General features: G+C 26.2%; 68 protein-coding genes, 4 long non-coding RNA genes and 2 pseudogenes across 129 annotated transcripts; 39 read left to right on the plus strand and 35 right to left on the minus strand.

Moving 5' to 3' along the window:
- Window positions 1-859: 859 nt before the first annotated feature.
- LOC114122959 (uncharacterized) lies at window positions 860-20,984 on the plus strand. The gene is made up of 3 exons (XM_027985774.2): window positions 860-1,293; window positions 18,867-19,097; window positions 20,749-20,984. The coding sequence occupies exons 1-3, from the start codon at window positions 1,074-1,076 to the stop codon at window positions 20,982-20,984; spliced, it is 687 nt and encodes a 228-aa protein (XP_027841575.2). The 5' UTR covers window positions 860-1,073.
- Window positions 20,985-27,243: 6,259 nt separating this feature from the next.
- On the minus strand, window positions 27,244-149,791 carry LOC114122983 (Kv channel-interacting protein 1-like). Of its 2 annotated transcripts, none has more exons than XM_050199112.1 (6): window positions 149,776-149,791; window positions 98,399-99,055; window positions 95,078-95,269; window positions 94,930-95,003; window positions 56,431-56,646; window positions 27,244-27,576 (listed from the first exon to the last, which is right to left on the minus strand). In XM_050199112.1, exons 2-6 carry the CDS (start codon window positions 98,760-98,762, stop codon window positions 27,478-27,480), a joined length of 945 nt encoding a protein of 314 aa, XP_050055069.1. In that variant the 5' UTR covers window positions 98,763-99,055; window positions 149,776-149,791; the 3' UTR covers window positions 27,244-27,477. The 2 variants fall into 2 exon arrangements, with proteins under 2 accessions (XP_050055069.1, XP_050055068.1); XM_050199111.1 differs by lacking the exon at window positions 149,776-149,791 and adding an exon at window positions 133,442-133,705.
- On the plus strand, window positions 48,664-50,835 carry LOC114122944 (adhesive plaque matrix protein-like). Its single transcript, XM_050199110.1, has 2 exons — window positions 48,664-48,793; window positions 49,606-50,835. Exons 1-2 carry the CDS (start codon window positions 48,782-48,784, stop codon window positions 50,536-50,538), a joined length of 945 nt encoding a protein of 314 aa, XP_050055067.1. The 5' UTR covers window positions 48,664-48,781; the 3' UTR covers window positions 50,539-50,835.
- Window positions 149,792-205,528: 55,737 nt separating the features above from the next.
- LOC114122972 (uncharacterized) lies at window positions 205,529-226,387 on the plus strand. Its single transcript, XM_027985791.2, has 4 exons — window positions 205,529-206,621; window positions 210,803-211,137; window positions 222,675-222,953; window positions 225,447-226,387. The coding sequence occupies exons 1-4, from the start codon at window positions 206,324-206,326 to the stop codon at window positions 225,642-225,644; spliced, it is 1,110 nt and encodes a 369-aa protein (XP_027841592.1). The 5' UTR covers window positions 205,529-206,323; the 3' UTR covers window positions 225,645-226,387.
- A 27,056-nt stretch (window positions 226,388-253,443) lies between these two features.
- LOC114122971 (uncharacterized) lies at window positions 253,444-284,773 on the plus strand. 3 transcript variants are annotated; one of them, XM_050201133.1, is made up of 8 exons: window positions 253,450-253,591; window positions 263,333-263,504; window positions 263,585-264,387; window positions 264,474-264,625; window positions 264,716-264,901; window positions 265,752-265,853; window positions 268,925-269,074; window positions 284,250-284,773. In XM_050201133.1, the coding sequence occupies exons 3-8, from the start codon at window positions 264,327-264,329 to the stop codon at window positions 284,661-284,663; spliced, it is 1,065 nt and encodes a 354-aa protein (XP_050057090.1). In that variant the 5' UTR covers window positions 253,450-253,591; window positions 263,333-263,504; window positions 263,585-264,326; the 3' UTR covers window positions 284,664-284,773. The 3 variants fall into 3 exon arrangements, with proteins under 3 accessions (XP_027841590.1, XP_050057090.1, XP_027841591.1); XM_027985789.2 differs by lacking the exons at window positions 263,333-263,504; window positions 263,585-264,387 and having other exon boundaries at window positions 253,444-253,591; XM_027985790.2 differs by lacking the exons at window positions 253,450-253,591; window positions 263,333-263,504; window positions 263,585-264,387 and having other exon boundaries at window positions 264,479-264,625; window positions 264,720-264,901.
- An 11,660-nt stretch (window positions 284,774-296,433) lies between these two features.
- On the minus strand, window positions 296,434-298,530 carry LOC126550432 (uncharacterized). Its single transcript, XR_007604516.1, has 4 exons — window positions 298,442-298,530; window positions 297,286-297,365; window positions 296,670-296,757; window positions 296,434-296,603 (listed from the first exon to the last, which is right to left on the minus strand). It is a non-coding gene; the product is annotated as an uncharacterized LOC126550432 (long non-coding RNA).
- Window positions 298,531-302,242: 3,712 nt separating this feature from the next.
- On the plus strand, window positions 302,243-303,686 carry LOC114122931 (deoxyuridine 5'-triphosphate nucleotidohydrolase). The gene is made up of 4 exons (XM_027985738.2): window positions 302,243-302,548; window positions 303,019-303,155; window positions 303,220-303,365; window positions 303,432-303,686. Exons 1-4 carry the CDS (start codon window positions 302,421-302,423, stop codon window positions 303,486-303,488), a joined length of 468 nt encoding a protein of 155 aa, XP_027841539.1. The 5' UTR covers window positions 302,243-302,420; the 3' UTR covers window positions 303,489-303,686.
- Window positions 303,687-303,774: 88 nt separating this feature from the next.
- Window positions 303,775-308,163, minus strand: LOC114122978 (leucine-rich repeat and WD repeat-containing protein 1-like). The gene is made up of 6 exons (XM_027985802.2): window positions 307,787-308,163; window positions 307,538-307,659; window positions 306,366-306,562; window positions 306,096-306,282; window positions 304,162-304,427; window positions 303,775-304,082 (listed from the first exon to the last, which is right to left on the minus strand). Exons 1-6 carry the CDS (start codon window positions 307,868-307,870, stop codon window positions 303,793-303,795), a joined length of 1,146 nt encoding a protein of 381 aa, XP_027841603.1. The 5' UTR covers window positions 307,871-308,163; the 3' UTR covers window positions 303,775-303,792.
- Window positions 308,164-308,271: 108 nt separating this feature from the next.
- LOC114122982 (rRNA N6-adenosine-methyltransferase ZCCHC4) lies at window positions 308,272-313,204 on the plus strand. Its single transcript, XM_027985805.2, has 9 exons — window positions 308,272-308,558; window positions 309,035-309,224; window positions 309,788-309,941; window positions 310,036-310,233; window positions 310,302-310,524; window positions 310,589-310,702; window positions 310,785-310,942; window positions 311,560-311,682; window positions 313,040-313,204. Exons 1-9 carry the CDS (start codon window positions 308,486-308,488, stop codon window positions 313,127-313,129), a joined length of 1,323 nt encoding a protein of 440 aa, XP_027841606.2. The 5' UTR covers window positions 308,272-308,485; the 3' UTR covers window positions 313,130-313,204.
- A 2,411-nt stretch (window positions 313,205-315,615) lies between these two features.
- Window positions 315,616-328,919, plus strand: LOC114122923 (uncharacterized). Of its 9 annotated transcripts, none has more exons than XM_050201271.1 (6): window positions 315,616-315,872; window positions 326,250-326,436; window positions 326,592-326,729; window positions 326,804-326,908; window positions 327,505-327,578; window positions 328,337-328,919. In XM_050201271.1, the coding sequence occupies exons 2-6, from the start codon at window positions 326,432-326,434 to the stop codon at window positions 328,786-328,788; spliced, it is 774 nt and encodes a 257-aa protein (XP_050057228.1). In that variant the 5' UTR covers window positions 315,616-315,872; window positions 326,250-326,431; the 3' UTR covers window positions 328,789-328,919. The 9 variants fall into 9 exon arrangements, with proteins under 9 accessions (XP_050057228.1, XP_050057232.1, XP_050057226.1 ...); XM_050201275.1 differs by lacking the exon at window positions 315,616-315,872 and adding an exon at window positions 316,507-316,598; XM_050201269.1 differs by lacking the exon at window positions 315,616-315,872 and adding an exon at window positions 316,754-317,500.
- On the plus strand, window positions 317,595-320,646 carry LOC114122925 (uncharacterized). Its single transcript, XM_050201268.1, has 5 exons — window positions 317,595-317,782; window positions 317,939-318,079; window positions 318,149-318,253; window positions 318,860-318,933; window positions 320,059-320,646. Exons 1-5 carry the CDS (start codon window positions 317,778-317,780, stop codon window positions 320,514-320,516), a joined length of 783 nt encoding a protein of 260 aa, XP_050057225.1. The 5' UTR covers window positions 317,595-317,777; the 3' UTR covers window positions 320,517-320,646.
- Window positions 328,920-332,195: 3,276 nt separating the features above from the next.
- Window positions 332,196-337,621, plus strand: LOC114122921 (transcription termination factor 2-like). 2 transcript variants are annotated; one of them, XM_027985727.2, is made up of 9 exons: window positions 332,196-332,449; window positions 332,535-332,707; window positions 333,241-333,295; window positions 335,450-335,893; window positions 336,067-336,272; window positions 336,331-336,592; window positions 336,665-336,734; window positions 337,120-337,341; window positions 337,402-337,621. In XM_027985727.2, the coding sequence occupies exons 3-9, from the start codon at window positions 333,276-333,278 to the stop codon at window positions 337,486-337,488; spliced, it is 1,311 nt and encodes a 436-aa protein (XP_027841528.2). In that variant the 5' UTR covers window positions 332,196-332,449; window positions 332,535-332,707; window positions 333,241-333,275; the 3' UTR covers window positions 337,489-337,621. The 2 variants fall into 2 exon arrangements, with proteins under 2 accessions (XP_027841528.2, XP_027841527.2); XM_027985726.2 differs by having other exon boundaries at window positions 332,197-332,449; window positions 337,120-337,329.
- Window positions 337,622-342,270: 4,649 nt separating this feature from the next.
- On the minus strand, window positions 342,271-347,973 carry LOC114122920 (UDP-glucosyltransferase 2-like). The gene is made up of 4 exons (XM_027985725.2): window positions 346,465-347,973; window positions 343,035-343,254; window positions 342,729-342,948; window positions 342,271-342,612 (listed from the first exon to the last, which is right to left on the minus strand). The coding sequence occupies exons 1-4, from the start codon at window positions 347,302-347,304 to the stop codon at window positions 342,327-342,329; spliced, it is 1,566 nt and encodes a 521-aa protein (XP_027841526.2). The 5' UTR covers window positions 347,305-347,973; the 3' UTR covers window positions 342,271-342,326.
- An 11,697-nt stretch (window positions 347,974-359,670) lies between these two features.
- On the minus strand, window positions 359,671-535,462 carry LOC114122942 (metabotropic glutamate receptor 2). 2 transcript variants are annotated; one of them, XR_007603874.1, is made up of 15 exons: window positions 535,188-535,462; window positions 522,419-522,935; window positions 494,750-494,895; window positions 465,887-466,202; window positions 452,641-452,892; window positions 444,453-444,737; window positions 428,278-428,427; window positions 419,007-419,140; window positions 416,791-417,116; window positions 409,062-409,224; window positions 406,339-406,552; window positions 398,504-398,655; window positions 396,970-397,120; window positions 372,903-378,660; window positions 359,671-365,661 (listed from the first exon to the last, which is right to left on the minus strand). XR_007603874.1 is itself a non-coding variant. In XM_050200126.1 (15 exons), exons 2-14 carry the CDS (start codon window positions 522,837-522,839, stop codon window positions 378,539-378,541), a joined length of 2,832 nt encoding a protein of 943 aa, XP_050056083.1. In that variant the 5' UTR covers window positions 522,840-522,935; window positions 535,188-535,462; the 3' UTR covers window positions 359,671-360,103; window positions 378,499-378,538. The 2 variants fall into 2 exon arrangements, 1 of the variants encoding a protein (XP_050056083.1); XM_050200126.1 differs by having other exon boundaries at window positions 359,671-360,103; window positions 378,499-378,660.
- Window positions 367,514-368,038, minus strand: LOC126549835 (uncharacterized). The gene has a single exon (XM_050200223.1). The coding sequence runs from the start codon at window positions 368,036-368,038 to the stop codon at window positions 367,514-367,516; it is 525 nt and encodes a 174-aa protein (XP_050056180.1).
- A 910-nt stretch (window positions 535,463-536,372) lies between the features above and the next one.
- LOC114122981 (uncharacterized) lies at window positions 536,373-540,485 on the plus strand (annotated as a pseudogene).
- Window positions 540,486-550,190: 9,705 nt separating this feature from the next.
- LOC114122935 (nucleosomal histone kinase 1-like) lies at window positions 550,191-554,564 on the minus strand. Its single transcript, XM_027985743.2, has 8 exons — window positions 554,326-554,564; window positions 552,627-552,763; window positions 552,515-552,561; window positions 552,199-552,265; window positions 551,802-552,001; window positions 551,519-551,732; window positions 551,252-551,434; window positions 550,191-550,550 (listed from the first exon to the last, which is right to left on the minus strand). The coding sequence occupies exons 2-8, from the start codon at window positions 552,754-552,756 to the stop codon at window positions 550,432-550,434; spliced, it is 960 nt and encodes a 319-aa protein (XP_027841544.1). The 5' UTR covers window positions 552,757-552,763; window positions 554,326-554,564; the 3' UTR covers window positions 550,191-550,431.
- Window positions 554,565-556,471: 1,907 nt separating this feature from the next.
- Window positions 556,472-573,718, minus strand: LOC114122909 (uncharacterized). Of its 4 annotated transcripts, XM_027985703.2 has the most exons (10): window positions 573,248-573,718; window positions 572,929-573,034; window positions 565,304-565,473; window positions 562,516-562,581; window positions 559,307-559,570; window positions 558,999-559,241; window positions 558,479-558,601; window positions 558,162-558,381; window positions 557,775-558,103; window positions 556,472-557,472 (listed from the first exon to the last, which is right to left on the minus strand). In XM_027985703.2, the coding sequence occupies exons 3-10, from the start codon at window positions 565,445-565,447 to the stop codon at window positions 557,224-557,226; spliced, it is 1,638 nt and encodes a 545-aa protein (XP_027841504.2). In that variant the 5' UTR covers window positions 565,448-565,473; window positions 572,929-573,034; window positions 573,248-573,718; the 3' UTR covers window positions 556,472-557,223. The 4 variants fall into 4 exon arrangements, with proteins under 4 accessions (XP_027841504.2, XP_027841505.2, XP_050055694.1 ...); XM_027985704.2 differs by lacking the exons at window positions 572,929-573,034; window positions 573,248-573,718 and adding an exon at window positions 565,542-565,559; XM_050199737.1 differs by lacking the exons at window positions 572,929-573,034; window positions 573,248-573,718 and adding an exon at window positions 561,349-561,416 and having other exon boundaries at window positions 565,304-565,387.
- A 5,162-nt stretch (window positions 573,719-578,880) lies between these two features.
- Window positions 578,881-583,547, minus strand: LOC126550414 (uncharacterized). Its single transcript, XR_007604498.1, has 4 exons — window positions 582,736-583,547; window positions 582,607-582,642; window positions 579,478-579,533; window positions 578,881-579,379 (listed from the first exon to the last, which is right to left on the minus strand). It is a non-coding gene; the product is annotated as an uncharacterized LOC126550414 (long non-coding RNA).
- A 2,002-nt stretch (window positions 583,548-585,549) lies between these two features.
- Window positions 585,550-592,114, minus strand: LOC114122933 (uncharacterized). The gene is made up of 6 exons (XM_027985740.2): window positions 591,620-592,114; window positions 591,077-591,549; window positions 589,570-589,786; window positions 588,968-589,417; window positions 588,086-588,334; window positions 585,550-587,110 (listed from the first exon to the last, which is right to left on the minus strand). The coding sequence occupies exons 2-6, from the start codon at window positions 591,517-591,519 to the stop codon at window positions 586,085-586,087; spliced, it is 2,385 nt and encodes a 794-aa protein (XP_027841541.2). The 5' UTR covers window positions 591,520-591,549; window positions 591,620-592,114; the 3' UTR covers window positions 585,550-586,084.
- Window positions 592,115-604,587: 12,473 nt separating this feature from the next.
- Window positions 604,588-610,430, minus strand: LOC114122926 (rab proteins geranylgeranyltransferase component A 1). The gene is made up of 9 exons (XM_027985731.2): window positions 610,095-610,430; window positions 608,119-608,185; window positions 607,842-608,039; window positions 607,597-607,777; window positions 607,043-607,503; window positions 606,639-606,964; window positions 606,432-606,577; window positions 606,181-606,369; window positions 604,588-606,110 (listed from the first exon to the last, which is right to left on the minus strand). The coding sequence occupies exons 1-9, from the start codon at window positions 610,141-610,143 to the stop codon at window positions 605,973-605,975; spliced, it is 1,755 nt and encodes a 584-aa protein (XP_027841532.1). The 5' UTR covers window positions 610,144-610,430; the 3' UTR covers window positions 604,588-605,972.
- A 167-nt stretch (window positions 610,431-610,597) lies between these two features.
- On the plus strand, window positions 610,598-611,860 carry LOC114122927 (COP9 signalosome complex subunit 7b-like). Its single transcript, XM_027985732.2, has 2 exons — window positions 610,598-610,755; window positions 610,820-611,860. The coding sequence occupies exon 2, from the start codon at window positions 610,840-610,842 to the stop codon at window positions 611,599-611,601; it is 762 nt and encodes a 253-aa protein (XP_027841533.1). The 5' UTR covers window positions 610,598-610,755; window positions 610,820-610,839; the 3' UTR covers window positions 611,602-611,860.
- Window positions 611,861-612,125: 265 nt separating this feature from the next.
- LOC114122980 (elongation of very long chain fatty acids protein 4-like) lies at window positions 612,126-616,855 on the minus strand. Its single transcript, XM_027985804.2, has 7 exons — window positions 616,504-616,855; window positions 615,431-615,519; window positions 615,161-615,348; window positions 615,016-615,096; window positions 614,284-614,577; window positions 613,489-613,638; window positions 612,126-612,946 (listed from the first exon to the last, which is right to left on the minus strand). The coding sequence occupies exons 1-7, from the start codon at window positions 616,521-616,523 to the stop codon at window positions 612,899-612,901; spliced, it is 870 nt and encodes a 289-aa protein (XP_027841605.2). The 5' UTR covers window positions 616,524-616,855; the 3' UTR covers window positions 612,126-612,898.
- Window positions 616,856-617,742: 887 nt separating this feature from the next.
- On the minus strand, window positions 617,743-625,560 carry LOC114122945 (elongation of very long chain fatty acids protein 4-like). 2 transcript variants are annotated; one of them, XM_027985754.2, is made up of 8 exons: window positions 624,781-625,560; window positions 622,171-622,308; window positions 622,023-622,108; window positions 621,675-621,862; window positions 621,506-621,586; window positions 620,588-620,887; window positions 619,435-619,584; window positions 617,743-618,826 (listed from the first exon to the last, which is right to left on the minus strand). In XM_027985754.2, the coding sequence occupies exons 3-8, from the start codon at window positions 622,087-622,089 to the stop codon at window positions 618,746-618,748; spliced, it is 867 nt and encodes a 288-aa protein (XP_027841555.1). In that variant the 5' UTR covers window positions 622,090-622,108; window positions 622,171-622,308; window positions 624,781-625,560; the 3' UTR covers window positions 617,743-618,745. The 2 variants fall into 2 exon arrangements, with proteins under 2 accessions (XP_027841555.1, XP_027841554.1); XM_027985753.2 differs by having other exon boundaries at window positions 622,183-622,308; window positions 624,781-625,281.
- Window positions 625,561-626,090: 530 nt separating this feature from the next.
- On the plus strand, window positions 626,091-627,232 carry LOC114122937 (mitochondrial import inner membrane translocase subunit Tim22). Its single transcript, XM_027985746.2, has 4 exons — window positions 626,091-626,491; window positions 626,640-626,824; window positions 626,905-626,977; window positions 627,045-627,232. The coding sequence occupies exons 1-4, from the start codon at window positions 626,284-626,286 to the stop codon at window positions 627,128-627,130; spliced, it is 552 nt and encodes a 183-aa protein (XP_027841547.2). The 5' UTR covers window positions 626,091-626,283; the 3' UTR covers window positions 627,131-627,232.
- A 1,274-nt stretch (window positions 627,233-628,506) lies between these two features.
- LOC114122960 (centrosomal protein of 135 kDa-like) lies at window positions 628,507-634,594 on the minus strand. Of its 2 annotated transcripts, none has more exons than XM_050199152.1 (18): window positions 634,367-634,594; window positions 633,862-634,177; window positions 633,299-633,466; window positions 633,036-633,214; window positions 632,866-632,971; window positions 632,324-632,439; window positions 632,096-632,255; window positions 631,921-632,016; window positions 631,654-631,847; window positions 631,355-631,513; window positions 631,068-631,276; window positions 630,800-631,010; window positions 630,470-630,585; window positions 630,271-630,396; window positions 629,754-630,105; window positions 629,288-629,667; window positions 628,775-628,903; window positions 628,507-628,652 (listed from the first exon to the last, which is right to left on the minus strand). In XM_050199152.1, exons 2-18 carry the CDS (start codon window positions 634,154-634,156, stop codon window positions 628,628-628,630), a joined length of 3,021 nt encoding a protein of 1,006 aa, XP_050055109.1. In that variant the 5' UTR covers window positions 634,157-634,177; window positions 634,367-634,594; the 3' UTR covers window positions 628,507-628,627. The 2 variants fall into 2 exon arrangements, with proteins under 2 accessions (XP_050055109.1, XP_027841576.2); XM_027985775.2 differs by having other exon boundaries at window positions 631,579-631,847.
- A 2,153-nt stretch (window positions 634,595-636,747) lies between these two features.
- LOC114122934 (macrophage migration inhibitory factor homolog) lies at window positions 636,748-637,519 on the plus strand. The gene is made up of 3 exons (XM_027985742.2): window positions 636,748-636,985; window positions 637,046-637,221; window positions 637,283-637,519. The coding sequence occupies exons 1-3, from the start codon at window positions 636,878-636,880 to the stop codon at window positions 637,359-637,361; spliced, it is 363 nt and encodes a 120-aa protein (XP_027841543.1). The 5' UTR covers window positions 636,748-636,877; the 3' UTR covers window positions 637,362-637,519.
- Window positions 637,520-639,156: 1,637 nt separating this feature from the next.
- Window positions 639,157-644,071, minus strand: LOC114122965 (calnexin-like). Its single transcript, XM_027985782.2, has 10 exons — window positions 643,848-644,071; window positions 643,673-643,759; window positions 643,446-643,608; window positions 641,788-642,251; window positions 641,469-641,734; window positions 641,105-641,336; window positions 640,473-640,613; window positions 639,965-640,087; window positions 639,734-639,880; window positions 639,157-639,625 (listed from the first exon to the last, which is right to left on the minus strand). The coding sequence occupies exons 2-10, from the start codon at window positions 643,751-643,753 to the stop codon at window positions 639,548-639,550; spliced, it is 1,695 nt and encodes a 564-aa protein (XP_027841583.2). The 5' UTR covers window positions 643,754-643,759; window positions 643,848-644,071; the 3' UTR covers window positions 639,157-639,547.
- Window positions 644,072-644,234: 163 nt separating this feature from the next.
- On the plus strand, window positions 644,235-646,729 carry LOC114122964 (probable splicing factor, arginine/serine-rich 7). Its single transcript, XM_027985781.2, has one exon. It carries the CDS (start codon window positions 644,565-644,567, stop codon window positions 646,566-646,568), a length of 2,004 nt encoding a protein of 667 aa, XP_027841582.1. The 5' UTR covers window positions 644,235-644,564; the 3' UTR covers window positions 646,569-646,729.
- Window positions 646,730-647,027: 298 nt separating this feature from the next.
- On the minus strand, window positions 647,028-652,684 carry LOC114122966 (DNA-directed RNA polymerases I and III subunit RPAC1). Its single transcript, XM_027985783.2, has 9 exons — window positions 652,018-652,684; window positions 651,895-651,942; window positions 651,693-651,800; window positions 651,146-651,278; window positions 650,972-651,079; window positions 650,711-650,893; window positions 650,389-650,508; window positions 650,208-650,324; window positions 647,028-647,241 (listed from the first exon to the last, which is right to left on the minus strand). The coding sequence occupies exons 1-9, from the start codon at window positions 652,057-652,059 to the stop codon at window positions 647,123-647,125; spliced, it is 978 nt and encodes a 325-aa protein (XP_027841584.1). The 5' UTR covers window positions 652,060-652,684; the 3' UTR covers window positions 647,028-647,122.
- Window positions 652,685-654,656: 1,972 nt separating this feature from the next.
- LOC114122939 (uncharacterized) lies at window positions 654,657-660,688 on the plus strand. Its single transcript, XM_027985748.2, has 8 exons — window positions 654,657-655,137; window positions 655,210-655,408; window positions 655,513-655,763; window positions 656,062-656,238; window positions 656,297-656,528; window positions 657,101-657,231; window positions 658,838-659,042; window positions 659,133-660,688. Exons 1-8 carry the CDS (start codon window positions 655,049-655,051, stop codon window positions 660,195-660,197), a joined length of 2,349 nt encoding a protein of 782 aa, XP_027841549.2. The 5' UTR covers window positions 654,657-655,048; the 3' UTR covers window positions 660,198-660,688.
- LOC114122941 (uncharacterized) lies at window positions 660,183-661,491 on the minus strand. 2 transcript variants are annotated; one of them, XM_027985749.2, is made up of 4 exons: window positions 661,364-661,491; window positions 660,995-661,309; window positions 660,399-660,620; window positions 660,183-660,339 (listed from the first exon to the last, which is right to left on the minus strand). In XM_027985749.2, the coding sequence occupies exons 2-4, from the start codon at window positions 661,175-661,177 to the stop codon at window positions 660,208-660,210; spliced, it is 537 nt and encodes a 178-aa protein (XP_027841550.1). In that variant the 5' UTR covers window positions 661,178-661,309; window positions 661,364-661,491; the 3' UTR covers window positions 660,183-660,207. The 2 variants fall into 2 exon arrangements, with proteins under 2 accessions (XP_027841550.1, XP_050057661.1); XM_050201704.1 differs by having other exon boundaries at window positions 660,995-661,428.
- Window positions 661,492-664,360: 2,869 nt separating this feature from the next.
- LOC114122949 (dynein light chain roadblock-type 2-like) lies at window positions 664,361-667,077 on the plus strand. 2 transcript variants are annotated; one of them, XM_050201706.1, is made up of 4 exons: window positions 664,361-664,599; window positions 664,664-664,898; window positions 664,979-665,146; window positions 666,946-667,077. In XM_050201706.1, exons 2-4 carry the CDS (start codon window positions 664,817-664,819, stop codon window positions 667,002-667,004), a joined length of 309 nt encoding a protein of 102 aa, XP_050057663.1. In that variant the 5' UTR covers window positions 664,361-664,599; window positions 664,664-664,816; the 3' UTR covers window positions 667,005-667,077. The 2 variants fall into 2 exon arrangements, with proteins under 2 accessions (XP_050057663.1, XP_027841559.1); XM_027985758.2 differs by having other exon boundaries at window positions 664,361-664,898.
- Window positions 666,763-671,202, minus strand: LOC114122948 (XK-related protein 6). The gene is made up of 5 exons (XM_027985757.2): window positions 670,632-671,202; window positions 670,470-670,571; window positions 670,120-670,334; window positions 667,846-668,001; window positions 666,763-667,667 (listed from the first exon to the last, which is right to left on the minus strand). Exons 1-5 carry the CDS (start codon window positions 670,958-670,960, stop codon window positions 667,162-667,164), a joined length of 1,308 nt encoding a protein of 435 aa, XP_027841558.2. The 5' UTR covers window positions 670,961-671,202; the 3' UTR covers window positions 666,763-667,161.
- Window positions 671,203-675,093: 3,891 nt separating this feature from the next.
- Window positions 675,094-677,147, minus strand: LOC114122936 (trafficking protein particle complex subunit 2-like protein). Its single transcript, XM_027985745.2, has 5 exons — window positions 676,770-677,147; window positions 676,434-676,597; window positions 676,088-676,175; window positions 675,889-675,968; window positions 675,094-675,404 (listed from the first exon to the last, which is right to left on the minus strand). Exons 1-5 carry the CDS (start codon window positions 676,800-676,802, stop codon window positions 675,359-675,361), a joined length of 411 nt encoding a protein of 136 aa, XP_027841546.1. The 5' UTR covers window positions 676,803-677,147; the 3' UTR covers window positions 675,094-675,358.
- A 363-nt stretch (window positions 677,148-677,510) lies between these two features.
- Window positions 677,511-690,293, plus strand: LOC114122929 (ankyrin repeat and IBR domain-containing protein 1-like). Of its 2 annotated transcripts, none has more exons than XM_027985737.2 (22): window positions 677,511-677,889; window positions 681,651-681,821; window positions 681,889-682,007; window positions 682,075-682,282; window positions 682,350-682,532; window positions 682,963-683,140; window positions 683,216-683,394; window positions 683,987-684,220; window positions 684,286-684,431; window positions 684,528-684,747; window positions 684,968-685,102; window positions 685,459-685,618; window positions 685,687-685,823; window positions 686,260-686,496; window positions 686,622-686,756; window positions 686,829-686,985; window positions 687,094-687,202; window positions 687,274-687,314; window positions 687,403-687,589; window positions 687,652-687,828; window positions 687,892-688,096; window positions 688,155-690,293. In XM_027985737.2, the coding sequence occupies exons 2-22, from the start codon at window positions 681,756-681,758 to the stop codon at window positions 688,812-688,814; spliced, it is 3,873 nt and encodes a 1,290-aa protein (XP_027841538.2). In that variant the 5' UTR covers window positions 677,511-677,889; window positions 681,651-681,755; the 3' UTR covers window positions 688,815-690,293. The 2 variants fall into 2 exon arrangements, with proteins under 2 accessions (XP_027841538.2, XP_027841537.2); XM_027985736.2 differs by having other exon boundaries at window positions 677,512-677,889; window positions 687,400-687,589.
- A 477-nt stretch (window positions 690,294-690,770) lies between these two features.
- LOC114122913 (putative zinc finger protein 735) lies at window positions 690,771-705,194 on the minus strand. The gene is made up of 9 exons (XM_027985714.2): window positions 704,438-705,194; window positions 704,042-704,141; window positions 703,859-703,966; window positions 699,501-699,636; window positions 694,067-694,279; window positions 693,308-693,419; window positions 692,138-692,510; window positions 691,174-691,319; window positions 690,771-691,044 (listed from the first exon to the last, which is right to left on the minus strand). Exons 1-9 carry the CDS (start codon window positions 704,933-704,935, stop codon window positions 690,922-690,924), a joined length of 1,809 nt encoding a protein of 602 aa, XP_027841515.2. The 5' UTR covers window positions 704,936-705,194; the 3' UTR covers window positions 690,771-690,921.
- Window positions 701,397-703,905, plus strand: LOC114122914 (sulfide:quinone oxidoreductase, mitochondrial). The gene has a single exon (XM_027985715.2). It carries the CDS (start codon window positions 702,276-702,278, stop codon window positions 703,539-703,541), a length of 1,266 nt encoding a protein of 421 aa, XP_027841516.2. The 5' UTR covers window positions 701,397-702,275; the 3' UTR covers window positions 703,542-703,905.
- A 193-nt stretch (window positions 705,195-705,387) lies between the features above and the next one.
- LOC114122912 (iron-sulfur cluster assembly 2 homolog, mitochondrial) lies at window positions 705,388-706,192 on the plus strand. The gene has a single exon (XM_027985713.2). It carries the CDS (start codon window positions 705,649-705,651, stop codon window positions 706,072-706,074), a length of 426 nt encoding a protein of 141 aa, XP_027841514.1. The 5' UTR covers window positions 705,388-705,648; the 3' UTR covers window positions 706,075-706,192.
- A 236-nt stretch (window positions 706,193-706,428) lies between these two features.
- LOC114122977 (NFX1-type zinc finger-containing protein 1-like) lies at window positions 706,429-716,160 on the plus strand. 4 transcript variants are annotated; one of them, XM_050202177.1, is made up of 9 exons: window positions 706,941-708,169; window positions 708,987-710,792; window positions 711,668-711,751; window positions 712,137-712,405; window positions 712,557-712,700; window positions 713,701-713,965; window positions 714,038-714,206; window positions 714,292-714,365; window positions 715,420-716,160. In XM_050202177.1, exons 2-8 carry the CDS (start codon window positions 709,127-709,129, stop codon window positions 714,362-714,364), a joined length of 2,670 nt encoding a protein of 889 aa, XP_050058134.1. In that variant the 5' UTR covers window positions 706,941-708,169; window positions 708,987-709,126; the 3' UTR covers window position 714,365; window positions 715,420-716,160. The 4 variants fall into 4 exon arrangements, with proteins under 4 accessions (XP_050058135.1, XP_050058134.1, XP_027841600.2 ...); XM_027985799.2 differs by lacking the exon at window positions 715,420-716,160 and adding an exon at window positions 714,571-715,338 and having other exon boundaries at window positions 706,948-708,169; window positions 714,038-714,233; XM_027985798.2 differs by having other exon boundaries at window positions 706,950-708,169; window positions 714,038-714,233.
- A 1,941-nt stretch (window positions 716,161-718,101) lies between these two features.
- LOC114122969 (uncharacterized) lies at window positions 718,102-728,016 on the plus strand. The gene is made up of 23 exons (XM_027985787.2): window positions 718,102-718,293; window positions 718,364-718,453; window positions 718,540-718,676; window positions 718,737-718,871; window positions 718,931-719,112; window positions 719,769-719,948; window positions 720,024-720,129; window positions 722,039-722,224; window positions 722,756-722,950; window positions 723,010-723,229; window positions 724,078-724,235; window positions 724,359-724,532; window positions 724,587-724,710; window positions 724,767-724,924; window positions 724,988-725,187; window positions 725,302-725,479; window positions 725,548-726,166; window positions 726,255-726,430; window positions 726,497-726,670; window positions 726,733-726,870; window positions 726,933-727,215; window positions 727,375-727,478; window positions 727,592-728,016. The coding sequence occupies exons 1-23, from the start codon at window positions 718,239-718,241 to the stop codon at window positions 727,865-727,867; spliced, it is 4,248 nt and encodes a 1,415-aa protein (XP_027841588.2). The 5' UTR covers window positions 718,102-718,238; the 3' UTR covers window positions 727,868-728,016.
- Window positions 728,017-728,983: 967 nt separating this feature from the next.
- On the minus strand, window positions 728,984-733,070 carry LOC114122968 (A-kinase anchor protein 10, mitochondrial). Of its 2 annotated transcripts, none has more exons than XM_027985784.2 (8): window positions 732,910-733,070; window positions 732,465-732,698; window positions 732,073-732,391; window positions 731,846-731,969; window positions 730,360-730,499; window positions 729,913-730,287; window positions 729,277-729,353; window positions 728,984-729,215 (listed from the first exon to the last, which is right to left on the minus strand). In XM_027985784.2, the coding sequence occupies exons 2-8, from the start codon at window positions 732,592-732,594 to the stop codon at window positions 729,064-729,066; spliced, it is 1,317 nt and encodes a 438-aa protein (XP_027841585.2). In that variant the 5' UTR covers window positions 732,595-732,698; window positions 732,910-733,070; the 3' UTR covers window positions 728,984-729,063. The 2 variants fall into 2 exon arrangements, with proteins under 2 accessions (XP_027841585.2, XP_027841586.2); XM_027985785.2 differs by having other exon boundaries at window positions 732,824-733,034.
- Window positions 733,071-737,035: 3,965 nt separating this feature from the next.
- LOC114122950 (NFX1-type zinc finger-containing protein 1-like) lies at window positions 737,036-742,772 on the minus strand. 4 transcript variants are annotated; one of them, XM_050199589.1, is made up of 9 exons: window positions 742,466-742,772; window positions 742,284-742,322; window positions 740,490-742,194; window positions 740,063-740,146; window positions 738,916-739,181; window positions 738,717-738,851; window positions 738,385-738,649; window positions 738,128-738,323; window positions 737,036-737,305 (listed from the first exon to the last, which is right to left on the minus strand). In XM_050199589.1, exons 3-9 carry the CDS (start codon window positions 742,186-742,188, stop codon window positions 737,203-737,205), a joined length of 2,748 nt encoding a protein of 915 aa, XP_050055546.1. In that variant the 5' UTR covers window positions 742,189-742,194; window positions 742,284-742,322; window positions 742,466-742,772; the 3' UTR covers window positions 737,036-737,202. The 4 variants fall into 4 exon arrangements, with proteins under 4 accessions (XP_050055546.1, XP_027841562.2, XP_027841563.2 ...); XM_027985761.2 differs by having other exon boundaries at window positions 742,276-742,322; XM_027985762.2 differs by having other exon boundaries at window positions 742,455-742,772.
- A 144-nt stretch (window positions 742,773-742,916) lies between these two features.
- On the plus strand, window positions 742,917-743,536 carry LOC114122975 (cytochrome c oxidase assembly protein COX16 homolog, mitochondrial). The gene has a single exon (XM_027985796.2). It carries the CDS (start codon window positions 743,160-743,162, stop codon window positions 743,457-743,459), a length of 300 nt encoding a protein of 99 aa, XP_027841597.1. The 5' UTR covers window positions 742,917-743,159; the 3' UTR covers window positions 743,460-743,536.
- Window positions 743,480-748,283, minus strand: LOC114122974 (uncharacterized). The gene is made up of 10 exons (XM_027985794.2): window positions 748,179-748,283; window positions 746,630-746,739; window positions 746,531-746,558; window positions 746,304-746,448; window positions 745,695-745,966; window positions 745,459-745,640; window positions 745,226-745,400; window positions 744,707-744,911; window positions 743,671-744,641; window positions 743,480-743,613 (listed from the first exon to the last, which is right to left on the minus strand). The coding sequence occupies exons 1-10, from the start codon at window positions 748,266-748,268 to the stop codon at window positions 743,548-743,550; spliced, it is 2,244 nt and encodes a 747-aa protein (XP_027841595.2). The 5' UTR covers window positions 748,269-748,283; the 3' UTR covers window positions 743,480-743,547.
- LOC114122973 (kinase D-interacting substrate of 220 kDa B) lies at window positions 747,014-766,607 on the plus strand. 6 transcript variants are annotated; one of them, XM_050199583.1, is made up of 31 exons: window positions 747,014-747,228; window positions 750,849-751,137; window positions 754,580-754,711; window positions 754,799-754,897; window positions 755,031-755,129; window positions 755,208-755,405; window positions 755,467-755,565; window positions 755,667-755,858; window positions 755,931-756,035; window positions 757,087-757,185; window positions 757,250-757,691; window positions 757,806-758,013; window positions 758,093-758,224; window positions 758,299-758,447; window positions 758,517-758,652; window positions 758,723-758,948; window positions 759,029-759,208; window positions 759,287-759,481; window positions 759,538-759,802; window positions 759,876-760,041; window positions 760,105-760,384; window positions 760,449-760,619; window positions 760,687-760,860; window positions 760,921-761,077; window positions 761,203-761,288; window positions 761,394-761,544; window positions 764,857-764,927; window positions 765,019-765,141; window positions 765,202-765,336; window positions 765,418-765,680; window positions 765,739-766,607. In XM_050199583.1, the coding sequence occupies exons 2-31, from the start codon at window positions 750,865-750,867 to the stop codon at window positions 765,995-765,997; spliced, it is 5,265 nt and encodes a 1,754-aa protein (XP_050055540.1). In that variant the 5' UTR covers window positions 747,014-747,228; window positions 750,849-750,864; the 3' UTR covers window positions 765,998-766,607. The 6 variants fall into 6 exon arrangements, with proteins under 6 accessions (XP_050055540.1, XP_050055544.1, XP_050055541.1 ...); XM_050199587.1 differs by lacking the exon at window positions 750,849-751,137; XM_050199584.1 differs by lacking the exons at window positions 747,014-747,228; window positions 750,849-751,137 and adding an exon at window positions 749,476-749,770.
- Window positions 766,608-770,663: 4,056 nt separating this feature from the next.
- Window positions 770,664-774,568, plus strand: LOC114122956 (zinc finger HIT domain-containing protein 3). Its single transcript, XM_027985771.2, has 3 exons — window positions 770,664-770,931; window positions 772,859-772,998; window positions 774,190-774,568. Exons 1-3 carry the CDS (start codon window positions 770,864-770,866, stop codon window positions 774,357-774,359), a joined length of 378 nt encoding a protein of 125 aa, XP_027841572.2. The 5' UTR covers window positions 770,664-770,863; the 3' UTR covers window positions 774,360-774,568.
- Window positions 774,569-774,745: 177 nt separating this feature from the next.
- LOC114122957 (uncharacterized) lies at window positions 774,746-795,149 on the minus strand. Its single transcript, XM_050199594.1, has 6 exons — window positions 794,935-795,149; window positions 794,374-794,771; window positions 790,109-790,297; window positions 788,249-788,419; window positions 775,093-775,299; window positions 774,746-775,030 (listed from the first exon to the last, which is right to left on the minus strand). The coding sequence occupies exons 1-6, from the start codon at window positions 795,059-795,061 to the stop codon at window positions 774,947-774,949; spliced, it is 1,176 nt and encodes a 391-aa protein (XP_050055551.1). The 5' UTR covers window positions 795,062-795,149; the 3' UTR covers window positions 774,746-774,946.
- LOC114122955 (transcription factor SPT20 homolog) lies at window positions 782,350-786,627 on the plus strand. The gene is made up of 2 exons (XM_027985770.2): window positions 782,350-782,735; window positions 782,827-786,627. Exon 2 carries the CDS (start codon window positions 782,899-782,901, stop codon window positions 786,067-786,069), a length of 3,171 nt encoding a protein of 1,056 aa, XP_027841571.2. The 5' UTR covers window positions 782,350-782,735; window positions 782,827-782,898; the 3' UTR covers window positions 786,070-786,627.
- Window positions 795,150-800,443: 5,294 nt separating the features above from the next.
- On the plus strand, window positions 800,444-805,593 carry LOC114122954 (CD63 antigen-like). Its single transcript, XM_027985769.2, has 5 exons — window positions 800,444-800,615; window positions 803,101-803,289; window positions 803,403-803,573; window positions 805,044-805,268; window positions 805,336-805,593. Exons 1-5 carry the CDS (start codon window positions 800,553-800,555, stop codon window positions 805,399-805,401), a joined length of 714 nt encoding a protein of 237 aa, XP_027841570.1. The 5' UTR covers window positions 800,444-800,552; the 3' UTR covers window positions 805,402-805,593.
- A 587-nt stretch (window positions 805,594-806,180) lies between these two features.
- On the minus strand, window positions 806,181-811,341 carry LOC114122928 (DNA helicase MCM8). 6 transcript variants are annotated; one of them, XM_027985735.2, is made up of 5 exons: window positions 811,077-811,310; window positions 810,903-810,939; window positions 807,105-807,206; window positions 806,828-807,046; window positions 806,181-806,768 (listed from the first exon to the last, which is right to left on the minus strand). In XM_027985735.2, the coding sequence occupies exons 3-5, from the start codon at window positions 807,204-807,206 to the stop codon at window positions 806,202-806,204; spliced, it is 888 nt and encodes a 295-aa protein (XP_027841536.1). In that variant the 5' UTR covers window positions 810,903-810,939; window positions 811,077-811,310; the 3' UTR covers window positions 806,181-806,201. The 6 variants fall into 6 exon arrangements, with proteins under 6 accessions (XP_027841536.1, XP_027841535.1, XP_050055550.1 ...); XM_027985734.2 differs by having other exon boundaries at window positions 810,903-811,310; XM_050199593.1 differs by lacking the exons at window positions 810,903-810,939; window positions 811,077-811,310 and adding an exon at window positions 808,268-808,403.
- Window positions 811,342-811,434: 93 nt separating this feature from the next.
- On the plus strand, window positions 811,435-815,346 carry LOC114122917 (U4/U6 small nuclear ribonucleoprotein Prp31-like). Its single transcript, XM_027985718.2, has 10 exons — window positions 811,435-811,679; window positions 811,874-812,037; window positions 812,100-812,297; window positions 812,366-812,570; window positions 813,185-813,354; window positions 813,425-813,582; window positions 813,645-813,785; window positions 813,869-814,018; window positions 814,100-814,324; window positions 815,105-815,346. The coding sequence occupies exons 2-10, from the start codon at window positions 811,914-811,916 to the stop codon at window positions 815,213-815,215; spliced, it is 1,482 nt and encodes a 493-aa protein (XP_027841519.1). The 5' UTR covers window positions 811,435-811,679; window positions 811,874-811,913; the 3' UTR covers window positions 815,216-815,346.
- Window positions 815,347-815,390: 44 nt separating this feature from the next.
- LOC114122915 (putative aldehyde dehydrogenase family 7 member A1 homolog) lies at window positions 815,391-819,061 on the plus strand. 2 transcript variants are annotated; one of them, XM_027985717.2, is made up of 8 exons: window positions 815,391-815,704; window positions 815,761-815,977; window positions 816,047-816,264; window positions 816,329-816,544; window positions 816,615-816,977; window positions 817,045-817,251; window positions 818,224-818,447; window positions 818,644-819,061. In XM_027985717.2, exons 1-7 carry the CDS (start codon window positions 815,525-815,527, stop codon window positions 818,434-818,436), a joined length of 1,614 nt encoding a protein of 537 aa, XP_027841518.2. In that variant the 5' UTR covers window positions 815,391-815,524; the 3' UTR covers window positions 818,437-818,447; window positions 818,644-819,061. The 2 variants fall into 2 exon arrangements, with proteins under 2 accessions (XP_027841518.2, XP_027841517.2); XM_027985716.2 differs by lacking the exon at window positions 818,644-819,061 and having other exon boundaries at window positions 818,224-818,577.
- A 2,261-nt stretch (window positions 819,062-821,322) lies between these two features.
- Window positions 821,323-846,999, plus strand: LOC114122918 (phosphatase and actin regulator 4-A). 2 transcript variants are annotated; one of them, XM_027985719.2, is made up of 14 exons: window positions 821,323-822,249; window positions 825,059-825,235; window positions 825,306-825,413; window positions 827,556-827,681; window positions 842,934-843,218; window positions 843,297-843,554; window positions 843,614-843,914; window positions 844,091-844,126; window positions 844,188-844,330; window positions 844,460-844,616; window positions 844,714-844,769; window positions 844,834-844,937; window positions 845,008-845,180; window positions 846,907-846,999. In XM_027985719.2, exons 1-14 carry the CDS (start codon window positions 821,979-821,981, stop codon window positions 846,920-846,922), a joined length of 2,211 nt encoding a protein of 736 aa, XP_027841520.2. In that variant the 5' UTR covers window positions 821,323-821,978; the 3' UTR covers window positions 846,923-846,999. The 2 variants fall into 2 exon arrangements, with proteins under 2 accessions (XP_027841520.2, XP_027841521.2); XM_027985720.2 differs by lacking the exon at window positions 844,091-844,126 and having other exon boundaries at window positions 821,324-822,249.
- An 839-nt stretch (window positions 847,000-847,838) lies between these two features.
- LOC114122907 (inositol polyphosphate 5-phosphatase K-like) lies at window positions 847,839-852,547 on the minus strand. Its single transcript, XM_027985700.2, has 9 exons — window positions 851,863-852,547; window positions 851,677-851,790; window positions 850,044-850,121; window positions 849,828-849,975; window positions 849,595-849,767; window positions 849,064-849,318; window positions 848,849-848,996; window positions 848,643-848,789; window positions 847,839-848,579 (listed from the first exon to the last, which is right to left on the minus strand). Exons 1-9 carry the CDS (start codon window positions 851,874-851,876, stop codon window positions 848,259-848,261), a joined length of 1,398 nt encoding a protein of 465 aa, XP_027841501.1. The 5' UTR covers window positions 851,877-852,547; the 3' UTR covers window positions 847,839-848,258.
- A 2,437-nt stretch (window positions 852,548-854,984) lies between these two features.
- Window positions 854,985-862,836, minus strand: LOC114122919 (protein LSM14 homolog B-B). Of its 3 annotated transcripts, none has more exons than XM_027985724.2 (9): window positions 862,451-862,836; window positions 861,001-861,152; window positions 860,774-860,918; window positions 857,838-858,042; window positions 857,674-857,776; window positions 857,323-857,602; window positions 856,239-856,491; window positions 855,852-856,180; window positions 854,985-855,755 (listed from the first exon to the last, which is right to left on the minus strand). In XM_027985724.2, the coding sequence occupies exons 1-9, from the start codon at window positions 862,563-862,565 to the stop codon at window positions 855,748-855,750; spliced, it is 1,590 nt and encodes a 529-aa protein (XP_027841525.1). In that variant the 5' UTR covers window positions 862,566-862,836; the 3' UTR covers window positions 854,985-855,747. The 3 variants fall into 3 exon arrangements, with proteins under 3 accessions (XP_027841525.1, XP_027841524.1, XP_027841523.1); XM_027985723.2 differs by having other exon boundaries at window positions 854,985-855,752; window positions 860,705-860,918; XM_027985722.2 differs by having other exon boundaries at window positions 860,705-860,918.
- Window positions 862,837-867,697: 4,861 nt separating this feature from the next.
- On the minus strand, window positions 867,698-881,919 carry LOC114122911 (puromycin-sensitive aminopeptidase). 4 transcript variants are annotated; one of them, XM_050199287.1, is made up of 13 exons: window positions 881,592-881,919; window positions 881,148-881,267; window positions 880,845-881,019; window positions 871,203-871,441; window positions 870,965-871,130; window positions 870,409-870,700; window positions 869,922-870,340; window positions 869,611-869,851; window positions 868,838-869,541; window positions 868,653-868,760; window positions 868,471-868,593; window positions 868,125-868,389; window positions 867,698-867,853 (listed from the first exon to the last, which is right to left on the minus strand). In XM_050199287.1, exons 2-12 carry the CDS (start codon window positions 881,186-881,188, stop codon window positions 868,171-868,173), a joined length of 2,727 nt encoding a protein of 908 aa, XP_050055244.1. In that variant the 5' UTR covers window positions 881,189-881,267; window positions 881,592-881,919; the 3' UTR covers window positions 867,698-867,853; window positions 868,125-868,170. The 4 variants fall into 4 exon arrangements, with proteins under 4 accessions (XP_050055244.1, XP_050055245.1, XP_027841512.2 ...); XM_050199288.1 differs by lacking the exon at window positions 870,965-871,130 and adding an exon at window positions 870,772-870,922 and having other exon boundaries at window positions 881,592-881,917; XM_027985711.2 differs by lacking the exon at window positions 881,148-881,267 and having other exon boundaries at window positions 881,592-881,918.
- Window positions 881,920-883,747: 1,828 nt separating this feature from the next.
- LOC114122947 (TM2 domain-containing protein almondex-like) lies at window positions 883,748-885,877 on the minus strand. Its single transcript, XM_027985756.2, has 6 exons — window positions 885,336-885,877; window positions 885,135-885,223; window positions 884,708-884,857; window positions 884,527-884,645; window positions 884,176-884,319; window positions 883,748-884,111 (listed from the first exon to the last, which is right to left on the minus strand). The coding sequence occupies exons 1-6, from the start codon at window positions 885,409-885,411 to the stop codon at window positions 883,976-883,978; spliced, it is 714 nt and encodes a 237-aa protein (XP_027841557.1). The 5' UTR covers window positions 885,412-885,877; the 3' UTR covers window positions 883,748-883,975.
- Window positions 885,878-886,035: 158 nt separating this feature from the next.
- LOC114122946 (nuclear receptor coactivator 5) lies at window positions 886,036-889,931 on the plus strand. Its single transcript, XM_027985755.2, has 9 exons — window positions 886,036-886,279; window positions 886,400-886,507; window positions 886,624-886,711; window positions 887,187-887,216; window positions 887,728-887,823; window positions 887,929-888,128; window positions 888,742-888,959; window positions 889,388-889,463; window positions 889,627-889,931. Exons 1-9 carry the CDS (start codon window positions 886,147-886,149, stop codon window positions 889,860-889,862), a joined length of 1,185 nt encoding a protein of 394 aa, XP_027841556.1. The 5' UTR covers window positions 886,036-886,146; the 3' UTR covers window positions 889,863-889,931.
- Window positions 889,932-894,206: 4,275 nt separating this feature from the next.
- LOC114122976 (F-box only protein 25) lies at window positions 894,207-905,227 on the plus strand. The gene is made up of 8 exons (XM_027985797.2): window positions 894,207-894,499; window positions 894,896-894,949; window positions 900,392-900,483; window positions 901,714-901,766; window positions 901,927-902,113; window positions 902,191-902,363; window positions 902,430-902,686; window positions 902,759-905,227. The coding sequence occupies exons 1-8, from the start codon at window positions 894,369-894,371 to the stop codon at window positions 902,955-902,957; spliced, it is 1,146 nt and encodes a 381-aa protein (XP_027841598.1). The 5' UTR covers window positions 894,207-894,368; the 3' UTR covers window positions 902,958-905,227.
- Window positions 905,228-906,735: 1,508 nt separating this feature from the next.
- Window positions 906,736-913,542, plus strand: LOC114122963 (zinc finger CCCH domain-containing protein 13-like). 3 transcript variants are annotated; one of them, XM_027985780.2, is made up of 5 exons: window positions 906,736-907,277; window positions 908,594-908,779; window positions 908,825-909,083; window positions 909,146-909,317; window positions 911,599-913,542. In XM_027985780.2, exons 3-5 carry the CDS (start codon window positions 908,857-908,859, stop codon window positions 911,716-911,718), a joined length of 519 nt encoding a protein of 172 aa, XP_027841581.1. In that variant the 5' UTR covers window positions 906,736-907,277; window positions 908,594-908,779; window positions 908,825-908,856; the 3' UTR covers window positions 911,719-913,542. The 3 variants fall into 3 exon arrangements, with proteins under 3 accessions (XP_027841581.1, XP_027841578.1, XP_027841579.1); XM_027985777.2 differs by having other exon boundaries at window positions 906,737-907,277; window positions 908,849-909,083; XM_027985778.2 differs by lacking the exon at window positions 906,736-907,277 and adding an exon at window positions 908,033-908,183 and having other exon boundaries at window positions 908,849-909,083.
- A 57,629-nt stretch (window positions 913,543-971,171) lies between these two features.
- LOC126549755 (uncharacterized) lies at window positions 971,172-973,461 on the plus strand. The gene is made up of 2 exons (XR_007603861.1): window positions 971,172-971,500; window positions 973,193-973,461. It is a non-coding gene; the product is annotated as an uncharacterized LOC126549755 (long non-coding RNA).
- A 28,899-nt stretch (window positions 973,462-1,002,360) lies between these two features.
- On the plus strand, window positions 1,002,361-1,004,259 carry LOC114120305 (uncharacterized). Its single transcript, XM_027982174.2, has 3 exons — window positions 1,002,361-1,002,917; window positions 1,003,078-1,003,205; window positions 1,003,289-1,004,259. The coding sequence occupies exons 1-3, from the start codon at window positions 1,002,711-1,002,713 to the stop codon at window positions 1,003,410-1,003,412; spliced, it is 459 nt and encodes a 152-aa protein (XP_027837975.2). The 5' UTR covers window positions 1,002,361-1,002,710; the 3' UTR covers window positions 1,003,413-1,004,259.
- Window positions 1,004,260-1,015,256: 10,997 nt separating this feature from the next.
- LOC114120289 (ATP-binding cassette sub-family F member 3) lies at window positions 1,015,257-1,020,917 on the minus strand. The gene is made up of 13 exons (XM_027982154.2): window positions 1,020,639-1,020,917; window positions 1,020,410-1,020,515; window positions 1,020,149-1,020,326; window positions 1,019,800-1,020,032; window positions 1,019,567-1,019,671; window positions 1,018,327-1,018,485; window positions 1,018,044-1,018,247; window positions 1,017,644-1,017,809; window positions 1,017,397-1,017,587; window positions 1,017,149-1,017,323; window positions 1,016,642-1,016,822; window positions 1,016,355-1,016,575; window positions 1,015,257-1,015,646 (listed from the first exon to the last, which is right to left on the minus strand). The coding sequence occupies exons 1-13, from the start codon at window positions 1,020,709-1,020,711 to the stop codon at window positions 1,015,491-1,015,493; spliced, it is 2,148 nt and encodes a 715-aa protein (XP_027837955.1). The 5' UTR covers window positions 1,020,712-1,020,917; the 3' UTR covers window positions 1,015,257-1,015,490.
- Window positions 1,020,918-1,021,080: 163 nt separating this feature from the next.
- Window positions 1,021,081-1,029,868, plus strand: LOC114120290 (uncharacterized). The gene is made up of 3 exons (XM_027982155.2): window positions 1,021,081-1,021,248; window positions 1,025,800-1,026,739; window positions 1,029,613-1,029,868. The coding sequence occupies exons 1-3, from the start codon at window positions 1,021,227-1,021,229 to the stop codon at window positions 1,029,761-1,029,763; spliced, it is 1,113 nt and encodes a 370-aa protein (XP_027837956.1). The 5' UTR covers window positions 1,021,081-1,021,226; the 3' UTR covers window positions 1,029,764-1,029,868.
- Window positions 1,029,869-1,033,095: 3,227 nt separating this feature from the next.
- Window positions 1,033,096-1,039,943, plus strand: LOC114120294 (ankyrin repeat domain-containing protein 13C). Its single transcript, XM_027982160.2, has 10 exons — window positions 1,033,096-1,033,389; window positions 1,033,476-1,033,517; window positions 1,033,669-1,033,773; window positions 1,037,380-1,037,511; window positions 1,037,608-1,037,825; window positions 1,037,902-1,038,033; window positions 1,038,287-1,038,454; window positions 1,038,525-1,038,674; window positions 1,038,811-1,038,940; window positions 1,039,052-1,039,943. Exons 1-10 carry the CDS (start codon window positions 1,033,257-1,033,259, stop codon window positions 1,039,183-1,039,185), a joined length of 1,344 nt encoding a protein of 447 aa, XP_027837961.1. The 5' UTR covers window positions 1,033,096-1,033,256; the 3' UTR covers window positions 1,039,186-1,039,943.
- Window positions 1,034,821-1,036,031, minus strand: LOC114120295 (distal membrane-arm assembly complex protein 2). The gene has a single exon (XM_027982161.2). The coding sequence runs from the start codon at window positions 1,035,767-1,035,769 to the stop codon at window positions 1,034,924-1,034,926; it is 846 nt and encodes a 281-aa protein (XP_027837962.1). The 5' UTR covers window positions 1,035,770-1,036,031; the 3' UTR covers window positions 1,034,821-1,034,923.
- Window positions 1,039,944-1,044,861: 4,918 nt separating the features above from the next.
- LOC114120301 (apolipophorins-like) lies at window positions 1,044,862-1,067,697 on the plus strand. The gene is given in 47 exon segments (XM_050201488.1): window positions 1,044,862-1,045,002; window positions 1,045,638-1,045,794; window positions 1,048,098-1,048,169; window positions 1,048,284-1,048,486; window positions 1,048,572-1,048,760; window positions 1,048,850-1,049,002; window positions 1,049,124-1,049,310; window positions 1,049,462-1,049,723; window positions 1,049,819-1,049,984; window positions 1,050,078-1,050,410; window positions 1,050,680-1,050,830; window positions 1,051,277-1,051,493; window positions 1,051,564-1,051,601; window positions 1,051,604-1,051,635; window positions 1,051,704-1,051,883; window positions 1,052,226-1,052,411; window positions 1,052,484-1,052,671; window positions 1,053,108-1,053,368; window positions 1,053,441-1,053,637; window positions 1,053,720-1,054,595; window positions 1,054,663-1,054,868; window positions 1,054,957-1,055,151; window positions 1,055,263-1,055,483; window positions 1,055,545-1,055,689; window positions 1,055,771-1,055,924; window positions 1,055,991-1,056,200; window positions 1,056,271-1,056,497; window positions 1,056,645-1,056,824; window positions 1,056,901-1,057,053; window positions 1,057,129-1,057,291; window positions 1,057,359-1,057,555; window positions 1,058,585-1,058,808; window positions 1,058,874-1,059,178; window positions 1,059,417-1,059,544; window positions 1,059,613-1,059,741; window positions 1,059,811-1,060,111; window positions 1,060,190-1,060,398; window positions 1,060,781-1,061,014; window positions 1,061,093-1,061,223; window positions 1,061,312-1,061,484; window positions 1,062,440-1,062,623; window positions 1,063,861-1,064,066; window positions 1,064,562-1,064,683; window positions 1,064,743-1,064,854; window positions 1,065,100-1,065,206; window positions 1,067,146-1,067,359; window positions 1,067,468-1,067,697. Coding segments are annotated over 45 exon segments (8,766 nt in total). The 5' UTR covers window positions 1,044,862-1,045,002; window positions 1,045,638-1,045,727; the 3' UTR covers window positions 1,067,338-1,067,359; window positions 1,067,468-1,067,697.
- Window positions 1,067,698-1,069,367: 1,670 nt separating this feature from the next.
- LOC114120298 (serine/threonine-protein kinase Sgk2-like) lies at window positions 1,069,368-1,073,591 on the minus strand. Its single transcript, XM_050201490.1, has 6 exons — window positions 1,073,044-1,073,591; window positions 1,071,839-1,072,112; window positions 1,071,507-1,071,773; window positions 1,071,269-1,071,442; window positions 1,071,045-1,071,185; window positions 1,069,368-1,070,897 (listed from the first exon to the last, which is right to left on the minus strand). The coding sequence occupies exons 1-6, from the start codon at window positions 1,073,199-1,073,201 to the stop codon at window positions 1,070,736-1,070,738; spliced, it is 1,176 nt and encodes a 391-aa protein (XP_050057447.1). The 5' UTR covers window positions 1,073,202-1,073,591; the 3' UTR covers window positions 1,069,368-1,070,735.
- Window positions 1,073,592-1,074,694: 1,103 nt separating this feature from the next.
- LOC114120304 (programmed cell death protein 6-like) lies at window positions 1,074,695-1,087,659 on the plus strand. 3 transcript variants are annotated; one of them, XM_050201492.1, is made up of 4 exons: window positions 1,074,695-1,074,965; window positions 1,075,039-1,075,145; window positions 1,086,460-1,086,728; window positions 1,087,411-1,087,659. In XM_050201492.1, the coding sequence occupies exons 1-4, from the start codon at window positions 1,074,907-1,074,909 to the stop codon at window positions 1,087,507-1,087,509; spliced, it is 534 nt and encodes a 177-aa protein (XP_050057449.1). In that variant the 5' UTR covers window positions 1,074,695-1,074,906; the 3' UTR covers window positions 1,087,510-1,087,659. The 3 variants fall into 3 exon arrangements, with proteins under 3 accessions (XP_050057449.1, XP_050057448.1, XP_027837974.1); XM_050201491.1 differs by lacking the exon at window positions 1,075,039-1,075,145 and adding an exon at window positions 1,085,697-1,085,803 and having other exon boundaries at window positions 1,074,697-1,074,965; XM_027982173.2 differs by lacking the exons at window positions 1,074,695-1,074,965; window positions 1,075,039-1,075,145 and adding exons at window positions 1,085,359-1,085,623; window positions 1,085,697-1,085,803.
- Window positions 1,075,747-1,083,254, plus strand: LOC126550284 (uncharacterized). Of its 9 annotated transcripts, none has more exons than XR_007604339.1 (6): window positions 1,075,758-1,075,900; window positions 1,077,795-1,077,879; window positions 1,077,960-1,078,213; window positions 1,082,367-1,082,628; window positions 1,082,918-1,083,040; window positions 1,083,110-1,083,254. It is a non-coding gene; the product is annotated as an uncharacterized LOC126550284 (long non-coding RNA). The 9 variants fall into 9 exon arrangements; XR_007604337.1 differs by lacking the exon at window positions 1,077,960-1,078,213 and adding an exon at window positions 1,081,975-1,082,228; XR_007604340.1 differs by lacking the exons at window positions 1,077,795-1,077,879; window positions 1,077,960-1,078,213 and adding exons at window positions 1,081,810-1,081,894; window positions 1,081,975-1,082,228 and having other exon boundaries at window positions 1,075,759-1,075,900.
- On the minus strand, window positions 1,076,640-1,079,211 carry LOC126550282 (uncharacterized). The gene is made up of 10 exons (XM_050201489.1): window positions 1,079,070-1,079,211; window positions 1,078,826-1,078,996; window positions 1,078,512-1,078,608; window positions 1,078,350-1,078,451; window positions 1,078,042-1,078,242; window positions 1,077,888-1,077,974; window positions 1,077,534-1,077,819; window positions 1,077,149-1,077,213; window positions 1,076,914-1,077,082; window positions 1,076,640-1,076,855 (listed from the first exon to the last, which is right to left on the minus strand). Exons 1-10 carry the CDS (start codon window positions 1,079,162-1,079,164, stop codon window positions 1,076,797-1,076,799), a joined length of 1,332 nt encoding a protein of 443 aa, XP_050057446.1. The 5' UTR covers window positions 1,079,165-1,079,211; the 3' UTR covers window positions 1,076,640-1,076,796.
- On the minus strand, window positions 1,080,770-1,083,226 carry LOC126550283 (uncharacterized; annotated as a pseudogene).
- Window positions 1,087,628-1,090,604, minus strand: LOC114120296 (replication protein A 70 kDa DNA-binding subunit-like). Its single transcript, XM_027982163.2, is given in 3 exon segments — window positions 1,087,628-1,088,698; window positions 1,088,701-1,089,707; window positions 1,090,442-1,090,604. Coding segments are annotated over 2 exon segments (1,827 nt in total). The 5' UTR covers window positions 1,089,689-1,089,707; window positions 1,090,442-1,090,604; the 3' UTR covers window positions 1,087,628-1,087,859.
- Window positions 1,090,605-1,092,516: the final 1,912 nt, after the last annotated feature.

Consider the following 1,092,516-nt stretch of genomic DNA (forward strand, 5'->3'; position numbering starts at 1 on the left):
TATTTAATAATATATGATGTGCTTTATATGCTCCAATAAAAAAGCTAATAAGTTATATTATACAGTTATATATAATATATATATATATATATGCGTAAAATAATACATAAATATATATAATTTATTATCTACTATGAATAGTCGTACATATTTTCATGGATTCACTGCTGCAATGTTTTAAACATAAATAATAAGGAACATATTTATTTTAAAGTAATTCATGTAAATCTACTAACTATAACAGACAGCCTCTTATTTAAATAAGATAATGAAGTTTACACACAAGCACACACACACACACACACACACACACACACACACACACACCACACACACACACACACACACACACACACATATATATATAAATAAATCCAAACTTAGCTAGTAACTTGAACTCAAATATAATTGTTTAAAGTAAGTATAAAATATAATAACTAAGACCCGGAGTTATATGCATTGAAATGTTTTTTTCAAACAGTAAAAATTAAACATAAAAAATTAAAAATATTGAAATAGTTTATAAATACAATTAATAGGTACAATATGAATACATATATAAGTAGTATGTAGTACTACATAGTGATAAATTAAAACAGCTTCATATTAAGTAGGAGGATATAATAAAACACTAAATTTATAAAACGAAATACAATATTTCCTACTTTTTTTTATCATATTTTAAACAGTCTACAACACTTGAGTTGTATAATATTCTTGATCATAATATTTTAGTCTTTAACTGTACATTATTTATTTTCTATTAAATAGCTATATAATACAGTTTCGTTGACAGTATAGTTGTAGTCTGTTGTATTTTGCTCGTGTTGTCACGTGACTACAATTGTTTCCAACCATCGATCAAACGGGTAAGTACAGTCTTCATCGTATATAAATATATTTTTATGTATTTAAGATTTGTTTTTATGAACGTACATACTCGTATATCTTAGCATAATTCAGTCCGATATCGTACTTGCGACCCGTACTAACACAACTCTTGAAGTCCTCAGAAATTCTAGAATTAGCGATTCTAGCTTATTTCACGGTTATTTTCAAGCCAGTTCCAGAGAATGGAAGCGTTCAGAAACGCTGTGCGTATGGTCATAAACAGGTCGTCCGATGACCAACAATTGGACTGCGTACTCATGGCATCAGTCCAGAAGCAACTGACCGAGGTTGCGGATGCCGTGACCTCGGTATGGCCACTTGCTGCGTTGTCGGACCTAGAGAGACGGGAATGTGCCAAAACTTCGGCTGTAAGACGGTTTCCGACAAGAAGCATCGTCTATGGTATGTATATAGTCTGTCATCATCCGGATAATCTACGTACACTTTGCATAAAAAAAATTTCTTCCCTGAAAAAATTTAGGTAGACGTATGTAAATTATTTCCTAATTTTTAAAGTTTATAGAAAAAATGTCTCACGTACGCATTCAACATAATAGAATAATATGTAAAATGAATTTATGGAGCTCATACTGTAGTTTGCAATTTAAAAAGGTGGCCAAGTGGATACCACTCTGCTGTATGGTGGTAAGTATTGATTAGGTAATAGGTTACTGTAATGGATGTGTTAAATTTGAATTCAATGGTATATAATGTATGCGAAAAAACAATTCTGAAAGGAAACTGATGCTTTTTGAAATTGCTATTTGGTGAAGTAATTTATTTTACTATTATAATAATATAATAGGTTGAAATAATTTTTGCTAAAAACATAACACTTAAAAATAGTACCGTGTGTATAAAATATAATAGTATAAGTAAAAGTTGTATTTCTCTATGAATAATGATTTTAAATTTAAAACCAAATGATATTTTATAGTGAAAAACCTATTTTATGTTCGGACGTTAATTATTATTGGCCAAAAAACAAATTTATTAAATGTGTACCATCAACCAATGTGCAAGTTATAATATAATAGTATAATATAATATATATTATCATATAATAGTCAAATAATATAAAAATAACAAATAGTACAGTATTAGAAAATACAAATATAAATAAAATGTAAGAGCCACAACGTAATATACAGGTTGATTCATTAAGTATGATAACTCTAGTATTTTTTTTATATTACATTTATTAAAATTCTTATTTTTCAAAATAGTAAGTATACGTCTTAATGATCAAATATTGATTTTTTTTTTGTAACACTTAATAAGAGTTTGAACTTTTGTGGCAATATTAACTTATTTTGTTCAAGTTATAATCACACTTTTTTTTCAAGTATGTTATTTTGCAAGTGTTTAATGCATATCAAAAGTCAAACGAGTAGTTTTTAATTATTTAATTTTGCATACTAGGTATATAGCTTCACGATAACCCATTTAAAATATTTGAGGGCATGACAGATTTAAAATAATAGCAATTAATAATAATCAATTACTTATTTATAATGTGTTTAAATTATCTGAATTTAATTATTTATCAGATCTAGAATCGATAGATACCAGGCACCTTTATTTAATTTTTAGTGAAACCATTTAACTCTCAAAATTAAAAATCGAAAAATTGTATCAACTAATTATCGGGTAAACATAAAAAAAACCACACATCATTGCAATATCTATACATTCGTATATATACATTATACATATATGTAAATATAATGATTTAAGAGTGTGTTACTCGTTGATAATAAATCGCGAGATTATAATTTCTTTATATTCTTATATATCATACATACTATTTGATAAAATAGTGTATTGATTATAATATTTCAATGATCGATGTGTTTTTAATTGTTATATGGGTGCGAAAAATGTGTCTTTCGAATAAAACTACTTGACCTATTTTTTCTATAGTTCTGTTAATATAAGTTTCTCCGAAGACTCTTCTATTAATTTTATATAATGGAAATATTGAGAAATACAAGTTGATATAATAAAGTCCTCTCAAATTAATATTTTATTTCCTAGTCCTGATGGTTTTCAAATTTAAAAATTGCATTTATAATGGATTTACTATTGTCTACAATTTTTCCGAACAAAAAATTGTATGATGTGGTGGGGTGACGATAACTTCACGTACGTTTTATATGAAAAATGATGAAACTAGTATTTTATAATATTAATAATTTATAAAAATAACAAATTAAAATATTATTGTTAAAATTGTATTTTTAATACTGTATGCCGTAAAAAATTATGTTTAAAAAATAAAACAGTAAAAATATAGAGATTTGAAGTAAGTCTAAATTAAGTATTTGATTGATGCAATATATATATATATATAAGACCTCTAACACTTCTATAGGTATTTACTTAAATTTTAAAGTTAAATAAAATGAAAATTTATCTATGAACATATGAAAAAAAAAAATATATATTTGATACCTATATATTTTGATTTTAACTACAAAAGTGAATAATTATAATAATTCATATAAAACAGTATAAAACTTATCAATTATTTTGTTTTTCTTGGTAGTGTCGAGGAGGTATCTCTTTAAGAATAACGACTTATTTTAAGTATTCAAACGTGGTTCGATGAAATAAACTGCAAAGGTTAGCTAAACAATCATGATGAAAATATATGATTGCAAAATAATACAATTTTTGCGTGATAAAACTGTTAAAAAAACTCAATTAGACAGGATTAATAATTAATTGTTCCGATAAATCATTAATTCAGCTTTCTGATTATAGTTACTATAACAACTTTGTGTTTGCATAACGTATACAGCATAATACTAAACTTTTTATATTAGTATCAATTACTTTTTTTAATCCAAATTTAGATTGTCGATGGGAAATTTATATCCCAAACTTCAAATCAGGAATTAACTCAAATTACAGTGATGTAATCTGAAAATAAAATATTCTAGAATATCAGTTAAAAGTTGATAACCTTGGGGAATTGATTTTTCATTTTCAAATTGTTAATAGCTGTAGTACAGATGTTAAATCTAAAAATCTGTAGTAAAAGCGTTTAAAATAAAGCTTTAAAGCTCTAAATACCTTTTGAAAAGCTTATAAAAATGTACTGACAAATCAGTTTTACCTCTATAATAATTATTTATCTAAATCTTTAGAATTACATTGGTCGACTAACACTATTTTTTATATCCTTTTATTTTATTTTCAAGTTAAATTTTTTATAAAAAGTAGATTTTATTTATTTATATTATAAAAACTAGGTTATGAACAAAATCATTGCGTATCATAACTTCAGGAGTTTTTATTTAAATATTTCTCCAGCGCTTTGTATAATATACTGAACTATTTTAAAGTTAATTACTTAAGTGAAAAAAAAAAGGTTTAAAATATAAAAAAAAAATATATAATTTGAGTTTTTCTCAACCTTTTTAAATAATGTTACGAAGATAGAAAAAAATCAAATGTCTTAAATATTATAATTATTATGTACCTACTATATATGAAAAAAAAAATATATTATTAAGTTATTATGTTAACATACAATACAAAGCAAAATAGTACGTACAACTTTCATTAAATTTACTGTGATCAAATTTTCATGGTTTTAAAAAAGTATAGATATATATTGTATATTGATTCTAAATACGAAGTATTAAAATATATTTATATTGAGATTGAGTTTTGAAAATATCTACAAGTTATTAAAAAATACATTAAGTATTTTAATTGTTCCAAGCACTTAACAGTTATTACATATCAAAATAAAATATTTAATAATAAAAATGATCGAGGTTTGGATGTTGAGAATAGTAATTATTAACGAAAGGAGTTACATCAAACATTCGACTATTTCAAAGTAGTGTTTTTCATTGCAGAAGTTTTTCTTATCATATTTTTTAGTTTCTATATCACTAACTACGTGCACAATAAAAAACTTTATATAAAAAAATGCTTCAATCATAGTTTTTGAGTGTGTTCTGAGGTAGAAAAATTAATTTACCAAAAGGTCCTTAATCAAGAAAGTTTGTGGTTAAATTGTTCAAAATTAAAACATAATACAATAATTTAAAATCAGAAATTAAATATCAAATAATAGTTTACAAAATGAAAACGTTGCATCATTGAATTTACTAGTAAGATATTATTAAAGATTTTAAATTATATATCTGTAGATATTAGATTCTGAGCAGAGCAAAGAATGTATTGATTTTACAATGATGTGTTTTTTTGCTTCTGAACACACTTTTCATAGTAAAAAAAATGCTCATATCATCAACTTTAAGGGGAATTTCTTATTAATAGTTGGTTTTTCGAGAGCTAAATGAAAAATTCTAAATATTGTTTAGAAATAATTAGAAGTAAAAAAAAATACGAATACATTTAATTTGTTAAAATATTGTAATATTATAAAAATTACTTATTTGTTAATTTCTGCTGTCAAAAAGTTAGACCATCTCATTTTTAATCGTAAATCATTGAATTTAAAACACTTTTTAAAGTGTTTTTTTATAATGAGTGGATGGCGTATACATCACCTATTATAATTTCTTACGATTATTAATTTGTATTTTTTTTTTACTTTGTTGGTTTAATTTAAATCATGAATACGTGGGGTGCGGTAATATTATTTATTATTATACAATTGTTTTCTTTGATAGCGTTAATAATTATTGATTCAAATTTTATAGAAATATCTGTTTTTACTTTTATCAATGCGATGAAATAGGCAATTGTGATCTGAGACAATTTTTAGTTAAAAAAAAAAAAAAAAAAAAAATCAACAGAATGTAATTTCTTTGCAGGCGTTTAAGTTGAAAAATAAATAAACGAAATTAACTGAAATAATCCTAACCCGTGTTGCAGCAAAATTTTAATAACTATATATTATATTATAAAATGTACGATCATAATATGATACAAATTATACTGTAATAAATGTCTTCATTTAGAGTGTTTCAATGTTTTAATTTTGACCTATTGCCTTTAGAAAAATTATAACTATTTGAATCGTCATTAAGATTAGATTCATAATGCCATTTAGAACAAAATGTATTACCTGTAATTTGGCAAATACACAGCGAGAGTTATCAGAATTATTCATTTAGGGTACATCAAACGATATTATTTACAATAAGTTTAGAATGTTAATGTAACCATTTAAAAGTTTATATATTATTAAGTTATAGCGATACAACTACGTCCAGATACTGTCCTGATATTCAACTTTAGAAATCAAATTACTTGCCAATTAATCGTATACGTTACCCTTAGAACGTCGTTCTACTTTTTAAATTTTATATCTTCTCTAAACCTATAGTCATTTAGAAACCAATTAGCTAATCTTAGTTCATTCCTAAATCAGACCAGATCGTTACGATGCATAAAACAAAATCGTTGAACAATTATTCTAGTTATTATATCCCTTGCGATTCCTTGTGTTTTTATACTAATTCTAATTTCTCATTTTTCATTACATATTTGAAATGAATAACGATCGAGATAAAAATAAATATGTTAAATATCAATTAACGTGTATCCACTATTTATATAGTACGCAGAAACATAATATATTAAGAATGATTTAAATAAATTATATGAAAGCGACGGCGGTGGGACTGCTCTGTTTTTTTTTTTACTCTTAATCGACTGCATTGGTTTATATTAAACTATCGTAGGTGACCAAATACTCAAAGGAATTTCTTAAGAGTTGACGTCGAATAATTTATTAGAATTGGTAAGTATTTATCACACGGGCCGCAGCAGTACCATTTTGTATTTAACCTTAATGTATACGATACTTTAAAAATGTTTAAGTCAATCTCCTGAGAATAAATATTGTTGGTCGAACTTAACATAAAATAAATAAATAAATAAAGGTCAGGCCAACTTTAATTCTTTTTTAGCCGATGTAGGTATATATAAGTATTTATATTTTCGTTATTAACATTGTAAGTGGAGAGGAGAATATTAAAAAAACTTGATACATTTTGCGAACATGATTTATCACATATAGAATTAATATTGTGTACACCGATCACTCGAACACGTAAAAATAAAATGTACATTTTAGTTATTATATCAGGCATACAGACGATATTAATAATAAAAAAAACAAATATATTATGATAATGATAGTGGCGTAGCGGGGTGAAAATAGTGAGCAAAACATAATAATGATGTCCACAGCTATACAGTATCATAAGACGAATTAAATAATTATATAGTTGTTAATTGTATATTTACTATTTAGCTTATTATTAATCATTAAATACTGCGAGCATTCTTGCAGATTCTGAATAGAGTGATAAATGTATTGTAGCTTAAATTTTTACAAAATCAAAAATTCACGCGTAAAATAACAATTTGCTAGTAAATGATTTTAAATTTTTACTATAGTTAAAAATTACTGTAGTCGTAGAAACTTAAAACACACACCATTTTTTTCACCACCTAGTGGAAAATTTATATCTTAGGATAGCAAATCATTTCCGTTCAAAATCATTTTTCGTATGCAATGATACCTATAGTATTTAAATTTAACACACTCGTTATAATGACCTACTCTATATCTGAGGTCCATGCACTCAATACCTACTATACAGCAGAGTGTTACCTACTTGACCACCTTTTTTTTTTTATAACTAAATTATTTAAAATATTTTATTTGAAAAAAACAATATCTCTACCCCATTATCGATGTCACTTGGAGCTACCCCTAAGGTATAATCTGTAATCTTTTCACTATCGCGGTTGCAGCCTATACCGCTTGTATTATAGGTTTGAACTTCCCTGAAGATTTTTGTGGGTCGACCATGGATGATTGTGGTGGTGTGAAAGGGAGGGGGGGGAGAGACAAGACTTAACCGTTATTTATTGAATTTGACATTTTTACACGTGACCCCGACCGTTTGTATTGGACCACACCTACGTTTTCGTGTTTGCCTTTTTTTTTTTTTTTTGTTAACGTTTAATGTTCAAAAATTATATTGTTTTAGTCCATACGTCTAAGGAAACCATACTGTTATTTCTACATATTAGGTATCTTGATACCTAGATATTCATCACCAGCGCTAAGTTTTGTATTGTTTTGTTTTGTTTTCGACTCAAACATTATATTTTAGATAACTAAACGCCGTTAGTATATTTGAAATCTTAAAATCAATTAGTTATTGGTTTGGGGTGAAATCAGCAAATAATCGATAAAAAAACTAATACCACAGGCGGAGTATGTGAAACATCTAACTCGAAACCTTGTTTATAGTCGTTACATACGATGTAATATATTTTCTGTGCATTGCCGATACGACTAAGGTGATACGATTGCCTAAACATATATATATATATACATATACATTGCGTTAACATACAATGCCACTGTCAGTTTAATATAATACTATAAATTTGTTTATGTTGATTTTTTTAGTAACACTAAAAATATATATATATATTTAAAATGAACAGTAAAAACCATAAGGTATGCGTGGTTTAAAATAATGATTAGGTACATGCTTTTATAACTTGAGTCACTGCGCGGAGGGAAACAAAAGCAGAGAAATCGTCGAAAAATGATTCTGATAATCCGAGCAATGGTAGCTCTTATTCGACGACTTGCCAAATTATCTCTAAAAAAATAGCTTTATTAAAAAATGAATTTGATACAAAATATTTCCAGTAAAAAAGTATCTTTGAAGAAAATATCTTTAATAGAAACATCGCTTAGACAAAATGTCTCAATACCGTACAGTACCATTATTATTAATATTTTTATATTTTTTGTTAATTTAAGAACACTATAATAATCAATGAGATATAAACAATGTTATATTTATAGGTAATAAGACCAATCTCTGAAGTGATTTTCACATACATACTATAATATTTGTGACAAAAATAATCACAATCTTAAAATGACAAATTATGTATTGTATGAAATAGTATTCCTTATTAACAGTGCTCTACGAGTAGGCTAAATAATAAACATTTTAGAGATGATGTTTAAGGAGATATTCTTTTAGAAGATATTTCTATTATATGTATAAATAACAGGAGAAAATATAATTATTAGATGTTTTTGCAGAGGTATTTTAACTTGGAATCTCGTGTTCGACTAAATTCATTTAGCTCCAATTCATGATTTAGTAGGTTAACAAATTATTGTTTTTAAATTTCTTCAAAATGTTTAACATAAGTTTTATAATGCACCTATAATTAGAAAACATTGGTTTCAAAAATGAAAATAATTAATTTCTCCACTACAGTGTAAGATTAACTATTATCGGATATTGTAAAAAATCTATAAAATTGATGAAATCATAAGTCACGGAAGACGTATAGTAGACTGTATAGAGTATATGCATGATATTATACTATTATCATACTCCCAAGATAGATCATTGCGGCGTTTGTAGGATGGTAATTTCTAGCTGGGTAAATAACAATAAATCTGTACGACGTACAACAAAAAAAAAAATGAAGCACTATATTCGAAACGATTTCACGGGAACAAAATAATTATACAGCTATTTACTATATGTGCGAGTACATGTATAATACATATAAAAAAAAAACAATATATATATATGTATAAATGGTGTACGTATTTTGGGATCATTTATATTTTAATTGTATATATGTAATAAATGCATTCATAATGTGGGCTGACGACGAGTTAAAAAAAATAGCGTTTACGCTTTAAGTGTGGTAAAGAACGCGCCTGGGATTTTAAATTGCAAACGTTATTTACTGCGCAAAAAAAAACAATACGTGAGTTAGTCATAAATCTGACGAATTACAAAGCCAATGCATTTATATCTCAGACAATGTACCTAATAAAACTACAAATACTCGTGTTAATAAATTTCTTGTTATAAAATTAGGTTATTTAATCAGAGTTATATATACTTCATTATCGCACAACTTAAATACCTAAATGTGGTATCAGATTATTGTATGACAATCATTTTATCATAATATACGTCCAACACGGAATTATATACGTGTTGTAAAAAGTGTAAGTTGTACATAAACATATTTATTATATTATATTTTTCGATATGGGGCCAAAATTATTTTACAGATTTGATGGGTACGCGTTCTTGCATAGTAAGTTTAAGCTGGGTATGATGATTTTACAGTAGGAGAGAATAAACGCTTTTTCGTTATATTATTATGGTTGGTAGGATAGAGGTAAATATGCAGAACTTAAATATTATAGATTATTATTACACAGCTTTTAACCATATCGACACTTATGAAAAAATAAAATAATATTGTAATACTTTTTAAATGGACCATTTTTATTTTCATAAAAATAAAATTAAAAATTAAAATCAATAGTATTGTTATGTTATTTATTACATGATTATGTCATTATGACGAATTGTATTAATGAAAAAAACGCATATACCTACAATATTTATTATAAAATGATGCTATTTGAAAAAAAAAGAATGGTTTAAGAAATTAATTATTATCATTGATTATTGTGTAACATAATAACGATGATTAATTATTATTTCGTCATTAAAATACACAAACACAGACATTTGGACCATAGACAATTTTAAGTTAAATAATGATATTATAAATACAGTTTTATGAAATTAGTTATTAACATTTATATTTTACTTTATATGTAAAGTTCATCGTTAGAAATTCGTATGTAACAAATCTCATAAACTTTTAAAATATTTAACGTGCAAAACTTTATTCATTTTGGTCAACTCAAATAGCAGAAGGATTTCTGGAAATGGCTAGTTGTAATGAATTATTTAAATCAGATGTAAAATCACCGGATGTAATAATAAATACATGTATTGATGTCATACTAAATAAATAATTTAGACGTATACACGAAAAGTAGTATGAAAATCGGTCGATTAGTATATTTAAATTAAAATCATACAACCCTCTGGGAACCAAAGTATATTTATCTGGTTTGAAATGACTTCCGGTGTTGTGAATAGACTAAAGTTATTTTCAAAAGCAATGATAGGTATTGGTGTAAAACGTATCGTAGTACAGCAATTAAAGTGAAAGTTATCCAAAAACCCTAAAATCGCACCCTAAAAATGCATTTTTCTTCTAGCTTAAATCACGAATATCCGGCAAATGAAGACTGATAATAGCGTGTTTGTATGGATTGAACTGATTTTACAAGACTATTTAGCGGCTAGAGTCTGATTAAAATCAGTAATTCAGTAATTTGAATAAGCAATATATAAATATATATATTTATGTTTGTTTGTTATTTATTATATGAAGTGTGCTCAGAGTCGGATTTAGTGTTTCGTTGCCCTAGGTAAAGCGACAACGCTGCTCATGTTACCCCCTCCACTTTAAACAAATGAATCACCGGTAATAATTTGGATACAAAAGTTTACAAGAACTTACAAACACTCAACATTTGATGCGTATATGTCAAAACTTCAGATTTTTCGTCATAAAATAATTGCCTAATTTACTAACTAGAAATAATACAAGCGAATTCATTAATATTTTTTTAATGACTAATTTTCTAGAAGATACACCACTTGGTTTTATTCTTTTTTAAACAATTTATTGCTTTTATAATATTAAACAATAATTGAATAATCAGATCGTAATATCGTACCAACCAAAGTCTATAATAATGAATAAATTAATAATTTACAGCAATAAACCATAATATAACTGATGGTACAATGGTTGTAAACATGTAGTTCGTGTATAGTAATACACTAATACTAATGATTCTAAATCGTTAAAAAAAAGTTGCAAATCTGGTACGATGATCCCCGTTTATCACCCTTATTACGATACTGTATTTGCCATAATAAATTCCTATAAAAAAATGTAACTGTTGGACGTTTCAATGAATATTTATGCACCTATTTGTCTAACGTTTTGCAGTGTAGTAAACCATAGCGTACAAGGTTAAAAATAGGACTGGAACTATAACCGTCCGACCAATGTAAGTAGAGAATATATTATTAAAATATTATTTTAATATATATTATAAAAGATATATTTATTTTTATATCGATAAAAATAAATATATTAAATAGATATTTATTATAATGTTACTCGTGCTCAAAATTTATTCATCCTAAATTATTTTTCATGGATAAATTCTTAGTAGATACTAGATATATATATATAAAGCGATATGTTAAAAAAGATACTAAATTAAACGTTTAAGACGATATAAACAGGAATGGATTATAATTAATATTAAAAATAATACATGATGAAATTACCAAGTTTTCTTATGTCACCGTGGTCACGTTCAGCTAAAATCAGAAATACTGATACAATTAGTGAATATCATCTATCAGAGACAATATTTAGGTATTGTGACTACTTTGAATTTATTGATATTTAAAAATAGTTATCTACTACTTATTAATAAATTACGTATGACTAAATTAATCATGAAAGTTTCTCATTAATAGTGTTGAAATTAATCTTAATATATAAAATAGATTTATTAGTTAAACGTATATAAAAAAATAAACATAAATATACTTAAAAAAAATTATAATTATTTGCGTTTGATTTGTTTTTCGTTTTAAATATCAGATTTTGTGATATGGACAAATATTTATAATTTTTTTAGTTACTCATATGATGATTGTAAATTTAACGGCAAGACATATTGAAATGGTTCATTTTGTTCAGTATAAAATAAATTGTTTCCCATTGTGTTATGTTTATAGTGTTTATATACAATCATCGGAATCATGCCGAGCACATGAACTTGGTTAAAATTCAAAACTCAAAAATACGCATTAATGAGCGCTATATGAAGATTTATGCGAAGATACGAAAGATACGCACATCTTTGTTTTAATGAATAGTTTTAAAATCAATATTAGTTGACGATATTATGTTGTTTGTTGGTTGGTATTAGGAAAAATTGGCATCAAAATATAAAAAAAAGACCACATAAAATTGTTATCGCCAATCGTGAATTTTTCATACTACGATAGTGCTGCATATATAGTTATAAATACATTATTACTATACAAAGTTTTAAACCTCGTGATTAAACGATGCAATTTAGTTTGTATCGTAGTGAGAATGACCAAATAAAAACACGGCCACAATAGTGAGTTGGTCATAACATTATTACATAGACAGAAAATAAGTCGATAAAAATACGGTTGGTGCCCGGGATTTGAACCCACAACCCCATACAACTAATACTGACGCGTACCTAACCACTAGCTGTATCGTTGTATGGTTGGAGAGATAATGCAACCACATGATATAGACTTTATACTTGAACCTTATTTAAGCGCACGATAGCATATACCACCTATATGTTTTTGCTGTTTGAGTGAGTTTTATATATTTTCTTTGAACAAAAATGACCACAAGGCGTTCGTTATTTGACGTTAAAAATAACTTTAACTCTCTCCAGAGTATTGTTTTTTTTCTAACAAAAACTTTCTTCATATTGTTTGTTTTATTTCACCCACAAACACACACACACACACAAACACATAAAGGTATATAAATATATGTATTACACTCTTCTTAGAAGAATGTGCCAAAAGTAAACGGTTCACAACTATACTAACCACGTGTCCATCAACGTCGATATAAATGTATATATCGAAAGCATACACGATAGACGATAGAAATGAATTTTCTACTGTGGCTGACATCAACCACAAATAATTTAGTTTATCTACGTGTAATGTGATTATACACGTTTTGCAATCATTATACATAAAATATTAATAAGTGTATACTGTATAGACTAACTGTACCAGTTATCGGGTACCAAAGTAAAATTTTTCATTATTATTTTATTAGTTATTAATCAACATATTTATGCGTGAGAATTCGATTCTGCTGATGAAAAATAAAGGAAAAGGTGTAGTTGTTTTTCATAATATTAGTGGATATTTTGTAATTTTTTGAAGTGGTATTGTGTAGTCTTATTGACATGGAATGTCTGTACATCAAGAATACAAATTGTATTAGTTTTGTAGCATACAATATTATTATGTACTTATATAAAATTCCAAATCTATGTTTTAATTGAATTAATTTATTAATTATGAATTAAGTGAGTCCAAACATAAATTCATTTTTTTTTTTTATAGATCTTTGGTTTTTCATACTGAATATTTTATCTTAAATAAAATAATAATAATAAAACAAATATGCAAAATTTAAATTCAAATTCTATAATAACAATTTATATGATATATTATATATTTTGTTACAACTATAATATAGTTGTAAGATAATATTATAATACTCAGTTCATCCAACATTAATTACTGAAATACGATTTATGCAGTTCAGTGTATGTATTCTATTGTATTGCGTTGTATTTGTTTTATTTAACGAATTAAATTTTGATTGTTACCTGTAAACCACGTTTAGAATACTAATACATTAACGTCTAAAATGTAGATACTCAGTTTATTTAAATATAAACAGTTATAAAAATAATTTTAAAAATTCAATTAATTAGTTTTCTAAACGAATAATACACTCCCCAAAAATAATGATCGAGCGCCTAATTTAAATCTGAATAATTTACAGAATTACTAAAATAATATTACTTAGTAAACCACGATTTAAGAGTTTATCGTTTGGGGTTATGCCCAAGTGTCATGTCCTACTCTCTCCTTCTTATAAAACAACATAATTCCTCTTATGCTAACTGCCTATGACATTCGTCATTACGAATTTGGCTATGTATTAAAATCGATACATGAGAGTCAAGGCGTGATATTATCAAACGAGGTTGTTTTTGTTTTCAAAACTGAGTAGAAAATATAAATCATCGTCACTGTAATTAAATGACTACGGACGCGTGCTAAACTACCAAGTTTAATACTTGTATACTAATATATTATTATGCGCAAGTAAAATAAATTAATATCATAATATAGGCTGTGTTATTTAGATAGGTTGTCACCCATCTGGCTTATAAAATGCTGCTTGATCATTTTTTTACGACGAACAAAATACCAATATTTATTATACAAACACTGTTTATATATAATATTGTTATACTTATATTATGTCCATTGTGCACCAGCTACTATAGCTAGTTTGTTAGGTAATTTAGTATATTCTTATAATGTACATATTATTATATATGAAGAAGAAAGTCCAGAATGAACTGTCTTTATTCTATATTCTTTTATGACATAACGTAATAGAAAAAAATGTATTTATTACGCAAAACATAATAGACACGGAATAAGTTTGAGTTTTCAGCGAAATTTCAAACGAGATATCTTGCTGGAATTAATTTATAGTGAAATAGCAATCTAGCACTATATATTTTCTATAAAATGGTACTACCCCGAACGTACTACAAATTTCTCACTATATTAGATTCGTATAACAATACATAATTAAAGGCGTCAGTGCAATAACAAAACAGCTTTCTATCTTCTATAATGCTCACTAGTACTATACACAGACATTCGTGGAATACAATAGGTAATACAAATGCTTCTCGCAATAATATAAGCTGCAGACGAATAAAAATCATCGAATGGTTCAAATGTGCGATTTAAAAATGATTTTCATATTACTTTGGCTGACAATCTTTTTGCTTCTTGTACTAACGATAAGTCGAAACTTTTTTTTTATAAAATATATTATTGGTATTTGGTATTACATATATTATATGTGTTGGATTTAGCAATGTATTGTTATTTATAACATTAATAAAAAATTTGATGATAATAATTGTATTTAAAATTATAAGTACAGGGAAAAAGCTGCTTTAACTAATATCTATGAATTGGTAATGAAAAAAATGTTTTTTCCTTGTACTTTAATTGTAATAAGGTCGAGGAAAAATGTCCAAGAGTGAGATAAAGGAAGTGAGAGAAAAGAGAAAGAGAGAGAGAGAGAGAGAGGAGGAGGGGGAGCTTTGAAATAAAGCACACTCTTCCGGCGTGACTTAAATCGTGTGCTGTGTAAAACCTACGAGTACTACTACACTATTTGCATAAAACGCAGTTAATTGTCTCGTATTGTTTTATTATAATGTGTGTACACGTTTTTAACAATAGAAATAGTTATTCGGTTTATTTTAATAATATATTATTGCACAAATGTTTTTTTTTTTTTTAGTATTCATTTTACCAATAATGTCAACAATTTAAGATACAACTGCAGTCGATTAAACGTAATTCAATTATCATATTAATTAAATTAATTATATTTTATATTTATATCATGGTTATGACTAATATAGTGCGGTGATATTTTTATTGGGTAAGCGCTAAAACAAAATTTCAATTTAAAACTTTTAAAAGGTATTTTATTGATAAAAAATACAGTCTAAAAATTGTAATATAATTAAAATGTATTGATGATGAAAATAATCTGATATGCAACAGCAAAATATTGAAATTACGTTTTTAAATATATCGATAAGTGCTTGGCACAGCTCTATCAACCGCCACATATAAACACAGATATCCCCTTCTACCGCAACTGGTCATTCCTATATTTTAACGACAATATGGGCCGAGCAATTTAAAACACGAGAGCTTCTGTATAGAAATTGTCTATATGTAGAACAATTAATTTTATTTCTTTTTTTTTAAAAAAAAACAGATAAATTGAATAATCAAATAAGAATTTATAAATAGTTATAAGTTTAATACATATAAGACGCACTGTCATTTTAACATAATACATGTTAAACTTGTTACTTCTTTTTTTTAGCCAGGCACCTCTAACCTCTTACCTAGCTTACCCTGACCGCACGTCACTGGTTCTAACATTATTATTATTAATATTATTATCAATTTTTACTTACTTTTATTTCCTTAAAAAGTATATTACATACAAATTGGGTATTAATAAATTGATATTTTAATATTATTTGACAAAATATATAAAATATATATTATATTTATAAAAGTAATATTTTAGTGTTACATATGTTTCTTAAAATTTTCTTATTTATTTATAAATTATAATTTCCAATACTACGTCCAAAAATAACTGAAAATCTACCAACGTAAAGAAATCATTTTGCTACTCCGTATAGATACGTTGTAGTAAATTCTGGTATAATAACACTCATAGATTTTTTAAATTAAAATTTGTATTTAATTCTTGTGATACAATTTTGATAATATGATATTGTTTTTTTTTAAAAATAAAGTATTTTTAAAGAAAAAAGTATGTATGCCAATTAGGTATTATTTATTTATCTTTATATAAGAGGCACCTACTTTATACAGAAATGTAATATATATTACAATTTTAATAGTTGATACATACAACAAATAAGTATATTATATAATAATAATTGCTAATAAGAGAAAAAATAAAGTATATTATTTTATTTTTTATTTTTTATTATATTTCGTTAATTCATTGAATATTTATATTATATGATATTCCCTTTGTTTGATCGAAATCTAAAACGATTTAATTCAACAATATCATTAAAGATAAAAATATTGTAGGTCTAATATTTTATAAAATTATTTTAGTACAAACAATTACAGTTATAATATTTCTTTGAGTTGTTTATCCAAAGATTTGTAACTTACATTTATTTACTTAATTATAATATGAATTTAAATTGAATATGGCATAAACGTTCATCATCTATTGGTGTACAAACTTTTTCTGTTGTACACTGTGTACAATTATTAGTATTGTAATATTATCGTTGTAAGAATTTATGATATTTGAACTGAATTTAAATATCATAATTCTAACTTACAGCTGTTTTGTATACAACAACTCAATGTCGTAACTGGGAGTAGGGTCCAGGGGTCTGGAACCCCTCCTCGACCGAAATTTTTAAAAGTAGAAATATTTTTTTATTATTTAATAATTAACTATTATGTAAATTTAATATTTATAATAACGATTTATGTTTTCAATAACGATAATAATCAAATTTTATATTTTTAACGTAAAAATGAAAAGTGTTCAGTATCTATATATTTAAAAAAATGTTGGACACCCCGAGTATTTTTTCAGTTACGGCCTTGTAACACCTAAATAAGTTGTATAATAATTGAAAAATAATAAGTAAAATATGAAAAAGTTATTTAAATTAGTTTCCATATACTTGGTAAAGTTATTTAAAATATTAGTTTTAAAATTTTTAAATGTACTTAAAGCCCTTATTTAAAAATTCTTGGACATTTTTTTACTATTAAAAAGTGTCTTGTAAAAATATTACACATACAAAATTATATTTTTCCAAAGAGAAACCCCCGTTTCAGTTATGAATTATTTAGTGAATAATATTGTTCCAAACATTTTGATGGATTAAACTTAAAATTCAAACAAATAGTATCTGAGTTATTTAATTTTGTGTTATAAGAACAAAATTAGTTCATAACAATTTATTGATTTGAAAGATATGGTATTTTGAATATTTAAGTATTAATATATCAAAATTTATACTTTTCAAACATTTTACATGTTTAATAAACATTAGATCCAATACAACATCATATATTTTAAACCCTTCTAAAACTATTTATGACTATTATTCTTAGTACAGAAATTTTAAAAATATTAAAAATCAGAATTTGAATTAAATAAATCATTAAATAAAAAATTTAAGTGAGCATACTCGATAAATCGTACTGTATAGTAAATGTTTGAGGTATAAATTAGAATTCTTTAGTATAGTTTGTTTTTTGATTCGTTTAAAATTTTGAGTTTATAAAAAAATCAATCTTCTAAAAACATTTCACATTATCGATAACTTTGCTGTAATTGTCATAGATGTTTAAAGTTTGAAATTTTGATCACCACGGTAGTAGGCTATATTATTAGTGATCGATATCATAACTAATCAGTTTATATTTGTTTTATTACTTATTGTTTAAAATATTATTGAAATACCCGTTGAAACTATATCATTGTTATTATTACTGATTTATTGCTTACAATTTTTCCGATCAAAATAAACCTACCTAATACTGAAATAATAGTTAATAAAGTCTTGTTTTATTTTTTATAATTTACAGATGATGATCGTAACTCCAACGAGGCAAATGCTTACTTCGTACTCGAAGGTCGGTGTACTTGCATGCAAAGACTCCGTGTCCGTAAAATGACAACAAATGGCCGCAACCGTTTCGCATTGATCCGGGATCATGATGGCCATGGTCAATCACATAATTTGGACACACAAAAAAATGTACAAACGGTCTACGTGAAGATGTCTGATCTACGACCGGGTTCGGTTTTCGGTCTGGGTGAGACGCATGACTCATCATTTTAGAATTTTGTTGGTTATTAAACGCATTACTGGGTGTATAGAATGTACCTTGATATAATTTATTCATTAGCTGTGGCACATCCTATTAGGTCGAAAATAAACTATAGCATTTCTTTCTTAAAAACGTTAAAAATAAAATTCACTTTTTAGATGTCTATGGACACATAAGACAATTGAGAAGTGGATATTGATGAATTATCGAAAGATATCTGTGAGTAGTTAAAACAGGAGTGTGCTTATCTGTTAATATAGTTTATCAAATAATGAGAAGAAATGTAGAAAATGATATTAAAATAATAATATGTTCATACGTTTTTCTGTTTCTATTGTAAATTCTATTAAATAATGATTTTTTTACATGTTTCTCATTTTTTATTATTATTAAAATACTTATTAAAAAACGTTGAGAAAATAACGAAAAAGAATGTTACTTAAAATAAAGGGATAAACAATACGAATTTATACTTCAAAATGTGACTGAGTTCAAACTAATCGACCAATGCGAAATTATTATTCATCGGCTTCTGTATTTATTTATTTTTATTTTTATTCATTTATAAAACATTATACTCGACTATAAAATGTCTTTGCTCGTCAGTAATCGACCTTTATTGATTAAACGATTCTTCGTCAATAGGCCGCTTTCTGGCTGCTATTGTCTGTATCTATATAGGCCCCAAAAATAAAGAAGTAAATGACGATGAGAGAGAAATAAGTACGTCACAAATCACAATCTTTGCTGAAAATGGCCAAACAACAATGATTGATGAGTTTTAATTTCGTTACAAACGTATTATCATTTTATAAACGCCTCTTATTTGGTGGATTTTATACTCTGAAAACCAGATCGGGCACTATTAATTTTATTTTGGTACAGAAAAACAATATTTTTCGATGTTTAATGTGAGTTAAAATAAAAATAAAAATTCAACTGTTCGTTGGAAATTGAGTATTAGTGAAGTTTAACATATTTCGAATAATGCAAGTTTTCGTGGATATCATTGGATATCATCATAAATAACTATAACTTATAAGGAACTTGGTTATTTTTCATTGAATGAGGTATTCATTATATATATTATTTGACAAATTTCACAAGCAATTTTACAATTATATAGCTAAATAATATATATTTATGCAATCAAATAAGTAAATAAATATATAATACGTCAAGAGGCAAGAGTTTAGTTAGCTTACTTAACGATAACAGACAACAGTTATTAATTAAAAATTAAAAAAATTAGATGAAATAAAGACGTATTTTAGAAATTCAATAAAAATGTAACAACAACGAAATAGTCAAGGGGAAATTAATATTTAGCTATATTGTTATCACCTATACAGTTATAAATTATATCATAACTATTTGGTTTATATTATTATAGTCATTAAGTCACATAGTCACATTTATATTTTTCACTTAAATCTATACACTAAAACGGAAACTAAATAAATTTCAAAAACGTTTTCTAGCACCCGAACACGCCTGCCGGAAAACTATTATTTTCCAAAACCATGCTGATATACCGGCCAACGCCTAACCAATAGTATTCGAAACCATTATAAATCATTCCGAAAATCATTGTGCTTATATTGATAATGGAAATGCGTATTTTGTGGGTCCACAGGCGAAAGGCGTTCGGGTCGGGTGGTGATAGCCACTGCCGATGTCAAGTGTTTGCTCGTCCCGTTGTCGTTCCTCTCAAAGCACAACGGGTCCAACATCTGGGGAAGAACTGTGTGCTCTCTGGACGGTACCAACCCGACGATCGAACAGTCTTTCCGGAAGTTTGTCGTGGAAAACAGATGGGAAGAATACAAGAAGTCGTTAGCGAACGACTTGTTCCGGAAACGCCGACCATAGTATACTGTTATTATTATTATGACCACTGTGCATAATATTATATTTTATGTTATTTTTACGAACGACGTATAGTATAATCGCATCGTGTTTTTTCTTTTTATTATCGCTAAAGAGGTTAAGTACCTACCTTTGGTTTAAGTAACCTATATAACGAGGTTTTGTCTTTTTATCGTGTTTGTCGTTAAATTTACAATAAATTACATAAAATACATGCGCGCTCATGGTATCCGAAACTGCTGCAAGACAGAAAAAAAAAAAACAAAAGTTTTTATTATTTATGTATTGTATACGCACACGTACCATACACGCATAACGTATATGTTTCGTTTTGATGTACTGTGCAAACAATACGCCCAGCGCGCCGCTTTTAACGGTAAGCTTTTCGTCGAACGGCAATTCGGTCGGACGATAATAAAACGACTTTCCTCGCACGCGTCTCCACAAAGGCTTGCACCAATATTATCTGTCGAACACCGTGCGACATAATATTATATGACTTTTTACGCCAGCTCCGGCGAACATTATTGTGTTTACAATAACCCATTCTAACCTTACCTACCGTAACGGTGTGAAATCGTGATAATAAAACAAATAAGTAATACGTAGTAATGTGTTATGGTATTTATATTTTACTATTATCATATATATATATAATATATATAGTATAGCCTCGATGGTTAAAAATACGTGTTATTTTACATTCATTCTGCGAATGCAGAATTCCACCATATATGTACACTATATGTAATACTATAATATTTTGATCACTAAACACGACGTAAAATAATATTAAAACGATATAATAAGTAAAGACGTAAAATGTGTTAACATTGTGTTCTGCATAAATAATTATGTCTTGTCTAATATTATTTACACTTTAATCCTATCATATATATATAATATATATATATATATATATATTGGTATTAAATCTGTCACTACTTGGTATTTACCGTATAAGAGATAGACAACGTTTATTTGTTACCTACAGCGTAACGCTAACTATCCCAATAACAAAATGAAGCAAAAAAAACATTTTTATTCTACGCATTTTATATGCGCACACCAAAATAGTATGAGATACTATTGAGATAGCAGGGTGTTTATTTTTTATCAGATCTGTTTATCTGTAGTTTATATTGTATTCGTGACGTATCAGGAATTGTTTCAGATATTTTACGGTTCAATTACGTTCATCTAAAGAGAAAAAAAAAGTATTCACTGTTGTCAAACCAATATATTAATTAAAACTCTCTCGAATTACGATTCGATTTCAAAATCAGAAATCAAAGATATCCTATTCGTAAGATGACAAGAAATTAACGACATTTGATAGGCGTCAGATCGTAAATTGTTTTAATTTTTTAGAATAAATAAAGTTATACCTGATCAAAAGGTACAATCAGTTAACACACATATTATAATACTATATAGTTATAATAACAGGAGTTGTGTGAACAGCACACAATCGAATGGTTTGACACGTGACGTATAATGATATTTACATATTTTACGCATATTATATATAATGATAATAATAATAAAATGTCGTATAAATACGAGTGTAAAAATATTAAAACACGCAAAATGAAAATGTTATATAATATATTTCATTATTTTCATTAGAAATAACACGACACATTTTTTAAATGTTTTTTTTTTTTTTACAATTATTAACTTAAAATACGTACTTACGATATTACATAAATAATGTATACATATATTATTTAGTATAGTATTCAAACAAATACGAGTAACAGATTATCTTCTTATATACATGGAATATTGATATTAAAATATCGTTATGTTAGACAGATTTATTTTATAATATTGTAGAAACAAATGATTAAAAATGATCGGATAACAAAAACTTCTTTATTCGATCATCACAGATCATCCGAAATGGATGGTGTGTGCATAACATTTATAATGATATAATATATTATATAAATATATTATATTACATGTTAAGGTACCTAACTCCTATATTGTATTACAATTATTACTGTTCTATTGTTTCTTTTTTTTTTTTAAAAAAAGCTGTTTTTGTCATAAACGATAAAGTACGGTGGGTCTTGCATCTCTCTCATATTATACGCGTTTAATGTTGTGGTAGGAATCTTTAATGGACTACAGTTGTTTGGAGTTGGTTTTCCGCGGGTCGCAAGCCGGTCGTATCTACCTAATTATACTTTGGTTTTAGAAAATCATGTTGCCGATTCTAATTTTTTTTTAGCTTGGTATATCTCGTAAAACAATAATAACTTACAGTTAATAGCAATAATAATAATAATAATATTAATATATTATAGTATTTGCTGCCAAAATACCGTTGAATACACTCATTGGAATACTGTATAGTCTTACACATTTGGATTAAATATCGATATTTGTCTATAGTTAACATACAAATTTCTATAAAATTCTGATTTATGTCAAGTTTGATTAATACAGTACTCATTTCTCACTCTAATTATTCTACTCTGAAGAAATGGTGTATACATTATGACTCAACTCATCCTGGGTAAAAATGAGTGATGTTACAAACTGTTTGATTGTTGAATCGAACTCGGTGTTTGTTTCTAAAAACAAATTGACAAGTGCAAATATTAGAACCAAATAATCAAATGTACTAGATCTCATTTTAAAAATGTAATTAACTGAAAATTGGTAGGTACTAAATTTGATGAAGGAAAAAATAAAATAAAATTTTTGTTAGAGTGAGTATAATATTATTTTTTTTGCGATATTTTATTAACTAAATATTTTTTTAATGTTTAATTTGAGTTCAATCAAATAGTTCGTTTTTGGGTTTAGTTCGTTCTCAAAAATGAGGTACGATAACAACACTATAGTAATAACTACTATTATTATTTTATAATTTCTGACCCCTCTGCCGTTTAGAATAACCCACCACTACTCTCAAAAACCCGTAAGATATTTAAATACCCTGCACCGTACAGTGTCTCATTATTTATTTATTTCATTAATACAAGTACAACCCCAAAACATGACCGAAACAATTAATAGCAAACAACTTAAATAAATTACGAACACCAAAAATGTATACAATAAAAAATATTTTTATTTGGAAAATATAATTTAGAATGCTAATGAAACTAGGTCATGTCGTATATGATATTAAGTTAGGCAGTGAAGTTAACCATCGTTATAACTATGGTTAGACAATTTCCTAAATAGAAATGTATATAAATTATCTAAACATTAACAGTAATCAATAATTATTTTATTATGCGATTATATAGTGGAAAAGTGTTTTAGTCACTGTCGCTATCATAAAAATAAGAAAAATCCGCAGTAGTGTAAAAGACCAAACTCAGTTAAACACAATAGGTAATAGTTAAATTGTAATATTATAATATTGAACAATTCAAGCTTATTCGATTTACTGACTAATATTTATTGCAGTAATAGATACTGCAATGCTTTGTTATAATAAATCATATTTTTAAAAATAATTTAATTTAAAACTATAAAATATGTATAAATGAAAAAAAACTGTCTATTTTCCATGATCTGGAATTACTTGGAAAATTTTTGTTCTCGTGCATTTTTGGAAGTGAAAACTTTATTTATAACGACAGATTTCCGTTGGGCCGTCGCGTTGTCGTCAAAATATTTTAACCTGCATTTATGTAAAAAAGTATATAGGTAAACCGTACGCTGAATCAGGTAGCTTTATGAAAATCGATTTTGAACAGAATAAACTTTGGCGTCGATTCAGAGATGTGGTGCGTGTGAAGTATATTATATTATAATATAGTTTTAACAAAAAAACTGTATAGTTGGCATGGCTGAGAGGGTTATGGGGTACCTCTTAGCTAAAATAAAAAAAATATATTATATCCAACGCAAATTGTATAATGTTTATTATAGTTACATCCTCGTCGCAACAACACCAACAAAATCACGATTATTCGTTACAATTTTGTGGTAATTTTTTTTTTCAATTGAAATAATTTTTTAATAACTACGAGTATAAGTTTAAAATACCGTTATAATATTATCATGTCATTATAAGTATTATTATATTTTACTTACTCCTCTTGATCGGATAACGAATTTAGATATTAACAATATATTATATTTATAAAACATTTATATGCATGATATTATAAGTATATAATAAACTTAAAAATTATTTTTAATACTTAGTGGTTAGATTTTTTTATTTTAGGTGTATAATATGTTTAATGATACTGTATATTTTAATATAACAGTATCCTTTTTGGCCAAATGTTGCTAGTATTCTCGTCTCTGCCCATTTTTCGTCATGTATGAGTACAAAATTGTTAAAACAACAACAGCAACAATAACAACAACAATAACAATAACAACAAAATTATCGAAAAACGCATACACATAATATATATATTATTATATTGTTATAATATTATCTAACTTAGAAAAAAATGAACAATTTAAAATAATTTTCACAAACATTCGACGCACATATAATAATATATAGTAAGCATACATTGACACAACGCCAATATTTAAATAAAAACACATTAATTGATATAAGTATTATATTATATTTTTAACTGCTTAATTATATATATATAATTTTTTTATTAATAATAATACTCGTTTGATATATTTTAAGGGAGCACTATATAATATAATGTATTATTCATCGTATTTACAATGCACGAATAACCCTGGTAATATTTTAGGATAACACTCATCATTAATATAGACAATTTAATATTAATAATAATAATAATAATATAGGAATGATAGGTAATATCGTTTATTAGGTTTGTGGTGAAAATAAATGAACAAATGTTTTGTTTTTTTCATTAAAATTTACAGCGCGTCTATCGTTTCATATAACGTACATACATCATAATATAAGCAGGTATGTTACTCAATCGTATCATATGATTGAGTGAACGATGCATTTTCAAATATCTAAAAAAACTTTGTATACTTAGAACGACATTTTGTCTGTGGTCGTTTCTAAGCAAAAAAATTAAAAAAGCGCAAATACCTTATAAATACTAAATAGTATAATTGTTACAAATTTAATAAATTTCGTCGAAAATCATATACAGAATTATTAACCAAGCATTCTCACTTCAAACATTTCCCTGTAATAGTGAATTTATTCAAAATTTGGTAGTTGGAATTTTTAAATATACTTAATTAAAGTGAATATTTTAAAATTCTAGAGTGTTCTGTTGCATAATTAATTGAACATTTTGATATGCCTAATTCGAAATTTAAACAAGTAATTTCTCTGTTATTAAATTGTTTATACCAATAATAATAATTTTTAAAAATGGTTTTACAAAAATATAAAATGGGTGAAATATTTAATCTAGTAAGTATTTATTATAATTTAAATATTGTTGTAAAGTTTATTTCTGTGTTGACAGGTTGATATTAGTTACTATAATTTTCAAATTACTATTGTCTCCATCAATTAAATCTTCAAATGAATTATCTTAGACTTATTATTCTTATTATACAATATTAAATAACTCAAAAACAAAAAAAAAAATGTATCTCCAAAAGATACTTTATATACTCCCTTAGTTAATTGGAAAAAAATATAAATGATTTCAAAACGTGTTCTTAAAGTATATTTAAACATTGAAGAATCACATTTTAAGTAATTGCACTATTGAAGAAACAAGAGGTGTGTATGCTTGGTGAACCATTCTGTATATTACTCGATAAACCCACCATATTATCTATCTACTATAATACCTAAGCTATAGTTTTTCTGCATCGTGTATGGTATTATCGCGTACATTCTTATTATTACCCTGTTCCACCGGAATCGAGATATTTGTCTATGAACGGTGTATATAAGTAACGTATAAATATTGTATCGTTAAAAAAGTACATTAAATAGTAATCAATAGTGTTATAATAATATAACTTACTATAGTATATCATATTATTTTGACGAAGTATATTAAAACGAAAAAAAAATTGAGAAAAGAAAAAACTGAATACGATGGCTTTTCACGTAGAATCACATTGAGTGGCATTTTGACACCTAACCTGTATGCACGGAATTTGTTTCAAAAAAGTTTTATACACCGACTATTATTTATTTTTATATTACATTATATGGCTGCTGTCTCAATATGGAACTCAACATAAAATAATAATATTATAATACTCTATTACTCTATGTTATATTTTTCTGTTTGTTTGAAAATTATAAACCTTTTTGTTAAGATGGCGTAGAGGAAAATAAAATAATATATAAAAAAAAAAAAAATTTAAAAAAATGAATTTAATCGTACATTTAGACGTACAACATGTCAAAAAAAAATTGTTTAGCAAAAAAACAAAAATTATACTCCATATTATAATTACTACTATTTATCGTTCGGATGTCTGTCGATTTTACATTGCCCAACCGTAGTTGCCCATCGGTTTTTCGGGTATAATTTTATTTTCAAACGACATCCACGGTATCATACGGATCACCTATATTTACGATGTCTCTTGTCTACATTGAGATCATTGCACGGGTTATGTTCTCGTCATTTTTACAAGTTTCCATAAACTCGTCGAATGACACCACCCCGTCTCGGTTAAGGTCCATTTTCTGCAAACATAAAAAGTCGATTAGTATACATAATATTATCTATACAATATAATATTATACTGTCATTAAGTAAAAAAAAATACGATCTCTCATCAGAAAAACGTTTTTCTAAATTGATATTAATTTTTCTATCAATGATTCTTATAAATAAACAGTTTTTCGACAATATTCAATGGTATATTTTAAATTATCATTTTCAGACTAACCTAACCTTGCTCGTTTACGATAATTCAGATCATAATTGTGAAGTTCGACTGATTCACGCTGTCTGCGATATTGTTTTTCATTTAACACTACACGTCATAGTCAACAAATAGTTTTTAGCAATATAATATTTTAAAAACTTAGGTAGACACATTTTCAATTTATGTTTTATTTTATTTTATAGACATATATAGTATTATTAAATAAAGCAATAGTATATAATTCAAATGGTTTATAAAGAACTAACTTTTGTTTGTGGGTAAAATTGTCAATATTGTATTATTTATATTTGCAACATGTTAAACCTTTTGCCAAATATGTTATTTGTTTAGACAAAAAATAAAAACGTGCATTCATACAATACAGTTTTTATTGTTTACTGTTTGTAATGGAAAAAAAAAAATATTTTATCTAAACCAATAAACTACAGAAATTTACAGATAATTGATGAAATACAGAAATGAATTATTCATTGAAGCTGAGGGTACTAATTTGGAATTTGGTGTTACTATTAACCTTGAGCACTTCCCTATGTGTGTCTATGAGTCAGGATTCCTGTAAAAGAGTCAAAGGTAGAATACAATGTTATAAGTGCGCTCAATATTGATACATATTCAATAAATATTGAGACACACCAGTGCGCATTAAACGATTATGAAAAGGTTTTATAAAATATCATAAAAAAGAAACGCACGATAAGAGTACATTTTTCTAAAGAAAAACTAGACTAGATTTGAAAAATATCAAATCTATTTCATATTGTTATGTAGAAAAAAAATATAAAAATTTAAATTTAACGTTATTATCTATATTATGTTTTTGTATTATATATTGTTATTCACCAAAATATTCTAAATGAGACATAATATAACCGACAAAAGTAAACGTATAAAAATATATTATTTTGTTGACTTATCTTATAATGTTATTTAATATAAACAGGTGGCGACGTTAAGCATATGACTATAAAAGACAGTGTTAGTGTTCTTAATCTAACATATAATGTGGTTTCTTTATTAAATACTTGGGCATCCATAGATAAAAAAATAATGGATATAACATGGGATTGTGGCACTTTTTGGAGAGAAGAGAGATGGACAGTTTTGGTATTTTGCTTATAAGAGAAATAAATGCGAGCGTTTTGAAAGTTTAAAAACTCATATTCCTATTTCCTATAATCTTATTAATAAATTCTTGTGCTATAAGAATTGATTTATTTTTCATTTTTTTATTAACTATGATCTAAAATCAATCCATTTATTACTATTATATTATCTATTTTTATTGATATTGATAAAATTCATTTAAATATCAGCATTTGTTTAGTGACATTACAAACTAATTAAATTAATTAATACCTATCACCCAGGTTGATAAAAAAAAAAAAAAAATTTAATTTAAATTTAAATTTTTTACTAACAAAGTAGTAAGTACTATTATTAGTAATTATAATATATATTTTTCCAACATGAACAGATTATCCGAATAATAATAAAAATCAACTTTCGTCAGCATTTATTATTATTATTATTATATGCACACCACCTCTTTCTCCGTTATGGTGGCGTAATTTCAATGGCACGTCGCCGTAAGCGGTGCCGCATATAATTATAATAATTATCGCGTGGGTAACATAATTAACAAAGTGATTTTAACGAACTATTGTGTGGGTGACATTCGAGACACCCGATTTAACAAGTTAACTTCACTCCATAATATCTCCTGTACTCTGTTCTTTATAAGAGTTTCTAGCTGATAATTCAAAATTCTAAACGGCTTTATGTCGTGATAAGTGCCGACTGTGAAGAGCGTAATATTACACCACTCAAAATTTATTGTATTATATTGTCTTCTAGATTTTTAAAACGATCTGCAGACTTTTTCCTATGTATCCGTTAGGATTTTTCAAAAGCTTTTTTTGGAAGTCGAGTGTATGATTGAAATTCATGCATATCAAAGTTGAGCTTATTAATCATTCGTTTTTCAAAAGTCATACTTTCTTATAATTAATTTAAATACTTTGAAATAATTGATATCACGTAAAATTTAATCATACCTATCGAAATCTCTGTATCGAGTAGGTAGTTGTAAGTCTATGGGGTTTTCTAGCTCAATGGTAATTTTATCCGTGGTTACGGAATATCAGAATTTTTTTATGAAACAAATCTTTAATAGTAAATTTAATATATGAACATTTGAGTCTTAAATTTGATACCATATTAATATACGATATAATAATCTGGCTTTTAAGTTGTAGAAATGACATATGATTTTCATAATTTATTGAGAGTATGAAATATTTGCATGAGAGAATTGAATTTGTTTATTCGATGATCTTCATTGAACTATGTATAGAGCTTATGATTCTTTGATCATTGTACATATTTTGTACTAAAGGAATTCATTTTCAGTTTTTGAATAATTTTTCATTAAATATTTTCTGTTTTTCTGTAACCACTAGATTGAAGTAATATTTTGTCTAGCATAAAAATAGAATCCGTTGATCGGGTTTCAAATAAAAGCTGCAATCTTTGTGTTTTGGTCCTTATGTGAGGATTTTTGTTTCAAACTTTTATTTTGAAATCAGTTTTTTTTAATATATACAAATACGAGTGTTATATTATTTGATAAATACATATTTAAAAACAAAACAAAATAATAAATAATGCATTGGTATGCGTTGTTTATCATACTGATTTTAACGCATCTCACTTCAATATAATACATTAAAATGATGTAAAAAATTTTGTTTGGTTGGTTATAAATAAGAAAAACCTAATTTCATTCCAATAAATTAGTGTTATTTAATATGATGGGACTGTATACATTGGGGTATTGGTTTCGAAAAACGCTTAAATTCATTTGATTTTGGAGTACATTATTTTTTTAATGAAACATTGATTTTGGAACCGTTTTAATTTTTAAATCTAAAACTTTTTATGTAATAAAATACATTTTAAAGCTATTAAAAATGTAATTTTAGAAGGAAAAAATACTCAGTCAATAGTCGACTAATATCTACTAACAGATTTTCAAATAGTATTTCATTATTCTTTAGACTTTCAAAATAAAAGGTACATACAACTATACAAGTCGTAATGTCTTATTATATGATATATTATTTAAAGTCTCATTGTTATTCACGCGACTTGGGACGGAAGTGTTAAAACATTATTTTATCTTAAATCACTTATCCGGACGTTTATTGATCGTTACGCTCAACTTATATGAACCACGTTTGTCTTGCTCATTAGGGTGACTCTTATTTTTAAATTTCAATAAAATTACGTCAAAGACACTGAATTAATTTTGGTACGTTGTAAAAATAACTTTTATTACGATACTTCATGTCAACCATTTCAGGTGCATCAAGGTCTCGACTTTTTACAAATAGTGGTTGCTTTTTGGTTTTCTACATTTATTTGTTGACATTTTTAATATAAAAAATAATTGACCAGAATCTTTATTTTTGTGACAAAGATATATTATTATAAAATGTCTGTGAAACTTAATGCATTATTTAAAAGTTTGATTAAAAGTTTGTAGTTTTTAAGTTTTGATCAAATTTTAATTATCACTGTATTTGATAATATTCATAATTTTTTTTGATAGTGATATTTATGTTAAACATTATTACATTAATCATTATGTAAAAGTATTAATTACAAGTGTAAAATTTAATTTAAATATATTTTTTCAGAAAACTTATAATTATAAAGGTAATATTATGCTTATAAAATGTTTTAATACTAATATCGTTTGACGTACTTAATTTTATTTTTTCACTAAATAATAAATTTAATAGGTATCTTTTATTTCAATATACAATTTATATGGCGGAAAAGCATTAATAATTTTATTTGATTTGTTAATTAATTTTGAATCACAACATTTTTACAACAATACATTTTATTTACCTGTATAATATAGGCACTAGCTCTGGCCATATAAATTGATACGATAACATTCAATTATGACTATAATAATATAACAATATAACAAAATATATATTGGATACTATAATTAAATTTATTTGGGTTATTGTTCTATGAGTATTTTGGTGTTTTCTTATTAATTACGTTTTGATTTATGAAAAATGTATAGGTACCTACTTTAAAAATGATATACCAAGTCATATATATTTAATTGGAGACTAGAACAACCAAACAATTGGATCTAAACGATAGTAATTGAAATACACTATGATGTCCAATGAAAAATGATTTTCGTATTATTAGGTATATTTTAATGATGTGTGTCCGACTTAAATACGTTTACAAGTCTTTCGTTCACCACATTTCGTTTGGACGTGAAAAATCCTAAATAAATCGCTAAAGTTTTGCGACGGAAAAGTCTTACACTTCAAGACCAAAAATATCAGATCGTATTAATTACGAAAATTGGAATGTATTGCTAGATATGTATACCTATACTAATAGTTACAGCAATGAACGATCACCGATACTGAGAAAAGTTTCTTATTTTATATTTTTCTTATATTCGGTTTATTTCAGTACGGATATAAGGAGCTCTATATTATATACCTATATTTTGGTATATTCCCCAATGGATACTCGATGGAATTGATGACCGCCGACGAAATTATAAATAATATCTCTCGTCGAACCAAAAAAAGGCGTGAAGCGAGACTCGTAATCGATTCTCTTACGATGATAAAAACATTTTATACATAGGTATATAATACCCGTGACAATAATACACCATTCAAAACATTTAAAATTCTCAAACCACCTCCTCCGCACTTAGTCAATGGACAATGAATATACCAATAAAATAATATTATTATTCACAATGTGAGATGACTGCCTGCGAAAAAACAATTCTACTCTTTTCTCAAAGTTGTTTATAATTTTAAAGAGAAAAGAAAAAATATACAAACAAATAAATAGAATTACACAGACAAGAAAATTGCGGTAGTTACCACTAACGTGTTTCAAAAGAATTCACTACATTCATAGGTAGGTAAAATAGTTAGTATACTTATTTGTATAATTTTAATACTCCATTCAACTTCAACTCATCGTAATCATATCGATTAGTTACACGACAAAACTATTTGTATTGATGAATAAATCAGTCATATTTTTAGTTATAATAATATAATCGTCAACTTAGTCACTAGATTTGCGCATTTGTAGAAAAATGGATTAATTTTAGCATATGTATTGCCAGCTAGTTACCCCAACACTAAGTTTGAATTTAATTTTTAAATTTGTATTTTGCATTTTAGTCAAGATTTTTTAATGGGGAGATATGTATTTTAATTAAATGTGTATGTACAACTTAGAGAGGGGCTATTCACACATCTATCTTGTAATTATACGGTAACATTAATTTAATTAATTATAAAATACATTGAACGTTTACGACGCTAATGTCTTTTAAACAAACAAAAAGGATTGAATTTAAAAGAAAAAATTTATATTCTTGAATTTCGAGCGTTCAAAACAAATATGGTCGTTCGTGCTTTCGGAAACAACTTTGGAATAAGTAAAACCCATTTAACCTCTAAATACCGGACACCTAAAAATAGTAGTTAACATTTCGGCAACTGATAGTATCCGGTACTTAGAGATTTCATTGTATATGAAAAATATAGACTATCCTAACATAGTATGAAAGACATTTTAGCATATATGTAGTATAGTTTTGGATTATATATTTTTATCTCAGAGACTCGAGTAGTGTGTTATAACACACATACACCATTGCCACCACCATTTGCTATGTGCCCAAATATAAGCACTACTACAGTTAACTTTACTACAGGAAGCTACTGTTTGAATTAAGTAATTACCCACTGCAGAATAAGTTTGATGTAAGTTTTAATTATTGTAGAGTCAATACGCCTCGCTCGTCTTTGGACTTTTTTAAATCATGTGCCATCGTGGAATGAAATGTAAATAATCTACAGTGATCGCCATTTCACTGATTACGAGATACAGTGGATTCACGGGTTAGAACACCGCAGGTGTCGAAAACTTTCACAGGTATCGCAACCGTTGATACTCGTATTGAGAACTAATAGATTATATATTATTCCGTTGTGGCACAAAGAGAGATGTGCAACGTGTGATAAAACTTTCCAAAAATGCGTAGGTACACTGTAGTACGTACGATATACATAATAATATTCACTCGCGGACGACGCGCGCTGCTTATTAGACAGTGACGTTTCGATTATAAAAGAGGGTCGAAAAAAAATGATCTCGAGTTTCAGAGTTTGTGTTCGATTCGACGTAATAATATATTATTATAAAGTCGAACTAGGTGATTTATATATGTATATACATAATACACACCTCTATCTTTTTTTAATCCCTACACCGGAACGTTGAATGACGAGCGTGGGCGTAGAATAGTTTTCACGCTCGCTCGGGACAGACATCGATTTTTTTGTCTCCACCAAGACAAGTATATTCATACACACGACGACGTCAATACGACATCGGAATATTACCACAACGATCTAACTAAAAACTTTAACCGTAGATTTTGAAACATTATCATATTATCTATATTATAATAATATAGAGTATGACGCTGATTCATCAATCTGCACCATATTATAAATTGTTCAATGCCAAAATTCCGATTTAAGGAATATACGTAATAATTTAATATAATACCAATTAATAGTAAATAATGTTTTATAATGCATGAACTTAGAATCAAGAGATGCTAAATCTATTTTTACTAAATTCATTTTTTTATGCATGGAGGTTTAGTTATTAGTGCTTTACATTCCAAACTCACTGTTGCTAAAAATAAAAACATTTTACAAATTTGTTATTTAATAACGATCTAAAAAGCGAAATTTGGTTCTTAACTACAGTGGTAAAAATAAAATATTCTATCTACGTGAAAAAATAAATTAGGTAGCAAATTTTGTAATACATTTCGTATTTTTGCTGTATGAACCTTATACAATAATAATATGAGTTTAATATTACGATAATAATAATACATTTCATAAAAAATAACCTATTTTATGAATACTTATAATATTGAAATATTATTTTGGTTTTAAAGTTTTATGAAAAGTTAGGTGGAATATTATGTCACATTTCGTTTTCGACATTTACTTACATTCAAATAATCGAATGTTGTTGGAGGGGAGAGGCGTTAGTAATTGTGTTTCTTATATACAGGTAAAAATGACTTATAAATTATTAAATAAGAGATTATTAAAAAAAAATAATGTCATGTCTTATTATTGATTTGTTTTCGATAACACGTTTTAATACAGAACAGAAAATTCTTAACAAATTGATAAAGTATATTTAACAAACAAAATATTTTATACGTAGAACTTTTTGGTTTTTAACTGACATATTTTATAATGAATATATTTTTTTAAACTTTAGTTTTGCTTAGAACAAAAATACAATTCAAAATTCAACGCAGAACTTTGTTAATTTTAATTCGCATTCACCGACAAAAAAGGTATTACGGTTTGAAGTTTAAAATTACTCATTTTAAAAATGCGATATTTTGAGATAGTACCACTTTTTGGTTTTAAGTAGGAATGTTACAATATTACAGGAATAAAATACCTACTAGTTTTTTTGAATTATATAACGTTTTTAGTATGTAACAGTGATGGTCAACTTACGTTATACGTCATAATCAGATTTAGTTCATGTCTTATTTATAAAATAAAAATTTGCTTATTATTATACATATTATTTTATTTTTGTAAACATTTATTAAAATGTCAGCTCTTGATATTATTGTATTCATCCAAGTGGTTCATGAAAATATTTGTGTTAGTTACTCCTGGTATATAATTATAAAATAATATTTTATTTTACACACTGATTCACGTCGACTTTTCATGGAATTTGTTACGTTTATTCTTTTATTTAAGTGTAGACAAATTGTACATATTTTTAAATAGATTTAAGGTAGTTCGATGAATATTTATGTATATTATTGTTTCCCGTCAATTGCTTTGTATGTTTTTTGTTAAATTAATTTTATATTTATAATGGATTAAATGCACTTATACGGTGTAAATTACAAGTAGGTACCTAAATAATTTATTTGCACACATAAAATAAAATATGAGAGTATTTTTTTTTTTATACTCTACAATTTCAGTTTTCAATTTTTTTGTTTATGAAAAGTAAAGTGAATTTCACAATGTTAACAAAAAACATGATGTACATTCAATTTTGAAGTGTTTCTCAAGTGTTAAATTATTGATTTAAAGTTTTTAAAGAAAGTTTCGATTGATTTACTAAAACTGGTAACAGTGGCAAAACTATGTTTCAGAATGTTCATATAAAATAATAGTTTATTATTTGAGTATAATCAACAAGTGTTTATATATATATTAAAACTATTTATTAGACGTATTTATGCATTTCATGTTAATTCATGCATCCATGTTAATTGAGTTGCCTAATGCGAAAATTGGGCATAACAAGTATCGATATAGTATGATATTTTTGGTTTTCTGATTTGAAAATTTGACATAAGACAACACTTCAATTTTAGATATCTGTTCTATTATAGGATATTGTTTATACAAATTTTTATGATAATTTAAAAACAGCGATTTTTAAAAAAAAATTTCTTGCTCAAGTGGTTATTGTGAGACTACCTAAATATTTTTTTAAGTTTCTATCGATTTTCTAATATTCCTTTGTATGCTGTATTATTTATATTATTTTATGGTAAAACATTCCATGGATGAGAAGTGGGGTCCATAAAACTATGCTTTAAACCTGCTCTATTGTGTGCGCTTTCATTTTAAAACAGACCTACACGTGGCGATTGGATGTGAGGTTCTTAAGATCGTTACCATCTAAGATTCATACATGTGTTATTTAAGACATATCAATGTCAAAATCTTCCAGACCCGATTGAAGTACTACTTACCAGGTTCAATTGTAAATTTTAACCATCCTGAGACTAACTCTGATACACACAAGAATTCAGCAAAATAGATCCTGTCATTTAAAAGGAGTGACAGACACGAACAGACGAGGTATATATTTATATTTATATGTATAAAATGTATTCAGAGCAACCAATCAGATGCTGTTCAAACAACTCTTTAAACTTTCCAGGTACCTCTATAAACAATTAAAATTAAAAGTTTTGTGAATATCAGTATAATAATTAATGAGTCTTTAAACCACATAATACACGCATTGACTAAATATTTATGCATTTTGTTAACTGGAATAAGTTTCCAAGTAGAACCAACGTCGATTGTATCTTCTAATATATCCAATAAAAATAATAAAAATTAAAAAAAAACATTGTTTTAAATAGTTATAAAAGTAATAATATACGTTTACAAAATAAAAAAAATACAAATAGCAAATATTTTTTTAAATGTTATAATAGCCTACTAAAAAATAAATTACAGCAGATAAAAAGATGATTGTAGAAAAAATTGATCTATGAAAAACCATAAAATTGTACTCATATAATGTTTTTAAAAATATGTAGATTACAATAAATATATAAATGATGCGATGAGTTGATAGTGGTAAAAATAATATGAATTTAGTATAAATATTTGAAACCAACGTATTAAATTTTGGATCTAAAACAATTATAAATATGCAACAACATTACGCAATCATGTATTACAACTATTACAATATTGTAATACCTATCTAAATGGAACAAAAATATTAGAAAAGATCAATATTTTTAGATTTTACTTCTTTGTACTACGTAATATAATTTTATCTCGCTCTGATATATATCAGAAATTATTATGAATATATTATCTAAACCCTAGACACAATTTTATCAAGATTATGTTTGTTAGGTAATAAGTAATAACACGCGTTAACTTATGTATAGCAGAAATGATTATTATTATTATTTATTAATAAATAATATTGATTATATATATTGATTTTAATTTTAGGTCAGATTTAGTTTAATAAAATAAAAATTCAAATGGGGTTTTTACATGCATACCATTAATATCGTATTGTATATTATTATATTAAATAAACCGTTTTTATCGAATTTAATAATGACAATAATAATAATAGTAATAAAAATCCTTCAAGTCGGCGAGAGGTTGGCGTTATTTTACTCGGCGGAAAATGCTATTATTATTTTTCCTCCATACCACCTGAGCAACTATACGATGGTCGTGATGAGTGAGAATCTTGCTGCGCGCGGCGGGGCCGAGATCCCAGAGAATTAATCGCGTTTTCTCTGAACCCGCGCACACTTGGAGTGCGTTACCGGAAATAGCGGCGGAAATACCATAAAACACCGACTGGATTGATTGCCCGGCCCGGACCGGCACGCGCGGACTGCCGAAAACTAATTTATATTCGCCCACGCAGTCTCTCGCCACTAACCGTACCGGGACCTATCTAAACACCCAAATGTGTAGATTTGAGTTTTCGGTTTTCCGCAATAATTACACTGCGGGAGGGCGACTGTATAATAATTGTATAATATATATAGATATGGAATATATTGCGCAGTACACGTCTTCCTTAAAGATTTATCTCATTCCGCTAAAATATCGTGAAGCTATTATCGATTGATGATTTATAACTACCTAAGCATTTGTGCACGTGCGTGTTCAATACACCATCATGTACTCACTATCATTTTTTAAGTTTCTAGATTTAGGTTTTCACTCGTTTCCGTGTTTCACTAGTTATTACGATGCATAGGTACAATAAAACATAAAATTGTGTTATCATAGTATTATATTGCTATTTGTTCGAGATTATAATATTGTATAAGTATAGAAGAATATTAAAATATCGATTAGGTACGTCATAAATATAATTTTAATAATATTTTATGAAAACAAATTTATGTCCAGCCATATCTGGGCAAAGCGTTTAAAAAACATTTTTTACACAGAATAATCTTACACAGACCTACTGTAATATTCAAACTTGAGTACAATCAGTACTAAGCATAATAACAATAAAACTATTAATAATACGTAAATAACACATGTATAATTAAAATATTGACTTATACTGAATTCAGAAATACACGAAATACGCGGTGTGTGGCTCAAAAATTTCAACACAATTCACGAACACGAGAAATTTTTCAAATTGAAAAGTGTCATGTGGTTAGTTATCTCTAATCAGTCATATACTATAAAGAAATGGGACAATTTGATTCGCAGACGTTTTACTCCGTTTTAGTGACATTTCTATCCTTGGGGAACAACATAATCTTATTGCAGCACATTTTAAATCATTTTAGGGATATTGTAGTACTATTTTTTTATCAAACAAAACGTTCACAAAGATCAAATAGTCATTAGATTACAAACTGTCTAATAAAAAAATATTTTCCAAAAAAAAAAAAATTAATCATCAAAAAGAAAATATGTGGTAGCTTAGTCGACTACTTGATTTCATAATATAAAATTAGTAATAAATACGTGATGGTGTGTGATGAATCTAATAATATTAGTATTCGTTTGATTTATAAGTTCATGGGCCACACAATATTAGTATTATATTTAATATATTAAACAAACATTTAAGATATTTTTTAAAAATAACATACAAATAATAAGTTTCCTTAAAAAAAAAAAAACATAATAAATAATAAATGACGTGTATTATTGTTTGTTATGAAATTCAACTATAAAAATCTAAAAAATAAATCAATTAAATACTACGTTATTTTTTGAACTTTTCAAGTACTGCAGTTTGATAATCCACGGGGCAACGTTCGGTTCCAATTAGCATGGATGATTGACGGTCTGCCACTATACTCTAGAGGATTCAAAATATTCCGAATTAAAATTGCTCGACACGTTTTCCTTACCCTAACTCCTTGAACCCCTTCAACACACCACACCTTTACAACAATAAGATACCGGAGTTAGGAGTGAATGGAGATACGTTTATGAAGCTTAAAAATAATTGTCACTCCACCACAGTTTCAGATGATGACGCGCAGTTTACACTTGGAGCGCAATCAACCCGGGGTGGAAACTAAATCAAAATATCAAAGTATAATAATACGAAAATTTTAACTAAACTAATTGAAAAAAAAATCCGTAAAAATCCTTATCTGCAGGCCTGCAACGATAATTTAAAAAACGTTTAGGTTTTAAGTTCTACGTCGATTGCGTTGAAGACAATTTATTAATCTATGTGTGTATAGAGCTTATAGAATTGAAATATTAAATTTGCATCCATACTCTTATAGAGACTCGAGAAAGACTCTTTATTTCGTTGTTAAATCCTATAAATTGCTATAATAGAGGTTCGCATATGAATTTCGTTTTGACTCACAAAAAACAAATATGTTTTTATTAATATTATAGATGATTAATATTGGTAATCAGAGAGTAGTTTAACTACAAAAAAAAAAAAAAAAATAATAACGCCTTGCTATAGATGGACTGCTTATTTTGGTTGAATCAGTTTACCTGTGAACTGAGATACATCAAAACTTAAACGCATCAGAATGACGCAGTATTTTAAGTTTATTTAATTTTTGCACGTGTAAAATCGGATTATTTAACTAATATTTTAATATACAAGTCTATTAGACGGTCATTAGACGGTTCAATAAACACATAACTGTTGTCTAGCAAACCTCAAAAATTGCCAATCGCAGTGACTCCAATCGTTTATTTAATCGTTTAATCAGTATTAAGCACGTGATGATTTCAATGCGTCTTTATATATATATATATAATATCATAATGGACCGACTTCTAAATTGCTTTTGACAAAGAGATAAAGCTATATTATTATTATTATTATTAGTATGCATCTATTCTTTCGCACGTCTGGCAGAACCGATCGCACCAGTGTTTAAGTCCACATCAAATCACAGTTAATCTCGTACAGTTGTTGTTGTTCTGGAAACTACGTATTTGGTACAACGAAAATTTAGTCTGCAGAAGGATAATAGTAAGTACCTATATAATATCCCACGCACGAATGGCTTTAATATAATGACAGTCGTTCAAACCATTATTGTTATTGGTTCAATCGAACATCAACTGCACGTAAGTACTGTTACCAAGAGTTTTTATACAGGGTTTTTTTTTCATTTTGGGGTTTAATAATAACAAATGTCAAACGATATATAATTGAGTGGATGCAATGGATGGTTCGTTTTTAAATGTGGAACCATTGATGCTTCAACGTTCAAAAAACGATCTACACGAGCGATCTCGTGACTTACCATCTGATGCGTATTGTGGTGTTTACACTGAACGTTTTAAACATTTGTATAAAAATATTTTTAAAATGGTTTATAAGCCATTTTCAAATATTTATGAAATAACGTACCATTGCCTATATTGCCTATTTCAATTTAAATTTTCAAAAATTTCTGAGAATTTGTCGGTCTCAACGTTGGTTGAAGGTAAATATAATGAACAGCTGTTATTGAGTAGATGCATGATTGTTTATTAGTTTATTACGTTAATATATTATTACATTATGACATTTGTGGACAGAATGAAATAACGATGCTCGGAAATTAGTTAAATAGAATACTGGGATCTATGCTTAGGTAACAAGCGGCAATGTTAAAGAGCGGCACAATGAATAGACTAAAATCCGGTAAGCTAAAATGTTAGACCAACTCTAATATTGCACAGTGTATGGATAGTGGATACCTGTTATACACCGAGTTTAAATATACGGATACGCGATAGGGACTTTAGGTGGCGGATCAAAGAAGCCGAAAATGAGTTGTTATAAGATATATAATATATATCCTTCGGTTTCTATATTATTTATAGCTCATATTAATATAAAGGATATTATGAAATGTGATTTGGCTTGCTTCTGAATTTTGATCACATACTTATTCAAATACCTAGTTCCACTTATTATTACAAATAAAAAGAATAAAATTATTGCTTTGCTATACGATATTCAATAAAATATTCGTTTAAACAAAATTTGTACGCGGTTGTTGTTTTTTTTTTCATATTATTATTTAGTTAGGTCCGCCAATAAAACTAAATAAATAATATATTATATTGTTGAATTTTGTCTCGTATAACTACTAATAGTTATAGATACGTTATCTCAGAGCTGAGGATTTGCATAACTCTTCGAACGTTTAAATGCACTGCTATAACCTATTTATTTCAAATAATCCCAATAATATATATTTTACTGTCACAGATATAGTAAATGGTGAATATAGAAAGCATTTTAGTAGTAGAAGTTATTGTAGTAGCACTGTAGTAGTGCATTTTAATAATATACGTATAGTACAGTACAGTTTACGATTTCGATTCCTAAACGATCGTCAAAAGTGGAAAACTTTAAAAGTTTTAGCGCAACAGCACATTCGTTCCGTCCGCGTGATTTGTCCAATGGACTTATAATAATATATATGGTATATTAAACTTGAGTATTATTGACGCCCTAAAGCGGAAAGCGGAATTCCGAATAGGCTTTATTATTATTATTTTTTTTCTTAACGCAAATACGTTCGGTGCTTCCGGACTATAAAACTCGCCGAGGACGCACGTAACAAGGTTGCAAATGGTCCTAAATACGGAAACGTCTTAAAATATCAATTCCTACAAATATCAATCAATTCGGTTAGTTTTTGTTGCGAAAGCGACAAAACTTTTATATACAAAATATAAGATAAAACTTGATTGATTGATGTATCGCATGACGATAAGCTGTCGATTTTTAAGAACTGTTTGGATTTAAAACATTAATTCGACGTAAAGAAAAATATATGATTAACTGTATTGATGTGTTATCATAAAATACTGACTTAAAACGTATACACTATTCAAAAATAATATGCGTTTACCATAAGATACTACATAAGTAAAAATATATTTGATTTTTGTTAATTCGTTCGAATTGTACAACTATCAAACAATATGATGTAATTTAAAACATTTTTTTTTTCACAAAAGTATACAAAATGTACAAAAACAAAAATCAAATCAAATACTTTAAAGAAGTTCGATGGAACGAGATTTTGAACAACTGATTAAATCGATAAGATAATTATTAATATTATATTATCAACTCGCGTACTACCTATACACTTTTTTGATCAAAATTATAAATTATCATTGTTTTTTTTGTTATTCGTTGTTTTTAAATACTAGGACTGTGAATGAGTAATAGAATATTTTCTATTACTTATTTTTACTTATGTATATATTTTTTTTTATTTTAATATATCGTTCGCATTCCTGTGAATTTTGGAAATGCTAAGACGTGGATAATTGAGAATACCAAAATGTCCGAAATACTTTCACATGTAGATTGCATTACTATAGTGATCGGTTTAAAGTGTTTAAACGCTACACACGTTGTTCACTTATGGCTGTCAGTTATCTAGTATGGAACTCATTGAAAAACCGGAATACGAATAACTACACGATCGGAAAGGAGCGGTTTGTACGTAGTGACTTTAAATTGTCAGATCGGTTTTATCCAGAACATTGATTATATTATTAATTAATAGACGAGCCCTATAAAATCTCAAACGTCATACAAATCTACTGGTGATTACTGAAAAAAAAAACGTTATTTATTAAATCATATTATATTTGTAAATTATTTATGCTCTTTTTTATTACCCAAATATACACAGCATTTGTTTAGATTTAGGATAGGAACAAAAAAATAATGACCTATTTATAACAGTTTTTGTACTTGCATAAAAAATCAGTAAATTCTGCAAATAAACTGATAAAATTAAATATTTGAAATTGTTCATTACAAATAAGGTGTTTTAATTACATTATTATTCATATTATTTACACTTCTTGTAAGTACATACACTAATTATATCATGGCACCATGTGGGTCACTGTTGATTTCGCATTTGATAACCTCCCGTTTGTAAAATCCGATGACGATTTTATAGTTAATTATATTGACGTACTGGTTTTTGTCTAAATGTTTTCTCTGATATTATTTGGAAAACTTTTTCAACCAAAAATGTCTAATCTGTTTAAATTTAATAAAGCTGTCTTATTGTCAGAAAAACTACTAACATTTATCGAAACTCAAAAACCAAAGTCGGAGATAATTCATTACCAATTAAATTGTTTATCGATTTTGAATATTAGTATTATTTGTCTGGAATGGAGTTTAAGTTGATTAAATCTATACTATAATATTATGAAATGGCATTTGATTTTAAACCAATCATAATACTAAAATCAACAAATTCGAAATGATTGATTCTGCTTACGTAATTATACCATAGACTTAAGTTCAAACACATTTAATCCAGTTGAATGTAGGAGATCAATATAATAAATTTACTTTACTTATATATTGATATCTCCAGTAATATACTATAATACAGTGACTCACAGTTACTATATCGTATAATCAAAATATATTAATATAAAATAATTATGCCGTTAGCTCATATTTGTGTTATTTTGTGATCGAAAATTGTATTGTTATCATGATCTACGAGAGGATTCATTATTATGATTTTAATATAGATATAATAATGAGTATAATATATTATTATATTACATACGTCATCGTCACCGAGAAATGCGAAATTCTCACAGGCAGTCTTATACCTTCTACTGCTTTTACTCGGCAAATTTCGAATTCCTGAAATGTCCCCTCAAAATGCATGATCGCAAAATGCGGGACGGCATCTGAGGGTTTCATAAGGTTTAACAAAATTAATTTGCACGTGTTACTTTCGAAAGGAAAGCTGAGTTCTCGAAATATGATGGTTTTTCACGGACTTTAAAATATAATCAAATAATAGATAGGTACGTCAAATGTATAGAAATAAATTATTAATTAAGGTAAGGACTATGGGGTAATTTTCTGGTGTATAAAAATGTATATATTTGTATGTATATAAATCTGTGTTAAAAATAAAATATATTTTTTGTATTAGCCACCTATGACCTAACTAAAATTATATTAATAAACCCTTGATATAAAAAATAAGAAATGTGGACGCAGTAGTGAATATAAAACGAATAATATATTTTAATGACATACTGTAAAATTCCTTTATGAATTAGCTAACAGCTAATAGCTAAAAAATTGTTTGGAAATTAATTAATTTAAGAAATAAATACACCTGTAATGAAGTTTAATAATTAATAACAAAATATACCAATATTTCTAAAGTAAAAATGTTTTTTTTTGTTTTAATGTTTTATTAAATTGTATAATTAAAAGCGTTAACTACATTGTATAACGTTTTAATTTTAAATAATTTCGTACTATTATTTCATACATTTTTTTTCTTTATAAATTATGTATTTGGTTCAAAAAGATCTTAAAATTATATCTAATTTTCTAAATAATGATTTTCAATGATTTAAAACCTTTACATTTTGTGTATTATATCTATATAATAACTTAACCTACAAACTAAATTTTTACTTATTATACGAATTTTGAAGATCGTTATAATATGAATGTATAAAACAGTAGACTTTGATAAAAGTCGGATTAAAAACTATTTTTTTCTAAGCTAGCGATTTGTGTTAAGCCTAGGTATTAACAAGCAGTACAATAAATATGTGATTATTATTTTTAAGTCATCAAAATACAATATTAAAAACCATTTTTTCTTTGTTTAACTTGTCAGTATATAAAAATGTCAGTCTTAATTATAAATATAGGTCTATATGACCGAACAACGGATTAAAACGAAGACAAGAGAGCGTCGAGAAAACCGTCGCCTAGGCGATTTTTCCACTCGCCCGGTTCAACCGTATACTGCCAGAGTGGCTATTCCATCATAGACGCGGAGTGTTCATTCCAAGGGTCAAGCACTACGATTCGAGTGTTTTATAATTAAAAGAAGTTTTAGCCGAGTAAACGAATATTGGTAGGACGATTGGAAGTGGTGTAAGGGTGATGGTGCGTCGAGGGCAGTAAAAGGCTAATTGAAAGGCTCACGGATCCCCGCGGGTCATAGTCGGTTGCGCTTACACTAAATGGTCGTCAAGATAGCTCTCAAAAACTGTTTTTCAGCCAGTCGATCATCCGAAAAAACTGTCAGTTTTTCTATGATTTCTCGGAGTTAAGTTACGTGATGATTTAAAATAATTGTTATGAACTTCTGCGTACAAGGCCAAGGATTAGGTCAGGTTTTGAATATTGAGCTTTGAATCGGAGCGTACCTTTGATTAATGTACCGCAGCACTGAAGACACTTATCCGGAGTTCTTTAATATTATTATTATTATTATGATTATGATATTTTACGATTAAAAACGCGTGTTGTAAATACGAATAAGACGTGACATGGGATAAAATTATATATTTCGTGATCTGAGTACATCGCATTAATATTATAGGAACTGTATCGTGCGACACACATAACATGCGAAATGTATATAATATTATTATATTATACTATATGTATCTCTATTGTGCGATAAACGTTACACTATAGCGCGTCTCACCGTCTGAACAATATGTAAATGACACAAAGTTCGGAACACACATACCTACACAATTTATATATATATATGTAGATATTTATCCAATTACACAACCAAATTAGATTCATTTGACTGAAATGCAAGCCGCCACGATATAATATACTGTCTCAATAAGTGAACACGCTCGCACAGACTGGACTAGGAACTGGTGCGACGAGATTTATTGTTAAATATTTACATAATTAGGCATAACGAATTTCTCCTAGAATATTAATACATAACCATATAAAATGTATTTATTTCAATAATCCAAAGCGTATAGAAACTACTATAAGTTATTATTAGTAGCGAGATTTGCATTAATTAATTGTTAAATAAATACTTATGCATCGACTCACTTTATTTAGTCTAACTGTGTAATATATATTTATTCAATATATTTAATAACATACTCGCGTACCGAGTATGATCACCACTCTCTTATGGACGCAATTAGGAGAACTAATTCTGATTTTTAGAGCACGTTTAAGTATACTGTAGACTACATTTTGAAATACTCTTTTTCGCTGTAATTTTTTTAATGAATTATTTTTGAAAATGCAGGTTTTTTCTAAATCAAAAGATTAGTTTTGAGTTATTTAAATTTGTGTATTAATAATCATAATATTATGTACAAAAAAGGTTTTCTAGATGTTATGGGGTTAATGATGAAGTGAAAATTATACAATATAGGTTAACATATTTCTTTGTTTATACTTCTACAATACTTAAATAAATAATTCATTGGTATATTTTATACTCTATATTATACATTAATTAATAAATACCTATGAATTATTAAATTATCGATACAATAGTTAACCTAACTGATTAACATCCGATAAACTCCAGATTAAGCCAACAAATTTTATTTTTACTAGCTTAACGGTATTAATAAAATCACAATAAACATAATATTAGACGACGTTAATAGCTAATATTACTTTGTAATAGCTCATAGCTATAAGTAAAAGTTTATTTTTTTCCAAATAAATTATAATTTTATATAAATTATTTGTTATATAGGTATAATACAATGCACAATAGTATATGTGATACTAGTCTAATAACAAGTTACCAATTCTAGATTAAATTTAATTGAAACACAATTGTTGAACATTGTAATAATAGTTAACTATACATGATGTTTATAGTTTTATATGCGACACAGACTAAACATATACCATGAATTGACCATCTTATAACTTATTAACCTAACTTTTTAAAAAAATGTACATTAATAATATTAACTGCCCCACCAGTAAAATTAATATTTTGATTTGAATAAACAGTACTAACAGTATATAACTTAAATACATTTCTTGTAATAGGTTTTTATGTACCTCCATTTCTTTTCAGCGAGATCGTACTTTATATTATTTATTGTTTTTAGAATGTCCGTAATTTTTAAAACAAATTTGGACTTTAAAACGTTTTAAAACTTAAAATTATAAGGTACACCACAATATCAATTATTATTCAACAATACCTAAACGGCGTCATATTATTTAAAATAATTTCGATCGCTAATATGGATAGGGATTTTTTATCTACACTTTTAATAAGTTAAAAATATGAAAATAAATAAGATAAAAGGTGAATGGTAAATTATTTTAAGAATAAAATATTAATACTTACAATTTGATATTACATTATTATATTTTCATAAAAGTGTATTGATATATTATCACGTTTGATTTGATATTCTCAACTTATTACTTAATACTGATGTCTTCCAATTAAAAAATAGACTATAATGATATATTGTCCATATTATATATCATTACAAATCTATATGAGTAAAATCAAAACAATAATTAAAACACTACGCATTTAAAATTTATCAAGTAGTTATTGAAACGATTATAGCTAGCACAATTTACATTTGACCTTTTTTGAGTTTTAATAATATCATATTTAACTTTTATCTTATACCAGCTATTAATTCAGAGCAATTTAAAATACTGCGTAGGTACCGTTATTGCATTTTTTTTTACCGATCGATTCTGTGGCCCTTTGCATTCGTACTGCAATCTTTCAGAGCGAAATCCGTTTCTCTACCACCGTTTTAACAACATAACATTATTATGTATAGCCGTTTTAGAAAAGTGAAAACCTACCCGACGCCCAGTCAACGCTCACTCGTATTATATAGATTATAATTCGTGCCGCCTTACTATCACATTTGGTACGGTCTGCCGTTTGTCGTCTGGATACCCGCGAGGCGACGTCAAGACCGGTGACCGGTAGTGGTGAGTTTGTACACTTACGGTGTTACGTACAGGAAATGTAGTTAAACAACACACCTAACTATATAACGTAGGGCCCGAGGGGACAAAAAGCAGATCCGGTAACCCCCTCGCCACAGACGTGCAAGTCATCTCGGCCAAGTCCACCACTTCACCTCGTCGCACACGATCCCCTTCGTATCGAGTTCGGTCGATTTCCGAGTATATATACCGGCCCGGATCGTTGGACGGATCACAGTCAACCGCGACCGACCACGGCAGCTGTTAACAACAACACAGTCACTCACTGTACTCTACACAATCCGCTCAAGAATTTTCAAGCACACGACATGTCTGGAACAGTGAGTACATTTTTATCGTTATTTTAACCAACGGTCTGAGACGCGCATTTATAAAAATCCAAATACAACGATTACCTACACGTCTCGTACAACCCGTCTTGACATCATTCTAAAACCATTAAAAATAAAAATAAAAATAAAAATCTATTGCATTACATATAAAAAAATAAATCGTGATACCAATATTGAACTATAATTTTTCTATCTTATTATATTATTATAACTGCGTGTACGATCGATTAGCAAGACGCATTGTCGTCCAAAAAAAGTAGTCGGCTAGTCAGAGTCAGATGGCGGCGACACGCGGATCTCGTTACGGTTACTATGACGCGAGACGTAAAAGCGAGCACTGCCGCCGGCAGTCAAATATATTATTCTAACATAGTATCGTTACGACTGTCGGAACACTCGGGCACCTCGACCGGTTTCCGTTTTAATTTATGTATATTATTTACTTTTACTCTCGTCGCGGCGGGCTCTCTCTCTCTCTCTCTCTTATCTTTGGTCGCGATATTATTGAAAATCAAATACTTTGTCCCTACCTCATTTGTAAGAACGGTTAACGCCGCGAATAGTGATTATTAGGTTTTTACCGTTACGTTTATATATTATATTAAGTAGTCTGAAAACTATAATTTTTTTTATCAATATCATTAGAGTTTTTGCACAAATGTTTTTTTAACCGTATGGGTCTTATACCAGTACGACCACGGACATTTTTTATTATTAGTATATTAATATCGTGTTACAAATTTACAATGTCAATACGATCGTGTGAATAATATTATATTTTAATATTACGCTTTTTTCAGCTGATCGTTTTCGCGGCTTTCGCCGTGGCCACCGCCTTGGCTGTCTACAAGGAGCCCGGATACCCTACCGCTGCACCCGCCTACTCCTCGCATCCAGCACCCTCATACTCATCACACTCAGCATCCACGTACTCATCACACTCATCACCCGCATACCCATCTCACGCAGCTTCCGCCTACTCTGCTGCTCCGGCTTATCGCGCCGCTGCCGCTTACCCGTCGTACTCAGCACCCGCTTACAACGCCGCCCCGGCATACCCAGCTTACCCGGCCGCACCAGCATACCCAGCTGCTCCAGCATACCCAGCTGCTCCAGCATACCCAGCTGCTCCAGCATACCCAGCTGCTCCAGCTTACCCGGCTGCTCCAGCATACCCAGCATACCCAGCCGCACCAGCCTACCCGGCCGCACCAGCCTACCCAGCCGCACCAGCCTACCCGGCCGCACCAGCCTACCCAGCCGCTCCAGCCTACCCGGTCGCTCCAGCTTACTCGACTTATCAAGCAGCACCCGCTTACTCGGCATACCAGGCTGCCCCTGCATACCAGACCACATACCAATCGGCACCGGCTTACTACTCCGCGTCCGCCTACAGCAGCAAGCCCGCATCGTACCAATCCGCTCCGACTTACAACAAACCGGCTCAGTACTCGGCAGCCAAGCCTTACGCCCCCGCTACCGCCTCACCGTCCCCGTCGCCGTACAATTTCCAATATAGCGTGAACGACGCGCACACCGGCGACGTGAAGAGCCAGAGCGAGTACGCCGACTCCAACGGATACGTGAAGGGCACCTACAGCTTGGTGGATTCTGACGGAAGCAAACGCACCGTCGACTACACGGCTGACGACCACAGCGGTTTCAACGCTGACGTCAAGAAGGAAGGCGCAGGATACGCTTCGTCGCCGGCCACATACAAGCCAGCTTACTAATGGCCGCTGGACACAGTCGCCAAACACCGCTCACACCGCATCCGATTAACCGTATCGTAATAGCGTCGTCGTATCGTCGCAAACGTTGTTAACAATAATATTATACCACGTTCCGGGTGCGGTTACCTATCGTCGCCGGCCGTCACCGCGTGTAGTCCCGATACATACCGCGGCGTGAGCACGGTCATTATAATATATATAATATTATATTATGCTGTCATCATCTTACTATTGATTTTGTATCGTTGTGATTAAACGTGTTTTTGTAAATAAAATTTTATACGTTACTGATAAAAATGTGTTGTCGGCTTTTGTTCGTTGTAAAATTATTTTTATATCTCAACCCACTGCAGACCTTTCCACAGCGGGTTGCACCCCGTCTAATATGATTGTTCGTCGAATAACCGTGACGATTAGTTAGATACGTCATACGTACACACAGACGCACATAATATTGCATTACATAGTATGTGTATGTGCATAAATTTAACGTAATTAAAAACTGCAATATTATATTGCGAGTTCGATATTACAGTTTTTGTGTACCACGATAGAGTTGTTTTAGTTTTATATATTTAAGTGAATGATATTTTTTATTTAGTCTGACACTTGGACCGTTGTGGATCAACGATAATTTTCAGAGTATACCACTACATCATAAAAATAAATCCGACTGCATAGCAAACATATAACATATTATATATTCACCGAGATACTTTGTCATCAAAACAAATCGTGGTAAAAAATACCACAAATGTAAACTGGAAAACGATAATGGGTTTTTTTTCGATTTTAAATAAAACGTGCATCATAACATGAAACCTATTTAAAACCTTATTCTAACCGTTAGAATCTAACGTTTATAAAGTATGATATTATTGTGTATCCTAGACTGGTGATAACTTTAAGCATAACGTTGGTAATTGTGACTGGATGATAACTTTATTAATACGAAACAAGTTTAATACGTCATTTTACTTATTAATTGGTATTGCGATTGTGTACTTACAACACAATATTTGTACCTCAAAATTTAATTAGTCAATTTTTTTTTTTTAATATTTGTATAACTATATAACTGCTGTTTTAAAATATAATTTTTTTTGTTTGTTTATCTGTATTAAAATTATAACTCATTTCACATTATGTATATAATAAAATTAAAATTAACGAAACTTTATATGATTTTATTTTTATAAATGTGGTATTGTTGTTTTCATATAGAAAACTCTTAGTTCGTAATTTTACAAATGAGTTTTAGCAATTTGTTAAAAACTTCTATTAATTTAAATAATATTAATTAAAATGCACACCTATAGCTAGTGAATTTTAAATAAAAATCGTTCAAACCGGATAAAGTGTCATAAATCACAATATATTTTATTTCGACAAGAAAAAAGACCGATGTGCTTTGCTTTTACTTTGCCGTGAAAATCATTCCTATATCAAATATAGGGTATTTATGTTGATCAGATTCTAATAATTCTAAAGCATAATATATCATTGATTAGAAAAAGGGCGTCGTTACTCTTAGAATAAAGTGTGATAGCACGGAAGAAACTAACCGAAAAACGAAGACGACAAAAAAAAAAAACAATGAAAAAATAATAAATGTAGGTACATATATATCTTTTTTGTAAGTCAAATAGGATTTACGGTCGTCACCCACCGTCGTACGTATTGTAAATATATTATAACACTACTGCGTGCGTATATAATATATTATTCTTTATCGCGGCAGATAAACGCGAGTCGTTCGTGTCTCGCGGCAGTGACACAACACTAATAATATTATAATATCAAAATAATACGTTTTGCGTAAGAGCTATAGTTACTCCATTGATTCATCGGATTTGAAGCTTGAGTGTATAATAGTATAAAGTGTCATCGTAATATTCACGATTATTCCGATCGGAAGTTAAACATTTGACAGTGTCGACAAAAAGCTTTTGTTATATTTGTATGATGCCCATTTGAATTATTTTTTTGAACATTCCAATAGCGACCAGTAGTAATAACAAAATATATATAAATATAATCATTTAGTAGTTCACTGTGAGAGGAAGCTATATTAATTTTTTTATACTTTGAATTTCATCAACCGTTATTATTCGAGGTTTATTGAATTTTGTATATATTATGTACAAGTGAACTCGGAGAGTGGACGAAGAATAATTGGATTCCGTTAATTTTTGCGCGTCCTCGACATTAATATATATTTTATACGCATATCTACATGAAAGTATTAAAAACTTTAGAATTATTAGTAAATCCAAAAATAATACCTATGACCGATTTTAAAACATTATAGAGTCTATTATTGAGAAATTAGGCATTTTAACAGCTTTATCTATCATGGATCACATTTAAGAGACTCATATAAAAACGAAACACACAATAAATAGATATGAACTACTTATTGTATTATATCTCAAATACTGAGATTTCAACCGGCCGTTCGAATGAGAGTTGCACTTAATTGTGTGCCAGAAGAAAGTCGTGAGAATTATGTAATATTATATTGCTCTTTGCAACGATTTTTTAGTCTCAATTAATTCCACAAGAGGTGAAATCAATATTGAAATTTTTAACACCGATGAATAACTCTTATTTAAATTCATGGCTAAAATTATGTTAGTTTCTCTCCAGTAAAGGACATTATTTCTTTATCTAATATAATTTTTATAATATTTTTTTTATGCGGATTGAAGAATTTTTATCGAAAATTACGTATTAATATTACTTCGTAATAAAGAAAATATTATTACTGTATACATAGAAGATAGGAATTAGATATAGTAAAATAGGTCATATACACTATACAGGACGATCCACTAATTAAGCTCATCTCTAATAACTTTGATAATACATTTATTATTTATCTAAATACTGATTATTTTTGGAATTTTTAAGCTAGCTAAAAATACCATGATTTTATCTAATTAGATTTATATGTTATTTAAGGATGCTCTGTAGATATATAAACTTTGTTTTTAAAATGAGTAATACTCTATTTTACTGTAAATTAATAAGCAGATGAGTTATTTGAGAAATTTGATTTATCTAAATTGAAATTTAAATGAGTATTTATTGAAAAGTAAAATGATATAAGGCACACAATTTAGTTCATGAAAATGTATACAAGAAAATTAATGAAAATGATATCAACATTATTACTTTATAAATATTACTAAATACTTATTTATTTAACACCTTATTTATTGTTCGAGGGTAGTAAGACAAGTTCTTAAGTACTTAATAGAATAAATAACTGCATAAATTTTAAATTTTTATAAGAACATTTTGAAGGATTTTTAATAACTTATAAATAAAATTGTTTATTTTTTTAAAATATAATTTGGTACACAAACATTTTCTAAAACACTATTGATATTAAAAATGAAAATTTTCATTTAAAAAATAGAAATTTATATCTAAATGAAACACGCCTTATATGGTACGAAAAATCTAAGCATTTTAAAATATGGCCTTTAAATGTACTTGCAAATTTAAAAATCAGAATTTGAATAAATGCATTATTGACGAAAAAGGAGGTGTGATCATGTTTGGTGAATCATCTTGTATATTGTTATTATAATAATATATTATAACAGTATGTGTCTGATTTGTATTTTTTATTCGAAAGCGTTCGATCGAGAGATTTTAGATTCACTAAACGTATCGAAAACGTACTTTATTATTGCACGGTGTGTACTGTATACAATATGAGAAGTGTTTTTTTTTAAAGGTTTACGGTTTCGGGTAGACTACACAAAGATAATACGTTGGCATGTTTCCAGTGTATGTTTTGGACGCGTTTTTCAGTAAACCAGCAAATACATTTATCCGCATGTTATTAAAAGATTTCGTAAAAACTAATAATGATTTGTTGGAATCATAATAGATTGCAAGGGATGAAAGTACTTACGTGAAAATGTAAAAAAAAACCCTCCTGAAATCGAACTTTTCTCTGTTGTATAATATACTGATAGTAACTCTTATACGATGACGATTTTTACGTGAAATTTTGACAAAATATAATATTATTATGATAAATCATTACGTATATTTATATTGTCATAAAATATAATATAACAATATTTCTGATGGATATTATCCTTTGGATTTATACTTAAGTTTATACTTTGCGGAGGCAAATAATCTATAACTGATGGGTACTCAACGGAAACGATATTACGAGAATCTCATCATGCGATATATCTGCCAAAGGTGCAATCTTGGTGTATTCATCTTCTTAAAGAGAACCATCATATTATTCTAATGTTTTTAATGACGATTTCGACATCCGTAAAATATTATTGTAATTATATTATTTTCCTTCGTATTCCTTCGTTGTGTTTTTTGTGAGCGTGATAAACTGCTCTAAGTCCGACACAGATTACGATCTACGAAGTTGAATGCTAAGGTTAAACGTACTCGAATATTATATAATTTTAAATTATATTATAACAATAACATAATATGCATTTTAAACGGATTTTTATAGATTAAATTTTACATCGCTTAATGCATATTCCAATGATAAGCACACTAATAAATAAAATATATTTTACACATTTTTAGTACTTACAATATCATTAATTTATTTTGATGGTATCTACTATGAGTAATGTAACACAAAGAATAACACTGAGAGATCAGTAATTATTTGAGCGATACTTTTTTGAGTTTGTCTGTTGAAGTATTTGATTTCGTTACATTATCATAATTACCTATTTGTATTTCGTGTAGTAATAATAAATTCACATTGTACCACAAAAACTTTTAGACGTTAAAGTCCCATCGCGTGCGGCTTAATATCGTAGAAAAGTAAACTGATTAGTTGGGTAGTTAAGATTTTGAATATAAAGCACCCATTACACGATGACGATATTATGTATTCAGATGTACAAAACAATTGATGAAAATATCTGAATTGTTTCCTAAGAACTATTTTATGTTAGTGTACACACTAATTGTATGTATACTCGTATAGTTACGAATCGTATCTGCAAACGGTGTTGACCTATTTTACTAATCAGACAAGACGGGCCGCGCTTACTAATTTTCGTCCCGTTTTCCGGTGAGTATACAAATAATCGTATGGTCCGAGAGAAAGCCACCGATGAAGGAGAAAGGGGTGTACCGGAAGAAAACAATTAACGTCTTATTTATTGTCCAAATGAATAACAATGCCAAACGCAAAACACCGATTTAATTCAATAAATATGGCTGGGACATTATTGTTATATTTTATAATACAAATTGAATTGTGTTGGTTATTTTGTACAACATTGTCAACTTTTAAAGTCTTTGTCTTGCTAATATGAAATTGCTTTCGGTCATAATCAAGGTAATTTATGTAATAATTTCACTACGATCATGCTTTTTTTTTTAACATTTATTTTCATGTTCGTTATAATTGTAGGTATTTAAACAACCCGTAATAACATATAATATTATTATAGGATAACGGAAAAAGGAGCCCACGGCCGCGGCAGAGGTGTAGCTAAATTGCCTATCAGAAACGCCGTGTCACCATACTATTGTATTATTTACTGCGTTGGAAAATATCTCATTTATTACGAGGTACTTAAAAAACAGAACCAATTTTAAGATAATGAGAAAGACAAATTAAAAGCACGAACAAGACTATATTGATTGGTTGACATCAAATACCTACATAACAATCTATCGACATAACACGAAAGTAAGTATTATACACTCTACGATCAAGTGACTTGCGTGAAAACTTAGACTTAAATGAAAACTGTCAGTAAAATTCTATCATCGTACAACATAACGTGCAATTATTACGTCATATCATTAAGGTTAAATTATTAATTTTTAAAAAAGTTTTAAACAAAATAAGTTTTTTTTTCTTAAACGCACCTGGAACACGAAATCTACGTGCGCGGCCACCGTCGTGCCATCCTTGAGCCACGGTTCGGCGAATTTGCCCATCAGTTCGTAGATAGCTGTCACGACGCGCGTCATCTCGTCCCGACAAATTTGCCCGTCACCGTCCAGGTCGTATAGAGTGAATGCCCACCGGAGCTTGTCGTCCACCGATCCCCGGGACAGCGTCCACAGGCCCTGCACCATGTCCTGCGAAAATAAACATTCAAAGTTAAAACATAATAGTATTTAATATAAATAATAAATATAAGTATTCAATGATAATATATTTTGTGTTATAAAGTATGATCAAGTGGATAACACTCTGCTGTGCAGTAGGTGTTGAGTGGACCTCGGCATAGAGTAGGTCACTACATTATAATGGGTGTGTTAAATTTGAATGCAACGATAGGTATCATTGTATACGAAAAATGAATCTGAACGGAAATGATTTTGTCAGCCTAGGGGCTAGGATAAAACGGTGGTTTATGTTTTAATAACCTGAATACCCCAAAATTAAATCATGTACAGAAAATAAAAATTAAAACAACTGGTGTGTGTATGTTTCAAATTTCTATGACTAGTAATTTAAAACTATTATATAGTAAATCGTTATTTTATGAGTAGATTTTTGATTTCCTAAAAATTTAAAGTTTAGATAAAACTTTTATAGTTGGTCAACGTTCAACTTCTTTTATAACATAATTGTAAGGCAAACTTATGGGAAATATTGTGTTAATTTTTCAATTTTTAGCTACACAAAAACTATACTTGTGTATATAAAATTCGATTGATATAACATAAACTGAATGAAATATTATTATACGTCTCAAGAAAAATATGATTTAACTTGAGATTTCAAAAACCATCAAACTAACTGACTTAAAGGCGATAGCGTTAGCTGTAATACATATTTCGTTTGAATATGACCTATTTCAGTGTCTTCGTATTTCTATGGTACATTTACGTACGATGATTACATTCTTGACTGTAGTCAATCGAATGATGTACGTGGTACGTTCCACATCTAAATCCTCTAATATTACGTGAAGTTGCGTTATCTAGTTCAAATTACTGCGAAGTTCCTTACGTCTATAGATATAAATTGCATTGTCCTTATACAAAATGCATCTTATGATAATATAAAAAAGTATGTCATAATCTGTATTGTTGTCGGTCGACCATTGCGATTCGATGTATGTTAATAATAAGTACTGAGCGTACGAGATCCACCTTTTCGATCATACTATATAGTACTATATAGTATTATCTGTGTATTAATATGTGTAAGGCTATTTCATCGTTTCGGTTAGAGTATAGTATATAGACTTAGGTTATTATATATAGAATATTAGAACACGCACCGAGTGCTGGTATTTACTTGGATAGTATTGCCTGGTTTACAAAAAAAAACAAACACCCCGTATATTATTTATGTTACAGTTACGTATATAATGTTCAGTCATTATGGTCGATCGATGTATTTGGATTTTCTCATAGCAGTTTTGTACGTACACGATGTCGTATGATAAACGTAGATTTAAAGTGACGGTTGTGCAAAGATATGCTAGTCTTTGTAAACATAAGATAAAGGCCGGCTTTGTAGTGTATTGCACGTTTACCTCCCATCGACGCATATACATAATGTCATATATGCTTATAAACGTACTGTATGGGTACATAAACAGTAGTATATACTCGTAATATTGCTTGCGAGATACGCTCGACATAATATATGATTGGCGTGTTATGGTTACGTTTATTTCGTGTTGTAATTATTTAAATCTCAATAATATAATATAATATATATATATATATAGTAAGACGCATTTAATATAGGAATTAATATTAAATTTAATTTAATATCGTTGTATGTATTCGTTTGCCGTATACGATAAAACGAGTAATCCTAATTCCTAACTCAACTTAACCGACGGTAATTAATTAAAATACGTAACGATATTTCGTATAACCATTTATAAACGCAATTGATTGAAATGATTCGAAATACGTGCAAGCGTATATAGAACGAAAGTAATCAGTTCTTTAGAACTCTATGTGTATTATATACACGTTAAACTATCGTTATAGCATTAAGTTGCTTTAATTCCGTATCGGTAAATAAAAAAAAATAGTCAAAACCTATTTTTTTAGCATTGATAAAATAAATGAATCTAATAATACGACGGTGGTATTATTATGGTGACATGTGAATTGTCACCGCCGTCGCATAGTCTAGAGACCGTAGTGCAGATTTTAAAACTTATTTTCTTAGATTAAAAAAACAATAATAATAATATAAATAATACGAATAGACACAAGTTTCAAATAACGCAATAACTGCGGTATCAGTTTTCAAGAAGAAATCTCAAAAAATTGAATCGACATCACTGTCGTCTCAATTAATTGTATAATTTTAATTAAGTTAAGAGTAGTATCATACCATTAACATAAAGCAAATTGAAAAAAAATGATATCCGGTTGAAAACGGGTTACATAATTTGAACATAAAACGAAAAAAAAAATACTTTCGTGATTGGAAGAGTGAATAAGCTTGTGATGTGAAAAAATGTACCTACGTCCTACATGTTTTGTCACGTTCATTACCAAAAGCGTTTTGTGGCGCAAAGCGCCGGAAAAGCTTATAATTTTAACGTCTAAAACAATGACACCAGATGTCATAGGAAATATTGACCATCTGTATAAGTTATTTCAATGATCACTCTCCTTTAAAGTTTAAAATCGCTATACACATGGTTGAGTCTGCATGAAATAATTTGGTATTTTTAACCACACAAATGTTTTAATCTAACACATTAAATGCAATAATTTAAGATTAACTTGTCATATCTACTTATCTGCTCTATGTATAAAATCAATTCTGAATTGGAACAATCATTTGAAATCTACAAAATTTTTTTTCTTCTATGAATATCTGATAACTACGAAAATTTCAGTTTTAAATGTCAAAACTATAGATGAACTTAATGACTGATAGGAATTTAAACAAGTTCAATTTTACTATCAATGCTCTGGAAAAAAATTTCAAACAGTGTATTTTTACCAATTGTCGTTGAAAAATATTAACCCATTATAGGTCAGCGGTATATATATTTACCACCAAAACAAATAAAATCTTGAAGGTTCTGTTTCAGTAATTCACCAATAGAGCGCGCCAAAGAAAATGTCAATATATCACTAAACTCAGAATTTTGTATACTATATATTCCTTTATTTTTAAATTTTTTTCTCTATTTAGCTTTTTTTCTACGATTTAAAATATTATTATTTTTTTTTTTTTCATATTTTTCTTATGCCCTATAAAGGGTTAATTTGAGAACAATACAATATACTCAATCCAACTTAATTTTGAAACCTCAATTTACTGATTGAATGATAATAATAAGAAATCTTTATAAATTATTATTTTGACATATTATTATAAAGTTATGGTAAATGGTTTTATATCGTAATACAATGGAGGAGCACTTTTTTAATACTTAAATCAGAGCAGAGAATGATAATTTGGTAGTCAATGCCACCAAATACTCTTGACTACTGATGTATTGTTAACGAAATAATAAGCTTTAAATATTTCAGTCATTATAATATAGACTTGTGTGTAAGCAAGGATCTCAACAAAAAAAAACATATATTATAATGATACTATAATAAGAATTGAATAGGACGACAAGATAATTTTTATCTACAATAGCTGGTAAAATTGGAAATTTCAGCAGATTTCTTTATATGTGTTTTATAATCTAGTGTGCTACCTTTCAATTAGTTTTGTTAGAATAATATAAATATAATAGAGACTAGAAATTATACAATTATAAATTTATTTTCCTTTATGTTTGAATTTAATTTTTATTGTTAGAAATTCCTGCTTACATACAATATTATTGATTGAAAGAATATTTGATGATTGAATATCATAAAGATAATATAGAATTTACAAAACTGGTTTGTTTCATCGATACAATATATAATAATACACATCATTAATAATTAATATTTGATGAACAAACATTGTTGAGTCGCTAGCATATTTTTATCAAGATCCAAAAGAACCATTATTATATGACGAGTTGACGAATTTGACTGAGAATAAAAATAAAAAAATCACTGACTTTCAAACCAACATTGTAATGGACTATTGAGTTTTTTCAGCCCTGAATTGTTTTCTTTCCCTCTAACGATACGCAAAGTGCAAATTTTTATCATAAGACGACTTAAATGAGTCATTCGACCGTGAAAAATGGTGGTCTGGAGTTGCGGTGTAAGCGCGACTAACCCACTGTACAATAATTAATATGGTGAATGGTCTGCTGTAACCCTTTTGGACCACACGATTTATAGTGTATATAATATGTTATATGGGTACTTGCTTCTAATAAGATATACTCGAATGTAATCTGCACTTGGTCGTCAATATTAGTGCAGCTAAAATATAATATATTATAATATTACGTAACGATATTCCGTACACATCGTAAAACACGGTCTACCCGGATGTAATTATTATATAATATACCTAGTAAATAGAGTGATCCACTGCCAGTTTTAGTTTTAATAAGTAATTTATTCAAATTTGGATTCCGGTAATTGTTATATTATTAATTAAGAAGTATCCTATAGCGATACCAACATATATTGTTCTATTAAGAATCGCTATTTTTTTCTCTATAAAAATACATATTGTTTATCAATTTACAGTAAAAAAATAAAGTTTGAGGCATTACTATAGCTTTCTTAAATGGTATTAAACAAAATATAGTTCCTAAGTATAAATAACATTTCAAAATTCAAAATTAGAATAATGTAAAAAAAAAAAAAAGATTGGGAGGGGTCATTGAGCATGGTTATATCATTCTGTATTATACGATTACCACTTTTGGTGCATTTAATTTTTGACACTTCCATTAATAGATATTTACGTAGTATAGGTACCTATTACAAAAGTTTTTAAAACGGCCATTTGTTGGTACACAATAAGCAATACTTAATTTCTTATTCAATTAAAAGTCATTTTTTTATTTATTGATTTTGCTTTAAGATATAAAGTAAGTGGTATTCACAGTAGTCACAAGCTATTATAATAACGTAATAACTATAATCATTTTTATTCCACAAGCATTTTGCTATTTTATTTTATTATTTCTTATTCGATTTCCCAAATACAAAAAATAATAATATGTACTTCACATATTATGTCAAAAATATATAAATATAAATATATATTTATTTGAATGTTGTCAGACAATTTTGACGTATTTTCAAATACTTAACAACTAAATAAATGTTTGACTAATGTTACACCTTGGAATGGCCAATAACGCTAATACCTTATTAGTTTCCGAGCTTTTACCACACATAGAAAATTGGATTCAATTTCTGTCCAGCTCTATTACTAAACTAATATTTAAAAGTAGTTACAATTTTTAATGTTTTGGAGTTTGAAGTCGTATTAATGAGTAATTCATATAAAATATAAATGTTTACTTTATATTTTAATTGTGTCAAATTTTGTAATTGAAATATAAAGAAACTTACTAGCAAACAAGAATTTGGCTACAACAGTCAACTGATGACAACTCGTTATTAATCCAAACATTAGATACAAAAATTGATAATTAATATCACCGACAGTATATAGTATAATATTAATACAATATTACATCAATTATCTTTTAACCGTATTACTCATGTTTATGCAAGCGTATGATTAAGATTTGTATATATTATATGATTACGAGTTCAAAACGCAATTCTGTGGTTATCACTTGCGAAATTGTTATCATTTTAGACAGGTACTTGTATAATATTATTATATGTCGAGGTAATATAATCAACTGATAAATGTAATTTTAAGTATCTAAAAATGTTCGTTCTTATTCGTATTATGTAATATAATATATATATATATTTAATATTTATTATAACAACAGCTATATAATAATAGTTATATATAGTTGTATATAAAAAAAAAAAAAACAATAATTGATTATGATTAAGTTATTTTCTAGATATTTAATTTGTTCTTAAGATTTTTCTACTGGAGTTGTCTTTAAATGGAAATATTCATACTGTGACCATTCCTAAGTCAAAGCATGATAATCAAATGAAATCCACTGCCATACTTAGGATTTTAAAACTACTTTTAGACTGTAATATTTTGGATAATATTCCATAATAACCCTTTAAAGACATTGTGAGCTCCCAAGAATGACGAAACGTACACTTTGAGAACCACAGGAATGCTTTCTATACAATTACATCTTTATATCGTCTATGTTACATCCTTTATAAGACCATAAGAAACACATCTATGCCATAAATCCATAATTTTCTATACCAATTAGACATTCATTTTTCAGTTGTCTGTACCTCTAATACTAAGTAGTTTATAACTATAGACATAATTTTAGTTTAGAAATTACATTTCCCTTATTAGTTATTAGTTATTACATATGTGTTTAGTTTAATAATATATTTTTTCAACTTTAAAGTGAAATGCAAAACCACACAAATTTATATTATAGTTTAGTCTCAATTTAGTTATGAAGTTTAATATACCTACCCGAATAAGATCTAATTTGATCAAAATATAGTAATGGGATAGATGAATGCATAATATTAAAATATCAACAATTTCACTTGAACTGCTCACCTGTTTGCATTATAAAACATAAATTAAATTAAATATGCATGTTGGTATATTTAGTATTTTTACATAAATATTTGTTATTGAAAAAAAATTAAATATTATACACGTATATATTTTTTACCTTTATAATTTTTCAAGTTTCTTAATGTTTTTATGTTAATTTTTTTTTTTTTAGTACTAATTGGCGCATAAAAAATAATTTCAATACTCTAACGAGTAGTTAATTAGTTAAAATGTATAAGTTGTACACAGTTATTTAAAGTTTAGATAAACAGAGTTGACCAATACATATTTTGTGGGGTACGCGTTGCTCTATAGTATCACTCTACTATGCACATCTATACTTTAAAATTGAAATACTAATTACTTATATAGTTATCACTAATTAATATCTAATACAAAATTTGATATTCATACTGTCATTCAAAAAATTAAAAACACAAAAAAATGATGACAAATTCTAAAAACAATATAATTTGTTTTATATGCTATTTTGCAACATCAAATATTGTATAAATAAAAATAAACTTTAAATTAATCACGTTGTGTACAGTATACATACATATTATGTGATCAATTAGAATACTCGAATACTCGATATAATATGTAATTTTTTTATAGAAACTGTATAATTTGTGGTACAATATTTGAATGAGATGGTGTAGGTACCTTACCAGTCCTAACCACACGGATGAATTATATTTTCATAAAAACCAACGAAATTGCCATAAGTACAGTTTTTTTACATCGAGTTTGCAACTGCCCATTTTATTAAAAATAGTATTTTTTATGAGAAATCAATAATTATTAATTTAATTACAATTTTAATAACCAACACGTCATTATTAAAATATGCAGTATATATCTACACAAGTAGGTCACACGGAGTAACGTTATAATGATGCACGCGCATTATAAATGTCAAGTCACAAAATTCATACAATCAATACGTTGCCTGAAATTGATTTAAATTGTTGGTAATTATTCATATTTTTAATTATAATTATCATTTTTAGTAGAACTTTGAAAGATTAACTTTGATAGCAAACAAATACCTGATGCAAGGAGAAGAACTTTTTGCTCTTCCATATTTGCATAGTAGTTAATTTATCTTGGAATTTCGCTAGTTAAATATATAGTCTTAGCTTTTTTAATATAATTAATATTTTATTGTTTCTCTATATATTTTTTTTATTTTTAAAAATATTTTGTCAATTATGTTCATAATCTGTAAACATTTAAAAAATATATAAGTTAAAATAATACATAAATGTAATATTAATATTTGTAGTACGCGATGGCATAAATAAATGTGAATCACCCATAATATTATGAAAAAGTTATTGTCATAATAATATTACAGTTTTTACAATGATAAAATGTATTAATTAATATTATGTAAGTATCTGTATAAAATATATTAAACTATCAATTAACTAAACGTTAAAATTTCCTTAAATTAATAGAAAAACAAAATAAAATAAATATTCAATAAAAATATAATATAAATTATTATAAATCATTTGTACAATAGTAAGTAATAATTAATAATTTTAACAAATATTGTAAGTACATATTAGTATACTACAGGGACAGAAAAAAATTGTTAGAAAGAGTTTTATTTCTTATATTTTTGAAAAATTATATTAAAACATTTTCAGTGATCGATTACCAAATACTATTTTAATATTACAATCTACCGTTTTATGTTAGAATGATTATTACAACATAGAAATATGTACTGAGAATACAATTTATAGCGATATAATATATTATTATTTTTCCGAAACTATCTTTCTTTCAAAAATTGTTTGGTTGTCATACACTGTTCTCAAGTATAAAAATATTTGTATATTTTATGTTGCTCTATACAGTATGTTTATACTGTATATATACATAATACATATATATATATATGTTTTAACCTAACCTTATACAGTATGTTTATCTACGGCAAATATACTACACGCACCTCTCTAAACACATGCATGCATATGTGCGAGTGATGTAACAGATAATATTAGGTTTTCGAGCTTTGCCAATGATGTTGCGTTTATCCAAAGAGGTTTTTCAGTATGTTAGAAAAAATTATTCAGTCATATTTGTTTACTTCACTCGGCGACTTTGAGATTATATTCATTTTGATTTGTAGGGGAATGAATAGATGTGTTTTAATGACGACATTTATTTCTCACATTAATACTGTAAACTTAAGTGGGTTTTTTTGTTTCGCTCATATTTAATAATCTGAATAATATTTAATGTTAATTTATTTAATATATTGTGCAATATTACATTCATAAAGTCATTGATCTTTGATTGATTCAATATGCTGTAACTGCAGGTGAAATGTACAGATTATTTGTTTTAAACATATTTTGCAGGTTTCCAATTTCCAATTAATGTAGTTTAAAGAATAGTCTTTTTTTCGAATTCAAGAATATTATTGATGTTTTTGTGATTTTATAATAAATTAAAATATAAAAATAAATCACAAAAAAAAAAAATAATAATAACAATTGTAAGATACTACAAAATATTGTAATAATATTATGTACGAATACGTTTATAACTCAAAGTATATATTTTAAAAATGTTTACTTTTATTATTTTTTTTTTGTTATTATTATTATTAAAGGCTGTGTTAAAAAAAAATATAAATTCATATTTAAACATTTAAAAATTTCAAAGTGCATAAAACAATGAATAGATATACATATACTACTTAGGGTGGAGAGTGAGTCGCTTTAATTGACTGATTAATTGATTTCACTTAAAAATGTAATTACATTCAAGCGCATACTATTTTATTGTCACTAGGTACTTCTTTGTTTCTTGTCAATATTACAGTATCATTAGTGGTTATAGTTGGTTAGGTAATTCATTATAAACTGTTTTGCCATTCTCAGTGTTCAGATTTTTTAAACCTCTTCATACTAAAGCACGGGAATAACCTACATATTAGTTATAATATTATTAGATTAAATGGATAGAAAAATGTAATTTTACAACGTTTCACCTTGGATCGAAAATTAAACTATCGGTGCGCAGGCGTGACATGTAATATATTTGTTTTTGTTTCCAAACACTCTAAAATTACTGGCAGCGAGTGTCTGTATAAAATAATAATTGCATAAAATATGAATTCTTTGAATTCTTTGATCGAAAAACACGTGCCCGTAGCCGCGGGTTAGTCGTCTGATGAAACGAAGAACGGCGTAAACCTTTGACGCGCCATATAATATACAGAGTGCGCAAATAAATGATATTATATTGTAATACGTTTTTTCGCAAGGTCCGTACATTTTTCAGGTATGACTAGAAAGAGTAAAAAACAAAAAAAAACGGTCGTCACCCAAACGTGCAGCAATACCTATATGCGTGATGCCTGTTGAGTGATGTACCAATGCGAGAGAGACTTGGCAGTCGCTAAAATCCCTCGGGGTACAATCTGGAAAAGATCAAAAGATATGGTGTGGAAAAACTCACACTCGCGTTCTCGAGCACACACACACACAAATTTCCATCGTTGCCTTGGATACATCACGATACCAGATTAATTTTGTTTTTCGCGGATTTTGTTTTTAATTTTGACCCACAGATAGTATCCCGGATTTAGGCGAAATGCAGATATTACGAGGGAGTAGGATCTAAGGGTGGTGGAGGGAGGAGTTATGCAGAGATGTTTAAATAATATTATGGCTAAATACGTATATATAAAACTCCGTGGTTTTGCTGGAGTGTTGGAATAGGTTGAAATGATAAAAAATTACATCGTACAATTAGGTTAGGTATGGTTGGTAATTAATTAAAATTACTGTTTTACCAAAATATCAGCTTTACGCGTATAATACATTGTGCTTGATATACGCATGCGGTTAGCGAATAATTTACTCACAAATATTTAAAATATTATTATTATATCGTTTTAATATTACAGTGTGTATATTATTAAATTATTATATCACCAAAATTTAAGTAATTCAAAAACGTAACGCCATGAGCTGTGTTATGATTTTTTTTTTTTTTGTTCGTTTGTCAATTGATATTATATTTTTTTTAATAAAATAAAGGTAAATATATATATATAATTCTTGAGAGATTATATTGATTTTTATGCTGTTTATCAAATTAGCTATTATTTTTCATTATTTTTACGTCATTACGGAATTAATTCATTATTCCAGTTGATTCATTAAGTAAAAAAACCATCCCAACGATGTAGGTAATGAAATTGAGATAAGATTTTTTTCCAATTTTTTTTCGCTAAAATATATAATATTAGCACTCTGTCACATAATATGATAATATTCTAGTTACACAATGAACATTTTAAAAAGTCATGAATAATTATTAAGCCACGTAATGTGTAAAACCCAAAAGTATTAAATGACCGATTTTAGATTCGACTGCCAAATGAACGAAGTAAATACGTATATATGTATACAATGCATACATTACATATATACACGATTAATTATGGTATTGTCTGTATTGATAAATTTTATAAAATATAATAATGACATTATTCAAAATGAAAATACATAATGATATTTTGCAACGTATACGGGGGAACGAGGGTGTGGTTTTCGTTTTTTAAGGCGTGCGTTTCTCGCAATAAATCCAATATTATACATTTCATTCATTCGACGGAGTATCACATCGTTTTTTGATTAAAATTAAAATAACGGCGATAAATAATCGTCGGTTTCGGTCGGAGAGATTTGATTATGCGCGAGCGCGGCGCACACAAACGTCGCCGGGGAATGAGATATTGTGTTCGATTCGGTGATCGAAAACCGGAGATATTCCGACCGATGAGTGAATCTGCAAATTATCGTTTTCACGCGAATATATTATACATTATTATAATAATATGTGCATATTAATTTCGCTAAATTCGAACGGTTCTTTATTGCTTTAAATTATTGCGCACGAGCGATCACGAAAAATAATGCGTGGTCGATATTACAGTAATACGCCGTCTATTATCGTTCTGCACATTTCAAAATTGTTCACGAAACTTAATAAATACCTTCACCGAAAAACTATACGTTCAAACGCTGTAAACAATATACCCTGAACAAATAGAACTAATAATGTATATATTATGAATAATATATTGTCTCGTTTCGGCCAATGTCGTCTGTAAATCAAATAACTCTTATGTTATAACGGGACACCAATGAAAGAGTTTTCACAAACACAATTTTCGAATCATAATTCTCAGATTTTCAGTATTAATTTTGTATCAAATATCAATTCATAAACACGTTTCATATGTTTTCGAAACATCCATAATTATTATTAAAACCCGATTCACACACCTTGATGAATACGCAAAATGTGTATAACGTGGCACGTTCCAAAATTATAAATTGTATTTCCAGCATAATATAATTTATAGTGGCGGTTAGAGAGAGTGTTTTCAGTCTTTTGTACATAGTTTCGGAAAAGAAATGATACGCAATATTATTTTTGTATGCTCCGTTCTTATAACAAGAAAATATGAAATATATAACACTACACAATATTAATACAAAACCTTATTTCAGAAGAGCACCAAATCTCAAACTTTCATATAGATTTCTAGTATTTTGAATCAACAGGTATTTTTTAAAATATATCATGCGAATTGGCCACCAAATGTATAGATCTCTAAAGACGAAAAATAAATCAATATGGACTCAAAAATTAGAAAAAAAAACACTCGTGAAAATCACAGTTTAATAAAATATACATACTATACAATATACATGGAGTATCAAGGCTATTTAATAAATGTAGTAACATTTGTAATGGAAGTTTGTTAAATAGTCTTGTTATACCTTATATAATATGTTAAATCATTTTTAATTGTTACGAATAAATTAAACTGATGAATAATAATTTAATCACTTTAACAAACTATACTAGTCTTTACGGTATTTTAATATAATATTGGAACACAATGTGTTTTCATAATTCTAAACGAAACAATTAAAATCAATAGTTCATTAAAATACAACACAAAGCATATTATCAAGCGTTTAACTATGAAATTGTTTATTTAATGTTTAATTAAACGTTATAAAAAACAAAATCTATGCAAAAATTTAACTTTGCAGTATATTCATATAATTTTATTAAAATTATATATTTTAATAACTCAGCGGTATTGAAAAAAATCTTCTATTCATAACACTAAAAAACGAGCTATAAGCAATAAATAATATTAGCACACTAAAAGTATACAAATTTATATGAAACATTGTATAAATCATAATAGTTATGACTCGTTTTTATAATAAAGTACATTACCGAAATATGTATGCAGATTAATTTATTAAAATCTATTCAATGTTTTCCTTGATTTAAAGCTTTGTTTCAAAAATATAAAGTTGAAATCGTCATATCGATAATAATATATGAGATGTTTCTAAGTCGTATTGTAAAATTTGATGTATTTATGTCAGATATGATAGATGGCATATAGTGAAATAATAATAAAAGTCAAATAGAATTTCTAAAATATTAATAGGCATGTCCAATTGTCCGTTTATTTATGTTAGTTATGAATATAAACGATAAACGCGATGGGCCACATATGTATTATTTAATATGATTATATGAGTACAACCGCACAAGCAGCAACTGAAAAATGTATTCAAAACCATCTCTGCTGATGTATCGTCGTGTGTTTATTATATTTAGGAAGGTATGTATATATGGGACGAACAAAGAATATTATTTGGAAGCAAAATAAAAACTTAAATGGTTTTATGAACACAAATCGAACCACCGTAAGCGTATAACTACGGAAATGTGGTCGTATATACCACAACGTAATATTATAGTACTTAACTGCAGCTATAATCATAGTAGTATAGAATCTAAACTATGGATAATGCTACTTTTTTGAAAACCAGCTGAAATAAATCTCATAAAGTCTGTGAGTTAGATCACCAAAAATAAACTACACGCCATACGATGTCAGTCCAGCAATAAAACGAAAATGACGTGTGACTTGTTTGATAATTATTAATCAGTAAAATATTAAATATCGATAATATTACCATTAAAACCAATTTACCATTGGTGTTAACTGTTTAAGCAATTCACTTTTCCGGTTTTGTATTTCGCACATTAACAATAAGATAAAAACAATGTATACAATTAAGGTGAAGTTTTGTATAGTTTTTCCATTTACTAATCAGTAATCACGTTATTCAAGAACGGTATTTATAAATGAAAAAAAAAATATGAGAAAAAATTTATTATCATAGCTATTTTGTAAATTATAAGTTATTACTGATTGTCAATAGAGCATAGTGTTTGTAAAAAAATATATGATTTTTAGTCTTATTAACGCAAAGTTTGTATCAGTTGCTAATGGATTTAGTTTTGAAACATCTATTTTGCGTTTTTGATTTTGTATTTCTATTTTTGATATTTTTAACAATTTTTGTCAATTATAACTTTTTATGAATTATTGTTTAATTCTATCGTCTGATAAATGTGTTACATTTTCTATATATCAACGCCTCACTTAATTAATAATATCTTAAAAGAAAATTATTTTAAGCTTAATTAATCATTAAATTATTTTGTTCATAGTAGGTATATACTTGCAATTTATATAGAGCAATTTATACTGGCTTACTTCTTGCTTTTATTTAGTAGATTATTTAACATATTTTAATGCGTTGAATTCGTATCCTTAATAATAAATAACAATATAAATATAATCGTATGAATTAAACGTTTGTGTCGAAAAATAATATAGTGATCACATTTTCCATGAAAAAAAAAAACACAACTTTGTTTGATGGCAAATGATAATAATATAATTTGGCACAAAAAGTTCCTTTCAACATAACACAGAAGACAATTTTTCAAGCGATTAGGTACACATTTTTAAAAAGACGAAAAAATATACAAGTTTTAGATTGTATATTTAAATGCACTAGCTGGCTTTTGTTATTTTTCAAAACGACTTCTGAGAATATTATTAAATGAACATGAAATCTATCTTTCAAATTTTTGAAGTGTTTATATGCACGTTTCATATTTCACAAACCTCAAAATTTACCAACTTTTTTGAGTTAGGATATTAAACTAAACGCCCGCATACATGTCGCGGAAACGTACAAATTTGTTAAAAACTTAAAACAATGAATGCGATTTATTCTTCTGGACTGTATAAAATATAAGTTGCCCATAAGTTGGCGACGGCCGACGATCCACGTCGAGTCAGCATATTTCTGTTCAGCACCTGTGCGTGTAATATTATGCACCTATTTGTTATTTAGTGTTTTTTTGAGTAGTTTTTTTTATTTTTCATTCTTCTTACGTCTATATAATACTAATTTAAGTCAACGCTTGAAACGCAAATGATTATATTTTATAAATATTGTAACAAGACATTTCAATTAGAAATGTGATCAACTTTCATTATTTTCCATGCGCAATTGAGTATTATTTAAGCATTATTATCTATTATTGATATGATAATATGTCATGTACAAGAGTATAAAAATTATCATACAAATAACATACGCAATATATAATATGTTAGAAAATACACAATTTTCAAATAAATTACCTAATTAAATATAAACAGTAAATTTACGCGATTGCGTACAGTGTAAAATGTATTCAATAATGAGTTTTGTTAAAACTTGTGATTATTTTACTCAATTACTGTAAAAAATTTCACAGTAGGTACTAAGATCATTGAATTTACTGTTGTTATTGGAGTTGTTCAGTTCACTTCTTAAATTTGCGTCGGTGTTTTTATAGTAATTTTATTTTAAAGAAATATTTCATATAATAACACTTTTTAAATTAGAATTATTGTCGTAACAACGACGATGGTATATACAATAAAAAAACACATAACAAGCACAATCTGTAAGTTGCTCATTTATGTAAATTAATTTTAATATGAATATTTGATGAAAAAAAAAAACAATAACATTAATTCTTAAAAACTTCACGTTTTTTTTTTTTATTATTCTATTTTGTTTGTTGTAAACACGTGTTTGTTCTATGTATAAAGGGTAAGCGCGATGGTGGTAAAAGCTTTATAAATATTCATAATAAAAAAAAATACTATTAGCTGGCATGTAAGAACTACTATATATTATTATAGATACTGTAAATATGTATTACTATTGTTAACTTTTTTAACGGTTAATTAAGATGTCGTAAACGTACAGTATTAATTATTATAATTTTTATTTTCACAATAAATCCAATAACTATATGCACACACACAATTATATTAAAACTATTCGTGAAGTGTATATTTTGGTCTATGTATTCACAAGTTTATTATAATGAAAACACTTATATAATTTAAATTTCCAATTAACTTAAAAGTAAAATTCATCAATATACATGTATACATTAAACGTACACATACAAACACACACATAAATATATATATATTATATACTTTAAATATTGAAAAATATGTTTTTAAAATATATAATAAAAAAACATTATTTAACCTTTTTAAAAGTAAAAATTTCAACAAATAAAAACAAAATAAATTTAACGAAGTAGGCGAGTAATTAATTGGATTTCTTTATACATAACACCTATCAACCACATTAAATTTTAATTTTTAATTGGTTCGATTAACATTAATAGGATAATAATTGCGTTAAAATAAACCAGTATGTATCGGTTTTTTTTTGGTTTTTTAAAAATTGTACCCGAATATTACATACTATTTTTTTTTTTTTTGAGTACATGTAAGATTGTTTCTTACCGTACTCTTAATATATAATATGTATGGTGAAAAACAATAAATTCAAATAGTTAATGTAAAACCATATATTTAACATCGAAATGTTTGATTATTTTGGTTGTTGAGAGCTGGAGGATATTTTTTCTACACGTTTTCAATTTTATAGGTTTGGTTTATTATTGTTATATTTTTTAATATATAATATTCGTATAATCCACATACACTTAATCACATTCCACAACTGTAATTAAAATTAAAAAAACAACGACGGTGGTTTCAAACATGGAGGTATTTACTGAGGGGATGAAGTGTCATATCTCCCCCATGATTTTTTTTTATTTTATCAGTATTAGTGCTTCGGTAGTTTCAGTTAATTTGGAAAAAAAATAATGTGTAGTTAGTTTTGATTGTTTAGTCTTAAATATTATCATACATATAAAATATGTATATAATTATGTTTATAGCACGATTTTTAGATAGAATCGGTAGAACACGGTTGTAGTTAAATCTACAACCATGAATGCAACCAAAAGTTATTTTTAAACTATAGATTTAATATGTTTTTTAAACGTGACCATAAGCATTTACTATTCATCATTAACATGAAATCCACAAAATGTATTATTATTATTATTATTATTATTGATATGAAAAACGTTTTTTAACCTTATCTAATAATCGAATTGCATTTAGTTTTATCTGTGCTATTGTGTCCTGTAGTTTAAATCATTCAATTTGTTTTGCAAATTACCTTGCACAAGTTTAAAATAGGTACCATACGTAAAAAAATATTCTTAGTGTTGATGTTGAAGAATTACTATATTTATGATTATTTATTAGGTATTTGTGATTAATTTTCTAAAAATATAAATAAAAATAATAGTCAACATAGTTTAACTAGTACTTTAGGTATATGATTTTAACATGTCTGAATTTACATTAAATTAAATATCAGTTTTTAATACGTTTACCTAAATAAATAGTTATGTATAAACTATAACATTGTGATTTGTACCTAATTACCTATTCTCAATTTATAAAATCAATGCATCAATGGTATTTATCAATAAGTATATTTTGTAAATTCATGTCTACGATTATTATATAAACAGAACAAAATACAGTTCATCTCCTCCCCGAAAGAAGGAGCTGAGCCACTGGTTTCCAATGTGCCAAATTATGAGGAAGAAGTATGTCCGTTCATTATGTACATATTCGCTCAGTCATCTACATATACGATAACAAAATATCAGTTCTTCACGCACGTCGTAGAAGTTGAAAGATACTACAAAAATACGGCTGGAGATAAAAGGTCGACCGATATTGCGATACTAATATATATACATAGTACATATATATTATACATAAATATATATATAACGTGAAACGGACAAGTGCAAAGTCTAGCTGGTCGTGTCAGATCTGTGGATTAATATACATATATAATCTCTGCTGTGCGTGGTAGCCAGCTGAATATGGTCGTGTCGACCGATTTGTAAAACGTCCGAAAACGGTTTGGAAAGGATTAGAATTACAAATCGACGGACCCTTATTTGAAACGCACGGCTATAGAGTATATACCTACCTTAGAACTAGTCGTTTGTGTCCGAGGTTGAATCGTCGAAAACCCCACAAAAAGTCGAACCGGAATCAGACGACGATTCATTTAGATTTGAGATTTGTTACACACACATACATATATATATATGATATAATAATATATACACCAAGATCGTAAGCGTTCACATATTTCTAACTTAAACGTAGACTAGCTGAATATATAGGCATCTATATTATTTATAATATATTTTATAATATTAGATTACTTAGATACAACAAATACAAATGACGGCTGACTATATTATTATTGTTATTCCAAACAGAGAAATAGTGGACGAAACGAAAACTCGCAAGCCGAAACCCCGGTCGTTGAAATGATAATTGTGATAATATTATCCTACGGTAGTGTAGGTAGAAAATTCCTAAGCGTTGGTCTATAATATCACATCGTTTTAAATTACGGACTTCTAAATTTTTGGTATTCTTGATTTATGTTTGATGTTTCATCGACAGTTATCATGTGGTTTTTGATAGGCTGTAAATATTACAAGTGTACTTAAAAATTAAATATACATATTTTTAATCTGAGGGAAATTCGTACAAGTACGAATGATCAGAGGAAAACGTTTGTACTCTGTATAGAATGTAGGCCACGTTGAGTCAAGAGCTTTATGGAACGAATAAAAAAAATTCAATGCGACAGATTTACCAATTTACGGATAAATACTTATGTAACGATCTGGAAGATTCGTAATCTTCAAAAAGTTTTTCATGGACTTGAAACTTTAACTCGCCTCTTCGAAACAAAACTATAGTATTCGTACTACGACAGAGTTCCTATTATATATTTCTATACATAAAACACTAGATCACGTACGAGAAAAATGCCGATGAGCAAGAGGTCTTCGTTCCAAGTCGGGTTTTTTTACAAGTTTTTATTTTTTGTGTGTCGTTATATCGTTATAATATGTGTAAATTGAATATTAAAAGATATTAATCTTGTATAAATAAAAATAAAACATTTTTATGGCTTTCTAAAACTGTATAAAGTGCCCTTATTAATATTCTTTCATAGTAGGTATAATGTTAAAATACGTACAAAAATGTGAAAAAAGTTAAGTTTAGACAACATTGTTAAAAAGTATTAATACACTTATTAAAAAAAAAAAAATAATTGAAAAAAAATAACTGTGTTGTTATTATGCTTGACTTTTTGATGTTTACAGAAAAAAAATTGAAACCTAAATTCATTATTTTTCTTTAAAGTTGAATACAACAATAATTTATGCAAAAATATGGAAATTAATTCTTCAAAAATATTACTTAGTATAAATAATTAAAAATCTATCGATTTCAAAATATCACCATTGCATTTACATTACATTACATTTAGAATATTTACAAAGAATTTAAGTATTTAAAATATTAACGTTCCCAACAACCCTGTGAAACACATTCAACGATATTAAATGAACAATACAAAAATATTTAACGCGTGAATGTTGCGTTAAAAAATGTTGAAAAAAAAACTAAATGCAAGTGCAAACTATTTAAACGATAGGTGTTGAAAATCAAATATCAATAATTAAAATATCACTGAGAGTGCCATAAACCGTAAAACGAATTATATAATATCGAGGCATATATCTATACCGCAGGGGCGTGAATATGTCTACAGTTTTTTATCGTAATTTTAAAAATAATATTATATCAAAACATTTAACGGTGTCGACAATTAATCATTATTATGCGGGGTGAAAGATAAAATACCTACTTTTTTGTTTTACGCATTAATGCTGCTGCAGCTCTTGTAAGTACACGTCGGGAACACGTTTTTAAGATGACGCTACAAAATAATATCACATTGCAACTCGAGTCTTAACACGATTTATAGAGGTACGCACATAATATTATAATATATAGATAGATACGTGTATAAGCAGTGAGGCACTCGTGTAAAACAGACGTTCAAATCTAAAATCTTTCTACGACGTTTAACACAACACACATATACACGTACAGACAAGCGCGTTAATATGTTTTACAAAGAAGTTAGATTACGGTTCAGATGTTAAGGTATAAGAAAAACGATCGATATGGCGTATATAATGCGCTTATTTTACGGGCTTATGAAATATTATTATTAGGTCTTGATACGAGAATAGTGTTATTATTGAGATCCCCCAGTACACTATTGATGCATGAAATAATATTTATAATGGACAAACTCGAGTTCCAATAAAAAAGTAATGAAAGACGTAATAATGTTATAACATTATTATAGAGATACAGGATTCGACAACGCTCAATTGCAATGACATAAATGTAATACTGCGTATACGTGTCATGCGGAGCGATCCTTTTTTTTTTTTTTTTAATCTATTTTTTCATTGGTTATAATATACTGTCGGCTGTATATTGTTTTATCAAACATCCATTTTGTTATTGGTATACTTATTGTGATAGTTTTCTCTTTTATTCTCCAACGTCATAATTATATCGCATATTAAGTAGTATTGATTTAGCGTGATTTGTAATTTGTAATGTTTTGTATTAATGTGAGCAATTTAAAGCTCCTAGTACGTTTTAAGTAAAAAATTATATATTTTAATAAATAATTATTTCAAACTTTAGGTATAACTTATAAGCTCGTCGTACCGAATATTTGTATGCATTAAAATACTACACAAATTTCATTGCTTTGAAAATAAGAATTAAAATGCATGTTATTGTTAATAATTTATTAATAATAAACTAAAAAAATTGTTTTGAAAAATGTTAGTAGAAGTTTTTTTTTTTTTTAAGAGTGCCACACGTTAAATCTATTATTCGGTATATTTTTCAAACAAAGCTAATATCCAAATGCATATCCAAATTCACTTGAATTTATTTTTAAGTCCCTATTTTGATATCGAGAAGAGAATAATATAACGAAAGATTTATTATACGTTCCGATCGACAACACGTATGGCCTACGCAATAAAATATTATTATTTTCAATAAAATTTTCTAAAATATTCTTAAACGTTACCTTAACACAATATTATCATCAGTTCAAAATAATATAGAGAATATCGATATAATATATACTAAATTACTAGAATTGGTTATTATCTATGAGTATAAAATAAGAAGCCTTATTATAAATACTATAGCATCAGAATGAAATTCCAACAGAGTATTGATAATATAATTGCAAGTGAATATTGATAAGTGTTTATAAAATATGCGTTTCACGTTTGATAACAAACTTTACAAAATGGTGATTTTCAACATAAATATAAATATTTAAAAAAAAATGAATTCAAAAACTTTTTTTTAAACTTTTTGAGTGTTTGAATAAATATTCTGAATAATATATATTATTTGTAAAAATATTTCAGATACGTATTCTCCGAATATCATTTTAGAATTCTATGCGAATATTTGAAATAAACGAAAAACTGTCGTTTACAGCAGCAGTATTTTAAAGCCCTGATATGTAGTATGTAATATATTTTTTTAAATTTTTACTTAACATAACCTTAGGCAACAGTAGCTATTTGGATATATTTACATATTACATAGATTGATTCATATAGCATGATTTTCCCCATTTATTCATTTACTATGAATTTATTCAAATGCTGATTTATAGAATTTTTAAATACACTTAAAAACCATTTAATTATTCTGTAACAATCATTTGTTGTAATGATGGTTAAAAATAAAGCCGATGTACTTTTATTATAGTGTACCTATTGCGTACACTTTTTGTGATTAGAAGTTTTAAATGCTAATCGTAGAGTTCAGATTTTTTGAGATTATTATTATTATTATAAATTACTATATTTTATATAACACAAAGCAATACAAAGTAATAAAGTAATAATAGAATAATATAAAAGACATTTTATTTTTTAATTGTCGCTGTAATGATATTGTTTTAAGTTTTGTTTGAATAATTTTAATTTATTGCGCGATGATCTCTAAAAGTCGTGGAGACCTATTTGGTTTGTTTGTTAGTTAATGTTCAATATACTATTTTTTAATATATTTTTTATATATTATATACATAGTATTTTAGTCATATAAAAATACAAAATGAAAGATCTAATTATTATTTCATTTAAAGAGTAATATACCTTCTATCTGTTTTATTATAAAATAATAGTGTGCTCTCAAAACGTTTAGCGTGTCTGACCTATTCATTTCGTTTCCGGTCGGGTAGAACGGCGTTTAAACAATATTATTAATCGTATATATTATATACTACTTTATAATGTATGAACGTAGAAATGCAAACTATTGTTTTATAACAGGATGAGCTGCGGTATTCAAATATATATATATATATATACATATATATATATATATATATATATTACACTGTAAAGCTTATACTCGGTGGCGGCATACGTCTTGATAATATGCAAATACGGCTTGCGCGAGTTTGTGTATTGTTTTAATTCGCTTTTGGTGTAAGTATTAATAAGTGTGAGTGTGTATATTTATATATTTATATATAAGCCGTACGGGAAAACAGTTTTTTCCGCGTCGTCCACCGCGTAAACTGTATATTATATTGGCACGTTCTCTCGCCCTAACTACGCAGCTGTTGTCGAGCGGTTCATCGCACAGTGTGTCATTTTTTTCACTAGGCCCGTTCTCTTCCATTTTCGTTTACAGAGACATATTATTATACCGGCTTATAGATGGTCCGTTGTTTTATATACATATCATAAATAACCCTAGTCAGGAGTATTCTACTTAGAGCGATAGACGGTAACACGTCGGTCATTACGACGTGAGTCGATTTTGACGTTTTAAGAAAAAAATAGGTATATTTTGTCTCTATTACATTTTTCGTATATTTAACTCAATTCCCATAATCATGAAAACTGTATAACAATATGGAATTGTGGAAGACCGATTACATGTAAATCGTCACGGCTTAAAAGAGTTACAGGAGTAATGAGATTTATAAGTGTATACAAAAACGTAAATACCTATACATTTTTTTTTTTTAAGAAATTATTTGACGTTTTTCGAAATCAATTTTATTTGATTATTTGGAATTTTCAAATAAAATTTGACTCAATGATTTAATATATATATATTAGTTATACTCCTTGTCATTTCGCTAGAAAATCTCCTAAACAAAATCGATTGTGATCCGTAAAACATTTCATCCTAGACTTCAGAGATCCAAAACGTCTGTCCGTCCATTATCTATATTATTATCTATGACATTTACCAACGACACATTTAGAACAAATACTACGTTGATGTAACTTAATGTATGTAGGACGTAGGTATATATATTTATGTACTATAATGGTGATTTACATAATACGGTAATATCTGGTAATGGAACAGTATGTATGACCTACATTATAATTCGCGGTTGACCTATATTTTAGAGGTTTTGTAGTTTTCCGTTAAAATTTCTGTACTAATTTATATTTACGATAACTTAGTGAACGTGATAGAATATTATGAAGACAGTACATGAGGAAAAACGGAAATTAGAATTAAAATGGTAATGTAATAAGTAATAACATATTTTGAGTATTCTAAAACGTACTAAAGTATAATATTATAAAGAAACTTTTTCTATATTTCAAAAAAGATATAAACGATATTTTACGTGCTTTCTCAAGTACGTACTAAGTACATATATTTTTGAGTATAACTTTAAATTTTCTCATTGATTGATGTGGTCTACCATCAATAAGTGCAATATGAATAAGAACCAAAATTATGATATAATAATATAAAATATTTAAAATATTCATTAGATTAGTTTTGAAAATAATATTGTATAATGTCGCCTGGATATTTAACACCTTGAATAAAATGCACTTTATTTTTTATTCAATTATAAACAAAACATTTTTGAATGTTTAAATTATTTAAACATTCGTAGTAAATACGGAATGGGATACGTATGGACGATAATAGACAATAATACGGTTGACTATAAGTTCTAATCAACAACTATAAAACAACGTAACTGCAACTGTAAATTCCAAAAACAAACTTGTGAATATAAAAAAAAAATACTAGGTATTTTAACCATTTAGGTAGAGTCGAGCCTGATCGTGGAGACGAAAGCTCGGAAAACAACTAACCGACGTAGAAAATCGTGGTTAACCGCTCGTTGTGAGTACCGTAAACAATATTATAGTAAGCCTACAGCTTCAAATGTTCTTGAAACGGGGAATTTAGTACCCTGCCCGATTTCACCGATAAATGTTTTGGCAGAAAATTCCCGAAAGCGTCCGTCCGTAAATTCATCAGTGAGATTTTGGTACGCCGGCAACCCATTGTATATGGCAAACGTGGTAAGCTCGGACCATTTCTTATAATTGCGTATCACGATATTCTCTGTTAGTTATCGTCTATTGTATCTACGTCCAAATTGTATTGATATGAAACTCAAAATCTTCCAAAATGTAAGACATTTAAACCATTAAATAACGATGTACTTTCTCCATGCAACGAACCGTTCACTTTGATAGAAGTATAAAATATAGAACTGAACGAAATGTTATGCGTGTGACTTTTTTTTTATATTAGTTGTGAAAAATAAAACCAGCAGTCGTGTTTTGACGGATTTAAATTCTAAACGCTGTGTAATAATGTATAAGTTATACATATAGGTTAGATCAGGTTAAGTAAATGGTCTCAAGACTATAATATAATCAATTATATAAGAATAACATACATATTTTCGTGGAGTTTAGTCGATTGAAATTTGCATGCTTACAAAACCTAATCCAACCCATTCGAGTACTCGCTTGAAACGTAATTTATTGTATTATTTTAAGAGTAGGTACAGTCGAATGAAGCCAAATTTCACCAGACGGAGTTTATTTTAAACATTTAAACGACCGGTGTTTATATACGACGGTAAGATTATAAAACGTTGAATAGACTTTAAAGAACATAATATTATCACTATTATTACTACCGTTATTACTTATTATTAATCTGCAGCAATGCGATATCGTTTTTAATTAGATAGATTCGTTTGCAGGTATTCCATCATTGCGAGTAATTAAATTAATGCTATTACTCTCGACGTAACGATATAATAATAATGTATATAGTATATAAACATAATATGCCTAATGTACCGAGGCAACATTTTGACTTCGGCTCAGTCATAATGATAATAAACCGTGTCAACGGATGGGAAAGAAAATACTTTACATAGTTGGTAGTATCGAGCTGTGCAAAGGCCTGGGTCAGCAATGGAGAGGGTCTTTAAAAAGAGAGAAAAAAATTATCATAATAAAATAACTAAACATAGTACATAAAATATATAATATATGCTCTGCACAAAACTCGAGAGGTAATTTTAAGTGGAAAATCCGGAGACATACTTAGGTTGCCACCGATTCTATACGTGTGTATCTATATACATATAATAGTGGCAGTAGCGCTGTGGGACAGCTTTAATTTAATACTAAACCCCGTGGGCTGTAAACGAACTCCACTACCATGCGCGGATGTGCTTCAAATGAAACCTCTGGTGGCGGCGAGAATATAATAATAATAATATGTAAGCGTGTCATCCAATTATATACAGGGAGATTCCTCAGTCATGATCACACCCATTTATTTACTATCAATGAAAAATTTTATCAAATTATGATTTAATAATTTTTAAGAATATTTTCAGTTCAATGTTTTTATTTTAAAAATGCTTAGAATTATAGGTGATTTAAGGAGTGTCTTATGATTTATATGGCAGTACAACCATTTTATTATAACAAAAACGACACTTTTATTATATATTTCTCAGGATTATAATTTTTGAAAATGTCTATATAATTATAACATAATATAATAATAAACAATCATTAATGTCCTTTATACTTGCAGATACCGTTAAATAACTCAGAAACTGATTGTTGATATTTCAAGTATTAAAAATCTTAAGTCTTGAATTAATAAACTCGAGGATCACAAAAAAACAGCATTTGAATAAATTCATTATTAAATAATAAAATGGGGTGAGCATACTAAGGAAATTGCCCTTTATATATATATAATATGTATTATACTTGATTATTTTCGGGTAGCGTTTATTCGTGATAAATTGCCGACGATAAATTTAATTTCCTATCCGTTGACCGTCTTCGCGCTCTTATAACAAACACCTGGTGTACATGTATATATATACCAGCTTCGCTATTCTAGCTTCAGGTTATTAGGTTATTACAATATATATATATTATTATTACGATATGCTTCATTCGCTTATAAACGCTTATATAACTCGAGTACTAATTTTATATATAATGATATTGTATCAAATATTATATTGTTGTAACGCACCGATCGGATTTTCGATGATATAGGTAGGCAAAGAATATATTACCGGAATCTTTCCAAGAAAATCACATGTTTTACTATAACTATATAATATATTTATAATCAAAATACAATTAGAGCACTATCTCAATGTTCTAAAATTGCAGTAGTACAATATGCATTAAATTATGCGATCAAAAATAAAGAAAATAAAAAATGTATATTATGAATACTCATTATACGTAAAATGAAACTTATAAAAACTTATAAATGTATAATTTTATTATTAATTCATTTAATAATATAATTACATGCGTCAGACCAAGTAAATAAATAAAGGAGATATTAAATACTCACATGTAATAATTACAATAAATTATCATTTTTTATGTATATAATATGTTTGAGTGTATAATATAAAGTACAAAAGAATTAATTAAATCATTATTTAACAATTTATCGAGAAACATAGCATACAAATATTGTTCCCTGTCTTTAAATAATAGTAAATTTAATATTTGGTGATGTATTCATAACCCGTCACTATGAAGTACGTGCAAACGACTGAATACAAAAGCACCGCGTTGACGAGTTGATGTAAAACCTAAATTAACCCTACATTTCCAGAATAAATAAATTAGAGTATATATATATTTCACAACGATACCTAATTTAAATAAATGCTTTGATAAATCATAAAATATGTTATGCCCCCAATAATCCTACATTATCGCGTAACCAATATATTATTGTTATACAAAAAAAAAAAAAAAAACATGACCCATACTAATATGTTTACGATTATTTTAATAATAAACACTCATCATTTCAAAAAATAAAAATTTTTTAATTTTAACTCATCATTATTATATTTTTAGATTTTGGTTGTAAAATTAAAATCTTAATTAGGTACATAATAACTATAACTAAAAATACTATATTACAAAAAAACACTAACTTTATAATATTTAAAAAAGTTCCTACCTAATATAGCAGTACATAATATTATAGTATAATTTATTATTATTATTTTTTATTTTTTTATTTGCATATTATAGATTATAGATTTATAATACACAGTACGTATAATATACTTCGTCTGCTTTAACACGGTGGGCAAACACATTCAGCGAATATATTGCGATAAATCACACGCGATCCAAAAGAGTGATTTACTCAGTATACACTGCACACACTATATTTTATACATCCCTCATCGCGTGTACAAAAATTGCACGATAACAACAGTTATCGAACAATGAAAAAAAAATTGGCATAATAGCAAAATACTGTGTGAACAATCGCCGTTGGTTCTCCTGATTTAATAAAGTTTCGACCAAGTGATAAAAACACGATGCTGTATCTACGTGTTCGTCATAGTGCATATAGTACACATCGTGCTGTAGACGAGAGCAAGCGAAAAAAATAGAAATTTATTTAAGGTAAGCGTTCAATTTACAACTGTGACAAAAACAGAGATCAGTGAAACAAAAATACGTATAATGTATCATGTGTACGTTCACGTTTCAGTAATATGTGTCAAAATAATAGTAATAGCTGGACGTTTAAAATTATATTATGTTTGTTAATGACACTCGTATTTAACGCAAATGAAAATAATCCCACGGTGTGAAAACATATTTAAAACATAAAAATAGTTAACTTATTGTGTAGATCTGTTAATATATATATTTAGATGATAATAATGCCTTGCAGAAAATAAATATTATGAAAATGCCAACACTATTTTGCTTATTAATTAACAAATACATAATAATTTAATAGAAAGTAGGTATTTCAAATTAGGTATATATTATTTTACACAATTATTCTTATACTATGATAATATTGTTATTAATTTGACATACTTAATTAATACGAACAGGACAGAGGATAGGTAATATAAGTTTCTTTCCAGTAGTTATAAATATAAAATGTGTATTTAACAGACGTATAAATAAATCGAATCATATTTTATGAAACATAAATACGCAAGAAACCACAGCTCCGACTACGAGAGAAAAAAATGTTTGGCTGCTCAGTAAAGGAAACAGCGTGTGTTTTACCAGAAGATATCACGTACGAAAAAAAAATATGTATTATAATAAATCGTTATTTTTAGACTACATTGTATATGTTTACGAAAATAATCTGATATCTGAAGGCAGAATAAAGAATAAATATACTCTAAACTCACAGGTAACAATTATTTTCAGCTACTGCGTTTTCGTATTGTTATCTATTTCATTTTATTTTATTTTTATTTTTTTTACGAAGAAAATAGAGATACATATTTTATTGTATTCGAATGTTATCAAACCACTGATTTTGCAAAATGTCTAGAGTAACTTTGACTATCGACATAAGGCTGTTTTGTTGCAAAAATGCACCACATAAATTCTAACAAAGAAATAGCATTATCTACCTGCATATTATGTATTGTGCAGCTGGCATCTATATCTATGAATAGAATAAATACGATTTATATCACAGTATTACTATGTACAGTGATGTGATGATAACACCGCATTTTTTACTTAAAAAGTGTAATAAAAAAATACACAAATTAATGTGAAACTAACAAGTGATTTTATATTAGTTATCATATGTTGTGTTTAATTTGAAAACAAAATATAACTAAAAAATAAATTATATAATAGAATAAAAAACTATTTGTTCAAAAAACTTTGCGATATTTTTAAAGTGTATAACAAAACACAGAAACTATAGTAAATCAAACAAAATTTATCAAATATAATTTGGATATGACTTAAAATATAAAATATATTTTGTTTAAAAATTGCGAGCTTAAATATGTTTACCTTAAGTTCAAATAACTATAGCATAAGACAATTAATAAAAAATGTTGTTCTAAGTGCATATAATGTTACAAGTACCTATTTTATTATGGTATGCGTTATAAAAATAATAAATATTAATATTAAATAATACCGTATTAATATATCTGCCGCCAAACGGAATACAATCAATAGTATTATAAGTGTCAATGAGAAATTCTAAATAAAAGGAATTTCATCATTTTACGGTACGACGGCTGAACATGGATTTGTACTCTTGTGCAGCTTTTTGACGAAATGATGTGAGCATATTATAATGTACGATATATTGATGTGACTATAGGAAAATTAACGTGTACAAAATACGAAAATGTCGAAAATTTACTCATGCAAATGAAAAGTGTATAAATATATCAATATTGTGAAAAAATATATCGATTGGTTAACTTTTAAAAGTTTTGTGCAGGAGTATTGGGTCAACTAGTCTATTATGTTATACATATTTGCGTTAGCATATATTATAATGTAACGGTATTAAATTACAACTGGTAAAACATATTTACATAAATATTGTGCTCATTTAAAAAAAAAAAACAATTGTTCTTACCATGTTTAAATTTATACATAATAATAATATTTTTATACGACGATACGTACACAACTTTTGATCCACCACTATTATTTATACGTTGTTAAAACTCGGTACCGGATCAATAGGGACGAAGGGTACAAACCGGTGCAATACTGGGACATGGTAATTTCGATCCGACTCAATAGAAACACTTAACAAGCTTATATATAACGGTTCCCGGCACCTGATAATTATGGTTTATACGCCAGCTTATTATAACGCACAACGTAGAGGTAATTTTAACTCGGTAACACGACCTGGTTTCTGAACGATTATTCATCGAGTATCTGTTCAACTCCTCACGCGAATTTCACAAGTTATTATTACAACTAACTATTTGAAATATAATCACATTTAAGCTTCGATATATATAACTATAGCGTTAAAAATAATAATACGATCTGGCATGCATTATATTAACAAATATTAGCCAATATAATAAACACATAAATATCAACAAAATATCAATTAATTTCCTTCGCAATCAACTTATGCATTTAATGTCGATAACCGCGGTACTGGAAAATTGAGATACACGTTTTGAGTTGATCACGGATAGAGGTTTTTAAAATTTTAAATCAGTGACAAATTATTGAACACAAAAAACCTAATGTGAACGCAGCTCGGTTTGATCAAAATAATATTATGTAAGGTTTTGTTAAAATTACCAGTCGCTTATTATAAACACTTCCTTATTTTTCTCTTTAATCACATTCGAGGTTTTTATATTTGATTTTTTCGTTAAAAATACTGAAGAACATATTATAAATAATTACCCACTGCTTTTGAAAACTTATGAAAATTCAAAATTATTGACGCACTGTATTTCATTTTTACATTTTTTAATATTTTAACAATTATTTTCCGAATATTCCATTATGTGTTTTAAATTGTATAGTTTAGGTGCGGTTTATATTAGCTGCGGTTTCGTTTCAAGTATAGTTAGAATTTTATTCTAGAGTAATACATACTCTATATTTTATTCATGTACTTTATGTTAATAGTTTTCAATATTTAGATGTATAATAAACTTTATTTAATTATTTTATAGTTTGAAATGTTGTAGATATAAATATTGTATTCTAATATACCATCATAACATTATCTTTTACATACAACCAAAGTCTGTAAATAATTTTTACAATATTTATGAGTGCTTTTTTAACTCCAAAACGAAAAATATGATTTTATTAAAATAACATTAATATTTAAAAGTTATCGACGTTTTCTTATTAAAATAAACAAAAAAGCTTTCATTGATACACATATTATAATACTGCATTACACTGTATATAATATATATATATATATATATATATATATATATACTAAAATATTGTCTGTGATTATATAGTGTTAAGATTCTATAGAAAAATAAATATAATATTGAATAATGTATTTTTAAATAAACACATGACATAATGTAATGTTTTAAAAAAAATAATAATAACAGAGAGCAGTATATATAAATTGGTGATGCGTGATAAAAATCAGCTAACCGACAACAGCTTCGAAGTACAAAATATGTGGAAGCCGGAAGATTGAAAAATAATACAAAACAATTTAAAATAATCACATCAGTGATTGAAACATGGAGTCGATTCAAAAATTAAAAAGCTATGTTTATTATAATATCTTAAATTTTATAAAAATTAATATATACCCATATATTTATTAAATAGTGTAAATAAAGCAAAGTTCTAATAAACTAATTTTATACAATATATATTGGGTTCACATTATTATACTTTACTTCTAAAAATATGAAACATATTATAATGAAGCGAAAAATCACTGTAATTATACATCATTTTATTATTGAATATTATATCGACAGGTGTAAGTAGATTTTTATAATAATTAAACGAATTTGTGTCGTCTATTTGGTTTTTCAATCAGAAATGAATTTAATATACATATGTGACAACGTAGATACATTTTTCAAATTAAGAATAAATCTACTCATAATAACTTATAGATCATAGCTGATAAATTCGACTGTTACACTGAGTAATGCGCTATTACAATATACGAACCGTAATAATACTTAAATAGGTATACATAATAATTATATTATGCACTTAGTAAAAAATTCCAATTTCCTAATGTGGTTATCATTGATCGACCGGTAACCTCAAAGTTCCTATAGTTTGTCCTTATGTCGTGGTGATGTGAATTCACATTCAACATTTTAATAATAAACTTTCCTTGGGGTCTTATTCGTGTTGCCATTTTATGCAATACATATATCATACTTTTGTTGATATTTTCTAGAGCAATGTTATAATTTATCATAGTCTCATTCAGCGAAATTACAGTCTTTGCACGAATATGTGACACTTGTGGTTTATATGATAGTATATCAAACGATTTTTATTGTTTGTTTCAGTATTTAATACTGCATTCAATTATACTGAACTACTTTGGTTTGATCTTTAATACCTAATACTTTGAAATACAATATTCGCTCTTAATCCGGACAAATCGAGCAGAGAGGTTACAGTAGTCCGTGTTAAAAGAAATCTAGATTAAGTGGCAACCAGACAAAGATAAAATAAAATTACCTATATAATTTAAATAACTATAATATTATAATATGTATTGAATCGTTTCGTTGTATTAATCCATTATTAAAGGGAAACCCAGGGTTAGCATACTCGGTGAATCACCCAGTATATAATATACATTATAACGCACTATATATAATAAGGACTCGATTGAAAAGTTAACTCGATACGTGGCTTAGTACTCGCAGTAGACAGTATTATACACATATACATATTGTGTGTATGTATATAATATGTATACAACATATATAATAATATATATATATATATTCTGCGTATATGAGCGGTTTTCGGCTAATGGGTTTCGTGTCCGTTCCATCCGCCGGTGTTAAGGATGACTGAACTCCGATGAGCGTCTATTTACGCCGAGATCGCGGGGACTAATGGTCGAGTCGGATTTTCGAAAATAAGAATCGTACCTGTATAATAATAACTACGCGATACGGCCAGTGTAATGCGGTAACACTCGCCATGGCGTTTTACCCGAAAACCCCACGAACGAATAGGGTGAAAAATGCGTATATGTATAGGTACACGGATACTGGTGTACTATTCTATTATTTATATGATAATAATATGCTCGAAATATTATTATATTATTATACCGCACGGAAGGTCGAGACGCGACTTGTTGCACGTCGGGCGACACGACAGCATTGCGGATTTGGTAATCCCTATAATATTATATTATCCGGACTTTTCGCGTGCACGTTATTACGGTCTTGTGCACAGATATCAAAAATTGAAGGCTCCGACGCGATAATCCAGTGACTTTATTATTCAACAAATAAAAAAAAAAAAAAAAAAACTATGTACAAATTCGATAAATGGACAAACAATTAAAATTAATTATCACTTTTTTTTTTTTATAAATAAAATACATAAAATAAATAAAACAATTTTTTTCGCTATACCTACTTACTAGACTTATGATCATAGTGTTCGGTCTTCGATTATTTCGTTTTTGCCAGTCGTCCTTAAAACTAAATCATATTATTTATGCACATTTATACATATATTGTCAACATTTGAAGTGGAAATATGTGTACGATCTTAATATGGTTATCTTCACACTCAGTGCCGGCGCTCGGTTTTTCACTGCCCAGTGCCAATTACCTATAATATGCCGCATTGCCGCCCTTAAATAATTTTTATACTTTTTATTTATAAACAATGCCACCCCTAAAATTCCAAAAAAATAGCAGCCCTGTGCGGTCCCACAGGTCACATATGCCTTCCGCCGGCACTGTTCACACTACCGTATTACAAATAACAATATTTTTAGTATAATATAAACACCATAAAATTGTTTATATATACCATGCTACTCAATTATTCTAATTGAAACGATTGTTGTTTTCGTGAAATAACAATATAAAGTTAGCAATATTGAATACTGGAAGGTGCCAAGAAACTATTTTGGAGCGAGTAGTGGATTCGAGTTAATAATATAGTTCAAGACGAAAAAGTCGACGATAAACGTAGGAATATACAAACGTGTTTGGCCCGCTTTTTAAGTCGTATCTGTGACGATAACACGATTATTAAATTTAAATTCAAATAATTTCTAATAGATATACCATTAATGTTTTTTTTATGATTATCCTTCAAATATTAATTAATTAGAGAATATCTTAATATACATGTTATATATTATTTGGTATTATTAGTGTAATATAATAAGTAAATCTTCGTATTAAAAATCAATTTAAATAAATTATTCTTTATCTTGCTTTGCCATTATGTTAAAATACCGTCTATTTAAATAATATAAAGAATATTGATTTTCAAAATCCTATCATCTGAAGAATTATTTCTCATGGATTTACGGGTGTCGGTACCTATATTATACAAATTGATTCATTGAGGATGATCATCTCTTTATTTTTTATTCAACAGCGCAGTTATTTAAAATTATATTTTTAAATTTTTTAAATATACCTATATAAAAATTATATTTTAAATCAAAAATTACTTAAAAGATGTTTTGTGAAAATACAAAACTTCTGTATTTTAAATGTAAACCCTGCTTAACTGCTGTAAAATATTAAAAGGGTAAATTTTCTGGAAAATTGTCCATATCAAAATCATTTCAACAAGCAGTAACCTTTTGAGTTATTAAACATTTTAAGTACAAATTATCATAGATGCATTGAAATTAGAAGATTTCGTGACTACATAATATGGTTATTTTAAAAGTTCATATGAATCTATTAAATTTAGTTATTTATAAAAATGGTCCAAGTATAATAAATACTACCATCAACATTGCATATATTTATGTATTTATATTAAACCATTTTTAAGGAATTTTATCCTTAATATAAATATTTTAATAACCAAGATAGTACTAGTTAATTTTTTAATTAAGTACATAAAAATGTTAAAAGTCATTATAGACTAAATAATTTACAATAAAAATGTCGATTCTCATTTTAAAAACAGAAGTTTGTACAAAAAATCAGAATATTAATAAATTGATAGCTGATGGAAATACGACCTGTTTGTGTGACCAAGAGTAAAGAATGTCCCGCTTACTTGTATGCCCAGACTGTACAAACACATGTTCCAGAAAGGCCTTATATAGGCAAATCAAAAAGCCATTGGCATAGCCCAATACTGGCAAAATGTATTTAGGTAACATTCACATCATCACCCAAGACATTACCAGAACAAACTGCGATTATAATATTATTTATACAACATTATATTAATACATGTTACTATGTATATTATTGTTATCATCATAATGTTATTTTAGTGGTTTATTATTATTTATACTTATGTCTGATACAAATGAATATATATTATATTAAATGAAAATAATTCTGAGCATGTTTTGTGAAATGGAAATTATATATATTATATTATATATACTTAGCTATATAATCATTTGAGTGTTAAAAAACGTTTATTTATATACTGCTCTTAATAACTCTCTTTATACCTAACTCAAATTAATAATAATTAGATACATCAGCTAGAGTCTTATTTAATTTGAACATATAAATAAATTTTAAATGTCTTTATTTGACTAATTTATGTTGGTGCCATATCCATAATACATCAATATGATGATAAAATATTTTCAAACGAGTTGTTTTCAAGATTAATAAAACATTAAAATGTATTGTTTAGATTGAAATAAACATTATTTCGCAGTGTCGCTTCGAAAAAAAGAGAATCTAGATTTTTTTATGCTCTTATAAAAAAATAAACCTTTTGTAGTCAACAACATAATGGAAAAGGTAAATATTTAATCTTTTGACGTTGTACTTTTATTTGGTTAATGGAACATTAATATTTTTCATAAATTCGTTCAAAAGTTTTGGTTCATGTAGTTTACTGTGTATGTGCCTTGAAATGCATTTCATTATTTGTGTAGGTACAATATACGTAAATTACTAATATATATGAGTTAAATATCAAAACCAAATTTAACCCTACACTGCATGACATTTTTTTTTTGTAAAAAAATATTTGTGGTATATATAATTCTATTCAATAACTCAATAATCATGTTTCAAATAATTGTTATCTAGTATTCTGTATTTACTATTTATTTTGTTTATATTTTTAAATAAAACCATTTATTTAAAACTTTAATATCGTAAATATTAATAAAATTAGTAACTGGGAAAAGAAATCATTCATGTTTTTTTTTCTCTAATTGATGAAGGTATACCTTTTAGTTAACATAGTTTTGAAGGAAACCTTAATATTTATAAATAACAATTTGAAAGATTTTTATTTTTATTTGTTACTATGTTTGAATTAAATTGTTAACATACCTAAATTTGAATTAATTATAATTTATCAATCATACTAAAAATTTAAAGCACAATGGCCAAATGCACTTAACTGCCGAATTAGTTTAATGTATCGAATATTAACAATAGCACATAAATAACATTACATGTGGTATATATCTTATAAACCCAAAATCCGAGCTGAATGTTTTTGGTGAAAACTTTCATAAATTGTAAATTTTCTGAATTTGAAATGAAATTAATCAGAGATGAAAAAACCTGGAATTTATAGTTTTTAATTGTATTAGAGGAAAATGGAAATAAATTAATTAATATAATTGAAAATTAAAACTGTTATGTTATAAGATATTAATTCAATGTAAAATGAAAGTATTTTTTTTGATAATAATTTGATTACGAAAAAATATTATTATACATTTAATTCTATAGGCAACACGTTATTTTAAACATTTTAAAAATTAATTGAGATAAATAATTATTAATTGAAATAAAATATAATTATATTATTATTAATATAATTGAATATTATTGATCAATAATTATGTTTGTATTACTATTATATAGGTACATAAAACACATAGAACGTACTTATATTTTTATTAATAAGATGTCGTTTAACATAAACATTGAATTCTTACAGTTTAAACGTTCTCATTGTATGCAAATAATATATAATATAATTTCAGGGCTAAAGTAAATCCAAAAAGTTATAAAAAGAACGGTTTCACATATCAATTAAAAATGTAATTTAATTTTTGTTTGAATATTTTTTAGGGATGTTATTCCATAATGCTCATTTTACGCGTAATAAATAACTCCAGTAATTTATTATTATCTATATCGAGATGGAAAATATTAAAAGAACACCGGGGAGAGAGAAAATCCACAATAGTTTTTATCATCCAATCAAAACTCGTCAAAAAAATCGTCTTTGCCGCCGCATAATCTTTTACCTTCTTATACCTTGATCTTATATTTTAGTACGCGTTTCTTTCGCTGTCGGTAAAATCAGTACTAAAAAAAAGGCCCAACTTATAAGTCGTTTTAAATCTTATTACATTTTCCTATTTAATTTTGTATATTAACTTTAAATATTATCTTATAAACCAAAAATTGTGATAAAAACTTGGAAACCTATTTATTTAATAAATATTCTTAAAAACTTAATAGAAATTTACAAAATAGGTTAATAATACAACACCAAATAAAAATACTGTACACATTTGTAGGCACTAGTTAAGGTTAGAAAATATATATAAGTATTAAGTACAATTTCAATTTTACAATATATGTGAATTTTTCTCATCGATAATCGCACTATTCAGTTCTTCAAATTACTTTATTACTTAACTAATTTTACATCAATTACAGTTTAATTAAATAATTAATTTAAAATTTGACGATAAATTAAGTGGAAATCCAAAAGAAAATGCAATGAAACATTATAAGAGATTGGACATATATAACAGTAATAATAATCACGTCATAATAAATTAATATTACGAAAATTAATTTTTATTGTTGTATTTTTATTTGTTATGTAAGTGTACTAAATAATATTACTAATTTGAAATTTTCAGTAGAAAGAAAACATAATTGATTTCATAAGATTTTATTTATCAATAAATAAACAAAATTGATGAACAACGATTGTATAAGTGTTTTAGACGCTTTTTATGTTACAAACCCGATGTAGTGTAAATTCTATGTAGATTGTATTTGGATATGAAAATTGTAAAAAAAATAATCATTTATTCTTTTCCCAAGAAATAAGAAAAAAAACAATAAAAAGAAAATAAAGATTGAAAATAAACAGATGATTCTATATAGTCATTACGCATATAAATTATAATGGCCTTTTTTCTCAGAATCGTTTTTGAAGTTCGATGAATAATTGCTTTTAAATTTAATAAGCAGCTCATAATAATAATATATATCATGTCACAAAATGCATCTACTCAAAATGTAATTAAGCTGTAACTAAATTTCGATCGTATATAGAGTAGACTATAGATGTTTTAAGAGTAGTATAGGTAGTATTGAAAATTATTTTCCATATTTACTTACCATAATAAAATTAATAATAAAAATGAAAATTAGTAGTTTTAAAAATATAACAATATATATAGTTAGAAAACGCTTTCATGCCACGTATTGCTTTTTTTTATATTGAACTGCATACACTATCTAATAAGTGATTTTTTTCAAAATCGACTTATTCAATTGAAAACTGTATACAATCTATAATTATGTAAAGGTGACGTTATAAAGTTTGATTAACTTCAAAATATGTGAGGTAATTTTCAATTATATGTAGGAATGTACTTTTATTTCATTGTAATTAGTAATAAAATACCTAACATAATAAGAGAACATCGTACCAATATCTGTAGCTAACAAATATGTCACATAAAAATTAAATAATAGAAAAAAAATAATTTTATTTTTAGTACTCACCTCAAAGTTTAGAATGCCGTTTCTTTCGTGATCCAATGATTGGAAGACATAATGAGCGTATTGACTTACGTTGGCTGCGAAAAAATAAAAACACAATATAAATACAAATACAATATAAGCATATTTGGGTTTTTCTGTAGAACGTTACCTCCTTGAGGAAAAAATTGTGAGTAAATGCCACGGAACGCGTCTTCTTTGATAAGTCCGGTCGGGCATTCTGTCTTGAAATTGCGGTAAATTTTTTTGATTTCCGATTCCGTGAAACCCGTGGTTCGACAAAAATATTGTACGCTTTCGGGTCTGTATCTGGGCGGTGTTTCCAAATCATCAAATTCGGAATCTAAATCGGAAAACGTCGTCATAATAAGATTAATAAAACATATTTATATTATTGGTGGACCGATTTTACATTTGCGGAACAATATCGTGTGATATATTATACAGTGAGTATAATTTATGCCGTGCAAGCTAAAATGGTAATAATTTCGACGTGAACTAAAAGCGGTGTAAAACATGCTGAAACAGTGTATTTTATTATAAATTGACACTTGACCTTACCGTCGCTCTGAGACGCCGGTACACAAATTACGACTATACTTAACAGTCTATAATATTGAAAAAAGCGGGAGGCGTACCCGACTCGACCCGACCCGACGCTGATCAACGACCCCGGCCCTAAAGCGACTTGTGTTTAAGTTGTTTTTTTTAGTTTTTTGCATCGCTGCGATATTCGGTTCGGCGAAAAAAAGGAGGAACAAAAAAAGAAATCTTACGATATCGAAAAATGAACTTTTTGTGATTTCGCTGCGTCTGCGTCCTTTCAATTATTATAGTAACCAAACAATCTTCGTAATAGGCCAGTACTGTTCGATGGTTTTTAAGTGTGCCAAGACGTAACAACTTAATCTGCACTAGTAAGCCACTGCTTAGCTGTTGTAATAAGTGGTTATAGAAATGTAGAATTTCTTTTTTTTTCGTTTGTTTTTCTCATAGTATAAACCACGTCGAATATTATATGGACTTCGAGGATTCAAATCAATCAATATAATAATATATTAATATTTATTTACGTAGTAAATGGTGTAGTTTTATATTTTCGCGATTTAAATGTGTACCTTTTTTTATTATTTTATGAGTTTAAACGTTATTGGTCAGAGTTATTACGGTCGTAACATTATACAAACGCTAAACAAATATTATAGCCTAAACGAGTGGTCATAAAAATCATAAACGATTATTTTTTTTTTATTTATTATTATTATTATTATTATTATTCGGTATAAAATAGTAAATATTGGAACTTATAATATGTAGTTAGTTTGTTTATCAACTTAATTTAATTTTGACTTGTTGGGGATAAACAACAACAAATATTTAACAAAATACTTGTACTGTTCTAATTATGGATGTAATTTTAATTGGATTAACATAATAAATACACCAAAATATAAAATATACGAACGCTAAAAACATTAATGAACGTATTTAACACAACAAAATATTAAAACCTTCTCATATAATGTAGGAAACTATTATGGTATTGTACAATAATATTATTTACGGGTATGAAAGGGTGTTGGATATAATTAATTTATTAACTGAATTGTATACCACTTCTGTGATATCAGAACTACCACATCGGTTAACGTACATCAATGATAATAATAACAATCATAATAAAGATAAAACTATGACCACTTTTGACGAAAAACCATCGGATTTTGTTGTCTTATTAGAGCAAGAGTTTTTAAATTACATATTTTTTGTCAATATTACATGCACTTACATATTATTATAATTATTATTGAATGGTATCTACTGTACAATACCGACTCAAATTAAAATTAGGACATAATCACACAAAGGACATCATTTCATGTCAAAGTCGATATTAAATTTAGTGCAAAATCAATTATAATTATTATACACCGCATATAGACACATACACCACGTGTAATGGGCATCAACATAATGTATCGTCCATATGCAAGTTAATGTGGTTTAAATGTGATAATATATTCTTCGGATATCCTATTAGGATTACCGATTACGTCGGGAAATCTAGTTAAAATATATTCATTAGAAACGCTCCGTCTAATAATACATGGAAGACTCAGCAGGATGCATTATAGAATATAAATCGATATGCAGAATATAAATGAGTATAGTTTACAATGATCTATTGAAAAAAAAATATGAAATCTGTGATGTTAACAAAAAACAATTTGCAAAAATTTATTCAGTAAATGAAAACAATTTACGCTCAAGAACTTACGTGTGGAATAGTTCAGTGAAGGAGTAAAAATTTACTTCGTATAGTCGATTAGAAAATATTTGGATTTACGAATGAGCATAAATTCAAGTGTAGAATCAATAAATTTTATGTTGGTAGTTTGATTAGCTTATTTAGTTTATTATTTTGTTGGTTTGAAAATAATTTGTACAAAAATGCATATTGCAGACTTAAAATGTTTTTACGTAAGAAAATCAAACTATGTAATAGTACTGTAATTAGTTGATATTATAAAAACTTTAAAATTAAGTAGGGAGTATTTTTCTTAAGTTTCGCGTTTATACATAATAGTTTCATAATTTAATTTAAAGGTTAATTTAAGCGAACTCAACTTATATAGTAATATTGTATCACATGCTAATACAATCTGAAACTTATTACATAAGTTTAAAAATTATTTTTTTTTTTTAAACCTTTATGAATATTAAGAACAGATTATTTTTAGCTAACATTAAGTCTTGAATAATTTATAACAAGTAGATGAAACATTTTAGAGAACCAAGTTTTCAGTACCCACCATACTTATAAACGATTAAACACTCTGAATTTAAAAACAACAATATGTATCATAAATTATTTACGGCAATAACAAAAAAGAAAATTATTATTAAAATAATTACATTTTAATCACTCTGTAACATGTTAAAATAAGACGAAAGTTGAACTTTTTCATACTATTTTCTATGTCGTACCCACGAGAAACAGGTCTGCCGCGGTAGAGATTCTATATTAGGTTACAAAAGCACTCGATCTAAAGTAAAGATTACAGTAGGAGCTTTGCAAGGGCGGTCAACGTCTAAATTACAAAGTGGACCGTGCAGATGACACGCGATGACACTACGGCATGCAAGGGCAACGGATATTAGAATTCGTGCAGAGAAGGTTAGCGATCAAGGATCGGTCAAAGGAAATCTCGCGATCGTCGACCGACGGCGTAAGTCACTGCCCTGTGGTCGATACGACGAGATGACCGTAAGGCGAGAAAGCGGGCTCCGAAGTCGGGCGAGCGTTGTCGTCCGTCGCGCGAGATCTCTCAAAGTCGAACTTCACTCCTGAAGTTTTCGACCGGATCGCCCGACACGGCAGACGACGTAGCCGCGTCGAGCGTGCCGCACATGCGGGAGGGATTTGTGCGCGGGTGGGCGCGGTCGGAGTGCGTGGGCTGACGAGACTGACCTAAAGAGAACTTGACGCCGGTCCACGCCTGCCGGATGAAGTTGTACACCCGCCGGTAGAGCGGCCGGGCGGACGAGGACGGCGACGGCGGCGGCGGCGACGACGGCGACTGGCCCCGGTGGTGGTGATGGTTGTGGTGATAGTAGGACGTCTTGTCCGCGATGTGGTGGTGAATGTTGTGCCGGCGCTGCGGGTGCGCGCGGCCGCGGTAGAAGACGCTGTTGTGGTGGTAGTGGTGCAGGTAGTGGTGATGGTGCAGCAGGTTGGCGGCTGTCGACTGCGGCTGCAGGTGATGGTGGTGATGGTGATGATGGTAGTGCCCGGTGCCAGCGATAGCGGTACGGCCGGCACTGCTGTTCACCATGACAGCGGCCGCCCGCAGCGTGTGCGGCCGCGCCGAGCGCGCGTCCACGTCGTCGTCATCGTAGTACCGGTCGTCGAACGCGTCCGGCCACTCCAAGTCCTCGAAGCCGATCGTCTTTCACGCCGGGCTGCACGATCGCCGCGCGGCCGCCCGCCGTCGCGTCACCGACGGACCCGACCCCCGCCGTCGCTGTGTTCCCGTTCGGTGACCGTGCGCCGTACTATACCTGGTTACCGGTATGTAAACGACGTCACACGCCGCCCCGCGCCAGTCGTTCCGTGTCCGCGTCGACGCTAATCGCACAAGACGACAATAAACACACATAATATTATTATAATAATGATCGTAAAGGTCGTGTGTGTGTGTGTGTGTGTGTGTGTGTGTGTGTGTGTGTGTGTGTGTGTGTGTGTGTGTGTGTGTGTGTGTGTGTGTGTGTGTGTGTGTGGGGAGAGTTTATATTTATCATCATTATAACCTTTCGACTCGACCGGTCGATTACGATTGATTTAACCACAGTCGCGAAATGACTTTTTGGTCGATTTAAAAACGGTCCGTATCGAATTCACATTAAAAATATTTACGAATATTACGTGGTTTTACGTATAAAATAATATTGTTTTACTGTACGCGTTTTTGAATGCGAGTAACCCAATATTATAATAATTGGCAATAGGTACCATAATTATTTATGCTATGTGATAGAACAGTAGTAATACCTTTATTATATAGATAGACGCGAAGTCGAATATATTATTCGTTAGCTATTACTTAATGAGTTTGTGTTCACTTGACATAACTCGAGTTTCGTATCTTCATTAACCACCTTTGATTAATTGTCGTACAACAGTGTCATTTTGATTATAAAGGGGTATTGAACTATATTTTTTGAGCCTATTAGAGATTAAAAATGTCGGCCCGTGTAAGAACGTTATTAGATCTGATGACATATAATATATTTTTTTAATTTCTAACGGTGAATTGAATGTGGTTTTTATTTGTTCAAATTAAGTTTTTTGATTTTGGCTTTACTTTGCTTTCACTTTTGTGTAAACATTTACCTTATATTTTGATGGCCAGCGAAATCAAATTTAACTATAAGCTCAATAGAAGTAACTGACTAGTAATTATTATATAAGTAATATATTTATATTAAACATACAATTTATAATTGTTTCCCCAAGTATGCAATAAAAATAGTGAGAATAATGAATCAGAAGTATAAAAGAACTTCCAAAGTATGTAAGTATAGTAAAACGTCGTTTACAAAATTGTAACACTTAATTAAAATGTGTATCTCATCAATACATTGAAAATCATTAATTTCATAGCTCTGATTATAAAATATAAATTTTAATAATATTAAGTATGCGGTTTGCGTGTTTATAGTGTTGTTAACAACGTGTAAAACCAAATATTGAATGATGTGCAGTCATCTATTATAACATAATGGTTTTTATCGGCTGTTCTAATTACGTACTTTCATTATTTAAAAATATTTTTAACATTGCAATTATTATAATATAGTAGATTATTTTAATAATATGATATTTTTGTATATTTTTATCTATTCCTACTAACTTAGTAATAATTATTATTAAATTAAAAATTAAAAATACTATACTAAATAATAAAACAGTATTATATTTTTTATAAGTACCTACCAATTATATAATGATTGATTAGCTATTTTTTATTTAAATTTGACAAGAACTACAAAAGTAATCACCAAAATGGGTGGCGAACCGAAAAAAAGGTCGAAGACCTACAAGCACTGGTAACTGTAACTTTGGCGGGGAAACAAAAATGCTTTTTTTTTTGCGAAAACAATGCATGCATTCTTTTATTACTTATACATTTCATGTGACACTCACATTAAATTGGAAAACTGCATTGTTCAATATTATAAACCCGGAACTACTCTTCAATTCCAATAAAAAAATCAATAAATTTTAAGTGAAGTTGGTTACGATATCCGAACAAAAATAAGAAACGATGCAGTAAGTTAATATATTTTTCGTAGATAAAAAAAAAAAAACAATTTTCCCATCTAATCCATCATATTTTAATTGAATTTCCTCGAATAATTTCCCGAGTTTAATTATCAATATTAATTTACATTTTATACATTTAAAGTAACTGAAATCGGACAATAATATAATAATAATAACATTTATAATAATTGGTCCCTTTAAATTTCGTTTGTAGTTTTTTAATTAAATTTTGAAGACAAAAAAATTACGTTTTTGTGAAACTAAACATTAAATTCAAAAATATAAATGAAAAACACTTGCCTCTCGCCTCTACTACATTGCATTCCATAACAAAAAGCACAGGCACAATCGCTGTTAGTTGTTATAAAGTCATGTTAAAGTAATATTAAATGTATCGATAGACACTGAAATCTACAAAAAACATGTATTATTAATGAAACATGATTTCCCCGAAATAATGGCCCATGTTGAATGAATTCTTATAATGATCGATCTTAAGTGCAGTCCTAAACAGTAAAAAACTCCAAAAGCTAATCAAAACTGTATGAGTGAGATCGAAATGTTCTTAATACTTTATGCATTTATGTAAATATGTGGTATGTATTTGTCTATCTGAACGTATTAAGTGTTTTCGATCATCGGAATACCGTTGATAATGAATTGATACACTTTTTCGTTGTGATAACGTTTAAAATTCAAGCAAAACAATAAAAACGTATTAATTTATCATAGCGAAACCTCATACCGTACAAAAATCATTTAAACATTACCCATGTATGTAGTAAATACCTATAGGTAAATGTAAACTACATAGATACAGCCAAATATATTTAAAAATGAATGTATATTTGAATATAATAATGCGTCACTATTGTCCCGTTATAGTGTTTTTTGAAGAGGTAAATATGAGAAATATATATTAAATATTTTCAAAGTTTCATCCGTTTGAAGAAAACTAGAATTTTTATGTTTTTGATTTTATAACGCGGTACACGTACAAGTGATTTTTCAGCGTAAGTTTCGCCGTGAATTTTTACTCATTTTTTTTTTACATGAAAACAACATTCATTAATCATTGTGGTGTCCAAACAGTTGAACAATTATAATTATAGCCACATAACTCTTGAAGATAAGTTTGTGTAAAAGAAAAAAGACACATTAAGACTAATCTGTTAATTTTTTTTTTTATCATAACGCAAGACTTCTCGTTATCAAAGTTACTCTCTTTTACAAATGACACCTTCTTTCCACTTCTAGTATATACGTATACAATTAATAATATAGAAATAGTATTCGTATAAAAATTATAAAACACAATTAATTGTAATGTGAAAATATTAAAACTATTAAAAAACAATTAATTATGTACAATTCTCCAGTATAATTATATTTACCTTATTGATTGGTATTTCATATTATTGAATGACTTTATTTTTCATCAAAACTTTAAGTGATAAATTATTTTAGACATTTCAAACGTTTATATTAAAAGTTATTTGTGTGTGCACACTCTTTACGATTTCTTCTCTAAACATAATTTACTCACCAAACAATAAAGCGATTAAATGTAATGGTTTTACTGTTATAACTTTGTACAATCCATTTTACGCATTGCATTTGAAAACGCCATAAAAATATGAAAGTAATTAAAATACAATATTAATTATGTTTTGTTACTACCACGAAAACATATTTTACAAAAATCAAAACTGATAGTTTTTCACATATGATAGATAGTAACTATTTGAACTTATTGCATAGTATATTGTAGTACATATAAGTTGATTATAATTTTGGTTAAGCAATACAATTATTTTCATAGAATAACTTTCAAAATATCAAGTTTTTAAAGACATTAATAAACATTTTGATTTGAAGAATTTTTTATTAAAATATTGTTATTTTAGTTTCTGAACGAAAAGATAAATGTATTGTTTTATGGTGAAATATTTATTTTTTTAGTTATTTCATTTATAGACATCTTTTTAGTAAATTAACAATTGATAGTTTTTATAATGCAAAATTGAATTTAGTTGACCTTTTGGGATGGTGGGACACAAACCTGTTTGTTTATAAAAACGATTTATTTATAACATGATTCTTTAAATTTTTTACAGTTATTAAAAAAAAAAACCAATATAATTTTCACAATTTGTTTTTAAGCATTTTAATAACAAATATTGACGGAACTTAATTTAAATACGTAAACTATTTTGTTGATAAAAAAGTCTTTATTAACCTTAGATTTTAAAACTTAATACAAGGTAACTTGTATGATTTCTTTAAAATAATTTTAAAATAAGTTTTCGTAAAATAACATAAATCATTTTATTACTTTAAAATCAAATTTGAACGAAATTCAAACAAATCAAGAATTATTTTGTAGTCAGACTACATCCTCTCAGAATCGTTTCATCACATACTTAGAATTACCATTGAATTAAAATATAACATATCCATTGCAGTAACTTATTCAGCACTCGAATCTTACTAAATACAAAAAAACAATTTCTATGGTTTATTAAATTACTATTTAAACAAATTTTATGTATCAAACATATAATTCAGTCATAAATATAATAATATTATAAAGTATAGGTATAGGCATTCAAGGTACTCCTCCTTAAAGTAAAATAACTTTTTGCTTTTATTTATTTTATATTTAGTCTCAACGAAAGTATTTGCATATTATGTCTAATTTATACAAATGCTGAAGATAAAAAGCTGTAAAACCTTTGTAACTAAACGTCTATGGCTGTAAAAACTAAACAGTTTGTATAAAATTATAGATAAAACATATATTTTAGAGTACTCGTATCGTTTGTTTAATGCGTATATGTGTCATTAATAATTCTATTTTTATAGTAGGCGATAAAGTTATACAACGATAAAAATTATAACTGATATTATCTCAATATACATTCTGGTGGTCTTTTTTACTTTTTTTTTATTGAGTCATTATTATTATTAGATTCACATTTTTGCGAAATATTTTTTAATTATTAAAAATAATGTTAAAAGAGTTTCATTTTGACTATGTGCTATGTAGCGTAATCGTGCCGTTTCATAGAAAGTAAATAAAGTGTATTTTTAAAATAACAATTTTTGGTTTTTTTTTTTTTTTTGTAAGTTTCTTTATAAGTGTGAAGAAAGTATACCAGAAAAGTACATGAAACGTTGAAGAATTGTAAACTATTATAGTTCTAACCGAGATCAGCTCATAAACGTATTTAGAAAGTGATGATTTATCATTTCTTTCATCTTTACTATCTTAATAAACCTTTATCCTGGAATCTAGACCATATAGCCATTTTATTTCAAAGATGAGATAACATTTTCTTCAAGTGACCATTTATTCAAAAAAAAAAAAATTAACTTTTACCTAAAATAACACTTACTTTCAGTAGAAACATACTATTTATTAAACAACAAACGAAGTATACACTTATTAGTTATTTAGTCAAATATTTTAGATAATTATTAACGTTTACATTTCTATATATTTCATTAAAAATAATATATTACTATGTCCTATTTTCTATTTATTATCTGAACCATATTTTTTTTTTTTATTATTATTATAAACAATTAACTGTCATCTTAGTGAGCCACTTAGGCTTATAATATTATTTTTATGATTTTAACGTACAAATCCCCTTGACCTAATTTATTAGAACTTTCGATTTAGACTAGAATATTGTTGCTTGAAGACCATGTATTTTTAATTAAAATATTTTCCTAAGATGAATTTAATTTAAAACGTTTTGTCTCGCATTTTGTATATAATTATCTTTTGTTTTTAAACCTAAACTATATTTTACAAATTTACTTAAGCCAATGGTTTGAAAAATAATAAAACCATTATTATTTTAAACAAATTTAAAAAAAATAATCTTTATTTCTACCGCATTCAAGTTTTCGTGGCATTAAATTTACGAGTTGAATTTGTCACGTAAACAATCTTAGTGCAAATATTTTGTTAGACTGACAGAAGAGGCTAAAACAATCGTAAGGATAACGCACGTGCAAGCTAACCTTACCTGAACCATTTAGCAGTATAGTTAATACCAAAGGGCTCTATTTGATCCGTGACTTAAGTTTTTATATTTTAGGGTGCTCCAAATCCTAAACGGTTTAGAACGAGACAGAATCTGTGCACATTTTTTCTATACATAAGTAAAATGAAAGTGTTGACAAATTTACAATGAGATTGTTTAGTTATTTAATTATTCATTACACACACACACTTCTGTTTTGTTTGCACGCAAACAAAGAGAATAGATTTCTTTTGTCATTTGGAGTCGTCAAAAATAAGTTAAGTCTAAAAAGTAAAAAAGGTAAAAATGATAAGATATTATTGTGAGTAACTCAGTCATGACGAAGATTATTACAAACCACCAGAAAAAATTAGAAAAATACTTTTTTTTTATCTGTAATCAACATGTCCATGTTTTGTCAGACGTAAAACGATGTATATAACCATTAAAAATATTTTAAATGTATGATAAAATTAAAATTGTTAAGCTTATTAAATAGTACAATATAATTATTTAGATTTGCGCAAAATGCAACAAATAATGCAATTTCATAATTTATACTGCAAATAATGAATGTACAACATTTAAACGAGCATTGCAATATTGTGTTTAATTATCTTTTATTTTTTTTTTAATTATTTTATGAAAATAGTTTATTACTTTTATTTGGTTTTTAATATTTAATATTCATAATCTAAAAACATTCTTCAAAACAGCATTTGCAAGTGTGACATAAATATATTATAACATGACATCATAGTATCTACTTGGTACATTGATTTTTTTTTTTTTTTTTTTTTAAAGACGAGCATTATTTGAGTTTATTTAACGAATTCAAAATCAGGAACTGTAGACTTTCAATGTTACCAACTGATTTTTATATCAGATATCTACTGAAAAACAAATAATACTTGTTAGAGACGTTAAACAGCCGATTTCTCGTGTAATTCGCTGTGTGGAACACTGGAGTTCAGGATATTTTACTTTAAGTGAAAGGGGAAGAAAAAATATAGTTTTGCATCTAGAATATATTTCTCTCTGGCATCCCACTATAAATATATACTATATAATATACTCACAACTTTTACTTATTAGATTATCTGTTGAACAGTTGTCGTTGGTATCATTTTACTTATACGAACTGTAATACATATTTAATAGATTCTCTTAGAACTACTAAAATATTGTGTATTTATTGTATGGTTTATTATAGTCAGAAGCATTTAACATTGATATACATCATGAGTTTAAAATATGCAACTAAGTAAATGGTACTTATACACGTGGACGTTAACCTATAGATAAATATTCTTTCCAGGAAATCAAAAACAATAAAGTGTAATCATACAATTTATTTTTCGTAAACTTAACATCAAAAGTGACATTGTTAGTGGTCTAATATATGGCTTACAAAATATGTAAAACATATCTTAAACAATACCCACAAGCAGTCTAAGAAAGACAGAAAAAATCAATATATTTTATTTCTCTATTCTATGTATAATAAAGATAATGGTATTTACAATAACAAATTTTATGACAATAATAATATAGATATTTTAGAAACAAATTGTACATCAGTACTATAACGTGTATATGGACTATAGAGATTCATTCATCGTGAAGGAGAGCCACCAGCGCGGATCCCGGACTCAAAAGTCGTACTTAGCCTTGTTCATATTTATGGTAGTGAAAGCAGTACACTTATAAATTGTGATTGATCTATCAACGGAATTATTTCTCTCGGCCATGGACCGCTTCACTGCGCTCCGTAAAATGCATTTATACGAACTGCGACACAAATATTATGTTGGTGCCTAGACTATAGACTATAGAGTTTAGATTCTATATAGACTCAAAAAGTAATGAATCGTGTAATTAGTTATTATACAGTATCTAATAGTAATGATTCATATTAATATTCATATGTATGTATATATCTATGTTTTATAAAACTAAATGTAATCATAAAAATAAAAAATGATAAATAATTCATTTAAGTATAAAAATAGCATATGCATTATTGTACCATGATAGTTTATCAGTATAAGTTTATCTAATTTTCTTATTTCGTTTGTGATGAAATACAATATTTGGTTTACTTGTTATTTATATCTATTAGAAATATTCTGTATTAAAATATAAAATGATGATGTCACTGTTTTGATCAGTTCTAAAACAACATCTTGAGAATAAAAACGTATAGATGACACAATCAGCTTGGTGTTGCGCTCTTATGCAATAATAATATTATGCTTATTAATTTTATGTTTTGGATGACATTTTAGATAGAACTATGTGGCATATTGTAAGACAGCGGGGTTTATCGTGGAGTTTTAAACGGCAAAATAATTTACGAAAACAAAAGAAAGATTATACATAAATGGTTTTGTTCTGTTGATAAGAGAAGTAGTTGGTATTTATATCATATATATATATATTATATATGTATATAAAAATATGATATGCGGTATAATGTGACCGAAAAAGTTATTTTTTTGTTGTTGTCATCTAAAATGAATTCGGTCGAATGATGTACTTAAACCAGCAAAATCGCTATATCATTCCACCACTAAATATCCTGTTTATATAGATGTAAGTCTAGAATATTTTGTTTTGAGATAAAAAAAAAATAATAAAAACAAAAGACAACACGATTTATTCTGAAATAAAAACAAAAACATAGTCGAATCCAACGAAATCCGTACTGTCTATACATCAACCGTCTTATAAATTAGTGAGCTGCACATAAAAGAAAACTCATCTCATCGATTTGAATATATTCATAACCTTTATGAAAAAGATTTTTTTGTGATATTCGTATTGTGGACTTATTTTTTTACAAAAAATTGAAAATGAAAAATGTATACAAGTATTGCACACAATGGAAATTCATTTACGTCGTTCCGCAACAAAGGGTGGCCGATGTGTTTGAACGCGGATAAGTCTAATTATAATAGTAAGAATTATTTTAGTGATATTTTTATACAAATTTTTTTACAGGGTCTTTTCAACTAAATAATAAAATAACAGCAAATTGTACATAACAGTTATGCATGAATAAAAAACAGCCTTTTTAACATTTACCGCTTCGCAAGTTGAAAGTACAGAAACCGTATAAACCATCCAATTAAATATGTATGAATGCAAACTATAGCTCAGTTCATATAAGTGCGAATTACCCAAAAATATTAGGTAGGTTAGGTTAGGTTAGGTAGGTAGAGTTTTAAGCATAAAAAGCGTTTTAAAAAAAACAGATTCGTGAGACTTTTCAATTACAAACTATCTTCTTTATATTTTATATCTCTATTTAAAGAATAAAATCAAGTATATGATAAAATCAGATATAACATTGTATATTGTAAAACAAATTATTTTTGTTTATTAATAACTAATAAATAATACTTATACTAGTAATTAAATTACATTGTACAAGTGTAAGTTTTCTACGCTTTTTATGTAAATAACTGAAAGACTAAAATTAGCTATTTGAATATTGGTCTATACTGATCAGTATTATACAGGCACGTTAAGTCCAAAGTAATATTTTAATTATTTAATCAAGGGATTCTGGATGCTAGTATTAACGTTAAGATTACTGTTGTAATTAGCACTAATGCTTCAATTATTTGTATAGTATCATATAATCTATAATATTATATAATTTGAAAAATACTGAAAATACAAATATAGTTACAAATTAAGTCGGAAAATAATATTTTGGTTTATTCATCATTATATTAAACGAGTTATTTACGTTATAAAACATTTTAATTATATTTTCTGTAGTATACAATTTTTTTTATCAGTTTAAACTAAAGCCAAAACACTCAAAACTAATGGTTTCAAAAATATATAGGTCGTAGAATATATCATAAAAAATTAATCTCTCTGTGAATCACTTTGCAATAGAGTAGGCTTTTTGGGAATAATTCGGTTTTTATCCAATATGTTATCAGATTATTTTCAGACGTATCGTATAGAGGTCAATAACAGTTAAATCAGTTATTAAATTAGTTATAAAATAATTATAAAAATTCTAAAGAATATAATACATTATTTTTTCATACATTTAATTTTTAACATGTCGATTGGCGTAAACAATCGCTAAACATTTAATAAATCAATAGTGAGCTAATGGTCCATTAAATTTAAGTGAACCATTAAATTAATCAATTTATTATGCGACCCGACACTAATACATTATTTTTATTTATTATTATTATTATAAGTACAGGATATTTTTATTATCTGTATTTTATTATAGTTTATTTTATAAAATGAATATATTTATGTTTTATATTATATTCCTTAAAATAAACCGGATAGCTGGTAAAAATTAATTATTCTAAACAAGCCTGTTCTATTACTATTTTTTTTTCTTAAAGAGACAAAGTCTAGTCCACGATGCAGGTATATATGTATATATTTATGACACGAAGAAAAATGATTTGATCAATTGATAAATTATTCTCTAAATCAGAAAAATTTACAGAAACCATCATTTCTATAGGATTAAATATCACATCGTTTAACTGAAATCTCAGCTAATACAGAATGTTTTCTACGGCAAAAAGAACAAAACTTATAGATTACAGGCCCATCGGAAATAACTGGCACATTCATAACGAAATCCATTTACTCCAAAGACTACGAAATCAATTTTTGAGGCTACAGAATGATGAATGATTCATTGGAACAGACGTTTTTAAGCACACGTTCAACAGATTTCTAGTCGGTTGCCCGATCAACACTGCAGAATTCACTGGCTTATCGTAGAAACCATTATTATTTATTAGAATTACTGCCGTTGTTGCACATTATTTAGGTGAAATGCTTTTTCAAAATTCGTTTATTCAATGTAAAAGTATAGAAACGCACGAAACTTCGCTGTCAACTTGTAATGTAAAACACGTTTCCCGATTAATTTGTGAAATTTTAATCGCAAAAAAAAACATTTAGTGACGAATTGTCAACATTCAATAAAATAATATTGATACAGTATTGATATAGTTAATATCATGTCAGTTACAATACTGCAAAATATGAAACAGTAAATAAATTATTTTGGAGCTTACACAATATCTTTGTGTTTTTAAGATTATAAATACTTTCCCAACTTTCATATTGAGGTTTCAAAGGTAATAATACTTAAGAATCATCCTGTAATTAATAACTACATAAAATTCAAACGAAATAAATCGCTGCATTACTGTTTTTTATTACTATTAAAGTCTTAAGATACAATAACAACTCTAGTAAAAAAACGGTTGCATAATTATATATCCAGTAGTCATACACTCATACGAGATATTTGAAAACGATTTGTGCTAAATGGTGGGCACTTTTACTGGAGTTAAGTTATAATAGGATGTTTATAATTCTATATTAAAATTTATCCATAAGCACGCCGTTGTCGTATTATTATAATTAAAAATACACTATTGAAGTGGGAGGTTTTCTGTACCATTCCATAACCATATGCTTACCCACACAAAGACAAGATTCAGACTTCTCAATAAATTGTGATCCGAGACAGATTTTTCTTCACCTTTTAAATATAAATGCAACTTTATGTCCAATATACAAACATTTATTAAGTGCTGGTATACTTACAAACATCGAATGGTCTTAATTTTATTTCAGTGTTAAGACACATTATGGAAATTCATTTGTATACGGCTAGGTATATCAATTATTTGAATGGTTATTTATTTATCTAAACCTATAATTATAAATTAAACTTAATTTTTTTTTTATTAATAAACAATAACCAGGATTTCCCCAAACGAAAATATTTGCTTAGTGATTTGTTATACCTTAATAATTGATATTAGTAATAATATTATTCAATCAATTTTTCGTAATTATTTTTACTTTTATGTTTTATATATTATATTAATTTTGAAAATGCATTACTTAATTTTAAACTTAAATGTATTTAGTATACACTGTATTTTTCTCAAAAGTTTATATACTGCACGTCATATATTAAATATTATTATTAATTAGGTTTAGTTAGTTATCATATAATATTGAGTTGTACATATTATAATATAATCCATGGTAGTTTGAAAAAAAAAATTGATTTAATATGTGTTGTATTGTTTGCTAATTTTATTATTTTATGAAGTTAATATTAATGGATATGAAACATGTATAGTCAAAATATAGTATTTAATTTAGGTGTAAGTAGGTTCTATATACGAAATGGTACTAATTATCAATTATTTCTCTAATCATATTATGTTTTAATAAAATATAATTTATGTTTATATAGCTTGTATTTTATTTAAAGAAAATATGAATTTTTATTAAAAACACATGAACAATCTATAAAAATCAGCACAACACATTAATATGATAAAAGTAATAAATAACATGAAAGGTATGATTTGTAGCCGCAAATTAGTGACTTTTAACTAGATGCAATTTAAATTAAATTTATAACGTATTGTGTATATATTTTGGATTAAATTGAATTATATAATCTATATCATTATAAAGATAACTTGTTTGTTATTTTTATTAATAGTGAAAATAATCGAAATAGTTATATTTAATTATAAAAGAAGATAGTATATTATTTTTTATTTGTAAACTAATATTTATAATAATATGACCGCTTATTGATAGATGTACCTTCTTAGAATACTACTGCCAATAAAATATATTATTCCAGTAAATAAAAAATATATTTTTGTTTATTTTTGTGATTTATAATAGTAAAAAAAAATAATATAGGAACAATTCTCCGTATTTTAAAAATACTCATGCCCCAAGTCAAATTCCCTGTTTAATTCGGACCTATAGGCACTCTGGACAGGGTCGGGTGGCCTAAATTTAACGACCAATAAATACTACACACGATACGGTTGACTTCCTTTTTTGCCGTTCCAATGAATAACGTTCAGAATTTAAATATTTAAATACAATAATATACTATTGGTGTTTGGCGCATTGCTATATTATATAGACTTATTATTCTTCCGGACGATACATAAAAACTGTGTTATTAAATAATATTATATTATATCGGGCGTATAATAATAAGCATTAAAAAAAAACCTAAAACCAAAATAACGAAACAAAACATCAACAAAATTGAACACCCTAGTAGTCTGATGGTTTTTCACAATTAGTCACGCTCTGGTTTTTAGTTCAAAACGTTATGATAATATCAACGCGTTAGATTTATCACGTAATCGGTCATAATTCATTTTAACTGCAATCGCGAAACAAAAAATTTTTCTACTACTTTATTCCCAGTAAAATAATTTTTTTAACGTGTAATTTACTATTCCAAACACGATTTGTTTGTTTTTTTTTTTTGTTTTTGAAATCACCCCCAAAAACACATAAACTAAAAGAATTTCATCTTTTCTAAACATACCTTGGTTGGATTTATGAGAAAAAAATTATAAACGTAAAATCACTCTGCACTTACACAGCATATGGTATCGGTCAAAAATCACAGCCGGCTTTAGTGAATCGATTTAAAATATTATCTCAAATAGCCAAATGTATAGAAAAAAAATAAAATACTTGCAAGTTCAAGGTTTGATATTTAGTATTAATAATAATTTTTATAATTGTATTTTTAATATTATTAAAAACTTATTACTGTGATATTTTACCAAAGTGTAAACTTAATTTGTTTAACTACTTTAAAACAAATTAATAATTTTTGTGGATTGTTTGGTGAACAATTTTATTGAGAATTTTATTCCGTTAAAATATTTTTGTGTATATTTAAAAAGTTATTATTTAATGTGTGACATATCTAAAACCAAAAAAAAAAAAAAAAAACAATTTAATTTAAGAAAAACAGCTAAAAATAAAAAAGTTGATTAATGATGAACAAAAGAATTATTAAGTTATGAATTTCAACGACTGAGCATTTTAAGCTTACAAATCTTAAAAACTGAACGTTTTAAATAAATACATTTTTTCATAAATATTTTTAATTTTAATTTTCGAATAACTGAATTAATTTATGATTGTTTTTATATATATATATAAATACGTAGACTATATTATTATGATTTATTGATTATATTATGAATATAGATTGAGTTGCAACACAAACGTGTCAATCATATGTAGGTAGTATTCTTCTATCTATCACTCCTCCAAGTCTGTGCAAAATGAGAAAAAGTAAATTGCTTTTGGTTGTATAATGTATATATAATATAATTGATCAACTAAAGTTGAAATAGGTAGTTATTTTAAATACCATTGTAAAATTAAAATGAATGATCATCAAAACCAGAACTAATTTGTATGTTAGTAATTATCTACTCGGGAATCAATTCGGTAATATTGAGAACCAAATTGTTAGCGCTTTCATTTAATTAAGATAAGACGTATTGCACCATAACTGAAGCAAAAAACAATCTAATTTTTGATAAGTTAAAATGCCATTTTTACCAAACTACTTTTACCAAAACTGTTATATTATTTTACATGATAAGCTCATTAAACATAAATTACAACCGATATTAATAACACAAAATTAAAATATTGCTCTCTTATTATATCATATATTTTGCTAAGAAATGTTTGCAGGATTGTAAAATGTTATTTTCTCTGAACTATTTATTTTGACAAAAAAAGTTCTCAAAAAGTTTTTAGAAATAGCATTAAAAAGGGACTTGAGTTTGGATGAAAAATCGAAAAGGTAATTAATTTATATATCACGTTATATTCTCTAAACGTAAGAAAATCAATTTATTTTTGAACCTTATTTCAGAGAAAAACTTTTTTAAGAACGTCTTTGAGTGATAAAGTGTATTCACAAAAAAGATAACAATGAAAAACCAACATTGTAATTTGTAATACATTATTGGCTTTACTCGGAATTCGAAATACCTTATTGAGGACAAAATCTGAAATTCTCAGTAAGCAATTGTATTGCACATAAATATCATAATAAATTGTTCAAATCGATGAATAAAACGGAAACGGAATCGGCTTAATACTAAGACAGTTCATTATAAGTACCTACATTCAAGTCACGCAACAACGATTAAAGTAACATTATTACATTAAGGACTATATAATTGATTGAGTATGATTAGATGATATATTATACAAAAATATTAAACATACATATGATATATTATCATGTAATTTTGTCAGAAAAATACAAAGAGAAAAATTTATTTCAAATTTCAAATTAATCAATTGATATTATTTTGAGGCAAAAGCCACAGGTGATTCGTTAGATACTCGTATAGAACAAATTACATAGTTCAATATCTGGTGGTACCTTCTAAACTAATTTTAGAGTATAAATATAACTAGGTATATGAAATTTTCCATACATCTGAACGATTGTGTATTTCTTATAAAAAAACATATTAAACTGAAATAATAAAAACCGAGCAATTTCTATCTTATATGTCTGATAAACTACAACAAAAATATACCAACAAAAACAAGCACGAGATTTGCATTAAAGTATTGAATTGGAATGTCACATTGTATAATCTTAAACACGTGAATATATTATATTATATGGTTAATAATCATGCCACGTGTGATCTGCTTTTTAGTATTATAAATTAGATCCACACTCGCACGACAATAAAAATATTACATTATTATGTTTCGTGGACCGAATTTTAATACGCACCATGCACGCAATAAAAAAAAAAAATATTATTAAATACGCGGTGATTCCCCAAACGTCATGTTCACCTCCATTATATCCTTTAATTATGTACATTCTCGTGTTTTCTTTTAAAGTCGTTGTTTTGAAATTTCTAAGCCTACACAACACCACGTTTTCAATTACTTTGAAAAAAAAAAATCAAATTAGAGCACCTCTTTTATTTTTACACGATGGTCGGCATTACATCAGCACACTTACAGTTTTAACGACTTCAAATTACGTAGTATTATCGTACGACCAAAAATCTAAAACTTCAACGTGCACAGTTGAAAATCATGTCGGCTGCAAGACGGTAACGATTTCTACACAACTCGAATCGTCGTATTACGAATAATTATAATAATTATTATCGTTGTCGTCATTGTCGGTTGATAGACTGATACGATTCGATCGTATTTCATTATAACACTGTATACATTAATGAATAATCTATTAGGAAAACATGACACGAATCAGCCTGATTATTGCGCTGAGTGGAAAACCGTATATTAATACTGTGTATAATTTATATTTGCGTTCGTATTTATAACACAATAATACGTATAGCACGTAAACTCGATATAATTATTATGACATTCGGTGCTGGTTTCGTTAAATTGACATTTTCCGTTGTCTGTGCATTCGTGTACCTGTTTTGACTATACAACGCGCCGTGTTACGAAAATATAATAATTTACTATAGTATAATATTATACTATACTATTATTATTATTGTTGTCTTTTAACATTCGGTACTACATCACACCATATTATTATTTTCTTTTTAAAGATAATAATTTATAATACTGTACGTCTGAAAATAAAATATAATATTTTATACATTTGTAGACACACCATACATACATAATACAATGGCATATTGTAGAGAACCCTTTCACAGAAATAATAATATATTTTTATTACTACATTATATTATTCGGTTAAACTGCACGTTTTTGTTGCTTTTTACTATCTGTCGTTATGGCTAAAACGACATATTACATTATCACAAATCTTCGTATAATCCAAAGATACCGGTGGCGGGCACGAAATTAAAAACAAAATAATATTTCATCCCCGTCGCGTCACTCGTGTAACCTAGGAAACGAGTACGGCCACAGTACACCAAAGCACCAGACGTATTCTTTGTTTTAAATTCCGGACAGGATAGCGATCACCGGGGTTTTGGACTTTTGAGTCTTAATACCACACGTGCAGTATCCTTTTGAATCTACTTTTATTATCTGTACACACTCGCGACATGAGAAAGCATTCAGGGTTTTTCTTACAGAAACGTTGAAAAACATCCCTTTTTTCCGATTAAAATATTTAGAGAAAAATGTGTTATTACGATATGAATATCACATTGAATTGTAGTAAAAATACTACATTATTATACGAGAATTATAATTATTAATATTATTATCGTTCCTCAAAATTCCTATTTTAATACGTCACGTAGTTTTTGACATTTTTTGACACAAACATTTTCATTTCCATTTATACCGAGAAGATGAGATTATTCTCAACGTGTTTACGGAAAACACGGAAAAACTCTTTATATACGCAACACGTGGGTTCGTTTAATTCAATACGCGATTATCGAGGTGAAAATAATATTACATGGTCTCCCGCGACGAAAACGACGGACACTAACGTTATAGGTACGTATTTGTGTACGAGGACCGTCTGAAAAATTAATATCGATTTATGCACGGTTATAACGTGCTGACGGATATGACATTTAACTCTCGTCGAATACAATAGAACACCCGATTTCGAGCAACGGAACCGGGCCAACCCTTTATCGTGGAGAAGGTATAATGAACTACAGCAGAAACGATTAACACAGGTACAGCATGTATTATTATACTTAGTATCGTGTGGGGCTAATTTGACGAAATAAACTCTGAGAAAATCTGCTGAAAATATAATATAACGTAGTTGGCGTCGATGGATATGTTTGACATTCGCCGTTTGATCTCGCGGGTGTATCGTATCGACATCTTTCCTTTGAGGTCTGTCGCCAAGAAAATAAACATTGGATCACAAGCCGTTGTAACTTTATGTTGGTGTAACGAAACGACAAAATTCAATATTATAGGTACATTTTAATTTCATAATACTGTATTTCGTGGAAGCCCTCCACCCTATATAATGATATGGTGTAAAATATTTACTGGAATTTTCTTTTGTCCGACTGAGTGAACGAGTTACAGTTACTTTTGTTACGACTGATATTTATCGATGAAACTTAAACAGATATTCACATCACACGGTATTGTACAAAAGTTACGTGCAACCGTGATTTCATAACGTTTACTATAGACATATAATATATATATATATATTATATATATGTAGAGTAGATCATACCATGACATATTTTTCCTCAGCGAGTATATACTGTTAACAAAGTATAATATTTTGACAAGAAACTGAGTTAGATAATACAAACTATATATTATGAAAGTTGAACATTTTTTCTCTAATAATGCATTTATTCAAATATTAATTATTATTTTTTTAAACATAGTTAAAAACTATATTTTTAAATTCTTGAGATTTTTTTGTACTTTTTAATGAGTTTCCAGTGTTATTACAGACTTCTGTTTTTAAAATGATGACTGCTATTTTTACTAAAATGATTTAATTAATAAGATTTTTGAAAATCTTAATGTACCTAAATTAAAATTTGAACGAGTAGTAACCCAGTTATCAAATTGTTTATACTAAGGGTAATTATAGTCCTTAATAATGGGTCAACAAAATTATAAAATATATTATGTAATATTGATACTAATATTTATTAAACTCAGTCTGTTTTTAAAGATTTTAAATTTTAATGTTGTTAGTACTATTATTACTAAACATGTTAAATCATTACCGAAAACATACATTATGGATAAAGTTAAATAATTCAAAAACCACTTATTCAAATTTTAAATTTAATCCTTTAATATTTTCAAAAATATTATCCACTATAAGAAGGGGAGGTAGGTTTTCCTTTTTTAAAATAAATAAGTAAATATCCACAAAAGAAACTCCATATAAGTATTACAAACAATCTGGAAAACTTCAAAATATAACCCTTACCTACGTATATTTAAGAATTCCAAAAATCATATTTTCAATCACTGCATTATTGAACAAAGGAATTGCAAAGGATGCTTTATAAATCATCCATTATAATATACATACATATCGGGAAATCGTTACACACTGGACTCACAAATACACATATTTGTGCATGTGTACACTGGACGTGTGTACTATATAAATCCTAGTAGTATTATGTTCTGAGTTATTACAAGCGGTCGTGTAAATAATGGCCACGGCGTTTTAATATATTTGGTGTTGGCGATTAGATTAAAATTCAATTACACGTAGACGTTTTTGCATAAGTATGGTATGTAATCAAATAGCGAACGCCTAAAATCCCAGTTTTCAATTAATTTAATTGTATGTAATATAATAACATACTTAACAAACATCGCAATAACATTTAAACAAAAAATAAACTATTTAGCTGAATTAAATTTCGTCGCGCAACGTGTTGAGTGTATATTCATTATAATGTGATATCCATCAAGCACAGACAATTTGTTTACGTCAAATTCGTTTGTATCAATTTTCGAATATGTAATAACTAACGCCCACGACCAACAGTGTAATCTAAAACCGCTTTGTATCGGTAATTCGCTGGCCCTGAACGACTTAACATATTAAGTTTAGACTCGATTTACGGATAAGCATACCATAATATTATGCTACAATTTTATTTTTATTCATCACGCACATATTGTTATTATTTGTTATTTATAATTTACTCTGCGTCGTTCTAAAAACATAATACAACCAAATAGCGTACACACCGATAATCTTTGTGTTTGGTTGTTTACACTCGTTAGGCGTATAACACGATCAATCCACAGTGTTAAATTTTAAAGTAAACAAAACTGACTGCCAGCTTTTATTTGACTTTTAAACAAATAAATGCCATTAGACTGTGTTTTTTTTAATGATTTTTTTCAAGCTCCACAATCAGCTCAATTTAATATTTATCGACCAAAGTGTATTTATGTACCGTAATTTTATATTCTTTTTACTTCAAATAATAATATGGTTATGCAATATGCATATTAATCATTTCTAAAAATAAAAAAAAAATTCCTATGGTGTATATACATTCTATAATATTATTAAACAAATATCACTAAATCGTGTTATAATTAATAATTATAAACACCACTAAAATTTCTACCTTCAATTTTCATTTTAAATTATATTTAGGTATCATTTTATGTTAAATTATGTAGTATTTATTATAAAATATATTAATAAATTGTCTGTCATTGTGAACGTAGAACGAAAAACGAGACTTACGTAACTCAATATATCGGATAATGTCAATGTGTAGCGAAAAACATATTATACTCTATGTACAACAGCTCTTCAAATATGATAGATTGGGCGTCTGTATTATTATAATAAATCGATGATGAATACAATAATATCAATAAAAATGTGACTAAAATATTATACCAAGCAAGTCGTAAAATAAAAATTGACTTTTATTTTAAACTATTGGTCTTTGTATAACTGTATAACACAGCGTTAGTAAACATATCTAATTGTCATTTGTTATTACTTATTAACTATTATGTAAAAAACAATGAATTTAAATATTACAAAAACGTTACTTCTAATCTTTAATTAACCTATATGTATTATGTTGCGGATCAAAATTAATTTTTATTAATATGGGGATGAATCGTCAATTTTGTAATAGCGCCTATACATAATCCATGAATTTAGTCAAATAAAATATATTGATGACTTTCGACAATTATTTGCAATTCGTATTAAATATAAAAAAAAACTAAAAAGCATTTTCATGACACCTAAGTGCTCCTTTAAAATACTAGTATCGACTTCGGTTCTCTTTTTAATCAATCTACGAGTGTCCTTTTACCGGTAAAATCAACAACATTCCGGATATCGCCATTACCTCTCTTCTGTTAACCACTTAAATATAAGCCTCCGATTTCAGGATTATATTTTATTCCGAATATCTGTTTTATTTTTTTGCTTTGTTGGACTAAAAAATCAAATTTTCCTAAGAATATATAATTAGATTATTTTTTAAATTGTATAAACACTTTGTTTGTCATATTTTTTTTATTATTTTTTTATGTGTTTTTTAGGTGTATTTTTCATACTTATGCTAATAATATAAAGTTAACTGTTATGTGCGTTAGATCATATTTATACATTTAATATGATATACATAACATATTTTAATATAAAAATTATAATTTACTGCAATGAGTATAAATAAAAAAAGCATTTATTTTTTCATGATAATTACTGAGAAATTGACGCGTTTACATTTAATTAAAAAATTTTTATTCCTCATTTTCAACAAAATATTCCTAGGTACCTATAATTATTTACATTTTATATAAATATATTATATGGATATAATAAAAAGCGAAGAGTGCACAATTTTCTAAGAACTTTGTAAAGCGTCTGTTCGGTAGAGCAAAACGAGTGAGTGGTGGTTGACGCAAGTATATAGTATGCCGTAGAATCCTATAAAGCTATACAGGTACATTATACAACGTACTTTTATTACATAATGTAAAAATAGAAATGGAAATCAATAAACTGTATTAACTGATCGTATGGTTAGTAAATGGTACTTTCAGAGAAAAATGGATGTACCTAAGTATAACAATATACCTACATAATATATTATATTTTAAAAACTAAAAAAAACTTAAAAACATCATCTTACACATAAGCAGCTGTAGGTATAATTTATTTTTATTTAAACATCACGTTTGATTTATTTTATTTTAATTTATCTATAATATTGCGTGATTCATATATTTTATTGTTAATATTATGTTTAACTTTTTTTTAATTATCTAAATTTCTTAAAAACATTTACTGTATAATAATTACATTTCCAATAAGTCAAGTATCATGAATTACACCGAAATAATCATACACAATTCGATATTAAAAACGTAAAAATAAAATAACGAGTACAATGTACATACCACGTTTATATGCGTTTGTTAATGTGCGCATTAGGGCTAATTCGATTTCATTAATCGTATTAAATAATTAATGCGCATTATCAAAAGTGTTTATATGCACCTAAATGACCCGAATTTATTAATCTAATGGGCATTAACGATTATCTACATACATAATTGTGATAACACCCATACAATTATATAATCAAACTAAATCTTAGGACTAAAATAATAATAATATATTTTAATATAATAAATTCTTTTAACCGAAGTAACAGTTTTACTTTGTATAATATATTGTTGGAATGTAGGTATGGCGTTCATTAAGTTTTCCAATTTCCTCCGCACGTGCGTTTTGTCTCACTCAAGTATTTTAAACTCTAACAATGTGAGTTTCGAATCGTTCAAAATGATACAACTTCAAATAATATCGAATACCGTATTATAATATGGCTGTATAATGTATAGCTTACATGTCGAAAACCCTTTTCATAATTAAATTCTTGGTTAGAAAAGTACGCACCTAATAATAATTATTATCACATATAAAAATTATTATATTTGAATAAGACTATAATTGTGATAAATGTTTAAATATTTTAATTTACTAAACAAATATTTCATATACTATTAAAAACTATTTAATTTAAATGCAATGCGTAATAAATTAGTAAAGTATGCGAAAAATATTTTAATTAAAAAAAAAAAAAAAAATACTTTAACTTTAGGTATAAGGTATACAATTACTATTTAGTATTTTCAGTTGTGCAATTTCACTAAAACAAATATATAATACAATTATAAAATTAATAATTCATTACAAAAAACCACAAATTTTATTTTGAAATATAATTATTATTTCTAAACACAAAATTTGTGTTTTAAAATATTATTGAATCTAAACGTTTTTTTTTTCTTTTTTTTTAAACAAGCCATCCAAAACAATATTATGTAGATACCTATTTTATATGCAACAAATCTTAATTAATGTATAATATATATTCGCTTTATTAACAATGTGAATCATATATTATATTTTATAAACAAAATGTCAATAGTACAATACCCATGATAATAATATTAAAAACGAATTTGAATAAAAGAAATTTCAATCAAAAGACAACATTTCAATTTCCTCAAAAATATGAATTTCTTTCACATGCCCGTCCTTTTTGATATGAGAAAGTGAGGTTGAAAATACAAACGTAAACGAATTCTTTACAATTTCTGTTTATAGCCCTCACTATATTACATAAAACTATATTTACTATCATATATAATATGATAACGCGTGTTGACATGAAAATAATATGCTTTGAAAACGCCGTCGCGGTTAACATACGCGAAGTTATTGCGGTTGCGAAGTATTTGTCTCCGAATGTGATTCAACAAAAACAAATTGGGTCATTGGCGTTATGAAGACGACATAGCGTGGTGCCCGAATTCTTAAAGTAATAATATTATATGATATATAACCCGCGGAACCAGAGCATACACTTCTATATAATGTATACAGTTACGAATTATTATGCGAGTAATACGAGATATAAAGTTTAGACGTGCGTGCAAACGAGCACGTGCGTCGATCTCAGAAGACTAATATCATAATCTGATCACTTATTTTTCGTAGGCTATCTATAATATCTATCGATTATTTTATTTAGGCAATTTTTTTGATTTTTTTTGGTTTTCTTTAGTCGTTTTGTGTTTTTCTGAAGAATTTCATAGGTGTGAAAGTCATCGTCGATCATATATTATAATACAGCCATACAGGTAATATTTATTTATTTATATTCATACGTATATTATATTTTTGAAAATTTCTTGAAATGTAATATTTTAATACGGTGGATTTCTACAAAGTTTGGAGGTAATAAGTCGCAGTCGTTATCGCGATGACCGCGATGTCTCTCTCCCTGCGTCTTCGAGAACGCGACTGGCGACAGGCAAGGACCGGCGATGGACCAGATGTAGCTTTTTGCCAACGGTCGACTCATGTAATACAGAAACCGTTTGTACTATTATAATTATGATTAATAAAGAGTTCTTGTGAACGTAGATTAATTTGTTATTCCAAACACCCGACGCCTACATTTGGTGCAGTCGGTAGAATAAATTAATTAGAGTATTTAAGCTAGGTACTTCTAAGTGCAAACGACTTATTATAATTTGTTATAATAATATTATCATTTTCTTATACTTATAGTATTATTAAAACCATATTTTTATGTGTATGTAAGTAGATTTTTTCTTTAAGACTAATAGTATCAATTTTTTTGTTACACCCATCAGAATTATTCATTTTAAAATCCTTATAAATTAATTTTGTACTGTTACACAGTCAAGTTATTATAAAATTAATTAAATAATAGTTGTATTTTATTAATTTGAATCAATCTTACAATATTAATAAAGGTAATCGTAATGTACATCGTTGTCCAAATGCATACGTAGTTTTGAACACTTATATGGATATATAGTATAATATTATATACACCGTAGTACTGCGATAATGCGCATTTTTTTACCCCCCGTAACAATAATATACCGATGACCCTGTGGTGTCAAATAATAGTAATATATTATATTAAAATATTATGTGACGTTTTGATATACAAAAAATGATATGACTTATGAAAAACAAAAATTCTTCTATATCGATTAACTTATTATAACATTTTAACAAATATTCAAAAAAGTATATTTACAAATTGTATTGCGCACTGTTTCGTTATTTTCTTATTCCAGCCGATATCGCTTCATATACATTTATATATTTTTAAACACTATCTTTATCTATTTATTTGTGTTTGATGAACATTTTGGAATTTTGACACGAAGAAAAATTATTGATGGTCAATGATTGCATTTGGTCCGATGTAATATATTCAAATCACAATGTTAGTGACTTACTGCGCAAATGACTTGACTGGTATAGTTTGATCTGTCAATATTGCAGTGAATACATTTTATTGTTATTAGTTTTAGTAATAATAATAACAATGTACTTATGAGTATCTATATTATATATCTGTATTATAACCTATGTTTAAACACCAAGTTTGTTATTCGGAGATAACACAAAGCGTTATGCGGTTCCCGAAAATATAGAAAATGTCATCGAATGGAAGTTTGCACGGAACTTTTGCCAAGTTATAAATTATTTACTATGCACACGCAGGTGATTTTACATACGATACACGGTTAGCATGTAGAGCACCTCGTCAAAAACAGTTCTATAGTCTTCGAAAACGACGCATATCATAATATTTATGAACGTCTGCTGGTTGTTTGCAGAAGTGATAATAATACAATATTATGATTACGATCGCCGTGAGATGATTTTTGTTAGTTTATCTTGCATATTGTTATGTATGACACTAATTTACGATAATTTGTTGAACAACAAGAATGATAATAATCATTTGTGGCGACAACGACGGCCAGAGAATTCAAAGGACAATGTGCGAGCGAGAATTATTACAAAAATATTACATTATTTATGACTGAACTAGGTATAAGCATTATAATACACAAAAATTTACAAAACGTCATGTGCACTCCTATTTTTTAATAATAATAAATGTATTCATATTGTTATTTCTTTAAAATAGTTTCTGAAATATTTTTTATAATCGTAGGTATCTAAATCAAAATATTCGGATAAATTGTTTTTTTATTATTTAATTTTATGTACTAAGCAGGTATTATTAGTTCTATAATTATGAGTTTTGGAGTCCTAATTAACATTTTCAAAAATATTATCTACTTAATATCATTTTCAGTAATAAAGATATTGATACTCGTTTGAAAAAAAAATCATAAAGTATGGTCCTTATTAAGGACTCCTTAGCTATACTCAAAAATTCAAAAGATCAGAATTCAAATTACCTCATTATCGAGGGAAAAATAGAAGTGAGCATGCTTGGTTAATCGCTGTATATGATATAATCGTAAACACAGAAAGACGACAATATTCCAATAATGATTTCGAGGTCACAAAAAAAATAATACATTTCTGGTATTTTGGTGACATACCTTAACATAGCGTGTACACTATATTTTAATATAAGGCGCAAGTTCAGAAAGCGCTTGGAATTCGATTAAAAATTACGCCTACGTGGACGGTGGTTCGGATGCTGACGATGGCAGAGCACTCGAAAAATAAAAAGATACGTTATAGAAAAGAGTGGTAGATAAAGAGAAATAGAGAGAGCGTGTGAGAGAGAGAGAAAGAGTGAAAGAGAACATTTTTACAGGAAAAAAACACGAACCGCATGTATTGAAAGACACTCGGTTGCTTTTGTATACCCGCTTTCCCGTATCTATCATACGTATAATATAATATTATAAGTATACTCTTTTAACGATTATTGTTTTTATATGAAACTGTTATAATAGTAATAATAATATTTAACCATGACAAAAAAGTATAATAACAGTATGTACAACACCAGGCGCGGATCCAGGAGGGGGAGGGCGAAGGGGCCACAAAAAAAAATCCTTAAAAACAGGTTTATGTTATGTATATAACATTTTAGGTTTTCAATTATTTTCTTAGTCCATTACAACTACTAACCAGACAAAAGTATTATAAAATTACGAAAAATAAAACAATATCATTAAATATATTGTGTAGTGACTAATGTGTAAGTGTGTTACAGTGTTCCAATTTTAGATTCTGAACAGAGTGATGAATGTATTGAATGATGTGTGTTTGTGTGTGTGTGTGTGTGTGTGTCTGTGTACAGTGTGTACACCATAACTTGTCAAAATAGTGGTTCATATTAAAAACTTCAGGGGTGGTTTCCGATGGCAAAGTGGAACCTTGGTGCATTATAGAGATCAAAAGTAAAACGTTTCCAGTAGTTTTCAAAAAAATCGGGAAAAACAATATAAAAATGACGAAAAACGTGAATTTGTACGTAAAATCTGTTTTTGACAAAATCTTTTTTTTATATATATACATAGTCGAGGTCCACTCGATACCTACTTTACAACAGAACGGTACCCACTTGATCATCTTTTTTTCGTTTATATAGTCCTGAAGGCTAAAGGCCAGCATACTTTTTGTTGCTTTTACGTATAATACTACAATTCAGCCAGCGTAATTATAAGTATAAGGACAATTTTGAAACCCTTCCATAAAACATTTCTGGATCCACCCCTGTACAACACAAGTGTAATGACAGTTAACACGATTTCGTCATTTCAGCAAATCTCGTGTTTTTAATATGTTATAACAGCCTGTCAGCTTGGTATATATTTTATATGTTTACGTGCGTACGTTTATTTTTAAATAATAATATTGGATCTTTTACAGTAAATCCCATTATTAAGCATTTTATTGAAATTTATTGTTGAAACAATTAATTATTTATGCATTTAAACTGTTTTCGTATCAATTTTGGAACCATTACATAATGACTACTCACTAAGATCCCTTATTTTTTCAATCAATTCACAAATCTCATAAAATATTATGAAAAAATATGAGAATGTTAATTTCCTCATATTTGGTTTAACTTAGGGAGTAATCCTCTTTAAATTTTAAAATCGTTTATTTGATGAAAACGGTCATTACAGACCAGTTTGCGACATCACCGACTCTCTTCTTGCCAAACATATTTCTTCCCCAGGTTACTTCTCATGATATATTTTTAAAACCTATAATAGCTATATGTTTATTTTTAAAGCATAGCCTATCATCAATTTAATATTGTTTAATAGCTGTCATCGTTCAATGTTCATAATCTAGTACCGAGAAGCTTAAAAAAAATAACGCGTCTAATGGTTAGGTTTTTGTCAGTACATTAATTGTTACTATATAAAAAGGTAGGTATATTGAAACAATCGTTTAGCTATAATAAAACTATTTAAGAAACAAAGCTATGTGGTATTTTTTTTATCAAAGATTTAAAGAATATTACAAACTATAATTATTGAAATTGGAAATGGATTTTTTTCAAGCACAACGATTTAAGAAATATAATCTACAAAAAACAATTTATTATGCCTGTAAGAAAAAAAAAATAAATTAAGTAATTGATTTTAATAATTTTAATATCAATATTAGTACATTAACAAATTAAATAAACATTTTACTTTAAATATATTTTCACACGATTTTAAAAACGGGATGAATATAAAACTTGCTTTTACTAAACTATAATTTTATTTGATTAAGGTTTTATACAATATACATGTTATATTAATGTAAACCATTTCAGTTCTTTACTACAATATTGCTATAAGCAGTTAATTCCCATTTCTCCGATTACTCCATTTGATTACTAACTGCGTTGTTCAATAAAACATTTGATAATTAATAAAAATATCCTAAAACTTCCTTGAATCGTTTTAATATTATAAATATTTTAAAATTTCGTTGGCTACCATCCTCAAATGTTTTATCTAAACTTCGGTAGATCGTTTTATGCCTTGCAATCTATCTTATACAAGTATACATTTTTAACTGCTAGTGACTTAATGCTGTTCCAAAGGTCAGCCCCTAGGGACAATTTAAATTTAACTCTCATAAAAATGATGGTAGGTTTGGTTTATTATGTATTTAAACATTTTAGATGTATAGCAATTTTCATCCGAATAATATTGCATCCGTATTTCGTACTAGTACCATTCGAGTAAATTATTATGACGCATATTTTGCTAACATTAAACTTATGACGATTCGGTATAAATTTCACGATGATACGCTTTACCCTACATTACGCATTGAAAATTAATAGGTGATCATGAAATACTATTTTTATAGATAACAAAAAAAAAAAATAAATAAATATGAAATGAATAAAATATGTAATAAGCGTAAGGTAGATACATACTTGTTACTTAAGATTTCAGTTAGTATGTGTTTCTCATTTGTGAGAAAATTATTGAAGTCAATAAAGTCAATCCAAAATGTTCTTTCTGCAGTTGATTACATCTTATGCATAATTCGATAAATAGTGAAATAAGTTATAACAACTAAGCTGATAAATTGTTGATTTCATGATATCGAATTTGTGAAAACGTTAATTTGGATAACAACTTCGTGGAATCTCGAAAATATATTTATAAATAAAATGTGTTAGATCGGTATTATTTTTAAGTGCCACAATTTAATTTTTTAATAATGATTTTACGTGGAATTTACAATAATCCATCTTATTCAAACGAAAAATTGTTTTAAAAATATTTACAACATAATAATATTATTACTTATTTATCATAAACAAAATTAAATACCATTTACGTAATACAATTTATGTATATTCCTAATCATCAAGATTGTATAGAATTGAATCAACAAACCATGGCCTTAAGATACAGGAACATGACAGGTAAGTAGATGACTGAAGTATATTTATAGATTATTTTTCTTTCATTTCCTGGCATATTTTTGCAATCGCCGGTTAGATTTAATTATAAAAGGACTATAATGTTTGATAAAAAAAAAAATATAATTTAATAAACAAATTTTATATTTCTTTATTCTTAAAATAATTTTCCATATTTATGTTTTTAAACAGTATTCAATTTTAATTATTAGTATGAATTGAATTTCATCCATCTCATGATTGATTACAAATGGTATATAAATTATTACCAAAATATATTTAGATTCAAAAAAGATGTTATTGATTTCAATTCACACACATTACATTTTTATCAATATACAATATATTTTGTCTAAATATTTAATGTCAATTGAAACAAGAGAGAACCATCTTCATAAAAATAAATAATACAAAACAAATTATAAAGAGAATAGGTCACGCATAATTTCTATTCATAGGTTAGTACCTGTAACTAATAGTACTAGTCTCTTAAGAAAAATTAAAAAATGTTATTTATTTAATTATCTAACTAAATTCACTTTAGAAAAGTTTAACACACAAAAAATAGAACTTTGTTTTGGAAATATACCTATGCTAATATAATTATTATTTATGTTATTATTCATAAGTGTTTTTTCTTTTTATTAAGTTTAATAATATTTTTTTTTTTTCATATTTAATTTAATTTGTACAATCTGTATAAAATATATTTACAATAAACATAAAAGATAGAAGGATATAATATAATATGTCATGGTTGGCTTGATTGAAGAAGCTATTCAGTAATAGCACTTCATATAATGATAGATTTAAAGTATTTATTTATTTGTTTTTTTTTTTATGTGAATGCATGTATCTAATATTTATTTATAATATAAATAAATAATTTTATCACGAAATTGTATTCTTTCTAAATTAAGTGAATATTTTGAATATGTGTAAATAATAAGATTTAAAAAAATAAATAAATAATAATTCAAATAATATCTGAACTCATATTAATAAATATTCAGCAGATTATATTAAAATGTCATTTAATTACCTTTTTCGTATATTTTAATACAGTTAAACTATGGTAATTTACATATTATATACATACACCGCAGAATATAAAATAATGAACATAAAATATATTAAACATCCGTTTAATTTTACCAGAAACAATATACGTATATCCAAAGGAGAATTTTAATTAAAAACTTTGTGACAAGTTAGTTATATAAAAAAAAAAAATGATGTCATCAGCGTGGTATTCTCATTTAGCGGTCAATCGCGAGCAAGCGACGTTCGATTAAATTGTTACCAAATTGTACATAGGTATATATTTATGTGCATTTTTTTTTGTGTTTGTGGTGGTGTCATGAGGTATTTATATGTGTATGTGTGGTGTGTGTGTGTGTGTGTGTGTATGTGTGCGTGTGTGAAAAATAACAATTTCCAAAAACAAAATTATTTTTCGATAGTAGTTTTTCACTCGAGTTTTAATTGAACTTTTTAATTACTTCATTTGTCCATGTTAAGCTTTAACGAAATGAGTGGTTGACGGGAACGAGAAGTGTATAGCATGATGAGTGGACTATACGTCATCGTCGACCGTCATTGTAGGACCGATAGTGCCAAAGACGATTGCAGCAAATATAGCTTATTTCGATTCAACATAGTCATAAAAATAAGTAGGTAATAATGAATTAATGATTAAAAAAAAATTATCATTATTATACTTGAATTTATAAAAAAAAAAAAAATATGCGTTACTATCTAAGACTACTCATAAAAAAATACATAGATACTATAAATGTTCATTTCTCTTGAATTTACGACTCTCAAGTTTTTTGTCACTTAAATGAAAAATAAGAAAATGTTAAGTACGACTCCCAATTCCAAAGGGAGTCCACATATGTGCAACTAGCTGCAGGCACTCGTACATAATGCCGATAAGATGAGCAAAAATAAATTTTTCTTCATTTTAATATTTAACATGTTCGACTACACCACTTATTTCAGTATTACCGTGACAACGCTGGGTCAAAAATGATGTGAAAATGAATGAAATAAATCGTTCAAACCGGTATAAAACTAGTTATGTAGGTACTCATATACATGATATAATATGTTATGAATATTTCTAAATCTATACACTTTGAAGTATTAAAGAAAATGTGACATATTTATATTGTTCTAAGAAGACAAAAAATTATAATCCGATATCTCGTTGTATAAACATAAAAAAAATTAATTCCAGCTATTAAGTTTAATTTAGAGTTGTCTATGGCAGTAGTTACCAAACTTTTATGGCTATGGCACCCCTAAAAAATAGTTTGTGTTTAGCGGAACCCCAATGTCTTTAATTCCAAATCATCTCCAAATTTCTAAAAAAAAGTGTTAAAATCAAAGATTAGAAAAACCAATACTCTACAAAATGTTTGAATTATGTATACTGTTAAAGATTATTTTTTATTAAAATTAGTATAAAAAAAACAATTTTCAATCAAAATTTTAATAATATTTTTTTCAAATATGATATAAAATAATTTTTTCAATAATCACATACATCTGGCGGAACTCTTGACATTGGCCCATTGCAATTACATCCATTTAAAGTTTTAAACAAGATTGAAACGTATATGAACGTTGTTTGTAAAAAACACAAGGAAAAAAGGAGTCCCCATAACTTAATACTATTGAAAACTATTGCCTAATCCATAGATAATTATTATGTATTATTTTTTACTTTTAAGCTTGGTTTAATGCGTTAAAAAAAATATTGATACAGTAAAACCAAACATTTTTTCCATCATAAAGAGTTTTACGTTAAAGGGAGGTAAAATTATATTATATTATTTGAATCGGGACTATTGACATTTTCCGTCATAAGGAAGATTCTGTCTAATAAAGTGTGCATTACAGAGATGTTTTACTGTAATAAATTCCAAAATGACGATAACTATGTCATTCCAGTACCAGAATTCCAGTGACTCAGTTATAAGTTATAATATCATATTTATAAAATAGGTTACTATTGTGTCCCAAATAAACATTTTATTAGATTATTTCGGTGGCGGCTATTATATTCCATTGAAAGTCTGTCAAAAAAAAATATTAATAATACACTATATATTATATAATACGTTCTTATAAATACTTCAAAATACTGAAATAAAATTATATAAGTAATTACTAAAAATTACCAAAAGGAAAATATTTTATGTATTCAAAATTAACAGTTGCAATATACTTGTCAGTATATTATTAATAGTTTTAAATTGATTTTTATTATTTGTAAATATTTTACTTCTTAATATTAAATTATCAACGCTGTCCAAATAATTGTTATTTATAGTGAAAATTATTATATATCATAATATAATAATAGGTTACGAGCAATTGTAATTATTATTAATCTTTTGACGTTATATAAACAATTTTAAATTGGTTTCATTCCATTTTACTTAAAAGTTTTTATTAAGATTTATGATAATTTAAAAAAAATATAAAAACTACGAGTGCTCGAAATAAATAACGCAGCCAGCCTTAACCTTATAATATTGCTGTGATTTTTAGTATTGAAAATAACAACAAAAAATAATAAAATATTGTCCATCGCAATTGGTAGGTTGGTAAAATACAAGACGTATAATAATATTTAATATTAATGTCAAGTTGCGTTTGGTGATATTATTGGGATACAAGTAGTCAGTGCTCAACTGTTGAAAGGATGATGTGCCCAATATATTATGCCCAAACCTTTTTTACTAGGGATGTTAATTTGCTTATAATATTTATAATTTTAGTATAACAATCAATGAAGACATGAACTTTAGAACTTTAGATAAAATATTTTCTAATATAAGGAATATCATTGATAAACAATTTTAAATCTTGGTTTTTATTTTTGAGATTATACAGTGGACACTGATATGTTTATAATATGATAAATATGATACTGATGTATATTCAATAAAAATATAGTTAAAATAGTTATTGCGTATGAATCATTAGATATGTATATATATATACATTAAAGATGTATAATTTAAAAAATAAATGTTTGGTTTTTTTTTTAAGTGACAAAATATATGAAATGTACATAGTACCACTCTCCATAAAATAGTCCTATAGTTACGACACTACAAGAAGTATCGTGTGTATTATAATTAGCAGTGTTCGAAACTAACTTAACTTGAGTTGCTGTGATGAAATAATTTTTTTAATAATTTTAAAGTAATTGAATTACATTATATTGAAAGCCATTAAAAGTAATTTAATTTACTTTTTATTTGTATTAAAATTACTAAATTACTCACTACCTTATTTTTTAAAAATATTATATTTAACTTAACCTAACTCAATTGATAATATAATATACAAATATACCATATAAGTATAATTATTTGACAGCTACATTTTCGTAAATATATAAAATTTATAAGTAGCAATTTTAAATTAAAAATTTGTAAAATATATAGTTATTAAAAATAAAGAATAATGTACTATGTAATCATTGTATTTTTGGTTTCTAAATAAACATGAAAATAATTGTATATTGTTGATTGTTATTAATTACCAAGCTAATGTATTGACAGCATATTATTAATACCCCATGATTTTTTTTAAAATAAAAAGAAACTTTCACTGGTTAATGAAATTGTTTTTTTTTTTTTTAACTCTACAGTAATACTTAGTTGACCATACAAAAAAAATTAACTTAAAAATAATTTGATTACAACTTTTAAAAGCAATTCGTAATGCAATTAAATTACCAAAAAAAACCAACTTCTCCAACACTGATCATTAGACCAAGTATAGGTACTTATGTCCATCCGTGAAAGGTAGAAGCACCTAGACCATTTTGACTCTGACACTTTGACATTAGTTTGTGTATAGAAACATTTTAATCATTTCCAGATAAACTTATAATTTTGAAAAAAATTTAAATAAGACAGATAGTAATTGAAATATTATACTTATTATAGATTAAGATTAATCGACGATATCTATAGTTTATAAAAACTTCTTCTTTGTGCAATATTAGTATTATAATTTTATTTTATCCTTATAGTTAAATTTAATAATAAGCAATAAATTAATGAATGAAATCGTTACTTTTTTATATTTTCAGTGAAAAAAAAAACGAAAAAATATCCAAAATCCTTTGTAGTAACATTTGCTTGTTCAAGTATAGACGTGGTATAAAAGAGCAAGGTTATAACTATTAATGCATACTATATATTTATTAGTTTATTTATTTACACAATGAATGTTAAATTTTTATGTTATTACTTATTCATTGTTTAGTGTGATACAGCTAATATTATATTGTTGCTAGTGTTATTGTTTCTGAAGACTAAAAGTTATAAATACTGATATCGTGAACACCTTGGTTGGTTGCACGTCGTGCATGTCTCAAAGGCTATTTTTAATTTTTTTTTTTTTTTATATCATTTAGTGTAATGGCGATTAAAAGACCCCTACGTTTAATTCCTCCCGATTCCCCCTCCCCCCCCAAAAAAAAAAAAAAACAAAAACAATAATAATGATGATAAACTTTGGGATGGCTGGTGTAGGTGTAGTATATAATAGTTAATATACAATATTATAATCGTACTTACGCGAGTGAGAATTTTTTTATGTAATCTTCTCTGCTATAGTTATAGAAGGGAAGGGCGGCGGGGGAGTCACGATTTCTCGGTAACGGACTAAAAAGGCTTTGGTGACTTTGCGAGCTTCGGATAAAACGTCGTGCGGCAAGTCCCGAATGGCGACCACCTGACACCACGACGGTGGGCGTTCAGTTCCGGCGCGCGGCACGAGACCCACTACGCGGCGGTGACGACTGCGGCGACAACCGTGACGACGACGGCGACGGCAATGACGGTAAAACGCAACGGCGGCAAGCCCGTCGAACATTACCGCCGCGGCGGCCCGTGTGGCGGTCGCCCGGGCAACTGCGCGGCGGAAGCGCCCGCGCTTTTTTTAAATAAAAATTTCAATAGCCGTTCGCATCCGCCGGCCGCCGACAATATTATATGCACACGAAATTTACTCATCGCCGCCGCTTATCGTGCGTCAATCGTGCACCGCATATATCCGACTAAGCACGATATTTTTTTTCAATTTAATTATGGAGAATAAAAGATATACCTATATTTTATAACCTACGATCTATATTCAAAATTAAAAAAATTAAAAAAAAAAAAAATGGGATAACCAATATAAAATATTATTGAGGAGGTGATACGATATAACAAATCAAACATTAACTTGAACGGTGTAAGTCGAACCCCGTGGTATTGACACCCGACTAGAGGTTTTTAATTTTTATATATTATCATCGTTTTAGATAACGGAGCTATTGCTTCTAGAAACATAATTATCACAACAAAAAAAAAATGATATAATTTTGAAGGTAATAATTTTTCGATTGAAAAATCGGTGTGGGCTTTTATAACGTTTGAATACAGTTTGATATATAATGCAATTTGGCGGGTTTGTTGATTGTAGGTAGTTTTATGTCTTGGTGGAGATTTTCATTTGTTATACACCGAGGGGCAGATGTTATTTGCATAGACATTTACATTGGAAGGATTTGCATTGTTTTTGTATTGGACGATTTTATAAATCCCCAAAGGTGGATTTCAATATTTCATATGACTGAGTAGAGCTGATAATTGACTTACATAGGTACGTTAGGTTAGTTAGAAACGGTTTAGATCTTAAATGAGGACTTAGGAGATGCATTTTTATTAACTTATTTTTAGTTTTCTTTATATATAACTACTCTATGTGAGTCGCTAATCAAATGTTAACCCGAGATATTTAACTTCATTGATTGATGGTAGAATTGTTAAATAAACAGTCGGATATTGAGATTTATCATGAGAAAGGAGTGTACGATATTTTATTATTATTATACTTTTTATCGTATAATATATATTTTGATTCACTTAAGTTTATTTTACTACGATTCACTCAAGAACCAATAATTTATTATTTTTTTTTTTAAATATTGTTTGATGTATAGTTAACTCTACTTCAATATTGTTCAAAGCTATATAATTTATACTTTATATACAATGAAAAACTTCCGAGAAGAGCTGATCTTCCGGTCGAAGAAAATCACATCTAAAGACTAGGTGAGTAATGTTATTTTGATTTAAAGAAATAATTTTGCAGTGGTATCTTTTAGGTTTTTCCGGTATGTCAAAAGTGTATACATTAAATTTGCTTATAGTATAACTTTTAGAACAGTACCAATTTCATTAGTACAACTGTCCACTCTATAATTTGTTCTAATCAGTGTGCGCCAACTAACATTAGCACAGTAAGTAGATGGACATTTTATTTGTGGATTACTATAAATAAAACGTATTTTTCTTTTTTAAGTTTATTAATCAGATTTGAAACTTTATTGTGTTTTAGGGAGTATACACCAAAATACACATTTTGAAAACATTTCAAAATATGATTAACACTTTTGGTCCGAGTAGTTAATTTCCATTTACAAAAAAAATCGGAAAACTTAAAAACTTCAAAATTAACTAATTATATAATATTATTATATCTGATTTTAATTTCTGGTTTTCGTAATTTACAATAATTTTATTTTAATTGAGAGATTGGGGATAAAGAATATTTTTAAGGTAATGAAAATTACGTAAACTAGCTCAATACAAAATTGTTTATTTAGATATTATATTTTTATAAACAAACACTTCATGTTTATTAATTATTTACGTCTTTTTCTAACAAACGATATTATGAACCTATATTATGTTGTAGAATTAAATTTATATTATGATTATTATTTTTTTTTTTCACTTCAAATCAATTTAGTGATCAATTTATATATATAAATTGTTGATTTAAATTGTCTTCGATTTCAAACACTATAATCGTTATCGATCTCTTCTATTTTTTGAAAACATTAATATTTTCATTATATTATATTACATTTTATATTAAATAAATTGTTGTATTCTTTCGTGCAATACCGCGGTCTCTTGTTCTTTCGTGAGACTATATTATATAATATAAAACTCTGTTTCGTTTACACACATCACTACTTTTCGTTTACATTGGTGAGTAAAACAAAAGAGCAGTAAGCCTTATATAAACTATAAAATGCCGTCATCGAGTCAGCATGTCGCATGTGAAGGCTCGTGGAAGGGTGTGGGGGTCATCAAAGAAAGGTCTCAACCGTTCGTGAAAGTTCGGGTCGAGGAAAAAATACGATTTTTAACATCAAAAGAAGATAACGGAGTAATATCACGTGATTGAGAACATGGTGCACCCACCGACCGCACCGTGTCCGCTTCTTCGCCGTCTCGTCCGTCCTTAGCGCGTCCTTGTAGTGTACCTATATAATATAACCTTCAAAGAGTTTTGAAATCAATCTCTCCGGTGAAATAGATACTCAGTCCTTGCGTGTATACATAATAAATATCTAATGTATCCACTGTGTGTAGTGTGTACCCTTTAGTAGTATAATTTAATACAATTCCAAATTGAATATACTCTCGTATTATAAAATCGCTTAGTATTACCTATTTTTAAAAGTTTTTTTTTCGTCACACGACGTACATTAATAAGCTGAACCATATTGTTGGCTCATTCAAGTTTAGTGTTAAAATTGCTAGGGCAACGAATAGCCTATTCACCTATGTATAGGTACTTAAGTATACGTCGGAAAAATAAGAATCCCGACAACGGTGCGCTTTCACGCTGCAATATATTTCTATCACGATAGTCGATACCACAAAATCGAATTACGACGGCGAATGTTGTATGGGTTTTTCTACTCTAAACTACCGCCGACAGCGAGTGATTTAATGAAAAATAAAATAATTGCATTCCCCTCATATGTGCATTTCACCGTCGCACACAGCGAAATATTACTGATTAGATTACGTTTTCTAACTATTACGAATTTCACCAATAATTTTATACAATACGATGTTTTTAAACATATATAATCGATCTCCTGGTATATTACACCCGCATATAGACCTCTAAAAAAAAACCACGTCAAGAGCGTATTCTGGGGAGATAAGTATAAGGATGTCATAATATCCCACTTTACTTTTTTTATGGCTATATTTATTTCACATATGTCGTTAAAATAAAAATGCATGTTTTAATTTTTTTGCTGCGTAATTTTGTATTTTATTTAAAAATAATCAAAACGTCATATCCCACGCCTTAAAAAAATCTGTCCACGCCGTTGGACCAAATTAATAGTCCATATGAAAATTAAATATTACATCGTCAAGCCGTGATCGTCTTTTGCACTAACGTTATCGTGTCACAGCCACAATTTAATATTTTTTGTCTATGCATCTGGCGTCATAGTTTACGTGATCAGACTTATAACGATTTTTTTCGTCCAACACTTAAGATTTATACGTGAACATAAATATGTTTGTATGAGTTTGTGTATATAGCTAACACACACGCACATATATATATATATATTATATATGTATAACGTATATCATACATTTATAAAGCTACAAAAACTCTGGGGACACATCATATACTGCAGCCTGCAGGATTATTTATAGAACGCTATCATTTTAACTATATTTTCCTATTGATGCCCTGAAAGATGGGCTTAAAACACAATTACGTGGTTTACTATCAGAAAGAAAATATTATTTTCTCAAACGCGCGACGACGTTCAAGTTTTACGACCAATAGATGTCGTCAAGTAAAATTTACTTATTTTTAAAAAACTTTATCGTATTAAAAATTTAAAATATTGTCAATGTGTTTTTTTTTTCATCGCAATACAACGAACTAGATTAAATTTAATTGACATACTTATATATTGTATTATACATTAAACTGTATACCTATAACAATACATACCGATTATTAATATTATTATTATTATGATTATTATTAATATATTAATATTATAATTGAATTGAATTGTCTTGAACATAGAATTGCAATCGAAATAATATATTATATTTTAAATTTATATTATATTATATATTAAGTTAAGGGCGCAATGTTTATAGTATCGTTTGATAAATCATTAATCATTATAGTCAAAAATATTATAATATTTATAGGTAAGTATTAAAGTAGTATTTAGAAAAATTGAAAACTTTTAAGTATACACCTACTAAAAAGGAAGCGTTATAACTTTTATTACAATTCAAATATTTTAAATCTAAAGTAATTGCAATCAAGAACAATGCTGTTATTACTTTTTTGTATTAGAGATAAGTATCTATACAGAAAATCAAAATGAAAACAGTAAACTGTTCTTATTGTTAAATTGTTTATATTTTTTCTTTTGTTTCTGTTGACCTGTCAACCCTTATTTTATTCTGTGTTCAATCGAATGGTTTAAAGATAACGTCAGTAACCATTGACCAATCATAATAGGCGTGCATTTAATAACTATAATAGGTTTAGTGACGTAAATAAGCCAACTAATCTGTTCATGTTCGTTATTATCACCTATTGTTAATAGTTAATACCTATAATGAGTCAATACACAGTCAATTTATTCGTGCAATTATCGATATTCATATCGTTGAATTTTTATTATTTTTATAACCTTTATAAATCAATGTAATATGAATGATAATAATATTATAAATATTGTAATTAATAACCAAAGTTTTTAGTATTATTTTTTTTTTCATATTTAAAAGGCTATTTCTTATTGTTGCTTCAACAAATAATAAATAAATGATACAAGTTAAAATGTTCGAAATGGTACCTACAGGCTACAAGTTCAAAAACACTATTATTGAATTCATAAAAAACGATTTCTCCCCTTTTAAAAATAATGAATACTATTTACAAAAACGATTGATTGTATAATATTTATAATATATCTGTACTTCTTATACCCTTAAATATTTATTATTAGTATTATAGCTGTTCTTTTTTCATTTAATTAAAATCCATCTTTTATAACAGTGTAATATATTTTACTACTGTAAATTTTAAATTACATTTTTTATTCACGATTAACCAAACAAAAATAATTTAAACTTAAGGTTAATTTATATTCTCAAGGTATCATATTTCACTTCGTATAAGTTTTGTGCTTAGAATAGACAATGAAGGATAAAAAACCGCTTACTTTATAAAACAAATGAAAAAGCTTAGAACAAACATACTAAACATATCTATTATTTGGTATTCTTTAATAATATGATAAGTAATATTTTTTCTTTCAGTTTTTCCCAATATTATATTATTTGGTAAAAAAAAAAAAACAAAATTTAATTTGGCTTATACCTACATTTAAAATAAAATAATTTTATTAACTATGTAATAAAAATTACTTATGTATAATATATTATTTTTGTTTGTATTTGTCTTTTTATTCAAAAAAAATGCAAAACCTTTTGTACATTTAACTATATGCAATTATTTTTCATTGATTTGTGTAGGTCATCGTTTCTCAACCTTTTTAGTGTCGTGACCCCAACATAGGTGTATAATTTGTCAGTCACTTAGCGACCTACTTACCTATCTATATTAATTAAAAATTTGAAAAATACAATTATCGTATTATTAACCAAGGTTAGGTTAGGTACATTAAGCATATCCTTATTTTATTATTATTTTAAATATTTATTTTTTGTTCAAAAACAATTTCAAATAAAAATGTTCATTTTGTAAAATATCAGTGTTTTATTATTCTTTACCTACGCGACGCCTAGTCCAGTTGATCGCAACCACATGCAGGTTAGTTGTAAGTTCGTTAATCAAGTTAATTTACATAGATGAAATTTAAATTTATATTGATACGAATAATAGTAAAAAAGTAAATGTATACAAATGTAATATACGAGTATTTATAATTTAATTTATAAATAGTAAATTGATACAATTTAATAGATATAAGACAAAGTCGTTTATTATTATTTATTTATGGCGATATCATAAACGATTGAATAATAAATACGGAAACAATTTAACAGACGTTTATCATATGCGATATATATATATATAGTATATACCGTATATAATATATAATTTATATACATACATATACTTCGAAGTATAATAATTACAAATTTATTGATGAATTACGAAGTACATAATATTATAGTGGTTAAAACTAAACCCGAAACGTTATTAATTTGTTAAATAGTCTATGATTGAAATGTGTACGGCTGCTTAAATTACAAATTGATACGGTTAAAATGTGTACAACTCGTTGTTGACCTTTAACGTAAATCTATTAGGTTCTCAGTGTGTGATACATATATATTGCTATCGATTAATGTGCGACAGCTGTTAACGTAGTTTATCATATTTCAGTCATATTTATCAGTTATTTCCAGTAAGGTAACTGCAATGTATATTATAATTTTATTAAACGTATTGTCAGTTATATAACCATAGGATCATTTTGTATATAATATGTAATTTTTCCTGAAGAGTGAATAAAAAATAATTTATATATATACATCATAGGAATAACTAAATAACTAATATTTAGTTTTGTTAATCTTGTTTCACAGCAATGTGTTTCAATATATATAGAACATTTCAGAAATGTTAGTTTGTCGTTGATAGAAATCAAAATTAAAATCGCAAAATGTAAGTAATATTTTATATCAAAATCAAAAATGCAAGAATTTAACAGAAAATTATATAATTTTAAATTTAAATTAGAAAAAAACTAATATAAATATGCAAATTCGAAATTAAAATTTAAAAAAGTTAAGATAAACAAGTTGTTTTTATGTTGTGTGTGTGTCGAAATAAGATAAAATTGGCTACAAAGTAAAAATAACAATATATATATACACATATTATTTATGTTTCTTAAAATAAAAAGCACTATATTATAATAATTGTATTGGTTAAATTCAAATAGGTTTTGTAGTACTGTATGAAAATGTGTATTAAAAAAACGTTTAAATTTACTGTTGTAAAATTTAATATCCGTTGAAAGTAAAATAATCAGGTTCTACATACATTTATATATATATACAGGGATCTTGTTAATTTATATAGGTACATAAACTAAAGTATAATAAATAATAATATAGTATTATAACTATTATATGAAATTTTCACTACTTAAATTAATGAACAATATATTATTATACATGTAAATATGTAATAGAAAAAGTCGTTGAAGGGGGTAACTAATTATACATATTCTTCTCGTAAACTAAAGATGGGGATTTACTTGTATGTACATAATTTTAAAATTTCCGTAATAGAGTTGAATTTTTTGAATTATGAGATATTTTTAAGCTCAACAATACTATTTTCCTCGCATTTATACGTATACAACTATACAAATCAAGCTAGTATGCACAACTCATATTTATTTATTAAATAATTAAATTATTTAAAGTCTTATTTTTTGATTTTTTTAAATATACTTCATAACTTAACCAGTTTACCACTTTTTTAAACTGCTGAGACATTTTTTGCAATACTAAAGAAGAACCCTGTAAATATATACATTTTCACATTTCTGTTTTTAAAATGAAGCACTTAGCCACTTTCTACTGTGAATTATTTAGCAGATAGTTTTTAAAAAAATGTTGACACATCAAAATAAAAATTTAAATGGAAATTTTTAAGTTATTTAAATTTGTATACTGAATAAGATGAATTAGATCAAAATAATAGATTTTAAATCAGTAATATTTATAGTAATAATTGTTAAAAATGGTCCAAATAAAATAAATACAAAATCTAAATTAAATCATTTTTAAGAACTATTATCGTTAGTATAAATATTTCAAAAATTAAAAACCTAATTTTGAATTGGGTGTATTGATTTTGTAAAAAAAAAAACAAATTATCCACTAAATAACTTACTCTAATAGGCGAGTTGTGATTTTAAAAATAGAATTCATACCGGCGATGACACCCCTTAATCATAATTTGAATAAATTCGTTATTATACGGAATCAAGTGGTCAGCATTTTTGGCGAATCACTCTGTATAATATACTTCTACGAGTTCGTAGGTATAAATGTATAATACAATAATATCATATGCGACTATGTATATTTTATAAAATGTATACACTATACGTATGGTTGTCCGATACACGTGGTGGGACCACTCTCACTAGAAGTTGTTGAAAATCGCACGTTCGTTTGGCTAACCGTTTAGACAAAGATTGATAAATATATTCGAACGAGACAACGTGATGATTGATGTATAATACTCACATAATAATATAATATTTAACGTGGCCCCTCCGACACAACTCGTATATGCGACACTCGTTCATCTAGTCTGGCAATTGTGATGGCTGATTGATATATAAATATTAAATATACATATATTTTTTTTTATTTTGTATTGGCAAAATTCCCTTACCCGTTAACTAAAGTATGTTTTAGACTGTCAACAGCCGAAAATTTAACACATCGTGCCATTCACGATTTCGTGTCAATATAACAATTAGCATGTGAACAATATATCACGCGGTTTATGGTTATGCTCACATTGAACGTCGATATGCATAATACGAGTACAATAAGATTTACAATATAGGTATTTTGTGATTATATAATAATTTAAACGTGAATAAAATTCGAAATAAGCCATTTCTTTCGTATGCCCTCGAGATAATTTACTTATCAGATACTCAATTTTTTTTTATGTTATAAACATCAGATGTGTACCAATAAAAATTTAAAACAACTATTGCTACTTTTTTTAAAATTTTTATACCATTTCAAGTAAGTACATTAGATAGTGGTTTTATGTTTAAAAAATGTTTTTTTGTTAGCAAGAAATCTGAAAACAAATTTATTCATGAAGCAACTTTATAGTTTATAAACACTGTAAGTTGTTACCTAATGGTTCCTACCTTCTTATTCTAATCCATAATGTTTTCTGATAAAATAACGAAAAAAAAGTTAATTACCTACCTAAACACTGATTTTTAATACATTTCTAATGACAATTTAATTTCATTATGAAATAATTGGTTAAAAATAATAATATAATATTACGTTCTGCACTATTCATAAATTGCAAATTCAGTTTCACCTAAATGTACCTATAATCCATATTCTGTAATATTAAGTATATTCTCATAATACACATAATAACGTCCAAACAATATGAACAATCTGGGTCGGCGAAAGGCAGAGGTGGCAATTTTTGTCTAAATACCTATGGGTGGCATTTTAGTATTTATTTAGTTTTAATTGAGCAGTATTTATAATTTAGCCCAAGGCGGCAAAATAGCTTGCGCAGACTTTGTGAACAACTATTTGAGATATTGCTTTATGTCAGATTTTTTTACTTGTAAATTGCAACAATTATTTTTATTTGCGTAATGTATTGTATATCTGTATCAATTTAGAAGTAAAAATATTTATTTTATTAATTTTATTTTATAAATAAAACTTTAACATAGATACAATAATAAAACTAATTTTATTTAGTATTTAATTATTATATTTTTTATATTAACCAGTTATTATTTTTTTTTATTATTTCATTTCAAACCGCCTTGCTTTTATCAATAATTTTATTTTATTAGAAACTTTATAATTTATTCGCTAAAAATTTGGTGCACGCATAACTCGGTAAATAATAATATGATTTTACTTAATGAACTATACAGTATACTTTATGTTTATTATAAACCCCAAAATCAAAGGTTTATGGACGAGTTATTTTTTTCAATATACCACTAATTTAATTTGTATATTACACAAGTTTATAGAGATAATATCATACCATTCATACCTACTACATATTAAATATATACATTATACATCTAATAAATTCTCAAAGGCCTCGGCTATAAAGTTTAGGTACTCTTTGAGCAGGGTTCATTAATATTGAAATATTCTTTCAAGCATGTTCTAATCAGTTAAATTTGTATATATTAACAAATCATAGTTTCTAATATACGTACGTACTTTAAGTAGAAAGTAGAAATAAACACAAATCAAGTTAAATGTTAATATTTCAAAAAAAAAAAAAATAACTACAACTTTGAGTTTATAATATGTAAACTATAAGATATGGTAGGTACGTTATTATACGTTAGTTATGCGTGCTCTAAAATTTAACGGTGAATACAAGTCATGTAATAGATGTTTATGATTTAAAATTTATTTTTTTCAATTTAAAATTGAGTTAAATAAATATGATAAGTTATATAAATTTAATCTTATATTTATAAAAAAAATAAATAAATACCTAATGATACATTTGAATTGTAAACCATAATTTAACGATTCATAAATAAATAAAAAAATACAACTTAAACTTTTGTACTAAAACTACTAAACTCTACAAAAATTAAATTCTTGAAAAAAAAAATAGTAGGTACATAATAGCTATTATAGCTATTTGGTTTCTAAATAGTTTCTAGTAGTTTGTTGACCGTGATCTTCACTTTTGGGACTATCAAATATTCTAAATCAAAATATTTGTATACCATACACAAAATAAATAAAATTAAATTTATTAGTAGAAATTAATATTTACATGCATAGTTTTAATTGTCCCTTTTATTTTGAAAGTTTATATACATGTACCTATGTAATTTGTGGTTGTTAAAAATAAATATATCCCCACTCAACTAAACTTTTATAAGTATATTTAAGCAAGATTACTATTAAATTGCACGCATTAATCTCATTTAACACTAGTTAATAAACTCTAGTATAAGTACAAATTAACTAGCTGTATTATAATTAATTGCTTTTAGTTAAATGCACTATTAGTCCAAAGAACAAAGTACATAACAACTAATGAACTAACCATGCAACTTTTTTTGTTTTTACGTGGTCGTTGGACGCAATCTAGAGAGTAGCTATTGCCAATTGCTCGATTGGATCAGATAGATGCCGCTCTAGTATTATTATTTGTTAAACTCTACTTTAATATTAATATATTAAAATAATTAATTAGGTTCAAATAAAGTACATACTGTAAATTGGAATACATTGTTTTTATTATTTATTGTATAGCTCGTTTATTCATAATACAGTACTTTAACTGCATTTTTTATTTTAAAAACACATTAATAAATATATTAATTATTTAAATTCTAAAACACAATTTTGTATAAGAATACTTATGATTTATAAATTATAAGTTATTTAATTTTAACATTTTTATTATATATGAAATTTATTTAAATATAATTTTATTTTTTCCTATCATATATTTTTATGTAAATACACCACTGGGCAACAGTACATCTTCGCTTTTAAACTTTCCGTTTAAAATTGTAGCTTCGATAATGTTTTTCATCAATTTTTCACTGAAAACGCTTATATTTAACACTTTATATTTATATATTTATTTAGTTATCATATTTAATAAATACGCTTTGTTTTTAATCAAAGTATAAAATTTAATATTGAACATTATACTTTTATTTGGTTCAAATAAATTGTAATTTGTAAGATTAAAAAAAATAGAACTTAAGACGAGTTTGGGACTTAAATTTTGTTTATCTACATACTTGGTTAATTAAATCTGCATCTACAAAATTACTGACCAATTTAGTAAATAAATGTAATTATATAGATTCACAGAAATAATATACGATATTGTAAAAAAAATTGATCCACTTGAATTGGCATGTAGTCACTAATATTATAATAAACACAAAACCTATACCATTGTAACTGTATTGGTATTTATAAATATATTTCCGTTTAACTGTATTAAGTCCTTAAGTCCAAAGATTTAGAGCAGTCGTTATTATTTTTTTCGCCCTCATTAAAAAACTGAATCTAAAGCAAAAAAATACCCAGAACTAAACTTATATTTCTATAATTTTTTTTTCTAAATGAAAGCATGAACACACTTCTCATTTTACGCAGGACTTAGGACAGAATGTAAACAAAATCAACGAAAAATTTTGTTTAACCTGTTAAAAAAAATGAAATGCGTAAATGATGACGCACATTATGTGTTTTGTACGTTTGTATGTATATATGTATTATACTATAACAATATTATATACAACCGTAAAATTTACAGCAAATGTTTGAAATTTGTCTTTTGCCCGAGTTATTATCATCAATAAAAGTCGACTGATTTATGCATATTATATTTTCGTATCCAATGTTTTCTTATCAGTTCTGTGGTACCAAATGGAGAGAAAAATCTGTCCATTGTTGTACACGATCTTACAGATTTATTATTTTTTTTTTTTGGCACTGACAATATAATGTTTTACTTTGCAGTAATAGTATATACATTAAATTATGTGTATTTTTATTTTTTTGTGGACACCGTTATTATATATTTTATAAATCGTGTTTTTAATATTTTAAAAATCAAATAACGATAATTTTAACGAGTATAGGAATAAATAGATATAGTTTGAGAATTTGAGTTTTACACGTCTGTTCTGTAACATATTTCCTGAAGAATTTTATCACTCAAAAAAATGAACTCCATAAACGGTTTTAATTTATATCATGTTGCACTGTTTCAATAAAGTATTGAGTCCCTAAATTAATAATGACATGATTACATGAGCATCAGAGTATATATTATTATACAATATAATTAATTATTAGCTTTGTGTTGAATGTGCAATAAATATAGTATTCTGTTAATCTTGATGGTTAATCCGAATTTGGATACGATTACACGTTAATTTATTTACCGTTTAGAAATCTTTCGATAGCGATAATTCACATCAAATGGACATTGAAATCAAATGGAAAAATAGACTACGACAATGATAAGAAAGAATAATTTGTTTTAGTCAACAAAGATTAACGAAAGTAAAATAAAAGAATTCACCAAAATAACATACAAGTGAACACAAAAACGACTAGAGAGTAGAAACCGACATGGCGCGGTGTGGCGACAAAACAGGTAAGCGGTAGAATGTAACTCTGTCTTCCCTCTAAACTAAATTTTAAACTTTACTGTGCGAAAGTTCAGTATTCAATTCCTGTAAGTTACTTAGAAGCTTGTTGTAATTCTCGTTTCTGCCGTTTACCGGGAAAGTATAATCGAGTGAAATATGTATGTAGGATATAAAGAAAAATAAATTAGAAAACGTTACTTTCCTGGAAATTTACATCCTGAATTTTGTTTTGTATTTAACAAGTTAATTTTAACTCGAATAGTGTTCGAAGTATTTCGTTAAGTATTTTCACCATTTTATTTTCAAATTTATAATTCACTATGATTAAAAATATTATTCTTTTAAATGTGTACAAAGAGAATAAATATGATTTAAGTTGATCATTTAGGTTCAAAATGAAATACATAATATTATATACAAAAATAAAAGAAAGAAGAGATAAAAAAAAAAAATTGTTTCTGGATTACCATAGTATACCCATTATTATAATTATTATTGTTATATCTATATTCTATTCAAATCTATATCACTTCATGAATAAAACTTTTATCAAAAATTATGTCTATAAAATAATAAGCAAATATAATTAAATATATCAGTATTAATTTATTATACTGTCTATATTAATTATATGTCAGTAAGTTCTTTAAAAATCAACAATATCTATTTATAAAGTAAAACTATATTATGTCTATGCTGCCTATACTTCTATATTTTAAATAAATGTATAATTAAATATTATTTTATGTTTATAATAATTAAGTTACGGTATGTTATACTATCACGAGAATATTAATTAAACATAATTTACAAAGTTATCCAAATGTTTTAAATTTATATGTTCACAGTCATTTAAACTTAAATTTAGTTTTTGCCAGAAAATGAGTTAGTTATGCTATAGAAATAATTAATAATTATATAATGGAAATATTTTTGTATCGACAGCGACCTTAAAACACATAAAGGCTATTTTAAATTGATATGTCTTAGTAAAAAAATTACTAGTTTTATCTATAAAAAACACAATATATTTGAACACAATTTTATTTGTTTAAAAAATAGTTCATGAATTTATTAAATGGATTAATAAGGAAATTTCGTTTAATACCGATTATTGCTTAACAGAATTATTTAGATAATAGGATCAAATCATCTACACAAATAACTTTAGTAAAAATATACTAAATCAAAGCCAAATAAACTATTTAAATGATTTTAATAGAATTGTTTTATTACTATTACTATTTTTAAAGAATTAATAAAACACACAAAAATAATAATAATACATAATAAAAGATATTTTTACATGACGCATATAAAAAAGGAAGCTATCTAAAAATAGGAGCAAATACTGTCTTTTGTTTTTTTATTATATATTTACTTATTTCTTAACATTATTCGTTAAGAACATCTCTACATTAGTTTTTTTCAATCATCAACAGAAATTCCAGAGATTCTGTGGGGGGCTAAATTTTATATAAAAGGAAGATTGAAAGGGAAGTAAGCCTATTATATAAAATCGTTTATAGAATGTTATTGTTTCTGCATGAACTGTTTTAATATTTAAGCTTTCGTGTAAAATAAAATTAGACATATATGGTGGGCATAAGTGATTGTGCGTAGGATTTTATTTTGAAAAGTTTGAATTTTATTGAGATTGGATTTTTGGCATTTCCCCAGAGTTAGAGCCATAAGTCCACATTGGCTTAACTAAGGAGTATACATGAGTGATTTTATTTAATTTAGTGTTTTTGTTGGATTAATGTTTTGATCAAATGGAGATGCACATTTGAAGCACGTTGTTTTTTAAAGTTTAGAGTGCCCAGGTGAGACAGTGGTCAGTGATTAAACTTAAGTACTCAAATAATTTGGAATATGGAATTAGCCATTACGTTGTTACGATATTTGAAGACTTAACGACAGAGATTAGAAAAATAATAATATGCTTATAATATTTCTTTAAATTTATTAATATATCTCACTTCGTGCATGTGTTTTTATTTCATCTCAAAACAAATAACTAAAAAATAATAAACCATATATTAAAATAATATTTAATATTATTATAATTAATGCTATCTGAAAATGTATATACTAAATTTTATTATTTATTTATAATCATATTTTTACATACATTAATAATATTTTTAATTAAAGATTGCAATTTTTATGTTATAGTTTATTGTTGAATTGAATAGTCTTTGTAAAAAATAAAAAAAATACAGCTTATAGAAAAAAAAAACAAAAAAGTCGCTATACTGCTCGTATTCATGGAGAAAGTCATAGTACATTTTGTATAAAATTTGAATTTAATGATAAATCATTGTAATCTAAAAGTGGTTCTGAGTGAAGACAGTCTGTCAGCTTGCAAAGCTATTTTATTATAAATGTAGGTACCTATATTGCAATAAAAAATTGACTAAGGAAATAACTTTTCAGGTTTTGTATTTTATAATCGATCTTTAATAGTACTCGTGTATTTTTTTTTTATTAAATAAGTATATAAATATAACACATTACTGCAAAACCAATATTTTATTATTCAACATCTAATAATAACAAATATGAAATCTGAACACGATGAAGTTGATAATTTTAAATGACCATAACAAATGTTATATTAATTAATATATAATATATTACTAAAGACCGGTGTGAAATAACTACAATGATTAAATATTTTAATGTATTCATATTCATGTCATACATAATATCACAATATTAAATATTTAACCATATTTTTATTTTTTATATAGTTGTAGTTTTATGAGTTATACGTCATTTAATAATACATTAATGGATATTATGTTCAATTTAATGGAATAATAAAATCACTTTTACGATTTAAATTCTTTTTTGACTTCAACAAATGTTTTGTTCTTATTCCTAATGGATTTTGGCACGCTTCAGTCAAAGTTCTCTGCGTTTTAGAACTCCCCGACCAACAGTTAGGGTCATAAAGCAAAGTTAGGGAAAGCCAATTAGGAATGGTTGAAAACTGACCATAACAAACTTTATTAGTTGTTCGTAGACAGTGGGGTACATGTTTAGTATTATACGATGTTATCCCAACAATGTAATATTATCTCCGTCGGTCGTCTAACATTGCATTTTCGTTATACTTACGAAACGGATCATCGCCAAAATCATCGTCTTCGGTCACACCGTTGCTGCTCATCTTGTCCCAACCTATAAAATTCGAAAGATGATTAGATTTATCGAACGAACGGGTGAAAAAAAAAACAAGTAAAGACGATCATTTGACTGTAGTTTCAAGTAAGTAGTATTATAGTGTAGTACGTATAGTACTCTAGTGAAGCTGACATCAAGACGGCCCGAAAACAACGCAGTTTTACTTACGCAGTGCTACGATGTTACACAAAGACATCAAAACAGAAGGCGATGCCTATCGGCCGGTTTAGCAGAAATTACAACAACGCGATTTACACCACCGCGTCAATTATTTTTCGTGTACTGGCGATACGAATGGGAATGGTCCAAAATGATGAGCAAACGGCAGATTGGTGTTTTGGACGACGATCAAGATATTCAGAGTTTAAAATAATATACGAACCTCGATTATCGGGGTGGGGGGTCGGGACACTGCTCTACATATGTGTGTGCGTGAACGCGTTCGGACCAACGTGAGCGGTGAGAACATTTCAATAAATATTTTATGTTTACATTGCTATTTTACACAGATCCCAATGAGAACATAATTATTTCGAGACGACCCTAACATTAAACAGCACTACAAAAACGGTTGTCTGAAACACCAAAAATTTTACTTGTACAACGGCGAGTTGTCATTGTATATAGCAATACCACTTGATAACACCATGTCGAAATTTACAACCAGATCGTGTATATAAAATGTTATGTAAAACATCAAACTTATCTGCAACTGTATGCGTATATGAATTTTGTGTACTGTTTCGTTGATTTTTTTTTTTTTTTTTTTGAGGGCTGCTTTATTTAGGTTATACGCTAAATAATATAAATTATAATTTTTAACTCAACATTATAATGCGGTATGTCACAGCCGTCTATATTTCGATTATCAAACGTAATAGCTAGTGTGAATGAAAAATCGTTAGAAAAATTATTGGATATTTGTTGGAATATTATGAGGTATGCGATGCCAAAGAAATTGTTAATATAATACTACGTTTTTGTTGAAATACATATAAAAAAGTCAGTTGGCAATTTTATGGCTACTCATTAATGAAATTGTCCTTAAAATCACCGCCAATCTTATTAATTTCATGAACATTTCAGCGAAATTACATTTTTCATGGCATAGTTTAACAGTAAAAATAATTAACTCAAAACATTCTGAAAAAATACCTTGTTCAAAATTAAAATAATCTTTAATCCATCTTAAAGCTTATGAACAACTATTAAAATTAACAATATGCCTTTAAATATACAGATATATTAATATTTGAATAAATATAAAAAGTTAATACTTAAAAATAAAATATTTTATACTTTATAATTTTTATGTTTGTTTATAAGTACCTATATTAAAACTACTAAATGATATTTATTACTACTAACTATTATTAAAACTTTAAAGCTTTTGTACTACGAGTAATGAAAATAGTTTTTTCTGGATTTTTTTATAATACTTTTTATTTTTGAAACCAATTTAGGAAAAGTGGGGGGGGGGGTAATTTAAAAAATAATTATTTTGAATAATAATATGGACTATCTTATTATACACTATACAGTGTGTAAATAGGTTAATAACATTATTATAATTAATGAATTATTAGTTATTTATTAATAAATTGTTTTATTTAGGGATTGACAGATATCTATTATTTTACCAGAATGTTCAGCTCATACAAAAAATCGTCCCATTATTTCAACAACACTAATCAAGACAGCTAAATATACTCGTTTAAAAAAATGTAACGTTTATATCGCGTGTTTTTTTTTTAAGATTAAAACACTTGACATTATTATTACTACCAATTTACTGGTAACCATCTAATAAACGATAAAAAGATACATTCATATTTTTAAGAATCTGAGAAAAACATTTATGAAGGTAATTTTTTAATCATTAAATAATTACTGAATTCTCAAAAGATACTCACCTGTTTCGTTTCAAATGCAAATTTTAAAACAATATTAGTATAACTTATTAAAAATCATCGATCTATACGTTAGCTCCGAGGTAGGTACTTTCATAATTTAAGAGTTTTGAATTTAACGTAGGCTGGTTATTTTGCATTTTTATTTTAAGTCCTGTTTTTGGAAATACTAAATCTGGGCATTCGGTAATCAGTGCTTAAAATAGAGAAAGATGCAAAAATATAAAATAAATTTGCGTACTCAATCTCTCATTGATTAGGATATTATGATTTTCAGGGTAACGCTAAAATATTTTTTTTTTTTAAGAGAGATATTTCGTATCAAGCACTCTAATATTTAAATTTATACTTTGTCGGTGTTGATACGCGATCATCGTAAATAATATGTGTAATATGAAGATAAAGAGCTACAGTCCAAAAATATTACTGAAAATAGAGCAAAATATAATGTGTTCCGGTAACCATTTTTAGGTATTTAAATTGGATACGGTCACATACAAATAAAAATCGATGACAATACAATATTTTTAACTTAAGAAAATGTCAAAAATATTATACTACTCTTGAACTACAATCTAGCTCAAGGGTGTCCAACCTTTTATGAAGACTGGGCCGCATCATACAAGTAGAAGTTGTTGTGAGCCACATCCTTTTTTTTAATACCTAATAATACATTCAAATTTAATGATTAAATTATACTCTTTAATACAACAATACATTTTTTTATAATCTTACAATAGCGAATAATAAGCAGAAATATTTTTACAAGTATTAATATTTAATAATTTAAGTATAAGTACACAGAAAAATTTATTTATTTATATATTATATACAATTAATTCATGGTTTTTAAATTAAAGTGAGAGCCGCATTAAAATCTACCACGGATTTGACACCCCAGATCTAGCCAATAAATAATATAATGTAAAGTTATTATTTTTAATCAATCTCTTTTAGAGTTTTTATTTATAAGTATACAATTCATTTAAATGCGTCTGTATTTTTACAATATTATATTATTTTACATTATAATATTGTTGTCACGTTATTTGTGTTCAATAGCGATAATCAGTAAATAATGGACATTTGCACTAGATATATTGAGGTTTTAATTCTCCACACCCGGCAAACTTCATAATCGTGTTTAGCATAATTTACAAATAACTATTATGATTGTATTATCTTTGTTATAATATTAAGTATGGTAGAACGACGCTAATTTCTATAGACTTAATCCGAAATTATCATTATGGGTTATTATAGCGATAGTCTTCCAATACAGTATTCAACATCTCGCTACACTTTATGTTATACTATAAAATTATTAGTGGTTATAGAGTGCGTAATCTCAGCTGTTATAATCTATTTTTATTAATATTGTTATTATCATTATTCTTATAGGTATATAGGTATAAAATATTATAGTATCGAAACGATAAAATAAATATAAATGACAAAAACCAAATATCATCAATAATATCGTATTCAGATTAAATAAATATTCAAAATATTGTATCCTTGATATCAATAGTATCTATAGCATAAGTACCTATTATTTTATCTTTGAATTGTTTCTAATAATGAGTCTTCACTGATTTTTTTTTTTATAAATATACAACTATGGAATGTTAAAAGTTTTCGAAAAACTTAGAAGCTTTTTGATAATCGTCATTTAAGCTAAATCACTGAATAAAATTGTACACATAATTTTAGATAGTTATATACTAACATTTAAGGTACATACTCATACAGATTAAAGTTTAATCGTATATATTTATGTAGTTTAATCATTAAACTCATAAACATAAATATATATAAAAAAAAAATGTTATACAAATTCACAAATATAATTTAGACTTAATAATTTAAAGTACCTAATTATTTAATTTATATATATATATTATATCCAATACTTTTTAAAATACTCTTATTCATTTATTATTATCAAATATTGAATTTAATTTTAAATATTTACTTAGTTTATTTTCATAATTATAGGTTTATTAACTCAATTTTTTTTTTCAAATAATTGATTATATTTTATATTGTTGGTAATAGTTTTTTGAATAATATAGAATTTCAAATTTGAATGTAATAAAAATAGTCATATTACCTACTTATGATGTTGAAATAGCCAAATAATATTCCTTATAAATAATATTAGGTATATAATAGATATTGAAAATGGATGAAAATTTCGTTTAAAATATGTTAGCAAAAAGTATCAATAACTTGTTTAAAAAATAAAATAATAAAGGTAATAATATATTAAATATTATTTATATAATATTATGCTCTAAAAAATATTTAAGTAGGGATCCTTTGGCTATGTGATGGATATTTTAAATATTTTTCAAAATATCTTTTGCGACATATTGGGTTTAGTTTTCTTTGATTTGATCTTAGATAAAATTTAACAAATTTAACATAATTATATTTCAAATAAGAAAAAAAAGAAAAAATATGATAAAAAGTCGAAAATATTATATTGTATAATATTTTAACGCAGAAAAATAATATTTATATAAGTAAAAAAAAAAGTCTTTTAGCCGGAAAATGATCATAAAAAAATTGTTTTGCTAAGAATCTAAAATGCTTCAAAGACAAGTTGATTTGAAAACTAGGTAGGTTGTTATGTCAACTTTGAATTTTGTAAATACATTTTTTCTGAGTATTACTTTAACAAAAAATAACGCTTACAAAAAAAAAAAAAAAAAATTCCTTAAAATGCAATAGGCTACTGAGTATAATTTACTAACTATATTATAACATGGTATTAATGTTATTAGAAAATATTATTTGAGTAGTATGATTAATATTTATTATTGTTATACGATCGTAATTATAAATAACAAATTAAAATTATTACCTTACCTGTCAAAAAATGAAGACAAATACAATTAAATAAGAAAAATTGAATCTTTCAGAGTTTAAAAGTTATATTATTTTGATAGTTAATTTTCTATGTTAGGATAAACTAAAATTATTATAAAATATATTATATAAGTAATATCTCAAAAATACTGTTAAAATATTATTATTTCTTTTTTTTTTTTTTGAAATATAATATTAGTCTAAATAGCTTATACATATATTCATATAAATGGTTGGATGATTAAATCATATAAAATTATGATGACATTATCAGTAATGATTTATTACTCTAATACTGGACGGTACAATAAAATAAGAAATATCTACGTTGAATATAATTTATTTAGTGATATATCTATGACGCCGTGTTTTTCATATTATATGCAATTCAAACGATACTAAAACAATACTGTACATATATTATAGTGTATAACTCAAACACAAGATTTCGTATTATAACACAAAGATTTCTGAAGCCTGGAAACCTGAGTTTAAAATTTGTTGAATCTGTAATTTGTCTTTTTTAGGAATGCAAGGACGCAAAGCTAACGTAAGCTCAATACGGCAGCATCTTGGTATTAAGTAGATATCTTTCATCGTGTAGTGTTCATAAGTAATGTTGTAATTGCAAAAGATTCAGTTCACGATCAAAGATACATACCGTAACCATAGACTTTCTTAAGTTTTCTATTATGAAATATAAATCCATATCGACATCTAATTCTTAAATTTTATTATTATATCGATCTCCGTATAGGTTGTTTATTTGCTTTCCTTCGAACATAGAATGAATGCTGTAATACCATAAACATTGTTAATCAAAAGTTCGAATAAGAACTGATCATGCATTTATCCCATTGGTTTTTACCGGCGATTGGTTTTATGCCTTTATACCTATGATAGGTGTACTGAACTAGAAAATAATAATAACAACAATAAATAACATTATGTAATAATACGAGTACATTAATAATTAGATTATTACTTATAAACAAATTTATTATTAATGAGTTTTCACACAGCAAAAATACCTAAAATTGTTATCAACTATCAAAATTGTTATATTTTCCTCTTTACGGAGAAGTAATAATAAATAATAACAAAACGAAAACTATAAATATTATTTTTAATTATTTCTAATAAAAGAAAACGTACTTGAGTAATTTTAAACAATTTAACACGTCTTAATCTATTAATCGATTTAAAAAATGTAATATGTGATTATTTGTTGTACCTACCATTTATAACTAAGTAAATTGAATTAAATTTTAATTATCATCTATTATATAACTAAGGGCTAGTTACGCAACCTACGTAGTATTTATTCTGTAACTTAATTTTAGATTCTGAACGAAGTGAAGAATAAAATGAACTTACAATTAAGTATGTTTTTTTTAATCGATCATCATATTTTAAAAAAGTTTTAGATTTTCATCTCCAATATAATATCTACTACAAAAGTTAATTCAGTTGATACTTCGCAGAATTCGAAATAAAAAATGTCTAATATCTATTTCTGTCACTAATTTTAGGAAAAAAACAAAAACAAAATGAAAGAAAACCAGCATTTTTACACGAAACCAGTTTATGATTATCATATTTTATTTTAATCCCCAAACTAATAACTGTAGATACTTTATAATTTCACCAAATGTATATATTACCATCGCCCTATATACATACTATAGTGTTAAAAATATTATGGAACTTTTTGAGCTTTTTATAAGTATGAAAATTTTTTGATTTTTTCACTCGGTCAAAAAACTTACTAATTTAACACACATTTCATAAAAATAAACTATTCTGAGATAAAAGAAAATCTAAAAAATACTAGATTCAAACACATTTTTTATAGTCATTTTAAGATCAAATATGGAAGAAATTAAATATTGAAGAACAACAATATTTTAATTGTGTTTTATTGTATATTAATATATTATTCCATTCACACAATGACAATTTCAAAAAATTTAGAATAAAATATTTTAATCTTATACACCTATGTTTTATACTACGAATTTGTTCATACCATTCTTTGGAAAAGCTACTTTGATTCAAAAGTTAATAGTAATTATAAATTAGGTATACAGATATTATATACTACTATAATAATTAAATGTGTACAGTAAAATAAATGCAAAGTTGCCGGCAAAAATTAAATCAACTTATCATAATAATGATGGTAAAAAAATGAATAAGTATAAAATTATATATATTTAATTATACTATATAATATAATATGTGCCGATCTGGCAGATCACCTCCACTCAGGTTATCAGAATTATTTCTTCATAAGCAATTAGTTAATATTAAAATTAAATTTAACACATACTTTACAGTGACTTACTTTACTTACCAACTAAATGACGACGTACATTCAAACTAACGATAATATAAATACATTTTAACAATATACACTTTCCCCATATTAATATTTAATATTATTTAATTAATTGAAAATTATATTACAGATTCAATTTTAATTAAAGGAGATGAAAATTAATTTTATAACTTATAATGGTTACGTGTAGATACACGGTTGAATATTACATTTATAAAATTTTATATTACAATATTACATGTCTTTAGCATGAGATGATTTTAATTCTCTGCTATTTTTTCCCTTTTACCATAATATATGTATTTTATGCTGATTTACATACAAAATTGATTAATTTAATGGTTCATTAAAATTGAATGAACCAATCGTGGACCATTAAATCATGTTGAAGGTACTATTAAACTGTTTGGTCACTATTGATTTGTTAAATTTGTAATGAATGTTACACGGTACTTATTAGCATGTTTAATTCCGAGCCCAAGTAATTAATATTTATCAACATCTATATCGTTTACTTTTTTTCTTTCCATAGTAAGTTGGCATTTTTAAAGTGATAATATACTTCACAAACGCCAAACAACAAATGTATATTGTAATATATTCAAAGCTCTTGGTGGTATTTTTGTGTACATTACTTAGTGTATGAACGTTTATAGATTTGGTTACAGAATTTGTCTGCACGCAGTTCGATGCTAATTTAAAATAAAATATAAATCGGCCTTACAAAAATTCATAAGATTATATTCTAGAATTTCTGACCACCACAACGTAGTAACAAATAAGTAATAATATTACGAATAAATAAATAATGTAGCGATATCTCGCGGTGCTCGTATTATAATGATAAAAATGATTATAATGTAATATATAGATTATAGATATATTATATTATTGATTTAGTAATAATAGTGTAGGTATTGGCCACTATTTAAGATAGTCAATATGTATTAAATCGTGGTGTTTGCTAAATCAAAACGTTATCACACTAAAAAAAAAATAGCAAAAACAAATGTAGAACGACATCTATTGGTGTATTTTTGTTAAAGTTAGTGTCCGATAGAGCGCGTTGAATAATAGCCAAATGTAATAAAATGTACCTAATATTATATCATACAGCAAATTAAGACGTGCTTACCTACATATTTTGTTTTTGGTTTTGTGAGTTTAGGCGTTTAGCATATAAGAGTTGATAAATGTTATCATTAATAACCAAACTACCTATGGGTAGTTATAATTTTTGAAACAGTACCTTTACACACAAACAATATTATTAATATTTATACTTAGGTACGTTTATACTTATTAGGTACCTACTTCAATTGTATGTTTTAAAATGTAAAAACAACAACACATTGAGTATACTAATAACCATAAATATTGACTTGGCCCAACTTAAAACGATATTATAAATCATACTTTTTAATTATGTATTATGTATCTATCATTCATCAACTGGTTAGACATGCTCTACATAAAAAGTAACTTATTCATAACAAACACTGCAGTTTCGGCTTGATGCAGAATCATGGTACGATAGATGTATTTGTGCGTTTACAGGTACTTTGTGTTCCAAACTATAAATTAAAAAATACATAAGTTTTAAATACGACTACATTATATAATAATTATTAACAATAACAATATGTTAAGTGTAACTTCAAATAATAATAATATATTTTTAATATTTGTACACATTATATGCTGTATAACTACACCAAGAGCGTAATAAGCGAAATTAACGCAGTGCAGAACAGTGTTTCTTTTATACATTCATACGTTGTACAAAAATATTATTCCTATGTACATGACAACTTATGTGATTGAAAGAAATTCGATTACGTTTGTATTGTCTCGGGCCTGGAGAAGTGCATAATATTGTGTATTTGTATGTTACGAGAAAAACAAACAAGGAAAACCAACTTCCGAAATGATCGAGCAAGACTTAAACTGCTTACGGAATTTGGTCAAAACGTAATTTATTTGAGATTTTTTCAGGACAACCTACTCGTAAACGACAAAATTTGGGAAAAACAGTATAGCAGTAGTAACAATAATGAAAATAATAGAATTGTATTACGATAATTTATTATTATTTATCGTATTTTCAAATTAATTTAGTAACTTCCTATTTAATCTAATATTTTTACCGTGCAGTCCATTTTAGTTCTTGCTTTGTACTTATAAGTAACCATACAGTACCATCAAATTATATTAGCAATATTAGCATACATATCATAAAACGTTTATAATACTGTAGGTGAGAAGATAATTAATAATAATTAGTAGTTATCCATATTAACAATACTAAATAAATGTGAATGGCACTTAAATTTTAAAAGTAAACTATACCTGAATTAAATTACAAAACTATGAATATATAGTGTTATTGTGAGTGATAGATACACTGAACTCATATAACACGGGTAGAAGTTAGTTTTAAAAAAAAAAAAAACTCAATTGAATATAGTTGATTTAATAGATTTGACGAATTCGCAATAAGCGGGTTTATAAAGTTAATTTAATTATAATTAATTTTACCTAATAAAACGTTTGATGACATTATAATTGTTTTTAAATGCAACGTGTTATTATTTAAATTAATGTTATCGTTATATTTACATTTTATACATAAATAAATAAAATATTTGTACGTAGGCAATTTGGAATGAGAAATACTACAATTTTTAGACGCTATTGATTATTACATGACTTTTTTCAAATGATGTCGGTCAAAACTAAGTTTGTCCAGCCAAAAGCTAAACACTGAAGTGGACAGTTCATGTTTCACTCCAAAATTTTTGAAATTTATCTGATTTTGACTTTTACACATTTTTATAATAATATATAATGTAAAGTGTAGACGGCAGTGGTTCAGAATCAAAAATAACGACTTACCTACACTGTTCTAATATTATGCGATTGTAGGTCGATTATCGCTGTCGATAGGCGTAGGTATGCACTACAACTATCGTTTGGTCCATTTTCAACATAATCATATTATTATATTGCTCACGCGGTGTATCTCTATACAGAGACTTTCGTATTACATACGTTTTGTTCAGCCCGTGGGCGTTTTGACGAAACTCGTCGTAGTTTTTTCCGTCTTATTGCCATAAAAAAAAAATAAAAACTACTCGAAAACTCGCGCATACGCCCGTATACATAGTATCATAATTAAAATTCACATAATATTATACCTACACACACATTGACGACAATCCTACGATCTTAAAATGTATTTCTGTACGCCGTCGTACTCGGCATGTTAGTCGTACAAGAAATACGTATACGAATAAACCGCCGCCGCCGTCGTCGTTGTCTCAAATAATATAGTTTGCAAGCGGTTTCGTAGCCGGCGTTCCAACGATATCACGGTAAGAAATATGCTTATAATATTACATTATACTGTGTTACAATATAATTTTCGATGGTGTGTAAGGTGGATAAATATGGTAAATATTTAAAACAACACATTACGCACCTCTATGTATAGTACATAACGTATGTAGGTTAGGTTAGGTTACGATTTGTCTTAGAAATTGATTCAAGACATTCTGTTTGTACGCCGACCTCATGACACATCACAGGACACAAACAATAGGTATACAGGATATCAGCTATACATACCTATAACAGGATATTATATAGCATGCTCACCTCCTTTTTTCTTTAATAATGCAGTTATAAAAAATCTGATTTTTGGTATTTGTATAAATACCTACTTGAATACCATATTTTAAAATCCTTTTGATTTTTGTACTACTTGAAAAAGAGTTTAGTGGAGACCCAAACTCTGTTTTTAAAACGTGGATCACTGAATTTTCCTAACAATTTTGAAGGATCAAATCAAAAATTAAACGAGTATTATTTTTTTGTTTTTTAAACTTTGTGTACTAAGAATAATATTTCCATAGATATGATATTAATTTTGGAAGATAAAATGGAGAGTAGGTAACATACAGTGATTCGAAAATTTTAGAAAATATTAACAATGTTGTAATTTTGTAAAAATAGTCCAAATATGGTAAATAATTGTCATACCTAAATAAATTCATGATTTGAATAAAAAAAAGAGAAAAAAAAGTGTTGAACATAGATTAATTACTTTGTAGAATAACTTTATTATAATATAATGCTTTACTGCTGGTTTTTGATCTATTACATGGAATCTTATTCATAGAAAATTAGTATTCATCTTTAAAATGAAATAACTGGTAGTAAAACAATGACCTTGGGTCGGTTTTGTAGGTCCAGCCAGGCTAATTTCAAAAAACCAGGATGTTTGCCATCCTCAACCATTCACCAATGTGTCACAAAGACTATAATATTCGATGTGTGCACAATACATTTAAGTGCATACATGTATGTGTGTATGTATGTACATCATAGAGATACGTCATAAATGTTTGTCGATAATTCGATTATGACGGAACATTTTTATGTTTAGATTTTTTTTCATTTTACAGTTCGTTTTTCATAGGTTAAAACTTATACCACAAGAATATCATAAACTTCAATTAAATTTGCTAAATGTGCTCTAAATAACATGTTTCTTTTGGTTGGGACCGATTTCGGACGTGTGTTAACCGCAATGCAATGACAATGGCCGTATATAATGTTTTACAGCAATATCTGCATTGGGGTGTTGGTTATTAAAAAAATAAACATTTGAAAATTGGTTTTATAAGCTCGACGCTACTTATCATACGTTTATCTATAATCGTATACGGTATATTATTATAAATTATAATCAAAAAAGACAAGTTCGAGTCTATTTTTAAAATGATATTCATCATTATCAAAAAAATTCAAATGACCAACTCACATCAATCAAATTTATTTATAGTCACTACCATGAGTTCCTTGAACCGGATATATATTTTTATAATCCAATACATTATTACTAGTTCTTACTATCTTATAGCTACTATGTTATAATCAATATTCAGTCATTAATAAGTTACGTAATTAAACAAGATTAAAAAAGATTATAAACAAATTAACAACAGAACATTGTGTCACGCTTTACATACAATAATGGATTTGGATTTAAAACAATATTTCAATACTGTTATATTTTTTTACTTATATTAACTCGTAACTTAATACATTTTTTTGGTATCTAAATAACTAGGTTATAATTTACAATATTATATCCATTAAAAGTAATTTTAAACTGTCGTTTGTCATAATTATTAGCGTTTCTAGAATGAAAAGTAAAAATAAAATGATTTATGCATAAATTAACTATAATCTCTATTTCTATGATTTAAACATAAAATACATCACATATAATATGTATTATATTGTTGTACAAATATTCTTAAACACAATTATTAATTTCGAATTCGTTGTTTAATGATAAGGTACATATATAATAATATAAGAGACTGTCTACCAATAATAATAATGTATACTTATGTAGTACCTTCACAGTAATAATTAAGAACAAAACGTGAAGGATCAAATAACATAGGTACCTACTACCTATACGTATTACATATTATATTATGTAATAATATGATTTAAGATAGGCAATAGAATAATAAACTTTACCTTTTTGTATTCAATATTTTGATAGTTAAAATGGTTAGAAATTGTACATATTACATATTATGCAGAGTAAAGGGTGTGCACTGTGTGCGGGGTATAGCATAGCACCTCTTAAATAAAAAAAAATCTTTACATTTGACATTTTTAGATTTCTGAGTGGATCTCAGATATATAATTTGTATCATTTTTGTAATGTATGATACAGATACCTAACAATTTGTAGTTTCTTTAATAACTTTATTCTATACTTATACTACGAAATACAATACATACCTAGTGTAGTATAGTATTTATTTTAATAATATTTTTAATCAGTGAGAAGGTAAAGATTTTTTGAAATACTTATACCCCCTAGACATGAAGGCTGGCTTCGATTATGAAATATTACATGATATATGATATAATTTTGAGATATTATTATAATTTAAAATTATATGATTAATTTTCAGTAATATAAAAATAATGTATTACAGAATAGATAATTAATTTTAACTTATTGTAATAGATAAAAACTATTTTAACTTGTTTATTCTTTAAATCACTAAAAATTATAATCATCAAAAAATATATTCTTAAATGTTGAAAGCCTAAATATTATGCATTCGTTTGTTTATTGGATGAACATTAAAGCCTAACAACAGAAAATTAAAGTAAAATTCAAATTATTCATTGCTGGCTATTGTTACGAAATCAACGTGTTTACATATACATATTCGTATTGACTTATACTCGAGCTGAGTACGCGAGGAAAAAATGATAGAATTAAAATTAAACTGCTAACAAATCAGATAATGATTATTATTAAAATAATATCCATTCAGGCATTACGGTTGGATCGACATCGTGTGTGGGCTCATATAAGAACGTCGCGAACATTTTTTTTTTTTTTTTATGGTCATATTTGCTCCAAAAAATATTATTGCGCATCAAACTTCACAATTTAATTACCACAAAATTGTTATTATACTCGACAAAATAGTGTATTAAGAACAATAATATACTAATTGAGTCCTAGTATAAAAGAATAAAAATACCAAGTGTCTGCGATTGGGAAACAAAAATATACTAATCTAGTAAATACTTGGAAAAATAAAATGTACCAATTTACACCGTGGATTTTTTCTTTTTGATTTTTATATGTAATATACCATGTATTTTTATAGTTCTGGTTTAAATATAGATATTAATACTGTTAAACACACATTATCACATTCACTGATTTTAACCAAAATAAATAATATAATAATTTAAGAAAAAATGCGATTATTGTACAGAAAAAATAAGTATTAAGATTTGAATACATAAAAAGTTTATCGATGTAAAACATTAGAATTATTTATTTATTATTTTAAACAAATTAATGACACAATTTACTATACTCGTTAACTAAACACAATTAATATTTCTAAATTATTATGAAAAAAAATGTCCTTGCAAACAGTTTTCAACTAGTAAAAATAGGAAAGAAAAATGTTTTATTTCAATGATTGACTCTATCTACATATTATCATTACCTGCAATCAATTCGATTATATTTTAAACTTAACAAGACTCAACAAATACATTCATAAAAAACCATGGATTCATTTCATTCTTAAAGTCTTTATTGGGACTCGAGTCGTGTGCAGCCACTGTAATATACGCAATACGCAACAGTTTTGTATACAAAATATGACTGCAAACAGTGATGAAAATAAATCGTTAAACGACTACGTTTACGAGTTCCTTATCTTAAAGACCTAATTGTTCAATATATAATTATTATTATTTATCGACATATAAGCACCTATACACACATGCACGTAAACGCACTTATTGATAAAAATTAGCGGGCGCAACCATTCATTTTTATATTAGGTAAGATGTTGTGCAACGAGCTGCATGTAACAATTATTACATATTAAACAATTCAAACTTTATATTTTTATCGTATTCTATAACAATATAATACATTAATATAATGCAGTTCAAACGGTAATAACTTTGTGTATAAATTTACGAATATTATAATATATTTTGCTGGCACTATATCGATCGGTAAAATGTCAAGTCAGTAAGACAACTAACTCATACGGTACGTAGTAGAATATAACATAATCATTTTATACACACCTTTTGTATAACCCTTTATTACAGTAATTTTCTACTAAATATTACATAAATATACTGACGGAAATCAAGAGGCACCCCTAAAAATTAGTAAAAATAAAATTATAATATCCTCATAAATTAATGTCGTCAATATAGGTTGTTGCAATGTTACCCCCGAGATACCTTTTATGTTTATTATTTTAAATTTAGTACAATTTTAATTGAAACAAATGCCTAATTTTCACGAGCTGCTCGCGCAAACGTAAACTTCCTGTAATTCATGTAAAAAAACCAATTTATAAAAAAGTATACTATTTTTATCAAAGTATTTTTTGAGTGAAGCAAGAACATTTTTTCATAGTATTTATATATTTATTTCCACTTATATACCAATAGATTTTTTTCAATATATAGAAAATATAATCCTCCCCTCTCTCACACACACACACACAATATATATACTGACAACTCATTACCACCTATTTCATACAACTGTTTATTTTATTATTATCATCATAAATATTATATTTTATAGCTGATAAAAATCTTCTGTTTAAAGTTCTAGAATTGTTAGTAGAAAAAAACGGTTTATTCAATTTTTAATTTGACATTAAACCCCGTAGGTAATAGCAATTATTTTATCTCATATCAAAGGAATTTCATCAAGTCGGTTATAATCGGCATTTCTCATAGTCCTGAAAACGTTAATCATTTCATTTTCATGAATGTTACACGATTTTGAAATATGTACCTATCATGTATTACGAACATACCTTGACGTTTAATAGTTACAAACGTTTAAAATATTTAGTGGTATAGAAAAAAAAGAAATTAAAACTAACATTTAATTCTACGTAATATGTGTTGAATATATATTCACACGATAAACGTATGTGCTTATTTGTAACATTTATAAAACCATACGTTACTATTCAATGGCATTTAAAAACAACCCTACGCACATCGAGTATAGAAAACTATAAATCTGTACTATTTAGATTTTTTAGATATACCTACACCAAATAAATATTAAAATTTTATATTTTGATATTAACAAAATATTGTGATACTTTTATTTAAGGACATAATATTATTACGAATACTTATTAGAGTTTTTTTACTCCGCCATCGTCATGTATAAGACGCATATAACGTTTGTGCATCGTTATCGTTATAATAACAATTAAAAAATAATAAAAGTAAAATGTTATTATCTGAATTTGATTAGATATTTAAATACCATTTGAATTTTAAAATATATATAATAATGGGTGATACTATGAATATTAAATATACTTATAATTATATATTATATATTATATATATTTATTTCTAAAACTCGCAAAGAACGTTTTGTTAATGTAAAATCTATTTTGTTTTTTCTTTGTTTATTTATTTATTTTTAAATTTAATGTTATATTATGATCATACAGTCGTTAGATTTTTTTATATATATTTTTTTAAACTGTTAATATTATCTCATTATTTTATTAGGTACTTGTTTAATATTTTTTAACTATAACTTTAACTTTTACTCCCTCTCTCAAACATAAGCTGCTAACCTTAAAGAAAATAGGTTAATCGAAATTGTGATAAAATTTCTGTTATGTTGGATTAAAAAAAAAAATCAGTAATATTGGTGTCACAAAAAAAAAATACAATTTATTAAACCTTTTTGAACCTGACATCTGAGATATACTCGTGTAATGATGTGCGCCTAAGCCATCATATCTTTTTTAAATTTAAAATATATAATAAGATAATATTATAACAATTATTAGCCATTAACTATAACATACTATAACATATCACACACACACACACACTCACACAACACCATATTATAAAAGGATCCCAGTCTGCTGATCAACGGCCAGACGCGTTATCGTTGTACGGACGGTCAAAAGGCGAGTGTAAAAGACTACGCAGATTATTCATACAAAAAACGACATAATAATAAGTTAGTTATAGAAAAACGTTGAAAATAAATTGAAATACGTACATTAAAAAGTGTAAAATAAAGTTAAATAAAATTACAATAGTTTATCAATAAAAAGTCTAATTATTTAATATATAAATCGATCACCTCATATAGCATTTTAAACGCGAACTACGATTTCAACAAGCAAGTCGGCACAGGAATCAGAGAGGTAATATCACCAAATTATAATTTATTAAGTAATGGATTAGAAACATATAATCGTCCAAAATTAATTTCACATAATATCGTTTTTTTCATAACACTCGAATGTTATTATAGGTGTATTATTCGATAGTGGATTATATTACCGTACTAGAGCTAATACTCACTATAAGTACAAAAATGTTGTTATACTGTTAGACTTACGTACATTTCAACTTCAACAAACTCCAGATTTAAGATGGTTAAATCTTAAAAATTAAAAAAAGTTCTGATTATTATATTGACTACAATTTCTAAACTTCACATCGCATGGTAATTATGTCAATTATGATACAAATAAAAATATTGAAATACACATAGTAGTATAATATATTATTATACAGTAAGTAATATTAATGGGGTCAAGCTAAATATTTAAAAAAATAGTAATAATAAAAGTAATAAATAAAAATGTTAATTGAAAAATGATTTGATTGTTATTTAGTTATTTTTTAGGATCTATAAATATTTACTTTTATAAATAATCTAAAACTATCAAATTAGTGGTTAATAAAATTAAACGTATTTAAAAAAATACATTTTTTAATTTAAAATTACACATAAATAAATTTAAATTAATGCTGCCATCTATAAGATTATTTATAAATTAACTATCTACATCATTCATAATTTTTACATTTCCTACCTTTATAAAAGAAAACATGTTACAAACCATATTTTATCATTAATGAGGTAATAAAAATAAAAATTTAAAAATGAAAATATTTTGCTCACCACTCCCCCATCAAAAATTCCTGTAGACGCCCTTAGGTAAAATATTGCTTTTTAATAATGCATGTAACTCAAATTGTAATGGTCAGTATTATACAATTAATCAATGTGGTTCGACTGTTTAATAGTAAATACTTAGCTATATAAATTTTATTCTTTATATCATTGCAGACATTGCATTTTACTTTATGTTGCATAGTTCACTTAACTGCATCGTATATAAATCATTATTATAATCTTGAGATGTATGCGTATTGCTTATGATATACGCGAAGGTATATAATTATATTACCCTATACGTCAATTACATGACGTATCGAAACAATTATTTTTGATATTCAAAATTTGACTTAACAATTTCACTCAAATGGAATCGTTAACAAGTTATGACTAATGAATAACGATATACTAAACAGATATTAATAAATGGGTATTCAAATACGACGCATCTATTTAAAAATGAGTTGTAACTTATGAACATGTACCTGCATACTTCAAAAAACGATTAAATTTGTTGAACTGTCGATCACCATAATCAATTTGTAAAAACCACACGAGCGTTGTTTATAAATATTGTGTTTTTATATACCTACTATAATAGTATTTATAATCAATGATATATGGATATGAATCACTTGATCAAAAAGACGTTTGTTTAAACGCAATTAATATTTAAAAATTCCAAACAAATGTTACAATACAGTAATAACTTTGAGGAGTATTGGTTTTACAATGTTTTACATTTTATTTTTACCTTTTTTTTTTGTGTGTACTTCACGTTTTATAGAATAAATAATCACACTTGACTTTTGTACTAAATATTCATGACAATTGACAGCATTTCCTATAGACATGATATAATGTTCGAATTATTTTGGATCTTTTATGCTATTTATAGATACGCATGATAACACCCAAGTATACCTGCTTACCGCATGCTGTGGTCTGTGGATAGATATCCTTGGTATCGATGATATATTATGTACACGGATAATATAGAGATTATGTGCGTACACCTGGCTCCTATGACGTAGATAGTAATATGGTACCTCTATTTATACTCTCGCGTTATTATAATATGCGTACAGATTATAATAGATGAACCACCGACCTATTATAGTATCGAATGCGTTTATCGATCCGTCTTTATAACGATCAGTCGACGATTGTATTTATCCTACTGCAGTGCCGCAGACACGCATTAGTAAGGAAAAAATTATTCGACAATATAATATATGCAATGACAACGAACAGTATACTTAATAGTAACAATAATTTATAAATATAATAATAACTTGTGCATACCATATATTCGCGCCGTGGTCTAGTGTACAGTGTACATTATTATTATAATATTATCCTGTTTGTATTGGTGGACGGTTTTTTGATGTATGTCCTGCCCGTGATTTCTTATTATCGCATCAATAATTTGAGACGTTTCAAATTCGTATTTATACCTATTTTTTACATTTGAATACGTCATTGTATCGGTCCCTATGTAGGTACACCCGTATTTCGATACATACGTCATACGAATAGATAATATTATGCATATTCTTTCGAACGGATTGTGCCGATTTATTATACCTACCTACGATGGCATTCGTATAGCCTACGTCACAACGCTGGACATAGAATTTATATATCGTCCATCATTACGATATAATAATGTGTACACGATAAATTATAGAATGGTTTTACTCGAATATCTTAGTACGTAAGTTTCCACTAAGTCACAAGACGTGTATGGGTTTTTTACTTATGATATAGCAATGTAATGTGTACGAATTGTATACAACTAATACGTTAATATAGTGAATCATAAGATAATATAAGAAATCAACATGCACGATGATCTATAAACACTATTATGTTGAATAATATTTCATGGTTTCGTTTTTGAACAAAAAAATCTAAAACCCACCTAGGAATGTGTATCAAAAAGAGTGATGAATTTAAGATCTAATGCCAGTTAAATTTCATTCAGTAGAAATTCTACTTAAGTGCGTTTTTTCGATCTTAAATTTCAATTGTCTAATATTGGCTCATATATATATATTATTTTTACTACAATTTATAATAATATATAGTATACATATATATAAGCTATAACATGGATTATTATTTTACCTACTTAAAATTTACTAATTGTTAGAATATTCTGATTTATATATGCATTAATAAGTATTCATGATTTTGACAAATTTTGTCAATATTTGAACCTTAAAGCTAAAAAAAAAATATGACCATGTATTCTTATAATTTTTTGAATCACTATAAGACTAATTCATGAGAAACTTTGTATTAAATTTTCAAGTATTTTGACTGAGTCAAAAAAATTTTATCGTAATTTATATATAAAAAAAAAAACTAAATAAAAACTAATACTACAAATGCCTATAAACAGCCTAAAAAAAAGCAATATATTTTGAAAATGTATTATGTAAAGAAAATGCTAATCTAAATAACATACTGGTGAAACTTTCGAGTATCTACGACTTATACTTTTTGAATAGGTAGTAACAAATATTGAAATAATAGTTTGAAGATAAAACGTTATCGTTACGTGATTTAGTAAAAATTTAAAATTCAGACACTCATAACATTTTTTTCTATTATGACGCTTCGAGTTTTCTTTATAGCTATTTAAAGGAAAACTTGTAGAAAACTTTGTATTTAATTGTTTAACGTTAGATATAAATACAAACATTTTTATGAATTTTCGATTAGAAATTTATTTTCTAAATTTCGTGATTTTGACATATTTTGCATAAATTTGAACTTTAAACGCTTGTAAAATAAAAATTGTGACTGACGATTTTTGATTTTTTTTTTTTAACTACAATTATAACAATTTATAAGAAAAATTGTATTAAATTTTCAAGTTTTTTCAAAATTTTTTCATCAAAATTTCAATTAAAATACTTAAATAAATGAAAATTTTGGAAAAATTGTTTGCATAAAAATTCCAGTCACTTTTTTATGGTTTTTCCGGATTTTTTTTTTAAAACTGCTGGAATCTTCTTACTTTTGACCTCTATAATGCACTAAAGTTATTCAATTTGCCATCGAAAACCCCCCTGAAGTTTTAAATTGAAACATTATCGACAAGTTATGGTGTATACACGAAAAAAGACACGTCACTGTAAAATAAATACATTCCTCACTCCGTTCACAATCTAATGGGGTTGGGCATACTTATAATATTATGATCGGTGTATCAACCGTACTCTGCACTTCTTCAATTTATAATATGTGTAAGTATTCATGTATGTCTTATAAGTTATAAGAATTGATAGTTATCCATACACATACGACAGTTCGACGGCTGTTATTAGTGTTGTGGTATAATTTTTTTATTTTTTTTTATTTATTTTTTTTTATTATTATTTTTTAATTTCGTTTTTTAGGCCACGTTTTGATGTAGATTATTTTTTTCAAATTTTATACAGCCTTATGCCCTTATAGTTTGAAATCTATTTCACATACTTGATGAATCCACCAGCCCTGAACGCACAGTGTTCAGAAGTATAATCTTCAGTTAAAATAAAATTATAAAATTCATGTTTATGTACTTCTTCTATAATTTAAACTATAACAACAACGAAAATAAAAGAATAAACGTTAACAATTTTAAATTTTGAATTTATATGCTCAAAGTTTTTTTCAATATAATATTGTGTTAGTGTTAGAAAAATGAAATGATTCATAAAAAAAAATTTAGTTAAGTGACTGGAAGTTATAAATACTTTATACATACATTTGTTCATTTAGTTTTTTTTTAGACTCAGTAATTTTTTTTCTATTAAAATGATCTAGAAAATGACTTTTTATCTGTTTATGATTTTACTAACTTTATCTATTGAGAATAATAACTGCATGAAAAAGATTTATGTCAAATATAGTAACATATTTATTTAAGGAGTAAGCATAGTTGTGAAATTATCACAATGTTGTTTTCAAAATTTCAAACACATTAAATAATTACTATTGACTTCAAATTAAAATATAAGTACACGCTACCTAAGTAATGGGAAACTCAACTTCTTATAGAAAAAAAAAAAAACATAAATATTTAATATGTGTAATGCGTAATGGGTACGTTGTTAAATAAAAATAAAATGATAATTAATTACGGAAATGAAAAAATAGCATTAAAATTGTTGTATATAAAGTTAAATTAGTTGCGGTTGATCGGCGGATAATAATCACAAAGTTAACTTATTGCAATACTATATTTATGAACTCAAATATGAAATGACTAAAATAATAATAATAGAGTACCCTTTTTAAAATCATATAAACTATAGGTAATATAATATGCAATAGGTATACACTATACGTATTATATGCATGCAATACATATGCATTTCATATAATAATACTTAATGATATCTTATATTAGTTATTAGGTTCTCAAAACTATTGATAAGTTCCATGCACGCCATATATAAACATTCATACTTTGAATTCGTATATTTTACTATTTCGTTACATTAAACATGGTTTACCTATAATAAATTATAATTATAATACTGCTTCTTTTTAAAAAAATATAGTAGGGAAATAAGTATGATAAAATTAGTACCTAAAGTGGACATCAAAGTTTACCAAAAAATTAAAAGAAAAATGAAAATAGATTTATGTTTGTTTTGTATATTATCTATAAAGCTATGACAAAAGAAAGTCAGACTCTCCGAGTAGAAATACCTATAATATGTATATGGAATAGAATGTAAATTACTTAAGAATTAAGATATGGATTAAAAAAACATACAACTCTAAAATAACTGTCTTAAAATGAATAAAAACGAGTACCTACTTAATATATACAATTATTGTTTAATACGATTCAAGTTTTCGATTAAAAGTATGTCAACAATTTCAATAATATTTCAAGTGCACCATTATGGGTATTATCGTACACTATTATAATAAACCATAACACGTTGAACGATCTAACATATGAATGATTTCGATAATGCGTTAAGTAGTTTGTAAACCTATTATTTTAAATTTTGAGTATTATATCCGATGCAATGATACACAGTGGTATATCACACATTCACTTATTAAAAAAAAAAAACTTATACGTAAAATATATTATACAAACAAATAAGTATAATGGTGTTAGAAATGTATTTATATATCTGATGTCCTACACATTTCATTATTTTCCATATGAACAATCATATTTTAACACACATTAAGACAAGATTGAAAACGTAACGTGTACCTGGCATCGAATAAAAATTATACAATTATTATTATTGCACATTTTTACAGTTGAATTTACCAATAAGTAAGAACGACTTCCAAACTCAGATAATATAACGTCATTGATAACTTCAATCTATACCTAAATCTACTTTTGCAATGAAATTTTATATTAAGAATGTAAATGCTGACGAGCTATCACAGCTAATCCTTGGTACTTTCACCGGAAATTCCTCTGTTTCCTACACACACATACACGCGTGCGCGCGCAATCAGGTAACCCGTTCAATAACATTGCCCTTACACGCCCTCTCAATATCTATGTCACCATATGTCCAAACTTGTGATCTATTACGTTATGTTATAATCCATTACTAAATCTAGAAAATTCAACTGAAATTTTTCCATCAGAATTTGTATTAAAACTATAATACGTTTAAATTATATTACATATTAAACTACATAAGTGTCGGTACATAATCTTTGCTGCATATACCTATATTCATAGAGCTGAAATTAAAACGAGAACCTTTTAAATCATATTTTAATAAATTATTAATAAAGCTTCGCTTTCTTCAAAAATACAAATAAAATTAATATTAAAGCAAATTTTTATCACCTATGGAATCGCTTGTAAGCAATGGACAAGCATCCTTGCTTATAAGTTATAATGAATACTGATACTATATATCTTAAAATATAAAACCTTTAGTTTGATTACAAAAAGAATAAATTATAAACAAACTTATACATATTCTGACATAATACTTAAATAGGTGCATTACATTAATCAAATATATTATTTTGTTTTTAATTTCAAAAAAGTATACAATTTGTAATTAAACAAATCAATAAGTAGGTACATAAAATATTAATCTTATTCTCAAAAGTGATTTTTTATGAGTAAATACATAGTATAAGGATATTTTTATAGGAATTGTTTAGTGTTTTCGTGTACGACTTATTATTATATTGTATTATTTACATATTATGATATCAGGTCAATGTCTTCATAATATAGCTTGCTCATTGGTCATATTGAAGCGTTTCATTAATACTAAGCAAATTATTTAAATTAAAATTTTAATCAACTACTCGTTATATTATTAGATTTATCTTGAGTAATACATACCCATTTGTTTTGTACAATAAACCTGACAAGTAGGCATAAACATATTCGACTATTCGAGTACGCCAGCGTTAACAAAATAATAATCATTATAAGTGATTATACTGATGAACAAAATTATTCGCATATTATGTACAGTTAAATATTGGCTGATGTAAAATACAATAAAAAAATATATATAAATATTAAAATTCCTTTAAGTTATATATATATATTGTTATATATGATTAAGTGTAATGAATAAAACGATAAAACCGGTAAAATTGTTTTGAATAATCAAGATATTTATGCATAAATAAACTATACGTTACACTATATAATATATATATATATTTATATCAATTACCATGTATTATACATATTATTTATATATTTGTATTTATAATCAATATGAATATTTACATCTGATAAAAATACATAATATTATTAAATTATAGTTTCAAGTTAAACACTAATGAAACATACTCATTTTTACAAACCCAATTCTGTACATTACATAAATACATTTATGTATATCATAAGTAGTTTTTAGTAAAATTGTGCCATTATAATAATTGTGTGATGTATGGACATTTATATACTAACGTCACGCCACCCCCTTACCTTTAAAAAAAATGAAAATTGTATTATATTTTATATCTATATAAAAACCGAAAGCTTAACTATTAATTGGTTAGATTGTGAGCATACGATATTCTACTATTTTATTTTTAATGTATCTTTTTTTTTCCATGAAGTTAACTGTATTTTACATGTACAGTATACACATTACACTATTGTTGTATAAAAATAAAAAGTATTTTGTTTATGTATTTCATTACTATTGTTTAATTATCGAAAATATAACATATATTATTTATACTATATATATACATAAAAGAATATTAATTAGCTCAATGACTTTTAAACTGTTTCCTGTTTTCTTAATGTTAATCATATTAAAAACCCGACTTCCTGAAAACAAAATTAGGTAATAAAATAACGTCAACCAATATTTTGTTGCTTGTATATTTTTCATTTTTTATTTTATATATACACACACATATATATATTACATACATTATACATACTATTATAAAACCATTCTCCGCACTTTTTATTTAGAATAGCTATAAGTTTTAAAATCAGAATATATCTAATACTGTACTGTCTGTACTCGTATTGCGTATTGTATCAACATATAAATATTATATTATGAGGATAATCTGTACAAACTAGTAACCTTTAAGTATAATTTAAATAGATTACTTTTTGAATCCAATAATTTGTCTATAGTCTTACAATATAATTGCTTTTCACTTCTACTAGTTATAAAATATTATTTTTATTAACATAACATAATATTAACTTCTCAACTATTAAAAACTTTAGCTTCTCTAACTTGTTCGATTTTTACTTACTTTTAATCCTTGAAAAATTTTAATAAAAAAGTGCTATTTCAATAATGCTAAATATTAAAAATTGCACAAATTTTCATATAATTTTCCGATAAGTTAGTATTGAGAAACATGCTTTTAAATACATGAATTTTCTGCAAATTTATACATAGGGTGATATTCAGGACATTTGAGACAAACTATATAATGTGTTAAGACATGTTAAAACATCTTATTGTATTTAATGTTTTATGATTTTTTATGTAGTAAGATGTGTTGAAGCGTGATATTTCCGTATACCTATATGTATTATATTATATTATTATTGCTATATAATTATAGTATGCAAAATGTCGCCAACTAGTCTGTTTAACAACGGCAGACGATCAGACCCATGCTAAGCTAGAACACAGCGATTACTAAAAAAAAAAAAAAAATACTATACACGATAGCGTAAAGTAAACGATCCGATTAACACTGCACTATAACGCTTATTATACGCGCGCGTGTTTATATGTATACACTATATACAGTAGACACGCATGTTATACATAATACATGAACGTGTTGCGTCGTGAAAATATCGTGCAAAACCGAGAGAAAAAAATTATAAATCTACATCTATATACATACACACACCTCTACAGACTTCAATTACGTAACGATTACAATAAGATTAAAAGGATTATCACAAAAAACAAAGAATTAAAAAAAAATTATAATATGACAGACGTTGCAATTTATCGTTTTTCGCCGACCGGCGTATTACGCGGACGGCATATACACACGCACACACACCTAAATATACAAATGAAAAGTCTGAGGAGATATATAAAAAAATTAGTTTATTGAACAATAAAACTCGACACGTCAAATGATTTTTCTCGTTTCCAAAATCTATGCAAAAATGGATTAAACGATAAATGAATATTTCATATATTTATATATATACTAAAAATATCATATGTGGTGTACTATATTACAGAGGCGGCCAAATGATTGATTACAAACGATTTCAAAGTCGATATTGTTAGAATTAATTTTTGACGATTAATTGGTCAACGAAATGCAATGTCTCATTTCGACAATGCCCAGATCAACAAAATAATAATAATAAGATTTTAATAATTAATTTATACAACTTTAGGTATGTTAAGATACACTTTATGTAAGTACGCTTCATAATAATTATAGATACTTAATAATAATGACAATAAATGTTTATGGAAGGCGAACTTCGAAGGTGAAGTATATTTTTGTTAGATTTCGGCCAAATAAAGGTTGACACTTGCTAATTATAATATGTATAGTGCGTCTATTTATATAAAGTGATTCACCAAGGATGATCACCCCTGTTATTTATAGTTGGTGCTACTTTTATTTATTTAATTTTTTTTCATTTTGGTTTTGACATTGAACTTGTTTAGGAAAACATTTTTTTTTTTTTTGGTACATTCCAACACCAACTGCAACTTTGTCCCATGACTCTATACAACGGAACTGTACATTTCGTTCTTTCGTTCACGTAATCCGAGATAAATTGACGTCAGCGTCAATGTTTCAGTATTATATTTCTGTGCTATGTAGATTATGGTACGATATATGAGCACAAGGTCGAAGAGTTCTGACGTGGTATTGTGACCGCGACCGGCTAATGATTCACCCGCACGTCTACACATCTACACTTTCACACTGGCTCCAGTCAAGTTCTCGTTCGCTGCCATTTCGCCGCCACGCCATGACCTTCTACGTTGATTATAATATTATTGCCACGAAAAGTGCAATTTCTACCTGAACTATTACCGCGAAGCAGTAAAAAACATTATGATACGCGTGATCTCCACGATAATAGTTATTGGTTTATTTTCACCCAATGACGACAATATGCTATATTTTAATGACGTCATAATATATAAATTGTAAAATACTAAGTTTTATTCCAAGTACTATGCTGTTGTACAACCGTTACACTTCCCATTTATAACGGGATTTAATTATTGTTCTCGCGGAGTCACAAGAACCAGGACTGCGCATTTTACGTTTTATCTAGTATAGGCAATAATAATAATATTATTATACTAAACTAAATTCAATTATTATTTGTTAATTTTATTATTTTAAAAATCATTTCTGTATCTGAAAACGCCAAAGAGATATGGAAAGTTTTTTGAATATTTTTTTCATCATTGTGATCATAACGTGATAAACTGATTTTTAAAATATCACTACTAGAACACTAAGTTTTAAGGGACATTATATAGGCAACTTCTCATATACGAAACTATCAGACTTTGGTCGTAAATGATGATTTAGATTTTAAGAATTGCTGACGTATATAATTTTGCAATCTCAGATATTTTCCCACAAGTACAAATAAATACGATTTTTTTTTTTATACATATACGAATGTGTTTCACACTATGTTTTTATATTTACATTTCTATATACTCAGTAGTTAAAACAATAATATTAAAAGTAGACGCGTATATTATTTAACACCTATTAGGAAATGATTATTTTATTTTGTCACGCATCAACAATAAATATACAATTCGTCCCATTATATTAAACATTTGTATATTAATATTTATTGTTATATCGTATGTATATTATGTTATGTACATTGTACGTAAATAATAGCTGTAAATACAAGTATACGATAAAATTGTATGCATATAACATAGTTTTAATGATTTTTTATGTGATAACACTTGTCAATTTTATTGAATTTCATTGGAATTTTTAGTCCGGTTGGTGTTCTACACATATTCAACATAAATTATTGCCACATAAAGTGTACAAACGTAATTGAAAATACAATATATATTTAAAATACATAGGCACTATTTAGTATATTTCCACATTATATACGGATAATGTACCATTTTAATTTTTCTACGGTGTTTAAATGTTGTACTTTTATAATACCTACATGCTTAAGGTGTATTATCATAGGTATCTTATAATTTAGTAACTGTTTGACTCAATCAATATCGTAACTGATCTCATTGAGATCATTATTACAGTTTGGAATCTAGTAATGAAATTGTTCTTTAATTTTTTTTATTTTTTTATTAATTAATTAAAACCCAAAAATAAATCATACATTTGCATCTTATTTTTCAGAATATTATAATGATAGTTCACACAACCCATAAATAAAATATACATATATATACTGATAGATATCAAAATTCTTATACCGGGCGATCCATTTAAAATTCAAAAAATATTTATTTTTTTTACATAACTAAAGTTGTTTAAAACCACTTTCTTCTAAAACATTGTGTTTTTAATATTTATTTTAAAGCAGAGTAGTACATGAATATCTACCTCTTGAAAAATGTTAGTCCATTTCTCCGAAAATCCAAATCTTAAATACTTATATCATATATGCTATTACGCACGTTCAAAATTAGATTTTTGTACATCAAAGTACACAAAAAAAAATATTCTGCTTTAAAATAAGGAATTAAAAATACATTCACATCCGAGCAACAAATTGTCTATGTATGACTTATTATGAAGCAAAAATTATTATTAAAATACCAAAGGAGAACAAGTCACCACAAAACAATAATATATAGTATTAGTATATACCAACTATGAAACACGAACCACAATTTTTTCAAATTAACGGTCGAAATATTTAATGACCACCCTTAGTCAATCGCCAACATCATTAAATTCATCATTGAATCAAACCTACAATTAAAAATTTTCCCCAATTATAACTTATAAGTAAACCTGTGTGCATCCAATAACCTATGTTTCCAAAGGTCTTTTATCAATAAAATAATTAAAATAACATAAAAAAAATAATAATAATGCTTAACACTGTTTAAATCTTAATTTTAATAATTTAATTTTTAGAATACTGGGGATAACGTCACCTAATATCTAGAACTCATAGCATGATTTTCCGAGTCACCCACTTTAATGTTACAAAACTTATTTTTGTAGTTACAAATCATCACGTAATAAATAATATAATACCAAACAATTTTCTATTCAAAAATTAACTATGAGTGTTAGGATAACACACCTGTATAAAAATTATACTCATTATAGGAAGAAAAATTTTTGATGTGTATTATAAAAGACACGAAACCGGAAATTCACAATAATTAAATAATAATTAAATATTAAATAATTAATTTCAATAATTTATGTGTAAAAGTGTATGTATATGAACTGCGAATTCTACTGGTCAGCTGCAGCGCAGCAAATATAGACCAGTGATAAATATTTTTTGCACAATTAAGTGATAAAACTGAAGTGCAGATTACGCCGGAAACAAATAAAAAGTTACTAATCCACAATATTATAAATTATAATAATAAAGCCTAGATCACGGGGGGGGGGGGGGCACTGTGGCAGGAGAGGTCCACGAAGCTAGGTTTATGCATATTATCATAATTCATATCACGTGTATTATAATAATAATAACAACAATAATATTAAATATATTGTGGCTTGCAATTTGAGCAATATTATTTTCGCGAATAAAAATACACACACTATTATGCTTTTAATTAAAAAACAATAAAATATATAAACACACACACACACACACACACACATAGTCACACAAATATATATACATATATAATATTTGATGCACATTAAGTGCATTCTAATAGACTCATTTATTTAACATTTAATCGCTAAAAAAACAACAAACACATCAAGTCCTCAACTTCTAAATATAGGTATGAGTAATATTTTTATAGACGATTATTTTTTAATAATTAACGTTAAAAATTGAAAATGTATTATAATTATTGCTTAACGAATAGTATTAAATTCTAAGTAGAGCGATGAATACCGCAATTGTATAAAGATAAGTTTTTTTTTTTTTGTAAGTAGGTATATCAATTATAAACTTTTGTAGCAGAGAAAAATGAAAATGCTTTAATTTTAAACTATAGAGGTAGATTTTGGTAGCAAATTAATGAGTCAAAAAAGTCAAAAAAAAAATGCTTAGTAAGTTTCTAAAGAAGATACAAAGTATAAATAGATAATAGTATCTAAAAAGAAATCAAAAATATCCATGTGCTTAATAAAATGTATAATGTATATAGTAATATAATATACCTACGTATTACTTTTAACTTTTTAAGATTCCACGAATAATGTTTTTAAATTATAATTTATAACACAATATTATTATTATCGTTATTTATCTTTAAATAAAACATTTTATGTAAAATTTGAAAAGAAAATGATAATATAAATACTTGATGAAGCTACCAAGTATCTCCAATTATTCGTTTTTGAGTTACATCAAAGATATAAAATCGATTTTGGTAAAAACTGGATTTGAGTAAAAACATTTTTTTCATTAATTTTTCATTCCTTTTCTCCGATTATAAAAATAAGTTCTGAGAGAAAAAATTTAAGTTGGACCTTTTGAAAATAAAACTAAACCCAATTGGGTATTTAAAACAATTAAACCACTCTATTTTTGAAAATCAAAGTATTTTATCCACAAATTTCAATCAGTTGTTGACAATTTATATTAATTTCTTTTTTTATTTTAAAACCGCATAACTGTAGAAATTTTCTCCAAGTATATTGTATATTGTTTTTTATTCACAATAAAATGTTAAGTTATTTATAGTCAATTTCAATTTTTAATTTTAAGTTTGTCATAAACTGTTATTACTAATAAATAATAATTTATTTTAATTATTGAAATAAAATGATTATAGTGTAAATCAAAAAAAAATTTTTGAATTTTAACGAATTTCATCAAAGTTATGAAAATGAAAAATTATTTTGTAGTTCTATAGTTTTCACAATCATATTATGATAAAATTATAATCTTCTGTACATGGTACAATTTTAAAAAAAAATTGACTCTATTTGATTTATATATCGGCAAGATTAATTTTCATTTATTTTTAGTTTTTTTTTTTTCTATAAATTTAGATAAAAATTATTTACTAGCTCAAACTTCTTGAAAATGTAACCCAAAATTATAGATAATTTTATCTTATATGTGTATAAAAATACACAAGCAAAATTATAATTTTTATATTATGTATTTGAAGTTTGAATTCAATAATATTACATATTTCAACTATAAACTCAGCAAAATTATTAGATAGTAAATTAAACTTTTAATAATATAGTATTTTATTTTACACACAAAATGATATTTTTAAATATATTTTCAAAAAAAAATTAATTTTAACTAATGTACCTATGACTAATTTTAAAATAAATTACCTTTACAATAATAGCAGTATTAATAATATAATATGATTAATATGAAATAAGTCTTCTTAATGACTTAGGCTGATGGACAGTCTCAGCTCAGAATCGTTTTTAGTATACAATGATTTATTAATAAATTTAAATTTAATATGATGTCTACCACATCTACTCACTCGATACTTACCATCCAGCAGAGTGTATCCGCTTTCTCGTCTCTTTTTATTGACTTTTTAAAATATATAATAAACATTTATAAATTCTCTATAAGAGGAAGTTTCTACTCAGATAAATTTGTCCCTGTTAATTATTATGTTATCACTTATCATAAATATTTACAAATTGTTGTTTTATTATTTTTTAAATACATACGTAATACTAAAATGCATCATTATTAGTTACAAACTTTAAACCAGAGTCATATATACAGTATAGTTGTTTAGATATATTTTTCAGTAATTTTAAAACTTAAGATTTTATGACATTTTAGCTTTTTTGTCCGTTCATGTTTCTTGGTATGCATATTAAATGCACATACCTATACTTTTAATTTGTATCGTATCTATTGAAGTTATACATTTTTTTTTCTGTTAAGACTGAATATAATTGCAATATTCTGTATAAATTATTTATATAATTATATTTATTAATTATTAATTTATATTATTATTTTTTTAATTATATTTATATACAGGACGTCGTAATCGTATACGTATTTTTTACATTATAAACGTATAGTGTTTATAATTGTACGTACAAAAATATCTGTTTAACTCTGTTATTTTTAATAATCTAAAATATTACTTCATCTATGTATTTTATATTTAATATTAGTTAGTTAAATATGACCATATTGTAAAATGTGCAACGATCGTCTAATACTTAAAAATTACCAATAGTGTTAAATATTTTAAATATTATATTTTTTTTTTTATCCCAAAAATTAACGTTTAAATAATAACAATACATAATAATTATATTATTATTTTTAATACATAGGTAATTAATTTTTGTGTACGTTGCAAACACCAATTATTAAATACAATATAATATTGATAAAATTTGATATAGGTAATTGAGTTTAAACTACCATCACCGTTTGCATAATACTCATATCATTATATATACATATATAATATATATGCACTGCATTTATCACTTTGGGTGGTTAAAATTTACATACACCACACACGATGAAAGTGTTGATTATAAAGTTAACTATTTAATAAATGTGAACTACCGGAAATCCGTTAACAATGACTGGATCATAGTATAACATGCATAATGAAACATTTTTGGTTGATTACTAGTGATTAATGCAAGATGTATTTGTTTGATATATTGAGCCTATTGAGGGAATTGAAGACAAACATTTTGTAATCAAAGCAATGGTTGTGAAACCAAAAGACACTTTTTTTAAACTATATACTTATGGTTTTTATAGGAAATGTCATCGGTTATACTAAGAATTTATTTTCAGATAATGGCTCCTTTACTTGGCTTCAACAGTGAAAAAAATATTTTATAATATTATATAATTGTATTCTTGTATTATAAATCTGAAATGTCAATGGAAAATGTTCCCATTATATTTGTAGGTACGTACTCGTTAAAGAAATGAACAAATATGAACCATTTCTAACAGTTCTGGGAAATTGTAGGTATCAAACTATAATGACGAGAATGTATTATATTATATATATCTGTATCGATCTAAAAACAAAAAAAAATGATGGACTAAAATAATTAAATGTTTTAAAATAATATCTACCCGCCAAAGTGTAAACAGTGTAATATTACTGCATGGTTATATAGTATTTACCTGTATTTTAACTAAAAAACTTTTATAACGGGATGTATAAATATTTAATTGACAAGTCTTTAAAATGATTTATTATTTAAACGTTAGAAAAATATCTAGAGTTAAAAAATACCTACATATTATAAATAACGAGAGGTTACTTTAACCACAAATTGACAATTACAATTAACTATAATTGTGTTTATATTGTGCTTATACATCGATCATTGAACCTTGGTGATAAATTATCATATTTCCCTATTTTATATATAAATACCACTTTATGTTTATAAATTATGAAGGTACTAATGGTATTATATTATCATCGTAAAATAACTAAAATATAATTATAAATACTTAAATACAAATAATACAATAATACTATCATTTTTTTTTTTAGCATAGCACAAAACTGAGAGTAATCAAAATCAAAACCATAACTCACCAATAAACAATATTCTGCTTTTGATATACTATATTTAGTAAAGAAGTGCATTATATTTTTTTCGAATTATTTAAAGACCATTACCATTTTACAAAAATAAAAACCTATAATACACGTATATTGTAAATATAAAAAAAGCTTAAATAATCCCTCAAACGGTAAACTTATTTCATACCGATGCACCATAATAAATTTCACATTCATCGTGGCCATTTTATAATGTCACCTTAACTCCGCATACAAGGTTTTTTTTTTAAAACGCCAACTCCTCACATACGTTTTTAACACTGTAACTCGCACATGATTTTTTAAATTTTTTATTGTTTAAATACAATACATGTTATTCAAGTCAAATAATAATAATATTAGATAGGTAATATCAGAAACAGTATAATCTAAAAGATGTATCATTAATTTTTTTATCAATTATTTTGAATCTTAGTAGTAATAACTAAAAACTGATTATCTAATAATAATATATTATACATATATGTATACAACAAACCTATTCGTTATCAATATACAATTAAATGAAGTTAAACTTTTACAAAATTATATCTATAAATTTGGTTTTTTCTATATAATTATATTTTTTTATTTATAAATTGTATATTAGTTTTTTGTTAAGTTCTAATTATCTTACTATTTCTACCTTCATGATAAGATATGAGCTTTGCAAATATAATAGTTTGATTTCAACATGGTTTTACATCGATACAATGATATTTTAATTAATTTAATGGCATGTGGATTTTTGGTGTTAAAAATATTTTTAGAATTCTGGGCTGCGTCTTTCCTTACTTAAGTGTGCCAATTTTCTAGAATATATATATATATTATTTTGTTTTAATCGTTTGAAAATATATAATATTGCTTCATGAATTTACTCAAAATGTTTTTAAAATATTTCATTAAAATTAATAATTTGGTTTTATATAATTTTAGTTATTATGCTTATGTAATTAAACATTTCTTTAAATTACTATAGACTTAGTATTACTTTGATTACCGCCTACTACTTTCAAAGAAATCTTAACAACATGACAAACATTCTATTAACAGTGAGTTGATCTGTTTCCGTTGATAAATAAATCTAATTAAAAGCGTAAAAATAAATTAGTGTTGTCCTAAATTATAACCTGTACAATAACAGACGTTCAAACAACGATGAAACTGATTAATTGAATTGTATATTGAATGTTTCATGAAACAAATTCATTTACCTACTTAAATTTGTTAAAAGTCTCATGTATTATCTAACTCAAAAGAGTGATATTATGTTTATACAAATACAATATATATATATATATATAATTTTTTTTTACAATGGTTTTTTTTTCATTAACATTTAGTTACCATTGGTGTTGGTCGTTGTTCTATAATTTTAAATTTTAAAATATTGAAAATTATATTTGTCGTTTTTATAATTCTCACGTGTATATTAAACTATGACAAATAAGTTCCGCAGCCTATTGCCAACGTAGTTATAAATCTAAATTCAACACCCTTAAATACTAAATATTTAATTCTGATTTTCAAATTTTAATTTAAAATGTCACATTGTGTTTTTAACAAAAATTTTAAATATGGTATACACGTACCTTATTATAATAATGTTGATACTTTGCACAAAGCTAGAAAATATGCTATAAACGTAATACCTATATATATATAATTCATATTAGAATATCTACTTTATAAGTATGTCTAAAATAATCATAAATTTAAAATATAAATATTATTGTTAATAATGTTATTAAATCTTATTAGGTCAGTAAAAATTAAAAAATCTTAGTTATTTCAAATATTATTAAAGTATATTATATACGAATAAATTTAAAAATAAGTATAATTATATTTATAATACCAGAATTCAATACGTTTAATTTTTTTAATTACATTAATATAACATATTATGTATTAGCATTTCATGATTTAATTGTATTATAAGTACCACATATAATATAGTTGAAAATTAGAGAAAAATTAAAGACTATATTTTCAAAATAATGAATGTATTTTAAATTTCTAAACCAATGTCTACTGCCCTTATGTAAATAATTATTAATAACGATATTATGATAGGTTACAGTCAAAAGTATTAATTATTATATTAATATAAATATTATTTATTTTTAATAAATTAGTTAACTCATTGTAAACCGTAAGTCGATGTCGTATTTTCACATTTTATATTGAATATTTATAAATAACTATGATGATAGCGATGTGGTAGAAGTGTTTTCGATTATTTTTGTTTTCATATATCACAGTACTTTTTTAAATAACTTAAATTTGGAATGTTGTTCAAAATCAATAATAATCTCCTCAAAATGCGATGCCCTGGTAAACTAGGTACTCACCACTCAGGGAAAACGCACAATTTGTGCGATTTGTCGTCTCGCGCACGGTAAACCAAATTGTTTACGTTTAGCGTAACGTCGTTAAGTTAAATTTATTACCACGACCTCGTAGAAGCTCTTTGATGATATTTTTAAGTACTTAAACGTATTTCGTGGAACACGATTGATTACAGAATAATTTAGTAATTATTACACGTACGAAACGAATAGGTTTCCAAATACTCAGATCGTAAACGAACATCCGTCGTCTCCATAACGATATTATCTATACATTATACAGATGCAAAGCTTGCTAAAATAATCAATTTGAAAACAAGAGTTAGACACTTACACACCACGGCCGTACAATAATAATAATATTTATTGACATAATATGTCACAAAATAATATATACCTAAAATAAAAATTGTATTGATATATTATAGGTACGAGTTTAAAAGATTATTTTTGATTTTTATAAATTTATACAGTATACCTAATACTTATATTACGATATAATATGATTTATTACGATTATATTATTATGCAAGGAATCGACAAATAATATTTAATATTATACAAGTGATATTTATGTATATCTTACTTTTGCGTCGCGTTTGCATTACTTAGAATTTCATTAATAATACAACTCATCTCGCCGCAATTTTTTTGCACTGCTAACTACTATTAGTACTTAAATATTAAATTCAATTTTTTTTCATCAATAAAATTTAACGCACTTTTGTCTTGAAACTGATAACATCACGGTTATCCGATCGTGATTATCATAAATAATATGGTTAGTGGTTACGATAGGGTTTTTATACCGCGGTTTTTCGTCCATATTGTGTACGATAGAGTTCAGGTTAGATTAGGTAAATGGTTATTTTTTGCGTTTTTCAACAATTTTTAAAATGCCAAATTCAAACAGAAACCGTGTTCGTGCAAAATCGAGACTGTTCACTAGTGAATGGTAAAGCTAAATAATTAAAATATTACAAATTCATATATAATTATTATAATATTGTAAATAGTTTATAATGTGAAGTGCTACAAATGCCGGTGAAACAAGTCTCGAATAATAATCAACAATGAAATACTGTCAGCTTCTCAAATACTGTAACTTATAAAGTTATAATCAACGGTCGAGGTAAGACACACTTCACTACATCTAGTCATATACTCACGTCATGTAAATACATATATGATAGGTTAGGTTAGGAGTTTATCGTATTCGCAAACAGTGTCGATATGATTATAGGTATAGTTTACCACATTTAAGTGTTCTGTTAATTATTTTAAAAAGCACATTTAAAAATAATGATTTTCTGCAGAGTTCATTGCTGTATACGTGGACTTTTGAGACATACTAATACACTATATCAGTGGCTCTTAAATTGTGATACGCGGCCCTCAAGGGGTCTGTGATATTCTTGTCGGGAATTCGCAAGTACTCTACTAGTTATGGTCTGTACACACAGCGTAAGATATTTTGTAAAAAAAATAAAAAGTTATTTGAAAGAAAGTTGTTTAGGAGGGTTCCACAATTTTCCAAAAGTAATTTATAAATGCTCCTTGTTCTACAAAGTTTAAGAACCACTATACCATATTATAATATACCTGTTGTTCATTTAGACTATAGTGACATAGTTTTGTTAAGGCTGATGCTGAATTCTTGAAGAACAATAATTTCCCAATTCTCTATACGATTCTCACCTGCAATCGTCTATGATAATACAATAGATTTTTTTGAGTCACATTATTAAAAATTATTTAACACTAAATTCATTACGACTTACTATAGTAGGTTCGTCTATTAAAAATTACTTGAGCTGCTAAGTTTTTTTAATCGCTATTGGACAATCTGTCTTCAGTAAACTACAGCAACATATATACCCAAAATACCATTATTTTTGTTTTTAATAGATTGCACACGAACTTTTATGTTCTACATTTCTGTATGTATATTGTATATATATATACTTAATGTTATATAAATACGTATTAAAGACACACATATATTATCTGGTTGGTAATTGGTATTTTATGAATGTTTTATTTTAACACTCTTGGTCCGTATATTTTTATTTATACACATATTATAATGTACCTAATAATTAAACAATAACAATTATATTATATGAAGAATTGAATTCATCACTATTTTTTCAAATAAGAAGTCCTCTTCTAATTTAACCACCAATTATTATCATTAATTTTAATGTGTCATTTATTGATTAACTATAGTTTATAGCGAGGTGAGTTAATAGAATTGTAAAAGCTTATAATAACCCGGTTAGTAGTATACTAATTTGGTAATTTTTTTTGATTAGAAGGTTCATATTAAAATTATTTATATTGAATAACACTTCCACTTATGTAATAAGTATAAATTAAAATTACAATACGTTCATAATTTAAAAAAAAATATGTATAAGTATTTTTATATTCTATTAAGTTTTCAAATTTTTCAATTTATAAAACTACATTTTAAACACGGGTAGTTTGATATGCGAATATATGGACAGGAAGTATAGTCATGTTAAATAAATACTGATACGCATGGTATGTGTGTTTTCGTCATTGTGTATAATATGATTCACAATATTATTTTAAAGTTTTTATAATTGGTTAAGTCACTGTAAAACAATATGGTATTATTAAAACTAATAAAACTAAAAATTAACTGATAAACGTAAATTTGCCATATTTTACGTATTCGTAAGACGGATAAAAGAATATATATAATAAAGCTAAATGTTTGTGTATTGGTATTTTTGTAAATTAATAAAATATATTTGGATGTGATTAATCAATCTACTCTTTTACGTGAAATGTTTAGGTACTTTTAGCAATGTTTAAGTACTTAACTATTTAAGCAAACAAACAGATATTGTTATTATCCTTGTTATTGGAAAACTACCGTCTACCAAAACTAAAATGACTAAGCTTTTTGCGATCGTCAAAAAACTAAGTCACGTAAAAAATACGGCAATGATTGTACTCTAATCAAAATATTTCTGATTATAAATTCTTTGGAATACAAGTAATACGTGGATAATTTTTTCATCTGTTTTATTTTGTATACAATTTATACATCTTTATTTGCTTATTATATTCAGCCAGCGGCTAGGTGTCAAGTGCGTTCAATGTTGCCGTTACATTGGAAACATCCCCGAGGTCAATGACGCGACAATCTGCGTAATCGGCGGACCAATAAAAATGTCTATACTAATAAATCATATTGTATTATTAATATTTATTATAACTTAAAAATATACATAGTACCTAAACAATAGGTATATTAATATGTTTTATTAAATATCAGAGATCATATTAGTATAATAGTATACTACACTGTGCCATGTATGTTACGTATATTTAATACAGTATAGCCAGGGACGTATTTAAGGGTGGCACACGGGGTCCGCGTGTCTCCCCTCTATTCACAGTAGGTATTTTATACTTTTTTAATTTTTATCACTGAGAACATTACCAATCTTACTCTTCATACACAGTTAGGATAATTTGAATTTATTGTTTGTGCCTTCCCCCTTCAAAATAAAAACATTTCTAAATACGCCCCTGAATATAACCCATATGAAACATCTAATATCGGTAAATCGTTTTATCTACAAGTTGAATATTCGACTTTATAAGACACGATTTAGTGAGAACTCGTCTCTTAACCGACACTCCGGTAACGCGGTAACGAGAGCGTTTGACCGCTGTCGTCCTTTTTACGAGTGAATCACAGAAAAACGATTGTACGAACTCTAATAATAATGTTTATTAATATGATTCAGACGTCGCCGTCGCGCAACGGTCGATCAAATAAACAAACTTGGACGACCTTGTGACGTCACCTCTGTGGCTGCCGACGACCGCGACGTGTTCTCTCGCGCGCACACACACCTGTGACAACATAATAATATTCGACTGCAGCCTGTTGCGCCTGGCCCAACTATGTAATCGTGTGCACATTGCACACATATTCACGAATATCTGTTAGCTGTAGCTTTGTGGTCATAATAATTACTTACTAACAGACACGTTGATAATATTTTATTATTTTTATTTTTTTGCGGGGGAAGGGAGTCAAAAAATATTTGAATACAATTTTGATTTTGATTTTTTACAATACTGATATTATACAAAACCTTTTATTTTTAATTTTTAAATATTTTAGAAGGAGGGGCTACAGGCTCAGGTTAGGTTAGGTTAGGTAAATGTGACTTGCCATGTGTTTTTACTATAAAAAATTATTTATAGAAATAAAATCCATATTTCGAATAGAATTCTTATTAATTGTCTTCCCTCAAGTTTGAAAATCATTCAGCACGTTACAGTCAAATGTATATTTCTTCTATAGCTAATTATCCGTTTTTCTCGTGATAGTTTGACCAGGTATAAGAGAGGTTAAAGTGTAAAATATAATATTAACAAATATGGTAAAACAATAATTACAGATGAGAACATTCATTTTACCATCTTTTATGACGAGTAATGTTTTTCACAATGATAACAAATAACTTTTTGCGCATGTCAATTCAGCCTTGTTTCCCATATTATGTCAAATGGTAGTTTACAACTTAAGTCAAAATGTATTAAAAAAAAACGTATTACAACGGCACACCATGTTGAAGAGCAATTGTGTACAAAATATATAGATTTAAATTATTATTAAATAATAATTAATAATTATAATAATTGAATATGCCGAATCGATTTGTTGTGGACGGTGTGATTATGATTTTTGGTGATGTAAATTCTAAAAACTGTTTAAAATGTAATTGATTTTAGTAATTATTGTATAATTTACAAATTAATATGGACTGGTTGGCGGGGAATAGTTTGAATTTGTTTCGCTCTTATTTGGTGATCGTCAATGACATAACATAATACGAAAGGACGCTGCAGCTGCACACCATTTTATGCTACACTAATACACGTGTGTACACATAATATTTTATACGTGGGAAATCATTGACTTTTTTAATTTTTCCGTAATCGTTTTTCTAGTTAATTAATAATACTGTGATATAATATTATCTGATGTGATTTAACCAATGAGGTCCTTGTGCTTTAAAATCAAAGTAACTGAGGTTCAACAACGAGACAAGGGAAAATATGAGTATGTTCTTCCCTGTAAATCATACAAAACACAAAAAAGAAAATTTCTTATGTCAAATAAAAGAATAAAAAAAAATGACGTGTGACATTAATGGCATTCGCCTAATAACCCTATTTACTCCTGTTTAAATAATTAGATACCAAAACCTTTAATATTATGATCTCTACAGGTAGGGTTATTTTCATATTTTTGTTTCGCGATGACACATAAATTAGGTAAGTATCTCAAAAATGTCAATGATCCCACTTGAAATACAGCTGACAGATAAGCGCTTCAAACGGTGTTTAATTTAAATTTAAATCTGTTGAAATATATAAACTTTTATTTTATATTTTAATATACAATATATACGTACATCGTACATATATAAGTATTGTTTTTAATTTATTATACACTTTTTAGTGTCAGTAAATACCTATTTACTAATAATTAGATCTAAAAAACCTTTTATGTACCTATAAATTAATAGCATGAAGATTTTTTTCTATTCTTATCATGTACTTAAATTGAATTTCAAAAATAATATCTAGATTAAACGTATAGCCAAAGTAAATTCCAAATTGTACTGTTGCAATTACTTCTAACAGTTATTCCCGTGTTAACTTGCGTACCTAAGTAAGCTGAAATGTACATTTATTGCGATCTTAATAAACATAACGCATATTTGTAACGGGTATACACTATTTCTTTCTCGAAGAAAGTAAAAACTGGTTATTCTCAAAACATCAATTCGGTCAACCGGTTGTTATTGCATAAAACGTCCTAATAACCCGATGACTCATAGAATACAGAAGGTAGGAACTAAAGTTAATGTTGTTTACCTACGTCATTTTTGTATTATATTCCTCTATTAAATATTTTATTATTAGTGTATTATAATAATATATGTAAATAATAGATGTGTGGTTTTTTTATTCCATCATTAAAGTGATTTATTATTATTATTATTATTATTATTATTATTGGCGGACTAAAATTTTATTTTCTTCCAAACCTTATAATTTTAATTTAAAATTATACCTCACGTTGTAAATGTATAGTATACATATCACTATTCATCAATGGCTTATAATTTTATTACTATTAATAATAATTATTGTATCAACATACGGCATTCCCCCAAGTTCTTAAAAAGTTTTAATTATTTAATTATTATTATATATTTTTAAAGATTCAAAAGCTTGGTTATTGGCCTACTTTTGGTTTAGATTTTTTAAATACAAGTTATAAGCAAAGCCAAAACAAAATAAACTTAAATCAGTTATTTATAATTTTCAAATTAAGTTTGTATTAGATACAAAAAAACAAATATATCAGTTCTATGTTTTCTTTTAAATGAATGTTAGAGTAAGGCTGAGTTAATAAAGATTTTTCATGATTTGATACATTTTGGACATTTTTAATCATAATGTAGTTGTTTTCGTTACCCGTGCTCTTTAATCAGCTTACAATTATTTTTTTCAATCATGGCTATCTATAAGTATACTATATCAATACAATGCCCATTTTTAGAAAAATATAAAATCTAAATGATTGATTTTTTTTTTATTCATAATATAAAATTACAATTCGATTATTATCATTATTATTGTAACTGAATTAAAATCTTTTTTGTAAACAAAGATAAATAATAAATACAGTAGATATCTTATATATACTCGACACTCGTATTGTATACATATTATAGTTCCCAATACTTACCTTTCAATATAATAATATAGCAAAAAAAAAAATGAATAAATAAATAATAATAAGCACTAATATTATTTCATCAATTTCTATAACTCTATGCTAACAAAATTACAAATAATGAATAAGCTATTTGGTCAAATTAAAATAATATATATTATTCGGTTGTTAATGGATGATGGATATGGTAAGTAGTACCTAAGTAATAAGTACTAAAGTACGGGTATACGTTGGTGATAGACTAAACAACGTATAAAACATATTAAATATCATACATATTGTATTATTCAATTCAAATATATCTTATTAAATGATTTCTTCCATCAAAATCGACTATGTGAACGAAAGATACAGATGTTCGATCCCTTTTTAATCCGGTTAAAAAATTCTTTAAGTATTAAATTACAAAGAAAAAAATATTCTGTTATACATAAAAAAAAACCCTATTGTGGAATATTTAGATATTGACAAACTGTATTAAGCTGAGTACCTACCAGAAAACATATGATATTTCAATAAATTGAAGAAGGACATTATTTTATTCGTTTATAATGTTTTTAAGATTTAGTATAAGATTTATAAATCCGATCTAACGAATAGTACCCGCGGCATGTAACTAAAATAAAAATATTTTATACTATATTAATTTGTGTTTATTCATAATTTTTGATTAAATGATATTAGTGAATATAAATTGATAAATGTATAACTTCAATCTTTCAATTTTTTTTTTAAATTTTAAATGCCATTTTGCAAACGATTCTCGATTAAATAGACAATTAATATTAGTTTAAAACTAATACATACATATTACATACGTTATACTAATCAATTCACTAAAATAAACTGTACAAATACCATTAACTAAGTATTAATGAATATGCATAATACTTGCGCATGGATATCCGCTAGTGAAAAAGAAAACCACACCATTCATTGTTAGGTTTTAGATGGTTTATTTAGGCATGACATAAGTATTTGACATTCGAAACGTTGTTCAGTCACAGACATAAAGATTTTTTAGTTTAAAATGAATGGGCTTTAATTTGAGATAATTTATGCGATGTTTAATAAAGCCTGTTGACGAATTTTGTGTTGTATCTACTTAATATTATGATATTTTAAGGCTCGTTCTATAGAAATAAACAAATTGAAACATGTTCGGAAGTTAGAAAGATATGACGTATTTACACTCACGTGCTCATTAAACATTTGGAATTCCGCTCTATCCAAACTTATATATTGGAATCAGCCCTGAACAAAATTTTCTCCTTGATTACTTTCCAAAATTGTATGAGATTGTTCCGATGACATTTGTAAAAAAAATAAAAATAAAATAACAAGTACCATTTGTTATCTTGTTTACATAATAATGGTCTTTCATAATTAGATATACGTATAAATAAATACTATACATTAATACGTATATATTTTAAAGGTTTAAACGTAATATTAATTTATTATAATAGGAAGCCAGATAGCAGTATATCTAGTAATATACTAATATTATAGTACTTAATGTCTCAAAATATTTAATACCTATTAGATAAACCTACTTAAATATAACTGTCGGTAGAAGATATTAATCGTTTCTATTTGAACTATTGTTGGAGTTATTTTAATTTTTTTGTCTGACTAAAATTGAAACTTACAGTTTCATTATCGTTCAAGAAGATTGCGGTCCAGGATTATGCAAGTTGGTACATTGTTTCTCCCTCCATTTCCCGGTCATCATTTATCGCTTTCTTTCACCATCGTGGTCGATTCTGTACATAATGTATAGCAGTTCCGGTCACTTTCTTTGCATACCTGACGCACATTACCCCGTATTGCTTCTATGAGGACATAATTTGTGTATTTCACGAAATCAGACTTACCAAGAATGTACGTAATATAATTTTTATCGTGTGACTCACATCGAAACACGTGTCTGAAGTGCGACGTCGTGCCACAGTGCTATACACCGATAAATACCCCTTAAATCGACAAGGAATTCGAACAGCAAGTTACTTCGATCTTGATTTTTTACCACGTGGGTCATATACAAACGTGATCGAACACACATAAACCGGAAATGCTTCATGGTATAATTTAAACACAACAAGAAATTATAATGATATAACGGGTTTTTCATTCTGTCATACATATACAACTATATATACTTTCGATTGGCAAAATTTAAATATGAGTTAATAGGTAGGTACTTAATTTGTTGTGGTTATGTGAAATTGTGCAATATGTTAACCAAATCAATTCATTACAAGATAACCGAAAGTATTTTTATTTCTTTTTGATTTGTCTATAATAATAGAACCATTTTTGAAATTTATACCTAACTCATATTATTATATTGAGGCCAGTACGAAGAAGATTTTTTTCATTATGCTATAGGTACTAAAATATTTTCAAAATAAATAAATATAGTATGTCTATAATTTTGCAATTTAATCATTTTTTAATAGTTTTAATTAGTCAAACGATTTGTTTTTATAGTGTTGGTATAAGTTGCGTGGGTTTTATTTTTAGTGAGAAACTGGCGACAACTCACAAAGATTATATTTTAATGATGACATATACATATACTAAAATGTTATTGTTAAAACAATATTAAATTATAACAATATGATATTATGATCTCAGTCAATTAATAATTTATTATATAAAACCGAATACATCAAACTATAATGTTGATTTTATGTAACAATAATAATACGTTTGCCATGTTATAACTAGTTTAATGCAACACGTTTAGTTTTTCTCACGGTTTATACAAATATGTAATATTCAAACTAATAATAATATTTATGTATTATTGTCAAGATATACTTCTACTTAAATAAATTTCACTTTAACGTAGGTATATTACAATTATTATACATTTTTAAAATAATCGCATTTTTAGAAAATATATTTGTAATGCGTAATCAATTTTATCAAGAATGAATCATTTAGTGCATTCATCAATCTGTATTCTTGTCTACGAAATTATATTGTAGTAAATATTATGAATCTTTAATTATTTTTTCCAGTTTTTTTCCTAAGGTCATTTAGTGTTTCTAGGTATTATTTGTGTTTAATCTTGTTTCATTAATTTATTGTTTTTTATAGAAAAAATGAGTCAGTAGTTTTAAGTTTATGCCCTTATTTCACACTCAACGTCGCTCCTTATATAACAATAATTTCCGTCAAAAAATGTAGTTATCACACAATATTTTGAAATTGCAGCTTTTGTGTCACATATATATACTTCGTATACAATCTTTCAAAACTAAAATATTACAATGCCAGTATAATTTGTAATAAGTAATATTACTAAAATGAAACTACGTAAGTTGATTATTAATGTTTAATCTTAAAACCATATGACAATAAACTAATCTATTAATTTCAATAAAACTGTATTTTATTTTTATGATAATAACAACGTGAATATTAAAATTAAATGATTAAACGTGACAAAACTAGGTTTGATTCATATGATTTATTTTGTTAATACTCTGTGCACGGATTTCCTTTGTTATTAAATCATTTTTAATTTACTCTTGTTATCATGTATTTAAAAAAATATAAATTATAATGTATATGTATGTATGTAGTTTTGTTATTACAAAACTTAAATTACAATCATATTTTATTTTTTGAGATTATCTTTGATTATTTGAAGGTTAAGTTAAATTATACTAAAATGTTGTATTTATACTATACAATAAAATATATAGTCATTTAAGATTTTCACTCAAAATTGCTGTAAGCTCTGTACTTTATTTTTATTATACGTATTTAAGTACTTATTTGTAGTATTTAGTTCATGATTCAATACAAATAATGACTCTTTACTCTTTAGATTTCTCTTCAAACCAACAAGCTGTGATACATAAAATTTAATAATATTAATACATTTGTTAAACATAAGTTTTTTCGTTTACAATTTACAATTATTAAGTTATAAAATAATTTTATCAATATAATATTATAGTCATACAGGTACTAATTTATCAACAATAAGAAATATTAAATTTATTTGTAACTATTGAATATCTGCATGTCTGTATACGTGTAAATATTCATCTATAATATTGATACTTATCAACTTGTAGCAACTTAGCTGCATTTAACGACATGAAACAGGTGATATGATTGATTTTTTTAATAATCATGTACAAGTCAATGTATTTAATTTATGTAAATAAATACTATGTTTACCATGTTTTCTATCAAATGTTGTGTGCCTAATTATTTTTAAAATCGTATTATTCAATATTTACGAAAATGCTTAAAAAGATTGAAGATTCACTCGCATAATAAAATTACCTAATAATTACATTCTATGTTCTTCATAATTTCAAGGAATCAGTTAATTTAATAATTAATAAAACAAAAAAAAAAATTATTTATTTTAGCAACTATCATATAAATGAAAATTAAATTCATGCATTGTATTAAATTACTAAAATTGTCTTATATTTGTACTCGAGTACATGACTGGATTAAGCGTATATTATATATTATTTGTAAATAGGTATATATTATGCGTATCATTGATAATTTGATATTGAATGTATAATATATATACACAATAAGTATATTATTATAAGTACCTATGTACAATACTAATTAGTATTATTTCATAAGAATGATATACCTACTAGAGTATTGTTTTTTTTTTATAGCTTAAATAATAGTCATAATAAATTTGTGTACTTGAGTTCAGTACTCGACACACTTTTATAAATACTAAAAGTCTGTACAGCTCATTTTTTTTCTATGTCTGTAAACAATCAATATTATAGTAAATTAATAACAAGCTTAAAATGAACAAGTATATAATATTAGATATTATACTAGTATTCTTCTTCATTCAGGAATGTACTTAATAGTTAAAATTAAAAGAACAATTTTAAGTAGGTAATTAAACTTAAATTGAATTACCGTTGACGTAATTTCATTATTTTAAAATGATACAAAACTGAATAGTGATCTAATGTTTACAATTATTGTAGTTTATATTTTTAATAAATAGTTTATACAGTTATATCAACAATTCGAAAAAAAAAATAAAAAGAATACGTTTAATGTAGTATAAGTTTATACTAAGTATTAAGACAATTATTAAATTCATAATTGATAATAATTTATATTTATAATTGATGAGTGTATATTACATGCCTAAATTATCAATTTTGTGCTACCGTTTCATAGTCAGTACTCTTGTAAGAAAGAGGTCCTTTAAAAATAAAATATATTTCAACTTAATTGTATTTTGTTTTAGATTTACTTAAATTACATCGTACCTAGTCATTATGTTTCCTAAAGTGCGTCCCTAGTTTCTCCTACTAATTTAGTTCCATTCTCTATTTTCTTTCTATTCAATCACTTTACTTAGAATGTTGATTTACATACATACTTGTGATATTATTTTTTTCATTTATATTTTTTAAACCTTTTACTTTGTTAAAGCAGTTTAGCACTTATTTAATTAATGTTAAATAATTATTAATTCATAGTACAATATAATATTGTACCAATAACAAATATACACCTAACTCACTTATATTATACTGCACATTTAGAATGTTTCAGAATTATTGAAGTAAATGTGTGTCTATTTTATTTAAAAATGTATAGAACACAATTTATAATAATTAACGCGTCGCTCAATATAGCACCAGCGAGTACCGACTAGCAATTCAGTAACGTAATGCACTATGGACTAACCGATCTGAATATATTATGGTAATATAAAATGTAATGATAATTATTATTGTAACCACAAGCACATTAGTGCAGACAAAACGCATAGGTAATAGATACATAGGTACTATCTATATTTTCCAATTGATCTTATGACACTATTTATTCATAATATTCGAAAATAATAATTAATATTATTATTTATTATAAGTAATAAACTTACTTAATTATAGACCATTTCAATCTATAATAACAATAACAGTAGTTTTTACAATATTAAGCTTTTTTATTTGTTGGAATTTTTATATTTTGTTTTAAACTTTTAATGGATTAATTATTAATAAGTAAATGACGAATTTAATCCGAAAAAGAGATTTATCAAAATAAAAATATGTACACTTTGACAAATATGTATGTATAATATTACGTTGTGTTATATTTATTTATGAGTTATAATATATTTTATTTTGAATATGTACATAAATTAATCAACCAAAATATAATATTATTTATGAATTAAACGTGTTAACTTACGACTTTAACTGATAATTTAGACTAACCTTGAGTTAAGAAATTAATACTTGTTTGAAAGACACGTCATATAGGTATCATCGTATTATTATTATTTTTTTATATATTATACTCACATGTCTAAAATTATTGGGGAATCCCTGTAATTTTAATGATAAAAGTAGAGTACTCAAATACTTCAGTAAATTTTGTAAGTTTAATTAAATTCAACAGATAGATATAGGTACTGGTGGTTGTAAAATAACATATTACAGAGTAGGTATATTATTATGTATCATTACACACTTAAAAAAAATTCTACTTATAAAGTTAGATCAATCAACATTAATCTCTGTTTATTATTTATAACTCATGTAGACCATTTTAACACCGCAGAAACATAAAAATTAGTTGCTGTCTAACACAATCAATATTCTAGCGAGATTTTTTTTTATGAATTATTCTTTGATCATTCTTCACAATTCCATAGTATTATTTTTCAGTATTTTTAATATTAACATTCATTCAAACGTTTTTAACATTAATTTATTCTGATTTGAAGAGAAAATATTTGAAAGCTAATTTACCCATAAACTAAGAATTACCGCAAATTAAATAAATAACTGTCATCTTGACAGTCATAGAAAACATAGTTAATATATTTTTTTAAATTTTTATAACAAAAATGTTATCTATTTAGACAATATAAATTGAATGTATTTGTGTTATGATTTAATGTTAAAATAAATATTTCTATCAATAAATTAGTATAACATAATATTTAATTGATATAAAACAAACAAAAGATACTAGAAACATCAATGCATGACCATATTATGATGTGAATATTAATATTTGTACTATCCACACGTTAAAGTAATTTTCAAAATGTACGGTTTGGTGTTTATTTAAAACTCAGTATTTATTATTTACCTATATTATATAAATAATAAATTACAATACAGTTAAAACTGTGTGTCAAAAAATCAAAATTGACTACAATTATCTAGGTTTTTATTAAATTTACTTTTATTTTAATTACATTGCTTATAATTTTATATTACATTTTAATATAACAATATTTACTGTGGTATTTTTAAAATACAGCGATTACAATTTACAATTGTCAAACTATGACATCAATATTCATATTATTATTGATTTATTGGTTTATTATTGCATTTCTTATACTTATCTATTTATCTTAAAGATAGATACCAGCACCAATGACAAACATTTTTTTCTTAAGTAATATTTGTTCGTAACAAAAATACTCCAGATTTTACGAAATCACATTTTGAATAAAAAAAATACTTAATATATTAATTTATAATTTGTTATATAATAAAATGCTTTCCAAGTGCCCTAAAAAGTATTAAACTGAAGTATTCTAATAAAAAAAACTAATAATGTATAGAATATATAATACTATTCAATCCGATACTTTTAAAAATTAAACATTATGTAATGCATATCCATATCAATTAAATTTATTTATATATATTAATATGTATATATATATATATATAATATATATATTACTTTAACTCCAACTTAACCGTTTATTTTATCAATCATCATAATATCGTACAAACAAACTGTTACTGTAATCAGTAAAAAAAAGCTAATGTAATTTAAATGGAGAATTTTATTTTTCAATTTTGACATTAAGTATAACGTTAATGTTATAATAATTGTTCAATATATACAATTCTTCAAATTAATTTTCGCTTAAAATGCCAAAAATCTAACGTCATTATATTTTACACATAATAATTGAAATAATCCAAACCTTTGACCATTGTAGCCTTGTAGGGCTTCATATTATATATATAAATAATATATTACACTAACCATGTGCAGATTGGTCATGTTTACATAATGTTATATTGTGTCAAGACTTTATAACGATTTAAGTCTTTTACAAATATATCAATAATATAATATAGTATAAATAAAAATCCGATTTCTCTTTTATTCATTAGTATAATAACATATTTTTAACAATTGTTGATGACAGTTATGAACTGAAATTATTACTTCAATATCATAAAAAGAAATTACTCTCATAATATACCGTTTTTATTTTATTTTATTCTAATATTTTTCAACAAATACCTACAAATTCATAGATATAATAAACATGCACGTATATTATTGCAATAAAAAAAAAACCATACTGCATTAAACCATACCAATGTAAAGTGCCAAGCAGACAAACGAAACACGCCGAAATAATTTTCCAAATTTGTTACACCGCAAACGCATATTCGTTTTATTTTAATATCCAACTTAAAAACAGACTAGACCAAATGAAATATACTTCAGTTTTTCTATGCTATACTAAAAATTGTTTTATTGTTATAAATTGTTATGAGTTTCTTGTTTTTACTTGTAGGTTTCGAATTTTTACGACTTTCGGATGTGGTTAACCCTGGAAATAAAATACAATCGGCGGTGTAAATTTAAATGGGACAAAATATATTGAACGATTCTATAGCTAATTTTTTAGCTAAATCTATATGACCGTTTCAATCATACATCGATAATACGTACGCCTTCTTTCTTTTAGCTCTAATACCGCCGCTGTGTATTTATTATTTCATTTCAAATTTGAAAATAAAACTAAATCGATGATAGATAAATTGATGTATGATGATGCATTTGTTTACCTTCTGAATTCAGTATAGCGGATAATTCTACACGATTATCTTACTAGTTAAATCTGAATAATAAATCTATATAATCAAATTAAATATAATTATTATTATGTGGACACTTACTAAGTTACGTATAAAAAATCTTATTAAATGACCATATTTATAGCATAATACAGTAATATTATATTGATTTTATAGATGATACGTCTTATTATAAATCTTACAATTACAAAAAAATACAATATTTTAAAATAATAATAATCTGATAATGACATTACATATTTATTTTTAGTTTGCCAATTAAGACTAACGTTGCATTCTCCGAGTGTTTGGAAATTATTGTGGTGTCTGCATTCACACTACTACACACAATTGGAAACATAACTGTGAAAGTAAATTCAAAAATCAAGTATCGAAGAGCTCAAAAAAAAGTAAGTAAATATATAAAAATCGTTAGTAAATCTTTGAATGGATATTATTATTATTATTATTATTTAATTATTATTATTATTCGCTAACACACTCACACAAATACTTTTTTTTATAAAAATGACATCGGTATATTAATGTGAGACAATCTAAAGAAGAAATGAGCACACCATTATGACGTCAATCGTCGTCTATTTTCTATTTTTACACTAACTAACCGGAAATGTCTAACCGGCAGCATATAGGTGTAGAGCATATTATAGTTTTTCGCGAGGGTGTTCTGCCGATGACCAGTCATGAAGGATAGATATTATTGTTATCATACCCATCCTTGCGTTAATACGTATTGAGAATGTTTTTCTTGTTATTAGTAAATCTTGTGACACGGCATAAACGTAATACGTATTTAATTTAATTATTTAATAATATCAAATAAATAATAGAACAGATAATTGAAAACAATAATTTTATTTCTGTAATTACTTTCATAAATAGTTAAATTTGTATTCATTATATAATCAATTCGAACTTGGTAACCAAACACTTGCCTTTAGTTTAAACTTTTAAGTAACTGTAACAAATCGTGAATTTAAAAGTTATCATTTTTTTTAGCATGCATTTTTTTATTATTTAACAAGCTATTCAGTATATTATAATGAACAATACGGGAGTGTGATACATTGATTCCTTAATATTTATTTTTAATCGATGAACTAAGACATTAGGTATGTAAGTAATAATAAATGTATCAAACAACTTTTAGAACACTCATTACATTTTTTTCTACTCGAAAATAAACTATTTAATATGAGAACCCATAAATCCTTCCGGTTTACCGTGCTTATCGTGAAAATATTTGTGTCAATAATCAATACGAACGTCATAATATGGAATAGCGGAAGCCAATTATTTTTATTTTAGATTTTAAGAAACGTAACAAGAATGTATTAGTTTTAAAATAATTATTAAATTATTTAAATTAAATTAATTATTAAATTGTTATTGGTTTGTTTTTTTATATATCGTCATCATGTTTAGGAACAAAATATTAATTGTTCAAATCTTCAATAGAGATATAAAACTTTTCAATGGATCACATCGACAGTGTGTTTTTAATTTTAGTACACAATAGAATTTTTAAAATGTTTAGAGTATTCTATTTTTCTGTATTAACTAATAAACTTATACAATAATTGTTCGACCTACCAAATTAAGAAAATAAAATAGTGATAATATAATAATAAAAATATAAGCTATTCATAGAAATTGATGAAGATATATCCGTCTTGTTGTATCATTACTTCAGATACATTTATTTCTAAATAATATAATGATTTATAATAGTATATCGTTAAATTCAAATTTAGCAAATCTAATATAGTGACCTACTCAACGATGAAGTACACTCGAAACAAAATATTAAATAGAAGCAAGTTCTCTAATTTTTTTTATGCTTTTCGAATAATTGTTAAATAGTATATACCTTTCACATCTATTATTATATTGTTTATTATGAAACATTTAAATATATTTTTATATATACTTACTCATATTCTATGCAAAAGCATAGATTCTTGAAAATAACCTGCACACAATTTTTCGTTTAAACATACTCTTATGTTTACCATCTTACATAATATATCCTATTGTTTTTTCTACATAATAATTCATTACTTATAGTCAATATTATACATTTTTGCCATTAAAATCACAAGTAGTTCCAGTTAGTTCCACCAGTATAGTTTCACTTTATTGACAAATTAAGTCATGTCGACAGCCCTAATAAAAATGAAATATTAATCAATAAACCTGGAATATTGACCAGATGAATGTGAATCTTAAATTTACTTTTATTCTGTATTGCAGTGTCATAATACTTGTATATGGCAAGAAGAAGCCCTCCCCCTAACATTTTACAAAGGTATTACCCCCCCCCTCTTTCATAATTGTAAAAATTCCAAAATTTTCTAAAATAAAGTAAGAATAATTTATTTAATATGCATTTATAAGATAAAAATATTTATTTTCCTCAAATTATTGCATATAAATACATTTATTTTACATTTTTGGTATAATAATATGTTGACTTATTATCAACGTTACTGCATTATCTGGGTTACAAAAATAATAATGTTTGATGAATAATTATGATTACAGGATAATCATGACATTATTTTTTTTCAAACAAGTATTATAACATCTTTTGTATATTATGTTCTCTTATTTATTTACTACTTAATATAAATTTTAGTATAAAAAGATTAAAATAATAATAAAATTTGAAAAAGATAAAAAATATAGGTATTATTAGTAATAAAAAAAAAAAAGGTTTTAATAATTATTAATTGGCAAATAATATGTAATGGCTGATTTCGGTAGAGAGCATTTCATGATAGATTGAAAAATTAATTTTTAAATTACAGAAAAATGTATTCCTTTAATTTAAGATTCAAATACTGTTATTTATTGAATAATTTTTAGTTCTCAAAAAATAATAACTATTAAACACCCGTATTACTTATTTAGTATTGGAAACTTTTCATGGTTATTACTAAGTTTTTTGATATTCGTGGTCCAGAGTGTTACAGTTATAAGTAGTGCATAAATTTTAATCCATACACTTTATAGATATACAATTTTTTTTTTTTTTTTGATGCGTATATTATATTATATATATTATGAAATAGATGCCTACTATATTTGTGTGGTATAATAGTGTCATTTTTTAATTAGGGTAGTTACATCGTGTGTGCAGGTAGAAGCCACCAATACTCCGGAATACTAACTGACGTATTTTATATGGGCCATAAATGATAGCGATGGTTGAAGTTTACGATCAATTTTTCATTTTATTAGAATCTCAAACTTAGCACTTCTCGCGAACTACCCTATTTGACACATCGTGCGTAGTGACCCTGCTAGGTATATAAATGTACAGGTAGGTTAGGCCGGTTTTCCCTCGAAAATCGTTATATTCCTATACTTTATTTATAAAACCTATGATGTACGCACATAGTATAGGTATGTAAGCGACCACTAAGACCTCACACAGCCCACACAAAATATGACGTTATCCGCCGAGTAATATTGTGCAAGGGTATATACACCTACACGCGTTGCACAGTGCAACGTATCGCGATATCACATAATATAATAGTGATAAAAATATTTGCGTGGCTATCATCCCCGACGGCGGCGGCGGTGGCGGTCGTACGAAAACGTGACCACCACTGCTGCCTCCACCCGATCGCGGGACGACGGTAGTAGTGGTAGTGGCGGCGGCGGCTGTTGTTGTTGTAGTGGCGACGGGAAATACCCCCACGGTGTGTTGAGTTACCGTACGGCGGCGGTGGTGACAGGACAACTAAAGCGAACGCGGGCGCCGGGCAGCGACAGAGAGCAGTATGTCATCGTTCGTTGACGTCACCGCGTGTCCGTCCGCGCTCTCCGCGGCGGCGGCGGCGGCGTCGTCCGCGGGCGGAGGGGAGCGCGCAAAACGCGCCGCGCGCGAGTCTGTGTGCGTACGACGTTGGCGTGTGTGTGCGTGCGCGCGTCCTGAATGAATGAACCCCCGGTCGCCTTGGGCCGGTCCTCCGGTCCGTTCAACAGGTCACCATTGGTCAACCGGTGGCCGGGTGGAAAACCCACGGTCGCGCGGGTGGGGGGACCGGCGGGCCGCCCTTACGTTCGCCGCCGCCGCTTCTGCTGCCGTTGCCGCCGCTCGGTCCACCATCGAGACTTAAATGTCCACCGGAGTCAGGTGGCTATCTCAGTTGATCGTTTTCGGTCGACGGTGGTCATCCGCGTACAAATGATATAATATATATAATATTATATATTATCGTCGTCGTCGTTATCCCGTTCAACGCCGCTGCACGCGAGTTTTCACACTATTTATTTAATATTATTATTATTTTGTTTTTTTTTTTTTTTTTTAATTCGAATCGGTCGTATCGACAACAGACTTTTCAGTTCGTGTCCGATATATAACTCACGCACACGTTAACTTATATTATTATTGCTTTCCGATCGTTATTTTTTTTTTTTCGATATTTTTGTTCGTTCGTAAATCGACATTGCTTACACGCCGGCACGATAATAACGACGTCTCTCTCGGTACGCGTGTGATTTATAATATATTCGTATATCGTTATTATATGAACCGCGATCAGTTCGATTTGGCGGACTGCTCGATATTCTCGACGGAATACGTTTTTCGACCGTTTTTCATTTTCGTTTTCCGCTTCAACTCGCCCTCCGACGACCTTATGGAGTCTTACGGAGGTGCCGGATGCGTCGACTGTTGTCGAGAACACTGCAGGCAGCGAACGCCTTCGGTGCCGGTCTCGGCGACCGCGCCAGACCGTCGGACGCCGCCACTGCTGCAGACGAACCGCGGACAAACCGCCCCTAGGAGATTCGATTTCGCCCGCCGTTCTTGTCGGCTTTTTATCGGTGAGTCCCCGACAACGAGTTGTCACTTTGATATTATTATGCGCCTATGTACAATATTATTTTAAACGTATGTCCCGAACACTCCATCGAATACGTCTCGAATACGATTTTCAATGAGTATAGGCAGTACGAGTATTTTTTGCGTAAAAGTCGTAACAGCACCTTGCTGTGTGACTGCTACACGCTTTTCCTCAACATAAGAGAACAATAGTTTAGTGAATTAATAATACGATAATATTATATCATGACGAATAATAAAAATGTAATATTGTTATATACACATAATATAATAATTTATCACACCTAACAGTAATAATAATGAAAAAAATCCGACTGATCGCTCGAACCACGTTAGCGTTTTTTGTTATCATTTCTTTCGCGTGCAGTGTTGTTTTGTCTGCAACAGCCGTGCGATCGGCAAACGACACCGGTTGCATTTCGTCCGGAGCCGATCGAAAATTTACCTCACACCGCATATTGATGACGATGACGGCGACCACAATCGTATTTTAACTGCACGCTCTTTACATAAAGTTTTTTTTTTTCATTAATCTCTCGATTCCATTATTGCCTCTCCGATCTTCACTGTAGCGTATGTGTTTTACTACTTGCTTTCCTTCTACTTTTCTTCGTTATTATTTGAAACCTATTGAACTAATAACGCTGATAATAATAAGTCCGATTCGTCTCAAAAAAACAATAAATAACCGCGGACTTTCATCGATCTCCAAATTATGATCCTATTAACACGTGTGGTATATTAATCTGTATTATCATTATAAACCACTTAAAGTACACGTATGCGACATAGTATTAATCATCGATAGCTATACCACGCGCGCAACGCTCGACACTTGTTACGGTTTTCGATTATTTGTCACAAGTTATTGCGCGATCGTAATCGATCCATATGCATTTATATTACACATACACACACATATATATATATATATATACTCAGCTGACATACTTTTACAACTCGATAAGCTTTGAGTACCATGCCGAGTGATTTTCATTCGCGTTTCGGTTATTACATGAATAGGTGTTCAAATATATTACATAGAAATAAAATGACGTGTGCGTACTAATTATCTTAATGGAAAACAAATGAAAATAAAACAAATCACGGCCGGCCGATAACATGTATAGTCGTTGATTTATCGTGAATGTTTCCATAATTAACTATTAATAATTATGTACGAAAAATAATATATCGTAGGTACGCTATGTGTACCTCACAGTACATTTTAGTCGTCGCTCGACGGCGCGTCGACGTCGTTGTGTCTTTCGTGATAGCGGTATATTGTGTAGTGCTGTCTTCTGTGACTATGACATGCCATGGTTACTAGTATTTATACCGTAACTGGATTAAAGATTTGACAAATTATTCAAGAAATATGATCGTTCGAATTGCTAATGGCCCAACGAATCCGACAGAATTCATTTATAGGTACGACTAAAATGTTATTATTTGAAAACGATATTTTAAAATTTTAACTCATAATATACATAAAAAAAAAAAAAAATTATTTTTATATTATAATAACGAAAACAAAATTTGTTTTGTATTTAAAAGATAAATTAATTTTTTTTAAGTATGATTTTTTGTTTGTTTCCATTATATTACTTACACGTCCATTACCGAAGATAAAAATAAAAAACTATTCCATCTATATAATATGTAGGTACATAAAAAATGTTTTTTTTTTGTTTATACTGAAAGTAAGTTAAAATTATGGAGTAAATAAAACAACTATTTTATTATTAATTAATACAATCATGTATGAGAACATGTTTTAATATTATAGGAATAATTATTATTTGAAATAGGTAGGTTACTATCTAATACATTTTTATCTCAATTCAATTTCAATAGATAACGTACAATGTTTTTTTTTGAAAACCTATGAGTATATTTATATTTATAATTTATAATAATATTAGAAAAATTACTCACTACGATATTGCCATACATTCATATAAAATAAGCAGAATTCGCACTTTCAATTCAAACACAATAACATTATATAACGCAAGATAATAAAAAAATAATCTTGGCCACTTAAAACAAAATTCTAAACTATGTAGGTTTTTTTTGCCTTGGACTTTCATGGTGGTCAATAAATTTATGTTTTATAGACACCATCGGTGGTGTAATACGATCGGTTAATCAAATGTCATCTAATAAGGTTTGTCATTTTCGACAACAATAACAAAACAGTTGCCGTGTGCTTGTGTTTAAAATAAGAATGTAGTATGTATAATATACGTTGTATATATTAGTTGTAAATACTCGATAATACAATAAACGATGACGGAGTAGGTATATATATATTATATCGGAAAAATATTTACGGCGAGCACTATTTTCTATACAACGCGATAATATATCTACTTACTTTAAAACGGTGTTTCTCTAAGAGGATAATAATTATATAATTTTTTTTTCCTCTGATTCGCGTACAAGCACACATACAATTAAAATACATATTATATATATATATAATAAGTACGACTGATGTCGTCGTAATAATGTACGAGATGAGATGAACGCGGCTTCGACAAATAGGTACATACGTATGTACGTATAGCACGTTTATATACCTATATAATATGTATACTTATCGAAGACCTATAATAATTCCCATCGCATCACCTGCAGTGGCAGTGATCGGGCAAACGGGTTAGCAAAATCGCACGGGGTTTAAGATAAAAAAAAAAAAAAACGTTGTAAAATCGCCGGTTTGCCGTGAATTTTTCGCTAATTGCTCGGCGAGCTTTTCGAAAAAAAACCGCCGTCGCGTCTATGTTATACTAAACGAAATGAAAAAAAAAATAATAATAATAAATAATCGATGCGAAAAAAAAACCTACCTGCAACTATAATATACCTATATCACTACTACTACTCCTCCACCTCGTCCTCGTCTTCCTCGTTCCTCTTCCTTGTCCTTCTCACGTAGTCCTCTACTCGTCTTCGTCTCCGTCGTCCCTCTTGTACTATACCGGACCGTCGCGGCCAAAGACGTCGTAGTCGTCGCGAGCTCGCGCGCGCCGCTCGCGCTCTCAAACCATCGCGCGTGTGTGGTCCCCGCGCGACAACAATACCACACGCAAACGACCGACCGGCTGGACGATAATAATTAGCCAGTAATGTGCACTGCGTGTGTGAGAGATCTGTTGCCGCTGCTCGGATGCTGCGACGATCACGTATGGACCAGGACGACGGTCGGATCGGAGACAGCCCGGCGGGCACGGTGCAGACGCGACGGTGGTTTCTTTCCCGCCGCCACCACCCTGGTCCGTAGTATAATAATCGGCGTGCGCAGAATATACCCGTACATGATTAATTGGGGGTGCCAGAACAATAGGTAGATACAATAATTAATGTACGCGTATTTGTGTGCACGCATATATGAGACTAATATGTACAACATATCGGTACATATAGATTTATTCGCCAATTTTGATCACCCTTTTTTTTTCTTCTTCAATATAACGTTTCGGTTACTATGAGAATCTGATTTTTAGAATATTTAAATACATATATAATATACCCACTTAAAAACCCCACGTTTTCAAAGTCTCGGGCTTTTTTTTTTCTACTACTTAACTCCGTAAATAACAATACATCTCTGTATATCATGTATAAACTCGTAACATGGACATTTATAATTATTACAATTAATATCTAAGTAAAAATGTATAATACATACTAAATCCGATATTTATTTTATTTTATATTTTTGTAATACTATTTTTAAGGACTAATATCCTCAGTATATAAATATTTTAATAACTGAAAAACTATATTCGTTAGGATTTACACTTGAAAAGAGGAAGGTGCACATTTGAAAAACAAACAATTAAATCATTGTGTAATTTGAATAAATTTTAAAAAAAATGGATATAGGTATTATCATATAGGGTAAATGTATAATATTGAGTTATATATCAATAAATACATTTAATATGGGATGACTGCTGTTATTTCGATTGATTTTTTTCAAGCCACAGTTTTTGTCTTTAAAAATTCTTTCTTTTGTACCTACATCACAAACCAGTAATTAACTGCAGTGTATAATATAATTATATAATTGATGCGGATATATTATTTTATACATCCACAGTATATAAATTCACGTTTGATTAAAATGTAATTCGTTATTTTTTTTTCACAGCTGGTTCGTTTGTCATCGGACTGATATTAGTACCTTGCGCCATGTCCGCACCAACCAAATCGTCAAAGTCTCCATCGCCGACGCCTCCACGCCCGAACGTCGCGACCGGCACGCCGTTTTGGCACAACCCGTGCGGCACGCTTTTGACGTACGACGGTAGCGGTGGCGGCGCCACCGGCGCCATGATAAGCAGCGCCGTTGGTCACGACATTATGATGATGGAATCGGAATCGGAATCGGATTCGGCGATGCGGCGCGAAGAGGACATCATCCACGGCATCGTCGTAGCTGCCGGTCAGGCCCTGACGCACGCCGAACAGTTCACCGGCGCTTTCGTAAGTACTCCATAATATTATGACACTATTAAACAATACTATTATATTGTTATGTCAAAACGATAACGTTGACGGTCGGTAGGAAAAAACAAAGTCTCCGAAACAACAGCAATTATAACTGCGAGAGTTATGTACGGTTTAATTCCAGTCTGAAATTATAATATATTTATACCTACGACTGAATTCCATTAATTTGTGTCCACGATGGGAGTCACCTCGTAATACGTCCTATAATCGTATCTACGTAATACCACGTAAAGTTTAGTTGACGTTTAACCGCGGAGCTTTAACCTGCAGGATAAATTACTGTACTGGCATTATTAAATTTGTTGAGAGCAACGCCGAAGGATCGGGCTGGTAGCTACTAAATAGATGTATTATTAACACGTGGCATCACTATAAATTATAATAATGATAGTATTACGATGTTATTGTACACAGTATAATATGTACGCTAATACATTATAATAATAACATATTAATGTAATTCACCGGCGGCACGCGGCGGCGATGACAACGTGCTCGTGTGGCGCCGCCGCACGTGCGTTTTGTGCGCGCGCGCGCGTGTGTCCGACCGCGCCGCTGCAGAGGGGGTCGCGCGTCGGCGACGGTTGAGATGAATGAAATACGCGCGGCGGCGGCGGCGGCGGCAACGAGAGAGAATCATCGGCGGCCGATTAGAAACGGTCGTCAACGCCGCCGCCACTCGGGTGTTTGGGAGGTCGTATATTTTCAGGGGCGGTACCGTAAAATACGTCCGTTAAAAACTAGTTACATTGTTGTCGCATGTGCGAACAAACCGCACGCAGACGGAAATGCCGACCGGACGGAATAAAAACATAAAATATTAAATATTATAATACACATAAATGTGTAGGTACACGAGCGTAATGTGTATTACGAATTCGATGACCTGTACAAGTGTATATGTTAGCGTTAATGTATGAAATTCCGTAATTCTATAAAATAACTAGTTATTCAATAGAATTACGAGTAATTTCAGTTAATGTATTGAATGAATCCATAAATACATACTTCAACTAGTTATTCTACATACTAACCAGATATTTTATAAACTAACAATAAGGGTTTAGTTAATGTATTTAAAACTATTATTGAATAAAAGTTTTAATCAAATTTAATCAAATCTTAAACAAATTACAAATTACAAAAAAAAAATCAAATGTTGTAGTATTAAGTCAAACGCCTTACATTATTATATAAAATATTAATATTAATTTTTTTTTACAAATTAAAACAAAAAATCTATTATTATAGTTATAATTATTAAATTGTTTTTTTTTTACAATTTACAATTTATTTATTAGTACAGGAACTTTTTGGGTGGCATTTAGAATTACAAAGTAAATTATTTTTTAAACATATGCACCGTTTTGTGGTGCACTTTTGTTGGCATGTACATTTAAAAAACCCTTGTCCATTACCAATTGATTGGGATTCGGATGCTTTTCGAAGACAAATATCTACAGCTGGAACGTCACTAAGCGTAATAAACTTTTCCGTGCATAAATTAAATTGTGACCTCGCGTAAAGTTGTTTAAGTATACCATATTTAGTTCCTAAAACAAAATTATTTGGATTATTAGTAAATAAATAAAAAAAAATTATTAATAAAAAAAAATTACCTAAGCGATAAAATCCGTCGGTTGTTTTTTCTAATACAATTGCAATTATAGATTGTGGATCACATTTTGACCTGTCAACATCTGGAATTTTGACTCGTACATTACATCCTTGAAGAGCAGGTGGATGAGACATATCTGATTGTAGTTTCATTCTTTTAGCCTGACGTTCTAAGCATTCTTTTGCTTCTTCTCTTTTATTGGAAATATTTTCTTTATTTATGCAAAGTTGACACAATTCTTCCTCGGTATTCCCTTCATTTTCCATAAATATATGATTGCATATTTTACAGTTATTTTTCTCTAAATCTTTGTTAATTTTATTATTTACACTTTTATCTGTATTCAAAACTTTCAAAATATTGTCTGGAGTATTTGAAGAAATACCTACTTTTGGGGAACATCCGAACATAGCTTCATAAGGACTTCGTCCTATCCCCCTATGAAAAGCTTTATTTTTCATAAATTGAATAAACCTTAGCCCTTCACTCCATTTTGTTGTGTTATTGTCTTTCATCCAGGTAATTATCATATTCTCTATATCTTGATTTGCCCTCTCCACTGATCCTTGGGATTGACTGTGGCGAGGTTTGCCATGAATAATAGATAATTCAGGCCACATTTCTTTTAATGAATCTATTGTTTGGTTTCTGAATTCACGACCGTTGTCACTTTGTAGTACACTTGGAGCACCGAACACCGTAAAAATATCTATGAGGCAATACGCTACTTCTTCAGCTCTTTTCGATTTTAATGGTTTTAAAATACAAAATTTAGTCAAATGATCTTGATACACCAACACAAATTTATATTCACCATCAGCTTGACTTTGATAATCAATAAGATCTAATTGACATCTACTATTTAACTCAGAAAAAATCATAGGATTTGTCACGATACCTTTTTTTTCACTTTTTTGTTTTTTTACACATGATTCACATAAGTTTAAAAAAATTTTGACGTTTGATTGAGTAATATTTTTATATTTTTTTTTCAATTCATACATCATTCTGTCTCTACCACCATGTCCAATAGATAGGTGAATGTTAAGTAAAATATCATATAATTCTTCGTCGTGGACGTAAAATATAATATCAGAATTTTCTTTCATTGGACGTATAAGTTTTTCGTTACCTTGCACTTCTATTATATCATACCGTTGTATTAACCAATAATCACGTGGCGATTCTTTTTTTCCTGTTTTAATACGTTTCACTTCACTTATTAAGAAATTATATTTTTCTTTCAGCAAAAACGTGCTGTTATTACGTTCTGTTGTTGTATTTTTTATAATTGTATCAAATTTGGTTTTCATTTTAAAGCACACTTATTAGTTATTACACTATACAAGACTAAAAATGATCAAACTAACTAGTAGGTAAACTCACGGTACACTGTCACGAATAAGTCTAGTCTATGCCGAATGGTGTGGTTCAATATTATCTTATCTTATTATTTTTATTAATAAAACGACAACGGTAATAAATCTTGTATGTTATCTAATCCAGTCCCGGTCATCTACTTAATGATATAAATTTCATATATTAACGAAAACTCAATCGGTATTTTATATATTAACTAGTGAAACTGTGTTATTTATATATTAACGAGCATATTTAGGAATTTTATAGAATAACTAGTTATTTAATAAAATAACGTATTACATACATTACCGCTAACATATACAGTTAATATAATGGGATGGTGTGTGTGTGTGTGCGTGCCGCGAGTTGCCGACGATATTTTTGTGGTGGTACGTTTAAGTCACCGCAAACACTGCGCGCGGTTAACCTTCTCTGCTCATAACTACGAGCGGTACCGTCACGTGATTTTAATAACATACCTATGTATCATAAGTATAGGATCGTGATGCAGTGAGTCATGTGTCATCGGTAAAACCTGCAAAGAAAACTTTCGTTGTATCGGATTTTCCTATAAAATAATGCTTCTTTAAAATGAACTTTTCCGTGATATGCAATAAAGTGTACAACATTATAGCATTATAATATGCAAACGGATAGTACCTACCGCTTTACTATATATAAAAATATATATCATCTAACAAAGAATATAATAAATAATGTACAGTCGTATAGTAAGTCATTGTATTTAAAATAGCCCCCAAAAAAGTAAACCTTGTTACTTTTTTATTATGCGTTTAAGATGGTAAACTATAATCTCGAAAATATTCTACTATCCGAATTCGATTATGAGATTCTACTATTTACTGTTAGATAGCCGGAAATGAATTTCACCCAACACGCTGATGATCTATACGATAAAAGTTACAGTTTCACTTAGATAAAAAGATATTTAAAACACTTAAATTGTAGTTTATTATTTTAAATGCTATTTTGTTATTTCAAACTTTCGAACGACACGTAGAGCTGTACTACGACGTCAAGTTCCCACGGTCTGCACGCTGTAATATGCGCCGCCGTATATACGACAATGTGTGTAAACACGAGTCGTCGGCGGCTTCGAAAAATACATTAGTTCGCACCTAAATTATTGTTTCCGTCGTGCACGTTTGTGTGTGTATATGTCTATGAGCCGCGGTATATACATTGTAAATAGTATTTTGTATGTACCATATTATATATTATTATATTATATCGTACGAGAAAATATCGGGAAAACGCGAGCGAAACAAAATAAGCGTCGGCGGCACAGCTGTGCGGCAGCAGAATATTATTGACGTACGTATACGGCGGCGGTTGCGGAAACGTATCGGTTTTCCGTTTCAAAAACTACCGATTACCGAGTTTATAACACAAGTAATTTATATATAAAAAAAAAATAAATTAATCGTCGTCATACGTGTTATAATATTATGATGATGTACCTCTACATCATACCCATACAAAACGATTTATTTATTCCGTCAATCGTAGTATAAAGCGTTTGTCGTTATTTTTCCTCGAAGTAGGACGTGAAATTACGACATCACCGCTGCCGGAACGTGCGTGGTTCTTATGCCGCCTACGCGACCGCTGCTGCTGAGTGTGCGTATTATACAACTGGAGAAGCGATCTAACAAAACAATATCATAATAACAATATAATTACAACCCTTTCGCGTTTGATTTTATTTATTATTATTATTATTATTATTACACGCAAAGACGGAGAGTGACAAAAATCTCAAACGCACGCGCGTGTACAAAACGTGTAAACAATAACTGTGTTTACGATAAAATTATATTATAATACGTTCGGTTAACCTACATAAATACGAACCCGTCAACAATAACAAATAATAAATAGTACATTAATATGATTCTCAACTGCCCAAATGATAAACTAAAGTTATAACACCTACTCCACAATAATTACATAATGTAGACTCCGATTGAAATTGAACGGTAAACTATCTTTATCATATCTATATATTTGTCCTATTCAGATAAAAATAGCAATAACAATAATATTTTTCATTTCGTTAGCTCTGATGCACTTAATGCTTATACAATTTTGAAACATTCATTACGTGACGTTATTTACGTCCTAAAAATGATTCGACTTAAAAAAGTGGTCATTTTTTATTAAGATGAAATTTCGAATGAAAGAATATAATCCGTGTACATTAATTTTGTACATTGTTGAATTTTTTTGTTTTTTACAAGTGTATAAACTACTAATATTTTTTCACCCTAAAGTTCTCCGTATTTTTATTTTAGTGATCCTTTTTTTTATGAAAGAACACAGTAGTGGCCCAGATAGAAAATCATCACTTTCTATATAGCTAATTGTTAAAACGCGTTTGAATCAGACTAACCTAATCAAAATCTCGTTACGATGTTTTTGCAATTCTAAATCTGTAATTATTATAATCATAATTATTATTATATTTCATATACGTAGGCGCGTATCGTACAAAAACTCAATACTTTTATTTTCTAGATGACTCATTTCGTTTTCTAAATGTAACATTAAACGCGCAATAACAATACAACACGATCGGAAGAAAAAAATAAACGATAATTGTCAATCTCGTCTAGATGTGTCATGTGTTTGTGTTGTATAATAAACGATATTCGAAAAGCATTCGATAGTAATATTTTTTTTCCGAACACATGCGCCTCAGTGTTCGCGCGTGGGAGAACGAAAAATGGTTAACAGACACACGCTGGATTTTTAAAGAAAAAAAATGCCGTTTACGTAATTTTTATCCTTGCGCGTCATGTTCTCATTACACTGGCAGTCGTCGGAGGGACAACGACAAAAACAATAATAATAATGATTATAAAAATAAAAACCGGGGTGAAATATAGTCTAATATTATAATACACACACACGGGCCGATAACAGACACCGAAGGCACGGATTACACTTACAGTATACGATTTTTTTTTTATTTTAATTAATCATTACTCAATAGTGTGGTGATAGCATATTATAACTATATTAAACCTTACCAAAAATGTATATCCTATATAATCTTATTGACGGGTTATTGATAGAATACAATATTGTACCTATCTATATTTAAAAGCTTTTATAAATTCTACGAGGTGATTCTAAGCATAAGTGCAACCTTACACGGAGAGTACTGAGAGCAGAGTTCGAATGACATTAACTATAGCAATATGAGAAAATATCTTCAAGAGAGTACTGTGATCTGTAATTAATTAGGACTGAGCCGGTGGTTGGTAAAAATAATACACAATGTCGATCATGGGACGATACAGTGTATAGGAATAATACCTAGGTATATAATATTTATTTGTGCTTAATCGTTAATTATGCGCTTGCAATTATTATTGTACATCGGACCCCACAAATCTTATCTGAAATTTTCACACTCGTACTGAATAATATATAAATATTAAACATGTATGAGAAAAAAATTAAATACAAATCGTACACTAGAGTATAAAATATTATTATTTATACACGAGGTCTTGTAATATGTGAACGATTTTTCAATTTGTTGCAACATTATTTTATGTAAACTCATATGACGTACATGTACCGTATGGAATTATTCGAGTGTGTGCGAAAATATTATTACCGTTTTTTTAGGGAAGGCTGGTCAATCTCTTCATATCAAATCCTGAACCTCGTGTACTTATATAAAAACCATCTATCGGTTAGTATCTGATCAATGATATAATAGTAAAAGTATTAATAACTATATTATTAAAGAACTGGAAGGGGCCACACCAGTGGTTTTTAGGAATATAATATTTGGGCTTATTAACTATAATACTAGCGTTACCTACGTAGATTTTCAAAACCCAATATTATAATATGATAATTACGTATAAGTGATAACATAATATTCGGACGGGAATATACTCATAAAGATATAACGAATAATTAGTATTTATAAATGAGACAGAACAGATAACAGATAACAGGTAATATGGGTCGTCGAGTTATAATATTAAAATAACATAAAAATGAGAAAATAATAAAATATATAATTTCGATATAATACATATTATAATGTTAATACTTAATAATATTCTTATGTGTGTATGTGTGTACCTGCAGTATAATACAACGATCCGTTTTGTTACAAGAATAAAAATAAAATATATACGAACATAACAAAATATGGTATAAAATAGAAATAATTATGATCCGCCAGCGGGAACCGTTAAGGCGTGCACGCGATCTCCCTCCTGTCCGCATTCATCATCCCTTCGTCGACCGTCGCACCCTCGGCCCGCGATCGTTGCGCGCAGAGTGGCGCCGGTCGGCGGTCGCAGGCCGCAGACCGTCCGTCGCCGTCGGATGCATTTTCAGCGAAATCCTCGTGGCCCGCGTTTCTCATTCATCGTGCACGGTCAGGACGACCCGTAAGGATTATTATTATTATTATTACTATTGCTACAATATTGTCGTGTCACCCGTACGCCGCCGGGTCGGGTGACGGGCGTCGGCGGAAAAACAAACGAGTTTTCCGAGAAAACCGTCGTCGGTCGCGCGCACCGCACTGCGTATTGTATCGCTATCGCTCGCCGCAGTCGGTAATCGCGCGCTCAGCTCTTCGTACGACCGACCGGACATGCAGTGGTCGCACAACACTATTATTATTATTACGACGCGACAACTATAACAATAATAATATATACCGTGCGATAATGATTAGGGCTGGTAGGTACCATGTTTCAAACGACGCCGCCGACTCGGTTTGACGATTTTTTTTTTTTTTTTTGCTTTAAATGTTTTTCGTTCTTCGTTTCTCTATGTTAGATAGACCGAGCGCGACGGACTCGCCGATAAAACACATTATAGTATTATATTATTCGTCCGCGACATTATTTGTTTTTATTCTTATTATTACCCGAAATATTATACGGTTGTTGTACACGCCTAACTGCGTGTCGGATCAGCGACGGCTTAACTTTTTTCGGTATGGTAACGAGGATATGAATTTAAAAATAATCGTGCTTTTACTTTCACCTGAAGTTTCTAGTAAATCATAACGAGATATAGCGTCGAATCGCGTTTAAGGCAAATTTATATGCACATAATTAATTATTATTAGTAAATGACTCCGTGCTAATGACGGTAAATAATATGTATTTATTACTTTATCACATGGTTTATTGTTATTGATCGAATTAACTTCCCTAAATGAAATATTAAACTATCGCACAGAAAAATTATTAAAAATACGTATTTTTCATTTCAACAATAAAATATTATGAAAAATCAAAAGATGCAAAAAGCCAAAGGGAGGACATATTATCCGTCCCTCATCTCGTGAGCACGCCCCTGTGACGGATCACAGTATTATACTAATACACAATCATAATACATCGACGGACGCCAAAAGTAGATCGAAAGTAATTTGTTCGATATTATATGTTTTAGATTAATTTTTCTCAAACGACAATATTCGCTACACACAGTCACATAAATACACATGTATATTTATATACATGATATTATGCACATGCGTACGTGAATATTAAGATAAATATTGACGTTATTATATTACACTCGATTATAAAACGATAATATGACATAACGAGTTCTCGTCGATTTGTTATTAAATTACTTTTTTTCAATATACTTACGTTAAACACACACACACATACATACGTCATGTATATTATATAGTATTATTTACACACCCAGCGAATGACGGTTAAGTTTCTTTTATCGTTTCGAGTTTGTTTTCAAAACTAAAATCACAATTATACTATATGGTGGATTAAGAAAAAATGCACGTCTTGTACATTTAATGTATTAGGTATATGCATATTCTTATATGATAATTGTTGCGATTAAAACATTAATATGCATTGACTCATGGTGGGTATATAGTATACGCATAATTGTGTAATAATTATTGTTTTTTTCGTCTCACAATTACTGCAATATTCAGACGTATCACGTATATTTTTTTACACCGCCGTTTATTGTCCATATTATATTAATGATTTTGTTTCGGTGTTGTTTATTAACAAATAACTCAAGTCCACTGAAGAAATCTTTCGACGTAAAATAATACGCAATTTCAATAATATAACATAATAAATTATATTATTATATTATAATATGGCACCTATAATTATTTTTCTCATTTTTTTTTTCGGATTAGTGTTTGATTTTATACTATTATAGTCTGTAGATGTTATTGATTTCCTTCACTCGCAACAAATAGTCACAATGCATACTTTGTACTCTGTATATTAAAAATCGTTGACAAGACGATATTTTCGAATTAACGCTCTGAACATTGTATTTTAATACATTGTCGGCCTACCAAATATTATCGTTATTATTGTTTTGGGGGTCGGGTCACGTTTATAAAGAAGTTATCGGACGCGTCAAAAAAAAAAAACTTACATGATATAATTTATTTATTGTACAATTTGACATGTCATAAATTTCACGTAGTATACAGCTTATGTAGCGTAAGAAGGCAGTGCGTACAATGTAGTGATAAAAAAAAAATAAATAAAAATCCTGCCAACGCTCAATAACATTTATCGATATCGATATTGATCAATCGATCGTCATGGTCACTGCCCGGCGCCTGTTCCAAAAAAAACTTTTAGCCAAATGGAAAATAATATTTGTATTAGGTATGTCTACGAGTACATTATATAACTTCTAACGGACCTTATATACGGTACACATCGTACAAAATAAAATATTCACGCATAAAATATGCATATACCATTATTATTCAAATAAAAATCATATAATACATTAAGTCGTATAATATAAGTTATAACCAACTGGTATCGCAGTGTTATACAGGGTATAAAGGTGGGAGAGACGGTATACCACTGAGTATTATTGTTTACGAATTTAAGTATTTAAAAAATGAATTTATAATAACAAAAAAAATCGGTTTTTTTTTATTAAAAACCAAAACTGACGACGGACACAACGACGGCGACAACAACAATACAACTGTTACAAACCGTCAACTCATCACACTTCACGATCAAGGGGCGGGTTGTTGGATTTTTTCTGACGCGATTACAACTGGCACGTATTGTGCGACCGAGATATTATACTAATATACGACGCTGCCGTCAGTGACATATAAACGATATTACTACCATACTATGTTGTGTTACAGTTTATATCAATACCGGGTGATTCTTTTAGCGAAGGACACTCATTATTTAAATAAACACATTTGAAGTTTAACATAATGTACATAAGTTAAACAAAATATTGTTTTTACAATAATCTTAAATCGTTATAAAACAAGATTTATTAAAAATATTTTTACTATTTTTCAAGTTTTTTACTTAACTCGTATTAAATGACATTATAATTTTTTGATTTCTTATTCTAAATCAAAATATTTTTCGGTATACTCTGACGTACTCATAAATCGAATTTTGGTGCTTTTTAAGTTTTGATTTTTAGGTCTCGAGATACTTCGAATTAAAAATGTATGTTGTCATTTAAATAAGAAAAAGATTACAACGATGAAAAAATATCACATTTTTTAGATTATGTCAAATAGTTTTTACAAAAATATCTATACTTTCAGAAATTTTGAGTGTTTTTTACTGATCTATTAAGGTACACAGGAAGTACCAAAAAATAAAACGATACACAAACGGCAATACTTACGTCCTTTATTTAAATATGTGTTAAATACGTGTATAGTATGTGTTGCCCACAATAATAATAGGTAATAATAATATAAGAATAATATATTATTATTGGCTGTGGACGTTTATGGGACTTTTCCTCGGTCACTTTGCAGGCCGGACGCTATACCACGATGTGCATACAACGCGGTAATCGCGGTATACGAGCATGAAAAAGTCAATTGGCCACTCGTCGTATTGTTGTATTACTTGTATTATATTATATAGGTATTGTTATTATACGTAGGTACAGGAGATATGGTCATCCGGGTCGTCGTGCGGTCTCGTCGCCCGCCGCTCGTGTTCTTTAATCTTGGACGACCGACCGTGCCGACCAACGGTCATCGTCGTCGATGTCGTTGTATTATTAATTATATTCTTTACACACACACACACAATCGCTATAATATGTGCGCACAAACCGCAAATAAATGTAAAACAAAAAAAATATATGAAATAAAATGTACCTCTACAACGACCGATAATATATATATATTTATATTATACGTATATATAAGCACAGCGGTCGTATAGAGCGAAACAATTCGACAGAGTTTTGCGCACGCCACACCGGTACATAATTTATACATATATATTTATATATTGTCATATAAACCCGTCCGTTTACGAAAGAAAAAAAAAGTTTAGTACTGGACACTCTCCTCTTCTTACGTGTGTCGTTATCGTCGTCTATACTTATATAATAACATAATACATCACGTGTGTAATAAAACGTAGTAAATATATTTATATTGTTATTATTATATATTATATACGCTGACCGAGGTGTTTTTTTTTTATTCTGTTCCGCGCAGGTGGTCGAAACGTTTCACGTCGACGTCAAGAAAAACCATGACCACTGGAAAGGCATCACGCTTGAATGGCTAGAAATGGCTAAATACATGCCGAAAGCGCTGGACGTGCCGCTCAGCAAGTCCTATCTGGCTACTCTAACGTTCAGAGACGTACTGCACGCTGTGTACGTTGGCATGCAAAACCTGGCCGTGGGCCTGGAACAAGTGGCATTGGACCAGGATCGGGAGATGCTCCCATACGCCAAGTACTTCAACGAGACCACTTTGAAACTGAGAACTGTAAGTATTTATTTTCTGAAGATCGTACTTACGTTATATTCTTAGAGTCTACACTATATCTAAAATATGTTCAAAACAGTAAGCCGACGTGATCGTTAAATGCCATTTCATTAAAAAGTAAACGATTCTAAGTTTGAATACTCTAAAATTGATTCTTTTACGACTGACTTGGAAAGCATGTCGCCGAGCGCATTGCTATATATCAGAGAGCAACGAATTCTCCAGACATTGCACGTTTTGTCGTTTACTTTCATCCAATGCCGCGTTTAACCGTAGTGAAAAAAAATAATATTTAAAAAATGATTCAACAAATATGAAAAACCCCGTTTTTCTTCAATAATGAAATTGTTTTAAGTCTAATTTTTTGGATTTCCAATTATAATTTTCAAATTCTTGAAATATTTTCATCCTATTTAGGGATTACGAAAGTCACGCTGTACTTAGTTGTACTTCGTTATCCTTCTTAAATCCTCGCTTACCCCTAAAATACTCGTATATAGTATATATTATAACTATAACGTTGGAAACAGTTTCCTCAAAGAAAACGCATTCAATAGATTCATTAAAAAATAAAACATTTTTCTTGACAATGATGTATAGATACATGAAAATAATATAATAATATTAATATGATATACACGTGTGATCGATCGCACGTATACACGCTTCCTATATACAGTACGTGATTTTTTTTTTTTGCTAAGTCGAAAAAAAATATAATAATATTACATTATCTGATCTTGTATGCGTGCTCCTATAACAATATTATTATAATAACGTGATTTTCAAGACGGACCATAATGATAATATTATATATGATCAATCGATATTAATACGATATTATGTGGAAATAATTTACACATAAAATAGTACTAAAATAGTAAAATAGTATTTATAATGATTACCTTTTAGTCATAAGAATTTTCCTATCGCGCTTCTGGAAGCACCGTATAAAAACACCGCTATAAATTTATAATATAATATACCTATTATTAATAAAATTCAATGATTACACTGACGATATAATATTAATATTCGATGCGCGAAACTAAAAAAAATATATATTAGTGGTCCTCCACATTTCATTCTACCTATATTCCTATACATATAAACGTAACACATTACATTATTATTATATTAATATAATACGTTTAGCCGTTTAAATAACACACGTGTGCGTATTATAATTATAAATAAATCGTTTAATTTGCGTAATAATATAATAATGTAGATTCGAAACCATTAGAGGTTGTATATCGTTTCGAATTATTGTCAGTTTTTAGTTTTTGCTATACATTTACATACATAGGTTTATAAACGCCATCCGCGAAAAAATGTAATTACCTACTATACATAGATACGTTTTAATCGATTTAAGTATAATTGGTGGGTGTACGTGTAGAATATTATTATATCGTACAGGATGAGGGGTGTGGACCGTAAGACGCGCGGGCAGAGGATAGACGAATACGCCGTTATCCACCCTCGTAAATTACCTATGATTGAATATTTTACCGAATCACGCATTACTGATAACATATAATTTCGAAATATTTACAGCGTGTATATTACCTAGATCCATATTATGTTGGACTATCTATTACGAACCGTTGAAACACACGTCTATTATATTATTTATATTGCCCCGGGCCACAATGATTACCAAGGTTCACCAAATATCATAATATCTTTGCCGTTTTAAGTAAGCTGTTCTCGGCGCAGGATTAGGTTATAATTAATTATGGTAATGCTCACGCATATACCAGGCCAAGCCGGGAAACAAAAAAAATTATATCATCGTTTAATTTTACACAACTCTCTAAAAAGAGTTGAACCCGGCACCGAAATATTGCAATAGTTTAAGTTTATAATCTAGTATCTGGCTTACCATGTGTTCTGTTCACCCACCGGTGATTGCGCTCATTACAGTCCGTTGTTTTCGTATTTACTGTTTAAATTGCGTCATGCTTCACACCGGTTCTACATCTTTAACTCGTATGTTTAAATAACATAATAATAATATAATTATTGGATTTAAAATTGTATTTGTAACTTCACCCGATAATCAATACGGGCATAGTCTTACAACTACGAGCACGAAATTCCATGGTCAGTGATGATGATAAAAATAATAATAAATAATAATAGTCGAAATAATAATGTACGCTCATAAAATATATAAAATATAATATACTTACCTATAATATTACGATACGTGTAGAGAATCATTTCATTATACCTTCGTGCACTGACCGTCGTTGTATTATTATAATACACTTAAAATTGTATTATGCAAAAAATATATATATTCAGGGAGGGGGGAAAGCACGTTTCGGACAAAAAAGTAAAACAAAGATTACTTAATTACAATAATTATTAATGATATTATATAGTATATGCGTTAACTAAATGACGTGTATAACAATAATTTTTTTCTTCGTCATCTACCTGTTTATACTAAAACGGTTTCGTTTGGAATTGTTTTTCTTGCAGATCTTGTGCGAAGTGTCGATGGCAATTTACGACATCAACGAAACGCCGGAACCGCACGTGTCCAGGGACATCATGCCGATAGAGTCGAGGAATTCACGTGACAACCAGTCGCTGAGGGACTGGCTGATACTGCGCGAGTACATGACTAGCCTTCAGTACGTGATCGAGGCTTTCGGATACCTGAAGTCGAAGAGATAATAGACGCGTACCGATCGCTGCCGCAGCCACAGTCTCTGTTCGCATACTCCATCATCATCACCGCTGATACATATTATTATTAACTATTATTGTGATAAATATTCGTCGTCGCCACTTGTTTTATTTCCCGCACACGTCACTTATTATTATAACATTTATTAAATATTATTGATATTATTATTATTACTACTATAATTCGACATTATATGGATGCGGACGCCGAGCGTTTACGTTTAGTTAATTACGTATATACTTATAATATTTATATTGTGCTTAAATGTTTAATACTATCGAACGTAAAATCATTCATCCCTCTCTCTACCTCCAGACCCCTCGACTCATCCACCGCTAATGGTCCCACCTCCACGCCATCACCTCGTCCAAGTTGTTATAATAAGTATAATAATTTTAAGTCATTATTTGTTTAATGATTTTGATATTTTATTCGATTTATTTTCAAACGACTCGCGCACTAGCGTACAAACGTATTATTATATTACCTACCGCGTACATATATTTTATCAATATTATTATATTATGTATACTATCTATAGTTAGATATATTTTTTTTTAGTGTTAACAATTTTTTATTTACTGAATTATTTATTTATTTATTTGGTACCTCCGCGTATCCAGACTGTTATTTACACGTTGTATAAATGTTTATCGAATTGTTTTTACGACGACCTATAATTGTATCAAACATGTGTCTAGTTTGTTAAATTCATTGTAGTTATTATTATTATTTTTTTTATCATTATCATTATCATCATTTTCATTATTATCGTAGTATTGAGTGCACTACGCGAGATCCGAGTTTTACCTCTTCAGCTGTTGTCCCTCATGGATTTAAGATGTACGGAAATGTCCTCGTAAAAATTAGTATATTATGCCTACTGTTTGTTTGAATTTTTTTTTTTTTTTGTAGGTATGTTACTTGATGTATTTGTTTAAGTATTGTCTGTGATATTTTATTGCCTATTTAGATTATTATTATTATTATTATTATTATTATTATTATTGAAAAGCATGAAAGCTTAAAAGGAAAATCAGTGTTGTTATGACAAATAAATCATTATTAATAAATATATATGTACTATATGTACTAAAAGAAAAACCTAAAACCGTTTATCATTTTTTGTTATATTTTTTTACCCACAGATAGTAAAAAAAATCAGGTAGTTCATCTTTGCATTGTAAAAAAAAAAACACAAAACAACATTTTACGGATTTCTTCGGCGGGATTAACGCTGCGAGACAACCGTTACCAGGTACGGCGATAACGACTGAATGCGATCAAAACGTTTTTGCAACAGACACGTGAGGGTGCGGAAACTGTGGATTTTCGAACAAATAAATAGCAGGAAATGACCCCCTACACGCACTATTTACACTATACAGTTTAAAATCGTCAAAATAATAATGATATAAAATACAAATGATATGACGTTGTCCTCGTGCACTATTGTGTAGAAAACCACACGATTGGTAAATATACTCATATACCTAACAGTATATTATATACCTACGACGATTTATCAAGGTAACGATTTATTTTTTCTTCGATAACACTGTTATTCAGTCTGATTTTTTGAATCTTCAAAATATACACTCAAAGACTATATTTTCAAATCCTTGTAATTTTTTTATACTAGGTACTTAAGGACGTGTTTTGTGGAGACATACACTTCTATTTCTTCATACGAAACACCCTATTTTTCTATTGTATATATTATTTACCGGATAATATTCCTATAAAAATGTTAACACAACAAAATCCAGATTCAAACGAGTAGTTTTTGAACTACTTAACTTTACGCACCAAGCATAATTATTATAGATCCACGATAGTGAGTTCGGAAGGTAGTAAGGCGGGATAATATTCTCATTCACATTTAACAGAAATTTTTATCAGCACATACCTAATACTCTTAAATCGGTAAAAAAAATACGTGTAAAAGTTCCAAAAATCAAAAACTGAATAAATATGAGTGAGAATGATCAGAGAATCGCCCTGTAGGTTTATAAACCGTGCACAGACAACAAGCCTGTAAACCGGCTCGGTGACGAATATTATATTTTTTTCCGGCAGTATAATATTGTCTTACCGGACTGCTTGCAAATTACCACTTAAGGATGACTCCGAGGGTGTACGAAGGTGAAATATCACTATCATTGTTATTGTAGGTACGTGCAGTGTGCAGTTTACATGTGCACGGCAATAACAACGATATTATATATGTGTAACGAGATGTGGAGAGTATCGCGTGGCCGTAGGTACCTGTGCTATATGCGTGCAAAATATAATTTTGTTGAGACGGTCTTTGAAACAGCAGTAAAAAAAAAAAAAAAATAGAAATAAAAATATATAGGTATATCAAAAAGAAGCCGCGGCCGGCGATAATATACGTGACCGTGAAAACGGGATAAAACTCTCGTCCCGTTTCCATCTGGTCGAACTGCGGGCGACCGGAACGACCCGATGACGCGTGTGTGGTACACATTGTTGGACATTATTATTACGATTTCAATAGGTACCTATACTCACAAAACGACAGTAATAATAATAATGACGTGAACTGCGACGCGTGTTAGTGTCCGGCAGTGTATATAATATAGAGGCAACACTTATAATAATATGTAGTTATACGTAATATTTATTTATTTATTATTTGCAAACTTGTTACGATAAAAACGAAACGATTTAATGCAAAACATTTTTTCGACCTCTTTTAAACATAAAACTTTTTGTGGATATGCAGGTCTCGCAATTAAAGATACAACTATAATATGTATTGACCTTTGGTAGTAATCGAAATTACACATTAAATGTTATTAACTTATACGTACAAAAAAATAATAGCTAACGTCAAAAGAAATGATTTTTAAAGTTATTGATTTTTAATTTTAGCTTTTGACAAAGAGAAGTTACATTATTTACACAGTGCATTTGGGTAAAATCAAATTGATAATTATTTTTTTTTAAATCCAGTTTCATATAAGTTATTATTTTAAATAATTTAATTGTTATTTCTAAATAAAAAGAGTTAGTACTAACAAGAAGTTACACATGATTTAAAAGAACTTAACCTAAAAGCATTAAAGATATTCTCGGAACAATCTCTGAGTAAAGTTGACTCTGGGAAAACAGGGACTGAAAACGAACCGAAAAAAATCAAATAATCTTAAGAGAAACCATATGAAACCGAAACATCATCGATATCTGCTTTATCGAAGCAGCGAAACTGTTACGGATACAACTGAAATTACTAGGTAAACGGTCTTTTCGAACTCTTTAATATATTTAAGTACTGTGAAAACAGTATTATTGTCAGTTCTAAACGGGAAACGAAAAATGTTTCATTTGGTTTTAATAAAAAATTATATTTCGGAATTTTTTTACTTCAGGTTTTCCTCGTGGAAAAATATAAAAATAAATACAACTAATTTACAAGATTTTAATTTAAACAATTAATAATAAAGTACAATTGCATTTAGAGATATATAATATAGCACTTATAATATAAGCGTTTAGATATATTAGTATGTATATTGTATATAACATTTTACTATTATTTAAGAAAAGGACATAATATATTTAAGTATGAACATTTAAAAAAAAAGTCAAGCCGGGGATATTGGTATTAACCAAAATTATAATTTTGTATTCTGATTGTATAATTTATTTATATTACTATTAAGTATTAATAATTTAGTTTTTAAATATGGACGTATTTGCTAAAAAAAAAAAAAATTATGTCCAAGTCCTTTTTTATATTTTTATAACGCTGTAAATACAACCATTTATTATATTTCCACATAGGTATTTGATAAATTTAGATCTATACATTTGTCAAGCAGTAATAGATGGGTATCGAAAGCAATCTACTTAGGCCATAATCGATATCCGATGTATAATAATTAAGTGTTATTTTTTTTTTCGTTCATTAAATGACAAAATTTATAACTGGAAAACAAATCATGTTTACGATATTACCGGATATTATATATTATATATTTATTGTTTTGATAATCAAATTTTATGTAACTATATTTCATATCAATTAAACATTACAAGCGACAATCATAAAATAAATATCAAACAAATCATCATTATAATATATACTATTTTTAATGACGTAATGTTGTCTATTGATATGTATAAAAATGAACGTATGTTTGGATGAGCCTTGTAATATAGTAGACTTGCAGACGACTGAAGCGATTGGCTCCGACTTTTACAAATATGTTTCTTTAGTTTTGTAGTGTTAATAACTTTGTTTTTCGATCCATATACGTTGCTAAAGGGTGACTAACATATGAATTTCATTTTTACTCATAATAATCGAATATTTTTTTGTTTATAACAGTTTGAACTGCGTTCAAAATTACAACGAATATTATATCCAATCTGACCCAACTACCCAAGCATCTACCGAATCAGTTCACAAAGCAAGGTATGTCAGCGCCGATTTGCCCGTCAACTGAAAAACGCTAAAACCGAGAAACACCGATATAGGATCCTAATTATTCATATTGGTCATTTTTTTCAGACAAAATCGAGTCGTACAACTACGTAGTAACTTAATAAAAACTCGCCACTATGGTTGTGTACATTAAAGAGGATTTTCGTTTTGGTCAACCGCTTACCACTTGTATTTTATTTTAACTTCAACGGTTTATTGAATTTTTGTTTTTTGTAGTGGTGCGATTGCAATATTATACAGTTGAAATTATGCAGTATACCAACGATTCTTGAACTGTGGTCCACGGCCCCCCGGGGGTCTACGACACTCGTGTAGGAGGTCCGCAGGGGCTCTATCAGTGGCTCCGACATGGATACGTAATGTAAAATATGTTGTAAAAAAAATATATTCGAAAGAAAATTAGTAAGGAGGAGGGGGGTCCGCGATTTCTAAAAGTGTTTCAACAGGGGTCCATGTTCAACAAAAATTTAAGAACCGCTACAACAGTATACTGTTACTGTAATATCTTAAGTACCTACTTACAGTACATTGCGGTGATCCATCTCACATTCTTACTCGACATAATATAAGTCAGAAATTTTGTCATTTTGAAATAAAATCGTTTTATAGAACTGTATACGTCTTTGTATGTAATACAAATGTATGTAACTAATTATTTGATTTGTTTAAATATTAAATATTGAACTTGTGTAGTTTCAATAATATTTTATTCAAAAACTTAGTGAGAAGAAATTAAGCGGACCGATAACAAAGAGATCAATATACCATACGGTTGCTTCTCGAGCCTCGTGTAAATGATTAATCGTTTTTATACAACGGTTTTATTGCCTTCCATAAAACCATAATAAATTATATTATTATTATGAACACTACCGGTGACCCTAAATCACGTGACTACATCGTGATGAAAAAAAATACAGGTATAATGTTTACTTGATTTCCGATTGATATAATATAACAAATCCACTATGCGAATAAACCAAAAATCAGAAGACTAACGATTTCCTTTCGATATAAATGTATAAGTCTAAGTATACAAATGACTAATATATATATACATTATACACACACTCATACACTCTTACTATAGTATTAAATATGATCGAGTATTAATATACAATCCACAAAATACGCATTTCTCTTATAATCTATGAACATTTTAGGGCTTACAATTTTTGGTTAAGTAAATTTCGATCGTAAGTTTAATTTAAATTTTACGTGTTAATTTGTCATTTAATGAATTATTATTTTTGTTATGTTTTTTTTTTAGATTAGTAATTCATTAACACTTTCAATAACATTTGGAAGAAAATTTATCTTTATTTTCGTTTTAAATAATCTTTTTAGTTTTTACGTTTTAAATTTTATTTCCATAAATAACACGTTTCAATGTATTTTCGGAATTATTATGTTTTAACAAAACATTTATAGGTATACTAGGTAAAAAAACATAAAAAAAACATTTAAATTTATATCTTATTTTTGTAATATCTAGATTTAGGTATATAAATAAGATAAATTAATGTACTCACATATTATAATATTTAACAAAGAAATTATAAGTTATATCACAATATTAAATGGAAATAACATCTTTTGTTAAAACAGAATAATATTGAATCCTATACCTTGTATAAGAAAATAATACGTTACCGTATAAAATTGAAATCACTACATCATAAAAATTAAAGTATAAGAGAATACGTTATGACTTAAACTATATTTTTTTAAATAGCACTTTTCAATATTATACAGGGTGATTTAGTAAGCATTCACACGTCCTTTTTCTTCAATAATGCATTTATTTAAAATCTTGAGATTTTTTGTGCTGCTTGAGGAGTATTAAGCAAAGAGTAGAAACGCAAATTTTTATTAGATACACTAACTGTAAAAAATAAACATCCACTAAGTACTTAACAGTAAAAACATGATTCAGAAACAAAAACAGAAACAGAAGTTAAGGAGTACAAAATAAATCAAAAAAAATTTTTAAATTATAAATTGAAAAAAATGCTTTACTAAAATAATATGGGAGAGAGAAATCATGCGCGGAGAATAACCCTGTATAGTTATATGGTGGTATATGAAGTTAAGCACCAAAAAAAATCCCCTATATTTAGAATTAGAATTAATGTACATCTAAATGTTAATAATAATAAAAAAAATAGTAATACAACGTTATTATTACTTGTTGCCTTTATTAACGTAGGTACTACAAAAAAAAAAACCAGATGCATATACAATATACATGCGTATAAGAATTAATAACTTTTATAAAAGTCTGTTAACAAGAATAGTCAAATGTTCGCTTTTCGATATTTTATTATGATTTTATCTAAAATTATTGTCTACATTTCGTTTAAATATTAACCATAATTTTATTATAATATATTAAAGATTTGTTCTCAAAACAATGCAAATCAGTTAGGGCGTACTATGTACTAATCCGTACGCAACATAACTGACACCATTGTTTTATCTACGGTCGGCTGCCATCACTCAACGGGGCGTCCACAATTTACAAAATATTAAGTGTTTCACTTTTCCGTCAAAATCAACTGTTTTCCGTTTTCCCCCATGTCCATTTATCACCATAAAAATTGTATATATTTTCATTGTCCCTTACAACAAATTTCAGTTTTAAATTTAGGCCACCCCTTACTAAAAAAATAAGTTAAATTAATAGTTATTAAAATTACTAACCACTTTAAAAGTAACGTTAAATTTAACCAAAACAAATTAAAGGTATCTAATCGATTATTGATTAAAAATGTTTAAAATAACACATTCATTTAATACTTATTTTATGATATTATACAAGTTATTACAAAAAAAAAAAAATAGATTTAGATATAAATATACGAAATGAATAGTTCTATTCACATAGAATTATAGAAAATTATTACAACATTTTATCTCGATTGTAATGTACATATTACTAACGTAATCGATCTCTCACTTTTATTACTGGAGAAAAAGAATCAATTGTGAACATATTTTAAATAATATATAATATTTCAAAATGAGTTATAGGTACAAGACGTGTACGATGTTACAGAATATTTGCAAATTATACACACTTTGAAATTTAAAAATCGGAAAAACACATCTGACATAACACAGATAATATTGCAAGATAAAACATAATGAGTCGATTCACTCTGAAAATTCAGAAAACTAAAAGTGGAAGTGAACGACATAAATTTGCCATGTTACACCCTCGTATACGATGGAAACAATAAGTGAGGATGTAACGTCTTATTAATTGATATCTTTATTATAGTATCTACATGAAGTTTGTTACCTCAGAAACTATTTATTTGAATTTCTATTTAGATGCCGTCAATATTTTATATTTTCTATAAATGTGTTTGTATAACATTTTAAAGTAAAACAAAATAATATTATGATATCATACGCGTTTGTTTTAAAGATGAAACGCGCCGGAACCTGAGTTACGTCAACCCATACGCAACCCAACTGACACCATTGTTTTACCGACAGTCGGAAACTATCACTCGACGGGGCGTCCGCAATAAACGAAATAATAATATTATATTCTACGATTAAACCGAACGCACCCGACTAAGACTGAGTTTTTTTCCGTAGTTTGTCGAGATTTTTCCAATATGGTTATTACTTTTTGTCAACATGATAATAATCGTTAAAATTATATTTCATTTTTAAGTATCGAGAAATTTCAATCTGTTAAATAAATAATTAATTGCATCATAACCAATATAAATAGATCATAATTTATAGCACAGACCACAGACAATACATTTTATTTTTTTAGGTAGAGTATAATCATTTTGAAAATGTCTTGACAAGTTTATGGTTTTTTTTTTTTAAATTATCAAATTGCTTCTTTTAATGTGTGATATACTTTAGAACGTATTTTATCTGAGAACTAATCGTACATTTTAATCTTACTTAAGAATTTTTACATATTTTAACTCAGGACTTTTATACCACGAAAACCTAGGTACGTATTATAATAATAAGTTTACCTAATACGTAAATAGTATATTAGTATTATATAATTTATAATTATTAATAAGTGTACGAGTGGACTTCGTTTAAATGTATGTTTTACTTTTCGTGGATATTTTAAAATCATTTTTATTTTTACACACGGCACAGATGAACAATATCCGTACAGTGCAGTTCGGGTTTGGGCGGAAACGCCAAAACATCTCTCACGAGATCATTTATGTGTGCGCATTTTGTGAATAGACGGGGGCGAAAACCTAAATACCTACGAACGTTTAGCACGAGCGTACAAAGTGGCTTGCCGTCTTTCTTTTCTTTCGATTGAAAAGACGTTACCATGGCCCAACTACCTACGCCGTGCACAACATATCCGTGTGGTGAAGTCTCGTGAACTCTATTTAAAAGAAAAAAAACACAACCTTTGTGTTTCGTTTATACCCATAATATATACTTAATTCACTGCAAACATTAAACGAAAATAATAATGATCTATTATTTACAGACGAGGCACAGACACACTATACGCGTTAATATTACTTGTGCGTTCAATTGATGCATTTACAAATACTCGTAGTCTGAACCACACATTTCGCCTTTGCGACGGCTAAGGGATGGCATTCGAAAACTGTAATCGACATTACTTTTCGATCGCTTCTCGTGGTGGTCATATATTTTCCAAAACTGAGAGCAAGACTGTACTGGGGTAGTTCGTGTAAAGTTATAGTGTTTTATTATTTTTTTTTTTTTTTTGTCCAATACTTGTCTCTGTACAAATCGTAGCCACTCTCGACGTAATGGAAAACAACAGCCTAAGAAAAAAAAATTAATAATTAATAAACATAGAAACATAATAGTTAATGAGTCACTGTAAATATAAAATTATAATAAAATAATACAGTAAATAGCTTATAGTGGTATGAGAAATATTCATATTTTTAATGTGTACCTATTAAAAATAAAATTAATAGCATTTAAAATCCAGTCAATACCTGATAACAATTAAAAAAATTTGATGATATACTTTTTTCTCATATTATTATGTCATATGAATGTTAATAAATTGGATAGATGGGCCACCTATGACTTATATTGTCTGCAGCTTTTATTAAATATTTAGTATGTGTTTCCAATGTTTTCTTACAGTACGAATTTGTGTTAGCTTTTCTACTGCTACATCTTTTTCACCAATCTAAAATCAATTTTTCTTCGTCCGCATAGATTTATATTTTAATTTTCCAAATTAATTATCAACTCAGTTAAAAATATATTATTTTGTGGACTTTTTTTTACGAATAGGTTTTTTTCAGAAAATTATATCATTATATTAATTACTGATAGTTGATACGTAATTTTAATAAAGTATAAATTACCCGTCTATTGTAATCAGTTTTATATTAATATTCTTCCACAACACCACACATTAAATGCTTCAAATAGATAAAAATTTACGAAAAAAGCTTAATTCTTATGCCACCAGTTTTTGAAAGCATAACACGCTGATAACAGTATACACAGTTTTATTATTTTCCTAAGTAATAATATCACGCCAAACAGACATTTATTGGGAGCTTCAAACCTTTTTTTTTATTGATCGTGTGCAAGAAAAATAACTTTGTATGTTATTACTTATTGATTATTGATAGGCTCTTAATGTAAATAATCCCAGTAGAAATACTTTTATTGCTTTATCATGTATTCTATTGTTATACTACAAAAATAATGTGGTCTTTTAGTTTATTTAAAAATTTAAAAAATCAAATGTTGAATAGCTTGTTTATTGAATAAGAAATTGGGTGTAAGCATATTAATTGATGCAGAGCTCTGGTATATTACAATATCATGATTATTAACAAAAATAAAAATGTATATTGTATATAATGTTTATGGTACTTAAAATAATATTACTGTGACAATAAATAAAGGTGTATGATAAATAAAAACATCCAATAAACCTAAATTCAATGAATTTCCTCTATTATTATAAAAAAATAAAATACAATAAATATCATGTCAAATGTGATAATATGTTTAGATAAATTTAAAAATTGTGAGTAAAAAGACTATGTATACGGGGAATTGTCACGATATTAATATAGCTGTTAAGAAACTCGTACAGAAACGTGCACAACAACATGACCCACTGCAAATGTTTAACCCACATCATAGGTTTTTTTCTGTTCCACAATTCAAAGTATCAATACGATATACAATATATATAATTCGTTCTCGGAAATTTATTTTTTTTCGCAGCGCGCCATTCATTAGACGCGAAGATATCGTTAACGAGGGTGTTCCGATTGAGATACGTTCAATACGAAGCCCGTGAAGTTGTCTTTGCCTACGACAACAAAAGGTATAATACGACTTGTCCACTGAATATTCAATTGTTTGAGTTTGGCACACGTATGCGTGCAATACGACCCTGCAGCAGTTAACTATCTTCATAAGTAATCATAACTATAGTATGATTTATAATTTACAGGTAACAGGTATTTACAGGTGTTTAACGATCTTGTGTACACACCATGTACATTCCTGATCGGTTTTCTTCGAAAAATTTTGATTGTTTGGGAAACGAAAATACTGTTATAAAATATGTCATATCGCGTCGGTAGTTATGTATAAAGACGTGTCCATCAGGCGAAGGAGAAAACCTTGTTGAGCAGATTCATTGTGCAGTGTTGACCATGATATCGCTTATTGGCGTCTAGACGGTTTTTAATTTGATATAAAGTATATAAAAATGTTTTTTCATATTAATGCTGTTATTGGAGCATTAGCAATTTATTTCAAACGAGATGTCTATAGCTATATATTAATGGACTAAAGTATGAAAGAGCTAAAATCAATTAAATTCTAAAACTATTCTTATTCTCCTTAAACTTTGCCCCAAAATAATCTGCTTATTTACTAGTGGATTGCACAATTACCAAAAGCGAAATTTTTTTGATTTTTCAGATCAGTGATCTAATTTAAATTTAGTTAAAACATTTGTATTCATTAATATTTTTATTAGAAAAATTAGTAGTTCGATACATGAAAATCAAAATTCAGACGACGTAATTAATAAATTATAAAGTTTTTAAAGTTTATGTGTGCGAAGTGGAGAAACATCGGGATGCCCAGTAAAATGTTGGTCCACTGCAACCCCGCTTTCTTAACTTTAAATACTTATATTATAACGCATAAACAAATAGTCTGAATTTTAATTCGTATGTACCAAAATAATCACAAAAAACTGTTTCATAGTATCAAATGTATATTGTCGTTCATAAAAGTAAAAAACTTAAAAGTTATAATGATAAAAATACAATTTTTTTTTTAAGTTTTATTTCAACTGGAAATGATATTTTAAAAAAAATGTTCAATACATTTATTTAAGTAGAAATTGGACATCGGGAAGTATAAACTAACCTCCCAGTTTCCATTTATTAGTCTAAAACCACAAAAAAATATAGTGTTACAGCATTAACTATATAATTTCCGTAACTAATTATATCAACAAAACAACAATAATAATAAAGATTAAAATTAAAATTAAAATTAAATTTTAATTATTATGAAAATTGAACAATTATTTATAAATGTAAAGTTAATTCGACTCAAACGACTACTTAGTACTTATATTATAACTATATAAACGTCAATAAAAAGTCGTAACATTGAAAATAAATTAATAAAAAGGTTAAAAATAATAAAAAAAAAAGTGAAATTTTTCTCAGGTATTAAACATTTACTGCGATTCCCATAAACTCCCTAAAGGGAGTATAAGATTCGACATTTATACCACCCCCCCCCCCCCCATACCATCATGGTTATTTTAAATCATGCACGAAATGTAGCAATATTTGTCATAATATTATGATATAATATTGGAAATATAAACTTAAAATGTTATCTAATTTATGATGTCAGTAATAGATTTTGATTTTGTACTGTGTTATAATAGCCCTCTGGTGAAATTTTATTTTTTTTCCGTACGGTCGTCTAATCGTTAACTAAAACGTTACGCAATATTATAAAAACACGATTTCTACGAATTTATGAAATAAGTGTTTGATTAATTGTAGTAAGTTGCAGCCAGGCGCTGTTGTCTCAGTTGTCTGTTTGAATTTTAAAGAATATAATATTTTATACCAGTAAGTTAGTGGAAACATTCTAGATTATACCTATATTAAAACATTTTATAACACCGACGTCACTCAAATAACTCAAAACACAAATTAATAAAACATAAATAATTTGTATTAATGAACAAGATTTAGGTACCAGAAATACAATATTATTAGTTAAAAGTTATCATTTTATCATTGTTCATTACTAGAGCGCGTTGTTCCACACAACTTGTTGACATGTATTATTATTAATTAGATACTTGTTAACCATAATTAGCATTATTTGAAACAATGATCTGGATCGTATGTATTTTATTTTATTAACCGATTAAGTTATAATATTACATAATAAGTAACTAATTGACCTGTTAGGTTTTTTTTTTATTTATTAAATAATTGTCGTGTTTCGTGTTCTATGATTAATTTGAAAGTAAATTATTAATCAATTTCTATATGCTAAAATTTAAAACGATAGATACATAAAATAATCATACAAAATATTATCTATTTATTTAAAAGTACATAAGAAATACATTGTTTGGGTTGGTTTAACTATTGTCGAGACATACTCTGTATATATAGTGTATAATAAAGCGAATTAATGTAATGCTAATTATTTGAATTGATGTGTTTAAAATATGATCAAACGATACTTATTATGAAATCGTTTATAATTAAAATTGATGTAATAATTGAATTTTGACTCATATAGTGGTTTATTATTTATTATACCTATATATAATGTAACCTTGTAGTTTTATAATTGTAGATGGGATGACTTCTAGATTTTATGATTTTTAGTTTGTACAATAAGCAATAAATGTACAATTATTTATAAATCTAATGTATCTATATATCTAATATATATAACGTACATAAAATATTCACAGGGTATTTCAAGTCTAATAGTTTTTTAATGGAATACATATAATTTAAATTTTTAAAATATATGGGCACTGCGTCTTACTTATGACACGTGTTGACTTGTATATTATACCAAAACTTTTTAGTTTGTAGACACTGAATATTTTCTCTAAACTACTAAAACTGTAGCTATTAACATATATATTCCGTGACAACTATAATTTTCACACTATACTTGAATAACAAAGAAATAATAATAATGTTTAAGTTAGTAAAGCTAATTTAATTTTTACATCTATAATTTATTATTTTGCAACTAATTTATTTTCATTACCGTAATTTAATTATACTCTACACTCTTGTGATGGAATAAATTATTAGGTATATTATAATTGTGGGTGTGTTTTAAAATGGCATTACGACCAGTTGCGACAAAACAGTACCTAGTCAGACAACGGACAGGGATTTTCGAATGTTTATGCGGTAATAAAAAATTCAGTAACAAGAAATATAGTATATAATTTTAAATTTTATATTTAATCTAAGATACCACTAGAATGAGGAAATCCTCATTAACTTCACAACATTCCAAATGGCACAGGTAAAATAATATTCAATGGGTACGTTTCCAATATATATATTTTTTTTAATTTAAAACAATTGCACTGAAATACTAATAAAAAAAAAATAATAATAACCTATTAAAAATTTTTTCAGGCGATAATAACTATAATAATTATGATTTTAAATTTTATTATAATAATATTGTGTGTTATTATATTATCAATTAAATATAAATTTATCAATTTGAAATAGTTTAAAATATGAGGTGCTTGTTTCATTCAAAGGTTCCTATGTTTTACTAGTATTTGTTAATAAATAATTCAGTTAGTATAAATGCAATAAATTTTTATAAAATGACATGTTACTTATATATATACATAATACATATATATACATATACATATTTTTTTTAGTTAATTTTTAAAGAACATTTGAACTTAATAAACAATGAATAAATGTAAAAATTAAAACCTATAGTAAACCTATAGTACCTAAATTTATTTTTTATTAATGTTAGATACAGTGTAAATAATAATAATAGCAATACAAAAACCAATTATCTGTAGAAATACGTAATCTTATTTTATGATATAAATAAATAAATATGTTGTTCATATCGTATATATTTATGTAATCACTTTTCACTCAGCTTGACTATCAATTGAAATTAAACAACGCAGATTCATTTTCACACTAAACATAATAATAATATGCACCCTTTATTCCTTTCTATTAGTCTGATAAATTATAATGTGGTCCTATTAAAATTAACTTGATAATATGATGTAAAACCGTACTGATATTAATAAATAATATTTCGTTATATGCGTTATGCGTATAGTATGTTATATTTTATAAAGCGTGCATGTACAATGAACATGATATTGTACAATTGTACGTTCCGAATCGTTTTAAATTGTAGTTAAACCGCCTTTAACATTTCTAAACAATTTAGATATGTCTTATACGTAATCACACATTAAGATATGTTTATTGCATACACATTACAAACATACCTACCCATAAAAATAATAGCCAAAACCAATATAACGTTAAAGAAATAGGTATACATCTTGAAAACCTGTAGATTTAGTATACCATTTATTTTAAATTAGGTACCATGCTAATTTTTCACTTAAATATACCTATGACTAACCTATTACAAGCTGAAATATATTTCTAATGAATTTCGAATCATTAAAATATTCCAGTTTTTATTTTGCCCTTAGGCTACTATAAATATATAGGTATTATATATATAAATTACAATGTATTATTATGGTCTGAAGTTACACCAATTAATGTAATCTTCGTTTATTTTGTCTACCTAGGTAGGTACAATTTAACGTTATTTTAATAACACTTCACTTCACGTACATATTATATACTGTTAATACTTATTAATATTTAACTAACGAGTAGGTATAGTCTTCCTTAGTCAAAAAACGGACACGAATATTGGGGAGAGTGTACTACTATTCCATTGTGTAAATTTGGATATTTACACGATTGTTTACCAAAGTATAAAATATGGTATCTGATTATCAATAAGTACGAATTTAATTGCAACACGCATAATTCTTTAACCTTTATTTTATAAATTGTGATGAATATTGAGTTTTTGCACATACCGAATATACCTTTTGATAATATCATAAATATACTTTCTCCTAGTATATTTACTCATATATATATTATATACCTATGTACCTATATGAATAGTAAATACTCATATTTTATGCGGTGGCGGTTATTTGACATCATAATATTATTTTTTTGGTCGGTTAGGCATAATAAATTAAAATGTATATTACAACAAGTATTATAACGCTGATTTATTTACAGCCATTTAAATTTTTATGTAGGCTTATAATAATATTTTAATTAAATATAATGTATAGACGATTATTAATACGCGTCACGTACTTACAATAATATTTATGCTAATAAAAAATAAACGTCGAATGATTAACATTTAACAATAAAGCGTATAATGTACGAAAAACAAACGAAATATTTAATGATGTACAAAGAGTGTGCTACAATATTATACATATTCATTATTCACTTCTCGATCACTTTTTTACCATTTACCATTCCTGTTTAAATATGCACACAACAATGCGTTTAATACCTATAGGTACGTATAAACGCGTATTATAGTATTCTTTTTTAATACCTACCTATATTTTTGTTACGTGGCATGGACGTTATTCTACATAATATTAAGTTTGTTAAATTCCAACAATATTACACTTGACCAATATATATATATATATATGTATGTATACGTACAATTAAATAGTTGTAAATCTAAAGTACCGTAGTTAACAAAATGCCATAAATTTAAGTTTCAGATTTTTACAACGCCTACCATATTATTATTATTATGCGTATGTTGTACGCACTGACCAACACCAGAGAATATTGGCTTGATCGCAACGATATTATCTCAGATGATGTCTCCTTACCTTTGAACCCGTTCGTTGGAGAATTCTTCTGTACCGACTATAATAATTTGTCGTTATGTCAGACTGTATCGAACAACAGAAAATAACTTACTCAAACGTGTATATATTTTTACAGCCGGATATAATAATATTATCGTTTTGTTATATTGTACTTATTTACGACAGGCGACGATTTACTTTTTTTTCTCTTGATTGTGGATCAAAATAAAAACGAACCAACCGCTGTATAATTTATTTCAATCGCATTTTATTTCGTTCCAACAATTTTAATAGAAATGTATCTTTTTTTGTTTTTTCCATTTAAACCGATGATAACCGGTTAGTTTTCCATTACTTACCTACATCGCTAACTTTTACTAATACAATATTACAATACAACTACAAATGTCAAATACTATACATTTGATATAATGACATAAGTTGTACATTATACAATTTACGTATACAATTATCTTAAATCCTGATTTGACTCAGTACGCATTTCCGGATTTTTATTTTTTTTCAACTCATATTTTCAATAGCGAAATGAACTTCTCGACTGGCTGTATAAAAATATGTCCATTTGATTTGATTTATTTTACTCACTTTTTTTTAAGCTTCAAAATAATTTTTAAATACATTTTTGAACTAAAATGAATCTATTATTTTTTACTAAAATCCAAAATTTTAGTCACAAACGTGATTTAGGATTTTCGAGACACGATTTATGAACAAAATTACCCACCTAATACTTTTTTTTTCTGTAATTTTTTAATAGAAGAACTAGTAAAATAACTGATTGTCATTAGTTTTCATAGAAATTGTGGAGAAATATACTACCAAATATTATAACGTATATATATGGTTTAAACATTACGTACAGCAAAATTTACTTTCCTGCATTAAAAAACAATATGAACATGTATTAAAAGTCAGTCAGTGTACCGTAAGAAAATAATATACTAAATGAAGGTATACGATGTACCCGAAATATTTAAATACCTAATATATTAATATTCTATTATATTATGGGTACTGTATTATGTTACAGGCGTGAAATCAGAATTAATTTAATTTTATAATAAATCGTGTTTATTATTCAACAACGACCTATGGTACTGGCCAAAAAAGTTATTTTATGGTATTTTAATTGATTACTTTCTTATGATTTTAATAACAGTCATTCCTTTGAGTCCTGAGTTTATAACAAAAAATCTGCATGAGATCACACATTATATCAATTTTTACAAACTAAACACATTCGCAATCGTTTCTATGTGACATAAAAAAATTGTATAATCATATAATTAGTACCTATATACACTATATACACTGTACAGTACTACAGTATAGACTAATTGATAGCCCTATCAATAATAGATGCACGTGCAACGTTTCCTTCGTAGATATATTATGTCATAAAAAAGGGTATATTTATATACTATATAAGCAGCGTATGTATTTTATATTATTATATAATAATGAGTTTTCGAAAATCACGAACATATTTTAATAATGATGTCTACAAAACATCCATAAGTAATCAAAATTATTTATGAGATTTATAATATTATTTAAATTACTATTTAAAACCATCACTTTACATAATATACTTCGTTTTTTTAACGGTTAAACTATTAGAATAATACACAGAGATATTTAAATATTTTGTCAACAGATTTTGCAGATACTTATAAGTTTTTTAATAATTTTTTTCAAAAGTTAATAATAGAGTTAATCATTGTAAAGTAATAGTTTTATGACTTTAATTGTGTATCTTGATTGAATGTTTAAGTGTATAAGTAAAACACAGCTTAATTAAGTAGAATCTGTTGTAGTTATAAATAATAATACACTAAATAATTATGATACCCAAAGTTAATAATTATAGAAAAATTCCAACATGGCTAAATGTATCATTTACTTATCAGTTATCAACAATAAATTATTTTTTTTCATAGAAATAATTGTAAATTTGTAACACAATAAAAATAAAAAGAATATTGTAATACCCCGTTGATAAAAAAATTATAGTAGGAACTTTCAGAACATATGATTAGCATTCAATATTTAATATAAATTAAATGAATTATAATAAATAATATAATATGAATTTTAATTATAGCAGAATAATTTATAAAATAAATATAAAATAACACATTAAATTATTTTTATTAAATATAAATAATTAACTATTAGACATGATACTTATATAATATATGTTATATCTAATTAGTAATTACAATGAATTGTTATACACTTATATTATAATTTTTTAAATGGTTAATAGTATTACAAGTTAAATACATGCAATTATAAATTTACCTATAAATTATGATGTATAAATAACAAACTTGTAATACCTATTTGACTTTTCATAAGTGTAACTCAGTGTTTCCCAAACTTTTTGTTCCTTTTGATGTTCAAAAATCTTATACCACCCTCTGATTAATTTATTAAAATGACTTTTTTTTGGTCTGCATGACAACATTATTTTAGTTGCAGTGGCTCCCAAATATTTATCCAAAAAAATTATATATAGTGACAAATTAACTTATTGTATATGAGTAATATAATTAGTATATAAATTTTAAATAAAATTTATGATATACTAATGAGATGAATGCGCCTGATGTCTCTCCGAGATGCACATATGATACGATGTGTGTTGATAGTAATCTGTGGTAATAATTTTTTAAATATATAATTTAACTAAGTACAATATACAATAAATCATGCAACATTATGGTAATGCGACTGCTGAATGAAATTTCAGGTTAAGAATATTCGCACAAAACTAACCAACATCCAGTTTTTTATAATAACATTATAATATGCTCCTTAAAATTATAACTTCTATTATCTCCTATTATTAAGTTCTATTGTCTACTTTGGGAAATACCGATAAATTCCAGAGTATATAAACTTTAAACACTAGTGCTATAATACTCACATTTTACTAAATTTAATTACCTAAGAATATGGTAAAATTATGCAATTTCATTTGTGTGTACGTGTACGTGTTTGTATTCGTCAATCATGTTGAGTTTTTACTAAAAAGTCTTAAGATTATATTTAAATTTTATTACTTCATTATATGACTATTTGTAAATCTGTGAATAAATTAAATTAAATTTTTATCGCTGAAAACATGAACAATATTACCAAATATATATTTACAATATTAACCCTAACCATAAAAATAAATTAAAAAATACATTTTTTAAGCATCAAAATATTTATAGACATTAGACATACCTTTAATTCATAATATATTATTTATTTTTATATGGGTAACGATGAACAAATGTCAAATACATTATAAATCATAAAATGGATGCATGGTTTAATAATACCTAGATAATAATAAAATAAAATGCAATTTACGCAATATTTTATGTTTTATTGTGTGTTATTAATGTTATTCTATACGTACAATTATGTTTACATTTTATATTGCGGATATTGTGTAGTTGACCGTAGTTTTACTGATCAGAAACGTGACTGCAGCGCACTGCTGTATAGTGCCTAGTTTAAAAGTCAGCTGCAGACTTGTAAACTTTTAAGAGTGCAAACAACGCATTATATAATTTGTTGCGATCCTCGTTCGTTTGACGCAATCGCCTATATGATGTAAAAATAATAACAAATTATGATTCGCTGCGAATAAGGGTGGCTTTTTAGTTTTATAACGACAACTAGTGTTGTACGCAACAGGCAACAAACCTGATGATTATATTTGCATTAACCGGGCCACCGTCGAGTGGTGTTATCACAATCATTCACTATACAAAAGGTGTCCGATTATTGCGATGTCTAGTGAAAATGGTATAGTTTACTATACACGAGTACAAAATATCTTAACGTATATACATGGGTAAGTTGCAACGCGTAAACGAGACAAGGCCGTCTTTTACTTTGGCTGAGAAAAATTATGTTTCGCGATCGAGAACCGATATCGGACGGTCGCCCCGGAGAATAGTTATAAGTACCTACGTATTATAATAATATATTATATGCGATGCGAAGATCGCGGCGGTCTTCCTCTGCAGTTACGATGACGATGATGATAATAATAATATTAGTATACCGCAGCTAGTCGTCGCCTCGGGTTTTTGTAACGAACCACCGACGATTTATTCGTTTCAATTGAAAACCGTTTCTGATGCCCTACAGCAAAGACAACGGTATATATCGATCAATATTGAACACTTCAGCTCATATTGTTAGTATGATAAATAATAATATTATAAATGTGGCGCTATTCTACCTTTCTCACACGTAATGCCACGAGTATACTACTAGTGTGAGAGTGGTAAAATGATTTTAAATGATTATAATATGAACCAAACATTTTTTTTTATATATGTATATATTTATTTATTTATTTACTAATATATTAGCAGGTTTAATTACATACACGGATATATTTAAATACATAAAATATACTTAACAAAAGTAAAAATAATTGATTTACAAACAAAAATTAATAAATTGGCAGAAACATACGATTTTTAAATTGATGAACAGAAATTGAACAGAACGGATCAACAGTTTGAATCAATATTCAAAATGTTCATAATTGTTAACAATGGTGTGTTAGTAGTATATTTGGTAGTTATTTTAAATAAAATAGATTTGTCAAATGAATGTGCGTTTTGAGGAAGCTTTAAATGTTGGACCGCTTAAAAATAAATACAAAAAATTAAGCCATTTAATAACACATAAATCAAACTCGATATTGCAGGCGTTGCTCTAGAAATTCAAGATTATATTCAAGTATAGTATATACTTGAAAAATATAAAAAACGTAACAACTTGTTCTGAACTTTCTCTAGCGTAGATGTAAAACCAATATTTTATGTTGAACAGATATTATTATATTAAAGCCGTAATATAAAATTAGACTAAAATCGAATCATTTTAAAATAGATTGAAATAAGATTATTTTTTTATTATTATAATCGTCACAGCTTTGGTATATAAATTTAGTAGCAGTTACAGTTTTGTTTATTTTTTTATATCTATATAGTGAATATAATCATTAAATATTAGTTTAGGTTCACAATGTCAGAATTTCAATAACGTTAGTCATTATTAATTATAGGCGGAGTTTTGCCATTAATATTACAGTCAAAAAATATTAAAACGAAATCGGGAGAAAGTCATATCTTATCAATTTTGAATGTTAAGTGTAGTATAAGTATTTCTGAATCATTTCTAAAGTAAGTTTAAACCACATTAGATTTATTCTATCAATTAAATTTATTATATCGTAGAATTATTTTATTTTTTATCCCACGTTAAGTTAAGTTTTATATTAGTTTTGTCGATTCTATTCATACAGATGATATTCATTGTTCAATGATAAAATATATCCCGCAAATAATATAGGTTTGCGATTTTTTTTTTTACATCACAAATTACAGACGCCGCATCCAAACTAAAATCAACTCCGCCGAAATTACATCGCCTAATATGATATTTTTATAATAAATGTGTAATAAGCGTACAAACTTACAATAAAGGTCGATGAAAATTTTATACATCTGTAAGCTTATGAATGGAATGGTCAAATTCCCTGAATTATTAGAAAAAAAGTAAAATAAGTCCCTTCTTTAATACCATATTTTCAATTATTTGTAAACACTCGTAAATCGTAATTATACTAGTATGTTAAATAGTCCAATTACCCGTTTGTTTATTTATTGTAACAAAATTAAATACTTCGATTTTTGTAATAATATTTTATGATCATTATTAAAAATTACATACCTATAATTATTGAGTATTAGTTTTAAAAAATTATAATAACTTGATAAATTGCATATTTGTGTTAAACCTTTAATGTATAATTTATAATTTAAATTATTTAATTACGCTATCAATTATATAATTTTATCCCGATGGGTGTTTATTATTAATTAATAATAATAATATTATAACATTATAATTCACATTTTTTCGAGGAAATTACAAATAATATTTATTTTAAATACAAATTTGAAGTTTTTTTTTTATATAATTTTATTAATATCGTTCAAATACCTAAATAGTTCATCACTTTGACGCTCCCATAAATATATATATGTATATTAAACCCCCGAGTAAACTTAGTCTTTAGATGCGATTCGCTACTACAGTGTAAAGAAAATTTGCGGAATACGATAAATGTGATATGGATAAGTGCCAAAATGAATGTTCCAAACATTATAATACGTTCCTCGTAATATACTGCACATGGCTAAACGTTAATGACCGTGTTGGAAATATAGTATAATAATGTATAAGTAAATTAATTAGTGGTGAATATTATATAAGTACCCTTTTTAAAACGAAAAAATGCAATGTATTTAATGTTGAAAACAAGCGTCAATAAATTTCAAGCGGTGTAGAAGAAACACGATAGCGGTAAGAAATATATATATTTCTACTAAAAATCATTTAACAGTTAACACTGTCATAAATTATAAACGAGTAAAAAATATGTACTCATAATCGAACTGTTATCTAAAAATAAATACACCTGCCTACGTATTTTGCACGAATGAGTAATAATTATTAAAATCTTAAATGTTGCATTTCGCATCGCAGCGCGGAAGCCGGTAACAACTAGGTACAAAAAGTCGATCATCGGCTGCTGCAGTATTAATAAGTATTTATGTATCTTTGGATCTAACCGACGGTAGGTGAAGTTATTTTAGCGAAGTGGATGTACTTACAATAGTTCTACATATAATATAATGTACAATATCGTATGATAACGTATTATTATCGTACTTGTCGTGGTAAGGACGGCGAACGGAATTCGATTAAAGAATCCAAATACCAAATACCGATATAATATGGCATATTCATTATTCACACAACATCTAAACGTTTATACTGGATATAGAATGAATGGCGGCAGGGGTAGAAGATCCGTAACTCGTGATATTCGGTCGGTGTCGACTTTACATTGTCCACGGACGTTTTTTCGGTTTTCCGACCGGCCGGTCTCGCGCATTGTGTGCGATGAAACCACTCGTTCGTTATTTATTATATAACACTTATATTATTATTACTATTACTATACTTTATTGTGTGTGTGTGTATGTGTATATAAATCGCGGCGACGTCCCAAACTCGTCGTTTGACGATATCATTATTATTATGGCGTGGGTGGCAAATTCCAGCAGACGGAGAAAAAAGGCTTCCGACGAGGCCGCCGCAGCCCGCATGCGATACACGCGTCTTTGTATAGTATACATTACCTATATATATACCTCTAATATATATATATACATTTCGGGTGTATGCGACGTCATTATAACTACCGTTTAAAGCCCATGCAGCTACCCGGGTAGGCGCTCAGCGGGCGCCCGTCCGAACACCGCACGCATCGCGCGCAGATGATAATATAGGTATTATCGGTGTACGACGTGTGGTGGTGAATCGGCGGCGCAGTGAGACGGACAGACGGACAGACGGGCAGGCCGGGGCGAGAGACGTATGCAAACAACTATTTTATTGTGTATATAAATTTATATTATGTCGGTACATACGTACCTTTATATAATATAATATATAAGTACACCGGGTGTCTCAGTTCGTAAGGTAAGTCGTAGGGTCTCCCCCCCATCCATCGCCCACGGAAATAAAATAAAGTCAAATACACCGTCGAGGGACGAGACATCGTCATGCATCGTATATTATATACATAAATTATAAAGTATAATATAATTATATGTATTATGTCATATGACACATATTATTACGTCGCATCGCGTGTCATTAAGTAGCGTATTATTATTTAAGATACCAATAATATTAACTATAGCTATAAAGTTAGTATATTTTTTTAGTTAATTTCGAATTAACTAGGTATTATAATGGTTATATACTATTCGTTGTAATAATTTAAGTTTTTTGATTTAATTTGAAAAAATAATACATTAAATGCCTTAACAATTTAGTTTGTACTCTGATAAGAATTTTGTTCTCTAGTTCGGTTTCAAATAACACCTTATAATCAATAATTTAAAAATGTTCAATATACATTTTTATACTTGCTGATAACATTAAAACTCCTATACCTAGTGAATCATAAGTGTATTGCGGTATTTATCGCTTTAAACTCACTTCAACTTAGATGACAAGCTGTTAATATTATTTTATAGGTATTAAATGATTTGTTAATGATGGTATCATCGATTATTCATGATTACTGATCATAATATGTATGAGTTCCTTTTTTCATTCTAGAAATAAAGATATATAATATTATGTCGTTTTCATATTGAAAAAAAATTGATAAAGATTAATTTTTCTTCGTGATCTCTATAATTAACTAATCAAGTTTCCATTTACCATATTTTACAATGAATGTTTTATATTCTTCTAAAATAATTTTAAGGACTACTATACTTTATAGGAATAATTTAATAACCGAAAAAAACTCTTTTGAATTTCGAGTAAGTAGTACGAAAAATCTCAAGATTATATATTATGGTCTTTAAGTATATTTAAAAATTTCAAAAATTAGAATTTGAACGAACCCTTTATCAAACGAAAAAATGGGGGATGAGCAATGGCCATTCTCGGTGAATCCTTTTGTATGTATACCTACTCACAGTTATTACATTGTAAATTATTACTATAATAATTCAAGGGGGCCGGCCTATCTACGTACCCGCGGGAACAACATTGACAACACAGACATTGGGCTCGGTCGGCGCGCGCGTTTGTTGTGTACGAGGCATTATGAATGTTTCGGGGCGGACAGTGGCGCTCACCGCGGTGGCGGGTACGCGCCCACCGGGAGGGCGCCTAGACGTTATTATTATTACACATAAAAATCGCAGTACCGACCCGTGACCAACCACCACCCGATTATTATGGAATCCGCGATATTATGTGCCACTTGTCTCATTGTGTCCGATCCGATGCGCGTATTATTATTATTGTACATATACGTATTATTGCCGTATATAATAATAATCGATTATATTATATATTGGATACGTTGATAGTGATAACAAATATTGTATAATTGTACAACAGTCAACAGTATAGTCTCAAGAGTTAACACGAGGCTGCAAGAGTCGAAAAACAAAAATATAGATAGGAAAATAATAATATGCATTGTAGTAAAAAAAAAAATTTAATTTGGTTATGTAATTATAAATATTCAGTACTAGGTACCTATGCCTACATACATATTTATTTTATATTCATATATGTTGTCTTCATAATAAAAATTAAAAAAAATGTGATAGTTGATAACATGCATAAAAATAAAATTTATTTTTTCAAAAAAAGAATTTTGAAATTACCTCAAATTATTTAAAAAATGTTAATAATTTTCGTTTTACACTAGCTTTTTGATAAGCCAAGGAAACAGAATTAATCGTCAGAATATTTGAAATAAAATCTGTAAAATGGATTAAACAATGTGGAAATATCCTTAAAAATACAAATTTATATCATTAACCAATGTTGCAGAAGTCCAATAAACGAATTGTTGTTATGTGTTAATATAGATGGTAAATCGAACTTGCAGCCTACAGTTTGTGTCCAATAGGTACAATGAATCACTTTATAAGTGTCGATTACTGTATTATATATTACTTTTACTGTGTAGGTATATAAACGGTAATATTACAACGTGTATAATGCTATAAAGGCGCTTATTTAAATGTCGTGTTGTGGGTACGCGCATGAATGCATGCGATCCACGCCCACTAGACTTGTTTCACCGCCCCGTATCGATCGCGACAAAAAGGGTTAACGTAGTTATTATCACAGCATTTTTGCAAGTACCAATTGCGCCTAAAATTAAAGTTATATTTTAGTACAATAAAGTACCCTAAAAATAATCGTGCTCGTTATTTTTTACGATAAATTTATAATATATATATACCGATTGTGCTCACCTTTTACAGTTTTACTTTCAGGTATGAAAAATATGTTTTTGTCCAATACAATTCAATCAACATTTAATGACTATTATTACATCATACGTTATTAAAATAATTGAAAATCCAAAACTTCTATATTGATAAATTCGTTACTAATAAGGAGCTGATTAATAAACTTCTTTCACGTGATGCCACTCGCTAATTCACCTTATTTTTTCGCATCCGATCTGTGCATATTGTTATTACAATATATTACGTACTGACATATTGTACCTATATTACATAATAACAATCGATTACAACTTCGTTAACATCGGATACTATTAGCAATATTATTATGTATCATAAATAAAAATATTTTTATGTGCAAAATGACTCGACCATCCGCTATTATTCCAACAAATTGTTTGATCAATTCTATTCCTGTACTGTACCTGTTGCAAATGATTTTGTCCATAATCTATCATTTATTTTACTGAACCCCGCATTATGTCCAAAATTATTTATTGTGAAGATAATATGCTGTATCAAAGTTCTTAGTTTTATCTAACGAACATATTCAAGCTATACGTTCTTCATTAAAAACTCATTTTTTTCGTAATAGTTCCTCTCTAATCGAGTACGGCCCTATAGTTTGGAATCCATCCGGCATCCACTACTAGTGACTCTCTAATGCTGTGAAAACAGCTGTTCAACGTAAATTCCTACGTTTCACATCATATAATATCCTCAAAATTAACCGTTTTCCTCATAACCGATGTCTTGGACAAGACGGTTTAAATCAAGCCTCTATATTTCAAATCATCAAAGTCGTCCAAATTTTTCCGACTCACCCAACGAGAACCTGCAATCTTATTCTTTCTAAACGCGTTCTATTTCGCTCTAAAAACTATATTGATCGCGCTCTCGCTTTGCGACTCGCAAACGGATATCGCGTCTGTTTTTCTTTCTTACATAGTTACGATTTGTATTTAGACTTTAAACCATATACCTATTAGCTAAATCAAGTCGTCGCGCTTTTGATTTCTCGCGTTATAACCCTCTCGGTCGCACCGCCACGGCTCGCCCGAACGCGCGTCATCATATATACCTATCTCGAGTGCGTAACATTACGTCGCCATCGAATCCGGCGGGAACATATCTCTGGTACCGCGTAGTCTACGGACGTCGCCGATTTTGTGGTCGTCACACGTTGTTATTGTTTTTTTTTTTTTATCAAGTCCTAACGATATCATTATCGCGCACGCGTGTTTGTGTCGGTCGTAGTTGTACTGTATAGTCGTACAATGATAATCGTCATAGGTATATCATTATAATATTATGTACATCAAAATGTGCGGTAGTGGTGCACCGCAACGCTGTGGGTGCGTCGGGGGCCGCGGGGGTACGCAGCGCGGTGTCGTAGGGGGGAAAGCGGCGGCGGCGGCGGCGACACGCCGTGTGTGCGCGCTGCCGACGACGGTGCGCAGTGTGTTCTTTTTATTTACTAGTGCCGGACACGATGGGCTGTAGACAGCGCGGTCGATGCACCGACTCGCCGCACACGATCCGACGACGACGACATGGTGTTCAAAGGTGAGACGATCGCATAATATAACTTTTACTAAAAACCGTTTAGATATTATAACGACACGCGTGTATAAAATATGTATTATTATTATCGTACGAGTGGCATAATAGGTATTATATGGTAAACCCAGTGGCGTGCCGAAGACGCGGTTTTTCTTTTCGGGCAAACGCCTCGAGCCTAATATAGACAGATGTGTGATAAAGTGTTTAAAAAAATGCAAAAACATACTAAATATCCATCGTGATAAAATAAAATATTTATTTATTTTTTTCATTTGCTATAGCAAAAAAATATTCATACTAAATCCTACCCGTAAAAATCCTTATTCTCGAGTGGGCGGGTGTTCGATTTTTTTGGTATTGCCTATAGAGTTTCAAAATCGTTCAGCACGCTACTGGTGGTAGTTTACAGTATTCCTATTCTTGTGCTCACAAATGTGAATAAACGATTCACCGCATATAATAGGTATAACGATATTATATAATATCATTATAATGTATACGCGTGCCGCGTTCATATGTGCGTCTTTTTGACTTATGTTGATTTGAGTTATGGAATCTCTTTATGTATGATTATCTAACGTTTTTTTCTGTATAACATTATAATCATAGTGTAAATAAAATTACATACAAACGTAAATATATACAAATATTACTATTTTTAAGTTCGAAAATGATTACCTCAATTTCGTGTAGTATAGTTTAAAGCAGGTACTTAACATATACAGCACAAAGAAAATTGCGCCAAATCAAATACGTACAGAAATGTCTATTCACCTATCCTAATATTTACGTTATATACTATTAATTTTAATCAACTGTTCATCACATTCTCGTAGTGACATATAGGTATTATGAATTATGATGATGTAAAATACGCGTACAATTAAGCCCCGTGAGGTTCGTCAGTGTTTTTGATTCAAACGTTCATCCAAGCAGCTGAATAATTTTCCCACTAAAGACTTACACCACAAAAAAGCTATCATATTTTGATAGTTGATGATTGTGATATTTCTACTAACAATAATGTACCTATTAATATATTTCAGGGGTGACCAACGTAAACATATTATATATGATTCGTATCAATAATAATATTGTAAAATTTGAAAAATATCAATTTTTCATCATTTTGGATTTTTAAATCGATGATAAATTTTTAATTTTTTAATTTTTTTATAAAAGACAAATTTATTTGATTTATAGATACTTTTTATAATAGCAACATCTTCCAAAACAAACAATTACAATATTTTCCATCCGTTATTAGAATGCATCGCACTGTCTTATCGGTACAACTTCGTAAAACTGTCTTTTTATTGGTCATATCGGCTATGTATTGCAGTTATGTCGATCCACGGTTGGCCGGCTAAGCGACGAGTAGATAACTAATATCAATATATCGTTTTCGCTCGAGAATCTTCTCAAAGCCCCCCTGAGAGATGTAATCATATCTGCTTTTGATAAAGATCACCCCTATTGATCCCATTGTAATTTATCGTTTTTTATCAATCATTAACTTTTCTAACGCCCTCTAATAGTTGTGGGACAACGTAGATAATAAATGTATTAATCACTAACAGTATGTTCAGGTTAGGTTGAGCATTCAAAAAAATCTCGAAAAGGGTCTCTAAAGTATAAACCAGTTAAGTATAATTAATGTAGACTTACAACACTTCTATTGAAGATTTAAGAAGTATAGTAAATAATATATATATATATTTTTTTTAATGTACCATTTGTTAATTTTTTATTTCACAATAATATGAATTTTGATAAACAGGAACAACCTTGCAAACCAGAGCTATATAGAAATAAAAATATCACTTAATATTATTATTGTGTCATCCTCCTGATGATCATACCAACTATACTTATATTCAATTCTTATAATTATTAATTCTTAGAGATTCTACTAGTTTATCAAAACTGGGATTTCATCCTTAGTGATAGACAATGCTGTGCAGTATCAGTATACTTAACCCATTCTTGTGAACCTTAATTTTATTCTACTAATTAAATAAATTGTTATTATTATTGTTCTTATATAATTTTAATTAATTTAATTAGAAGTATAATATTATAATATACTGTCAATCGACGTCGCGTCGCGCCTCGCTACGGTGATATAATATGCGTAGGTACCCACGTAAAATAAAAAATTTTCAAACCGTTTTTTTTTTATTATTATTATTATTAAAACGAGTTATATACATCGAGGTCAGGTCGAAAACACCCCGGAGCTATGTATTTGGGTGTTTTTCTCTTCTTTTTTATTTTATTTATTTTACACTACCTATATCATTATTATTATTTCAAGATCGCCCGTCTACGTCCGTTCGGCTTCTTCTGCCGATTTATGTCTTGTGTTTGAAGTCTAAACACAATCAGCTATCAGATCGGCGTTAGAGGTTTGAACGTTGTTTTATGTATATTATATACATATGTGTGCGTGTGTATACAAACAAATCGACACACACACACACACGTAGTACATATCATTACGGTTTTTATAATAATCGTCGAGATTGGACACTTCGTTGTCGACTGCTGCTCGATACGATGAACCCTCGACTAGTTAGGGTTAATCGGACGCGCATAACCGTGAATATTATCATGACGAAACAAAAAAAACACGCCGTTGCAGAACGGAACTATATATTATACTATGGTATAATCTTGCGATTTTCTTTATTACGATTGCTGGTACATTTAGGTACTTCGTAGAATCAAAACCACGAAATCCATAATATCGCCACAACTAAAGCGTATATCTAATAATCATTGATATAAGACGTAAACGTATGGTATATTATGTTTCTATATGTATACATCAGTCACCATCGTTCAAAAAGTTGTCAAGTAAACATTTTTTTATTTTAAATTTGTATAACTTCACAAACTCCAAATCGACAGAAGCTATAAATAAACAACGTTTAGTATCGCGAAAAATTTAATTACGAAATAATTTGGAAATATGACCTAAAAAATTCGTGTACGCGGTCACGTGGACGTAATATAGGTAGGTAGGTATAATATTTTATCGTCAACGGCGGACAACAGAAATGCAACATATACTCGTAGTATATAGGAAAGCAGTACTACAATAATTATGTATTTATTATTTTCATAGTAACTTTTTTCGGACATTCTGGCTCTTGATCATGCACACGCAATGTTGCAATGTGGTAAGACGATTTATACCTATGCCCGCAAAAATCGTCTGCGATCGATAAATAATATAATAAAGTGATTATTTGTAGTTTCTTTCGACCAGCGCATAATATCATCAGGCATAACATTATATCTATGTTTGTACTGCAAATATTCCATGTTCTTATAAGATATAAACCAATGCGCGGGTCGTGTAGCTAAGTATAATTTTAAATACTATTATAGTAATGTGTTGCAAAATCATTTCGATCCGAATAAAGTGCACATAAATTTGTGTACGTAGTTTCACTATGACAAGTTCGATGTATTATTGTGCATATAATTGTAAAATGTATATCAAATATTATTATCGATGTATGCGATCAGCGCATTGGTAGCATATAATATCATGTATAAAATATATTATTATTATTAATGAACGCCATTAATGCCACGGCCACCGGTTGTGTTCGTTGCCCGCCGACGTTATTCATCATCGTGCGAGACGAGTGAATCGCTTTACTCGTCTTGTTTAAATTAATTGTCAATTTGATGTTTGAAATCATTTAAATGAACTTTTATAATATTTTACATGCAATAACCGCTAGTGCACTATATTTAGATTGTTTATATTTTTGCCAAATGTTAGTGTAGTTCAACGTTTCTATCGCAACAGACAACGATTACATCATAAATCATTCACACTTTGCGTTTAAGATTTCCGTCGGTATTTAAAACATAGTATATTATGTTATACATACAATATGTTGTATATTATTGATATATTTTATTACATAATCCACTTAAATGTGTTTAAATTTAAACGTTAAACAACAAAAATTCTATGTGTATTCTTACATTTATCATAATTATTTTTCATCTACCTACATTATATTTTAGCTTCAAAAACTTACAATATTTTATTGGCGCGTTATCAATTAATTTTTATCAAAAGATTGCAAAATGTTTTTAACATATTATTATGTTATACAAACTAAAATTCTATTTGTTTTTATAAAAATCTATATGATTAAGAAATCGTAATCAATAAGTATAATATTTGAGAATATAATTATTTAAAAATATTTTATTAGAATAATAGTATCATTGTCTACAACTTATTTATTATTTGTCTACTTGTAGATTTTTTAGTTTTTTACAGCAATTATCAATCGCCGAATTTTATGCTATATGCCTATATACGAATGATTAATCATCGTACTGCTTAGAATATATTAAGCGTGTTGTGTTTATTATATTTTCACAACATCTACCTTGTTTATTCTTTATAAAATGAAGGAAAATAATTTAATATAAGACTAAAAATAATTACGATAAATATCAAAACATTATTCTTCAATACAACTAAACCTACCTATACATTAATACATTGCACACACACACACACACACACATGCATGTATATATATATATATATATATAATTTATTTATATACATTAACTTATAAAGTTATAATAAATAATAAACGTCTTATATACTAACATTTTTATTGTTTTATAAAATTTAAATTTATAATTTTTAGTAGTAGATGGTAACTGGTGAGCTATTCATTAAAAATGTCGTAATAAAAATATATTATACAAATACATTATCTACAAAAACTTTTTTAAATTTAAAAAAATAGAAAAGATACATTTTACTTAAATTATTTTTCTTTTTAATTTAACTGTTAGATAAAATAGTTATTCATAACTGTTCATCGATATTTATAAATTTTTAAATTTGATTGATTTTAAAACTGCATTTGAGCAAGAGAATCTTTGTTTTTAGAGAGAGTTTAGAGGTGAATAAAAACATCTCAACATTAAAAATGCATTTTAAATATTTCCGATTATTTTTATTTAATTATACCACTAATGTTATATGTTTTAAATGTTTTTTATGGGGGGTGGGAGGGGTAGCATCGCTGCAATGACATTGTAGGCAAGTAGGCAACAACGCGTTTAAGTGAATATGCAGGATATTAGGGTGATCTTTATATTTCGATCACTCATTTATTAAGATTACACCTTCCAAAGTCGTTTAAATAGTGATAACATTGGACATCTATAATTATTATAATTATTAATTCAAACAATTATTTATAATATTTACAAATGCTTGAATGATCGATATAAACTATAAAACAGTTTTAGATAGGTAAGTACTCGAGGCAATTAAATATTCAGGTTTTAGACTAAGCCAGACGTCAGTCTAGCTATACCACGTATTCGGTTTTAGAGAACCTAAGTACTTATGTTTGTGTATTAAGTTAATATATTAATAGGTATTGCTCGAAATAATGCGTATAAAGAATTTTTTTAAATCATTGGAGTATAGGTATTATACTATGATATTTTTTTAAATATTTATTAATGTGGTATTTGAGTAAGGAAATTTAATAAATGCTGTATTTTATAAAAATAATTTTTATTCTTTTAATTCGTTTGAATAACATTTTAATTTATTTAACTACAATACTATATTATGTATTTGTCTAAAATATATAAATAAATAATAATAATAGTGTAATATGAAAATAATTTTAAATCCTATGACAGATTCTACGTCAGTAATTAAAAGGAGAATGTTGTTTATCGTGTTAAAAAATATCTTAATAAATCAACCACATTATATGAGTAATATCCCTTTTGAATAAATTAGAAAAATATATTGGTACCTACTTGGTACTTACTGATAAACTTAAAAATTAAAATATTTATAATATTTGTACAGTGGAAATCGATAGATCTAATATCGTTCCTTATATTTTACAAGCGTTTATTAAGTTATCAGCTTGATTTTCTTTTTTTTCTATAAAAAAACAATACTTATTTAGCGGTTAAACGTGTAATTGCGTTTTCAAATTTAGATATAAAAAATTATGCTTAAATACTATAAAAATTAATTCACCATTTTCTACATAATAATGAATGTGTGATCCGTATGTTTTTATGTGTCTAACGTCAGAACGTGTGTATAAAACAACGTCACGTGTAATAAAAATCCATTTCAAATATTTTCCTCGTGTGCTCGCACAGTCACGCGTACACATATATAGGTTGGTTATAAACGAATAAACTATTGAGTATTGAGGTAAAAAAATAGGTAGGTATCTCTTCTCAATGTGATATATCGTATTAGTGGGGTGCTTCTTTGACATAATTACAGTTTGATTTTATTTTCTTTAGAGTAAACAGTTATATCTCAAAAAAACATTAACGTTTTTAATAATATAATTAAATTTTTTTCTCAATTTGTAATCATTACGATAAATACAATATTTTTAAAAAACAGTTCCATTTTTACATTTTTTTACCAGTTTTATTATTAGAATTGTTAAACTAAGACAGAATATTTTTCTATTTTTTTTTTTTTTTTTGTTAAATACAAATTTAATTTTGAAAAAGTAATAATTAATTAGTTATTACGTTATTAGGTACTTGAAAGTTTTAATAATTGGAGTATTGATTTTTAATTCTTTTAAGACACTTATACGAATCTTTACTAGCTCTAAATTAGTTATCCTATATATTATTAAATATCCGAATTTGTTGTCCAAGACTTGGTCCTAGAATCTGGATGGTCACAACCAAACCAAACGACATTAGTAAAAATAACTTACAAATACGCTTTGTACAGACTAAATTCAATGTATAATATTACTTATTATTGTGTTTTTTATGCACCCACTATAATCAATATTTATAATGATTCACGTATCCATATCATTAGCTGAAAAAATCCGTCGAAAAGATTATCAATATAATAATATATTGGTGTTATTACCATAGGTTATGGGACACAGAAAGCGAGCTTTATGAGTTAAAACCACTTCAAAGATATTTCAGAAAGATTGAGAATATTATTTATTTATAAAAATGAAATAAGTTACAACAATAGTTATTATGAAACAATTAGCGAAAAACAGTTTATAAGTATATCATATTATATATTATTATGCTATGAATATTGTCTAAAATATGAGTCTAATAATATTAATATGTTTGCCATACTATTAATATAAATAGAACTATAATAAAGATCCCACAATGTATTTTTTTATTTTGTTAAATAATACTGTAGTAAACTTTATTTTAAAGGAAGGAGTTAATATTTTTTTAAATGCACTTCACATGAGACTTAACCTAACCGACTGCCTCCGAACTTTAAATTTAAATGTACTTACGGGTATCGCGTAGTGAACATAATATGAAACTGTAATTATTAATTATTAATTATTATGTATATTATTATAATATATTTAATTATATAATATTATATAATATAATAGTCATTCAATTATTATTACCCACTATGATGGTTTGTGTATTATTGTAAATTGTAATATATCATAACTTGACAGGTACGCAATGAACCTTGATCTTGTAACAGTTATGTAATACTTATTTAATATACATTATACATAAATATTAAATAGTAAAATATAAGATACCTATTCTCCAAAACGTCTTCGGTTTTGGTCTGACCCGTGGAGACTGCCTAAAAGACAAAACAATATAGACACATATAATAATATAATTACTACTATCATATATTATTATTATTATTGTCAAAATAGGTCGTGACTCGAGGGTCGCGGCGGGTGTCCCTATACCAATTTATGTGTAAGTAGTATTATTGTACCAACACAGTCGATGGCAGGCCGAAATAATTAATTGGATGTATAGTACCGGAAAATATAGCGTCGTCTGATGGTCTCGCGCTGCGGCAGGAAGGCGATTTGGTCATTATTCATCGGTCGAGGGCCCGCACGTCACACGTCACGCGTTATTCTATAAATTATTACAATTATACGAGTTCACAGTGTTTTCTACAAATTTATATAGATCCGTATACGGGAGTATAGATCGTATTCGCGCTTTTTATGGATTCCTGCAGATGTCGTGAGCAGTGGGACGTTTTTCATACCGGTAAAAAACAAACGAAAAACGTATTGGCGTACATTCCCCGGAACTGTCTAAACTTTTACCCACAGTAATATAGCTATGACCAATGTATAGAGTGATTTATTTAGCATAGTCAGTCACATTTTTTCCTTAATCTAACCTTAAACAATTCTCAAAAATCATATTTCCAAATGTTTGAATTGTTTTGTTATTAAACTGCATTATTGAAGAAAAAAGAGTTGAGCATGCTTGTAGGTACAAAAAAATAACACTTTCTTTCTTTGTCCTCTATAATTGACTCAAAAACAACTGGATCATTTTCAATGAAAGTTGTATCAATTGATTTATTGAGACTCGAAAAGAAATTGAAACTGAATTTCTATTCACTAAACGTATATATTTTATTTTTTTTTTCGATTCGAAAAGATCGTATTTTTTTGTTTTGTTTGTATATAGGGTTTCTGACCGTTACAGATAATAAAATAGTTATGATTGAATATAATTCTCTGTATTGAATTAAATTTTTTTCTAAATAAATATTTAGTAGATTTATTCCATATAAATTTAAAATTTCGAATAACAGCTATCATATATTGAGGTGTGTATACTAAAACAATACTCGATTGATTTTGACAAAAATAACTTAGAATATTCTAAACCGATACCGTAAAATCATTTTTATAAATTATAATTATTATCATGTGGGTCCGGTCGATGTATATTTTGCATAAGCCGTCATGTGCCTCCTCCACATTACACGTGCTCATACGTCTGGCTTATCTAGTCAATTCGATCGACGACACGGTCGTTTACAAGATTCGGGTGTGTGTGTTTGACACATTTCCGCGTCTCGCGTGATAAATCGCGGCATGTAGCGATTTTATTTTTTCCGTGCGGAAATTCCGCTGTATTGTGTCCAGTAGTATTTAAATACATGAATTTCAATATTGCGAAAATTCCGCCGTGGAAAATCCTCAAGTATGACACCGGCCTTACGATTTAAAATCAGTAGCCTTCTAAACTATCGGAAATATTACTAGTAGAAAATAAAAAAAATAAAAACCTATAATTATTATTATAAAGTATATAAATTTAAAAATTTTATACAATCAATAGTATATGAGTGTAAGGCGTATATCCTTTATATTTAGAGTATAGTATATGGTATATTATATGTTGAGTTTTGAACGGCTTTGCGTTTGTACTGAGTGATTCTTTTACTAAGATGTTAAGACGAACTCTACCTACTCCATCCAAAAAAAATACTTTTTATACTTAAATAAATAAATATTACATGTACTCGTTAACTACAAGTTCGGAATTATATTATTAAATAACTTTGGAATATAATATTAAACATGTATATAACAATTAAAATGAAAAAATTATAACGAAAATATACATTATAAATACAATCATTGATGTAAAATAAATACATTTTGTGATAAAAAAAAACCACTATATACGTAATATATATAGGTAGGTACTTCGTACGGAGCCAAATTTATTACATCGTTGACTACATAATAATAACAATATATAGTTTTAATATTATTGTAACAATAATAATATGATTCGACCGGTCCATTCCGACCGCTTGTTCGCGTACGTCTATTTTTCCGTGTATTCTGTAGTACTTATAATACGCGCATGCTTGCTAATCGTGTCACAATTTTATCATAGGTAACACGGGTATACAAATCAAGGTGTATTATAATATACGATATTTTACAATATAACACGACATCCGAAGGCAAACAGTATATTAACTACAAATTTCACTTCAACGCAATCATATCGAGGGTGTAAGTCGGACGGCCTCACATTCGGAATTGTCGACGAAGAGTCCTGCAACGTATTTTTGGCTTTTAAAATATTCAATCCTACAACGCCGTCATTTTTTGATTTTATTGTTATTTTTTTTTTTTTTTACAGAATATCATACATTACATTGTTATTGCTTTTTACGGTTTCGTTTTAGATCGTAAACCTGGCTATCGTCTCCAGTTTAATGTCCCTGCAATATGTATATATTTATCACTATTTATATTATATTATGCTATATGCATGATGGTATTACTCGTATACAGTAGTGGTTGTATATTATATAATATTATGCTTAACAGTTACGTTCGAGTGTAGACAACTCAACACCTAAATAAACGCGAAGGCATTTACTGACATAAGCACAAATAAAATATATATATATATATTAATCGTAATTACGTTATTTTCCAAAGCTATAGTCAAGAATGCAGATTTAAAAAATAAAAAATAAAAATTATGTTTTATCGAACAATTTTTTTTCTTCAATTATTTAAACACAAGTGATATAAACCCATTATTCCAGGCAAAATTTAATTAAAACACGTTTTTGTTAATACACTCCATATACAATTTAACATTTTTAAAGTTAAATAATCTTGAAAGTCAGATTTCAAACTCGGTATGACCATGTACTTACCTGCATTAATAAATTACATTTAACATACAAAATGATATTAAGTCTAAAAAAAATATATTAAAATAGATATGTAATTTAAACTACATTGTTTATATACGTGAGATATTTAAATTTATAATGTAATCTATTAATTATCTTGAAAAATTGTTGTATAATTAAAAATACCTTGATTACTATTCATTGATAATATTCAAGTTCAACTATAATGATTCAATGACTCGTTTCATTAAACGCTTTGCATCGACTATTTTTGATACGTGGGACCATATGAATGGTATAAAACTTTCTAATTTTTAAATCGTTAACAGTCATACATCAAATTCGTCATAAAAGTAATTAAAAATTTTATTTATATTCCAGCCAGTCGTAAAATAGGTCGAAAACTTAAAACTAGAGTATCACTATTGCTATTGGTCTGTTTAGCAATGCCAGCAGCTACAAAAGATAACGATTTAGACCTGACAACCGTTCCCATTACCTCGTTAACCATAAGACACTGTGGTAATATTCTAGTGAGTACCGATTTTCAATATTATTATTATTATTTTAGAATTATTTCTCACCATTCCGTGTACAATGTCTAACACTTGCATCTTGTTTAGATAGCCGCGAACACAAAAATCAACGAGATATACATGTCTACAAAATTCCGCAATCCTACGGAAGAACCGATAAACTTGAACAGAAACAATGACATCAAAATACTGAAACGAGTGCGAACGCAGCTAAAAGTAGCTAGAAACCATTTTCGAAATAATCGAGAAGTAATTGCTCGACTTTATTCGGATGTAAGTATATTACAGCTATTGACTGACAAACAGAAATATGTATTACATAAATGATATTATATCGTTATTACATTGTTGTAAAATATTTGAAAATCTGTACGTTTTTATTGGTAATTAAATTTCTGATAAAATGAAACATTATGATTAATCTAACGTTTATTGCTTTGACCTATAGACTTCCAATTATTTGTTTATCGTAACAATAAATATGTTTAATAACATCACATAAAACAAAAAATCAAGTCTGGTGTAAATAATTGCGTCCTAGGTCAATAATTTTATGATATGTATTAAACAATAGTAAATATTCAACAATATTGTACGTCAATGCATTAGATCAATCAATGCATTCAGAGTTACAGAGCCCAACATATTTGACCATCATATCAATACGCGATTTTAAGTGCACTTGCTATTATCTCTCATCAAGTTAAGCACGTAGACACAATACAATCGAAACGAAACGTTTAAACTATCAGCGCCGAGTAGAAAAAAAACCGAAATGAATGATATTCATATTACTATCTGTCTACTACTCTACAGGTGTTTAATTCCAGTATTGGGATATCTCCGACCCGAGTAATAACTAAAAATGCATAATACACATTTCTAAAATTCGTATGTGAAAATTAACGTAACATATTATAATAATATAATGCGTTGTGTCAACATTTTTATCATGGATATTTAAATAGAAAATATTTAACCGTGTAACGTACTGCAAAATATAATAAATCAATGTTAAAAGACGTGTTAAAACATGGTTGTTTTATTTTTTGTGTCCGAAAATCCGTTGACGATGTATTCGAAGATAATACAATGTGAATTAATAACGTTTGCTCTTTTACAGGTAAAGACCGTGATGCAAACAAATTATCATTACGAGTGGTTGCCCTCTCAGTCGCTGGTTTGGTACAAGAAACACGTCAAAAAGCTTGACAAGGACACCAAGGTGAGCATAATCGATTGAAATCGTTGTTCGTTACATATTATGCGCAGTTAAATCATATTATATATTATTATAAGCAGGTAAATACTCGGATCGAAAAAAAAAAACATTACATTTTTTCTTTTTTCATGAATCTATTATTATACGTATTCGACTTTGAATTGAAAATATACACCAATTATATATCACAAATATTGTGAGTGATACGTTAGCGTGTATTCTATTTTAGCATAAAACCATTTTATTGGTTGATCTATTAATATTATTAGTTCATAGGTAAGCGACGTAACATAATGGCAATTTAATATTATATTTAAAAACATCTATATAGCGCAGCAATGATGTGAACATTACAAAGCTCATTTTGAAAGACTCGATTCATAGTCCAAAAAAATATTTGAAGCATATTCCATGCTTACAAAAAGTTTACTAAAACAATTACTATCGACAGCCAACTGATAACAGTATAATAACGACCAACGAAAATCTAACACATGCTATCCGATACATATTATATTACATAAGACATAAACATCCGTATACATGGTTAATACCGCTACGGTACTTTACGATGCAATAAGTATTATAATTTATATTTTAGACATTAAAAGAATGTTTATATCGAAGTTAAGAGGCATTGTTAGAAAGATATTTTGTATATCCGAAATCCCATCGACTGGTAAACATCCGTACATCCTGTACAACAAATATAATAAATTATTTTTCTATCCTGCAAGCTGAAGTACGTATACGACCGCGTTACGATGTGGAAATTAATTTCGAAATTATTTACCTGATTTGGTTGTATAACATATTATAATTTATGAGATATAACGGTACCTGTACCTTTATAGTTATAAGCAAATAATATATTATAATATCACACTCTCGTGATTTAGGAATAATGTTTTTCGAAACTTTATCTACGTAAAAATACCTTTCGTTTTTGATTTTACGTGAATACGTTTCGAGTCATAAAATCGCGACCGCCCTAATGAAGTTAGGAAGAGGCCGGAGAGTGGGGATGATAAAAAAATACTTGTGAACCGGAAGTAGGAAGCAGTAAAATCCAAATGACATCATTATCGATGATGCGGTATTACTAAATTATAAGTAATAAAAAACAATACATTAATACATAATAATATCGTCTATAAATTAAGTTTAGTGGTATGTGGATGGTCATAATGTGTGGCAACGCTGCGACTATGTAGGGTGGGAATTTCAGTGAGCTATTTAGAGGCAACGATTATTAACAAGTCATGGGATAAATAAATTACTGTTCCACTTAATTCATGAAAGTAATATATATTCGATACGACGACGAGTGCCAGAGTAGCTAAAAACTACAATAAACATATTTTTTTAACCCACACGTGTGCACGGAAAAAAATGAATTATTACCTCATTAAATTGAATAGGTTAGTCACTAAACGAGTCGTTTTATATGTCATATATTTTATATTTTTATAACATTTTTCTCGTACTAAATCATAAGTTTGACGATAGTTAGATACCAATTTACAACTCAAAAATTATACTCCGTTCCTAAATGCGAAATTTCCAAAAAACGATTTCGGATAAAATTATGAATTTATCAATAAAAGTTAGGTTAACCTCAATCAAGGCCTGAAAACAGAAAAAAAACCGATTACATTCTTCAGAGAGTTAGCTTTCAGATATAATCGAAATGCATGACTAATTTTATAGAAATCATGATATACGTTTTTGGAGATAAAACTACAAAAGAGATCAAATATCTCTTTCAAACAATTAACTAAAAAGAATTGATGATAGGTTATGTTAATGTTACATTATTTCCTCATTTGACATTTTAGACCTTATTTGCTCATAAAATTGATGGAAACTGACTAATTGATGAAGCTATTTTAGCCCATAATCGTTTATTGGCCTCGCCGCAGAGCCAAACTGCCGCACCGCCTCTGCTTTAATAAGCACTTTCAAAACCAAGAATATATCAAAGTTTTGGCTGGAAGTGAATAAGAATACTCAAAATTGTTTACATAAAGTCCAATTTTTAATGCCTTTTGAAATTTTTAATGATCATTTTAATAAAAATTAAAATTAAAAACTAACATAATAATATAACTTTTGGTGTGTTAAATGCTTATAATTTAGTTATCATGCAGTTTCAATAATAAAATGTTTCATGTACATATAAAATAACGTATTTGTTTTTTGGGGGTTATTGGATAAAAATGTGTAAGTAGTACGCAGATATAAAAAAATTGGTAACCGCTAGAATGATCCACATATTAATAATGAATGTAAACAAAACACGTTGATAAAGTATAATATATAATATATTATGCTGTCGTAACGCGTGTTGCGCATCGTTTACAAAATGTCATTTTTGTTCTACTTAATAATTGTCGATTGATGCAACGACGAAACGTCATCAAATTTCAAAAAATGTTAAGTGATTAGGTATTGTTTTTTTTTAAATATTTCGAATGTATTTATAAATATTCTAAATGGTTTATTTATTTATTTCTTTGAGAAATGTATATAGTAATATTACATACCTTATATACATTAATCATTAGGTAATTAAATAAATTAAATACAAAGAAGATACTTGATCGTAAAATTAAAAAATTACTCATCAAATTCTATTAAAATATAAATTTATCAGTTTTATTCACATACTTATACAAATTATCGTTTATACGGCTTATATTTTGAAAAATTTATCTTAATCATCAACTCGAATTCATTACATAATATCATATTATAATAACAACATTATATTATTATAATTATAAGGATCCTGAGATTTTGTTATTTAATGTACATTATTGTTAAATTAAAATATTCAACCACGAAGTTCCATCAATGGATGATTTCTTGGCGCAAACAATATCACTCATTTAATACAACTTTCGCTTGTTTTAAAAATTTACAGATTGTGAAATAAATTTATATTGAACAAAGTTTGTTATTTAATAACAGTAATAATAAATAATAAGTAATATTATGAAATATACAATTTTACATTAACTAAACATTTTTTTTTTTTTTTAATTTTAATCTATAGTGTTATATTGTTCTAGGTGTTTATACTTTTGCCCGTGCTACGGGATTCATTGCACAATTTTTCAGTAACGCTCGAACAAATGCGACAGTTCAGCGAAACACATTTTGTATCCAATTACACAATAAGAAAACTAATGTTAGACGATCTATCCAAACATCTTATCGCAGTAAGTTATTAACATTTAAACATCGATCACGCGTTAATAAAAGCACGTCATAATAATATTAAGCATATATTGATGGGTAAATCGTATCATATATATATATATATATATATACGCACACACGGGGAGATTTTAATTTTATCAGAATTCGGGGGCAATAATACGGTGCTATTCGTCATTCGATCGTTCGTCTCAAAGGAAAAATCCTTTCGTTGCTGCGCAGATACATTAAACAATATTATTATACCATATTATAATACCTATATATACGGTACATTATTATATAGACCTACCTATTACGATGCGTAATAAACTCGTAAGCCACCGTGTCCGGTACGCGACAATAAAATCGACACAAATAATACACATATTACAATATATTATATACGTTTTGTAAGTACACGGCGGCGCGTGGTGGCGCTGCAGACAATAGTGCGCTGATCAAGGACCTCCTACGTAGCACCTGGCATACACGCGCGTATAATATACATATTATTATAACTATATGTGCCGTCACATATATAACCTATATACATGCGATTGACGAACGCGCCCCGTCAACGCCACACGCCTTTCGCGGCGACCTTACACGAGGGTGTAAACGAATAGAAGGTATTTTATAATATATATATAATTTGAGTAAGTCCGACAGTGACTGTATACGGACGGCTGTTGCACCGCGGTGCACCAGACTTGAACTGCAGTAACGACGGCGGACATCGTTTACCGCGGCGAAGAGTACCTATATATTATTATATACTTGTGTACTGCGCAGACTACTGTTGTCAACTACCCGTACGACATATAGCTGCATTTACTATATAAGCAAGTCGGCGATTTCGGTACGATATATACGTACATAGTATACGAATATAATAATATTATAATAATGTATGAAAAACGTATCGTACCTTTACGCCGCATCACCACCCGCCGTGCTCGTGACGACTGGCGGCGGAACACGTGTTCTTTATAATGCTCTCAAAAAACACACACACACACAAGTATAACAGATTATACGTGTTATATACGTGTATATAATATAAGTATCGAAGTGCAGCGGGCTCTTCTGCCGGCGGTGTCGGACAATGAGATTGTTTGGGGGCTGCTGCAGCGGTGCGGGGCTTCCGTTTATCCGACCTGTCACTGCACCACGGTGTGTACGCCGTGTTTGTAATTTAGTCCAAGCATACAGGGATACAGGGCGATTCACCGAGCACAGAAGACTCAATTTTTTTCGATTAATATTGAATTTATTCAGAAATTTGAATTTATCATTATTTTTGGAATTTTTAAATACGAGTATGTACTTAAAGGAAATATTTTCGAATTTTCGAAATTTCGTTTATTATTCTCAAAGAATGTCATATTGTGGCAGTACAAGTTCCTATTTTTCAAATGAGAACCTCTCTTTTTTACTGTAAATTATTTAGAGCATAATATTTTTAAGAATATTGATATAAATATTAAGTTCAAAATCAAAAATGAGTATTCTTCTGTTATTAAAATGTTTATACCTGTAAAGGATAAAAATCTTGATAAATATGAAAAATATATGTAACATTTAAATCAGTATTTATTATACCTACTTTCTGACCGTTTTTATAAATTTTAATAGGATTATTAAAGACTAAATTGTTCAAACCACTATAGTTTTCATTTTTCAAATCTATCGTTAATAGGTAAGTACACAAAGTATAGCTCAAAAATAATCGTATAAATTTTGATTTTGATTGGTTAAAACAGTTAGAAAAACGACTTTTAACTCTTTTAAAATAGAAGTGGTCATATTTTGAAAAACGGGAGTTTGTATCTACGCGACAAGACACTCCTTCAGTAGAACGAAAAAATCTCAAAAATGTGTAGGTAGGTAGGTACACGGTTTTTAGATATATTTGAAAAATCAGATTTCGAACAACTGCACTGTTAATAACAACAAAAAAAGAGGGGGAGACCGTGTTCGTGGTGAATCGGCCTGTATACCTAATATTATTTACTGTATATTTTATAATAACACGTGGGCTCTTGCGATACATTATTACCATTTATACACGAGCGATCGGATCGTGAAGAAAACGAAACTTGACGCGGGGACGGTGTGGCGTTTTTGTGTGCTGGCGGGTGTGCGTTTGTGTCCGCGGGACGTGTTTAAACGGCGTGAAGTGCGTGTGAGAGTCTGCGCGGGTGCTGTCGGCACGACCATCGCGGTTATAAGTCCGGTGCGTTGCAAAGAGATCCCGAACGTCCGATAATACATAACATAATGTCCGCCAACCCCTCGGTCGCCCGAGGTCTCCTGCGAACGGCTCTCGTCTTCGTGACGCATAAAATATTATATTTTAACGCGTCGAACACGCAGTACACAATATATTGTATTGTATCGTATATATGTATATACGTGTCAAGTGAAAAAGGCCGATTAGTTCTCGATTTATGACTATATATGCTCGTCTGTAGGTACCTTGTCAGTTTTAACGTTCCAATCAAAGGAATCGATCGACACGACGTAGCTGGCGTATACCGGTGACACTACACGACCCGTGTACACCGCTCATCCGTATTACCCACTCGTCCACTTCAGATCACGACAGTATTCCGTTCTTATCCTTTATCAAATAATAATACATACCTGTGTAATGTGTGTGTGTGTGTGTGTGTGTCGTTTGCTGTTATTTATTTTCCTTTCCAACCCTTCGCGATACAATATTGTAATATCCGTATTGTGTACTTAATATACTTAATATATAGGTAACGTGTATTATACTAAGGTAGGTACCATATTATTTACACGAGTAAACACACGCTCACGCCCACGCGTTACGGATAATAATAATTGTCTGTTGAGTACATACGTCCGACTTCAGTAAATTGTAGTATATTCATATAGAAACCATAGAGATAGGTATACTTCGTACGTATATGCTTAACAATTTTACTTTTTAAGTAGCGATGTGACGTTTCTCGATTAGCTAGTATTAATGTTTATCCCACATAAGTGGTATGTCTACTATACTACTATAGAATAATACGTTTATCCTATAGCGGTTTCTTACGAAAACTGTAAGAAAATATATTTTATCCGACATTGTCCGGATAAAAATAAATTTACATTCCTATTGTTCTCGGTTATATTGCAGTAATTAATTTTATGATTTTTGAATTCTTAATAATTCTAAACGTATCTAAAGATATTAATACAAAAAACTGTAGCCAATAATTCGACTAATACTTAAAATCGACTTAAATCCAATGTTGTTAAGATTGGCATTCGTTTTTGGTAATGTGTGTGTAACGTATCTCTCTCTACACTGATATCTATCTGTTTTATAATAATATTATGTCCATAGAGTTAATAGAGTACATCATAAGAACCATTTTACACTTCTATAGTTGAGCTTATGCGGCTATATAATATGGCATTTATGGTAAAACGTTTCCAATTTTCCATGACGTGTTACGACAAGCGATCGTAATGATAATAATTGCAAGGACTACAACGTGACCTCTACTCAATAATTTGCGTGCAAATCGTCAGAATATAAAAGTTATTCGTATCTGTTAATTTTTAAACTTTTTTTATCCGCCGCGTTCATCTGTATCGTGTAGTACGACTTCACCTAAAATCAGTGAAATATATTATGGTCGTCTCACAAACCATGATCGCATGTAATACCTTCTGATTTTTATCTTTGGAAATTACGTTGACGCGCTGCAGTAAATCCTTAATTCGATAAATTTTCTAGTTATAGATGACGCGTTTCATCGCAACTTTTTTTATGTATTTTCATAAGTAATAGGTAAATATTATCCATTCTAAATCCCAATCAATGCCGTCGCTGTTGAAATCTTTCCAATGACTTATGGGTTTTTTTTTTTTTTTTTTTGTTATTTATATTACTCAAGACGATAAAATTCATTAGTACATAATTGAAGAATAAACATCATATTGTACAGAAATAATAACTGTTGAATATCAAATCGACTGCATAATTAAACATGTGTTTTAAACAATAATTATTACTGCTATAGGATAGCAGCTGATTTATTAACACTATTCTAAATATCTGTCTGTTCAGTTATTTCGTTTTTGTCTATAGTTAATCGCTTAAATATTTATTCAAGGTTAAAAAATATATAAATCGGTTTTATAATTATATATTTCTACTCAATTGTACAGTAGTATGTAATAATAATAGTTGTATTAATAATAATATAACAATAATGACGCCTCAATTCAGTGTCGTAATTTATAAAACCGACAATTCAAACTCAAAATATTTATTAAACATTAATAGCTAGTATTACATTTGTTTGGTTTAATTAGTTATGAGATAAAAATGTCGTGAGATTCAATTTCATGAGTCATGATGCATCACGACTCACGTGTTTTAGTGTTTATATAAGTCTGACTACTTTTAAACTCAAAACTAACTTTTAGAAACCTATTTTTGTAAGAGAAACTTAAATTAAAATACTCTGCCAGATTTGTGTACAATGTACAATGTACATAGACGAAATTAGTCAACAAGCGTTTGCCTATTTTTTACTTTGATAATGAATTTTTGTTTTTGAAATGTTTAAGTAGGTATAGTATAGATAAGTTAGACAGACATATAGATGGATATATAGATCATATTTTTAGTTTTTAGATTATATTCTACAACTTAAGGTTTGGTACAGACTTCTTTTTTTCAAATAAATTCAACAATTTTTAATGTATGTATTTAAGCGTATGATTTTTTTGAATAAGCTGATATACCTACCTATCTAAATCAAAATTTAAAATAATAGTTTTAAAATTATTAAAATGCATAGGTATGCATAAACATAAGGATCATAATCCTTAAAAATGATTTTTTGAGAAACATAAAATATACGTGATGTATGGCGTTAAATCTACTATTTATTATTCTCGGACAATTCGTACAAATTATAAAATGTTCATAGATTAATATTAACTACTGCGATATTCAAATCATTACAGCTCACATATCCTTCAAACTTATTATCATTGACCAATTATATTTAAGCCTCACTCGCCTTAGTGTAAAAAGTAAAAACACAATTTAGATTTAGATACATTAATTTATTTAAAAATGATCAAAAATAATATTCTTAGCAATTTACATGAACAAAATGTGTAGGTAGGTAATTCTTATTTAAAAAAAAAGAAGTTGATATTGTCACGGGTCACTCATGAAATAGTATAAAAAAAAATCTAAAAAATATAGAGAATATATAATAATAGTAATGAGTATAATATTATCATTAAGTTTACCTACCTACTCAAAAGTTCCAAAAATCATAATTTGAATAAAGAAAAAATAGAGGCGAGCACGCTCGGAGAGTCACTCAATCGGTGTTGTACTTCGTTATATTTATCAGATACACATACTTTAATATTTAAGATCCTTGTATATCAATCGCATGAAAACTGTAAACATAACGACATTTTACCCGTTAACGGATTATATTTCCAGTAATCTCAGATCGACCGCACACATGAATGCATGCCAATAGAAATAGCTACATAGGTATCTATTCAAACCGAGAAGGTGTACAAACGTGAACGCGTCGACATTTCATTGCGGTTTCATTATAAGCACATTTTTAGCTAAACGTCTTTGTGTTTTATATAAACACCGTATAATATGTACGATAAATATTTGCCCTACAGTTGGCTACAGATCCATTCATCCGGACTAGATCTTTTGACACGCATGGCGAATTATGTTCATTCGGTTTTATAATAAGAAAATAATAATAATATTGTTCGAACGGTCTTCAAACCATCAATAAAACTATATTATAATATGCGCTATTATTGTGGTTTGGTCATTGAACAATCACTTAATTCGAATTTATAGCGTGTAATGTGCATTATCCTCGAACAGGTAAAATTTCCGAACAAATTTGAGCAAAGCCATTTATCACGGACATCGTTATATTATTATTATACAGTGTGCAGTGGGTGGGCGGGCAGAGCGTGACTAAATCGAGCGCCTTCCCGCCTTGTATACGCACATATTATTAAATATCATTACAATAACATAAAAATATAGGCGGATCTGATGTATTTTTTTTCAAAAACAAACCGACAGTGACGTAAAGCCGATAAAAAAAAAAATCATGGGCGTTCCACACTAAAAGGCACTAAATCGCTTTTTCCGAGTTTTACTGCAGGGAAGCATACAATAACGAAATCATATTTTACATTATTCTTATGAACGCGTTTTACTTGTATTACTTACTATTTATTTATTATTATTATTTTTTTTTTTGTATAATTATAATACCTATATAACTTCTTATCTATACGGAATCTACGTAAAGTTACTGAAATTATGCTGCCTGAAAGACGATATTTTTGGAAATATTTTGCGAAAAAACATAATTTTTTTTTTTTTAATTATCGTCTAGTATATATTTTAATGGAACATTCGATAGAACATCTTCAAAATACTAATTAAGTAGTAAAAACACAATATGTAGCGTGATATAATTTTAAATACACCTGAAAATGCAATATCTATGCGAATTATTTTATAAAAGTGTTAGATTAACCGTAAAAATCATACGATAATTAATCTTTAAAAATAATATTGGGTAGTGCAGTTAATTGATGGGACCACACGAATGTGACGTGTGTATAATATACCAACTGGGAGGCGTACAACGCACAACGTGCAGTCATTCTCTGTACACCGTACTAGACTCCTTGAATTTATAACAATATTATAGGTTAACGTCAAATTATGCGTTTATGGTCAACGTAACAGTCGACACAATTCACACTATTTTATAATAATAATATAGTAATATAATGTATTATATTTTAAGTATTACGGTAACGATAATGGCAAGGATTCAAATTTTAATTATTTTAAAAATACAAAAAGATCTGCATTATTTATTAGTTGTTAAAATTAAAATTAATGTTTTCAATATTTTTTTTCGAAAGTTGAAACTGATTCGGCCGTATCACAAACCCCAATTATTAAAAAAATATACAATAAAAGTAGGTACATACATATTACACGCATTACAAACGTCCCATCCATATACTCGTATTAAACATATTTATACTGAACGCTATGCTTATACCCGACAGAAAAAATAAAATTCTAAACTTCTGGAATCACTGACTGTATGGATCGATCAGGACTTCAGCATAATCGTATACATAGGTACGACACCAATCTACTCGCAACCTTCACGTTTAATATTTGTTAACCACGGTTTATTTACTGTCGCAAGCTTTGTTGTTAACCATTTATCTATTTATATGTAATCCACGAATATATTTATATACAAGTAAATATAATATATAACTTACCCAATTACTAAATTGCCACTGTAGCCGAGGATTATGTTAAATAAAATAAAATATAATTTCAAATATTTTATAATTTAGTATTGTTTTCTTTTTGTCTATAAACTATGTGCGTTTAATTGAGTGCAATATTGTGTTCGCGAAAACTGAACCACATGAAAACATTATAGTCTATAAGAGTCACAAAGAAGATTTATATTTTTAAAAGGGCACCTGTAATATAAACGTAGTTTAGTGTTTATTTGTTTATAGTTTTAATACGACTCCCCCCCAGTCCCCGGGTGTGGTGGTGAAAAAATTCAGAGTGCTTAGCAACACTCAAGTTTTACTACTCAGTATAATCACTATATAAATTCTACAATGTATTGTGGTCTTTCCGCGCCTTCCGGCAATATTGTGCATTATGATAAACCGCGTACCTACATGATAGGTATACGCGTCGAACGCCGCGGCGACAAACCGAAAGAGAAAGAGAACAATATTATATATACCTATCGTGTAATGTACAGTGTTCACGAGTGAAAGAGCTACATGTTATAGTTCCTACATATACTATATATGCACGCGATAACACGTATATAATATAGTACATTGTACATAGGTATGTATACAAAAAAAAAAATAATATATATATATATATAAGTTCATACGGGTGCGCGTCGACGAGTTGACCTACACCGGTATAATATCGTACTTATTTATATATTATGTATATCGTCTGTATACAGACAAAAAAATATATATATGTATAAAGACCAATATTATTATACGCGATATAGGCAGATGTTTCGCACAGACGTCCCCCGCGAATAAATCACCGCAATAATAAAGGCGTGAATGTTTCCGTGCGGTCTCTATTGACGTTGGTTATACCTCAGCGGGGCGCTAAGGGCAATCAATGTACATAACTCGGCAGTTTTTATCTATTCAACACTCGGAATTATTATTATTATACTGTTAAAGTCAAGATGCGCCGCGCGGTATGCGTGTGTGTATAACACTGTTTTTTTCCCGCCCTATCTCACACACCCTCTCGCGCGCATACGCTCTCACCCTCGCCTCACCCCCTATCACGTTTTGTGACACGCTCTGCGGGCCGACAGAGACAATCGTAAATTTATTACCCCACCGAAAACCGCCGCCCCACGATACGCGTTGGGTATAGGTACGACAAATTTTACGGGCCGTTTCTAAACGACGACGCGCGCGCCACTGCACGCCACTGCTGTCTCTTACGCGCGATTGTATAATATGGCGTTAGTATAATATTATCGTCATTACGCCCGAAGACGGGTTTCGATCAAGTGACTTCGACTCCGGCGTTTTTCGGGTATTATTATTATTACGTATTCCTATCTACACAAATATAATATTATTTACGAGGAATATGGTATTTTGCGCCAATTTTATTACTTGTAATTTGCGCCACGTCCAAAAATTAACTTTGGTGACTTACACCACTACATAGATAGCGAAATGGAATATATTATAATCTGCGACACACTTTCAACTTCAATTGTTGGAATTTACTAACTGATAAATTTACTATTATATCGCTTCAGCTATATGATAATACCGACACATGTCTAATATAGATTAGAACTTAATCTAATATATATATATGAAGGTTAAAGACAAAAGAAACTTGATAGAAAAAGCTAAGTTTCATCTTATCATAATATAACTGATTTTTATACATATATTTTTTTTTTTAATCCCTTTTTTGGTACTCTTTGAAATAATTTTTAGTAATTTTCCAGAAATGTAACTATCAAATGAACTTGATTGATAAATGATTAAAAATACAATATGTTAATCTGTAAAAAAAAAAATGTTTAGTTATTTTAAAGTGACTCAAATTATAATTTGAATAAGGTGAGTAATGGCACTTAAAAATGTGACGCAAACTACAACCTTAAAAACTGGAGAAAATTATTAAAAATAATCTTAGATGTGGCGCAAATTACATACGCCCACTTATTATCGTATACGGTACACTCATTCAGTCTATGGCTGACTTTTGGTTATTGGAGTCGGAAGTTATTATAAAAATGATTTGACTTAATTTTCGTATTAAAATTCAACAATTTGAATTTAAATTAAATTAAGTTGATTATAATTAAATTTGTGTATATACCTATATAGTATATAATTAATATTTATACACCTACTCAAATATTTCTGACAATTCTATAAATTATTTATTATTCTGTTTATTATTTAGTCTATTCCGTTTTTTGTATTAATTAATCATTTTTTATACTACATATTTACATCCTACAAGTTTTTACATACCTAAGTAGTAAGTTGCTACTGTTAATTTGAATGTATACGTTGTTTTGAAATCAAAATTTTTAAAAATGTATTAATGTGTGGATGTGATTTATAAGTTTGTCCATTAAAATGTGTGTGAAAAGATTCTCAATTATTTGTTGTTCTTAATATACTTTAGTGTGACCATACGTTCTGAGTTAAATAGTTTCGTCTCGTTTTTCGTATTATTTATAATATATATATAAGTATTATAGGTAATATATTGTTTCATGTTTTGAAAATCAATACATTTTTTTAACTCATTGCAAAAATGTATTTTTTTTTTTTTATTTGGTCATCCTAATATACATACTTGCACTGAAATTGGACGTTGTTGAGGGAAAACATATTATTTTTGATAATATAAATTGTCATTTAAATAATTATCATATTTACGATTTTACTACGCGTAAAATTAATTGTCTCTTATTTATCTTCAATATTTAATCGTTTGCCCTGAATCTCAACATACATTGATGACCGATAACACTGCAGAATAGAGGTTCTTAAACTCCATCTCATTTGTTTTGATAAAAATACATTTGGCGGAAATAAAATCACATTTTTGGTAGTAACGATGACCGTCATGACATGTCGATAGATGTCGTTTGACAGCATCTATATTTTGATTTATTGGGTTGTCTGTACCTGCAACCTTTTTATCTGCTTATATAGATTTCCTATATGAACGTACATCTTAAAATATAAAAAATCAATTTATTTACATTACGACCGTATTGTACTCGAATGTTTTACCCAAATTAATGGGAATGTACATAGAAACAATAAAGTAACTGTAATTTTCTCAAATCACATTCCTGGATCTCGATTGAGTGCCGATATTGTAAGAATGTAACACTACTCATTGTAATAATTAATAAAACTAAACAACGATATTGTACAAAAAAAAAAAAAAAGAAAAGAAATTTACACATTCTTAATCCTGATCGTTGAAAAATATTTATTAAAAGAAAATTAGAAAGCTCCTGATGAACTCAGATCCAAAAAACTATACATTGAAGAATAAATCCTATTCGATGTATATAAGGAGTATATATGAAGTATATAATATTATTCTATACATATTATGCGTATTAATATGTCTATTTTTTTTTTTTTTGTAGTAATACGCGAGAAAAAAAAACTACCTCCTACTCGACAAAACGTAACAATATATCTGTAGGGGAGTGGGGACTGCAATAATCGGCCACGCTTGTCCAATCTAAAATTGATAAATTTCGTGATTAAACTTCTATCAGCCGTGTATAATATTGTGTACTGATTCTTGATCGATTCGAAATGTATTTATCAATAATATAATATTATTATAATTGCTGTTAGTAAAATAACATCATGCGCTACTACAGTGCAAGCGCGTATAGGATGGTGACATTTCAGAGATTTTGTCGATCGACAATAATGACATGACGTATATTGTAAATGTATAAACTATATTAAATAAATAAAATATTACGTAGTCATCCTGATATATATAGTCCGTTCGTCAGGCGAGTTTTGGGCGCCGTGAGGTAGCGTTTTATCGGCAAACGGAGTACCTATATGAATATTAATTATTTTTTTTTTATACTTAACTGGACGCCATGACATATTGTTATGACATGACATTAAAAAATAACGCTTTACTGCTAAACTATCGTAGGATGTGCGCGAACCCAAAAATCGTGATACGATAAAGATAATAACCTATGCTATATTATTATGAACTAAACATATTATAATATAATGTTCGACGTCCTATTTGTGTAATACAAAAAACTGCCTATTATGCCTATTAATGGCAGGTAGCCATTCATTTTTGCGTGGGATACGAATAACGAATTACAAACAATTTATTATTCGTTTCGCTTATATAGATTGAAAATCGAATCGCGATAAATAGGCATATAACCTACGTTTTTATATAATATATACCTAACGAAATGATTTTACGATTTTTTTGCCTAGGTTTTCTACTCGTATTCGTGTGTTTGTTTCTGAAAAAATAATAAAAGTAATTATTCGAATATAAATGAATATTTGTTTTTTGTTATAATGTATTTCTTCTTGTATTTTGGTAATTCTGTTTTATATATATAACAGAGAAGTTTTAAATTACCTATTTATTATAAAACATATCAAATGTATTGCGTTACATCACTTATATCACAATATTGATAGTTTGATATTATATCTACAACGCACTAATATTGCAAGCTTTACTTGTGAATATTTTTTCAATTCAATCCTTATTAAATGATTAAAATCTGCTTTGTGCAGTTGTAATCGGTGTCACCGCTAACAAAACAAAATATAATAAATAATAATTAAAATTCGTTATCTTAGGTGTCTTCGTTTTTTTTATTGTTAAAAATTTTAAATTAATATTTCATGGTAAAGGTTTGAAAGTTTGAGATATTTAAATATTATTTATTTTTCTGTAACATTGTGTACGACAATAAAACTGTATAACAATTATCTAATCATCAATCATTAAATGATAATTGAGAGTATTTCGTAGATGTTTTTCTTATTAAACCTTAGTTGACATATTTAATCGTCTGTTCTAAGTATATACACATTATGATTATGTATTTTTTTATAATATCATACTGATAACTTTATAAAACTTAAAACTTATAATTACGATAAAACCAATCCCATGTCGTCGTGAGCATTAATAATTGTCAATTTATATTTTATATTCCTAGTAACGGCTAAAATATAAAATCGAAGGCAAACATGTGAAGGATCACATTATTATCATTATTATTGTACACCGTGCACAAGCCGTCGAAAACAACAATTTAATACAGATATACCTACAATTCTGTTAGTATATAGTTCACAATCACGCGGTTAATACCACAATTATACACTATAACTTATCCGACGTCGAGTAGGTATATAAATATTATCGTAATAAAAAATTAAAAGCGATTTATTCGCTATAAAACGTAATAATATAATATATAGAGGCACACGTAATAACCGTTTCGGAGATTATAAACTTCGATTACACGCACGTCGGACGGGCCACCGGTCTGTTATTACGTCTATGTCGTAATTTTATGCGTTATGGTAGTCGCCGAGATCCCACGAAGGGTTGTTTTGGGTATAAAGTAAATAAAAAATAATAAACGGGTAAATATGAATAAACCGCTCGCCGAACACAACCTTGACGACGATTACGAGTCCCAGACAACGATTGGAATGTTTTGCGTAGGTGCGATGAGATAACGATTGTGAGTCAAGAGGTTGTTATAACGTTATTAATTATAAGGTAGCTATACGATGTGTTTATTACCGATTCGTGAATATATAATTACATCCCGTTAATTAAGTTCCATTGTAAATGCCGTATCGCGATGTCCACGGTCAACACGCGCAGTAGGCCAAATAAAATCGAAAAAGACGAAATAATGATGCATACAATTATTATCTCATTCAATTGTTTTATTCATTCAACACATCTCATGAATGGCCGTGGGTTAGGTTAGTTAACGAAAAAAATATTGTCATTATTTCCCGTGAAAACTATCATTTATCATAGAATATTTTACACGTCGATACGTTGCAGGATGACTAATAGTATAATAATATTAAAATTATTTTTCAAATTGTGGTTCGAAATTGTTTAGGGTACATACGAATTTAGACTTATGATTTTTTTTTTAAATACAAACCAATTAAAATTATAAAATATAAAAATAAGTATTATATACTATAAAACTTAATTTTCTTACCATTCTCACACACTCCACGTGTAACGTTATTTCAGGTTAAAAATTTGTTTGTAATTTTTATTATAAATCTTTTAATATTTTTGTAAGTATCAACCAGCACCCTCACCTCGATCAAATTCATCGTTTCCACCGATCTATTCAACAGGATATAACTCTTCTTACCGTATCATCTAGTCAAAAAGCGTAATTATTCGGGGAAGGAAATTTGGGTGTCGAGTCAATATGACTTTAAAAAAAAAATGTTGCATATCACATTTTTAAACTTATTATTTAACACTACACTATAATCGTTTCGTAGAAATAATACAAAAAAAAATCCTCTATACTAGTGTAATAAATACTTTTAACAAATATATTTTTCACGAAGATCAGTGCCATCATATCGTTTAATTCAGCGGTTCCTTCCTTCAAATCTGGGAGCTGTCCAACATTTTACCTTTCAAAGTTCAGAACTCTTTACGGCTACTTTACATGTACAGTTTGTTGTGCTAAAACACGCAATGTTAATTTGTTTTATTCATCTTGTGCCAAATTTTGTGATGCCATTTTACCTTTTAAAGTCTGCTATACTATTCTAATTTTGTATCATTAAGCCTTAGTAGCGATGTATATTTAATAGGTAAAATTATTATTACACTTAAAATTTTATTTAATGTATAATATACATTGTATATACTATGATAAATGGTTTGTACTGTTTCTATAGTCAATGATATAATTGTTATATTTGTATTTTACTGTACTTTATGACATTGGGTGGTTTATTACATAAGTATTTTTATATTATGTTATATTGTGGTACGAAATTCGTACCAGTTAAACTATATTATACGCAGTAATGTTATACAATGACCAATAAAGTGTGCGATTTTTGCCATCGATCTTTTTCGAGTCGAAATAAAAAGTGTACGGTTTTCGTGTGCAACTACTTATAAGTAAAATTAAAAGTTTACTTACATAAATAATAAAAATAAATTATAAATAATAATATCTTATTGAAAAAAAGTCACATAAGGTATAAAGTTCTACTCAGTAAAATTCGATTGTTCTGTCATAAAATATAATATTATTATCAACCTAGTACACGCGATGTTATAATTAACGTTTCGCAAAAATTTGACATTAAGTCCTTATGTGCTCTTTAGATTTGGATTACAGTAAAATAAATACACGCGTGTGTGTGTACTAAAAAATTAATAAGTAAAATTAAGTATTCTAAACATAAAATACGTACTATGTTAGGCATTGAGAAGGCGGAGTGTAGCTTGGAAATCCTCTAATAACCTAACCTAAGGGCTCCAACAGTCTTCTGAAAATCGAGCGTTAAAATCACTAACAGAATGAGAACAAACACTACAAAATGATTTTCGCATAATATAATAGTTCTAATTTTAATTGTTTGAAGAAGATTTACTCGTGCAATCCGACTTTAAAAGCCCATCACGTACACGCTTTCCGCCCACGTTCTATTTTATTAGTTGTCTTGAAACTCTCGTGCTTCTATAGGTCAAATAACATTTTGGAAGAGTCATGCATATTGTGTCTTGATTATCACTATCGCTTTTATTTCCACATTATCTCCGTGTAATGTAGTTTTCCATTAATTTTCAATTTGTATGCAAAATATCTTCACAAACTATAATAATATATAATATACCTACGCGTTAAAACCATAACTCATATAATTATATAATGTATAATAGTGTTCGTCACTACAATTTTTACTTAAAAAAATATTTAAAAAATGTATCGTTTTTATATTACAGTGATGATTTATTTTTTTGCGCAGGTGCTGTGCGAGGTGGAGGCGGCGATGGTAAGTCTGAGCACGTGGCACAACAGGAAGATGCCCGACGGGCCACGGACAGTGATCGTCGGCGGCCCAGGTTGGGACCCAAATCCCGACCACACGACTATGATGATCCAGGACTGGGGCGTGCTGACCATTTACTATAGGTTCCTAAAGGACTGGCTGCACATCAGTCGGAAAATGGTCCAAGACCAGACGGACCTGCACCAGCGATGGTCATCCGTCTCTGCGGCTGTCGTTCCCGACGACGAAGACGGCGACGAAAATGACGACTCTTCTGCCGCCACCGTCGACAGACAGACACCTTCAACGCCGTTGCCGTGCATCAGACACCGCAGATGCGGTTCATCCAAGCACAACAAGTTGCCCAAGACATCCGGCTCGGTCACGTAGTTGCCGGTCCCCGAAGAATTCGAACATGAATTATTAATTTATTTAAACTTTTTAAGTCTGTACATATATATCATAATATTATAATATACCTATTATTTTATTTATAATTATTTGTGTGTGTGTGTGTCTTTTGCGATACGATTTATGTACCTACTGCACTGTTTAACGATCGCACGCGACGCGTAAAAGGACTTTTGGCGTAATGGTATTATTATTAATTTTTATACCTACTTTTGTTTGTATTTTCGATTATTACAAGAGCGTTCTGCGGTCATGACGTATTATACATGATATATTAATTATTATTATTTTTACTATTATAATATTACGAATCATATATTAATACATAATACATTATATATTTTTTATATACTATACATTATGATATATCACGAACAGACTGTTTTTTTTTTAAACATTTTAATTAATATTAGTTGTTTATTTACTCAGGTCATATAATATTTCGGTGTGTGTTCTTTTTTGTGTTATCTATAAAATTCAATAAACTCACGCCGAAATTTTAGAACTCCAATAATCTAATAAATGTAAATATAGGCCAAGTATTCCCACCAATAAGTGCCTTTGGTAACTAAAACATACTAATAACACGACATTTTCATAAGCTATAGTTTTATTTTTGATCCTCTCTAGTTTCGAGTTAGTATTATAATTAGTAGCAGAAACGTGTGCTTTATCGGAAACTTTATACTATTATTGAACAATAAACAAACTATTAAAATTATTAAATATAAAGTTATAATATCGATACTATTTTAATGGAAGACGATCTTTATTACATCACAACAACGACATTATTTTATTCATATTCGTGATAAATTATATTATAATTACAATAATTATTTTTGTGTATACAATAATTTTATATTAAATAAGATTGTTAATTATTATTTACAATTAATTGTCCAAATAAAACCAAACTTGTCTAAACAATATGACCATCACGTCATTATAATATAATAATAATTGTACTATGCCATAATGACGACTTGATTCGACCTATATAAATCATAATTTATAGTATGACAAACTCTAAGGCCTCTGATATAGGTTACTATTATGATAATAGTACCCAATGGAAATGTGCAATACTGGTTTTAAACTAATATTTATTTTATTAACATTTTAAATACTTAATATCAAACAATAATTATAGTTAGTTAGCCTTAGCATATTATAGCAGATACTGTAAGTACTTGTTTGTAGTCCAGATAATAGTAATTTCTATTTTAACACAAATTATTATAGTAAATACGCATTAATAATAGTATATAGTTTCAAATATTTTTTTTATAAAAATACATTACAACTTACAAATGACAAAGTCCCATAAGAGGACGATTATGCTACAAAATCAACTATAATGTTAGGTATAATATAATAATTATAATTTATAACTAGATATTGTTTTTTTTTAACTATATACGTTGGTATAATTTATTTCAGAGTGGTTAGAACTTTAGAAGCCCTCTTTTATGTATTTCTTTCTCTGTTAATTTTATTGTTTTATATAATTGATAAAAAAATGTATAGAATTGGATTGCAGTATTGTGGCACACAATTCTCACTCATCTCTATGATTTGAACAGAAAAAAATATATAGTTTACGAAATTTTTATTGCGTTTTCATAGTTTATTTGTTTGCTTATTTTAGTTTTTAACGGTGTAAGAGTTAATAACTGAAGAGTTTGGTAAAACAACGAGATAAGTCCATATTTTAAAATATTTCAGTATGAATAAAAAATCTTTTTTTTCTTAAATTTAGAAAAAAAATGTATTATCATAATTACTATGATTGTAGTACTAATGTACTGTCGTGGTACCTGCTTTATACCATGATCTTGTTTACCATGTAAATCAAGATTTTGTACATTTTTATTGACAACGATATTTTTCAAGTGCCAATGTAAAATAAATAGTGCATTTTGTTACCAGTTGCTACTACACAGGTCTTGTTAGTTAACACTTTACAGTAAATAATCAAACTCATAAAATAAAAATGTAATACAAATTATTAGATTCATAAGAAATATTAAACTGATTTTTAATAGAAGCCTATTTTTCCCCCATTATGATTAATTAGGTTCCTTTAATATTTAGAACAACTAATTGTATTAAAACTATTTATGTTAGTCTAAATTATAAAAGAAATGAAAATTTAAACTAATATTTAAAATAATTCGGAGGTAAATAAAAGAACACATTTTTTTCTCACTTTAGATTTAGTCAATTTTATTTAAAATCAAATAATTTTCAAACAATGAATTTTATTAAGAGTGTCCATTATAGAAATAACATACTATATTATTAAGGAGTAATATCTAGGCATATTATATGGCTTCTATACATATATTTTGGCTCTATCAATGAGAAGCTAATAATTAACTTAATAACGTATGAGACATATCGGCTATCCTGAAGAAAATATTGAACTGTCAGAACTAATGACACATCACGTGAATAATAACTACAAATTTGGATAAGAACAATAAAAATTTTATCTACATTATTACCGAATATTTGGTATAAAATTTAAAGCATAATAATGGTATTTATAAGCACTCTAAAATCAGCATGCGATATATTATTCAGTAAACCACACCGGTCGCCGGATTGGATAACCTTTCACCTCGGTTTCACTCCCCTGTAACGCCCCTTTCGACACTCACAAACGCACCCTCCCACGGCAATGCATTATAAGTTATAACCCATTTATTTATGTATTTATGGACCGACCATTATATTATCTGGACAGTAAAATACGAATAAATAAATAAAAATTTATCATAACACGCATAATACGCTAAAAAACATATAGATGTATTGTAAATAAATCGAACAAATAGTTTGAAAAAATAAAAAGTGAAATAAATATTTTTAAATTTATCATATTTTAATATTCTTCCAACTAAAATTAATCAAAAACCTGCAATTGAATTTCATTAAATACATCAATTTTATTTTTACATATTTGTAGTTATTAAACCTTATAAAACTACAACTAAGTAGGCAATTTAAGTTTACTAGAAGTCTATATTTGTTAATACATAAATATATATAAAAACAAAATAAAATAAAATAAATAAATATAATATTATTTGACACAGGCATAGTGACAATTAAATACTTTGTAATTTAAATATTAAAGTACTTTATTTTATTTTATTTGAAATTTCTATACTCTATATACCTACAGCTAATTAATAAATACAAAAACTGAAATAAGCTTAAGAATTAAGTACTTTTCGCATTTAAAAAGATAAAAATTATTCTTAATACTTAAAAAAAACTTTGATAAACTTTAAATAACTTAATTTAACTAAATTTAAATTTTGTTTAAGTAGACCTAGTGTATTTTATGCAGTTATACTAAAATATTACAATAAAACAAAACATTCAAAAATAATTTTGCTGTATGAATGTATGACATTGTATAATACTGATTTACTATTTGAATCAACTCAAGTGTGTATGCATAAATAAAATGTTTAAAGTGGAAATGAAAAAATCAATGCAATTGAGTTATTTAAACAAAAAATACATTACCAACCTAGAAAGTATATAAAATGTAGAGTGTAAGTATGCGAGTGTAATAATATAGAAAATTTCTTATAAAATATTTAACAAAGAAACCTTAACGTTACCTAAAAAAGTAACTACCTTATACGTTATTACGTTATTATTTGAATTAATAACAAATATTATAAAGAAGTCAAATTTATTTATAAATTTAGAATTATTAATTAACATTATAATTTTAAAGTGTATAATATTTTATATCAGAACAAAATGACCGATAAATAATAACGGAACGTACAATAATAATAATATGATGCCACAGGAAGTATATGGGATCGTCGGCGCGAATAGTAAGACTACGTCATAATTTTCTCGAATATGATTTCATTCATACACCAAATATAAAACAAACATCGTAAAATATTACATAATACTAACGCACATACGGTACTCGAGAACGTCACACTCGACTATGACCAATAGTCAAACCGTCGCTAATGACGACAGTCTAAATTTTCAATTTGTTCGTAGCCGGATGTAAAAAACAAATAAAAACAATACTGGATATATCTATAATCAAATGAATGTTTCCAAAACTATAAATAGTTTTTAAAATATTTCTTACATAATTTTAAATCATTAAAAGTCGACATTTAAATTAAAAAATTATATTTTTACTATTTATTTAATCTTTATCTTTTTTAATAACGACATTTATTTTTTATTTCAAAACGAATTATTTTTTTAATAACTTTGATGTACAAAAATTGAATTTTATACAAGTAGCTCATAAGTTATAAGTCGAAATAAAAGTTATATAAGCCAAAATGGACAAAATATGCAGGAAAAAATTGTGAAATATACGCACTTAAAAAATAAAATATAGTAAACATGCAAAAAATATATTAAAATATATGAATAATATGCTGCTCAGGGATATAAAATTAAAAATGTATGTTGTCGTTCAAACGATTAAGAAACTTAAAAATAATTACAATATAAAACAGTAAAAAACCCAAATCCATCTATCATAACGTTTTTTAACTTATTTAAATAATAAATACATTTTAACATATTTATACTACGAACTTATTTCCTCTGCTCTACGATACTTCAGTATTGACTAATAATGACAATTAATACAGCTAATATTATTATAATTATTATAAGGTATCATAATAAATAATAATATTATATATAATTTGTTTTTGACAAAAATTAGTACAATGTCTACCAACTACTGTATTATAATTAGAAAAATACATTTAATAGTAATGTAGATATATAATAAAATATCTTTAGAAATATATCAGACTAGTCATTTTTAATTAGAATCATACTTCGTATAATGATTTTTTATTCAGTTTAGTGACCTTAATGGGCACCTGTTATACAATTTAGCAACTTTCCCAGTTTTTAATTTAATTATCGTGTAATTTATTAGGGATGCAATATTTTGCCAGATTATTACAAGCCATACATGACATATGACAGTATTTTAAGAACAAGACAATAAATCTCACAAAACATCACTATCACACTAGTATCATTCTATCTAAATCGTCTTACAACAGATCACACACTATTCATAAATATAATTGTTTGAAATGTATTAAGCTCATTTCTTAAATCTGCGGTTCGGTCAACCTTTATTCAATGATAATTAAACCAATAGCGTCCCTCAGCTATTATTGACCTTAAAAGTCTGCCGCGTCTGTATCTACTGGTTATATTATCTTTAATTATATTTATATATCTTTAGTCGTTGTGCCTACGTGTAGTAAAAATCCGATTTATCCCTGACTGTATTATGTGTGTCGTGTATATATTATTTAGACCTCAGTACACTAACAATTATTGTATTAGACACCTGCAGCATCTTCATTCAATCTCAAACCGTTTCATTATTATTTTTAATACACTTATTTTCGTAGCTTAATGGGTAATAATATATAGTGTTCAATCGTTGAATGCAACTCATTACCTATTCATTTAATTAATAGCATGCATTATACCTGCACTACCTGTAGCAGTATTCTAATGAGTTATAATAGCTAATTAGTTTTATGTATTTGTACAAAATATTGAATGTATGAGAATGAGTTCGTGTAATAACGTTTGACAAAAAGTCTTTTTATATGGGTTACCGATAAAATACGTACCAATTGAAACTCATCTTAATGGGTTTTTACCGATTTTAGTTAATATTATCATGTATTTATTTAAAATGGTATTTTATTTCGCATTACAAGTATATGTTTTATTTCTCATTAAAAAAAAGTCAAGTGGCACTCGGGGACTGCCGCGATAAAGCTATTGCAGTATTACATATTAACACGAAATAAGAAGTTAATAAAATTTAATAAAAAAAATAATAATAATAATATAATATAATATTATTATATTATTATATTATTTTTATTATTATACTGTATATCGTCGCTGAAACTGCAACACCGCATATCTCAAGATTTGACAAAATGCATTTGTTTTGTTGGTAGATAACAGTGAATAATATTAAACTAAAATAATAAATAAATGATAACGATTATTATTATTATTATTTTATTTTCGGTAACCATGGTAACAATTAACGGGTAACGGTCACGCTTTTTCGTTACGAAAAATATATTTTCAGTCACCACGCCTGCGATAAAAGCTATGCAATAGCTTAAAACTTTTCGATTGTACTGTTCCTGTACTAAACTAAGTGCAGATATAGCGCGAGAGTGCGTGAAAATCGAAATATCCAATTATCGTTGAAATTATAAAAATCGTACCTAAGTAGTTCTGAAAACTCAGTTTTCAAACGAAAACAATCTGTTAATAAATGAATGTATTAACTGATCTCTGCATTCACTGAACGAACAAAATTCACTCTACGTTTCTTTGTTGGATTGGAGATCCTGCCCATAAAGTGTACCTAACCTAATCTGGACAATCTGCAGGTCTTCCGACTGGTTGCATTTGTAATTATTATATTTTAGTTAGGTAAGTAGGTAGGTAGGTACTATTAATATAATATTTTGTATAGTATTTATATACAATGTGTATATACCAATGTACGTATATATGCATTATTGACGTATTCTTTCGGTGTCAGTTCATTCAAAAATCCACCGGCCTACTATACGGAATTTCGTTGAAGACACGTATATTGGATATCTACGTCTTATATTATACCTTGTATTTGTCGGATCAACGCCTTTTTCACACACTTTCGCACACACATACATCCACCCACCCACCCACACACACACACACACAATATGTTTACATCTCCGAAATTATTGTAACAAAAACCGTCAGCCGCCGCCGCGTCGTGTATAACATTTTTGCGTCCCTTCGTTTGAGTGGCGCCGTCGCGTCGCCAAACGGTATACAAACGGATTTCGATACAACAATAATAATATTCTCTCGCGCCCGCTGAGATATCTACACAATGCGACGCGATGAGATGCACCGCCGCCAGAGCACCACCTCCAACGATGCATTTTTTGAATATTTTTATTCATTCGCGTTCGTCTCTTTCTCCGTCTTTCTACAAACGTGCGGACACCGCATCGAGCTTCCGGTGTACTCCTCGGTGGTTGTAGCCATATTTTATTATTATATTTTATGTACCTATACGCGTTGTGTTAATGGCCGTTTGCCCCTCTCCATATTCCCTGCTAAAAAGGACGTTTATGATTGTTCGTCTTTATAGTTTATTTACGACCACGACCCGTGACGATGACACGGCGGTACATATTTGTATATATTGTATAAGCTTGGGCAGTATTCCAACTGTCCTCATAAATCTAATTTTTTGTATTATTAATTCAATACGTACATAAAATATATACATATTATATAATGTATATATTATATTGGACTCTGGATTCAGAATGGTTTTAAATCAATGAATTTTTGAAATCCAAAAATATGTTTGGCGGCTACTCAAACGATGGGGTGTAAACTGATTTTACACGGTGGGCGGCGGCAGAAGATCTTTATTTATTGATATAAATAATAATTTCGTTGGTGTAAAAATATTGTGTGTGAAAAAGGCGTTTGATCCGATAAATAGCGTATAACTACAAGGCGCGTATTTATTATAGGTATTAAAAGTACCCTTACACCTTGGACCACATTCCATTTGGTTGTCATAAGGAAAACTCAAAACACGCGTCACCTATAAAACGTATTATGTTGTAATAATATAATATAAAATGCAGTAAACGGCAAAAAGAGCTTAGAGACGTGTATTTTATACAGGATAACCCGAATTTTTAATTTTTTAACTCACAAATATGCTATTTTTATTCCTTTGACCGACAACCGTTTAAGCCGATTTAACATGACGCAAACATTCATTCAAAATTCATTGTGTTTAATTTTTAGCGTACATTCGCATTAGTTAGGGCACTTTATTTACATCTCGAACTTTACGAATGATTCGAGTTATGTGAAAACAGGTTTAATACTGAGATATTTAAAATTTATTTTGTTAAATAAGCGATAAAGTAGATTACTTGGGGGTTAAAGCGACTCTCGTAAAAGTTATACAGACCAACCGAAGAACTGCACATGGTTCATGGACCTTATTACTTATGAGTTATCACATTTTAAACTTTGACATTGACACAGATAACACGATTAAGACTTAATTATTCTATTTCCTCAATTTTATTTGAATATTTTCTAAACGAGTATACCTAGTACACTAAAATATGTTATGGTATAATATACTTAAAAACATTTGTTAGATATTTCAAATTTTAAATATGTTTCTCAATAAAGTAACAGTAACATTTTCAAAAATAGTATTTTGAATTTAATAATATAGTATTCAAATACTTAATTTACATGTAAAGATGATATAGAATATAGAATACAAATAAATAAGAATTTACTCCTAAATCTTTAATCAAACCAAAGCTACAACACGTAAGTTCAGAACATGAAAATTTTACTTTTGCTTTACTAAAAAGTAATAAAACTATCGCTTTGTACCTTTTATCATTACTCAGATATAATCATATACCTGTTGAGCATACTTCTGTTGGTGATCTTATTGGTTTTATCAATTCCCCATTTAACATATTAAACCTGCGACTATTGATATCATGTACATATTGTGACTAAAAAAGCAGAAAACAAATTAAATGTAGTTAAATATTTTTTTCAATAGTAAATACAATGTAAAATTTGTTATAATACAATATAATATTACGTTTATTGTTTATATAAGCGAAATAATATATGTAATTCAAATAGTTCCGAGTAACCTAACCTTCCGAGTACATATTTTGTAAATAATATGTATTTTTTAATATTAACATTTCAATAAGACTTAATTATTTATTTATTTTTTTAATTTCGTTGGATTCAAACTATAAAGCATTTAAGACCTAAAAATCTCTCACAGTTATTAAGTACTGATCATTACCTATTATAGAAAATACCTACATTGTACATTAGAAAAAATGTATTGGTTAATCAAAAACATTTAAATACGGTTTAGTATTGAAAAGTAATTGAAATTTTTAAGAGTAAGACTTGAGGTAATCAAACGCTTTTATAATTTATAACTTATATGATCTTTCCTTTTCATGGATTCATATTATTTATAAATAAAGATAATTAGCCGTTACTATTATAATATGAGTAAACAAATACGCATTAATTTCTACAAGTATAATATGTTAAATCAAACTATTTAAGTCCGACAAACGACGTGCATTAATGGAAAAAAAAAACACGATTTTAGATAGATGCAGGTGTTCATCTTATTGTTCCATTTTTCTTCTTATTGATAAAATTGACTCTGTAAGTGGTTTGTTGTCTTGCCCACACAATATACCATTCGAAATGTTTTTGATTTTTACCTTCAAGACCTTTTAACGACGTTATCAAGCCGACCCACAAGCCATGATCCATATAGTAAACAATTTGAAGCTGCAGACTTGTATAGATAATTGGACTTTTTATCCTAAAGTGTTCGTTATTATTTCTAAATGTTTCGTGTTTATTTTATATAGTTCTTGTTTTGTCAATGCCTATAATAATCACGGGTGCTGGGTAAACCATCGATCTTTTTCTGTTTTTAAAGGAAATCGTTTTTATTCTATATATAAATACAAACAGTAGCTCACCATAGAGTTGATCAGGGTTTACTATTCTTTGCTTCCATCACTTGTGCGATATAAAATAGGTCTATGTATGTAGGTGGATGCGTGCGTATAGCCGTGTAGGTACATTCAGGCTAAATGCTAAAAATGATCCTACACGGGGGTAGGTGTTATAAATAATGTATGACATTGATGTTTGTTACCAAAAACTGTTTGATAAGTGATAATATTAGTTTATAAATAATTCACACGTATATTTTAACAACTGAAATACGGTCTAAACAAGGGCTCGAGTCACGGGTAAATAAAAACATTAAATTTTTCGATATCAAATAGTGGTTTTTTTAAACATCAGTGGGTGTAGTAACTACTCGCGAAACCACTAAAATAATAAATTATATTATTATAATCTTCTAAAAAAATTGTCCTCAAGTACCTGCTTCCATAAAACAATACTCTTGACAAGTCTACCATTATGGTATAATACATAGTTATATAATTGTATACATAACATGAACTGTATAAATATACAATACTCGTACTTACTCGTGAATACTCATACTTCTTACGGGTGTTTCATATATGAGAAGGCATACATAATATTTTTATGGATATTGCCCCTAACCTCATATCCCAACCAGATGAGTACACTTATTGATGGTATTAATAATAATAACAACAACAACAACACATCACGGTAACAGCAATAGCAATAGGTAGCAACATCAGCAACGACAACAATATAATAGTAATAATAACAATAATATTATTTCTGACAAGTAGGATTAAACCGTGTACCCATACATAATATATTATGTGTGCGCATAGGCGAGACGGCGTTTATGTTTACAAAGGGTGTTCGTGAAACGCCGCGGCGAGAGTTCGAAAACGATGATAATCCTCGGTCGCAGATCAAGACGGACGATAATCGTCTTAGTATTATTTTCTTCTCGCCTGCAATTGTGCGCGTGTGTGTGAAACTGTGTAAGGGTAGTTTTTGGGGGCACAAAAGTGTAAAATAAGAATAACCCACACTCGAATTTAATATCTGTGTTCTGAATTTCTGATTATATATTTATATACAGTATGATTCACTGAGTATACTCTTCCCCTTACTTCTTCAACAATTCGGTTATTAAACATTTTATTTTTAAAATTTTTTAGTATTATAACAAAATAATATATTATTTATTAAGTACCTACATAGATTTAAATTTTAAGTAGTATCTTGTAACGATACAAACTTTTCTTTTTGAACGAGAACTACCTATTATTTTACTTTTATTCAGCAGATGATTTTTTTTCAATATGTTGATGCATCCAAATTTAAATTTGTTCCTACTGATATTTTCCGAGTTATCAAAGAGTTAAGAAAGATGTAGTAAGGATAATTAATAAACTATACAATATAAAATAATACACAATATGTTTAATCTGTTTGTTGATTGGGGGATTTTAGTGATGTGATAGTAGGTAATTGTAGTAATTTATACTATTATATTAATATTTTATAATTTATAAAAATTATCCTGTAAAATAGTTTATTAAATAGTAGGCATTAGATTAAATATACTATCAATTTTATATTTTTGTAAAATAATTTTTTAAGATTATCCTTAATTTAAACATTTTTACAACGCAAAAACTACTTGTTGATATTTTGATTTAGATTATACATTAATATTTTCAAAAAATATCTACTTAATAATTTACTGTTTAAAAAGATTGTTTTAATATGATGAACAAAGGTTTATACCTTTAAAGATTACTCCTATTACGGTAAAAAAATATGGCCTTCAAGAATACTTCAAAATTTAAAAACATTAAATTTGAATAAATACGCATTACTAAAGAAAAAGGGGGTGGGCAATTCGGGGCATACTTAGTGAATCACTCTGTATATAATATTAAATAGATACACGATGAATGGATTTCTTTCATACGCATATTATGTATATTTGTATATAATATATAGTATGTGAATGTGGTGTACCAATGTATACATATATATACCTTCTTTATAAATATTTTTCACGTCGGCAAACATACAAGAAAAACACACACACACATGCTCGCGCGCGCGACAAAATATAATAGTATAACATAATATACGTGTTTATTATTATTATAATATTATATATTTATAAAATAAATTTAGCCCCTCTCTCCATCTCCGACGACAATGTACGCGGTCTCGAAGGCGCCAATATCATTTTATACACACGTCCTAAGTATAATACTATATAAATACTATACATAACACTATGTCACTATATAGTACGCGATTACCCTGCAACTCGGAATATAATAATAATAATACTTCTTTTTATTCGCCGTTTCGATATTGTATACTTACACGTACAATCATCTCGTCGTTTTGTGAATGAGCCGCATATTCTACTGCTGCGCCGCTAGTCGCTACTGCAACACGTTACATCTATTATCTATAAATAATATAATATATTATTATCTACTACCTAATTACTAAATTATAAGACTCGTTTAATTTACATGTATATCAATGTATATTAAATTATTATATACATTATACACGTATTTATATGAATACGTTTATCGTAGTGACGTTCAAACTTTCTTATTTTTTTTTTTTTAGTGCAGGCTGAAAAACGAAATTAGGTATATACTAGAATATTATATTATGTATCTATAGACTATAGTTACACAACTATATAATTGACTTGTGGATACAAAATTTTATTATTTTCAAAATTTGCCCTTTCTGAGACTTCCTTCAAATATTTAATCAGCCCTCTTCATTATTGCACGCAACAATGCATGCCCAAAAATCACTTATAGAAAAACAAATATATAATCAATTATTTAGTACTTTATATCTCTATTTGATGATATAGTGTGATTAAAAGCGTTTAAATATTTTAATTGAATACTTTTAAAATGTTTTTTTTAAGTTTTTAAATACTTATTATTAGTTGTATTGAATAAGTACTTACATTTACATTTTTCGATAGTTCGTTTTATTTATTTGACGATATTTTGTGAATGATGATTATTGATTACCAATATAAAACAACTAAAAAGTATAAAATGTTAAGTATGTATTACAGTAGTATAACGTTGTTTTGACAATCTACCAAATTGTATTTTCGAACCATTTCTATTTCACAAATGTTTAACAATATGTCAATATCAAATATTATATTAAAATACGGAATACCGTATTATTAAAAATCCACAGTAAGTAAAAACAAAAAATAAAAAATTATTAATTATTAGGTACTAAGTTAATTATGATTTTATATGAAAATCATAAAACACAATGACTGTTTTGAAGGAAGCTTTAAATCAAAATACACAATTTACATTTATATCATAATTATCTTTAATTAAAACTTTACATACTCACATTTTATTTCAATTATTTAGTAGGGATATTGTAGTATCATAGATATTTATTTCTCATAAAGATAATTTTTTGGGTTATTTTGCACTTAATAAGTTTTTGTTAAAAGTATCTGTACATTTTATCAGGATTTTATCTCTATTCTTTATACAAAACGATCATTTAAAAGTGTTAATTATAATTTTAAAATAATATGAATTTAATAAAAATGGAATTATTAGTTGTATTGAAAATACAATAATTATTTAAAAAAAAAATAATAGTATTAAATATTATATTGTATTTAGATTTTAAACGTACAACGATGAAAATATATTGATTTTATGATGAGTGATGACGTATGCAATTTTTATTTTTGTGCTACTATATTAATTGACAATTAAGTTCTTATATCTGTTCAATGATATTTTTTTCCTACTAGTTATAGGTAAAGTAATTAGTAATTAAATAAGTAATTAGTATTATAAGAAAAAAATGCTTCGCATGTAATATATATTATAATATAATCTATAAAATAATTGCAACCTATCAAATTACCAAAAAGTAAAACTATCCTCACTCAGAAACATATTTCAATGTATACCACGATTTATCTTTAAATTTATATTCCCATTATTACAGTGACTTATACTCAATAACAAATTACACTCGACACCTTATATACCTATTAAGCAAAGTAGTTACTTATAACTTACCTATACTTGACCGTTTTTTTTATGTTGAAAAATATATAAGTAGATACTTACCTACATGATGTATAAAAAAATAATTTTAAAGTTATATTAGACACATTTTTAAAGTATTATTTACAATATTGAATGAAGTTGATGGCAGTCTAAAAGGCTAACAACTAAATTTTTTTTTTATATTACTATATGGTAGTAAATTTAATTACAAAATTAAACTGTTTATTTTAAAAATGTATTACTGAACTGATAGGATAATTTTATCTCAATTTATTATTCAATTATCTCAATATTAATAATATTAATTTAATTAATAACAAATAATTATGCTGCTTTTGTTGAGATGATAAAATACCATAATGGCAATGAATATTTATCGAAACATAGAACAAATTATTATTAAAATTAATTAATAATAAAAATTATTTATTATTATTATTATACTTGCATATGACTTTTATAATGTATTTATTTATTCAATATTAATAACATTTTATGATATTTTAGATGTGAATATTTCATTGCGTTTTATTGAAACGGTATTTGCATAGGCAAACCGTAGTCACGTAAGTGAATTGAGTATACTGATACAAGGTGGTTCCATGTAATATTGTATATTATATTTAATATTGTAATATACACATTTATTGCTAAAAATCATTAGTTATCGTTAAATAGCAGTCAGGTAGGTACTTTGAAGTAATTAAATAAATAACCAAGTATCTTTCTAGGTCACTTACTTCGACTAGTTTTTCTTGACCAATTACCAATTAATTTATTAAAATATTCTAACTAACATGTACATATCAATAGGTAATACTATATTGGTAGATATTTTCCAGTTAACACATATATAGTTGCATAGAGGCGGATCCATAAATGTTTAACGGAGAAGTCCCAAAATTGCTCGTATATAACGTTGGAGAAAGAATCCGCAAAGTTTGCGGAATCGTGTTAATTTTTATAGCTATATTGATATACATACACGACTCCGCAAATTTTATAAATATATAAAAAACGATTCCGCATAATTTTAAACGCAGCGTTGCCATACAAATATACAATTAATAAATTACTCTTGTTATTATAAATTGTAATTTTTAAAAAATTTAATTTTTTCTTTTTTTATTCATTTAGCAAAAAAAAAATGATAAACTATTAATTATACAATTTAAAACATATTTTGTTATTATAAAACACATAAAAATATTAAAGTTGTTAAAATTATATGAGGTAAATAATAAATTAGATTTGCTATTCGCGTCATACACACAAATATTAAAGCTATCAATATAGTCAAAAAAAGTTGTTCATACATTTATTTATTAATTTATTTTCTACAAATAAAAATAGTCATGACTTTAAAATTGAATACGTCTTTTACTTTATCAATAATTATTAGTTTTCATTTTGCGCTATTAGTATTTAGGTTATTTTTAAAAAAATTCCCTATAAATTGTTTGGTCTTTAATTTTATAATACACATTTGTTCATTAAGTAATATATCACGTGTTTTTATAAGAAAACGTAAAGATACACACATGAATACCAGAGTACATGACACATAATACATCGTTTTAAATGATATTTCGATACAAATATGAAATAACTCATATTTCAAACATTAACAATTAAGAAATAATTATAATTTAATAACATGCATAATTGTTCAACTTAAATCACAGTTCAACCACGTATATTAAACGATTGACGAATACAAACACAAACTGAAAGACTAACTACCTAACCTTGAAAAATGATTAGATAGGTAAGTCTTAATTACAAAATTACAAAATATATACAAGTATAATAATATATTTTGAAAAAAGCTTTATCTTAATCTAAAACCAATACAGAATATACAGGTATAAATGTATAATCAAATTTGGTAGATATCTATACTGTCGATACTTTTAGTAGTTTTAAATCACCAATCGTACGGGATAACCTAATACTATATTAGCTTGTAGATAGCATATATAACGAGTGTTTTAACCTTAGATCATATACTAGTAGTATATGATCTAAGGTTTTAACTATCATACTATATTATTATATTATTTATAATATTCAATATAGAAACACTACAAAGTAAAATTATATTAACCTTAATCTTATCTTAATGTGCTGCAGATCTTACAATGTTTTTGTATAAATATTGGGTTTTGTTTTCTCTCTAGGACAGTTGGACGCTTAAAATTGTATTATTCTAAATAAAATAATATTAGTACCTAACTATGCCAGGTTTATAATGAAAGTAATTAGTATATTTTTAGTCACACAGGCGGATTTACGTGGGTGGTCCAGGGGATCTGGATTCCCTAAAAACTGATATATACATATATATATTATATTATATACTTGTTTTTTATAAAAACAAAAAAAAAATATTTGAAAATCCGATACTGTTTAGTCGGTAATGGTAAAGTTAGATTTTAGACAGTTATATAATTAATGTCATGAAATAAAAACAAACTTACTTCACTATATTTGATTATAAATGAATTGTAATTGTAGAACAAAGTTAAAAAAAAAACAAATTATCGCACACAAATTGCAAGCTCTGAGAAATTTCTTTAAACACTCTAAAAACAGAATATTCTTAAAAATTACGAACATAATATTTGCATTGGTAATATTGACCAATAGGTAGGTATTCTAATATTATAATATACATAATATATACTAATAATTCATATAAATTTATAAATTTATTATATCTATATTTTTATTGTATTTGTATAATGTAATGTATAATGCAATTACGCATTAACCGTATAATGCGTTAATATTAATGCCCTTACGAAAAACCTTGTACGAAGCAAAGTGGATTTATAAATTCACCTTGTTACTTGAAAACTACATGAATAATATCGTTAGGTATTCTAAATTATAATTAAAATCTACAAACTAAAATGGCATTATGTTTGATAAATAATAACTTTTAACTTCATACACCATAAAAACGTTTTTTTTTTTTTTTAACATACATTTTTATTAGGCAATCTGTTGCAATAATGGAACAATAAGCCTGATTTATATAATTTTTAATACACATCACAGGAAACATAGTTTTCTCCCAGTCGAGGTAAACATTTGAAGTTTAAAAGTAAGTTATTAGGTATAGGTATAAAAAAAAACTATAATGTTTAAAAATAGCTTTGAAAGTCCTCTGGTTCAAGCGTATCAACTGATAAGTACTCCATAAAGATATCTACCCGGAAGACCGTGAATGGCGCGATCGGATCAATAAACAACTCAATAGAAAGCATCAAATTATTAAATGGAAAAAAAATCATACGAAACCACATTTGGCACATTTACGGTTTATCACCAAGATACTGTAGAACAACAGTAATCAGTATATTATACATTTATACGTAACAGTATATTATGTAAGTTTTATAAATTTAAAACAATTTTTTAATTTAAATTGAATTGTATAATCGATTGATATATGTTGTTGAAATAATTAAATAAATAAAAATTAATTTACCTTCAGTCTACAAGTCGACTATACAACTTACAGAGTGAGGGTTAACATTGAGTAAGAAAACCGTTCAAGGTCTTCTAAATCGTTTGATTTTTTTCATTTTCTTTCTGTCGTCCCGGGATGACGCTCTTCAATAATTATTTTATAATACATTAATATACGAAAAAAAAATATAACTTTATTTGTATGTTTACAAGTTTAAATTTTATAAAACTGATTTCGCGGGCACAGGTCCGGTGTAATGTAAAATATGACTGTTGGCGCGTCTTTGGTTTGGCTAGTGGTCGAGGTCACACTGATAGATTGTGAACGCTGCTTTTTCCCGCGTTTTCTAAATTGGCGGCAAATCGCCCATTCTTTACGATAAAGACGAACCCCACTCGCCGCTCTTCGCGTTTGTGTTTGTCATTTTGCACTTGTCATTCGCCATTAGCTGATCGCTCGTCGATTTCTTTCCGCGTCAATTGACACTACCCACGCTCAAATTTCTTTAAATTCCCATTTATTTTACTTAACATTTGTTCAAGTTTATCCACCGTCGCCATCATGCCAAGCCCAGTGAAGAAAGTACGCAAAACCACCGACGAAAACGTTTTGGGTTTCGCCAAACTCACCGAACACGGTTTTGAGCCGACCAAGGGTAGCGAACACGCGGCTGGTTACGATTTAAGAAGGTAAGCTAACAGAGAAAAATAGCCATTATTTAAATAAATGAATAGTATTGATTATCCTCCTACAGTCCCAATCGAATTTCAACAATTTGTTTTTTTAGTTATTACTAGTTACAATAATCTTTTTTTCACAGTTCGTTTTAAATATTATAATACTAGGTATTTAGAGACAACGCCTCTCTAAAAAATTAACTTGTTAACCCATGTATAGATTTATGCTATTTTATTAATGACCTACCTTTCCTTAAATACCTAATTGGCTATATATATTGATTTATATTATCTTTCTTCTTCTATGTCGCGACTTAATTTTTAATTGTAAACCAAAACGTAGACGTACAATAGTATGGTTGGGGAGTTAATATGTATAGGGTGTATACCTATTATGATTTCTAAAGATTTTAGTGCTAATGAAATAATTTTGTTTATTATTGTATCTACAACTAACTATTAACTTGTTTGTTTATTCATAGCGCTTATCCATACGTTGTGAAAGCTCATGGCAAAGAACTTATAAAAACTGACATTCAAATTAAAGTGCCGCAAGGTACCTATGGCCGTGTCGCTCCACGTTCTGGTCTTGCTTGGAAGAATTTTATCGATGTTGGTGGTATGTATTAAAATTTAAAATTTAAGAATTTAGTTGATATTTTACATTGTTGTTGTCGTTGTAGCGGGTGTGATTGACAGCGACTATAGAGGAAATGTTGGTGTTATATTATACAACCATTCAGATAACGACTTCACAGTAAATAAAGGTGATAGAGTTGCACAACTTATTTGTGAAAAGATAGTCTATCCAGAAGTAGTAGAATTTGAGGTAAATTATTCAAATTTTAATTAAGCTAAGATTTGTTAAATAATTTTTGTTATCTTATTATTTCAGACATTGGATGAGACTGATCGAGGTGAAGGTGGTTTTGGATCCACTGGCACTAATTAAAATGTTCATGTGAATAATGTATCCTGTCATGCTTTTGTTTTTTTTAATTTTTATTAAAATATTGTGATACTTAATTATAATTCATCCTTTTTTTTTTTAAGAAGCTTTGTAACACAAGATGTTTTTGTAATTAAATTAGACATAAACCAGATGTAAGTCTGTAAATTAATGAATAAAGGTGTAAGTTTTTTTTTGTAATTATTTTTATTCTATTTACAATATTTATTTATAATTTTTCATTTATTGATTTTTCCTAATACATTGTGAAATAATATATCATTAAACATAGGTACAAAATCACATTTTATTTTTTAACTGTTGACTTTTTATACAAGCAAACAAAATTGTTATTAGTTACAGCTACAAGATAATTGCCACTATAGTGAACAGCACATTTAGCTATTACTATGTCATAAACATCTACTTCCAACTTCTTTTTCTTTTTCAAATAACTGTCATGAAGTTTGGGCCATTTTAAGACTGAATTGACATTAATAATTTTAGAATCACGTGTTGAACATTTGAACGATATATCCTCCAAGTTGTAAATCCATACACTACCTTTATCATCTCCACAGGCTAAGAGTTTTCCATCTATAATATATAAATAATATATTCATTAGATAGGGTTTATGGGTTTAGAATTTAATTTAATAGTATTTAAGATACATACCAAGACCAACACTACAGCTCATGAAATAGTTGTCTGTATCACTCCATTTTAGAATATAAGGTGGTATTACTAAACACTTGTTATTCTTTTTTTTTAACAGCGTAGCATCTAGATTGAAAATGTATATAACTCCGTGCAGAGCCACTTTAACGGCAATCCAACTGTCCTTAACTATCTCAATTGAATCAATCACATTTTCATTTTGATCTCTATACAGTTCATTAGGATTTTTGGGTAGTTCAAAATCTAGAAGTTCTTGATCTTGGCTATACATAAATTTTAGTAATTAAAAAAGTGTGAATGGTTAGTGTTTTATGAATTAATACTTATAAACGTGCTTTCATCCAAATAGAAATTATTAGCCAAGTTGATATAATGATCAATGGGTTAAATGTACATTGTACAACTATAGATTATTAAAAAAATATTTGATAATGAAAAATATAGTTAAGCCCAACTTTTTAAAAATTATAACTCGAGTTTGTAATATAACTAAAACACCGACAATAAACTAAAATATATTAATATCTATAACAAAGGTGTCATGAATTTTAAAAGGTTTATATAGTGGTAAAAATTAATGTAATCTTTGTAAATGAAGCATTGGGTTTTATTATGTTAAGTTTTATATGTAGAATGTATAGGGAACACAGTCAATTGCAAGATATGTATTAAATATTATAATAGATATTATTAAGGATACCTTAAAGTTAAAATAATAACTTAAATATAATTACTTTGAAAATTTAATTCTGGTAGGATCATTTTCGTTATTTATACAATAAGTTTATGATCAGATTATAATATAACGTGGGCTATATAAAGTACTAATAACATAAAAACGAATGTGCTTCTAAAAATTCATTACTGTTTCTTTTAGCAGTCGTTTTAGAAATAATATTAAATTATTCCAGTATTACAACCATTATGTAGGCACAATAGCTACATATTATAGTATAAAACAAGTTAATTTTCATATAAATATTAAAATACCATTGGCATTCAGTTAAATTTAATAAATAAAAACATTTATTTTTACATTTATTGACTTATTAACTTCAGTGTAATCTCTGTAATCTAACATGGGTGAGACCAGAACAATGCAAGATTAATGAAAAATCCATACTGACCATATTAATGGAAATAATAAGTAATTTTATCTTTTTTAATTTACTTAATATATATTACTATTGATCAAACACTGCAGATTCTGTTTTTCGTACCAATAATTATAATACTTACAGTTTACATGACTTGAATTCAATACTTAAAAGATAAAAGGAAAATGTCAATCAATCAAAAGAATACCTTTCTAATTGTAGGATCATATTATTAGTATGAATAAAATGTCCAAACATAAAATTATATAAATGATAAGTACATGATTATTATTGAAAAGACCGCCTATAGACTGATGTTGTGGAGGTATGTTATGTATGGTGAGACAATCTCCCACCATAATATATATATAAACTATTTAATACTACGTAACACTCATTATTTTTGATTCTGGCTTAAAAATGTATAATATGATAAATCTCAACATTTTCCATATTAAAGATGTCCTGACAGTTCACCGATTATTATTAATGGGAAATTGGAATATTTAGGAGTAACAAAAAAAAACTCACCACTTTCAATTGTTAATTCGACTTAAATACCAAGCACTGTTTTTTTTTTTTTTTTAATTCCATTTTGTCACATGATTTATAAAATGTAAAAATGATGAACTATGTATGGAGTAAAAATATTTGTTTTACACTTTTACTTAAAAATTTTTCCTAACCACTGGTCTATGTATACAGTTAAAATGCATCACCAAAGCATGTACCTAATAAATGCTATTAAGTCCCAGTCCTACAAGTAATCAGTGATTAGTTAGGTATATCATTCATGACTAATATATATTTTAATAGATTATGAATATACAATACCTCTGAGAGTTATCCCATCCTTTTAAACCAACATTAGTGGCAATAAGTAAATATTCATTTATTTCACAAAATGTTAATCCAAATATTTCACATTGGAGATCAATGGAACATCGTTGTTCCAAATTTATAATACGATTTCTGTCAGTTTCAAATTCAAGTATGTATAAATATCCATTGTTTAGTGCACCTGAAAACAGACAAACACATTACTGAATCTGAACGAATGAAAACAATACAATAGAAATTAGCAATCGAAGAGGAAATACTCACAAAACAATACATTTTGAGAAGGGTGAAATAAAATGGAGCTAATAAATATTTTTTTGTTCGCTTGAGGCAAAGAGTAGTGAAGATATGCTTTATGGGTTTTCAAGTCTATAAGCACAATTGTACAATTTGTCCCACCAGTGGCCAATATATTGTTGCTGGGGCATGCTGTACTCCATGATAATGTATACAACAATCCTCTATAAAAATATAAGATATGAAACGATATCCCACTAAAATGTGTTCTAATATAAAACTCATTCTTAATCATAATTTAAAACATATAGACAATAATAGGTAAAAAGCCACAGTAAAAAAAGCCAGTATTTTTAATCACGTACATATCATAACACAACTAACAATTTTAGTTGTATCAATGTTTTTTTCTGATATTAATATATTATACTGTGTAATGTGTATAATTATTAATTACTATAGTTGAGTCTTTAACTTATTCAATGTTGTAGATTCTAGACAGATGAAAAAAATATTTTATAATATTTTCTTTAGGGTAAATACTAAATAGCTGAGAATAAAATCTTTATAACCCATAAAACAGTAATCGGTAAAAAATGACAGGTTAAAAACGACACAGCAATAAATGACAAGGTAAAAAACATCATAAATAAAATTATTTATAAATATAGGTTTATAGAAATTCGAAAGCATGATTTTTGAAATTAACTTTACATTTATACTAATATTGTAATGATTTATTTTTATTATTATATACTTATTTGATTTTAACAATTTGTTTATAATATTAATATATTCATACTTTAATTAATATTTTGAATTTTAAAGTAAACTGCATTTGATGTTTTTACATTGTCGTTCTTTTCCTAGATTCCCATAAAACAGTGTTCAAAAATTAATCAAAAATAATACAAAATGTTTGATCTATGCTACAATATTGTAACAAAGTCCACAAAAGATATGATCAGTAATTTCAGGAGACACGTCATAGCCCAACAAAAATCAGTTCTTCTGTGTATATCTACGTAATATCCTACTAAAGTGAAATATATTCTTTCCATCTTGATGGTAAGGTAAAGCATGGGGATGAATCAGGCCCAAGTATAATCACCTGGCATATTATGTACTTAAAATATTTAATATTTAACTAATATTGATATTAGAGAAAATGAAAACTATAAAAGAATTAAACTATTTACTTAGAATAAGTATATCTGAACTCGACCACTCCAGTCTTCACGTCGATAACACAGACCTTGTTGCCACCACAAGTGGCCACCAAGTGGGACTTTCTAGATGGCTCGAACGCTGCATACCACACCTAAAACCAACAATGAACCACCTATACATTGTATGCAATAAAATTATTGTATCCTATGTGTTGTTGGACAATGCTATAAAACAACAGTCCGAATAATTATTACTTTTTAGTTATTATTCGTTGTTACCTGTGTAGAAACGTCTGCTGAATCATTGTTGGTCTTTGAATGGCACCTGAGGAAATGGTGCACCACAAATTCACATTTACTCATAATCGACAGGTGGCAAACAAGCAGATAGGCAAATGGTTAGATCACTGTATCTTTTACTGGGAATAATTCAGGACGGTTAGTAGGACGCTAATCAAATATCTTTGATTAGTATATTATTAAAAAAGTAGTATATTAAGTAGTCCGTTAAAACGTTTCAAATATTTGTAAGATATATAATAGTTATTAAAATAATATTAACCAACAGTAATTGCAGTAATGATCGATATGAGTATAAACTATTTAACGATCTTTAAGATTTTTGATTTCATTATTTGGTGAATTCAGAATTTCCCTCCATTTTCACGTCTTGTACTCTTTTTATCGTTATCACTAAATAACAAAATAAGCCTCATGATAAAAAATTAGAGCTGATAACCGTAATCAATATTAAAATTAATGCAATAATCGTTCATACACGTGTTGTCGACTTGTACCGCAGACGCTCCTCCACAGACTTTAATAAATTATTATTTTAGTTTCATATTATAATATTATAAAACTATATTTTGATGTCAACGACGCACTTCTAATACTTTCGAAATAATACCGTTTGATTGACTTCAAAGTGTATTAATACAACCGTAATTTTCTCTATCAGCTTTTGTCGACGCAAAGATGACGGAGGAGTACATAAAAACAGTGGCTGTTCACATGGATAATTTGAACACCCATCCTCATTGCTCTCACGGTAATTATTGTTATTCATTTTTATTTATTAATATTGTGGTATGAAAGAATCATAGATTTCGTGTATTCCAGCAGTCTGTCAAATATTTTATAACTATTTATATCTGTTCTGCACAAAAATTGATATTGTTGTATGGTATGGCTCACATGCAAAGGTAGGAAAAATGTAATCATTGAAAGCATTTTAAACTGTGTTGAATCTAGAATTTAAAATGTTTATAGGTACCTACTTAAATATCTACTAATAATAGATATCAAATATTTATGATCATTGACTCATAATCTATTAACTCTTAATACCTACCAAATTTTCTTTTGATTAAATACTTACAAACGTATAAACAGAATTTAAAACTGTTTGTATACCTACTAGATATTTTTTTTAATTTAAGGCGGCAATTTGTTTTGTTATATAATTAGTAATTAGTTTATCTTTGATTCACTATACCTATTAACTTCCTTAATTTTTATTTTAAGGACCAACACTGTTGTTTTCTCGAGGATCTGACAATAAAAAGTTTTACTCTTGCTCGGCACACAGAGATAGAAAAAAATGTTCTTTTTTTGTGTGGGAAAATCAAATTGAATCAATTGGACAAAAATTCATGGAGCAATATGAAAGAGATCTCTTTGTTACGAAAATGATGAGATATAAATTACAATCCAGGTGATAATTATTTACCAATTTAATTATTTTTAACATTTTATTCATAAAATTATGCTTTTAAATGTCAAAGTTGTTAGTAGTAATTAATGTTTCTTATCTATGTATTCAGTAATAGATTTTTGAACTCATAAACTATATTTTATTTATAAGTGTTTATCAAACCAAAAAAAATACATCCTAGAATTATTGTCTAAAGTAAGCAACATAAAACATAATTAATCCGGATAACTTCAGACCCAGTGTTGTTTAGATTATTGGAAGTTTCCAGGGTTAGGTTGTTTAACCAAGACATTTTTTTTTTACTAACTTTATTTATCAGTTTAATGAAAAATATATAATATTATGTATTTATGTCTAAAAAAGGTATGTTTATTTAATTTAAATATTTATCAGTAAGAAACAAACATTTTTTAAGAAGATAGTGAGGATCCTACATTTTAAAAATTATATATAGGTAGAAAATAAAATTTTATGTAGTATACATACTTTTTAAATAAGTAGTCTAATATAATTTATCTTAAATGTATATAATTTTAAAACAAACTGTTTTAAATTTATTTCAGATATGATCATATAAAAAACTTAACCCCAGAAGAAAGATGTTTTTGTCAGAAATGTGGTGAATTATTTTCTAAAACTCAGCAGGATTTGCATTCAGACCATTGTGAAATGCTAGTAGAAAATATAAATGATTTAAAACTATCTCACCCTTCACAGGTTCTAATGTTATTATAATTTTAAACTTATTTTAGTCATATTATAAAATTTATCAATGATTATTGTAATTTTTAATACGTTAACATTATTTCAGTTGTTTAGACCACTTCAAGAATCAAAAAGTGAATCTCAGTATTTTTTTACTGAAAACACTATTGAAATGTTAATCAAAATGTTTCGTTCTGTTGGTACAACTAATATTATTTGTATCGGTGCTCCCACTATACATGAAAGAATATTATGTGATGTACCTGAGATGAATAGCGTTTTACTTGACATTGATCATAGATATGTATGTGAAATTATGTTTTTATTGTTATATGACTTGACGGTAAAAATTGATATTTATATTTCTTTCAGTTGCAATTTTATGACACTAACCATTTCAGATGGTTTAACATGTATAATTGCCATGTACTAGAAGAATGTGATACGGAATTTGTGTTGGAAGATATTTTGACCCAAGGTGATTCTACAGCTGTATTCATTGACCCTCCATTTGGCGGCAGACTTGAACCATTAGCATATACATTAGAAAAATTTGATCAAATTAGGAAAAAAAACAACAAGAGCATATTATCTAGTAAGTTTATTTCATCTTTCCCATTAACTTAAAATTGATATTAAATAGGTAAATTAATTTTCAGAGTTTCTGGTTTTACCTTATTTTATGGAACGTTTTGTAGTCAACTGTTTACCTGGGATGTCAATGATAGATTATAAAATTGACTACATAAATCATAAAAAGTTTAATAGTTCTGGTTTGTAATTTTCAGTGTTACATTGTTTTTTTTCTCTAAATACTAAAATGTCTAAAATACATTTATTTTATTTTATATTTAGGGAGAAGTAATGGATCTCCAATTAGAATATTTACTAATGTAGATCAAAGCAAGATATCTTTACCTGTTGAGGAAAATTATAGATTTTGTGATGAATGTAATCGTTGGGTTTGCTCAGAAAATGTACACTGTTACAAATGCAATAGCTGTACATCAAAGGTAAATTTATTTTTATGAATATTAAAAAAGTTTAATTTATAATTTATATTAGTACTCATTTATCATTATATATTTAAATTATTGAATACTGTTATAGTACATAATTAAAAAAATAATTAATAATAGAATAATAGAATGTTTTTTACTGTGGATATTTTTTTAAGTAAAAAAAATTTCAAGTAACCCTATGTTCATAATTTATTAAGTTTCCATTACCTTAATAATACATTTCAAAAGTGTTTAAGTTAAGAAATCATATGCATAGAAAGTATTTTTACAATATATAAAAGAAAAATTTCTGTCAGGATTTTTAGTTTCTAGATATCAATGTGACTAATATTAATTAAAAAACCAATATAAATAAATTTTTACAAATGAATAATTTGGATTATCTACTAGTTATAGAAAGAACGCTAGTCATAGAAAAAATTCTTATTTGCTTCCATTGGTTTTCTATTGTGAAAAAATAATAAAACAGTGTGAATACTGTTTCTAGGAAAGATTAAATTGATTAACTTAGATATTATCATTTTTTTTTTTTTATTAATTTAATGTATACTATCTATATCTATATATTTTTTAAACCTAGTACTTTTATTAAATATTTAATTTTTTAGAATGGTCGTAAATACATACACTGTAATTTATGTAAGCGATGTGTAAAAAGAACATGGAAACATTGTAAAGAATGTAACAAATGCTGCCTAATAGAACACGCTTGTAAGAGATTTCCAATTAAGGTTAGTATAATTGTTTTAATTATTTAAAAGTGTGTTTGTGTTTACAAATGGACAATGGTAAATTTACTTTGTTATGTAGTTTATACAAATGTCCCAAAAGTTCTGTATCACCCTTAGTATCTCTTTGGAAAATCAATATACTTAAATTGTGGATCGTTTTTACTGTAATCAGTAAGAAATATCTGATTAAATGGCATAAGGTTCAATTTTTTTTTTTAAATTTTTATGTAATTTATTTTTTCAAATTTTCAAAATAACCATTTTAATGTTCATATTTTTTAAAACAATTCAAAAAAGAAAAATAATATATATATAAATATTAATTACTAAACTTGAGCAAATTATGTTTTTGAAATAAGAATAATGTTTGTATTGCTTAGCAAAACGCGAATTGCTTGATTTAATCAATCTTGATTGAAATGCTAATTTTTATAGCAATCTGTAAGTATCTGTACATCATTGGTGCAAAGAGGCTGGAGTAAACAAATTATCCAAAAAAAATAAAATAAGAGCATACTAAACAAAATTTGTTCAATAGTTTCATGCAGGTGACGAAAAAAGACGTTGACAATTTTGTGAATGGGCAATGCATAGAATTAGCCATTATAGGATCCAATATATGTAAATAAATAAATTTTTACCGATGACTACTTTTACAAGAAATAGACATACTACTAGATACTGGATTTATCATTAATTTTACAAAAACTCATAAGACCATAGAATTTCATAAAAATGTAGAAAAATGAAATAATTGGGGTGGATTTTAGAACAAGAGGATTATTGGATCCTTTTTATTGAAAATAATGAAAAAAAAATATAGAGATTTATAAGAAGAACATGTGTGACTAATAATTTCTCAATTAATTAATACAAAAAGAATAGAGCCTATTTTTATGCAAGACAGTTCTTCGGCACATAATTCTAATGTTGCAAGAGGTTAGCTGGAAGAATATTTCCTGGGAAGATAGATGGGAACAAAAGATCCATTACTTTGGCCACCAAAGTTTCACTCCTTAACACAAATTAATTTTTTTTTAATATTTATTTGAATTGTAATTTTTATCTTTCCTAGAAGTTCCATTAATGATTAGATATTTACAGATTGACAAAAAAATCAGCGTTTCAATCAAAATTGATTAAATCATGATTGTGTTTTGCTAGGCAGCATAAATATTATTAGAAAATTCTAAAATATATTTTGCTTTTACTTGATTGTTTTTTAATAAATTTTAATTTTTTTTCTTTTGAACAAATTATAAATATACATACTATTTATGATAATTTAATCCCTAATGAGTTATAGAATATAGAATATTTTTAATTATAATTATCACTGTGTATTTGTTTGTTATAGGGTAAAATGAAAGACAGATCACACAAAAAACATATTGTCAAAGGAAAAAATAATGATCAGTATTTAAATAAATATGATGTTATGGATTAAATTATTTATAAATATGTCATATACTATTTATATTCAATTTATTTATTTATATTAAATATAATTCTATATATTTTATTAAGAATACTAATTATTATATGTTCAATTAATAAAAATATATATATTGAAATTAAAATACCTAGTAAATACTAAAAAATCTTTTATATAATAATATAGTTAATTTAATAAGTTGGGTTTAGTCAGTTGTCAATTATAGTCATTTTCCTAATAAATTAATAATTATTATAAGTGAAGAAAGTGGAGTAGCTTTTAAGATTGAAGCTAAAACATCAGCTTGAATTGATTTTTTATTACCTCATCGGTTGATATTTATTGCACTATGTTTTAAGAAAATATTTAATTTAATCGATCCACTTACTCATATACTTCAGAGTTCAGACCATTGAAATTGATTTGCTGAATACCATAAATAATATACAGAATTTTTAAACAAACAAATAAGATTTACAAATATATTTGAAGAAATAATCAAAGAATCCTTGTTTAATAAGTTAATAGTTTTACAAGTATGCCAATGACTTTGAATTCACTCAATTGGCTGAAACTAACCTAACCTTAGTAGAACTAAAAGAAAACATTTTAATGAAAATTCTAGTGATGACTAGTCTACTACTAAATCTTAAGCTCAAATTTAAAATTGATACTTATTTTGGCACACTTGATGCAGCAATAATAGCTATAGAAAACTGATTTAACTCAACTGCACAAAATCGTTTAAGAGATAGTATATCATTTTTCTCAACAAATTGTTTGAATCCAGTTAAAAATGGAAAACTACTGACAAATGTATAAACATTTTATAGCTTGTAAAAACAGTTTATAAAAGAAACAAATAGATGGATCAATAATTGTGTAATGATTGTATTCAGCTTTTAAATTTGTGTTCTAGCTTTGAAAAAATAACTAAGATACCTTAATTATGGGTGAATTGAAACAGTTTTACACATTTAAGCTGTTATATCACTGGATTTAAAATATGTTTTAAGTGCAATGTTTTTATTCCTACAGAGGTATAGGGAAAAGAAATAGTGATTTAGTTTTCATAGAATTCATATAATTAGATCAAAATAAAACAACATTTGGAGTATAAAAAAAACAGTTCATATTACATAATTATAGCCATTATTTAATTTTATTTATTTAAAAACAACATTTTAAACAATTATTTTGAGAGTAAATTTATGGAGGTACAATTATTATTTTTATTCTTATCAATTTTCTTCTTATCAAGAACAGTATCTGCCTAAAAGGGTGTAATTGGAGGTACAAGTTATCAATGAATTCGATATTTTGAATATTTCGATTAATCACAACATAACAAATTTATTACATTAACAACTTATAAATATTAAAATTTAATTACACCTCGATTGAAGTAATTGTCGATGAAACTTATTTTTTAATATTGTGTCTATTCACCCATTTTTACGGTACCAAAAAATATTTATTATTTATATTGTACTTCTAACATTGAAAGTAATGAGATTTATTCATAAGATAAATAATTATACAATGATTCAACACAAAAAAATATTAAAAATACAGGAAATGTATTAATAATATTTCAAATAATATGCTATTTAGCTGGACTCCTTCATAGTGTATTTCCTACATTATTTATGGCCATTTGTATTGCTTATAAATCACCAATCTGTTATGTAACGTGTATAACTACTAAAAAAACTTTTTAAAAATTATCAAAAATCGGTTAAGAAGCACCATATGAACCAGATCGTCTTGCTTCATTTTTAATAATATTATATAAGGCCGATGTGAACATTATGCCGATTATGATGAAGAAGTTGATATATTTGCAAATTTATTTTAGAATTAAACAAAAAACTTATTGGTTAAAAGACTGGAAACATAAAATGTAATAATTCATTGTATATTTATATACACATATATCATAGATTAATGTATCGATGTAGGTAAAAAAAATAAAACAATATTTCATTAGTTTTATTTAAAATGTTGACCTTAGACCTAAACGCAAATAATATTTTTAAGGGTGTCTTAGTCTAGTAGGATGGTGAGTGGTTAAAATTTGTGTATGCACCTCCTACTAAAAAGTAGTTCAGCGCCACTTCAGTTATCGACTTAATTTATCGTTTATTCATTAGTATAGTTGTGCTCAAATCCAAAAACCCGAAATAGAATTTCACCAGCCCCTAGTTTTATTAAAACGGCTGTGTTGTACCTGCAATTTATTTTTCTATATTTTACGTTTATTTTTCTTGCATAATATTACTTACATCGTCAGATGTTTTTCTTCGAATTTTTTTAAATATTTTTTTCATTCATATTTTGTCATATTTACCATTTAACTTTTATGACTCGAGCCCGCGAAAGAAACTTAATCGTTTCATCCAGATAGCGATAGTGCGGCAGAAACTACCACCCGAAACTCCGCCTTTCAGCCTTTAAACATACCGTCATATACTCATACTATTCAATATTCATACTACTCAGTTCTCATTTCTCATACTATTCGGGAATCAATGTTGAGTTCATAATAGTTTGACTATCGGCTGTTCCCGATGCTTCGAGTCCAGTACTCAAGTGTGATCTAAGTACTATAGTCTCGAATCTTCTATATTACAGTTAATACAGTTCATGTTCTACACATTATACGCGGGAACGAAGAGCGATAGAAATCAAATTTAAAAATAATAATATAATTATTCGAATTGACGACATCGTCGATCAAGAAAACAATAATACGGTAGGTAGCCTCCATTATTGTTCGCTCGATATTAATATGTCGTGCCGTTATATAAATATTAAATATATAATAGACAAGCGTCTAGGCCCTAGGGACAGAGAATCCGAACGGCTGCAAGAGGCCGACTTTGTTATCATTATAAGCTATCACTATTATTAGAAAAATGTATAATAATGACAATATAGGCATTTTTAATTTTCTATGTGATCCCTTTAATTCACAAATTAGTATAATATTTAATTATTAATATATTATGAATGAATATTAATTATATACATATTACATTATAAATAAAAAGTATGCAGTGTGTACTATAGTATTAAATGAAATGTAAATATATTTTTAATATTAATATTTAAACAATTTTTGGTTTCTTATTTCAAAAATATTAAACAAATAGGTAGGATTTATAAAAGAAATTGGAAATATATCAATTCATTTTAACAGATTATTTATAAATTGTATAACAATTTTTTAAAGAACTGAAATCTAACAAAGATAACTAATCTTTATTTTAACTGACCATGAAGTTAAATGCAATATTAAGATAAAATAATATCTACTGGATTAAATTTATTAGTTCTTGGTTCAATGCCTTGCTTTTTTGATACCAGTTACTATAAGACATAGGTACTATAGAACAAACAGTTCATTTAATCAGTTCTTGGTTCAATATCTTGCAGTTTTTGACACAAGTTTTCATATGTTTTAAAGGTATTTTATTATGTAAGTAAATTATTTTTTATTTTTTCATGTTGTGAATTCTGTATTTCTGTTAAAAAGAAAAAGATAATATATTCTTTTTTATTTTCACTAATAAGATTTATTTTCAAACATGTCTGAAACTAATGAATTAAAATTTTTCGATGAAATTCGGGATAATAATATATCGGAAAATAAATTATAAAGAAACCCATTTGTTAACTAAAAAGATTTGTACAACATTGAAGCATCTTACAACCTTAACAATATGAAGCTGTACGCCATTCTAATGATGCTACAAGTGTTGAGGCTTGGGTCCATTACTTAAAAACTGATGACAAATTCAGTTTAGTGTATTATAAATCACAAGGTAAAATTGATGAGAATTTAGCGGAACTAAAAGAAGAAGATTTTCTTTTACTAATTATGAATGGCTATCAAAAATCAATGCTTGAAAAATTCGGTAATGATGTAATTTGTATAGATGAGACCCATGGAAAGCCTCCATTATTATACGCGCGGTATTATTATGTAGTGTCGTTATATTAATAAAGTTGTGCTAGTGTGCATCTACCGCATGCCGTCCAGTCATACGATGAGCTAAGCGCGGGATAACCGGCGCCCGGCGGACTAGCGATAACGTTATGAATGTTGATAGGCATTGCGATTTGCGGTGCTCCCGCTCGAAGTTAGATATCAGCATATTATCGCGTAAAATACGTAAGATTTTCGTCCGACACTCGCCGGAGCTTTACAGGGACTCAAAATCCAAATATTGTAACAATTTTCTGAAAATCATTATGAATGTCGCTGAAAATTCGACCGCCACCCGGTCCCTAACCAGGGGAGGGATGGAGGTTGTACGCGCTCCAGCCATAACAGTTCCACTTGCAGATCATAAATATACTGTTCATTATTACTTTATTGTAAATACTCATGAGCTGTCATTTTTTTTTTATTAAGGAGTATTATATTAGTAAATTATTTATAATAATACGCTGTGTTTATTTTTGTGTAATATAGTTTGCGGTGACGATTCGATTATTTAATAGACGAAGAAACATAATAACATATTGCAACACACTTCCGAGAGTACATTTAATGCATTTTGTGTGTTAGAGACTAATAAGAGTGATTATAAATACATAATCTAATCATAGTATACGAGTATTTACAAGGAACGTTCATCGTTGTGGATAAGTCATGGGGTAATATACTAATGTATTATTTTTTTTGTCTATTAAGACAAACTAAAATATTTAAAGTTTTACATTTTTGAAACACATTTAATTATGTCATTAATTGAAGCCTAAAATTCATTACTATCTTTTTTTAATAAATTAATATCATGTTAAATATTTCAGGTTTCTTGTATGCAGCAAAGATCGTTCAGAATCTTTGAAAATATTACAGGATAGTGAAGCACTCATTATCCAACCACATATTCAGAAAATACCAGAGGAAAAAGGGATGTTAGAAAACATGTATTATGAAGAGGCAAGCAGGTAAGTCACACTCTATATAGATAATGATATTTATAACAATTTGCTAATATTATTGTCAACTTGATACAGGAAAATTAATACAGCCACATTGTACTCGTGTTCTACTGCTGAGCCAGTCAAGCGCTATAACAGACAAAATTCCATGGTTGCACAAGTTGAGGATGGACAACTTAAGTAAAGATTTATTTTATTACTTAAACATAATAATAATATACAATTAGAATTTAAATTGCCCTATCCAATTGTTGATGCTAAAAATAAAATAAGTAAGTAAATAAAAAATATAAATGTATTTTTATAAAAACATTAATTAAATGTGAAAAATAGTAAATTTGTAAACAAAAATAATACAAATATTCAATTTAATTTCTTAAAAGTATATTATAACATCAATAAAAATATAAATACACAATAAATATAAATATTAATTTTTACAAATACATTATATTTTCTATACTTTTAACTAAAGAAATAAACTTGTTTTATTGTAATAACTAACTTGGAATATTTCCAAATTATTAAAGTAATTAAAATAATACTTTTTTTTTACAATTATAAAACAATTTAATTATAGCAACCTTATAAATAAAAAATGAAAAAATAACAAAAAATCATAATGCACACATTTTAAAATTATTATCTTTATTAATAAAATTGCATGAATTAGTACACAAATATATGCAATATCTCATAATAATACATGTTTCAATAATAATTATCCAAAATATTGCAACATAGTTAACTTTGTAAAATACATAGACAACATTGTTTATTTTAAAGATACTGGTTGAAAAATAATGGAAAGATTGAACCTACAGTTTCACACCAAAGATTATGGACAGATTATGGACTAGGTATACAAATCATTTTAATTATAAAATATACACATATATTATTTTTTTTTTATGAACACAATCATGCAATAAAATGTAGTGCTTTTTGTGTTTATTTTAAAATTACTGATAATTAAAAATAGCTCAGTGTGTGAAAATACTTTTAAAACTATACCATAATAATACATAGGAAATGATAATACAAATATTTGGTGAAAATATTAAGTATCTAGGATTATTCGTTTTTGAATTATCCTTGAAAAACAAGATTTGTTTGGGAATAAATAATTATAATTATATGGTCGAATATCTAATATTGTTAAAATTTAAACTTTTATATCAGTGGACATTTTTTTTTACTAAAGGTTATTTTAACATTTATAAAACTTAATAAGTAGTTTTAAAATCTTTGGTATAAACAGGATTTCTTTATAGATTTCTAACTATAAATATTTATTAAAAAATATGGAAACTATATATTTTTGATATTTTTAATCAGGATTATTAGGAACCTTATATTTTCAAATATTTTTACTCACTCATTAATTTTTTTATATCATCTCTAAAACAATAAAAGATCATTTCAAATTTTAATTGTCTATAAATAGCACAAAAATAATCAAAATTTCATGAAAATTTTATCTTATATAGACAATTATTATTATATGAATGTTTAGTTAAAATTTCAAGCTTTAATAGTTATTTGTTTTGAATTATAACTAATTAAGGAAATTAAAGTTTTCAAAAACTAGGTTAACGTAAAAATACTCAATTTTAGTATTTTTTTGTTTTTTTTTTTCGATTAAAAAGAAATTTCTTAAATTGTTTACTTTTGACCATCCAAAGCAATAATTATATCTAATTTTCTTCCAGAAAACACACTCTCAAAGTTTTAGGACTTTAACTAGTCTACTATGAGACTAGTATGGAAGAACTATTTACTATATGTATAAGTTTTAACTAGTCTAAAAGGTGATGATAAACACTCATCATTGTTAAATCAATACATAAAGTAAAAATATATGGTAGCACTAAAATGTTTAGTTGTTAGTTTGGCTTAGATAATATGAAAATTAATCAACTTAAGTATTTATTAATAATTTTATGCGAAAATAAAACACTTACATGAAATTAATTATTTTATAGGTCATTTAACCAACGATCCAATTCTTCAACAACCACATGATAACTTGCATTCCACTGTCACAGAACCTGTTCTTCCAGCAGATCCAGTGCCTGCAGCAGATCCCAATGATGTTTCTATAGATCTAAATCCAATATTATATGTTTTCTCTAATGGTCTAAATCTACAGGATATAATCAATCTTAATAGAAATATGAGACGTGATATAATGGAACAATTTTCATTCGAAGAAGATCTGGACATTAGAACACTGATCCAGATTCCTGAAACTGCTCAAATTGAAGATCAATTGGTATGTATGTCTTGCGTTAATGAAAGCGAAGAAAAATACATTGTGTTACCATGTGGCCATGCATGGTTGTGTATCGAATGTGTCAGACAGTTGCAACAGGAAAATCAAATGTTTTGTCCTATGTGCCATATTAGAAACGTTGTATTTCAAAGAATGTTCTTTCTTTAAAATATGCCTGTATTTTTATTTATTGTAAAAATAAGAAATATTTCAACTAGTTACCTGCTTTTTCCAGTCATATATGTACCTAAAATGAAGTACAATGTAATTATGATAAATAAATGTTTTTCTATTTTGAGTAGGTTTATTAAATATTTATGAAAAAATCTAAATAAATTTAATTTATTATTGCAATAAGAAATCTATAATAGACTATGTAGGTAATGATTGAAGGATATGTACAATGTACATCATGTGATGTGTAAAGAAATAACAAGATATGAAACAAGAAATTAGTTCAAAGTACAAACTCTAGTGTTTATTTTAAATTAAATAAGTGTATTCCAGTGGCATGCAGTCACGGCAATCTAGGTAAGAGTTGCATGCTCGTTCAAAAAGAAAGAAAAATAAATTTATTTAATTCATTATATCAAAAAGCAGTATAAGTTTTTTTATTTGATCTATCTGTACTCATCAATAGTATTTCATTATAATATTCTATTTTATAATAATTGGTAAGAAAATTAATAAATGAAGATTGAAGGTGTTATAAGTATGCAATATATTGACAGAAGTGCTTATTTAATATTTTGATTACCTGGCTCCTATCTACAATCTACTAACTAGTATAGCTGCTGGCTACCTGTTCAGTTGGTCGGGGTGACCACGATTTTATGCAGCAGTTGGAACTTCGGAAGCACTACTTCGACCGCTTTTAAATACTTTTTCTAATACTAAAATTTCGATAAATGGGTTTTTTTTTTTATTAATCTCAATATTGTTTTGTGATATTATTGTATTATTAGAAACAAAACAAAATTTAGATTTTTATGATAAAGTTAGGTAGGTACTAAATAAATAAATAATTAAGAAGGAGTATACGTCATATTAACTAATATGATATTAAGTGAATATTATTCTGAATAATTGTACATTTATTGTGTAAACCTATTTGACTGTGTCTCTTTTATTTGTATAGCGATATAGGAGTGATAGGACATAGGTAGTTGAATAGCAATTGAGGTTCACAAACAGTAGGTATTTACTACTTAACCAGTATAAATTTGATTTAGGTACCTACCTACCTAGAGTTCAATTGTAGTTCCTAGCTCTGATCATTGAGATATGGGATAATGCTTATTTAACATCTGTACTTGAAGTGAGTCTTGTACCATTTGAACAGATAGTTGATATAAAGTACAAAAATATTCGTTTACGGTCTTTGGTACAATTTTTAACTTTATTATTGACATTATTGCTTCAGTGTTCGGTGTATTAACCAGACAGGAATAATAATTATAACATGTATGTAGTATGTCAGTTTTAGAACATAAAATACCTTTTGCCTACTAGTACCACTAGTGTAAATGTATACTATTGTCTATTATTTTATATAAATCATATTAATCATAAATTAAATAGTGTCATTAAACTATGTATCAATGTAGGTCCTGTGACAAAACTTGTACAAAAATGAAAACAAACCTATTCATTATTGTTTATATAATATATTTTTTTTCCATACAATAGAATAAATTAAACCGATTTAAACTAAATTAATCAATAACTATGTTTTCTTGGTCAAATGTATAAGTTCCTTTACCAGGCATAGAAGGCTAGAAAGTAAAAAAAAAAAAATCTATAACACGGTATTAGTTTTCCTACATTGTGGAAAAATTCAAAAACTAAACCTGTGAATTAAAAAAAAATTTTTTTAATGTGTTTAAATAGCCAGTAAACATATAAAATATTTTGCTAACCAAATTTTATTCGTGTTTAAAAGCACGTATATTAGTGAGCAAACTTTTTCACTAATGAAATTTCTAAAAAGTACATAGGTATTAAATATAATATACCTATTAAAGGCTAACCTATTAAGGACGGTGGTAACTCTCTCCCGATTTTTAAAAATAGTAAACTCTCCCGGGTTAATATGTTTACCAGAAGTAAATGTGGAAACTCTCCCGGGTTAATATTATGTTTACCTAAATAGTAAATGTGAAAACTCTCCCGGGTCAACTGTATAGTTACCTGTAGGAAGTATGTAAACTCTCCCGAGTTGTTTTAAATGTCATTGCTACACTACGGGTTGGCTACACTGCAGAGATTGTGATTATCATTTTATCGTATCGTATTTCCAGAAATGTGTAAAACATATTATTACCGTTAACCTATATTTGTAAATTAAATATTTAAATATTATAATCACATTGCTCGTTGACTATTATAACCATTATGGCTCAACCAAAAATTACTTACTGCACAAGTCAACGAAACAAAGAAGTGTTGATTATGTCCTCGTTTATTTTCCATAAGCAATCACCATTATCATGTGGTGAAGTCAAGTGGAAATGTAGTGTGAATAAATGCCCAGCACTTATATATATATATTATCGGTAAGTAATTATTTAATTTATATAATATATCATACTTTGAAACGTAGTAATACCTAAGTGTGTTATTCATTGACTATGTCTATCTTTGGGAGATTTGGTACATATTGTACGGTATAATCAAAAAATATCACTAGATTAATAGCTCAAAGTTGTAGTCTACTGGAATATTGCGTCGTTCCTTGATGTGCAAGTTTCCGGATCGAAACTCGATATCAGATCGTTTTCTTTTGCATTTTGTTCTTTTTTTTTTCGTTGTAATTAGATAGGATTATTATATAGCATGACAGTAAGTTATCGTCGATAATAATCTTATCATAAATATCCAATTAGTACGTTCAAAACTAAACAAATAACAAATACTTTATACTATACTCCGTACCACGAGAGAACGCATACGGCGGCCGACCAAAATTGGTTCTTCTGCGCACCCCCAAACGTTCTCTGCCATAGGGAAACCGGTTTCGATAGTTTACAATTGCAGAGGAGACGCGGGAGGATGCGCGAGTCGTATGTGTTCTCTTGTGGTACGGAGTATAACATTACTATAAAAATATAAAATTTATTTTTCAATTTTTAAGCGTTTTCATAGTGCATTTTTTGAGATTTTTTATTAGAATTCCAACGCGTTATAATATAAAATATTTTCTAATTTTTTTTCGTGTTTTTCAGATAAAGAAATGGAGTCAAGATCCAAGTTAGAACATAATCACATTTCTGATGGGTAAAAAGTACAACGTTTATGTTTAACACAATTGGAAAGCGAAAAGCGACTGAAAACATTTCAGACGCTCTACGAAAAATCCTACTTAAAGTTGTACAGGAATGTAATAACGACGCTATTGATACTAGTGAATTCTTGAGAATAGAAAGAAATGTGTATAATGCAAGACGCAACATTTTTCCAGCATAACCTAAAAATATTTTAGATATTTATTCATAGTATAATGAAAACGTTTGAAGTAAAAACTTCTAAAGATGAAGACTTTTACTGTTAAATGATGAACATAATAAGTAATAACTTAATAATATTTGCATGTACTACAAATTTAAATTGTTTAATGCAATCAGAAACTATTTATTTAGATGGTACTTTTTCTTATAACTCTAAGTTATTTAAACAATTGGTGACTTTACATGGTTATACATTTATATAGTCACTAATATATAGGTACCATTAATATTTTGTTTATTATTACATAAATCTACTATATATTATGAACGTACATTTAAAATGTTATAGTTGATAAATTTGCTAATATGAATTTATTATTTTATCCTAAGAAGGTTACAGTAGATCTTGAAAAGTTTATACATAATGCCGTCTTAAATGTTTGGCCTGAAGGCTGAAACAAAAATAGAATGTTGCAGATTTCATCTCACACAAGCGTGGTATAGAAAAATCCAGGAATTAGGTCTTTCTGTAGAATATAGAGATGACACTAACGAAGTTGGAAACATTTATGTATTTACATTACCTGCGATAATGCTTCCAGAAAATGAAAAATGTGTAACATTTGCTTTATATTTGGTGAGTACGTATATTGATAATGATGCATTATATCCTCCAACAATGTGGGTTTCAGCATCATCAACTTCAAAAATAACAAACGCTTGTGAATCGTTCTATTCGCACTTAAATTCATATTTCTCTAGTACTCATCTATCTTTATTTGTATTTAATAATGCTCTAACGGATTTTCAAATCGAAGTATACATTAAAATTCAAAGTTGCAATAAATTAAACAAATTGAGTAAAAATATTTACACAAAAAATAAAGAAAAAAATATATCCCAAAAAAATATTAGACTATAATGAAAGAAAAATAGATTCCCTAACTTTTTTTAAAATTTGTATGTTCTTATTATCAAAAACAATATATTTTAACGTATATTTTGTATTTGTAACTTATATTATTATTATTATTGACTATTTTTAAACGCAACTTAAATGTATATTAAATTTATTTTATGATTTTTACTAAACCCAGGAGAGTTTATGTGCTTCTGTTAAGTAGTACAGGAATAAACCCGAGAGAGTTTACACGTTTCCGTCAGGTAGTATTGGAGTAGACCCGGAAGAGTTTACCATCGAAAGTTTATAATCGCCCAAAATTTAGTGTTGCAGTTTTGCACCACCTACCTACTAAAAAGTAGTTCAGCACCATTTATGTAAACTTATCGTCGATAAGTTATCGACTTAATTTATCGCTTATTCATTAGTATAATTCTGCTCAAATCCAAAAACAAAAAATAGAATTTCACCAGCCCCTAGTTTTATTAAAACGACTGTGTTGTACCTGCAATTTATTTTTCTATATTCTACGTTTATTTTTCTTGCATAATATTACTTACATCATCAGATGTTTTTCTTCGACATTTTTTAAATAAGTTTTTCATTCGTATTTTGTCATATTTACCACTAGCTCTTATGATTTTCGATCCCGCGAAAGAAACTCAATCGTTTCATCCAGATAGCGATAGTGCGGCAGGAACTACCATCCGAAACTCCTCCTTTGAACGTACCGTCATACTACTCATACTATTCTTACTACATTACTATTCAATTCTCATACTATTCGGGAATCAATGTTGAGTTCATAATAGTTTGACTATCGGCTATTCCCGATGCTTCGAGTCTAGTACTCAAGTGTGATCTAAGTACTATAGTCTCTAATCTTCTATATTACAGTTCATGTTCTACACCTTATACGCGGGAACGAAAAGCGTAATAAATCAAATTTAAAAATAATAATATAATTATTCGAATCGACGACATCGTCGATCAAGAAAACAATAACACGGTAGGTAGCCTTCATTATTATACGCGCGGTATTATTATGTAGTGTCGTTGTATTAATAAAGTTGTGCTAGTGTGCATCTACCGCATGCCGTACAGTACTACAGTCATACGATGAGCTAAGCGCGGGATAACCGGCGGACTAGCGATAACGTTATGAGTGTTGATATGCATTGCGATTCGCGATGCTCCCGCTCGAAGTTAGATATCGGCCTATCGCGAAAAATACGTAAGATTTTCGTCCGTCACTCGCCGGAGCTTTACAGGGACTCAAAATTCAAAAATTGTAACAATTTTCTGAAAATCATTATGGATGTCGCTGAAAATTCGACCGCCACCAGGTCCCTGACCAGGGGAGGGATGGAGGTTGTACGCGCTCCAGCCATAACAGTTCCACTTGCAGATCATAAATATTTTAATGTTACTGTAGTACTGTTCCTTATTATTTTATTGTAAATACTCATGAGCTGTCATTTTTTTTTTTTTATTAAGGAGTATTATATTATTAAATTATTTATAATAATACGCTGTGTTTATTTTTGTGAATAGAGTTTGCGGTGACGATTCGATTATTTAATAGACGAAGAAACATAATAACATACTGCAACACACTTCCGAGAGTACATTTAATGCATTTTGTGTGTTAGAGACTAATAAGAGTGATTATAAATACATAATATAACTACAGAACACGAGTATTTATTAGGAACGTTCATTGTTGCGGATAAGTCATGGGGTAGTATACTAATATATCATTTTTTTTGTCTATTAGGACAAATTAAAATATTTAAAGTTTTACATTTCTGAAACACATTTAATTATGTCATTAATTGAAGCCTTAAATTCATTACTATCTTTTTCAATAAATTAATATCATGTTAAATATTTCAGTTTTCTTGTTTGCAGCAAAGATCGTTCAGAATCTTTGAAAATATTACAAGATAGTGAAGCACTCATTATCCAACCACATCAGAAAAAACCAGAGAAAAAAGAGTTGTTAGAAAACTTGTATTATGAAGAGACAAGCAGGTAAGTCACACTCTATATAGGTAATTATATTTGTAACAATTTGCTAATATTATTGTCAACTTTAACTGATACAGGAAAATTAATACAGCCACATTGTACTCGTGTTCTACTGCTGAGCCAGTCAAGCGCTATAACAGACAAAATTCCATGGTTGCACATGTTGAGGATGGACAACTTAAGTAAAGATTTATTTTATTACTTAAACATAATAATAATATACAATTAGAATTTAAATTGTCCTATCCAATTGTTGATGCTAAAAATAAAATAAGTAAGTAAATATAAAATATACATGTATTTTTATAAAAACATTAATTAAATGTGAAAAATAGTAAATTTAGTATATTTTTAGTATATTATAACATCAATCAAAATATAAATACACAATAACTACAAATATTAATTTTTATAAGTACATTATATTTTCTATACTTTTAACTAAAGAAATAAACTTGTTTTACTGTTATAACTAACTTGGAATATTTCAAGCAAATGCAGTTATTAAAATAATACTTTTTTTACAATTATAAAACAATTTAATAAACTTAAATGATACATTAATTATAGCAACCTTATAAATAAAAAATGAAAAAATAACATAAAATCATAATGCACATATTTTAAAATTATTATCTTTATTAATAAAATTGCATGAATTAGTACACAAATATATATGAAATATCACATAATAATACATGTTTTAATAATAATTATCCAAAATATTGCAACATAGTTAACTTTGTAAAATACATAAACAACATTGTTTATTTTAAAGATACTGGTTGAAAAATAATGGAAAGATTGAACCTACAGTTTCACACCAAAGATTATGGACAGATTATGGACTAGGTATTCAAATCATTTTAATTATAAAATATACACATATATTATTTTTTTTTATATGAACACAATCATACAATAAAATGTAGTATCTAGGATTATTCGTTTTTGAATTATCCTTGAAAAACAAGATTTGTTTGAGAATAAATAATTATTATATGGTCGAATATATTAAAATTTAAACTTGGATATCAGTGGACATTTTTTTTTACTAAAGGTTATTTTAACATTTATAAAACTTAATAAGTAGTTTTAAAATCTTTCTTTTATAGATTTGTAACTATAAATATTTATTAAAAAATATGGAAACTGTATGTTTTTGATATTTTTAATCAGGATTATTAGGAACCTTACATTTTCAAATATTTTTACTCAGTCATTAATTTTTTTATATCATCTCTAAAATAATAATAGATCATTTCAAATTTTAATTGTCTATAAATAGCACAAAAATAATCAAAATTTTATGAAAATTTTATCTTATATAGATAATTATTATAATATAAATGTTAAGTTCAAATTTCAAATTTCAAAAACTATTATATCTAATTTTTTTCTAGAAAACACTCATAAAGTTCTAATTATTCTAAAAGATAATGATAAACACATGTTATTGTTAAATCAATACATAAAGTAAAAATATGTGGTAGCACTAAAATGTTTAGTTGTTAGTTTGGCTTGGATAATATGAAAACTAATCAAGTTTAGTATTTATTAATAATTATATGCGAAAATAAAACATTTACATGAAATTAATTATTTTATAGGTCATTTAACCAACGATCCAATTCTTCAACAACCACATGATAACTTGCATTCCACTGTAACAGAACCTGTTCTTCCAGGAGATCCAGTACCTGCAGCAGATCCCAATGATGTTTCTATAGATCTAAATCCAATATTATATGTTTTCTCTAATGGTCTAAATCTACAGGATATAATCAATCTTAATAGAAATATGAGACGTGATATAATGGAACAATTTCCATTCGGAGAGGATCTGGACATTAGAGCACTGATTCCTGAAAGAGCACAAATTGTAAATCAAATGGTATGTATGGTTTGCGTTAATGAAAGCGACGAAAAATACATAGTGTTACCATGTGGCCATGCATGGTTATGTATCGAATGTGTCAGACAGTTGCAACGGGAAAATCAAATGTTTTGTCCTGCATGTCGGATTAGAAATGTTGTATTTCAAAGAATGCTCTTTTTTTAAAATATGCCTGTATTTTTATTTATTGTAAAAATAAGAAATACATCAACTAGTTACCTGCTTTTTCCAGTCATGTATGTACCTAAAATAAAGTACAATGTTATTATGATAAATAAATGTTTTGCTATTTTTAATAGGTTTATTAAATATTTATGGAAAAATCTAAATAAATTAAATTTATTATTGCTATAAGAAATCTATAATAGACTTGATGTGTAAAGAAATAACAAGATATGAAACAAGAAATTAGTTCAAAGCACAAGCTCTAGTGTTTATTTTAAATTAAATAAGTGTATTCCATTGGCGTGCGGTGAAGGCAAGCTAGGTAAGAGCCTCATGCTCGCTCAAAAAGGAAGAAAAATAAATTATTTAATTCATTATATCAATAAGCAGTATAAGTTTTTTTATTTTAGGTACCTATACTCATCAATAATATTTCATTTTAATATTCTATTTTGTAATAATTGGTAAGAAAATTAATAAATGAAGATTGAAGGTGATTTATGTATGCAATATATTGACAGAAGTGCTTATTTAATATTTTGATTACCAGACTCGTATCTACTATCTAGTATGGTTGCTGGGTACCTACTACCTACTCTGTTGGAATGGGGTGCGAGGTGAACATGATTTTATGCAGCGGTTGGAACTATGAAAACGCTATATCGAGCGCTTTTAAATACTTTTTGTGATACTAAAATTTCGATAATTGGGTTTTTTTTTTTTTTTTTGTTAATCTCAATAGTGTTTTATGATATTATTGTATTAATAAAAACAAAACAAAATTTAGATTTTTATGATAAAGTTAGGAACTAATGAATATATTTAAAAAAAGATTAACAAATGGTTTTTTATTTATAAATACTATCCGTTAAAATTTTTTTATTTACCTTTATAACTAACAATTTTTTTTCTAGAGCTTATCCAGCTTCCAATTCTACCGCACGCTGCTGGTGTATTCAAATATTTTTAGTTAAGTTACCTTGTTTTATTATTTGTTATACTTTATATCGATTCATATTTTTATTACAACTGATGATAATGTATTCAAATAAGTAAATAAATAACTAAGAAGGAGTATACATATCATGATAATTAATATGATATTATGTGAATATTATTCTGAATAATTATAAAAATTTGTAAACCTATGTGACTGTGTCCCATTTATTTGTATAGCGATATAGGACATGGCTGAATAGCAATTGAGGTTCACAAACTGTATTTACCACTTACCAGTATAAATTTGATTTAGGTAGGTATCTAGAGTGTAATTTTAGTTCCTATCCCTGATCATTGAGATAAGGGATTATGCTTATTTAACATCTGTACTTGAACCATTAGAACAGATAGGTAGTTGGTATAAAGTACAAAAATGTTCGTTTACGGTCTTTGGTGCAATTTTTAACTTCATTATTGACATTATTGCTTCAGTTTTCGGTGTATTAACCAGACAAGAATAATAATTATAACATGTATGTAGTATGTCAGTTTTAGAACATAAAATACTTTTTGCCTACTAGTACCACTAGTGTAAATGTATACTATTGTCTATTATTTTATATAAATCATATTAATCATAAATTAAATAGTGTCATTAAACTATGTTTCAAGGTATGTCCTGTGACAAAACTTGTACAAAAATGAAAACCAACCTATTCATTGTTTGATTGTTCACATAATATATTTTATTCCATAATAGAATAGACTAAACCAATTTAAACTAAATAAATCAATAACTGTGTGTTTTCTTGGTCAAATGTATAAATTCCTTTACAAGGCATAGAAGTCTAGAAAGTAAAAGAAAAAAAATCTATAACACGGTATTAGTTTTCTTACATTGTTGAAAAATTCAAAAACTAAACGTTTGAATTAAAAAAAAAAACTTAATATTTTTAAATAGTCAGTAAACATTTAAAAAATTTTGCTAATTAAATTTTATCCGTGTTTAAAAGCATATATATTAGTGAGTAAACTTTTTCACTAATGATTAATGAAATTTCTAAAAGGTACTACCTACAAATAAACATAAACCTATTAGGCAGGTGTCACACTTGCGGAATATCCTCATCGGTCGTTCCGCTGCGGAATAATCGCGACATATAGTGATTTTATTTTTTCCGTGTGGAAATTCCTCTATTATGTGTCCAGTAGTGTTTAAATATATGGATTTTGATAGTGCGAAAATTCCGCTGCGGATATTCCGCAAGTTTGACACCGGCCTTAACGAACATTTTATATATAACCTATTGAAATGTGGACAAAATGATGCTATTGCTTAAAAAAAAATTAACAAAATAAATTAATACGATTATATAGCTATAGGTATTAATACGCTAGACCAGCGGTTCCCAATTGGTGGTCCGCGGACCCCCAGGGGTCCGCGTGTTGGTTTTAGGGGGTCCGCGGTTGTGTTGTTCTGTAGTGATATTTTTATTTTATTTGAGTGAAATTATTAACTTTGTAGTAATATGAAATTCCGAGATTTTTGGACTATTGAAACTTGATTATCGCGAAAAAAAATAGATAATCAATTTCATAGAAATAAATATCATTATTATCTTCACTATTACACTATTATTACTATAATTCAGAACGTGAAGCCATACTTATTATTTTCTTTCCATTAACCAATAAAACATATAATTTAAAGGAAACGATCAACATTAGTATTAGTTAGTAGTCTCAGACATTACTGGTCAGCGATTAGTGTTGTTTATATTTATTTCTCATTCTCATAATAAAATTAAATTAAAAAGTAAGTATTTATAAAAAAGGGGTCCGCGGACCAATTTAAGTTATAGCTAGGGGTCCGTGGCTTCACACTAATTGGGAACCGCTGCGCTAGACTATAGAGAAAACTCGAAGCGTCGTTACAAAAAAAAGTGTTGTGAACGTCTGAATTTTAAATTTTCATGAAATTGCATAACGACAATTTATTCTAATTATATTAAGATGTTGTACATGTGGAGGCATTTCATGTATAAATCGTCGATTTACTAGATTAATAATTAATATCAATATAATATAAACTCATTATTTTATATTTAAACAATGTTGAATGTATTTGTTTTGCTAGAATCACAGACTTCTATACAAACTAGATAAAGAACTCGTATATTATTTATATTATTAACATTGAAGCTCGCGTATCAGTTTCCGCCATTTTTTCGGTTGGCAAGACATTACATTTCCTATACAATATTATGTATTAGGAATAACATCGTTTTTAATGGTAAAATATAGAAATAAATGAAAAATGATTTCTATAAAATATTCTTAATTTTTTTTAAACAACAGGTTTGGACATCATAAAAAACAATACAACATAATCAATATTTACCATATAATGCCAACCGAAAAACCTGGCTTCAATTGATAGCAGGAGTTCGCTATCTAGTAAGTTCTTTATAGAAATCTGTGCTAGAATGCTGCATCATGGATATCGTTCTGATAATAATTGTGGCCGAAAATAGCCGTAGTTTAAAGTTTTGTATAACAGCCAACAGGAAAGTACCGAACGAAGAACTATATATAATATTGAATATTTGAATGACAATAATCTAAGAAGTTCTCTTTCAAATTCTAAGACCTAAAAAGTCCAAGATCATTGGTCGCCTTCATTCGTACATCGTTATACGATACCAATAAAGAGTAATAGATCGTAAGATTTTATTTATTTTTTTTATGCTTGTCAAACACCTGCAGTCGACTGTCGTTATCGAAATGTAAAAATATGGGTTTTTCAGGTTTTTCTGTTTTCGTTCATCGATATTTATCGGACATTGATTGCCTAATTTAGATAACCAATTACACAAACGTCGAATGTAATTTCGTATTGTAATATTTAAGACTTGCACACTGCACAGTTGAGTGTTGACAGTTCAAGTAGTTCAACAGTTGAGCGTGATTTGGATTTTGGGTACGTATATAGTGTATAAATATAATATATAATAATATTAGTTGAGGGTTTTAAATGTTTAGACCAGAGTTTCTTAAACTTTTTTATCCGCGGAACCCTTATTTATTTTTACTTTAATTGTGGAACCCGTACGTTTTTTTTTTTAGATTTTTAGCTATTTGTATTAAGCTTTCAACAATAAGTTATTACAGCTCAATAATTAGAACCCCTATTTGGTTTCAATAGTTGTAACTCTTAAAAATATTTTTTTCCCGCTAGTCGCTACTAATTTTTAGTTAGATTTTTTAAGTAATTTTCGAGGTAATTTTATTGAATATTTTGAAAAAAAGCATTTTAGATTTGCGGAACCCTGAAGTGAAACAACAGTTTAAAGTTAAACACAGTTTAAGAAACTCTTAGACTGTTTAGAGTTTAGACCTGTTTATTTATTATGATTTGTTAAATATCACGTTATAAATAATAATATGTCGGCGTATTAATTTATATTTGTAATATAATTTTATTCATTTTGTTTTCGTCAATACTTTTTACAGATCACATTCACATTGATTTGCAATAATTGTATGAAATGCAACTTCCCGAGCGAAAGTAAGTAATAAGTATTTGGTATTAATTTAAAATTTAAGCCAATGGTTTTCAATCTTATTGGACTCACGATCCACTTAATTTATTTATATGTTGAGACCCATAAGTACTTCATTCGGAAAAAAAAAACTCGGTAAATAAAATAAATGGAAATTTAAAGGACGTGTTAAAACAAACCATTATGTAAGTAGGCAGGTAGTATTAGCAAAAGTTAGTTTTATTTTTTTCGTTCTATTGAATTAAATACTTTGATTTTTGTTATAGGTAGGTATATGTACTTATTTTCAGTGGTAGATAAGCTAATATTTGTTTATTGGGAAATAATTTGAATAAAGTCCCCCCAAAACTAAGACATAAGCAAAATTTTATTTTGATATAAAAACAATCAACAATACAATACAAAACCAATTAATAAATAATGTTGGCACTCCTAGTACAAAATGTGTTTATTTTTATTGTTTTATGTTATTTTACATTTTTTGAAGTCAATACATTAATAATGTAAGACTCAATATTTAATGAAACTTTATTAATTACGGTATCTGTGCTAGGTAATAGAAGTTAAAATATCTTTCTACACTCATGACTCATGAGTATAAAACTTTCTAAATGATATTGAGTAGGTACCTAATTGAGTTTCTCTAGTAATTTTTTACATATTTTATTTTAGAACCTTGGAATATATTACCTATATGAAAAAAAATTGCTTCTCTATTTTTATACTCCGTTGAAAGCTTCTCTACTTTTTTTTTTTTTACTCCATTTCAAAACTCCTGACTCATATTTTCGTTTATTCCGTTTTTTTGTCATCGGTATTTATAACTTATTTTTATTAAATAATTAAATAATAAATATTGTATATAATAGGTAGTATATTAAATAATTGAAAAGCAATATTATAATTTTTACTTATAAGTTATAACGCATCTAAATTTTCATAGTATATACGCATACATTTAACACTTCAATGAGAAATATAAATCGAAATTAGACAATTTAGACAATCAAACAATTCAATGATAAATTGACAGTTGGATATAAATAAAAGTTCATAGTTAAACATCGCATTGATTTTGGTACATAATAGTGTTATCACAGATGTATAAAAGCAGGATTCTATAATTCTAATCTCAGTCAATTTTTATCTTTATTTATAACTTCAATGTTCATCACACAAGGTTCAGTACTTGATAAATGGTCCTAGAGCCCTCACACATCAACAAAGGATAGGGCTGATAGGGCATACTGGGAAAACCCCGAATTCCCGGTGGGCCTATCTGCCACTTTTTCTTTTCCACCAATCGAAGACTTCTGATTTAAACCCTGGGTTAATATGAATAAAATGATTTCTGATGCATTATTAAATTCAAGCGTATTGTACTTGACACACTTTTCCCATTTAATTTAATTTTTTTTTAATCTATTTGTAATTTTAGGTTGATTAAAGAGAAAACTAGGTGTGAAAATATAGATTAGAAAACACTGGATAACTTATGTTTAAGAACAAAATATTGTAAATTCCAAAAAGGAAAATCTACTTTTTATTGTATGTGTATGGAGTAAGCTTGATGTATTCTTGTTTTTGTACTATATTGAGTTGCTTTAATAATTTTCACAAATATAAATTTATTCAATAATAAAAATAGCAACCTTATATAAACTATACTTTTTTTTCTTAAAAATTTGGATAGGTACCTAAATAGGTTATTCATGTATTGTTAGATTATCTATTAGATTAAATAAAAACTTGAAATAACTGTGAGATCTAAAAATTTGAAGTTTTTGGTTTCATTTATTTTTCAGTTATGATTTTAATTATTTTTACTTTGAGAAAATGTTCTCACTACATGCTGAAAAAAAAATTAGCACTAAAACTAAATGTTATCGTTTTGAATACGTTTTATAATTTCAATAATTAAAACATTGTAAGCTCAGTAAATTTGACGAACTTAGTAATGTTGGTTTAGGTACACTTATCCTATTTTACACATTTTTACAGCTTTTTATATTTAATAAATGTAATAGTTTGAAAAATTACCTTTTTGACTAAGTTTTGGGTAATTTAAAAATTACTGATTTTGATGTACATAACATTTTGTTATTTTTTTTTAACTGAATGAAAATTAATAAATAAAGGTGTTTATTTTTGCATTTTAGAAAACTTTTTAAAGATCGTCATCATCGAAGGGAAGAAATTGAAGCTGCACTACGTAGAGCACTGATTGAAGATCAATTTAATACTGAAGATTCTAGTTCTGAAGATGAAGACTTCTCTGAAAGCGAATTAGAAGGCCTAGGGATCTATGATGAGTCAAATAGTAGTGGATTAGAAGAAGACTCTGATGAGTCTGAAGAGGAAGATGAATCAGAAGAAGAATCTTATGAGTCTGAAGAGGAAGATGAATCAGAAGAAGAAGCTGATGAGTCTGAAAACGATGATGAACCAGAAGAAGAAGCTGATGAGTCTGAAAAGGAAGATGCATCAGAAGAAGCTAATGAGTCTGAAAAGGATGATAAATCAGAAAAAAAAGAAGATGAATTAGAAGAAGACGATGAAGTAGAAGGAGAAGATGAATTAGTTGATGAAGAAGATTACAATAGGTATGAGTTTAACTGAAAATAGCTTAACTTATGGCAGTGGTAGTTATATTTATTATAATATTTCTTAAAGTACAATTAAAGTTAGTTGATGATAGGTAAAAAATGATTAACACATATTAATTCTTATAGTTTTTATAATGAATTTGTTTTTATTATTATTATTTTTTTTATAGTGAAATATCTGAATCGAATGAGACACTTTGTGATAGTACTCCAATCGCTAAAAATAATAATGTACTAAAGAACAAAAATAAGTCAGATGTTGATGATAATTCACAATCTTTTTACGACTCTAATTTTAATTTGAATGATCGACAAAATCAAGTTATTGAATGGATGGTTACCAGAGAAAGTAAAAAACCATATGGAGGAATTATTGGTAAGTTTAAATTAAAAAATATTTAAGTACCATAATTTAATTTACTTTATTTATATAGCAACTGATATGGGTACTGTCAATTGTAAGATTGCAATATTAATGCACTTGTTATCAAAGTCTAATGCTCCTAATTTAGATAACACGCAATCAGAAGGGGAATCTGATTCGGATGAACCTATTGTCTTAAACGGATGCACATTGATTGTGTGCCCAAGATCAAGTTTAGATGATTGGATTAATTGTATTGGCCAAAGTATACAACCTGGTACATTAAATGTGTGGGTACACTATGGTAAAAATAGAGAGATATCGCTACATGAGTAATTTATTTTATTATTATTAAGTAATTATATATAAAATTTGTATTACATTTTTTGATTATAAAATTCTAGTTTAACTCAAAAAGATATTGTTATCACAACAATTACGTTGGTTCTAACAGGTTTCCGCAACAAAGAAAATGTAAGAATATATAATTAAATCTTAATCAAGGCTATGGTTAATTACCTTATTTGTGATTTAGTGTTAACTTGACACATATGTATTTCTAAAATATTATTTATTCTTAATACTTCAAATTTTTGTACATTGGTTAAATACAAATTATATTTAATCAATGGATTGTGTAATATGTATAATTCATTTCTACAACTAAATTAAACCAAATTATTGTATTTCAAAAAACAATTAATAATAATATTATAATATTATGTATCAAAACTTGTTGACGATACTGTAAACATACCAATAACTCAACATTCTCCAAAAAATTAAAAAAATATTCCTATAAGCTATTATACAGTAAATTAGTATTTATAAAGTTTTAAATCAAATACTTTATTTTTAGAATCCATTATATCAAATAAAATGGCATAGAATAATATTGGATGATATCAAGGTTTATAATTATAAACTACAAACTTCCAACGCTTTATGTCAGTTATCAGGCATTTGTCATTGGGTTTTTTCTGGATCAACAATTTTTAATAACGATGATGATGAAGCTATGTATAGTTTAATTAAATTTATAAATTATAAACCATTAAATATGTTGGAAGTAAGATTAAAAGTAATACACCCTACTGCTACAGGAATAAAATATTTAACTGTATTTGAAATTTAATTTTAGAATTGGAAAAAGTGGATGGAAATAAATCGAACTGTACCAATTTATGAAAAGTTGAGCCATTTTTATTACAATAAGAAAATTGTTTGAATACAAAGTACCTAACTACATGATTTGTTACTTATTTATTATTTATTTTTTAATTATTATTTTATTCAGATTTTAATTTAATTTTAATTTTATTTTATTTTAAATACACATATTTGTTTTGATTCTCTTTCTACTTCATCTTCTCTTTCTACTTCATTGCCTTCTTCTACTTCATCACCTCCTACTTCCTCTTCTTCTGATTCATCATCCTTTTCAGACTCATCAGTAGAGGTCGGATTTATATTCTCTTAAAATCCTTAAAATATGATGTTTTTATGTCACATATAATAGGCAATATATTCTCTTAATATTCTTTTAAAATACCAGATATATGATGTTTTATGTCTTTAAATATGCAAAATATTCTTTTAATATTAAAAAAAAATTCAGTTTAAATTTATTTTTTATTAATTTGGTTTTAAATATATTTAATTTAATTAATTTTACTATAACAATTAATAACTATATATTGTTCCATGTGTTCCGGTGTCATTTTAGTACGCCGGTTTGTAAGAATGTTCTTGTATATGCGAAGGATCGTTCGACATCAACCGATGTCACTGGAGAATATTGTAAGTCGGCTACCATAGTCGGTGAATAATTTTCCAGAAGTTGTACTGTGTTATTTCCACTAAGAACTTGTCCAATATTTTTCAAAAATTTGTATCCTTTGTTTTTTTGTTGAAGTTGCAATATTTTTGTCTTTACTACTTCTCCTTTTTCTCCTGGTATCTGCTCAAGTTGTGTAAAAGTGTTTTCGATAATATTTATCATATCAACTAAGGCAGTATGTGATTTTTCCAAACTTTTTATAGTTGTAACAATTTGAAGAAAATTAGTTTTAATAAAAATTAAATCATTTTTTACTGACTGTAAGTGTAACATGTTTTTGCAGAGTCATCAGCTTCTTTTTCTGATTCATCTTCCTCTTCAGATTCATCAGTGTCTTCTTCTAATCTACCACTATTTGACTCATCATAGATCCCTAGGCCTTCTAATTCGCTTTCAGAGAAGTCTTCATCTTCAGAACTAGAATCTTCAGTATTAAATTGATCTTCAATCAGTGCTCTACGTAGTGCAGCTTCAATTTCTTCCCTTCGATGATGACGATCTTTAAAAAGTTTTCTAAAATGCAAAAATAAACACCTTTATTTATTAATTTTCATTCAGTTAAAAAAAAATAACAAAATGTTATGTACATCAAAATCAGTAATTTTTAAATTACCCAAAACTTAGTCGAAAAGGTAATCTTTAATTGGTATTTGGTATTAATTATAAATATAGCCAATATAGGTATCAATATAGCTATAGGCACTTACATAATTAATACCTACATATTTTAAGGTTAAAAAAATCAACACTAACTTTTCCATAAGTTTTTCTTCAGATAACTATAGCTATAGAGAAAACTCGAAACATCATTATAGGAAAAATGTTATGTGCGTTTGAATTTTAAATTTTTACGAAATTGCGTAACTATAATGATTTATCTTCAAACGATTTTAATATTTGTTATTGTTCAAAGAGTATAAGTCGTAGATACTTAAAAAATTTCACCTGCTATTTAGATTGGCATTTTCTTTACATGATTTAATTTACAAAATATTTCACTTATTTTAATGTTTTTATAGGCATTTAAAATATTCGTTTTAGATTCTGAACGGAGTGATGAATGTATTGATTTTACAATGATGTATGTTTTTTTTTTTTGTGTCTGTGTACAGCATAATTAGTCGAAATAATGCTTCAATTTCAAACTTCGGGGGTGGTTTCCGATGGAAAAGTGAATATCCTTGGTGCATTTTAAAGATAAAAAGTAAAAAATTGTTAGTGTTATCTATATACAGTTAAATTTTCAAAAAAATTTGACTTTTTTTGAGTTATTTAGAGACCATTGAAATTTTCGATTTTTATGCGAATTTTTTTTTGAAGTGTTGGTAAAAAAATTTTGGATGACCAAAAAAAATTGAAAATTTAATATGAGGTTCCTTATGAGTTGTTCTTATTGTAGCTAAAAAAAATTAAAAATCGTTAGTCACAATTTTTTTTTATAAGCGTTTATAGTTAAAATTTTTACGAAATCTGTCGAAAACGCGAAAATTTGCTAGTAATTTTGAAGTTTAGTACTAAGTTTATAACTAAGAATTGAAAATACAACACTAAGTTTTCCTTCAAGTATCTATAGAGAAAACTCGAAGCATCATTATAAAAAAAATTTTAAGTGCATTTGAATTTTATATTTTTACGAAATCGCGTAACGATAACGATTTATCCTCAAACGATTTTAAATATTTGTTATTCAAAAAGTATAAGTCGTAGATACTTGAAAATTTTACCAGTTATTTAGATTGGTATTTTCCTTACATGATTTAATTTTCAAAATATTTTGAGTTTTTTTTAGCTATTTATAGACAACTGAAATTTTCAATTTTTCTGAAAAATTTTTTTTGAAGTGTCGATAAAATTTTTTTGGCCCTATCAAAATATTTTAAAATTTATTACAAAGTTCCTCATTAGTTAGTCTTATAGTGATTAAAAATTATAAGAATACATAGTCACAATTTTTTTTTATTAGCACTCGAAGTTCAAATATTGACAAAAATTCGTCAAAATCATGAATATTTGCAAATTATTTTGTAGATATAAATATAATTTATAAAATTTTGTGTAGCTAAGAGTTGAAAAGGTAATACAAGTACAAGATTATCCGTAAATTTGGCTTACAATAATTATAAAATAACTTAAATTTTGGTGTATTCAGGCCATTAAACATAGGTAAATCACCTTTTTCATCAACCACTGGAAATTATTTCCTTGGCTGACAAATTTTCTTTCAGAATCGTTTTTTGTATATAATTATACATTCTATCATATATATATGATATCTATCATTGGATTCAAATTTAATACATCCATTATATAGAGATCTCAGGTACCAACTAAACAGCAGAGCGTTACTCATTTGAGCACTCTTTTTTTTAAAATATTATTTTCAGATTCCCATATCTGAGCTAATCATTAGTTTATTTAAGAGAACACTTATTTCAATATGAGCTCAGTTTTAACATTTTGTTGTTATTTTTTAACACATAATGGATAAATTTATGAATAGATAGCTATAAGCAACTACTAACTAGTAGTTGTAATATACTATTTTTTATGAAAGTTTCTTGTCCAGTCTGTCCATGCTATATTTTAATGTCTTTATGCATGATAATAATTAAACGATAATATTATATTTAAGCATTGATTTATTGCTTAAGAATATGACTTATTAATTTATTATTATGGCAGCATGCCAGTATGTGCCTCTTACCCTATTAATAAAGGCTCAAAAAGGGCGTTGCTAAATATTAGTCAACGTCAATACCCTTCCACATTGTATTTGCGCCAATGCTGTAGATGAAGTTGGTAAAGTTCTAGGCTTATTTAAGTATGAGAAAAATTACTGCAATAACAAAAACAGTAAATAAATATATTAAGCAATTAACTTTAACATTTTTTTAATAGTAACATATTATTATTATCAACAAAATTTAGGGCTTTATATTAAAAATTCTTTTATTTTGCTAAAATCGTCTATTATAGTAAGTAATTTAATTTTTTTTCTACCGTTCAATGAAAATAAATTATGTAATGTCGAAGCTTTTTTTTATACAATTGCTTGTTTTATAATATATTTAGACAAAACTTTTAAGACATAAAATCCAAGGCATCGATGGACGGTGATCGGTGTATTATAAATGTAAATCTCATCAGGTCCAGTGCATCGCACCGACTGCACTCACGAGTTACGATTAGTTTCAGTTGTGTTGTAAGCTAGTGAAGTTGGTATTCAAATTTCAAATTACAGCGAATTGGATTTTTATAATTCAACGTTTTTAACTAATTTTCATTTTAAGACATTTTTATAGTAAGCAAGAGATAGAATAAATTTTCCTTGTTGGCTTGATAGTTATAGGTCAATTTATTCTATGATACAAGTTTATATCATTCTATTATTACACTTATTTTTACTTAAAATAATGGTTAACCTAACCTAACGTTTAACATATATAATTAAATTAAATTTTTTTGTTAATAATAATTTTAGTACCTATTTATAATTATTTTACTCTATATTAATGAAATACAAACTCAATACTTACTAAAAAAAATTATCTCTATTGAAAGATGCACTTCATTTTTTTTCATTTTACTCGCTATACAATATACACACGTACCTAATCTATAGATCGTGCGTTCAAAAATTAAGTCTCTTAAAAATCATATTTGTTATGAAAATTAATTCTTGTACAAGTCCTATTTTAGATATAATATCGACATAGGTTATATTCTATAGTACTTAAACGTAATTTATTTATTAACATATCAATTAGGTACTTAAATATCGATATTACTGATATTAGGTAGGTATAGGTAATATATAATATGTTATCTTAATCCGTTTTGATAATACTTGTTTCATGTTTGAATTTGAATATTTGAATAAGTGGTATCTAATATTTTTATTTATTACCAACCTACAGGTACGTTCGCAAAAAAAAACTTAACCTTTCGAGGGGGGTTGTGAACCCCCAACCCCCCCTCTGTATACGTGCCTGCCAACTTATATAATAGTAAGTAATATTATACTTACTTTTTTATTACCCATGTTGCCATATGGATAGAGTAAAATTTATTACTAATAGTTAACTTACCTGTATTATCAATATATTATCAATATACCTTAATATGTTTTATATAAACGTGGAGAAAATCTATAAAATAAAAAGAATTACGTTTGTTAAAAATACTTTGTAATATCACAAATCACTTATTAGTTATCAGTTTATTGCCTATTCTGTCTTTGCTTTCACATTCTGATGAAATATTGAAGTGTATTTATAAATATATTTTAACATTTTATAGACAGCAAAAAAAACAACAACAATTAAAAATATTGCAAAAGAAATAACATCCAATAAATAATATTGATACCACGTTAGATTAAGTGAGTGAGATTTTAAATGTGTTGCACCATTGTGACGAAGAACGTACTCAGTCCAGTACACAACTGATTGTGCTGGTGTCATCGGTCGATCTTTGAATATGTTTGAAGTAGTTTTTGCATTTGTCGTATACCTATAGAAAATAATAAATAGTATATAGTGGTGCCTAAAATCAAACTATTTTCTCACATTTTGTTCACTAAAAGGTACCTATTTTACTATAATTAATAATTAATAATTATATTTTACTTTTTATTGTTGACAAGTTCTACAACATGGTTTAATAATGCTTCTTTAGATACAGAAAATAAGTCCATGGAGATTGCCATCCCGGCATTGACTAAATTATCTATATTTCTGTGTTGATCACCAAATAATGGAAACCCAAGAACTGGTACACCAGCATCCACGGCTTCATATAATCCAGATATTCCACCATGACTGATGAATAATTTTACGTTAGGATGCACTAAAGAGTAAAATCAAATATAGTTATCATTTAAAATAAATATCAATAATTAAATTGTTTTTTTTTTTTTTTTTAATTGTATTTACTAAGAATATCTCGTTGGGGAAGCCACTTTTTCATCATCACGTTTTTTGGTTTGTTTTCTAATTCACCTTCATATTTCCATAATATTCTTTGAGGAATTTGTGCCAAAACTTCAATAAACGAATTTTTGATGTTTTCAGGAAGGGAAGACATTTGAACAGTTGAACCAAAAGTGAAATAAATAACTCCATGTGCAGATTGTTCTATAAACTCAAGTATATCCTGAAATCAGAGTATTACACAATTACCTAATTCTGTGGCCCAAATTACACTTATATACTTAATTCAAAATAATTACTCTAACTTTTACAGTGTTAATCATTTTCAAATACCTAGAGACTAGAATAGACTAGAAATGCATAAGATATATGTATTATTATATACCTACCTACTTATATTAAAAAATATTAGTTAACCAAATATTTGTACCATTATTGAAATTTCTAAATATTTCTATGTTCATAAGCGATCTCACATGGGATGCAGCTTTCCTGCAAGGTCCCCCCCAGATTCTATCACAATATTTAGTATTTTTATAACTTACCTAATGTGACCAAAATACCAAAATATAACATCGTACTTTTGTATATAATTTCATATTTTCTAATAGTATAAGACAACTTCAGCAATGGTTAACGGTTTGCTTTTTGACTGTGTCATATATGTTTAGATAGCTAAACGTTAGAAAATGTGTATTATTGTATTTTTTGTTTTTAAAAAAGACACATTGAAAAATTTTATGACATTTTTATGCTTAACTTATAATTGTATAAATCATTATACACTCAATATACTTTAATATAACCAGTAACCACATCCATTTTGTGCAGGAGGATTAATTTCAAAGAACGTTAGGTATTTTCTCTCAAGGTCATAGTTGGAAAAAGCTCAGGAGGGTTATAGGTGAACCTCTGAGGCCTCAAGCAACTGCAGATTACCTCTTTTATGGATCAAAAGTAAAAAATTATCAATACTTTGAAAAATAATAAAAAAATTAAGGAAAAACTGAAATTTTTACCCATAACTGGCTTTCAACAAAAATGAAATTATTTTTTAAGTTTTAATCTAAAATTTTATATGAAAAACTTTATTTTCAACAAATAATTATCAGTTATTTTTTTAAATGTGATATAAATTTAAAAATATTTTTTGTGCTATTTATAGAAGATTTGAAGTTTTCAACATTATTAGTTTTTTTGTATTTATACATAATAATATTTTTGTTTATAAGTAAAAAAAAAAGCTGTGAAAAAAATAATACAAGTTACTATAATATTATATAAGTTATTCTTACATCAATTAAAAAATATAAATTTTCATTTTATTTTTTATTTAAAATTTCAATTTTTTTCTTTTAAATCATCAAGAATCACGAGTACGCGTAATTTATAAATTTTAAATTATTATATATAAATATTAAAAATTCTTTTTATACAAAAAAGTGACTTCCCCCCTGTTTTTTTATAGATAATTGAATTAATACACTTCAAAAATTGAAAACAAATAGTTTAAATTTAGCAAATTAAAGCAATAAAAAAATAATAATTCATACAAAAGTATAATAGGTACGTAATATTAATGTTATTTTAATTATATTTAATTATTTATTAACTATTGTAGGACGTTAAGATTTATTGTATTGCTGTGAATATATTTTCTGAGTGATACTATATAGATTTTAACAATGAAATCTAATTTTAAATTGAGTTGATAATATATTAAGTTTTACTGATTATTATTATTATTATTAAAATATTAAAATATTATGCTGTGTGAAACATTACGAAAACAACTGAATTTTTTTTAAATTGATGTTATTATTTATATATTAGTTGAATTAAACTGAATGAAAATGTGCCTTCTTAAAATAACCATACGAAACTTTTTTTTTATATATATTTTGCTCCAAGTTGAATATTTACTGCGTAAAATGAGTTTTTAATAACAAATAGATGTATGCACCTTGCCCTTTTAAAGCTAAACCGGGACAACCATTTTAAAAATTATATAACCAGATATGTAATTTTGTATGATAGTACTTTAATAATGATTAATATACGTATTTAAAGTAATATTAAACCTTAGCCACTTAAATTAGCTTTCTATGAACACTTGTTATGAAGATATATTAATAGTTATAGTTAAAATTTGGCTTAAGTATTGCACTTCTACGGCACTTGTATTAATTAATACAATTATCTATAAAGTACTAAAGTAAATAGTAAATAATAGTACAATATGAATTAATATAAGTAAATATAATATTGTTATTATATAATGGTTTTTCCGCTTTACACTCTTACGTTAAGGCTAAGTAGCAACATAGTATGAGAATATTACTCGTTCAAACTGTAAATGCACCTACGTGTTTTGTCAATAACTATTGGAAAACTATAGTAATAAATATGCAATTCATTTTATAACCGTAGTTAAATAATAATAAGACTAACCGTATATAGGTATCATATTTTGATGATTTTCAAAAAGTTTTTACAATGCACTTTGGCATAGTAAATAATAAGTAATAAAGTGTAAACTTTAAAATGTATATCATTTTAAAATAGGTATTACAAAGTGTCTCACCATATTTATCCACGTATTTATGTAACTTTAAAACTTACAAAACTATTCAAGTACTTAATGGAAATTAATAATTAAACTTTTAACTGTTTTAAGACGTTAAAACTCGAAATATAGTTCTCTTTATTGGCTGTATTGAGTTTTTATGAAATACAATAACAAACGTTTTGTTTTTAGTTGAGTGCCAATATTATTCTTTACGTAAATCAGCGTAGACGTAATTAAATGATATACAAAGTAAATAAAATACTCAATATATAAATTATTCGGTACCTATTCCAGATGATTCATTTAAGTGTGTATGTTTATTATTTTTAAGATATCGTGTAATTTAATTTAGATAACTTAAAAATATTTTTTTTTTATTTAGTTCTTTGAAAATATGAATTCATTCTTGTGAACGTTGTACCATTAAGTCTAAGGAAATGCACGTGAATATGTTCGTTCCACATAGTGTACAATGGTGCAATCAGCACGCAATCGACATCACAGACATTGAGACATAGCACTATACTCGTCAATATTTGCTCTAGTCCCCGACGAGATGACGTCGACTCAAAACGTTTTGGAACGTATCGTTGCCGATTATAGATACCGTCTCAAAAATCTAAGGGTGCGTTCGGTTTTACTTTTGTTAATCTAATATTAAACACGTCGGTATTTGACGGTAAGTAATTATATTCTCCCCCCGAAACGACGACGTTATGTCTAGCACTCGCCTGCTGCAGCTCGACGCGGGAATACGATTTTGTCGCGTTAAAAAAACGGTCCGGAAATAGTAAGTAACGAAAAAACCGTAATTCCGTCTTTCGAAAAAAAGTCAAAAAAAATCTGTGCACGCCACTGACGTACCTCTGGCAATCCGTTGGGCGGTTTCAGGTGTATGCCGCCGACGTTGACGACGGACGGCGCGACGGGCTTGGCAGGTTCGCTGACGTAATGGCTGTTGACGAACACCAGCGACGGCGTGACCGGCGGCACCGTGTCGTACTCTCTCGGTTCGACGTACCTGAGCGCCGCGTTCGCCAAAACCATTGCCACGGTGCAGTACGCGGTGAGGGCCGCGTTACTCAGCCTTTGCGCGAACGTCCCGGGTATCCCGTGGCCGGACACCAGGCTCGACTCGACCGCGGGATTGGCCGCGTGGCCGGTATGCCAGCGCGCCATCAGCCCGACGGCCGGAAGCGGCGTGACGTAGACGAGCGGCACGCTCAACCGGCCGGCCAGGTACGACGCGCAATCGGACAGGAACGGTTCGACGACGACCGCGTCGAACCGGTGTCGGCCGTCCCGGTGCCGGCGCAGCGCGTCCTCCGCGGCCGGGTGGCCGTAGATCTTGTCGCACGCGTTCCGGCTGAGCCGCACCCAACCGTATACGCGGCCGAACGGATTCTTCCACTTTTGCCGGACGTCCGCCAGCCGGTGGTTGACGGCGGTCAGCATTTCCCGGGACATGTCCACCTCCGTGTAGTTGTCCCGCGGCCGGTGACCGTCCGGCGACGGGAACGGCGTGAACGCGGTGACCGCGTGCCCGTTGTCGACGAGCGCCCGCAGCACGCCGCTCATGAAGTTCCAGTGGCTTATGCCGCCCATCGTCTCCACGGCCAATATGTTCGCGGCGTTCGCGGCGCACGCGGTCGCGACCACCGCCGCGACCGCCGACCACCACGACAGAGCGGGTGACCACCTCATCCCGTCGCTGAAGTGGCGCACGGCGATGTGGTCTATACCGCTGGTGGGGTTGAGTGGGTTCGAGTTTTTCGACGAGGGGTGGCCGGTCGGTCGAGTACAGATGATGGTCGAAAACGGTAAGTATTTTATAGGATTTGCAGTCGTACGCGAAAGGTTATTAAAAAATATATATGACAGTAAACGCGCCTTTTTCGGGTTTTGGACACCGCGGGTGGAATATATTACACTGGTCGCTGAATAATTTCGAGTTCACCGCTAGCGACGACTGCGTCCCGAAATCTCGTCGAATTATATAATATTCTATTCTTAAGACGGTACTCAAGTGTGTGTTTTGTTATCGCCACTGTTTCGCGATACGATTATACACTGAGACGGACGCGCGCGATTTTCGTATCAGACCGCACCCACGACGTGGACGACGACTGCGACTGCCCGACGAGAACGCGTATTACAGGTGGTACAGCGGCCACTAATCGGTTAATCGGTTGAAGTTCGGCGAGCGTTGATGACCGGTTGGCATAGGTAATTACCAATTATACTGTAATGATATATACCTGTATATAGACTTGAGAGCCTGACGCGTCATTACTTTGACGAACTGGTGAATGTGTGTAAGCGTAATGCTGCAAAATGCGAATTGCATCACCGACGTGTGGCTGACGTTAGTCGTTATACGGTAATAGTAACCATTGATCGGCGTGTTATTATCATTTGGAAAAAAAAATACTTAAAAATAGGCGTAAAATATGTTACGTTAATATTACATTGCGTAACATTAATTTTTATGTTTAGCCGTGTAGTTATTGTATTTATATACATATGTTATTATTATAAGCTTTGTGATGATCTTACACGTCTGGTACGGGGCAAAGGTGGGCAAATGCAAACCAAAAATTTAATTTTGTCCCCCTCCACCTAAATTACATATTAAATGTTGAACTTTTAATCCAGTCTGCAAAATTATTTTTAAATCGAGCGTTTTATTCATATTTTGTTAATGGTATATCAGTTATCACTGATGACCTGATTGGAGATTATTATTTATTTATATTCACTCGTCAACTCGTTAATTTTAATCGGGTTCTTGAAGCTACGTTTCTGTTATACTATAATTTGCTATATCATAATATTCACATTTTTATAGTTTTAGAAAGATGATAAAGGTTTTTTCATTATGATTTGTTTTCTTTTTACTGTGAAATTGTACATAATATACGTATGCTGTATAATATTTTATAATGAAATGTAAATAATACACCCTCCATGTCCGTGGTATTCAATAACAATATTTCCTTACTGATTTTTCAAAAATTTTTATAATTGTGAATAATTAAACCAGAAAAATTAACGTCTATTTTTTTCATTCGTGGTGAACATACGTGTTAAATAAACTGCGTCAGAAGATATTATTGAACAATAGATTTAGCTGAATGTATAAATATGCAATGTACCAATGATATTAATTTAAATAATTATTAGAAGTTATCAATTGGATTCAATTTAATAATAACTATAACTATTATAATAAATAGAAATCCAGACTCCAATTTATTAATAATAAGGGCTTACTCGGGAAGTTAAAAATGAGTATCTCATACTTTAATTTATAAAACGTATGCATTTCAATTTTAAAATAATTATTTTGCCCTTATAGGTTCAATCATACCCTTATAGGGTAAATATTATAGATAGTTCCAGTTCAAGTGGCAGGGACAAAAAAAAAAAATCAAACTATGAAAAGAACGAACTTTTTAAGCCTGAAACAAATAAAAACAATATATTTAATATGTCCAACGAAAATTGTTTATATATTACAGTATTAGTTATTGAAAAAACTTCTAAAAATGTAAATTAGTTTAAAAGTTGTTAATAAATTAGATTCCATTCATAATAATTAATAATAAAAGAATAGTACTATCATATATATTTTAATTTAATATAAATAATAAAATCTATTAATACTTAGATACTAGGTTCAATAAAGTTCCTCTTTAAAATACAAAATATTACATTTGTTTTGATTATTTATTTAGAAAATAGAATATTACTTACCCAAAATATTTTTCCCGATTCTTTTCTGAAAATAGGAGGTAGCCAAGTATAAACGCTCTCAAGGCCGTACATGAAGGAGGTTTGGGGGTTTACCCTCCCCTCAAAATTTAAATTATACAACTTACTTAATTATAATAATTTAAATAATAATGAAAATATTATTTGATTTAACCTCCCACCCTCACGAAAATTGGTTCCAACTACGGCCTTGAATGTTCTACCAAGAGAAAATTGTGACCGGTTTTTTCCACCTAGTAAAAATATCTGATGTCATCACTATAACACGTTATTAAACATTACGTAAATATTAATATTATCGTTATTTGTAGTACATACCAATTACATTTTTGTTTCACTCAGTATTACCATATTATTCCTGTTTATCTTAATGTATAGTATGTAATTATGATTTATTTTAGATAACATTAAAGTTAAGTAGTGATTAAATATTTCAGCATTCATCTATTAACTAACCTACGTTTTAGATTCATCGAATTTTTTTTAAGTCGATTTGACTTAGAACCAGGGCCGTATTTATGCCTAGGCCCGGGCCTAAGGCGGCAAATTTTGTAAGAAATGGAAAAAAAAATCATACAAATATTTACTATTATAGGGCGGCACTTGTTCTAAATCCGGCACTGCCTAGAACCCTTTATCTTAAATTCAAAATCGACTAAATGATGAATATTCAGATTTTTTAAAAATGTTTAATTTACCTATATCACCTAACTGTAGATTTTTAGTTGAGACATAAATTTATTGATTTTACAATGTTTTTTTTTGTGTAGGTACCTATGTATACAACTATATGAGTGTACGATATGTATTCAAAAAAATGTTTCGATTATAAACTTGGAAGGTTGTTTTGGATAGAAAATTGAATATAATTTGTATTTTAATCAAGTCAAAATTAAAAATCTGTAATATTAAAAAAAAAAAAAAATCAAGTAAAAGTGGGAATTTTTACGTAACTCCTGTTTTTGAAAAAATCAATTTTGTTTTTTAGATTTAACTAAATTTTGTTGTTGTTAAAAATTCATAACATTTTAAATATTTGGACTTGAAAATTTAATTAATTTAAGTTATAGACTAGCTCATTTTTTTTAGTTCAAATTTGTTTTAAATACTCATACTACAATATTTTCATACACTATTTATATGTGTATGTACTATATAGGTATGATATATCTAATCATATTCTATTGTCACAGACTGCGGGGTTAAAAATGTTGTTTGAGCTATATAATTTAGTATAATTTTCTTAATAAGTCATTATTTACAATTTTATCGATAAAAAAAAAAAAAAAATATTTTTATTACAATTATAAGAATTTTTACAATCAAGTCCATAAACACAATTAAATAATTAATAACCGAAAAATATAGTTCATAATAAATATATAATAAATAATTATGTCATTAAAATAATTTTACGTCCCTACATATTTATTAATTTGTATTGATTGATACGAGATAGAGAATTTTATATAACTTTCTATGTATTATCATTGTGTATCCTAATATTGTTTGAAGTTTTCTCATTTTTTAAAGTTCAATTTGTAAATCCATTTTTTGGTTTAGATTTATAACTTTTTGTATGGAATGACAAAATGAATACAATTTTAGTAGATACACGTCGAAATCACTATAGATAAATTTGACTTCCAACGGACGAGGTAATAGTATACACCTATACATATTATATAGCAGTTAGGATAGAAGCTTATATAATTTATATATTGTACTTTTGTTTGGGGTCTTAAGAGGATGAACCGGTGTTATCGTTTATAACAGAATTGAATGTGGCGTTGGTTTGCGAATTTGTGTACAGTACAGTGAACTCAGCAATCGCTGCCCACGTTTTTGCAAAACGAAGAAATAAAAAATAAAAAGTTATATTGGATCTTGAGCATAGATGGAAAATTGAATTTATATAATATTATGTAAATACATACATAATGTGCACACAATGTGCAAAAACACAAAATACTGTGTTTACTACGAAACGACTGATGTAATAATGATATTATCGTTGTTGCGACGAGAGAATTGCGCGTGCCTAATTCATATTAAACAAGGATTAGATACTATCGGGAGTGATAGCAGCAGCAAAGAAACAGCTTGGAATGAGTCAGTAGGGTGATAATTTTCCTAAAGGTCTAGATTTTTTTTTTATAGATCTAAGTTGTTGAGTATAAATGAAAAATTCCTTTTTCAGTGTGTCATTCGATGTTTGATGCATGACTAAAATCATTGCTGTAGTCATCTGAAATTAAATACCATAGCTGTATCAATTAGTGATTATTCAAAGAATTTACAGAGTAAGGTATAGACAAACGAGATTCTTTAGGAGACTTAAGAATTTGTTTGGTCTATGAAGTTGATTAACATCGATATTTACGTTTACGAATGGATCACCCTGTGTGATAGCGGGACTGTAAAACAAGAATAAAATATAATACGATTAATAAATAAGGAGTACTAACTATTAAACATTTCTTTGGCGATGGAGATCGAGTACAAAACCATGTGGGTATTATGAACGCGACGCAAAGACATCCTTAAATAATAATTATGTGAATTATTTTGTGAGCGTTCGAGAAAAAAAATTATTTAATTTATTTACAACCATGGTTTAGAGCTCGAATTTATTATTATTGATAATTTTATAATTGTATTACTGACACAGGCATAATAATGGTCATTGTTCAATTTATCATGTCTATTTTAAAATAAACGCATTGACGTATTGGTATATTATACAGGATTTACAATAGTATTGGAAAAATAAATCAATGTCTCTTTGTAATTCCAGCTACCACACTTAAAATAATTAAAAAAAAAATATATATATAATTTAAATTACAAAATGTATGAAATAGGTAGTATAAAATTAGCGGTTGAAACTTGAAAGTAATCAGACTTGTGCGCCGCGTTATATTTGTAGGTCGTAAATATGCAATGATCAAACTTTTCAATAACAATTTTACAGAATATAGTTGCTATTACTAATAGCTACAGATAGCTCCTGGATTCATGTAAAATAAATACTTTCATAACCATGTATAGAAATTCCCTATCTATATTAATACTTACGGATAACAAGTCAACTAAAAAAAATCTTATGACTAACCTAACCTAAATCAGTTTTGAAAATTTGAAAACCAGTGAAAGTATCTCCAAACTTAGATTAAAACTACATCTATAGCTTACCTTAAGATATTATCTTCCTAAATGATCATTCAAAACTAACAAAACAACTAATAAAGAATATATTTTTATGTGCATTACGATTACTTCTTTGTAATATTTTTATTGTAGAATAACATTCAATAACATGTTGATAAAATTAATGAAATAATAATAATGATGATAAAGTTATAATATAATATTATGATAGTCAAATATATTTCTGATACTTATTTTTTAGTTTTATGTGTTTTGGTATTCGTAAATAACATCAATATACTTAACGTAGCTTAACTATTTCTAATTATTGTTACTTGGAATTTTCTCTCATTAGTAATATTACAATACTGAAAGCTATACTTACTCAGTACTAAGAATGAATACACAACCAAGAATAATAATTAAAATACAATATTTTACTCTTACAATGTTTCCTTTTATGTACGTAACATTACTACTATTATGCACATTTTATAGTATACGAGTAGGTACTATAATCTAGAAGATATTATAGTATAATTTTCACTACCTAACCCAGTGGTTATCAAATTTTTTTCGGTGGTGCATTTTTTTGAACTAAATTCAGTCACGGTGACCTGCTATGAATACCACTGAAAATATACATAAAAAATTAACATTTATTCTTATTGATAATCAGTTTTTATTATTTTACTAGATATAAATCATACAGCCGATTTAAAATAAATAAATTTTTATACTAAAAAAAATAATGAAAAATATTAAATTTACGAATTTATATTTACGGAATTTACATGGTAATTACAGAGACTGAACCCATGAAATGTTCTTTTTACAAGATAAATTCGAAATTAATAAAAATTACAATAATTTTTAAATAATTTTTTATATAAGTCATATTAAACGTTTTTTATTCGGTGCACAGTTTGGGAACTACTGACCTAACCAATTGCATTAATATTTGACTTAATGTGCTAAAAGCCTAAAATGTATACTAAATAATTATTTTTTTTAAGCAACGTTATTTTATACTATAGTATGAATTATGAAAAAAAAAATTGTATTATACTTACGTGAATCGAATAATATTTTAAACCAATAACTCAGGTTAAATGTTTAGTTAATAAGTAATATTTCAGTTTTTAAAATGATTTTTCCGATTTCAATTGTTTACCTATATATTTTTAGTTTTTTAGATGAAGAATAATGTATGGCATGTTAAATAAAAAAACAATATTATTTATTTATTTTATGGTATCTATAAAAATGTTTAAATGTTCTATTTGATTTCCCATAATCAATCAAACATCATCATATCGGAATTCATATTCATTCCATGCATATCCATTGTAATAATTACAATTATTATTATTATTAGTCAATTATTGACTTTGCCAATTTTTTAGTTTCTGTGTAGTTGATAACAATATTGATATGTACATAGTATCTTTGGTGTATCTTCTAAAAAAGTAGTAGTTAGGTACATAGTATAAAATCATCCGATTTTAATCTAGGGATTTAGTATGATTCATTTAATAACAATATAAAAAGAAAAGTTTTCAAAAATTAGAAATATTTATCATCATAATTTTATGATGAACATTTCTTTTGGTATTGTTTCGTTTATATTTTGAGTTAAAGAAACAAATTATAGTTTAATAGGATTTTGATAAAAATTAAATTGAAATACCTTCTAAAAGTTGATCAAAAATTTATTGTACACGTATTTTTTAACGAATAGGTCAGAAAAAGATAAATTGAAATTATTCAGAATTAATATTAACTTTTACGGAGTTTTTAAATGTACATTTTACTTATTTAAATCAACTTTATTTTAATTAAAGGTGTAACTGAAGTACCTATCTATAGACGGTTAAATTACAATGACTAATAGTAAATGTTGCACGGGGAGTATTTCAGAAATCTGAATTCTGTCTTCTGAGTTACAAACGTAAATGAAAACTAAACAGTAATATAAATTGATTGGTACACCAATACCGCAGGCGGCATAGACCAATACCTACCTATTATAATTACTATTTACTTTGATAAGGATCATTATTTACTAACCAACATATAAATTTTGAGAAGTTATTTTAAACTAATACGCAATGACTTGCCTGCTTACAACTTTACCACTTTAAAACTATTCGGGATTGTGACTGGTTATGCTATTATAAAGCAAACTGAAATAACATTTTAGCTATACACTTGCAGGTAGATATTGTTTTACTTATTTTAATGAATGATGATTGTTTACATTTGTATGTATTCATTTTTTTTTACACTCAATACAAGTTATCAAATATACAATTTGCTTATTCATAGGTATTTATTATAGATAATGGCAATGTTGTATTATTATTATATTATTCATAAAATATAAAAAATACAAATTTTATTTATTGAATAAATTAAATTAAAATAAGTTAAATTAAATTTTGTGAACAGAAGAAGCACTGAAAACAGAGTATGCCAAGACTTCTTGAATTATATATAATCTTATATAATCGATAATCTTGAGTATTGTTTTTAGAACAATTACTAATATTCAATTTTTCTTCAATTTTATATTTCTAATCAAATAGCGATATAAATAATAAGTCAAATATGATTTGTGTGTTATGTAGTCTAAATATAAATTTTAAAAAAAAATCGACCATTTACAGTAGGTACACTTAACTATCTAGTATGACACTGTAATTGGAATTCAATTGTAAATCTATGTACTCCTATGATGCAAGATTTTGAACAAAGACGATTCAACTAATTTTTTTAAAATACATCGTTTTTATTATAATTTAATAATTGTTATAAGATTGTGTATAATATATTTTTTGTCATTAAGTATTGAGTCAGTAATGCGTACCGTAGAATGGCGTGGTTGATATTAGTCTAAATAAAAGAAAATGTCATTGTGTTTAGAAAACAATATAATCTATAAATAGTTTTAATGAGTTTCAAGTTTTTATATGATTGATTTATTTTATTAAGTTACGAAATAATAACTAAAACCTTTATTTAATATTTAAAAATGTTAGTTCCCTCCCTCATGATTCACGTGCTATTGTCGTCGACCAAATGTGGCCATGTACCTATGTTCAGTCGTATGTTGAATTTACGTATATTTAAGTAATTATCAGTGTATAACAAGTAAAAAAGTAATCAATAATCATACATCTATACAGGTACTATATTATGATACATGCAGGTATGTATATTTTAAAATGGAATTGCAGAATTGCGTTACAAAATACTGTGTCTTGTGATCGGAAATCATCAACCTGATTTGTTTATAAGATAAACGCATGTAATTACAGATCCATTTAAATCTGACTCATCTGAGTAGATAATCATGATTGAAGAAGAATGATTTATTACCATCAATTTCCGTTTTGTTTACACAAATTTCCTCGTTCTAGTATCTTGTCTAATATGAGTTCAATTTGATAATATTACCTATGTATTTATAATAATTAATGTGACCAATGTTTATTATATACTATTTCCTCTATCCAAATATTTCGTTAACTTAACACCATCAGTATAATAAATTATCTTATTTTAATATAATTTACTATTCTACGTGTTAATTGTTATTATTTTATATATTTATATAAGCTTATTACATAATTTTTGTACAGGACACGGTTACTATATTTTCGATATAGGTACCAAGTTTAACTGTCAACCGTTAATCAATATTTATGTGTGTGTAAGGGGAACTTGGCCAGAAAAAATGCCATTTAAGCACTTCCTTAGAGCTGCTATCGTTTACTGTCAGTAAAATAAATAGCACGAAGATGAATTGATACTAAACACATAAGTATGCCTAACTCGTCCATCTAAGTCGTTGTGATCAATTATTGGTGTGATAAATTAGGGAATAGGGGTAATGAAAATAATAATTAGATAATTAAACTTTTCCGATGATTAAACCACCGCATTATGAGTTATGACACGCTGTGTATGGATAGTTGACAGATGGTCAAATATTTAATTAATTGAAAATGACGACAATATAAAATGCGAAAAACGTCCATAAATTGTTTAATTGTTAAATACCTGTACTGATGGCGATCTACAATGATAGGTGGATAATATTAAGGTCAGGAATAAAATATATCGTCAATAATGTATATAGTCACATATGTCTGTTATATAATATATTGAAGTAAAATAATTACTATTTAGTGTTATAATAAGTACTGTACCCATAGGTACAATACCCATTTAGAAAAATGTAAAAAAGCTATAAAAAAATCTTCTTGGATTATTTATATAATTTAAGCAACACTGTGAGTCTAATTTTATACATTATGAAACAGATGATTTTTGAAAATTTTGATGAACTTATCAAAATTAAAATTTTAACGAATAGTTTCTGAGTTATTAAAGTATATTTTATAGTATAATCAATACAGTGGCCTAATTGAAGGACCCGAGATCCCGCGTTGCGGAGGGGGGCATAGTAATTTGGGGCCTTTGGTTATATGGTTATATTTGGTATAACAATATATATTAGGGGTACATTTTTAACATTTTTTTATTTTTGCGGGGGGCCAAATTTTTTTTAGTTATGTCACTGAATCAATAGTCATTAAAAATGGTTTTAAAAAAATTATGAATACATGATTATATATTTAATCTGGTATTTATTGCTATACTCAAATAATTATATTTATGTTATATACGTATATGTATAAATATATCAGATAGTATATTATAATATAACTATAATTTCCAAATTATTATCTCACCCATACCTCCCAAGTCTATTATCGAAATGCAGATGAAGTTATTATAGTTAAAAGTTAGAACACAAAAATCAGATGCATATATATTCTCAAAAAAAATCATTTACTTAACAATTTACTAAGTATTTAAGGACGTTAAGTACCTATAATCTATATACTTAAAAATCAAAATTTGAATATCTAAATGTATTATTTAATGAAAATATAGACGTGGTTATGCTTGGCGGGAATCGCCATTAGGTTAGAATTTTGAACTAGAATAAAATTATTGTTTTTGGTGTTAAAACTTAATATAATCTTTGTAGCTATAATAAAAAAACAAATTCGACTATAAAACACAATTGTATTCTATTTCAAAATTAATAACATGGTAATAGTTATTTTAAGCATGTAATATATATTATTATAGAACTGAATAATGTTTACTTTACGAAATTAATAAAATAACTTCGAGATAATATTAACTTATAACTTTTATACTCATAGTTATATATTATATATCTATATATATTGAAATATAAATATGTTATATTACCTGTTTCTTCATTAATCTTTAGAAATTATTTTTGACACGAATCTGGTTACCATATGTGGAGTTGATCTTCTGCAGGTCCAGGAATCTGGATAAAATCCATAGAGTTACGAAGCTTGTATGTTCGTGTGTGTTTTGTAAAAGAAAGAGTAAGAGAAAGGAGAGAGAAAGAGAGAAAGACAGAGTAAAAGAACTGAGAGATTCGTCGCGTGATGCTTGTACAACTGGGCCTTCTGTAAGTACTGCAAAAGTGTATAATAAACCTACACACAACTACACAAACGAGCCACCATCACTAATGGTCGTGTATAATAAATTGCCGATGCGTGAGAAAAAAAAATAAAAAGTAAATAATTTATATTCGTCGTACGCCTATAGATCTACTTTTTTTCAGTACGAAAAGGGTCTAAAAATATGCCGACCGGAACGACTGTGGAAGTTTTTCTGAAAACATGTTTATATATATATATATATATATATATATATAAGTATAGGAGTAGCTACTGTGATTGAAACTTCTTTTGTAGTACATTATTATATATGTATATAGTGCCTAATGCCTATGTAATAATACGTGTATTGGTTTATTTACCCGGAAGACTTAACAATATTATATTATATATAATTTACAAAGAGATAACTGAATGTTTTAAGGTTTATATAGTATAATATTATTGAACAATAAAAAAATGAATTTACTTCTTAAAATTACATTTAAATTATAATAGTGTCATATACTTAGCTATATAGACTATGGTTTACTGAAAAGACACTTCCAAAATTATTAAGATTATTTAGATACTACGCAGTTTACATAGATTTTATCATTTTATCGTTTTTGTGAGTATATTTTTATTATATCATATAATTTATTACAATTGCATTTCTAAAAAGTCAACATCACTTCTATGAATATTGTCACATCTATTTTTTCGTTTATTAAGTTATATTTTTTTTTTACCGTACTTGATCGTTTTTCAAAATGTTTTGATGCAAGTTATTATGTAATTTTATATCCTGAATTTAGCAAGAAATATATTGATTTTATACTTCTTTTTTTTATTATTTCTTTCAATGAAAATATTTTCAGGTAAAAGGAATGCTTGAAAGAGTTCATGTATTCACCTTGGTCTTCTTAGTCTATAGTTAGTTGTTTCAATTGGTCATTTTCGATATTCTCAAAATTGTCTTTAAGCGTAAAAAATATTACAGACAATCGTCAAATATGTTTGAGGAAATCTTTGCAAGCTTTCAGAATCGTATTGATAATGTAGTGGTTCAATAATGAACTTTTAAAGCTTTAAATTTAATATACATATATATACGATATACGTTATATCTGACTTACTTTTTAGTTTTTAGTATTCAATCGCATTTAAATGAAATAAAACACCTAAAGAACATCTAAATTATTAAAATATTAAAAAAAAAAAAAGATTAAGGATATACAATGTTTAAAATACTATAATACCCTTAATTAAATCAGAATTTAACCGCAGAGGTGAAATGTTCTCTATTGTTTCATCCGGCAAGAATAAAATTATTACTAAATACTAATTTCGCATGACAAAAATTGGCTGCTGCTTCTCAAATGAAAATTATAAGTATCACGAAACTTCTCAAATAAATTCGTAAAAATAGTACTTAAATGTCGTTGGTTTATGTGAAGTAAATAGTTACATAATGATATGGGATTACCATAACAATCAATGTGGATAATTAATCAATTAACATGTTCAAGATAATAAAGGTCCTGTTTAATTTAAAATTCAATTAAAAATATGCAAATCTAGGTTAAAACACACTTACTACTAGATATCTTCTTAGAAAAGTAGAAAACCATAAAGAGTATAACCATACAGAAAAGCAAATTTTTTATTTTTATTATCCAATAAGTAATGTATAAATTATAACTATAAATGTCATGGTCCATAGTTGTGTAATATTTTTATAATTGTATAACATTGCACAAATGGTAGCGTATTGACACAATTTATCAAATAAATAATAAATAAAAAAAAAAAAATGATAATAGAAAAACCAAGAAAAATTAGCCATTGTTACAATTTAGGTATGTAGGTACCTCCATGACATGACAATTTTGATTTATCACAATAATTTGAAATAAACTATTTATTATAATTTTATAAAGCTATTTTTGTCGATGTAATAAATAAAAAAAATTATAATTATCAAATAAATACATTTAACGAATCATATAATATGAATTATTATTATTTATTAGAGCAGGTTACAAACTGTTTTTGGCTAACACATAAACATCGATTACCTAGAAACATTAAATTATTATTTTTAAAAATGTATAATTAACAAAACAGGTAGTACATTGAGCAACGCATTCATTTAAATAACATTATAATATAATATTCTTAGACATTTGCGAAAACCAATTAAAAAACTTAACACACAAACAAAAACCGAAATATTGTCTTAATAATAATGAAAACAATAACAAAACAAATGTTATTAAACCAACAATTTATCGAATACATTTACGAAAATGTCACGGGACAAAAACGCAACGTCGTATTATTATTATAATATATCGTATGTAATATTATACAGTATGTTTCAAACGTATCCATTATTATTATTTATACACATTACAGAAATTTTATATTATATACGTAGGTATTGTACAATATTTCGTTCACACCCGTCACATTTGTCAGTAAAATATTATTATTAATATTGTAAATTTTTTTATTACGTCTAAATAATATAATAATATAAATCGTTCGTTCGTTCATACGTTTTTACAATGACAAAATATTATATTTAAACAGAATAATATCAAGTATGTATCCTATACACTTTGGGGGTATAGTCTCCATATTATATACAAGTATAGGAATATTTAATAAAAATGTTACTCACGAATATTATGTGTTTGAGTCGTCCGTGTGCTATTATAATGTTGTACGTATACAAACGAAACGCGTGACACCACTCCTTCGGAAGTAGGTTAATAATTGGATGAACGTTGAACGAAAGTCGTGTAGCGAACGAAATAGACTGTTATTTTTGATATTTTTGTTTTAAGTGTTTTCACTCATACGTATCGATCAGAGATAATATCACTTTGAAACTTAAAACATCAACCAGGAGCTTTTAATCGGTTATTATTATTTTTTTAACGAAAATGTATAGGTATACTATAAAAGTACTTAAGACATATATTTTTCCAGTATACATACATCGAAAAAAGTAGGTACATAGCGAGTTTTTTGCTTATTTACATAGGGTACATTCACAAATCTCATTTCTTAAAAAGGTCCACAGATCGGAGTTCGTTTCGACTAAGAACCTTATATAATACAATAAAATATACATTCACATTCAAATTGTATTTAGCTGTGTACCTATATCTTATTCTCAAGTTCACAACCATTTCCTTCTACAATTTACTGAGTTTTTTTTTCAAAAATACTTTAAATACTGGGTATATTTGTTACTGCGAATCGACATTTTTAAATTTTCGTTTTCAATCGTGAAAATAAAAAAATAATATATTATTCAACCGTAATAATAAAACATAAAATATTTATATTTTATTGTATTTGTTTATGATATAATATATTATAATATTTTATGTATATACAATAATATATTATATACATTATACGTATATAAAAATTCCAAGTAGATTCTATAATGGGAGCATTAGAAGGATTAGGGTTAATTTTGTGCTCTGCCCCTTTTCCCCAATGGCCTGTATCTTATCGAACCCTCGCTGTACACACGTAAAATAAAATACGCTGCTGCGGTGTATTGTTTTCTTTATTTTTATTCATTTTACGGTCGAAAATATATTTTGGTATTCTGGTGACGAGCAAACGCGTCCATAGAAAACGTCAGACAGATCGAAAAACGATTTGAATGTTCGTTTTAACGCACCGGATTCAGGGATAAGCGTGTGCGCGTATAATATAACATTATATATTATATAGGTACAATCGAAAATAATGCAACCAAGAATGATTAATTTTTTTTCTAACCGTTATTGTGATTGCGATTTTAAACAGCAAAATATTTTTTTTTCTTTTAACGTTTAAATTGGCATTCCGTCATGAGCTATCTATAATATGGTTTTATATTAGTCGTGTGATCGAAATTTTGGAGATTGGTCTTTAAGCGTATGTATGACGACGAAAATACATTAATAATTTTAGAATATTATGATGTTACAATATGAAACCCGGTAGGATAAAAGCAACAGAGTAGTGTTGTAGACGGTGAACCGTAGGCTAAGTGCCCGAAGCGAATGTAAGCGTGATTTCAATCGAATCAAACTAGGGTGCGCGTTGTACCAGTATATCATTAAGGACGAAGATTTCTCTACTTTTCTAACAAAAGTATTCGGCGAGCTTATATGCATCGGAAAGATATATATTTCTTATTTACCTATATATGTGCGTGAAAAATAAAGAATCGAACAAATAAATGATGCTTAATATATTCGATGGGGCGATTTGAAAAGTACGTGCGCATAAAACGTTTTCATTATTTGGACTTTAGAGACATTTTATAGTGTGTCGAATTGAACCTTATTTATTCAGATAAACGCACCCAACTAGTATATTATAAAGTAAAGGCATACATGGCATAGACTACCTTATCGCTTTGCTTTTACTCGTACGATCGTTGGTATAAAGTGTATACAAATATACAAATTACGCAGTGACTCGTGAGACTATACGGTAGGTATGTACATAATATATATATATGTATACATATTCATATAAATAGATGACCTTTTGAATATTTATTTTATCCTCACAGATTTCCAATAATAACTAACAAAAAAAGTAGAACATTTGGCGATATTTATTGAAATGATTGCGACACATAGGGGCATAGATTTTACCATCACCTAATATCACATATTTAATATTAAACATCGGTAAAAATGAACGGATGATTACAAATAATATAATATTATTGCGAATTGAAATTGCTATTTGTCGTCCTAATGGTTAATAATTTTGAGATAAAACTTTAAACAAAAGCAAGCTCAAAAGTCACTCCCTATATTTTTCATACATCTAACTATGCGCCTAAATAATAATTATATTATCATATTAATATATCTTTCAAAGTGAACCTGTTAGAAAAGTTTTATTTGTTTTTGTTATGCTGTTTAACAATGGTAAAATTATTGAAAAGTTCAATACAGATTAATTAATTTCAGACGTTTTAGTTAATTATTTTAAATGACAAATTCGTCTTTATACAATATGGTATAATAGATATTATCACTGCTGTTGATTATTATATTAAAACTATGGTGCTCATTAACGTTAAAAATAATATTTTTGTTATTTAGGAAAGAAAAATCTATCATTTTGTAAACGAGTAGAATTAGTGTTGGGAATTTTTTTTAATAAGTTTCTTCCTCGTACTTCATTTATTACATTAAATGTCCAAAATGACATGGTAACCTATACCACTTAAAGATAGTTTTGGATGAAATAGGTTCGGTTTTTGGTTAGTTAGTTGGAAAGTTGTAAAGAAAATATAAAAAATGATTAATTATATGATGTAATGTTATAATATTTTATTTCTGAGCATTATTAATTTTTGTACTAATCAGGTGCTATGTATAAATTATCATTTTCATAATAAATTATACGTTTTTGTTTTATCAAGACCATCGATAATAATACTATTTATAAACAATGCCAAAACCTACTTTGAAAAATTATTATATTTCTTCACATGGATAATCATTGGTAATCATATTTAATGATAGTATACTGATGTGCATTTATAATTTATGCTATTCTAATTAAAAATCAGGTACATTTAGAAATATTAATTTTTACTATTTTACTGAATATGGTTTAGTTAATTGTTTCTTAGCGGCTTTTACTTGAACTAATATAACTGGATATTCCGTAAAATATGTATATAGGTTTATTATAATTACGTATACAATATACATTTGTTATAATAATTTATATAAGTGTTTCATTATTTTAATATGCCAGACAAAGTGTCATATATATATACTTATTAATACTATTTGATGGATTTTAATAATTTAATTTGATACATATTATGGCCTTATATAAAAAATGGATATTATTGGTATACTATATAATAGTGTATAATAATATAATTTAGGAAAGTAGCCTAAATGAGATGCTCTAACCTACAAGGTACCACAATGTTCAAATTTTACATATATATCGTAAGAATTTGTATGAAAATTGGTGTTTTTCTAATTGAAATATTTTTATATGAGTTCTAAAATTGATGATATATATTAATACAGTTAATGATAAAAAATAATTGGGATATTTTGGTAGGTTCCACTGAAAAGTAAATGCCAAAATGCCCAAAATCAACTAATCTTCAAGTTTTAAGTTTTAATAAAGTACAGAGATAGTATATTTTTAAAAATAATACGTTTTAATGATAATATAGTAAGTATATGAGAATTGTTTGTACTTTTTTCGTGACAGTGTGCATGATCTTTACAACTAAGATGAATAAGCTGAGAAATTTCTTAAAGAATTTAGAATTCACAATGACCTTTCTTTTAATGATAGTTACCAAACTGTATTGGAAATGTACATAAGATGATAAATATATGTTAAGTATTTAATTTTATACATGTCTATTATTATTTATATAATTATAATTGTTTATCTAGTATTATCAACAATATAATAATATATAAATGTATATTGTAATAGATATTAGAGGTATCTTTATATATTATAATTTATAAGCAATAAATGTACCTGTTAACTATAATTTGTTTTTACTGGTAGTAATTTAGAATTGCATAGCTCTAAATGGTTATTTTTTTCAAACGATTTTTCTATCACATAAATTTGATGTTATGCTTTTCAAAGTAAGTTTTTGGCATTTTTGAACAGTTTATGAGAGAGAAAAAACATTTTATCAATTTATTTAGACTTTTATGGGTGTAAAACTTCAAATTTCAATTATAAGAATTATTGATTTTAACCCACGCAAGACTATCTACTGTACCTAGTTTGTTGGGACAAGGGTGCAATCGTTAATCACAGTTAATAAGTTTTAAATTTTTGATGTGAAAATAAAACCGTTTTAGAAAACTGGCGCAGCCGCTTTACTATGCATTACAATAGTAAGTACTCTATTATTTATCACCTATGTGTTGTTGCCGAACCTATAGATGTCGTTCTACTATTGTTGATCATTATTCATTATATTTTATTGCTTATTAATAAATAATATTGGAAAACGTAGGCGTTGCCCTAAGCCGTGCAATAATTCAAAGGAATCGTTAAGAGCAAGCGAGATCGCGAAGTAAAGAGTCTACACCGATTCTTACTTGTCATAGATAATATAATAATCAAAAGATATCGTATAAAACATTTTTGGTTTCATTGATATCCACTTTTTAAGTCAACCGTTTAATAATACAGTCAAAATTTGGTAGATATACAGTTCTCGTACGCTGTACGATTAGAATAATAATTTATTAGTCTCATCGGATTTAGTTGAGTTGTTGGGCGCGCCCTAAAATTATCGATAACAAGCTAATTTCTCGGGCTGCAGATATATTATATTCTATTCACAAATTGTACAAGTGTTATTGATAATCAACTGTTCATTTCTTTCACATTTACTTTATTCTTTATTTCCAAACGAGTGACTGACTAGCATTCTAAAAACTTATAAGCAAAGTGTGAAGTACCTGAAATTACTACGCTGTTCGATAGATTCAACAATTTATTTTCGTACCCAACGACGATCGCCATTTACCGGCACTCGAAATGAAATGTTTTAATGACGGTCTCACAGACAACATGGTGTTATTAAGATAAGTGTCTGCTTGTAAGAAAAATTATAACGCTCAAAATTTATTTGGCTATAAAATACTCACACTTTATTTGATATGAAACACGTATTTAAAAAGTATACAATATTTTCTTAAATATATGTTAATTATGCTCTTCGAGCTACAAATCAAAACATTTAACATAAATAACACAGTATATATTATACTGTTCCGTAATATGTCACACAAATCGTATTCAGTACGCTCACGATGTATTTCTCGAGTGTGCAGGCGTTAATATCCACATGTGATATTCCAGACACACTGTGAGAAATAGTGATCGTGTAAATAGGAAAAAACTCACAGTTCCTGGAGATGGTGGCGGTGTCGTAGTGAAAACACTGTACTGTATACAGATGATGGCGGCAACACTTACTGACGGCGATGAGATGAGGGCGGCAATACTTCTTAACGGCGTGCACGGCTCGTGAAGAGTGTTTGACGATGACGGCGATTGACTGGACGGCGGCGAACTAAATCGATGACGGCGATCGAGTGGACGGCGGCGAACTAAATCGATGACGGCGCGGATAGTCGGAAACTATAATCCGAATGCTGCCTGTAGTTACCAGGTCGACAGTTTATGTGCGAGGTCCAATATTGATTTACAATATTCCTGCGCAGGGATAAACTGTACGATCTGGTTTTCGAGTGCAGTAGTCGGACTGGAGATGCCTTTCTGGTCGTCTGGGCGGTCGTATTTATCACCTAGTATGGTGATAGTGATAATGTAGAAGGCTCGATAGCACTTTCATGTTTTTCGATGTTTTTTATGTCTTCATTTGTCTTGGATCATACTTGTGTGGTCTCATATCATTCTATATGTATTAATATAACTTTTGGTATTAATTATTACCATCTTAATTATAATAATTAATACAAATTATACTCGACAAAAACACCTTTCATACGGATGTCGTCAATAGCGCGATCTATTGACGACATTATGTATTTCAAGCGGCCGGAATACCGATTACGACGGCGCGCTCCGCGTGAAAGTGTTACGTCGCGTAAACATCGCGTATCGATATCTCGTTACATAGTCCCCTTTTTAAAATTTTCTTTTTATATTTAAAGACTTTATTTTGATGATGAAAAAGAAAGAAAAATAAAATTTTAAACTTATTGGTTTAATGCGCTCAGGCTTGAAATATGTGCAAGGAGGTGTCCTTCCTCCAAAATTTACAATTTGTTTGATTGGTTATTGATGTTGTTCTCGTTTAATTTTCCGAGCCAAGTTGCGTTTATTCTTCCACATCTCCTTCTTGCGCTTGTTGTTGCTGATGGTTAGATTAGATGTAGTCTGCGAATTCTTGGTCACTCCTTCAATTTCCATCTTCTCAACCGGATCAATATTTACTTCTATCACTTCTTCTGGACAGGAGGCGTCAATTGTTGGTTCGTTGATCACTGTAGTGATGTTCACTGGAGTTTTCTCACAGCATCGTACTGAAGGCGGGATATCGAAATCTGGACAAAAGTTGTACCTAGTTATTTCGGCTTCTTTGTCGCGTTGATACGCTGCCATAGCTTTTTTATATTGGAGGTTGAGCGATATGGTATCCATCTTTATTCGATTGATTCTCTCCTCGGCAGTTGGAATCTTTACTTCTTTCAATAAGGGAATATCTTCGATTAAATTATCTTCCCCGAAAAGTTCTAAATATCTGGCCTCACATAATTCATCGAGACTCAGATCCTTAGATGTCTTGCTCATGTTGTGTGGACTGGTGGTATTCACTTGCTGGTTATTCATGTTGACCTGAAATTTATATAATACAAACATGACTATTGACCTAGGTGTTTTCCACCATCACCAGTACACAACACAAACACATAAAGTTAGTTTTGTTTTGCTTTTTGTTCCTCCTGTTTCCCTGGGTCTGGAGGGACATAAAGTTTTATGTTCTTCATGTTCTGAGTGACAGGTTTGCTCTTCTCATCTTCAATGACCACCGTATTGTTCCTTAACACTTGGACTATCGTATAAGGTCCTCGGTATAATAAGAAAAACTTATGAATTGCTCCGTCGATCGCTGATGATAGACGATGTTCTTTTACCAAGACTTGTTGACCTACCACATATGTTGGAAACCTCCTACCCTGGTCTTTAGTGGTATTGCGGTTTATTGCACTTTTCTTTAGTTTCTTCTGTGCCAACTGTATCATAACTGCTGTTTCGACTTCATCATTCATTTCTGGTAAATTCACAAATTTATTTAATGGTAGTTGTAATGTTTTACCAGTCAATATTTGGTTTGGTGTGAAACCGGTGGAATGATGCGTGGTATTATTCAACCAGTATTCCACAGTTTCTAACCACTTGACCCAGCTAGAATGTTTGTGATGACAATATGCTCGTAGCATTCTTCCAATTTCACGATTAGTTCTTTCGACAGGGTTGCTTTCCGGGTGGTATGTGGTCGTGAATATGGTTTTTACTCCTGCGGATTGTAATTGTTTTGTCCATTTTTCACTGCTGAATGTGTGCCATTATCCGTCAAAATTCTTTGAATAGGTCCGTGTTTCGGTATATAATCGCCCAGAACCTTTTTAAGTATGATATCCGTGGTTGCTCTTCTTATTGCATATAGTCGGACATGTTTCGAAAATATATCAATCAATGCTAATATATATTTCATACCGAGTGGTCCCCTTGGCAACGGTCCCATCAGATCCAATGATATAGTGTGGCGGGGTGCATCTGGTATTGTAGATATCGTTGGTCCCCTTGCTGTTTGTGTATTTATCTTGCTCCTTTGACAAAGGTCACACGATTTGACTATCCTTTTAACACTATTGTACATATTGGTCATTTGATATGTCGGACTTAAAGCCTTGTAAGTCTTATAAGTTCCCACATGTCCTAAATGTAAATGAGTCTCGTGGATTAATAGAGTTGTCATTATATCTGGTATCATTATTCGGTATTTGTTATCCCGATTAATAGATAATAGTAAATCCTGGTAAATTGTAAAATACTTGCTTGGCTTATTCAGTGTACGGTTAATAATTTGATTTAACTTGGTATCCTGACGTTGTAATTCATTCAGACGTGCAAACTGGTTTTTTAATGTTTTACTGTATTCATGTAGCATCAGCTTATTGATGACAATGTTAGTTAAGTTATGCGTATTTTCTTCACCTTTCCTCTGCGGATAGCGTGTTAATGCGTCTGCTCCCACGTTTTCCTTTCCGGGTATGTGCACTATTTCCAAGTTGAATTCTTGTAATGTTATAGCCCACCTTGTCAATCTCGCATTGAGTAGTTGACATTGATTCAGAAAGGTAAGCGCCTTATGATCAGTTAATACTTTTGTTGGATAACCTAAGATATAATTTCGAAATTTCTTACAACCATAGACTATTGCCAACAGTTCCAACTCTGTGGTATAGTAATTTCTCTCTGTTTCTTTTAATGTCCGACTCGTGAATCCTAAAGTGCGGTGTCTTCCATCTTTGTCTAATTGGAATAGCTCTGCCCCAATGGCAGTACTTGATGCGTCTGTAGATAGGTAGAAGCTTTCATTGAAGTCTGGATATTGGATCACCATGTCTTCCAGAAATAGCTGTTTGATTTTTTCAAATGCCTCTTGATGGAGACTGGTCCAGTTCCACTGCATACCCTTTTTTAATAATTCGCTCATAGGTGCCGTGAGTTCTGATAAATCTCGAATATATTTCCGGTAAAAGTTGATGAACCCCAAAAATGCTTGAATTTGCTTCCGATTTTTTGGTGGTTGGAAATTTTGAATGGTCCGAATCTTGTCTGGATCCATCCGGATCCCTTCTCTGGATATGATATGTCCTAGAAAAAGTACTTGTGAACGAAGAAATTGTGATTTTGATATATTAATGGTCACGTTATATTCGCTGAATCTTTTGAATATTTGTTCTAAATGTTGTAGGTGTTCGTCGAAATTTTTAGACATAATATGAATGTCATCGACATAGATAGCTACGAATTCTAATATTTCTGGCCCTAAAACTTTGTCCAGTATTTTTTGAAATTCCGCAACGGAGTTTACCAGCCCAAATGGTAAAACTTTATATTGGTAGTTCCGTCCGTGATATAAGAAAGCAGTAATTTCCCTGCATTCAGGTTGAAGTTTGCACTGCCAATATCCTGCCGTGAGGTCTATTGAACTTAAGTATCGGGCACCTTCAAACTTCATTAATATTTCCTCAATGTTCATGGGGCATTCTCTGTCAGGTATGATACGTTGGTTTATTTTCCGGGCGTCAATGCACACTCGGACTTCTCCATTCTTTTTTTCAATGCCGACGATGGGCGATGACCATGGCGATGTGGATGGTTCAATTATTTCCAAATCGAGCATGCGTTGTATTTCTTTATCCATTTTGACCATTTTTGCCATTGGTATAGGATATGGTTTTTGATGGATAGGTTCGCCTTCTCTGATTTTAATCTGACATTGATACTTCTTAATCTTCCCCGGGTTGGTGGAAAATATTTCTTTGTATCTGTTCATTAGTTGTAAAAACTCTTGACTTTGTCGTTCGTCTACAGGTTGGTCTCCTTCCTCGTTATTGCTGGTTTGTATTTGATGCATTTGTTGATTCTCTGTGACTTCTTTGGTGGTGGCAAATGTTGTGTTATGTTCTATCTGGTCCACTTCCCATATTATTGTACGATCATTGAAATTGATTTGAGCGTTATATTGCTGTAGAATGTCTGCACCAATTATACCTTTTTCATTTAGATTTTCCACTTGCACGAAATTTGCAAATATCCTTGCAGATCCTATTTTGCATTCGCAAAAAATTTGTTTCGCGACCTTACATATCTTTTTTCCAACTGCGTTACTGATCTGTACTCCATTGATTGGTAGTGTCGGGACCTTATGATTGTTGTGTAGAATTCTGTCTACTATTTCCTTTGTCAGAACACTGATTGTTGCACCAGTATCTACTAGTAGCTGTATTGATATTCCTTCCATCTCGCATTGCACATATGGACTGACAGTTTTATGGTTTGTGGGCATATTATTTACTGCATGTATTACTTGACAGTTACTCCCCTCCTCGCTTGTTTCTTCTTTGTCCTCAACCGTTTCGATGCTTACTTGGTTGATTTGCTGTCTGTTTCTTCCGTCATTGATCGGTTGACTTTGGTTATTGGGTGGTGGCTGGTAATTTTCTCTGTTACTGGCCCACTTGTTGCTTTGTGATTGCTGATTATCTCTCCAACTGTTATTTGGTGTCCGCTGATATTGTTGATTGTTGTCTTTTTGCGGTCCCCTTGGATTCCATTTCTGTGTACGTTGATTGTTGAAATTATTTTCTACGGATGGTGTTTCCGTCTTTTCTCTTCTATGCTCTTCTGTACTGAGTATTTTCATCGCCGCCATTACTGACTTATCAGGTAGCGATAATAGTATAGCTCGGATATACCCGGGATAGTGGCTGGCAATATTTATTACAATCTCTTCTTCAGATATCTGTGGTACTTGTAGGTGGCGTAATCTCGCATACCATTGCGAGAAGTGTTCTCTGTAAGTTATATTGTCCGGCACTTGTGATGTGTTTAGGCAGTTGCTCCATGTTTGTATTTGTATTTCACGGGACCAGAATTCGTCTATGAATGCGTCTCGAAATTCTGCATATATTCTTATTTGAAATTTGATGGTAGCAAACCAGTTTCCTGCTGTGCTTTTAAGACAGTCTCGTATGATTATCAATTTTTCTTCATTATTAAATTGTTTTAACTTGAAGTAATCTTCTAAATTTTGAAGAAAATCAATAGGATGTGGGTCTTTGTTGTTACCAAAAAATAATGGTTTTGACACTTCGATGTTCGAGCTTCGTTGGTTCTCTTCAATAATGTGTCTGATTGGCACATCTTTCTGATTTTTGTTGACAATTATCTGTGCTTTTAGTTCATTTAATTGCTCTTTTAATTCGTTAATTTTCTTTTCGCTTGTTTCACGATTTTCTTCAATCATTTGCAGTAATCTGTTAATATGTATTCTGCTTTTTTTTTCGATTTCTTCTTTAAATTTGTTAAGTTCATCTTCGCTGTTGTTTTTCTTTTTTGGTGGCATTTTAAGATGTAGTTTCTTCTTATATTGTTGATGTAGAAAATGTTCTTAATTCCGATGTAGCATTTTCTTCAGGATCGAGGTAGAATTTCTTCTTAATCGAGCCTCGTACGTTGGGCGCCAATTGTAAGAAAAATTATAACGCTCAAAATTTATTTGGCTATAAAATACTCACACTTTATTTGATATGAAACACGTATTTAAAAAGTATACAATATTTTCTTAAATATATGTTAATTATGCTCTTCGAGCTACAAATCAAAACATTTAACATAAATAACACAGTATATATTATACTGTTCCGTAATATGTCACACAAATCGTATTCAGTACGCTCACGATGTATTTCTCGAGTGTGCAGGCGTTAATATCCACATGTGATATTCCAGACACACTGTGAGAAATAGTGATCGTGTAAATAGGAAAAAACTCACAGTTCCTGGAGATGGTGGCGGTGTCGTAGTGAAAACACTGTACTGTATACAGATGATGGCGGCAACACTTACTGACGGCGATGAGATGAGGGCGGCAATACTTCTTAACGGCGTGCACGGCTCGTGAAGAGTGTTTGACGATGACGGCGATTGACTGGACGGCGGCGAACTAAATCGATGACGGCGATCGAGTGGACGGCGGCGAACTAAATCGATGACGGCGCGGATAGTCGGAAACTATAATCCGAATGCTGCCTGTAGTTACCAGGTCGACAGTTTATGTGCGAGGTCCAATATTGATTTACAATATTCCTGCGCAGGGATAAACTGTACGATCTGGTTTTCGAGTGCAGTAGTCGGACTGGAGATGCCTTTCTGGTCGTCTGGGCGGTCGTATTTATCACCTAGTATGGTGATAGTGATAATGTAGAAGGCTCGATAGCACTTTCATGTTTTTCGATGTTTTTTATGTCTTCATTTGTCTTGGATCATACTTGTGTGGTCTCATATCATTCTATATGTATTAATATAACTTTTGGTATTAATTATTACCATCTTAATTATAATAATTAATACAAATTATACTCGACAAAAACACCTTTCATACGGATGTCGTCAATAGCGCGATCTATTGACGACATTATGTATTTCAAGCGGCCGGAATACCGATTACGACGGCGCGCTCCGCGTGAAAGTGTTACGTCGCGTAAACATCGCGTATCGATATCTCGTTACATGCTTTCGAGAATTGTAAACGAATTACACCCACCATCAAGTTTTTTTCCAGAACAAATTGTCTTGATTTGTTTTGTACTTTAATTGCATTGGTTTAATATGTTATATAGGTATGTATAATTAATCGATTTAGTATCAGCATAAAACTTAAAATCGAAAGAACAGCGTCAGACAGGTATTAGGTATATGTATTTTTATTCTCAATTATTCAGTTAATGTTTTACTGTTAATCAAAATAAAATAATTACATAAGACAAGACAAAACGCCAGTACATTTAATGTGGTTTTAATTAAAACATAGATAGAAAATAAACTATGTACTTTCTGGCGCGTCTAAGTTTTTTACTATTCCAAAATATGCTGAAATATACCAAATGTGTTTCCATATTCTCCAAAATTCACTATCATAACAAGTTTTTGTTATAACACATTTTTTACAAACAAATTGCCTATAAGTACATACAATTTTTATACATTTTGCATACAGATTATGTATTTTCGATATTTTTTTTTTTTTACAGTATTTAAATCTATAATTTTTAGTACTGTCTGGTTTATTATTTTTAGTTATATTCATTAAAAAAAATAAATTTTAAAATCGTGGCAAACTAAAATCGACGTGGATAAGTAGAAAATATATTCAAATTCTTGTGTGGTATGCCATTCGACTTGTTTAAAGATCGCTGCAGCTATGAAATAAACGGAAAACTCACATTCGTTCAAACACTATAGGTACGTTTAGATATTTTAAATTCGATTTCGAAGCCGATATAAATGACTTATGCATTATTAGATTCGAAAAATATTTATATGGTTAAATATTTGAAATATCGACCCGTCGGTTTCTAAGGTAGATTTTTGATTTAGTCGAAGTAGAGTAATGCTAATTAGTAATGCAATAGAATTAAAAAATGGAGGCCTATGTGTGTTTTCAAACGATCCAAATAGTTTTACCACTTTAACAGAAGCAACGAATATAGATGTATTTCATTTAAATAATTTATTTTCGTGGACCTAAGTAGATTTTTTTAAGTTGTTTAGAAAAGTTTTTTACGTATTTTTTTTTTCAAACGTAAAATGTTTTCCAGTAGCTTGCGTTCGTTGTTATTTGTATATTCATAGTAATTAAGTTGAAAAAGAATTTTCTAGTTGGAATAATATCAATAAAGTTTTATTGTGTGCGATTTTATTTTAATTTGTATGTTATTCATATTACTTGGAAAATCTTACACTATAACAAATAAACGTTGGGTTTTAAATTCGAAGAACGTTGTTTGTGGCTGCATTTATTTAACAATAATTAAACAATACGTTATATTATTGCCTTTATGCGTCATCATCAAAAATTGCATCGAACTGAACAATGGGCTATAATGAGAGGCATCATTAAAATATATTATACTTGGTTGAATAATAATAAAAGGTTCAATCAATATAGATATAAGAAAAAATGACATTAAGTATTTAAGGTTGTAATATATTTTGAGACAAAATTACAATATTTAAATGGTGTTTGAATTTTCAGGGTATTCGTGTGGACAGTGTTGTATACACAATCGAATCAAACTCATCGAAGTGCATATTATGAATGGTATGTTAACGTTATTGAGCACCTTATTCTAAATTGAGTCGTTTGTCAAATATAATATGTTATGGCGAAGTCTCACCTAGATAAGTTCTCATCTTGAATGTATATTATATATTATTTTATTCATATTTGTATCAAAATTTTTTTTTCTTAATGTATACCTACATAATATGTAATATTTATCTGTCTAAATCAGTGTTTCTTTTTAGCACCACAGGCCACTGCTAATATTTTACAATTAATTTTTTTTTCTCATTAACAAAAATATATAAAATTAAAATATGTGTATTTGTATTTTTTTTATTACTTTACGTGTTACATTTAAAATGTGTAGGATCGCGGACCACTGGCTGGGAAACACTTCAGGTTTATCAAACATTCTTAAAATAATTATATTTTGACTAATATATATAAATGTATTCCTTCATACTTAGATGAATAATCATTTAGATATTATATTTGTCCTCAGTAGAAACTAAAAAATAAAAATTCTTGGTTGAAAAGTATTTATCATTATTATTATAAGGACATATAATTAGAATTTTCATTATTAGTTATAATTTGTAACTTATTAGGCAGTTTTGAAACGACACTACGTGAGTACTATAATATAAGAAATCATGACATTTTATAGATATTATAAATAGATTGCGTTAATTATAAACATGTTTTAACCGCATGCAATTTGATTTTTTATAGATTAAAATTTTTATTTGTCAATTTTTAAAATCGAAATTAATGAGTTTATATTGTTTGGTGTTATACCCAAACGTTTTTTAATATTATAAACGAATTTTAACACTAGTTTCGAATATTTTTATCAAGTGTTCTAGGAGTATTAGTAAATATATTGTCATTTTGGTCTTATCGAGGGTAAGGAGGTAAACGGTCTTGTTTTATCCACCGAATAGGGTCGGTGTACCTCTCTGTGAATATTGGTTGGTGAGGTCAGCCAAACGGTGTAGCAGTGACCCTAAGAATATATAATGTCGGCAGAGATTTTTTTCGGCTATCCGATTTCACGAACCATTTTCTCCAACCTCGAGAAAGCTGCTCGTTGCAGATAAAACGAGACATGAAATATTTCACCGTTTACACTTTTTTTTTTTTTAGTTTCGATTTTTTCGATTTTTACGTGCCAATTCGAGAAAAATTTCACGTGACATTTTTACAGTCATTGTCGAAATTGGTTTTATAGAAATTTAATTACAAGGAAAATATATTAACGCGTTTGGGGGAAATTTTTTACGGTCAAACGTTTTGTCTAAATAACTTTTAACGACACGGTTTTGAACTTTTCGACGGACAAGTTCGACAACCGATACTTTAGCCACTGTCTTTTGTAACATACGTTTTTCGTTTGTGTAATCTTTCAACGTTACGAGTGGCAGCAAGTCAATGGACAGAACACTCCGGAAAAATAACGTTGAAAACTGCGGTGCATATTTACTGTGTTCTTAGAGTTCTACAACAGTTTTAGTGCATTAATTGTATTCTATTTTTTTTAAATACATCATTTAAGTTTAAATCTTAAAAACTTGCTTATTCATGTCAAATTTATATTTATTTTAATGCAATCATATAGGTACTGTAGTATTCAGTAACTATACCGACTCCATTCGGTATAGTTACAACGTGATCGATAAATTACTGCCGAGTTATACTCCAAAAATTGCCAGACAAGATTTTTACCATACCATTGCACGTTTATTGATTGTGTTGGAGATCGATTTGTGTCGATTCGGTTTGATATTTAATTTACATTATTTTTAGATAAGCGGTTAAAAATTTTCGGTGCTAAATGATAGCGAACGTTTAAAATTTTTAATTATACATTTGCTAACGATTATTGGCAAATAAATCATGTTTCATACCTAGGTACCTAAGATTTAAACGATTGCAAACAATTTTTCTTACGATAATATAAATTCGAATTTTTTCATATAATTTTATATTTATATTGTGTTAATGATAATATATATACGATATTGTTTGTAGAATCCGTTAATAAACACCGTTAGAAATAATTATATTGCCTATAGTGTCGTAACTCGGTAGTAAGTGTATCTATCAATAGTAAAATAACTTAGAGTCGAATTAACGAAATGGAAGTATTCAGAATTTCATATATAAATTTTAGTGCCAGTATTTTAATGGTGATCTATAAATGTCTTCAAGCATCAAATGGTAAACACGATCAATGATCATATTGAATAATGAATAAAAAATAAAATTGAAAGGGAAAATTATAAATGAATAGCTGAAGAAAATACATCTGCAAAACATTTAAAAACTATTCGAATTGAATTACTTGATAACAACACACCAAATATTATGCAACACGATATTATTAGCGAAAGACGATGTATGATTAGAGTAGTGTTGTATTATAACAGCAGAGTTAGTCAATCTTTTATACAAATAGTTATTTAAATAATGTTCTACTTTGACTTTTAAAATTGTGTTCTATTCAAGTTGTATGAACCATTGAAAAATTTTTAAAAAAAATTGAAATCTTTATGCTGTTAATATTACAAAATAATATGAGTTTGACCTATTTGACTATCGAATGTCTAATATTTTATACATTTTCTGTTCGATATCTTTTGACACAAATACACCAGAATTAAGAATACCAGAGTCATAATGTATGCACATTCACACTATATAATGTCATATATTTTACGGTGTGTTCTTTATTCAATAGGAAATATCAATAAACCATCCTACGAATGGATTAAGGTTAAAATGTACTATTATTTTGAAAAATCTGAATAGGCACTTGGTAGATTGCTGGATAATTGAAATTCACCCACTTCGTATTTTCGTGTAAGTACAAATGAAATATTAGTAGTTGTATGGTACAAATGATGCTTTTGAATTTCTAACACGATTAGAATAATTCGACTTGGTGAATTATATGGCAAAATGAAAGGGTTCTGCAATTATTTATAATTGAAATGACAAACTGCAGCCACCGCCTTGCACGTTGATGAGGAAACAAATATACATAATAGATATATTATTATAAACTATAAAGGTATCCGTACATCTCTCACCACTTGGCATTCCGTTAGTGACATTAAAGCATCAACAAAAAAACTTAGTAAATGCTGTGTGAAAAACTAGCTGAATAAAAAAATAATTTTACAGCGTCTGTTACTCATGTCATTTACAGGTTAAGTAATGTAATGTCATAATAATTAATTTTAGTAAAAAAACTGTTTTAAATTATATTAAATTAAAGTACCTAGTTTAATTACGAGAAACAATTTAACTTCACTCGGTAGCAATATACGATTCAACTAAACAAAGAAGTTATTTCCTAATTTATGTTAAGTGTCCACATTGTACTCAAAATTAAAGCAGATAACTACAGTCGTCGAGCAAAGTTAAATTATTTCCTTAATAATATTATGCGTATTTAATTAAATATATTTTTAAACGTTTGTTTATTTTTAAGATCAATTGTTTTATGATACGATGTTCCTACATTATAATTATTAGCTCCAACACATGCCTTTCAGAATTTTTTTTTGTTTATTTTGTATATTTTTTCCATATAATATGCGACTTGTTTTTGTTTTGTTTTGTTACTATATATTATTTACAATAGTAGTAAATGTTTTAAGGAGCTTTTTTTTTTTTTTTGAAATACTTCGCATTATTTTTATATACTGCAGTTTTCTACTGCCAATAATTTTAAAGTCGGAATTGACTAATTCAAATGTAAAAAAATATATTTTTACGTGTTTTGAAAATAGCCCAACGAATAACATGTTTTCGATCATCGGTTTCAACTTATGTTTCTTTTAAAAATGCTCACGGGAATCAAATAGTTTTTATAAATGATAAAACTTTTCAAACATTTGTAATTATATTATTATTTTTGATATGGCCCTTTCATATTATTATTGTTATTATTATTAGTGTTATACGACTTCGAGACTTTGGCAAGTTTATAAAACGTCTAGAGAACATAACAATTGTCTCAGTCTTGTCATGTACCTTTGTGGTTTCCATTCGAGGATAGAAGGAAGGAAAGATATTATACGTTTGAATTTTTTGTTGATAACGATTTCGATACGATTCTCGTCTCTTCTGTTTGTACGGCTCGTTCGAGAACTTGTTTTCGATTTTCCAAGCTGATATGCATATCCGTACTGGAATCTGAAAAAAAAATACAATAAATTTAAATGATTTAACAGATATAAAATATAGTAGGTGGGTCGAAGATATCAATTATACTTCGTTGTAAAAATAAATCTATTCAATAATTTGCAAACAACGATTTTCAATAAAACTCAGTACGCGTGGCATTCGCGCTTAACGATTATTTGGCTTCCCGGTAATAATAGGCCATTATGGACGATGGGAAAAAGTAATTGCGCCGACGAATCTCTTCCAATATCGCTGATAATAAAATGATGTTTTTATTATTATTATTTTTATAGTACAACCGCACTTAGAAATCAAACCCTTATTCTATTGTTGTAGAAATTCGAATCAACGTGGCAACTTCACAATTCCATTAAAGTGTACTGGACAGACAGAATGAATGTTTAGTTTGAAATAATATGTATAAATATTTTGCAATACATATCTGTTAAAAATGATTAGTACAAATGTACGGTGATTTGAGTTTTTTTTAACGAAAATATCAATATTATTAACATCATGTGCATCTGCTTTTAAGGTAATGGATAAAACCATAATTATTGTCTTCATACAAGTCTAGGGTATTAGTATCCTTAGAATTTTTTTTTATTAAAAAAAAAGGAACTTTAACCATCAATTTCGAAGAAGGCTCTAATATATTATAATTTGTGTTTACAGAAATTAAAAAATATTAAAAATACATTCATAGATTTTTTTTTTTGTTTATCATTTAAATTTTAAATTATGAAGAAATTCTTCAAAATTATAAGAATTGCAGTTATTTTGTAGTTGAAAAACCATAGATTTTTAATTATAATATCCGAGTTAAAAATGTAGTACAAGGTTCCACATAAATTTGTATTACAAGAATTAAAAAAAGCTAAGAAAAAATCCAAATAAATTTTTTATGACTTTCATTAGATATTTATGTCGTACGAAAAATATCAATGTTTCATTAAAAGGTTTTTCGATTTTACATGTTCAATAATATTTTTACGCCAAATCAAAAAACTTGGAAATTAAATTCAAGATCCATCGTAATTTCATCTTAAAGCGATATAAGAATATAAAATATTCATTTATATGCAAAATTTTTTAGAGAAATTTCAAATTTAAATTAAAAATAATAACTTAAGTTATTACAATGGTGTAATTAAAAAAATAATATTCGTTGGGAATTGAAACTTTTTGTTACTGTATATATTATTATTTTTTATACACAGTATTTTAAGTTATTATACATAAACTTATTTACACTATTCTACAATACGTCTGTATTATAAAAATAATATTATAATAAATTCGATTTGTTTGAAAAAAATTAGTTCATCCTACTGAATTACAAATAGAAACATAAAGTACTAATAAGTTTGCTATACAATGATAAAATATCTGAAATAATACAGATTGTATCCAATCAGAATCATTTTTTCTATGTTATGATTTAAATTGAATTCAATTTTAACATATTTATTACAGCGACTTATACTCAATAAATGTACCTCTATATTTGAGTTTATGCTTAAAAACTACTATACAGCAGAGCAACTTTTTTAGTTTTTTAAAATATAAATATAACCAAAATGATAAGATTTTCTACGAGAGATAATTTTAAATCAAATATAATCAGGCTGAATCATTCGGGCTGTCACGTACACATCGAATCGAGGAAAGGCAAAGTTCTAAATTAGATCTGCTCTTGTAGTTTCTTATAATATTTCGTTTCAAAGCACCGAGAAAAAAAAAGTATAATTAAATTATGGGTTTTAACTTTTAATATATTACTCTCAGTGTGACCCAAATCTACCGTACGAAATCTGAAGTTTTCATTAACTATATAGAGGCACTAAGGGAAAATAATAAGTATCCTTTGAAAAGAGAAATGTGTATTATTATTTACTATAATGTGGCTATAACTCATAACTTATAAGTTATGACTTATAATCCCATGACCAATGATCGATAGAATACTATTACAGATTGTGTATTTAAGATTAATTGTTTTCAGATTTAAATATTTAACCAATTATCTGCGCAGTTTATCTATCACAGCTGCTATACGAGTTATTATTATTTCCCAGGGGGACTATTGTTTGGGTTTATTTTTTCACTATTTCAGGAACTAAAATATATTATAGGTAGCCGATGGGTACCTACTACCTATACCGTGGTCCAACATAAATAAATGTACAAATAGCTTTGCTCTGATGTGTCTGTGTTAGTTCGAACGAGTTTTCACAGAACGTTTAAAGTGCCAGTTGTTGCATTAAAACGATATTGTATGATTTTATCTGTTACTATATGTAATACGACGTTTGGTAAATGACAAACGATATTGTCGAAATGCGCGTTTTTGTGTTGCTGGCGTGATTTTATATAAAATATAAAATAAAAATATATGTGTCTACTTGGTAATGCGAAAAAGAAGAAAATAAATATTTTATTTTTATTTTGATCGCTTTTTTTCTACGTTCTGATAAAACAGAATTGAAAATTACCTTTTTTTTTGTTTCCGAACGACGAGACGATTGGTTTTCAAACAGATGCACTTTTTTCTTTGGAAAAAAAAAACAATTTTCGGATGGTAGTAAACGCGTTTCAAAAGTTTAAAATAGCTTATGTAATCGATAAGAAATTCGATGGAAATTTTAAGTTTTATCTTTCTCACCATGTACCGGTTACCTACTACCTACATGTCCGGTATTGCCGTATTGGTTAAAACTACTAGAAATGTTAAACATTATTGAGATCTTGTTACAAAGGTATTATAATGCATATAAATATATAATAATTTTTAAATAAAAATTGAGGTATAATTATTTTATTACAATATATTGAAATAAAATCATGGTTTTATAAAACCACATTGATTGTGGATGGTTAAATTGAAATTATTTTTTATGAAGAAATGGTGGAATTTACTGATGCGTTTTTATTTTTAAATAATTAAGTAAAATTATTGATGAGATCGCTTTTAAAGGTAAAAAGTTTACTGTCCATAATAACAACAATCACTTTTATGTCAGTTTATAAGTTGTTATTTTTTTTCAATTATATTAATAACATAGATGATACTAGTTATGATTATAACTTGTATAAAATAATTTAAGTTTTCTAAATTTAATTTCGTCACGCATTATCTTTTATTTAATTTCAAAATGTTGATTGGTTTTTTATTTAGTACAGCTTTTAACGCTCTTATATTTTGTTATTATTACCACACTTACCATATTTACCTATATTAAATGCGAGATATAACTTATTATTACATTACGATAATATCTTTAAGTCAATAGATTTATGATATACTCTTATAATAAAGAAATTAGAGAAAACTTATCCGTGTAAATTTATAGTGTATATATATATGATTTAAGACGAGAATAACTTTAAAATCTTTATCAATTATTATAATATATATAGTATTTGTAATAATAATCATTTAACATTTTTTAATTTTAAATTGGTTCTGGACCAGATTTAAAAATTTAATGAGCTCAGTGTGCGTACAATTGTATTATGTTGTAGATTATTGGGTAATTGATTATAAATAAATAAGGTTCTAATGGTTCTATATATTATGTTTCTATTTTTTTTGTATATAAGATAGAAATCTAATTTTTATACATACATTAATTATTGTTTCACGTCATTCTGATTCCAAATACGCCAATTTATTTTGGATTTTTTTTATGAAAATGATTTTTTTTTCAATTTTTCTAACTGTGTATTTTTTATATGTATATTATGTATTAATAATAATAATAAACAAAATTAATAATTAATGTAAAAATCCAGAATGCGGACAAAATGGTTGTATTGGATTATTATTGTTTTCGTTATCGGCTTGATTATTAAATGTATTAAAATTAAACACATAGATTATCGATCTACAAATAGCCTGCGCCCTGCAGTGTGGTCAGTATGCTTATAACATCAATATCAATCATTTCAAAATTTAAGATTTAGTGTTATAATTTGAAAAATCTTGTATGGAGTATGAACCGATTACTTCAGTGGATGTAGAGAGTTCGTATGTATAAAAATATTCTGTCGGACAATAAAGTCAGTTTCACTACAAATCTAGGGAAATACATGGTAGTTAATTCTTTTTTTTATTCATTTTAATAACTAGTTCATGTTAATTTTTAGTCATGCTTATTTTAAAAATAAATATGCTTCCTTTTTACTTTTTAAAACGATCGCGTGCTTCTTTAATTGCTTATTATGTTTTAAAATAATCTGAGCCCTATATATAAATTATACATGCATTAATAAATTATACTATGAATATTGCATATAATAGCTATTATGTAAAGTCACTAATTTTTTCAAATTATATAATAGTACCTATATATTTTATCAATGTAAATTATTATCGACATTATTTTCCTTTTCAACTAACTCAATAAAATGTTTTTAAATATTTGTTTTTACTTTTTTTAAGTTTGTTTTATAAAATAAGGGCAAATCTAGATTAGCTCTATATTATTGAAGAGTCATATTTTTTATTTAAATGGCGTAACTATTTACAATAATTATATTACACTATCAATAACGTTATTTCTTACTTTTTATCAATACTAATTACTTTTGTAGACATATAAAATGTATATAACTCAAAAACATCACATTAGGTTTTAGTCTCTACAACTAGTGTATGGCAGCAGAATGTCATTATATTAATTCTATTGTGTTAAGACATATTGTTTAATTGTACTACAATAATAGTTGGAGTATTAATTGTAAAAACAATGCGCATAGTATTCATGAATTGTTTTACGATTTCATACATATATTCCTAGTTTAATTGTTAGCAAAAATTTACAAGTAGGTATTTGGTAAAATGGAAATGAGAAAATTGTTAACTAAATATTATTTAATTTAAGTCAAGTCAAATATTTATCCGCATCCTTGTTTTATTTTTAACAAGAAATAAATTAGAATATATATAAACACAAATACGAGAATACTTAAATAAAATTCGATTCAATTTATTTTATTGAATTAAAAATCGCATGTAGTTGTTTAGGATGCAAGTTCCGATTTATAAAATTTAATTGAGTATAATATGTACATAAAATAAATTTTGATGATAATAATTAAAAATTGAGTGTCGGAAGAAAATTACAATGACAAATGTCAATTAAATCTTATATTATTTACAAAGTGGATTTAAGTTTTTATTATTTAATGTTTAAATTAAATTTGCTACATAACATATTATATTACTCTACAAGGGCCAATATTGTGTTTAATTTAACTTTGCCTCTAGTTTCAACCACTGTGTCGGCCATCATTCGTTTAAACACTTTTTGATATTATAAAATCATATGTATGTTAATTTAAACACTAGATAGTCTGTTTTTGATACATAGGGAACTTTATTATTTTTAAGATATTTTGTATGGTCTAAAGTTTTCAATATGTTTATCACAGTAAAAAGTACAAGTATTCTAATTATTAAAATTGACAAAAATAGAAAAAATAATCGAGGAATTTGATCTGGTACAAAATAGTAACTAGTTATCAAGGGTTGGTACTTCATAATTGTGTAGGCAACATTAATATAATGCCGATTGAGAACCCTTGGATTAGGTAGTTTTTGCAAATTAATTGATTTTGGTGATTTGTTGTGGCTATGTATAGTTTTCAATAACATTAATAGGATAGTTCAGGAAGTGTTTGTATTTTTAAGTCATGCAATGAATAATGATGTCGTGCGTGATCTACCAAAAATAATATCGAATTATGATATTATTTATTATAAAACGATTACACAAGTATATTCAAATATTTTATGATATGTCCCTTTTATTTTTAAAACCTCTATAATATAATTCTTATACAACACTTTTATAATAATACTAAGTAGTTTACTACTTACTTCGTTACTATTTTTGTTTAAACTGAAAATGTCGTATTCGTGGTAGTTCGTCGAATATAATATCTAAGGATGGATGTATTGATCGTCAACACTCTTCTATTAACTGCCTTTCAAGTAAAGGTGAAGCTCCATTTACTTTTATGTCATATTTTATTTTTACGATATGCCAAAGACCCTCCATAGATTGTGTATGAGCTCCTGTACGTTATCTTCATTTTAAGGTAAAAACTGTTTGCTTTTTGAATAATTCATACATGTTTCTTTATCAAAAATAATATTTTAATAAAAATATCCTAAGTTTAAATTTATTATTATTATTTAAAAAATAAAATCCCGTAAATAAGTAACTCGTAAAATATTAAAATATGTACCTACTACGATGGTACGTTGAAATGATAACTAAATAAAATTCTCCATGGATTCTCAGTTTTTTATACTACACGTAATTCTTATTTCATTTTATCTTATCGCATTAATTGCTTATAAATTGTATACCTATAAGATCAGGCGCATATTCAGAACATATTTTATAGGGGAAGGGGACCTTGAATACAATTTTGCTAAAAATGCTATCAGCAAACAATGCATTTTATCATCAAACGATAATATAGAATACCAGAGTCTACGGTGGGGGGGGGCATGGCCCCTTGTCCCCCTCTACGCCTGTATAGAATAGTCTTAAATGTATTGTACATGTTTATCAATTGGGTAAAAGTATATAGGTAAAATTCTACTTTTTTAAATTTAGAGATTACTGGTAGAACACTTATTTTGGGTAATCGCGCGTACGATATCACAACCTCAAGTCATTGTGTAGAAAGTTATTGCAAACATACCTCGGTGTATCTTTGATAATACGAACATTTATTAATAGAAGGTATTGTTATTAATTTATAAGCAAATATTGACGTACTATATAGTGGAGTAAATAGGTTTGTAGTATAAATAGCTTTAAATTAATTTAAATGTTTTGATAACTTCAAAGTAAATGACAATGTGTGGTCTGGTGAATAGTTTCAAGTCCTAATAAATTATATTTTTTGAATTAAATAAATATAACTTAAATAGTTATTTTTAATTTAATTACCTGACAAATCTCGAAAAAATTTGAGTTAGAAATGTCTATAAAAAAACATGTCGTGTATAATGTATTTGTGAAATTATTGTATTAACGTCAATATTACAGTATTTTAATATTAATTAAGCATATACGCAGTTACTCTGTAATAGAAAAAATTGTTTTTAAATTTTAAATTAAAAATATAATTTATACCTATCTAAAATAATTAGAAAAAAAATGACAAAACAATATTCGTTGGAATATAAATTTACGTCAGCGTAACCCTCTGGGAATTTCTGGAGTATCAACCCTAGGTGTGTTAGTCTCTGCTCTATGGATGTTTTATAGTTTATTTTTATCATTGTAAGTCATTTAATGACTATGAAACTTGGTCAGTAGTTTTGTTTCATGACATATTGACTTTTTAAGAAAGTATTTCCCAAAATTTAACCATTAAAAGTGTTGCGATGTCATGATACAAATGTCGTTAAATTGAAATGAAAATACTACATTTATCTCTATATAATAAATTAATAATTTGGTTAGTAGTTTTGTTTTATGATGTAAACATCCACTAAGGAAGTATTTTCCCAAATGAATGCCCTAAGGGCCCTTAAATGATTAAACGGTATAAAAAAGGTTAAAAATGAAAAATAATTTTTTTAGATGGGTTTTTTTTTTAAACTTTATTTAGTATACATACTCTGTAATAATCATTATAATTGTATATAATTTTAAGACAGAGTTAATCTAATGATATTATTATGTCACGGGCAACGCCACGCGGGATCAGCTAGTTTCATAATATTATTATACATTATATTGATAAAAAGTATACGGAAATAACGTACAAAATAATATAGTTTTGTTTTTGAGGTGTTCACGACTTTTGTAAAAATTTGAACTTTGAACATTTATAAAAAATAATATTCATGTTTATTTATATTTTTTAAATGGCTCTTAGAATAAATGATTATGTACCTATCTATCTTGTATTATATTCTTAATATTTTTTACAGTTTGGGAAATTACTTTGGTACAAACTAAATCCGATTGGGTACTAAAAAGTAGAAACCATACGTTTTAACGTCAAAGATTGAATTTTATGTTTTTATTGTTTAAAAAAGTGGTAAGTTTTTTAAAATGGACGTTACTGTAAAACTAACACATATTTTATAATCGTAGTTTTGCATAAAACCTAAATTGTTAAAAAGTAGGTGCATAAACTATTACAAACTAGTCAAGTTAAAAAATATATTTTACTGTTTGTCCCATAAAACTGTTACGCCTCCTTAACCATTGAAAAATACATTTCCAAAATTACTGAATCCATAGCATCTACTGGGTCGAGATAAAAATCAAATTTCATTCAAATACGCCTTTTATATTATTTAAATTTAAAATAAATAGCATATAGAAATATTGAGAACATTTTCAGTTTCAAACATATAATACTAGGTATTGTCGATAAAACCAAACTATTTTACATTCAATATTAAATTATTTTTTATCGAAGTGAAAATTTGTGTAAATTATTATAATAGGATCATTATATATATTAAGAAACGAGCATTTTAATAAGCTTTGAATATCATTATAGTTTCTCTCTATCGTATTACGTTAGTACACATAACATAGTACTCAGAAATTAGAATTTACTGTCACTCTTCCAGTCAATATGATATCACATCGAGTATAGTTGACAAAGGTCACAAAATTACACAGATTTATAACATCATATACCCAGGCTGTCGAATCGTCGTTGCTACAGTTTCACATCGACTTAAAACTTTTGAACAAGTAACGTCATTATTCAAATTGAATATCTTACACACATCAAAATCAAAGTTGTACGTTGATAGCAGAAATTAACTCACTCCCTCCAACCCTAAAATGCAATTATTTCTGGTTCTTCGGCCAAAGTCAATAGTTTTAATGGAATTCACTTTGGTGCTTGAGCTACGTGGAAAAATATTAGTCTACAATTTAGTAGTGATTCTGGTATTATATTTTTAAGGAGATGATAAATTGGTACCATTCTAATTATAGTGATGCCAAATCCCTCAGTCCTCAATATTCCTTTAGAGCTTAGATTATAGAAATCACTTTTTTTGTTTTAAAATCTGGCATAGCATTGTTTTAAATACGCACGCGCAACTAGTAATGTTTTCGAAGTTTGTGATTGAGGTAATGTGTTATATAAAAATATTAACATCGTGTGAGGTGATTGTTGAACGTCACTTAGCTTGTCGGATATGTTGGGTACACTTTATTTTAACTTCCATAATATATTATGTTTACAATGACTACTAACGTACTTATATTAAACGTAAATATTATAATAAATCTTTTTAGTAATTTCTGTAGTACCTCTATGTAATGTGTATGTTTATACTAACATGTTTTACATAAGTATGTACGTGCTTCAAAAAATAATATTTTTTGATAATTATGGTAAATTGTGCAATTCAAATTTTAATTTTGCAATACTTATTGATGACTTCTAATAATGTAAAAACAAATTTTAATCAAGTGTGTTGGGTGAAATCTATGATAAATACAATGATACATTATAATAGTTATTTAAACATATATTATTCACTAATAGATAAATAAATATTAAAATATAAAATTATTATTTTTTTTACATATTGCAATTTTCGTTAACATTTTTGATAATAAGCACTTTTATATTCTATTAGTGTAACAAATAATTTGGTGAGCGTATTGTTTATCTTAAATACTTTAGATAGGTACTGTAGTTTTTTAGTTTTAATACTTTTCATCAAATATTATAATATAAGCCAATTAAAAAAAGAATACTTCAAATAAATTATTGAATTTTGATCAACTTAGATTTAATTTAAAACATATTATAATTCGAGGGATAGGTACATCATATTATATTTACCTAAATATTTTTTTCAGATGCGATTCATTTTCAAAAATTTGAAGATTACTCTGAAGCTCTACATCGAATATTTAATTTTTTTTCAGCAAGATAAATCGAACATGTTATTCCTATGTGTCATAAAAAGTTATAAAGCATTTTTATTTTGATAGAACCACAAATTGTATTTAATACATTTAATTTTTAGTATACATAGTTATTCTTACTCATACGATGTATACTAATTTTAGTGTGTTTAAATATTTTTGAAAATGTTAACTCATGATTTCATTTTATAAACACTCACGATTTGAAAACGTCATAATAAAAACACAACGGGACAAAGCTCAGATTCGTTATTTAAATCCAACAATTTATCTTAACTTTGGGATTTATTGTAATAACATGCAATTCTCGTATAAATAAAGGTGAGCGTAACATGATATGTCACTTCAAAATGGAATTCTGTCTAAAATAATATTTAAAAATGTTTTATTTATATTCTATATAATGTAGGTAACATTGTGAAGCAGACATATTTTTTTTTTATCAAATAAAAAATGAAATTATCCAAAAATATATTTTTGTAATATAAGATATTTTTTTTATATACATAACATGTTTACTGGACATGTTCATTGTATATCGGTAGACAATACACTACAGTTTTTAGAAATTTACATCATCTTCTTGGAATGATTAATAGTTATATATTATATTATTTGTATTTATGGATTTTAAAGTAAACTTTCCTAGTTAAATATTCATATATTCAAATTGACCATATTGCTATCCCTATATGTATTCTGTATTTTTGGAATATATTAAACACAATCAAATATTTCTCATGAATAACAGTGAACGTTATTATAAATTTATTGATAATATAGGTAGGTAATTATTAAATATCATTTAGAATGCTTAAAAAATATATACATATTTATAATACTTATTAAAAATAATAACCATCCAAGAATTAAGTAATTTAAATTTTAAATAAATTTTAACTTAATTGTTTTAAGATTATTTGATATTTTTAAACACAATATGACAAAAATTTGAAAATGTATTCCTACACGCTAATAATTGTGCCATAAAGATAAAAGATTAACAAGATAAATAATATAGTTAAATTTATTTCAGCTTTTTTTCTCAACAAAAAAAAACTTGACCTATTAACTTTAATGTGTTATAATATATTATACATTTCATTTTTATGTACACTGAACATGTTTTATCTAAAAAGGTAAGTTTTTAAAATATTTTATCTTTTTGCCTTATTAATAATATAAATTACACAATTTGGAACTGAAACATGTGTTTTCTTTTCAAATGATTGTTTACATCATATTATTTATTTTATACAAGTTAAAATATAAACCTAGCTATCGCCTATCACATAGAACTTTTAATATTTAATGTAGTTAAGGGGGTATATATTTAAAAATTTAAAAATTGATTTACTATAAGTGAAACTTTTATTGAGTCCAGACATTGCATAATTATTACACGTATTTGAGTATAAAAAACCACTCACAAGTTCCGTATTTAGCGATTTAAATCGTTTCAATTCCATCAATTCAATGTTTTGTTTTTTTTTCAATAATTTATTACATCTGTGGTTATTTATGAGACAATGAACACATCCGTTGCTTTTTTCCCTTTATTTAACCCATTTTATTACTGTACAACAAGCCGTTTGGGTCGCGCGTTTTCGGTGAGCGCCCCTTACTTGTCCCTTACAATTCATTCCATTCCCGGTTGCCCCGGGAATTAGGTTTAACGTAATTGGGTCGCCTCTGTTGCACCACTCACGCGGGAAAAACTTTTACGCGAAGTGGTTTTCCACTCGGTTGCTGCGTTATCGCTTTCAATGTTGACATGGAAATTATTGCATTGGCGCTATGGACCAAATGGTTCCTTGTCACCTGCGTAGGCTACTAATATGTTTGGCGTTATCAGTACACAAAGTATCTTACGTCCACATCCACCGATATGTATGCTGTAGTCAAGGAGTAATGGAATTTTTTTTTAGCCGAGTGAACAACGTTGATATATCTTTTTAAGAATCAAATCACATAATCGAACAATCAAAGCTTTTTATAGCAGATTTTTTTTTTAGATAATAAATCAATCATGATTAGATATTGATTTCATAATTGTATACGATATATTTTATCATACGTTTTTAATATTTTAACTATTCTTCTAAAACAAGTCCACACACACAATGAAATATTAAAAAGTAAAATGTATTGTTAACCAAATAAATGTAAATTGCATTAGGAAACTATGTCTATTAGTAAAACCAAAAATTATATTTTAATTATAATGATGATAATCATCTTATTTTTAGTTTTTAAAACGATTAAAAAGTAGATACAATGATTGAATATAATTGTGGTATGTGCTTAGTATGGTTTTTAATATTAAAAATAATATTATTTGATATAAAATAATATTCAATACTATTTAAGATATAAGTGTATACAAAAAATTAAATTTAAATTCAATCAATAACGTAACCTCTATACGTCGTAATCGTAATCACATAATTGTATTATTATTAATAAATAAATCTTTTTTATTTCCATAAATGTTCTAGTGGTTTTATAAAAAATACTAAATAAATAATTTATAATCTATATTCTATATAATAAATTAAATATTTAAACTTTATTTTGTATGGCTTATTAAAAAAATTTCTAATATGTATCAATATATAATCTGTGCATATATATTATAGAATCGATTATATAAACAAATATACAATATAAAATAATTGTTATTACTCATTACATTTAATTTGATTTACCGATAAATACAATTTCATACATTGAGTAAAATATGTCATCATGAAAATATGTTTTATTGCTTTCATGGATTGTAAACTGTCATATGTTGTAATAAATCGACAGAGATGGGTATTATCACTCATCAAAAGAAGAGCGGATTGAGATTAAAAATTTGGCTAGTTTTATTTTACATCCAAATCCAATGTAATATCTAAAAATGTAAGAGTCTGAATCGTAGTCTAATAAATAGTCGATATCATTATCATATCTATAATATGCAATTCTTTATATTATCATTATTGAATATGAAAACAATTTAAATTATTTCTAAACTCATATTCAATTTAATTTAATTCTTTGATGATGAATCGTCATTGACATTTACTTATATTTTATAAAAGTTATTGCAAAAGTATAACTGCTAAATTTAAAAATAAAACCAGCTTAGGCCTAATGGGGAGTGGATGACTGCTCTTATTTTTCCTTTATATCTACCCCTTTACATTTAACATAATATATAGTGCACGTATACTTTTATAATAAATTTTAATAATACTTGTATTATAATTATACAAATAATGATCTCTCGGCGTTTTGGGTAGGCAATTTGGCTACACAACAATGTTCTTTTGGTATTTTATAATTTATTAATACATGTAATATTATAGTATAAAATATATCAAGATATAATATTTATTTAAGTGTGTAAGTAGGTATACAATTCTAAGATAAAACAAGTGTATATAATTTATTTTATTACTTTAGTTGAGAATTAAGTGGGTTAATTATGACTTTTGTGATATTTTATAAACATTTTAATTCGATATTAAGTTTATAAATGAATAATTATTTATTTAAACTTGTACAGTATTTATTTCTTTTGATGGAGCTGAAAATTGTATTTATTAAATATAGTTATTAATAAGTTGCAACCTCTTTACACTTGTTTTGGTGGTGGAGTGTAGTGGTCCGATCTAGTAATGGGCAAAATTGATTTCGAGTTTTCTTGATCTAACAGCAAAATGAATATCAACCTTGTTTGAAAATAAAAAGAGACCAATACCTAAATACTCTTGTAATCTTCCTAATTTTTTTTTTTTTATTTATTTTTATAGAAGATCATATTTAGTGTAAAGTTACGATTGCTTTTGATTAGTGTTCTAAAAAAACAAAAGTTAGAGTAGAAAATACTTCAAATTCAAGAAATTATTATTTTATTTTTTGCCAATAATTACAATTACCTATTATCTAACATTTTAATACATTTAAAAATTGCAAAGTTGAGTTACCTACTATATTTATATGACATGGGCTATGGACAATACATTATAATTGGTATATCATAATAATCTTATTCTAGATAAATTGTATTACATAATACTTATTAGTTATCGAACATATAAGTTGATACTTTTTACACAACCATACTTTCATAAATTCAAAAAGATACAAATCTTTTGATTATTAAATTAGTAATTATAGTTTCGATAAACTAGCAAAAATATAAGTAAATCATTAATTATAATTTTGAATTAAAATAATTCAGAATTTATTTTAACAAAAATGACTAATTTGTAATTAATTAAGTAATATTGTATTAAGTTATGTAATGCAAAACCTAAATCTAGTAAAGAAAGATATTCTCTCTGTCGAACTTCAGACATATATTCATAAAAAAAGAAAAGAAAAAGAATTTAGTTTATACTTTAAAGTTTATAATTATTAAAATTTTTATAAATAACATATATTTTAAATCTTTTTTACATTATAACATTATACAGTAAGCATTATATTGATATAATATGTGTAACTTGAAGTATTGCAATAATCACCCACAAGGATAAAGATCTTATAGTGGAATAATAAAGTTTTAATACTAGTTGAAGGCAATAAAAGTTTATCATATCGCCGTTACTATTGTACATAATATCATTATAAAATTATAGAGGTATAATATTATAATATTTATATTTGTTATAGTTAATAATAATTTAAAATTATGTACAATATTTACTTAATAATATTTATATTGTAAATTTACTATGTATCGTCAAATTTGACTTAACAGTTCGAGAAGTATTTAAATAACTGACTCACGTAGGATTTGTTAAATTATTGAATTTGTATTTGAGAAATATAATACTGACCGTATGTTGATAAATACAGACACCGGATATGCAGCAAAGTGCATAGCTATATACTTAAACTATATGGTGATGCACACCGGATTGCACAATATCTATAGGTACATGTTTTTCAAATTGACACTGAATACGTATTTGGGCCATTATTTAACCAAGATTCAAGGCTGTTTATGTTGACGTTTAACGCAATTAATAACACTGTTCAAAACGCCAATACCACCAAATTTTAATTAACTCATAAATCGTAATAATATTGCCTAAATGTTATTTGATACCCAAGTGTTGATAGTGATAAAAAAAATAATATATATATAAGATTGTTAATCGGTAAGTGTTTTTTTCAATGTTCTTTTTACGCACGCTTTTATTGTTTTTCCAATAATATCAAGTTGAAAAACCACCGTTCCATTGTGCATTAGTACAAAAAAAAATTGAAAATTACTACCCGAATAATGCTGAGTGGCAAGCACGCAGCACGCTAGACTGATAAAATATATTTAAATGGTTTTAGTGAGTAATTCAAGTGGCGTTTGGCCAAAGTCGGTGATACTATAATTGTTTAACAGTTTCATTCTGTTTACTAATTAATAAATAACCATAAAAAAAACTATAACACGGTTGAACAATGCACCGATACAGTAAGCGTTTCATACATTTTCGTTCACCAGATGAACATATTACCTTGTATGATATAAATAATTTGTTAAGCTTTAATTAAATAAAGGCATATCAAATTTGTCACGCCAACTAAAGTTTACGACAACAAAATACGCATATACGTAAAATATGTACGTGTTATGTACACAATATTTCCATTTAAAAACATTAAGTCATTTGAAACGATTGAGTTATTACCTGTACGTTAGGCTCGGTCTTAATTCCCCTTCCGGCACTACTATTTCACCGTCACTTTAGTAGTAGTCTCATGGTGAGGGGTTATATAGATTGTATCGTTTGTAATATTTATCAAATGCAAGAATATTGCGTCAGAAATTTTTTTGTTGTATTTTTTTTTCGAAGTTTATATACAATATGTGTGTTTGATGTGGAAAAATGCCGTTTTTATAAAATAACAATACATTATGTTAAAATAAAATACACGGGTAGAAAGTGAATACTTTAGTTGGATGAAACTATTTATAGACATAGGTACATTTTAAAATGAAGTTTATAGTTGGAAAAAAATCAATTCTTGAAACAATATAATATTATGCGTTTTCATGCTACGAGTGAAGAATATTATCACAAGCTTTTGCGATGTTTTAATGTTTAGCGAAATTCGTACTTAAATATTTAACTTGTAGATAATTTATGTAATTTAAAATATAAGTCATTACTTTGTTAGTTATTTGATTATGCTATTAAATTCATGATTATATAATATCATTCTAGCTATATAATTATAACAACAAATAAGTAAGTAAAATAGTATTATTATTATCCGAGTGTGAAAAAGAATACGTTTAATGGTTACGTTATAAAACCACATAATATTGTGTTTCATATTAAATTGTATATTTATTTATTTTTTGTCAAGGGATACAAATTTCAAACTGTCTTTATATAAACTAGTTTAAATCATGGAAACTAATTTAAAGTTTACAGACATTAAGGATATTTTATGGTAGCTTAACTGTAATAAGTATACCAGAGTAAACATTTTTTTACAGCGATTACTTTGGTCCTTATTGGACGTACGCTATATATGTCGTATAATCGCATCCGACCACGTTTATATTTCACCGATATAATATTTTAAAACTAATTCGTCTACTTTTTATTTTCAATATTCGTGTATCCCCTCAGCCAACGATATAATATTATATTCGATCGAGTGGTATATACTATTAACGTTCAGTTACGCAAAAACCGACCGATGTGAAACGATATGAATGAATGGATGCTGTTTCAAATGGTCTGAATAGGTAATCTCATCAGGTATAATGCATTTGCTTCCCGTCCTCTAAGCGCGGTTACGGGTTGGCCGCACCGCTGTAACCAATCGTATTTCGTACTGACCAACTCATTTGCAATCGACCACTCACTGTTTGCAGTTACATTATTCAAACTATTTCACATAGTGATGAACAATAAACAATGCGATAAATGTTTAATAAGTACATGGATCGAATTGTACCAACTAAAAATTTCATAACTCATTATTTGTTTTGAATAATATAATATTAGAGGTATTATTATTATAGTTAAATAGTTTATTTAAAATTTTTTTAAAAATTTAAGTACCTAATGTAAAATAAAATGTAGTTTGTTCGTTTATATTTCTATTTATGCACTTGTCTAACGTTTAATGAAATATTATAATACGTGTGTCACAAAAAAAAAATTGAACAATTGGACATAGAAGTGCAGTTTATGATTTATAAATTCTAAAATTTTAAATACAATTATACTATAAATTTATAAATATCAATACAGTGGAGCGTCGATTATCCAACCCATAAATTATCTATACTACGATTTTTTTTTAAAAAAAAATGTATATTTATTTTATATTTTTAAATTTTAAATTTAATTCATTATTATATTACATATTTTTAACAATACAAATAAATTATTTTTATCATATTATACTTTCATGTCATACAATAGGTACATAAGTTTTAGTATGATTACATAAAATATTTAAATTCACGTTTATTATATATTTTTAATTATTGTTTAATTATTCGCACCTCGCGGGGATGGTTCATCTGAGGGGGTATCCAAGAGGTCTGGACCCCGCTCATCAAAATTTCCGAATTTCCAAAAGTTTATAAATATTTAAAATAACTATTTATTTTTCAGTCATAAATGGCTAAAACTCTAATTTATTAAATTTACTATAGATCACAGATATATTGTTATCTATATCTGTGCTATTTACTGTTTTTTATCTTAATATCATACGCAAATATTATAATAGTGTTAATAATATTAATGGATTGTTATTGTTCGAAAACGATCGCTATTGATGCCGATTGACGCCTCGACGGTCAGTAACAATTATTAACAATAACAGCATTATGATTGTGTAAATTCAAAATATTATAATAATATTCTACCGTCCATTATGCTGTGATAAACACGTTTAAATGATTAAATCTAGTTTAGTCTTATTAGTAATCATATATCAAAGCCTAAATTCAGTAAATATTCAATATAGATACTCGTACACTATACAGAATTGGAATCCCCCCTCCTTATTCCGAAAAAAAATTCCGGATATGGACTTGCCCTTCAACACCAATTTGTGCGGATATTTAACGCTGCACTATAAATAATTTGAAATAAAACACGTACTATGAAATAATTAATTATTAATTAAACACATCTAGATAGTGGTGAGAAGAAGCTATAAATAATAATATTAGAATTACTTGGTATCTATATAGAATTTTACTCATTTATTACTTGACACTATCAGATTTAACTGATTTATGACCTTTGTGGATATTTTATATAGGTATTTATAATAAAAATTACATATTTATAACATTTTATAGTTTCAAATTTTAATTTTTATAATTAATATAATATCTTATTACCTTTATAAGTTAATGAGCTGCGCCGTCTTGTTGAATTGTTACAAAATGCATTCGTATTCGATGTTGTAAATGTTTTAGTGCCCGTTAACTTCATATTTGGCATCATACTTTGACGCACGTTTCGTTCCGGGTGACACAAAATTATATACAACTAGAACAATGTGAATAATAGTTCTATGTGTAGTCTAAAATAGTCACCTAGAGTATGAACAAGTTTTTCTGAAAGCTATAATATAGTAGTATTTATCTCAAAAACTGATTAATTAAAAATGATAAGTAGTTTAACTTCTATTCAAAACTTAAATTATTAATTTATTGTTTCATCTTCATTGAACAAAGAAAACTAAGGGGAAGGCATTTGTGATATTATATAATTTATTTTTAAAACTACAATATAAGTTTTTGAAACTAGGTAAATCTTCAAGTTTCTGGAAAATATTTTAATTTTTAAGATTTTACAATATTTTTTAACGTTCAAAAGGTAAAATATTTTCTAAATAAATTATTTATACATCATTAATTATACTGCCATCATACACAATATTGCTATCGGTTTCCAAATCTATTATGAAATTATATGCAAATTAAGAATATCAATCAGACAATGTGCTCATAAAATTATATAATATTATGTTTGTATAATTAATAATTAGAGAGCAGTAGAATTATTTAATTTATTCAAACATAAATAATATATAGGTACATTATAATAATACAGTCGGTTGTATGGGCTACACGTATATTTTATCGTATTGTTTTACTGTCAGATTTCAATGGGAAATGTGAATCATTGATAAATTAATATGGTTAAACTGATTATGTCATTGTTATTATATTATGTAAATCTGTTGCTATGAATTTTATATTATAGGCTCGTATTTTATTACACTTCAAAGAAGTTTTAATTATTTGTAGTATTACAATAACTAAGTTAGTCATATAAATAATTCAGTTATACCTTAACATATAAATCTCAGTTAATAATATTGTACCATAATACAACGTAATTTTAATTATTTTAATTTAATTTATTGAAAATTCGTCGACACTAATAAACTATTGTTATAAGTTGTAATCATATAAATATTAAAAATTAACTCATTATTAGGAATATAAATTATAATAAATATAATTTTAATGTTGTTATTAAATATAGCTATATATTGAGCACTTTTTTCTTGTTTCTATAGGGGTTGTTATTTGAGCATTTGGAATTGAAGTTATGCTTTATTAAATATACATAATATTATGATAATAACATACATTAGTAATTTAATTTATTAATGTATCACATTATTCGGTCTTGTTTGAACTGACCTCGTTACAACAGACCGCATATTGTAATAAAAAAAATAATTTTCACATTATTTTATTTCAAATTTACCAAATTCAAAGGGTAAATTGAACATTTACTAACAATACGCTTTGCCCACAATAAAGTTAATTACACACTAATTCTACTGCAGATCACATTATGATATGATCATGTTTATCTCTATATGCACGTAATTTAATAACACTGTATAGTACGTACCTTTGGAGAGAACAGGCAAACTATAGTTACACTGGCGGATAGGCTAATGGTTACTGACATAGTTGTTATCCTTAGTGGAGTATGGTTGCCAATTCCAAAGTATAGTGGAACAAATGCGAGCCATATGACACATGTTGTATACATCGTGAAACCTGTTAAAGAAATTAAGACAGTTGAAGCAAATTCATTTTAGTTTATATTCAAAAATAGTTGAAATAATTTTAACAAGAATATGGTTCATAATTCATCAGTTAGTAGAATTATCACACCTTAATATTTTTGTTATGTCTGCAATTATTATACATATAAAATATGATATCTGATATAACTTTATGTTGTATAGTTATTGATAATTAAAATTATATATTTATATTTTATTTTCCTTAAGCTAACCTAAGAGTTGTTAGACATGTAGGTATACCCCATAAATATGTATATAGCCTACAGTCCCACCCCTCGAGATTATGACGACACAGTTCTAATGATTTATACTCACCAGATTTAGCACGACAAAGGGGGAGTAGTTTGTTTATACGGAGAATAAACATTATTTTGGAAAATTAATTTATGATGGAAGTCACACTCAACTGAATTCAATAAATAAATTACCTCGAAATTCATACGTTAATATGAAATAAATTTGTAAACAAATTAATAATTGCAAAGTCATTGAGTAAATAATATTATAATATTGATAAATTTAACAAAATATATACATTATATTTATATAACACGCGTATTTATACCAGAATTTGAGTACACGTTCTGAGTTCACAATTATATTTTGTGCGTATGCATAATACAATTAAAAACATTCCGAAATACAGTTTAATTGGAAATGGGTAATACGTGATAATCAATCGAAAAGCGATTTCTAATAAGACTACTAACAAGAAATCAAAGAGCAAAGATATAATACATAAAAAATTAACCAAATACATAGAATGCAATAATTTAGTTATTGAAGAACTAATTAAATTATCATTGAGTAGTTAATTTATCACAATTGGAAAATATAGTTTTATAAAATATTCAAAAAAAAAAAATTTAAAGCACTGGGGTCTTAAAACCAACAGTATTAATGCATAATAGTATAATACATCGGACAAAAACCGGTATTATTTTCTCAATGTATGGTATTTATTCTCATAGATTATCATTGTTCTAATTCAAAACTGTAATATGTTCCTTTTGAACAACACCTACCCAACTATAATGTGTATTATATACAGACATGACGTTTGTAAAAAATACTTTAAGCTGATATTCATTTTTAAAAAACAATAGATTACAATATTTTATATATAAAAAAACAACATATTCTTTTTTTTTAATATAATATATTATAACAAAAAATGGAACAATATTTTAATAACTTAAATTTATGTTAAACATTGAAACTGTCACACATATTATATAATTAAACATTTATTTTTTTATTAATTTTTTTATAATTTATTAATAATTGATGATACATGTTTTCAATAATTTATTATTATTATTATTATTATATTTAGTTATATGATTTTATAAACTACTTTTTTTAAACGATCTTAATAAAACCGTAAACTTTTACAATATAGACTTCTATTACAATTCATTATATTTTTTCTATTTAATATAAATACCTAGTTTGTATTTTGTGTTAGGTAATATTTGATTTATTTTAAAACTTATATTTTATAAATTTAGTAATTAAAAACACTTTTATGTAGTTAAATATACTACTTAATGGCTAATGCTGCTATACTTTTATCAATGTATTTAATAGGTTTTGTCTATTAAATATATTATTTAATATTATTATGTAACATTATACAGATATAATAGCTGAAAGTTATTAAAAACATTATTTTCTACTTAACTAAAAATTATTGTTGTCGATGAAATTATTGAGTGCACGTACTGCGTCAGAAATGTATGACATGTCTAAGAGTGACATCCGACTCAACTATATCAATATAATAATAATCTCATCGATGGACTATTTGTGCATAATGAGATTTCTGTGAACCTCTGATAATAATATACAATCGATTAATGTAAATATTATTGTAATATTATAATGTGATGTTGTCTACGAAAAGTATAGTTACCTATCTCGTGTGGCACATAGATAACAGTTAATTTACATATAAAAATCTTGTAAATGCTTTTATTAATAGAAAAGATACTTTTTTTTATTCAATACACATCTGAATAGCAAACATTGATAGGTACGTCTCAACTTTAAAAAAATATGTTAAGCAAACACTACTCGCAATGAGCAAATTCGTAAGTATTATTACAGTTAATAAGTATATTATTGTTAAACAAATAACCCTTGTTACAAATGTCATTGTTGCTATCCCTACCTTTAAGAAATTACCTGACAATGGGAAAATAAACTTTCTAAACTACTTACTAACTTATATTTTAAATCTTAAAATACAGCGTCAGAAAACTACCGAGACAAAAAAGTTAAATTGTAAAACCAATACTTTGATCACCATGCTTAAAATCTAATTAGTAGTACAAAGATTAGGACTCTTTAATGATATAATTAAAAAAACAAAACAAACCTAAAAAAAAAAAACAGTTTAAATTTAAATGGTGTAATTAAAGTATTTTTAATTCAGCCAGTCGGTTAGAAGTAATTTAATAAAACAACTATTTTTCCATAAATTATTATGGAAAAAGAAATAACAAAAATCATAAACAATCTATTGTTATATTTTATTTGTAGCATTCAAGATTTCCTTAGAAATACATTTACTCCTGACAATGTACTAAGTAATAGTTACCCGAAACTCTGGTTCTCTTAATTACTTTTTGCAAAACAGCAAAAATCATAAAAACATTGGAATACATAAAAATGCATTTCTGTTTTTCCAGAAACTTTTATTTATTATTACTGTACAAATTACAATATTTTCACTTTGTTCAAAGCATGTTAAGAAATATACATAGCTAACGAGTGTAAACGATTAATGACAAAGTTTACATGAAATATTTTATGTTTTTAATAAACACCAATTTGTTGGTCAACTCTGTCAATTTCTTTTATTGACATATTTAATTGTACCTGTTTTGTTATAGCAAGCATTATATTTTATAATTATGCGACTTTATAATAATATCAGTCTATTTTTTTTTTTAATTTATTAATTATTTAATTAAATTTATTAACTTCAATTTTAATTCTTAAAGGTGTATTTTATTTTCATTTCATAGAGCTTAACTAAAAATTCTTTTTTTTTTTTAAATTCACAGTTCGTTAATAAATCATGAACTGAATATAAATGTACGATCTTTTGATATTTTTTAAATTACTTAGTAGCTTATGGTGAAATTCGTAGAAAAAGTATTAGCCAGCATTGATAAAAAAAAAAATTAACATTTTTAGGGACAAATAATAAATAAATTCAGAACAATGCTTAAATATAATAATATTTTTTGTTCAGATCTAGTTTGGGACTATCCATACATCTAATTTTAAGGTCTAAAATCAATCCATAAAACAATATCTAACGCAATTAATTATCATTTATATAAATTGTAAAATTGAAATATTGTTTGAAAAAAAATATTTATGTCCAGGGGCCTTTTTAAAATATACCTATACGTAGGTATCGGATATTTTAACGTATTTGTCATAACTCAAAAGTCATAATGGTTACTTACATAACCATAATATTTAAATATTTTTTAAATTCAACATACTTTTATAGTTATTAAATGATTCATCGACAGTATACAATAAAAATGAAAAAAATTCTATATACAGCTGAAGTTTCCCGAGAAAGTGACAGATCTGCAATGTTAGACTGTTTAAATTATATATAGATTCAGGACAATATATTATACCGAATATAAGTACAATTTTCTGGCTATATTGGTTGATGATATAAAATTATCATTTCCATTATCTTACTTATATAGCCATATAGGTCCAAATACGCTCAAATCAATGGACCCGGGGGTATTAAAATGAAAATGTAAACAGATGAGACCAATTCCGCACAATTGAATTTTCTTGTAAGCGGAAATTAATGTTTGCTTCTCAGATTAAATAAAATACTTTAATCTATCAATTAAAAACATGTCTAGTTAAAAGTGCTAAAACACTTGAAAGAAGCCTAAGCTTAAATAATACAATATTTAAGTATAATAATATTACATTTAGAATTTTCAAAGTACATATAGACTAGATGCTATAGTTAGAAATTTAGTGTTTGTGACAAAAACACCTTGAAAAAAGACAGAAAGATATTGTTGAACAATTAAATCTCTCGTTTTCTCATAAACTAAAAATTTAGTTTATAGTTTTCACATGAATAATAGATAATATATTATTCAAAACTGTTGGATTAAATAATATTTTAATATGCATATTTTACAACTTATGGAATTCGTTTGATATAAAAATGTTTAGCTTTGTCAAACTATAAGTTTTATGATACGTTATAAAAATGTATATTTAAAAAACCCATAACAATACTACTACTAGTTTAAAAAATGAAAAGTACTTTTACATAAAATCGAATATGTAAACAAACACTTAGGTACAAATATATCTCTCAAATAGAAAATATATTAACTGTGACAAAGATCAAATTTTCGAATAAAATATTATGATCATTTTAAATATATCTTAATGAAGGTCTTGAAGGAACCTTGATTAAAATATATTTATAATATACTGTAGGCATATATGTAAATGAAAAAAGACTAGGAGTTGTACCTATGAATTTCTTAATTGTTCCATTGGGTAAGCGCCATTTTGACTAGGATCTCCGCATTATAAGTGTGAGCTCCTAGATCAACAAAATTGTTTACATCATTTTACCTTATCTATCAAAAATTCAAATCATTGTAAATTAATGTAACCAAGTATTTCTTTAGTAACATGACAAAATAACTATATAGTTTTTATTAGTCCTTTGTTGGTTTTATGAATTGTAGGTTACTTATATAGCAAGAATAAAAATCAAGTCAGATACACTAATATCATTATACAAATGTATGATTTTTTCCGTAAATAATATAAATTATATTTGACTATTGACTACGTTATATTTAAAAAAATATTTTCTATGTCCAACCTAAAATTTATTGATGTCCACAGTAATTTAAATTAATCAAATATACATATTCCATGAATAATTTTAAAATGTTACGTTAGTTTTCGTTAAGTTCTATAAATATATGATTTTAATATATTACCACTACACTATATATTATAATTCATATGAATTCATAATATATATATATTACATAGTAGAATTACCTAGCTTCGCTCGGGGGGTATATTTTTTTCATATTTATTATTTTAGAATATACCTAATGGATAACATTGCTGAATGCTAAATAGTTTCACGCTTTTTTTAATCATACATTTTTATCAAATTGTAATTTGTGAAAAAAAAGTGATTAGGTATCAATATTATGATAATCTATTTATAAATATAGCAATTTATCGATATATTGGCGATGAATAATACCTAATTATAAATTAATACACTTAAACACAATATTTTTTTAAAATTATTTCTTATTGTATATTTAGATTATTCAAGAAATCACTTTTCTAATTTTCATGTTAATACATTGTGTAGATTTTGAGAAATAGCAATTAGTGGGTGAGTGGTATTTGGCTTTTATATACATATATATAGATTTAACTACATTTTTTATTTGAACTTTAATTTATCTACGTACCTATAATTTATAGTTGAATGTTGTGCTTGAGTGAATTAGTAATATAAAACTCGTAACAATAAATTGCCAATTGTCGACTACTCTTAAACATTTCTTCTTGTCAAATTATTTTTTGGACGTAAAACCGTGTTGCTTCACAGTTAACAGGCAGCACGTTTTATGATCCTTGTCAGATTGTTCATTTTGAATTAAATTGTTGTATTTTACATACAATTTATTAAATATCAACATTTTTATAATGATAATAGGCAAGAACCAATTAGATTAAAAAAAAAAAATGAGAGCTACGAAATTGTTACCTGACTAGTAAGCATTTTTGGGCTCGAGGTTAGGTTAGGTTTATTAAAATTTACCAAAAAAATAAACATTAATATAATAAAATAAAAAATCAGTCTTGTATCAAGTGTTTAATGTTTAAATGTATACAAACAATAATATATTGTTTTTGTTAAGGCACTTAAAAGTATTTAATAGTGATACGTCTTGGCTAAAAATTTATCAAACTAATGTAAATTTGTCGTATTAACAGTTTTACCAGTTGGCTGTATCGAAGTAAAAGTAAGTGATTCAAGTTATGTAAGAAAAGTTTATAATAATGTCGTCGTCGGTCCATATAATTGTTTTGTTATAATATAAAATTTATTTTCATTAAAATATTCATTATATTTTCTTAAAGCTTTTAACTTGGAGTTTTTATATTTTTATTATTATTTTATAAAAACATAAATGTTGTAAATATTAAGAACTAACAGAATGAACAGGTAATACAATTTTCCAATTTCATTCTATCGTCTGGAGGCCACACTAAAGCTATATACCTACACAACTCACAAGTAGGTAACAGTTATTATAGTTTTCAACAATAAATATGTGTTGATATATTAAATTTCATACATTTGGTTTATTTATTGAATTTAATTTTAAACTAACAAAGTTCAAAAATCGTTAAGAATTTTTTTAAATGTACCAAGTAAGTACTTATTGTAATAATAACGGAAGATATGATTGAAAATAATAAATATTAATAATATATATCGATATACGTTACAAGAAATATTTAACCGTATAAAGAGAAAATTGGTTTATTTCGATACAAATAATAAAGTATACCTTCTGCGGGAAACATAAAATAAAATATAACTAATTCTAATACTTGCAGTAATAATATTGTTTTGTATTCTGAGCGTTAAATTGTACTATACCATGCTTCATAGGCAAAAGTATAAATTAATTAATTTGATAGTTGTTGTGGTTACGACGACATATTTGTTATTTTTAACACATGTCCTAATCCTAAAATGGGCCAACAGATAGCTTTTTCCGAGTATTTCTCACGCACACGTACGTTACCACTACCAACATTGCCCCTACTTTACTACTCCTCTCCCCACCTCCAAAATACATAGGTACAATATCGTAAGGACAGTTTGTTAAGTTCCATTTAGGAAATTGGTGATTTAGCAGTTGGATAGGTTTTTTGTTTTATTAAAGATTTTAATCAACGACAAAGAATATAGTAAATTATATTAGTTTTTTTTTTTGTAGGGGTTGATAGAGGAGAAAAGATTGAAAGTAAACCATTGCGTTAGCTAATTTTTTTATATAAAAACGGAAAAAATATATTTTCAGTTCCTAAGTCTAATTTAAACAATGTCTATGGTAGATACCTATAGCAAACTATGGTACGCAATTAATATTAAGCATATTTCAAAACGATGAGTGTGATTGGTTATATACATTTTTTTCACTTTTCTGTGTGAATATGATCACTTTAATAAGTGCTTCACGATTTTTTTATTTTAGATTAAGAAGATAAGATATCAATACAAAATGTTTATATTTTAATTTAAAAGTAATTTCCCAAGTTTTCAAATTTAATACAAAGTTAACTATGTATAATACATTAATATATACGACGTTTTTTGGACTAATATTATGACTAAAATATAATTCTCAAAACTGTTTAAATTATAACAATATATTATACATTTTATGGCAATTACCGTGAATTATCAAAATATGTACCATAATATATTATACCCGGGTAATTTACGACAATATCTAGAGATTGTAGTCTTGATTATTGTGTTTTATTATAAAATAGATACACAAACACCCCGTAAATAATCACTTACCTATGTGCTTAGACTCGTTGAAAGCTTCAGGAATGTTTCTGGTGAGCACAGCATACACGGTACATACGATAATCAACACTATTGGGTATCCGAACGCTATCACGTACGATGTGTTGATGAACGACGAGCAGACTAGTATATTCGACTCTCTGCTAGGATAATAGTGTATGACCTTTGGCGGGCTGACCAGCATCCACACGCCGTTGATGAGCACCTGAAACGTGGTCGTCCATACAAAACGTGTATGGGTATCGATATTTTTGTAACGCTGCATTTGTGACTTATTATAGAGCTTTTGGTTTATTTATTTTATTTATTTTCAACACGTTATTAGTGTGTTTGGACAGGTACGAGAAACACACAGACACACACACACACATATATATATATATGTTTATTTTTGAAACGTAAACAATTCGTCATAGATTGAACCATAAGGATTCGCATTCCATCTTTTATTTTAAATACAATCACGAATCTTTATATTATGATTATATGTAATTATATATATTTTATAGTAAATACGTTACATGATTGTAATACTTTTTTATCAAAATATTAAACAATATTCACAAACATGCTCATCGTTTTTTTTTCTTAAACGGTGCAGCTACTGAAAATCTGATTTTTAAAATTTTTAATATATTCGAATATTATATTTTCTAATTTTTTAAATTTGTTGTACTTCTTAAAGAGTATCATGTTGGCATATAACCTTCTGTTTTTAAATCAGAAGTCCACTTTATACTATGCATTATTTAGTGAATCATTTTTATGAACAGTTCAAAATCAAATCAAAATTTAAACGAATTGTTTTTTAATCTATTAACTTTGCCCAATAATAATAATAAGTCCATCATAACGAGCTTGAAAGTTACGGAGACTATGATGAGTCAAACATTTTTGTTATTAATACTAATCTATTGACAATTATAATTAGTAAAAATGGTTCAAGTATAATAAATACTATCTCTATTTTATGATATGGTTAACTCATTTTTAAGGACTATTATTCTTAGTATAAGCAGTGGTTCTTAAACTCGTTTTTTAGTGAAGTATTATTTTGAATCACGAAAAATAATCTATGAAACTCTAATAATTAAAATTAATTGAATAACTCGCATTTGATATTATTTTCAACTATGAAACAAAATAGTCTAGTTTATTAATTATATTATGAATAAAGTAAATACGATAAACTAAATATTATTTTATTTATATTTAACCTTAAATTTATAAATGGAGCCCTAGATTACTCATGTGAATTAAAATGTGTGAAATAACTGGTACAATAACTTAAACGACTGAGAAACTATTCATACAAAATTTTAAATTAAGCATATAAAAATATTCAATAAAATGATTCACTAAATAATATATAAAAAAAAGTATCTCATTTAAAAAACAGAAGTTTGTTACAGAGCATTTCTCAAATACAGTCAATTTCGCTTTATTGAGACACATCGGTTTTGTATTATTTTATCCAATAAAGCGATCGTTCCAATAATCCGAAATTTAAAAAAAGTACATATAAATCTATTGAAAAACTTATTTTTATATTTTTATTATTGCAATGGTATTATACCCTAATAATCTATTTATGAAAATACACACATATAAAATATAAAGTACATATACATATAAATATAAAATAACATTTAACACCCATCATATTTGAACACACGATCAGATGAAATGTATGTAACATCAATTTAATCTAATTATCAATTATGCGATTTGGTTGCGATTGTCGGATTATTGATCTATTAATATACTCTATGATAACCCAATTATCCAGATTCGCGGATCGGATAAGTGACGAACATTTACCCTACAAGAAGACATTTGTTTTCGTAGTTGAAGAATTGTCTCGATTAAGCGGAATTGACTACGAAAAATCTCAAAATTTTCAAAACATGGTATTTGAGTAAATTTAATAATTCTAAGAAACAGAATTTAAATTAACTAATGAATTATTTAACAAAAAAATTGAGCTTGATATGCTTGGTTAATTACCCTTGTTCAATGTAAATATATTATGCTATGATATTATAGTACAATTATATAAAATAATATATTATATAAAATATAATTATACATTTAATAACATAAGTACATGTTCCTTATAAGCAAATTTTAATATATACTCGACATAAAGCAAATATCATACACGATTTTATTTTAAAGACGAATTTAATTTAGTACATTTGATAAATCATATTTTTTTTTTTTGGGAAATTAAACAACAGGTCTTACGCATTAACATTTTTATAGGTAGATCATAAATCGAATCAACAGTTAAACGCGTTATTCTAGTTATTACATTTCTACCACTTAATTCTGTTAAGTAGATATTATAAAATAAAATTTAATTTGAAGTAATTTGAAATTAAGTTATGGAGATGTCTAGACTAATATTAAACAGTATCCTTGAAATCAACAAAATATATTTAATTTTAAACAAAAACTAGCAGTATTTTAATATAAATAATTTATTTACAATTTAAAATAATAAAATATTTACTAGATATTTTATATACTTGATTTCGAGTTTCACTGAAATATAATTTTCTTTAAAATTAAATGAGTATAATTTATTGTAATACGACGATCAAAATATTGTATGCCGTAAAAACAGCCAATCGTATTATTATGATTTATGATCATTGGACAAATACAAATTCAAAATATCTATCACAATAATGTATACGAAAATAACATACTTGTATCGATATGAGCCCTGTGCAGATGACCAGTTGTGATTTTGGTGATATAAATTTAGGACGTTTAACAGTTCGTCGTCCAGCGTTAAATATGCGTGATATGCGATTCGTTTTCGTTAATAATGCAGCATACACGACAGTGAAACAGAATCCAACACCAAATCTGGAACATAATTATATAAATAAATAAGTAAATAGTCAGTTGGAGTTTATAGATATTTTATTATATTCTATGAACTGTTATATTGATTCTAACAATTGTTTCAATATTTTATTTTTACAGTTTAAAAAAAAAAAAAAAAACGAAGTCTTCTTTAGAAACTTAATTATTATAACTACAAAATTTAAAACGTGTATATAAGAAACCTTTTAATATAAACTTTAAAGTAAATATAAATCGCATCTAAAATATCTGAAATATTATACGGAACAGACAAATTAATAAATTCAGTATTTTGAACTTTTTACTAAAAAAATACCTTATTGAAAAACTTACAACAAGGTGCAATTTTACAATAAATCGTGTCTTTCTAATAAAACTTAACATCAAAGTTATAATTGTAAGTTATCAAAGAAAGGTTTATATGTAGGAACTATATTAATATTTTGAAAACGTCTTTCGCTATTTAATAAGAAAGTAAGATAAGGTTGTAAAATATTTAAGTAATTTTATTATAACAATGCATTTTTAAAGAAGTAGTTCTGAATTCTTAAAGACTAGTATCTACGATAATTATATAAACGAAACACGACATTTTTTAATGACATTAAAGTATTATGTATATATTATAATTTAAGGTTAGAACAGTATTAATTAACAGATGAAATTAAAACCGACGTAAATACCGTGATGTTTAATTAAAACTGTCAAAATGACGAAATTGTCATTTTCGTTTACCGAAATTATTAATGGAAACTGTTTCATACACAGTTGAATAAAGAAATTGAATGCATAACACGAGTAAAATATAATGTGCGTTAATTCTGAAAATTCAAGCAATTTGGCAACATAAAAATTGTAAATTGTTATTATTATTATTATCATCTCAAGATTTGTAATCAAAAGTTGGCTAATTTCTTTCTAACCAATAAAAGTTGTAGGTACTACTAATGAGTTATTGTTGAAAACAATTGATGTAAGTTTATATTTAGAAGAGTACCTACTTCCTACGTGATAAGTTATTTATTTTTATACTTTAAAACTTTCTTTGTAATTTCTTTATGCTTTTAAATTTATTTATTGGCAAATAATGTTATATACTAACATGGTAATGTGTGTAGTACGTCATTGCATTAGTATAATGATTGATTAGGTAAATTTATTAAATATTGTATTATTAAAAAATAATATTTGTTAATAACTTGTGCTTCATTATAAAAATTAATATTACCTTAAAAATATTGATAAAACTACAAAAAATATAAATTAAAAGTTAGATCTAATAAAAATATGTTATTCATGTAAAATGTATAAGTTTTATAAATTTATTTTTATTTTGTCAAGACCCAAATCTACTCGGATTTCTTATTTGAGAACTTATAGAGGCAATAATTAGCGATATCTATGTGTATAATATACAATAAGGCAAACCTTGAAATCATAATAATAAAATAATTCGTTTGATGTCTACTCATATTTTCATCTAATGGTATGAAATATTTATCCCTGTTTGAAACAAATAAATATTTGTATGTTTGTTCGTATAATATTAGTCATATCATGTACGCACGTGTTCCTACGTGGATTATGTCGTCATTGCACCTATATTTTTATTTACATAACATACATATTTTTTACAAGATGTATAAAATTATATGAGTACAGTGTACACGACCCTCAACACGTACAATTGATGTTAGTTGATGTATTCATGAATCGCATGTGCATAACGTTATTTTATAATTTATGTGGCATTTACTTAGTTATTACTTAGTTTTTTTTTTTAATCTCAGAAAGTTCGTGAAATAATATTATATTTGAAATGTAATATACATTATAAGTCTATAATTCTCAGATATGTTGAAGAATACATTTTTTAACTAAATCGTATATATTAAGTATTATTATCTAGTATGTATTGTATTTCTGTTAATAGTACGATTACTCTTAACCCACAAATACAGCGCAAACAAAACGTGCATTTTTTTGGATATGTAAATTATAATTTTTTCTATTATAGTGTACTAAACACGGGACATTTAATATTATACTTAAATTCATTTGATCGAAATGTTTTTAACGTTTTTATATACATATACTCGAGGATACAGACTGCAGTTAATCTCGTTCTATCAACCATCATAATATTATATAATCATGAAACATGTTTCCTTTATTTAAAACTATGCCTACGAGATTTGCAAGAAAGTAAATTAATTATTAGTATTTATTTATATGATTTTGTTTATTATTGAATAATACAAATCGTTAACGTTCGTAATATAAAAAGAATATAAATGATTTTTTTCTTACTAAATTCATTATAAAATATATTTTATTCTGGGTTCATGAATAATATTTTCAAACATTTAATCAACCTATAGTGATATGTCTTAAACATGATTTAGTGGCCTGTGATTTGTCCATTTATTTTTTATTGAACTATCAAATCAATTTTCATACCATCTCATATTAACTTCTTAACTTTATTAGAAACACATATTTTAATTTTTAAGCATTTTAACAACAAAATCGAAGCATAGGAAATCGCATATGAATAACAAATGGTAAAAACCAAAAGTTTGCATTATGTATTAAAAAATTCTCACTGCGCTTTAAACAAACATTTATTTAAAAATATAAATAAAATTTAAATACTACGAATCCGGTTTATATTATTTTTAGTGAAATTTATGCGCATGAAATCAACAAATAATAGTATTATAATTTTATAAAAATAATACCATATTAGTTAAGTAATTTAGTTTTGAAATCGTCCTAAAATAATACTATTTTTTCTTGAATAATTTTTTATATTCTTTTCAAAGAAATGTGTACTCGATACAGGTTTATAAATAGAATAGGCAATGCAAATGTAATGCAAAAAATACATCAAACCATCATATTAAAAGGTTAAGTACAAATTAAATGATAAAAATTGAATGAGTTTATATTTTTTAAATATGAATGTTTTTGTTAAATGCAGGTTTTTTGAGTTAAGCTTGTTTTTTTTTGTCATAATATTATAATGGCACAAATTTTATTTATTTGTATAAATATAAAGTGGATAAATGGTTTATATCCATGTATGGTTATTTTAGTTAATCGGAAGAGTAATAGATCATCAAATACTAACTGATTTTATTAATAATTGTATATATTTGCATATATTATTATAATTATATATTGTAATATTTTGAAAAGTTACATTTTTAAATAGCCTTTATAATTTTATAAGTTAAAATATAACATTAAAAATCAAATATTACGTTTAGAATATCATCACATTTATTTTCCATAATTTTTTAGGTAGTCCAAGTCGATTAAAAATAAATTGTTTTTAGACCTTCAGCTGTAATAAATTATGAGATTTGGGCTTATCCAATTTTAATTCTGTAAGAACCTTCAATTTTTTGAAATATTTGTCTATTAATGCATTTTTTAATGTATGAATTTCCGATATTGGTATGATTTATCAAAATTTCCATTTTTTAGACATTTTTTTTTTTTTTGTGCATAATGAATATGCATTGAGAGAGAAAATTTCGATTAAGTACTAGAAACAGTAGAAACATCCTCAAGTTATTTACAAAATTAAAATTGGACCCATAAGTATCACGATTGCTTGTGTCACAGTAGAAAAATGTTTCGGTTCGAAAGGGATTGGTATGCTTTTGTGTTTTAATTGCATTGAAAAGTTTTATTTTGTTTGCAAAAATATGATTATTTTTTTTGTAGAACCCTTTTTGAAAATTACAACTAGAATCATCTTAAAACAGTTGGAAACTTGAAATGCCTTTTATTATTTTTTATTATTAATGAAATATTGAATTAAAATCAACAAATTAAACAATACAAACCCTTACTAGATGTATGATTATAATACCATAAATAATGATAATAATAATAATAATAATAATAAATACATATAAAGATAAAATTAATATTACATCATAGTTTATGATGTACATTGTACATATATTGTAAAAAGTTAGTGTTAGATGTATATCTGTATGTTTACAGTCACCGGTGGTTGTTGAAATATACCAGCAATCTTGGTGAATGTTGGTATTTTTTATAAAAATAAAAATACAAGTGTTTTTTAACTTTTTAATTTATTATTATACAAGTGTTTATTTTATTTATTGTGATAAGGTAAACTCTACTGACGTTTGCAACTAATAAGTCTGAATCATCAGTGCTGAGCCAAAATAAAGATAATAATATCTAAATAAACTAAATATAATTTTTATAAACAATATAACGTATCATTTATCCATAGTTGTTTTAATTAGATACTTGTAAACACTGTAAGTTATAAGTTATACGACTACATTTGTTATTACTACATTTTTTTTTTTTTTTTTACAAAGGCTTTGTCTCCCACTTTTACAATGTTTAGTTTATACAACTGATTTATAATGACATGTTTTGTTCTTAATTTGTAAAAGTTTTTTTTCTACTTCAATAACTACTGCCAAAATATTTTGTGGTTATGGGAACTTTCACGGACAAACAAACAATGCATGGAACGTACTAAATACTAACAACGAGTTAAAATTATTTTCATTTTTTTTTTTTGTATCAAACATAAAATATATAAAACATCTCGTGCAATAACGCCAATAACATACGAGTATCTCGTATTATTATTTTTCTTGATTACAAAATCTGAAATAAAAAATATTTTAATTTCTAATCTATATTTTAGGTATATATTACAATAAAGTAGTAACAACGTTATATCAAAAATATCAATCTGGTATCTATAATAGGTCGTATTCATTGTGCTTGATGTGCGGCTTATATTCACGAATATCATTTTAAAATGTCAATAATCTCCAGTGTATGACTGTGTAAAGTCAATGTTGATAACATTCATAAAGAACTTTGCTGAATGTTGTCAAATATACATACTCGTATATTACATGCACATATTATATTATATTCTCATCCAGCATTACTCTGAAAGGCTTGGAGCTATTTAAAATCTTTTTGCTTCTTTTATTTACTCCGTATTCAAGTTGGTTACCGTAATTATTATGTATTTTTGTAAAATTTAACTGACGTTTTTTTTATTGATTGTTAGGAAATGAAATTCATTTGAATTATGCGTAGTATGACATGTAAGTTTGCCACGCATTCAGAGGGGGGGAGGGTTTGTAGCTTTTAGATTAAGATAAAATTAAATGTAAACATAAATTAATTACCTACTTAAGCTAATTTTGTTTTTATTTATTAAACAGTAACATGAAATACCGAACCTTTAATATTATGCATCATTACTCAGGTTAGTATTGAAAAATTGAACAACGTTCAAAAAAGTAACATGTAGATATTTTAGTAGGAACGTTTAATGATATTGCCATATTGGAGAGTGTAACGAAGTCATCAGGAACCGGGTAGTCCCATAATAATAAATGTTATGTTATATTTTGGTACGAATATTTTTACGACTGATAATAATAATTTATCACTAATAAAGTTACAAACAATATTTTTCGTTAAAATGAACTATTTTGTATGTGAATATAAGGCTTTTTATTTTTGGAAAAATGTATTTTTTTAATTTTAACATTTAAGTATATTACATAATTTAGTAGTTAGGTAGTTTAAATATCGTGTATTATATTTAATCAGATATATAAGACTAAACTATAGCCATAATTTAAGTTTATTATGTTTCTTGGCATATACTGCACAATTAGTATACATAAATGTTCAATTCAAATTTTTATTTGTTGTCTGTTTGAAAAATGGATTCTAGAATTTATAGAGAGATTCATAATATAAGTAACCTTAACAAATTATTATTTTTAGGATTCAATAATAAAATTCTTAAATTTCATATGAAGATAAAAAAATCATTACTTTTTGAAAAGTTGTGGTTATTGTCGTTAAGTATCCTAAGCTGTACTAATAATCACCCAATATTTTAAATATGTAGGCATAAAATTGATTTTTTTCTGAATTCTGATGAAATGGCTTAAATTAAGTATATAAACTTTTTAATCAAACTATGTTTGTCGTAAATCATAAACTTTTTTTTATTATTATTTTTGTGATATTGACTTTTTTATGACTTAGATTATTTTAAAAACATTCATTTTTTTTTTGATACTCATGTACGGATAATTTTTTTAAAATGTAAAGTTAAATTTCAATTTAATTTTATTCATGTACCTATATAATTCATACATGTAAAAATTAAATATGAATTTTATTAGTAAAAAACTAACACTTAATATATAGTTATACTACTATTGTAAAAGTAGCTTATATACATTATATATATATAATTTAAAAAATAATTTTTTGTAATGCTTAAATCGTGTAAAGAACTTTTTTCCTTGTAAATATACTTTAAACTAATTTAACAGAAAAAAATGTAATTTTTAAAGATAAGTATATTGGAAAAATTCAAAGCTATAAAATAAATAATATAATGAGTCAGGTATAATTTAATCATTTTCCACAGATTTTTTTGTATGTTTTGATATTATAATATTAAGAGCTTAAATAATAATAAAAAAAAAAACCTATAAATTGATAATTTTGTTTATTTAACCTTTAATTTTTAATTAATAAATACTTTGTTTTAAGTTAGTGGTAAAAATGACTCAACAAAAATTGTGGGCTGTCTATGTACGGGTAATTGTTGATTAGATATCAAATGATCTGCAAATACGTATATGACTTTTGTGCTTGTATTTTTTTTTTAATTTTCACTATGCATCCCGATTGTTTCACAACATGTTAAAAATATTTCAATAAATGCAATAACTTCATCATTATGACGTGTTATAATATATACATATATAAATAATAAAAATATATTAGTGTATTAATTTAACACTGTTATGCACTAATAATTTATATACCAAGTTGATTAACATAACATTGACGTTGTTTAATCGTATCATAAAATGTAAAAACAATAATTATATTACATTACTCATACTTGTAAAGTTGTAAATCACAATATTCAATTCTAGTCATGGGAATTAAAAATATAAATAACAAAAAAATGTATTGTTGATATCCTTATAGCATTTTATAATTAGGTTAGTAATCTAAATTGCAATATCATACAATAATTAATGTCGTGATTTCCTAGTCATCATATGAGTATTTATTATTTTAATAGACAATTGTATTGTAGATTTAATTTGTTTTCTATTTACACTACAATATGTAATATATTTATACGAAAAACGTGGTATTTTTTTAAATTATAAAATTAAAAATAACAGATTTGTTTTTTTAATATCCATTGTAACCTTAATTTTTTGGTTTAAGTTTTAAATAACAATTACTCTGTAAATTTAAAGTCAAACATGAATGGCAGAAATGCTTTTAAAAATAACTCGTATGATAAAACTACTATCTTCTCAAATGCAAATAAATATTTAAATTTCAAAACTCAGAAACAAGACCTCTGAAAAAATATTATGTGCAGCAATAGCACGTTGTTTTCATTGTGGATATTATGCGGTGTGCTAAAAATAATATATGAAAATGCTTTGCTTGTGGTTGATTTAAATGCGCTCTTAATGACTTTAGACTTACCTTTGCACTGCGCATACGATGTCAGTGGGCTTGAGCACGAGCACAAACGTGATGAGATAGCATAGCAGTATGCCGGACAAAAGTACGTACGAAACTTCCCTGCCAGCGGCCTTTACGATTGGTGTATGATTGTGTTTGATAAACACGGAAATCACTAGCAAAGTGATGGCAATACCTGCCACTGACAGTGTCATCGCTCCAATAGCCCAACTGCTTCCGGCCTTTAAAAATGCTTCCGGTATTTCCAAACATCGTTGACGATTACTGTCGGGTAACGTGCCCCCGGGACAAACTTCGCATCTGGTTTCGTCGGTGGGTGAACGAATCTAGAAAGGTGGTCACGTATATTATTATCACACTTTGGGTGAATGTCAATAGCTATATAGGTATAACGATCGAATAGAATTTATAGGCAACTCAATTGCTTGACCGTTACTTATTTAATCAAAACAATCGTTCTAGATTTAGTAGGTATGTTAAAACTTAATGATAAGATAATGGTATATAATATAAAATATAAACGGCTCTCGTAATCGTTAGAAACGGCTCGCAATTTTTTTATAAAATTAAAATTTACTTATTCTTATTAAAAATGTAAAATTTTTTGATATGCATTTATCAAAATGTATCAAATTACATGAAATGTGTTTAAAAACATTTTGGCTTTTAGTATAAGTCGCAACCCACAGTTTGGAAACCTCTGTTATAAGTACTTCCCCTAACATTAAAATAATAAATATTTTTTAGCCAGCTATAATATTCCTGTTATAATTGATTTAGTGTAATGGTTCATATTAATGTTTGAAATATATGTTTACTTTTGTGGAGTCCTGCGTATGTAAATAGCTAGTTAAATTATTGTACTGTACAAAGGATTAACTGAAAATTTTACATCACTCAGTGGATTCTTCGTACTGAAACTTCCAATATGAAATTATAAAATTAATTAACAGCTATTTGCAAAATATTAAATTTATGTTTTTCAACATTTAAATTTATAAGGTAGTCATATCGTAAAAGATTTCAATTGTCGAAACTCTGTTTAAAAGTTTTTATAATAATGAATTTGAGTTTGGATATTTACAGATTTTTGTAAGAATAGCCACTTGGCGATAAACCGATAACACAGTACAATCATATAAAATATTTGTTTCTGATGGTAGCTTACAATTTTGAACGATATAATTTATGACGATGAAATGAAAAAGAAAATAAGCAATAACAAACTATAATCATATAGTATTTTTCAGCATCGTTATATTATGACTGCAGACATTATTGTTGGATATTATACTCAATTAATTTATTATAATAAATTGGATTATATTTTTAGCATTATAGTAAAGTAGATATAAAAGTGTAAGAGATACTTTTATAAATTTGAAAGTATTAGATATAAAAATATATAAATTATATTTTACACCTAGAGGTTGAATATTATAAAGAAGTAACTGTTTAAATTAAACAAAATATATTTCAATGGAGTATAGAAGACGGTAGATTAAAGTATCAGATACCAAAAGAATAATTTTCCGAAAAAAATATAATGTTGTTATCTTAATAAAATGTTGATTTAATGTAAACCTTAAAGATAGTTTATAAGTATAATAATTACGTGGATGGTTAAACATTAAATCAGAATGGAACCTATATTTTTTTCTCATCTTAATTTTATCATATATAAGTTTAAAGTATTTTGATCAGTATAATATTTAAGTCGAAAAGCATCAATATTATTAGGTAGGTAGAAATAATAGAAGGCCAATAGTAGCCCTCTAATAAAACTATGTGTGGTTGAACACTGTTCGACATTTTGTATCAGAGCGATACAATTTATTTTACAAACAATAGGTAAAAAAACATATATGAATTGTGAAAAACCTATGTAGAATATTAAAACAAAAAACCTAAAAAAAACTAAATTAAAATGTTTAATTATTCGCGTAGGTCGAGTTAAAAAATACGATATCCTCACATGACGTTAAAAAAAAAATAAAAATAAAATAAAAAATAAGCGTATCAAATATTGGCATTTACACTGAAACGAGTTTATAAGTTTATAAGAATAAAAAATAACAAGCAGCATTATACTTAATGCTTCATATTTATTTTTATGTCTAATGTAATGTCTAGGGTTTTCGAATACATCAACTAATGAGTTATGGAAATGGTATCGGGTTATTGTTTATTTTTCTTTACTAAAAACATTGTCTTGCCTGGTATTGTGTGCAGTTGAAACAGTGCCAGCAGCATTTTTCGCCCTCAAGATATTGCTTAGCTTGGCCTTTTTGGCACGGCAAACTGCAAACTGATTCCGGTGGATTTGATGTGTCCGTTTTGAACCGCATCTCTTCGGAGACCAATACAAATACATATAAGAACAATTTATCGGATCATTGTTATTAGCTTATAATATTATAAACTATTTAAAGGTAAACAGAGTATAGAATGATGATTGGTCAGTCAGATTTTTAATTTAATTTTAAAACGATTTAGTTCTTCAAAGAAAATTAATAACAATCGGTAAATAATTATTTCCATTTTTATTTTACATTTCTTTTTATCTCAATTGGCAATCTTATATATATTATATATTTTAAATAACTTTCTGATAAGTTTGATTTGATATCGATCTAACTTTTAAAATGTATGGGTGCCTAAGGCAAGTAAGCAAAAATGGGTGGAATGTTATGAGATAATCCTCATTTTTTTTTTTTAATAATAAACTATTTTCTAATGTACCTATATGATAGATATACGTATAAATTCCTCTATATTTTTAAAAACATTCTGCATTAGGATATGATATTATAAATATGAGTTACTTATAAAAATTCCACTTATTAATTTCCGTTATATTATATACTTAGTATAGTATATTAACATATAGTAACAATTTTATTTTTATTGTATAACTATTTTTTATCAAACTATACTTTAAAAAATACAAAAACTGTATTAAAAATTATTAAAACTGCAATTCACAAATAATTAAGTAATGATAGGTTATTACTGAGTGTTTTATAGTCGTATTTTGTTATCAAAATATTGATTTTGAGAAAACCTACATGGACGTTTCATTGTAATTTTTAATCTTGAAAAGAAATGTGTACTTTAAAAAGTCAAATATATAATGATTTTCTTAATTACACAAAGAATTCGTGTGCAATGTACCTTAATAATTTTTCTACAGTGAATTGTTATTTCTATATGAGTAAACAGATAATATATATATATATATATAGATAAGAATATTATAAAACATTTTTTTTTTTTATTTCGCTAAAACGAAATATAGTAAAATATTAAAATTTATATCTAGTTATATTAATAGTATTCAGATATTTATGTTTTTATTTTATTATTTTAGAATAACTATGTTAAAATTCTATTTTAATTATTCTAATTATTTTTTTTCTTAGTATTTGGGTTGTATTTTGTGCTTTGAAAGTTGGCAAGAAACAAGAAACTAATAATTATTTATGCGTTATACCTATCTGGATTAATTTACACTTTCAAATTTGTAACTTTTTAAATCGATTTTCATTGATGGTAAAAAAATAATTACACGATACGATATTTTACAGGCAAAAATATAATAATATTTAAATGTAGTCTCATTTAATATGACGTGTAATGTTTATATTATCAAAGTTTTATATTCGTTGAAATAATATGTTAGAATGGCTAAAGATAAAGTGTCAACATATTTTAAAAACCAACCACCTCCGATAAAGTGTACTAAATGCGTGCACAAGTTGAAGAGAAAGTTCTGGAATGCACACGCAAGAGTTAAGTTAATAAATATGCTTAATATATATATATATATATATATATATTTATACAAAATACACATATTATATAAAATTCAATACTGCTCGACCTAAATAATGAAAATAATAATAGTTTATACAGTTTTTGTATTTTTGGTTAATGTCCTGATAAAAATAAAAAGTCAGGTCGTTATTACAATGTGAATACAAATCTATCGTTTCCGTTATATTTATACATGACTTATAGTATAGATAAAACTATAGCGATATAAAAACATTTACCATTAAACACCACAGTTAAAACGCTACCTAACGCTAACCTAAGTTGGGTACAAGTTTAATGTTTATTATGATTTATTTATGATGCATAATGATTTAATACATTGTGTATTAGTTGTTCTTATTTCTTATTTTTATCAATGCTTGTTTAATTTATAATTAGGTAACCTAAAACATGGTATCATATAAATTTAGTATACGTCTTAAATGATAAATCACGTAGGCTAATTTTTAGGGTGTGGCAGTTTTCAATTATTTTTGATTATTTTTTTCAAATAAATTAGGTAATCAGTTGGGTTACAAATAATAAGTTAATAAAAATTGTATTTGTAATTTTTTATGAATTATTCATATAAAACCTCTTCAATTTTATCCAAAAAGGGTAGCATTTAGTTCATAAAAACAATAGGTACTAAATAATAACGACAAACGACGTAAGTATAATTATTAATAACAATAAACCTAAAGAAAATATCTATTACCTATACATTGGTAAATTAACTTATTAATTTATCGGATTTACGGCTTACTTACGAAATCCAAAAACACTGTTGCTTGTTAGAATGATATAGATATTTTTAAGATATTGTTTACACATACTTAGCAACATCTACCAAAATAACAAAACCAAAACTTTTTATTTTTATACCGACACTGTTTAGAGTACAACTTTGTTCTTAAAAACTCCTAAAATTTGATAGAAAAAATTTTTTCGAAACTTTTAGGATTTGGTTAATAAACGCTGCAGGTTTTGTTTTGTTTTAATTTTGTAGTTTTTGTGTAGACCCAGTATTAGATTGTTATTCGTTGAAATTACTCAAGAGACAAAAAGCATTCTTTAGTTATAGATACTACTTAGTACTTATATCATTTGTCATTAGGAACTCATTATTCATTACATTTTAATAACCTATATAAAACTATAAATTTACAATATAGTTTTAATATGCTTCTTAAATATTTTTTGACGTTAATTAAAACTATTATTGAATATATATTTAGTATTAAGCTATTTAATATAACTTTTATTTTATTATTTTTATTTTTTACATTATAGGTATTAATTATACCTACTTATTTTATTTTTCAAATCTAAAAAAAAAATATAGGTATATTAAATTGTTACACCAATTACGTTTTAAATACAATTCTAATACGTACTTAAATTATAAAACATTAGTTAATGAAATTGATATTCACTAGCTCCAGATTTTATTTATTTTTGTCTGTTTATCTTAAAGGTATTTTAAATTATTAAAGTGGAGTATTCATAAAAAAATGTCAACAAACGCATATGTCCACACTAAATTACATTTATAGTGTTGTAGTTTTTCTGAGTGAATGGTATTTTTTTTTTAGAAATAAATTAAAAATATTTTATCACTCTACATATAATTTGAATGCTTATGATTAGTTAAGACATAATTTAAAAAATAATAATAATAATTAAAAATTAACTAATATTTGTCGCACAACGTTATAACAATGGTAATAAACCTAGATTAAATAATGTCTATGTGTATGTTCATTTATATTTGCTTTAGAATTCCTGCGAATGACAGTGAAGGTTGGGTTAAATAATTATCTGTAAAATTAGCCCTCACACGTTTCAAGTACAGTATGATGTATTAGAGTGTCAATATGGTTCAGTGACCGATTACATTTTTGATATTGACTTTATACCTATCCGAACCAATGGTAAATGATTGTTATTCAGTATTTCGGTGTCAATCTATCCATAAAAATCTCATACATACTGAACTCTGGACATAGCCTTGTGTGTTAAAACATAGCCTTTACATTACGTTACTGTTATTTTATTTTTAATGGCTTTATAATGGTTTAAAACATTTTGTTATAAGATCTAAGAATAAACACTGATGAAAAGACTTTAATCTATTGTCATGTCTTAAAAATAAATATATTAGTTTATATCAAATATTTCAATAGCATATTTTGAAAACTATTAAGTTTCTTTGCTATGAAATTCAATGGTTTTAATAAATTTTCAACTTTTATTTCATATTATTTCCAAATATTATTTATTTTACTGCATCGTTGAATTCAGAATAGAATAATTACTAAGAAAAATATAAATATAAACATGTTAAATCCATTATTAAAATGGACACCATAATATAGAAAACTACTATGTGGAAATATGAAATAACTTACTAGTTATGAGTTATTTACCTATCATTATTTGTGAAAATAACGTAGCTGCTATATGAAAAAGTATTTACAAGTACACTCAATAGAATGAAATCCAAACAATGAATTCCAGACAAAAAATGTAAAAAGAAACTTTAAAAATTTTAAAATAAACTTGATGATATTTAATTAATTATAATTAAAACGTGCGAGTTAGTTATTTGTTATAACATCTGTAACAAATTAAGTTTTAAAACTATGAAAAAGATCGGTTAAGTGAATATTTTCATTAAATATTTGTGTGAAATATATTAATAATACAACATAAGTAACTGACGTACGAATTTTAAAACTCTATGTAAACATCGATAGCCTTTTGATATTAGATGGTAATTAATAATTATTCAAATTTATGTAACTATTAGTTAATACTAAATAATAATACTTATTTATCTAACTGTAGTTTAATATAAAAAAAAACTTTTCAGAATTTAAATAATCATATATAATATTTAAAAAAAAAAAAAAAGGAAAGACCAACTATTTCTGTTTTGTATACATTAGGAACCTTGAACTAATGAGGCACTAATTTCATTATAAAATATAGTTTATTATTTTTTTTTCCTGTCATTTAACATTATTATTACTACACTGACCAAAGACTGAACCACGCTTGCGCGTTTACAAGAAAAAAGTGACCTCAATTTACTTGCCATTCAAGACTATAGATAACATTTTTTTAACAGCCAACTGTTTATCCAGTTATCTCGGTATTCAACATTTAATATAAAAGTGAATAAAAACTCTGACTGAATATTTGTGGTTATCAAAAAAAGAGTTCATACCATTTTAAAGTTTTGTCTTTTTATAAAAATATAAATTCAAACTAAAAGATTCTATTTTAATACTACGAGTGTATAAAAACATAATAAAAATGATCAAACATAGTACTCGAATAATATTATTTTAAATTAATTATTGTGTTACAGTGTTCTCGAATCTGGCAAAAATCGATCGATGAGCACTAAATAAATAAACAAAAATAGATTAATGTGATTTAAGTGAACCGTATTATGTGCCGTATTAGTTTATCTTCGTGGAATATAATATAACTCACGTTCATAAATTCAAAGAAATATTCTTCGTATTTTGTTTATAAGAGAATACACTATCTTGTTAGAGAAATGAAATAGAATAGCATCCTGACCTTTGAGATTCAATATTATTTATTATTATTATTAATATTAATTTTTAATTATGTGTTTTATTTTTGTGATATGAACCGTATTTGTAATACACACAAAATGCAAATTGTGATAGATGTTTCAAGGAAATTGAAACGAAATTTAGTACTTGAAAATGTAATTTTATGCGGAGGATGATCAAAGATGGTAAAACTGTATATATATGTTATTGAATTAATGTTTCAGACAACGAGCGATATTGTCACGTAGTACTCAATAATTGTGAGTATTATAATTTGGTAACCGTATTGTGCCTTATACTTATAATATTATGGACGTTGGGTGTTTCGTTCTCATATGGTTACCAATGATATTATTGATTTTATAAAATATAAAAAACTGACATTTTTCCGAATTTCATTAAGCTTCCACAAAGGTATCATTGTCTTTAATACAGTACGATTTTTATTGATTTTTAATTAAATACATAATTTTGAATATTAAATTTTAGAAATATATACAAGTATGTATATAACAGTACATAATTGTAAATATTATTGTATGCATAAAATTAATATTTCATGTTCGTTATATATTCATAATAATGGTTTTTGTTTTAAAAGTAAACCGATAAAAAACTGGTAATAAATATGTGTATTTAATATACTTCATAGGTATTTATATATACACCAAAATAACTACCCACACGTTAAATTTTTATTGTATGGATTTAACTAAGTGTGTTTAAAAAAAAAAAATCGTGTTCACAAATCATTTCTTTAATATGGATTTCGTTCAAATTCCATTAAATAGTAAACACAACGTTTATTTAAAGTGTTTTATCTATACTGGTATTGTGTTAGCATTATATTCACGTGATTAACCCTTTTTTTTAGAAAACAAAAAGTACCCAATACATTTTTTTTCTGTCGTTTAATACCGACAATACAACTATAATGGACAGAAAGCAAACAGAAAATTATGAGTTCTACGAATAGGTAGTTCAAGTTGAACTAGGCAGTAAAATCAATACAATTTGAAATTACATGATTTATATATTTTATAATTTGTCTTAGTTTGTTCGTCATGGGATCTAAAGACTAGTTAACTACAAAATAATTATAATTTAAACATGAATGAACATTAATCGCTTTACAATTATTATTCTACTGCAGTGACAACAAATTATAAATGACAAGGGCCAATGCCATATTTCAAGAGGAATTGTTTGCTATTTGCATATCGTGTTTAAAATGAATGTATGCAAACCATATCTATATTTATTTGCATTTATAATGTCAGTAAAAGGATATCTTTGGCGACTTAATGTATTATAGTCACTTGTACGATTAATTATATAATCATATAGGTCAGACGTAAATTTGTTATTTCTACACTTGGGCCTCAATACAAAATAAGTTAATCCCATCAAACTATAAGTTGAAGTTATTGCTCTGTACGTATATGTATATGTAAAAACCCATTTAGTCGAATGGGAAATACTGAAATGGGACTATAGAACATTCAATATAAGTCTAATAGCTATTTAACCTATTTTATGTTTAAACGTTTCATTCGGAATTCAATACACGTTTTCAAGTGGATTATTAGTGTTTGGGTTGACCATATTATGTGTATGATAATTTATAAAAATTATTTTCATTATATAATATTATAATAAAAAGTCTAATAATAATAATAATAATAAAATTCTTCTAAAAACGCATATATAGTAAAACAACCATAAATTATAGTATACACAAATCTTGGCAACTTGCTTGTTCCATTAAAATTAAAATACGATTTAAATTGTGAAATTTTATAGCGCTATTGTAATAATTAATCAATTTTTAAGTAGGTACTTATTAAGACTAAAGTCTTTTTTTTTATTGTAGCTAAATAATTTTCAATTTAATATTTTATAAAATTATACGAGTTAAAAATTAAAACTTATAAATAATTCTACACTGCTTAAAGAAGTCTAAAACAAAGTTTAATGAAAAATAAAACCTTCTCATTTTTTTATAAGCGATACCAAACCAACCCTTATTATGTTGCTTATAAGTTATAACAATTAAAATCATAAACTAATATAAAATGAGTTGGGTTATTTTTACTTATTTTTTTATTTAGAATTATGATTGGCTATGGTTTTAGTATTAACCCTTTAATCAATTTTATCTTTAGTAAAAAAGATGAACCTTTTTATATTGGTTGAACATATATATATATATATATATAATATAATAAAAATATAAATATAATCTATACACCTAACAATATAAAATAATAGTAAAACTTTGTCAAAACTTAACACTTTTATTTTATTATCTTATAAACAACAATTTATGTTTAATGATCAACTTATAATTTAGCTTTGTCTTGTTGTAAAATTTACGATCTACAAAACAGTCTGTAATAAGAAATTTATCACAGATAAATGAAGGTAAAATTAAATAGTTTATATTTACTAGAAACAAATAGAATATTTACATTATAGGAGTAAATAATTCACGATGCTCCAAACTCTACATGGTTATTCGCTACTATGCTGAGTCCCGTTTTCTTTTATTATTGATTAATACATAATGTATTAATTTAAATTTTAATGCTTGAATCTTTAAAATATACTCAAGGAAAATATTTTAAATTAAACGAATTTTTTGTTACTACTTAATCACCTTTTTTCATGTAAATCGTTAATCAGATGACATTTTTTTAAAAAGTTGTTGAGTGTAAATCAAAATTTAACTTAATATATTTGTGTTATTTAAATTTGTGTATTAAGGGCAATAGGTCCATAATAATAGATTTAGAATAAATATAAAGTCTATGCTTATTTGAAAACTTTAATAATTAATATTAATTTATCAACATCTTATAATATGTAAAAATGTTTGAATACAATAATTAAATCCAATCAAACAACCAGGATTGTATTTCAGTAGAATTACATGGGTGACGAGTAACTACTTTAGAACAATGTTCATGATTGTGGCCACATGATGCACAAATTGGTACTAACTATTAAGAACATCTGTAGCTCATGAATGCGGTTATTTATCACAAATAATGCCTCATGTCATTATCCAATTCTGTAATGACATATCACTAATCAGTAAAATGGACAATGAACCAAGAAATTTTGCTTTAAACTACAAACCTTTGCCATCTTAATAATTGTATTAATTCTTTTGACGTTAATATTATATCTCATTTTCTACTTATATTGTTTTATTTTTATGTTTTTATGTTTATGTTTTCAAGACATTAAATTCAGAATTAATTAGTATGTTTGTACTACCACAAAACAATTTGTAATGATAGAACAAAATTAAATGATTTGAAATATGGTATTTAAGTACATTTAAAAATTCTTAACAAATTATTATTTATTATATTCAATTAAATAAAATGGTTTTTTTTCAGTTCATTGGTTTTTATTTCATATAAGATAATATATTTGGTTGATAAATTAAATGTATTGAATTTAACAATATGTAGAATATTGGTATTATTGCTATAAATTATGTAGTTTGGCCTTAAACTTACTGGTTAGACAAATTTAATTTTATAAATGATAATCATACTTTATCAAAATTAAGTAAGTATAATAACAATAATATATTTATTTATTTATTCAAAGTTTGTGTCTTTAAATATATAAAAGTAGTATACCAACAATAAAAACTAATATCGAATAAATTCTTGAAATGTAATATTATAATGTATGATATTTTGCACTTATTATTCTTCTGTTGTAAAATGCATTCCAGTTGTGTGTTTTTATGCCAACGTGTATATCGTATAAAACACATGTCACGTGCACATGAGAATACTCGAAATATTATTTTGCATAAGATCTATGTGCAGTAATAATAATAATAATAGTTATAATAATAATAAAATAATAAATGCCTTCATGATCTAAAACTGGTGTAATAATAAAGACTATGTGTATTGTGGGATATTAATCATTATTACCGTTTTTATTATATCGAAATGGTTGCATAACAAAGTTGGTTAAGACATCAAATTCCACGTTCATAGGGCGTTTATGGTTATAAATTATAAGTACTATTATGGTATAAAACACTCACCGGACATGTTGAGATTGAGTTTGCCATCCGAGTACACACCGACTTTGATCCATTTAAAAATGCCCGGCTCTACCTGTTTGAAGTGGATGATATTATAACGGGCAGGTCCGTCCCCGTTGTCATCGAAGTGAAAATTATCACCCGTGAGACCTGAAACATGTGTATAGGAACAAACAGTTATTATATTGTAGAAATATTTGCTTGTAAGATCTGTGAGTGGTTTAACCAACTACACAAATAAATATTATGTGTGAAACGAATCGATCACGGTAAAAAAAGAATATAAATTAATGTACTACTCTAGTTGATTGGTAGGAAGTGTTTCACGAAAAAAAAAATGGAGTCTACCAAGAACACATTACGTACAAAGAAAAAATATTTTATTTGGCAAGGAGAAAAAACCAAATAAAACGACGATATTTGAAAAGTAAACTTTTTTCTCGAAATTAAAACTACTAGAATTATTGTGTATGTTTTTTTGTTATTTAAAAAAAACAACAAATGAATAAATCTAATGAGGTACACACACTGGGTAATTTAATAATTTTATATGTTCTATAATCTATAATATTTTAATCCAAATAAAATCAGGTTTTTTTTAGATTTCCGATTCATTCTTAATCATTTATTCATAAAAAATTGAAACTGTAACGCATAATTTTGTCCAAAATCTAAAATACTACTATCATCAGATGAGTTAATTTTTTTTAAAATTATAAATGTATTAGCTATGCAAGTTACTTAAAACCATCATCAATATTCGGTTATTATGATAAAATTATAAAAATGTGATATTACGTTGTATGTGTTTAATTATGATACTCATAGCGTAAACAAATTAACAAGATTAGATTATATCAATGTCACTGAAATATTATGGTAACTCCATAATGTAATGTTATGACATGACGAAATGTATAAAAATTTATATTAACGTCTATATTATATTATTTTTTTTATTCAAGTAAAATTGTAATATGTGAATTTAGCTATAAAAAGTTCTTAAATATTTTTATGAAAAATATAATTTGAATTTACTTATATTTCCTAAGATATTGAACTATCAAATATACATATCATGATACAATAATCATTCCATATAATATGATGTTGTATAATGTATATATCATAATATTTGAACTATATATCCGTAATATTATTAACATGACACTATAGCGAAAGTTTCAAATTGCTTGTTGAAAATATTGTGGTACCTACGTACGTGATTTGGGTAAAAGATTTTCTGCGAACTTGTCGCTTATTGCAGATATTACATTAATGATGTTTAGGTGCCACAATGTGCTGACAACTTCCTGAAGGTGTTTGAAGACATTTTTGATGTTATTTCCATAATTATGGTAACCGTTAATTATTGCATTTGGGTGAGTAGCAATAACAAGTTTGGAATGTAGGCGTCTATATTAATAATATGTTGGATATGAGAGGGATATTATAATAATATTTATTTATACATTTGACAGGTGCTAAAGCCTTTTGAGTATAATATGGTTTAAATGCATTTACAAAATTACAATGACAAACAAAACGTGACGTACAAATATTAAGAATAACTTTATAAAAAACTAAATACTCAAGTTAAATTTAGATTATTTAAAAAATAATGATAATTAATACATAATAATATACATATAAATATATTTTTGCAATATAATCAAACTACAGTTGATAGCAACCATATATTTCTTGATTTGACCATGTTAATATAAGAAGTTGTGGTTACATTAAAAACAATTTATAATACTTTCTATATCTGATGTTTCTATTAAGCACAGTTTTTTAAAATTAAGGAGGTTTTCTAAACTAATTAAAAACTGAATGTTTTCGTATGAATTTACATAGTGGATATAAGCAATTATTTTTAACCATTTTTTCTAGAATAACTCAAGATATTATATATATATTTATATTTTATATATTGTGACCAAATTATGGATTCACAATCTAGAGTTATTCGTACTACAGAATAATATGTCGTTTTTAGATTTAATGGTGTTATGGTGGGATTTAAATAATAAATCTGATAAAAAAAATATATATAACTTAAATCTTACATTTATTTAAAATACGTTAAAATATCATCCATTAAAAAATGAATAAACAATAGTTAACCGATAATCAAAACAATCAAAAACTTATCATATCCCTACCTACTCGTTTTCTTAATTTAAATTTCACACCACCTCAATGCTTAATAACATGGGTATTGGGTATATATAAATCATAAATTTCGTTGTTTAGTTTGGAAAACTTGAGCTATTATGATAAAGTTTTCAATAAAACAACTTAATTCAATATGAATTATGCCGCCAAAAATTCATACAAATATTCAATAAGACGATTATTATATTTTGAGACTGTTGTCTTAACATAATACAAATTTCTTCATCATATATAGGCATATTATAGCTGATATGAAAAAGACGATTCCTAGAGTATAAGCGATTAAATGCGGTAAAAGGTCAAGATCATAAATTAACAGGAATACCGGTGTTTTTTGCTTTGAACCCCTTTAATAATATTAATAAAATTGCTTTTACATCGTATAATATTCAAAACTTAATTCAACGGTTAATTAAAATATGCAAATTATTATGAAAGGTTCTGAAAAATAGAAATCTCAAGTGAAAAATTGTGCATAATTAAATTATTTTGTTCACTGCTGAAAAAAAAAAAACCTATGTCCGAGGAGAATTAAAATTGTATAATATAATGTATTATTTTGTTTACATTTTTTTAATGAGATGTAAAATTTTACTTTTAGTATGGTTCTTTTGTTTTGCATAAATAATTTATGTAGGTAGTACACACAATGTTTTGCAACTGTGTGACAATTGACAAAACATTATACAAACGTTAATTTGTAAATATAGTTTATAGTTCTATATTTGTATGATTTTATTTCACAAGATTATTAATTTTGTGTTTTAGATAATGATTTCGGTTATAATATATATATTAATTTAAATAAACATAATGTATGTTATTGCATGTTAATAGGTGCAAATAATATTTTTTTCTCTGAAAAAACAATATTGGGTAATATTTATTATCTTCACTCTGTATTTTATTATAAGAAACATATAGTAAAATATTATCAGCATTATCTTTCTCATTGGATATTCTTTATGGGAACCTGAATGAACATACGTTTAAAATCGAAATGATTTATAACACCTACACATTTATCACTTAAATATGTGAAATGAACTGGCAGATAACACACTCGAGTGTTTCGTGTACCATATCATGTTGAAACTGTAACTACCCCTCCCCCGCCATTTATATTCATTGTAGCGTGGAATCTGCACAACACTCACACAGCAAACATAAAAATGAAAATAATAATAATTAGCATACTATATTGGTCATAAAATTTCTGTTCGTCTGTGTAATAACAAAATAAACGAATATTATGACTCGTGCACGTATTCTACTAGTTTCTGTGGTGAACACGAAATATTAACACCATAGACATAATTATAAAGCACTAAGAAGACGTGTGCCAGAGTACCATAAATCTATTAATAACCCCCAATAACTTGTCAAATTTTACCCCAAAATGACTTTTGTTATGCAATTGTTTTTAAAATTTAAATCCTTTAACATTTTACTTTTGCCATTCACTTAATATATTTTATAAATTGTAAAACTATATCAACATAACGTATAATACGGATAAAAATATTGATCATTAGTGTTATGTACTCGGAACCTCATTCAACGCATACATTCATGGGACTAAGAATAAGGAGATCGCAGTAATTACTCACCCCTTCAATACACCAGTTCGTCACTAACATTATTATTCGTATTGTTATGTATATTATTAATTATTGTAACATCGATTTGGGGAAAGGTCTGTAAGAGTGTTAAATGCGATCACAAATCAGTAAACTTAAGTGCATAATTACTTAATAAACGCACTACAACAGGACTTTATAAAGCTTGCTTGTAAGTGCATTGGATAGTACTTCCGTTTATTTCATCTGTTGAATAGAAAATTGTCTTAATTTATACCCATCTCAAAACAATTAGATATGACGTATCGTGTAGGTAATCACTATAACGCTACCTTTTCTCATTCACGAATGCAATTTCAATAAAATCGCTTATCACCACTCGACTCCGATATTTCATTACTAATTTGTTTCCGAGCCAATGGTCGATATTGATACTTTCTACCTATATATCTATACAAGATTCATGTCATATATATATATATATATACATACGACATATATAAATAATATTTATATCTGTCACCTGATGTTACGGAAAAGCGTATTTTTTTATTATATTTCTATATTATATTATACTGTTCGTAATCTGAGTATTTTATTGAGCGCGTGATTTTTTACGATACTATACGCGTCTAGTTAATCGTCTTGAGTGATATCAGCTATTGGCCACTCGCTTTCTTCAATCAGTGAAAAGTAGATGGATTGAAACGTAAAATATTAGGTAACCTCGACGCGGTAATGTATATTCCAATACATTATTCAACGAAACGATTATATTCTTTAAAAAACAGGAGGAAATACAATTTAAATTTATATAATATTACCATCATTCAAATGTCAAGAATAAAGTTGAATAACATAGCTGATCCCTATGACTTGTCGTTTTCTCAAATTCTATGTTTTGGACAAATATTTTTCAAAAGTTTTTAGTAAGTTTTCGTTAACATTATTTCGCATCTTAAAATAAGTTAAAACTACAATTTTTTTTTCAACAACAAACCATGTCAAAACTCACCACTATATAGCTTTAGTGATAATGATTTATACAGTCAGATACAAATTAACCAATGCGGGTTTTTTTAACTAATAAAATACGTTCAGTTGTATTTATACAGTTACACACTTTAGGTGCTAGTTATTCAGTAAAAATAATTATAGTTATAAAGTTTTCAAATATGTTTGAGTACTAACATAAATTCAACTTAAGTTGACAAAATATTTTAGAAAGAAACAACAATCGTAGGTATTATATGTACAAATAAAAAATTACATTAAAACATGTACCCATGTTATTTATGAAAATGTAGATATTAATATTAATATATTTATTATTGAGGATGAATTTTTATTTCTACTGAATTGTATATACAGATTAGTTCAATTTTAAATTGTTAAATTATTGTAGGTGTACAATTAAATAAAATTAATAATTTAAGTATAAAAAAAGAAAACTAAATTTTCATCGTCTTTTGAAAATTAGTTGATATTAATTCGTATTTCTAAGAACATTTGATAAAGAAATTATATCACAAAATCATAAAATGTATTATGACAAAATATCTTTTTTTAATTAAGTTTTAATAAAGTTTAAAGTTACACAATTTTTTTTTAAGCGTATGAACAATGTTCATATTGTAATATATAAAACTATTATATTATACATTATCTAGTTAAGTAGAATATGCCACTTTTATAATATTATTATTAAAACTTATAAATAATATATGATTTTTTTGGTATTTCTTTATTAATTTATTAAAGAAATTTTCCTCTCACATCAGAACACAACTAAAATAAAAAGCAATAAGTAACTTATTTTGAAATATGTAAGAAAAAGGATTATTAATTTGTGAATAGTTTAAATAAAAATATATATTATAAAATGATGCTACTGTCTAATAGCTATGTGACTCCTATTGAAATCAAAATTGATTGTATATTTTTTTAAATAAATATCTTAGAAGAGCAATTGGCAAAGAAAGAATTATATACATAGCAACTATCAATAGTGTATCAAAATTGTATAATGTATAACAGTAAGGTGCAGCAAAAGACTAATAGTATTTTTTCTTTGAATAAACATATAACAAAACTATTATATTCAATATATAAAAACGTGAAATCAATAGTATTGTTTATTTGTTTTTATTATTTATAAAAATATTAATAAAATTAAGAAGTACAAAAAAAACTATAGTTATTGTTTTAATGTAATAAAAAAAAAAATGTATTGTTTTACCAAAATAAAAAAAAAATAAATTCTATTGTATTTTGTTTTTACTTTTATAGATATTTTATAAAACACAATAGTAGAAATATCCATCCTTTTCATTAAGATCCATCCTCTGTGATTTCATTAAAATAATTAGATTTCTGTAGGTAATCTAAATAGATGAATTCACATTGAAATCTTTTTTTTTCAATTTCATTCCTCTTACTATAGGATTTCATATTAAATTTAATAATAATATTATCATAAGTTTTGTTATTTTAAGCATTAATTATTATTGTTTTTATAAACAAAATATATTATATAATTTATGAAAATGTATGTGTTTATTTTGGTGTACCGTAAAAACTCATGGTCGAAATGGCTGAATAATTCAAGTAGTCTGGTTATAAATCCTCATGCGGTATTTAAATTTGATATTTAAAATGTACTTGTTTGTTTATGGTTGTTACATTATGATAATAGTAAATATACAATTTAAAAATGATCATTTTTATTCAGTACAGATAAAAATAAAATAAATAAATAATATATGAATTCAATTTTTTTTTATCAAGTAAGCTTTTATACTATTTAGTTTAGGATTTATTCCTTAAACAAATTATAAACGGAACACACCAGTACACCACAATTTACTGTGAAACAACTCCTCAATAAATTCTACCAAACACCAAATGCTAAAAATCAAAATAATATTACCCAATTGCTCACAATAAATTGCTAGGTCAAGGCTAAATGAATAACAAACAAATACTAAAATTCATAATATGAATAATTTATTGTAATTTTTTAATTGAATTTAAAATAAGATTTATATAAAACTTTAGGTGTACGGTGGTGAATGGTGATCAATACCGGATGGAAAGCATACAAAGACATGTGTGTATGTTCACTATACGATTAAGTGAGTAAGCGACGTGCTTTATAATAACAAACATGTTTAACATTGTTTCGTATATTATACAGAATAATACAATAAGCACGCTCACATGTTTTTTCTTCATTAATCAATATCGACATCAATATCTAATTATTGGCATTTTAAAATATACTATAATTTAACTTAAACTCTAATTTTTGAGATATTTTGTACTACAGTTGGATTAACCTATGGAAATACAAACTTATTTATGTTTTTTAAAATGAGAATTTCTTTCTTTTAACTGTAAATTATTTATTTGATAATTTTTGGAAAATATTGATGTATTATATTTAAAATTCGAAAGACTAATCTTTTGAGTTATTCAACATTGTGTACTAAAGTTAATAGATATATGATATATATTTGGATAAAAATTAATAAAATTATCTTGGAGTATATTTAAAAATCAGAATTTATATATATATATATATATATATTTGTCATTGGCGGAAAAAATAAGTTGAGCTTGGTGAAATTACCGTGTATATTAGTAAAATATTGTCACCCATTGTTCCAGTTACCGAAACGTATCCTAATAATATATATATATATATATATATATATATGTTTAATCCTAGCTTTTATAAACTAAGCGGAACAATGGATGTATTGATTTTACAATCATGTGTTATTTTTTGTGTATGAGCACAAAGATAAGTAGTCAATAAAATGATTTTTTTTTAAATGAGGGTGATTTTGGATAGGAAATTGGATCTTGTTTGTATTTTAAACTAGAGGTAAAAATTAAAGACATCAATAAGTACTTTTTTATTTTTTTTATATAAATGTTGATTAAAATTGAATTATGAGTAGACATTATTAAAAATTTAGTACAAAGCTTTTCATAAATTCTAATTTTTAAATAAAAAATTGTATAGTCAATAGTCATTAATCATAGTATTTTTTTTATAAGCGTTAAAACTTAGAATTTCGAAAAAAATCATAAACATTTTTTGTTGTTGTATTTAAATTTTAAAAATTTAATGTAAGGTTTTTTTAATAAGTTTTTCATGAGTATTTCAAGTTCAAAATTTAAACTTTTTTCTATAATGAGTTTTACCTACTCTTGTTTGATTTTTTTAAAATTATTTTTAATAAACGAACAATACAAATAATAATAACATCCTATGCTAACTTAAAAATATTTATTTAATAAAATTACAAAAAAATAATAACAATTGAATACTTATTTATTTATTTAATTGTTTTATTATTACACTTGCATTATTAATTTTATTAATTTTATTTAATAATTTACTTATATTTGAATACGAGTTTTAGAAATGTTTTTATGTTACTGCTACGTGATATGTGATTTTATCTAACAAAAAAAAAAAAAAATCATAAATCATGTTATTCATCAACTAAGCATACTACAATTACATTTATTTATTTTGCTTTATGTTAAAATATATTAATATTTCTTCTCACTTTTCTTCTCAATTCCCTTCAATTTTACCCTTCTCATAAATACTTTACATTAAATGTGGTACCTAAAACGTATCCTCATATGTTGCTATTTCTTTTTTATTCATTTTAATTATTTTTATTCCATCCTTTTTCTCTTAGTTATGTGCTTTTTATAAAATTATAAAATCCAAATTCCTCTCAACTCATATTTTCATCATATTATTCGCAACCATTAACCCTTCCATAAAAAATATAACAATCGCATTTAAATTATAATTCATTCTTAACTATTTTATCTTTTTTCAATTCTATATTTAATGTTAAATAATTTTTCTACTATTAATTTTTGTTCAATTTACACAATTAAAAATAAATAAATAATATAATAAAATTTAGTAAAAATCGTTTAATGAATTTCAAAAATACGAGTAAATATGAATTACAATGTTGTAATTATATTAGTCTACTATGTATAAAGTAATAAAAATAAATAATAAATATAAATTAAATAAGTAGAGGAAAAGGTAAGTCAAAATTAATTTTTACTTGTTAAAAATATGAATAACAACAGTTGTAAAACATGTATATTTTTAGTTTCAATCAGATCCGTTAATCGGACAACTACAGTTAATATTATTATATCAACATTTATAGTAGTACATACCTATGGAAAATCTCTGTACTATTTTCTTATATTATACAAATATAATATGCGTATGAATATATATGTGTGTGTGTGTGTGTGTGTGTATGTAGATGAAAATACAATACATTTTATACTTTGCAGTTCGCACTTAAATGATTACATATATAATAATTACATATTTAATAAAATAAATTATAAACTTTAATAATTTTTGTAAAATATATCGATCAGAATAAAATTTACCAGATGCTAGTTTTTTATTATTAATTTAATTTCAATAATTTATAACTTTGATATAAAAATAAAATACTTTTATAAAATTAATAAACTTTCAAATGAATAAGTTATCTTTTTAATCAAAAAAGTAACTCATTCATTTGACGTATAAATTGTTGGGTCAACTTTGGCATATACTACAAAATAACCAAAATAACGTAGACAATGAACAGAGAAAATAAATATACCTACCTTAAACCTGGAACTTGGATAACTTTTAATAATATTATGTTTTAGCTATCTACGCATCACGTTAAATCGATCGGAAATAACCTAAACACTTTATTACTTTTCATAAAATAAATAAAATTGTATTGCTTTTAGTTAAATTGATAGAGTACGCATGAAAATAACCGTGCATGTATTATTGTACTATACATTTATACCATACAACTATCGACACAATAAATCCATCAACAATAAACACGTTAAAAATTAAAAATTTAAGTCACAAATCGAAATGTAATTAGTTATGATAAACTATTTTATAAGAAAAAAACAACTTTTGGAAAAAAAAAATCACTTTTAAATCATTAATTATTATGAATTTCCTATTTATAAAAGCAACTTAAAACATAATAATATTATAATTTGCTTATAAACTACAGCTTATAAAATTCTCTAAAAAATATTTGAAAATCACATATTATAATAAATTATTTATAATAATTTTTAAATTAATATTGTGAGTAATGTAATTTAATAAACAATAAAAAATAAATAAATAATATTTATACATTTTTATTTTGTTTCACTCGCCTAACTTAACTTAACCTAATTTAGCACCGAATTTTTGGATTTTCCTGATATTATTATAGTCATCTGTTCTTACAACTTGAAACACAATATATTATTTCGGTCATATAAATATAAACCTATTATGGTTAATGACGTTTACACGACTCAGCTTAAAAAATACATCCACGGAACAGTTTACAATTTAATTTGCACAAACACAGACTATAGAGGAGGATTATGTAAAACAACAGTGTAGCAATTGTATGACCTACATATTGTATAATATGGAATATAATATATTGTAATGTATAATATACACACAAACCTTAAAAAAGGTAAATAATATATAGTTTTATTAAAAGTGTAAAATACAGTTATTTCAAATTTCAGATATCATATAGACTATTTCTTAAAATTTTGATTCTGTTCTGTTATTTACTTGTTATCTGACCAATAAGATTGGGCATTGTTTCACTGAAATCGGGGGTAGCAAAATACATGCACTGTGAGGAGATTATTTTTTGCAATTAGTTCTCTGAAACTGGACTCAAATAATCTTGTGTTTTTGTCATAAATATTTTTATTTGTGCAAATTTAATTCAACATTTTTTATTTTTAGTGCAGTGATAAAATAACTATAGACCTCGAACAGAATAAAATATTCTTGAATTACTAAAAAATGTTGTGTATTAAAGAGAAATATTTCAATCACAATAAGTTAATATTAAGCATTACTATATTAGCATATTATTGAATAATTATTCACTTGAAAATAAAATTATGTTGACAAGCTGGTTTTTTATTTATTGCTTGATTACCAATTAATATTGATTAAATACGTTATTGTAAATTTAATATCTGCAATAAAATAATGATAATAGAATATAGTTACATAGTTACATAATTTTATACTTTAAAATAAAATTTAATAATGGAGATCAATGATATTAGAAAAGTCTATTCTTAACATTATTTACTCATCTTGAAACCGCATAACATAATAGTATGAAATATAATATGTTTAAATTGTTTATACAACATAATTTAACAAAGCGTTGCATATAAGAAATAAATACAGTTAAATAAAATTGGTAAGATACAAAAAATGAAAATTTAGACTATTGACACTAATTCACTCATGAAAGAGAAAAAAATAAAATAAAATAATACATGAATTCGTATATACCTATTATTATTTATTAGTTACCGAATTTGATTTTATTCTCAGTTATATTATTTATATTACATGAAAATATCATAATTGTATATATGCTAAATATTTATTGTAATAAAACGAAGCACATTTTTAAATAGTGCATAAATTATTAAATTAAAATGTTTGATGTTAGTACTTATATTTTATAACCTACACAGTATATAAAATATATTTCTCCCTCCGTTTGTCATCACTTAATGGCATCCTCGAAATGCCTATACATGGCCGCTGAGGCAGTAATCGTCTTCGAAATAAATCTGATGGTCCCTGTAGGCGAATTGTCAACTTGACGTTTACAGCCCCCTTTAAAATTTATAACCCGATGTGCTGTTAAATGTGTAAAAATACATTATATTGTCAAGTCTTTGCAATATTTGTTATAAAATGTCCACTGGGACAATAATCTAGGTTAAAAACTGCAATATTTTCATTTTTAAGAAGGTAGTATAGGTGTTTGTTATTGTGAATAAAGATGGAATCCGGATGCAAACAAAATTCATTACGACTCTTAACCTCGGCGGGGAGTCAAAATGTCAATATAAGTTTTCACTCGCTTGTTATCTGAACTTAAAAAAATGAAACAACAGAAGTTTTTAATCGAGATGAATTTTACTTGATGATTATAGTCGTTATCTCGTTTTATCAATTGTTTAAAACATAATGATACTTTATAGATACCACGAATATTACGATAAAGCTCATTCGTTATTAAATTTAAACCAGGAAATCATATTCAAATTATTTACATATCAGTATAATAAAAATATGCATTATATGGTAGTTATGTATTATTGTTGAATTTAGTATTATAATTTAAATATTTTTATTTGAATATGAGATAATATTATGGTATATATTTTTATAAAATAGTTGAATTATGTAAACAGTTGTATATAGTAGGTAATTGCATTAATTAACGCGTAATGTTAAATTTTATAAAATTTAAATAAGTGATAAAAAAAAGTTATTTTTATGTGTTTGGTTGGCAGTTGACTTATATGAAAATGAAAGTGAAGTCTAACACTCATCAACATTTTCATTTAAAAAGTCTATAGTAAATCTTTAAGATTCCATTAAAAATTATATTAGATATATATGAACTTTATTGCATATTGTCTATAAATTATTCTTTCAATCAATTTCACAATAATGTCCAGTAGCTTTTATTGCCAATGACAATAGTCAGTGCTATAGCAATAAATCAAAATATATTTACAGTGTTATTTCAGGCATTGTTATTCGTTAAGTCTTAAGTAGTATAAGAAAACTAAAAATATTATTGTTCTGTAGAACAATATTCATAAAAGCTATTGAACATTGTTTTATAAACTCTCACATTATAAATATTAAATATATTTTAAATATGTTACATAAAAAAAAAAATATATCATAATGTAATACATTATGTTCTTTAATAGGTAATTAAATAGAAGTATCAATTCATAAATTAGTATGAAAGGCATATTTAAATTTTATTTTTATAAATTATATTTAAATAGTTTAATTTTATATACGAACACATCTTTTTTTTGTGTACCAGATGTAGAGCTTATTTAAACATAGAATTATAAGTATGTAATAATTGAATTACATAATAATACTGTGCTGAATTATAAAATATATACTAAAGGTATTTTAATTTAAAACCTTACCTCATATTTAAAATATTTAAAAACAATGAGCTATTGTTATAAGGCATACTATATTTGTAAGTAAATTCAGACAGGAAGATAAAATATATAATATTTTGTTGAGTTCCTTATAAATATTACATAGAAATGATGGGTAAATTTTAAAAATAAAATTATATTTTGAGTAATGAATTATAAGAAATTAGTTTTATTAATTCTTTAAACAAATTGTATGTTACAAAAATAATAAAATATATAAAAAATTATAGGTACATCACAGAAAACATTTTAATAGGTAGGTACTGCTGAAAAATGAAAATGATAAACTCCTAAAAATAATAAATTTATTTTTTTATATTTTTTTTATTATTATGATGTTTTTATTTACATAAATAATAATCCAAATGTATCAAATTTCTATTGAAAAATAATATAGGTTAAAATTATAATAGAATTTTACTTTGGTGATTATTTTATTTTTATTTAAAATATTTATTAACAAACGTCATGTTATTTATGAGGAAATAACTTTAACGTATCAAATCTCTATTTAAAACTACTATAGGTTTAAATAATACTAATACTTTAGTAATCATTTTATATTTTCTAAAATATAATTAACAAACATTTTATTTATAATTTTAATAAATGTTGAAACTTGAAAGTAAAATTAATGAAAATTTTAAAAAAGATTTATTTAGTATTGCTCAAAAATCTTAAACAAAACATTTAAAATTTTTAATTTTAACAATTACTTATAGGTATCAAATAATTTGAGATTTAAACATATACCTATAAGCTATACCAATTAATCAATATATATTTATTTAGTAACTTTTGTAAAATTGGGGTCCAAAATATTGATATAATTTTATTAATAATTAGTCTTTTTATATCTCAAAAATTACAATAGATTAGTATATTTATATTCTGCAGTTTTTTTTTATACATTGAATAGAGGGAATATAATGATTATTTTTTCAAGCAAGTATTTTAAATTGTATTCTTATTAACACCTAACGTTTATTGATAAATTCTCATACAAACTAATAATTAGTGTTATTCTAGGTGTAATTTAAATTATCGAATGAATACATTTTTCCATATTATTTTTAATAATTATCAATACATAAAATATCATATTGGTTATTTGTTATAGGATAAAATCTGTCTTATGTATAAATTGATATTATTATTTTAATTATAATAAGCTATTAATAATGACTAATCTAGAACAAAATATAAACTAATTTCTTTTACACTGAAATAAGTTTGGCTTTCGGTGAAACTATATACAATATTTAAATACTATTTACTATGTTCATTAAACTCATAAATACTTATTTGAAGTACTTAGCCTTATAAGGTAAATTTTCTTGAAGATTTACTATTTAATTTTTCTAAATTATAAATGCATATTGCATATATTTTCATCTTTTAACTAACATAGTATAATAATAACATTTGGTTCTAAATACTTCACTTTTTTTAAAATACTGAGTAAAAAATTTCATGTTAAATATTTTTTCTTCATTATTATAATCATTTAATCAAAGTGTATATATTCGTAGAACTTTCTGTTTCATGTTTGAGCATGCCAGTAATTGACCCAATACAGGTATCGTTTCAATGAACTCGAGTTATTTTATTTGAAATTTAAATTTCAATGGAATAGTTAACAATCTTAACTTTTGCTAAAACAGTTTTCTGCGAATAGTATCAAATATATTGGGTCAATTCAGATAGACAAATTCACAGTAAATTATTTACATTTTGGAACATTTTGATATCTAAAAAGAATTTAATCAATGATTTTAAATCAAACACAATTATTTAAAAAAAAAATTTCAGTTATTTTATATTATAAACAATTCAATAATATGTCTTAGAGTTTTCGTTTTTTAGTTGTATTAAAATAATATTATTTATTCTAGTTGTTAAAAAGAGAATAAATGTATTATTTAATTAATGATTATTTATAAATAGGTACTAGGTATAAGTTTAAACATAAAACCCACATCTTGGTATAATATGATTTAAATGACGATAGAATTTCATTTTAAACAATTTATATTGAAATTTAGAACCCATAAATTATTACTTATAACGAATAAGTTTTAATCATACTTAATACTTCTTTACCAAATTATATAAATACACATTTTGTTTTTTTTCTTTAAAAGTTAATTCAAGTACTCAATAAGTGTATTATTCTTATTATTTTTATAAGTTAAATACGATGTTGGGTGTATCACATTAATTTTTTTTTTAAACCATCGATACTAATATATATTTGAATCACTTATCCATTAAATATATTTTACTACCTATCAGAAATAATTTCCATTTTATGAACTTTTAACCCGTTAAAAAACAATAAATATTTACAAACTCTACAAATAGTAAAATGAGTATTTGTGAGTTAAATAAAAGGGTGCCAAATTACCTATGGGGTTACATGATTGAAAAATTAACTAGGTATAGTTGTACTTGATTAGACATTACCTTCTTTTAAACCTCCGATGGAAGGTTTCAGAGAGTAGCTAAATAATATGTAAATTATTAATAAAGGGAATGTGGTAGTTTTGAATTTTATAGAAAAACTTCTTATTATATCATACCGCGTTTTGTTCGGCCTCATGCAAAGATCGTTGTAAAAGTTAAAATTGGAGATGTTTGCAGTGGGAGTTTTTAATTTTATTTTGAGCAGAGAAATTTTATTTTTATAATATAATAATATTATTATTATTTATTTGCATAGGAATATACATAGTAAAAAAAAAAAAAAAACTCATAAATAATAATAATCAACACTTTTTATAAGCCTAAATTGTATTTATAGAGTCGAAATGAGTTTATAAAATTATGTAAGCAATTATGGCATATAAATGTATAAAAATAAAAAAATTAATAAACTAATTTAAAGAAATATAAATGTTTGTTCAAAGATTTCTAAAATCAAGATTATAAAAAAATAAATACCTTTAACCATTTTAAGTTGTATAAACTAATTTTCAATTTTTTACTTACATTTGGGCCTACAATAAATGTATAATGTGATTTTTAAATTAAATATCTTAACTAGGCATATTAAATAAAGTTTTGAAAGATTTTAAACTATTGTGTAGAAATATTTTAGTAAAGATTTATCATTTAGCATATCACTTGAATAAAATAAAACTTAATATGTTGTTACTTGTTAGTATAAATTTAAGCCATTAGTCCTTAACATTGCTTGTGGAGAAGATCAAACACATTAAATGTTATGATATTTTGTTGTTACTTTACTAGTGTTATATGTACTTTTAGGAACTTGTATTTAGTTGGTTAATTCAAACGACTTACCGGTGAAATTAACTTTTCTGAGATACATTAAGAGTTCAGGTCCTTTAACAGGTTTCATGGCTTCACATAAACCAACAAAGTCCGGACCACAATGATAAGAATGCATATCGTATAATGCATGTGCAAATGCTAGTACCGAATCACTGACAAATTGTAATTGATTTTCAAATTTTGGAATTTTTTCTCGTAGATGAAACTTAGAGTCACATTCAACTGAATAATTTGAGTTGTATGGTGTTCTCACACTTTTTGGATATCGACACTGGAAGTGTTCTTCCCAGAATTCTGAAAAAAAAAACATAATTTAGTCATTATTTTTTTGTGAAATAATTATAAATGAACTTGTAATGATTAGAATGATATAAAAAATGAGTTACTAACTTAATTTTCATTAACAAAACAATAAAAATTATAAACTAAATTAAGTTATTTATATTATTGTTTAATTACAATTATAGTTTTAGAAACTAATCTCGAGTATCTGTGTAACATTTAAGTAATAATAAAATAACTTTAAGAAGCAAAATATATGTATAATTATATTATTTTAGTTTATATCTTGTTTTATTTATAAAGATGGTTATTATATTTAAATAATATTATTGTAACATGTAAATATTTTAAATAATATTATATTATGGTAAATTATATAATGTACAAAGCAGGAAAAACAATTTCACTACGGTTTGTATTACTGGTAAAACTAAACAAGTTTGTATACAATACGCAATTAGTGAAATTCGAAAGAAAAATATAGATAAACATTAAACTCAGAAAGTCAATAGTTCTCTAGCCCCAATATTATATTAAATTCTCCCACACCTGTTTTTTTTTTTTGTATAAAACTACTTGGTTTAGATACATTTGTACCTACTCAAAATGATAATATTTTCGGATATTAGATACAAAAATTAATTAAATTGTATACATATTTTTATTATTAAAGAAATAAGTAGGTTATACTAATCCAATAATTATTAAAGCGTAGATCAACGATACTATTTTTATTATTGGCGCAAATAGGAAATTTGGTAATCACCTAAAATTTCTGACAAAACTCCCAATTCAAAATTTAGTACTAAGCATTTATTATTTTTAGTAAATATTATAGGAGAAAAGATTTCAGTAATATAAAAATATTTGAGCTATTTCCGTTTATGAGTATACAAATATACTATTATATTATATTGTACATGAGTTATTGATCACAGTCTGCTTTGTCGATCATTATCGGTGGCGCCACGCCGCGGCTGTTTCTTCTCGTCCGTTCACAATAGTTCTCATCACAAGTCACTCACATACAGTTGTGTAATGACAGTATGATATAATTTATTTTAGCAAACCTTTTATTTATACAGTATACCATTGACCAAGTTTAATCGATGTATATTTATTCCAGTTTTCTTACCAAATGTTGCCTTTTGATTTCAACAAATAATATCTAATTCTTTACAAACGTACAACTATGGCATCACATCATAATATATTTAAACAAAATGACCTGTCGACATGAATTACATGCTGCTAAAGTAGCGAGTATGAGTGAAAATCTTCACTATTTTATTATTGCAGCAATAAAACTGAGGAAAAATCGCTGAAATTATATTAATAAATATAACAATATAACTACACTTAGGATGATAATTTATTTGCACACTTTGCATTCGTTTCCTAATAACTTAAATTATTTTTTTCCGAGTAGTATTTAATATTATTATGACAAAGTCAGTTCACACGTGTATAGTAAATTTAAGTTTTTCTTACCGTGTTTTTTTTCAATTTTCTATTTTCTTAATAACTTTAATTTTTAGATTTCAGTGATTAAAGCTTGACGTAGTTACGAAGTAGGCTTATTGAGACTTATGCAATATTCCGAAGATAATAACAATTGATTGTTATTTTAAACTTTTATTCTTAGTATGGTGGTTAAAATATCATCATGATTTTATAAAATATAATTTATTGTGTAAATCAATATTCTATATTATTTATACTGAAATTTTAATATTTTAAAAGAAATCAATAAAAGACAGTTTTATCTGCAGTATCAGCATTCTGCGTGTTAGTGATATTTAAGCTAAATATATTTTTGACAATCCTTCAATTAAATTTTCTTTGCTGTAGAAATATGATGCTTAAAATCAAAAAATCGAGGAATTTTTTATAACAAACGACACTAGTAAAATGTTATGAGTATTTTTTAGTAATTACCCAATAACGTAACTATAAGCTACCTGCAATATTTCCAAATGCTAATAATTTACGAATACTACGTAATTACTGGTATATCAAAAATACCATTTATCTTTGATATTGTAAAATATTTTATCTTTCTTCTTAAAATGAATAAAGATAATAGTTTAAAACTGGTTAAAAATATCAGTTAATGCACAAACCTAAAAATTGAGGATTCAATTTAATTTTTATAGATCAGTTTATGATATATCTTGCGTTGCGGTGTATCTCACATACATATATACCTATTTGGATTACATTCTTCAAAATCATAATTTTGTTTCGTAATTTTGATTTAATTTGAATAATCTTTTACGATAAATCTTTTTAATTTAAGTAATTTCCGTAATAACATGTTTGTACAAGCAAATGCTATACATTTAATAGGTTATCAAAAATCCAAATTTATGCGAAAAAAAATTTTTACTGATTAAATTATTTAAGGATATAAGAATGAACTGTTAAGATTTCAAGTATACAAACGCGTATTTTATAAACATAAAATAATCATAGTTTTTCGATGCAAACATTTTCATGAAAAAACTTGGTGCGTATGGTTGTAAATATATAATGTTATATTATCTATGTTTTACTCAACCATTTTCGTTACTGCAATGATGAAAAATCAACATAATACAATAATTATTGAAGTCTGAAATCATTTAATTTGAGTATAGAAAACGTTATATAATTTTTGGAAAATTTTGACGTTTTTGTTAAAGAGAAAGACCCACCTATCATAAATTTGCATGTCATACACGATGATAGATTATTTGGTTCGGGTGTTGTGCATTATTATAGTATTACTTGAGTCTAAAAAGTTTTATCGTACCCGTTCTGTGATTCACTCTACTCAATTGACCACGCAAATTATTAGTATAATGATATTATGACGCCTCTTCAATCACCCTCTCTGACTGCAGAAAAATGGCATATATTTAATCGAAATGTCATCGACACAAAACGAATTCCAATTTTAGTGGTTTTTGGCGGCGTTATGGTGGCGGTGATGTTGATGGAGGCGTAGTCGGTTTGGGGTTCGTTTGAGAGTTGTTTTTTTTCTTGATGTGGTTTTTGTTGTTTTGCCATTGTCGAACTTTATTTTCCTCTCTTCCGGAATAACTGGGATATTCGATTTATGCTAGTATTCGAGGGTGGCAGAAAATAAATAAATAAATAATACTGTCTATACATATACGAACTGTTATTATACGGCCGTTACGAGAGACCGACGCGCCTGGTCATATCTACTACTACTGCAGCGTGTGTGTGTGTATAACACGTGCAACCCCGAATATTCTTCATCTCCCTCTCTCCAAAGTAGATTCTGGTAGCAATCGCGGTGGATATGAACGTTTTTAATCTATCGAAACGACTAGTATATAAATGGCATCATGGACGATTATTTATAGTGCCACTTCGATATTATCGAATTTTATACGCCTTCCAGGCCTATCTTACCCAAAATCTTGATAAATATTATACACTGTCTATACGTATACCACGGAAGTCATACACTGGAGTATCTTTTGCAAACGAGTTGATAAGAGTTATAATTATGGGCGGAACCCTTTCTAACCAAAATTAACCTTTTTTCCCTTTTAGGCTGGTTTAACGTTTCGGTCATTCTATAATTATACCCTTTTTTGACCACTTTACTATTTTGGTCATCAATGTAATATTGGATTTTTGATGTTTAACTTATTATCAATTTACCATGAAAATATTATCAACTGTTATAGATTCAAGCGTTTATCATCTTTATAAAATAGCATATTCGTATAAAAATGTACAGAATATTTTGTTGCTGATTATTGATATTGTCAATGTGTACAATTGTAGAAGAATTGAATTTGAAGAATTTTGAATTGCGTTCAGTGTATGCACATACTGTAGTATAAGTACTTTTGTGTTAGGTCATTAGTGCTTATTTTAATATAACAGTTTATTGTTCTTACATAACTATATGTACTTTCTTTAACTGTAAGAGCTTAAGGAATCTAAAAAATGTCCTCTCTTTATTAAAAACTAAGTAAAATTTTATTTATGATAAATAATAAAATGTATTTAAATGTATTTATTAAATGGGGAAAGTGCCCAACTCTGAACAACTCTGGGCGGAATCTTTATACCAAACTTTTTATGAAGAAAAAAAGACTTTAAACGTAATGACATTGTATGGTTCTTAAAAGTTATTGATTTATTTTTATTTTTTAAATTATACATATTATTTAATAAAAACAGTTTATTGGCCAAAAGTAGTTATTTCAAAATAACAGAAACATCACATTATTTCAAAAGAAAAATGTTCATTTTGGTCAACAATTTAGCTTATAATTATTATTTTCTTCTAATATATTGAAAGTAACCATAACTTAAGAGGCTAACTTGTATATTATTATTTTTATTAGAAGCTATTTAAGGGTTTTCGTACAAATTATGAGAATAATCTCGTCAATGCATGGAGTCAAAAATATTTTTGAATGACATTTACGATAACTATATAAGTTAGTTTTTAATGTATAACTCTAAATACGACATGAAAATACTCTTAAAGGAATTAATTTTTTACTAAAATAAATATTTAAGAACGTAATAGTAGATTAATATCAGCTACTATAACCTATAGGTACTCCACATTCATTAAACGCAAAATAGGTTTTTGATTGACCCACTTTAAATATGTGATTGTTCTCAAAACATGTACGGAAAACCCAAAAACACTGTACATGACATAGGGTCGTGACGAAAACTATGTTTTACTGTTACTATACTTCTCGGGCTTTATCAACGTGTGTTTTTTTGATAGAATTGCAAAGTTATGCCAATGACGTATTATGGACATTTCGTTTTGAGGTCGTAATAATATAGTATTATTGCAGAGATACGTTCAAAGTAATTTAATCAAAATACTAACGAAAATTATGATTAATCAAAATTACCTAATTTTTTTTCATATAAATAAGTACCTAATTTCATTGACATAATATTATATATTATGTATAAATGACATAAGTAGGCTAAGTAGGCTAAATAGCATTAAAGTTAAATAAGTAAATTGCAGATATATAATGAACTTATTATTTATTCATATGACATACTAAGTATGGGTTAAGCACCGTGACGATTGATTGAAATATAGAAAACGCATTGAATACAAATCATTAATATAATTCATACGATTCATTTCATCCTTAAAAGTAAAAATATCTACGCAAAAATGAAAATGTTTTTAATAAATAATTAAGCATTCATTTAAAATAGCTTATAATACGTATAATATAATATAACCTTTGACTGTTTTCATTTTCAAAAAGATTTATTTAAAGTAGGAAATTAGAAATTGTTTGATGTTTTAATTATTTTTATTTGTTCAACATTACCACATAAATAATTCATTCAAGTTAATAAGCTCATTGAATACTCGTGGACTATTTCAAATATATTTACCATTCTTAGTAGTAAATTATATTATATTTGCATGGTTTATTGTTTATCTGCCTAATAAAAATGTTCAACTGTGTGAATTTAAAATTTAAATAAGTAATATTTTGAATTCGATATAATAGAAAAATATACATTACTTATAGCTATTGATAAATATAAAATAATAATTAATGGAAAAAAAAATTAAATTAACAAAAACATTATAAATATTAAGAGTTGATTTACTGATACTTAAAAAATTATTATTATCATAGCTTATATATTTTATCTACCTAATATTTTATTTTTCTTAACAGTTAACACAATTATAGTTATTTGATGTTTCGATAAATGATTCAGTACCAACTATTAAGTACCTATTAAGTATTGCAAGGGATAGTTTGAAATTAATCTTATCACCACATTTTATGGATATAATACGTTCTTAAAAACCAAATAATAAATAAGTTTTATTGAGAAATACATAAGGTAAATTTCACAAACCATGTCCAACATGATATGACAAAGAGTATAATGAGTAAAAAAAAATAATTATTTTAAAATTAGAGAAGTGATTTTACTTATATATTAAGTTTTGAATATATCCAATCAATGAATAGATCACTAAAATAGATGAAATAAATTTGAAAAACAGATCTTGGCTCAAGTTTATAAAAACATATCATGAATTATTGTGTCAGCCTTAATTTCATAGTATGTAATATAATACATTTTTATTAAAAATCCCGTAAAAGAAATTAATTTTTGACAAAACTATCGTATATAACACAATAACACATACTATTATATTAATTTAATACTAAAATATTACGAAGCATTATTAATAGATTAGGGTTTTAATATTCTAAATATAGTTTAAATTCTATCGTATATAAAAATTTATAATATACATAATGCCTTAAAGCTTCAAATCCCTACGATTATTAATTTTTAATACAATGGATAAATAAAGAAGAATTATTGTTAAATAAAACATTATTATATTTCAATTAATTTTTAAACTATTTATGTAGTTGCTTATCAAAAATATGAGTAAATGGCTATTTAATACCCGATTTCATTAATATTTGAGCTTAAAATTTCTATAAAACAAATTCCGCAAATATATTTCGATATTTTTATTGATATGATAAATTATTTTATGAGATTCGAAGAATGAATTAATATTATATCATAAAAAAATATTTTAAAAATTCATGTTTTTACTGTTATTTAGTTATTTCTAACTTAATTTTAACGAAATACCTTGAGATGATATAATTGAAAATTGATGAGTTCTGTTAGGGATATTAAACAATTTCAATTTTTCAGTGTTATTTTTTTCTTAGTTTTTTCTAAGTTTAAGAAATCAACATGAATTTTCAAAGAATTAATCAGATCACCTTTGTATCAAGTGTCGTCGATGAATATTGTTTCAATTTTCCAGCTTCATAATTTGATGATAGACAAAAAAAAAAAGTTCACACATTGTTATAAAACCAATACATTTATCACTCCACTCAGAATCGAATATAATATATAAAAATAACAATAATCTTATTGAGTAAATCGTTATGAACGAAAGTTCTGGTGGATTGAGTTTGTAGACAATTTTTCTAAGAAAATGTATAAAATATTTAACGAATGATAAGTTCGATGTAATAAAAAATATAAAAAAAATATGATGAATTGTAATTTCATAGAAATATCATATAAAATAGTTTTTATGAAAAAAACGTCTCAAGGACAAAATTCTTTTCGACAGAATTATTTTAAATTATATTCTGAAACGTGAACACCAATTTATATTTTTATTTGGACACCATATATTAATTTTATTAAAAATTTTATATTTTGGGATTATAATCGGAATGTCAGTTTTAAGACTATATTTATGATGATCAATACAACAGAGTGTATACAATTAATTGTATTAATAGTGAGTATCGAATTTTTAACACATAACAATTTATTTGAATCTTGTAAATTATTTAAAAAATAGTGAACAAAAATAAACACACATCGTGCCATTGTGATAAGGGTATTGTTAGTACCTTTACAAATAACTCTAAAGGCGAACTACATATTATTAATAAATAAACAAAAGAAGAAAATAAAATGAACGTCCAACGCATCAGATAATATATTATTTGTACTACTATGTATTATTATTACTATTATTATGTATCAATATTGTACTACAATATAGAAAACGTAGTTTAAAAAAAATTTTTCTTTTATTAATGTTGTTCAATAATTACGTATTATATTTTTTGCGGAGAGAGGTTTAAATAACACACTTATTTTCTAATTCATCAATGTTAGGTAACTTAACTAACTTCGAAACGTCCAGTGTTTATGTTCAAATGTACTAAATCGTATTTCCAATTAAGTAAATTAATGAAAATTTTTTTTATGCAGAAACATATAAAAATAATTATTTCTTCACATCGAAAAATACAGTTACAAAGATAAAAGTTAAAATACTATAAAATAATTATGAACAACATTTAACTGTATTACATACCAGTGAACCACGGGTTTCTTTTGTTGTTTTCTACAGTGAGTCCTAAAAAATATTCTTCGAATCCGATGACAGGATTAGCTTGAGGTTGAACAGATAAGCATCCTTCCACTTCTGCTTCATTTGTAGCTGATACCATATCTCTCGCACTCCATCCATCTGAACCGATCCACGAAAAATTTCCAGTAGCATTATTTCTCCTTACTGCTTTCATTAAACTCACTACTTCTTGGTCTGATCCAAAAACTATAACCCCTAAAGTTAAAAAAAAAAATTAACAAACATTTGACTATTAATAAATATCATTGATAAATTAATAATCTACATTCATATTGTTAAATTTATTTGTAATCGTGTTGCTTTTTTATTTGACTGTAGATTTTTTAATACTTAAAAGTTAAAAGTATTTTTGTACTGAACTTTATAGTTTTATGCATATTCTCTAAACTAACATACATTTTTTTATATTATGATTCAAAAATAGGTTCTATGAGTATTATTAAATTATTTTGATATCTAATATTATTTTTTTCTTTTATTAATTTTTTTTTTTTTTTTTTTGACATAGAGATGACTCTATTATTATTTATGTGGTTATTTTTGATGATGAATTCTAGAAACGTTCAGTGAAATGAGATTTATATAAACCCAGTCCCATGATACTATTTTTTAATGTAACTGTACCCAAAATAAAAATATATACCATGATATTAATAATAATAAAAAAAGGAAATTGAAATTCTGCATGACGATCTTCCAAGGTTATTTGGTATAAGTTTTAAAGTTCTATAAGTTTATAAGTTTTTATTTATTTTTTCTTCATTGACTTCATAAATTGAATTTATGTATTTAGATTCATACATAATTTACAATCTTTTATTTAATAAAAAATAGTTACTTCAATATTATTCATCAAAAATTAATTATGAAATTATAGCTTAATAATTTATGCAGAGATTACATATTATATTCAATTGATATCAACAATGATAAATTATTATTATAAGTAGACATAATATTTTTTATATGTTTATATATGGCTATAATACTTATAAATGTAATTCAAATAAAGACGATTAAAGGTTTTAATTTCATTGTTTCTCGAAACAGTATTTTATTTTGCCGAAATTATAATTATTAAAGATTTTTTTAATATAAGATATTATATACTTATAATTAATAAACTTAGTGTTTTTATAAAATTATTATAATGAATAGTTACATTTATTGTGATCATTATAGTAATAATATATTTTAATATTATGACATATGTACTTAAATTGCCTATACATATCGCCGTTTTATAAAAATGATAAGAATGTTTCGATTATATTTGAATTATATACATAATTTTGTCACCGAATGTAAAATATTATATTTAAAATGCATATATTTGTAACAATCAGAGAAATTCAACCTGCATATAATATAGTACACAATATAGTATGCTTTACATCTGATTACCAAAGTATTCATGTATTGGATAAATAGTAAAAAAATAACAAAAAAGGCGACCTTAAAATTAACAATAAAATTCACTGAATTTAAGTTCCATACAATGTAGACTATAAAGCAGTTTGATAATTTAAATTAGACAAATCTTCGACAAATATACACTCGATATAATTATCCAGTCTATTATTTCAAACTGACGAGTGGAGTAGGAACACGGATGTCATTGTGTAATTTTGACATTATTACATTGTTATAATAACGATGCCAAACAACGACAAACGACAAGGTAATTTAACGTGTAATATTGGTAGACAAATCACCTGAGAGTATGATACTATTGTTCTAAAAAGTCTTAATAATATAAATCAATTGTGTTAGTATGTATTTAAAAAAAAAATCTCAGGAGGAAATCACTGTTGTATATCGTAAATACCAAGCTAAGTTTGTCATTGACCAAGTCACTGTAATACATTTATTGAATTTTATTTCAACGATAAATAATTTTATTTTTAAAAAGTATGTAAGTGAATACGGCGTGTCATCTTTATTTATAATATTGTAATTTATATTAGATTAAATATTTTTTACGTATAATCAAAATGGTAGGTTGAACTAATTATTTACGAAAAGTATTGTATTAGATTCTGAGTGAAGCGAGAATGTATTAGTTTTATAATGATGTTTATTTCTTTTTTTATTCTGGTAACACTTTTTCTCCTCCTAAACTTGCTCAAAAGTATCAAATTATGTTCTTGAACTGATACTTTAGGGAGATCATTTTTCGATTTTCTCAATAGTTATTTTACGCCACAAAAAAACACTGAAAAATTACGAAAAAACGGGATTTCAATTTCTAACGCTTTGTTTATTGCCATAGAAACGAATAATATTTAAATATTTTATGAAATAAAAAATATTCTTTCGTCCGCTCTCAATCGTTTATTATCGAATGCAATAATTGCATTCAAATCAAATACTGCAAAATTACACTATCCTGTCCAAGGACTGAAGGGACGATATGAACAAAATCCCTATTCCGCAATGCTGATCTTCTTTTTTATATATAATATACATAATATATATACACTAGGTAATTAACTAAACATAATCACTCCCTTTTTCTTATTTAATAAGGTAATTATCAAAAATTTAATTTTTTTTGAAATTTTATATAATTAAATACCACATTTTCAATTTCTAGATATTTTTTTTTACCACATAAAAATTTTTAAAAATTTTATTTTTAACAAATACTCTGTTTTTTACGTATATAGCATATAATTTTTCTGATATATATATATTTATAATCACAACTAAAAAACTATTCGTTTGAATTTTGAATTAGGAAGGTATATAATAGCTTAAAAAAAATTTATACACTCCATAATTTATGAGGAAAAGGGAGTGTGATCATCTGGAAAATATAAAATTGAATACAATCATTATTGATGTGGAATATTGAAAAATATATATTTATCTAAAAGATAATTTTTTTTTTTTTTACTATAGAATCATCAATGATGGTGGTAAAAATAATTTGAGCTCAATTAGATATTTGATTAAATATAATATAGTCATTGAAATGTAATGGGGTAAACGGGGAATCTGCCATATTCCTAATGATACGAGAAACGAGTTTCTCAAATATAGATAACACCACCACTGGAGGGGAAATAAACTGAGCGCTCATAAGATAAACATTGGAAGACTAAACATTTTAACTTTACATCACCCTGGGATCGTATTAAGCTAAGATTGGTATCAAAAGTTTTCTTATTATATGTGGACTTTAAATATATACATTACAACTACTGATATAACTCTATATTCTATAGGTATACTATTTGCACTATATCTCTCAAATTATTTATCTTGGTTACTTGTAAAGTCGTATGTGACAATTTGGAATAATACTATTTTCTTCTAAACTAACATTTGACTCTCATATTAAAATTATACGTGCAAAAGCGTTTAGAAAATCAGGTCTTAATGTCCTTTTTGATCTAAAATTAAATACAATTTTATGGACATACTTAATTGATAAAATAGAAAAGAGTCCAAAGATGTTTTCTATATATTAATATATGTGTATTTTCATATATACTAAATTTGTTAGATCAACTAATTATTTTTGTTGGGAAAAGTTGTGGCTTATCGTCATAATCAACTTGACGAGATTATAATAATATTCTATTTCTATTCAAATTACTTAACGATAAATTAGTGAATCCCGAATTATTAAGAAAGATAAACTTTCATACCTCAATGACGAGCTCACGTACAAAATATACATTTCATGATGTCACTAGTAAACAAAATATTATCCTAAAAAGTCCTATAAACCGTATTATAACCTATTGCAATAACCATTTTAATAATTAAAATTGTTTTCTTCAGTAATATTAATTTACTAAAACAAATCATTATTAATCTGTTTACCGAATGGTACGAATTAATAATACGTCAGTTATATTCTGAACTCTCTGTCATTTGGTATTGCCAGCCCATGTAATTTCAAATAAAAATAACAATAATAACAAAACATGTAATGTGTAATAGTATAAGTGTTTCAAAAATCGTTTTTGTTTTTAAATATTATAAATGGTGTGCCTAACCAATGTAATTTATTTATTAATAAAAAAAAAAAAAAAACGTGCACAGCTATGCATATGAACGACCAACTAGCAGCAGTGAGTTTGTTGAGCTGTCAAAGGAACTTTTATTCAGTGTTGTGGTACATTAGGGTGTTGTTAGGGTATGCGTATGTCGGTGTGTCTAGCGTTAATATTTTACATTATAGCGTCTCAACACGCAATTATCGACGGATTTTTGTACACAATAATTTTTCACCAAAAATTATCGCCGGTTTAATGTAAGAGCGAGTATAATATACTAATTACTGAAAACATGTCGAGTCGTTACACAATCGACACACTGCGATTTTGGGTAAGTCGAATAACGAGGCAACAGCGCTCATGCGGACGGCAGATTAGACGCACGCAGGACACAACGCGGTCCGGGCGTATTAGGTCACATATTTCACGGACGGCGTACGGTGGATGCGGAATTCAAAACACCGTCGCCACAGTATTCTTATTTCTATATATGAATTATAATAGGATCGCACAGGCGCATATCCGATCGTCCTGACTACATTCTGCGGAATGACGACGGTATAGAGCCGACGGACGTGTGCGCGTGTACACGGATTTGATGGCGGTCGCGGGCGGTGGCAGGACGGGCGCGGGATATGAGTTCCGTAGAGAGACGTGACGAGAAAAAAGAAAATTAGGGTCGCGTCTCGTATACGCCGCACTACAATATACGCCCGCCTGGTGAATGTCTTATAATATATATTTTCAGCTGCCGTGGTGACGTGGTGGAAGATAAACGAGTCCGCGGCATCGTTTAAAACCTTGTTAAGTTCTGTCGATGTCAATGCGTTTTATCGGACCGGTGCAGGCCCACCACACAACGCCAACCGCCGGTTTATCACACCTTCTCTCCGCCGGCCACAACAGCCACCATTAACCCTTCGCCGCCCACCGATGGCGGCCAAATGACCCGCGAAACGTCGATGTGCAAAATTAATGAATACCCTTTCTCTGTCGCTCGCTCTTCACACTCTCTCCCCCTCTCTCTCTCTCTCGCACTCTGTGTGTGTGTGTGTGTCTTTCACACATGCACTCACACAACACACGCATGCTATACTCTCACTCTTCTAACCGATTTGTTTCTAAATTGTTCCTCCGATGAACCTTTACGAGCACACTTTCCGAACATTGCTTACACTATTATAGATACCCTTTGTATACCTACTCCATATCGGTGGTTGGACGCGAAACTTCAGACGACCGACCCGAAAATATATTATTGAAAATAACTACGTTGACTCATTAGTAGTCGTATTTCATACGATACACAACGTTCCGGTTACCGAAACTCGCGGCACAAACGAGTCAGTTGACGGATCGACTCGTGGAAAAAAAAATACCGAAACGAAAGAGCAAAATACAAAATAACCGTTTTTTTCCTCATCGATTGTAGACGTGTTGGTTGACCAATCTAGTGTCTGACGAGAACGTGACGCGTAAAGCTACAATGTGAACTACCAAAAAACCAATTACACTGTCTCCATCGATCTTTGGTTCTCGAAACGACTTATATTTTTGAACACATTAATATTAGCTGGTGATTGATAGCTATACTGTTATATTTCTGGGTTGCTTCTATTCTAAATCGAATGACAATTTATTTGTTTAAATATAATATTAACTTATATGATATTATACCATATAATATGACATCACAGGATGTGCCACATTTTTTGAGTGATGGTGTTTATATCCTTAAGAGTTTATTGAATCTACTGTACTTGAAATAAAATAGAAAACGACATCTATAAAATATGTCACTTTCACTTGTATACCATTTATAATAACTGTTAAAGGGTTGTTCAATTTAAAAATACATACGACTTTACCTTAATATTTTCATGCTTATTTTTTACTAAGCATATTATATATTCACCAGTTAATTTGTTTAATAAGAAACACCTGCACATGTTACGAGTTTTTGAATTGATATATATGCAGACAGGATAGTTCATATTTTAGATTCCATACTATTATTATGATTTATATTATTCAAAAAGTATTTTGTTAATTTAATATTCATAATTTAAAGCGATTTATATGCTTAGAAATCAAAACTGACAGCTCACATGGAAGAAATATTTCACTATTGTTTAGAAGTGTATTATATACATTATCTTTTATATCTGTATTCAATTCAATGTATTTTTAAATTTAGTAAAGTGTCGTCAGTGGTTGGGTTCTCCACAATCTTATCTTTATGTCTATCAATTCTAACTTATTATACAAAATATTCATAAATAATTTAATTTCAAATAAAAGGCAAAAACAATAATAAATAGTGCCAATACTACAACAAATAAACAAAAAGACAAAAAGTGTTTGTAATAAATGTTATTAAATATATATATATATTCTAGAAAATTGCTTTGTTGATGAAATGTGTTAGCTTTGTATGTCAAAAATTTACATAATATTTGTTTTGAATTACTTCAAGATAAATAAACGTAGTTTTGAACATTACATTTCGTCAATAAATGTATTAATCGCCTGTTGAAAAATACATACGTTTCAATGACATATAAAGTTAGTGCAAAAATAAGATATGAGGAATCGTGTATTAAAATCCCAAATCTTAATTAAAAATTGTGTAGATTAAAAAAATAATTTGTACATTCTTATGATTTTATTAAATTTTGTCACGTACTAACTTAAAACGCTTATAAAAAAACCTTTGTATTTTTGATATTTTATAATTTATAATAATATAACTAGAAAAACCTTAATAATATTTCAAAGATTTTATGAAAAAAATATTTTATCGAAAATATACAAAAATTTTAATTTTTAATCCAAACCTAAATTAGTTTTAATATTTTCAACTTTTATTTGAGTATAAGCAATTATAATCTAGATAAAAGTTAAATGTTTCAAGTTTCTTCAATTAATATTTTTTGGATTACAACACAGAATGCCTAGAATTGTTAATTTTTTTTTAAATTCGTACTAAATGATGTCAAAATTTGAGCTTTCAACGCATTATAAAAGGTAAAATTATAAGGTACACATTACTAAACTGATCAAGTATTTTTACTTACATCTTGTAAAATTGAGTACACAATTATTTACGTTGCTTAACTCATCCAATAATAATCGTTATGCATAGATTTATTATGAAGTTGATTGTTATTATACTTGTATAATAATGCGATATCATAATATTCTTTTATACGCTAATAAAAGCGATCATAATATACCAAGCCCTTTTAGGTTACCTAATAGATTTATACGGCTTACAGTATTTTAGTCTTGCTTTAAAGTGGATTTCAAACCATTTATTCTGTGAAAGAATTTCGCCGAAATTTCAGATCTAACAAATGTATACGACTTTCCTTTTTTTTTCGTTAACGTATGTTCACTTTTATATTACATGAACAGTCGAACGAAATGCTTATTATTTTTCACCCTTTTGAGCGTTCAACATTGGACTCTAAGATAAAATGTATATCACTTTTAGAGTACCCTATGCCACTGTAAGTCTAATTTGGTACTTTACGACAAAATTTAATTTATTACAGTGTATAGTAAGTCAAATAATTGAATTATGTTTGTAGAATGCATAGCATCTGTTAACACTTTTTCGTTCTAAAAATAAATTTATTGCAGAGCTAAAAGTAATAATCAATTCCCAAGTCTTAGAATTATAAAAGAAAAGCAGCAAGTTTAAGCAAATATTATCAAAACATTGACTTATATTTTTTTATAAAGTATAATCCATAAGAACTTTAAGCATTGCATTGTTTAATTAATTTAAATACATGCAGAAAAACGGATATAGTTGTCATGACCCATAGGCATCAATAATAATCAATAAATAAAATATAATGTTTAGGTTGTAATAACATCAAATAATCATTATTCTTTTTGTATATGCGTGATTACCATTGCTATTGTTAAACTGGCAGTTCACTATTTTGTGTACTAATCAAGGACGAGTTTAATTTAATTAAAAATAATATTGTATTAAAAATATTAACATGAAAAAATCAAAAAAAAATATTTATCCATTTTTCTTATAAAAATAAATAAACAACAAGGAAATAAACAATTGTCTACTCACATAAAAGATCATGTCAACGTTAGATTGATATGCGTAATAATCAAAAACCCAGTGAGACAGTTTAAAAGTAAACTATAGGAAACAACGAAAAAAAAAAGATTACAAAAGATAGCGTTGTAACCCAAAATATTTAATGACCCTTTATACTAAAGAATTAAAATTTAAAAAAAAAACAGTATATAATAATTTTAGTTAAAACATGAAAGTTATGATAAATCATTTTTACATTTTAGCTCCAAATTTTTCTAAAAATTAAAAGAAAAAATTAAAAAATGATATTTTTTAGTTTAATTTAATCTTATTTGTTTTATTTTATTTATATATTTGATATATACTTGGTTTGTTTGCTTATTCGAAACTCTCTGTTCTTTATATTGAAAAAATAATTCCATAAAAATAAATACATAAATTTAAAAGCATGAACATCATTGATCTGAGCAAAATCAAAAAATTTAAGTTACTCCTAACAAAATATAAGCATTATGGACAACAAAACATTTTTTTTTTAAAAAAGATGTATGCATTGGATAAAAAGTAAACATCAAGTGTTTCAAAATATACCTATTTCTCAATTTTCTAAATATTTGTTTTGAAAAATCATGAATGCATATTATTTTGATAGGTAGGTAATTTATATTTCCTTTAACATTTAGTAACTTATATTTTTTTGTTAACCAATAAAAACCTTTGAATTTGTTGCATTGAAGCAGGATAAATCTTTACAAATATTAAATTATAAATGTTGAATAATGCTCTATTATCATTAATAAATATTTAAAAATTAGGTGAGAAAAGTAGTATTTCATGAGATAATCTATCACAACTATGATACATAACTACTTGTTTAAACATTAAAAGTATATAGACATTTAAAAGAAAAACTATTCCTTCTATACTGCATAAAAATAATTCAAAATTATATTGTAAATATGAAAACATATATTGGCATTTAAAACATGGAATAAAACAGTTAAACTCCGTTTCACTAAAATTTTTATGGGGAAAACTGTAAGTGAAATAATATTAAAATTACATATATTTATACCTAAAGGTATATTAAATTATCATGAATACAAATTTTTCAAACAGGAGCGGTATAGTAATATTAATTCTACTATTAGCAATATAGTAGATTGAATTACATTTTGCAAAAACCTTACATTTTTCATATTATTAATTATTTTAATAATATATATTATTATATTATTGTTATAAAATAGGTAATGTGGAATTTTGTTTAATGGTGTATGTAGGTACTTTGTTGCCCCGTTTATTTAACGTAACTTGACGGCTTAATAAAATATGTATAAAATATCTCTTCATGAGGCATTATTATTTTGGGCATTTTCTCATTATATTAGTTTTTTTTTATGTCCCATACACTTCTAAATATATACCTAGAATCTTAATGTAAATGATGGTTTATAAAATATTTTATTTATTTATTTATTTATTTTCTTAATATAGTAAATAATTAATGTGTCATTCTTATATTCTTATCATAATATTATGTCAGCATTAAAATATTTTTTCTCCTTAATAATAAGTTTTATCATAAAGTTTAGTTTTTAAGTTAATTTATTTTTAACTTTTATTTTCCATTTCTTTGCTAATATATTATTTATTTTCTATTCATCAAAATACAATTATACCCTAGTATCAAAAGGATGTTATTTTCAAAGCTTTTTACTTCTGGCATTATCTTCGATTTTATAGTACGTTTGTTTTATTATTATTTAAATTTGTTACAAAACTTAATGAATCACAATAGTGTAATCATCGAATCATTTCCGATTATTTTTTTTTATTTTATGGCAGAATATATATTATTGACATTTGCAACAATAATTTTGTAATTTGTGGGTATATTGATGATTTTGTAGATAAACTGCTGCTACAGTATCTTTTGGGGTTTTTGATTCATCACCGGTAAATATGTTAAAAATTAGAAAGTGTTTCGATTATTTCATCAAATAATTCTTTATACTATTACAGTATTATGATACGATGATAACCCTCTTCTTTGTCAATTTATTTTATTTAAGTGGGGAAATTAAAACAATTGATTTTATTATTTTTAGAAGACATGTTAGCATAATTTGTTAAAAAGATTTAAAATTTTGGTTTTCGGTTTGAGTTATTGTTGATGTATATTTAAGAATAACTACTGTTGTATTATAATAAAATATTATAAAAGTAAAGAATAACATTTTTTTAATTTAAATATTCTGCCTTTTCTCTTTTTTTTAAGGATTATTAAATCGTTAAATTGTCTAGTTTTCTTATATTTATTGAGTACTTTATTTTTTTTCCTTTATCGTGGTTTTACGTTTTTCGTTCCTTCCATAGTTAAAGCCATTTTTTTATAGAAATAATTGCATTTTTTTAATTACTTATAGTTCAATTTATTGTACTATATCTGTGAAAATATTATATTCTTCTTCTAATTAATTCCTTTTTATTATTTGATAATTTTACCTTTTTCATCTGTGTACTCATTACCCTATAATGTATTATAACTACGAGTATTAATGTAGGTAACCTACAAAACTAAATGGTTATGATAATTGTTCGAGCATTATATTTATGCTAATTGGCCCGTATAAAACCAAACCATTGTTGGTATGGATTTAGGTTTTTTCTATATTTATTTTCATATATTTCTCTATATTTATTTCTGTATTTTTTTGTTTTAAAATGCATATTGTAATATAAAAATTATTGTCAATTCATGTGATAACAAAATGGTAATTTTTATCTGTGTGCTGTGGTTAACTCTGTTTCCATTATAAATCATACGATAACGAGTATGAAAATTTTATTTTTTACAAATGTCCAATTTTTAACACACTCTATGTCGACCGATAGTCCAATTTCCCCTTTATTGCTAACAAAATGTTTCTTTAAACCCGAATTCGTGCTGGGATATATTTTTATAAGAACTCAATTTTCACTGTGGCAGTTGACGATTATACGTCTCTGCCCTCTGGGCACTAAACACAAGTGTCTTAATAATACAATAGTTACTAGGTAGTTGATACTGTTAAAGATGAGGGTTTTCAAATAACACTATGATAGATCCAAATATTCTGTGACTAAAGGTGAGATATCATATTTACGAAAAAAAAGTCTCATATTAAATCGTTGGAGCATAGATATGATTATAAACTTGTCAATAAAAACATTGAAAACAAATTAGTAACAATAATACTTTTTTATTAAGACTCCTGGAGCATTCTTATATAATTTAAATGATAAAAAATAATCATGAAATAAATAAATTGCTAGACGTAAAATTTTACGAATAAGCTGATCTTAATTAGTTTGTAAAATCTTTGGAGTAATTCAATGACATATCATCAAATATATCATCTTATGTTATTATCTTATTAGCCGTAAGTAAATATTGAAAGTTACGTAAACAAATAATTACTATAGTAAAATGGACAAGTGTGTGTGCACTGAAACATAATAAACCAATACGTTTCGATAGTTGCTAAAATTAAGCTGGAAAATATCTGTCCATAGTATATTATGTAATATTCGATATACTGAAGCGTGGTAAATAGTAATGTACTAGTCGAATCCTGTTGGCACGTTCGACATTTCCAATATTCTATTGGCAGCTGTTACTGTTGCTGGGAAAGCAATTTTCTAAACACCTGTATTTGGAAAATACGGTCAGGCGCCTGAGAAGTGGCAGCAGTACATTATAATATAAGATATATGTTACCTATACAATATATACGCAAATTATTGTCACCATAGACAACGGGACCGCATGAAATGAATATATTACTATGATGGACAATATGTGTGTGCCTATCTTTTCGTAGCATCAGAATCATTCTCGTTCAAATAGAAACGGTGCTAGAGATCATAAATTTCTATTCAAATGATACGTCGAGAGATTTCAAATAAATCACGAGATGATATTTCACATTAAATTCGTCCTGTAGTCATTTTTGTTCCGTGTTTTCATTTTATTTTTCCGCGTTTTTATTATAATATTTTTTTGTCTCTTTTTTTTTTTAGTGAACAAATCAACGCTCGGCACTTTTATAAACAAGAGGGTCCCTTACGAGGTTTTTTTTTCAACGCTATTTCCAAAGCCAAATGTTGTGCAAATATTACCAACCGTTCTATAATATCTTTTGTCCTAAATCTTAACGTAACGAAAATAAATACGTTTCTCTCAAAATCTACAGTTTTCACAGAAAATCTCTCACTCATCTACATTGTCACATTAAGAAATCAACACAGAATTTATATTGTTATTAAATTGAACGTCATTTTTCGTCTGTTGGCATCATATAATTCCGCTCTCACAATGTGACATTCATTTAATCCTTTTTTAGGTCCTTCATGATAGATGTACTACCTCCGGTTAATCTTAATAGCACAGCTTATGGTGAATTTAATAACTATTTAGTTCTAAAGTTTTAATTCAAGAACTCCATCGAACTTCATCATATTATAATCCACGTGAAATACAATTGAAAATCTATTTCTATTGTGTTCATTGATAATTAATACCGTAATTTATTTATTTAAGAGGATAATATTAATTTTATGAAATACGTTACCGTATAAATAAAACAACTTAAATTTCATAGTTTTAGTTGCGTGTAGAAACCTGAAATTTATAAATGTCCGATAAACTGAGTTTAGTATTGAATAGTTATATCACCTTCACGCCCTATCACACAAAAGTTTCTAAAATATTACCTTAAAATATAATTAATACCTAACATCAACTAATTAAAAACAACTACTTCCTAAGTTTATTATTCAGGTAAATATTTGGATTAATAAGTCACCTAAAACTTACACGTTAATAATAAAATACCAGAACTCAAAGTTGTATCTAAAAAATCAAAAAATGTAATCATCAAACCTTGAGCTATAAGCATAATTTTCAAATTATCGAACTGCTTTAAGAATTATTTTAATTCGAAAGTGCATTTAATACATAAAAAATACAGAAATTCATACTATAATATGTATAATTATATATAAATAAAATTATATTATTTTTGGATGAAACTTACACACATAAATTTTAGTTAAAACCACTTACCCTTTGCCTTAGGCTTACTGAGAAGCTTAATAACGATATCATCATAAGCTTTTTCTTCTGCCACGCCCGAATCTTTAACTAGTTTTTCCTTTGCCGCAATACAAATATTGTATCTGGGCATCAATTTCTCTAATTCTTCAAAAGCTTTAATGCCATAACTGGACTCTTCGTAAATAATTGATATGTAACTCCAGCCAAGTCTTCGAACAATTTCTACCATAACCTTTACTTGATAAAGATCTGAAGGTATAGTTCGCGTGAAGTACTCAAAGCGTTGTTTGTTACTTAGTTCAGGACTTGTTGACCAAAACGAGACCTGAAAAAATACAATTAAATTGTATGAGAATATAAAAAAAAATAATTTTAGATGATATTATTAATAGGTAACGTATAGAAAATTAATTAATTTTTAATTTGAAGTGATATTAAAAAATTAAAAATATTAAATACAAATTTAATCGTGAGTTTTTCTAATTGAAATATTAAAAAAGATATCGTAAAAACATAGTGACAATTTTTATTTATAAGCATTTTAAGTGCACAATTTAAAGAAATTTATTATTTCAAATATAAATAATAATATTAGTTATTTTATTGTAATTCAGACTTATTATCTACAGGGACTTGAAACTTTTTGTTATTATATATATTATTATTCACAATACAAAATGTTTTAATATACTCGTATAGGTTCAAATCACGAACTTATTCATATTGCTCTAGCTAGAAAATGTTTTTAAGGTTGAAAGTATAATGACAATATTGTAAACAAAATTTTATTTTAATAAATTAGAATTAATAATGACAACAATGTGCTTGCTACTGTGGAGCCGATTAATTAATAAATATAGTCACGATATAATATAAGGCATTGTTCCTATAGTGACGTTAAGACGACGTGCGCTTTTTAATATCATGACTTGAGCCAATTTCATCATTTTTCAACTTAGGTTTATATATAATACAATTTTAGGGCATTAAGAACACAAACTGTTCTTCGGTTATGTACCTATAATTATAAGTTGACTTATGTTAATATAAACTATTAATATTCCATGAAATAATATAATTATAATTATTATATAATATTTTCTACCTCTGCTCATTTTGCTCATTAACCCTCTGAGAGGTCAAGTCAGGGGGTCGAAAAACCTATAATCTCCTAATAACTTCGTTAACACGACTTCAGAGTCACCTCTTTGTATCTTGAAACTTAAAATATTCTGTTATTTATAATATTTAAAAATAAAGTACGTATGTAGAAGATAAAATATACAAAACCATTTTATATAAATGAAAGTTGCAATTGTTTTTGTTAAAAAATAGGTTAACCTTCTGTTACCAAATTACTAATAGAAAAATAAATCACTAATAATAATATAAAATATATATAATCGGATGTCTTTAGAAATATAGGATGTCAGAACAAATCTGTTCTGAATCGTTTTTCATCGTATGCAATGATTTATCATCGAATTCAAATATAACACATCCATTACTTCGACCTTATCAATTACAATGTACACTCAAAGAAACTATACAGCATAAATATTTTCCCGATTTTTATTTTTAAAAACTTAATAGTTTACTATAAGTCTATAAAGGTATTTTTAAAAAAAAAATAGTTAATTATATTTTCATTTTCAAATCAATTTTAAAAATAATTAATGTGTTATATATTACCTTCTATAATACTTACTAAAATGATGGTTATTATCTAATAATGCTATTTAGAATAAAGTGTTATATCATTATGTAGGTATTAACAATTGTTTTAAACCAATTTTTACTGAATTTCTAAAGTATATAAATAATTTAATCCAATCAAAAAATATATTATAAATATATAAAAAAACAATAATAATTGATTTATCAATAAAAATATAACCAATTGGAAATATTTCAAACTGTTAAGAAAATTAGTAACAAACGTGATAACCCATCAAATGTACCTATACAAATTGTATGTTAAACATTATACAGACATCAATATACGTTTTCGAGTATTTATATAAATAATGAAATCGAATAATATATTTATATTCTATTCCTAACTCTAAGCAATGTTGAATTATTATTTTTTTTATTTATTTAACATACATTTTTATCAATATGTACCGTAAATTGGTATAATTATTTTATGTTCAAGATTATATTACTTTATTCACTTATGAGATAAAATTTAATATTTTAATTTACTATTATAATATGATATGATGGTTTAGGGGATCTATTATTTAAATTATTTTATGATTTCTTAATCCTACATCAGTATTCCAGTACAGTCATAGTTTCGTTTAAAGTGTATGTATTTAATTTAGACACATTTATAATTGCATTTTCAAGAAAATGTATTTATATATAAAAACAAATTGAAAATTAATGAATTATACAATTAGGCATTATACTAATATAAAAGTCATAGAAAAATAAATAATATAATATTTTTAATTTAATGTTACGTATTTATTAGATAACCGTAGCAATTGAGTTGTATGGATAAATAAAAAAATAAAAAAAAGATCATAAATCAAGTGTGCAATTATTGATTTTAGTAAGCTAATAATTGAAAGTAATCAATAATATAAAATAAATTACTATTTATTAGTATGGTTATTAAAAATCATTAATAAAATTACATTCTAAATTAAACATAATTTTATAATTATTCATATCTTATATTAGGTGTAAACAACTTTCGAATAGAGAAAAATAAATCCACCTTCAATATAAATTTTACATTGCATTTTTTACGCTTGAAAATTTTTCCTTGTATCCTAGTATAGCTATTATTATAAAATAAATATAAACCCAATATAAATATTTTTAAACAATGGTTTCTGAATTAATTAAAATATTAAAATATTACAATAATTATTTTAACTATATTTTAATTTGTACACAGATATTATACTGCACGTTTGAACTTTTTGAATAAATTCTAATTCTAATCTTTAATCTTTAAAAATTATAAATAGGTACATAATGTTGTAATTATTTAACATAATGTGTACAAGTAAGACATCCAACAATTAATGACGAAGAAAAAAATAGAGGACGAAGAAAAATAATTTTTAAAAGTCATTGTTATATATACAAAAAAAAAACAATGTTATCTATTGTTTATATTTTTTATAATTTTAAAAAATCTCGGGCTATTATTTAACATTTTTTTTTCCGCGACACAAAGAAAAGTTTAGTTGTTCAGAATAATTGTATAACTTTCAGATATTTAGTAGGATATAGTTGTAGTATAAGTGCTGTTATTACTTTGAATACTCATCATCAACCGATGATCGTTTCTACAATTCCGTTGACTTGTATTTTATTATAAATAAACAATTATTATTGTCATCCCATCAATATGGATGTTCGCACTTGATTAGGCTGTAAGTTCTAGTGTGTCGAGACGATTTGTTTTCTTGTGCACGGATGTTTCGAACGCACTCTGAATAATAACTTTCACGGGATAATATATTATTTATAATACAATTAAATATATGTAAATATATACATATATTTTTATTCGACACACGCGCACACACAGTTATTCCCTTACCACTCATCCTGACAGATACGAAATTCCAGAATAATAAACTATAAGATTTTGTTTTTTCATAACAATAAATAATAATAATAAAAATAATCGTTTACGAAAAAATATTTTGTGTCATGCGGTGAGGTTCGAATAACGCGAAGTGCTCGGTTACATCATATTGTGTGGTTTTGTGTTTTATTATTATACTCCCATTTTTCCTCTCGGTAAGAACCGAAAAGCAAAAAAATAAAACCATCAAACCATCAAACGGACACACATGTATGTGTATTTGTTTATTTTTAAAGATGGAGAGAATGGAGCGGCTTTTATGGTATACGATAAAAAAGAATATCGTTGTGACGGTGATGACATCTTTTAAACACACCGAAGTGCAAATGCGCGAATACGGTTCGTTGTCACTGTCAATACGGTCAGAAGACTAACACGGGGAGCTTAATAATTTAGGCACTGTCGTGTGTGTAAACGCCTTAGACCATTCTGCCGGCAATAAAAGTCGGTGGATTGCATAGGGTCGATCGGACAGCCGTCCGTCTTTTCTTCTCACACACAAGCTTATTATCCCTTTGCAGTATGTTATTTACACGAACACGTGCGTAACTATATATGAACTCACAGCATACACGCGCAGTAGGCTTAAGACGGGTGAAATTAAACTCTGCGCATAGCAATAATTATTTACACTTAAAGCTATACCCAACATCGAAATCTAACCAGATCTGACTGTTGTTTCGTTTTATCGAAGTTTATGAAATCGAAACCTGTATCAATATCTGACTGGCGCCTAGTAGTGTAGATTAATTTTTTTTGTTTTTTTTTTTCAATTTTACTTCATCTTATTATTTTCAATCGGTTCGGCAAGATGTATTTTCAGTTTTAATAATTATTCATCAACAACACCTATTAGTCTATACTAGTACAGTGCTACGTGCTAAAATATAATATGACTTCGATGTGGGCTTTTTATGACTCCAAACATTACAAATATAAGATAGGTAAAGCATAAATATTTCAACTAAATTGCAAAGATTAAAAATAAAAATTTGTAACGCTCTTATAATCCCATATTCAATTTGGATATATTATGCACAATACGTATAATATGACTAGTTCCATGCGCGCGAAAACGTCATCACCGATAACAAACTTTTTCCGTCATGGTGTGAGTTTTCTGCCTGTCCGTAGGGAAATCCCTTCTTACACCTACATTCATAATAAATGTATAAATGTAACAAAAAATACGATTGATGGATCAAATTCGAACTTCTCGCTTTGAACCGTCACACTACGACACTTTCCTTTTACCGCCGTCACATCACGTAAATTTAATTCTCGAATTCGACATATTCCGAACATAACACCTTTGTATTATTATCAATAAGGTTTCATAATTCATTTAATTACCAATCTGCATTAATTAATTGTGTAGATGGTCTCAAAATCACAAACGTTTGGATAGATTTAGTAAGTGCCACACCACAATTAAAAAAAATTAGCAGAATAGGAGTTTCTTATAAAACGAGAGAATCTAAACGGAACTAGTGCTATCTGGTTGAGTTTTTAAATGCATGGCGTTGGATTATAAAAAAAGATTTATTTTACTCGGAAGCAGATCAGATAGAAAAGATAAGTAATTCTCCGGTCTTTTATCCAATGAGCCGAATAAAGAACAAGTTTGGTAATTTGGTTTTCCGGAAGCTACGGCCTTGATGCGAAAAGGGGATGTTAAGGATACGTGACGCAAGAACTTCCTGTATGAACCCCATCAAGCACATACCGGATGGTCTACAAACCAATGTACCATAGTCCTGCAATGAGGACTGAAAAGTACATTATAATTATGTACAAACAACATTTCCAAAGCTCGATGTGAGGGTAAAATGTACTGAGAGTCGTCTATGTCAACCCGTGGTTAGAGCGACATGACGGTAGGGAGATTAAAAATGTATTTATGGTTTTGCAGAGTATACGATTTAGACGAGTCAACCGCGAAGGGCCGTGACCACAACTCGGAAACACACTCGCTCGAGCTAACAGAAGGAAACCCTTTATGTATAGTATATATATAATAATATGCACCTTACATTATGCTGTACACGCAACGAATGACATGCCGACATTATGCCGGTAGAATTAAACTCGATCAAATGAGAATTGTGTCAACCAGCAATAATATAGTAGTAGGACAGCGGAAGAACTGTAAATTTACAGGGCCTGAAATTTAACTTAAATTTTTCCATTTGTTCCAATAAATTAGTTTTTCCAAAATTATAATTTTTTAAATTTCAGGAAAATAAGTGCATATTTTTATTTTTAATATCTAATTGATACAATATATACTCTCTTATGATATTATTGGCAATTATGAAATAATGAGGTCATTATAATGTAGTGTAATCTAATAATAAATAAAATACTAATTAATACTTATTAATTTAATAAATTACAAACTAATAACAAAAAAGTTAGTTGTTTGTATGTTTTTATTTATCATTTTTTTAAATCCAAATTTAACACATCCACAATGTTACTCAATGGTGAGGTATGCCGTATACACACTCGAAATTTACTACTATGCTCACGAAAACCTGATTATTAATCCTTTGGGTATATGAAAATATGAAACTTTATTTTCTATATTGGTAGTAACTATTCAACTATTTTTTGAGCATATACTATTCTTAGTTTAAACGCATAAATGCTCGTAAATATTAATTTAATGCATAAACCTATCGGTTTAAAATCCAAGTCTAAAACATCATAATGCGATATAGGTATAAATGTATAATAGTATGGTATACAGGCCCGTAAGATTGCTCGTGTCTATTACAGACTTCATGAGAAAAAGTCGTTAACCTCTATCGAAATGAAAAAAAAAATACCTCAAACGTGTGATCCGTATTCACCGAGGTCCACGTAATATTAAATAAGCAGGTAAAATACGCGTCTACACAATTCGACGTGTAAAAACTATCATCGTCCGTGAGAAACTCTTACCGTCGCAGCAGTATATTAATAGGTTCACGTGCCTCACTTTTTTTCACGATATTATTATATTACAACCAGTGCCCATAAAAATTGACGACGCACTGCGGTCGGGTAGACAAAATTAGAAATTCCAATACCTACGGCGCGTTGAAGAGTAGCGTGGTTCAACCCTCGGCGTTAAGGCCCCGCACCGCGTGTTAAGACTAAAAGAAAATGTCAGATGATGGACACGCGATTAGTCAAATAACCAATATTCAAATTATTACTAGTAATCTTTGAGAGGTTAAATGTGTATATACAGAGAGATTTACCAATCATGCGTACTCCCTTTTTTCTTCAATAACTCAAAAATTTTGTATTTTCAGTTAAGAGTTGAAAATTGAATATAAGATTTTCCATAAGTAAGTTTGGTTTACAATAATTATAAAAGGAGTTGAGCGTTGGCCAATTAAAACAATTTTATCTAAACCTTAAATTTTCATAAAATCAAATATTCACCTGTAAAATAGCGATTATTTACAATCAAATAATTTTAGATTTTGTTATAGTTAAAAATTACTAGTAGTAGAAACTCGAAACTTACACCAGTTCTTTAAATTGCCATTTTCTGTACATGATTTAATTTTGAGGTATTCGGGTATCGCCTTTTTTCATCACCCAGTGAAAAATATATATCCTAGGTTGACAAATCATCTCCGTTCAGAATCGTTTTTCGTATACAATTATATCTATCATTGGATTCAAATTTAAAACTCCTATATATATAATAGTGATTCACATAGCACCTAATGTACAGCAGAGCAGTATCCACTTGATCAAATTGTGAAAATTTAATATTGTCTTAAGTTTCACTCACACATTAAAGTGTGGAATATATTAGTTTTATAATAATAATATTCCTCTTTTAAGCAATACTTTATCGAATGGTATGGATAAAACTCAAAATGTACTCTGTATGAACTTATAGTATCTACCTTTGTACATCAAATATCAATTAAATATTTGATATGAAAATTATTTTTAAACCGTCAATTTTGATTTATCTAGTAGTTCTGCAACATACCTAAACCAAAACTAAATAACTGCTGTACATTTTCAAAAATTCGAGCAAGTGTGGTTTTAACTGAATTAAGTATGAATGACTTTTCGAATGCGATGATTTATCATTGTTTTCAAACTTTTAACAATAATACACTACTGTTTTAGTCTTTTGGAACGATACAAGTGAAGCTAACCTTCCTTGTTCTTATCCCGTTCTGCTGAACTGTTAAAAGTCGTACACAATATATGTGCTGTGGCTTAAAAGTTACAACATACAAAATTTAAATTAAATAATTATAACAAACTGAGGCTAATTACACAACAACAAAAAAAAAAAAAATGATGACAAAACATTACTATTGTGTTTATATAACTATGTGATTATAATTTTAAAATTGTACGTAAATTTGTAACAAATATTCGAAAAAAAATGAATATACATTTATATATAATTTTGAGAAAAATTATATTCAATACTTCAAAAATTCAAATAAATAATATAATTATCATCAAAATATTATGACGATAAAATTATAGTTGAAAATTAATTTAATTTAGGTATATATTAAAAAAAAAAAAACCGTATGATAAATATTTTTTATTTATATGCCATTATATTTATTATTTAATATTAAATTTAATAAATCTAATATTGTAATAAGTCTCACTTGTTAACATTTAAAACTGCATGTAATAAATAATTATAATTGTTTTTATTCTTCATATTTTAATGACTAATGATTATTAACATATTATAACTTATTGGCAAATACATATATCCTGTCAATTCACTCTATCTATTGTAAAATCGTGTCGATCAGTTCCTAGTTTCATCTTTTTCTCATAAATAAATTTAATTTATCTATGAATAGTTCTATTGTTTTACTTTTAAAACACAACCAACAAAACAAAATTAAAACTTTCTTATACGCGAATACTTCAGAGAACAAAACTAATAAAATTCGATTATCTATAACATTATTACAAAAAAAAATTGATTAATTTCTATCATATATAGTATATACTACCCTATAAAACGCAACATGTGTTATAATAACTATTATTACGGTCATAATTTTAAACAGATAACTTATTTTTATGTATTGTAAAATCGTGCTATTACTGTTTCCAGATGATTAAGTATACACCGTGAAGATAATTTAATAGTTCAGGATATATTATGCGTTGCTGATGCACAAAGCCAAAAAATTATTTTTTGGGTAATAAATAATATATGATAGAATATACTCCAGTGATATAATTCAAAAAATGACAATTTTATATAATACAATGCAAAACTTTTAACAAAACAAAATATTATTACAGTAGGTATGTAAAATAGTGACTCTTTAAACCTTTAGAAATTTATTTAAAATGAAAACAATAATAATTTTACTAAATCAAAATTAATTTTAACAAAACGTTTTAAGTGCATATCGATGTCGTTTCCAATTACAAATAAATTATATTTACGGTGACCCAAACTATCAAAAATGAATTAAAAAGTAATATTATACACTAAAGAAAATCAAATTAAAAATCAGTAATAAATAAACCAATTTGAAGTATGAAATCACAATAATTGTTTGTAATATTTTAAAAGTATTCACATTTTATATAGGTAACTTTACATAATACCTAAAACTATAATACAATTGACATTAGTTATCAGTATTCGATACAAATGTGTTGTTGAAAATACTAATTATATTAAAAACAATATTTAATTATTATAAAATGTAAAATGTTTTGTTCACTGAAATAAAAATCGTCACATAAATAAGCTCATATCATTCAGAAATAAATCTTATAAATAAATCACTAGACCTCTTTTAAATAAATTACCGACAGAAAGGACTTGTGCTTAGTTCTTTCAATATTTTTCGTTATTGTGCTGTTTAATATCTAATGGTACAAAAAAAACTTGAAAATCTTACTGCATTTATCGTTTGTGGGCATGATAATAGACATTTGCGATGACTTTATTATTCTTGTTCTGAGTACTCCACCAACTAAACGTACTTTCAAGCAGAAAAAATAAAGGGGTGATGTTTTTTATATTATTTTTTTAGTTAGAATATAATATTATTTACGCGCAAAGAATACGGTTATGATTTATAAATATATTTATATATATATAAAAAAAAATCAAAATACACCCCAAGGGAGAAAAAAACAGTAGAAATGTAGTGGAAGAAAAATAGAAGATTACATTATATTTATATGTGGGCACTATACATACGCACATGCGTGCACGTTCTTGACGCCTGGATTGCTATTGAATGAGAATTTCAATTTTATGAAATTCTCAAAGAATGATGGCCATGAAAATACTTCTATATTTCGTTTTAAAAAAATTTAAATATAAACTATCTATTCTCGTATTTGATATTCAAGTGAAATCACAGAACTTTTTTTGTTCTAGATCCATAGTACTATTTTTTAGTAAATACTTTTTTGAGCTCAAAAAGTTCAAAAAGTTTCATGTATCGCATCACTGAATTGAAAACTATAAAATATTGTAATGATGGTACTTGTGAAGATAATATTTTTAAGCCTCTTCAAACAAAGGGTTGATAATATCCCAGAAGGTAGTGAAAAATATTAAAAAAAATCGATGAAAAATCCAAGCTTAATACAACTAAGTGTGTTTAATTAACGCATATACATAATTATTGCCATTTTATTTTATATTAGGTGTCGAGTATACCTCATCATTGTAGATTAGGTCAGTGTAATGTATATGTCCAATTTAAATTCAATAATAAACCGTTACATACCATTACAAAACATTTCTTTATGAAAATATACAATATATCATAATAATTACCTATGAATAAGATTTTAAATTACAATAAATTAACTAAAATGTTATTCTGTGTCATTTAAATATCTTTTTTTTCCCAAATTATAAGTAAATAAAATTAGTGATAAAAAAACTGTGTCAACACATTTTTTATTTTTTATTTACCGTATGGACTATAAGAAACTTTCTATTGAATTTTTAATCTTTACTACTTAATCATAAAAATTGAATATTTTATACATCTTTACTAGAACATTGTCTGCAGATGTTCGTGATTTTAACAATTATTTCAAAATGTGAACTTAAAATAATCATTAAAAAAAATCATGTCCATGTACCAAACTTAAATATTTTAACTATAATAAAATAAAATGTATAGGGAATCTTTTATTAAATTTCTAAGGTATTTGACTAAGAAAAGCTTAAATTAAAAATAAAATAAAAACAAAAATACTAAATGTTTTACTTATACTAAAGCTTTATTATTATTATTACTAAAACTATTATCATATAGCTAAATAAAAAGTTTTAAAAATTCATCTTTGATTATTTTTTAGTTACACCTAAACAAAATTAATTTAGTCAATTACTAGTTGTTACTGGTGTTTCGTAAAATTAAATTTTTTTTTTAACTTGTTTTTGTTTTCCGATTATTTTGAAAATTACTAGGAATATTTACACCCAAAGTACAAACTAGATCCAAATTTATAAGAAACTAAGTTTAAAATCGAAGCATTTTTAATACTCAAAAAAAAATAACAAACAAAAAAACACATAATTCTAAAATAAATAAATTTATAAGTTTCTCAAAAAACATATAAATACACATTCATGTAATATAATACCACAACATTGTTAACTCAATACATTCCTTCTTTTACTCGTATTCTATAAATATTAACATACCCTATTGTTTATTATAAATGATGTCAATTTTATAAATACTATTATCGTTAAAAAACCTCAAATTACTATAACGTAAGATAAATCAATTCCTGTTTATACAAACTTGGTAAGTAGGTGGTTCAATATTTTAATTCGTTTTAGTTTATTAATAAGAATAGAAAGGAATTAAAAAAATGATTGAATTGTAATTATTCTTCATTAATAATAATACAAAATATAAATATTTTTTAAAATACTTTGTAAACAGTATAAACATTGTCTTTAAAATCTAAAATTCAAGAAAAATGTATTTATTTACACAAAATTACTATACCTAATAAAAAATGTGTTGCTTTGTTATAAATTGACAGCATAAAATAAAATAAAAAAATTGAAATTCATCAACATTCTATCGTTGATTATAATATTAGAACAAATGTTTATTATTAAAGATATTTTTTGAATAAAATAAAATTCAGAATTACCACATACCAGTAGAACTAAAAAAACCAATTCAACAAATCTTGTATTTTTTTCTTTTTATTAAAATAAGTATGCAATCAGCATTAATTTGCATGATCAATGATTCTACAATTTTTTTGATATCATCTAATTTAATATTATTCATATTCAGAATCTGGAATATATTATATAACGTGAATAACAAATATTTAAACTATCCATTAATTTAACGATTAGCACGCTCAATATAATAATGCATATGTTGTTATATAGTTTACCACTAAAATATGTACATGTCATATGTTATTTGATGTTGCAATATATTCTATAGCACAATATAATGCATTTGGAAGTATATCTTATACGATATCTAATTACATAGAAGCTAGAAATTAATATCGTGTAAGATATTATAATCATTTCATATATAGGTATAATGGTACATAACGACACTCAAAGACCAATGAAACATTTTTCATTTAAAATAACATAATTTGTATTCTAAAAATGAAATTTAATCATATTACATAATAAATTATAGCTACAAAACATAAATTTAAATTCTCTAAAATCTTATACATATTTCAAATTATATTTGAAATAATATGTATTTTATGATAAGAAATAAATCAATTTAGTTAAATATCGAAAAATAAATGTCAAAAATTTTATTTTTTCCACTAGTTATATGATTGCCAAGTATGTTTTTGAATTTATAAAGTTCACTAAAGAATTGGATTTAATCATAGTTTTATAGATTCAACTTCTGATTTAGTTTTTTAATTAATTATTGAGATAACAATACATCCTTGTTAGTATACATTTGGTGTTTACAGTGACGTTTTGAAAAATTGAAAACGGAATCAATAACTTAACTGTGTGTGTTAAAAATGTGTATTGTTTACATTTTTATATCTTTTTAGGCGAGGATAAGCCTAAACCGATTTGCTCATGAAGTGTGCATATTTAAAATGTGACGTGTACCAGCGTGACGTAATCCTATATAAGGAGTTTAAGGACATTGTTAAGATAACTTTACGAAAAGAAACTTTTTAATTACTAATAAAATTTGTATTTATTACTACACAAACTACAATTGATCAGATTACGCTTGAAATGTATTACTAAAACTAAAAACAATAGATGTTCTGTTACAAGAAAAGTCTTATACGGTCGTCCTTACATACGCAACTGACTTGTGTGCCATGATCAAGCGGCTCCGATGCCTAACGACAGGGTGGAAATCGCTGGATCTGCGGATTCCAGCCAGGACGTCCGGTCCTGTAGTCACGTACTCCAATGTACATATCATACTACAAAATATGCTCGCACAACGACTAAAATACACCAAGCGATGTATCAAATCCATCGTAGGCTGATTGCCAATCTTGGTGGGATTTGCCACAAAGCTAGGACAGCTAGGTACACAGTATTATATACACCAACAAGGTATTAAAGGGACACAAAAGGAAATAGTCCAATAGTCGGGCTTTTTCATCGATCATAAAAAAAATGAAAACTTTTTATTGGATTATTAACGAATTAGGTCTAATACACCAGTATTGTCTCGTTGTTATAACAAAAGTGGTGATATAATTTAGAATGACAAATTTACCATACTTATTAACATAATAAACTGTAATACGATGCACGTTTAAAATATGTGAAATGTTTATTCCGTATTCTATTGCACATCTAAGAATTCATGTATTTAAATATCAGTTTAAAATACTATTTATTCCCTTTACCCATCGATTGGTTAAAAGCGCATAGTCACGTTTATTGATATTAATAAAAAATATATTTTAATACTACAATCGAACAAATAAATAAGTGTACAATAGTTCTATTTGACGTAAGTTTATACTAACTAGTATTAAAAAAGTATCAAAATATGAATATTTAATATAAATTTATACTAGCCAATAGTACAAATAAAAACCAAAATATAATGTTTATCAAATGTGTTTTAAATTATGTATAGAGTTGTATATATTTTTTTTTTAATCAATATACGTTAAGACCCCATGAATTCAGTATGCTAGTATAGAGTGAGCTATTTTACATTTTTTTTTTTAAACTTATTTTAACTATAGTTTTATCTATTTAATAGAAACATCAAAATTAAAGCATGATAACTATGTTAATTTTAATTACACTCTTGTGATTTATGAATCTTAATTAAGATTTTCTAAAGAAAATGACTAAATTATAACTATCTATCATATTTTAAAATACTAAAAATATTTTAATTATAAGTAAAAACTATTAAGTTTGTTAATTTTATTACTAAACGTTATCTTACTATCTATGAAGTTAAGTTGCGTATAAATATATTATAGTATTATTTTAGTAAAACTTTACTGTATTATGGTTCAATATACTATATATTATTAAACTTTTAAATTACAATGATAAATTTATACTATATGCTAAAAGTTTTTTCCAGAGTAAGTATTAAAATATTGCTCGATAATTCAATATTTTGGTATTTGAAAACAATAATACATAATATAATAGTTAAAAATTATATTTAAAACGTGTAGTTCACAAAATCATTAAGTGTACTGACATAGTCACATATTTTTTACGATTCAGATTTTTTAATATGAATTGGAAATTCAAAAACGTATTGACAACTATGAACTAATGTATCTACATAATAAATTAAACGTTAAAATTGCTATAAGGTATACTTACAAGCAAGTAATTATTGTAAATAAATAATTATATAAATCAATTTCTAAATGGGTTTTATGATTGTTCAGGTATAATTAATTATGTCTATAGTAAATTAATGTATTTTACTAAAATGTACAATATTAAGTCCATATATCAAAAGGGTTTAGGCTAAAATAGAAGAGTAAAAAGAGCAAATATCAAATAGTCAGGTTTATTTTATTCTAAATCTATAATGAAGCTATACGATTTTTCAAAATAAAAATACCTTGCTGTATGCTATATTTACAAGCTGATATAGTGTTTATAATGATTCAAAAAAAAAGAATTCTCTTCGTGATTATTTTTTGCTAACAATTAACATAAATATTATTTTTACATTTTTATACCTATTATATTTTATAACATACTCGTAGATATTAACCAAAAATATTCAATGTGAATAAGTGTAAATATTTTTATTTGTTATTTTGTTAAAATAATTGATATGGTATAATATTAAAAGCTAATACGTTTTAATATTATGCATAATATATTAAATATGCCTATATTTGTTGATTTAAGAAGTTTTATTAATTTAATAGAAATAAAAATAATACAAATATAAAGAGCTTTTACATCTTTATTTAATGATTTTAAATTAAAAAAAATTTATTTCCACTTTTTCATTCAAATACGGCAAATACAGTATATGAGATAATTAATTAACGATTACCGTTTACATGCTTTGAACTTAAAAACAAATATTAAAGTATCGGGGAAAATGATTGGAATAAACATCATTAATACATTTAATTTTGATAGAATATTAAAGTAAATTCACATTTAAGGTGTATTGTGATAAAAATGTGATCAACTTATTCAACAAATTAATTTATGTTTGGTTGAAAGAAAATTTGAATATTTTACGATTTTCTAACTTTAGAAACAATGAAAGAATATATTAAATTAATTTTAATTTACAACAATAACAAAATATTATTGGTTAGGTGACCAAATAATGAGAATTCTCCATTTTTAAAATGATAAAAGCAAAATATATTGTGTTTTTAGAAAAATTAAAAATTAAGCAAAAGTTTATTAAAATAAATAAGTAGGTATAATTTTTATAAATTTGTCATTATTAAAATGTATGGTAACACTGTTTTTTTCTTTATTATTATTTTTAATATACCAGATTTAGTACCTAAACAATAATATTTATTTAATAAAATAATAAACTTAATGATATTTTTTAATTGTCATTGTTTTTTTTTAATTTCTGACAGTGTTAACTTCTTCCCCATTCGTCTAAACTATGATCTCTAATCATAATCTAAAAATAAGCTGTTATTTTCAATAAAAGAGTTATACCAGTAATATATATATAAATTATTAACAATAGATACTTACTTTTCGTTCTTAAGAAAATTACAAATAGTGTAGGATGCATAAAACATAATGTGTATAATAAATACTTTACATTCCGATTAACAAAAATAAAAAATTATGATTTAATTATTTTTTTACACAGAAGCTATATAATTTCAAAATTAATCCTATGCTTATAAGATATGTATTCTTTTTTAAAAATTGAGTTTAACACGATTTTGAGCAAAATAGTCTAAGTATAGTACATCAATAATTAATATTTAAAGGAAAAACAATAAAAAAATATCATCGTAAAATTCCAAATGTTTATACGATGAAGTACCAAAGATTTAATTATGCATCATAATGATAGAGAACAAAATATCCAAAAAATATATGTATATAATATATTATATATATTAAAGATAGTGATGATGGTATAATATTTTTGTAGCCGTTATGTCTTCTCTCTAATATTAAAATAAAGTACATAAACTGGCTGGAGCGATTTACGATAGAAACAAAATTTAATCAAAAATAATAAAAACATAAACACTTGTAAGCTTTAAATATTAATTTGTTTGACAGTAAATTTTTTTAATTAAATTTTCATTTATACTTACTTTGATTTTTGTTAATGTATAAAAGGAAAATTATAAGTTATAACGACTCAAATTAATACACATTACACAGTTAGTGTAACAATAAATATATGATTCAAATTTTTTTTTTTAATTGCGTTTATGTAATAGAAACGCATACTTTCTTAAGAATGACTTTTAAGGTGAAGTTGTTATTAAGTATTTACAAGCTCGCAGCAGTCTTAATACGTAAATTATATATAAAAAAAAAAAAAAAATTCTAAAAAAAAGTATAATACTGAACATTATAAACCATACGTGATAGGTTTTTAAAATTATAAACCTTTTTTCACTTTATGCCGTTTTTATATTTTTATTGATATAATTTTCTAATTTCCGGTGTTAAGAGTTAAAACTTTGTCCTTAAATAAAATATAACTTATCTTATAAGCAAATATAAGAAAAAAAATAAACATTATTTGCAATTGTTTATGTATCCAAAATGAGACCCACATTTCTATATATCTGGTTCACTTTATTTTCTTCCAATTTCCTATTTATGGTTAGTATTAGTATTTTGTGTATTTAAACTTCTATGAGTTTTAATATTTAGTTAAGTACATTTTAAATTCTTTATAGATTTTTTAATGTTTTAGTTAAGCAGTGATGTTCGTTAAATTTATTATTTTATTTTATATGAAGGTTATTAGCAGTAAAAGTTATTTTATCTCAAGTTTTCGGTGTTGTTTCTGGTAGAAAATTGGTACTAATTGATATCTTAGTTACTTTACAGTTTTTAAAAATATTTGGTTCTTTTTATGTTATGAATAAAAATAAAATATAAATATATTAAATTGTGAATTTTAAATTTAATTTTAGAATTATGTATGATATATATTTTAATAATATGTAGGTATGTATACAGTTCTTAACTTTTAACTGTAATTGAGATATATCAACAATTTATAGAAACGTTTTTTTTATAAGCGTTAAAAGTTTATATTTTATTGGTAGTTAAAAATGCTTATAAAGTTAAAATCTAAGGATTGAAAATGAAAGAAAAGGTCCTTTTAAGTTTTTAAGTTTTCTATATAGAAACTTAAAAATAAACACCATAAAAAATACATTCATATTTTTTATAGATATTTCAAGTTTGGAAAATTGTATTTGAATAATCTGTTAAAACATAATTTTAATATGTCTAGTTGTGTAGTATTTATACATAAAATACACTATACAGTGTATGTTATACACATTAATATTAAAAAACTCATACTTAGATACCTACATATATTATTGTATTATTATACATTAAAATTAACGTTTATTGAATAATATAAAACATATTCATGTATATATATATACATTCACGTTTATATAGTATATAATATTATTATTGTAAAGGTAAATTACTTCTATTTTATATTTAATTAATAAATAAAGTATGAATATAATAAGTATCTACACAACAAACTTTAAAAATTCATTCATATAATCAGCTGTAGATGACACATAATTACTTGTATAATATGTACTTATGTAACTAAAAAAAATATGAAAATATATTTAATAATATATTTTAATGTATTTTTTTAAATTAAAAAAACTATATTAAAAATCAAGGTAATATAAATTAGAATAACTTTGATTTGATTCGTGTTTAATCAGATTATAAACCAAAAAAAAAAATTATTGCGTATTTTTATAACAGATTATAAGGAAAAAAAACTAAAGTAAAATAAAAATAAATGTACATCAAACCATATTTTTAAACTAAATATCCATAAAAGTAAATAAAGCTCATTTTTAAAAGTTATTAACTTATAAAAGGTTTTCGAAAAAAAAATAATGCCACTATTATAATGTTTCGTATAATGTCCTATTTAAAAAAATAATATATAGATTTGTTTAAATATTATAACAAATAAATAATGTAAAAAAAAAAGAATGTTATTGTTAATAGTTTAATTAAAAATAAATGTTTGACGTATTCGTGCAGATAATAAGGAAAGTTACATTTTTAAATGTAAATTCTATAGATGCTCTTTAAAAAAAAAAAAAAAAAAAAAAAAAAAAAAAACAACTAGGAAAGTCGTTTTGCTCTATTGAAGGCTTAAATGTACCTCGTTTTAATCATCTATACTAACGTATTAAATTTTAATTAAATAATAAATCCATTACCTACATAGGTAATAATAGTATACGAAATACAATTTTGAATATAATGGTATACATATCATCTATTTCTTATTAACTTATATTTAATCATTTTAAGTAATTTATTTTTCTATTAATATGATAGTCCAAACTAATTTTTGTTAAAACCATTTTAATATCACATATATTATATTAATATTTATTATTTATATTTATAATATATTAGCTATCTCGAATTTTGAAGTTATAATATTTTTGTGTCATGCATTATTTATATTAGCTGATCAATATCTATCCACCAGTTACCATTTCAAAGGTTTTAGGATTAAAGCCTATACGAATACAAAATTTTGAATTAGAGAAAAATAGCTATAATTGTTAAAAGATAAATCGTTATTTTTCGTTTAATATCCAATTTCAAATACATTTGAAGTTAAGATATCATCAACGCATATTCTTCGAATGTTTATTCTGTCACCTAATTGTTTTTAAACGTTATTTCAACAAATTTGTTTTTTTTTTTTTGTAATGAATCGTGCTTTTACACTTTCCGACCACTTAAGTAAACCTAAGTCGAGTCCTAACACCAATGGCGAAGTAATAAGAGGGTAATAAAGCAGAATCTCACATTACTTATGTGATCGTCCAAAAAATGATGCACTTTTCAAAATATATTAATAGCCACAAAGTTAGGTAGAGAACAGAAAAACCTACGGGTGTTAAGACCATATTGGCTTATCGCCGAGGAAGATTTTGAAACTATCTTAATCCAAACCAACAAAACTACAATATTCCACAGCCGAAATATAATTTTTTGTTATATCATCTTTCCCACACTCGACCGGAGCATTCACTTGATTCGACGGTCACGTACACGCTAAAACAATTATATTTCTAAACTATTGTACAAATAGAGTCTCGCCAAAATGTTGGCAAACGATTTAAAGACCATCGCCAGCCGGATCCGACCCTTCTGACAGTACCTGTTTATAATTTCTTTTGTACAATATGATAAGAACATCACGATAAACCAATGTAAATCACAGAAATATAGAAATCTAATTGATTAAACCTAATTTAACCACAGTATAATATAGATATATTATGTCATTGCATTTTGGTGGATACTTTAATTTTTCTAAAACAAAACTTACTACACACCCGAAATTATAATTTAAATATTTTCTTTGGAATGGACCATTAGATTTGAATGTTAAAAGTGTTTTTTAAGAATTATTATTTCATAATACTACTTCGCGATATGGTAATAATAACAAGAACAATAATATGTCATCACCGATAACGTATTTCAAAATACATTTTTTAAAACTATATTCTATTTGAAAAATAATTTCTCCAGGGAGTAATATTACCAACATTTATCTGTACAACTATTTGTGGATTATAGTGATACCTAGGTAACAGTCCAAAACTATATTTAGAAACCATTGGCCTTATCTTAGCTAAGTATTTTATAATTTTAAAAATACGTGTTCATCTTACTAATATAATAAAGGTGTTACAAATAATAGTGAACTCTTGTCTTTACAGGAAAATATTTTATAGGAAATTCGTTATTTAGCATTTTTTCATTTTTTTTTTACAATAAATATGATATTATAGGTAACGTTATAAAATTGAATAAAGTATATCCTAAGATGGTTGGTTAGTTAATAACTACATTAACACAAACAAATAAAATAGAGCGCAGTTATATTCAATTAGATTATTTTTTACATGCACGTGGCATTTACCAGACACTTTTCCATTATCTATAGTATCATTCCTTTGTGAATTCAAACAAATTAAATATTATTTGGCTTTTTTCCTGTGCAAGTGCTATCAATAAAAAATATGAGCATATGTGTACCTAAACAAAATACATAAAATACATATTATATTATATCATACACTTAAGTGTATACGTATACACAGAACATATACGATCTTAAGAAAGAGAAATTGTTTCATCTCTATAGTTTTTTGGTTGATATGACGGGAATGATAAACGAGAATAATGTCGAAACACAAACTATCTGAAGCCAAACCTACGTTTTCCGTTTTTTTATGTTGTGTCAAATATATATGTTCCTGCACTAACAGTATAAAATAATATTCAGTTATTTGTCATATGATATATGCGTATATATTGACTTTAAGGATGTAAAAAGCATATGTATGAAAGGACAATATAAGAATCATCAACAACACAAACACTAGAAGACCGGTTGAACCAAAAAATAAAAATATAAATATAAAATAAATAATCACCAAAGTGCCTTTAACGTTCAATAGTCTATATGTCTTTGTTTTTTTTGCATTGACTTTTTAATATATAAACCCCTATTATTTTAGTGTTATAAGATGTCTGTTCATTCAAAATTAAAACTATTAAATAACTATATCATAATATATTACTGTAATAAACTTCTATAAAGAATTTCATAAAATACTTTCCTTTTTGCTTATAAACGTATAGCTACAGTTATTAAAATGACAAATATTAAAACTACGAAAACACAATTACAAACACAAACAATTGTTTAACAATTAAGTTATATAATTTAATAGATTAAAATGTTATAAAGGTTTTACTACAGGCACCATATGAATAATATTTGGATTATAAAAATTAAACATAATACAGTTACTCAAGACTTTAATATAATTTAGGTATTTTATGTGTTTTACGCAAATATTATTTACTTATACTGCTTTGAGTTTCTAATAAATCTTTTTCTTTATTAAATTCATTATTAATACATATTAATTTAAAATACAACCAGCGGCAATGGGTAGGATAGTAAAATTTCTATCCCAACTCTCAAGTCAGTATTAACGGAGACAGTTAAATAAATGGCTATGTGTAATTCTCGAGGACAAGTATTGAAGATTTTAGTTTTGACTCCCTTCTGGCTATGTATCCTTGTAAGTCCATGATAAATCTTTGCCGTATTTTAGTCAATCTACTTTACACCTATCTCGCATGGGATGTTTTCACTCAAAATTACATTCAATATAGGTAATTCGTTTCTTGGATAAACTTAATATTCTCATTCTTTATTTTGTTAAAATATTACAAAATATTAAATATAATTGTATGTAAGTACAAAACTAAAATCTTTATTTGAAGAAACATTCGTTTCATAAAAAAATACTGTTTTCTACTTTTTATTTAAAAAAAAATGATTATGACTTTAATTGATGAAAATTGTACAATTTATATTATTTTATCGACTCCAAATAAGTATAGGTACGGTTATTATTGTAATAATCTATATACAATTTTATTACCATTATATTTTAACTTAAAAAACTTTACCAAATATTTTATGACAAAAACTTCAACGATATTGGTATTTATTGGTATTATATATTTAGTTTGTAATAACACAAATTATTAGAGAGTATCAAAGATAATTTTTTTTCGTTGTAAATCGCAGAATTAGAATGTACTGTTTACATATTACTGACCTCCTACTACAAATCTACAAAAACTAAAGTTACTCATAGTTATTTTTTAAAAGCCTTAAATAAACCAAATAAAAGTTTTTATGATTAGTTATTAGTCAATTTTCACAAGTATCACATATCCAATTTATTGAAGATGGTAGACATTTTTTTACCGTGTCTATTGTCCGTTAACCATATAAGTTATTTTCAACAAAGTTTCTCACTTTCAAGTCTTAACGAGTTTCAATTTTTTATTTCTTTATCAGTCCTTCGTGTGACAAAGAGACACATACATTAAAAATGTGATTTATGATAGCAATAATACATCAATTTATGATCTGGATATACAAAGTACAGGAAAACATAATTCTTTGAAAAAAAAAAAAATTCTATAAATTAAGAACGTATAATAATACTTAAATAGCAATGTTAACATTTAAATTGTATTTTAAAAAAAAAAAAAAGAGTATGATTAACTATCAAGTGTATTATCTATAATTATTTTAAACAAAGATCAAATTTTTGTGCTTAATATTACGAAGAAATTGCCAAAGGCTATAGTAAGTAAACATCATGGAACACAATACACCAATAAATAACATATTTGTTAAATTGTACAGTTTTTATTATTTATTTACGTTTTTAATAGCTTTTAACCGAGTTTTATTATAGCTTCCAAAATTTATAGATAGTATAATATAAATAATAATGAATCGAAATAGTAATAAGATAAATAAAATAAGCTATATTGATATACATTTAAATCTGAGACAATTAAAATATACAATCAAATTAATAGCTTATTCTGTATTGAATTATTTATTACTATATAATAAAAACGACAAGAAATAATTGTGAGCATGAATGTGTCGGATTATTGATTATAGATTGTTTTGGGCTATGGGATAACTTGTGTAAAACAGAGATGAGAATATTTTTAATTATGGATTTAAAATAGAATGATTTAGATTAATTTTATATTTGCAGTTTAAGTTTTGAAGCATATCATTTTAACTCATACAATCAGATATATTCAAAAATATGACACAAGTATACAAAACACAATTTATATATTGCAATTTTAAATTCAAACGTAATTACTGATAAATTTCTGTACTACAAAGTGTGTCATTATCGTAAGTTATTTTAACGGCACCGTGCACTATATTATGTACCTGACACGATCTAATATAATATATTTTGCAAAAAAAATGTGTTAAAAACAGGAAACTATCGTTGTTAGGTGTAATATATTTTGGGTCACTAAAGGTTTGAAAATTTTCATATTAATAATCTATGAAGTGTATATTTTTAAATAAGCTATATACCCTAAATTTGTCACTGATATTTGATGGCTTACAAGGAACCCTGCGGGTCTGTGTACGACATGTGCTCTCCTCTCTGCGTCGAACAAAAACAAAAAATAAAATAAAATTTCACACCATATTAAGTAAAAAACAATTTCTTAGTATTTCCATTCGATATTTTAACAAAAAAAAAAAAAAACTATAATACTTTCATAATTTGCAATATTTAAAATATTTTGTGATTATATTTAATACGCGCTAAACTGGCTAGACAAAGCTAAACTATAAATAATCCTAATCTATTAGTTTCTTTCACTATTTTTCAATCATTTGTGAAAAATGTGTTCTCCTGCAGTAATTTCTTCAAAAACAATGTACATCCAACATCTAAATTTGAGATAAACATACCACATTGCAAATAATTCACAAAGTTATTTATACAATTTCTACATTACTTGAAAACAAACTTTATAGCACCAATGCCTCTCTAGCCTTCAATATAGTAGACATGAAGACTTTGAAGACCTTCTATCCAAACTCCGGGAATGTCAACCCCGTGGGGTATAATTAATAAATTAGGTATAATTCCTAATTTTTCATCTCGGTCTAAAAAAATATTCATCAGTCATTCATTCCACACTTTTCGATGAACACTTTTCATTAAGCAATAAGTTGTATTATTTTATTATCTTTTGACATTTTACTGCTATTTGCTTATTTACGAAGAAAATTTGAAAAAAAAAGTTACGAATTATCAAAATAAATTAACTTAATTAACTTAATACTAATATTACAATACATTATTTATTTTACTGATCATTTACTCATTAACACCACTAAAAAGAAAATATCAATCATATACCATATACGACCATCAGACAGGATTTGATTCTCTATGCCTATATTACTAATAATCAATATAATCTCACTGCCGAGACGATTTCTTCTATAAAAAATAATACTCTATCGTAATCGGACAAAGTTTAATCGTCTAATCATCCATATCGGTAATTAATGTGTCCAAGTGCTATCGGATTATAATAACGATAACATACTGGTATTATTCATATACTATTAAATCAATAAAAGGTAATCCCTATATTTTTTATTTGTTGATTAGTTATGAATAGGTACATTGTTCAATTTTTTTTCTCACAATTTATTATACAAATGATTGAAGGTTTTGAAATTGACTTGAGGACTGTATTAAAATCTGCTACAGATCACTCACGCCTAGTCTTTCCCTTTCTCTCTTATTTTTAATTAAATCGTACTTTAAATTAAGTTAATTGAGAAAGAAACTGCAATATTATAAAAACGGGTTTTCACTAGACTAGGAAACCACCAAAATTCACTCGTGAATGGATTAGGTACATACCCTTTCAGTATCCAAAAATCCTCAGTGTAAACTTAAAAGAAAGCGTGTTCGTTTGATTTAATTTGATTTTTACCGTATTAATCCCAAGCTAAGTGTCACTAATGGTTGGATTTTTAATCACGTAACTTTAATTTAGAATTTTCTCTCCCAAAAAAAGACAGTACAGCAATATATATGTCATTATACTGTAATAAAATTACAAAAAAAAAAAAAAAAACAATTTGGTATTACAACAGATCAAGAATGATGCTCGAATTTCGGGAATGTATCTATATTTTAAAATGCATACATGTATATGATTACATTACAATTACTTACAAGTATATTTATACAAAGGAAAATGCATCAGGGAATTATTCTTGCACCCAAATAATAATACTATATAATAATAGTACATATCTATTTGGGCACAAGGCTAATTCCCTGATGCACGTGGTATGCATAACAATGCGTCATATTAGGTATAGTGGACTATGATAATCAAGAATCGCACTGTGCGTGAACACCGATAGGGACAGATAGCTAGAACATCAACGATGATGTTACGACGGAGGCATCGAAGGGTAATAAAATACAATTTTCCGCCTGGTATAATTATATTATATCCATAACTGCCTCACAATAGGTGGTTTTTCCTGAATAGCAACGCCTAAACGCCTAATCTAAAATAAGGTCATCACCGTAACCAATCGTAAAAATGAAAAAATAGTGTCCGCATATTTAGATTATATAATATAGCACTTACTAAACTATACCGTATTTCGATTATAGTATGCATAATGCATTCAAAAATATTATTTCAATATACAACTGTTAATTAATTATATTTGGAATAAAAAATTAACAATAAAAAGAAAATAGAAACATAATATCATTCAAGTTTATACGTAACGTAATAACAATAAGGAATAATAAAATATTTATACAAGTACCTACGTCATAAACCTATCCTGGACTAAAATCGTGAAAGATGTTGTTCAAAATATATTTCAATATAATTTTTTAAACTATTATAACTGTTAGACTTTTAATTAATGCCAATGCATTTTTAAGTGATAATTACAAATTCAAATCAAAACTGTATTGAATACTAATTTAATTGTGAATAGTTTGTATAGGTATAGTTTTCTAATAATTTACTTATATAGATTTAATAAGTGATTATAACTGATAATCAACTATTTTAATTACAATTTTAAAAACAATATCAATATTTTACAACCTAAAATCCTATAACTAATAAAAATAACTTATACACAAAAACGAGTAAATTTACAAACATGAGAAAAATCATTATGTAAGTACATAATTTTACATAAATTTAAAATGTTATACGAAAATAAGTGATAAAGTGCGGTATAAATATTATATGTATTATATTATTATCATTATTAATTGTCTATGTTTTTAAAATAATTAAATTCTATACATTTTCTTTTATAGATATTATTAGGTACCACACATTCTAGAACCGTTATATACACTAATAAAACATGATAAAGAATTACTTTAAAGTATCTACTTAGAAATCAGTAATCACCCTATGGCGAACTATATTATTTTCTGGTTTCTCTATGAAATAATTTAACTTTAAAGAAGCGACTTATTTATACTACGATTGGACACTCAACTGATGCAATCTTATTAACTAATCTATTATCATAAAAAATATAAATATTAAATCAAAACCAAAAATATAGTTATATATTTTTCGTAAATTACATTAATTAAATACCTTGATAAAAAAATGTATGCAACATAACCAAAAAATAAATGAAATCATAAAATCATATTGTAAATAAAATATATTTTAAAAATATTTCAAAGTCGCAGCAAAAAATTATCCTACACTCGAAAGCTTTGTACTGAATCAAGCAATCAAGTGCCATTGACCTATTTTATGGACAGTATTTATCAAATCGAAATTTAATGGACGATAGCTATTGAGAAATCATTAAAAAGTATCAAATAAATTATCCAAACCTTTTCAAACATCAATTCAAGACAACCATGTTACGGTAGCAACATGACTGAGTTTAATATCAAATCATTCAATAGATAGGTACTAAACAATTAACAAGTAAAAATGTTATAATTAATAACTAGGTACTTCGATCATACTTATTTAAAAAATTTCACAGCACTAAAACCTGTTTTAAGCTTGGATAATTGTACTAAGATTTATGGGAAACGTCGTTTTTAGATTAAAAAGTTAATACAAGTCTATTATCAGTATTCGGTTAAGTATTATATATTTATATGTTCGTAGCACTTTTTTACATTTCGATAATACAGTGTTTGATCGTCACTTTTTCGCTCTCGCAAAAATATTTATTATTTATACATTATCACAAGTGTCAACTACACAAGAAATATTTATCTTATGTAAACTAATGGTTTTTTTCCAAATAATTTTTCATAAAACCTGAAATAGTTAGGTATTTAAAGTAAAAAATTATTTAAATCAAAATATTGATACCTGTTGTTTTCCCTATTAAAAAGCTTCTGTGAATAATATACATTACGCATTTTGAGGAATACTATGATAAATATGTATTTGAGTGGAACATGCCCCCTTGATCTTTTGAAATCTCTCATGAAAAGATACTATGAACATATAAATATTTACTGCTATATTATTATCCATTCCTTATAATGTATCAATACATTTTTTGTAGTTTCTAATTTTCGTTTCATTGAATCATTCAATATACTTTGCTTTAATTGTATTATGATTATTTTATATTAAGTTCACTGCAATATTAATTTTGTTTATTTTTATATTCATATTCTTGTTTACACCATTATAAAATTTTTTGTAATTCGATCCTTTAACCCATGATTAAATTGATAAATAATATAGGAACACAATTTTTAGTTTAACGGTTTAAAACAAAATTTAACAGTATATGTATAAAATTAATTATCATAAAAAATACCAGGTATTTTTAAATTAAAACATTTAAAAAAAATACCATACAAATTAAACATACATAACATACATATTAAAGTTTTTTGTTTCTTCCTAGCATGATATTTTTAATTAGTTTTAAGTTTCTATATTATGTATAGTTGTATACTCCTCGTGTTCCGTCATAACTTTAGTTACTATGGTTATAGATACCAATTCTGTTCACAAAAAATGCTTTTTACTAAGGTATTTTCTTAATTTTGTTTATTATGTATATTATTATTTCTATTAGTATTTATGTTTTTAAATCGCTCTATACTTTTCATTACTTTATTTAATTCTTAGAATTATTAATTGGTTGAATATAATAATATAAACAAATAAAAAAAACCATTTACTTCTCTGATTTTGAGTATTCCTCGTCACTAAACAGATATAGAACGTAGGTCATATTAGTAATGGATGTATTGAATTTAAAATAAAAACAAATTAATGTACTCATATGAAAAAATGATTCCATATGAACGATTCAAATGAATCTAAGTCTATTTTTAAGGATAGTTTATTATACATTCGATTTATATAAGTATAATTATTTTTATAATTAGGTTTAGGATTAATTAATTTATGCAAAAATAAAATAAAATAGCTAAACAAATTTGCAAAAATGAAAATACTAATAAATTTCTTAAAAAAAGACAAAATATAATAATAGCTGTATAAATACTACCTAGGAAATACCTAACCTTAACTTTTATAAAAATTTCAAGTTTACGATAATCATCTCTGAATTGTGATAAAAAAAAAACCAAATTGATAATATTACGGTCTTCCCATGGTTTTTTCTTCATGATAATCAAAAAAATATATATTAAACATTTTCTGCTTTTAACCTCCAAAAGTACTAAAATAAATATAATGTATTTCCAGATACTACCTTCAATGTTTATGATTTAACAATTGTCTACTACCAAACTTGATGCACAAAAAGTATTTATAAATATAAATGAACAATAAAAAACACACATTAATAACAAACTTTTTGAAAACGTGTTGTTCATTCCATGTATCAGTTATATGACAAGGAGTCTATAAGAATATTTACGTAATTACTATTTCAGAAAAGAGAAAATATACTGAAAGTAGTTTATTTTTATTTTTTTATTGAATATATTATCTTAGAATAGAATATTTAAATCATTTTATAACTCTACAGGCTTTCTTCAAAAATAATATTAACTACATGTCAGAAAATACTTTCAAATGTTTGTTTTACAAAATAGAATTTTTTTTTTTTTTTTTTTTTTACCTGAGGTATTTTGAAAAGTCTTAATAAATTTGCTACTTGAACAGATGTAACACTTGAAGCCGCACCAACTACTCCAGATATTACTTTTCTTACTTGCGACTTGTTGCAATGAAAATATTGAGTTTCATCTATATTGCTAATAGAACCTAAAAATAATAAATAATAATATTAATTACAATATTTACAAATTAAAAATTATTTTTAAAAAAGGGTGGTCAAAATTTAACCTTTTATATTTTTTTAAACTACAAAAACGTTATTTTCAATTACACGATTGGAATGTATGAAAATTCCAAAAAAAAAAATCAGTGCTGATAAAAATATTAGTTTTAAATATTAAGCACACAAATATTTATTTATGGAATTACAAAACAACGTGGTTTAATATTAACCATTTTGTTATAATCTTGTCATACCTATTTAATTTATGTATCTTGAACTTTTTTTTTAGATAAAATATTATTTTCCAAGAATAACTACTGTAATCTTAAAATCGATTAATTTGATTTGTAATTTAAATATTTTCTTTTATATTATCTCATGTATATTTATAACTTCTAACTAATTGTTAATAATTATAACTCACTATTTTTAACACAATTAAGTAGGTTAATCAAATACGTAATAATAATTATATAAAATGTATATTATATTTACTTAATTTTCTAATAATAAAATAAAACAACAATACAAATATAGTTGTTTTATTTTTATATTCCTAATACAATGTGTGATATTGATAATATATCAATATATATCATGTATATGAATGAGACTATTTACAAAGAGTAAAAATAAAAAATAAAATTATAAAATTATATATACAAGCTATTAAGGAAATGACATCAATAGTATGGAATTTTCATTTATTTGTGGTTTTTTTTTTTGTTATTTTTATTGAAATATATTCAATGTTAATTGAAAATTATACTTATTAACGCGCATTGTTTATTATCTGATCTATTCATAAAATAACTATCATTCATTAGAATTTATTAGAATGCTCTAACACAAAACAAAATATAATATATAATATTTATTTATTATAATATAATGTATTATATAATTATTACAATAGCAGATATGACTTAAAAATAATGTCTTCATTTTTAATTGTCACAATTAAAAAGCAATACATATAAAATGCTACAATATTCTTAGAAACTGTAGGTATCTAAAGAATATTAATTCATTCTTAATTTTTACTGGACAAAAAAAATATAATCATTAAAATATCTTGACAATATATTAATTTATATTTTATAAAATTAATTTATCAATTGAAAGTATTATTACTTCACAATTTTCATTGAGCATAACAACAGAAAGTTGTGTTAAACAATTTTTAAACTATTACAGATAAATTAACAACAACTGAATTATCAGTAAATAATAAATTATTGTTATTTAAGTTTTTATCTTATAAAGTGACAACGTAAAAATAAAATATCTTATATTACGATAAAGAATATTCTTCAGTTGAATCTAAAAATTGAAAATATTATATGAAACATTTCAAAAATTATATAAGACGAATCAGTCAAAAATAGTTCGATGATTCCTAGTTTTAATTGTTATTCTTGTTGATATACAATAAACTATATAAATTAAATAGGTAGATATAAATAATATATAATAATATACATATATACCTATCACAAAAAAAACATTCCTCCATCCTAACACTATGTATTTTGTACGTAAAAGTACGACGTAAGTATAACGTATGTAATTTTACTTAATTAAGGCATTAAGAAGATGTCAGAGCAATACACTATATTCTGTCTCTTTTAATCACATAACATCGCATATATTTGTTCAAAAGTACTAACTTCTTGCTATTAGCTTTAGTGGTGCAGTGAATTGAGCTATTATAAGACTTAAATTTTAGAATATTACATCTATGTTTATACCTTACGCAGGTTTTTTTACAATATTTTGATTTTTACGCAACTTATGAATATATAAAATATTAAAATTTAAAAATGCACATATCATGCTTAATAATTAATTACAATATAATTATTAAAAAATGCGTACAAACACAGTTTATTTTCTGTATTTAAAGTTTTATGGTAGGTTAATTAACTCTAATTCTAAAGCTAACAACACAGGGTTGGTTCCGCTGAACGAAAATTTACCATTTTTAGTACGGGACAGAGAGGGAAAACAAATAGTGTGCTGATTTTCTCTTAACTCGCCGGATGTTACAACACTACAGCAGTAATCTACTAACGTTTTCAACCTATCTGCTTTGTTGTCAATATTACGAAAACCACGTAAAACCGTTTCTGTATTATCAAAAACATTAGCGTGCGAAAGCAACGTCTGGTGTACGCCCAAAGAAAAACGTGACAGATGAGATTTCATATCATTTTGAATTGTTCAAAAAAAAAACTATTCATACCATGAAATTCATGAAAAATGTTGACAAAAGTATAATAGTTGTTCATTAGGTAACCAAGTAATATTGAATTGTGATGAAGATTACTTAAGAATTAAGAATAAATTTATACTGTTTAGCCTCATAATATTACAGACGTAATATACAAATTTAAAAATAACAATAATAAGCATATTATTTAACTTTGAAATAAATAAATTTTTCATTTTTGTTTTGATCAAAACTTCTTTTTATGTATAGTTTAATAAGCTCCTTTTTATATCCATCAAATATACAATATAATCATTAAAAAAAAATCTTTTAGCGCGTTCAAAGGTCTAATGTCTTTTTAGTCACCTGTTTTACTTAAGTATAAAATACCAATATCCACTAATATATAATTTTTTATAAAAGTTTTTCCAAGGATTTTAGATTTATCCTATGAGTATACAAACTACGTGATTACCTACCACAAATTTAATGTTTTAAAAATTCAAATCAACCTAACTATGATTTTATTCAAACACTATTCGCTGTAAGTATAGTGAATACACGTCCAAGAAACGACAAAAAATATAACTTCATTACTATGAATTTTAATCTAATGCTAAATTATTGCTTTTGAAAAACGATTCTAAGCATAACTGTGTTTATTATTGTACATAAAGTACATTTTGAAAAGCTTAAGCGCCAATAAAAATAATTTATGAGTACACTTTTTCAAAATTATTAAATAAAGAAATGATAAAATATCAAATAAGTAACTTTGTATTATATGTTTTTGTATGTCCAAAACACAATTAAAAATTTCATAAAAATTAAAATTAAAAAAAAATGATATTTTAATCTTTGTAAGAAAATCTGTTGACTAGCCATTTTAAAGATTTTTTCGTTAAAATATAGTATACAATAACAACATTTTAAAGCATTCACACGAATGCATTGAAATTTCAAACTATAAAAGCGACAAAACATAGCTAAAAATGTAAATACACACCACTCATAATAATACGTATACCACTTACTAAGTTAAATCTGATAAAAAAAATAAAAACTAATAGATTGAACAAAAAATTTGAAATTAAAATATACTATAGATTATTTGATGCTCTGGTTAAATTAATTAACTTAAAAATAGTTAATCAATCAAGAGACACACTATGGCTTATAATTACATCAGATAAAATCAATATAATCAATATAGAATTACAAATAAATAAAATTACAATTGCAGACCTTAGAAATAACAAATCCTAAATGCACTATGAATAAATTAACTGATATTTGAATATCCAAAAGCTTAAATAACCCATTATTTTAAATACTTGTGTGTAGCTAATGTATACACAGACTTCTCATAATAAACAACAATTTTATTCAATTTTGAATAAGTAAAATTTGAAATATTCAGCTTCTTTTTTTACAATAAATGTGACTAAATCGAAAACTAAACACTATGGTTTAAAAATTGTAAATCGATTTTATTATTAAAGTTATGGTCATTTGTCGTATTTTGGTCATAATATATTTTGACAAATTACTATGTTCACCGTTGAATGCAAAACTTTATTTTTTATAAAACATTTTTGTTCATTAGAATTTACAAAAAAATAGTTACATCAGTGATCATAAAAATATAACAAAAGTTTGATGTATATTTATGGTACACATAATCATAATAGATATTTTATAAGTTATACTTATAAATATTTCTTCATAGACGAAAGTAATGCCAATAAGTAATTCATGTCCTATTTAATTCTGTATTATGAGTCAAAGTATGTTTTTTAAACAAAACAGAAATGTAAAAATCATTTATGAAGGAAAAATTAATTTATTAGGTTTACTGCAACATAACGATCTTTTCATAACACTATTTTTTTTATAAACATGATATCTATTAATTTTAAAAATTATATTTTAAATATCTCAGTGGGAAATCAATATAACATATTATTTTTAAGTGTTTTTATAATATATTTTATAAGTATACATTTTACATTATACATGTATAAAAACTTACATAACACATAAATTATAATATGATATATTGCTGCATCACATGTATTGAAGAAAATTAAAACATATAACTATGAATAAAACATAGTATGTTATTATAGTTATTATTAGTACCTTTTCTATTTTCTGAACAATAAAAGTTACTATTTTCCAAGTAAAATAAAATACAATTATATTATGTTAACGTATTTTAAAATTAGTTTAAAACATTCATGTATTTGATTTCAACGATAAACTAGATTTGTATATTATAAATCATATTAAATTGTATTTTTTTATAACCAAACTAGAAGTTACAACCCTACAAATTTAAACTTAATTATGTGCTGTGCTTTTACAAGTTTGAAAACAATTTAATGTCATACAAAACCACGTAATAGATATTTTAATATTTTAGGTTTTTCTTATGTACCTGCTAAAAAAAAATTTCAAAAACTTTAAATTTAAAATATTATATTACATTTTAACTTAGTTAATATATTAAAATAAAATATAGGTACGTGTTTATTCAGTGTGTCATTTTTAAATTCTGAGTAAAGCTAAATATCTTGTTGTTTTTAATTGTTTTACCTTAAAAAACAGCCTCGTAAATAAATCAAAAATGTAATACCTATTTAAATGATAGAAATAATGTTTTTAAATATATTTAAACATAAATTTTAATTTTTTTTTCTTTAGAGTATTCTTTAGGGATTTTGATGACAGTATAATTTAATCTTTCTAGAATCCTTAGGGTTTCGTTTTGACTCTGAAGATTACGTACGTGACATTTTAGAATTCAATAAATCAAAACAACTCATCTTCTTTAACCTTTTTGCTGGCCTGGAAATCTTAAAGTTTCTCAATTTTCAACCACGTTATTGGAAAACTTCTTTGAACAAACTAATATTGATGGCTAATTTTATATTTAAAATAAGTATTATTAACTACCTAGATAGAATATACAACTATAGTAAATACATAGTACAAAAACGTCCACATTATATAGTCATCATTTGATTAAACGCCGAAACAGGACTTATAGCAAAGAACTTCTAACATTTGCATGTATATTTTTTCTGTATAACTTTAGAAATAAAAATGCAAAATATAAATAAAGTTTATAAAATTAAACTTTAAATCTGAAATTGTATTTTACTATATTATGTTCGTATGCACCTACTCTAGTTTTTACTTATTATTTAGTAGAGTAAATTTTAGCTTTAAATAGATTTGTATAGTTTTTTCAATCATAACATTACAAAAATCATAAGTTTTAAAAATGTAATATAAAATCTGAATTAGTAAATTAATATCTAAAAATATTTTTAATAAAATGGTAAGTATCTAAGAGTTATTGATAATCAGAAATTTACCCTTTTTTATTTTTGATACTATATTTGCAAATACATAATTAGATAATTATTCTAGTATGAAAAAAAATAAATGGTTAAATATTTATTATAATTTAGCATAGCACTTATATTATATTATTATAAATTCTATTTATTTAATTTATAGTTACTATATTACTATAAATATATTTTTTATAACTTTTCAATAAGAAATATTTGAACAAAATATAATATTTTATAGGATAATGAAGTAATCAGGGTATGATGATAAATTATTCATAAATGACCAATTTATAGGTCAGTCATAATATTATTTCACAAAAGCATCGCTCGATAAAATAAACAAATCAAGCATAAAATTATAAAACTGAGTAACGAAAATAAATGCATCGACAAACAGTATTCTTTTTCAATTTAAATACTCGTCTAAAAATAATAATATCTAATAAACATAATATACAAATATTATTAACTTATGCAAGTATTTTAATACTATTATACTATTATATTTTGCTTTAGATAGGCAATATCATCAATAAAGTTTCTTACTTTTTTAACAGACAGTTGAATTCTAGTGATATTATTTCGATATTATTGTTTTTATTACAATAAAATAAAAACTTATGATTTTCTGTTAAACAGATGTTTTTTATTTATTCATTTTTTTTTTATTTATTTAACAAGTTAAGCTCTACGTATGTAATCAAAATGTATGGCCTTTAAATATTCTAATTGATAAAATAAATCTATAACACTAGATAATAAAATCTAAAAGATCACCGAAGTAAGATATCTTGATATTATATCCTTATTTAGATAAAATAATAATATCCTAAAATTTAAAAATGTTTAAATGTAATTGAAAAATCATTCTTAATTTGATATAATAAAACTTTAATAAGAGTCAAAACTTAATGTAAGATATTGGTTGCATACATAAACTTTAAAACAACAATAACTATAAGGAATTATTTTAAATTTTAATGTAATTTAGATCTCATTTTTACCCTGATCGTCAAGTAGAAGTAGGGGATTAAAATATCTCTGATTCACATAGCCCAGTCTCGAATATATCTATAATATACGCTCCAATTCCTCTTTAATGTCCTATTCATTATTTTATATCCCACCTGCGGTTTTTGACTCTATAAACTATTATTCGCTGCTGTTTTAATTCTATACCCAAATCACTGACGGCTGGCACGTGATGTTTGTGACATTAATGATTTTCTATAAGGTATGGGCGTTGGTAGGTAAATATATTTTGATAACTGTCGAATATCACTAGAAACCCCGTTATATGACCTTGGAATGTATAATGAAAAATCATAAAATTTCTTGTGCAGACGATTGTTGTAGTTGTTTAAAATAATGGCCATACAAAACTTTAATAAAGATAATTTAGGCTCATATTTTTTTTAAATTAATTTTCTTAATTTTCTTAGTCAATTATAACCTAGTAAAATAGTATAAAATAGTTCTTAAAATGTTATTTATTTTTTTTTTTTTTTTAATTAAACAATTTAATCAAAATTAATTTAATGAAATTTATATTGATATAAATGTCTCTATTCAGAACTGTATTAATATTTTTAGTTTAAATATATAGGTATAAGCAAAATAATTAAATTTGGTAAGCAATCTTTTGTGTAACTATATAGATTTATAAGACGGTAAAATGTATTTGATTTATTGTATACAACAATTGTTTAGTTATATAAGTATAAATAAATTTTAAAAAGTATATTTAAGATAATATAATTACATTGTATTTCGTATATTGAATATTATTTGTGTTGCCTCTACAACTTGTACTCCAATTTTAAATATTAAGATCTAATATTAAAAATTCTATTGAAACATTTAAAATATTAGCCGTTATTGATAATAAAGCGATTGACCTACGGTGATTACCTCTCAAAGAAATACAATGTATCCTTTTCTCGTAATTTAGCCTCTGTATGGGGTATTGATTACTCCCCTTACAACTGTATCCAATAACTGGACCACACGCAGTCTCCCATTTGTGAAGTTCACACTTATAAGGTGATATATTACATCTCTCTTATATCGTACTATCACACATCGCTATTCTGCACTAACTGCTCGTGACAATAATAGGTAAATCGAATTTATTGTAATATATTTTTATAATATTATGATCAAGTACCAACAATCTATCGCTGTATTCTGTTACGGTTTCTATTGTTTAAAAATATTTTCGTAAATATTATTGCTTATACAAATTATTTAATATTATATAAATACATTTTTTTAGAATTAATATTAAAAAAAAAACGTGTTCAAGACACAAATTCCTATCAACCTTGCAAACAAGGACAAAAATGTATTTTAAAATAATTGTATTGAACAATTACTTTAATAACATATTTTTCTTTTTTAGTTATCTAAAATTAAATCTTTCTAAAAAAATTACATATACCTATTACTTTGCTTTATAATTATGTACATTATGACGTATAATTTATATTCTATATTTACTAAAACTAATTGAATAATATAGAGTTATAAATACAATTTTCTGACTAGGTACTTAAATATATTGTAGAGTTTTCAAATATAATATTACATGCCATGGATTTTAAACGATATAACATGCATAAGTTTACTACTAGAAAGCAGCAAAAAAATAAATAAATAATTAATTAACTTAAAAATTAAAAAATTAAATTATAGTAAATAATTTATATTCAGCATGAGAATACAATAAATGCGCATCCTGAAAAATAGACTTTATGATTGGTTTTCAATTTTATCGGAAACATCACGAACTCATGATGATTTTGTTGGCACAAGTACTTAACAAAACAAAACTCCAAACAATTGATTTGACAAAGTGATGTGCTTCGTGGTCCGTTTAACAGCAACTAAATTTGTTCGAGAAAATATACATTACAACTAAAACCACTCCCGGCTAGGCTCAGGAAAGTCGCAAATTGTTTTTGTCCACTATTGTTTGTATTAATGGCGGTATTTTCTTACCCCTGTTACCACCACTTCTGACACTCATTAATACTCATAAACGTTTATCATCACTTTCCTTTCCACTACTTACACAGTGATCAGATTATTCATGAACGTCAAACACAATTGTTAACATTCTTTACTTTACCAAAGATATTTGATAACACGAAGCCGGTGCTATTGCACTGTGCGAATTGCACAATGCAATTACATTTACACGAATATCACAATGTACACTTCATAACTTTGTTCAACAACTATACCTATGATAGCGTTATACTTAATAGGTTCGTCCTAAAAATTCAGTAAGTTTATCGCATGCGATAGGCATTAATTATAACATCATTAATACAAATTATTAATTAATTAATTAATGCACTTATTTATTTAAATTATTTTTAGAATTATTAAAATGGTTAAATTTTCCCGAATAACTGTTCAATTATTATGAAATAACTATGTCATTTCTTTATTAATAATTATTGATAAGGTTATATATATATATATATATATATAGAAATAAAATTGACTTTGTTGTATTGTTTTTATATTTTTGTAATCTTAAAATATTATAAACAATTTATTAAGTTCTTAGTTTCAAATGAATAGATTGTAATATTGTTGAAACAATTATCAATTTTAATACTGGAAAATTGAGGAGCAAAAAATATTTTCTGATTCGAAAATCATAATTAGATCGAATAAAAAATATAATACATTTAGAAAACAATATATTATTTGAAAAAATTAACATAAAAAATTGAAAACGATTTTTAACAGTTCCATTTATATGGCACCCAAAATAGTTATATTTATTCTGTCATTCACAGTTTTATACTTAACATAATCATTGTTTACATAACATATGATGATTGATAGTTGTTCAATACACATATCTCATGGTATGATATCTAAAATATTTTTTAAAAATATATCATTCCTATATAAGTAGTGTCAAAAACGGGGTCTTACGTAAAAAGTTCTTGTTTTTCTTACTATTTAAAACTAATAATTATGGGGATTTTTTTCATCAACTAAAAATGATTTCCACTAGAAACCTTTCTTTAAAATTGAAGATTAAAGTATTTTTTACTAATCCTAAAGATTACGTCGAAAAAAAATATAATCATCGTTATAATACATCACATCGCTCCACTCAGTATTTAATAAATATATTTAAAATTTGGAATGTACCATACACTAAATTATGATTAGCAAGTGTGCTATCTATATTTTATGATAACATCATCATAATTAAGTCGTATTCGAATATTTTTTATATAAAATACACTATTTTACAGTATTTCCTCATTTGCTATCAACTTATTATGCAGAAAGATTGAACACTTTTATAATGATTCATTACAGTTAATGGAACATTTTTTTTTATGATTGAAATGTATATTTCAACTTACCTCGCGGAAGGTTATGCCGATAAAAAAATAATAAAAATAATAAGGAAATGAATAAAACATTTCAAACTCGGAAATCGGCTTGATGATTTGAAGCGCACCTCAAAGAATGTTTGAAACGTAATAATTAAACCACAGCGTTAAGTTATACTGTCGTAGGTACCTATATATTATACTGTCTCAGTTCTTCTTACACTGGACTTAAAATGAGTCGCCATGACGATAATACAATGGTAATAAAAGCATTTAACAACGTATACTTTTATAGCTGATAGTATATTAATACAATATGACGTTTTTTTTTTTTTTTTTTATGAACAGGTACTTAATATGAGACGTTATATTGTACTAAAATTAATCGAATTATTGATTTAGCGATATAGAGTCAGTAACGAGTAACGACACATGTGTGGTAAAATAATAATATATAATATAATGTACCGGATAATACTATAATGTGGTGCACGTTACGAGTAGGCGTTAACGCTATGATAATATCATAAAATCGAACACACAACGCAAGTGCGCCCTGTGGAAAATCAACGGCTGCTGCACGGGGCGTCGACAACTGCTGAAATACTGACGACACCGCCACTGGCAGACTTCGACCAGAATAGTCATATTATTATTATTGTTATTATTATTATTATACGTGTCGTCGTGAATATGAACCGCATCACATCGCTGACTTGCCGTCGACTTTAACCTCAGGCCAACAGAGTTTGGACAGTGTTGTTAACCCGCGTTCCGTCGTATTATGTAATAATAATAATAATAATAATATAATAATACCATCAGCTAGCTCTACAGCAACGCACGGGATCGCATGTTGTTCGAAAACGTCCCGGCCCCGCTCCTCCGCCTCTTTTGACGCATCGTGATACCGATCATAAATCAATTTACCGGCTGTAATCGAAGTCAAAACGGAAATCACGAATGTTCGAAAGCATTTGACAACGAGAAATAAAACGAATTAATGGAGAAACGCGTTCGATGAAAGGCAACCGACTTATACTATAGTATAACAGCTGCGTGTATACAGAATGATTCGCCAAACGTGCTCACTCCATTGGTTTTCTTAATTAATGCAGTTATTTAAAATCTGATCTTTTGAATTTTCAAGTCTACTTGAAAAAAAAATGTTCTTAAAAAAAATAGTGCACCCTAACTTAAGCTATTTTTTTTTTCTTAATAAATGTATTCAAATTCTAATTTTTAGAAATTTTAAATGTACTTAAATATTTCAAAAGTCAAAACTTGAGTAAATTCATTATAAAAGATAAAACGGAAGTAGACATGCTCGTGAATTACCTCGTTAGTAATTCAATCCCTATATATACCCTGAACAAAGGTGCTCGATTAAAACAAGCAAAAATCAGAAAAATTAATCACGCGGGTAAACATCGTGCAAGCGACTGCAACCTGCCCCGCAGCTTTAGATTATTATTCCCGTCAAATCGAAACCATTTAAACCTTCACTTATATTCAGAGTACTTAAACGCACGCGCATTGTACATAATATCTCATTTTCTAGTAAAATTAAAATCATATTGTTTAATCCATGATATCCCACTTTTTACTTAAGTGTCCGTGTTCAAAAATTAAAAATTGTGACTTTTATTTGTACCACTAACATCCCATCCCAATAATTCCAACAATAACTACTGCACACTATTGCAAAAATATATTCGTTTTAAAGTATTTTAAACATAAAATAAAAATATATATATAACTATATAAGTATGCGTCATTTCGAATTAGATTCATATTTAACTTCACTTTTCTGACCCACTAAGACAAATCTTGGATTATATTAAAAGTTAAAAAAAAAAATAATTATTTTTATTAAAGTATTTTCAGTCCATATTGTGTTTTATATATAAAAAGAATATTTTTGTTTTTTCTTTTATTATATTACGTCGTAAACGGGACCAAACGGTCGTGACATATAATTATACTAACACTCGTCATTATTAAATTTATTGTATATTTACATTTATGAATGTTTTTTAATCACATTAATTGTTAATAATTTATTATGACTGTCTGTCGCGCTCATACACAAGGCCGCACAACTGTTTACCTATTCAACGAGCCACGTGTCAAAAACTCAATAATATTATTATTTCAGCCGTTGCATTGCACACACTTTTTAACACTGTTATGTCGTGACGTCAAAATTCGGAACCACCACACGCGCCACTGTATGCCTATTAACTTCCAGCGCCCATACAACAATTAATGTAAATACGTATATTTTGCAACATGATCTGTTTTCTCTCGTTTTGAAACCATGATAAACAATTCTCAATTAAAAACAAAAAAATATTATTTATACACTAGCACACATAATCTAATATTATACATAAACATTAAACATATTATTGTTCTAAAAAACTTCAATTCGCATACACGAAATAAAGAAAATTTATAAGAAATACAGCAAACTTGGAGAGCTAGAGCTTCCGTAAAAAAATATTTAGGATTTAATATTTTAAAGCAATTGTATGTTTTATTTTATATAATTTTACATGTGTTTAAGTCGTTAGACTTCAATAATAACTATTTTAACTATTTTTTTTTTTTTCTATGACATTCACTTAGATATTGTTATTGTTACTAGAGCTATGAATTAATATTTTTTAGATTTTTAATGCATTAAATACACACGACTATAATAAATTCATACTATAATAATTCGTATAATTAATGTTCTTACAAAATATGTACGCCTTTGTTAGTGATTATCGCTGAGATTCTAAAAATATAAATAATGGCTTATAAGGTATTCCGTATGAAACCGTAACTGGATAGAACAGAAATAAAATAAATATTAGTATTTTAATTACAGACTTGATAACTATTTTATTTATATTAATCGTTTAATAAATTACTTGTTGAAAGTATATTTTTTTAGACGATTTAACCAAAGTAGTGCGTGGTTGTTGCCTTCCTCCCAGGGGTTTAATTAAAATAAATTGCAGCCTCCGCCAACCTCCCCAAATTTTTAAAGTCGATTTGTGCCTATTGATTTGAATACATTACTACGATAATTTAAAACAATTCCCTGAAAAGTTGTATAATTTACGTTATATCTAATCTTCAGGGAAACAAACAATTTTTACACTTGACTTTCGACCTACTTTTTCAAACAAAAATCTTAACCCACATTAATGTTTCTCTTACAATTCTATACGCACAATTGCTTGTTCAAGTTGAATGTTATAGAAGAAAATAACCTATTGTATCACACAATATAACATTCTTGTATTTTCTTCGAATGACGAACGAAACAGATTGAACGTTACAGTTTCCCAACATAATATTGAGTAGTGTGTAATAAAAAATAACACTGTTGCATCAATTACTATAAAAAAAAAATTGAAAACAACAATTCAAAATAAGAAACGATGACTTGACCTTACCTAATCTAACTACATTCCATAATTCTATGTAATAATTATACATAAATGTAGATAAGAATATATCGTTTATATGATAGTTTAAGCAGAGAAAATATTATTATATCGGTTTGCACGATGTGCAAAACTTGGGAAGTCTCATACATTATTGGTTATACTCATAAGAAATCTCAGTAAAGACTATAAATTTAGCAACTGAGATCGTAAGTAGTGATAAAAACTAAAATTGCTTATTCAAACAAAAAGTAGTTACGGAATCATCTCGAGTATTATATTATATATATGCATAAAATTGTTTCTTGAAGTTTTCAGTTTGACCTAAAAAATATTCCCAAATTAATTTTAAATGATATTAAACTAACCTAGGTTATATTACTTGTTTTAATTGGATTAGTTTAAAATTTATCCAATTAAATAGTTTTTAAATATGCAAGTAAGACGAAAAACGCACCCTTCAAATATGCCAACGTCTTAAGTTCTATTAACATAACGACGCTAAGACACCATGTTGATGTCACGTACCTATTAAATACCGGTTTCATTGTGAACAATTATTGTATAAAATAAAAGATAGACAACAAAAGGATACAATATTATTAAATATCGTAAACATCCTAATTGTGATAGAATATTATGCCGAATACTAAAACAACAACGATTAATTTATGGCATGATTTATATGATCTGATATTAATAAATAATAATGCTCAACACATTCTACACGAATCCATAGTATATTTCCTCTTCGAAATAATCGTTATTTCACATACATTACTACTATTTTAGATTTGATAATAATGACAATATACAGTAACCAGGACGAACGTGACAAATAGAACATAAAGTATATATAAGTGTATGGCAAAATAACATTACCTACTATAATGTTATAGAAACTATTGCAATTTGTACGCAATTTAAATAACACAGCTCATAATTTATTTTACATTCACGGTCCTACTCGTGGAGCCGGTTTCCTTATTTCACCTTAGACAGTGGTCCAAAATGTAATCTTAAATTTTAAAACAAAATAAAACTCATTGTTAACAACTAATATTATATTATATACAACACCCAAATGAAGATGGAGAATGGTAAACTTCTAAAAATAAAAAATAACCTTTCCAAAATATTAGATATTTAAACTTCTGCAAAAAAAAAATGTAACCTACCACGAAAAGGTAAGTTATCTCCTATAACATTAAATATAGTAATTTTATTATAATATTATACGTGTTCCAGTTAAAAAGTTTAAAATTATACTTCAGTATAAAAAAAAAGTATAACTTTAATATACGTCATTATTAACATAGAAATATAGGAAGTTATTTCATTAGAAAGTTGTTCGCTGATACTTATTAGTTACAGCTAATATAGCTACTAGTATAAAATTTGATTTTTATATATAGGTACTCTGAAAAAAATTCTACTTCGGGGAATTCACTATCACTTGAATTATTATTTTCTACTCACTATTTATTAAAAATGTATATTATATTTAGACTAATTTTAAACTATTATACTACAATCCTATAATCATACCGTATACCATTTTACACTTGTATTATATTAGTAATAAGAATATATAATTAAATATTAAAATAATTATTTTATAATACATACAAAATATTTAAAAACTATGAGTTATTTAGCCCGATTCAGGAACATAAATACGATGAGTTTAATACTTGCAGTACAATGCATCTGACAATATTTTAAAAATAACCAAATTATTGGAAATCAATAGAATAAATTATCTAATATCAACGACTATAACAACCGATAACGTATCTAATGTTTTAAAATAAAAACACAAGTATTTGTATACTTTATTGGATAGTATTGTTTATTTAGTTTATTATATAAAAAATATGACTATAAATATCACTTAAAACTTTAAATTAACAATATTTAAAAATAAACCGTAAATATGCATAAATAAGCATAATACAATATTATATGAGGTCAACAAATGTGAAATAATACTTTGATGTACTATGAGTTACTACAATATATGCATTTTCTAAAATTTTCAAGCCCTGCTTATTAGCTGACATGCAGTGCCCACTTAAAATCGTTTTTTGTAAACATATATTATTATTAACTTATTTGAAATGTATTTCAATCCTATATTATATACAGTATAGCGACTTACAGTATATATATATATTTTTTTTAATGTTTTCTAAATTAAAATTGTACAACTTTGTTCTGTACTTAGATACTCAGATATTATGATATTATACGATTTGACTGGTAGAAAAATAGCAAAAATTAAAAAAATTAGGTTTGATGTTTTCCTAAAATCATAGATAATATAATATACACATTCCTCATTAAAATTTGACAGAATACAAAGATTGGTTGTAAACTGAATTTAAAATGAAGTGAATGAATTACCTAAAAAAATCAATATCTTTCATCCTATATTAAATCAATCTCAAAGTATTATCCGACGCATATCATTATAATTATTATAATCAACACTAAAATAATAAAGCCGGAAAGTTTGTTTTAATGCGATAATATAATATCTAGAATATCTAGAACTACCAGTTTTATTAGAAAAATTATTTTTGTATTTGATAGCCCATTTATTGAGAAAAGTTATATGTTTTTTTTCAAATCACACTACAGCTCTTAGGAGCCGAGAAAAAATCAAAAAAAAAAAAATCAGAAAGAACACTAAACAAAACGAAGTAATAGTGCTGACAGGAGTTGCAACGCAAAGGGTAGGAGAGCTGACAATGTCCACAATGTCAGTTAATGATTAAATAAATTTTATTAAGTGTCATCTGTGAATGAAGAGTATTAACAAACGAATTTAACTACGTTTAAATCATATAAGAGACGTCATTTTAATGGTCAACGATCTGCATGAAAATATTTAGTTATTTAGTTAAATAATAATATTATCATATGCCTGACCTAAATAACTATATTTACTTATATTTGTTATTCGTTTCTTTTAATTTTTATTATATTCTTATTAATATGTTTAAAAAAAATGGGTAATATAACAGGCAAACAATCAAAAAAAATAAAAATTGCCTGTTATATTATATTAAACTTTACATCTTTCATGCACGAAACAAAAATGTACTAATTATATTAGCTGATTATCGTTAAAACAATGAATTCTATGCACATGGTCACCACAGTATTTCATTGGTTTGTTAATTAAATGTTTAATATTATAAGTTATAATAAATAAATGTTTTCGTTGAGTAATTTAATTGGTTTTTATTTGATACAGGTACAATAATATAAAATTCCAAAACGCTATCGTACTTTTTTTCCTTGTTTACTTATCTAATATCGAATTTTTACTTTGTAATTCATATTACCCATGTGTTATGTTTAATTATATCATTTACTAGAAGGATGATTACTTTTTATTTAGACAATTAATATATAAGCTTATGAAATAAATAAATGAAACATGAAAGTGACTACTTAAATGCTATCTATGTTTTTATTAAATTATAATAATGTTTGCTAGAATAAAATTTGTTTGTTGACATTTTTCATTTTTACATAATATAGTATTTACACATTTCTACATTACATTTTAAATCATCTAATAAAGGCAAAGGGTTTATCTTTCCTTCTTTGATAGCATACAAAACTCTGTCTGTCGTATGCAATTGACAGTTAAATTAAATGATACCCGGTTTCTCATACATCCCATACCTACATCTCAATGACCAATGTTTATATTTGTAAGCAATTATTTTTTTTAAATAGATTGTTCATAATAAATAATTATGATTGCAGTATGACTTTACCATCGTCGTCGTCGCATCAAAAATAATCTCTCGTGGGAAATAAAAAATACTCGGTAGAATAAACTAAATTATAACATTGTGGCTCCTATAAAGCTAATATTAAAATGAAAAAAAATTTTGTGGTTCTATTATGGATATTTTACGTACTCACTACTAGAAAATTTGCAATTATTCGCCTATCTATATAGATGCTAAAAATGATTCTAAAATCGATAACTGAAATATATAAGCATTAAATGAAATATAATTTAGTTATTTTTATTTTTTTTTAAGTTTATGTATGTACTGCACATTGTCTGCATTCTATATTTTATTATGCTGTATATATTTACTATGTCCATATTTACTACAAAAGTCTACTACAGTTATTTGCAATACTAAGAAATAAATATAAACACTGTAGACTTCCTGTAGATTTTATATCTTATTTTCCATACGATATAGTACACATATATAATATTATGGTACGTCGTGTAATTGAAGGAGGGTTATTGATTTTATAGCAGTGGTCATGCAAATAAAATAACAACAAAAAAATACTTATTATATTTTTCTTTTCGATTAAATGACTAATGCTAATATTTTAGAGACGTTAAATCAAAAAATTCTTTCGAACCACTATATACTTATGTCATTATTATTTGCACCTAATAATTTCACGGATCATAGTTTTTTATTTTAATATTACCAAAGCTCATAATAATAATGTTATTTATACATTTATTTATTATTATTATTTTTTTTTTTTTTTGTAAATCGGTTTGAAAAAATGAACATAAAATAAAATATTCATATTAATATAATTTAATATAAAATATATTTCTTACGATAGTGAAGGATAAAAACTCAATACACAGGTATTCATGAACATTATGATTCTCATTACTTCATTACGCTTGAACCAAACACAATTTAATCTAAGTAATGTAAGTGCGTTTTTTTCTACAAGTGCGACACTTTAATTGAAGTATTAACGCTTGGTTTAAATTAAAAATATCAAGGAAGTAACCTCTCTCCCGATCTTTACAATATTTTCATTTCAGACATCTACTAAATTTAAAACACCACCACCCTACCTACGCCAATGATACATCTATCTTATCCTCCAATAGCGATCCGATTAAAGTATTAACTGTCTTCAAACACAAACTCAACCTTACCACCTTCCTTATAGGAATGTGGTTCTAAAAACGGTAAAATCAAAATCAACGTCGAAAAATCAGTTCAATAAATGTTCCTTTCACTCTCAACAAAAAAATTATTCCTACTCTCTTCCTTCAAGTAGTTCCCATCCCCTCCTTGACTCGAGTTAAATATCTAGATATTATTTTAAATAAAAGATAAACCTGGGGCTCTCAACTTAAAAAAGATTATTAAACACTAAATCTCACTTAACATACATCCTGTGCTAATATCTAAACATCCACTTCGTAACAAAATACTTATCAATAATTCAATGATAAGACCAATTTGGTCATATGCTGCCCAAATATGGGATTTTGCTAGACCAATGTAACTAAAAATAATCGACGCCTTTCAATCAATCTCTCTTCGTATAATAGAATTCAACCCACAATAAATTTCTAATCTCACCCTTAATGAAGACTTAAATATCAAATCAGTTATTAGTTTAATTAAAACCTATAAAAAAAACTCCATTCCAAATTATTCCAACGCCCAAACTCTTTAATTGCAAACTAGCACAACACTGTCTCAATTCCTGGCAATCCTTCTCACCATCTTAAATGACCCTTTGATGTCGTGATCTTATAGTTTAAATTCACCGTCTGTTCACCTAGGAAAACTCGACAAAAGGGTCCTATCACTAGATGGCTTCCCTAATCAATGTTTCAAAATTAAGCTTATATAATAAATTATTATCCTATTTGCTTATTGTATTTGTTTTTAATAAAAAAAAAAATTTTAAAAATTAAAAATCGATATAGTTAAATTTATTGTTTTTTATAAATGTTGTGGTGATGAAAAATGAAGGTAAATATCATAAAATAACAATAATATTATAAATTATTTATGCTCTGACCGCTTAATTACTTATAGTGAGTAATTAAGTAATAATATTATGAAAAATATAATGTAATCTTTTTCTGATTACTCTCTTTCCATACTCATATAACCATAAACGTCTTATAACTACTCGTAAAATATATATAACATAACATAATATATTTAATATTTAAAATGTGGGATTGGGTCGCCAAAATGTATATTTAATAATAACTAACGGCACATGTATGATATTTATTTTCAATATTTAATTGTTTATACGAGGTGTATGACAAGACAACAATTAATTTAACTATAAAATATTAATTCATATTATATGCATTCATATATCTTCATAGTTTCAAAAAAACAGACTCTAGTTTCAAATTATATGAACACAACCATAGCAGCAGTAAATTAAATAGTTTATTTTCAAATACTAAATAAACATCTTTACATTATGATTAGTACAATATTGTTTTTGTTATTTTTTTACAGCATAAATAATAAAAAATAAAAGCAGACTCTATTATAACAAAGTCTTCTCTAATGCGGTTTTTCGTTAGTGTCCGGTGTTCCATCATTTACAAATTTAATTATACCATAATACAACCTCTTCCAACACATTTCAATATCCATTAATATGCTAAAATATAATACTATCTACCTTGTATAATATGGTTTACCGGTAAAATCATCCGATGCTCAATCATAGCTTTTCAGATAATTGCTCAAATTTTCTAAAATAATTCAAAAACTATGGACTAGAGTAACAATTAGTTTTAAAAACCGTATGATTCGTAATCATTAAATTAAAAACAATAACTATTATTCAGCTACTATACTTTTTTTTGTTCATCGAATAGTTTAATTAATAATATTAATATTATAATACAATATAATCATTACATCTTCAACAAATTTTACAAATACCAATAAATTGCATAAAGAAAATTGTTTACATATATATCATCATAACGTTAACAAAATCCACAATGTTATTTTTACACACAGCGACAGGAGGTTGATACCTAGTTCCCTTAGGAATTTTGTACCTTGGCTATTATTTACCATAATATATCACAGTTTTGTCATGTCTATGTAAATATAATTTATTACCACCTTATTATTAATCGTAGTAGAAATATACGGCAAACAAGTCAAATATATAATATTTAAGTAAAGAAACATTAAATATACATAATAATAACACATGCACACAACAAGTATCGTACAGACGAAAGAGTAACGAATCTATATGTGTCATCTGATTATCAAGCCATGCATTTCCCAGTAAAATTTAAGAATCATTCTGTAATAAAGACAGCTAAGATTTAAAATGGTTGAAAAATGAAGATATCTTCCACACTTATGTAACAGCTTGATTAAATTAAATGACAAATAATAATAATTCGCTTTGACAGAATAAGCGTAGTTATCCTTTTTCACTAATTCCGTACAAAAATTATAACATTGAAATTTTTCCTAATTATTACACCTATGTTAAACAAAATATTGTAATGCGGAAAATAAAAACGATAAATCAACAAAATACAATGTTAAATTGAAATAATATGCATCGAGCAACGTTTACTGTATAACATATAAGCGATAGTTTTTTTTCCTCTTGATAATACTATTGTCACGTAGTTATTAATACTAGTAGAAATTAAAGACCTACATATTTTAAGATTTCAAAATAACCCAAACACATTCTAAACAACATGACTTAGAAAATTCCTACTGAATGAAATATACAATACTCGATACTTCCTGTTGATAAAATAAAGAAAAAAACCTAATTATACTTGCATTTCTCAAGTATACTACGACAAGTTTTTTTTTTTTATGAATAAATAATAAAAACGAAAATGATCTAAAATAATTTCAACAATACCATTAATAATTAAACCTTGTCAAAATATGCTGTATACATCATATTTATCTAATTTTAATATATTCTATTGTTTATATTTATACAGATTAATATATATTTTCTAAATTTTATTTTATTTCTATTTTCAAATAAAGGAATAATTAAATTTTAATAAAAGCTTTATTCGATTTAACTCAATTTTAATTTTGTTAGAAATGTAAAAATAATTAAACGTTTGCTATAACAGGAGTACTTTGTTTATTATAGTGAAACCAGTTTTCCAGCTAAACAATTTATTTTAAGTACCTCATAATGGTCGATGCTTTACAAACCAATACAACTGCAATACATCATTGCACAGAAACAAACCACCCTCCTTTATCATGATAGAGCAATTATATCAAGACGTTACAATTCTATATAATGTTATATTTCTACATTCTCACCCAAATATAAAACGCGATCAATCAATTACACGTATTTAAAATACATTTTTAGGTCCTTTATATCTAAAAATTGTAATTCGTATCTTATAATATTATATAAATTGAGATAATATCTGAAATTAATATGAAATTCGCGTAAAACACAAAATACGTGAAACGTTTAATATATCATTAAAACTAGAATAAATAATTTGTTCGTTAAAAAAAATTTGATCACATAATTATATTTTATTTATTTTGAAAGCTAAGTTACATCTATATGACAGATAATATTTTATTAGTGGCATTATAATAATAATTTTAATAATTTATTAATAGTCAAATATTCTGCCATAAATATATTATGCCAAAACTACAAGTTAAGTAATCGTTACGTTTATGGATATATACGTATTTATCATCAACATGGCTTATGATGGAAGTTTGAATTGCTAGATAAATCGTAGCTTATTGCTATGGTTGAGTGTTTGTGAACATTTTCCAGACACAAACAATTCAAATACACTAAGTTCGATACACAACGGGGCGGTGGCTGGCATTTTGATAAACGATCGTACAATCTGCAGTGACCGCATATACATTTATACTCAATACCAGCATGTAATATCTGTTGCGTTCATTTAAGGAAAAAAAAATTGTAAATTGCTAATGTGGTACCATAATAAAACAATATTATTGAATTGTAATTCAATAAACCAGATATTATAGAAAATTCTCAATTCTGAATAACAGTAATTAATAGTTTAAGTTCATTAGTAATGAAATAAAAGTATTGTTTAATACTGATTTATGAAATTGCATTATCTAAAAAATTAGTAAGATTTTGGTAAATAATACATGAAAATCTTAAATTTCAACTATCAATATCAATGAATTATTTCATATATACGTAAAACGTCGAATATGATTATTTTAAATTAAATTTTGACTTAATTTATTTCAACACACATATCCAATATGCACCACTTTAATTTCCATTATACTTGTATCTATTCGTATTAAGATTCAATATAACCAATATTTGGTTTATAATCAAGAACTTACAAACGTTAAACAAAATGTATTGATGAAATACATTCTTGTATACTAAACCATTCTTAAAATTTATGTTGCAGACATAACTCGATTTTTCTTCATATTACTATTGAAAATTAAAATTTTTAAAAGAAATTTTAATATTCCGTTAATAATATTTCTTACAAAATTCAATGATTTAATAATCACTCGTTCAAACGTTTATACTTCAATATTCCAAAACGTATAAAATCATACTAAAAACTAATGAAAATATTCAGTCAATTAAATCACAACTCTAAAGTTTAAATCAAATGAAAAAAAAACTATATATTTCAACTAGAATACTATGTTTTAAAATACTTATCAAATGGAATTTCCAACATAAAATTCTATCCATACGAATATTAACCAGCTCAGTATTTATTAAATGATTAGTAAAAGTTACAAATTAAATAAAAAACAGGGAACTTACTATACCGTACTGTTGAGTGAATCTATCAGTTTTAATAATTCAGAATATTTTTATCATATAGTTTACAAATTCGATTGATGTTAGTAATCCATTTTTCTATAAGCTATAAAATAGACTGAACACATTTAAAAAAAATTACATATATTAACCGGCAATTATTATAATATAACTTATATTATATAACTAACTGTTATTAACTTAGAAACCAATACTAGACGTACAATTGAATAATATGAATAAGTTCATAAATATTTTAAATAAGTGTGAAATCTTTTATGTGTTTAATAATGGTTATATTGGTATTGGGTAATCTTCATGATATGCTATGCGATGACTGCTATGCTGTTAAATTGCCTATTCAAGACGCCGTGTTATCATTATTTATTAATACAGTGCATTAATAAATAGGTGGATTCGATCTTATAATACTGAAAGCAGGGCTGTAATGATGTAGTTAGTTGAGTGGGCTAAAGCCTATGCTTACTCATCCTCCCAAACTCAAAATTTCTAGATTATCGATACTACAATTATTTATTTTAAATACTATCTTTAAAGATTCTTTTCCTAAATAGAATTAACTAAAAGTTTGTTATACACCTAGAACATATTTTTTATTTAGTAGTGAATTATACAATTTTATGTCATTTAATATTACAGTTTTAAATTCAACTTATTGGTAGCATTTGACTAAACATTAAGTCAATAAAATATAAAATGTATGATTTAATGCAACAAATAATTTTTTTATTAAATTGGTTTAAAATATTTAACCTTAAAATTATGTTTCATGCTATGTTTTAAATTTTCGACCTCACCGAAAATGACCAACATTTTTTGAAGCATATAGTTTAGATTAGAAATTTGAATGTATAAATTTTATATAGTAAATGTTTTATTATAAATATCTAGTAATAAAAAAAAACAAAATGCATAAGAATAAATATTTTAAAAACCTAAAACCAACAATTTTTTTTGCTCCTTTACCTATTGATTTTTTTTTTTAAATTTATTTCAATATTCTGTTTTTAGTGGTATTATACAAATTTATTGTTTATCCCCTCTACAAACAATGCTCTATATACATCCCTAACAGAAAAAAATGGTACGTAGATAAAAAAAAAAAAAATAAATCGATGGCGCTTGTGACCGATGTATACCACTCGCACTTAATTATTTTTACCATAAATAAATCTGTTAATTTGCAAGGATCTCTGAAAATGGTTGTAATTAAAATAAAGACAAACTGAACATGACAATAACTTTAAAACAGTGTAATAATTTTTGAATAAATACTAAAAACTTGAGTACTTGATAAAATATTCAATAATATTATGGATGTTACATATTTGCAGGTTTTAAAAATACAAACAAAATTACTTAGATAGCTAAATCTAGGATGCTAGGATCCGTAAATGATGTAATTATAATATTAATTAAACTATTTTTACAATAAAAATAATTCATCATAAGGAACTATATTTTGAATTACTTGTTATGCCTTAACTATCGTTCAATTATACCTAAAAAATTGTCTATAGATAATTTTATTTTGAACATAATGACAACAATAAGTGCATAAAACAAATTAAAACTTATAAATATAAGAACATAAAATAAAATTATATTTTATTATTAAACAATTATTTTTTTTATATCATAAATTCCACCTTTCTTATGGCGTAAATAGATACCTAGCTTAAATTTAGGGTTGAACATTGAATTTCAAATCTTTGTTAGATTTAGCTTTAAGTGCCTATCTATATTTATTAAGTACATAAAAAATATTCACCAATAGTTTTTTCTTTTTTTATTAACTCTAATATTGATAAAAAGTAGATGAAGTTATTATTTTATCGAATGTTACTGAAAATTAAATATGAAAAACTGTGGTCAATTTAATGTTTCACAATTTAATCTGGATGATTATATAGTTAAAACTAATTATTTTTATCTTAAGATCACATTAATTTATTTTGACAATTCTAAAAAAATTAAATAATTCCATTCGTACTATAATTATAAAAAAAATTAGTACTAATAAATTTATGTCAACAATTTTATTTAGTATTTAATCAAGTTTAAAATAACGAGCAATGTGTCTATTTTAAATACTCGTATTTTTTTCGTCGTAACTCATTTAAATATAACTTTTTTTATAGGATGGAAAGGAGAAAAGATCTACTTTTTTTAACCACAAAAAAAAATGTTTGACGGCAAAAATAGAATACGAAATATTGTGTTAATATAAGTACTATTATTTATTTAAAATAACATTTATTTATTTTTATTTTAGAATATGAATAGTTATACAGTAATATACATTATATATATCATTTATTACTAAACATGTAAACATTTTTACTTTATTATAACTAATCTATTACATTTTAGCCATTTATACTGTAAATTTATTTACATCATTCGTAAGTCTATTGACTTAAAAGGTATCTTAGTTAATAATATTAATATGTAATGTAAAATAATTAAAATATAATATGAAATATTCTAGGACCACATACCGTCTCTGTTCAGAACCATTTTTCATATAGAACAATATACCTATCATTGAATTTAAATTTAACACATCTATTAAAGTACCACATTCGACCCTTAATGTACAGCAGATTAATACCGACTTACCCAATGTTTTATATTTAATGATAATCAGTTGATTAAATTACGTATAAAATATTATATTTTGTTAATATTAACTTGAATCAAGTGTATTAAGTTTTATTTTACAAATTGTTTGTTCTTTTTTCAAATAGCTACTCAAACTATAATAATCACAGATATTATGAAGGTATAAAAAAATAAAAGAATAATGATTATTAGAACTTTGTTTTATAAGAAAAAGTATAATTAATTAATTTAATATAATAAACATCGCATAAAAGCATAGTAATTATGAATTTGTTTAAAATATTAACTTTTGTAAAAGCATTAAATAGAATAATAAAATACTTCAACTTTCTTACGCTTTTGTAGTTTTGTATCATTTTAAAGAATAATGAATATCGATATTTTATCAACGTTAACGATGGAGACTCTGATATATTAATTTATTTGAACCAAGTTCACCCATAAATTAGATCTATCAACTGTCATTCATAAATGAGATGAAATAAAAGTCAACTAGATAGTAACTAACATTTAGATACAAAATGAATCAACATATTTCTTAATCTTTTGTAAAGCCCACACAAGCCCATTGTTATGCTAAAAAAAATTATTAATTATATTTTTAACATATTATTTTTAATATATTGAAATACCTAGAGAAATTAATTATTGAAAACAGTTTTATTTTACCAATAATAATTTTGAAAATAGTGAGTCTCGATGTATTTTTCAACAATTATTAATACAATAAATATATAATAAATAAAATTATTAAAATTATTATTTTTCATGTAAAATACAACAAAACAATTTTTTGAAAAAGATTCTATAATCTAAATTCTAAGGCATTAATATTAAATATTTATAACTATTACTTAATATTTATCAAATATTATGTAATAACTATGTTTAGTAAACAAAACGTCTCTAAAAATGTACGTTACAAAAATCCATGCATTGTAGCTACTAAATGCCCTTTTCGTTAATTTTCTCTATTTTTATAACAGTTACAACTATATTTTAGGGGCTTTTTACTAATACAAATATCAACTATGCACTTATAATACGCTTTTTAGGAATTTTTAGGAATTAGAAATGGTATTTATTTTTTTTTTACTTTTTTTACTTTTTGTACTACTTCAACAATTTCTTGATAAATGTTTAATATTTTCTTACATCATAAGTTTCCCCGGAAGTCATTATTATCCACAAGACTCGTCAAGTCTTGTATTTATTGGATCAATTTCTCAAATTAAAACCATAATTTTAAAACGTAATTGAGACCAAAAATACAAAGTAGTCAAAGTGGCGTTAGGGATATAGGCACAACTAGAATCTACACGACTACACTCAACCACCTGTAATAAGGGAGCACTTCAACGATATTATAATTTAAAACAAAGCATTCATACATATATAATTACATTAATTATATGCAATATTCTATTATAACATTCAAAGTACATACCTAGATAATAATAAAATAGTTAGGCGTATGTTAATTTAAAATAAAACATAAAATATTAATTTTTCGAAGGGTGTATAATTGTTTATTTTCTCAGTACACCAATTTGCCGCATGCCATGAAGCATTAAATTATAATACTTTAGTGATTTAAGAAGATGCTCGCTTTTTATAAGTATTTACTGTGCCCATGTCAGCAAATAGGCAATAAAGAAAAAAGCTTACTCTATAAAGAGTATTTTCATCAAGTTGAAATGTATGTTACACTTTAAGCTACCAACGGCTAAAAAAAAATAAGTAAACGATACATAATTGTAACACATACAATATTTCTCACTTTAATTCTATGACAAAAATATAGTACTTAACACAGTATACGATCAAATTAAAATGAAATCGACATTAATAAGACGTTCAAAACTAACCTTTTATGAAGTCTATAGCCATTTCCAATCCATATGTATCCTTGTCGCAGTCGTCCAATATGAGTGCTCCAATTTTAAACTTGGTCCACTGTTTATTAATTTGATCCAAAGTATAGAGCATAGTCTCTACGGTCTGTATACCACCCTGAGCCATTATCGGACCACAAGTGAACTGAGTATCCTCACGAGAATGGACCATCATCAGTCCACCAAGGAGCAAATCACCCTCGACTACAGCCTCTTTTTTTAAGGGCCATACAAACGGCTCTGCAGAAAGTCCAGAATGTCGCATATGACGCATACGCACTTCCGGAAACGGTGTCTGAGAGATTCGGCGAAGCCATCCCGTATGGTTAAAACACACCGAAAACGGAGACCACAGCACTATCAAAATTATGGCTGTATAAAATGCGACAGTCATTTTTAATTTTAAATGAAATGAATCCGATCGAGTATCCACAATATATGGTGTCTCATAACTCAGGTACCCGTCGGCAAATCCAATCGTCCAACTTATCTAAACATAACAGTAAACATAACATTATTTTTTTATTTATTTAAATTAATATCATAATATAATATTATATATTATCTGGTTATAAAATCATGAAACGTAATGTATAAGACCTAATAAATAAAAAACTTGTTTATAGCCAAATTTAACGCAAATCCTAAGTAATAAAATGTAGTTTTTAAAAAATAAAAATTTTAAGTGTACCTTTGTGGTATATATTATATTTATGACATATGTTTTTAGTAATAACATCTAAATCGATTAAATCAATCTATTAACAATTATTAGATTACAATGTGTTATAATTTAAATTAATATAATATAATATTATGTACTATTTAATCAGTATAATCTACCTACTGAACTCACGTATAAACAAAATAATTAAAAATATATTATACATGTATTATATATTTAACTTAAACAAATTTGAATTTTCACAATATTTGTGTAATTTTTATTTAGTTAAAAACTAAAATTTGACTAGTAGAATAAAAAAATATTGATTTGATTTGAAGAAAAAAAATTACTTGAAAATGAAAATTAGTTTTAAATAAAAATAGAATTAACAAATTTTGTTTAACTATTGTTGTATTAAGTATAAACTATTAATTAATATTTAATACTATTTATTCATCCTTTATTCAAACCACCCTTCTATCTTTTCTATCGTGTTTATACTAATTAAATTGAAATATATTTAAATCAATAATCCAAAGACCAGTAACAATATATAATATATATTACATTAAGATTTAAAGAATGAACCGATGAATTTAATAAAACATTCATAATATTATGCAAAATGTAAAATCAACCACCAATTGCCAAAATAATATAGCATAAAATAAATATTTAATAATAACCTTGAAACTCATAAATAATTATATCACATTGAATATTTTTAAATAATTAGAGTCCATATTTTTAAAAATATACATGAATATTTAATGAATACAAAATAAATATTTATACATAATAGCATACAAAATAGACCGAAAAATCATTCATGATTAATTGACAAAAACCATATACATATTAGGTTACTATACTTTTTAAAGAAAACACGTAAATACCATTTAAAAAAGAGCATACACATGTAATTTGTATATTTAATTTAATTAAATAGTGGGTTAAAAATTACTGGAAAGAATTAACAAAAATTTCAGGTCCGACCGATTATTTATTTTATTTTTAAAATAAAAATGTCATCAATACTATAAAAGTAAAATTCAATAACTGAAAAAAATTTTATTTTATGGCAATAATCAAAATACCAATACTAACACATAATTGAATTCAAACAATAAATCTGTCTACTTTAACTGTATTTTTATACTTTACTGATATGTTTTATAAAAGCTATTATTAATTTAACTATTCAATTTTAGTAATTTTCAATTGACCTTTGCAGAATATTTAAGAACATTAATTTATGTCATTTTCATTTTTAATCAACATAAATTATGGTTGGTAACTTTAAAATGCTTTAACAACAACAAAAAATGTTAAATTAAAATGTTAAAAGTCTCGTAAAACATAATTTTAATTAACTATAAACATTTAAATTGAATCAAATGTTTATTCAGTACAATATACATTTATATTTCAATTTTTAATTATCAATGTAAAAGGCTATGTTAAAAACTAGATTCCTATGTATATTTATTTGAAAATAAAGACATAATATTTCATAATATCGATAAATACTTAACATTCACTTACATAATATGTCAATACAGTATCTACACATTTTGAAACGATTATTAATGAACAAAATTTCGTACTATGTTTTTCAGGTATTAAAATTGTCAAACTTGAAAATTACAATAAATAATGCACCACTATCACTTTATTTTTAACCGTACGCTATTTCATATTCAATTTGCCTTGTAAATGTCGACTGGATAATTATAACATTGAATGTTCTGTTACCAAAATATAAAACATAAAAATGTATTATATTATGTTTAGTTTTTAATAATTTTTTAGGAAAACTACGGAGACAGTAAAAAATGACTTAGCATTGTTAAAGAGCTCCTCCTACCTAAAATAAAATATAAAACTTGTAACATTTTAAAACGAAAAAAATCTAACCTCAGTCATAGAATTAAAAAGACCTTCATATCACATGAAAACATGAAAAAAGGTTTTCCTAAAACCTTTGAACTACATTTCAATAGTACCTATGCATAAAAAGTTATATTATATATTATAAATAAAAAACCTAACATAACATATTATACTTTTTAGCTTGAAATATTTATAATAAATTACAGTGCATAAACATATTAGAAAGTAACAAACATATTAAATTAATTAGTAATCCGTTATTATTGAGAATTAAATTATAAAATATCAAACTGCAAAGCTAAAAATTAAAAACTTTAAATTTTAAATAAAATATTTTGACACTATAATACAAATATATGTGTTATCATTAATAAGCTGTATACATAAATAACAAATACATTTCCAACAATATAATTTAAAAATGGTTTAAACTTTGCAACAACTGTTACAAAACTAATTTTTTAAACGTCATGAAGTTAAAATTTGCATAAGATACGGCCATATAAAATTCCAAAGGTAGAAAATGACAATAAGTAATCTAACGATTTCACTTATAACTAAACAAACTCCTAAAACATAACCAAATATATTATAATGGTTTTTACAAAAACATGCTTAGTCACAAAACATTTAAATACAATTTGAGTTGATTGTTAATTTTTGGGACATTAAAATGTATTTATTTTAACTAAAAACTTTCTTAGGTACAATAAATCATGATTTATGTAGCTTTTATTTATTTATTTTTTTTAATTTTTTGATATCTATTATAGGTAGGTATACCTACTACCTATTCTTATAAAATTTGATTAACTTATTTAAATTAGGTATTATGAAAGTAATTGGAATAAATTTAAAAATATATTTTTTTTAAACGTGTAACTTTATTTAATTTCAATACGGAGAAACAATTTAAATTGTTTAAACTCTATTTATTTTTTTAACAGTTTTGAATAAATCTTTTAATTTAAAAATGACCAAACATTTTAATTTGAGTAGCATCTACCTACTTAAACGTTAAAATGCTTAAAACATCTTAAATTTATTTTATTTTGAAAACATTCTTTCTCGTATCAAAAAAATATATAATATCTCCAAGGCTACATAATGTTTTTTACAGTAATAATAAATTAATATTACACACTATTAAGAAGTTCCAATACATATTTTGTTTTAAACTGACCAACATGTGGTTTAAAATATTTAAAAAGCTTAAAGCTATTATAATTTTAAAAACTGATTTGATTTATTTATCACATTAAGTATAGATACCCACGAAAAATAATTTTAATTTTTGGTAAACATTTGACAAAAAATCGATTTAACATTAGATCTGTTGGATGATTGAATGCAGTCTACTCGACAAGAAAATTTCTTTTTGAGTTATCATTTTATACATATATATATAATATATACATATATATGTATTTATATGTGTGTGTGTGTGTTTGTATTTTGGGAGTTTTTGCGTCCACGTAAAATATATTTTCAACATAGGTATTTTGTTACTTATGATCCCGTTGGGCTTAACTCATTTTTCGGTTACTCCATTCATCCATATTTGATTTAGAAATATTATCAACACTTAAAGTATTTTTCTTAGTACATTAACTCAGTGACACAAATTTATTATCACTGCATGCGTATTGCGTAGCATATAAACCATTTTTATCTTTTAATAATATTACAACATATGAGAATAAAAACTTTGCTAAATCATATTTAATTCCGTCATTGGTTAATATGTAAAATTTATAAATATGACTAACAAATTTTGTGTTAATATTATTCTAAATATTTAAAAGTAACAAATATGTAAGCAAAATTACTACTATAAGTATTCATTAGTATCAAAATATATTTTAAAATTCGGTTATTAATTATTGTTAAATTCCTTACAAAAAGTTATTAATTATTTATCAAAATCATTAAGACTTTCTAGATTAACCAAACACAAAAAACTATAACTATAAATAAAAAACAATTGTCATAAAATGTGTAAAAATATGTGTATCGTGTAGATATATATGCAATAATAAGACATTAGTACATTGTTACACGCTGTTACTTTAAATATTCATAATACTCAACTTTAATCGACTTATGAAAAATGTATTCATTTTTATGTTATAATTTGGAATTCACTTTTCACAAAATATGGTATGGGATTTACGTACATTTTGAATAATTAATGTTTTATGTTAACTTCACCCTTAATCTACTAATTACGACAAAAGCATTGATGTAATACAACAATGTTCGACTTTGGTAAATTTTAGAATGTTATACACTAATTGACTAATTATATTTGTAGATATAAATAATATTTTAATATTTCCATGCCTAAACATAATATGCTTTTTATTGTTATTATTATTAATACAATCAGTAGGTATCGCTGTTCATAATTTATTATTTACATTGTACAGTTATATTTACATTTTATAAAATACATCTGATAACCTTAAAAAAAATAAATTAACAGATTATTAGTTTCTGAAAAGGGGGCTGGAAGTTTGCATATCAAGTTGAGGGAAAGTAACAAATTGTTTATAATAAATTAATTTTACTATCTAAACATTTAATTTTGCAAAACTTTCTACATTCTAAAAGTATATTATCTCGTTTATACAACCAAAAACATAAAATATATGTAATAAACGAATTTAGTCTTACGACTGTAATCGAGTAGTTAATCAACAGTATTTTCTAATGTCGTTTGTAGAAACTAATAGTCTGTTGTTTGCTTATCTTAATGGCAATGCTTTATTATTTTTGAAATGAAGTAGAATTTTTTTTAATGAAATACCTTTAACTATGAACATTTTAAATTTTAAAAAACTTTGTAATGTATAAACAAAATTGTAAATTCTGTAAAATTTTAAATTTTAATTTCAACAACAACAAAACAGCATTTCTCATTAATTGTGAAAAACAAGTTAATTCTATATGAATATACCTCAACAATTTCTAATGCATTAATATACAAGTACTTTATGCATTAGATTGTTTAAGTGTTTAACCAAACTCTTTAAATGAGAACATCAAATTAATTGTGGTAGATTGCTTAACTAATCTAGAAACTTTTATAATTTTCTCATTTTTTATTTTCATTTAATTTCCAATTTTTCCACTTTTCTTTTAAGCAAAATTATTGCCTCAATATTAATTTTACTTTAACTATAGTTTTAAAGTTTTAAATTATTTTAAAATTCTTTATCGAAATTACATACACTATATGTATTCAAAACACTGTGTACTTCATGTAACAACTGCAGTTAATAGTTCTTGAATCGATTTCTTCGTATGTTACACCAAATATTTTTAAGTACGAAAACATATTAAACTATATATATATATATAAATGTCAAACTGCATATATGTTTATATTTTCCTACCTTACATTGATCCATCTAACTCAATTCTTCGTCTCTGCTCATTTCGTTTTCAAATACGAATGCTACTCGAATGACAAAATTGCTAAAACATTAGAACCCATCGAATGTTTCAGGTAATAAAGTTTCACGCACATACACACGCGCCCAATAACAAAAGTACTATCCATACTAGTGGGTAGGTACGTAGATGTTCCAAAATATAAATAGAAATAAAAAAAACACGTTTTAACAACCATTGCCTTTCGGCATCCATGAAATAACCACGTTCCAACACCATGTTAATAAATTTGGAATAGTGAAAAATCTATTTATTTCTACTTTTATCACTTAGAACGATGTACATTTATTCGGGCATACGTAATCAGGTATAAAAATATAAGCATGTATTATTAATAAAGTCATTCTTCAATAAGTGCAAAAGAGCACGTTTATTAAAGTTTTTCTAGGAAAATATAAAAGGAAGAAAATAATGGGTGGCAGCATTAATAAAGGAATTCCTTGTCGTTTGGCTATCTATCATAAATTATAATAATAGTCTTATAATACCTTAGATGTATAATATGTCTCCGAGCAATGGATGTCATATTAATTTATTGTACATATCTTATTCAATGACGACATACTATCCCATACTTGCTAATAATAATAATAGTATAACATCATCCATAGTCAACCTCTAATACGCACTTGAAGTATGGATTTCCATACATTTTTAACTAAAATTTTATGACGTTGATGACTATGTGGTAATAACTTATATGATATTGAGAATGCATTAAAACTTTCATCAAATAAGGTTAGATTAATTTTAATGTATACTAAAAAAAACTTGTATACGTTATAGTAAACATATTTCAAATAACAGTAAAAACATAACTCCCAAAAAGTTAAACTTACACATTTTTAATAGTTTTTATACCAAGTATTATATTTTTAACTCCTATTACCTATACGTAACTATATATAATTATATAAATAACTTTATCCAGAAATTATATCATCATTGAACTACGTAAATTTGTTTTATTTAGATTTGAAAAATTTTTACGTTTAATAAACAATCAATACTCCATTAAAAATATACATTATAATTTATGAGCATGTTTAAAAGTATACAAATTCGTTCATATTGAATTGCTTACTTAGTACATATTATGCATACTCAAACTGATTTGAATATAAGGGGAGCTCAACCCTGGGGGGGTCATGGAGGGGGGCTCCATGACCAAAATCCCTATTGCTAAATAAATAAGTAATAATAAATATCATTTTTAGTTAAAAAAAAAATTATACATAATGGTGAATTTTAACAAATACTCCTCTGAGTAAAGACAAAACGTAAATATTTTAGTGATACATTTTTATAAAAATTCATTTGGTATGTTCAAAAATTTCAGCCTAGCTATTACAGATAATTGAAAGCCAAACTCCTCCATAAATTATCTATAAATTCGTCACTGATAACATATTTTACAAATAAAAATGTAACATAAAAGAGATTATTATACATTTTTTTTAATCAAAATCTATTTTTTTTAAATCTAAATAACTCACTATTTTCCAACTATAGTCCACTCCTATATTTATTATAATACCATGTAATGCTATAATGTACATTTAAAATTTTTTTTCTTAAGTTTTTTAAAAATTTTCAATGTGTAAAATTAATTATTGATGCTTGTACTGAAGTCTGGGAAATTTTATACAACAAAGCAATATACCAGACTATACTTATGAAAAATATAGTGCAAATTTTAATGGGGATAAAAAATAAAAATAAATGGTCTACGTATTCTCTAGTCTCTCGAATATATTCAAATATACATACAAATGTTTTAAATTCAGCTAACGATATTCTTTAAATATATAGATTATACTTCAGTCTTCAAGCTTTGAATATTTATTAGGTATTACTAATTATTATATTCAATATTTGTCTTACTTCATCATTAAGTTTAATACTCGTTCAAATACATTTTGTAAATTAGTTTAAAGTTAAATTTATTTTAACACCAAAAACTTATAACTTAAATTTATATACCTATGCTATAATATGTACATAAATTTAAAATTATATTTTAATTAAAAAAAAAACAACATACTCGTACGTACAACAAACATCACTAAAAGAAACACTAATCCTTAAAAATAATTTTGTAACATATAATAAAATCCAAATACATAACGTACGTAATATTAAATTACTCGATCACAAGTTTATTTTATTATTTATCTTTGTTTCGTATGCAAGTTTTTATATAATTTAAGTTCTATAATAGAGAAACTATCTCTTTTTGATATAAATGATAAATTGAGAATCGATTAACCCACAACGTTTGTTTACGGAAATAATATTTTTGAAGTAAAAAATAAATAAAAAAAGCAGTTTGAGTAAAATCGATTGCATTGAGTGCTGTCATGAAGGTTCATCTTCACTGATAAACGAGTATAAATAACATTTTTTTTTGTTTCGGTCTCATAAAAAAAGACTATTAGTATAGGATTTTAAAAGTAGTATTCTCAGTATGTGATTTTTCACTTGATATCTGATCTGAAATGTGTTCAGCTTTCGATTGAGCGTTTGAAATACACCTAATATTTATAGGCAAACTACAATTATAGTTAGATGACTTAGTAAAAGGTAAAATATAAATTATTCCTAAAGAATGTCAGATAAAAAAAACAGTCCTATGTGTAATAAATAAATGATAAAAAATATTTAAGACTCTTACATCTTAAACAATATATCTATACTTATTTTACTTATATATGTTTATATTTATGCTATTGTCATGTTATAATATATTTGCATAATAATACAAAATGTTACATAAAATATATTAAAAATAAATGTACAAAATAAAAGGTAAATAAATACATTTGCAATTTATCATTTCAGTCAAGTAAAGGAACGTTATCATCATTATCTAATAAGAAATATATTTTTTTTTAATTTAATATGTGGATTCACAATGATAGGTGAATTGAATTTACATTAGTTTCATTTTAAGAATAAATATTATTTGTTAAGTGCTCTATTTTTTAACGATAGGTGTATTACATTAAATCGGAGAGCAACATTATTTACCGATATTTACGATATTTTCCTGAAAAAAAATGGAAATTTTCATGAATAGCGTTAATTAGTATTATATAAAATTAACAATGTTGATAATAAAAATATAATAATGATAATCTTAATTTACCGGATGTTATCGCTATTCTCCAATATAACAAATTGGCGAATGCGCAATATAATAAACGTAATGTATTTGTCATAATATATCATTACTCATTATCATGTTTGTTATCGAAGTTATCTAGGTACAGTAATTTTATTAAATTGTATTGACGTTCAATGCAACTACATTTATTTTAACTTACTCTACTTATTACTTAATAACTTTCAAATAGTATAATATATAAGCATATAAAATATATTTATTAAAATTAATGTTGATAAGTAAGTAGGTACGTAATGAATTTGTAATCGAGCTTTGATCTTATGCGTTTGTTAATATGATATAAGTTAAGTACAGATTTCGAAGGCATTTGTTTTTTTTTCTATTACTCTAAAACGAAGTTATGCCAGCTATAAATTCTATATAGGTTAATACATAGAATCAAATCCACGAAGTTTTTTTTTGATTTTTTTGATTTTAATGCTTTTTCAGGTTTCTCTTTTTGCTTTTAAGTAACATTTTGGAACATTTTTCACAAAATGTGTTCTAAATAAACGTATATATTTAAAAGATTAATATTTATTTTTATAATGCAAATATGTTCCGAGGATGTGGCGCAATAATCGATTTTATCTAGTTATATTTAATTTATTGAATTAATTAAAGAAAAACAGCAGACTTGAGAATAAAAATCCATTTTATTATAGTTTTTTTTAATAATTTAATAAACTAATAAATATTTTAATACTTGTTTTTGTAATTTATTCTTAATGACTTTTTAAGCTTTTTTGGATAATTGTAGAGCTTAAGTGTTTTTTTTTTAAATTTTTATTGCTCCAAAATCCGTACTCTAAATATAAATTTCTAAGGATATTAACAATTTCATTATAAGACAGATTGCAATGACAAACATACTTGCCAATAGACTAACATAATTTTTTATCAGTAAATTATATGGAAGCATTTTACGTAAAAATAAATTAAAGTGTATTTTTTCAATAATATTTTGTAAAAAACAAAACTTATTTTGGAGTTTTTCCGAGTAAGTAAATTTTTATTTGTTTATAGATTTTTAAATATATTATTTTATTTTAGAAATTGTAATTATTTTTAACATTATCCAACACGTATAATAGTTTGCTATTAACGCTCATTTCCTGTGACTAAAGTGAATGATATAAATAAAGTTTATAATAAAAAATATTATACTCTTAAAATAATTTAATTTCTCGAATATTAATAAGTAAAATATGTTCATCAATATCGACTGTAATTAGTATATATCTAAAATAAATTCTAAAACATATACATAAATTAAAACTATTGTATGTATTGACATTACATTATCCGTTAAGTAAGAAAAAACTTTCAATGTTAAGTAAAACTAAATAATATCAACTATCTCAACAAAGAATGATAAAAGTTTATTTTTAGTATACCTCTTAAATAAAACTATTATTCCACCTCTAAAAACATTACATTTTAAGTATACACAAAAATATACACTGAGCATATTTTGTTTTTAATGGTACCTAGATTATAGACTCTCCGTTATTCCACTACTCTGTCACAAAGAATTGAACAAATTTATTATAAATCGTCTCACCCTTGTACCCTAGTATTTTCCTCGTTTTCTCGTGTTAAAGTTTTCACACACTAACATTTTGTGGTGAAGCTGACAGCCAAATAAAGCCGGTCATATGCATATTATGTCCAACAACAGGCCTTGTTTGCAACTATGTGTTAATATAACTTGTCACTAACGAAACTAAGAATACCATAAAGGGGAAGGGGTAGTCTATTATAGTGATATCTATTAAACATATTCACAAAATCTATCCATTAAATATTATGAATATTTCTTAACAAAAGCTGTTATAACCTAATAAATTTTTTTCAATTACTATTAATACTTAGGTAAATTATAAATAAAGTGATTGATCTAATATCGTAAGAATACCTTTAGGCTAAATGTAAACACGATAAACATATAAGTGTAATAAGTTTTATACAGAAAAAAGTTCATCTTACTGACGTTATAGATATAAATGAAACTATATATTCAATAATCAATATTCTTTTGGTTGAAAATTAAAATGAACCACATTAATTACTAATAACATGCTGTATAGTATCAAAAAATAGACAAACATAAAAAAAAACCTTTAATAAAAAATTGAAATAGTTGCATATTAAAAATATTTTTTTTATAAACCTGTAAAATAATATGTTTCAAAACCTTTAAAAAATTTAAAACTTATAGAATCGTTTATACAATGTTTCGACTTTTATAAGTGACCATGTTATGTAGTGTGTACAATATGTACATAATAAAGGTTTTAATCTGTATAGTATGTGATCTATGTATTTAATAATTTTACTTAATTTTATTATCGGTAATTTAAATATATAATGTTAAAATGTGATTTAAGTATGACAATAGTTTTAAAATTATGAAGCTTTATAAAGATAAAAAAATTAGTAATTAATCTTATCCTGCTATTGTTGATTATGCATTATTTTTAATAAATTATAGTGTACATTTTTTTAGTAGGTACTCCATTATACTGAAAACAGTTATAAAATTATTTTAATCAGTGTTATCATTATTATGTATTACCGTAAGACTCCTGATAAGTTTTTTATTTTTATTTTAAAAATATACTAATAGATGGTTATTATATTATTATATTATGTTATTATAAATTAAGTAGATATTTATTTAATTTATAACCTTAAAAAAAAATAAACGTAAATTAATTGACTACATAAATTTATATGTACTTTAAAAAAAATAATAATAAAAACAAAATAAAAAAATACTAACAATTATAAAGTATCCCGAAATCAAAGAAATTAATAAATAATATATTATTGTATTAAAATAACTGATCAAATATATTTTAAAACCAATAGAGATCAAAAACCTCTTGAGTAAAATTAAACTTCCTACATCATTTCATTAAACGAAATTTATTAGTTATAAATAAATTCAAAATTGGTTTTACAAAACTTACTCACAGTGTTATTCATATCATAATTAATATAAAAATGATAGAATAAAAATTAACTTAATTTGATGACAACACTGATAACCTATAAAGTACATATTCAAGAAATGTTAGATGTCTACACTATAAAAATATATTATAACACATCGCACTTTTTTAAAATTTACAATTAGATCAATGATAAAATATGTACTTAATAATCTGTATTTAAAAAAAACCTAATGTTTGAATACCAAATAGTTGTCAACTAAAAATAAGTTAACATAAATAAAATAGTTTGAAGTTTTGAATGAATTTAATGCAGAAAACAAAATGATGATAGATTATTTAAAATCGTACATGAACGATATAATAAACTATAATAAACCTTCAATATCGCTTGATTGCTCTGTTTTTATTACAAATAATACTAAAAATAATGTAGTAACCGAGTTGGCAGAACTAATAGTATAATTCACAGAACATAATAATAAATTATGGAATTTCCATGGAATTAATTTAATATTAATTTTACTAAAGTATGTAGACTTTATTTAAATTCTAAATATATTTTATTATACTTAAAATTATTAATCTTAACCAATTTCTTACCTAAATATGAAAGTTTATTTTTGAGATCTTTTCGTACACGATATTTTGGTGTCTATTATAAATTTAACAAGTTTTAACACTACTTCAAAACTAATGATATTTGTTTCATTACATATTAATAAAAAAAAAAATTAAAATTCAACAAAAACATTTTATATGTTTTTCGTTTAAATCGTATTCAAAAACTATTTGTCTAACGAACGAGAATTTTGATTTACGGTCGGACCCCCGGAGAGACGTGACTGCATGCAACGACTGAAAAATTCATGGCACCAACACCCAGAGCACTACTAAAGAGAAAGGGGTTGTAGTAGAGGGAAAGGCGCAGTTCTGTTGGCGCATGCCATCTATAAAATCCACAGGTGCCTCAAAATATGTTTCTATTTATTCTATCAATTTCTAGAACAAGTAACTATATAATTATCTAGAACTATCAAAATTATATGTTTCATATTACAGTGTTAAGATTTGATTTCGTTGGGTTTTAGTTTCATTATTAATTCAAATAACGATTTAAAATACCTACATTTTCCTTTTTTATAGAGGTTTCTATTTAGTTTACTTTATATTAAATATAAAAAAAAAAATAATACAAATTATGATTATTATAGTTATAGATTAGGTTATTTTTTTTTTTTAAGTGAACAATAAATAAGTATCAGTAACGTGCTAAACTTACCAAATTAATGTAAATCATTTGTTCATGCTCATATATTAGATGCATACACATTTTAATTTAAAAACAATATCTGCAATACCTAAAAAAATAATTAATAGTACCTAATATTATAGTATTATGTAGGTATCCTTCGATTAAATAAATAATATAATATTTTCTTTTTAACACAAATTTAATTGTATTGCTGAAACAAGACTTCATCAAATAGATAACAGGATTTAATAATATTTTTTATATTTCTAAATCAAAGGTAAAAAATAAACCATAAACACTAAATAATTTAATACTATGAGCAATATAATTTTATTATATTATAATATGTAATATTTTATTTTGTTTAAACTTCTAATTTTTACTTAATTATATAAATAATCATTAACATAATTTAATGAGATTTATAAAGGTACTTATAATACTATATAGTACTACAAAATAATAGTATTAAATTGCTACCATAGCAATGATTCAATATTACTTATTAGAGTTTTTACAATCTACATCTAACTTTCAATAATATGGAATACAGTTAATATTTAATACTGAAAAATTAATATTGAAAGTCACAATAAATCTTTAAAAAATGATACCTATATTTTGATATGGACATTTTTAAGGTTTATCCTACATTAATAGCGTTTACAGTATACCGTACAAATTATTTGACCAAAAATATTTATATTTACAAGTATGTTTCAGTGCTATATACATTAAAAAAGTTCTTATGTATTAGACCAAATAGTAATAATAATATTATGCTTCTTAAATTAATACAATTAACTGCAGTTAATTATAATACACTTTATATTTTAGTAAGAATCTTAAAATAACACTTAAATAAACAATACTTTTCTTATCTTAGAAACTAAAATTTTTAGGACTATGGAAATTATCCTGTAAACTAGTTTGATGAAGTTTTAATGCTTTGTAAATATTTTTTTAATTCGATTTTAAATTCTAGTATAAAAAAATGTAATATTAAAATATAACCATAGATGTAACTTTAACAAATGACGGTGATTATCCCGTTATGGTGTCCATCAAGATGATAAAATTCCGTGAACAACTTTTTACGAGTAATGATATGGATTGCAATGCAATTAATAATTGATTTCTTATAACGCACACCTGTTAAGTAAAAGTTAAATCGTTAAATTAAATTAAATCGAGTTGAAACAAATCATATTAATATTTACAAATACATTTAATTACATAAACCAATTTTCTCACCTTGTTGTATTCGTACATATCCACCAATTTACTAAATAAAATTCCAATGAGCCGATGATCGCAAGAACAGTTGAAAGGAGCCAGCAAAGTTAACTTATATATTCTAATGCTGTAATTAAACCATATAATTTATAATTTTAAATAAATGTAGAAGTATCATTTAATAATAAAATGTATGATAGCAATCCTAAACATTCTTTAATTGTAATCCTAATTTTTCATACTGTTCGTTATAGATTTAAATTTGAATATACTATAAAGATTTTTATTTTTTAATTTAAGAAAACGACCACTTCTAGATAAAATCTTAACATTTATCGTTAAATTAAACTTGACTCTAAGCAAAAAGTTACAAGATTATATTGAATTGGTCACTGATGCCAATATCAACATTAATTCTAATACAATGATACATCATCATATTTGAAAAATAATTTTTAGTGGAGACAACGGTCAAGAAATTGTTAAAACACGTGTACTCTTATTTTTATTCTTATTATTTTATTTTTTTTTTTTTTTTTTTTAAGTTTTTGCTGTTTTTCTATTTTCATTCTAAAATGTATCTTTTTGAAGTACAAAATGTGTTCAGTTGCCCATATAAATGTATAATTGTATAAAAAATGTTATTGTCTCTACAAGATTTTCAGCTCCCCTCCCCCATAAAAAATATTCAAAATGACTATGTAAAACATTTATCCATCATATTTTTCTATACGATACATTTCATCAACAGAATATTAAAAGACAATATTTTATGTTTTGTAATTGATATTTCTTGATAATGTCTATGTATAGTTATTCACATTCTTCAAAAAATATACTTTACAAGCCCGTAGCGCCGAGGGGGGCAAGGGGGCATTTCCCCCCTCTAAAATATTTAAAATATTAGAAATATTAGAAAGATATTGTTTTTATATATGATGCTCCCCTCAAAATGTTGCTTTGCCCACTTGAAAATTCGGTCTGTCTACGTGCCTGATACTTTATACTTATTTTTTGATTTATTTATTAAAAGTAAAGTTCAGTGCTTCTATAGGAGCCTATAATAATATTTAACGGTTGGTTGTTAAAATAAAAAATTAGGTAGTTCTACGAAAAAATATTGATTTTATTCGTATGTCAGATGATAAAAAAAAAACGAGGTCCAAATATAAATAATTTCGTTTTAGTTAATTTCCACTATCATTTAATTAATTTAAAAAAGTATTATGTTATTTTCTTCAGTACCCGTATAATCGCAAATATAAATGTAATGTAGAAATAGCCATGTACAAAAATCAAAGTAAAATATCAAAATACATACAAATTATGCCATTCGATACGTCTAAAAAACTAGACGATATTATTTTATTACAATTAAGTAAGTGTTAGAATATATGCATTTTACATTTTACATTTTAATAACCGAATTACTTAAGTGTTTTTAAATACATTTTTAGTTAAGAGAATTAAGTTTTAGTCTTAAGTGACTGATTATTAATCTTAAATTATCGAAATGTGTCCACAAAAATAAAAAATAAATGTCAAACACACCATTACATTAAAACCAACAAAACCAATACATCTATCGTTCCACTCAGAATCTAAAACTATAAATCTATAACTGTTTACTATTAACTGATTTTTTAAATAAATCGACTATAATCAGTATATTATAATGATTATCTTCTTACTACTTAGTACTTCTGTACCTTGTACATTATTTTGATTACATACCTATTATGTACAAAACAAAATGTAAATATTTATATATTTTTAGGTACACTAACTTTTTTTAAGCAATTATACATTGTGCGAATCCCTAGATGAAGACCACTAGATTTATGCGCACCAGTAAATTGTCACATGAAATATAGAGGTTTCAGGAGTTTGTTTGACACTAATAAACGGCAATGCGTATCTATTCCAATATGCGATGAAAAATAAAACAATGAAAATTCATCAAACTTAGTAATTACATACATAAAATATTATTACTTTCTCGTGGCATCATATAAAATAATTTTAAACAGTATTTGATATTACCGTGAGACTTTTTTCTAAACTAAACTTTTTTACTTATATTAAAAAGATAAAACTATAATTATAATTCCTAATCATAAATGATTATAGCTTTAGGTACGTAGTAGTTCGTGTTTTATAGCGTTCTAAATAAACTTATTTCCATAGACCTTATACTACTAAAGTACTAGACGGTTAAAATAGACAATACAAAAAGCTCATGCTACGGTATTACCGTGCGTACGGGTAATCGGGTAATCAAACAGCGCCCTCTATGTTGTTATGCATTCCACACGCTCATTGCTTATCTAGTAGTATAAGATCTATGCTTATTTCATAGGTACATTACAAGATATATCTTAGTCCGTGGTAAATTAATTATATCAACTGATAAACATCAACATTACAATGTTCTTACAATGTTCGGTTAGTACCTGATAACGCTAACCGGAAGAATTTATCATGAGATAGAATTCTACCGGTTACCCTTAACCGACACTTCACCGGACATTGTAAGAACGGTCCTAAATAGAATGATTCAATTTACGCTATTTTAGTTGAATAATAAAAAGCAATAGTCTATACACAGTACAGTAGGTACACACTTCAATTTTTCATTTACTTTATATTTTCAAAATGTACCTATTGTTATTTTTACTATTGCACAAATTATTACTTGCGGTGTTGTGCTTGTGGCCAGCCCTCCAACTAGATACTGTAGATGCAATAGACAAAGTTAGAGCCATAAAGTCGTGTACGGACTAATCTGTTTGATTTTAAATAATGATATTATTAATATTTTATTTACTGGCATATTTTTAACTAATCCTACTATTAAAATAAATAAAATAGTTTTGACACTGAATATAACATACGTGAAGCTTGTTAACAATATACATATATGATAAATTACAAAATGTTATTTCGTATAATTCTACAGGCTAAGCTTTCGAGGCATTATAAAGACCAATCAAGAGTCCAATCATACATCATGCATTCAAAATATTTATAAAATAAACAATTTATGTGGTTATTTTAATTTTGATTTTATTTAAGGTATATAATCCTTAATTCTTATAATAATAATTGCATAGCTTTAACCTATATAAGACATCAAAGCCTGACATTGATTGTATACTTAATGAAACAGAAGACAAAAAAATTAAAAATAAAAAAATGAAAAACCTGTATCAATCAAATATTCGATGTCACCATGGTAAGATGGACGAGATTAATAGATCATGTATCTGTGACAATGGTTGAACCCGTACTCTGAATTGGAATTTTCCTATCATTTCCACAGTGCCTATTCATATGTGTGCTGTTCAAACTTCAAATTCACAGTAAAAATATCATTGGAAAAATTCTAATTATGATAAAAAAAACCTTAAACCTAAAAATATCGTATCCTTTATACAACCCTTAATATTAATTAATTTATGCTTAAAATAGTAATTTCTATTATTATAGCTAACTATAGTATCAAACAAAATATTTATTTTCAAATAATAAATAATTTATACATTTTTATAAATGTTAATAAGTTATTTAAAGACCTTAAAATATATTTAAGAAAAACTTTCTGACTCACTTTACTCACGTCTATAACTTTAGATATAAATATCTCTGAAACTTAAATAAGTAACGTAACAAACAATTAATATTTATTTTAGAAATTGTAATTACATTTTTTTTTAAATATTCCATAGTACATTTTTCTTAGTTTTTGGCGATATTCTTATTTACAATTTGGTGTTTAATTATTCAAATAATAATTACCTATTTAGTCTTGAAGTTATAACTTACATATTATAATTAATTTTAAAGAATTTTCTGTACAAAACATTAAACAAAGCTGTATAAAGCTATTTATAGCTTAAAATTATAAATTTATATAATATTAATAAACATCAAACTGTAAATTAAAATCTGTTTGTCATCATTGTTATAATTACAGTTACAATAAAAAATGATGTTGCATATATTTAAATATTTGGAATTTTGCGCATTATACTGCCTATTTTTTACTCTAATTCTAATAAGTATATTTAACTTATTAATTATAAAAGTTTTGTAACAATCTGGAGATCTTGATTAGTTGATAACCGTCGGATTCTTTTTCCGATGAATGTCGACTATCGGGCACACTAATAATTTTGCTAATTTCAAAAACTATTCTTATTTTCAAAAACACTCGTAAAAAAACCAATAAAAATATTTTGTACTTTATATCGACCTTTGATTTGTAAAGAATCAGATAAAAAGATATTTTATTAATAAAAATAACAAATTTAATCTGAACAAATATGTATTTTAAATATCGTTTTATTATTAACTTATGTTTTATAATTAGCAATAAGATTTTTAAGAAAAATATGTATTCTGTATTGAATAATGAATATATATTTTATGGTATTTTGTTCGTGTTTGATATTTAATATATTCATACATGTATTTTATACATAGGTAATATGATAAAAATAAAATAATAATATAATAATATTATTATTTATTTTATTTAATAAAAATATAATGGACTAGGTATTTGATTAATGTATAATGTTCGTGTGGACATTTTTCAATGATTTGTAATTTTTAAAATATTATAAAATATCAATTATTGTAACATCACAAATGAAGGGTTTATCAATATAGTCAAATATTATTTAAGAATGAGATCTTTCGAAACATGTCCTTAATGACTTAATTACCTTCGTAAATATTTTTAAAGATAAAATGTTAATGGAGTTATTAGTGTTATAATTGATAAATAATAAAAAGATTTTTTGATTTATATCTCCCATTTTATTCTAAAACTAATATAACATTTTCATTTCTAAAAATCTCAATGTAACACATCTGCGTTCAATTTTCAATCAATATATATGCTTATAAAACTTTTATACGACTTGTATTGCTTCAAAAAGAGATAGGTGAAAGAAAAACAATATCATCAAAAGCTAAAATGTTTACATTTTTTAAAAACTTGTTTCATAAAATAATATTTTTAAGTGTTAACATTTTTAATTTTAGTAATATTAAAATTCCTTATTTAAATGGGCGCCCGGGAATTGGGCCACAATTTACCATTTTTTCCAAAGGTATATACGGTATACGGTAATTGGGCCACTAAAATTTTATATTTATTACAGGTAGGCCCGGTAATTGGGCCACTAAAATTTTATATTTATAAAAGGCAGATCCGGTGATTGGGCCACTGTTACATTTTAAATTGTAATAAAATAATATTTAATATAATATATCTTTTTATATAAATTGATACAATTCCTAATACTGCAGCGCATACGAAACTTTACTCGAAGCGACTGAGTATGCCTTATCAAAAGGTAATAAATTATCCAATATCTTATGATATAGAATTATCAATTGTCATCAAATGAAATGGATAAAAATAGTCATACGCGTAGTGTGCAAAGATTATGAAACCTAACTTAAACTACAAATGCCACCGAGTCTTTTCATTCACATTTCAAAAATAATTTCTATATGTCACATCAAAATATACATAATTTTTTATATGTTTTATTTCAACTTCAATCAGAAATGTATATTAAGATTAGAAATATAGGAACAATAAAAACAAGAAAACGAACTTTAGTTCGACAAAATTTTATTCTTATTGAAATTAAAAAATATGAAGAAGGGGAAAAAACCCAATTTGAATATTTACAATCTGTATCATGTTATTTAAAAAAAATATATATATATTTTTAATATTTTTAAATATTATATTAGAAAAAAATTACTTCATATTATTTATTATTTGACTGACTTTATGGATCTAAATGCTTTGTATTATATTTGTATGTACCTATTAAAAAATACTTTTTTCATATTATTTATTTTTTGGCTAACTTTATGGTCCTTATATTATATTTTTAAAATGAGTATTGGCGTTCTTTATAAAATTTATTTCATATTTGACTAATTGTATGGACCTTGTTATATATTAGATTAATTATAAATCTGTATGAAAGTATTTATAAAAAAATATTAATTATTTGACGAATCGTATTTTTATATGTTAAAAAAATAATAATTAGTTAATAAACATTAGATTATCTTCGTATTAATAGTATATTTGTGTGCTATACTTTTATGGGTACACTTTAAAAATATAGATTTAATTTGTGGCCCAATCTCCGGGTAGAAAAATGTTAACAAATATTTTATACAAAATAGGTAGTTAAAATGTGGCCCAATTCCCGGACGCCCATTTAAATACCTATTAATATTTCATTAACAGTTATGAAATATATTAAATTAAAAATTATAAATAATTATTATATATATATTATATATATATATCCAATTTAATATATTCAACTAATTTTAATAGTTTAATATATCTTAATACCCATAACCAATTATACGTGTAAATAGCCAATAGGTATATGTAATTGAATAGGCATTTAATAGTCATTATACAGGTACCGTTATTTATATCTTTTTAACCATTTCGTTTTTTTTTTATTTTAAAGCAATATATTTCTGCATTAACATTACCAAACCAATTTTTATTTGCATTTAAATAAAGAACGTAATAATACTTAATACTTCAAAGTGTTTTAATTACAACAACAATAACTCAAATATCGAAGTTAAATACATAATATATGCATACAACTTTATTGACTTAATAACGTGCGTGTATACAATATAATATTAAATTATATACCTACCTATGTAACTAATTTAATTACAATTACATCTTAGAATAATATTTTCATACTGTTTTCAGCACATCAGTCTCATACCTACTACAATATGCTACTAACGTTACGAATGCTTTCTTTCGCCTTACTACTAATAAGAGTAATGTTTTAAAATGTATGTTATTTAAACATTACATTTTTCATTTTAAATACAACCTTATAATTTTTTTCATTAGTTGTATAAAAGTTGAAAATATTTTTTTAACCAAAATTAGAAATATATTTCATTAGTTAGGCTTTATTCTTAATCTTTAAAAACTTAGTCTCAGTAGTGTTACTATACTACTGTAGTAAATACTCGATATATATAAATATGTAATAACTAATTATTAAATTTTTAAATAAACTTTATTTTTAGTTAACCATAAATTAAGTATATAAGTAAAAAAAAAAACAATCATTAAAAGATTGCTGTTATGTGGAACGTCCTACACTATCTATCACTAGCTATACTACAATAAGACAAACCAAAATAGGTAATTGTAGCATAATCTAATTCCAAAAACATTTTAAACACGGTATCGTTATTATTTTCGAAAACACGATATTAACCGTGAAAATTCCGACGCATATTAATATTTTAGCTTCCTAATCACGTGAGATCCTCATTCTTGTTGCTCTCATATTATGTATTTTAAACGTGAAAACGTCTCATCGGCAGTTTATCTGGGCAGACAAATCTATCACGGGCCACTGAAGCGCAATGGCACTGCCACAACCATTTGAAGACAATCGGAAAAATGTATTCAAGGTATAGCACATCATCATCGCCGACCGGACAAACGACGATAATTATTATTACTATTATTATTATTATTATTATTATTATTATATAATATGACAAGGACAGGGCCGCAACCACAGTCGGCGGATATGATTGATGCGTTTCCTGGGAGGCGGTCTACGGACGATAATAATTTACGCTGTATACATATTACACATATTATAATACCTACCTATACCCTGTATGGCCATATAAGGGATGACGAGAGGGGTGCGAGATGGTATTCGAAATTCGGTCTAAATAATGACGAGATATTATCCGTAAAAGCTGTGTATGTGTGTGTTTTGGACTAAACAGAATTTTGCTATATAAAGACATAATATAGTCGATACATAGGATTAAAACCTAAAAGTTAGGTATTATGTGTCATATTATTCTTTCACGAAAATCGATTACGCCTGACATTATAGAATATATATATATTGAAATTAAAACCATCTACCAACATTGTTTGTATTCATCAATTAAGTTTTCAAAAGGGTTTTATGATTCCTGTACGTAGATAGGTACCATACAAACCACATATTATATTAGGATTGAATATTTACGAGTGATCACAACCGACTTGCAACAGTGCATATGGTTTTCACACTAACGAAATCGTCAGAATCGATTCTTCCACATGGGCGCAATAATATTGCAAAACTTCGTAATATTACCATAATTTGTTATGAAACTCTGAGACCACGTACTAACATATTATACACACTAACGACAAACGTGGTCCATCACTTTCGAGCTATCGCCACGTATAACTTCACGTCTACGACACTGCCGCCTACGTCGTTTCATTTCTTACCGAGCGCGCGTGTGTATAATGACAAAATCCAATATTATACATGAATTATACGCCTCGCAAAATTTCGTTGACCAGAACTCCGGCGAAAAATACTGGTAGAACATAAACGAAGATACATACAAAATTGTAATATTATTTGATAATTATGAAAATTAACACATGCCACTCGGAACGACGATATTGTATTTACTATTTTTAATGATTTCGCGGTGGAATGGACTAAACACGTATAGTGTCTAATAATCGATATTCTTTTGAATTGTTTTCTTATATAACATGATAGAAGGGGTAGAGAATTGAATGCGTCCAATTAAAATGGCTGTTGAATTAAACGCAAATAAAATACTATCAGTCCCTGGTGTTCAAGTGGTTGCTGTATAGCAACGATGGGTGTCAATCCCTGCAATATAACTATATATTGTTTGGCGTGTGTAAGTATCATTACTTTATGTATAAACGAACGACACATAATACGGTACATATAGTGTATATTATTGGTAAATAAAAATTACTATTGGGTATATGCTATTTTTATGTTAGTATTATTGTGCCATTAACTAGTAAAAACCTTGCAAAATTTCGAAATATTTAAAATATTTATTGTAAGATTTTCTTACCTATACTTATATGTAATTGAAAGCATAGTAAAAATATCAAAGTAGGTACAAACTACAAAATTCCAAATCGATCAATTCCAATCATTTATTCCACCTCCACCGACTAAATTCAATTTGCTAAGAATCTAAAATATACTTTATTTCAAATATAATTGAGTTTTAGTTTTTTAAATTAATACATTTTTTCAACAAATATTAAAATATTTAAGTAGCATGTCTTTAAAATCAATACATATCTCGCTTTATTTAAATTTTATAATATGATAATTATTTTTTGAAAACCCGTACTTAGAAAAGTATACATTTTCACTTTGTATAATTTATTAAGTTGATGGTATGAAAATAATGATCATTAAAATTTATTTTCTTACTTTCCTAACATAACTTTTTTTAAAAAAAAAAAGCAAAATTCCGATTTGAATTTGAAATCGTGTAATATGACAAACATTATATAATATTAAATAAAACAAATTTATTTAAGGTATCTTTTATTGTGTATTAGATACAGCCACACATGAGAAAAATACTATAGAGTAGATACCAATAGATCATTAATTACTGTTTCGAAAACTATAGTATTAATGAAGATAAGCGTATATTATGTACATCGTGTTTGTAATAGATGTTTAATTTTTTGTTCATTTTTTTTTTTATCTATTAAAACGACTTTATCAGTCTTTATCAATCTCATATCACTTAGGAGTGGGAAAGTCACAGACTTCTATACCAACTTTATAGAAATCTGTGGGGAAAGTATGTCTAGCTCGCAACTACCTCCTCTAAGAACATAATTTTCACGTGTTGTGGACGTCACCCCCAGTGGAGTAACTATTAAGCCCGGCGATGGCAAGATGAGCAATCGAAACGATTGGGAGAATACAAAGTAGTAATTTTTATTGCATTGTGCTGGTGTTTAAGCCGATGACTATAAGCGGCATACAAAGTTGTTCGACTATACTTGCACCTCGCTTCCATATTTAATTTAAGGAAAACAATTTTCAATTTCAATTTCTTTTTATATGTTTAAATCATTTCAAATAATTAATAGTTAGAGCCTTACTAAATTTTAGCCAAATCATAATTGTATTTTTAACTGAATAATACTAAATTAGTTGTAATTATAAATATAGGTACCAACCAATAATACTAACAACTTAAAATCAAGTGAAAGAAAGCCGATAGTAATATAAAATAATAGTGATTAATGATTATGCTATATTTACCTATTCCACGATACTCATATATTATCGAGCTCTACAAAAATATAGAAACTCAAACTGATTCATATAATATTAAGTACCTATTGATAAATTATAATTATTATATTATTTTATTTTATTTGAATGTACAAACTATCAAATTATAAACCACTAAAAATATGTTACCCAATTATATTAATTGGTTCTATCTCATATTATAATGTTTGCAGTGTCACAATAATTTCAATGGCTTACTGATATTTAAAGATATTTTGAAAAACTTATCGACATATCGTCTTTAAATGCTAATAAGTAACAAGTATAAAGATATAAAATATTACCTTTTTACTAACTCTGTGTATATTAATGAATTAATGTATATTGAATAATAGCAAATACATTTGAAAATATAACATCTCTATAATACACATGTACACACTACACATAAAGAATATTTAAACGAAAGTAAATAAATTTAATAAAAAAACCCGTTCGTGTTTTTTAATTAAATTGTACAAGGTAGATAAGTTAAAACTTCGTTATAGTTTCTATAAATGCTATACAATTTTAAATCTAGTTATTAGGATTTTGAATACTTACCTATTAAATGCTAAGATATTAAAATAAGCCCAAAGGAATGCAAATTATAGGAAACCGTAATTAAACTTGATATAATTGAATTAAAGGTGGAACTCCTAGGGGACAATATAAGTCGTAACAGAATAAACAATACCCAGCGGAATATGTTTAAATATAATGGGTTACTAAAACAAATTTTAGAGAGATTACTGCAAGTACTTATATCAGACATTACACACATTATATGCTTCAAACTTTCTGAAAATACTTATCAAAAAACATAATATTATCGACTGGAGTATTACATTATTGTATTATACAAAATATATAATACATAGGTATCTCGTATCTATACAACCATACACATAAATATACCATTTTAACACTAACTCTTATAAATTTATGAAGATTTATAATAAAGTTTTTTAATTATTTTTTAATAAATTTTAACGCGTTAATTCCTAAACCCTAAGCATAGATTTAACTTACACACGTTATAATTCAACTACAGGTGTAAACGATTAATAACAATAATAACCTACCTACTTATTTCACTGATAAAATTAACGTAACATCTCAAACTAATAACTATACACTACTACCTATCTATCGTTCAATGATTATAGGTATAGTTATAAAATCAATGTTTTATATTACAATAATAAATAAATAAGTCAACCCAAAACACCTACCTACATTTTGAATTTCATAATATTGTGAAGCAGAATAATACCTCGTACCATTTCTCTCCGTTCACCAAAATTTAAAATACCTACTTATAACAGTTATAACTTGAAAACAACTCGTTCAAATTTTAATTTTTATCGAATAACTTCACAAAATATTCTACTTCACAGTACGAAATTAAAAATGTATAATATAATTCAAAGTTTTAAAATAATTATAACGATAAAAAATTCAATTAAAAAAAAAATGTTTTATTTCGTAGGCAGGATATTATATCAAAAAAAAAAAAAAAATTCTAAGAAAGGTTGGGTAATACATTTTTAAATAATGAGTAGGTATTATTTGATTAAAAAATCACCCTGTATTATACATTTTAATTTATATGTTTAATGCTTTTTTTAAATGCTAGCCCTTTTTTATGTCACCTAAATTTATATTTAATAAATTTCATTTATTTACCAACTAAAAATTAATAAACTATTTAACTGTGACTAGGTATCTCATAATACTTTGATTTTTCAAGCCTATAATTACACACTATAAATTACAATAATATGTACCTATAATAAATATAATAAGCAAATATGATGTTTTTAGACTGAGTCAAAAAATAACATATTTTGCAACCATTTCAAACGAAAAACTTTATGCTTATGCTTTGATAAATAATAATAAAAATTGTTAACCTAACATGGTCAATCAAAAAAATAATTACTTGATCAAAACTAGAAATAGGTATTCTATATCTCTATAAAATTTAAGTTAATTTACTGTAAGTATTTAAATTTTAAAATATTAAATCAAACCACTTTAGACTGCAGTGGCTCTCAACCTTTTTAAAAACAACGCGGCTACTGCTCTTCGCATAATTTTCGCGCATATAACCAACTTTTTCTTCAACGAAGAACCTTTATTTTTTAAGTCATTGTAAAATGTTGTGTATTGATGACAAAAATTTAATACTGAAAAATTCCTATTTTTATATTAATACTAAACCTGTATGACCTTAAATCTTAATATTTTATACCACAATCGCGGCACACTTCTATATGATAAAGCAACAGGTATTCTATATTTCTACTGTTTCTTCTTGCACTGTATTTTGATTATTTTGGATACCTATTGAATATTTTTCTAATTATATTACTTAATAGTTAAATTAAAGCTAACAATCTCGCGTGAACATCAAAACTATTAAAAACTGTTTACACGTGTTTTCCTCATCAGTGTTGTATTAAAATTAGTGTGGTTTAAATCAATCAGAATTGTTAGTTCGTTCTATCAATTGACACAGTTTCTTAAATCGTCTAGACTCTAGACCCCAGCAACCCAACGTCTATTAACTGTTCCCCCATTAACTAGCCCCCAAAGCTTTAAATAGAAGCATTATTTTGACAAATTATAATGTACATGGACACAAAAAAAAACATTCAGAATCTAAAAAAATGAGTGAATACAAATGTAAACAATAACTAATAGAATAATATGGTACACTTTTTCAAAACTATTCATTCAAAAACAATATTGTCTTGAAACATCTCTAATATATACAAGCAGTTAATTTTTTATGTATACTAACAAATTATAAACAAAATTGTAAAAAACATTTTCACATTTTATAATTACATTTTAATTAAGGTAGGTATACTAAATTTTGAAATACAAAATAATATATATTACAATGCATTTAACAATCTTATTTCAGTGCATATAAAAACTTAAAATAATATTATTGAATAATTAATAATTTTAGATAAAAATATTATGGACTGTCCATTAAAAAAAATATTTATTCTTAAAGAAAAATGTATAAAATTTCTTTTATGCTGCAATTAATTGTATAATAAATTATAAATAAATAAATACTGTACATACTATTTACTTTGCTACATTTCATTATTTATTTATTTACAAAAATTACAGTAAATTTTTTTAGTTATTTTTTTGAACTCAACTTTTCTGTTTTATACTGCTTTAACAGTTTCTTCAATAAAGCATAATCTGGCTTTTCTGCAGGTTCTAGATTATAAATCAAATTCATGGTTTCAAAATAACCTGTAAATAATTTAAATAAATTTAAAATAATAAAAAGCATTTTTACAACAATTTCACAAAAATAATTTAAACCAGCTATTAATTTATGTATTATATATTTATGACAATCATAGAACCAATAAAATTTCTTTAAAAATGATAATATATTTTTTAATTATTATTTTTATTTTAAGTAAACATTACATTCAAATTCACTACAAGAATCTCTTTAGTTACTCTTGAATAAAATAATATAATACATTTTAAAGTACAATATCTTAAGATAATTTCAAGTATTAATAATTTATTTACATTAATTTCTTGTTACCTTTATTACCCATGAACATTGAACCAATATTGTTTATTATATTAACTTAAGTTATCTCTAGTATTAAAATATAACCAATTGATATGGATTTATTTTTATTTCATATTAAATTTTGAAAATTATGATCATTAACTGTAGGATATTTTTTTTATAATAGTAGATTTAAGGAATATGTATTTTTGTATGAGGTACATGGCTTTAAAATTATTACCTAATATAAAGACAGTGCTTAACTCCAGCACTATTCTGCAACTATGGCCAAATACTATGCCACACCATTCCCCAGATATAGTTTAATACTTACTAATAAAAATATATCCCAAAAATTTTAATTTTAATAAAGTAAATGTTTTATTTTTATTACTTTTTCATTAAAAAAATTTATAATACTTACAATTTGGTACATTATTAAAATCATAAATTTTTTTATTTGGCCCTGCAGCTAAAATTGCATCCTTCATCTCACTTTTAGATTTAATAGTTTTAGGCAATGTTAAATTTTTCCATGGTAATTTTATTTTTAACCATTCCAAACCATTATACATTAAACTTTCCAGATCACCTCGTCGCGTATGCACTACAAAGTAAATACAATTTGTATAAAACATAAAAAATGTAGTAAGAAATTTGAACAATAAAAAAAAAAAAAAACAAAAATTACTTCCAAGATGGCCATCTAGAGCTATATAATTTAGTGTACCATTATTGGCACATTTTTTATCTGGCTTAACATCTTCAGTCTTGTACTTAGTTACCATACCAAAATCTCCTAAATACACATGATTATTTTTTGGCTTTTTACCAATAAATATATTTTGACATTTGATATCCCAATGAACATATCCACATTCATGTATAAACTCTAAGGCATCAATCTAAAAATAAAAATAAATAAAACAAATTCAAATTGATGTAACATTAATAAAATAAAATGTATTACTTACAATTTGTCGAACTATGTTAATGACAGCTCCTAGTAGTAAACTATCTGAAACAGTTTGAAGAAATGCCTCCAAATCTTTGTCAAACTTTTCAATGACTATAAATCTATATTTATTGTTATTGTGAATAGTGCTTCCAAAACCATAGAATCTTGGTAGAGGTAATTCTTTCAACTTTTTAATTGTTATCCATTTTTTAACATCTAGACATAAAATAATTAATTTACACAATTATTTAATATATCTATACTCTATTCACCGAGAAAATGTGTTTTTTTCTTTAAATGGAGCTGAGAAGTGTAAATTTTGGTAATTACAATTAAAAATTGCGCATTTTGGTTAGAACATAACCACATTTAATTGGTGAACAAATTATACACATAAAATTATATTTAAATACCTTCTTCCTTCACGTTTTTAAGATAAAACATCCGTTCCACAAACAGGGGTCCACTTTCCATATTTTCCTATCATCAAAGCTCAATTAAGAATATATTATTTTATAAATACAATACAATTTTATTATATGAAATCAGAAATACTAATTAAAACCAAAATAAAATAAAAACAAAATTTTTTTCCAATACATGTAATAAGCTAAAATAAACCCAATGATTTTTTATATAATGTACTAAAATAAAATAATCAATTCATTTTTTATAAAATAATTTTGTTTAAATTTTATGTGATAATTGTTATTATTAAAAATATCATACTGTCTTAATTGCATATTCTGTTTTTGTTCTAGCCTTATATTTTGTTCCTAAAAAATACATTATAAATAAGTATTTTTATGGTTTATTATAATTAATTAATAACTCAACTAACCACAATAAACATATCCAAACCCTCCACTGCCAATTATGTTTTGGATTTCCCATTCGATACCGTTGATATCTTTTAGTAATGATCCTGGAGGTAATTCTTCTTTAGGTGTGGTTTTTGCTTTTTTGCTCATATTTCACCTAAAAAAATGTTATCTTACAATTAAAATATACATGTTATAAGTTTGAAATAAATTAATTTGATAATTTAACACACAAATATATGCCTATACCCATACAATATTCTTTTTTAATCAAGTCATATACTTAAAGGTCCTTATACATACACTACAGCAAGGGCGATAAAATAATAGCTTATTGTCTTGGCAGAGCCTTAACAGAAAATTGTATCCAGCTACATTTTACCACTACTGTTGCAATGTAGGTAAGCCTTTATTCAGTTAATTTAATTAAAACTTCAAATATGGTTATCTAGGATACTTTCAAAAGTATTAATTAATAGTTATGTAAATACTTTAATATCAATAGAAATACTATTAATCAGTATTTTTTCAGCACAATGAGATAAATCTTTTAATCTATTTTTAATAGATAATGTAGTATTTAAAAAAAAAATCTAAATTATTTTTAGCAGTTAAAAGTTTTTTACAATAATATTAGTTACAGTATAACAGATAATTCTTGTCTTGAATGTTCAACTTCACACATAATTTTCTTTTAAAATCAAACAAATTCTTTAAAAATATAATATTAGCTGAATCGTATAATGTTATTAGTAATCATTAGTCATATAATCAAAATAATAACTGCAGAAGGAAATTAGGAAATTAATGATGCCATCTCTCAACTCAAAAAATGATACATAATTCTTAAACAAAAAATAATTTTACATGTTATGGGTGCAGCATTTAAATAATATTCAAAATATTTTAAGAAAATGATAAAATCACTGAAATGTATAAAGAAAAGTATTTGATTGTAAAAATATGTGGTTGCTATTCATAAAAATAAGTTGTACTGAGCAAAGGCAAAACTTTAGTACCTACACATAAAAAAAAACACAAGAATATAAATGTGAGTACCTATTCTTATTTCTTTAATAGCATTTTGAACAAAAACTTCATGGTTAAAATTGAACAAATCTAAATCTACTTAATTGTTAAGTTTTCAGTGAGTATGGGGAAACCAAAATATATACCATATATATATTATGTAAAAGGTGGATTGACTTTTAATAAATAAATAATAAAAGAACAACCCTCTTGTGGCCGCAATCATCATTCGAAAGTAGGTAATCATAATAATTTAACAATGATATACTATATTTAACTCAAAACTGGAAAACATTAACAATTGACATAAATGTAGATATTGGATGTCTAATATATCATTTCACAGTTGAAATTTTTAGCACAGAAATGTGTTTGTTGCTTTAAACCAGTGAAAGTAATAATTTTTATATAATTAAACTCTAATAGTCATGCCAATGTTGAAACATCTCCAACAAATAAAAAAAAAAAAACCATTTTAGACTTATCAACATCAGCCATAAATTATAAAGATACTCAGTATTAAAGACAAATAAATCAATAACAAAAAATGTTCATACAAATTGCTTCAATTTTTCAATTTTTTCTATTTTTAATAAACTGTTTATATTATGTCTATTGATAAAATTATGAAGATGCATAATATAATAAAATGCTTTACCGCCGTTTAACGTCAGTACAACACATACTTACGAAATTAAACTCAATACAGCAATTAAAATCACGTTAGTTGGTTGGGTGAAAGGTGGAAGTTCAAATTGTTCAAAATAAGTATGAACAAACAATTTATGGAAAAACAAATGAAAAGTAGAATATACTATTTAAATTATTAATTATAAAAATAAAATATTAAATAACTTAATATTAATACTAAATAACAGTGAACAGTCAATAACAGACCGTTTGAGTATCATTTTAAATTGTCATGTACTCATATCATTGCAATTCGGCAGTTGTTAGAAAAATGATAAGGACACAGATTTCTGTATGGCAACTGATACGCGAGATTCACTGTTAATAATGTAAATATATGCACAATGCACAGGTGAAAAAAGTGGCACGATTTTAGTATTTTAGTTAACATGAATACCGCCAAGCGGCCAATCACCGCCATATTACTCAAGACCGGTTGACGGTTACAATAATTATTATATTATTATTTATTATAATTATTTTAATAATTATTTCGGTGCATTGAAGATAGACTTTATAATATAGTATTATTGTTCAAATTTCATAATTCATATTATGAAAAATAATTATATCATTCTAATAAGTTAAAATAAATAAAAATGTTATATGTAGGCACAAATTCAATTAAATAAATAATATATAGAGTTAGACTTCCACATTCCAGTCATAACAAACAGTATTTAAAATAATAATCACTTCCCAATATTGTTGCAAATATATAAGAATTATTGTAAGAACTATGACTGTTTATTTAAACATTTGATAAGTACTATTGAGTCTGACTCAATTGACTCTTGACTATTTTTTTTCAAAAGTTTAATAGGTAAATTAATTAATTAAAAATTTGTCCCGAGCTGTAAAACAGGATATGCTTTCGAGCTCCAAAAATATAAGACCACAATAGATTAAAAAAAATGTACCTATGATTATTTTTAAATTTAAAGTAGATAATTACTAATTAGTTCCACAATAATATATTGTTATAATATAGTACTAATAATTTATACTATGATAAATTATTTGTACATACAATCATTTTAAATAATTTTCAAGATACTCATATTAATACATTAAATACTATAATGTACAATACAATTTATTAATTATAGTTTCTATTAATAATAAATAACTATTATGTACAATATGTTAATTCAATTTTAAACTTTTGTAAAAATGTGTAATATACAATTTTTCTTTATTACAATATTCCTATAGGCTATAACATACCTATTTAAGTTTAAGTTTCATGTTTTCATCAACTGATTAAGATATAATTATAACTTTACGTGCAATGAAGCAAATTCAACTAGACAAAAAAAACAAATAGCCCCACTAGAACAATAGTATAAACTTATATCCCAATCCCACCCCAGAACCAATTCCAAATTATGCCACTATAAACAAGTATATTAATTTTTAATGGATAGTTGGAAAATGCTTCAAAATGTTTTATATTCAATAACTAAGAATATAAATTAACTGATGGATAGCAGAGATTTAGTACTATTATAAAAATTAATTCCAGCCAGAAAATCCTTCCAATTATTGAATAATCATTTTCAACACAAGGCTAAAAATATATAATGGTTTTAAGAATTTTAAAAAGATTACAATACAATTTCTCTACACCGCCTAACATAGAAGCTCTTAACAAAAATAACACCACCAAAATCATTGAGATCGAAATCCACCTTATAAATCAAATACTTGAATCTTTAAGAATCTCAATGGTCCCATAAATTGAACTTTTCTACTTTAATTTACTAACTTAATTTTAGTTTAGCTCAATTAATTGGTATATACATTTTTTTCACAAAACTTATTTCAGGAATCAAAAATATTTATTGGGTGATATTTAAATGTTAAAAATTTAAAATATATACATACTTACTTTCGAGACCCACAAATAGTATAGCCCTACATAGTTATTAATTCGCATTCTTACTTTTTATATCATCTAATAAAATCAAACTACCGCACACCTACTTATATATATTTAATTTTATCACCATATATTATAAAAATATATTATTACAACTTAAAATAATTGCAGACTTGTATTCAAGGAAAGGAATGAGTTATTTAAAAAGGAGACTGCAAGCAATATCTTTGCCTAGTAAAACACAGACCAAATTCTTTAAACACATGATTTAAATTTTTTTTATTTATTAAACAAGACATTAAATCACTATAAGTTAACATGATAAACTGAAATAAAGTATAACATATTTCTTTTGTAATAGTCCCAATGAAAAATAATATGATTACATTTTAATAATTTGAATAATAATAAATAGATAATATTGTTTATGCTAATAAACATAGAACTCAGTCATACAATACTAATTAAATAAATACATAGTTTTCTAGTAAAAATTACTATAAAAATTAAAATTGTCTCAATGGTTAATTACTGAGTACTAAAAAAAATAGATTTAAAAAAAAAAAATTAATACAATGTGCGAAGGATAAGAAAATTATTAAAATATACTTTTGACAATAATATATTTTAAAAACCAAACACACATTTGTGCTCTTTCCATCGATTAATTATCAAATTATCAGTTCAAATAATTATTTATACAGTAAGACAACATACAGATTACTGTATCAATAATTATTCATAAATTTTACTTAGCACACAGACCCTGCAATAATTTAAAAATTTAAGTTGTATGCCAAAAACAAATTAAAATACAAAACATTTTATAACTATAAAAAATATTTAACGAATGTCTAACAAATTGAGAATATTAAACCGATAAACTATAAGACAATAAAAAATACTCAAGGTAGATTTACGGAAAATGGCACATTTATAAACTGTAAAAGGAACAAAATAATCATCTATGCTTGTCTTGGAGTGCTTAAGCTGAACTTATGAATTATCTATTGTGATTATTTAGCTTGGAAAATTATATGAGACTTTTGATTCATAAATACCAAGTTAAGCTTAGAGCTAAGACCAACATTATCGATATACAACAATTTAGACTCATTTTGCTTTGAGTATTTGACTACAACTGCAGTACCAGAAACACGAACGGAATGAGACTCATTGTCAGATTTATCACTCTTCAACATCACTTGACATGTAACATCCACATGGATGTACTTTGTCACAGTCACTCCAGTTGTACCTTTAACCTAAAATTTAAAAGTTAACTTTACAGCATTAAAATAAAATTAATAATACTATAGATTAAATAACACTGTAGAATTTAGATACACAATATCAATACAATAATTTATCACTTACCTATTATTTTATTTTTGTTTTGATTTACCAGTGTAGCATGAAAACAGGAGAAAAGTAGATACTTATTTCTCTCCTTTTTCTATCATGCATCACTAGTGAATCAAATCCAAATTAAAATAACAAACGATAAATGATTGCATCGGTGTTGTATATAACTATAGTGCTATTTAAGCTATGATAATACTCTTACAATGCATTGTTGATCCTCGATTTGAGGATTATCACTGCGGAAGACTGTGGCTTCACCAATACGTTGAGTGTCATTCATGACATCAAACTTCATACCACAAAATACAGCTTGAGGTTCAAAACCATAACCCTCTGGATATGAATCACTCCAGAAGAAGTTTGTGTTATTGTTAAGGTTATGGCTATCAGGTTTAAAAGTCATACGTTTTCCATATCCCATTCCAATGTTAACTAATTGTAACGCATTACCTTCAAACAAATAATCCTTATGACCTGTTGGACGTACTTTATAATGAAAACCAGGCATGATTCTTGGATCAACATAAGTGCCTAATAAAAAAAAAAAATTATTTGACACTGCAATACAGGATCATATGTTATTATTTACCAATCACTGGCAATTCGTATGGTTCTAAACCTGTCATTGTATACATAGTGGGAGCATCACCAATACTACGCCCATTTAATACCAATTGCCGTTGTTTATCATCTACACCTGGTATTAAAGTATAACCTCGACATGGTATAAAACCAATAGAAGCATCTAATATCTTAATAAGCTTCGCTGATCCACGTGGTAGTTTAGAAGCCACAGCAATACCCGTGACCTAAGTAGAACAATTAAAATTTATTAAAATCATGACAAAGTAAGGCTATTTAAAATTGATTCACAGACCAACAATTTATTAAAAATACAAGTCTTACAGGTGTTATTGCAGATGAATCTTCTTTATAGAACCAATCTACTTTGCACAACATGCTGACTTCTACATGTTTCCTCACCTCGCCATTCTTTACTACTTCGTGATCAACTTCTCTCTGAGCATTCTAAAAATTATCAATTAAAATTAATAAATATATTTATTAGTTTAGAGTTAAGAATACCAGTAATATTCAACCAATAACATGTTTAATTTAATTAAGGTACATAATTTCATTTCAACATTTTTTATGATTAGTCAAAATAAGTGGAATAACTACAGAAAACCAAAGCATGGCTATGCCTCAGGGCCCTGAACTTTTGTTTGATACTGCCCCAGGGAATCAATTTAAAGTTATGTCTCCGGTAAAAATATTCATGGATTTATGGGTACTTATAAATCTAATTTATTCAAAAATAAACAAATATAAAACTAATAAACTATTACACTGCTAGATAGTTTTCTAAAGGATATAAGACATTTTAGTTGAAAATTAATATTTTTCCATAAAATAATTAAATTACCGGGATTTTAGTGACTTCTATTGTAGCCACAGCAACATTGTTTGCATCAAAAACTGTGAAGTTGTCTCCAACAGACACAACATGCACTTGAAATGCATAACCAGAAGGCATGGAATCAGTCCAAAAATAATTTTCGTTATCATTCAACAATCCTGGACTAGCTTCAAATGTTAAACGTCTAGAATAACCACGGCCAATGCTCATTAATTCCAATGCTCTATTATCAAATAAGAATCTTGTACGCTAAAAAATTAAAAATATCATATTAAACATTTTTAATTATAAATATCACTTTTTTGTTTAACTACCTCTTTATTTTCAATTGGACGGACTTTGTATTTAAACCCAGGCACAATATTTGGATGGATCCAAACACCAACAGCAGCAAACTCATATGGCCGTAGTAATGGAACTGAATATTTAGCAGGAAAATCATTGAGATCAGCTCCATCCAGATTAACTACAGAAGTTTCTTCAATACTCCAATCAGAATTTTTCAAATTTGCAGTTGTTAAACTATTGAATGCAGATGGTACACTAATTTTTTCTGGATCAGAGGTATCAGCAAGCTCCTATAAAAACACATTAAAAAATAGAAATCAATTATATTTTTCTATACTGAGAAAAGTGGATTGTCTACTGATATTTTTAAGGAGATATTAGTTATTGCTTATAACTACAGATTAAAAAAAAAACTATTATTAATTTTAAGGTTATAAATCGATTGAATATAAAAGGAAAAATATTTAAGCATTAAGGAGATATCAATTTAAAAATAGTAGTGATATATAATTTCTAAAATTTACTATTGATATTCTTATTTAATTTAGAAGATTTTCAATAACACAATATTGATGGCGGCAGAAAAACAAGTGGTCTTGATAAATTTAAGAGAAAACATTGACAAAGCGGCAGGTGAAATGGATATCAATATTGATTGTGTTGTTTCCTAGTATCCTCCACGGTCCACAGCATAACTCCTTGTTGCACGTCCAGGATTCACTATGTAAGTTTCTAGTCTTAAAGTTTATCAATCACACATGTTTTTCTACCAACATTTGAAGTGCACCAATATTTCCAATTATTTATCAGTTGTTTTTTTTTTAAATATAAAATTACAATATTTCATGTTTATTTTTCATTCCAAACTCAATACATGAAAATAATTTTAATTCAATTCTTGAAGACATTTTTATATTAATAGTAACTTTATTATAAAATTAAGAAAAGTTTTCAACTATAAATCAAATTATAAGTTCAAAAACAAATAATAACATAAGGTACTAGAAACAAATAGGTATAATTAAGTCTATCTAATAATTATACCTATAGTTTATGAATTAGAGTTAAAACTAGACACATTATTAAGAAAGAGTAATTTAATTGTTCTTTTTATTTAATCTCTTATAAATGTTTTTTTTTTTTGTATTTTTTTTTTCATTTTTTTTGTGTTGTTTTAGTAGAACAAATAAATGTAAAATTCATTAATCTATAAGTTTAATTAGAAGAAACTTAATACACAAATATTAAGTTTTTAGATTTTTATGTACATAAACATATATATATATTATGTATATAATATAACTGTGAAAATGTGTAATAAATAATAATTAAATTCAAAATATAAAAATACCAAGATTCACATAAAAGGTTTAGGAAAAATAGAGAAATATTTGATCATGTAGTTCTCACGTGTTTAATATTCAATCATTGTTGGTTTCATAATTATAAAAATGTAATATTTTCAAAACCAGTAGATTAAAATTTCTCAAATACATACAAAGAACATCAAACAAAAAAATTATATAACTAATATGTTTTTTACTTCTTATTATTTTATATGTAAAAAATATTACATCATAATAATAGTCAGATAAAAAACAAATATATGCGCATTATAGTATCATTAATAATTACTCATATGGTATCAAAATATTTAATTGAACAATTTAAATAAATATATATAATATATTTATAATAAAAGTAAAATGAAAATTTTAATATTTGTATCGCTTATTTCAAATTCTTTTGAATTGACTATTTAAATTTTAAACATCTATTTTTATTTAACCAGATATTACAATAAATCTGAGGTTTGTGTTTTATATTATTATTCAAATAAAAAATATATTTATAATTTAGTACAAATCATTCACATACAAATTGTTTTTGCCATATTAGATGACAAATATGATTAATACGAATCTACCTAGTTAATTATAATTTTAGAAATATATAGATTTCTAAATAATTTTATAAGTAGTAAAGCTACTTGGCCAGTATTTCCAGTATTTCATGATAATACTTTCATTTATTTTTTTTTTTTTTTTTAGTCGCAACAAAAACTCACAAGCAACTTCGTTCTGATAATATGGAGTCCGTCATGGATATAAAAACCATGCATGTAACTGATGAGTCCTGTAAACAAAATGTACATTGGCGAACATGTTTTTTTTTTTTTAACAGGCACCGTATCGATGACAGTTGAATCCAAATAAATAACAACAATAATAATAATAATCCAAAACAGCAAATTACATAATAATTCTGTGATGAAATGCACAATTTGAGCTGCTACATAACTAATTGCAATTATATCATTTATATTTCAATTTAATAGATAAAGAAAAAATTAGTCTAATTTAATAATTGTATTAAATAGTGGTATTAATAAAATCTAGGTATACAAAATAATAATAAGAATAAAACACTTTAATCTTTTACAATTATACTTGAAGGTTATAACTTAAGTGTTATAATTAGGATACAACATATTTATTATTTAGTTAAATACTAAAATGTAACAACTCAATGTGTGCATTCATGTTTTTGTATATAGATTGCATCATAATATATGCATAATTACTTACAGGAAAATAAAATATTTTTAACATACTAATAACTTACCAAGAGATAATAACTTACCAACCCTGAACTGACAAGAACAGGGCTCTGGTAAAAGGAGTTCATGAACTTCATATTTATTAAAAAATAAGCCTGAGGCGTAAATAGACTTTAATACATGTACACATTGAATACTATAAGAAACTCGACTGTATACTATCGAATAAAAAGAAAGACTACTAGACAATTGTTTAAATACTAACTACTTAAAATAATATAATGGTACAGAAGCCACATGAAATCATAAGTTTAAATGAATTTGAAAAAAGGATGCTTCATAGAAACCTCACTAGCTCAACATTCAATTAATATTAGTACTTGAACACAATATAACATAAATTGAAATTTTATGGCTTTTTCTGAAGCTTAATTAAAACTAGCAATGAAATATTCAAAATAATTAATTGTTATACATAACATGTTGAAATCAAAATTAAAATCTATGAAAACTGTAATATATAAGTATTTAATATTTAGTGGTAAATAAAAATATTTTTCATTTTTAACCATAAACATAAAATATGGTCTTAATGTTTCTTATAATAATTTATCAATAGATAAATTTACCTACCAACCAATTGTAATAAACTATTAACTTAAAAATAATACTAACTTTTTTCATGTAACGAGCTTCATTCCTAGACTTGACTCCATCCCCAAGTAATTCTCCATCAGTTGGCTAAAAATAAAATTGTAATGACACAACCATGATAAATAAACATATTTAAACATAACTTAATATAAATTATTAATCATACTGTTTAACAATCTAACTTCATAAAATTATAACTTAAATTTCTTTATCTAACATAAAATTTAATTTCAGCACTATACTCTAAATTTGTATTTTACATCAAAATTAACATATTAAGCATGCCTGATTTGTTTTAATATGTTATTTAAAAATACCTCATATTATTTCAAAGATAAAAATGTATATATTTTATATTCATATACAGTAATTACTTATATTTTACTTCCACAATGACATAGGTAGATAGCAAATGGAGGAGAAACAATTTTTTTGTTTCACAAAAGCAGTAGAGATGAATTTGAAATAAAATTATAGAAATGTAATAATATTAACTTACACTTAGTCTCAAGTATATAGTTAGTGCATACAATTTAAAAAGATTTATAATTAATGACCTTAAAAAATTTACATTCACTTCAGTTATGATTAAAAATATGCCCTTAGGATACTTATTAATTAATTTTGTATTAAACAGGAACTATTTTTTTAATCATATTGTTAGTGATATATTTACTTTTTTATTCTTAATTGATAATTCCTATAATTATTTTAATGCAAAGAAAACCTCATTATTGTCAGTAAAACCTTTTAAATTTTTATTATTATTATTATTTCACATGTTAAACGTTTTAAATGTTAAGTATAGGACATTATTAAAGATTAAAATCTCAATTTATAATCACAAATTAAATTATAACTAACTTTGTTGTATTATTTTTAATACATTTAAAGATATTAAATATTTTAAAAATAATTTCTAAACATTTAAATGTTTAAACAGTTCAAAATAGTCTTTATAATTAAAAATAATTTATTTAAAACACTCGATATGGCTTATTTACATTTATAACAATAGAAAACCATATCTTCATGTTTATAACAAAAAGAAATGTGGCAAATTTTTTTTACAGAAATATTTTTTAAATTGTAAAGAAAAACAAGTTTTTAGATTAAAAAAAAAATGATTTCACAATTTATAAGTCTGCAGTAAGCTATATAATTTACATTTTATATCGTCATTTTGGCATAATATTATGAATGACCATCAAGCCATCAAGGTTCGAAACTTCATGCATTTACATATTTTTTAAGAAGCTGCATATTGAAAATATGATTTGACAAAAATGAGTTTATAAATCATAATACATATGACTTAAATCTAAAACTGCATGCTGTATATTTAATCAAATTTAAGTGATTTTGCATACTTAAAGATTTATGTAAAATAATAAGCAAATAAATAAAAATTTTAATTTAATTTAAGAATTAAGAGTCAAGGCCTTCATACACCACATGGTCATTTATATGCTGAATCAAACTATAGATTTAATAATTATTGTTTATTGTATTTACACAATTTAATTTAATTGCATAATTAACTTCAATTTAAAAATAAAATTAAGTATTAATGATAACAAATATAATACTTTTTTTGCATTTAATTACACTTTTTTAATACTAAATATAATTTTTGAAATTTATTCCTATAATATCAAACATATTAAACATCACCCTTTAGATTTTTTATAGATATGTAAACACATATTTTATTATTTTTATTATTACAATAAATTCTGAGGTCAACTAATAACCATCGTTTTAAAGGGCATGGTGACTACTAAACCTATTATTCATTATACAAAACTTTATGAATAAATTTGAAATGCATTGTAAATTGTTAGTTTTTTATTTAATCTAAAATTGAATTTCAATATTTACATTTAAAACATTTAAAATTTTTAATGTCATTAAATCTGCAAGCCTAATTTTATTTCTTGTCAATTATCCATAGATAAAACTAAACATTTAAATGTAAGTACCTAGGTATGGACAAAAAAATAAAAATACATCCACTATAATAGTACTAATTAGCAACTACTGTATGACTCATTTTTGTTTTTTTCTGTAGGTAATCACAATGATTAAAAAATATATAGGTATCACTACTATTATACATTAAGTTTTAACTATTGACAAAAAATTCTACAAGTTATACCTATTATAGATAAGTAGGTAAGTATACAGATACAGTTATAATAAAAATTGAATTGCATTCAAATCGTTCAAAAATGAAATCTATTATTCCATTTGATACTTCAATAATTAAAATTTTAAATTGAAAAAAATGTAAATTGTAATCATTGACTAATGTTTAAATTTATAAAATTATATTAATAAATGAAAATTAAATTTAATAAATGTGCCTATATACCTAAAATTCAACAATCATTCACTAGGTATCACAATAATTCAAATTCCTTAATATACCAACCCATTTATATTATAATAGATATCTATTACAAATATTATATCTAGTAATTAATTGGGTACCTTTATTTTAAATTCAGATCATATCAATAGCATATCAAATTGTTGAGAATCTCAAACTTGTTTATACTTTATATAAATGCTTACATTGTACCTCAGACCTTTAGTGTAATGTACATTCAATGCCACAAAAATTCTATTCCATATTCTTTAATTTAGACTTATATTACATTCATACATATTATCATTATATTAAGTGTAGGTAATATACTAATATTTACTTAAATTATTGTATAGGTACATTGTAGTATTATATAATGTTATAAAAATTATTTATTTAGTCACTTTACGTAATTACATAAATTAACTACCAACTAACCTGGTTATCATATGACGATGCACATTGACCCTGGTCCAATATTTCATCCCGAATTTCATGCATATGACCTAAGATCGTACCCTGACGCTTGGCCCACAGACGTTGCAAACCAGATTGCATGATATCGGCATTTACACCTTCCATTGTAGAAATGTAGCCAAATAAAGAATCTGCCAAAAAAATATGCCAATGACGTCAAAGGTTCCGTTTTTTTTTTATATTTAACATATATATGTACCTAAGTAAATTTGTATATAGGACGTATCTGAGGTATCCAGGAATTAATTAATTATTATTTATTAGCAACTATTATATCAATATTCAAATAAATATTTAATTGTAAATTGTAATAATTTAAAAACTACAAAAATGTGTTGTTTTTAACGCCGTAGGTAGACAATTTTAATTTCGAAACCGAGAGCGCATCTCACACTCACCGTTAAAGCAATACGGCAAGAAGTAAATAGGTAGGTAGTACTAACTTAGCGGTCTGCGAGTTAAAAATACAGAGATAGCCAATTTAATTGGCAAGAGTACCAATGATATTACGGTACATACAACAAGTTGTTTTTAGTTTATTTTATCGAATTTTATTTATATTGGTGGGAAAGATGCTGTGAATAAATTTAAATAACAAATAGATTCCACAATATTGCAATAAAAATAAATAAATAAAATCAAAGACTGCACACTGTGTTTAAATTGGACAGTAAAATCAAAATAATTTTCATCTAAAATATGAAAGACAATTTGACTTTTATAATAAATTTTTTTTATTTTTTTATTTTTCAAATGAAATACAAACAAAAAGCTTTAATTTTTAACTTGCAAAGATAACTGTACCTACCTATCTACTAAAAACTGAACTGGCTGCAGTATATTTAAGTTTACTGTTTACACTGTTGATTAATGATTTGATCTTTTAAAATAGTGAGCACGTCATTTTAAAGCATACTATTACTATTTAATAATCACCTTAAAACAGGATAAAAACACCACTGTCATTTTATTATGTATCGGTTACGTTTAACGTTAGGATTATATTAAAGTATTTTGTATACAGGGGCGATGGTCATGGTCGTTTGGGCGAAGGTAATAATTTTAACCAAGAAATAAATAGTCCGTTTGGACGACTATCATTTGTACCGTTTGGAAGAGTAAATTATTCTTACCTATGCGAGGTAAAAACTTGTTGACTAATACGGATGATATTATTGCATTTTCATAAAAAGCCAATATATTACTTTAAAACGTACTAATTATATTATATTATGCCATTTAGTTTAACATTTTTTGACTGTAGATTACTACCTATAAGTATACCAATATTACTAAGTATCTATACCAATATTATTTTTAAATAGGACTAATTAATAATGATTAATATTTTATATGATTTTGTTTAATTAATTGTTGAGCATTTTCATACCATCCAAACGGTATTCTTAGTTAAATAAACCCTCGCCCAAACGGTGTACCTATTATATTTTATTCGCCCGAAAAAATCACATTTTGGGTTGATTAGCCCAAAACAGCTTACGTCCGTTTAAAGTATATGGGATATACCAGGGATGGCCAAACTTTTTTTTAAATTTACTTCACCTTAAAAGATCGACTTCCATAGAAATTTTTTTTTATAATTGAATAAATATAATTAATAAGAAACATAAAGGGCGCGTTACCCTAAAAATAAATTTTAATATGATCGACTTTAAAATTGTCCGCAATCGATCGGTCGTTCGCGATCGACTGTTTGGCCGCCCCTGTGATATACCTTAGTGCCTATATAGTATATATGTATTTAGAAACTAAAGAATGCCAAAGACTACTACGTCGTACGCGGTACGTATTGCGTATTACATTTAGGTAGTTACCATGCAGCGAGACAATATTGAATGTGTAGTCGGTAGTCGCCTACCCTTTATTCTTAGAATTTTGAACATAGTATAACAATAATTAAAACCATAAATATGACGTATAGGATATATATTATACATTTATACACAATATTATCCTATACCTATATACATTATAGGTAACTAATACCATAGGATATTGGTTATACACATTACATTGTATAATGAAAAATAATGTATCAATGCTATTACCAATATACATCGGCTACATTATCTGCGATTGTATAGATAAATTTAATATTTATACCAAATAATATGAAATACTTATATTGTAATAACTAATAATGCAATTCCATAAATACTACATTTAATTAAAAGTAATAAAAATGCTTTTATAAAAAATTGTATATACCCAGAGGTGTTCCATTCATTTTTTTGAGAGTAGTTATAGGTACTAAATCATAAAATATCAAAATATAAGCATTTAGTACAATAAAAATATTTTTCTTTTAGTTTATACGAGAAAAGCCAGTAAAGAGCGTATCAAAGCGTATCAATAATATGGAAAAAATTTTAAATCTGAATTATACCACTTCAATCTTAACAAATATTAAAAAGTAAAGAGTATAACTCTTTCAGTCATAAATAATTGACGTAAATATTGGAAAATTATTTGATTAAATTAATTTTTTTTCCTTTGTATACGATTTGAGTATATATAGTATACTTGTATACTTATAATTTTGTAAAAATATGTTTAGAGTATAGTGTATACGGTGTATAATATGTAGTATATCCTATGGGAACACCCCTGAATATACCTGATTAGTAAAAATATAATATATACCTATACAATTTAATATTCTGATAACTGATCAGTTAGTAGGTTTTTCCAAGAATAAAAATATTTATGCATAAAATAATTTATTAATAATAAATAATAATATAATACCTATATTATATTATTGTTATTTTTATCACATATCACATATTTCATAAATAAATAATAATTTTATTGTGAACAAATCTATCCAGATATTAAATATAGGTACAACTATTAATATTATTCAACTATTATATAACTGAATGTAGTATGTACAATTTCAAATAAATTATGTACTTATTGGTCTATTGCAGTCGTAAAGATTATTTTTGAATGATGAAAAAAAATATTCGGTAATGTAGGCATTTGCTTTAGCAATTATTAATTTGGGATCAGAGCATAATATGTATCATATCTTCCGGCTAAAATAAACTTATAAGATAATTTTGAGCCCCGATTATTGTCAATATTTTCAGTAATCAGTAGTTTATTTGAGAGTCACAAAAAACTACCAGTAGCCATTACAATAGAAAAATCTTCAATTTAAAATAAGTCCAAATTTGAATAGATTTTCAATCGTGTTATTTTTTCATAGTTGTAAAATGTATCATAAATTATAATAGGTATTTAACAATACTCTGATACTTGAATAACCTTTGTTAAATTAAGTAAAATAAGACATATTGTATCCAACACCTAATATCTGGTTTTAACTTCTGTTTCAAATCAATATTTTCTATTTTTAGATCTTAAATAGTCAATATGCAAACTATTTAACTACATAATATTTTTTAAATTCATAGATATGAATTTTATTAATAACACCAGTACTGCAACAATGTACAATATAAAAAAATTGACACATTAAAAATAGATGAATTTAATTGTAATTATTGTTATAATAATTCAAATAATTGATATAATATTTTAAATTGAATATTATAAATCTGATGACATAACATTAAACCTGTACTATTATATAAGAACATCTAAAAAATAGCATTCTTATTTTTTATAAGTTATAACTTAAACTTAATAAAACAATTCTGACATTAATAAATAATAACTATTTTATAATATCAATATATTATATTTATATTTAAATATGAAATAAACAACTATGACATCTATATCAGAAAATTATGGGTTACACTGTGCGCATAATTTATAACTACACACCTATTGAAAATATTTTATCTGTAGCATACATTATAATTTTATAAGATATTGTTAATGTTCATATCTATTACAATTATACAAGAATGTTCAATAACTATAGATTAATATTATAATAATATCAAATATGCTACATTGCAATTCAATTAAGTAATAAAAATAAAAAATATTATCATAAACTAATAACATATTATAATCCTCATTGTTTTTTGTTTAATATGATAAAAAGATTACTTAGCCAAATGTTTATATTTGCTACAAAACGTATCGCTGGCAAACTTCAATAAATCATATTCAATAACATAAAGTTTTAGTCGATAATTATTTTATGATGCATAAAGTAAATATAGTACCTATAAGACTGTATTTAATTTATGATCATATCAATAAATTCTAAATTGTTATCTATACAGGGAAAAGTACTTCAATAAAATATTGGAAAAAATCAATACATTAATATTACTTATTATTTAAATTGAAAAAAAAAATTGTAATTGTATTTTTCTAACTAAATCAAATTTTTAAACAACTTAAAATGTTTAATTCTATTTAATAGACATAACTACTAACTAGTTATAACACCAGTTTAATTTACAGTACAAAAATTATTCCAATATTTTTACTAGAAAAAATAAAATGATTTTTTTGTTGCAAACATTAAATAATATTCTGTTTATTCTTGGTATTTGAGAAGTTGTGTACTAGATGATCTATCATTTTTTTAGGTATAGTAGGTAATCTACTGCAAATTGTAATATAGGCACTAGGTGTAGTTGGTAATCTATAATTATTTTGTAGTGTTCATCAATACCTACTTTAATCTATAGCTTAATATTTATCTGAAAACAGGAGTATATTCAAATATTCAAATAATAAAATATAATTTGCTCACGTCTTAAAATGAAAATTCATCAAAAAATGCCTGAACTAAGTACATTTAAATTTCTTCATCATCTTATTGGAGCAGGGTGGACATAAATCAACCTCCAAGATACCTTATTGAAGTTTCTAATAGATACTAAAAATGTTTATTGTACTAAAGCATTAGTAGCTAGATAATAACTGAAATATTTTTAATTGTTCGAAATCTAGTGATTAATTAATACATATGAAAATAAGTGAAATATTAAATATACCTATGTGGGTATATGATCAATAAAAATAAAACAAATGTCCATAATATAAAAATTGAATAATATTTGAACTAATACATAGATCACTTGTTTTAAATTTACAAATCAATATTACTAAATAACAGTAAATCAACTCCTACAAAAATATTGTCAGTTTTTGTTTTAGTTATGCTTTACCAAATGTCATTTTAAGTATCTGTGAGTTTTATTTCTGGTACCTAATTTCATTTAAATATTTAAATTAATTAAAATCTATTAAGTGCTTACAATGATTATTGTTCAAAAATGAATTTAAATAATTGAAAAATGATTTAATAATAAAATGTTACTATTAAATAACAGCTAGTGATAATTATTATGAATTAAAATTTATTAATATACCATATTTAGGAAGCTTTATGAATTAATACATGGATATTTTCTAACACTAACAAAGGTATTAACTATACCTTATATTAACCATTAAAAACTTATCATTTATCTAATTACATTTCCTTTAGTAAATATTTAAAAATTTAGAAATCTTATGAAAAATAGTATTTTTTCTTTGTTAAATAAAAATATATAGGTACATATTTTTTAAAGAAAAATTCAAAATAAAAATTATCAATTATCAAAATTACTGCATTAGAAGTTAATTAATTACAAACGTTAACTTTCTAAATTACCTATCAGCCATTTTTTTTTTTTTTGCTAAAATTATATAAAAATAATTTTTTTATTTTATATACATAATCAAATTTATTTTAAAATAAAATAGAGTGATTGAAGGGTTTGTCCAACAATACTACCTTCAAAATTACAGACTCGGGGCTTGGTTAAATAATTTATTTATTGAAAAAAAATGAAATTATGAAAATAGAATGACAAATATACAAAGATATTTTTTGTTTAATATTCTATAAATTTAACAAATTATGTTTATTGATCAATAATATGTCTAAAAAGAACTGTGATTAATACAAACAAAAAACTTGAAGTTTGGCACAAGTGCCAGTTCAATTAGAAATTAGATACTTAAATATAGACTAATCCTTATATAATATAATACCTTCCTATTTTCCTATTGTTTTACAATGAATAGGATAACAGTCATTATAATATTTTATAAGATTATATTGCTAAGAATTCTAAACTATAACTGAGGTTTTATTAAACATTATATATATATAGGTATACATTCTAATAAAATTATTTAGTTGAATGTTTCAACAAAAAAACAAAGCATAACAATTATTATGAATCATATTATTTAAGTTTAAAAAAGAAGTAATAAGTAGATAATTAATTTGTTTGTTCAAATCAATATCATAATTATTAATTATCTACAAATTTATTTATAACTATTATAACTATCTTATACTATGTATAAAAATTAATCTGTATTTTATTATGAATAGTATGATACCTATTTATGAAAAGTTTTATTTATAAATTATGCATTTAGTACCTAGGTATCTATTTTTGTTATAATAATTAACAAAATGTCTGTACAGATTTTAAAAATGTCTCTCAGTACCTAACTTCATATTATTATCATGAAATTTGATGTGTGAATGTTTTCAAACCATTATACTCACTAAACATTTCAGTATTTCACTAAATATAATAAAATATATCACTCTGGGACACAAAAAGAAATATTACTTTTTTTTAGTACCTAATCCAAAAATATCTAAGGCCTTTATTGTACAATAGTCAGTACCTACTAAATGTTGTTCTTTTTTTTTAATGTTATTTTTACTTACAACAATACCTTGCTTTTATTATATTATCTATTTTACATTCAATTAAATTCATAATAATATAAATGCGGAAATCGAGATTTGTATTATAGGAACTAGGAGGTACACACTAGTACACCACACTGCAATGATGATGCGGATAATAGCAATACAGCTTTACTTATTATAACGACACGCGAACGAATACAAAAACTAATAATATACATCTAAAAACAGCTGTCAGCTGCGACGTAAAATCCTGTACAGAATACAGATGCATATTATATGATATATTATAATGTACACTTTCGACTTTTAGTGAAAGTCAGCAGTTCGTTACTAATTGCTGATGGGGGCAAATCTGACATCAGTATTGCCACTATTAATAATGTAGATATCTACTGGTTAGATAAAAGGCACTTGTAAAACAGTCTAATATTTGTGTTGGCGAATTTTACGCAAGTCAATATAGGTATCGGTATGTGTAAAATCGTAGGCGTAATTTGGGGCCCATTCGATAGTATATTTTTAGAAACAAAACGTAAAAAATGCAATTATACTTCACCCCACTTCAAAAAAATATATATACTCCGGACCGCTACGTAAATATATATAAGTAAAACAGTACCTATGACCATTGATATAACTCATGACAAAGGGATTATTAAATATTAATTGTTCAAATTGGTCTTAAGATTACCTGGTTACAGTAATAGTTAAGTTTTCAATGAAAATAGTAAAAAAATATTAAAAATAGTAATTAGGTAGGTACATATATAAGTTGAAATAAAAATGTAACATGTTAATAACTACGCAGGTTAGGTGTTTATGTACTTATTATATAGTATATAAAATCGACAACAGCCGATATTATACATAATCTTTTACTTATTAAAAAAAATTTAAAAATTACCTCAAGACGAAATGAAAAGTTATCGGCGGCGAACGGTGGCGCTCGTGACAGGTATCTATATAAAAACTGTTGGAAACACGTTGACTGCGCTCTGTTGCTCAGTAGTCTGTGGAGTATAAATCAAAAACACAATCAAATTATTATGTTATATTATATACATATTATATATTCATATATATTCACATATTACAACTAGAAAAATACTCTAAGTAGAAAATATAATATTGTACATTGATGTAAATACTACGGAATTACAATAATTAATATACTGTCTGAAACTACGTCATAATTTATTACGAACTACATAATATGTAAGTACCGTATGACGACGGGGTAAAGGAATGTTATCCGTGCAGACTGCTTAGTCGTAGAGGGTCGTCGGAGTGCGCAAAATTCGCCTCAAATATCGCAGGTGGGTACTGAACAGCTCGACCAAAGAATCGATTATCTAAGTCGTTTGGGCGCGTGGGCGAGTGACGTAGGTACGCACAAACGCGGGTCACAGAGCCGCTATTGATTCAAATAACGAGTCAGCGATCTGCCGAGTTTTTGCCCTTCGGAATCGATGTCGTCTGTTGTCGCACAATGTTTATTATACTTAATTCGTCGCTGAAATCGTTCTGCCGAGACCTGGAACACAGCTGACCGCACTGTCCGACGACCGTTTCACAAGTGACTTGGTGACGAGCGAATCGTGAGCGGCGAGCACTACAACAGGCGTCTGCGGACCACGGGTGCGAGGAGAGTGATGACGATGCGGCGATGCGCCGGGTGAACTGCAGCTGTAGTGGCGGCGGCGGCGGCAACGATCGCTACGACGACAACGGCGACGGTTGCCGGCCGTCAGCGAACGCTGCTGGTGGGTGTCGAACGGGGGCGGGGGCGAACAACGGCCGTCGTCTGACGACCCGCCGACCCGGCCCTACCGCGAACCGAGTTCTGTGCCGGCGCCCGGCGTCACGAACACTGTTTTTTTTTTTTTTTGTTCAGCTGTTCCACCGAATACCGATCAGGCAGCTTATAAAACACAGACATTATAATTTTAAGATTATTATGCATTCCGCCCCGAGTTTATACTTTATTATAGCCGTCATTCGTCTCCGACCATGTCGGATACGGTCGCCTTAAATTTAACTATATATATATATATATATATGTCTTATTTCGTTGCATTGTGTGCAGAGTGCCTCGTTATAGTCATTATACTGGTATAGTCATTTTTATACTTATCTTAAAGTCAATTATAAAGCAATCGGTGATTTGAGCTTTACTACGCTCAATTATGGTTTATTCGTGTATTCTTTTTCTTCAAATATATCCTCTATTGCTCATTTGCCCTCTTGTCCATTCCAACTACTTAGAGTAGGTATACCTACTGTTCTCTGTCATCAATAAGTACATCAAAGCCAAATACTGTGTTTATAAGTCTAGAACCTGTTTAAAATATTTTTCGTCAATAAATCCACATTCCACATATAGACCTCTCAATTATAATGTTTTTAATTTCTTAAATCTTTAAATACACTGTGACGTCAATGCTTTTATACTCATAACGACGTCATACATTTTTATTAGGCCCTAGAATGTCGTCTTTAATTTGTTTTAATTTTAATAATACAGATTCCAAACCATCTTTTTCAAATAAAAATTATACAGGTATATAATATTATACTTATATATGATTAGTTCATTATTGTATTTTAAACTTCCCTACTATATAGCTTCCTAATTATTGCTTACGATGTAATTCATGTTTTTTATTTTATTTAATAATTCTCTATTGTCTTTACTTTATATGTAATGTATTTTCTTATTAATTTTTCTCAACTTATTCAATTCAATATTTTAAATAATATTAGATGATTTGTTATAGTAGTACAGTACTTAAGTGTTTCAAATGTTTCAGCGTTAGGTAGGTAGTTATATTTTGCTTATTTGCTTATAAAAATATTATAAAATTCACGTCAGTACCAAAATGGTGGCATGTTTTAAATTTTTTTAACATTTTAAATTCAATTACTCGTAAATTACCGGTTTCAAATGGCCAATGCATTTGTGAATATTTTAATCGATGGCTATGCTTGAGTTATTGAATTACGTATGATAATATATGAATAGTTCTGCAAATTTTAAAGTAAAAGCTCGATACAGATGTACATTATATTGAATTATTGAAATAGTATTTGTAAGTTACTTATACTATAAATTATAATATAATAATATAGACTTTAGTAGTTTAGTAGTCATAACTAAAATATTATATTATATTAAGCGGGTGAGGTATGCAGACGCTGAAAAACACCCTAGGGGCTTAGCTACTATATAGAAGCATTAGGGGATATGGACGTATTACTTAGGTATATACGTGTCACAACTCACAAGCACAGTATAATAATATTATAATATTGTATTTTCTTGTTTTCTTATTCCAGTCGTTATTACGTAATAACGCAACAAACGTTTTGATAGAAACCATCACAATAAAAAAAAAATTACCGTAAAAACATGTTTTAATACTTCCAAATTCCAATAACACTCAGAGCTTGATAGTTTGTCAGTCGTACAAACATGGTTTTGATACTAAATTATAGATATGAGAAATTGATTAACAATTTCAGAACAGTTTTTTTAGATACCTAAATTATTAATCTAATTTTATTTGCATTTTATTTTTTTCTAATCATGTGAAATTGGTAAATTCAAGTATCAAAAACATGTTCTAAGACTTTCAAAAATCATATTTATCCAACCAACGAAATGTGACCTGACTGTCTAAATACTGTTAGAAGTACGAAACTATGAAAGCATATTTTTGGTAAAAAAAATTACGTATATTTGCTGCTATAATCATGCGCTGTTCTCGCGACAACACGTTACAGCGTAGTATACTCGTAGCATTCTAAAAACCTTATCCATTGCGCATAATAAGCAGCAGTAACGCACAATAGATCGAAACCGGTTATCTATCCAGCCACACATGATTTACAAATAAATAAATAATAATATTGGTAATGAATATTATTTTATATTTTGTATTATTTGTAGTTTATATTCGTAAATCTTAATATTCCTATTACCTACTACCGAACGTATTTTACGTTTTACACAAATTAAAATAACATTATGTCGTAGTATTGTTGTAAATTTGCAACTAGAAAACGCACAATTTAAATAAAAAAAAAACAATTTAAACTTGTATAGGAATATTTTCAAATTTAAACAAGTGATTTGAATTTTGAAATTACATTTGTTGTTTTTTAAGAAGACTCGCAGAAGTTCATTGCATGTAATTAGGTACCTATTTTCAAACAAAAAGATTGGTAAAGACTTAGTCAAATATAGTTAATAATAAAGTGCATATTATAAGTTTTCTTTTCCTTTTTTGAGTAAGTTGTGCCTCATTGATATTCACATATTTTATTTCAGAAAAAAAGACAAATATTCAGCTACTTATAATAGTAAGTAAGTATGTATTATATGTTGTATTAATTATTAAACAGTTATTCTTATTTTATTCAAAACAAAAATACATAATGTGTGTCGTGTGTGAACGATAATAAATAAAAAATGTTAAAGAATGTTTCAATTGTCAAAGTCAATGTACATACATATTGTACTACGCCATAATAGCATTAATGACTTACACGTATATTATAAGACGATTTAAAATAAATTAATAATAAATAATTAACATTATGTATTTAGTGCAATTGTTTATTATGTATAACTTTATTATGATTGCATATTTGCATACACATTGAACACGTCGGACTTTATATTATAAAGAAATTATGAAAAATTGTTTGTATAAGTAATACTATATACTATATAGAGTTCTCCTTAAATTACCTATGTAAAACATAATATAGACCTTAACTATGTGTAAATAAATATAAATAATAGGTATGATGTTAAATAGCCAATGGGTAGTATAAAATTGCTAGATAATACTTATTATAACACTTACTGGACCATAACAATATGCTAATGTACATAACTTTTATTTAATTTTTAATTCATATAAGAGTAAATAACTAAAGCCTAAAGGTCTTAGAGTAGATAATTTTACATAGGTCAATGTGGCAATGTGATATTCTATAGTTCTTTTTATAAACTTCTAATAAATAAAGTACTTAAGAAAATTTCACAACTTATATAAAAAAATCCATGAAAAATAAAATGGCTCTATAATATAAATTATAATGACTAATGATTAATGAAACTTCATCTCACATTATTTAATTGTCAACATCATTCATATTATTTTTCAAAATAAATAAATAATATTCTAGTCTGCAGCATTGAATTAAAAAATTTCAGGTTAATCAGCCGTTCCACCACTATCTGAAAGGGTGTGGATGTGGTGACATTCCTTTAGATTAGGTTTGATAAATCATCTACAATGCATTGTGTATATTACATATTATACTACTTACTAAGTATAGTACTTAGGTGTAATCGTGTAATTTAAAATTTGATATAATTTACTGGGATTTAACCGTCTGTGGATAACGGAGGTCTAAGAAGAATGTCATCAGTCATCATCGAGGTAGGTACATTTTTTTGTTTATCGAAATAGTTATATTATGGAAGTAAAAATCTTTTTTATAAATATATATAATAATATGCATGTTTTAAAAAATGTTTACAGTACACTGATAATATATATTTTTATGGTTTTTTTTTTATACATGTTTTAGATTTTGAGCAAAGTGAAACGTTTGTATGTTTCATCTTGGTGAATTTCCAATCACGATTTAGGGTTTTTAGCTTTGAGTGTTGATAGTTGAATAATGCGAATGACGTATGCAATTTTGAATTAATAAAATAATCCATTCTATAACGATTTGTTGATATAGTTGATTGATCTAATAATTAAGTGGTCTCCAAAGATTATAAAATTACATATAATTTTAATTAAAAATTAATTCTACGTATATATGTTGTACGTATAGGTAATTACGATGCCAAATTAATCATAGTCTCATTCTCGACATTGATATATATATAGACGCCAAATCTTTTGAGTAGGTACCTACCTATCTACCATTATATTAAATGTTAATAGACTTAGATACTGATTTAATTACAGAAAATAATCAAAATATTATAAATTAGTAACTATATAAATTATCACAAAGTGGTGCCAGACTTGACGTAACTTTAGACAATAAATATCTTAATCCGTTATCATAATAATACATCGTAAAATAAAACTAAAGATTAAATTAATAAATTGAGATTTAGAATTAAGAATTTAAAGTTTTCAATTAAAATGTTTTTAATCTCTTATAAGTATAGGTACTTCGTCCATCATTTCTAGTTTAGAGAACTCCTATAATAAAATAGCTACACCATACAGATTCATTTACAAACAATTATAAATTCGTTAAGTAAATTTCCTAAGAAAATTGTGATTGTTTTTTATAATGGGGTTAAATAAGAAATTCCTGCAAGCTAGTTACTATCTAATATCTAAGGATATTGTGAACATAATTTTTTTTTCTATAATACTGCTGATTTTATCTTAATAATGAACTACTATAAGGTATATAGATTATTAGATTAAGGTATAATATGCCATTGTAATATTACTAACATAGTAATAATGTATAATGTTATACATTTGTATCACATATTGATTGTTAAATAATTGTATTGTTCAAATTTACACAATTGAATAATATAATATGATATACATAATATATTAATATCTAATTGATAATGTTAAAAATTAAATAAAAATATGCATAGGATATTATTGTCCAGTATTTTATTATTTAAATAATATTAAAAATTGCCTTAAATTTGACAAAATCTATTTTTATTCAAAAAACAATCTTTGATTTTTAAAATATATTATGTATAAATCAAATTTACATTATGAATAATGATATTATTATATATTTATATAATGTTACTTATTAATTATTATACTTCGTTTATTTTACATTATATCTTACAGATTTTTGCATTTTATTTAAATTGTAACTGCTAATTTGAATGCATATTATGTTGTTTTGGACATTTGAAATTAATTTTTTTAAATGTACTAATGTGTGGATATTATTTATAAAATAGTTCATTAAAATATGTGTGAAACGATTCACAATTATTTATTGTTCTATAGATATACTTTCACTGAAATTATTAGACAATATTGTTGGTGGAAACACCGGAAACATACTTTTTTCAGATGTATAATATTTTCAATTGAATAATTAGCATACATACTTCAGTATGCTGGCCCTTCTGGTATTATATCTTATATATCTTTAATATCAAATAGTTTATCCCGAATTTCGATATATTATATTGATGATCGATAGAACTGCAGATAGATCAGGGGTTTTCAAACTCCATCTCAATAATATAAGTAGAAATATATTTAGCGGAAACGAAAATCAAATTTTTGGTGAAAACGATGACCATCTCGAAGGTTAGTGTGAATCTGTAATTTAGAGTGGAATTTTTTATAATGTTTTGTGACTAATTAGTTTATTGGGTAACTTTAAAGTCATTTTAAAGTGTGGAATTAGATATACGTACCATAGTGCAGAGAGATATTGCGGAGATAGTAATGGATTGGATATTTCTATGTTAACCTAATGAAAAAATTAAATAAAAATTATAGAATATAAAATATATTTAAAGAAGATTAATTGTTATTCAACAAATATTTTAAATAGGTACTGCCTCACTTGAGTCTGATAATTATTTTACTCTACCAATATCTTTATCCAGATGTAACAAGCAAAATTCCTCAGTATAACAAACAGTTTCAAATTCTTTGGAAAAGCAATGTATTCAACCTTCTTAATATTTTCTTCTATTTCAATTAAACTCATATTCACACTTTCTTGTACGATGATTGGTTTAACATCAATTTTTTCTCGGTAATTCCACTCAGAAATAAATTTAGAGAACAAAAAATAAAAATGTTTAGTTACACAAAATATAACTGTATCTAGCAATTCATATACTAGATTTAAGGGCTTGCTTCCAAGGTATTTGATATTCACTGATTGGAAGTTCAAACTTTGTCATGTTTAGGAAAATTGACACTGAAGTATTTTTATTTATAAAATATATTGAATAATATAAATTATGTAATAATAATAGTATGAATATGATTGTATAAATGAACAATAAAAATTTAAAAAAATTTAAAAATATAGAAATGCATTTAACACGGAGAAAATAGTGTAGATACGATAGGTAATGTATTATTTTCCTATAATTATCAGGAGTATACTTTTTTAAGATTTGTTGATTTGGTTGATTTTCAGTAGTAACAGAATTATGACTACAGTTTACTGTAGTCATAATTCATAACCATTAACCAATCACATCGGTAGGTATCTACCTAAATGCTTTTGCCGTTTGCTTAATTCAGTAAAGTTGTTACGCCTTTTATGATTATTGATGATGGCAAATCTTACTTATTTTGTGTATGTATGGGCGTGTAGCAGAGTACATCGATTCCCTGACATTGTGTTTTAAATTTAATTTGATCGTCATTGTTCTTAATTTTCATTAAAAGAGTTGGTCTCAGACTCAACTTGATTTTAAAAAATATTTTGATTTATTTACAGTTTCAGAAATACTTATTATAAGGGATAAAGATTGTTTGCTGCTCTCAGATTGTGATTATGGTTTTTATTTTTGTTTTTTTTTTCCAATAACTTTTATGTTAAGTTAACCTTAAAGGCAACATGATTTGGAACATTTTAAAATCATATTTATTATATATTATAATATCTTATCTGAGTTCAAATATTTATCTCGAGGACCAGGGTACGTTTTATTAAAAACTTAACCATAAAAAAGTGGGCAAGTGACTACCGCTCTGCTGTACATTAGGTGCCGTATGGATCATTATTATATATTATAGGAGTGTTAAATTTGAATCCAATGATAGTTATCATTGTATACGAAAAACGATTCTGAACGAAGATGATTTGTCAGCCTAGGATATAATTTCTAGTGGTTGGTGAAAAAGGTGGTTTAAAAAAACCAGCTTATATTAAAAAATATTTTGAAAATTAAATCACGTAAAGAAAACGCAAATCTTAATAACTGGTAAAATTTTCAAGTATCTACGACTTATACTTTTTGAATAATAACAAATATTTAAAATCGTGTTAGGATAAATCGTTATCGTTACGCTATTTCGTTAAAATTTAAAATTCAAACGCACTTAAAATTTTTCCTATAATGATGCTTCGAGTTTTCTCTATAGATACTTGAAGGTAAACTTATGGAAAACTTGGTGTTGTATTTTTAATCCTTAGTTATAAACACAAAAAATTTTATGATTTTTCAACTTCAAATATTTCGCAAATATTCATAATTTTGACGAATTTTCGTCAAAATTTGAACTTCAAATGCTAATAAAAAAAAATTGTGCCTATGTATTCTTATAATTTTTTAATCACTATAAGAATAACATATGAGGAACTTTGTATTAAATTTTCAAGTATTTTGATAGGGCCAAAAAAATTTCAAAAATATTTTTTCAGAAAAATTGAAAATTTCAGTTGTCTATAAATAGCTCAAAAAAAGTCAAAATATTTTGAAATTTAAATCACGTAAAGAAAACGCAAATCTTAATAACTGGTAAAATTTTCAAGTATCTACGACTTATACTTTTTGAATAATAACAAATATCAAAAATCGTTTGAGGCTAAACTGTTATTTAACGCGGTTTTTGTAAAAATTTAAATTTCAAACACTCATAAAAATTTTTTGTCTGAATCCGGTAGAGTTTTTTTTACAGATATTTGAAGAAAAATGTATGGAGAACCTTGTACCAAATATTCAAAACTTAGTTATAAAAGAAAAAAATTTTATGATTTTTCAACTTCAAAATTACTTGCAAATTTTCGCGTTTTCGACAGATTTCGTAAAAATTTGAACTAAAAACGCTTATAAAAAAAAATTGTGACCAACGATTTTTAATTTTTTTTAGCTACATTAAAAACAACTCATAAGGAACCTTGTATTAAATTTTCAAAACTTTTTGGTCATCCAAAAATTTTTTATCGACACTTTAAAAAAAATTTCTCAAAAAAATCGAAAATTTCAGTGGTCTATAAATAACTCAAAAAAAGTCAAAATTTTTTGAAAATTTAACTATATACGGATACCACTGACATTAACATTTGGTCAAAATTTCAAGTATTTTCAGTGATTAGTTTTTGAATTACAACTATAAAAAAAAATCGATTTGGTCGAAAACTGGTTTTGCGTAAAAATTGCCGTTTTTCCGTCATTTTTTTTTTTGTTTTTCTCGATTTTTTTGAAAACTGTTGGAAAATGTTAACTTTTTACCTCTATAATGCACCAAGGATATTCACTTTTACATCGGAAACCACCCCCATTGTTTGAAATTGGAGCATTATTTCGACTAGTTATGCTGTACACAGACACAAAAACAAAAAAAAAAAAACACACCATTGTAAAATCAATACATTCATCACTTCGTTCAGAATCTAAAACATCAGATACTAACATATTTCAATTGCGTTCTTATTCACAGTCCATAATATTTGACAATATACCAACAGCATACTTGAACAGTGAACTTATAAATACAAAGTAATGTGATTGCAGTTCTTTTTCGAAAACAAAAGGACTATCCTTATTCCAAACAGTTAACATGAAATAATAATTTACCTTAACTTTAATAACTTCTCTTAATCCCGATTGGACCTACAAACAAGTAGGTAAATTAATAATAATGAATTATGTTATTACATTATTTAATAATTATGTAATATACCTATATATTTTTTATATACCTACATTCATATTATACCTCTTGCAATGATTGTTCCTTTTTTAAAATTTTAATAAATTTCCACAGGAAACATGATTATTGATTAGCTCCAAGTGCATCGTCAAATGCATGGTACCAACCCTCATGAATTGCATTATTTATTAGCGGTTAATTTTTGAGAAACAAATCGTAACAATTATGACCACATGTCCACATTTAAAAATCAAATTGTGATGAGCGTCACAGATTTCTACGATTTGGTTGGCCAATCCAAGTATCTTCGAAGTAGTTTAAAATTGGAGATGAATGCTCTTTAATAAGGTCATTGTTTTTTAAAAATATTTCGTTGAACAGAAACTTTCGTTAAATGGAAGTTCGTTTTATAGAAGTTTCACTATATTCTTGAATAATACTTTGTAATTTTCGAGATTTTTATATTTGAAACTCAATGAAAGTTATTACCTAACATATCAAGAACCATTTAATGTATCTTCAAGCGTTTTAATAGGTACTTTTATAAATATTTTATCAGCAGCATTTATAAACATTAAAAAAAAAAAATTAATTTACAATAAATAGCTTAGTGAAAATATTAGAAAAATTTATATCATGTGTAGAAAATGATTGTGTGATTATTTGGTCAGTCTTATAGTTATTCGTTTTTAAGTTATACTAAAAAAAACAAATTCAATCTTTAATAAATATCTTTAATCGTGTTCCACTGCAGTTTCTATAGTGTGTTTTTAGCTTAGATAATATTAGAGTGAATTGACCTATTAACAAACTTTTATTTAAGAGCATTATGTGTTATCTCGTTGGTTTTTACAATAATTTAATTTTTAAGTGAATTATAGGCGTTTTTAAATACGTACCTAGTTATTTCCATTATGCTAGCCTATTACTATAGTATGATCACAGAAAAGATAATAGATATATACTAATAATATAATATTATATCTGTGAGTATGATAGACAGTGTTTACCACCTTGGAAGTTAAAAATAACAGTGATAATGTATAATTTTTTTGTAAAAGTCTTAGGATATTGTACATTTAAATATCACTGAACTTAACAATAACTATATAATAGGTAGGTATCTTATTTTTCTTAAAGTGCGTTCGCGCGTTAATGCGTAATTTATACTAGACATTAGTGTTAATTGTTAAAATCATACAAATTTATGTAATAATACCTAATGAATGTTATTTCTTTAATATTTATGGCATTGTACACCAACACCATACATGAATTGACGAGAATAATAATGTTAACACGTGTCCGAGTGCTGTGCTAGATAGAGGTAAGTACCAGCCGATCGAGTTTTAGAACTAATAACTATTACTAGTTTAACACTCGTTAAAATGAGTTAGAACATTAATATTAGTTTAATATTTCGAGTTTTATCTACCAAAACATAATTCAGCCCTCTGAGTTAAAATTGGTAATTGGTTTTTCGTAATAGCTGCTGCAGGCTGCGTGACGACTGCTTAAACTTCCTCTGGAAGAGGATCATCACTTTATCAGTCATTAGGTACCAATTACTAAAAGTATAAAAACAATATTTTTTAATTGTTTTAATTTCTTGTTTGTAATAATTTAATACATTTTAAAACCTACCTATAAAAAATGTTACAAAAACAAAGTTTATAATACATAATATGTAGGCACCGCTTAATACCACGTGTCCAATATTACTTATTAGTACCTATGTTGCATACCTTGTACCTATATATATATATATTATTAAATTTATTTAACAGTATATTCATACATTTACCATAATATTTATTTATGCTATACCTACTTAGTGATGTATAAAATTTGTATTGAAGTGATATAAATTATTTTTTAATTGATGCTAAGTTACTTACTCCAAAACAATTTAATCGCACGATAAGAGAATACCTAACATGAATTATGTCAAGTATTAGTAAGTATTTTAAAGTTAATTAAAATTATAAACATTCTGCGTAGGACTTATTATCCTTAAATCTTTTAGGTTATAATATTAACTTTAAGTATATGCTCTGCGAGTAGGTATACTTGGAATGTCAAGAATTATATTATAGGAAATGTATTAGTAGGTATCTGTGTTCTGTATTAAATATTTATACAACATAAAAATATTTAATCCGTCAAAATTAGTTGATAACTAATTAAAATAGTGGCACTTCTTATGCTAAGTGGTTAGATTAAGTTAAATTTTATTTATTTATATGTGGGCTATCGGTTTTAATAATGATAAATGTACTTAAAGTGCTCACTTAGGGGTTCTATCACTTGGTACCTTTATTTCTATGATCTCTTATTCTGATTATTCTAACATTTCATCTCACGTTTATTTATTGTATAGATATAATAACCATTCTATACATTAATGTAGGTATATAAAGAAAAATGTTTTACGTGTTGTAACTTTTAACTAGAACTCGGATACTGAGGATTGCATAATTCTTTTAGCCCAATCTAACATTATTTCATTACATTAATTGTTAAAATAAGTTACCTAGTTAAAATTACATTTTCGTAAATTTATAGCTGTTGGTTAGATTAGGCTTATTAGTTTTTGGTTAAAATCCTAAATCCAACAAATAGCAACCAATCACCATATTATTTATTAAGTGAAACTCTATGTAACTAGCTAAATTAATTTACTCAACACTCAGATACTAATATGTATATGTGTTCAATAAAAATTAAGACATTTGGTATACATCAATACTTCAGTACCTAATTTTTTCAAATGATGTGTTGATTATTGGAGTTATTAGTATTGATATACCATATACATACAGTTCAACTTTATTATAAAATTAATAAAAGAAAAAAAATAATGCAAGTTTAATGGTATTCAAAAGTTTTGTATAATAAGTATAATTAAATATGCTTAAATTCATATTATTAATTACATCAACAATAAAACAATAAGTAACAAGGGTCATACAGCAGGTCATAAAATAAATACAAATCCTAAACTTTTGGTTCTGAATGTCTAAGTTGACACCATATTTTGTGTAAAAAAATAAGAGTATTTATCTCATTTAATCTTCATCTAAAATAAAAAATAAGATTGCAGTGATGTATTTAGGCTGGATATCTTTATAATTAATTTTATTATTTAATATTGGGGAAAAATAAACTATGATCATTCTTTAACAAATTTTTAGACATAATTTGTAGCCATTTTTTTTTTTCATTATTAATATGCCAAAGCAATCAATCTATATAACTTGAATAATTACTTTTTGTATTTGATTAATTTATGGTCATAGTTGTATGAATAAGTATTTTGTTGGATACTTTTCAAATATTAATCATACTAGTAATTATTCAAATTATAAGTAACTTGCTCTAATTTAATGCTTGGTATATTTTTCATGGTTTTAAGAATTTTGATTTTATATTTGTTGCCATAAAAGAGTTATGCGAATAAGTGATTGCATTAGATGACGTGGCAATTTGTCTTGCAAGTTTATCAGCTATATCATTACCTTCAATATCATTATGACTTGGAATCCAAATTAAATGCATTAAATTTCCTTTTAATTGATGTGCATGTATTAAGCATAATATACTATTTACTACATCAGATGCTGTATTTATGTTTTGAATACACGATATAGTACTTAATGAATCGCTAAGAATTATATAATTATTGAAATTTTCTCCCAATGCATAATCAAGTGCCCTCAATATAGCTACTGCTTCAGCTTCACACGATGTATAGTCTGATGATAGTTTATAGGTATATGTATCCTTATTAGATACAATGGCAATGCCAACATTATTATTAATTTTTGATGCATCTGTATATATTCTAAAACTATTTGGATAATTTTGTAATAAATTATGAAGACAAGCTTTATAAGTTGCTTGTGAAGTTTTCCATCTTGGTAGTTTGGTTAAACTGGTATCTATGTTTGTTAAGTTTGAAGCAATATTGGTTTTTATATTATTTGTATAAAATGTTGATTGAAATATTAAGTTAAATTTAAAATCCATTGGTGATGGTATTGATTTTGTACATCGATATTGTTGAAAAGAGTTAAAATGTTGATTGAAATATATGTTAGTATCCTGGGTTGAATCAATCTGTTGCAGATAACCAGTAAATATATCTCTAGATTTGGAATATTGCTCTATTTCAGAATCATTGTTATACATTGTTTTTGCACAATTGGGTATAGCAGATGAATCACTGATAATCTTGAACCTCATAAATGGGTCTACAGTTTTCAATTTAAGGTTACATGTTTCGTTAATCTTTAAGAATATTGTATAGTAAAATAAATTATCCATGAGAAAAGTGGTACTTTTATTTTCTGAAATCAATTTGATTTCATTCCAAATTAGTTGAGCTAAATTAAATGTTTTTGAACCAATAAATGATGAGTTATGATGCTAAAACAAATAATTCAAACAATATTAAAATAGTACACAAATATTTGCTTAATTATTAAGACTATTAAATTGTTATTGTCTTAATTCTCTAAAATAACATTTTGTTTGAGATGCTATTTATTACTATATAAATATATTTATAATATGATATATTATTAAGTACAATAAATAAATGTGATGTATTGAATGCTGGAACAATTATAAAATCTGAATATTTTTGAGGAGAAACTGTTGGAAATAGGATTTGAATATAGACTGGTTTCAGAGTTGCTTATTTTTATTGTTTGTTATTAAGTATATTATGTTTACACAATCTGTACCAGCAGACACAATAAGATAAAAAAGAGCTAAAAAAGAAAATATGACAAATTTGATTGAAGAAGCCACTTTCATCTTTTATTATTTTTTTAAAATTGATTTATTTATATATACGAGTATATATATATATATTTTTTTTTGTTAAGAATTGTTACCTAGCAGGTCTGCACTATTTGTTTTAGGTGATGAGAAGGGTTTCCTGGTATAGCTAATGTACCTAGTTAAGTTTTTAATAAGTGGATTTGGGTTAGTGTTAAGGCGTAAGTGTAACCGTTTATAGTGAGTCTTAGCCTCTTCATGTATGGTTTTCATGTGGTCTTTATATAAGGTGTAATTAGATACATATGGTGGGGAATCGGTAATTTTTCTCAGAGTAATATTTTGGAGCCTCTGTATTTTATTAAGATTAGAGAGTTTAGCATTTCCCTTAACAGTAGGCTGTAAGTCCAAACTGGCTTTAGGATAAATTTGTAGAAGAGTAATTTAATGTTTTATTTCAAAGAGATGCTACTTGATTTTAATTTATTTACTTATCTTATATTTAAAAATATTTTTATGTCTTTTAAATATGATATATTGTTATATTTAATTATATCTAATATAACTTAACCTATAACAAAATGTAATAATATGAAATTATCAATACATTAAACTTACTATAAGAAGATCACTAGTGAAAACTGTTTGATCTCCAATCAATACAAAAAACTGTTCAACACCAGCTCTAAAATTTTTTGTGAATAATAATGTATACGAACAAATTTGAGCCATAATTTCCCGTTTGCCATTTTTATTATATTTCGGAAATAAATCAATAAGAAAAGGAACTGCATCTTCACCATTTTTATGCTTTTTTACTATGATCTTCATATCTTTTTTTAAATTTGATTCTGTATGAATATCACTCTGATTATTTGGAAATAAAACAAAACAAATAATTAAATATTATAAATGATAAATTGTTTCTTATAAAATATAAATTGTATATTAGTGTGAAACACCTTTTGTTCAAGAATTAATTAAGTTTATACTTTATTGAAAAATTTTAGTTCTATATTTATATACTTAAAATAGTTGTTTTATAATTATACAAATAAATAAAATAAAATTTGTATAATAATATCAAATTTAAAAGAACCCTCATTTGTTGTCTGTCTTACAAGTGGATAATATAGTAAAACTATACTCAACAATTCACTTTAAGCTTAATTATTTTTAATATTAAAATTAATCGACGACTATAAAACTTAATGGTAAGAACTTTATCTATGTTTGTATGTAAGTTTTTTTTTGATAATTCTGTTTTTAAGTAAGTTACGAGCATTTTTAAAACTATACTATACATACAACTCTATTTTTTGAAAGAGTATATTACAGTATCTTTAAGAGCATTTATATCCCAATCCTAGTCATAAATCAAATAAATTGAATCAAATGTTATTTTAAAACATTCAAATTTTGAATACATACATTTTCTAACATTTAACCTTTGTACATAACCTACTCCTTTAAAAAATAAAAAATAAAATAAAATCTTACGATATATTCTGAATCATCCGCTTTAAAAACAGGTAATCCTTTTTGTGTCACTTGAAATTCATTTGCCAACAATTCATTTAAAGAAGTTAATACTAGTAAATTAACAGAATAAGTATTTTTTCCATCAGATGAACTAACAGCTCGCTGAATTGCTAAGTTAATTTCATTGTCTGTAGGACATAACATATTTTTCTGTAACAACAGTCTCTCAGTAGAATATAACTCATGTGTGTACACAAACTGTCTTTGAGCAGTCAACACCAATGAATAAATATGAAACCAATGGGAAGTTTTAGGATCCAATTCACATGCTTCTTTAGCATACTTAGATGCATTTTTAAAACATTCAAGACTTTTACCATATTCAATTAATATAGCAGCTCTTATAGCAAACAAAGCGGCTTTGGATTTATTATTCATATTGTCAAATGGAACAATTTCTTTAAATAACTGAAAATAAATATAAAAATAAATAATAATTATAATTATCACTTTTAATTTTAAAAAATAGTTCTTTCCCACTACCTGCCAGTTGTATTTTCATAACATTTAATTTTGTCACTATTTCTAGATTTCTACTACATACACAAATAAAATATTACCAATTTAAACCCTCCAGTTCCATTTTCAGCAAATAACATATGAACAAAATTTGCCATTTGAATGTGTTTCAAAGCAGCACTAATAGACAAGTAAAATTCATCAGTACCTTTATCCAACTTTTTAAGCCAATTACCAATTTCCAAAATTTTTGTATCACTTTCACTTGATTTGCCATTTTGATATAATTCATAGCTAATGATTAAATTACCAATGAACCTAAAAATAAAAATTGTTAGGTAGTTATCAACAGTTTTAAATTTTGAAACAGTATTTGATCAAAAAATACAAATACACAATACCAATAGCACGGAGGCTAGGTACCTATAATATTGCAATGGATAACACCAATAATATTTACTTAATTAATATATAATTATTTAAACAATTAAGTAGCCAAAATAATATATTGAACAACGAAATTAGGTTATAAATTGCATAACAAATTAATAAAAATTAAATTATAACTGATATTTGAACCTATACCTAATAGATTTAATAATTTAAATATAAATAAAATATGTTAGGTAAGTAAACAAAAAAATATGTAGAAAGTATATTAAAGAATTAGTCAAATATAAATATTTTTTTAAATTATGAATTATTATTGTATTATTTATGTTTACTTTGCGCTTTTGCGCATGAATACATTTAGGAAATTATGCTTTTTGTATTTCTTAAATATTTATTATATTATTTTACAAATAAGAAAATAAAATTAATCTAAATAGGTAATTTTAATTTTCTTCCTTGAATAAATTATATAGGTAGTTTGTTTTTTTATAGTAATAAAATTAAATAATAGGAAAATATGCATCTAGCCAGTCAGCAGGCAGTACTCAGTGGTAAATGGTTAATGGAAACACACTAAATAATTATGATATCAAGAATTAACAATATATTACACCTCTTTTGACCTATAAATATAACTTTATAAAATGTATAACACATAATTATTAAGTATTTATTAATAATATTAGAATTCAATAAATATCATCAGTAAGAAAATATCATAGAATAATGTTAAAATATTTAATATTCATTTGTTTTAGTAGACTTATTGCCTATAATTATTTCCTTATAATGTACAAAAGAACATAATACTTATATTCAAACATTAAATATAATTAAATACCTAATTATTGTTGATTATTTTTATAATTTACATAATTCCTATTTATTATATATAAATATGTTGTTATAATTAATTCTAACAATAACTATCAAACATACTTATCTACATCTACCAAACTCTAAATTGTTCAGTCGCTAAATTCATAAACCATTTTTATGTGACGTTAGATATAGATAATATAGTATAGCCATGTAGAAGCATTACAATTTATTATTTAAAACTATAGTACCTACTTGAACAACTAAATACTCTATACCTTATTAGCACCTACTAAGATAAATATTCTAAGCACTTATAAATGCTAATGATCAACAATTATTGACTTTTATTGTACTGACATAGATTAAAAAAATTAATAACTGAAACATATTTACCTTACAAATGTAAATTCTGTAACAGAAATGTCTAAATTGTAATTACCATATTTATTTTTAATATGTGTAATGATATCTTGCTTCTTTTTCATTTTTAAATTCCATGTAAATAAGCAATGCAAAGATTCGATTTCGTTTAATAATTGTGTTTCCGTAGTTTGTTCAATAGGTACTTGTTTTGTATTTTTAATACTTTTAGAGTCATTTTTATTAATGACCAAATCAGAACCAACAGATAAATCTTTAGTATTTATTTCCAAGGGTACTTCTTTAGAAACAACTATATTTTTAGTAGAATTATCATCTTCGATTTCATTCAATAACTTGAGAACATTATCAATATTTTGCTTTGCATGTTCAATTGAATTTTGTTTTGATTCACTATTATTCTTATTTTGTTTATTAGATACATTTACAAATGATTTGTACATTGAAGAAAACATTTTTTTTTTTTTACTTTTAATTAATCAAATCTGTTGATAGAAAATCGTTAAAGGAGTGGTTAAAATGGTTAAATAATAGTAAAAATAAATTAAAACTTACAAGACTGTGAATAAAAATAATGCAAAAATCTGCTAAATCAAGTCACACAGTTACTAGATCAAATATGAATGTGCTCAGAGTTTTTGTACCTTCCTCAGTCAATCAATAATATTAACAGATCTTCTGCTAATTAACAATGAACTGAGTTTATGGTGGATGACTTGATATTATATCGTAAACACAGAAAGCCGTCGAATTCATTAGAAAAACAAATGCACATCAAAATACTTGACGACCATTAAAATTGAATTAATTCGGTAGAGAAAACAATTTGGTAACACTAAAACTAATTCATATTTAGTTACAATTACTGCGCAGTTACGGCTACATACAGGTCGCGTTTTTCGAGAAATAAATTTAGTAGTCAGGCGATCGTGCACTGGGCACAGAACGACGTCTGCTACTTCACATAGTCTGTACCGTACTACTGAGCACGTAACAGAGCTGTTTACTATATTTATTCGTTGCAACTCTACCATGGCTAAAATATCGTGTTGTTTTGTTATGATTTCTACTCAACAGTCTCTTATCGGTTTTTAGCCGTAGGTAACAACACTAACACTTAACAGACTACCGCATACGTGTTAGAGTGTACAAAGGTTACAATCTGTACGTACTATACTGTTGTGTACTCGTGTTCTACTTATTTAATAATATTAATAGATACCTTACTAACTACCGTCTACCATAATAGTTACACGATTTCAGATATTATATTGGTTAATGGTTACATACCATTGTCCAACATACTAAATATTTATAAAAACCTATAATGAATTATGATTTAAAGTATTATAATAAAGCCTATAAAGTTAATAGGAATACTATTATATTAATCTCTAGAATGTAAGACGTGTTATCAATACTCATGTACTGAGTCTAGACTACAGTGACCGCACAGCCAAAGACAATAATACATAATACGATATATATTTTTTTATAACTTGGTTTAATTTTTAAGCAATATACACATGCCACGGTTGTTACGTAATGTTTAATATGTATAAATGTAATATAACTTAACTCACTTAAGTCATGGTTTATGTGATATCACTGATAATATGTGAATGCGTGCAGTTAGTCAACAAAAATTAGACGTTCAGCATAAGAAACAGTGGCTTATTTAGGAGGAGGCCAAGGAGGACAATTGCCCCGGGCAGCACTTTTTTGGGGGGCAGTAAATTTAACTGGAAGGTTTTATTTTTAAACTGATTTAAACAGTTGTAAAAAAATAAATGTGTAACCACAACCAGGGCAGCAAAATCCTAAATACTCCTCTGATAGAAGAAGTATGAACGAGAGTTAAGAGAAACAATCAAGAATCGGTTCCTTGCAGAAAACTTAAAAACACTAAATAGTTAGCTTCCTGGTTATGATATTAACTTGTGCAGAATATACGTACAAAACAACCTTAAAAAAATAAAATAGATTGCTGACTGCCTATCTACATTACCATAAGAACGTTGAAGTCGTGTGATTTTTATACATGTCGTTATACCGACAGGGCAATGTTTATTTTTTACTAAATACTTCGATAATGAAATACCTAGCCACCTACGTATATAATAGAACATATAATAATAATAATTTATGCTATCATATAATACGATCGGAAACATTACCCTGTGGCCAGAAGGCATATGGTATAAACAATTAAACACATTATGTAGATATGATATACATATATTTAAGAGATATTTTCTACTTAGTGGTATAAAATAATATCTCCAATTAAATAACTTTGCTTATAAATTAATGGATAAAATACCTACTATTACAAAATTTCAATAAGTATGTATTTCATTTATTTTAAATACAATACTAATTTTAATTGTATTGACTATTGTGTTTATTTAAATATTTTTAATTTTAATGGAGTATCCATGTGCAGAACCAATTTTAAGACATTTAACATATCATATTATATTTTAATCAATGTAGAAATCTGTACAAAATAATAATAGTCCTTTGAAGTTTTAAGTTAAATAAAAAATGAAACAAACAACCAAACAGCTAAATAACGAAGGAAACAGTTCATATTTGGGGGAATTCGTATATTGCAACGAATCTTGTTAGAAGTTCTAACGTAAGATGAAAGAGAAATAACTGAGCATAAAATCATTAAAATCAAAACACTGAAAGAAAAACTTAACTATAACTCAAAAAGAGCAAATCAAAATATTTAAAAGCTCTTTAGATTCAATAGATAAAATTACTCCAACCTATGCTAAAATTAAAGATAACATAAATATTAATATGAATAAACTAAATAATGAATTAAACACAAAAAGAAAAAATAGAATCTTAAACATAGTAAATCAATATTATTATTAGGTATATAAAATTCATACTATATTGAATTACAAAATCAATTTGCGAAAAATATGATATTATTATTAAACATAATAATAAATGTAACATTGTACACAAAGGAGTAAAGGAGAGATCAAACCCTCAAATGATTAAATATCAGTGAGCTATTGATATAGTTTACAGATACTAAAACAAACTTACCTACAAGTATAAATTTACCGATAGAAATATTCGAAATAAATGCAAAAAGTTATTTTGATTTCATAAAACGAATCGATTTCAATAGTTTTTATGTCAATATTGTCAACCATCTTATAATATTTCACTATATTTGTGATCAATTTACCACTATTAGAAAACATACACAGTATTCGTATGACTGAAAAATTCCCGAACTAAATTTAGAGAATATAATTAGCGTTATTCCTCATACAACTAATGCATCATAATATATTATAAAGTTCATCGAATATGTGTAAAAGATATCGGCTTGTTTGTTCATTTCCGTCTCGAGTTATATTCGGAAGTGTACGGCGTGTTTGTACTGTTTGTAGTACACTAGTACCTACCTTGCACAAGCTTGCAACATGGAACAAAGAAGTACAATACAATTTTGTGTTCAACTTCAAAAATCGTTTACAGAAACTTATTCTATGATACATCAAGTACCTAATCGATGATGAAGCTACATCTAACACTATTACGTACAGAGACGTATTTAAGAATTTTGCACCCCAGATTATCTGAGTGGCATTACTTTTTTTATCACCCAAATAACCTTGGTACCGTATTATATCAAAATGCTCTCCAAAATTTATCACCCAGAGCTCAAGCCCCCCTAAATACATCACTGATTACGTATACTTTAAAAACGGTCGAGTCTTTAGATGACGACGAACGAAGAGGAAGAGGATCAATAACTGTTCAAGACAAAGATTCACCGTGAATTTGTTCCAAATGGACAGGCGGTAAATGCTAAATTTTATTTAGAAGTGATGATGCTCCTATAATGCATCGTTACGTACCTATTCGTCGAATACCGCCTTCCGGGCAGTTTGACTTTTTTGCTCCAACTCACGCAGCGACACTTTTAACAGGTTTTTACGCTGAAAATAAAATCACCGTCCTCTCTCATCTGCCCTATTCACCAGATTTGGATCCTGCAGCTTATTTTTTACTTCCAAAGCTCAAGTAGAAGATGAAAAGTAACTTTTTTGACTTCTACAATTCAAAGAACCACCCAATAAAAATCGCCCAAGTTACGCCCATATTTATATAGTGATATATATTATTATTATTATAGAATAACGTTGACTTATAAAAATGTATGTACTATCGTGTGTCTCGTAATCATATCATTGAAGTATTATTTTTAAATTATTATATGACAGAATAAATCAATAAAATATTTAAATAAGTGATAGTACAACGTAACGAATAGTGATTAATGACTAGGTACTTAAGATAATGTTTTAACAACAACTAAACATTATATACGTAATTTATAAATTAAATTCTATAATTGATTACTACTATTATCTTTTGGTTAATAGTTAATACTTAAGACAAGCGATTTGTTTTAGACTCTAAATAGAGTTATAATTGTATAAGTATTGATTTAAAGTCTGAATTATTCTTGTGTGAACACCTTTTTTGGATAAGTAGAAATTTTGAATTTCAATCTTGAGGGTGGTTTTTGGTAGCAAGTTAGATCTAATTGATTCTTTTTAAGGGTTCAAAAGAAAATATTGTCAGTATTTTTCAAAATAATTGAATTACCTATTTCAATTGTTAATTTATAATTTAAAATAAAATAACTGTAGAAGGTTTACACTAAATGCATTAAGTACCTAGTATTCTTTTGATATAATTTACATTTTAAAATGTTTTATTTCATTTTGTGCTATTTAAAGAGATTTTAAATTTTCGACTTATTTAGTTTTTCTTGGTTTATAATATGTATAATATATATGATAACATTTTTGTGAGTAAAAAAGGAATGAAATATAAGATTCCCGATATGTTGTTTATAATGATATTAAAACTTATAAAAAGTTCATAGTCTACATTTATTTGTATGAAAATTTTAAAATCAAATCGTTTCAATGTTTGTAGAAAATATAAAAATAATTCTATAATTTAACATAGAATTCAAATTGAACACATGCATTCTAGTTCTTCAATAACGAGTTACATTCGAGTATTCGACGCCTACTTTACAGCAAACTGCAAAGTAATTACCTACTTCCTCATTTTTATAATTTTATTTTTCACTAAATGTTGATTAAAATGTTATGCTCGGCTTGAAATTAAAAATTTACAGAAATTAAAATATTCATTGGCACTATTTATAAAACTTTTTAAATATTTAATAAAATACTGTAAATAATATAGTGACAAGTTTGGACTTAGGTTCTGCTGTCTTTACTCAAAGTTGTTTTTGTCATAATATGGAATCATCCATCTATTAATTTTTGAATGTATTTAGATTTACCACTTCCATTACAACGACTTACTCATTATCAAGATACAATTGAATGGGATGTTTGGAAAAGGGAACGTTTCTAGAAATTCTAATTTTATAGGAGAGACAAAGAACTATTTTTGTGTAATTTATTATTATAAGTGATCAATTATTTATCCCTTCTTCTATACAGAATTTGTATACCGAGTTTTAAAATTAAAAAGTGGGCAAGTGAGTACCGCTCTGCTGTACATTAGGTGCCGTATGGATCATTATTATATATTATAGGAGTGTTAAATTTGAATCCAATGATATTTATCATTGTATACGAAAAACGATTCTGAACGAAGATGATTTGTCAGCCTAGGATATAATTTCTAGTGGTTGGTAAAAAAGGTGGTTTAAAAAAACCAGCTTATATTAAAAAATATTTTGAAAATTAAATCACGTAAAGAAAACGCGAATCTTAATAACTGGTAAAATTTTCAAGTATCTACGACTTATACTTTTTGAATAATAACAAATATTTAAAATCGTTTGAGGATAAATCGTTATCGTTACGCTATTTCGTTAAAATTTAAAATTCAAACGCACTTAAAATTTTTCCTATAATGATGCTTCGAGTTTTCTCTATAGATACTTGAAGGTAAACTTATGGAAAACTTAGTGTTGTATTTTTAATCCTTAGTTATAAACACAAAAAATTTTATGATTTTTCAACTTCAAATATTTCGCAAATATTCATAATTTTGACGAATTTTCGTCAAAATTTGAACTTCAAATGCTAATAAAAAAAAATTGTGCCTATGTATTCTTATAATTTTTTAATCACTATAAGAATAATATATGAGGAACTTTGTATTAAATTTTCAAGTATTTTGATAGGGCCAAAAAAATTTTATCGACACTTCAAAAATATTTTTTCAGAAAAATTGAAAATTTCAGTTGTCTATAAATAGCTCAAAAAAAGTCAAAATATTTTGAAATTTAAATCACGTAAAGAAAACGCGAATCTTAATAACTGGTAAAATTTTCAAGTATCTACGACTTATACTTTTTGAATAATAACAAATATCAAAAATCGTTTGAGGCTAAACTGTTATTTAACGCGGTTTTTGTAAAAATTTAAATTTCAAACACTCATAAAAATTTTTTGTCTGAATCCGGTAGAGTTTTTTTTACAGATATTTGAAGAAAAATGTATGGAGAACCTTGTACCAAATTTTCAAAACTTAGTTATAAAAGAAAAAAATTTTATGATTTTTCAACTTCAAAATTACTTGCAAATTTTCGCGTTTTCGACAGATTTCGTAAAAATTTGAACTAAAAACGCTTATAAAAAAAATTGTGACTAACGATTTTTAATTTTTTTTAGCTACATTAAAAACAACTCATAAGGAACCTTGTATTAAATTTTCAAAACTTTTTGGTCATCCAAAAATTTTTTATCGACACTTTAAAAAAAATTTCTCAAAAAAATCGAAAATTTCAGTGGTCTATAAATAACTCAAAAAAAGTCAAAATTTTTTGAAAATTTAACTATATACGGATACTACTGACATTAACATTTGGTGAAAATTTCAAGTATTTTCAGTGATTAGTTTTTGAATTACAACCATAAAAAAAAAATCGATTTGGTCGAAAACTGGTTTTGCGTAAAAATTGCCGTTTTTCCGTCATTTTTTTTTTGTTTTTCTCGATTTTTTTGAAAACTGTTGGAAAATGTTAACTTTTTACCTCTATAATGCACCAAGGATATTCACTTTTACATCGGAAACCACCCCCATTGTTTGGAATTGGAGCATTATTTCGACTAGTTATGCTGTACACAGACACAAAAACAAAAAAAAAAAAAAAAAAAAAAAAAAAAAAAAAAAAAAAACACACACCATTGTAAAATCAATACATTCATCACTTCGTTCAGAATCTAAAATGTAAGTTAGGTACCTAACTATATGATCAAACGAAAATAAAGTAAATTAATCTAGTATATAATAATATAGATAGGTAATACTCTAGTTTAAGGATATGTAGGTATAGCTTATAAAATAATCTTTACAGGGAGAAGACGTAATGATGAAAAAGTACAATCTCGTATTCCTCATTGAGATATAATTTGTAGAAAATTACAATTTTTAATTATTAATTTAAATTATAAGCATAATTTGTCATGGTCATTTTTGTCATGTTTTGATCATGGTGACATATCTAGTTATCTAGGTTATTCAAAGTTGTGAATGCCGGTGTCCCAGTGCTTGAATTTGCTTTAAATAAATATAAACAATTTAGTCAATCCCGAGACATCGATTTCCATAGATTCATTTTCAATTCTAAAGAAGCTTTATTAAAAAATATTTTCTGAACTTGTCAACAATAAAAAGTAAAGTATAATAATAGTGAAAAAATGAATGAAAATAATATTATATGCCTAGGTAGTGAATACCAACTATAATAATATATTATATTTATTATTTTTTATAGCCTCATTATAGGTAGGTGTACAATAAATTCTAAGACTACTTAGAAAATATTCAAAAATCGTCTGATGACACCATGCAGCAGTTTCAATGTATCATTATTATTTATTCGATATTATTGCTTCTGCTATCATTGTAATTAGGTACTAAAGTTATTTTTTTTGCAATCTGAATAATTTTAAAATGTATTTATAAATGTTCTTCAATATTTTATCATAATGTGAAAACTTAGATCTAACTGGCAATAAACTAATAAGTGATCTGTGATTATTATAAAATTATTTTTGCCAAGTAAGTATTTAATTCTTATTTTTAATTCGGTTTTGTAGTAAATATTTTTTTTACACTTGTATTTAGACAACCTGCATATTGTTATTTATGTTGATAAATCTAATGTCAATAATGTCGTGTATAAAATCTATCAATATACGCACTGATATTTTGATGGTACCTACAACCTACTCATTACTTATTAGTCATTCTACTATTACAAAATACATTTGTTTATAGGAAATCAAAAAGTAAACGCATGATGCATTAAATATAATATTATTTAAATATAGGTAAAATTATTAGGTAGGTACAGTTTATTTCAATAGGTAATTAAACAAGTATTATCTAAATGAAAAAAGATAATATTTTACTACAGTCAATAAGTATAAGTAGTTGATTAGGTAGATACATTATAAACTACGTATAGGTAACCATATGGTAAGAGTATAACCTATGTGAATACAACATTTAAAATTGTGCACTAGTAACTAACTTTAGTGTGGATGTTGAACGTTTGATAATAAGTGCCAGCAACTTATTAAAATCACCATTACGCTCAACTATGAACATTGAAACAGAAAACTTGAGTTTGTATATAAATTATAATATGCCACCATTATACGGTTGGGATCCCAGGGACAAAGTTTACCATTGGATATCTAAAGAAAAACATCGAGTCCTTAAAAGAAAAAAAGGAAAGGAACAAAGTTATTTTGGTTGAGTTTTCTTTGAAGCATCTGGTAAAAACAAAATGATCGATAGTGATGATAATGGCGAAGACACTGAAGATAAAAAAAAAAATGTTTTAATCTGTAATTATTATTATTAATAAATTGTAATGAATAAAGTTATGAATTAAGAATTTACATGTGTAGTCAATTTATAGTAAATAGTAGTTGTTAAGCGAATTTAGCGAGCGATAAATTTATTTAATCTGCATGTACAAAAATATTAAAATGTTGGGCAGTTCTAAAATTTTTTTAGCGCAAGCTCTGTACAATTATTTAATTTTATAATTTTAGACGTTAAATATTTCTTGAGGCTCCACGAGAAACTTCTACTTAAAAAAAAAGGCTCCAAAGGTGTGAAAGTTTAGGAACCGCTGGTATAGCATATCCGAGGTATTCTTATATACAGTACCCATACAAAAGCATATATGCATAAGTATAACACGCGAGTCTGCTAATGGTGTTGCTGAAATTTCTATAACATAACCTGTATAATAATATGAAGATAATTTCTGTTCGATTATGTTATGATATATTATAATCAAGTAGGGCTATTTAATAAAATACTTCGTAAAAATTATAAACTTGAAAATAATTCATACGATTTAAAACAGCAACAGCAATTATGGAAACGAGCGACAACGTGAAACGTATATGTGATGAAATTAGCTAATTTATTTATATAGGTTATTTAGCAAAGGTTTTCTCATTTGAGGACATTTATTGACGAGAAATTAAAATAATATAATACTGAACACTCTATGAGTAAACATATTAAATAGAATATTACTATTTTCATAACCGTAGATATAATAATATGTACCTATGGCCGTAATATATTTTATTCGTTTTGAAATAATATGGGTAAAACGTTTACGATTTATTATAATAATACACGTTGACGTTATTTGCAATTAAATATATATGTTTATAAAATATGACTACACATTTTAATACTGTACATCGATGGTAATATTAAAACACATCACAATAATATGATATTAATGATTTCTAAAAACATAATGAAAACTGGTCATTTAGTGTAAATTAAGGTGTATACGTAAAGTGTAAAGGTCTAATACTATCACACCTTAAATATTTAATATGTATGGTATATACCAGGGGTGGCGAACCTTTTTTGGGTCAAGTGCCAAAATTTAAAATCAAGTTTTTTGGAATATGCTCGCGTGCCAAAAAAAAAAAAAATGAATTTTACTAGGTAAGATGAAAAAAAAAAGCATGCAATAATTACACACATTTTATTAGGTATATAATTTAATAAATAAATAGTATATATGTAAAGTTTTATTACAAACTTATAAATTTGATTCTAAAAATTTCTCATAAGTACTAAACTTTTAAATATAATTTTTTTTTAAGATAAATAATATTTGCGTGCTACTGAAATTTGGTCAACGTGCCACTTCTGGCACGCGTGCCATAGGTTCGCCACCCCTGGTATATACGGTAACAGTTTCAAATTTTACGTATTATTATACACACATCACATGTTTAAAAATATAACATGCACCCACACACGTACACGCACAGATATTATATTCAAAAAAATATAACACTTACTTGAAGTATTTGCGACTGATTGAATTTCTGAATTATTTCTTAGACTGCCGTTGTTGTCCTCTTCTTGCGTTTATCGTTCTCATGACTTCTTAGTGTTAAATTTTAGGTTCTGAACGATGTGATGAATGTATTGATTTTACAATGATGTGTTTTTTTTTTGTTTTTGTATCTGTGTACAGCATAACTTGTCGAAATAATGCTTCAATTTCAAACTTCGGGGTTATTTATTTCTGATGGTAAAGTGAACATCCTTGGTGCATTATAAAGGTCAAAAGTTATCGTTTGCCAACAGCTTAAAAAAATAAATCAAGAAAAACAATAGATTTTGTTTTATGGTTGTAACTCAAAATTAATTATAGTAAATACTTAAAACTTTCACAAAATGTTTATATTAGTGTTATCTATATACAGTTAAATAAAATTTTCAAAATATAGTACATAGTATCCCGAGAAATATAATATCCTGAGAAATATAGTATCCCGAGGTGTATAGCGGTAACCGGTTATTTTGGCAAAAGACATTTCGACGAATGCGTATATTGGCGAACGGATACATCGGCGAAACTGAAAAACCATGAAACCGAAGATTTACCGGCTAAAATTTTTCTTTACAAAATAAGATTTATTAATTTAAATTCAATATTATTATATTATTTTTATTTTTATATTCAATATAAAAATTAGTAAAATATTATACTTTACATATATAGGTACCTATATGTATTTATAATACATAAAAATAATAATAATAATAATATATAAAATAAGTAAAAACACTACATAACAAAATGTTTTTATTTTCACACACCCAACACACCTGGTTATTGCGGCACTGCGTAAATCCACAAAAATAATTTTCAAACTACTTTTTTATGAGCAATTGATTTTCAAATTTTGATTTAAGTTTAAATGACTCACCTTAATTTTCGTTTTATTGTGTTTAATTTCGGAAGTTGAGCTAATACAGCATCATTTAGATTTTTAGTAGCTTCACACCTTCACCAATAATTTGCTGATTAGAATTGACTCCGAGTGTAGCTTTTTCCATCATTTCAGTTGTAGCTTCCAGTGCAATAACTTTTGCTAAATTTGGAGCATGACTGTGTGGTTTTTTTTTAACGAAATATTACTTGCCGAGAATCTATGTTTCTGTGTTCGTGCAGGACAATCATCTTTTCTTTCACATCTTTAGTATGTCTAAGTTTAATTTACGGGGAAAAAAATAACTAAGTATATACAAATTGTATACATTTATATTACATGTATATGTTATTTATTAGTAACATATTATACATAATATAATTTTACTTACTTTTCCGTTATGCGATTTGTCTATAACATAGAAATAATTACTTTCGTCCACCAATTTTGATTTTGACTTAATCGTTATTATAATATTGTATTCATGTTCATAAAATATAAAAAAATCACACAGTGTAACAATTAATATGGAACGAGGAACCGTTTGATTTCGACTGATCACAAAGATATTGTAATTTTAAAAACACATTCGGTTATTACGGTTTATCTGAAAGTTATCGTTGTGACTGTTTGCGCCCTGAGGTAGGGCGCACCTATACTTCCTAACCGCCCGCCTAGCCAGCCTACAATATTGGTCAACAACCTATATTTGTCACCGGCCGACACATACACACATAAACGTTATAATCGAAAATACAATTAAAGATAAAACCATGACCGCACGATCCCCATCGATAAAGTTCAATTACAAACAAACTCTGTGTTATGTTTATTCAAACAAAATTTGTCTTTAATGCATTTTCGCCGATACATCCGTTGGCCGATTTATTCATTCGCTGATGTATCCATTCGCTAATATACATTTTTGCCGAAATTACTTTCATCGAGATGTCCTAAAATCGTGTTTAGAAGTACTTCGAAGTAGGTATAAAGTATGTTAGTATCCCGAGGTTAATACTTAATACCGTAAGTTATTGAGTTAGAGGTGATAAAAATGTATTGTATTTAACTGACTGAACAATATATATTTGGTAAAATTAAAAGTTTTATAGTGTAAGTACTACTAGATTTTGTTCTATCCATTATATTCCATGATATAATTAACCAGTTAGTTATACGTACATGTTTACGTATGTTTCTAAGTTCTAGATTCTGTATTGGAAACTCTTTAAGGACTAAGGAGTAGATACTTATCTTCTATTGCATAATAACAATATACAACATATTTAGTCTACATTCAGCACATCATTCTATACCTAAATACCTTTACATTTTCGGAAACTTGAAAGTATTGATATTTTTATTATGTTTAGATTTTATACTTCTATATGTTATATTTCTCTTATTTATAGATATGAATAAGCAATATTCGGGGTAGGGTACTATATTTCTCGGGATACTATTTAGTATTTACAGTGATTGGTTTTTGAGTTACAAAAATCGATTTGGTCAAAAACTGGTTTTGCATAAAAATTCAAGTTATTCCGTCACTTTTTTTTTGTTTTTCTCAATATTTTTGAAAACTGTTGGAAAATGATTACTTTTGATCTTTATAATGCATTAGATATTCACTTTGCCATCGGAAACCATCCCCGAAGTTTGAAATTGAAGCATTATTTCGACGAGTTATGCTGTACATAAAAAAAAACACACATTGTAAAATCAATACATTCATCACTTCACTTCGTTCAAAATCTAAAAAAATACTAAAAAAAAAAATCGAAAATTTCTGTTGTCTATAAATAGCTCAAAAAAGTCAAAATGTTTTGAAAATTAAATTGTGTATAAAAAAATAACATATGTTTGTAAAATCAATAGAGTAATTACTTCGTCCGGAATCTAAAATTTATGTTCCTATGTTGCAATTAAAATATTTATTGGTAACAAACTAACAACAAATTTGGACTGTTTCTTACAAACTGTACAGAATAAAGTCTATACATACTAGATACCCATAGTTAAATCAGACCTTTTATTTATGTTAATTCTACTGATAATAAACCATATAAAACCAGAAACCAAAAATATTAGAAGTTAATACAAAAAATACAAATAAAAAAAATTTGTAAATATTTGAATACATTTCTCATACAAAGCTAAGGAAGATAGCTATTAAGGAATGTGGAAAATATAAATTTATTAAATGCTATATAAATTTTAATTAACTATATTTATTCTACATATAAAAATTAAAAACCAAATCACCAAGTAAGTTATTGCAAAAAGCAACAGATTCAAAAATGTCGTTTTATTTTTATATCTATTATCAATAAATTATTAGATTAAAAATAAATAATAATATAGCAATATAATGAGATAATATTTAAAGGCCATACAGTAAAATATAGAGTAAAAAAAAAAAAAATCAAACTTAAAATAAGCATCAATAAAAATTTAAAAAAGGAACAAATTTAAAATTATAAAAGATTATTTACCAAACGGTGAAAATCAAATAACATTTGCTGACTAGAAAATTTAGAAATAAAAAGGAACCGAAACAAATTGTTTTTAACACAATAATTATTAAACTAATATAAAACAAATATTTAATATTGACATATTATATGGTTATTTATATTTCTATACGCATTAAGAATTTCAATTATTTAAGCAAGTATCTGTGGTGCAATGTTAAACATGGTCATTTAAAATTTAATAAAAATTATAAACTATCAAATATTCAAATATATCTCAAATGAATAATAGATTAAAAATACCAATATTTGTAGAATGATATTTTATCTGTAAGTAAAAACTTTCTTATGTGTTAATATATTACTCAATACTAAGATAATAATCCTAATTAAAGGATGTAAATTACAGTAACCACATGATTGAATCATTAATTAAATACAGTTAAGATATTTATAACCTTTTAAACTTTTTATCATGTAATTAATTAAAATTATGTGAGATTTTACTACTTTCAGTGAAACTGTATTTTCTAAAAATCTATTAGTAATTTAATGATAAAAGTATAAAAACCCCTAGTTACCAAAAAACATTTAAAAAAAAACTTTGGAATGTAATCAAGAGTTCATATTTTGGATACAATAAATATTTTATGATAGATTGTGCAGTTGTTTAAACATAAACAATAAAACGAAACATATAAAAACATAGTTATTATACATTTATCTGTTCAAATCCTGTTATCAAAATAAATTGTTTTCCAACTGTGTAAATCAATGAAATTATATTATTTATAACAAAATTGAATAATTTAGTTTTGAGATTTAGCAATTCATAATTAAGTATAGACTCTCATAATAAATTATTATTAGCAAGATATCATAAATTTAACAAAAAAAATTTCCATTTAGTAATAACTACTTTTTTAATATGAACTCTTTTTTTAAGATTTATTAAATATAAGTATTGTTTTAATATATTAAAAAAATGCTAAATGATTAAAAATTGCTAACCTAACCAATAATACAAGTATAAAAAGCTAACAATTATCTTAAATTAAATTGGTAAAATAATAGCCTATCAGAATAAAAATTAAGCAATTGCAGGATATTTTATAAGTTAATTCATTCTTCTTTAGGTTCTTCAGAACTTTGGAAAGGAGGACCAGCAGCTTCATCAACTTCAAGAGATAGTTCTTCAGGATCAGGAGCACGAGGCAAAAATTCAGAATCTGGATACATTTTTGAAAAAATAGATTTTGCCTGAAATAATTAAAAAATAATTTTAATTCAAGACCTGTATTTAAAAAAATAACAAAAATGTATAATTTACTTGTTTAACAGCAAACTCATAATCAACAGCTAGATCGGGTCCTGAACACAAATAAACATTGTTCGGAACATTTTGCGATAGATCATATTCAGATGTTTCAGGACAATTAAAATAAAGTGCATATAAAATTTGAGGTTTTAATGATTCATTTAGTATACTTGACTCCCCACTCGATGCAGAAGAATCTCCCTAAAATAATTCATATTAATACTTTGATAAAAAATATACATCAAAATTATTAATTAAAATACCTCTTTTGATGTTTGAGTTGATTGAGTGTCAGTATTTATTCTAATTGTAGTACCATCTGCATATTCAGAATGTAATAATGCATCAACAGCTGGTTTTAAATCATTTACTGCGTTATCTATTTGTTTGGTGGTCATGTGTAGTAAATCTATAATTTTTAGATAAATATTTTATTATTAAATAAAAGTACAATTTTTCTTAATATTTACATAGTCCAGGTGGACAAACGTGAGTAGATGGTCCAGCTTCAATTACTGTTATTGGCTCTTTCCCTTTAATTGGAAATTGAAGTAATGTCAAAGACTCCTTATCAGTAGTAGATATTGATCTATCAATTATAAAAATGCCTCTTGAAAGACCTGCTTTAGGAACAGAGCCTAAGAATTCTGGAGGAGCATCAGCAACACCCATTACAAGATGATCACAATCAAGTCGGGATCCATCAGATAAAATAGCTTTACATTCATTGTTTGCTACTATAACACTATCAGCTGCCCGTTTCAGATGATACACGCCTCCAAACACAGCGCATAGTCTAAAAAATACAATTAATGGATTATTTCATTTTAAATAATAATGGTTTTTTTTATTAAATATTAATGTCTCAACATACCGACAAAAACATTGTGGAAGTTCTCCAGTACCATACATGGGCCACAAAAATGGTGTGTTACCATAACGACCAAGGCTACTTAGGAACCGTTGAGTTCTTTCAACACCCACCATACATGGTGTTGTATCATTTGACATTGCAATAGCATATAATACATAATGCATTAAATTTTCTGTTAAGCTTTTGCTTTCTAAGTATTGTTTTAATGTTTTATCTTCAAACCCTTTAAATTCATCACTCTCTGGCTTATACTCAACACATAAAGTCAATAGTTGCATTAATTGTCGCTTTTCAATAAGTCCAACATTCTTAGTAGCAAACACATCTGCTCGAGAACATGGAACAGTTTCCAATTTATTCGACTGCCATGTAAGAATACGATTTACACATCGAAATTCAGCATAACGAGAGATATTTGATGAAATAAGAAGTTCTACTAATGTGCCACGAGAGAAAAGTAACTGCAACAAATTAATTAAACAATACAATTTTATTTTATTAGAAAAATATTTGCAAAAATAGTTTTTAATTATTTTAAATATAATCAAACTGACTTTAGGTGCTAAATCCAAGTTAAATTTTCGCCCCATGGTTTTAATTTTAGCTTGACACCAAAGTTTATCATTTTGTTTTAATGTAGCCTCAGTTTCAGTCAATCCATCTTTACTTTCTTTTGGACTATCTTCAGTTTGAGTATTTTTTGCACTAAGCAAATTACCAACTGAAGGAAGTTTTCTACAAAAAAATATAGATTTAATAAAAACTAAATAAAAGAATAACAATATAAAAATGACCATACTCAGGAATAAACCATTTTTCTTCAATATTAAATACAGTGGAAAATTGATTGCCTATAGTTATAGACTTTTCAGTGTCTTGCACTAATGGAGAAGATGTTTTCACAAAATCATTTGTTTTTCCATTTCTGCATTCATCTAGCCATTTTTGAAGAGCTTCAAATGTAAATGATGCCCACATACCACCATAATAGTCATTTCTATAATAAACAATAAAAATATTTATCATTTTCAAATACAATATGTATTTTGAATAACTTTTAAAGGGACAAAATATACCTATCTAAGTGTAAAACTCGTTTTCCAATTCGACTAGCAGCAGCAGCAACAATTGACTCAGTCATACCTGAAATCAAATTATATATTATATTATAATATTTTTATATTTTTAGTTTAAAAACCAACAAAACAAATATTACTTCCTTAATTCTCATTCTAATCTAGTGATGGGTCCAAAAATAATAGATAGAGCTCATATTATTTACTATTAAGGTTAACTTTACTATGTTAATAAAAGAAAATAACAGACAACTTTTTTAACAGAGTATGATTTAATCTATAATGTATAATGTAGAAAATAATTGTAAAACAGAAATGATTTTTAACAAAATTTTAATTTTTGACTAAGAGAAGTTCTCAAAATAGTTTTTTTCTTTTTTTTTTTTATGTAATTTTTTATCATTGTAAAATCGTATAAATTGATAGAGATTAACATATAAATAATGCATACAACATTGTTATATTAAAACCAATACACAACATTTTTAATATTTTTATTGAATAAGAGAGTCATGAGATAAATAGTAGTAATATAAAAACTAATAATAAACAATTATCAATATATTTAAATTAGGCACCCAGTGTACTATCATTTATTTGAACATCCAATGATACTGTCATTGTCATACTATAAATAGCACTAAATAAAATTATTCATACATAAAACTAAGTAAAAAATTAAAGATGTATTTTTTAGTAGTTCATTAAAGAGAAAACCTATATTTTTATCTGATGGTTTATTTTTTTTTTACATTATAACATAATAAGTAAAGGAAATTCACTTTCTCATTACCGTGACTAATAGACCATATAATTCTGATTACACAACCATTCAATGAACTCTTAACAAGAAATAAATATAATATTAAATATTTAAAATAAAATAAATATAAAAACACATTTTTTATTAAGTGCTAATACTAATATTTAATTTGGTATAATTTTTAGTTTATATATTTATATTATACTTATTAAATATAATATACTAATTTAAACATGCAAGAATATACTACATATAATTTTTAAATACTAATCACTACATTTTAAATTGTTTTATAAACATTTATAAAGCATTCATAACATTGGAACTATAGATAATTTATAAATTTAGTAGTTAATATCTTCATTTTAAATGAGTAAATATAAGAAAAATAAATTTTGTGGCATATAAATTGCAGTTGCACAACTTAAATTTAAACATTGAATACTTGAAAATAATAAACATTAATTCAATATTTTACAATAATAGTAATAGGATTGATAATATTTGCTGGTTAATGAGTAATAACTGAAAATAGTTTTTAACTAAAATTGTAAAAATATATTAAAATCAAATATTATATTAATACATATAAATACAATAAATTCTAGATTCCATATGGTAAATTACTACTTCTTTTAAAAATAATAATTACATGACGTATACTTTACTATACTATTGTACTTATTTAAGCATTCATGTAAAACATCACTTTGTGAAAATTAAATGTACTATTCCTATTAACTTATGATGATGTAAATTTATATCAAACACAAAATTAAAATAATAGTTAGTTACAAGATGATATCTTATACAAACAATAATATTGATTATAATTATTGATATTTTAATATTATAAAATCATGTTATATTAATATTGGAGGAAATTGCAATTCTTTTTAAATATTTTTCAACTGAATAAAAAAAAAATTGTTCCTAAAATATTATCAATTTACTTTGCATAATACAATAAACCCAAAATAAAAACAAATTAAGATTGTATAGTCAATAATATTAGTGAATGAATATAATTATTTATTTACTTCATCAACCTCCTCAACACCTATATTATTTACTGTCCCTCTGTGACCCATCTACTCACATATAAATACAAAGATATTTAATAAAAAATAAATATTAATATCAACGAATGCTTAAGGTGCGTAAGCTAGACCTAAAATTCTAAAAATAATTATATATATAAGGAATATATTACCAGTGCCAATGACAATCACTTCATACTTGGATGGCAGATCGTCCTCCATATTGAAGAAAACTATTTCGATAGAATTATCTTAAAGCGAAAGTCGATTCTCAAATAATTATTCTAGACGTTGATACAGAATTGAAGGAATCGTATGCTGGAAAGTAAACTGCAAAATGGAAGGCAAATTTAAAGAAATAATATGAATAATTCAGTAATTCAACATCGATGATCACCGATTCAGAATCGGAACTCGGAGGTGTAAATTGTAATCAGTCGTGTATTATCACTTAACACACTACTTTATCGATGTGAAGCCAAAAAAAAAATGGGAAAATTATTATAGCTCTGATTCATACTTATACCACGGTTGCAGACTGACTGATGAAACTACAGTGGCATTCGTCACCATGACAAAATCTTTATAATCTCATTGCTTATTGTTCTTTGCTTATACATGTATTGTTCATGTATGTTTTTTATCAATGATGATAAATATTTTAACACCGGTGTTGTGCCGTGGCGCTACACTGCGCTACTGTAGGGTTCAACCGTAAGACCACAGAATGCAGATAAAGAAACCTTTATCAATTGTGAAATAAATAATAATTCGAATGCCGAAATGCCGAATTGCCGAATACGCCATTAACAATTTTGTCATATTTTTATAAGCGTGAGTAAATTTGAACTTTTAAGTTTATTTTATAAAATCTGTTAATATTATATACATGTACTAGGTTCATAAGTTTTGTTCACAATGTCTCAAGAAAAAGTAATTGAAAAACCTCTGCAACAGTTCGTTGTTCAAGCTCTAAAATTAGAAGGCGACAGTTTAGTAGAAGTAATTAAACAAGCTTTGGATTGTGTTGACACATTTGTGTTTGCAGAACTTTTAGAATGCCCCAACGTTATTGCACTGGAGACTACACCTCACGCACCATACCTTCATGCTTTACGCATGTTTTCACAAGGTACATATTTGGATTATTTGGAAAAAAAAGAATGTTTGCCAGAACTTAGTGATTCCCAGAAGAAAAAACTGCAATACTTAACAATTGTTACATTAGCCAATAAAATGAAAAGAATACCTTATGATGTTCTTTTGAAGGAGTTGAACGTTGATAATGTTAGAGACTTGGAAGACTTAATCATTGAAGCAATCTATTCAAATGTCGTTTCTGGCGAACTTGATCAACAAAGTGATTATCTAGAAGTAGATTGGACAGTTGGTAGAGATGTTGGAGTTAATGATGTTGACAACATGATAGACACATTACAGCAGTGGTGTGATTCCTGTGAAAATGTTCTTTCCACAGTACAAGCTCGTATTGTTGATGCTAATCGAACTAAACAAGAGGTACTAAAACACCGTGCTGCTATTGACAATGAGGTTACTAATGTGAAAAAAGCAATTAGAACTCAAATACAAGATGAAGAAATGTCAGTGGATACTAGTGGTCCTACAAAAAAAACAGTAAAAGGAACAAAACCTAGTGGAGCTAAATTTTGGAACAAGTAAATAACTGCACAATAATAATATTTCACACATTACATAAATTTATAATTGTTATTATTATTATTTTATTTATATAATAGTTATAATGTGTATAAATTAGCAAACTTAAGCCATTAGTGTATAATGTTTTTCCTAATAATCCTTTTAATTTAATGATATGGTATACATTGGTACTGGATATAAAAATTAATTTTTTGATGTATGATATACCTAATTACTTTTCATTATAATATTTTTATTAATAAAGATTTTTTTATAGAAATAGTGCTTATTATTCTTATTTACAAATTATACAAAATATACATCAATAAGTGTCATGACTCATGGGTGATGATATAGGTATCTTATTGAATTATTAATAAATAACCTGAGGATTCACATTATAGTAAATCATTCTAAAGCACCACTCAACTAGGAAATTATTATTTGAGTAAATGTCTAATCTTAATAATTTTAACAACAGTACCTCATTCTATAAGTTTAATTTATCAAAATGAGTATTTTTATTTATGATACATCATTTTTTAATAATTTAACATTTTTATTTATAATTATATTTAACTGTTTTATTTTAGTGAACCGTACCCTTTAGCTGACTTAAGGTCAGGGGCACATATACTGTACACCAGTGTTTCTTAAACTTTTTTAGATCACGGAACACCAAATAATATTTCTTTTATGCGAAACCCCTATACAAATTATTTTCAAAAGCAGTATGAACTACACACAGAACCCTTAAATGATATCTACTGAACACAGTTTAAGAAACACTGCTGTATACAACAATTATATAGTTGATAAAATTTGGTGATAATGACAGATAGGTGTTCCATGGTTACTACTGAGTAAAATCCATATGGTAAATATTTTACAACAATTTTATTGTTATTTGTTAGATATCTAATAACAAAATGAATAAGTAAAAGTAGTTACAACACATAATAAAGTGCAAAATAGTTGTATACTCTAACAACCTAATATCATAGTTTAAAAAATATTTATATTTTATACAATAAAAACTTGTAATGATTTAATAAAATCAAATAATATCATATAATTAGGTATTAAGTGTTAATAAATGAAAGAATATAACAATTCAGTACTATTTAGTGTAATATAAATAGTACTACGTAGATAAAATTTTCCTTTCAACTACAAAAATATTTAAATATCACATGATTGAAAAATAGTTGTTACACCTAGGTAGTAAATTATTGTAATGTCACTTCTAATTCATTGTATACATAATTTCTATAAGATAATTATTTCTTAGCCATAATTTAATGTATTACTTGAATAATCACAATTTATTTAAACATTGTCCAACTTCATTTTCATTTTTGTTTACCTATAACAAAATTATGTTTTTAATTAAAATATTTTACATTGAGAGGATTTTTTATTCACATATTATGTTATCTCTGTCTAACTAACACATTACATGGTAAATTTTACATTAAGAAGAATCAATACAATTTTGTTACTTTTAAAAATAAAGTGAATTATTCTATTATCAAACTTTAAACCAAGAATATTATCTAGGGAATTTAAAAAAGTTTTTTGATAAATATTTTTATTTTGACAAGTTATGAGAAACTGTAATATTTATAAACATTTTACAAATTTAAAATCATTGCATCAACATTAAAATATTATTAAAAACATCTAATTAAGTGCTTTAAATAATATTCTTATTTTTAAGTTTGATTATAGATGAATTTATTTTATAATTAAAAATAACAGAATATTACAGATTTTTTTTAAAATATAATTTCCTGTGTTATTTGTTGCTAAGATAACACACGTAGGAGAAACATCCTCTCAATGCTTAACAATACTCAAATATAAGTTATTTAAATAAGTAGGTAATCATATAATTATTTTACATACTTTTTTAATATAGTTTTTCTTATAAAAATCTCCAAATAAAACTAACATTGTAATAATGTAAAAGACAAATAAATATTTCATCCATAATGGCCAATTACATCCACTGTGAATGGCATTTATGCCTAATGGTAAAGCAAATAAAAACTGAGCCTAAAAAATAAAATGATTTAAGTATAATTTTATGTAAAATGGAATTATAAAGACTAAAAATAAATTGGGGGTGATAATAATCAAGTAATTATTAACACAATACTTATATCATTAAAAATATAATATTATTTTATCTAATATAATATTTTGTATTATGTAATGTAAAAAAAGTAATAATAGTTTGTGTGTTGGTGCTTATTACTTAATTTTAAAATGATATTTAACAAAAACATTGTATATTTTAAAATAAATTTGATATTTTATCATTACTCACATTAGAAATCACTGTACAAAATTTTTTTTACAAAAACAATCTTAAGCAAAGTCAGTTATTTTTAGTTTGTTGATAGTGCTTTTATATTAATTTTTTATTGGAATTTTTATGTTAGCTTGTTATTATATAAATATTTTATATATTACCAAACTATTAATTGAAAATACTCAAAACTTTAAGTAAATAAGAATAATAAATATAAATATTAAATTAACACTTTGATTAACATAATGTTGAATAAGTAATCAAAAGTATTTTAACTTCTACTAAAGTTGTGGAATAATTCATTAATTTAAGTAATACCTTATTATTTAATTAATATCAATAATATTCAACTATATAATCTAACTATAATTAATGATTATTTTTACCAATTGAATAGTTGTAACATATTTTTTGTATTTAATAATTTTTGAGCATTGTATTGCAGCTAATGTATAGTAAAAATACATTATGACATGTACAGCACTGTTTATTAAAATTGGTAAAAATGCTGAACCGCCTGGTACATATTTTGTACCCATCCATGAGAATATGAACATTGTTGAATGATGGTAAACGTGAAGAAATGACAGTTGATTATCTTTTTTCCGAAGCATCAAAAATATGGTGTCCAATAGTTCAAAAAATTTAATTATATAATACAACCATACTGCTGTTGCTATCTGGAATTAATATATTAAATTAAAATGTCTTATCAATTGAAATAATTTAGTATAAACACTATAAACTTGATTTTAAAACATTTTAAATTAAATATTTTATTAGTTATATATACTTAATTGTTAAACCAATATAAATTATCTTAGATTTTCTATTCTTTCATTAAGTCAATTGCAATTATTTTCTAAAATCAACTAGAAAATACAGTTTTAATGCACAATAAAACCATATTAGGCTGGTTTAACATATAATTTTTATACCTATTTATAAATGTACGTCTTTTTTTATTTAATAATTATATCCAATATCAATATAGGTATTATTGTTAAATTAAACTTAATATCCATTTCATAATTTTCATACAGTGTTACAAGAGAAAAATCATTTTTATCAGTTCTAATTTAAATTTAAAATTAATAATTATCAACAATAACATTTACCCTAAGCTCAGCTGCTGCATTGACGTAAATTATCGGCTGACACGTCCAACTATAGTTTAATTTAGTAGTCATCAATATCAACTGAAAATATATTTGTAAAAGATTTTAGACACTTATTATAAAAATAAAGTAATATTTTTATTACTTCTATTATAATAAATAAATTTGTTATTATCATCACAATATTGTAAATTATTAGAACATTTTTTAAACTGTATGCAGTGCGATTTTTCATGAATCGTGGAGTCAGCCATACTATTAAAAAATAACAAAGGGTTATGGTAAATGTAGTAAAAATTGAATTTACCATCCACCATCCTCTTGTTCTAGTATCTATAATAAAAATAAAATATATATGACCACAAATCTAAAATAATAATATTATAAAAAACATTAAATTGTATATCAAACTTACCGCTCATTGATTCACTCCATTGATAAAAATATTCCACTTGTTCAAATAATGTAGATAAATTATAATCTAGATGAAATATTGTAAATTCTCTAAAAAAAATATTAATTAAAAATATAACATTAATAAAAATGATTTAGCATACCTGTAAATTAATTGTATATGTGTAGTTTTTATATTATTGTATAGTTATCAAACTAAGATTTATTCCTTAATTCCCTGCTCCCCCACAATTCACACACAAATAATATTTTAGGAAACTTTTATTTTCTACATTCTCATAATAGAAGAAAAATCTATAATTTAATCCAAACAGTAATTTGTATAGTAATAACGTAAATATACCACTGTTACCTTAAGCCCGGCTTAAGGTTAGTAAGTGTAGGTACTTATTATTATAATTTATTATAAAATTAGTATTAAACGGCGCTCTGTATAGGCATTTTAAGGCCATGCATGTAACATCTAAAAATTAATACAACTTATGAGAGAAAAAATGTTAATGTTTTTTAAAACATTATTATACTTACATGACTACTACGTGTTGTTTCCGTCTAATTTATAATTTAAAAATGCTCATAATTTGCTTAAAAATTAAATTATTCACTATTAAATTAGATAATTTTCTCCAATATTAATTATAACAGAGCAAAACGGATTTTTCTGAACATTACATATTATGCTATGTATTTTTTAACAATATTAAACAACACATGCTAGTGTAGCTTCCTCTTAAGACGTCGAGAGCCAAGAAATCAACTTAATTAACTTGCTCTGAATAATAATAAAGCAAAAGCAAATTTTCATTTTTTCAATCCGCTATCAATAAAAAAACGTGTATTATGATAAATGTACCCTATATGTATAGTATTCTACATTAAATAAATGAAAAATCTTTTACTATACCTATACTTATTTAATAAAATATCGTTTGTATATCTATTTTTAATTCGATTTCTTAATGCTATAAAAAATACTGTTACAAATTATATACCTATAATAAATTGTATAATGTTCTAATATATATTATATATAAATAATAAGTAATAAAATAACTCTAGATGTTAAGAACTCACTCGTTTTTTGAAGTGTACATTGTAGTCTATATTTTATTGTAGGTACCTGTTTTAGTGTTTGTGAAATGTTTAAGATTATGTTATATTACATGAATATTATAACTGTGAGTACCTAGTGAATAAAAAAAAAAAAAATTAACGGTTTGTGAAAAGGCGTACATAGGCTCTTATAACGACAGTAAACGATACGATAATTATTATAATATAAAATCCAGACTAATTCTTTTCTTAATTTTCAAACAGAATGGAAACATTTAAGACGTATTAGTAGGTAAAACGATGTGTATAATATTGTAAAGTGGCGTGCATACTACAACGTACTATTATAAACACTCCGACGCCGACCACTGTACCGGCGAACGAGAGAAGATCAATGTTCAAAAAACTATTGCGCATGCTCAGCTGCTGCAGTACTTACAGTGCATTATAAGTATAATATAACAGTATATACTTTGTTATATAAGCTACAACGGGTTGTAACATGTCACATATTAGACTTAGGACTTTAGGAGGGTATATCACGTGTACATTAAAAGAAAAATGCGTTTATAACTGGGGTTGTGAATTTAAAGTACTAAAAAACCTTAAAAATGCATATCCGATCTCAAAAATACACTGAAAACTTAAAAAAAAATATATTGCAATTTAAAAACGAAAAAAGCATAAAAATAAAAATTTTATTTTTAATTAGTTAACAAAAATCATGAAATATCTGTAAAAAATATAACTTATGAACATTTCTTATAAGTATTGAAAAAACTTGATTCCAAGGAAAAAGCTTTAAGTAGGTCAAAAAGTACCTTAAAAATTAAAAAATATAAAGGAAAACATGCAAGATAAAAGTTTTAAAAAATAAATTGTTAGTATAATATACTAAATTCAAACTGAGTTAAGAATACTATATGTTCTACAATAAGCTAAATGGATCCGATAAACATTTCCACAAATTCACAGCCTTAACTACCTATTATATTTTAATAATATATTTATAAAGTGTTTTCTGGTATTGCATTTTTTATACCAATATACAACTGTGGTCATTACTAGTTCTCGTGTGTTAGTAAATAAATTTGAAAATCTATTTTTAGTTTTATGGATTCTATGCCGTATAGGATTCTTAAATAGCAATGTAATTTAATTGTGATCATGTTGCAATAAAAATAATAATTATAATAATTTTTTTTTTTAGTAAGTGTTGTACAAAAACTGTATACTTATTATAATTTTGTATAATTGTATAAATAAACATTAGAATATGCCCGCCTATTTAAAAAATATATTATGTATATATTAATTAGGTACTTGCTATAGCTATTTTACTAGTTTCAACGTGTTCGTACTTCGTATTCATTTCAAATTAAAATTATCAGTAGGTAATATCAAACATTGAAATTTCGATATTTTCCATTGATTCGAAATGTTGTGATTGGTAGTATTATAATTAACAATGTTCCGATATGATATTGTTATCTACCTATATTACAATGATGCGTTAGACACTGTTCAAACATTTTCAACCGTTATTCTCTTATTAATTAATTTATATTCTTACAATATTTATTGCTTATATTGGTTAAAATATTTATAAACAAGTAAATATACATATCAGTTTAATCCTCTCGTTAAAAGGAATATCAATTTAGTATACATTCTAAAATTGAATATTTCAATTTATTTATTATTACATACATCTATATAATACATTAACTAAGTTTCTGGAGAATAAAATTGAACTTATTAATTAGTTATTAGCTTATTACAAATTAATATTTTACTTAATTGGCTATTTTAGTTTGTAAGAATATGATATATTATAATAGCTAGGTATGTACTAAAATATACACAACCATCAACTATAATGTTATTTGTGTGACTACCTAATTAGTTTGAATTATTTCAAAAAAATATATAGTTCATTTAAATAATCGTGTATACGAATAAAAGAAGTATAAATACTAATGGAGAAAAATGTTTATAATTTTATAGAAACATGTCAAAAATTTACTTAGTCGGTGAATATATACTATGTTTATTTTCTATACATAATATATGTAACTAAATATCTAAGCTAAGTAGCTTATAAATTATATGCTTAAATTTTGTTTGATGTTAATATAGGTAACAGTCAAGGCTGAACAATTCAAAACAAATAATCTTTAAATAATAACAAATTATTGTCAGTTCTTATACACTTTTTGTTTATAATTATAATAATACAAAGAAAAATATTATAAAAAAAAAATCAATTATTTTTTTTCGATTTACATGTCACATTTTTCATGTATTTGTAATTTCTATAGATGTTTGGCTTATTTGTAGTATCCTATAACAAATGTTTAATAATTATTAACAGTAATGAAGTAAATAATGAATAATATAATATATATGTATATATACAGTTTAATTTGGTTATTTACTTATATATATAAATATATAATAAGATTTCCTATAATATTTAATCAAGGAAGTTGCTCGATGCTCAGCCATATAGCAGCTACGTTTTGAATGTATTTTGTCATTGAGTATAGACGTATATAGTATTCACCATAATGAACGTGTTAAGTTTTAATTATCAATGACGAAAAATGAAATTTTGGTTTGGAGAGAAGGGAATGTAAATTAAAAAAAATATATTCTTGACAAATACATAGGATTTGTAAGTAAAATCTTTGGATTGCAAATATGATTTATTTAACTTTTATCTAGATTCTAGATGAGTGCTCAGATCGTGGGATTGTAATTTAATATTATTTAAAAAATCTTATACTTTATTATAGAGGGGGTACCTAGTGAACACGATGACCCTTCCTTCTATTTATGCTATTAAAAATAAAATATTTGTACAACTGTATGTATGTATTATAAAGGATATAAAATATAAATAATATGTTCTTTATAATAATATTATATGTATTGGATATATGATTTTACCTTTTGAACATAAGCGTTTGCGTAAAAGTTTCCAAACAGCACAATAAATGAAATCATGTAAATCACCAATAAATATTGCATCCATATTGGAAATTTACATCCAGATTTAATTCCGTGGACACCCAAAAATAGCGCAGTAGTAAATTGAATCTAAATTTCAAAATACAAATAAGTTCGTTGAATATAACAAACGGTGTGGCTATTTAAAAACGGAATTACTTTTTACTAAGAGCGTGATCAACTCTTTGGTGAATAATTGTGACGTATAGTTATCAATTACACAAACCAACGCATCAAATAATACAATTTTAATCTATTTTAGTAAATATTACTATTTGAATTCACGGGTTGTTCAAAGTGGGCAATCTTACAAAACTGTCGGAATTATGCCTAATTTAGAAATCAAACAGTGTGTTAATGCAATAATGTGAAATTTCTCGATAAATCTTCTACAGAATGTCCATATATGTGTACTGAAGTGTGTAAGAATGGATACCAAGTCAAGTACTTGGTGAATGAAAAAAGGTATAGAAGACTACGAGCATCATCCTGGTCGCCCTTGCACGTCGAAAACAGGTGAGAATATCAAAAAAATTAAAAAGATTTCTTAACGATCGATATCTTTGTACTCGCATATTGCATAGGTATGCTGGTAAATATCGACAAATGAACAAATAAGATCAGATCATGCCATATTTATGGAAGAACAATGCATCTATCTATTATATTCTACATCAAGATAATGAACCTGTGCACAATAATTTTTCTGTTAAGCCGTTCTTAGCTGATAAACGAATTTCAGTACTCGAACATCTTCCATATTCCATATTTAGTATTTTTGAACTTCCATTTATTACCAACAAAAAAATATGTTTAAGAGGACTCATTTTCCATGAAGGTGAAGGCCGAAGTAGTGGACCTATTTAAAAGTTTGACACCTGATGAGCTGTGACATTGCTTAGAACAATACAAATTACACAATACAGGTATAGAATGATGAATAAATAAAGGCGGGAAGTATATAGAAAAGGATCACAATTAATTATCATAATTCATAAGTTTAAAAATAAATCACGTTTATAACAAAAATCCGGTTTTCAAATAGCCACATATAAATTATATTATGTAGATGTAAAGTGTAACATTTACTTACCAATTGAAGTATAGTTAAGTACTTTTTCCACCATAAATACTTTTCAATTTTAGGACCCAACGCACTCAGAGCATAGTACGAATACATAAGTACATGTATAAAGCTGTTTACCATTGCAGGCAAAAACGTAGAACCACTAGGTACCCATTTTACTCCAATCCACCATAAAGAAAACATTGTCGAATGATGATAAACATGTAAAAAAGTAAGCTGTTTATCCTTTTTTCGGAGTATGAAGAAAATTGTATCACAAAACTCTAGGAGTTTTGAAAAGTAATACCACCAAATAGCTTTCAATAACTACAATATAAAACATATAATAAAATGGCAATTAACATATATTGAGTAAAAAATAATAGCATTTCATTTATTATTACTTATCACCTATCTAAGCAAAAATAGGTACTCAAAATATAATAACTAGGTATATTTTAATAAAATAATACCATATTATATTACATACTATAGTATATAAGTAGGTAATTAAAAGATAATTTTATACATATAAAATTATCGAACAATTAAAATTCATCTGGATAAAATTTGTTTTATAGTACCTATCAGATATTATTTAAATAGGTAGGCACATTAAAATTATAGTTGTTGAACTTAAAAAAATATAAAAAACATAAGATTTAATACAAAATACAAATTTAAAAAAAATCCCTAGTAGAATATAATATTATAATATTTAATATTTGAATATATTTAGTAAGAAACCTATAGCTAATTTAAGTTTTTTTATGTACGTATATTGTGTACTTATGAGTTATAACTTAAAAGTTAACAACCAATATCGTTACATAAAATGCTTATAAATTACATCCTATAAAACCGTGAAAAACTTAAATTATCTATTATAAATGGGAAACTAAAACTAAATAATAAAATATATCTATTTTTTTTAGAATAAATTACCCGCAATTCGTCTTTGTTATTGATAAATGTTAGTGGTTGACAAACATAACTGTAACGTAAACGACTAGATGCCACTAGCAGCTGTAAATCAAATGTTTAATTAGTAATATAGGTACCTATCTAAACCATTTATTATTTAATAAATACAGTTCAGTTATTATACACATACTTCAATAGCTATGTATAAATTTAATAATGTCATAAGGATGTTGTATGGTACCAATATGGGAGTGAGCTTGAATGGTTTTCTATTTTTCATACATTTCGGACCCAAACCAACGATTATGAAATAAATTATTGTATAGATTACGGTTGGCGTTGGAGAATCAACCATCAACCAACCTTTCGTTCTATCATCTACAAGTGCATAAAAAAGAAATATTTATATTTAATACATAGATACTACATGAGTACATGATACATATCTAAAAATTATAATATTATTACAATCAATAATGTATACTATTTTATATTATACATTATTTATATCTATATGTATTATGTAACGGTAATTTACCTGAAACTGATAAAGACCATTGATAAAATTCGTTAATTTTTTCAGTTACTGATGTAGAAAAATTCATTTTTGATGATTTCTATTTTCTAGATAAAACATAATTTTAATATTAATATATATGCTTTAAAATAATATAATTTGTAGTTACATTTTGACTTGCCTATATGCTGGTGTTATATTGTGTCTTCTATTGACTATAAATATATATTATGATCGTTAAAAATAACTGAATCAGTAAAACACTGTAGCCATCGCAAGTCCACTCAGAGTACTGATCTAGAGAAAACTGTTAAATGATATGTAGAAGTGGTCAGTTATTAGTATTTTACTATCGATATAATAGTATAGGTATAACTGTATAGGTAACAAAATTATTTTCATGATGCTGTTCGGCCTGTTCGTCCGAATATGATCATCTCTCATTCTCCCACTCAATTTATTTTATGTAAGTAGTATCTATTATTCAATTTAAAATAAAATAGGCACAGCAGAATAACTCATTTGCAGCTTTTTTATGTATAAATCAATCAACTATAGACGGTTTTGAAGTTTTCAAATCTAACCAATTGTAGGTATAGGAATATCCGAATCATATTAACTATCCAAGACAAAAAATATGTTTATATATATAATATAAGAAGTACACCATTAATTTATTTTACTAATTATATATATAATTATTTTAATACAATACATAATATAACGACTATATTCATGCGTGATTCTTCGTTCATATAGTTTTAAATTTTAATATTAGGTAATAGGTATGTATATATAGTTTCTATATTTGTTCCATATATTATATTTATTAAAATTCTAAAACCTATACAATGTTAATACTAATGTTATCAAACATCCAAGTAATATACAAATGCGGCTGTATCCATATAATAGATAAATTTATTGTTTTAATTTATTAATCTTAAATATAACACATTATATTTCTACCTATATCTAAATTGTATATATTTATATTATACACAGGCGCACAGCAGTCAAAATAATCTACGAGCTCATACTGTATGAGTAGAGTACCAATAGTATATTAAAATATTATACAAATCCATTTACTGAGCATCTATAACCACCATATTTTTAAAGAGATATTTTTGTTAAACGGTGCGTCATGGCGACTCATGATCATGACGTTTCGTAAAATATCTATCAATATTTAAAAAAAACTAAGCGTTACCTACCTATATGAAATTCTAATACTTTTACAGTCTTAAGCACATAAAATTACACAACATTTTATGCCATTTAAAGAGCAACAGTTGCAATACAAACTACTTTTTTTTTAATAAAAACCACATATTTTCAACACGTGGGTCATAGATAATTTTAGATTCTGAACAAAGCGATGAAAGTAATGATTTTTCAATGATGTGTGCCTTTTTATTTGTTGTGTCTGACGTCTGTAAACACGATAAGTAAATAGTCGAAAAAATGTTTCAACATTTTCAACTTGAGAATGTTTTCTTATAGCAAATTGAATCTAGTTTCTGTTAAAGAAAGATTAAAGTTGCCGGCAGTGACGTATATAGCGAGGGGGGTTAGAAGTTCTAAAATAGTGTATTAACATCGGACGCAATTAGTGTAGTTGATAAATATTTTCCGGATGAAATTCGTATGAAAAAAGGACCATGGAACGCCATTTGCTTACTGCGATGGTCACAAAATAGGGGTGTTCTATATCTGGGTTAATGGGTAGGGCCGTAGGGCTCTATTCAGTCCGGCACTATGAATAACCTTAAATACTTGACCATTTCACCAAATTTTTGTTCGTGTTTTCTTCCCATGTTGTAATTTTTAAAATATTTTGACCTTTTTTGAGCTACCTATTTATGGTCATTTAAAAATAAATATTTTAAAGTTTTTTTCATAAACGCCAATAAAACATTTATTGCTGAGTTAAATTTTAACACAAGATTCTTCAAACATTTTTCATTTGATAATTAAAAAATGTCAAAAATGTATTATCATGATATTTTTTTATGAACGTTACATAGTTATCATTTCGATAAAATTCATCAAAATCTCGACATTTTACACATTATTTTGTAAAAAGAAATTCAAAAAAAAAATGTATGCATAAAATTCCTCATCTCCTTTGTTCTAAATTGAAGGGCTTGAAAAACAACAAACAGGTAAATCTACTTTTTGAAATTGTTCAGAGCTAATAAAAACCGTTTCATTCCATGATTAATCGATAGGTACTAAAACTATAACAGTTAAATTTTTCTATTAATCACATAATGAAAATAATACTGTGGATTTAGAATTTAGTTAATTTTATTTTTCTTTAGCAAAAGTTGCCCAAAATTATGAAACATATGGATTTATCTGGTTATTGCGCCAAAAATATTGTTAATAATATAAAAAAAATTTGCCAACAAATTTTAATTTTATTACTTTGAAATACATATAATAAAACAGCAACAACAAAAAAACAAAATTTTTGTTTGATAAAATATTTATCGAATTTATCTAGTTGTTGAACCCAAATGTACCTATGTAATTTTATCCTACACAATAATTCACGAAAAAGTACATTTTCGAAAAAAGTAGATTTACCTGGTTGTTGTTCCAAACCCTTAAATTGTTGTTCTTATATCTATTTAAAAATATTAAGAATATATATATACTTTTTTATTACATATGCATTTGAAATTCAATTTTTTTTTTTTATATTGAAAATTGAACAATGATGTTAACATAAAGTTGTTATACAAGTACATTTATAGCTTGTTTAACTTACAAAGAGGAAAACTTGAGTCTTGAATTTATTTAACGGTTCACGGACTCGCACGCCTGTCCTTTAAAATGTCAGTGTAACTTATTCGTGCGTTCAAAATACTGATTCTAGAATAAATCTAGACCACCATTGGCATCACCGTCTATATTAAAACTATAAAAGTCATCAAATTTTGAGTACTGTTATTTTTCATTACCTATACTTTCGCATGCATAGTATTTCTGTTGTTCATTTCATTGTGTGTGGCAAACATATTAGCTACACTTGCAGAGTCTCTGTGACCAATTTACACATTGTGATAGTGAAATAATTTATTGGATATTAGTCAATATAGTCTCTTCTTTTAGTAGGTACCTATATACAAAGCAATCAATCGTGGTTTGAACCGAACGGTTCTGTATAAAAGCATTTATATAGATATACTTAGGTAAGTAGGTACCTATATTATATATAGGTAGCGATATTCACTATAGGTAGGTGTATACTGTTTATAACCCAAACTATTCCATTCAATTGAAACGATTGTCAATACTTAATAGCTCTACATACCTCAATAGCAATATAATATATTGAAAATAATATTATATACCTAGCAGGTAACGGGTTTCTTTTGCTTAGTTTAATGACTTAAAATTTTAATGTTAAACATTTAATGCATCGATGTCTAACTACAAAATAGCTAGGCGTTCGCTTCTTCGCTTGTGATTTGCTGCTCTTCATATTGGTTCTTTAATCTTTTAATACCTACTTAACGAATAATAACTAGATACTACAAGTTATAGCATTGCATTAACGAGTCCAAGTATAATATATGTGTATGTAGGTACATAAAGTATAATATGAATATATATAGTCTATAAATATTATATACACGTTTCACCAATTTTAGTTGTATAGTTGTAATAGTCTTATTAGCCTATTAAAATTAATATTAAGACAAATTCATAAGAATAATTCATTTTAGTAGGTATATCATTTCTGTGATTTGGCATTGGCACAATAGCACACATTATTATTTACAATTACATTTACACTATGCACATAATTCATATTAATTAACCCTTTAACAGGCTATAGTTTAACCAAGTATCATGAACTAAGAAGATTAGTTATTAGTTGTTGATCTTAGTTCATGCTAAGAAGGAATATTATAAGATTTTCACCACAGATTTAAAGTACAAATTATTATACTTTATATCTGTGATTTTCACTTAATTTTTGGTGAGTGACTACTGATTAGCATAAAAAAAATAATAGTGATTAGTGATTACCTCATGATTAAATTCTGTTATCAAAATATTATCACAAACTAGATACTAAAAACAACATTTAACATTTTTATTTTGCACGTTTTTCATTTAAATATTTGAATTATAGTATTAACACTATTAACTATTTAAATCATCTCTATTTAAAATTATTTTCTATGTTTACAGAATATTAAACAATATTTAAGTGTTTTAAAAAAATTATTCCAATTTAACTATTAATTGTGACAGCAGTAAGATGCCTAATAATGAAGAGAAAACCAATATGACACAAGAAGAAGTTTTACATAAGTTCGTTAATCGAATATTTAGCAATGATCAATTTCGAGAAAAAATCATGATGCCAAACGTAATGGGACGACCAGTAGTAAAATCAGTAGAAGAAAAAACTTTAGATGCAATTACCGAAAGTTGTGCGTTTAAGTGCATTCTAAGTGGTGTAATGGGTAATAACAAATTGATTATTCTTGACCATGTTTAAAATATAATTTATCAGTAATAGATTAATGTTAAAAATATATCCTATTTTTAATTATTTCTATTGTTATTTACTCTTTATTACATTACAGATATTTACTAATTTAAATTTTGTAGGTTTTGCTCTTGGTGGAGCAATTGGTCTTTTTACTTCTAGTGTAAATCCACAAATAAAACCTCCTGGTCAACAAGAAACAGTCAAGGAAATTATACGTGAAATGAAAACTTCTTCACTCGGTTATGCAAAAAACTTTGCTTTACTTGGAGCCGTATTCTCAGGCATTGAATGTCTTGTAGAAACAGTGAGTATTTAATTTTAATAAGCATTTTTACCTTTTTAGTATTATATTATACAATGCATTAAATTTTACTACTTTTACAGTATAGAGGCCAATCTGACTGGAAGAACGGTACATATGCAGGTGGAATAACTGGAGGATTGATAGGATTTAGAGGTTAAAATTTAAAAGATCGTTAAGCATATAAATTTATACATAATTAATGAAAATGTTTTTATTTTAGCTGGAGCCAAAGCAGGTTTACTTGGTGCATTGGGTTTTGCTACATTTTCCACTGCGATTGATTATTACATGCGTAATTCTTCATAAATATTGTTAAATAATAATTTTATTTGTAATTAATTTTACTGTTGTAAATAAAATGTAAGTAGACTGTTTAATTGTAGTAAAAATATAATACTATGACTTAAATTTCTGTTTTGATTTTTTTTCTCTGATGTTTATACTTATTATAATGTTATGTTTATCAACTTAGCCGCATAGGTGTCTTAGTTTATACTCTTATAAAATTGACTAATTTAAGAAAATTATAGTATAAATATTAAATTCCATTTATCACTTCAACACATTAAATTAACAAAATAAACATTGAAACACTAATACAGAAACCCTAACTAAGAAAAAAAATAATATAATTATATAATAATCACTAATTTGTTATTTAAGAGAAAGAATAAAATATCAGTGTAAACAAAAAAATAAAAGTATTCTGTATAACAAAATCAGACTATAGATACATGATAAAAAATTACTTATTTATACATAATATATACATATACTTAATAGTTTTTTTGATTCCTGCTTTCATTATTTTTTGTTCTATTATTGTTATTATTAATCATAATTTTTATTTTTATTTACTAGTATATTTTATTATGTTCAAATTATAACTTATGATAAACTTTTTACTTTTATTCGTTGAAAGTTGTGAAAACTAAAAATAAAATTTACAGTTATATATTTTTTATCTAAGTATAGTTTACTAGCTAAACCCGTGCACTTTGTAGCCCGTTAAATAATCTACCTATTATATGTCTCAAACTGTGTGTTAAATTCGTTGGATTTCTGTCCATCTGTTAGTTTGTCTATTATGCATTCCTAAAGGATTGGACCAATTGCGAAAAAATTTGGTACAGAGATATATTAGACCTATAGGCAGAAGATAGACTAAGTTAAAAAGTAATAGCCCGAACCCTGGAAGGTGTTCAAACAGACATATTGGAATTTACGATGGAAATTATTATTTATAGATGGTTAGATATGATTGTTTCCATGGCAACAAGAACAGATTATTATTATTGAAATTAATAGTGTGCTAATAGCAACCGTCTATGAAAAAAATTTCAATCGTAAACCTCAAAATATTTTGATTTTATACTAAATTAAATTTCAAAAAATCCTTTTTTAGTGCACCTATACATAGTATTAAGATTTACTCAAAATTTCCACCCTTCATTTATTTATTTAATACTCATAACTTCAGTAGTTCTAGCTAGGTGATTTTTACTCCTTTTACCCTTTTTAACACCCTAAGGGGTTAAGCGGATGCCTATGTCATAATAGCTATCTGTATTCCAAATTTCAGCCTGATCCATTCAATGGTTTAAGCTGTGCATTGATAGATCAGTTAATCAGCTTACTATTTTATATATACAAAAGATAAGAGTTTACATTGTTTAAAATAATTAGAACTAAAATAAATAATACTATAATACATAATGCTTTTATACATTCTCAACATTCAAAATTAAAATATAAAATGTAAAAATAAATTATGTGTCAAAATAATTAAAGTATTTATTATTATCATAATGTTGTGCTGTGATATTCCCTAAAAAAAAATGTAAATCACATCAATTAATAATAATACTTTTAAAATGGCTGATGGTTAATAAATACAATGAATAAACCATTATTTGAAGATATATAAACATTAAATAATCATGTCCTTACCTTCTAACTTGTTCTAACTTTGCTTTTTCAAATTTTACATCGTTAAGCTGTCTTTTTAATGAACTTATTTCTTTTTCAAAAGTTGATATTGTTAAACGACACATAGCTAATTCATTTTTTGTTCTTTCCCTATAATAATTACAATTTTGTAAGAGATAACTAATAAGTTTAGAACAGTAAGTTAACATATTTAATACAATAGAATATTCTTTATAGGAATTTTCCATTAATTAATATAAGTGAATTAATATTATTTCAATCAGAGATTAAAACCAGTTTGTAACCATACAAAAAGCTAAAATGAATATTGGTTTCAACCAGAATCCAGAGCAATCATTTATTGCAGTATTACATTTTAGCTATTTGGAGTATAGAACTTATTTTTTTATCATTTGTCACTGTTATGGTGTTAAAAAAATAAATAATAAAGTTATATCTGAATGATCATAAATCAATATTTCTAAAAACACTAGTTTTAACCACTGGTTACAAAACATTTTTTTTTATACGTACAGTAATTCCCCTAGATTTTTTGATTTTTGTTCACTGTCTTCCAGCCTTTCTTTTAAATCATTTTTGATAATGGTTAATTGCATACATTCTTGCCTAGAATCACTCAATACTGCTTCTATTGTAGTTATTTTTGAACGTTCTCTTTCTAGCTGTGTATTCACCACAGTTAGTTCATCTGTTAATCTCAAACGTTCTTCTTCTGCTTTATGCTGTAAATTTTCAACATGGCCTAATCGTTCATTCAAATTAAATTTAGCTGAATCTACAGTTGAACATATTTCTCTACAAGCATGTAAATCTTGTTCCAATTTAGAAATACGGTCATTTCCAGAAGACAATTGAGACTCTAATGATACTACTTGATGAGTCAGATTAGATATCTAAAAACAAAAAAAAAAATAGATTTGAACAATAATTTTAATCAAGTGTTGCCTGTTGGCAGTTAAATTTTCTAAGTCAGTTTTACTTGTGACTCATAACTGGATATAATATCTTCTTTGTCCACGAGTTTACGTTCCAAATCAGATACTCTATGTTCTTTTTCTCTAAGAAGTGTCTTAGTAGATTTAGCTTCACTTTCAAGACTGTGGTTATTACTTTCTAACTGAGTAGCCTCACAATTTAATGTTTTAAATTGTTCTAATATTTCATCCCTTTCAGATTCTTTCACTTCAAGTATCTCTTCTACTCGTCTTATTTCTAAAACATACACTTGTAATTGCATTTTCAAATCTTCAGCTTGTTTTTTGGATGCTTCTAATTCAGAACGCAAGACTTTATTATCTTGAACTACCATATCTAAATCATTTTGAAGTCTCCTTAAAAGAAAAATGAAATTAATTAAGATAATCAAAATCAAAAACAAAAATAATTTATACATTATTTAACATTTTCATACGTATTATTATTTACTATAAATGATAGTAGTCAAATATAGTAAAATATATTAGTGAAACATCTTCTATTGTTTTATATATACATACTTTTTTTCTTTTTGGTGGCCACTAGAGTTACTTTCAAATAATTTATACTCTGCTTTAATATTAGAAAGTTCATGTTTTAAATGATCACACATCTTTTCTGTTTCTGATTGAGAACTTAAAGCGTTACTGTTGAAAACAAATTAATAATTAGATAGAGTTACACAATATATATTATTAAAAAATTAAAATCTATTTTTACGCAATTTTTTTTGCAGCATCCGTTAGTTTTGAATGTAATAATTGTATTTGATTTTCTTTATCCGCGACTAATGAATCTAGATGAAGAATGCGCTTGGTTTTTTTCTCCAATTCACTCTTAAATTTAAAATCTTATTATAAAATATTTAAGTTTCATATGAAATATATGTTAAGTTTTAATTAAAATCTTATGAAATAGTTAAAAATAAATAACTTTCTATAAATAGTGTGATAATAACTCATACTTTTTTATTTGATAGTATACAATCCAATTATAATTAAAATATAATATTTTTAAATTTTTTATCAACATTAATGTTATTATACTAACTGTTAATGTATCACGTTGATGATCAATAGCAATTGTATTGTTGTGAGATTTATGTCGTTCTTGTTGTTCATCAATCAATTGATCATTAAGTTTATTATTTAAGAGTTTTAATTCTTCTATTCGAACGTGTGCACGTTCTAGTTGTTCTTCAGTAGCATTTTGAGCAAACTGTGTAGATTGCAGTGTTCGTTCAAGACGATCTTGAGAGCATCTAATTATTAATTGGATTATTATACTTTACTGTACATAAATATATAAAAAATCTTACTTTTGATCATCCATCATAGCAGTAAGTCTTTTTAACTCTGCTTTTAAATGAGAAATTTCTCTAAGATATTTCTCTGATTCTCTTTGTTTATTGGCACTTTCCCATGTCAGTGAACGTTGTTTTTCAATCAACTTATGTTTTTCATCTTCCAATTGTTTAACATACTCTCGTTCATTATATTCATCATTTTTTACAGACTCTCTAATTTTCTAAGAAAAAAAAAAATAGCTAAATGGCTAAAAACTTAAGATCAATAATTTTAATAATTAATATCTTATATTGCTTACCCTAAGTTGAGAATTTAAGAAATCAATTTCTTTTTTTAAACCAATTATTTCTTCAGCAAACTCGTCTTTTTCTCTTCTGAGTTTTAAAATGTTTTGTCTGTCTGTTCTTTGGTACTCTTCTCTTTTCATTTCTTCAATTTTTCTTTTTAAATCTAAGATCTAGAAACAAAAATGTTAATAAATTTAACTTTATTAAAATTGTTGTAAACAATTTCATAGATTACTTCTGTCTTATGTTGTTTCTTTAAACAGTTGATTTCATATAAGTATTCATCTCGTTCTGCTCGAAGTTTACTCACTGTTATTTCTAAATCATTTGATCTCTTCTCAAGTCTTAATGGATCAAGTTGAGTTTTCATTATTTTTTCTAATTTTTTCTCATAATCTTTTCGTTCTGCATCAAGGGCTCGTTTAAGTTCATCAACAGACATGTTGGAACATGTACGACATCTATTTTCTTGCCATGAATTAGTTTTGATATTTTTATCTGATTCTAAAATAAAAAAATATTTTAAGTATATATATAGTATATATATTTTAATATTTATATAAATTGAGTAACATACTTGATTTTTGAATATTTTGTTCAAGTTGTGATATTTTTTGTGATTGTAAATGCTTTTCTTCAGATATTTTTTCTATTTCTGACATTAACTCATTTTCTTTATTTAAAAAAAAAATGGAATCAATAAATGACATTTTACTAATCACTACAAAATTATATTTTTATTTTAAATTTACCTGTGTTTTTTGATAAGTTTATTTTTTCTAATAACTGTTTTTGATCATTAAGAGACTTTTTAAGTTTATTTTCATATTCCAATATTTCAGATTCCAGAGATTGATTCTTTGTTTTTAGTTCTAATAAGAGTGTATTATTTTCTAACATAACACTCATGTCCTTAAAGTAAAATAATATTAGACTTATAAGCATCTCATAACTAAATTCAGCAAAGTAAATTTAATAACCTTATCACAGTTACAATGGTTGTTAATATACTCATTAAGGGACTGTTGAAGAGACTTTTTTTCTTCAGTTACTCTGGTTAAGTGAAACATTGCTTCACTATGATTTGCTAGTGCTTCTAATCATGTTAAAAAACAAAACATAGATTAAATTAACTTCACACAATCTAAAGTTAACATTTCATAATTAGAAAGAAGTTAGAATGGGCAGGACATATCTAACAAGTAGAGGGCACACTTAATAAGAAATTCACAGGGACCAAGAGGCATGACCCAGCAGATAGTTTTAATTCAATGTAAAAGATATAATGAAAATCAATGTAAAGCAAAATATGAGAGATGTGTTGTTTAATGAGAGGTGGAAGACTGAAAGAGTTTACTAGAAGTGATATTGGTCTTAAATTATAACCTATTAATTTATATCAAAAGATTCAACTCATGGAAATATTTTTTTTAGTTTGGAAAACAGTTTAATAAGGCACTAACTGAAATTTATTCATTCAAAGTAACTTGGACACAAATTAAATTTATTTTTAATTTATTACCATCCAATTGTCTTCGAAGTACTTCGTTATCAGCTCTCAGATCAATAAAAGTATCTGTACCATTCTTTTTTGTTTCATTTTGTTGTTTAGGTGAATATTTATTGGACTAATACATACATACATAATACATATTATACATAATTTGTTTTTAATTGTGTTATTAATTTTACCTGAAATTTTGTATGCTTTATATTATTTTTTAAATGTTCAGTTTCTTTATACAATTCTTTTATTTTTTTCTTTAAAATACCATTTTCTTTAAGTAAAGATTGCTTATTTTCTTCTCCATCTTTATAACTATCTGAATTATCAATTTGTATTAAAGGGCGAAGAGACTTGAATTCTTTATCTGGAATAGTAATAAATATTATTAGTCAAATATCATACAATAAAATAGATAACTTATAGCCACAAATGACAATAAAATAAATACTTTTAGTTTCAAGTTGTGGTATCAGAAAAAGATTTCCTAATTCTAAAAGTTTTGCATTTTTTATAACGGCTTCATCTTCCAAATGTTCAACTTTTTTAATAAGTTTTTCATTTTCTTGAATCCATTCTTTTTTTTCATGTTCTAAGATACCAATTTTACTTTCAAGTACTTAAAATAAAAAAAGGAAGGTTAATTGATGCATTATAAAAAGGAATTAAGTTTGAAATTTTGAAAATTTAAGATTGTAAGCATAACATATTTTGTTGTTTGTGTCATTCAATATATACTTAAGTATAACTGCAATTTACGAATTATATTGCATTTTTATAGTTAAAACTAAGGAAATATTATTAATTCTAGCACCTATTAATTAGAAAATCTACTGTTCATTTTTTTTTTTTGTCAATAATTAAAAATTAAAAATTATACACTAATTCGAAGTTTTAATATTTAAAATAATTATTATAGAAATATTATAAATAAAGGTGAATTAAAAAGACTACAAATGTTAATATTACATAGATATAATTTTCTACTAACATTTGAAACAATATAGAACTTACTCTTAACATTTTCAAGTTCTTTCTTTAATTTTGAATGCAATTCATTATGCTCTTGGATAAGTGAACAACTATCTCGTAAGTACGGAGCAGATTTTGCTTCTAAATTTCGAGCAACCTCAATTGTGTTTTGAGCTATATTTTTGTATTGTTTTAAACTGTCAGTTGTATGCAATAAATCTCCAATGAGCTGACCAACAAGATCAATGGAATCAACTGGCATATATTGTCGATATCCAAGTGCATCCAATTGATATCTTATTGATTCAAAACGTTCATTTTGTTCAGTTTGATTCATTTTTAAGATCAATTTTTATACCTAATTAAACAACTGTTAATTAAAATACAAGCAAAATAATCGAGATATTTTAAAGACATTATAAGCAGATAAAATTTTGTAGTATTTTTATAACATCATTATTAAATTTTTTTTCCCTAAACCTAAGTATTGTAAAAATTTAAATATATTTTATGCATAATAATGTAAAAGCGTTTAGTAGATTTTTACTTATATTAAATCTGTTCTATGTTCACTATTGAATTCCTCTTCGGCATGCCATGACATTATTGAATTATTCTGGGATTGAGTTGTCCAGCACTCCTGCCTGTTCGGGTATAAAACTATTAACACAATGATGATTAACACAATAACACTAAACACCCAATTCCTGATCCACAATCCATCTTTTCTATGATGAATTTATGAAAGTTTAAAAATTATTTTTATTGATAATAAAATGACAAGAATAACGACTATTTTAATATTGATAATAAGTTGAGATAAGACATTTTAAAATTTAGTATTTACTATTTACATCATCCGATCACCGTAACAACTTAAAACCATAAAGATATACTTAATACAATAATACATAAAACATAAATATTTATATATCTTAAATCGTGGGTATTATATAAATACTTTAAAATTATGTTTTTCATCACCCTGGATATTATTACTAATAATTGAATATTTACCACGGCTGTAGCCCATCTAAAGCCGTGATATTTACTAACAAGTATACTTATGGATTATCACGAGTCGTGATTCACAACAAAAGCACTTTTCGGTAAAATATGTCGTGTAACAAAAGAGACATTTTTACTTTTTAGTAGAAGTTCCTCATCGGTCTTTTGCTAATCTGATGATTATACAACATTAAAACACAGAGAAAAGAACGACAATTAATGTTCATTTACTTTTCACACATAGGCACAGCCAAAATGTACATGTAATATAAAATGCCTAAGCACTACTCCTTTAGCTCCTTTAAGGTAAAAACCGTGTTACAGTGTGTACTGTGTAGGTACACATTTACATGAGAACACTTTATTTTCCACCAATAAATAATAATGAACAACAAGTTTACGTTTCCTTAAAACAAATTAATCATCATTTATTAGATTGGTTTACATTCGTATGAACATAATGACATAATATCTTAACGTTAACATATAAAAATAATTGTACGTTTGGAGTTAGGACCGTTTGGTCATTTGGATTATACTTACCTACTATCGCTAATCTCCGGAATGCATTGATTTTTAAATTGTTTTTGTGTCTATATGTACGCGATAAGTATTCAAAATAATGCATCGATTTTCATCTTCAGTAAAGTTTCAAAATCACCGGGGGAAAAAAAATAAAAGGAAAACCTGGAATTTTTATTTTAAATTGGTTTTCGACAAAATTAATTTTGGTTTCTGGTGTAGCTCTAAAACCAATGACCGAATGACCGATACATGCAGTTTTCACCATTGTTATTTATAGACATTTTCAATTTCTAATTAAGTTTTTTTTTCATAAGAGTTTAATGTTCATATTTTGACATAGTTTATTAAATTTAAAAACTATTTTGTAGCTAAGAATTTATAAAATGTTCAACTTTAACAACTATTTAAGAATTTGAAAATTTAAAACTTAATATCGTTATTTTTTTCCGGGAGCTATCAACACTGACCGTTACGTACACTCGGAGCATTAATTATACTCTGAGTTCTACAATATGTATATTTTCTTTAGTTTGGAATACTTGGTTACTTTTTGGTTTTGTTTGTTACCAATTTTAACTTTTTAAAATTGCTTAACACTTAGTAATACATATTAGAATATTCTATTCTGTAATATTACATAATAATATCATGCATATTGTATAATTATTTTTAATTATTCTGTATGACTACAATTTATTGTCTAACGAGTATTGGTTAAGATTAAATAAAGTAATAATATATATAATATAAGTGTTATTTACATTTAATATTTAATCTTTGTTACACCGTTAAGGTCGAGCAACGAGTCCCGACAATTTTGATAACGAAAGATCAAATTATTAAAATTAAACTACCTACACCAACCCATTGTCCAGTAAAGTGTAAACTTTAGTAAATATCTCTTATTTTCAATACAACAGTAATCTTTTAATTGCTTCAATTCCCATACTAGGTTCGGTGATCTCGATTTATATTAATCGATTAATATTTACTACTAAAAAAATAATTAAAATATAAATAATAAATATTATAATTTATAATGTATATAATTAATTATATAATAATATAAATAGTCAGACACGAAAAGTGGCGGGTGACCATAATAGATTTTTCGTGATAGTGGTAATTAAATCATTTACCGTGCTTTATCAAATATTTCTTATTTTTGTATTTTAACTAAATATCCATGAGTAGAATGCTAACACGAAAAAAGGGAGACAAAAATTTAATATATAATGTCTGAATGGTATTTGTATTGATGGTACAGTTGTAGCTGGTGGTGGTTGCAGCATAGACCTATTAACTGGGTTGTAATGGGTTGTAACAAGGGATTGCAATAAAATGAGAACCACTGTCTACTAGTTGATGAGGTTCGGGGTACAACGGCGAATGCTTATCAAGTCACCGAAATCATTAATCATTAATCAATAAATAATAAATAGTCAAAGTCAATAGTAATTGGTGTAGTAGCCCGGTCGCTTGTTGGTTTTAAATTTTTTTAAATTTTTTTTTTAAATTTTGCAATATGCCTCATTTTCGTTTGGAAACAAATGTATCGAAATCTAAAATAACACCAGAGTTGTTGAAAAAGATTTCTGCGGCTGTGGCTAAAACTCTTGGAAAACCAGAATCAGTAAATACCTATTTATTTATTTATTTTTTTCATTTGTATAGTTTTTGTTCTTTGTTTTAGTATGTAGTTGTGACTATTGTGCCCGACCAACTTATGACATGGGGTGGAAATGATGATAAGCCCTGTGGTACAGCCACATTAATGAGCATCGGTTGCCTAGGTGTTGAGCAGAATAAGAAACATGCTGCTGTATTGTATCCTCTTTTAAAAAAAGAACTAGGCATTCCAGATGACAGGTACATTGTTCACTTTATTCATCAGTCATGAGGTAATTTAATTATTAATTATTGTTTCTAGATTATATATAACATTTTCGGACCAAAGTTCATCCAATGTTGGTTATACTGGAACCACTTTTCAAACAATTTTTGGATGATTAATACAAAAATTCAAGAAGAATAGAAAACTTATACCAGTACACTACCTCTATTCAGATTATTTTTAAATTTTACTGACTACAATTATTTAAACCTATTATCAAATGCTAAACATTTTTTTTTCAATTAAGTAAAATAAACAGTAAATGTTCGTATATTTTTTTGCTTTCATATATTGACGTATATTGATGTTAATCAAAAACTTGTGAAAAGGAAACAATTAAAGATAAGGGGATAAAATTGAATAACATATGTAAATTAAACAAAGCCAAGTTTATATAATATAATAATAATATAACAAATGCTTAAAGTATTAGAAGGTACCATAAAATATGGCAGTGAAGTAATAATGACTGTATACCTAAAAGCAAATAGAAGGGTTGTACTATCAGTCTTTTGCCACAGTCATACTCATGTAATCCATTCCTCATATCTTGTTTGAGGACATTCTTCTATAATGTGTCTGATTGTCTGAATTTAAATGCAAATGCAATGAGGAGAATGTTTCATTCTCCATTTATAAGTAGGAGATAATTAAATTTACTTTGTTCCGTTCTTATTCTATTTAAAGAGGTCTATATAACTCTTAGACAATCATAAACTGGAACACTGGTAGGATCAATTATGATAGATAGCGAACCTATATCACACGTGTCATGGAGTGACACACACATGATCTTTAAGTGACACACTCAAGGTTTGTTTTTTATCATTCAAATCATGGATGTAGACACTTTTAATTTAAAAAAAGGGTTATCAAATTACTTGATACATTAGAAAAATAAAAACAGAATCAAAATTTTTATTTTACTGCGGGTACAGAAAGATTCACCATCCCTGAATTATGAGGTGTTCATTTTTAGAGTTTCCCTTCCCAGTTTTTTTATAGTATATTATATTGATTTATAGATTATTATTCATTCTTACTAATACCCTCGATTGTTACTAACGCAGTATATAAAATTAAGTTTACTATTAGGTACACTGTCACTGTATTTTGTAATCTTATCCGTATTTATAATTTTCTTATTATTCACCTAACAAATTATATTGTTTAGATGAAACAATTCCACTAATCTTATGTTACCTACTAGTTAACCTCTGCAGAGTAAAATTTACTTTGTTATGATTAATTTATGAATACCTAAGACCTAACAATATTTATATTTTTAATATTAGCATAGTGTATGATTATAAGATCAAATGTTTGTTTAAAAAATAATGAGTATGAATTTGTAGAGCTTTTTTAAATTTAATATTATATTTTAATTGCATTACGGCATAAAGCCGGACATACTTAAAAAACAATTTTTTAACTAAAATTAGTCTCTCACATACCATTAATTTTAATTGAGGACGTTTAGACTAAATTTCTATTATTTTATAAAATGATCAAAACATGTATTATGCATTTATTCAGAAATATAAATTCAACAATAGGGTTACACATTTTCCTAGAATAAGCAATTATAAAAATAAACATTATAATCTGTAAATTATTATGAAACAGAGTAAGTACTTCAGTCAAATATAATAAAACATACATTTACTTATCCTATTGAGCCAAGGTTTAAAAATATGTTTTAACTAAGTATTTGCAAGTATGGATTTTGTTAAAATCTAAGAAATGCATTTTTCAAAAATTCAAAGATGCCATGTGATAAATAAAAACTTGTCATATTTTATGGATTTACTAATAGACAAATATCAAGTTGCACAAATAAAAGAAGATAAGAAACAGGTCAATAAGCTATTATTAAATAACAATGAAATTTGTCTTTCTAATAATAACAATTATTCAATCAAACCAATTTATTTAACACATTTGAGATTATATTTAAATCAGACATATTAATTATCTTTATATAATATAATATATATATAGTATAAAACAAATTATAATCGAACATGAAAGCAATAAATTTAATCAATGCACAAGTCTATCAAAAGTGATTCAAAATATAATTCAATAATTGTATGTTTTTAATAACACTAGTACAAAATTATTACAGAGACCTGTATGATAAATATTTGAATTTAACCTTTTATTTTTTGGTTTTAACATTATCATGACTAATATGTTTTAAAAAAAAAAATAATAATAAATAAATAAACAAAATACACAAATTGTAGGAATACAAACAAAATGACGCTACCAGGGAAAGAAGATAGATGATAAGCAGATTCAGTCTTTTCTTGTTTTGCGCTTTCTTGGAGAAGATGGTACTTGATCTTCATTAGTTTGATCAGCCTCTACATCAACCTTTATAAACATATTTACATAAAACATAATCAGAGTATTTTATCAGTCATTAATATTATATAAACTTAAAATAATTGCATTTATTATTTAATTTTTAGAAGCACATACATTTTCCTCATCATCATCAGCACTTTTACTATCAACTTCTTCATCTTCTTTTGTATCTACTTCTTGTTCTTCATCAGATACCTCAGGCTCTACGTCTGGTACAGGTTCATCAGTTTTTTTACTCGATTCATTTACAGAAGATTTTTCCTATATTAATATGAATGTATAATATTATAATGTGTACTAAAGGGAATTTAAAAAAAAATAATTTTCACAGTGAGAAAAGATTACTTTTGATGAAGTGCAGCAGGTAATAACTATTAATACAACAGTCACGGCAATAACTACTACATATACAGCCCATAACCAAGGGTTTTCATTGGTATATCTAATTACAGCTCCAAATACACTTTCCTAATTAAAAAAATACAAATTTGTTAAAATAGATATAAGAAAAATCATAACAACAATAGGTATTAACGAATATACTAGGTAAATTGATAAATATAAATAAATTAATAAGGTACAACCAACTATTTATTAGTTACTTATTTAGTAACTAACTACCTTTAAATATCTTTGTGTTAAATATGATAAATAAATAATCACAGGTATAGAACAATAAATTATATAACATAACCATAATCCTGGTTTATAATTCATATTCTTGAGAACTCTGCCCCAAAAAGTGCCCTATAATATATGTGTAGATATATTTGTTTGAGAACTATTACTATAATTTCAATATTAAAGATCTTAAATTAAAATTTCTATAGATATAAAAAAGTTAAAACATTACCGATTCATGTGACAAATTCTTCTTTTTCAATAACCATGTTAATTCTGACCATTTTTCAGCATGTGACTCATCATCTGCTATTATGATGTTATCAAAGTAAATTTTGTCTGAAATAGACCACAATTCAAAACCAATAGCGCCCTAAAATAATACATAAAACTTAATTAAGCATAACATACACAATGTCTTTAACATATATATACATAAATAATTTCTAGTTTTATATATTATATTTATTTTTTATCAAATTTGTTAGAATACAGAATGTTTCTTCTAACAGTAAACATAAACCCTCATTAACAAAAAAAACATATATTTTTATTTATTAAAATATAGTAAATTGAAAAATGAATCACTTTTTTATAATAAAAGTAGTCACTGCATGTTCTTTTTTAAAAACCTTTAAATAAAAATTTAAGGATTATTAGTTTTTTGAAATACATAATATGGAATTTACAATTTAGAATTATATAAAATCACAAAAAATTAGTATAGTAAGTTTATAAGATAAAATATTATTCTATACTTAAATCTTTTTTTGTAGAATAGATTTAAATGATATGAATTAAAAAATGCCGTGTTACTTTAATTAAACAAACTGTATATAAAAATATTTATAATACAATACTTACAATAGGTGAAGATTTAAGTGGATTTTTATCATAAAAATAATCAGGATTATGTATGAGTCGAGGAGTCCACTTTCCACGATAATTTGGATTGTCTATTAATGGCTGCTTCCATTTGCCTTTGTACTTAGGATTTTTCATTAACGGTCTCGACCAAGGTCCACAACCAGAGCGATCTTCACATTTTGGATTATTAATTAAAGGTGGTTCCCATTCTCCATCCATATCATTATCCCTTTAAGTAAATTAAATTTATAAATAAGTCAATATGAAGTACAGATTATATTAATTTTTTAGGTTATCTTATTCGATCATGTACTATTTTAAATAAATTAAATCACTAAACAAAATATTAACTGATACTAACCAATCAGTAGGTTTAACTGCTGCAGTATCAGGTATATGAGTGGGTTCTTCTTCCAACCAATCATTTGGCATAGAAGAGGATTCATCAGGAATACTTTCAGGTTCACTTTCATCCCAATCATCTGGCTTAACAGCATTTTCATCAGGAATTTTACTTCTTTCATCCCAATCTTCAGGTTTTACATCATTCTTGTCAACTATTTCTTTTGGTGGGTTAATTGGTGGATTAAAATCATCTTCTGATAATAAATCTCCTTCATATTGCAACTATAAACAATAATTAAGTAAACATAATAATAACATTTTATTAAATAACTTACTTCTTGGTCTAAAAAGAATGAATATGAGTTGTCTGGTTTAACGACCAAGGTAAACAAATGAGGTTGATGGTCAGTAAAAACAGACTCTTCTGTTTTTAATTTTAAACAGTGTTTTTCAGTAATTGTATTATTCCTAGGATTTTTATGTCTAATTATAAAATGCACTTTAGAAGTTGGTCCACATTTATCTGGGCCAAACATAATTGAATATGGAGTTTTATCATTGAACTGAGTTAAATCCTTAACATGAGGACCTTCAGTTAGCAACTTTAGATATGCTCCACCACAAGTATGTGGTTTTTGAAAAGCTACTTCATATTGAATGACTAGAGTTTTTCCACTATCGAATTTGAATGGTTTGTCAAGTTTTGATGAAATAGCAGCATGGCGACTTTCTGATGCTAAAACTAGACCTCTGTCACCTTTTAATGGGAATCTTTCTAGCTCATCAATACTCCATTTACCTAATAATAAAAATAGTTACAATGATTAAAAAGTATATACAATATTAAAAAATAATCTATACTCCGGTTCATGAGAGACCACTCAGGGGCGGTGACCAAAATTCATCTGTTCTCGCGCATTCTCCCACCACTAAACTCTCCAAAACACTTGCCACCGTCACAGACACTATCGCCGCTATGCCTCCACTTGCCTATTTGAATGCGCGAAGGAGTAGTACTCTCTTGTAAGCCGGAGTATATAATTTAATATTTTATTCAATTTTTATACTAGAATATTAATAAATTTTAATACATAGCCATTAATCCCAATCATAACTTTTTTATAGATTTCTTTAAATAGAGTTTAAATAAAACAACTCCCTGATAAAATAGTTTAATCAAAAAGTAGTGTTATTAATTAATAATTCAAGTTTCCAGGTATTGTATTATACAAAATCTTATTTAATGGCTAATACGTTCACTGCCGCTGCAGATCATAGATCAGAATTAGTAGTAGGGTGTTGATGGCCGCCGCCAATCCATGATCATCATTAGTAAATCATTTGTTTATTTAGATATGTCAATAAATAATTCGGCCATAGAAACACTACTTTAATATTTAGCTTAGCCATTCAAAATGTCTTAATAAACCATGATTTGTAGTCGGTTTTTGTTTCCAGTGAATTTTTTTCTAGTAATATGTGCTTTGCACACCTTTGTTTTTTTTCGACTTATTATTCATTTTATAATCAGTATTATATAATTAAATATCTATTTATTTTATATTAGACTTAATTATGGACTTTCCTGCTAGTCCATTAAGATTCAAAAACTTCTTATTAGTCGGAAACTTGATATAAGATTTCAAATTTATGACAATCTGTGATTGACGCCGCAGCCATTGCCAATCACAGATGGCCATGCATATAATATTATCAACAATTAAGCGAGGTGTCATACTGAATTAGGAATAAACATGCAGAGGTGAACGTATTAATTTCATAGGTAAAATCAATTATTCTATTACTTTTTTCTAGTATTTTAGACTACTTGTTATCCAATCCTACTATTGGTAGCTTATAAGCTGTCGTGTGCTATCCTGTTTCAATTAATGTATGTATGTAAATAAATTTAATGTTTATAACAAATTCTAGGTGTGCACAATAATAATAAAATAGGTAAAACATTTATTGACATATATTATAAGTGATTTACCATCATATTGAGCTAATTCCTCATCAACATCTGGCTTCTTAGAATTAGATTTAATCCATTTTTTACCAAATGAAGACAGATCGTCAAAGTGTTCGGCCAGGTACACGCCTTCTCTAGGCAATGATGGGCTGGTATAAGGCACTGATTCTACGCTAACATCACTCTGTTGAAAGGTACACGTATTAGACAACAAATTTAGTTAATTGTAGTTGGGATTTATTGCTTACTGGCGTTTCTTCATTGCCAAATGCCAATGCCAATTGTATAACTAGCACCGCTATGCATGCCAGTAGTTTAATTTTGGCCATTGATATCTATTCCACACGTAAAATATTAAATATATGAAAAACAATAAAAAATATTATTAATTCTAAGAGCTCAATAATCAATGAACAAACTTACAGTAACACTCGTCGAGACAAGACGATTTTCAACGCAAATAGTCAAATGTCAAATACTCAAATTATATATTTGGATGATAATGAAAAAAATCTACGTAACTCCACGAATCCAGTAATCTGCGGCAGGGCTTTCGGGAGCAGAAAATGACAAGACAGAAATATTACTACTGGACCGGCGTATTACCGCAGTGCGTGCAACTGTGTTCAGCGGTAAATGAATATGGCGTTGATGACGATGGTGATGATGATGTTATTGATATTTCCCCCACCTTCCCGCTCATTTTCTAAATTTTTCTAAACCATGACGATAATAATTTTAAAATTTATTACCATATCCCGGAGCCCATGCATTACAGGTTTTCAGAAATTTGTTAGATTTTTGGCTTGTACGTTTTACGTATTGCTAGTTCACAATATTTGAGTATTTTTAATAAAATGTAAATTTTTAATTTTTTCCCGATGCTGTTCGCTGCTGTTGTCCGCACTGTTCTTATGACATCATAGGCGTACCACTAACACACCGCTACTGTTCGGCTGTTTGATTCTCACGTTTAAATACGATTATACGAAAACATACCGTGATCCGTGATCATAATTCACTGAAGTGCCGACTATATGGACAAAAATAGTAGGCCATTTTGTGGTGTTTAGAATATGTAGCCGTTAAATTTCCAGCAATTGACACCACCAGTCGTCGTTGTTTGCTCAAACACTCGCAATGACGGCTAGCACGGACGCAGCTTCAGCTTTACCCACCACAAAGGTGATACAGGTAACGAACATCGCACCACAAGCCACCAAAGATCAAATGCAAACATTGTTTGGCTGCATTGGCAAGATCGAGGATATCAGATTGTACCCTCAGATACGTGATGTGTCTGTACCCGTCCAGTCTCGTATATGTTACGTCAAATATTTCGACTCGCTGTGCGTAGCTGTCGCTCAACATCTTACGAACACTGTGTTTATAGACAGAGCACTCATCGTCACGCCCTATCAATCTTCAGTTGGTGACATACCAGATGAATATAGGGCGCTGGATATTGCCAACCAAGCAAACATAGTGCCTGGATTGTACCCTTCCGATCCTAAATTGCCAGCTCACGTCGTCAATCAAATCGAAGGGATTCCTCCTAATCAAGTAATAGTTACGAACGATCCGGTATTGGCATCCAATGGCTTACCACCATACCCACAGTTGCCAATCACCTATGATTCAAGACGAATTGAAGAAATTAGACGTACCTTAGTTGCTATAAATGTGGATGAAAATGTAACTGATGAAGAGCTCATAGGATTTTTCCAAAAAGCTGGCGATGTCAAGTATGTCAGATGGTGTAGTAGAGAAAACGATATCACTCGTTATGCTCTTGTAGAGTACTCGGAACAAGCTAGTGTTATAGCTGGATTAAAACTCAATGGAGTTCAACTTGGTTCCCGTCCTGTTCAAGTAACACATGCCACTCAGGCTATTGCTAAACCAATGGCCAAAAGTAATGAAGCAGCCCAAAGAGAAATCGAAGAAGCCATGACTCGAGTTAAAGAAGCTCAAAGTTTGATTTCCGCAGCTATTGATCCTGTCATTGGAATTTTATCTAAAGACAAAAAACATGGTCATTCCCATCGTAGATCACGGTCTAGATCTCATGGTAGGAGTCGCCGTAGATCATCATCTAGATCACGTAGAGGACATTCACGTTCTCGTAGAAGACGATCAAGATCACGTTCTAAAAGGCGCTCTAGATCAAGGAAAAGATACAGGAGTCGAGATCGACGTTCTTCGAGAGATAGAAAAAGATCACGGTCCAGGAAAAAATCAAAGTCTAGAGATAGAAAACGCAAATCATCGAGAGATAGAAGAAGATCAAGATCTACATCCAAGTCTAGACGTCGTTCGAGGTCTAGAAGTCATAAAAAAGATAAGAAATATTCTTCTAAACGAAAAGAAGATAAATCAGAAAAACGAAGAGAAAAAGACAAAAAGAAAGAGAATACTCCACCTATTATACCAGAAGTTGAAAAGAAAAATAAATCTGCTACACCTGATAAAGAAAAATCTAGATCAGCAACACCACCCAGAAGTAATTCTAGGAGCCCAAGATCATCAAGTAAATCACCAAGAAGAAGTAGTTCTTCTGGTAGAGGAAAGGTGTCTGAACCAGTTAAAAGTCGTTCGTCTAGTCATATTAGACGTACATTGTCCCCAAAAAGATCTAGGACAAGAACTCCTCTTCGTAAACGAGTTAGTAGGTCTCCTCGTAGAAGTCGGACACCTAAGAAACGCACTAGGAAATCAAATTCATCTCAGAGACGTACTCGAAAACGTAGTGCAAGTCGTCATAAGTCACGTACTCCTACTGAAAAAAGACATAGACGTACACGTTCATCCATACGTAGATCTCCATCTCCTAGATCACCTCCTCCTAGAAGAGTTACTAGAACTCCATCTAAAAGTCCTCAATCTCCTGTTAGGTCTGTATCCAGGTCACCACCAGTTAGAAGTAAGAGAAGTGTGTCTGACAACAGAAAAAGAAGTAAGTCAGCAAGCCGAAAAAGAAGCCTGTCAGTAGATAGAAGCAGAAGAAGTATGTCAATTGATCATAAATCTCGATCAGAAAGTAAAAGTAGAAGCCATACTCCTGGTTCAGTAAGGAGTAGGTCACCCGGATGGAGAAAAAGTGAATCAACATCGCCACCACCAAATAGACGAAGTACTTCATAAACTCAATAATTAAAAAAAAAAATTATGTACTTGTAAGCATGTACCTACACAAATAATTTTAATTATCCGTTTACATTAAAATTATGTAATTTTACTTTAATTTAATATAAATATGTATATGTTTATCGTATCTGGTGTATATTATACACAATTATATTTAAGTGTTATTTTTGTTTTCTCCTGTCCTAGTTTTACAATAGTGAATTTACATTAACACTTCCATAATACGACAATATGTTATAGGTATTTTAAGGAAATACATCCTTAAATACAGTTACAAATAAATCTATAGGTTCGCATTTTATTTATATGGAATCTTATATAGCAATTATCACCAACTAAGTTTTTGGTGTTTTAGAAATTCACTAAGCTTGTTCCAAGGATCTGAACCTGATCATTAGTAATCAAATTACAGCCAAGGTGCATAATACCTAGTTTTATTAAGAAACAATGATCCTATTTTTGTTGAAAAATGATTTATTTAAAATAAATAGTTAGTTATTTTTACATTACATATTAAATAATAATAACATTAAAACACAAATATAATAAAATTAGATTTCAGTTTGATTTAGTGCTGATTCTGAAGCGCTATTAACTTTTTTAATTAAAATATTTAAGGCTTCTAAGAAAATTACACTTGGATCCATTGCTCCAACTGATTCAATTGTAACTGAAAATGAAGATTATTAGTCCAAGATCACAATTTACAAACAGTATTTACATTTACATAGTTTATATACAATATAAACATATTAGACTCAAAGTTAGTAAGAAACAAATAGTAGAAAATAAAATTTTTTGATTCAATTAAAGAAATTAATTGGTGTTAAAAAGTTACTTTTGTTGGTTATTTTTAATTTGAGTTTTTTGTTTTTTAACAATCTTAAATCTGAAAGCGCATATTTTAAGGACGCCAGGATTTTTTTGTATCTGGGTTGGGTGCTTTGTTCCAATGTTTTTCTTCTTTTATAACATCTCCCAATTGTAAATTTTTCATCGCAAAGTAGTTTTTAGCATTCATCGTTATGGAGAGGTTCAGAGTGAAACAAAGCGTAACAATAGTAAAAATGCGCCACAAGTGCAGGCAGTGTTTTTCTGAAACCTTGCAAAAGCTTCGGATGAAAAATGCGCCTTAGTGAGCAACTGTAACTCGTTTGTTAGAAAAATTCGAAAAAAACTGGCTCTGATATGTCCAAAGATTGTCTGAAGCTTTCACAAAGTTTCAGCAACATACTCTCCACACTTGTAGTACATTTTCACTAACAGTACGCATTGTTCCACTGTCAACCTCTCCATAACGACGAATGACAAAAACTGCTTTGCGATGACAAATGGGAGATATTATAAAATAAGAAAAACATTGGAACAAAGCAGCCAACCCAGATACAAAAAAATCCTGGCATCCTTTAAATATGCGTTTCTGCTGGGACATCCTAATGTATGTATATTGTAAATACAACAAATTTTATTGCATTTCACATTTATAGTAGTGTGAAGTATTAATAAATTCCCAATTAAAGCTATGGTAATTTTCAAGTTTTTTTCCCACTTTTTCTTAAGATTCATTTGAATATAAGACCTTTTTTGTACTGATCACAAAGTAAGTCTTATAAGCGGTATCCACCATATTTAAAACATAAATAATTAAAAATATTAAAAATTATGCTACCTACATTTTATAGCATTTTATTATAGGTTTTTTCTTTTTTTAGGGAAATCTTTAAATACAATTATTTGTGTTGACTAATTTATTTTTTTTTGAACTTTTAATAATTTAAATTTCTAGTTAAAAAAAAAGTAACCATAATCAAAAATATTAAAAATAATTAACTACAATTTCAATTTTTATTAATGGCATCAACAATTTTGATAAAATATTTGGCATGGGAATTATTAATTGTTTTGATTTTTAGAAGTGTAACTTTCAAATTAAAAAGTTTCAGGTAGTATCAAGTAAGTATTGGATCTTCATTTATGCTACAATTTTATTTTATATATATACTATATCTTACAATACTAGCATACACTAATACTTGTAAAATAAAGTTAAATTTAACTCTTTGATTCATATATTGTTGTCTACATTTATTTTGATTAATAATTTAAAAGCTTAATCTGGCCATACTTTAATATAAAATATGTCAAGCATTTTATTTTGACTCTTATATAACAATAAACTTAAATTATACATAAAAAAGTGACTTTATTTTCAAATTAATAATCATGAAATTTAAAGTGCAAATAATTTAAATGTCCTGTGTAATATCTTCAATTGTTCAAACCTTATTGCATATAAAAGTTTTAAGATTATACATAACAAATTCAAGGCACATCATATTGACTTGAGCCATAAAATTATTTAAAAATTATTAATTAAATATAGTTTTAAATTCTTTCTAAATATTTTCTGAACTGATATTTTTTTAATTAATGGATTTTCACTCTATGTTTAAAAAGTTTACACCTTAGTGCGGAACCATTTTTGACCAAAATCTTTAATATTTTATTAACAGGGAAATTATTTTTTTTTTTTTTAATTGAAGAATAGTAAAATACAATATAGTACCTAGTAAACAGTAAATACAATTTTGATTTGAAGAGCTTTTACAATTTGAGCTGAACAATGAATAGAATGATTGTCTATTATCATCTTTTGAAACAGAAAAATGCTTTAACATTGAGGGTAATTTTTATTTTATAGTCATGAATGAAATACTTTAACATAAAAATATTATTTTAATAAGGTTTTTTTGTTATATTTTGATTTTATTTATTTTTTCAATTTATGTACTTATGAAATACCAAGTATTTAAATGTTTTTTTTATATATACAGAGTGATTTTTTTATCAAACAACACTCATTATTTCCAAAAGTATTCATGTTTTTGAAAATATTTTTTTACATAGTTTCTAATTGTTAAAAAAACAACGTTTTTATAAAAAAATTATATTTTTAAATATTTTTTATCCTTATATTTTTTTTAAGTTTTTTACTTTTTTGAATGACAACATAAATTTTTAATTTCATATTCCAAAGCAGAATAATTTTCTGAGTAATTCGATACATAAAAATCGAATTTAGGATGAGTAGTTTATGAGTTAAACGTATTTAAAGTTTAGCTTAGGAGCTTAGTGGAGTGATAAGGGGTTACCCCGCAAAATATTTGTCCACTACTCCGCTTGTCTAAACTTTGAATAAGTATAACACATAAACTACTCACCCTAAATTCGATTTTTTATGTATCGAATTACTCAGAAAATTATTCTGCTTTGGAATATGAAATTAAAAATCTATGTTGTCATTCAAAAAAGTAAAAAACTTAAAAAATTATAAGGATAAAAAATATTTAAAAATATATTTTTTTTATAAAAATGTTTTTTTTTTAACAAGTTGAAACTATGTAAAAAAATATTTTCAAAAACATGAATACTTTTGGAAATAATGAGTGTTGTTTGATAAAAAAATCACCCTGTATATAAATTTTGACTGTTTTTTTTTATAATTAGTGTAAATTGCCCATATTTTTTTGTTGGTAGAAAAGGGGTAGAAATGCAAATTTGCCATCAAACCTAAATACATCCCTGAATTCAAATAAGTAAAAATGAACTGACTTTAAATAATATCAAAAAACTTACATATAAAATGATCCTGAATTTTGGAAAGTAAAATTTTATTATCAAATTGTTTGTATCTAAATACATTCCTGGAACTATTATCTTTTCGAGAATCTTCAACAAATGCATTAAGAACACCTAAAAACAACCATTAGAAACTTTAAAATAATATTTATGCTTAGTTTTTATAAATAATATATACCTTTAACACTTTTCAGTCCAATGACACCCTTAGGAAAGCATGATTGTAGTAATAGTGCATCATTTCCTTTGATTTCATCAAGTAATTTAATATCTGGCATCATTCTATACCAAGCTGTACCTAATATATTTTCAATATCATTAATATTATATTAATTTTAAATATAAATCATTCAAGAATAAATTAAATTAAATTAGTTAAAAATGTAATTATTAGAAAAACTTTTTATTGATTCATAGAACAAATAATCAAAATTAACTTGAAATAAAAACACATTTTACAATTTACTTCATACATAATTAATAACATAATAAAAACTTACAAACACTTTGAAATTTAGCATGGTCTTTAGGTAATCCTTTAACTGCAAACATTTTAAGTTCAATTTCTTGTCCAGGTCTTAATTTTGCAATAAGAATATCATCATTAATTATTCCAACATCTTTTTCCGTGAAAATATCTTTTTGGTTGCCCAATGGCAACCATTTTATGTGTTTTGCATACACTAAAATTGTTAGAAAACTAGAATTCAAGTCACAAAAAAGAATATGTAAAATAACAATAAAAACAAAAACATTCTTACCAGGAAAACTAATAAATTGTTTGTGAGCTAATGCATCTAAATCTTTTTTTGTACATTTTATTTTCATTTCATAAACTAAACTGTCATGTTCATTAGGCTCAGAATTTTCTAAAAAAAAAATAGTCTTTAAAAGTTTAATATATAACATAATAAGTTATATTTTAAAAAGAATACCATCTTCTTTCATTTTGAACTGCCTAGGGTCTGCTTTCAATGGAATTAATCCCAATCGATGTGCTAGTATTTCATCGAGTATATATGATGTATTTTGATATATATGCACTTTTTCAATTGCCATACTAGGTACCTAAAAAAAGAATTAGGGGTTAGAATAAGGCTAATAGTTAATTTTATTAAAAATATTATTTAATACCAAATAATTAATTAATAGGTAGTTGTTTAAAATTTATAAACTAAACAATTTTAAGTATAAATATGAAGAAAATTGTATGTACCTAATTTGTATGCAATTACTTAATTTCATAAAAAATTAATTGGGATAAGGAAATTTTTAACAAAATACCTGATTACAAATAGTAATAATTTAATTTTGATTGAATAAATTGCATATTACAATATAATAATTATTAAGGTCCTAACAAGTCTTTCACAACTTGTATAATATACTAGAAAATAAAGTACCAAACCTATTTTAAAAATTACCAAAATAAAAAAAAACCATTTAGATACTAATAATATGTTAATATTAAGACTACATTACCTCAGATAAAATAACTCTTCTTAAACTATTAGCCACAGCTACATCAATGCCGACAAGATCAAATTCCAAGTCACTTTCAGAGCGACTGATTATATTTATTTTGAAATTCTAAAATATAAATAAAATTAACTTTTAATAAATTAAAAAAAAAATTGAACGAATAATTTATTCAAATAAGATTGTAATTAAATGTGTTATTTACCTTGACAAATTCATCGTAGTTATATGGTTTAATTTCATTTCCTAAAGTCTAAAAATCAAATTATGAACGTTGTATAATAATATACTAAATGTATCAACATTATTTAGTATTAACTTTTCTTACCCTTTCAATTGAATATTTATTCATTATTATTGGATTGTCCATTTTACGATCGAATTAGCTATTAGCACGTCTGTAGTGAAACTATTAACAATACACAACACAGAACTAGACTTTACCTATATAATTTATAGAGCAGTAGACAGTTAAAAGTTTTAAATCCGAATTTCATTCAAACTAACATGCGTGATTGCGTGAATCGCACATGCCCGCATCCAACTTATGAGTTATCTAAAATCACGATTACATTATGGTCTAGAGATAATAAAGATAACAAATGTGAATGGGTTGGAGGGACGAGACAACCTTATAAGTTGTAATGCAGTGTTGCCGCTTGCCTGTATCCGAAAATTGACCTTAGAAGGGAAACCGTAATTTTCCAAAAAAAAAAACGAACTGGAACTTACTCGTTGGTAATTCCTAAAGTTAAAAATTGGGAAGGAAATAGGAATAATTACAATTGCAAAAAACAAAACAGTGGTCAAGTGACTATCGCTCTGCTGACTGCTGTAGGTCTCTTATAATTGATATTATATTAAATTTGAATTCAATGATGGGTATCATTGTATACGAAAATCGATTCTGAATGGAAATGATTTGTCTGCCTGGATATAATTTCCAGTGGTTGGGGAAAAGGTAATTTATGTTTTAACTTTTAATGGCCTGAATACACCAAAATTTAAGATCTTTTATAATTATTGTAAGCCAAACTTATGGAAAATATTGTATTAAATTTTCAAATTTTAACTTTTAGCTACTTATACAACATTTTTATAAATTATACCTACAAAATAATTTGCAAATACTCATGATTTTGACGAATTTATTTCAATATTTGAACTTCAAATGCTAATAAAAAAAAATTGAACATTGTATTCTTATAATTTTTAGATCACTATAAAACTACCTAACTTATGAGGAACTTTGAATTAAATTTTCAAGTATTTTGACTGCTAAAAAATAAACAAAAACGAATATTTCAAATCACTGTAGGTAAATATTAAATAGCATTAAAATAAGCGAAATATTTTGAAAATTAAACTATGTATTGTAATCATGTAATTATGAAAAAAAATTTTTTTTAGCTACAATAAGAATAACTTACAAGAAACCTTGTATTAAATTTTCAAGTTTTTTTGGGCACTCAACATTTTTTTATCGACATTTAGAAAATACATAGAAAAATCGAAAATTTCAGTTTTCTTTAAATACCTAACTAAAAAAAATTCAAAATATTTTGAAAATGTAACTGTGTATAGATTACACTAATATAAACATTTAGTACTTTTAGTGTTTAGTTTTTGAGTTACAACTATATAAAAAAATCAACTTGGTCGAAAACTGGTTTTGCGTAAAAATTCCCATTTTTCCGTCACTTTTTTTTTATTTATCTCGATTTTTTTTTTTTAAACTGTTGGATATTGTTCAGTTTTTACCATTATAATGCATCCAGGATATTCACTTTGCTATCGGAAATATCACTCAAAGTTTGAAATTGAAGCATTATTTCGACAAGTTACCATGCTACACAGTATACACACAAAAAAAAATTACCACATCATTGTAAAATCTATACATTCATCAATTATCACTCATCACTATTATAAAAACATTAGAAACTAATAATTATAAGACAATTGTAAACATGATAACTTTTTATTAGGGAAATGTTGGGTACTATCTAATATCTATATAAAATATATGCTGGCTGAATTATCCAGTTTCACCCGTGTGAAGTTTTTACTTTCTCTAAATGAAATTCTTAAATAAATACATATAGTTGTATTTTAAAGAAGAAAAAAATGTATGATCAATATTGACAATATTTATAATAAATCAAGTGCTCAATAGTAGTAGTACCTACCTGAATTACAAATAAATAATAATAACAATAATAATCAAAAATGATTTTAACTAAGTCTATAATTAAAACTTTAATTTGTATGATTTAACTATTTATTTATGAATATTTAAAATGATTAAAATCAAATCTCTAGGTAGGTATATCACATTCAGAGTTTAATTTTGTGATACTTAATTGTCCGGTCTTCCAATTTTAAGAAAATGCTTCATATAATTGTAAATATGAGAAACCGTTATTTTCTAAATCTCCATCACAATAATAAGTTAAATTCTGACCTTGCCTAAATTAAAAGATCACCATAAGGCTCATTTGGTACAAACTTGTGAAAAAAATCTTTAAATTATTTAAACGATACGGTAAAAACCTCTCCCATCCCTCGGATAAAAAAAAAATGAAAAATCGGGCGACGTGCTGAAACTCAGAAGTCAGAATGGTATTTGGAATTTTCAATTTTGAAACAAGTTACAAGTAACAACTGTGAGAAAAAAATTTAAAAAAGTTAAACAATGTCGTCAGAAAATTGGAACTTAAAAAAAGCATGTTCTTTATACATACTTAAAGGATATAATATTCATAGAAAACCATGAATTAAGCATAGAGAGCACGGAATATCTTAATTCTTAATTGGATTAATAAGATTAAAGCCCGTGTACCACCACCGCATAGAGTAATAATACACCTATTATAGTATTTTGAGTATTAGTTTGTTCTTTGGTATGATGGTGTAGGTACCGTGATCATTCTATTCTGTCCTTTTCACAGATTTATATAGTTACTATATAAATCTGTGGTCCTATTCTATTCTGCCCTAGTGATACCAGTCACCAGAGTAATATTATTATTTATTACTCTATGCCACGGATTCATGCTCTATGCGTGAAGACAAATATCAACATTTTCTTATCAGTTTATCAGGTAGCCGCGCTTCGTTACAAAATACAAGTTAAAATAAATACTATGTAGTTTTAAAATACGTTATAAATTAATAATTATATGGAATTCGTATCTTACAATGTAATTATATAGTATAATATGCTACACCACGATTAAAGATATACCTTTAATAGTGTGCTACACTAATGGAGCCGTTAAAATTAAAATTATAAACGTATCTACAAGTTTAATACCACTGTTATTAGTATTATAATTTTCTAACTTTTCTTCCACACTATGAATATTGATAATTGGAAAAACAGTATGTTAACTTCTCACAAGACCGAGTCTGAAAATGCAGACATTCAAAGTAAACTTAACTCGTGGTATGTCATTTTTGTCATTGAATCACTACTAATGTGTTTAATTTTTTTTTTTTTTCTTACATGTCTTCAAAGGTTTGAAGAAAAAGGGATCATTAATAAGCTACGAGCACACATAAGAGAACAGATGATCTCTGCTCTAGAAGATAATTCTATGTGGAATACTAACAAAAGAAATGTTAACTCTCCAAAGATTCAGGCAATTAACCTCTTAGTTGCTGATTTTCTGATAAACCAAGAAAATTTGTTCACATTATCTGTATTCACTACGGAAGTAGGTATCATTTTGTATTTTTGCATGATGTTAAGTACTTAAGTACTTTATATAATAATCTAATTGTGTCACATTTTGTTGTCTAAAAGTATATTTTTTTCTAGGTACCATTACTTGGGAATTTACATGAATTCTCTTCTTATGTAAATCGTTTAGGCGATAACACTCAAAAAATTCCAATCACCAAACCTAGTTTCAAATTAAATGATGTTCAGGATATCCTAGAGGCATTAGGCATCCAACCAAATTCAGATATCACCGAATTGACGTGCCAATACTATTTTAATGAAAAACAGGTCCATTCATTATTGGCTTGCTTATTCAAATCTATAACTATTTTAAGAAATAATCTTAGGTATCTAATTATCCAACTATTATAATAATAGATATTGTTTTAATACATTGTATAATAATTTAAATATTTAGGTAGTTTTCTAATTAACCTTATACTAGTATTTTTTCTGATGATAATTATAATTACAATTTAAAATTAGAATTGAGAATTTATAATAGGATAAGCCTTATTAAAAACTTAAAATGTAAATCCTTAACCTAACCTTTATTTTGACCAGATTGTTAAACTATATTTACATTTAAAATAAATAATAAAACTGCTTGTCTCAGTATATTAATCATTAACTTTTTTACTTTAGTAAATGTAACGAAGTTCATATCAATCAAAATTGTAAAGAAATAAACAAATTGAATAACATAGAGAATAATACTTATGAACATAAATTAAACAATTGGCTTGTAAGTATCGAGGACATTCTGTGCTCATTCAATTTGAACAAAGAACAGAAAAATACTTTGAAAATGTTATTAAAAAAGTAATAATACTTAATAAATTATTGCAAGACATTCTTTTTATCGATCTTAATTTTTTAGGTACCATCAAAATAGTGCTCAAGAAACTGCTGTTTATAAAGAACACTTAAAAAAACTAGAAAGACAAAACAAGGAAATGGTTGAGAAAGTTGCCGATATAGAACAAATACTCGCTGCACATTTTCATTCTCATGACAGTAAATTAATGTTTCAAAAAGAAGAAATAGACTATGCCACACAACAGCTTCGCTTAGAACAACAACAGCTTTATCAATTAATTAATGTATTTGAAGTAAGTGAGCAATGTTAATTTAAGACAAACATAAAATTTTAATCTTTTTTTGTCATGTATAAAAAAATAAAACATCTATTACAAGATAAGTAAATAAAAAAAAGGTAATAAGGTAAGTAAATTATATAGGTATATGTTTTTGTTTACTTTTGATTTTATAGAATGTTTTATTATAATTTTATTAAAACAGATGTATGACTAATTATTTTGATTAATTCAAATTTAAAATATTTTTTCAGTAATAAAGCCTAATGTTTATATTATTAATAAGTAATAGATATTAATAGGTAATTATATTATATTTATAATTATTATGGGGAATTGACTTTTAATAATACTATTCTATTTTATTCTCTGACTATCAAGACCTTTCAACAGACCTTAATGTTCTAAAATTGATAAAAATAAATACAATATTTTTAATTGTTAATTTTGATATCTGTAAATTTCTTTATTAAAATGAATTGAATTCATTTCTAATACCATTACATATATTACTAATTTATTAAACTTAATTTTGATTGTTAATCTTAAAAAAATTAATAAATTAATTACATAACTGCATGTAACAGGAGAAAGAAAAGTCTATGCAAGAAAAATTAGAGAAGTCAGAAGAAGAATATAAGAAAAATCTACAACATATTGAAAATCAAAAATATGAATTAAGATTAAAAGAAATGGACATCTTAAGGCATGAAAAAATGTTAGTATTATTGATACTGATGCACCTTTCATATCTTTGTATATTATTGAAACACAAGGCTATTTTTTGGATAGTACATTTGAAGTTCTACTGTGCCAATATGCATGATTTTGTTTCAAACGTATGTGTTTTATGTGTATACTCCATTTACGTTAAGAAGGAACCTATGTGGCAACCTTTTTTTGTGGACGACGGTTAGATTACACCCTAACATTTCCCCACCAAACTAAGCCACCTGTTGTAATTGTGCTTAAAAGCTTAATGCCACACGAGTGTGTCTAAAGTAGAAACAATGTACTCTAAATTATGTGACCTCGTTTATTGCACATACAAAATTAATTAGCCACTTCCATCAGTGGCATATCATTAAGCACACATCATGTATATTGTGTGCAGAAGTTGGCAGCCGAAGTCCCTTCTTATTATGATTGCCGATGTTAGTATAGAGATCCATTTAATGAGAAAAGTTCAAAAAAATATATTTATTACTGGTAAAAAAGATCAAGGGATACTATATAATTTAATAAGCAAATAACAAAAATTATTATTAGTAGTATTCTTTATGATTGTTATTAATATTTTATAAAAAAAATAGATCTACCTATAACTTTATTAGAGTAGTGTAACTTTGCCTTCAAAATTCACATTCATTTTAAGTAAGAGTAATCAAGGCACATTTCTATCAATGTAGGAGCAAATATATTTTAGGGCCTGTCTGTGTAATTATGTAGCAACTTGCATTGCTTACCACGTTTACACATCTACTGCATCTACTGTTATAGTTATTAACATGGAGTTTATATTAATAACAAAATTAATTGAAATTTTAATATCTTTGTTAAAATTTTTGGAAGAAATATTTGCAGTGTTCCGGTATAATATATAAAAATCAAATCACTTTCCATTTTAAGTTATTTCTAAGCACTAAACATTACTTAATTGAACTATTAATTTTTTTGTAATTTTTATTTTTACTATAACTACACTGCAATGGTTTATTCAGCTAGTAAATAAATAGAATATGTGTATGGTACGGGTAATGTTAACATTTGGATAATGTCGACATTAGCCATCTGTTATCATTACCCCCCATAAATATTATTAAGTAATGGCTATTATTAACATTAACCGGATAATATGATATTAGCCAAGCACTTTTGGATAAGTAATGTCTTAACTCTTAACACCTATAAAAATGTATCATGCATGAAATAAAATAATTTTAAATTATCAACAATGTTCAATATATTTAAGATATAATTAGTAATTACTATAAAATCTATAATATTATGATAAAAGATTATTTTTCATTTTTAATAACCTAATCAACTTATTTCTTGAAATATTATTTTAAGTATAGAATTAAAGTGTTAATGTGCGTTATACTTTATTATTATATGGCATGCTTCCATGACATTTTGAATGCTAACAAAAACTATCGACTATTTAATATATAACTTTTAACATTATCCAGATATTGTTGATATTTCATGTTTATAAACAAAAAATTACACATTATCCAAAACAGATGGCTAATATCAACATTAGCCGTATAAATTAATGTTGACATTACCTATAACATTTATATTATAATGAATGCTTTCAGGTTAAAAGGAGAATCACCAAATTACAAAAATGAAACCAAAATCAGTGAACGCAATCAAGTTCAACTGTTGCAAGAACAAAACATTGATTTGGCAAAACAATTAGTGGAAATAAAATCTCAACTTGACAAGCTTGAGAGATATAAAAATGCTGAACAGACATATTCAAAAAAATATGATAATCTTCAAAAAATTAACTCTTCGTCAGTTAGTTAAAAATTAATTTAAATATTTTATAAAAGTTAAATATTATTATTTTTTTTATTATAACGTTTTTATATTATAAATTGGTTACAGGATCAAGAAATGGTAAAAAACTTACAAAAAGATAATGATGAGTTACGTGAATTTATTAAAGTTCAGCGACAAAGAATTGAAGAATTATCATACAGAGTATCAAATTTAGCTAAACAAATTGAAAAAACTCATAAAGTGCCATTGACTAAAACAGATTATGATAATAGAAATGTAAGAAAAAAACTATGCTTTGTTGACAATTCCAGTAGAAAACATCATTATATCACTCAAAACATTTCTTCGACAACTACAGATTATTCAACAACTGTGTTAGAATCAGATAATCTAACAGAAGATGATATAATACAAGAAGCCGAATCCAAACTGAAAACTTTAGAAATTAATTCTGCAAAAGTAACACAAAATTTGAAAAATTTTCCAATAAATAGTTCACGTCGCAACATAGAATTTAATGTAATTAAAGACACTCAAAAATCATATAAAGAAAATCGTTTAAACTTTTCAGATGACTCAGATTTAGATGCATTGAAATGCAGCAGTAATAAAATTAATTTAAAAGAGCTTGCCAATAAAATTGGCTATCATCGATCAGTCAAGCGATCTATGAATCATTCACAATCTGAAAATGATACTAGCCCTGAAATCTCACGAAATACTAAATTTCAGGGTCATAAGAATTCTACAAATATTTTGCCAATCGAAATACCCTCATCCAATATTAAAGAAAAAGTGTGTAAAGAATTAGCTATAAATAAACCAAGTTCAAGAACTGAGTCTCCAATTAATAAATCTAATTATCGTACTGAAATGTCTCTAGATACATCTAATATATCTATTCAATCACCAAAAGAAAATAAATTGCAAATTGATTCCGATGTAAAAAACACATTTTTTCCAACCACTAACAATGATAATTTTGATTTACAATTGTTTAAACCCAAAGAAGTAATAGATTCACAACATAAACAAACATCTATACTGCAAAATAGTTCAAATGGAGTGGATACTTTGTCAAACAGTAAAAAATTACAAGAAAGTGATCACACAATTTCATTTGGTAGTAGTAATAAAACTGATAAATCTTCAGACTTTTGGGCATCATAGAAATATTTTTTTATTTATTTTTGACAAGCATGTTAACATACGACACAGATATCAAATCTTCATCTTCAACTCCCATATGAGACATCAGGTCTTTGGCAATTGATTGTCCATCCTCAACTGTTTGGCTATCATTCAAAACTACCTAAATGAACAATAATTAATCAATAGATTGATTTCTGAATATCATATTCAATAACTTACTTCTAATTCTACAAAATCCCCAAGACCAACAACACTATCAAAATGTACTCTTGTTTGGCCAACCATTATCAATTTTCTTTCTTTTTCCACGATTCCCCACGTACCCAAAGCATTTGTAAGCACTTTTTCTAAATCTTCGTTTACTTCACATTTATTATAAGAACTTAACTTTGGTCCAGAGCTTTCTTCTCGGTTATAATAAATTAGTTCTTGAAGTTTACCCTGTGAACATGACAAATGCACTAAGTTATGTAATATTTTATACAAATACAATAATTATTTTTATTCAATCACTGTCTTGATTTTTATTATTACTGTTATTTTGTGTTATACATTTTTGATTTTTGGAGGGCAGGGGAAAAAACCATTTTGATATTATTTGTTGTTTATGCAAATATCTTTCATTTTGGAAAATTTAACACTTAATGATCATTATGAAAATCAAACATTATCATCTAGTTTAAAATAAGTAATAACTATATTATTTAACTTTGATTAAATATATTTATACTTCTTAAATACTTTAATAGGAAAACCCCTGAGAGATTTTTGTGTACTCTCAGTCTCACCTCCAACAAAAACTATTAATTTCCTACCATTTTTCTGAGTTTCAATTTGCCACATTTTCCAGTTGGTAAATTAAAAAATGAGTCTTTTTGCTTAATTATCAAGGAATCAGGATGGACGTCGTAGGCAGCATTTGACCTTAATGCCAAAATCCGCTGTCTGACCACTTCCAAGTCTTTAACGCGTGCTTTGATCTCTACGTTTCTTGGCATTATTTAGTTGAGCACTGATGTTGATTGATAATGAATTTTTTAATGTAATGAACTGACACAGCAAATACTTGCTGTGCAATAGCCAGCAAATCGAATTAATCCGTCAACACTTTAATTTGAAGTTATTCCTAACTGAACACCGAAATATTATAGAAACCAAAAAAGCAACGACCAAAGACAACTCACTGTTCACTGTTTAGTTCTCTTGTACCTAATGAATACAACAATACATCCAAGTATCCCTGCTAGTAAGTACTTACCCACTAGTCACTTTTTTTTATACTTTTATCAACACGATGTCAATTTTAGCGGGAATTATCCCGATTAGGAAATATGTGATAATATAAAATATTATTCCACTGAAAATCTATCTCAATTCTCAACTCCCATGGTTACACTTTTACAAGATAAGTAGTTCTAAAAAAACAAAATTTGTTTATTACTTTTATTAGGTACTTATTACTTTATAATTTTACAAAATAAGTATATTTTTAATAATGAAGAGTCTTTCAGTCTTTGATTATTTTTTTCTTCCACATTCTACTTGACCACCACCATTTCCACTGTTAGGTATTTGAAAACAGTGATTTTCCACTTCTGACTACTTATATTAATTATTATCTCAGCTTGGATACCTACTATAAGTAGAATATTCTATTCTATAATCAATGGTATCTACTAACTACCTTTGATGTAGGTACAGCTTAACAATAGGCTGAAGTTTTAAACCCTAAATTTTCTTATAGTATGAAATAAAAATATTGACTTGGGGCAACTACTATTATGGTAAATTGGTAACATGAAAATAGAACACTCATTAGAACTCGGTATGCTCGACAGTGCTATTCGTCTCCGATAGTCCGATGAGTTTATTTTACGGGTCAAAGCCTAAATAGGTAACCTACCAACTCCGCAAGTTGGTAATAGTTAAAAAATAGGTATTAAAAAATTCGAACTCTCATGACTCTCAGATTTAAACATTCAATATATTTATTGTGTGCTATTATTACAAAAAATAGATACCTACTTTGAGAAACTTAGATTTTAAAATTGAAGATAATATTGAAATAATAAATTATAATAATATGCAAAATGTAACTAATATTTTATATAAATTCTATAAATATTAAATATAGGTACACAGATACGCGAATTATACACATTGTATAATTATATTTATTTGTAAATACAAACAAATAACTATAAGCTCCTACCGGCTACCCCTTGTACAATTAAACGTATATGAAAAATGCTATTTACACTAAACTTTCCATTAGGTACTATTTACTACTATTTAGTACCTACAGTGAGTTGGTATTATTTAATAATTATTATAATCCCATCAATGATTTTGAATTTATTAACCGTTAATTCAATAAAATATTTTTATAATACCTTTATTTAAACGTTAACTTAAAATAATGTGAAGGAAAAATAACTATCAATCTCAGATTGGACTTGACTACCTATTTGAATAGTTGAGTGACTTCCACGATTTAAGATATATATTGTTGTATCTTCTAATTTTAATTGCATAATTATAATATGTAATATGTATTAGTCTGAAATTAAAATTTGTATATCCATGTAACTACCTATTTAACTTAATATAGTGGTATTATAAATTGTATTAACCTAGTGACCACAATTTAAGATATACGAGAGTATATAAAAGTATATATCTTAAATCGTGCTGGTGACAAAGCTAGGGAAAGGAGTATCCGTGCAAATGTCCGAGGCACCGTGTTTACTATTTTTTTTTTTCATAATTGTATGGTACACTTAGAAAAAAATCTTTTAATTTTTTACACTCAACTTGAGAACAATTTTAGGTAAAAAAGTAATGCAGGCAAAAAAAAAATTATTTGTTCTACATTTTTATAAATGTAATATAATATTATAGTATTATACTATACCTACCTACCATATATTATTGAAAACATATAGTGAAAAATTAAATTGATATTTGTGTCTGAAATACCAATTATAGGCTTATAAGTTATAAATTATGATACATTATACCTAAAATTTAATATACCTATTACCTATACAAATATACTTACCTAATGCGTTAACAATAGTAATCAATAACGACGCATATTAACTACCTAATAACTATGATGAAATTATAAATAACTGCTACAGTAAAATCTAGAAAAAGTTTATTTTAATTGTCTTGCTATTTTACTAACATAGTAATATATACACATTTTATAATTTATGTATAAATGGTTAAAAACAAAATACCTATTACTTAATTAAATTTGAACACATTGATAAATACACCTATGTATACATTTTATAATATTTTTTTATGTAGGTAACTATACCTATTTTATTTTTATTTCTTATTTCAAAAAGATGAATAATCTTAAATTTTTTTTTGTTCGTTAATGGTTTTTTTGTTATAACTTATAAGCTTCATAAGTCATAACTATTTTATAACTAATTATATTCAATCACCAATTATTTTTAAAATATACTTTTATTGTAGTGAAACATACATTATATTAAAAACTGATTATAATTTTAAATACATTTTAGGAACATTTAACTATATCACTACTGTTAACTGTAGGTCAGTAAATTATCTTAGATCATATACTAATATACTATACCTATATTATGATCTAAGATACTGACAGTCAGAAAACAATAACATTTTATGTTTTATATAATTATATATTATTTGTCGACTGTCGTCTGACGTCTATATAAGTAGTACCTATTTTTTATATATAGCTTACTTGGTTCCGAAATTCGGAGTCTCGTTTTGTCGTGGGAAGGTTTCTTATAATATAAGAAAAAAATATATATAATATAACATATTATGTTTATAAAGTAGGTATTTACTTATACCTAATTAATAAGTTATATTGTAGTTATATTTTCAGTGTCTAATATAGTAGTATAGGTATTAAAAATAAGTTGATAATTAAACATATATATGTATTAGGTACTATTTATCAATATTAAAATTTAAATTGCACACCTTTGTAAATGAGATATAAATTGTATTGTATAGGTATGTCTCATTTAAAACAAGATTGTCTTTTTAAAACAAATTTGAAATTTTAATCGATTCCGTAAACACTGTCACGTGATAGCCAATAGGTATTGTCAAAGTGGATGTATATCCACCTTGGGTATTATTTATAAAAAAGTTTATAAAATCACATAGATCCGTGGCTGGCTGTAGTGCGGTATTGTGGCAATGTGGTGGCTTGTGGGTCATATAATTAAAAATAATAATACGAATACGCTGGTCAAATAAAAATAATTCATTTGTAAATAATAAATAATATAATAGTTATTGTGAAATTCATTTGCCGCGTTGTATGTACGCAGCTGCAGTGGTGTAAATACCTAGTGTATAAAATTACCAAGTATCCGAATTTACTACACATCATTTAGCCGTTCAGGTACAGTTCGTACTTTAAAATATTTTTCGTTTTCAATCAGAGTTATATCTATAATCTCATATAGTTAGTAAATTCAACATCTATATACTTAACGTGTTTTAAAATTGTTAACCAAAATAAGCCCAACACCTGCAAGCTAGTAGCTACATTATATACGTATATAAATGAGATAGAAATTATACATAGCTTAAAATATATGAAATATTTTTAAAATAAAATGGCTACTCAAATAGAAGAAACTCTGAAAAGAATTCAAACCAGTGACGGTGTCATCGGCTTCGTAATAATAAACAGCGTTGGTATGATATCAGTAGCAGTTGTCGACAAATAAACAGAAATACCAAAAACATTGGTAACTACACAATATTACGTTTTACAGGCATCCCAATCAAATCAAATCTGGACGATGCAATGGCCGTTCGGTACGCCGGATTAGTACAGCAGCTAATCGCAACATCAATGGTAGTGATCAAAAAAGGCGATCCGACCGATAAATTAACGTACTTCCGGTTGCGTACCAAACATAATGAGATCATAGTAATACCAGGTAAATTGTTAGTTAAGTTAGTAGTCTGTTACGACTTGCGGGTATGGTCATCAACGGTTGAAGGGTATCAGCGATGCCATTCAAGGCTGGTATCTGCCCTGATTGCAAATTGCAACAATAAACGTTGTGCATGCCGCAGGGCTGAAAAATACAAATACTATATTTATATTTATATTCATTATTTTTCAAAATAAAAAATTTGAGTTTTAAGTGCATATCTGGTCTTAGAACAATTGCAATTTAGCTACCAAGCGATTTTTTAAATTATTTTTATTGAAACATATGTATTTTAACGAGTTAAGAACAGTGGTGCAAAAAACAATTTGCGCAAATCATTATTTTGGAAGTTATATCCCTCCAAAGTTTGCGATTTTACGTTTTTACGTATGCAGCACACAATGCTGTTTTTCCTGTCACGCGCCGCATCCCGCGTTTATGATGATTTTTTTCAATGTTGTGAGTAATAACATTAAGATTGTAATTAAATTAAATTTTGGGGAGTAACTTAACTTAAATTATAAGTAACTACAACGAAATTACTTTATAAATAATTTTATGGTAATTTAATTACATTTTATTGTAAGTAATTTATATATTATTTGAGTTACTTTTTTGTAGTAATTATTACTTAATTACTCGTTACTTTATTTAGTTTAATACATGCAATTAAAATCGATCTAAAATTAGTGACTAATTTTGAAAATTCACTTTTGTTTCAATTTGAAAAAAAAGTTTAACATTTTATGAGTAGCAAAATGAGTTTATAATTTTATATTGTTGTATCAGTTGATTGTCATTATTTAATATTTACTTTATGTATTGTCGTATTGAACACGTGGTTATATTAAGCTCCAATGATATTTTTGAAAAAAAATAACTTAAAATAATTTAGTTACAATTTTAATCAGGAATTAATAATGTAATTTAATTAGGTACCAAAAAACAGTAACTTTCCAACTCTGATAATTACTGTTGGAATTATAAACAAAACACCCTAGGTACATCATGTAGTGTATAAGTAATATGTTCATACTGTAGTTCAGCAGACGCTGACTATACATTTTTATAATATTATAAGCTATAGCAGTATAGCATTTAATATGTATTGTGTAATATTATAATTTATAGTCGGTATACACAGTTAGTCGTTGATTTATATTATAACTTATAACTTTATTGTACATCGTTTAATTATACTTATTATTATATTATAAATGTCCTTTCTGATTATTATTTAACTTCAGCTTCTGTATACCTGTATACTTCAACAATTACATAACATTAAATTAGGTATTGAGTAATCAGGTAGACAAATATAAATGAAACACAGTCTTCTATACTAACTAGATAAGGTATTCCTATAATTAAGATACTTAAAATGTAGTGTTTCGCAAAAACGTAAAATCTTAAACTTTGGAAGGATATAACTCCCAAAATAATTATTTGCGCAAAATTTTTTTTAGCATCTTCGTTCTTAACTCGTTAAAATACATATGTTTCAAAAAAAAAAAAAAATCAAAAAAATCGCTTTAACACCTTAGGTTTAAAATTATTCTCATTTCTCAATATATAATTTATTCATACTTGAGAAATATTTAAAAATTAATATATAATAATTCTTAGATATTGTAATTAATTTATTAAAATAGTTTAGTCATAAAAAACATGTATAAAAATATGTTTAGTCTTTATATCAATTTAGTTTAAGTAAATAATACATAATTATCTTAAATATTACATGAGCATGAGATTACAAATAATATAAAATAATTATGTACACAACCATTTTTTGTTTACAGATAAACATTATCTTATGATCGTAATTCAAAAACCTACTGGCTCTAGATCACCAATGTGAAATTTGCTAAAAATTTGTTATCTTAATTATTATAATATATGTATATAATTAAATAACTTAAAAATATTTAAAATAGTTTTCAATAATTTAATATAACACATTACATTATCATACCATAATTTATTAATTATCAGATAATTTAGTATCAATAATGATTTTATCCCAGAATGTCTGAAATAGACGTATTCACATTATTGGTATTTGTATATGGTTCAGCATTATTATATTTATAAGTAGTATGAGGATGGAAAAATTTGTAATATATTACCATAAACAATATTCCAATAAAAAATGGTGCTATCGATCCAATCATCAGATGATAGTAGTACCATTGGTTTTGATCAGTACCTGTGTTAGCCCAAATAACTACTGCAACTATATTTTCTACTAGGAATACTCCGTAATACCCTAAGTAACGGTTTTTTGAATTCCCCTGTCCTTCACTGGGTGATAAATAAGTAAATATGTACACAAGACCAAGTATTGTTGAAAAAAAAAATCTCATGATTCTACTTTCTTCAAATCGGTTTGATGGAATACAAAATGTTACATTTTGATATTTAAAAATCCAAAATGTCATTAATAGCCAATGGACCATACAAAAAATACCAGTTGACTGTGGCCACACTATAGCGGCTAAACTAATAGACAAAATTCTTGATACTGAAAAAAAAAAATTGTTATGAATGAAAATTATATTTTTAATAAAATAATAAACATAATATTATATTAATAATATTTTAATGTTTTTAATCATTGGGATTAGAATATAAGTTTAAAACTAGTCTTAAAATTATTTTCATTATATACTTTTTAAATCTAAAATTTATAAAATATATACCTGTAATCATTATGTGCCATAAAAACTGTAATACTGTTCCTGTATTGCCTATGTTTTTTCGGTTTTCAAAAGCAATTCTTACATTTTTGTGATATGAAGCCATAGCCCAAGCAATACCTATGGTTGAACTTGCAATAGCTGCAGATTGATGGACAACTAAAATCAATAATATATAGTTGTAAATTATAATAGTCAATACGTTAAAATATTTACTACTTAAAACTGAGTTAAAACCATTTAAAAATATACAGTAATAATTCAAAAAGAAGATAACAAATATACAGGGTGTCCAAAAAGAACGCTTTTTTAAACAAAATAAAAAACCATTTTATTTTTCAAACAAAGAAGTTTCAGTTTAACATTTGCTTTGCATATGAAAAATAATATCATTTAATTTGTACTCTTATAGTTTGTTGACAGGCTGTAATATGTGGTTGAGAAAATTAGTAAAATTGCCTCACAGTTCTCTCTGGTGATATTCACAATGGCATATCAAATTTGTTCTTTCAAATCACTAATTTTTTTTTTTACGTGTCAAGCAACCTTGTATATAAATATGACTAGTATTGAATAAATTAACAATTATGAGCCGGTAACATTAAATAAATAAATAAATAAGTAAGTAAACATGGATAAATAAATGTAGGGAAATAGCGAATAAATAATTAATTATGTGTCATATACTATCTTGCTAGAACTTGGCCACTTCTATTCCTTCTTTTGTTGCTAGCATGATGTTGTCTATTGTGCAGGAAATTGGGCAGCTTGGGCAGCTTATTAGGTGGGACATGGTCTGAAACTGTCCACAATCACAGTATGTATCCTCAACAGGAATGAGACCCCATTTTGCATGGTTTATTTTGGATCGCCCAACCCCTACTATTTATTGCTTTCCATGTTGGCAACTCTAAATTGTTACATGCAGGTTAGTGTTCGGCCGATATCATCCACTTCTCAGTCTCCTTGTCTAAGGGGAATTTCTATCTGATGATCCTTTCTTGGTCCTGATTTTCTTCCAAAATTTGAGTACACTTTAGGAAGTTCTTCCTTGATTTCGGGCGAGTGGGTGGGTGGCTTATTCCAAACATTGGATGTAGCTTATAGTATTTTTGCTTTGTTCTTTCCCAGTTAGCGTTGACTCCCCGGCGAATGTCAGGAGGGGCGATACCTGCAAGGGGAAACATTTTATTGATTGGTGTGCTCTTTAAGCAATCTGTTATGAGGTGACATGATTCATTGAGTGCGACGTCTATTTGTTTTACGTGTGTAGATCTGCTCCAAGCAGGACTGGCGAATTCTCCCACTGAGAAGCATAGAGATAATGTAGAGACTCTTAGAGTGTGAGGATTGGCGCCCTAGGTTGATCCAGATAGTTCCCTAATTAAAGTGTTTCTTGTATTTACCTTGCGTTAATCACTAATGATTCTCAGTTTTGTTATGTAAACTTGAGATTTGACAAATCTTCAAAAGGAAAAAATCACAAGGAGTGTGATCATATAACCTTGCTGTCCAGTTCACATCACCCCGACGTGCAATAAGACGATTCGGCCACATCTAATGCAGCAGTCCAATGGTCTCTATTGCACTATGGAAGGGTACACCATCTTGGTAAAACCACAGTTCTGTGAGGTTCAAACTTTCAAAATTAGGTCACAAAAAATTGGTAATAAATAAAATGGCAACTAATTTAAAAAAAGCGTTCTTTTTGGGACACTCTTTATGATACTACACAACAATTAAATGAGTTATCCTACATTTAAATTAAAGCTAAATTATTGACACTTATAGGCATTTATTTTTAAAGAATTTAATTTGGAAGATATTTTTTTATCGAAAAAAAAATTACAACCATGTAATTGTGATATGTATAATACATAAAGACTAATTATTACATTAACCCAAAAATATAAGAAATTCATTTTTATTTTTATATGAATAAACCAAAATTAGGGACGGATCCAGAAATTTATGGGTGGCGGTAATTCAATATGTAACGCTGAATATAACTATTATTTCTCACAAGTCACAATATAATAAATTTGTATAATATAATAAGCTCAAGGGAGGAGTAATTACCCAGCTATTACCCCCCCCCCCTTGGATTCGCCACTATTCAAAATAGGATATAGAATTGAATTCTAGGCTTCAATGGTCTTTAATAAGATTAAAATTATTTATACCAATTTTAAAATAAAATACAAATGAATTGTTTAAAAATGATTTAGATTAAGGCCTTGTAAAACTTCAAATTAAAATTATAAATAATTATATTACTTTGAAGAGTAGAGCCATGTTTTTTCTCGACCAGAACTATACATATTTGCAATATTTGTTGAGGGACAGCTTCTAAAAAACATTCAAAAATTCGCAACAATGAAACATAGGAGTCCTCTTTAGCCATTAAAACATAGTAGTTCTTCTGATCATCGTAATTTCCTTTACGAGCAGCTCTACGTGACTTCAACGCATACTTCAATACATCATAATACCTAAAAACAAACAACTATATAACAAGGCATAAAAAATACTTAAAAATTAATAGTTATGTTATTCAAATTTTAATTTTTAAATAAACATAAAATCATTTAGTTGTAAAATACTATAATAGCCTTATAATAACATACCTTAAAACAGGAGCCATTTGTAGTATTAAAAGAAATGGTAATAATAATCGATTTGAAAGCAATTTTTGGGTAGTTCTTTGCATATCTTCTTGAATAGAATAACTAAAAATAATATAATGTTTCAATAAAATTGTTTATTTTCATTACCAGTGCAGTTCTAACATTTTTAAACTCATATAAGTGTTTACTATGGAAGGAACTGCTATAAAAATAATTGTCAATACAAAATAAGTAATTTTTTCATATATGTAATACTGATATGCGACATTGAAATCAATACAAACATCAATAACATGGCCAACAATAGCTAAGACCAACACAATTAAATCCCAGTATGAAATACTCAAATCTTTGGGGAGCTCATCTGGTTCATCCAATCCAGATTTAGAACTATTACTATCGACTTTGTGAACCAGATATTTATTAGTATTAATATCATCTTGATTTTTGTCCATTGTATTGTTTCCTTTGATCCAGAAGACTCCAATCATCAAGTTCCAGGCACATCACTATAAGTGATAAATTTTACATTTAAGTGTACATTAATTAAGTAAGTAGTTTGATACTAAATTATATATTAGTTAGTGTTAAACAGTCACTAGATACAGCTTAGCTATTTAGTAATCTGTATTTCATATTATGATTGATGACATATTTGATTTTTTAGGAAAAACTACTATAAAAATCATGACAAAATAGATCTAGGTATTTTGTCTTGATAAAAATAATGAAAAATTAAAATTGTGTAAATAATAAATATTAAATGATAACAACGGAATTTAGTTCTAGTGATAAAAGATTACCAAGTTCAAGGCCAAGTTCACAAACTATAGTATATATTTATATATATCTTAGTTCGTAGCAGCACAGACTTTTTTTTTTTTTATAATATAATAGTCTGTGGTAGCAGGGCCCGTTTTATTATTATTTTACCAAGGTTAAACCTGTAAAATCTGTAACCTAGATTTAAACTAAGGTTGTAAAAACGGACACTTGTCATTTAAGAATTAACTATTAAGATATAAAGCCGTGGTTCGTACTTCGTAGGCCGTAGCCACGTTCCAAGTGAGATTTGATAAAAATTAACAATATAGAACATATTTTTAGGCCTTCAGGAGCCTTTCACGGGGTCCAACTGTGGTACTCTACCCATCCATTTATATGATAGCAATTATAATAAGTACATCACGTCATGAATGTGTAAAACCACAAACTAAGATATAATATCTTAATTCGTGGTGTAATGGTGTAAACCTTAGAGCATAGAGTAAGAATATGGCGTAAAGGACTCACTAGACGAATAAAAAGGACCCTTGGATCTATATAAATAATTAATTAAATGAGATAATAGGCGCAGTAATATAAATATAAGGTGGCTTAGATCCAATCACGAATAAAGATATATCTTAATTCGTGGATCCAATTAATGAGATAAAAACATGTATTTTTTTTATAGCTTCCATTATTTAAATGAATGTTGCTCAACAATTATTAAAAATAAATAAATAATATAGGGACAGATAAATGCATCTAATTACTTATAATAATGATATTTTTAACGTTTTTGTAGATTTTTATTAAATTTTTATAGTTACTTTGATTTTTTGTCAAATGATAGTTTCATAGTAATAATAATTATTGTTCCTACTTCTTATAAATATTTTAATGTTCCTTGGCACATTTTAATACTGTTGTTAAACCAATAATCGACTTTTCATTATAATTAATTGTTTATTTTTAAATTTAAAATCATAAATAGTCATCTTTTGTTTATTTTAAAAATTTTTAGAGTGCTCAGAAGATTTGTATGCCATGGGCTCAAGAACACCTAAAACTCCAAATAGTTACACCACTGAATAGGATATGACATGATAATATAATATAATATATAATATATATTATATATCTTAAATTATGGAATATGTATAAAGCTTTAAATAATGGCTATTTAAAATTTATAATTTATATGCCTTTACAAAGGTTCTCTGTTATTATGAAATGTTATTTTATATATTTTGTGATAATACTGTTTTTTTATACAACCATATTATTGTTAATGTTAAATCTGTGGTTTCATAATAATTGTACCTATGAGTTATTATAATAAGTTGTATGGCTTAAAGAAAATAAATGGTCATTCTGCCATTCTGGTTCACAAATCAAAAAAGTGAGCTAGTAAGTAATCGCTCTGCTGTACTTTAAGATGTATTAATATTTATTTATTATAATAATATTAATTAATATAATTTGTTATTATTGATTTTATTGTTATATATTTTTGAGTTCATAATGACTAACAAAGAATAGTGTTGTGGTATAAATAGGCTATACAATGAATTTAAATGTTTTGAAAATGTCATTTATATTGTGATGTAAAAATAATATAACAATTTATATAAGTTTCAAACTTCCAGCAAACATTATTTTGGAGTTCTGATGAAATAACTAGGACCATGATTCTTTATTTAAATATCTAATTTTATTAAAATATAAATTTAATATTTTGGGTTCAGTAAGAACTACTTATAAGTTATAAAGAGACTGGCAATACATTTTAAGTTCTAGATGTGAATATTAAATATTTTATCAATTTTAACAATTTTAAATGCACAGATCTTTAATTGCTTGCTGATAATTAGAGTTATTTTATTAATAAATAAAAATTCAGTTCTTCATGAATTTAAAATCATTAAGTCATCATGTACACTTAGCAAATATTCTTAATTCCTAACTTCAAATATTTATAAATTAATATAGTGGATTTATGCACATTTTTTTATTTATATCACACTAATGACAAGTTATAAGGGATTTTGTTTTATTTTTCAAGTATGTTGACTGTACAAAACATTTTATCAATAATATAATTGAAAATGTCACATGGGTGAAATTTAAAAAAATATTCAAAGTAAAGAAAATGATAATATACATGTTTAGTGACATTTCTAAGTATTTATAGTAATTCAACAAAATAAAAAAAAAATTTGTTTTTTCTTAGAAAAAAATAAAAAATAAATAAATAATATAGGGACAGATAAATGCATCTAATTACTTATAATAATGATATTTTTAACGTTTTTGTAGATTTTTATTAAATTTTTATAGTTACTTTGATTTTTTGTCAAATGATAGTTTCATAGTAATAATAATTATTGTTCCTACTTCTTATAAATATTTTAATGTTCCTTGGCACATTTTAATACTGTTGTTAAACCAATAATCGACTTTTCATTATAATCAATTGTTTATTTTTAAATTTAAAATCATAAATAGTCATCTTTTGTTTATTTTAAAAATTTTTAGAGTGCTCAGAAGATTTGTATGCCATGGGCTCAAGAACACCTAAAACTCCAAATAGTTACACCACTGAATAGGATATGCCATGATAATATAATATAATATATAATATATATTATATATCTTAAATTATGGAATATGTATAGAGCTTTAAATAATGGCTATTTAAAATTTATAATTTATATGCCTTTACAAAGGTTCTCTGTTATTATGAAATGTTATTTTATATATTTTGTGATAATACTGATTTTTTATACAACCATATTATTGTTAATGTTAAATCTGTGGTTTCATAATAATTGTACCTATGAGTTATTATAATAAGTTGTATGGCTTAAAGAAAATAAATGGTCATTCTGCCATTCTGGTTCACAAATCAAAAAAGTGAGCTAGTAAGTAATCGCTCTACTGTACTTTAAGATGTATTAATATTTATTTATTATAATAATATTAATTAATATAATTTGTTATTATTGATTTTATTGTTATATATTTTTGAGTTCATAATGACTAACAAAGAATAGTGTTGTGGTATAAATAGGCTATACAATGAATTTAAATGTTTTGAAAATGTCATTTATATTGTGATGTAAAAATAATATAACAATTTATATAAGTTTCAAACTTCCAGCAAACATTATTTTGGAGTTCTGATGAAATAACTAGGACCATGATTCTTTATTTAAATATCTAATTTTATTAAAATATAAATTTAATATTTTGGGTTCAGTAAGAACTACTTATAAGTTATAAAGAGACTGGCAATACATTTTAAGTTCTAGATGTGAATATTAAATATTTTATCAATTTTAACAATTTTAAATGCACAGATCTTTAATTGCTTGCTGATAATTAGAGTTATTTTATTAATAAATAAAAATTCAGTTCTTCATGAATTTAAAATCATTAAGTCATCATGTACACTTAGCAAATATTCTTAATTCCTAACTTCAAATATTTATAAATTAATATAGTGGATTTATGCACATTTTTTTATTTATATCACACTAATGACAAGTTATAAGGGATTTTGTTTTATTTTTCAAGTATGTTGACTGTACAAAACATTTTATCAATAATATAATTGAAAATGTCACATGGGTGAAATTTAAAAAAATATTCAAAGTAAAGAAAATGATAATATACATGTTTAGTGACATTTCTAAGTATTTATAGTAATTCAACAAAATAAAAAAAAAATTTGTTTTTTCTTAGAAAAAAATAAAAATAAAATAAATACATTTATGGTATTGATATGTACCCGACTTAATTTTTTTAGTTGGGTTACTAAAATATTACATATTACAAATAAATAAAATTAAAAGAATTAAGAAATTAAGAATTTAATTTTTAAATTATTTTTATTCTAAAATATATACGAATAAAAACAAAACAATTACGTAAAACTATATTAACAACTATAAGATATATATTTATTAAGTAAAAAATAAAAATAAAGTTGCATTATAAAATAAATATTCGTACATTATTTCAATTTAAAAAATGTTTATTATTCATAACTTCATAAGTACCAAACATAATTTATTAATTATTAAGAATAAATTATAAATCAATTAAAATGATTTATTTACTTATGAGTTTCCAGTTAATATACCTCTGGCAACTTTGTTGAAATTCCTGTAAAAAAAAAATATTTATAAATAGATTATTAAATTTTTTTTTACATATTTTAAATACAGGTTTCTAATATTAGTTTTTGATAAAACAAATAAAACTTAGCATTACAGTATATATTACATGATAATTTAATCAATTAAAAATACTCTTAATAAGTATCTAAAAAATACAATATTAACATTTATATTGTTCAATGTAACACAGTACAGAATTTTTTATTTAAGTAATTATATTTTTTATAATTACTATTAAATATTATCATTTTGTTGTAAGTTTTATCGTTTTTGAATGGCATGCATTTTGAATTTCATGTTTTAAATTAGAGTATAATTTGTTGATTTTAAGTTTGGATATTGGAGTGATGTAGTATAAAGCCATAAAAGTAATCAAAAAAATGTTAGTTCATTTTTCAAAATTGTTATAAAAAAATAATATTTTCAAAAAGCTTGAATCATCTAGTGTTAAATATTTTATAAATACTAACTCAGATGTAATATAATCTCCAGGGATGTAAAATGGATTACACATTAAATCGGTATAAGCAGTATGTAATTTTCGAAACATCTGAAAATGACATGATTATAATATTAAAAATATAATAAAATTTAAATGATGCAATAACATTTTGTAGTAATTTAATAAAATAAAGCATGGAATAATCCATAAAACTTTAATTAACTTACAAAACGTATTTCATTATCTCTTAATAACAAGTTGCTAGAATCTATCACAACAAAAAACTTTACTTTAGTATTTGTCACATATCCATAACTGAATATTAATTGTTAAAGAATATTGGCAATTTTAAAATGTATTATTTGTACATATTGAAGGATCAACTATTTCTATTTTTTCAGAAAAGTGACTTAAAATATAATTTTTTTTATCATACAAATTTACATACTGGTTTGTTAAGGCCAGCCATATATATATTTAATTGTCCAGCCCATACAATCAATATATTGTGTATAATAACCATATAGAACTAATTATTTCTTTATAGCTCAAATTTTAAATGGTAAAGGATACACTTTATGATCTTCTGTAGAGTACAATAGTCCTAAATATAAATCTCGCATATCCTTTTTACCAGTTTTCAATTTTTCTTCAACAAAGTCAATTGATGAATGTATTTCATACTGAATTTGTAGTTCATCTTCTGGGTTCAGTGAAGTTACATATTTTGGTGCGTTCTGAAATAAAACATATTATTTATATCAATGTTACATTAAGTATGCTATGATTATAAAGTGACCAATACAACACTGAATTCCTTAACAAACCTAATGTACTTTAGACAAAGAAATCAATTAGGTTATTTTAAAGAACACAACATTTGTAATGCATCATTTGTCATTTACTTACCTCTTTGCTGACTACAGCCACACACAACGCCATAATCAATCATAAACAAAAATAAATGTATAATATCTACAAGTGGATTGTTCAAATTATTCTAGATTTGAATTGTCTAGGATTACGAGTAAAATTATTCGAATAACCCAAATGTAAACGCAAAATCTAAATTTGGGAATTGGAATAATATTTACTTCTTAATGATTATTATTTCTCTGTTGTACACCTCTAATAATTCTACTATTTTACTAATCACACGAATGACAAATTTTTTAACGATGGTTGATGATCTCTATTCTTTAATAATAATACTATGTTCATTATAGACTATTACATTGTATAGAGTAGATTCTATGATTTATGTATTACTGTACAAGATAATATTGTTGTCTAAGGTCCACACTTATCATATTGCTATTATCATTTTTATATCACTCTAGTATAATTTATGTATTATCATGCCACAGATATATTTCATTTATGCAATGACACATAAACATCATATTATATTTATATAACATAATATCATACTTGAGTAATATACTTTGTGAATATCACAGACTATAATATTTCCATAGGAATATTGTATTTTTTTTTTTTATGATATAAATATGTAAATAATTAAAAAAATGTATTATTTATTTATATTTATTATAATGACGTCATATCTATGGATATAGATAATATAAAAAAATTATTGTTATATTATCGACAATAAAGTGTTTATTGTTCCAGGTGAATTTTCGCGCGGGCGCAATCTCTTGTTTTGGTTTTGATAAAAATATGTATTATTATTTATTATTTTTTATTACGGGTCGTAGTAATTTGTTGTCTTCAGAGTTCAGAGTTCGGATTCTGGAAATTGGAAGCTGAATTCAGTAGACAGCAGACACTAGACAGTAGCCCGTGGCTGATACACGGAGTAGTGAGTAGCAATATGTTGCAAAACTAATCATATCGTTGTTCCGGGGGAACGAAAACAAACAGAATGAAGACCAAAACTCGACGACACACGTATTACACTTTCGCATCTATCTCGCGAAAATGCGTAGTCCAGTTCGAAATGTATTAATTACTGGATCAAATATAATATAACATTATGTTATAAACTCCTAGTTACGAGTTTATTGTAAGTATATGTTAGACAAATCTAATATACATAAGTTCATTAACTCAAATAAATACTAATTGATATGTGTATAATTTAACACTATTGTTGGTGTAATGAACATTGTGCTAATGTTTAGTAATTAGATCACATACTTCATACTTTGATAATTGTCATTAATTATGAACATTTAAAAATGCTTTATTGACATTAAAGTTAATATACAAAATAATAAGTCTTAATTAATAATCTTCTGATGGTTGTTTTACCCAAAATCCATGTGCTGCATAAGATTCATCGTTTTCTATTATGTCAGGTCCCCTATAGACTTTTATTTGAACTCTTCCTGGTTCATCTAACAGAATAACAAAAAACAATCATTAATTAATAATCACTAATATTTGTGTGAGTACCTATATCAGTATGTTATGATATGTTATATGAATAGTCTGTGAATTAACATTAATAATAATATAACATTTATTGATATTAATTTGTAAAAAAAAAATAAGCTAATTAAATAAACAAAATATAGAATATTTTTCCCTAGATCTATTATTGACAAAATCCTGTTTATTTAACATGTTGATTTTGTATGTCTTTTGTTATAGTCCTTACTTCATTACATTAATTGATAATTTCTAATAAATATAAATTACTAATATATTTAAAAAAATCTTGAATTGAAATGGTATTTACCTTAGTGCTGGACAACCCTTAGTATACCAATTAACATTAGAATACAATTAACACATTCATATATAAAAATAATTAAAACATTATTACTACTATAGATATATTACATTTTTGTATAGAGCCCATTGAATCATCATCAAAGTATTTATGATTGCTATAAATTGGCTCATCTTCTGTATCTTCAAGGCTTTGAGTTGGTGTATAATCATTTTCCCCAAAACTTTTTGTAATTGATACAATTAAAATAATAAAGAATAAAACCTGTAACAAAGTATAAAAAAGTAATTTATAATTTTATATCCGTTTAATAGTAATTTGTTAGCTTAAAATTATTTTTATTAATGCTAATTTACATAAAAAAGGATTTAAAATTTTTTTTATAATTATGTATGACATAAATATTTTAATTCAGTTTCAATAAATTTAATAAAATTAAATAAATTATAATATGTGATATTTACCTTTTTAGTGTTCATTATAAAATATCCTATCTAAATGCTAAGTACTCAATTACTAAAGTCTATAGTTGCAATGAAATCAATAAGTTTAAAAAAGAAATTGTTCAGTATGCTTTATATTTAATGTTTATTAAACCATGAAAACCACAGATGATACTATATGGTTTATTATATACCTATTAAATCATAGTGGACTAGGTAGCTACTAGGTACTAATAGAAATTGCAATGTCAAGCATGGTTTTTTTTTTTTTTATTTTACTTTCCTTTTATACGCTTCATTAATATAATATATTTTTTTAAACAATTATGTATACAGGGTGTCCCACGGAGATCTGACAAATGAAATAACTTTTGTTCTGATTAATATTTTTAAAAAATTTCTTTTAAGTATAATTCATAGACAATTGCACTACATTTTTAGTATACATTTTTTATTTTTTATTTTTTAATACTGAAAATAAAAAACTTAAAAATTGATAAAAAATTTTTCCAGAATATTCAAAATAGCCAATTTGTAAATCTGATTTTTAGAAAAATTTATATGGTAAAAACATTTATTTAAGTCAAGTGGCTGATTTTTTACAATTTTTTTAAATATCAATATTCTTGTTAAGTAACATACGCGGGCGCCTATGGGTATCATTGTATTGTTATTTAATTTGTCAGATCTCCGTGGGACACCCTATGGTATACTCTATATTTATATTTTTTCTTTGATACACACAACTATTTCATAATATGTGTGATATAGTATGCAATTTAGTAGAATAAACAGTAACATTGAAGGATAACAATAGTTATTTGAATAGATTAATCCTTTTATTTTCTAAAGTTTCAATTTGTTTCTGCAACTATAATATGAGTACTACCATACAGAATTTTTCTAAGAATATATATATTTGTAATGGTTATTTTAAAAAGCAACTAGTTGGTATTTATGTATTTTTTTTTGTTTAATAAAAGAATATATACTTACAATCTGAGTTAATTATTAATCATAGATTAAAATGCATGTATGTTAACATTTAACCTGTGGTTATGAGCTTAAAGGAATGTTAAAAAAGTGAACTGCCAAAAGAGTTTGTAATTTTTTACGGTCAAAACTTATTACTTGGAAAACCTTATTAGAGTTGAAAAAATTATATTTTGAGATTATTCTTTACAACAAAAATATGAATCTTGTTTTCACCTTTTAATCTTTTTTTGTGTATCAATCTGAAAATTATATGGTATTTAGTATATTGTACAATAATATTGTCCATGTATATTATTTATACAGGAATTTATTGAATTCAGTTTTTAATATTTAAATATGTGTTAAAACTAATTTATTAGTTCTTACTACTCACACATAATAAAGAATAACCATTTATTTATAAATATATATAAAAGCTAAATAATAATAATAAATCTTGATAAATGCAAAGCAATTATGTTTAAGTATTTTTTTTAAATAATATAAAAATGTTTAAATAAATAGTTTTATTTTTTTTTTTAAATTCACACTACTCTGAACATAAAATATATTATGATATTGGTTAGCAAGTCATACAATTTGAATTTTGTACACAATTTTTAAATAACATATTTTGTCAACAGTTTTTATTTTCTTATGTAGTTAACAAAAGATAAAATGAAGACAGAGTAATATGTAATCTATACAATAAGTTTTTTTATTTTTATAATTGAATATGATTTTTAACTTTTATTAAAATTAATTTAAAACATTTGATTGTAATATTATTAATTTATAAATTTATCTTAATTTTATTATATTTTTTCATACTATTTATTAATTTTCAAGACTCATGCTTTGCAATTATTAACTTATATGTAATATTAGTTATTGTAATATTCTGTTACTTTTAATAAATATTACTCATTTGATATTTTCCTTACATATTTGATAACATTTTTGTTTATCAAATTTTGTATTTGTATAGTTGTGTTGAGTTTTGTAAGAAAAATTGTACATATATTTAAATTTAAAGGCTAATTATTAATTAGATTATAGGTATTAATGTTAACAAACTAAATACTATAATCATAATTATTATTTGTATAATCACCAATGTGGCTATGTATAAATTATTGAAAGGGGATATCAGGGGATGAAAGGGAGTTATTGTATAATTCACAATTGCATTATTATAAAATACAGTTATATAGTAGGTATATATAACTTTTTATTATTTATATTTTAATTGAATTTATAAAATGGGGTTCCCCGTGGCCGAGTGGATCAGAATTAATATTCTGGCGCACATGATTTTGAGTTCGATTCCAAGGTAGCCACGAGACATTTTTGAGCTTAGTAACTTCAGAACTCTGGAGCAAGCCACCAGAGATTACCAATCCCACCCAAATCCCTTGTATATCTAGACTCAATTGTCTAGTTAACCCTGAATTATTTTCGACACCTTGACATGTGAAATGAGCCAGTCCCTCATAAGTAGCATGTATGTCACTTAGAAGATAAAAAAAGGATGTAAAACTGTTAATTATTATTTTAATTGAATTTATAAAATAAAATATGTACTTAATAAAGTTGGGTATTAGGCATTGTTGATAAATATTGTTCTTAATTATTAATACAATTATTATAATTAATGATTTTTAATTTTAGTAATGCCATTAAAAATGAGAATCATAACAAATATAATATTAAAAAAAAAAATAGAGTGGATATTTGAAAGCAGATAGATATGTTATATTCTATAAAGAAAACAAAATGGGTGGTACATCTACCAAGTTCAAAAAACATCTACAGCGAGGGGATGAATATGCTGCTATGCGGGTAAATTGTATTATGAAACAAAATATTAGTGAGTACTTCTAAAATGTTTAATTTTTATATTTTATAGCTGTATTCAAATTCCCCGGAACTTAAAACTCTAGATCCCAATTGGAGTTATGGAGATAGTCATAACCATAATACTCTTTTACATTATGCAGCAAAACATGGAATGAAACACTTACTTAGGTAAATTATTACTATATTTATTTAATTATTGCTTATGTAATAATAAATATTCATTTATGAATTATAGGGCTTTCTTAAATGAACATAATGGAAATCCAAATAAAAAGAATAACTCTAATGAAACAGCACTTCATGCTGTTTGTTCTCTTTCTCCTCAAAGCCCTTACTCTGCACAAGAACGTCGTGCTGCTTGTGTAACAATATTATTAAACTGGCAAGGGGTAGAATTATCAGATGGAAGGAGAGAGAAAATACGACTGAGTGTTCAAAATAATGTAATTTTACAATAAATAAATATAATTATCACTAAACATATATTAAAATTAGTTATACATTTAATAGGATGGAAACACTGCACTTCATCTTGCAGCAGCTTCAGGTTTACAGTACTGTGTTGATTTAATGCTTTCACATGGAGGGGCTCCAATATTCAAGACTAATAACCAAAAAGAGACTGCTTGTGATTTGGCTGTGAAAAATGGAAATGAGACCTTGGCTCGTAAACTAGAGTCGCGAATGGTTTTTGTAAGTGTTTTTAAAATGTCCATACTCTAAAATTATTAAAATATTTAAGCTTGCATTCAAAAACCCTATAATATAAAATAAAAGTAAAGTGTAGAAAGTTAATAAAATTTGAATAACTTAGATAGTACCAATCTAGATTTTCCTTATTATTTATAAATATTCTAATATTATCATTAGTTAAATTTAATGTTCTTTATAATGGCATTTAAACTTTTATGCGACTTGCACAAGTAAACGCTTATCTTATTTATACCACTATAACCCAAAAATATATTTGTATTATTTCCTACAAAAGTTTCATCTTAATCTTTTATTTTACTATTCAGACTTACATATTCTATTTCTATGGTTATTACTTAAACCTGAATTTAACTTAAAAACAAGTTTATATATAAGACTAATTTATAATAAATATATTTTTTTTAATAAGGGCGAAGATTTAAAAGATATTTTCACTGTTGTGGATGATTATGATTTTGGTGAGGAAGAAACATATGCTGGATTGCGCACACAAGACTTACAAGAAGCTAAAGACCAGTTATTGGTAGAAACTGCTGATATGTTGAATTTGCCATTATTTACAGCGGAAGCATTACTTAGAAATAATGGTAAGTTTATCATTAGCTTTAACTAAATATAATATGTATAATATATTTAAGTCAAATATTTCTTTAATGTTTTAGAATGGTCTAGAGAGATTTTACTTGAACGATGGGTTCGTGATCCAGATAAATGTTGTCAAGTTGCTGGTGTACAAGTACCCATGTCTGTGCAGTCAACCAAAAAATTGTATTTAAATGGGTTATTACAACAGACAAATTTAAATGAAGAAGCTCAACTTAATGTTAATGATCAAACTATTGTAAGTTCTATGAATTTAAAATTTTTAATTTATTTATTAACTATTAAAATTAGTTAGGCGTTATTAATTATTGAATTATTATTGAATAATGATGGAAATGATACAACCAATATTTTTTTAACTTTAAGTTATAATCAACTGTGGAATTAACTTAATATCCCCTCTTCTATTTATTCATGATGTATAATTATAGATAATGTTATTATCTGCCTCCCATAATGGTACTTTAGATACCCCTGAACTATTTACAAGTGTACACTGTACAATGTAAAGATGTAAAGTCATTTTTTGTGAAATGTGTAATCAAGTTTAGTTCAATGTTTTGTTCAATTCTAAAGCATACGGTTGCAACCATCCTCTTTATAGAATGCTTCATAATGCTAATAATATTATGCCTTAACTATAGCTTAGTCTTCGAACTGCATTTTTAAATTATTTACTTCATGCTGTTCATATGCATATTTAATTTGTATATTGTAATAATAATTTACTTATATGTAAACTTTTCAATTACCATTTGCCATTTAATATAATAAAATAATATTTACTATTAATATTTTAATTGTTTACTAATAATTATATATTTTTCCAGTGTGATATTTGCTTGAACGAACTGCCATTATCTGATTGTTCAATTAAATTGTGTTGTGAACATAAGTTTTGTAATTCATGTTGGAAACAATACTTAACATATAAAATTAAAAGAAAAGACTCTAGCAACATTTGTTGCCCAGCTTTACACTGCCATATTTTAGTTCCAACTGAACTTATTGAAAATGTTGTTAGTCCTGAAATGGCTCGGAGATATTTTGATCTCAATATTGAAGTAAATAGAATTGATAGAAATATATAAATTTAAATTTATAACATTTAATTTTAAATGTGTTTTAGTCTTTTGTTGAAAGCAACCGTTCTATTAAATGGTGTCCTGTTCCAAACTGTGGACTTGCTGTTCGCCTGCCGATCACTAGAAAATCAAAGCATAATTCTAAGATTGCACGTTCAGTTGATTGTGGCAGAGGTCATTATTTTTGTTGGTATGTTTTGACGACTGTTATTAATAACCAAACCTACATATTTGGTTTATTTTAAAGAATTAGTTTTTATTGTGTTCTATTCTTATTATTCAATAGGGAATGTATGGGAGATGCTCATACTCCTTGTAGTTGTCAACAATGGGCTCAGTGGATGACTAAAATATCTGAAGTTAAACCAGATAAGATACGTGAGACAACTGCAGAGTATGAAGAAGCAGCTAATAGTTTGTGGTTGGTAACAAATTCAAAACCGTGTCCAAATTGCAACTCTCCTATACAGAAAAATGAAGGCTGTAATCATATGAAATGTTCAAAGGTAAATACTTCTTAAATAATCACTTATAATTTTTACTGAGTACAAAACATATATTCAATGTTTATTAAAGATATGTTATTTTAGATTTAAATCAATTATTATTAAAAAATTACTTATACAAATTTTCAATAAAAATAATATCTTTTTAAGCTTAATTTAGCATGTTACAATTAAATAATTCTACTAAAAGGAAAAGTATTAATATTATATTTGATTTCAGTGTAAGTTTGAGTTTTGTTGGATATGTCAAGAAAGCTGGAAAAAACATGGTTCAGCTACTGGTGGTTTCTTTCGTTGCAACCGTATGAATGCTGTTTGCAAAGCTGATGAAAAACGTGGTCTTCTTGTAAAGGAAGTAAGTACTAATATAAAAGTATTATTTGAAAAATTGTTTTGTATATTTATTTATTTACATAGAAACTGAGTGTTAATGTTTTTAAAACAATAACAAAATACAAGGAAATCCCTTAAATTGTAAAACCATGAATTAATCATAAGTTTTGTAGAATTGATAATTAGGGATCTTGTCGTCTTAATTGGTGACACATATCTAACAACATATGCTGCCAAAAAAACATTAAATCTATAAAACCATTATATGCATGCCAAAAGGTTTTTACGTAAAATAATTTGTTTTTATTTTACACATACGTAAAATATTTAATTTTTTTTATTAATTATCTAATACTTAACTTTTGTTATTTTCCATAGGCTCAACAAAAGAATAAGCAAAGTTTGGAATTAAATAAATTTCTTCATTATTATACTAAATTTAAAAAACATGAAGTAACCCGCACAATGGAAGAATTGTTTGTAGAAATTGTCAAAAATTGGAGAATAGCTCTTTCAGCTGCCTTGAATATATCCGAAGGTATCTGTTCTCAAATTACGAATAACATATTCTATAAAATTATCACTTTAAATTCTGATTAATTATAGATGATGAGCGTACTAAATTTGTAGAAGATGCAGTTGTTGAAGTGCAGAAAGCTAAACGTGTTCTCTGTGCATCATATGTGTATGGATTTTATATGCTATATAGTGCATATAATAGAAATATTTTAGAATTTATGCAGGTAAAATTTAAAAATAGTATATTTCATGAACTAATTGGTTTAAAAGTATAATTATTAATTAACAAATTTGATTATATAAATTTCATATAAAATATTTTTTGACATTTTATGTCTTTGCTTTGGCACACAAAATTGAAAAGCATTATGGAAATGCGTTACAGGGCGGTTATCCTGGTTACTTGTAAACATTGAATCATTATTATTATTATTATCATTATTATTACACCAATTATAATATATGATAACAAGAACAGCAAAGACATAAAATGTGGTACTTCATTGCAGACTCGTATGCAATATGATTCCCACCGTTTGCTCCCCTTGTGTACCCAGCTCATTTAAGTAAAATTATGAAATAGCATTTTTTAGTTAATTTTTAAGATGATTTGTAGTATTAAAAATTCCATTGATGTAATAAATCTAATTTATGTTCTAGAATGAAGTTGAGGAAGTTACTGAAAAGTTATCAGGAATGGTTTTAAGGCAATATTTATGTAATCCAAGAAGTGCCATTATTAATACTACTAGTATATTAAGACGAAAACGTCATGAATTCATTAATGCCATATCAGATGGATCTATATCCCTAAAAAGTATGCCTTCTATTCCACCAAATGTTACCAAACCAAAATCAACTACTATGTCCCAAAAGCATATAAATGCTACTGCTAAAGTGAGTATAAATATCTCAGTAATCAGCGGCGAATCCGAATGAGCATGCTCATACGTTGGAGTCAGCATTTGACTTCCAGAAGTATAGATTCAATAAATAAACATTGGTTTTAAAAAAAATTCTAGGACTTGTTGAAGAAAGCAATTGGAGATTCGATTCAAATTGATCCAGATAATCCGTGGATTGTAGATTCAAAAGGACGACATCGTAACCTCACTGCTATATTAGATTGGCCTGAAAGTTGTTCGGATGAAGAAGCGGTTAGAAAATTAAAATAACCATAAATTTGTTTTTACATTACATTTGATTATTTTTAATTATTATAAAATAAGGAAACTGAATTGGATCGAGCTTTAGCTGTGAGTGTTTTTGGCCAGTGTAAAATGGAGCACTGTAAAAGAGCAAGAGTGAGGAATCCTAGAACATCAAAATTTCATGAATACTGTAGCTTAAGATGTAAAAATACTCACAAAACTTTGTTGGAAGAGCGTAAGTTAAATTAATATACTTACTACTTAATTATACTCATTTTAGTTTAATATAATAATAATAAACATAAATAAATAATATTATTAATAATTGTATTTTGTCTGTTAGGAAAAAAGGAGAAGCGTACCAGTATTGTTGGTACTTTTGCAATGGACCTTATTGTTGCTCTTGAAATGTCAAGACTTCAAATGATAAAAGATGCTCAACTAAAGAAAAGGTGCATTATACATATTATTTCAATAAACATAATAAATAACTATTGTCATTAACACTAATATTTTTTTATAGGTCAGAGATTGAAGAAGCAAGTTGTAGCAAAAATTATTCAGGTAAAAATTTATTTTAACTCATAGTTTTTATAGTAAAATAAAAACAATTTTCAATTAATTTTGTTATTTATACATATTTTTTAAGAAGTGACTGAGGATTCAAATGATGATGACCAACAATTGCAAATGGCTTTACAAATGTCTTTGGATGAAATTGCAATGGTTAAATCCAGAAATGTGTCAAAATCTAAAGACGACAGTGAAACAGTTTTATCTCCAAAAATTATTTCTGAGAATACTATTCTAAAAACAAATATTCCTGCTATCTTACCCAAGTAATTTATTTGTTAGTTAATTAATGTTAAACTGAATTGTTGTTAAAAATTATTTTTTCCAGATGTAGTGGTATAAAACTTGACGATGGTGTATTTAAAGTAGGTGATTTACACAAAAATAGTTATTATTTGGATTTTAGTGAAGACATATATAGTCGTATGGAAAATAAAAATCTTAGGCGTTCATTGTCTTTTGGTGATTTACTTTCTCGTAGAGATTTGTATAAAAATAATCGAAGGTTTGATTATTGTATGCTGTTAGTTTCCAAACAAATGGTTTATAATTTAATTTCTTTATTTAGATACTGTGTTAATGTATATCATATGAATGGTGATGACAAACAAGATAAAATGGATAGAAAACGAGGAAAACTGAATCATGGCTTTCAAGTATTACCTAGGAGAACTGCTTCAATTCTTATGGAGATAAATAATAATGGTGAATGTCGCGCAGTCACATCATTGGATGACAGTAACATTGCCGCTCCTATAAGTTCAGACAAAAAAGTATGAGTAACACAATTTTTTTTGCCACATTTTAAAAATTTTATTTATTTTTCTGTAGCTGTGCAATATCTTAGCTCAACTGTATTGGCAAAACTCATCAAAACACTCAAGCATTACATTGCCCAAACGTTTAAGTAAAATTGGAAAAACTTCTGCGTTGGACACATCAGATGAAACATTAGAGAATGAATCAAAAACTTGTGATGAACGACCTATTAAGCCTGAACTGAACATAAGAATTGAAAAGTTTAGTAGTCACTCTGAAGATAGTGCTGATAATGATATATCTGCTGATATAGAATCAGATACAGGCATCCCAAAATCACCAACTCTCTTCATATCAGGTGTATCTATAAATCGTACACCAGAAACAAAGTCACCAGTATCAGGTCGTCAACTGAGATCAGCGAGCTTAACAGTACCAAAGTTTATGTTAAAGCCACTTTACAAAGGTAAATCGGCTGACAATTTAACTTCATGCAAAGAATGCAATGTTGTCCATACAAATAAAGCGCATTCCTATCAAACTTTGTTTAGTGAAGATAGAATGTGTGCTTCAGCTAATATGGCTGACAAAAGTAAATGCGTTTTTACATTTCCAAAATCAATGACTGACGGTGAGTTATTTTCAACATTACATATCGATAGAAACAAGTTAAGCTCAGACGATTTTCATGAAGCTTTATTCCTTAAGAGACGAAAACATGAACAACATTAAATGCCATATTTATAATTTTATGTAGGTACTTTATAATAATTAATATTATATTTATGTACAAATCTCTCTATAGGTTATATGTTTAATTATTGGTATATAATAAATCTACCAATTATTTGTAAGTATTCCTAACGTAAATTTAGTAAATTTATTCTGTTGTTTTGCATTTTTTTTACTAAGCAAAGATTTTTTGAAATAATCTCCATACAACTCTTAAATTTTTCTGAAGACTTAAATTTTCTAGTCTATGCAATACAAGTATATTAAAATGTAGTTTTTAAGAAGAAAATATACCAAAAAATTTACTCTTTTTTCATACCTAATAGTTATTTACGGTTCCTAATTGGGTTGCAAAACATTCATTCTCTTTTTTAGATTTTATATTATAATTATAACATCCTTTTTGAAAAAATAAATTATGTATAATATTGATCAAATTATCAAACATTAAACAATATCGAAATAACTTTTTTTTTAGTTATTGTATCCAATATTATATATTTTTTATGAATATATACATATTTATATACATTATTAATGTACTTGCAAATTTTAAAGTTATAAAACATTTTAGATTTTTTTTAAATATTCATTAATTCCTGTATAAAAACAACTTATATGTAATCAAATTTAATATGTTTAATTTTTAATTAATTATTTTTCATTTATATGAATTAAACTAAGTTGTTTGCAACCCTTGTCCCTAATCTTAATGCCATTGTAATAAAGTCTGAAAAAATCGTTTATTATAAATATATAATGTTACTTACATTTTTTTGAACAATGATTGTAATTTTTTCCACACAAATGTATTTAATAAATATACTTTAAATATTACTATTTCTCTATTACAATATTTATAATGAATAAATCAATTAAAAAGTGTAATGGTTAAATAATTGTTAAGTTATTATATTTTGATCCCTAATAATTACGGACAACGTAAAATCTACTTATATAGATTCAATTGAATAATTGCCATAAAACTTTTTAATAAACACTAGAAATTTAAGAAATTAATTTTATGCCTATGACATATTCATAGTGATTGTTTTTTTATATTGGATTTATATGTTTAATAATATTTTAGTAACATTGTATTTAGTTTAAATGTTTAAATATTTAATCATATTTAAAGTTTACGAGTATATTTTTAAATACATTATGTTGTATAAAAATTGTTCGATAAAGATGTCTAAGCTTTTTAGTTATAATTACTATTTTTTAAGATGTGATATACTATATAGTTACACCTTTTATGTGTCATCACCAAATTATATAGGATTTTTGTGTGTAGCCTGATTTGGTTTCAACAATAAGACAAATAATATGACTTGTATTTATAGTTAAGTTTTAAAAAAAATTTAATCATTGTTTGTTATTTAGACAACATGGTTGTGCCAAGAATTGCTAAATATTAAGCCATTATGCATAGAATGTTTTTCTTAGGAGGATTTTTGTCAAAATTATCAAAATATTTTTTTTTTTTTAATAGTATGATCATTATACTTTTATTCTAGAGGTTGAATACCTATATTATCATTGAGTAGTTGAAATCAATGTTCTTTGTGTTTATAATTATAACAAATAAATGAAGAACCTCATCTTAATGTTTACATGTCTAAATATGATAATTTTGACAGAAAACACTTTAAAAATATTATACTTCTATTGTATAAACAACAAAAAATTGTACTTAATAATTATTTGTAAATATATTTTATATGAATTATATCCTTTGATTTTGCCATAAAAAACATAATGTGATTATGGAGTTACATATTATTATTATTTTTCATAACACACATTATATTTATTTTATATTTTATTTTATTTTATTTTTTTTTTATTTACCAAAATTGTTTCTGTGTAAGCGTGTACAAAGATATTAATTTAAAAATAAAATCAATTGAATTTTAAAATTAAATTTTTTTTTTCAAAGTAAAATAATTATCATTGTTTGAATAACAGTCAAATTTATAAACAATTTATTGGTTGTATAAACATATCCTCTGTACATATTGTGCGACATTATACCATCCACCGGGCATTGGTGTTGTAACCAGCCGTTGAGCTGTCTACAGAAAGATAACAAGAAACTTAATCTTTAGATAGTGTTTTCCACTGTCTCATTGTTAATCGTGTTTATCGGCTTAACTCTGATAGTGTTAAAGGGGTAATACGGTTGTTCGATGATTTCGGCTTGTATTTTTTCTTTTTCATTGAGCATCTAAAAAAACAATTACAATCATTTATTAATATATCAAACACACTCCCAGCTAATATACGATATTACAACGTCACAACAATCATGTTGTAGGTATCTACATTGTATATATTATTATGTCTAGAGACTTACATCATCTAAGTTGGCGGTAGGTTCACATATGCCGTTGATGTGCACCGATTCCTCCTTGTGTTTGACAATATGTAACATATACTTATCTTTACGAATGGTTTTAAAATTGCACATATTACAGCTGTACATGAAACCATCATCCATCCCTATGCAAGTATATCGTAAAATATTATATTAAATATTAACACTAATCTAATCTAACTACAAGAAGTTTTGGAAAAAAGAGGGTACTTAACTGAGGATCTCAAATCGCAATACGACTTTAGATATTACTTATCATTATTAAGTCGTTAAATAGTTCTCTAATTTTTCAATAAACTGTATATTTATTGAACTAATTTCAACTTTTTGTCGGTTCAATAGGGTCACAAAATAAATATATTATGCCATATTATATACCTAGGAACGTGGACTACCATTGTAGAGTAAACCTAACCTAATCTGTTGTCGTGTAATTTTGTTTTACAAAACGACAAGTATTTAACACCCGATCGACTAAATTTAATAAATACGACACGAAAGGTACCTATATCATATACCTATATAGAGTATAAGCTATAGCAACAAAAACTATTCAAAAGGTCTATTGTAACTCGATCTTAATATTTTTTTTGATAGAATATATTGCTTGAATAAAAAAATAGCCCCGATATTCTCATACCTAATTAGGTAATATACATATTAACTTGTAATAATTTTGAGAACCATTTGTACAGTTAGCACTACTCATGAGATACCACAAGAAAGGGGATGATCATAATTCTCTAAAAACTATTTCATTAAGTTAAAAATAATCGAGACACTCATGGACGCCGCTAGGGGGTGCAAGATTTGAAAATCAATTGCTTCTTAATTCCTTTTTAAGTTTTATCAAATTGTAATAACTAAAATTAGCTGAGTTAAACAGGTAGATTTTAATTCACAGCATTTTTATAGGTTGATTTCGTCACTGTATATAACATACCTGGGTGTTTAGACTTAAGATGATTCTTGTATGAAGAGGCCTGAATGCACTTGTAATCGCACATTGGGCATGTGTATTTCTTTATGCCAGTGTGCCGCAACTTGTGCTTTCGCAACGTGTTGTGATCGGCGGTCCGGAAGTCGCACTCGTCGCACGAAAACGGCTTTTCGCCTGTATGCGACCGCTGGTGGAGCTTCAGCGAGCTGGCGATGGCAGTGGCGTACCCGCAGATTTGGCAAGTATAAGGCCGCACCCCAATGTGCACGGCGGCAATGTGCTGATGCAACAGGTGCTTGGTGCCGAAGTTGCGGCAACAGTGCGGACACGTTAGTTCCAATTTAGGCGGTGGCTTCTCGGTTTTAAAGTGAATCGACTGTGAATTAAAATAATATATTAATATATTGTTATTTGTTATTAACAATTCATTGTCTATAATATTCATTCCGCGGCTGTTGTACCTATTCTTGACGAACCGAATTTTTATTTTCAAGGACTTAGACCCCCATTTTCTTTTAAACATAGTCAAACAGGCACTTTTAATGACATTTTTTAGAAAAATTAAAATATATTTATGTATCAATTCAAAACTATTTACAGCCTTACAGGTGATCCCAATTGTCCCATATTCCCATTGCTTACGTTGATTCCGATTCCATAATTACTAAATCGTATGGAAAATTCATAAAAAAAACATATTAACACAAGTCAGCAGTCACTGATCTTTAACTCATAAATAATGCACAATTTCGAGAAAACAGATTTCACTATATTATCTCCAAAACACTATTTACTTTAAATTGTATACCTAATTTGAGTTTTTCATCAAAAACTATAGTTACCTACTTATTAATAAAAAGAGTCAGTGATGTACCGATGAGGTGGGTACGAGTTCAACCAGCAATAAATAAAACATGTATAATGATTTCTTTAATGGAATATTACATTAATAAAATTATATATATAATATATATATATTGTATATGTATACCACGGAGATAAAAAAATTACAACTTTTATTGATTATAATAATTCCCTATTTTACGGCAAAAATAATATATAGGTACCCATCTATTATAACTATAATCGATAATATATAGAATGAATAGATGGACACTGAAAGTGTGGGAATTGAAAATACATAATTATATATAATTATATATTTGAGTATACCTTATGGTTCCTAAGCTGTTTGATCGATTTGAATCCTTTCTGGCACTCAGGACACAAAAATGGTTTCTCCGTTTTATGAATGTTTTTATGAAATGTGTTCAATTTGTATAAACTGAAAACGCATAGATTTAATAATAATTAAATGTCTGAGGCAACAAAAGAATATTATAATAATTACAATGTAATTAATAAGTAATAACTAAAAATATAATTCACATATTTAGTCCCTGATACATAAAATAACTATTAAACAAAATCTAATTTATAAAGTATATAATATAACAACTAATAATTCAATGACATGATTAAAAAATATAAAATATAGGTATGTACAATATACATGCATTAAATACTATTGATTTTCGATTGTTTTAAAAAAATAATAATATGTATTATGTTTTGTCAATATACATAATTGTGGTATATATCCAAGTTGCGGTGAAGGTGCCCCCCACAAATGAAATAAAAAATAAGATATTATAACATGAATACAAATTATCTATACATCTAGGTATACTACTTTTCATTATATGCGCCCCCTGGAAAATTTCTAGATCCACCCCTGAGCTATCCCAAGTTTAAAAAACCCCTTCACGGTATATTCTATGGTTTAGTTTTATAATACTATAATTATATAGTATTATATGATAAAATTATTTTCAATAAGAAAGGGACAAATTGTTTTTTACTTTTATATAAAAAAACACTTTAAAATAGTTATAAATATTTGTTTATATTATGCATATTAATACATTATACCTATTAGTCTTGAATCCGCATTGGTTGCAACCGAACATTTCAATGTCTATATTATGAGTTTTCCACAAATGTGTCATCATAGATAACCATTTAGAATCGGTAAACTGGCATTCGAATTCTATGCATTTAAATTTGTCATCTAAATGACATTTTAAATGATACATCAAATTTTCTTCTGTGCTAAATCTAACTTTGCACTTTCCATTGGTACACCTAAAATATTTAAAATACTATTTATATAAATATACTTTTTTAGTGTAGATAAATAACGAGAAATTTTAAATTATATAATAATAAAAATTAAAAATACATACATTTTTGAGAATAAATAAACAATACAAGTATAAAATACTTAATATATTTATGGGCTGTAATAAATATATATATATTTATTTATTGTTTATTCAAACAGGCTAACTATTAAGTGAATTTAAGAAACATAAGAGTAGAATAACAAGTAAAAAATAAGAAAAGTATATATTGTTAATAAATATAATAATAATATAAACATACTTCACGTACCTATAATGTCTAATAATGTAATTACAAAAAAAGTCTCAATAAAGTTAAAATTAAGTATACCATTTTTTAATTAAAGGTGTATTCTCAGCATAACTGATTCTGTGTAAAAGTATGCTAAAGTATAAGCAGACCAGACGTAGTAGAATATAATATATTAATGAGAAATATTAAGTATTTAAGGTAATTGGGTTTGAAAAATCTTTACATATTCTAGTTATAAATCCAAGAATAGATGACGATTTTTTTATATATTTAAAAAATGTCTACTAAAATTTAAAGATTGATTTATTCCAAACGTAATACCTGAATCATGATTTTAAGCTACCTGCGATTAAATAAAATATAATCGAAAAAATAGTTGTGGAAAAATGGTAGAGCACGCGATCTAGAAAATGATACAACATTATACACTATTTGATGTTTAAATAAAAATTGTTTTTTTTTTTGCACCAGATTCATAATAAATTTAAGTCATTTTTCAGTTCACTGAATTTGAAGATGAATTTACTAATCAAAATAGTTTCATATCATCGAGACGAACAAAAGTTTCCGTGAGCCTATATAATGCAAATCTTGAAGAATACCTGATGAAATATCAAATGTATCTGACATAATAATTTTTAATTTGACTTATGCTTTCTGTTTGTGACATTACATGTCCACTAAGATAAAAAAAAAAAGATCACGAATACCAATAGCATATAGTTTATTAAAGAGGAATTAGTGGTTAACTGTATAAAACGGCTTAGAAAGATCAGTTTAAATAATATCAACTTAATATTCCGAAGCAAAAGCATCCAAAGAAAAAATTAAATAAATACAATAATGAAATAGCAAAAATAAATATCCATTCTGTAAAGAAACAATTTGATATCAGGACAATGATTAATAATCGTTTAAGAAATAATCAAATCAAACTTATTAAGGATTTAGACTCTACATTTTAGAGTAGGTATCCGAACAATGCTAAGCAAGCACGGTTGTAAAGTAACTCCAGTTAGGTGTGGTTAGGTTTGTGGAAGAAGACGTCATAATATGGTATACTGAAGTTGACATAATTAAACTATTGTCGTAGAGAACACTAGAAAAGTAAACAGTAAAATATCAATAATATTTTCATCCTCAGTTACTAGTCGATTAGACATCGTGTTAAAATGGATGAACATAATTATATAAATACATAATGCCATAATGGTAATTAAATACTGATATACTAGTATTTACTAAACATGTTATTTTTAAAATACCTTGGTTACATTTATTATAGAAATTTATAGGTATTGGACATTTTAAACTTTTTTAGAATATTTTTTTATTTATGTAGCATGAAATGTTTATTTGTGGTAAGTCATTATCAAGAACATTATTATAGATCATACATTATATAAAAAAACAACCATTGTTTTTCATTTTTAGACGAGCAATAGAATAATTAAATATTAGTTTTAAATAAGCTATTTTTCTCGAAAATATTGGAGTTGTATAGGTATCTACTATCTATAGTCTATACTGATATAAAACTCGTTGAATTGTTTAAATAACACTTTTAAATAATGAATATTTATTTAAACATGGTTGTTTTTATCTTTTATAGTCTATTGACTAAATAACTTATATATTTTTAGTGCTAGTCATTATTTACATATACACTCGTAACTATATTTCAATTTAAATGCATACAATTTTTTTCAAAGTTATTTGTTTTATATAGGTTTTTATTACATGATTAATAATTGAATTATTCTATAATACTAATACTTTACTAATAGATAATATAATATAAAACATACAAATAATATAATATAATAATATTATAAATGTTGAAATAATTGTGTCCAGTCAGTTACGTTTTATCTGGTACACCGATTGGGTCGATTTAAATAAAATTTCGTAAAAAAATACCTTGAGTTCTTGAACTTCAAAAAAGGACTTAGGACACTATTTTTTTTCTTTTATAAAAAATAAACCTTATTATAAGGGAATGGAACTAAATAAGAAATAACCTCTCATATGTAATAAAAAATCTACTTCATGAATACAAATTTGAAATTTTAAGTGTGTTGATTTTAGATTGTAGTAATTTATTTAAGGATTTTTTAAAAATGTAATTCTTAAAGGGGGCGGGGTTGAAAGGGGTGACTAAATTCACTATATTCAGAATTTACTTGAATTTTGGATTGTTTAATGATCTTTAACACAATTAATGAAACACATAATATTTTGGCATTCTTCATAGTTCAAACTCTATAGAAATTAAGAAAGATGATAACATTTTTGTTATTAGTAAGCAGTTTTTTTTCAATTTTTTAAAAATTCTTGTTAAAAAAAATTCTGGTTTGGACGTATAGCTATATCATTGTCTGTAAACCATCTGTTCATTTTTTTAAAAATATTAAAATGTACCTATATATTATTATATTATTTATTTTACTATAGGTACGCATCAAAAATATAAGTCTGATTTAACGTGTAACTTTAGTAAAGCTCTAAGATATTCTAATCCAAGAAACCCCAGATCAAGCACATATCTACAATAGACCTCAGATACAGAACATTAACAATGTCAGTAACTTTTATGAACGTCAAACCCATTTCTTGGCCAACGCTATACATGCGAAAAACCTTTATAACTCAACCAACAATATTTATAAAGAATTGCTAGGCATTTTTGGACCTTAATTGAATAAAATTCCAAGTTTACTTAGTTTTAAATTTAAAAGTTCACTAAATGTATATCTATTTAAAATAATCATTTAGTTAGAAACTTTCAAAAGTATATATAATCATATTTTATTTGCCTTAGAAAAAGAACTCAATACATTTTTTTTTAATTTTAAAATTGCATTTTTTACATAACCACATATTTTGTCTATGACAAAAGCTATCATAGCTACCAGTGTAACCTATTTTTATCTAGCCTCCCTCTACGTCAAAATCACCTCAACCTTCTAGAAACCTGATATAAAGAATAGAATGGGGAGTTAAAAGGTTTGTTCCAACACGGAATTCGGGATTAGTTGCCAACCGATCCATGACTGATTTACAGCGCATGCTCTAATATGGACTGATCATGGATTTTGGCCACTGTTGGAACACTTTTCTGACTGTCCACCACAATTGCAAAATAGATAATAGATAAATGTATGATAACAGTGTCTCGGTACATTCGAATATGATTAATCGGTTAGAGTACGTTAGAGTAGAGATAACTCTATTGTTATTATGGAGTTAAAATAATCTACCTATTTTTTTAAGGTTTTCGGGTTAACCCGGAGTCAACAACTATGTGTTACTGAACGGTAGCGCGGAGTTAACTCTTTTACGCCGAACGACGTTGCAGTGTTACTCGAGTTAACTATAGTTGATTTTTCGAACGCACCCCAGTCTGGTCAAAATTCGCGGATCGTTTTGACTGTTAATAACCAATCAAACTGGTCTAATAACGTGTTGGAACAACTATCTGATAGTTTAAGTTTGCATTTCAGGCGAGTTGGAACGGAAGAATTCTACTGCGCATGCTCCTGACAGTTCTATGATAGTTTGACCGCGTGTTGGAAAAAACCTAAAATAAACGAAAAAAATCCATTCACTGTACCTTCACTCTCCGACAGGGAATATACACCAAACACTTTCTTTCAATAATATTAATAATTCTTTACTTATAGCCCAATGTATATATGATATCTTAGCATTCACATCGACCGCCGTCTTACCTGCAGGCTACCACAAATTAAAAACAAAGTTCCATCACTAAATAATCAGTCAAAATACATTCGTATTATTTCAAAAGCTCCATTCTATATCTTAAATAAATCCCTCTTATATTTCAAGCGCTTCAATAATCTATAATATCATCACCCCAATCTACTTATTTCTTAATACCATAACCATACCTGGTATTTCCTAAAAGAGATTAAAAAGAAAATGGTATCGTGAACTATTAATATAAATATTGAATACATCAGCTACTATAAAAAAACAATGTAAATGAAAACGCCTAAAAGTTAATTATAACTATATTTATTAACAAAGTACCTCTATTGGTAGGTCTCATCACTATTATGGTTTCTGTGATGAGTACTAAATACTTTATCAATTAAAATTAATGTTCTATAAATGGAACAAAAAAGGTAGGTACTAGTGTAGCGTGCGATCTACTTATATGTGCACTACTTGTGATCTACCCATTCCTAAATCCTGCAGTTCTTTATCGTTAACGACGTTAACGTTATATTTCATCTCCAATAGTCGTTAATACTTTAGTGTGCTTTCATATTCATACCGATGTTTTAAAAAAAAGAGAGATCAGTATTGTTGGAAAATGTGGACCAGATTTGCTCATTGCTTTTTTAGAAGATACGCGGGCTACACACATAAATAACAACGACTAAATTGGCTAAAACATAACATATAATATGTGGATATGATTTAAATTTTAAATGAAAATTTTTTTAGCTATTTTTTTTATATATGCGGGTAAATAATTTTGAAATACATGCGATTCCACCTCCTCGCGGTGTCTTTTGGGTAATGCTAAGTGGCTCACAAATCACGTTCAACAAAAACGGACTGGTATAGATCACACACTACACTAAATCACCACAAAAATAATTTAAAAAATAGTTTAGTGTTTACACGCATCCATATAAACATGAGTATGATGAGCATATAATATATATATAATATAACACATAATTATGACATTATAATCAATAAAATGAATTATTAATTAGGTACATTTGTTATTGGTCAATTCAACTCATTTATTTTTATGTTAACACGATTATACGAATAATAATCCAATGTAACTTTTAACTTAAATGTTTTAAGTAATGCAATCCAATAATCTTCGATCTAAGTATCTAAGTATGTACGCGATACGTTGATACATACTTAGTTCTGAATTACTAACCTTAAATGTTTTTCTATAATATTTGTATCATCAATGGTGTTTTTTTCTTGAAGTCCATTAAATACTTGTTCTTGATACTCCCAAAAATCATCGCAAGCATCATTCGAATGATAATTTTCAGCTGAACTTTTTTCTCCTGGAAAATTATAAATAATGATTTAAAAATGTAAATAGTTGATTATTTTTAGTAAAAAACTAGAAATATTATTATCATATTCAATTCTATCTAAAATATTATTACCTATTTAGTATATACAACTTGAAAATATATTATTATATAATATAATCAGGGTTTATTGGAGTATGCAAAAAAAATATTCATTTCTCAATGCCAAGATATCCAATCTGAAATTTGAATGTACATATTTTTGTACATTTCGTAGGATTTGATAGAAAGTGCTTTTTTAGGGTTTTTTCGCATTTTACCCCATATTTTAAAAAACTTCAAATTTTAAACAAAAACCACAACTGGTGTATGTTTCATGTTTCTACGACTAGTAATTTTAAACTATAATAAAATTTTTTAATTGTTTGATAGTAAATCGTTATTTAACAAGTAAATTTTAGATTTCGTAAAAATTATAATTACTATAATTTATTTTTAATTGGCCAACGCTTATTTTTTTTATAAATATTGTTAGATAAACTCATGGAAAATCTTGTATTAAATTTTCAACTCTTAATTACAAATTTTTTATAAATTTTTAATTGCAAAGTTATTTGCAAATATTCATGATTTTAACGAATTTTATCAATATTAACTTCAAATGCTAATAAAAAAAAAAATTGTGCCTATTTATTCTTATGATTTTTGAATCACTTAAAAACTAACTTATGAGGAACTTTGTATTATACTTTAAATTAATTATTTGATTTAGCTAAAACAAAATTATCGACATTTATAAAAAAAAAAAAAAAATTAACAAAGACAAACATTTCAAATGCCTATAAATAACTTTAACATATTAATCAAAATATTTTGAAAATTAATCCTACTACTTATGTCTATAAGCATATTAAATGTTATGTAGGTATATAAACAATAAACATACATTTTAGATGATTATTATTTATTAGTATTTTTATTTATTTTTAAAGATAAAAAAGATTAAATATTATATTTTCTATGATATTGGTAGGTAAACAATGAAAGGATAATACTATAAAAATGTATAATATTAGTACAAACTTTATCCATTGTAGTCTGTAATACGTGTGAACTGTAAGTATTTACAGTTAATTTTCCATATTAATTGAAAAGAAATTAGTCTGCAAAAAACTATTTTTAATTTTTAGAAAATCATTTAAAACTTTATCGTCTATCGTGTTGTCATAAAAAAAAATGCCAGCATCCACAATCTTTCCACTATCTGAATCAAAAATTCAAAATAGTTCCTATTTTGAATATTTATAGAACTATGTGTAAATTCATTCAAACTTTTAAAAATTATTTCAAATAACTCTAGGTATACTCTGCAAAAATCTAACTAATACATAACGCAATCAAAAGTGTATTTATAATGGAGTACCTATATACCAGGGGTGGCTAAATTTTTTTTGGTCACGATCTACTAAAAATATACTTCACCTTTGAGAATTTACTTCCATAGAAAGTTTTTTTTTATTATTGAATAACTATAATTATTGAGAAGCATATAGGGCGCGTGGCCCTAAAAATAAATTCTAACATGATTGACTTTGAAATTGTCCGCGATCGACTGTTTGGCCGCCCCTGCTATATACCTACTATCTATGGGCTATGAAAATCTATAATATGCGTCACTTTTGTGGGTGGGGGATATCAACAAGTCCGTCTCAACAAAATCACGAATTCCGAGTAGACACCTGTTGTGGGGGTATAGTCTTACGGCCAATAATGGAGTTCGATCGGTATTCGGTGATCACTAAATCAGTTTATACTATAAAGTGAATAGTTTACGACATTGCAGCGACGAGTAGGACGATTTTTTTCAACTTCCCTATACATCGTATTATTTTAAAGCAGTTCATCGTGAGTGACAATTATTTTGTGATTGTAGTTCATTTTTGGTTACAAACACACGGCGCACGAAGCACAAGTAATCATAGGAAAGTGTTAAACAGGACATTATAATATTACTGCAGTTTTTTAAGCACTAGCTGGACTTGAGTACATTTTGTTGAATCGAATGGCCAACACTGAGAAAGGTGAACAATATTCTATTTTTAAATCAGATCAGCACACCTGTCTCTTTTAAACGAGGTTATCAACAGTGTCGGCACTGTAATTTATAGTAAGCAGATAGGAAGTTAGTGAACAATCACAATAAATCACTTATCAATTAAGTTCAAGCAGTTCAAGTCAACATTCGTCGATGTATAATCCATATTATTTATTTATTTATTTATTTTCGTAATATAATATATAATATATTATATACAATAATAATATTAGATATTAATACTTAATATTAAAATTGAACCTTCATCGCTAATGGTGTAAGAGCGTTCTACTGTAGATCTACAGTCTACACGAATACAAGATGGAGTATCTACTAGCGAGTATGACACTATGACTGTTGAACAAACATAATATTATTTACTATAATATTTTAACCTTGGCTGGCAGTTATATAATTATTAGTCATTAATTGTAAAATATATAGATAACGGACATAATCTCTGATGCATTAACGTATTTAATATTTAATTGACAGTGAAAAATAAATCAAAATATAAACAAATATTTATTAATCCAGAAATTAACAACAACTATAGAAAAAATTGTTTTTCATAATGTTTTCAAATTGTGTAATTACTAGAAATATTCAGCATAGTTGTAAATTATTAATTGTTGGTGGAGGTTCTGGAGGATGTACGATGGCAGCTAAGCTCTCAAAATATGAACGTGATGTGATCATATTGGAGCCAAATGACACTCACTACTATCAACCTATGTTTACATTGATTGGTGGTGGTATGAAAACTATATCTCAGTCTCGTTCTTCCACAAAATCAGTGATTCCAAAAAATGTAAAATGGATTCAAGACAAAGTCAAAAGTTTTAATCCAAAAGTTAATATTGTAACAACATCAAATGGAGACATAATTAATTATGATTATATGGTAGTGTCTATTGGATTGCAGTTTAATTACAATCAAATTATTGGCTTAAGAGAAGCTCTTGATAAAAAAGATAGTGGAGTATGTACAAACTACTCATCTCAATATGTGGAAAAAACTTATCAAATTTTGCAGAATTTCAATGGTGGAAACGCAATATTTACATTTCCTAATACACCAATTAAATGTGCTGGGGCTCCTCAAAAAATTATGTATATTACTGAAGACTATTTAAGAAGAAAAGGTAAAAGAAACAAGGCTAATATTATATACAAGACATCCACTCCTGCAATATTTGGAGTTAAAAAATATGCACAGAAGTTACAACAAATATGTAATGCACGCAATATTTCAGTTGGCACAAGACAAAATTTAATAAAAATAGATTCTACCCAGAACAAAGCCACTTTTGAATTTCTTGACATACCAAATAAAACTGAATCATTGGAATATTCTATGCTTCATGTTACTCCACCAATGGGTCCACCAGATGTTCTAATAAAATCTAGTCTTAGCAACAGTGCTGGGTATTTAGATGTTGACCCTTATACATTACGTCACAATGAATATGGGAATATATTTGGAATTGGGGATTGTACAAGTTGTCCAACATCAAAAACAGGAGCTGCAGTAGCAGCACAAAGCATTGTTGTTCTTAAAAACATGATAAATGTGATGAATGGTAAGAACATCAAAGATAAATATGATGGGTACACGTCTTGTCCTTTAGTTACTGGATACAGCAAATGCATTCTAGCAGAATTTGATTATAACCTTAAACCATTAGAAACATTTCCAATAAACCAAGGGAATGAGCTGCGTAGCATGCTGTTAATGAAGAAACACGTACTGCCATTTATTTACTGGAATATAATGCTTAAAGGTTATTGGAATGGTCCTAAAACGATAAGGAAAATCATGCATTTTGGTCTTGATTAGATCAAAAAATTTATAATGTAGTGTAAAATATTAATACTTCTTATGGGGTAGGAATAATCATTTTTGTTTTAGTACCAATAAATTTAGTTATTTATTAATAAGTACTATACCTAATTTATTTAATTTATAATAGTTATTATTTCACATACTATGAAAAAGATATCTTATTTATATTATTTATTGTATGTGGTACTGATACCTTAAAACATTATTGTATACTAAATATTATATTTAAAAAAGTAATCTTGGATACAAAAAGTACATTGATCATTTTAACAAATTTAAGGTTCAAGTAGTAGAATAAAAATGTTAAGTACCTGTGTTTTGATTGTCAATAAAATCTGATTTACAGCCAAACTCAGAAGTATCTAGTATTGTATCATTAAAATCTGGTAAATTATTGTTTTTGGTTTGAGATGTATCATCTATAAAATGTTAAACATTTTTAATTAATATTTACTTAAAAACTACTACTTTCAAAATACATAATATTTATTTACTATTGTTGTATACAGTGTCTTCTTTATTAGCTTCAATTACCAGCTGTACTAATCCATCAACTTCAACAGATAAAACATCATGATCTTCAATCAAATGGCACTGAAATTTAAAATCAATAAACTAAACATGTATAACTAACTTTCATATTGATTACATTATAATATATATTAAAATGTAAGTAAATTTTATACATCAGTTTCATAGTTTCATGTATCATAGTAAATATTTATAAGTATAAATCAATATCTGAGACTTAGAGACATAGGCAATGGAGTTTATAGATCATTAAAAGTAATTTAAATATGGTTTTAAATAAAATAAACATATTTATTTATAACATTAAAATAATGATTTTTGATGATAAAAAAAGTAAAATATAGATGCAAAGTACTTACTCGAAGAACATTTACTGAATAAAATATATTATCACATCCTATACATTTTGTTCTCAGTAAAGATTTAAGTGATGAATGATGGAAGTGATCACTTTTTTCATTATGCTCCAAAATAATTTTGACACTTAAGCAAAGAAATGGACATGAATCACAATAGTAAAATCCTAATCCGTTTATAGTCTTATAATTAGAAGCGGCTGTTTTTTTTTCTTCTTTGCACAATGTATTTTGATTTTCTGAAAATTCTCGAAAAAATGTTGACATTTGACTATTACCTAAGTCTACTAGATCATCGCTGTTTGAATTTTGAATAATATCAAAATCATTGGTCAAGTCACTAAAATTATTCAATAAATTTTGTTGTGGTCTAGCCGCTTCTGTTGTTTTAGATATAAGCTTTTCGTCAGAGATTACTCTTACACGTTGTGCAATCAATCGATCTCTATCTACAAGCCTCAGTGTTTGATTAGATGGCTGTAGTTCGATTGATGACAACATATTGAATTTAGTTATCAATAAAAAAATTAAAGAATAAAGCTTATGGTTATTAGTTAATATTTTTACTCATTAAAATGAGATCTGTTAGAGATTTTTGTGTCGATAAAACTCGAATTTGTTCGATATTTACAGAATCTAAAGCTAAATGCTTTTAAACAAAATAGATAATTAAAAAAATTATTTTTAATAAGTAATTAATGAAACAAAACTAAATAACTAATAAGTAAGAAACTAACAAATGACTAATGAATAAAATAAATACTAAATGACAATATATTTTTGATAAAGTGAGTAGTAAATATAGAATACGTTCTTATCTCTATCGTTATTGTTATCCATCGAGATAAATAGGAATTTTTATCTATCTCGATGTTCTATTCTGTGGTTCTATGCTGATATCTGTACCACAGAATATAATAATAATAATAATAATAAAGAAAAATTGACAAACCTTATTTGATAATATTTAAGACTAGTCAAAATTATTTTTTTTACATTATTCTTTATTTCTAAAAAGTAAAATTCTAATTTCAAAATTCATAAGTTGATAAATTGATAATAACCATAATATATCATATTATATCATATAATTAACCAAAATTCAACCTTTAGGAAATAATATGTACAATTAATTGTTAATAATTACTTAAAATAATAATTTAATAATTATTTGTATATTATACTAAATAAAACTGATTGCATTGAGTGTAAAAATGACATTTAGTGTGTTAATGGCAAAAAATGTTCAAAAATGTTTCAAATTTATAATGGGTCCACAGACAATCAGATATTTTTCATCAAAACTGGCTGAAGAAGACTTAAAAGTAACTGATGATTGTATAAAACGTCTTGAAGCTATTTGTGACCAAGATGAATTCCTTCGTCTCAGTGTTGAAAGCGGTGGCTGTTCTGGATATCAATACAAGTTTGAACTAGATAAAACTATTGCAGTAGATGATTGCATTTTAGAAAAGCAAGGTATTAAGATAGTTGTGGATACAACTTCCTTAAATTATATCAAAGGATCAACAATTGATTATGAACAACAGTTAATCAGAGCTGCTTTTAGATTAATTAGGAATCCAAAAGCACAGGATGGATGTTCTTGTGGTGCATCATTTTCTATAAAAATTGACTAATTGTATTTTACTTACCTGTGTTTTTAGTGTAAATAATAGTATAATATAAAATATGTTGTTATTAATTTTTTTTACATGGTTATAATATTTAAAAAATATAGTATTTTTGAAATGTTTACATATATGAGTTAAACCTTCAACTAGTTCATCTATTCACTAAAATTAATGATTATGAATTTAACTGTATTTATGATAATATGATTAAATCATTCAACATATCACTTTTGAATTATCTAAAATTTATTGTATAGACACTATGAAATCAGTAATGAGTTCTTAAAACATAATATGTATTTAGTTTTAAAAAAAGTTATACCTTTTTTAACTCTCAGACTGGAAAAGCAATACAATGAGTATTCACAAATGACTATCTTCAAAAATCTAAAATATTTAGTGCTAATATAACTTACATCTGATAATTTTAATAAAGGCTGCAAAATATTTTTAATTTTTGAGTGTTGTAAGAAATATTTTTTTTAGGTATAAATTATTTACCATTGTCATCTATAAAACTTGCGTAAAATAGGCAGGTACATCAGTGTGTAAAACTTGTATTTTCATAAATAGTAATAACTATAATACATTAATATAGTGTATATTATATAATTAATAATTGTTTTGGTGTATCCACAGGGGTGGTTTTGGGGGTTCAAACCACCCCCATGGGCTTTTTTTCAATGGTATTTTTAATAATTTAAATTTATATTTAATTAATAATATTATGTTGTAAATATATTTTTATTCCTGTAACCATCCCCGTAAGTCATTTTGAATACGCCACTGATAATTATAGAATCTACAATGGTTTTAAAATTAAAATGTACTATTTGAGTCATTTTTAATACATAATTTCTAATTAATTAAAAAATAATATATATTTACTTACATTGGTTATCTCTGTTTGTTTACAAAAATGTAAGAGATGCTCAATAGTACCTATCTTACAAATTTAATTATAAATAGTTTAATAGTTAATAGTTATTATTAAATATTTTAACTTATTAGGTATTTCAAAAAATATTAAATTTAAAGAATATTTTTACATAATTAATATCTAATGTGCAGTACTCTATGTACTCGGTAGTAGTACAAGTAGACCATGTTTATACCATGTATAGCACGATTTAAGACATATATCTTAAATTCTTAAATCGTGATGTACAGTATCATAAATCATGATGTAGACATTAACAACCACGAATCCTAACAAACCTAGTCCAGTTAAATTATTGTAATTTATAGGTATCTATCTTAATTTATTATAAGTTGGTAACAGGTAAATAAAATAGTCAATTTAATGGTAAAATAATCTTTTTTGATTTTTCTGAAGTTAATGCATGATTTTGACTGTAAAGTACTAGAGTAGAGAATAAATTAAAGTTATTATAGATCATTATAGGTCATTAAAGATCCCGGGAGGAAGCAATGCGAAAGTGGTCCCCAACTGGTTGTCGGTTTAAAACGAAAAAAAAAGGTCATTAATCATTATAGATAGTAACTATATATAGTCGTAGTTAGGAAGTATAAGCATTAAGCATTGATTTTAAAATATAAGATTATAAAATCAATGGTATTAGTAAATTTATGAAGTATGAACTGTCAACTGTGATGGAATAAAAATTTTAAATGTAATCAATGGTAATAAAGATACTAACAATCCGTAAGATCGGGAATTTTCTAACTTTTAGTAGTTTTATGGTTAACACTGTTAAATAAATACTAATATTCTTTGGGTTTTGGTTGATAAATTTATTTTTGGAAATTAATTATGATTATTATTTATTACTAGTGGAGTACCGAGTAGTAGCCTTTGGCTAGTTTGGCTCTTATCCTGTATGCTGTATTCCTGTTGGCTGTTATCCATCAATTAATAGTTAATAAAGTGTTTTACCTGTAATTTATAAAAGTAACCAAGGTGTATTTATCAAATACACCTTGAAAGTAACAATCATTTAAAATTTAATTTCTACCGAATAGTAATTATTATATTTTCACTGAACTGTTCTTTCTTGATAATAAAAGACTAAAATATTTTAATAGAACAATATTTAACATTAATTTGAACTGTAACAAAATCACTAAGATAAATATTTTGGTAAGTTATAAATTGTTTTTTTTCCATAATTGGACTGAACCATGTTTTATTTATTTTAAAGATTTAGTTTTAATATTTTTGAATATCTTTAATAATCTTAAACAATTTGAATCATTAAGAATTGTAAAAATTTGTTGTACCTATTTAAATTATTAAATAATTCTATAATAATATATGTATTTTATATAAAAATACATTTTTTTTTATTATTATTAATTTAAGTACATTATAGTATGGGGTAATGCTCTAATGTACCCTTACAAAAGTATATAATCTTATGCATAGACTATAGATACATATCAAAATACCTAACCTAGAGTTACTCCTACAGTATCAAAAAAACAAATATCTAATGTATATAATTTGAAATCATAAGTAATTACTCATTAGTCATTAGTAAAATATGTTTGCTTTCTTTTCTTGACTTTTTTATCATTATCAATAAAATAAATACTTGTCCATATGAATTATGGATAATTTAACTTTCAGGTAATTATTTCTGAATATATAGTGCTATTTATTTTTTCTATGAATGCCGTGTATAGCTCATTTTTTATTTCTTATTTTCATAACGTGTTTCAAAATTAAGCTTCAAAAAAAAAAAAAAAATGTATTCAAACATTTATAAACCAATTACAATAATTCTAGTAAAGAGATCTTTACTTTTTTTTTCAAAAGCAATTGTAATTTGTTGCAACTCTACATAATTGCTAAAAATGTTTATTAAAATATCAAAAATTTAAATAATAATTTATTGAAACATTTAGTTAATATAAATTGTGTGTATTAAATTTTATTTTTTATATATATATTTCAGTTACTTAACACAAAACAAAAACAATTTGTAATTGTGGATGAATAATTCATGAAACATAATTAAACAATTAGTTTAAATATTAACAAAAAAAATTATTAAAAAGTAAAATTATACGACCATATTCAAAAGAAACATCGACGATGGATGAATTATGTGATAAAATGACTGTCATAAATGTTACACCTCATATTAATGTAACAAATTATAAACAACTAGAATTATTGTTAGAATCAGAACCTGAACAAGTATTTGAATTTATCATAAATAACAACAATTTCAAACATACATTGAATCAATGTGTAGATATTACAGTACTCATACATTTGATGAATATATTTTCGAAAATAAAATTATTGCAATTATTTCAAACAAAATCTACTGTTTTAGAAATTATATCTAATTCAAAATATTTTGAGAATTTAAATAATTATCTTATTGATATTACTAAACATAACAATTTAATTAGTGATATAAAATTACAAGAATTCCTTGTTAACTGTAAAATTATATTAGAACTTATTGTAAATCCAAAATCTAAAGTTCTACTGAATGAAATAATACAATTTATACAACCCATTTTAATCGAACCAAATTCAATAGATATTCAAGAATTAATGTTGTTAAATGATGATTTGAAAACCAAAAACATGTTGAAAAGTGTTGTGCATTATGATGTTAAGAGGTGGCCACAATGTTATAAAACCCTTTCTATTTATCCTGTAATTAAAGACATTATTGCAAAAAAAGTAATTTTGAGTCCAAATATAATGAAAGGGAGTTATGATAATGTAGAGCATTATATCGATGTTCAATTTCGTTTACTTCGTGAAGATATTTTAGCTCCAATGCGAGTAGGTATTCAGTCCTATAGAATAATGAGTAAAATAAACCAAAAATGTGTTACAAAAATGCCAAATATGCATATTTATTTTGGGGCAAAGATTACAATAAATTATAAGGATAAAGAAACCTTTTTAGTGCATTTTTTTACTAAAGAAGATTACTCAATTAATTCAAAAAGATTTATGTTTGAATCGTTATTAGTATTTAGTAATGATAATTTTGATTCAATGTTTTTTGCTACAGTTATAGCAATGAAGCGACAAAAAGAATTATCAATAAAAACATTAATAATGCAACCTTTGGATAATAAAATATCTATTAAATTGAATTCTTCTTATACTATGGCGGAATCTGATGCATATTTTTTACCTTATATGTATAGTATGGATGTTTTAAAGACCTTTAACCATTATAATTTTCCTATGAAATCTTACATCGTATATGGAAAAAGTAAATCTAAAGTTCCAGCATACTTAAAATATAATTCAAAAATATATAATATTAATGGTTCACAGTTTGATATCTTAAATGATAAGCTTTGGCCAGATAACAAGGTTTTAGGACTTGACTGTGCTCAAAGAAAGGCTTTTAAAGCAGCATTAACTGAAGAATTTACTGTAATTCAAGGACCTCCTGGTACTGGCAAAACATACATCGGTCTTAGAATAGCCAGAAGTATTATAGAAAATATGTATGAAACAAATACACTTAAAAGACCAATTGTAGTTGTATGTTATACAAATCATGCCCTAGATCAATTTCTTGAAGGATTAATTAATATCACTAAAAATATTACAAGGATTGGTGGTGGATGTAAATCTGCTATTTTAAAATCTCATGTATTAGCAAACATTAATAGTTCTGAAGCGAAATTGCATTTGAAGAATTCATATGTAGTCGGTATTACTACTACTGGAGCTGCTATGAGACATTCTTTGTTGTTGGATCTAAAATCCCCTATAGGTTAGTTTAAATTTATATTATATTGCATGTTATACTATAATATTGTATTTAAAGTGTCTCATGAGGATTTACCCATTATAATATATCCTGAAATAATGGAAATATATAATACTTACAGGGATAAGGACTTCAAGTATTTCATATTTTTTAATTGTTTTTAAAAAAACATTGAAAATTTCCGTTATGTAAATTAATTTTTCTGAAAATTTTGAGACTTCAACATTTTATTTTCATTAATTTCATGGTTTTAATATTTTTTCTAGTTTTAGGAAGAATTGTGAATGTAATACCACAATTTTAGTTGTATCAAATATGTGACCTGCAAGCTCATGCGTCCAGCAAATGCTTGAAGTGTGAACCACTATACTATTCTCAAAGCTAAATAAAATTATTAAAAATCACAATGTTAATGAATTTAAAATGTTGAAATATCAAAATGTTCAGAAAAATTAACTACAAAATGGCTGTAAATAAAATACTCTATACTCTATTGTCCTTATATCTGTAAGTCTTAAAAAAAAAAAAAAAGTAGAATTATGAATCTCTATTATTTTAGGAGATACCATAGGTAAATTGAGAGACTGTAGATTGTAATTATTTATTTTAATGAAAAAGATTATAGGTATTTATTAAATTTGAATAATATTTTGTATTGAATATTATTTATTTAATAATTATATTAAATTTACTATAAGATACAAATTTGATTTTTTTTATTAAATAGTTCATGTATATGACATTAATACCAAAAAAATAAATGAAATATATATAGGAAAATTTCAATTCATTAATAGTATACTTTTAAAACTGAATTAAATACAATATTATTTTTTTATTTGTTAAGTAATATTATATTACTGTTTTCAAATTTGCAGTTATTGTAGAAGAAGCTGCTGAAGTCTTAGAATCACACATAGTTGCATCTTTAACTGAATATTGTCAACATTTAATTTTAATTGGTAAATATTATATTTACATATTATTAAAATGAAATCTTAATTTAAAATTTATTTCTAGAAATGTTAAGTGTTATAGATTAAGAAATAAATATAACTGCAACTTTATAAGTTTTTACTGTATACTTTAAAGTTTAAACTATTCAATATAGGTAACTGTTTTTTATATACCCAATGTTTTTTTTTCTAATTTTCAAATATCTTAAAATTTAATCTATACGTTTTGAAGATTGATGTTAATATGATGAATTTATTAAAACTATATATCTAATATGGACATGATATTTAATATTTTTAATAATGTTTTTTTATTCTTAAGAAAATATAAGAACAAATAATGTTAATTTGTGATCAATTATTTATTAAAATATATTTGTATAATTTAAAGGAGATCATCAGCAATTGCGGCCAAGAAATGCATCTTTTACACTTGCCAAACGGTTTAATTTTGATGTTTCATTATTTGAGCGTATGGTAAAAAATGAATTTCCCTGTTATACCTTAGCTACGCAACATCGAATGCGCCCAGAAATATCAGCTTTAATAAAACCTATTTATCCTTTTTTAATGGATCATAAATCAGTTAAACATAGAAGTGATATTGGTGGTGTTACTAAGAATATATATTTTATTCACCACAAAGTACCTGAAGAGAAAGTAAGCTATATTGTTGATAATAGAGTTATAGTAGTAACTAATAATTTTTTAAATAGTATCTATTGTTAACCTAAAGTGTTTTCATTTAAAATTTTTCTAATTATCTAACTAATTAATTGAGTATCATATGTTTATATGTATGTTTTATTAGGAAATTCATTCTAACAGTCACAGAAATATTCATGAAGTAAAATTTTTTATAGAATTTGCCAGATATCTAATAAAACAAGGCTATCAACAAAATAAAATTACTATACTAGTTACCTATCGAGATCAACTATTAGAATTTCAAAAGGTAAATCAAATTACTTAAAACAGCTTTTTTTTAAATTTATTATTATGTAACTTGTTTATTTGAGTAACATAAATAAATAATGTTTAAAAAATAATTTACACTTTTAAGTATAATAAACAATTATAACTAAAAAAAATCATGGAATATATCAATTTAAAAATGTTCAAATTAGAAAAATACTTTAAGACTCAAGTTAACATACTGACTGTAGTATATTGTGTTGAAATGGGTAACCTCCTATAAGTAACATTCTTAAATTTCTACAGATGACAATTGAAAGAAATGACAAATTTACTAAGTATAATATTTTTTAATTGGCTAATGAGTGCTAAGAAATAATTTGAGTAGCTCTGTGTGAAGCCTGTTTTGATTAATTTACAATAATATAATAATTCAAATAATAATAATAAAAGCATTATAAGCTAAATTCATTAATTAACTTCAATTTTTTACAAAAATCTCTACTTTTTTTTTAAAATTTTATATTATGCTATCTTTTACAATTAAATAATAAACTTAAGTAATAAATAAAGTAACATAGTGACAGAAAAGACAGAAAAAAGAGGCTTCCAGCATGGGTACTTCAACTTGAATATAATTTTAAGATAACAATATTAATACTATAAATAGGTAATATAGTAGTAGTTATTAAATAATAATAATAATAATAATAATCATAGCTTAAAGTGAAAGTCTCTTTAGCCTTTTTGAGGATTTACTAAAATAGTTGCAGATAATAGTTTGGCATTATGGGGGTAGGGATGGTAAGTTAGTTCGCTATTTAATCGCTTATGGAGGTATTTTACTAATTTAATGACTGTGGACATTTCAAATGCCTAAAGGTATTATTAGAAATATAGAATTGGAATTTTGAGATAATTCAAAGGACTTAATTGAAAATAGTATCTATATGTTTACACATATTTTTTTGTAATTTTCTTTCTTCAATATTGTATAGTTAATACTGTTTTAATTTATTTTTATATAATTCATGGCTTAGATTCAAGAAACAAGTTTTTTCTTAGAAGATTTTAAAATTGAATGTGTAGATGGCTATCAGGGCGAAGAAAATGATATTGTTCTGTTGTCTTTAGTACGCAGCAACATTGATAATAGTATTGGGTTTTTACACATTCAAAATCGTATTTGTGTTGCCTTATCTAGAGCTAGAAATGGATTGTATATCATGGGAAACATGGATAATCTTATACATTCATCGATATGGAAAAAAATCAGTCAAACACTAGTTGATCAACAAGCTCTTGGTAAGAAATAAAACTAATATTAAATATATTTCTTTTTATATTTTGAATAATACTTCTAAAATTAATTTTTAGGCAATAAATTGACTTTATGTTGTCAAATTCATAATGATTGGATTAACTCAGTCTGTGATAGTCAGGATTTTGCTAATGCTCGGTGTTTAAAAGTATGCAACATTAAAATGGATTGCGGTCATCACTGTCCACATTTTTGTCATTATATTGATCAATCTCATAAAACCATGTATTGTTGTAAAAAGAATTATATAAAGTAATTTGAAATGAATTGGAAAACATTTAAAATTATTCACTATTTAATAATTTTCTAGGACATTACAGTGTGGATTCAAAATCAAAATAGAATGCTGGATGAGATTTTTGACTTTTGAATGTCCTCGATAAGGTACACTAAATTATTTTTTAACTTTAATCAATTGTTAAATAAACACAAATAACAGATTTCCAAAATGAACTATTATGTGTACATTTATTTAATAATATATTACTAAAAAGCACAATTTTCACAATACCCAGTTTTATAAATAAAATATATTATAGATTAATTATATAATATAAATATTAATGTAATTATTTGCTTAAATTTCAAGACTAGATAAACTAGCTATATTTTTGGTTGAAGTTTAAAATTATGTACCATTGGCAAAATTAGTAGCAACGTGTTTTTAAGTAAGAATGTTCATCTCAATGGAAGCACCACTTACACCATTTCAATTATTACATTTTTTTAATGGAAATTATCACGGTCTGCTCTGGTCATATAAACAAATAATTATTTAGGATTATTATTAAACATTTTATAACTATTTAATTTTTCTTAAATTGGTAAATGTTCTTTGCCTGATTCGTCCTAAAAATGTGGAGGTCAGAAATTACTATGTTTATGTTTATATAATTTAAGTATACAATAAATTATTTGACTAATTAAAATGTTTTGTTCTGTATATATTTTAGGGTTATTAAATTACATATATATATAAAATAAATAATTAATGAACATTTTCTTTTTGTGGTGGTCTTCATAATGAAATTAGCTGTAATTCTCAAAATGATGAATTAATAATAATTGAATTTTAAAATAATTTAACAAATAATCACTTTCCTATGTGCCTGCAAGATTCTGATTAATTTTTTATCAAAAGTATTAATGACCAATGTTTATAAATCTACATACTTTTTTTTATGATATAATTTTCTACAGTATGCTTTATATGCTGTTGAAATTTAATTATAGTATTCCTGACAAATTGTGTGAGGGACTTCTGGAGAATATATTATAATTTCAATGGTAAATGTTGATCGAATAAAGTGGGATATTTTAAAATTTCTCTAACATTTTGTTAGTTTAAATAGCACAATATAAATTGATTACCTTTAACATCCATAATAGTATATTAAATTTATTAATTTAATATTAGTTGATATTTCTTTTTTTTCAGGTACCTAGGTATCTACATTAAGAAAATTTATAAAGCCTATACTATATTATACCAATTTTCTTTAAATAGTAGTATACAATTCATCATAAACATATTGAAAATATTATATTAAAAATTGTTCTTCTGTAGTTTGTTGTTAATTTATGAAATTTAAAAAAAAAAGTTTCTAATAGCAATTATATCCAATTATATTTAGATAATTTGATTGTAAAACATATATTATATACATATATATTAGTTATACTATTTGAAATCTTATGGAAATGGAAGTATAGATTATTTTAGTTTGTATTTATGATATGTTATAAATGTTAATGAGTGTATTTTTTGAATATCAAAAAATTATAAATTATTAATATTCAAAGTTGCTCTCTAAAAATAATTATGATAGTAGTATACTCTGTCCCATGAGAGAACATGTTGGATGCATGTTGAATGAAGTCCTTCAACTGACTGGACCGTCATATCTCCTCCATGCACCTAAATTTTGGTGGTGGATGTGCAAGGCCAACTAGTTTTCGTTTTTGTTTATTTTTCTCAAGGGACAGAGTATAGTTGTTATACAATTAAGTTTAGTAAAGTATTTAAGTAAAGGTATTTATCCAAATTATATTGATTATATTTTTTACAGTGATCTCATATTAACTTTGTTATTATACTATTTTTATATTTTATTTGGTTGTTTACTTACATACATATTAATTTTTTTAAATCATTAAAGAACAATATTTTTTAGAAAAACTTGCATTTTTTTTTTATATTGATATCTTAATTTACTATTTTTACTATTATTAATTTCATATTTTTATGTGGTTAATTAGTCTCCTTAAAAGTAGGCAGTGAGTAGTGACATTACAAAATAGATTTTTAAGACAATCGTCTCAAGACTGAATTGGTGGGTATTGAACAATGGATGTTAGGGTTGACCACCCTTTTTTTCGGTTACATAATATTTTTATTCAATCTGTAACTTGGGGAACAATAAGAACAATTGATGAAAAAATCACAGATTAGATCGGGCTTCCTCCTCTCAGTGGAGGTACAATGACATTATAAATGGGTATAAATGAATTATATTAATATAATATTTAATAAATGTATATAATTAAATAATATTTTCTTAGTATAGATGCAGTTTATTAAATTTTAAAATAAAACTTTTACTACTTTTCAAATAGGAATATAAGAGCAAATTATATAGTCGCAGATAAAGAAACGTACCTAGGTAATCAAGCGCGAAGGAAACGACAATAGAAGAAACAGCCTGGAATAGGCTTGAAAAAAATAATAAAACACTGCACATTAATTAGTTGACATTTTTATTAATATTTTTATATGATAAGTACATATTTATCGTTGTTTATTAACCTATTGTTTAAAGATAATCCAACCAACTTGATCATATAATTGTGGGTAATTACTATATTGCATCAATTTGCTAAAAATATTTATAATCAAATTTTATAGTAAAAACCAAGAAAAATTACAGTATTAATATTCAAGCCATTAATTTTATAATTTAGACAACGAATTAATTGTTTTAAATAATTTTCAATTAAAATCATAAAAATATAATAGCGTGGTTTATGGTACCATATGGCCTATATTAATATAAATCATTGCAATAGGTATTGTACAACGGATGATTGATTAATCATATCATTTACATTTTAAATGACTTTATTTTTCCCACTTACAAATTATTAAAATACCTGTATCGGCTGCATTTTTTTCCACTTATTGATTACCTATTTTACGTTCTGTACTTCTGTACCTTTATGAAAGCAAAGATACTAAATTAATAAATGATTTAAATTTAGATTATGATATAAATAAATTGTATTATTCAAAATCAGAACATTTTTAATCAGGAAAAGTTAGAAGTTTGTTCGCAAGTCTCGGACGGCTTAAGAAAAATTAGAAAAGGTACCGAAAAATATTTTGAATAATAAAAAAAGAGATTAATAGGTACCCGGTACCCTGTACGATCTACTATCCGACCCGACGGTAATCAGTAAAAAAGACCAATTTTTAAAAACCTAACCTTCCGTACTTGCAGATATTAATTATTACAGTTGAAAATACGTATATCCAATCCTCCCTCAACAAAAACTAAATCCACACATCAATAATAGTGAGTATTAGTATTTCCTACATTTAAGCCAGTACTTCTCAACTGGGGTGATATATCACCTAAGGGTGACAACTGACAAGGACCTGGCTTAGGGGTGACACGAAAAATCAACGAGAAAAGGAAAAAAAAATTTAAAATAAATACACTTTTTCTAAAAAAAATCATATTATTATATTCATATTAATATCTACGTTTTGAACGTTTTCATCAAAAAAATTATTTCAAACTTCGATTTTCAATAAAATACCTAATATAATAGTATACCTACATTATATTGAACACGCAAGAGATGAAATACTATTTGGAGTAGGTAGGTAGGTGTTTAAAACTTGAGAATCCTAGCATTGTCTAAGACTACTAACTACAAGGTATTTAATGTTATCGCTCTATTCAGTCTGTTCATTAATTAATATTGTTGTTATACCTACTCGTTTATAAATTATAAATAAAATATTGATTAGGTAAATTGGTTATCTAATAATGGGAGATCCCTGAAATAATTGAAGTTTATATTATTACATTATTGATAAAAATATGATTTATGTAGTAACTAGTAAGTCCTACATTCTTAGTTCATAATTTCATCGGTAATGGTGTTTCGTTTAGTTTGTGGCTCGTACATACATATTTTCTCGTTGCGTTACTTCCTTATGTGCATATAAATATATAATATAGTCATAAAACCATGTGCTTTTTACAAAAACCATTTTTTTTAATTTTAATAGTTTTGCTTTTGTCAGGTTATTATTTTTAATTATATTTAACTTTTTTTAATTGCTTGTTTATCAATAAAAAAACCTTTTTTTTTAGATCTTCAAGCTAATTGCTGTAATATAAATGATAAATCATTTATTTGCTTATTTAAAGCAAATGAATCAAAAAACTGTGATTGTGTAGAGGGTAATTACTAATTAGTAATTTGATAATTGGTTATAGGTAATAGGTAATAAATAATAAAAATATTTTTTTCTTGGATTTTAATATAGGATATCAAACTGAGCTTGATTTATTATTTAATGATGTTCCTCATGATCTCCATAAAAAGTTGTTGATTGGGTCCTTAGCTGATTTAACTGCTGAAGAAATCATCAATCTTCCAACAAGTCTTATATATTTTTTACCGGTTAGTAAATTAAAATTAAATTTATTAATTTAAAAATATTCTAAAATAATATAATTTTAGATAAATAAGTTGGCTGTATTATCTGGTAGTCATCTAGCATCTCTTATATTTGCACATGAAGATCATACTCCAATAGCTAAGAAGATCCTTCAATCTATTCAAACAGATCAACAGCGCACGGAGTTCTTAAATTTTGTATGAACAGATTATTTAATTTTTATTTCTCTGCTTTCATGTACCTATATTTTATTTAGTTAATTACAAAAGTGATAACAAATGATAAAATACTAGATTTCATCGGTGAAACAGTTTACAAATGGAATTATGATGTGAAAGATGGTAAATTTCAAAAATTATCAAATGTATGTGGCTATGCTTTAGCTAGACTTTGGGCACCATATGTTCTAACCACAGCTAAAACTATTAGTACTCGACTGTAAGTATTTCATATTACATTGTATATTATCTACCAGCCAAACAATACTCAAATAAAATAAAATATTGTAATAGTACTGTATAATGTATATTACTTACCTATTTATCTTACTAATCATTTTACATGGTTTAATAAAAAAAAGTTATACTTTTATGTTAATATTGATTATGGTTTTGTAAAATGTAAAATTGTTTTGAATAAATAAATAGGGATTGAAAATACTACATTAAGAATATGTTTCTTACAAATTACATAGTTAAAATAAGTAAAAACATTGCAATTTACTATTATAATCTTTCTATGTACATAATTTTTATTTACAATAGGTATTTGAAGTTTATAACAATCAATAATTTTTTAATTTATAAGTATTATTTTGGTGAATGATTTTTTATTATTTATTAGTTAACTAATTAATGTTATCTCTATTTTTAAATCTTGTAACAACCATGTCTGAATATTTATACTGTATCATTAGGCTAATCAATTAACAGACAGTTCACTTTCAATAAAATTGTTAATTTAAGTAAAATTTTATTTAGTGAAAATTATTCCACTAGTAGAAAACTTTTGATATTTGATATTTATTATTTTTTTTATGTATAAAATAAATGTTTTTGAAAATATTTTTATTAAAAATAATACATATTATTTAGGTTGACTCTATTGGCGGAAGTAGAACAAAAGCAAAAACAAAGGACATTATGCAATAAATATACACATGTTCATTGGAAAAATTTACCTAAAAGTGTTAGAAGATTATGGTCATTTTTGGCAGTCAATCAATCCTATCCTAATCCATTAAACAAATGGACAGTTCAACAAACAGCTCTACAGTTCGTTGAAAAAATTAAATTATGATAAATGATAATACATTTTATTTGTACTTAACTAATTTTTGTTTTGTTTAGGTATACATTTTTGTTACCAGATTTTAAAAATGATGAACTACTTCTCATACCATTTGATGAATTGTCTAAAAATGCGCTATATGATATTGACTTTGATATTTCACAAGTATGAAACTGTACCATCTATAAAAAAATATTTAATTATTTAATAGATTAACGAATAAATATGTTTTCACTAAAATAAAAATATAGTAGGTAAAAAAAAAATACAAAATTATAATAGTCATTTAGTATACAATACTTCAATAACATTTAAAAATTATACTATTTAAGTAATTACAAGAAAAAAATCTATGTAGGTATAATAATATTTAAAAATAAAAACATGCGTGATTTGATGTTTATTTTGATATTTTCACTTTTAAAACTGACTAATAAATGTTTATAGAACTTCCTTTATAAACAGTTATGACGATATAAAATATATAGTAATATGATTTAATTTTAGAATACTATAACTATACTATACTATACAGTGTGATTATGATAAGTGGAAACACTCAATAACTTAGTACAGGCTTCATATATTTCAATTCTGTTTTTTTGGCTTACTTATAAACATAGTTATACATATTTTCAGATAATTTTTGTCACAATTAATTTCGCTTTTGTGCAAAAAAAGTTTTACCACAAATTATTTTTTTTTGTATTTTTTTAATGAATATTAGTGGTTGAATTTTTTTTCTAAGTTAAAAATTGACCAAGTTATAGCTACTTGATTTTATGTTATTTGCACGGATATAACAGATTATAAAATACTTAATAACAATAATAAAAATAAAAATGTTAGTAGTAAGATTTCTTACTAAATGAGCTCCCAAATATGTTAGATTATAAAATACTTAATAACAATAATAAAAATAAAAATGTTAGTAGTAAGATTTCTTACTAAATGAGCTCCCAAATATGTTAGATGATCTTCCACTAGACATAAGAGCAAATTTAATATTCCAACAAGACGGAGCTCCAGCCCTCAATGCCAATATTGTTCACAACTACCTCAATGACTATTTTCCAAATCGATGGATAGGACTTATGAAGCAGTACAGTGGCCACCAAAGTCACCAGATTTTACACCACTAGATTACTTCTTATAGGATCACTTGAAAACGGTAGTGTACTATGCCAATCCACTTACGCGTTACCTTGATTTGAAAAACAAAATAATTGCAGCATGTAATTGCAAAAGACCAAATTATTTCTGCTATTCACTGAGAAATTTAAATTCGTATTTAATGTTTTTACAGCACCATGGTGCACAGTTCGAACAATTTGTTAAATAAATAAAGCTTTTAATAATAAAAAATATCAATGTTTTTATTTTTATTATTAAGTATTTTTTAATCTGTTATACCCGTGTAAATAACATAATATCAAGTTGCTATAACTCTGCCAATTTTTAACTTAGAAAAAAATTCAAACACAGAAAAAAATAATTTGTGGTCGAAAATAGGTAATATCAATAAAACAAAAATAGTTTTTGTACACATACGCGAAATTAATTGTGACAAAAATAGTTAAATTATCTGAAAATGTGTATAATTATGTTAATAAGTAAGCAAAAAAAGCAGAATTAAAATATATGAAACCTGCACAAAGCAATTGAGTGTTTCCACTTATCGTGATCACACTGTATTATATTATAATATATTTCAATTATTTATTTGGGTTGAAACTTAAAGAGCTAGCAGTTAATTATTTCATACTAAGACAATGACAATTTTTTAATATTAAGCATACTTAAGATATAATTAATTTAAAATATGTATATATGTATGGTTAAACTTGAACTAATGTTCTTATTTAGTTAATCAGTTGAGGATTTATAATTGGATAAATCTTATTAATAATATGATGCACCTGACATTAATTTTATTTATGCCTATGGTTATGGTAGTAAATAGAATGTAGACTTTTGTGAGCGTTATAGAAACAATGGTTAACTGCAATTTAAATTTAAATGTTTAGATGCCTTATGTAAAAGAAAAATAATTATTTATTATTTATTTTAATAGACTCGATTTTTATTTTCATTGTTAATGGAAAATAGTAGTTTAAAAGATGTAAAGATACTTTATCCGACATTCTTTTTTAAATTATCACCGCTGCAAATCGATAAATTTAAACCAGAAGAATGGGCCAACGAAACTGCAATTTTTTCATTGGAAAAAACACATTTAAGTTATCCAGCTGCTAAACAGGTAAATATTTTTTCTTTCATTGTATATGTTGTAAAAATAAGATAAGTGAACAGACAAATAAATATAAGTTTATTATAAACTTTTAAATTATTACCGTTATATTTTCTAGAAACATAAAGTTCCAATCAAGTGTCTTTTAAAATATTTTTATTACTATACATAATAAATTAAATACAATATGGCTCGTTTGTATTGAAATTTTTGTCAAACAGATAATAACTAACAGTTGGTTATGTAATATATAAATATTATGTATACATTATTTATATATAATATATATATATTTAAATATATTTACTGAGTCACTAAAATTAAAAGTTATCAAAAAACTTTTTGCCAGAAATGCATTTATTTAATTTATACTGTATCTGGTTTTATATTTATATGTATTTAGGTACTTGAATCATGTACACTTTTATGAAAAGACCCTAACTAATGAACTATAATGCAATATAAATAAATGTTCTTAAATGTTCTTGTTTCTTAATGAAATGTATAAAAAACATAATTATTAACTATTTTTTTTTTTAGATATTTAATAAAATTGCTAGTGATCGGTTGTCAAAAAAACGTACAAACGGATATTATAAATGGACATCTGATGACCTGAGACATCTTCCATTGATATACACCCAACCACCTACTTCGTTCTTGAAGTTTTGTACTACTCCGCCAAGTATTCAGTCGTTTATTGCTGTTGATTCATATATGCTTACTAATAGACAAGTAAATAAATAAATTGATTATTTTTTTAAATAATTAGATTGTTTATGTTTAATTTTTAGGCTTTTTATTTAAGTGGTTGTAGTAGTGTTTTGTCATTTCCTTCAAACGACCCAAAACTTTTACTTGATTTGAAATATATGATTAAAGCAGTTCCTGTTTCTAGTCTATTATATATTAATAATGGAAATTTAAATTATCCACTTATGTCTCACTTGGTATCTTTAATTGATGATCATAATTTACCAATGGCTTTTTATCTTTTGAATATAACAAATCCAGGTAAATATATGTATATATATATATATTAATCACTATTGAAATATTTGTAACAGTATATCAGCTTGTCATTTACAATACTAACATTTTATATTATATGATAATTAATGTTCAAACCACATTGTACTAACATACAAAAAAGTATTTGTTTTTAGAACTAGACTTACCTAAGGTTAGAAGTTCCCAATATATTCAAAAGAAGTTTGTGGACTCATGTTGGACAGGAGATAATTCTTTAATGTACATTTCATAGGTCACTGATATATTATATATTTGTGTATTTTAAATAAATTAGAGGATGAGGAGAAAACATCTTTAATTGGTCTTTCCACAGAATAAGACAAGGAGTATTTAAGGGAGATCTAAACTTAAATTTAATTTTTTTTATTATTCATTTTAAGTTTAATTTATTATCAAGGAAAATATTTGTTTTAATTTTTTAATGTTTATCGCAATCATATTTTATTATTCTATGGCATTTGTATTTTTTTTTCACAAATGCAAAACACACTTAAAAAAGTTTATTTTTGTATACTTAGATATTTTTACGGTATATCTGCATGTTCTGTAGTTTTTTAGAGCATTTAAATATTATTAGCATGGTTACTATAATAAATATTATAAGCATATTATCCATTGTTAACTAAAGAGTATAGTCTGTACTTAACTGTAGTGAGCACAAAATTATTAAGATACTTTTTTAAAATAGGTAATTGATTTTATTATAATTAAATAGTTAATTAAATTTTATTTGTATAAATAGGGTAATCTTTTTACTAATTATAATATTACATTGAAATGATTGGGTATGTAAAAAGTATTTTTTTAATTGTTTATTTATACATTTACAGTTAAGCAAACCTGTTTCATTAAAGAAATGCTGAAGAATAAACATAATATACTTTTTGATCAGTTAGCCCCTTCGGATATACCCGGTCCTATATTTGATGTCCTCAAACAATTATATTCAAACAATACTGATCGAATAGACAAATTACCAAAGCATATAGTAAATGTTTATTATTTTAAATAAATAATAAGAAATGTACTAAATCATTTTGCGGTTTTGTACATATAATGTAATTTATTTATGTATTTGTTATTCAGTATTTAAATGTTAATAATGTTTCAGCTGAATGTAATATTAGAAAACAATGATTTACTTGTCAAATGGACTGGAAATGATACAGCATTCACTAAAGGTCTTTATAATGGATATACATGTAATTTCATTAGAAAATTAAATAGTGTAAAATTCATTATCTTAATTTCAAATTATAATGCGTATCTAAAACGTAATGGAAAAGTAAGATAGAAATATATTTTAAAATTATGATTTACTCTAACATTCATTTTATAGGTTTTTCCTAAAAACTTGCAAGTTTGTGTTGCTGAAGCATTTATTAATTATCTCAAGTTTAAATCAAAATTAACATCAAACTTGAATATTGATTTAGAAGCATGGGAAATTGAAGCACTGCAAGGTAATTTTTATGAAGAATTTAGTTTCTTAGTTAAAGTTAATTAATATTTTCGTTAGGATTTGTTTTGACAACTCTTCCCATCGATGTAATTGTAAATTCAAATTTGAGCGATAATATATTGTATTCTATTGGACAATTAAGTTTTCCTGAACTCATGATTGCTTCTCAGCCACAAAAACTGTCATTAATAGTTGAAAAATATATCACAAATATTGTAAGTTTTAAGTTAAAATTAAAACAAAATTAAATTGTTATTGTATAATTTGTTTCAATAAAGCTAGAAAATAGGTCAACCTTAAGTTTTGAGCATTTGCATATACTTGGAAATCTAATTCATTTTATTCCTACAACATATTTGAGCATAGTGGATGATCAAGCATTTAAATTCATGGTAGAAAGTGGTTTAATTGATACCAGAATGTGTGTTGATTCAATAGCAAAAGAAAAATGGGCCGATTTATTAATAAAAGCTTTTGGGTAATATTATAATAAAATTACATTTATGACATGGATTTATTTAAAATTATATTATAATATTCTGAATAAATGATAGCCAGTTATATTTTAATTTTTTTTTTTTTTTGATTGCAGTAATATTGAAAATTGGTCGACTGATACTTTGGTAACATTGTCTGATCTTCTTATTGTATTAAACCAAGATCAATTAAATGCTATTCCAGATATGTCACGTTTAAATTCTTCAGATATTATACTGACTAGATATGCAGATGAAATTGAATTTTTATCTGATAATATTCCTTTTTACAAGGTAGAATTAATAAACATAAATCTAAAAAAATATATATATATATTTTAAATAAATTACTTATTTTTTAGGGTTGCGTGTTAATTTTGGGTGATCAGTATAAGGATTTTACTAATTCTTTATCAACTTTAATCAATTTCTATTTAACTTCAATGCAGATTCAATTACAAATGATCAGTCCAATTAATTATAACCTAAACGACCAAAACAAAAAAGTTATAATGTCGTCAGATGCCAAGGGAAAAATGCACAAACCAAATATCTTGATTTCACTACCAAAGACTGATGATTTAAATAAATTATCACTGAAAAACAATATGTTTAACAAATTTTTTGGGGGCAAAGAAAAACCAAATATTACAATCTCAGCTGAGGAAGAGACCATTAATACACTTTCAGTCAATCAACAAATATCAATTGCTAATAAATCAACATCGATATTAGAAGTTAAAAATTCTACTATTACTAGTCCTACATTATCAACTTTAAATTTCTCAAGATATGATCAAAGCTTAAAAAATATAGAAAGTGATCAGTCTACTGAAAAATCATTTAATAAGATATTTATACCATTACTTAGCACTAAAAATTATCACAGTCAAATATCAAATACTAAAAATAATACTGATTACGAAATACAATCAGCAATAGATGATTCTAAATTGATTATTAACGCCATTAATTTCCAAGGTAAGACTACATTTTAATTTTCTGTCAATACTCCAATATTATAAATATATTATAAATTATGTATAATATTCATTATTATATGTTACAGAAAATAGTAAAAAATTTCATGATGATTTTAAAACAAATGTCTATAATATTACTTCAAATCAATCACATTCGTTAGAAATTGTTGAAATATCAACAATTAGAAATAGCAATTCATACCAAAATCAAAGTCAACAAAAAAAAAGATCTTTAAAACTATTTTTTGATACTGAAGTGCAAGTAAGTTAATATTTTAACCCCCATGTGTAATTTCAGACTTACTAAGTATAATATTTAATACTTCAGATTAGTTGTGAAGCATTAAAAATGTTAGGGCAGGCCTCGGTGACTTCCCTCCAGTTTGACTCAATTATCCACTCTATGAGTGATGAGGAATTAGAGAATTGTGTTGATTTATTGGGTTCATTTGATATCAATCCTGAATTAGCAAGACACATTTGGTCTCGGACGAAAGAAAAAGTATATCTGTTAAAATCAGATCTTTGTTCTTAACCTTAATTACTGTTTATTTAAATGTATAGGCTGCTTTACACACATATGGATCTGTTTTGTCGGGGTTATCGGTAAATGACATAAAGATACTAGACTTGAACATTGATAGACCTTGGTCATTGGAATTGATACATTTACTTTCAGAATATGTAAAGACAGATAAAATTGTACGTATATAAATTGGTCATATTTTTTGTTAATACTTAAAATTTATTATGTTCATTTTTAGGGTGAGGAGATAATAAAACAATTTTTAACAAAATCAAAAGCAAACATGCCTTCACATTTGTGGGGATCATTTGGTTCATTGATATGTAAATTACCACCTCGTATTTTCAAAATAATAATGCCTAATAAAGAATTATTTTGGAAAACAAGCTCAGCTTTCAATACTATAAAATCTTGTGATATGTCCTGTATAAAAAATTTAGCATCAATAGCAGTTTCTGTTATTGGACAATCAAATATTTGGAAAACTGCTGAAGTAGAGCGTATGGGAATTATTCTCTCAGGTAGTAAATACATTATTTAATTTTAGTTAATAAGTAGTAGTAAGTAGTACTATTAGTAGTATTACTATTATATCATTAATAATAAATTATAAATGCAATGATTATATTATAATAATTTAAAAATACCATATACATTGTCATCTCAAATTGATTATTTAGGAATTAACATTACTCAATGGCAACTGTTATTGAACTTGAACCCGAAAGCATTAGAAGGACTTTCTTCAAATACTGTTAAATGTCTCAATAAACAACAAATTAAGGTTAGTATAAAAATTGATCAATATTATAACCAAAAATATTTAAAAAAAAGTTAACTTCACTTTTATTTATTTAATGATTTTAATGAACTGTTAATATTGAACAATATATATAGTTAATGGATGGATCCCATATGAAATATTTAACACCCAAATCTGCAAATGCATTATTGGAAAATCATTCTGAATTATTAGATTTTCAAACAAAAGAAACACTATTACAATTAGTGAACTTTGAAATTAAAGTGGATAACACTATTAATGTTTTTGAAAGCAGAAATGACTATTCAATTGAAATGCAAGCACATTCTAAAGCTCCTGAAATACAAGTATTATCTTTTTTAATCACAAGTGCTATCATCATAGTATTTTTCTCTCATATTGCCGTTTAGTATTAAGTATTTATAAGTATTATTGTGCCTGTAGAAGTATTTTTTTTTTTTTAGTTATGTTTTTATTATTGGTGTAGAGTATTTAATTAATTATGTTTTATGATTTAAAGATTTTTATATTATATATTATATATTTTTTTATAGCCTTATAGATTTTATTTTATTGTTAAAAATATATTTAACATAACATGTCAGAAAACAATAGAATAATAGACAACTCACATGTCTGAGCAGTGTGCCAGATATTTGTGAAAAATAGTGAGAATATTATTAAATATAGCCAAGAAACATGTTTTAGAGGGGGGAGGGAGGTTCAAATAATGTTGAATACTTTTTTTTTTTTTACTCAATTCATATATAAACCTTTTATTTTTAATTTTTAAAAATTTCGGGATGTTCCAGACTTCGTGGACAATTATTAACTATAATTAAGTAACATGCGAGTTATCTGAAAAAGACCAAGCAAAAAACATAAAAATTGTTTTTATGTTTTAAAAGTTAAGAAAGGATACTTATATTATATTTTTTGAACCAGTAGTCCTGCCTAGTATTGAATAAGGATAGTGATATGTGTATTTTTAATGTCTGTAATTATTACTTGATTAATTTTAAGTGCATGGCTTCAAACTTTAATAATTACAATTCTAATTTAACTTTAAAATACTTTTAAAGAAATGTTCTCAATTTCAAATATAAATAATAAGTAATTAATCTAATTATTTAAGCTGATTATGATTAATTGCTAAATATCTCAATATTTTAACTTTCTTAAGTTAAATATCTATGTAATTGAGTGTAATGCGAATATTAATAGTATGGTATAAAGATTTTAAATTTTAAATTGTAAAACTACAAAATTTTAAGAAATAATTTTAATGCTTTAAACCTGAGATTACATTAATAAAATACAAAATTTTAACATAAATACTTAGAATAAAAATTGATACTAATTTATACATATATCATATAAATTAAACATTTAATCATATAACAATTAATAGTTTAACAAATTATAATAAATATTTGTAATAAATATAAAAATATTATCAATATATCTAAATATTTTACAAAATGTGCGTTTCACTCACAATTAATTACCTGTCTTTTCTTTACATATGTTATTAATAAATTAATATTTTTTTGTTAATTTTATAACATATATTATAAATTATAAAGTATAGTTTTTTTACAATACTTTATTCTGCACCAAAATCTTCATCATTGTTTGCCATTGTCACACTTGTAACATCTTTTACAATCATTTCAGCTACTTGCCAAGCCATATCTTCTTGCATTTTTACTCCTTCTTTATTGACAAATTTTTTCATCATTCTCCTAATGCCAGATTCTAAAAAATAATATTAATAATTCATATAGTTATTAAAAAGTAAAATACAAATTTAACAGACCTTTGTTTTTATCTGGATCTGGTTCTATATTCCTTTCAAAACGACCATATTCATCAACTCGACCAAAACTTAAGCCACTAATAAAATTAAAAATACAAGCATTGTATGGTGAGAAAAAATATGATAGTTAACACAAATGTGTGGTTTATTGTATTTTAGTGATTTTAAAATCTAACAATTTTTTTTTTTTTTTTATAAATATAAATTATCTCATTTAGATTATTGAATTTTATTTTAAATACAGAATTTAGGAATGTATTTTAATTTTATATAATGTGCTTAATAACTTGTCAATTAATCTTAGCCATTTATATAGGTATATTATATTATGTGAAAAAATTATATATTTATTTTTTGAATACTAGAATCCATATTAGCTCTAAAGCTATCTATACAAGATTACCTTAGTCAATTGAGTTTCAGATCTTCATTTAAACATCATACTTAATAAAATTAATACAGTGAAGCATACATTATTTAACTAAGTGTCCAATTGTCAAACACCTTTTACACAAGAGTTAAATTCACCAGTTTCAATAAGCTTTTATTATTATTTTCTTTTTTTTTTTAAATATATTGCTATAAAATGTATAATATATTATTAAATTGGTAATTATACTTTAACTCTGGACTCACCTTTGCTGTCTTTTTCTCCATAATGAATCTGTACTGGCTGAATATGGTAAAAGAGAAGACATTGATCGTTTTGAATTAGTACTATACTCAGAAACTGATGAACTAGATGATTCGTTGTCTTGGGAAAGGGATTGATAGGAATTTCCAGCTTTTATTAATTCGGACAAATAACGTACATAATGTTGAGATGATAGGAATGGCATTAAACATCTATGACGTAAGAATGCTAGGACTACTAAAACGGCAGATCTAAAACACTGGCTAATTGTTGTTACAGTTTGGCCTTGTATGTCAGCTGGACAAATAGACTCTTCAACAGTAATTCTTACTTGATCAGTAAAGCCAAGTGAACATGTTGCTTGAAGAGAAAGATATCTGTAAAGAATTTTTGATGTTATCAAAATATTAATAAAACATTAATATTAATTTTTAATAAATTCCTGTTACTTCTCATAAATACAAATAGCATCACTTTGTGCTTGCTCATAGTTAACTGAAGTATTTTTTAATTGTTCAACACAACTTTTAAAATTTGTAGCCGCTAACCAGAATTCAACAATTGATCTACAGCCTTCATTGTCAAGGAACTGTAAAAATACAAGAACACCAATATATTTTATTGTTTTGTATTCTTAATTCAAATGTAATACTAATTATACTTCGGCCCACGAGAGAATATCCCGCCGCCCAACGAAACTCGTCCGATTCCGCGCATTTCCCACTACTTTACTATGCAATGGGACCAACCCGCGACCCGCCGTAAGTCATGTGCATGCGCAAAACGAGGATACTCTCTCGTGGGCCGGAGTATAGTCAATTACTTTTAAAATAATAACTTAATATACTATTTTGTACAATTCTTTTAAAATTTTAGAAGTCATTATTATTTATCAAAGTAAACATCAATCATTATCTAAAACCACAAATTAATTGTATTAGGTAATCTGTATCTATTAAGAAGATGTTTTTTTATGATGATATTACTCATAAATACTATTATTTATAATTGTAATAATAGGCAAGTTAAGAATCTAAAATATTATAATTGTGCATGTTAAGATAACTTTTTTTGTATACATTCTAAGAAAATGATGTTAGATAATAAACAAATATGCATAATAAAATGGGTATGGTTATAAATAAAATATTTAACTGCTTTTGTAATATATTTCTTAATAATAATACTAACTGAGAAAGTGAGAACTAATTTTTTTGATTTTGAATATGACATGTTCATTAATCAAATAATGAAAAATCTAATATTAAATTTATTATTTAGTAGACATAATAAAACTGAGCCTACTTATCCTCATTTTCCTTTAATAATTAATTTGTTTAAAATCTTAGGATTTTTAAAGATTTTCTGTACTTTTTAAGTGCCATGTGACAATATAAATTTCCATTTTTCAAATAAGAACCCTTATTTATTTTTACTAAAATAATTTCAATGTACTTAGTTTAAGAGGTGAATGAGTAGTTTCTTAGTTATTATAATGTTTAAATTAATGATAGTAAATTGTAAACTTTTAATTCTTAGTGTACAAAGTAAAATAATTCAAAAACTATAAGATTAAATTTAAATTTGTAAATGTAGTGTTTAAAAAAATTATATGCTAAATAATTTACAATGGAAAAGGGAAGTTTCAATTTGTAAAACAGAAGTTTGTATCTCCCAATATACTTTTTTTTAATGTGATCTTTAAGTATATTTAAAGGTTTCAGAAATTACAATTTGAATAACAATATTATTGAAGAAAAAGGGGGTGTGCATGCTTAGTGAATTACAGTTTGGTACTGGTAGTTTTAATTCTACAATTATATTATAAGATAAAAATCTAATCAAGAAATCTTCATTTCTAAGGTTTAAATAAATCACTTAAAGTTATACCGATTAAAATATTATTAACATTTGTCATAAACGTCATAATAATACCTCCATGAAGTAAGAAAGAAGTCCATCACAAAGCAGTATATCACCAAGAGTAACTTGTCCACCTGTTAAAACATCTACTTGGTATTTACAAAACATATCAGTCTGAACAAAACTATTCCAATACCTAGGGATAATAAGATTATAAAATTTGTATAATTTATTTATAATCTATCTGTAGTTGTAAGACATTGATATGTAATATGTATCATAAAGATAAAGATACTTACTCTTGTAATATTGCATAAACTTTATCTGTAACTTCTTTTAAATCACCAATATCTATATGTCTACTTTGATTATTTATTTTAGCTATTAATTGATCTGGAAAATGAATCCGATGAACTGAGATATTTTTTAATAAATTTGCACGTAATAACTCATCTTCAATATCTGTGCGACCCAATAATGCCATGTATAAATGGTAGAGTGGTAATGAATTTCTGTGATCTAAAAACTGTCTAAACATGGATAATAGTGCACTATTATCCAACACTAATGCTTCACCAAAATGTAATGATAATCTACATTTTTCCAGAGCATAGAGATCTGTTAAAAATTAAAAATGGAAATAAGAACTTTTATTTTAAAGGTAAAGGAATAAAATAATATAATTACATACCACTCTCATCATATTCAAAATCTTTGAGAGGCAGTCCTCCATCACTGTTAATGTTCAACCCAGCGTTGTTGATATTTGCCGATGACGTTGGATTTTTTTTAGATTGAATTGTTTTCCAGAAATTGAGCATCGTATCATATTAGTTAAGTTTGTTTGGCTTCAATTAATTCAAATGTTTTTAAGACATACAATTATTTATGATCACAAACAAGGACATTAAGCCATTTTCTAAAACTAAAAATACATAATTAGGTACTAAATTAATTAAAGTATGAAGAATGTCAATATTATCACAGAAATAGATAGTTTAATGAAATATATATAGAACTTCGAAAACTAACGACACGATTTCAATTTACCTAGTTAATTTACATCATTTATATATTATGTATAATGTTACTTTAAAGTTAAAATGCAATTATTAATTATTATCTTTATTCATTACTTTTCAAAATTAAGCTTGATTTATCCGTCTCGGTATACGATGTTGTTACTTGTCTTGTTATCATATTTTGTGTTTTCGTAATGTTTATCACAAGCATAACCAAAATGATAAATTTATCAAGTTTACTGTCATCTGACACCTGTTAGGTACCCATACAACTACTATATTGTTCTGTGATATTATGCTAAAGCTACTATACCTATCACAATCACAGTAAGTTTTGTCATAGTAGCAATACAGTAAATTTTTTTTATGGGATGGGTACAGACTTCTATAGTAATATTAATGTGCTAAAATTAAATACTAATAATTGCTAATGTCTATTAATATTCAAGTTATTTAAAATAGTAAACATTGACTGAATACACGTCTCACGCCAATGTTCCATACATGCATAATTGCATAAATGCCTCAGCATTAATTATTTTTATTTTTTAACACTATCTAATTTATTGAAGGTAGGTATCTATTTAAAATTCAGTACCTAAATATTTCAGTTATAGAGCTGTATGTATTGAATTTCAAGGACAATATTATTTTTACCAAAAAATACGTAGGTAATAAACTAATAACCATCAAAAATTATATCTTTAAATTTGTAACATCATAATATTATAATGTAATTTACATATGTATTGTATGTACAATGTATAATGGGTAGGTAGGTAGGTACCTATAATCTATAATTCTATATAATATAGCCATATGTGTAAATAAAATAAGGTAGATAATAGGTGTTTATACGTCGACTATTGACTAGTCATATTAATGATTTAAAATATCGTACTTTTGTATTAGCATATAATTATAATATAAATATATATATAAATGATAGGTACTAACCTACTTGATGCTATTCATAAGTAGCTAGGTATACCTACATAATAAAATATTACCGTGTAAATGGTGTATAATTGAGTTTATAACATGTTTTATAAAATTATTAAAAATTTAGAACTATTCATGCCCATTGACGATTGACCGTTATATTTATAATATTATACATTAATAATTAAGTGAAATTCAGAAGCAAACTTGTGTTCCGCAGGAGGCAGGACGATACCTATACATATTTAATGATTCACGGTGAAAGACTATTTAAAGTTATTAGACCTTGAACCATTGTTAATCTCGTAATTCACCAGCCACATCGAGTTAATCTTTGTAATAATTTCAGTTGCAATTGCTGCATGGTTGTTGACAGTTGTTCTTACTTACCTAAATACCTAATACATTATTAAAATATAGTACCTATTAGGGTATATAAGTGCTCGATTTGGGGGGACACAGGGGAACGGAGTACCCCCAACTTATTTTTCAGAAATTTTAGCATACCTCTACCTATATTTATAAGAAGGACGTACGAGACGCTGACACGCTGCATCATTCTGCAACTTTATGGAATGCACGTGATAACATCATAATTTTGACAATTTATTTATTTATGATAATTTATGGAACCATTTAAATAAGTACCTAATTAATGGGTTGTTTTTTATTGAGTTACTTTTAAGTTGTGTTGTTACATTTAATAGGGTATAACTATAATATACAATATAATATTTACAGTAATTTTTTTGTAATTGATAATTTATAAATATTTTTTATATGTTTTAAGAGGGGGTAATGGGGGCGTAGCCTCTACGGCTCAGTAATGTTTAAAAAGTGATGGGGACGCTCTTTTTTAAAATTGTACAGAGTCTTCCAACTTTAATTTTGCCAAGTCGAGCACTGGTACCTAATATATTGATATATTATTGGATAAAATATCGGTGGTCCTAGTCCTAGACCTTAGTGTCTTACCTATACGTGGGTACGTGACAACATGTTAAAGCATTTAAAAATGTAAAAACTATATCTTTTAAAACATGATAACATACAAATGCGTGTAATCGTGAGAAGATGTTAAAAATGTTCATAGTAATCATAATTATAATATGTATACATTTTATAAGTCATAAATAGGGTAAGTCATAAACATAAACTTATAAGTTATAACTGTAAAAAATACCAGAGACTAGAAGATTTACTTTAATTATTTATGATGCAGTTATTATTAATATAGGTAATTTGATGTTTAATCTTTAATAGATACCTTTTCGAGATTGAACTCTAAACAATATAATATGTATAGCTTAATAGATATTAATATATTATCTAATATTAATTTAGAATTAATTATTAAAAACGCAGCGTATATTTTACTATTTACCTAAGTGTCTAAATGGTTGTATTCACAAAACATTCAATACAATAATAAGGTGTTTGAGTATTTGTATTTCAAATTACAAAAACTAAAATCATTATAATATATTTATGAATTATAGTATAGGTAAATATTCCAAGAACCTAACGTGTTTTAAATACCTACATAATACTAAACTGTGCATGTGCATTGTTCACTTAATAACAACTAACAAGTGTAATGTATGTACGAGATAAATTAAAGAATATCACATAGGTTCCTACTTCGTCAAAGGCTATATGTATAATTTATTTTTAACAGACATATAATTTGATTAATTGATTTAAAATTTATCAAAGTTTAGACAACAATTTTCGCTGTTTATATTATAATACATGTTGTTAATGCATAATATGAATAATATTATATTATAATGTTACTACCTATACATTTTTTTAAAAAAAACTTGGGAATTCGCTCTGATGGAATAGGTAAAGGTCGAGTGTATCTCGTTATTGAGTATAGGTACTAAGTACCTACTAGGCAGCCACTGTGATACTGTATATACTAAATAGGTATATTATTAATATTAATTGCATTATATCCAATATAACATTCTAAAACTAAATATTCAATTAACAGTGAATACTGAAAATCAGAAAACGTATAAACATTAAAAACATATATTTTCAAGGTTATTCAATATATTTTGAAAATTTTACTATAATGATACACTTTGATAATTTTTATTAATTTTTGAACTAGGTACCTACACAAATTTAATATAAAACAGAAAAAATCGATTTTGTCACACTTGGATTTGCATATGATTAATATTTTTAAGTTTTCTACGATTTTTTTGTTTTTTTCTTATTATTTCGAAAGTTCTTGATTTTTTTTTGTACTTTTTATCCCTTTAAGATGGACCAACTAAATCCATTTTTCTACTACCTACATAGAGATTATTGTTAAAATTTATGATTAATTTTAAAAATTGAAACAATCACTTAAAAAAAAAATGTTTATAATATTATTTTTGAACTATTTATGGGCATGAGACATTTTCTATTTTTTTTCTAAAAATGTCGATTAAAAAGTGCCTATTTGCTGGAAAATATAATATAGTTATGATATTCTTATTTTATTCTTGTTATAGCATCAACACTCAACAGCTTATCAACTTAGCTTACAAAAATAATAAATAATTGTTACTTATAATCTGGTACATTGAGTATCTTAAATTAAGTTGTATATAGGTTAATAACTTATTAACTCATTATTAATAATTAGTTTAAGAAATAAAATAGTTTTTTTTGCTATTAATATTAAGTGGTAGGTTATTTTGTCTCTTTTTCCTACTTTTTTTGTAACATCTAAAAAGTCAATTAATTATAATACTTTTTGAAGGTAATAAGTGACACTGTATTAATTTTGAATTTGAAAAAGATTAAGAAATATGATTATGAGATATATGAAAAATATACACATAAAATAATATTTTACCTTTAGACTTTAGAAGGTTTAGTAGTAACTAGTAAATCTACTAAATTTATAATTTTAAATTAATGTAGTAAATTATGATGTTCTGCAAATATTTTATACTAAATTTGTTTGTTTCAAATTATTGACTTTCCACTGGAAATTCATGTTTAAAACTTTAAACAACTTCAAAGTACATTGCTATAGTATCAAAAAAATACAATATAAGGTATAACACATTCAGAGTGAGGTAGAACTGTAGAACCTATCTAAGGTTAGATACACTAAAACACTACAATATTTGTTTCTATTAAAACTATAGTACACTGTAGTATGATTATCTAATCATTATGAAAAAAGATTATTGGAATAGGTTGAATACCTACTCTAACAATCATTTTTTGAAGGTTTTTAACTATATTTAATGATAGCTAGGACTATTAAAAAAAAAAAAAATGTAAATAAAATATGCATAAATTTAGGAACATTTTATTAATACATATAGTATCTAATACATTTATACATAGTATGACTAGCAGGTTATGATTAGGTATCACATGGTAAATAAAAAACTTGATTTTTATTTCAGTTATGTTAAAATGTTTAAATCAATACCACAATTAAATATTTCAAATGGGCTGACTTATTACATTATATATAATATTTTTGCTGTACTCCCAGAATAATAGAAATATGTCTCTTAATGGGTAGCGGATTAAAGATTTAGCTGATCTGAAAAAAAAATAGAATATTAGAATACTAACATTTTGCAGTGCATATCAGTATCTCTTCACTCTGCTCATCTAAACTTTAAAAGGTTATAACTTATAAACTACTCTACTGAAATTATATTTGTAATTTGTATGTATTAAAATAGTCCGAAAAATATTCTGTTTCAAAATATGAATTCAAAAATATATGTTATCATTCAAAATAGCAAAAACAAAAAATTAATACTTAATTACTTAATACTTTTACTATAAGAAAACTAAAGAATATAAAAGTGTTGTTTTATTTCAATAGGAAATTATGTAAAAAAAATATTTTCAAATACATGTGGACATTGCAGCCACATATGTTGTCTTCGTTTTACACACTTATGACATAATACATTTTTGTTCACCTGTTCCTATAATGTGCTTGAAATTAGAGTGAATTGACCTATAATCTAACTTTTAGGTAAGAACAATACTTGTGTTCTCATAATTTTTTACAATATTTTAATTTTTAAGTGAGATGAGTATACAAAATAATAAATATTTAAAAATGCTCATAATTCACTTAAAAATTAAAATATCATTAAAAATTATGAAAACACAAGTATTGTTCTTACCTAAAAGTTAGATAATGAGTCAATTCACTCTAATATCAAAACTAAAAGCACATTATAGGAACTGGTGAAGAAAAATGTACTATGTCGTTAGCATGTATGACAGATATGATATCCTCTTAATAGGTTTTAAAATAATGAGTATTGTTTGACAAAAAATTGCAATGTATACTATAATATACTAATTCCATAAAAAATATTAGTATAGTTCTCTAAAAACACACCTGCAGTTTATATTTCTACATTTAAACATATACATATGTTCACGATCACGTGTATGGCAAATACTTTGACAATAATGATTGCATTTTAATTGCTGCATACAAGGACGAGGACATTTTCGATTCACAAAATCTTCAGATTTGGAAACTTTTGATAATGTTCCTTTATGAATAGAACACTCTAAAGTCAATTCACTTCCTAAAAAAGATATAGTTTTTTACAAATAAATAAAAAAAATAAATAATAATTATAAATATACCAATAGAGGATAAACTTTGAAGAGAACTTTTTACACTATTCCATAGTTCACATTGGCTTATAAGATTGCTTATGTTCCCAATAATGTATAATCCAGATTTTGCTCTTGTTAAAGCCACAGATATCCGATTTTCATGTTTCCAAAATCCTGTGTCTTCTTTATTGCTATGTATAGTGGATATTATTACAATTTCACATTCATTTAATGAGCAATTATCCACACATGATACATTTATATTTTTTATAAGTGAAGATTCATCTTTAAGCTAATCATAATAATTCCAATACAAATTAAAATTTAATTAAAACAATAGAATTTTTCAAATAATTTACCTTTACGAGTTCATACACTTGATCTTTATGTGATGTTAAAATCATTATATCTTCAGGTTTATAATTTTGTAAGCAAAGATAACGAGCAAGTCCAATTGCAAATTTAACTTCATGTAAATTGATGTGACTTTTATCCTAATTATTACATTTTTTTAGTTTAACATAATAATAATGCCAATTAAAAATTAAAAATTAATACCTCTGTAATATTATGATCAATGAAGTAGACATTTTTTGTTATTCCAATAACATTTGGTAAATTATATGTCTGTTCACTACTTTCTAATTGATCAGTAATGGATGGTAAGACTAATGACATTATTTCTGGCCGCATTCTGAATTGTTTAATAAGTCGATTTAAAGGTAAACCATTATTTATTGCTCGTTCCATAAGTGTTTGATTGAAATTATAAGTTTTTGCTAAAGTGTATGATGATGTCTTTGGACGTTCTACTTTATGGTCTCCTAAATAATTCAAATAAAAGTTATTTAATAAAATAAATTAATATTATCTAATTATTCATCCACTGAAGTTTAAACAAAAATAAAGTTAAATTAATTTTTACATAAAAAAAAAAAGTGATTTTGATTAATGAGTTATAAATTAGTAAAAGAAATTTATAATAAACATTCAGTTAAAAGTTGAAGGTCAACACTATTCTTAAATTTTCGAATATAAAAAAATAGTGCTCATAATGTAGTGTAAAATACACGTTGAACCTTTATCTTGGTTGTTGGCTAGGTGTAGAGTCATGAATCACAGTATAATGATGGGGGTAAGTCACTTGTTGTGGCCCAGACTATTGTAATTTTTTAACGTAATATATTAATACAAAGGTTCCTAACCTTTTTTGACTCAGAGTACCCTTAGTCATTTATTATACAGTGCATAAGTATAAACAAAAGTAGTGAAATGTAGATATATAGTATATAACCATATTATATTTTATAAAACAAATTGTTACATTGAAAATTAACTATATATTTTTTTTTTTTTATTATTGCATGAATAATAAAATAAAAAATATATTTCAAAACCCGGAACTTAGGGCAGAACCCTAAATAAAGTTTATGGCACCTGGTTGGGGATCTCTGTACTAATGTTTGAAAAATCAAAGTTAAAATTAATTATATTTATATTTCAACATTAACTATTTTAGTCCCTGATAGTTGTAAAATTAAACAAATAAGTACATTTTTAAATTGAACAAATGTATAAAAAAAATGTTATTATAGAATTGTACATTTTTACCACATCTTCTAGTAAATACTATAATTTATGATCAATGATGGTACCTAGCATAAATTTATTAATAAATAAAACTAAAGATTTTATAAGAATTTACCAATTAGAACTAAATGCTGACAATGCTCAGTCAATGATGCAACTATGAATGGTTCTAATGTCTCTGTTCCTTCTTCCACAATAACTAAACAAAACAATCAAACATTAGTTTATTAATCTATTTTAATTTTATGTTTTGAATAGAGCGAGAAAGCAACAGCATTTAAACTGATGTATAAAAACATTTTAATCAATTAAATATATTTTAAATTATCTATTCATACTTTGATTTTAAATCAGTAATAAATAATAAATAATTAAAGGTAATATAGGGTATAAATAACAAATAATATCATAAATGTAATTAAATTCATTATTATTACTATAGGTTACTACTATTATACTACAATTAAAATAAATGCATGATTAACATTAGTAATAAATTTGAATTTAATTGATTATACTAGAATTCTTATAGAAGTACTTACCAATTGGAGGTTTTAAACGTTCTAACAAATCTTTATTTTTTACTGCTCCAGTAGTAGTAAGTCCAATTACATAAATATCATCTAGTAAATCTATAGTTTGAGTTAATCTATCTTCATCAAGTTTTTTACATAATTCATTATACTCATGCCATATTGGAATTAAAATATTTTTATAATCATTAACAATTTTATGTACCCAGTTATAGTATAACACCCATCTTTGATCAGCAGGAATTAAATGGATATCATCTACAACAATTGGACTTATTTTTGAGTTATCAAAAGATAACATATACTCAAAGTATTCATAGAATTTCTTCAGCATAGTAATTTGTTGTTTGATTTTTAATGAATGATATTCACTGCCTTCAGCAATTTGTTCTGTCAGATCTGACAAACGCTGTTTTACATCATCTAAAATAAGACAATGTTGAGGGCATTCTACATGATCTACTTTATATTTTTTAAACAACTTGTCTACAGGATATGGGTGAAACAACCAGTTTAGAAAATCCCATGAATCTATAAAAGTGTTGAACGCCATTTTTGGTACCACAGATTTCAAAATACTCCAATCCAGAATACCCAAATACAATTTATCACATTTCTCATAACAATCTAAAATGGCTTGTTCTTTAACTCTTAAATTTTTTTCCAAAACATTATTTATTTTTAATTTGTTAAATTTTACTATTTTCTTTAAGCTATACTTCTTTAAAGCTTCACATTTTGATTGACTACCAATTCTGATAAGCTTGTCAGTTATTTTTAAGATACCTTCTAAAAAATGATCTAATGTAAGATTATTATTACAAATAATAGCAATAGGATTTTTTAGTCGCCCTGTTATATATAAATTTTCAATCATTGCTTTTACAACTCGTTGGCCTATAAATGTTTTGCCTGATCCTGGAACACCTTGAATTAAAGCATATTTATGAGTCAGTGCTGCTTTAAATGCTTCATACTGACTACTCTCTTGTTGCAGATATATTTCTGTAGGCCATTCTTCATCATTCAAAATATTAAATTTGTAATCATCAATATCATACTTTTGATAATTAATGTCATTTAAGTATTCAGGTACACAGTGTTTGTTTGTGGCAAATACTATATACTCTTTCAATGGAAATGTATGCGAGTTCATCTGTTGAAGAGCTTTGAGTGTCCAATTATAAGGTACATAAAATTGTTCATACTGTGCCATAGATAAAATTGTGTTTGGCCTTATGTCAATATTATCAAGCATTTCTATTAATAATATGCCTTGTTTTAAGTATTCTATGTCATCTTTCAGCACAAGTCCAGCAAAAAATGTGTTGAAATCATCTTTTGAAAAAAGTAATAAGAACCCATTTATAAATAAATTGATGTTGTATGCATTGGGATCAAATCTAAATATAAAACCCAATTTGTTTCCAAAAAACTCTCTAGAACCATCAAATATTACATTATTGCATATCAGGTTAATGCCGACTGTAGATTTATTTTTACGATAATATTGTATAGCTTTTCTTAATGGATGAATAAAATCTTCGCGTAAGAGATGAAATTGTGTATCTAAATAATGGTCTTCAGACTTGTATGGACCTTTATCAAGGTTAAATGGTAAATGTTTTACGTAGTCAATATCATTTGTAGTTGGATGGATGTATTGTGTTCTGAATGTCTTAGAGAACTCTCCAGGAAGCTCTCCCATTTTAGTCTAAAACAAAATTAGAAATTAATGTTGTGAATATTAGGATAACGTATTAGGCATTAGATAATATAAATTAATAATACTTACATACTTACCAAGAGTTGTAGTATATGATTTTGATTTTTTGAATGTATCTAAAAAATTAAAAAAAATTGAGACATTAACTATTTAAGTAATAGTTATTGGTGAAACTGGTTTAATTTGAAATTAAAATTACTATCAAGACAATCAATATTAAATGTATGTTACTGCATAATATTTAATACCTCGATGATACCTATTATTAATTACAATCCAAAATGCATGGTGTCATTGAATTCAAAATGATGATGGCATTGATACATGATAGCCAAGAAAAGGTAGTTCATTCATAATTTCATAACAATGCATAATAATATACTATTACGATTTACGATTCTCGTATCATTATGAGAACCTTCTTATCACGAACAAGATATTTAATCTCATGAAATTATTTTAGATTTTGATTTTTAGAGATCTTTAAAGATTTGTAATTCGAATAAATCAAAGCACTTGCTTAATGTTTTCATTTTTAATAAAAACGAATACACATTTCGTCAAAATTGATTTTACGTAATTTAATAGATTCAACTATTATCAATAATACTTTTCAACAGCAGCAGCTGTTTACTATATAATAAGTAATAACCACGGATTAATATATTATATATGTATATTAATCCGTGATAATAACCGTATATATTTTTATATCATTGAACTGTGATTGAACGGTCAGATTGTATACTTTAAGTCTTAAGATAATGATATTTTACCGACTAAATGTTGTATAAAAAATAGTATTGAACCTTCCTATGCTGTAGGCTTCGGAATAACTGTTAACTACATTTTTGATGATTTTTTTTATCTAGTAAGCCGTGCTTTAGACAATTTTATAATTTTAATACATTTAAAAAAAGTTAAATTAAAATGTGTTCAATAAACGCGTAATAATGGATCATTTTTCAAAATCATTAGACAGTTTTTTTAAAAACAAATTTTTTCGATACGGATTGCCATTTATTTTGTTAGTTGTTGGAGGATCATTTGGCCTAAGAGAATTTTCACAGATTCGATATGATTATCGAAAGGTCAAATTCATCAGTCCAGAAGAACTTAAGAAACAAGGTATTGAAATGAAACCTCGAGGCAGCGTCACAATAGAAACTGAATATAAAAAGCTTTTGGAACAAGTTAATTTAGAAGATTATGAGAATAAAAGAATACCAAGACCACCTGGATTTGAAGACTGAAATAAAACTATATTAAAAAATTGTTTTAGTATGTTTTTATTTTAACAAATAACAAATAAATATGTTATAATATATTATATTATCTATTCTAATTTTGTTTTACTTCAATCATTTGTTCAAGTAAAGTCATCAAAGTTGTAAACCTTTCTTGTATCTGTAAATTAAAAATGTATTACTATATAATATTTAATATGTTTAAAAATAGCCATACCTCTGATACTGATCTCTGTGGTATTCGCCTATTAATTGTTTCTAATAATACTTCAATATCTTCAACTCTTTTACAAGTTTGTAGTATAATTTTATCTTCATCTATAGTCCATTTGTTTATCATCTGTTTTTCAGATTCATTATTGTCTCGCTTGTTTCTAACATGCACATAACATTCAGATAAATTATCAATAGCTTCACTTTTTATTGTTATATTTTTATCTAGTAATGTTTCATTGATATTAGATCTTGTTGTAGAAGCGAAAAAATTACTTTCTGTTAACTTAATTGGGGTATTATGATCATCACATTGTTTTTTATTACTAATACTACCAATGTCCAAGTCATCACTAAACTCTTGTTTAATTGTAAGGTTATTTGATTTCTCAAGACTTTGCTGTTGTTCATTAATTGATTGATTATTTTCAGAAAAATTACCCTTAATAGTATCGTTGGTAAATTCTACTTTAATTTGGTTTGGTATTTGGTATTTTTCATACTGAATGTCTGCTTCTGTTATATTATCAATAACAACAGATGAAGGTAAGAAATTTAATTCTTTCGATACATCATTAACATCATTTTGATCCGAAAAAACTTCTGTTTTAATTTCTATATTCTTTTCAATTACATCTGAATTAAAATTATCCAAATTAACCGTATCAGATTTAATTTGATTTATAGTTTCATAATCCTTTTGTATTGCATTTTCTTTAATATCAACTTTTAATTTCTTTTTAGGTATAATTTTCACACTAGCTTCTGTTTTAGGAATACAAATAAATACCATTTCACTGCTTTTCAAGTCTTCATTAGTAACATGAACAATAGACTTTCCTGTTTCAATGTTTAGTTCTTGTTCATCTTTACATTTATGATTTTCTTCTTTTTTAAACTTGAGCTTTAAAGACTGCACTACTTTTGATTTTTGACGTTTTTTTGGTTTTACATCAATTAGATCTTCTTCAGATTCTATAATTGTAATTTTAAATAAGTGAAAAAATAATCAAAAGTAAATATGAATTATGACAACTAACCTGTTCCTGTGCTGCCTTTAATATCTTCTGCTGAGCCAGGAGAACTATTTTTAATCAAACTCTTTCTATTCTTTTGCTTTACTGTAATATTTTCTTCTGTTCTATCAATCTTTGACTGTACAATAGATGGATCGGCTCCTTCAAAATTTATTTTTGCTAATTTTAATCCTTCTAATGTATCAAAGTAGATGCGACCCTTAAAAAACTATTAAAAAAAAAAAAAGAGAATTTAGTTTTACAGTACATTCCACATTTATATTTTTTAAATGTTTATTTTATTAAATAAAATTATATAAAATCATTTAATTATAATCATTAATCAATTATTATATTGAATATAATGTCTCTAAAATTTTACTTCTTGATATCATATTTTACTATTAAAAATTATCCAAACATTTTTCATAAAATCATTAATGATATTAGAACCAAAGGTATTAATGGAAAATAACACGCATTAAAAAGATTTTAATAAGGTATAAATTTGTCTTAAATTTTAAAACAAAAAATTAATCATACCTTTAGACCACAGGATCTACAATGTGTATTGTCTCCAGGCTTATGACACATACAATGACATATGTTTAATTGAGTATGATCTTCTGAATCAGATGGAATTATTTCTTCGTAATCTATTCCACAGTTGTTACTTTGATCAATATCTAAGTCTTCCCAATTATCATCAGAAAAAAAGCTAAAATTGTATTCAATCAATTAACAAAGTAAGATTTAATAATATAATAATGACATACCTTTCAGGAGGATGTTCTGTTGGAATTAATTGAAAAAAACAATCAACTAAAATTGGATTACTCTTTAACAGAGGAAGCATAGCTGTATGAACTTCTAATGGAGTAATATTTTCACTTTTTGATAAATGAAACAAATTATTTAATATTTTTCGAACCTGAGTTGGTTGTTTTTTCATGCAAACCTAATAATTATAAAAATTAATAAAACTAATGATAGAAAAATAAATTAGTCATACTTGTAACTTTCTAATAAATTCTTTTATTCTAGTTAATTCTAGATAATCTGTGAACTTTCCAATTGATAAAGCTTGTCCTGGAAGTAAAAATCCTAAAAATTCATAGATTAAATCATCATTTTTATCAGTTAATACTTCTGTTATTTGTTCGTATAAAAGATTAATATTGCTATCATCAGCATCCCCAAAAGATGCTAAAAGTTTTATGGCTAGATCAAATGATTCAGTGTCTAATCTTTCTCTCATTTTTTTCATATATCCTTCAGCATAATCTATAAAATAAAAAAATATATATATACATACATGGTTTGTATTATAGTTTATAACTATTATTAAATATAATAATTAATTTGTTCAAAAAATTAAAAATTATAAAATGCACATAATATATTATGTGTTAGTAATAAAGATATAAATAACTTACATTATAAATACAGCTAGTAAGAGAATATTTAAAAATATTGAATTTTAATTAATTATACACTGACTGAAGATAAAAATCATTGTGAATTACGAACAGGGAGTTATTATTTTTTTTAATAAAGATTTAGTTTATAAGTAATGTGTTTGTGATATTTTTTAGTATAATTAATAAAAAAATAATAATACCTTGAGCATATTGTGAGTATGATTGGTCGTTTTCTGGAAAAATTGCAGCCAAAGCAGTCTCATATTTTTTTTTTTTCTTTAAAATGTTTGAGTTCAAAATATCAATTTTACGTTTAGGAGTACGATGATCTGATTCTGAAGTGTTCTAAAAAGTGTATACAATTTATAAAGTCTTAACAGTAATTAGAATACTTAACACAAGACACAACTAAAGCAATTTTATTTACTTTTTTGATAGTAATATGTCTGATTGATCTAAAAAAACAAACCAAATAGTAAGTATAAGTAAGCAGTTAGGTAAATAGTAAGATTTTGTTGCTACTTACTTCATATTATTAGTAGTAGTCTCAAGATTAACATCATTGGCAATCTTGAGTTCCTCGATACCATCAATCTGGCATTGATCCATTGCCTTATTGTTAAACATAAACAATACCTACCAAATATAATTGAATAAAATAAAAACAATTAGATACCGTAATACAAATTACAATTTAAAAATTTACAATTATTAAAGCTAAGTAATAATTAATATTGTTTTTGTTGGTACTACTTAAGTTTTTAAAAAAAAATTTTAAACTCTTTTAACTCTTATCTGAGTTACAATTGTATGATAACTGAACAGCTGTTTCGTTTTCCTAATAATACTTCTATACTTTACTATATTATTACTATATCACAACTTACTGTTTCCAGGAAAATACTTGACAAAATTATCATTATTTTTCTATTACATTTAATATAGTACGCTATATACATATATTTTTTGTAGTATCCAATTATTATAAAAAAAGTACTCAACGTAATTAGTGTCCTATTAATTAGTAAGATGCATCATTTTTAATCGACAGTTTTACTTATTCAGAATATTTGCTATTTCAAAACACTATGTAAAGGATCATGTTTCTTGAATTAAACAAATAAAGTAAGTACTTACTTAATTTAAACATTACACATATTAGGGTACCTATTTATTTTAATATTAAACATTGTATTTGTAAATATCTTAAATTACATAGTAAACTAGTATTTGTTATTTTTATAATAAACAATTAATTAAAACATGATATTCATGTTTTTTAAATTTTCTTTAATTAATCGTTTTTCAAAGATGTGTTCATAATAATGTACTTTAATTGTATTATGTATACAATTAAATATGTAATCAATGTACCTGCTATGGTTATAATTATAATAAGAATTAATTCAAAATTACTAAAAATATCAGTTTATCTGAACAAAAATACATGTATATAATAACATAAACTAAGAAGAAATCAAAAATAAACCTAGTCCATGATAATAAGTATATACAGGTACAGGTAGGCTAAACATTGTTTTCAATATGATATAGTCATTAATAATTACTTCCATGTTAGTTTGATTAAAAATTTAATTGTCTGAAATTTATTACATTAAGATAAAGAGGTACCTATGTAATTATACTAATTATCAAGATTGAATTTCTTAGCTATTTTACTTTGATGATAGGCAATAACTTTAAATTACTAAACCTTTCTAATTTGTATAAAATACTAAATCAATTTTTATTGCGTATGTTTTAGTTATTCATTTTTATAAAACTTAAAGTGTAATTTATATATTCTATTTTATGAATTGCATAAAAATCAATTTAGTCTACAACTATAAAACTGGATCTTAAGATTACTTAGGCCTCAAGTCACTTATTCCAAGTGTAATTTAAAACATTAAAATTATGTTACTCTTAATACCAAATACAAAGAGCATAATTTGAAGTACCTGTGCTATTAGTTTTTTAAAATTCCAAACCAAAAAAAGTTTTTGAAGTTAGAGATTAGCTGTCCATCATGCTTTTTCAATTTGAATACAATAATAAATCGTTAATATAAATACCTGTGTTTTACTGACTTCTTGCTTTTTTTTGAAAATTATTGAAAAACCAACACTTGGAACTATTTGTGCACCAAAACCAAAAAAATACATTATAAATCTTAAAGTTTTCTGCTCTATTAAAATTCTAACATCTGATGTCACTCAGGGAGTGTATGAATAAAAAAATAAATATTTATTGTGAATTTCAATTTTTTAGCTTAATTATTATAATTTTTACTTAAATCGATAATTTATCTCAATTTTAATTTGATAATTGCGATTTAAAATTAAATGTTTTAAATGTATTTGTAATATTTGTTAGATTTATTTGATGTCTATAAAATTACTTTTTTACCTAAATTATATACTAAAGTGCCATTTACACTTGACCTATATTTTTCATAAAAAAAAACTTTTGATATAATGATATGCATATTATTATATTTTTCAATGTATTCCTACCTATTTTATACTTTTTATGGATTTAATAACATGTAGAATTAAATTATCATAACTGCATTCCATAATGATTTGCCACAATAAATGTTTGCGCATGAATAGCTCTAGTATAAATGTAAGTATGATATAATATATGATATTAATAAAAATAAGAAATTATATTATTTTAGAGAAATTAAGCACAAATTTTGCTAAATGCCTAAATTTGTATTGGTTCTATAATTGTATATAAAAGATAATTTTAATTACCATAGGCATATTATTAGCTATCAATAAAATATGATTGGGTAGATTAAATCATGAATAAACATAAACATACCTACTTTCAAACTATACCTTATGCATAATACTCATTAATATGTTTTATAAAAATTTATCAGTTTGTTATAAATAAAATTTTTAAAATATTATGTGCACATATTAAATGGTATAAATTTTGCCATAATTATCTTTATGAAACATTTGCAGATTATTCAGTTATAAATCATGAAGTGCGTATTTTATAAAATGTTAATTTTAATAGATTAAAAACTTCACTCATTATTTAATTAGATGTATTAAGTACTTTTTGTTTGGTTAATAGATACAATAGCTTATATCTTTTTAATGATGTCATCATATTTTATTTACCTTATTAATACTACCTAGATTAAATAGTCAAACATGTATAATGTATGTATTGTTTGATAAATGTAAGGCACTCCTCTTCAGGGATATTGATAAAGAAATTTTGATTGAAATATATTTTAAAACATAATTCAGTGGGGGCATTCCAATGATCAATCGATTAGTTTTCAGCCAATAAGTGTTTCATACACCTGTATTAATAAACATATAATATAATTTCATAACATTATTTTCTAGTAAAAAGTTCCTAATTTATTTGATTATCTAATCTAAGAACAATATTTTTAATCCCATAATAAATATACAGTTAAAAACAAAAAAAAATATTTTCTTTTTATTTCAATATCTAAAAACTGTATTTTTGTCATGTATTTGAGTTAATTATGCCTAGGCTTCAGTGGAAATTTAAATCAAATCATAGTTCTGTAGAACTATTACCATTATCACTGAGCTATAATGTGAGCAGAAGCTATGGAAGCATTTTAAGTTATTTTCATTTTTTGAAAAGAATCAATGGCGATACTCAGGTAACATAGCATTTCATATGATACTAATATTAAAAACTAATCTGTAATTAATAACAGAATAGAAAAAATAAAATTGCCAGTAAAAGATATAATTAAATATGGAAAATTTTAAAGTACATACATGTATATATATTTGTGTCATTTAAAATAGGTTTTGTTGATTTTTTTATTGCAAATAAAATAGTTAAGTGGATAAACTGATAAAATACATTAATTTGATAAATAATGTAAATTGGTTTTGAGATTATGTAATTTTGCTATTTAAACAATTAACAATAAGTACTTAGATGTACATTATACATATAATAATCTTAAATATATCTAAAACTTAATTAAACATAAATAATTGACTCATGACTGCTTACATTATTGTTGTAATTAGTGAAAATATTATGTTCATAAGTTTTTAATACAAAAAAATTGCATATGGACCATAAGAATTTTTTTTATAATTTATTATATATTTTATAATTAGTAAGTACTTAATTTTTTAAACATTTATAATTATAACTAAAATCCAACTTTAAGTAACATTGCCAATAGCAATAAAATAATTATTATTGAAGCAGAATTTTATCTACTAAAATAAGTATATTAAGGTTTTTCATATGAAATAGATGTGTTTGATATTTTTTACAAGTGTGAATTACTCAAATATAAACAATATTTTAGTATTCAAGGTCTTGAATAAATGTAAGATTTTAAAAAAAATAAAGAAACATGAAGTTATGTTTAAGTTTTGATTTGTATTAGATTTAATCATAGATTAAAAAAAATTGTTTACTTATACAAATAATTCTCTTATCCTATTTATTTATAAACATACACCGTCGTGCATTTGTTTTTTTTTTTACTTAGCCTACCTAACCTAACCACGACCGTGGCACTGGATAAATATTTAATTTTAGTTAATTTTATGATTTTCATGTAACTTCCTAGACTTTTTATTATTTAAGTTTTAAAAATTTAAAAATATTTAGATATATGATGTACGTATCTAATTATCAGGTAATAATATCATATTATTGTGAATTAACATGATAATTTGTATACATAAAGTAACAACATTTTCGCACAGATCAAATTATATAAGTATGACAGACAATGAAGATCATCAAAGTGTACCAGTCAACATTCGTTACACTCGAGGTTTTTCATTTTTACGTTTACAACTTCCAACAACCAATGAGTTTAGCGATTTGAGACGGCCACAAAGATCACGTAGTCAAGGCTTCCTTACTGGGTTGTCAAATCGTTTACCGTCATTTTCTATCACTGGTCCATTATATGATGATAGTCCATTACCACCTACTGATAATTCAAACAAAAGATTCAGCTTTGCAAATTTCAGAAAAATTTCATCGGCGGTCAGTAGAATTGAAATATTGTTCTAACACCAGCCTCACTAAAACACCGATTTTCTGTTGTTTAACACCTAATAATGAGTTTTTAAACTAGCCAAGCTTTACTTTTTAATATACCTATATGTAGTTTATCTAAGCCATTTATTGTTCATTTTTCAACACAGCACTATACAATATACTACATATTTATTTATCTATAATATTCAATTCTTTAAACTTTAATTTATTTTAATATAAATTATTATGGATTTACAAAGATTTTAATCGTTGACAACATATTATAGGACTATTTTATAAATTTAGATTTATTTGATCTATTATCAAGATCAATAAAAATATAATGACTTTACTTAAAAATATAGAAAAATAATCATCTAATTATTTCTTAAAAACAATTACAGATATCCAGTAGCTATAGTGAATTTAAAAGAACTAGTATTTTTTTGTTGTGATATTCAATTGTTTGTTGTTATTTTTATTGGAGTGAATTTTATCATTTATTTTAAGCTGACTAGCTATTCAAGCAATATTATGATCAACGCCAGTTTCTTGCTATAAAAAATATGCCTTGAAAATTACAGAATATATATTAAATTTATTTATTTATTGTACTATTTTTTTTTTTTTAATTTCCATATTGACATTAAGTCATTAACTGAAACAAGTTCTGCATTTTGTAGAGCAAGGCTATTTCAAAGAAATTTAAAAATTATTTTTCTGATGTTATTTATTTGACCAGAGAGATTAGAAAGAGGGTTAAACAATTTTTATTTGACTTCGCTCTAGGGTTTAATCCAGTGTTTTTCAACCTTTGTATTATGGTGACACTATTAAAATATTTCATACTTTGTGAAGCATGATAAAAAAAAATAAGTGTAATGGGTAATATTTGGTATTATTTGGTTATTTAATTGGTAATATAAAATTAAAAGTAACTAAGAAAAATAATGATTAATGTCAATAACAGATAACTTATATTTGATCACTATAGACATTTTATCAAATATCTATTAAACTTTTGTAAATTCTGTCATAAATGTTTGCACATTTTGAGTCATTTAATATACTTCATAACCCATTTGGACTTATCTGGTGACACTGGTTGAGAAACACTGATCTAGCTTATATTTACTCCTATGCATATTAACAGAAAAAATTTGACTCAATATTTTTTTAACTTCTTACAAATTATGAAATATGTATTTTTTTACATTCATACAAATAATTTATTAATATTGGTATTTAAAATAATACATCTAATACAGTTACATGAACTATATATATACATTATAGAATCGCAGACGTTTCGCCCTCACTATTTCGTGGTATAAATATATAATCAATAAGCATACAATATATTTAGTCAACACAACACAAAATGCTATAGAAATGAATACATTAAAATTAAATACTATAATATTAAGATAAATTCTATATCTTTATTGGTTACCTATAACCTATTTACTATAATATTGTACAAGATTTAAGTATAATAACAATAATGGCATTTTATACTATTTAAAAACATAAATAAGTTAACCCAAAAGTAAATATATAATTCATCTTAGTGTTATGGTATTTAATTTTAATTTATTCATTTTTACGACATTTTGTGTTGACTTATTATATTGTATAATTATTGATTATGTATTTGTATACTTTGTAGTATTGTCATTTAAACATTAAAATTTTCATTAAACATTAATGTATTTAAATTATCAAAGTATGCCGAGGACCAAATGTTCTATGGCTAATTATATTCTGGGACGAAATGCCCTATCGTAATAATTTCTAGGGAAGAAACGTCCGTGGATTGGTTTTTTTGATGGGGACAAAACAGCGGGGCAAAAAATCTGTTATCACATTTATACTAGTATGCTTACCTAGTATGCTTACCTAGTATGCTTACTTACTAAGCTTAAATAACAATATCAATTATCAAACTTTTTTTTTCCTATCATTGAAATCAACCATTTCTCTAGCAGGAATTACTCAAGTTTTATACATAGAAAGGTTAACTTCATTCATTATTACCTAAGTAATATAAAAATGGTTATTTAGGTATTGTTTATACCAAGTACCTACTGATCAATCTTTTATAGATTGGATACCAAAGCGGATTGATTCAATTCACTTTTCTTGATACAATAAATTTATGTATTTTCAAGAAACATAAATATTGAACATGTTATATTTTTAAAAATATATTTTGTTGAAATGTGTTAACTTTTTTTTAAGAAAAAGTACTAAATAAATAATAATTATAACAAAAATGTCTGTCAAAAGTTTAACTTTTTTAACCAATAATATTTTATAAAATGTGCATTTATTTTGTTAAATTAAATTTGCCCTTTGCATTATTAATTGTATTAAGTGTTTTTGTGCAATAACTTTCAATCCTAATACCCAATAAAAATAACTTGTTACGGTTACATTTTTATTTTATGTTCTATTAATACATAAGAGTATGCATTGTTATCACTGTTTGATTTACTGATGTATGGAATTATATAAAAATGATTGATTGTTTTTTTTTTTGTATAGGTATTATAGAATTTTCAATTGTTTGAAACTGAAACATATTTATTATCTATTAATTATTTATGATTTTAATTGTATGTTATAACATATTATATAGTATTATATAATTTATTAGAAAAATAATACATTTAAATTTTAATATGTAAAATATTTATATCATTTTTAATTATTTAATACTAAAAAATAATAATATATGGTTATAATGATTTTATTTTTATTTTTGTATTACATGTTGTTTAATAATTTAAATTAGTTAGATATGGCCAATAATTAAAAACCTACTATGTAGATAACCACTATATAATGTTCTTACTATAATGAACATGTTGAATTTCAATTCATTGATAGACCTTTGTTTACAATGAAAAACAATTTTGAACATTAATAATCGAATTGTTTGATAACCTTGTTTGTCATTTTTAAGAACAATGTTACAATTTTAACAAATGTCCATGTATATTTTATTCGTTATTCCTGATTATTTTAATAACTATTAAGAAATTTCTACCTTTTAACAAGTACAAACTAGATCCATTTTGTTTCCAAGAACCCCCTTTAAAGTTGGTGATTGGAGCATTTATTTTTACTAGACAAAGTATCTCTTCACACACACACACACACACACACACACACACACACACACACACACAAATATTGTAAAATCAATACATTCTTTGCTCCAATTAAAGTGTAAAATGATAAATATATATTTTTATTTTTATTATAGAAGTATTTAATTTTTGTTTGTTTTTTTTTTTTTTTTAGCTTATTATTAAAAATACTTAAATTGAGTTTGATTGCTTATTTTTGCTATAATAATGTTTTTAAAATCAATTTTTATTAATATTTTTTTTTCTGAATTCGTTTAATGTCACATTTTAATTTTTTATATTTTAATTTTTAGAATTTGCATACTAGTGATTCAATGGTGTCGTTATGCTACAGAGCTTTACATAATTACATCTCAGAAAATAATTTAGAAGGTCTTCAAGGATTTCTTGAAAACCGTCGTGTTCTTGTTGATGATCGTGACGATGTAAGATTAAATAAATAAATAAATTGTGATGAATAGTTTTCTTTATTTTAATTATTTTCATACATTTTTTATTTATATTTTTTATAGAATGGAGCTACTGCTTTACATTATGCTGCAACTAAAGGGAAATTACAATTTCTTAGGGAGCTTATTAATCATGGATCAGATGTTAACATTGAAGATAATGTAAGTAATTTACAGCATTATACTATCTTGAAATTAATTGAACAATTAATATTTTGTAGCCAAGAAAAACATTAATTTGTATTTTTTTCCCCTTTAAATATGTTTATCTCTATGTGAAAATTGAATTGTATAGGATAATTGGACAGCATTGATTTGTGCTGCCAAAGAAGGTCATACTGATATTTGTGCTGAATTATTAGATCATGGAGCTGATATTGAACACCGAGATATGGTATATATTTTATTACAATGTTAATAATCTTTGAATGATTTATGGATATTTATTTATAATATATCATTTACATATTAGGGAGGATGGACATCACTTATTTGGTCTAGTTACTGTGGATACCCTACCTTGGCTAATTTTCTATTGGACCGAGGGGCTGACATAAATGCTCATGGAAATTTCCACATTACTGCATTAGTTTGGGCTGCAGGTAGAGGACACACAAAGTTGGCCTGTAATTTAATAGCACGTGGTGCTAAAGTTAATGTTGGCGACAAGGTATGCATAAAATTATTAGAAACGTTATGTAAAAATAATTATATATATCTTGATATTGTAGTATGGGACTTCTGCATTAGTATGGGCATGTAGAAAAGGTGATGTAGAACTTGTTGATACATTGTTAAGAGCTGGAGCTAATGTTGACACTGCTGGAATGGTAAGTATAATTTATATATTTAACAAACCAATCATAAATATTGTATTTATTTTATTGTTAAGTATAAACATTTGTTTATTTAATGGTTGACTTGTTTTTAGTATTCATGGACTCCTTTATTAGTATCTTCCATGGGAAATCACACCGAAGTTGTAAATCTACTCCTTGAACGTAAGCCAAATGTCAATGCTTTAGACCAAGATGGATGTACTGCTTTAACAATTGCATGTAAAGAAGGATATTATGATATTGCTAATTCTCTTTTAAATGCTGGAGCTTATATCAATATACAAGTAAATACATATAGATACAATATATTTCAGTTAAATCTTAACTAAAATCATTAAAATTTTAATTTTTTTTAGGATCGTAGTTCAGATACTAACCTTATACATGCTGTTAAAGGAGGACACCGAAATATTGTAGAAGCACTTCTTAAAAAATATGCTGATGTCGATGTTATGGGAAAAGTATAAATAAAATAAAATTACATTAATTGGCTTTTAATATTACAACCATATTTTTAATAATCTAATTTTATTTTATTTAAGTTTTTTATTGAATTTATTTACAATCCATGCAAGTGGTAAAAAACAATGAGACTGAAAAACTACCACCTAAGAAAGTTGCAAAGTTAAATTGATAATTTTGAATTATAGAAAGCTCCTTAAAACCTTTGATTGATAAGTTGTTTCTTCGAGTTTGTAGATTCGATTGAAATCTTGAGTAGGTATCTGCTTTTGTTGAGTGTATTGAAGATCAGGATGGTATGAAGTTTTCCATTGGTAACATACTCCAAAGTATTGAATTTGATGGAATTGGATTCTTTAACTTTGTTCATATTTAAAATTGATAGTTAGTAGTAGTATCTAAATTATATTTAGAGTATTAGGTACTTTATTCCCATCTTTACTCTTAATTAATTTATAAGAGAAGTATATTTTCAAAAAATGTATAAATTTAAAATGTTGCAATTTATTTTACTTTTATATCAAAAATATTTTAAAATACAGTAGAATCTCAATTATCCTGACTTCATTAAGCTAAATTTTGCTTAATCTAGATATCCGTTTAAGGCTTGTTTTCGTGTTAATTTTAGAACATGAAAACTAGAACCACAAGTTTATCGCATGTTATTGCAATTAATACCAATTTGATATTATCATTTGTGTTATCCATTATTCATCTAATACTATGTATGGATCTTGTATATTTTAATACATATTTTAAATTCTATAATAAACGATGTTTGGTTATTATATTTAATCCGAATTTTCATTAAACTTAGGTAAACTAGAGTGCCATTAAGTCCAGATTAATGAGGAGGTTTTAGTATAATTTCTTTAACATTTTATGATGAATATTTTTACAACTTTCAAATTTGCCTCTAATTTACTAACTTTCCTTCCAAAACAAAAATGTACACATTATGCAAAAAAATATCAGATTATTTTTAAACCCTTATGTTTAATTAACTTATTCAAATAAAATACAAATATTGACATGTTGTTTAAACTATAGGAACGGAAAACTGCATTGTATATTGCTGTAGAAAAAGGAAATACAGCAATAATTAAATTATTACTTGGTGCAAATCCTGATTTAGAAATTTCAACAAAAGTAAGCAGTATACAAATGTAAGCAAAACTATTTAATATGTAATAAATTTTGTTTATTTATTAAGGATGGTGATACACCTTTGATGAGAGCTGTTAGAAACCGTAATGCTGAAGCTGTTCAACTTTTAATTGAAAAGCGTGCTCGTGTACCAGCTACAGATAAACGTGGAGATACTGCTTTACATATAGCTATGAGAGCTAGAGCTAGAGGAATTGTTGAAATTTTACTACGAAATCCTAAAAACAGTCAGCTTTTATACAGACCAAATCGAGCAGGTGAAACACCATACAATATGGATGTTAATGCTCAAAAGCCTATTCTTAGTCAAATATTTGGTTCGAGGCGTCTTAATACTAATGAAGATAATGAAAATTTACTGGGATACGATCTTTACAGCAGTGCACTGGCCGATATGCTTAGTGAACCTACTTTATCAATGCCAATTACTGTTGGATTATATGCTAAATGGGGTAGTGGAAAATCATTTCTGCTTAATAAATTGAGAGGTAAGTAGTTTGAATAATCAAATAGTTTCTTTATTATTACATTATTAAAATAGTTCAATTAATTTAATGACTAAGAATAAAACTTTAAAATATAAACGTCTGTTACCTTTTTAGAGGAAATGAAAAATTTTGCTCATCAATGGACTGATCCATTTTTTCAATTCCCATGGCTAATATTGGGTGTGGCACTTCATTTTTGTTTCATTGCTGGTACTATAGTTGTAGTCCTGACATCATCATCACTTGTTGCAATTATCACAACATTTAGTTTATTAGCTGGTATATTTTTCTTCCTGATAATGGTATACTATGGCAGTCATAGGTTAGTATTATTATTATTTTATATATCACTTATTTATTATCTTTATTATTAATTGCTATTTTAATAATTAATTTTATAGACTTGATTGGGCTTATAATTGTATCAGTTATTTAAGCCAAAAAGCCGTTACAACACGAATAATTCTACAAATAATATTTTGTCATCCACCGGGTTCAAGTTGGGGGACATCAGTTACAGCACAACCTATTAGGTATTTATGATTTTAATATACATTTTTTATACATCAAATTTAATTAATTATATTTTTATTACAAATTAATTTAGATTTTATTTTACTGACCAAACTCGAGTAAGTAGTACAACACCTGGAGAAAGTACAATTATTCAAATGATAGGTTCATTATATGATTCAATTGAAAAAGATTTTGGATCAATTTCTACCCGCTTATATAGAGCTTTTCGTCCAAAACCTGGTTAGTTAGTTAATTTATTTTTTTTATTTCTTATAAATAATAATTATTGATAATTCATATACATTTTAGTAAAACTTACTTCACCTTGGAAATGGCGTAAATTATGTTGCATGCCAAATATAATACTATTTGAAATATCATTTCTATGTGTTTTATTAGTAACACTAATTATTGCTATGAACAATGGTACATTAACTTTTATAAAGTAAGTTTTGGTTTTAACATGAAATAACATTATTTTTAATTTTTAATTTTGTATTGTTTTAATTACTTAGTGATTTTTCAATTGACAAAGCTATTGGAAATGTTATACTATTTTGTTGTGGGATGTTCATTTTATTACTATTGATAGGAAATTTATATACATTCAGTCAATTACTACAATCATTAGTGTTCTCACAGCGTAAACAATTAAGGAGAGCTACATCAAGATTAGATACATTAAAGTCTGAAGGATTTATTCAAGCATTACGGACTGAAGTAAATTTAATGACAGAAATGGTATTATATTTAATATTTTTTTAATATTTGTAAGATAGTTATTTAATAAATACTAATTAATTTTACTTATTTGATAAAAGGTGCGTTGTTTAGATGCATTTACTCAACAGCAAACTAGATTGGTAATAATTATTGATGGTCTAGACTCTTGTGAACAGGACAAAATATTATTACTTTTAGATGCTGTACGGATGTTATTTTCTGAACAAAATACTCCTTTTATAGTTGTCTTAGCTATTGACCCACATGCAATTTCTCAGGTCTGTACATAGTTTGTTTTTTTCTTTATATATAAAAGATATTTAATTATTGAAGATGGTACAAATTATTTTTTCCAGGTAATTGAACTCAATAGCCGAAGGTTGTTAAATGACATGAATTTTTCTGGACATGATTATCTTAAAAATATGGTTCATTTGCCATTTTTTCTTCAAAATTCTGGTTTGCGAAAAGTAAAATTAGCTCAAAAATCATCTCAATCTCATCGTAAAAGTGTTACTAATCAAATGGATGAATGTGGATTGGTACATTCGGTAAGAAGATTTTAAAATAAAACAAACAGCTTCATTAATTACATTTTTAACTATAGGCTTCAACACGACGATTATCTAATGAGTCCACAACTTTAAAACCTACTATGGGTTCTTCTGGTGGACTTAGTCGAAGCAAGGGTAACATTAATTCTACCAGGAATAAATTAAAATCCAGTGAAAGTATAGCTAGTAGCATAGCTAGCAACATACATAGATTAGGTGGTCCACAAGATCTTTCTAAAATTTTGTTAACTGATGACTATTTTAGTGATGTGAATCCTAGAAGTATGAGACGTTTAATGAATATTGTTTATATTACAGGTATGAAGAAATAATGAAATAAATAAATAATTTATATTTAATTAGTTAACTTTAAAAATTGATAACATTTTAGGTCGTTTATTGAAAGCATTTCAATTAGAATTTAATTGGTACCATTTAGCTAGTTGGATAAATATTACAGAACAATGGCCTTATAGAATATCTTGGATGATTATTTTTCATGATACTAATGAAGATACTATTGATGATTCAATGTCATTAAAAACTTTATATGAAAAGTAATTTTAATTTTGATATATTTTTAACATAATCATTATTTTGATTAAAATTATAATTAACAGAGTACGTCGTCAAATACAACTTTCTAAAGACATTGATCCATTAATGGAGATGGACAAAGATGAGAAAAAATTTGAAATATTTCTTTCTTTTCATCGAACAACATTACTAGTTAGCGATTTAAGAATTTTCTTACCATTTACTATCAATCTGGATCCATATTTAAGAAAAGTTATTAAAGATGAAATGCAAAATTCTGAAGATTCTACTGTTTTTAGACCAACAATAATACATAATGAACTACAAACACGGAGAGTACAAAATCAACTTATGAGAAGACAGGTTGGTTAAATTCTTTAATTTTTTACTATATTTAGATTATAACTAACCTATAATTTAATTTAAGAAAATGGGAGCTAAATTATCATTACAACACGAAACCTTACCTACGACATTAATGCTAAATGAACCACAATCTGCTGTATTATGGAATCAACAAGTTCAAAATAGATGGCATACACCACCTTATGAAGAATTGCCAAACCAACTTCAAAATTTTTCTATTTCATCTTTATCCGTAATGAAAACTTATAAATATATTTTTAAATCAATTTCATCCTATTTAAATGATTGTAATGTTTTAGGATGAATTTAACAATATTAAATTGTCATCATCAAGTGTAGATGAAATTTGTAAGTTGTTAACAAGGATTAGAGATTTACAAGAGTCAAACATTCCAAAATATACACAAATAATTAAAGATAACAATCTTACTGGTTGTGTACTTTTACATTGCAATTTGAACGAACTGAAAAATGTAATTAAACATATTTTTAATTTAATCAAGTACAAAATATATTATATTTTTGATTTGCAGGTATTAAAAATGAACTTTGGAGATTGGGAACTATTTCGTATAGTTTTATTAGCATTGCGAGATAAAGAATACTTAATAAATAATGAAACCAACAGCAACATTAATTTTAAACACACAAGATCGGGTAGCTCTAAAAATCAATCTCATGAAAGAAGAGGTATATAAGTATTTGGTATAATATAAATATGTAAAATGACAATCTAATTATATATTTTTTATGATAACTTAATTTTATTTATGAAAACTAATATATGTTTATTAATAATAATTTTTAAATATTAGGATCTTCTAATAATAGTAATAATGTCCAAGGAATTTTAAACGATAAAGATCAGAAAGGGTCCAAAATATCAGCAGTTGAAAAACAAGTAAGTAAATAATTTTAATTAATTTAAATTTAAGTTAAAAATTGACTAAAGAAGTATAAAGTTTTCATTTTTATTTATTGTGTACAATTATTTTATAACACAAAGGTAACATTAGAAGAACAAATGATTTGTGGTGCATTACAAACTCTCAACGAAGAAGCATGCGAAGATGTTCTGGAAGAGTCTGAAGAACAAGGTACCATAGCAGCAGCTACCTATTTGCAAGTACCACAGCAGCCTATCGACATAATTACAGGTGAGCAGATGCAACAACAAAGTCAGAATGAACTCGACAATAGTAATTTTAAAACAGGAGAATGCAATCCTTATGTAGTTGTAGATATGAATAAAATGCCCGAGAAAAATTAATATTAATGGAGTGTGTGGTGATGAGTCTTAAGCATGTGCATGACTTTATTTCATCATGATTTTTTAAAAATTTTATTTCATATTATTTAATTTATTTACCACACCTAGACCTAGTTAAGTAATATTTTCCTAATCTCGATTATTTGAATAAAATAATATTATTGTTTATGTATATTTTATTAAAAGATGAAATAAATTATCAATAACATACTTTTTTTCAATAATTATTTGATAAATATTTATATTTTGTACAATTTTGCAGTAACTACAATAACTAATAAATTTGAAAGTGTGATCATAATGTAAGCAAGAGGTGGTTGTTGAGATTTAATTTCCTTATTGCATTATTATTATTATAAAGAATTATACAGAGTTTTAAGAATATCTCATATTTAATAATATTATATTTATGTGGAGTGGGTGAATAAGCACTTTGCTCTAAGATCTTTTCATACTAAAATTATATATTGTATCAGTACATTTGAGCTTGAAAAATATTTTTTTAATAAAACTGAAATATATTTTATAAGAGTTTCTCAATTGAACTATCAGAGTTGAAAAATAAAGTATACCTTAAATTTTTTGTCTTACAACTTACAGATTTGATATCTGTATAGAATATTTTAAAAATATAAATGTATTTTTAGGACACATTTAGTTATTTATTAAAATTATTAATTATTTTTATATTTCGATTTGAGTGAGTTAACTTTTTGTTTGAAACATAAAACAGAATTTTAGTGAACATAGGCCTATAATACCAAATAATGTTTAGATTTAGATTTAATTTTTAGCTTTAATTGATTATCAATTAGTGATTACTGATTAATTACAACAATAAAAAATAATTATTTTAGTTTTTATATTTTAAGTAAACCTATTTCATCATTTATTTTTTTTTTCAATTGTAATTACCTATTTCAAAATATAATCAATTTACAAAAATTGAAATTTCCAATTTTTACTAACTAAACTATGACATTGGTAAGAATCTGCTAAATTTTTTACATAATTTCCTACTGCTATTAAGTTATTAATTATTGTTATTATTTTAGATTCTGAGTGGTGCTATAAAGGTAATAGTTTTACAATGATCTGGGCTTAATAAATTATATGAAAGCAATGAAAATATACCTGTCATACATAAATTTTGTAATATTGTGTAACTATGTAGATCTCTGTTAGGAATTATTTTTTGTAAGCAATGATTTATTATAGATTTCAAATTCATGTGTCATTCACATGACAGTGAATTATCTACTCAATGACAAGGTATACTCGTCACTTGCTGGACAGCAGAGCTGTTAACTACTTTGCCCTTTTTATGTGTTATGTATTTATGTACTCTCAACATTTAATTTAATTATTATTTAGATTTTATTTAAGTATTTATTAAATGTGTCTTATAACAGTTACACCTATAAAAAAAACCATTGTTTAAACATGTTTATGAAACGTGTTCTAATACTATTCTAATCTTAAAACCTTGAACTTCTTTTAACATAAAAATACATTTTTAATTAGATTATTGATCCTTAAAAACAAGAATAGAAATACATATTACAACAATATAGTGATCTATATTTTTTTTACATTCACTAATCACTGTTGTTATTATATGTATATGTATGATATTATCATTGTTTATTTATATATTCAACATATAAATATTTTTTGTGAATGCGATAAAATGCATCAATAATTTATTGAATTCTAATTGATTATATATTAACTGATAACCATTAAGCACAATATACATTAAAATCATAGTTTTTTAAACTATGATCTATAATCAAATGTAAATCATTTACTAACTACAAACATAAAAGATTACAAATTATTATATTTTATTTTATTAATATTTAGCCAAAAAATTACTCTTGACCATAAACTAAAATTGCGCTTATAATAATATTATCTATATTATTATTACTCCATTGTATTTTTTATTTATTACATGTGATTTTGTTAATTACAAATTCAATTTTTATTGTTCTGTGAGAAAATTCAATATTTTGCTTGTGTTATTACTTATGTAAACTAAATATTATGAAGAAAAAAGTGTACCTATAATATTTATGAATTGGTTTTTGAAGGCTGCATAAATAATTTCATCATTAATTGTTTGTTTTATAATTTTAATTTTATTTAATTGCTCAGATATTAATTTTCGTAAGTATATGTAATTATAAAAAAAAGTATTAAATCTAAATAGTTGAAAGCTTAAAGATGACGTATTAATATCTTCACTTGCATAGAAAAATGATGTAAAAATGGCTGCAATATATGTTGTTACAATTTTTATTGCTTGGTACCTATTATGTAGTATATACTGTATATACTAGTATATACTATATATACTTAGTAGACTATCATTATGCTTTTACTTACACACAGTATTTTTTAGTAATTGATCACTAATGTGTACAGACTTTAAATTATAATACTAATATACTTTTTTGTAGTTTTAAATTACTCTATTTATATTCTTATGTAGATGCATTAGTTTTTAATTGAATAATCATGCACATAAGCTATTTAAATTAATATTTAATGTATAATTTGTTTATATATTTATAACATATTTAACTAATCATTTTAAAATGTTGAAGTTTTAGATAATGAGTTGTATTGAGAAAGAGGTTTGTGAAGTGCTGTTTAGGAAAACATTTTATGTAGCTGTGAAAGTGATTTTTGAGTTACCTGCTTTTAGATTCTTTAAAAATGATAAATGGATATAAATTTCTGAAAGGATTTTTTTTATTAATTTTGTTTGTATTTTAAAAAAGTTTTAAAAAATCAAGCATAATTTTTTATACATTTATTTTAAAATTCTTAAGTTTTAGAAAATTTATTGATGACAGATAATACTCCAAAATATCTTTATGGCTTACCATTTAATTCATTGATCAATATATTAGCAATTAAATGTATAGTGTGGTTTATAAAAATAAGCAATCTTACATTTTAAAAATCACCAATTAACTTTTGTTAATGCAAAATTTTACAATTTGAAATTAATACAATAGTAAGCTAAGCTCTGCTTAAAATTATTTACAAATTAAAAACATTTAGTATTGCTTTCATATTTTAAATAACAATATAACACTGTACTGCACCGAGGTCGACAAAGTGAGCCAATATGTGACAAAACGTCTAGTCATTGTTCTCTTTATATTTTATTTATTTTATTTTTTAGGTGATGGATCCGTGTGTAGTACAACTTCAAGTAATGATAATGGGGGAGATGTTGATGCATTTTTACTTCAGGTAATTACATTTTTTTTCAATCATTAATATTTATAATATCTATTATCTAATATTAATAAAATTATAAAAGCCATTATCAATTTTTTTCCAGAATTCACCTCATCATAGCATTGTCCAATATCCAGCATTTCAATACGAGGGAAATAATTCTGTTTCAGCAAATTCATTGAACAATACTCCAATTGCTTCTAGAAAAAATCTTATTGATTACAAAGTTGGTATTATCAATGTTTTAATAATTCATTAAACAAAAAAATATTTTTTAATTTTTTAGACATGTATTGTAACTACAACTACTGAAAAAGCAGGAAAACCTTTCTTGCTTAAATCAATTAAAAGACCAGCATCATTAGTAATGAACAGGCTTGATGATGCAGATACAATACCAGAAACAAAAAATTCTGTACAAGTATGTTTATATTTGTAAAACATAAGAATTTTATGTATTTTTCAAATATTATTAATAATATCATTAAAATTCTATGTTAAGGCTAGTGGGATTGTAAAACAAGGTATTGCAGGCTCAGTTGGTATGCTAAGTTGTTTAGTAGCAAGTACAAGTTGGGTGCAACAACCTCCTGCAGTTACTATATCACCGGTTTGTAGTAATGAAAAATTACCAACAAGTCCACCACAAGATACAAATCATTCTTCAGCAGTGTGTGCGACAGCAAGCAGTGATGATGAAAGCACTCCTCTAGTGTCAGACATGTCTTCACCACAATCTGACCACCTGCAATCAAATACTGACCGGTAAAATGAGGTATCTAGTTAAAAATAATTTAAAGTATTGACATAAAGTTTATTTTAGATCAGACAAAGTATATACATTTAATGGCATGTTCTATAAAGAAAACTCTCAACATTCTTTAACTTCTCAATTATCTTCAAAAAGTACTGAATCTTTACAATTGAGATCTGAAGGTGGAGGTTGTTCATTTGATGAAGACATAGATCTTCTTCGTGGTATTAATAGCATTCAATCCAGATCTAGGAGAGTATCATTTGACAGCGATATTAGTATGTTAAGTCATCCATATGACTGGAATGATCCTGAAACTATGGTGTAAATACTATAATATGATTATACTACAAATTTATTAATCCTATTCGACTTTATATTATGAAACATATTTCATGTTAAGCTCATTTACATTCTAATTTAACTTAGATTTTTTTTTTAAATATATAGTGTTTATGTTTTACCAATACCTTAATTTAAAATTTTTATTTACATACAGCACAAATAATAATCTTATTACACAGCTTTAAAATTTTTATTTCAGTACGGCACAAATAATATTCATATAAACCTATCAAACATATTAAATTTCATTAATTGTATATTTTATTATTTTATTTACATATACTCTGTCTCAAACTAAAATATACCAGGCGGCCGACCAGTTTATCTGCTTAATGTTAGCTGTCGATTTCGCCACCAATTGGGGGAAAAAGTTACTGCGGCTGTCAGATGTAATGCGCAAAACCAGTATAATCTAGCTTGAGACAGAGTATATATACTTTTAAAGTTTAAATGATGTAAAAAAAATTATTATGTAGTCTTAATAAAGACTTATGTAGAGTTATCATAAATGTAAATGTTATTTTTGAGATTGAATTCTAACATATTTATTTGTTGTAATTTTATGTAATATAATCATATTATAATTCTTTTAATTGGTACTTCACATTCATAAATATAATTAATAATATCAGTTTACCAAAATTTATAATTTTATTGTTTAAAATTAGAATTTGAATACTTAAAATATTTTAGTAGGTAATATTGAGTCAATAAAAAGTCTATTTAATTAACTTATCAGCTATAAAGTTCAATACACATTTAAATTTTAACATTACTTCTAACATGAAATAATGAAGTATAAAACCTAAAAACTATGATTTTTTTTTAATTAATTATTCCTTTAAATAAATGATGTGTTCTAGTATAATAATTTAATTTTAGGTTTAGTTTTTATGACTAAATATTAAAGAGTTAAACTTATAATACGTTTAATTGTAATGAACCAATTATAATGATTTTATTTTTTTATATCTACTAAATGTAATATATAAATTTGTGTATGTATATAATTTGACTATAGATATGTTTCTAAAAAACAATTTGCATATTGTTTTTCTAATTGATTAAATTATTTAGATAACTCTAAAAATTAATTAAAGTTATAATTTTTTATATTTATTAGAATATTTTTACATAGCTTTCACATTTATAAAACACTTTATACTTATAGTTACTTACTAATAATTCACATCTGCCATTCTTAAAAAAAAAAAAACGGTTTAAGTAATTTATTCTGCATTATCAAATTCAATCATTTAAAGATTAAAATATAAATGTATATTGTTAATATTATTAGATAATATTACAGGATTCAAATAATTATAAATTATAAAATATATCCATTTTTTTAAACTTGCATTAATAATTGTTTACATTAGTTGTTAGGTACCTATACTAAATGTGATTTCTTTCATATTTCCTAAGATATGTATTAGATCTTTTAATATTTATAGTATAAATCATTGTGATACTAGTTAACTATTTTAATTTATAAATTTCTTTTTAATTTTAAAAAATATAAAATTCATTTTATGAGTATTTTAAAATAGTATTATAGTAACTAATAATAGAAAAATAAATGAATTTCGGACTACCTTATACTTTGGTATAAGTAAACAACTTATTGTGCCTTTTAAATCTATACATTTATTAAATTGTAGTTTTTACAATACAAATTTATTTTTATTCAAATTATTACATCATGAGTCTCTGTTAATTTTTTTTTACTCTTTATTTTATTTTTATTCATTTTTGTTGAAAATTATATTGTTCCTTTATTTTGGTATCATATTACCATTTCAAAATTAATTACCTATCAATATTAATTATAATTTCTTGTATTAGATTAAAAAAATTAAATGTATCTAATTTTAGTTTTACAACTTATTATTGTATTCAATTGTTCTAATAAGTTTATAGTAAACTAGGAACATTTTATAAATATTATGTAATACAAGGTGATTTTTTTTCTAAGACTTGTTAAACTAAATTATTGCATAGTTTAAAGTATAACAACACTACATTTTGAGATTAATAAAAAACTAATTTCAATAATTAGTTAAATAAATAAATAGTTTGTTTTGTTCAGTTCATTTAATTTTAAATGCTCATCATTTATCAAAAAAAAAAACTCAATTCAGTAGTTCAATGCATATATTATGTACATACAAAATATTGTAGGATTCTATATTTATAAAATAAATTCTTTTAATATATATCAAATTTCAAAGTATTGGTTACAATATAATAAAAATTAATGAAAAAAAAAAAAAAATGTTTTTTATACAAAAATATAGGTAGTATTAAAGAATTATATCTTAATTTCAATTTCTCAAATAAACACTAACCAATCAAAATAATGAAAGTAACGATTGTCTTTAGTTAAAATAAATCACCTTGTTTAATATATTTAGCTTATATAATGATATTTTATATGTGATTTTCAAAGCAATAATTAATTTTTTTTTTTGTTGTTATTTATGCTCCTAATAATGTTTTAATGAATTAAATATTTATTTAAGGTGACTTATTTCCATGTACCCTTTTAATGTCAACTAATTTTTTAAATAAGTATTAATAAATAGAAACTATAAATAGTTTTATTTCTTTAAAATGTTTAGACATCATTACTTCATTTTTGGGATTTAATCCTCTATTTGTTTATAGATATTTATTTAACATAGTAGTTATTAGTTACCAACTAATAAACAATGAAGTTTTTCATTGCTCAAAGCTTAATGAATAATCTTCTAAAAAAGTTCAATATCCCTTGTGTTTTTATATAATATGAAGGGAAGACATTTTGAACATTTTTTCACCAACAAGAATCAATATTCAGAAATAATCATTAGTAGCTAATGATTAAATCAGTCAGTAATCAATAGTCAATGGAGTATGGACTATACTATAGTCCGTTCAAAATAAAAAACGTAGACGGCGGTCGACTACTGCACATGGGTGTGGCCTCACTATGCTTATTGAGCTTTCATACCGTCGCAATAGACGCACAGTGGAAGAAACTGGTCGCCGCTGTCTATGTTTCTTATTTTGAATGGACTATATAATTAATTAATAATTATCCGGTTAGCCATGTCTGATAGTGAGCAAAAAATCATTCATATAAACACTTAATGATTAGAGGCATTATTGTCTATGGCTAAAGATTAAATTATAATGAATGATTCTGTTGTTAAGATATACATTTCTTTTTTTTTTAATTAATTAAATTGATTGATTAAATAGAAAATTGTACATTATTTTTAAATTTAATATTATACTTTGTTTTTAAATGTAAAATATGAATTATTTTATTTAGTAATTATTAATTACTAATATGAGATAAAATGCTGTATAAATCTTCAAAATAAACGTGAATTCATACCCTGAAAAAAATCATTAAATATATCCAGAAGTCAAGACAAATTAACATGAGGGTGGTTACATTTTTTCAGTTGACCATTGAATACTGACCGTAGTACATACACTATAATTTTATTTTTAATTCAATGTTGATTTTCTCAGAAGAATGATGATGATACTATTGATACATGAAAATTAAATACTAAATAAATCATAATACTTTCAGATTGATGATGTAATTCAATTAAAAAAATAACTACATTTAATACATTTAAGTTGTTTGTGTCTAAAAAACAAATGATACAATTAGTATTAGTATTAGTCAAAATATATAAATTATGTTCAAAATATGACAATTGTTACAATATTACATTTTATGAAACACAAACTTTTTTTATACCTTCCAAATAATGTATAAATAAATTATTTCGATTCTTTTATGTTAGCAGTACTAACATTCAACTAAATAGTATGATAATAGATTTTCATTAGTCCCATACTCCCATACTCCCATGCATTTTAAATTTTAATATTGACCATAAACATTCTATTGTTTGCGTGTTAGTCCCATTTATACTAAAATATGATTTCCATTTATCAGATATACCATATGCCTATGGTAGTCCCCGGCAAAACTTTATGTATGATCGGAGGATCATGGATACACCCAAGGATCTTCGATCCTACGTCCAAAATTATGGTTAGTTACAGAATGATTTACTTTTTCAGTATCTGAGGTATCAGAACTATAAAAGATAGTTGTTGTACTAGATTCAATATGGAGATCACACTTTACCAATGCCAAAATGTTTAGTCTTAAAAAAAAGGTTATCAATATTGAATTATTAATGCTTTCAGCAACTTTCCTATTAACCCTATTAAGTACTGAAGTAGAACAATAATAATAATAATAATTTTCAATTATTCAGTACCTAATTTTTATTCATGGCTTAAAGCTTAAAATTCAGTGTAAGCTATTTAGTATTTAAGCAAATTGAGTATATTAAAGTCATGCTTTAATTGGAAAATAATTATATTTATTTTATTTAACAAAAGACAAAGAACAATAATTATTTTTTTTATAGTAATTAGTATAATACTGTAATAGAACACTACAATTTACCAAAAATTTAAAATTTAAATATTACGATGTTATCTATCATCAGAGTTATCTATTTTATTTTACCGTAATACCGTTATTTCTTATCATCTGCATTTAGAAACACGATTTAAGATAGAACCACAGAATAGATACTACCTATCTTAAATCGTGTTTAGAAGTGACAGATAACATTATTTTTTTTAATAGCACGTTTTTAAGTTTTTTTTTAATAAAGGATTTTAGAAATGAAGAAAACATAATTTATTTATTATGATTCTATACTACTAATTACTTTAATAGTTTTTCAACTATTTGTGTTTGTTTAATATTTATAATACTAAGTTAAATCTGATTAATTTCATAAATAGTTCTTAGCGCAAAATTGTGATGAAGTGTAATATTTGTGAAGTCAACGAATCCAAGTATAAATGTCCAAAATGCAGAAACATCAAGTAGTGAGTATCACATTTAAATTTTTAAATAATTCTATGAAACTATTCCTTCAATCTATTTTATCCAGTTCTAAGAGTTTGGTAAGACACTTGCTTACCCTAAAAAATATCTGGTACTTGTTAAGAAAATTTTTGCCAAATATTAGTAAAACTATGTTTGGTCAATATAATTTAAATAATTTTACATAATATTAGTTATAATATTATGATGCAGTATAATCAAAGTTTATCATACTCAATTTAGAATGTACACAATATGTTATGTGTGTAATACATTAACTAATCTATAGCTTAGAATATTATATAATTTTATAATTTTATTTATAATAAATAAATATATTTCAAATCTAATTTGATCCAATTTTTATATATATATATGTGTGTGTGTAATATTAGTAGTATTTTGTTTCTTATATTTTTAACGATTTTTAATATTAATAAACAATCAATTTTCAAACTTATTACCTAATACAATGCATATTTTTATTGAACAATTCACATATTTTGATAAATTTTATTAGAAATATTAAATTTATTAGTATATTAACTTAAACAACATTTCACAATCTCTATGTCATGAATTTGAATTACAGTGAAATCTCTATTAATGGACACTTCTCTCTCAATAGTGGACACTTCTGAATTCCCCAGAAAAAATGTATGCACATAATAGGAGTTATAACCTCTTAATAGAGGACACTAAATACTGGTACAAAAATTACAAATTATCTCATAAATGGACATAATACAGTCAATATATGTTCATATTGAAAATGTTTAAGTAATAAAAATACTATATTTATCTGTTATACAATATCAAAATGTCATCAATATATATTTTGTTCATATTTTATCTTATCTTAATCGTTTTCCTATTCAACAAATGACAAATGGTTCGATCATCAGTTGTGTGCTGCACATTTTGTGAACATGTACCTGCGTTAAAATTAACAATAATAAAATAAAAATATTGAACTTAAAAGAAAAAGTAAATATTATTTTAACTAAAGAAACGAAAAATCTAAGTGTACGTGTATTAACAGAACGGTTTTGCATAACTATATTACAAGTAAATTTAAATATTTAATTTTAATGTTTTGTATATTTTTATACCCACTTTTTAATACATACATACCTATTGTATTATATATATATTATATTATCATATTAAATAATAAATTAATATATATTTCAATGTAATTTGTATAACCAATTCTCTTAAGCTCTCTTGTGGACATTTAGTGATTTTTTGCAAATGTCCATTAAGTAGAAGTTTTTTCAATAGTGGACATATTTTTAATTCATTTTCTTGTTCACTATATAGAGGTTTCACTGTATTATTATTTATATAATTTAATACTTTATTAGTGTATAGAGTGTCCTGTGAGAATTTATCCATTTGATATCTTCTTAAGACTAGAATCACATATAGCGGTGGAGCCACAGTGGTTCAACCACGACATGACAAAGTCAATTTTTCAACCACGGCCAATTTTCCGTAGCTGAACTACATAAATGTGAAAGTTTATCAGGCAATTGCATATTGTATTTAATTTATTGAATAGTACAACCGCTGTGTGTGGCCCTAGCCCACGGCTTTAGATTTAAAGCCGTGCCCTAGCCTTAATAATGGAGATATCATAATTCTGTTTATTAAAAGATATTGCAATGGGTAAATTCTCACATGACACCCTGTACTTACTATTTAAATTATAGGTATAAATTTAAAAAAAAAAATTAACTATCAATTTGACCTGACATATTTTAATCTAAAATCAAGTAAAACGTTTAATTTTTTCAAATAATTTAAAATATTCATTGATAGTAAACATTTAAATATGTTAAATAATCCTAGTTATAATTGATATAATTTTTAATTTTTACATAGGAATAATAAGTTTAATCAAGCAAAAAATTTATTTTTTTTAAGTTGTTCAGTTGCATGTTACCAAAATCATCTATCAGGTGATTGTACAATAAACAACCAAGATACATCAGTTGAAATGGTAAAAAATGAACAGTTGTATCCAACTGAAGACACAATTCCATCAGAAAAATTAAATTTACTTTGTATGTATAACTTCTGAACTTGATATTAATCTACTTCTTATGTTTAAGATATTAATTATTATTTTTATTAATATTTAAAATTATGTTATTTAAGGATGAATCAAACTTTAATTAGATGTGCATAATTATAATTATTCAAGATGCTTTCATTCTGACATTTTTTTTAGCACGTTCACAACCACAGTATAATATGGAAAGTCGTTTAAGAACCCCCCCCCCCCCAAAAAAAAAAAAAAATTGCTGCAATAAAATAATACTTATATTATTTCTAAAGAGAATCTCGTGTCAATTATAGTTGACATGTGGTTGTACATGTGATAAGTTATACTTGCAAGTTTTATCTAAAGCAGTTTAATTCTTAACTCACTTAACATTTTTTTTTTTTTTTTATTGAAAACTATATCTATCGAGTCTATAGTTTTTAGATGTCTAATTTGTCGGGAAAAAAATACTATGCACAAAATATTTATATATATTTATACATATATTATATTATTAAATATATAATAAACTAGGGCTCAGGACTTAAAGCATTTGCTTATTTTTATGGATTGACTTAAAATGTAGTAGAGTGCTATACATAGGCGTAGTTAGTGGGGGGGCTTTAAGGGGGCTTAGTCCCCCTATTTGAATCATAGCCTCCCAAAAACTCGTTAACATATGCCCCGGGAAGCCCTAAAGCCCCCCCAACAAATTTGACCACCCTACGCTTATGGTGCTATAGAAGTATACCTATGTCAGTCATGTTATAACACATTCAATTATGAAATTTTAAAGTTTTTTTGCATTTTTCTAAATGATTTTTTTTGACCAGTTTTTCTATTTCTTTAAGGTTTTTTCTTTTAATATGGTTTATAGAATTAAAATTTAAAAAATTCTTAGTTTATCTACATTGTCGCATATTCTTTCGCTGTCCATGGCATCCTACTTATTTTCTTTTAATGTTTTTTGTAATCTACAATCAATGTACTGTTACAAATTATGTCTAGTACCTACTTTATCATGTAAAAAGATTTTTTTTGTTGATTAAATATTTTTGCTCAAATATAAGTTTTTTAAATGCTTATTTGAGTGCTTTTAATGATGTTTTTAAGCACTTATTTTAATGATTTTGAGTGCTATAAGTCCTGAGCCCTGAAATAACTAACTTATTTTACTAATGATTTATTATTTTAAATATTTTAATTTTAGGTTATGATAATCGCCTAAGAGAATTAGTTTCTGATTCTTATTTACAAAAACTATTGGAAAAAATAGATAATAGTACTAGTCCAAATGAAGAATTAGAAAAAGCTATGATTGAGCCTATATTTGAAGAATTTGCTAGAAGATGTTTGGAAATTGTAAAGGATGAAAATTGAAGTTAAATCAATAAATCATTGGCAAATTATAAAAACTTTACAATGTTAATAGGTTTAAAACCATATCATATTGTTTCCTTATTTTATGATTTTTATCACAAGGAAAAAGTTGACTGAAAATTGTAATTATATAAATAATAAAAGATGGTATTCTTAAATGTAATAACTTTATATAATTCAAATTATAAAAGTATTTTTAAAAAATTCAATTACATTCATTTATATATTATTGTTGTTAGTCAAAAAGAAAAAGTTATCTTCCTGGGTGTTTCTTGATATCTTGTAAATGTTTGATAAAGTTTGGTATAAGGGGCTACTTTATAAACTAATTTTTTTCTTCCTCCAACATTCTATTTACTGATTAAAATCATATTCCACTGACTATTGTCTATTACTTTCAAATTAAAGTGACATTCTTCATTAGATTTTATACAATATATAAATTATATTCAATTAAAGATACACAAATTTTTATTTTTATGACATAGTGTTACATTTCAAAGCGTTATCTCATTTATTGATATTTTTAATTGATCATTTATAACTTTTTCTTATCTGATTTTTTTTTTTTATAGCTAGAATATGTTCTAAGTTCTTCTATAGACAATATGGTATCTTCTTGGTTTTGGTTTAGGTCTCAATAAATTCAAAATTAAAATAGCGTTTGACATCTGTATGAATAAGAGTTAATTAAAACTGATTATACGAGTAACTGTTAAATATTTTTTCATACTTGTAGAAACGAACAAAAAAATGTTAGAATAATAACTGGATTCAAAAATTTTTCCTCAAGTTTTTTCACTAATTCAAAGCAACCCATATGATAATTATTAATTTTACCATATTGTTTAAGGGCACACTGTTCTTTAAAACAAGATACTGGTATTGGTAATTGTTTTGCTTTATAACTATTTTCACCATACAATCCGCAACATAAAAACTAAAAAAAAAAAATTTAACTCATAAAGAATACTAAAATACTAAATGTTATTTAATGTCTTAATAAAATAACCAATACTTACACCTCTCTAATATTGCAAAATGGGTTTTATGAAACCTAGCTTCAGTTATAGGAAAAAGTGAAGCCTATTATTCAATAAAATAGCTGCTTAAATTATTTACCTACCTACCATTTAAAAAAAATCTATTCTTCTTTAAATTAATCATCATTACTAATTTTTAATGTAAGAGTACAGGCACATCAACAGTTTAAAACATACTAAATATTATAAAGATAGAAAATAAAATGTAATTTGTAGTGCATTTGAAATACGAGTATTCATTTTTGTTTAGTTTTTTTTTTTTAAATATCAATAATTATTTTTGATTTGGTCAAAATACTTGAAAATTTAATAATAAGTTCCTCATAAGTTAGTCTTATAGTGGTTCAAATATTTTTCAAAATCATCAATATTTGCAAATTATTTTGTCGTTGAAAATGTATAAGAAATTGTATATGAGTAGCTTAAAAAGTTAAAGTTTAGTTGAAAATTTAATACAAGATTTTCCATAAGTTTGATTTATATAATAATTAAATAGAAAGTTGAGCATTGCCCAATTAAAAAAAAATTATCTTAAGTTTAAATTTTTATGAAATCAAATATTTAATTGTGAAATAACAATTACCTAGGTACATAAAATAATTTTAGAATTTTGTCATAGTTAAAAAATTTCTAGTTGTAAAAGCTTGAAACAAACATCAGTTGTTTAAATTGTTATTTTCTGTACCTACATGTTTTAATTTTGACGGATTCAGGTAATTAAAACATAAATCACCTTTTTCACCACCTAGTGACAAATATAAATCCTAAACTGACAAATCATCTTCGTTCAGAATCGTTTTCGTATACAATGATACCTTTTAATGCATTCAAATTTGACATATGCCTTATAGTGACCAACTATACTGTCTACATCTGTCTTGTTCGAGGTACACTCGATACCTATTGTACAGCAGAGTGTTAACTACTTGACTACCCTTATTTATATTTAACGAATTACAATAGTATTCAATGTCATGTTATAAAGTTCTTAGTTAGAACTTGAAATATGAAATAATCATTCATTGTTTTTGTGATTAGAACCAATTTATTTTCTCATAATAAAATGTTCGTCTGACGCAATACGACATACGCAAAATTCGTTTATGGGGGGTTACCATTTATGTTTATGCATAAAATCTTATTAATGTAATATTCCAAAAAAGAATTATACCTACATGTTTCACTTCTGGGGGGGGGTTAAACCCCTAACCCCCGTCGGTACGCCACTGCTTCCTTCTCATTCCTTTCAACCCTAGATTAGTAGGTACCTATATTATAAACTAGAGAGGCTAGATAATATCTAGGCTTTATTATAAACTGTCACTGAACGGGAATCGTTTCTCGATTAACCCTCTGCACACTCCATATAATGACCCAATGGTCTGTGATATTAGCTACTTACTCTTCTATCGATCTGCCCTAGCTTATCTATCAACTAATCGCAAACGTTTAATCCTCGTAAAAATCACCAGTCAATGTTGGTACATTTTGTCTCTGACAATTATTAAAATAGGATGTTTCGTCCCGGAGAGTTATTAGTCATAGCCAGTCATAGTAGTCATACGACGTTTGGTTCTTGGCATAAGTACTTCGATAATCTAGATACAATTTAATGTTTAAATGATAATACTATACAAAATATACAAATACATAAATACATAATCAATAATCATACATTAAGTCAACAAAAAATGTCGTAAAAATCAAATACCTACCATAATACTAAGATAAATTATATAGGTATTTATTTTTAGGTCAACTGACTTAATATGTTTTTTAAACAGTATGAAATATCAATATTGAATATAATCTTTAAATTTAAATCCTGTATAATACGTTTGTTATTTATTTTCTTTAATTTTTTTTTTTTTTTTTGTAAAATATGCAGTTAGACAAGTCAATTTAACTAAAAATTAATATACCTATAATTTATCTTAGTATTATAGTACCTATTTAATTTTAACATTTTGTGTTGACTTAATATATAATAGGTATGATTATTGATTATGTATTTGCATGATATTGATAAATGTATTTTGTAGTATTATCATTGAAACATTAAATTTTTCATTAAAAATTAATGTATGTAAATGTAGATTATCAAAGTTATACCGGAGTGTCCGGAGACCTAACATCCTATCCTAATAATTGCCGAGGACGAAACGTCCGTTTTCCCTTATCCAAATATCGCGACCAGCTATTGTCCCTTTTGAACTGAACTATACCAACATCTCTTTCGATTCAATTAATTTATTCTTATACAGGTAAAAAAATATCATATTGAATATAATAATATGATCTTTCTTTAACCATACGGACTTTTCATTTGCATATTTTTATACCTAATAAAAATAAATGTTTTTTTTTTACTATACATTCAATTTTAGATAGAAAACTAATAAGCATTGCTATTTAAAAATGTTGTGTAGAAAAATCATAAAAAAAAAAATATTTTGCACTGTCTCACTGACACATTAATTTGTTGGTTGTAATTTTTGTGTCAATAGGGCAAAAGCCAACTAATTTTGTACGACAGTATATTGTACATCTCAATAACTACCACAAGTTGTCTACATATATTTAAATAAGGTTAATTGAGTATGAATTGTGGATCATTAAGAATAAGCAGTGTATTAATTTACATTAATTAAAGTCTAAGCGATCACATTCAATTTTACAACATTTTTATAAATTAAAACAATAATCATTAATATTCTATAAATTTAATGATGTATTGTGTATAGGTATAGGTAATGTGAATACAGAATTCGTATTTTTACTACTGCTTAGTATAGAATCTATACTAATATACTATCTATACTTATTTTCTATCTGTTAGCCAAGTAGGTAATATAAGTACCTTGCTACCTAGGTACCTAATTAAATTAAAATCATAATACACTACACCATGTTAAAAACGCAACAAAATTTCTAAGAAAGTACCTAAGAACAAATTTTGTAGTAAAATATTAAATAACAAGCTGTTAGCTGAGTAAAACAACGATACTGTAATAGTGTAATTTATACTAATAAATAATTAGTCAGTACGACCAGTGCGTACATAGACACAGTGCATTGCTCTCCAGCGCCCACGAATTGTTTCTTATATTAATTGAGAGGCCCGAATCGGGTTAAATATTATTATATCAGGAAATGGTTTAAATATACACTGTACACGTAAAACGAACTTCATAATTTTACGGGAAAATAACTTACACTAAACTATATGACATTATGACGCACAATGTAGTGTACTATATAGTATATTATGTACGTTTTTTGAACGGAGAAAAATTAATGATAATCATTTCCAAATATAGTCTTATGGGAACATTCCAGTAATATTACAATTTAGTATTTACAGTTGTGTAATTAATAATTATGTATACCTATTAGTGTTTATTGTTGAAGTGTTATGACTTATGAGTAGTTTTAGTTTTCGTAGCGATAAAAATAAAATTACACAACAAAATAAATACAATTTATTGAAGCCAAATAACTATATAATTGCAATTTTGCATTGTTGACTGTTGTTTATAATATTTTTGATTTGGAGTCTTGAGGACGAACTAAGTATAAAGTAGTCATCAGAAAGTTCTTATTTCTGACCGTGTTCTTAACCGAATGACCATAGGCCCAAATAAGGGCCTATTTTAATTTTAACCTTAGACCAGCGGTTCCCAAACTTTTTTTTCGAGGTTTAGGCGTAGATTCAGCCATAGTGTCCTGCTATGATTTTATGAATAGGTACCACGAAAGATAGAACAAAAAAAAAAAATTCTATACATTTTAAATTATTTTTATGAACCATAGATGGCGATGCCTTTAGAAAGTGCTCGCTGTACACAGTTTAGAAACCACTGGCTGCTGGGTTAGACAGATTGTAAGATAAGGCCTTTGTAAAACGTATGGATTTACATGAGATTGACACTTAAGATTCTGAACGAAGTGAATAAGTGATGAATGTATTGATTTTACAATGATGTGTGTGTGTGTGTGTTTTTTTTTTATGATGTTTGTTTTCACTGTACAGCATAACTTGTCGAAATTCGAAATAATGCTTTAATTTAAAACTTCAGGGGTGGTTTCCGATGGCAAAGAGAATATAATTGGTACTTGGTACATTATAAAAGTCAAAAGTTAGAATTTTCCTGTAGCTTTTAAAAAAATCGTTAAATAAAAAAAAAGTGACGGAAAAAAGAGAATTTTTATGCGAAACCAGTTTTCGATAAAATCGAATCTTTTATTCGGTTGTAACTCATAAACCAATTACTGTAAATACTTGAAATGTTCACCAAATGTTTATATTTGTGTAAAGTGTAAAATATTTTAGCTTTTTTGAGTTATTTATAGACAACTGAAATTTTCGATTATTTTTTTTTTGTGTCGATAAAATATTTTTGGTGTTCAAAAAAATTTGAAAATTTAATACAAGGTTTCTTTTAAGTTGTTCTTATTGTAGTTAAAAAAATTCAATAATCGTTACTCATAATTTTTTTTTTATTCAAACAATTCTAAATATTTGTTATTATATTTAAAAAGTAAGTATAAGTCATAGATATTTCATTTATTTTTAGAAATTAGATTGGCATTTTCTTTACGTAATTTAATTTTCAAAATATTTCGTTTGTTTTAAGGCTATTTATAGATAGGTATTTAAAATATTCTTTTTTTTATAAACTTCGATATATTTTTTTAACTGAGTAAATATACTAAATTTAATTAAATTACAATATACATGTTTTAGACACCTTTTTCCAAGGAAAAATTTTCTAGATACGGCCTTGACGTTTACGTCACCGTTTTTTTAGTAAGTATATATTATTATACCGCAATAATAAATGTTAGTTATTTAAAACTATTCATTTACGGTGGCACTGTGCTATAGGGAATAAAATAATAATATGTGCTATACAGGGGTCACAAAAGTACCTACAAAATTAAAAAAATTTAGGTGATCATCGGCGTTAACATGGCAATTTACGTGTTTTAACAAAACTTAAATTAAATTAAACTTATTATATAATTAATTTTTATAGATGATTTTTATTGATGAATTAGTTTTATTTTCTGGGACCTGGATTACATTAATATTAGTATTACTATCTACAAACTACAATAGCAATATTACTGACATTACAGGTTATGTAAGTGAAACACAATTAATATATTATTTAAAAATTACTTTTATGCATTTTTTTGTTTTTATTAATATCCTTATACAAATATACAATATTCCTATTGTAAAGTACCTACCCAGTATCCTCATGTGATTTAACTGATTTAAGTATAAGGTAATAAACAAAAAATATATGAACTAATATAGATTGTCACTTGGCATTTACCAAGAGCCTGTATTGTTAGAAATTAATAAAAGAACAAACAATATCTGTGTATATGAGACCACAGCGACACAGACTTATGAGTTACAAAATACGACCTTGTTATAAGACAGTTTATAGTGGACGGAACCATTGATTACAATATTTAAAGAATAGATTCTAAAATAGAATCAATAATGGAACCAAATGTACCTATATATGCAGTGTCGTAGACAGAAATTTTCAGGGGGGATATATACCCCAAAAAACTAGTTAATTTTCGTAAAAAAAAAAAAAATCATTTCATTTTTTCTATTACCGGTAGATATAATGTATAAAGTATATATGAGGGGATCCGTCCCTCATCACTTCCATGACTATGCGGCCATGCCAGCCTGCTATATGGGCTATATCATGGCTAAATAAAATGGTATGACAGCAACTCTGACGATATTCAGTTGTTACGCGCATTCATTGTTATCACTTGAAAAATTACGTCAGCCGGTCCCACAATTTGAAATACTATTTAGCGGAAATTCTTATTGTATTATAATAATACATTGTATTGAGTTGAACATTTTCTATAAATATATTATACTATTATTATTACTGCTGCATATTTATAGTGATTATAATTCATAATGTAGAGTAATGGAAAAATGGAAAATACAATATTTGATTTCGCGCCTTTTTACCGAGACCGGATGACGTAGTCATCATGCGCAGTAAGCAGTTGCTGTCATACACTCATACCATGTTATTTAGCCATGGGCTATATTATACAATCTTTTTTTAAAAATATTAGGTATGTTTGTTGAACTATTTTTTCTCTCTCACATACGTTATTTAGAAGACGTAACATCCGTAAGTGTTGTCTATCTTCGTCTTACAAATGCGTAACATAGCAAATTTACGATCAGCAGATCAAGTTTAGCTCATTTAGTTTAAAAATTAGAGTGAATTGACCTATTATGAAACTTGATGGTAACAACATAATTTGAGTTGTTTGAATCGTAGATGGTTCAATTTTTAAGCAGGTTAAGCACCTATAATTTTACGTGAATTCAAAATGCTCATAACTCACTTAAGACTAAATAATCGCAAAAATCAAACACACAAACACAGATCATATTCTTACCATCAAGTTTCATAATAAATATTACTATATTAGGTTGATTCACTTTAATTTTTAAACCAACGGAGCTAAACGTGAGCGTACATTTGCTGTTAGATTCTTGTAATCGGACTATCGGAAACAATACATGCGGGTGTTGACTGTTGAGTTCTCTTTATGGTATACACTGTACAGCATAGATAATCTTAATTCTTAAACTGACTATATCGTGACTCGTGAGTAACGAGCACAGATATATCTGTGGTAACGAGTAATGACTAATGAGTAATGACCGACAACTGAGATAGTGAGATACTGAGATTTCTTGATCTCACAATGCTTGTCCCTGGAGTCCGGACCGGACGCAGACTTTCTGATATCAGTCCATTTCTTTAATGCATTGTATAATATATCCTATGGAGTAAAATGAAAAAAAAAATGATAAAACTGTTTCTTCCATGAAAAACCGTACACGGTATCTGATAAGAGTCATAGCCATATGTTCGCAAGGTCGAGGTTGTTTTTTTTTCGCGCATTCCTTGTCGATGAGGCGTGTTTTCGTGGAAATATGCAGCAGTACGTATGTCTGCGTCTGTGAAACTCAAAAAAGTCTAATTTGACGACTATCTACGAATTACGATCCTGCCGTTTCGTTTCTCGATGCCGTCAGTTTATCTTCCGCTGCTCTCGATCGCAACGTTGACGCTTAGAGTGTCCGCGCCGCAGACCGCAGTTTCCGATTGATGTCGAAACCAATCGGTCGTAGACTACGGTGGTACGCGTACGCTCGTGTCGGTTTCAGTTTGATATTTTTTTTTGAATTATTTTCACACGTCGCTGACTTGTCGTATTCATTTGTTATTCCAAACATACAATGTTGCACATAAACCCAATGAAAGTATGTAATGCACTTATTTTGTCTTATACACTTTAATTTCGTTGTAATTATATATTTATATACCAATACATTGTTAACCATACGTGTTTAGGCGGCCACGTTTCCAGCCTAGGTTATTCCATTGTAGGGATATTGTACAATTATTGAACTGGTACTTACCGCCATGGATGACGGTAGTGCAGATCAAAAAGCCAACGATGTGCAGTCTGACATAAAACAAAACTGTGTAGAAAATACCAATTCCATACAACCACCTTCTAGTGATAATTGTGTAGCCAAAAAGACATCGTTTGAAATCACTAGTATTACAGAACCAAATAACGATGATAATGATGAAGATTCTCCAGACACTGATTCACATGTTCACGATCACAGAACAGTAGATAACAGGCATGAAGCTGAATTGCAAAATTATGCTGACAACCTGGTTGTGTACAATACGTCTAATGATTTAGGCAGTTCTGCACCAGTTATACCTACTAGTTCACAGTATGGTTTGGCTATTGTTGACAATTCAGATAATGGCCATTCTTTGGGTTCAATTAAAAATGAAGATATGCATGGTGTTGATGCTAATTCACAAAAGAATGAGTGTGATTTAAATGGTCTTCAAAATAAGAATAGAAATGAGCGATTCAAAGTGGTGAAAATTGAAAGTACAGAACCATTTAAACGTGGTCGTTGGGTGTGTATGGACTTTTTAGATCATTCAATGAATCAACAACAATCAGGTAATAATAAAATATTAATGGTAAATGGTGATAACAAGGCTTATTCTCAGGCAAATGACTTGGATACAACCGAGCCATTAGACAATGGCCATCATGAAAGTCCTGAATTTAGAGTCTGTACTAATAATGTCAGTACTTATACCAGTAATTGTAATAACTCTGAAAATTACAAAAATCCAACTTCTACTTATAATATTGTATCATCTGGTGTAACTACTCCTATCCATAGTGCTTGTGTGTCTCCTGGTCAAAGTTTACAGACTAATATGCAAATCCCAGTATTAACGAGTCAGCCAATTTCAACTTCTGTACAAGCACCCCAGCCTCAAAGTCTTACTCAAGTTCAATTACCAACTCAGCATAATAATATTAATCAAAATTGTATACCACATTCCAGCTTACAATCTCATCAAATACAACAAGTTATTGCAAATGCCGGAGTAATGCAATCTCAATTACAACAAACTCAGCCAGTTATCAATGTTATGCAAAATCAGAACCCATCAATACAATCACAGTCTATTCAACATATAAATTCTGTAGACCAGAATGTCTCTCAAACTATGCCACAACAATATCAACCTATGTCACAAGCTAATTTACAACAACAAATTATGCAGCATAATATACCAGCACAATTTCAGAAGTCATTTGTACCCCAAAGTCAATCTGTTTTACCTAACTGTGCACCTATACAGCAATCAGTTAATCAAATGATTAATCAACAAGTTCCTCAATATTATAATTCCCCACCAGTCCAGTCTCAAAATGTTTCTTCTGAATCTTCAACTGCGGTCTCTATGTCAAATCAACATATTGGTCAACAGCAATTTCAATCAATACCTATTCAAAATCAACCCTTGCAAAATCATGTACAGTTACAACAGAACCAACAACAGTTGCCACCCCCTGTGCAACAAATGCAACAACAGCCTAGTCCACAACAAAATATGGTACAACAAAATCAAATGCAATCTCAAATGGTACAACAAAATCAGCAATTGTCTCACCAGCCATCTATTTCACAGCCTAGTCAACCTCAACAAACTCAATCCGTTCCTCAACAAAGTCAACAAATGTCTCAACAACACATTCAACAACCTCAACAAACACCACAATCACAACAGACTCATGTCCAGCAAGTATCTTCTTCGCAGCAACAGCAGCAGCAGCAGCAACAACAACAACAACAACAACAACAAGCACCTCAACAAATGCAACAAGTTGGACAACAATTACAAGGACCACAGGGTTCACAAATTCAGCAGCAATTGCCTCAACAAACTCATCATATCAATCAACTTACTCAAATTACCAATCAACCACATCAAATGTCTCAGTCAAATCAAATGCAACAAATAGCTCAGCAAAGTCAGCAAATTTCACATCAGCCTCAACAAATTACATTACAGGGCCAACAGATACCCCTACAGACACAATTACAACATTCTAAACAAATGCAAACGACTCAAATTCAATCTCAGTCTCAGCAGATTCCTCAGCAACAGCAGATTTCTCAACAACAACCAATTAGTCAGAGTCAAATGATTCATCAAAATAACCAACAAATAAATCATACAGGGCAAATGATTCCTCAACAAACTCTTAATCAAGGACAACAGTTAAATCAACAAAACCAACAAGTTCAACAGCAACAACAACCTCAACAGCAAATACAGCAACAATTAGCCCAAACTAGCCAACCTAGTCAACCAATGTCTCAACAAATTCTACAGCCAAATCAAAGTATGCCACAACAAAATCAAGTATTAACTCAACAATTAGGCATAAATCAATCAAATCCCCAAATGACAGTGTCTCAATCTCAAAACCAACAAGTAATTCAACCACAACAGCCCCAACACATACAACAAGCAGGGCAGCAATATCAACAACCTCAACAAATGATGCAATCTCAGCCACAACAATTACCTATGCAAAATAATCAACCCATCATGCATCAGCCAACTTATTCACAGGCTCAAAGTTTGAATGCCATGCAACTTCAACAAGCTGTAATGCAAATTCCAACCAACACTGTTACATCCACTCAAATGCATATTCAACAGCAACAGCCAGTGGGTCAATCCAATATGATGCAACAACCTCAAATTACCGTTATGCCGCAAAATAACATACAACCCACAATTCCCATGTCCCAACAACAAATGACATATTCACTACAACAACATGTACCTATTAACCAAAACTATGTTAATAGTATGCAAAATTGTTACATTCCTTCCCAACAACAAATGGCTCCATACAAACCTTCCATGAAAACTGTAGAAACTGTCAACAAAAAAAAAGAAGACAATAATACTGAAGATGTTGATAATGGAACCACTAATAGTGCAACTACTACTGTTGCTATCGATAACAAAATTGAACAAGCTATGGATTTAGTTAAAAGTCATCTAATGTATGCTGTGCGTGAAGAAGTAGAAGTATTAAAAGAAAAAATTGCAGAACTAATGGATAAAGTTGGACTACTAGAAACAGAAAACTCTAATCTTAGGATGCTTGTACCACCAGACATGTTAGAACAATACAATCGTGAAAAACAAAAATCTACCAATGGTCAGTCAACTCATAATCAATAGGCTTAAGTTTGTACTATTTGGTAATTATGATATTATATAAAAATATTAAGCCAAATAATGTAAAAAACAGTGATGTGTACAGATTGTTATCTTTATTAGTTTGATTTGTACAGTGTAATATTAGTAAAGACTTTGAGTTTAATCATTTTATTTTATTAGCTAACTATGTAGCTAGGTATGTACTTTTATATTTTTTTTGAATGTGATGCTATTTCAAATCAAATAAGCCCAAAGTTAAAAAATATTCAAGTGTTAAGTATTTTAGTATATGAATGGAAGCAAGGACACTGTTATACTTTATTTTGTTCATTTATACTTTTCATAAAATATTGATAATTTGTTTTTCATTGTGTTTATTTTTTAAGACTGTTTATAATTAAAACAAATTCAAAATTTAAGTCAAGATAATGATTAATTTTTATTTTAATTATGGTATACGACTTTACGAGGTACATTATGTCCTTGCTTTGTGATGTGCAATTGTTTGCGAATTTAAATGTAAACTATATTTTAAGATGGGAACTGACTGAATAAAAAAAACTTTTGGTTAAATTTAAATGATAATTTTTTTAGGTGAGCAGAAAAAATAATGATAGTTATTAATTTATGCTCCAACTGATGATTTTATATAATACCCAGTATAATATGAAAGTTTATTCAAAAGACATTTTTTAATTGTAAATTAGTATAAAGTATAAACTATATCTGATGAAATTATTAAACTAACAATCAAATAAACAATACTTAAATATGAATAATTTAAATTAAATCCTACATGATAAACATATCATTATTACATTTCTTAATTTATTATAAAGAATTGTATTCTTTATAAAGTATGTTTCTTCTTTAATGTGTCTATAAAAAGCATGGGCATAGGTAGGAAATATTTTTGAAAGGGGGGGGGTTGGTCTAGATAATATACATTAAGTTTAATTCATAATATGTATTTTAAAATTGTTTTATCTTTAATTTAGGGGGGTGTTTGAACACCCAAAGCCCTCCTTACCTATGCCCATGATAAAAAGTAAGTAAAATACAATATACACTATGACTATACAGTATAATACTTTTTTTTAGAAATGAACATAACAGATAACCATTAACCAGTGTTATTATCTTTGTCACTAGATATTTTTACTTAATTTAATGTGTATACTTATTTCTCCAACAATATGCTGGCATATGATCACAATTGTAGTCAATAACAAAATTGTTGCAGTCAGTATTAATTTATTGATAATTTTTAGTCTTATAAGTTATAATGTATATTTTCTTCATATCTCTATATTGCTCATATTTGTGATTTTCTAAGTCACTAACAGTGATGTATTAAAAAGAAAATACTCAAAAATTTTAAACTGAAGTTTTTGATACAGGTAGTAAAAGAATACTTTCTATAGTTATTAAATTTATAGAATTTTGTATTAAATACTCAAGTATTCTTATAAATCTCTATTAAACACCACTAACACTATTCAAAATATAATAACCTATTATTTATTAATATATTATCAATCGTTATCTAAAATTTGTATTTCGGTTTATGAATATTTTATTTTTTTAATACATTATTGGGTGTAGATAATAGCATTTGAGTTGTATTTTAAACACTTTCAAGAAAAATATTTGAGTATTTATCCAAAATGCTATTCTTTACAATACTGACCACTAGCTATATAAAATAAATTAATAATTATTTTTATTTATTTCACTAATTCCTACAACATATTATTTAATAGATATCAAAAATGTATAACACTTAATCATTAAAATAGGTAATTGTGAAATTTAACTTGTAATTAATATCACTATAGTAATTTATTTTGTATTACCTATCTAGGCTTCAATATAGTTTTAAAATATATTTTTATTAGCTTGCTGTATAATGTGCAAAGATTTTTATGTACCTATATTTTATTTGTTTCAATTATTATGAATTGTGATAGTTTCAATATATACAAAATTGATAAGGCTTGTGAATGTATACCTAATATTTATGTATTGAAGATATTTGTTTTTGCCTTTTCAGTTCAAGAATATATGTTCTTCTTTTTATACTCCTACTAGACAATATATATTATAATAAATAAATAACTAATTTATGATAAAAAAAATGAGTATTATTATTATTTTTAACTATTTAACTTGGATATAGATATAGATTCTATATAATTACTTCAGACTGAAATGAATTCCAACGTTGTGTGACATCTGATTGAATGTTGTAATTTAAAAAGCTTAATTTCATTTCTTTTTTTACCATAGTTTCTTGATCAGTTTTTCTATTAATTATTATTATCCCAAGTCCAAGCTGAAATATTGCACTGATGATCATAACACCACTAATCTATATTTAAATTAAATATACAAGTATAAACTATTGTAGGAAATCATTATAAATGATATTCAGGTACCTACTAAATAGTAATCATTAATGTGAATGAAAAAAAAAATATAATAAATGATGAAACATAATAAGCATATGTATATAAGTATCTCAAGTGGTCTGCGGTTTGCCTACTTCCATGGGTAGGTATGACTAGGTGAGTTTTAACTTAAAAGCCTACAACCAGACTTTTTTCATATTTTTTCTGAGAATTTTTCTGTCAGTGTTTTATTCACTTATCAAATATATACTAACATATGAGTATACCTATTATTGGTACAATGGTACAATGAAAAATAACCATAGAAATTCAGACCTTTCTCCTAATTAACCCCCCCCCCCATAAATATAAGTAATATAACCCTGGAAAAAATAATTCCATATGAAATTTTTCATAATCTTATTTCTAATAGGTATTTAAAAAAAAAAAAAAATGTTTTTGGACTGATATATTTTTACCAGTATACTTAAATAAATTAGCACACAATAGAACATAACACCAGATATACTCAATACTTCTATAATATTATAATAAAATTGTGTGGATAAAGTTATAGATACTTTTCTTATCCGTTATGGCTGTTATTATTATGTATCAGTCTAGATACTACATATTATTATATAATATATATAGTAGAATAGTATATCTTATGTATATAAACTATTTGTACTATTATAGTTACATATAATTTTTATTATGGTGTTATTTTTCCGGTATTATCACTAAAAAAAATATAGGTACTATTTGTTAAATTAGTATTTTTTATATATTGAACTAATATAAAAAAAAAGGTATTTTTCGGATATCGTACCCCAACGGTCGTCGGCGACGGCCGGGAAATACCGATTCCGTCATTGTACCTACTCTATTATATTTATCTCGATATTAATATATTATCACGTTTCATCAAGAACTGTCAGTTCCCAACACGGCGGCTAGCACACTTTTTTTGACTTCGAGGCCTACCCAAGGTGTTTCTTCACAAGTCGAAGGATATTTTCGATTTTTTTGCCCGAGCGCTGCACAGCGTGCGAGTGACAACGTTTGCATCACTTCTCAACAATTTTAATTCCGTTATCGTACTCTACTTATTTAAGTAGGTATTTAATGTATACTATTTAACTATTATAGTATTAATACTGTTATTACGTATTACGGAAAAGATCCCATTTTTTCAGGTAATATCAGAATTTTATACTTTTATTATATTTTTGTATCATATAGCACTTAAGGTACGATAGGTAAGCGAAAAGTACCAAAAAAAATGTTAACACAAATTTATTATTTTACGTGTAGTAGCACATAGGTAATTTTTACCATGGTGTTATTTATTTGGAGGATTTATATTATCTAATATCTATATATACCTACCTATTATTTACCTCAATTATATTATTTATATATACCAACTGTATGATATACATTGCAATTAAAATTGGATGGACTTTAATAGGTGAATGTTAATTATATAAATATGCTTGTTAATAAATATATATTATATATACATATAGCCTATAGGCATCTACATAAATGTATGTATAATAAATTAAATAATTAAATAAATTCAGTAGGTACCTTATCCATTGATTATATGAATAAATAATGAAATAATGTATTAATTAATAATAATAATTTGTACATTTACCTACACAATAGCAAAGTTGTCTACGTATAGTTAAAGCACTATATAATGCACATATACATGATAAAATCATTAAAAAGCCGCTATATAAACATAAAAATATTGCCTTATTTGATTCTAAATTGAGAAATGTTCTTGTGATATCCAAATTTGATATATATTTGTCAGCTGTTTTCATTAATATAATTGAAAATATCTAAATCAAAATAAAATAACAAATAATATTTACATTTGTTTATATTGTCATAATTTATTAATGGTTAACCGTTAACCTACTTCCAATTTCGATAAAAATTAATTAATTAACCTGGTAACATCCATAATTGTATAATATAGTTACTTACAATATTTTTATGGATAATTCAATAATTGTGTAAATAATAATTAAAATTATATCTTATAAAATAATATTTTTAAAAAGCCTTACAATACAAATATATTAATATTTTTATTTCATAAAGATAAATATGTATTTTTTAGAACTATAAATAAACGGGAGTAAATCAGTATTATTCTATAGTACAAACAATACAGTGTTACCTATCGAGTAAGTCACCATATTGTGTTAAATTTTATTTCAATAATGCATCATTGATCATTCAATCATTGGAAATTTGAACACAGAATAAATTTATTCTGTGATTTGTACACGAATGATTTTATAAAACGGAGACAGTTGTATATTATAAGCTTTTCATATTTAGTTTTTTGATATTGTTAATTGTGATTAGATAAAGTGATTTATTTTACGATAAGTAAATAGTAATAGGTAGGTACAGTAAAGAATCGGACATTTTGGCACCGTTTCAGCGCGGGAATATCTTAGCACTGCAGGTATAATGTATCATATTAATATACTATATACATTTCAAAAAATACAAAATAAATAATATTATATTAATATTATATAACATATAATAATAAAAAGTTTTATAAATATGTTTAATATGAAGTACATGATTACATGGTCTAACAACTCTAACATAATATATATGATAATTATTTAAAAATATGAATTAATAGTTTAAATAAAATGTTAATAATATAAAATTTAAATTTAATTGCAATTCGCATTATTTTCGAGTATTTACTCAATGCAATTTCTTGTATTATATTCGCTTACTATTTTATATAATCGATGATTTGGGTCAGTATATTTTTATTATTTTTTAGGGGGACTTCTTCCGGCAGTATAGTTAAGCTATAAAAAAATCGTGGCCTGTTTGAACCCTTCTCAAGCAATTTATAAATGTTCAAATTGTTGGGCCGCACACTCCCATTTCAATATTTAACCTCCTATTTGCTGCCTTAGCATGATTATTCGTCTTATTTACAAAATGTCGACTGGATTATACCGATTACTTTACAGTTAATACACTACACTTCTACACATTCATTGCTTTATCATCTTAACTGCTGTAGGTACCTACCTTTATCTTACCTATAATTTAGTCGGTTCTTATGTTACACGATAACAGCTATATTTGATTGGATCATAGGCGCTCGGATGAGGTGGTAAGCTGGGGAGTTTCCCGCCCTCCCTGGCTTTTCCAAAATGTAATTTAAATTGAATGTTTTAAGATAAATTACGAGTACTATTTACTGTATAACAAATTGAAAGTGGTTAAATAAATAATAGATTACCATTATTACCATTCTAAAAATATTAGATTTGATTCTTTGCAGTCAAAAACCATAATAATACATACAATTATACAAATTATACAGATATTATTTCGAGGTCTGCGTAAATATTGTTATAGGCAAATTTTTTATATTTCCATTTTCGTTATTATTAATTAATTAATGAAAAATTTTGTTTGACATTTTTGATTATTACGTTTTCAAAATTTTATTTTGCTATATTGTTTTGAAATAATGCTTTTGATAATTTCGTTTTCGTTTTTTTTTTTTTTATATTCTTATGAGTTATTATAGTACCAGGTAATTTAGGTAGACACAAAAAATAAAATAGTTAAAATAGATAAACATAAAAATAAAAAAATAAAATAAAGCAAGCTATATTTTTTATTTAATATTAATATTTAATAATAGTATTAAGTCAAAACTTTTAACTAAGAATTACTTTTTTTTATAAATTATATAACTTTATGTTCATAATATATTTTGTAGACACAACAATTTTTATTATTTTTAATTAGAACAGAAATATTATTTTTTTAGTGGTATAATTTATTTTTGTTTTGGTTTACGATTATTATTTTTTTTTTAATTAAGTTTTTTAAAAAACGTTTTTCATTCCTGTTTTAAAATGAATAGTTAATTTTTTTAGGATTTTTAAACATTGATTTTTATGATGTTGGGAAAATAAATCTACGATGACCTAATTAAAAATAACAAATTGTATGATGAAATTGTTGATAATTTTGGAACAAATGCGAGACGATTACAATTTCTTTTGACTTTTTGAGAACTAATAAAGTTAATTTTATCTATACCTATATGGCTATGTACCTATACTTTTAAGTTGTAACATAATAAACTATATATTATATTATTATATACGAGTATAATAAAAAAGGTTGTTATTTTAAAATAGTAAAATTATAATATTTTTCCTCAAATTCTAACATTGCCCCCCTCCTAGAAAAATGTCTATAGACTAGATTGTACTATTGACAATTTTATTAGTTATTTTTTATTATAGTAGTATTCTTTATTTTAAAAAAAAACGCCGCGTCGAAATGACCAGCGCCGATATATCTTTGCGCCGAAACAAATAATTTATGTTCTTTGATAGTAGATAAATTTACTCTAATATTATTCTAAAAATAGAAAATGATAATTACTTAACATATATTTTAGTATGTTATGCGTTTAAAAATTATAAACCAAATCTCATTATTATAAAAAAAAATATACACAGTAATAGGAAAATAATTTTTAATAAAATTAATTTTGTTGTATTTACTTAATTAAAAAACAAATAACGTTAGATACTTTAACTAAACATTTATTTCAGCATAGACCATAGACACATGGTATTATAAAATATATATTGGCTCTCTTTATAATAAGCTATTTATAAACATAAAGCATTTTATAACTATATTTACGAATTTGTTATTGTAATAAATATTGATAAAAAAAAATTGAATGTTAGTTTAAAAGTTGTACATATTATATGTATTAACATATTTAGTTCCTCATAACAGTTATTCTTAGTTCTTACTGGTAGGTATAAAAAACTAAAGTTGAGCATAAATCAATCATGTTGATTTTTTATGGATGTTTGAAGTTTAAATTATGACTCGTAATAAAACGATTTTTCCTTTGACGAATTTTATTATTTTGTTCTATTTAAAAAAATAAACTTGGAATATTATCTACCATACAACATTTGTATGTTCAAATTAATTAGGAAATTATTATTTTCTGTGACATTATAAATAATATATTAGAATACCTAATTTTAAATTATTTATAGGAAAGTGTCTATTGATAACTATTTTTATGGTGGAAAACAAATTTTGATCATTTGAATTTCCAATAATTATTGTAATAATGAATGGATTTCGCAATCACAAAACACGAATCAAATTCAAGGTCATATACATTTTAAATGTTTCGTGTTATTACTTTCGTCGTTAAATACACTGCAGTTTTTTTGTTTCACGCAATCAGTCATCAATTATAACATTGTACATAACACCATAAACACCTTTTTTAACATTGTTAACCCATTAACTCCATAGACTCGCCACCTACCCATCCATTTTAGAAGCGATTGCTTCACATGTCACATGAATCGACGACACTGCCTATTTGTTAAGCATTTCACTAACACTTAACAGACTAACATAATGGTGTCTGTTAAAACCATGCGATTATGCATTTATAATTATATTCTTTGTATATTAAACTTAAATTGTATCAGATTTTTCTATTTTGTGGGATGTTAGGGATAGATAATTAATTTATTATTATTATTAAGTTAAAAAAATTGGAATAAATTGAAATGTATTTTAGTACGAGTCTATAAGACTATGAATAATGATTACCTAATGGATGTCTTTTATCATTCTACACGATATAATTGGCAGAAAATATTTAAATAAATCAAGTTAGGTATGACGACAGTGGTGTGTTGGATAGAGAGGTCGTGCTTAACAAATAACCTCTTCCATCTCTTTAGAAATAAAATCATAACATTAATAACTACCCTCGCACTACTTAAAAAATATTACCTAACGTAAAGGTTATTTCATCTTTACAAAAATTATATCTATTTTACTTACGCTCACAGCTCACCATTAAGAAAACGTTTGAATAAAACATTATTGATGGTTCGGTGTACAAAAACACTATTAAATCTTTCAATTTTTCGTTTGTGCGACGACTATCCAAGTATCTGCTATCATTTGAAGTCACTGAACTATAACCTTCAAACAACGAAGACATCCTTACATCACGCGTATTTTTATCATCAGATGTAGGCCGCTGTGATGATTGTTGACTTTGATTTTCCTCATTAATGTTTTCATCTATAGATAACGATTGTGCGATATGACCAGATGGGGTCCTTTTTCTTGTAACTCTTCTATTGAGTTCTACTTCTTCTAATGGATGTAAACTTGTTCGTCTTTGCAGATTGTTAACTTCAGATGATTGCGGATTTGTGTTTGGCAAGTCATTTGGATTATGTGAAACTAAGAAATAAAAATATATAAATGTTCCGACCCCCGTTGACTTTCCTAATAACTTTTTCAAGTAATTATTAGTTTGAATTTGTATACGAAATTTAAATATTAATTTGATTAAATTATCATTAAGAATTAAGTAGACTTTTAATTAAGCTTTTTTTAATTATACCATTTTGATCAGAATCGTGTGTTTCATTAATTTGTTGACTTGTATCAGTTATATCATTTCCATTATTTTGGTCCAACGTATTTGAATCATTATAAGTATCATCAAAACTAATAAAACTATCACTCATAATTCTTCTTTATAAATAAATAAATAAAACAATTTATTGAGGTTTATAAATGTAAATTTTCTATTAGAAATCTAACCAATATATAATACTAATGTGTTACTTAGAAACATCAAAATATACATAATATATTATAATTATTTTAGGTACCTACTTACTATTAAAGAATGAAGATATATTAAATGTTTAAATAACACATAAAACTTAAATTACTATTATTTGTGTATTCATACAAATTTACATATTATAAGTTACCATAAGTGCAAAATACGACCCAAACGCAACCCAAAAGCACAAAAATAAATAACCTATATTCCATGAGTGCAAAAAAATTACCTTTTTAATAACCCATAAGCACAATGCGCAAATCAATTTTATAAAAAAAAAAATAAAAAATATTGAGTATTATTTTTAATTATTTAAACAAATGCAATAACCGTCACGAATCTGTCGTGGAACGGGTAAGGCCACGCGTACCTACCTATACATGGAAAGCGTAGAGCGTCGCGCGTATTGTATCAAATAAATAGAAATACAATTTCAATTTATTTTTGCGGTTTTGAGTTATCGAAAAAAAAAATTGATTTGCGCTTTCGGGTTTCACCGACGTCCGAGACTATAATAATATAGTTATTCAGTTGATGAAAAATGTGTAAATAATTAAACACGGCAGGTATCTACATTAGCAAGACACTTAGACACATAAGACAATAATCATATATAGACAGCAGGGATGGCTTTTAGGAGATTGTAGGACACTTTGTACGGTCACTCACAAAAAATTAAAACCACGGACAGTTTGTACTATTTCAGAAAGTAATTAAATGTATATGGTGGATAGTTTGTACTATATATAATAAGAATTTGATTTGTTAATTCTCTACTATTAACAGATCGGCTTTTCATATTAGTTAGTGCAAGGTTTTTCAGCTTAAATATATTATCATTCGAATCGTGATTATGATCAGTCCATTTTGTAAATAATTCATACTATGACCGAAACATAAAAAAGTAAAAAAATATATGATAATAATATAATATAGGTACTTTTTATGAAAATAATATGACTTATAACTTATAACTCACTATTCACTTGTTCATAAAGGTTTGTAGTAACTTCCCCGTACACGTCACTTTTGAACACTTCCAACGAAAATTGGATTTGTTTTTCTTAAAATGGTATATATTCAACCTATTTTTAAAAATGTTAGTTTTTAATTTGTAAGTTTAGGTGTTTGGTTTTTGTTCATTTTATATTATTTTAGAGTGAATACTGAATAGGTTATGTAATACTTTTAATACTGTGACACCAAACACATGTCTCATACTGTTCGCGATCATAATTCGCAATTTAAAGTTTTGAGCAATTTAATTTTATCTCATCTTTTAAAATATATTTCCCGGTTTATTTATACCGTACAAAACGTTTGCAATCGAATTTTACCAAGTTATTATCACCGTACAAAGTGTCCGTGATATGCAACTCAAACAATAGATAGTACAAACTGTCTATTTACCCTTTTAGGAAGGCCATGATAGCCCATAAGGCCATAGGGGCCATGCCCACTCACGAATACGAGACTTTTTATTTTTTAATTTATCAAATATTTTCATTGATTTAATTATATATAATTTGTATAATATCATTATTCCTGCAAAAATTGAAAAATGTATGGTCAATGGTCAAGGTTATAAATATTTTTTATTTCATTAATATCATATTATTATATAAATATACTGTTAATTTGTACTCTAATTAATAATTTAATACACTACGTTTGCTATATTATATTAACACTTGCTAACTAATTGTATTATAGTTTAAATTTATACATACCAAAATATATTACCCTCCCCCCAGGCAACTAAGCTGTCCCTGATAGATAGAATTGTAGGTATTAAGGGAAGATTGAGAGCTATATCCGAGGGCCTCCAGATTATCAATAAACAAATACACATAAAAATTATTTTGTAAAATCATAGTGCCTTCAAAAATGAGATAGCTCAGGGCCACTTATGACATTAATTCGGTTTTGCAGGTTCTAGACACTAGATAGAGGGGATTTAAACAGTCTAACAGATAATAAGATGAAGACAATGGAATAAAAAAAGAGAGATGTGTATCTATTATGATGAAGTGAATTTTTAAAATGTATTTCTAAAAGGAAGGTAGGATAATCAATTGAGTTAGGTATAAGTTTAGTAAAAAATTATATATTTTATTCATAATGTGTCAATGAAGACTGAATTATGTTTAAAACTTTAAGACTATGGTCACAATTATGCAGAGAAATAGCGACATAAACATTAAGCATATTAAGCAGAAAATGATAAGAATTTGCATTTTATACTCTTCAGTCTTGGTATAAAACGTACTATACAGCAGGGGTGACCAATATATATAATAGGTAGTATAATAAGTCGACCACCCGCATATATGTTATTTTAAACAAAAGAAATGTATACTTATAAATATATTCATATATTTTTGGTTATAAACAACCTTTTTTTTTTGGTTGATCGTAACGACCTAAAAAACTTAGAGGTCGATAAAAAGTTCATAAAAGTTGGCCATCCCCGCCTTTAGAGTATATAGAGTATAACCTATATAAATTATAGGTTATATTATAACATAATATATGTCTCTCAAATTTTATGTAACAAAAAGGTTGTGTCGTGTTAGTACCAATAATTAAAATTATTAAATTATTAATAATAAATTAAAAATCGACATAATGAAACTATATTATAGGCAATTTGATGTTATATAATATATAATGTTTTAACTTTTAATGCTTACATTATTTACATAAATACATTATTATATTATTATTTATTATTAAATTTGATAGTTATAGTATTTTCTTTTAGGAATACAAGTTTTTCAAAACTATTTTCAGATAAAAATGATCTTGTAGTTTGTAGAGTACCTAATACCTAGATACATTACAAAACTTGCAATTAATGAAAATAATCCTTTAATTAGCAACAGAAAAACATGTATATGAGTATATAAAGTGGATGTCTAACAATATTAATAACTTATCTTATCTTAATGTTTGAGTTGTGTTTGGTGTAAGTATATTTTTTTTAAATTATCGTCTACTATATAGCCATGTATAAATATAAATCCTATAGATATATCTGATGTAGATATACACACGATTTAATACAATGTATAGCCATGTAGGTATAGGTACTCAAAAATTATGTAATTTAAATTTAAAAAATAATAATATTATATTAAAATACCTATTTATCTTGTATCTATTAGTTAAAAGTAAGTGCCAAAAAAGTAACTATATAATATACAGTAACTTTCAGTGAGTTCCAACCCAATATTATAATTTATTATATAAAAATTAAAAAATACAGCCCAAAGAGGGGGTGATTGCCCCATCACCTCCCAGCCCCCCCCTCGTATCCGCCACTGATAATATATACTATATACAAGATACAAGCTACAAATGTAATTCAGTTATTTATCTAATTATCTAGCTATCTGGCTATGTCAAATACTGTATTTCAGATACTCTGTGGTTTTGGCATATCTCATAGATACTCTTATTACAGAGTACAAGAGTATAGGACTTTCATAATATTGAAACAAATTATCTGAAACTTAGCACAGTATATTTTCCGTTATCTTCCTTAATCGGTATAATCTCTTGTGACCTCGTACCTATAGACTATAGAATATCATTCCATTTATAAACGGTTTGTGATATGGTGAGTTTACCGAGTTTATACAATTGATAATTGCAATTGGGAAAATTAGCATACCTATATAATAATGCTCTATATATTTTTAATTTTTATAGTTTTTATAGTTTCAGTAGATATAATAATTATATACCTATAATATTATCAATTAACATAACTCATACCTAAGTTATACATATCCAGTTTTTACTTTATACAATTATAGGTGGTCCCAAATTACTATTGTTCAAATATATTTTACATGCAACTATATATAGGCTGAACATACACTTTGCAATAATTTTTATGCATTTGAAAAAATAATTAACCCAAACACGAATAACTGCCCCAATAATAAAATATCCTAGATAATTAAGTACTACTATACTACTACTATACTATTACTGAGTGCTGTGGTACAATTATATATAATATAGCCCTATATTTAGATAATGCGAATAATTAATTATTGGCCAATCAATCTTACCAACAGCTAGGTTTCGTTGTTGTGAGTGTATTGATCAATTAGTTATTAGGTAATTATTTTTGGTCATTTTAAAACTAACACATAGGTACAAATACATAGGTAAATACTGTATATTAAATATATGGTATGCTTTTTTGTGAAATTTTTAATTAAAAACTCATAAGAAAAACCACCTTCTAATGATTAATTCTTTTTTTGATTTGAAAAACATTTAAGATGTTGTATAATATGTAGGAAAATACGCATACATTACAACTATATGGAAATCAAAAATCGCAGTTTTTTCCGTTCGAGAGTCTAATATCTTATACCATTGTGGTGTATCTATTTGTGTGTATTGTGTATAATATATGTGTGTACCTAATAGGTGGTACACAATATAAACTAACAAATACTGTAAAAACAATAAATGAACGTAGGTATACTTCATTTATATATTTATATTATTTATTATTTAGTTGATAGACAATATATAATATTTACCTATTAAACTATTTAAACTATGGATGGTGAGTAAGAGTAGATGTCAATAAAAAATTGGAAAATATTACAAATCAATATGTGGAATACCTGATTGGAGTCCACAGGATTATTTTTATATTAAAACTATCTAAAGCTATCTTAGGTCCGTATCATTCACTCCGTATCCCCTTGTATTAATAATAATTAATAAATATAGCTAGTAATAAATAATAATATGTATTAAACTTAAAATGACGAATACTTAATACCTATACCTAATAAATACATACATTTTAATGTACTCAATACTATTCAATGGTACATTGGTACTTATCTACGGTTAACATTGAATTTAATTCTACACGAATACACGACGTCACAACTACACGTCTACGCGCCAATATAATATATATGTTATATAATTTATGTTACTGCGTTATAAGTATATTTAGTATATTTAACGTAATAAACAAAAAAAATATATTTTATTATTGGTAGCTGCAAATCATGGCTATAGATACTATAACAGTAAAGCAGTATATAGTATCTATAGCCATGGTCTAAATGCAAGCTAATGATGTATAAAATATTATCATGCAGTTGGCGAATGACACTTGTTTAATTACTAAAAACAGAGGAAACGTGTCATGCGATAACACTTTTTCGTGGCATATTGCTTATCGTTGTTATTGTAATTAACAATACTCTGTTTTATTTTATACTTTAGAAAGTTGCATATCATTTTTGAAACATTATAGTTGTATATTTATATGCATGTATACCTATAGTCAATATATTAATTTAAATTTATGAATTTATCTATATCACCGGATTACTAAAATCATGTTGAATAAAGCGTCATTGGCAATTAAATATTTGTTATTTGTCTTCAATTTGATAATATTTGTGAGTTTATTATACTATTTTATTTAAAATTTTTGCTATAGCTTAGTTTATATATATTATATTATTGTTTTAATGTATATATCTATAGATTTTACTATGTAAGTATGTATTGTATAGATACCTACCAGATATATACGATGTATAGCCGCATAGGTATCAATGTGATATATTCATAATTTTATAATAACATTTTACTAATAGCATAAGTAAATTATAGTTAAAAAATTATCATATAAATATAGGTTTACAATAAATACCTATACACGTACCTACAGATAATATATACACACATTTAAGTCAGATTAGGTACCTTATTATACATGTGATAAATTTCTAATCTGTTTAAGCTATATAGGTTTATATCAAAAAAATATATATCGCGTCAAAATATATATGGAACTAGAAATAGAAGTTGTGGTATAACAATCTAATATACGTAGGTATACCTTACAAAAATTACAAATTTAAAAACATTTTATAGATTAAGATATGTAGGTAGGTTCTTAGTTTTACTACCTACCTATAATTCGGTATATTTTTAAGTGTTTGTTAATTTATTGCTTAATTGCCTAATAAAATGTATAAATATTTTTTATATCTATTATAATAGTTTACGTAGGTGGTACATATATGATATTAGTTAGTACCTATGCATAATTTGTTTTTAATATTTCTTTGAAATATTATTTTTAAATCATAAAAATATGATAAAAATATTATGCCTTTTACATTTTAATCTATCTATGTATACTATTTTTTATTATGAAGTAAATTGCGTTTAAATGATCTATAAATATACATTCGGATCACTGTGCCAATGCGCAATACCGATTAAAAGGTGCCTACGCTGCAAATTGCAATATTTATAATTTTAAACTAAAGTAATTTGTTATAGATAATAGAAATATTACCGGATTGCAAACATATAAAATGCTTAATAGTATTATTAATAACAATAAAAAATTAAATATTTATACGCATTTAAAGCATAGGTACACACGATATCTAGGTATCTACTTATTTAATGTTCAAAGGTTAAAAGTGTCAAAATGAATTAATATTTAACACACGTAGTCTTGCCAAAATTATAAGTACTTTGTTTTTAAAATAATTATCATTATATTTTAGGTATCAAAATAATAGAACAGATCAATAATATATATAATTACAATACTTTGTGAACGTTATAATGTATATTCATGTAGATTAATATTTATAATTATATGTATTATAATTTCTTTGATAATATGTGTATTGTGCAATATTATATATATATATATTAGGTAATTCAACTTTTAAATATTAATTATTATTTACTTATGCATTTATGTTGACTATTTTGTAATATTTTATACTTTTTTTAATTATATATATTTTATTTTGTAGTTGGTACTTTTTAATTTTTATAGTTGTACCTTATAAACATACATACATATACCTATATAAATTATCAACTATATTATTGAATAATTTAATTGAATTATTAGACATCATTTTATTTGTATCACTATAGATTATTGTTATACCAATGTACAGTGTGTTTTACCTAATATATTTTAACACTTTATATTTCAGCAGTATAAGCTTATAGATTAAAAATAAGAATTTTTAGAGAAAACGGAGAATACGAGTACTAAAATGAACATTTAATACTCTAAGCTCATTTTGTTATCCCTCTCAACTTACATCCCTATCAAGTTGTATTATTAAATACAATTTTTTTTTTTTTAACTGCAATATTTATTATTAAAATGTCCTTTTTATTTAAGTCACCGAAGAATGAACTTTTTTTCTATCTCGAAAGTTGACTGACTTATAAATAATTAAAAAATGTATTTAATTAAACTTTTGACCCACTTCTCTTCCATGTTGCATGTACCCTATCAGCATACAGTTGAAAAGGAGGAGTGATTTGTATGTAGATAAATTTGAATTTTGTTCTATATGGATAAATAAAATTATTAGTTTTCATTAAAAAATAATAAAACACTTATTTTATAATCAAAAAATGCTATAAGTCGGTCAATTTTTGAGATAGAAAATAGTTAGTATTTATTGACTGTCTTCAAAAAATGGAAATAATTTTAAAAAAAAACCCTTTTTGCTATTTAAAATATGCGTTTCTGTTAAAAAAAACTATTTTTTTTATCCACACGTGTATACTAAAAGCTTTAAAATTTTGAGTTAGTTCTAGTTAGTTAGTTGGTTCATTATTTATATTTTAGTATCAACTATCAAAATTTGATAGTTTTATAGTTTTAGATATTTAATATCTCTTTCTCAACAATTTCTATATCAATAGGTACCAATAGTTAGTACCGACAGTACCTATATAAGGCGTCTACTATTTAAGTGAAACAAACTATACCTATGCTATTGCTCATTAGATCTTATTGAGTTATTTAATAAAATTGTTAAATGGTGATTGGTAAAAATAATTTTAACTAGCCTTATTGAAAAAAAGAAAATTTATATATTTTTTTAGTTGAGTGGAATTTTACTTTTATTTGTTGGATTATCTATTCGCAACGTTTACATTCAATATGAACAATTTTTAACAGAGCACTATTTTACTGTGCCGTCTATATTGATTATCGTGGGTTTCACAGTTCTAACGGTATCATTTTTTGGATGCTGTGGCACATTAAAGGAAAACAATTGTATGATGATTACCGTAAGTGCTTAGTGCAATAATTATCTTTTTTTTATATAAATAACATGCAATCTATACCATAAATATTTTATATTATTATATTAGTATTAATAATACATTTTTATGTCTTTTAGTTCGGATTTCTTTTAGCATCGTGCTTTATAATGGAAATCGTAGGCGGTTTAGCTGGATTTATATTATTAGAAAAAACTCATTCTGTAGTGACTTCAAAACTACACGAAACTATGATGTTTTATAACAAAACAACTCACATAACACATATATGGGACGGACTTCAAACATCTGTAATGTCAAACATTTACATGATTTTTTACGCATAACAATGAAAAGGCGTATAGGTATATAAACTACCACGTTTATTGTTATGACATTTTTGAGTTAAATTAGGAAGTTAAACATTCCTAAATGTGACTGTATCTATAGGTAAGGTTTAGGTATCTACTTCTATACTGAACTATATTTTAAAATAGGTAGATAGCTACTTGCTAATGCTCATTTCCTACTTTTATTGAAATAACAAATGGGTATTAATTTTCTGATAATTCTAATAATTATACATAGGAGACTAGTATCTGATTTAAAGTATGATTTTTTAGTACACTTATATAGTTATAGTTCTTAGTCTTAATAATAATATGTTTTTAATAAACCTGAAATTTTCAAATCATTATTTTTGACATTTATTATAATACAGTACCTATAAATTTGTTTATTTTATAAGTAAATGATAACATTTAAGATTGAATTGACAAATACCTACTACCTCCACTTTTTGATATATACCTATGTATACCTATCTACTTATTTGAGTTAAGTACTATGGATATTAGTAAAACAGATATTTACGCTAAAAATAAATAGGTCTCCAATAATTTTAATTTTTTTACCTAGGAACTTTTGTTCGAAATTATTGACTGATTGAAAAATATGTTCCTTAAGACTCAAAATAATCAGTAATAAAAATATAACTTTAGGTTTTAAAATACTGTTTAGGTACTTTTTGTCCTATGGATTATCTTTAATAAAGTAAAAAGCTATAAAGAATTTTACATCAAGTTTAAATACACGGTAGCATTTCACGTTTGTAATAAGTACACTTTAAAGATTAGAAATTTATTTATACCTCAGATAATATTCCAGGATATTTATCTATATAGGTACCTCCAAGGCCATGCTTATCATCACAAATAATTATGGCGAGGGGGATCCTCCCAAATACGGCTTTATACCTAGTCACCTAGATATATTTAAAGTTACAACCAAGATATTTTGTAAAATGTTTTTTGAAATTTTCTATCGCTTAACTTGACTAACTTGGTATTTTTATAATATAATAATTTAACAACAGTTTTAGCAACCATGGGCGCCCCTTAGTAAAATTTTAGGGGGGAGGGGTAGTAAAAAAAAAAAAATTCTCAAATGCAATGTAATTAAGACGTGTTCATTGGGCGCCTATGTTAGCATACACTATTCCGATAGTCCCTATTACTTTGGTTTTGTAATATTAAAAATATCTTTAGATAATTTATTATAGACTCATACCCAGAAATAGTATAATATAATTGTAATTAGTCAGTTAATACTCTGCTAAATAAAACACATTTAAAATTGAAATTAAATACGCCTTTTTATAGAAATTAAATTGTATTAGATCATTATCTAAAAAAATAAAATACCTAGTTATTTTAAACATCAAATAATGAAACTAATTTTTTTTAATATTGATTTCTTAATTTTTTTTATTAAAAAAAAAGTTACATTGTTGTGGAGCTGAGAAGTTAGATGACTGGTATCCCATACTTGAAGACAAATTACCTATGTCTTGTTGTGAATCATATGACGGAGAAATAGATCATCAAAATTGTACAGCATCTGAACCAACTGTTTATCGACAACCATGTTATGTGTCATTATCAAAAATTGTAAAAGAAAATGCCAGTACGTTGAGTGGTGTTACAATAGGAATAGCGTTTTTGCAGGTTTGACAAATAATACAATGATTATTAACAAATATGCCATAAGAAAATATTAATACATATATTTTAGTTGGTGGGTATAATGCTGTCATGTTCATTATCAAAGTCTATTCAAAAAAGTTATAAACAAGTTTGAAATCATGTGTACCTTCAAAATTCTCAACTAAAATTGTTATTTTTTTGTATACACTAATGTGAAACAGAAATATGTACATTAGAAAATATTATATTTTATTTGTATTGTATAATATTTATCTACCAAAAATATAAACTTTATTAATTTATGTAAATGTGTTGTATACATAAATAAATTTATTAAAAATAATAAGTGTACCTATTTTATTAAGTGGAGCTTATCACTATTTATAAGCATTGTGGATAAAATATCTAATTTAGGTAGATGATGGCTAGCAGACAACGATACTCCGTAGAATATAGGTAAACAATTTATAGATACAAGTATTGTCTGTATGGATATATTAAGTACATGAAATTTATCCAATATTTTAGTAGAACAAGTGTTTCATTCTTAATTGGTACATACTGTTACAGATTTTATTTTTAAACAATGCCATTTTGAGACTGACATTGGCTTTACTGCATATTGCTATGTCAAATAGCAACTTATGCAAATGCTCAAAATTTAAAAACAAATTAAAATAATAAAATTAATTAAGTTATATTTAATTATATTTATTAACTTTATAATATAAATTGTTTGGTATATAAAATGGATAATTCACTTTTTTTTATAGGTAACCAAATAACAATATTAATTTAACTGCTTTCAATATTATATTATATAAATTGTATTTAACTATTATTTATAGATTGTAAAGAAAGATTTCAAATGGCTATAATATTTAAAATATTTTAAAGGAATTTTTTACTAAAATTATGAAAAACACATACACATTCAAATAAAATATTTTATTTTTACCAAAAACATTTAGCTTTTTCCAATATATCACAGCTCTCAGTATATTTTTCTCCGCCATTTAAATAAGGCAGAGTAAATTCTCTATAAGCAATACATACTCTTCTTTCATGAATATCTTCTCTGAGTATACAATGTTCCCATAGATATCTAGGTTTTCCATACAAAACTAAAAGTGATCTTCTAGGCATTAATATTCGCACAACGTCAATTGGATAATTAACACTATTTACTGGAATAGGCAAATATTTGCCATTAGGTATATAGTCTATATTATACTGATTACTATATTTGATTTTGTGTGGAGTTAAAGTAAGTACAGTATCAGATTGTAAGCTTAATGTTACAATTCTTTCACCCCAAATCCAGCAATCATCTACATGAGGATCAATTGATGCACCTATTTCTGGTCTGTATTCCAATGAACACTGTTCTATTGTAAAATAATCCTTCATAATTGGAATTGTATCAAAACGATCTTGAACAAACTTTGTGGATAATGGAAAACCGTTGAAATTTCCCATTGATAAACGACGTTTTTTAAAGTTACACTTTGGTCCAAAGTTCTAAATATATGCATATATTTTTATTTAAATTAATAATAATAAAAAGAAAATATATTTACTTGTTTTCTACGACCGCTTTGTGATACATCCCAAGGCATAACATCTAAATTTTTCATAAGCATTGTTTCTTCTTCTTCTGAGATAAATTCATGTTCAATGAAAATGCCATCTAAATAATATGATGTACCAGTATGATTTGGATGATTTTTATATTCATCTGCATTCCAACCACTCCATAATAAATTGCAGTACGAACAGTAAGATGCACTTGATAATTTCTAAAAATCAAACAATAAATAAAAATAATATAAAATACAATTGTGTACTATAACTAACTTTTAAATCTTCAGAATTAACAGTAGGAGTTAAATTGAATTCTTTTTCACATGTAAAACAAGTTCTCACTCCTTTACATCCACATAGTTTAGATCTGTCCATCTATAACATTTTAAAATATATAATTAAAAGAATTTTTATTTAATTGTATTTTGTTTTAACTTAAATATATTTGGAAAATAAGTTAATAAAAATTATGTTTTAGTATTTTAGATATTATATAACTACTACATAACTAATAACAAATTTACAATATATTCATCTTATTAAATCAATTGACTTGTGCATTAAGTATTTAGATTTATTTCATTGTATTTTGCATTAAGGCCAATCACCATTAGAAATTAGTAAGTATTATTTAAATTTTCTCAAAAATTATTTAATAATAATTAATAGATAGAAAATATATTTATAACATACCTACCTTTATCTAATGAATAGTTTAAAATTTAGTGTACTTTGAAGAAGATTAAATCATGATGTTATACTTATATTTATAACTCATAATTCTGACACAAAGTTTCTTTAGATATTTTTTCAATGATATAGGACATATTAATTATTATACTATATGCCAGGGGTGGCCACAATGAGGCTTGCAAGCCGCATGCGGCTCTTAAATCAATTTCGTGAGACTTTTGAACCAAACTTAAGACTAAAATTAAAAGTAAATAAATGTCCCTTCATTTGATTTAAAATGTGGCTCACTTCGAGTTAACTTTATAAATTTGTGGCTACCAAAGTTAAGGTTAGTGGCCACCTCTGCTATATACCTAACTAGTAAAATCTGTTGAGCATATTGATTATGGTAAAATAATGTAATAACCACTAGATAGATGAAAAATGTAATCATATTTTATAATTAAATATTATAAAAATTAAAAACCAAACAGATGTTATTTAAAATAAAGTAAATACTGAAAGCAAACAGTATTTAATAATTAATACATTTTTATAACATTAGAAATTCAGACTCAAGACAATGTTACAACCATTTTAAAATTTTAAAATAATTTAATATAATTTATTCATCCTAGATTTTGACTTAATTTTTAAATCCAAGCATAGAAATTAAATCTGGTTAGTTAAATACATAAATAATTAGAAAAGATATATGTGTAACAATTTTTAAAATAAATATTTATTAAACTTTTAATTCATACATATTGTTTCCTTTTTTAATTATAATTCCTTCATTGTTCAATAAATCCACTATGTTGTAGAAATCTAAAGTAGCAATATTTAACTGTTTTGAAAATAACTTCATTTGGTCTATACTAAAAATTCGTTCTTTTTTACCATGTCTTTGTAATTCAGCTAATAGTTTCCTTGATTGAGTGCGAACTCCTGTTTTTTTAATACTTTTTTTGAATCCAAATCCACTAAATTCATCACACTGAGTTTTTACAAGACTAAAATTAATCAGTTCAATTACTTCATACGCATCTTTCGCAGTTACTTCTTCTCGAAGTTCTACTTTAGCACGCGCTTGTGCAAGTCTAATACAGGACTCTAATTGTCTTACAGTTATTGGAATACCATAGCTTAAATTGTTTGTACGTAGTTCAATAAAAAACTGCTGTAACATTTCTTTAGCTTCATTTGACAGAGTTGGAGATGAAACATATTTTCTCGCATATGCTATATATTTACGTAATTCTGCTTGAGAAATATAATCACTACTTTTACTAAATTGTGAAAATCGCTCTTTCAAAGAACTATTTATTTCCTCAGAATTATTAATATTCTGGGTTTGCTTCACCTTATTTGTATGTATATTAAGCACATGTTCAGTTAGATGTTTGTCAGTCAACTCATTAGGTGTATCTATCAGTAAAAAGATTAAATCAAAACGAGATAACATTGCTTGACTCATTTTTAAATTATCTAATACACTTTTACTGCTGTCATAGTGTCCACCAATTGGATTTGCAGCAGCCATTATAGTAGTTCGGCAAGGTAAAGAACAAATAACTCCACCTTTAGCAATACTTATTGTTTGTTGTTCCATAGCTTCCAGTAATGTATTATGATCTTGAGTCATTTTATCGAATTCATCAATACAACACACACCTTGATCAGCTAAAACAACAGCTCCAGCTTCTAAAGAAAAATCAATACCTTTCTCTCGAGTTAGACTAACAGTTAGTCCAGCTGAAGAACATGTACTTCCACAAACAAATACACCCCGTGGTGAAATGTTACACACAGACTGAAGCATTTGTGATTTTCCAAGACCAGGATCACCAATGACTAAAATATGAATATCTCCACGTGTTTGATTTAAAGTACAATTACTCCCACCGAACAAGGAGAGCAACATACCAGCTTTCACCATTTCATGACCATAAATACCTGGACATATTGAGTTTACCATTAATTCAAAAAGATAAGGTTTTGAATGGAGTTTTTGGATACAGTAGTAATCTTTCATTGTAAATTGAAATGCAGTACTTGTAACTTTTCCTTTAGACTGGTTTTTATTGTTTTGTACAGATACTACTTCAATATATTGCATAAAAATATTAGATTCTTTACTTTGAGCATTTTGTTTACCAGAATTACATGATTTTTTTTTCACAATACCAATAACAGTAACAACGTCTCCAGGAATACAAGTATAAACCAAATCATTTGTAAGTTCACATTCAACAGTTCTGGGTACTCGGCCACTTTCTCTCTGATCATCACTTTGTAATTCTTGAACTCTAATAGTTTGACAGTTAATAGTTTGAGTAAGTGGTGAATTTCTACATATAGAAAATGAACGAATTCGGCATGCAGCATTACTACATTGTTTTGGTTTTAAAAATATACCATCAGGTTGTTTAACATTTTGAATTGAGCCACAAGTATTGCACGTAAATCCTAACCACAAACATTGAAATTTCAAACTACTGGCTTTTATAACAGTCCCGTGAACTAAAATTAGTTTTCCATCAGTATCAGCTCTTAAATTTTTCAAATGAAAAATTGGACCAAAATTTATAATTCTGGGATGAATCATTGATAAATTTTTGAATTTAGTACAGTCATCATGAATATTATTATTTAATTCTTCCAATGCATACTGATGAATAGCAAGTCCTAAACATTTCAACGTGTATTTTGGACGATTCGTTAAATCATCCCAAAAATGTAACCAGGTCGAGGAGAAATCTTCATCTTGGTTTAAAGAGTCTACATTCAAAAGGTATGATTTATTTTCTACAAGTTGTTCAATAGAAATATTTTGTTCATGTGTGTTTAAAAATAAAACACAAGCCAAAATATATTTTACTGTTATGCTATTTTCATCATATTTTTCATTTGGGAAATATAGCTGCCATCCGAGAAATGGACAGTCTTGAAAATGTTCAATATTAGTATTCACATTAATCACATTACATTCAACGTTACTAGTATTTTTTGGTTGATTATTTTTATTTATATACTTTTTCCAATGTCTGCCACCTCTCCATTTATTTTGATTAGGATTACTCATAACAATATTCCACAAAATAAACTGAAAGTAATTAAAATTTATTTTAATTACAAGTCTTCATAAATATGATTACCAATTATGAAATATTTATTTTAAATCAAATAAGATTTTTAAACTTTTTTAATGCATGCTATCAATAAGCCATCTTACAACATATAATATTAAATACAATAGGTAATTAAACAAAATAAATTTATATAACACTTAATACATTAAATATCAAATAATATAATTAACAATTTTTTTTAAAAGATCTTTAAAAAAAACCTTATACATCATATTATAATTGTATTTGATTGAATAGGTATACTTACTTTGGAAATTAACGACACAAATACGATTTGGATATTACTGTTTTAAAAAAAAAAAATCACTAAAATATTATTATTATAGTACGTAATTCATACAAATTAGTAAGTAGTAAGTCCTATTGGACCTGTTGAATAACTATATTTCAGCAAAAACGTTAAATGTTCTAAAAAAATTACCCTGAACACTGAGTAGTTAACTTTAATTTATAGTGGCGACTGGTGACCACTGACTGATAACTGTAAACAAATTCAAATACTTAAAACGAAAATCATAATATAGTTGCGCCTAAAGCAAGATTTGAATACTCAATACTGAGTCACATGACACTGTCTATATTGTAATATTATGTATGAAATAATATGTTGTAATCTACAATTACGTCATATTGTAACATTTTTATTCAGTGTTTTCGAAGTTTTGAATAATTTCACCAACAAAATTATGGCGATAAAAAATGTGCAAGTGGTTAAGTGGTTTTTTCCATGATATAAATAGTGATAAAAAAATTCAAACATTGATAAATTATTTATTTACAAATATTCCATGCTTATAGCAATATAGCTTAATATTTAATATCTTATTATTATTACAGTTGCAATGTTTATAGCTTATGAGCATAACGATTAATCCATCATAAAATAGATCTATTTTGTCATGGATTACTCATTAAATAATGGAGTAATGGATAGCACAAACCTTTTCACTGTAGAGTTATACTGCTCTATTATAACTTATAGCGAGTCGACCAAGGTGGATTTCAACAGCAATTAACGCAAGCAGTAAGTACTCATGAGCACTATATAATCTTGATTCATAATTATTGTTCTAGGATATAATGCTAGTATACAAACTATTAGTTAGAAATCAGTCATAATAATATATAATATAATTTAGGTATCTATGTCCAACTTATAAAACCTATTATGTAGGTATAAGAAAAGATAATAATTAATATTGATGTTTTACCTCATAGTTTTTAATGTAAAAAAACAAAAGACTGAAGACAATTTAAGATGTCTCTGGCCGAAGAGTTACTAGCAGATTTAGAAGAGGATGGATTTGATGATGAGCCAATGATCATACCAGAGGAAACTCCTCATGAACTGGAAGAAAATGCTTTGATTCCTAAACAAAATGGTAATTTTTATGAAATATATTGTTTTATCCAAAAAATAATTACTTTTTAAAATCATTTTCAGATTTTAAAAATGCTAAAATCCGTGATCTCGCTAAATTACGAGATTCAGAGCGTTTAATGAATATAATGCAGCAGATATATATATTTCAGAGCAGACAAAGGAAAACAGAAGATGAATTAGGTCCTGTAGAGTCTGATCCTGAATATCTCTTAATCGTGGAGGCAAACAATTTGATTGTAGAAATGGATGATGAAATTTGTAAAAAAATTTTTAAATTCAATGTACTAAAAAACTTGTATAGTTATTAATGGTTATTAATATTTCAGTAATCATACATAAATTTGTTCGCGATAAATATTCAAAACGATTTCCAGAATTAGAGTCCTTAGTTGTTGGGCCATTAGAATATGTGCAAACAGTTAAAGAACTAGGCAATACACTTGAACAATCAAAAAACAATGAAGTACTTCCAACATTTCTTACTCAAGCTACTATTATGGTTGTTTCTGTTACTGCTTCAACCACACAAGGGTAAAATTAAAAACTTATACTCTGCTCAATGAATGAATGACGTTAAAAACTTTTTGATGCGATAAATATCGGTTATCTTTTCATATATGCCAGCTTATATTTTAGTATGAGGTTGGTGATAATTGCCGAGATGCAACAATAACATTTAAGTATATGTAGTAGTAATTGTGATTGTTGTATTATTTTATAAAATCAATGACATTTGTTGTATAATTATGTTTATAAGAAAATATAATAAAACTCAAAAGCTCACTATGTATTAGAATATATTCGATGCAGTAACAACATATTTCTTACTATGTCTAATAAGATTGTTTGCTTATGGACGGAGTATAAAGACATGTATTTAAAGCTATTAAGAACTAACTTAATTTATATAATCACATTTATTATAAAATTATTAACAAATTGTCATTTTTATTTATATAATAAATAATATCTTAAGATTAATTTCTTATTTCATTCTTGTTTTGATCTCTAAGTGTTAATGATTTATGCAATTTTTATATTATTTTAAATCCCTTACCGTGAAATATTGATATAGATTTATTTATTGAGGTTATTCTTTTTTTAATTTAAATTATATAAAATTTTTTATTTTTTATCTTTTCTAGACAACTTTTAAATGAAAATGAACTTTTTGAAGTTCGTGAAGCTTGTGATATGGCTATTGATCTTAATAAATTAAAATTAAAAGTTTATGAGTACGTAGAGAGTAGAATGACATACATAGCTCCTAATCTTTCAGTTATTGTTGGTGCATCAACAGCTGCAAAAATAATGGGTAATTTATATACATATTTTTTTTGTTTATTTCTTTAGTACAGTAACATATTTTTTTATATTTTTTCCAGGTGTAGCCGGAGGGTTGACAAATTTATCAAAAATGCCAGCATGTAATGTTTTATTATTAGGTTCTCAAAAAAAACTTTTATCTGGTTTTTCTCAAGTCAATGCAATGCCCCACACTGGTTTTATTTTTCATTGCTCTTTAGTACAAAATAATCCACCAGTAACTATTAAATAATACATCTAAGTTTAAAAATATACTTAATTTAAATTATTTAATTTTAGGATTTACGAAGAAAAGCAGCTAGGCTTGTTGCAACAAAAAGTACATTAGCTGCAAGAGTGGATGCTGCACACGAGAGTCTTGATGGACATATAGGAATGACATTAAAAGAAGATATTGAAAAAAAATTGGATAAATTAACGGTTGTCAAATATATTTTGAATTTATTTTGTTCATTTTAAATTATAAAAAATAATTAATTATATACAATATTTAAAATCTATAGGAACCACCTCCAGTTAAATTTATTAAGCCCTTACCCAAGCCAATAGATCCAGGCCGAAAGAAGCGAGGTGGTAAAAGAGTACGCAAAATGAAGGAACGTTATGCTGTTACAGAGCTACGTAAACAAGCAAACAGAATGAATTTTGCAGATGTAAATATCAAATAATATATATATTTAATACAATTAAAATTTACTTATATTTGTATTATACTAATTTTTACTTAAATTAAGATTGAAGATGATGCATATCAAGAAGATTTGGGATATACTCGAGGAACCATTGGAAAATCAGGAACTGGAAGAATTCGTCATGCCCAAGTCGATGAAAAAACGAAAGTGCGAATTTCAAAGACTCTTCAAAAAAATTTACAAAAACAGCAAGCATGGGGTGGTGCTACTTCAGTTAAAAAACAAGTATCTGGTACTGCATCTAGTGTGGCCTTCACGCCTCTTCAAGTAAGATATATCTTAAATAGCTATTACATTTTTAGTAGAGATTAATGATAATAAATACAAAGAGATTGATTTAATTTATACTTTTAGTGTTATATTTCAATGTACATTTTTATGTATTATTATAAATTAATTGAAAAAATAATTAAATTAATTAAAATAACAGCATATAGTATAGCTATTCAAGCTACTTAAAAGTTAAATGATCTAGTATAAAAGTATATAAATTATTCATTGGTACTACAATGTTGGTTTAAAATGAAAAATAAATAGTATTTTGTTATATTATTTTTAACTGGTATTACATAATTATCTGTAAAAAAACAATTCATTATTTTATAGAAAAAAATTAATTTAAAAAGATAAGATAAGTATGATAATGTTATTTTATTTACAGGGTTAGCAAACATGTTTTTTCATTTCGCTATGTTTGATTTATAGTTAAATATAGCCTATTTGTATTATAAATAAAAAAAAATATTTTTATCATTTAATTAAGTCTTGAATGACAAATGTACCACATTTTGTTGATCTTTTTCAAATTTTACTTTTATGTAGTTAAGTTATAATTCAATAAATATTTTATGTTTTCTTCTTTCTCTATTTTGAATAGTGGTTTGCAATTTATTTTAAATTAATGTTTGTTAATATTAATAAATGATTTTTATTATAGTTATGTTTAATAAATCATTTTGAATTAATAAAATTAATGTTTAAATATTTTAAAAGTAATGTTTTACAAGTGTTTTGTAAAGTTAATTAAAATATTTTTTCTCTTTTTAGGGATTAGAAATAGTGAATCCACAAGCAGCTGAAACTAAAAATTCTGCTATAAATTCAGCTAGATATTTTTCCAACACTGCAAGTTTTGTAAACGTTCATAATAAACAATAATAAAACTTAAAAGGTGTCAATTTTATTTATGTAATAAATTACTATTATTATTTTTTTTTTTAATTAATTGTTTCATTAATGTGAAAATATCAAATTATTATGATTCTAATAAACTGTGTTCTACATGCAAAGGTTAAGAGGATATTTTACTGATAACCTGTTTTTGATAAGATAAATAAATATCATTGTAACAAGTTTAGCAAATAAGTTATTATTCAACAGTTTTTAATTACCTGTGGACTGTTAATATAATCCAAAAAATATTTATACTAATATTATTATTTTACACCTATAAAAGTTTAAATAACAATGCATTATTTAAATTATAATCCTCTAAAACATTTAAAGCTTCTGAACTATGTGCATTTCTGTCATAGAAAAAACAGTAGTTTTTTAATTAATGATAAGAAATATTCATTTCTCAAAGAACTTGGTTTAAATGAAGAAAATGTAGGTGTGTATGATGGAAAATGGGACGCGAATGGAAATGTTAGTATAACATAAGGGTTTTAGAATTTTTTAAATATTTAAAAATTACTTGACAGATTACTACATCGTATTGTCCAGCAAATGGTTTACCAATAGCATCAGTACGTAATGGTAATAATGAAGATTACGATAGATGTGTGTCAAAAGCTCTTGAAGCATGGAAGATATGGTCGGACATACCTGCTCCAAAACGTGGTGAAATTGTTAGACAAATTGGTAGTGCGTTTAGACAAAAATTAGAACCACTTGGAAAATTGGTATCATTGGAAATGGGTAAAATCATAATAACAATTGTTATATTGTGGCTTGATTTCATAATTTAATATTTATTATTGTCTGTAGGTAAAATTTTGGGGGAAGGTATTGGTGAAGTTCAAGAGTATATTGATATTTGTGATTATGCTGTTGGTATATCAAGAATGTTTAATGGGTCTATATTTCCTTCTGAAAGACCAAATCATATTATGTTGGAGCAATGGAATCCATTGGGGCTAGTAGGAATTATTAGTGCATTTAATTTTCCTGTTGCAGTTTATGGTTGGAATAGTGCTATCTCTATGGTATTCTTTATTTGTATTTTTAAATTAAATATAAATTAAAATATCTATTTATTTTAAATTATAGGTATGTGGTAATGTTGTTATTTGGAAAGGAGCGCCAACTACTTCTCTTATTTCAGTTGCCACTACAAAAATATTAGCATCAGTTTTAGAAAAAAATGATATTCCAGGAGCTGTTTTATCTCTATGTACTGGTGATGTTGATATTGGAGTAAAAATGGTTAATGACAAAAGGGTAAATTTAGTTTCTTTCACTGGAAGTAGTACAGTTGGCCAACAAGTTAGTGCAAATTATAATCTTATTCAAGGTCCTAATTATATTAGTTTTTACCGAAAATATATTAATGCAGGTTGGTGTGGAAGTACAAAAGCGATTTGGTCGTGTATTATTAGAATTAGGAGGTAATAATGCTATTATTGTTACTCCTGATGCTAATCTTGAAATGGTATCACAATCTGTAGTTTTTGCATGTTGTGGTACAGCTGGACAAAGATGTACCACTACTAGAAGATTAATTTTGCATAAATCAATTTACAACACTGTTTTGGTAAATTTAGTCAAAGCATATTCTAATGTTTTAAAAAGATTAGGGGATCCACTTGATGTTACTACTCTTTATGGTCCTATGCATTCATTAACTGCTGTTAGAAACTTTAAACAAACAATATCTGAAGCTATTGAGGCTGGAGGACAAATTGAATTTGGGGGAAAAGTAATTTTTAATTTTATTATTAAGTAATGATGTAATACAGTTTTAATAAGTTAAATTTTAAATTTAGGTTTTAGATAGACCTGGTTATTTTGTAGAACCTACGATTATATCAGGTTTAAAGTATGATTCACCTGTAGTACGCCGTGAAACGTTTGCTCCTATTGTCTATGTATTAAAATATGATACTTTGGAAGAGGCTATTGCATGGAATAATAGTGTAGATCAAGGATTATCATCTAGTATCTTCACTAATGATGTTGGAACAGTATTCAAAGTATGTATGATTTACATACTTTAGATATATTCATGAATTTTTACCTAGATATTATTGATACTTTTTTATGTTCAAAGAAAAACATAATATACAATATAATATGCAAACTGTTCATACTATACTCTATCTGAAAAGAGAACATCTCAAATCTATGTATGTTGAATGATGTCTATCAACTGACCGGACAGAGTCATATCCCCTCTATATGTTCTAATTTTGTTGGTGGGTGTGTAAAGCCAACCATTTTTAGTTTTTTAATTGGACAGAGTATAAGAGGTACCACTAAATATTTCAGCTAGATGGCTATACATTGAAATGAGAGTTAAAATTTAATACTGTATTACTGTAGTATATATTTTGATAAAATTGAGTATGTTTTTACTATTTAGTATGCTCATCTGCAATACTACTTTATTTTTTTTTAAATAACAGTAACAATTTTTTGCTAAAGTAAATAATAATTGAAACTTTTAATTTAAATAAGTTATAAAAGTTAAAAAAATAAAAAAAATAATATATTTAATATTGATATATTTTGATTCTATTATTTAATAAACATAAGTGTTAATTTACCTATGACTTCTGACCTCTCAGTGATAAAATATAAATAATACTTTAATAATATCTAGATATTTCTATGTTTTCAAATTTCAACTTCCACAAACTTTATATTAATTTTACAATTAGAACCTAAAATCTAAAATTGATATTATTTTAAAAAAAAAAATTACTTTTAATGTACATGCATGATGCATGTATAGAGGGGTTAAATTTTGAAATTTTCCTATAATACATTTAAGATATTCTATTCACCTCTCAAAAATCCTATTTAAATAAAAATAATCCAGTTGAAATATTTAGTAGTAGTGCCTCTTAAAGTAAACATACTGAATATTTTAATAGTTAGATTTAAAACTAAAAATTTACTGATTATAGATGTTATTTATTAATTTTAGTAATTTTTTTGATTAGTGGACTGGTCATAAAGGATCAGATTGTGGTATTGTCAATGTTAATATACCAACAAATGGAGCAGAAATCGGTGGTGCATTTGGTGGTGAAAAGCATACTGGTGGTGGACGAGAGTCTGGTTCAGATTCTTGGAAACAGTATATGAGAAGATCAACTATTACAATCAATCATGGATCTGGATTGACATTGGCTCAGGGCATTAAATTTGAATAGTATAATTTAATGTACATATTTTTAATGTTAACTATAAATATTAAGTTATTTATATTTAATTATTATAATTAAATATCAATTATCAAGATGATATTATTTGTATAGATTTCAAAACAAAAATAAAATGTTATTCTAACCATATATTAAATAGATATTACTATTTTAAATAAATTCTAAATTCCTACATATCTTCTTGCTATTTTTCAGACTATTAATTCATAAGAAACAGTAGAAACACTAGAAACTCAATTACCCATCTATGTCGGGGCTGAGACTATGATCGTTAACAGACATTTTATAATAAATGTATGCAGATTTATCATAAAAATATTTATTTTATTATTAAGTTCAATCAATATTCAATAATGAGCTCTAATAATTCCATACTTCTGCTGTTCTTACTGTTTAGTTATACACTTTGTGAAACCAATCAAAAAAATTATTTATCCAAGTACTTTTATGTGTATAATAGTTTACAGTAAATTTGTCATATTATTTGTCACTTTTATTTGAACATATTTTGATGATGATAAGTGATGGTTAATTGAGTTTTTCCTGATAAACATTAAACCATTTAATATTTTTGAAACACACATAAGTAGTCTAATTTTGCTCATAGTAATTTTTCAAATTAGCCTTTACAATGAAGCATAATAATTATTAAAATTTATTTAAAAATTATTCTTATTATTAGTCCAATTAATGAAGTGAATTAATTATTGATCTATATAATTTGCAATTCTCTATATTTTATGATTTGTTGTCAGTATTTAATGTTTATTTATTTTTTTTTTAATAAGATCTTATAGTAATGTTTCATACTTTAATGTTATAAGTCATATGTATATGTTGTACTTTTTGAATTCTAATCAATTTCTATCTATTATCTATCAATTAAAGCCTAAAGGTGTATAATATTATTTTTAAATTTTATATTTTTATAAAATAACAAATAAATAAATATAAATATAAAAAATGATACTGAAGTTATGACTTTAAATACAAAATAGATTATATTAATTTTTATTACATCAAGGATAATACTATAGTTCTGTTTAAGATTTTAATATATAGAAATCTGTGACATAAAATAATTTTTTTTTAAATCTTTGTATTGTTGCAATAATTTGGGTAATTAAAAATAATATTATATTAAAACAATTCAAATAAATGTAGTAAATTAATATAGACTAAAAAATTTCAAGTACTACTATTTTTTTTTGTTTTTATGATTATGACATATATTTACTATTTAAATACAATGGTGTTACTAAATTATTTAACTTCGAAAATTTGAGAATGTTATTACAATCAAGATTCAGAATAAAATTTAATTATACATAAATAAATGTGTACTTTTATTTTATAGGTTTCATATTTTCAACTATTTATTTTGTATAAATTTAATTATTTTGGTATTTTTAATACATATAAATCGAGAATTAATAATAATTTACTTATAAATTTAAAGTATCAGTGAATAATATTTTTGAATAACATTACTATAAAAAAAAATTAGTTTAAATTAACTATTATGGTTTCATTTTTTTTTTTTTTGATCTTTTGAATTCCGAATAAGCTACTTAGAGCCTTTCAGAACTTTCAGAACTTTGTATAATTTTTTCAAACTGAAGTTTTAAATATTTTATCAAAATTTCATGATTTTAACTAATTTTGTGAAAATTTGAATTTAAATAATTTTAATAATAACTTATGAAGAACTTTGTATTAAATTTTTTATTGGCAATTATTGAAAAAAAATCAATATCAAATTTCTATAAATAGGTAACTAAATTTAAAAGATTTAAGATTCAAATTTTAGACTATATTATGTAAATTATTGATAAAAAAATTGAAGTATTTACGGTAATTTATTTTATGAAGAAAAGTATACTATAAAAAAAAAAAATGATTTTATTAAAAAAAGATATTCCGTAAGAATTCCCTAGTCTATTTCTGATCTTCCTAATTTTTAAAAAGAAGTACTAGGAATTTTTACATTTGACCTCCAAGGCCGAATAGATTATATTTCCAACTAGAAAATGTAACGAAATTAATAGAGAAAATATTAGCAATTTTATACTTTATTATTTATTTTAAAAGATGATTACACAAAAAAACATACCTATTATAAAATTAATACATTCATATCAGTTCCATTTCTCATTGTTCAAAATCTAAAACGAGATTAAAAATGGCAAATGCCTATTACTCAAAAGCTAAGAAACTCGGAAAATATATATAATAGGAATCTATGCTCTAAGGTAAATGACTATATTATAATACTTGGTTAAGCTCCAATGATTTTTATTTGATGAGCACAACGTTAGCTATGTAGATATTATTTTTTTTACATGGGTCGTACGAGTCACTATTAAACTGTAAATTATTATAATGTTTATGATGAAACTTTATTTACGAAGACCCTGTTGTTCATTTTTAATATAAGATAATATTGATCTTATAAAGTTCTCAGTTTATGAATAGGTAAAGTGCCTTTGAGCGTTTGCGAAAAAATTATTCTGATAAAAACTATATGGATAAATCTAATTAGTCCTAATTTTTCACATTTAATCAACTAATTAATAAGTCATAATTATTACGATATGGTTAGGCTAAGCTAGGCTTAATGCTTATAAGGGATTATCATTAATTGCGGTCTAGTCTTGTAGTACTATAACGGGATAGGACAGAATAAAAATAGTCCAATTTGGCCTGGGCACGCACCGGAACGAATGCAGAATATTATACCGACGATAAAAAAACGTTTGGAGATTTCGTGCAAACGTCAGCACTGTGTACCCACCTTTTATTTTCACTCCCACCTCTCATCCACAACGGACCTCTCTCGGCAATCGTTTTAATCTCTTTATCTATGGAAAATTCCGAAATTCCAATACACCTCCCCTCCCACCAATCAACCCGTTGATTTTCCGCCGCCGTACAACAACAATAATAATAATAATAATAATAATAATAATAGTAATAATAGTAATAGTAATAAATAAATTAAATTAGTCCGATTAGTGTTTCCGTGTGCCAAACCGCGGTGGTTTTCCGTGACAGCAACACTCGACTGGACGCGCGCGCGCAACGGTCGTTCGAGCGTCCCCGAATTCCGATCGGCGTACGTACATTTATCATATTATTTCATTTTCCGTTAATTGAATGTCGTCGGTCACCTTACGTCTATGATGCCCACGAGAACCCAAAACGGCATCGCCAGACATCAAATACTGGCCGCCGTGCATGTCAGTGTCGGAGAACGCCAATGGAACTTGGTGCCATCCTGATCTATTAGGCGGACTCGTTCGCCAGGTCCACCTTAAACCCTCAATAAAAGTGCTTCCCGAGTGATTTGTTAATTCGTTAAATAGTATTAATTATATGATATATTTCTCTTTCTATTTTTTACCTACCAAAGGTACCTAGTTGTGTTATATGTGTTTGTTTTGTTTCTGTTCTTAGACCGATGTAATTTGTAATACAAATATTAGTGAGGTTGTGAATTTTTAGTTAGTATGTGTCAATAAAGTGATAATATGTCTGTACGTTTGTCCAGCGGGTGTCTACCCGCAAATGGTGAAAAACCACTTCCACCCTCATCAGACAAGATCGATTCTAATGGCCAGCAGAACAATTTGCAAGACCATCAACAACTACAGCAACAACCTAGGAGTAATAGTATGGACTATTTAAACTTTGAGGAGAAAAGACAAATAATTGCGTCTTCCTTGTCATTAACGGATTTCTTGCATACTAGTGGTACAGCTACTACCCCTACGTCACCAACTACTGGAAAGTTTATTATTGGTAAGCACATTTTTAATGGCTGCTTATAAAATTTAGATGTTTTCTTTAAAACACTGTATGTTTATTAGTAAACTAGTAAACTGTATCCTTAATTTAGTAGGCTACTTAATAAATTGCATATTTTATTGATATCTGTAAACTTAAGATTTTATTCAAATATACAAATCTATTTCATATTATATACCCATTCATTAAAAAACAAAAAAAATGAATAACTAATTAACTACATTATTTTGTACCTACTCGGTCAAATTCACAAGTATATATATTCAATAGTTTATAAGAAAACTAAAACTACACATTTTATCAATTTAATTGCCTGTTTAAAAACACATCCTATACTAATAGGTATAAATAAGTATAAAAAATAACTAGGTGTTAATTATATATATTTTTTTTAGATTTCATGTATTTATATACAATTTTATTTGAGTTTTTAAGTTCTTGTAAATTGTTTTTTTCGTCAGGATTGCAATTTAAATTATACCTTATATAATATTTATCTTATCAGGGAATACAATTTTAGACCAATAAATATTTAAATTATAATATTGATGCTTATGTTATAAGCTTCATTGGATGATTAATTCATGGTCAACAAATTGACATCAATTTATTTATTTACAGTGAAGAGTAAATGTTTTCACAATTCTATCCACTTAAAAAAAGAATAACTTCTGAACTCTTAATAAATATATTTTGATTTTGATTCTGTTTGACTGTTTCAATAAAATAGTAAATATGAAAAGTTATCTAACATAACATTTTTATTTTTTAAATACCCACTAAAATGTTAGGTACCTATTATATTATAATATTAATATGTATTGTGTTACATTAACAACATTAAGAATGACTCATACCTACTTTCAAAAATTACAGTTTTGTAAAATATGAGTATTAAACATAATTTTATTAAAACTATACAGTTTTATCTTTTAATTCTTGCATATTTTAAAAGTTAAGCATAGGTTATTAATAGTATTATCTATTACTTATCTTGTAGTTGTAAACTCTATGATCTACAAGATGATCTATATAACTTTTTGTAGCTTCTTTAAATGTTTAAACATAGGTAGTTTATAGTAATTTTGTATATTGTGAGGTATACAATTTAAAATAGACAATAAGCTTAAATGTAAAAATTCTTTAAATGTTGGATATGCCAATTTTATGTTTGAGCCAGCTAAGCCAGGGTTAGGTTGTTAATTGTATTATTTATTATTTAAAAGTTAATTTATAAATCATAATACATAATATTTGCATTTAATTATGATTTATAATGTTAGTGTATTATTGAAAATTATTATTAGTTGAGATTTAAAAAAGAATCATTGTATCTAGCTTATCTTTATTTCTAAGTTGTCTAGAATAGAAAAATATTTAAGTTTAATTTTATTCAATCTAGGTAAAAGTTATTAGTACCTACCTATATTAAGTATGTATAAGATAATTTAATTTTACTAATAGTTTTGTTTGTTGCATTCTTCGCCTTAAATTGCCCTTAGGCCTAAATATTCAAATTTAGTTTATTTTTTTATTAAATAGTTTAGTTTATTATTATTATTTTAATAATAATATAAATATTATGTATATAGTTATAAAATTGTATATTGTTTATTATTGTAAGTATATTGTTCTTATACAGCAGAACTATAAGATTAAAAAATATTTTAAGTGACTGATAGTTTAATGCACCAATATTAATTATATAATATGATTTTAAACAATATTAGTTTCATAGTAATAGGTTAATAATTAATTATTTTTACATAGGTATTTAGTGTTTATTTCTATTAATTTATAATTGGTACTTTATGAAGATTATTTTATTTTAATGTTGATGACCTATACATAACAAACCTATAGTTAGGTTGATATTACCTATATACACATCACCATACACATTCCCCAAATATCTTTAGATATTTTTTTCTTACACTATTGTAACGGTAAATTACTGTGAAAAAAAACAATTTGGTCATTCTATTGTTATGTTATATGATCTTGTAAGGCATTGCATTTTAAAATAAGCTATAGGACGTAGATAGATAGGTATTCTATTATACTAGTTATATGCTTTTTATAATGTTATTGAAGTTTTAGATATTTATAATGATAAAAAATAAGTTAATTTATACATTTACCTACATAATATTATAAATTATTATCTTCTTTTAAATTAGTAATATTCCTACAAATTATTTTATCAAAAAAAAAAAAAAATTTATACAAATCAATATAATTTTAGTATTATTCAGTATGTTGTATATACTACTTTCATTAATATTATTTTGTATTTTAATTTTTAATTTATACCTATTAGGTACTTAAATCATTTTATGAGTACTATAGATTTTTTTTTATTTCTTATATGACAAATAAATCAGTGGTATAAATACAGAAATGAGACTGCATTAGGACCCTGAGTCTAGGGAGCCTTTCTGAATACTGTTTTTTTGTCAATGATAAAAAATATTTGTGTTGAAATTGTGTGATATACGCCACTGATTTTAATCTCTTATTTTTAAACTTACCAAGGTTCTTTATAATTAGATAAAATTAAATGTAAAAATGTCTATAAAGTATTTACAACTAATATTAGTAGGTATTATATTTGTTTATTATTTTCTAAACTATAAATTAATTTATTTCTGAATACACATTTAAACTGTATTTATAATTTTGTACTTTGTAATATTATAATTTAGTTGCACGACAATGAGAATATAATGACTGTAATACAATTTATTTTATTATATGATTTCTTATATTACCTATTTTATTATAAATTTTAATACATTTTTAGCCAAGAAACAAAATGGTACAGCACTTCGAACTAATAGCTTAGGATCAGGAACACGTACCAGTCCTTTACAACTAGATCGAAAACAACCAAGCAAGTTTTCTGCATTAGGTAAACTTTTCAAACCATGGAAATGGAAACGAAAAAAGAAATCAGAAAAATTTGAAACGACATCTAGAAGTATAGCTTTTATTTTTCAGGTCAATAATAATAAATTGGTATAATTTATTTATTAATTTTTTTTTTATAGATTTGGAAAGGAAGATCTCAGTGCGAGCAAATCGAGATGAATTAATTCAGAAAGGAATTCTCTTTTTAGATAGTCCAATGGCTCAAACACATACGATCTCTGAATCAGGTATGATATAGTTTACTTAATTAAATTGAATAATAACAATCATAACTTAATAAGACTGAACTGTTAGAAATATTTTGTATGTATTTATTTATTAGTAATAAGTAGTATTGATACCACCAATTCATGAAAGTTTTATCTAATTTTGGTATCATTTATAATTATATATTATTTTATTATAAATGGAGCTGTTATGTATCATATTCATGTAACCCTTAGCTCATTTTTTTTCGACCCACGGCTATCAATATAAATGGGATTAAAAAAATAAAATTGACAAGAAAATTTTAATATTTAAAATGATTTAAATTTAAAAAACAATTCAATGAGGTGATGTACATGCTTTTTAAAAATATGTGCCAGTACGATATGTAGAAACTGTTAAATTTGAATGTAAAATTATTTCTATGCTTAGTAGTACTTATCAATGTGCGATTGTGAGCTACTATTTTCATTAATGATCAGTCATTAACATGGGCGCCCATAAGTAAAATTTTAGGGGGGGTCAAAATAAAAAATTCTCAAATGTAAAGATAATAATTATATTATGGTAATATTTATTGAGTTACAAGATTTTAATATTTTTTTTCCAGGGAGGGCCCCTTGCCCCTCCCAATGGGCGCCCATGGTCATTAATCACCCGTTAGATCCAGATTTAATTTACACACATCTAAATTCAGTATTAAAAGTGACTATGACGTGTAATAATATTTCTCTTGAAATTGAAAAGTTGGTAAGAGAGAAGAGATGTCAAATATAGTCACTTAAGGGGATTGGAAGCATTGATTTTCTGTCTTTGTCTTACACACGTGGAATATAGGAAAAATAGCTATACGCGCCCCACACAAAAATTAAGGTACTTCTAGTTGTTCGATTTAAAATATGTAAAGATGATTGAATTGGTATACAAGTTTACTTTGCATCGGTCGAAGCACTTTATCGATTGTTTTATTGTTTAAAATAAATACTTTGATGAGAATAAATATTTTAAATTTAATAAATTTGTCAATTTTTATTATTAAATATATATAAATATATATTGAAAATATTAAAAATATACTTCAACTGATGCAAAGTAAACTTGTATGCCAATTCAATCATCTTTACATATTTTAAATCGAACAACTAGAAGTACTTTAATTTTTGTCAGGCACGTATAGCTATTTTTCCTATATTCCACGTATGTAAGACAAAGACAGAAAATCAACGCTTCCAATCCCCTTAACTCTTAAATAAATTGGTTTGTTTAAATATTAGTGTACATTTTTTTGTAAGTTTAAAGAATAAAATAGAAAAATTTTGTGTAAAATATTTTTTTTCATTAAAGTTTTATGTGCGGCCCTCATAGTAAACTATCCAATATATTTGGCCCACTTGATACTTTAAGTTTGACATGGCTGGTCTAAAGCAAGGGTTAGGTTACTATTTTATGATTTCATGCCCCCTCACTATAATGAGGTGAAATTATGTCTTACATATGTATCAGAGGTGGCCAAACCACAGCTAGCGTCACAGACTTGTGGCTCGCATCTTTTCGTAATATTTCACAAAAACATTTTTTTTTATATGGATTTATGTATTATATAATAATATGACTTTTTTTTACATTTTGGCTCTTCCATATTTATTAATATATTTGGTGGCTCGCGAGACTTTTCTCTAGCCACCCTTGATATAAATAAATATAAAATTTTTTTTTTAATATTCACGCCTTTTGAATTTTTGTTTCCCCCCCCTCCCAGATTAAGAACTGGTAGTCTAAAGCGAATATAATTATATTAGAGATGAATATCTTATTTAGATGTTTAATGTGTGTATGCATAAAATAATCCTTCACATATGTATGTTTCTTGATAACTATTAGGATATGATAGATTGTTCAACCAATGCAATGTTGATTTTTAAAATTGCCTTCTCCCCCCCCCCCCCCTATAAAGCTTTCGCGACCCACCGGAGGGTAGTGCCTTACACTTTGAGAACATCTGAATTATATTCTCCTTATATGTGTATATGCATAATAAGTCCATTTTACTAATATACTTAAGCTTTACATTATGCTTCAAGAAACTAAGAACTTTTTGTATAAATATTATTTTTGTTAATTGTTTAACCATCTATTTATTTGATTTTAAATTATTTTATTAGATAATTCATCCCAACTAAATCAAACTTCAAGTGGAACAACTACTTGTGTTACCGTCACTCCTACAATTGGTTCATCAATGCTTTTTCAACAACAACAAAATAGATATTCTAACCAATTTATGAATGGTAAGTACAAATTACAAATCATATGACACATTCAATGAAAAAAATAGCAGTTAAATAATAAAATACATTAAAATTATAATTATCCAAATATTAATATTAAGAAAACTATGTTTAAATTTCTCATTAATAGTACTGAGAATTACAAAAGTGTGTGTTATAATTGTTTTTGATTAATTGTTTTAGAATAAGAGAAAATATACATGAAAATGTTAATATAAATATTGATGAATAATAATAGTCTGTTTGATCTAAATTATTAGTTTTAATATTTTTGTATCAAATTAAAAGTTTAATATGCAAATGTATTAAGAGGATGTCAGCGCACTGTTTGTTTTCTCTTTCTCTGACCCATGTAATATTTCTCTTGAAATTAAAAAGTTGGTGGGAGAGAAGAGATGTCAAATATAGTCACTTAACTCTTAAATAAATAAATTGATTTGTTTAAATGTTAGTGAAAATTTTTTTGTTGATAGTTGTTTTTTAATATTTTTTGTTTTCTTTTTGTACCTGCTGTTTTCGTAAGCGTAAAGAATAAAATAGAAAAATTTTATATAAAATATTTTTTTTCGTTAAATTTTTATGTGCGGCCCTCATAGTAAACTATCCAATATATTTGGCCCACTTGATGCTTTGAGTTTAACATGGCTTTTATACACGTTATTTACACATTGTTAAAACATAATTGTTTAATTCTTAAGGTTTGTGTGTACTATTGCACTGTGAATAGTTAGTTTGATGAAAAATCGCGTAAATTGAAAGTTTAAACTACAATTTCGTTCAAATTTTCTAAAAGTATATGCTTTTCATATAGTACGGAATATTTGATAAGGATTTATAACATTTGTGACGTAACACTAATCGGCCGTATTAATTTAATATGATATGTGTTTTTCTGTGGTTCGTGCATGTATAGTGTATACACGAATACACGATAACTGATAAATAGTCGATTTTCAATAATGGTGGTTTTGGACAATTGCATCTAATTTTTTATCATATAAAAATGTTTAATATATTTTATAAATAATATATTTATTATAATATAAATATATAAATAAATTGGGAAAACCAAACAAAAAGTTATTGAAATTATTTGAAATTTTTACCAAACGTTAATGTCAATGTTTTACACATGACGTATAATTTAAAAAATATTTAAACTGATCTGTTCATAGATATTATAGATTTAAATTTGCTTTGATTATTAAATTCTGAATGAAGTGATTAAATGTATTGATTTTACTATGATGTATTTTCTTGTCCCTGTGTACAGGATAATTTATCGAAATAATGCTTCAATTTTAAACTTCAGGGGTGGTTTCCGATGACAAAGTGAATATCCTTGGTGCAATATAGAGGTCAAAAGTAAAAAAATTCAAGTAGTTTCCAAAAAAATCGATTTTTATATAATTGTAACTCAAAAACGAATCACTGAAAATATTGTTTTTTTTTGAAGTGAAAAGGTTAAGTTTTTTTATGATTCTTAAAATTGTTCTTATTGTAGTTTTCACCACCCACTGGAAAGTATATCCTAAGCTAAAATATCATCTCCGTTCAAAATCGTTTTTCGTATACAATGATATCTATCATATTATACATCAGAGCGTTTCTCACTTGACCATTCCTCTTTTTTTTTAATGCCAAAAATTTATTGAGACGTAAAAATGCTTGAAAATTCATAAAATATACTAATTTAAAATTATCGAAAATGTATACTGGTACCTACCTAATTCTGTTAGCATTTAAATTTAATAAAAAAAAACTTCGGACGAAATTCATCAAAATCACTAAATTTTACAAACTATTTTGTAGTTCGAAATTCATAATAATTTTTATTTTATTATCTTGGATTGGATTTAAAAAATTAATACAAGATTTCTTATTTATTTTCCTACCCTTAGAAAAAATAAAACGTTTACCGGAAAGTCATATTCATATTTTAAGACTGTTCGAGGTTGAAATTTTTATGACATTTGATGTTTATCGTATATTAATAACCGTAAATAGGTACTGGAAATTTTCACCAAACATTTAAATTATCTTTTTAGAATTTAGAATCTTAACGGAGTGATAAAAGTATTGATTTTAGTATTTTACAATGATGTGTGTGTGTGTTTTTTTTTTGTGTCTGTGTACACTGTGTACAGAATTACATATTCGAAATAAGGCTTTAATTTCAAACTTTCGGGGTGGTTTCCAATTGCAAAATGAATATCCTTGGTGCATTATAGAGGTCAAAACTGACCATTTCATAACAGTTTTCAAAAAAATTAAAAAAAAACAAAAAATAAATGACGGAAAAACTTGAATTTGAAAAAAACCAGTTTTCGACCTAATCGATTTTTTTATATAGTTGTAATTCAAATGTTAGTGTTATCTATGTACAGTTAAATTTTCAAAAATTTTGACTTTTTTTGAGTTATTTACAGACCACTGAAATTTTCGATTTTTATGAGAATTTTTTTTGAAGTATTGATAAACAAATATTGGATGACCAAAAAAACTTGAAAATTGAATACAAGGTTCCTTATGAGTTGTTCTAATTGTAGCTAAAACAAATTAAAAATCGTTAGTCACAATTTTTTTTATAAGCGTTTATAGATCAAATTTTTACGAAATCTGTCGAAATCGCGAAAATTTGCAAGTAATTTTGAAGTTGATAGATCATAACATTTTTTGTATTTATAAACTAAGGATTAAAAATACAACGTTGTAAACATAAGTTTTCCTTCAGGTAGCTATAGAGAAAACTTGAAGCATCATGTAAGGAAAATTTTAAGTGCGAGTTTGAATTTTAAATTTTTACGAAATAGCGTAACGATTACGATTTATCCTCAAACGATTTTAAATATTTGTTATTATTCATAAGTCAAAAAGTATAGGTCGTAGATACTTGTAAATTTCACCAGTTATTTAGATTGACATTTAACATGATTTAATTTTCAAAATATTTTGATTTTTTTTTGAGCTATTTATAGACAACTGAAATATTTTCAATTTTTCTGTAAATTTTTTTTTGAATTGTCGATAAAATTTTTTGGCCGAGTCAATTTTACTTAAAATTTAATTCAAAGTTTCTCATAAGTTATTCTTATAGTGATTAAAAAATTATAGAAATACATAGGCACAATTTTTTTTGAAGTTCAAGTATTGACAAAAATTCGTCAAAATCATGAATGTTTGCAAATTATTTTGTAGGTATAATTCATTAAAAATTTGCATTAGTAGCTAAGAGTTGAAAGTTTAATACAAGATTTTTCATAAGTTTACCTTACAATAATTATAAATGAACTTGAATTTTGGTATATTCAGGCCATATAAACAAACACCTTTTGGCTTTTTCACCAACCACTGGAAATTATATCCTAGGCTGACCAATCATCTATGGTCAGAATCGTTTTTCGTATACTATGATACCTATTATTGGATTCAAATTTAACACTTCTATAATATATAATAGTGATCCACACGACACTTAATGTACAGCAGAGCGGTACCCACTTAACCGCTTTTTTAGATATAGACGGGGTTAAGTAACCAAAAAAAAAACACCTTTCTTGTATCGGCATTTTAAGTTTAAGTTTAAAAAAATTCGTTAAAATCACAAAAATTTACAAACTATAAATATTTAGTAGTAAAAGTTGTATAAAATTTTCAATTGTTTTCAAATTTATCAAAAGGTTTGAAAATTTGATACAATGTTCAGATATTTTTTTTAAGTCGTTTCTACTAAACCTAAAAAACTAAAAAATATACAATCATAATTAATTATTTATAGATATTTACAGTTATAATTTTGACAAAATATATATTTTAATCTTAAATGAATTATATTGTTATGATTAAAAAAAATTATTTGATGGAACTTAAACTTTTATGTTTATTATATATTTATCTATATGTAATATTTTCAAAATCTGTAGATTAATTTTAAGATATTATCTATTAATGGTGTGAATCTATCGATACTGTTTGTTTGTGTAACAATGCAGTATTATTTATGGTTTTTATTTATTATATTATTTATCAGTCTATAGTATCATATTATTTTGTCGAATTGAAGCCATTAAAATACATTTCCCCATTTACTTACAATTCATTGTTACAGTAATTGGACACCTATTAAATACATAATTGAATCCCTAATAAATCTCAATATTATTAAATACTTTTTAAAATTATGTAGTTATTTATTAATAATGTAAAATTCCTAATCAGTTCACTTAATATAATAATTAAAATGTATTTAATTTCTCCAATTATTATTATTTTTTACATTGATCCTTCCCCCATTATCAACTAGATCAACTTATGTAACTGAACTACTGAACCCACTACATAAAATTTATTTACAGAAATTACCATTAAAATTGAATCATATGCTTAGTTCCAAATCCTTGCGACAGATACAAAACAAAAAAAAATGTAAATAATAAATACGCTTGTAAGCATTTGATGTTGTTCTTAATTTTTCAGAGTAAGTAATTCTCACAGTTTTGCCATAAGTATTAAATTATGTTTTTCTCTCCAAACGCTTATAGAAATAAAATTTTAATTTACAGTATGTTTTAACCACGATAAACAACTTCATAGAAATCTTGTAAAGGATTTTAAAATTGTGTTTTTTGAAAAACATCATCATATTATATTATTTTTTTCTGGTGAAATAATGCTTAAAAATATAAAAATAATGAAATATTAGTAAATTAATGAATTACTTACAAAAACATAAGTTAATATTTTTATTATTTTGTACTGTTAAAAAACGTAATGACCAAAACAAACAAACAAAAAAAAAACATATTATCATAAAAAAAATAGTGTATGATGTAGAAATTTTACTAAATACTTATTTTTTACTTTATTTTAAATATTTTCTATTACTTTCTATCTAGTTACCGAAAAATCAACTGTATCCGTATGACTGCATATTTAATAGTATAGTGCCCCCGTTACATTTTAGCTCTAGTTGCTTCATTGTTAAAAGCTTAAAAGTCGTCTACTCTATCAAAGTTAACCTACAAATTATATTTACTTTACAGTGTAGTAGGTAATAATCGATTTTGATAAATTCATTATTATTTATTAGTGCGGCAAAAAATAATTATTTAATTATACCACTAAAAAAAATAATTAATTTATGTACTGCGTATTGCTATTTAAGAATAAATAACTACACACCTAATAGTTAAAGCAGTAAAGTTAATAAAATGTTTGTTATAAATGTATAATCGTTCATTTCGAAACTTACTAAAAACGTTGTAATATAGGATTTAAAAGGCTTATAATGCCATTAAATAATTGTCACTGTAATAATACTTATTTTAATTAATTTTTTCCTGTAAATTAATGACATTTTAATTTCAGTTATCTAAACAATTTTATTTTATAAAAGTAAAAAATTTATATTTTAATTTAAATTTTTTATTCGATTTATTTCAAGCAATATACGATAATACCTATTATAATATTATTATTACATTTTAAATTTGAATTTTTATTATTTTATAAAAATAATTTAAAAACCATTTGTTAATTTATCATCTGTAATAAACTAATTATTTACATTTTAAAGTAAATTATCTAGTCATTCCTACTATATTAGGTAAATTATCGAATGTACCTTTCCCGCCTATAGACGTTATTGAGTTGGCTACCCTGATTGGATTTTTAGGTAAGGCGGAAATGAATTATTACACACAGGAAAAAGTAATGTTATGTCGTGTATTCTCCACTATGCCATGGGGCCCCCTCAAATCGCATATCCACGGCAACGGTAGTTAGGTTTTTAAACTTCGTGTGACGTGACCTGCCGTGTAGCTGCTGCCATTTCATTGCTGGTTAATTTGTTTTTTTTTTATGAGCTTTTGACAGTATACCACTAGACGATTTACAAAGGTCAACTTTGAATAAAATACAAACAACTGCCTGTTTTTTTATTTATAAAATATCATAATCCTGCTTTAGATCGAGTTGTAACTAATTTATTCATGTTACCTAACATCCGAACTACCCCCAAAACAACCAATGATGGGATATATAATGAAATGTTCTTGTTTTCACAGAGGTATGTTACATATTTGTAAACGCCAGTCAAATATTGTAGTTTTTCTTTAAAGTAAATTAATATTTTATTGCTATAAAAATTAAAAATAACCATTATTAAAACGAATATAATTTTTCGTATTCCTTAATGGATCAACCTTCTGTGTAAAAACAATTATTTAGTTTATTTTTGAAACTTATTTCTAAAATGTTTTTTAACATAAAATTTTCCGAGTTTCATAGATTAATACAATTACTTTTTGTAATACTAATTTAAATTAAGATTTTTGTCATATTACTTATTTAAATAAATAACATTCAGAATTGGTATCTAAAGATTAATGAAATATATAGGATAAAGAAATATTAGAGTCAACAGATCGTAGTTATTTTTTCTATATTACTATTATCTATAATATGTATTATTCTAATATATTTAATATTATGTAATAATATTTTATTATTTATTATTATATTAGTTCTTTTAGTATGTGGAAATTATATATATATATATTAAAAATCGAATATTTTTTTTATGTTGCGTGACATTCAATATAATATATTACCAATAACTAAAAGAACGCAGGAACTTAATGGCAGTATTTTTTAAAATCAGTTAATAGATTGGTACAAAAAGCCAATAATCACAATTATATTAAAACGTATAGCTAAAAAAAAATATATAATTATTAAACTTGTAATGTTATCCTATATAATAATAAATATTAAAAAAGATTATTAACTGTAATTTGAGAAATTTAATGTATTGCGATTTTGATAGAAATCGAGATTGTATTACTTGTTAGTTATGATCAGATTATAAACTCAAGTCACGGTTGGTGAGAACTAATAATGGAACATTGATATTAACTATGTTCATATAGCGATGTTCATCTTCATAATATGATCGTTTACGTATGGGAAACATAATAGCATTAACAGTTATAGTAACTGTACAGTATGTAAACTATCTTTAATTTGTGTCACATTCATAAAATATAAAAATAAATAAATAAAACTATAAAAAATGATTGGGTAAACTATGTATTGTATTTATATTTCTAAAATAAACATTTACTATCTCCTGTCCTTCCGTTGGTATATATTTTTAATTTAGAATAAAAAACTTGACACAATCATTCATATTTCAATATCAACTAAAAATATTCTTTGTTTAATAGTTATTAATTAATTTAAGTGTTTTATGATTTTTGTTTGAACTTAATTTGTTTAAATCATATCTATTTAATTAATATGTTTATAAGCTGTTATTAACTCATTATTTCATCAAGGAGTTAAATTTGGCTTTTATTAATATCACCTAATATTAATAAATTATAGGTAATGTAAAATGTATTTATTTTAACAATTTGTGAAACAATTAAGTTGCATTTTATTATCTAATTTTGTAGGCATTTACTTTTACTTTCTTTCATAATTTTATATAAAGGTTTGGAATCTATTTTTTTTCGTTGGTTTTCTCAGAAATTTTTTTTTTTATAAATATTAATAAATAAAAACTCGTGTCACCGATTTCATTCATGCATCATGTGCCAAATCACGTATTCACGTAGCAGTGACCTTAGTCAAGACCTAGTCTTTACATTTATTTATTATATTATGCACGTTGCACATTATTTTAGATTCTTAGCTTTACTTTCTTGTATTACATTTTAAATACATAACTAAAAAGTTCCTTAGTATAAGTAGTATACTGTATAGTTAAGATGTATATATTAAATCAAATAAGTAGGATTGATACTTTAATAATTCTCGGAAATATTTTTCATAAAATACAAAATGATTCACCAAGCATGCCACCGTTTTTCCTTGAATTATGAATTTATTCAAGTTCTGATTTTTTAAATTTTAAGTCTATTTAGGACTATAATTTTTTAATTATTTAGGTATTATATACCATACGAAGAGTGTATTTTTTAAATTAAAGTGAGAACTTTGTTAAATTTTATAATGTAAATTATTTAGCAGATATATTTTTTTGAAAATTTGTATAATCAAGATTCTATCACGTAGGTAGTTAAAATAAATTTAATATTATTAATATAAAATAGACATGAGAGTTAAACTGTCATCGGTATATCCACGGTGTTGAGAAGTATAAATTATTATAATAATTTATATAAGGCAGTAAATATAGTGCACTATAAATAAGTACAAAAATAAAATATACATTTAATATAATAACAACCAAGTAAAACCTCAAAATTTTAAGACTTAACTATAACTTATAAATTACCAGGCTATTCAAATTAAACTTGTATTTTTAAGTAACTTTAGGTTTAATATTTTTATATAATGTGTACACTTATACTGTCAACATACATAGTTTGCATTCACAATTAAAAAAATTTTTAAGACTGATTGTAAGGAATAAGATAATAGTTAGTAATCCTAAAAGTCCTTTAGTTCTTCTCGTTAAAAATAATTTTCCACTAAAACACTATAAAATATAATAAAACGAAAATTTTACCTAAATAATAAAAACAAAAAATGTCAAACGTATCAAAATTTACAATTCAATATAACCTTCAAAATAAAAAAAAAATTGAATATTAAGTCTTATAATATATTTTTAGTTAAAAGTGAGACGTGAGCATCTACTTTTAAGAAGAATAAAAAACCAACTTGCTAGTTTATCAAATATCAATGATTTATTCTTCATAAATATTTATAAAATTTTATATTTAGCTAATTAAAATACTGTTTACTCTTTGTAAAATAGGATTTGTTGTTGCTTTTATCATTATAAAAATGCATATAACATTGTATTATTTATATTTATATGTGTAATTAGTATTTCTTTCTGTAGTTATTTTTCATATCATTTTTATTAATATCGATAAAATAACGACTGGAGTTTGGTATAAAATAAATATTCTAAATTTTAACATTAACCCTAGCTGCTTTAATCTGGGGGTGCTAAAATTAAACTAATATCCCCCTCTCGTTCTGCCATTGCTATCTCGTACAGGAACTCTCATATACCTATATATAATAATATATCCTTGCATGTATACAAATATACGTGTGCGATGCACGACGGCGCAAATTCGTGTTTATATACGTTCCATATTATTTAATGGGTGTTTCATAAAGTATGCAATTTTTTAAGTGCATGGAATTTTTTTGGTTAAAGGTTGCCAACCCTGTTTTAATTATTTTTGTCATCTATTATCACTCCGATTATAGAAGGTAATTAGTTTTTATTTAACTTAAAAATAATTAATAATTGTCAAGAAGCGATTCAGTAACCATCAGCGTGATTTATTGCATTTTCGAAAATTGTATGCATTATAAAACACTATTTATAAAAAAAAAATTGTATTTATTCTCTTTAAAGATAATGGATCTTACATAACATATTAGTATGAAGTTTATGAGTTCAAAATTTTAAATACGTATAATTTCATGTTAAACATATATTAAGTTTTCTTAAAAGTTATTTGAAATAGGTGCGATAAAGAAAATAAATTATTATAATTTTATTAGTTAATACAATTGAATAATTAAAATACATTCTCGCATTATTAATATGGATATTGACAAATATAAATTTTTATATATTTCTATATAATGTTGGTAATATTATAAATACAATTGTGCAGTTATGTACAATACAAAGCTATAAAACTAAAATTATCAATAATTACTATATATATAATATCATGATCCAATTAATGTAACAAGTAATAGACTAATATTCTATAAATTTATTATACAATTATATTTTTTACGTCTTGAACTCTTGAAAGAGATGATGTAAAAATTATTACCATGTCCATGTCTAATGGTAATATATACTGTTAATTTTTGGACTGATATTTCTAATATATGTGGATTATGTGAATTTTGTGTGGACGATGGTTGAAACATTAGATATTTACTTGGTATCATATTATAATATCAGTGTTCAGTTTTAAAGTATGAATATTTTTGATAATGAAAGTTCGGAAACCTATGTTTTGCGAATACATCTATATTCGTGTATTGTATAAATTACTAAACACACGACAACTAGTTTTTAACATTTTACGTTTACGTTGGAACCAAGCGTCAACGACGCGTGATATGCAAATAATAAATTGGCACTTGTTGTTTATTTTTAGAAATTCTGCAGCGCCACCACGTGTTGTTGATTAATTAATGTGTGATGCGTCATCAGCAGTGGCGTTAGGATAGGATGAAAATAATAATAAAGTATTTGACAATAACATTGTGTCCAATAGTCCACTTAATATATAATTATTTATGACATGTAGATGTTTTATGACTAATGCATAGAGAACAGTGGTGGTGATGTCGGGGGCGGTTCATGAGTGAAAATCGCGGGGGTGCTATTTATGTATTTAACATACTAGTGTATAGGCGTATAACACTCACCAACCTATATGGGATCTTAGAGTTTTACTTGTATCTTTATGTTGATTTCAATAATTCTTTTTCAATTTTTATGTATATTTTTTTTTTATCTCGTAATTGGTAGTAAATTATTTTATTTTCCAAAAATGCCAATGTACGAACTATAATAACCGTTTTATTTTTATCCATCAATAAACATTTCAAGTTTATTGTTGTCTAATTTAGATGTGCCTATTTATTTGATTTGACTCTTACTAAATATGTTCAAGTAATGAAGTAGCTATTCGTGCCAATGACACCAACACAATAAAAGCTATTTAGCAGCAATATTAATAATAATTAATGTTATATAATACATAACAATAGATTATATTGTAGCAAAATACTATTGTGCGCGCCTGCGTGTTGTTTTTATAAAAATACCAATATACTATATTATTATATCATAGCCGTAGCATATTTGTTGGAAGAACATAATATTATTATAATAGTAATATTAGTGTATAGTTGAATGCCAGAGGTGCAACTTCCCAGTTTCTCTGCGCCGCCTCCGTTGCCGATGTTTTGAACGGGTGGGCGACTAGTGTAGCGTTAAAATTTCCTCGTATAAACGAGCGTGCTAGACAAATTTTAGTCGATATATTTATTAGTCGTCGCGCGTTCGTGTAGCCATCACGGTGATCGATATTTTTCTTTCCCTTCTTTTCATCGCTCAACGAACTATATCCCATTTTCTAATGATCATAATCAGAATTCAGATATTGCACAATAATCGACAATCTGCCGTTCGCGTATATACTATTAAAATATAACATCATCGTTGTCAGGAAATCGATTACCGTGTTGAAATGCCTTCGGTAGTCAACGATAACTTCAGACTTCGGACCCAAACGGGTTTTCCTATGGACAGATATGGGCCTGTCGCCGCGATGCGTACTTTAAGAAAGAAGAGATCATCGCCGCCGTTGCACGCGATCGTCATCCGTTCGACAGCGCTCGTTCGAAAAATTGAAGGTAAAAAACTATATTGTTGTACCTGTGACGGTTGAGTGAACGGTTTGAGGGAAATCCAATTATTTACAAATGATAATAATGTTATCGTCACGCGCGTGTCCAAGTACTCTACGTGTGGTGCGGTTGGGATACGCAGTCAATGTCAAAATTACTGTTCGATGAAACAATTGATGCTGTGTTGTTTGTATTTCACACGTACGAATATCAAAATTATCGCATTTTTCAAATGCTTTTAAGAGAAGGGTTTATGTATAGTATATTACTGCGTAACGGCGTAACTATAATCGCGTGTGTGTTACTATATCGACTATGTATAATAAACAGCATTTATGCAAAATGCAAAATATATAGTATGGATCGATATTTAATTTTTGTCTTTTCTATTTACAAATATTCCTTCTCCAAAGTAAAAAATTGAATTTAAAAAAAAATGCGAGATTGTCTTCATGTTTCAATAAGTCTGAATTTCGCTGAATTCCGTTTATCATATATAAAATAATAATAGGTAGTACGGATTATATTATAATTTTCAAGCTAATACTTTTATATCATTTATTCAAACTTACCAAATTTAACCACTTTTTATTTGTTAAATTTATTTTGAAATTTAATATGAAATATTTACCTTTAATTAACATACTTAATAAATATCCTTACTCTATAATATAATATTATATATAATAACGCCATTCATTGTATCTTTCAGCATTTTTTTCTTTATTATATTATGTTAAATCTAATTATTAATCCATTTTTTCAATTAATATTATTCACACGAAGTACAAATTTACAATTTTGAAATTTCAACAATAAAATAATATCCATGATTTTATTCAAAACGAATTTACAAGTATTCTTGAAACTTACGTCTGTAATAAAATTTTAAAAAACTAATACTTAATAGTATATAATAAAAGAAATATTTTTTTTTAATAATAAAAGTTGATTATGTATTTATTTAAAAAAATTACAAATATGTTTAAATTATAATGTAAATGATTACAAGAACAGTGAGGAACAAATAATATTTTAAGTATAAAACAAACATTAGGCTCGAATTTGTATTTATATTTCTAGATTGATAAAACAAATTACTAATTATGTATAATGTTAAATGTTAATATATCCTTTGTTATAAACTTATAACTTTTTGTAATTTTATTTTATGTGAAATAATAATATTTTATAATCATATAAATATATATTATAGTTAATCGAATAATAAATCAAATTTAAGTGTGTAACTAGCGTTATATTCAGCGGTGCTTTAAAATTACTCGTAATAAACCATAAAACATTTATACAGAAACGAGAAATTTGTCATAAACGTTGAAGTAACAAGTATATGTATATTTTATAAGGCCTAGCTATTATTAGATTTTTTTTAAAACTCTTGTAGTTTTCATCCGTGTCATGGTCATAGATGCCACCCTTCTAAAATTAAAAAATTAAATCTTAACATATCGATGTTTTCAAAAGAACAGTAAAAACGAAAAAACGAAATAATTTATAAAGCTTTCTTGGAATAAATTATTGTACACCTGTGTAGCACTATATAGCACTTTGTATAATCTTTTCAGAAATCATAAATATTTTTATATTCATTAAGTTTAAATTGATAATATTATCTATGATTTATTTTTTTATTGATATTCATTACTCACATACCTACATTACATTATTTCAATTATTAATTAGGTATTAATCATTTAATAAATGTTACTTAGCATTTGCAAACTCTATTAAATACATTCATGAGCACAGACCAAATTTATTCTCAAAAAGTTAAATTTATAACTTGATGAATATTTACGTAAATGTTTCAGATTTGTAAAATTTAAATAAAATACAATATTTTATTAACACTTACAGTTGTATGTATAAAATACAATTTTATTTTTGCAAAGGTAATTTTCAACAATACAGTTATTTGGTTACACGCGGAAGTGTACTAAAAATAAAAATAAATACATCTAGTTATATTTAAAAGCAGCTATTTTTAATGTTGAGTACATTTAATAAACCTCGTTTTTTGCATTTTCACGTAAGTTACTAAAATAATTAATTTTTGTAATAAATATTATTTAAATTTATAAATTTGAATTTGTTTCCTTGCTCATCAAATAGCATTAAATTAAATATTTTGGCATAATATTAAATTAAACTTTTATTTTAGCAACTATTTTAAATATCATCATTGTGCTAGTTCGAGGTATTTAATTTTTTAAATAAAAATATTAATTTTGTGATAACTTTAATTTTTAATAGCTTTTGTATGTAGGTACATAGTTCTTACTTTTTATTATATTTTTTACTGATTAAAATGTAGTATATTTAATTTAAATTACTTAAATCAACTGCCGTCACTATTATTATACATAATACAGTGTTATTATATCAGTTGCTTGTCTTCAGTAAACATAATATTTGCAACAAAACATTAGAGAAACATGTGCATTATCCATTGCCAAATATTATTACGTTTTAATAATAAACATGTACATTTACGTCGACACTATCGAATACTAATTATATATCTATGTACTTTACTTTAATCGATATAATTTTATATGCCAAATCGTTGTTTTAATTTATACGCTCTAAATTATATTATACTATTTATCTATGTACAGAAGATTATTAATCAATACTTGCACTTATTCAGTTATACACATATTGTTTTAAATATTTTTATACTATGTACTTAATATTCTTCACATTTTTGTGTACACTTGTACATAATTTCACTATAAGGAATTTAAATTTAATTGGGTCTTTAAGGAATTTAGAATGCCTTTAATTGTATACTTATTAATATAATTTCTATCGACCATTATCAATATCCATTTTTTAGATCTCTGAAAAAACTCATGTTTTGATCAGATTAAAATTAAAACACGCAACATTAATGATACGTGTAGATATTTTGCAAAGAATAATAAATATTTGGCAACTCACGAGACCATAGATTAGTTAACTATTTCTGGACCATTTAAGTTATGTGACGTGAAATGGAATGTGTTGATCTAATTTTAGAATATTTAGGCCTTGTACTAAGGAATAATAAAGAATGATTAGTTACATCAAAAATTATTATTTTTGAATGTATTCTATTTTCTCTGATTTCGTACGAAAAAAAAAAAATTACATATCTGCCAAATATTGATATTTAGCGGCCATGGCTAGTTTGAATAATATTGTGATGTAGTTGTGAATTGTAGATAATATTATGTAATAGTTGTATGTGAAAATGCCAAGTACAATTTTTTAAACTATTGATTATTTGAAAATTATTATTAAGTAACAAACGTAAAAAGTATAATATATGATTATATTATATTATATTTCTACTAATAAATAATCATCGATTATTTATATTTTACATGCTGTAAGCTAATGCAACATTATTCAAACTTAATAAATAATTGTCGCTTTGATATTATTGCATAATTATTCATAGAATTATATACCTTTATTTAGTTAAAAAGTAATCTTTTTATTAAATTCAAATTAAATCATACGATACTTCTTGATGCATATTTTTTATAATTTTTATACGTTATATGCATAGATGTCGCGTATTATATTTTCACTAATAGTATAGACCTAAAAAAAATAGTTAGAAACTATTTTGCACATCAAAAGGTTAACATATTTATTAAATACTGTACTTTTACTAAAAATTCCAAACGTTTTATTTTATGAATGTATTTAAGTTGGTTTATACACTTCCATAAAAATAATTGTTTATGGTATACAATAAATTATACTAGCATATGATTATAATAAACTTATTATTTTTCATTGTTTTAGACTTGAACAAAGATAACAAGACTGAAACAGTGCAAGGCCATAATGAGCCAGTAGAATTAAGTTTTGAGCAGCAGCAGCAACAACAACAACAACAACAGCAGCAGCAGCAGCAGCAGCATGTAGCTGAACAGCCCAGTAGCTCAAAACCTGAACGACCAAATTCGCTCACGGGTCCTGGTGGCACACTCACCAGACGTCTGTTCTGTTACCATGCACCTAATCAGTCATTATTGGTAGGATCAGGTCAGTCACCTACCAGACCTCCAAATTCACTATTGCCATCAGGTAATTAAACCACTAAATGGTAATCACGCACACCTACATAAAATCATTTACTAATTTAATTATTTTTTCTGATCATAGGTTGTGAATCTCCGAAGTTAAATTGTGATAGGACATCTTCGATGATTATGCCTGGACAAAATATGTCTCAGTTGGCCAGTGGTGTTAGGACAGGCTATTATCATTCCAGCCCTAGAATGATGTATAACAATCATCCTGGGCATTCATCATTAATGCTTTCTGATTTACCTGAACCCCCTATACCGGTGTCTGAAGTTGGCCCAATACCTCCACCACCCATGTTCAGCTCACCAGCTCAACAATCATACTTATATCAACGTAATAATATTATAAATAATAAATAAAGTAAAATGTCTTAAGTGGTTTTGTTTAAACAGATAATAATCGTCAAAATCATCGTACAAATGATAACAATGACGAAGAAATGGAAATGGCACCTAATGAAGATGATTATGACGATGATGACTATGATGAAGAAGAAGATGATGATGATGAAGAAGACGAAGTAGACGATGATGATGATTCTAATGGATTTAGAATAAGAAGTCGTCACAGTTTTCCTAGTCATATAGAGCAGATTCCTGCTAAGGAACCTGTTTTTAATGCACAACCTCTTAAGTCAGCATTGAAAAAACCATCAACACCTAATCAAAATCAAGAATCATCACAATTGCTCAAGTATGTTGTTAAATAATAAATATTGTATTAAAAGAAGTAAATAAAAATAATTTGCAATAGTCGAGGTTATAAGAAAGAAAGTGAATAGTTTGCCTTTTTGCCAATTATTTGGCAATCATTTGGCTCTTCATTTCTTTATTATTTTATTTTTTCTTAATTTGTTTATCGCTGCATAGCAAAAGGGCTCCACTTAAGCCCAGGATACGGTTTTGGTAAATTTAATTTAATTTTTTAATTATTCTACTATTAATGTTTTTGTTAATTAAATTTCAGTGGTACTAATCGTCCAATAGTGTTTGGAATTTCACTACCTTGTTCATTACAAGAAAATAAAGAAAATGCTAGACCTAATGAATCTAGTGATGATGACAGTTCTGGTGATGGACCCATATTGTACAGAGATGATAATGAAGAAAGTGAGTTAATTTAACTATTAATATTTAAATTAACTAAAATTCTTTATGTTTTATTTAAATTAGATAAAATTTAATTATGAATCTGGCTAGTAGTTTGTATAATACTTCTTGAGTGTACTTAATTTTTAGATCGATTGACTGAAAAAATTGCAAGAAAAGATAGTCTTGCTATTAAATTGGCTTTACGTCCCAATCGACAAGAGCTCATTAATCGTAATATTCTTCAAGTTCAAAGTGAAAAAGAGCGACAAGAGACTAAAGAAGTCATTGGTGCTCGTCTTATTAGGTATTTTCATATTATGTATATTTAAACCTTATACAAATATCAAAATTATGTCTTAAATATTCGTTTATTTTTTATCTAAATAAAAATAATTTTGTAGACGTTTGAGTATGCGCCCAACACAGGAAGAACTTGAAGAAAGAAATATCTTAAAAAGTAAAATATTTTGTTACATTTTATTTTGTAAATTAATTTTTTTCATGACTAAATTGAATTTCAGAACAAACAGCTGCTGAAGAAAAAAAATTAAAAGAAGAAAAAAAACGCATGTTGTTAAGAAAATTAAGTTTTAGGCCAACAGTTGACGAATTGAAAGAAAAAAAAGTAAGTGTTTTCAACTTTCAATTTTATTTATGTGTATGTATTAATCATTATTAAAATTCTAAACAATTAGATTATTCGATTCAATGATTACATAGAAGTGACACAAGCACACGACTATGATAGGCGGGCCGATAAACCATGGACTCGGTTGACAACCAAAGATAAAGCAGCTATACGAAAAGAACTAAATGAATTTAAAAGCTCAGAAATGGAAGTGCATCAAGAAAGTAAACATCTCACCAGGTAAGTTTTATGCTTTTGCCATTGCTAGCATTAAATAAAATGCTTTAACATTTAATTCCAATTTTCGTTAACCTTAGTTTCTTATAAAATCTCTGAGTAGTTAGTAACATATTTTACATGATGAATATAATTTTAATAAAGAATTTATTTTTTATCAGTAATTTTTAAAGTAATAAATTAAATATCAACAACAGTGGGTAACATATTATTATAAGATATATTTTTATTAACATTAATAAAATTGGTATTTGTATTTTAACTTATAAGCAAGGCTCAAAACTTTAAACACTCGCATATTTGTTTAGAAAGACGTGTATATTAAAATTATGGTTTGATACAAATTCAATCTATAGCAAACAGATTTCAAATAAAAAAAAATGTGTTGCATTATTTTGCATTTTTGTTATTTTTTGTAGGAATTTGCATAATTTAGGTTTAAGAACTTTTATATGCATAATATTTCATAGATTTATTGAAACAATTTTTTTTTTCACAAATTTATAATTTTAACAAAATAAATTAATTCTTCAATGGTTATTTTAGTATTGTTCCCAATGTACTCAACTTATTTATTATTATCTCTATTATACTGCAAAATCATAATAGTGACCGTTGATCAACCCATGTTTATTTTTATCCAATTTTTTCAAATTTACCAATATATTAATATTGTACCTTTAAATGGCCATTTTATTTGTTCTCTCATGTGCCTAATTTTTGTGAATTGTATTTTATTCAATAAATTGTATACCTAAACATATTTTCCAAATTTAAAACATAAAGTTTTAATCCTTGCTTATAAGAATATTATTATTTAATAAGATATACTGAATAATTCAACTTTCGATTATCCTTGGATTAAGGTGGCACAGCAACTATGGATAAGCAAATTTCTCAGTTAATCCACTAAATTACTAAAGGAAAATTCTGATTGAAACAAAAGTGCTATTAGTGTTATTACTTATTATAATATGCACTATATGTTGCATTAATAAACTTTTCTCAATTAAAAATAACCTAAAACAATGGCCAATTTTTATCGCACCCTTTTAAATTATATCAGTTATCAACTTTAATTGTTAGATTTTGTTTCTGATGATTGGTATAGGCTAAAAAATTGTTTTACAACATTAATCTTAACAAGAACATTAGTTAAGTGGTTGATAAAATAATAAAGTGACGCTCCCAGGAGCATGATGCTCGGTGTGTGCAACGCCCATTGCTATCATCTAAGCTCTAAGCCTTAGATACTAAGGTTTGAGATATTTGTAATACTAATATAATAATAATAGTAATAATAATAATGTATGACAAATTTATTTACACATAATAATCATAATATATCAGAACAATTCTGTAAGCTATATTGATTGGTTGTATGTGATGTAATGTAGGTGTATATACTTATGAAATTATTTAATATGTAATTCAGTGGATAACCAAAGATAATCAATTAATAGTTTACTAATTTACTATTTGTATAATTCTACTCAAGTAGATGGATCACTATAATATTATGATTGATAAACATTAATAATTAGAGTTTGGAATTGAAGGCAATACAATCAATAGAGAATAAGTTTAATGCATGAAATAAAATTCAATAGTTATATTAAATAAATATTATATAGTTATTGAGTTTTTATTTAAAAATCATATTATATAAAATTATATTTATTTATTTATTTATATTATAATTTTAACAATGTATACTTTTTGTTTACAGATTTCACCGACCATGAACTTTATGGATATTCTCACACGACATTCAAGCTAAATTTATATATGTATTCATTAAAAAAAAAAAAAAAGCAAAAAAGAAAGAATACTAAACAGAATTTATTGGCTGTTAATTATTCTTGTTTAGATAAAAATTAGATTTTAATTATACATATATTAGTAAATTAAATATTTAAAAATCAACCAAAATATTAAATAACTTAAAAATGTATTAAACAATTTTTATCTGGTGAGATAGAAAAACAATATAAATTATGATAAATATTAGACTCTCTTATTTTGACAAGAAGCTTTTGTCCGTCCACATAGTGATTATGTGCAATATTAATTATGCAATAACTCCAATATATAAATATATATATATATTTATATATAAAGAATAAAGAACTAATAATTACTACTTCTGCTTCTTTTACATTCCCCCAAATGCCCCCTCCTTTTATTAAATAATTTTTCGTCCCTTCTTTTATTTATTTTTTGTTATTGTTCATAATTTCAATATAAAAATAATATATTGTACAATTACCATGTTGAAAATGAAAGCTCATTGTTTTGTTTGTTTTTTTTTTTTTTGTAATTGTAACTAAGAAAATAATTGAATATCATTTAATTAATTGTATTTATTAAATATCTTGTTTATTTTCAGAATTAGAATTATTTATTATTATTATTATTATTATTATTATTATTACATGTAAATAGTTGTAGATTACTTCTACACAATGATATACAATTTTCTTCCTATACCAATTATTTTTTTGTAGTATAAAATTATTATTGTAATACATTATGTTTTTTTAACAACAAATTAAAAAAAATAAAAATAAAAATAATATCAATTTATCTTATTTTAGTATTTAAAAACAATAGATTTGAAAAATACTTAAGTCAAAAAACCTTCAAATCATTAACAGTGTATAAAATGGTTTATAATATTACCTTTATTGGAATAAAAATACAATACATTCAAATACTAAAACTTAACATTTTATAATCGATATTACCAGCCATCTTAACTTATGCTGGATTGCTGAAATTAAACAGAATGCTTGACATAGCATGTTGGTTTTATTAGCATATAGCTGGACAAGTACTTAAATAATTGTTCTATACCTAAAACCAGTGTTGTGTAAATCATCCTGTATAGCTACAGCCTCAATCACAGATATATTCTAAGTACTAGTATGAGCAAATAATAAACATATGTTGTAACACAAATATACAATATAAATTTAAAACACAATAAGTGAACATATTTAAAAAATATAAAATAATTCCCCCTCTAATTAAATAGATAAAAATTTTATGGTACGACAATAATAGGGAAATATCAAAACTCTACCAACCAAATTCATGAGATGTATTTAACGCACATGTTTGTTTGGTAGCAATAAATGGATTTGATACTGCGAGTACTGAATTATTAACGCTACTAAAATAGATTAGTCTATAACTGCCCGGATTTAGCACCATTGTTTCAGAAAATTTCAAACACACTCTTTTAGAACCATCTGAAAATACTTCAGGAAGGAATTTTACCCTACACATAGATGTCATGTTATCAAATCGTCTATACTCATTGTTTGTTTCTTCGCGTTCAATGGTCTCTAGAGGTAAATACACATACGATAAATAGTCATCAAGACTAGTATATTTCTCCTAAAAAAATATAGATTAAGATTATAAATTATTATACTTTAAATTGTAATAAAATTTACATACGTTGAATACACCAATCCAATCGTTAGCCCAAGGAATGTATTCTTTTATTTGCAAATTGATTTCATTTTCTGTTTCTAATTGCCATGTGTTTATTGGTTGAAAAATTACAGGTTGGTCAACATCGTTGAAATTTTCTTCACTACATATCTATAAAATATTATTAAGTAAGAAAAAACCATTTGATAAAGATGTTTTAATTTAATTACTTGAACACTAGTTTCACTATAAACTGGTCTATGGTCACTTAATTTTATTGACTCAATAAACTTGTACGATAACACCTCTAATATATATTTTTCATTTGATGGATCTATAGTTTTGTATAAAATGCGATCTGTCCATGCTGGTCTTCTCCTAAGAACAAGTTTTGATAATGTAATAAATATATTTATATACATTCACATCTGCAGGTAAAACATACTTGAGATCATAACTGCTGGAACCAAAAATATATCGATAGGTTGGTGGAAACATTGGCAAAGGTTCAAAAAATCCTTGAAAAGCTTTTGATTTTTGCATTACTGAACTCAACTCATCTTGTACCCAGATATTAGTTAATGTTACTGCATTTCTTAGTGATGAATTTACATTATTAACTTGACTAGCAATTTCTTCAGCTGACTTCAATTTACTATGGTCTAAACGAAAGTTTAAATCACCAAACCAAAAAACATAGCTAAAAAAAAGTAAATATATCAATAAAAAAAAAGTAATTTGTTTAGTGTTATTTAAATACTAATACATAACCTTATGGTTTCATAAACATTGTTTTTTTCAAAATTTACTCAAAACAACTTAAGCATAACCAATTTATAAAACATAATTTAAATTTTCTAAGTTAAGTTTAATTATCACTTATAAAAACAAAAATATATTAAATATTTTATACAATATAGATAAAATTAAAACAGTTATGCTGAGATTAGTTATTAAAAAAAAGTAATTTACATACTCATGATTTAAAATGGTTTTTTTTGATGAACCAAATTGTTGACTCTCAATAATTGTGTGAAAATCATTTATTCTATGTTTTAAATACTCTTCATGTGCAGCAAAATGACAGTTAACACAGCATATTGTTGCTCCGTAAATTTTAAAACTAAAACTAACAGCACCTTTATTTCCCTAAAAATGAAAAAAGTTTAAAAAAAATTTTACTAGATAATAATAAAACAAAAATTTTACCCAAAGACCCAAAAGTCCAGTTCGTGTTTCTGAAGATTCCATTTCTTTTAAAAGAGGTACATGTTTTCGTTTACAAAATACATTTAACAGCAATCCAACCATTTTTACAGTACGTATTTTTACATAATTGTAGCCGCTTAAAACATCCCTATAAAAAATAAATTTAACTAAAATTGTTTTCAGTAAAAATGAAAAAGCTAAAAATTGTAATTGAACCTAAGAGCTGCTGTCCATGGATCATCAAATATTGAATCAAGTAATAAGTTTTGAGGTTGAGCCTTGATTTCTTGAAATCTATTTAAAAAATAAACATTAGAAATAATAAATAAAACTAGATACAACTGCTACATTGTTATAAAATAATGCATGCTATTTTAATAGAGTTTATTTAAATAAAGAATAATGGTAAATTTTTGTATGCATAGAAATTTAACTACTAATTAAGTAGCAAACATCCAACATAAAATATTATTTAAAAAATCAATTTTCCTTTTTATATATAAATGTAGGTTAATAAAACATAATACTTATTATTGTTGATATAAAAAAAAAAAAAAATATTAGATATCAAAACAACATTTTAAACTTTGAGTTATTTTTATATTCATTAAATGTTATCTCACACATAATAAACATGTATCCAAGTGGATTGTAAATACATTTTTGATCAGATGACTTAAATAAGAATAATAAATAATAAAAAACAACATATTTGGCAATATCTTATAGATATTCTCTAAATCTATACTCATTCAAGCCATAAAAAGCTTATGCTGAAAATATTATGTGTTTAAGGTTTAAAATACTTGGTTTTATTTTTTTATAGTTTTTTTTAGTAGTTAATATAAAATTATGATCTAAAAGAAACATTTTTTAAATATACATAATAATAAAAAAACTATTGAATATTGTATTTACATTACCCAATATTGCAAACATTAGGTAATGGGATCTTTTGATAAAATAAAAAATACAATTTGAGTGTTTTTACTTCTATTGAATTCTGAAGGTCATATGCCAAATTTAAGTTTTAATTTACAATTGCATTGAGATTATAAATCAGTGTATAATGAATGAGCATAAAAAATGTTTATATTATAATTAAAACAATCATAGAATATATTTGATTATGATCGTTTAACAAAATACAAATTATACAAAATAGTTTATAATTTGTATATTATACTAAAACATAAGACATTCAAGTAAAAAAGTGGGGTATATTGTTTGTTTTTTTTATTTTATAAACAGGTTTTAACAATAATGTTAAAATGTATAAAATATCATAAATATTTGTTGCATATAGGTAAGTTGTAAAATAAATGAAACAATAACAACTATCATTCCATTTATGTCAGATAATAAATAATTAGCAGAGTAATACAATGTATGTGTGTGGTAACATAAGTTTATAAATTATGTAATAAATAATAATGAATTACAATAAATTAAAAAAAATAAATATTGAACAAATAACTAATTATATAAATCATGGATATCGTAAAATTAAGTTTTTTATTAGTTCTTAATATCACAGGTTTAAGGAATTCTGAATTGCTATGGTACTTATTAATTATTTTTATTTGCATACGACCATGTTAAATATTTTCAGGTGCCTACCTGCGACTAATCAGATTATTATGTAAAATGAAAATTTTTTCTTTTTAATACTAGAGTAAAGTATTACTGTAACTCAAAAAAAAAAAAAAAAATAATGAAAATAATTCACTATGTGATTGTAACACCTTATTTAACATGAGGTGAAAATAGACCTATGAAATAGGAAATAGGAAATAGGAAATAGTACCTATGACCGAGGATAATTACACCAAAAACAAAAATAACTCACCCAAATAAACAAAAATCTGGTAGTTGGTATTCGGTGCGACCGTTCCATTGCAATAAATCTTCTAGAGGTTGTTTTGGAGATCTAGTGGCAACGTTGTAAGTTACGGTGTAGAATCTGATTGAACGAAACAAAGAGCATAGCGTTAAGTTCTATTTATTTATCAGAGTTGTACCCCTCAACGCTTACGTTAAATCGCCCATTTTCGATAGTCCATGAGAATGGACTGTCCGACTTAAACCGACGGCCTCGTGCCCTCGCGGACGGACGGTCTTCAAGCGTGACACCGACGCTCTTGGTCTGCGGAGTGCAGCACAGACGCAGTGACAGCGGACGGACAAGTGCAGTACATGGTCTGACGGAAACGAGAAACCGGTCGTGAAGATCAAACGCGATCTGACACCACTCGTCTTCGAATGTTACGCGTCAGCACTTGTCGCGTCGACGACGATGATAAGAACGGAGCGTAGTGTGCCGTAGACTGAACGTCCTCGGACCGCGTACATTTGACTACTATCGCGAGCCAGTGGTCGTCGTGTGAGTGGTATAACTAGTAAGACTACTACGAGTAGTGGTTTCAGTAAACGTAGCAATAGTAGTAGTAGTAGTAGTAGTAGTAGTAGTAGTAGTAATAGTAATAGGACTTGCAGGACGACAACGATTATTGTTACGGCGGTGGCGGTAATTCGCTGCAAATCCAATGTCGTCGTGGTTTATCATTTTTTTTTGTCTCGGTATCCGCCGTCGTAGGTGGGGAAGATTTTAGTGCGTTGTGCGTATTAATACGATCGCGACATTGGAGATTGGATAATATTATTATTAACGCGGAAGGAGTTGTTTACGTTACGGTGCTCGACGCTAGTTCTGGGAGCAGTACTGCAGTAGCTTACTCAGCAGCTCAGCTCACTGTTTTTGTTTTCCCCGCGTCTCCATACTGTTATCAGCGGTGATAACGACAGCGTGACCTTGACCGTCAGCGACCTAGTGGCGAACACACATATGGGTTACTGCTTAATAAATAATTATTACTGTTGTAATGGTCGGGAGTTGTACATACCAGAAAAATGAGTGATGTTCACTCCACCGCGCTGTTACCTATGTCGGACATTTTCGAATAGTAATATTGAACGTGGTATTATACCACAGAATCGTGGTTTTTAAACACGCACAGATTTTAACAACAAATTATATTACACTCATACATCCGTACAGTAATAATACTAATAAATTTAATAGGTACGTATGATACGTAATAATTCGCATAAAACTTAAAATTTCGTAAAAATCTGACGTACAATAATGTCATTTCCACTCAGTTTAATAGATAAAAATATAAATATCTTACAAAGTTATACCTCAGGGGCGTCTTCTCTTTTGAATGGGACAATGGCCCCCTCAACGACCTTTACTAACTTTTTTGGAAAATTAGTTAAAATACCTATATATAATATAATATGTGTTGGTACTAATTTTCAATTGAAAATAATTAATGAGTATATAAATTCTCAACATTTTTCATTTTTAGAAACGGTGGTGATGGTAATTAATTGAATCATCAATTTGTTGATTAAAAACCTGTATTTTAAATCAATTTTTTAATTGATTTAAAAATTAACGATAAATGTACCTAATAATAATAATGTCTGTCAAAAAGTTTCAATTTCTGTCGACGATGGGCTGCTTTTATAATTTATAATCGCATATGCTTTCCAAGTATTTTGATTTTATTATTGTTTTTCATACACGATTTATATGTAATATAAAAAAGTGACTTAGCATTTAAAATAATCGTGTTTTTTTACAATTAAATACCTTCTTTATGACTTGTTAGATACAAAGATTGTCCAATAGTCGCTAAATACCCAGGACTAGCTTTATATTAAAAACTTCCAATTTTGTAACTAACACGAAAAATCTCAGGGAGGCGTCCCTGGTAAAGTATACTACCGTAAAAAACGGTCGTTTTTAAAGGAAGTAGCCAAGAGATTGGAGTCATCTACTGATTGGTTCATTACCTACGTGGCGTTAAATATGTTCATCGTTCTTATTATGTTTAAAAACAATCAACGATAGTGGGAAACTGGGAACTGTGATCAATCCAATATAGATAATGAGATTGGATTCGCTGAAAGAGGAGAATTAACAATGAGGGTATAGAAGGTTTCTATATATATAATATTAAAGTGACGTTGAACTCCGTTGAAGACGTGTAGAACGCTAGAAACCATGGACTAAGAATTGACGAACTTTTTGTGCTCTGTAATAGTTCTTAAGGTTAATGTATAAAGTTCTTCCAATTATTCACTGAATATATGAAGCAGGATCTATTAATCGCTTTGATAACTGAGCGGTTCATAGATATATAATTTAAATATTAGTTCGTGAGTAGTAGTAGCATGCCGTCAGGCTGTCCGGTTTTAGTTAAGTATAAGCGGCGCATGCCCAGCAAAATAGAAAGAAATAACATTTATTATTTTGTCGACAATCATCGACAGTTTTATCAGTTTATCTTGTTTTTAAATTTAAATTTACGTTTACCCAATAAAATATATCAACGCACGTCGCTAGTGGATAGGTAACAGATCTTATATAAAACTACGTTAACCATACGACGGAGGATGTTTAGCAATTATTTTTAATATTATTATTAGATAGCATATAGCAAATCCATCTAACATATGATTATAAAAGAGAATGAGTGAATTCTCTCAACAAATAAATATCAATAATAACCAATAAAGCCAATGACGGCGACAATATTAGTACCATGGACAATACCATTAATCTAACCTTAAGCATACAGTATAAGTTTAGTCATGTTTTCTAATATGTTAAAAATTGGAATAATTCTCCATAAACTATAGTTGTTACCAAATTTGGTATCATTATTAAGATACTCAAGCCTCAAATAACGCCATTAATTAACACAATATGTTAGTACATGGTTTATATCATAATATAGTATAACTTTACTAATATAAGCACCTCTTAGTTCAATCATTATGATCAGTATAAGTACTTTAAAATACTTAATTATATAATATTTAAAATTTAAATATTTTCCAGCTATAGAGGTATAACTTTATTGGACTAAAATATTAAATGACCCGTTCTATGTGGCTTTAATTCTAAATTATTAAGTACTCCTTCAGAATCAATTTGGGTATAAAAAGTTAAAGAAAGTAAAGAACTTACCAAATGTTTATATTTTTGTTACATTAAATCATACTTGATTTTGCCACTTTTCATTGAATTAATAGGTATTTAACCATTACTATATAAAATGTATGTAAAGAACAAAAAACGCATAATTAATGGTAAAAAAAAAAATGTACATTTATTTTTTTTTAAATGATATAATCTAATACATATATATTATATATATATATTTGTGTTATTTGTTTAATTTAAACAAACAAAATCACATTTTTTTTAAATTTTAGTATCTTTGTATTTTTTCTTACATAGGCTAAAGTTTTAACAAATTTTTACATCTAGTTAATATAGTTTCTTACAAATTTGGGTTCTATACCTAGAATCTGGTTTTAGATATTTATTTATTGATGAAACCGATCACCTTTAATGAAAAAAACTTTATGTAGAAACTATGAAATGAATGAAGAACAAACCATAAATTATTATATTTTTAAAAACAGCCGTCAAAAAAGAATTGATTAAAAAAAAATTGTCTAAACAGAACTAAAACTAAAGATAAAGAACAGTCTGGGAAAGTTAATTTTAAATTAATAATAATTATGTTCTTTCAAAAAATTAAAAATTAAATATACTTAGGAATATGATGACTTAAGTCCCAGAGTTTTAAGTGTGCATGCGGCCAAAAACTTCCGCTCAACCAGATATCATTTAACAAAATATACCAAATTACCAATTGAATTCATCACAAATTATGCACGGCAACAATTAAAATCTTGGGTTTATAAAGAGAAGAAATGTAAACTATATACAAAGTATTTTTCCATGGGAAATATTTTTTTTAAACTTTTTTTTGTTTTTTTTTTTTGTTTTTATGTAAGTTAAATTTACAGCAATATTGAAAATTTAGACTGTGAATCTTCAGGCTACTGCAAAAAAAAAAAAAATACATATAAATTAATCTCTCTGATATCAGAAATGTAAGATTCAAACAATCAAATTTTTGATTTAAAATTTATAATAACCTGCTACTCGTTGAGGAGATACTGCATTTGGTTGGCGTTGATCTTGTTTGTTGGTTGATCTTGGACGGTAGTTATAGCCACGGTTACCAGGATTATTACGCATGTATCCATTATTCGATTGTTGACGGTAGTTGTAATTCACTCCTTGACGGTTGTTATTGTAATTGTTACCATTGTTGTAGGAGTTTGGATTAGTACGGTAATTAGTGTTATTGTTGTTATAATATCCTCCACGACCACGGTGGTATTGACCACGCCTTGCCATAGCTACACCAAATGTCTCTGAATTTAATTTACGTTCCGTACGCCAATCAGTCCTTTGAGAATGTCTAGAAAAAAAAAAATTGTACAAAAAGGTTTATGGTTTTAAATAAATATATTATTTACCCTTTGCTTCTTTCAACTGCTTCACAGCTAATTGAATCAAAGAATGATTTGGATTTATCATAAAATGTTTTTTGATCATCATCGCCTTCGTTTTCATTTTCTACAATAGCAATTTCATTTCCACTTTCAATACGAAGATTTTTTTTTATGGGAACTTGTTCTCCGTCATTTAAATGGAGTAAAGAATCACCATTTACAGATGATGCTCCATTTACAATAGTAACTTCTTCGGTTGAATCATCTAAACCATCATCTACAGAGATTAAAATACATAAATTAAATAACTTAAAACTGATTTGGAAGTAAAAATTAATAATTATCCTCCCTCTCTTAACTACTAAAGCATTTAATATTATTTTTGATATACTCAAGGTTCTTTATGTTGTAAATAAAGTATAGGTACAATTAATGAGATAGTAAAAAATACAAAAATAATAATAATAAATAGTACGTTCAAAATAAGAAACGTAGACGGCAGCTGACTACTGCGCATTACCGTGGCCTCGTTTCACAGCGTTATCATACCCCATCGGAATTTCGAGCAGTAAGTGGGGACTAAGCGTCTGACCGCCACCGTCTACGTTTCTCATTTTAAACAGACTATACAAATGTATTTTTGTCATATTTTACCTACACTTGACACTTGGTTAAGAAAATATATATTTTTTTTTCTTATTTAAGTTTAAAATTACATTATATAACATTACTGACTAATGGTTTACTTAGAAATTACCTAATAATAATAATAATAATGTTATATGTAAATAAAATTAATGAAAAATTGGCATGACAAAATTTTATCCTTAAACATATAACAATACATTGGCTCAAGATATTTAAACAAATAATATTTTTACTATAGTTGATTATTTTGTTATTAATCGATATTTTTTTTGTTTTTACTATGTTATTTTATTTTTTAATGCATTAATAATTGTGTTTCTAGATTATAATATTATCCATACGGCCATATACTAATAGTTCTATGTAATAATTGTCCATACTTCAAACACATTTTATCACTTAACAATAATTCAAGAAAAAATAAACTAATTTGAATTTTTAAACATTCATATTTACATACCTATTTTGGTTCTCGATAGTTTTTTTATAATCTCCTGAAATTCACTATTTGCCTTATCAAAATCATAATCTTCATCAAATTTCAATGAATTTGTTCTAGGTCCCTGTGCTTTACTAGGAGCTGGAAGACCAGTAGATCTATTATAAAATGAACGTCCTCCCGTAGTATTATTTGGAACCGGATTCTGTCTTCTAACTTGTTGTTGCTGTTGCTGCTGATTATTTTGGTGATTATTCCAATTTCGGCCGTTCATATTCCTATTCCCGCCTTGACGGTTAGCCTATGAGAATTATTTCAATTTAATATCAGGCTACATAAATAAAATACTTAATTTAAAAAACTACTACTCACGAAATGTTGATTATTATCCTGATGTTGAAAATCGTTCCTTTGATATTGTTGGTCATTCCGTTGTTGGTAATGCTGCTGCTGATCATTCCTTTGATAATTTTGTCTTAAAAATTTACTCCATTAAAAAAAAAATATTCAAATTTAATCTGAAATGTAATATTTACCCTTGTTGTCTAACTTGTTTACGAGTATCAGACGAAGATGTAGATCTATTACGCTGGTTTCTTCCTCCTCTTCCATTTCCAGGACTTTGTTGATTTCCAGTCTGAATACTTTGATCAAAAGTTGGGCTATTACGTTGACCATTAAAAACATTTGGCTGGGCAGGTGTAGATGAACGGGAACCACCAGATATTAAATCCAGGACATCTTTAAAAGTAGACATTCATAAGTATATATAAATTATAGTAAAATAAAAATAAATTTAAAATCTATTACTTTTTATCAATTTAAAATCTAAATAAAGCAATACTACAACTATAAAAAAGCATATTCATCAACAGTGCAAATTTTGGAACTTGACATACAAAAAATCTAAAAAATATTCTACCCATAGGAAGGATATATTCCAAGCTATAATTATATACATGACATTATTTTATTTTTAAGTTAGCATTATATTATTGGTGTTATCTACAAAAAATAAAAAGGATGCCGTACAGTAGTAGTCTTCTGTATTTTTTCATTGGAAAGATCAATAATGTAATGAATGTATTAAATTCGAATTCAGTAAAAAAAAAATAATTAAACGTTATAGTTTTAACACTAAATTTTTAAATGATATTTTGATGTTAACTAAAAATTCTATCAGTAATACAATAGGTTGAACTATTTTTGCAAATAATAAATCCCTACATATTATTATCCATAGGTTATTTTAATATTACCAGTAATTTTCAACTTAGGGACCAATTTTTAATCAGTAAAAGATTAAAAAATCACAATGGTAAAATTTAATGGAGAGCAGGCTAAAAATGATTAACATGGTTTTATAATGGCAGTGTAAGCAGCATAATATGTGATAGTGTGCAAAAGGTACTATTTTAACGATAATAGATATTAAAATATAATAATTAACATTTTTTAATGAAAAAAATCTCATTATCTAAGTATCATAAATCTTAAGTTTAACGTCAATTTGAACATTACAAAAATTTCATTATGTTAAATTTAAAGTAGAATATTTCAAATTTACACGATTGCTATTTTAAGAATAATATTAAATCCATGTAATTAAATAAACAATATTATCAAAATTTGTTTAAACACTCATAAAATATAAATGGTATATTACACTGAATTTAAATGAAAACTCCAGTAAAAAAACTTGTAAAGGAATTGTGCATTAAGTTTCCTAGTTTTAAGTTTTTTTAAATATCTCTCCATCCAATTAAATATCAGAAATCTCATTTCTTGAAGTTGAACAAAATATGTATTTATATATTTATTTTACTATAAGTGTGTATAAAGTAATAAAAAATAAATAATACGTAGGTTGTCCGATAAATAAAGTACAAAGTTATTTTTAGCGTAAACAATGAACCATATCGGCCGGAAATTTCCAGAATTGATAATTTAGGTAAAAAACGACATATTCTATGTGATATAACTATTATGGTTTAGTGTTCCGTCAGCTACGTAATTATAAACATGGAAAACCAGTATCTATGTTGCACAAAGAAGAAGTCCGCGCCGTCATTCGGTTTTTTAATTTTCAAAATATTTCTCCGATTGAAATTCATCGAAAAATAACCGAAGTTTATGGCCCACAAGTAATGTCTCGAAAAAGTATATCGGTTTGGTGTACAAAATTTAATTCAGGTCGAGAAAGTGTTGAAGATGAGGCAAGAAGTGTTTTGGGATGCACAAGGAATTTTACTGATTGAATTTTTATCAAAAAATGAAACAATAAATGCTGACCGATACATTGAAACGTTAAAAAAATTGAAAGAAAAAATTTGTTTCAAGAGAATAGGACAATTACGCTCAACAAATGTGAAACTGCTGCATGGCAATGCAACCCCACATTCAGCCTGAAAAACCAAAGCTTGGCTGGAAAAATACAAGTGGGAAGTATTGGAACATCCACCATATAGTCCTGATCTGGCACCTTCGGATTTTTTTTTGTTTGGTCCGTTAAAAAAACACTTAGGAGGAACTCATTTTCAAAATGAGGAGGAGGTCATGAACGCAGTTACCGAGTACTTCGATGGAAAATGTGCTGCGTATTTCCGAGATGGCATTTTCAAATTACTCCATCGTTGGGAAAAATGCATCAATTTAAATGGTGACTATGTAGAAAAATATGTCTAATTTATTGTGTAAAAATTTGAAAGTAATAAATTGATTTTTCATTATTCAATATATTTTTGTACCTTATTTATCGGACAGCCTACGTAAATGAAAAACACACTTGTAAAATCAACACATTCATCACTTGAAATCTAAAGTAGTAGGGCATATCATGCGTTTTTAATATGGTGATAAATTATAATACAATATGAAAAAATTCCTAATTTTTGCATAATAATTGAACAAAACAATAAGCTTAGCAATAACAATCGAGTTAGAGAATTCTAATTTATATAATATGTCCCGATTAACTATATAAATAATAAATTAGCAAAAAATATTTTAATTCAATGATAATATTGTAATAAATATTAAGGTTTTGAAGTAGGCATCAACCATCAATTTAATTAATTAAAAATATTAAACTAAAATCTATTCAACAAAATAAGAAACTATAGAAATTAATGAAATATGTTAACACTTATTAATTATATTTACTTTCTATTAATTATAAACCATTGTATTTTCAAACATTGATAAAAATATAAATGAAGCCCCTTTTTTGACTTATGAAATTAGTGTATGACCTTAATCATCACTTTTTAAGTCACTAAAAGCATTCAGAAATTTTATTAACATGCATAGACTTGGGAAGATTTTTACAATAGTACCCAATAGCAATATGTACAAGCATGCCAAATATGCCCAAGCATTTGGATTTGTGTATGCGTGTACATACCAGATTGGGCAGTCATCGGTTGTTTCTGCTGAATTACTGGTTGTGGGTCTAAAATCAGAGGAGACTCACTTGCTTGCTTATGTGATGGTCCAGCATTTAAGTTCACACCGGACATAGGGTTATAAGAGTTTCCAACCTGATTGACTGAACCTAGTTCATCCATAGATTGATAATTAGCATTAAAGCCACCCATATTATTTGGAGGTACCGATAGCTAAAAATAATTATACAATGATTTGATTATTAGACATTAAATAAGCTTTATTAAGTACATGAAATATAATATAAATAGTTACCTGTACAATAGCAGGATCATTAAGAGCTATTTGAGGAGTGATAACTTTAATATCTTTAATATCGGAGCCACGAAATAATATATAGTTATATATTTGACTTTGTGCTGGAACCTTAAATTCTGTAGGACGATCCTCTGTTCCAAAAGATTGTACTAGAAGAAAATGAATACGATAAGTATATTTTGTGAACAATTATTTTTTATAAATTTAAGTTATTACTAACACAATACTAATCAAAGAACTATAAGATAGTTTCTAAATTGTATTTATCTATATAAAAAGGTTAGTACCTATAGAATAAAACTAACAAAATCAGTTAATATCATAATTAACACATATTCCATGAAATAAAGGGAATATTGTTCTTTGATTTGTTTAAACTTTTAAACCCCTGTATGCTGTTATAATGGCTGGCTCACATGTAAATTGTGTTTTGAGTTATAAAAATTAAATTATTAATTTTACTTTTGTATAGATCTGCCAATAATTATAGAAATTAAATTTAAAAAAAAAATTGGTATTAGCTATAACTACTATGAGTATTGTTTTACTTTTTTTTTAATGTAGGTACATCAGTATTTTTATTTGACCAATTTGGTCAATGGAATTTCTTTCCTCATAAACTATTACATAATAAATTATAAGAATTTAATTTAAAATTATAAATAATGTTTTAAAAATACATTTGTTATAAAGAATAATTTTAATATTAAATTCATAAGTATTGAAATCTTTTAAATTTAGGGATTGAGGTAAATAATTTTCAACAGTATTTTGTATTGCAGAATAATAATCATAATACTTAAAAATAAAGAGACAGGTAAAACCTATATAAAAATTACAATTTTTTTTTCTATCCAGGTACATCTAATTTTTAATTATAACATTAATTATAAGTATTAAATATAAATAGGAGGTGTAAAAAAGAGGTACACAATATGTTCGCTTTGAGAATGCGATGTTATGCAAAAATAGATGGAAAAATTATTACATGGGAAAAATTTATTAGCTCAATCAAAAATAGATGGATGGCATTAATGTGATAATTCAATATTGACTATCGACAATCCATTAGGATTCATTAGAAATAAGTCATAAGTACTGGAGAAAAACGAGATAAAGACGGGAAATTACACAAATTTTAAGATAAGGAGTCTAAATATAGGATACCGTCTAGTGAGGTAACATGAAATACTAATTAAACAAGTTAAATTATTGTTGAACGTTACCTTTATGGCATAATAATATATTTCTTAAATACATTAATATACATATTTTTAAGATTTAATATTTTAAACATTATGTATATTTGTTATTAGAGGTTAGGCAGATAATGAAATACGTCTACCTAGAAGTTTAATCGAAAACAATGACCAAGAGCATCCCGGAGGGAAATAATAATATATTGACTACATAAAATAGTTTAAGTATAAATATGTATTTATATTACCGTGAGACAAGGCAATGGTACATTCCTGTGGGTCGACTGTGAACAGTTTACCCTCATACCTAATATCGGCCTTTGATATTAGGCTGATCTTGCTTCCTAATTCCGGCATACTCATTTTGACGGGAGATGTTTAGCTACAATTGTTCTTATGGCGACAAGTACGCGATTTTATCGAGTAAACGAAAATGTCAATGTGGGATAAATTATTTTAAACACTATATAAACTAAACGAAAAAGAAACCGATGCGCACGAGACGTATCATACGGAAAGAAAAAAATACGGCACGAGAACAACAAACGTTACATCTCCAAGAGAAATGAAAATATTTTTTCTTTTACGGTACGAGATACGTACAATAGAAGCAAAACGACGCAAATGACGTCAAGCCAGACGTCGCCATTTTCCTGGTAGGTGTCGAGCAGTCTGGCCAACCACCCGATCACATGGTGTGTGTGGTTTATGGAGGGAAATGCTCATAAACGTCTTGCTGTAGGACGGACTGCAGTTTATTATGAAGTTTTTGTTGTTTGAATTAGATATTATAATATTTAATATTTATATAATTATATAATATATCTAGTCCGTGGTTTGAACCATGACTCTATGATAGAAATATTAATAATATATAATCATGGTCTGAACTTTGAAGTTTAAATTAATAATAATCGCTTTTGTTTTAGAGTTTTAGACCACATGTATGGTTAGAAGACGGACTAAGAAATCTTACTTATCTTAGTAGATACTAGAACAGTAGAACTAGATATCTTTACTTTATAGCTTATAGTAAAAGTGTAAAACCATTGAATAATAACAATAATTATAAGTACTAGAATTGATTATAATTATTTATAATGAATAGTATTATAGCATTTTAGAATTTTTCTATTTACTATTTAGTACTTGAATTAATGGTAAAACTAATGCCAATCCAATGTCTTGAGTTATGACTTATGACTATTCTCTAAAATCTAATTGTTCATAATAGGTCGTTTTATTTTTTTTTTTATTATTTGTAAATCAATGAATTTTCCACTAACTGAGTATTAATTAGAACTTAGACATCACTAAACAAACTTAAATTATTTGTTTTGAGACGAATTTAACCATTTAGGTAATTTTGGAATTTATACTTACCTAATCTGACCAATTGGTTATCATAAACTTAATTACAATTTAATTTAATGTTTTTAGATTTCTTAGCTTAGCTTTATAGAAATACCGTTGCAGGAGTTTTGATAAATGATTAGTTAATTAACCCAAAAGCATGGGTGCCCATTGGGGGTGGCAAGATAGGGCACTTGCCCCCCCTGGACAAAAAAATATTATGCACTTGTAGCTCAATAAATATTACCATAATATTATTATCTTAACTATCTTACATTTGAAATATTTTTTATTTTGACCCCCCCTAAAGTGTAAACCTTTAGGCGCCCATACAGCCAAAACTAAAATTTTATGACGAAAAATATTGATTTTTATATTAAAAAATTGATGGTAAATAAAGGGAGGGAATATGAAAATGATTTTTTTCTCTTCTAAAAACATACAATTTTGTTTTTTGTTAATCAACGCAAAGTCGCAAAACAGTCAAATTACCTAATCATAAGTACCTATATATATTTACTTCTGAATCGACGACGCTGTGGGGACTGCTTGCTCATTGCTCGTTACTTCCACAGCTATATTTATAAATACTTTTTCGTTTCTTGGATAGTATATTTTTTAGATTCTGAGTGAACCGAGGAATGTACCTATTGGTTTTATAATGATATTTATTTATTTTTCTTTTTTATTCTGGAAACATTTTTTCTCCTCCTAAACTTGCTCAAAAGCATCAAGTGTAGCATCTTTTAAAAATAGTCTAAATAATTTAATTTGCTGTTATGTTTTTTAACAAATTAGATTTCTTAAAATTCCCATTTTTAAATATAAAAGTTTTTGTAGCCTTGTAGGTACCTACCTATTTGTTAATTGTTAATCATAGATTCATAGAACATGCATGTTCTATGATTTTAATTAAATTCCAAAAAAACAAACGGAAATAAAAAATATAACTATTGTAATAAACTAACGGTATGTATTAAAAAGTATAAAAATATTATAATAAGATTCAATTTAACATAAATATGTATATCAAATAATTATAATAATTGAAAGATTTTATATTCAGTCTATATTTCTAAAGGCATTTTGTTATAAACCTATTTTTTTATATTGTTATTTATTAATTATTATTAATAATATTGGGTTGGATCAATTTTTGCTAGTATAAGTTTAATCTAATAATACCAACTATCAGTGGCAGTTTGACTATTTAATTTCACCGGAGGAAGCCTAAAATATTCCATCTACCCACCCACCACTGCACAAATTTAATATTTTACTAAATAAAAAATCAGTTTGACTGAGTTATTAGTACTTATACTTAAATATTATACTGTATTAATATATATATAGTTTTCTCATAACACAGTTTAAAACAATGGGTATTAAAATATCTCAAGATAAATAATAAGTTAGGTATAGCTATTTCAAACAAATTCAATATTATTAATGATGACCACCACCTTAAATTTTAATTGGAGCTTTGCCCCGGTCTTATACATATTTAAGTTGCCTCTGCTAACTGTTATTAACTTTAATAGATACCAATATTTGACATAGCTATCATAGGGTGTGCTTGCAGTGTGAACAATTTGTCAAATACATATAAATATTTCAAAAATTTCATTGTGAATATATTATAGAATATGACAATTTGAGTAATAATAGAAGGATTAAAGTTGGTAATACGGGTATTCTGACTTAGAAGAAAAATCTTATGAATTATATAATGATGACATAGGTAATGTAGGTATTATATTTTCAATGCTCAGGTATAATATTTGATATTTTGTAATTAGAGTAAACAATTTACAAGGAACCTTAGGAACCTTTAATCTCAAATTCTCATATTAAATTTTCAAGCTGTTAGAAAAAAAGTAATAATAGGTACCTAATTTTATGATATATTATATCATGATTATACATACATAATATAGTTTTTTTAAAAATAGACAAGTTCAAAAGTATAAATAGCTTACAAAGAGCCAAAATATTTTGAAATTTGTAATTCATTAAAATTTTAATTATAATATAAAATGTAGTCAATAATCAAATTTTCAAGGTTATTCATTTTTTTAAATTACTATAAAAACAGAATTGATTGTAAAAAACTGGTTTGTATAAAATTACCACCAACAACTAAGAAACAAAAACTATAGATTTAAAAATCATCTTAGATGAAAAATTTTACAATTTCAAAAAGTAATAGCACAAAAAAAAAATAGAAGATAAATAATTGTAAAATCAAATCCATTCTCTTAATTTGTAAACATCTTGTATTTATATGATTATTTTTACGTATTTATTAATTTTTGATTAATAATTACACATTAATTTTTCTTCTTTTATACAATTTCATTAACAAATTGTATTATTGACTGCTGTATATTAATATTTAAGAATTTTCAGTACATTAATATTTATGTTCCATGCTGTGTCATATGCATATAAAAATAATTATAAGAAGGAATTGTTATAAATTAATTAAGTTTTAATTCTTTTAACTAGTAAAGTTATGTTAAGATAACTAATGTTTTTCCAGCATTAAATTCAATTTATATTCTGTAGCAAATCTGATTCTTATTAAATAATATTATATATATAGTAGTCACTTGATAATTCAAAATACTTGTTAGAAGAACACACTATACAATTCAAATTTTTTTCCCAGAAATTTCCTTAATCACATGTAAATTCATATGTATAAAAATGATGTACCTACTATCTACCTGACGTACTCGTAATGAAACTAATATTAACAGCGGTTAAATGTTTTAACCTAATGTTGCACCTTACCTACCTAATCTAAACTTATTATTTTTGGTATCATTTTACCGAAATAAACCTCTGCAATGGTTATTAGCCTATTGTGGCCAGTAATATTAATATTTTATTTATCATTAAAAAAATTAACAATTTCTTTAATACGTAAAATAGGTCCTAAATATAAAAATATGTACCTATAATTAATAAATATGTATCAATAATATACATAATAATTGTAAAATATAATAATTTTTTTTTTATATACATATATAGCCTTTATACAAATTTTGCTTAACAATAATTAAAAAATATATTAATATGTACCACCTATAATAAATAAATGTAATATGTACACACATACAATTTTTTACCTCTCTGGCTCTCTTTAATTTGAATTAATTTTTTTTCTACCGATTATTCAAATACTAGGTAAATCGAAAACCTCAATAAATTGATTTTTTAACTCGGTTCCCTGAATTTCGAATTATCGAGTGACAATTGTATAACTATAGGTAAAGTGTGTTCACCAATTTGAGGAACACTGAATTTCTCGATTGCCATTATCCCATTAATATTGATAAAAGTATCTATTTTTGTTTCTTTGACGTTCTGAGAATACATTTTAACAAAGATGTTTACTATTTCATTAACATAACCCAACATTTTTTATTAATTATTATTTTTATTATCTCACAATTACTAAAATGTATTGTTATCTACTGATCAAAATATCGTCTTAATTCATTAAATAAAGAAAAAATCAAGTGTTTTGACAGGTGGTGTTTATATTGACTAGTATTGCAAGTAGTAGCAGTTTCTAGGAAGTTCCTCGATAATTGGAGTACTAATTTTATAAATTATAGTAATTGGTTTATAATATATATATATTTTTTAAATCTTTTTTTTTTGGCCTAATCATGTAATTGTTGGTCTCCTTTGGCTTTGTCTAGAAAAAAATCCTGGCGTCGCCACTGCTAAAAACTGATGAGAAACAAGATCTAACGAGTGAGCTTAAGCAAATTTTACCGTCTTATCTTTATTAGTAACAGGTTTGAGGTTAATATCATTACATAATATTGCGAGTACTCAATTTTCCAATGGCAAAGTAGAGTAAATAAGATGTAAAATAAAATTAATACTGGGTGGCCAACTCGGGCAAAGGAACGTATGTTCATTCCGAGGTTTTTACATCATGCACCATTTAATGAGATAAAGCAGTTTATGTCATCAGCTGAACATTATCAAAAAATAGTTGATGGTACAATAGGTATTGATCATATTTCGAATAGAGTATAGACTATAGAGTATTAAAGGTAAATAAATAAATAATAAAGGAAAAATAAAGGAAGAATAATATTCAAACATAAAACAAACAATTAAACCATAAAGAATAAATTTATATTAATGAAAAAAAAGAATATATGCCCAGTATAAGATAGGTTATGCCATTTAACATTTACATTAATGTAACACAATGACTTTGGTTAACGAAAAACGTTTATAAAATGCTGCTTCTTTGTATTATGTCTAACCTGAAAATAAATGATTTAAGATTATTAAATGATAAATAATAAATAATTTGTTCCTAGTATTTGTCAATAATACATATTTTCTCAACAAATTGTATTAAATTGTATAAGTGTAGTTACTAATTAATAATATATTTTATATATAATTTATAAAAATAAATTATTATATAAATTATCTTATTTAAACAAAACTTATTAGTAAAATACATTCAAATAGGAACAAATTATTATTATCATTTTTTTTTATTCAATCAAAATATATTTTTCAACTAACTGGAACAGTCATTGAGCATTATTGAGCAAGCTTTTAGTCATTAAAGTCATTTTTGGACTACTTTTTGAAGGAAATTTTGTAATTTTTCATAGTCTCTTTTTAACCATGCAGCATTTAACCGGATAGTTTCACAAGCTTGTTGGATTGTTCTTTCAGCACCAACACAACCATTTTGTTTGAAGAAATTCTCTACTTCTTCAGCTTTTTCAATAGAAGCAAAGTTTTCTGTCGTATTTTTTACCAAACGAGTTAACAAGAAACCACCCTTAAAGTTAAGTAATTGATATTAAAAACAATAATTTAATTACATTTTTGACAAAATTAGCTAATCGCAAGCTTTGTTTACCTGGTATTGATTAAATAATTTAGACCAGTTGTCTTGAATAAATTGCCAAGCCAAATCTCTACCAATTTTAGATCCACCAACAGAAATTATTACAAATACAGTATCTTGTGATCGAACTTCGTCCTATGAAATAAGATAAAATTACATTACCATACTCTGATATTCACTTTATAATAACTTACAGACATTGCAAAATCAAGCACTTTTTTTAGTATATCTTTATTTTTAGATGCACCCATTGCTCTGCATATCCTATCCTTTTCTTCATGTAAATCAGTTCCTCTATAGAGCTAAAATATTAAAATATTATTACAATTTAAGAGATATTTAATTTTGACTTATGAGTATATTTAATATTATATTTAACCTGTAATAATTGATTAAAAGTTGTCTCATCGCCAGATGACAAACAAGCCTTATATATGGGACTTCTTAAATCAGCTACAATGGTTTCTTTACCACTTAGGTGATTAGCAAACTTTATCTTAGCTTCAGATATAACATCAGGATCAGCGCTAGATACCAAACGAGCCATTACTAAACCTCTGAGCATTGTTTCAAGGTGACTTTCGTTAGGTTGAGGTTTCCATCCCAATTTTGTTGATATTTTTTTTAAAAGAATTCTGTTGTATTGTTTAAATAATTGTTCTGTGTCTCCTTCCACATTAGATAACAAAATAGCTAATTTTCCAAGCACATTACTCATTGACGACCATACAGAATAATTGTCTTCATCTGTCATAGCCAACATTAAATTTAGTACTTCATCTGTACTGGAGAGACCAGCTTGAACAAGAGCAAAAAGATCATCCAGTAACCCAAGACGATCCAAAGGTGGTAATGTTTTTGATGATATAGATGGTACAAAATTATTAAGCAATTCTGGTGTATAACGAGTTCTATAATATCCAACAGTACTCGGGTTTACTTTAACCCATTCTCCTGGTGAGATTGCATCAGCAGGAATGATTATATCTTTTTGAATTTCAGACATTATATCTTTATGACACACAACTCCAGGATTTCGAGATGTAGAAAATGTTAATGGAACCATCCATAAAATACCATAACCTATATATATATTTATATATATAAATATTTCATTAAAAATAAAAGGAATATCAATGTTTTATAAATTACCATCAGCTTGTCCATTAGCAGTAAACTTAGTTTGAGATACACTAAGAACTCTTGATCCATCAGGATTTTGAGTTTCTTTTTCAACAGTTATTACAGGAAAACCTTTTTGTAATGTCCATGTAGACATAACATCTTTAACAGGTTTATTACTGGCTTCTTCTAAGGCTGCCCATAAATCTTCGGTAAATGTATTCCCATATTGATGTTTAGTCAAATATAGATTCATTCCTTTACGGAAATCCTAGAAATCAAAGATATTGATTTAAAAGTTAAGAAATTCTTAATTAATTTATAATAGTTTAATAGTTTACTTCATCTCCAATAAAATTATGTAACATTCTAATAACTGAAGCACCCTTGTTGTATGAAATATCATCAAATATTTCATCAATTTCCGATGGATGGCCTACTGGTATTTCAATGGGATGACTGCTATTTAAAGCATCCAATTCAAGTGCTCTAATATATGTGTCTGTGACAAATTGTGTCCATATATCATATTCTGGGAATAAATGTTCCACGCACAGAAACTCCACGAATGAAGCGTATCCTTCATTTAGCCAAAGATGTGTCCACCACTCCATTGTAACTAAATTTCCAAACCATTGGTGAGCCAGTTCATGCCCAACAACTAAAGCTATCCATTGTTTACGAACCGCTGAAGTATTGTCTGGATCAACTAAGAGACATGATTCTCTGTAGGTTACTAAGCCCCAATTTTCCATAGCACCTAAAAATATATTGATTAATATGGTTATTAATATTTAATACTTAGGAAGTTATGATAAACAAAGCTACCAGATGAGAAGTCAGCAATAGCTATTAAATCCATTTTTGGTAAAGGATATGCTACTTGGAAATAATCTTTGTAGTAAGGTAATGCACATTTGGCAACTTCCAATGCAAATTTTCCTTGTTCACTTTTTCCAATTGGTGTGTATACCCGGATTAAAACACCATCTGAATCTTTGTCTTCAACATAATCAAAATCTCCTACTACAACAGCAACTAAATATGTAGACATAATTGGAGTTTTTTGAAATTTAAGCAAACGATCCCCATTTTCTTCAGTTGTATCAGAAATCACAGGCTGAAAATAAAAAAGTAGGTATTATAAAAATAAAATATATACAAATGCAAATCAATTTATTGAAAATGTACCATGTTGGAAAGAGCCGTTTTGTTTTGGGGCACAGACAATATAATGTTGAATTCAGCTTTAATAGCCGGCTCATCCCAACAGGGAAAACATCTTCTTGCATCAGTTGCTTCAAATTGAGTAACAGCCGAATATTTTTCCTCTCCACTTGGACTTAAAACAAAAAAATTAACATAAAATTAATAGAATTCTTACCATATTAGACAAAGCTAGATGAGATGTATTACACACGGCAATAGATATATCAAATACAGCTTTCAGAGCCGGTTCGTCCCAACAAGGGAACATTCTACGTGCATTAGTTGAACACAACATGGTAACAGCCGAGTTTAATTCAACTGGATTGCCGCTTTCAGTCACACTATGCAATTTTTTTTGCAAAAGAAGAAAAAAATTGCAAAGCCATACTGACAAATAATTTGATTTAACTCACCTAACATATTTACTACGATAAAATCCCTTCATTTTATCATTGAGTTCTCCAATAAATATAAATTTTAAAAATGCTTTGCCTATTTTTAGTTCTTTATCAAATCCCAAAGTGACTGTTTCATCTTCAGCTGATAGTGTAACAGAAGGTTTGGAAATCAATCCATCACAGTCTTTTAATTCAACTTCTTCAATTTTTAAATCCAATGCATGTAAAATTATTTCTTTGGTTGGTTCTAAAACCTAAGAAATTAAAAATAAATAAATTATTTATTTATTAAATACAATATGTTACAATTGTAACAATAAACAATAAGTGTTAATATAAGCAATCAAAATGAAATATTAATAATATTTATCAATATTTAAATAACTTTTTAATATTTAAGGTTTTATAAATATATTTAAGGTAGCACACAGTATTAGATGTAAATTTAATTTCTTAATTATTAGAACGCATTTCATCGAAAACTCGCATATTATACATAATTATATTAAATGGTTTTTTTTTTTGTTTAAAAAATTTAATATAATATATTAAAATTAAAATCCATTCAACTTAAAATGAATAACACATTTATTGCTTAAAGGTCAAAATATCATTATTTATATAAAATGTAATATGATAAAAATGAGTTTAAAATATATTTATCATCCCCAATGTCATTTCGATTAAATTATATACCATTAACAGGGGACAGATTTATATGCAAATGCATATATGTATTGGTATGAGCTTTTTGAAATCTGATGAGAATTATCCCCAATTTAGATTATTATTATTAAAATAACACTAATTTTATTTTATGTAATTGTAAAGTTTATACTTTTATTTTGCATACATAATGATTTTATCTTATGTTTCCACGTTTATAGCCACATAAAATATCGATATAATAAGGAATCAGTGCAATAAGGTAAGATATACATAGAATTTTTGTTTTTACTTTTTATAAATGTGGGCTAATATTTTATAGATTGAAGATAATGAAACTTAAAGATAAAGAACTTATAGCAAAGCTTACGAAATACCTTATTTTTTAAATATTTAATTAGTGAATACATATACATATACTTAATTTTAAGCAAAATATTTTTAATTGAATTTTAAGTGTATATTTAAAAATAAATGCATATTTTGTAGTAGTGTTTCCTAATTGTGGAAAAAGTGACAAAAACCATGAGTTGCAAACCTAAAAAGGTAACATACTAATTGTGGACAAAATTCCAATTATTATTTTTGATAAAGTAATAGAAAAAAAAATATAAAACATAAATATTCTATAAAAAAAACCATTCACAATAATTTAAAAAATAACAATTGTTCTTTTGCAATACACAAATATGTTAACCTCATCTACTAATTTTGGTAACTTATCCTGAAATATCCTGAAGAAGTGGCGAAGAGAAATATTAATTGTGTACGCAACTCATGTGATTTTTATAAAAAAAAACTCAGTACGACAGTACGGAATTCGTATTATAACAACGAAACTCGTGTCCGCAATTTTATTGTTATTATATATTGCCCAGAATAATTCGTCCGCAATTAGTAATGTATAAATGATGCCAATAGTTGGTAATAATTTTAATAGGTGATTAAAATATTATGTTAACTTAGTAAACATTTATAGAATATGGGTAATAGTTAATTGTTATTTAAGGAATTCCTTTTCTAAACAGTAAATATACAGAGGGAAAAATAATTGATAATACTGGTCTACTTATAAAATATAAAAAGATAAGTACCAAGAAAAATGAACATCACCAAATAATAAAAATCGTTATTCATCAATTCATCATATATTTATAAAAAAAAAAGAATTATGTTTTTAAATTTTTGCGATGTTGGTAAACATTTGAACTTAAAATGCATATAAAATTAAATTATTACTATGTATTTTTACGCAGAAATAAAACCAACTTATATGAAATCTTGTATAGTTTTCAAACTTTAACGCAGGAATAATTTTTAATCAACATTTATAGAAAAAAAAATAAATAAAAAATTTCTAAAGTCTGTTAACAGTTAACATACTTTAATTATTATATTATACATAAAATTCAATATAGGTATAATCGTTTAGTAAAAAATTTCTAAATTTATTTCGTTTATGAGTTACACCAAAAAACATAAATCGTTTTTGTCAAAAACTTGATTTGCTAAAAATTCTCTTTTTTCTTAATTTTTCCCCATTATAAAACTTTCTAAAGTACTAGACTATCTAGATCCAATTGCTAATCGAAAACCTTAAAAGTTGAAAATTGAATCGCTTTATCGAATACTTATCGTATATAATAAAGATAAAAAACACAGCATTGTAAAACAATACAATTCATTGCTCTGCTTAGAATCTAAAAATAAATTTATATCACAACAGAACATTCTTTAAATTACATATAAAAATCAAAATATTTGAAATTATGTGGGTACCTAGTAGATATCTAGTAGATCTTGTACATAATATAATGGCATTATAATGGATATGTTATATAAAAAAAAAATGGTTGTAATTTTGAATGCCATAATAGTTCTCAATGTTATCATTACATACGAAAATCATTATTATTATTATATTATTGTATTTGTAGGTAAATACATTTTCCCGATTTTGACATAAATTGACAAACATTTTTCGTAAAAATCTGAACTTTAAACAGTTTAAACATAAAAAAAATTGTAACCAGCGATTTTTGTTTTGTTTTGTTTTTACTACAAGAAGAACATGAATATTTTTAAATTTAAAAAAAAAAATACTTAGAAAAAATTCAGATATCTATAATTAGCTTAAAAAGCAAAATATTTTGTAAATTTAACCGTGTATAGATAACGCTAATATAAACATTTGGTGAAAAGTTCAAGTATTGAAAGTGACTAGTTACTACAAATTGATTTTGTCGAGAACTCGTTTAGAAAAAAATTTTCCGTTATATTTTTGTGGTTTTTTTTTGAAAACTACTAGAAACTTCTTTTAACCTCTATAATGCACCAAGGGTTATTCAATTTGCAACCGGAAACCACCCCTTAAGTTTTAAATTGAAGCTTTATTTCGACAAGTTATGGTGTACACAGACACAAAGCAAAAACACACACACACATCATTGTAGAGTAAATATATTTATCACTCCGTTTAGAATCTGAAATAGGAATGTATTTTTAAAATAAAAACGAACATGTATAAATAGATCATTTTTTATAGTTATTTCTTTTATAATTTAGTACACTGCAATACCCACATCAAATATTATTCATGAATAATATTATTATTATGTATATACAAAACGATTATTTATATTTAGGAATCTATAATTTTTTTTTTTTACCTTTTTTTAACCTTTCGAATTTTATGGATTTTTTATTTTTTTCCTACAATACTCTTTCCTTCAAGACTTAATTCTGAGTAACATCTTTCTTATCATCAGCTGGGAAGCTTTTAGTCCATATAGTTTTTTTTATTTGAAATCATAAATAATTTTGATCTTTATCATTGATTGTATTATGCTATTATGCCTTCTTTTGGAATGTATGAACACTACATTTCCATAGTAAGAGAGACATAACTAAATTATTACCTTTTCCCCATAGATATACAGGAATAAGCAACTGGTGGCCCACGTACCTTTTTTATTTAGCCCGAGTTACATTTTAAAACGTTTGCAGTTATTTGTTTTATTTTCTTATGTTTTTTTTTTTTTTTTTTTAATATTAAAATATTAAAATAAAATATGTTAACTGTAAATTTTAAATTGTATTGATTTATTATTTTCTTTGGCCTGGTAGATTTTAAAATTCTAAAAATTGGACCTCTGACAAATGAGTTTTTCATCATTGTCATAGATCATATGTGGCATAATATACATTATACATATACATATATGAAATCTAATAAAAAAAAGGTTTATGAAACATTGATAGTAAAATAGATAATAGAATATGTAGTTTTGTGCGCGCCACTGACTCAATTTACAAAAAATGAAGTCATATAACATATAGGTATTTTAATAACCCTTTTATTAATATTTTGTAATCATATCCATTATGTAGACGAAAAATACGAATATATCGTTAATATCAGATTTTTGTAATATATAAATGTATAATATTAAAATATGAATTTTACTTGTCAAATACAATAGAATATTAGAATATACTTCGTAATTTAATATTTTGGGAAAGAATGTATATATTGGTTAACACATAAATATTATCTAAGAATATATTTAATTTGAAAATAACTAGCACAGGTGTACATTTTGGATAAATCTGTATACTATAACTGTTCATAGGGTACAGTTATTCGTGTATAAAAGAATTGAAATGCATATGTAGGGGAGCCGCATTGGTACAGTTATGTTATTGTGTACACACTATTGGACACCTGCGTGATCAATGCATACATTTTTTTCTTTCGAAATATTACATTTCTTATTATTTCATACGTCTATTACAATAAAGAGTACCTAAGTTATTATGTATACCATACTAATACCATATCACCTTTCTTTAAATTAACTAGTATCGTTGGCCTTGATAGTTAAAGAAAGAAGTGTATTAAACCACTAACCAGTGTACTATTTTAAAATAATTGATCACCATTAGACTATAGCATATATTACAAAGTAAAATTAGAAGTTATAAGATGTTGTTTTGAAGAATTTAACTTTCAGGTTTACAGTACCGAAATCTTTGAATATATATATATATTATAAATAGATACTTTCTAATTAAAATGTTAAAGGGTTTTGATGTTTGTAAACTAATTTTAATTTTCTATTAAAAATACAAATCTTAATAATTATTATGTTATATTTTTAGTACAAAATAATAAATTATACTATGATTAAAATAAAAGATTTTCGGGCCATTGTTTATGTACTATTTCTTGAATAATGCAACAACAAAATTATTTGAATAAGACCCAAAATAATATTATAGTTAGTTATTATTAAACTTATATTATATTATTATGTAATGAATTCAAAAGCATATTATTTAGAGTTAGTCTAATTGTAGATAACAAAGTATGGCGTGATTAAAGAGAGTAATGACTTATTTTGTACTCATTTTTGTAGATAAAAAGATTTCGGTAATACCAACTTCCATCACTTCATCAATTATTCATTAAAACGTTATTAATACATCGGTAAATAATACCGTGATTTAGAGAGCCTATATAATATATTATATAGACTCTTTACCGTGATTTAATAAAAATGCTAAATTGAAAATATCCATGGGGCATTGAGTTTGAGTAATACTCTATGGAAATATCTAAAATATTATTGTCTTATTCTTAAAAAATATTTTATTTTGTAACAATAATCAATGAGAACCGAAACAAACAAAATAATAAGTAATTCTAATTAATAGAATTATAACTCTTTTAACAGAAACGACTATCGTCATTATTAAACATAATAAAATGTAATATATCAATAACATTAAATTTTAATAACTTATTATTATATTAGATTTAATAGATTCAATTTAATAAAAAACTAAGGAAGTCACTCTACTGCATAATAGACGAATAATAGTGGATGATATCGATGTTAGACGTTAATATGATATTTTATAATCATACTTCATTGAGCAATCACTGAAACGGATATGTTAAATATGAATTTAATGATAAAATCATTGCATTCACTATTTTTAGTCAGTCTATATTTTCTAAGGATATTTATTATAATATAACATTTATATTACTATATGTTTATTCAGTTTATTGCCAACAATAAAAGTTATTTTATGACAAAAATATTATTAAATGTTATTAACTTATAGGCATTGATATTAAATTATGTTTAATATTTATGCTTATAGGTCAATAGCATCAAACAATAGAAGTTTTGAATGATATAAATAGCTTAAAATTAATTTAATAATAAAAAAGGCTGGTCAAGCGAAAATGCCAATTTAAACAACTAGTGTACGTTTCCAAGTTTCAACGACTAGTCATTATTAATTATAACAATAATCTAAAATTATTTGACAGTAAGTAATCGTTATTTTACATGTGAATTGTTATTGCTACGAAATTTCGTATAAGTTTTAAATTTAGAAGCTCATAACATTTTTTTTCCTATAATGATGCTCAAGTTTTCTCAATAGTTATTTGAAGCAAAACAAAACATGGAAACTTTGTGTTGGATTTCAACATGGGCGTAGGTAAGGGGGGTGTTTTGGGTGTTCAAACACCCCCCGATATTAAAGATAAACCAATTAAAAAAAAAAAATTGTGGATTAAATTTAATGTATACCTGACCAAAACCCCCTTCGAAAATATTTCCATCTACGCCCATTGATTTTAACCTTAGATAATAAATAGTAACATTTTTATGAATTTTCCACTACAAAATTACTTGTAAATTTTCGCAATTTTTACTACATTAAGAACACCTTATAAGAATCCTCTTATTAAATTTTTAAGTTTCAAAATGTTGTTATTGACATTTAAAAATAAAAAAATTTAATTGTCTATAAATAACTAAAAAAAAAGCAAGAATATTTTGAAACTTTCCTGTGTATAGATAACCTGACCTAAATTTCTTTTTATGTATACAATAAAAAGTTTATACGAGGACCTTTATTAAATTTTCAAACCTTGAAAAAATTTTTTAGTTAGAAATTTAAATACTTATAAATAGGGTTGGGATTTTGATGCAATGGCATCTTTTTTCTGGTATTCTGAAAGGTTGGCCTGTAAATATAAAATGTGTTTTGGGTGACACTGATTATTTTAAATTACAAGGTAGAAAATTCAAAATTCAAAAGTCTATAAATAGCCCATAAATAGTAAAAATACTGAAAATAAAAAAAAAATGATTTTATACAAAGTATTAGTTTATATAGATACTTATTTTTAAATTACAAAAAAAAAAAAACAAAATCAATGTTGTTAAAAACTATTTTCGAGTAAAAATGTCCAGTTTTTTTGTTTAGTTTTTACCGATTTTTTAAAACAAATTTTTATTCTTGATTTCTTCTCTAAAATGACCAACAAGATCTAATTTTCAACCAGAAACTATCCTTGAAGTTGTAGATAACAATTTTTCTAATATAAAATTTTCAGACAAATAACCACAAATTATCAGTATCTAATAATTCAATGTTACGATGAAAACATTAAAATGAGTTTATTTAATATGATCAATGAAACTAGTTAATTTAGATAAATTTAAAAATTAATTACTAAATTATTTTTACATGGGGATTAAAAGTGGTCAAATGTAAAAAACTTGAAGTTATTAAATAAAATAAATTAAGGAAAATCAGGAACGTAACAAGTTTGGTTTTTGACAAAATCGATTGATGTAGTGTTGTAATTCGAAAAGAAATCTCACTTGAAATTATGTAAAAATATTCAAAACTTTTTAACTTTTTCCTAAGCTAAAAAACTTGAAATAACCTGTAATTGTCATTGAAATGTCATTTCCAAATCATTAATTTCCTATTCGATCGTGTACTCTTTTTCAATGATAAATTAATTATAAAATCACACACTTCAGATATAAGAAAAAGGATAAGAAAATTGAATAAATGCTTTAAAAAATAAAAGAGCACCACAGAATACAAAGTATGTTTTTCATAATGCTGCCAAACATTTTTCTTTTAGGAGATTTGTAAATATTAAAAAAATTTGCAAATTATTTTTAAGTTACAAAAGTTGTATTTTAAGTCTGAAAATTTAATGCAAGGTTCCTTGTAAGTGCTTTGTGTGCCAAATTAAAGATATTAAAAAATTAAGAAATAGACATATAATTTTTTATTTTTAAGGGTTGATGAAATTTAATATTTAAATAACATTATTATGTTATTTACTGTAATCCACAAATTATTAATCATATACTTTGTAATATTCATCATTCCTATCATTCATGTATTATTTCCTTTGAAGCATTTAGACTTTTAGTTATTCTTTATACCATAATCAAATTTATACCATTCTTCAATTAATCAGTAGTTAACACTAACAGTATTGATATATAAGTTAATAACAATATTATATTTAACTTGATATTAATATAACAAATGCAATGATTTTATCAACAATGAGTTCAGCCAGTTCAGGTTCAACCTATTGTAATATTAATAGATAAATTAATTGCTAATAGTAACATTAAAAGTATGTTACAAAATAGCTGATAACAGTATGCACTCACAAATATATTTTATGTAGGTAACTATGATATAAACAGTGCATACAAAAATTGAATAATTTATTATTTAATTCTAACTTAGCATTATCATTACAGTACACTTGTAATTGATTATACATTAAACTATTATACAGAGTTCCTGGATTTTGTTTTAAGACTTAATTAAATTCTTGTGAAACTTATAGATATAAGATTGGTATAATGAACAATTATTGTTTCAATTCTTGGATTATGGAAAATTTATGAATACAGAATAATACTTTATACTTCAATATTTTAATTTTATCAAGTTTTATTGTTATAATAGTCAATAGGCATAACAAAATAATCAAAATAGATTTTACTCAGAAAAAAAAACTATATAATAATCTAGTTTTACCTATACTTACTATAAATTAATAGTTATCCTAAGCTTTAAAACTAATAAAAATTATCTCTCTACACAATATTACTTTACAATCAATACTGCTTCCTCTACTGTATTGTTGTTATAACTTAATATACAAGGGAGTATCATTAAGAAATGAGAGGATTTTCTCTAATGAGAGACCCCTGAAATTTTTTTTATATTTGCCACATAAGTCTAAACACACTAATGAATATCTCATTTTGCCACAAGTAGGTATTATATAATATATATATATATATATATGGTAATAAATGATACACGACAACTTGCCGTTTTTATCTAGGCTTGCCCTTATAGAATAGAATCAAGAACAATTCACGACTAACATAATTAGTGATCATAGATTTAAAATTTAAGTGATTTCATGCACTAGATTTTTTATTTTTTTTTTTTATAAAATATTTAAGATGTTAAACGATTTAAAAATATTCTATACTGCTTGCAGTATAAGATACCATTGCTTAGAAGAATGAAATACCAATCATGCTATTAATATGTACAAGGTTATGATATAATTTTATAAAAAATTTGTAATTAAAACATGATTTACACACAATAATCCTTTGTTTTTTAGATACCTAAAAAACACAAAGCAAATTTTTTCTTTGGAATCTTTCTGATGTTAATAATATTTATTAACTATAAAATAATTAAGATATCATATCATCACTTAATTTTTCATTTTTTTGTATAATATATGAAAATTATCCTACCCTGACTTCTAATTGCTATACCTAGGTAATATGAATCTAAAAGATTAATTTATGTAAAATTCACTTAAAAATAATATTTTTAAGAATTTACTAGCTATAAAAATAATGTTATTAATTTCCACAAATTAAAAATGTAATATTGACATTTATTATTATTTATATACTATACTTAATACAAATAAGCAATGGTAATTGAAAGCAGTTAATAAAATAAATAGCTAAGGGTTTGATAAATAGGTAGGTTTTATTAAGTAGTCTAATAAATGAAAATAAACAGTATGTAAATTATATGTAATATAACCCAAGTTAAACCAATACAACTAAAAAATAAAATAGGCAAATAAAATTTTTAAATACTCACGTTTATAGAAACCGTTTCCTTGCCTTCAAAAGTGAATTTTTGCAAATCTGGCTTCAAAAATAAATCATATAATACAGGCTTAACAGACTTTGGTAGTCGTAAAAAAGGTTTCTTTTCCCCAGCCATTTTATAATATTTTTTCGTGAACGATTTGGATATAAACAATCGAAAACACCTACAAAACAAAAACAAAATAAATCACTAATAACAAAACCGATATTCCCATCAACGATGTCACAAATTCGTGTGTATGTAAACACGCTCGCACACATATACTGTTTTCAATTACATTAACACACTAACACGATTCTAGGTATCCTCCTCTTCATACCCCAACAGAACATAACGGTAAACCGAGTTTGCGGTTTTTTATGCCCCTATATATATATATAAACAAAAACCGGTTTTTTGCACAAAGTGGGCCTATAAAAAAAAATCTTTAATGAATAACACCTATAGTCATGTCCGTAAAACGTGAATCAATCGCTTAACTGCGTTATATTTTTAAAGACGCAAGTTGGAAGGTAAATCGAATAGAATTTCTATCTACCCGAGGGTCAATAACATTGAGACATTGCGTGTTTTTTTTCACCGAACGTATCACGTGAAATATACCACACGCATATAAGCATCATACGAAACAAAAGTTCAAGTTCAAACATAATAATAATAATAATATATTACTTATATCGTACACTTTGTTTTAAATCAAATCAAAAACGTGTAAAATTAGATAAATTTACTCACTGTTGACGGTGTTTAAATTGATATTTTTTATTCGATTTTAGATCGAACTATAGTCGCTACTTATAATTATAATTATTATTATTTTTTTTTTTTTATTTGCAATTATTTTTTGGGATATGTAGCGATAATCAATCGGATGACGATAAAACCCAATATTGTACGAACAAATACTTCGATCTAGAGACGAGAATGAATGAATCAATGGAACCACAAACACGCAAGTACACCACACGGTTAACACTTAACAGATAAACGCTGAACAGTGACGAGGGAACACGTAGAAAACTCGCCTACTCCGAACTGTGTATTTTAGAAGTGGAACTGTGGAAGGGAAGAAAAACGTAATATAAAACACGGCCCGGTTATCCTGATCACCGATCGTGACGTTCTATTGGTTGTCGGCATCTAACAGTCGGGCCACAACCCATTAGTCGCTCCACATCGTAGTACCGAGTTTAGTTTATTTGTAGGACTCTGGTCTCAGAGTATGTCCGCCACCGATACACGCATACGATGTGGCGACACTCTCCTGGTCCGGTGATAAGGCAACAAAAATTAAATCATAATATTAATATAATTACAAATAATAATTTACTAAAATAATTATAATATAATATCGAATTGGTTCGTGATTTATTTTTATTGTTTCTACCTATCGATGTTGACAAATTTACGATTTTATAATACATACGACATTAGCTGATCATCTACTACAGTAAATTATTATTATGTATATAAAATGGCGGATAATGACTTTAAATCTTATTATCAGCTTGAAATCTAGTTTATTATACATAAATCTCAATGTCTGTGTACACTGTAGTACTGCACAGACATATTTAATAACTAGATAGCCGACTTTCTTCTTATCAATGATGCCGGTAGTCATTTGATATTTACACTTCACTATTAAGATTTAAGATCATACTATTATTCAATGAATCATTGACTGATTATTTATAAGTCGATGTTGAATGTCAGAATGTAACGAAAGGAGACATGTCCTTCCTCGCCCGTGTTAGAAATTTGAACTTTGAAGTTTGAAGCACATATTAGCTACGAGTTGCCAGGGATAGTGCAATTTCTTGAATAAATATGCGACGAGTATATATACGTATGAACAGATCGCACATCTCATATCGCGAGTCGTCTATTATATGTGTTTCAAAATATCTGGATATGACTCCATACGTTGTATATGATCTAAACATTTACAATTCAAGCAATGTTTACTGATTATCGGAACGATCTGTGGTGTACAGTAACATCACAGATTAAATAAAACAAAATAAAAAAATAATAATTAAATATGTTTTATTTAATCTGTGGTAACATATCGATTAAGTTGCATAAGGTTAATAACACAGACATGAGATGTGATGATAAAAATTAAAGTATTTTTAACATCTTCAAATATAAATAATTATATAAATCACTACAACCAGTACAACCTGAAAGTTGTCTGAACATTGTTGGGTGTTTTTTATAGTTTTACCTTTTATACAATGTTAAATAAATAAATACATAATATTAAAATGAGTGGCCATTCATATATATAATATATTTTCCTACAGATTTTATTACTGCTATTAACTGCTAGTGGTGTTGGTCTCAATTTAGAAGTTGCCAACCATTTGTTTTTGATGGACATTCATTGGAATCTTCAACTTGAAGCGCAAGCATGTGATCGCATTTTAGAGTAGGACAACAAAAACATGTATAAGTTAATTTGTAATAATACCATTGATACATTAATTCAAATAATTCAAACTAAAAATCTTGAAATCGCTAATAATGTTTTTGTGGTTAGAGTAATGTAGAAGGTACCAAGATTACTTTAGAAGAATTCAAACAAATATTTAATATAAACCCTAATAAAGTTAAAACTTAGTTAAATTTATTTGTAATTATACAATATTTTATAATTAAGATTGAATCATACTTGTTTGATTTATACTATTTGAAGATTTCATTCATTGTTTATGATTTGGATTTTATACTAGAAAATTTTTTTTTAAATTATTCCAAATTTGAATTTATTATAAGTTTTTTTTTAAATAAAAAAGATAGGTATATTGTAGAAAATATGTTATTTAGTTATTATAGTGGAATTACTATTACTATTATAAAATTATATGGAATTTAAATCAGATAAATTATTAGTTTAAAAAAATTGCATATTTTTTATTTTATTTTTCAATAAATTACAAGTAAATAATATTTAAATATATAAAATAAACCATTAGCTGCATATTGACTACGGACTAAGATATCTTAGTCCGTGATATTGACAAAATAGAATATTTTAGTGATCTTAAATTGTATACTTTAATACATATTTAAAACAACCAGAATTTAATAAATCAAATATCTTAACATTTTCTTTACAAGTATAGAGAACCATCTGCTGGACCAAGGTATCTGATAGATATTAATAATACATCAATAAGTGTCCAGACACCAAGACCTCCAAAACTGAATAGTTTGCCTATGCCTTCTTGCCAATGTCCCAAATAAAACCTAATAGAAATTAAAAATTAAAATAACATATGAGTTTTAATCACTAACTAATATGTATATTTACCTATCTATACCAAATCCTCCAAGTGTAATGCTTAAAATTAAAGCAGTAGACCACCGATGACCGCCTGTCCAATTGCAGCGCAATCTTTTTAAAAATGTTCTTCTTCCCAAACACAAAACATCCCTGTTTACTGTACAATTAGCCCTAAAATAAACATTTCTTATTTTAATAAATAGTATTTGGAACATTAATACTTTCTTTTTTTATAATTGTATTAAATTTTCTTTAATTATTTTAAGAATCTATTACCTAATGATGAATAGTTGTATTAATTTAAATACAAAATATATTTATTATTTTGTAGCTAAAACCAAATAATATTAATCATAAAAATATTTTTTAAGCTATAACCTGTAATAAGCTGGTGGAGAGGCAGCAGAATTGCAGATTTTTTTCACACATTCATATTCCCAAAACTCAGTCTGATAACAAAACCGACAAGTCAAGTTTTTAGTAAATGTATTGTCACCCTAAAAAAAATAAACACATTTAACTATAATAAATATACATAAATCCAAAACATACTAAATACCAGACAATCCACATTGGCTTTACATATAGCTATTGTTTGATTACCATACACACATGTCGTATTCATATGACAACTGATACTAGGATATGGCATACTTGAACATGCCTTGTGTTCAGAAACTATACGTTCCAAATCATCTTCATGACGTATCTATTAACATAAAAAACTATTATAGAATATTTTTTAACTACATTTAAATTATGCCTATATTTCCATTTTCAACAATGGTCTTACAAATTAAATTTATAAGATAAACACAAGATTAAAAAAAAACTAACTTTACTGACATCACTTTTTTTTTGCTTAAAAACAAATTGTATATAAATATTTATTAATTACATAAATAGGTATAATAAAAGTTGAACAATATCCACAAAGTCAACTGAATAACTGATACCATTTAGTAAACTACTGAAATTGTACATACCATCCGGAGATGTGTTAAATTATTTAAATTTGCAGTTTGAATTGATTTTTGCTTCTGTTTAGAGAGTGATAAATCAATATGGTCATCATCTGAGAAAAAATATTTTTAATCTATTATCAGTGATTGAACAATACTTTGAATTTCTTTAAAAAAAAGGTTTAAAATTAAATACACAAACTAGGTAGAAGATTTATAATTTACCGTTTTGAGATGCTGTGCTGTTAAGTATGAGTTTAAATAAAAATATAATTGCAAAGTGATAATATTGCGACTTCATAACTCATTTCAATATTTCATAACAGTGATGACAAATAAGCAACTGTAGATTAAATTTTCAAATCCGCCTTATTTTTTAATCACGTATAATATATATGTATTACATGTGAACAAATGATTTGAAAGTAGTATCCACTAAGCAAGCCTTTACTACTCATTAATCTCACTTAGTATTTAGAAATAACAAACATCTGAAGCATTGAATGTTCGTATTTTTATTTTTTACTGAAACAAGTGATTACAGGTTGTGGAGGTCGTGAAGTAAGTGTCATTAACATTAAATGTTTAAATGGAAACAAAAAAGAATAATAAATTATAACTACAGGACTGCACTACCTATACGTTAATATCTAAAGTATTATTAAGTACAGAAGTCAGAAAGTCATAAACTCATAGCTACGAATTAAATAAAAATAACAGTCAACTAGTGAACAGAACAGTATCTGACCACGATATAGAACCACAGAACGGCGGATAAGTGATAATGATTTCACATCTTATCATCAGTTAGCAATCTACATTGTAGTTTGTTTAACATAAGTCTATGGTTAAACATCAGCTGTGCACGGTTACAATAATGGTTACATATTAATATCATCAAATTGCAAGAAGTTGATAATTAATTATTATTATCAAACCAATTGTGTATAAATTGTGTATTACTATTTACTTACCAGTTTACCAGTCTTCAACGGAATTTAAGTGTTTTAAATTGATTTAATTTGAACACCATATCATGAATAGACCAAGAAATCAAGCTGAACAAGAGCTAAAAGCCAGGGCCCGCATATATGTGGCAAACATACCGCAGCCTGGTATGACTCGCAAGGAGGTGGTGTCTGTATTCCACAAGTATGGGGAAATTGACAGTAAGTTGTCCATCAATAACTTAAAACTATATGTACAATATTATTGTATGTGTTATTATTTTGATATTATTATGCCTATCAGGACATTTGATCGTTAAGAAATCTACATTTATTTTTCAGATGTGTCACTTCAAACTAGACATGTTTTTGTTCAATTTGTAGAAGAGTCTTCTGCACTCAAAGCCTTAGCTCAAAATCCTCCAGATTATATTATGAGCAAAAAACTTGGTATGTTTATATATTTGTATAGTACTTTTGTATAGGTAGTTTACAAATAGATATTTATGCATTACAATTTGTTAAGTTAGTCTTATTACAACTGTTCCTATTTTTTTTTAATTTAGATGTAAAACCAGTAAGACCTTTCTTTTATAGAAATGGAGAATTAGTAAAAAATGAAAGAGCAGCAAATTTTGATGCTAATGAAAAAAGGTATGTGATTGATTTATTAAATTGAACCCAATACAATAAATAGAATTGATTTACCATTAATGTAGCTCAATTATATTAAAAAATTAGGATTTGGCTATTTCAAAAATCTTAATGAAGATGCTTACTTTAAAATAACCGTACTCTTGTGTAAGTCTCAGTTCATCTTCTTCTTTCACTTCTATCACTAAAAAATAAAATACTTTAATATTAGATAGAACCAAAGGAATTTTTAACAAGAACCTTCATATTTCTATAAATTTCCAGTGGCCAAATGTTCAAATAAGATTAAAAATTTGAGAATCAGTAAAGTGAGTCATGCACTTGCTTAACTGGAATTGATTCTGTAATGTATATATATAGTTTAAAAATTATTTTAAACTAATAAAAAAAGTGTATAAGCTCAGAATATTATTTAAATCTTACTATTCTAGGTTTATTAATGATTATATTGTTTAACGAAACATAATGATTTCAGAAATGATAACCGAAACCAACCAAGAGATTTGTAAGTACCTAAAGCATTAATAAAAATTATTTTGTAATTCACAATATTATAACAGGGGTAGCAAATCTTTTTGTGGACAATACATTTTTATTAAAAGCACAATCAAATCTTGATCACTTTCTTATCGATGAATAAGATTTAATAATGAATTTATATATTTATAAGAACTTCATGAATAAGTAGCATAGTTTATTTTCTTCGCATTTCTTATCTAATCAATAATAAATTTTAATATAGGAATTAATAATTTAAAAAAATGTAATCAATTTTAAACTATACTATTAAAATATAACAGATATCACTTTATTGTGAGTTCTTGATAATTAAATATAGAAGATGATTCAAAATGTATTTTTTATTACTTATATATTTCACATTTTGTAAATAAATCAATAAATACTAAACATAATAATATCATGCATTAATTTAGCATAATTTATAGTAAAAATAGAGTTTAATGCAGCTTTGGGATAATTAGAGTTCCATAATATTATTTTTTTTTTAATTTTAGTGATGATTTTAAATCAGCCAGATTAATCAACCCTAATGTGATGAATCCAAATGCTCCTAATGATTGTGAAATCGTTGTCACCAACAGTTCTTTAACGTAAGTTTTAAAACATACATTTTTTTTGTATATATAAGTAAAATAAATAATAGTTTTTTATATTACAAGTTATTTAGTGGTTTTATTATTGTTATTATTATATAGAGAATATGCAGAGTTTTTAGAAGTTAACTTAAAAAAAATGAACATGAAAGTGGATTTGTTATTTCCTAATCCTGATATACCAATTAATCGTGTACTTGGAACCTTAGCACAAAGAGGGACATTATATGTTTTAGTTGTACGCGATGAAAATAAATTGTATAGAAGTGTTACTGTTGATATACTCCATGGTATACCTGAAGGTAATATAATATTATATGATTTCTAATACCCAGTGGTTCTTAACTTTTTTTAATCATGACGCATTTTGCTCTTCTTATAATTTTTGCGACATTTAAACAACTTTTTCTTCAACCCTTTGTTTTAGATCATTTTAATTTACCATGAATTTTTAACGATAAATTTAGTGTTGAGAAATGTCTATTTTCAATAATTATATTGTACGCCTGTGGAACATCAGTTGAGAGCCACTGTATATTATATGTTATATATTGTATGTTTCTGAAATAAAATATTTCTAAAACAAATTTTAATTTTAAAGTTATAAGTATCTATTTAAAGTTTAGGATGGAAGTATGAAGTATTAGAGTACCACTTGAGTGTTACATTCCATTCATTTAACTTATAAATTTTTCATAAAACTATAAATATTAAGTATATATTATATATATATATTTTAAAATAAATAAATCACGTCTTAAAAAAATGTTAAAGTTTATAAACCAACTTTAAATTATTAAACCATTTTGTAATTTATTTCAAAAATAAAAATGTATACAAATAATAAGTGACTCATAATAAATATATTTTCTGCAATATGTATATTATATTTATGTATTATTTTTATATTTTCAGAACACAGAAACATGCCTTATAAAGATGCATTAGCATTTATTGTTCATAGTTTTGATGCATTTATTAGAGGAGAGAAAATGACTCCTATACCTGGACTTTCAGGCATTCCTATATCTGAATGTGGCTTACCTTTAGGTGATAAACATCCTGAAGGAATTATCACATTGTTAAATTTATTACAGGACCAAAGAGATATAACAGTACTACAATATGATATGGTAAAAATTAAAAAATCAATTTTAAATAATAGTGTAGATTTATTTGATTAATTTATAAATATTTTTTACATATTAAACTATTGTGTATATTTTTTATTAAATCCGACAGGAGGGGGCTTTTATGTACTAAAATATTTTCAAACTTAAGTTATGTTATGCTACATGTTTGCTAGTAGATGTTTTTACCTCCCCTCCATATACAAATGTCTAACTATATTTAGGTTGCGAAAACTGGTCCTCAGACATTTTAGGGCATCATGTTCAAAAAATCAGGAAAAAGTATTCTTATTGAAGTTATTATTTCATAATATTTAAATATTTGTTTTATATACATCAAATTAGTTTATTCATTGGCATAACCTACTTAATGACAAAGTCTGCAATGATTAAAAATAAATAATTTATGTTGTTCTGATTATTTTTTAAAGATACTAAAATACCTAAAAGAGAAAAAAGATGAACACATTAAAGGGGAAGTTGGAGTCTTGCCTACTTTCAAACCAAGTAAGTATACATTTAATTTTTCATGTTAAATATACATGATTAAATAATAGATTATAAACCAACATTATGTAGTTATTGTATATGTTATTGTTATGTATGTATAATTTTAATTTTTACAAAAGTATAAAAGCTATAATAGCAAATAATTAATTATTCATTTTAGTTGTTCCTGATATACCAATTCTTCCTGCAGCAACTGCTATTCAAAATCCTCAAGCGGCTCAATTACAAAATCGTATTTTGAATATTTTGAATACATCCCTTTCTTCTAATGCTCAACCACAACAAACCATCGAATCTAACCTAACTGAAAAAGAGCCATCAAGTATTCTTCAAGAACCTAATGTACAAAAAGCAATAGAAAGTTTATTCCAGGGTAGTTCTTTACTTAGAAAATAAATACTAATGTACTTATAAAAATAGTCCTTGTAAATATATGAATAATGAATATATATATTTTTAATCTTTTTTATTGTTAAACTTTATTCGCCCATAACGAATATAAATATTTTATTTTTATTATAGGATTTTTGTTTATCATCTTGAAATATTATAATTATCAAATAGCCCAACATCTCACAAAAATATATTTTGTAAGTTTTCTTTGTTCTTTTAATAATTAAATTTAAATTTATAAGATAATAAAAAATTATAAATTTTTCTATGTTCAATTTTGTTCAAAATTGGTAGTTATAGAGAGGTAATGTGCTTTGCAAATTACAAAATGTTAAACATGACAATTACTTTAAAATAATATAATGTATTTAAAAATATATTTTTTTTTACAATCTATGAAGTAGATATGTGTTAACATTACTATACTCTAATTATTTAATGACAAATGTATGGAAGGAAGATTATGAAAATATGTATCTCTTCCTTTTTCCTCTTTTTTTATTATAATACATTTTCATACTTAAGTTAAGAAAAATTTGAACTTTAAATGCATAAAAAAAAGGGTGATCAAAATGTCAAATGGGTAACGCTCTGCTGTACCGTAGGTATCAAGTGGACCTGTGGACCTAGAACATATACCTACTCTATGTTGATCTCTATTATTGATACATATTTCATGAATTATGGTTATAGACTAATCACGAAATTATATTTTTCAAAGAAGTATTAAAGCAATTTTTTTAAATGAACTCTCATTTATAGTCAACCTTGATAACTTGAACCCTCATAAATTGAATTTTCGATTACTTAAAGAAATTCCTTGGACCCTTAAGTTAGCCCCTGTATCTCATTTATAATGTATACTAGTTTTTCTAACTCGAAATTGAATTATGGATAATAACTCGAATTCTTTGACGTATATTACCGAAAAGTATACTGTATGCAAATGGACGGCAAAAATTAACAATACGTATAATAGGTACGTGTGCGTATAATCAGTGTTTGACGTACCTATATGTTCGTACCTATGTACATAAATAACGATATTCGAAATGAAAAACTGATTAATTTTATCAATCTTTACTTAATGCTTAAAAGGCAGGGTTATAAATTATAATATATGAAATAAAATTATAAAATAGTCGGTCGTACAAAAAAATATTTTCGATAACTCGAATCTGTTTTTTTCCCCTGACTGATTCAAGTTATTAAAGTATAGTAAAATATCTAGTTATAATTTTATTTAACGATAAGTATAATAAATTAAAAATAAATAAATACATTTTCTTAGTTCACTATGATTTAAGAGAAAAAAAAACAAAGAAAATTTATTTAACCTAGATTATAATTTCGATTTTGGTAAATAAATTATTTCGTCTTCTCATTATTTTTTTACCCAGTTTTGCCTTTGGTATTTACTACATACTACAATACTACAATATGTCTACATAGGTAAACGTTTAAAACTTTTGAAAAAAACCTTGATGGCTTATTAGAGTGCAAAAAGCTTATGCTTTACTCCAAAATAAGCGTACCACCAACAATTACCTCTATATGAGATTTACATACCACAAACCACAAACATATATTATAATTATATACCTAATAATTATATTATAGCAGTACCGTATATACATATTATGTTAGCTTGTCAGCGTTATCTATACACGGTTAAATTTTCAAAATATTCTAGATTTTTTTCAGCTATTTATACACAACTGAAATTTTCGAATTTTTCAATTATTATTATTTTTTTATTTTTGAAATGTTGATAAGGAAATTTTAGATGCTCAAAAAACTTGAATATATCATATAAAATTAAATTTCTTATTTTGTTCTTATTTCATTTAAGAAAAAATAAAAACTGTAACTTACAATTTCTTTTTATAAGCGTTTAAATTTCACAATTTTAAGAATTTTTAAAAATTTCAAATTTGCAAGTAATTTTGTAGTTGATAGTTCATAAAATTTAGTATTTGTGTCATTATATCTAAGACTGAAAAATTCAACTCAGTGTTTTTCATAAGTTTTCTTTCAAATATAGGTATAGAAAAAACTCAATTATTCATCATAGTCATTACTCATTAGATATACGAAAAATGTGAGAGTGAATTATAATTTTTACAATATCACGTAACGATAACGATTTTAAATATTTGTTGTATTAATATCTGTTTATCTAATTAATATATTTGTCGAGACTAATTGTTATGCAAAGTTTCAATAAAAAAAAAAAATATATTTGTTATGATTCAAAAAGCATAAGTCACAAATACTTGAAAATTTCTATAAATAGCTCAAAAAAGCACTTATTTTAAAAATTTAACAGTGTATAGATAACTTTAATATAAACATTTGGTGAACATTTTAAGTATTTACAGTGATTAGTTTTTGAGTTACAACCTAACCATATGAAAAAATCGACTGGTTTTGCATAAAAATGTTCATTTTTTTTTTGTTTTTCTTTATTTTTCTGAAAACTTCTGGAAAAAAATTTTTGACCTCTGAAATGTACCAAAAATATTCACTTTGCCATTGGACCCCCCCCCCCCCCCCCCCCGAAATTTGAAATTGTAGTATTATTTTGACAAATTGTGCTGTACACGGGCAAAAAAATCTCATCATTGTTAAGTTAATAAATTCATCACTTCGTTCAGAATCTAATTCTAATACTTAGAAAAATTGAAAATTTAACCGTGTATAGATAACACTAACATAAACATTTTGTGATCACGAAATTACTAAAATCATACAGCAGACTAGTAGGTACCCACGTGGCCACGTCCCACGTGCGATAAGCTTTTTTGTATTAGTATATTATATTTTAATTACAATTTAGTTCAATAGATACCTTAGAACTTATAATATGTAGTATTATAGTTATATCTGTAATGTATGCATATAGGACATAGGTATAATAAATAATAATATATTATTGTATGTTTATTAGCCACTGATTAAATAAGTATAAAATAATTAAATAATTATACGATGGATCAAATTGTTGCGCATCTACTGCCATAACCGGTAAATATCGTGTAGACGTAGAGTACCTTCTGTAGTTATGTTTAAAAAATTTTAATGCAATAATATGTACTTATTATTATAATATTATATGAACAAATTTAACTATGCGAGTGTGTAGGTATTAATATATACCAATATAGGTACCTATGTATATTCATAATTCATTGTCCGTTATAACTTATAATAGTAAGTATACCAATAAAACTGGGTTGAATATTAAAAAAAATAATTATTATTTTATAGATAATTAGTAATTATCTAGATTCAAAAAATATTTTAAAATCATAATACTTTTTATATATTTGCTACCTATGCTTCATTATTTTGTAATTTGTTATGTAGGTGTAATAAACGAGTATATTATAAAGTCAATAGCCTGTTTGATACATTGATAACATCAATACTAATATTATGGTAATATAAATATATAATATTAAATTATACTAATAATAGGTATAGTTTATTTTATCAACTATCGTACTGCGTATTATATAATATTTATTATTTATATTAATTTTAATATTTTATATTCGTACATAACTATATTAAAAATATCTTTCATTGCCCATTTATTTGTTGACATAATGACGTAGTTAATTATGAAAATTATGTAATAGATAAACTGAATTGCATTTGGTTAAAATGCATTGCTCGTTGCTCTAATATAATATTTGAATTGCCACATTTTTAATTAACTAATTGTTATAGTGTTTATTACCTTTATTTTTAAATTTTTAATTTCGTAAACAATAAATGTTTTGAATGTGTGATGTGTCCACTGACCACTAAATAGTTATGATATAGGTATATATATTTAATAATAATAAATAGGTAGTACTTATCTATCTATTGCTATGTATTAAATTATAAAAAGATCAACAGAATAAAATTGTTAATAATTGTTCAGTAATCAGCATCAGTACATCTCGTACAGTCACACTGATGATAGATAGGTAATATAAATTTTATATTTATATTATGTATATCCCACGATTTAAGATATCTTAATTAAATCGTGGTATATCACTTATTTAATCACAATATTATGTGTTATCATAAACTATGATATACATATATAATATTGTATATATTATATTACTAAAATATTAAGATTATTATAAAAATTGCGATGGATTCGATAAAAAAAAATGTATTCCGTCTTTATTGTGCAGCGATTGGAATATTCAATATTTTACGAACCACTGCTATTTATGTTTATATTTTTGTTATTAAGTACATTGCGCATGTGCAAAATACCGTTTTGTTATTATTTTGATACTGCGCCGTTGTCAGTTCTCTCTACTCTCGAGTTTCTTGTCACTCTTTTCTTTTTTCAGTCTTTGTTCTCTTTCCGTACGTTTCAGACGTACGGAGTTGTAGTTCATTCTCAATTTTCCCCTGAACATACAAATATACCTAATAATTTTACATACTCATTTACAAACTCACCTGAAAAAATATATTTGTTACAGTATTATTATAATGCCATTTATATCGAAGGATTGGCGATCTCCAGGGGAAGTTTGGGTAAAAACAGAAGAAGGATGGGAAAAAAAGAAAATCCTAGAATGCTGCAATTTTTTACTAGGACAACAAGATCATTTATTGACCAGGTAAAAATGGTAGTACCTACATACAGTATATTTACGAAAGCTTATAAATGTATGTATAGAGTATGGATAAAAAAGAGTTATATAGTCAGAACTCAGTATAAATCACTAAAAAAATTACCTAATATTTTTTTTACGTTTTGAAATCGATGACGCCATGAACAGCTTTTGTCTCACTTCTATATGCATAAGATTACACAGAATTTTCTTTTACAACTTTGTTGAATACACCAATTATATTATTTGAATTAAGCTACTGTTTAATATTTTTTCTAAAATAGTGATGAACCTTACATTTTATACTTTTATCGTCTATCTACCTATTATTAACTGTTGTGTTGCTTGTGTAATATGCTTTTAGCTCAACATCCAGTGTTAACTATTTACATTATTTTTCAGATATTCTGTTTCTGACCATTCTGATGAAGAGAAGACTGACCAAATTGATAACTGGTAAGAAAATTGATTTGTTTATATTAAAAATATATAGTTTATAATATATATAGTACATATCTATTAATTATTATTATTTATACGAATTACGATCATACAATATCCCCTCGAATTTGTTCTTATCTTCAATGATAACTAAAATTATTTTAATGAAAATAAAAATATTATTAAACACAATAACTTAGGTAATTTTATCATGGTTAATAATGGCTATCATTTTTTATTTGATAAATAGGAATAAAAATAATAACAATAATAATAGGTTTTCGTGCCTATTTACACCATAATTTGTCGAAATAATGCTTCAATTTAAAACATCAGAGGTGGTTTCGTATAACAAAGTGAATATCCTTTGTGCATTATAGAGTTCAAAAGTAAGAAGTTTCCCGTAGTTTTCAAAATAAAGTGGCTGAAAACGGGATTTTTTACGTAAAACCAATTTTCAAAAATCGATTTTTTTATACAATTGTAACTCAAAAATGAATCACTGTAAATACTTGAAATGTTCAAAAAAGGTTCATGTTAACGTTATATATTATGCACGGTTAAATTTTCAAAATATTCTGTCCTTTTTGAGCTATTATAATACATGACTGAAATTTTCGAGTTTTTCATTATTATTTTTTTTGAAATTTCGATAAAAAAATTTTGGAAAAACTTAAAAATCATGAAAATATAATATAAGATTTCTTATAAGTTATTTATATCGCAGTTAAAAAAAAGGACATAAATCGTTAGTCACAATTTATTTTATAAGCTTTTAAAGTTCACATTTTTACGAAATATATGTCAAAATCGCTATAATTTGCAATTAATTTTGTAGTTGAAAATTCATAAAATTTAGTATTTATATCTTAAGTTATTAAAAAATTCAACACAAAGTTTTCCATAAGGTTTCCTTCAAAATTAGTTCAAATAGCTATAGGTAAAGAAAACTGGAGCGTCATCATTATAGGAAAAAATATTATGAGAGTCTTGAGTTTTACATTTTTACGAAATCGTGTCACGATATTATGTTTTATCCTCAAACGATTTTAAATATTTGTTTTTATTCAAAAATCATAAGTCGTAGATAATTGACAATTTTCCCAGTTATTTAGATTGCCATTTTCTTTTTATAATTTAATTTTAAAATATTTTGCATATTAAGGCTATATCACCACCCAGTGGAAAATATATTTTCTAGGCTGACAATCATCTCTGTTCAGAATCGTTTATCGTATACAATAATATAACAATAAAAATGATGGTATATAATAATATTATAGTGACCTAGGTACACTGTCCGAAGTCCGCTCTATACCTACTGTACAGCAGAGCGTTACTCATTTGACCACCATTTTTAAAAAATTAATCGACATTTAATTATTTAAAATTAATACTTTTTGCTAAAATTATTAATTATAATTTTTGGTTATTTCAAAAAGCATGACAATTTAATACAAGATTCATTCTATATAAATATATTTTACTAGAACTATAAATATTTAAACGAAGAAAAATGATTTTTTTGTTATTAAAGTATTGTTAATATTATTCACGGGGACATGAAATTTTAACGTATGTCAATATTTTTTATACACGCAATGACATTTTTAATTGGTTAATTAATTGGTTTTTGTATGCAATGAAACAATTATTGAATTCAAACTTAACACAGTATACCTAATATACTTTACAGTGCGTTCTCAATGACGAAATGCACTCGGCACGCTTTCTGACTGTCACTTAATGTACAGTTGCAGAGACATTATACTTTAAATTTTCAAACCATTTTTTATTTACAATTTATTAAAAATAACTAAAAAAATTTATAAATTTTAAAATATTTTTATAGTAATTTTTAAAGTTAAACAATAATCGCTATTTTTTTTTTTGAAAACTTTTAATTAATTTTAAAAATGTACCTACGTTTCTCATTGCTAATATTGTCAATTGCCTTAAAATAACAGAAAAAAAATATTGTAAAATCAATGTTTTTATTGAAATAATGAAATGTCTTAAAATCTGAAATATTGGATCTATAAAAGCTAATACCATATAAATTATATACAACTTATAATAAGTTAATAAGTTAAGAAATTGAATTATAGCAGTAAATATTAATTTAAATAAAATATATGATTGGTAGTTACTATAGTTAGGTAATGCACTAGTTTTTTTTTCTATGATGAAATATTCTACTTTCTCGTCGTTTTTTAAATATCTAAAATCTAAATTGATGACCATAATATAGTTTAATACGTGAAAGCGATAAGTCCTGAATCTTAGTAGGTAATAAGTTATAAATATAAATTATCGTAACACTATTGAAAATATTAAAATAAACATATAATGTTAATAATTATTTAGTATACCTAGCACATTACTAGGTTACAAATTTATAATTATATATTGGTTAAAAATTATTTTCTGAATTGTTCATATATCGGTAGGATACTAGGTTACCGTACCTACCTATATAATCATTGTTATCATTATTATTTATTTTTACAGAAAACAAGTTGTAATTTTATATTTTATTATTTTTTCATAATAATGTTTGCATTTCAAAATGATTTTAATTTAGCTACCCGAAAATAGTTAAGGTTTTTTTTAATCTAAAAATTATTTACAATCCTCTAGAGTTTGTTGTACGTACCTAGGTACTCTTCTATTTTTTTTTCGATTTTTTCAAATTTTCAAGTATTTTTAAAGTCCATAATTCTAATGGTTGAGATTTTTATACTTTTTTAAAAGTGTTGTATGTAAAAAAATACAATACTGATACAAACTTCTCTTTTTTAAATTATAATAAAAAAAAAATTTAAAAGTCGTGGTTTATTTAAAAACTTAAAAGCTTAGCTTCTACAAGAGTTATTAAAATGTAGGTCTTTATGAATATAAGAAATGGTAATATGAAATAAGTGTCTATATCTTTTCTGTCTAAAACCAGCTATTAATAATATTAAAGATAATACTTTGATTTTCGAGTATAAGTCGAACAAATTTCGTCAAAATTCTATTAATTTAATAATAAATTATTATTATAACTATTCGTTAATAATTAAACGTTAAATTTCATTTGCCAAATTTTTTAGTTAGGTAGAAAAAAAAATTTTTTTCCAAAAATTATTTAAAAAAAAAATACCTTACCCAAATATATAAAATAAAATGGTCTTATCATTTAAAAAAAGTTAATAGTATTGCGCATACGCGTAGGTACTGAAAGGGTTAAAAATTTTAATTTATCTGAAAATGAGTATTTATCGGTACTTCTCTTCATTCCCCAAAAAGCAAAAACCCCGCATTTCAATACAAATTCATCCAACAGAAATATTTAGTGATACCTGTTAGCGTAAACATTGCAATGACTGCACTGTATGCTGGGTTGAATAAACTATGACCACACATTGCACACAATAATATATGACTGAACGTTTAATGAATATAATTGAGTTAATAGAATTTTAAATTTGATTTTGTGGCTTATGATTGGTCCATTCAATTTTTGTAAGCTATTAAAATTAGATTGTTTTTTTTTTATATAATTTGGAAATAATGTAACATCTTTAATTGATTCAATACTACGTTTAAATAAAAATAAATGTATATATATCTATGTTAAAAAATAATATACAGTGCACTTTATATAAATTTATTTATTTATGTTAGGTATGTTATGTATTCCTATATATATTCATTAAATTAATTATATTCAGCATTTCAGCATCATTTAAAGATTCGAATGGATCCATGTGATAAATGAATTCATAAAAAGAATGGAAATATTAGGTATAGAGAAAACCAGAATAGAATTACCTATGTGTAACGAAAATTAATACGCGTAACCTAACTTAAATAGTTAAACCTGCCACATGGCACATATATTTATAAATTTAGTATACACGCAAGTCGTTATTATACACATACAATAACAATAATGTTACTATTTCTGTATTGTATTTCACATAGGTACTGAAGTCTGAAACAAGCGAAATATATATAAGAGTAAAGAGATTGTTATTGTTCCAATTATGTAACTTTTGGTTTGTAGGTAAAAAAATAATTGTGTAAATTATTCATGTAATAGTTTTTTTTAATTAAAAATTGTATTTTATTTTAAATTACAATATTATGGTTTGGTAGTATAACCTAGAGTATGAACTAATAAAAAAAAGTAATACCAATTTATATTGAATATTTTTCTGTTTTTGGATAATATATTTATCATTGAAATTACAATTCTACGTACTTAGTATTTAACAAAATAATATTTATTCTTATGTATTATCAATACATTTTATAGTATTTACTTTAGTAGACAACAACAACAGAGTAAAAGTAAATTATGATTATGATTCACTTTTTTCTCTTTAAAATAGTTTATTTACTCATAGATTCCTATTTAATGTTAAATAATTCATAAATTTAAATACAAATTTATATCAAACGTATAATTATATTCAAGTGTTTGCAAATGTGTATCTAACTCACTATAACTCAAAGCGTAATAATTTGTATCCAAAAATAACTTCCGATACTTACAGTCTTTTAACGGTTACACTTTTTTGATTCAACGTAAAATTGGCTAGAAGCCATTTACTGAACTATGGCGTTTTTTAGACGTAATAAAAATATTTGGATGACCTCCAAAACGTAAAAACATGTCCAGCTAGTATGCAAAGATTTGTTTTTGTATAAAATTAAACTTTACTGTAAGAAGTTTGATTGTTGTTTATACAATCTTATTTTAAATTTAGAACAAAAGATATTTACGCAATAAATAATATTCAGCTTAAAAATTAAAATAATGTATTTACTAGATACCAACTTAATAAATATTGTGAATATAGCAAATGACTGTGGTCTGTGATAGTTTGATATATTACTATAGCACAGTGATTCAAATATTTCTATTTATAAGTAGGTATAATCATTGATTATAAGTACTGTATTTACAAGTATAGTAGTATACTGTATACCTAAATGTTACGTTTATTTTTTTTTTATTGTTTATTATTTTACAACAGATAATTTATTTAATTATTTTAACACTTGGTTTACTAAAAATTATTTAATTACTTTCTTAAATTCTGAATAGAGGAATGTAGTATTAATTTTACAATGATAACTGTTTTTTTATTTGTATCTCATAATTTTTCTGGACAGTCAAAATGTTTCGATTTTCAATTTTGGGGGTGGTTTTTAGTAACAAATTGGATCTTGTTGGTACTTTTTTTATGGGTGGATTGGAAGGTGGTCAAAAGTTAAAATGTTGAAGTGTTCACACTAAAACAAGTTTTCAATAAATTTGATTTCTTTATTTTGTTTTACTTTGTTATAATTAAAAAACGTATTATTAGAAACTTGAAAATTTCACCAATTTAATATCCTATTACAGCATGGGATTTAATAATATTAACATTTTTTTAGTTGTTATATTTATGTATATTGTTTCAGGAATGAAGACGTAAATTCCGAGGAAAAAGAAAACAAAGGCGCTACTAACCATTTTAAACATCCTAGAACTAAATATTCTAGTGAAAGCCAATGTAAGTATTTTTTTAAGATATACCTAATAATATACATAAAAATATTAGAAATACATTTGATTTAATTTTAATTGATGTTGTTGTTTTAGTATATAATTCTAAATACTTATTAGTTATCACTTGCCATACAGTAAATACTTAATATTTTTGTATTTCATGTTTAAAATGTATAATAAAGTAATATTAGATAATAAAAACAAAAGATGCATGCAATTTAACCTTAATCATTGGAGGACTAACTCCCAAAATACAGTCGACATATGAATATAGTCTACCATCTACCATACTAAAAATGTCTGTATAGTATGCAGCCTACCCTACCTACATTTTATTTAAAAAAACGTGGCTTTTTTATTTTTGAAAATTTCTCATAGTTTTCATTGGTATTGCACAAAATAGTAGACCATAATCTTGTAATTATTTAACTGTGAATTCTACAGTCAAAAAGTACTATTACTAATTCTTTTACTAGCATTTAAAAAAAATTACCTATAAATTATTATCTACTATAATGTTAAGTTCTATACACTACAAAGTACAAATGACCCTTATAAATCACAAAGTAGAGTAATTAAATGGCTTATTGAGTGAATGGACTAATTTTGGTGTTCATAGAAATGTTTTTTTTTGTTATTTACAAAAACAGTTTAAATAATAAGATTATCTATACTACCATAGTTCAATAATATTTAGCAAACCTAACTGAATTTTTTTTTTGTTAGATGTTAATCATTTAGGTACCTACCTGTAATTTTTTCAATTATTTCTATTAGTAGATATATATAAAGATAAAATATTATAAATATGATTGTATAGATACTTATCAGTTATTACTATATCAGTAGGTAAGTACTTTGTTTTTCCAGTTAGGTATCTTATTTAAATTACCTGTACATTGTGATGTTTGGAGGAGTCAGGAGAGCTAGAGAACAATATTTTATGTTATACTAGGTAGGTATTGGTCTCCTCGAGGATAGTAATTTTTAATAAAATAATAATAACAAATTATAGATTGATATTATTTCATATAATATACTAACAGTCTCAAATTTATGTATAATGTTAATTTGCCTGTAATTTTTATTTATATATATATTTGGAGATAAGATATAGCTATATATAATTTTGCAGTTATGAGTTATGCTAGGGGAGAAGAAGAACCATGCTATATGAGCAGTCTATCAATATTTATGTATTATTAATACATAACATATTATTATTTTCTTTTAGATGATGGTGTTATACAGCCTCATTGTCACATTACAATAAAATGTACCAAAGAGGTAATAATCATATGCATTAAATATTGTGATAAAAATTAAGACTTATTTTACTATAGATTTCAAATGTTTAACTTTTTTTATATACATTAAAATATTTCCTTTGTTCATATATAATTGTTTTTATAAAACTTGAAATATATAAAATGATTGAATATTTTAGATTGCAGGGTTTAATGGTTTAAGTGAGGCACTCAAACGATTGGACTTTCGTTCTGCAGTGCATGATGTTCGTCGTTTTCATTATATTTGTAAACTTCTTGATCTCCTAGTATCTCCTAGACTAAATGCATTGTCTGGTTGTGCTCAAAGAGTTCTCTTTAATATAATTGAAGAAGTCGCTCACCAAGGTATGTGTTCATTAAAAAATAAAAATGGTTCATTATTATTTTATATGATTATCTAAATATATTTTATTTTATTTTAGTATCTCAAAGTCAACAAAACAAACATATGTTGGATCGTCTTTTAGGACAACTACGTGAGGTTGTTGAATTAGCATGTTGGGGTAGACCGCTGGGATCAACTATTTTATGGGAACAACATTTGACTACTATTAATCGTATTCATGAAATAGCTGATCAAATAGAAATTCGCCAAGTATTATTAATTTTTATGGTATTTTTGAAATTAAATGTTATTTTTAATGTTTAATTATGTTTTTAGCCTGGTGATAATGAAGAACCACAATTTGATCAACTTCCAGAGGAATGTGTTCGTGAAGTGTTGTTACGATTAGCTGATCATCGTGATCTGGAGCGTTCAGCACATGCATGGGGTGTAATGGCACGTTTAGTGGATGAATTACGCATTTGGCGTGAGTTATGTCAATTTCACTTTAGTCCACGTCAAATACAGTCTGTGATTGATAGCTCACCAAGTACCAGTGAAGACTGGCAACTAATATATCATAAGTTAAGAAAGTAAGTTGTTCATATTTAAATATTCTTATTTTTATTTATTATATTTCAAGAAATTGGTTTATGTTGGTTTAGATGTTATGGATTACGAGAAGAATATGCAGAAATGATACAGCTATGCCGAAATTGTCGTTGTTTATTCTGGCATAGTATTGGACATCCGTGTATTGCAGATACTGATCCACATTTTATGGAAAAACTTGAAGATGTTGATAAAAATTCATTGTATGTACCTATACCACCACAAGCTTTTCTTAAATTTTTTTCACTTTAATATGGCATCCAATTTATTAATATTATGTAACTAGAAGTATAATTATAATTTTTTATTTACTCAATTTTATCCATGAAAATTTCAAATTTATAGAATTTATTTCATTTTATTTAAAAATATAAAAATTAAATAAGGTTATAAAATGTATCATACAATTATGATTAACACTGAAATACCAACCAAAATATATTTGTGTATTAAAATATAATTTATAAAATTAAAATAAAAATTATTTTTCTAGAAAATAAATGCACATGATAATAATTTATAATATACTTTTGAAATGTATATATTTTTGATAATCTTAAAGCACTCGTAGTAAAAAAAAAAAAATATTTAAATATTTATTATTTCTAGTTACATATTAACTTTTCAGTAAAGAAATATATAAGTAAATAATGCTTTTTAAAATTTTTTCTTTTTTTGATGAAAAACTACTGATATTTTCTAGTCATCTTTTTTTAGTTTATAATTATTTTTGCTCCCTCCATTTAAATAAATTAGGACTTGAAATCAAAAACTAAATAATATAATTAAAAGTTTAGATATTTTATTCACAGTAATAGATCACAGTTTAATCATTACTTATTTGTGTTGATGAGTTGAGAATTAGTATTCAAACTTCATGTGTACACAAAATATGTATAATATCAATTAATATTTGTTTTATTTACTGATTACTGATGCCAATTTTATTTTAACAATTAAATTAAAGTTAAAATAATAATAAGTTTGAAATACTAATTTCATTTTTCAAAATAAAAAAAATGTATTATTATCTTATGAAGGTAATAAATAGTGTTATATTATGAAAGATATTATAAATAGTATTAATACAAATACAAAAGTTAAACACATTGGTGATAATATTATAGATGGCCTTATTTTTAAGAAATACTAATTTAAAATGTATGTAATATGTATATTTTAAGTCTGAAAACTGTTTAGTGATTTATTGAAAACGTGTTATGATACATCAAATACATTTTTTTTTCATTAGTAAGTTGACTATGAGTTAGTGGACTTATTGTTTAACATAATATTATATTTATGGTTATTTCAATTTACTGAAAATTACAACTATATATCATTATAACTGTACATGACATAAATATATTTTTGTAGTATTATAATTTATATAAGAAATTGTTTTAATTTCTAGGAAGTATATGATTTTTAAGTATAAAATATATCAAACCAAAAGCACTTTAATGATAAAATTCATTTTTAAAAACTAAATTTTTTTTTTATTAATAAAATAAATTCCTTGCCAAGTGATTTAAAATAAAATCTATTCATTTAACTTAAAATAAAAAAAAAAATCACAAAGCTTTCATTTTATACAATCAAAACACTATAAGTTAGAGATTAGATCCAATCATCTATTATTGGAATTATATTATATTAAATTTTTAAAAAATTATGTTAAATTGTTGTATTTCTTAAGTCTAATGAGTTTTATTTTAGATTACCCATAAACATCTCAATTTAAAAGATTTTCAAGGAAGAAATTAGAGTATACCAATAGATAAATGTTTAAATTTTAAACTTGTATGTTCAAAGAAGTTACATGTGCAATATACTAGTGAAATATACCCACCAACTCGTATTGAGCTCAAATCTTGATATAAGTTGTTAAGTAAATACTGTGTATTGATGTGTATTGCACCTTTCTTCTAGAAAATTCTATTAATATATTAATGAAATTTTATTTTTTGTAAATAAAGCATTTCAATAATAAAAAAAAAATAAACAAATTAACATATTTGTATATTATTTTTAGTTTTCTCAAAATTTAATTTCTTTAAATATGATTCATTTAAAATATTTAGAAGGCCAAGATAAATAATAATTTCAATCAATTCTTTTTTTCCTAATTAGAATAGGTATGGTCTATTAGTTAGGTTTATAAAACATGTTATAAATTTATAATTTGTTAAGTGATAAGTATAGATTTAATTTTTGTTTTTAAATTTATTTATATTTTTATATTTTTTGTTGTGAGAACTGCATTTGATTTGTGATTTTAATTTTAGTTATTAATTGTTGTATGTTATTCTTTTATACTTAATGGTAACTTAATTTGCTGTCATTTATTATTTTTATTATGTTAATAGCTTATGTTTTTTCTCTTGTAATGTCTTTCTTTTTATTTTTTATTAATTGTAAAAGAAAATTAAATAGTTTTATTTGTAATAGTTTATTTACAGTTTATAATATTTTGATTGTGATTTGTGTAATTGGGCAAACAATAAATATTAAAAATTTAATTATTGTTAATGATATTTAAATATTAGGATTCTTAATATCATACAGTCTTATATATTTTAGTTGTATTATATATTTATGTGCAAACTATTACCTATATTGCATTGATGAAAGTATTTTAAGTTAACTATTGCATACGTATAACATTTTATTTGAAAACTGATAATATTAATGTAGCTTATGAACTTAAATAAAATGTGAATTTATAGAATTTCAATTTGTGTAAAACTTACAATATAGCTACTAATTGATTAAATTAGGTCTATACAGTAAGATTTCTAAGGTACTACTTTGTTTTTATTTATTCATATAGGCCATAGGTAAAATAAAATAAAACTTTCAACTATCTTATTTTAAATTAAATAATGTTCTATGTTTTATTTAACATTCTGCAGAATTTATTCTACATGCATCTAAAAGACTAATTTGCTTCAGTAGAAATGTTGGATATCTTTTTAAAAAATAAATTTTAGATTATAAAAGATTTTAGTTCATGTAGAATATTTCCATTACACTTATTTCTAATCAGATAATTTACTAATTTAAGCAATTTAACTAATATAGGACATATATAGCAATTTAATACAAGATAAACTGCTACATTCTAACAAAATAATATAAAATCATGACCAATGGATTTTTATTTTAATCTATAAAATTTAAAATTTAAAAAAATTTAATTTAATTTTTAATTTTTAAATTTTAAATTTATTTTTATTTTTTTGACCGGTTCGTGCTGTAATCATCAAGTATTGACTGTGAAATGAATAATAAATAACTTTTTTTTTTGCCCCTATAATATTATCAATTTTTATTATTATTTATTTTGAAATTTCTTACATATATTTATGAATTGTGATTACCTATCTATTTTATAAACTAGATTACTGATCAATGGTAGTTGTAGCTGACAATAGATCATGTGCTACACAATTCAGTATACTCATAGCTACAATATCCATAATGTATGATCTAACTGATCTAAATTCTAAATAGCTGTGTAGCTAACACTCTGATACAACTCATTGAACAATTTCTATTGGCTGGCTGTTATCATTGATTATAGATGCCATAAATCATTCAAATACAGTTTTTATTCGTACTTACAATACGGTTTACTCATCTAATTTATTAGATTTTTTAGCATTTATTAAAATTATTCTTAAGTTTTCTGAAATATAATTTCTGTAACAAATATATATTATATTGAAAAGGAAGTACTTACATTTTGTTAGGTATACATTCAAGTACTATATTATAATACTGTTTTAATGTTATGAGCTAAAGAATTATATAGTGTAATTATAGCCGAAGTGTTTAAATTTAAAAAAAGGCGGTTAATGTTTGCACGATTAATGGCTGCTATCACACCAGTAAGTTCGGCCCCGAGATAACAGGCAGATTTATTATCATGGAATAAACGCATAAATCGGGACCCAACGAAAATTTAAACAACCATAATACCATAATACAACCATGGTGAATTGGTGGGAAGACAATTTAGACAAGTGTGGCGAGTGCACACTGCACAGTGCACGTACTACGTTGCTCGTAGCTCGTATGTACGTTGAACGTTGTCGTCGTCGTCGTCGTTGTCATTGCATCATTCGAATCGTCGGTGATAATCGTCGCCGCCGTGATTCTTCATCGAAATTTCGAAAGAGATTATATTAATATTATAATACATTTATTGTTATTGCTTATTATTATTTACGTATTTAGTTTTTACACACATTTGTGCGTAGGAAATCCATAAAAATTTTATTATTAATGTAATGTAAATATGTAAATAGTCAATTCAAATAAATTACAGCCTGCAGCGAACAAGTAACGATGACGCGGCGGCGTGCATACAATAATTTTATAATAATTATCACTGTCGTCGACGTCGTCGTTAAGTGATCTCTCGTTATCTTTTCTTCTTTCGTCGTATGCTGACTGACATTCCGCGTTACGGCCGTTATTATAACGCTTGTGACGCAGTAAATTTGTCCTAGAATTCTGGTCTCTAACGACGTCAGACAATCTGCAACCGTGTTGGACCAATTCCAGGTAATTAATGTTTATAATTTTGTATCATACATTCATTTCGTCTACTGGTTGTAGGAAACCAGGGCTCAACCACCTCTTAATGATGCCCGTTTGACACGTTGTATTTGGTGTACCACATATTATTAGTTACTTGGTCTGTGGTGGGTTTTTTCCATATCAGCGTGTGTACTATTACGTAATTCGGCATATAGGCGTAGTTAGGTGCCGTTAAAACGATATGACCGCAGATCTTACGTTAGGTTTTTTTTATTCGTCGAAATTATAGTGTTGTTCTGCACTTAATTAGCAAAAAACGATATTTTATATTTTTATGTTGTATTGCATTTCAGTCGTGCATGTTCGTCTTTTGTTACCATGGTTACACCAATGTTGATTTAATGAAAACATGATTATTAGGTGCACGAAATACATTGTCAGATAAACGTTTATTACTATGGGTTTCTTTTAATTTGTATGTACATTATTTTTATACTATTTTATGTGAGTACTCTATGAGTTTCATTTTAATATTGCGATTTCGAATGCATCTGTATTTGATGCATATATCTACCTAGTAGTATGAGTGGTGTATATATCATCAAATTATAACTCTTATACCATTACAATACTAAGACATTTAGTCTGTCTTAATTTAATTAACAGATATTTCTTCTACAAATTACTGTTAAGTAGATAGTAGGTAAGTATCAAGATTTTCAAGAAGAAAAATTTCATATGAGTTGATATGGAGTTGTTGAGTACTGACTGTTATCAAAGTCTGATTATGATAATATGACTTGTTAAGTTTTATTGGTATACCATACATGTTAATTTTTGAATGCTCAGCATTGAACCAATATAATATAACAATGAATTTCTTCCTTAAAAGTCATGCTTGTTTCATGATATTAGATACTAATGTTTCAGGTAATTTTTTTACCATTTTATCAATGGTGCTTTTATTTAGAGGCTATAAAGTTCTGTTAAATTTTTGTGCATATGGAAACATACTTTGTGAAATATATTTTATATGAAAAACGCTTGTTACAGTAGTTACAAAATTATTTCTAATATATTATGTAAAAGACTCATTATAAAATTTAACATTTTAGTTAATTTTATTATATATTATATTATTTATTGATATACATGTTTAAAGTGTTACTTTCTTAATCTATTTAAACTGAGTTATCAAGAATTGCATATTATGATTATTTAATACGTACATTTTTTTTACAAAACAGCTATAATGTAATTGTCAGCCACTATTAAATTGAACATTCTATATAATTTAACAATTTTTAACATTAAATCAAGTACCTACTTAAATTTTTCAGGTCCATATTGATCAAGACTGAATTAATATTTATGAATGTTGAAACAAATTTAGTCATGGCAATTAAGTACAACCTTGTTAGAGTTGTATTTCATGTCAAGAAACCAAATCAATTCTTTTTAATCTAGTCCATTTAAATACTTTACAAATATCAATATAAATAATCCATCTACATAGTTATGTGATTGTAAGTATTTAAATAAACATTATAATTTATACTGAAGTTAAATAGTTTTTATTATGTTTACTTATACAGTATAAAAAATGCCCAGAAGACCATTGACAGATGAACAACGAGAACAATCCAGAAAACGTCGCCTAGAACGTGACCGTGAACGACAACGAAAAAGACGGTTAGATCCAGAATTGAGAGCTATTGAGCGAGGAAAAAACACGATTGCTAAAAGAATATCTAGATCTAAAGGCCTTTATAATGATAATATTGATAAATTATATTCAGAAGCTAATATCGATTGTAGTAAAATGACATTGTAAGATAAAAATTAAGTTGATTATTGTTTTAACATTTAAAATTGTAATATTTTATTTTTAGGTTAGATAATGTGAATATTGTGGATTTAGAAGATCTGAACCGTATAAAAAAAGAAAGAGATAAAGAAAGACAACGTCAAAGAAGAATGGATCCTGAATTCCGTGCTAAAGAACGTGCAAGAAATAGAGTATTAAAAAGGATTGCTCGACAAAAAAGTTATTATACTCTGGAGGTATAATATTTTGGTCTTGTAATATCAGTAGTCAGAAAAATATTGATAATCTATAACTTTAACAGGTCACAATGTAGGTAAAACTTATTTTGGTAAAATTTAAATACATATTCTTAATTTCTCTAATCGTTCATTTCTAACTGTAGGTTTCAATATTTTAAATTGTCACTTTAGTACCTTAAAAAGACCATGTATTGTCTTATCTAGCAAAAGTACAACATAGCAAATTTGAGTTAAAAGTTTTATAAAGCCTAACACATTTTATTCAATGTGGTAACCAAAGGGTTAAAGCAAGATTAGTAAATAAAAAATAATTTATAAATGCTCATTAATTGCTTAAATGTAAAGTACATAGTATTTATCTTTAGTTATTCATAAAAAAACAGATTATGTTCTTACTTTTATTGGCCATTTTCATCAATCAAAATATTAAATTGGAATTGTTATACTTTGCTATGTAGTACTGTTATACGATGGTGACAACACATGTTCTGTGGATATGGCTTTGTCTTAAAGGAACACTATACCTATTTTATTTAATGAATAATTCTTATAACTCTAATTCAACATAGATACTTAGTAATTATATATTCAGAAGAGTAATTTTTGATTATTTGTGCATTATGAACCTGCCATAATTTAAAATCGTTGCTTAAAATGTATTTTCCTACAAATCACCATGCAACTAACACTTATCTTTTGATACATTACTATAACACTTGAATTTTCTTTATTTACTTCATCTTTTGCTCCCTACTATGAAGTTGGTTACGCTTGTTTTACACTTCTATTGGAGTTAGTTTCACCCACTCACTTTTAATAATACTTCTTACTATTGTGTTATTTTCTATTCTGTGCACATCTATCTTGGTCTCCCTTTTCTTCTTACTCATTCTACATTAATTTTGTAGTTATTCTCAGCTTATGAGTTTTATCTCCTTATAACTAATCTTAAATTAAAACTCCATAATTTTGTTTACAATTGGTGCCACTAACATGTATATTGAATGATTCTTTTAACCAAAAACACATCATGTTCAAAATGTTTCTGTAAATATTTTTACTGGTGATTTACATTCCACATAGTTGCATGACAATAAATACTTTTAATTTAATTTAATTAATTTTTTTTTATAACTTATCATTAACAAAACATTATTTTATTTATATTTAACCTCAGTATGTATTTAGTGGCAGTATTTATTTGTTGATTGCAAATAAAATTGGGAAAGTTGCATGATGGTTAGATAAATTTAAGCGATCGATTTTTACTAGTGCATGATCATAATATGGATATCAAAATTGAATTTTTACTATTTTGTTCTATTAACTTAAGACGTAATGTAAATTAATCTATGATAAAACCATTGAAACCTATTGTTTATAATATTATATGTGTTTATACATTGGTTTTTTCAATATTTTAATTGCAAAGCAAGTTATGAGTTCATAAAATATCATAATTTAAAAGTGCTTATAATTTGCTTCAAATAAAAAAAAAAAAAAAAAAAAACATGAAAGCATTTTTACAAACACCACAGATTATGTTATTATTTATAAAATCAATAATATATAGTATATACATAATTATTAAACTAATTTAATATAAAAGTCACATCAATGACCACTATTAATACAGTACATTATTTGATATATCAGTATATCACTAAGAAAAAATACATTGAAGTACTGATAAGTTTAATTTTATAAAATAATCACAGAATTCGTTTCTGTTGTATTGTTGGTTTTGGGTGTTAGTTATTATTTAGTTTTTATTTATTTTTACAGTTTATCAATGTAGTACATGTGATAAATGTGAATTTGATGATTCAATGATTTTTTAAGGAAAATTATTTTTAACAAAAAGAGACAGGTTAATTAGCCTCTTATTTTAAAGGATAGTACCTATGTTATATTAATACTTAATTAATTTAAATTCATACAATGATTTATTTATTTATTTTACAAAAAATAAGCTTAATATTGTAAGTATACAGTAGTGCAGTATCAATTTGTTTTTTAAAAGTTATAAATGATAAATAATATTTACAAAATAAATACTAATAATGGGAAATAAGACCATGCTCTTTTTTAGCTGCTTTTTTTTTGGAATTATAAATTTTGTAAAGCCCAAACTTTTTGAAAGCTAGTAAAGGAGCTAGGTTGAGTTTTAATTATAATTGCTAAAGAAATTTTATTTTTTATCATCCAGGATATTCACTTAAAGTTAAAAGAAAAAAGTATATCAATTTATTTTGAATTAATCAATATATATTCATAGGTAGTAAATTGTGAATGCTGTGGAGAACCAATAGAAAGTGACCATGTATGTTTCTCCAACATATTATCAGTCGAACTCCACGAAATTGATGTTACCAATAGTACCATAAAAAAGTCATGAATGGTACTATGAATGATTGCTAACATTATTTTTATTTTTTTTCAACATTTTAAGTTTTATTTTCCACTCAATTTTTTTTTTTTTTTTTAATTTCTTCAAACATTTAATTTTAAAATTAAAACTTGAAATTACTGTTTTATTTTGTTTTAATAATTATTTAATATGTATTATACAAGTATGTGTGTATTGAGTTTAAATGAAACTATGTGATATCACACCAAAGACTTAAATATTATTTTTCAGATAATTAATTATATCTGTATATGTTTTGTTATAAATAGATTAACTTATAACAGCTTAAATGTTTTTGTTAACATTATGCCACTTTATTACTGTTAACTATTAAACAATTATTGTAACTAGATATTTGGACGTTAATAACTTAAAATTACATTTATTATTGTTTAAATTAATTATTCTTTAACAGTTAAACATGTTGACTGCATTCTGGCGTCTATTGACATCCTTAAGATCATTCAATGCCATTTGGTGTCAAGTATTCATTTGAGAAGTGTTGCTGAACTTTGTTTAATAATTAATTAGTGCAGATAATAAATAGATATTTTAAAATATGTATTCATATGCCATTCACTAGCAATACCATTTATTACAAGACTAGTTTCTATTTATTGAATTGAATTTATTATTTGTGTCTTTTGGAGCAGTGACGTAATTTGGTAATGTTTGTGTTTAGGGGAAGTAGGAAAGGGACAAAGAATGAAATTTTTTATATTTTACCTATTACTTCACAAAAATAATTCATGTGTGCCATAAGCATCTCTCAACATAACCTTTGTGATATACTGATATGTATAAATAAGAACACATATAAAAAAATAATAATGTATGTACATATAGAAAAAAATAAATAGCTGCATTATATTTAAATAATCACTTATAATTAATATAATTCTATATTATACATATGGTATTGCTTATGAGTTATGACTATGAGTATCGTTGCTCTGTAATAAAATAGTACTGAACCATTCAGTGGTTTATTTTTGTACCGCAATACATCATAATATAATATATTTGTTGTATTGTGTTATTACAAAGTAGTATTATTTTAGTTGTATGTACAATTAGCTTAGAGGATTTGGGGTTTTCTTTATGACATACATCAAATATACTATAGTACCATTAAATAAGTACTCGTGGTATGCCAGTCTTTAAAAAATAGTCATGAGATATGATGGAGGAATTAGAGGATACACATTCAAATCCCCTCCCCTCATAATTATACTACTGCACTGGAATGAGAATCACTTAAAGACCTACAGTCAATGTGTTGGTCAAAAGTAAAAGAATGCCCATGGATATATTCCTAATTTAAGAAAAATTAAGGAAATTAAAAATAGGAATTACAGTTTATTTTATAAATTTTACAACAATAATTTTTTATTTTTATTAAATAATTTATTTAAAAAACTTAAGAGTTTTTAATATTGCATCATAACTTAAATTTTAATGTCCAAATTCTAGATAACATGGCTATTTCAAAATGTTTATAAATATTGTTTGTTATGTATAATTTAATTTTTTTTTTTTTTTTTTTTTTTTTTTTTTTAATACACCCGCGGCAACTTAGGCCATTGGGGATGGATTAGGTTTTTTAATCGGTTATTACTGTAAGGTTGGGAACGGTAGGGAGAAACACGTGTGTGTGTTGTGGCAGAATTTCTAATGGGGCACCCGTAGGTTTCTGCCATGCCCCGGGGTGGGGGATGGCGGCACTTATTCTCCGGACACCGTGACTTGCCCGAAGAAAAATGCCACCCGGTGACCGCGGATCGAACCAGCGACCGGCTGCGCCGCAACCGACGCCTTAGACCACACGGCCACCTCGTCCCCCAATTTAATTTTTATTATCTTACATTTTCAATTGAGACATCAATTATTACATTAATAATATTCTCTCACCTTTTATACATTTTTTTTTTTGCTCAATTGTTTTTCCACTTTTTGTGGATTAATATTAAGATTTATTTCTAACTATTTTGATCTCAATTTTATTTTTATTTTATTTTTACTGTATAAATTATTTTTTATTTATTTTTGTTATGGCATAATTACATAATATTATTTAATATCATACAAAATACCGTCCCATACTTATTACTTTTTTTTGTGGTATAAATTTACTTTGTTGTAATTGTTTTAAACAGTGTTGTGGCCAATACTGAAAGTTTTCAGTTTAATTAGAAAAACAATCATGTTAGCTTATAGTTTTTATACCACAACTACACTTAATGTTTATTATTTAAGCAAAAATTGCAAAAAAAAATTTAATCTACTAAAATATTATAATCTATAAACATAAAGAATTGACAATTATTGTACTCACCATGTGTAAAATTAATATGTTTTATGATAATCCATTTACTGATTTATTAATTAATTAAAATAATTCAGTATTTTTGCTCTAATTCTAGAACAAAACATTTAAACATGTATTTTGATTTTTTATCAATAGTTTTCTAAATCTAAGGTAGATTTTTATTTAATAAAACATCATTAACTTTTGATTTTTAAATAATATTATAAATTATTATAGTTGCCATTAAAATGAAAAATAATTATTTATTTATTAAAACTATTTATAAGTTTTGACAAAATAGTTAAACATAATTTTATCTATTATTATATTATTTTATTTAACATTTTGTAAATTAAGTTTTCCGCAATTTAAATTATTACTTCCAAATCAAAACTTAATTTTATTTTAATGTATATAATTATCTGACGTTTTAAAAAAAACTATTTAAAATAATTTAATACATGTTTAAAAGAATTTTAAAAATGTAATACAATTCTATCAAGAAAAATAGTTTGACATATTTCTGTATAAAAGTGTATTTTACATTGTTAAATTTTAGAAAAAAGTTTTGGATGTACAATAAATGTTTTGTAATGTGAGTAGATAAAAGTTATTTATTAAAAATAATTTGGTTCTTATTTAATTTACAATAAATTCTAATTTCAAGTATTGTAATTGTAATTAATAATTATTTATTCTCGCATTGGGTAATATTTTTCTAGAAACATGAATAATATATGTGATTATTTGGCTCATGTTTCAGAAAAATATAATATAAGAATTTGATTAGTTTTTTAATATGAACAAAGATGTTTTTGAAAAAGGGAAACTGTTAATCCATCCTTAGTTAATAATTTAGATAACTCATAAAAGGAATTTTAGCTCTATTAAAAATTGAGTACAATATGAATTCAGAACTTATATTGTTTTTTTTTCAATTATCTATTAATTGCATTTATATTCATATACCTATATATATCTATTATAATATATCTAATATACCTATTATATATCAATATACCTAATAATAATCAATGAATAAAATGTGAAAATAGCATAATATAATTTACCAAATCACCATAATAATTAAATTTAGAATTAAATAACAATTAACCAGTTAGTAGCGGTTTTAAAAATTGTTTCTGGGGGCGGGAGTCCTTCAATTTTATCTTATAATATATTAAGAAATATATAAATTTATTCATAGAAATATAATATAAACACCAGATTTATCTATAAGTGTATGTGCGTAGGTATATAAAAATTGTAACAGCTAGTCAAAACCCTAATAATATAATAATACAGCTTAAACTCTTGACCTATGGGGGTCTGCCTCCCCCCTGTAACCAGTATAACTGCTACTACGTATACCAATTACAGAAATACTTGTTAAATTATAATCAATAAGTTTAAATTAAAATCTTGAGTTATGTAGAGCCCACTACAAAATAATAGGTCTAGCTCAGTGGTTCCCAATTAGCATTGAGCCACGGACTACTAGCTAAAACTTAAATTGTACAGGGACCTCTTATTTGTGATAACTTACTTTTCAATTTTGTTTAATTATAAAAATGAAAAAAAAATCAGTGTAGCTCTAGTGGAACATGATGTGAATTATATAATATATACAGTGTGATCATATATATATTATAATACATTTGGTTTTTTAATAATTCCACTATTCTGTTTTTAATTATCTTCAGTTAGACAAGACTGTACTAATTTATGATAATAAATCTAATACATGCAATTTCAGTATTGAATTGTGGAATACAATTTTTATTATCTACGTTGATCAGATATTAAACGACAGCTAGATAATTAATTGTTACTAATGTTTTACGGACATAGGACAAAAATGTATTGTCCATTTTTAGATAACCTTATGATCTTGATAAGATTTAAATACTAATAAACCACAAATAACCCTCATCCAATCATGCTGTTGACTAGGAGGTATGTGTGTACGTAATATTGCGTGTAAAATTATAATATCAATTACAAGTCGCTATCAAAAGGAATATCATAAATCGATTTTGTTTTTTACTGATTAGGAAGGGGGTATCAAAATATTACAAGTACTCAGTTGAAAAAAAGATGTTGGCTGTTCGACGTTTAAAAAACAGTTTTGGCATTTTTTGTGTCTCTATTGATTGGTCATTGCAGTTATTAATATACGTACACACGAGTGCACAGACGGCCGAGAGATCGTCTTATCGGGCACTGCTCTACAGGTAATAAACAATTAATGTATCTCTTTAATTAATATCACAACTAAAAAAAAATTACAAACCGGACACTAGGTAGGTAGTGCAAAATATAAATTTACAATTTTTAGTAACTTAGACTAATCAATCATCATTTTCTGCAAATTATTTAAAAATCCACTGCTATTTTTCTTTAAATACTTTGCATTACTATTCCTCATTCGAAGTCATTTTAAAATTTGATTTTGTAAAATAAATATTTAAGGTTTTATATTTTATCAATTTATTTCATTTTTGTTTAATATTTAACCCAATAATAACAAATGTAATGTGTTGTACATTTATAAGTCAAGACAACACATATTATTCGAGCATGCGGCACACGTGGACTGGTGTCCTCTTATGATAATATGATTGTTTTAAGTACAATAAATAGTAATTAGGCAATTGGTATTACTGATTTTTGAGTTACCTAGTTTTAATTTCATGTAGGTGTACGTTAATATAATAAATTTAATTAAAATAAAATATGTAAATCATATTATATATTATGTATGTATGATTAGTATATTAAAAATGCATTAATTTCGTAACTTTTGACGGGTCTGGTACTAAATACTATAGTAACGTGTCTCTCTCTAAGTACGCCAATGATGTTGAGTGATGCTTTATTAGGATTTTTAAAACGGATTGAATTCCTCAGGCTAGATTTATGATTTTTGATAATGTTCTCTTTAATACCTATTCAATTTTTGGGAAACATGAGGTAAAAAAAAAAAGTGGTAAATTGGATCTCTTGTTCACATTGTGCGGTGGGTTTAAATTTGTTTTCAGAGTACTCTTGCTTCTTTGTCAAACCCCTCAATGTTTTTAGTATTTACCTATTGTTGGAAAATAAATGCGACAGAATTCATAGAACGTGCTATAAGAAGTTGCCACTTTTGCTTATTATGCTGTCTTCTTCTTACAAATGTACAATTTATTTTTGTCAGTTTCAATTTTGTGCAATTATCTTAAATAATAATGGAGTAAATTGACCTATCATACATATTATTAAATTCAAAGATAAAAATAGTATCTATTAATCACATATACAGGTTTTTATGATATAATTTTTTAGCAAGATGATCATTTTTTAATTTTAATACTTGACACTCATATTTGTTACTCATAACAGTCATTACTTGCTTAAAAATTAAAATATCCTAATTAATAAAAATTCTTACCTTTAAGTTTGATAATAGATTAATAATATAGTTTACACTAAATTTACCCTATTGATACACATAATTGGAGCTGCTGAATACAAAATTGGTGTGTTGTATGTTTGTAGACGGAGACCCAAGACAACACACGTTAGTGCGACGTTCTCTTAAGAAATCTCCGATTTTGACTAATATTGGCTTAATGTCGAACTTTGGGTATATTATCTTCCTTATAGACATGGTTTAATTAATGCAATGAATGTGTATAAATAAAAACCAACACAAGACTTATCCTTGACATCGATGCCGTGGAGTCACTGCAGGTGAGTTAGTTGGCTTATATATATTATTACATACATACAACAATATTATTTATAGATAACTTATCTAGTATACCTTATATATTCGTAGTTAGTATATAGATACTATGATATAATATAAACTTATTATACATTATTTATTAAGTATACTACCGTATTGTAATCGAATTTGGTTGACTAGAGGTTAATAACTGAAAATCGCCGATATCTCGAACTTATTCGCTGGTTCTTAGAATTTCCTATTTAATCAATGTAACAATTATGTTTTACTCGAATATTTCGTGGATAACTCGAAGTACCAATTTCAATATTCCTAAAAGTTTTTCTGTAGTGGAGTGGGGAATGATTTACTTTCATTTTATGATTTATTACTTCAGTTCATTAATTGATACATATCATACTATACATAAATATTATTTACTTTATACAAATAGGAAAAAATATCTTATTTTTTAAATCAGTCACGCGTGCGCATGTAAACTACAATGAGCTTTAAAAGAACGCCACTCCCGCATATTATGTTGTCTCCGCCTTACAAGTGCGTAACATAACAAATTTACGTTTAGCTCCGTTAGTTTTAAAATTAGAGTAAATCGACCTATCATAAAACTTGATGGTAAGAACATAATCTGCGTTCGTTTTTTTGGTTTTTTACGATTATTCAGTTTTTAAGTGAGTTAAAAGCATTTTTAATTTACGTTGTATTATAATGTTATTATAGCTATACATAACTTGCTAAAAATTAAACTATCGTAAAAATCCAATATACTAATATACGTTCTTACCATACATTTTTATAACAGATCGATTTACTCTAATTTTAAAACTAACTGAGCTAAACGTGACCTGCTGAACGTAAATGTGTAATGTTACGCACTTGTAAGATGAAGACAACAAATATCTGTGTAGCTGCGTCCTTTTGATGTTTCCGCGTTTGGTATTTCGCAGCTGACAGTTGGAATACCAAGTTTTTATTTTTAATTACATTTAGAATTGGAAATATGAAAATACTAGACTTTGTTCTATTTATGTTTCCTGTAAATGAAACAATAGTTAAATAAAAATCGTATAATTTATCATTATAATAGGTACCTATATCTTTTAACAAAATTAATGGTACAAACTACAAATATTGTAAAATATATACTATTTTTTTTTTTGTAAATAATTATCTTTTATCATTTCATTTATTCGGTCTTAACCCACTAACCCCAAAGGAGCAATATATAGTCTTGAGAGTGATTATTTTCATTGACGTCACTTCTTTATAATTGCACCATTATTTCTAATAATTGTTATAAATAAATAGTGCCGAAAAAGGCTATTACTAATCAGTTTTATCCCTCCAACATGAATACGTATTTTTTAACAAGTCCACTAATTAATAATTAAATAATTCATATTGATTTTTCTACATAATTATAAGAAAATATGATATTGAAACTTTAGATGATAACATTTTTCTATTTATTCTCTTAATTCGAATATTTTCACAGATGTTTTGTTTTAAATGAATTTATAAATTATATTATGTACCTATTGTACCTCAGGAGATTTGGCCAGAATGCTTACATCCATTTCAGATTTAAAGCAAAGCGGTAAATGTGTTGATTTTAAAATGATGCATGTTTTTTATTGGTCTGTCATAGTGTCATCACTTTTCGGGGAAATCAAAATGCTTTGATTTTCAACTTTGGAAATGATTTTTGGCAGTAAGTTGGATCTAGTTTGTATTTTTAAGAGGAATGTTTAAAAGTAAAAATTCTCAATACTTTTCAAAATAATCAGGATAAACTAGTTTTCGATACAATTATTATTGTTGTTTTGTTTTAATTTAAAAACAAAAAACTATCAATACTAGAAATTCTCACCAAACTTATATTATGATTTCCTATACATTAAGTCGTAGAAAAAAGTGGAGTGTAGATCCATAGAAACTTAATACAAGGTTTTTTATAAGTTTTTAATCAATGTAAAAAAAAAATTGATCATAAAATCAAATTTTTATGAGCATTTGTAGTTCCAAATTTTCACTATTGTAGACCCATAATTACCCTCCTTTTTTCATATATATCTTTTGGAACATTTACTACAAAATCGTTTTACGATTTATATTTACGTACAATTTAACATAAGCTAGAAACATGACATAGCATTTTAAAATGTATAAAAATAAAATTCATTCCAAAATTTATATGTTTAAACTTTAATTAAAAAAACTGTATAAATTGCATTAAGAATTTAGTGGCGTTTATTATATAAATTATAGGGTGTCCTAGGTGGTTCAATGCTACGGGCCCTAGTCCTCAATCTCAAAATTGTTATTAACAAGATAAAAACATGCATTTAATTATAATAAATGGTATTTTTTCTATTAATTTCTGATTTCATATTTTTTAATTATTTTGTGTATTTTGATTACATTCTTTTATATTTTTTGTCAAATGACTTAATAATATTATTATTGTACTATTTATAAAGATGTTAATATTCCTTGATAAAGTTTTGAATCAATTTATTGACTTTACATTATAGATAATTAAACTAAATTTATCAATCTAAAATAGTGAAGTTATATTTTATTTACTTTAAAAATATTATGGGCTCTGGTAGATTTTTTGCCCCAAGCAGCCATGCTTCTAAAATTTTAGTTATCTATGCTGCTGTAAAAATAGTGGTATTGTTAGGTTTTGAATATCTTAAATATTTTATATTATTATATGAGCTAAGTATAATTATTGATTGCATTGGAATATCGGATAATAAATTAATCAAAACTTATATTTCTAATTTATATGTATGTATAGTTTCTGTTATACAACTACTGATTTTCTGCTAGGGAAATTTTTTCTGGACACGTAACTATAGGTAAATGATGCCTTGATAATAATATCATCGTAGTGTTATCAAAAGTTCTGGCTGCATACGAACCACGTCTTGCGTAGGTAGACATATTCATAATATTTCTGCTATAATAACAATTTGCTTGCTCGATTAAACGTACGAAAACGTACTTAAAAAAAAAAAATAACGCATACATTGACATATACATAAACACACGAAATACGTCATAATAATGTAATACACATAGCTAGATGAGCCACGTGGAAGTTGGGGTTACGCTTGAGGTCGTCGATATTGACGCAAATTACTTTTCTATGAATCATATTATTATACTATATGCGTACGGCCATCGTATTTAAAATCAATTAATAAAACGCCGTCAACGGTCAACAGAGGCGGACTGGGAATTATGCGGCCTAGTATTCTACAATTACAAACTAATGGTACTAATAGTATCCAATAATAAGTAATATTGTTAAACGTGCAGTGGCCGCTTGGGCCACAAATTGAATCGGCCCAGTTAGCTACAGCTCGTCAACCCTTTTTTAGGGCATCTATCCCTGGTGGTAGTACGATTGTAGCTCACAGATTTTTATGTAGCTTATGTTATCATTAGTTATTACGTTACAATAATAATAAGGGCCTGGGAATTTATTAAGATAAAAACCTCAAATAAGTAGGTATACATACTTAGGTACTGATTTTTATTAAAACGTGTAATAATTTTTAGATTCTGAGCGGAGCGAGGAATGTATTGGTTTTACAATGATGTTTATTTTTTTTTATTTTTTATTCTGTAAACACTTTTTCTCCCCCTAAACTTGCTCAAAAGTACAAGTGTAGCATATTTTCTGAAAGGTAATATTCTTGAGCTGGTACTTTAGAGAGGTCATTTTTGGATTTTCGAAACGGTACCTACTCGAAATAAAAGCGGTTAAAGGAGAAAAAACGTACAATACACGATTTTGTAATATTAAATAATTACGGACGACGTTTTCTACCAGAAATATTGCTTCAAATGAAAAATGACAAGAGACCTTTTTTGTTGTATTTTAGATTTTGTTTCTTAAGGTTTAAAGTTCGGAACATTTTAGTCATTTTTGAGCTATTTATAGACATTTTAACTTTGGGAGTTTTTTTGTTTTTTTGTTGTAATTCGGTTAAAAACATTCGTGAAAACTTGAAATTTGAGTTGTTTACTTATATTATCCTTACCTAGACATGGTAAAATTTTCAAAGCATTTAAGCGACTTTTGAGCTTTTTTTTTATATTTTTTTTCATTTTTATGATATTTCCTAATTATAATTTATAAATTACCTATTTATATAAATCGTTCTTAAGCTGTTCCTAAAACGCTTTGTAATCGTTTTTTATTGAATGCAATCATTGCATTCAAATCGATTACCTACAGTAAAATTATACTATCCTGTCCGAGGACCGAAAGGACGACGGACAAACACATCCACCGCCGAAATGCGCTGACCTATTTTTTTTCAATTGTGTCCATCTAAGAATAGATCACAATTATAATAAAATATCAATAATATTAAATATATGTGTACGTTTTATTCTATCAATTTAATTCATATTATATTCTAATGAATATTAATTTTTATTAAATACTATTTTTTTTTTTTATGAAAAAAGAAAATATATTATTTATATACACTTAACATAATTAAAACAACTCAAAATTACTTACCAATTCTCTAAGATTTGAAAAAATAAAGCGAAGATTTAAATTATTTTCATATTCATTGAAAAATATTCGTTAACTTTATCAGCTACAATTTATCGTTCCTAATACATTAGGAACATACTTTATACTAATAATTAGTAATTACTTATTACTCATCAAGTAGGGAGTGTATTAATATCAACTTGTAAAAAAAAAACAATCTTATTTTAGCTAGAATAGATTCAACAGTGTACATTTTTTATTAGATTAAAAATATGTAATTATGATAAAATTTGTTTCCCAATAACAATTTATCCATTATCTAAGTATGACGACCGACGTATATTTTTAGTTTCTTAGTATTTTGTACATTACAACGACGTCAGTACGTTTTAGGACGTCAGTACCTAAGTAGGTATGATGTATACAACGCCCCATTATTATTACGCGTATATGATTCTTGTTTGCATGTATCCATTGATATGACGATTGTCGAATCTTGATACATCTAATATTATTATTGTTTACTCTACTATTTTGATAAATGATTATCATTTATCAATAACTGTAATTATATTATTTTACATATCTATAATCTGTGTCTATAGGTATTCTATCATAAAACAATATGATAATTCTTATAGTTCGTATCACAATGAATGATATAATAGGAAAAATATCTATATTTGTTTTACAAGATAGCGTTTAGATTTTAATGCTAGATTAAAAATTAAAAAGGGTATAGTCGGTAAAAATATTTTGATTATAATTTTCATGTTTTTTTGTTTGTAAAACAGTTATATTATAATAGTTTAAACAGTATAGTATACTTAACCTAATTTATAGGTAGGTACTAGAATAATTTATAGGTCAGAAGATTTTTTTAAAAATCATCCCAGATAAAAAAAATTATTTGAAAAAAAAATATTTAAAATACATTCAAAGATTATACCGACACCTGTAAATTTAAACTTACATAGGTTATTAGATAATAGTCCTATATGGATTTCGTGATATTTCATACGTTAATTGTAAAATGATGTGCAATTTACCCAACAATTATTTATTGTTTGGCGTTTGAAATTTATTACAAGTTACAACACACTATTAAAAGACGTTATAGTCGCATGTGTTGTATTTTGTAAATATACTGGATACGCATACATTGCGTCCAGAGAACCAAAATTCTGTTGTAAACATAAATATAAGACATATTGTCAAACCTAAATAAAAAAACACTATTAATACTAACAGGGCGAGATTTAAGAATTTTTTTAACCCCAAATATTAATAAAATACGCCCATTTTCATTGAAATAACTGAGTTATAATTTAAACATATTATTATAATATTAAATTAGGTTTAAGTAAATTACTTTTCTCTCTTGCCTTTGTACTTCATATTTATGTATCTATTTAGTTAAGGGGAATATGTACAGAACATATTAAAATAAAAGTTTCTTCAAACAAATTATTTTAAATTATCAACAAAAACAATTCAAATGGTAATTTCTGTAATGGTCGTTTGTTAATGTTTATAATGTTTAATTAATTAATATTTATTTAGAGGTATTTACCAATTATCTTTAAAATGTTTCTCACTGAATAATATTAAAGTAATTTAAATTATACTAAAAAAATGTTTATACCTATCTATACATTAAAATATTACAAAAACAGAACTTTTAATTCGATATTAAAATGTGTTTTATAAATAAAAAATTATTTAGACATTTTGACATGTGATATATTATAATGTATAATATATATACTAAATACTGATGTATAGAATTGTCTAAATCTGCAGATAGTGATTTGTGTTGTGTATCAATTTTCGTGCACAGCAGGTAGTCCTGGTATAGGTAGTCATATTCTGTATTTTAAACATATTTTATACATTTAATATAGTGTTATATAAAAAAGATTACATATTTTAATCATGAAATATATTTTTCTTACATAATGCGAGAGTAGCTATATTATAAATGAGAAGTATGTTGTTTCAAATGTAGGTATTATACGTACATTGTAATTTTTTTTTATTATTATTAACTTTGAAAAAAATTCGTTCGATTTCAAAATAAGAGAACTATATCTTAAGTAAACGATGAATAAAAATGACAATGCGTTAGGGTAATGGACAAATTATATACATAATCAATACCTATTAACCTTCAGTTTTTGACGATGAATTTTTTATTTAAAATATATCCGCATAGGTTGTGCAACATACGCTTTTGAAATTTTTTGGTCCTTATACCTATATTTTTTGTTTACAATATACATACGTCTTCCAGATGGTCGGTATCTTTGAATTTAGCAATACGCAATATATATTTGGTCTCTTTATACGATTATATGTGTGTTAAATGTGGGAACTATATTGAAGAAGAGTACAAGTCAACAATATATTAATTACCTATTAGTTTTGGCTTTTGTTTATGTTTTCGTGTTATATCTTGATGAATTTTGTTCTATGTCTTATTTCCATTGGTATTTTATGCACTCATAAAGATATATTATAATTCCATATCAAGCATAAAACCGACTTCATACAACATAAAAAAAATTGTCGGTTTTTTTTAAATTTACAATACTTACTATTGTAGTCTAGTACATCTATACCTGAAATAAAATCATTTATATTAATTTATTTTTGTTATTTAACACGGAATTCCATTTAATTAACAAACAATTGTAACCTACCTAACAGTTTATTAATCATAAAATAAAGTATAATAATAATAATAAGTATACAATTAAAACATATACATCATAGTAAATTTACTATAAGAACTGAGAATAATATTACTTAATGCGTATATTAAATATGATGATGCATTGATGAATAATGTTATATTATATGTATACCAGTTTTAATGCTTATACAATGTATAAACAAAATAATAAAAAATCAGTTATTATTCGTTTCACATAATTTAAATAATATTATCTTGATTCATGATAAAGTTTTAACACATTATACGTGTTTATTAATTACTATATAATGTACTTTTTAGTATTTAAACACATGTACAAGTATATAAATATGTATACAAATTAAATAATAAATTCTTAATTCACGACATAAAATATGTTTCATAATATTATTATTTATTTATAGTGATTTTTTTTTTTTTATGATTGATGTTTTCTGAATAATTGATTGAAAATTATTTACTTTTGGAATAACACAAACCCATCATAATTATTTATTACTTATTACTATAATATAGTATGTTGAAGTGTAAATTACTTTTATTGAGCCAAAAATAAATTTTTTTTACATTATTATTTATATACGAGATTTTTGTTTAAATAACCTCGATAGTCACAATTAATGGATGGACTAGTATGGCTTTTAGCCAAAAAAATCAAGGGAAGTAATAAGATAAATATATTATATTTTACCCACAAAGAACCCCAAATTTCAAAAAAAAATAATAATAATATTAAAATAATTTATGCTTCCAAGAATAATTTTAAAAGGTAAATTTAGTACCCTATTAATTAATACTTAGGCTCCTAATGTAAGCCACACATTAACACACAAAATATTAATAGCTAAAATATAAAATTTTACAGAAGTATTGTAAATTATATTTAACTTATGGGCATTTTAAAGTTACTAATTATTGCTGCGTACACATAATCAAAAATCACAAGCTTTAATATAAAGAATATGACATATTATGTGTATGCAACTTAACATATTCGCATAGTACTGTTAAAAATACATGTTGTTTTGATCTACACTGGAAATTCGAACAAAATAGACTATGTCCGTTTATTGTAATTTATTTACCAAAATAGGGTTTTGTTTTGTACAAGGGTCAATAAACAATTTTTATAATTTATCCAATTAAAAAAACTTATGTATGCTCATTGCTCATTGTACAACGGTTTATTAGGTAGGTCCGTTTTACAGTAGCACATATGATTTACTTATATAGGTATATATAAACCTACTAATACTAATAACCTATATATTCTGGTTCAGTTTCATCATAATATATGCATAACTGTGAAAATGGTTCTTAAATAGGTACCTAATACATTATATTTATATACAGATAATATATATTACAATTTTAAATTTGAATTACATTTTTTTCGAGATATGTATTTTATTAGTGATTACTGATTATCATTAATTTTATCTTGCTCCGAGACATTTTTAACGTTTTGGTGTACCTACAAAGATATTATAAAAATTAAAAAAAATTATGTTTGTATGATTGTTTCTTTATAATTTATAACGTGTGCTGAGTCATAATTTGTTATTATGATTTATTTTTTAAAATTATGTATGGAATTGTATAATTTGTTATACTATGTGAATATCTCACATTATATCTTTATAGTTTATTAAAATGTATACCTATGGCCTATTACAGATGGGTCAGTGAATATCATTATTTCCTCACTAAGATCTCGGTAAAAACTGAATTGTTGTACCTATGATAAACTTAAAGAACCGCTAGGTATATTTATAAATAACATTATTTTGGCGTTATAGTATCTACTTATTCATATCCTATAATGTATTTCTATAGTTTTTGAATCATCAATATTGTCTATACCTATCTGACTTTTCATTTTTTTTAGTTATATACTTAATAAATTAGATTTAATCTGAAAAATGTACATATTTAGATTTTTTATAAATCAAATCTCGTCAATAGTCTCTGAGTTATAAAAGAGAAATATATAAGGGCGAAGAAGATATAGTTCGATATAATAGTGTAATACGCTATTACATTATATTTACAATATAAACCGTATAAATAAATGACAGAACTAAATTATTAAAAATATTTTAAGAAAAAATAAATCGTTTTTTTTATTTGAATAATCATTTTTTAAATTTATTTTATTTATAAAACTAGTAAAGTACACTTATTTATATTTAAAAATAATAAATAAAATATAAAAATATTTTTGATATTTGTGTTTAGTATGAAACAATCTTACTACATAGCCGATATCCACTTTACTAAACATATTGTATGAATAATTTACCCCAAGTTGTATTTTATAGTTATAGTAAATACATTATAGTATATGTTAATATACTGTTGAAAGTCATAATAATTATTAGTATTAAATACTACTGAAACAAAATCATAATAACAAATATTTTAACGTAAATATTCTAGATTATCGTCTCTTTCAAGTCAATTTGTCAGAAAAAATATTCTTTATTTATTTTCCAACGAATACATCGAAGATTGGTTTTGAATGAGTTTATAGCTTTAGAAAATACAATATATACAATAAGTTCAATAATTCAAGCACCTGCCATTGGATACATTATGGGAATATTTGAGGTAGGCATGTTAAATATATTGAAATAAATAATACATCTATTATTATAACAAAGCACAATTTTATATAGGTAGTTATATATATACATTACAATTGTGTTCACAACAAAGAAAACGTTATCATGGATTATGTTCGAAGGGTAGGTCCGCTACACATTTACTTTTATATTTTTACTGCGCAGTACACTTAATATAATATTATATATCAGATTATACGTCAAACCATCACATGATTTATTGCAAAAATTATTAGATTTATCTCATAGGGTATACAATTCCCATGAACGTCATTGGTCTCGTATTCACATATTATATTGTATACGTATATATAAGTACATAACACTAAAACATCTGTTAAATTGACGTACCTATCCATTTACGGATGTGCCCGAAATAGATTAAAATTTACCTATTCTATATAAATAAAATGTCGATACATTATTATTATGCATATATTATGCTACAATCATCAGAAAGATTCTCGTATGTACGCACACTGTATTGTTGTTATTATGTTTAGAAACTTGTATGATCAGCTTTAAATACAAGTGTTTTGCGTTTAAACTTAAAATTTTTTTTTTATGATCAATACATCAATAATTAATAATATCGTTTACCTATTTAAAAATATGTACTTTTTATAAGTGTGACTACTGTCTTATTATATAGATATACCTACTACCTAGCTAGTATTATATTATATTTATAAGTTATAATCTAACACAACCAAATCATATTTCACACTATATTATCTACCTACCTATTTTGCATTTAATATTTGCTCGACCTATCTTATTCTTTATGAATAATAAGTAATTTTATGTATTTCATTAAATCATCGTATAATATTTAATTTAACTTGTACTCAATACACTTATATACTTATGAGTATATAAAAAAATGACAATTTAGAATATTATTCATAGAAATAGACAAGTAACAACATTTGTTACGTTTTAATAAGAATTTGGAAAGTGGCCTCATTGGTGTCATATTTGTAAGCGATGTACAGAGTAGTAACTAAACATGCTGATTTCCTTTTTCTTTAATAATATAGTTATTCAAAATTATTTTTTGTAATTTTTAAATGCCTATACTTAAAGTCTATATTTTTGAACTATTGAGATTTTCTGCCACTTTTAAAGTATGCCTTTTGGTGATAAAAATTTCTGTTTTCAAATGAACTATTATTATTTTGCTTTAAATTATTTAGCAAATGATTTATTCAAAAATGTTGATGTACCTACCTAAATCATAATTCGAACCTGCAATTTCTTAGTTATTAAATATTATGCAAGTATTAAGACACTATGCATGCAATAAGCATGTTCATAATATATAACTATAATATGAAGTATATTGTATATTGTGACATTGTGTAATATTTATTTATTCTAAACTCCATACTTGTACATTACAATTTATACACTAGTTATAAAACGCTAATAAATTAATATTTCTTATTATAATTATATAAACTTAGTTTAAAAGAAACCATATTTTTTTTTTGATTCTTTAAATTTATTGAATTATCTAACCCGGGTTACCTAGTATATGTCAAAAACTACTCGTTAAATATGATAGGTACCTACGTACACATATTATTAAAAAATTGGCTGAATAATTTAAAGTAAATAAGAGTGGTTCCCGTTTAAAAAATAGAAGTTTATATCAACACACTATTTAAGTGGTATAAAAATATCAAATATTCATGAATATAATTTTTATACATAATTAAAAACGTCTAAAAATCAGATTTTGTTTCAGTTTTATTATTAAAATAAAAATAGCTTAGTGAATCACCTCGTATATTGGTACGGTTTAGTGTTAACAAAATGTATTTTGATTGATCGACGGAACTGCAATTACATTTTCTAGAAAAAGTTGTTAAAAATATGGTAATTTATGTAAATGTTATAGCTTTATAATGCTCAAAAATACCTGCACCTATATATATATTTATATATTATATTCTACTTTGTAATTTTTCCAAAGTTAATCAACTATCATATTTTATTATATTTGTAAAACTTCAATGTTTGTACAGTAAATTGAAACCAATTCTATCCTTAAAAAATTAATCACGTTAAGTTAATTAAAAAAGTATACTTTAATTTAGTTTGTAATATAAATCTAATTATAATGATAATTTGTTTTGTTAAGGTCTTCTGCAGATGAGAAGAAGTCTTTTGCATGAGAAAAATGTCTGTTTTCTGTAAAGTATCTGTGCATATCGATATTTGTACCAAGTTACACTAAATAGTAAATGTTGCAGTCTTTCAGACTTATCCAACTAATGACTGACCAAACTATTTATCTAGTCGAATACTGCTTATTAACCACCGTTGTTGAACCATTAAAATAGGATTGCATTCCAACACATAAAAATTAATGTATCACAGATTTAATCAAACGTAAGTAAATTATAATGTACTCGATTTCTTGTATAAGTAAGTACCTGCAGGTACATGTATTGATGTGTATCTTATAGGTAACATTACTTACTATTACAAAGTGAATGACGAATGACGTGTAATTCGCGCGAATATTTTAATTAGACAGATACATAGGTACAGAGATTTGTCGATATATAATACAACTAAAGAAAACTTGTATATAGGTACCTAATAGCTGATAATAAGTAATAATTAAATATACCTACTATTCGATGAAATCGAATAATTTATTTAAATTGCAGTTTTACCATATAATTTATCTTAACTATAAAAACTGAAAAAATATAGTTACACAAATTGTACAATATTTATTACTTATATAAGTTTTTTATGATAGGTATTTCCAAAAATTTTCAAAACAAAAATTTTTCAAATATTTTAAAGAATCCTTAAAGAAAATGCTTTGTAGACATTATTTTTTCAAAACAATAAATTTCATCAAACAGTTTTTAAATTTAAATAAAATATTGAGAAAATTATTTTAATATTTACTGACTGTATATTTAAATCAATTCTATCATAACTAATAATAATCATATCATATATGGTTAAAATTATTAGTTTATATATTAAATTATTTTTTAGGCCGTATGTTGAATGTACTGTTATAGTTATAAACTTATAATGTACTCATATAATAGAGGTACCTATATACTGTATACAACTCGATTCACAAAGCATTACTCAGCAGCTCCAATTTGTCTTTAATAATGAATTTATTAAAACTCATAACTATGGAGTTTTTAACTATATTTTAAATCCTTAAATTTGGTTATACTATTTGAGATGTGCTTTGTGGTGATATTTATTTTCAAATTACTATTAACCTTTTTACTACATATTCTGGTAAGCAGGTAACAGATTAACAATTGAAAAATTCGAACGATTTTTTTTAAATAATTATAAGTTAAATAATATAGAAACAACTTGTTCTATTTTATAGTTTTTTTACTGAAATACATACATTTTTTATTTTCAAAAAATTGATCTACTTAAAAATTTGTAATAAAACATTATTTAAAAAATGAAGTTGTATTGCCACAGAACACTGTTTACCTAATATAAATGGTAAACACATTTAAATATTTGAAAATATGGTCTTTAATAATTATATTCGAAAATCTTAATTTGAATAAATTCACTATTAAAGAAACAAATAGGGTGAGTTGATTGCTTGGTGAATCTTATGCAGTACAAAAGTAAAAGCTTAACATCTTTTACATTTTAGTATATTCAATAAATCTATGCTCAAGATTTTTGTTATAAAATCAATACAAATATTATGCAGCGTGTTGTATACGGTTTTTACTCGTTTTAAATTTGTGCTACTTAACGATTTACACACGATATTACGAATCTTCATATAGGTTGTAATAATACATATATAATAGAACATAGAAGTGTATTTACTTAATATATAATATATAATATACGTATAGAATATTATATATATAATATCGTATAGTGTTGGCGTATTAACACGTATAGGTAACCTGTATGTATGAAAACATTTAAAACAGAGTGATTATTTTAATAGTAAATTAGTAAAAATTCATTATCTCAATTCTCAACAAGTATATCAATGATTTTATTTTTTGAATATTAACATATATTTTACTATACTGTCTATACTATCATACTCTACACTATTATACGTATAAGTGATAATGATTAAAACAGAAAAATATATTTTTTTTCCAAACATTTTTATTTTAGTGACTTTAAATTATGTAAAGTACATATTTCTAAAAAAAATATGGTATTGGACGAAATAATGAGTTGTAAATGAATCACTCAGTATGTAATATTGCATTATTTAATATGAATTGTACCTATATTACATTGCAGTATAATAACGTGCACGTACGTATTATAATACACTGCAGGTATACATGAGCAAATTAGGTTAATATACTATCGAAGTAACCATTATGATAAATACCTATATATAATATATGTGTGCGCGCACGCGTGTGTGTGTGTGGTATGATCAGTAGGTACGCTCAAATAGTAATAATAACACTTATAATATGTAATATAAGTATATACATAATATAAAAGGTAAAGGTTATACGGTTTTCGTCAATGTTCACGCGAGCCTGCAGCGCGGCATCTTTTCTCAAACGCACAGCGTGTTTTCCTTAACGAGCTAAACCCCCATCACTCACACGATATTATTATTATACACTTAATATATATTATCTTCATCGCGTTCCATTAGTACGACGAGAGATGCATCAGTCAATAACTTATTCCGAATAAATATTGTTAAAGTCACTCATCTACCAAGTATATACTATATATAGTATAATAGCGTATAATAATATATAGTGTTATAAAGTATAATCACGTACTCGCCTCTGTTTTATTCTAAATAAATCACACTTTTATTTTTAACGACGCCAATAACGTCTTCACTCTTCAACATCGATATCGTTTAACACACTATTTTTCTCTACTGCCGTCTCTGATCCGTTATACTTATACTAGGTGTCTAGGTATACAAATCACAGTCCATCGGGAAAATTTCCAGATATCTCGTCGGCATAGTCCGCCACTGAGAGTACCCGCGCACCTCCCTACAACCATGTATAACGCCGGCTAATGTAGTTTTATCACATATTATAGGTAATGCACCGTAAAATACAATATTTGTACAACGAAAGTGTTCGTCTGCCCGCGCGCACGTTAAAAAATTTCATGATTGTCGACAAAACGTAGGTACCTATACATACTAATATCGTTCGTTGCTTATAATATATATAGGTATATATGAAATAATTATAATACGAGACGGACACACACAAATATTATACATAGGTGCATACACGTGCGCACGAGATTATGGGTTCTTAGTTCAACGACCACTAGAAGGTTATTCGATTTTGAGTCGTATAGCATCATATATAGGTACACAACACAACGACACAATATCATTAATAATAATAATAATTATATGATTACCGTGCACATGACGTGTTATATATTATTATTATGGCATAATAATTATTTTTAATACGTGTTTGACAATATTGTTATTATGCGTACACACTCAATACCGACGTTGTACCTGTATGTTCACCGTGGGTTAGGTTACGTCAGTTCCGTCGAACGATATTGGAATATTATTTTTCATTCACAGCGGTATGTATATAGGTTTTTACTACGCGCGTGCATTATTCGAATATATGTATCTTCACGCATCGCGTTACTCGACGGGTCACGCTGCATTTTGCTTTGCAGTATAGTATTCTGTGCACGTCTGGCGATGCACTACATATTATATTATGTATATATATATATACCATTATGGTTATTATAACGTGGTATATCGTGTCGTGTATGACTGCAGTGGCGGTCCAAACATGTGGGCGGGATTGTTGTTTATTAAAACGTTTGCGTTCAGAGAATACACTGCAGCGGCGGTTCCGCGGTGCGCTTGAGTCATTCATGATACTCGTGCGACTGTTTATAGAACAGCGGTTCTCAACCTTTTTATATTCGCGTGCCCCCCAACACGGTTTGAAAACGTTTAAGTTCCACCTGATCGTTTTTTTTTTTTTTTTGCTAATTAATAATGTACCTATGCGCGTTTATGGTTTTTATAAAGGGAGATTTTCTTCGCGTACCTACCACCTATCAGCTATCCGCGTACCACTATAATATGGTACTCGTACCACAGGTTGAGAAGCGCTGGTTTAAAACGAACAATTATCAGCAATTACGCACAATCAATATTCACATAATGTGTTATGTGACATGTAGTTATTATCGTTTTTGCTGCCGCGTCTTTATCCCCAAAGTTTTTATTTTTTATATCGACTGCCGGCCTACTTCGGACTTCCTCCATAATGATGACTTACTGCAGCGTCTACACCTACACAGTCGTACGGTTTTTGCGTTTTTAAAATAATCAATTAACTACACTTAAGAGTACTCTAAAATCGTATCGTATATTTTTTTGATCATTCGAGTGCGACTTTTCGAAATACTACAAGATTATACATTTGTTACCAAGACCTTGAGTTTTTAAACGCATGATGACATTATATTAAATGGTTTTAGAACGTTCCACTACTCCAACCTCTGGGCGACTGAAATATTCATTTCCGGCATATTCCTATTACCTATAGCAAATATTAATATACGCGTTCAACTATAGATGTGTCCACGTGATTATAACATAATATGTGGCCAGTCAATATTTATATGATTTAAAACCTTGAAAACACATTCTGCTTAAACATGCTGAGATAGTTAGATGTGAATAAACTTGCATATTTTACTTAATATGTTTATGCTTACTGATTAACTATAATAATTACATTAGTAAATAAAACTGCTACCAAATATTTACATAATGCGTATATTATGATTCCAATAATGTATAAAATTAAATCATTTTAGAAAGTTGAAAAAACTATAAATCTTTTTGCATAAATGACTCATAACTCTAAACAGCAAATTATAATGTATACATTGGAGTATTGAATCAATCACAAATAAGTATACTTATATACTTTGTAGTTTGTAGTCGTATAAAATCGTATATTGTATGTACTACAGTTAAGTAATCTAAAAAATAATTAATTTCAGCGGTTTCCAGTAAGGTTTGACCTTAAGACCTTCTCGGTAATACGATGAAATTAATAATTATCGATAAAACGAGAATAGTTTCAACTTAAACTCCTAAATTGGGCCCCTTATTTAAATTGATCTGGTCGCGCATGGTTATACTATTTGATTTTGACATGCTTGCGCCTACTTAACACCAAGGAAATTAATATTATTCCAAAACCAATGTATTGGTAGCCAGTAGGTCATTTGAGCAACTTGCTGAAAAAAAAATAAAAACCAAATATCCCTTAGTAATTTTGATTTACTAAAAAAACAATTATTAAGAATTATTGTACTTGTTAAAGTATTTGAAGTAGTTAGGGTTAGAACGTTAAATTAAAAGTTAATAGTTGCTAATAATATACTTAACTTGTAAAAGCTTAAAACTAATACAGAGACAAATATTAACTCTATACCTATTTAAAAAAAAATGTATTTATTTATAATAATTATTTCCTTGGTTATATTCCTAGGTTTTTGCTAAATTATTAAATCAAAATGTATTTATCGATTTTTTGGACTAGTATCCATATATATTGAATAAATAAACAAGATAAATAAACTGGAAATAGCTGAGTTATTATAATTTACAACGAATAATTAAAATAGTTAATTTATCAAGTTAATTAAAAAATAAACGGCTTATCAGGTCAAATTTCAAGTTTGAAAGAATGGTAACTTTTTACTAATTAATACTTAATTTTTCGTATGTACCTATATATACATATATATTTACAAATTGGCCATTATAATATATTGGCTATACATTAGGAAAATTCGAAACGTATACCCATATTAAATTAATATATACATATATTGCATATATATTATATATATTTACATTATATACTAGGTTAGGTATATATACCTATTAATTAGGTAGGTCATATATTTCCGTTTGAATACCTTGTATCAGTCATTTTAATTAGGTAGGTACTACAAACTCTGTGCAACTTATTGAAACGAATGATAAGCATAATATTGAATATATTGAATATATTCTATAAAATATATTCTTTAAGTAATGTTTAATATATTATTATAATTTATGCTGTCTGTTAAGTTAAGTAAAATCAAGTATACTTACTATTTTTTTTTTTAAATCATGGTTATAATTGCTCATGCATATGTAATTATTTATTATAATTTGTAAACAAATTATCAGACATACTTTTAAATTCGTATCATATTTTGTATTCAGTGATGTAATAATATATATCATTATCTCGTTAAAAGTGCGGTGGAAACTATCAAATAGAAATTGCATTTTTTAAATTTACTGTCAGGTTAGGCCAGTCATTATACCAGATTTTAATCATGAATACTAATTATGTATATATATATCTACTACATATACTAGGTATTTAAAAAAAAAATGGAACTGAAAACACATTTCATTTCCTTATTATTAAATTTTTATGATCTCCAGCTGCATTAATGGTTCTGAATTCATTACGAGGGCTTATTCCATTCTTGTTGCATGGCTGCTGCACCAATGAAAACACACTAGTAGTTTGAATATATTAAATACAAGAACGAATACATTATTGATCACTAGGTTCTTTCCATTGAGTGAGCAGATGGCAGACATTATTTTCTTAGAAAACCATATACATTTTAAAAAAAAAACTGTCTAATGAAAACTCAATTTAAATAACATGCCTACATGATTTTAATTTATGTGCGTGTATAATGAGTAGACTCTATTATAGAAACACAGGGAAATAAGGTTTTTGTCTAGAGCACCGTTTCCTTCAAAAGGAATACCCACCCAGATGTAATAAAAGATAAAAATAATTTCGAATGAAATTAAGAAGAATTTATAGTCGTAAAAAAAGAAAGATTCATGGTGTTTGATAAACTATACAATATAATGTTATAAAAACGTGCTTAAGTGCGTTTTTGAATTTTAAAACTATTTTTTTTTTAACATGATGTAATCCGTACATGTTGTATATATTATAAGAGTAAGCAATCATCCTATTTTTATTTGAATATAAATAATGGACAGCTAATTTAAAAAAAAGTTTATCATGTATTTTTTTTTTTTTTAATTAAATTTATTATAGTTGGTTTAATTCGAAATAAATGTTAATATATTATATAATAGTTTTTCCATTTTCAAATCTATAATGTCTATATGGATAGGTATATAGTGTCATCATTATTATGAACTAGGGTTGGGCTTATATTTTTTCCAAAATAATTAGGACCATACTAATAATGATTCTTGACTCTGTGAATTACATCTTTTTTATACGCATCATCACATTCGCGTATTGATTTATATGATCAGATTGTGATTAATAAATAAGTAAGTAGGTATTATAAAATAATAGCGATACAGCGGAGAATACAAGCTGTTACACGACATATTATGTTTACTTTTTAGATGTATGATGGAAGTACCTAAGATATAAGTATATAAAAATTGAATAGGCAAGTATGTAATTGTTTACAGTGATCGATGTGTTCCATATTGGTTGTCATGATCTCTGATAAATGATAATGATATAATATGTATGTGATAATCTTTTTTATAAAAAACTGGTTACAAGCAGAGTACTTAATTTATTTTAAATTATATATCATCCGAGCAATCGTATAATTAGATTCAAAAATAATTACGTGACTATAGAAGTTTAAAGTATACCTAGGTTCTAGATAGTAGCCGATAATCAGTATAGATATTAGTAAATAGATAGGTAAATTCAAGTGGTGTTATACCTATGTGCAATTATTTAATAAAAATAATATTGATTCAAACAAAATATGAAATTAACTCTTTAATATAGACACGTACAGCAGAAATAAATCTAATATATTTTGCTAAAAAGAAATAAAAATCGTATTGGAAACTAATTCAATTTATATAAATTTAATTTATGTAAATATATACAATATACAATTTTAAAATTAGGACTTAAGACTTATGGGTATGAGATGCATAGTCTTTTGTAACATAAATATGGAACATCATACGGTACACAGTGGGAGTGAGACGATCTCCCCATATCAGAATACACTGAGTGTATAAAGCACAATAAATCGAAAATTTATCAAATACTTTGGAAAGTTCATAACGAAAAATGTTTATAAGCTTCTACCTCGCGTACATAAGTTATAACGTCTAACATGAATATTACCGACTATCCCTATAATATATTGGTTACTCAGATCTCGATGACTTATGACTAGTCATAACTCTGATATATAAGACAATTGTGATACATCACAATAAAAATAAATAAATAATCTCCTTAAAGTCGTACACATAATACGTACAAAATTATGTTTTTCGTTACTTCACTCAAATGTCTAGATTATTTGAATTTTTAACATTCCTATTGAACTTTATAGTTATCGAAAGTTTAGACTGTATTGAGTCTAATTAGTAAATAGGAATGCCATAAACTATAATTGGGTCTACTGTCTGCCTAATAGATAAAAAAAAATCTCCAATGGAGTGAAAACGTATTAAATTATATGAGTTATTATAAGAGATACACACGCAATTTACCTATGTTTATTGAGATTATTCATTGTCATATTATGTCCATTGATGTGTTCATTAGTACACATAAGTATGTATTTTAGTTGGTGATTTTTTATTACGAGTTGATTATTGAAAGTCATTAATAAAAAATTGGACTTTAATATAGTTAAATCGGTGTTTAGTTTTTTTTTTTTTTTACGTAATTGGTAGGTATAGCCAAGGTATTAACGAAACGACAGTTAACTATATACAGTATATTTTGGTGACTCATACTCATCGCCCTATGAATTCGTGGAAACGTAACAGAAACGAAAATTACCTAGACACGTTTTTACTCTTTAATACCTATTATTTATACCTATAATATTATGTATAACATAATTTTAGATAGTGATCTCGAATTAATGTATATATAGTTTATATAATGATAATAAATGTGTAATTATAGTTTTATATTAACTTCTGTCATCAATCATCACCTTTTGAAACAAAAAATGTTTTTTGTTTTCAATACTGAGAATCAAATTCAATTTTAAAATTGAGGGTATAATATCATGTCGTATATTTAATCTCGTTAGTCCGCTAAATAATGAGGAAGAAAATTAAAAAGTTAAATATTCTAAATACTTATCAAAAAAAAATCGAGAAAAACTAAAAAAGTTACTCAGTAGCGTAAATATTTTTACCTATTCTCAACATCAGTTTTCATTTTATAATTCAATTATTATTCAAAAATGAATTCAGGTAGGTACCTATTTGAAATTTTGACTAAATATTTTTATTAGCATTTTTTATTGACATGATTTTCAAAACTTTTTGTCTAATTTTGAGCTATTTATAAACATTTAAAGTTTTCTATTTTTTCTTAGGTTTTTTCTCGATTAATAATGATACATTTTTTTTTCAAGTTAAAAATCATAAAATGAAATATAATACAATGCTTTTCATTAGGTTTTTTATAAAGTAAGATATAATATGATTATAATTTTTTTCATAAACGTTATAAGTTCAAATTTTGACTAAATTTAAGAAAATTATTCGATAATGTTATTATTAATTTTAATTACTGTAATTTGAAAATTTAATATAATACGCGCAATGTTCCTTGTAAGTTGTTTATAATGTAATTTAAAAATATTGAAAATACGTTGACACAATTTTCTTGTTTAGACATTTGAACAAAATTGAATTGTATTCAAACAAATACAAATAATTTTTCTTCAAAAGATTTAAGTTAATTTATTATATATTATAATAAATTAATTAAAATTTACAAATGAAAAATATTAATTGTAAGGCCTTGAAACTTTTCATCTTTTTTACATATTTTTATATTTCTATTTTTTATCACTTACCTATAACTATTATAACTATAAAAAAAATATATCTTTTAGAAAATATAGACATTCAATTAAAAAAAAAAAAAGGCGATAATGTGTATAACGCTCTGCTGTACAGTAGGTAATCGAGTGAGCCTCGAACATAGAGTAGGTCACTATAATGCATGTGTTTTTTAATCTTAGATATAAATACTAAAAAAAAATTATGATTTATCCACTATAAAATTACTTGCAAATTTTCGCGATTTTGACATATTATATACAATTTTTATTTTTAAACGCTTATAAAAAAAATTTGCGATTAACGAATTTAAATTTTTTTTAACTGCAATAAGAACAACTTATAATAAATCTTTTATTAAATTTTCAATTACTTTCAATTATTTACAGTGATTTGTTTTATCACAAGTAATAGTGTAAATAAAAAACAAAAAGAAACACATCATTGTAAAATCCATACATTCATCACTCTGTTCAGAATCTAAAAGATAGGCAAGTAGAATATCGCTCAGCTATACATTAGGTGTCAAATGGTTTACTATTATAGTATTATGGGTGTGTTAATTTCGAATTAAATGATAAATATCATTGTATATATACATACGAAAACGATTCTGAGCGGAAACGGTCTATCAGCCTATTTCACCAAGTGATATAATAGTAGCTGTTAAAGTCATTTATTTTAATTTTAATATTATTTACAGTAGATTGATAAAAATAATTGTTTCTAAAAATATTGTGTTTATTATATTATTTATAATTATAGTATTTAATTATTATAATAGTAATATATATTTTTACCAGGTTTTCAATATTTTTTAATTAGTAAATTAATAACTTATTAGTTATTAGGAACTTGGTATTACATTTTCACACTTTTTTATCCAATGAACAATTTTTAATTGGCATTTCTAAGCAAAAAAATTAAAAAAATAGTCAATATGTTTTGAAATTATACTGTAAATAAAAATTGATAATATAAACATTCGGTAAAAATTTCAAGTATTCAGGGTTATTCATTTTTGAGTTGTACCAAAAAAAAAAAAAACATTATTGTCAAAAATTGGATTTACAATTTTTTTTTGTTTTTTACAAATTATAAAATTTGTTATTAGGAGTTTTTACTCTTAACTCTCCAAAGTATTAACTATAGAACCAATTTTCTTTAATACACTATCTTCACTATTGAAAATCATCCAAGCATATTTACTTCCCTAAAAAGTATTGGCAAACACATAAAAAAAATATCCGCATACATACATCATTGTAAAATCTATACATTTTCACTCGTTTTAAAATCTATACAAATAGGGGCTACGTATTCATTTAATTTTTGAGAGGGATAAGTTTACAAACATCGTCTACCCTTTCGTTAATTTGTCATTTTTAATGGGTAAGCATACAAGTTGATGCAGTATCTATTTACTTAAATCGAGACTTATGACTTGATTCCAAGACAATTTAGAAGTACTTATATAAATGTATTCACTTTTTATGTTGAATCAGTAAACAAAATAAAATAGAAGAATTTATTCTGCACAACATTTATACCGAAATACAAACTTGGGAGACTTGTCAGCCAACCTCCTCGTGGTGTCTCCTGGATAACGCTAATAGGCTGATAGTATACGTGTTGGGAATCAATTCATACGTCCCCCAAATTACTCAAGAATTTATTTATACATAATTTTCGGGAATCAACTAACCACAGCGGTAAACTATTCAGTTCTAAATAATAATTAACCACGTTCTAAAGTACTGAATACTCGACGCCTAGTACGTGATATGTGTGTTTCCGATTACGTTTTATAAATCCGAGTTAGCAAAAAAAAAAAAAAAAAATTATTAATATTGATTAACATAATTTAATTTAAACACTGTGTGACATAATACATATGTAATATACTATAGTTACTATATTATCAGACACAGAGTACAGAAAGTACACCGTATAGTATAAACACTTGTACTCGTGTTTGTCTAACATACACATCATAGTATACGAGGTAGTGATACATGCTTTATCAATAAATTGTACATGAATGAATGAGATCAAGTTCAATAAAGTCAGTAAACTATTAATGAAATTGATGATCTAAATATTCACGTGTACCGTGTACTGTGTACGTGCACGTTTGTTTAAGTGTGTTAGTTTTAGATATATACGTATACCACAATTATCAAATATATATATATATATATATATACATTTATCATTTCAAACACTATTATCATTTATCGGGTTTTGTAAAATTATGTAAATCACTTTAGCCGTTATTTTTTATTTTGAGCACTCATCTGTCTTATACATTAAAGTGGTACGTACATAATTTTTTTAATTAATTTTTATTCTTACATAAAAAATGTAATTTATCGTTCATATTTTAATATTTTTAACCCGACTTCTTTAAAATAATTAATTTCCAATTGTGTAATATTAAATAAAGTAATTTATACCGACAACTCACTAATACATGGTAGTTTAATCTGTATAATATACATTGGTATTGAATATTAATCATAAAAATAATAGTTTAACGTTAAAGTAAATTAAAGATAAATTATTAATTTGACTGAATTCAAACATATTATCTATATTATAAAACAAATTACGTATAAATGACACATTAAAGTAGATACGTGACTAATATATGTTTTATACTAATGAAAAATATGACACATAAATTAATTATTTTAACATAAATTTATTTAAGTGAATTTATTAGGAAGTGTAATATGACATTTTAATTATTAAAAAAATAATCACACATACAGCGATATAGATAATATTAGATATTTAATTAGATGTCAGTGAAATCAAATTATACATGTTTACTCATATAAAAGTCAAGATGTATAGTAAAGATTATGTTTTTAAGGTGTACGAACATTTAAACAATATAATATAATATATAATTTTTATTTTGCTGTTCACAGTAGGTTAAGTATTTGAATAATATTTGAATAAAACAATAAACGGACATGGTAAGCAATAAGTTGAAGACTACATGGGTGATTACAATATTTAAGAACAATCTATTAAAAACAGAAGATTTAATTTTATTTTAGAAATATGTTTGTTTTGTCAACGTTATGACTAAAGCACACATTTTTATGAACTAAAAGGTATCACATATGCCATAGAATAATAAAATATACAGTGAAAATATGTATAAAGTATGCGAAAAGTGTTGAATAAATAAAAAAAGTAACGATAAAAGAATATTATTTCAAATAAATCATTCGTTTGATAATTATTAATTTTTATGATATTAAAAATAAATATAACAACTTAAAACCTAACTTTTAAACTTGTTTAACTAATTTCGATAGATTTGTCACTTTTATCTGTATAAATTAATAAATAAGTATAAATTATTGAATAGCAGGTAAATAAACGTAAATAGTAAATCGTAAATATTATAGCCAAAAGGGGACAAAGTAGGTAACTGCAATTCTGTTCAGTAGGTTTCGAGTGTAGGTATCTCACTATTGAGGAGTAAGTCACTGTAATGTACGCGTTAAATTTGAATTCAATCATACACCATTGCAAACGACTAATGATTTTGAGTGAAGACAAACTGTCAGTCTACTTATTTATTTGTAAACATTTTCTATTTTAAAATGCTGATTTATATTAGGTCAATCGAGTGTAATATTAAAATGTATTTTCTTTAAAGTAAAATTTGATATCTTGTACATTAGTAAGACGGAGACTACACAGTACACACGGGCACAACGTCCTTTTAAAGCTTACTACAGGGTATTTGTTTTAGACTGTTTTAGTAGAACCGTTCTACTGAACTTAACAACGTTTGTATTTAAGATTTTGTTAGATAGAGAACTAATACCTCGGTGGCCTCTTCAAGACAAACAATTATTCATTTCTAAAATTATTAATTTTTAATATTTGAAACTCGTATAAATGTTGACGGTTCTTAATCTATATTAATAATGCAGTTATTGAATTATTTTAGTGATTTTGAGTTTAACTGATAATTGTAAATTATGTTGCAAGTATTTAATATAATCATAACATTTTTAATAACGTCAGTATAATTTTTTTTTTCAATTAGTTAACTTACATAATAATATGGTTGTATAATATTCGACATATTCATAATAAATTAAGCAAGCAGACTACTTAAATACACATTTTTTTTTAGTCTTCGGGTTCTAAATATTTTTTCAAATCATCGTCTTCCTGCTATATCAGAGTATGTGCACTTTATCGTGACAATTTTTAAAACGCAGCAATTTGCAGTTAGCTCACAGAAAACGTATAGTTTTGTACTGGGTTATCACTGCAGGTTGCATAAAATACAGTATTTATTTTAATTGTCTTGTATTTGGGCCAAAACTACCTAAATGACCATTTTGAAACTTGAAAACGTACATAGGTAACTAGTTTGCATTTGACGGAGTTCAAGACGGGACAATTCATAAATCCACTGGAATTATTTAATTTTTCACGAGCAACGCCGCCGTGATACAGGATCAGATATACAGTGTTACATATACTTTATTTTGGTGTATGTACTTATGTGTGTGTGTGTGTGAGTTTAATTTAGAGAACAAATATTTCAAACACTTAATAATACGGTATAGCCATGTAGGTATTATTGTACACTATAGTCTAGACTACTCGTTCCCACTCGGTCGAGGACCCCGGCGGTATCGACGGCTCAACCGGGTCGGGTGCCAGCAACGAAAATCCGGCCCGGTGTAGTGTAGTACACGTCGGATCCTTTGAGCTACGACGACGATGACTATACACCACGTGATTCACACGAATTGGCCACGAGTTATGTGCGTGTGATGTGTCACTAACGCCGTACGGAATGCGTGCCAGAAAAAAAAAAAAAAAGATTATCGGCCCGTCCGTCCGTTGTCACCACCAGAGGCAGAAGACCTTATAGTCGGCTGCGGCGGCGTCCCGTTTTCTCGGAACGCGGGTCTCCCCCTTTCTAACGAGGACCACCGCCGCCGACGACGCCGTCACGCCGACACCACATGTGCCCCATTGTACTGCGTGTTATAACTTATAATAAACGACGACGCATATAATAATAATAATAATAATAATAATAATATGATGTATAGTTGTATAGAGTGTGTAGTGTGTACTATAACAACTATCGGACGCCCGACAGATGTATTTTATGTGTTACACGTACGTCCTGCTCCTCCTAATCAACGGGCTCGGACGTTTTTAATAGTCCGAATTCGTCTGCGTGACTCAACGACTTCGAGAAACGTTTCCCGCCAAAAACGATGATATCGTGCCGTGCACACATCGTTATATACCTATACAGAGCGAACGAACGGTTGTGCGAAGATCTGAAGATAAAAAGTCGAAGCAAAAAGTATTGTCTAAGGAAAAAATATTCGAAGAAATGAATTGTGTTTGAAAAATAGTTTTATAACCTATTTCGTTTTATATTGTAATACTTTATATACCTACATGATTTCGACGTGTTTCGTGTGGTAGTTAGTTCTATATACTTCTAATTATATTCAGATTTTCAGTCTGCACTTGGCAAATTTGCAAGAGGTATACCGATCGCGTCTAGGAGATAGGACTAGCGAATGCGGATAAGGAAAACTTATACACCGGGATTGCGCTCAAGTAATATTTCACACATTTTTAAACATCTAGTAAATTTGTATACCACTCGAGTGCAAGATTAACGGTATCTAGTTGGAAAAGCCCGCATCGTATAATTCTTATGTTTTTCAGGGAATTTAAATCTGAGCCCTAATTATTTAAAATTTTCAAAATTTTTATACCGGGAATTATTTTCCCCCGTAAGGGGAATTCATACCCGAAATTCAAGACTAACACTATCCGAGACCACCCTAAAAATTATCTAGTGGTCATCGTCTATAGCGATACGCCACCTCGCGATCTATACCTACCCTACTAGGTTTGCGTTTTGCGATTGAGCTTTATATTGTAATTTATAGTATAGTCGATAAGTTTATTATACTCGTTCACTCGATCGATCTATCTGGTCATGATTTACTTTATAGTACACTGTTACGATTACGTCATAACGGAATAAAAAACTTGCGTGAATCATCGTATGTGTATGTATTAAACGGATTAAAGGTACTCGGCGGGCGGCCGGGTCGAATAAAGTAGATAAATAGTTATGCGTTTTAAAAAACAACCTAGTTTTTGAAACGCGAGGTGAAAACAGTACAAACTCAGTTGTCAAAACATCGTGTGGGTACCCCCTGTATAACATTACACCAGTACACATTTAATTTTATTTCTACTATAAATCACTTACGAAACAACCTGTTCGCCGTCACAGCCTGTTTCGACCGGTCGTTTACAAGAAAAAACCGGCACAGACGCGCTACGTTATTGTAATAATTATTTACACGGCAGCATCGACGATAGTTCTTTTTTCCACGTGATTCACTAAATCGATTATCCCCGCCGCATTAGCGTCCGGAATCCGGATTTTTTTTTTATTATTATTATTATTTTTTTTATCTATATTATTCTATATTCACATGGATTTATCGCTGCATAGCGTGATCATTAAACCGTACGGCGTATTCGAGATACACGTCAGTTCGAGGGATCGAAACGGTTTTTTTAAAAATGAAGGGCATCGTAGTATATAGTACCGGCAGGCTACACACATAACACTATATTTAAATATTTTATACGTCATAATATAATATGTCTATGCACACGACGAGGTGGTCCCTCGACTCCCTCCTAGCCGTTTTTAAACGTTTATGGCCGTTGGATTAATACATAATACTCTCAAACAACCGAACAAGCCCATAAAAGTATTGCGTTCTATTTTATTTTTTTATTTATTTTTTTTTTCGACGCTATATCCACTCGGGACGAACAGGATGAAACATGTTATATTATTAATGGGAGGGTAACCTTATACAACCCAATTCTTGATAACTTGTCCTATTGAAATCATAAATTCCTTTTCCACAACAAAAGATCATTATCAAATAATAACCGACAACTGCAGTTTGGTTTCCCGTTCCTGGAAACTGTCAAAAAGATTTCATATCATTACGATGAATCATAAAATATTATCCTGTGAAAGTATTGTAAGAAAACATTAATACTTTTCCGAGTGAAAAAAAAATAATAATCACGTGATATCCTAGCACTTACACAAAGTTAGTAATTCTGTACACTATATACAATAATATATGTAGTATGTAGGCCCTAGGTATAATTAGATAATTAAAATTCAATAAAATAGAAAATGAAAATTACGTCAGGATGTATTACTACATCTTCATAATTAGATAGAATAGATAGGTTCATATTTTTATATTTTACTATACATAATGAAATTTTAAAATGCAATGTTTTCAGTAAAAATCAATTCAATCTATCGTATTATTAATAATTATATAAATATAAATTACTATTATAGCAATACGAGTATAATATCATAGAATATAGTTAATACATATTTGGTAATAATATATACATTTATATGTTATTATAAGCTAACAGATCGTCTTCGCTCAGAATCGTTAAAGAAATCCTTCTGTTTCGTTCTTAATTACTATGTATAGGTATACTCGACATCTACTGTTTTTAGTGTGCTTACAGCAAAGCGGTTATCTATTCTTACTTTCTCGCTTTCAAATTATAAAAATGTAGAAATTTAAAAATTATCCTGGATAATATTTTTACATTTACTAGTTTAATACATTTAATAGTAATTAAATTCACTCTAATGTAAAAAATAACACATTTTTCTGAACGTAAAATTTGCTATGTTAATGTATGCTTAGTAATACATTGGCAAGAGAGAATCAACACAATGTTACATTACATACAATGTTTTATAAATTGAAAATAAAAGCATTTTTAAATACGTTGTATTATGAATTTTTAAATTAATATATTATATTATATTACATACTCGTAATTTGCTTTAAAATTAAAATAAACAGACGTATACTGAATACAGATAACATCATTGTTACCTTTAAGATTGATTATAGGTAAATTCATTCTGATTTTAAGTGTACCAGAGTTATGATTTTATGTGAAACATTGTGTTGTATGAAAATGTCAATTGTTACGTTTATTTCTTTCTGAATTTAAACAGAAAAACAAAATAATTTTTATCGAACACCGGTATTTCGTAAATACGTATTATGGTAAGTTTATTTAATTATTAATTTATTTGTTTTTCCCAATTATTAAGAAAAGTATTTGAAATTTTCACTTTTAAACTCTTCCAAAGAAAAAATCCTACGAGACCTAATCTGCTGCTAGAAACCTCTCTGAATATTAAAGATTAAACATTTTTTTACTTTAAAAGTGTCACTGATAATCTAAAATAACTGAAAAAATACTTAGGCACTCTCGAGAGTGTAGGTATGTAAAATAAAATTGAATCTAATGCCGCAAATTTAAATTGTATCTCACATATCTCTTATCTATGGTTTTTAAATTTAAATTTAAAGTATTAAGTAATCGAAATGAACATTTATCAAATATACAGCCGTCTAGACTAAATAGCTATTTAGTACATGAATCATATTATCATATAATACAGTAAGTATTCAAGTATAGTACTAATATAATCTAATAGTCTTTTTTTTCATATTACATATTAATGTAGTACCTATTTGTAAGTAGGTATACTTATAGCCGTATAGGCTACCTACCTTCCTAAAAAATGAAAATAAAATTCTTAAAAATGTTTATTAGTTATTGATTTTATGACCAACAGTTAAACGTGTATTTAAATTGTATTTACTAAGCCGTAAAACTTGAAAATCCTGACCTGACCTAACACGGGAAATTAAATATGATGTTCGACTCTGATATTACTGTTGAAAATGTGAACAGAACGAAAATTATTAAAAGTTTTATTTTTTGTTTTCAAATAAAATTATCAGTATAATAGATAATTGCATACTTTCACATTTTATTTCCTGCTACAAACATAACTTTATTGAAGTCCATAAAATTAGGTATAGAATTTTAAATTGTTTAATTGGTATAACTTTTCTTTTGATAGCTTTCGAATGTATTGATACTATTATATATTTAATTAAGAGCATTTTTTTAAAAATACAAACCGTTAAATTATTATAATTTATATTATAAAAATATAACGATTTCTTAGTTTATTAAAACGCATAGCTATAATTAATTGTAATATATTTTACCGTTGAAGTTTTTAATATTTTTTACCTTATTAATTGACTGTATACAATTTTGAAACATATGCTCGATATAAATTTAAAATAGTTTTTGACTGAAATAATAATGATATAATTTAAAATAATAAACAATATGAAAAAAAGACATAAATTAGTTAAAATATTAATGCTTATTATGTGTTATGATAAACCTACCAGTAAATGTTTTGTGTATTTTGATTTATGATATTGTGCTTAGGTACTTCCGAAAACGTATTGTGTTATATTTGTGTTTATAGGTATTAGGCAGATACAAATTATTAGAATATTACGAAATTTGATTTTGAAATAGGTACTCTTTTAATTTAGTATTGATAGTATAAGTGTGGTGGTTCTCAATTAATAATTATACAAACATTTGTACATCTACACTTTCATAATCGTATATTAAGTCATAAATCAAAAAATAATAGATACTTATATGTATAATATCTGTACGAAACATAATACTATGTGAATTTGTAGGTACATGATTAAAAAAAAAATTAACATATTTTTCTAATAATCGAGAACATGCATAATGTTGTACTTGAATTTGAAACATGTGTTTTCCTTAATAAAATACTTAATTTTGATTATTTAATAATATAGATAGTCTACCACATTCCATACTCTAACGAATTTTAGAGTAATTTAATATGTTATTTGAATATAGAAGGCCATAGTTTTAGCTGTAATTATATAATATAGACTATAGGTCTAAAATAATAATAATAATTTTCTAAAATATTTGTAAACAATAATATATAATAGGTACATGAATAAATAGAAACTAATACAGTTAGTAGTTTAACCTACATTTGTAATATATATAGTTATAACTTTATAAGAAATACGAAAAATTAAGAAAAACATGGGACTGAATTTATAGAACTAGCTCAATAAATAAAATTTAATTTGATTATTTTATTTTGATAAAATTTGGTATTTTTGAATACGCAATTCCAATGAGTTAAACAATTAAAATAAACATATCTATATATATAATATGTATATTATATACATTATATACCTACTATATAATATATACCTATATATGTGTTCCTCTTACATTTATTAAAATTAAAAATTTCAAATGTTTTTTTTTACTCAAAAAAGTAAAAAAATGTTCAAAATAATACTATCTATAGAAAATTCTATTAAGAGACATTTAGTCCACATTTCACGTTCAGTTATTCGTTTTTAATTATAACAATATAAGAAAATCGATTTTTCCAAAAACTAGTTTTGCGTAAAAATTCTTGTTTTCCCTATTGTTTTCTATTTTTTTGATTTATTATTCGTCTATAAATCGCTCAAAAAAAGTCAAAATGATTGAAAATTATATCATGTAAAGAAAATGCTAATCTAAATAACTAGTGAAATTTTCAAGTACCTACGACTTATACTTTTTGAATAATAACAAATCCATTATCGTTACGCTATTTCGTAAAAAATTAAAATTCTAACGTATTTAAAATTTTTCCCATAATGGTGCTTCGAGTTTTCTTTAAAGCTACTTTAAGGAAAACTTATGGAAAACTTACTGTTGCATTTTTAATCCTTAGATATAAACACAAAAAATTTTATGATTTTTCAACTTCAAAATTACTTGCAAATGTTCGTGATTTCGACATATTTCGTAAAAATTTGATCTATAAACGCTTATAAAAAAAAATTTTGATTAACGATTTTTGATTTTTTTTTTAACTACAGTAAGTACAACTCATAAGGAATCATGTATTCAATTTTCAAGTTTTTTTTGCCATCTGAAATTTTTTTATCGACACTTCAAAAATAAATTCTCAGAAAAATCGAAAATTTCTAGTCTATAAATAACTCAAAAAAGTCAAAATATTTTTAAAATTTAGCCATGTATTAATAACAGTAACATAAATATAAGGTGAAAATTTCAAGTATTTATAGTGATTATTTTTGAATTATAACCATATAAAAAAATCGATTTGGCCGAAAACTGGTTTCGCGTGAAAATTTTCGCTTTTCCGTCACTTATTTTTTTGTTTTTCTCGATTTTTTTGAAAACTGTTGGAATATTCTTACTTTTAACCTCTAAAAATATAATGCTGAAAGTGTAATTGCCATCGGAAACCACCCCCAAAGTTTGATATTGAAGCATTATTTCGACTAATTATGCTGTACACAGAAACAAAAACAAAAAAAAAAAAAACACACATAATTGTAAAATCAATACATTCATAACTTCGTTCAGAATCTAAAAAATATACATCAATGTAAAATCAATATACGTTCATCGCTCTGCTCAGAATCTAAAATTTAAATTAAAATGGCCTTAAAATTATATTGAGTATACGTTTATTTTCACAGGTCAAAAATTAGTACTGGAGGACTTAACACATATTTTAAGTTAACAAAACGTGGCAGTGGAATTTACCAATCACCCATATATTATATTATTAATAGTTATTTACCTACTTATTTATTATGTTGACTTTATTTTCTAAATAGTTAATTAAGTTTAGTATTTAATTTGTAAACTTTCAGTTGAATATTAATATCAGAGTATTGGTTTTTCATAACACATTAAAAGGTATAATATGTTTGATAATATTATTCTAATGTGTAAACGTTAATGTTTAATATTTGATATTATAATATTATATTATCTTAGCCGGAAACTACAAATAACGTATATATTATTAAATTGTGATATAAAAGGCGATGGTAAAGGTCTTGCATTTATTTTGGCTAGTACTCAGAATTTTTGAAGTATTTATTTTAATCAATTGTATTCATAAGCCGTTTTCTTCTTTTTAATTGGAATAATTAAATTAATTGCGTAGTTTTAACTGAACTGATCGAGTGAAACCCATAATTTCGATACCGAAAGAGAATTTTCTTATTGATATTATTTTATTAAATTAACAGAATTGTATAACCGTTAACCTAAGACCATAATAAAGTGTGTATAATATAATATTATGTAAATATTCACAATGTATTTATATTTATAAATTATAAATTAATAAATTTTATTACTTCTAAGAAGAATAAATTTATTAGATACTTACGTGAATAATAGATATTTAAAAAAAATACTTGTTACTCATTTACATATTAGGTACCTATGTCTCAATAAAATCATAATTAATATCTAATACTATAGGTGCCAAGTCTACCTGTCTATGAAGTATGAACTGAGAAAGATTAAAAAGTATACTGCTTCTGCGTCTGTATAATATAGCTTTCGTTCAAACCTTAAAAATAAATGTAAATTTATTAATTTTCATCTACTCGTCTATATAATACACTTTATTACTAGGTATATAATGGTACAATGTTAGTGTATTTATGAAATTATATAAAGTATTTATATTATTTGAGTGTACTATATTATGTGTAGGCGTAACTTAAAAGTTATAGCTAATCTATATCACTTATCAGTGTATATACAATAAAGTGTAAAGGTTCGTAGTATTATATAACTATAATTATAATTATGCTAGTACAGTGAATGATTGTGCCAATTTTCGAAATTTTATTTTATCGATAAATATTAAATTTATATTAATTATTAATATAATATTACTGAAACTCGGCCAGCAACCAACAAATTTATCTTCTAAATAAATGAAAAATCCGTCTGAATATACGGTTACAAAGAAACATGATATCATGTAAGCACTTATAAGGCATAGGCGTATAGAATGTAATATTAATAATACGATACGATCCGAAAAGGAAAACGGGGTTAGAAATATACTGCCTCTTCGTCTTAAACATACGTATATACATGTAGGTAGGTAGGTACAAATAATACAATTAACTACAAAAGGGCGGGTGTTTCGTGGGAACCATGTTCGTATAATATAACGAATAATTTCGAATTCCTGTCTTCGTCGCGCCTACATATATATATATATATATATTCGATGAAAATATATTATAACGAACATAATATCCAATATAATGGTACCTATACATATTACACGCACATAGCATATATATTGTGTATTATATAATAACGTTCACGTTAGATATAGGAAGGTATTATTTATTGGTCGGCGTTGTTGTGTACACGGGGTGAACCGCGTTGGGCTACGTGCGGCACGCCTCCGACACGCAGTCGCCGCCAAGTGAATGAATTTACAAATGCATCTCGAGATTGCATCTCGTGCAACGTTCTGAAGGTGTTTCGTCAGCCACTTTTTTCTTTCTCTCTCTCTTTCACTTTTCCTCTCTCTCTCTCTCTCTCTCTCTCTCTCTCTCCCCCTCTCTCTCTCACTCTTTAAATATAGGCTACCTGGCGACGATGGACACATCCCAATGTGTGGCACTAGCTCGCACGACGACGGGTCACAATTTTTTTTTTTGTCTGTGTGTCTGAGCGTATTATTTTTAGACGCCACATTCTTTCAGGTCGCATCATCATCATCATCGGCCGTGTCCTTATACACCGTCTACATGGATACGTGCGTGTATTATATGTATAATATATAATATTATGCATACACTTTGTATATGTATAGGTACCTATATTGTATACACAGGACGTCATATTATACTACTTTGTTCACACACACACACGAACATACTTATATGATTTATTATTTTAAGTAAACAATGACGTTGCTCTTTATAGGCCTACTATATATAATATATATAAATAACGCGTACCCCTTGTTGAAGAATCATTGAGTTAACGCTTCGCTTCTTCTCGTACTACCTCGCTCTTACACGTATTCCTCACGCTCCCCTTTTCAGTGGAATACGATAATAATAATAATAATAATAATGATAGTACTATGTAAGCCTATATATGTGCGCAGCGGTTGGAGACCATGTGTATATTATAATGGTGTCGGCCACGATCGAGTCTATTCTATATGTATACATTGTGTGTATAGTGTATATATTATAATGTGTAGACGTGTCGTATATGTATAAAATATACGTATAAACCGTATATATAGCGAGTAACGACTTCCGGCAAGAGTATGATGAAATTTTTCATTTTTTTGTATCACATACGCCACATTAACGATTATTATTTATTATCCTCGTGTCTTATACTTACTGTTATAATTTCAAAGTCAAACGACATCGTGTAGTACAATACCTTCATAGTACAACTAGTTTCACTCAGAAATGAGTATATTAACGCCCAGAAAATGTTAATCGACTGAAATATTATGTCGCAGTTGAAAATTACTTGCATATTAATTAGCTATATATATACTAAAACTGGCTAAATGATTTATTAAGTATTGAATATTGATTTTAATATACTTATATTGAAAACCAAAGAATAACTAAATTATGTACTGCCGTGATATTGGTATTTTACAGATATTTTTGAAATTTTTTGACACAAGGCGAGTATTTAGTACTTCATACTTATAACTTATAAGTTATAACTAGGGCTTGGAGTTTAAAGCATATGCTTTTTTTTTATATAAGAGATAGAAATCTAATTTTTGTGTATAAATTTGATTCACTTCATTCTGATTCCAAATAAACCAATTTATTTTTGCTTTTTTTATGTACAATAATGCTTTTATTGTTTATTTCAATTATTTTAGCTATAAAATTGTTATATGTTTATTATGCAACTATTAAAGTAATAATAAAAAAATTGAATTAATAAGAAACGTAAAAACCCAGAATGCGGACTAAATGTGTACCTATATTGAATTATTATTGTTTTCGTTATCGGTTTTTTATTAAATGTATTAAAGTATAGATTATCGATCTACATATTATAGTAGGCAGTACCTATACGGTCAGTATGCCTATAACATCGATATCGACCATTTCAAAATTTAAGATTTAGTGTTGTAATTTGAAACCTCTTGTATGAAGTATGCACCGATTACTTCAGTGGATGTAAAGAGTTCGTTTTCTATGTTAAATGTTAAATATTCCGTTGGACAATAGAGTCAGTTTCACTTCTGCAAATCTAAGGAAATAAATGGTAGTTAATTATTTTTTTAATTTAAATTAATTTATCAAATTGTTTTATTCATTTTTATAACTAGTTAGTGTTAAGTTTTGGTCATGATTTATTTTTGCTTTTTTTAAAAATAAATATATTTCTTATTTGCTTTTTTAAAACAATCGTGTGCTTTTTTAGTTGCTTATTATTCTTTAAGATCCGAGCCCTAGTTATAACTAATAAAACATATGTTAATTTTATTAAATCGTTTATTGTTTGCATACTTCAATCATGTAATTAAATGTAATTTCTTTAACCATATTCGTGTATTATTACCTTCTAACAGGACGAACTTAAGATATTATCTAATGATACTTGTATAAGTACTATATTGTAATTAAAGTAATGTTTGATACCTACTTATATAATATAATATGTCATATTTTAGTCATTTAGTTTACATGACTAACTTTTGTAGTATATTGTATTAGAATAAAATAAGTTGTCATAGTAATAAACCATAGAATAAGAATATAATATCATGTAATAAACTAATAACCTAACAAATTTTAAATATATAGCCCGATATAGGTAGAGATAATTACGCACTTAAAAATTGTAATTTAATTATGTTGATAGAACTTATATAAAACATCAATATTCAAATATTATTAAAATGTCATGGTTAGCAATTTAGTATTGCTAAATGATGAATACTATATTACTATGCATGTAGTATTGACAAGAACATTCGAAAAACATTCGATAAATCACGATACATTTTTGGGAACATGGTTCCTTTTGATTTGGTTTTAACGATGGATTATCAAAATTACCAAGTGCTTAGTAGTTAAAAAAACAATTCTTAGTATAAAAATTAAAGAAAAAATGTTATGGGAACTAATATAGTAAGTTCAGTTTTTGTTTCTATATTCTTTTATTGTTATAGTTTATAGTGATAAATTAATGTTAAAAAATCCAAAAGTTAAACCATCGTTTTTTATTTTGTTTGTGTGCCTATCAAATAAATATTGGTAATTTTTTAAGGATATTATTAAGTTAACCATTTTTTTACAATATAAATTTGGGTATTAAAATCTGGATTCTAATTACCACTATGCAAATTGATTAATTTTAATACTGAGTTTTTTTTCGAAATTTTCTTTTCTTTTTCTAGCATACTTAGTATAGTATACACAATAGGCAATAAAATTTAGGTACGATGCACCTTTATGCTAAAATATTATATGGTTAACAATTATTAATTGACGTCTGAAAATTGTAATTTCTAGTAAATACTTAAGTAAGATGATCGTTTTTTTTAAACATGTATTAGGAGGATTTCTGCATCCTCGAAAAAAATTTTCAAATAGTTTTGAAAATGTTAAAATATATATTATTACAAAAAAAAAAAACCCCAAGATCAAATGATGAATAGGTACGCATTATTATAGTATTAAGGCATAATAACCAATATAATATAATGATAAAAATAGCACGCATAATGGTAACGAATGAAATTATGTTAAAACGTTGTACGTATTTTGGAATAAGAAGTTTATCTACTGTCAAGGTCCAAAGCAAGCACAACTACTACTGAAGACACTTATATTAACGTAATTATTCAATCATCACATACATTCACACACACACTGATGTGCGCAAATACATATATAATATATTCTGGCGGGCGATCAACGTACATCACCGGTGAGTATTTATGTAAGTATATATTTATGACGTAAAGAGAGGAAAAAAATTATTTCTAAAAGTCCAATGTAAACGTTATTAATTATTATATTTATATACATTAAATTCATTATACAGACTACTAGACCAAGCGTACAAATAACCATCAAGCGCGTTAATTGTGATGACAAAAGTAATGGCTTAGATAAATATATATTCTATTATATAATAGATAAAAAACTAAAAGTTTAAAAAAAAAACATTAAGCTCCACACCATAATGCACTGCATACACGACTATCATATCGTATAGTATATAATAATAATATAAATAATAAATATGATACTATATTATACGTATTTGATTATATATTAGGTACTACTATTCATTCTACACGTGTATCTATTTATTATTTTGTTCTCTCCAAATAATATACTACGAAAATACGCATAATAGACTTATTATGCCGAGCGGAGCGATGAATGAAGTGATCTTACAATGATCTAATCTATGTTTTGTTAGTGTACAATGTACATCCACAATAAATACTCGAAAATACGAATAACCAAAGACACTTGAAACTTACATCAGGTTTATTTTTTTATACGTAACATAATTTGCACAATATTTTAACTCTTTTTAAGCTATTTATAGATATTTGAAATTATCCTTTTTTCGGTTTTAGATACTAAACGAAGTGATGAATGTATTGATTTTACAATGATGAGTCTTTTGTGTGTGTACCTATATACACTATAATTTGTCGAAATAATTCAATTTCAAACTTTGGGGGTGGTTTCCGATGGCAATGTCATAACACTTTAAGCATTATATTTTTTAGAGGTTGAAAGTAAGAATATTCCAACAGTTTTCAAAAAAATAAAAAAAGTTTTAAGAAAAACTTGAAAATTAAGTACAAGGTAACTTATGATTTGTTCTTATTGTAGTTAAAAAAAAAAATCAAAAATAGTCATAATTTTTTTTTTAAATCATTAATAGTTCAAATTTTTACGAAATATGTCAAAATCGTGAAAATTTGCAAATAATTTTGTAGTTGAAAAATTATAAAAATTTTTATATAATTTTTATTTTTTATTTTTATAATTTTTTTATATACTAAAGGTTAAAAAATTTAACATTAGGTTTTCCATAAGTTTTCCAACAAATAGCTATAGCTATAGATAAAACTCGAAACATTATTACCTATACGTTACCACTCTTTTTTTTTTTAAAAAAAATGTCGATTAAAAATTATTCGATGGGTAAAAATGGTTGAAAATTGAATAAAAAGTTCCTCATATAAGTTTTTCATATACCAATTAAAAAATATCAAAAACTTTTTGACTTATAATTTTTTTATAAGCGTTTAAAATTAGAACTTCTACAAATCTCGACAATTTTCAAATTATTTTGTTGTTAGAAATTCATCAATAATTTTCTTTTAATATCTATGTTTTAAAAATGTAATATAAGGTTATTTTTTATATATTTTGCAACTTAGGTACATGAAAAAAATTCTACGTGAAAGCCAAATTAGTTTTTATGAGCGTTTGATGTACAACGTCTTATGACATGGCATATTCACTTATATATTTATACATATACCTAACTATTTTTTCTCAAATTATGAGTAATATTTTGTTATAATTAAAAAACGAATTATCGTAGCTGATTAAATTTTAAACTTAATTTTGACCTAATATTTGCATAATCATTTTCTATATACATGATAATGTTCAAAATATTTCGAATCATTTTGAGTTATTTATAGACATTTAAAATTTTCCATTTTTTAGTCTTATATTTCTATCAATGTTGTTTAAAAATCATTCGATAGATAAACATTTTTAACATTTGAATACAATAGATCCTACCGAAGTTTTTCTTATATTTGCTTAAAAATATTAAAAATACATAATCGCAAATAAAACTTAACGTGTATTATTATATTTCAAATATTTTTGACAAAAATTAATTCAACCTAAAGTATTATTTTATAGTAAAATAATAATTACTTTACATCTTTATATATCAGCAATAGGTATCAAAAAACAAAAACATACATGAAATATACTTAGGATATAGACTGACAGAATCACCTTCACTTAGAATCGTTTTATGAATACAATGATATTATACCTATCATTGAATTAAAATTTAACATTTCGATTACAGTGACCTACTTAATGACTAACTAGTACAGCAGATAAGCAAGTACTCGCGAGTGAGTGAGTTACTTTTGAGTAACTTTTTTATCTGATTTCGGAAAACTCTCATTAAAATCGAGTTATTGAAATCTGCGTTTTTACTGGTGATAATACATATAGTTTCATCTGGTTGACAGACTTACGCAGAATTATATGACGTTTTATTATATAAAAATCGAAATGATACGACCCCTTTCCTTTATTAATAATTTTTTGGCTAACCAAGTTGAAAACGTGTAATATAATGATGCGAATTATTATGATGTCTGGTTTTCAAATAATAATAATAATAATTACTATTATAACAACAGCTTGGCGATGAAATAATAATTATTTTTATACGCGTATTACGCTCTACTTTTGTAGAAAATTAACAGTTACGATGTCGCGTAAACGACGACGTGCGTACAGTTTTATCACAATATAATAATAATAATATTCATTTATTCATTTTCGCCGTCGATTTGTGCCAGGTTACACATTTCGGCGTACTCATTAATTTCGCCGCTGCGGTCCGGGAGCTAATTAATATTGCGTCGTATTATGTACGAAGTACGGCTGGTCGGTTTTATGATGTCGGGCGCGACACAATTGTTGGCATGCGATTCCGAGCGTGTTCGTGACGCATAATTTACGGTCATTTATTCGTCAGCTTCCTGGCTGCCGTACTCCGCTGGTGCTCTCCCTCTGTCGCGAGCCCTGTCGCGCCACCACGACTGACCGACACCACACCAGACTGGCTTACAAACATCGATGTATACGTATATTATACATGTGTATGTATACGGTATAATACACCATACGTATATCGTTATGATAATAATATCGGCGGACAGGAAAACAAAAAAATTATATTATTATTAACAATAATAATAATAATAAAACTAACGACGACGACGATAAACTCGTACGCCGTGCCAGCGATATTTACTACTACGTAGTTGGTAAAAATATTTCTAGGCGGTCAATGAATGGAATGACGGAGAGAGTGAGAAGCACTGTGTACGCACTGCATATTATTATCATGCATTCATGCACAATATAATATTCAGACCGTCAACGTATCCAAACAAATGATTAATAGCTCATGAGTCGTGTGATGTGCATAAAGTGCGTTCGAGGTAAATAGATATACGCGTTTTAAGAGGACGTCGTGTGTCGTCTCCGTTTCACAATATCCCAGCGCATAGATAGAGCATAGCAAACTTTACGTTCAAAGTATAAAGTCTATTTTACTCTGTTATTTTTGATATTGTAGAGTGAATAGCTGACGACTTATTGTCGAGTTTAAAGATACCCCCCGAGTATCATTATTATAATATATAACATTTTTTTAATGTTTTGAAACAAGTTTATTCGGATATTTATAATATTTATTAAAACGAGGACAGTTAAAAGATGCTCATAATTTCCTTTCAAAACTAAACTATCTTAAAAATCCTTAGGCAAAGTCCTAGATAGTTTAACCTAACCTATACGTACATTTTTTCGGAAAACTCTCATTAAAATCGAGTTAAAGAAATCTGCGTTTTTACTATGGTGTCAATACGCACATAGGTATAGGTATGTATAGTGATAATACGATTTATTTTTTAATCCCAATAATAAATCTATATATTCACTTTAATATCAAAAACAACAGAGTAAAACGGATTCTCTTCCGTACCGAAAGTTTACTATACATATGTGTTACATCAATGCGTTACAGTAAGAGCATAATAAGTAAGACAACGCGTGAGGTACCTACCACACATTCTATTATATAATATATGTGCGCGCGCCGTGGTCACCATCACGTATTCCACTATAGGGTTTATAATTTATGTATAGAAATACACCTGAATGACCGCACGTGGCGTCATGATATACTTATGACGCGATCAGGTATATACACTACACGTGCGAGTGTGCGCGCGCACGCGAGCGTATTGTGCATAATATTATGCATACGCAATAATTGTCCTCACGACCGTCCTGTCTCGAACAATTGGCGTTATTTTGTCGTTTCGCATCCGACCGTATAAAAGCGGCAATGTCCTTGTTTATTATACTATTCCTTTTTTTTTTTCTGGGCTAGAACTATCACACTTGTGAAAAAGTCACGGTTTTTGTATTACCGATACACACACATATATATATATATTAACAGAACCTGCTTATTTAGCTTAATATATACAAGTGATTTTTTTTGTAACACCAATCTCAAAGCCTATATCATACTATATAAAAAGTGCATAAAAGAAAGAACTCAATTACTTACCATTTTTTGCTACTATACATATAATATCTATATTTTAAATACCTTAACATCAGCTTGTGAGTTGTATTGTTTTAAAAAAACTTAATATCTTACGTGTAATTGAAATATAAAATAAATATTTCGATATTACTTTTACAATATGACGATCTATTTAGATTATACAAATTTTCACTATCTGTTATTTTTGCAAACAATATCTATAGACGATGGTTTTTTTTTATGCAACACATATTTTTGGAGGCCTAATTCCTCTTAACACCCCCTTTCCCTTAAACTTCCCACCTAATTGGCAATATATTTTTCCGCATTCATATTATAATTATAAACATGATACTATACAGTCACGTTCGTTATAATTGTTTTGAATTTCTACGATCTTGTGTGATTCATTATATATCTGTATTTTATAGAGGTATAATACCGATACTAAGAATGCAGCTCTATCGCATCTAATATTATCATATATATACACATCTTTTTAACACCTTCGCATTTTATATTAATTTTAAAATGCTTACTATTATTAGTATTGTTTAAAAACTATATTGACTTCTCGAGTCGTCATATAGATTTTTTTTGTTTTCTATTACATATGAAATGTATAATTTCATTTGATATAAATAAATATTATCTATCTATTATTATTATTATTGTTGTTTTTGATTAGATATAAACAAAGTCATTCAAAATGTCTGAAAGACATTTATAATCATCTATTGAATACATAACATATTATTAAATATTAATCATTAAATTAAAGTGAAATTTTAATAAGGTTAAGTTTAACAATATCAACTTCGTGCCAATTATATTTTATACATTCTTTATTTCTATCAATTTCCGAATCAATATCAAATATTTTATGTTCAATTAATTTGAAAGCATATTATAACCTAACCTATTATTATTTAGTTAACATTTAAATGTATACCTACTGCAGTTCGTAATTTTATCAGGTTGTGGTATAAAATAGTCTTACAACAGTTATAACCTATATAGAATTTGATTTTATGTTTTATAATACTTATTTAGTACTTGTAAAATAATGATACTAAAATTTTTTTGATAAAATAATTTTTCAAAAATAACACTTCACTCTTTACATCTCACCGATTAATGTTCATGCTAATATATAAATAACAAAATTGAATGATTTTATTTTAAAATTATTATTATATTTGAAGTTATTTCATGGGTATCACATTCATTTATTGTTCATTATATTATTGCAACAGATTGTGAAATAAAAATTTAAGTGAAAAAAAAAATTAATTAATTAACATAATAATAATAATAATAATACAATCCTACAGTTCACATTGAAAATATTTATGTTGTGACAACGGTCACTGAGTTTGATACGATCAGTAGAATGTATTGTATTATATGAATTAAAAAAAAATCTGGTTACACGATTACTATTGTATAAGATTTCTCTACCATATTTAAATTTCAATAGTGGTTGAAGTATAGATATTATTTAAACATAAAATTAAAAAAAATATGTTCGTTATCAGGGCTTAAATTAATTTAATTGTTTAATAATTTATGTATAATAGGTCATCATTGTAGTGTTTAGTGTTTTGGCTCTTTAATTTTAATCTTTAAAATATCACATTTTTTATAAAACATTAAGTTTTACTTCCTTTTCATTCATTTAACAATTATTGAATGAGTGATACGAACGTTTGATGTAATTTGTAATACTTTTACTTTTTTTTTTATTTGTACCGGACCTTGACACTGGTTACCACAGAACCGGTTTATAATTTTTAACGGTTTAAATTTTTTTCCCATCTTAATTATCTCGACATATTTCAAATTACTTACTGTATATTAGCTTAAAGAAAATAATCATTGAATATCTGCGTGGTTTTGTTTTTGTAGCTAAAAGGATCATAACGAACCTGATTAATAAAAGTAAAATAGGCATCATATTAATTAACTATATGCTAATTAATGATAGGTACATGTATGTTTTCCATGTAATAAAATCACTTACGAGTTCGTAATTTTAATAGCTGGTATCTATCACATTGAATTAAATCTAGAGTTCAAAAATATTTTAAATTCTAAAATACACATCATACATCTATTACCTACATGGCGAAATAATAATTGATAATACGTTTTATAATGTATGTGTATCAATATATATACATAAATACATACATACGATGATAGCTAAAACCATTCACATGATTTGCTTAGTGTATAAAATATAAACATATATTTAGCTTATATATCTTATTTATTTAGCTTTAGCTTTATTTAGCTTTTATATCTTATATCTATTATATACCTATGATATTTTACATTCCATAATATTTGAAATTTAAATATTCGTTATATTATTAGCGATATTTTACATACGAATAAATACAAGTATATAAACATAAGTAGGTATTATTCAAGTAATCCAATTCCAAAATTTTTAATCTATAATAGTATACAAGTAACTAGCAAATAGCAATTACTTATTAGTACCTAAATAATTATAAATAATATAATATATATTTTTATTGTCTTATATGCTATATGCACTAGACTTCAAAAAGTCTCAAACTTTTGAGACCACAAAGTAGGTATACCTATATAAGTGAATTATAACACAACTGTATTAGTACTCGGTACACTTATAATAAAGTCTATAATATGGATGTGCGGTGTACTTGTGTAATGCATACTGCAGATATGACGTTACATGACGTGTATAAAATGTACACAGATATCAAATTATAAAATATTCTTATTTTAATGTATTTACGATCTATATTCATATTATTTATAGTTATTTGCTGAATAATTTACAAAAAACAAAAATTTATTCTGGTATAAATTGAATAAAAAAAGTTGAAAAAATAGATAATTAAATAATTTATTATTAAAGCTATACTATTCAGAAAAAAAATTTAAAAAAAATTTCGTTACTGAATTATACAGTATTATTATTGTATAGGTAGCCAGATCGTGTAGAACGCCAGTCGCTTAATGTTATATATTATAATAAACACACAACATGTGTAATATTTTCTTTTACACCGCTTCTACGTGATCATGGTCGTGTGTTAAAATGAAATGCACTCGACGATTCGTTCCACATCTTTAAGACCGCTTAGTATTTTACCGGAAGTCGACCAATAGGCACATGAATATTATTTACCCGTATACCTAATACCGTCCGATAGTTTTGAAACCTTCGACCAGCTCACACACATTTCGTATACGTTTGTATACTCTATGACCGATCTGTCTATGCTTCATCTAGTTTTTATAATGTTGATGTTGACGATGGAATGTTTCTACACCAGGGCTTATATTTTTAATTTAATGGATTTATAATAAATACACATAACGTCATAACCAGAGATGTCCGATTATCTCCAGAATATGATTAGTCTTGCAGCGTCCTAAATACGTGTGTAGATATTATGTTCTAAATGTCCTAATATAAATTGGATTGAAGAATAAGTAAACTTAAAAAATAAAATATAATATTATTTAGTTGTTTTACACGACGTATTTTTTACACAAAATATTAATTTATAAATATTAAAAACTTATTTAGGTATAAACAAAATAAAATAATGAATACAATGAACTCATAATAGTATAAAATGAATCGGAGAAAAAAAACAAAACATAAAAAACTTAAAGAATAAAAATCGTGGAAATAAAAACCAAATTTGTATATTATGTTATGCATATTTTATTAGCTATTAGTTCTAATATTCTAATCATATATTTAGAGAAACAATTCAACTGATTAGGTGTCTTGGTTTAGTATACTCGTACTTATATCATAAACTTAATAAATAAAAGCTAAATAAACAGATACATTTAAATAATTGTAAAAAAGTATAATTAAATATAAAAAATATTTTTTTTAAATAGATCTTTTTTTGAATTACTCATGGTTTATATTAAAAGGTTGGTTAAATAAAAATGTTGTTAGGTAGTCAAATAAGGTAAAAAAATAGTACAAATTAAATAAGCTTACTAGTGTATAAAGTACTTATATTTATGCAGTGATAGGAAAGAACTCGTTCATTTCAACGCGTTTATATTGTGTGAACTTCACATGAACGAGTTTAATTTTCAAGAAATGAATTTGAACGTGAACTGAGTTCTTATTTATTATGATCTTAAAAGTTTTGGGTTTGCTCATTGACAATTTTTAACTTTTTTATTCTTGATAATAATATTAACTATAGTTTTTACTAGTTCAACTATGAACTAAAATTTGAACTAGTTCATATATTTAATGTCTTGAGCTTGAACAAGTTCATTTTTATATAAAGAACTTTCCCATCACTGTATATATAGTATATACAATATAATTACATATTACAAACGTATAAATACCTATAAAACATATAAGTTGACGTACTATACATAAGATATAAAATAACATCATTTTTACTCGAACACAGGAAAAAAATCTTTTTTAACACAGAAAACTACTCCTAAGCATAATATAAGTAAAAAATAGCATTAATAAAAAAACATATAAAAGATAGGTTAACAATAAAAATAGATTTTAAATTTTTAAATGCAACTTAGATATAAGTAATATAATTTTAATTACAATTATTATTGATTGAAATATTTTATTGTTTTGATTTTCATAATTTTTTTCCTATGGTTTTTTTTTGTCTACCGTATATTATAATAATTAAACAATAACATAATATTTTAGAAAATTTAAAAATGCATTTTTATAGAGTAAATAATATACAGATATCAGATTTACAATATAATCAATAATGTCTTACATTATAATATAACATACATATTATGTGCATCATATATCATGATATTTGAACGTGAACAGAAAGCCATTTAAAGCATTTCGATACACTGACAGAAATAATAAGATTAAATAAAATACTATTTGAACGACATTAGGATCATTCGCGTTTGCGTCTCGAGGTAGTGAATGCTAGCAAACGCTTAAAAACGAACTACACGAATAAATTCAACTAAATGAAATTAAGTGCACCGGCTTAATATCTCTATCAAATTCGTTCTGAATAACATTTGATTGCGCATTCAATGTTTAATGTAAACACGCCATTATATAATATAATATAATGTTTAAACAGACAAACTAGAAATAGGTGTGATTTGTAAAAAATAAATTATAAATTATTGTATAGGTAATGTTTTTTTTCAATAGATTGATAAATGATTTTTGTGAATTTTAAGTTAGAACAATATATACAATGTGTTTTAAGTTCTTTAATTTGAATTTCAATAACATTTTTTTAGCTTTTTACTAAGAGTACGACATATAAGTATTGTACACTCGTGTGAATATATTCAGTATTATTATTTTTAGGAACATTCAGGTAATATTTATTTAAAAATGCGTAAAGCCTGATCCACTCTAGAGCAATACATAAAGCAAGTCATATAACATATTTCTAACTGATTGATTCAAAATTTAATTTATATTTTTTTATTTTTCTAAATATCAAATGTTTTTAGTAAAATAGCTACCAACTCGTTTAATGTTTCAGTTTAAAGCGAGACCTACTCCTACTGAATACTGTAATATTGATCACAACTTACAAATAGCTACTAATAGAGATATTTTTATTAGAGTAGAACTGTTGTAGACAACGAACAGATTATTCCATTCCGCTAGTTCACAGAGCTGTTCTGAACTAATTTTTTTTGTATGAAGGATTTAATTTTTTTGTATAGGCATGTTTATAAATTTTGCTGTTTGTTTCAATGAAAATAAAACAACTGGCAATTTATTAAAATGTCATCATTTGAGTAACTATTTGTTAGTTGTTATCTATATGTCGATCAAGCTTAACGTAATCTGATGTTTATTTAGATTTAATAACCACTTAAGTATTTATAAATACCTTTACGCACATAAGTTCCTATTTATTTTATACGAGCCGACATATTGGGTTATGAAAAAGGAAAAAAAACACTTTGGGCTGTATTAGACAATTTTCTACGGACTTCATAACGGATAACAAATTTTTCATGAGTATTTTATATGCCTTCATATTGGTTTTTCAACCCATATACATACCCATTTACATACTACAAGTTTAGTTATAAAATATTATTAAATATAATATGAACTAATGTAAGTAATACTATAACATATAAGTATTAAATTATTGAAATACTTATGTAGTAATTAGTAATGCAGTATATACTATACAAAAAATACAGTACTTATTTTAGATTCTGAACATAGCGACGAATAATGTACTTACAATTTACAAGTATATATATTGTTTGAATTTTACAGTGATGTGTATTTTTTTGTGTGCTCTTGTCGCTTCATTTTGAAGTAGAAAAAATGCTTTAATCTTCATTTGAAGGTAGTTTTTGATAGTAAATCAGATTTACTTGAAAAATTCTCAATAATTTTTAAAATAATCGAAGAAACAGAAATGTTTATATAATGATAGATTTCAACGAGATTGTTATATTGCTGTACTTTAGAAATGAATAACTATAATAAAGACTTCAATTTTTTGCCAAATATTTATTAAATACATTTCTAAATATTAGGTATTTTTAATCTTATTTATAGAGATTTAAATTTATGAATGTAAATATTAATAGGAACAAAATTCCACATAAGGCGTTTTATGCAATGCTCAATATTGCTGTAATTTATATTAAATAATAATTATTAAACATATAGATGTATATAGGTACTCAACTTTTTCTTATAAGTGTAGTAAGTTTTAAAAAAAAGTAGACAACATTTGTTAAGCCAAGAATACAAGTAAATTATTTTGTAGGTGTAATATATTACACTTTCAATTATAATCTCTAAAAAGTTTAATTCAACATTTCTATAAAAACTTAAAAATATCAAAAATACAATCGTAAAATGTTTTTCAAATAGATATTTTTAAGTCCAAATTGCATTGAAATTTTAACGGGATATTTAAACGCAGTATAACATTTTTTTGTTGTAATTCACAAAATATAATGTATATGAATCTGAAGTTTCTTACCATTAAGCCGCATTTCCATGACTGATGTATACTTAGCCAACATTTGGGGCTGGTGGTTACTTGCCATGCCGTTGGATCGATAAACTTGTACAATTATTTGTCACTGTAGGTGCCGTTCCCGAGGATTGTCGGTAAATGTAACACAAATCAAAGGAACGGCCAATATTTCTCGTATTACTTGTCAAGTACGCCAGTCGTGTAAACATCGTAATCGTGCACTGGTCAAATGTTCAATATTATTGGCGTATTTGACAAGTAGGTACATCAGTCGTGGGAATCTGGCTTTATACATGTATTATTATTAACTATACACAATGAAATATCCAAAATATTTAAATATGATACATTTTAAGCTCTTTGTACCTACCTATTATGAATCTATTAGTGTATATTGACTTATACTAATAACAGATATTACAAATATTACATGAAATAATATTATAATAATTACTATATTTAATTTGTTTTCGTTCTTAAAATTTAGTATAACCTATCATATTGTTATTAGAAAAATAAATTTTAAATAAGTAATGTAGAATGTAGATATAGACAATAAAAATATAAAAGTGAGGTACGATCTTCGTTCAGAATTATTTTTCTTTGTGTTCTATAATTTATCGTCAAATTCAAATTGAACTTATCTATCAGACTTATAATGACATACTTGACGAAGTACACTCAAAATAACTAACAAAAGGTGTCAAATTATACCTACCTATAATAATTTAAATAATAAAGATAATAACCACTTTTAATTTTCAATACATATTATAATGCATTAATGCATATTTTTTTATATATTTTGTTCATGTATAGGATTAGATTGTGATGTGTATAATTGAATTATTATTATAATTGTGTATTATTAAATATATTATAATCTTACATTTATATTAATTTATGAATTTTTTTACCTGTGTGGTACTGTGGTAGACATATAGAAACATGCGTGATAGACCACAAGTGTGAGATAGACCGCATATGATATGTAGAAACAGGCGGTAGACCACATACGACAAGAATGCCAAAACTAATATTTATTAGGTAACTAATACTTTGATGTATATGAACGATATCGATACCTAAAAACATACACGTGATATGTCTAAATTCGGCAGAATTGAGATATAATCTTGGTAGAAAATATAATCGAATATTCATTACGTTTAATGTCCATTTCATGATAAAAATAAATAGAAAATATTACTTTAAAACAAAAAAGGTTATGTCCTTGATATAATTTTATTATAGTGTACACAAATCCTAAGTTCGTGATATGTCAAGACCGTGTACACATCGACGAACACAAAATATGTGCTGTGACCAATATTGGGATGTGGTTATGCGATTAATATCTTAAGAACCAATGTGGTAATCAGAAAGGTGGCTAGGGAAAATTATAAATTAATATAAATCAAATAAACATACTAACTTTTCAAAATTACATACATTTTATCAAAATTTGAACTTCAAACACTTATAACAAAAAATATAATTTATATGAATTTTCGATAATTTAAAAATTCCTATTATAAATACAACTTACGAAGAATTATCATGTATTGTATTTTTATTTATTGAAAAAATCGGACGCTATTGCATTAAGTATACTGTTCTCTATACCTATATTTTGAAATTCATGTTGCTGCACCATGAATACTGCTGCTTACATAATTTACGTTAAGTTAATAAGTTAGTCTTCGCTAAACGAGTTTTGTGCGAAAAATACAGTGATGAAGGGTTTTTATTGAAGAAGATAGCTGTTATCAATAACAGACTATATAAACTATTTTTTTCTTGCTCTAAAAGTAATAATTTTACATAAAACTTTAATCATAATTTAAAAATCACAGAACCCTAATAAATAATAATACTTAGTTATATTAAGTTATCCGAAAGAAACTTTTCAAAAGTAATTTTTATTTATGCAAATCATATTTTTTCACCTTTAATTAAACCTATGGCCTATTGCAGGTTGTATATAACTATGGTTATTGGTTAAATAAGTTTTGCCCAGGGCCTTGCAAAAAGTAGCTCTGGCTCTGGCTCTGGTCCGTGTATATATTATACACGCATATTTAGTAGGTAAGTTTAAATAATACATATTTAATGATTGTTTAAATTTGTGTTTATGACAATTCATTATGTACAATAATTTTAACAAAAAAATTTGAGAAAAAAATTTTTTTTGTCTCGAAAATAACAAGTAAGAAAAATAATAAACGGTATTAAGAATTATAAAAATTATAATAAATTCGTTATTTAATAATTATTATACATAATAATATTATAATGTAGGTATTGTATTATTATATTTTCGACAACGTATAAATAGGTATTTATTTTAATTTATTGCTTCCGTTTATCAAAATTTGATAAAAGGTCCTTAATTAACACATTATGATTAATATCCTACTTTTACTTATAATTTGATATTAGACACGTTTATGAATTAATTATATAAAAAAAAAAATAGATAGAACCAATGTGTAATTTCTAAATCATTATTATGCTAATTAGACCCAGAACTTCTTAATAAAAATAAAAATAGATAACATTAGAAAAGATCGAGAAATGTATACTGATAAACAAAAATCACCTGACAAGAAGAACCTAATATAAACGAAAGACCGCTCCAAAGCTTAACTATGAATAGCCAAATGTTAACATAAGCAATTAAGCAAACATTATAATATTATGTATTATTTACGATTTAATATTTATGTATTCACGGATGTGCAATATATAATGTTTAATGAATGCACACGAGATTTAATACCAATTATTAATGAATAATAATTAAAGTATTATATACTATATAATATATAGTATATTTGAGACATTAGTATATAAAGTAATATTTTATTTATTAGAAATTATTTTTAAAATAATATTGTAGTACGCTTGTTAAATAATGTGTTCATTATAATAATATATTAGTGTTAAGAAAAAAGAATTTATTAAAATTATGATTTTTACATAAACATGAAATTATACAATGAGCATATTGTATTCAATATTCATATATTACAATATTGAATAAATGTAAAAATATAATACAACAAACGGGTTCTTTTAGAAAATCGACGAGACTATGATAAAATTATTATTTCTTTCTATGATTAATAATAACAAAACATACAATAATTCGTATTGTTCATGCGATCACGCTGAATCTTTGAAATTGTTACAAATATGTAATCAAATGTTGGAGTTGGCGTCATGCTGTTTACAAATTTACAATAAAATTATACGGAATACTGTTTTATATTATGCGTACAATAGAAGGTATACCTGCTACTTATAGCTGATTATTGATATAACAACATATTATACGCTAATGCATCAATTAAATGTGGCAAAGGTAAGTTTATTACTCATATATTGATTTTTTTTTTATATCCATCTAGTATCTATAGTCTATACTATAATACAGTAACAACTGCCAATGCAATTATGTCTGACCGTCTGTTCTTTGAACAATACGTATTACCATTTACCAGTAATAAACGAAAATGTTTGTAAATATTGTTTTATTTTAGCCGCATTATTGTAGTATAGTTTAGAACATCAAATTTACATTAATAAATTGATTATGTCTAATGGCGTATTTAAAACTTCTAATTTCAAAATAATTACCTACATTAATGGTCATTCTAACTCAAGTTTCAAGGTCTGTTGGTTAAAGAAAATTATTTTTAAGGTAATGCAGTTTAAGTGATTACTAATAATAATTTTGAATTCAGTGGTTTCATATTTTATCATAATGTAAGATTTGCATATTACATTAATTTGAGGATATACATTTTTTTTTTATTTATCACGGTTAATAATATAAACACGTTTTGTAGAAAACGAAATGCTTTTTAACGCCTATTTTTAATTCTCTTTTAATTATCTAATAAAATGCCATTGATGTTCTAATTCATTAAAATAAATTAACTGCACTATCTACTAAAAAAATTCTTCAACCTAATCACATATTGTATGCTTATTGCATTTATCATAATACGTATAAACTGTATATTTAAATATTAAAATAATAATAGTAATGAAAAAAAAAGCATGCATGTAGGTAACCGCTGTTCTAGCGGTTACGGTTTGTGGATAGCGAGTGTAAAATAAATCTTCATCGAGTAGGTAATATCTCTGTAATGGATCGTGTCCCGCCATACCCTATGTCTAAATAATAATGGCAGGTAGACGGAATGGCCTACCCTAACCAACCCTCACAACAACCACGATGAACGGATACATAATAACTGGCGCCGTTTCAAGGTCTCTCGGGCCGACCGTAGTCAGCCTCCCTAACTTGCCTTTATTAAAATATCTAATTTTATCAACATTCGAGGTTCAAATATTTATAAAAAAAAATCATGTTAGAAATTTTCTTAACTTTTAGTATGAACTATTTATGAGAAACTTTGTATTAGCTATACAAATTGAAAATTGTATAAATGTTAACTAGTACAGAATTTGTGTATTTTAATTAACATAACCTAAGACATTTACTTTACATAACGTTAATTAAATTAAAAGTGAATTTTAAATTTTGAGTCGAGCGATAAATATATTGGCTATATCAGTGGTTCCCAAACTGTGAGGCGCGCCTAAGCATCTGCATCACCCTTGAAAGGCGAGAGCACTTGACAAGGGAGGCGCAAGCTACATGGTATTTAATGATATTTTTAAGTCAACAATAATTTCGCATACAGTTATATTGTAAAATTATACTTTATTGGGGAATTTTCGAAAAGTTACTACATTCAGCCAGCGTTTGACTATATTGTACGCATTAAGATTAAATATTAATAGTTGTTGTTTTTTTTTTTTCATAAAATTAAAAATTTTGTAATACTTTAAATAGAAATTTAATAATATTTATTGTTGATTTATTTTGTCATAACAATAAAAATATTTGAATGTTTAAATTTTAAATACTATAAATTTGTTATTTATTTACTCATGTGAGGCGCAATTCATTTTTTTATTTTTAGGGTGGCGTAAACTAAAAAAGTTTGGGAACCGTTGGATTATATGATTTAAGTGTTTGTGTAATTATTTTTGTTTTTATTTATTTATGTTTATTCGTGTTATCGACATCACCTTTTAAAGCAGTAAAATGTTTCAATCTTTGACTTTGAGAGTGGTTTCACTTAAAAAAATACTTTGATAAATTAGTGAACTTACGGTATCATTCTATTATATGAAAATGTTTATATTTATATATTAAAAAAAAAAACAAACAATAATGCCAATCAGTTTATGAATAAATAATAATTATCATTAATTAAATACTTAAAACTCTCTATTATTAAAAAAAAAAAAAAAATCCTGTTTATTTTATAAGTATACAATTTATTTTATTTTTCAATATTTTATATTTCAATTTCAGGTATACAATATCAAGATACAAATAAGAGGAATGCAACCTTTGTGCCGAAGGATAGCAGTAACAATGGTTTATGGTGTGACCAAGCCACCAAGGGTCTTGACCACCCGTGGGTTGGTAAGCGAAGCGAGCCGGGGTCAGAGTAAATATGAATTACGAGAACAAATAGTTATATAAATAAAAAAGATAACATGGTTTTCGCTCAGAATCATTGTACACAATTATTTGTATAATTTATACTCACATTTAAAACTTACTATACAGCAGAGCCACTTTCGGTTTGTATTATTATGCATTATAATTTATGGTACCATATATTGTGGTTCAATAGGAAATATTTGAAATTATTCACTTATATAATATTATGTACTAAATTAGCAGTGCAAAGCGTTAATCAATTTCTTTTATCCTCAATCCTTAACTAATTACATACGTATAGAAGACAAGATCTAAGCTCATGCGGCAATGAGCAGTATCATATTTAGTGGTGATTTGGCTACATTTTATTTGATCAGCTGGATAAATAAAAGGGTTCTTAGTTAACATTTTAACATCCTACTTAATAAACATTTATTTCAAAAATTTATTTTTACTTTATTTACATACTTTCAAGTGATTTTAATTCTACTCTTAGGTTTTAAAAACTTATAATATAAAAAAAACTGTTATAACCTTCTAAGAAATATAACAAGAATTTAATTATTTTAACATCCTAAAATCAATTAATAAATTAAGTCCACGGTACCGAATAATAATATATGTTACCAAATACTCGTATATTATAGTAGTAGTTAATTGAAAAGATTTATTTCAATTTTAATGAAGAATTTGCGTAAGTACTTATTATTTCAGCATCTAGAATTTTATTATTTCAATGTTGATTAGTAACAAAGGTTTTCATAATTCTTAACTTAATGATGATCTAAGCCTTACCTTTATAATTTACATTTTACAGTATTGATAAGTTTATTAATTATTTCAAATTTTTCTGATTTATCTTAACCTTCCTATGATTTATCACGATGCAACCTGAATTAATTCTTCATTAGTATTTAGTAATACTAGGATGCTGTTTCGTAATTTCACGAAAATAATTAAAAATTACTTTATATCAATCAAATCAATTATTAATCATTTGTTTTTTATATCCACAACTATATTTGGATTAAAGAATATTATTAATGTCTGCAAAACATTCTTATTATTTATAAAATAAATAAATTATTTATAAAATAATAAATATAAAATTATTATAAAATTATTTGTAAAATATTAAACTTAATACCTGTAATTTATTAAACTTTAAAGTATCAAATAAACAACTTAATCATTTTCTTTTATTTTCAATTTTTTTTTTAGCTAATACTGTATAAATGTTAATTTTTTCTGTCCAATTAATATGATTTGTTCCATTACTTCGATAACATTTTTAGCTTGTTCATGAATTTTGTTAAAATTGTCAAATATATATAAATAATAATAATATTATTACTAATTTAATAATGACTATGACTTAAATAATTATAATTTCTAAGTAGTAAAATCCCAATTGTCAAAAATTTCAAATCTTCAATTAACAGAAAATTCAGTCGATCGCGAGTGATCGACCTAACCTGGCCGTCACTGCCCACATACCAACATATAGACTCAAAACGTAAAAATGTTTTTTACGACCTTATATTATTCAATGACAATCCATAAAAATATCCAGGTAATTACCTAATTATTTTATTATCTAAGTTCTATCAATTGTAAACCATTAAAATAGACATATGACTGATAAAAATGTCTTGTATCAATAAATATGATAACCCCAAGCCAGGAAATACATATTTTTATTTTCTCATTATTTTAAATCTAATTTATTTTTAATCATTATTGCCATCTAAGGCACGCCTATTTTTGAAAGTCTTAACCTTTATTTTAATTGCACTAACCTCCGTTCTAAATAGTTGTGAATTAATAAAATTAATCCAATTTTAAATTTAAATTAACTAAACAAAATTGATAAGTTTGAGTCACCGAGTTAATACTCTACTGTAGTAGTGTGTTAGGTTAAACTATTCAAATATGCTGGGTCCTCAATATAGATCTTTTAACTACCTACCTATTTTTCAACCTCACGCACCAAATAAATTATTTTTAATATTTAAAGCTATTAAGCTATTTAGTTTTAAAAAAACCATGATTGCTTAGTACCTATAACTATATATATTATATAACTAAATAAGCTAATATTTTCGATCAAAATATGGTAAAGATTTATCCGAATTTGTAGGTACAATACTACAATATTATTCATAAGCTAATCAACATTAGGTACTAAACAACTGCGGTCGGTACCTATTATACGATGTTTCCAACTTGTGTATCACCAAGAATTAGATAAAGGATAAATATTAAGAATTGTATAATTTTTTAAATTTGTGAGAAGTGGTTCCTCGCCTTCATGTATAAAAAAATAATACTATATAAGTACATCATAAATAAATAAGCGTTTGAAAACCTATTGCCTATTAGCATATTTAGAAATATGTACCTACACTATGGGCACTTATCTTCAGTCACATGAAAAAATATAAAATATTTTCGTCAATACATTTTATATTTTATATTAATAATTTCAAATAAAAACATAGTTTTAATTTTTTATTGTTATTATTTTTTTTTAAACAAAATAATGTTTTTATTAATATAAAATAACTTGCAATTTATTCATTATTGCTGCTATATATGTATAAAACACAATCATTCGCAATGAAATATATACTATTATATATAAAATTTGTTTTTTTTTCCGCAAACATTGCACATTTGCAGGAAAATTGCTCGCTCAATGACCTGAAATATAAAATAATTGAATAGCTAAGATATATAAATATTTTATGATTTGTCAATTTAATAGTCTATACAGTTACACAATGAAGTTCAAAAATACAACTGCGACAGACATAGGGTTATATGCACCTACTCAAATGTACACGTCAGTCGTTGTACCGATTAAAATGTGAATTAAAAATATAACTCATCAATTTCACATTATTTTTATTTATACAACATAAATGATGATGACTTATAACAATTAACAAATAATAGTCTTACTATTTTTGTTAATCAACCAATTTTTTTTTTTTTGCACAGAGGTTATCATATTTATCTGTGATGTTCAGTAGTTTTCACGTACGGTACAACGCACAATATTACACACAAGCAATATGCATAATAGTGACGTCGTATTCTGTTGGTAAATATTTTTCCACTAAAAAAACAAAAACACACATTATAAAACAAAAACGTATAATATTTAAGCTTTGAATAATATACTATTTAAAGTATAAGATACGAAGTACCAACGATGAATGATTTTATCAGTGGATTGTTTGGCAGTTTGGGAAAGGGTGAACCGAAGTCCAAGTACGTATGCTTGTATGCATATATGTGTTAATTAGTTATAATTGTACATAATATAATAAATATTTTCAATAACGTAAAAGTAAGAATAAATGCAAATAATTGAAATCAAACGAATAGACTCTGTTCATCACGCCAAAACGATACTGTCTACCTATTCCGGTGAACAACAAATTAATGACTCGAAGCGTCTTCTGACGGTTATAATTTTTAATCGAACGAAGTCTTTGACTCCCACGCCGTAAGAGCACACGTACATTCGATTTCGATACAGTGTGTTATGTACATTGTAACGTATCTACTTTGACTTTGACCCAATAAACGCGCATCATTAATTACATTGTAAGTACACACACACACACTATAAAACGCTAATAAATACATAATAAAAAGCGTGCTAGTTTGCATAAATAATTATACTTTGATTGGTCTTCTTTCATAATAATTACATACACTTACACGTAATATATATATAGGTTTTACACAAACAATACAACAGACGATTGCATTTAATGATGATTATGTAGTGATTATAATACGAATATTACAGGGTTAATAATTTTATTAAACTAATTCATTCATTGACGAAAAACTACAAATGAAACACCATTGTAAATTTCGCTATAATACAGGTTAGATAAAATGGTAATAAAAAGAGCTAATATGAAATTCACCAGTTTTGTTTCCTTACCTGTAGAATCTCCACCAGTGTTAAGGCCACCCATGTTAAGCATGTTAACATCCGTTGCGATGACGTAGGTACCTACTTCGAAATTGCTTAAATTGACATTAGTTGAATGCGTTAAATCTATTCATTAATATTAGTTAATATTTATAAATAATTTTATTTTCATAGTATCTGCAAAACATAGTAATCCCGATGACAATATCATCAGTCCTCAATTGGTACCTACCTACTTTGCCGTAGGGTATTCAGCATTTATTTGTTACAATATGCAGTAGTTTTGATAGGTAAAGTAATTGTTCATTTAAACTTGTGATCAAATAGGTAATTTATTAGTTTTATTTAACAATAATAAGTATTTCACATGTATTATTAAAACAAAATGGAGATGCAGTAACAAAACTTGCCATTGTGCATGTTTTTTAACTGTTGGAGCGAAGCAGGATAATAATATTATTTTGATGAATTGATCAAGTAATATTCACATTACTACATTCTATTCAATATCAAAGCAAAAATTAGAAAAAAAAACAAATAATGAGTTGTGTTAAAAAAAAGCGATGGACAATATTTATAATTAACTGGTTAAATACCTACATAATTAAATAAAAAATAAAACACATGTTAATAAGAAATGTTTTTGAATTAAATTTACTGTATTATAAATTCTTTCTTGTAAGTAAAATATTAAATATTGTATGACTAGAAAGTTGTAGTGGTACAATAAGAAATTAAAGAAAAAATCGAATGACATGTTATTGGTAAAAATAAAAATGTATTATAGTGTATTGTATATTGTACACGTAGAACATTAATATCACGCTCTAAAGTTATAATGATAATAATATATTTAATGTGCTTGGACAACATTATTATATATTTTATTATTTTAATAACGTTGACACGTTGTGCAATGTCTTATTTAATGTGGCCGATTATTAATAAACAAATTATAATTTTTTTTTTTTAATAATAATTTTATATTATTGTTGGATTTTTTTCTGGTTTAGACCACATAAACCCAATTTTACAAGTTTTTTCTGGTGGAGTTTATACTAAAAATAGTGTTAAGTAGTTTACATGCGTCTGTAAATTCTACCAATATGCAGGTAGACGATTTTCGGGTTTCATTTAAGTATATGAAATAAATTCAAACGGTAGATACCTTTATCTTTTGACCTGTAAATTTATAATATTTTTCTTAAAGTATATCTTATTATAAATCTTATATCTTGGGAAAATGTACAATATACACGTTATTTAGCAGTAAGAGCTATAATTTTGGGTACCCAACTCATAGGATTTCCTTTCAGTACCTACCTGTAAGGCACATCCGGCACCCTTCTGTGCGAACAACACTGCGGCCGCACCTAAATAATTTACTTTTGTTGAATTGTGTTTTGTTAAAGTATATGTTGTGTCGTTGAAGATCGTTCGATTGTGGCCGAAAGTGACCTTTTTTTTCCTATTCAAATCCCAATTGCGGCCAGTATAAAGTAGGGATGAAATTCTGTTTGTAGTCACTAAATAATAATTACCCCGACAGTATAGTAGGAACATCTACATGAGGTATCAATATTTGTTGAAAATTGTGTTTTTTAGAACATTAAAAATGAGAATGCAAATGGACTGTAATATTTCATAGCTATACTATAAGACACAGGACTGTATTATGGCAAAAACAAAATAAAGGTAAGCAATAAAAATTACAATTGATAAAACATTATAAATTAGTTCTATAGAAATGAATTTAAAAATTTAACATGCATAATAATATTAAAAAACCATTTATAAACTTAGAATTGATTGTATTATCGTTTTTATTATCGTTATGTTTATTTGTTATTTTCTTAGACTAACTATTATATTTAAAAGTTGAAACTTCGTATGTGTAAAAAATCATATAGTTATAGTTGTAATTTTATAAAAGTTTTAGCCGTTTTAAGAACTTCATATGCAATCAGAATACTTAAATTTGAAACACAATATTGCTGAATTAGTCCGCAGAATTTTTTCAACGTCGTTTCTTCCGCTTAAAATATATTTTTAATAAAACATATTTATGTTTTTTGCGTTTATTTAAAATGTACACAATTAAAAATAAAAGCATATTTTGATACTTTTTGGTGCAAAATAGGTAATATGAGATATGTGTGTGCGTATATTTAAAGATTTTAAGCACATATTATATGTAGGTATATTATTATTTATTACCTATATAATCCCGAGCTTTAGTAAAAACTAACTATAGTAAATATATTATATCATATATTAAGTTACGATTTAACTATAGAACTAATTAAAACGTCTAAATTTAAAATACTGCAATAAAAATAAAAAGTAAAAAGTAAATTTAATTTCAAAATTAAAAATTATAAATACATCAATTATTATATTATACTAAATATTAGACAATTTATAATACTCACATTCCTTAAAGCTTAAAAATAATTCATTTTATACTTAACAGTTAATATTATACATTGATTACTTATTATACTGGTATGAACAATAATTACTAAATAATTTTGTGTCATATAACATAATATTTCAGTATATTCTCTAAAACACAAGGTATTAGAGTACTTTATCGGCTTGATTCAGAAATATTTTTAAATAGTGAAGTAGGAGGTCCTTTATAATTTTATCAGATTAATTAATATTAATATTTAACTAATAATACCTTGATAAAAGTTGTGAAAAAAAGTTGACTATATTAACGCCAATTAATAAATAAGATGTTTAAATAATAATAATTAATCATATCTCTTTCGGTAAATATATAACACATGAAAACGCCACATGATGAAATTGGTGTAACTGCGCAGTTGTTTAATTGGAAAGCAATTGAAGACTATATATACACAATGTACATCCTAAAATGTGATTAAAAATCGAATTTATTGTTCATGTTTATTAAAATATTTTATATTGAACACCGGCGCACGGCGGTAATTCAATTTCATACCATTATCAGACACTGACAAAATCATAATATTATAATATACTTGAAGCATTTTATGAATTATTAGTTGATAGATTTGAATTGTACGGTAATGTAATATACTTACCTACCTATATTAGTATGATTTAATTTAAATAATTAATATTCCATTAGTTAGGTATACAATTTTTTGTTTAATGTAGATAAATGTTGTTTAACTTAATAGATTGTGAATAAAACGTCATACAGATTTGTTTTAATACACGAAAAATTATTTTTGAATTTACAAAATGGCTATACTATACCTAAGTTGTATACTAATGTTAACCATCCAGCATTGGCTATAAAAAATTATTTCTGTAATCGATTGGATTTATTGTTTGTTTAGTGTGAAAGTATAAAATAAAGATCGTAATACATAAAATAAAAAATACAAACTTTTCTCCAAAAATCATTTAAACTATTTATTTACTTTAATAATTATAATCTATTATTTTCTGTTAACTATTATAATTATTAATGACTGTTAAACTTTAAACTTATATAGTTAGATCAAATAGTAAGAAACAAATAATACATTTTAGACGTTTATTATATAAACGTTCAACTCTCTATGTAAATTGAAATTTAGACAACATTGACAGTAAATTTTATTTTTTATTGATAATTAATTTATAATCTAGAGATAGGTATACCTAACTATAATATTTAGAAGGAAATATTAGAAAAAACTTAGTAGTACTTAACCAGTTTTTTTTAATTGTAATATGATACATTATACATACATAGAAAGGCTGCATATACACTGGGCGTATAACAGAGGCCTGCCGAGTCATTAAAAATATAAAAATAAAATATTTTTGTTTTATGTAGTTTTACTAATGCATCACATAACAAATATATAAGTTAAAATATACAATTGCCAGATGTGTCAGTATAATCTGTAAAGATGTATTTTTGGTATATGGTTCGTCGCTTATTTATTTTTATTTATTTACAAAACAGGCCAAGCCCCAAAATTTAAAAGTATTTTAAAGCATACATAGACGACATAATTTACATTAGGCAGAGAAGAACGAAATGTTAATGTACTATGTATAATAATACTAATAATACACCGGGACTAGCATATAGTAGTGGCAATGTGGCATATATCACTGTCAGAACAAAAAATCTAATTTCGGTTTGACGGCTTATTGCAATGGCCGATCTCTGGTTTATACATGGGGTACCAGGCTATTACATAAAATATAATACGAAGATAAATCAACAGACCGTAGCGCCCAAATACCATAGGCTTAAACATTAAATATATACCTAACATATTTTTTCTCGACAGTCGACCGGCCCTCTTCGAAATGGAAAAGGAGACATGCATTATAATAATACGCAGCAGCTGCTACTCGACTCGTAGTCCCGCCTCTATATGCTGCAGGTGACGGATAAAAATCGGGGTTCAGAGCGGTTCCATAATAAATATAGTTACAAAAATATATGCCTACAGTATACTTTGTATACACATTTATAACTACGCATTAAGTTACCGCCGCTTATAAAATATGTGTAGAATCTAACGAATACATTACAGTCGAATGCGCAACTAAAATTTATATTTTACATTATGTATACAACTGTAGAAGTATAAAGTTATATTAGGTACTATAGTGTATGCAAGTCAACCACCGGCTATCGAAACTAAGTAGATACATTCAAAAAATCTAATATATTGTTTTAAAATTGTATTTTGTTACATTTTATAAATCTGTTTTAACGCCATTGTGCATTCTTACTACATTCACCAATTTACCATATTCTGTATTAATTATTTAAGATATCCCGTACAAAAACGTAATTGATTATTTAATTAACTACATTTAAATATATTTATACGACAATTACCGAATCAAACTATTCTATTGTATCAGTATTTTGTTTATTTTCATGTTTTGTTTTCTATTCATAATACATTCAATATACCTACAAATAGTTTATTTTTTTATAAGCGTTTAGTTTCATACTTGCACAAGTTAAATAACAGCTTCAAAATATAAGATATTTGGAATGTATTCTATAAACATTAAAAATGTTTTTTATATTTATCAACCAAAAACGTGATGATATGATGTCCTCAAAATCTTTATAGATATCTATCATGTTAGAAAAAATATTTTCCGTAATATTATTATACTATATATTATTACTTGATTGTGTTATTTTTGTGAATAAAACATTTAAATTGTTTTTATATGTTTTATCTTTGCGGTTTCAATTAAAAAACAAAAATCTATAAAGTCGTGGACATTTACGCAGGTATAATTCATAAATAGTCACCATGATATAAAAAAAATAATAATAATAGTTAATTTTGTAAAGTTTAATATTTTACAGTTCTACAAAAAAAAAAAAAATACTTAAGAATTGTAAGAAAATGAACATTATATTATATAATATGTAATATAATAAATTACAACGTATTTTAACTATATGCAAACATTGATTTTCAAGAACGTATTTATTTTTCTCGATAACGCTAATTTGTGTATATGTTCAGCTTAAAAATACTGTCTTGTGGCTTTTAGTGAGATGATCTATTGGTTTTTATCTAATTATTTATATTAAGTCGGCCAGCACTCCTCCCCGTGAAACAAAAGAAACACCGATAAGCATATTATATCACCTGATGTCGCAAAAATAAATTAGGTACTAACACTACTATCACTCCATTTTCACCACGTTGGCTACCAGACCTGATTTCAAAAATATTTTTTTATTTACCATGAGTATCGCCCGTAACTCACAAAAAATATAAGTTTTCTTGGTTATTGAATTCTACATAACTTTAAAAAAACAAAATACCTGAGAGTCACCTGCAACTCACACGATACACACATAATGACAATTTGTGAGTCCTTGGTGACTCTCATGGTACCTAATCAGAGATCGTCAAAATTATGGCTGTTGTATCATGATGTGTGACACCCGTGATACTCATGGTAGCCAACGTGTTTTAATTATTTTTATTTATTTGTATTAGAACATATTATCTTCTATATTTAATACCAAAGTATAATGAATTCAATATAATATGGCTTATTTGTAAAGTTGTACAAAAAATACAAATAATGTTAGTTTATTTATTTAGGTAATAATAATACTTAAAGTTAAAAAAAAAGTCAATAAAATATATTGATTTAATGATTTCCCAGAAAAATACTATAGAAAATAAATCCGTTGTTTCTTTTTATTAAGTATTAACATTAATATTGGTCACGTTGTGTTTGATAGGTACAAACTTAAATCTATATTCAAAACGTTCCTATGGTATTAATAATTGTACTTTAGAATGAAACACGAGCTAATTAAGAAATTATATGTAAACATGAACATAGAACAATAAAGTTCATTTCCCTCAATGTAATTACCTTTAATATATTTTAATATTTATGTATTTACCTATAAAGAGGACACGATGACCGAATGCCATGTGCTGTTTCAATATTATTTGCATTCGACAGAATTAATTTTGTGTTGTTAGTCTTAAGTCTTAACATAACGGTAAATTGATTAAACTAAAAGTTAAAAATATTATCCGTTCCATTGTCGAATTTTTTCATTAGTTTAATTTGAAAGCGAGTTTTATGAGCATTTTTAATTTTTATCACCTATTTTACATAGGTACTTATACAGTTATACCTACTTATAACTCGCTTTAAAACTAAAATAAAGATTAAACAAATAATATTCTAAACTTTAAAGTCGATAACTGGTCAAATCATTTAATATTAAAACTAACAATAAATACAAAATGGAATCCTAACTGTGTATAAGTATTTGAAATTGTCATGTAATATTTAATATTTATAATACTATTTTCTAGGTTTAAATTTTTGGAAATCGTTTATCACGTTTAGCTAAATAAAGAATATGTACATAGCACAATAAAAATTTACATGTAAAAAAAATATAGTATATTAGTAATCTATAAAATAATAAATTAAGTACTAATTGTTTAACTATTAATATTATAGGTATTACCTATATTATAAATAATAAAACATGTCGAATTTTTTCAAAAATATTTTCAAAATGCCGAATAATTGTCAAATTTAAGTAATATAAAATTAAAACAATAAAACTATAATGTATATACACCATCAATTCATCAATATAGTGTACTAGTATCTATGATATATAAAAAAAAAACTATTGATAAAATTACGAATTGAAATTTAAAAAAAAAATGTATCTAGAGGTTTGATGAAATTTTTTAAATATTATCAATGTAAAGTACAATGAGCGCACGAACATAAGTCATCTCATTTAATAAATCTTTAGAAGACAAAGATAATAAAAATACATTGGTTTGTGTTTTTTTAAGTAACTATACCATTATAAGGTAAATTGGTTTTGTTCTAAAATTTGTATTTATTTTAAACAAATTTACATACTCTTAAGCCTTGTATTGTTTAGACTTGTCGTGCTTATCCATGACTCATAGGGTGTTGAGATTTGTACAATAGTGATTTAATAAAAAGCTGACCCGACGACCTTATCGTGAAGTACCTATATAATACATCACATGATTAAATAAGCACTAATTGTCGATTGGCAAAAAATCAACGGTCAACGATACCTATCTATACATAAACATATAATATAAAATGATGTCACAATTAATAATACAAATAATTAACGAGAAAAATCAATCATTGCAATATAGTCATTTAATAAAATGATTAGGTATGACATAACGATAATATAATTACCAATTCTGAACTAATAACAATTATCCATAACATAATATAGTATCTTTCCGAGTCACGTGAGCGTATTATAATTTATGTATGAGTATGACCTATAAATCATAATATTTCATTGTAAACATGCAACATTCCAGATTTGAAAATCATTACCCATTATTATACCTACCGAATTTTTTTATTTGCAATATATCACGGACGAAAACGTATAGGACTATAGGATACACAATGCGTATTATACATTATAATAATTATTATACCTACTTAAATGTCACAAAATATATACATATGTATATATATATATATATAATAGGTCTAAACCCTTGTAACTGACTATACCTGTAGGTATTGATAATAAATATCCTCCAATCTTATTTTTTCACATTCACCAAACATACGAGTAGTTTAAAAAATTCGTAATATTATTATCTTGCCTTACAGATTTGTATACCTATTAAAATATTTATAGAACTGGATTCACCGATCTTGTAGTTACCTTGTGTGAGGAAAATAATTCATTCAATTCATCATTACTCGCGACCTATATAGTATTTACTGCTTAAAAAAATAAATAAAATTGCTGCAATATTTTTACATATTGTCACTATATATTTTACGCGATTTCCATGTGGAAAATACGTGTTAAAAATCATTATTTAAGTTGTAAGTTTTAACAACCGATAACATAATATTTACTTGCTTATAACGTCTTCATCGGCCATGGTGTCTTCATAAATGATTGGCCGTTTTTCTGAAAACTGAAAGCATAAAATCAGTGTGATAGGTATACCTGTTATTTTTTAAATCCATATTTAATTATATTATTAAATAATATAATGTATACAAAAGTACCAAAAATCTTTTATCATCTGACAAGAATTTGGCTACGATTATTATTAGCCTACTTGTTAGTTAGATACCTATAGCTAATTAAAAAAATAAAATAAAATTGTTTACAATTTTTGACTTGAGTTTATGTCATGACAAAACAGATAATATTATACATATATAATATTGATCCCGTGTTTTTTCCGTTAAATAGGAATATTCGAGTGAAGCTGAGAAAACAAAGATTTTCATATTAAGCAGCTATACATAATTAGTTATTAGATTATAATTTATATGACGTATTTAATAACCATGTCTAGAACATAACGTAAATTTAAATTAAAATAAAAAAAAATAAAATACTCGCCATTATTTTTAATACCTATCTATTAATGACTATGACATAATATGTATGAGTGTATAAATTGTGACACTCATCCCTAGGATTTTACGCAATCTATTATAGTCTGGACTATTATGTTAACGTTTATTGTAACCGTTTAATAGTATTATTTTAATTACAACTACACGAGTATACACATCATGAATATGACATGAAATATGTATATTATATTATTATAAAATAGAGACGATAATTATTATTATTGTCGCGTACCGCATTGTATATTATATATATATATATATATATAATATCATGTACAAACCCACTGTATTTCGTTGCCAATACATGCTGCAGTTATATTATTATGATGGTCGTTGATGCAGTATTTTATTAATTAAATAATGTGATAATGTATATATTGCATATAACTTGAAATTAAAACAGCACTATGATTATATTTTATTAAGTTCCTATTATTATAGTATCACTTAAAATTATACCTTATGTATAGTACTATAGTAGTATTATTAGTAGATTTTTCTTTTCGCACTGTATTAGCACGTATTACTTTCCTTATATCCAATACCGCAATATCATTGAGTTTTGGGTGGATAGTTAATAGTTAATAGTAGTTTTTTTCATGATTTTATGAAAACACTATCGTAAAAAACTGTTGAAACATTATGATACACATATCGTATTATATAGGTAATTATAATTTGTAGTGAATTTAAACAATTTAAAAATTCTATATATTTACAACTCGACGAATGAATTTCATAGGCTCCAAATTGTAATAGATTTTCGTTAAATTTATGGTAATTTTTCATTATAATAACAAAACATTTTTATCTGAGTGCAGCTATAGATCTATACCTCTATAATTGGTCATTTTCGATAGGTAATCTATTATAATAGAGAAACCTACTCTATCTACGAATTATAATCGTATAGAGCATAGATCTTTTAACTATATATATACATAAAAAACCTGTAACGAGTCTATTATAAAATGTGTGTTTGCATTACATCAGCCAACTTGTTATAGACACCGCGCAATAAAACTATTCTGATGACTATGCAAAAATTCGCTGCATTACATTTACACTTATGTATAGTAGGTGTACACCGTTAAACATGTTATTTAAATTTATCATTTTCCGTAGACATTTTCAATGAAATCGGTCACACATACACGTATTGATTAATAAGTATAATATACCTGCACGTGCCGTTATGATTATTATTGCAGGGACCATCCAGCATTCAACAGTTTCGACGTGGCGACGTGTCTTTATATGCATATTGCATAGGTATAACCGACGAAGTACGAATCGCTTTACATTCCGAGCATATTCTAGTGACAAAAACTCGCCATACTCATCGAGTGCATTCTTCATTCATTCTTAGAAACAATAATCCGTTTCGCTTTCCATACTTAGCCCTTCCGTTATTACCCAGTCATCACCATTTATAAAACGCCTATTCAAACATATTTTTTTTTATCAAGTAGGTAGGTAATTGATCCAGTTTTATTATTTTTTTTTTTTACATTTCTTAGAACACCTACCTGTTATAAATGTGCAGACTTCGCACAAATCCATCTAAGGTAGTTTAAAGAATATTCGTTGGTTTACCGCGGACAAAATAGTTTGACAAGTTTTTTTCGTTGTTCGTCCAAGGCCGAAGAAAATATTTAACCGGTGATCTTACAAAATAGGTGTATCACTGCAGCAACGAAAAGCGAATGAATGCGTTTATCCACAAAGTAATGAATGTGATTTTTTTTTTTATTGAATTGTCGATTCATAACTGCTATGATACATTAACTACCATCATAATGTATGCATACCTACTGCATTATGCAGTTGAGCAGGTCGAAGAACATATTATGTGAATGCATTTGTATCGCGAATGTTCAATTGAACGTTTTATTAAAATCTTGTAATTTATACTAATTATGTATGCATCTGAAGTTCAATACCACTATACAGTGGTACAGTGTATAGTATACACGCCTGTTTATATGTCATTACAATCATCTCTGCGGAACAACGCTATAATAATAAATATATGTATACGCAGGTACTTATCTACACTATAATATTTATAATACAGACATTAATACATTATTCTAATTATTAAGCGGATGAATTAAATTTTCAAGGACTCGCTTCAATTGAGTAATATTAAATTTTTACGAATAGGGAAAAAATCGGAAGATCTTTTTTCAAAGCACATCAATATAGTATATTTATCAATACTAATCATAATATTCTAATTCCCGTCAACAGAGATAACGCATTTGGCGGGATTCCATACTATTATACAATCGTATTATAACAGACGGCCATACGTGCGTATAATTATCAAAATCCACGAAATAATATTATTGGGCATTTATAATTATAAATTTATATATATATATAGTTATATATGTGTGGATGAGATTTTATGCATGTTAAGATGAGTTTGGACTATTGGCCATATCCCGAAATCACGTGTCGTAAAGCAGTTATAAAAAACTATGACCTTAAAATAATAAATTTTTATTATCGATTATTGCAGCACCTAATGATGTAATTTAAACGACGAGATTCTCATTACACACAAACACACACACACACACACACACACATTACACCAATCATGCCATTTAGACACTATTTTAATATTGGAAAATTAGTTTTAAAATGTATTAAAACCGTTCGATCGCAACAATACGCATTCAAATGTTTAATGTATTAAATATTAAATACAATGAAACAATTTTTACGCACTAGAATTTGTCGTAAACGCACCATAATAGAATAATGTAACTATTGTTGATATTTTATTTTGGTGCAAAAATGGCACTTTTAATCTACGTTTTAATTGTTTTATGTTTAAACATGCATAGCTTTATCCAGAAAATACAACGATTAGAGCTATTTTTTAACATTAAAAAAAATTAAAAGTATAATAACATTATTAATTTTTAAAAAGTAAGCTATGCAATTTATTCTAAACCTACTGGCTACCGATGTACTAGTACATTTGTAAATCTGATATTTATATTTCACTATTTTTGTATTTTTTAATGTGTTTACATGAAACATTTAACTTGAGATACAATATAAGGAATTGAGTCAGTCTTTTGTTGTACGCAAGAGTTAAATAAGATCATATTATTTTAGTACTTAATTTTATCGAAAAAATGTATTATAGTGAATTAACAGTCGACCTTTTAATTACTCACTCGGTACAGTCCACTATATATAATTACAGATCGAGTTTAAACTTGCGTATTCTAATATTTACTACATTTTTACAAAATACTTTAATCGTGCAAACAATACTATATAAACAAAAAGATACTTAACACATTTATTTTTAAGATGGGTGATGAATAATTTATGCGTAAGTCATTAGGTATCCAAATTTTATATTATATTCACATACAATTTATATCACTCAAGACACAATTGGTTATAATTTAATAATTAGCTTATTATAATAATTAATAAAGGTCTACAAATATCTGTAAACATAAAAGTACGTTACCTCCGAAGTGTTATATAACTACTTAAGACACGGCGGAACAGCACGATGGCGTCTTGACGTCTCAACCATGTCCCGTACTGCGGTGTTATCTTTTTGTTTTCGTTTAACTACACATATCACAATTTACAGCTAACAGTTAGGATTGTGTTGTAAACAATAGTAATGAATATGCAAAATAGAAATTTAAAAATACTCATAACTCGCTTAAAATTTAAAATATGGAAAAAAACAATGATGTAAACACAGATAATGTCTTTTTATCTTTAGGCGACTGCAACACTATAATATGTTACTCTAGCAATCACATCATAATATTGTGATCGAGCGGGAACGTGAATCGACTGAATACTGCAGACATTCATTATTCAGGTATGTCAAAACGTAATAAAAATATTTTTATTTTTAATTAGTTTTATTATTAAATAATAATATAACATATAATATAATATATACAGCACATTGCGCAATCGTGCAATTTTCATGATTGAATGTATAGGTACCTATAATAAATAGATATTATGATAAATTGGGTTTAAGTTAACCGTTAACCCCTCTTCTACAGTTCTACTACTAAATATTTTTTTTTTTTTTTAAGTTCATACATATTATAATCTATTTAGTTTTATAACAGTATTACCTATGTTATCTAACTGGAACTGCAGTTGAAATAAATTAACTTCTATATTATAGTAACTATAATATATATTTCCTAACTTAATTAAACTTTTACAGAGTTATTAGTTATTATATGATTTATATAGGTAGGTAGTTAAATGCCTTGGTAAATTAAAAATGTTTTGTATCACAATATGATGCTTTAATAATTTGTATTTCTTCCATCATGAATCGAAATTGATTAATTTATCATACTACAATAAAAAATTGATTAAATAGGTGTACACGTTTGGGTTCAAAATGTCATAGGTAAAATGCACATATACATATACTATACAGTCTCTGTCTGGTCTTAGTGAAAATTGTATTTTTATAATTTATTGTATTACCTACTTTTCAAGTGTTTATTATTATATAAATAAATAATATATTAATATATCTCCAGAAAATCGACTTTGATTGTATTTTTAGTGCATTAATAGTTAAATTATCAGATAGACATGTCATTGAATTTATACAATCCGTGAATAATCGTTCGAAAACAATTATTCATGACGTATAATATAATTATTCACGGAAAGAAAACATCCTTTTACTAGCCAGCGTCAATTCGAGCGATGTACAGTATTTTACCTAGTAAAATGTTACAAGATAATCCTTATAGTACACCGCGTGCGTGAACGTTTATTATATAATAATATTATAATCCGCTGAACGCGTTTATATTTTATGTACGAGCAATGAGAATTATTATTTCCGGAATGCACGGTTTGGTTTTTTGTTATCGAACGGTTTTTGGAATTTGTTTTTTAATATTCTCGCAGGATACAGTATAATATACGATAGTTGTTATTATAGAGTATATATGTAAGTAATATATTATTATGTTTGCTCCCACACGCTGCTTGCAGACGCAGACGTTAAATATAATCTTACGCTATTGAGTTTGGGAAAATATTCGACTCTGAAATGTTTTCTACGTCGTATAATAAAGCCGACAGATAAGGGCCACGTGTAGAGAAGAAATACACAAAGAAAAGGTTCACGCTACAAGTCGTTCTGGCGGTATATATATATTATTTTATGATAATGCGAGTATTTATATATAATGGTCTCTCACGATGAAATATTTGGGAAATTATAGTAGGCAGTAAGTTATAGTCACTATACCGTGTCAAATCATCTGCTGCCTTCCAACTGCGCCTATGAAAAATTCTTTTTTTCTAATTTAAAGTCTCCCTCTTCCTCTCTAACTCCCTCACGCCATATACATAATATATCATTAACTCTCGCCGTCTCCATCACGATGAATTTCTCTCGCCCTTTCTCGCTCTATCTTTCTCACTGCAGCCTCTCTCTCTCTCTCTCTGCATGTATATATATATACCTGTTGCAGCTGCATAGTTTTATATAGGCATATGGTTGTTGGTAAATCATTCTTCCTCTACATGAATGCACACACAGGTGCCTCTCACCGTCGACGGGCGGTAAAGTGCGGTCGGTTCAAACGTAGGCGGGGCACCAACCGGAGCCCGCAGGCGTATCAAAGATCCCATCAACTGCCTCTCCCGAACGATTCTCCGTCCGCCGCCGACTTGTTCGGCTGGGTCGCCCGCCGCCCCGCCGTCCGCCGCCCATCTTACCCGAGTCCCAACAACCCCATTCTCCAGCACTATGGCCACACCTGGTTTCCGCCGCATGCAGCATGTTATTATTGTTATTATACGACCAATGATCATATTTTATTCATCCCCTTTTTTTTTCGGGTACATGGTTTTTTTTTTTCCATTTCCTTCTCTCGGCCCGACAGTTGATTATATTATACATCGTTATTTATTACTATTAACGTGTATGTTACCATATATTGTGTTATTTTCTTAATCCCCACGACGTGCCCAAATGTACATCGGCTTTACGAGTTTTATTATTTTCTAAACTCCATTACTATAATAATAATATGTAGGTAGGCTCGCATTGTCAAACGTTTTTGAAAAGGTCAGCCACATCTCATGCTCTGCACGACGTGGGTTATTTCAATGTACGTCTTTTATTCAACAATATAATGTGTATAATAATATTATATTATATTATATTACATTTCTGAACAACAAAGGATAGGCACAACTCATCTAAACCTGCTGTACCAGGTGAACAATATTATATATGTTCCAAAAAAGAATTCCATTATCGAATAATGCTTTAAATCGTAACAATACCTATATCATATATATATACATTTTTATATGTAAGGGCTACGGCGCAGTGCTCCCTGGAAACAACGATTTCCGTTGAAATACGTGTACTTTTTATGCACAGTAAATGTTCCAAAATTATTATTTTTTTTAAAATAGATACGAGTGATACGATGGGTTTTTTTTATAATAAAATGCTATAATATTAGAAAATGGTTAGATAAAATAATATAAGCTATTTATTATTATCTAAGTAGTATATGCTTTCGCTAGGTTTATCCGTTATCCACCATTTAATATATCGGCCAGTTTATAATATTATGCTAACTACCAAATTTACGTAATCTACATTTGATCAAATGTATTGAAATTATTTGGCGCCATTTAAAAATAAACGAAAACTGTGTCACAAATCACAATAAGTACCTACTTTTTAAATTGAATAACTTATAACTATTACCCCGTCTTATTATAGTTAGATATGTTAAGTATTCCAGTATTCATTATCAGTTTATCATTTAATATATTATAATTATAATTTATATAATTTTTCATATATTATATTTATTCAGTTTTCTAGAAAAAAAAAATTTAAGTAACTATAATTAAAAGTTAAAACACACATAATATAATTATTATTAAAAGTCAACAAAATATAGTACGTTATAATAATTTATACTCAATAAAAATCTTTCTATATTTATACAGATATATTGTAATAATATACATTACTTCATTACACATTATTCATTTAAGAATATAACTTATAAGTACATAATGTAAATAACGATGATAAATGGTTGAGATCGATAGATATCTTATTAATTATATTAAATAAACACTGGAGTGTTAATATTATTTGTGAAATTATGTAATTTAGGTATGGGATAATATTATAATAATATATTTAAGTATACATAAAGAAATAATAGTTTAATAGTAAAATAAAAATACGGTATTATTAAAATGTATTTAAATGCAATTGTGTTTCGACAACAACAATTAAAAAATTTGTCAAATGTTATAAACTATAATTTATATAAAAATAATCGAACATTGATCATATACCTACCTATTATTATTTGGAAACTATTTTTATTTAAAACACAATAAGTAATCGGAAAAGTATTTGTTCATAACCTATGATAATATACATTTCCAATGAATTATTTTCCATACAATTATTATGTTTTAGAACATTAGAACGAATCCGTTTTCTACGTTATATATTTCAAACGGAATTCGACTCCAAAGTAAATACAATTATAATATTCAATAAAAATAATATAACCCCTAAAATATTTATTTTCAACAGGATATATTTCTACAAAAACATGGTGTTCGCACTGTTCAATGATTAATTTTTCAACTTTTTATGCGCGCTCATTTGTTGATATTATATATTGTTTAGTTATACTTAATATTTTTATTGAAGTATTTATTATCTGTTCAGAAAAATTATTCTCTAGGTACTAAATGATCTTGCATAGCGCTTTCCGTGACAAATCAATTAATTCCAGTAAATTTAATAATTAACACACCAGCAATTACAATTTACCCATACAGCGTTTCCTGTATCATATAGGTACAGTTAGGATAATATAATTATCTCTATTAAATCTCAATTATATAGTATAATATATTAACACAGTTATTTGGGTATATATTTAAAATCCAAAGTAATAATTTTCATAATTTTACATGATTATAATTAATTTAAAACAAAATTATTTTATTTTTATTTAAGGTTTTATTTAAATTACCTAATAAGATTCATTACACGTTTATAATTATTCAAAAATTAAATTTGTTTTCATGTCTAATCATATATTCAAACATTAGGTATTAAGTTTGAGGGACAACTGAAAATTTAAATGTACAACTAATACTTATCTATATGTATAACAAAATAGTTTTGATAAGTGTAGGCATTTGATTATTTAATTATTTTAGATTCTGAGCGAAGCAATAAATGCATAGATTTTATAATAATTTTTACTTTATATTATTAATTGTAAAAAGTTATTATTTTACAATTTTCTGAATAATCTGAAAAGTGCAAATAATTATAGTAGGTAGGTACTCCTATTATTGAAAAAAAATTTATTTTGGATTTTAGGTGTAATTCGAAAACGTTCTGGCTTAGAAACATATACATAATGCTACATTATGCTTATATACATAATACATTTTCATACTACTTTTTACTGATATTTTAAAAAAGCTGAGCGTAAAGTAATTTTTTAGACATTAGTTTAAATGTTGACGACTTGATTCACTCGTAAAATAGCGATTTATTTTCAAATGGTATCTATTATTTTGTAATATTATTAATGAAATATGAACCACAAAAACTTTTTAAAATATTAATACAAGTTTTATAAACATTTAATATTATATTTATTCCTTTTATACAATGTCCTCATTGGTACTTTTTCCGCCATTATAAATGTATATATATTGCGTAGTATTTTGTTATAGACATTTGAATTTTTTTTAAAAAATGGATATTGAAAGGAATAAAATAATTATTTTATTGTAATTCAAAAAATATTATTTTCTTTTGATATCTTTCTCTATTATATATATTGTTATAAACCATACAAAATTATAATATATTATATTTAAATTATAAGCGATGTATAGCCGTCTGTACGTACCACCGGCGGCAGATTTGCTACACAATATTATTTCGGTCCGGAATGTATTATTTAACTCACAGCATAATATTTTATAATGACATATTTTTGAAACAAAACTTTTTTCTAATTTTTACCATTGCCTATTGATAATATAATAAACAATTATTACAACTAAACATTTTAGTTAATATTAATACTAACAAACTTAATTATATGTATAAAGCATTTAACAAATGACCTTCATTTCATAATTTCAAACAAAATTTAAAATGAGTAAATCGTAATAAGTATTTAGTGCTGTAAAAATTCCACGCATACGTGCACAATACTAACATAAATGTATTATTTTAAGTTAATCATTAAAATTTTATCATATTATTTAAATTAAAATGTTAATTTTTTATACAGTTAGTTGAGTATTATTTGATTTCATATCTTTAATAATTCTATCTGTATCGACTGTATCCAAGTTATTCAATACATTTTTTTTGCTTTGTATTATTTTATTAATTAACGACTTTATTATATTATTATCAAGAAACCCATTTACATTTTCTAACACTATATTGAAACAGTTAGTTCTTATACGTTGACATTATAACAGTTACTATTTATTGTTTGAATTTTTTATATAAATAAATATAATATATTTTATTTATCCCTAATTTGAACCTACGCATATTAATATTTTTTGTTTCAACGAGAGAAATGAATGCATTTATAAATAAAAACCCTAGATTAATAATTGTTGTAAAAGAATAACTTTTATTTTTTTGTTTTAAAGTATGAAAATAAAAATATCAATGTTCTACCGTGATTATTAGAATGATTATACTGTCTTCTATGACTTTTTAAGTTCGAATATTTGAATATTTTTGCTTAATTTTGTTATCTTTTCTAAATTTTTAATTCTTTTCTCTTACTTTTTTCGTTTTTGGCTCGGTTTTTTGTTTTTGAAGTCAGACTTTTGTAGAAAACTAAATAAATTAGAATTATACCTAATTCATTGTTATATATATAATATATTTTATTATATTATATTATATTATATATACATAGGTAATACATTTTACTAAAATAAATAACAAGTAGATAAGTCAAAGGTACTTTAACTTATTATTCACAAATGTGAATTTACACAAAAATTAAACTTATTAATGATAGGTATACCTACTGATGTAACAATCCATGTAATATACTCACTAACGGTGTTAGACAATGATTTATGTCATGCGTACATATATACTTATATATATAGTATAGACATTGACAGGCTAGGCTCTATAGTCTATATTTTATGCCTCTTTCATACATTTTTTTTTTGTTACTAAAGTACTATGTACAACCTAGGTCTAAAATAGACAATCGATTATCGATTATCATTTTATAAATGTTTATCTTAAATATGCATTATGGCAGCTAAATCGGGCCGTAGACCATAGTTAATAAAAAATTGGTAATAATTAAGTATGACGATGATATATAATTACTATAAACATTTTTCATTACCTTAATTTTAGGTAAATAATCAAACATTGGATTGATTTATCGGTCTAACACAATGATTGGCTCATCTATGGACTATGATTGTCCCAATCCGCTATTATTTTTGGTAAATTTGGTCGATTTGAAAGTAGGCAAATATCTACACAACAACAAATTAATGCAATGACAACCTGCAATATTAGTAATTTAGTAATTATATTACTAAATATTAATGGGAAAAATTTAAATTACAAAATATGTTTAAAAATATAGGCTGACAGACCTTCTCTCCGGTCAGAGTCGTTTTTCAGATAGGTATATAATACTACAATGATTTATCATTGAATTATAATTTAACACATCCATTAAACTGTCATACTCAATAAAACCTAGTAATACAGCAGAGCAAGTTTATTTACTTATAAATAAATTAATAATTAAAATATTGATGTTTGTAGTTGATATGAATAATAAATAAAATTAATATATTAATATATCAACCTATAAATTTTGAATGACAAAATCAAAAAAATCAAAAGTTAAAATATACTCATAATTTAATATAATTAGTATCTATATTATACCGATATAAGATAACTGTAATAATATTGTTTAATATATAAAACTACATTGTATGATGATAAATAGAGTAAAAAGTTCAGAAAAACCAATATATTATATAAGTCAAAAAATAAAATTATTTAATATCATTATTATTATTGTACCTAAGCTTCAATAGGAAGGTACAATTTATTATATAATTATTAATTATATATTTACCTATTACTATTTATTATTATTATTACACATTATATTATATCATCCCTACTTGTTTGTAGTATACAATGTCAGATATTTCGTAAAAGACGTTTATTTTCTAACCATTTTTTCTTTTTTAGATTTTCTCCTAATTCTATTTTTCTTAATCAACACTTATTTTTTGTCATTATCAACTTTTCAACTTTATCTATAATATATATAACTATCAACTTTTATATCTTAAGCTGGTTGTGTCTAGTTACATTCTTAAATCTGATATTTCAGCTCTCTTATTAGTTTGATGTTACCACAAGTTTGCTTAGGTCTAGAATACTACTAATTGTAATGTATCAGTGAAAATCTATGTTATAAGTGTACATAATATATAATATTATAATAATATGATGGTCACCCGAAGTACCTATAATCATATTGATTTCACGAAACTAGTATAAATTATATTTTATATACTTACCTATACAGCTAGTTATTAATTAAGTAATTTTTATACGTGGAAAAAAGATAATAATGCAAATGAGACACAGCCGAGACCTACATAATATACATAATATTACCGGTTTCAAGTTTGTTATACACGTGAAACTACATGGTGAAACCCACGTGTTAGTCATAACTCATAATGTGCATTATATATGTATATTATGTTTAGGCATATACTGATATATTATACCTAAACTCTATAGGTACTATAGCTACAATGATATGAATTAATTTAGATTTATGAAACAGTAAATATTTTTGGCATTAGGACATTAGAAAACAGAATATGTGTACAAAAAAGAATATCTAAAAATTTTTCCCCGATAGTGTAAAATTAATTTATATTGCAAGAAAATCGAGTACACCTAATATTGACTTATGAAAAACCCATACACATCATGTCTATATTCAATGGTTTAAAATACACTTTATTTACGCTGTCAAGTGTGAAAAATAAATTCAAGTATACAATATTATATATTAGCAGTTACTACCTAGACTATATAGTAGATACTATCCACTGTGCAATCTAATTTACAAAATGTAACCGCTATGTTAAGATTCGATCACATAAAAACATTACTAAGTAACAATAATGCAATAGTGTATACACAATATTACATGCCATAGTATTACTGCTATTATATAAACAGTCATTTTACCTGAATAATCATTGAAATAAAAAATATTGAAAATTTATTTATAAGTATAAGTACTATAACCTATTTCTAGTACCCTATAGCGTCCCTAGTTATGTTGTATTGACATAATTATGTATTATATTATGAACTTTCGACGTCGCGGAGGCAATGCGAAAGCAATTTCCGCGGCGTCGTCGGTTCAAACTGAAAAAATATTAATCTATACTTTCATATTGTATATACATAAAATTGTATTATAATACATAAATATGTAGATGTATTTGATGTTTTGTTTAATTAATAATTCATGTGTATGGCTAAGCTTAAGATAACTTTCAAAAATAAATATATTATTTATTAAATTATTTAATGAGGATTGTTTTTATTTAGAAAATAGTTATAATATCTTATGCCCGATTAGTGAATACTATAGTACGTTGATTAACATTAACATTATTAACAATCATATTGTATACAAACTTCATAAATCAATATATGAAGTGAAGAAATGTATAAGTTTTTTTATTATTAAATCTTGTCAATTTACCAAGAGTTCTTTCTAGTGAGAAAAAATGTAGTCAATTACTACAATCCGTGACGAATGGCACGTCCTCCGAACGTCTTGGCACGGGTTTAATAGACATTAATAATTTAATATGTAAGTAGTAACGATATAACATTATATTATAATTATGATTTGATTTTTACTTTTTCTGTCTTTCAATTAATTGTATGTTCATTCAATTTTAATTTCATGAATACATATTAATATTAATGAATGAGTGGTGTTTCTGTGGTACCTATAATAATAATAAGGAAATAATTTGAAATATTATTAATATGTATTGGCATTAGGAGTACTTACTATAATAAGTATCATTAAATATTTAACATCGCATAGATTAGAAACATGTATAGTTTAAGGGATTTAGCGGCATTCAGCAATCAAAAGTTTAAAACGATTTTGAACGAATAATATAAGCATAAAGCGCGTAATCTTTCTAATAGGTACGCGTAAAAGAGTAAAAATACTGAAAAATAAAAAAATAAAAATACTAAAACTACTAATTTTAAAAATATTTATACTATGTGAAATACTAGCACACGTTTTGTTAATTTAGTATTTTTTAAATTATTTACCAATAAAAATATTACAATTAAAAACTTAAAATAAATGCATATATTTTTGTACTCGTTTTCTTTTAAGTTTTTCTGTCTTCTATTCGATTACGAATTTCCTATTAACCTTTTATGATGTCCTTACAGATATAAATTATTTAACCTTACATTACAATAATAAGCTGAAGAACTCGTTTTCATAACAATTATTACTTTTACTCATATAATGTTATATTAATCGACATCCGTCGACATTAATTTCAAATTACAGAAATCATTTTATTAATTCTTATAGAAAGATTTTTGATTTAATTAAATTATTTCAATTATGTTAAATAAAAAGACATCAGTTTACATAAGATATTCACGTATAGATTACACTAATTAATAATTATTTTCAGAAAAATTGTCAGTTACCTACCTATACTTACAATGCTTTATTTTTAATGGATTAAAAGTCATTAAATAGCTCAAACAGACTAGTGCAGAAGAAAATTATTAAAATAGACAATGTGCAATATGTGCATACAAAATTATAAAAATGTAATACATTACGAGTATTAAAAAGAAAATATTATGCTCTGTATTAAAATTATTTAGTCATAATTAAATAAGTTTTTATGTATGGAATTTTCTATAACGAAAAGTATTGAACGCGCTAAAATAACTATTCTCATAGATTTTTGTTACATTATGTTTCCGAAATTTATTCATTTGATCCATTAATGACACTCCATTATCCACATGACCATATTAATTATTAAACATAATAATGAAGTATAAAATAATCAGAAATAGTTTTTAGAACAATAAAAATCTTTGATGATTTTTTTCTTCAACTTTTAATCGTCACTACAAAATATACAACGGAAAATGGCTATCATAAATAAAACAATTAACGAAGTTCGGTAAATTGATAGATTTTTCCTTTCTCATGAATCATATCTATAGTTAATTTGAATATTGTTATTTTAAACAATTTCATATATTATTAGTACTGCATATTATATTTATATTAAAAATAGTTATAAGTTTTTTTTAGGAATTGTGTCTTAACATACTAAAATATAATTTAATAACTTTTAATTCATTATTAAAGATTATATAGATTTTTAAGTACTTATACTACTGTATAAAATATATAAACCTATTTCGCGTGTTATTTTGTTAGGTAATTACTATTAGATATTTACGGTAGGTATCGTATTTTAATAGGTACTTGATTTACTTAATTATATTAAGTTAATCGATAACGTAATTATATACAGTATACTTACAATACTTATAAGTTACAATTAACATATACGCGTTTTAAACAAAATATTTTTTGAATTTGAAATATTGTATTTTTGTACAATGGGACTTCTATTTTGTCATACACCGATAAAAATTATTTTATGAATTAGAGTATATTTTACATTATATTATGAACTATTAGTGATAATATTGTATCATATCATATCTTATCACCTATTACTCCTATTATATCATAATAATATACTATTAATATTATTATAATCTACCCTTGTTATAATAAAAGACTGCAGAAGATAGCCATGATTTAATAAATTAAAACTGTTTGAAAGATTATCTTATGTCTATATATATATATATATTATAGGCATTTAAAATACTCATTAAAATGTTATATATAATTTATTTAAAACTGGATGTATGTAAGTTTGCAACTGTAAGTATGTTACAGTCGTATTCGGCTAGATTATTATAGTGTATAAATCGCTAAATCGGTACGGTATATATATATATATATATAAAATATACATAATCACTCGTTTAATTCAGTATACACAATAATGATATGTACGATAATGTACCTACAATACGTTGATGTATCGGCGTTCAGGCATTGGATTTTTTCCTGTTCTTAATATACACATCATTATAATAATTAGATTTAAATCGTATGCGCTACTCTGTGTCAGGATCTCGTTGCAATTCATTCATTTATATTATACGAACTTCGTTCACTGTATACTCATATACTTGTGACGATCGGTGGCTATTAATTCTATACTATACTGTCACTATAACACCTATACTATACAACTGTGACTCCGGTATGTATCCGATAGTTAAATGTATAATGTGCCAACTCGTTTGTCAATGATAGTAATATAGTATGTTTTATTGTATTAAAATAATGTATTTAATTGGAAAAATCGATGGTAAAACGTTATAATAATATGTGATTAAAAAAAAAAAAAACTTTAAATGTCACAGAACGGTTGGCAATGAAAAACGCACAGGAAAATATTTGACGTGAAAAAAAAACCCGCGCGCGCTTGATGGATTTTCGGACGTCTGCGGCAGTGAATTATTATAATATGTATAATAATGCAGAGAGAGACCTAGACCTAAAACGACTGAGTGGCGTTCGACGTTCTTTACATAATATTATTATCTATAATCATAATAATATCAGACGAATGAAAGTTGTTCTGGAATTTCTATAATGAATCATCGACCGTTGGAAAAAAAAAATAATAATCGTAATATAATTAAAGGAACGATTTGAAACGCGCTTATACGACGTACCTATTATTATAATATATTATAATACCTATTACCTATATGTATAATATTATACATTATCGGAGGCGGCGGCGACTATTGGTTGACGTGGTGGTGGTGGTTGCAGTGGCGGCAGTGGTGGTGGTGGTAGTGGCGGCGGCGGCGGCGATTGTACTACACCTTGTATATAGATATTAGATCGGACAGCGGCGGCGGATCTCTCCATTGAACGGCGGCTCCCCCACTGAGCCGACCCTACGGTATAAAACCCATTTGCCCGCCTCAATTTGAAACAGTCTACGCACACCGCATCTCGAGTCACACGCACGTTGTCCGCTCAGTCTCGTACGATCTTATAATAATCCGCTCGTCTCCTGAAGTCTCCTTGTCTCTTGGAACTTTATCATTTTTTTTCGATTTTTCGATTACCGTTTTATTCAATTCAAATTTCATTTTTTTTTTCAAAAGAAAAAAATATTCTCTTCTCATTTTAATATTTTGTTTTCATCATTATATTCAAAATGACTGTGGAATCGTTGGAGACCATCATGCGCACAAATCACGCTACTCTGGCACCACGTCAAGAGCGCTCGTCAGTGGATGCGGCCACCAGACGCCCCCGCAAGACTTTCAAGTACAACATCAACGCGGTACTCGTCTCGACTTTCTGCATGATGTTGTTTTTTTGCTTTCTGTCTAACGCTGGAGCCGCTTCCTTGCGCAAAGAGGTAAGTCGTTCATAAAATAAAAATTATAATTTAAACCGTACTCGTAGGTATTATTTTATGCCATCGTTGCTTTATTTTCATCTCAAAATTCTATACAATAATGTGCATATTATACTTATTATAAGATTTTTATCTAACGTATTTGTTGTTGTTTTTCTAGAGAGCAATTGCGTCAATAATGACTGAGAGTACTACAGCTCCAACCAAAGAATGCCATCAAAATACCCCGTGTGGATGGGCCATCTACGTGCCGTTCACCCGCCGTATCGATTATTTCATGAAAAACACGTGAGTCTATCCTACCATCTTAAACTAATTATAGTAAAATATAACGGTCGTTTCAATTGTGCAATTGCTTGAATTCATTACAGATGCATCTGCAACCCGAATTTGGCGTGTTTGAAGACCGACGATGATCTGTCCGTGAACGCGTACGTTTACCGCTGCAAGACAAGACCCGTGACTACTACGGAAATCATACCGACGACCATTTGAGATTTGAGCCAGGGATATACCCTCAGCAACGAAGCCGCGGCCAACAGCACACCACTGGCGTTACTTCGTTACCACTGCAGGTTAAGTAAATTTTACTCATCGATTCCTATACCAAATCTGTTTATGTTCCCGAAATACATTATATATATAATTTTTCTAATTAGTTTTAAGATTTAATGAGAAGAAATATTTTTTTATGCTTTTAAAGCTTTTTCGTAATTAATTTTTATTTAGGTACTTATATTATATACTTAAAAAAGAAAAAAATATAAATAATTAATATCAAACCTATATGGTTTTATTTATCATAATTTATTTTTACACAATAATTTATTATATTAATGTATTTTACAATATTACTATATTTTTTCGTACAAATTTAAGGGCATTAGGGGACATTATTTAACCCGTATAAGAGGTTCCATCCTTTAGACTTTATATCACAGTATTTTTATATTTTAATTTTTTTCACTTCTTAAACTTAAGATTGTAAGTCTATTGTCTATAATAATAAGTTAAATTATTATTTTGGAGCCTAGCTACTTAACTATTTAATTTGTATTACGACTAACATTATTGTAATAATAATTACAATGTTTATCTCGTCGTCATTCAAATATGCCGATTAGATCAACGTTTTTTTTTTTATTTTTTTCAAAACACACTATTAGACATAATTAAAAAAACATACTACTGTTGTTTAATAATATTATTATTAATATTTAATATTTATTTATTATTATTATTATTATTATGATTATTATTATATTTATGTTTATTATAATTATGTCCTCTGGTTTTTTTAAATTATTTTATTACTTTTAATAAAGAAGAAAAGATAAGATTACATTTGCGTCTAATAATTATTATCTTTTCTATTGAAGTCCCTTCCTAATATGAAATCCTAGTTCGTATTCGTTATGTAAACCGTAATTGTATATTATATATACGCACATTATATTGTATACAGATAAACTCGGCACATCGAATGCGTAATACATTGTTATCACTTATCAATGTTTTACTAACGATGTATAAAAATATTATTATATGTGTGATGTGATCAATTGCTTGGTAACTTTACGAAGGCTAAAACGCCTGGACAACGAGTGGATAGGCATCGAAATGTACTCAAATTGTATATCAAACAATAATAAAATTACTGTTGAGTAAACACGGTGTCGATTCGCCGCCTGGTAATTGGTATGACCGACGTCGTACCGCTCGTACCCGTTTTGCATAATATCTTTTTTCTATGGTCTTACCTATAACTAACTGTGTGAGAGGCAATTATTCTTTAAGCATTTATTTTTTTACTCTCCAACGGTCATTAATAACTCAATCATAGTAGGTATACTATAATATACTTGTTACAATGAAATTAGTTTAATACGAAAAAATGTTAAAACCGTACCCGATAACAGTCGCATCTGGCTTATCATGGATTATTATTATTATTATTATTGGTACACGCGTATTAATATTATTATTATGGTTCTTCTGTCGTCATTTGTCTATTAAATACAAATAGATAACAATTATTATTATTATTATTATTATTATTATTATATTATCGAACACGAATTATTAATGAGTACTGACTCATCGACTAAACAGGTAAGTACAATCACTTATTATTAAACAATAATATGACCTTTTAAACAATAATTTTACTCTTAATTGCATGCAATAGATACGCATGTATATACTGTAATACTGTATAAGTAGCACTGTTTAATGTATAATATAATAATTAGACGAAACTAATCTATCAACGGTTTCAAAAGAAAACAGTTCTCATCGTGACGTGCATGTAGACTGAACAAAATAGTTTTAAAATAGTATTAGTATTACAATGAAATTCGAAGTTTTCATCATCCTATCGTCAATTTCGAACAAATACGTTTGGAAATTGACTTCGCATATACATATATAGGTGCAACTATAATACTGTTGTGGTATAGTGCATTGGTTAAAATTGGTTTCAATTCGAAATATCATCGAATTTTTGATTTTCAACGAAAAGCCTAAATGTTATCATTTTTTTAGAACTCAAATAGCCAATAGGTACTTTTTTCTTCTTTTTTCTTCTGCCCTAACCTAGGGTTAAAATTTATTTTCGAAAAATCGTAACATAGTACACTGTTTTACATAAGTACAAAGTATATGTTATCATAGCTCTACATTCATTATACAATAATAAACTTAAAAAAAAAATGGGGGGAAATGTCCTACTACGCCAAAAACAGTCGGGGGGGGGGGAATGTCCGGGGGAAAATTGTCCGGTTATACCATACGTATACACTAATACACTTCATTGGTTGAAGTATAGAAAAAATACACCAAATTAAAATGTCTTTAAGCCCTCATTATAACAATAATTAATAAAAACTTGTACCTATCAATAATAAATCGAATTAATCACATTTTCATAAAACTTAATTAAAATTGTAAATAATATGTTTACTCATATATTATAATATATATTATGTTTTTTTCCGCATAGTTTTTAATTTTTGTATTGTCCTGAGTAAAAATATAAAGAGATCTTAATCCATAAAGTATTACCTGTATAAACTTGATGTCAGTGTTAGAACTTAGAGAGAGCGGCTTATCAGATAGACAAAAGTTCTCTACTATTATTTTCTAATATTTTGAGAATTTTATGTCTGCTAATTATGTTTATCAAAACAGGAAGTGCTATTTTTAAAAATAATGATTGTATACAGATATTTCTTATACATTTTGTTTTGTAAAATTGGATTGAATATAATATTTTAATATTTTAAATTCAATTTGATGAGTTATACAATGTATTATCATTTATTTTTAGAGGACTATAATTGTTTTCAAATCTATAATAGTCTTCGTTCTTTATTTAACTGATTCGAGTTGTATAATATGATCTAATCAGTATCTCATAGACCATAGTAATAGTTGGTGTATTTATTAAATTGGTACAACATTTATTTAGATTAAAATCGACTGAAGTTATTAACCGCTTAGCTCTTGCCCTTTAGCTATATATTATACATATTTATAATTTGTCATATAATTATTATTAACTGTAAGTGTTTTTAGAGCTCCAGTGAATTTAATATAATAAATAAACTACCTTAGTATTGGATTTGTTTTACAATGCCAAACAATAAAATAATATAATACGTAGTTAAAAAATGCGGTTAACAAATCCGAAATGATTCCGATTTTACCGTCTTCTGCCTTATCGCATAAAACCGAAATGTGAGCATTTAAATAATCGGATTACATGCCTATTAAGTATTAATATTAAAATGTAGCCGGCGCAAGAATTATACATAAACTTGTGTGTCAAAAGTTTTGACTCAAAACTAAATTCACGTGTAAGTAACCTATGTATAATATATATATTATTTATTTTGTATATATACATAGATAGAGACAAGGCCATAGGGGTTGAAAAGTAAGCTATAAAACCCTCTGAGTTAAAAAAAAATCTATTGATTTAACTTCTATTTAAAACGGTCTAGTATAGCTATTGAGTCTACAGAGGACAAAAAAAAAATAACAAACATTTATATTTATATTAGACACTATTTCGGCTGTATTTGTGAGATCTCATTTTTAAATTATTTATTCGTGTGTTATTATTTTATAACATTAAATCAATTGTTACAGAATCGATCAGCGTGTCGAACAATACGACAAATTATAGTTACATATATAACATATAATAACTAAAGGGCGGGACCATTTCCCTCCAAAAACGTGATACCCAGTAACGTATTTAGGGGGGCAGGGGGGCTTGGATCCCGGGTGGTAAATTTTGGAGGAAATTTTGATATAATACGGTACCTAGGTCATTTGGGTGCAGATAACCTGGGGCGCAAAAATCCTAAATATGTCTCTGGAGATACCGTTTTCCTACACTGTCCATTTTCCTCCAAAATAAAAAAGGTTGGTTTCTATTTTCCTCTACATTATTTTTGACTAAAATTATGTCTATTTTCCGCCAATATTTAAGTCAGTGTTGTAGTGTTGCGTTCTGTATTATAAAAATAGAGTATGGCTAGGATCACATTTTGCCACCCTTTATTATTAACTAATTTATTATTTTATTTATTGATTGATGTATTTTTATCGACGTGCGTACTTTTTTATTAAATCTGGCTACGGCCTAACTAAACTAAACTTTATTGTATTGATACGAAATACATGTAAATTCTTAATACATACTATAATCTCTCTCTCTCTATGGTTTCAATCCGTAGATTGGTTTGCAGCCATCTTCCAGTCTTCTCTCCTGTCTGCCTTCCTTTTCATTTCCACATACGAGTTACATCCTTGGTCCTTTATTATCTGTTGAATGATAAATTAAATTATAATACTATAATACAATATATATATTCATATTAATAAAAGTTAATAATATCTGTGTGTGTGTAATAACTAATAACTGATCCATAATATGTCTATCGCACTTATGGTTTTACAATTTAGTACATAGGTGATCATATAACCTAGGATATGTACCTCGGATCTAATTTTTAAAATTTTGTATTTTAAAGAAGGACTCATACATTTGTTGACTCACAAAATATTATTGTTGTTTTGTTTGCAGAGGGTTATCAATAGTTCAAAGAAATAAAATAATAATTTTTATTATTGGATATCATTTTAGACCGATATAATATATTTGATCAAAATCAACCAAATTATTATATTTTTTAAAAATATGTTTAGTTCACTTTTATCGGGGCCAAGATTTAATTTTCTCCCGTACAAGATCATAGTTAGTAATTTGTAAATTATAATGTAATAAAATATTTTAACACACGCACCCTCCCGAGGCCAAACTTATTAGATAATAATGCATAGTGCGTAGGTAAAATACTACGAGCTCAATGTCCATTGCAAATAATTACAATGGATAATTATTACTTATATTCTATAACTATATTTAGTGTTTGTGTTTCTTAAAATGTATACTTTTATGATGTTGTTGACCTGATGTTCATTATAATGGACATTTGTTTTTAAAATATTATTTTAAATTCTATAATAATCCTTATGTGAGGTCTTTTGGGAGATAATTAACAACATTCACTTTAGTGGACATTGTGTCTGTAGCAATAAAGTAAAAAAATTAACGAAAGCGCTAATGTAGTTATAGAATAACAAATTGTCCATTATGTTGGACATTGGGCTTTAGGAGGCTCCGAAGCTATGATATATTAATAAATTATTACCAGCGAGTTCTGAATACATTCTAATATACTATTACATAGATTATTACATATATATATATATTATTGTTATTTGTAAGTAAATACTAAACAGTAATAATATTATAACAACTTATAAATTATGCTTGTGCATTTGATATACCTTTAAGTCATATTTATGATTTATATACCGTCATGCAGATAAGGTCTTAGATTTTATAACACATTGCCTATTTTTTAAATATATTAAAAAACTATAAAAGAATATTTAATACTTAATGATGTTTTAGAAAAATTAATTATTTAAAACATAAAAATTAAACATGTATATATACATTATACATTTAGGCTATATATATTCGGACTTAATAGTGTTTGAACAATGATTTTATACGAGTCCATTACATAATAAGAATCGGTCTTGTTACTCTATACCATGTCCTTGGTTATGACAAAATATGTAAAACATCACAAAATATATTTTAACTGGTTATTTTCGTTTTTTTTTTTTTTAAATTACTGTTTTTACTTTTATACGGATTTTACAATAAATCGTAAATAATAGCCATTTATTCAATCGGTCGGGTTCTTTAGTGTACGAAAAACCTGCAGTGAACAATGAGCACAATGATGAGTTCACGCGCGGCTTGTAGAGGCGTGTTTACGTGTCTGACCAGTAACCATTGACACCCTAGCAATGGCCTATAGACCTGCGAATTTAAATCAACATAAAAGTAACTTGTATAGGTTTTATTTGTGAAGTGAAGATACTAATTTCACAACAGGAAATTCGCAAAAAATTAATCTTGACCAGATTTAATAAGGACATCAAATTAGTATGGTGTTTCGTACCTAAACATACCGATACCCGTGGAAATTCCTTGAAAAACGGTTGACACGGATTGGAAGTGATGAGGCTCGCTGATGTACGTATACCTTATTAGCTATCGCATTTTGTCGAAAATTCATCGCATTTTACTACAATTAAGTATCTTTATCCAGTTTCGAAATAAATTAATGATCAAATCATACGGTGGCAGATTTGTATATAGGTAGGAAACGACCGATAAGTGGGGCGACTGCTTTTCAAAAATATTTAATAACGAAAATTGAATTTATTTTTATCCTACCATACCTTATCGATAAAGAAAATAATCATTAATAAGATATGAAATTAAGATTATATGAAAGTGTCAGTCATCGTATTGGCGTATAGCGTATTGCACAGTGTGTAAGTGTAATATAATTATGATTTATGAATAATATGGACCCGTCCAGCCGCAATCACCTTTTCTGACAACTACATGCATTATCTAACAGGTTATAACATTTTTTCCAAAATATTTAAAAAAAAATTATTGAATCATTTTTATGGTATTTTTTCAAAGTTAAACCTAAATTGTAGAATTGACAATTTTAAACTATATACGTTGCCACAAACAGCCTCTCAATAGTATTTGATTGCAGCCTGCAGGTATGAATATATAAAATGTTATACATTTCTACCTAGCTATATGGCTATATATATAGATAATAGATATTATAATATCTATAGCTATATACATAAAGATGAATGTGCATTGTACATAATACATAATGTATGAAGCTTATATATAGTATTATAGACTTAAAACTACTTTTGCATACGTACCTATTCTTCGAAACTCAGAGAGCGTTCTTTACTTTATTATTATCAACCTTTAAGGTTGTTATATAGAGTGGCTCATACGTCACACGAGAATTTCGTTTTAGCTCACAAAAATCGAATATTTTTATACATTTCGTACATATTTACATATGTAATATACATTTCGAGTTGCAATAGGTTACAGAAAAACAATATTTAAATAAAAGAAAATAATATTTAATTTATTTCTTATTATTCAAATATATATCAAAAGGCAATACCCGTATATTCATAGCTTATTATAAAATCAAAAATTACTCAAACGGTTTTGACAATGATAATGTCGGAGATTATTCTTTAAAGCAGTGCAGGTTCTCAATTATGCTCTTTATAGAGCGTTATATCAAGATTTATATTTTATGCTCTTAGCGCATTTCTTATTACTACCTATGCATTTTGACTATAGAAATAAAGGAATAAGAAGCAAAAGAAGGTATTTTAATTACACTAATCATCTTTTATTATTAATATTATTATTTAATATTACATTATATAATTAAAAATTTATTGTGATATTTGGCTTTTTTTGTTTTTTGTGATTTCACTAACACAAGGACGAATAGACGACAGTTGTGCTACTCTCATTTCTTCTAGTTCTAAGATTTTTTTTCTTTTCTTAATCTTAATGTTTGTTAACATGGAAAATCCTAACTTTGCAAAGGTATGAAATAAAAAATTGCAATAAAATTATTTTAGTTTTTTCTTATATTTTTGAAAATTGTTCTTTGATTGATATCCAACATTTGTCATTTGGTTCTTCTGAAAATTTAATTTTAAGACTACGATCGGCAGATACAATTACATAAATGTTCTTTTTCTTATAACGTTAAGTTAAAAACTTAAAGTGCACAACGATGAAAAAGGATTTTTTATCCAACCGTTTATTTATTGTCATGAACAAACCGAATAAATCCTATTAATTTGTGTTTTACTACTAACATCTGTTGACGCGTCAATTGTAGAGCAAAATTTTTTTTATAAAATTTTTATTTACATTTTCTTTTTTATTCATTGACATATCATTAATTCTTTTTCAAATTAAATCATTAGATGTCGGAATTGAATTTGACGCTTCATATTTCCAAACATTATTTTAATAATTTCACTATGTAAAGGTAAAATTAATGATTCAGCTATCGAATGTGGTTTTGTTTTTTGAGTAATTAATTCAGCAACTGTATAAGAACTAAGAAGCAATTTGTGCTTTATCAAATTGTAACTTTTTTCTCAAAATATTTTTTTTTTTTTGATTGCATAGTCATCAGTTTTTAAAAATAATTTTGATCTTTTGATTCAAGATGATTATGGTTTGTAATTAGGTGTCGATTTAATTTACTCTGGACTGTTGGACTAATCGAAAGTTTTTCACCAAACGCGAGTACACGACGTATAATGGAAGAGGTTCTTCATCACCCGTCTAAAAAACTAAACAAAACAAATAATATTTATTTTAACAATTATTGTTAACTAGGTTTTTTTGCAGAATTAATTATTGTATTTGAATTCTCGACACGTATATCTCACTTATACTCTCTAATACGACGTTAATTAATAATATACATTTATTCATTTTAAATAGGTAGGTATTTTATTTTAATTATTTTAAATGTATAAACTAAACCTGGAACAAACAAAAACATTGATATTTGACGACTAAATAATAATTGTTCATAATATTTTACTTAATCGTTATTGATTACGACAATTAAGTACCTATTGGGAAATTTCTATTTGTAATACCTAGTAATACTATAGGTACGCGTGTACACTGTACACACTACGACTACACACTAGTGCAGTAGTTTTCAACCATAGTGACATGGACCCAACTTAGAGGTGACACAAAAAATCAACGTGAAAAGAAAAAAAAATTTTGCGAAAGAAATCATATTATATTCATATTAATATCAACGTTTTGAACGTTTTTTCTGTGTACCAATTGTATCTTTTTTTTTTATATAATAGAATAATTTTTAAATATATAGCTAAGATTGTTTATTATTTTGATGGTAGGTCTGTTACTATTGTTAGAGTGACGCAGTGTTTGATTCTAGTGATTAAAGGTGACATGAATAAAAAAAGTTTGAAAGCTACTGCACTAGTGTGCTTTGGAACACCGGTTGAGAAATAATGTTTTAAAGACATCAACAAATTTTACAGAGTAGTTTAAACTGGTGATGTTACAGTGAATACAGTAGTGATATTACCCTTTTTCGTACATAAAAAACGCAATCCAACTTAGAAAGAACACTGTCAACTGGTATCCTGTTAGATATACAGAAGTGTATAATTACCTACTCAAAACGGCCCAAATATTAAATTATCATCGGCAAAAATTGTAACTTGATTATATTCGATTTAATTAATATGCGTATCTTATCTAGATGTTTAACACAAATCGTACCATTATATCTTGTATTAGGTGCCTCTACCTACTGCAAGTGACTAATCTGATTAGTATGAGTCTAAATTGCGAATGAATTTTAATAGTTTCACACGCAATCTACTAACGAGTTGTCACTTTTCAGGTCAAAATTAGTGCTATAAGTCGGTTTTTCGCGTTTTTCGTTGTACGCAAACGAGTTGTTAGCTTACTGGTTAAAAATTGTGCACTGTGCACAAACGAGTATCACCGGTTTAAACCACGTTCGAAAATATACCAAGCGCTACACATTATTATTATAGTTCACACGATTATCTAGTTCTGTCGAATTACTCGAATTGGCTAAAAAAAAAAAAATGAGATACACGTCTGTTTTATCGATGTATCATAATATTATATTTGTTATGGATACGAGATGCGATCAGATATTGGACACCAGGTCGTTAAATTCAAACGTTGACGCGCCGTCGTTAAAAGTTTGTCGATCTTTTGTACAGGCGTGGTAAGTGCTGGTCTTCCGTATTTAACTTCATATCTTCATCCCACGCATAATATGATATCTGTTGACTTTGAATGGCCGCCTGAGCGATTTCCCCGAACCTCAAGAACGACAAGAACGACATCTCGTCGGCGGCACTCGGCGCACAGAGTGGTCACGTTTGTAGGCCCGACTCAAGGGGTAGACGACATACTAGGCCCACGCCTAGGGCGGCATTTAACGTTTTTGTATTATAGATAAAAAAAAAAATACTTCATGTAGTATGTAAGGGGTGGCGAAACTCAAATTTTCCTTGGAGTGTTTAAGCGCTTGAACCGGTCCTGCACGTCTGCAATGTATAATAATCCTTAAGTCGAAAACAAATGATAAGAACTCATCCGTCAACGATATAGCGCCGTATACCTATAATAACCCCCACGATATAAATTTATAAATATATGACATCTAATGCAAGTAAGTAAGTATACTCGAATACTATTTTCGACCAATATTTGAGAGGCTAATCTTCAACAAGGGAGTAGGTAAGCCATCACGTCTTGTTCGGCGTAAGCGCCTATACAACAATTGTTATTAATTGATATATATTATTTACAGGGCAATTGTCTTTAAAATATGTTTATAACTGCGAAGCGGCTTTGCACATTGAGGGGATTCAATTATTCAAAATAGTGATTGCGACTGCTTAATCCTCAGGTTTTGCATCAACCATAGTTGATTTTTTAACTATAGTAATTAATTTAGTGAATCTACCTATTGCGTATTCAATATATTTGACTTATTAAAAAAAAACTTCTCAACGTTTTTCAAATTGAACTTTTTTTAGAACAGTTGGGTTTAATTTATTCATATATTTTATTACATTATTTAGTCATTTTTGAAAGAATTATGATGGAAAAATTAATTTCTTGTTTTGACAAAGGCATCATGGTTTAGGTACCTATATTATTAAAAATAAACTAAAAATATAACATTCATTCAAACTTTATGCTTTCTAGTATGACTATAGGCATGTCATATTAAAAAAAAAAAAAAACATATAGGCATTAAGTCATATATTTAGTCAAAAAATCTAGCATTGACAGTAAAAGTCATATTTTATTTATATCCTCCCATTAATAGGTGGGTACTAATCATATTATGACTTCCTAACAATTAAAAAAAAAGAAAAATACAAAAATAATATAGATAACTATTTTGTATACGTTTAAATTCAAATTCACATTATATTATTTAATATTATTCTGTTAATAGGCAGTAAACAATTTAAATATATATTATATAAAATTTAAAATAGGTAGACATAATAAAAAAATAATTTAAGAAAACTTTTATCAAATCTATAAAAAATTACTGAAATATTCTTGTTCTTGAGTCATTTTAAAAACCAGTAGATATATTTTAACTAGATAAATAATATATACTTTTTAAATGTGTAGTAACAACAGAATTGGTCATCATTCAATCATTCTTATTTATCTTATTTCATAAGTAATTACCTATTGTATTAATTATAAAGATAATAAGTATTTACCTATTAATAATCTATTTATACAATTCTAAATATGCTTCTGTCAATTTGATAAGTTTTAATGATATTTTTAGATATTCTAGTTTTATATACAATAAAAGTTGAGAAGTTGTAGATGTTTATTTAAAACAAATACTAGTTATAATTTATCAAAAACCACAGAATCTGTTTAAACTATTAATTAAATTGATAGTAAATTAATTTTTATTAAGTATAATGTTGAGAATAAGGAAAAAATTCAAAAAATTCAAAATTATTTTAGTTCATAACCCAGAACTTATTTTAAATTATTAAATGCATTGCATACTATAAAAAATTTACCGCACATGTTACACCAAATTTTATAATATAAATATACCATTGAGTACATTATATATTATTGAAAAATATTACTAACATAATGTTTTAAATTTTAATTAGACTACAGTATGAAACTGATTCAAAAGAAATAAAAACATTTTATAAGTTTATCAAACTTAGGTTTATTAAAGAATGGTTTGCAAACCAAACAATAATAATAATAATGTAAAAAAGAAACAAATGTGTATATATATTATAAGTGTATTGATAATGGCTGATAACAAATCATCACATAATTGTAAGTAAAAAAAATTAATACTCACACTTTGTTATGAAAATTGTTAACTTAAGTTATGTATAACAACAGAGCAATGTACATACAATTGTGGTAAAATTCCTAATAAATGCCAACAAGGAAACAATAATACATAATATATATAAATGATTATTTTAGATACACAAGATGGTCAATGGTGTTTATTTGGCTGCTTCCGCAAGTTCACGTTCTACAATGGCTCTGTACTCGTTGAATCCACCTTCAATGCTCTTAACACTTCCACCTCCGCAAACCCATAGTTCTTTACAAACCATGCGTATTAAGCGTTCGTCGTGAGATACAAGTATTAAACCGCCCTAAAAATAATTTATAAGGATTAAACAATTTATTTGATTAAGTTAATATAATGTAAAAAGTAATTCAACAAATATACTGTTAGGGTAAGTTGAAAAAAGAAAATTGTTATCTTGATTTTTGATTTAAATTAAGGCTATTAGGTATAACTGGTATAAGGTTATGAATTAATCTAAAAATTTAATTTTAATAATTAAGACACTATCCGTATTTAATTATTTAATTTTCAGAACGAAAAATAAATACATTTATATATAAATCTTAAATTGAGGAAATAAGGCATAAATAATATTAGGTTTATCATGTTAAGATTAACTAATTTTACTTATAAATTTATAACTAACAAAATAATAATGAAGATATTGATTATTGATTAATATTTTTGTAATTGGAAATTAAAATAATGAGATGTTTTTTTTTTTTTATCAATAATTTAAACTTAGATTTATGGTACTAATGATCAGTCTATTGCTATTAAGATTAAAGAATGTTCTATACATTCATAAATTGCCAACAAATGTAATTGATTAGAAAAGTTTCATAAGAACTCAATATAATAATCAATTCCAAGTTTCCAGAGGGTTGAATTACTCAATATTTCTCACTATAGTATTGCTGGATTAAAAAAAGTAGTATCTTAAAATATAATGTATAAATAAAAAATATTTGATAAATCATACAATGTCATAATGAATAATTTGTAAACTTACTGTATATTTTTGAATAGCTTTGCCTAAAGCTTCAATTGTTTCAATATCTAAATGATTGGTAGGTTCGTCAAGTACTAGAAAATTAGGATTAGACATGCACATTCTTGCAAAAGCTACTCTCGACTTCTGACCTCCAGATAAACTGCCAACACTTTGTAATGCCAAATCACCTGATACACCAAAACCTCCTAATTGACGTCTATATTCTTCAATGGATTTACCTAGTAACAAATTTTATTGTAAATGAAGTATACAAATGTTTTAACCTTGTTCAAATATTAACAAACCTGGAAAGGAAGATTGTAATAATTCAACAGAAGAAAGGTTCATTTCCAGTTGGTCAACATGGTGCTGACTGAAATAACCAAACTTCAAACTTCGATGTACATTTCTAACACCAGCTGTAGGATTTAAAATTCCCATAATAATTTTCAATAATGTCGTTTTACCTGCTCCATTATCACCTACCTAATAAGCAATTGAAATTAAGAGTATTTTAAAAACAATGATCAAATTATGATAAATATTAAATGACCTTATAGGAATTAGTTAAGGTGCTATGACAAAGATACTCATAATTTGGTATTAATCAAATAAAATATACTGTAAGACTGGTGTATGGTATAAAATAATAATTTAGTGAGTATGGGGTCTTTTCAATCAACAAAGTGAACATAAAATATGCAAACAGTATATATACACTATATATACTTAATAAATTAAGTAAAATACTGGAAATTGTAGGTATTTAATAACATAAATACAGTGATACACCAAATAAATGTTTAACTTACAATACAAATTCTAGATTCTAATGTTGCTCCGAGGTTAACATTATGAAGAACATTATTACAACCAGGATATGCAAATGAAATCTCATTAAGTTGTAATATAGGAGGTGACAATCCTTCTGTTTCTGGAAATCGTAATACAACTTCTACTTCTTTCTCGATAGCTTTTAATTCAGGTCTAAAGTAATATTATATTATGAATGATTCATTAAATATTTACATAAAACTTATAGAATAATAATATGACTTACAATTTTTCAAGCATTTTAATTTTACTCTGGACACTAGAAGCACGATTAGCATTGTACCTAAATCTATCAATAAACTCTTGAACATGAGCTCTATGAGCATTTTGTGCTTCAATTTCTCGTTGTTGGTTTTTAAGTTTCTCGTTTTTGGTTTTTTCAAAAATTTCATAATTACCTCGGTATGTATCAATACGCTAAATATAAAGCTTTATTAACTTTTGATGATAAAAACAATTTAAATATAAATTACCTGTGAATGAAGATGTAATATGTCAGTGGGTACAGTGTCTAAGAAATGACGATCGTGAGATACTACTAGTAATGTACTTTGCCAAGTTTGTAAATAATTTTCTAACCATATAATTGCTTTCATGTCCAACATGTTAGTAGGTTCGTCCAGTAATAACAAATCTGGTCTATTTAAATTAAAAACGTTGAATAATATTATTTATTAATGAAACTAAAAAGTAATTTGCATTTCGTATGATATAAAAATTATAAATAAATTTAGATAGTTCTGATTATGAGATATTTCAATGTATAGTTATTGGTAGATAGTAGCTGATACTAAAAATAGTCTAACATAATTTTAAATTTTGATATTTGAATTGCATGTTAATATTTTTGATAAAATATTTTAAGAAACTTACTTTGAAAATAATGCTCTTGCAAGAGCTAAACGCATACGCCATCCTCCAGAAAAATGTTTAGTAGCTTTTTTTTGCATATCCGGGTTGAAACCTAAGCCATCAAGTATGACACTTGCACGAGCAGGGGCCTTATCAGATTCTATGGCACTTAATTGCATATATATTTCACTTAATTCAGAAGATAATTCAGCACTAGACGTAGACCTAAAATAACATTGGATATTGATTATTGAATACATATTTGGTTTTTTCATTTAGGTTTAAAGTTTATTTGTGGTCTTACCCATTAGCGATCAATGTGTTAATTTCTTTTTCTCTAGTTAACAAACGATGTCGAACAAAATCACACTGCAGTACAGATTCTAAAGCAGGTGTATCATCACCAACAACTTCTTGTTCAACGTGTAATATTGATATATGAGATGGGATTCGCAACTGACCACTAAATTAATCAACATAAATATTAACACAATGATAACTTTGAAACTAAAATAAAATAGCAATAAAAATATTAAACTTATATATTATTACAATAATATAATAAATATTTTAAGAATTGTAATAGATTATTCTATAAATGTAATTTATAATTACAATATGTTAATGATTGGTTGGTTAACCTGTCATCAGTATCAATGTTAGTGTTTTGCTAACATTACACTTATTAGGTACCACTTGTTCAAATAAAAATAGATTATTTTGATTTAATTCCATAAACCTCTAATCTGAATAATATTATATTAAAGGTTGTTCTTACAATGTATGCTTAAGTTTTTGTTAACACTAACAAGTTGAATTTTGGCAATAATAAAATCTGCTAATCGCTGATTAAGCGTTAACAGACATTGTAACAAGACATTGTTGCCTTAAGATAACAATAAAAAAATCTTAATTAGTGGTCTCAAACCTAAATTTTACAGGTAAGTTGTTTGTTATATGATGTATTTATTTATATGTAAAGAATATATTACTTCTACTTGTCCAACATACAATACTGAGCTCAGAAAATTTGAATAATGAGTTATAATTTTAAAAATTATTATTATTTTAACAGATTTTGTAATGAAACAGGGATTTATTTAATTTTTATATTATATACTTTTTTTCTATCAAAAATTATTTGTTTTTAATTTTTGATATAGAAAAATGAAAATGAAAATTGCTATAAACAATTAAATTATTGTAGAATATAACTATAAACATTTTTATTTTTGTTTCACTATTCTAAGTTAATTAAATAATTTACAAGATTAACAAAACAGTAATATTAGCAAAACGCTAAAACGATACCAATCATGTTATAAGACATCGGTTAATAATTTGCAGTAATGTAAGTACAGATGTCCTAAGCTAATCTAACCATACATCTCATTTTCTGAACAGAAACATCTGAGATACAAGTCTGTATCAACTCAAAAACCTTTGATAAGTCTTGAGTAATGAACTATACAAAAATTGGTAACCAAAATTAAAACATCCATTAAATAATTTTAAGATATTATTAACTGTATAATAAATCTCACCCTGAAATCATTCTCAATAGTGTAGTCTTCCCAAGACCATTTCTTCCAACTAAACCGTATCGTCTACCACATGCTAAAGTAACATCTGTATTCTGAAGTAATATTCTAAAAAAAAAATCATTATTCAGATTAAATATAATAGTATAAGTTAAAACTTGGTAATAAATGATTTTTAATTTTATAGTCTCAGAAAGGTTAATGCATTATGTAAAATACATAAAATTCTGTCTAACCTGTCTCCATAAGCAACATCGAAATTTTCTATCCTTATATCTTGAGCTCGATTATTTCCTTTAGCTTCCAGTTTTGCTTCCTTTTTACTAGTTACTTGTGAAGCAGTTGCATTATCCATTTTACTATTTACAACACTCATAGTTCCTACACCTTTAATAACTTGCTCAGTCCGTTTATCTTGTTTTTGTTGCAATTTTGCTTGAGCTTTTTCCAGTTTTTTTTTATCCACTTTCTTAAAGAATTAAAGCAATAAAAAAAAAGTAAGTACTATTGTTAATAAATTGTAACCCAACCATATTGAGATTTTATATTTTAAAATCTTAGGTCACGAGTATAAAATAAACATACCAGACTATCATCTCTTGAATTAACCCATATACTTTTGATTTCCATATCATTATCTTCCAGATCTGCTGCCATTGAAGCTAAATGTACCGGAGCATCCAGAATTTTTGTATGACCATTTCTTATTACATTGTCATCAGAATGAGGACGCATAAAATGTAATAATTTTGAACAGATTCCTCTAAAATATTTAATTCAACATTACAAGTATTCTCAATGCACAATATTTAAATATTATCATTATTTTGTTTTTCTATGTTGTACCTGATATCTGATTCAGATTTATTTGCTATTTCCTGTAATACTTCACCAATTGCTTCAAATATATCTTCAGAATCATGGAAGTCTTCAATTCCATTTTGTAGAACTCCTGTAACCATAAAGCAATACTTACAAATATAAATGTGTACTGAGCGTAAAAAATTGACTATTACACTCAAGAATTTCAAATACTCAGGACATATTGTATGTGCATAAATTCTTAGTATATTACCTTCTATATATTGAAACATCTCTATATCAATAGAGGGGAATTCGGTTTTTATAAAATCTTTACAATGATCCATCTTTTAATAAATTACAACTATTTAAGTTATTAACTAATTATTCTATAAAATGTATTTTGAGTATTGACAGACGTGTGTTTGGCATAATTTTAGCAAACGGACGTGTAAATACTTATTTTGAAATAAAAAAATTAAACAACAATATTCATGATGTTGATTGATAATCATTAATCTATATTCCAATTTAATTTTCTTTTTAGGAAACTCAACTAATCAATGCTCAATAAGACCATATAGCATATTGTACTGTACTGTCATCTGTCGGTCTGTCCACTTTTCAGCTGGCGCTAGAGCGGACGTATCCTACTATCACAAATCAAACTATACCAGCAAAAAATTTAAGATGACTAGAATCGAGTCATTGGCAACACTGATGGCCGAGATTATTGGCGGGAGTGATGAAATCAGCATTCAAAGTGAAAAAACCGAAAACCAAACAATAGTCAAGCGCAATACAACGAAAAAATCTAAACTTAAGCAATTGAAACAATAATTTAATGCATTATCCGAGTTGAATGCATCGCGTAATAAGATACGGTAAGATGGAAACGTTGATATGTATCTCTATAAAGCTTATTAAAACGTCACCTAAAGAAAGAAACTGCACTGACTAGCAAGGTTTGTTAATTTTTTCAAGTTTTAATAATCAATAGGCTTATAGAGAGAAAATGGTAATTTATATAATATTTTTTTAAGTGTAAGACCGTGAGAAAGAAGGAAAATTATGGAGTAGATGTTGAAAATGTCATTACGCCAAAGCTATGTATAGGGTACAAGATTATCCTGGGTTTGAATTCCTCGCGGCTACAACCACTGACCGTGTATTAGCACTGTGCACAAGTTATTATGTATAGGGTAAAGTACTACAGGATAGACTGGTCTATTATTGAGTATCTACCAATTTGTAGGGGTGGTACGGTAAATGGTAATAAGTTATGAGTTTATGACAAATGCCAGTGAGAATAATTTGAAGTATTTTTTTTATAACAGCGTGAAAATTAAAACTATGGTTAGCTATGAGAAAGTGTTTTGGGATACTGCTTTATATATGAGGCTTAAGATTTTGAAAGATTATCCCATTCCAATATCCACAGTTTCAGAATAAATGTATGATGTAGAGGGATTATACCTAAATCAAATAAAAACTAAAGTACTACTAAAGGGAACAGAGTGAATCGATGAAGCTATAAATAATTCCCCTTATTTAGACAGGTTCTTTTTCATTGTAAAATGACGAAAATTGTTATTTTCAAGTCAAAAACTTTGAAATGTAATATAAGGTTCCTTATAATTTGAAATTGTTTTTTTTGCAATTAAAATATAGTATTCAAAATACATAAACATAACTTTTTCTGATAAATGTTTAAAGTAAAAATTATTCTTTAAAATGTATATCATTTTAATTTTAATTTCTTAAACTTGAACAAGGTTTAATACAAAGTTTCTCATAAGTAAACTACTTAAAGTAATTTAACATTATTGAAAATACCTACATAGGCACAGTTATTTTTGTTTAGGCAATTTTAGTTACGAGATTCGATATCTAAATATAAATAAAGGCTTCCTGTATACTATATACTCGTAGTTATATTAACCATAAGTCCATAAATATATAGTGACTTTAAACTTTTTACATTAAGCATATTATCGTTTTATATATTTATACAATGATATATTCTATATTCAAAACATTTACACTATTTTTAAACAATTGTCTACTTATACCACGAAATTATTCACACCGTTTCGATATTGTATATCTACAGAGCCGGTGCAAGCTATTTTGCCGCCTTGGGCTAAATTATAAATGCCGCCCTATTAAAACTAAATAAATGCTAAAATGCCGCCCATGGGTATTTAGACAAAAATTGCCGCCCTGGACTATTGCCCAGGCCGCCCCTGCCTTCCGCCGGCCCTGTATATCTATATGATGAAATATAATATTTAAGTGATGTAATTAAGTGATAGAGAGATAATATAAAATTATTAAAATTAAATATTTAAAAAATATATATAATTATTAGAGCTATTAAATTTTTTTTGAGGGCATATTAACTGCACATTTTTAATTTTTTGATGCGTAAGTCCATACTTGATGATTTTTAATGCATGAACATGTAGAGTTCGGATTTTAAAACATATGCTCTTTTTTTTTTTTTATTGAAATTTTGTGGTTTTACAATTTATTTCAACATTTACATATATATTTACACATATTATGCTCCTTTTTTATATATTATATATAAGATAGAAATCTAATTTTTATACAATAATTCGTTTTACGTCATTCTGATTCCAAATAAACTAACTTATTATTGCTTTTTTTATGTAAATGCTTTTTTTGCTTTTTTATTGCTGTTTTAATTATTCCAGCTGTGAACTTTTTATATGTTTATTATGATATTATAATAAAACAAAATAATTAATAAGAAATGTAAAAACCCAGAATTTGGATACTGCATTATAATTGTTTTCGTTATCGGCTTGTTTATTAAACGTATAGATTATCGGATATTTACATAATAATATAATCTGCAGTACCTATACGGTCAGTATGCCTATAACATCGATATCGACCATTTCAAAGTTTAAGATTAAGTGTTGTAATTTGATTAATTTGAAACCTCTTGTATGAAGTATGCGCACCGATCACTTTAGTGGATGTAGAGAGTTCGTTTTCTACGTATACATGCAAATATTCTATCTGGAAATAGAGTCAGTTTTACTACTGAAAATCTAGGGGAATACATGGTAATTTATTATTTTTTTTTAATTTAAGTTAATATTTCAAATTTTTTTATTCATTTTTATAACTAGTTCAAGTTAATTTTTGGTTATGCTTTTTTATTTGCTTATTATGCTTTAAAATCCAAGCCCTAGTTATTCAAAATTGAATACATCCATACAGTGGCTTACATAATAATGAGATGTACTCGAAACTTATGACTATACCAATAGTTCTAGTCTCTAGACCAACTATCTAAATTCCAAATTGTTCTATATTTTATTTTATAAAATTGCTTATACTTCATTGTAATATTTGCATATATTAATTATTATTTTACTTATATTTATTAAATATATATATATATATATATATATATATATATATAAATGACGTATTTAGAAATGTGACATTCTATATAGACAATTATTTTAAACCAAAAATAAAGCTAGTAAAACTTCCAATTTAAAATATAATATTGAATTATAAGTCACAAAATTTCAACATAAGTTTTATATTTTTAATTAATAGTTGAAATTTTAGCTTATTATTATATTATAGCATTTGATTATAGTATTATTCTGTATATATAATATTAGTCAATAAATTATATTCAATATAATATAGTTTAAGCTGATAAAAATGTTAGTTTATACTGTTTATTGAGATTAGTAATATAATAACAACAAATATATATTGAAATATGTACTCGTACTGTTTATTACTTTTAAGTAAATATTATCAGAACAAAATGATTATAAATCGACTTCAACTAGCCTATTGATAACAATATTGTAAGCAAATCATACTTTAAACTATATACCTAGCTATTGTATATTATTATTAATAATTATTCTTTTTCGATAATATAAAATGGTAGTTTTAGAAAATAGATTTACTTCAGAAATCTATTTAAATTATGTTCAGTTCAGTATTTGTTGAGATTTTCTAAAAAAAACTTTTGAGCATATAATAATGCAATTAAAAATTGAATTAATTTTTCTTAAAATCTTTTCAATAAAAATTTCAGCTACATAGTTTTCTATTTCAAGTAGAAGTAACGTTATTACTTATAATATTGTTAGACATCAAAGTTCGATCTTGTATATCTTACTGTTAATTTCATAAATTATAATAGCATATATTGTTTGCTGATATATTAAAATAATTTTTATGATTTCCGAAAACCAATATTTACTATTTTAATTATAATCAATAAAATAATGAATAATGTTTAGGTAAAAATTTTTATTTTTGATCTTTAGGGGGGTTAAAAATAAAATATGGCATAACACCCTAATACCCTATTTTAACTAATGACTGAGTCAAATGTCTAATAGTCGATTTCTAGTTCTCTACATAATATTTGGTTTTTGTACAATTTCACAAATAACTGATAATTATAAAAGTAAATACGCTTTCTATTACTATTCACTATCTCGCACGGATATAATAGGTATAAGAACTTAATTTAATTGTTAATTGTTAACAAGACAAATAGTCTTTTAATATATAAATGTAAACGGTTATAACCTGTTATAACCTGTTTTAATGTATTTTATATTATACTTACCAAATTGTCCAAATCTTAATTTTTATTTTGTATTTATTTTTCAATATATTAAAACATTTAGCGATCAATAATAAATTAAGACCGTAATTTAAAGAACATTATAGAATAATGTCAATGCAATTTAGCTAATATTAATTATCTTCTAATCACATTAAGTTTAATTTTATATAAAAGTGCGGGAAAAAATAAAGTCTTAACTCATTACAGAAAATAAGATAATTTTAAGTATAATGCATAAAACTTAAACAGTGTTAATTATTACTTCGCGTGTTTACTGTAGATTTATAATTATTATCATTGTTTTCAATCAATGAATTAATGAATAAATTATAAATATAGCAAAATGTGGAATTCGTCTGCATATTTGAGAGGTAAGCAGTTGCTGAAGTAAAGATTATATTATTATCATAACTTGCTAATCAATAATTTAGTCTAGTGTTGGTGAGATTCCTGTAGGGTATATCGTATATAGCTAATAATAATTCATTTCGGCTCCCAAGTAATTAGTATACCAGTTTGGCTCTTGTCGTTCTGTTAATGAAAATCATCTGCATAAAGTTTTCCTCACTACAGAAAATCTAAAATATTCTAATACTTGTCCCAGGTGCTAGGAAGAAAAATTGATAATTTTCTTCAATCGCTAACGTGCAGTACGACTTAGCTGGTTTAAATATACTATTTATATACTATTTATTACAACGTTGAAACATTATATGCGTCACAGGTCGCGCTTTTTATCTGCAATTTTTTCGCAAACTTTAATCTATTTTAATTTTCGATCATTTTTTAGGTAAAATAGTGTCGGTTGTGATTTGTTTATGCGTCATTTTGCGAAGTACAACTTGTCAAACACACGGGGTCAACAACTTCTACCGCGGATACCCCGAAGTGCAACAACACCCATCAGCTGGAAAACTGTACGGTACCGACAATGTCAAAAACCATGGAGGTGGTGGTTATTATCCATTACCGGATGTAAACGACAACGACAGTAAAAAATGGCAAACACTTGAGTCATCAGTGCACCATCATGGCGATGGTTCTAATGCAGCAGCTGCAACACCAATCGACATAACCGCAGTCACGGTTAAAAGTGGTAGTCCGGTCGTCGTCAGTGGTGGCAGCGTTGTAATTAGACCATCAGCTGGAGGTTTCGTTGTCGATGGCGGTGGAGGCATAAAGACGTTGAGCGAACCAGAAGCGGCCGGAGTGCAGCTGCAACAGCCGTTATCCGTCGGATCGTACGACATTCCTAATGATGGAGTGTTGCAGTATGGCTCCCCGCCTCCACAGCATTATCAGCCATTCGGATATCCATTTTTCCACGCTTCTGGGCTGTTGCAACGGTTGTTGTTCGGTAAGACGATTTACAGCCCGTCGCCATTGGATGGATACTCTCCGTTGTGCAGCCGATTGACATCGATCGGCCGATTCCTTCTCGACAGGGTATTTGAGCCGATGTTCGCCACTGGTTTCTTTATGGCTGCCTCGTACCTGTTCCGGACGTCAGTGTTGCCCAGGATAGCGCATTACATTCATGTGTACACCATGTTAAAAGACCATGTGGACAATGGTCGGTTCGCGAACGGTCGTCAGATATCTGGATACTTGGACGCCCTAACAGCGGCGGTCAATGATGCAATTAATGATGACAAGCCGTGTTTACGGAGAATTGTCTGTGAGGCCGGACTTCAAGTGGCTAAGAGTCCTGTAGCTCGTTCTGTTCGAAGGTAATACGTTGTTTACATTGGTTATTTATTTATTTAGAAACTTAAACGGGCTTGAGCTCTTTGAATAATACATGATTTAATACAATAATTGACAAATTACAAGAACAAAAGTTTATATTATAATATGATAATAATAAATATTAACTTAACAAAGTAAAATACAGAAAATTAAAACTTAAATTAAAAATATTATAAAAGCTTTTATACATGACTATAGTACTTAACATCAATAAAACATTAGATTTAAATTTATCACGACTAGAATCAAAAAGATCTGTTAATAGAGCTATTTTATTAACTAGGTATTAATAGAGCACGTGGGAAAAAAGAATTGGCACTATAACTTTTACGATAGTAGAGACTAGGTGATGAAAAATAAATCATTGATCCTGGAGAAAGATGTGGGAATCTTGATTCCTAATAAAGCCAGTAAATGTGGAAAAACATTGAAACTATTTAACAAATCATATATAAATAAATAATGATATATCAGAAAGTTGTCTTCTTAGATAACCATACAATAACCATGCATTTATAATATATATATATTATATAATATGTTACCGAAAAAGACGATAGTTTAGGAATTGTTGTGATTTTCTATATTCATTATTGACAATAATTGTAAAGGGTAGACAATTTTGGATGTTTTATAGTTTTATCATTATTTTTGTATCATATTAAGCAATGCTATAAAGCCGTAGCAAAACAAATATAAACACCTTTCTTGATATTGTGCGGTGGTTAGTCTGATTAATGAACATAGGTACCTACATAAAGTATATTAACATATAGTTTAATATTATCGTTTTATTGCTTATAAGGTATAACTTATAGTAAAATTGAAAAATGTAAAATATGTAAGTGGCACAGTACTGTTCGTGCATTGAAATAGTAAAAAGTAAAAATTAATTGTGTTTAATAATCTTTTTAAAAATGGATTTAAATGAAATTTTCTTAAAATTTGATTAAATGTGCGTACTATGGATCTACTAGATAATGTAATTCTAGGGTCATGGTAGTTTAACTGCTAAACATGTAACAATAAGGATGATAAAATATAAAATATAGACATTGTAGAAATAGAAACAAAAAATCAATGTAATACAGAATAATATATAAGATAATGATTCATCCAAAATTATAGATTTTACATATTATTCGATTTTTAATCTTATCATCAATGTTTTATTTTATTAAGAATTGTTAACAAATAACTAGTTATTGACTTTAATTCCTTACTTAATAAGGCGTTGTCGTTATTGACTTACCATTGTCAACATTGAAAAAATATCATCTTTTCGGTAACATAAATATATATATATATAGAGTAAATCGCTAAACATGCTTACTCCCATTCTTTTTAACAATAACGTAATTATTCAAAATCTGATTTTTAGAATTTTTAAATAAACGCTTAAGAAGCATATTTTGAAATTATTGAGATTTTTTTGTACTACTTAAGGAGTATTCTGTGCAGATTTAGTCGATTTTTCAATTGAGATCCTCGTTTTCTAATAAAATATTTAAAGATAAATTTTTTAAAACGTAAACATACTTATTAAAATAAAAATTTGAACCAGCTAGTAGTTTTTAAGTTATTTAACCCTGAGTATAAATCCATCGTAATAATGGGTTTGCAGGAAAACATGGCTATATGAGGGCTTTAGTGATTTAAAAATTCTAGTAGTTAATATTAATTTATCTAAATAGGTATATTGTTTGTAAACATCTTTTTAAGGACTATTACCCTTAATATAAACTTTAAGCATATTAAAAATTCCAAAAATTATAATTTATGAAATAACCAATATGTGTAGCCGTGTTGGCAATGCCGTAAATAATTTATACTTTAATTGGTTATTTTAAACATTATCTGGATTCACTTCGTTAATATATTAAATTGTATAAAATATGATCACTGTTTACCGATAACACTGGGTTGCATATTAAGCAATCTTTCGTCTCGGTTCGGTCTACCTGTATAATAGTTTCCAATTAATTGTCAATGTTCAATATGAACTTCGTGAACGTCTTTTGTGTTATTCTAAGGTTATCGTTTAGTAATAGTTTTACAATCATACGTGTTTTCTGTGTTTGTATAAAATATAAGTATTGTGTAACTTTAAATACCACAGTAGCCTTACGTGTTCGAATAAAAAATTAATTCAATTAAAAATTTAAAAATTTAAATATATTTTATACGAAAATCAAACTAAAATTGTATAGAACAACTAGATATTCTACAAAATAACTACCTAGTTAAACTATTAAAGTATGATTTTCAAGTATTTTTTCATATTTTAACTAACATTCGTTGATAATTCATAAACTACCAAGAGTTAATTCATAAAACAATGAAATTCAGCATTTTAATGTAACATTTGCATAAAAAAAATATATTCACAATGCCAACGGTAAAATAACAATATAAGTTTAAAAAAGAAATAACATGCGAAATGTTGTTCTCTTTCGAGTCTCGTAGTAGCATGTAAAATATATATGAACATTTTCAAAAAAAAAAAAAAGACAGTGTCTTTTTATATAACGCCTATGGTTATAATAAATCAATGCGTATAAATATATAAATATAGAGTGATATAATATCACTGTATAGTCGAACGTATTTACCGCATGGTGCATACAACGAATTTAAATCGATGTTGGACTGCCGAATTGTTAGTGTTACAAGATTGGCTTGAGTCACGCAAGACAATATATTATGTTTGAAATCAATAATTCTGTACCATCTACTATATTAGTTTATACTAATATTAATTGGATAGTGCGTATGATATGTATTGAAAGTACGCTATTTTGTGTGTTTATTACTATTTAATATTTATACAAATGTTTTTTTTTTTAATTTACAGCATGGCAAAAATAGTTATTTCAAAACATGAATTGGTTCACATTTTCAAAGAATCATTAACCGAGTCTGTTTTTGAATGTAGTCAATACATGTGCAAAAATCATGCAAAATTTAAAATGTATTCATATAATTTCTTTAATGCGTTAAAATGAAATGCATTTTTAATTTGAACTTTATAAATATTTAATTTATTGTTATTTATTACCCAACATTATAATATAATATGTGTAAACATAATGTATTGATATAAATTAAATTATAAATACAATATTGTATTATTATATGTTTAAATTATAAAGACGTTATAACTGATGTACTCGTAAGTAGTATATCTTCATTTTATATTGTTATCAACTATATAAAATTACACATCCATCGGCAATACTATATAGACTTAATTTAATTATTTTACCAATTTATGAAAACTATTCATTAATTCTAAAGTTTTTTCATATTGATAGGTATTATGTATTTTCATATTTTACATATTTTTGAACAAAATCAAAAAACAATTTTTAAAAAATCCATTTAATTTTTTTTAATTTATTCAACATTATGCCAATACACCATAGTATATAATGTTAAGTACAATGTACTTGTTATAATATGTTATATAACATTTAAAATCTGTTTCAAAAATTGTGAACATAAAAATAAAAATGAATCAATAAAATAATTAATGGATCCTCGACACGAGTGTAGCTAAATTGCCTATATACAATGCCGTGTTATTATTATTCCAGCTTTATTACTATATTCATAAATTATGATATTATACCCATGATATATTCACAAATTATTATATATCCATGGACATAACTAGATTTTCAATCGGGGGGGGGGGGGATTTACACACAAAGTTCTTTTATTTATATTATAGTAAGTTATTACTCTAAATTTAAATAATTTATAAATAGTAAGTTGTAATCAATTAATACGATTAAAAACAATTACATGTTTATAGTATCGTTAAGCACTAAACTATTTTTAGACTTTATATTCGTACATCGTATTTAATATTTAGAGAAAATTACAAATTAAATTGTACAACTTACAAGTGTTATTTGATTTATTTATATGTATACTTATGATGTTAGGACATTTAAGGCACAGGGGGATGAACAAGTGCCTCGCTACACACATGGCACACATGGCTATGACTTATGACTCTTTATATTATGTATCTAGATTTATAACAAGCGACAATTGTTCATGGGAGACAAATTATAATAACTTGAGTGATATATCATTAAAATATTAAGTGATGCCAATTTTAAATTTTACAGTCTGATAAAGACTATTAAAAAATATAAATTTGTATGTTTACATTCATACTGTAAATACTTGACTTGTAATTTGAACTCTATTTTAAAATTTTGAAATATAAATAGGTTTTAAAAAATATGTTTATAATATTACAATATTACTATAAATAACTGTATATTAGACAATAGACCCAATAAAGAGGCCATTTTACATAACTCATTGGCTTTGTAATATTTTGTTGGTGCAAATTATTTGAATTTGAGGGTTTCCTTGACGGGTGATGTCTGGTCATAATACTACAATATTTCTATATCTCTAAATAGCTGCTATTATATCTTACTATTATGATTGGAGACTATTTAACATTGTGATATTACAGCTTTGTGTATGCTGTTTTAATTTATAATTATAATAAGATCATTATTTTATTTGAAAAAAAAAAAATATAGGAAAACGGAATCAGTAATATTATTATTATTTCATGATAGTTGATGTGTTTGTATGATTTTTGTACAAAATTAGTTTCGAAAAACACTAAAAATATATAATAAATTATGTAAATATAAATAAATGATGTCCAAAACGTATATTTTACATCGAATAATAGTATATTATTATTTATTATCCTTTTTTGCTTATGAACCGAGTCGAAGGGAGACTATCCATTGATTTATATATATATAAATAATTCATAATGTAGTTGCGGTCTCCCAATCGCTGTGGAGGAAAGGCTTATAATAATTATTATACAAATGTGAAGTAGATCTCTGTAGGTGAACCCAGGACTGCAGTAAGGGCGGACTAGAGAGGTAATTACCCAGGGTAACAAATTAAGAGTTGAAGGGATGTTGAAAAGAAAAATACGAGTACACATGTATTTAAAAAGTAGTGATGGTTTCATTTTCGTCGATTGAAAAATTTGTTTTATGTAACTTAGAAAAACAAGGTTAGTCGAACAACAGTAATATAAATTGTAAAATAATATATTTTTAAAAAAAAAATTGCGATGACTAGCAATTAAATTTGGAAGTGTGGATTACCAATAATTGAATTGTTTACGATATAGGTAAGAGAGTAATTGAAGAGAGGCGTCATATAATTTGCCCCTCAGACGACAATAAACATTGAATCGTCAGACAATCTGAGAAGTGCATATTGAGGATGTCAACGTTGATGTCTATTAAGTATTTGATGAATGTAGTATGCAGGTTTAATTTAAAAGCTAAAACGTTTACTATCCATAGCCATTACTATTTAATTCTAAAATTCTACTTAGAAGACCGCTTGTTTTCAGTGCATTCATTTAGATAAGAATTATGCTGGTATTTCACGTGTTACAAGTTACCCCAGCCCCCCCCCCCATATTTATCTTTGATCAGCCAAATTCGAACCATTCCCTACTCTTATAAGAAACCATAATCTAACCCGGTAAACTTCAAAAGAGATTAAGAAGACAGAGAGGTCTTAATCTGATAATTTCAATACCTATGTACACTGAACGAAAATTCATTAGTAAATTCTATAATGCTTATTTTTCATTTATTAACAAAACAAATAGTAATATGTTAAATTAATTATTATTTTTTCAGTCTGTTTGTTGGTAAAATCAATAAATATTACCGTATGTATTAATTATACACACAAAGATTAATTTAAGAAAGAAATACATTGAATTAAATAAACAGCTTATTATATTTATAAAAAAGCATTCTTATATCAACATTGGTCTTTGTTAATTTTTTACAACAAAATTATGTTAACAAATATTAACAATCTATACTTCTGTTAAAAATTACCGGTATTTTTCGTTTCAGAGTAATTCAGTACCTAGGCTAGTCTACAAAAAAAAAAAAAAACCGTAAATGTAAATGCAAACATTGCAAACGCATATAAGTTACTTAGTTAGGTACTTGACCTATAACTACCTATTAACGAAGTAACTCCACTTAGAGGTCTCTTCAGTGTCTTTAACTCTGTGTTTCCTATGTGTATTGTGTACTAAATACTAATATTATATTTTAAGCTTATTGTAATAGATTTTTATTTTTACAACAGTGATGGTTTCGCTCTTATCAGCCGTGTTTTGTTTGGTCTTATCACAGATCTGTGGCTATATCAGTGTGCTTATATTTTTGTCTCGAATAAATTTATTGTGATTTTGTTATCACTGAGTCGGACGTTGGAATAACATTGATAATAATTTTTTTCACCGTACAAACGGTGAACACACGACAATATTACATTTGTCAATATTCATATTATTATTATGTAGACTCAAGACAACGATAGACGACAACAAAAAAAAAGCAATATCTAATAATAATAATATGAAACACAATGCACACAGATAATTAGAAATAATTAGACTACAAAATTCAGATGAGCAACGTCAGTGGTATGGCGGAAGAACAGCACTTGTCGTATCCACTGCACGAATGTGTGTTCGAAGGTGACGTACAAAAGTTTGCACGGTTGATGAGAACGGAGGATCTGTCGAAAAAAGACAAACACGGTATGGTGGCTTTGCATCTTGTAGTTTCGTACAGTTAGTATGTGACTATAGAATTTCTTGTTTCATGATTATATTTATTGTTGCAGGTAATACGGCACTGCATTTAGCCATCATGCTTGGTCGTAAAGGTAGGTCGGTTAAAGGCAGTAGTCTAGTGACTACGAGATATAGTCGATAATACACTAATTGATTGTGTCTCGCAATTCTGCCTGTCGCTCGAGGTTTCTCTCGAGAACACAATATTGATAATACTATTTACTTACCTGAAATACATTTCAGATATAGTGCAATTGTTGCTTGCTCACAATGCACCAGTGAAAGTAAAAAACATAAATGGATGGACCCCTTTGTCTGAAGCAATTAGTTATGGAGATCGTCTTACTAGTAAGTTTATGTATTGTTTGATTTAAAATATATACTTCATCAAATCAGTATAAAATACATATGATTAGTTTTCAACAACTTGTGGTTCATAAATGCTATGATAATAGTGTTTTTGTTATTAATATTATTTATAAAATAATATAGGTAGTATTGTATTTAATTGACATCCAACATATAGCTTTACTATGAGCGTTATTATATAGACATGGTGTATTGATCATTAGACAAACAAACAAAAAATATTAATTTAAAATAAAATTGTTATATTAATTTATTATTGAAATTATTTAATTACACTCAAATTTAATTGTTTACTCATACAGTTACCTATCTTGTTTAAATTATAACAATCTACTGAATAATTTTTTTCTAAATTATAACTCGTTTGATTAATTATATAATATTTTCCAACTTTTAGTTATAATGGTGTAATTTAATGATTTATAATATATAGTAATTGAAATAATTGATTTAGTTTACCACAATTTTTGCTTAATAAATTCAGTTTTGTTTTGATTAAGTTCAAAATTTGGCAATTTGATCATGTTCAATTTAACAAAACTAAATATTATTTACTATTTACTTTAAAAGTCACAAAATTATACACATTTAATATGAATAACTGAATTATCCAATTATTTTTTCCATACAAGCATATAGTATAGCCTTATGTAGTTGTAGGATTTTTTGTATTTTAATTTTTACAAAATATAATTATATTATATAATTAAATTTAAATATTTTATATAAACTTCTCAGTGTACTTGGACAATTTGACCTATAAATATTTCCAAATATTTTACCAATACATATTGTTTTGTGTTTTCAATTTGATTATTAAGTGTTAAGATATAGATACAAAATAAGAATCAGCACAAGATACCCCACGATTAATGTAAATGAATAGTATGCATTCTATTGAGTATTATCCTGATGTAGGTAAGAGTTTAGTATATTATTTTTTTCATTATCATGTATATTGTATAATATACCAAAATACATACACATTCTTGGAATAAAAATAAGAAGTAATAGATACAAATGATGTATATTATACATTTTTTTATTAAATCAAGCTAAAAATGCTCTAAGCATTATTATTAACAATAAAAATAACTATTATTGATACAAACAATACAATTTACATTTATTATACTTCATTAACATTTAGATTTTCTTTTTTTGTTTCTAATTTAACATCATTATTATCCTGAATTAAAACAAATAATCCAGGAATTATATCTTCCAATGCAAAGCATGCCATTTGAATTTCTATATTATTACTATTTATCACTAATATTTTGAGTTGGGTTAGTTTTTGAAGACCAGCTATACCAGCAGCTGTTATTTGACGACAATTGGAAATGTCCAAATATTCCAAAGTAGGTATTGCATGCCCTATGTAATCTAGGCACCAATTGTCCAGAACTGGGTTATTACTTAAATTTAGCCATTTCAATTTAAATAGATTTTTAAAGTTTTCTATTCCTTGGTAATAAAACATTAGGCTTGATGCATCAATAGCTTCAACAAAATAATTAGGGTCGTACATTTGCGGTAGATTAACAAAGTACTCTTCTTTTTTATTAGTCCATCTGATAAAGTTATCCTGCCCTCGAAATCTAATTGCACCGCCTCGATAAACAATAAAATGTGCCACAGCTATATCACTTCCGAGTGATTTTACTCGTTCAGGTACATAACGTTGATTATACTTGTGAAATTCAACTTTTTTATTTTTATACCAAGAATGTATGCTTTTTATAGACCAATCATAATTCATGATACGCGAAGGCCCAAATTTATAATGAGGTGTTACCCATTTAGCAAAAGAACTTGCTTCTGTATGTTTTTCACTACTATAGCTTTTATCCAATAATTTTTCATATAAAATCTTGTTTTCCTCTTTTGTTAAATTATTTGAATTAGAATTGAACCTTTTACCTGTAAATATTTGTTTTGAACATAATGGCATTATCATTCGTACACTGTTCATTTTGACAACTTCAACTATTGCAATTTAAGTTCTCTCAGTTTTTTTTTTTATGTTATATAAACTAAAGTATAATATTGTACTAATTATAAATGTTTATGGAGAAATACATACTTCACACTGCAGACATTTAAATAAAAAAAAATATACAGATTAGTAAGTTAAATAATTAATTTGTAACTTAAATAGGAGACTCGAAGATTGTAATACTAATATTAATATGTGACTTCGGCATTTTAGCATTTACTACTAAGTACTAACGTCTAACATAACTAAAAAAATATATTAATCACTGATAACATTGATAATATACTTTCAGTGTTACCAGAAACAAAATATATAATATGTTATATTACAATTGGAAATCTATGAGTAGGTAAATAAAATGTATTATCCATAAATGTGAACCCATATGGGTATGTATATAATAAATAATAATATATTAAATAATTGTCTAATAATATTATATATTATTTTAAATGTTAATCTTTTCTGTGAAATTTGATGTTTTAATTTTAGAAATACGTTTGTCATATTTATGGTGACCACTGACCACTGACCAGATATAATAATTTTAAAAAAGTACATTTTAAAACTTAGTTCCTGCTTTGTTGTAATTGTCCAATGTGTATGCCGTATAGTTTATAGTGTATACTATTCTACCCATTTTCCCATATCATAGCACATAGTTCCATCTCCTTCTATTAAATTTTTTTTTTTTTTTTATTTAACCACTATTTTTTATTAATATTATTATCAAATATTAAAATTATAACGTTAACTCAATTGGTGTGTGTCGTTATGATAAAAATACTTTAAAATATAAATTATTTAAATTATTTGTTAAAGTAATGATACCAAATGTAAAATGTAAATAAATAAACAAGTTATGAAATTGTACTGTTAATATTAATAATTAGTTTTATGTAGTCATGACTCATGATACAAAAAAAGTACCTAATTATTGCAATTTTGTTTGAAATATATTCAAAACTGTTTTTGATCAAATTTTAAAATTTATAAATACATTAACTCAGATAATCTAAAAAATTATATTATATTGACTATTAACATATTGTATATTATTTAATATTTAGAAACTATTATTACTAGTTATAAACTTATCTAACAAATAATTATAAGGACCAACACAAATCAAATATTTTTAATCTTTCCCATGTTAAATTTTTTTTTTTTTTTTTTTTATTTAAATATTCCATTTATTACATAAATACAAAAAATTTACATAATAAACTTATAGATTATCTACCTTCTAAAAGCGAATGCTTGTGTTGAAGGTAGAGAGCGACAAATTACTTACAAATAATAATTAAATTAAATTAATAATAAATACAATCAAAAGAATAATATACGTATAAAATAGTACACAATATATACTCATAAAATATTATATAACTATCCTAAGTACAATATTAACCAGTCGTTTAATAATTCTATAAATTCCAAAAATATAATAAAAATTGATAATACATTTATTCCTTTAATAGTTTAAACAAAATAAATATTATATTATTAATTTTATAATATTATTTGTAAATAAATATGTATTTAGATTTTAAAAGATATTTTAAACTTTTTTAATTTTGATTTAGTTATATCATTATTAAAAAAAATGAAACACCAAGCAAGAGAACAGATTGAAGAAAGACGACCTAATTTAGTATCTGCGTTGAAACAAGTTGGAGATTTCTATATGCAAATAAAATGGGACTTTCAGAGTTGGGGTGAATATTGATTAGTTTTATTAAACTTTGATTTGAATGTTTTTTATAATACTAATGAGTTATTAATAATCATTAAAATTTTCTTAATTTGTTTAGTGCCTTTAGTTTCTCGAGTTCTACCCTCAGATCTTTGTCAGATTCATAAAAGAGGCACATCGTTTAGATTGGATACAACACTAGTAGACTTTGCAATGAATGACATGAAATGGGAACGTGGAGAAATTACATTTCTGTTTGATGGTGATGCTAAACCGCCACATTCTCTTATTGTCATGGACAACAAAGCTGGTGTTTACCAAAGAGTCAGATATTTAGTAAGAAAATTAATATTTTATATAAATTTATTAAACGTGAAAAATATGTATACTACTATAAAACTAAATTTTAAAGGAAACTGAATCAGAGATTGAAGATGAAGTTGATTTAATGATGAGTACTGATATAGTTACTGCACAAATGTCTACAAAATCAATAACATTTTCTCGTGCCCAATCGGGATGGATATTTCGACAAGACAGAAAAGTATGAGTGTATTTTGTAACAATTATATCATTTTTATTAATTCTACTACAAAATATTAATAAAACAATTTGTTGTGTATGAATATTAAATTGTATATCATTAATAACCTGAATGTTACTACATAAGTATACATTTTTGAGTAAAAGAAAAAATTTATATTTATTATGATGTACTTGATGTACATTGTTCATCATAATTATTAATTAACTTAATTAAATTATATAGTTTTAATAATTAAAAATGGTAAATTCAGGAAACCATTGGAGATTTCAATGCTGATTTTTATCATATCAATGGATTAACATTAGAACAGAAAAAACGAAGAGAACACTTATCTGAAGAAGATCTACAAAAAAATAAAGCAATCATAGAGAGTTTAACTAAAGGAGGATGCGCTATTAATATTGATTGCAATGGGGAAGTAAGTAACTGAATACTTCAATTAGGTTTAGCTATCTATAGTGAGTTATTTCATACCTCTTATTTTTAAGCCTGTAAGACGAGAATCACTTCTTCCCCCAACACCTGCATTATGTACATGGAAGGAGTATTTTACATCTCCGGCAGGACAACATCCAACCCTAGCGAGAGAAATGGTTTTTAAAAACACAACTAGAGGATTTAAAGCTACAGTTGCTATGGTAATATTGTTATCTATTTTTGAATTAATCTAGATTAATTTTTGCCACAGATGAATATATATATATTTATTTATTAGTATATTAATCCATGGTTTTTGCATAGAACTATTTTAGAATGATAATTATTTATTTATAGAGTATGGATTTCCCTCTATCAGTTGCTATGCTAATGGATGTACTTGAAGTTACTGCTCCATTTAAACATTTTGCCAAATTACGCGATTTTGTGAATTTAAAATTACCACCAGGGTTTCCAGTCAAATTAGGTATGTTATGTGAATAACTTATAATTTTACCGTTGAACAAGTTATGTAAAATAAAATGTTTCCTGGACATCTATAATTTTATAGTATATCAAGTTAAATTTATTCATACAGATATTCCAATACTGCCAACAGTGTCTGCTAAGATCACATTCCAGGCTTTTGAGTTTCGCGATGACATAGATTCTGATCTTTTTGAAGTACCAGCAAACTATGTTGAAGATCCATCTAGGTTTCCAGATTTATGACGATTTTTGGGTTCCACAACATTATCATAGATTAAAAACTATTTGAAGATGCCATCAAATCATATTATAGTTTTCTCCTAGGTTACAGAATTACTAAAGCCTGGTGACAATTCATCTGATCAATATATTAACATCAATATATTATTGTGATATGTAGACGGCACATCTGTATTCATTGCTTTATGTAACTCTTACCAACAAAAATTCTTAAGAGAAAAAACTCGGAAATTAGTGACTATTATTATTTATTATTATTTATATATCTTTACTTTTTGAAATTTCTTTGTAAAACATTATTTAATTTTACTTTTTAATTGTGCACAGAGTTTTTTCAAATTGTAATATTTCTTGTGAATGTGTTAAAAAATAAGTTAACTTATTTTATTTATTTATTCGTCCTACAATTTCAAATTATATTACTATAATTTTGTTATTTTATTTTTTATATTTACTTAATGCATTTAGAGTTTGTATTTAATTGCATTTGAAAAGTATTTTTTTTTTATTCTTCCGAATTGCAACTACAGTATTTATTGCTATTGTTTTGTTTTTTTAAGGAGGGGGACTTAAAAATTAGATTGTGTACAATCTATATGTATTTTTTTTTTTTAGGTTTGCTATATACATAATTACACAATACTGGTGTATTGAATTAAATGAGATAATTATCATTATCTAAATTATGTATGTTATTTAGAATATTATTTCCTTATCTCAACATTGTATACTTTTAATTTTTATTATTTTTAGTGGCACTATATTATTTATTGTGTATTTTTAAACTGGGGTGATTTATTTTTTGAATATTAGTTATTAATACTTTGTTTTGTTGAAACATTTCTGTAATATGCAAATGTTACCCCAAATTTATTTTGAAAATAAAATTGACTAAGTACCTAAAGTAAAATCGTTTTTATTATATTGTTATTATTTTAATATTATGATTTATGAATTATTAAAATTACATTTTCATATGAATATTAGTGTTTGTACAATGTATTGTATAATTTGAAATTTGAATTAACCAATATCAATCGATAATTTGTATTGAATAAAAATATAAAATATAGTTTTTTTAGTAGTCATATTTGATGTATATAATACATTATGACTAGAAATGGAATTTTATGTATTTACATGTTCATATTGAGTGTATGCACGGTCATGAGGTTTCAAAATGTTAGTTTCAAATTCACTATTTCTTAGACCAAATTTTATTTGGTACATGTTATATTATTATATTTCATATGGAAGCCTATTTGAATGAATGGTTAAACAATTCTGTAATACATATAATTTACATATTTTCTACACTTTTAATAAAAAAAAAAAAAATTATTTTCTCTTTCTAAATCCAAATATTATGTTAATTTGGAAGCTCCTAATGTATATTGCATTAATTATTTTTAAATTCAGATCGGAGTGATAAAAGTATTGATTTTACAATGTGTTTGTATGTGTGTGTATGTGTCATTCATTAGCTTTTGGAACACTATTAATGATTTATCAACTTTGAACATAGTTAATGGTAGAGACTAGAGAGGCCATAAAATATTATTATACAGGCTCTCTAGTTAATGGTATGATATAGTGGGTTTTTTATGAGATTAAAAGTAAACAATTTTCGGGCATGGTTAGTTTTTACCAAAGTCTTTTCTATGGTTTTGATCAAAATCTTTTCCATTTTAACCATAAACACTTTAGTCATTTTAAAATTAAGTTGGCAATGGGTTTTAAATAGTATAATATATCATTATTTGTTACCAACATTTTTGTAAAACGTCAATACAAAATACAAATTATTATTTTTTTTTAAATTTCTATAAATCATTTTTATAAACTCGTTCCTAGTAATTTAGTTAGATCTAAAATTTTACCTACGTTTTTCGTTTTATTCTTGTCTTCAATTCGTTTTTTTTTTGTCTTAGTTTTAGTAGGTGGATAATAATTATTGGTAATTTATATTATATAAGTGTGATAATGTTTATTTGAATAGTATTTTTTAAGTACATTTGCGACGACATTACAAAAATTGTAGTAAAAAATAAAGATACACATACCTACATTATATTGTATGTAACGATTGCTAACTAATTTTAAAACGTCTTAAATGGCTCTGGTGAAAACGGTTAACTGGGTGAAATGAGCCCTGCCTATATTTTCTAGTGCTTCTCAAAATAACTAAGTAAAATAAGAATAAAAGAGGTAAGTACCACTCTGTGAGTGGTTGATGTCGAATGGGTCTCTGTTATGGATGTGGGCGTTAAATCAATATTGTATATAAAAAATAATTCTAAGCGGTGACGGCTTATCAGATTATATCACTTCGGTAGGTATATTTAATTTTTTTTTATGTAAATGCTTTTTTTAAAAATTATTCCAGCTGTGCATTTTTTTATAATAGGTTTGTTATGATATTATGATGAAAACAAATAAATTAAAAAGAAATGTAAAAACCCAGAATATGGATATTGGATTATTATTGTTTTCGTTATCTGCTTGTTAATAAAATGTATTAAACCGTATGGATTATCGATTTACATAATATAGCCAAATACTATATATACTATACTATATTTATAGTATTTGATATAGCCTGCGCCCTGCAGTACCTATACGGTCAGTTTGCCTATAACATCGATATAGATCGTTTCAAAATTTAAGATTTGAAAGTGAAATTTTTTAAGTGTTGTAATTTGAAACCTCTGGTATGAAGTACGCACCGGTTACTTCAGTGGATGTAGAGAGTTCGTTTTCTATATATAAAAATATTCTGTCTAATAATAGAGTCAGTTTTACTTCTGCAAATCTAGGGAAATACATGGTAAATAATTATTTTAGGTTCTGAACGGAGTGATGAATGTATTGATTTTACAATGATGTGTGTGTTTTTTTTTTTTTTTTGTGTCTGTCGACAACATTTAGAGCAGTAAAAATGCTTCGATTTTTGACTTCAGCCCCTCTTTGAAAAGGAAATTGAATCTAGTTGGTACTTTGGGGGGTCAAAAGTTAAAAATGTAAAAAATATTTTTTAAATGAATCGGGAAAAACCCTAAAAAAATGAGGGAAAACCGGGATTTTATACGCAAAACCAGTTTTCGTCAAAATCGAATTTTTTATTTTGCTATAACTCAAAAACTAATCGATGTAAATACTTGAAATTTTCACCAAATGTTTATGTTAGCGTTCTCCATACACAGTTAAATTTTCAAAGAATTTTCAATTTTTCTAAGTATTTTTTTTTAAATAACGATAAAAATTTTTTGGCTGACCAGAAAATCTTGAAAATGTAATACAAGGTTAGGTTATTAAATCTTAGTCACAATTTTTTTTTATAAGTGCTTAAAGTTCGAATTTATACGAAATTTGTCAAAATTGCGAAAATTTGCAAGTAATTTTGTGGTAGGAATATAACTAAGTTTTGAAAATTTGGTACAAGGTTTTCCATAAATTTTTGTTCAAATATCTGTAAAAAAAACTCTACCGGATTCAGATAAAAAATTTTTATGAGTGTTTGAAATTTAAATCTTTACAAAACCGCGTTACATAACGGTTTAGCCTCAAACGATTTTTGATATTTGTTGTTATTCAAATAGTATAAGTCGTAAATACTTAACAATTTTACCAATTATTTAGATTGTCATTTTCTTTACGTGATTTGGTTTTCAAAATATTTTGAATTTTTTTGAGCTATTTATAGACAAATGAAATTTTCAATTTTCCTAAGAATTTTTTTTTGAAGTGTCGATAAAATTTTTTGGCGGAGTCAAAATATTTGAAAAATTAATACAAAATTCCTCATAAGTTATTCTTATAGTGATAAAAAAATTATAAGAATACATAGGCAAAATTTTTTTTATTAGCATTTGAAGTTCAAATTTTGACAAAAACTCGTCAAAATCATGAATATTTGCAAATTATTTTGTACTTCAAAATTCATAAAATTGTTTATATTTATATCTAACGTTAAATATTCTAGACTGACAAATTATCTCCGTTCAGAATCGTTTTTCGTATACAATGATTCCTATCATTGCATTCAAATTTAACCTACCCTAGTCCGAGGTCCACCCCACCCCCTAATGTACAGCAGAGCGGTACCCACTACCCGACTTTTTTTTAATTTAAATTAATTTTTCAAATTTTTTCTTATTCATTTTTATAGCTAGTTCATGTTAATTTTTGGTCATACTTTTTTTTGTTTTTTTTTTAAAAAAATAAATTAATACCCATGCTTCTTTTTTTGTATATTTTTAAAACAATCGTGTGCTTTTTTTGTTGCTTATCCGAGCTCTATTTATAATATATTAATTATGAAGTTATAATAAATTGATAGTATCTTCATGTGATTTATATACATTTTTATTCTTAGGTATTAATTTTTCATATCATTTTCACCATAGTGAAAGATAGTTTTCCTATCTTCTTTTTATCCTGAAAATTATTTCCAAAAAATGAATAGCTATACAATTTTTGTTGTATGTTTGAGTATACCTTGGTCACTATTCACTAAGACGAATTTTATCAACATTTTAAATTTAATCGCTTATAAAAAAAGGTATTATGACACTAAATTTTCAAAACTTTTTATTGATAAATGAAAAACTTACGAGCAGCTCTGTATTAAATATTCAATAATTTTTAATGAGTGAATAATTGTTCATCAACATTTATAACAAAAAATATGCTGAAAATATGGAAATTTCCAAATGTCATCTAGCTATTATATAACAGAGCGGTTAACTACTTGCTCGCTTTTTTGATTTGGTATACATTTTATTATGTATACACCTAAGTTAAATTTTTTATGATTTTTTGAATAATATTGTTTTATATTTTGTAATTTTACTTTGCATGTCTGCATCATAGTATTATATTTATAGTACCTATATTTTTGTACGTCATATAATTACGGATTTTCATTATAAAATTATGTATTAGGTAGGTATATGATTTTGAATATCAGGTGCATATAATGTAATATCTATAGTGTTTACTTAAAAAGCGGTTAACAAACAAGTAATGTGAATAGCGAAAATTAGACTTGGTTTAAAGCACAGTTAGATTTATTACATAGATATAATTTAAATTTACATATTATTTTATGATCATTATTTATTTAACATAAAATGAGAATATTGTAGTTGGTACTTGATATATTATTTATTAATTGACAAAATTAATCATTTTTGTCATACCACTCATACCTTCTATTAAAAAACAAAATATTATTCACAATCAATAAAAATAAAAATAACATACCTAATACATTTTTTGCAGAAAGAGATAATAAAACCTCATGAATAAATTATGCAAAAATTATCGAAGGTTATTTTTTTCATTTCGAAACATTTCAGTCAGAACTCTTTAATTCATCTTCCATATTTAATCTTGAATATGACTATTTATTTAAAAATTTAAAGTTGTATAAGTACGAATAAATGAATGAAAATTTATAAATAATACGTGCATTATACTGAATATTAATGTATTTGAATGTTTATACTAATTGGTATTGTTTTTTGTTGTTGTAGATTTTGCTAATTTATAATTTAAAATTATTTTATTTTATGCGGACGCATAATATTTTCCCCGCTAAAATCAATTCAAGATCATGCGCTAGATAGTTATTTGTCATAAAGTTGTTGTATAAAAAGCTCAAAAAAGCAAAATTATAACACTAGTGCAAGTGGCTCTAACCAGTTTATTTTATACCTACTAGTTGTTTTATTTTTTGATAATAATCTAAACTATATTGTGGTAAATATTTTATATAAATAAATCATTAATTTATGTGGTTTTAGTATATTTTAAAAGGTAAGTAAGTGTGTTTACTTTATTTATGAACTTAGGCAAAACACAAATATACAATTTATTTTTGAAAACTAAAGGTGAACATTGTACAGTAAATGATAATAATTCATCGTCATATTTTTTAACTATATAATTATTTATTCTTACAGTAGTTCCATTTATTTTGTCTGTGTTTAATAAACAAAAAAAATTAAAATTATATTATATTAAGTAATTTATTCGATGTGCCTACTACTTAAATATGTTTTGGGTTGTTCGTCATTTATTTAAATAATGGAAAAACATTTCCACTACAATTACATTAATTTTCCAATATTATTTAAATTGTTATATTTATATAGGAAGTATTGTTAGTGTTAAATCTTTTCATGATATAATATTTTTAGTCATTAAAAACAAATGAATTTATATATTATATATATTTAAATAATAATTCATCTTATATTTATGGAAAAATCAAAATATTATTCATTGACAATAAATTTACTATGGATAAAACCAATTAAAAGAGGTCCGTACATTTTTTTGATCAATCTAACTAGAAAATTTAATAAAATTAACTAAATATTACTTTTATCAATAAATATCTGCTTATCATCGATTTGGATGAAATTTTAAGATTATTTTTTTATGTTTAGGAAAGAAAAAATCTTAAATTTATTTGTTTGATGCATGCGAAACCATAAAACTACGAGAACCAATTTGGTTAAAATCATTCTTCAGTAATCATGAAAACCCTAATAAAGTTATTCCTACTAGCACTAGCAGTAGGATTAGCTTTATCAGGACGTTCGAGTAAGTTGTACCTATATTTATATAATATTATTAAATTTGTGTTTATAAATTAAATAAAATGAACTTAAAATATTTTAAAGTTATACATGGCGTGTATATTGTTTAAATGAATGATAATTTTTATTGATGTTTCAATTAATTACCCATACTCATTAATTATAATATACTTTTTATAATATTTAAGTTTGCATACATATATTATGTATTAGTTATTACTTATTAGTCTGAATCTTAAATAAACAAAAACCATTTACCTTTATGGATATACTTAATATACGTATAAATCATTCTTTTTCAATATTAAGTTGGGATAAGTGAGTATTTACTACCTACTATAATTAATTAGCAAAAAGTAAAACGATTTGCATGCGATCTGCATTAGTGAAACCATAAGTAGGCGTGTGATTTTCGTTTGTGGTTCATAATAAATGCATAACTACGGTGTATAATTTAATCTTAGCAACCTCAGCACCTAATGTTAACAATTTACTAACATTTTACTACTATTTTATTGTTATAATGAAAATATTGCATTTAATATTATATTATAGGTACATCAGTATTTCTGAATGGCATGCACAAATCATTATAAAAGTCAAACTATAATATTTTTATTTATATTATCTTGTAGTTTTGTAATTAACGTAACATAGTTATATAATGCTTTGTGGTAATTTATTTATATTCATTAAATAATTTTTTATTTTCTTTAGAAACATGATCTTCAAAGATTTTCAAATCTTCCGTCATGTTCTTTTTTTATTTCACGATCACTCCACCCACATTGTATAAAAATTTATTTAACATTTTCCGAAAAAGAAACTAAAATTATTTAATACTAATATTTTTACACATTTACATCAAAAGGATAGGAAACATGATAAAAACTAATATTTACACAAAATATAAAATGTAATATATAATACATAATATAAGATTTCCCGTGCTCTTATAAACATTAATAACTGAAAATACAAATTCGAATTCTTTTCCGTGATTTCGTGTGATTTTCCATGTACCACTATGTGGCCTTTCGCATAAATGTCCAATGGTACGCGTACCGTAGTTTGGTAACTTCTGCGAGAGGTAATTGAGAGATGTAACCCATTCTGAGGCGGTTTAAAATTGTTTCTTATCTTTTGAAGCTATCAATTGACATTTTAATTTAGTTAGGTTTTGTGGACTTATTAGACCAATCTTGTTATCACAAAATGTTAGTATGAATTTTTTATATAGTATTTTATATAGATCATTAAACATATTTATCGAATAATATAAAAGTAATGATATTATGTAATCGTCGTTCTGTCATTCATAATCTAAATTTCCGTTGTTTACATTGATTTTAATTAATTATAATATATTGATATAAAAGCACAGCTCTGTGCATACTCTTATATGAAATATGATAGGTTTTGCACTTTTTTAATCTCTATAATAGTGTATAAGACGTATTTTAAAATAAAATTCAAAGTTTTGTTTAGTTGTACAAATTTTATTTACGAAGATCGAGGGCCCCAAGCAGGTGTTACCGTGCCTTGCCATCCAGTAGTTACACTACTACTTATTAGGTTTATTCTAGAAAACTTTTGAAACTACTGATTTGATTTACATGTAATTTTTTTTTTGCATAATAAATTGATAATTTTACACTGATGGGCATGTGCATACATACAGATAGGTACAGGTGACCTAGATTCTGTCCACAGACAATTGCAGAATGGTTGGCGATTAATAGGAAAGTGTAATCGTTTAACGTATCCTGATCATTTTTTATAGTCAATTTTTTTCTTTATATTTAAGTTGTTTTACATTTATTAACATATTTTGTAACCAATTTTTATAAGTTGTAACTTGTAAATCGCTATGTATCGCATCTGAAGTTTTCACCATTTTATCGTTATAAATATATGTATTTATTAAAAAAATAAATGTGATACAATATTGTAATGGCGCTTATAATATTTTTTTTAATGATTAATATATTTTGAAATGATTTAATCAATATGAGATTTGGGATTTATTAATGTATGCTCAATCATTGACTGCCTTTATTGTTGTTAACTCGGCCATGAAAGAAACCTGTTAACAAAAAAAGGTCAGTTGTAAATTCAGCCCTGGTAATTTTTGTTGAGAAAATTACCTATACTTATAATAGTAAACACAATTTTATCTATTGGTAGCAAAAATATATCTCATCGTTTACATATAATTGAATGTTACATAAAATTAAAATAGAAATAAATCTATATCTTATACGCAGAATAATTGAAATTAAGATAAGTTATTTGTTTTATATACAGATCCTTTAAAAACTATTATTAAAGAAGATTCTGAAGAAAGTGAAGTATTATGTTCTACAGAATGTACCGATGGTTCGTAACCTTATCGAAATTTATGCTTATTATTTATACATTACTTTATCATAGTCGTTACATATAATGTCGGCGCATCGATAACAAAAAATAAATCATAAAATACGTTTTTAGGAATTTCAAATAACAATATACTGTTTGATGAGAACAGAAAATATGGGTATTTGTTCAGCGGTAAATCCGCTATTATTGCTCCGACTGGCACTGAAGAAGGTATATCAGAAGTATTGATTAAAGGAAGAGCCACTGTCATCGGGACACAAAAATGTGGTGCCGTCCTTTATCTTAAGCTAATTGAAATAACTCAAGGATCGAATGTTAGCTTATTTTTATATGTTACGAATATTTTTTTCTGCGAAATTGCAGAATCATCACGAATAATTGTTGTATATTTTGGCACAGATTTATGGCCGAGATGTCTTACGGGAATTGGAAGGATTTCCAATTATGTTTTCTTACAATAATGGAAAAGTTGGTCGGAATATTTGTTCGATACCACAGGATTCTACCGCATCGTTGAATTTAAAACGAGCGATTATATCAGCATTGCAAGTGTCGTCGATACAAGAAAATCAGAAAGAATTTTTTGAGGTACCTATTTTTTCCCATTATTGTTCTTTATTATAACAAACGTGTATAATGACTCAGTAACTCAGTAATCATAATTAATATGCTTTTAGACTGATATTCAAGGGACGTGTAATACCACATATTATCCTTATTGGACATCGTCGGACTCGCAATTCACAGTAACGAAGGATAAAGATCTTACACAATGCACGGGTTACGACAAAATCAATTTATTGGGATTGTCATCAACACAATCGTATCCGGTCAGAATGTTTTATAATTTATTAATATATTATGATACACACCTATATAATTAATAAATTAAGCAAGCAAATTATATATTGTTGATATATTAATTATCTTATTTGAATTGTACTTATACAGATTTATGGAGATTCTCCGTTCTCATCAGCCGTTCAGCATTCTGAAATCAAAATAAAACAGTCCACATTAATATCAGTCACCAATGAAGAGACTTTCCTCTATCAACCGTTTAGTGCAATTGACGTCGTAACTAAAATAATAGTTTCTATGACTATGCAATTAACGAAAATGTCAACGATTCAACCCCGTAAGAAAATTATCTTCATGTTCTTGTTTTCACTTTTAATACTTACACGCAAACACACACATACACACACTCTCACACAAAGTACATAAAGTACACAAACATGTATATATGTTGAATATATTATCGTGTAACGTGTTTGTATTATTTTTAGCTGTATTAACCCGTCTGTCCAAAAGCCGATCTATTGTGTTTGAAAAACCAACTGCAACAATTGGATTGGCAGATGCGAATTCGTTAGTTACTGCAACTCAGTTGGCTTTGGATAAACTCGAGCCAATAGTCGATATGAATGGTGGTAATAGTTTTTCAAATTTAGTGCAATTATTAAAAGTAGCAAAGAAGGACGACATACTTTCTGCGTTCAACATGATAATGAGTGGTAGCACAGGATTTAAGGATACCAAAGTTGCGGAGTATGTTGATAAAATTATGATAAATACCTACGATCTAAAACAATATTAATAGTTTAAATCATTATTGTAACAATTGTTAAAAAATACTCTTGTAGGAAAATTTTCATTGATGCTCTAATGGCTGCTAATAGTGGTGAATCCATTGAAGCCGTTGTAGAACTGATAGATAGTCACCAATTAAGCGATTCATTAACTATTTCATGGTTTAATAACTTGGCAAACGCAAAACATCCCACCAAAGAGGCCGTGGTCAAAGCATCAGTAAATCTATTTAAATACTTTTCACATTTCACTTGCGTGTTATTGTTGAAAATAAAAGTATAATCATAAAAATGTTATTGTTATTTATTATAGAGTTTACTCGATGGCAGAGCTCTAAAACAGAGCTATCTTGGAGTTGGCACTTTATTAAAACAATACCTACAAGACACTCAAGATTTTTATAGTACTGAAGTAGCAAATACTTTAAGTAATTTAGGAAAACCGTTAATGAAAGCGGGCCAAGGTCCATTATCAGCTGAAGACGAAGATTTAATTATTGCTAGTCTAAGAAGTATCGGCTATGCGCAATACATGAATAGTGATCTAGAAGATTTAATTATTCAGATAACTATGGATAAAAATACTATTCAAAGGATTAAAGCAGCATCATTAGCCATGCTTAAAATCTATGCTAAAAATGCAAAGGTACACGCAATACACATGTTATATTTCAGTCGTAGTTTATTAAACACATACGTTAAAATATCACATTCAATTATATTTATTTCATAATTCATGAGTCAAATATAAAATATAATATAAAGTATAATATGTTAATTTAAAATTATACTAACAATTTAAGCCATTAAGAAAGTATACTTATTTGTTTAATTAATTTCGAAAACAATATTTTATCTATAAGTAAAAAAATTACAAATTTTAAATCTTTATAAATACTAATATTTTATATTAAGGTGGAGAAAGCTTGTGAACAGATTTTTACCAATACTTTGGCAGATTCTGAACTACGTATTTTAGCATTCAAAGTATTTGCCATTAATCCAACCAACTCTAAAGCATCTGTTATAAAAGATGTATTAGATGACAAAACTACCCAACTTCAAAGTAAGATCTACAAAAAAAAAAACTTTTTTATCATATCATTTGATTAAGCATTATTGTTTTAGATTTAGTATTTAATTAAATTAATATTTAAGATAACATGAAACAACCAATTAATGTAAAAATTGTACATGCTTACTTTTCTAGTTTCTATATTATGCTAAACTTTTTAGTCCATAACAATGTTATAAATATATATACGCGCACATATATAATATATATGATATATAATCAAATACATTAGTTTTACTAATAAATATTGGATTAGGATCCATTACTATGATCACAGAAAAAAATGTGAGAAAGTAAAGGGTAAAACTTATGTTCTTCTTTAATATGTAAAAAAAATTAATTTATGTTTAATATTTTTTCCATTTAAAACACGTTTTTATCAATAATATTAAAAAATTAACATAATTATGGCATTATGATAATTATTTTCATTTTAGTTCGAGCTTTCTTATTCAGCTACTTGAGTAACTTACAGACGACTGCAGATGAATATAAACTAGACCAAAAAAGATTTTATGAAAGAATTTTGATGAAGTCGTCAAAAAGACCACTCAATGACATTCTACGTTACTCACAAAATTTAGAGTATTACCATCAATGTCCTCTACTACATAGTGGATTTTTGTTGGACGGAGAAGTCATTTATTCATATGAGTAATACAACAAACTTATTACAGTATAATTATTAACTCAATTATAATGTTCTATAATTAATCATTTTCAGTACTTTTTTGGCACGGTCTTCTTCGGCATCACTTAAAGCGAATTATTTGGACATCAATATGATATTTTTGATGTAAATATTAAAATGCTTTTATTTAAAAATTCGATTCCTTTTACTAATTAATTCTCATTATAATTTAGATTGATGTTCGTGTTGAAAATTTGGAACCATTACTGAAAAATCTATTTGGACCCGAAGGATATCTTACAAAAAGTAAAGAATCTACTTTCGATAATGTTAAAAATTATGTAACTCAGGCAATAAACTATGCGAAGAATAGAGAACTGAATGATATAGATTCTGAATCTTATTCCAAACAGGTAAGCTATTTATAGGTAATATATCAGTGTATAATTATAAACATTTTTTTTAAATCATACAACTAGGTATACAGTATTATTCTATATTATTAAGTTACATGATCAATGTTTTTATTTTTGTCGCAACCTTTGTATTATCCAGACATTTTAAAATATTATTTTTAACTATCTAACTATTTACCATAAATATTATAAATTATAATCACATGTAAAATAATAAAAATCTAAAAAGATTTTTCAAAAAAAACATTAAAATGTTCTGCTTAACATAATATAGTAAAAATATATAAGAGTATCAGAATAAGTAATAGATAAAAATTGTATTATTTTCTATTTTTGCAGACTTGTGAAAATATTCCTGAAGAAGAAATGAAAAAAATGTATATTGATATAGCAATTAAATTTTTGGGAAATGATCTCGGTTGGTTTACATTCCAAGGACTTGAATGTCAAATTACTTATCAACATATAATTGATGCTTTACTTAAGCAGTTTGATAATTCTGCAACTGACAAAAAGAACATTGAAGTAAATAATTATTTCAACGTTTATTTATATTAAATATCTACTTTATTATTAAAAAATCATAAATGTGTTTAGCTGAATATAAGGAAACAAATATCAATTATCGATTCCGAAACTAAATTCGCAACATGTACTGGGCTTCCAGTTTCCCTAAATATCCAGGCTACAACAGCTATTAAAGTTGATATAGCTACTAAGATTGATTTAGAAAATTATTTTAAACACCCAGAAAATTTAAATTTCACACTCAAACTTGTTCCTAGGTAAGTATTTAAAACTATTTATAATAAATATAAAATTGTATCTTGTTATATATTAATAAAATACTTTCATACATAACAAATGATTATATTTAATTCAAATAAAATAGGTACCCTTTCTGTGAAATTTGAGAGTGAACTTTATTCATGAATAAATCAAAAAAATGTTCAGCTCAGTTTTCTTTGAAACTTAAATATGATCTAAATAGTTCTTATAAACCAATATTTTGTGTATTACCTACCTACTTTGATTTTTATTATTAACAATCTTTAAAACATCTGTTCAGTTCATATTATATTATGAAATTCACTTGCTTATTTTATGATTTGGACTAAAAAAATGAATAAGATATACAATATAAAAATTATAGTATTGGTATTTGATTATTAATTATTTATTATGAATTATAACTGATGAATTTATAACAATTATTTTTAGTGGTTCACTTGATCTTAACGCTATGTTAATGATCGATGGATATATTGTTAATTCCGGATATAAAATATCGTCGTCACTCCATACTTCCACAGGATTTGATTTCTGGTTTGAGGCGGTTGAAGAAAAAGGTTTCCAAATAGCTTATGAACTTCCATTGGACGTTATAGATATACTGACTATAAAATCTGGAGCTTATTCAATAGTACAAGAAAAAGGAAGTCAATTGATTGAAACACCTCTTTTGTCTACAGATATTGAAACGTAATATACCTACAGAAAATACAAAATAATATTTATTTTAAAATACATGGATAATAATAATTTTATTTCTAGAACATCATATACAAGAACATTTGATCAATTTGAGGATATTATAGGATTATCATTTTTCATTAATTATAAATGTCCTTGGAACGGAGAGTTAAAATCTTTACTGCCATTCTCTGGTCCATCATCATTTTCTTTAAAAATTTTTAAAGTTGATGAAGAATTAACTAAATATATTGTAAAAGGAAATTACGACTTAAAGTGTAAGTATACTATACTTAAAATATTCAACTATCAATTATTCGTTCATCAATCAATTAATTATTTATTATAATTATTTAATAGCACCAAAGCTAAAATATATCAAGTGTATATTTGTTACACCGGGTGCGGCCACTAAACGTGGTTTGGAGTTACTCTTTGTTTATGATACTAATGAACATAATAAATTAGTAGCAGAGTTTAGAACTCCATTCACCAGAAGAATTCTGCAAGGTACATTAGTTGATTCCGATGAACAAAAAACCATAGAAGTTATTGCAGATATTGATGGTTCCCAGCACATTTTGAGTACTGGTGTTAAATTTGAACAGGTGGACTCAGATACAATGAAATATTTACCAATATTTGAAGCTAAGTACTCTACAGAAGTTAACGATAAAACGCACAAACAACATCTCTCATCTCTGTTTGACGTAGAGGGTTACGTTCTCGTGCAACGTAATATGAATCCTAAAAAAAATTATCCAACTAAACTAACTTTAAGAGACATTGCTGTTGTTACTACAAAGAGCAGACATTCTTTACAAGGGTCGTTCACTTTTGAAAACAATGAAGTATTAGGGGATGTTAGTTTAACTGCTAATAGTATTGCTGTAAAAATGAACGGACTTTTTAGTGGAAATTATCCGATTTTTAGATTGGACTTAAATTTAGATATGACTAGAAATGAACAATCCGATCAACAATTGGAAACTGATGAAAGCTATGATAATAGACCAAATTCCAAATTTGTAGCTTTACTATACAAAGTTAAGACTTTGAATTTACTTACATCCCACGAACTTCATATTAAATCACCATATGAATACATAAGTAATAATCATATCCGCTTGGACGATGATTATTTAGAAGCAAACTGTGACGTACTAATTGAGAACAGCGAACCCATAATTCACGGAAATATTTCAGCTTCTAATTTTCTTGATGTTGCATTTAACGGTAAGCACTTTTATGAAAATAATAGTTTTACTTATATTAATTATATACTATATTATCACGTTTAAAGCTAATATCACTGTTCTACCGAGAACTGAAGACACGGGACTATTTGTTCGTGGATTTTTAGAAAAGTCTCTTGTTTCGGACTCATCAAATGTTGGGTATAGAGATTTTAAATATGTTCAAAATAAAAATAAAAAAAGTAGTCATCTTGAATTTACTTCAGAATACCCGCAAACATTTGGAAAATATGAAATTAGTACAGAACAACAGGTTTACATTTACTTTCTATACCTTATATTAATATTAAACAGTAAAACTATTTTTAATATAAAATTCAATATTTTAATTTTGTTTTTAGTTTACAGACGACGCTTTCAAGTATACTCTTCTTTATGATACCCACGATGGTTCCACGTTAACGGTTGATTTATATATATTAACAAACGATATTACTTGTAATATTAATTTTGATTCTCCTAATCCTGAAAATAAGTCTTATATGCTCGTACATGGTTGGTTAGAATCAAGAAACACATATGCATTCGATACTAAAGTATGTTTTAATATTTATCAAAACATTCAATTAATTTTTTATTGATACAAAGAGAGACAATGAGAGAGAATGCTTTTAAAATAAAATAAATTATAAATTAATATTTCACAGGTCTTATGGCCCGGTGATCAAAATTTAAATTATATGAATACAAATGGAAAAATGCTTTTGAACGGACGTCAAATCCACCTGAGTGGAAACGTTGATTTTCCATTAGCACATTTAGTAAATGTTCATTTATCAATAAAAAGTAAACCTGATTCCGAAACTGAAGATGGTGGATTTGCTACAGTTCGATGCACATCTAATAATCAAGTGTTACTATCTGAAAAGTAAATCTATTGATATTTTATAATTAAATAATAAATAATTTTGAATGATTAATTATAAAAGGTTCAAGTATACATTAACACTAAAAGATGATGAATTTTATGTGTCTGGAAAGAGTATTTACGACGAATCACAAAATGTCAAACCTATTAGTTTTGAAATATTATACAAAAATTACATAGATGAACTACAATGTACTGGCAAACAAGTAAAACTAAAGAGTCTAAGAGTCTAGTTACTATAGAGTAGTCATAGATATAATTTAAACCTTATTTTATACGTTTTCTAGATCGAGTACAAAATTGAACTAGAACAAAATAATCAGAAAATTGTACACCAAAAACGTTTGGAAGTTACTAAACACGTGTTCAACTATAGACAAATACACAAAATAGATAATAAAGAACAAAACATAATGATGGATTTAAGTTATAATATAACAAGTATAATTCAATAATATTAAAAAATATATATATTCATGAATAATAGTAATAGTTATTTTATTTTAGGTGCATCAGATTGGTCTTATAAATTAATATCTAAAGTGAATTCCCCGAGTATTTTTAATTATTTGGTTAATAGTGACGAATTAGAATTTAATTCTTGTGTTACATTTGGTAATTACTCATTGGATCAAGAGCATATTCTTAAAATGTATTCAACACAAATTTTAATTGACTCGTATAGACTTAAATGGTTTACAAACTGTGAAAAAACAGGTTAGATTTTACACATTTTTTAAATATGTAAACATGATTATATTTTATTGAAAAATATATTATTTTGTAGCATTCAAATTGTTATATAATGAACGAGAAATAAGAGGTTTAGCGTATTATAGCTTGGATCAAATTAAAGGAGGTTACGATTTGAAATATGCGGGTCGATTATGGTTAGATTTTAAAAAAGATCCAAATTCTGAAAGCACCTTGTCAATAAATAATTACTATTCAATTCAAGATGGTCTTTCTGCAGGCACTGACATAAAAATATGTGTGCCTTCATTTAATGATAAGGTAACATAAATACTTTAAAACTTAAGTAGATGTAGCTAAAAAAAAAAATCACATTTTTTGAAGCCTTTTGGCTTTTATCAAATTAATAAAATTCAATTTAACTTGTATACAAACAAAAAAAAATCAATAAAACATTAAACATTTTAGAAAATGGGTATAACAACCGATGTCAAGATGTTTAAGAGCTGGGAAAATCCTTTATATATACTATTAGAACTTGATATTTTCCCCACTACAGAACAAACATTAAAACTCCATACTAGTTTGAATAGAGATTTTCAAGATAATGGAGTTTTGTATTCTGCTTCGTTAATGGCTGAAAGCAAAGTAAGAGTGTTATATATTAATCCTACGTTTGAAACAATAACCTTATGATATAAGATCGTACTTTTTTTTTATTTAGGGAATGAAATTAGATTATGAAATCAAAAATGCTATTTTTATTTCAAGTGATAAATGGGCAAAATATTTAGATATACGTTTTATTGACTCAGATAACAATATTAAACCCATTCAATTACATTTTGAATTAGTGCCTAAAGGATTCACTAACAAAGTTTGTACTCCCTTTATTTATATTGTTAATAAATAGCTGGTGAATATTGATATAATTTAATTTTTTTTTGTATAGATTAACATTTTAGATATTGCCATGGTCGATGTTGTTTCGACTATCACGGTAAATGACGGAGTTTTAAATACGCGTTCGAACATACGTTACAATGAGCGACCTTATTCCTTTGAATTGTCGGTTAGCTCAAATCCAAATTTCAAATTAATATTGGAATGGAATGGTTTGTATATACTAACTTCAAATGAAATAATTCATTCTGTGTTTAAACGATGGTATATCTTTATTAGATAAAACGGGAAATCTTGAAGAACTGATGGTCGAAGGTTTTATTGTTATGGATGAATCGGCCGTAATTAGTGCTACTCGTATTCGAAACAATGGCAAAGACGTCATGCCTGTGGGATACTTAAAAAAATTCTTAGATAAAAAACATTGGTGGGAAACAAATAACCATTTGAGTTCAGAACAATCCAATGCAATTTGGGTATGTGCAATGTGCATATAGTATTATAAAATTTTTTTTTAATAAGTAGAGTGATCAATTTATTGATTTTACAATGATATTTTTCATACTTATTATTATTTTTTTGTTTTTTGTTTTCTAAGTTTGGAACACTAAAAATGTTTCAATTTTCAACTTCAATATTTTTAATAGTGACAGAAAATTTAATGTAGTCAATACTTTAGGGGTTTCGGCCTTGAGAGTAAAATAATAAGTAATTTCTTAATAACCTAGGTTGTCACTTTTATTAACTTTTTACATACTATATAAAATTATGAGAACATTTAGACTAATATTGAGACATTATAGACATTTGAATTAATTTTTTTAATGTTGATAAAAAGTATTAGGATTGTCCAAAAAACTGTAAAATGTAATATAAAATCACTCTCAAGAGTGTCTTTCTAGTAATTGATTAAAAATATTATAAATGCATCGTAAGAACAATTTTTTTTATAAACAATTGAAGTTCAAATTTTGACAAAATCATATTCATATATTATTTAAACGAAAAATAAGTTTAACTATTTTGTTCTAATTTAAAAATATAAGTGGGGACTTTAACGTATATTATTAAATTTAACTATAGGTACACGGTTATATATTTTTAAAATATTTAGACTAATTTTAACTTTACCGTGAACCAATTTACACTGTTTTAAAGTAAGTTTGAATTGATTCAAAAATTAATAATAATAATAACATATGATATAAATGTGTTATCTAGAAAAATTAATTAAAGTCATCGTATTACTAATAAGTAATAAGTGATAGAAAAATAAATTACTATAGCAGCAACATAAATTTATAATGAAATTTACTTTAGTTATATAAGGTAACAGACCGGCTTGGCTCAAGATGGTTTTTCTTGTACTATGTTTTTTTTATTGAATACAATATTTTGTGTAAAATTTATTACAATGACCTACTCAATTATGAAGTACACTCGATACCTACTGTACTTACTTGCCCACTTTTTTAATACAAACTTACACAATCCTTATGTTCTAGCAATCATTAAAGGGACAATTCATTGAATTATTTATAAGCGTACACAGTAACATAAAAAATATAGTTTATGTTGCCAAACAGCAGCGTAGAATACGTTGGCATGAAGCAAGAAAAGCCCAACCACTGCAATATCGTGCATTGATAAATTATTCGCGTGATGAGGCTAAACAAATATTTAAAGAAGTCTTGGAAGATACTTATATACGTCAAGTACCAATGTTCATGTAAATTTAAAATATCTAATCTAATATATTTTATGGGTAAATTAATGTATTTTATCCACTTACAGACGAAATACCACAGAAGCTGTATTTGCTGATGTTATTGAATGTATAGATCATAATAGTCACTATTTCGTAAACTCGATTAGATATCTAAATGAAAAAATGGGAATTTATTTAAAGAAAATGTATAAGTATTATTCATATCAAGCAGATATATTCAGAAATAAATTGGTGCATGATATTGATGAATTAATGGAACAAGTGAAGCTTACTTTACAGGACATATTAAGACAGTTAAATCTATATACTGATGAACCAGTGAATGACATGCAATCGTCAGAACCTCGTTCGGTTAAAGAGTATTATGATAGTAAGATATTTTTTATTGAATAAATTAATTTTAAAAATGTGCTACTAGTTGGTTTAATAATAACTTATAGCTATAATAAGGTTATAACTTAATTCGGTACATAATATTATAAATTATTATTTACTTTATAATTTCACTTTAAAATTTAAACTTAGTTATCTTAATTTAACTAAATTTATGAAAATGTGCCTCATGTATAAAGGCTCAACAATTAATTGGATTCTATTTTATTAATTAGATGTTATGGATAAATTTATGAAAGCAATTAAGGAACTTGAAAAAGCAATAAATAACATTAAAGACTTAACAGAAGATTATATCAAGAGCTTGTCGATTTATGACCTGTTACGTGATCAAATTGAAAAAGTAAAATAGTCTAAGCATAAAATAAAATTTATGATTGTATTCTTATATTTTATAATGATTATTTGTAGTTAAAATCATATCCTTTCAAAGAAAAGTTATGGAAAGAAATACACAACTATTTGAAAGAACTAGAAATGTCAGCTCCAACTACAGATTTTGCTAGTTTTGTCAGTGCTTTGGATAAGTACATAAATAATGTATGTATTATGTATATATAATTATATGTGTATCAAATTTATGTTTATGATTTGGATTTAATCATGTAGGTCATTCATGATGTACCGGTGAGCCAGAGAGAAATAATAGCCTTAAGGAATAAAGGATTTATATTGGTGAAGTCAGTGATGTTTAATTTCTCCAATTACGTGGATCACGACAGAGCAATGGCTATTTATAATGCATTAAGTAAACTTTTTAACTTTTGCCAGACTGTTCTTCACTTAGCCTCACCAAATACATTCCAATATCCAACCGATGAAAATCCCTTGTTATTTGAGCTCAATGAATATAGTATGCAGTTATATAATAGGCATGTGAATCCATCGCATTTAATACCACCGTATGATGGTAATGTATACTTATTCATTTTTAAAATGTACTTAAAATTATTAATTCATGCTTCATATTATCTTATCGTTTGTATAGCTCAAAGTGTTATTATCGACTCCATCTATATAATAACATACAATAGTCAAGCCTACAGCTTTATGCCATACACTGGATGTTATACATTGGCTGAGGATTTTGTAAACAACAAATTTTCAATACTTGCCTATTATGAAAATAACGTTTTAACAAAGTTGTCGGTTTCAACCTATAATGGTGAAAAATACGAGTTATTTTCTGATGGAAGGGTAAGAAGTAAAAAAATAATTATTAACCTTTACATACCTATACATTAAAATGTATAAAATACTGATGTTTACACCAATTTACAAAAAAAATAATAGGTAAATATATAATATAGTATATCGAAACATTTTTTTTTTAAATTTATACATTGAACAAATGTTTATCAATGTAACAATATATTTTTGTTTAATTAAGTAAATTAGCCTTATATACAGATACTCAGTTCAAACTTGATTTATGACAATTTTTCTCATCATTCTCGGTATTAGTCTTTTGTATTTACCAACTGTATTTAATATTATTAGCTTTTATTATTAATATAGATTTTAAAAATGATGATCAAATTTTAGTTAGGTACCCACTAATTTTAAATAATATTAATAGGTTACTGTAAATGGCAGAGATGTTGATTTTCCACTTATAAATGACAATTTAAAAATTTGGAAGGATGTTTTTTACTTTGGAATTGAAATTTCTGTTGGTGTCAGTATTAAATGCACTTTGGATTTCAATATTATTCAAGTGTTTATTAATGGATACCATTATGGTCATGTGTTTGGTTTACTAGGATCTATGTATCAAGAACCTAGATATGATTTCAAACTTTCTAACGGAGAAGTAAAATATGATAAAAAAATAAAAAAAAAAAGAAATAAAAAAAAAACCATTAAATTTGTGTTTGTATTTTCATGTTAGTTATCCGAAGATATGGTATCGTTTTTGTTGGCGTACAGAAAAATAGGAAACACCGAACCAACCAATACCGATTTAATACAAACCGACCAACCACTATGTTCCAGCTTGTTTTCTGGAAAATCTACTTTAAGGTAAATATATAATTCATAAATTAATTACTTCTTGTAGGTAAAAGAAACGTATAGGTAATTATTAAATACATTTTGTTTTTGTACTTAGACGATTTTTCCAAACTATTTCACAAACAGCATATAGAACGATTTGTAATCAAATCGTTTCTTCAGCTACATCTGAACAAGACAGCTTGGATAAGGCTTGTTTAGTGGCAAAAGCTTTCGTGAGCATGGCTAGACAAAACTTTATGTCAAATTGTAATATTCCAGATATGTGCAGTAAGTATTTTATAGTACAATGTGGTTCTTATTAAATGTAATTAGGTACCTAACATTTATACTTAAAGAATGTTCATTAAAATTATTGAGCACCTCGAATAATTTTTAATTTAATGTGGGTACTTTAGTAAAGCAATGGACACATATTTTTTTTCGCTGATAGTATAGATATATTTCAACATGATAATAGTAAATGTGCGTGCTGCAATACTGCGATAGAACTGATAGTAAAAAAAATATTTCGACTTATATAGTCTGACACCTTTTATTTTTAAACATCAATCATTTATGGTGCCTCTAATTCATCTAAACATGAATGTGTATACTGTATTGATAAAGATAAAAATATTGTGTATTTGAGTAGTAGATGTCTCTAAAATTATAAATTATATTATACTCTGTGGCGTTATCGGTATTTTTCCCAAATCGAAATTTCAGAATGAACTTTTTTCCAAATAGTATTTTACCCGAAAGTCCATACACTCGTAACCTTCTTTCTCAAACACCTGTTACTCGAATCGATATTAAAGTCGATAAATTATAATGAGTAAATATATATAATGTAATAATTAAACATTTAAAAGGCATGTGTTGTTGTAATAATGGCAAAGTGCAATACAGTCAAGATACCCGTACTTTTTCGTAAATATTGACTTTATCTTTCAGTAGTTGTATTTTAGCTATAAGTATAAAATATAATTTATAGAAAATACACCACTGTAGATCTACTTAATAACAAAATTTTAAAATTTTTAATATCGGAAACAATAACTGTCGGTAAATAGGCGTTCGGAAAAAAGATTTCGGGTTTTCGGACTTTCGGGGAAAAGTTGATTCTGGAAAACGAGTACCACTCTGTGGTTATAATAATTATAGAAATTATAGCTTTTTTTATAATAATACACATTTTTAGATACATGCATCAAATTATTAATGTTTATTTTTCATAATATAGTAATGACTTCAGTACACGAAAGAACAATAGACGCGACGACGAATGTCCAAATATCTGAACCAAACGACGTAGCAGATATAATGATTTTGTTTGAAGAAACCATAGAAATTGAAGAAACATTTTCGAAAATATTAAATCCTTTCATAAAACAAGTTGAGAGCAATTTTAAAAGAAAAGGAATAAAGTAAATATATTATATCATATTATATCATATTATAATAAAGGGCGAGTCCCTTTTGACCAAAAATGTAACATTCTCTTTTCGGACAATTTACTTTTCGACTAATACAAAACGTTTAATTCATATTTTATGTTATACACATATCACATTTGTATATATCATTTTGTTATTTTAAAATAATTACTTAAAAATCTAGTGAACCACCGCTAACAAAAATCAAATAGTGACAGAAATTTTAAACTTATAATAATTTTCTATGTGTTGTACATAAAGACTTAAAGTATTATATTAAATAATATTATTATTATATCAAACTTTTTGTTTTGGCCGAAAAGCGAAGGGTACGATTTCGGTCGAAACGGCCTTGCTCAATATAAAACATGATGTGTCTTTACACTGTATTGTATGATTTGAGTTGAAATATATTCAACTCATTAGTAACAACTTACCAACATATTTATTATGCAGCGTTAAGACATGTATTAGTCATTATATTATTCATTATGTTAGTACAAGTGTGATAAATGTTGGTAGTTGCGGTACTATAATAATTTTAAGTGTAGTTTAACTGCACCAACCAGGTAAGTAAGTATTATTAATCAGGGCAATTATTATAAAACAGGTTGATTTTATCGTAAAAAAATATTGTTCATTCTAATTTTAAGTTTTCAAACTTATCATTTAAGTAAAAGATATTTGTATTTTTTTACCACATTATTTAAATTTGACTATTTAAATTGCATTATACATACATTGTAAGATAAAAATTTCTTTTCTTTCTAATACTTTTAAATATAATTTACGACAAGAGTTTTCAAATCACTATTTAATTATTATACGTAAGTATTATAATGATAAAAATATAATTTATAAAAAAAATATAATGGTTGAGAGATGTTATCAAAAACTTTTTACGCCGTGTGTTAATATTTATTTTTTCTATAATAAAATTATTATGATCACTAACATGACGTATTACTGTCCCGGAAAACATATATCATCCCTACACCACTTTTCTCTGTTGTGGTCTGTGGGTCTATTTCCGATATCTCAAAAGTTAACATATATTTATTATGTAAAATTATAATATAATATGTGCAATGTGCATCCTTTCTTTAAATTATTAATTTATAAGTTGTAACTATTAAGTATTTAACAAATAAACCAAATAAAATGAATTAATTAATAATTAGAATTATTTTCAAACAATTTTAGTTATTATTTTTGGTTTGAATTTTAGTGACGTCAAATTTATTCTTATTGGATACTCTGGAAAATCTACAGATTCTGAGGTGCATATGTATACAACTAATGAGGATGACGGCATTACAAAAATATTGAGTAACATGCCGGAATGGATAGGATCTCATATCACCACTACTGACGATGACGCTGGAACAAGTAGACTCCAATCTCAGTTAATTCATTCGTTTAAAACAGTTACTGGTAAGATGCCATACCTACATAATAATATTATCTAATTGTTAGACTTTAATTTAGAATGAAATTTGTTTCAAATTGTTATCGAAAACTATTGCAATCATTTTGAGCTATATTCAATGAAATTTTCTTAATTTTTAGTCAAACATTCAAGGTCGTAGCAGGAGGGTTTAGGGTTCAGACCCCCCCCCCCCCCGAAATTTATTTTTGAAATAAGATTGAATAGGTAGTTAAAATTTCAATAATATTTCTATAATTTAATATTTTATTATATAATGCAAAATCTTTATACTCTCTTCCCCCCCCCCAAAAAAAAAAAAATAAATATTTTTTTAGCTACGGCCTTACAAACATTAAATTAATTTAAATATACATGTGGTGTATAGATGAGGCTGTATAATAATATGCTAAACACTTAAATCGATGAAATATTATACAAAATAGATGAAACTTTATCGGAGTATCGGGCTGACAATAATATATTTATGATTTTATGTTCAGGTCAAAATACAAAAGACAAAGCGTACATACTTTCGGCAAATTACCCGTACAGAGCGAACGCTGATAAAGTTGTCTTGTCCGTCGCACAATCATTATACGATACCCAAAGCTCTGTTATAGGCGTAAGTACTTCTCAAAATAATTCGATAATCGATTAAAAATATAATATCTTGTACTACAGGTATCTCAATATACGTTCAAATACGTAACGTCATGGTATACGAAACAAAGTATTTCCTTTTTGCTGATTGCCCCCATCAATTTGAATGATGTTTCGGATAATGGCATATTCGGTGAGTACTTATCTTTTTAAATATTATCGTAACTATGATATTATATTATGTGTGTGTGTGTGTGTGTGTGTGTGTGTGTGTGTGTGTGTGTACAGTATATATATATATATAGTATGCAAATTTATGTAAGTACATACAATATATAATATATGCATATATTTAAATAAAATCCTCGAAGACAGATTAGATACTTATCAAGTACAAAAAATAGTAATTTTTAATTCTAATAATATTTTATTTTTCAGGAGCGAGTGGTGAGAACACCATTTATACAATTTCATCGCCGGACGGTAAATACAGCGACAACGGATATACTTATAACACATCACTAGAGACGAATTTGGTGCTTATGGTTAGTAAATGAAATTCGAGTATGATAAATGATAATGGAAAAGTACCCAATGTTTTTATTGATTCCCTCGGGGAAGGAATAATCTTAAAAAAAGCGGGCAAGTGAGTACCGCTCTGCTGTACATTAGGTGCCGTATGGATCATTATTATATATTATAGGAGTGTTAAATTTGAATCCAATGATAGTTATCATTGTATACGAAAAACGATTCTGAACGAAGATGATTTGTCAGCCTAGGATATAATTTCTAGTGGTTGGTGAAAAAGGTGGTTTATGTTTTAATGGCCTGAATACAACAAAATTTAAGTTCTTTTATAATAATTGTAAGCTAAACTTATGAAAAACCTTGTATTAAATTTTCAACTCTTAGCTACTTATACAAAAATTTTTATGAAATATACCTACAAAATAATTTGCAAATATTCATAGTTTTGACGAATTTTTGTCAATATTTGCACTTCAAATGCTAATAAAAAAAAATTGTGCCTATGTATTCTTATAATTCTTTAATCACTATAAGAATAACTTATGAGGAACTTTGTATTAAATTTTCAAGTATTTTGATAAGGCCAAAAAATTTTATCGACTTCAAAAATATTTTTTCAGAAAAATTGAAAATTTCAGTTGTCTATAAATAGCTCAAAAAAAGTCAAAATATTTTGAAATTTAAATCACGTAAAGAAAACGCGAATCTTAATAACTGGTAAAATTTTCAAGTATCTACGACTTATACTTTTTGAATAATAACAAATATCAAAAATCGTTTGAGGTTAAACTGTTATTTAACGCGGTTTTGTAAAAATTTAAATTTCAAACACTCATAAAAATTTTTTGTCTGAATCCGGTAGAGTTTTTTTTACAGATATTTGAAGAAAAATGTATGGAGAACCTTGTACCAAATTTTCAAAACTTAGTTATAAAAGAAAAAAAAATTATGATTTTTCAACTTCAAATTTACTTGCAAATTTTCGCGTTTTCGACAGATTTCGTAAAAATTTGAACTAAAAACGCTTATAAAAAAAAATTGTGACTAACGATTTTTAATTTTTTTTAGCTACATTAAAAACAACTCATAAGGAACCTTGTATTAAATTTTCAAAACTTTTTGGTCATCCAAAAATTTTTTATCGACACTTTAAAAAAAAATTCTCAAAAGAATCGAAAATTTCAGTGGTCTATAAATAACTCAAAAAAAGTCAAAATTTTTTGAAAATTTAACTATATACGGATACCACTGACATTAACATTTGGTGAAAATTTCAAGTATTTTCAGTGATTAGTTTTTGAATTACAACCATAAAAAAAAATCGATTTGGTCGAAAACTGGTTTTGCGTAAAAATTGCCGTTTTTCCGTCATTTTTTTTTTGTTTTTCTCGATTTTTTTGAAAACTTTTTACCTCTATAATGCACCAAGGATATTCACTTTTACATCGGAAACCACCCCCATAGTTTGAAATTGGAGCATTATTATTTTATTTCGACTAGTTATGTTGTACACAGACACAAAAAAAAAAAAAAAACACACATCATTGTAAAATCAATACATTCATCACTTCGTTCAGAATCTAAAAATGATAATAACCAGTAGATAAAAATGTTTAATGCATTTAAAAATGGCGGTTAAATAGATATAATTATAATAAAAAAATGTGTACCTACATTAAAAATCAAACCATGACTATAACGACTAAAATAAAATATAAATTTTTTGAACAAGTTTTTACGAGATAACAATTTATGTACCTATATTATACCTAATTTATGTATACTTAAAAACATATTATATACTATCAAATTTGGAAAACTCGAGGCTCATAATAGATCTTCCCACCAAATTTATCCACTCTCCCTAACAATGCCTCTGCAGACAGAGACGATATTAAATTTTGCGAACTATATGTATCCAACTAATTTAATATATTTGTTTGTATTTCACAGACAAGTGGGACCATGTACGATTCTCAGTTCTTAACCCACGCCACAAATTCACAAGAAAAAATTTTCTTACAATCGTTATGTAAGACAATAGTAGGTATGTCCGTTACTGATTCAGTGGTCGAGAGAAGTTGTTCCAGTTCATTGTACAACGGAGTGATGCCATACGCAAGATGCGTTGTCGTCACAACCTGATCTATAAAAAACAGAGTTATAGGTACAAATATAACGATTTTTTTTTTTTGTAGTTTTAGTGTAGGTAGTGCAGTTGTATACATTAATCGTTTTGAAATGGTTTATTAATTATTTTTATTTCTATTTACAGATACAAATTAACACGTGTTTTGGTCAAATGAAATATTTCAATTAACAATAATATTTATTATTTTTTAAATATTAAATCAAGAATACAAAAAAAATGTTTAAATCTATTATAATTATCATTAAATTAGTATAATATTGTCATAGTACCTAGTTATTATTGTTATGTAGGTATGTTAATTATTACATATTATTATGAAAAAAAAAAAATAAAATATTTTATGGCATTGAAAATTAGTAAAGATTTATTCATGAACAATAACCATATCTGTTGTCTGAATACTTAGAAAAAATTAGATTATTTTTTGCTTTAAAAATGAATAACTGTAGACAGTAATTTTTCACAAAATATTTATATAGTTAGTATTCTCTAGACAAAATATACATTTAAAAATATTATTACTTTTTTTTTATAAATGGACATTTTAAATTTTAATTACTTTTTTAGATTTATGTATGATAAAAAATCTGGCATTGCATAAAAAATTGTTTTATTTCACATCCCACTTGCCAACGAGATTCACTTTCATATAAGAAAAAAAATTGAAGGTGACATAGAGTAGGTCACAATAATGGTATGCTTTTTCCAATCTGTTTTTAACAATTTTTTCTTCTCAAAAGTTCTTTTTTACAATACCATTTTATCCAAAAGTTATTTTTAGTATTTATATCTAAGGTTGAAAAATTCAACACAAGTTTTCCATAAATTTTCCTTCAAATAACTAAAAAGAAAACTAAAGCGTCATTATAGGAAAAAAATGTTATGAGCGTCTGAATTTAAAATTTTTACAAATTTGCCTAACAATAACGATTTATCCTAAAAATTTTTAAATATTTGTTGTTATTCAAAAAGTATAAGTCGTAGATACTCGAAACTTTCACTAGTTGTTTACATTAGCATTTTATTTACATAATTTGACTCTTAAAACATTTCGTTTATTTTAAGGTCATTTAAAATTTTAAAATACTCGTATTTTTTATAAATATCGATAAAATGTTTTTGGCTAAATCAAAATACTTGAAAATTTATTCCATAGTTATACTAACGAGTTAGTTTTATATATATTGATTCAAAAAATTATAAAAACACACAGGCACAATTTTTTTATAATTAGAGTTTAAACTTCAAGTATTAACAAAATCACAAATATTTGCAAATTAAACTGTAATTAAAAATGTATTTAATGTTTTTTTCTATTTAAAGCCAAGGATTGAAAGGTTAAAACTTAAAATAGAGTTCCTCTGAAAATTGTCTTATTGCCATTGAAAAATTATCGAAATTAATACCAAGTAACAATAAAATTTCAAATTGTTCAGAAAAGACATAAAACTAATTAATTTGTTTTCGAGATAAATTATCTCAGTTCAGAATCGTTTTTTGTACATATCATTACATTCAAACTTGACACATTCAGTTTCTATGTCCAAACTCCACTCAATACCTGTGAGCAGAGCGTTACTCACTTGCCTATCTTTTTTCATTTTGATATTGATAACACGTATGTTTTGAAATGTTATGAATTTTCAACTACAAAAGTACTTTCAAATTTTCGCAATTTTGACATATTTCGACATTTTCGAGGTCCAGGAAAAATTATAATTTTATACATCCTAAACATACCTGTTTGTCAAATATTAATTATAAGCTGAACATTTATCTTATTATTTTGAAGAATTGCATAAAAAAAAAATAATGAATAAAAAAAATGTGTTAAAAAAATAAAATATTTTAAAAACAAATAGGTATGTGATTACAGCATACTTAAAATTAAATGTTTTTAACATCCCAGTTATTTTCCATCTATAGCCTACTGCGATCACTGATTTTCATCCTATTATTTATTAAGTATGAAGTAGTACCAATTTGTTTTATAAAATATACAGCATAATAATAAATAGGTATATTAAGTTATTACTTATTATATATTTGATTTAAAGAGATACAAACGTTAATAATTCAATATTAAGCATACAATTAAAATACAAAAACAATTATTATAACAGTAAGTTTAACACTTAACTAATTAAACTTTTTGATAAATAAAATTTTTAAGATCAACAACATAAATCTAAATAATAAATAATATAATTTATTTTATAGTTTAAAATTAAAAGTATAATAGGCATTATATAACAAAAATTCTTTGGGTATAGAAATGTACACTTAAAAAATTTAAATGTGTAATAATTCTTCTATAGTTAATTACAGTATATAAATCATACAATAATAAAAAAAAAAAAAAAAAAAACATAGGACGAGAAGTATTCAGCAAGAATTATATATATATATATAATATAAGTAACATTCAGTTTTTAAAATCTTTTAAATTTGTTTAAAACAATCCTAACAAGAGTATATAGTATAGTATTAACAATATATTATGGCAGTATCCAGTGAATGTCAATTTGTAATAATTAACACAGTATTATATGTCATAGTCAATAAAATTGAATTAAATTAATCTTAACATTGTATGATTTTGTAACTTACAATACATTTAGTAGTAATATTAGTAATTCATGATAATACATAGGTTAGAAGCAATAAAAAATGTGTATATTTACGTATTGGCTATTATTTAATGAATTACACTGTGTATTAGGCATTTATTGGAGTATTCTAGTTTAGGTTTAATTTGGTATACAGTATTTATAATACACACACACATATAACAAAGTATAAATTATATTATTTAATTATAATATAATTTAATTTATTTTTATTTGCATGCATATTGAAATGCTAGTTTACACATTTAAAACTTATTGGATGATATTATAAACTCACAATTTATACATTACAATAAGAATACGATTTTTAAGCTCAAAAATAAATGGTGTAATAAATCACAATTATCATTTTTTTAAATTAATTTTTCACATTGCAACATTTTGGCAGTGAATAACAATCAAAACATCATATCAAGTATTATAATGAATAATATACTTTAATGAATTCTTTTTGAAATTGTTTTTTCTTATTAAGACCCTGGCTAATTAAGCTGCAAAATGAATGTATGAACACACATTGGTGCTAGTGTATTAAAAATGGAATGTTATTGCTTATTTATTTTGAACATATTATTTATTGCTTCTTAAAAACATGATTACATTAATTATAATATTTTATAATCACAGCTATTAACTAGAATAAAATCTTTTTGTGTAGGTATTAAAAAGTTGTAGATAGGGAGTCTTATTAAGCCAGCCACAAGTCAATTAAATATAAATGAAAAGAACTAATAATAGGAACAATTATTATTTGGTAATTATTAATCTAAACTAGAAGGAGGAGTGTAAGAGAAGCCAGCAAACACATTATCTATGTCTTGTTTACTAGAAGAAAGTTTTTCGTCGCAAAACGATGACATGGATGAACTAACAGATTCTTTTGTAAACTGTGGATCAATATATTGCAAATCACATGTTCCATTCTATGAAAAAAAATCATTATCAATATTTAATGGATTACCTTACCCACTTATAAAGTTGTAACTAAATTAATTAATTATTATCTAATTATGTTTATTGTTTCAATGTATAAATATTAAAATAATTATTTTATAATAAATTAAATTTACCAGTTGTGGTTGAAAAGGAGGTGTAATACGTTTATTCAATAAATCATCCCAATTGATCGATTTAAAAAATGAATGTTTTTTAACCTCATTAAAATCTTGAACATTGCTACCAATTCTCTTATTGCTTTCTTTTTCCAATAACTAGAAAGTAGAAATAGGTATTTGAATTAAAACATAATTTTAATACATACATATATTTTTAATTTTAAGTATATTTTTCATACCTTGTGCAATAAATTTTTACATTGTGATGAAACAGGTCCTTTTATTTTTAATCTACTATGTAAAACTAAATTATACATTTCTTGCACATTTAAACTGTAAAATGGCGGGAGTCCGAATAACATTTCGTATAATACTGCACCAAGACACCACCAGTCAACTGATCTGCCATATGCCTAAAAATAATAATAAGTATTAAATATATTAAGTTATCATAATTTTAATAATTTTCAATATTACTTCTTTCCTGATTATTTCAGGAGCGAGATATTCAGGAGTTCCACAAAATGTATTTGTAGTTTCAGTTCCAATAAGACCTTCCTTACAAAATCCAAAATCAGTAAGAACCAAATGTCCTTCTTGGTCAAGTAACAGGTTTTCTGGTTTGAGATCTCTATAAATAATACCATTAAAATGAAGATAACCGAGGGCAGATGCTATTTCAGCTGTATAAAACTTAGCTCGGGTTTCTGAAAATCTAACTTCTTTTTGTAAGTGATAAAATAACTAAAAAAAGAAAAGTAAAAATTAAACTAAATTAGACTAATACAATATGAAAAGTATTTATTTACCTCTCCACCATTTACAAAATCAAGTACAAAGTAAAGTTTATCTTTGGTTTGGAAGCTGTAGTGAAGCCCAACAAGAAATGGGTGATTTATATTTTTCAGTAGAACATTGCGTTCACACATGATATGTTTGACTTCATTTCTTGCAAGTATATGTTTTTTATCCAACACTTTAACAGCGAAATGAATGGATTCAGTTTTGTGTTCAGCTAAGTAAACTTTACCAAAACTGCCTTTTCCAATAATACGAAGAAATACAAAATCTGATGGTTTAGCACTAGAATTTAACACAAAACAAATTAATTAAACTTTAAAAAAAAATAATTTATAGATATATTTTATTATATTTTTATTTTTTAAGGCTTATTTAAGTCCTTTTAGACCCACAACTGCTACTATTATGTCTTCCTTATTTTTTGTAAGATGCCGATTCCTTTCTATTCAACCTCCCAAGATTATTAGGATTTGAAGGATCAAATCATTTTTTTAATTTACTAAGGCTTCACTTGGGTAGTATTTTATGTAGTCTCCATTTTATAATTATCCATTTGAGTTGTTCTTAAACTCACCAAACATACCATACCCATCTCCACTTTTAATTCTTTAGTATGCTCATTATACAAGTATTTATTTAATACAATTATAATATTTTCAAGTATAAAACACTTATTTTATAATCATTAATCTTAATTGTGATCAAGTTTTATTACAATTTTTTGGATGGATTTAAAACATTGATTTGTTTAATTTAAATAAACTTAACTTAATTAAATACTATTTTTTGTACAGTAACAACTAAAATTTAGTATAATACCTAATTTAGTACATAATATTATATATTGACAAATGTATAATAAATTGCAGCTACTATTCATTTAAATATATTGACTTCGTTGAACAACCATAACAAAATTAATAAAAATAAGCTTTATTTTAATTATAAGTAATAGGTTTATTTTTTATTTTAATACATATTTTCTATAGATTTATTGCATATGAGCAAGGCCGTAGCCAGAAAAAAATATTTTTTTTTTTTTTTGGGGGGGGGGGGGTTAGAGTATAAATGTTATATTATGTAATAATATATGAAATTCTAACTATTCAATCTTATTTCAAAAAAAAAATTGGAGGGGGGGGTCAAAACCCTAAAACCCTCCCCCTGGCTACGGCCTTGCATAAGAGTATATTATAATAATTATATTACTTACGATGGTCTTTCTGAAGGTCCTAAATTTATGGTACCAGAGCATTTAAAAAGGTTTGGTCTATCTGGTTCTTTAACTTTAGTGTCCAAGTTAAAAAATGTGCGAACTTCACTTCTATAAAATTGAACAATATTTAATATTAGTAAATTAAAAAAAACCATTATAGTATAGTAGGCACATTTATCTATATGATATATCTGCCTTAACCATATTATTTAGAGAATGTTAGCGCGCTATTCATTTTCTCTCTCTCACCCATGCGCAACATAGACAAAACACATTTATGGAGAATCGTTTTTTTTTTTTTTTTAATGTTTTTGAGTAATCTTGAGTAAAATCACTCATTACAAAAACGATAGATTATAATATTTTTGCTGGTATAACATCAATTTGTAAAAAAATTGTCTTATAACAATTTAGTATCTTCTTAAATTTACAAAAATGCCATTTTTATTTTAGTCAAATATTAATAAGCTTTAAAACCAACACGTAAAACCTTCAAAAATATTATCCTCAATGATACTCAAGATAACTCAAAACATAAAAACTGTTTTACATGAATGAATTTATCTATTTTGCTTAAATGTCTCCAATAGAAAAACAATTATTGCGCTGAAATCCTCTTAAAAAGATCAATTATTCATCAAAATAAACAAAACAATTAAAAGTTATACCTAGAATCCTATATAATATTAAGAAAATGAACTGTAGATTAAAAAGTTTAAAAATTTACTTCTTTTTATAACTTATACCTAGTTGGATTACCGAAAATTAATAATAGATTGAATGATTGAGCTGTATGACTTGTATAGTCATATGCTAACATGGATAATAATACAGTGTCATATATATCCATACTCGATACAAGTATTTAAATTTTCCTCATATTACATATTAATTGTATACCTTTATACTGAAAAGTAATAGCAATTATTTATTTAATAGTATGTATTGATCATCATTGAACAATTTTATAATGAATAATATGGCTGAATTATATCAGTATTTATAAATATTTATAAATTTGTAATTGAAACGGGTTAATGAGTGGATATGACTGCACCACAAAACACAGATGAACCACTTATTTTAAATAAAAACATCAATTTATCATTAAAATTAATAATATGATTATTATTTAATAATATTTTATAATTGAGTACTTATTGACTACAATAAAATAATTTGTTGGCTGTAATAACCAGTTACGTCCAAAAACAAAATTGGTTATTGCAATCATTATAAATATAATTATCATAATTTTTTAGTTGTTTACAAATAGTATCATGAATATAAAATGTAAACCATTGGAAATGGGTTTGAGTGATGTATATTTTCATTTCCTGAAAAATTTTTAAAAATGGACATAACTGGTTATTGCACTGGGGTCTTCAATTTTTAAATGTATTAAAAATTGTATTATTTATTACATAATACATAGTTTTATTCTAAGGTATAGTGCTAAAAAAATATTAAATATTATATTGTAAAGATTTTGTCATCAGTGATGTCGACTGTAAGTATTATTGCGATGATTTTTGTTCACGTTGGTATCACTGCTGGTTCATCGGTATAATATGTGGTTAAACATTCTTATCATTTTTCTGACAACTACCCTGTACCCCCCTACTTTGTTTACATTATACGTAGAACGTAGATAAGGAATATAGCATTGAAATTAAATTGCTATTCGGTATTTCATTTTATTTATTATTGTTCGGTTGTTGTTTGACTCCACAACTTGTTTAATTGTTTACCAATTGGTGACTGGTGGTTAACCATTTCTTTGCTGACGTTAACTAATATTTTCATACGCGTGATCTTTTAAATAAATAAGTGTTACGAAACTAAACATTAAGTTTCGAAATGGCTCAACCTCCAAGTACAATGCCTCCTCCTCAATTCTTGTTGGAAATGTTTCAGAAGTAAAATATTTACATTCAATATTTATTGACTTTTATTAAAATTTGTACGTGTGAATGTTTCTTTATTTTAAAGATTAGATAAAGACCATAGTGGTTCCATTACAGCTAATGAGTTACAGAGCGCACTATCCAATGGCACGTGGACTCCTTTCAACCCAGAAACGGTTCGCTTAATGTTGAGTGAGTCAATAGATGTCTGATATTTAAAATATAACTCATTTAAAATCTACAGTAAAATAAGAATGATAATGTATGGCTAAAAAATTTTATTTATAAAATTTTTTTTAAAGAACTTGCAAAGAAAATTAATTCATTTGACACCAATATTCATTATTAATTTTGTCTTATGAGTCAAACCTTATCCTAACAAATAGTGGAACCCATTTTAGGTAATTTAAATACCAATTTCAATCAACTTAATGATATTAGGACAATAAGACCAACAAGTTATAAGGTAGTATAAATCATTGTCTTAGATAAATATTTATTTAATTTCCTATAAGAAATTTGGTCATATATTAAGAGAACCAATCATGATTATTGAAGATGTCTCAGGGATTTTCTTGCTAAACATTCTTTAAAGTTAAAAGCTAGCTATTGCATTACCAAGATTATTCTAAATTGAATATTATGATCCTTACAAACCATTTAGACAAAATTGTAAAAACTTGGTTTACTTTATATATATATACATTGTACATAGTATTTACATTAATAAATTGATTTCACAATTCTGAAGGTCCTTAAATCATAAAAATAAATAATACCAATAATAAAATAAAATAATATAATATAATAATAACAATCGAGTATGCCATAGCCATTTGCCCAATGCCATTAGGCAACGTGAATTTTGTCATCATTAATGGAGCGAATGAACGATGCGACTACGATGACAAAATAAATGTTTTGTCATGATGGATGACTATGTGAGCGTAAGTATACTACTAATATTACTTAATAACAAAATTAGATATTAGGTATATTAGTACAACTTAGTTGTTATTTTAGACCATGTTTATTGTACAGACCACTTATTCACTTATAATATTATAATAAGAATTATTAATTACTTATTAAAAGTATTCAAGTACTTAAATGTATTGGAATTTTTGGTCGAGTATAATTTACAGTAATTTATTACAAGGCTGGGCAAGTTAACGTTTTTTTCAACTCGTTAAGTTAAAAGTTACTCATATTTTTTTCGTTAACTCGTTAAGTTAAAAGTTACTCATATTTTTTTCGTTAACTCGTTAAGTTAAAAGTTACTCATATTTTTTTCGTTAACTCGTTAAGTTAAAAGTTACTCATATTTTTTTCGTTAACTCGTTAAGTTAAACGTTTACTTTTAAAAATAAGTAACTTAATTTAAAGTTAAAATTTTCTAATTTTCAAAATAAAAAATTGCAGACACATTATAGTGTTAATTATTAGATAGTTTTTCTTAATGTACAAGAAAATATCTGGGAAAATTTTAATTGATCATCAAAGTGTTAACTAGCTATCAAAAAACCTACTTTTCTAAAAATTTATTATATTAATAAATATATAATAATATATATTATTATATTAAATTCTCAATTAAATAAGTAGTAAATAATTAAATAAATTGTTTTCACATAATTAAATTAGAAAATATATAAACTAAGTATTGCAAAAAAATGTCCATAACTATATATAAAAATCACGGTTTACGTTTGGTAGAATAATTTTAAAATTTGTCACATTAATTAAGTTTAAAAAAAGTTAGTATAATAATAATTCATGTCAATTAATAATAGTATGACTCGTTAATTAGGTTTAAAAAAAGTTAATAAAATAAAAATTTATATCAATTTATAATTATAATTTGTGAATTGTTAGCTTCATGGAGTAGCAATTCTTGTTCATCTGAAAAATATAATGATAAATGTATGAAGTTAAGTAATTACTAGAACATTTTTATTACCAGGATATGGGCCAATTTGTTGGGCTATGTAACCATTAACCTGATGACCTGCCCTTCTTAAAAATGTTAAAATGCGATCAGGAGCATCATCCTCTATCAAGTCTTGCATGAACCGTTTAATTTCACTAGTATTCCTAATTCTACCTCTTGAAGAATTACAAGAACGGATCTGAAAAAAAAATAATAATTTTTTTTTAATTGTTCCTAAATATATGTTGACTTTATATGTATTTACATTCAAGTTTTGAGAGACTTGTTTGAATTCCAAGTTGTATTGGTTTTCTAGAAATCTTATCTGGCCTTAAATATTTAAAAATAAAGAATTGTAAGTTTAATTTTAATTTTTTACTTCTTACTTATACAATTACATATATGAACACTCACACATAGATAAGTAACCTACACATTTATTTATTTAGATGAACAACAACAAATAAGAGGAAAAACAATAATAGATAAGTTTTGTACATTGCTTCAAAGATCTTGAAGCCACTAAAAAAAAATTCTTTCCCACATTGTAATTAAAACATAACTATACATGCATATCACGTGTATCTATAATATTACAAAAACTTGCACAAACCAACACAAACGTTTTTTTTTTATAAATTAAATTATACCCATGAACTCCCATATTTTGGGGTGAGGTTTAATAAACCGTAAAAGAGCTGCGTGATAGCTCTCCAGATAGTTATTGGTTCTAATATCCTTGTCAAATATAGTGAAGGCTTCTGGTCGCATTCTTACAAACCAATATCCAAATACATACTGGTACATAAAATCATGGAAATACTCAGCTATCTCAGTATGTTGTACAATATACATGATAATAGAATTGAAGCCATCTAACATGCTGGGAATCCTATTATTATTTGAATTAGGTGGTAAATACGGCAGAGCAAGTACCTGTAAAAGTTATGGTTAAGCTGCTTTATTTTAATATGTTCATGAAATAATTAAAATGTGGTGAGTACCATTCTAAAAATTCTGGCAGCAATAGGATTGGCTTTTACCAAATTGTACATTCCTGATTCTTTACTTCTTAGGTGCCGTACAATTGACTTGAGACAAAACATTCAAAATACATTTTTAATAATTTGTATAGGAACTTATTATGTTAATTTTTACTTGACAATAATGGAAATAACATCCTTGATGACTACTTTCTGGAAATACTAAGCGGATTGCATTAATTAGTCCAAGTTCAAAATCCGTGATTATAGTCAATTTATCGTACTGTAGTGGTAAAACATTACGGACATATTTAAATAACCCTACATATATTTCCTCAGTTTTACCTGTAAGTATAGCATATACCATTGGAAAACTCTAAAACCATAAATAGTTAAAATTTTATTAATATTAATTATTTAAGTATTTACCTAAAATGTTAAAAACAAGATGATTTATTATGTGATGTATAATTTATTACTTACAGCATTTCTATGAATCACTTGAAAGGTGAACAATTGATAGCAGTCGTTATCCAATGTTTTGGGAACCGTCTTAAAAGTTCCATCACACCCAGATATTGTAACCTACAAATGAATATTTTAGCAAGTTTTCTATTATTTCTTCAACCACACTAGATAACTTACATTATGTAATTCGTTTTGAATTGACTCGATATGATGTTTGTTACAGAATAGTACACCGACAAATAAACCATTAACTATGAGTGGACCTTGATAAAATCTTGGGTATGTAACCCAATAAATTAAAGTTTGTGTGTGTCTACAGTTATTAACTAAGAGTATGATGTAACAAATAGGTTATGGACTATGATTAAATTATTATTTTGTATTAAAACAAGTTTAGTACACTTATGCTACCAAAATCTAACTTGTATATTATGTACCAATGGGGTAGGTAATTGTTATATTATATTAGGTATTGTTGTGAAAATACTTACAAACTTGGCTGTTTTTGAAACGACATAGTGAAATGTTTATTATTATCCATTTGTAATAAATTATTAAAATGTTGCAGATTCTTCGGTGTTGGAGGGAACACTGATCTTCGTATTTGCCGCATCCTTTCAGCTGCTTGCAAAAATGTATAATTTTCAGCTCCTTCAGGATGGCTGTTGTATTAAACATTTTTTTTGTATAGGTATGTGATAGTTATTTTAAAGTCTATTTTATTTTTAAAGTTACCTAACAATTGCTTCCACGTATAAAGATCGTGCTGAGTATGGCCGAGCAATTTGTTGAACACATTGATGTCCAATTGAACTTCGGAGTTTCCTCATTTCTATATTTGATGGTCGCACTTCATGGTTATGTAACCTCCGTAGTTGAAAATGTGTATTTTTTGGATCAGAAGAAATTGATTATGATGATGAATATTGCCTATATAACTATTCTAACCTATTCTTTTTTATTATTAACTAAAAATAATAAAATGTTATTTAATATTTCTTATAATGTTATACTCGACAAAACGTCACTTTTAATACTTATGTTTTTTAGATTCTGAACGAAGTGATGAATGTATTGATTTTACAATGGTGTGTGTTTTTTTTTTTTTGTTTTTGTGTCTGTACAGCATAACTAGTCGAAATAATGCTCCAATTTCAAACTATGGGGGTGGTTTCCGATGTAAAAGTGAATATCCTTGGTGCATTATAGAGGTAAAAAGTTAACATTTTCCAACAAATTTCAAAAAAATCGAGAAAAACAAAAAAAAAATGACGGAAAACCGGCAATTTTTACGCAAAACCAGTTTTCGACAAAATCGATTTTTTTCATGGTTTTAATTCAAAAACTAATCACTGAAAATACTTGAAATTTTCACCAAATGTTAATGTCAGTAGTATCTGTATATAGTTAAATTTTCAAAAAATTTTGACTTTTTTTGAGTTATTTATAGACCACTGAAATTTTGATGACCACAAAGTTTTGAAAATTTAATACAAGGTTCCTTATGAGTTGTTTTTATTGTAGCTAAAAAAAATTAAAAATCGTTGGTCACGATTTTTTTTTATAAGAGTTTATAGTTCAAATTTTTACGAAATCTGTCGAAAACGCGTAAATTTGCAAGTAATTTTGAAGTTGAAAAATCATAAAATTTTTTTCTTTTATAACTAAGTTTTGAAAATTTGGTACAAGGTTCTCCATACATTTTTCTTCAAATATCAGTAAAAAAAACTCTACCGGATTCAGACAAAAAATTTTTATGAGTGTTTGAAATTTAAATTTTTACAAAACCGCGTTAAATAACGGTTTAGCCTCAAACGATTTTTGATATTTGTTATAATTCAAAAAGTATAAGTCGTAGATACTTGAAAATTTTACCAGTTATTTAGATTGGCATTTTATTTACTTGATTTAATTTTCAAAATATTTTGAGTTTTTTTGAGCTATTTATAGACAACTGATATTTTCAATTTTTCTGAAAATTATTTTTTTGTGTCGATAAAATCTTTTTGGCGCTATCAAAATACTTGGAAATTTAATGCAAAGTTCCTCTTAAGTTATACAAGATTTTTCATAAGTGTAGCTTACAATAACTATAAAATAACTTAAATTTTGGTGTATTCAGGCCATTAAAACATAAACCACCTTTTTCACCAACAACTGGAAATTATATCCTAGGCTGACAAATCATCTTCGTTCAGAATCGTTTTTCGTATACAATGATGACTATCATTGGATTCAAATTTAACACTCCTATAATATATAATAATATATATTATTATATTAAATTCTCAATTAAATAAGTAGTAAATAATTAAATAAATTGTTTTCACATAATTAAATTAGAAAATATATAAACTAAGTATTGCAAAAAAATGTCCATAACTATATATAAAAATCACGGTTTACGTTTGGTAGAATAATTTTAAAATTTGTCACATTAATTAAGTTTAAAAAAAGTTAATAAAATAAAAATTTATATCAATTTATAATTATAATTTGTGAATTGTTAGCTTCATGGAGTAGCAATTCTTGTTCATCTGAAAAATATAATGATAAATGTATGAAGTTAAGTAATTACTAGAACATTTTTATTACCAGGATATGGGCCAATTTGTTGGGCTATGTAACCATTAACCTGATGACCTGCCCTTCTTAAAAATGTTAAAATGCGATCAGGAGCATCATCCTCTATCAAGTCTTGCATGAACCGTTTAATTTCACTAGTATTCCTAATTCTACCTCTTGAAGAATTACAAGAACGGATCTGAAAAAAAAATAATAATTTTTTTTTAATTGTTCCTAAATATATGTTGACTTTATATGTATTTACATTCAAGTTTTGAGAGACTTGTTTGAATTCCAAGTTGTATTGGTTTTCTAGAAATCTTATCTGGCCTTAAATATTTAAAAATAAAGAATTGTAAGTTTAATTTTAATTTTTTACTTCTTACTTATACAATTACATATATGAACACTCACACATAGATAAGTAACCTACACATTTATTTATTTAGATGAACAACAACAAATAAGAGGAAAAACAATAATAGATAAGTTTTGTACATTGCTTCAAAGATCTTGAAGCCACTAAAAAAAAATTCTTTCCCACATTGTAATTAAAACATAACTATACATGCATATCACGTGTATCTATAATATTACAAAAACTTGCACAAACCAACACAAACGTTTTTTTTTTATAAATTAAATTATACCCATGAACTCCCATATTTTGGGGTGAGGTTTAATAAACCGTAAAAGAGCTGCGTGATAGCTCTCCAGATAGTTATTGGTTCTAATATCCTTGTCAAATATAGTGAAGGCTTCTGGTCGCATTCTTACAAACCAATATCCAAATACATACTGGTACATAAAATCATGGAAATACTCAGCTATCTCAGTATGTTGTACAATATACATGATAATAGAATGAAGCCATCTAACATGCTGGGAATCCTATTATTATTTGAATTAGGTGGTAAATACGGCAGAGCAAGTACCTGTAAAAGTTATGGTTAAGCTGCTTTATTTTAATATGTTCATGAAATAATTAAAATGTGGTGAGTACCATTCTAAAAATTCTGGCAGCAATAGGATTGGCTTTTACCAAATTGTACATTCCTGATTCTTTACTTCTTAGGTGCCGTACAATTGACTTGAGACAAAACATTCAAAATACATTTTTAATAATTTGTATAGGAACTTATTATGTTAATTTTTACTTGACAATAATGGAAATAACATCCTTGATGACTACTTTCTGGAAATACTAAGCGGATTGCATTAATTAGTCCAAGTTCAAAATCCGTGATTATAGTCAATTTATCGTACTGTAGTGGTAAAACATTACGGACATATTTAAATAACCCTACATATATTTCCTCAGTTTTACCTGTAAGTATAGCATATACCATTGGAAAACTCTAAAACCATAAATAGTTAAAATTTTATTAATATTAATTATTTAAGTATTTACCTAAAATGTTAAAAACAAGATGATTTATTATGTGATGTATAATTTATTACTTACAGCATTTCTATGAATCACTTGAAAGGTGAACAATTGATAGCAGTCGTTATCCAATGTTTTGGGAACCGTCTTAAAAGTTCCATCACACCCAGATATTGTAACCTACAAATGAATATTTTAGCAAGTTTTCTATTATTTCTTCAACCACACTAGATAACTTACATTATGTAATTCGTTTTGAATTGACTCGATATGATGTTTGTTACAGAATAGTACACCGACAAATAAACCATTAACTATGAGTGGACCTTGATAAAATCTTGGGTATGTAACCCAATAAATTAAAGTTTGTGTGTGTCTACAGTTATTAACTAAGAGTATGATGTAACAAATAGGTTATGGACTATGATTAAATTATTATTTTGTATTAAAACAAGTTTAGTACACTTATGCTACCAAAATCTAACTTGTATATTATGTACCAATGGGGTAGGTAATTGTTATATTATATTAGGTATTGTTGTGAAAATACTTACAAACTTGGCTGTTTTTGAAACGACATAGTGAAATGTTTATTATTATCCATTTGTAATAAATTATTAAAATGTTGCAGATTCTTCGGTGTTGGAGGGAACACTGATCTTCGTATTTGCCGCATCCTTTCAGCTGCTTGCAAAAATGTATAATTTTCAGCTCCTTCAGGATGGCTGTTGTATTAAACATTTTTTTTGTATAGGTATGTGATAGTTATTTTAAAGTCTATTTTATTTTTAAAGTTACCTAACAATTGCTTCCACGTATAAAGATCGTGCTGAGTATGGCCGAGCAATTTGTTGAACACATTGATGTCCAATTGAACTTCGGAGTTTCCTCATTTCTATATTTGATGGTCGCACTTCATGGTTATGTAACCTCCGTAGTTGAAAATGTGTATTTTTTGGATCAGAAGAAATTGATTATGATGATGAATATTGCCTATATAACTATTCTAACCTATTCTTTTTTATTATTAACTAAAAATAATAAAATGTTATTTAATATTTCTTATAATGTTATACTCGACAAAACGTCACTTTTAATACTTATGTTTTTTAGATTCTGAACGAAGTGATGAATGTATTGATTTTACAATGGTGTGTGTTTTTTTTTTTTTGTTTTTGTGTCTGTACAGCATAACTAGTCGAAATAATGCTCCAATTTCAAACTATGGGGGTGGTTTCCGATGTAAAAGTGAATATCCTTGGTGCATTATAGAGGTAAAAAGTTAACATTTTCCAACAAATTTCAAAAAAATCGAGAAAAACAAAAAAAAAATGACGGAAAACCGGCAATTTTTACGCAAAACCAGTTTTCGACAAAATCGATTTTTTTCATGGTTTTAATTCAAAAACTAATCACTGAAAATACTTGAAATTTTCACCAAATGTTAATGTCAGTAGTATCTGTATATAGTTAAATTTTCAAAAAATTTTGACTTTTTTTGAGTTATTTATAGACCACTGAAATTTTGATGACCACAAAGTTTTGAAAATTTGGTACAAGGTTCTCCATACATTTTTCTTCAAATATCAGTAAAAAAAACTCTACCGGATTCAGACAAAAAATTTTTATGAGTGTTTGAAATTTAAATTTTTACAAAACCGCGTTAAATAACGGTTTAGCCTCAAACGATTTTTGATATTTGTTATAATTCAAAAAGTATAAGTCGTAGATACTTGAAAATTTTACCAGTTATTTAGATTGGCATTTTATTTACTTGATTTAATTTTCAAAATATTTTGAGTTTTTTTGAGCTATTTATAGACAACTGATATTTTCAATTTTTCTGAAAATTATTTTTTTGTGTCGATAAAATCTTTTTGGCGCTATCAAAATACTTGGAAATTTAATGCAAAGTTCCTCTTAAGTTATACAAGATTTTTCATAAGTGTAGCTTACAATAACTATAAAATAACTTAAATTTTGGTGTATTCAGGCCATTAAAACATAAACCACCTTTTTCACCAACAACTGGAAATTATATCCTAGGCTGACAAATCATCTTCGTTCAGAATCGTTTTTCGTATACAATGATGACTATCATTGGATTCAAATTTAACACTCCTATAATATATAATAATGATCCATACGGCACCTAATGTACAGCAGAGCGGTACTCACTAGCCCGCTTTTTTTTAAAATTTTATTCTGTTATGTTTATAGTAATATTACAAACCTGTTGTTAAAAGTTTTGGTTGTATAGTGACTAAATGATAACTATCTATGTAACTATACATATTTTTTCAACATTTTATTTCCTAATAGAGCAATGCAACTTTTAACTTTACTAGTACTTATTTTGCCATTTTGTAGGTACCTATACTAGGTACATTAAAGGGGAGTATGTTTAATAACATAATAGGGTGGATTATATTATTTTAATGACATAATTTCTAGTGAACTATTTATTTAAAAAATAACTTGATAACATTAAAATCTATATTTTAAATAAAAACATCAATTTATCATTAAAATTAATAATATGATTATTATTTAATAATATTTTATAATTGAGTACTTATTGACTACAATAAAATAATTTGTTGGCTGTAATAACCAGTTACGTCCAAAAACAAAATTGGTTATTGCAATCATTATAAATATAATTATCATAATTTTTTAGTTGTTTACAAATAGTATCATGAATATAAAATGTAAACCATTGGAAATGGGTTTGAGTGATGTATATTTTCATTTCCTGAAAAATTTTTAAAAATGGACATAACTGGTTATTGCACTGGGGTCTTCAATTTTTAAATGTATTAAAAATTGTATTATTTATTACATAATACATAGTTTTATTCTAAGGTATAGTGCTAAAAAAATATTAAATATTATATTGTAAAGATTTTGTCATCAGTGATGTCGACTGTAAGTATTATTGCGATGATTTTTGTTCACGTTGGTATCACTGCTGGTTCATCGGTATAATATGTGGTTAAACATTCTTATCATTTTTCTGACAACTACCCTGTACCCCCCTACTTTGTTTACATTATACGTAAAACGTAGATAAGGAATATAGCATTGAAATTAAATTGCTATTCGGTATTTCATTTTATTTATTATTGTTCGGTTGTTGTTTGACTCCACAACTTGTTTAATTGTTTACCAATTGGTGCCTGGTGGTTAACCATTTCTTTGCTGACGTTAACTAATATTTTCATACGCGTGATCTTTTAAATAAATAAGTGTTACGAAACTAAACATTAAGTTTCGAAATGGCTCAACCTCCAAGTACAATGCCTCCTCCTCAATTCTTGTTGGAAATGTTTCAGAAGTAAAATATTTACATTCAATATTTATTGACTTTTATTAAAATTTGTACGTGTGAATGTTTCTTTATTTTAAAGATTAGATAAAGACCATAGTGGTTCCATTACAGCTAATGAGTTACAGAGCGCACTATCCAATGGCACGTGGACTCCTTTCAACCCAGAAACGGTTCGCTTAATGTTGAGTGAGTCAATAGATGTCTGATATTTAAAATATAACTCATTTAAAATCTACAGTAAAATAAGAATGATAATGTATGGCTAAAAAATTTTATTTATAAAATTTTTTTTAAAAAACTTGCAAAGAAAATTAATTCATTGGACACCAATATTCATTATTAATTTTGTCTTATGAGTCAAACCTTATCCTAACAAATAGTGGAACCCATTTTAGGTAATTTAAATACCAATTTCAATCAACTTAATGATATTAGGACAATAAGACCAACAAGTTATAAGGTAGTATAAATCATTGTCTTAGATAAATATTTATTTAATTTCCTATAAGAAATTTGGTCATATATTAAGAGAACCAATCATGATTATTGAAGATGTCTCAGGGATTTTCTTGCTAAACATTCTTTAAAGTTAAAAGCTAGCTATTGCATTACCAAGATTATTCTAAATTGAATATTATGATCCTTACAAACCATTTAGACAAAATTGTAAAAACTTGGTTTACTTTATATATATATACATTGTACATAGTATTTACATTAATAAATTGATTTCACAATTCTGAAGGTCCTTAAATCATAAAAATAAATAATACCAATAATAAAATAAAATAATACTGTATAATATCTATTACATTTATAAATATTTATTTTATCATTTATAGACATGTTTGATAAGTCAAATAAAGGCACCATATCATTTGAAGATTTTGGTGCGTTATGGAAGTATATTGTGGATTGGCAAAATTGCTTCCGGTCCTTTGATAAAGATAATTCAGGAAACATAGACAAAAATGAACTTCGAGCTGCATTACAAACTTTTGGATACAATTTAAATGATGCTACTGTTGCCACAATGTTGCAAAAATTTGATAGACTTGGTAAAGGGACTGTACTATTTGATGATTTCATACAATGTTGCATCATGCTTAATGTAAGTAACAAATATTATAATTAAATTGTTACTTCTAGGCTCAGATTTGGCTGACGAGTTACTGAGAAAATCTCGGTGGGCTGATAGTACTTCACTGTTCTTGTTTGGTTGTGATTTTATCTTATTATGATAATAATAAATAAGTACAAATATGTAATAAAAATGTAATATAATTTAATTATTAAACCGTACAGTATTGGTCGCTGTAATCAAATGTTATCTATCTTTTATCTATTTAACGCTAATTACTTCATTTATTTCAAATATTTCCTTTTACAAAAAAAAAAAAAAATCATATTGTTATAAGTATAACTACAAAATATCTGTTTAGTAATCTCATATTATACCATCTTGATTTGACATTAAATAATGTTCATAAGACATCTTAGAAATTTGCTTACAAAATGTAATTCATTTTTTATAAAATCTTATTTAAACACTATACATTTTTAAGCTTCATATTCAGCCTGCATAAAAAAAGTTGCTTGAAGAAATTATACACAAAACTTTAGTATGTTTTTATTATTTCAAAAAATTGAAGTATATTTCATTATTAATTATCAAAATATATTTAATAATCATTTTTAATTACAACACAAATTGATAGAAATATCAAACTCTACTTATTTCAAAGGTTAATAACAAGTAATTTTAATATGTTAACTTCATTTTAATTTTTCAGAATTTAACTACAGCATTCCGTCAATTTGATACTGATCAAGATGGAGTGGTCACATTGCATTATGAACAATTTGTTGGGCTAGTATTTAGTATCAAATAAGTGGGGCTTATCATTTTAATATTGTCTACAATTTAAATTTTATTTATATCGCTGTGAACGTATTTATTATTTTTTTTTAATTGAAAATATATTTGTACTACAATTAATATACAATATATACATACAAATAAAATGCTTTTATTTTTATAAGTGGCATATAATACAATTGATCTTAAACTGTGTTTACTGATAAAATTAATAAGTAAACAATTTCACAAATGTTGTGTTCTTATAAATAAACTTATTTCAACAATAAAAGGATAAAAATGTAATAAATAAAGATATATAATATTTATTACGTTAAGCTTTAAACTAGTAACTATAAATAAAAGTATAAACATGATCAGTTTTTACATTACTGATGTTGAAATTCCACTCAATCTTTTAATATCAGCAATCAATTTTGTTGAAGCCGCCTTATAATTAATAGGTTTTATATTAACTAAAGATACTTTTAACCTAGTCTCATTGTTGTATGTCTCCATTTTTGCTCTAGCTCTAATTTCAAATAATTTAAACATTTGTCTTTGAAAAACATCACTATATTCTTCCTTAGACTCTTCCATCAGTCTTCCCAATTCTGCACTAGTGGTGCCCAAAAGATTTTCAGCTGTTTCTTGAAACATAGTTACCCACTGATTTCCAGTTGAGTCACTCAATTGTGCTGAGAGCATCAATCTATACTTAAAGTTTTCAGTTTCATCATTACACTTTTCACAACGATATGTTCCGTCATTTCGATCAATAACTTTTTTTTGACAATCAGGCTTTGGGCATGCTTTATACAGGGCAGATTCAGATTTCACAAAAATCAGATGTGAGTACATACTATAATAATCAGCTTTATCTCCACTACCAAGTTGAGCAAGTTGTGCTCCTTTAATAGTAAGAAACTGAGAATTTGCTCCAGCATCAGAACGGGTAGAAATACTATTGAATTCCACATTTGAAGGAAGTGAATCATACCAACCCCTTAAGCGATGAGCTTCTTCAATGTCTGGATTAATTTGCATTACAGTTGATCCTAAAAGTGACAATGATTTGCTACCCATGAATTCTCTGATTCTGCTTCCTTTTATAGCAATTACAGGTTGCAATGATCCATCAAAATCTTCGGCCTGAGTATCCCATAATGTAATAGTCACTGAACTTAAAGATTGGTCAACAATAGTCACATCTCTTTTTTTAATTCCTTTCTTGTAGTCTTTGACATTAAATTAGTCAATTCTCCAGCAGTTTGACAAACTCCTATGACATCAACTATACCATCAACATCAACATCTTTCACTTGACTCAATGGAACAAAATTAAATTTAAGAGCAGGCATTTGAGAATCATCAAAGTCATGACAAGGGAAAATTTGTGTTTCACTAGAAAGTGTAAGTTCATAATCATTATTTAAGTTTGAAAACTTTTTATTTGCTGTTTTAATTGTACCACGAGTTATAAAGTAAACTTTATTTACTTCAACCATATCAAAGAATTTGTCACATTCGCTGTTAAAGGCAGTGGCTCGTATCTCACCACTTTCATCAAGTAGATCCATACTAAAAAGTTTACCTTCACCTCTTTGATTGTTCCAAGTACGAATTGGTGCTTTGTTTACAACTCTAGCTCTGATTGTCCATTTATTTTGATATGGGCTTAAAGAATTAATAGGATGAATATTGCTAACATCAATATCTCTTTGAAGACCATTATCTATAACACTTGATTGGACAGAACGAGGTTTTGGCAAAGAATTGGACTGGGGCGTAGAGTCCACTGAAGCAGAAGTGCCATTTTCAACTACTTGACCAGAATTATCAATTATTGGTTTAGGATCACCAATTTTTGAACCTACAGTTGTACCGGGTACCATAACAGCCAAATCTAGAAGGATCATGACTTGTTTACTTCCTTTTGAACGATCGGTTAAATTACTAATGATATGACGTTTAATCTTTAGGATAGAAAATTCATCAATTAATCCGTTACAAACCATACTATTCAATTGAGTAGCCAACATAGCAAAAGAATTTAAATTTTGACCATCAGAAATTAGTAAGCGATATCTTTCATTTGCTCCTGCAGCAGTTATTTTTCTTACACCGAGAACTTGCATCATTGGATCTTTAACATCTTCATTGTTCATAATGGACTTTAATGCGCCCTTTGTTAACATTTTTTCATACTCCATTTTTTCAATGAATGATTACCTAAATAAATATAACAAAGAAATAACTATGAATAATTTGAAAAACAATAATTTTACATCTTAAACAGAAGATATTCTAAATTATTTCATTATGTATTTATCATAGTAAAAATAAGACAACTAAATGTTGAAGTCAAAATTGTGCAACAAAAAATAGGGAAGTTCTAATTGATAACAAGATATTATTGAAAAAACAGATTAATTATAGTTGAAAATAAAATAAATTTAAATTAATGATTTTTAGCTAAAGATAAGCTTCAAACACTATGATGAATAAACAATTATTAAGTACTTTATGTTATTAATGATATACGATAACAAGGAGTATGTATCTAATAAGCGTTCAACTATTTTGAGTTATAATAGCTTACCTATTAACTATAAAATTTTTCAAAAATTATACAAAAATTACACCAATTATCAATTATAATGCATCATTACATAGGTATTATTTCTTAAAACAATTTAGTCATATCTAAAATCAACAAAATCTATTATCAAATATCATTGAATTTTAAAAGTTATAACATAAATATTCACATATCTAAATAGGTTCAAACTATTGTAGTTTTAAGTTCTAAATAGTACCTTAGTACTCATAGTGTAACTTATACACAATGTCTTACCTTCAAATTAAATTTATTAAACGTTGAGTAGATAGTTGATAAACTAGACAGTGACTAGGTACTAAAGTAAGTAGTTAATATTAAATAATAAAATATATTATTATACTACCTTTATTTTAATTTTTAATTAGAACAATATTTTCAATTCTGTAATCCGTATTTTGCTACACTTAATTCTTGTAGTTCACTTTTCAACCTACAATAGCCTGGTAAAGTAGTCAACAGTATGAGTAAAGTATATTGTAAACTATAGCAATCAGCAAAGGTTACAAAGAATACATAAAATATAGGCGGGAAATGAGCTGATAGGAGAATTGATCTAAATGCAAAGAGATTGCACAATTGGCCATTTTTAATAATTTTCCCGCCTTACTTTAAATCTTGCATGGGCGGTACGCAACGGTACTAGTTAAATAGTTTGAACTTAAGTCAGAATTCAGAAATATATACAAAAATTTTTAAATTTTTATGTTAAAAACGTAATACATAATTCAATATACAGCTGATGACTCAAACAATAATTCTGTAAGCTTGTATTCTTATCTTTTATATACTCGTAATGCTATTTAGGTACTCATAGACATTATATAAATATACTATATTATTATTATTATATGTTATATCTATGTATTTATTATTTTAAACTTGAGTATTTGTCGTATTTTGTTAACTTTGTTTTTATATTAAAGCAATTTACAATATATATAGATAAGAACATGACAAGTAAACTTAATCATTAATATTGGTAGGTAAATGATAAGGGGTTTGCATTAAAGAACAGGCTTGTAATAATACCATTCTACCAAGCTGATACTTTTTAGGTATTATTGTTTTTTTTTATTAGTAGTTACTCTCTATGCCACTATCTTTTGAATGTTCTATGAAAATGTCAAGAAATTATATGAAGGATAGTTGTTTGATTTATGAGTTGCTGTTAGATCTTAAGTTAAATATCTTATAGTAAAGTGAATAGTGATAAAATATAACAAAAAAAAAAAAAACTATCAAATTCAAGTTACGTTTATTTATAAACAATAAAATAATAAATAGTATAAGATTATTATTAATAATGCATATTTTAAAATATTAGGTACTAGCTGTCACCCGCGTACTCCGCCCCCGTTGATAGTTATTTCCAAATTATGGGTCTGTTTCTTTGTCTTATAGGTAGGTAGTTATTTCGATCATAAAATGTTCTAAAATTTACATACCTTATACCTACACAAAATAATAGTACTTTAAGGTGTTTGTAAATTCTTATAAATATATTTATATATAATAAAAACAATTTTTTTCTCACATTAATATAATTATTCTTACACTCGGGAAATGTATTATAATATAATATTATAACGTCGTTGAATTAATAAATAATAACAATAACAATTATTATTAAACAACAACATTGGACAATGAGCATGGTATTTTGTGGGCTTTCGCACCATGACCATAGGCAGCCAATCAGCGCGCTGAAGACTTACTATACTACTTTTCTATTGGTTATTAATTTATTATTATTATTGGATGCGTCTTAACCTATCTTAGCTACTCGAGTCTCAAGATTAAGTTCGTCAGTCGTAGTTTGAAGTTTGAACGCAGTGGTCTATAGTCTATACTTCAAATCCCACGGGACCGTTCAAAGCACCGAGTCGTTTTCACTTATCATATATACGTCGACAATAATAATAATTGATTCATCGTCGATTTTATACACACATTCTGAGGTGAGTCGTGGGCGATTGTTTAACTATACACTTATTTAAACAATTATTTTATTATATTATAATATACGAAGTGTATCTTAGGTCGTTGAACGCGGGGTTTTTTAACGATTATTCATAGATAGGTAACATGGAATTTAAAAAATACGTGTTTCATTATTTAAATCAGCCAATTTTTTATAACAATTTTTAAACTTTTAAGCAAGTAGTTGTAGGTACAAACATTAAAATGAATTTTTTTTTTCAAATGGTAACAACTAGAGAGCCTATATAATATATATAAGCTCTCTAGTAACAACTATATTTTTAATGGATTCTTATAGAGATTTTTTTTAAAAAAAAATGTTGATGTTAAAATCATACATTATTTGGTTCACTGGTTTATTTACTATACGTCGACCCTAAACTTTAATAAATTGATTTAAATTTAAATTTTTAAATTAAAAGGTGTAGAATTACATTT

The sequence above is a fragment of the Aphis gossypii genome, chromosome 2, assembly GCF_020184175.1.
Source record: "Aphis gossypii isolate Hap1 chromosome 2, ASM2018417v2, whole genome shotgun sequence".
Taxonomy (NCBI): Eukaryota; Metazoa; Arthropoda; class Insecta; order Hemiptera; family Aphididae; genus Aphis; species Aphis gossypii.

What these genes read in the sequence shown, in the direction of transcription:
- LOC114122939 (XM_027985748.2), top strand. Translation starts at nt 655,049, where the DNA reads ATGAATATTGATAATTGGAAAAACAGTATGTTAACTTCTCACAAGACC. An exon ending in ATTTTAAGAAATAATCTTAG is followed by an intron (nt 655,764 to 656,061) that starts GTATCTAATTAT and finishes TTTTTACTTTAG; the next exon opens with TAAATGTAACGAAGTTCATA. An exon ending in TTGAAAATGTTATTAAAAAA is followed by an intron (nt 656,239 to 656,296) that starts GTAATAATACTT and finishes TTAATTTTTTAG; the next exon opens with GTACCATCAAAATAGTGCTC.
- LOC114122935 (XM_027985743.2), bottom strand. Translation starts at nt 552,756, where the DNA reads ATGAGCAAAAAAGCAAAAACCACACCTAAAGAAGAATTACCTCCAGGA. An exon ending in CAGAATATGCAATTAAGACA is followed by an intron (nt 552,266 to 552,514) that starts GTATGATATTTT and finishes CTTTGATGATAG; the next exon opens with GAAAATATGGAAAGTGGACC. An exon ending in TCTAGATGGCCATCTTGGAA is followed by an intron (nt 551,435 to 551,518) that starts GTAATTTTTGTT and finishes TTTACTTTGTAG; the next exon opens with TGCATACGCGACGAGGTGAT.
- LOC114122907 (XM_027985700.2), bottom strand. An exon ending in CTGGACTTTTGGGTCTTTGG is followed by an intron (nt 849,768 to 849,827) that starts GTAAAATTTTTG and finishes TTTCATTTTTAG; the next exon opens with GGAAATAAAGGTGCTGTTAG. An exon ending in ATAGTGAAACTAGTGTTCAA is followed by an intron (nt 848,790 to 848,848) that starts GTAATTAAATTA and finishes AATATTTTATAG; the next exon opens with ATATGTAGTGAAGAAAATTT.
- LOC114122921 (XM_027985727.2), top strand. Translation starts at nt 333,276, where the DNA reads ATGCAACTTCCCGAGCGAAA. An exon ending in GATGAAGAAGATTACAATAG is followed by an intron (nt 335,894 to 336,066) that starts GTATGAGTTTAA and finishes TTTTTTTTATAG; the next exon opens with TGAAATATCTGAATCGAATG. An exon ending in GTTTCCGCAACAAAGAAAAT is followed by an intron (nt 336,735 to 337,119) that starts GTAAGAATATAT and finishes CTTTATTTTTAG; the next exon opens with AATCCATTATATCAAATAAA.
- LOC114122976 (XM_027985797.2), top strand. Translation starts at nt 894,369, where the DNA reads ATGCCATTTATATCGAAGGATTGGCGATCTCCAGGGGAAGTTTGGGTA. An exon ending in ACTGACCAAATTGATAACTG is followed by an intron (nt 894,950 to 900,391) that starts GTAAGAAAATTG and finishes ATATTGTTTCAG; the next exon opens with GAATGAAGACGTAAATTCCG. An exon ending in ATCAAATAGAAATTCGCCAA is followed by an intron (nt 902,364 to 902,429) that starts GTATTATTAATT and finishes TTATGTTTTTAG; the next exon opens with CCTGGTGATAATGAAGAACC.
- LOC114122946 (XM_027985755.2), top strand. Translation starts at nt 886,147, where the DNA reads ATGAATAGACCAAGAAATCAAGCTGAACAAGAGCTAAAAGCCAGGGCC. An exon ending in CAGTACTACAATATGATATG is followed by an intron (nt 888,960 to 889,387) that starts GTAAAAATTAAA and finishes TATTTTTTAAAG; the next exon opens with ATACTAAAATACCTAAAAGA. An exon ending in CTTGCCTACTTTCAAACCAA is followed by an intron (nt 889,464 to 889,626) that starts GTAAGTATACAT and finishes TATTCATTTTAG; the next exon opens with TTGTTCCTGATATACCAATT.
- LOC114122973 (XM_050199583.1), top strand. Translation starts at nt 750,865, where the DNA reads ATGACAGACAATGAAGATCATCAAAGTGTACCAGTCAACATTCGTTAC. An exon ending in TCTGCTTAATAAATTGAGAG is followed by an intron (nt 757,692 to 757,805) that starts GTAAGTAGTTTG and finishes TTACCTTTTTAG; the next exon opens with AGGAAATGAAAAATTTTGCT. An exon ending in AATGTGGATTGGTACATTCG is followed by an intron (nt 759,482 to 759,537) that starts GTAAGAAGATTT and finishes TTTTAACTATAG; the next exon opens with GCTTCAACACGACGATTATC.
- LOC114122983 (XM_050199112.1), bottom strand. Translation starts at nt 98,762, where the DNA reads ATGGTGAACAGCAGTGCCGGCCGTACCGCTATCGCTGGCACCGGGCAC. An exon ending in ACAATTTTTTCCTCAAGGAG is followed by an intron (nt 95,004 to 95,077) that starts GTAACGTTCTAC and finishes ATTTTTTCGCAG; the next exon opens with CCAACGTAAGTCAATACGCT. An exon ending in ACGGCATTCTAAACTTTGAG is followed by an intron (nt 56,647 to 94,929) that starts GTGAGTACTAAA and finishes TTATTTTCGCAG; the next exon opens with GACATGGTGCAGGGCCTGTG.
- LOC126549835 (XM_050200223.1), bottom strand. Translation starts at nt 368,038, where the DNA reads ATGCTACGAGCATATTGTCATCACAAACATTCTAGCTGGGTCAAGTGG.
- LOC114122964 (XM_027985781.2), top strand. Translation starts at nt 644,565, where the DNA reads ATGACGGCTAGCACGGACGCAGCTTCAGCTTTACCCACCACAAAGGTG.
- LOC114122927 (XM_027985732.2), top strand. Translation starts at nt 610,840, where the DNA reads ATGTCTCAAGAAAAAGTAATTGAAAAACCTCTGCAACAGTTCGTTGTT.
- LOC114122926 (XM_027985731.2), bottom strand. Translation starts at nt 610,143, where the DNA reads ATGGAGGACGATCTGCCATCCAAGTATGAAGTGATTGTCATTGGCACT. An exon ending in CGAGTTTTACACTTAGATAG is followed by an intron (nt 608,040 to 608,118) that starts GTATATTTTGTC and finishes TGTTTATTATAG; the next exon opens with AAATGACTATTATGGTGGTA. An exon ending in CTTCCACAATGTTTTTGTCG is followed by an intron (nt 606,965 to 607,042) that starts GTATGTTGAGAC and finishes TGTATTTTTTAG; the next exon opens with ACTATGCGCTGTGTTTGGAG.
- LOC114122972 (XM_027985791.2), top strand. Translation starts at nt 206,324, where the DNA reads ATGAACCGCGATCAGTTCGATTTGGCGGACTGCTCGATATTCTCGACG. An exon ending in TTCTTGTCGGCTTTTTATCG is followed by an intron (nt 206,622 to 210,802) that starts GTGAGTCCCCGA and finishes TTTTTTTCACAG; the next exon opens with CTGGTTCGTTTGTCATCGGA. An exon ending in CCACTTTGAAACTGAGAACT is followed by an intron (nt 222,954 to 225,446) that starts GTAAGTATTTAT and finishes TTTTTCTTGCAG; the next exon opens with ATCTTGTGCGAAGTGTCGAT.
- LOC114122968 (XM_027985784.2), bottom strand. Translation starts at nt 732,594, where the DNA reads ATGCTCAATTTCTGGAAAACAATTCAATCTAAAAAAAATCCAACGTCA. An exon ending in TTTTGAATATGATGAGAGTG is followed by an intron (nt 732,392 to 732,464) that starts GTATGTAATTAT and finishes AATTTTTAACAG; the next exon opens with ATCTCTATGCTCTGGAAAAA. An exon ending in AGATCCAGATAAAAACAAAG is followed by an intron (nt 729,216 to 729,276) that starts GTCTGTTAAATT and finishes ATTATTTTTTAG; the next exon opens with AATCTGGCATTAGGAGAATG.
- LOC114122913 (XM_027985714.2), bottom strand. Translation starts at nt 704,935, where the DNA reads ATGTTGTCATCAATCGAACTACAGCCATCTAATCAAACACTGAGGCTT. An exon ending in ATTCAGTAAATGTTCTTCGA is followed by an intron (nt 704,142 to 704,437) that starts GTAAGTACTTTG and finishes TTTAAATTTCAG; the next exon opens with TGCCATTTGATTGAAGATCA. An exon ending in AGACACTGTATACAACAATA is followed by an intron (nt 703,967 to 704,041) that starts GTAAATAAATAT and finishes AACATTTTATAG; the next exon opens with ATGATACATCTCAAACCAAA.
- LOC114122934 (XM_027985742.2), top strand. Translation starts at nt 636,878, where the DNA reads ATGCCTCATTTTCGTTTGGAAACAAATGTATCGAAATCTAAAATAACA. An exon ending in CTCTTGGAAAACCAGAATCA is followed by an intron (nt 636,986 to 637,045) that starts GTAAATACCTAT and finishes TCTTTGTTTTAG; the next exon opens with TATGTAGTTGTGACTATTGT. An exon ending in CTAGGCATTCCAGATGACAG is followed by an intron (nt 637,222 to 637,282) that starts GTACATTGTTCA and finishes TATTGTTTCTAG; the next exon opens with ATTATATATAACATTTTCGG.
- LOC114122928 (XM_050199591.1), bottom strand. Translation starts at nt 810,588, where the DNA reads ATGAGTAATCCTAATCAAAATAAATGGAGAGGTGGCAGACATTGGAAA. An exon ending in ATTAAAAAAGGAAACAATAT is followed by an intron (nt 807,207 to 808,267) that starts GTATGAATTAAA and finishes AAAATGTTATAG; the next exon opens with ATGGACAGATCTAAACTATG.
- LOC114120295 (XM_027982161.2), bottom strand. Translation starts at nt 1,035,769, where the DNA reads ATGAACAGTGTACGAATGATAATGCCATTATGTTCAAAACAAATATTT.
- LOC114122929 (XM_027985736.2), top strand. Translation starts at nt 681,756, where the DNA reads ATGGGTGGTACATCTACCAAGTTCAAAAAACATCTACAGCGAGGGGAT. An exon ending in ATCATATGAAATGTTCAAAG is followed by an intron (nt 684,748 to 684,967) that starts GTAAATACTTCT and finishes ATTTGATTTCAG; the next exon opens with TGTAAGTTTGAGTTTTGTTG. An exon ending in ATTCCTGCTATCTTACCCAA is followed by an intron (nt 687,590 to 687,651) that starts GTAATTTATTTG and finishes TATTTTTTCCAG; the next exon opens with ATGTAGTGGTATAAAACTTG.
- LOC126550282 (XM_050201489.1), bottom strand. Translation starts at nt 1,079,164, where the DNA reads ATGAGGAAACTCCGAAGTTCAATTGGACATCAATGTGTTCAACAAATT. An exon ending in TACGTGGAAGCAATTGTTAG is followed by an intron (nt 1,078,997 to 1,079,069) that starts GTAACTTTAAAA and finishes TTAATACAACAG; the next exon opens with CCATCCTGAAGGAGCTGAAA. An exon ending in CTGCCAGAATTTTTAGAATG is followed by an intron (nt 1,077,820 to 1,077,887) that starts GTACTCACCACA and finishes TAACTTTTACAG; the next exon opens with GTACTTGCTCTGCCGTATTT.
- LOC114122954 (XM_027985769.2), top strand. Translation starts at nt 800,553, where the DNA reads ATGTTGAATAAAGCGTCATTGGCAATTAAATATTTGTTATTTGTCTTC. An exon ending in ACAATTGTATGATGATTACC is followed by an intron (nt 803,290 to 803,402) that starts GTAAGTGCTTAG and finishes TATGTCTTTTAG; the next exon opens with TTCGGATTTCTTTTAGCATC. An exon ending in TAGGAATAGCGTTTTTGCAG is followed by an intron (nt 805,269 to 805,335) that starts GTTTGACAAATA and finishes CATATATTTTAG; the next exon opens with TTGGTGGGTATAATGCTGTC.
- LOC114122959 (XM_027985774.2), top strand. Translation starts at nt 1,074, where the DNA reads ATGGAAGCGTTCAGAAACGCTGTGCGTATGGTCATAAACAGGTCGTCC. An exon ending in GACAAGAAGCATCGTCTATG is followed by an intron (nt 1,294 to 18,866) that starts GTATGTATATAG and finishes TATAATTTACAG; the next exon opens with ATGATGATCGTAACTCCAAC. An exon ending in GGGTTCGGTTTTCGGTCTGG is followed by an intron (nt 19,098 to 20,748) that starts GTGAGACGCATG and finishes GTGGGTCCACAG; the next exon opens with GCGAAAGGCGTTCGGGTCGG.
- LOC114122933 (XM_027985740.2), bottom strand. Translation starts at nt 591,519, where the DNA reads ATGTTTTCTTCAATGTACAAATCATTTGTAAATGTATCTAATAAACAA. An exon ending in GAACTGGAGGGTTTAAATTG is followed by an intron (nt 589,418 to 589,569) that starts GTAATATTTTAT and finishes ATTTATTTTCAG; the next exon opens with TTATTTAAAGAAATTGTTCC. An exon ending in TCACTAGTGATCTTCTTATA is followed by an intron (nt 587,111 to 588,085) that starts GTAAGTTTAATG and finishes TATTTGTTTTAG; the next exon opens with CATCATAACTCATCATTTAT.
- LOC114122957 (XM_050199594.1), bottom strand. Translation starts at nt 795,061, where the DNA reads ATGAGTGATAGTTTTATTAGTTTTGATGATACTTATAATGATTCAAAT. An exon ending in GTAGACAACTTTGCTATTGT is followed by an intron (nt 788,420 to 790,108) that starts GTAGGTAAATGT and finishes ATTTAAATATAG; the next exon opens with ATTAGTGGTGTTATGATCAT. An exon ending in TTTTTTGTTCGTTTCTACAA is followed by an intron (nt 775,031 to 775,092) that starts GTATGAAAAAAT and finishes TTATTCATACAG; the next exon opens with ATGTCAAACGCTATTTTAAT.
- LOC114122956 (XM_027985771.2), top strand. Translation starts at nt 770,864, where the DNA reads ATGAAGTGTAATATTTGTGAAGTCAACGAATCCAAGTATAAATGTCCA. An exon ending in AAATGCAGAAACATCAAGTA is followed by an intron (nt 770,932 to 772,858) that starts GTGAGTATCACA and finishes ATTTTTTTTAAG; the next exon opens with TTGTTCAGTTGCATGTTACC. An exon ending in AGAAAAATTAAATTTACTTT is followed by an intron (nt 772,999 to 774,189) that starts GTATGTATAACT and finishes TTTTAATTTTAG; the next exon opens with GTTATGATAATCGCCTAAGA.
- LOC114122969 (XM_027985787.2), top strand. Translation starts at nt 718,239, where the DNA reads ATGTGCTTTTTACAAAAACCATTTTTTTTAATTTTAATAGTTTTGCTT. An exon ending in ATCTAAAACGTAATGGAAAA is followed by an intron (nt 724,533 to 724,586) that starts GTAAGATAGAAA and finishes TTCATTTTATAG; the next exon opens with GTTTTTCCTAAAAACTTGCA. An exon ending in TTATTAATAAAAGCTTTTGG is followed by an intron (nt 725,188 to 725,301) that starts GTAATATTATAA and finishes TTTTGATTGCAG; the next exon opens with TAATATTGAAAATTGGTCGA.
- LOC114122965 (XM_027985782.2), bottom strand. Translation starts at nt 643,753, where the DNA reads ATGGCCAAAATTAAACTACTGGCATGCATAGCGGTGCTAGTTATACAA. An exon ending in GGAATTAGCTCAATATGATG is followed by an intron (nt 642,252 to 643,445) that starts GTAAATCACTTA and finishes TTTTATTATTAG; the next exon opens with GTAAATGGAGTATTGATGAG. An exon ending in CTGATGATGATGAGGAAAAT is followed by an intron (nt 639,626 to 639,733) that starts GTATGTGCTTCT and finishes ATGTTTATAAAG; the next exon opens with GTTGATGTAGAGGCTGATCA.
- LOC114122920 (XM_027985725.2), bottom strand. Translation starts at nt 347,304, where the DNA reads ATGAGGTGGTCACCCGCTCTGTCGTGGTGGTCGGCGGTCGCGGCGGTG. An exon ending in TCCCCAACGAGATATTCTTA is followed by an intron (nt 342,949 to 343,034) that starts GTAAATACAATT and finishes TTTACTCTTTAG; the next exon opens with TGCATCCTAACGTAAAATTA. An exon ending in GAACTTGTCAACAATAAAAA is followed by an intron (nt 342,613 to 342,728) that starts GTAAAATATAAT and finishes TATTTTCTATAG; the next exon opens with GTATACGACAAATGCAAAAA.
- LOC114122980 (XM_027985804.2), bottom strand. Translation starts at nt 616,523, where the DNA reads ATGTACACTTCAAAAAACGA. An exon ending in ATGTACACTTCAAAAAACGA is followed by an intron (nt 615,520 to 616,503) that starts GTGAGTTCTTAA and finishes TATTTTTTTTAG; the next exon opens with AGAATTTACAATATTTCATC. An exon ending in ATTTATTTATTATAATAGAA is followed by an intron (nt 615,097 to 615,160) that starts GTAATAAAAATA and finishes ATATATTTTCAG; the next exon opens with TTGATATTGATGACTACTAA.
- LOC114122931 (XM_027985738.2), top strand. Translation starts at nt 302,421, where the DNA reads ATGCCAAGCCCAGTGAAGAAAGTACGCAAAACCACCGACGAAAACGTT. An exon ending in GCTGGTTACGATTTAAGAAG is followed by an intron (nt 302,549 to 303,018) that starts GTAAGCTAACAG and finishes GTTTATTCATAG; the next exon opens with CGCTTATCCATACGTTGTGA. An exon ending in GAATTTTATCGATGTTGGTG is followed by an intron (nt 303,156 to 303,219) that starts GTATGTATTAAA and finishes TTGTCGTTGTAG; the next exon opens with CGGGTGTGATTGACAGCGAC.
- LOC114122919 (XM_027985722.2), bottom strand. Translation starts at nt 862,565, where the DNA reads ATGAGTATGCCGGAATTAGGAAGCAAGATCAGCCTAATATCAAAGGCC. An exon ending in TACCATTGCCTTGTCTCACG is followed by an intron (nt 861,153 to 862,450) that starts GTAATATAAATA and finishes ATTTTCTTCTAG; the next exon opens with TACAATCTTTTGGAACAGAG. An exon ending in GCAGTTGAAAGAAGCAAAGG is followed by an intron (nt 856,181 to 856,238) that starts GTAAATAATATA and finishes TTTTTTTTCTAG; the next exon opens with ACATTCTCAAAGGACTGATT.
- LOC114122947 (XM_027985756.2), bottom strand. Translation starts at nt 885,411, where the DNA reads ATGAAGTCGCAATATTATCACTTTGCAATTATATTTTTATTTAAACTC. An exon ending in ATTTAACACATCTCCGGATG is followed by an intron (nt 884,858 to 885,134) that starts GTATGTACAATT and finishes TTATGTTAATAG; the next exon opens with ATACGTCATGAAGATGATTT. An exon ending in AAGCCAATGTGGATTGTCTG is followed by an intron (nt 884,646 to 884,707) that starts GTATTTAGTATG and finishes TATTTTTTTTAG; the next exon opens with GGTGACAATACATTTACTAA.
- LOC114122950 (XM_050199589.1), bottom strand. Translation starts at nt 742,188, where the DNA reads ATGGGAGAGCTTCCTGGAGAGTTCTCTAAGACATTCAGAACACAATAC. An exon ending in TCAAAGTTTATCCTCTATTG is followed by an intron (nt 738,324 to 738,384) that starts GTATATTTATAA and finishes TATCTTTTTTAG; the next exon opens with GAAGTGAATTGACTTTAGAG. An exon ending in TGTAGAAATATAAACTGCAG is followed by an intron (nt 737,306 to 738,127) that starts GTGTGTTTTTAG and finishes TTTTTTTTTCAG; the next exon opens with ATCAGCTAAATCTTTAATCC.
- LOC114122917 (XM_027985718.2), top strand. Translation starts at nt 811,914, where the DNA reads ATGTCTCTGGCCGAAGAGTTACTAGCAGATTTAGAAGAGGATGGATTT. An exon ending in TTTGATTCCTAAACAAAATG is followed by an intron (nt 812,038 to 812,099) that starts GTAATTTTTATG and finishes AATCATTTTCAG; the next exon opens with ATTTTAAAAATGCTAAAATC. An exon ending in AGAAATGGATGATGAAATTT is followed by an intron (nt 812,298 to 812,365) that starts GTAAAAAAATTT and finishes TTAATATTTCAG; the next exon opens with TAATCATACATAAATTTGTT.
- LOC114122936 (XM_027985745.2), bottom strand. Translation starts at nt 676,802, where the DNA reads ATGGCGTTGTGTGTGGCTGTAGTCAGCAAAGAG. An exon ending in TCTACAGAAGATCATAAAGT is followed by an intron (nt 676,176 to 676,433) that starts GTATCCTTTACC and finishes ATTAATATTCAG; the next exon opens with TTATGGATATGTGACAAATA. An exon ending in GAGATAATGAAATACGTTTT is followed by an intron (nt 675,969 to 676,087) that starts GTAAGTTAATTA and finishes TGTCATTTTCAG; the next exon opens with ATGTTTCGAAAATTACATAC.
- LOC114122909 (XM_027985703.2), bottom strand. Translation starts at nt 565,447, where the DNA reads ATGGAAGGTGTAAATGCCGATATCATGCAATCTGGTTTGCAACGTCTG. An exon ending in TAGAAGTCACTAAAATCCCG is followed by an intron (nt 558,602 to 558,998) that starts GTAATTTAATTA and finishes GATAATTTTTAG; the next exon opens with AATGCTCAGAGAGAAGTTGA. An exon ending in ATACGAATTGCCAGTGATTG is followed by an intron (nt 558,104 to 558,161) that starts GTAAATAATAAC and finishes TTTTTTTATTAG; the next exon opens with GCACTTATGTTGATCCAAGA.
- LOC114120290 (XM_027982155.2), top strand. Translation starts at nt 1,021,227, where the DNA reads ATGCATCGCGTAATAAGATACG. An exon ending in GCATCGCGTAATAAGATACG is followed by an intron (nt 1,021,249 to 1,025,799) that starts GTAAGATGGAAA and finishes ATCATTTTTTAG; the next exon opens with GTAAAATAGTGTCGGTTGTG. An exon ending in GTAGCTCGTTCTGTTCGAAG is followed by an intron (nt 1,026,740 to 1,029,612) that starts GTAATACGTTGT and finishes TTTAATTTACAG; the next exon opens with CATGGCAAAAATAGTTATTT.
- LOC114122949 (XM_027985758.2), top strand. Translation starts at nt 664,817, where the DNA reads ATGGCTACTCAAATAGAAGAAACTCTGAAAAGAATTCAAACCAGTGAC. An exon ending in CGTAATAATAAACAGCGTTG is followed by an intron (nt 664,899 to 664,978) that starts GTATGATATCAG and finishes TACGTTTTACAG; the next exon opens with GCATCCCAATCAAATCAAAT. An exon ending in TGAGATCATAGTAATACCAG is followed by an intron (nt 665,147 to 666,945) that starts GTAAATTGTTAG and finishes TTTTGTTTACAG; the next exon opens with ATAAACATTATCTTATGATC.
- LOC114122923 (XM_050201271.1), top strand. An exon ending in GTTGAGGATGGACAACTTAA is followed by an intron (nt 326,909 to 327,504) that starts GTAAAGATTTAT and finishes TTTATTTTAAAG; the next exon opens with ATACTGGTTGAAAAATAATG. An exon ending in ATGGACAGATTATGGACTAG is followed by an intron (nt 327,579 to 328,336) that starts GTATTCAAATCA and finishes ATTATTTTATAG; the next exon opens with GTCATTTAACCAACGATCCA.
- LOC114120298 (XM_050201490.1), bottom strand. Translation starts at nt 1,073,201, where the DNA reads ATGGTTTTTTTTAATTTACTAATATTAAATATTGTTCAATTTTATAGA. An exon ending in CTGAAATAATCAGGAAAGAA is followed by an intron (nt 1,071,443 to 1,071,506) that starts GTAATATTGAAA and finishes TATTATTTTTAG; the next exon opens with GCATATGGCAGATCAGTTGA. An exon ending in GTAAAAATTTATTGCACAAG is followed by an intron (nt 1,071,186 to 1,071,268) that starts GTATGAAAAATA and finishes TCTACTTTCTAG; the next exon opens with TTATTGGAAAAAGAAAGCAA.
- LOC114122945 (XM_027985754.2), bottom strand. Translation starts at nt 622,089, where the DNA reads ATGAATTTTTCTACATCAGTAACTGAAAAAATTAACGAATTTTATCAA. An exon ending in ATAACAAAGACGAATTGCGG is followed by an intron (nt 620,888 to 621,505) that starts GTAATTTATTCT and finishes TTTATATTGTAG; the next exon opens with TTATTGAAAGCTATTTGGTG. An exon ending in CAAACGCTTATGTTCAAAAG is followed by an intron (nt 618,827 to 619,434) that starts GTAAAATCATAT and finishes CATTTGTTATAG; the next exon opens with GATACTACAAATAAGCCAAA.
- LOC114122960 (XM_027985775.2), bottom strand. Translation starts at nt 634,156, where the DNA reads ATGAATCAAACTGAACAAAATGAACGTTTTGAATCAATAAGATATCAA. An exon ending in AGAACTTGAAAATGTTAAGA is followed by an intron (nt 633,467 to 633,861) that starts GTAAGTTCTATA and finishes TTTTATTTTAAG; the next exon opens with TACTTGAAAGTAAAATTGGT. An exon ending in AAAAATCTAGGGGAATTACT is followed by an intron (nt 628,904 to 629,287) that starts GTACGTATAAAA and finishes TAATTATTATAG; the next exon opens with GGAAAGAACAAAAAATGAAT.
- LOC114122982 (XM_027985805.2), top strand. Translation starts at nt 308,486, where the DNA reads ATGACGGAGGAGTACATAAAAACAGTGGCTGTTCACATGGATAATTTG. An exon ending in TTGACATTGATCATAGATAT is followed by an intron (nt 310,234 to 310,301) that starts GTATGTGAAATT and finishes TATTTCTTTCAG; the next exon opens with TTGCAATTTTATGACACTAA. An exon ending in CAACAAGAGCATATTATCTA is followed by an intron (nt 310,525 to 310,588) that starts GTAAGTTTATTT and finishes ATTAATTTTCAG; the next exon opens with AGTTTCTGGTTTTACCTTAT.
- LOC114120294 (XM_027982160.2), top strand. Translation starts at nt 1,033,257, where the DNA reads ATGAGCAACGTCAGTGGTATGGCGGAAGAACAGCACTTGTCGTATCCA. An exon ending in ATATTGATTGCAATGGGGAA is followed by an intron (nt 1,038,455 to 1,038,524) that starts GTAAGTAACTGA and finishes CTTATTTTTAAG; the next exon opens with CCTGTAAGACGAGAATCACT. An exon ending in TTAAAGCTACAGTTGCTATG is followed by an intron (nt 1,038,675 to 1,038,810) that starts GTAATATTGTTA and finishes ATTTATTTATAG; the next exon opens with AGTATGGATTTCCCTCTATC.
- LOC114122971 (XM_050201133.1), top strand. Translation starts at nt 264,327, where the DNA reads ATGACTCGTTTCATTAAACGCTTTGCATCGACTATTTTTGATACGTGG. An exon ending in TACGTGGGACCATATGAATG is followed by an intron (nt 264,388 to 264,473) that starts GTATAAAACTTT and finishes TTTATATTCCAG; the next exon opens with CCAGTCGTAAAATAGGTCGA. An exon ending in GACACTGTGGTAATATTCTA is followed by an intron (nt 264,626 to 264,715) that starts GTGAGTACCGAT and finishes CATCTTGTTTAG; the next exon opens with ATAGCCGCGAACACAAAAAT.
- LOC114122918 (XM_027985719.2), top strand. Translation starts at nt 821,979, where the DNA reads ATGTCTGTACGTTTGTCCAGCGGGTGTCTACCCGCAAATGGTGAAAAA. An exon ending in TTCTAACCAATTTATGAATG is followed by an intron (nt 827,682 to 842,933) that starts GTAAGTACAAAT and finishes TCATTGTTTTAG; the next exon opens with ACTTGAACAAAGATAACAAG. An exon ending in CAGAGATGATAATGAAGAAA is followed by an intron (nt 844,331 to 844,459) that starts GTGAGTTAATTT and finishes CTTAATTTTTAG; the next exon opens with ATCGATTGACTGAAAAAATT.
- LOC114122914 (XM_027985715.2), top strand. Translation starts at nt 702,276, where the DNA reads ATGTTTTCAAATTGTGTAATTACTAGAAATATTCAGCATAGTTGTAAA.
- LOC114120289 (XM_027982154.2), bottom strand. Translation starts at nt 1,020,711, where the DNA reads ATGGATCATTGTAAAGATTTTATAAAAACCGAATTCCCCTCTATTGAT. An exon ending in CTATTGAGAATGATTTCAGG is followed by an intron (nt 1,018,486 to 1,019,566) that starts GTGAGATTTATT and finishes TGATTAATTTAG; the next exon opens with TGGTCAGTTGCGAATCCCAT. An exon ending in AACACATTGATCGCTAATGG is followed by an intron (nt 1,018,248 to 1,018,326) that starts GTAAGACCACAA and finishes ATGTTATTTTAG; the next exon opens with GTCTACGTCTAGTGCTGAAT.
- LOC114122974 (XM_027985794.2), bottom strand. Translation starts at nt 748,268, where the DNA reads ATGTATTTTTTTGGTTTTGGTGCACAAATAGTTCCAAGTGTTGGTTTT. An exon ending in AAGAAGTCAGTAAAACACAG is followed by an intron (nt 746,740 to 748,178) that starts GTATTTATATTA and finishes TATATTTGGTAG; the next exon opens with GTATTGTTTATGTTTAACAA. An exon ending in AATTTATTAGAAAGTTACAA is followed by an intron (nt 745,641 to 745,694) that starts GTATGACTAATT and finishes TATAATTATTAG; the next exon opens with GTTTGCATGAAAAAACAACC.
- LOC114122948 (XM_027985757.2), bottom strand. Translation starts at nt 670,960, where the DNA reads ATGATTGGAGTCTTCTGGATCAAAGGAAACAATACAATGGACAAAAAT. An exon ending in ACATGGCTCTACTCTTCAAA is followed by an intron (nt 668,002 to 670,119) that starts GTAATATAATTA and finishes TATTGATTTTAG; the next exon opens with TTGTCCATCAATCTGCAGCT. An exon ending in ATGGCACATAATGATTACAG is followed by an intron (nt 667,668 to 667,845) that starts GTATATATTTTA and finishes TTTTTTTTTCAG; the next exon opens with TATCAAGAATTTTGTCTATT.
- LOC114122942 (XM_050200126.1), bottom strand. Translation starts at nt 522,839, where the DNA reads ATGACTGTCGCATTTTATACAGCCATAATTTTGATAGTGCTGTGGTCT. An exon ending in GGCTATAGACTTCATAAAAG is followed by an intron (nt 494,896 to 522,418) that starts GTTAGTTTTGAA and finishes TATTATTTTTAG; the next exon opens with GTTCTATTAGCAATATAGAT. An exon ending in CAGCTCATTAACTTATAAAG is followed by an intron (nt 378,661 to 396,969) that starts GTAATAAGATAT and finishes TTTTTTTTTCAG; the next exon opens with ATTCCAGTACGGATATGCAT.
- LOC114122941 (XM_027985749.2), bottom strand. Translation starts at nt 661,177, where the DNA reads ATGCCAAGAAACGTAGAGATCAAAGCACGCGTTAAAGACTTGGAAGTG. An exon ending in AATTGAAACTCAGAAAAATG is followed by an intron (nt 660,621 to 660,994) that starts GTAGGAAATTAA and finishes TCATGTTCACAG; the next exon opens with GGTAAACTTCAAGAACTAAT. An exon ending in GGGATTTTGTAGAATTAGAA is followed by an intron (nt 660,340 to 660,398) that starts GTAAGTTATTGA and finishes TTGTTCATTTAG; the next exon opens with GTAGTTTTGAATGATAGCCA.
- LOC114122911 (XM_050199287.1), bottom strand. Translation starts at nt 881,188, where the DNA reads ATGTTCTGTTGGGGTATGAAGAGGAGGATACCTAGAATCGT. An exon ending in ATAATTTTATTGGAGATGAA is followed by an intron (nt 869,852 to 869,921) that starts GTAAACTATTAA and finishes TTTGATTTCTAG; the next exon opens with GATTTCCGTAAAGGAATGAA. An exon ending in CTTTTAATCAATTATTACAG is followed by an intron (nt 868,761 to 868,837) that starts GTTAAATATAAT and finishes TTAATATTTTAG; the next exon opens with CTCTATAGAGGAACTGATTT.
- LOC114122912 (XM_027985713.2), top strand. Translation starts at nt 705,649, where the DNA reads ATGACATTTAGTGTGTTAATGGCAAAAAATGTTCAAAAATGTTTCAAA.
- LOC114122978 (XM_027985802.2), bottom strand. Translation starts at nt 307,870, where the DNA reads ATGAGTAAATGTGAATTTGTGGTGCACCATTTCCTCAGGTGCCATTCA. An exon ending in TTCAGATATACTTATTCTAA is followed by an intron (nt 306,563 to 307,537) that starts GTAAATAGTTTA and finishes ATATTTTTATAG; the next exon opens with AGGATTGTTGTATACATTAT. An exon ending in TTCTCAAAATGTATTGTTTT is followed by an intron (nt 306,283 to 306,365) that starts GTGAGTATTTCC and finishes GTCTGTTTTCAG; the next exon opens with GTGCACTAAACAATGGATAT.
- LOC114122975 (XM_027985796.2), top strand. Translation starts at nt 743,160, where the DNA reads ATGGATCATTTTTCAAAATCATTAGACAGTTTTTTTAAAAACAAATTT.
- LOC114120304 (XM_050201492.1), top strand. Translation starts at nt 1,074,907, where the DNA reads ATGGCTCAACCTCCAAGTACAATGCCTCCTCCTCAATTCTTGTTGGAA. An exon ending in TTGTTGGAAATGTTTCAGAA is followed by an intron (nt 1,074,966 to 1,075,038) that starts GTAAAATATTTA and finishes TTTATTTTAAAG; the next exon opens with ATTAGATAAAGACCATAGTG. An exon ending in AATGTTGCATCATGCTTAAT is followed by an intron (nt 1,086,729 to 1,087,410) that starts GTAAGTAACAAA and finishes TTAATTTTTCAG; the next exon opens with AATTTAACTACAGCATTCCG.
- LOC114120305 (XM_027982174.2), top strand. Translation starts at nt 1,002,711, where the DNA reads ATGACTGTGGAATCGTTGGAGACCATCATGCGCACAAATCACGCTACT. An exon ending in CCGCTTCCTTGCGCAAAGAG is followed by an intron (nt 1,002,918 to 1,003,077) that starts GTAAGTCGTTCA and finishes TTGTTTTTCTAG; the next exon opens with AGAGCAATTGCGTCAATAAT. An exon ending in GATTATTTCATGAAAAACAC is followed by an intron (nt 1,003,206 to 1,003,288) that starts GTGAGTCTATCC and finishes AATTCATTACAG; the next exon opens with ATGCATCTGCAACCCGAATT.
- LOC114122915 (XM_027985717.2), top strand. Translation starts at nt 815,525, where the DNA reads ATGCATTATTTAAATTATAATCCTCTAAAACATTTAAAGCTTCTGAAC. An exon ending in GGAATAGTGCTATCTCTATG is followed by an intron (nt 816,265 to 816,328) that starts GTATTCTTTATT and finishes TTTAAATTATAG; the next exon opens with GTATGTGGTAATGTTGTTAT. An exon ending in AAATTGAATTTGGGGGAAAA is followed by an intron (nt 816,978 to 817,044) that starts GTAATTTTTAAT and finishes TTTTAAATTTAG; the next exon opens with GTTTTAGATAGACCTGGTTA.
- LOC114122925 (XM_050201268.1), top strand. An exon ending in GTTGAGGATGGACAACTTAA is followed by an intron (nt 318,254 to 318,859) that starts GTAAAGATTTAT and finishes TTTATTTTAAAG; the next exon opens with ATACTGGTTGAAAAATAATG. An exon ending in ATGGACAGATTATGGACTAG is followed by an intron (nt 318,934 to 320,058) that starts GTATACAAATCA and finishes ATTATTTTATAG; the next exon opens with GTCATTTAACCAACGATCCA.
- LOC114122966 (XM_027985783.2), bottom strand. Translation starts at nt 652,059, where the DNA reads ATGGACAATCCAATAATAATGAATAAATATTCAATTGAAAGG. An exon ending in TGGACTGAAAAGTGTTAAAG is followed by an intron (nt 650,325 to 650,388) that starts GTATATATTATT and finishes GGTTGTTTTTAG; the next exon opens with GTGTTCTTAATGCATTTGTT. An exon ending in AATTCAGGATCATTTTATAT is followed by an intron (nt 647,242 to 650,207) that starts GTAAGTTTTTTG and finishes CTTCATTTTCAG; the next exon opens with TTACAATTGAATCAGTTGGA.
- LOC114122977 (XM_027985799.2), top strand. Translation starts at nt 709,127, where the DNA reads ATGGATGAATTATGTGATAAAATGACTGTCATAAATGTTACACCTCAT. An exon ending in ACAAAGTACCTGAAGAGAAA is followed by an intron (nt 712,406 to 712,556) that starts GTAAGCTATATT and finishes ATGTTTTATTAG; the next exon opens with GAAATTCATTCTAACAGTCA. An exon ending in AACTATTAGAATTTCAAAAG is followed by an intron (nt 712,701 to 713,700) that starts GTAAATCAAATT and finishes TTCATGGCTTAG; the next exon opens with ATTCAAGAAACAAGTTTTTT.
- LOC114122955 (XM_027985770.2), top strand. Translation starts at nt 782,899, where the DNA reads ATGGATGACGGTAGTGCAGATCAAAAAGCCAACGATGTGCAGTCTGAC.
- LOC114122963 (XM_027985780.2), top strand. Translation starts at nt 908,857, where the DNA reads ATGCCCAGAAGACCATTGACAGATGAACAACGAGAACAATCCAGAAAA. An exon ending in GATTGTAGTAAAATGACATT is followed by an intron (nt 909,084 to 909,145) that starts GTAAGATAAAAA and finishes TTTTATTTTTAG; the next exon opens with GTTAGATAATGTGAATATTG. An exon ending in AAAGTTATTATACTCTGGAG is followed by an intron (nt 909,318 to 911,598) that starts GTATAATATTTT and finishes ATATATTCATAG; the next exon opens with GTAGTAAATTGTGAATGCTG.
- LOC114122937 (XM_027985746.2), top strand. Translation starts at nt 626,284, where the DNA reads ATGCCTAATAATGAAGAGAAAACCAATATGACACAAGAAGAAGTTTTA. An exon ending in TTGAATGTCTTGTAGAAACA is followed by an intron (nt 626,825 to 626,904) that starts GTGAGTATTTAA and finishes CTACTTTTACAG; the next exon opens with TATAGAGGCCAATCTGACTG. An exon ending in AGGATTGATAGGATTTAGAG is followed by an intron (nt 626,978 to 627,044) that starts GTTAAAATTTAA and finishes TTTTTATTTTAG; the next exon opens with CTGGAGCCAAAGCAGGTTTA.